At 51.3% G+C, this 975,175-nt stretch overlaps 9 protein-coding genes, 15 long non-coding RNA genes, 4 other non-coding genes and 3 pseudogenes across 87 annotated transcripts, besides 190 other annotated features; 16 read left to right on the forward strand and 15 right to left on the reverse strand.

Moving 5' to 3' along the window:
• The first annotated feature begins 8,566 nt into the window (after positions 1-8,566).
• On the forward strand, positions 8,567-10,704 carry LOC105371394 (uncharacterized). The gene is made up of 4 exons (XR_007065169.1): positions 8,567-8,641; positions 10,097-10,310; positions 10,442-10,509; positions 10,618-10,704. It is a non-coding gene; the product is annotated as an uncharacterized LOC105371394 (long non-coding RNA).
• Positions 23,117-23,933: an enhancer, noted in NCBI's record as "H3K4me1 hESC enhancer chr16:87165805-87166621 (GRCh37/hg19 assembly coordinates)". NCBI's record gives its function as "activates a minimal SCP1, AML or CMV promoter by ChIP-STARR-seq in primed H9 embryonic stem cells {active_cell/tissue: H9 hESC(primed)}" and the evidence as "EXISTENCE:reporter gene assay evidence [ECO:0000049][PMID:30033119]".
• Positions 31,058-32,257: an enhancer, noted in NCBI's record as "CDK7 strongly-dependent group 2 enhancer chr16:87173746-87174945 (GRCh37/hg19 assembly coordinates)". NCBI's record gives its function as "activates an origin of replication core promoter dependent on BRD2, BRD4, P300/CBP, MED14 and CDK7 cofactors, with strong dependence on CDK7, by STARR-seq in HCT116 cells {active_cell/tissue: HCT116}" and the evidence as "EXISTENCE:reporter gene assay evidence [ECO:0000049][PMID:35650434]".
• Positions 41,020-41,520: an enhancer, noted in NCBI's record as "H3K4me1 hESC enhancer chr16:87183708-87184208 (GRCh37/hg19 assembly coordinates)". NCBI's record gives its function as "activates a minimal SCP1, AML or CMV promoter by ChIP-STARR-seq in naive H9 embryonic stem cells {active_cell/tissue: H9 hESC(naive)}" and the evidence as "EXISTENCE:reporter gene assay evidence [ECO:0000049][PMID:30033119]".
• Positions 41,521-42,021: an enhancer, noted in NCBI's record as "H3K4me1 hESC enhancer chr16:87184209-87184709 (GRCh37/hg19 assembly coordinates)". NCBI's record gives its function as "activates a minimal SCP1, AML or CMV promoter by ChIP-STARR-seq in naive H9 embryonic stem cells {active_cell/tissue: H9 hESC(naive)}" and the evidence as "EXISTENCE:reporter gene assay evidence [ECO:0000049][PMID:30033119]".
• Positions 50,961-51,510: an enhancer, noted in NCBI's record as "H3K4me1 hESC enhancer chr16:87193649-87194198 (GRCh37/hg19 assembly coordinates)". NCBI's record gives its function as "activates a minimal SCP1, AML or CMV promoter by ChIP-STARR-seq in primed H9 embryonic stem cells {active_cell/tissue: H9 hESC(primed)}" and the evidence as "EXISTENCE:reporter gene assay evidence [ECO:0000049][PMID:30033119]".
• Positions 53,278-54,477: an enhancer, noted in NCBI's record as "BRD4-independent group 4 enhancer chr16:87195966-87197165 (GRCh37/hg19 assembly coordinates)". NCBI's record gives its function as "activates an origin of replication core promoter dependent on BRD2, P300/CBP, MED14 and CDK7 cofactors, and independent of BRD4, by STARR-seq in HCT116 cells {active_cell/tissue: HCT116}" and the evidence as "EXISTENCE:reporter gene assay evidence [ECO:0000049][PMID:35650434]".
• Positions 54,617-54,817: a silencer, noted in NCBI's record as "peak2654 fragment used in MPRA reporter construct". NCBI's record gives its function as "represses an SCP1 promoter by STARR-seq MPRAs in K562 erythroleukemia cells {active_cell/tissue: K562}" and the evidence as "EXISTENCE:reporter gene assay evidence [ECO:0000049][PMID:32103011]".
• Positions 63,641-63,935: a silencer, noted in NCBI's record as "tiled region #1579; K562 Repressive non-DNase unmatched - State 13:Ctcf". NCBI's record gives its function as "represses a minimal TATA promoter and a strong SV40 promoter by Sharpr-MPRA in K562 cells {active_cell/tissue: K562}" and the evidence as "EXISTENCE:reporter gene assay evidence [ECO:0000049][PMID:27701403]".
• Positions 64,732-65,232: an enhancer, noted in NCBI's record as "H3K4me1 hESC enhancer chr16:87207420-87207920 (GRCh37/hg19 assembly coordinates)". NCBI's record gives its function as "activates a minimal SCP1, AML or CMV promoter by ChIP-STARR-seq in primed H9 embryonic stem cells {active_cell/tissue: H9 hESC(primed)}" and the evidence as "EXISTENCE:reporter gene assay evidence [ECO:0000049][PMID:30033119]".
• Positions 65,233-65,733: an enhancer, noted in NCBI's record as "H3K4me1 hESC enhancer chr16:87207921-87208421 (GRCh37/hg19 assembly coordinates)". NCBI's record gives its function as "activates a minimal SCP1, AML or CMV promoter by ChIP-STARR-seq in primed H9 embryonic stem cells {active_cell/tissue: H9 hESC(primed)}" and the evidence as "EXISTENCE:reporter gene assay evidence [ECO:0000049][PMID:30033119]".
• Positions 77,318-78,168: an enhancer, noted in NCBI's record as "H3K4me1 hESC enhancer chr16:87220006-87220856 (GRCh37/hg19 assembly coordinates)". NCBI's record gives its function as "activates a minimal SCP1, AML or CMV promoter by ChIP-STARR-seq in naive and primed H9 embryonic stem cells {active_cell/tissue: H9 hESC(naive and primed)}" and the evidence as "EXISTENCE:reporter gene assay evidence [ECO:0000049][PMID:30033119]".
• LOC101928708 (uncharacterized) lies at positions 103,033-117,348 on the forward strand. The gene is made up of 3 exons (NR_110939.1): positions 103,033-103,130; positions 103,804-104,083; positions 116,273-117,348. It is a non-coding gene; the product is annotated as an uncharacterized LOC101928708 (long non-coding RNA).
• Positions 126,821-127,521: an enhancer, noted in NCBI's record as "H3K4me1 hESC enhancer chr16:87269509-87270209 (GRCh37/hg19 assembly coordinates)". NCBI's record gives its function as "activates a minimal SCP1, AML or CMV promoter by ChIP-STARR-seq in naive H9 embryonic stem cells {active_cell/tissue: H9 hESC(naive)}" and the evidence as "EXISTENCE:reporter gene assay evidence [ECO:0000049][PMID:30033119]".
• Positions 127,522-128,221: an enhancer, noted in NCBI's record as "H3K4me1 hESC enhancer chr16:87270210-87270909 (GRCh37/hg19 assembly coordinates)". NCBI's record gives its function as "activates a minimal SCP1, AML or CMV promoter by ChIP-STARR-seq in naive H9 embryonic stem cells {active_cell/tissue: H9 hESC(naive)}" and the evidence as "EXISTENCE:reporter gene assay evidence [ECO:0000049][PMID:30033119]".
• Positions 133,165-133,666: an enhancer, noted in NCBI's record as "H3K4me1 hESC enhancer chr16:87275853-87276354 (GRCh37/hg19 assembly coordinates)". NCBI's record gives its function as "activates a minimal SCP1, AML or CMV promoter by ChIP-STARR-seq in naive H9 embryonic stem cells {active_cell/tissue: H9 hESC(naive)}" and the evidence as "EXISTENCE:reporter gene assay evidence [ECO:0000049][PMID:30033119]".
• Positions 159,049-159,453, forward strand: RPL39P30 (ribosomal protein L39 pseudogene 30; annotated as a pseudogene).
• On the reverse strand, positions 162,824-183,370 carry LOC101928682 (uncharacterized). The gene is made up of 5 exons (NR_104667.1): positions 183,286-183,370; positions 182,602-182,655; positions 181,637-181,715; positions 164,066-164,302; positions 162,824-163,072 (listed from the first exon to the last, which is right to left on the reverse strand). It is a non-coding gene; the product is annotated as an uncharacterized LOC101928682 (long non-coding RNA).
• Positions 169,961-170,466: an enhancer, noted in NCBI's record as "H3K4me1 hESC enhancer chr16:87312649-87313154 (GRCh37/hg19 assembly coordinates)". NCBI's record gives its function as "activates a minimal SCP1, AML or CMV promoter by ChIP-STARR-seq in naive and primed H9 embryonic stem cells {active_cell/tissue: H9 hESC(naive and primed)}" and the evidence as "EXISTENCE:reporter gene assay evidence [ECO:0000049][PMID:30033119]".
• Positions 186,674-187,662: an enhancer, noted in NCBI's record as "H3K4me1 hESC enhancer chr16:87329362-87330350 (GRCh37/hg19 assembly coordinates)". NCBI's record gives its function as "activates a minimal SCP1, AML or CMV promoter by ChIP-STARR-seq in naive and primed H9 embryonic stem cells {active_cell/tissue: H9 hESC(naive and primed)}" and the evidence as "EXISTENCE:reporter gene assay evidence [ECO:0000049][PMID:30033119]".
• Positions 187,663-188,649: an enhancer, noted in NCBI's record as "H3K27ac-H3K4me1 hESC enhancer chr16:87330351-87331337 (GRCh37/hg19 assembly coordinates)". NCBI's record gives its function as "activates a minimal SCP1, AML or CMV promoter by ChIP-STARR-seq in primed H9 embryonic stem cells {active_cell/tissue: H9 hESC(primed)}" and the evidence as "EXISTENCE:reporter gene assay evidence [ECO:0000049][PMID:30033119]".
• On the reverse strand, positions 193,732-208,310 carry C16orf95 (chromosome 16 open reading frame 95). Of its 3 annotated transcripts, NM_001195124.3 has the most exons (7): positions 208,009-208,310; positions 206,690-206,741; positions 205,889-206,014; positions 202,068-202,214; positions 201,215-201,251; positions 196,637-196,823; positions 193,732-193,993 (listed from the first exon to the last, which is right to left on the reverse strand). In NM_001195124.3, exons 1-7 carry the CDS (start codon positions 208,158-208,160, stop codon positions 193,975-193,977), a joined length of 720 nt encoding a protein of 239 aa, NP_001182053.1. In that variant the 5' UTR covers positions 208,161-208,310; the 3' UTR covers positions 193,732-193,974. The 3 variants fall into 3 exon arrangements, with proteins under 3 accessions (NP_001182053.1, NP_001182054.1, NP_001243846.1); NM_001195125.3 differs by lacking the exons at positions 201,215-201,251; positions 202,068-202,214; NM_001256917.2 differs by lacking the exons at positions 201,215-201,251; positions 202,068-202,214 and having other exon boundaries at positions 208,005-208,310.
• Positions 196,938-197,521: an enhancer, noted in NCBI's record as "NANOG-H3K27ac-H3K4me1 hESC enhancer chr16:87339626-87340209 (GRCh37/hg19 assembly coordinates)". NCBI's record gives its function as "activates a minimal SCP1, AML or CMV promoter by ChIP-STARR-seq in naive H9 embryonic stem cells {active_cell/tissue: H9 hESC(naive)}" and the evidence as "EXISTENCE:reporter gene assay evidence [ECO:0000049][PMID:30033119]".
• Positions 205,638-205,741, forward strand: LOC124903787 (small nucleolar RNA U13). The gene has a single exon (XR_007065233.1). It is a non-coding gene; the product is annotated as a small nucleolar RNA U13 (small nucleolar RNA).
• Positions 206,131-206,631: an enhancer, noted in NCBI's record as "H3K4me1 hESC enhancer chr16:87348819-87349319 (GRCh37/hg19 assembly coordinates)". NCBI's record gives its function as "activates a minimal SCP1, AML or CMV promoter by ChIP-STARR-seq in primed H9 embryonic stem cells {active_cell/tissue: H9 hESC(primed)}" and the evidence as "EXISTENCE:reporter gene assay evidence [ECO:0000049][PMID:30033119]".
• Positions 207,888-208,337: an enhancer, noted in NCBI's record as "active region_11320". NCBI's record gives its function as "activates an Ori minimal core promoter by ATAC-STARR-seq in GM12878 lymphoblastoid cells {active_cell/tissue: GM12878}" and the evidence as "EXISTENCE:reporter gene assay evidence [ECO:0000049][PMID:35858748]".
• C16orf95-DT (C16orf95 divergent transcript) lies at positions 208,427-208,961 on the forward strand. Its single transcript, NR_135180.1, has 2 exons — positions 208,427-208,640; positions 208,775-208,961. It is a non-coding gene; the product is annotated as a C16orf95 divergent transcript (long non-coding RNA).
• On the reverse strand, positions 217,905-283,039 carry FBXO31 (F-box protein 31). 2 transcript variants are annotated; one of them, NM_001282683.2, is made up of 10 exons: positions 283,001-283,039; positions 280,655-280,766; positions 251,213-251,284; positions 238,092-238,168; positions 234,516-234,683; positions 233,795-233,869; positions 227,073-227,182; positions 226,222-226,375; positions 224,804-225,204; positions 217,905-222,428 (listed from the first exon to the last, which is right to left on the reverse strand). In NM_001282683.2, exons 5-10 carry the CDS (start codon positions 234,654-234,656, stop codon positions 222,206-222,208), a joined length of 1,104 nt encoding a protein of 367 aa, NP_001269612.1. In that variant the 5' UTR covers positions 234,657-234,683; positions 238,092-238,168; positions 251,213-251,284; positions 280,655-280,766; positions 283,001-283,039; the 3' UTR covers positions 217,905-222,205. The 2 variants fall into 2 exon arrangements, with proteins under 2 accessions (NP_001269612.1, NP_079011.3); NM_024735.5 differs by lacking the exons at positions 280,655-280,766; positions 283,001-283,039 and adding an exon at positions 274,323-274,694.
• Positions 222,165-222,666: an enhancer, noted in NCBI's record as "H3K4me1 hESC enhancer chr16:87364853-87365354 (GRCh37/hg19 assembly coordinates)". NCBI's record gives its function as "activates a minimal SCP1, AML or CMV promoter by ChIP-STARR-seq in naive H9 embryonic stem cells {active_cell/tissue: H9 hESC(naive)}" and the evidence as "EXISTENCE:reporter gene assay evidence [ECO:0000049][PMID:30033119]".
• Positions 237,063-237,618: an enhancer, noted in NCBI's record as "H3K27ac-H3K4me1 hESC enhancer chr16:87379751-87380306 (GRCh37/hg19 assembly coordinates)". NCBI's record gives its function as "activates a minimal SCP1, AML or CMV promoter by ChIP-STARR-seq in primed H9 embryonic stem cells {active_cell/tissue: H9 hESC(primed)}" and the evidence as "EXISTENCE:reporter gene assay evidence [ECO:0000049][PMID:30033119]".
• Positions 237,619-238,173: an enhancer, noted in NCBI's record as "H3K4me1 hESC enhancer chr16:87380307-87380861 (GRCh37/hg19 assembly coordinates)". NCBI's record gives its function as "activates a minimal SCP1, AML or CMV promoter by ChIP-STARR-seq in naive H9 embryonic stem cells {active_cell/tissue: H9 hESC(naive)}" and the evidence as "EXISTENCE:reporter gene assay evidence [ECO:0000049][PMID:30033119]".
• Positions 243,737-244,278: an enhancer, noted in NCBI's record as "H3K4me1 hESC enhancer chr16:87386425-87386966 (GRCh37/hg19 assembly coordinates)". NCBI's record gives its function as "activates a minimal SCP1, AML or CMV promoter by ChIP-STARR-seq in naive H9 embryonic stem cells {active_cell/tissue: H9 hESC(naive)}" and the evidence as "EXISTENCE:reporter gene assay evidence [ECO:0000049][PMID:30033119]".
• Positions 257,113-257,614: an enhancer, noted in NCBI's record as "H3K27ac hESC enhancer chr16:87399801-87400302 (GRCh37/hg19 assembly coordinates)". NCBI's record gives its function as "activates a minimal SCP1, AML or CMV promoter by ChIP-STARR-seq in primed H9 embryonic stem cells {active_cell/tissue: H9 hESC(primed)}" and the evidence as "EXISTENCE:reporter gene assay evidence [ECO:0000049][PMID:30033119]".
• Positions 260,711-261,557: an enhancer, noted in NCBI's record as "H3K4me1 hESC enhancer chr16:87403399-87404245 (GRCh37/hg19 assembly coordinates)". NCBI's record gives its function as "activates a minimal SCP1, AML or CMV promoter by ChIP-STARR-seq in primed H9 embryonic stem cells {active_cell/tissue: H9 hESC(primed)}" and the evidence as "EXISTENCE:reporter gene assay evidence [ECO:0000049][PMID:30033119]".
• Positions 274,050-274,289: a silencer, noted in NCBI's record as "silent region_7833". NCBI's record gives its function as "represses an Ori minimal core promoter by ATAC-STARR-seq in GM12878 lymphoblastoid cells {active_cell/tissue: GM12878}" and the evidence as "EXISTENCE:reporter gene assay evidence [ECO:0000049][PMID:35858748]".
• Positions 274,430-275,089: a silencer, noted in NCBI's record as "silent region_7834". NCBI's record gives its function as "represses an Ori minimal core promoter by ATAC-STARR-seq in GM12878 lymphoblastoid cells {active_cell/tissue: GM12878}" and the evidence as "EXISTENCE:reporter gene assay evidence [ECO:0000049][PMID:35858748]".
• Positions 274,430-275,150: a biological region, named in NCBI's record as "H3K27ac hESC enhancer GRCh37_chr16:87417185-87417838".
• Positions 274,497-275,150: an enhancer, noted in NCBI's record as "H3K27ac hESC enhancer chr16:87417185-87417838 (GRCh37/hg19 assembly coordinates)". NCBI's record gives its function as "activates a minimal SCP1, AML or CMV promoter by ChIP-STARR-seq in primed H9 embryonic stem cells {active_cell/tissue: H9 hESC(primed)}" and the evidence as "EXISTENCE:reporter gene assay evidence [ECO:0000049][PMID:30033119]".
• On the forward strand, positions 274,851-281,239 carry LOC124903747 (uncharacterized). The gene is made up of 2 exons (XR_007065168.1): positions 274,851-275,114; positions 280,680-281,239. It is a non-coding gene; the product is annotated as an uncharacterized LOC124903747 (long non-coding RNA).
• TRM-CAT6-1 (tRNA-Met (anticodon CAT) 6-1) lies at positions 274,940-275,012 on the reverse strand. The gene has a single exon. It is a non-coding gene; the product is annotated as a tRNA-Met (tRNA).
• Positions 275,151-275,802: an enhancer, noted in NCBI's record as "H3K27ac hESC enhancer chr16:87417839-87418490 (GRCh37/hg19 assembly coordinates)". NCBI's record gives its function as "activates a minimal SCP1, AML or CMV promoter by ChIP-STARR-seq in primed H9 embryonic stem cells {active_cell/tissue: H9 hESC(primed)}" and the evidence as "EXISTENCE:reporter gene assay evidence [ECO:0000049][PMID:30033119]".
• Positions 279,090-279,689: an enhancer, noted in NCBI's record as "active region_11321". NCBI's record gives its function as "activates an Ori minimal core promoter by ATAC-STARR-seq in GM12878 lymphoblastoid cells {active_cell/tissue: GM12878}" and the evidence as "EXISTENCE:reporter gene assay evidence [ECO:0000049][PMID:35858748]".
• Positions 282,212-283,170: an enhancer, noted in NCBI's record as "H3K27ac hESC enhancer chr16:87424900-87425858 (GRCh37/hg19 assembly coordinates)". NCBI's record gives its function as "activates a minimal SCP1, AML or CMV promoter by ChIP-STARR-seq in primed H9 embryonic stem cells {active_cell/tissue: H9 hESC(primed)}" and the evidence as "EXISTENCE:reporter gene assay evidence [ECO:0000049][PMID:30033119]".
• Positions 282,212-283,336: a biological region, named in NCBI's record as "H3K27ac hESC enhancer GRCh37_chr16:87424900-87425858".
• Positions 282,687-283,336: a silencer, noted in NCBI's record as "silent region_7835". NCBI's record gives its function as "represses an Ori minimal core promoter by ATAC-STARR-seq in GM12878 lymphoblastoid cells {active_cell/tissue: GM12878}" and the evidence as "EXISTENCE:reporter gene assay evidence [ECO:0000049][PMID:35858748]".
• Positions 283,254-295,692, forward strand: MAP1LC3B (microtubule associated protein 1 light chain 3 beta). Its single transcript, NM_022818.5, has 4 exons — positions 283,254-283,385; positions 289,733-289,788; positions 293,093-293,199; positions 293,841-295,692. The coding sequence occupies exons 1-4, from the start codon at positions 283,346-283,348 to the stop codon at positions 294,013-294,015; spliced, it is 378 nt and encodes a 125-aa protein (NP_073729.1). The 5' UTR covers positions 283,254-283,345; the 3' UTR covers positions 294,016-295,692.
• Positions 283,357-283,526: a silencer, noted in NCBI's record as "silent region_7836". NCBI's record gives its function as "represses an Ori minimal core promoter by ATAC-STARR-seq in GM12878 lymphoblastoid cells {active_cell/tissue: GM12878}" and the evidence as "EXISTENCE:reporter gene assay evidence [ECO:0000049][PMID:35858748]".
• Positions 283,637-283,766: a silencer, noted in NCBI's record as "silent region_7837". NCBI's record gives its function as "represses an Ori minimal core promoter by ATAC-STARR-seq in GM12878 lymphoblastoid cells {active_cell/tissue: GM12878}" and the evidence as "EXISTENCE:reporter gene assay evidence [ECO:0000049][PMID:35858748]".
• Positions 284,387-284,436: an enhancer, noted in NCBI's record as "active region_11322". NCBI's record gives its function as "activates an Ori minimal core promoter by ATAC-STARR-seq in GM12878 lymphoblastoid cells {active_cell/tissue: GM12878}" and the evidence as "EXISTENCE:reporter gene assay evidence [ECO:0000049][PMID:35858748]".
• Positions 297,166-383,942, reverse strand: ZCCHC14 (zinc finger CCHC-type containing 14). 4 transcript variants are annotated; one of them, XR_243401.4, is made up of 14 exons: positions 382,587-383,942; positions 350,926-351,049; positions 324,046-324,119; positions 314,728-314,799; positions 311,525-311,634; positions 310,701-310,795; positions 309,765-309,819; positions 308,378-308,660; positions 306,194-306,285; positions 305,332-305,459; positions 303,973-304,113; positions 302,434-303,894; positions 298,596-301,253; positions 297,166-297,932 (listed from the first exon to the last, which is right to left on the reverse strand). XR_243401.4 is itself a non-coding variant. In NM_015144.3 (13 exons), the coding sequence occupies exons 1-13, from the start codon at positions 383,154-383,156 to the stop codon at positions 301,198-301,200; spliced, it is 3,261 nt and encodes a 1,086-aa protein (NP_055959.2). In that variant the 5' UTR covers positions 383,157-383,942; the 3' UTR covers positions 297,166-301,197. The 4 variants fall into 4 exon arrangements, 3 of the variants coding, with proteins under 3 accessions (NP_055959.2, XP_005255915.3, XP_016878571.1); NM_015144.3 differs by having other exon boundaries at positions 297,166-301,253; XM_005255858.4 differs by lacking the exons at positions 297,166-297,932; positions 298,596-301,253 and having other exon boundaries at positions 302,333-303,894.
• Positions 298,100-299,299: an enhancer, noted in NCBI's record as "CDK7 strongly-dependent group 2 enhancer chr16:87440788-87441987 (GRCh37/hg19 assembly coordinates)". NCBI's record gives its function as "activates an origin of replication core promoter dependent on BRD2, BRD4, P300/CBP, MED14 and CDK7 cofactors, with strong dependence on CDK7, by STARR-seq in HCT116 cells {active_cell/tissue: HCT116}" and the evidence as "EXISTENCE:reporter gene assay evidence [ECO:0000049][PMID:35650434]".
• Positions 298,620-299,059: an enhancer, noted in NCBI's record as "active region_11323". NCBI's record gives its function as "activates an Ori minimal core promoter by ATAC-STARR-seq in GM12878 lymphoblastoid cells {active_cell/tissue: GM12878}" and the evidence as "EXISTENCE:reporter gene assay evidence [ECO:0000049][PMID:35858748]".
• Positions 314,093-314,602: an enhancer, noted in NCBI's record as "H3K4me1 hESC enhancer chr16:87456781-87457290 (GRCh37/hg19 assembly coordinates)". NCBI's record gives its function as "activates a minimal SCP1, AML or CMV promoter by ChIP-STARR-seq in primed H9 embryonic stem cells {active_cell/tissue: H9 hESC(primed)}" and the evidence as "EXISTENCE:reporter gene assay evidence [ECO:0000049][PMID:30033119]".
• Positions 314,603-315,110: an enhancer, noted in NCBI's record as "H3K4me1 hESC enhancer chr16:87457291-87457798 (GRCh37/hg19 assembly coordinates)". NCBI's record gives its function as "activates a minimal SCP1, AML or CMV promoter by ChIP-STARR-seq in primed H9 embryonic stem cells {active_cell/tissue: H9 hESC(primed)}" and the evidence as "EXISTENCE:reporter gene assay evidence [ECO:0000049][PMID:30033119]".
• Positions 316,129-316,638: an enhancer, noted in NCBI's record as "H3K4me1 hESC enhancer chr16:87458817-87459326 (GRCh37/hg19 assembly coordinates)". NCBI's record gives its function as "activates a minimal SCP1, AML or CMV promoter by ChIP-STARR-seq in primed H9 embryonic stem cells {active_cell/tissue: H9 hESC(primed)}" and the evidence as "EXISTENCE:reporter gene assay evidence [ECO:0000049][PMID:30033119]".
• Positions 317,655-318,162: an enhancer, noted in NCBI's record as "H3K4me1 hESC enhancer chr16:87460343-87460850 (GRCh37/hg19 assembly coordinates)". NCBI's record gives its function as "activates a minimal SCP1, AML or CMV promoter by ChIP-STARR-seq in primed H9 embryonic stem cells {active_cell/tissue: H9 hESC(primed)}" and the evidence as "EXISTENCE:reporter gene assay evidence [ECO:0000049][PMID:30033119]".
• Positions 325,979-326,896: an enhancer, noted in NCBI's record as "H3K4me1 hESC enhancer chr16:87468667-87469584 (GRCh37/hg19 assembly coordinates)". NCBI's record gives its function as "activates a minimal SCP1, AML or CMV promoter by ChIP-STARR-seq in naive H9 embryonic stem cells {active_cell/tissue: H9 hESC(naive)}" and the evidence as "EXISTENCE:reporter gene assay evidence [ECO:0000049][PMID:30033119]".
• Positions 343,954-344,454: an enhancer, noted in NCBI's record as "H3K4me1 hESC enhancer chr16:87486642-87487142 (GRCh37/hg19 assembly coordinates)". NCBI's record gives its function as "activates a minimal SCP1, AML or CMV promoter by ChIP-STARR-seq in primed H9 embryonic stem cells {active_cell/tissue: H9 hESC(primed)}" and the evidence as "EXISTENCE:reporter gene assay evidence [ECO:0000049][PMID:30033119]".
• Positions 348,091-349,290: an enhancer, noted in NCBI's record as "P300/CBP strongly-dependent group 1 enhancer chr16:87490779-87491978 (GRCh37/hg19 assembly coordinates)". NCBI's record gives its function as "activates an origin of replication core promoter dependent on BRD2, BRD4, P300/CBP, MED14 and CDK7 cofactors, with strong dependence on P300/CBP, by STARR-seq in HCT116 cells {active_cell/tissue: HCT116}" and the evidence as "EXISTENCE:reporter gene assay evidence [ECO:0000049][PMID:35650434]".
• Positions 358,054-358,588, forward strand: NR3C1P1 (nuclear receptor subfamily 3 group C member 1 pseudogene 1; annotated as a pseudogene).
• Positions 360,164-360,749: an enhancer, noted in NCBI's record as "H3K27ac-H3K4me1 hESC enhancer chr16:87502852-87503437 (GRCh37/hg19 assembly coordinates)". NCBI's record gives its function as "activates a minimal SCP1, AML or CMV promoter by ChIP-STARR-seq in primed H9 embryonic stem cells {active_cell/tissue: H9 hESC(primed)}" and the evidence as "EXISTENCE:reporter gene assay evidence [ECO:0000049][PMID:30033119]".
• Positions 360,750-361,334: an enhancer, noted in NCBI's record as "H3K27ac-H3K4me1 hESC enhancer chr16:87503438-87504022 (GRCh37/hg19 assembly coordinates)". NCBI's record gives its function as "activates a minimal SCP1, AML or CMV promoter by ChIP-STARR-seq in naive H9 embryonic stem cells {active_cell/tissue: H9 hESC(naive)}" and the evidence as "EXISTENCE:reporter gene assay evidence [ECO:0000049][PMID:30033119]".
• Positions 362,020-362,977: an enhancer, noted in NCBI's record as "H3K4me1 hESC enhancer chr16:87504708-87505665 (GRCh37/hg19 assembly coordinates)". NCBI's record gives its function as "activates a minimal SCP1, AML or CMV promoter by ChIP-STARR-seq in primed H9 embryonic stem cells {active_cell/tissue: H9 hESC(primed)}" and the evidence as "EXISTENCE:reporter gene assay evidence [ECO:0000049][PMID:30033119]".
• Positions 383,881-384,060: a silencer, noted in NCBI's record as "silent region_7838". NCBI's record gives its function as "represses an Ori minimal core promoter by ATAC-STARR-seq in GM12878 lymphoblastoid cells {active_cell/tissue: GM12878}" and the evidence as "EXISTENCE:reporter gene assay evidence [ECO:0000049][PMID:35858748]".
• Positions 385,105-406,548, forward strand: ZCCHC14-DT (ZCCHC14 divergent transcript). Its single transcript, NR_110943.1, has 4 exons — positions 385,105-385,153; positions 394,730-394,905; positions 397,100-397,304; positions 406,434-406,548. It is a non-coding gene; the product is annotated as a ZCCHC14 divergent transcript (long non-coding RNA).
• Positions 409,777-410,374: an enhancer, noted in NCBI's record as "H3K4me1 hESC enhancer chr16:87552465-87553062 (GRCh37/hg19 assembly coordinates)". NCBI's record gives its function as "activates a minimal SCP1, AML or CMV promoter by ChIP-STARR-seq in primed H9 embryonic stem cells {active_cell/tissue: H9 hESC(primed)}" and the evidence as "EXISTENCE:reporter gene assay evidence [ECO:0000049][PMID:30033119]".
• On the forward strand, positions 429,820-432,791 carry LOC124903748 (uncharacterized). The gene is made up of 2 exons (XR_007065170.1): positions 429,820-430,269; positions 432,181-432,791. It is a non-coding gene; the product is annotated as an uncharacterized LOC124903748 (long non-coding RNA).
• Positions 430,907-431,138: a silencer, noted in NCBI's record as "fragment chr16:87573595-87573826 (GRCh37/hg19 assembly coordinates)". NCBI's record gives its function as "represses an EF-1alpha promoter that drives an FKBP-Casp9 reporter gene in an ReSE screen in HepG2 liver carcinoma cells {active_cell/tissue: HepG2}" and the evidence as "EXISTENCE:reporter gene assay evidence [ECO:0000049][PMID:32094911]".
• Positions 432,746-433,246: an enhancer, noted in NCBI's record as "H3K4me1 hESC enhancer chr16:87575434-87575934 (GRCh37/hg19 assembly coordinates)". NCBI's record gives its function as "activates a minimal SCP1, AML or CMV promoter by ChIP-STARR-seq in naive H9 embryonic stem cells {active_cell/tissue: H9 hESC(naive)}" and the evidence as "EXISTENCE:reporter gene assay evidence [ECO:0000049][PMID:30033119]".
• Positions 433,247-433,747: an enhancer, noted in NCBI's record as "H3K4me1 hESC enhancer chr16:87575935-87576435 (GRCh37/hg19 assembly coordinates)". NCBI's record gives its function as "activates a minimal SCP1, AML or CMV promoter by ChIP-STARR-seq in primed H9 embryonic stem cells {active_cell/tissue: H9 hESC(primed)}" and the evidence as "EXISTENCE:reporter gene assay evidence [ECO:0000049][PMID:30033119]".
• Positions 440,668-441,572: an enhancer, noted in NCBI's record as "H3K27ac-H3K4me1 hESC enhancer chr16:87583356-87584260 (GRCh37/hg19 assembly coordinates)". NCBI's record gives its function as "activates a minimal SCP1, AML or CMV promoter by ChIP-STARR-seq in primed H9 embryonic stem cells {active_cell/tissue: H9 hESC(primed)}" and the evidence as "EXISTENCE:reporter gene assay evidence [ECO:0000049][PMID:30033119]".
• Positions 442,689-443,195: an enhancer, noted in NCBI's record as "H3K4me1 hESC enhancer chr16:87585377-87585883 (GRCh37/hg19 assembly coordinates)". NCBI's record gives its function as "activates a minimal SCP1, AML or CMV promoter by ChIP-STARR-seq in primed H9 embryonic stem cells {active_cell/tissue: H9 hESC(primed)}" and the evidence as "EXISTENCE:reporter gene assay evidence [ECO:0000049][PMID:30033119]".
• Positions 443,196-443,701: an enhancer, noted in NCBI's record as "H3K4me1 hESC enhancer chr16:87585884-87586389 (GRCh37/hg19 assembly coordinates)". NCBI's record gives its function as "activates a minimal SCP1, AML or CMV promoter by ChIP-STARR-seq in primed H9 embryonic stem cells {active_cell/tissue: H9 hESC(primed)}" and the evidence as "EXISTENCE:reporter gene assay evidence [ECO:0000049][PMID:30033119]".
• Positions 448,027-448,526: an enhancer, noted in NCBI's record as "H3K4me1 hESC enhancer chr16:87590715-87591214 (GRCh37/hg19 assembly coordinates)". NCBI's record gives its function as "activates a minimal SCP1, AML or CMV promoter by ChIP-STARR-seq in naive H9 embryonic stem cells {active_cell/tissue: H9 hESC(naive)}" and the evidence as "EXISTENCE:reporter gene assay evidence [ECO:0000049][PMID:30033119]".
• Positions 462,221-462,515: a silencer, noted in NCBI's record as "tiled region #12005; HepG2 Repressive non-DNase unmatched - State 4:PromP, and K562 Repressive DNase matched - State 4:PromP". NCBI's record gives its function as "represses a minimal TATA promoter and a strong SV40 promoter by Sharpr-MPRA in HepG2 and K562 cells {active_cell/tissue: HepG2 | K562}" and the evidence as "EXISTENCE:reporter gene assay evidence [ECO:0000049][PMID:27701403]".
• Positions 462,221-463,253: a biological region, named in NCBI's record as "Sharpr-MPRA regulatory region 12005".
• Positions 462,335-463,253: an enhancer, noted in NCBI's record as "H3K4me1 hESC enhancer chr16:87605023-87605941 (GRCh37/hg19 assembly coordinates)". NCBI's record gives its function as "activates a minimal SCP1, AML or CMV promoter by ChIP-STARR-seq in primed H9 embryonic stem cells {active_cell/tissue: H9 hESC(primed)}" and the evidence as "EXISTENCE:reporter gene assay evidence [ECO:0000049][PMID:30033119]".
• Positions 467,147-467,801: an enhancer, noted in NCBI's record as "H3K4me1 hESC enhancer chr16:87609835-87610489 (GRCh37/hg19 assembly coordinates)". NCBI's record gives its function as "activates a minimal SCP1, AML or CMV promoter by ChIP-STARR-seq in naive H9 embryonic stem cells {active_cell/tissue: H9 hESC(naive)}" and the evidence as "EXISTENCE:reporter gene assay evidence [ECO:0000049][PMID:30033119]".
• LOC124903749 (uncharacterized) lies at positions 472,902-475,915 on the forward strand. The gene is made up of 2 exons (XR_007065171.1): positions 472,902-473,076; positions 475,237-475,915. It is a non-coding gene; the product is annotated as an uncharacterized LOC124903749 (long non-coding RNA).
• LOC124903750 (uncharacterized) lies at positions 491,443-493,101 on the reverse strand. Its single transcript, XR_007065172.1, has 2 exons — positions 492,930-493,101; positions 491,443-492,023 (listed from the first exon to the last, which is right to left on the reverse strand). It is a non-coding gene; the product is annotated as an uncharacterized LOC124903750 (long non-coding RNA).
• Positions 491,965-492,527: an enhancer, noted in NCBI's record as "H3K4me1 hESC enhancer chr16:87634653-87635215 (GRCh37/hg19 assembly coordinates)". NCBI's record gives its function as "activates a minimal SCP1, AML or CMV promoter by ChIP-STARR-seq in primed H9 embryonic stem cells {active_cell/tissue: H9 hESC(primed)}" and the evidence as "EXISTENCE:reporter gene assay evidence [ECO:0000049][PMID:30033119]".
• Positions 492,753-589,074, forward strand: JPH3 (junctophilin 3). 4 transcript variants are annotated; one of them, NR_073379.3, is made up of 6 exons: positions 492,753-492,848; positions 535,176-535,953; positions 575,060-575,184; positions 580,564-581,444; positions 587,498-587,720; positions 588,758-589,074. NR_073379.3 is itself a non-coding variant. In NM_020655.4 (5 exons), exons 1-5 carry the CDS (start codon positions 494,065-494,067, stop codon positions 587,576-587,578), a joined length of 2,247 nt encoding a protein of 748 aa, NP_065706.2. In that variant the 5' UTR covers positions 493,426-494,064; the 3' UTR covers positions 587,579-589,074. The 4 variants fall into 4 exon arrangements, 3 of the variants coding, with proteins under 3 accessions (NP_065706.2, NP_001258534.1, NP_001258533.1); NM_020655.4 differs by lacking the exon at positions 492,753-492,848 and adding an exon at positions 493,426-494,446 and having other exon boundaries at positions 587,498-589,074; NM_001271605.3 differs by lacking the exons at positions 492,753-492,848; positions 535,176-535,953; positions 575,060-575,184; ... (1 more) ...; positions 587,498-587,720; positions 588,758-589,074 and adding exons at positions 493,426-494,446; positions 495,007-495,546.
• Positions 495,201-495,247: a tandem repeat, named in NCBI's record as "junctophilin 3 repeat instability region".
• Positions 495,206-495,247: a repeat instability region, noted in NCBI's record as "repeat instability region; expansion of the CTG (CAG on opposite strand) trinucleotide repeat is associated with Huntington disease-like 2 (HDL2)". NCBI's record gives the evidence for it as "EXISTENCE:polymerase chain reaction evidence [ECO:0000082][PMID:11694876]".
• Positions 499,408-499,608: a silencer, noted in NCBI's record as "peak2658 fragment used in MPRA reporter construct". NCBI's record gives its function as "represses an SCP1 promoter by STARR-seq MPRAs in K562 erythroleukemia cells {active_cell/tissue: K562}" and the evidence as "EXISTENCE:reporter gene assay evidence [ECO:0000049][PMID:32103011]".
• Positions 505,314-505,814: an enhancer, noted in NCBI's record as "H3K4me1 hESC enhancer chr16:87648002-87648502 (GRCh37/hg19 assembly coordinates)". NCBI's record gives its function as "activates a minimal SCP1, AML or CMV promoter by ChIP-STARR-seq in naive H9 embryonic stem cells {active_cell/tissue: H9 hESC(naive)}" and the evidence as "EXISTENCE:reporter gene assay evidence [ECO:0000049][PMID:30033119]".
• Positions 510,368-511,212: an enhancer, noted in NCBI's record as "H3K4me1 hESC enhancer chr16:87653056-87653900 (GRCh37/hg19 assembly coordinates)". NCBI's record gives its function as "activates a minimal SCP1, AML or CMV promoter by ChIP-STARR-seq in naive H9 embryonic stem cells {active_cell/tissue: H9 hESC(naive)}" and the evidence as "EXISTENCE:reporter gene assay evidence [ECO:0000049][PMID:30033119]".
• Positions 511,213-512,057: an enhancer, noted in NCBI's record as "H3K4me1 hESC enhancer chr16:87653901-87654745 (GRCh37/hg19 assembly coordinates)". NCBI's record gives its function as "activates a minimal SCP1, AML or CMV promoter by ChIP-STARR-seq in primed H9 embryonic stem cells {active_cell/tissue: H9 hESC(primed)}" and the evidence as "EXISTENCE:reporter gene assay evidence [ECO:0000049][PMID:30033119]".
• Positions 526,636-526,815: an enhancer, noted in NCBI's record as "active region_11324". NCBI's record gives its function as "activates an Ori minimal core promoter by ATAC-STARR-seq in GM12878 lymphoblastoid cells {active_cell/tissue: GM12878}" and the evidence as "EXISTENCE:reporter gene assay evidence [ECO:0000049][PMID:35858748]".
• Positions 548,507-549,242: an enhancer, noted in NCBI's record as "H3K27ac-H3K4me1 hESC enhancer chr16:87691195-87691930 (GRCh37/hg19 assembly coordinates)". NCBI's record gives its function as "activates a minimal SCP1, AML or CMV promoter by ChIP-STARR-seq in primed H9 embryonic stem cells {active_cell/tissue: H9 hESC(primed)}" and the evidence as "EXISTENCE:reporter gene assay evidence [ECO:0000049][PMID:30033119]".
• Positions 548,507-549,976: a biological region, named in NCBI's record as "H3K27ac-H3K4me1 hESC enhancers GRCh37_chr16:87691195-87691930 and GRCh37_chr16:87691931-87692664".
• Positions 548,581-548,875: an enhancer, noted in NCBI's record as "tiled region #988; HepG2 Activating non-DNase unmatched - State 20:ReprD, and K562 Activating DNase unmatched - State 20:ReprD". NCBI's record gives its function as "activates a minimal TATA promoter and a strong SV40 promoter by Sharpr-MPRA in HepG2 and K562 cells {active_cell/tissue: HepG2 | K562}" and the evidence as "EXISTENCE:reporter gene assay evidence [ECO:0000049][PMID:27701403]".
• Positions 548,662-548,741: a silencer, noted in NCBI's record as "silent region_7839". NCBI's record gives its function as "represses an Ori minimal core promoter by ATAC-STARR-seq in GM12878 lymphoblastoid cells {active_cell/tissue: GM12878}" and the evidence as "EXISTENCE:reporter gene assay evidence [ECO:0000049][PMID:35858748]".
• Positions 548,904-549,312: a silencer, noted in NCBI's record as "fragment chr16:87691592-87692000 (GRCh37/hg19 assembly coordinates)". NCBI's record gives its function as "represses an EF-1alpha promoter that drives an FKBP-Casp9 reporter gene in an ReSE screen in HepG2 liver carcinoma cells {active_cell/tissue: HepG2}" and the evidence as "EXISTENCE:reporter gene assay evidence [ECO:0000049][PMID:32094911]".
• Positions 549,243-549,976: an enhancer, noted in NCBI's record as "H3K27ac-H3K4me1 hESC enhancer chr16:87691931-87692664 (GRCh37/hg19 assembly coordinates)". NCBI's record gives its function as "activates a minimal SCP1, AML or CMV promoter by ChIP-STARR-seq in naive H9 embryonic stem cells {active_cell/tissue: H9 hESC(naive)}" and the evidence as "EXISTENCE:reporter gene assay evidence [ECO:0000049][PMID:30033119]".
• Positions 549,977-550,710: an enhancer, noted in NCBI's record as "H3K4me1 hESC enhancer chr16:87692665-87693398 (GRCh37/hg19 assembly coordinates)". NCBI's record gives its function as "activates a minimal SCP1, AML or CMV promoter by ChIP-STARR-seq in naive H9 embryonic stem cells {active_cell/tissue: H9 hESC(naive)}" and the evidence as "EXISTENCE:reporter gene assay evidence [ECO:0000049][PMID:30033119]".
• Positions 553,283-554,233: an enhancer, noted in NCBI's record as "H3K4me1 hESC enhancer chr16:87695971-87696921 (GRCh37/hg19 assembly coordinates)". NCBI's record gives its function as "activates a minimal SCP1, AML or CMV promoter by ChIP-STARR-seq in primed H9 embryonic stem cells {active_cell/tissue: H9 hESC(primed)}" and the evidence as "EXISTENCE:reporter gene assay evidence [ECO:0000049][PMID:30033119]".
• Positions 566,415-566,963: an enhancer, noted in NCBI's record as "H3K4me1 hESC enhancer chr16:87709103-87709651 (GRCh37/hg19 assembly coordinates)". NCBI's record gives its function as "activates a minimal SCP1, AML or CMV promoter by ChIP-STARR-seq in primed H9 embryonic stem cells {active_cell/tissue: H9 hESC(primed)}" and the evidence as "EXISTENCE:reporter gene assay evidence [ECO:0000049][PMID:30033119]".
• Positions 570,323-571,229: an enhancer, noted in NCBI's record as "H3K4me1 hESC enhancer chr16:87713011-87713917 (GRCh37/hg19 assembly coordinates)". NCBI's record gives its function as "activates a minimal SCP1, AML or CMV promoter by ChIP-STARR-seq in primed H9 embryonic stem cells {active_cell/tissue: H9 hESC(primed)}" and the evidence as "EXISTENCE:reporter gene assay evidence [ECO:0000049][PMID:30033119]".
• Positions 575,684-576,268: an enhancer, noted in NCBI's record as "H3K27ac-H3K4me1 hESC enhancer chr16:87718372-87718956 (GRCh37/hg19 assembly coordinates)". NCBI's record gives its function as "activates a minimal SCP1, AML or CMV promoter by ChIP-STARR-seq in primed H9 embryonic stem cells {active_cell/tissue: H9 hESC(primed)}" and the evidence as "EXISTENCE:reporter gene assay evidence [ECO:0000049][PMID:30033119]".
• Positions 576,269-576,851: an enhancer, noted in NCBI's record as "H3K27ac-H3K4me1 hESC enhancer chr16:87718957-87719539 (GRCh37/hg19 assembly coordinates)". NCBI's record gives its function as "activates a minimal SCP1, AML or CMV promoter by ChIP-STARR-seq in primed H9 embryonic stem cells {active_cell/tissue: H9 hESC(primed)}" and the evidence as "EXISTENCE:reporter gene assay evidence [ECO:0000049][PMID:30033119]".
• Positions 585,555-587,059, reverse strand: LOC100129215 (uncharacterized). Its single transcript, XR_109334.3, has one exon. It is a non-coding gene; the product is annotated as an uncharacterized LOC100129215 (long non-coding RNA).
• On the reverse strand, positions 589,064-656,904 carry KLHDC4 (kelch domain containing 4). 14 transcript variants are annotated; one of them, NR_147833.2, is made up of 12 exons: positions 656,710-656,904; positions 652,867-652,958; positions 647,317-647,395; positions 646,112-646,210; positions 639,591-639,727; positions 621,470-621,562; positions 617,683-617,842; positions 605,325-605,491; positions 602,153-602,361; positions 600,183-600,585; positions 599,268-599,384; positions 598,730-598,990 (listed from the first exon to the last, which is right to left on the reverse strand). NR_147833.2 is itself a non-coding variant. In NM_017566.4 (12 exons), exons 1-11 carry the CDS (start codon positions 656,806-656,808, stop codon positions 599,269-599,271), a joined length of 1,563 nt encoding a protein of 520 aa, NP_060036.2. In that variant the 5' UTR covers positions 656,809-656,904; the 3' UTR covers positions 598,730-598,993; position 599,268. The 14 variants fall into 14 exon arrangements, 12 of the variants coding, with proteins under 12 accessions (NP_060036.2, NP_001338866.1, XP_047290208.1 ...); NM_017566.4 differs by having other exon boundaries at positions 598,730-598,993; positions 605,416-605,491; NM_001351937.2 differs by having other exon boundaries at positions 605,416-605,491; positions 647,312-647,395.
• Positions 589,543-589,602: an enhancer, noted in NCBI's record as "active region_11325". NCBI's record gives its function as "activates an Ori minimal core promoter by ATAC-STARR-seq in GM12878 lymphoblastoid cells {active_cell/tissue: GM12878}" and the evidence as "EXISTENCE:reporter gene assay evidence [ECO:0000049][PMID:35858748]".
• Positions 592,629-592,678: an enhancer, noted in NCBI's record as "active region_11326". NCBI's record gives its function as "activates an Ori minimal core promoter by ATAC-STARR-seq in GM12878 lymphoblastoid cells {active_cell/tissue: GM12878}" and the evidence as "EXISTENCE:reporter gene assay evidence [ECO:0000049][PMID:35858748]".
• Positions 593,229-593,288: a silencer, noted in NCBI's record as "silent region_7840". NCBI's record gives its function as "represses an Ori minimal core promoter by ATAC-STARR-seq in GM12878 lymphoblastoid cells {active_cell/tissue: GM12878}" and the evidence as "EXISTENCE:reporter gene assay evidence [ECO:0000049][PMID:35858748]".
• Positions 593,409-593,658: an enhancer, noted in NCBI's record as "active region_11327". NCBI's record gives its function as "activates an Ori minimal core promoter by ATAC-STARR-seq in GM12878 lymphoblastoid cells {active_cell/tissue: GM12878}" and the evidence as "EXISTENCE:reporter gene assay evidence [ECO:0000049][PMID:35858748]".
• Positions 593,694-594,893: an enhancer, noted in NCBI's record as "BRD4-independent group 4 enhancer chr16:87736382-87737581 (GRCh37/hg19 assembly coordinates)". NCBI's record gives its function as "activates an origin of replication core promoter dependent on BRD2, P300/CBP, MED14 and CDK7 cofactors, and independent of BRD4, by STARR-seq in HCT116 cells {active_cell/tissue: HCT116}" and the evidence as "EXISTENCE:reporter gene assay evidence [ECO:0000049][PMID:35650434]".
• Positions 595,543-596,152: an enhancer, noted in NCBI's record as "H3K27ac-H3K4me1 hESC enhancer chr16:87738231-87738840 (GRCh37/hg19 assembly coordinates)". NCBI's record gives its function as "activates a minimal SCP1, AML or CMV promoter by ChIP-STARR-seq in naive H9 embryonic stem cells {active_cell/tissue: H9 hESC(naive)}" and the evidence as "EXISTENCE:reporter gene assay evidence [ECO:0000049][PMID:30033119]".
• Positions 596,153-596,760: an enhancer, noted in NCBI's record as "H3K27ac-H3K4me1 hESC enhancer chr16:87738841-87739448 (GRCh37/hg19 assembly coordinates)". NCBI's record gives its function as "activates a minimal SCP1, AML or CMV promoter by ChIP-STARR-seq in naive H9 embryonic stem cells {active_cell/tissue: H9 hESC(naive)}" and the evidence as "EXISTENCE:reporter gene assay evidence [ECO:0000049][PMID:30033119]".
• Positions 599,803-600,410: an enhancer, noted in NCBI's record as "H3K4me1 hESC enhancer chr16:87742491-87743098 (GRCh37/hg19 assembly coordinates)". NCBI's record gives its function as "activates a minimal SCP1, AML or CMV promoter by ChIP-STARR-seq in naive H9 embryonic stem cells {active_cell/tissue: H9 hESC(naive)}" and the evidence as "EXISTENCE:reporter gene assay evidence [ECO:0000049][PMID:30033119]".
• Positions 607,693-607,881: a silencer, noted in NCBI's record as "fragment chr16:87750381-87750569 (GRCh37/hg19 assembly coordinates)". NCBI's record gives its function as "represses an EF-1alpha promoter that drives an FKBP-Casp9 reporter gene in an ReSE screen in K562 erythroleukemia cells {active_cell/tissue: K562}" and the evidence as "EXISTENCE:reporter gene assay evidence [ECO:0000049][PMID:32094911]".
• Positions 615,413-616,612: an enhancer, noted in NCBI's record as "P300/CBP strongly-dependent group 1 enhancer chr16:87758101-87759300 (GRCh37/hg19 assembly coordinates)". NCBI's record gives its function as "activates an origin of replication core promoter dependent on BRD2, BRD4, P300/CBP, MED14 and CDK7 cofactors, with strong dependence on P300/CBP, by STARR-seq in HCT116 cells {active_cell/tissue: HCT116}" and the evidence as "EXISTENCE:reporter gene assay evidence [ECO:0000049][PMID:35650434]".
• Positions 616,245-616,334: an enhancer, noted in NCBI's record as "active region_11328". NCBI's record gives its function as "activates an Ori minimal core promoter by ATAC-STARR-seq in GM12878 lymphoblastoid cells {active_cell/tissue: GM12878}" and the evidence as "EXISTENCE:reporter gene assay evidence [ECO:0000049][PMID:35858748]".
• On the reverse strand, positions 623,362-628,287 carry LOC124903752 (uncharacterized). The gene is made up of 2 exons (XR_007065174.1): positions 624,706-628,287; positions 623,362-624,654 (listed from the first exon to the last, which is right to left on the reverse strand). It is a non-coding gene; the product is annotated as an uncharacterized LOC124903752 (long non-coding RNA).
• Positions 630,681-633,900, reverse strand: LOC124903751 (uncharacterized). Its single transcript, XR_007065173.1, has 2 exons — positions 631,500-633,900; positions 630,681-630,786 (listed from the first exon to the last, which is right to left on the reverse strand). It is a non-coding gene; the product is annotated as an uncharacterized LOC124903751 (long non-coding RNA).
• Positions 639,373-640,024: an enhancer, noted in NCBI's record as "H3K4me1 hESC enhancer chr16:87782061-87782712 (GRCh37/hg19 assembly coordinates)". NCBI's record gives its function as "activates a minimal SCP1, AML or CMV promoter by ChIP-STARR-seq in primed H9 embryonic stem cells {active_cell/tissue: H9 hESC(primed)}" and the evidence as "EXISTENCE:reporter gene assay evidence [ECO:0000049][PMID:30033119]".
• Positions 653,290-653,359: an enhancer, noted in NCBI's record as "active region_11329". NCBI's record gives its function as "activates an Ori minimal core promoter by ATAC-STARR-seq in GM12878 lymphoblastoid cells {active_cell/tissue: GM12878}" and the evidence as "EXISTENCE:reporter gene assay evidence [ECO:0000049][PMID:35858748]".
• Positions 656,192-656,816: an enhancer, noted in NCBI's record as "H3K27ac-H3K4me1 hESC enhancer chr16:87798880-87799504 (GRCh37/hg19 assembly coordinates)". NCBI's record gives its function as "activates a minimal SCP1, AML or CMV promoter by ChIP-STARR-seq in naive H9 embryonic stem cells {active_cell/tissue: H9 hESC(naive)}" and the evidence as "EXISTENCE:reporter gene assay evidence [ECO:0000049][PMID:30033119]".
• Positions 656,800-656,859: an enhancer, noted in NCBI's record as "active region_11330". NCBI's record gives its function as "activates an Ori minimal core promoter by ATAC-STARR-seq in GM12878 lymphoblastoid cells {active_cell/tissue: GM12878}" and the evidence as "EXISTENCE:reporter gene assay evidence [ECO:0000049][PMID:35858748]".
• Positions 656,940-656,999: an enhancer, noted in NCBI's record as "active region_11331". NCBI's record gives its function as "activates an Ori minimal core promoter by ATAC-STARR-seq in GM12878 lymphoblastoid cells {active_cell/tissue: GM12878}" and the evidence as "EXISTENCE:reporter gene assay evidence [ECO:0000049][PMID:35858748]".
• Positions 656,959-666,583, forward strand: LOC105371399 (uncharacterized). The gene is made up of 3 exons (XR_933871.3): positions 656,959-657,259; positions 665,107-665,226; positions 665,763-666,583. It is a non-coding gene; the product is annotated as an uncharacterized LOC105371399 (long non-coding RNA).
• Positions 657,249-670,066, reverse strand: LOC102724467 (uncharacterized). The gene is made up of 4 exons (NR_120309.1): positions 669,726-670,066; positions 668,786-668,918; positions 664,309-664,507; positions 657,249-657,342 (listed from the first exon to the last, which is right to left on the reverse strand). It is a non-coding gene; the product is annotated as an uncharacterized LOC102724467 (long non-coding RNA).
• Positions 663,883-664,088: a silencer, noted in NCBI's record as "fragment chr16:87806571-87806776 (GRCh37/hg19 assembly coordinates)". NCBI's record gives its function as "represses an EF-1alpha promoter that drives an FKBP-Casp9 reporter gene in an ReSE screen in K562 erythroleukemia cells {active_cell/tissue: K562}" and the evidence as "EXISTENCE:reporter gene assay evidence [ECO:0000049][PMID:32094911]".
• Positions 668,919-669,784: an enhancer, noted in NCBI's record as "NANOG-H3K27ac-H3K4me1 hESC enhancer chr16:87811607-87812472 (GRCh37/hg19 assembly coordinates)". NCBI's record gives its function as "activates a minimal SCP1, AML or CMV promoter by ChIP-STARR-seq in naive and primed H9 embryonic stem cells {active_cell/tissue: H9 hESC(naive and primed)}" and the evidence as "EXISTENCE:reporter gene assay evidence [ECO:0000049][PMID:30033119]".
• Positions 669,785-670,650: an enhancer, noted in NCBI's record as "NANOG-H3K27ac-H3K4me1 hESC enhancer chr16:87812473-87813338 (GRCh37/hg19 assembly coordinates)". NCBI's record gives its function as "activates a minimal SCP1, AML or CMV promoter by ChIP-STARR-seq in naive and primed H9 embryonic stem cells {active_cell/tissue: H9 hESC(naive and primed)}" and the evidence as "EXISTENCE:reporter gene assay evidence [ECO:0000049][PMID:30033119]".
• Positions 670,001-670,100: an enhancer, noted in NCBI's record as "active region_11332". NCBI's record gives its function as "activates an Ori minimal core promoter by ATAC-STARR-seq in GM12878 lymphoblastoid cells {active_cell/tissue: GM12878}" and the evidence as "EXISTENCE:reporter gene assay evidence [ECO:0000049][PMID:35858748]".
• Positions 670,431-670,520: an enhancer, noted in NCBI's record as "active region_11333". NCBI's record gives its function as "activates an Ori minimal core promoter by ATAC-STARR-seq in GM12878 lymphoblastoid cells {active_cell/tissue: GM12878}" and the evidence as "EXISTENCE:reporter gene assay evidence [ECO:0000049][PMID:35858748]".
• Positions 670,651-671,516: an enhancer, noted in NCBI's record as "H3K27ac-H3K4me1 hESC enhancer chr16:87813339-87814204 (GRCh37/hg19 assembly coordinates)". NCBI's record gives its function as "activates a minimal SCP1, AML or CMV promoter by ChIP-STARR-seq in primed H9 embryonic stem cells {active_cell/tissue: H9 hESC(primed)}" and the evidence as "EXISTENCE:reporter gene assay evidence [ECO:0000049][PMID:30033119]".
• Positions 671,542-671,601: an enhancer, noted in NCBI's record as "active region_11334". NCBI's record gives its function as "activates an Ori minimal core promoter by ATAC-STARR-seq in GM12878 lymphoblastoid cells {active_cell/tissue: GM12878}" and the evidence as "EXISTENCE:reporter gene assay evidence [ECO:0000049][PMID:35858748]".
• Positions 671,672-671,771: an enhancer, noted in NCBI's record as "active region_11335". NCBI's record gives its function as "activates an Ori minimal core promoter by ATAC-STARR-seq in GM12878 lymphoblastoid cells {active_cell/tissue: GM12878}" and the evidence as "EXISTENCE:reporter gene assay evidence [ECO:0000049][PMID:35858748]".
• Positions 680,549-681,050: an enhancer, noted in NCBI's record as "H3K4me1 hESC enhancer chr16:87823237-87823738 (GRCh37/hg19 assembly coordinates)". NCBI's record gives its function as "activates a minimal SCP1, AML or CMV promoter by ChIP-STARR-seq in naive H9 embryonic stem cells {active_cell/tissue: H9 hESC(naive)}" and the evidence as "EXISTENCE:reporter gene assay evidence [ECO:0000049][PMID:30033119]".
• Positions 680,549-682,067: a biological region, named in NCBI's record as "BRD4-independent group 4 enhancer GRCh37_chr16:87823556-87824755".
• Positions 680,868-682,067: an enhancer, noted in NCBI's record as "BRD4-independent group 4 enhancer chr16:87823556-87824755 (GRCh37/hg19 assembly coordinates)". NCBI's record gives its function as "activates an origin of replication core promoter dependent on BRD2, P300/CBP, MED14 and CDK7 cofactors, and independent of BRD4, by STARR-seq in HCT116 cells {active_cell/tissue: HCT116}" and the evidence as "EXISTENCE:reporter gene assay evidence [ECO:0000049][PMID:35650434]".
• Positions 695,026-695,526: an enhancer, noted in NCBI's record as "H3K4me1 hESC enhancer chr16:87837714-87838214 (GRCh37/hg19 assembly coordinates)". NCBI's record gives its function as "activates a minimal SCP1, AML or CMV promoter by ChIP-STARR-seq in naive H9 embryonic stem cells {active_cell/tissue: H9 hESC(naive)}" and the evidence as "EXISTENCE:reporter gene assay evidence [ECO:0000049][PMID:30033119]".
• Positions 696,576-696,914: a silencer, noted in NCBI's record as "fragment chr16:87839264-87839602 (GRCh37/hg19 assembly coordinates)". NCBI's record gives its function as "represses an EF-1alpha promoter that drives an FKBP-Casp9 reporter gene in an ReSE screen in phorbol 12-myristate 13-acetate-treated (for megakaryocytic differentiation) K562 erythroleukemia cells {active_cell/tissue: K562(+PMA)}" and the evidence as "EXISTENCE:reporter gene assay evidence [ECO:0000049][PMID:32094911]".
• Positions 696,576-697,782: a biological region, named in NCBI's record as "H3K27ac-H3K4me1 hESC enhancer GRCh37_chr16:87839527-87840470".
• Positions 696,839-697,782: an enhancer, noted in NCBI's record as "H3K27ac-H3K4me1 hESC enhancer chr16:87839527-87840470 (GRCh37/hg19 assembly coordinates)". NCBI's record gives its function as "activates a minimal SCP1, AML or CMV promoter by ChIP-STARR-seq in primed H9 embryonic stem cells {active_cell/tissue: H9 hESC(primed)}" and the evidence as "EXISTENCE:reporter gene assay evidence [ECO:0000049][PMID:30033119]".
• Positions 697,778-698,177: an enhancer, noted in NCBI's record as "active region_11336". NCBI's record gives its function as "activates an Ori minimal core promoter by ATAC-STARR-seq in GM12878 lymphoblastoid cells {active_cell/tissue: GM12878}" and the evidence as "EXISTENCE:reporter gene assay evidence [ECO:0000049][PMID:35858748]".
• Positions 697,778-698,724: a biological region, named in NCBI's record as "H3K27ac-H3K4me1 hESC enhancer GRCh37_chr16:87840471-87841412".
• Positions 697,783-698,724: an enhancer, noted in NCBI's record as "H3K27ac-H3K4me1 hESC enhancer chr16:87840471-87841412 (GRCh37/hg19 assembly coordinates)". NCBI's record gives its function as "activates a minimal SCP1, AML or CMV promoter by ChIP-STARR-seq in primed H9 embryonic stem cells {active_cell/tissue: H9 hESC(primed)}" and the evidence as "EXISTENCE:reporter gene assay evidence [ECO:0000049][PMID:30033119]".
• Positions 698,258-698,377: an enhancer, noted in NCBI's record as "active region_11337". NCBI's record gives its function as "activates an Ori minimal core promoter by ATAC-STARR-seq in GM12878 lymphoblastoid cells {active_cell/tissue: GM12878}" and the evidence as "EXISTENCE:reporter gene assay evidence [ECO:0000049][PMID:35858748]".
• Positions 698,428-698,567: an enhancer, noted in NCBI's record as "active region_11338". NCBI's record gives its function as "activates an Ori minimal core promoter by ATAC-STARR-seq in GM12878 lymphoblastoid cells {active_cell/tissue: GM12878}" and the evidence as "EXISTENCE:reporter gene assay evidence [ECO:0000049][PMID:35858748]".
• Positions 700,384-700,443: an enhancer, noted in NCBI's record as "active region_11339". NCBI's record gives its function as "activates an Ori minimal core promoter by ATAC-STARR-seq in GM12878 lymphoblastoid cells {active_cell/tissue: GM12878}" and the evidence as "EXISTENCE:reporter gene assay evidence [ECO:0000049][PMID:35858748]".
• Positions 701,114-701,293: an enhancer, noted in NCBI's record as "active region_11340". NCBI's record gives its function as "activates an Ori minimal core promoter by ATAC-STARR-seq in GM12878 lymphoblastoid cells {active_cell/tissue: GM12878}" and the evidence as "EXISTENCE:reporter gene assay evidence [ECO:0000049][PMID:35858748]".
• Positions 713,995-714,988: an enhancer, noted in NCBI's record as "H3K27ac-H3K4me1 hESC enhancer chr16:87856683-87857676 (GRCh37/hg19 assembly coordinates)". NCBI's record gives its function as "activates a minimal SCP1, AML or CMV promoter by ChIP-STARR-seq in naive H9 embryonic stem cells {active_cell/tissue: H9 hESC(naive)}" and the evidence as "EXISTENCE:reporter gene assay evidence [ECO:0000049][PMID:30033119]".
• Positions 715,983-716,974: an enhancer, noted in NCBI's record as "H3K27ac-H3K4me1 hESC enhancer chr16:87858671-87859662 (GRCh37/hg19 assembly coordinates)". NCBI's record gives its function as "activates a minimal SCP1, AML or CMV promoter by ChIP-STARR-seq in primed H9 embryonic stem cells {active_cell/tissue: H9 hESC(primed)}" and the evidence as "EXISTENCE:reporter gene assay evidence [ECO:0000049][PMID:30033119]".
• Positions 718,932-719,521: an enhancer, noted in NCBI's record as "H3K4me1 hESC enhancer chr16:87861620-87862209 (GRCh37/hg19 assembly coordinates)". NCBI's record gives its function as "activates a minimal SCP1, AML or CMV promoter by ChIP-STARR-seq in naive H9 embryonic stem cells {active_cell/tissue: H9 hESC(naive)}" and the evidence as "EXISTENCE:reporter gene assay evidence [ECO:0000049][PMID:30033119]".
• Positions 719,530-719,599: a silencer, noted in NCBI's record as "silent region_7841". NCBI's record gives its function as "represses an Ori minimal core promoter by ATAC-STARR-seq in GM12878 lymphoblastoid cells {active_cell/tissue: GM12878}" and the evidence as "EXISTENCE:reporter gene assay evidence [ECO:0000049][PMID:35858748]".
• Positions 720,700-721,287: an enhancer, noted in NCBI's record as "H3K27ac-H3K4me1 hESC enhancer chr16:87863388-87863975 (GRCh37/hg19 assembly coordinates)". NCBI's record gives its function as "activates a minimal SCP1, AML or CMV promoter by ChIP-STARR-seq in naive H9 embryonic stem cells {active_cell/tissue: H9 hESC(naive)}" and the evidence as "EXISTENCE:reporter gene assay evidence [ECO:0000049][PMID:30033119]".
• Positions 720,941-760,425, reverse strand: SLC7A5 (solute carrier family 7 member 5). Its single transcript, NM_003486.7, has 10 exons — positions 759,803-760,425; positions 742,642-742,767; positions 731,968-732,073; positions 731,347-731,391; positions 730,620-730,743; positions 729,632-729,735; positions 728,763-728,859; positions 727,416-727,565; positions 725,332-725,509; positions 720,941-723,943 (listed from the first exon to the last, which is right to left on the reverse strand). The coding sequence occupies exons 1-10, from the start codon at positions 760,338-760,340 to the stop codon at positions 723,888-723,890; spliced, it is 1,524 nt and encodes a 507-aa protein (NP_003477.4). The 5' UTR covers positions 760,341-760,425; the 3' UTR covers positions 720,941-723,887.
• Positions 722,466-723,054: an enhancer, noted in NCBI's record as "H3K27ac-H3K4me1 hESC enhancer chr16:87865154-87865742 (GRCh37/hg19 assembly coordinates)". NCBI's record gives its function as "activates a minimal SCP1, AML or CMV promoter by ChIP-STARR-seq in naive H9 embryonic stem cells {active_cell/tissue: H9 hESC(naive)}" and the evidence as "EXISTENCE:reporter gene assay evidence [ECO:0000049][PMID:30033119]".
• Positions 724,949-725,503: an enhancer, noted in NCBI's record as "H3K4me1 hESC enhancer chr16:87867637-87868191 (GRCh37/hg19 assembly coordinates)". NCBI's record gives its function as "activates a minimal SCP1, AML or CMV promoter by ChIP-STARR-seq in primed H9 embryonic stem cells {active_cell/tissue: H9 hESC(primed)}" and the evidence as "EXISTENCE:reporter gene assay evidence [ECO:0000049][PMID:30033119]".
• MIR6775 (microRNA 6775) lies at positions 725,510-725,578 on the reverse strand. Its single transcript, NR_106833.1, has one exon. It is a non-coding gene; the product is annotated as a microRNA 6775 (primary transcript).
• Positions 725,521-725,815: a silencer, noted in NCBI's record as "tiled region #5705; HepG2 Repressive non-DNase unmatched - State 17:Gen3', and K562 Repressive DNase matched - State 14:Gen5'". NCBI's record gives its function as "represses a minimal TATA promoter and a strong SV40 promoter by Sharpr-MPRA in HepG2 and K562 cells {active_cell/tissue: HepG2 | K562}" and the evidence as "EXISTENCE:reporter gene assay evidence [ECO:0000049][PMID:27701403]".
• On the forward strand, positions 727,183-728,605 carry SLC7A5-AS1 (SLC7A5 antisense RNA 1). The gene is made up of 2 exons (XR_007065175.1): positions 727,183-727,720; positions 728,331-728,605. It is a non-coding gene; the product is annotated as an SLC7A5 antisense RNA 1 (long non-coding RNA).
• Positions 727,595-728,794: an enhancer, noted in NCBI's record as "BRD4-independent group 4 enhancer chr16:87870283-87871482 (GRCh37/hg19 assembly coordinates)". NCBI's record gives its function as "activates an origin of replication core promoter dependent on BRD2, P300/CBP, MED14 and CDK7 cofactors, and independent of BRD4, by STARR-seq in HCT116 cells {active_cell/tissue: HCT116}" and the evidence as "EXISTENCE:reporter gene assay evidence [ECO:0000049][PMID:35650434]".
• Positions 733,081-733,375: a silencer, noted in NCBI's record as "tiled region #2373; K562 Repressive non-DNase unmatched - State 17:Gen3'". NCBI's record gives its function as "represses a minimal TATA promoter and a strong SV40 promoter by Sharpr-MPRA in K562 cells {active_cell/tissue: K562}" and the evidence as "EXISTENCE:reporter gene assay evidence [ECO:0000049][PMID:27701403]".
• Positions 734,407-735,334: an enhancer, noted in NCBI's record as "H3K4me1 hESC enhancer chr16:87877095-87878022 (GRCh37/hg19 assembly coordinates)". NCBI's record gives its function as "activates a minimal SCP1, AML or CMV promoter by ChIP-STARR-seq in primed H9 embryonic stem cells {active_cell/tissue: H9 hESC(primed)}" and the evidence as "EXISTENCE:reporter gene assay evidence [ECO:0000049][PMID:30033119]".
• Positions 740,292-741,198: an enhancer, noted in NCBI's record as "H3K27ac-H3K4me1 hESC enhancer chr16:87882980-87883886 (GRCh37/hg19 assembly coordinates)". NCBI's record gives its function as "activates a minimal SCP1, AML or CMV promoter by ChIP-STARR-seq in naive H9 embryonic stem cells {active_cell/tissue: H9 hESC(naive)}" and the evidence as "EXISTENCE:reporter gene assay evidence [ECO:0000049][PMID:30033119]".
• Positions 740,292-742,104: a biological region, named in NCBI's record as "hESC enhancers GRCh37_chr16:87882980-87883886 and GRCh37_chr16:87883887-87884792".
• Positions 741,061-741,355: an enhancer, noted in NCBI's record as "tiled region #10585; HepG2 Activating DNase matched - State 5:Enh, and K562 Activating DNase unmatched - State 25:Art". NCBI's record gives its function as "activates a minimal TATA promoter and a strong SV40 promoter by Sharpr-MPRA in HepG2 cells, with weaker activation in K562 cells {active_cell/tissue: HepG2 | K562}" and the evidence as "EXISTENCE:reporter gene assay evidence [ECO:0000049][PMID:27701403]".
• Positions 741,199-742,104: an enhancer, noted in NCBI's record as "H3K4me1 hESC enhancer chr16:87883887-87884792 (GRCh37/hg19 assembly coordinates)". NCBI's record gives its function as "activates a minimal SCP1, AML or CMV promoter by ChIP-STARR-seq in naive and primed H9 embryonic stem cells {active_cell/tissue: H9 hESC(naive and primed)}" and the evidence as "EXISTENCE:reporter gene assay evidence [ECO:0000049][PMID:30033119]".
• Positions 743,011-743,916: an enhancer, noted in NCBI's record as "H3K27ac-H3K4me1 hESC enhancer chr16:87885699-87886604 (GRCh37/hg19 assembly coordinates)". NCBI's record gives its function as "activates a minimal SCP1, AML or CMV promoter by ChIP-STARR-seq in primed H9 embryonic stem cells {active_cell/tissue: H9 hESC(primed)}" and the evidence as "EXISTENCE:reporter gene assay evidence [ECO:0000049][PMID:30033119]".
• Positions 743,917-744,824: an enhancer, noted in NCBI's record as "H3K27ac-H3K4me1 hESC enhancer chr16:87886605-87887512 (GRCh37/hg19 assembly coordinates)". NCBI's record gives its function as "activates a minimal SCP1, AML or CMV promoter by ChIP-STARR-seq in primed H9 embryonic stem cells {active_cell/tissue: H9 hESC(primed)}" and the evidence as "EXISTENCE:reporter gene assay evidence [ECO:0000049][PMID:30033119]".
• Positions 744,412-744,651: an enhancer, noted in NCBI's record as "active region_11341". NCBI's record gives its function as "activates an Ori minimal core promoter by ATAC-STARR-seq in GM12878 lymphoblastoid cells {active_cell/tissue: GM12878}" and the evidence as "EXISTENCE:reporter gene assay evidence [ECO:0000049][PMID:35858748]".
• Positions 744,814-744,882, forward strand: MIR11401 (microRNA 11401). Its single transcript, NR_162122.1, has one exon. It is a non-coding gene; the product is annotated as a microRNA 11401 (primary transcript).
• Positions 744,825-745,730: an enhancer, noted in NCBI's record as "H3K27ac-H3K4me1 hESC enhancer chr16:87887513-87888418 (GRCh37/hg19 assembly coordinates)". NCBI's record gives its function as "activates a minimal SCP1, AML or CMV promoter by ChIP-STARR-seq in primed H9 embryonic stem cells {active_cell/tissue: H9 hESC(primed)}" and the evidence as "EXISTENCE:reporter gene assay evidence [ECO:0000049][PMID:30033119]".
• Positions 746,853-747,041: a silencer, noted in NCBI's record as "fragment chr16:87889541-87889729 (GRCh37/hg19 assembly coordinates)". NCBI's record gives its function as "represses an EF-1alpha promoter that drives an FKBP-Casp9 reporter gene in an ReSE screen in both phorbol 12-myristate 13-acetate-treated (for megakaryocytic differentiation) and untreated K562 erythroleukemia cells {active_cell/tissue: K562 | K562(+PMA)}" and the evidence as "EXISTENCE:reporter gene assay evidence [ECO:0000049][PMID:32094911]".
• Positions 751,423-752,180: an enhancer, noted in NCBI's record as "H3K4me1 hESC enhancer chr16:87894111-87894868 (GRCh37/hg19 assembly coordinates)". NCBI's record gives its function as "activates a minimal SCP1, AML or CMV promoter by ChIP-STARR-seq in primed H9 embryonic stem cells {active_cell/tissue: H9 hESC(primed)}" and the evidence as "EXISTENCE:reporter gene assay evidence [ECO:0000049][PMID:30033119]".
• Positions 752,939-753,696: an enhancer, noted in NCBI's record as "H3K4me1 hESC enhancer chr16:87895627-87896384 (GRCh37/hg19 assembly coordinates)". NCBI's record gives its function as "activates a minimal SCP1, AML or CMV promoter by ChIP-STARR-seq in primed H9 embryonic stem cells {active_cell/tissue: H9 hESC(primed)}" and the evidence as "EXISTENCE:reporter gene assay evidence [ECO:0000049][PMID:30033119]".
• Positions 755,395-755,975: an enhancer, noted in NCBI's record as "OCT4-NANOG-H3K4me1 hESC enhancer chr16:87898083-87898663 (GRCh37/hg19 assembly coordinates)". NCBI's record gives its function as "activates a minimal SCP1, AML or CMV promoter by ChIP-STARR-seq in naive H9 embryonic stem cells {active_cell/tissue: H9 hESC(naive)}" and the evidence as "EXISTENCE:reporter gene assay evidence [ECO:0000049][PMID:30033119]".
• Positions 757,324-757,373: an enhancer, noted in NCBI's record as "active region_11342". NCBI's record gives its function as "activates an Ori minimal core promoter by ATAC-STARR-seq in GM12878 lymphoblastoid cells {active_cell/tissue: GM12878}" and the evidence as "EXISTENCE:reporter gene assay evidence [ECO:0000049][PMID:35858748]".
• Positions 760,389-760,738: a silencer, noted in NCBI's record as "silent region_7842". NCBI's record gives its function as "represses an Ori minimal core promoter by ATAC-STARR-seq in GM12878 lymphoblastoid cells {active_cell/tissue: GM12878}" and the evidence as "EXISTENCE:reporter gene assay evidence [ECO:0000049][PMID:35858748]".
• Positions 760,979-761,738: an enhancer, noted in NCBI's record as "OCT4-NANOG-H3K27ac-H3K4me1 hESC enhancer chr16:87903667-87904426 (GRCh37/hg19 assembly coordinates)". NCBI's record gives its function as "activates a minimal SCP1, AML or CMV promoter by ChIP-STARR-seq in primed H9 embryonic stem cells {active_cell/tissue: H9 hESC(primed)}" and the evidence as "EXISTENCE:reporter gene assay evidence [ECO:0000049][PMID:30033119]".
• Positions 760,979-762,500: a biological region, named in NCBI's record as "P300/CBP strongly-dependent group 1 enhancer GRCh37_chr16:87903871-87905070".
• Positions 761,183-762,382: an enhancer, noted in NCBI's record as "P300/CBP strongly-dependent group 1 enhancer chr16:87903871-87905070 (GRCh37/hg19 assembly coordinates)". NCBI's record gives its function as "activates an origin of replication core promoter dependent on BRD2, BRD4, P300/CBP, MED14 and CDK7 cofactors, with strong dependence on P300/CBP, by STARR-seq in HCT116 cells {active_cell/tissue: HCT116}" and the evidence as "EXISTENCE:reporter gene assay evidence [ECO:0000049][PMID:35650434]".
• Positions 761,739-762,500: an enhancer, noted in NCBI's record as "OCT4-NANOG-H3K27ac-H3K4me1 hESC enhancer chr16:87904427-87905188 (GRCh37/hg19 assembly coordinates)". NCBI's record gives its function as "activates a minimal SCP1, AML or CMV promoter by ChIP-STARR-seq in primed H9 embryonic stem cells {active_cell/tissue: H9 hESC(primed)}" and the evidence as "EXISTENCE:reporter gene assay evidence [ECO:0000049][PMID:30033119]".
• Positions 762,462-762,788: a transcriptional cis regulatory region, noted in NCBI's record as "candidate enhancer chr16.4806 targeted for multiplex CRISPR interference". NCBI's record gives its function as "positively regulates expression of the SLC7A5 gene with high confidence and the MAP1LC3B gene with lower confidence in K562 cells {active_cell/tissue: K562}" and the evidence as "EXISTENCE:mutant phenotype evidence [ECO:0000015][PMID:30612741]".
• Positions 766,912-767,439: an enhancer, noted in NCBI's record as "H3K27ac-H3K4me1 hESC enhancer chr16:87909600-87910127 (GRCh37/hg19 assembly coordinates)". NCBI's record gives its function as "activates a minimal SCP1, AML or CMV promoter by ChIP-STARR-seq in naive H9 embryonic stem cells {active_cell/tissue: H9 hESC(naive)}" and the evidence as "EXISTENCE:reporter gene assay evidence [ECO:0000049][PMID:30033119]".
• Positions 768,581-769,222: an enhancer, noted in NCBI's record as "H3K4me1 hESC enhancer chr16:87911269-87911910 (GRCh37/hg19 assembly coordinates)". NCBI's record gives its function as "activates a minimal SCP1, AML or CMV promoter by ChIP-STARR-seq in naive H9 embryonic stem cells {active_cell/tissue: H9 hESC(naive)}" and the evidence as "EXISTENCE:reporter gene assay evidence [ECO:0000049][PMID:30033119]".
• Positions 769,223-769,864: an enhancer, noted in NCBI's record as "NANOG-H3K4me1 hESC enhancer chr16:87911911-87912552 (GRCh37/hg19 assembly coordinates)". NCBI's record gives its function as "activates a minimal SCP1, AML or CMV promoter by ChIP-STARR-seq in naive H9 embryonic stem cells {active_cell/tissue: H9 hESC(naive)}" and the evidence as "EXISTENCE:reporter gene assay evidence [ECO:0000049][PMID:30033119]".
• Positions 769,865-770,504: an enhancer, noted in NCBI's record as "NANOG-H3K4me1 hESC enhancer chr16:87912553-87913192 (GRCh37/hg19 assembly coordinates)". NCBI's record gives its function as "activates a minimal SCP1, AML or CMV promoter by ChIP-STARR-seq in naive H9 embryonic stem cells {active_cell/tissue: H9 hESC(naive)}" and the evidence as "EXISTENCE:reporter gene assay evidence [ECO:0000049][PMID:30033119]".
• Positions 772,467-827,447, reverse strand: CA5A (carbonic anhydrase 5A). 7 transcript variants are annotated; one of them, NR_159798.1, is made up of 8 exons: positions 827,227-827,447; positions 817,666-817,863; positions 795,704-795,822; positions 793,343-793,438; positions 792,830-792,892; positions 784,537-784,644; positions 782,717-782,872; positions 778,931-779,190 (listed from the first exon to the last, which is right to left on the reverse strand). NR_159798.1 is itself a non-coding variant. In NM_001367225.1 (7 exons), exons 1-7 carry the CDS (start codon positions 827,366-827,368, stop codon positions 772,729-772,731), a joined length of 903 nt encoding a protein of 300 aa, NP_001354154.1. In that variant the 5' UTR covers positions 827,369-827,447; the 3' UTR covers positions 772,467-772,728. The 7 variants fall into 7 exon arrangements, 5 of the variants coding, with proteins under 5 accessions (NP_001354154.1, NP_001730.1, XP_047290551.1 ...); NM_001367225.1 differs by lacking the exons at positions 778,931-779,190; positions 784,537-784,644 and adding an exon at positions 772,467-772,857; NM_001739.2 differs by lacking the exon at positions 784,537-784,644.
• Positions 788,753-789,452: an enhancer, noted in NCBI's record as "H3K4me1 hESC enhancer chr16:87931441-87932140 (GRCh37/hg19 assembly coordinates)". NCBI's record gives its function as "activates a minimal SCP1, AML or CMV promoter by ChIP-STARR-seq in naive H9 embryonic stem cells {active_cell/tissue: H9 hESC(naive)}" and the evidence as "EXISTENCE:reporter gene assay evidence [ECO:0000049][PMID:30033119]".
• Positions 800,496-800,565: an enhancer, noted in NCBI's record as "active region_11343". NCBI's record gives its function as "activates an Ori minimal core promoter by ATAC-STARR-seq in GM12878 lymphoblastoid cells {active_cell/tissue: GM12878}" and the evidence as "EXISTENCE:reporter gene assay evidence [ECO:0000049][PMID:35858748]".
• Positions 815,521-815,760: an enhancer, noted in NCBI's record as "active region_11344". NCBI's record gives its function as "activates an Ori minimal core promoter by ATAC-STARR-seq in GM12878 lymphoblastoid cells {active_cell/tissue: GM12878}" and the evidence as "EXISTENCE:reporter gene assay evidence [ECO:0000049][PMID:35858748]".
• On the reverse strand, positions 835,737-836,562 carry LOC107984816 (small EDRK-rich factor 1-like; annotated as a pseudogene).
• Positions 836,915-837,460: an enhancer, noted in NCBI's record as "H3K27ac-H3K4me1 hESC enhancer chr16:87979603-87980148 (GRCh37/hg19 assembly coordinates)". NCBI's record gives its function as "activates a minimal SCP1, AML or CMV promoter by ChIP-STARR-seq in primed H9 embryonic stem cells {active_cell/tissue: H9 hESC(primed)}" and the evidence as "EXISTENCE:reporter gene assay evidence [ECO:0000049][PMID:30033119]".
• BANP (BTG3 associated nuclear protein) lies at positions 840,156-968,236 on the forward strand. Of its 32 annotated transcripts, none has more exons than NM_001384920.1 (14): positions 842,352-842,433; positions 843,099-843,332; positions 865,966-866,103; positions 871,954-872,045; positions 874,978-875,177; positions 895,213-895,329; positions 897,008-897,183; positions 909,346-909,585; positions 918,401-918,568; positions 924,027-924,163; positions 926,250-926,312; positions 928,891-928,929; positions 962,987-963,130; positions 967,508-968,234. In NM_001384920.1, the coding sequence occupies exons 3-14, from the start codon at positions 866,034-866,036 to the stop codon at positions 967,577-967,579; spliced, it is 1,518 nt and encodes a 505-aa protein (NP_001371849.1). In that variant the 5' UTR covers positions 842,352-842,433; positions 843,099-843,332; positions 865,966-866,033; the 3' UTR covers positions 967,580-968,234. The 32 variants fall into 32 exon arrangements, with proteins under 32 accessions (NP_001371870.1, NP_001371860.1, NP_001371854.1 ...); NM_001384927.1 differs by having other exon boundaries at positions 843,099-843,191; positions 926,241-926,312; NM_001386991.1 differs by lacking the exon at positions 843,099-843,332 and adding an exon at positions 956,185-956,250 and having other exon boundaries at positions 926,241-926,312.
• Positions 841,708-842,017: an enhancer, noted in NCBI's record as "active region_11345". NCBI's record gives its function as "activates an Ori minimal core promoter by ATAC-STARR-seq in GM12878 lymphoblastoid cells {active_cell/tissue: GM12878}" and the evidence as "EXISTENCE:reporter gene assay evidence [ECO:0000049][PMID:35858748]".
• Positions 842,208-842,507: a silencer, noted in NCBI's record as "silent region_7843". NCBI's record gives its function as "represses an Ori minimal core promoter by ATAC-STARR-seq in GM12878 lymphoblastoid cells {active_cell/tissue: GM12878}" and the evidence as "EXISTENCE:reporter gene assay evidence [ECO:0000049][PMID:35858748]".
• Positions 842,208-842,919: a biological region, named in NCBI's record as "H3K27ac hESC enhancer GRCh37_chr16:87984965-87985607".
• Positions 842,277-842,919: an enhancer, noted in NCBI's record as "H3K27ac hESC enhancer chr16:87984965-87985607 (GRCh37/hg19 assembly coordinates)". NCBI's record gives its function as "activates a minimal SCP1, AML or CMV promoter by ChIP-STARR-seq in naive and primed H9 embryonic stem cells {active_cell/tissue: H9 hESC(naive and primed)}" and the evidence as "EXISTENCE:reporter gene assay evidence [ECO:0000049][PMID:30033119]".
• Positions 842,518-842,637: a silencer, noted in NCBI's record as "silent region_7844". NCBI's record gives its function as "represses an Ori minimal core promoter by ATAC-STARR-seq in GM12878 lymphoblastoid cells {active_cell/tissue: GM12878}" and the evidence as "EXISTENCE:reporter gene assay evidence [ECO:0000049][PMID:35858748]".
• Positions 842,668-842,727: a silencer, noted in NCBI's record as "silent region_7845". NCBI's record gives its function as "represses an Ori minimal core promoter by ATAC-STARR-seq in GM12878 lymphoblastoid cells {active_cell/tissue: GM12878}" and the evidence as "EXISTENCE:reporter gene assay evidence [ECO:0000049][PMID:35858748]".
• Positions 842,748-842,847: a silencer, noted in NCBI's record as "silent region_7846". NCBI's record gives its function as "represses an Ori minimal core promoter by ATAC-STARR-seq in GM12878 lymphoblastoid cells {active_cell/tissue: GM12878}" and the evidence as "EXISTENCE:reporter gene assay evidence [ECO:0000049][PMID:35858748]".
• Positions 847,264-847,383: an enhancer, noted in NCBI's record as "active region_11346". NCBI's record gives its function as "activates an Ori minimal core promoter by ATAC-STARR-seq in GM12878 lymphoblastoid cells {active_cell/tissue: GM12878}" and the evidence as "EXISTENCE:reporter gene assay evidence [ECO:0000049][PMID:35858748]".
• Positions 847,453-848,395: an enhancer, noted in NCBI's record as "H3K27ac-H3K4me1 hESC enhancer chr16:87990141-87991083 (GRCh37/hg19 assembly coordinates)". NCBI's record gives its function as "activates a minimal SCP1, AML or CMV promoter by ChIP-STARR-seq in primed H9 embryonic stem cells {active_cell/tissue: H9 hESC(primed)}" and the evidence as "EXISTENCE:reporter gene assay evidence [ECO:0000049][PMID:30033119]".
• Positions 847,814-847,873: an enhancer, noted in NCBI's record as "active region_11347". NCBI's record gives its function as "activates an Ori minimal core promoter by ATAC-STARR-seq in GM12878 lymphoblastoid cells {active_cell/tissue: GM12878}" and the evidence as "EXISTENCE:reporter gene assay evidence [ECO:0000049][PMID:35858748]".
• Positions 857,899-858,402: an enhancer, noted in NCBI's record as "H3K27ac-H3K4me1 hESC enhancer chr16:88000587-88001090 (GRCh37/hg19 assembly coordinates)". NCBI's record gives its function as "activates a minimal SCP1, AML or CMV promoter by ChIP-STARR-seq in naive H9 embryonic stem cells {active_cell/tissue: H9 hESC(naive)}" and the evidence as "EXISTENCE:reporter gene assay evidence [ECO:0000049][PMID:30033119]".
• Positions 865,591-866,111: an enhancer, noted in NCBI's record as "H3K27ac-H3K4me1 hESC enhancer chr16:88008279-88008799 (GRCh37/hg19 assembly coordinates)". NCBI's record gives its function as "activates a minimal SCP1, AML or CMV promoter by ChIP-STARR-seq in primed H9 embryonic stem cells {active_cell/tissue: H9 hESC(primed)}" and the evidence as "EXISTENCE:reporter gene assay evidence [ECO:0000049][PMID:30033119]".
• Positions 874,037-874,629: an enhancer, noted in NCBI's record as "H3K4me1 hESC enhancer chr16:88016725-88017317 (GRCh37/hg19 assembly coordinates)". NCBI's record gives its function as "activates a minimal SCP1, AML or CMV promoter by ChIP-STARR-seq in primed H9 embryonic stem cells {active_cell/tissue: H9 hESC(primed)}" and the evidence as "EXISTENCE:reporter gene assay evidence [ECO:0000049][PMID:30033119]".
• Positions 890,835-891,689: an enhancer, noted in NCBI's record as "H3K27ac-H3K4me1 hESC enhancer chr16:88033523-88034377 (GRCh37/hg19 assembly coordinates)". NCBI's record gives its function as "activates a minimal SCP1, AML or CMV promoter by ChIP-STARR-seq in naive H9 embryonic stem cells {active_cell/tissue: H9 hESC(naive)}" and the evidence as "EXISTENCE:reporter gene assay evidence [ECO:0000049][PMID:30033119]".
• Positions 891,690-892,543: an enhancer, noted in NCBI's record as "H3K27ac-H3K4me1 hESC enhancer chr16:88034378-88035231 (GRCh37/hg19 assembly coordinates)". NCBI's record gives its function as "activates a minimal SCP1, AML or CMV promoter by ChIP-STARR-seq in naive H9 embryonic stem cells {active_cell/tissue: H9 hESC(naive)}" and the evidence as "EXISTENCE:reporter gene assay evidence [ECO:0000049][PMID:30033119]".
• Positions 896,469-897,014: an enhancer, noted in NCBI's record as "H3K4me1 hESC enhancer chr16:88039157-88039702 (GRCh37/hg19 assembly coordinates)". NCBI's record gives its function as "activates a minimal SCP1, AML or CMV promoter by ChIP-STARR-seq in primed H9 embryonic stem cells {active_cell/tissue: H9 hESC(primed)}" and the evidence as "EXISTENCE:reporter gene assay evidence [ECO:0000049][PMID:30033119]".
• Positions 897,015-897,558: an enhancer, noted in NCBI's record as "H3K4me1 hESC enhancer chr16:88039703-88040246 (GRCh37/hg19 assembly coordinates)". NCBI's record gives its function as "activates a minimal SCP1, AML or CMV promoter by ChIP-STARR-seq in primed H9 embryonic stem cells {active_cell/tissue: H9 hESC(primed)}" and the evidence as "EXISTENCE:reporter gene assay evidence [ECO:0000049][PMID:30033119]".
• Positions 899,491-900,204: an enhancer, noted in NCBI's record as "NANOG-H3K27ac hESC enhancer chr16:88042179-88042892 (GRCh37/hg19 assembly coordinates)". NCBI's record gives its function as "activates a minimal SCP1, AML or CMV promoter by ChIP-STARR-seq in primed H9 embryonic stem cells {active_cell/tissue: H9 hESC(primed)}" and the evidence as "EXISTENCE:reporter gene assay evidence [ECO:0000049][PMID:30033119]".
• Positions 900,205-900,918: an enhancer, noted in NCBI's record as "OCT4-NANOG-H3K27ac hESC enhancer chr16:88042893-88043606 (GRCh37/hg19 assembly coordinates)". NCBI's record gives its function as "activates a minimal SCP1, AML or CMV promoter by ChIP-STARR-seq in naive H9 embryonic stem cells {active_cell/tissue: H9 hESC(naive)}" and the evidence as "EXISTENCE:reporter gene assay evidence [ECO:0000049][PMID:30033119]".
• Positions 903,803-904,716: an enhancer, noted in NCBI's record as "H3K4me1 hESC enhancer chr16:88046491-88047404 (GRCh37/hg19 assembly coordinates)". NCBI's record gives its function as "activates a minimal SCP1, AML or CMV promoter by ChIP-STARR-seq in naive H9 embryonic stem cells {active_cell/tissue: H9 hESC(naive)}" and the evidence as "EXISTENCE:reporter gene assay evidence [ECO:0000049][PMID:30033119]".
• Positions 904,717-905,629: an enhancer, noted in NCBI's record as "H3K4me1 hESC enhancer chr16:88047405-88048317 (GRCh37/hg19 assembly coordinates)". NCBI's record gives its function as "activates a minimal SCP1, AML or CMV promoter by ChIP-STARR-seq in primed H9 embryonic stem cells {active_cell/tissue: H9 hESC(primed)}" and the evidence as "EXISTENCE:reporter gene assay evidence [ECO:0000049][PMID:30033119]".
• Positions 915,535-915,781: a silencer, noted in NCBI's record as "fragment chr16:88058223-88058469 (GRCh37/hg19 assembly coordinates)". NCBI's record gives its function as "represses an EF-1alpha promoter that drives an FKBP-Casp9 reporter gene in an ReSE screen in HepG2 liver carcinoma cells {active_cell/tissue: HepG2}" and the evidence as "EXISTENCE:reporter gene assay evidence [ECO:0000049][PMID:32094911]".
• Positions 918,058-918,628: an enhancer, noted in NCBI's record as "H3K27ac-H3K4me1 hESC enhancer chr16:88060746-88061316 (GRCh37/hg19 assembly coordinates)". NCBI's record gives its function as "activates a minimal SCP1, AML or CMV promoter by ChIP-STARR-seq in naive H9 embryonic stem cells {active_cell/tissue: H9 hESC(naive)}" and the evidence as "EXISTENCE:reporter gene assay evidence [ECO:0000049][PMID:30033119]".
• Positions 921,549-922,050: an enhancer, noted in NCBI's record as "H3K4me1 hESC enhancer chr16:88064237-88064738 (GRCh37/hg19 assembly coordinates)". NCBI's record gives its function as "activates a minimal SCP1, AML or CMV promoter by ChIP-STARR-seq in primed H9 embryonic stem cells {active_cell/tissue: H9 hESC(primed)}" and the evidence as "EXISTENCE:reporter gene assay evidence [ECO:0000049][PMID:30033119]".
• Positions 926,535-927,035: an enhancer, noted in NCBI's record as "H3K4me1 hESC enhancer chr16:88069223-88069723 (GRCh37/hg19 assembly coordinates)". NCBI's record gives its function as "activates a minimal SCP1, AML or CMV promoter by ChIP-STARR-seq in primed H9 embryonic stem cells {active_cell/tissue: H9 hESC(primed)}" and the evidence as "EXISTENCE:reporter gene assay evidence [ECO:0000049][PMID:30033119]".
• Positions 935,811-936,312: an enhancer, noted in NCBI's record as "H3K4me1 hESC enhancer chr16:88078499-88079000 (GRCh37/hg19 assembly coordinates)". NCBI's record gives its function as "activates a minimal SCP1, AML or CMV promoter by ChIP-STARR-seq in naive H9 embryonic stem cells {active_cell/tissue: H9 hESC(naive)}" and the evidence as "EXISTENCE:reporter gene assay evidence [ECO:0000049][PMID:30033119]".
• Positions 953,878-954,646: an enhancer, noted in NCBI's record as "H3K27ac-H3K4me1 hESC enhancer chr16:88096566-88097334 (GRCh37/hg19 assembly coordinates)". NCBI's record gives its function as "activates a minimal SCP1, AML or CMV promoter by ChIP-STARR-seq in primed H9 embryonic stem cells {active_cell/tissue: H9 hESC(primed)}" and the evidence as "EXISTENCE:reporter gene assay evidence [ECO:0000049][PMID:30033119]".
• Positions 955,369-956,044: an enhancer, noted in NCBI's record as "H3K27ac-H3K4me1 hESC enhancer chr16:88098057-88098732 (GRCh37/hg19 assembly coordinates)". NCBI's record gives its function as "activates a minimal SCP1, AML or CMV promoter by ChIP-STARR-seq in naive H9 embryonic stem cells {active_cell/tissue: H9 hESC(naive)}" and the evidence as "EXISTENCE:reporter gene assay evidence [ECO:0000049][PMID:30033119]".
• Positions 956,721-957,396: an enhancer, noted in NCBI's record as "H3K4me1 hESC enhancer chr16:88099409-88100084 (GRCh37/hg19 assembly coordinates)". NCBI's record gives its function as "activates a minimal SCP1, AML or CMV promoter by ChIP-STARR-seq in naive H9 embryonic stem cells {active_cell/tissue: H9 hESC(naive)}" and the evidence as "EXISTENCE:reporter gene assay evidence [ECO:0000049][PMID:30033119]".
• Positions 960,647-960,706: an enhancer, noted in NCBI's record as "active region_11348". NCBI's record gives its function as "activates an Ori minimal core promoter by ATAC-STARR-seq in GM12878 lymphoblastoid cells {active_cell/tissue: GM12878}" and the evidence as "EXISTENCE:reporter gene assay evidence [ECO:0000049][PMID:35858748]".
• Positions 960,807-960,956: an enhancer, noted in NCBI's record as "active region_11349". NCBI's record gives its function as "activates an Ori minimal core promoter by ATAC-STARR-seq in GM12878 lymphoblastoid cells {active_cell/tissue: GM12878}" and the evidence as "EXISTENCE:reporter gene assay evidence [ECO:0000049][PMID:35858748]".

Genomic DNA, 975,175 nt, shown 5'->3' on the forward strand with positions numbered 1-975,175 from the left:
TCCATTCCCCCACAAATATTTGTACAGCTCTTCAGAGCCATGGACTTTCCCTGTATCATCTCATTCAATCTTCATAACAACCCTTCTAGGTAGGATTGTGATTCCCATGCTACAGCTGGAGGAACTGGGCTTCAGCAAGGAGACTTGATGCTGGTCCAGGAGGTAGAAGAGTCAGACAGGCCAAAGTCTAAGGCTGTCATCGCTGGGTCTCTTGGGATGGTCATTTTTACATTGCCTGGATTTTCTCTAAAATGTGACACTATCTGAATATCATTTGATTTTAATCACCTTGTTACAGTATAACCCTGTTACAGGATGGATAGTTGTATCTGCCCAGTGGGTTCACCTTGCCTACTGCCTAGATAGAGCCAGTTTATCAAGACAAGGGAATTGCAGTAGAGAAAGAGTAATTCACACAGAGCCGGCACGGCGGGAGACTGGAGTTTTATTATTACTCAAGTCAGTTTTCCTGAGAAGTTGAGGATCAGAGTTCTTAAAGATAATTTGGTGGGTAGGGGCTTGGGAAGTGGGGAGTGCTGATTGGTCAGGTTGGAGATGGAATCATAGGGGGTCAAAGTGGGGTTTAATTGCTGTCTTTTGTTCCTGGATAGGATCACAGATCTGGGTGAGCCACATTACAGGTCTGGGTGGTGTCAGCTTATCCATCGAGCCCAGGGTCTGCAAAGTATCTCAAGCCCTGGTCTCTGGTTTTAAAATAGTGATGATATCCTCAGGAGCAATCTGGGGAGGTTCAGACTCTTAGAGCCAGAGGCTACATGATCCCTAAACCATAACTTCTAATCTTGTAGCTAATTTGTTAGTCCTACAAAGGCAGACTGGGCCCCAGGCAAAACGGGGTGGTTTTTAAGAAAGGGCTATTATCAATTTTGTTTCAGAGTCAAACCATAAACTGAATTCCTTCCCAAGGTTAGTTCAGCCTATGCCCAGGAATGAACAAGGAATAGCTTAAAGGTTAGAAGCAAGATGGAGTTGGTTAGGTCTGATCCCTTTCACTGTCATATTTCCTCAGTTATGTTTGCAAAGGTGGTTTTGTTACAGGAAAGGGGTCCCAATCCAGACCCCAAGAGAAGGTTCTTGGATATCCCACAAAAAAGAATTCAGGGTGAGTCTGTAAAGTGAAAGCAAGTTTATTAAGAAAGTAAAGAAATAAAAGAATGGCTACTCCATAGACAGAGCAGCCCGAGGGCTGCTTGTTGCCCATTTTTATGGTTATTTCTTATTGATATGCTAAACAAGGGGTGGATGATTCACATCTCCCCTTTTTAGACCATATATGGTAACTTCCTGACATTGCCATGGCATTTGTAAACTGTCACGGTGCTGGTGGGAGTATAGCAATGAGGACAACCACAGGTCATTCTCGGTGCCATCTTGGTTTTGGTGGGTTTTAGCCGTCTTCTTTACTGCAACCTGTTTTATCAGTAAGGTCTTTATGACTTGTGTCTTGTGCCAACCTCCTATGCCATCCTATGACTTAGAATATCTTAACCATCTGGGAATGCAGCCCAGTAGGTCTCAGCCTCATTTTACACAGCCCCTATTCAAGATGCAGTTGCTCTGGTTCACACGCCTCTGACAGTTTCATAGTGAGAAGACATTCCATATTATTTTCCTCCTACCCTTTGTTCAACTATCCAAATCAAACCTGTGCCAGTCTGGACTCTTCTCGTGACCTATTCATGACTACCCTGGCTTCAGGAGCAGAAAAACCCAAAGGTGCAAATGGCATCATAGGCCTCATCCTTCTCCTCTCTTGAGGCTCTTTCTGTGTTGGTGGCATCCCCATACTCCTGGCTGCTGCCTGATGATCTGCCCTGGTTGATGACCTGGGTCATGCACCCATCCCCAAGCTAACCCCTGTGTTCGTGGGATGAACGATGGTTATTCACAGGTCTTGGGAAAAGCAATCAACCCTGGATCTGGAAGGGGCAAGGCCAGCCCAGCCCAACTGCAAGGAAGGAAAGTGGGGAGGAGTGTCTCCCCTGAGAAAGTCATGATGTCATGACCCAAATAAGGGGTGGCTGTGGGATCCAGACACAGATAGCAGCTGTGACTTTTGTACTTGCCCCAACCAAAGAGGGCTCTGAAACTCCCAGCGGGGTAATAAACCTTGCACTCTAGTCACACCGAGTCCTGGAACCTTCTAGGTTAGAAGACTTTATACATCAAAAGGGCCAGCTTCTAAATGTACTTATGTAAATCACAATCTGTTTTGTCACCTTTCTCCCAGAAAATGACTGTGGGTCCTTCAGTAAGTCACACAATGTCTTCGAGTTTAGTTTCCTCATCCATAAATTGAGGCTATTAATATTTATGCTTGAGAGAGACCATAGATATAAAATGTCCTAGGCCAATGTCATGGCTAAATTTTAGCTTTCATTGCTGCTTTATTTTATGCAGCTTTTCATAAGAAGGAGTTGAAAAGAGACGACATTTTTCTTATTTACTTATATTACTAAACGGGCAGCCTACTCATGCGTCTGTCTGTCTGGTGACGGCATCCACTTACTGGCCACTTCTCAGACTGTTTCCTGTCTTTGGGAGTTGGTATTTCTTGGAAACACAGTTTGATTGCTGGAAAGAGTCATAAGCAAGGTGTCTTTGGTTCATTTCTATAGATGGAAAGTAGTTCCAGGATCAAACAGAAAAATGCCAAGTGAAGGAATCAAAATATTTTCCCCAAAATATATTTCTTTGACATATTTTAAAATGGCTGCTATGGGGCCAACAGACGGAGGTGGCCCTGCAAAGCTGTCTTTTGCAGGGAAAAATTGCATCTGCAAAGAATCTCCATTAATGTAGCCAGGCCTTCCCCTTCTAGGCCTTTCTCAGATCTAGGAGAGATGAACTGAAAGTCTGGCACCTTTAAGTTTCTGAAAAGAGACATTTATCATCTATTCTCTCTAAAGGCTGCTGCCTAAGAGGCTTCACCTACATAACACGTCCCCCTTTGCAGCCAAGCCTCTTCTTTTCTCCCTCTCATAACCTGTCTTGCCACTGAAACCTGGTTCTCCACCATAACCCGGTTTGGGCCATGCTCTCAGCCCTCATTCTTCCTATAACCCCAAGATGATAGATAAGCATCTATACCTTGCTGGGGAGTTGGGTCTTCATTTTGAAGCCTCCTGTGTATATACACATTAAATAATTACATAATTGCATGCCTTTTCTCCTACTAATCAATCTGCCTCATGTCAGTGATTTTTCAGCAAACCTTAAGGGGCCAAGGCTCTTGGCCACACAGGTCAAATGTCAGCCCCATGGGTAACCAGAAAACTCCAAGGCAAAGGATTAACTTGTTCATAAAAAATCAGATCAACAGGCTAGGTGCAGTGGCTCATGTCTGTAATCCCAGCACTTTGGGAGGCCAAGGCAGGTGGATCATTTGAGGTCAGGAGTTCGAGACCAGCCTGGCCAACATGGTGAAACCCCGTCTCTACTAAAATACAAAAATTAGCCAGGCATGGTGCCCGGTGCCTGTAATCTCAGCTACTCAGGAGGCTGAGGCAGGAGAATCACTCGAACCCAGGAAGCAGAGGTTGCAGTGAGCCACGATCGCACCTCTGCACTCTAGCCTGAGTGCGAGAGCAAGACTCCCTCTCAAAATGAATAAATAAATAAATAATCAACATAATGTATAATTGGAATAGGTTCCAATGCCCTTGTCAAGAGGAGGGGTAGGGGTCCATTCCGATGGCTGTGGGGAGCTAGAATTTTATTTCTGGTTTACCTTCCAGACTGTTCTGAGCCCTTCCTGTGCCCACTCATCAGATTCTTCCACAACCCTGGGAGGTAAGTGTTGCTATTATCCCATCTTAAAGATGAAGAGACTGAGAGCCAGGCGCCCAGGTGTTACAGGAAAGGGGTCTCAATCCACACCCCAAGAGAGGGTTCCTGGATCTCACTCAAGAAAGAATTCAGGGTGAGTCCATAAAGTGAGAGCAAGTTTTGTTAAGAAGTAAAGGAATGGCCAGGCGCAGTGGCTCATGCCTGTAATCCCAGCACTTTGGCAGGCCGAGGCGGGCAGATCACGAGGTCAGGAGATCAAGATCATCCTGGCCAACAGGGTGAAACCCCGTCTCTACTAAAAATACAAAAACAATTAGCCGGGCATGGTGGCACACGCCTGTAGTCCCAACTACTCGGGAGGCTGAGGCAGGGGAATAGCTTGAACCCAGGAGGCGGAGGTTGCAGTGAGCCGAGATCACGCCACTGCACTCCAGCCTGGTGACAGAGCAAGACTCCGTCTCAAAAAAAACAAATAAATAAAAGAAGTGAAGGAATAAAAGAATGGCTACTGCCTAGACTCCAATAAACCCTTGGGGCTGCTGGTTGCCCATTTTTATGGTTTTTTTCTTGATGATATGTTAAAGAAGGGATGGATTATTCATGCCTCCACTTTTTAGACCATGTAGGATAACTTCTTGACGTTGCCAGGACATTTGTAAGTTGTCACGGTGAAGATGATCAGAGGTCACTTTCGTGGCCATCTTAGTTTTGATGGGTTTGGGCTGGCTTCTTTACTGCAACCTGTTTTATCGGCCAGGAGCAACCTGTATCTTGTGCCGACCTCCTATAAGTTAGAAGGCCTTAACCATCTGGGAATGAAGCCCAGCAGGTTTTAGCCTTATTTTACTCCATCTTAAACAGCCCCTGTTTAAGATGGAGTTGCTCTGGTTCACATGCCTCTGACACAAGGAGGTAACCAAGTGAGAATGGAACGTGTGGGGAAAGAAAAAAGACACAAAAATAAGTCGAGGGAGAGGAAAGCAAGAAAACAAATTGCATCTAGGGTTTCTACAAAGTTTCTTTCCATGTTTTCTTGTTTCTCTTTTAAAGGATGAAGGCACAGTCAGGAAAGGTAGATATTTCCGCTGTCAAAGGGAACTGCTTTATATGTTTTAGCTCTCTTTAGTTACATGGTTAAAGAAATTTGGATTCTTATGCAGCAAACTTTTCTTCTCTTTGAAGAAGCTGTTGTGAAGTCATCTTGGGATCTGAAAATTGCCACTGTTTTTTATATGATGGTGGCTTTAGGTTTCCTTTTTTTTTTTTCCACAGGGCAATGAGATACAATGAACACTGGGTGCCCCTCCCAGCCAACAATCTCATTAAAATTCATTCTCTCCTGTCCTCTTTTCACTGTTTATTTTATAAACAGAGACACAGTGTCTGAAAACTCCAGTAGCTCAAAGACACACTTTTCTGGTGAAACCTAACTACTCTCCACTTTTATATCTGAAACCGAAGCAAATCTTCCTTCAAAGTATTTCCATCTGAATGAATCCACTTTCCAGAGGAGGTGGGAATCTCGCCCAGTCATCCAAAGTCCATAAACCTACACCTCTCTCCCAAAGCCCCACAAGAGACAGGTGTCCCTCTGAGGAAGTTAAAATGCTGAAATCCATGAATAAGTGAGGGTGTCAGGGAATAAGCCAGCTATTCTGTTTGCCATGAATGCGAAGTGAACTCACACCCCTCAAATAAAATGTGGGAGCATTTAAAGACCATTGCTTTAAAAATCAATGGATAAGCAAAGATTTCTTAAACCGGACACAAAAAGCACTAACCAAAAAGGAAACAATTGATAAGTTGGGCTTCATCGGAATTTAAAAGTTTTGTTCATCCAAATATACAATTTTTAAAAGTAAAACAGTAAACCACCGATGGGAGGAGATATCTGAAACACATCGAATCTGAACAGGAGGTTGGAAGAGGAGAGCGCACATTTTGTAAATGAGAGAGACCAGTTAGCTATAGCGTATCTCTCTCTTTGGCTTTTCATGGTGTCAGCTCTGTCCCAAACCTGGCTTTCTTCAAAGCCACCGGTGGCTGCCAACAATCTACGGGACTCCAAGCTCCTCTGCTCATCCCCAGAGAGAAGAAGCAACCCGCTTCACACACCACCAAAAAAAGCCTTGTGCTGAGTTCTGATTGGACGAATGTAGAGCATGTGCCAACCTCTCTGCCAATTGGAAGGCCAGAGGAATGCCCTATCCAATGAGCTCAGGCCTGGCTCACTCTGGACAAAAGATGGCAGAACAAGAATGTTTTCAAGTTGTATGTATTTCACCTGAAACTATTTTATTACTTAAAAAAACTGAGCATGTTTAAAACAAAATATTGCCATTGCAGTTACTGATTTATATGCCAGTGAGATATATGTATGTATGTATGAGATATGTGTGTGTGTGTGTGTGTGTGTGTGTGTGTATGGTATGTCTATATATCAGTGTACATATATTAGCATGTATATATATTAGCATGTATATTAGCATATTGGCATGTGTAATATATATGTTATATGTATATATCAGCATATATGTACAAATATACACCCATACAGATATATACACATATATACATATATACAGGTTTGTATATATGCATAAATATACAGATACTCATATATTTTTGTTAAATTTTCACTGGTTTTATACATGTGAAATTGTTCATCTTAGTAAATTTTTTGTTTAATTGGTTTTATTGTTTTAATTTATTCAATCTACCCAGCGATCAAAGAAAAGCCGCCTCCAAATTCTACTTTGGGACTTATATATATTCTGTACCTACCCTCCATCCAGTCATCTATTGTAAACAATTTATATAAACTGATAAGAATCCGTGAAAGAGATCTTTGTCATATTTGTTTTCCCTGTTCTATTAACTGGCCATTCTTTTGGGTTGAGGTTTAAAATGTTTACCTTGTCAAACCTGCCTTTCTTTCCTCTGTGGTGTGTGCCTGCGTCTGCATGAGCAAGTGTATGAGTGTGCCTGTGTTGTCTGTGTGTGTACGTGTGTGTATATGTCTCTGCGTGTGCATACATGCCTGTTTCTTCCAACCAGATCTCAAGCATAAAGCACACACTTTTTTTTTTTTTTCAGACGGAATCTTGCTCTGCTGCCCAAGATGGAGTGCAATGGCACGATCTCAGCTCACTGCAACCTCCGCCTCCTGGGTTCAAGCAATTCTCCTGCCACAGCCTCCCAACCAGCTGGGATTACAGGCACCCACGACCACGCCCGGCTAATTTTTGTATTTTTAGTAGAGATGGGGTTTCACCATGTTGGCCAGGCTGGTTTCAAACTCCTGACCTCGTGATCCGTCCACCTTGGCCTCCCAAAGTGCTGAGACTACAGGCATGAGCCACCGCGCCCAGCCAAGCAGACACTTTTCTAATACATTTTCTGTTCATTGTACAAATTAATTCTTAATGAATGAAGAAATTATTTTAATCTATAATGTGATATGGGTTACTACATTGATTTTCTTACACACAGCAAACCAATCCTCACAATGCTATTCAGAAAAAAACAAAAAAAATTCTTCCTCAAAATCATGTCCTGCTTTCTTTGTCCTATCATATCCAGGAAAAGGCAGGACTGTTAGACATGAAAACCTGATAAGGACCCTATTATATGAAAGAATTTAATAAAACACCTAGGGAAGCAAACCCCTCTTCTTTAGTATTCTTCTTCAGAATATTCTTTCACAGTATAATATTCTATTATCTATTTAGACTGTATTTTCTATATATACTATTTATATCTATTATCTCTTTAGAATATCTAAATCAAGTATATTTGTTACCTATTTAGAATATATGCATTTCATTTGGAAGAATAAATTTCAAGAATATTAAGTGGAGCCATGTGATATCACCAATGTTTATCCTAATCTTTGACCTACAAAAATGGAAATTTCATGAGGTCTAATCTAATATCTGTGGGGGTTGGTTTTAAGACAACATTTAACAAATACATTAATTTTTGAAAATATGACCATAAGCAGATTAATCAATTATTATTTTTATTGTCCATAATTGTATAGTGTACTTCATGTAACTACTTACATTTCTCGTTAAGTTTATATTCTTGACTACTTCTCATTTTGTGTTGTGATTCTGAACAAAACTTTTAAATATATTTTAATGTATGTTTTTATAAACTATTGGTGGTATGTACCAATATTATTTCAGGGTATATTTAGTTTGTTCTGAACTCAGAACAATTAGAATAAGGTAACTTAGTTGATTTCTTTGGATTGATCTAAGTTTATGAGAGTCTCAACTTCATTTAAATTTTTTTTTCTTTTTTTTTTTTTTCAGATGGAGTCTCTCTCTGTTGCCCAGGTTGGAGTGCAGTGGCACCATCTCAGATCACTGCAACCTCCGCCTCCTGAGCTCAAGCGATTCTCCTACCTCAGCCTCTTCAGTAGCTGGGATTACAGGCATGGGCCACCACGCCTGGCTAATTTTTGTATTTTTAGTAGAGACAGAGTTTCACCATATTGGCCAGGCTGGTCTTCAACTCCTGACCTCATGTAATCTGCCCTCCTCAGCCTCCCAAAGTGCTGGGATTACAGGAGTGAGCCACTGTGTCTGGCCTAAATTCATTTTTCATTATAAATTTTCAAAATTCATCATTTATTTTGGGCAGGTGCAATATTAAATAATAATGGGAATGTGTGTGATGTCTAAAGTGATTTGATTTTGTGACTACTGCGGTGCTCAGCTGAACACAACTCCTGATTTGGAAGACAGACTTCTCGTTCCTGCTGCTGAGGATTCTTCTTTACCAGTTTTAACAGGAATGAGTGTTTATGTGAACATCTCTTGAGGTAATCTGATTATCCATCAATTATGTAAATAAGCATTCTAAAATTGAGCCATCCCCAAGTTACACACACTCTGGTGATAGTGAATTGTTATTATTTCGGTACTTATAATTCTGCAAAAATAAGTCAAAATGTTGCATTGTGAGTCCTCGTACTAGGTAAATTGGACTGCAGTTTCTGTTGTAGCATCACACAGCTGATACCGCTGGCTTGTGTTTCCTCAGAACACCTCGTCCTGTGCACGCTGACAGTTCTCTACCACGAGCACATGCAATCCTCTGCCAGAACTGCTGGCAAAGGTGCATGGGAGGGCACGCAGGGGCAGGTGGGGACTGTTGGGCTGGTCAGGGCTCCAGGACAGCCTGCAACCGAGGAAGAATAGAGGGAGGGGTGGGAGAGTACCACGACCACGCAGCTTCCTCAGCCCCCAGGTGGAAAACTTTCTACGCCATCCCCCCAGCGGCCCCCAGCAGGTTTGAGCCCCAGTTGCCCATAATAACCTGCTCACGGACATGCCCAGCACTGGCTTTTGGCCCTTTCCTGCTTCTCGTTCCCAGCTTCCTATCAGCACTTCCTGTGGGGCCCTTCCGGATGAAGCCCTTACATCAAAATCCTTGTCTCAGGGTCCGCTCTTGTGGGGACCTGAAGTAAGACACTTCATTTCAAAATAGATGGGTGTCTAAAGAACACAGCTCTGGAATCAGACAGACCTAAGATTAAATGCGAATTCTTCCAATGCTGGCTGTGTGATCTCAAACAAGGCACCTACACTTTAGTTTTTTCATCTGTAAAATAGGGATAATACTGGAACCAACTTATAAAATTCTTACAAGGACGTAGTAAGCTAATGCCCACGTCACTTTTCAAAATTCTTGGCATACAGCAAAGCACTTAAAATGCTCAATGTTACTGTCATTACCACCATTAAATTTCAGAATCAAGTTACATTCCTTGTACAACTTAAAAAATCAAACTTTTTTTTTTTTTTCCTGAGACAGAGTCTCGCTCTGGAGTGCTGGAGTGCAGTGGTGCGATCTTGGCTCACTGCAACCTCCACCTCCCAGGTTCAAGTGATTCTCCTGCCTCAGCCTCCCGAGTAGCTGGGATTACAGGCGCACACCACCACACCTGGCTAATTTTTTTATTTTTAGTAGAGATGGGGTTTCACCATGTTGGTCTGGCTGGTCTCATACTCCTGACCGCGTGATCCTCCTGCCTCAGCCTCCCAAAGTGCTGAGATTACAGGTGTGAGCCACCGTGCCAGGCCAAAAAATCAAACTTAAAAAATATATATGGTCACTCTTTTGTTCTTTGAGTGTTAAATTCATCAGTGTTTCCATTTAAAACCAATAACAATTTGGGGAGGTAGTTCTTGGGAACTCTGATTGTACCAATAAGAGAAAAAATGCTGAAACAATGGTTGAAAAGATCCCATTTCATGTCTCTGTTCTGTTACAGAGACCCACACTGTGGAAGATACTTACAAGACTGGGTTATATTTCTGGAAGAGCAAATTCATCTCTTGTCTCTCCAGAAGACTGACTTATTCCCCCACATTTATCCCAGACAAGAAAATGACTCAGTATTTCATTCAAGCTAAATTTGAGCAGAACTAAGTTCCTTTTCAGGAACCCTCCCCAGCTTCTCTGATGAGCACTTGTCATGTTTGGAGGTTAGTCAGCTTGTCCTGCCTCCTTTGTTTTTTGGCATAAGGGAAAGCCTATAAACCTACTGAACATTTTTTTCCTTTTTTATGTCTTTCATGTGTTACTTTCCGATCAAAAACGTGATTTGTCCATTTAGAAACTGCCCACCTGAAGCAAATAAAAACTTACAACACTGGACATCTTTGATGCAGCCCCAGATAAATGGTAGGCGGCCTGCCTGGGAGTGGGGAACGGGTGTCTTGTTTGAAAAATGGAACCGCCGTGTTGCTTGAAAAAGAGGTTTCCTCTTTTTTCTTTTCCTATTTTTTACAGTTGTGCTGGGATTTCTTGGAGAGCAGGTATCCTGGGAGTATACAGCAGCCTTGTCTCCAAGGAAAGACATGCAGGAAGCACTGAGAGGTTAGTTGTTAAGGGTCTGGGCTCAGATTTAGGCTCCTCCAGCTCAGAGATGACAGAGCCGTGTGACCTTGGACATGTTACTCTCCCTCTCCATGCCTTGGTTTTCTCCTCTGCACAGTAGAGGAAGGAACAGACGCTGGCTCACAGAGCCATGGAGATGTTTAAGTGAGGTACTGCTCGTGAACCGCCCCCGGGCTTGGCCTCAAGAAGCTGTAACTGCTGTGACCTTTTAGGTCAGACCGATCAATGCTTTGGGACAGTGAGACCGTCACTCTCCGGCTTAGTGGTAACATGAATTTATACTACACGTTTTGGCTGTTGCATGAGTTCTTTCTCTCTGCAATAATGTGGAGTGTCTATCAGTTAGTAGGCATTCCGGTGCAAGGATGAAGGATGGCTTAGATGATAAAACATAAGCGTCATATCGGAATTTTAAAAGCCAGTAAATAGGTGCTTCTGGGGTTGGCTTGGCACCAAAATCGTGCCATCCTTACCCAGGTCCTTTCTGTCTTTCTGCTCTGCTGTTCTCAACTATTCTCCCCTGGATTATCACCTCATGGTCCCAAGGTGGCTACTGCACCACCAGCCACCTCAACTATTTTCAATGGCAGGAAGTGGAGCAGGGCTGGGATAGCAAAAAAGGACCTATTTGCATGAGCCCCCACATGGCTTCCTTTCCTTTATACAGGAAGAAAGTTCTTCCCTGAAAGCCACTGCTGACTCCCCCTTGAGTTATTGACCAGAACAGGGTCACTAGGCACCCTGGCTGCGAGGAAGCCTGAGAATGCACGTATCTGGCTCACCCCATCTTTGCAGCTGGAGAAAGGTGTTGACCGGGGCTTTGGTGTTGGTAACCAACAGTTTCTGCCCCAGGGTGTTGGACCATAATGAAAAACTGGGGCTCTCTAGCCCCACGCATGGAATGAACTGAGAGTTGGGAGAAGTGAGGCACGACCAGGCGTCCTGATTTCCCCACCAGGGTCTGGCCTTCCTGCCAACTTCAGACACAAGTCTGAGCAAGCACCTCCCCTCTCAGCCTCCCCTGCACAATGAGAGGCTTAGAGCAACCTCCTAAAGAAACAACAAAAGGGCCAGGTCACTGCTATTTTTAACAACATAAGAAAACAGAATTAAGGTTGTTGGGGAGTGAATTATTGATTTATCACATTAATTACTGAAAGAGTGAGTGTGGGAAGACTTTCAAGAAGGAGGGATTCACTGGGAGCTGGGTGGGTGGGGCGTCGGGGGATAAAGAATGCTCTTGATCCTAAAGGGCTCTGAGCTGTGTTGGAGGCTGGGCTGGTCTGAGACCTTCAAGGGAGGTGGGAATGCCTAGCACGAAGGGACCAGGACAAGGGTGGAGGGGAGAAAACCCAGTGTTTATCTGGAGGTCCATAAAGAGACAGCTCTTACCTAAAGCAATGTTTCCACCCCATGTTCTGCCAAACACTGGTCCCCCAGGATGCTATATGAAGGACAGGGTTGCATGATCCTTTACATTAGGAAACACCATATGTTCTAGCCCAAAGCAGCCAATAAAAATGCAATGTGAGCCACATAAATAATTTTAAATGTTATAGTAGACGTGTTAAAAATGTAAGGAGAGGCCAGGCGGGGTGGCTCACACCTGTAATCCCAGCACTTTGGGAGGCCGAGGCGGGCAAATCACAAGGTCAAGAGATCGAGACCATCCTGGCCAACATGGTGAAACCCTGTCTCTACTAAAAATACAAAAATCAGCTGGGTGTGGTGTCGGGCGCCTGTAATCCTAGCTACTCAGGAGGCTGAGGCAGGAGAATCACTTGAACCCGGGAGGCGGAGGTTGCAGCGAGCCGAGATCGCGCCACTGCACTCCAGCCTGGCAACAGAGCCAGACTCCTTCTCAAAAAACAAAACAAAACAAAACAAAAAGTAAGAAGAAACCAAGGAATTTATTTGTTTAGCCCAATGTACCTTCAATATTGTCATTTCATTATGTAATCAATATAAATGAGATTTTTTCACTCTTTCATACTACAGCTTCAAAATCCAGCATGTACTCACACCTAAGGGACATCTCAGTTCAGATCAGCCCAACATTGGAAGCTGTGGCCCTAACTCCTCGTGGAGGTAGACAAGCAACAGCCCCTCTATTTCATCTTTTTTCTTTCTTTTTTCCCGGCACTTTTTGCTCAAGAAGCTAGTGTTGCAGAGAGCTGGGGTAGGGCCTCCCAGCAAGCATGCAGCTTCCCGGGCAGAGAGAGCAGACTGGTACCTCAGAGGGGCTGAAGCCAGGCATCTGTGATCTTAGCTTAGGCCAGCCTGCTGCCAGGGTGGAATTTCTTTGAAGTCTTCTGTTTTATCCTAAAAACTTATGGAGATTTTACATCTTACTCCAAAGAATACCCATGTTTGTTTGAGTATTGGAAATGTTTTAGATTACTTGGCGTCTAGGAAAAATCAAAGCTTAGCGTGTTTACGTTGTGGCTCCCCCTGCCCGTTCCGTCTCCCCTTGGGGCTGTGCGCCTCCCAATTTAAGATGCACAGGATTACCTGGTCTCCACGCTTCCTTCCAGCTCTGGGTGCCCATGACTTTTTAAAGAAATTAAACCAAATGGTCCATTTGCATTTAGGCAATCCATGAGCCTATGTGGAGTTTTGTTTGTTTATTTCTATGTTTGTTATGGGATTCCCCAGCCTTAACCATTCTAACGTGGGATAACCCCCACCCCATTAACCATTCTAATGTGGGATAACTCACTAGCTAGGAGCCTTAGACAGCAGATCTTCCGACCGCTCCCTTTTCACAGCCAGTAACTCTTCCCATTGTGCTGAAAACAACCTATAGCTCTGACTAAAACTCCCCAGAAATACCCCCAGATGTGTCCCTAGAAAATCCTTCCTCCTGGAAAAGGCATGGTCCTCACTGAAATTACTTTTGAACAACCAATACTTAGACAGAGATCCCCAATATGATTATAATGTCTAATCTTCTTTAGAGGCAATATATTACCACTAATTAACGTGGTAAATGTTATACTTAATGTAAAATTTTTCATATAAATAAACATTTTAATAAATACAAATATACTTATATTCATTATATAATTTGTTCTATATAACGATTACATAAAATTAATAAAAATATCATATATAAAATGTGTCACCTAAATAAAATATAAAATTCTACAGATATATATGATTGATATGGGAGCTTTATGATAAATATAATTGTGTAATATATATGTTTATAAATGAACAAATATATTATAAATTATATTTTAAATTATTTTAAAGATTATTATCAATAAGAGTGCCACTAAGTATCTTCAGCTTAAAGGGTCCAGGAGGTCTGAGATGCACACAGAGGCTCCTAGGCAGCATGCGGTGGTTTGAGTCCCAGCAGGAGGCTTCTGAAGACTGCAGTGGACCTGAACATCCCCCAGAGACACTGGACGCTTCTGAGGCAGGCAGTAGCTTTGGTGGCCATTTGCATTTTCTAAAGAGGGCCACCACAACATATCCCAGGCCGCATGCTGTTTTTAGGATGTGACCCTGATGCTCCCCCAGTCAAGTGGTGAGGAACCCGTGCCCAGGTTCAAGAGGAAGTTTGTGACTGTCTCAACCAGTAAGGTACAGCAGAAATGACTGCCAACACTAGACCATAGAAATGCCACCAGTGTCCACCCTGTGTGCTTAGAACTCTGCCTCCATGGTGGGAGGAAGCCCAAGCAGCCACGAGGCAGACCGCGTGCAAAGGTTCCAGATGAGAGACCCTAATGAAGGTTCCAGTTAACAAGCAGCCTCAACACCAGACATATGAGTAAACACACTTTCAGCAAATTCCAGAACCCCACCATCAACTCACCTCTAAGCTTGGAGCCCCCGCAGCTAACACCACACAAGACACAGATGAGCTGTGCCTGCAGATCCCTGCCCAAAGTACGGTTCACGAGCAGAAAATGAAAGAATGTTGTTGTTCCCATCCCCTAAGTCTGAGTGGTTTGTGACTCACTGGTAAATGACAAGGTCGCAGCGTCCGCAGCAGCCCTGAGAGCCTGGCGAGTGTGAGTCCCAGCCAGGCCTGCCAGGCTTGCTGCGTGATCTCAGGCTGCTTGGCCCCATAAGCCCCTGGTTCCCTGTCGGTTAGACAGCCAGGATGCAAACTTCCATGCACCTTACAGAGTTGTCATGAAGGTGGAATGAGATGCCATGGGGATGTTTCATTTCACCAGCATCGCTACTGTCGCTAGTCAGCACATGGGGCAAAACCCATTGAAAGCCAATTAAATCACGCCCCAAACCAAGCCCTGGGACCTTCCCAGCAAGCCAGAGCAGCTGGTTCTCACTATCACGTGGGGATAGACCGTTCCTTCCTCACATAAGCACAAGCAGTGGCCAGAAAAGGCGCAAGAAAAATGCACCTCTCCAGGGGTGAGACTCTCACCTCCTTGAGAAAGATGCTCACTAGGCGGGCTGAGCTCACCAGGACCCACTGAGAGAGCAGCAGCTTCTCACATGCACACCACACACTCACGCAACACACAACACATACACGACACACACATGCAACACACCACATACACAACACACACACCACAAACCCAGCACACATCACATACACAACACACACGCACACAACACACCACATACACAACACACACTCACACACACCACATACACAACACACACTCACACACACCACATACACAACACACACACCACACAAACAGCACACACCACATACACAACACACACGTGCAACACACATCACATACACAACACATACACACAACACGCGCAACACACAACACACGCACACATGCAGTGCACACATAACACACACAACACACTCGTGCATGCAACATACATGCCACACACACCACATACACAACACACACACCACACAAACAGCACACACCACATACACAACACACACGTGCAACACACATCACATACACAACACATACACACAACACGCGCAACACACAACACACACACATGCAGCGCACACATAACACACACAACACATGCATGAAACATATACACATGCCACACACACCACATACACAACACACACACAAGGAACTCATGCAACACACACCACATATACAACACACATTCACATACGCAACACACATGCCACACACACACGCAGCACATACTCTCACATGCAACATACATACCACACACACCACATACACAACACACGCACGCAGCACACACACTCATATAACACAGACCACATACACAACACTCACACATGCAGCACACACGCATGCAATGCACACACCACAATGACACACACCACACACACAAGCACACCACACACATCACATACACATGCAACACACACACATATATGCACAGCACACACAACATGCCACACATACATACCACACACTCGCACACATGACACAATACACACAACACACTGCATATACAACACACATTCACACACAGAACACACACTCCACACAGTCACATACACAACACGCACACCGCACTCACCCCCATGCCACCCATGCAGTGCTGAGCGTGTGCAGTTGAATTTGCGGATGCTGAGGTCCCATGCATCTGAGTGGCATCAGTAAGCGCAGCCCGTGGTCAGCAAAGCCTCCCGTGCTGAGGCGAGGCAAGCCATGGCTGTGTGCACCACGCGGCGGCTACAGAAACTTTCGTGAGTCTCACTGCCCCGTGTGGCCCGGGATCCCACAGGGCTGCTAATGACATACAACATAAGCACTGATTTAACGTTCTAAAAGCTAACAGATTCTGAATTCTGAAACGGATCTGGCCTCCAGGGTCTCCGATAAGGTATTCAGGTAAGGTGCCTGTGGGACAGAGTGTCCCAATTTCGGACAATTGAAAACACTAAGGCCAGCTAACAAACCATCAAGGCCGAGCTGTGGTTTCACGTGCTTATCTCACCATTCCCCACGCACCCCGAGGCCGGCAAGCCGTGCAGTGGAGAAGCCGTGCAGCCTCCGGCCGTGCCCTGCTGGCTGCCTGCTTAGGGTCAGCAGGGCGATGGCCTTGCAGGGGCCAAATGCACCTCCAGCCTTGGCACGGTCGTGTTCCCCAGTGCCAGCGTGCCCTCCCTCGCTGCAGCCGGCATCAGGCTCTGCATTAAACACCAGATTAGAGCTGTTTGTCACAGGATTTACAGGGATTTTCCCCCATGGCGAGAGATCCTGCCTTTCCCCAGGACATAGAATACAGCTGTCAGGGGCTCCCTCCAGCCATATGGGCACAGCTGGGGCTTAGGTGGGGTTCAGAGAGGATGGGAGCAGGGAAGGCTCGAAACCTCGTCGGAATAAGGCAGCTGCCCCTCTGCCGAGGAGGAGGAGCCAGGCCCCCCATCCAGACATATCTCCTGCACTTTGAAACCCTGGAGAACCTGGCCACTTTGCCGCTGAAGCGCTGTGCCCTGGGCAGACATTACCAAGAGCTCAGAGCGCAGGTCTCCATCACATGCATCTGGTTTGAATCCCAGCCCTGCTCCCGACTCTGGGGCTTGGAACCAGGCATGAAAACTTTTTGAGCCTCAGTTTTCTTGTCTATGAGGTGGGATGTTGACAATTGGATGCATGTCCTGGAACTGTTTTGATGCTGAGACACATATAACAAACTCAGTCACCAAAAGACTTTGCATAAGAAAGCTCGTAGCACCTTTATCCAGAGCACCCAGAAAATGAAAACAGTCCACATGTGCATCAACCGGTAGGGGCACAGTGACCTGGACACGTTCACAGAATGGAATTCTGCCCAGCAAAGGAAAAGAGCAAGCCCCTGCCATCCCCCAGCCATACAGAGGGACCACCCAGACGTCGCAAGTGAAAGAAGCCCACACGAAATGGATCATGCTGTTAAGAGTCCGTGGATATAAAGCTGAGGATGAAAGTTAGCTGCAAGAGGCCACTGGCTGAGAGGGAGGAGCAGGGAGCCCAAGGGCACTGGGAGTGGGCTGTGTTGCCACCTGGGCATGGTCATGCCAGGACACGTGGGATAACTCACTGAGCCACACTTAACGTGAGTGCTGAGCTACTCCTCAAGAAAAAAGAAAGTCCTGGCAGGTAGTGAGGACTCAGAAGATGGGAGCTTCTAACTTGCCTGCCCCTGGTCCTTGTAGGTGGCCCTCTGCGCCGGCCTGTCAGTCTTTAACCAGCAAACAAACAAGCGCCTGTGAAGGCCCTAGTGATTTTATGCCCCTGGGGATTTGTCGCTTTTCTCTTAAGTTGGGATTTTTCTGTTTGATTCCGTTGTGCCTCTCTGGTTTCGTTATTTTTTTCTTTTGGGAGAAAAAGCAAAGTTGGGGAGTGGGAGGGCAGTGCAGAGAGGAGAGCGGGAGAATTGGGCTGGGGCCAAAGTAACCAGCTGCTTTCCAAGACAAGCCTGTCAGCCTCGCTCCCTGGAATTTCCTCTGCGTGTGCTCGTGGGCTCAATTTTTCCATAAAGTCCCACGTTCCGGCAGGGGACCCAGCAGCCTCCCCAAAGGCCGCTCCGTCGTGGTCAAGGACTGGCTAAGTGGCTGCCTCCCGTTGCAAGACCCCCGGAAGAACCTGGAAATGGTCCTCAGACATGGTGGACTGCGGCTTTAATTTGTACTGGGAATGGGTAGATCCCAGCTCAGCTCAGAGTGAGGCCTGGAACCTTCCCTCCCTTCAGGCCAAAACGCCTCCCCATGGATTCTTTAAACACCACCGTGTTTATCTAGAAGGCCGGCAGGCAGAGGCTCTGCTGAGGCTGACGTTTTGAGTGAACTTGCTTCTCACCTCCCAAGCAGGGGGCTCTCTCTCCCTTCTCCAGAGGTGGGCTTGGCAGGGGGAAGGCGAGAGCCTGGGGGGACCCTGGACTTGCTGCACGGGCGGCCCCAGCCCCAGCTCACTGGCCATCCGGGGAGGGGCACAGCCATCAGGACACGGCCAGCTGGGGCTGGGCTCACTAGGATGCGGGTGGAAGCCCTGGGCCTCCTCTGCTTCAGCCTGGCCGTGCAGCCCAGCCTTGAAACATCCTGTCACAGCATGCTGTAAGCAGGGCATCCAGACCCTTTCTTGCCACTCCATTAGTGCTGAGCCTGGTGATCGTAGTCAGACCTCCAGACCACCAGGTCAGGCCAGGTCCCCACCCCATCACACCTGCATCCCCACCACTGGGCAGCTGCGAGGGCTCCACCTGGCCAGCTGAGCGTTGACGGCTGAATCCTAATGTTACCAACAGGAGACCAGGTGATGTGTGCCTCCTTCACCCAAATGGAAGCTCCCCACAGCACTCCCAGCCTCTGCTTCTCAAGGGCTCCTGGAAACCCCTTCCTTCCTGTTCTGGGGCTTCAGGGCAGGAGGCTGCACAGACTAACTCTCACCGCTCAACTCTGGGTGCGTTGCCGTCATTGGACCATGTGAGACCCTTGCCCGGGGAGGCTTCACAAAGGCCCCTCTCTCCCTGGCCCTGCTCCCAGCCCTGACGGGCAGTATCTTATCCTGCCTCACAAGTTTCCACAGATGTAAAGGTGTTCTTGTGCTATGTTGTGCATATGGATTGCTTAAAACATCTTATTGAGGATAATATTCATACCGAAAAGTACTGGACTCAAAGAGTTGTCACCAACGGAACACAGCCAGAAAATCAGCACCTGGATTGGAAGACCAAGTCTACCCAGCTTCTGAGAACCCCACTGGGGCCCCTTCCACACCCTGCTTCACCAAACAAAGAGGGCTTTTTATTTATCATTTCTTGCCCTGTTTTCCCACTAAGCATCTTGTGGGTCCTGCTGGGGGGCTCTGTGCATATCAGACCTGTAGTTTCCAATTTGGGTGAAGATGCATCTTGTTCCATAACTTGCCTCCCTGGCCCTTCCCCATTCACCACTCCCCCAAGGGGTCACACACACAGCACTCCCACACCGCACCACATCCTCACCCGTGTCCCCTTACGAACATGGGGAGGACGTCTTAAAATGTATACAGGGAAAGGGTGCACCTATAGTTCCAGGTACTTGGGAAACTGAGGCAGGAGGACCACTTGAGCCTGGGAGTTCGAGGCTCTACATCACTATGATCTCGCCTGTGAATAGCCACTGCACACCAGCCTGGGAAACAAAGCGGGATCCCATCTGTTTAAAAATATATATGTAAATGTGCACAGGGAGCAAAATTGCTGCTGGGTATATTAACTTCCCATTGGTGCTGCAACAAATTATCACTGACTTAGTGGCTTAAAACAACACAAATTTAGTACCACCCCATTTATTCTGAAGGTCAGAATTCCAAAATGACATTTCTTGCTGGGCAAAAATCAGGGAGTCAGCAGGGCTGGCTCCTTCCAGAGGCCCCAGGAGAGAAGCTGTCCTCTTGCCTTCTGTAGCTCCTGGAGGCCGCCCACATGTCTTGGCTTGTGGCCCCATCATTCCAACCTCTGTTTCTATTCTCCCCTCTCCTTTCATGCAAAGTCTCCTGCCCGGTTCTCATAAGGACCCTTGTGATGACACTGGGACCACCCTGATGATCCAGGATACTCTTCCCAACTCAAACTCCTTAACTTAATCACATCTGCAAAGCACCTTCTGCCACGTGGAGTAACATGTTCATAGATTCTGGGCATTAGTGGGTGTCTTTGGGGTAGAGCTGGGAACACTATAGTGCCAACCACATTAGCTGTGCATTGGCCTCATCAGAACCAGCTTGAGATTCAAAAGGTTTGCTCCAGTTCATGCTCCAGCCAGCAGAGCATCAAAGTTCCTATTTCCCCACGTCTCCACTTCCTTCCATTCAGCCAAAGTGCCTTCCCTCCACATCCAAGACCAGGGCCTCCTCCTTCCTGATTCTGACTTGGAGGACAATTCCCTGCGAGACAAAGGGCCCTCCAAAGACACATCTCTTAAAACATGATAAAACAGAACATCCGGTGCTGGTGCAGCTGTGATGAAAACGGCAGCCTCACACCCAACCCACGAGAACACAAAGCAAATTGGCAACAAGTTCCCAGAGCCTTGACAATACTCAGATTTTTGATTCTATAATTTGTTCTGGCTGACTCTCCTAAAAACATCACAGGGGAGGTGCTGGATAAATAGCCCTTCAGCTGAATTGAGCAGGACCTGGAGGCAGCACATGGGGTGGAAGAAGGGGAGAGTTAGAGGTGAGCTCTGGGTATGACTCACACGCCCTTAGGGAAAATAGCCTGTAACAGCCTGCAGGAAAGCTAGCAAGTCCCCGGCTGAGGAGGGGCATTCCTTCCTGTCTGGTGTGTGGCCGCCCTGTCCTCCCCACTCACCCCCATCAGAACCTGCACCCCCCAGCTCCCCTCTTCCTGCCTTGTGTAAGGGTCACTGGTCACTGCTGCTACTTTCCAGCAGAGCAAATCAGAAACACTGCCAGAGGGAGAGGGAGAGAGGAACCGGAGCCAGAGAACAAGACAGAGCGCAAAGGAAAGAGAACCAGCTCCACGGCGATTTAAAAGAAAAAGACCCGCGCTGAAGGCAGGGAGCTCAGGCCTTCCTAGAGGTAGGTGGGTAGTGCCATCCAAGTGGTATGCCTCAAGTCAGGGTGGGAACCATGTAAGCCTCAGTTCTCACTTCTCCCCAGTCTTCACCTCTACTTTTTGCAAGAGGTTGTTGACCACGTGCCCTGGGCAGCTTCAAGACTGGTGGCTCACGCCTGTCATCCCAGCACTCTGGGAGGCCGAGGCGGGCGGATCACATGAGGCCAGGAGATTGAGACCAGCCTGGCCAACATGGTGAAACCTCATCTCTACCAAAAATACAAAAAATAGCCAGGCGTGGTGGCATGCACCTGTAATCCCAGCTACTCAGGAGGCTGAGGCACGAGAATCACTTGAACCCAGGAGGCAGAGGTTGCAGTGAGCTGAGATTGTGCCACGGCACTCCAGCCTGGGCAACAGAGTGAGACTCCACCTCAAAAGAAAAAAATAAAAAAGACTTGCACATATGGAGTCACCCTGAATAGTCCAGTGCCCAGGCCTGGCACCACTGACCAGGGCAGCATACAGATTCTCCTCTGCTTACAATGGGGTCACATCCCGATACACCCATCATACATAAAAACTATCATAAGTCGGTTTAGAATATTTTCAATTTACAACAGTTTCATCCAGATATAACCCTATCGTGAGTGCAGAAGCATGCAGGATGCCTGTTGCCCCTCACTCCATCGTGGGATGGGGACTGTCTGTGTCTTGTTTGAGGTCTCATGAGATTGGGTCTCCAGAGTCCAAATGACTTTAGAGTCATTCAGATTGTTCATAAAGACAGGAGCCTGGCAAAAAACACCTGCCTGGAGCCCCCTGTGCCCTGGGGGCAGCCCATCATCTTTATTGTTAAATGCTAATACTTATAACCAATAACAAATAGTCTCAGTCTATCCTGAACTTAATAGCAGTAAAGCCACCCCCACCTCCAAAAGGTGAGAGGTTTGAAACCAACTCTGTGTAGCCAAGCAGGGGTGGCCCCATCAATGTCCCGCAGGGTCCCCTCCTGAGGAGGTGGAGACGCGAGCATTGTCCTCTTGGCCTCCCTTCCGCCCAACCTGTCGTCCTGAACGCTTCTCAAAAAGATGCGCCGTTGCTACTAAATCTTTCTCTCTCCCTCTCTCTCCCTGTCTCTCTCTAGTTCTCTCTCTGTGTCTTTTTCTCTCTCTGTGTGTCTCCCTCTCTCTCCGTCTCTCTCTAGTTCTCTCTCTGTGTCTTTTTCTCTCTGTGTGTGTCTCCCTCTCTCTCCCTCTCTCTCTCTAGTTCTCTCTCTGTGTCTTTTTCTCTGTGTGTCTCCCTCTCTCTCCCTCTCTCTCTCTAGTTCTCTCTCTGTGTCTTTTTCTCTCTCTGTGTGTCTCTCTCACTCTCTCTCTCCATCTCTGTTGAAAACACCCACCTGGAGCTTCCAAGCCTGGCAAATACCACAGAAGGTCTACACTGGGAGCACCCGTGGTGACAGGCTAGCTTGCAGCCTGCCAGGCACTGAGGGCTCTACACATTCACTCTGAGAGTTAGGGAGCTGACTGTGCCCAGTTCACAGATGAAGAAACTGAGGCACAGAGGGCCCACAGATGGCACACGGCAAACGCAGGCTCCATCCGAGGTCAGGCTGCAGAGGCTGTACTTGGAGCCAGTGCGCTGTGCAGAGAGCTGCAGAGAGAGGAGGCAAGAAGACAGTGAAGCAGGAGGTGCAGGGAGCAGGTGAGCAAACAAATCGTGTGGAAATTGTGAGAACCCGTGAACTCGGGAGAAAACAGCCCAGATCATCCCTTCACACTCACTTTGCATTAGAGCCATCCAGAAGGTTATTAAGGGTCATCCTCCACATGCAGCCCTGCAGGTCCTGCCTGAGCAAGCCAGGCGGGGGCTGGATAACTCCTGGGGGACCCAGCCTTGCAGTCGGGGCTAGGAACTACTGGACTAAATTGTCTCCACATTTGTCCCCTCCCCAGCATTCTAGCTCCTGAGGAGACGGTGCCCTTGCTGTCTCCTTAATGAAGTGCAAGCACAGCTTCTCGTGCCCATTTGTATATTCTACACAGGAAGCCGAGATGCAGAGGGAAGAGTGACAAGGCCAAGGTCACACCGTGACCTTCACTGGTGAAGCCAGGAACAGGTGCAGGCTCCTGCCTTGCTCTCTTTCCTCCGACCTCCAGCTCCAGCCTGACCCACCTGGGTTTTTCCCCTCTGCATGCAGAGACAGCAGCCTCCTTTACAGATACAGATGTCAAGACAGATGAACAGGTAAGAGGGAAAAGGCTCCACGCTGGGGGCTGCTTGTGTCCCCCTGGGTCAGTCCAGCCTGACAAGGGGCCTTATCATTAAAGCCATGTCAGTCTACACCAGCCCCAGCAGCCGGCTACATTTCTTGGACACCTTTCCAGGAAGACTTGCCAGCGGTGCCCGTGCAGGGCCCACCTGGGACACACTGGCCCCGTCCAGCAATCTGTTTCTAATTCCCTGATGCAGGGCGATTTCTCCTCCTCCCTCGCTGCCGCGGGCTTCACATGCCTCAAGGATTACACGCTGAGTGAACTCTGTCCGCGAAGCCAAGGCAGCAGGGAGTGAGGACAACGCGTTCCATTGTTCCCCACCCGCCTTCCCAATGCCCTGATTGGCAAGAAAATGTCTCTGAGAGACGGATGGAAAGAAAACATTCCCGGGCTGAGGCCTCCCATCGGGCTGATCAGCCACCATCACTGGGAGCCGCTGGACAGATCTTCTGTTACCAAACAAAGCTCCCTTCTCCCTCCTTGGTCCCAGCTCCCAGGGAAATTAACCTCAAAATTGGGGGTGAGCCTTAGGGGACTGTTCACCCTGACTTCCGGGGCAGGCTACACTGCAAATACTCCCTCTGTCATCATGAATCAATATAATTGCTGCCATGACCGTTTATGGAGCATGTCCTATGTACCAAGCATGGTGCCAACCTCTCCACACAACAATCACAACAATGGAGAACATACAAGAGGCCCTGGCGATGCACCAGGCTCCGTGGCATGTGCCTTCCATCTCATTTAATCCTAACGACACAACTTTGACGGCGGTACTGTTGTCGGTCCCATTCTTTGCAGATGGGAAGACTGAGGCTCACAGAAGGGAAGGGAGCCCAGAGCGCACTGTGCTTAGCTAGTAACAGAGGAAGAAACTGAACCTGGGTCTGTCAGACTCCACAGCCCACCCTCCCAGCCACTTGCGGAAACTAAAAGGTCCTCCCCATTCTGCAGTGGAGATGCCTCTGTGTGTCACCCCTCACCGTCATCCCTAGTTTTAGCCAAGAACAGATCGACAGAAGCAAAGTGCTTGGCCTGGGCTAAAGTGGGGGCCTTGGTCGTGATGGGCAGGGGGCCGGGGCATCCACTGTGTGATTGACCCTGGTCACCTGCCCTGACGGCCGGGCATCCGGGCTGGAGCAGGGTCCACCTGGATGAGTCCTGGGGCTGTCAAAACAAAGGACCACAGCCGGAGATCAAAACGACAGAAAGTTATTCTCTCACAGTTCTAGGGGCCCAGTCCAAAATCACGGTGTGGGCAGGGTCGCGCTCCCTCTAGGGGAGGATTTTTCCTGCCTCTCCTGGCTCCTGGTGGCTGCCCAAATCCTGGGTTTGCAGCTGCATTGCTCCTACCTCTGCCTCCTCAACACACGGCTTCCCTGTGTGTGTCTGTGTACCTGAATTCCCTTTTCCTATAAGGACACAATCATTAGACTCAGGCCCACCCTAATCCGATAAGACCTCATCACATCTGAAAGGCCCCTCTTTCCAAATAAGGTCATCGTCTTAGGTTCTGCATGGACATGAGTTTGGGAGGACACAATTTGCCCCAGCACACCCAGCAGCCATCTGTCCTTTGCCTCGGCCAGCCTTCACAGACGGCCCACCCTGTGCCGGGGTGTGTTTCAGATGCCGGTGACACAGCCCATTAAGAAGAGTTTCAGAAGCCCAAAGAAGGAAGAGAGCACTTGTGTCTGGGGATGGTCGGGGACAGCTGTGTGGTGAAGGTGACAATTGAACTGGGCCATGGACAGGGAGCAGGAATGTGCTGCATGGGTGGGCGAGGGTGGGAGGCAGCCAGGCCCCTCCAGGGTCAACAGCATACGGGTGCACACTGGGGTCATGTGTCTTCACTTCAACAGTTGGTTTTTCAAAAAGCCCCTTCTCTTGTCGCTGTCTATACCACCTGGCCAGCTAGTGACAAGCTCGGCAGGAAGTTCAAGGGTGCGCTGGACCTCCTCTCCCGCTGACCACAGGCCCTTAGCACATGCCCGTACACCTGTGGAGGTGACGAGGAGTCATCCCCTTCAGGGGCTGGAGGAGGGAAGGAAGCCGGGAAGGAGCCCACGTCAGCTCCAAGTTGCTCCTGAGCTTCTTCACCATTTCCCAAGCCACAAGCCTTGGTTACCCGCCTGCCGTGTCCATGCACTGTGCAGACAAGCACTTCCCCACATCCACCAGCAACTCCCAGGCCATGAGTTCCACCCGCAGGCTCCCTGGTCCCCCAGCGATGCCATGGAAATCCTTGTGAAACCTCAGCTAGTTGCCCTTCATCTATTCTTCTTATGTGAACAAAACCACTCAGATTCGAATGTCTCCAGGCACCCATGCGACTTGTCAAGCTCACAGAGGCAGAGAGAGTAATGGAAGCTCTAACATAAACACCAGCCTCCCTCCAAGCAACCCCCCTCTCTCTATTCTCTAGGACACAGGCTGTGAATCTTGCGTCCCCAGGACTTGGTTTTAGGGGAAGACAGACTCTTGCAAATTGTTTGGAAAGCTGTGAGTGAATGGGGGACAGAGGGGAGACACTTCCTCAGAAGCCAGGTTCATGTTGTCCCCATGAGTGGAGTTCTTGGTGCTGGGACAATGGTTGAGTGTCTCCTCTGCACTCTCCTAAGCCTTAACATATATAAACCTATTAATCATCACAGCACCCCTTTAGGAGAGGGATTCTTATTATTCCACTCTACAGAAAAGGACAATGATGTCCAGAGAATTTAAGTACTTTGTCCACAGTTACAGAGTCTAGCAAGTCACAGACCGGGCTTCAAACCCAGAAAGCTGGCCTGGTCCTTCACTTCATGTCACTTCATGTCTCTGCTTCTTCTCTCTGCTTCCACCAACTGCCAGGCTAGAGGCTTGATGGTGACAGGGAATGAAGAGCACTTCAAATTCTGGCATCGAGAAGAAAAACAGGATGTGGGAGGAACCTGGCTTTCTGTCGTTGCTTTTACTTATAGAAGCACAAAAGCTTGTGTCAAGAGCATTCACTCCAGACATAGGGACCATGCCCCTCCTAGTCCACTAATCACAATGGCAACCATTACTGCTTTAGTTGAATTCCAGCTGGCTCAAGAACACAGGGGACAGGAAGGTGCCCGGACCTTGACCCAAGAGACCTCCCTGTGAGCCCTGCCCTAGGTTCTGCCGTAGCCACTCCCAAGGCTTAGCTCCTCCCAGATTCTCTAACAGGCACCCATCTGCTGGAGACCCATAAGAAAAAGGTAGCCCAGTCCAGGAAGAGGGCACTGTGGTACCACTCTGGGGCCAGCCATATTGGGTTGTTCTAGAACATTCTGAGATGCATACACCAACAAGTCATGGGTGAACAACTGCTCTGGGTCTCCTGCAGTGGCCAGCACTGTGCTGAATCCGCATGCTTCAAGAGTATGTCGGTGACCTGGATCAATGACATCACAGCCCAGAAAGTGTACCTGGGAATGAACGCCGGATCACACTGGACACTTCCCCTTCTACAGAGAGTGAGGAGAAGCCATTGGCATGAGGGTGACCCATGGAGGAGTTGGGGGTGGGGCGGGAATAGAACTGAAATTGGTGAAGGAAATGGGATTTCAAGTCAGGGAAGAGACAAGGGGGGACGAGATATCAGTTTGGGGGAAGAGCAAAGCCAAAAATAAAGATGTTAAGGCTGGGCGCAGTGGCTCACACCTGTAATCCCAGCACTTTGGGAAGCCGAGGCAGGTGGATCATGAGGTCAGGAGTTCAAGACCAGCCTGACCAAGAAGGTGAAACCTTGTCTCTACTAAAAAAAAGATTAGCTGGATGTGGTGGTGGGCATCTGTAATCCCAGCTACTTAGGAGGCTGAGGCAGAGAATTGCTTGAACCCAGGAGGCAGAGGTTGCAGGGAGCTGAGATCACGCCACTGCACTCCAACCTGGGCAACAGAGCAAGACTCCATCTCAAAAAAAAAAAAAAAAAAAAAAAGATGTTAAAAGGTTGAAAGACCAAAGCTAGGCCAAGCATGGTGGCTCATGCCTATAATCCCAGCACTTTGGGAGGCTGAGGCACGTGGATCACCTGAGGTCAGGGGATCGAGACCAGCCTGGCTAACATGGTGAAACCATGTCTCTACTAAAAATACAAAAATTAGCCAGGTGTGGTGGCGCGCACCTGTAGTCTCAGCTACTTGGGAGGCTGAGGCAGGAGAAGCGCTTGAACCCAAGAGAAGGAGGCTGCAGTGAGCTGAGATCACGCCACTGCACTCCAGCCTGGGCGACAGAGCGAGGCTCCTTCCTTCATTCTCAGCATTGAAAGCTCTTCTTGTGTAACTGGCCCCAGACTACCTTTCCAGCTTCAAAATAATGTTGTGCATAGCTCCCTATAGGAGCAGAGGCAGTGATACCAGGGAGAACTCTCCTTTCCAGGATGCCAAGAGCTCGCCGTTCATTCTCCCCACTCTGTGCCCTTGTCAGACCTCAATCATCAATCCCAGGCCTCTAGAAAGTCTTTGCCAGCTGATGAGACTTTGTGCCTGAAACAAAACCATTTTCTATACCTGCTTCACCCAGGAGATTTTTCCCCTTCTATATTTGCTCTTTGGTTGTTTATGGTCATAATTTCCCACCCTTTGGGCCACCAAATAGTTCCATGGCCTCTGCAGCAGTCTCCAGGCTGCCCTCCAGTCATTGGGGTAACACCTCCATGGTCAGGTTGTCTTTTTTTCTGAGTTATGCAGTTGGAACCTTGGACGCAAGTTGTCTTTGGTGGTTTTCAACCTTGGGATTTTGGACCAAATGCTGCCTTCTCTGTGACCCATTTCTTTCCATCGAAAGGTGTGTGTAAGTCTTGCTGAAAAACTGAATCCAAGACTGCTCTGTATTGAATCCATCCCCCAAAAAGCATGCGTTGCAAACTTAATCTTCAATGCAACAGTGTTGGGAGGTGGGGCCTAATGGGAGGGGTTTAGGTCATCACGGCCCCACCCCCATGGAAGGATTAATGACAATTACAAAAGGGCCTGGGTCTGTGAGTTGGCCGCATTGCTATCTCTGGCTCTCTTACACTTCTGCTGTGGGATGACACTGCCAGAAGTTCCTCACCAGATGCTACCCCTCGATCTTGGACTTCCCAACCTCCAGAACCATGAGCCAAATAAATTTCTGTTCATTATACATTTCCCAGCCTGTGGCATTCTGTTATAGCAGCATAAAATAAGACAAGGACATCACTGTCTAGAGGCTGGAATGGTGCTTTGGGCCAGGACCAGCAGTCCTGGAGCTGCCAAGTCTCCCAAAGGAGACCTTCCTGAAGTCTTCTCCATCAGAGTCATTTTGGTGCTATCTCCAAAACAGCATCATTAAAATGTAAAAATGCTACCCAGGAAAGGGAACCTCTGAGTCTTCTCACACCTGCCTGGTCAAAGCTTCTTTAGTTGTATGTAACATAAAACCGACTTGAGCTAGCTTAAGCTAAGAACGATTTTTTAAAAATAAAATAAGGTTAATAAAGAAGCTGAATTATTATAAGAAAAGACGGTGGGGCCTCAGCACACCCTGTGCAGCCACACAGGACATTGCCTCAGAGAGCCTCGGGCTTGGCTTAACACTCAGCCATTGCCATCTGGAAATTCTTAACAACTTGACCTTTGACCAGCTCAACCCTGCTGGGAACCTCAGGAGATGGTATAGAACACTTCTCAGCATATCCCACCCAAAAGGTGAGGAATTGGGGGTATTTATCTTCCAACTCCCATCCATGGCTGCTGAGGACCCCCTAGCACCCCTGGTCTGCCCATGTGTGGGCTGAGAGGAGCTATCAGGTGGGGACAGGAACTGCCAATTGGGACATTTTTGGTACTTACACAAGGTCACCAGCATGCACTGTGTCTTAGTCCAAAATATCTGAGACTGGGTAATTTATAAGAAGCAGAACTTACCCTGCTCTGGAGGCTGGGATGTCCAAGATCAAGGTCCTGGCAGGCTTCATGTCAGGTGAGGGCCTGGACCCTGCTTCCACGGTGGCGCCTTGTTGCTGTGCCCTTCAGAGGGGAGGAGTACTGCGTCCTTAACTGACAGAGGAGACAGAAGGGCAAAGGATGTGGCTATTTCTCCAGAGCCTTTTATAAGGCACAGATCCCATTAACAAGGGAGGGGCCACCACGGCCTAATCACCCTCTAAAGTCCCCACCTCCAAATACTATCATATGGGGTCTTAGTTTCCAACACAGGAATCTAGGGAGATAGAAACATTCAGACCATCACAAGCTGAGCGTGAGAGTGCCCAGGGCACAGGCAGGGCAGTGGCAACCTCAGGCACAGTCAATCGCAGGAAGTAGGGAATGGATAACTAGGTGGCTCTTATGTAGAATGGTACCATTGAGAACGCCGCACCCAGCTGCCACCTTCCAATTCTAGGCAGGGTTTGATGCTGAGACAAGCTAAGAATCTCAGAAACTCAGGGCCGCACCCTCCCACTCCACCGATGTGTGAACACATAGAACATAGCATTTCAATTATGCCACGCCCGGTCTCAAAATTCAGAATTAAATGCAAACTCACCCCCATTTCCAAGCACAAGGCCGGGTGCTTTGTGATCTGGGCCCCTGACCCCGACCTCTAACTCTGACCCCTGTCCACCTCCCCCAGGACCCCCATGCCCTGCACTCCAGCTGCACGTGCCTTTTCTCACCCAAGCCCATTCCCACCTTTGGGTCCATCTAGCACCTTTGTCCTCTGCCTGCAGCGTCTCCTTCTCCCCGTCATGTCTGGATCCTTGTTATCTTCAGAGGGCAGCTCAGATGTCACCTGCTCAAAGGAGCCTCCACAGACCACACTGGCTCCCCTCACGTTAAGTTCCAGCGAGGCACCCTGTTTCCACAAAAGCACACGTCACAATCGATCATTCAGTTTTCATTTATTTCCTTTCTAATCCCCTGTCTCTACACTCATGTCAAATCCCATGAGGGCAGGGACTGTGTTTTGCCCACCACTGCATCCCCAGAGCCTAGCACGGCTCCCTGAGGCACAATGTTTGGAAAATGAATGAATGCGTTTCACTTCCTGAAGTTTTCCATGTTTAAAGGGAACCTCCAGAAGGCACCACTAAAACAGAAAATATTTCAGGCAAAATGGCTGTAACATGTGGCAGCTAGCCCCCAGACATCCACGAGCTTGGGGGTTTAATGCTGCCCCAAGAATGGCCCCACCCGAACCCCTGGAACCTGTGACTATGTTACCTTCTGTGGCAGAGGGGAATTCAGGTAGCAGATGGAATGGAGGTTGCCAATCTGCTGACCTTAAAATAGGGAGATTCCCCTGGGTTATCCAGGTGGGTCAAATGCAATCACAAGGTCCTTAATATGGAAGAAGGAGGCTGAATAGACAATCAGAGAACGATGTGATGACAGAGGCTGAGGTCAGAAAGATACAATGTTGCTTCAAGATGAAGGAGGGGCCATGAGCCAAGGAATGCAGGCGGCCTCTAGAAGCTGGAAAAGGTAAGGAAGGGATTCTCCCCTGGAGCCTCCAGAGGAACTAGCCCTGCCCACACCTTGATTCTAGCCCAGTGAGACGCAGGTCGGACTTCTAGCTTCCAAAACTTGTGTTGTTTTCAGCCACTAAATTTGCAGTACTTTGTTACCACAGCCATGGGAAGCATGCACTGTTAACAGGCTTTCTCTAAGCAGATACTAACTCACTTGATTCTCGCAGCAGCCCTGCGCAGGGGTACCAGTGCTATTCTTATTTTATGGATGAAGAAACGGAGGCATGGAGAGCTTAAGTTGCTGGCCAGGTTCCACCGCTAATGAGGGCAGAGCTGGGGCCATAAGCCAGGTGGTGGGCTCTGGAGTCCATGCTGGTGCCAACCGTACGACGATGGCCGCCAGGGGCTCTGCAGGGATTGAATGAGGTCACAGGGGGAGGCATGTGCCACGTGGCAAACCATGTGGCCTGTAGGATTGACTTCATCCTGCTTAAAAGGCCACCGACTTTCCTCTTCCGGAGTGATACCGCACGGCTTTCCATCGCTGTCCTTGGCTCGGGGGACATTGGTAAGCAGATGACTTACTGGTCAGTCACGCTGTCGCAGAAACGACGTGGGCTTGGGACCGGTGACAGAAGGCCTGGGTCAGAACTTCCACGTTCCCCACGACTGCGGGACCTTGCCAAGCCCTGTGTGTGAGTGCCCTGCAGATCACCTTCAACGCATGCCTGCCTCTCGTCACTCAGAAGTGCCTGCGGCTGCACCATCTTCTTCCTCCTGAGCCCTGATCCACTGCCCTGTGAACTTCCAGAGCCAACGTGGTTCCTGTTCGCCCCTGTCCAGCAAAGAAGGAGGAGTCGCCTCCTGAAAGTGGGGGAGCTTTGGTCTTCCTTGCCCTGCCCCGCGTTCAAGTGATACACAACATGTGGATGTTGAGATGGATTTTCTCCTCAAATGATCCCTCCAGGAGGGCAGGCTGAGCGCTGTGAAAAGCAGCTGTGTACTCATCTAAGGAGAGGGCCGGCAGCCATGGAAAACAGCCCTGCCCGGCTCCCTGCGCGACACAGACAGCCCCTCAGCCTCACTTCCTGCTGCCTCTCTCCCCGGGACCCTGGCGCCGGTTGCGTTCTGCTCTGAAAAACAAGAAAGGATTTCGGTGAGAAGCAGGAGGCAGTTGAGCTCTGCAAAGGGGCTCTGGGTTTTTTAAAAATTAAAAATTAAAAATAAATTATCAGCGACTTCAGGGAAAAAAGCATTTCTCTCCAATCCAGGCACTGTTAACCTTCTGGGGATCTCAGACCCCTCTGGAAGTCTTACAAAGCCAATAAGCTCTTCTCAGAATGTTTTCAAATGTATAAAATTTGTGAAATTACAAAAGAAACAATTACATTGAAATAGTTATCAAAATATTTTAAATTGTGATATAGTCAGATGTGTGCTTTTTTAGAAACATGGATCTCACAGAGAGTCTAATAACGTCCTTACCTCGAAGTAGCACTTGAGCTCAAATTAGAGTTTGGAAAAGCAGCCATGGCTATATATGATGAGAAAAGATCTGTGATTTTGTTGGTGACAAAATGACAGATTCTGCTAACGTGATTGGCTTGTTGCCTATGTCCATCATGGAAGGAAAAGCTAAATTTCAATTGGGCCTTAGAGAAGATAAAGATGCGATCATTTTCCCTCCAGTTTCACCAGTCCCCTAAATTATCCCATGGATATGTTGGTTAGGACTCCAGGGATAATCCGAACACTCCTGACTGTCATTTGAGTCTTGCTCAGTGAGTTAACAAGAGAAATCCCTCAGCAATAAACCTGCAATAAAATTCAGGCGAGCACACGAAGTCTATGAGATTCTAAATTTTCTGTTTTAAAAAAGGCACCCTCAGAGAAGGGGAAAAGCTTGAAACAAATTTGGTTGTTATTTCTAAGTACAGTAGTCAGAGGAGTTCTTTTTTTCCTTTTTTGTTCATCATCTATATGTCATTTTTATTATTAAACTGGTAGCGTAAAAAGGGGGCCTTCCATAGATAGTGATGACTATAAGCAGAAAGCTTTCGTTTTAACATTCTACAAGAGTACTGTTTGGATGATCTACAATGGAGGCATATTACATTTTAAATTAAAAGCTAATACAGGCTGCATACTGTGGCTCACGCCTATAATCCCAACACTTTGGGAGGCTGAGGTGGGCAGAAAGCTTGGGCCCAGGAGTTCAAGACCAGCCTGGCCAACATGGTGAAACCCCGTCTCTACTAAAAATACAAAAATTAGCCATTGTGGCACGCGCCTGTAGTCCCAGCTACTTGGGAGGCTGAGATGGGAGAAATGCTTGAGCCCGGGAGGCAGAGGCTGCAGTGAGCCGAGATTGCACCACTGTACTCTAGCCTGGGTGACAGAGCCAGACTCTGTCTCAAACAAAAAAAAAAGCTAATACATAACCATTGAGTTGTATACTTTAAGTGAGTGAATTGTATGGTCCACAAATTGTATCTCAAAAAAGCAACTGAAAATGTTTAATTAATAAGATTTGGACACTGAACTTGGACATGTGATTACCTTGGACAAATTGTTAATTAATTAAAAGCTAATCATTCAAACTATAAAAGAAAAATTATGACTCATTTGGGAAATGCAAACATTGTTTGCATATGGGATGATATTGAGTAACTATTGTTACATATTCTAGGTGTAATAATAATATTATGGTTATGTTAACAGGAAAGGTCCTAAGTGTACAGAGCTTCTGTGCTATTACTCACAAATGCATGTGAGTCTATAATTAGCTAAACATAAAATGTTGCATTAAAAAAAGAGAGAGCTCCTTATCTTTTAGAGATACATATTGAAATAGCTAGACGTGAAAATATAGATCATGAATTTGTTTCAAAATAGTGCTACTTGGGGTTGTCAGGGTAGAAGTATAGAAATAAGATCGGTGAGGGGATCTCTGTTAATATTGGGTGGTGGGTACACAGAACTTTGTTATACTTTTGTATATACTTGAAATTTTCCATAATCAAACTTCTTTTTTTAAAGATTAGAGACAGTGTCTTGCTATATTGCCCAGGCTGGTCTCAAACTCCAGGTCTCAAGCGATCCTTCCACCTCAGCCTCCCAAAGTGCTGGGATTACAGGTGTGAGCCACCACGCCCTGCCCAAACATTTGTAAATGCTCACCATTTTGAAAAATGAATTGGAGAAGCAGTAATAAGGAAAATTGCAGAAGGTAATCAGGTTTCTAGAAAAATTAAGTTTGGTGCTTTGAAAACTCAAGAAAGAAAGAATCCCTGTATTTGCCACTGTTCTCCTTTTGTTTTATAAGTTGAGGGAGTTTTAATAAATAAACTTATCGTCGTTACTCCCCACCTAACACAAACCAGCACCAAAGGGGAAGAAAGCCTGCCCAATGTTCAACTGTAAGGCAGCTCGGCTTTCAGAATGCCCCCCGGGGGGTGCAAAGGAGTCCTGGAATCCAGACGCAGCCTGGGGCCCCAGGCCTGCCTCAGCCACGGGCAATCCCTTCCCCACTCCAAGCCTCAGTTTCCCCACTGTCGGACTGAGGAGTTTTGCACTGCACAAGCCTCTAGGCTTCTTTCCAGCTGGTGCACTCTGTGATCATCGGAGATGTGTTTACTTGGGCCCTAGCTGAGCAGGGCCCAGGCCCAGAGCCTGCAGGCCGCCCTCCATCACGCAGGCTCTGACACATCCCAGGGAAGTTACAAGTCCCCGCTGCTTCCAAAACCATGGCGCTCCACGCCCCACTGCAGCCCAGCATGCGAGGCCGGGCGGAGGTTTCCATATGAATGCCTCTCAGGTTGCCCAGGGCTGGCCTGAGGGTGTTTACAGGGACCTGACGGTTGAGGGGAGAGGGTGTGAGCAGCATTGGGCCCCTCTCAGGCCTGGCCGGTGGGCGTCCCCCATCCTTTGGGCCTCACTGTGCCCTACCTGCCCGCACCTCCCAGAGCCCTGGCTCATCTGCTCCTGGGTCTGTGCCAGCTGTTCCTGGGAAGTGACCTGGGAGGCTGCAGACTCATGGGACCTGGCAGTGGCCAAGAACAACAAGGGCTTCATGGGGGCCGCTGGCAGACGATGAGGCACAGGCAAGGCGTGGGCCCCGTGGGGTGCCCTTGACCCTCTTACATGGGCCAAATTCACACCCAAGCCCTGCAGGCTCTGAGACGGTGTGGCTCGCCTTCTCGCTACATTCAGGAATCTGGCTCATTCTGCCTTTTTGGGCTCTGGACATCCTGGCCCCAAGCCACCACTGCATCCTGACCTGGAAACCTCCCCTAGAAGCATCTTCCTTAGGAACAGACATTCTCCAGCAATGGTTCCACAGAAACACGACCTCTGGGATATCTGCGGGCACTACACTACCAAGGGCCTACAGTGCAATGAGTCTGGGAAACGCCGAGTAAAACAAAATGACACGTGTCTTCCCGCAGGCCTTCTCAGAGCATTTACTGCGCCAGCGTGCGTTGTGAATTTCAACCACTGAGAGGGGCACGTGGGATGTAGCATGGCCTCTGCTGATCTGACCCCTGAACTTGGTTATTAATCAGCATCTCATGGACTGATGGTCTGTGTACTTCAGGAAATACAACTTCAGACAGTAATCCTCTCCGCTGGTGTCAGCATGTAACAATCAGAGGCTGTGGGGAGGTTTTCAGTGCCATTCTGTCCTTTCATTTGGAGTTTGCGGGGTTTTCTTAGTCAATCCCATCCACCCTGGCGCTGTATTTTGGCAACTGACCTTTTCAACCCAAATGCAGGACTTATATTGTCTGTACTGATCTGCTTGGATTCCTGTCCCAGTGACTCTGACAGTCATGGCTGGGGCCACATCTGTTCTTAAGAGTGAGTGTTTTCTGGCCTCCAAACGTTCAACCACTTGAGAAAATTTTACAGAGCCCCTCATGTATGCAAGACCCTGGGCAAGGAATTGTCAGGCCGATAGGGGATGCACAGAGGATGTCCCACCCACCGAAGCACAGCAGGTCCCTCTCACTCTGCTTACGCCTTGTGACTATCCCAGCCTATGGGACCTCAACAGTAACTTTGGAAATAACCAGAAGATGTTTCACTAAAGCAAGGAGTTCAATCCCACAAGTCTAAGATCAGGGCCAGCAAATAGAAAGGCAGAGGTGAGGAGCTGCTCACTTTATCAGTTTCAATCACAGGCAGGGGTGAGGAGCTACTGGCATTAGCTCCAGTCACTGGCAGGGGTGAGGAGCTGCTCACTTTATCAGTTTCAATCACAGGCAGGGGTGAGGAGCCACTGGCATTAGCTCCAATCACAGGCAGGGGTGAGAAGCTGCTCACATTCTCAGTTTCAATCACAGGCAGGGGTGAGGAGCTACTGGCATTAGCTCCAGTCACGGGCAGGGGTGAGGTGCTGCTCACATTATCAGTTTCAATCATGGGCAGAGGTGAGGCGCTGCTTGCATTCTCAGCTCTAGTCACCATCCCCGCCCAGTGTTGACGTACAGCGGTGACAATCTGACCCCAAAGCCATTTTGTCCGTCTGGGGTGGGACAGCGACTCCCAGGGCGGCCTCCTCGGGTCCCCTGGAGAACTTCACCCTACCCTCACACTTCCTCCCTGCGCCGATGACTCACTGCCATGTAACAAATGACACCACAGCCAATGGCTGCGGCAGCAGCGGTTTTAGGAGAGCTCCTGAATTCGTGAGTCATCAGCTTGGGCAGGCCCCAGAGGGTGACGCTTCCTTCTTCGGGCCCTCAAGGGATGGGCAGTAAAAGGTTAAGCTGACCCACAGAAGGTCTGACCTTTGCCCTTGGCTCCTGGGGTGTCACCTCTAGGCCCTTGGAGAGTCCTCCCTGGTGTATCTTTGTTTAGCTGGGGCTTTGGCCACCCTGGACAGTCTATGCTAATGATGAGATTCATGGTGGGGCCTTGGACCACGTGGCATCAGCTCGACCTGCAGAGGGGCTGGAGGTTAAGGTCAGTCACATGGTGTCAGCCGTGCCCACGTGACCAAGCCCCAACAAAGACTCTGGACACCGAGGCTGGGGGAGCGTCCCTGGTTGGTAATGCTCTGTGTGTGCCATCACACGCTGTTGTCATGAGGAGTTAATGCTGGCCACGACTCCATGGAGAGGGACAGCTGGAAGCCCTGTGCAAGAAACCCTCCTGGACCTGCACCATGTGTCCCTCTCCTTGACTGAGTTATTTTTATTTTATTTTTTGAGACAGGGTCTCAATCTATCTCCCAGGCTGGAATAGAGGGGTGCAATCACAACTTACTGCAGCCTTGACCTCCCAGGCTCAAGCAATCCTCCCACCTCAGCCTCCCAAGTAGCATGCCACCATGCCTGGCTAATTTTTTTACTTTTTTTTGTAAAGAGAGGCTCTCACTATGTTGCCCAGGCTGGTCTCAAGCAATCCTCCTGCCTCAGCCTCCCAAAGTGCTGGGATTGAGGGCATAGCCACCACGCCCAGCACTCTTGGCCAATTTAAATCTCATCCTGTAATAAACTGTAACTATGAGTAGGGCCATGTTTGGCTTTGATTTCTGTGAGCCCTTCTAGCAAATTATCAAACCTAAGGGTGGACTTGGGGACCCAAAAACTTTGTAGTTGGTATCAGAAGTGACTGTGGTCTGGGAGACTTCAGCTGGTGGGTGCATAGGCCTGGAGGGTCCAAGGTGGCTTTGTTCACATGTCTGGAGTCTGGACAGGTTAGCTGGAAGGCTGGGCTCATCTGGGATTTCAGCCACAACACCTACATGTGGCCCCTTTGGAAGACACTATCAGACTAACTGGACTTCTTACACAGAGGCTGACTTAACCCTGAATAGGTGTCCAAAGGGGAGCCTTCCCAGAGGCAGAAGTGGAAGGGCCTGTCTCTTGAGGCCTGGCTTAGAATCTGGACAGCGTCACTCTGCCACATTCTGTTGGCCCAGCAGTCACGGAGCCCATCCAGACCTGAGGGGAGAAGTGGGAAGAACTCGTAACCCTCCTTTCCCTGCCACACTCACTCCTCTTGCCCTGGGGTTTGCCGAGTCCTCTCATTTCCCACCTGGGCTTTCTCCCCGCTTTCACTGACATGGACTTGGGACAGCCCCCACCCCATCCATGGTGTTATGCCAGGCCCCAAGCCTCAGATCATGGAAAGAGACATGTTCACCTGGACCCTGTGAATGTGGCCTTATTTGGAAAAAGAGTCTTTGCAGATGTAATTCTGTTAAGGATTTTGAGATGAGGTCATGCTTTATTATCCAGGGAGGCCTGAAACTCGATTGCCAGTGTCCTTTTAGGAGACAGGAGAGCAGAGACAGGTAGTTGCAGATGAGGGGTGGCAGGAAGACAGAGCTAAGAGTAAAGTGATCCATCTCCAAGCCAAGGAAGTCCCAGGATGGCCAGCAACACCAGAGGCTATAGAGACAACAGATTCTCCTTCTGACCTCACAAGAGGGCACCAACCCTGACGACACCTGGATTGTAGGTTTCTGGCCTCCAAAACTTGGAGAGAAGAGTGCCTGTTTAAAGCCACCCTGCTTGCGGTCATTTGTTATCATTTCTTATGGCAGCGCTAGGGCACTCACAGGCCTTCTGCAGCACGCTTGGCTCTACCGTCTGAAGCCATCTACCAGGAGCCTGGGATCCCTTCCTGAGTCTTTGAATCAACTTCCATGCCTAATAAGGGCTCTGCCCAGGCCCTCTTGCCCTTGTCCGATGGTTTTACACTGTGGGGATACACTATGAAGAGCCAACATGTTGAAAACTCAACTCCCCATTGGGATTTGAGTCCTAAGTCCTTATCTCTTGCTAAGGAATGAACCCTAAGTCCATGAGAGGGTGGGAGGAGACAGAGATCTTGGAAGCCAGAGTTGCTTCATGAGCAGACCAAGGCCTATGGCAAACTCTCTCTAGAAGAAGCAAGTGTAAAACTGGACAAAATTGTTACGAACAACCATGTCAGCGTTCTGGAAATTAACCAAAGGCAGACAACAAACTGAGAAGCATCTATGCTTGAAAAACAGCTTCAGGCTGGGCGTGGTGGCTGACGCCTATAATCCCAGCACTTTGGGAGGACCAGGCAGGTAGATCACCTGAAGTCAGGAGTTCGAGACCAGCCTGGCCAACATGGTGAAACCCCATCTATACTAAAAATACAAAAATTAGCAAGGCATGGTAGTGGGCGCCTGTAATCTCAGCCACTCGGGAGGCTGAGAAAGGAGAATCGCTTGAACCCGGGAGGTGGAGGTTTTGGTGAGCTGAGATCACACCATTGCACATCATCCTGGGCAGCAAGAGTGAAACTCCATCTCAAAAAGAAAAAGCAAAAGAAAAACAGCTTCAGCTTTGGGTAAGAACACTGGGAGTTGCTGCCTTCTTATCTGGATCCTCTCCCATCTCCCCACCCTTCTTGATCAGCAGAAAATACAGCTTTGCCAGCATGGAGTTGGCTTTGAAAACCAGTGCCTGGGCCACCAGATGGAGCAGATTCGGAGGTCGGGGGATAAAAATCCAAGGCTTGGTCAGCTAACAGGGGTGATCTGAAAACAGGCAGAGAACGCTCACAGCTTTGGTGGCCAGAGGCTGAGGCCTCAGCTGGGCTGAGCAGCAAAGCAGTCAGAGGTCCATGAGAGAGGCATAGAAGATCGATAACAGATTGCCCCTGGTCCCTGGTTGTCTAGAAAACTGCTTCTGCCCAGGGGAAACCAAGGAGCCCACTGGGAAGTGAAAGCAAAGGAAGATCTGAAAATTGGAGGGCTTTAAACACACTCCCCAACTGTATGAGTCCATTCTCACTCTGCTATAAAGAACTGCCCAAGCCTGGCTAATTTAGAAAGGAAAGAGGTCTAATTGATTCACAATTCAGCATGGCTGGGGAGGCCTCAGGAAACTTATAATCATGGTGGAAGTTGAAGGGGAAGGAAGACATCTTCTTCACAAAACGGCAGGAAGGAGAAGGAACCCCATGATTCAGTTACCTCCACCTGATCTCTCCCTTGACACGTGGGGATTATGGGGATCACAATTCAAGATGAGATTTGGGGCAGGGACACAGCCAAACCATATCACCAACCTGTGGACAGATCTACTGCAGATAATGTAAGCCTTCAGGCTCAAGGTGTTTAAGCACAACATCAACCAAGTCATTGACTGAACACTAAGTTATGCAGAGACAAAGGAAAACACCAGGAAGCCAGGCTAAAAAATAAAAAATAAGAATCAAGCAAGACTGAGCAGAGACATAAGTGGCTGCACATTACAAGGAGAGTTGAACTTTGCAGTTTGAGTCAAGGAACATTACTTAAGAAAAAAAAAAGAAGAAAAAACAAAACAACTCTCAGAAATATGATTCATGAGCCAGGCACAGTGACTCACACCTATAATTCCAGCACTTTGGGAGGCCCAGGTGGACAGATCACTTGAGGTCAGGAGTTCGAGACCAGACTGGCCAACATGGTGAAACCCTATCTCTACTAAAAATACAAAAAAATTAGCCAGGCATGGTGGTACACACCTGTAGTCCCAGCTACTCAAAGGCTGAGACAAGAGAATTGCTTGAACCTGGGAGGCAGAGGCTGCAGTGAGTTGAGATCATGCCACTGCACTCCAGCCTGGGCAATAGAGCAAAACTCCATCTCAAAGGGGAAAAAAAAAAAAAGAAATATGATTTAGGACTCAGATTTGCTGGAATACATTACTTTAAACGCCCAGCACTATGGAAAGGCCCCTGTAGCAAGAAACTGAGGCCTTTTGCCCACAGCCATGTGAGGGAGCCACCTTGGAAGCAGAGCTGCCAGTCTCGGTCAAGCCTTCAGATGAGACTGCGGCCCAACTGCCATCTTGTATTACAGCCTCATGAGAGACCACAGCCACCCAGTTGAGCTGCTCCTGAGTTCCCAACCTTCAGAAACTGTGTAAGATACTAAATGTTTATTGTTGTCTTAAGCAGCTAAATTTAAGAAAAAAATTTGTTTTACAGCAGCAGATAATTATACATGTGGCTTCTTCAATGGTGGGGGAGGGAGCAGGAAGGGCTCTGTTTTCCCTTTGGTGCAGGAGCTATGGAAACTCTGTAGCAAATTTAAATTAGTTCCACAAACATGAGTTAGGCTCCTGGGCCCACAGAAGCAGTTTGTAAGTGAACATAATATTCTAAACATTAAAAAAAAAAAAAAAGTCACCCATTCTCAATGCATTTGCTCCTACGAGATTTGTTTTTTTCCTTTCTGCATAGAACAATAACGTCAGGATCCCTGATTCTCTTCCTATGGATGGGAACAGTGGGCTCTGGGTGTAAAGTGAGCTCAGCATTTATTCTTGTTCATCAGTGAAATGAGCACAGCCCAGCCCTGAGAGGATTCCATGCTTGGGTGGCAACAAGAAAATCAAATAAAACTGCACATATTCCAGGAGGAGCTGCCATTGAAAACGTGGTGCTAATTGGCTCCCTTGAGGGATCTTCCCAGGGGTGAACAGGGAGGAAGGGCGAGAGAATGTGGGCTCCACAAGGCAAACATTGAGAACATTCAACACCGTGAGGAGCCGAGAGCGATCCAAGCAGGGCGGTGGATGAATTAAGCTCAAGGCTGGGCAAGGAGGGGCCGCTGCCGGCAAGACTGGTGTGAGCACCACAGGAGGCCACCAGCACGGCGCCGTGCTCCAGAGGAGAACGTCGAGGCCAGAGCTCCATGCCCCATACTCCATCCCCCGTCTGACCATGAAACCCAAGGGACATTTGTTCCAGATATCAGAGGGCAATCTTACCACAGGGATGGGGGATGAGCACCACCCTGCGTCTGATTTGTGGCAGTCATGAGGGTCACCATTGTCACCATCACCATCATCAGCCACGCACCCGCTGCAATCCTACAAGGCAGGTACTATTATTCTCCCCTCTTTACTAATGAGGAAACTGAGGGTCAGAGATGGTGATTCACTTGCCTAAGGTCACACAGCTTATAGGTCTGTTCAAAACAGTCTCCAAGCCCAGATCTGTTTGACTCCAAACCCCATGTCTTAGCTACTATCATATACCTTGCATAACATTAGTGAATAATATGCCAGTAACAATTCCTTTTGTAATATTTCAATAGTACCACTGCCCAAAATTCTGAGGCATAGTTCTTAGTTGTTGGGTGTCATGTTACAGTCCATTTAAAAGTCTTTAGGAAAACAGAAAGTACTGGAGACTTCAGGGCTGCAAGGAAGAGACTATACGGGAGAGTTCTGTTTTCTTTCTTTCATTCTTTTTTTTTTGTTAACATTACCTAATTCCACTTAAGGGGAACAGTTTGATTTGAAAGGGAAAGGAGCAGACAGAGACCACAACTTGTCGAGGATAATTTTTTTATGGTTCCCCTCCAAAGTAGTAGTTCATCCGTGGTTCTTACTTGATGTCTTTCATCTTCAGTAGATTTTTTTGAATAGGTAAGACGTTTACATGACTCAAAACGCAAAAGGAACCAGAGCATCCAGTAGAAACCCCCTGCCCACCATTTCCCTGTCACCCAGCTAGTTCCTCCGTGTCTCCTCCCAGAAACGTTTTTGGTAAATTCCTTTTCACCAGATTGCAGCAGGTCATCTACTCTTCTACAGGCTGATTTGTTCACATCACAACATACCTTAAATGAGTAAAGTGCATAATGCTGTTGCTAGCACCCAGTGGGTGATACGGGTTGGATGGGTGTCTCCTCCAAATCTCGGGGTGAAATGTGAATCCCAGTGTTGGAAGTGGAGCCTGGTGGGAGGCGTTGGATCATGGGGGCAAGATCCATCATGAATGGCCCCTTGGTCATGAGTGGGTTCTCACTCAGTGACTTCACACAAGATCTAGTTGTTTAAAAGAGTCTGGGGCAGGGCACGGTGGCTCGCGCCTGTAATCCCAGCATTTTGGGGAACCGAGGTGGGCAGATCACTTGAGATCAGGAGTTCAAGACCAGCCAGGCCAACATGGCAAAACCCCGTCTCTACTAAAAATACAAAAAAAATTAGTCAGGCATGGTAGCGCATGCCTATAATCCCAGCTACTTGGAAGGCCGAGGCAGGAGAATCGTTTGAACCCGGGAGGCAGAGGTTGCAGTGAGCCAAGATCATGCCACTGCACTCCAGCCTGGGTGACAGAGCAAGGCTCGGTCTCAAAAAAATAATAAAATAAAGTAAAAGAGTCTGGGGCCTCCTTCCTTCTCCCTCTTGCTCCCACTCTCGACATGTGATATGCCAGCTCCCTGTTCACCTTCCGCCATGATTGAAACCTTCCTGAGGCCTCACCAGAAGATGAACAGATGCCGGTACCATGCTTCCTGTACAGCCTGCAGAACTGTGAGCTGATGAAACCTCTTTTCTGTATAAATTACCCAGCTTTTCTTTACAGATTTCCAGGGGGAAAGTGCCGTGCCATGCCGTGCGTGTGCCGGGTGGATCGGCTTTGTTTCTCCAGCTCCCACTCCTTGGCGCATATTCTCTCCTCTGGGCCCTCGGCGACCCCGCTTTTCTGCACACATTCCCTGTGGCTGCCGTCACAAACCACTGACTCTGCACCTTAACATAACACACTTGTCCTCCCACCCTTCTAGAGACCAGAAGTCCAAAACGAGCCTCACTGGGCTAAATCAAGGCATGGGCAGGGCTGGCTCCTTCTACGGGCTCCAGGGAGAATCCCTTTCCGCATCTCTCTGGGCTTCTAGCACCCGCCACACTCCTTGGCTCGTGGCCACTTCACTCCAGTCCCTGCTCAGCCGTGCGTGGCCTCTTCTCTTCCGTTTAGAATCTCCCTCTCCCTCCCTCTAATAAGAATGCTTGTGGCTTCATTTAGGGTCCACCTAGAAAAATCTCTTCCCCTCAAGAACCCTAAGCACCTCGCCAAGGCCCTCTTGTCCTGGAAATAGCATGCACAGTGTGGGGGCTGGGACCTCTCTGGGGAGCCCTCTCGCACTCTCCTTCACCCTGAGCTTCAGCAAGCTCTTCCAGAGAAAGGAGCTCATCAAGTCACTCTCACTGGGCTTAAAATAAAACCCCTAGGCTGGGATCTGTGCCGTCATTAAGAGGCTCCAACTTTTGGTCCTTGGAGAAGACTGAAGTTTGGTCAAGGTGCAGTTTGGCCGTTGACAATGGAGCAGAGACTGTGCCTCTCTCAGCCACACCAGGGAGGTGACTGCTTGACATCAACCCTAGGGAAGCTGTGGTGGGACAGACTCTGTCTCTTGAAGGAAAGCCTCTGGGCAATTTGGAACCCAGGCCTTCCGAAACCCCATGCATGCCCTGGGTCATTCCGCGGGCTCTCCCGGCACAGCCCTTGCTTTCTAAAGGCGGGAAACTGGGCCTCAGAAAATCTAAGCCCTTTGCCCTCCTGGATCTCCCTTGGGAGCCTTGAGGGTGGAAGGCAGAGGGGGCGAAGAAGGAGAGGTTTCCACGGCCTGGTGGAGCCTGAGACCCTGAAAATGAAAGGGACCAGGACCCCTTTCCAGGAGGAAGCCCAGGTTATTTAGAGCCCTTCATCGCCCTCACGCAGCCCTGCTCCTGCAGTGCCCAGTGGGAAGGCGCTGCTCTCACCAAGCAGGGGCCACCAGGACACAGGTTGAGTGGGGAGGACAAGGTACCCCCCAGACCCCACTGGGGATGTCTGTTCCTTGTCAGTGCAACACGGAGGGATCAGACCCTCTAGGGAACCAGCCCTGGGGTGAACCACAGCGACCTCTTTGGTCAGGGCCACCGGAGAGGATGGCAGGGCCTGACCTGGCACCTGGGGGCTCTGCATGGGAAGCTGTCTCTCCCAGACTCCAGGGTCCCAGTCTCCTGGGGGACCAGGGGTCAGGAGGCCACCTCTGGGAGCCTGCCTCAATTTACCTTTCCAGTCTATGTCCTTTATTGGGATATCCAGGAGCAATTGTTCAGGCACTTCAAGCCCAAATTCTACTTGAACCTGAATTCTGTTTGAATTCAGGTGCTACTTGAGACGCAAGGTTGGGGCCTGGAGCTGCCCTCCCTGGGGAGGGGCAGAGTGTGGCTAGCCCTGCGGGAATTGTTTTTCCGAGACTGGAGTGTGACTGGCTGACGGGTGTGGACAGTCATTTGGGAATTTACCTCCAACCCTCCACTTTGCCTTGGGTTTGTAGACAGGGTGAGCCGTCAAGAATGTAACTTGGCATAGACCCTGAAGCTGGGGCAGAGGACAATGGATGCTTCCAGCATCATGGCTGCCCTCCCGTCCATGGCACAGAACACATTTCTCCTCAGAGGTCGCTCCTGGTCTCATCCTCGGGTGGTAGCACTCACAGCATTATAACCACGTCTCTCCAGCCATCCAGGGAAAACGCCAAAGATGTTACACGATATGGCAGTTTTCCAGGTGGGAAAATCAACCAACCGCCTTAGAAAACAATCGTACCTCTGAGCCTCGGGGTCTGAATTCCCATCATGGAAAGTCGAGCAAGACTCGATTCATGAAGTTTTGGCCTCCCAAGTGCCCAGTCCCTCGAGATGCTTAAAGTGCTGTCACCATGTCCTCAGCTTCCTGAGACATTATCTGCTGGCACCACTGGGCAGGATATGCAATTGACAGAAGAGCGTGGGCAGCAACTCCAAGGATGGACTCTCATGTGTCTCTGCTTGAAATACAAGCAAAAAAAGGGATAAATGTCTACAAAATCCATTTCAGAAAACTCAGGGAGAGCATCGCCAAGTTTTATGAGAGAAAGTGGCTCATCTCAGGCTCATATTTCACCAAGAATAGAACTTAAACCTAATCAAAATAGGAATTCAGATTCAATTTATGGCCAGGCACAGGGACTCACCCCTGTAATCCCAGTGCTTTGGGAGGTTGAGGTGGGAGAATTGCTTGAGCTCCAGAGTTCCAGACTGCCCTGGCCAACAAAGTCAGACTCCACCTCTGCCAAAAATTTTTAAAAATTAGCCAGGTGTGGTGGTGTATGCCTGTAATCCCAGCTACTTGGGAGGCTGAGGTGGGAGGATCACTTGAGCCAGGAGTTCAAGGCAGCAGTGAGCTATAATCACACCACTGCACTCCAGCCACCATGACAGAGGGAGACCATGTCTGTGAAAAAAAAAAAAAAATTAATTTATTTCTAGGGCTTAAGTAACGAGACGTCTTGAGACCAGGAAGAAAATGCTTCTCTAGATTCTTATATTAGGGAAACAAGAGCATTCAGGATTTGGCATACGGGAATGCTCAGAAAAAAAATAAAAATAAAACAAAAAGCAGGCTGTTCAGAAAGACCAATAAAATAGACAAAACTCTTGGCAAGTATAATCAATTTCTCTTACAATGGAATATTATTCAGCCCTAAAAAGAAAGGAGCCCCGGATGGTGGATGAACCTTGAGGACATTGTGCTCTTTAAAATAAGCCAAAAGGGCAAAAGGCCTGTAATCCTAGTGCTTTGAGAGGATGAGGCAGGAGAATCCTTGAGCCCCGGAGTTCCAGACCACCCTGGCCAAGATAGTAAGACTCCATCTCTGCCAAACCAACCCAAATGCCCATCAATGATAGACTGGATAAAGAAAATGTGACACACATACACCATGGAATACTATGCAGCCATAAAAAATAATTAGTTCATGTCCTTTGCAGGGCATGGATGAAGCTGGAAACCATCATCCTCAGCAAACTATCACAAGAACAGAAAACCAAACACCACGTGTTCTCACTCATAATTGGGAGTTGAACGATGAGAACACATGGACACAGGGAGGGAAACATCACACACTGGGGCCTGTCGGGGAGTCAGGGGGCAAGAGGAAGGAGGGCATTAGGACAAATAGCTAATGCATGCGGGGCTTAAAACCTAGAATGACGGGTTGATAGGTGCAGCAAACCACCATGGCACATGTATACCTATGTAACAAACCTGCACGTTCAGCACATGCATCCCAGAACTTAAAGTAAAATTTAAAAATATTAATAAAATCTTAGCCGGGTGTGTTGGTGCACACCTGTAGTCCCAGCTATATGTAAGTTCCACTTATATGAAGAACCTAGAGTCATTAAAATCACAGAAACAAAAAGAAGCACGGTGGGTGCCCAGGGTCAGTGGGAGGGACGATGGAAAATGGGGAGTTAATGTCGGGGACAGCCTTACTGTCTGGGAGATGAGAAGGCTATGGAGATGGGTGGTGTTGATGGCTGCACAGCGTTACTGTCTGGGAGGTGAGAAGGCTACGGAGATGGGTGGTGTTGATGGTTGCACAGCAATGTGAATGTGCTTCATGTCTTTGAACTAAACTCTTAAAAACAGTTACAACAGTCAATTGTATGTTATGCATATTTTACCACAATGTTTTTTAAAAGACTGTTTTGGGCAGAGGAACCTCCAGGACCTCTCTTCAAGTGCACCAGAAACCAACCAGGGCCAGGAACCAGCAGGCAGTGAGCCCAGACATGCAGCACAGTGGGCAGAGGCTGCTTCTGGAACCAGACACCTGGGCCCACAGCTCACCTCTGCCACCAACCAGCTGGGTGACCTCGGGCAGGTTCCTCGGTCTCTCTGAGTCTCAGATCACCCCATGTATAAAACCAAAACCACAGTGAGCTATCACCCCACCCCAGTTAGAAAGGCTACTATCAAAAAGACAAAACATCACAGATGCTGGCGAGGATGTGGGGAAAGGGGGAGGCTAGTACACTGGGGGTGGGAATGCAAATTAGTACAGCCATGACAGAGCACAGCGTGGAGGCTCCTCAAAGCCCCCACACAGAGCTGCCATAGGACCCAGCAATTCCACTGCTGGACATATGCCCAATGTAAGTGAAACTGGCATATGGAAGAGATACCTGCACTCCCATGTTTATTGCAGCACCATTCACAACAGCCAAGATCTGGAATCAACCCAAGTGTCCATCAACAAATGAATGGATAAAGAAAATCTGGCTATACACACAACGGAATACTATTCAGCCACAAAAGAGAATGCAATCCAGGCCAGGCATGGTGGCTCATGCCCATAATCCTAGCACTTTGGGAGGCTGAGGCAGGCAGATGACTTGAGCCCAGGAGTTCAAGAGACCAGCCTGGCCAGCATGGTGAAACCCCATCTGTACAAAAAATACAAAAATTAGCTGGACGTGGTGGCGCAGGCCTATGATTCAGGTACTGGGGAGGCTGAGGCAGGAGAATTTCTTGAACCCGGGAGGCAGAGGTTGCAGTGAGCCAAGATCTGGCCACTGCACTCCAGCCTGGGCGATAGAGTGAGAGCCTGTCTAAAAAACAAAAACAAAAACAAAAAAACGGATCCTGTCATTTGTGGCAACATGGATGAACCTGGAGGACACAGGCACAGAAAGATACACTCGAGGTGACGCATGACATCACTCATATGCAGAATCCAAAAAGCAGATGTTACAGAAGCGTAAAATAGTGGTTACCAGAGGCTGGGGAGGGGAGTGGGCGGGGGCCTGGGGATGGAGAAAGTGTAGTTAATGGGTACCGGGTCAATTAGACATGAGGAATCAGTTCTGGTGTGCTAATGGGAAGAAGGGTGATTATAGGTAACAATACTGTTTAGTATATTTCAAAATAGTTAGAAGACAGAATTTTAAGCATTCTTACCACAAAGAAACTATGAATGTTTGAGATGATGGCAGTGCTAAATACTGTGATTGGATCATTATACAATGTATCTATTTATCAAAACATCTCATTGTTCCCCATAAATATGTACAATTATTATGTGTCAACATAAAAACACAGGAAAAGCTATAGTAACCAAAACAGCATGGCCCTGGCACAAAAACAGACACATAGACCAATGGAACTGACTAGGGAACCCAGAAACAAATCCACACACCTACAGTGAACTCATTTTTGACAAAGGTGCCAAGAACATACACTGGGGAAGGGACAGTCTCTTCAATAAATAGTTCTAGAAAACTGGCTATGCATATGCAGAAGAGTGAAACTAGACCCCTAGCTTTCGCCACATACAAACATCAAATCAAAATGGATTAAACACTTAAATTGAAGACCTCAAACTATGAAACTACTATAAGAAAACATTGGGGGAAATCTCCAGGCCATTGGTCTGGGCAAAAATGTATTGAGCAATACCCCACAAGCACAAGCAACCAAAGCAAAAATGGACAAATGGGATCACCTCAAGTTAAAAAGCTTCTGCACAGCAAAGGAAACAATCAACAAAGTGATGAGACAACCCACAGAATGGGAGGAAATATTTTCAAACTACTCCTCTGACAAGGGATTAATAACCAGAATGTATAAGGAGCTCAATCAACTCTACAGGAAAAAAACCTAATCATCCGATCAAAAAATGGGCAAAAGATATGAGTACACATTTCTCAAAAGAAGATATACAAATGGCAAACAGGCATCTGAAAAGGAGCTCAACATCCCTGATCATCAGAGAAGTGCCAATCAAAACGACAATGAGATGTCATCTCACCCCCATTAAAGCGGCTTTTATCCAAAAGACGGGTAATAATGAATGCTGGTGAGGATGTGGAGAAAAGGGAACCCTGGTACACTGTTAAGGGGAATGTAAGTTAGAACAACCACTATGGAAAACACTTTGGAGGTTCCTCAAAACACTAAAACTCGAGCTACCATATGACCCAGCCATCCCTTTGCTGGCTAGATACCCAATATATTGAAGAGATATCCACACCCCCATGTTTATTGCAGCACTGTTCATAACACCCAAGATTTGGAAGCAACCTAAGTGTCCACCAACAGGTTAATGGATAAATAAAATGTGGTGTGTACACACAACGGAGTATTATTCAGCCATAAAAAAGAACAAGAGCTGGCCGGGTGTGGTGGCTCCCGCCTGTAATCCCAGCATTTTGGGAGGCCGAGGTGGGAGAATCACCAGGTCAGGAGTTCAAGACCAGCTTGGCCAACATGGTGAAACCCGGTCTCCACTAAAAATACAAAAAAAAAAAAATTAGCCGGGCGTAGTGGCAGACACCTGTAATCCCAGCTACTTGGGAGGCTGAGGCAGGAGAATCACTTGAAACCGGAAGGTGGAGGTTGCAGTGAGCCCAGATCACACCACTGCACTCCAGCCTGGGCGACAAGAGCGAAACCCTGTCTCAAAAAAAAAAAAAAGAAAAAGAAAAGAACAAGATTCTGTCATTTACAACAACATGGATGGAACTAGAGGTCATCATGTTAAGTGAAATAAGCCAGGCACAGAAAGACAAACATCGCATGTTCTCATTTATTTTTGGTACCTAAAAATCAAAACAATTGAACTCATGGACATACAGAGTAGAAGGATGGCTACCAGAGGCTGGGAGGGGAGTGGGAGGCAGCTGGGTCAGCAGGGCAATGGTCTCGTGGGAGTACAAAAAAATAGTTAGACTGATTAAGACCTACTATTTGATAGTATATCAGGGTGACTATAGTCAATAATAACCTAATTGTACATTTTAAAATAACTGAGAGGCCAGGCATGGTGGCTCACACTTGTAATCCCAGTACTTTGGGAGGCTGAGGCAGGCGGAACACTTGAGGCCAGGAGTTTGAGACCAGCCTAGCCAAAATGGTGATACCTTGACTCTACTAAAAACACAAAAATTAGCTGCGCATAGTGGTGCGTGCTTGTAATCCCAGCTACTCAGGAGGCTGAGGCAGGGGAATCACTTGGACCTGGGAGGCAGAGGTTACATTGAGCCGAGATCGCACCATTGCACTCCAGCCTGGGCAACAGAGAGACTCCATCTCAAAAAATAATAATAAAAGAAAAGAAAAGAACTAAGAGTGTAATTGAATTGTTTGTAACACAAAGGATAAAAGTTTGAGAGGACGGACACCCCATTCTCCATGATGTGATTACAATGCACTGCATGCCTGTACCAAAACATCTCACATACCCCACAAGTACATATACCTACTATGTACCCACAAAAAATACAACAATAAAAATAAAAAATAAAAAGAACAAAAGAGGATAAAACTACCCACTTCATAGGATAAATTGTTCCCTCCAGATTGATAAGTTGGCTGTCACACGGAGAAGGAGAAGGAGAAGGAGACAGGAGCCTTTTTTTTTTTTTTTAGATGAGGGTCTTGCTGTTTTGCCCAGGCTGGGCTTGAACTCGGAGATCCTCCCCACTCAGCCTCCCAGGCAGCTGGGACTACAGGTGCACACACTGCACACACACACCCCACCTCTGCCCCTGTCCCTCTTATTAATGGACTCCTCCTGCCCCTGTCCCTCTTCTTAATGGACTCCTCTCCTTTCTTGACCTCAGGCTCACCATGGCTACATTTCTGTGTTTGCTCCCGTTCCTCGCAGCCTGTTGATGTGAGCTCAGAGCTTCTCTTTTGCTGAAGCAGCTGAAAGAGCCACGTTTCCTTTGACTCTCAAGATTGGCAAACAAAGCCAGTCTGGCCTCGGGAGCCGCTCAGAGCCGGTCATGAGCAGGAAGGACTCTTCCAGAAGCATGCATTCTGCCGCCACCCTGGCTGCTGAGCACAGCAAATCCCTTGGCGACACAGGGTCACTCTCATTCCCGCTCACCACAGACTCTAGGAACACACAGATCCGTGTGGCGGCAGAGGCCCTTCTGGGGTGTTGTCTGCCAGTCCCACGCAAACCCCACGGCCCCAGGGGCACTGGGCGGAGCTGCCCAGCCAGACGCCCTCTCTGGGATTGCTCGTCATGCCTGCAGGGAGCTCTTCCCTCTTTCCGGCTTGTCCTGGACCTTCTGCTGCTCAGGTGCTGGAATGCAGAAGGAACAGAGCTTGACCCGTGGCCCAGATCACACCGCAAAGTCCCTAGGGATATGTCCAGCAGAGCCGCGACGTCGGGCCCAGGAGATGGGGTTCTGGGAGGAAGAGAGAGCTATGACACTGTCTTTCTTGCCTCTGAACCCACTCACTTACCTCCCCGTCTCTGAGGGAATGACAGCTCTCATTACACTGAGGCTACCCTGGCGTCTGGCCCCGGAGGCCCCATGCTTCTCCCCTCTCTGGGCTGAGCCTAAATTGCAGGTTGGGTAAGTAACTGTCATGGGGGCCTGCCCCAAAGCTGGCCAGTCTCAGCAGCATCGCGTTGCCCTCAGCTAAATCCACTGCCCCAGAGGGAGGGAGTGTGGAGAAGAGTCTTAGGAGAAAGAGCTGACTCAAATCGCCAACAGGCCCACGTGGCCATCAGCTGACAGACAGGTACATCTGCCTGGGGCAATATTATTCATCAATAAAGAGAAATACAGTTCTGACGCACACCACAACACGGCCGAGCCTCGAAACCCTGGTGCTGAGTGAAAGAAGCCAGACACAAAAGGCCACCTATTGTCTGAGCCCATTTCTAGGAAACGTCCAGAACAGGCAAACCACAGAGACAGGAGTGGATTCGCGGTTGCCAGGGGCCGGGGGAGAGGGAAAGGGAAATAGAGGGGGTGAAGACAGGGTTTCTTTTTGAGGTGATGAAAATGTTCCAAAATTGACTGTGGTGACAGTTACACAACTGCGTGAATATAAAAAACCACTGAGTTGTACACTTTAAATGGGTAAATTATATAGTGTGTGAATTATTTCCCAATAAAGCTGGAAAGGAAAGAAGGGAAGGAAGGGAGGAAAGAAAAGAGAGAGAGAGAAAGGAACGAAGAAAGGAACAAAGGAAAGAGCTGAGACAAAACCCAACATCACCATTTCCTAGCTGTGTGACCTAGAAGCAGGTGACTAGCCTCTCTGTGCCCTAATTTTTTCACCTTAAAAGAATGGTCATGGCCGGGGGCGGTGGCTCATGCCTGTAATCTCAGCACCTTGGGAGGCCAAGGCAGGCGGATCACCTGAGGTCAGGAGTTTGAGGCCACCCTGGCCAACGTGGCGAAACCCCATCTCTACTAAAAATACAAAAATTCGCTGGGTGTGGTGGTGGGCACCTGTAATCCCAGCTACTCGGGAGGCTGAGGCAGGAGAATCCCTGGAACCTGGGAGGTGGAGGTTGCAGTGAGCCGAGATCATTCCACTGCACTCCAGCCCTGGCAACAGAGTGAGACTCGGTCTAAAAATGATACCAACTGTTTGTCTTTCTAAGGATCAATTAGGCCACGCACGTGAACACTTAACACAGTGCCTAGGGGTCGATACACAATCCCCCTTTCTTCACACCACAAGCAGAGAGCAGCGAGAGAGATGAGTGCAGGGACAGGGAGATGGAGAAGGACGGATCACGTTTATTACTGATAAGGCTAATTGGGGGACATACCTCTAGGTCAGCTGGTTGATGAGTAGCTAACACTTCTCCCCAAATTACACAGACCTCCCCACAGTCCAGCAGAGCAGCAAAACCACAGCCTCCTCTGTCTGTCCCTGTACGACCTGTGGTACGGAGGATTGGGAAAGCGCGCCTCCCTCAACACCAGCTCCATGGATGGGGCCAACTGCAGGGAAGAGCTCTCCAAGGCAGAGAGAATAGGAATGCTGCCCCATTGCAGAGACTTCCACCTCGGAACACAAGGAGTGGGAACCTATTCTCACTCCAACAACAGCTGATCGTCAGGTTTATGATTATTATAAATGATGAATAATGCAGTCAGTGCCTGGCAGGCGTAGGCGTGCGGAAGCTTTTTATGAATGTGTTAACACAGTCACACATTTATACATGTGTGTGCATTCGGGGAAAAAAGTGAAAGTGTAGCCACCTGAACATAAGAGCAGTGCAGAAGAATTGGGAATGGTGAAATTCCAGAAGGTCGTGCAGAAGAATTGGGAATGGTGAAATTCCGGAAGGTCGTGCAGAAGAATTGGGAATGGTGAAATTCCAGAAGGTCGTGCAGAAGAATTGGGAATGGTGAAATTCCGGAAGGTCGTGCAGAAGAATTGAGAATGGTGAAATTCCGGAAGGTCGTGCAGAAGAATTGGGAATGGTGAAATTCCGGAAGGTCGTGCAGAAGAATTGGGAATGGTGAAATTCCGGAAGGTCGTGCAGAAGAATTGGGAATGGTGAAATTCCGGAAGGTCGTGCAGAAGAATTGGGAATGGTGAAATTCCGGAAGGTCGTGCAGAAGAATTGGGAATGGTGAAATTCCGGAAGGTCGTGCAGAAGAATTGGGAATGGTGAAATTCCGGAAGGTCGTGCAGAAGAAGTGGGAATGGTGAAATTCCGGAAGGTCGTGCAGAAGAAGTGGGAATGGTGAAATTCCGGAAGGTCGTGCAGAAGAAGTGGGAATGGTGAAATTCCGGAAGGTCGTGCAGAAGAATTGGGAATGGTGAAATTCCGGAAGGTCGTGCAGAAGAATTGGGAATGGTGAAATTCCGGAAGGTCGTGCAGAAGAATTGGGAATGGTGAAATTCTGGAACGTCTGCCTTTTCCTTTTTTCGCTTCTCTGTGTTTTTCAGTTTTGCCTAATGAGCATATTTTTTTGTTGTTGTTATTTTTAAGAAACGTTTCCTTGTAGGTTTCGAAGATGTGAAAATACTCTTTACCCTCAAAATGATTTTTAAAAAAATCTATTTAGGAGCAAGATACTTTGCAGGGCAAACCATTAGAAAACAGACTCGCACGTGGTTTAGACAAAGTGCACTACGGAAGCGCAGAGAAGGTGAGTCCTGGGGCAGGGTCACTTCTCAGAGCAGGCCTGTTGGGCCTGGCCACCCAAGCACCACACCTCAAGGGCTCTGTCTTGGTCAGACAACCTTCATGCCCACACTTTCCAAGGCCTGTAATGAATCTCAAAGCCAGGCTTCCAACATCTTTGACTGTGATGGCATATTCTGACTTTCAATAGCACTTTTCCATTGGATATCCAAGTGTCCAAAGTAGATGTTTCCAGCTCTTTCGAGACTTTTCTTGGTCTTCTTGTGTAGTTATATGATTTCTTCTACAATATCAGTGGTCAAGCTTATTGCTTAATACTGGATGTCATGGCAACTACTGCAGGGGCTGGAAGCCTGGAAACTACATTTCCCAGAATCCCTTGCCATTCAGATGGTTCTAGATTAGACTTCGCCATTGAGAGCCTCCCATACAAGATTTGGGAAGTGGGAGAAAGGCTGAAGCCTGGCTGGGCATGGTGGCTCACACCTATACTCCCAGCACTTTGGGAGGCCAAGGAAGAAGGATAGCTTGAGCCCAGGATCAGAGGCCAGCCTGAGGCAACATAGTGAGACCTCCTCTGTCTCTAAAAAAAAAAGAAAAGAAAAGAAAAGAAAGGCTGAAGCCATTGCTCCCTGGCACTGCACTAGCAGATGAACTTGTGAGCTTTGGCAGCCTGGGGGTCCCGCCAGCCACCCACCTCAGTGCTGCAGGCAGCTGGTACCATCCGCAGCAGTTCCTGTGGTCCTGCAGTACCCTGGTTTGTCAAACTTTCATGTTACCCTTGAGCACGAGTGACAGCTTTCCCTGGTCCTTACTCCTCTAGCTCGTCAACAGTCTTGAAAGCCCCTGGGTGGGGTGCGATGGCTCACACCAGTAATCCCAGCACTTTGGGAGGTTGAGGCAGGCAGAACACGAGGTCAGGAGTTTGAGACCATCCTGACTAAACATGGTGAAACCCCGTCTCTACTAAAAATACAAAAATTAGCCAGGCGTGGTGGCGTGCGCTTGTAATCTCAGCTACTCAGGAGTCTGAGGCAGGAGAATCGCTTGAACCCGGGAGGCGGAGGTTGCAATGAGCCGAGATCACACCACTGCACTCCAGCCTGGGCAACAGAGTGAGACTCTGTCTCAAAAAAAAAAAAAAGAAAGAAAGAAAAAGAAAAAAACCCTGATGCCCTGTATTAAATCCCCTCTTCTTCTGCATGATGCAAGAACTTTTCTGTTAGATTCATAGATAACAGAAGCTCCCACTGACCAGCACCTCCACCTTCCAGAACAGTGCTAAACATTTCACTGGCATTTTGTCACAGTATGAGATAGCTATGACCATTATCATTTCTAATTTTGCTGTGTCCGAGTTCAGGGGGAAAATAAGAGGCACATCTGGGATTTAAATTCAGATCTATCTTCCTCCCAGGCCAGCACTCTTCTTAACACTTCATTGAAGCGCTCCCACTTTCTCCTGGTGAGACCTCTGCCAGTGTTGTCTGTGCACCCCAGCTTTTTAATGTGCAAACCCAGAAAACGTGGATGCCCCTAGAAGATTCCCTGGAGACACATCATTAGATGCAAGGTAGGGTTCCAGAAGACCTGGAGAAAGATTACTCATCTTTCATTTGTTTTGTTTTGAGACAGAGTCTCACTCTGTCACCCAGGCTGGAGTGCAGTGATACAATCATGGCTCACTGCAGCCTCAACCTCCCCAGGCTGAGGTGACACCCCATTTCCACCTCCTGAGTAGCTGGGACCATAGACATGTCCCACCACCACGTCTGGTTAATTTTTGCTTTTTTTTTTTTTTTCCTTTTTGGTAGAGATGAGGTTTTGCCGTGTTGCCCAAGCAGGTCTTGAATTCCTGGGCTCAAGTGATTCACCCACCACAGCCTCCCAGAGTGCTGGGATTACAGGTGTGAGCCACTGTGCCTGGTCTCTTCACTTGTTTAATCGCCATCTCCTTCCTTTTCTCCTGATCTAAAGAAAGGCCAGTTGACTAAGTGCAGTGTCCAGTCTCGCTGGTTTTTAAGATAAACCCAGAGGGTAGACATTGTCTACTGACATAGACACTTATTTCCAAGGAAGCTTGAGAATACTAGAATAGGGAATTCCTGGCTGATTTTTAAGACTTTAATCCCAAGTGGGCAATTCTCGGGGTCCCTTGGGACTCTAATGCCATCTCTACAAGGAGAAAACACTGACAGGCTTGTCGATTTCAAGAGGATGTTGGTGACATTGGCAGCCTGAAGTGCAGCACAAGCTGCATTTGGAATCCAGTTCAGGGGAGAGGCCAAAGGCCCCTGAACCCACTAGGGCGTCCGCTTGTCCTTTTCTCCTCTGATTCTTCGACCTCTTCCACTTCGGGAAGGAAGCAACCGATTCAAGAAATGAGACTAAAGTCATTTGGGGTTTAGGATTATTTTTTTTGAATTTGGTGGAAAATGTGTATATATTTACTTTGGGTCCATTCGAGCTTTGAAACCTTAATGTCTAAATTGCCAGGATTACACAAATTCCCTTTCAAAATCATTGTCACTTAAAATAAAAAGTCTGTCCCGTGGCTTGGAACTGTCTCCCCACTCTGTAAACTGATATCAACACTTCGCCCTTGAGGCTTTTCTTTCCTAATCTAAGCAGATGTGCCCGTTATGTTCCTCTGACTTTGGAGACGCCCAGGAGAGACCTGCTTCCCTTTCACCATGAGAGCTTCTGCCCACGGTGTGCCACAGCCTGACCAGCTCTGGATCCCGTCTTCATGGAAATGGTTCAGGGAACGCTGGAACTGCATGATTTATGATGCTAAACATTTCCCCTCCGTAAAAAAAAATAAATAGATAAGTAAATTGTGGTACAGTAAGGTTTGCAGCGCCAAGCAGGTGGTTTTGAGCAGGGAGGATTCACATCCCAGGGCCAGCCGGGGAGGGTGCCAAGTGGCCCTGGTTTCAAATGTCTTCAGAGTTTTCCAAAGTGAGAACAGAGCAAAGTTTTGAAAGTTCCCTGAAGAGTCCAAAATACTGGCTGATCACATCCTAACTGGAGGCTCTCTAAGCCAACAACAGCCTGCACATGGGGTGCCCAGAGCCATAAACAGTCCGCGTTGGGCCACGCCAGCAAGGGGTGGGGTCAGTATGCAGGCTTTGGGCTCCCCAGCTGCACCCCACATCAGCCGGAGCAGCTCCGCAGCGGTCTGTTTAGTTCTTCACTGGGTTTAGTCGGAGAAAGTTATCTGGACAAAGAAAAAGTTTAAAACCTTATATCTTCTGCAACATTCTCTCTTTTTTTTTTTTTTTTTTGAGATGGAGTCTTGCTCTGTAACCCAGGCTGGAGTGCAGTGGCGCCATCTCGGCCCACTGCAACCCCCTACCTCCCGGATCCCGGTTCAAGCAATTCTCCTGCCTCAGCCTCCTGAGTAGCTGGGATTACAGGCGCCCATGATCACTCCCGGCTAGTGATTGTACTTTAAGTAGAGATGGAGTTTCACCATGTTGGCCAGGCTGGTCCTGAACTCCTGATCTTGTTATCTGCCCACCTCTGCCTCCCAAAGTGCTGGGATTACAGGTGTAAGCCACCACGCCCAGCCACATTCTCAGTTTTGAGATGAATAAAATAAGATTTAGAGAGAAGAAATGACTCACCTTAGGTGAAAGCATTAAACTCACAGGTCCTCAGGCCTGGAATGAAAATATTACTTGTTCTATGTTATGATGCCTACAGCAGACCCAGCAGGTCAGTCACCAGGTTTTTTCCTCTTCTCCTCAACACACAATGAGACAACTTTCCAGCTGTGGTTAGGTGTGGTCACATGATCAGATTCTATCCCATAAGGATACCCTCTGTTAGCTCTTCCCTTGTCTGTGGGACAGATCAGTGGATGCAGTGAAAGATGAGGAGGCTACAGGAAGAAGCTGAGTCCCTGAATGACTGTGTGGAGCAGACACCCAGGAGAGCCACCCAACTGAGAAGCAAGAACACTGGAGGGCAGCAAGAGTGAGAAATAAACTTACGAATTAAGCCATTGCAATGTTGGTTGTTTACTATAGTAGTTGGCCTACCATGGCTAATTCAATACTGTTTAAGAAAAACAGCCACTATTTTATGTGTTTCATTTTGGCTTTCTGCTCACCCAGAATCCATCTCTCTTTTGTTGACCACTCTTCTATTTTCCTCCTCCCTCATTAGTGAATCCTACTGTCAGTCAAGGTGCTCCACCCTCCATAAGCCTGGGGGTGGGCAAAAGATCCAAACTAAGCCTATCAGGCTGTGTCCTGGGACTTTGGATCCTGAGTAGCGTGAATGAAGAAGAGAAATGGTCGCAGCTGATTCATCTCATTAATGGATCCTGTTCCCTGGTTCCCAAGTCATAACAGCATTCCAGTTCCAGTCTTTCCCAGGACCTGATTGTTAAGCTTTTCTTCTGTGTTCCCACCTTATTCCTCCAAGTAACTTCCCTTTGTTCACTCCCCACTTTTTTTCCTCATGTTGGCCAAGCCCATTTCTATTTCTTACACACACACACACACACACACACACACACACACACACACACACTATAAAGATGAAATAATATCAAGACTGCCGACCATGGGGTGACGTCATATCATACTTAACAGTGTCAGCAAATAGCACCTTATTTAAACCTTACACTGACCCTACCAAGTAAATAACATCTTAAAGTGGTTAAGACTGTCACGTGCCCAAGACCACAGAGCTCCTAGGTGGGCAGCTGGGATCAGATTTAGAAGGTCTGTGTTCAATACCAGTATTCTTTCTTCTATAATGGTTGCCTTTACAGGATGGAAATTATTTTATTACCAAAAAATAATGCATGCATATTATTTTTTTTAAAGACCCTGTTTCCCTTATCACCAAAACCACTTGTAATACTTACCTGAGGCCAGGTGCAGTGGCTCACACCTGTAATCCCAGCACTTTGGGAGGCCAAGGCGGACAGATCACTTGAGGTTAGGAGTTTGAGTCCAGCCTGGCCAACATGGTGAAACCCTGTCTCTATTAAAACAAAAAACACAAAAATTATCCAGCCATGATGGCGCACACCTGTAATGCCAGCTACTCGGGAGGCTGAGGCGGGAGAATCGCTTGAACCCAGGAGGCAGAGGTTGCAGTGAGCTGAGAGCACACCTTTTCACTCCAGCCTGGGCAACAGATTGAGACTTCATCTCAAGAAAGAAAAAAACAAACTTACCTGAGTATTACTGCAGAATTTGTCTATATGTATACCAGCATCAAGATTCTTTTTTAAAAAAATCTAGATAAATGGGCCTAAATGCAGTCTTTATTCTGCCTCATTCTTTCAAACCTTGTACCTTAGAGATCATGCTGCCTGTGCACACAGAGACCGCCCTTGATTTCTAATGGCTACCTATTCTTGCATTACAGGTATGTGCCCTGATTTATTTATAATCATCTACTAACAGACATTTCCTTTGTTCCCAGTAGTTTCAGCAACTCTTTTCTTTTCTTTTCTTTTTTGAGACGGAGTCTCGCTCCATCGCCCAGGCTGGAGTGCAGTGGCGTGATCTCTGCTCACTGCAAGCTCTGCCTCCCAGGTTCACACCATTCTCCTGCCTCTGCCTCCCAAGTAGCTGGGACTACAGGCGCCCACCACCACGCCTGGCTAAGATTTTTTTTTTTTTTCGGATTTTTAGTAGAGACGGGGTTTCACCATGTTAGCTAGGATGGTCTCAATCTCTCAATCTCCTGACCTTGTGATCCACCTGCCTTGGCCTCCCAAAGTGCTGGGATTACAGGCGTGAGCCATCACGCCCGGCCAGCATCTCAGTGTTCAATTCACTTCATATATTCATTCATTAAATTTTACATGAAATATATTCATTTGAATATTTCAAATTAAATGACCGTTGCAATATGCCTGTGCCTTTGGTACATTTGTAAGTTAATTAGCACCATGGATTCCTAGAGGTAAAACTGCCAGATGAAGAGGTGCATGAATTTTAAATTTTGAAACATGATCGACTTGTTCCCCTCAGAGCCTACCCAGTTCACACTTTACTCAAACACATCTGGAGGAAGTTTACGCTGCATCAACATGAGAGATGGCATCATGGGCAATTGTTGATTCGGGATTGCTGGCTTCTACAGCCCGGGCACGGGATCCCTGCCATTTGCCCACGAAATGCCAAGATTGCAGCATTTGACCTTTTAGACAATAGCCAAAAGGCATTTTCTCTCAATCAATAAAACACATGAACCCAAGTAAACAAGGTCCCCCCTCCCATCGGGAAAGGGAGGGTTTGGTGCATCCCCCACCAGCTCCTCATGGCGGAGAGTTCTCAGCTGAACACACAGGAGCTTCAGAGCGCTTTGCTGGTTTGGATTACTAGAAAAATGACGTGAGACTGTAAATAGGCCGTGCGGCTACAAGAGCTGGCCACGTGATGCTTTTACTGGCTTCACAAGCAATGAATGTCGACATCAATTTAATTATTTGCTGCTTCCCTGCCTGCCATCTTCCCGCAGAGGAAGGGCTATCACAGAGTGTCCTCACCTGGGCTGCAGCCCTCCGAGGGCCCTAAGTGTTGCAAGAGATGCTATCCTCAGACAGAGGGTCTGAATGCTGAACTTCCAGCCGGAGAAAGAGGTAGTAGGGGTAACTCGCTGTTCCCTTGGTTACCAACCCCCCCACCCACCACTATGAACCTGCCTCAGAATTCAAAGCAGGTTACACTAAAGTGACTGGGTGGACCCAGCACATATAGCTGCTTTCTCGTTTTCATCTTATAATGATTCTGGGCAATGGCCATCTTTGACCTCCCTGAGCCCCATATTTCCCATCTGTCAAAGGACCTGGCACCCAGGGGTCAGTAGGGGAGCCAGGAGCTAGAATGGGGTGCCCTGAGTGCAAGGGCAGCTGTCACATGACTCTCAGCAGCCTCAGACTCAAAGTCTTGAAAACAGGCTGCAAGTTCCTCAGCAAGATGCCCTTTGATGGTGCTCTGATCTCATCTCCTGCTACAGCTGTGCCCCCGAGACACTCTCAGCCATACTGGCCTCCTTGCAGCCCATGGGATTTTCCAGGTCTGTTCCTACCCCAGGGCCTTTGCACTGTCTGCTCACCCAGTGGAACTCTTACCCCACGTTTCCACATGGCTCCCTGTCTAACTTCTTTAAATATTTTTCTCAAATGCCACCTTCTCCGAGAAGCCTTTGGGCCAACCATCCTATTTAAAGTTGTAAGGCCACCCTCACCTCCCGCCCTCCACCGCAAACTCTCTCTCTCACTTCCATGCATTCTTTTTGGCTCCATGTCACCAGCAGACAAACATCACATTTACTTTTTAAAGATTATTACCTATCTACCTATCCCCTAGAATGTAACCTCCATGGAGGGAGGATTTGTTTCTATAGTCCTGTTTTAGTTTGGTTTTCATCTTCTCTACTGTATCCCCAGAGCCTAGAGCAGGGCCTGGCTCTGAGTCGGTGCCAGGGAACTGTTGGAAGGTGAGTGAACCAAGACAACATGATGTGGCTGAGACACTGTGATGCATTCATCGACCCTGGTCCCCTTCCTGGACACACAGGAAAATGGCATTTCTCAGGCTCTTTTGTAGCTAAGTGGGTGCCGTGAGACTGATTTCTGACCAATGGGGTGCTAGTGGAAGTGTTCGAGGCCCCTCCCAGGCCCAGTGTAGGAAACATCCTGCAGGACCCCCTAGTCTCTCTTTCACTTTGTCAGTCACTATGGAGGCTGCATGGTGGGGGATGGGGGGCCATGGATGAAAACAGTCTGGATCCCTGAGTCTCAACATGGAGGCAGCAACCTGGAGAGCCACTCACCTGAACTGGGCTTTGTACAAGACAGAAGTGAACCTTTACGGCATGAAGCTGTTGAGATTTCAGGACGTATTTGTTACTGCAGCAAAAATTAACATAGATGGAAAAATACTGGACTACAACTCAGGAAGCCCCAGTGATAAATACAGTCACTACAAAATAGCGTATTTGTTCCTTAAAATCACTGCACTATGTGCAAGACTGCACATCAAAGTCACAGGGCTTATGGAGAAAGTGGGATTAGGAGAACAGCAATCAGAAACTGTAACAGCGACACGTCACATTACAAACGATAGGAATCTAATTAAATTGGTACCAATAGTTACACAATACATAAAGACCACAACAGATACAATGTTTCACCTTGAAAAAGGCAAAGTTTGCTGGGGAAGGGGGGTCAGGAAGGGCTGCAGTTTTTGAGTTATTATGAGTGGCAGAAGGAGAGTTGTATGAAATAGAAAGCTGTAACTCCGATGAGGATAGGTGTGGCCGTAACACTTGAGGTGCACTGGATGGCCAGTAGGTGTGTGTATGCATGTGTATGTGTGTGTTCATGCATGTGTGTGTGTGCATGTGTGTATGTGTGCATGTTCATTCATATGTGTACGTGTGTGTTCATGTATGAGCATGTGTGTGCATGCATTGTGTGCATGTGTGCGTAAGTGTGCGTGTTTGTGCACGTGTGTGCACTGTGTGCGTGAGCATATATGTGCATGTTTGTGCATGTGTGTCTGTCCATCTGTGTGCATGTGCATACGTTTACATGTCTGTGTGGATGCGTATGTGCGTGTGTGTGTTCATGCATGTGTGCATGTGTGTGTGTCTGCATGTCCTGCGTGTTCCTATGTGGCCTGGCTCAGCTGAGTGCAGTCATCTGTGTCCACCCAGTGTTTCTCGCCAACAAAATCATGTATAAGCCAGCTGAAATCCACATGATGTTCAAATTGTTCCCTAAAATATCAATCATATTGGAACAAATTCATGTTTTTAGATAAGCATCCTAGCAGAACTGACTGTGATAGGGAGATTGTGGAATTCCTAAACTCTCAAACTCAGGGAGGGCCCAGATTCACATTTGTAGCCAGCACCAGGAACTGCACAGCTGATGGTCTGTAAAGCCTCCCCAGGGAAGATGGCACTGGAGAACATGGGGACCACGTCTGTCCCCATCACCACCTTAGCTCTGCACCTGGCCAGTGAGAACACCCAACAAATAGCCATGGAATGGAGGAAAAGAAGGATGTGTTTACTTTGATTCAGACCATGTTTGTTGAATGAATGGAATGAGTGGATCCAATAACACGGCATTGTCTACCATCTTACACGAGGACACTGAGGCTTAGGAATTTAGAATAGGTCTCAATCCTAGGCCTGTCTGGTTCCAAGAGCTGGGTTTTGAACACCTACACGGCAGGGCCACTCTGAATTCTGAGCAAATTCTACATCAACCTGCAGGGTCTTTGAACCAGGGACTTCATCCTTCTACCCTCAGATTCCTCACAGAAAGTCATGCCAGCGCTAGACCTGTGGTCAACACTGCACCCTCTGGCCAAATCTGGCCACTGCCTGTTGCGGTGAATTTCACTGGAACTCAGTCACAGCCATTCCTTTACATATCCACCATTCCTGCTTTCATGTTCCCAAGGCAGTCAAGTAGTTATGCAGACACCAGGACAGACACCAGCAAAGACTGCAACATTCACTCCCTGGCCCTTTACAGAAAGACGGTCCCAGGCCGGGCACAGTGGCTCACGCCTGTAATCCCAGCACTTTGGGATGCCAAGGCAGGCAGATCACCCGAGGTCAGGAGTTCAAGACCAGCCTGGCCAACATGGTGAAACCCCATCTCTACAAACACAAAAGTTAGCCGGGCATGATGGCGCGTGCCTGTAATCCCAGCTACTCGGGAGGCTGAGATGGGAGAATTGCTTGAACCCAGGAGTCGGAGGTTGCAGTGAGCTGAGGTCACGCCAGTGTACTCCAGCCTGAGCTATACAGCAAGACTCCATCTCAAAAAAAAAAAAAAAAAAAAAAAAGACTTTGCCAACCCCTGCACTACACAGCCTCTGGGATCTGCTGGGAGTTGCCATTTTCCACACCTTCACCTGTGGAGAAGAAACCCCTAGTTCTGACCTTCTCCTACGTGAGCAGGGTGGGAGGTGTGGGCACACACCCACATGCACACACACACACACACTCACACACACTGAGGTCAGACATTATCTGAGTGAATCACTGAGCATGCATTCAGCTCTCCCTGCCACCCCAGGCACTGTGCCCATATCTGGGGGCAGCCATCCTCCCAGCCCACCCTCCAGGGCCCCCTTGTCGGCCCACGCCCTCCATGGGCTGAGAAGTGCAGAGGCGAAACCCTCCCTTTCCCCTTCCTCTTGGGACGCCTCGATAGCCTGTCTGTCTGGGCCGCCGTGGGCTGGAGGGAAGGCCACGGGTGTGACCTACTGAGTCAAGTGCAGGCTGCCCAGACTAAACATCCTTAATTAAGCTCCACAAAGGTTAAATGGCAATTACACTGCCTGAGGAGGCCTGCGTTCAACAGAGTGGCCCTTTTACCCTCAGGATCATAGGGAATGCCCCTCAAGAAAGGAGCCCCTCTTCCCCAAGGGGGGTTGCTGAGAACTGCCCACCCCTCCCCCCGCAGGTGGAAACTCGGGTTTGCTGTGGTGGGTCCCATCCATGGCTTCCTGGTAAAGGGTCGAGTCCCCGGTACATGGAGTGTCGCCAGCACTAATCCTCAGGGTGGCATTCACTAACCTTTCAGGCCACATGCCTTGAGGGTCTAAGGATTGAGTGTGACACCATGAACTCAGCCTTCTCTTCCTGGCACCCCCTTGGGATCCTTTCAGCTCTTCCTTCAGAATAGATGCTGAAGCCGGGCACTTCACATGGCCCCCAACACTGTCTCTCCCCTCCCAGGGCAGCAGCCTGGTCCCCAACACACCAGGGCATCCCTTGTGCTATAGGGCAGCCCCCGCCCTCCATGCTCAGCACCCTGAAGCAACCCATATCTGGGGGCCACAGCACAGTCGCAAGGTCCTTCACCCGGCCCCATCCCCTGCCTCCACCTGGAAGTGACTGTCCCCATGGCCTCCTTACTGGCCCAGCCCCGCCCACCTCCTGGCCTTTGCAGTCCTGCTTCCTCTGCCTGGGCTGCTCTTCCCTGAGACAACAGCGCAGCTCCATCTCTCACTTGCTCCAGGTCACAAACCATCATCCCAGAGCTTTCCTAAACCCACTCCCTAAACCGTGGCACCCACCCTACCGCCCTCTTCAGCCTGGCCCTTCTTGAATGTCCTATTTTCTACTTAAGCTAAGGAAAAAAATGCAATTCAAAGGTGGGGAAGTGTTTGTTTTTTTTTTGTTTTTTTTTTTTTTTTTTTTTTTTTTGAGATGGAGTCTCCCTCTGTTGCCCAGGCTGGAGTACAGTGGCGCAATCTGTGCTGACTGCAACCTCTGCCTCCCAGATTCAACCGATTCTCCTGCCTCAGCCTCCTGAGTAGCTGGGATTACAGGTGCGTGCCACCATGCCCAGCCAATTGTTTTTGTATTTTTAGTAGAGACAGGGTTTCACCACGTTGGTCAGGCTGGTCTCGAACTCCTGACCTCGTGATCCGCCGCCTCAGCCTCCCAAAGTGCTGGGATGACAGGTGTGAGCCACCTCGCCCGGCCGGGGAAGATTTTTAAACATTGAAAGGGCATAAAATTCCAAATAAAGGCAAGTCCATTAAAAATAATAATAATACGCTCTTGATCCTACTTTTGTGAGTACGATTTTTTGGAATCAGGCGTATGCCAGAATGGGTGGACACCAGTGGGATTCTCCTGGTCTGTGTTCCTCCCAGGCAGAGGTGAGATGAGGCCTTGGGAGGAAGTGGCTGGGGAGGCTGGTGGCCCCAGCAAGCACGAGGGAGGAGCAAGGAGACTGAGGCAGAGAAAAGAGGCCAGCCTGTGGGGTGCATTAAAGGCAAGCCCAGGGGCACACCAGACATCAGACCTACTGGGGGCCTCTGAGGGGCATGTGGAACATGCTCCCGAATCACCCACTGCCTTCCCCGGAAACCTACAGAGCTGCAGGGACCTGGGCAACCCAGGGATGCAGGACAGGCATGGGCAGCGTCCAGCCCCGGTCAGGACACTTTTGTGGTGAATTCTTCCACTTCTTGATAATCATTCTCAAAGACACATTTTGTTTGCAGAAGCAGGTGATTTTATTTTATTTATTTTTTATTTATTTATGTTTTTATTTTTTTGAGGCCGAGTGTCGCCTGCTGCCCAGGCTGGAGTGTAGTGGCAGGATCTTGGCTCACTGCAACTTCCACCTCCTGGGTTCAAGTGATTCTCCTGCCTCAGCCTCCTGAGTAGCTGGGATTACAGGCACCCACCACCATGCCCAACTAATTTTTGTATTTTTAGTAGAGACAGGGTTTCACCATGTTGTCCAGGCTGGTCTCAAACTCCTGGGCTCAAGTGATCTGCCACCTCGGCCTCCCAAAGTGCTGGGATTACAGGTGTGAGCCACCCCACCAGGCCAGAAAAAGGTGATTTTAAAGACTCTTAACCAACTTTGACAACTATTTTACTTTATTTATTTATATTTATTTTGAGATCGGGTCTCACTCTGTCGCCCAGGCTGGAGTGCAGTGGCGCAATCATGGTGCACTGCAGCCTTGACCTCCCAGGCTCAAGCCATCCTCCCATCTCAGCCTCCAGAGTAACTACATGTATGCACCACCACGCCTGGTTACTTTTATGTTTTTTGTAGAGATGAGGTTTCAGCATGTTGCCCAGGCTTGTCTCGAACTCCTCGGCTTAAGCAATCTACCTGCCATGGCTTCCCAAAGCGCCTGTAGTCCCAGCTACTCGGGAGGCTGAGGCAGGAGAATCGCTTGAACCCGTGAGGGAGAGGTTTCAGTGAGCCGAGATCGCGCCACTTCACTCCAGCCTGGGTGACAGAGTGAGACACGGTCTCAAAAATAAATGAATAAATAAATAATCACCTGCCTCTGCTGGGATTACAGGCCTGAGCCACCATGCCCAGCCAACTTGTTTTAAATGTATAAAAACTGAGAGTTTTAAAGACACTCTCTGTGCTTCATCTTTCATCACAGACAAAAGTGATGTTAAAGGGACTGGGGCTGATATGAATAGACTTCGAATTCAGTTGAATATTTCTGGATCAGATATTTCAAAAGAAAGACAGGGTCTTTTCTAGAAATGTCATGTAGGTAGAAGCATCGCATATGTGCCCTTTCACACCTGGCTTCTTCCACTTAGCATGCTTCTGAGGCTTGGTTGTGCTGTTACATGTATCGGTAATTCATTCTTTTTCATTATTGAGTTGAATTCCATTGAACACCGAAAAAAGTGACTTTTAGGGTGTGTACATCACACCTCAATAAAGCTGGTTAGAAATCAATGAGGATAAAGCTCTTCTTTGCGGGCACATGAGCATCCCTGATCCAGGCAGCCTGCCGTGAGCTGAGCGCCCCCAAAGACCACCATGACCTCATCAGAACAGGAGAACCCAAAGCCAGTGAAGACAGACATTCAGAGGACTCCCACCAGCCAGCTTGGGTGCACTGTCAGACACCAGGCTGCTGGCAGCCGAGGCAGGCCTGGGCTTCAGGTTTCCCCACCGCCTCCCCCAATGGAGGGGGTGACACCTGGCACTTTCATGGCAAGACCGGGCACCACAGCACGAGGCACAGCCACCCCAGCCTAGAGAAGACCAGGCTCCTGGGGGCCTGCAAGTCCTGTAGGGTCTGCTCTGCCACCCACCCCAGCCTTCACCTTCCATGTTTCCCTGCTCACTCTGGTCCTGCTCCAGGATCACGCCAAGCTCTGCTCACCACGGGGCCCTTGTCCCTGTCATCTCTCTGCCTGCTGCCCCCCACTGACTTCTTTGGCCAATCCTACCACCGTGACCACCTGCTCAGGAAAGTCCTGCCTCACCTGCAGGCCGGGTCAGCCACGCTCACAGATCTGAGCTGGGTCAGGGAAGGTCCCTGCGGGACGGTGTCCAATGTCTGCCCACTGGACAGAAAGCCCTCGAGGGTAAAGAACAGGCCTGCCCTGCTCACGGCAGTGCCGTCAGCTTAGGGGGCTAAGCAGCCTGGCCCAGATCTGACCATTAAGAGCCACACTCTGAGCTACAAAACTACGTTGCCAAGTGAGGAAATCGGGGATGAAACAACCCATCTCCATCGGACCTTACTCTCCACGGTCCTCAGTGGTCCCCTCTGGGCAGAGAGAGGACGAGGCTCCACTTCACACTGGGCCCGCCTGCGTTTTCCCACAAGGAGCAGAGATGGCGTGTGCAGAGTGAAGACGGATTATGAATGAAGGAAGGAACTGCGCACAGATCCTCCCCCCATGACTGCGGCGGCCCTCGAGGCCCCTTAGGGGTTCAAGGCCCCCATGTGGGGAACACCCAGTTAGATGCCCTCAAAGACCCCCGCCCCTCCAACAGCTGGCGACCTTTCACCCGGCTGACCAGAGGGAAGACCACCAGGGAAGTGGAGGATTGCCAGCGAGGGTCAGGCCCCAGGGGGGCAATGGCATTTCCAGGAGGGGGATTCTGGGGGGTCTCGGGCAGGAAGGGAGGGAGAGGCGGGCAGGAAGGGCTGGGAGGCTGGACAGAGGAGAGCGAGGGGACGAGGGGCACAGGGGCGCAGCTATTGGGGGTTGCAGGGAGGAGGCTGGGTCGGAAGGGGCCGTCCATGCAGCTCTAAAGTCCCCGAAGCTTTCTTCTGTCTCCCCTGTCCTTTATTTGAAGCAAGAAACAAGGGGAGGGAGAAGGCAAGAAAAGAAAAGAAAGAAACGAAGATGACAGAGATAGGGAAGGGAACAGAAAGATGCAGGCACAGGACAGGGACAGAGACAGAGAGGCAGAGGCAGAAGCAGAGGCGAAAGCACACAGAGGCTGAGAGGATCCTGTCAGAGCTAGGAGGAGCCATAGGGCCATCTGCCCATAGAGCCGCCGAGGCCGTCACAGAAACCTTCAGACGGGCCCTAAACGCAGAGACCCTGGAAACGTTCAGAGTAAGCACCGGTCGGTCAGTCGGGGTCAGAGTTATCAGGAACAGCACAACCAAACCAGGCACAGAGAGCCCCTCCACTCTCCCTCTCTCCCCATCCCTCTCCCACTTTCCCTCTGTAGCTCTCTCCCTCTCCCTCCTCTCTTCCTCTCTCTCCCCGCTCCCTCTCTCTCCCTCTCTCCCTTTCTCCCTCCTCTCTCTGCCTCCCTCTCTCCCTTTCTCCCTCCTCTCTCTGCCTCCCTCTCTCCCTTTCTCCCTCCTTCTCTCTCTGCCTCCCTCTCTCTCCCCGTCTCTCTGTCCCTCTCTCTCTCCCTCCATCTCTCTCTCCCCCCTTCCCTCTCTCCCTCCTTCCCTGTCTCTCTCCCTCCTTCCCTCTCTCTCTCCCTCCTTCCCTCTCTCTCTCCCTCTCCCTCTCACTCTCCGTCTCTCTCCTTCCATGTCTCTCCCTCTCCCTCTCTCTCTCCCTCTTCCTCTTTCTTCTCTTATGAATCTCTCTTTTTCTACCTCTCTCCGCTCTCCCTTTCTCTCCCCTCCTCTCTTTCTCCCTCTTTATCTCTCCCTTTGTCTCCCCTTCTCTCTCTCCCCATCTCTCCCCCCTCTCCCTCTCTCTCTCCCTCTGTCTCTGTGTGTCTCTCCCTTTCCGTCCCTCTCCCTCTTCCTCCCCACCCCCACCCCCCTTCCCCCCATTGGTCTCCTGGGTGAGGAGGGGGGCTGATGGAATGCTGTTTCAGGCCAGAGGGTTCCGAGGGCGGAAGGAGGGCACCCACAGCAGGTTCGATGGCAGAGGCCTCTACTCGTTAGGCCTCCCTGGGCCTCACAGCACAGCCCCAATTACGGTTTCGTGTGTCATGCTATTTTGATTCATGTTTCCTGTCTGGAAAACAGACTGGAGTGTTGGGCCCTGGGCCAGGACAGGGGCCGGGAGGGCAGGGGCAGGAACCTGCCCGGTCACTGACCAGAGCCCACTGCAGGAAACGGGAACTTTCCAGGGAGGCAGAACTACAGTCCCTGCCCCACCCCCACAAACAGCCTGAATGCACACAGGGAGGGGGACACTGCTGACCTCTGGCTTGGAGCTGAGTTCAAATCCTGCCTTGCTCAGCCACCCCTTCCAGCCGTGCAGCCTCAGCCCCTCATCCTCCCTGCTGGCCTTGCTGGTCTCATCTGTAAATGGGAAGGCACAGCATTGCCGTGGGTGCACGTGCAAAGTCCCTAAGGAAGCCTGGCACATGCGTGGTTTGTTTTGTTGTCACCCGTATTCCAGTTGTCACTTTAGGGCAGGCGTGAGGCTGGAAAGCGGGAGGAGGAGGCACGGCAGGTGCACAGAGTGTCGGCTCAGTGACCACTGTTCTCGTCTGTAAATGGCTTTGCACCAACACCTACGTCATGGAGTCCTCGGGCAGTCAATGGGTCCATCCATGTGCAGGGCTCAGAAGAGCGCCTGGCACAGAACAGGTGCCACCAATGTGAGCTCCTGCCATCATCGCCACAGCCCTCACTTCCATCACCATCGGAGGCCTGTGAAGCTCTGTGTGGGCCCCCACGGAGTTTCCAGAGCCTCCAGGGCGGACATCACATGCCTGCCATGGGCACCTGCAGCAAGGGGCCACGGAGGTCTCCCCAGCAACACGAGTCCTTTCTCAGAGAGTCCCCAAGATGGTGGCACAACAGCGGGAAGACAGCCCCACCCCTCCCTTCCCAAAGAAGCCAAGATCATCCAAGCCAGGATAAGCCCTCGGAGAACATGGGTGGGGGCCACAGCCATCTTCCTCTGATCAGTAACAGACAAGCCCCGAGCTCCTTCACATGCCAGACAGATTCAGGGGGCAAAGACAGGCAGCCCCTGCCCCCAAGGGCTCACCATCTACCTGAGGGTGCTGTGCCAACAGCACAAGGTCATACCGGGTGTATTACTCATGGCCAAGGAATGGGACAAAGGCTGCACCCCCGCAACACAGAGACCAGGAGGAAGGCAAATGCACTGGGGGTTGTGCCCACAGCTGGGAAGCAGGACAGTAAATCAGCGCTGGCAATAATTTGAAGAAGAATCACATGTGTGTTGTTAAGTGAAGCAACCAAGGTGCAAGATTGTAGATATAGACACACATATATGGACATGCACACGTGTGTACATGCGCATACATAAACATGCATGTACGTGCACATATAGTACACACTTGTGTACATATTCATATACATGCACCCATATATACAAACATGCATGTAAACGTGCTTGTGTGTGCATGCACACATACCTGAGCACACATACATGCGCACATATGCATATATACATACAGTACACCCATATATGCATACAGACAGACATATACATATGCACACATACATGCACACACAGATGCAGACACCTACATACACAGACACATATATGTGTACTCATATATGTAATCACAGATACACAGATACATAGGGTGTAAGAAAGGGAAGAAAAGAATCTGCTTGTATGAAACAGCCAAGTGTCTATCAACAGATGAATGGATAAACAAAATACGGCAGATTCAGACCACACAATATTATTTACCATAACTAGGAAGGAAGGAGGCCGGGTGTGGTGGCTCACACCTGTAATCCCAGCACTTTGGGAGACCGAGGTGGGCGCATCACCCGAGGCCGGGAGTTTGAGACCAGCCTGGCCAACATGGTGAAACCTCTTCTCTACTAAAAACACAAAATTACCCGGGTGTGGTGGCTACTTGGGAGGCTGAGGCAGGAGAATTGCTTAAACCACGGAGGTGGAGGTTGCAGTGAGCTGAGATGGCACCACTGCACTCCAGCTTGGGCGACAAGAGAGAAACTCCATCTCAGAATAAAAAAAAAAAAAAGGAAGGAAGGGCTGACACACATTACAACCTGGAGGAGCCCTGAAAACACGACGCAGAGTGGAAGAGCCAGTCACAAAGGCCATGCAGTGCAGCTTCCGTTCCTATGGAATATCCATCAAAGGCAAATCGGTAGAGAGAGGAGGCAGCTTGGTGTTTGCAGGGGGCCGGGGATTCACTGTCAATGGGCAGGGGGATGTTACTTGGTCAGGGGTAAGGATGCTCTCAAGCTGACTTGGGGGGCGGCTGCACCACTTGGTAAAATTAGTAAAAATCTTTGAGTTGCACACCTCAAATGAGTGAACTTTTTTTTTTTTTGAGACGGAGTCTCGCTCTGTCGCCCAGGCTGGAGTGCAGTGGCGCGATCTCGGCTCACTGCGACCTCCGCCTCCCGGGTTCAAGCGATTCTCCTGCCTCAGCTTCCCGAGTAGCTGGGATTACAGGCACCCGCCACCACGCCCGGCTAATTTTTGTATTTTTATTAGAGACGGGGTTTCACCATGCTGGCCAGGCTGGTCTCGAACTCCCGACCTCAGGCGATCCGCCTGCCTTGGCCTCCCAAAGTGCTGGGATTACAGGCGTGAGCCACCGCGCCCGGCCTGAAATGAGTGAACTTTATGATGAGTAAAATATCCCACAATCAAGTTGTTCTTAAAGAGACTCTGCTTCCTCCCCACCTGTGCTGTGTGGGCTCAGGAAGGGCCCCAGAGAAGCAGATCCCACTGAGGCTGCTGCCCTGTGAAGGGGGCCGGGGCCGGGTGGATCTATGGGAACTGAAGCAGAGCGTCTCAGGAGCCCATCCCGGCTTGACTTTCAACCTATGGGAATATTTGCCCATTCAGATTCACCAATTGTAGATAAGAACGAAATAATGTCCATCTGAGGGGGGATCGCATCCTCCACCTGGCCATCCCAGAACCCAGGACAGAGCGACGCTCCCCCAGTGCTAACCCAGGAGTGGACCCCAGTTCTCCTGAGCCCTTCCAGTGCATATCATGGTGAGACCGGGTGGTGAAGCAAGGGGAACTCGTTGGTGCTTTATCTTCCCTTGCTCTAGGAGGGTAAGGACCACTGCCTTCAGTGACTGCCCTCCGATTTGCTGAGAGCCTCTAGGCACAGCAGTTGCAGCCACGAGCCTGGGTGGGAGGGCGTGAAACATCTTCACTCACTGAGCCCTCCTCATCACCATCCCCATGTTAAAGAAGAAAAAGCTGAAGTGGTGGAGCAGAGATCCAAACCAAACACCAACAACCTGCCCGAGGATTTACAGTTCCAGGTGCCTCTGAAGGGAGCCCAGGGCTTTCTGGGCCTGTAGAGTTCGAAGGCACCAGGTAACTCCTGACTTAGGCCTCCTGCCCCACACTCTGCTCCCAGCACAGAAGTGGCCGCAGGCCCTTTACTCGTCTGCCCCTCTGGAGGAGCCAGAGAGAAACTGGGAGGCCCAGTGGGAAGCCCTTCTGCCCCAGTTCACCAGTGCCTCCCAGTCTAAACAAAACCACAGCCCAGAAGTCCCCAGCCCCTTTAATTAGACTCCCACTGTTCTGCCCAGGAGGACCTCAGACTTAACTGTACAATGTGTTAACCTCCTTGGCTATTCTTGAGCCAACAGTTTGGGAATATTTCACTAGAAAAAAACAATAGCCTTACAGTCCAAGGGTGGGAGTCAGACACAAAGAAGAAACGGATTCTTTTTTTTATTATTGGGATAAAATTCAGATACTATAAAAGTCACCCTTTTAAAGTATGCAATTCAGTGGTTTCTAGTATATTTACAAAATTGTGCAACCATCAGCACTATCAGATTCCAGGACATTTCCATCCCCTCAAAAGAAACCCCATGCCCATTAGCAGTCACTCCCTATTCCCTCTCCTCCCGGCCCCTGCTTTCTGCTGTCTTTGTGGATTTGCCTCTTTTGGAAAACTCACATACGTGGACTCATGCAGTATATGGCTGACATTGTTTGGACATTTGTCCCCACCCATATCTCATGTTGAATTGTAATCCCCAGTATTGGAGATGGGGCCTGGTGGAAGGTAACCGGATCATGGGGGTGGATTTCTCATGAATGGTTTAGCACCATCGCCTCAGTGCAGGTCTCAAGACAGTGAGTGAGTTCTCGTGAGATCTGGCCATTTAAAACTGTGGCACCTGGCTCTCTCTCTTGCTCCTGCTCCAGACATGTGACAGGTGCCTGCTCCTCCTTCACCTGCCACCGTGATTGTAAGTTTCCTGAGGCCTCCCCAGAAGCCAAGCAGATGCCAGCACCACACTTACGGTACAGCCTGCAGAACTGTGAGCCAATTCAACCTCTTTTCTTTATAAATTACCCAGTCTCAGGTATTTCTTTACAGCAATCCAAGGATAGTCTAATACAGTGGTCTTTCGTGACTGGCTTCTTCCACTTAGCCTGATGTTTTCAAAGTTCATCGATGTTGTAGCACTTCATTCCTTTCCATGTCTGAGTATTAGTCCACTGTGTGGATAGGCCACATTCTCTTGACTCATCAGTTGCTGGAGTGGTGGGCTTCAGCTGAGCCTTGGGGTGGGGGTGGGAAGGTTCTAGGAAGGAGGCAGCAGGCAAAACTCCAAGGTGGGTACAGGCGTGGCCCCCAGACCACGGGAGACTGTATGAGGGAGGGCTCTCAGGCCGCCAACACTGAGCGCCCTCTGCCAGCTGCACCACCTGGTGTCCATCCATGATGACAGCTGCTTGGCCATAACACCCGCCCAACAGAGCACTGAGACACAGGGCAGGTCCAGGTAAACTCGCCTCAGTGTGTCCACTTGTCGCCGAGGTGTCCACTTAAAGGGACACCCAGAGCTCTCATGAGCTTTTTCTCTCGAATATCTACAAGAATATTCTGCGTAGTAAAAATCCAACCCAAAGATCAGCCCAATGCAGAAAAGTAACCCCTGGAAACGACCTTTCATGCACTCATTCCCTCCAATCTTTATCGTCATGTGCTACATGCTGAAGATGCAGCAGCGGGCAAGAGACTGCAGCCCCTGCTGTTACAGGGTTCACAGTCTGATGGGGGAGCCAGATGTTAGACAAATAAAAACTCATGCTGCAAACCACAATGGGAGCTGCTAAAGTGACAGGAGGTAAAGACAGAAAGCACTGAGGAAGGGGAGGACCTGCCTTGGATTGGATGGTCAGGAAAGGGGGATTTAGGCCAAAAAATGGGGGATGAAAATGAGTCGACCACGGAAAGGGCCAGGGGTGTTCCAGGCAGAAGGAATATGTGTGTGTGGAGGTGTTGGGAGGGGGTCTCAGATGGGAAAGAGTTGCACTGAGACACTGATGGGCAAGGCAGGGGAGGCGCAAATGAAGTGAAAGCCAGAGGCGCCATCGTGGGGCATTTTCCCATGGAGATCTGAAGCGGGAGGGGCCGTGGGTGCAGGAAAGGTGGGGAGTGGGGTCCAGGGTCCCTGGAGTTGGATAATTCCCTTTCTAACATGTTAATCTCTTTATTTGGATTACTATTCATAAAATGAAACGACATACCTGTCAAAAATATAAATTGAGCCCGGGAGGGTGTAGTGGATCCCACCTGCAATCCCAGCATTTTAGGGGGCTGGGGTGGGTAGCCTGATTGAGCCCAGGAGTTTGAGCCTGGGAAATATGGTAAAACCCTGTCTCTACAAAAAGAAAATACAAATATTAGCTAAGTGTGGTGGTGTGTGCCTGTAGTCCCAGCTATTCGGGAGGCTGAGGCGGGAGGATTGTTTGAGCCTGGGAGGCTGAGGCTGCAGTGAGCCATAATTGCACCCCTGCACTCCAGTGTGAGGGACAGAGTGGGACCCTGTCTCAAATATATATATGTGTGTGTGTGTGTGTGTGTGTGTGTGTAAAACATTTGAGCCAATGCTGGGAATAAAACCTTATATGATAAAAGCTGGAGAGCAATGCAACTTGGATAATAATGTTAATATTAAACAGTGATGTAAAGCATTATATTTGTTAGTAACATACAAAATGAACTGCCCAAGCGCAAAAGGACTTCCGGGGTGCACTATTTATCCCCATGGCTCCCTGCATGGGGCTAGCTTGGAAATGCCATTCGTGCACTGTTGACTACATTCGTCCATCCATCGCTTCGTTCATTCAACAAGCCCATGAAGCCACAGGGACAAATTCACGGGTAAATATAGCAATGATACAACTAAGTGCTGGACCGGCCTGAACAAGCCGTTGGATTTAAGGAATCTGCAGAGCACAATGACTGGATGAGTTTTGGAATCGGGCAGACCTGGATTCAAACTTCATCAAATGCTCCCTGTGCAATGAACCAGCTGCCTGCTCTCCCCGGGCTCCCGTTAATGGGTCCATAAAAACCTACCCCACAAGGGGGCTCCCATTGTTAAAGCAGCCAGTTCCAGAAAGCAGCTGGCACAATCCCTGGCACGCTGTAAGAACAGGCCGGGGCCACTATTGTTGCTGTAAAATAAAGATATTTTTGCTTAAAATAGAACAAGAGCAAATAGACCAAAATGTTAACAAAATTTACCCCTAAGTGTTAGAATCACATGATTTTTACCGTCTTAAAGATAATGTTCTGAATTGCCCACATTTTCTACCATCAACATGTAATTTTTACGGAACGCGAAGGAGCGAGTTGAGAGTTTTTTAGATGGAATCCATTGCATTTGACAGTCCTGACTCCGCTGCTTGGCCGGAAAGCGCGCAGCAAAGGACCGCAGGAGTCAGCCTCGGCTCCTCCCAGGCCCCAGGGAAAGCAGCTCACAATGCTGCCGACACCCAAAGTGAGGACTCTTTCTTTCCATGACTCCTCAAATCCCGCCCTAGTGAGCCGCGGGGGGTCTGCTGGGGCAGCTTGAAGGTCAAGACCAAAATCCCACCTAGAGAGAAAGTCCGGCTGTGGTTGGCACCTGGCGGCCCACCTAGGAGGGACGGTGGACCTGGAGGCCACAGAGCCGAGGCCCACCGTCCTGACCAGCCAGGAGGCATGGGCACCCGCCTCTCACCACGGGGCTCCCTCCGTGTTGAAGATGTCCCCAGCACACAGGGACGCCCAGGACGACCTCCCAGGAGGGCCAGGGTCGAGGACGCTGTGCGATGACCCAAGGGCAGAGCGCTGTTTCCGTGTGTTTTATGAGCCTCGCAATCCCTCCTCCCCTCTAAGCCGGTGCAAAGATCCTTATTTAAACTATAAATTGAATTAAAACTCATATTTAATATGCAGTTATGGTGCGGTTAATGGTTTTATGGGCCAGGCTGTTGCCTTCCTATTGCTTACAATGTTGTCCTTTACGTTTGCCAAAACCAGGCTGCTCGAATGACCGAGCGGACGCCAAGTTATTAACAATTATTACCTTTTACAGTCATTTTTGGCCCTGGCATGCTTTTTTGGTGGTCTCATAATTTCAAAACAGAGACCTTTGAAATCTTACCCCGAGACCAAACGGGCCTGCGGACGGCAATTCCTCTCTCCCCGCCGAGTCCGGCCCATTTCCCATTGTGAGCTGTTCTTCCGCCCACACACCCCCAGCAGGAGTTCCAGCCTATGCCACAGGCTGGCTTCCCGGAGGATGGAGCCCTCCCGGACACAGGGGCCCCTTCTCAGGGGCACACAGGACAGCCTGAGCCACACCGTTAGTAGGGGTGGACGACCTCAGGGGACTGGCCTTCCCAAGGTCACCCAGGCCGAGAGCCGAGGGCACACCATGGCCCTGTCACAAAACCACAGCCCTGTTGCCCTACACCAGCCACGACCCTCACAGAGCTTTCCTCAACCTTGCACATCTGGTCATGACTGTTAGCCACATTATTATACCTCATGCATGTGTGATCTGGACACAGGGTAGACTTCACACGTGTGTGCATGTATGTGTGTGTGCATGTGTGTGGGTGTGTGTACATGTGTGCATGTGTGTGGAGTGTATGTACATGTGTGCGTGTGGGTGTGTACATGTGTGCATGTGGGGAGTGTATGTGTGTGTACATTGTGTGGGTGTATTGTATGTGTGTACATGTGTGCATGTGTGTGGAGGGGTGTATGTGTATGTACACGTGTGCGTGTGTGTGGGTGTGTACATGTGTGCGTGTGGGGGGTGTATGTGTGTGTACATGTATGTGTGTGGGTGTATTGTATGTGTGTGGGTGTGTGTACATGTGTGCATGTGTGTGGGTGTGGGTGTATTGTGTGTACATGTGTGTGGGTGTATGCATGTGTACGTGTGGATGTGGTGTGTGTACATGTGTGCATGTGGTGTGTGTACATGTGTGCGTGTGTGTGGTGTATGCACGTGTACGTGTGCATGTGGGTGTAGGTGTAATGTGTGTGGGTGTACGTGTGTGTACATGTGTGAGTATGGATGTATGTGTGTACATGTGTGTGGGTGTATACGTGTGCGTGTGTACGTATGCATGTGTGGGTGTATTGTGTACATGTGTGCGTGTGTGGGTGTATGTGTACATGTGTGGATGTGTGGGTATGGGTGTGTGTGTACATGTGTGCGTGTGTGGGTGTACGTGTACATGTGTGGATGTGTGGGTATGGGTGTGTGTGTACATGTGTGCACGTGTGGGTGGGTGTATGTGTACATGTGTGCGTGTGGGTGTATGTGTGTGCATGTGTGCATGTGTGGGCATGGGTGTATGTGTACATGTGTGGGTGTGTACATGTGTGCATGTGTGCGTGTACGTGTGTGGGGGGCTGTATGTGGGTACGTGTGGGTGTGGGTGTATGTGTACGTGTGTGGGTGTATTGTGTGTACATGTGTGGGTGTGTACATGTGTGGGTGTGCATGTGTACGTGTGTGGGTGTATTGTGTACATATGTGCGTGTGTTGGTGTACATGTGTGCGTGTAGGGGGTGTGCGTGTGTACATGTGTGCATGTGTGTATTGTGTGTGGGTGTATGTGTACATGTGTGTGTGTGGGTATACATGGGGTGTGGGGGTGTGTATACATGTGTGCGTGGGGGGTGTGGGTGTATGTGTGTGTACATGTGTGCGTGGGGGGGTGTGGGTGTATGTGTACATGTGTGTAGGTGTGTGTACATGTGTGCATATGTGTGCACGTGTGAGTAGGGGGTTTGGATGTGTGTACATGTGTGCGTGTGTGGGTGTGTCTGTACATGTGTGCCTGTGGGTGTGTGTACATGTGTGCCTGTGGGTGGGTGTGTGTGTCCATGTGTGCGTGTGGGGGAGTGTATGTGTGTACATGTGTGCATGTGGGGTTCTATGTGTGTGTGCGTGTGCATGTGTGTGGGGTGTGTGTACATGTGTGCGTGTGTGGGTGTATGTGTACGTGTGCATGTGTGTGGGTGTATGTGTGCATGTGTGCATGTGTAGACATGACAGAGCTCATCATATGACCTCCAAGTTCTCAAAGCAACTTTTATTAAATACGTCTTCCTTAATGGATTCTGCGTGCTTTAAATATGTACAAATATGTATATTTATTATACATATTTATATGTATATAACTTTTAGATATATAATATATACATATTTGTAAGGTATTACATAAATAAATATTATACAAAAACTACAATGGGGAAAAAAAAATAAAGTCCACATCATTCTTCCTTTTGGGTCCCACATCCTCCAAAATTGAATGGCTAGTTCTGAATTTTGAACCGAGGAGTGTGGGCAGGAGGCACCAGCTTCCCTAAGCAGAAAGCAGGCAGTAAATCACGAGGACGGGGTCTGAATGTTGTTGTTTATACCCCCTCAATATCTCAGTGGGAAAACTATAGGTGTTTAGAAGCCCAAGGGCATGTCCCAACCCGGTGGGACCGGACATTGCTTCTCATTCCTGGCCTCACAGCTCTGCCCACATGTGAGGTCCACAGTGAGCCGCTCACCAGCCCCCACATTAGTGGCAGGCACCCATCAAAACACCTCAGTCTGTCAAGGGATGAGCCAAATGTCCACAGCAGCATGATTCCTAATAGCCTCACAGTGGAACAAGCCCCATGTCCAGCTGATGAACAGATAAATAAAATGAGGTCTCTCCACACAGTGGAATATGATTCAGACACGAAAGGAAATGAAGTTCTGGCACAGGCCGCATCGTGGATGAACCTTGAAGCCATGATGCTGAGTGAAAGAAGCCAGTCACCAAAAGCCGCATCGTGTGCAAGTCCATTTCTCTAAACATCCAGGACAGGTTAATCCACAAGCACAGAAAGCAGAGAGGTGGCTGCCCAGTCTGGGGAGAGCGGGAAGTGGGAAGCGACTGCTCACCAGCTGCAGAGATTCTCTTTGTGATGATGAAAATGCCTGGGAATTACACAGTGGTGCTGATGGTACAAATCTGTGAATATGCTAAAAACTGCTGAATTACACACTTCAGATGGGTCCACTGTATGCTAGGTGAATTTTATTTCAATCAGGCTTTTTAAAAAAATAGCTGGCTGCCACACCGCAAGTATCTCGAGCCCCTGCTGAAGGCCCCGCAATTCCAGTGCCTGGGTGGCCCCGAGGTTGGCCGAGGTTTCCTGGGTGGCCATTACCCTACCACAGGCACATCGGATTCCTGGAGAGACAACCCAAAGTACAAGGGGTTTCTGCAGAATGACACCAGCTGGGTATTAATTTCTTAGGGTTCCTCAGGAGAATCGCCTCTGCTTGGATTCTGCTCCGCAGTGCAGTTGCTCCTCTGCAATGCAACTTGTTTTCTTTGGTTCCAGACTGGCCACCCCATGAGCTGAAGCTGTAGGCCTTTGGGAAAAAGCTGGAAGCTGCTGTTGAGCTGTAACACAGCAGTGAGAATGCAGGCTTTGGAGCTGTGTTTGGAAAGTAGGTGTGTGTATGGCTTTAACTCTGTGTTTTTAAGCGTTAGTGAGACCCTTTCATCTGCATTAGCCCAGTACCTGAATGGCTGTACTGAGAAAAGCCAGCTTCATTCTACAGAAGATAGCCTAAAAGAAGGAGCTGTGGACAATTAAAATGGACACAAAGTCTTTGCTCTTCCTCCTTTGAGAGGCAGAGTCTAATTCTTCTCCTCTTGAATCTAGGCCATCCTAGATTGGCCTAGTTGGTTGGCCAATGAACTGTGGCAGTGATGAGTTGGGATATCCAAGGACTGATCCTAGGCAGGCTTCCACCTTCAGTATTTTCTGTGAACACACTGAAGGAACCTTGAGCTGATACGTAAGAAGTTCACCCACTCTGAGACCACCCTGCAGAGGCCATCTGTAGGTGACAGCAGCTGAGCCAGTCTTCCAGCTCTCTTTGCCAAGGTGCCAGAAATGAGACTAAAGCAGCCTTGGGACCCTCAGAATAATAACCCATCTGTCAGCTGAATATCACCAAGTGACTTCCATCCATGCGACAGAGAGCAGAAGAATCACCCAGCTGAGCCCTGTCCAATTCCTGACCCAAAAAATCAAGATACAGAATTAAATGTTTTACTCCTAATTCCCGCTACCCAAATTCCTGTCACCGTGTTACCTTGCATTGGAAATTCTCAGTGTGGGTGATACTGCTGCCTAGAGGGTGTTTTGGAAACTACGGGCATTATTGGTTGAAATATTGCTGGAGTATTACTGGCATTTACAGAAGGAGGTGCAGCAAGGGCCACTTGGCATCCTGCAATGGGCAAGACAGCCTCATTCAACCAACAATTTGACCCACACCCTGTGCAACTTGTGACATTCACAGAGATGAACGCGTTCATTGAGTAATTATCTGAGCCTGGGACATAGCTCTTTTTACATACAGATGCAAAGCATTTTTTAATAATTTTAACATACTCTGAATATTTCAAATATGTAACTACCACATAAATCAAAGGAAGACTACAACTTGCTTGGTTCATAACCTCATTAAAAATTGTTCAGAAAATTACAATGAAAGTTGGCAAGCCCTTGTGGTATCTGAGTCACCCACATGCACTCAGAGGAGCTGCTTCTGAAGCTACCACTCTCTTGGCAAGTCTGCGAGTCCATATGCAAATATACTTATTTAATCCCTATCTTAAAATCTTAAATATCAATAGACAGGCCTGACAATATGCCATCGAGTAGTATCTTCTTTAAAGTCCAAATTCACTCATGATAGGTAGAAGCAGCTGACTACTTGGTTAAGACTTCTAGCATAGGTGTTCGTGAGCCCTTACATATTAAAATACATATTTTAAATAGATAAGATCCTTTTATTTCTTTTTCATATGAGTTAAACCATTGTTTTTGAAATTCCATCTGTAGGTACATGATGTTATATGAATTCCATTTCAGAATTAAAAGGAACTGTTATAAAATAGTTGCATTCGAAGGGATCCTTGGGCTGGGCACAGTGGCTCACAACTGTAATCCCCGCACTTTGGGAGGCCGAGGCAGGTGAATCACGAGGTCAGGAGATCGAGAGCATCCTGGCTAATATGGTGAAACCCTATCTCTACTAAAAATACAAAAAAATTAGCCAGGCATGGTGGCGGTCGCCTGTAGTCCCAGCTACTCGCGAGGCTGAGGCAGCAGAATGGCGTGAACCCAGGAGGCGGAGCTTGCAGTGAGCCGAGATAGTGCCACTGCACTCTGGCCTGGGTGACAGAATGAGACTCCATCTCAAGAAAAAAGAAGGGATCCTTGGGTTTGACAAGGTTGAAAACCATGGTGCTACAATGGGCTTGGGTCCCTGGTGCCATCCAGGGAAGGGTGGAAGTTTCTTGAAAAAATCATAAGGCCCTGTAGACACTGTAATCCTGTATGCACAGGGTAAAATCAGTTGACAAAATATGTCTTTGACTTGCCCGGAGCACACTTTGGCTGTCATCCTTACTGCCTAACTGCTGTGTGACCCAGAGCAAATCAGGCCCCTCTCTGAGCTCTGGCTTACTTGTCTGTACTAAGAACACCTTCCAGGGGACTCAAAATCCCTAACAAAAAGCAATCATGCTCTTTCCTTGGGGAACCCCCGGAAGATGGTATTTTGGCCCCTGTTGATGACAGGTCCTTCCATACAAAAGCCAGGGTGAGAAAAGGTCTGGGCACTGGGAAGGAAAAGAGAAAGCTTCCATCTTCATCCTTAGAATCAAAAAGCACCATTTCCCATTCACCCATGTTAAAGACGGAAAACAAGAAAAAAAAAAATTCCACAGCACATGAATGCCTCAGAAGACACAATGCAAGGCCGCTTCTGGAGAGAAAAAGTGGGGGGATAAATCGGGCTTTTCAGCCCGCGAATAAAAAGTGTCCTTTAGCAGGCGATAATTATATACAGGAAGGCAATTAAAGTTTTAATAATTTAATTACCTTCCTGCAAACCCATCAAGGGAAAATGTGGAGTGAAAACATTGTTGAGGGCCAGCAGCCGCGATGAGGGGATCAAAGGCTGTGAGACAGCTCAGCTCTGAAGCAGTTGACACATTAATTTTTACGGGCTGACCACCGTTATTAATAGAAGAAACTAGATGGAAGTATTTTTCCACGGTGGGGGGGACCACATCGTCATTTGATTTCTGATGTTACAGCAAACACAGTTTTGGCTTCTCCCTGGAAATGAATCTTGTTTTCTTTGACCTTCACTTGGCTTGAGGCAGGGCCAACTTCCAAGACTGAGCCTCACAGAGTGGGCTCCCCGCTCAGGGCTGCCGTTTCAGAACATCAACAAGAAACCCGGACAGGAGATCAAAGGGAGCCTGGCTGGAAACCTCGGGACAGGGCGGGCACAGCCAGGCACTGGAAGGCAAGAGCACCTTGTAGCTGCCCGCCCATTGATGGGGCCGGCCCAGGCCCCCCAGCCTCAGCCACCCTCTCACCCCATCGGGTCTACGCCTAACCAAGGGCCACCTGTACTGGCATTTACGTCACATCCATCCATTACTTTGTCATTGTTGTTTTATTGTAAAATGCACATAACATAAAATTTACCATTTTAACCCCAGTAAAGTCCACAATTCATTGGTATTAAGCACAGTCACAGTGTTGTGCAGCCATCACCTCTATCTGGTTCCAGAGCTTTTCATCACACCAAAAGGAAACTTCATCTCCATGAGCAGTCACTCCCCACGCCCCTTCCCTAACCCCTGGCAACCACTCATCCACTTTTTGTCTCTAGGACCTCCCTCTTCTGGGCATTTCATATCAGTGGGATTCTATCATATGTGACCCTTTGTGACTGATTTATTTCAGTCATTACTTTTCAAACTGATATAAGTGCATATATATATATATATATATATATATATATATATACACACACATACACACACACACACACACATACACACACACACACACACACACACACACACATATATAGAGAGAGAGAGAGACGGAGTCTCAATCTGTCACCCAGGCTGGAGTGCAGTGGCACAGTCACGGCTCACTGCAGCCCAACCTCCCAGGCTCAACCAATCCTCCCACTTCAGCCTCCCAAGTGGCTGGGACCACAGGCGGGTGCCAGCAAGCCCAGCTAAATTTTTTTATTTTTTGTAGTGAAGGGGTCTCACTAGTATATGTTGCCCAGGCTAGTCTCAAACTCCTGGACTCAAGTGATCCTCCTGCCTTGGCCTTCCAACCTAAATGCCACCAGGCCCAGCCTAAATGCATCTTAAAAGGAAACTTCATGTTACCATCAACAATAGAAGCCATCTATCACTTACCATAAATAGAAATCAACTATAAAAAATTAATACACTGAAAACAAGTTCTCATCACCCGTTGCTCAGTTCAGGGAACATTTGTTGAGCTCTTCCCATGCCCCAGTCACTGAGTTCATCATTGCCACAGGAAGCTGGGACTCAGCCCTGCTGGGAGCTTCCGAGGAACTTTTCGAGCTGTACCTGAGTTGTCCTCTAAAGCAGCCATCCCCGGTCTTTTTGGCACCAGGGATCAGTTTCATGGAAGACAGTTTTTCCATGGATGGTTGGGGGAGATGGTTTCAGGATGAAACTGTTCCACCTTACACCACCAGGCATTAGATTCTTGAAGGAACACACACCCTAGATCCGTGCATGTGCAGTTCACAGTAGGGTTTGCACTCCTATGAGAAGCTAATGCCGCTGCTTATCTGACAGGAGGCCGAGCTCAGGCCGTAATTTTAGCTTGCCTGCTGCTCACCTCCTGCTGTGCGGCCTGGTTCCTAACAGGTCATGGACCAGTATTGTCCTCGGCCTGGGGGGACTGGGGACCCCTGCTCTAAAGAACAGGAGGCAGGGATGGACTCCCATCCCCTAATGGGTCTAGGGATACCTCCTGGGGAATTCACCTTCCCCACCCTTCTGGCTGCAGCTTGGAGATTACTGAGGCCTGCAGGGTCCTGGGAAGGGATGCAGTTGGCATACACGGGAACTGTCCACAGAAATAAGAAGTGGGCTGGCAGGATGTAGCAGAAAGCACTCACACGGTCTGCAACATGGAAATCATTTTGTGTCACTTCGTAAATTTCTGATTCATTCCATTTTACAGCCACCTGATATATCATTGTGTGACTAAACCAACAACGACTTAATATATTTTTTATTGATAGATCATTGGGGTGCTTCTATCTTTTTGCTATCACCAACAATGCTGAAATTGAAATAGTTATAATCATTCCATCTGTGTATGAGTATAATCTTAATATAAATATCTAGAACTGAAATTGGGGGTCAAAGGATAAGTGACTGTACATCACAATAGGTATTTCCAAAGTGTTTTCTTTAGAGATGCTGTCAGCTTATCCTCTCACCAACAATTTATGAAAATGCCCATTTCTGCATCACCAATATGGTGAGTTATTCAATTTTGGCCAGTCTGATAGGTGAGAAATGCATATACTTCACTGTGGCTTTAATTTGCATTTGAGATTTGTGTTTAATTGGCATATTCCAATCTCCATTTTGCAGATGAGAAAACAGACTCAGAGAGGTTAAGGAACTTGTCCACGGTCACAGCCAGCAAGCGCAAAGCCAGGCTCTGTGTCCTGGGCTTGTCCCTCTCCATTCCTGCTGGATCTCACAGCACATGATGTATCCTGTCACTTGTGGATGTGGCTCACGCCACAAATGGAGTGGAACCTCCTGGCTGGGAGGCTCTATCGCACTTGGTGCCTGGCTCAAGGTGTAGAAAATGAACACCCCCAACACATTTCTGGCGACATTGCTGGATTGGATTTTCATACCCGCAAAGCCACAGTGCAGCCTGAGATCAAGGATGCCACAAAAGGAAAGAGAAACCCCACAGGACAAAACGGCCAGAGTCATTGTCACAGAGAGACCTTCATGACCTCATGGCTTCTGTTGACTTCCCTGAACCCCCCTTTTCAGCAGGGTGGTCATGGCTAGGCTGAGAGATGATTCATGCCAGTGCCTCAGGGGCATCTCCAGAACAGGGAATAGCTGGAGATGAGGAGAGTCAGGACCCAGATAGAAAGACCTGGGAAAAACCACACACTCTGGGCGGGTGGGTTTCATATCCCACAGGTTCCGGCAAAAGCAAGACTGAATTTTTTTCAGGGTATTGTGTATTTAATAATGTTTTGCGAGTGCTTATAAAGCCCCCAACTAACAAAGGATTCAGAAGACATTCTGAGCAGACTTTCCACAGCCCTAGGATGATGGAAAGGGCAGAGGCAACCAGGTATGCACAGTGCATGTGAGGGACTCAGAGCACAACCTTCCCCACCATGTGCTTTGAAGCACATTGCAAAGATCAGCCTTGTGGTTCCACTTTATCCATGAGAAAATGGGGTTTCAGAATGGCAACGTGGCCTGCTTAAGGTCCTATGGTCGGAATGGCAGATCCTGGGGTGGCTCTAAATAAATTTAGTGTTCAACAAGTACTTCTCAAAGGCCCCCTTTCTGCCGGTCATGCTGCTAGGACCAATGCTGCAGCTGTAAGAGACAAGTGGATGGGGAACACGAGTGGGTGGGGCTGGCTGTCCCCCTTGTCCCCCTCAGTGCTCTCTCAGGGGCCTCCCCGGCCACTTCCCAGCACCCCTCTCCAGGGCTGAAGGGTCCACAAGGGCTTGCTACTCCGAGCACTGGCCAGGTCCTGAACCCCATTCCTACTAGAGCCTCGTTTTGCCCCCTCTCCTGCTGCAGAGAGCATCTCACATGTCCTGGAATGCAGCTCCACACTCCATGCTGGGTACAGGGGGCTCAGAGGCTGCCAAGACCTCCTCGGCAGTCCTGCTCCCTCGCAGACCTGGCCTCACAGAGCGAGGTCGCACCTGCAGCCATGAGGCCGGGCGCTGGGCCTGACAGCCGTCCGGGCTCAGCAGGTGCAGGGTGTGGGCCTGCAGCCTGAATTCCAAGAGTTTGGACACAGTGAATCCTGAGCTTGGACACAGTGAGTCAGCCTCTGCCCTGACCCCAAGCCTGCTGGGCAGGTCTACGCCAAGTCCAACCAGGCGTGGAAGGAGAGACCCCACAGCACTATGTCTGGGCCTCTACATGATCTCGTGGCTCCTGCATGATCACAAAAATAACCTAGAATGTGTGAGCTTGGCTTCAGCCATCCTCTTTATAGCCTGTAAGAGAGGCTGCCATTCATATCTGCCTCTGTGAGGCATAGGCAGGGGAGAGTAGCCAGGAAGAGCCCCATTCTTCCTCAGAGCCCTGCCAACAAGACAGAGGAGCCAAGAGAGCCACCAGCATGAGGTGGACCATTAGCTGAGCAAAATCCACTGAGTCCGGGGGCTCCTTATCAGCCAAGCCCCTCTCTTCCCCTTCCTCCAACCCACAACCCTTCCTTTGTGGAACGGCCCCTCCTCCCTTGTGGTGGGGGGTTGCCAATCATAGGAGTTCACCCTCTGGCCATTATGATTGGCCAAAGAATAGCATGTGACTCAAGCTAGACCAATCATGTTATTCCCTGGGATTTTTCTATGTGGATCTAGGGGAAAAAAAACTCCTGTGGGATAGCTGTCCTGAGAGAAGGGAACCAATACACAAAAACAGAAAGGGAAGACAGAGACAGGGTCCTGATAGGGCTGCAGTCTCCAGCTCTGGGCGCCTCTAAGCCACCTCCCCACCTGCCCTTCCCATGAGCTGAGGCAGTGCCCTGCTTCCCTTATGCTGTCTTGAAGAAATTCTGACCATGTGCATTTCTTGAGCACTTACAAGATGTCAAGCACTGTCCTGGGTGGTGCACATGGATTAATGCAATTGACCCCGCAAAAGCCCTCCTGTGAGGAAACACTATTTATGTCCCCATTTTATAGCTGATGAAACAAAGCATGCAGAGTTTGCATTCATCAGGGTTCTCCAGAGAAACAGAAGCAGTATATACGTATTATAAGGATTGGCTCATGCCACGATGGAGGCTGGGGAGTCCCGCAATCTGCTGTCTGCAGGCTGGAGGTCCAGGAAAGCCTGGTGGTGGTGCTGTAGTTGGAAGTCGGTCCAGTTGTAGTTGGTCCAGGTGGTGTGGTGGGAAGGCTGAGAGCTGGACAGCCAAGGGCATAGATTCCAGTCCAGATCTGAAGATCTGAGAACCAGGAGTGCTGAGGCAGGAGATGGATGTCCTGGTTCAAGCAGCCAGGCAGACAGCAAACCCCACTCTCCCCTGCCTTTTTGTTCTATTCAGGCCCTCAACGGATTGAATGGCACCCACCTACACTGGGGAGGGCCACCTGCTTTCCTCAGTCCACCAATTCAAATGTTGGCCTCTTCCAGTAATCCCCTCACAGACACATCTGGAAATCATGTTTAAGCAGCTACCTGGGCATACTTTCACCCAGTCAAGTTGACATTAAATTAATCAGCACAAAGGTGAACAGCTCACACCAGGGCACAAAGCTCACAAGAACAAGTAGGCAGGCCAGGCGCAGTGGCTCACACCTATAATCCCAGCACTTTGGAAAGCCAAGGCAGACAGATCACTTGAGCCCAGGAGTTTGAGACCAGCCTGACCAACATGGTGAAACCCTATCTCTACTAGAAATATAAAAAGTAGCCAGGAGTGGTGGCACATGCCTGTAATCCCAATTGCTTCAGAGGCTGAGGCATGAGAATCACCTGAACCTGGGAGACAAAGGTTGCAGTTACCCAAGATTGTGCCACTGCACTCCAGCTTGGGAGACAAAGTGAGACTGTCTCAAAAAAAAAAAAAAAGAAAAGAAAGAAAAGAAAAAGAAGAAAAAGAACCAGTAAGCAGAGCCAGGGTTTGAAGCCAGGCCTCTCTGCTGCCTTGTGTTCTGCACTTCAGGAGAGCCTCGAAGGTGGGAGCCACTACTGCCAACCCACAGCCAGAGCCACCTCTTCCTGAGCCTGGATGTAAAGTGTGGCCACATGACCTGCTCTGGCCAAGCAAATGGGAATGGAAGTGACATGTGCCCCCTGGGCAGAAGCATCCTGTGGCTGGAACCTCTGCTCTTTAGCTCTCCCTTGCCCAGCCCAGAGGAAGTGCGTGCTGACATGGAGGTGCCTCTAGATCAAAGCCACCTGGACGCTGAGCACATTTATAGGCGGTAGCTGTCCTGGTGAGCATTTGTTGACTATATCTCTGTGATATAGTCACAGATATATATATATCTGCCCACAGTTGACTATATCTCTGTGAGAAATCAGCATTGGCTGCACTGTGACCCTGATACGTGGGACTGTTTCTCACTGCCACAGAGCCCAGCCCATTCTGAACAACGAAGCTGTTTGTGTGACTTGCAAATGAAGAGTCTTGCCTGAGCCCCACGGGCCAGCATGAACTCTCACCGCTTTTCAATCAACTGAATGCCTCATCCTGTTTGCTTTTGCCGATTACATTGGTATAGTAAGACAGGCTTCCTCCTGGCCAGTCAGGGTGCTTGGCGGCGTCTGTACTGCAGGACCCATACGAGAGCATCCCCAGGGTTTTACCTCTCCCAGCCCATTGGCAACAGATGCAGTGACAGTGATGCCTGGAGACAAAGCCTGGATCACAGGCTCAATCTCTGACAGATCGCAGCCCCTCGGGAAGCCCATGGACTGTTCAGCGGGTGCTATTTCTGCTTGAAAATTACTTCTCAAAACCTTGCAATAAAAATGACCAAAGATGACCACGGGGCAGTGCAGGGGGCACCTTGAAACTGACGAGATAAAATACAGGGGTATTTGACCATGTGGGACCCGCAAACACCACAGAGTATCTAATAATTTCAACAAGCGATAGTCTCTAAAAACAACAACAGCACCACCCAGGCTGGGTGTGGGGGCTCACACCTGTAGTCCCATTGGGCGGCTGAGGCAGGAGAATCACTTGAGCCCAGGACGTCAAGGCTGCAGTGAGCAGTGATTGCACCACTGCATGCCAGCCTAAGCAAGAGAGCAAGACCTGCTTCAAAACCAAATGACAACAACAACAACAAAACACCCACAACAACAAAAAAACCCACAACAACAAAAAAAAACCCACAACAAAAAAACACCCACAATAACAACAAAACACCCACAACCACCAAAAAACACCCACAACAAAAACACCCACAAAAAAAAACACCCACAAGAACAAAAGAACACCCACAACAATAAAAAACCAACAACAAAAAACACCCACGAGAACAACAAAAGAACACCCACAACAACAAAAAAACCCACAACAACAAAAAAACCCACAACAACAACAAAAACACCCAGAACAACAACAACAACAAAACACCCACACCATTTTGGTTGCATCGTGAGGGAGTCTCAGGCACTAGGTCTCGCCCTCAGACTCCCACTATTGAATGTTCTTTCTTGGGCTCATTTTCAGTAATAAACAGTCTCAGAGCTCCAGAGCAGCCCGCCCAGCCTTCCCAGCATGAACACGCATCTTCCTAAACAACGCTGCGGGTCAGTAGTAAGATACTTACTAAGTGCACACTACGTATTGGGCACTGTGCTCAGCCTCAGGGACCCGTCAGCGAATGGAGACCCAGCCCTCAACTCCCAGTCTCATGAGGGAACAGACACAAAAGGCACATCTGCAAATGGCCAGGACAGGCCTTGGGTAGCCCTGCTCAGGACTGGAACTGTGGCCCTCGGGCGCACTGCCCAGGCGGGGGTCCTTGAGCCAGAATGATCAGCCAAAGAGAAGTCTGAGCTGCAACTTAAATGAGAAAGGCAGTGTTGAGGATGCACTTACCACAGCCAGAGCTGAGACAGAGAGGAAGACTCGGAGGGGACACTAGAGCCATCTGTGATTGAGGGGCAGTCCCATCCACTCTACATCCCCTCCATCCCCCAGTGCTGGGTCTGGGCTAGGACAGACATGGAAGAAGGCCATCAGGTGTGGCCACTAAGAGTTCACGTGCTGGGTCAGACACACACAAGTGCTACTCTGACCTGTCACCTCTCCACGCAGTGTTCTCAGCCAAGAAACCTCCCCTAACCACAGACTCCTCACCTGTAAAGTGGAGAGAATGATCACATTTGCCCCCAGATCTTTGCTCTCCTGAGCATTTACCCCAGAGAAGTTCAAACTGAGGTTCACGCAAAATCTGTAAACAAATGTTCATACCAACTCTGCTTGTAATAGCCGAGAGGTAGAACAAGCCCACTTGCTCTTCAACAGGTGAAGGTATGAACTGTGGTTCATCTGCACTGTGGGGTGCTACTGGGCAAGAAAAAGGAACAAAAGAAAAAAGAAGGAGCTAATGACACACAGGACAACTTGGGAGGACCTCCAGGAAACTATGATAAATGAAAAAAGACAATCTCAAAAGGTTACTCTATGATTCCATCTATGTAACATTTTTGAAATGTTACATAAAACATTTAATAACATTTAAAGTGTTACGTAACATTTTAGAAATAGAACACAGATACGTGGTTGCCAGGGGTCAGGGAGAGGGGTGGGAGATGGGATGGGAGGAAGGTGGGTTGTTCCCCTCTTTGTGTCCATGTGCATTCAATGTTTAGCCCCTACTCATAAGTGAGAATATGCAGTATTTGGTTTTCTGTTCCCGCATTGATTTGCTTAGGATAGTGGCCTCCAGCTCCACCCATATTGCTGCAAATGACATGATCTCATTCTTTTTTTTATGGCTGTGTCCTATTCCATGGTGTGTATGTACCACATTTCCTTTATCCAGTCTACCATTCACGGGCATTTAGGTTGATTCGGTCTCTTTGCTATGGACTACACCCATTTTAAGGAGGTGCAGACTGAAGCCACACAGCTCATAAGCAGCAGTGTCCAGCTGGACCTGAGCTCTCCGATTCCAAAGCCTGTACATTTTTCAGGAGCCTCATGAGGCTGAGCCACGTCACACTGGCAGCCCACACTCTGGAATGAGTCAGTCCCCAGGGAGCAGAACAGCATCCGTCTTAACTGTTTGTGGAGGTGAGGCCAGATGAATTTCTCATGCTACTTTTTTTTTTCTTTTTCTTTTTTCACTCTCTTTTTTTTTTTTTTTGAGACAAAGTCTTGCTCTGTTGCCATCTCGGCTCACTGCAACCTCTGCCTCCTGGGTTGCAATGATTCTTCTGTCTCAGCCTCCCAAGTAGCTGGGATTACAGGCTCATGTCACCACATCCAACTAATTTTTGTTTTTTTGGTATAGATGCGGTTTCACCATGTTGGCCAGGCTGGTCTCAAACTCCTGACCTCATGATCCACCCGTCTCGGCCTCCCAAAGTGCTGGGATTATAGGCGTGAGCCACCGGTCCCGGCTCTCATGCTACTTTTAAAAGCTCCTGGCCCCTCAAAACCCATCAGAACCACCCTACCACCCACCTCTGACCTCCAAGCTCCTGCCCCTGCCTGTGTTCTGTTCCCTCACACCCTGTTGCTGGCACTGCCATACCCCTAGTGACTTTTATTCTCCAAGCACACTCAGTTTCATGTAAAACCATGGATTGTAACAGGCACTCCACTCTGTGTTTTATCCTCGCTTCCTTCTTTGGGGAAACTGCCCCTCCCAGCTCCAGCCTTGGGGCACCCACACACCTCAGCACATGATTGGCCCAAAGGGTAGGCATGTGATCTAGGCCAGTCCAATGAGAGTCAGCCCTGGGATTTTCCATCATAGAACAGGACAGACATTCTCTGTCCCTTCCTTGTTTTTACGCAGTAAGTTGGTTAAGATTTTCCTGGATTTTTTTGTATGCTGAGTAATTTTGATTTGTATCCTGGAATTTGGGAGAAATATGAGGAAAATGCTGCAAGGATGAGAGCTCAGAGTGTTCCCTGGCCATAGGCACCCCACCTTATGAAGAAAGCCTCAATGCAACGGAGGGAACAGAATGACAATTCAGAGAGAGGTGGACACCTGTGATGGAGGGGGGAGATGAGGACATGACAGCATTTGCGTTTCCAGATTTAGACTTCCCTGGAACCAGCCATTCCTACGTTTTCCCCGGTTCAGTTAAGTGAGTAAATTAACATTGTTTTACTTAAGCTTTGAATTTAGCAGGCTTCCACCTGCAGCCATAACTGTCCCAACTAAAACAGTGAAGAAGCCATCAGAAGGGCCTGGGATGGAGGATGAGGTGGAGTCAACACTCTCCACCCTCTTCTCCACCGAATGCAGCTGGGATGTCCGACAAGAATGCATGGAGCAGCTGTGTGAGGACTCTGAACTGTAGACCCAGCAGGCAGACTAGAAAAAAAAATTCAGTTTCACTGAACTAGAGCTGAGTCTCCCATTATTTCCCCCAGTATCCCCAGCCTAGACTCAAAGTGACCTCAAAATGAACACAGGTGCCAGGGTCAGAGAAAGAGCGCTTCAGGAGAGGGAAGGGGGACAATGAGGCAAATCTCAGTTTTCTTTTTATTTTCTTCTGTTCTGTTGCACCCCAGTTCTCCAACAATTCCGTGGCTTTACTAATGACAGTGACTACTGCATGGCCCATGGGCTCCTGAAACTCAGAGTGGGCAGAACCTTCCTCTCTGATAAGAAAAATCTGTGTTTCCACGAGATCAGAGTGGACCCCAGGTGTGTGTTCTCTCTCTCTCTCTCTCTCTCTCCCCCTCCCCCTCCCCCTCCCCCTCCCCCCCCCCCTCTCTCTCTCTCTCTCTCTCTCTCTCTCTCTCTCTCTGCTCCCACCTCCTAGTCCCGGACTTGGCCACAGTTATGAGAAGTATGTGGCAAAACAGAATAACTGACAGCTCAGCTTTCTGACTGCACAACCCCAAAAGGAAGCCCCAGGGAGCCTGAAAAATGCCAGGGAGATTGCAGAGAGGGCAGAGATCAGGAAAGAGACAGTTTAAAGTTGTTCATGAATCCTGGGCTCACCCTTAAACTGCACAGGCACGCATTTGACCCTACACAGCAGACCCAAGACATTGAGAACGGAACTCGAGGATAAACCGTCGCCAGGCCCAGGCCTGGCCACTGGGTGGCGCACGCACAGGACAGCTCTGAAGAGCACTGCCCTGCTTTGACGACTGAGTGGCCACTGGGAGCACAGCTCGCAGAGGCTGCTCGGAACCTGTTGCCTGAATCCAACCACCTTGATTGACCACTGAAACCAAACTATCAGCATCCTCCATGGCATTTAAACAAGACCTAGAGCCTCCTAATATAGGATGCAAAATTCCAGGATACAGACCAAAATTACTCAGCATATGAAAATACAGGAAAATCTTAACTTGTACAAGTAAAGATAAGGAACAAATCCCAACAGCAAGATGACACCAGTGTTACAATGATCAGAAAAAGCCAGGCATGGTGGCTCCCGCCTGTAATCCCAGCACTTTGGGAGGCCGAGGTGGGCAGATCACTTGAGGTCAGGAGTATGAGACCAGCCTGGCCAATATGGTGAAACTCTGTCTCTACTAGAAATACAAAAATTAGACAGACATGGTGGCAGGCACCTGTAATCCCAGCTACTCGGGAGGCTGAGGCAGAAGAATAGTTTGAACCCAGGAAGCGGAGGTTGCAGTGAGCCGAGATCACACCACTGCACTCCAGCCTGGGCAACAGAGTGAGACTACGTCTCGAAAAAACAAAAATAAAAATAAAATAATAAAATAATAATAATAATAATAATAATAATAAGGAAGTATCAGAAAAGTCTTCGAAGCAGTTATTATAGAAATACTCCAAGAAGCAAGAGCAAACACTGGTAAAGCAAATGGAAAGATAGAAAGTGTAAGTAAAGAAAGAGAAGATATACAGAAAAACCAAACTGAACTGTTAGAACTAAACAATATGATAATCAAAATTTTAAAAGTCACCAGATGGGCTCAATAACAAAATCAAGATAACAGAGCAATGAGTCATTAAATGTGAGGATAAATTAATAGAAATCGTCCAACCTGAATAACAAAGGGAAAAAGAAGCAAAATTTTAAAACCAGAAAAAAAACAAATGAACAGAGACTGAAGCACCTGTACCAGACGCCTGACGTCCACATCACAGGAATTCTAGATGGAGAAAAAAGAGAATGCAGGGTAGAAAAACATCAGAGGAAAGAAATGTCTCGAATTTGTCAAAAAGCAAAACCTCCAAATTCAAAAAGTTCAGTGAATCCCATAAAAGGGTATACTCAAAGAAACCCATGCCTAGACACATCAGAGTCAAAATGCTGAAAGCAAAGACCAAGAAACAATCCTGAAAGCAGCCAAAGAAAAACAATGTAACAGGAAAATAATGAAGCAAAAATTGATAGGACCAAAAGAAGAAACAGACAAATGATCAATTATAGTTGGAGACTTCAATCTTATTCTCTAGGTAATTCAGAGAACAAATAGGAAGTCAGCAAAGATAAAAATGAACAGAATGGCCCCATCAAGCAACTGGATGTCATTTACATTTACACCACACCAACAACAGCAAAAAAGGAAGAAAAAGAAAAACCTTCTCTTTGAGTACACATAGAACATTCACAAAGGCTGGGCATGGTAGCCCACACCTGTAATTCCAATACTTTTTTTCTTTTGAGACAAAGGCGATAAGGTCTTGTTCTGTCACTCAGGCTGGAGTGCAGTGGCGCAATCTCGGCTCACTGCAGCCTCGACCTCTGGGCTGAAGCAATCATCCTGCCTCAGCCTCCCAAGTAGCTGGGACTACAAGCACACACCAACACATTTGGCTAGTTTTTAAATGTTTTGTAGAGATAGGGGCCTCAGGATTACAGGTGTGAATTACCACACCCAGCCTAATCTCAGTACTTTAGGAGGCCAAGGCAGGAGGATCACTTGAGGCCAGGAGTTTGAGACCAGCCTGGGCAATATAGTGAGATCCTGTCTCTACAAAAAATTTAAAAGTTAGCCAGGTGTGGTAGTGCTTGCTTGTGGTCCCAGCTACTCAGGGGGCTGAAGCAGGAGGGTAGCTTAAGCCCAGGAGATTGAGGCTGCAGTGAGCTATGATCGCACCACTGCACTCCAGCCTGGGCAACAGAGCAAGACCTTATCTCTAAAAAACAAACAAACAAACAAACAAAATTACAAAGCTGTTTTTCTAGTTCATAACACAAAACCTCAACTAATTAAAAAAAATTAAAGTAATTTAAGAGAATTACAGTTGTAATAATACAAAGTATGGTCTCTGATAATAATGAAATTAAAACAGAAGTCAGTTACAGAAAAATAACAAAAAAATTTCCAAAACCTTGGAAACTAAACAAAACACTTCTAAATTATTCATGGGTCAAACAGAAACTCTGGAGGGAAGTTAGAAAATATTTTTAATTGAATGAGGGTGAAACTACAAGATATAAAATTTGTGGAATTCAGCTAAAGCAAGTGCTGGCAGACAAATTTATATCATCAAATGCTTACATTAGAAAAGAAGAAAGGACTTAGCCTGATCATCTGAGCTTCCACCTTCAGAAATTATAAATAGCAGAAATTATAAATAGCAGAGCAAAATCAGCCAGTCGAGCCAAAGGAAATCAATAAGAAAAGCAGAAACCGATGAGATTGAAAAGAGAAAAATAATAGAGAAAAATCAATGAAACAAAAAGCTGACTCAAAATAATTAATAAAATTCTAGCAAGAGTGGCAAGGAAAAATAGAAGCATATATTATCAGTATTAGAAATTCAAGAAAGTATTCAATGAGACCCTCAGACACTAAAGGGGTAATAAGGGAATACTACTGTGCTAGTCCATTCTTGCATTGCTATGAAAGAAATATGTGAGACTGGGTAATTTATAAAGAAAAGAAGTTTAGGCCAGGTGCAGTGGCTCACACCTGTAATCCCAACACTTTGGGAGGCTGAGACGGGAGGACTGCCTGAGCTCAAGAGTTCAAGACCAGCCTGGCCAACACGGTGAAACCCCGTCTCTATTAAAAATACAAAAATTAGCCAGGCATGGTGGCGGGCACCTGTAGTCCCAGCTACTCAGGAGGCTGAGGCAGGAGAATCACTTGAGCCCGGGAAGCGGAGGTTGCAGTGAGCCGAGCTTGCACCGCTGCACTCTAGCCTGGGTGACAGAGCAAGACTCTGACTCAAAAAAAAAAAAAAAAAAAAAAAAAGTTGCCCAGGAAGGAGGTGGGGGGGAGAGTGAGAGAGAAGACAAAAGGGCACCAGGACACTTTGGAGGTGATGGCATGTTCACTGTCTGAACGGCTGTGATGGCTTCATAGGTGACTACATATGTCAAAGCACCAAACTGTATGATCTAAATATGTGCAGTTCATTATATGTCCATTATATGCAAAGACGTTTTTAAAAACTCAACAGGAAGAAAAATAACCCAATTCAAAATGGACAAGAGACTTTAACAGCTGCTTCATCAAGGAAGATACATGGATGATGAGTAAGAACATAAGAAGTCTCCCTCATTAGACGTCAGGGAATTGCAAATTAAGACCATGATGACACCCCATCGCACACTCACTAAAACAGTTAAAACGAAAAATGCAACAATGCCAAGTGCCAGTGAAGAAAGGAAGAAACAGGAACAGTCATATGCTGCTCACAGTGTAAAATGGTGCAGCCACATTAGAAAAGTTTGGCAGTTTTTTTTAAAGTTAAATATATACCTACCATAGGACCCGGCAATCTCGCTCCGAGGTATTTACCCAAGAGAAATAAAGACAAATGTTCACACACAAACCTGCACACAAATGTTTGTAGCAGCTTTATTCGAAATCACCCCACACTGGAAGGAACCCAAATGTCCTTCAACTGGTGAATGGATAAACAGAATGTCGTACGTCCAAACAATGAAATATTACTCAGAAAGAGAAGAAGGATGAATCAGTGTGAATTACACACAATGACCTGGCTGGATCAGAGGCCTTACGCTGAGTGGAAGAAGTGAGGCTCAAAAGGTTCCATACCCTTAGGGTTCCATTCATAAGGCATTCTGGAAGAGACAAAATTCTTGTGATGAAGAACTGATTAGTGGGCGCCAAGAGTGAGTGATGAGGGGAGGGTGGAACTTCACAGGGATGGCCCGAGGGAGTTTTTGGAGTGATGAAACCGCTTTGCGTCCTGACTGTGATGAGGGCTGCACAAATCTACACATGTGTTAACATGTACAACAAAAAGAAAGTCAATGTTCCTGTCATTTTTAAAACAAACAAAACAAAGTAAGCAGAAGAGAGTGATTAGCATCACAGCTCCCCGGCCCCCCGGCCCTCACCTTAAACCCAGTGCTGATGAACAGAAATGTCCCCCAAACCATGGGAGTCAGGCCCAGCAGATTGTAAAATGACTCTGCTGCACTGGCTGATGTCTGGGGAAAGGGGAGAGCTCCTCCCCTTGCAAACTGGAGAAAATTCGCATATTGGCTGGAAGTTGCATAACTATAATTCTCTTGCTCAGACAATTGGATCCTGAACCTCCAAATGAGGTAATAATTATACAGCCTGAGGAATCTGAACAGCATGGAGGAGAAACGCCAGCAAAAGCCAGCAGAGGAGAAGTTCTAACGGGACTGGGAAACGTGAGCCTGACCAGAGGTCTTGCGGCTGCTTTGTTTCTGAAGACTGCAAGTTCTCGGCCAGGGCACTGTTGAACCCTGCGGTGGTGGGGGTAGGGGTGGATGTCTGCTGCAAAGGGCAGACATTATAGATAAAATTCCACATTGTTTCTACCAGGCACCTCTGCCATCACCAGATGGTTCTTGACCCTGCAGAGCTGCCACACTCGTGGCAGGACAGTTTGCCCTCCTGGGCTCAGGGCCTAGATGCAGCAGCTCCTCCAGTCACTATGACAACCAAAACCATCCTGTGCATTTCCAAACAGCCCTTGGGTGGTACCACCCCCAATTAGTGACTGCTCAAGAGGTCAGGAAAAGAGAGTGACGCTTAAGTCAGAAGCAACTGCTTCCTCCACCCTGATGTGGAAGGGCGTCACCAAAGTCCTGGGGGACACTGTGAATGTACTAAATCCACCAAATTGAGTGCTTTAAAATGGCTAATTTTGTACACTTATATGAATGTCGCCTCAATTTTTAAAATACCTCCTCAGCAATTACATTTAGGAAACACCAACAAGGACAGAGAAAGACACAAACCAGGGGTCCCATCCTGCATGCTAGAAGGATGCATAAGCCCTGCAGGAACTTACATCCCCCAGCAAAAAGAGAAGGAGAAAGGGTGCAGAAAAAAAACTGACCCCCACCCAAAAAAGACACAGAATTTTCAACCAGATATGACTGAAGTCCTTGGAACAGAAAGATTTGGTCTCACAGCTCTGAGTGAAAATGGAACCTCAAGAGTTCAGTTTAATTATTTACCATTAAGGAAAAACACATTTGTGCACACCTGACTTAGAAACTGTGAGTCAAGGTGAAAGGCTCAGAGCAGATTGAATTTTGTTATAGGGATATAAAGAAATGTGACATTTTTTGTCAGTTAGAATGGTGATCATTAAAAAGTCAGGAAACAACAGATGCTGGAGAGGATGTGGAGAAATAGGAACGCTTTTACACTGTTGGTGGGAGTGTAAATTAGTTCAACCATTGTGGAAGACAGTGTGGTGATTCCTCAAGGATCTAGAACTAGAAATACCATTTGACCCAGCAATCCCATTACTGGGTATATACCCAAAGGATTATAAATCCATAAAGACATATGCACACGTATGTTTATTGCAGCACTGTTCACAATAGCAAAGACTTGGAACCAACCCAAATGCCCATCAGTGATAGACTGGATAAAGAAAATGTGGCACTTATATACCATGGACTACTATGCAGCCATAAAAAAGGATGAGTTCATGTCCTTTGCAGGGACATGGATGAAGCTGGAAATCATCATTCTCAGCAAACTAACACAAGAACAGAAAAGGAAGCACTGCATGTTCTCACTCATAAGTGGGAGCTGAACAATGAGAACACATGGACATCGCGGGGCAGGACTCATCACACACCGGGGCCTGTCGGGGGGTTGGGGCTTGGGGGAGGGATAGCATTAGGAGAAATACCTAATGTAGGTGATGGGTTTATGGGTGCAGCAAACCACCGTGGCACATGTCTGCCTATGTAACAAACCTGCACATTCTGCACATGTACCCCAGAACTGAAAGTATAATAAAATAAAATAAGATAAAATAAAATAAAATAAAATAAAGAAATTGTGAGTCAATATCTGTACTGCAAGCCTGGTTTCATTTCCATTGTATGAACAAGTCTTGGGAAAGCTAAACCACTTGTCCAGGAGTTACAGTTAATACCTCATACATGAACCTGGGCAACCTAATCCCAGAGCCCCAGCTCATACTCACTCCTTCTACCACCTCCCAGGTGAAGAGAGTTCACCTGAGCAAAGGAGCAGAGAATTAAAATACATGTATGTTTGCAGAAATATGCAAAACTTGCATCATGGAGATGATGATAGTGATTATGGTGATGGTGGTGACAGTGATGATGGTGATGATGATGACGGTATGATCATGGTGATGGTGATGATGGTGGTGATGGTGATGACAATGGTGATGATGGTGATGGTGATGACGGTGGTGTCACTGATGGTGATGATGGTGGTGATGATAGTGATGGTGATGATGATGGTGGTGATGGTGATGGTGCTGATGGTGGTGATGATAGTGATGGTGATGATGGTGGTAATGGTGATGGCAATGGTGATGGTGGTGATGGTGATGGTAATGATGGTGGCATCAGTAATGGTGGTGATGATAGTGATGGTGATGATAATGGTGATGATGGTGATGATGATGGTGATAATAGTGATGATGGTAATGGTGATGATGGTGATGATGGTGGCCATGTTAATGATGGTGATGATGGTAATGGTGGTGATGGTGGTCATGTTAATGATGGTGATGATGGTAATGGTGGTGATTGTGATAATGGTGATGCTGATGGTGGTGATGATGCTGGTGATGATGGTGATGGTGATAATGGTGATGGTGATAATGGTGATGGTGATGGTGATGATGATGATGGTGATGATGGTGATGGTGATAATGGTGGTGATGGTGATTATGATGGTGATGGTGATGGTGGTGATGGTGATGATAATGGTGATGATGGTGATGATGGTGGTGATGTTAGTGATGGTGATGTGGATGATGGTGATGGTGGTGGTGGTGGTGATGGTGATAATGGTGGTGATGGTGATGATGATGGTGCTGATGGTGATGGTGGTGATGGCAATGATGGTGACTATTTCGGTCTTCTCAGGCTGTCACAACAAAATACCATAGACAGGGTGGCTTAAAAAACAGAAATTTATTTCTCACAGTTCTTGAGGCTGGGAAGTTCAAGATCACAGTGCCAACATGGTTAGGTTCTGGTGAAGGCTATCTTCCTGACTTGTAGATGGCTACATCTCCCTGTGTCTTCACATGGCGAGGAGAAAGAAAAAGAGAGAGGGAGAGAGAAGGAGAGGCGGGGGGGAGGGAGGTGCAGAGAGAGAGAGAGAGAGAGACAGCACACGTACACTCTAGTGTTTCTTCCTATACTGACATTAAACCCATCATAGAGGCTCCACCCTCATGACCTCATCTAAACTTAATTACCTGTCAAAGGCCCCATCTCCAAATGCCATCACGTTGGACGTTAGGGCTTCAACATGCAAATTTGGGGTGGGGGCACATTCAGTCCATAATAGTGATGATGATGATGATGATGATGATGATTATAGAGACGGTGACAATATGCATGGGACAGGGTGGCCTTAATGATTTATTCAGGAAAAGTATTAAAAATGCTTTGTACAATTCTTGGCACTAAGCCCTCAGTGAATGCCAGCTATGATGACTGTTGTTTTCGCAATAAGATTCTGGTTTTAAATCTGACTAAGCAATTTCATGTATATTTATAAGCATCTCTCAATATGTGACCTGTATTAACTGAGACCCTTTAGTTTGTAAATAGCTGATTTATGCCAATTGGGGAAATTAACTGCTTCTCTTAACTAGAAGGTCTAGCTTCCATTAACATAGACTAAGAGGCTCAAACAATGTCTCCAAATCTTGGTCTCTCTCTGTCCCTTGATGGTTTTCTCTGAGCCAGTGTTGTTTTAAGTAGGCTCTCCCTGGGGGTGGTAAGGAGCTTCTGGCATCCTCAAGTTCAAATCCTCACAGTTCAGCAATCCCAGGACAAAGAGAATTTCTCTTTCTTGGGGCTACAGCAAAAGATTCCTCAAGGGCTCTCAGTCGAGTCATTTGGGATAAATAACATCTCTGGACCAATCGCAATGGTCAGAAAGGGTGGAGTATTCTGGAACTCCTGGCCTCAAGGGATCTTCCAGCCTTAGCTTCCTAAAATGCTAGGATTACAGGTGTGAGCCACCGCACCCAGCCTAGGATGGAGTGATCTCATGGCTGATACTGGGTCACATGCCCACCCCAAACCAGGTTGACTGGAAGTGGAGGGAACATGATTCTTTGAAGGGAAACTCAGGTGCTAGTAACAGGAGAGATGAGTGCTGAGAGAGCACAATCAACAGCTGAGCACTGCATGTTCATGGCTTGGACAAGCCTGCTCAATAGGGAAAACATCTATTTACCTGTCGACTGTTTGCCATACACCAAGCAAGGGTGTTGTGCTCTTCAGCCTATCCCCTGCAGAAGACCCAAGTAGAACTGAAGAAACTGGGCTTCTTACCCAGCCGCTAAGAGAGAGGCTTGGGCCACCACGGCCTTGGATGAGAGAAGACATCCCCTTCCTTGGTTCTTCCATTACAGCAATGAAGTCACAATGAAGGGGAGGAACTGCCCAGTTGGGCAGCGCGATGGGAAGGAGCCCACCCACGACTGTGGATGTTTAACCAAAGCCTTCCTGTAGGAAAGCAGGAAAGACTGGGTGGCCTGAGGGCAAGGTATGCTGGGTGGGTCTCCTTACTCAGAAAGGCCAGCGCCAGCAAACCACCGGGTCAAAGTTTGTCCCCTGAGAGCCCTTGGTTTGAGTTCATTCTTCTGAAGTGATATCATGAGGCATCTTTCTTCTGGAGGAGGAAAGAAAGTATTTCCCCCAGGAATGCACAATCAAAAGGTTGTTTCTGAGATTAGGCAGATCATAGGAGCTGCAGAATTGAAAGGGGAGTGTGAATGAATGTGTGTGAGTGTGTTGTAGAAGAAGAAAGAATTAAGTGTGGACTTTTAGCATGAAATACTGTTCTTGACATCAGTTTCATTAATTTACATAGTGGATAAATTGTATGCTTACTCAGTAATCCATAGACTCAGCACATTGGATTATTAATCTACCTTACTTTGAGTGTATTTGTGAGAATGTGTATGTATGTGAGTGTGAGAGAGTGTGTGTGTATGTATGTGTGTGTGATATTATATGAGTAGGGAGAGGGAGAGTGTAGGGAGACTTCAGGTCATCCTAGAAACGAATCCTCTAAAACTAATTATGGTAACAGCTAGTATTCATTGAGCATGTCCTATGCGCTAGGCACTGAGTGAGTGCTCTCCAGATCTTGTCTCCTTTGATCTCAGGGCAGCCAAATGAAGTGAGGGATGGACTATTGTTGTTATTTATTTCAGACGACAGTACTGCTGCTCAGAAAAGGTGACCAAAGTGGCCAACATTGCAACCTGGACCTGGGACTCAAACCCAAATCTGTCTGATTCCTAAACTGCAATCTTCCCACCAGATTCTGCGGCCTCCCACTACCTGAAAAATGGTTTTTCTCTGTCTCCTCACCTAGGAATGGAAATATCACTGAAACTAAAGAAAACGACCCTCCAGTCCAGTGGGTGCAAACTGGGGACTTCAGCTGGATTCACCCCTCAGGTGGCTTCTGTTTGGCCACCACCTTGTTTGGTAAGAATTTGGATTTAATTATCCTCGGGCAGCTTGTCATAGTCTCAGCATTCCACATTTCCATGTACCCCCAAATTCCAATCAGGTATGTTATCTGCCTGGCTACGAAAGGTGTTAGAGTTCATGACCAAATGCTAGTCCTAATTGTCAGGTGGCTCTTTGTAAAAGTGAACTGCCTTCCTTGATATAGCTCTACTTTCTGTACATAGATGTTGTCTTTCCCATTATGATGAGGATCATGGTGGTGGTGGTGATAGTGTGACAATGGCAAAACGATGATGATTTTGGTGATGGTGGTGAAAATGATCATGATTATGATGATAGTAGGGTTGGTGATGATGATGGTGACATTAATGATGGTGAGGAGAAGAAGGATGGGGGAATGGTGATGGTAAGGAGGATGATGGTGATAATGGTGACAGTGATGATGGTAAATGATGATAAGGATGGGCTCCAGTGGTGCAGTTGGTTCTGCACGCAGTACTTATTTGATGATAAGGATGGTAGCAATAACAGTAAGGATTATGGTAAAGATGGTGATAATGATGGCGAGGATGTCAGTGATGGTGATGGTGATGATGATGGTGAAGGTGATGATGGCGATAGTGAAAATGATGACGGTGCTGATGGTGATGTGGTGATGATAGTGATGGTGAGGTGATGATGATGGTGATGGTGCTAATAAGGATTATTGTGGTGATGGTGATGTTGTGTCGGGGCTTAATCACGGAAGTGGAAGCACTGAGAAATATAGAACAAGGGACTTGTTATAGGTACTCAATGTCACTCATTCATGGGAGCTGGTTAAACTCCCAAGACTTCCATGGAAGGCTGTGGGCTGTGGCTGGTGCTGGGCCTGAAGTCAGCAGGGCAGACAGTCGAGAGGATGGATGTGAAATGAGGGAGAGCAGAGACAAGTTGGCCCCACATCTGCTTCTCACAGCCTCCCATTTTGCTGATCCAGGTCTCCCACATGAAAAGCTGGTGCCTTTCATCACGAAGCTGCTCTCACCCCATTCCTAGATTCTGAAACCTGAAGTGGGAAATCCAGGTTGCTGGAGAAGCCACAAACCACACCAGCCAGGTGTGCCACCCCACACCAGCCAGGTGAGAGAGAAGATCGGTGACAATGTGTGTAAGCTGCAACAACACTTTCCCTGTAGCCACCTTTGGGGCATAAAGAAGGGTCTCCTGTAGCCCCCACTGACCTGGATCCACAGACACAAAAATCTGGGAAATGTAGTTCCAGCTGGAGTAACAGTGATGGCAACAGAAATAACAATAACGAAAGACATGCATTTAGGATCTATACCAAGCGCCTCCCATGTATCATTTCATTTAACTCCAGTTTCATCCACATAGCTCTGATGGGCTTGTGCGGTTTTCAACTCCATTTTACAAAGCAGTGGTTAAGTGACTTGCCCCGGTTCCCTCAGCTGGAGAATGTCTGAGCTGGGATTCCGCCCTGCACACATCTCCACTGTGTAACCTGAAGCTACCAGCATATGCTCATCACGTCTAGCCCAAAGCAAAGACAACTCTTGGTTATGGCTTTATGTCAGTATAAAGACGGGTTTTGGAATTTTAAAACAATTCATGGGCCCTTCTTTATCACCTTCACAGAGCTCTCAAGGTCCTAGGGTACAGTATGGGATGTGTTGATCTGAATAAAATTGTTCAGCCATGAAGGTGTACCACCGAGGTCCTCAGCTGCAGGGAATGTGGTCAGTTAGCCGTCTGCCCCTTTTGGGGGCCTGTGCCAGCTTCAGAGAGCCACTTAGCCCAAGCCACACCCTTCCTGGGGCAGTCACATCTCATGTCTAAAAGGCAGGAGTGTAAGCGCCTTGGCATTTCGTCCAAGGCAGATGCTCTGATGGACAGATAGTCCTTGCTCCAGGCATCCCACCAGACTGGCCAGCGTTCTATCAGATTACGTCAAAGTCTGACTTCTCCCTCTGCCCAATCCTGTTTGTTCTGCCTTCCTTTCACGGGTATTGATCCAAAGAAAAACTTGTACCCCAAACTGTCTTAGAATCGATTCCCAGAGAGCCCAACCTGTGACAGATACGGTGAAGAATTTTGTCCTTTTTCCCCTCAGTTATACAGTCTCAAGGTGGGTGGATCATGGGTACATTTGTTAGACATCCTCCCATACCCACCTCTGATACCCTCAGTTCTCTGAGTCAGGGCTGTGGGTTGACGATGGAGACGGAAAGGAAGAAGGAAGAAAGGAGGGAAGGAAAGAGGGAAAAAAAAGAGGAGGGAAGAGGAAGGGAGAGAGGGAAAAAAAAGGGAAGAAGCCAGCACCTTCCCAGACCCCACAGTTCCCTCCTGACTGAACACACTACAGGCAATCAGTGTATCACTCCTTTTCCCAACTGAAAAGAAAAATGTCTTAAAGACCAGAAGAAGATCAGGAACACGGAGGTCTTTAATGCTGAGCCTGGCACCCAGGCCCTGTGTGGCAGCAGCAGCTGCTCTTGCCCCATCGTGATTGATTTTCTAGGCTTATTTCCATTGTTTGATGAAAGCACGTCAGGCCATAACTCTTACGTGTACACAACCTCACTCTTCAACCCATACCTTTCTGCAGGTGTTAGGAGAGAGCTCAACCTCCGTCTTAGGGCCTGACTTCTGGTTTGCGGCTGGGTCAACAAATCCCACTTTGCTTGGTAACAAGGAGACCTGCATCCCTCCCACCGGGTTCATCTTTCCATTGACAGTTCAGCAGAAAAGGCCTTTGGGTTTGACAGCCACCCTCTGAGCTCTCCGCAGCAGGAGGAAAACGTCAGAGAGCCCTTGAGGCCCTGTTTCCTCACCAGAAGGAAGGTGGCTGACACAGCCATGATCACCCCCAATCTGGAGGCTCAGACTAGAGTGGCCCCAAATCCTTGGGGACAAGGCCAGAAAGTGGATGTGGCCACACAGACAGGTAAGGGTCACCTGGGAGGTGAGGTGCGGTCTCGAAGGTGCTGCGCCACACACCCAAATTCCAAGGACAGAGACATCCACATGGATGTCCCACAGATAATCAGGAGGCCTCATGCCCTCTCCCCGGGCAGGGGTGACAGCTCCTCCGACTTGCCTCTCAGCTCACAGAAGTTGAAATCTACCAAGGACATGCATGGCACACGGGCGTGTACACACACTCGTCTGACTCACACCTCATCCTCCCTTTCGCTTCAGCTGGGGAAGGAGGTGGAAAGGTGACGTTCAAGACTGGAGGGTAATTTGCCCAAGAATGCAGCGAGCAAACATCTTAAAACACCACGGAGAGCCTCTGAAAACTGATTAGAACCATTTGTGTGGCCAACAAGAATGAGGGCCGCCGAGAACTGGAAGCCGGGGACAATATCTGCTCTGTTCTGGCGCATAGCAGATGCCAGCGCGGCTTCTGACTTTATAGCTTTTTCTTGGCCTGTGCGGATGAAGGAGGCTGATTGAAACCGGGCCGGCGCTGGATGGGGAACAGCCTCCCCGAATGTGGCACAGGACCTTGCAGCCAGGCTGTCCTCCTCGCCGACTCTGGCTCCGCTGGCCACGCACGACAGGCGGGCGGATCTCTCACTCTCTCGGGCTCGACGACGGGACCCCAGGCCAGGCTGAGAAGCAGAGCCTCGCGGCATCTGTCAGCCCCCAGGGAGCTCACACGGGCCCCAGAAACGGGAGAAAGACACGTGGGTCTCCCACAGCCCCTCCCGCAGCGGGGCTTTGGGAGGGGCCGTCCAGGCCGGGGCTGAGCTGCGCACACTCGCTGTGTGGTCTGCCCTGAGCCCCAGACTTTTCGCCCGTCCACTTCACCGGCGGTGACTCAGGCTTGGGTAAGAAAACACCCGGTTTCCCAGCAGACTGGGACCGAGAGTCCCGGAACCCAGGCGCGGTGTCCCTGGTGCCCACTGAGGGGCTGGCATTTAAGGCGCCTGCCGGCCCCTCGTCCTTTCCTGGGGCCTTTCGGAGAATCCGCGCAGCGCCCGCTTCCCTGCCAGGGGGTGAGGCCCACGGGAGGAAGCTGGAATGCGGACTGGAAAATGAAAATGCCCTGTTAATGAGCAGCCAGCAAAGACGGGAAACGCCAGAGTTTCCAGGAAGGGGCTTTGGAGAGCGGGCGCTCGGGCCCTGGGCCTCAGTGGCCGTGTGCAGAAAATGAGGGCCGATCCCGGTGGCTGGGGCCGGCCCAGGCCACCCAAGGTGTGAGTGGCACAGCTGAGCTCGGACCCCTGACCCCAATTCAGGGCTCCTTCCGCTAGGGCGAGCCCACCACCCGCGCAGAGCCCCTGACAGCTTCCCCAAGCCAGGCGGCCGCCCTAGGGAGGTTGCTCTGCTCCCCTAAGGGGAGGGCTCCAGGCAGGCACCATCTCACCTGCGTTTCACTCAACCACCTGAGGCGGAGCTGACCCTCCAGCATGGATCCCACCGCAGACCAGAGCACAGATCTGATCCCAACACGGACCTGACCCCCAGCACGGACCTGACCCCTAGCACGGACCTGACCCCCAGCACGGACCTGACCCCCAACACGGACCTGATACCCAACACGGACCTGACCCCCAACACGGACCTGACCCCCAGCACGGACCTGACCCCCAACACGGACCTGATCCCCAACACGGACCTGACCCCCAACACGGACCTGACCCCCAGCACGGACCTGACCCCCAGGTGTGGACCTAACCCCCAGCACGGACCTGACCCCCAGCACGGACCTGACCCCAGGGCGCGGACCTGACCCCCAGCGCAGACCTGACCCCCAGCACGGACCTGACCCCCAGCACGGACCTGACCCCCAGGTGTGGACCTAACCCCCAGGTGTGGACCTGACCCCCAGGTGTGGACCTAACCCCCAGCATGGACCTGACCCCAGGGCGCGGACCTGACCCCCAGCACGGACCTGACCCCCAGCACGGACCTGACCCCAGGGCGCGGACCTGACCCCCAGCACGTACCTGATCCCCGAGCTCGGACCTGACCCCCAGCACGGACCTGACCGCCAGCACGGACCTGACCCCAGGGCACGGACCTGACCCCCAGCACGGACCTGACCCCCAGCACGGACCTGACCCCAGGGCGCGGACCTGACCCCCAGCATGGACCTCACCCCCAGCACAGACCTGACCCTCAGCACGGACCTGACCCCCAGCATGGACCTGACCCCAGGGCGCGGACCTGACCCCCAGCACGGACCTGATCCCCGAGCTCGGACCTGACCCCCAGCACGGACCTGACCCCAGGGCGTGGACCTGACCCCCAGCACGGACCTGACCCCCAGCACGGACCTGATCCCCGAGCTTGGACCTGACCCCCAGCACGGACCTGACCCCCAGCACGGACCTGACCCCAGGGCGCAGACCTGACCCCCAGGACAGACCTGACCCCCAGCACGGACCTGACCCCCAGGTGTGGACCTAACCCCCAGCACGCACCTGACGCCAGGGCGCGGACCTGACCCCCAGCACGGATCTGACCCCCAGCACAGACCTGACCCCCAGCACGGACCTGACCCCCAGCACAGACCTGACCCCAGGGCGCGGACCTGACCCCCAGCACGGATCTGACACCCAGCACAGACCTGACCCCCAGCACGGACCTGACCCCCAGCACGGACCTGACCCCAGGGTGCAGACCTGACCCCCCAGCAAGAGTCTGACCCCAGGTCACAGACCTGCCCCACCCCCGGGCGCAGACCTGACCCCCAAGCGGATCTGACCCCCAGCACAGACCTGACCCCCGAGCTCGGACCTGACCCCAAGCTTAGATGTGACCTGAGCTCGGATCTGACCCCGTCAGAGTGCAGATCTGACACCCAGTAGGGATCTGACTCCTGAGCACGTCCAATTAAGGCTCTGAAAGATGTGTGGCCCCTTCCTTCCTCCCACAGTGCGTCACGTGTTGTGTTTCATGCTCAAGGAAGGGTGTGTATGTGTGTCCGTGTGAGAGAGACAGAGGTAAAGTATGTGTGAGAGCGTGCATGAATGTGTGTATGAGAGTGTGAGAGTGAGGGTGTGAAATTGAGAATCAATGTGTGTGTGAAAGTGTGACAGGGAGTGTGCAAGCGTATGAGCGTGACTCTGGACGAATGCATGCATGCAGACATGTTTAGAGGCTGAATGTGTTTTGAGTGTGTGTGAGTGCATATGTATGTGAGAATATGTGAGTGCATATGAGTGCATATGTGTGTTTGTGTGACTGCATGTGTGTGTGTGAATGTGAGATTGTGCTGTGTGAATGTGAGTTTGTGCATGTGTGTGTGAATTCGTGTGAGTGCATGTGTGTGTATGTGTGAAGACTGCATAAGTGTGAGTGCATGTGTGTGAATTTGTGTGCACGTGTGTGAGTGTATGAGTGCATGTGTGTATGTGTAAATGTGAGTATATGTGTACGTGAAGAATGCATAAATGTGTGTGAGTGCAGGTGTGTGTGTATGTGTGAAGACTGCGTAAGTGTGAGTCAGTGCATGTGTGTGTGAGAGGGTGAGTGTGTGAGAGCGTGTGTGTGTGATATTTACTGAGCCCCACACCCACTCCTGTCCCAGACGGCCACACGCCCCTGTGCTGGGCACTAACAATACAGAGGCCACCAGGTTGTAACTCCCACCCCAAAGAAGCGACGATCCAGCCGAGGACGCTGAACGCACCTCTAGAATGCAGTGCAATAGGGCACAGACCCATAGTTCCTCGAGGACCGGGACAGAATGTCCTCTCCCTCCCGAAGCTCAGTGCTGAGCACATGACTGATGCTAACATGCATGGTTGGTGGTTGGTGGCTTGTTGTTGGTGGCTGGTTGTTGATGAGCTGATTGGTTGGTTGGGTAGTTGGTTGGGTGGGTGGATCATTGTTCATTAGTTGGTTGGTTACTGATGTTAGTTGGCTGGCAGAGAACAAAAACCAGATAAGCCAGCATGGTACCCTAAACAGAACATGGACTTTGGGGTCACAGAACATGAATCCCACTCCTAACTCTGCCTTTTCCAAGCTCTGTGGTCATGAGAAAGCCCCTTCACACTGACATTTCCATGCCATAGGTTCCTCATCTGTAAAATAGGGATAATGGTAGCTACTTTGCAGTTAACACACATACAGTGACTAGGACATTAAGGGCACTCAGTGAATGGCAGACACTGTCACTATTATTCAACATGGAAATGAAGGATTAGATTCTGGAGTGTGTAAGACATCTTTCCTGCAACCCCCAACGTGACATCACTCGAGATTCTGCACACCGTCTCCACGTAGGCCCATGAGAAAAAAATACGAGTCACAACCATTGCATAATATGAGCCAGCCTATAACTTACAAAGTGCACAGAACTCTTGAAGGAATTTCAAAGCCCATGGAGCTCAAAGCCCCCTTCCTCTGGCCATTTGGGATTAATGACTAGCCCGAAACACACATATCTCATAGAGAGAAGGTTCGCCAAAAGTCACCAGCACATGACTTAGAAGCCTCCAAAACACTTTGCAGTTTGCAAAGCACTTTCACATATATTATGTCATGTGGCCCTCAGTGTACTCCTGAAAGGTAGACAGGACTCAATTAGTCTCCCCATTTACAGATGAGGAAACTGAGGCTCAGAGAAGCAAAGTTACTCAAATAAGTCACACAGCGGAGTACAAGATACAAGCTGTCTTTCCAATACTGAGATACATGGTCAATGTCTTAAAGCACAAATGGGCTGGGCATGGTGGCTCATGGGTGGGCATGGTGGCCCAGCATTTTGGGAGGCCGAGGTGGGAGGATCTCTTGAGCCCAGGAGTTCAAGACCAGCCCTGGTAACACAGCAAGACCCCATCGCTACAAAGAGAAAAAAAAAATTAGTCAGGCATAGTGATGAGTACCTGTTATCCCAGCTACTTGGGAAGCTGAGATGGGAGGATCACCTAAGCCTGGGAGGTCGAGGCTGCAGTGAGCCATGACTGCACCATTGCACTCCTGCCTAGGTGACACAGTGAGACTCTGTCTCAAAAAAACAAACAAATAAAACAAAAAAACCCCTAACAATCTGGAAATTGTTCAGATCAACAAAAAAGCACTAAAGGATACTTGGAGGTGTGGCAAAGTAGGAATTCCATTATAAAGTAATAAAAACTAAATTCCTAGTTCAACTCATAGAAAAACAGTAAACTCCAGATACATTAAATAACTAAATATGAAAGGCAAAAAAATTAAAAATGTGGAGGAAAACACAGGAAATAGCTTTATAAATTTTGAGAAAGATTTCTTAAACAAGAGGTAAAGACAATATCATAAAGGAAAAAATAATACATTTGGAGATTGAGGGTTATGAGGCTGAGTCCCAATAAAGGACTCAATAGTGGCATTTCAGCAGTAAGCAGAGAAAACATCCAGGAGTGGCTGAATTCCTTCACATCTTCCTAGAATGCAATAATATATTCTGTCAAAGTCTTCAGCCTATCAAGAAACACTTATTATCACCAACATCATAACCATCATCATAACCATTACCATAATATATCTTCACCATCATCATCACCATTGTCACCATCATCATCACCATCACTACCACCACCATCATTATCCACCGTCATCCATCATCATCACCACCATCACCATCACCACCACCACCACCATCGCCATCACCACCACCATCATCATCCATTATCACCCTCACCATCATCATCACCACCATCACCACCACCACAACCATCATCATCCATTATCATCACCCTCGCCATCATTATCACCATCCATTATCATCATCATCATCACCACCATCATCATCCATCATCATCATCATAATCACCACCATCACCATCACCACCATCACCATCACTACCACCACCATTATCCACCATCATCCATCATCATCACCACCATCACCATCACCACCACCACCTCATCACCATCACTACCACCACCATTACCATCACCACCACCACCATCACCATCACCACAACCACCATCACCACCACCACCATCACCATTACCACCACCATCACCACCACCACCACCATCATCACCACCACCACCATCACCATCACCACCACCATCACCATCACCATCACCACCACCACCACCACCACCATCACCACCACCACCACCATCACCATCACCACCACGACCATCATTATCACCACCACCACTACCACCACCATTACCACCACCATGACCATCATCATCACCACCACTACCACCACCATCATCACCATCACCACCACCATCACCACCACCACCATCATCACCATCACCACCACCATCACCACCACCACCATCATCATCACCACCACCATCATCACCATCACCACCACCACCATCACCACCACCACCACCATCATCACCACCACCATCACCATCACCACCACCACCATCGTGATCCATTATCATCACCCTCACCATCATCACTGCCATCATCACCACCTCCACCACCACAACCATCATCACCACCATTATCATCATCACCATCATCATCACCATTATCATCACCCTCACCATCATTATCACTATCAGCATCATATTTCTAGAAATAGTAGCAACTAACATGTACTGAGCACTTACCATGCACATTTAATCTTATGCACTTTGTCTACATTCACTTATTTATTTCTTACAAAAACCCTCATAGGCATAGGTAGAATCACTGTTCCCATTTGGTAGATGAGAAGCTGAGGCCCACAGAGGTTATAAGATCTACCTCTGGTACCACCGCTGGAAAATCGCGGGTTTGACACCAGGACTGGTGCACACCCACACCCTCTGTCCTCTTTAGGTGCTGGCTTATGCCTGTCATGCTGAGTTATCTGCCAAATGACTTCAGATCTGCCACCTTAAAGTCCACCCTCTTCACATGTGGGCCCAAATACATTCATCTATACATTTCACAAAAGTTCGTTAAGACCTACTAGATCCTAGGGGTTGTTCAAGACCCCAGAGACCTGGAGTTTGATTTCACATGGCTCATTTAATTGCGTTCTGATGGCAAATACCAGGGGAAACTTCTTTTAAGTTTAGAAATGCAAATATGTATTCAATATTTTCTAAGAGGTCCATCATATAAGCATCAATGTGAGGACATTGAGCCTAATGGAAAGTGAAAGATCCATGCTGGAGAAGGTGGGAGTACATAAACCCCATCCCCACCCCAGGTTTGCTGGAGAAAACTGTTTTTGCAGGTGGAAAATGACTGCATTTCAATCAGGATCAAATTCCAAGGGCTTTGCCAGTGCCCACAAGTGCCCACATGGTGTAGAGCTCTGGCTTGGCCAACTTCCTACTCAATAACCTATTTCTACAGGTCTTTGGATATTAAAAAATATATAATACAAGATAAACTCAGCAGAAACCCAAATGAATGGATTCGTTCCCATTTTAATGTCGTTTGAGGGTGTTTTATAGCCTGCACTGTGTATCTTTCACACATCTATTTTTAAATACTGCAAACTTAATGACCACGATAAAATATATAAAACCCTTTATGAAATTCCATCTACAAAATTACAGCAAAAGCTAGGAGGTAAAAATGTGCAGTCGTTGCCGTTAGACACTGATGGAGGGAGCCTGAAATGTACTAAGTCAGTCCTGTTTTGAACAAGCTGCATGAGTTAATATCTCGGTCTTCTTCCTTATGGTTGCCCCAGTTGTAAACCCATCTTCTTCATGAAATGCAGGAACTTACAAATGATCAGATACCATTGAGTGAAAGTCAATCCACAAAAATTCCAAGGACCGGCTCATGCTCTTAAAACCACACTTCTGTAAGAAAGCCCTTAGGCTACCTTTAAAAAAACCAGCTAACACCTAATGCAAGCCAGGTACTGTTCTAACTGATTTATATACAGTAACTCATTTAAGACTCAGCACAGATCTGTTAGGCGGGTGCTGTCATTGTCATTCAATGTCAGATGTGGCCACTGAGGCCCAGAGAGGTTAAGCAAGTTGCCCAAAGACACACAGCAATAGGTGGCAGAGCCAGACTTTGAACCCCAGCCAACTATCTCTGCACTCTGCTGTTAACCATTATGCTCTCCTGCCTCTTGGGAATGCCTCTGTTATAATAGCAAGGCTGTACTGGACTGTAGGGACTTTGTTACCAGACACAGAGACAACATTATGGCCCCAGTTTCCCCATTAGAATACAATTCCCTCCCTCCCGATGAAGCAGGCAGTGATTCCATCCAATAATTGTGCTACAACCAGCCCATAGAGAACTTTGGTGTGAATTCAAGAAAGATTTTCCTTCTTCAATCTGTCAGAAAAATGGCCACAACATACTTTTTGTTGGAACAGGTCATTTGACTACCATCTGCCAGAAAAGTGTCATAATAAGCATTTCTATCTATATCTGTGATGAGAATGGAGCCCTTGAGGTTGTGCAGTGCGCAACCTGAATAATTATACATAATGGCCCTACCTTCCATCCTCAGCCAAGTCAAAACACATGCAGTTTGGACAGTGTCTGTGCAAAACTAGATGACAAAATGACAGTTGAGCAAGGGGCTAAGAGTGTGGTCCCTGGAGTCACACCTCCTATAGTCACTGTCAGGATTCAGCAGGGTAACACAATTCAGTGTTTCTAGAAAGTGCTCGGCAAATGTCAGTTATTGCTCTCATCAGTCCATTCAAACACCCTCTTCCTCTTTCTCCCCCTCAGTGCCACCAGGCAGCATTAGAGAGGATGGACATATTAGAGAGGCTGGACATTTCTTTCCCAGGGGAGGGGGAGGATGTCTCAACCCAGCTCATCAGTTCCTAAAAGACCCTGCTCTCCGCAGAGGTTCCCATTCAAGTTTTCTTACTCATTTTATTAAAACTTCATTCAAATGTCACATCCCCTCTGCCCATTCAGGGGAATGCTGGGTTACTGGTGCATAAGATGACTTGACATCTGCACTTTGTAACTTTTACACATGTATTTTTAAATACTGCAAACATAATGACCATGATAGAATATATAAAACCCTTTATGAAACCCTTTGACATTTTCCTCCCTATATACAGTTGGGCATATACATGATCCCACTGATCTTCCAGGCAACCCGCTGTCCTAGGTGCTCTTGTGCCCACTGCACAGATAAGAAATCTGAGGCTCAGACTGGTAAGAAGCCTTGCCCAAAGTCACACATCCTTTAAGAAGCAGAGCTGATAATTCCAACTCTGATGTGTCTGAACTTCACAGCAATCGTTCCTAACCAAAGTGGGTAATTTAGCCAAAATAAAACCATTTTGTAAACTTCATAGGTAAAGCTGACAGCAGCCAAGTCATAGTCCCTGAAACATGCAGCAGATGAAGACAGCGGCCCTCGTTGGACAAAAACCACATCTGCTTCCCTTTAAAAGAAATGACAAACAGAATAGCTGCTCACCATTCACAGCAACAGAGTCTAGAACTTAAGATGCTCCAAGCATCTTAACACCTTCTCAACTCAACGCACCAACGGAAGGGTCACCATGTATAAAGAAAAATGTGTTCTTCCATTTAATGTTTTCCCTTTCAGTAGGACCCCATCACCCTTTTTTAAGTAACAGCTTTATTAAGATATAATCTACACCATGCTAGGCATGTTTGTGGCTATTATCTCATTTAATCCATATCATCATTCCATTGCACTAATTTGAAAACCAAAGCTCAGAGAAGTAAACGTTCTCAGAGCCACACAGTTGCTCCATGGTAGAGGCAGGATTTGAACCTGGATCGCCCCAAGTCCAATCCCAAAGATACTTCCACTACTCCATGTTTCTCGTGCAGTAGATGGCAGCTGCCCTTTATCATTTTATTATGGTATGTTTTAGAGACAGCAAGGGCCTGTACTTTTGTTTGGCTTACAGAAACTCAAATGCATGCAATGTATCACTTCACCCATGCATATCCCTGGGTTGAAAATATGCCCACATCTATGGAACACCTAAGAACAAGCATTACACAAATAAACCGTTTCCCTAAATTTCCCTGTGATTCTTGGAGCTACTGAGACAACACTCCAATATTTCTGTAATTTTTAAGCCCACAAAGGAAAGTTAGTGTATAACAAAGGCCTTGGTGGCTTTCAGCTGCATCCTAAGCCTCCTCTCGTTAAATTTCTTAATAGACTGGCCTCATATCAGAGCCCAGGAGGAGATGGTCCACCTAGGAATAAGGGTTCTAATAGTTAACTCTGAAACTGGAAGCAAGCCAGTGACAAGGAGTTGAAACTAAAGAACACAGGAGACCTCCGTAAACGTCCTTCCAGCATAGACCTGAGGTTCTGAGCAACTGTGGGTAACGCACAAACCATTATTAAAACCAATAAAATACCATTATTTTACAAAAAATTAAATTCAATGCCTTGAAGCCAATTATTTATTCTATAATAAATTAAAGCTAATAACATACTATTAAAACCAAAAAAATCCTTACCTTTGGTGTAATGACAAGGACAGGTAGAATACGGTCTAGAGAGACCATCCCAAGGGACAAGGTCATGGAAGGAACCTTGAACACAGCAAAAGTGGAATCCAGAGACGACAAAAAAGGTCTCCACTTAAGTTTGATGGATTAAAAGTGGAGAACTGTGTTAAGAAGGACTCTGAGGCTAGGCCGGGCGCGGTGGCTCATGCCTGTAATCCCAGCACTTTGGGAGGCCGAGGCGGGCGGATCACGAGGTCAGGAGATCGAGACCATGCTGGCTAACACGGTGAAATACTAAAAATACAAAAAAAAATTAGTCGGGCATGGCGGCAGGTGCTTGTAGTCCCAGCTACTCGGGAGGCTGAGGCAGGAGAATGGCGTGAAACCAGGAGACGGAGCTGACAGTGAGCCGAGATTGCACCACTGCACTCCAGCCTGGGCAACACAGCAAGACACTGTCTAAATAAATAAATAAATAAATAAATAAATAAATAAATAAAAGAAGGACTCTGAGGCTAAATCTAAGGTCAGTGGGACAAAGTTCTGAGATCAATCAGCCATGCCTGCTGTGGTTAAAGGTTGGGGAACTTGGATTATACAGATGAGGTCAACTCTCCCACAAGAACAGCATATGATCATCCCCCCCCAGAACTGTGAGGTTATTTTCCTTATAAAAATCTCCAAAAAATGAGACCTTCAGTAACATATTCCAGGCATTAGCCATTCCCAACAGGAAATGTTCTCTAAACAGGTTTAGTTCTTGTGGACTTTCCAAGAAAAGTCCAAATTCCATCCTTCCCAACTCCAGACCTGGGACCCTAATGGAACAGGCGGTTTCCATTCTCTCAGGCCTCCGACAATTTCCAAACAGGACACAAAGATGAGCAGTCTTTAAAGAATGTTTCACGTTCATACAAAAAGGCAGACTTTCCCATCTGCCTGGAGGTTGCTTTTGGGCCACAGCCATGGGAATCGCAGAGTGCATTTGGACATTCCGATGAGCTGCCCTGACAGACCGGCTTCGCCCCAGTGAGGGAGGAGTGCCAGAGTCGCTTTGCAGAGGCCGCAGCCCCCCCAGTAGCTCTGCTCCCCTCTCGGCCACCCCCAGGGCCTCCTGCTCTGCCTGGAGGTGGTGCGGCCTGAAAGGCCCACATCTGCTGCCCTGGCCCCGGAGATGTGTGTTCCCCACTGCCAAGGCCTGTGGTGCCAGCCCCACGTTGCAAGCCGGATTGTGGTGGTCTGCCTGTGTTTGTTGAAATTGGGCTGGGAGAAAGGGCCTCGCCGTCAAGATTCCCTGGAATGTGCACCCGAGTGCTAAGGAGACGGCTCAGTCAGCAAGCTCAGGAAATGGGGCCGAAGGCTGGGCCGGGGCCCAGATCTGGGCCATCGCGCAGGCTGCCTGGAACAGGCCGTCAGGGAGGGAGAGCCAAGGGACCGCCAGGACAGAGGTTGTTTTTGTGTTGATATCGTCCTACTCTCAGTTTGCAGCTTGGGGCTTTCATTACCTTGACCAAGTAGAAAATCAAGTCAAAAGAGTTGATTTTCCTATTTGACACCTAGGGCTTTTTCCAAAAGGAAAACTGAATGGTGCAGAATTTCTGGAGGCTGGTAGCATATTCTCTTTTGTTCCCAAAGTGCAATGTCTAAACCCCTGTCTTAAAATAACAATAGCAACATGAGTAGGAATGAAAGACGTTCCCATTACTTGAGCAGCTACTATACAGAGAGACTGCCCTGCAGGTGATATTCAAAATACTCAATAACCACACGCAGTAGCAGATCAGAACTTACTGGAACTGGTCTCAGCAGCCCTCTCCCCGGCTATGCCAGGCGTTACCCCCTTAATTGCTGGATTATGAGGACATCTGGAGGGGAGACACTGGGGAATGGCTGCTGCAAAAGGAAGGCCCAGGACCTCAGGGCAGAGGTTATTTTCAAACAAGTGTGGTAAAATCCAATCTTTTCGCCACAGTCATGGTAAGATGCCTTGCATCTGAGTGTCTGCCCCAGGGTAAAGCACCTGGGCAAGATGATCGCCAAACACCCCAAATGACTCCACCCACCCTGTACACAGGAGCCCCTGGCCACCCATCGAAAGTTGAGATTGCACCCCTGCCCTTGACTCTGGGCTGGGCCTGCTTGGCCAATGGAACGCAGAGGAAGCGACCTTTGGGTCTTCCACGGCAGGTATTAAAAGGACCTGGCAGTGTCGCTTCCTCTCTCGGAGAGTCAGGCAAGAAATCCAGGTCATGCCATTGGAGGGAACAGCCACATGGATTATCCCTAGAGAGAGAGGCCACTCCTGCCACAGCCACAGCCACCACCTCACGGCAATCTCATGAGAGACCCCAAGACAGACAGTGGGAGAACCACCAGCCAAGCCCCACTGGCTCACAGAATCACGAGACACAATTCAAGGTTGTCGTTATAAGCCTTTGTGTTTTGGGATGGCTTGTCGCCCAGCACAGAGGGCCAGACAGCACCTGACATACGTCCCCTTCTTTACCATCACATCTGTGAGGTGGACATCATGATACCCATTTTACAGACTCCAAATAATGATGTTGTCCAAAACCACACTAAATACTCGAGACCAGCCTAACCAGTACCGTGGACCCCTAAAACATCCTAATTTACAGACAAACCCACAAGTTCCCTCGGACCCTCACTGTCAGACCCTCCACTCTTTATCAGATCTTCAGAAAGCACCAGCTGTGTCTCAGGATTTCTGCGTGTGGTCTTGTCAACCTTCTTCTGCCCATTAGGGCTTCTTGGACCCATGTGAGCTGGCCCCGAATTGTCAGAAGAACTGAGGAACCCACTGCTGTCGCCCACTGTAGCCTCCGCTATCAATGCCTCCAGCCCTTGGGGAGCGTCACTCTACTCACCCCCTGGGCCTCCTCCCAGCAAAGCTCTTCCTGCCCCCACCGTGCGCCAATTCTGGGCACATTCAGCTCCTGGGAGGCTTCTCAAGATGACATTGCCATTCCCGGACCTCCACCCAGCCCAAGTGGAAGAGCAGCCATGCAGTCAGCCGAGCCCATTCTTCACGCCTTACAGATGCACTCCACACTCTGCAGGCTTCCTCTGAGAAACCAAGGCATTGTATAATACAGGAGCTTTATTCCTGTCGGTGCTAATGGAATTGGGGTGGGGGAAATGCTCATTTTTTTCTGCTGCGAAGTACTTTTCCATATTTCTCTGTCTTTGTTATGAAATCTCCCCAGTGATATTAGCTAATTATTCAAAATAAAATTTCCCACTCCAGCTGAATTCCTCCCACCAGAGGGTCAAGTGTTTTTATTCCTGCTGTGCAGTGGTTAGTCACTGGCCCAGCTCTCCCCTCGGCCCTCATCAGGGTGATGGATGCCCAGCGTGAACAATGACAGGCAGGAGAGAAGGAGGGGAGCGTGCACGCCCCCATCCATCCTGTTTCTGCTGGCTCCATTCCCCTGCCTCCCTGTCCTTGCCCTTCAAGACTCTGCTCAGCTTCCCCTTCTTCCAGGAAGCCCTCAGGGAGCTCTCTCCCATCTCCATCCAATGAAGATACCTTAAGATACCGCTCATATAGCCCTAACCTCCTGTCTCTAATCTAATCTTTCTAAGTTTTGTTTTCTCAGCTATTTCCTAAGCTCCAAAATCCCATACCTCATGTTTTTCTTGTAGACAGTATCAGCGTCATCACAATTCAGCGGCTGCCCTGTGTTCAGACACTCGGCCCTGTGCTTCATGTGGGTTGCCTCATTTCATAATAGATACAACGATGTCCCCAGTCTGCAGAAGATGAGGCTCCAAAAAGGTGAGCCACAAGGTGTAGCTGGGTTGTGAGCTCAGGTAGCCCAAGTTCAGAGCCTGTGTCACTAACTATATTAGTAATTAACCTATGGCCTTTATTGAGCATCACAAATCAGAAGGAGAAAAAGTGAAAGAGCACATTTTATTGCAAATGGGCAATAAAGAAAAAGATAATGGTTTGGTGGTAATACTGAACACTGGACAAGATATACAAAGACAGGCCCTCTACTGCATTGCTTGTGGTGGTCACCACTTATACAAACATCCTAGTATTTGCTTGGATGGCATAGTACAGGTATCCTAAAATTAGCCCAAAGGTTTTACTCAATAATTCCTGCTGCGGAATAGCCCCTAAGGAAACGAGCACAATGTGGATAAAGATTTATACACAAGGCTGTTCTTGCAGCATGACTTCCAATAGCAAATACTTGGAAACAATCTCAATGAACAGCAATACGTATGACATGTGGAAATCTGGCTGGTGTTTACTTTCTTCTTTCCTTTTCTGTACTTTCCAAATTCCTTCAAAATGCATGTACTTCTTACATGATCGGAGGAAAACTCAACCACATTTTTAAGGCTGGGCAGGGACATAGCCCACTTCATTAGCATCAGAGAGGACAATTTTATGGAGGACATTCTGGCAGCACATGTTCCAACAGAACAATTCTCCTTCTAAGACCACATTTGACACAAATCCTCACAAAAATGCACCAAGGTATATGTGCAAGGACATTCACTGAAGCACGACTTGTAATAGCAAAAGGCTCAAATCAATCTAAAAGTTTACCCAAAGGGAATGGTGAAATAAATCATGGTACATCCATACAAAGGCATACGGTGAAGTTAAAAAGAAAGAAATGCAGCTAGAACATGAAGGATTGGCCATGACATTGCTCAGAGAAAAAGCCACATTGCAGATCCATGTGTGTAGTATAATCCTATTTGTGTAAAAAAAGTATAAAGGTATGTGATTGTTTATACAGACATTAGAAAGTCTAGAAGGATTTACATCAAACTCTTAGACAGTGGTTACCTGAAAGGGAAACTAACTGGAAGAATTAGACACTTTAATGTTTTACTTTGCTTTTATATTGTTTGAATCATTTCCAAGAGCGGTACTGCTTTAGGCAAGTAAACAAGTCCTTTATTTACTTTTTCTTATGGAAAAATTCAAATACATGCAACCATACAAACAGCAATGTAACAAACCCCAGTGTGCCTCTCCCCAGCTTCCAGCCTTGCCAGTGATCAACTCCTGTCCAATCCTGTTTCACCCCTACGCTATCCACCCAGATTACGGTGCCACTGTCACACTCAAACATAACAGTAGTTTCTTAATGCTATCAAGTTTCTAGGCAGTGTTCTAATTTCCAGTCCCTCGTAACATTATGAATTATTTTTAACAGTTCAAATCAGAATCCAAATAAAGGCCCCAAGTTATAATAGCTTGATATGACTTTTAAGTCTTTTTCTTACATGGATTATTCATTCTCTCTCTCTCTGTGAGTTTGTGTGTGTGTGTGTGCATGTATCTGTGTGTGTGTATATATATATGTGTGTATATATATACGTGTATATATGTGTGTGTATATATATGTGTGTGTATATATATGTATATATATGTGTGTATATATGTGTGTGTATATATATATATATATATATATATATTTGGAGAGAGAGAGAAGTGTTAAAGAAACCAGGACATTTGTCCAACAGGGTCTCCCCATAGTCTAAGTGCAGCTGGCTGCATCATCATAGTGTCATTTAACTTGTGCTTCTGTCCTTCATGTTTCCTGAAAATTGGTGGTTGGATCAGGAGGCCCAGTTAGGTTCAGGGCTGAGGTTTTGGGCAAGGTTGCTTCATGAGCCATGGTGTGCTTTGCCATCAAGAGTCTCTGGTCTCTTGTGTCGTGATGCTAGCAGTGTTGATGCTCCATGCTAAGCCACTGGTTTATTCTGGAGATGTGTTAAACATCACTCCCATGCACTGTTCAGCATGAAACCAGGGTCTCTTCACTGAGCAAAGGCTGACACAGCAGGTGCATGTGGTGCTGTAATCACCTTGGTGGCCACTCTTATCAACTTGAGGTCTTTGCTCTTAAGTCCCTTCAGCTTGATCAGACAGCCCCCAAGAGTGTGGGGTGGCACATACACAACATCGTCAGTGTGCCTCTTGCTAATCACTCGACCTGTCTGAGCCTCCATAACACAGAACAACACCCTCTCCTTGCACTTACCCTATGAAAGTGCTTTGGAAACTGAAGGCTGAAGCACAGTGGGGAAGTGTGGAAGGAAGGTCTTATTTACACAGGTGTTTCACTCCTCACACTGAGGCAACCCAGTTGAATGGATAAGCTTGCAGACCCTCAAGCAAAATGGGAGACCACCTGGGCTCTAATGGGGACTTCCTCGCTTTTTGGTTGTATAACCCAGGGCAAGTTATTCACCCTCTCTGTGCCTCAGTTTCCCTGCTGTTAAATGGCAATAACAAGATCAGCGACGTCACAGAGGGGTAGCAAGAATTGGATTAGGTAATGTGCATAAATTGCTTAGGACAAGACCAGCACATCACGCGCTGGCTTCCATTACATGACCTTTGACGGTTTCACCTACAAATGAATCCCAGTGAGCACAAGAAGGACTAGCAACCATGCAACTTCTTGCATGGTGATTTAAGAAGTGCTTTGTTCTGGAATCAGCCATCATGGTGGTCCTGCTTCCTAGCTTTGCTGCCTTAGACAAGTTACTTCACCTCTCCCAGCCTCAGCTTTTGCATGGGTAAAGTGACTAAGCCTCAGGGAGATACTGCAAAAACTGAACAACCTAAAGTATGTTATGCTAACAGCTAACATTTACGGGAGGAGGAGCACTTTGCTCCACTCTGTTCTGTGCTTCCTCTGTTACCCCACCTAAGGTTGCCAGCACTATGCCAAGGAGGCAGGACTCTACCCACTCCACAAACCTTTATCTGCAAACTCTGGGGCCAGACGTGTTTCAGAGTTTAGAGTGTGGGGACTTTAGAAGTCAATAAGGTACACCTTAACACCTCACCAGAGCCTGGAGAAGCACCTGTAATCAAGCGCATTAATAGTTCTTCAGGAAGACATATGAACATCCCTCACTAATTGGGATAAACAAAGATCTAAATAGATTCATATCAGCTCAGGTCAAGTTTTGCCACCGAATTAGTTTGAGACAAACCTACAACAACTGTTTTCCTGTACTGATCTTTTGAGATTTGGGCCCTGCAGATGAAAGCATGTGGACCAGCAGTGTAAGCATCAGAGAGACCACACATGGGGTGCAGGGGGCAACAGGGTGACTCACCCCATCAGGACCTGTTGACATCTGGGCTTTCTCACAAATGAGAATCCTGGGACCCCAGGCTGGGATAATCCTTTGGACTGTGGGCACGGCTGGGCAGTAATGGAGTTCAGGAAGGCTGAGGCAAGGATGGGGACACGTTTACCACCCTTGGCCCCTTCATCCATGCCCTCATTGTCAGCTGGAGGTGCTGTGGGCTCCAGGAACCCTGAAGCTCCCTGGGGTCCAGGGAGGAGCAAGACTATGTTAGGGACATGCAGTGGCCTCTCCTGTCTTGTCACCCAGCATCTAGGCATGACCCCACCTCTTGATATAAACCACTTCTCTCTCCCTTCTCCAAGTCCGTTTTCTTGTAGGGGCCGCCATATTCGCCTGTGACTCTGCCTCCATGGATCACAGTTGATTGGTCCAGTGGACACATGACCCACATGATCCACTCAGAGTCTTCCTCTGAGATTTTTCACAGGGTTGGGAGCAGGAGCCGTCCCTCCCATGCAAGGCCAGCAGAAGCCGGCAGATGCGTGGTTCCGGTGCAGTCACTTCTGCCCCCATGTGGAAGAAGCTGTTTTGGAGACAGAACTGAGTTGGCGAGCAGAGAGAAATGGGTGTGAGAGAGACAGAGGTTTTTCATGCTCTCTAGTTGAACTGTCACAGAGACCCAGGTCCACTCCTGCCCTCTCCGCGGTCTGGAGTTCTATCAAGCTGGAGTGGAAATAGGGTGTGAGGGAAGAAAAGGTCCTAGCAGCTGGCTGCAAGCCGCTCTCTCACTTGTAAATGAGAGCGGTGCTGGAAAGCAAGCTCCTGCTTCTGTATTTGTTCAGGCCATGGAGGGAGCACCTCCTACCCCAAACCCACCCAACACCTGTTGAGAAACACTGACCCCATTGCACAGTTTGGATTTACACGGACTCTGTATAACACCTTGTAAAGAAAGCCACTGGTGCAGAAGATTAAAGAATGCCATTAAGTAAGTTGTTTTATTTCTTCTGAGACCGAAGGAAGGCTGAAAAAGTGCAAGGACATGTCGCTGAGTTATTTACTCTGTTACCAGGGACTGTGCATTGCCTCCCAAAAGCACGCCAGCTGGGTCACCATGGTCGTTTATAAGGTGTGAATGTGGAGGGGGGGCCAGCGCCATCCTGGGGGGAAGCTTGGAGCAGTCACGTGGATCTAAATGGAAAGTTAGTGCCAGTAAAAGCTCCTGGGGCCGGCCTGGCGTCCTGGCCCTGGCAGGACACTGAAGGAGGTCTGCACAGCTCCATGAGTGCCCACAAGTCCCTGGGTGGAATGCCTGTCAAGACCCTGCCCATTTGGGCTGCTGTGTCCCTTTATGAAGTTCTGCAAATCCTTTTCTGGAGCTCAGGGTGAATGGAGCCCCTTTCGCTCCCAGCTGCCTAGGAGCATGGGAGCGGGGAGGGTTTCACACCGGGGCTGAAGACAGCTCGTGCTACACGTGAGGCTGTCTGGGTTTCTGGCCTCCTTCTGGCCTGCTCCCTGAGCAGCTGGCTTGAGGGAGCACAGGGGTCTTGGAAAAGTACCCTAGGGTTGCAGGGGACAGATGCGGACTTGTAGAGGACAGATTTGGACTTGAATTGGCTTGGGCCAAGGAGAAGGCTTTGCTGTAAGGGGACCCAGAAAGCTCACGAGACCCTCAGGCAGACAGAGGCCTTCAGGAAGTGAGGCAGGCACGGTCTGTCTGTCTGTCTGTCTGCCACCCTCTGCTTGACCACTCACCTCTGTGTCCCGTGTTCTTGGGTGTGTATCTCCTGCCTCTCTCCCACTCCAGACCCTCTTTCTGGGGTCGTGAGTACACATAGTGGAATATGAACGCTGCATGGCCCCCAAATGATGTGCCACCATTCAGGTCACCCCCAGAGAGCAGCGTCTCTGAATCCCAAATTTCTAAGTGAGAGAATTTGTTGGCCAACCTGGAGTCAAATGTCTATCCCCAGCCTGACTAATAATGGCCAAGGGGGTCACACAAAATGTCACTGTCTGCTCCTTTTCTCCTCCTAGAGCCACTGCTCATCCTGTCAGTCGACGAATACACTGAGCACCTACAACATGCCAGGCAGGGTGCTAGAGGGGGACCTGAGGCCTGGAAGGAGGAAGGAAGGAGGCCTGGCCTTTGCCCTTGGGATGTTGCTATCCCAGTGAGAGGGGCAGATACAGAGGCAGTAGTCACAGATGAAATCCCAGCCTCTGGAAGCCCCATGAGAGAAAGGTGCCCGACGCCAAGAACTTGTGGTGCAGATGGGGGTGGGATGACCCGGGAGTTAAAATCAAAACACTGCATAGACATTAACCAGGCAGGTGAAGGAGAAAGAGCCTCCAGGCAGAGGACAGAGCACAGACCAAGGCCCTGCCCTTGACCCTAGGCTGGGCCTGCTTGGCCAACAGCATGCAGTATACAGGGTGGGGAAGGCCGGTGGGCAGCAGCCCCTGGATGGGCAAGGCAGGTATGGGGGCAGCCGGGGAGACTGGGTTGGGGCGGAGGGCTGGCAGTGCTGTGAAGACCACGGGAAGGAAGTTAGCCCTTACCGCAGCGACCACAGGCAGCCACTGGGAGGCTGCAAAAGAGAAGCAACTCAGGCATGCAGGGGCCTCCAGGAGCTGCCGGTTTTCAGGTCCCCTGGAAGGCGAGCCCAACTGGGTCCATCGAGTTCAGCTTCACTCCCCATGCCTCCACGCTCAGTGCTCTCCACCCAGGAACTCCATTCCAGAGGATCTGAGACCTGCCTTGCCCTGTGGTCCTGCCTCTGGCTCTCCCATTTTTGGTCTGGGCAGCTGGCGCCATAGAGAAATGTCTCATGCTTAGCCACCTCCCCTACTGGATGCTAACATCCCCTGCACTCTACAGGGAAACACGGGGCCTGACTTGGCACAGGGACCATACGCAGAGGCCGGCGAGCTCCAGGTAAACCTGTGCCGCCCCTCCCTCTGCCTGGGGAGAGATCTGCATCCTTAAGTCTTCAGAGGAAGACCACGTGAAGACAATGGCAATGACGGTACACTTGGCGGGTACTGCCACACTGCGCATTGGCAAGGACTGGCCCGGCCTCACCCCGGGCATCAGAGCTGTCATTTTACCCATCTCAGTGACAAAGAAGCAAAGGTACAGAGGGGAGGAGCCTCAGCACAGCCACGTGGCCAGGGGCAGTGCAGCTAGTTCTGAACTCACAACCAGCCTCCTGAGCCCCCATTTTAACCACATCAGCCTATGACCCCCCCACACACATCCCGAAAACACAGCCCAGTTAGGTCAGGCTGTGGGTCTGTGCATGGTGCTCTGGCTCAACATCCAGTCAAGTCCAAACTTGTGGCTGTGCTCCAGAGGAGCCTGAATGACCCAGCTGTGCTCACCCTGCCCTGGCCATGGGGCCTCTCCCCCAGGTCCCCTGGGGGCACCCTGTACCCCTGCCACCCTCCCGCTTAACACTTACAGAACACTCACATTTTCTACAAGTATTGGGGGAACCCTAATTCCCCAGGTGGCACAATGGAGCTCACTCTGCCTCTGCTCAGGGAAGGACCCCAACCTCAGAGCCGGGCAGCCACAGACCTGAGCCTCAGCCCCTCCCACACCTCCAGCTGCACCCGGGCAGGGGAGGGACCCCCAGGGGCTGGCCAGGCAGGTGCTGGGACTCTGGATCTAGCACTCTGAAGGAAGTGGGCGGGTGGGGGGGCTTCCAAAGGCTGTTTGAGAAGCCTGTCTCTTGGCAGGAGAGGTGGAGGCACTGGTGTCCAGTTATTCCTCCCTTGAGGGAAGCCCCTCTTCTTGGAAGGGAGGCACCTAACTTGAAAGACACTGACAGAAATGAGCATGAGTTTTGTGTGGGTAGCGATGCAAACGAACCTGGTTGGGAGAAAAAACAACCCCAGAGGTTATTGTTTTTTGTTTTTGTTTTTGTTTTTGTTTTGAGATGGAGTCTTGTTCTTGTTACCCAGGCTGGAATGCAGTGGTGCGATCTCTGCTCATTGCAACCTCCGCCTCCCTGGTTCAAGTGATTCTCCTGCCTCGGCCTCCTGTGTAGCTGGGATTACAGGCACCCGCCACCACGCCCGGCTAATTTTTGTATTTTTAGTAGAGACAGGGTTTCACCATGTTGGCCAGGCTGGTCTTGAACTCCTGACCTCAGGTGATCTGCCTGCCTCAGCCTCCCAAAGTGCTGGGATTACAAGCGTGAGCCACCGTGCCCGGCCAGAGGTTATTGTTTATTGCCCCATATAACATTAACTAGCTTTGTAGCTAATCTTATCACACAGTAATCCAAAAGCCTTTCCCGATGGAATCTATAAACCCCTGTTCCTGAATGCACCTTGCCATCTTACTGTTTCCAGTCCTGCCATCACATCATCTCCCTGACCAATGAGTTAGTCCATCAGTCTCTGGCATGTTTTTATTTTCTAATTGTGTGGAGTCATGGTTTTAATTGTAACACTATACTTTAACAAATATCATCACGGATGGCTTCCTAAGGAAAATCTACATTCAGCTGGGCTGGGACAGACGACTTAGACACCTGAGTAGGGCGGGTATGCCAGGCAGAGGCAGGACTCCAGTCTCCACCAGCAGAGCCACACCCATGCCAGTCATTCCGTTCCACTTGGCTGGTGCTGGTCGTAGTCAGCTTGAATTGCCACAACAAAATACCATGGCTTGGGTGACTTCAACAGGAATTATTTCTCATAGTTCTGGAGACTGTAGAGTCCAAGATCAAGGTGCCAGCAGATTTGGCTCCTGATGAGGGCTTTCTGCCTGACCTGCAGAAAGCTACCTTCTCCCTGTGACCTCCCCAGACAGACAAAGATTAAGTGTTGGTCTTGTCCTTGTGATATAAGGAAACTAATCCCATGATTAGCGTATCTTATAAGGCCCCGCCCTCATAATCTCATCTAAGCCTAATCGCCTCCCAAAGGCCCCAGCTCCTAATACCATCGCACTGGGGTCAGGGCTTCAACGCAGGAACTTGGGGCTCGTAACAGAGCCTGCATCTTGAATGTTACTATTAGGCAGAATAATATTGGATGGAAAGATAGATTCACAGGAATGGATAAGGTGGGTTTTTTTTTTTTTGGTTTTGGTTTTGGTTTTTGTGAGACAAAGTCTCGCTCTGTCACCCAGGCTAGAGTGCAGTGGTGTGATCTCTGCTAACTGCAACCTCCACCTCCCAGGTTCAAGCAATTCTCCTGCCTCAGCCTCCCAAGTACCTGGGATTACAGGCACACACCACCATGCCTGGCTAATTATTTTGTGTTTTTAGTAGAGATGAAGTTTCACCATGTTGGCCAGCCTGGTCTCAAACTACTGACCTCAAGTGATCCGCCTGCCTTGGCTTCCCAAAGTGCTGGGATTGCAGGCAAGAGCACAGTGCCGGGCCTGGATGAGGTGTTTTTAAGGAAAGCCGATGAATTTATCTGGCTTCAATGGGAGAAACCGTATAGTTGGAGATTAGGCTGGAAGAATTTGTGAGGAATAAATAAATTAAAGAACCTCTAAACAGTGGAATATTCTGTATTCCAGAATGAGTAGCTTTGTCTGTGCTGATACAGAGAAAGCTCTAAGATATATTAAATATATTTTATAACTAACAATACTCAGGATCCGTTGTTAACATTTTTTAAAAGTATTGAAAAAAATGGTACAAGTAGAATGATATTATTTATGTATTAAACTATGTAAGTACAGATGTAAACATAAATATGATTTTATACATCAGAAATTTTCTAGAGAGAACAATGGAAAATTGCCCCAAACCTGGCCTGGGAAAGAACTGATGTCATTCACAACTTCCTTCTGGGAAGAAATGGGTGTTTGTATGAAATGCATTAAGTTGATTTTCAGATAAACTTCAAGTCAACCCTCAGTCAAGAATAAATGATTATTAACCAGTTATTCTTTTTTCTTGTGTCCAGGCTGAGATTTCAGAAGTGAGGGAGCCTTTTACTCTTCATTTCATGTGGTTTCATAATCTTTAAGTTTTGCCATTGCCAGTATTATTTTAACAAATGTATTTGAGGATCAAACACATATCACGTCCAGGTTGTGGAGAAGCTTAAATGCCATGCGAAGAATCTGAAATTATCATGCAAGGAGGAGGGGACAATGGAAGGTTTTGAGCCAGCAAATTCCTGAGCAAAAGTGTCATTTTTTACCTGGAACGAGTGACTTCCCTCCCACCCCCCTTGCCTGCCTGTGTTCTCCTAAGCTTCTCCTAAAATGAGGTTTGGAAACTGCGGTTCTTTCAACTGAATACTCAGAATAGATTTAAACAGAAAATGACTGTGAAGAAAAATTATAAAACAGTTTGAAGTGGGCAAAAAAAAGGTTATTGGATATCAATTGGAATGATTTCTCAATTAATATCAATTAATTTTATTAATTTTGTTGATTCGGATAATATTCGATCAAGTATCAAAGGATTCTTCAATCAATTAATTTTATTTATTCCAATGATATCGAATCAAGTATCGGTGGATATTTCAATCAGTTAATTTTATTGATTCCAGTGATATGAATTGGAATGCTGAGAATTGTCTAGCAAGCCCTGCGGGGTCATCTGGTTCTGCAGAGCTGTGCGCTGCTGGAGCAGGCTGGTCAGCCACTCTGGACATTATAGAACACAGAGAGTAACACGCATGAGTCTCACCCCTAGGAATCCAAATTACGTCTGCCCTATGGAGATACAATTAATTCACCCTGTAGAAAACTTGGTTCCAAGCATTACATCTTCAGCCCTAGAGGCATAAACTAGGTGTGTGCCTATTCAGGAATTCATTTTGGTTCTTCCTGATTTCCTCATGCCTGTGCTTCACATCCTTTGAGTCAGCTTTCATGTGTCAATCACTTATAAATGATGTATGTAAAATCTCTTAAATGTGTCCATTTGATACTTGCATAAGAGCCTTGATTTTACCTTTTGAAAGCTGTATAGTTTAGCATGGCCAAACCAGACCAGAAGAAATGAGGCAATAGCTCTGTTCCACAGTTATCGTCTATCGAGAGAGGAATTCAAGATGACCAGAATTTAGGGTCTGACTCATTTATGATCCAGCGTGTCAGGAAGCCGGTACCGGGAAAGACAGATGTGATCTGGAAACAGTTGAGGAGTCAGTTGGGCATGGAGTGGCAGGGGACTGCTCCAGATGTGGCAGAATGGGCTGGGGTGGGGTGAGGATGGAGGAAGAGCTGGGAACGAGAGAAAATCTGATTATCAGATGCACAAATCGCTGACAGACATGTTTCTGTAATTATAGGATTCTAAGCAGGACAGACAAAAATGAAGAGGTGAGGAGCTGGCTGTGGGGAAACTTGTTATTCTTGAATCTGAACAATGACGTGTTTTCTTGAAAGATAATCAGATAAGGAAGCAAAAGAGAGATTTGCTCTGAACTGCGCCCAAGCCCGTGATCGTGCAATATTTACATTAAATTCAAAAGTGAATGAAATGACAGGTCAGCCAACAGGAGAGTAGTTTTTGCCTGTAAAGGCACTCTTCTTACCCGGACAAATGGGCAGGCTGTGTTTTGAAAAATAATAATCCAGGACAGAATGGGGAAGGGGTGAGCTTTTGTGGAAAGATCCAGTATCCGTGGATCATTTCAGTGTTTGTGACCTCGAGAAGGAAAAGGAGGGAAGCAGTCTGGGGCGTTTTCCTGGACTTTGGACATGGGCTCTGGATATGGCGTCGGGGGCCAGTGCGCGCAGGGCTGGCCGGGGGACAGACATCCACCAGAGCTGGTGTGCTCTTGGCTCTGTTCCCGCTGGACCTCCGTGAGATTGAAAGATTTTCCTAGAGGGACAAGGGACTGAATCTTCTCCAGCTCTGCACCTCCTTTGAAGACATCAGAATAATGCTTCAGACTCAAACTCCCTGATTTTTCTTGTAAACAATGCAACCCAATTCGTTTAAAACTCTTATACGAGGAACAGAAGTTGTGTAGCATTGTGGTTAAACAAGGAGAGCTTGAAATCAGGGATCACATTCTTGCAACCTCTGCCTGTTGACATTGGGTTGGCTCAACTTTCCAAACCTTTGGTCTCTCATCTGGAAAGGGAGTGAACATCTCCCAGCATCGGGGCCAGTGAGTGGGCTGCGTGCTACCAGGCTTACCTGGAGCTCTCACTCGATGGCACTTACTCCAACACTATGGTGATCTTGATTGGTAGTAACGGTATTAAGGCAAAATGCAAAAGTTCAATCTGATTGTTGCACCAGGATAGTAGGAGATTATTGATAATTATTTCTTCAAATCTGTCTTGAATTTTATTGCTTTGCTGTCTTTTCAGTTGTAAAATAAAATAAAACTTGGATTCAACAGGAAGGGTAGGAATAATGATTTCTAGAACATTAAAATAATAGCACATAATACTTACTACATGCCGGCCATGGCTCCATTCACCTCTCACAATAAATCTACGTGGCAGGGGCTCTCATGATCCCCATTTCACAGAAGGGGAAGCCACAACCCAGAAGGACAAATGAACCTGCCAGGAGGAGACGGTGAGCAATTGGAACAAATGCCCAAGGGTCTGGCGCCGGGAATGGAAGGTCCCTTTGGTAAAGTACACATCAGTAAATAGAGACAGGGTAGATGGAACACTACACAGATGGAGACCTCTGGGTCACGAACAGGCCCTTCTGCACACCAGGTCTGAATGACTGCCTCTGAGCTGATTTAGACCCCCCACACTCCACAAAGATACCCAAGAGGCCTCTGGTTCCTGCACCTCCCAACTTGCCTTAAGACCAAATCTGTTCTGGTGGCCAGAAACCAACTCCCTCTCCCGTGGCACAGAAGAACTTCCAGCTTCCTTTATTAAGAAAGATTAAATGTCTTGTGAATATAGCAGTGCCCTGGCTGAGCTAGCGATGTGTCCACTGTGGACGCAGTGAAAGACAGATTTCACCCTGGACAGACAGCTTGTCTCCTGCCCAGGGACAGTCCGAGCCAGCCACCAGGCAGGGGACCAATTAATTCATGAAGTCAGCTTGCGAGGCCCTCGCTAGCGAAGGCAGAAACTGTGCACATGGTTTTCCATTTATTCAGGAGGCAGCGGCAATGCCCAACAAGACAAACCAGCCGATTTGGTTGAGGTTGCCATCAATAGTGAGTGCCCCAGGTGCTGTCCAGGCAATGCTCACAGCCTCACAGGCTCCTGCCCCACTGGGGGCTTGGGAAGAGTTCAGCAGCGTCTGGAGGTCTGTGCATGAAGACATCCCCACAAGGCTGTGTTTGGGCACAAAAACTACACTTCTGTTTTGAGCTTCGGAACGCCTGGGCTCGGCTCAGCCAAGCTAACAGAAAGACCTTTCATTAGGCTCTCAGGAGATATTTCCAAAAAAAAAAAAAAAAAAAAAAGGAAAGGAAAGTAGAGCCTTTCAAAGAAGAAAGTTCAGTGCTCAGCAAAAAAACAGTTTTTTTAGAATAAAAATTTAATCAATTTTTGTGGTTTCAATAAAAGCAAAGGATTTTGTGGTTTTCCCTCAAATTTTTCACCATTTTCCATAAAAACAAAAGCCAATATTTGAAACCATTTTTCCCCCAATGAAAGTGGCAACGTTTCTGCCCAGGGACAGTTTCTTGGAGAAGTATCTTTGCAAGCTTCCAGGCTTGGGATCGCTGTGTTGGGGCCTGAGAATACATGGGGTTATTTCACCTGCAGCCAAGTGTGTGCACCTCGGATCACAGAAATGTGATTCAGTTGGGAAATTCCACATGATGAGAAAAGATCACTTTTCTTTCAAGAGGTATAAAAAGTAGGCCATTTTACTTTCTAGGGAGCAGGACACAAAGGTCTGAAGGCGGTCGCTGCTATATGGGGGTTGTGTCCTCAGCAAGTCTGTTTGCAGAGAACAACAACAACAAAAAGCTCCCTTCTGATGCTCATTATAGACCCATGCATAGAATCGTCCTATTTGAGATCTCAAAGGAGCGTGGTTGAACTTTCTTATTTTGCATATGAAGAAGCTGAGGCTCACAGCGGCTGCAGGGCTGACCCTACGACACAAAGATGATCCGCAGAGCTGCCACTCAAATCAAGGCCTCTTTGCCCACAGAGTTTTTTTGCTTCCCCGTCTCCTGAGCCCTCTCTTAGTAAAGCTTGTTTTTATCAACTCTTAATTCCTGGAACAAACATCATCTACACTTTTGGCAGCAAATTTTAACGTTTCTTGACTACCTAGGTCAAGAAATGACTACCTAGGTCAAGAAATGACTACCTAGGTCAACAACTTTCAGCCTCTTGCATTTGAACTTTAGCAAAAGATTCTGAACTGCCACAAAAATATTCCTTTCACACTGGGAGCGAGAAGGTTCCAGGAACTATTGAGGGCTCTCAATTGGTGAAGCAACCCAAGACTATCACCCTCTTCTGGATTTTTGCTTCCCTGCATTTAATGTCAAGAGCAACATTTTCCTACTTTTACTCTTTGCTTTGGCTGCTAGGAAGCGCAAAGCTAAATTTTGTCTTTAATTGCTATAGCTTTCCTCAGTTTGTTTTGTTTTGTTTTGTTTTGTTGTTGTTTTTTTTTTTGTTTTTGTGACAGAGTCTTGCTCTTGTCACCCAGGCTGGAGTGCAATGGCGCGATCTCAGCTCACTGCAACCTCCACCTCCCAGGTTCAAGCAATTCTCCTGCCTCAGCCTCCGAAGTAGCTGGGATTACAGATGCACGCCACCACGCTGGGCTAATTTTTGTATTTTTAGTAGAGACAGGGTTTCACCATGTTAGCCAGGCTGGTCTCAAACTCCTGACCTCATGATCCACCCGCCTCAGCCTCCCAAAGTGCTGGGATTACAGGCATGAGCCACCGCACCCAGCCTCCTCAGTCTAGATGTTTTAATGTAGTTTCTGTCTTTGCCACTTTACTCTCTTCTCACTTGCCTTTTATTCTGGGTTAATGCTTTTTATGCCTTGTATTTTTAAGTAAAACATTTTCATTTTTTTCTGAAAATGGATAAAGAATAAATATGAAAAATAAATACTTGTTATCTCAGATCTCAAACCAAAATAAGTGACAAAATCCCTCAATTCTAGATAGCCAAATGCAAGGAAAACTCAAAAGTAATTACAAAAAGAACTCCCCCATGCACACACACATAAAAAAGCTGGCAAAAGAAATCCAATATGTTCGTTAATGGCCAGTCCTTTAGAAAATCACAAAGTTGTCATCGTAAACCTCCTGTCTTACTCTGGTGGTTAACCACCACACAAAGGCAGCAAAGCACATCTCTAATTCTTAACCTTGAGCCTGTGTACACTTTATCCCTCTGCGCTCAGGATGTCAGCACTGGAAAACCCCTGAGCACCAACTCCAGCTCCACCATTTCTCAGATGAGGAGCCTAAGCCCCAGAGAGGGCAAGCAACTTCTCAACGGCCACACAGCTTGGAAGCTGCGAAGCTGAGGGTTCTTTCTCGAGTATCATGCCCTCCTTCTTCAACGTGCCTGATTCCACCAAACCATGTGAGAGACTCAGGAATTTAAATCACTGACATGAGTAGTTTTGTTTTTGTTTTTTCAGGCCAACCTAAAAGGTAAAAGGAAAAAGACTGCTTCTACTGGCTGGTCCATGACAATACCCAAACTTGTGCTTTCTCTCTCTCTCTCTCTCCGTATGTGCGTGTGTGTGTGTGTGTGTGTGTGTAAAATCTTTATAACTAAACTATAGGAAATTGTTGCTAAAACAAGCTGTGACACCTTCAGTTAACATTTTTTATTGGATAAATGCTCAACAAGAGTCTACCCAGCACCACGGAGGTGGAGAGCAGTAAACAAAACAGAGAATTGTGGGACCCCCAGGGAGCTCACAGGTCAACCCCAGGAAGCTTACGTCTGAGGAAAAAAAAACACCGTGCCCAACCGAATGTCTCCACATAAACTCTAAACTCTGCTTGATGTGGACTGGAGAGAGAAACCCCCAGCCCCTCAATGAAACCAATTTCTTTTTTAACACAGAGAAAGGAAAGCTTGGCTTTCCATTAGCGGTTGTTTCTGTAAGGTGAATTAAAACAATGTGATCATTTAAACTTTCCCCCACGAAATATGCGGTATCAGAGGAATGTCCGTTCACAGCTGGGAAAGCTTGGACGGGCTGCATTCGCACGCTCCACACCCCTGGGTCTCTGCTGAATCCTGCCTTAGTGTCTGCTGAAAACTTAGCGTCAAATAAAATGGCTTCCCGGAAACCTGCGACCCACAAAGACAGGCTTGGGATCCAGAACATTAGTTTTCTGTGTGTTCGTGGAAAATGATTGATTTAAATATGCCGAGAACGTCTTAGTGGTAAAAGTGAGTGGATTTTTTTTTTTTAAGGAAAATTTTATTGGGAATATTTTTTCCCCTTAGGTGTGAAATTTGGCAGGTAACTGCATTCTCTGATGGACTGTTGAAGACTCGGTTAATTAGAAATAAGATTCAGGTCCAAGGTAAACATCTTGAGCCTGCTAAGTCTTCTTAGGATGTTTGTCTGAAATGCTTCTGAAAATAGTATAGCTTTCTATAAAGAAATCTTAACCGATGTTCATCAGTGGAGTTGACTATGTTCTAACCCAGCCCTTACCAAATTGGTATTAGATGAGGGATTAGTCTCTGATTTTATGTGAAAATCCCAAGAGGAAAAGCAGCTCCAACCACGGCTTTCATATCCATTTTTCAGAAATAAGGCCTAAAGGCTCAGCAACTGCACCTCTTTAATCAAAGCAGTGGGAGACTGTTCAACCAGCTCCCCGGTGGCTCGGTTCCGAAAATCAGGGCAGCTAATTGCCCACTGTTTGTTGACACAATCGATCGTGCAGACAGGAGACAAACAGCAAGACATCCACAGAATTTCCGTAGGTTGAGATACTCAATGCTTATCTGTGCATCACGCAGCCGGGGCCCCCTCTGCTTTGGAATGGTCTCATCGGCTCTGTCCAGTTTCCCACAGTCCTTCTCTCTATCTTCCAAGTCTGTGAGGAACACACAGTGAGGGTGGCACCCCTGGATTTGGGGGAACCATGCCTCAAGCAGCCCTAGATCCTTCTGCCCTGGACACAAAGGAAGCCGCTTAGTCTTTTCTGAGCACCCTCCCAGGGCTGGGTACCAGGAAGTACGTTCCCTCCATTTTCAGAAGGATGAGGCAAGGTGCAGGAAAGCTGAGCAAATTGCTCTCCCATCCATGACCAGGTGAAACGGGGATTGAACCCAGCAGTTTTGACTTCAGAGCCCTGCTCGCTCCACCCTCCAACAGTGGGCCCATTGTCCTCATAGGAACAGACTCACTGAAGCATTTATTGAACAACCAAGAGTCCTAGCCGTCATGGAGGATATGAGGAAACAAAGCCCTCAGCCCTAACCTGCTGAAAACAAGCCCAGGAAAGGTGGGATGGATATACAAGTCAACATGCAAGTAGACATTTTAGGAAAATAAAATGAAAGGAGCCATGGAGAAGAGGTTTCTAAAGAAAGTCCCTAGAAGAAAAGCACGACAGTTATTAAAGTAAGGAAGCAACAACAATTGGCAGACAACTAAAAAGAGATCACCCCCATTTCTGACTGGCAGAGGTCATGTATCAGATGTCTTTCTCTGATAATAAACATTTTCTAATCACGTAACGTTTTTTAACATTCAAAATTCTCCCCCCCTTAGAACCCTCATACACTGTTGGTGGGAATGTAAATTAGTATAGCCACTACGGAAAACAGTGTGGACATTCCTCAAACAATTAAAAATAGAACCATCATATGATCCAGGAATCCTACCACAGGGAATACATCCAAAAGAAATGAAATTGGCATGTTGAAGAGACATCCGCAATCTCATGTCTATTGCAACACTATTCATAATAGCCAAGATACAGGATCAACCTAAGTGCTCATCATGGATGGATAGACAAAGAAAAAGTAGGGTTGTATATACACAATAGAATACTATTCAGGCTATCATTTGCAACAACATCAATAAACCTGGAGGTCATTACGTTAAGTAAAATATAAACATAATATTGCATAGAAAGACAAGTTCTGCATGATCTCGCTTATCTGTGGAATCTGAAAAAGTTGAACTCATAGAAGTACAGAGTGGAATGGTGGTTACCAGGGGCTGGGGTTGGGGGAAAGAGATTGGGAAAATCTTGGTCAAAGATACAAAATTTCAGTTACATAGAAAGAATAAGTTCAAGGTCGGGCGCGGTGGCTCACGCCTGTAATCCCAGCACTTTGGGAGGCCGAGGCAGGCAGATCACAAAGTCAGGAGATCGAGACCACGGTGAAACCCCATCTCTACTAAAAATACAAAAAATTAGCCCGGCATGGTGGCAGGCGCCTGTAGTCCCAGCTACTCGGGAGGCTGAGGCAGAAGAATGGCGTGAACCTGGGAGGTGGAGCTTGCAGTGAGCCGAGATCGCGCCACTGCACTCCAGCCTGGGCGACAGAGTGAGACTCTGTCTCAAAAAGAAAAAAAAAAAAGAGAGAAAGAATAAGTTCAAGAGAGCTATTGTAAGTAACATGGTAACTATAGTTAACAACAATGTATCATATACATGAAAATTGCTACAAGAGTAGATTGTGTTCTCACCAAAAAAAAAAAAAAATGAGTATGTGAGGTAATATATGTTACTTAGCTTGATTTAGCCATTTCGCCATGTACACAAATTTCAAAACATGTTTTCCACCATAAATATATGTAAATTGTATTTGTCGGTTTTTTTGTTTTTTGGGGTTTTTTTGTTTGTTTGTTTTTTGAGACAGAGTCTCGCACTGTCGCCCGGGCTGGAGTGCAATGGCGTGATCTTGGCTCACTGCCACCTCCGCCTCCCAGGTTCAAGCCATTCTCCTGCCTCAGCCTCCCGCGTAGCTGGGATTAAAGGTGCCCACCACCACGTCCGGCTAATTTTTTGTATTTTTAATAGAGACAGGGTTTCACTATGTTGGCCAGGCTGGTCTCAAACACCTGACCTTGTGATCCGCCTGCCTCAGCCTCCCAAAGTGCTGGGATTACAGGCGTGAGCCACCGTGCCCAGCCTATTTGTCAGTTTTTTTAATCTCCCCTGTGTAGCCCCAGCAAGCTCCTTTCTGGTGATTAAATTATCCTGTATCCTGATGGTGGTAGTGGTTACACAGATCTATACAAGAGACCAAGAGCACAGCAACACACACACACACACACACACACACACATATGCGTGTAAAAACCAGTGGAATCTGAACAAGGTCTGGAGTCTAGTATTGTCCCAATGTCAATTTCCTGGGGCTGCTATTTTGCAGCAGTTACATAAGACACCCCCACTGGGGAGAGCTGCAGGGAGGGCTCGGGAGATCCTTCGTACTATTTTTGTAATTTCCTATGAAGCTATAGTCATTTCAAAAGTAAAAGTGAAAAACAAAATCCCTCCCACAATTTCATCTATTCCAATACATTTCTTGCCACTTAATTTGGGTTGCACTATTTGTAACTGGTAACACACCTAAAATTATTTTGGTAATGAGGAGGCTGAAATGTTTGGGCTTCCAGTGTGTTTTCAGAGGTTTTGTTTGGGAGAGAGGCGAGGAAATAACCCCATGCCCTTTCTGCAAATGGAGCAACTGAGGCTTTGCTGAGATTCATCCACGAGATTGGGCACTCGGAGTAAGGAGCCACGTTGACTGCACTCACCCCTGCATTGCCTGCCCCACCACTGAACCGAGCACCCGGCAGACACAATCAAATTTCAGTAAATGAATACATCATTTACGACAGTCACCCACCATCCCACTGGTAACTCCACAGATGAGCAATGGCAAGCCAAAACTCAAGAGAGACACCAGGAAGGTTTAGACAACATGCCAGAAACTGTCCCTGAGAAAAGGGGAGCCGAGGCTTTGTGAGCAACACAAGCCGAGTCACTACAGACAAATTAGTGACCTTCTAGTTCAGCTGGCCAGGGTGGACCAGCAACTCTGTTAAACAGGAACCTGTCGGCCGGGCATGGTGGCTCACGCCTGTAATCCCAGCACTCTGGGAGGCCGAGGTGGGTGGATCTCTTGAGGTTGGGAGAAAAGGGAATGCTCACACACTGCTGGTGGGGCCGTATAGTTCCGCCACTGTGGAAAGAAGTGCAGCAATTTCTCAAAGAACTTAAGGCAGAACTACCATCCAACCCAGCAATCCCATAATGGGGTATATACCCAAAGGAATATAAATCATTCTACAGGAAGGACGTATGCACACGTGTGTTCATCACAGCATTATTCACAATAGCAAAGTCACAGAATCAATCTAAGTGTCCATCAGCAGTAGACTGGATAAAGAAAATGTGGTATATACACACCATGGAATACTGTGCAGCCATAATAAAGAACAAGATCATGTCCTTTGCAGCAACATGGATGGAGCTGGAGGCCATTATCCTAAGCAAACTAACACAGGAACAGAAAATCAAATACCACATGTTCTCACTTATAAGTAGGAGATAAATATTGAGTATGTATGGACAAAAAGAAGGGATCAATAGATACTGGGGCCTATGTGAGGGTAGAGGGTGAGAGGAGGGAGAGGATCGAAAAACTACCTCTCAGATATTATGCTTATTACCTGGGTGGTGAAATAATCTTTACAGCAAACGCGCATGACATGCAACTTGCCTATATAATGAAGCTACACATGTACCCTAAACCTAAAAGTTTTTAAAAAGTTTTTTTTAAATATTTATGACATTTGCAAAACAATTGTAAATATTTAAAAAAAAAGATGTTGCCATGGCCATATAACTCCATTTGGAGAGATCTATCCTAACAACATAGCCCAAAAGAAAGAAAAAGCAATTGTTGGCAGAAAATGATGTGGAAGAAATGGTTTTTACCATCAATGCCAACACAAAAAGGCTCACTTTCTTCAACACCTATAAAATTAGAAAATAATGGGACTGAGCTTGGCACTAACACAGGTAGGGTCTCAGCATGGGGATTTGCATATAGTGAGCACCCCATGGATGGAATATACTCATCAGTCTGTGAGCAACTTGACCGCAAGACCCAGCTGTAGTTCATCTCTGTATTCCCACCCCTGCCAGCATGCTATCAGCACATTTCACTAAATACTCACTTAAAGGATACTTAACATATCCAGTTAGATTATATTTAATGCAATGGATAAGTCCAGATTTTACCAGTGGGATATTCAACCAAAATTAATTTTAAGTGTATACTTATGCCAAAAATATTATGAGATTGAGCCCTTAATAATCTGGCCAATTTTAAATCCTTGAGGTTCTTGGATGTGTTTATCTTCCTTCAGCCAAACACAATTAGTTCACGTGAAAGGATGAAGAACACTAGGAGTGTGTGAACACACAGAAGTGCCAAGGCCAGCAGTGAACTTGGGCAAGAGGCTGGAGGGATCATTGCAGCTGCATGGACTTCCGCAGAAAAGATTCAATCGACTGAGATAACGGGGCTGAAAGGGCTCAGCCAAGTGCAGAGTGAAATAGATGGAGGTCCCCTACACACCGCTGACTCCAGGAGCTGAGAGGGGCAGGAACCCGCCAACAGGAAGACCCTGAGGGAAGCCCCTCAAGGTACACAGCAGTCTTTGGGAATCACACCCAACACTGAACCTAAAAGAGGTGAAAAAAAAAAATCTGATCCACCCGAAGGCCATGTGGGATGCCTGCACCTTCCCTCTAACTTCCAAGAGGCTGCATCTTCAGAATAGGGGAGCAAATGCTAAGAACAATTTTAAGGTCTTCAGAAGAATTAGAAAATGCAACCACCATTATGAGAAACTGACCAATGAGAAGCTAGAATGTCATCTGAGAAAGTCCCAGCTGCCCTTTCATAAGCTTTGAGAACCTGTGAAAGGTACAGCTAAGCACGTGGGCTGCAGAGTCCAACCACCTGGCTCAACCATCCTCAGCATGGTGCCTAGAATACGTGCTCATATCCAGGTATGGATACAGCACATTCCAGGCAGGTGCTCAATCAACAGCAGTTACATGTTATTGCCAAGACACCCTTTCTCATCTCTTTGTGGGAGGCAGCAATGTCTCCAGCTGGGTCGTTAGAGAGAATGGTTCTGGGTGTGAAGGGGAATCCAGAGCTTCCACATCCTGATGGCTTCTTCATCAAATTGAAAATCAAGTGACAGAACTCTCAAAGCTGGACCATGAAATAACCAGGTGAGGAGCAGGGCCCCCCAATATTCTTTCTTTCTTTTTTTTTTTTTTTTTTGAGACAGGGTCTCACTCTGTCACCCAGGCTGGAGTGCAGTGGTGCAATCTCAGCTCACTACAGCCTCCACCTCCCAGGTTCAAGCAGTTCTCCCACCTCAGCCTCCCAAGTAGCTGGGACTACAAGTGTGCACCACCACAGCCAGCTAATTTGTGTATTTTTGGTAGAGACAGGGTTTCACCATGTTAGCCAGGCTGGTCTCAAACTCCTGACCCCAAGTCATCTGCCCACCTCAGCCTCCCAAAGTGCTGGGATTATAGGCGTGAGCCATCACGCCTGGCTAATTTTTGTATTTTTAGTAGAGACAGGGTTTCATCATGTTGGACAGACTGGTCTCAAACTCCTGACCTCAAGTGATTTGCCCACCTCAGCCTCCCAAAGTGCTGGGATTACAGGCATGAGCCACTGCACCCAGCCACAGCCAAACATAAGCTGAGGACAAGGGGAGGGGTATGGGGGCAAACATCTGGGGTTCCCCAGAACCTCCTTGATCAAGACAGGCATTGAAGTCCCACTCACATACCTCATAACACTCAAAGATTAACCAAGACAATAGACATAAAGAATGAAAAACTATTTTTAAGCCAAAGCCCGCCCTTAGTCTGCCTCATAGTTCAAGAGATGCCAAATTATGTATCATTCATAGATGCACAGATAAGAGTGCCTGCATGGTGGCAGCCAGCCCCTCGCCACATCCTCACTGCAAAATGATGTCGTCGAAACCTGCTCTCACCCAACAGAAATGTGGGCATGTGCTCACCAAAAAACACGTATTAGATGAGTCATGTGGAATTGCCATGTTGGTGGGTCGAAAGTAGTTGTATGCCTGCACTCCCCCGTAGTCAGGTCTAACGCGATTTATAATAGCTCTGAACTAGACACTATTCAAATGCCCATCAGCAATAGAATGGATAAAAAGTCAAGGGAGAGGCTTGCCATGGAGTAGTAGACAGCAGTGAAAAGGAGCCACCTACGACCATGCCCAATGGCACCAATGAATCTCACAGATACAACGCTGAGTGAAAGAAGCCAGACACAGAAAGATGAACAAACAGGAAAAACCGTGGTGACCACCAGAGTGGACACCTCTAGTGAGAAGAAATGGGGGTGATGGGAGTGCACATGAGGCCTTCCCAGGGCTGGCCACTGATTGCCACTGAGTCTGGGACTGATTACATGGGTGGATTCACGCTGTGAAAATTTGGTGCACTGACAAGTATCATTGGTGCACATATCTGCATGTAGGTTTTACTTCCATAAAATGTTTTCTCAAGAGACATGGAAGAAACTTAAATGCATAAAAATGCATAAGAAAGAAGCCAGCCTGGCCAGGTGCAGTGGCTCATGCCTGTAATCCCAATACTTTGGGAGGCCGAGGGGGGCAGATCACTTGAAGTCAGGAATTCAAGACCAGCCTAGCCAACATAGTGAAAGCCCATCTCTACTAAAAATACAAAAATTAGCCAGGCATGGTGGTGGGCACCTGTAATCCCAGCTACTCAGGAGCCTGAAGCAGGAGAATTGCTTGAACCTGGGAAGGCGGAGGTTGCAGTGAGCCAAGATTGTACCACTGCACTCCAGCCTGGGCAACAGAGTGAGACTCCGTCTCAAAAAACAAACAAACAAACAAAACGAAAGAAAGAAAGAAGCCAGCCTGAAAAGGCCGCACGCTATATGATTCCCAGCTCTAGGACATTCTGGAAAAGGCAAAACTATGGAGACAGTAAAAAGATCAGGGTTGGCAGGGTGAAAGGGAACAGGGGGAGGGATGAATAGGCAGAGCACAGAGGATGTTTAGAGCCGTGAAACTCCTCTGTGGATACTACAATGCTGGAGACTTGTCAGGATGCATGCGTCCAAACCCACAGCATGTTCAACACAAAGGGAAGCCTCGTGTAAACTGTGCACTTCATTCAATAACAATGTGTCAATGCTGGCTCATCACCTGTCAGACGTGTACCACACTAAGGCAAGATGGTAACAGTACGGGAGGCTGAGGGGGAGGCGGTGCATGGGAACTCTACTAAGGGCTTCACTTTTCGAAAAATTGCAGTAAACAGTCTATTGACACAAGAAAAAAAAAGAAAAAATCTGTGAGCTAGTTCATGATCTCAAACAAAAGGAGCATTAACAAGTGAAAAAATTATCTGAAACATTTGTAACAAATAGGCACAGGGGAAACTGGACAAATGTGTCCCTCTCTCCACCCTCCGGAAATACATCCTGGGGTGCCCTGTTTCACCGCTCCACAGCAAGGACAAGGAACCCCAATGGGCATCCAAAGCAGCCACAGTGAACCTCCCTCCTTCAGTGTCCGTCCTCTTTCCTCCTTCCTCAGTCTCGTAGATTCACTGTCTTTGTGCAGCCAGACTGGCTTTATTTCTACCTTTCTTGCTGCATGCACGGAATGCTTTACACCAAAGGAAAATTATACGGTGCAAACATTTATTCAGAAACATGGTTTGCAGTGCTACCTCCCTGGAGTACTTGGCCAGGAATGAAAGCCGGGTACACACTGCCGCTGGCGGAGGACAGGAGATGGAATCCTTTGCTCAATATAGTTCCAGCTTTTATGAGGCAGCTTTAGTGGGAATGTGTCAACTTCTCACCTGAAGCCCAGGCTGAAAAGAGCCCTGCCCTGCAAAGCCAGGCAAGTGTCGGGCCGCAAAGAAGGGGCAAGAAAGTGGGAGGCGGAGAGGGGGTCTTGGTGACCAAATGACACCCTCGGGGGCTTTCATCTCAGCTTCAAAGGGAAAGAATAAAATGAAAAGGGGGTGGGGATGGGCAGCAGTACTCACTGGGTCACAAGCAGGTGGGTCACTCTTGTCCTGGACCGTAAGGCCACGGGCATGGGGATGTTGGTGCCTCAGACACACCGTGCCAATGCTTGGAGCAGCCCTGATTCCAAAATCACGCTCCCCCTTCAACCCTGGCACTGCCTCTCCCTGCTTTATTTTCTCCATTGGTGGGCTTAATCATGTCCCCAAAGACATACCCAAGCCCTAAACCGCTGGTACCTGTGACGTGACCTTATTTGGAAGAGGGTCTTTGCAGATGTGATGAAATGAAGACAAGATCATACTGGAGGGGGGTGGGCCCTCATCCAACGACTGCTGTCTTTGTAAGAAGAGAGGACACAGACACGGGGGGAGAGGCCACATGGAGACAGAGCCAGGACTGGAGTGACGAAGCCACCATCCGAGGAACGCCAAGGACTGCCGGCCATACAAGAAGCCGAGAAAAGGGCACAGATCAGATTTTCCCCACAGGTTTCAGAGGGCATGTGGCACCTTGAAATGTGACTTCTGGCTTTCTGAACTGTGAAAGAATTGATTCGTGTTATTGTAAGCCCCGTTTCTGCAACCACGGGACATGAATCCATGCCATGGGGGTTGTTGGCTGAGGATCGGAGGTCCACAGGCACAAGGCTGGGGGCTGCTGTGGTCACTGCTGGGGCCCATGGGCCTGGCACCAGGTGGGCCTCCATAATTATGTGCTGAGTGGGTGGATTCTCAGAGGAGGTCAGTTCAACATTTTACAGGGCAACACAGGGGGTCCTCCTGGAGCTGGATTTGGGGGCTCTTGAAACAGTGGTGAGAGTTTACCTGCTCTTCCTGGCACATCCTTCCTCACTGAGCCCCACACCGGGTTGGTGTTCTCACACCCCCTCCCCGCACCGCAAAACCACAGAGCGGCACCTTCTCTCTCGGGCAGGTAGGCAGGGAGGGCCAGCTTCTCCTTCTTTGCTTTTACACGTTCCTCTCTCTGACCCTTGCTTGTCTGGTTGATGCATTCGTGCCTGAAAAGCTCCAGACAGAGGAAGGGATGGAGGAGGCAGCAGAGAGGAAGGAGAGGACAGGGGTATCTCTGTGCATGCGGGGCCAGATCACAGCTGCAGCCGCTGCGTCTCACCAAAGCCACCACTCCCAAGCTGGGCAGGGAACAACCTAAGAGGTGCCCACATTGTTAAAGGGGCCGTAACAACCAGGAACCGGCCCCACTGACAGCTCCGCTCTGGACTTCAGGTCCCCAGAACTGTGAGACAATAAATTCCTCTTGTTCTAAGCCTCCAGATGTATGGCACTTTGCTATGGCTGCTGTGAGACACAGAGCCACCCTAACCTCGGCTCGGAAGAAGGACCCCTGAGATGCGCAGACACCCCAATCTCGGCTCGGAAGAAGGACCCCGCCTGAGGGGCCCAGCCCAGCTGAGCAGGTGCCTCGTTTTGTTACTGCAGTGCCTCCTGGGAAGGACCCTACTCCAGGCTGAAGCAACACAGCTCCTCATTGCAACCCTCGATTGTTCCATAAAATGCAAAGCTGGGCCCGGCGCGGTGGCTCATGCCTGTAATCTCAACAATTTGGAAGGCCAAGGCAGGAGTATCGCTTGAGGCCAGAAGTTCGAGACCAGCCTGGGCAACATAGTGAGACCCCCATCTCTAAAAAAAAAAAAAAAAAAAAAATTTAATTAGGCAGGCATGGTGGCACATACCTGCAGCTCCAGCTAATCATGAGGTTATGGCAGGAGGATGGCTTGAGCCTGGAAGGCAGAGGTTGCAGTGAGCTGGGATCATGCCACTGCTCTCCAGCCTGAGTAACAGAACGAGACCCTGTCTCAGAAAAAAAAAAAAAAATTAATTAAAAAATAAAATGCAAAGCTGGTGATGTGTAGACACGGCCAAGTTGTAAACAAGCGGGAGGCCCAGTGGCAGTGGTGAAGCATGTGGATTCAGGTCTGGCTCAGCCACCCCAGATGCAGGGTCTCACTGAGCTCAGGGAGCACAGGACCTTCCTCAGAGGGGTTTTGTGAAAGGTCAGCGAGCTCATGCTGATAAAAAGATGGAGTGCAGGGCCCGTCCATTGACAGTGATGCCAATAAACATCAATTCCTGTCATGATTTTTATTCTTGTTATTTTTGGAGCCTCCAAAATATTCATACTCTGCTAGGCGTGGTAGCTCACACCTGTAATCCCAGTACTTTGGGAGACTGAGGCAGGAGGATCACTTGAGGCCAGGAGGTCAAGTGAGCTGTGATTTCCACTGCACTCCAGCCTGGGACACAGAGCAAAACCATGTCTCAAAAAAAAAAAAAAAAAAAATCTAAAAATAAAAATAAAAAAATGTAGGAAAATGTTCACATTCTTTGATCCAGAAATCCCACTTTGGGGAATCTATCCCTAAGAAAATAATACTAAATGAGGGGAGAAAATATGTTATACTATGCTATTTATGGCTTTATGTTATTGGTAATATTGAAAAGTTAGAAGCAGCTCAAGGTTCAATAATAGGAATGTGATTAATTAACCTAAGTATCTAATTGATGAACTATCAGGCAGCCACCAAAAATAATTTAAAGATTGTGTAATACCTGGGGAAATGCTTATAATTTCAAGCAAAAAAAGCAAAATATAAAACTGTAAGTATGCATACTGAGGCACCAAAAAACAGATACTCACAAGAAAGAAAGACACCACATTTAACAGGGTTGCCTATTGAAAAGACGGAAATGCGTTTCTTTAATAAGTATGTATACTTTAGGTAGTAGGTAGAAAAAAGTTTTAAGAGGGGCCAGGCGAGGTGGCTCATACTGTAATCCAGCACTTTGGGAGGCCAAGGCAGGCAAATCACCTGAGGTCAGGAGTTTGAGACCAGCCCGGCCAATATGGCAAAACCTTGTCTCTACTAAAAATACAAAAATTAGCCAGGCACGGTGGCATGTGTCTGTAATCCCAGCTACGTGGGACGCTGAGGCAGGAGAATCGCTTGAACCTGGGAGGCGGAGGTTCCAATGAGCCAAGATCGTGCCACTGCACTCCAGTCTGGGCGACAGAGCGAGATCTCAAAAAAAAAAAAAAAAAAACTGTATCAAGATAATTTGAATGTATATACTCATCCATACGGAGTACATATATGCACATTCATAAATATATACTAGATAGATAGATAGATAGATGATAGATAATGTGAGTCTGTGTGTGTCAGTCAGGATTTTATTCCCTCAAGGAAAAGTTAAAATCTTAATTTGTTTGAGGAAAAAAAAACATCCCTGAAGGTGGGCTCCAAATGATCTATGGAAACAGGTGACCAGTCTGAATACATGAATTCATGAAAATGAATTTATGAATACGTGATGTAGAGAGGAATGATTTTACACATAGCATGTTCCTGGCAAAGTGTCAGCCATACATTTCAAAATTATTTTTTAATTAATTTCAGTGATAAAAAAGAAAGAAAAAGTCATTGAGTAATTAAATTCCCTGCCTCTAAGCGTTTTCACTTAAATAGATCCATTTGCTTATTAACGGACTCCACAGAAATTCATAGGCCAAAAACATGAGGCCTGAACTGGTAACCTTGGCCTCACACCACAAACCCCATGGCTCCCAGTGCTGCTCTGGGTTCAGATTTAACTCCCACTGTGGTCCTTGGCAGGTGACTCAGGCCTGGATTTCCACTTCTTTGCAGAGAGAATTAAAAATCATTGTGGATTCTGCTGGCAGGGCTGGGACGGGTCACATAGCGCCCACCTGCTGTCCACTTTGGGCACAGAGGGCAAGGTCGGGACTCCACACACAGCGCCCACCTGCCACTCACCCACTAAAGACCACAAGCTAGAGAATGTTCCTTTCTAAGCCTCACTTTCCTCTGCAGAAAAGTGGGAGTAACAAAGCACCCCTCTTACCTCTTATCGAAATGAACGAGACAAAATTGGGATTGGTGCGTGAGTCGGGAAGGCCAGGAAAAAGTTTAAAATTTTTTTAAAAGATGAAACAGGGGGCCAGGCATGGTGGCTCACGCCTGTAATCCCAGGACCTTGGGAGGCTGAGGCCCTAGGGGCTCGAGAGTAGCCTGGGCAACATGGCGAAACCCCGTCTCTACAAAAAATACAAAAATTAGCTGGGCATGGTGGCATGTTCCTGTAGTCCCAACTACTCAGGAGGCTGAGGTTAGAGAATCCCTTGAGCCCAGGAGGTCAAGGCTACAGTGAGCTATGATTGTACCACTGCACTCTAGCCTGGGTGACAAAGTGAGACTCTGTCTCAAAAAAAAAAAAAAAAGGAAAAAACTGATAAAACTGGGACTCACAGGTCAAGGGTTCACCCCACACTGGACTCCACGCAATGGTTTTTACTTCCTCTTCCCAGTTTTTTGTTTTTTGGTCTTTTTTTTTTTTCCTTTAAGAGGTGGGTTGTTGTTCCATCACCCAGGCTGGAGTGCAGTGGTGCAGTCTCCAACTCCTAGTCTCAAGCTATCCTCCCACCTCAGCTTCCTAAAGTGCTGGGATTACACATGGGAACCACCATGCCCAGCCTCCAGTTATTTTTTAATATCAGGTTGGTGCAAAAGTAAACCGTGATTACTTTTACTTTTGTACTGACCTAACAAATGACTCAACACACGGTTGAGTTTAAGCTTGTATTTTTCTTTTTGCCAAAGACTGGGTTTGAGTGAACGATCATGGCTGGTTTTATTGGCCACTTACTATATACCAAGTGTTTATCCTATCATCAGCCACCTAACCCTTTCAGGAGCCCGGTGAGTTCCCGATGTTATTTCCCTATTCAACAGATAGGGAGACTGAGGCTCAGTAAGCAGTAGAACTAGGATTTCAATTCCGGCGGTTAGACCCTAAAGCCCCTGAGCTTAACTCCTACTCCATGCTAACGGATCTTCTGTGAAAGGTCAGGAGCCAAGATTGCACCACTGCACTCCAGCCTGAGCAACAGAGCAAGCCCTTGTCTCAAAAAAAAAAAAAAAAAAAATCCCAGCTACCATTCACAAGCTGTGTGATCTCAGGTGGGTTACTAGGCCTCTCTGTTCCTCCATCTCCTCAGCTCTCAGATAACAATAGTGCCTGCCTCACAGGCTGTTGTGACTATCATCTGAAATAACGTACGTAGAGTGTGCACAGATCCAGATGGAGATTCAGGGAAGCTACTGAACTCATTCAATGTTTCACACTCCAGGTCTGCGCACCAGCCACCAGGGACACCAGAAAATCCGAGTACAGGATCATCATGGTTGACTCAGATCAGGGGCAGCAAACGTTTTCATAAAGGACCAGATGGTAGAAATTTGTGGGCCTCCAAAATAATTGGAGGTTGGTCGTGGTAGCTAAGCCCTGTGGTCCCAGCACTTTGGGAGAGCAAGGCATGAGGATCACTTGAGCCCAGGAATTCCAGGCTGCCATGAGCCGTGATCATGCCAATGCACTCCAGCCTGGGTGACAGAGCGAGACCTCATCTCAATAAATAAATAAATAAATAAATAAATAAATAAATAACAATAATACTTCGGAAGAGGAAGTAAAAGTTTCCATCAAAACTACTCAACCCTGGACCCCAGAGCAAACTTGAAAACTGAGTTCTCAGCCATGATGGCGTGGAGGGTCAGACACACTCGTTATACCCCTCCCTCACTAGCCATGATCACGCTTTCTCCCCTAAGGGCTAAACAGAAAGCAGTCCTTACAAAAGCCTCCACCGCTGACATCAACCTACAGCCTGATGCTGCCCCTCCTTTTTGCCTGATAAGAGACCACCGACCACGGAGTGGTTCTTGCCAGTGTATGGAGGATGCGCAGTGAGGGTTTTCCTGTCCTCCACTTCACCCTTGACGTCACAGCGCTGCAAACTCCACCCTCAGATTACGCCAAGGCCGCCATTTTTTCTACATGGAGCCCACGAAGGAGCATGAAGCTCAATCGTGCACGTGTGTTTCTCCTTTCATAAATATTCATGACTCCTCCTATAGCTTATTGAATATGTATATTTGGCCTCCCTGCTCTACATAAATTCCTGTTCCCTTTTCCCCTCCCTTGAAGTATCTGTTTCTGCTTCCCAGCCTGTCAGACTGGCCACCCTGCAGGCTGCAACCCTTTATGAGAAATAAAGCTCTCCTTCCCAAATTAAGCAAACAAACAAACAAAAACTACTCAACCCTGTTGTTGTAATGCAAAAGCAGACACAGACAGCCCCTCAGTGAATGAGGGTGGCTGCGTTCCAATAATACTTCACTTATGAATGGGGGCTGCAGGGTCAGACAGGTCATGGTCTGTATTAGCTCATTCTCACATTACTATAAGGAACTATCTGAGACTGGGTAATTTATAAAGAAAAGAGGTTGAATTGACTCACAGTTCCACAGGCTGTACAGGGAGCATAACTGGGGAGGCCTCAGGAAACTTACAGTCATGGTGGAAGGCGAAAGGAAAGCAGGCACATCTTCACATGGCAGCAGGAGAGAGAGAGGCAAGAGGGAGGTGCTACACACTTTCAAACAACGAGATCTCATGAGAACTCACTATCACGAGAACAGCAAGGGGGAAGTCCGCCCCCATGATCCAATCACCTTCCATCAGGCCTCTCCTCCAACACTAAGGATTACAATTCGACATGGGATTCGGGTGGGGACCAAACCATACCACGGACCAGCAGTGGGGCTGGGTGCTCTGACTAAGGCACAGTTTTGGCAAAAAGGAAAAGGAGGGATGGATAGTGGGTAAAGTACTAACAGAATGTGACACAACCACCAAGCTAAATCTGTGTGCCAGGAGCTGCACAGCACAGCAGACAACCAGAGCCAGGCATTGCCCAGTGGAGGAAGAGCCCTGCCAGGGGTTCATGGTGCTCACAGGAGAGGAGGAGAGGCTGTCACGGGAAGACACCCTTTCTCCATGCTGCTCCCAGGATTCTCCACACACCCAGTTCCAGGTCTGCCTTCTGGGATGGAAACCCGGCATCTAACAACACAGGCAACCATGGCACGAAGCCTGCCCACTGGGCAGTTGGGTGCGGACGGGGCACTGAAGGATATGGCTCCTTCCACAGCTTAGGCCTCCCACGAGGGGCTTTCTCCATCACTTTATACCTGGGGCAGACTTGAGTCAAACTCACCAAGCGCCTTCCATCCTCAGGGTCTTCGCAAATGCTAACCCTCCTACTGGCACACGCTGTTCCCCCAACCTACAACATCCTTCCCTCTGCTCTTCACCAGCCATCTCCTTCCTTCCTCAGGTTTCAGCATAAGCATGACTTTCCAGGGACAACGCCCCAGGGCGCAGACACCAATCTCGCCCTCTACTAGCTTAGGGCTCCCTTTCACAAACTCACGTGCACCTGCACCTTCCCCTTACAATTCTAACCACGTTGTGGTTCTACAGCATTCGTCCATCTCCCCTCCTGGGCTCAGGCCTATGTGAGCTGGGACCACATTGGTCTTATTCTCTGGGGTTTCCCCAGTTCCTAGCACAAAGTCTGACTCAGATATTTGTTGAATAAATGACTAGAAAGAAAACAAAATGTGCAAGCAGAATTCTCTGATTCCAAAGATGATGTTGAAGCTCAGTAGCATTACATCAATAGGAAAAGTAATGTTTTCACCTTTTTTTCTCTTATATCTTCCCGTTTTCTTGCTTTCCAAATTAGAAACCTAGGTAAAGTGAGTTCACATAAAGGACTAATCTCTTTATTTAAAAAAAAAAGTTTTTCAGTGACTGGTGTATTTAATTAGCATCAAAAAAAATAGTTACATTATATATTTTATAAAACTACTAATCCACATGTGTGCAAATTTGCCCCTAAGGACAACTTAATATTTTTATGATATGCTTTCAATATTTCCCCATTGTTCTAAAGTCATATTTTTTGCTATTAAAATATATAATAAAGTTCTCGAGAAATAAAAAAAAACAGGGTCACTCTAGGCAAATAAAAGTGAAAGACTAAGAACATACATGACCACTTTTCTTTTTTTTCTTTGTCTTTGACAAGGAAAGGGTCTGAAATTAATTTTACCTTGTTGATTAAAAAAATACCTTGAAATGGTCACAGGCAGGTTTTACACTGAACTTGAACTTCTCATGCTGCTTCAGCTTTCCTTCCACAAAATCAAGAGGCTCAGCTGATACTACTCTGGGAAGACGCAGTGGTGTGCAGGCCAGTGTTCAACAGCCGGCTTTTAAGTCAGGGAACCCTGATTCGCAGCATTTGCCAATTGCTGTGGTGTGAATGCCACCAGCCCAGCTGATTTCACACAGACATGACATGATGTACACACTCCAGAGAGGTATCCTGCGCCAGCTCCCAGACTGCAGGCGGAACACATCAAAGGGATACCGTGTGAGGGGGATCTATAATCTCCTGCCCGGTTCATTGTGCATAGTAATTGTTCCATAAATGTTAGATTCTATCACTGGATGCTGACCCATTCTTTTCTTTCTTTTTTTTTTTTTGAGACAGGACTTGCTCTCTTGCCCAGGCTGGAGTGCAGTGGCATGACCGTGGCCCACTGCAGCCTAGACCTCCTGGGGTCATGCAGTCCTCCCCACCTCAGCCTCCCAAATAGCTGGAACTACAGGTGTGCATCACCATCCCCAGCTTATTTTTGTATTTTTTTTCTAGAGATGGGTCTTGCTGTGTTGCTCAGGCTGGTCTCAAACTCCTGGGCTCAAGGGATCCTCCTGCCTCAGCCTCCCAACGTACTGGGATTACAGGTGTGTGAGCCACCGTGCCCGGTTGGTGACCTATTCTTTAGTAACTGTTCCCTTGAGGAAGAATCTGACACCCTGGTGCATTCTCACGCACTATCCCCACCAGCCTGCCAGGGCATTCCCTGAGCACTGGGCACAGGGGAAGCTGGACAACCAGTCCCGGGGCTTGGCAAAAGGGGGCCCTCAGTGGAAGGCTGAGTCCTGCTGCTTGCCCTGAGCCGGGGAAACCCAGAATGTCTCAGAAGTGGATACAAAGGGCATCGGGCATCCAGGAACCCATAAAGCTTCTAGGACCTGACACTGCAAACCACGTCATCAGGAGGGCAGGGCTTGGCGTCAGGTGACCTGGATGGAAGGGATTTTTTTTCTGTCCCCACCTTGCCACGTACTGTGTGACCTTGGGTGAGTCAGCAGCTCTTCCCCTCTGAGCCTCAGTTACCTCGTTTGTAAAAGAGAAAGGCCCACTGCAGAACTGTGAAGGGTGTAAGAGAAAAAGTAGGGGAAGCACGTGGCTGAGATTCAAAGAATCCCAAACCACCCAGAGGCGGTGCAGGATTCAGATGGCGCTGTCCAGCCCTAGAGTCAGCACCAGCCCCGGAGTCAGCACCAGCCCCACTAAGCCACACAGACACAGGCTCCCACAGGAACTAAGGATGAGGAACACAGAAGGCGTCGTAAACACCGTGGTGCAGAAAATGGTTCGTACTGTGGCTTCAGAGCACCTGAAACACAGCTGGAACTGAGACATGCCCTCAGAATAAGTCACACACTGGATTTCAAAGGCTTCATATGAAAAAGAGAATGTAAATATCTCATTAATATTCCACTGTTGCTTACATGTGGACAGGGTAATACTTTGGATACGATGAGTTAAATAAAATATATTATTAAAATTAATTTCAGCCGGGTGCAGTGGTTCACATCTGTAATCCCAGCACTTTGGGAGGCCGAGGCTGGCAGATCACTTGAAGCCAGGAGTTTGAGACCAACCTGAGCAACATGGGGAGACCCCATCTCTACTAAAAATACAAAAATTAGCCAGGCATGGTGGTACGTGCCTGTAATCCCAGCTACTGAGGAGACTGAGGCAGAAGAAACACTTGAACCCAGGAGGCGGAGGTTGCAGTGAGCCAAGATTGTACCACTGCACTCCAGCCTGGGCGACAGAGTGAGGCTCCATCTCAAAATAAATAAATAAATAAATAAATAAATAAATAAATGTAATTTCACTTTCACTTTTTAGAATGTGGCTGCTGAAAAATTTCAAATCACACGTGTGGATCATATTATGTTTCTGTAGGACGGTGCTGGGGTAGACAGACCATGGATTCACACCACTTGCATCATGGACTGTGTGACCCTGCACAACTGGCCCCCCAGCTTCCTGATCTATACATGACAGCTGTTCCACACGTTCCACCACCTGGAAAAGAGCACTTCCAAATGGGCCCTTTCCCCAGGTGTGTCTGATGGAATCCTCTCCTCTGGGAAAAGCTCTTCCCTTCCCTCTCATCTTGGCAAGCCCTGGGGACTCACAAAGCCTTTGTTTGCTGAAGAACTGACTGGCAGGGAGACACTAGGCAAGAAAAACAAACAGGGCCCCGTCCACATGGTTATTTAAGAGAAACAGTGAAAACAAACAAGAGAAGAAAGAAGTAGTCAAGAGATATCCAAGTTGTTAATGAGGCACCCTTAGAAATCACTCCAAGCTCCAAGTGGGAGGCAGGGGAGCAAAGGAGAAACCAGGTGGAAGAAAGGGGCTATAAAGACGGGGAAGGAAATCGAGCAGGGAGAAATCAAAAGGGAGGCCAAATCTGGAGGAAGGAGCGCCCAGCTCAGGTGGGAGGAGGAAAGTGGTCTCCAGGTTTGGAAGTAATTATTTAAACATTTTGCACCTTTCAAAACAACAGACAGCAACTTCCAGTTCCAAATATCTTTGTGCTCCCCTGTTGCAGAGCCTATTGGCCTCTAAACCCAGCAGGCTGAGAGCAGCTTTCAGCATTAGCTCTGCCAAGCTGAAGGAAAACATCTCAGCCTCAGCTTGAAGCAAGGGGCATTCCACCGGGGTCGCTCCATGTGCCACCCCAGGCTGAGACCATGGCAAGAGAATGCAGGGATGGTTTGTCTGCTGCCACTGGGATGGAACCAGCTGGAACCCACTCACATCCTACACCAGCAAGCAGATGCACTGTGATGGATGAGGGTCAAGAACCTGCCCCCAGCCTGTGTCCTGGAGTGGGAGGGGCTTTACTGGAGCCCCAGAGTCTTCTAGGGGGAGGGAAATAAAGCCAGCTGAGCCTCACAGCAAAAGCTGATGAGCTGTCTAGAGAAGCCTTTGTCGGGGCAGTCTACGCATACTTTGACAAGCAGAAATAGAGTCCTACATCACGCGGTGTCACGAGGGACCCCTCTGCACCATATAATACCTGGAAATGCTGTCTCCAAAGACATTGACCTATAAGGTCAGGTGAAATCCTTCATTTGACCTGCCTTTTCAAGAGAGTCTGATTAAGACCCTGCCCATGCCAAGCTAATAAAACATAGGTTCCTCTCTGCCGTGGCTCTACTCCCTCTTGTAGGCCCCATGCTGATCACCAGCTTCCAAGGGAGGGGGCAATACCAGCTGGGCCCAGGGAGTTTCCCAGAGTGCACTGCCCTGAATGCACCCCATCACCTCATCCTGGAAGGTGCCATCTCTCCCTCCTCCTGACCCTGCAGGAAAGCCTTCCCTGGCTCTCCTGCTTCCTCTGGGCTAAAAGTTCCCCTTGCTCCGCTGGCTCCAGCACAGCTATGGGTGCCCTCTGCCTTCTGCAGCATAATTAGTTATGGATTTGTTCATTTCCACAGCTGGCTGTCAGCTTCTGGGAAGACCATGAGTGCCTCGATCTATACCATCTTGGCATTTGCATACTGCAGGTGCTGAATACAAACAGCGAGTGAATGAATCAATGAGTGAAAGAAAATTGACTAGTGGACAGTTCAGAGCCATTTTGAGCTCTTCCTGTTTAACAAGCAGCACAGGGATGAAGAGCACAGACTCCCATGCAGTGGCCTGGCTTTGAACCCACTCCCCACCACTGTGTGAACTTGGGCAAGGTACTTAACATCTCTGTGCATAATTATAGTACCCACTTCTTGAGGTAGGAGTAACCTAGTTTCTCTATTTGAAGCACTTAGAGCAGTGCCAGACACACGGTAGGTCCAGGGAAATCGAGGAGCGTCGGCTCTGATTATTCTGTTTGAACAAAGAACACAAAACCAAGTGCTGCTTAAAAAATTCTGACGTCAGCCGGGCGCGGTGGCTCACGCCTGTAATCCCAGCACTTTGGGAGGCTGAGGCAGGCAGATCACGAGGTCAGGAGATGAAGACCATCCTGGCTAACATGGTGAAACCCCGTCTCTACTAAAAATACAAAAAATTAGCCGGGCGTGGTGGTGGGCGCCTGTAGTCCCAGCTACTCGGGAGGCTGAGGCAGGAGAATGGCGTGAACCCAGGAGGTGGGGCTTGCAGTGAGCTGAGATCGCACCACTGCACTCCAGCCTGGGCGACAAAGCAAGACTCCATCTCAAAAAAAAAAAAATATTCTGATGTCAATCCCAACAGCCCATTTTGAGCTCACTGCCTTAACACAGAAGGCAAGGAGTTAAACCCTTCAGCCTCAGGAAAAAGGGATTAGCAGTGGTGTGTCTGTTTAGTTACTCAGCTCCCTGCCTGTCCAGAGAAAAATATCTTGAAAGATTAGATTATGTAGCTCGGACTGCAGGGCCACAGTGGAGAGAGGGGGCTGCTGTCACCTCCCAGCTAAGCCAAGTGCTGGAGGCTAATTTCCCGTAGGTGGTCTGGCCAGATTTCCTGGAGGCCAAGGGCTGGAGCAAACAGCCTTTCCTGTCCCCCCAGGGATTACAGCGTGAAAGCACTTTTTAAACCTTAAATTAAAAAACCGAAAGGCCGTGTCCATTCTGCAAACTCTGCGTATTTAATTTTTAAAACAGCAACACATCAAGTGCGCTTGAAAGTGATGGACCCCTGCCTTGGACGATTGAAAAGCATTCACCTTCATGAAAAATAATTCAAGTGGAGTGACATGTGCCTGACAAAATGATTCAAAGGCTTTCTTTCCTCCTCTGGAACCTTCTTCACTTCTCCAGGTATTAGGGCTGTGCTGGGCGTTGACAAGGGACATTTGGAAATCGTTCGTACTGTGGTATTATAACCTTTCAAGGTTGCCATGGCTCAGCAGCCCTAGAATAGGAAAGTGTCCTTGCTACAGGTATAAAATCAACCACGGGCATGAAGCAGAGAGATGGCGCTTTCTGTTGAAGACTGTGGTTGTCCTACGTGACCATGCGCATGTTCTTCAGACCCATGGCAACAGCCAGAGATACCCACGTGGAGCAAAGATCAAACACGGAGCAGAGAAGCTACAACCCATGATGGCTGAAATTGAAAGCTCATAGATGAAGCACCACAAAACCCCAATTCAAGACTTCGCTCTCCACTTCTGAGCTGTGTAACCCTGGGCCAGTTTCTTGACTTCTCTGAGCCTCTATTTCCTTATCTGTTCGATGACAGAAATATCCTTACCCACTTCACAGGTTTGCAGTGAAGATTCAGTGAGAGCTTGTACTTGAAGATGTTTTATAAACTGTTAAGACAACATTCAAATGGGAGCTGTTACTGTTCTTACCCAGAAAATGGATTTGTTTGTTCTCTTTTCATTCATGCCCAGGAATGAACCAGATATACCACTTGTCATTCACTGACTATGAGTGTAGAGAGTAAAGCTTCGTAGGAAAGAAGGTCAGTCTCAGAAATCTATGGAGTAGCCCCCCACCTTCCTTTCTCTGCCATCATGATGTGTGCTTGACTCCACTTCTTGCTATGTCTTCTCAGAAGACTTTCAGAATTAAGTGATTCCTGGCCAAGAAACAAAAGCAAAATCGTCCCATTCCTCAGTGGATTTGGATGAAAACTGGTAATAAAATCAGGTACAACTCCAAAAGGAGACATTGGAGAAGAACTAAACTGGGTCTACTAGGAATTGCACATTGGATGGCACACACATTTATGCTGTCTGAAGGTCACAATCATGTTACCATATCAAGCTGAAAATGTCACCACTATCAGGAGAGTTGGACATGTTTTATTGGGAATATGTATTTTTTTCTCTGAATCTGTTATGAACACGTTGTTTGGCTGGGTTTAGTAATAAATATGTGAGACCTTTGATTTAAAAAAAAAATGAAATCTATGCAGTGATTCCCCCAGTTGAGACTCATTTAAAGTCTACCATGCATTGGTCAGGTGTAATACAGTGTTCCTTCAGAATCCTGTCCTGGCCAGGCACAGTGGCTCACGCCTGTAATCCCAGCACTTTGGGAGGCCAGGGCGGGCAAATCAGTTGAGGTCAGGAGTTTGAGACCAGCCTGGAAAACATGGCGAAACCCCGTCTCTACTAAAAATGTAAAAATTAGCTGGGGGTAGTGGTGCACACCTGTAATCCCAGCTACTCAGGAGACTAAGGCACAAGAATCACTTGAATCTGGGAGGTGGAGGTTGCAGTGAGCCAAGACCATGCCACTGCAATCCAGTTTGGGCAACAGAGTAAGACTCTGTCTCAAAAATAAATAAATAAATAAATAATTTTTTAAAAATAAAATAAAATAAAAATTCTGTCCTGAACCAGTTTGAGATGCTGTCAAGTCCCCTCTTGAACAAGCCCACGCTCCATCCACTGTCCTATCAGAGCTCATGCCCTGAGCCCCTACACACCTTACCTGTCTCCCCAGGGCCAGGTACCTGACAGCTAGGGATAGCCCTATGCTTTGGAGCCCACAAAATTTTTCAAATTGGTCCACAGGAGCCCACAAAACCTGGTTAAGTACACTCCGCTGACCACATATAAGCTGCTGGCTACAGCCGCTCACTGTTACCCATCCTTGGGTGCAGCCCCCTGCATGGCCCTGCCTGGCAGCCAGCTCCCATTTGCAGCTGTAAGTAATAGTGTCCTGTCCTATCAGGGTACTGTGTGTCCTGCCATCAAAAAAATCTTTAAATCTTATCAAACACTCAGGTTCTCAAAGAGATGTAAACCAAGACTTCTGCTGCTTTGCTTTTTAATAATGGCAAATCAATCAGAAGTCAATTTGAGGTCCATCAAAATTCAATGTTGCCTCTGGACATTAAAGAGTACAGGGCAGACAGACATGGGGAGAAATCCTAGATATATTGTGAAATGGGAAGGAAAAACTAAGTTCCAGCATCATATGCCTGGAGCCTGTGAGCTGTGGAAGGAGGGGACCATTTTTTCTTTTTTTCTTTTTTTTTGAGACGGAGTCTCGCTGTCACCCAGGCTGGAGTGCAGTGGTGCGATCTCAGCTCACTGCAGGCTCCTCCCCCCAGGTTCATGCCATTCTCCTGCCTCAGCCTCCCGAGTAGCTGGGACTATAGGTGCCCGCCACCTCGCCCAGCTAATTTTTTGTATTTTTAGTAGAGACGGGGTTTCACCATGTTAGCCAGGATGGTCTCCATCTCCTGACCTCATGATCCGCCTGCCTCGGCCTCCCATTTTTGTTCGTTATTCAATCTGCAGCTCCCAGCTTTACACCTGACACACAACAGGTGCTGGGAAATGCCATTGAACCTATTAATAGGTATGGGACTTTTCCACTGATGCGGCAACCTGTGAGAAAAGGCTTACTCTCCGTTCACGTGCAGAAGTGCCCAGGAAGGAGCCATCTAAACCATTCAGGTTTCAACTATCCGGGGAGGAAAGGGGATATCACCTTTTTCTCTGAACTTCAGAATTATCTGAATGTTTAACCTTGAAGATAAATTACTGCCTGGCTTGTATAATCTATAAAGCAATCTATAAAGAAATAAAGACTCCACCCCCGCCAAAAAAAGGAGAAAGAAACACATTTGTAATTAATACCCTCTGTTGAATCACAAGAATTCAGGAGTTATTAGAAAAAGAGTCATTAAGGATCCATAATTTAAAAGTAAAATTTAAAATTCCAAGAAGAAATTTGTGCAGCACCCTTCCCTTCTCCAACCTTCCAGGAGTGAGGAACTGATAAGGCAAATAAAATAAAGAATTATTATGTATTAATCAATAATGAATAATGAATCAATGAATAAGGAGCTGAAGCTAGAAATCAGAGCACTCCCAGCTTTGCCTTTGTATTGTTATCAATCAAGATCACTTTGGTTAATAATAAAAGGCTCAAAATATACAGATGGGGCGAGTCCTGGCACAGAGCCTTACAGGAATGAGAATGCAGTGGCCCACTTCTCTCTCATTCCTTCAAAGCCTGTGCACAAGAAGAATGGAGAGGTAAGAAGGAAAGTAATTTCCCTCCTCTCTACCCAAGCAAGGGGTATCCCCAAGGTACAGAGAGGAAACTCTGGCGAGCAACAAGGCTTTATTAGACCATGATAGGCTGGGTGTAGTGGCTCATGCCTGTAATCCCAGTACTTTAGGAGGCCAAGGCAGAAGGATCACTTGAGCCCAGGAGTTCGAGACCAGCCTGGACAACATGGCGAAATGCCATCTCTACCAAAAAATGCAAAAAGTAGCCAGGCATAGTGGCGCACACCTGTGGGACCAGCTGTTCGGGAGGCTGAGGTCGGAGGATCACTGGAAGTCAAGGCCGCAGCAAGCCGTGACTGGGTCACTGCACTCCAGCCTAGGTGACGGAGCAAGACCTGCCTCAAAATAACTAAATAAATAAGAATATTTTATTCTCAGTATTTCTTTTCATATACACACACACACACGATACACACGCCCACATACACACACACACACACACACACACACACACACACACACACACACACACACACCAGTCAAAGAACTTTTGAAGCAGATTAACTCCAAAACCAAGGTTAGGAAGGAAATCCCCCAGGACACTACTCATGTTTGATGTTGGTTTTCTGTTTGTTTCTCTTAGAGCTCTTACAATCTCTTTCCTGAGCAATGGGTGAAACTATTTTGGGGGATCCGGCAAGGAGATCTTCCACTGGCTTTTAGTCAAAAGCTGAGCCGACAGACATTCCAGCAGCAACAGACCCAACCACCAAGACCCATTGTTGGACAAGCACCTAAGGATTTGCAAACCGGCACAGCCACGCCCCAAACCCACGCTGTGCACTCCGGGGACCACGCTGCGGGTGAGCAGAGCTGCAAGTCTGCAAGGCCCCAATTTATCCGTTAACTGCCCAGTTCTCCCTGGAGACTCGCAGCTTCTGGGTGTGGGGACTGTTTCTGTTCTTGTGGGGACCTATTCCATTGTCTTGCCTTGGCACAAACACTCCATGAGCTGGAAAACCCCCAGCTGCGTCTCAGACTGAAGCTTAGAAGCATCTTCTCCTTCTCCCATCCCGACTCTCCCACGGACGACCCCTTCCCCACATGAACCTCCTCATCCCTCTCCCTCTCCAAGTACATCCCCGTGTTGGGGCCTTTGTATCTTTGGTGAATTCTGCCATCTGGCCCAAGCCTTTGTAGGCATCCAGGAGGCTTTGGAGGGGAGGATATTTGATAAATGATAGTTGCTCTAAATGAGCTGGAACAAGACACAGACAGAGACTTCCCATGGAAAGCTGAGAAATGTTTATTCCCAGAAGACAGTGGTGACACGATGTCCAGCCACCTGTCAGCCAGTGATGCAGGGTTGGTGGCTCTGAAATGTTAGGTCTCCCAGCCCGGACACATATGGCTGTCTTCTGGTGACTGTTTCTCTCAAACTAACCACGTGGGTCCATTAGAAGCTGCCATGCTCTCAGAGGAGCCCCCGCCACATTCTGCCAGCCTCAGCTCCAGAGGTGTTGCTGACCTGGGGGGATGCTGGTCATGGAGGAAAACCAGGCAGGAGTGGAGATGTCACAGAGTCTGGCAGTTTTGAGACCCTTCCTGCAATCTGGTTGCTCAGCCTCAGCTTCCATTCTAGGAACTACTCACTGCCTTGCCTGAATCTTGTTTCTGTCACTTAAACCCAAAGAGTTATGTTGATTCCAGGGTTTTTATTGTGGTACAATACACATAACGTAAAATTTAGGCTGGGCATGGTGGTTCACACCTGTAATCTCAGCACTTTGGGAGGCCAAAGTGGGTAGACTGCTTAAGCCCAGGAGTTCAAGACTAGCCTGGCTCACGCCTGTAATCCCAACACTTTGAGAAGCTGAGGCGGGCAGAAGCAAGCAGATCACTTGAGGTCAGGAGTTCAAGACCAGCCTGGCCAACAAGATGAAACCCCGTCTCTACAAAAAAAAAAAAAAAAAAAAAAAATACAAGAAATTAGCTGGATGTGGTGATGCATGGCTATAATCCCAGCTACTTGGGAGGCTGAGGCAGGAGAATTGCTTGAACCCGGGAGGACAAGGTTACAGTGAGCCGAGATCACGCTATTGCACTCCAGCCTGGGCTATAACAGCGAAACTCCATCTCAAAAAAAACAAAAAAAAAACAACCTGGGCAACACACAGAAGCCCCATCTCTACCAAAAAAAAAAAAAATAGTTGGGATGTAGTGGCGCACACTTGTTGTCCCAGCTACTTGGGAGGCTGAGGCAGGAGAATCACCTACGCCCAGAGAGGTTGAGTCTGCAGTGAGCCACACTCAGTCCAGACTGCCAGACACAGTAAGACCCTGTCTCAAAAGAAAATGTATCATTTTAACTATTTTCAAAATGTAGAATTCTGTAGCATTTAGCCCATTTATAAAGCTATGCCACCATTGCCACCCTCTAGTTATAGAACATTTTCATCACCCCAAAAGGAAGCCCATTCCCTGAGCAGCCACTTCCTGGCCCCACTCTCCCAGCCCCTGGCAACCACTCACCTGCTTCCTGCCTCTGTGGCTTTGCCTGTTCTGGATGTTTCATTCCAATGGAGTCATACGGCATGTGGTCTTTTGTTCAAATCCAGTTTTAGGGCAGTCCTAGAGCAGCACTCACCACTCAGTCCGAGGTGGCTTCCCTCTCTGATAAGGTCCCCTCAGGAGTCCTGGCTGCCTAGTCCCTCAGCCTCACCAAGGGCACTTTGCTAAGGCACGTGGGTGGAGTGGACGGCCAGGTTCCTATGAAGCCATATCAGAGTTTGAGTCCTCCCTTTTCCCTTTCATTCACTGAATACTTGTAAGCATCTATTTGACACCCACTACATGCCAGGTGCCGTATGTGATTACATGAGATGAATAAGGTGCGGTCACCACCTTGCGAGATCTCAGTAACCAGGGAGGTCGGGGGGCAGGGGGCTTGGGTCTGTTTTCCCATCTCTTTGAGCCTCTGTCCTAATCTGTGCAAGGGTCCGATCCCCTGGCCTTGCAAAACTGTTATGGCATTTCCATGGGGTAACGTGCAGGGCCAGGACTAGGGTGAAGCAAGAGAGGTACCCGCCGGTGCAAAATTTAAGGAGGTGCTCACTCTCAGAGCCATGCAATGCAGGGTTGGCACCTGAGACCAGGTGTCACCTCCAGTTTTACACCTCGGTGCCTCACTGTCCTGGCCCGGGCCCTAACAATGTGTGCACACACAGCAGTGCCCAGCACAGCAGGCTGCCAATGACAGCTTCCTCCAGGCCTGGCATCTCACCACAGACTGTCCTCCTTCTCTTTGAACATAATCATCTCAGCAAGTTTATGAGACATCTCAGTCTCTTAGCTTTCCTCCTACAGATGAGCCTCAGAGAGGTTTAGGAGCTTCCCTAAAGCCACAGAGCATGTGGGGGCCAGCCTGGAGCATGAGCCCAACTCCACCTGACCTCCAAGCAGGAGCTTGTCCTCCTAAGAATGAAAGCACTCGTCCTATGTGGTGCCCCAAAGTGGGGGACCTTTCTGAGGGCTTCACCTGCATTAACGCATTCCCACCCCACCCCCGTTCCCCACCATCCAATGAGACAACTGCTAATTTCATCCCCCTTTTATACCTGCAGCCCGGGGGGTAGGGGGTCAGCCAGCTGGCTCCGGTACAAGTTCACGACGGGAGGAGCTGGGTGGGGACCTGACGATGTGGCTGCATGGTTCCCCAACATCTTCTGCATTTGGCCCACATACAGTGCCATCCTAGTAGATATTTGGGGCTTGCCACCATTGATTTAGCCTTGGTCCATAAGAGGTCATCATGGCCCACTCAAAAGTTCACTGCCTCAGATGCCCTCTCCCAGGACCCTGCCCAAGGCAGTGACTGTGGGCGTTATAGCCTGTGTCTACTGAAGGGGGTGTGTCCACCAGGGAACTCACCTGCAGTGGCGTGTGTCCTGAATGAACATGCACACGCCACTGCCCACACACATGCACACACATGAACACGTGTGTACTGGAAAGCAACCCAAAATCCCTAGAAGAGCTAGAGAGGCATGGAGAAGCACATTTCTGATTTTTGCAGACACCCAGTGGCCAGAGACCACTGTTATGCAGCTCTAGCCTGAAACCCTTGCTCCTCTCAGCCAGTGTCAGCCACAGCTCTCCGGAGAAACAGAACTAGCAGGAGGTTTAATATGTGTGTGCCTGTGTGTGTAAAGAGAGAGAGACAGATTTTTAGGAATTCCTCATATAACTGTGGAGGCTGGTAAGTCTGAAATGTGCAGGGCAAGCCGGCAGGCTGGAAACCCAGGCAGGAGCTGATGCTATGGTCTTGAGGCAGAATTCCTCCCTCCCAGAAATACCTCGGAGTTTGCTCATAAGGTCCTCCCCTGATTGGATAAGGCCCACCCACACTGTCAAGGGTAATCTGCTTCCCTTGAGGTCAGCTGATGGGAGAGGCTGACCACATCCACCAGCACCTTCTCAGCAGCACCCAGATGGGTGTCTGACTGGACCATTGGGCACGGGAGCCTGGCCACAGGACATGTGAACCCCACCGTCAGCCCATCAGGGTCTGAGCCAGGTATCAGAACCCGCCCAGGTATAAGAATCCACTCGCGTGTCAGAACCCAGGACCCAGTGATACCAGAGGATCGGAACCCGCTCGGGTTGACACACCAAGGAGTCACACCTGCTTCTCACTCCAAAGTGCTTCTCGTAGACACGCTTTTACAGGCTTTCTTTGACATGAAATGTTACTTGGGAGACTCTCCAGCACACTGCAAAATGTAAACTGTGATGGTATGCATATGCGCCTGTATATCAGAGGACCAACATGAGATGTGTTGTTGAAAATCTTTTTGTTGGGTTGCCTCAGAAGGGCTGTCTTGCTAAACAATGGATTCTACAAAGTGACCAAGCAATAAAAAGAAACTTCGAGTTTTAAATTTCAGCTAATTCTCTCATCTACAACAAACCCTTCTTTAATAAAAATGACTGCAATGAAAAAATCCCTAAATAACAAAAAAGCCGCCTGACTCAAATCAATGAGCAATATCACTCCAGCCACATCCAATGGAATGAAACGGCACAAGATTACTGCTATGAGATCCGACCCGTAGAATTCAAATGTGCATGACCTTGTCCTTATGAAATGAATGGTGGGAGCGGAGAAGCCAGCAAAGGAGAGTTACATTCAACTCAAAACCAGGAAGTCAACTTCTCCTAAGAAAGGCCCCTTAAAATGTTCAGGAGAGTTTGTATAATCACAAATACATAGGGGAAAAAAATCGTAAATATACTTTTCATTACGGTTGAAGAAATGGAAGAGAAGTCTACTTTGCAAATGTGGGGGGAAGCCCTCTGACTCATGAAATGGGGGGGTAGGGTAAGGGAAGGAAACATTTGGGATTAAATATTGTCATTTGAGTGGCGCAGCTGATGAAAGCCAGGAAATTCTAAATGTGTGCACCGACAATCTGCCACTCCAATTTTACACTCCGGACTCCTGAACAAAAGCTACACTGTGAGGTGCCTGGGGACGGCGCTGGCGTGACTGCGGAGGGAACGGGGCACAGGTTTCCTTTCAATTTAATGACTTTTCAGTGGTGAGTGTGAAAACCAAAATGTTGTTCTGCGAGGCAAGGCGGACGCTTGGCCCTGCCCCCTCCCCCAAGCACTCCAGTGAGATGATTTCGTGACTGGGGACAGTCATCTTGCCCTGTGTCACCTCGAAGCATTTAAATCCTGCTCCCACCAGCAAGATCCCTCCTGCCCTCCATATGGACGCATGGGGGCAGCCACACCATCCCTGGGTCCTGAGCCCAGACAACCCTGGCACTGTCCCCACCATAGTGAATTAACCCTGGCCATGGCTGATGCTGGCTCTCTACAGAAAGCCAAATGCCAGCGTGCAGGGAATCAGCCCAGGAGGAGACTCTGTGTGTGTTCAGAGTCAAAGAGCCCCTTAGAATGGCAGGCACTGTTCGCTGATGTGCATTCTGGGGTAAATGACAAGGAGACCGTAAGTCACAGTGCCCCCAGGGCTCCCTGTGTTTATTTACTGAGTTCAGCCAACAGCCTCCGAAGTGATTTAGACGGCCCTCCAGATAAAACTCTGGGAGATTCAAAAGGAGCTTTTACAAACTTAACCTTGCCTGGGTGGTGGGCGCAGGCGGGCGGGAGAAAGCACAGAGGAGGCATCGGAAGGGGCCTGGGGCCTAAGACCACCTCCCGTGACCGCCTCTGAAGTCTAGGGGTGGTTCTTTGAGCATAAGACTGAGGTGTCCGAGGGACAGAGGTACCCTAGGCCCCAGGCCCAGGAACCCAGAGCAAAAACAGCTCCGCAAGTCGCCTGCCCAAGCATGAAGCTGCAGAGAGCATCGGAGGAAAAGAAAAAACACCCAGGCCTTGAGACCAGAGGGAGAAACCATGAAGCAATGGCCGGGTGCGGCAGCTCACACCCATAATCCCAGCACTTCGGGAAGCTGAGGCCAGAGAATTGTTTGAGGCCAGCAGGTTGAGGTTGCAGCGAGCTGTGACTTCACCACTGCATTCCAGCCTGGGTAACAGAGCAAGACTCCATCGCCAAAAAAAAATAAAAATGAAAAGAAAGGAGCAGAAGGCCGGGCATGGTGGCTCACGCCTATAATCCCAGCACTTTGGGAGGCTGAGGCAGGCAGATCGTTTGAGGTCAGGAGTTTGAGACCAGCCTGGCCAACATGGCGAAACCCTTTCTCTACTAAAAATACAAAAATTAGCTGGGCATCGTGGCAGGCACCTGTAATCCCAGCTACTCGGGAGGCTGAGGCAGGAGAATTGCTTGAACCTGGGAGGCAGAGGTTGCAGTGAGCCAAGATCGCGCCATTGCATTCCAGCCTAGGCAACAGAGAAAGACCCCATCTCAAAAAAAAAAAAAAAAAAAAAAAAAAAAAAAAAAAAAGGAGCAGGAAGAGAAGAGACATAAATAGTAGATTTGCTGAATCTGAGGATTCTTTCCCTTTCTGCACTTTCAGGCTGAGATCTCTGAGCTCTGAGAAAAGCCACTTGGAACCTCGCCAGTGGCCTCCACCCTTTTTCAGAGGAGAGCAAACACTGGCGCAGCCTGCACTTGTCCCTCCTTGTCAGGGATTTCTTTGCCCTGGCTTAAAGAACACCCCAGCCTGCACTAATGGGCCTAGGGCGATGCCCACACTTGCAGGGACCCACCACACACCGCCTGTCCTCCTCCTCCAGGCTGCCCCGCAGCCCTTCAGCCATGCAGGATGCTTTCCTGCCTCCACACCTCCACCTAGGCTGTTCCCTCTGTCAAATGCCCTTCCCACACGACTTCCCCCTAAGAAATCCTAATTGTCCCTTAACACTCAGCTCAAAAGTCATTTCCTCCAACGCACCTGGGACAGAAGAGACCACACTCTGCCCACGTTCCCCAGAAACTCCAGAGGGAGCAGGACACGCTTACCCCTGTGAGTCTGAGAGGCGGGGTTGGGTGTTCATCTGTGTGCACTTGGTCCCTGAACACGGCAGGTGCTCCATAAATGTCAGGCCCACTCCCCTAGACATCAAGAGGGCTGCATCCTCCAACAAAGCCCCTCTCAGTGACAAGCGTATCTCAGAGCCCCCACAGTCTCTGACCATAGCAACAGGACCAACATCCCAGTCGAAGCAGGGGTGTCCCAGGCAGCAGGCCAGGACCACGCCGCATGTTCACAGGCTCAGTTATAGCCGTCGACCACGCCACGGCGCCCAACCACGCCACGGAGCCCGACCACGCCTCGACCATGCCACGGCGCCTGAACTTTTATCTCCATTTCTCAGGTGAGGACCTGAGGCTCGGGTGGCCCCGTCACTTTCCTAGGGGCATTGGGCAAGAGGCAGGGACTGTGCACAGCCCAGAGCTGCCGTCTCCGTCTCTCAGAAAAGCAGCCCTGAGTCTCAGCCCTGCCATCCTTTCCCACAGGATTTCCAGGCAGGGCTCAAAGAAGTCCCTTCCTCACTCTAAGACGGGTCCTCAAAGCTCGGATGCAGGACCTGAATAGAGGCCTGCGCTCATTGATTTGATTTGATTTTTCCTTCTAGATAACTGGCTCAAATACCTATTGTTTTCCCTTGATCTTAAGGCAGCATTTTCAGGACAAGCAGGAGAGTCTCTACTTGCCTTCACCTCGGGCCATAAACCAGGGGACAGCACCACCTCCTGGCCGGCAGAGATGTGGCGCCCGCTTGGTGTCCGGCTTGCAGAACCCAGCAGCCGCCTCGGACGTCCTGAGCTGCCAGCCTCTCCAGTCCCAGTTAGCAGAGGAAGTCAATAGGGCACGAGTACCTCGTGCTCGTAAGGAAAGCAGGGTGGGCTGGCCTCACTGGGCTCGGGCAGCAGTGCGAGAGTGCAGGTGCTGCACCGTCAAAGGACAGGCACCACCAGCCTGGCCCATGAGCCAGAGGATGCGGGCTTCCTGCAGCTGGGAGCAAGGAGCACCTTGGAGAGGAGCCCAGGGGAGCTCCAGGAGGAGGATGACCGAGCCAAGGGAGCCCCGTCCATAAGCAAGATTGGGGGGCCACAGGGGAAGAAATTAGAGGTGCAGGGCAGACAAAATCAGAAGCCACAGTCGCTCAGTGCCCTGGGTATGACCTGGCACCGGGACACACCTAGCCAATACGTCCTAAAGAGAAACAGGAGGAGTTGTCAGCAAGGAGGCGTGTGTGCCGGCCGCGCGTGACAGTGTGTGTGTGCTGGGGAAAGACACGGATGAGGTAGGCAGGGGCTGCTGCCCGGAGCTTCCACGGGGTGGGAGAGAGAGCAGGAAGGACACGCAGAAGCACACAGATGATGGGGATGCATCATTTGTTCAATTAAATTTCCAAGCAAATCTCTCCCTGGCACTTCCGATAAATACTGCTGAAGGGCAAGCTAGCGTCCCCCGGAGGTAGAGGTCACTTGAACCTTTCATTCATTCACTAACCTGCTCACTCATTCATTCAGTAAATGTGAACTGCACTTCTGTGCCAGGCCAGGTGTTGCAGTAAGCACTTTATCCGCATCATTGTGTCATTAGATTTGTTTTTTTTTTAGGAGTCTTGCTCTGTCACCCAGGCTGCAGTGCAATGGTGCAATCTCAGCTCACTGCAACCTCCACCTCCTGCGTTCAAGCAATTTTCCTGTCTCAGCCTCCCGAGCAGCTGGGATTACAGGTGCACACCACCACACCTGGCTAATTTTTGTATTTTTAGTAGAGATGGGGTTTCACCATATTGGTCAGGCTGCTCTCGAACTCCTGACCTCAGATGATCCATCCGCCTCAGCCTCCCAAAGTACTGGGATTACAGGCGTGAGCCACCATGCCCAGCCTGTGTTATTAGATCTTCAGCATAACCGCCATGCAATAGGAATGAGATATGAAAAATTGTGTCCCAGATAAGTTAGTTAACTTATCCAAAGTTACACAGCTTCTGAGTAGCAGAGCTGGAATTTGAGCCAAGGTTCAGCCCCAAAGCCAAGATATTAATTGTGCTAAGTTCCATGGTGGCCCTTCACGCAGAAGGTATTTACTGAGCTCCTGTCATGGGGCAGGCAGTTGAGCCAGGCTCAGGGGCTACACCAGGGACCAGAACAGAGCTGCACCTGCTCACACCAAGCAGATGGGCAGAGGTAAGTCGTGGATGCACAAACCAGCAAGAGAAGAGGCACCAAGCAGAGCTGCCTCCACCCCGGCTCGCATCTCACGGCTCTGAGCCTCAGTTTTCTCATCTGGAAAACAGGGATAAAAATAAGCTGGTGTGAAAATTTAAAAAAATCTGATACCCAAGACATAACACCCCTGGTGCCCCTAAATACTTCAATGTGTATTTCCTGAAAGCAAAGACATTCTCTTTCTCAAGACAGCACAATCCTCAAAACCAGCAGAATTGCTTGGATACAGTGTTACTATCAAATCTGCTGACCTGACTTCCATTTTACCAAGTGTCCCAATAAAGGCTTGTGTACCAAAGAAAATACTGAACTATGCGTTGCAGTCAGTTGTCACATCTTTTTTATCTCTTTAGTCTTCTTCATCTGGGACATTCCTCAGTCTTTCTGGTCTTTCTCTCAGGCCAGGTATTTGATAGAAAGTTCTTCAGTTGGAGTTTGTCTGATATTTCCCGATGGTTAGACTCAGGGTTTGCATTCCGGGCAGGAAATCCGCAGAAGTTCCATTGCATCCTTCTCGGTGCCGCGTGTCGGGAGGCCATGAAGTCTATCTGTGCATGCATGGATGATGCTGATATTGATTAAGGTGTTGTCTGCCAGCTTTCTTCACTTTAAAGTTAAGACTTCACCCTTTGTAATTAGTATCCTGTGAAGAGGTTCTTTGAGACTATGTAAAAATCCTGTTACCTATGAAATTTTCACACACTAGTTTTAGCATCTACTGATGACTCTTTCCAACATCAATCATTACCATGATGGCGGCCGAGTTGTGGTTTTCTAATCACATTCTATCTTCATCAGCTGGCTCTGGAGCACACCTTCTTCAAGGCAGATTTTCACCGAGGAGTGGGAAATCCGTCTCCCGGCATCCTTCTTGTCCCTACAATTCGTTCTCCCCACAATACTCAGAGAGGACTTCTAAACAAGGAAGCCAAAACATGTTCACCTACAAGAGAGTGAAGGGGGAACCTCCATCCCACTCCATACACAAGAAATTAACTCAAAGTGGATCAAGCCCTTAAATGTAAGAGCCCAAACTTTAAGCTCTTAAAACATGGGGATAAATATTCATGACACTGGGGATTTCCAAAGGATTCTGAGCTATGGCACCAAAACCACAAGCAACAAAAGGAAAAATGTATATATAAACCTCATCAAACCTAAAAAGCGTCAGAGGACACTGTCAAAGAGGAAACAGATAATCCATGGATGGAAATAAATATTTACAGTACCTTGTACTAGACATCTTGTCATATATCTAGTATGAGATTTGTGCCTAGAATATATCAATAATTTTTACAACTCAATAAAAAAAAGATAAATAACCCAGGTGCCTGATAAATACTTGTCCAATAAATGAACTAATGAAAACCATACACACACACACACACACACACACACACACACACACACAATTTACTATGGTGCTTACATTCAAGACAATAGTCATTTTTAGAGAGAAAACTACTATTGTACTAGCATTGATTTCCCCCCAACAACCATCTTCTAGATTAGTGTTTTCATAGCACAGAGTTTGGGAAATTCCACACCAGGAGTTTGCTGTTCACCAAGACTCTCAATAGTTGCCAAAATTAGACCCAAGACTCAATATGGTATGAGCAAAACGAGCGTTTTCATGCACGCCTGGGTGGGGAGTGAACATTGGAACCATCTTTCCAGAGGGTGATTTGTCAACCATAAGCCTTAAACCCAGGTACACCCCTTTACCCAGGAAAGTTCTAGAAAATTACACCAAAGGAATAGTCACAGTTTGATATAAAGACTGGACAACGAAGACGTTTCTTGTAGCCGTGTTCATAATATCAGAAGATGAGATGTTACCTAAATGACTAACGTTAGGTAGTGATTAAATGCATCAGGGTGCACCAAGCCATGCCATGGAGTGCTATGCTTCTGAAGATGAAATCATAAAGGAAATCTGACATGGAAATTGTCATAGCGTATTGTGTAGTGGGGAAAAAAAGTGGGTTGTAAAATATTATGTAGATATAACAAATAAAGGACTTGTATCCAAGATACAGAAAGAATGTTACAATGTAAAAATAAAATGATAGCTAATTTAAAATGGGGCAAAGGGCCAGGGGCAGTGGCTCACGCCTGTAATCCCAGCACTTTGGGAGGCCGAGGTGGGCTGATCACCTGAAGTCAGGAGTTCGAGACCAGCCTAGCCAACATGGTAAAACCCCATCTCTACTAAAAATACAAAAATTATCTGGGTGGCGGCACGTGCCTGTCCCCAGCTACTTGGGAGGCTGAGGCAGGAGAATCGCTTGAACCCAGGAGGCAGAGGTTGCAGTGAGTCAAGGTGGCGCCATTGCACGCCAGCCTGGGAGACAGAGGGAGACTCTGTCTCTAAATAAATAAATAAATAAACAAACAAACAAACAAACAAATAAAATGGGGCAAAGCATTGAGGAGACATTTCTCCAAAGAAGATTCAGAAATGGATAGATACCAATAAGCACACGAGAGGATGTATCAGGAAAAAAGCAAGTCGCAATCACAACGAGATACCACACGCCATGTCTGCTAGGGTGGCCAGAATCAAAAAGACAGACAATAGTTGGTAAGGATGAGGAGAAATTAGAATCCACACGCAATGCTGGTAGGAAGGCAGTAGTGGAGCTGCTGTTGAAAGCAGCTTGGCAGTGCCTCAAAATGTTAGCTATAGATTTACCATATGATTCATCAATTCCACTCCTAGGTATATACCCAAGAGAAATGCAAACCTCTGTCCATAAAAAACATGTACATGGGCTGGGCATGGTGGCTCACACTTGTTATCTCAATGCTTTTGGAGGCCAAGGCGAGAGGATCACTTGAGGCCAGGAGTTTGAGACCAGCCTGGGCAACATAGCAAGAACCTGTCTCTAAAAAATTTTTTTTCTTTAAATTAGTCAGGCTTGGTGGTGCATGCCTGTAGTACCAGCTACTCAGGAGGTTGAGGCGGGAGGATAGTTTGAGCCAGGGAGGTCGAGGCTGCAGTCAGCTATAATTGCACCACTGCACTCCAGCTTGGGCAACAGAGCCATCTCTTAAAAAGAAATAATGTGGCCAGGTGCTGTGGCTCACACGTGTAATCCCAGCACTTTGGGAGGCCAAGGCAGACGAATCACTTGAGTCTAGTAGTTCAAGACCAGCCTGGGCGACATAGTGAAATTCTGTCTCTACAAAAAAATACAAAAATTAGGCAGGCATGGTGGTATGTGCCTGTAGTGTCAGCTACTAGGGAAGCTGAGGTGGGAGGATGGCTTGAGCCTGAGAGGCAGAGGTTGCAGTAAGCTGAGATTACACCACTGCACTCCAGCCTGGGTGACAAAGTGAAACCGTCTCAAAAAAAAAAGAAAAAGAAAAAAAGAAAAGAAGTAGAGACAAGCGAATCTCCAAAGAACAGCTGCCCAGGGTCTCTCTGTTCAGTAGACTGGGGAAAGGGTTGAACTGGGTTTCCTCTCCCTGCAGCAGGAGAGGCTGCTCCTTACCCCCAACCACCACCAGGGCACAAGACCCCCTCCAGGTCTCCAGATGTCAAAAGGCTGGCATTTCCAGCATCCCCTGAACACCCAGGCAGTCTCTTTGTCCCTGTCTACAGGGTGACACTTTCCCTGCCCCCATAACTAGGGGAGCAATGGGAGGCAGGGTTTCAACTGGGTCACAGCCTGTTGGGCACAGAGCTGTCCCCACTCGAGCTACCTCTCCACAGGCTCCTGTGGACCTGCTGTGCAGCCTGCCTGACAGCCCCAGACTGTACCAAATGCCACCCACTCCATGCCTGCAGCTCTGGCTCGTCCCAAACTCCCCTCATTGGCCATACAAAGCAGCACATCTGAAACCTTACGGCACAGACATGTCACCTGGGTCCGGTTAAGGTGCAGATTCTGCATCTGGAGTCGGGAATGAGGCTGCATTTCTGTCTTTCTAAGCTCCAAGGGATGCCAAAGCCTGATCCATGGAACACACATTGAGTTACAAGATCATGAAAACCCTCCTACTGAGTCAAGTAATGGGATATGAGGTTCTCTTCCTGGACCACCTGCTTCCCCATGCTGTCCAGAGGCCCTGGGGAGGCTGCTCTGCTCTGCGGCAGTGTCTGTGGATCAGATTTGTCTCCTTGCTGACAATTAGGCTGTCAGGATTTGGAGATATGGAAGGGGAGGGGCCTGGGGAGCACTGGCAGAGTAATTTCCCACCCCCAGAGCTTGTTCTCTAAAGAAAGACAACCATCTTACTTTAGGGGTAGAATTTTGCAATTCTTGTGCATTCTAAGGTTGATATTCTGCTTTCTTTTCAGGAGGGTAGAGACAAATACAGGAAGTGAACTAAAAGTTAGTTTAGCTGAGTGTGAAAGGAGATCAAAAGTAACAGCTAGGCTGGGCGCGATGGCTCATGCCTATAGTCCCAGCACTTTGGGAGGCTGAGATGGGCAGATCACAAGGTCAGGAGTTCGACACCAGCCTAGCCAACATGCTGAAACCCTGTCTCTACTAAAAATACAAAAATTAGCCGGGCGTGGTGGTAAACACCTGTAATCCCAGCTACTTGGGAAGCTGAGGCAGGAGGATCACTTGAACATGGAAGATGGAGGTTGCAGTGAGCTGAGATCACGCCACTGCACTCCAGCCTGGATGACAGAGTGAGACTCTGTCTCAAAAAAAAAGAAACAAAACAAAACAAAACAAAACAAAAGGCCCAGCATAGTGGCTCACGCCCATAATCCCAGCACTTTGGGAGGCCAAGGCGGGCGGATTGCCTGAGCTCAGGAGTTCACTACCAGCCTGGGCAACACGGTGAAACTCGGTCTCTACTAAAATACAAAAAATTAGCCAGGCGTAGCGGCATGCGCCTGTAGTCCCAGCTACTTGGGAGACTGAGGCAGGAGAATTGCTTGAACCCGGGAGGCAGAGTTGCAGTGAGCCGAGATCACGCCACTGTACTCCAGCCTTGACAACAGAGCGAGACTTCATCTCAAAAAAAAAAAAAAAAAAAAGGTAACAGCTAATGCCAGGTGATGACCAGAAAACACAGTGCACACCTCTCTTTCCTTACCTCTCCCACCCGTCCTCACTGGGGATCTTTGGTTGGCTCGAGCCCCTGCCTACATCTAATGGAATCACAGGAGAAATGGGGGTTGGGGGTTGGAGGATGAGAAAGAAAAGTATTTGAGGACTTCCTCTGATCTGGTTCTGACACCTCAGGCCCCTTATCCCTCTTTATAATTATTATCCCCCTCTTCTACAGACTAAGACACTGAGGCTCAAAAAAGGCTAAAAGATTTGTCCAAGGTCACATGGCAAGCAAGCTGGCAAAAAATGTTTGTTGTCATGACTCCTAAGTCAGGCTCTTTCTATAATATCAGAGTCTCCTAAATCGAATGTCTCTATTAGCAGGTAAAGCAAAGTACAAATGGCACATCACAGGATAGGAGCTGCATAAATGGACATATTCCAATTAATTTGAAAAAGCATGTTGGAGAAAGCAAGCATGAGGGGAGGCAGTAAAACTGGTGGCAAGGTAAGTGGAATCTTCCAGATATAGGATCTTAAGGAACAGAATGAATGATTTGGAACTACATATTTATCTTAAGAAACCAGTAGAACTTTAAAAAGCTCCCATTCATTCAAAAGTATTTAATAAGCATCTGTTGAAGAGGCCAGGTGCAGTGGCTCATGCCTGTAATCCTAGCACTCTGGGAGGCTGAAGCGGGTGGATCACCTGAGGTCAGGAGTTCAAGACCAGCCTGGCCAACATGGTAAAACCCTGTCTCTACGAAAAATACAAAAATCAGCTGTGCATGATGGTGCATACCCATAATCTCAGCCCCTCAGGAGGCTGAGGCAGGAGAATCCCTTGAACCCGGGAGGCAGAGGTTGCAGTGAGCTAAGATTGTGCCACTGCACTCTAGCCTAGGTGACAGAGCGAGACTCCATCTCAAAAAAAAAATCTATTGAACACCAGTCCTGTGGTAAAGGAGAGAGAGGGTGATAGGGATCACTCCAGTTAATTCTCACAACAATCATTTGTCATTCTTTTCCATGCATGAGGAAAACAAGCCTCAGACAGGCTAAGTGTCCTGCCCAGCTGGGATGTGAACCTGGTCTGTCTGATCCCAGAGTCAGCAGTCCTAACACTGCACACCCATCACTCCCTTTTCACCTCAGAAACATCAAGCTGCAGTCTCTATGAGCACATAAAGAATGTATCTGAGATTGTTCTCAATGCTGGCCCAGACTCAGAAAAATCCTGCTCATTCTGATCCAAGCAGGTAGGAGACCAATGATATGCTACCTACAAGAAATAAACATTAAAGGCAAAGACAAGTTTGAAATAAAGGCATGTTTCTGGCAATGCTAGAATAATAAATACAAGACTCATCCTGCCATACTATAGAGCTAAGAAAATGAAACTGATGAAACGGTCATCAATTTAAGAGATCATGCCTGAGGGAGGAGAAACAAATGAGGTGAGGCCTATGAAATAAAATAGGTGGTGACAGATATAAAGAATGTCCTTCTCATGAACATCAGTAGACTCCGCACAGTGGAGGAAAGGAACGAACTTAAGACAGCATAATAGAAATTATCCAAACTAAACACAAGGAGGAAGGGGCAGGGGAGGGGTGGGAGGAGGGGAAGGAGAAGGGGAGGAAGAGGAAGAGGAGGGAAGGGAGAGGAGCGGGAGAAGGGGAGGAAGATCGGGGGAGGAGTGGGGAAAGAGCAGGAGGGAAGGAGGAAGAGGTGGGAAAGAGGAGAGGAGAGGGGGAAGGGAAGGAGATGGAGGGGAGGAGGAGGGAGAGGGGTAGGAGGGCAACGATGATGACGATGATGTTTTAAAAACCCTTGGGACAATATAAATAATCTAACACACATGTGACTGGAATCTAAGAAGGAAAAAGAGGGAACAATAACGGTGGAAGATATATTCGTAGTCAATGGCTGAGAATTTTACAAAATTAATCAAAGACATCAAGTCATAAATCCAAGAAGATTAGAGAATCCCAAGCAGGATTTTAAAGACACATAATATTTAAACTACTAAAAAATAAAGAGAAAGAGAACATATTTAAGGGCAGCCCAAGAAACTAAAGAGCAAAGTTAAGAATGACAGCAGATTTCTCATCAGAAACTATATAATCCAGAAGATAATGAAGTGTCATCTTTAAAGTGCTGAGAGATAAATAACTGTCAGCACAGATTTCTACCCCAGGGAAAAATATCTTTCATAAGTGAAAGTAACTTTTTAATTTCAGAAAAATAAAATCTGAGATGACTAAGTATCAGTAGACTTGTGCTACAATAAATTAAAGGAACTTTTTCAGGTAGAAGGAACATGAAACCAGACAGAAACTCGGTTCATACACAGAAACAAAGAGCTCTGGAAATTGTCCCGATGAAGGTTTGGATGAAAGAACTTTTAAATCACTCTAAAATATTTAAAGTCTAAAGCAAGCTTGTCCAACCCATGGCCCACAGGCCACACACAGCCCAGGGCAGCTTTGAATGTGGCCCAACACAAATTTGTAGACTTTTTAAAAACATGATCAGATATTTTTTTTTCTTTTTCTTTTTTTTTTTTTTGTTTTAGCTCATCAGCTATAGTTAGTGTTAGTTAGTGTATTTTATGTGTGGCCCAAGACAATTCTTCTTCCAATGTGGCCCAGAGAAGCCAAAAGATTGGACGCCCCTGGTCTAAGGCAAAAATAGAAGCAAAGGATTCTGGATTCTTAAATGCATGTATGACAATATACAAAAGATGGGAGGGACAAACTGGAACTATGAAATTCTTCCATTACACATGCATGATATCTTATTTGTAGGTAGATGGTGAAAAATTAAAGATGGATGTATACTGTAAACCCTAGGATAGCCAAAGAGATATTGTTAACTGTTTAATACAAATACAATTATTTGGAAAAACAGGAATAAAAATAACAATACTGGCCAGGTGCAGTGGCTCACACCTGTATTCCCAGCACTTTGGGAGGCTGAGGTGGGCAGATCACTTGGGGTCAGGAGTTTGCGACCAGACTGACCAATATGGTGAAAATCCACCTCTACTAAAAATACAAAAATTAGCCAGGCATGGTAGGCACCTGTAATCCCAGCTACTCGGGAGGCTGAGGCAGAAGAATCGCTTGAACCCAGGAGGCGGAGGTTGCAGTGAGTCGAGATCACACCATTGCACTCCAGCCTGGGTGACAGAGCGAGACTCCATTTCAAATAATACTACTAATAATAAAACATTAAATAATAAAAATACAAATACAATAACAATGTACTGTGGCATTTGTAATACATGTAGAAGTGAAATGTATGAAAAAATAGCAGAAAGGAAGGGGTAGAAGAAATTTTTACTCTTCTCTCTTTGACCAACCAACCACACCTGTAAAATGAGAACAAAGTCTATGACATAGGATTATGAAAAGAACTAAATGACTTCACACACGTACAGTACCAAGCCCAGCGCCTGATGTGTGATGAGTGCTTGGCAAATATTTGTTAAATGGACAAGTGAAGTGTTTAGTGTCATACATTTATTCATTATAAGAAAGTCAGGATCTCTCCCTAAGAAGCTGAATGTGGATTTCCTATATGGGGCTCACCAGGAAGTTGGTTAACTGCCAACAAGCGTTGTGTCTTCAAGCCCTGGTCTGGAAAACAGTCCATCATCAATTTTACCTCCCAAGACTCGGTTCCCTCCCAGGAGCTTGTAAGTGAGGCAGACAGAGTTTAGTTAGTAATGGCAGTCAGGAAAAATAAACTTGCCTAGAGAAAGGGACAAAGAGAACCACAAACAGCTTATGTCGGGAAAAGGAATGTTTTCATCTCCTCAACATCTGTAATGCACATTTATCCTGTGATGAGCAATTGCACTTCTGTGTCTGACCTTGGGAAGACCCTGGAAAGTCTGGCCGGTTTGAAGACAAATGTATAAACCACACGCAAATTTCACAGCAAACCAACCAATAAATATTCTCCAAACTGCCCTTGACATGTAAATGTTACCATGAATCTTAATGGCTTTATGCCCGAATCCTAGGCCTAGGAGCAGCCAGTAAAGTCCACGGAAAGATGTTCAAATGGGGTGTTGGTCAATGGAATGGCCCATTTTCCACTTTGCATAGGACAAACGTGATCCTGCTTGGATAGAAAGGGAGTTGTGTGAGCAAAGGAGGTGTGTGGGAAAGCCCAGGGCATGGCGGGGAGGAGCAGGTCAGTCTCTGAGGCTGGCATGTTGGACACTCCATGACCTTGACGCCATTTTGCTCCAGAAATTTCTGCACCAACCAGCTGTGCACAGGTGTAGCCAGCACACTGCCTAGCTGCACCATGTACATCTTGCTTTCAGCCCAGCCTCTCTGCCACCGCCTCATGGGACCTGCAGAAGCCATCCAGCCACAGAAATGCCAAGGACACGTCACCCTGTGGGACAGCCCACACCAGCGCAGGGAGAGAGCAGTAACCCCCGTGGAGCCTGCACACGTCCTCAGAAAGTCCCTGATGGAACCGGGTCCCAACTGCCTGCCAGGACGAGCGACAGTCCTGGCTTCAGTTGATTCTCCTCGTGCCACTTCCCCAAAGGGAGCATTTTACTGGATGAAACCAACTTGAGGAACTTATGAAATTTAGTAATTTACCAAAAATGTGCTTATTTTAGCTCGTTATAATGTATACAGTAATTTATATTGGATGGGATGGTTTTGATAGATTTTGAAGATTTCTGCAAAGCTCTAAGTAACTGGGTTTTTTGGGGGGTGGGGCTTATTTTTGAGACAGGGTCTCACTTTGTCACCCAAGCCTGAGTGCAGTGGCGCAATCACGGCTCACTGCAGCCTTGACCTCCTGGGTTCAAGAGATCTTCCTCGGCCTCCTGAGTAGCTGGGACTACAGGCGTGTGCCATCATGCCTGGCTAATTTTTTAATTTTTATAGAACGGGGTCTCACTATGTTGCCCAGGTTGGTCTCAAACTTCCAGGCTCAAGTTATCTGCCCTCCTTGGCCTCCCAAAGTGCTGGGATTGCAGGCATGAGCCACTGCACCTGGCCCCTAAGTGACTGATTCTCATTTTGTCTTCACAATAGCATTTCCTCAGCAAAAGGCGAAAGACATACAGGAGACTTGGCACACACAGTGGCCTGGGCTGCTGACGCTTGGAGGGGCAGTGGGAGACAAAGTGAGGTGGTATGAGGAGGAGGGTGTGCTGCGCCCACCCCCCCTCCCCCCGCAATCCTCTTGCCCTAACAACCCTGCCAGGTTGAACACCCCGCTCTGGGCGCTGCCGGCTTTAGGCATCACCTCCAATTCCTGATGGCTCTGGGGCTTCTATAGCCTTCTCTATAAAGAGGGACTGCACCATCTGCCCTCAGGGGTAATAACGAGGGCAAAGTAAGACACCATATGTTTAGCTCTTACTGCAGCAGGAGTTTGGTCCGCATGGGATGCTTTTATTGTTACTGTTGCCACAGATCTTGTCTGAGGAGCTCCTGCAATCCTGAGGAAACAGGTGGAAGGTGTAAGATTCCCCTCGGCTGGAGACCTGCTCATTTTTCAAGATCTTTCCTGAGCACCATCTCTGCCCCAGCACTGGGCTGAGCACTGGGCACATGCGGAGCCCCAACACTGCCCCCAAAGGCTTCCGGCCTGGACCCTGAAGGAAGACAGGCTGGGAGCACGGGACAGCACCAGGGAGCAGCCTCTCCAGGAAGAGGAGCCCAAACGGGCAGAAATGGGGCGGGAAGGGCTCTCTTGGCAGAGAGGGTCAGATGACTGAGAACTTTACACACCAAGAGGGAAAATCTATTCTTGCATTCAGTGAAAGCACTCCTTTTGTGAACTGGAAAGTTGTTTTTTTCTTTTTTTTTGAGATGGGGTCTCACACTGTCCCCCAGGCTGCAATGCAGTGACATGATCTTGGCTCACTACAACCTCCGCCTCCCAGGTTCAAGCAATTCTACTGCCTCAGCCTCCCAAGTAGCTGGGATTACAGGCACCCGCCACCACGGCCAGCTAATTTTTGTATTTTTAGTAGAAACGAGGTTTCGTCATGTTGGCCAGGCTGGTCTCGAACTCCTGACCTCAAATGATCCACCTTCCTTGGCCTCCCAAAGTGTTGGGATTACAGACATGAGCTACCACACTCAGCCAACTTTTTCTTTAAAACCCCAAATTTTAATTAGCACCCCTGACACAGATCATTACCCCTTTAAGTAGCTAGTTTCTGAACTCCTGCCTCCTGCAGAGATTCTCTCAGGCATGCAGGTGCCCTGCCCTCCCCATGGTCTACCTCCATGAAGTTGCACTCAGTCCTACTCTGGCCCCAAACCCCTTTGAACAAAACCCATGGAATGGTGTGGCTGTCTGAGCCTCGGTCTCCTCACCTGTCAAATGTAAGAGTGAATCAATGTCATGCATGTAGGATGTCTGTGGAACACCTGGCAGGGAGAAAACAGTGAATAGTAACTATCGTTACTGCTGGTGCTCAAAAAATATCAGTCATTTGCTTGAGTCCAGGAGTTTGAGGCTGCCGTGAGCTATGACTGAATCACTGCAGTTAAGCCTAAGCGACAGAGGGAAATCCCATCTCTTCAAAAGAAAAAAAAAAGCCCTATTTTCTTCACGTTTTCCATCACAGAAAAGCAAAACATTCAGATCTAGTAATTAATACTTCAGCAAAGAAGGCTCATGAGCCCATTTCTTTTAAGCATCTTCTTAACATTTCTGAGCCTGTCAGTAATCACTTTCCCATGTACTGGGTGGTACTGAGTAATTATCTCCAGCTCTCCCCAGGTCCAAGGTATTCTGCTGCAGAAACGTGACGTGTATGAGTTAGCTAGTGCTGTGTAACAAATTATACTGAGACTCAGCAGTTTCAAACAACCACCGTTGAACATCTCTCACAGTTTTTGAGAGTTGGGAATCCAGGAGCAGCTCATCTGGGTGGTTCTGGCTCAGTCTTGCTAGTTAAGTGGATGTCCAGGGCTGCAATCCAGGATTGCATGACGGGGCCTAAAGGATCCGCTGCCGAGCTCACTCATGTGGCTGCTGAGATTTCAGCTCCTTACCATGTGGCATGGTCACAAGGCTGATGGTGATGTAGCAGCTGGTTTCCCCAGAGCAAAGGGTCCAAGAGAAAGGAGAGAGGAGAGAGAGAGGGAAAGAAACCAAGAGGGAAGCAACAGGACCTTTTATGACCTAATCTTGGAAGTACTGTGGCATCACTTCTGCAGATTCTATTGGTCACACAGACCTATGTGATATAATGTAGGAGGGGCTACACAAGCACGTGAATTCCAGGGTGTGGGACTGCTGGGGGCTATCCTGGAGGCTGGCTACCACGACATGTCTGAGATCAGTTCCCAAGGACACCATCCCATCTGGGAACACAGATGGGAGCAGCTACGTCTTCCTCTGGTGCGTCTTCAAGTGTGGCTGCCATCCATTAGAATCAAGAGCTGAGATGGCAGCTCCTGAAAAGGATGGGAAGGCTGTGACCTCACAGTCCATGGGGGAGGTTGGTGCGTATTTTTCTCACCAGCTGCAAGACAACTGGTGGGAAAATGCTCAAGGCATTAACACTTCCCTAAGGTGAGCACAGTCATTTCAGCACATTAGCAGGCTGGACTCATAAGCATTTCAGAAACTCAAGTGAGAACCAGAGCCGGGAGGTCAAGCTGGCAAGTCGTTTCAGATGGTCTTAAATTTTATTTAAAAAGGAAGAATGCAGGATTGCACAAACAGGGGCTTTCTGTGCCAGACCTGGCCATAATCAGCTTCTCTCTCACCTGGGAGGACAAAAGTAAAAGAGATGTTTGGAAACCCCAAGAAAACGTATTTAGAGCAGTTGAAGGTGGGGTGGGTGGGAAGGAAAGTAACTATTTCCATAGAAAAGAAATGATGACATGATAATATTTTCGTTTTACATCTTTTCACTGTTTCCAGAGGTAGACAATTACAGCCTCTTGGTTTCCTTCCAATCGAGCCCTTGAACCAGGACCCTAAGGGACCCCAGGGATCTGAAAGGAAGTCACAGTGACTTGGGTAGCAAAGGGCAGTTCCAGGGCTCTGGCTCTCCCAGGCCCCTGCACATTTCACATCTACACCGTGAGAGGCAGCAGAGCCAAAATCCAAGCTTTGCACCCCCATTTCCTCATCTAGAAAATGGGGATGCCAATGGTACCTGCTTCAGAGTATGACATTACTATGGAGGATGCATTCAATACCTGCAGCTCAATCTGTGCCTGGCACTGGCTGAGCACGTCACCAGCACTACCTCACTTAGCAGGTAAAAAAATGAACATCCAGAAATTTGAAGTCGCTGGCCTTGCCCAGAGGGCTATGTTCACCAATTGCCACCAGGGCTGTTGGACCCCAGACTGCGTCTCAGCCTGGGCAGCTCAGTGTTACTCTTCATCCAACCAGCGAGCCAGTGTCACCCCTCAGTGTCTCAGAGGCCCCTCCAACTGAGCTCCTCCTCTCCTCCACTCCTCTGCCCCTGCCCCTCCCCGACACAGCCCCACCTGCCCCTCTTCCATCCTGTCCTCACCTGTGTCCCATTCAGGATGAGCAAATCAGCTGCAGTACCCAGTCTCTGGGAGCTGACACTCCAGTGCAAGGGGACACATGGGACGCAAGATGCACAAAACAAAGAAAACAGACGGGCAGCCCTGGCTTACGATGGCTGGGCCTAACCATGTTTTGACTTTACATAGATGCGTGGATGAGTCAATCAGTAGGTGTATAGATAGACAGATAATACATGAATGAGTGGCTGGGTGAATGGGTGAGTATGTGGATAGGTGGGTGGCTGGGTGGGTGAGTGGGTGGATGGATGGATGGATGAATGGATGAATGGATGAACAGATGAGTGGGTGGGTGAATGAGAGTGTGTGTGAGTGAATGGATAAATGGATGAGTGGGTAGATGGGTGGGTGAGTAGGTGGGTAAATGGAGGGGTAAATGAAAGGACAGTGGATGAATTGTTGAGTGGATGGGCGAGTTGATGGACGAGTGATAGGTAGATGAATGGATGGTGGCTGGCTGGCTGGCTGGGTGAATGGGTCAGTGGATGGATGAATGAGTGACTGAAGGATGAATGAGTGCCTGAAGGATGAATGGATGGATAGGTAGACGAATGATGAACAGATGGATAGGTGGGTGGATGGATGGATGGATGAGTGGATGAGGGTACTGATGAACAGATTAGCAAATGGAGGAACAGAATCATTGTTCTGGTTGTAAGAAGCCCAACTCCTTCCTTTAGGAGAAGTACTAGAAATGTCCATGTTTGTTTTCTGCAGTCTTTGACAAATGTTCTACAGTCGAACAAGGTCTGGCTGTAAAATGCCTCTTCCTTTTCTGAGGAAAAACAGCACCTCTTTTTTCTTTCTTGCAAGTGACGCAAAACATTTCACATGGCCTCAAACAGATCTAGCACCTAAGGGTCAGGAGCTGGAAACTTCACCAAACACATACATCATTACAGTTCTCCTGAAAGTAATGGTGCCACTATTTATGACCATGAATACGGCATTAAACAAATACTGAGATGGGGAGAGCTCGTTACTCAAGGCCATTAAACAGCTCAGGAAGAGTGCAGTTATGTTAGAAGCCAATTAAGAGGACTCACACCGGTTGTCAGCAGCCCACGAGGTGCTGGGACGTCCCCTAGCACATAGTAGGCACCTCGTAAAATGCGTAAACCAAAACAAGAGAGTCAGATTAGCAGTCCAACAACAGGGCTATCTGGAACACTGCCCTTCATCATCCCCTGGGCCGCGTGCAACATGGACCACAATGCTCAAGAGTCCAGGACCATTCATGAACACACAGAGCAAACAATGCACCTCAATGGTAAATACCAATGATTTAGTCATTTATTTATCAAACACTTCCTGAGCACTTGCCTGCCAGGCACTGTTAAAAGTGCTTTATAATTATTAATTCATTAAATCATCATAGCAACCTTATGAGGTAGAAGCCATTATTATCCCCATTTTAAATATGAGGAAACTGAGGCGCAGAGATCCAACACACAGTAAGCTACGGAATCAGGATGTGAACCAGACTATTCAGCTCACAGTTCATGTCTGAAACAGACAGCAAAGAGGAGGAGCCTGATGAAGGTTCATTATACCACAGGTGCTTACACACACTCCCTTATCTAGGGGGAGGAGCCTATTGAAGGTTCATTACACCACAGGAATTTACAGACACTCCCTTATCTAAGGGGAGGAGCCTGCTGAATGTTCATTACACCACAGGAGTTTACACACCTTTTTGTGGAGAACAGGGTCTCGGTATATTGCCCAGGCAGTTCTCAAACTCCTGGGCTCAAGCGATCCTCCCATCTCTGCCTCCCTAAGAGCTGAGATAACAGGTATGAGCCACTGTGCCCGGCTCTAAAAGCTTTTGAGTCCTATTTTGTAGGCCCCAGTGAAACAGTGTATCCAGTTCATGATCACCAAGGGATGCTAAAGCCATGGGCAAGGTCTGCTGGGCTCGGGCTGACTTGCCAGGGCCTCCTGGTCAGTCTTTGCATTTCAAGAGTGAGGCCTACAGCGTCGTGAGCCTGCTGACACATGCATGGCGGGCACGGAGCCCGGCCCAGGAAGCCGCCTTACAGAAAATATGACAGGCCAGTCTATCAAACCTTTAGGTCAACTACAAGTTTACAGGAAACACGGAGCAGAGAAGAGGGAAAATGCAAGGTGGTTAGATTTTTTTTTAAACTTTGCCCCTTTTAAAAATTTCAGATTCATATACCTGTTTTTATAGGCAGAACGGTTTCTGGGAGGAAGGAGAGAAGGTAGGATAAAGGGCAGTGGGTGGAGGACCTTGCTCAGACAGAGAGCAGAGGTCAGCTGGGGGTGCAGGGTGGAGGCTGAGGCTCCTGAAGCTCACGTGGGCAAGGAGCTGTGCTTCACAATCACCTCCTAGGGGACTCTGCCTGGCGCTGCAAGCACCCCAGAACCCAGGATCTCCCACTGCCCAGAGCCCATGCTGTCGGCGATGTGAGGGGCGAACCTCAGCAGCCAGGGCAGAGTGGCCGAAGACACACGCGGACACCTGCTCTCCACCACCTCCTGCTCCCCACCTGGGACCAGGGAGCTGGTGTCCTGTGATTTCTGGAATCTCACACCCTGCCAGTGTGCTGGGAAGGACACAATTGCCTGGCTGGTGCTGAGACGACATCCCCACATCTGGAATGCCAAGGTGGCCTCCTCCGGAATGCCGCCCCTTCCACTGCTCATGGGTTGGCCTGAAGGTTTGTTGTTTTAACATAAAAACGGGGCCTCGGCAGGGCACGGTGGCTCACGCCTGTAATCCCAGCACTATGGGAGGCCGAGGCAGGCAGATCACGAGGTCAGGAGATCGAGACCATCCTGGCTAACACGGTGAAACCCCATCTCTACTAAAAATACAAAAAGTTAGCCAGGCATGGTGGCAGGTGCCTGTAGTCCCAGCTACTCAGGAGGCTGAGGCAGGAGAATGGTGTGAAACCAGGAGGCGGAGCTTGCAGTGAGCTGAGATTGCACCACTGCACTCCAGCCTGGGCGACAGAGCGAGACTCCGTCTCAAAAAAAAAAAAAAAAAAAGCGGTGGGGGGGCCTCAAACAGCACTATCTCTCTTGGAAATGACAAAAGTGAAAACAGGAAGCTTCCAAGTGCCCCAGTGGACTCCCAGGGCTCCCAGATCCCCCAGTGCAATGCCCACCAGAGAAAACAGCAGGTATCCAAAATCAACAAGTACTTATGCGGCACCTGTTGTGTGTCAAGCATGGCAAGAGTCCCTGGGACAGCTACAAAAGCTCCATGACACTCAACACCACTGAGCCTCAGCCCAGCCTGGACCAAACATCACTAAGTGATCACAGAGGTTCTTCCTCAAGGGCCTGGTGACCTCAGGGGTCTTTGCTACAGTGCCCAGGCAGCACAACCCATTTGCAATTCCTCTAACGGGGAGGCTTGGAAAGGGTCTCCCCAGAGTGGACAAGTGGAGAGGCAGCACCTGGAACTGGGAGGCCGCCGAAGGAAAGGTGGCCTGGATGGGCTGCAGGAGAGCCAAGGCCAAGTCTCGCATCTGCCACCAGCTTTTGTGGGGCTTGGGACAGGGCATGGCCCTCTCTGGGCCTCACTGTCCCCATCTGCGAATGAGGTGATTGGACCAGTGTCCCCACGGCCCCTCCCAGGCCTCAAGTCTTGGCACATGGGTCACCAGAGAGCTCTCAGAAGGTGGGGCCAGGCACTGCCAGGAGCAGCCCGAGAAGCCACCAAGGCCTGGACTGGGCCAGGCTGGGCAGACTGCAGTGCCTCCACCTGCCATGGCGGCCTGGCTGGGCCAGTGGGACTCCAGCCACATGTGGTTCATGGCTCCTGAACCAGACGGTACAGATCAACTTTTCCACCATCACAGAAAGTTCCACTGGGCAGGGCTGGGCTGTGTGGTCATTACCCAGTTAATGGCCTGGGGCAGAGTGAGGGGAAGAGAGGCAGAGGGGAGGAAAAAGGAAGGGAGCAGGGGAGGAGGAAGGGAGGGCTGTGTGGCTGGGTGGAAGGGAGATGGGGAGGAAGGGACAGAGTGTTTCTCTGGGCTCCTGACTTGAGTCCAGGGTGCAGACAACAGGAGCATCTTCTCCAAAACCCTTTAAACGGTTACCCCACATTTCACCTCCCCTGGCCCCACCAGGTCCAGGAAGTCACAGCTCCCTCTCCCACAAACCATGGGCTGACCTGGGCAACTGAAGCCCCCTCCAGCCCTGGCCTTCTGGGGCTTCTATGCTAAAGTCTCTCAACAGTGCCCTCTTGTGGCTCCTAACGCCAAGTTTCACGACAACGCCTGCAGGCGGAGAGCTGCCTGGGGTCCGTCTATGGAAGCCGTGGTCCCGTGTGGGCTGCAGCAACATTGTCACTGGGTTATTCAGGACATGTGGTGCAGCCTCAGGTACCACTCCCCAAGAGCACACCTGCACAGATGTAGACAACAGAGCCAAATAACCCCACCCACCTGGAACACAGCCACTGCCACCACCACCGAGGTCCAGACACCATCGTCCCCCACCAGGTTTCCTGCTGCAGCCTCCAAGCTGGTTTCCCGTGTCCACTCTTGCCACTCTATTCCATCCAACACTCTTCAGCTGGAGTGGTTTCTCCAAAATGCAGCCTGTGGTCACGGGCTGCTGTGGCCGCTGCCTTGACCTGTCCTCCCTTGCCACTGACACGGCCAGGGGACCCAAGCCTTCATGGCCTTCTCGAATATGCCCTGAACCTGGCTGTGGTGCAGGATTTAGCCACACAAATGTGAAGCCCTGACAGCCTCCCAAAGCCTCCCATGCTCTCTGCCATCCGCTTCATCCTCCAGTGCTCTTGGCTGCCCATGCCACGACCCAGCCACCCTAACTGGATTAAGTGGCCGGAATGCCCCCACCTGTCACCTCCAGACTGTCCACCCCTGCTGTGCCTGTGCCCTGGCACTCTGGTCTCACCTTTCATTGCCAGGTTTCCTGGAATTGTCTTCAGGTCTCTGCTCCGATGGCGCTTCCTCCCTGACTGGTGAGATGGGATCTGCTCACCTTGTCTTATCTTGAGTTCACCCCAAAAGCAGAGCCTGAGGCAAGGATTGAGCGCAAGTGTTTTCTGGGGGAGGTGATGCAGGAAGCCCTGTGAGGGAGTGGGAAGGTGAGGGGAGGAAGGAGAGCTGGGATGAAGGAAATTAGCAAGAAGGTGGCCCCAGTGGGCGGTACGGGCTCAGTCCTGCTGGGAACACGGCCCAGAGTCATCCCCATCGAAGGATGCGGGGGCAGAAGTGCTGACCCACACCTCCCACCCATCATCGGCCAAGGGCTGCTCCTGGGGCATCACGTCCTGTACATCCAGCCTGTCCCTGCAGTGGCTCCCACAGCAAGAACACCCCAGAAAGAGGTTGCTGGTCCTTGTGGCAACGTGGGAATGGTTAGCAGGTCACTGACGGAGCTCCTGGGCCCTCCTTGTGTTCATGTGTGCCTCAGGCAGGATGGCAACGACCCCCACCTGAATTACAATACCCTCGCTGCGCAGTGGCACCCTGGAGGCAGCACATGTCTTCTTATGCTGTCTCCCTGGTGCCAGGCATCCAATAAATATGTGCTGATTGAATAAATGATGTTTAAAGTTGCCCTAGGGCCACTGAAGATGTGCCCCTGGAGAACACGGCTTCCACTCCCTCCACGGTGGCCACTGCAGATACGGATGTGCCCAAGATACACCGAGGCCCTGGCCCGTCACTGTAGCCCTCTTTGTTCTGTATATCTGAGACTCCCACGTCTTTCTTCCTTGTCTCTAAGGTGAACCCCCCAGTTCAAGCATCCCAGAGTCTGGTTCCTGTTTGACACTTTTTTTTAGAGAGACAGGGTCTTACTGTGTTGCCCAGGCAGGAGTTGCAGGGGTGTGATCACAGTTCATTGTAGCCTTAAACTCCTGGGCTCAAGAGATCTTCCCACCTCAGACTCCCAAGTAGTTGGGACTAGAGGCATGCACCACTATGCCTGGCTAATTTTTATATTTTTTGTAGAGACAGGGTCTCGCTATGTTACTCAGTCTGGTCTCGAACTCCTGGCCTCAAGTAATCTTCCCCAGCCTCTTGAGTAGCTGGGATTACAGGTGCGAACTACTGTCTGAGCCTGTTTGTCACCTTTAGGTCCTCCGTTTGGTCACCCCCGGAGGAATGTGTCCTTTCCTTCCTGCCCAGGCAGTAATAACAGAGATCTGCTCAGGGGAGGAACTGAGTGGTTTCTATTTTCTTCTTTGTAGTTTTCTGTATCCTTAAAGTCTTTCACAGTGAATTGTGTTGCTTCTACAATTAAACTTATCATTTTGAGATAATTACAGAGTCATGTACACATATAATAAATAATACAGAGAGGCCAGGAACAGTGGCTCACACCTGTAATCCCAGCACTTTGGGAGGCCAAGGCAGGCAGATCACTTGAGGTCAGGAGTTTGAGACCAGCCAGGCCAACATGGTGAAACCCCATCTCTACTAAAAATACAAAACTTAGCCAGGCGTGGTGGTGTGAGCCTGTAATCCCAGCTACTCAGGAGGCTAAGGTGGGAGGATCACCTGAGCCCCAGGGACGGAGGTTGCAGTGAGGCAAGATCGCACCACTGCACTCCAGCCTGGGCGACAGAGTGAGACCCGGTCTCAAAAAAAAAAAAAAAAAAAAAGAGAGATAATACAGAGAAGCCCCATGTTATCCTTTATTCGGTTTGCCCCAATTGGTAACACATGGCAAAACCATAGTACAATACTGCAACCAGAACACTGCCACTGATGTGTTTCCAGCCACAAGAATGCCTCGCGCTGCCCCTCTATAAACACAGGCCCTTCCTTCCCACCAGACCCAGACCCTTCCTGAGCTCCCAGAAACCACTAATCTGCCTCCATTTCTATAATTTTATCATTTCATGGTGTTATGCAGGACAACTGGATATCCACAAGCAAAAGAATGAAGCTGGACCCCTACCTCATACCATATACAGAAATTAAACTCGAAATAGATTTTAGAAACCTAAATGTAAGAGCTAAAACAATAACACTCTTAGAAGAAAACACAAGGCTGGGTGCAGTGGCTCACCCCTGTAATCCCAGCACTTTCAGAGGCCGAGATGGGCAGATCACTTGAGGTCAGGAGTTCAAGACCAGCCTGGCCAACATGGAGAAACCCTGTCTCTACTAAAAATACAAAAATTAGCCGGGCCTGGTGGCAGGCACCTGTAATCCCAGCTACTTGGGAGGCTGAGGCAGGAGAATCGCCTGAACCTAAGAGATGGAGCTTGCAGTGAGCCAAGATCGCACCACTGCACTCCAGCCTGGGCAACAGAGCGAGACTCTGTCTCAAAAAAAAAAAAAAGAAGAAAACACAAGTGCAAGTCCTTGTGATCTCGAATCCAGCAACGGTTTCTTAGATATGAGCATACGACCTAAAGTCCATGCAACCTAGAAAAATATAAACCGTATTTCACAACAATTTAAAACCCACATCTACTTCGAAGGACATCATCAAGAAAATGGGTCTAGTATCCAGAAAATACACAGAATACTTACAAGTCAATAATAAAAAGATGGATAGACAACCCAATTAAAATATAGACAAACGGCCAGGCATGGTGGCTTATGCCTGTAATCCTAGCACTGTGGGAGGCAGAGGCAGGAAGATCATTTGAGCCCAGGAGTTCAAGACCAGTCTAGGCAACAAAGTGAGACCCGTCTCTACAAAAATTTAAAAAACTATTAATAGCCAGGTATGGTGGCATGTGCCTGTGGTCCCAACTACATGAGAGGCTGAGGCGGGAGGATTGCTTGAGCACAGGAGGTCAAGGCTTTGGTGAGTTATGATTGTACCACTGCACTCCAGCCTGGGTGACAGAGTGAGACCCTGTCTCAAAAATATATATCTGTGTTAGGGGGACATATCTATATATATGTATATGTCTGTGTGTGTGTGTGTGTGTGTGTGTGTGTGTGTGTGTGTATGTGTGTATCTATATATCTATATATAGACAAAGTATTTGAATAGACGCTTCTCCAAAGAAGTTATACGAATGTCCAATACGCACATGGAAAGATGTTCAACATCATTAGTCATTAGGAAAATGCAAATGGAAACCACAATGAGATACCACTCCATACCTGCTAGGATGGCTATCAGCAAAGTCACAGATGAAACAAGTGTCATGAGGATGCAGGGAAATGGGAACCCTCATGCCTGCTGGTGGGCATATAAAATGGCAGAGCTGCTGCGGACAAGAGCTGGGCAGTTCCTCAAAACATGAAACATGGAGTAATATATGATCCAGCAATTCCACTCCCAGGTGTACACCCCAGAGAAACGCAAACCTCTGTCCACACAAACACTTGTACACAAATGTTCATAACCACATTATTCACAAAGTAGAATCACCGAAAAGCAGAAACAACCCAAAATTCAACCATCAAAAGAAATGACATACTGACATATGCCTCAACACAGATGAAGCCTAATACGGAGTGAAAGAAGCCAGTCATAAAAGACCACTTATCGGACGACAGCATTAAGATAAAATGTCCCAGAACAGGCAAATCCAGAGTCAGAAAGTAGATCAGAAGTCACCAGGGATTGGGGGAGACGGGAAGGAGTGACTGCTTAATGGTATGGGACTTTTTGCAGTGAATGTTCTAGAATGAGCAGTGATGGTTGCAAAACTCTGTAAATATATTAAAAACCACTGAATCGTATACTCTAAAAGAGTGAATTTTATGACATATAAAAGAGATCTCAGATTTTAAAATTCAATTCACATATACAATGTTATGCTACTTAAAGGGAGACCCACCTGACACAGGTGCTGAAACCATTTTCGGGCCCTCATCCAGTGGGTCTGCTGTCCCTGAAGAGACACTCGGAAATAGCTGCCCTCCCCCAGGGACACGGACATGGGGACAAGTCCCCCCTTAATGAAGGGAAATCAGAGGTCATCATTTAAGAGGTGGCCAGTTTAGAGTTTCACAAATAACATTTATTGACCACATTCATAACAGAAACTCACCCACATTCACATGAACTTTGCTACAACCAAGAATCACCTGATGAGAAATCATTTGGGTTGAATCCTGGGTGTGGATTCTGTTCTGAGAAGACAGCGACTGTCACAGACGCCTCCTGATTGGTGGACTCTCAAAGATCTTGATCGTGACACATTTTTGTGGCTGTTCTTGACAGTAGCTGAAGATTCCAACTTCAAACCCCAAAACACTGGCTGGAAAGCAAAGAGAGACAGTTACTAGGACCCGGCCCCAGGCTGAGACCAGCTGCCCTCAGCGCGTGCCCTTGGGAAACCTCCATGAGCGGAAGGCAGAGGCGCTCCACAGTGCACAGGGCTGGAGGAATCCCAGGCAGGGAAGGGGTGCAGGGATGAGGGGTGGGGTGCAGTCCTGGCCATATCGCTTTCCAGCCGCAGGACTGGGGTGAGGCATTCCACCTGAGTGCCCACTCCTTCTGAAAAGGGATGATAATGCTGGCTTTGCAGAACTGTGAAGGGGACAGGTGAAATGAAGGCAGGTCTCACCCTGCTCTTGGGGGCTCCCTGCCAAGAGATTCTAAGCCCACCCTCTCCCCCCACCCCCGGCTGCTGTAGCACATCTCTCCAGGCCGGCAGACGGGCCGCCGAGGCTTCTCCTGAGATAAGCTGGGTTGGTGGCTTGGGGCATCTCACAGGGCACCCAAACATCCCAGCTGGACAAGCTGTGCCCTCCCCTGGGATGCTGGTTGGTGCCTGCTCCGCTGCCCTGGGAGCTTGGCTCAGAAGCAGACACCTGCTATGGAAGCATATGAATCACCAACACCACAGAGTGAGTGACTTCCTGGGTCTTTCTAGACAAGCTGTTGATAAGGACAGGAAGAGATGGGGCCCTCCAAGTGCCAGAATTCAGGGGCTGGAAAACAGGAAGCTGCACCAACATGCAGGCGGGTCTCCACCTGGACTGCACTTCTGGGGAACTTCAAAACAAGAGCATGCCCAGGCCCTCCCCAGAACAGTTACTCCAAATCTCTAGACAAAGCCCAGGCATCTTTCTCTTTTTCTTCCCCTCTCCTTCCTTCCATTCCTTCCATCTTACCAAGTAATTTGAGCCTGAGGCCAGGGCTTAGCAATTCCCTTTTGGGCCCCCTGACCATCTACTTAACATTGATCCTTTAAAATTGTTTCTTAAATTTCTTTTAGAGATAGGATCTTGCTCTGTTGCCCAGGCTGGAGTGCACTGGCACAATCAGCTCACTGCAACTGCACTCTCCTGGGCTCAAGCAATCTTCCCACCTCGTTCTCCCAAGTAGCTGGGACCACAGCACTACACTCAGCTAATTTTTTTATTTTGTGTGGAGATGGGGTCTCACTATGTTGCCCAAGCTGGTCTTGAACTCCTGGGCTCAAGTGATCCTCCCACCTTGGCCTCCGAAAGTGCTGGGATCCAGGTGTAGGCCACCACACCTTGCCCATCCTCTAAGGCTGGGATCCAGGTGTGGGCCACTGTGCCCGGCCTCGCCCATCCTCTAAGGCTGGGATCCAGGTGTGGGCCACCATGCCCAGCCTTGCCCATCCTTTAAGGCCAAGTGTTCTTCTTTGCTTCTCCCAGTGTGGGTACAAAGGAGTCAAACTAAATGTGATCATCAAGCTGCCAAACATAAAAAGAAAGATAAATCCACAAGAAAAACGACAAAGAAGGAAAGCTCTCGCTGTTGCCCAGGTACTGCTCATGCTCAGAGACCAAACAGAGCTCACCGCGCCCGCTCCTGGCCCCCTTCCCAGTGCATGGCCTGGAGAGGCTGGCGCCCAGGCCCACAAGGGACCCGTACCCCGATGCACATCACAGCCTCAACTGTGACTGCCCAGGGAGTGGGAGGCAACGTCCAACTCTAGGAGAATGGATAACCCAAAAAACAGGGGAGAGCCTCCCGCTCCCGCTCCCAGCCGTGGCAGAGTGACCAAGACCGGGCTAAGCTCCTGCTGTGAACAACTAGAAAACAGGACAGGACACCTGGCAGCTACCTGCAGACGCTGCACATTTTCTAGAATCTTCCTCTTGCAATTGCATGGAGGAGACAACGAGCAAACAAGTAAATGCATGTAAATTCGACTGTGTGTGTGCGTTTGTTCACAGGTCTCCTCATCCATGCAGTGTGATGCAGGCCCCCAGGCAGGAAGGAGCTGCACTGGGCAATGAGGAGGAGGAGGAGAGGAGAGAGGCTTTGCAGAGGAGCCACCGCCTAGGCCGAGAGTAAAGGAGTAAGAGGAAGTAGCTGTTCCCCGAAGCCCAGCTGTGGCCCGGGGAGTGGCCCCGGAGGCTTCCTGGGGGAGGTATCCCAGCAGAAAGCCATGGCTGTGGGCAGCAAGGGTGCCAGGGGCGAAACTCGAAGCCTGGGCGAGGATAGGGACTAGAGACCAGGGGAAGGGGCTTTCTAGTATGGAGACTGGCGGCTGGGGCTCAAGCTGGGGACAGGCAAGAGGTCCCCATACCTGAGGGGGTGCTCAGAGCTCAGAGGCTGGAGGGTGAGTGGCTGTTAAGATGCACCGTCAACCCCAACATAACAATGAAAATTTATGGAAACTGGGACCCGTGTCCTTCTGGGAGCAGGGCCATTTTAGAACTTGGGAAGAGGGAAGGGGTGGAAGTGCCCCACGAGGCCCCCGCCGCCCCCAGGCTGCCCTGGCATCTCTAGGTGACGCGGGGCAGAGCCTGCGCTGTGCAGAGCACCACAGGACACACTCACAGTGCCGGGCCTTGGACGCCTGTCAAGTTAAGCCCCACCCCCCACTCTTCCACATCCCTGATGGCCACCAAGCCTCCCTCAGGTGGACGTCACCATGCCAGGGCCACCCACTGTCCCCCATCCCCCACCTGCTCACCGAATGGCCATGATGACCCTCGGGATGGCCTGGAGGAGGGTCAGGAGGCCGAGGGGCAGCAGACGCGCTGCAGGAGCCGGTAGCTGGTCCTGGTAGGGGGCCTGGAGCTGCTGGAACTTGGACAACAGGCACTCATCACCGCAGATCCGCCAGCAGTTGTGCCAGCAGCATGCATCCAGCAGGGGTGCTAGGCAAAGAAAAGGTGGGTTGAGGACAGGGCGTGTTCTCCGGGACTCTGTGAGCCACGAGGAGGCTGCAACACCAGCCCCAGAGCCTCCGGGAAATGGGGACTTCCAGGACCCAGCCACAGCCCCGGGGTGGGGACACTGACCCGGAGCTCACGAGATAAAGGCCGTCTTGCGGGTTTATGATATCCTGGGTAACGGCAGCCTTGGGGCTGTTTTTCAAGAGGCTTGCTCTTTTAGAACAGCATATGGAACATGTGCAATGTCTAGCTGGGACTTGTTTCCAAATCCTCTTTTTTGGAGCGGGAGTGGGTGGTGAAGATCAGAGGAACCACACTGGATAATGACTGGAGCCGAGTGATGGGCACGTGGGGCTGATTTAAGCCAATCTCCACTTCGGGGTATATTTGAAATTTTCCATAACAAAAGTTTAAGGAAAGCCACAAGCACGGATGGAATTCCAACGTTTCCATTTCCTTGATGCTCTTCGGCACTTTCTACACGGGGTCTGGTCAGCATGTGATCCTCTGGATACTAGAGTTTGTTTTTATTTTTTATTACACTGTTAATATGCTACTAATATAAAATATACATTAATTATATTAATGTAAATATCATAAATATACTTTCCTTATGAAAAATTATGCCACAAAAACATAGAGGAGAAAAGCACCTAAGTCTGTCTTTACAAGAAAAAATGTAAGATCAGAAATGTGGACTTTCTCATTAAAATGGAAACCAGTCAGATTTGCAGCCAAAGAAAGTGTCTCACATTTTTAAATCACTCCGTACTTGCGGCCAGAGGGAAGAACTGTCATAATTCTCCTGGCAGCAATGAGATCTGCTCTCTTAATTCTGTGCTGGGAAATCTTCTGGCGTGAATGGGTTTGAGGCTTGAAACATTACTTATATAAGTCACCTAAACTACAAAACAATGATTGGAGTAAAAATTAATGCCATTTTTATTTTAAGTATCAGATACCAGATGATGCATGTCAACTAAGCTTTTAGCTTTTCTTAAAAGATGCAAAGGTTTCAAAGCCAAAAATATTTAATAAAAATAAACCCAACATATGTGATTCTACGGTTCGAAGAGCCATAAGAGGTGAGCAGTTGGTTGGTGATTATTTGTTTCCCAAGCATTCCCCGACCCCTGCCTCTGGGGGTTCCACTCAAATCACTCACCTTTTCCAGGGACCCCAACTCCATTCACAGATTTACTCATTCATAGATTCCATCAAGGCAAACTCACTACAAAGAGTTGGTGCACCAAGAGAAGGACATGATGCCAGCCCAGAAAACACAGACACGGCAGCCCTCCACAACAGAAAACACCTTCAAGATCAAGTCTAGCCTACTCCTTTTAGAGACAAAGAAAGTAATGGTGGGTGTGGAGGTCCTGATCTCCCCATATACTATGTCATGAGAGCAGGAATACACATATGTGCCAGGTCACAGACAGATCAATCTACATACCAGGTCACAGACACACAAATACATAAATATACTTAACTATGAATACATAAAGGGACTGCAAAAAGTTTGTAGAAAATGGAATTAAAAGATAAAAATAGGCCAGGCACGGTGGCTCACGCCTGTCATCCCAGCACTTTGGGAAGCTAAGGCAGGTGGATCACCTGAGGTCAGGAGTTCAAGACCAGCCTGGCCAACATGGTAAAACCCATCTCTAATAAAAATACAAAAATCAGCTGGGTATGGTGGTACACTCCTATAGTCCCAGCTACTTGGGAGGCTGAGGTAGGAGAATTGCTTGAACCCAGGAGGCAGAGCTTGCAGTGAGCCGAGATCACGTCATTGCACTCCAGCCTGGGTGACAGAGTGAGACTCCATCCTAAAACAAACTAAAAATAAAAATAAAAAATAAAAAATATCAACTTTGTTTCTCAACATAAGCTCTACAAGGTCAAGACACTTTTGTCAGTGATGACACCAGCTACTTAGTCCATCTTGAAAGAGCTGAGGGTCCTGGGAATTTAACCACATCAATGCAGTCTTTTTTTACATCATTAACTGAAGAAAATGGGTGCCCTTTAAAGATTTTTTAAGATTAGAAAAGAAAGAAGACAGAAAGAGCCAAATCAGGACTGTAATTTGGCTGTAAGGTGGATGCCTAATAATTTCCCATCAAAACTCTCACAAAGTTGCACTGGTTTGACAAGAGGAATGAGCGGGAGCCTTGCTGTGGTAGAGAAGGACTCTGGTGGAGCTTTCCAGAGTGTTTTTCTGCTAGAGCTTTGGCTAACTTCCTCAAAACACTCCCATAATAAGCAGGTGTTGGCCGGGCACAGTGGTTCACGCCTGTAATCCCAGCACTTTGGGAGGCCAAGGTGGGAGGATCACGAGGTCAGGAGTTCCAGACCAGCCTGACCAACATGGTGAAATCCCATCTCTACTAAAAATACAAAAATTAGCCAGGCATGGTGGCACACACCTGTAATCCCAGCTACTCAGGAGGCTGAGGAAGGAGAATCACTTGAACCCAGGAGGCGGAAGTTGTGGTGAGCCGAGATTGCGCCACTGCAAGCCTGGGTGACAAAGTGAGACTGCATCTCAATAAATAAATAAATAAATAAATAAATAAATAAATAAATAAATAAGCAGATGTTACCATTCTTTGGTCCTCCAGAAAGTCTACAAGCAAAATGCCTTGAGCATCCCAAAAAACTGTTGCCGTGACCTCTGCTCTTGTCCCATCCACTCTTACCACGATGGGACCACGTTCAGCTCTCGATAGCCATTGCTTTGGTTGTGCTTTGTCTTCAGGATGGTACTGGCAAAGCCATGTTTTCACTCCTGTTACAATTCTTCAAAGAAATGTTTTAGGATCTTGATCCCACTTCTTTAGAATTTCCACTGAAAGCTCTATTCTTGTCTGCAGCTGATCTGGACACAATGGGTTTGGTGCCCTCTGAGTGGAAGGTTTGCTCAACTTTGATTTTGCAGTCAGAATTGTGTAAGCTGAGCCAGTTGAGATGTCTACGCTGTTGGCTAGTGTTTCTGCTGGTAATCATCAGTCCTCTTCAGTTAGGGCATGAACACGATGAATGTTTTTTCTCACAAACTGATGTGGATGGGCTGGCGATGCAGGCTGCACCTTCAACATCGCCTCATCCCTTCTTAAATGAGTCACCCATCTGGAAACTGCTGTTCTGTGGTACACTGTCACCATAAACTTGTCATAAAGCATCAGTGAGTTTACCATTGTTCCACTCAAACTTCACCATAAATGTGATGTTTGTTTTGGGTTCAATTTTAGCAGAGTTCATGCTGCTCTGATAGGGACTCTTTTTAAACTGATGTCTTTTCCTTCTTAGCACCTCAAATTAGATCCTGTTCAGATATGTTATAATAAGTTAGTATCAGTTTAGTTTGGTGCAAAAAAAAACTGAAATCCATACATTGTTTCACTGCTTTTTTTATTATATGCATTTTCTTTTTCTTTCTTTTCTTTTTTTTTTTTTTTTTTTTTTTTTTTTGTAGACAGAGTCTCACTCTGTTGCCCAGGCTGGAGTGCAATGGTGTGATCTCAGCTCACTGCAACCTCTGCCTCCCAGGTTCAAGCAATTCTCATGCCTCAGCCTCCTAAGTAGCTGGGACTACAGACATGTGCCACCACACCCAGCTAATTTTTTGTATTTTAGTAGAGACAAGGTTTCACTATGTTGCCCAGGCTGGTCTCAAACTCCTAAGCTCGGGCATTCCAGCCTCTTCAGCTACCCAAAGTGCTGGGACTACAGGTGTGAGCCACTGCACCCAGCATATTATATGCATTTTCCATAAACTTTTTCAAGGCCCCTCACATGAATACATATTGTATTGTGAATACATGAATGTGAGTATATACTATGTCTATCATGAACATGTGAATGTACATACACTAGGTCACAAATATATGAATGTATGAGCATACTATGTAATGAATAGATACATAATTATTATGTTTTGAATATACAATATGCCATGAATATATGAATGTATGAGTATATAATAGGGTACACATAGGAATATGTACTATGTCATAAATATATATACACACACATACTATGTCATAAATTATAGAAGATTAGAGCTTAATAAAACCACTTGAGGTCTCATCCAAGCCCAGGCGGGGAGTTGGTTTCATCCAGAGAACCGATGCTGGCAGATGGGTAGGGTCTGCCTGTAGAGCAGAGGTTTCTCTGGGCTCACTGGGGGAAGGCAGTGGGTGACCAGGGATGGCTGTTGAGCAGGGGAAGGGAAGCCACATTCATGTCACTGTCACACTGTGGGCAGGTGTCTGGTGATGAGAGGTCTGCCCCCACCATCATGATGCTCACGAACCCCACCTTTCTGGGGAGGGGGATGATATGAGACACACACACACTGGAGTTACCTTGGATGCCTTTCAAACTCTGCTGCCTCCTGACTATCTAAAAGACAAGAATGGAGGCAAGCAGTCAGCCTGGCGACCCTCCAAGGGGGAAGGCCTGGTGATTGGGACTCCAAACCTCCAGGAGGGGCACTGGCCAGCTCAAGATAAAAGCCAAGGGCTCCTCCTTATGAGGTCTGCGGGCTCTTTTCTCTGAGGACAGCCTGCCACCCAGTAATGGAAAACCAGCAACTGGAAGTCAGGGGGAAGGAAGGAAGCCCTTGTCTACCACCCAGGACACAGGGAAAGCAGGGGAGCGAGAGGCCCAGGGGGCTAGGAAGAGACCTGCTGCCGCTGCCCAGAACTAGCGCTGTGGAGGCGGCCAGCAAGAGCAGAGAGGACAGGCCATCTACTGGTGGTCCGTCCCGGGCACCCTCCTTCCCACCTCCCTCCATGCAGCCAGGGCCAGGGGAGAGAGTCAGAGGAGGGGCTGGGCCAGGGAAGGGAGGTAGTGTGGGAAGGAGGAGGCAGGGAGGTGAGAGAGGTCAGGGAGAGTGCAGAGGGGGAGGAAGAGAGGGAGGAAAGCAGCAGCAGCAGCAGTGGGTGCCAGAACAATCACCCCTCTGCAGAGAGCAGCGCGGCCCTGCCCTTCCAGTGCCAACTGGGAGACCTGAGCCAGCCCTCCCTGAGCCACACCTGCCCTCTGTGCTCCCAAGCCCATGGCCACAGCTGCCAGGGGATCTTCTCTGGACACCAGCAGAGGCCTTTGTGGGAGCAGAGCCCAGGTACCCCTCTTCCCCTTCTTCCTCCCATCTCCCCTTCCCCCGGCCCCCACCTCACTCTTCAGTTCTCACTGCAGTGTGCGCCTCCTCCTTACCTGCTGCTGAGACCTCAGGACCTGGGGCACCCAGTAGGGCATCACTGCCTGGTCCCTAGGCATCGGGAGGCGGCCCCCAAAGCGGTGGCATAGGCAGGGGCACATCTTGGCGGTTTGGGGGATAGGAAATTGAACCGTCTTTTGACTCTAACAGAGAGGATGGGAGGAGAAGATTCAGAAGGGGATGGAGCCATGCCTGTCCCCAATGACTCCCTGATGGAGCCATCCCCCAGAAGATCCCCTGGCTGGGTCTTAGTATCAGGGCAGGCCCTGGAGAGCTGTTCCCACCCACAAGCACACCCAACCACTCCAGATATGGGACTGTGGTCTACCCTCTACAACATGCCCACTGTTGGGAGACACGGGACCTCCGTGGCTCACCTGGCCTCCCTACCCACCATCTGCACCTGTGCCCTGGCGGAGCACACAGGTTGGTATTGGGAGACCTGGCTCTGTCCTGGTCTGGTGGTCTCCAGCTGGGGCCCTTGGGCATGACACTTAGCATCCCTGTGCCGCAGTGCTCTCAGCTATGAAGAGGGCTCTGCTGGCATCTTAACAAAGTTTATCAGGTTCTAAAATAGACAGCCTTTGATGCGGCAATTCCACTTGCAGGAATGTGTCCCATGAGGATACTTTCACATCTGCAAAGTGTCCTATGCACAGAAATATTTGTTGCACCATTGTCAGGAGTGAATGGACAGCCCGAATACCTTTCAGTAAGAGACAATAAATGACAGACATCGGGCAACAGGGTATAGGCAGCCTTGGGAATAATGGAACAGAGCTGTCCGGACTGACACGGAATAAACTCTGAGACAGGCTGTAAAGTGAGGAAGATGCAGCACCGTGAGTTCACTACACTACCATTTGCATTTTTCAAAAAAGAATGTACATGCAATCACATGTATGTGAATTATTGCAAATTACACTCTTGCCTCAGTTCCTCACCCTCCCTAAAGCCCACCCTTGGCACTGTGACCCTGCAGCTTCTCCAGCGGAAAGACAGGGTGGTCCCACCTCTCAGCTGCGGGTTCAACGAGGCACATGGTTCGGGCAACAGGATGAGGAGGAGGTTACAGCAGGAGGAGGAGTTACAGCTCTGCACGTAGTGGTAGAGGCTATTAGACACGGGAGGAAGGCCGGGAGCAGTGGCTCATGCCAATAATCCCAGCATTTTGGGAGGCCAAGGCAGGTGGATCACTTGAGATCAGGTGTTTGAGACCAGACTAGCCAACATGGTGAAACCCCATCTCTACTAAAAATACAAAAATTAGCCGGGAGTGGTGGTGGGCACCTGTAATCTCAGCTACCCGGGAGACTGAGGCAGGAGAATCGCTTGAACCTGGGAGACGGAGTTTGCAGTGAGCCGAAATCATGCCACTGCACTCCAGCCTGAGCAGCAGAGTGAGACTCCATCTCAAAAAAAAAAAAAAAAAAGAAAGAAAAGAAAAGAAAAAGAAAAACTGAATGCCATCCCTCATAAGCAGGACAAGAATGTCTCCTCTCACTGCTCTCTTCAACACTGTACTGAAAGGTCTAGCCAGTGTATCAAGCAAGAAAAATAAAAGTCTCCAAATTGAAAAGGGAGAAAGAAAGCCATCTCTATTTGCAGATGACACAATCATCTACATAGAATAGCTGATGGAATCCACAAAAAGAGCTACTAGAATAAATAGGTTTAGCAATATTGTAGAATACAAGAACAATAGACAAAAAATCAGTTGTACTTCTAATACCAGCAATGAAAAGTCATAAATTGAAATTCAAAAACAATGTCATCAAAATTATGAAATACTTATGGGTAAATCTGACAAAAGATGTGTAAAGCCTATATAATAAGAGCTACAAAATATTTATGGGAAATATTAGAGAAAACCTAAATAAACATAGAAATGTATCATGTTTATGGGTCAAAAGATTCAATATTTTTCAAAAGACAGTTCTCTTCAAACTGATCTACAAAGCCCACACAGTCCCAATCAAAATTCCAGTAGGGTACTTTTGTAGAAACTGACAAACTGATTCTAAAATTCACATGGAAATTAAAAAAAAAAAAAGAGAAAAGCCAAGTCTGAAAAAGAAAAACAAAGTTTGAAAATGAACACTACTTGATTTCCAGGCATTATAAAGTCAAGACACAATAATCAAGACAGTGTAGTATTAGCATAAAGATAGACAATTAGATCAGAAGAGAAGAGGGTTCAGAAATAAATTCATACATATATGAACAACTGTCAGTCCACTTGTATGGCCATAAAGGAATAGCTGAGGCAGTGTAATTTATTAAGAAAAGAGGCTTGGCCAGGTGTGGTGGCAGCTCATGCCTGTAATCCCAGCACTTTGGGAGGCCGAGGCGGGTGGGTCACTTGAGTCCAGGTGTTTGAGACTAGCCAGGGCAACATAGTGAGACCTCATCTCCACGAAAAATAAACAAAATTAGCCTCGTATGGTGGTGCACGCCTGTGGTCCCAGCTACTTGGGGGGTGAGGGGGGAGGATTGCTTGAGCTAGGGAGTTCAAGTTTGTAGTGAGCCATGATTGTGCACTCCAATCTGGGCAACAGAGTGAGGCCCGGTCTCAAAAAAGGAAAGGCAGGCCAAAGACATGGAAAGACATTTACAAATTGAATCTCGGATCAAGAACTTGTATCTAGAATTTGTATCTAGAATATATAAAGAACTATCAAAACTCAGTAATTTAAAAAAGCAATTCTTTTAAAGGGGCAAAACAAACAGATGCCTCATCGAGTAAGACATGCAGATGGCAAAAGCACATGAAGAGATCCTTGACATCACCAATTATCACGGGTATACAAATGAAAACTACGATGAGACAGATACCCATTAAGATGGCTCAAATTAAAAACATCAGCTAAACCAAGTGTTGGTGACGATGTGAGGAACTGGAACTTTAGACACTGCTAGTAGAGATGTAAAATGGTGGAAAACAGTCAACAGGTTTCTTTTTTAAAGTTAAACATACACCTACCATATGATTCAGGAATTCCACTCCTTGGTATTTACCCAAGAAGAATGACGGCATATGTGCATACAAAGCCTTGTACACAAATGTTCATAGCAGCTTTGTGTGTAACACATAAGAAGTAGAAACAACCCAAATGTCCTTCTGGGCGAATGAATAAACTGTGGCCTATTCACATAATGCAGCATTACTCAATAATAAAAAGAATGACTATTGATGCCCATGATCACATAGAAGAATCTCAAAATAATTATGCCAAGTGAAAGAAGCCAGACAAAAGAGTACAAAGTCTATGACCCCATTTATATAAAATCATCAAAAATGCAAATTAATCTACAGTGACAGAAAGCAGGTCAGTGGTTGCCTGGGGATGTCAGGGTATGGAATGTTGGGTAAAGTTACAAAGGAGCCCACGGACATGATTAAGGGTTGTGTATATGCTCATTATCTTGATGGTGGTGGTGGGTTCAGGGGGGAATACCTACGGCAAGACTTACCACATTGTACATTTGACACACGTGCAGTTTATCACATGCCAATCAAACCTCTAGAAGTCTAGTTTTTAGAAAAAACTGTTTAAAAATCACAGATCCTTTTATAGTTCATAAGCATGATAACTGGGTACTCATGCACATGTGTGAGGTGTGCCTCCCTCAGACCTTGCTACAACGACAGCACATTACCCATCTGACATGAAAATAAATAAATAAATAATATCAAACTGTCTCCCTGAAATGTTAAAATATCCATTCATATAATACTTCTAATTCTGAGGGGTGACTGGTCAACTGACATTCACCCTGGACCCTAGGGGAAGACCTCCTGGTTCAAGTCACCTACCTGCTTTCGGGGTCTCAGGGACAGAGGGACCCAGTAAGGCAGTGCTGCTTCCACCCTGGACACAGGCAGGCGGCCCCCGAATCTGGTCTGGCATTCACAGCAGATGGCCCAGGGGCCAGGGTGCATCTGAGTAAGATCCAGAAATGACAGAACTGAGCTTGATGCTGCATTTGCAGGGAGACAGGAGGCTCTCAAGCACAGTAGATCCGTGCTCAGGAAGATGGTGTCCGGGGGCAGGGTCCCCAGCTCCTACTGCAGCTTGGAAAGAGGCAGGCTACCGTGGCTCGCCCTGAGGCCTCCAAGGTCATTTGGAGGGGGATCCCCCGGAGCTTGCAAATCAGGTGCGCTGGGATTCTCAGCTGCTTCCTGCTGTGCTACAATGAGCAAGTCTCGTGGTCCCCTCTGAAAATGGGCATGTACAAGCAGCTCTAGAGCTTATGCGCACATGAGTGCTGCCTTTATGGCCATCTGTCACACTCTGGTGTGCAAGAGCTTCCACATCCATCCCATGTGACCTTCGCAACACCCTCAGGCAGGAAGGAGAGGTGCTGCCATCACCTCCAGGGGCACACGGAGAAGCTGATGCCCAGAGCAGGTATATTAGGTGGCCTCCTGAACTCTGAGGTGTTGTGAGGGCCTGGGAGGTGTTCTGGAGGCCCAGGGATAGCTCCTGCAACCACACTTTTGTGTTTGGAGGATTCTCTCATGGGATGCAGCTTCTGGACCCACATTCCCTGCTCTCCTCACCCCACAGGGATATGTTGGGGTCAGGGCCAGTGGCTGAGGATTTGCTTTCCTTACCGAATGACGGGGGAGGCACACTTCTTTCTTGTAGGTTTGAAATGTGCTATTCCTAGAAGAGAAGAACAGAAAAGCTTAGGGTTTGTGTAAACTAGGGGGCAGGGATGCTAGAGCACAGGCCTGGACCTGTCTTCTCAGAACTGACTCTTAATAATAAAGCCCACGGGTGGTGGGGATGGGGGGATCCTCTGAGCCCAAGAAGAGTGAGAGGGTGACATCAGAAGCAGGCGTGTGCTAGCTCATGCGTGAATGTCTAGGGGCTCCTGGGGGCTGGCTGTCATGGAATCCTGCATTCCCAAGCCAACCAGCTTCAAGCTGACTCCAGCTACACTTGTGCTTGGAGCATCAGAAAAGACAGGAGCATTCCAACCTGCTGAGAACTTTCCAAGACATGTAGCTGCCAATCACATCACCTAGGATGATCTGTCAGACACCCTCAACTTACTGAAATACTGAAGAAAAAACATCGTCAAACTGTCCATTAATGAACCTCCTTCCACTATAAAAACCCGGGTGCTTTGTCTCTGGGATGACAAAGCACTTGGGGTTACACAGCCTGTGTGGCTCTTCCCTGTTCCACTCCCCAACAAACTGCTTGAATGTTGGCTGGATGAAGCGTCTCCAGTGGGTGCAAAGCCCTGCTTCCCTGACAGTAGTGGGTCAAAGTGCTTTGTATGTGGAAACCGTAAGAGCGATATAAGTGTTTTTGGGTTTCATTGTCATAATAACCATTATTATTATTGCTATTTTTGTGAGAGTAATAGGTTCACGCATCAACTCTCCCAGATAATGCTTGAAAACAGAGGATGGGGCACTGCCCTCCACAGCATCCGAGGCCCCTTCTGGTAATGACAGCACTGCTATATTCCTGGTGGGGAGGGGGGGGGCCACAGCCATCTCAGTCCTTGTAGTTCAGGTGGGCCAAACTCACCACTGCCCAGCCTGGAAAGCTGGGAAAAAAAAGAATCTCCTTTTTGTTGAGGTTGATAATCTGATAACATGTAAACCTCAGGAGGTCCTGGTGATCATCTTGCCTCCACAAGGGAAGCCAGCAAAAAGGAAGGAAGCTGAGAGATGGAGAGAAACCTTCCAGGACCATGGTCAATGTGTACCTGGATACATCCATGCCTGAAGGCCTACTTCTGACATTTTCAGTTATGTGGAACCATCAGTTGCGTTTTTGTTAAGCCAATGTAAGTGAGGTTCCTGTGGGTGGCGGTCAAGAGTTCTGCCTGTGCATAGGTCATGGAGCAATGCCGGGCCGGGAACTCACAGGCGAGGTGTCGGGTAGCCGCGGGCAGGATTCAGGACTCACTTGCCTGCCATCCTGCGCGCTGGGTGTGAGTGCCAACCTGCAGAGCCCGACGCACCCCGCGCCCGGCCCCCCGGCAGCAGCGCCTGAGGCTGCTCCAGTGGCCTCATGATGATGGTGACAACGCCGCGGGGACGGTGGGGACCGGCTCGCACGCATATGGCTTCTTATGGCTGACGCGCCCTTTCACACACACATCGTCCGCAGGCCCTGACGCCCTGGCTCCCGCCTTTCCCTCCTGCCCCAGGAGGAACCCAACCCGAGCTCAACCCCAGCCCCAACCTCAACCGCTCAGAGGAGCCCAACAACGCCCGCGCGCCCGCCCGTCCCGCTGACTAGCCCGCGCCCAGCCAATCAAAATTGGCCTTCTAGGTATGTGACCTTAGCTGGCAGCTGATTGGTCCCTCACGAGAGACGCGGGGTCAGCGGCTCAGAGCGCGGCTGTGTGGGGCTGCGGGGCTCCCGCCATGCCCGCTGGGGTAGGTCCTGCGGACCCCGGCCACTGGAGCCACTCATCATTTCCGACGGATGGGCCGGAGGGGCCGCCGGCCGCCCCAGCCAGGGTCTCGGTAGCCTGCAAGGAGAGAAAGAGGTGGGAGCAGCCCGCGCGGGGCCCTGCGTCTTGCATAGGCGCTTCTGGTAAAATCACTCCTTTATCTCAGATAATGAGTTGGCGCTGGATCGCTGCGTCCTCAGGTGGGGCTCGAATCGTGACTTTTAGAGAAATAGGTTTTCTTTCTTTTTTTTTTTTTTTAACAACATGGGGTTTAAAGGGCGCGGAATTGGAAGCAGTCGTCACCCGGAGGCCTGGGCGTGCAAGCACCGAAGCTCTGGCTGGCCCTGAGCCTCCCCACCCCACCCGCTCTTTTCGCTGGAACGCGTGTACTTTGGGCAGTTGCTGACGTGGAGACAGGACGTATGTCTTCATATTTTAGTAAAACCCAATGCCCTCTGCCTCTCTGATTATGTTCTTTAAGTTATCGCCAGTTCCAATTTGTATTTCTTGGAAACGGTTGGGTCTTCCCTCACTTTTCAGTATTTTCATGTAGACTCAAATACTCTGGATTAATATTTGTATTTGCCCAAACCATCACGAGCACCTCTTACCCTGATGGGCAATACTTCAGTGTGCTGCGTTCTGGCCACAGAGCAAACAGGGTGCTCCCAGGCACTGCCCTCTCGGATTTCTTGCCTTGTTATTTAATCATTAAGATCGTGACCTATGAGCAGGACTGTTTCCAGCCAGCACATACACATGTCCTCTCCTGGCCAGCATCCATGCTGATTAGACGGTGCCCCTGCCATACTAGCTGCCTAATATTTCAGATACCCCACCCCGTGTGTGTGTGTAAATCATGTCACTGCCCTCTTTGTAGCTAATGACAAAATTCCAAGAGTCACCATTAGCCTAGCACATTATGCCTGTCTCATTTCTGCCCACTTTGGAGCACTCGGCTTCTCTGCTGTTTTCCTCCAGAGCACACTGAAACACTGCCATAGCACAGCAGGGCATAGAAGACAGGCTCATGCTCCCCTGGACGCTCAGGCCTTCACCTCGGGCACACTAGGTCTTGTCATTCCATGTCAAGAATAGCTCTTCACTGCCCTCACCCACCCAAGAATGGCTAAAATTAAAAGGACTGACAATACCTAGTTTGTCGAGGATGTCACAGCTGGAACCCTCATACATGGCTCATGAAATTGATAAAACCACATTGGCAAACTGGTAGTATTTACAAAACCTAAACATATGAATACCTGATGACCAACTAATTCCTCAACTCACCCAAGAGAAATGAGAGCTTATGTGTACCAGAAGACATGAACAAAACTACCCACAGCAGCTTTCTTCCTGATGGCCCCAAACTGGAAATGATCCAGATGTCCATCCATAGGAAAAAAAGATTTTAAAAAGAAAGTATGGCATGTTCACAGAGAGGAAATTCTGTACAACAATGGAAATGGGCACACAACCACAACCCACAACAATGTGGATGAAGTGTACAATGAAGTCAGACCCCAGAATGTACAGACAATTCCATGTGTGTGATGTTCAAAACCAGGAAAGCAAATCCATCATGACACAGGCTGGGGATGTGAAGGAAACTCCAGCCACCCTGCCCCTGTGCTCTGAGTAACAAGGCCTAGATCCCAATCCTTGCTCTGCCTCTTATCAGAGACAGGTATCAGACAAGTTGCCTAACTTTTCTGAGCTTCAGTTTTATGTCTAAAATAATGATAACCATAGAACCAATCCCAAGGAAGTTTCAGAAGATCAAATATGAAAGAGCATGAAAGGTGCTCAAAAACCAGGGACTGTCATGGTAGCTCACATCTGTAATCCCAGCACTTTGGGAGGCCAAGGTGGGAAGATCTCTTGAGCCCAGGAGTTTGAGACCAGCCTTGGCAACGTAGTGAGACCTCATCTCTGCAAAAAATTTAAAAATTAGGCATGGTGGCACATGCCTGTGGTCCCAGCTACTTGGGAGTTTGAGGTGGGAGGATCACTTAAGCCCAGGGGGTTGAGGATGTAATGAGCCATGATTCCATCCAGCCCGGGTGACAGGGCCAGACCCTGTCTCAAGGAAAAAAAAAAAAAAAGCCAGACAGAGTCCAGCACACGTCAGTTTGTGACGTGAGTGTGCTTCAGGCTGGAAGTTTGGCCACTACCACTGCCTGTTTTAGGCTTTTGTTTCCAAAGCCCCCAAGTAGAGGGAAAGAGGAGCAGAATGAGATCTTTGTGAACCCAAGGTAATGGGTACCCAAGCCAAACCCACAGAACCTCCTTGATCCCAGGGAGAGAGTTGCAGGTTCCTCCCAGATCACACCTCCCCAGGCAGCCTATACCCAGACAGAAGCAGGGTTCCTGGGCACAGTTGTGTGGTTTCTTCACTAATCAAGGGTCCCTTGCCAAGAACACAAGTGAGGCTTGCATTTATCCTGTGCTCAGCTAACCAAGTCATGCACCCCAGCCTGGGCCTTAGCCTGCTCCAAAGCAGCGCCATATGTGAACTTACACAGGAGCACCCTGGGCTAGTGGTGGCCCTGCAGAGAGGCCTGACACCTGAGCAGCAGAAGCTACCACCAGACCAGAGGGGACCATCAACCTGGCTAGACAGGGCAGAGAAGCAGTGGGCCACTGAGGCAAACAGCCTCACTTTCACCTGCTAATGGCTCCTTCCAACTGCGAGAGTTGCTTGACCCATGTGTGGGGACAGCCATCAGCAGTGACAGGGTGGGGTGAATGTTCCAGCCACTCCACTCTGCAGTCAGGACAACTTCAGGACATGTTCTGCACTGGCTCCTGGCATCCCCCGCAGGATGGCTCCAGCCGCCTGTGTCCTGACCTTCTTGGTCATGCCTGTAGTTCCGCCTCCTGTTGTTCGAGGCCATCCTGACTAACACGGTGAAACCCCGTCTCTACTGAAAATACAAAAAATTAGCCGGGCATGGTGGTGCATGCCTGTAGTCCCAGCTACTGGGGAGGCTGAGGCAGGAGAATCACTTGAACCCGGGAGGCAGAGGTTGCAGTGGGCTGAGATCAGGCCACTGCATTCCAGCCTGGGCAACAGAGCGAGACCCCGTCTCAAAAAAAGAACACTGAGTACACCGTAAGGGATGGCGAGGATGTGGCACAGGGGGACTCCTTCATCCGCTCTGGAAAATGTGGCAGTTTCTCCTCTGATGCAACATGTGCTTAACATGTGACACAGCAGTCCCACTTTTAGGTATTTAAAGGAATGAAAACTTATGTCCACACAAAAAATCACACAGATGTTTATAGTGATTTTATTGATAAAGTGTCCAACTGGAAACTGCAAGTATTCTTTCTGGGGACACAGATACATTGTGGTGCCTCCACCCTGTGAATCCTGCTCAGCAATCCGAGGGATGAGCGGTTGATTCAGGCAACACCGCGGATGGATCTCAGGGCATCGTGCTGAAGTCCCACATTCTAGCAAGGTGCTGCTTCCTGCAGATGGGCAAACACTGGTCCTTGGCAGGTAGGGGGAAACACATCTTGCCTTTTTTTGGAGACAGGGTGTCCCACTGTCACCCAGGCTGGAGTGCAGGGGTGTGATAGTGGCTCACTGCAGCCTCAACCTCCTGGGCTCAAGCAATCCTCCTGCCTCCTCCTGAGTAGCTGGAACTGTCTTCCTCTCTTGAAGTAGGAAGCACAGGTATACACACAGTACACAAACAGTATGTCTGTGGTGGTAGAATTTCACGAGGGTATTGGAAAAACGTCTGATGAGGCTCCTTGGAGGAGCAATAATTGTGCATTATTAGAGGAGCAATAATGCACAAAGGCTGAGCCGCACCCTGCCAAAGGAGAAAGGCAGACAGACTCCCTGCTGGGAGAGCCCACTCCCCAGACGTTCTGGTTGAGGCTGAACTACGGGGTGGAGAGCAGATCAGGGGCGCCAGGGGCTGGAGATCTGGGGAGGCAGAGACTGCAGCGTCAGCATGAAGGGATTTTGATGGGGGCTGGAGCACTCCATGTCCTGATGGTGCTTATTTACAACCATCTGTCATCTCAGAACTGCACACACGGTAAAATTTCACTATAAATAGCTTACACCTCAAAAACCTAACCAAACCCTTTTTATTTTTTTTAATTTCTTTTTTTTCGGGGCGGGGGGTGGGGGAATGGAATCTCTCATTATCGCCCAGACCGGAGTGCAGTGGTGCGATCTCTACTCACTGCAACCTCTGCTTCCCGGATTCAAGTGATCCTCCTGCCTCAGCCTCCCACGTAGCTGGGATAACAGGCACCCCCCATCACCACCACCACCACACCCAGCTATTTATCTTTTTGAGACAACGTCTCATTTTGTCGCGCAGGCTGGAGTGCAGTGGCACAATCTCGGCTGACTGCAACCTCTGCCTCTCAGGTTTAAGCAATTCTCCCACCTCAGTCTCCCGAGTAGCTGGGATTACAGGCGTGCACCACCACACTCGGCTAATTTTTGTATTTTTTGGTAGAGACAGAGCTTCACCATGTTGGCCAGGCTGGTCTTAAACTCCTGACCTCAAGTGATCCCCCTGCCTCGGCCTCCCAAAATGCTGGGATTACAGGGGTGAGGCACTGCTCCAGCCCAAATGCTTTTTAAAAGGAAGGAAAAAGAAGGACAGCTCAACCCTTTCTCACTAAAGGGCAAAGGACTGCTAGCTGGGCATGTAAAAGTGTGCATTTTCCTGAAGTGTGTTCTCTGGAATCCTCTTCCCCAGAGATGTTGAAACGGAGGTGCTTTGTTTAGTGCAGTGGCGGCAGATGACAGCCACAGGACAGCTGCTCTGGGGGCCTTGGAAACTACAAATGCTCAAACCCCCTCCCCAGGCCACATCTCAGCGTGCGGGAACTGGGGTGTGCATCTCTCCCAACAGCTTCCTGGTGACGCCAAGCTTCACACCCACCCAATCCATGGGAGCAAACCGACTGGACTGCATGGCAGACGGTGGCCCACTGGCCATTGCCTCTTTGCTTTGCTCAGGAACTGGGTGGAATGTGCCCGGGGAAGGTAGCCCCAGAACTGCAGGGGAGCCACGACAGACTCAAGCCTCACGGAAACCCCTTTCCCTGGGCCAGAGTTGGTTCCTGGGTGGCGTGGGGCTGGCTCTGGCCAGTGAGGAGTCAGCCCCTGCTGAGGTTTCTGGGAATTATGTGTCTCCCAGGAGGAGAGGAAGACAGCTGAGGACACAGCATCTCACTAGCCCCTCCTCACCCACCAGGTGCCAGGCCAGGTGTCACCTGAGCCAAGCAGCACACGACCGCCCCTGCCCACTTCCACCTCAGCCCTGACCCTCCCTGCACCTGGGAGTCCACCGCCTCCTGATGTGTCTGTGATCGGGGCAGCCCCAAGAGCACGTATCCCGGGACATGATGTGTTGTGGTCTGTGTGGGGTCAGAGCCGTCAGTGTTCACTGCCGCGTGCCCAGTGCTTAGCACTGTTTGCCGCATGGGAGATGCAGGTCACAACCCGGTAGCGCCTAGTGGCCCGGGGGACACCTGGCTTGTCTGGGCCTGTTGGCTGACAGGTAGGAGGGACTGCCATCCATTGTTGGGGCAAAGGATGCTGCTCAACCTCCCACAACGCATGGAGCGGCCCGGCGCACGACTCACCCGGCCCCAAACACCAACTGTGCCGAGGTGATGCCCTGCCCTGAGGCGAGCGTACAAGGCTTGAGCGTCGAGAACACTGCAAGGGTCTCAGCCAGTGAGGGGCTGCCTGGGCCCCGCCGCAGGCCTGACTCCTAGAGCCAAGCCGTTTTCTCCCTTCAGGCAGTGGGTAGGGCTCTCACATGACGACCCTGGGTTTGCAGCTCGGCTGTGCACACAGGTGGACCCTCCGTGCTTTGTCAGTTCCTACTGCTTGGCCCTGGGGCCGGAAGCTGCTTCTCAGGCCTCACTCTGAGAAGCATCTTCACAACCTGGGTAGGTCCATTGCCTCTTTCCACCGACTCTGCTCCTTGACAAGGGCATGTTCATCAGCAGAGCCAGGCAGGGAGAGCTCAGGACAGCCAGACCTGGGGCCAGTGGCATAGGTACGTGTGGGAAGGGGCACCAGGTGCCTGTCCTCCCTGCGGGCAGAGCCGTCTGTCCTCTGCAGACCTGCAGTTTCTGTAAACATCCTGTAAGGAGCCAGGAAGCAGCAACTCCAGATGCCCAGAGGAGCCCCAGCCAAGGCAGATGCAGCCAGGGCATCAGGCCGTGGGGCTGGGCAAGGTGAGCCACAGGCTGGAAAGGCAGGGGCGCACGGCAGATGGGGATGCGGAAGCCAGATGCTGACCCAGCTCTACCCACATTTGTGAGGGGCATGGGGGCTGCGCCGTCAGAGGCCTTAGCTGGCTCCGGGCTTGAAATGTGAGTCCCAAGAGCCCAAGTTTTATTCCCACGTGGCCGCAGCATGCCAGGCTTAGCCTCCCTGTGTTTCTGTAAAACAGCACCCTCGTGTTTTTATATGAGAACCGAATTCAAGGTACTAGAAGTCCTCATATGGGAAGGGAAAAGTCGTGGTTTTATAAGCAATACACTCTGGCTGAGCCCAAGTTAAGATTTCCAGTCCAAGTTCATCAGCGCCTAGCTTCAGCCGGGACTGCTCTGGCCCCACTGCTGTGTGAGCTGGCGCTTCTGATTCCACCCCACACTCGGTGAAAGGGTCCCAGAGCAACTGACACTGAGCGTCACCGGCGGCGGCTCTTCCTAGAGGAGCATGTTCAGGAGAGGTGAGGCTGCGGGGCTGGGGCCCTGGGCTAATACTCCCTGGCTGTGTGACCCTGGGCAAATTACTCAGCCTCTCTGAGCTGCTGCTTCCTCTCCTGTGGAGTGGGCTGATCCCAGCCACACCAGCACTCCTGGTTGTTCCGTGGTTAATGTCTGCCAAACACGGTGCCATGGAGAACACCCAGCAGAGCCCAGCTGCTTGTTTGCTGGGGAGGGACAGCGCTGCAGGGGCGCCTCCCCCTGGCCCTCCAGCACCTTTCCACCTTGCTTCCAGGACCTCCGCGGCTCAGAGGCAGTGCAGGTGGGCTTCAGGGACGGCAGGGAGGGCCCACGCCGGCACACAAGGAAGAAGGGAAGGCGCCAGGGATCGCACCCCTCAGGAAGAAGAGGGACGGAGGCAAAGATAGGAAGGACACGCATTGTGCCTTCTGTCACTTGGGGATTTTCAAGTCAAAATGGGGAGGGGGCCGGGGTAGGTTTGGAAACTATCCAAATGGCATTTTGTTTCACATTGCTGGCTGGGGGCAAGCCCTCTGCAGTGACCCTACATGCCCACTAGAGGTCACACCACAAAAGGGGACCTCCCCTAAGGAGGGGGGACAAACGGAGGACCCTGGGCACCGTGCCTCCTGCAAGGGGAGGAAGGATGAAGCCCCGCCATCCATCGGGTGGGGAAAGCGCCATGCCTCCGGCAGCACAGCCAAGCGGCCCCCACAGGGAGGAGTGAGCTCCATATGGGCCCAGGTGACCCGGCCACAACACCCTCTCGGCCTCCGCCTCACCTGCTGGTGTTGGGCATGGCCAGCCTGGGCAGCCACCAGCCCTCGCTGCCCATCTGCTGTCCCCTCAACCCCAGCAGCAGACAGAAAAGTGCAGGGTCTGAGCCCCCGGGGGGATGCTGGTGTCGGACAGATCCCTGGAGAACAAAGCCTGTGCCCTTGTGTCTAGGTGAGGCTGCGGCACCCAGGCCCGGAGCAGGTCCCCCCAGCTGGGCCATCCCCACTCTTGGAGCAAGAGGGGAACTGCAGCAGGAAGCAGCCTTCTACTCGTTCCCCATGACCTTATTTTTTTTTTCATTTTAAAATAAAATATGTAAGAGAAACATATGAAAGACGCCACATTTAGTCCCTTATCAGATCCACACTTCCCCCTGTGACCTGGGAAATCGGGGTGCGTCTCCAGTCTGTGGGGGGCAGGGTCTCGTCCAGACAGGAGGCTGCATGGTGCTGCTTGTAGCAAGTGACTCGTTTGTGGTTGGCACGCCCAGTGCAGCTGAGGATGACCCCGTGGCTTGGCCCCAGGACAGGACCCAGGCCCCACAGAAAGGCCTGGAAACAGCAGCAAACCTTAGAGAAGGAAACACCCACCACCGGGGACCCACGATCCCCTGCTCTCCCCGGAGAAGGAAACACCCACCGCCGGGGACCCACGATCCCCTGCTCTCCCTGGAGGGCACCCAGGAAGCAGCCGCAGCTGGCAGGCTATGTGGCAACCCCGAGACCAGCGGAGATGGCAGTGGGTGGGCCTGCAGGTCACTGCCCCTGGGCACTGTGTCCTGTCTGAGGGGCTTGTTTCTGAACCACACAGAAAAGAGGGGGGGTCTCGTAATCCACGGTATCAGGATCAACAGGTGAACAGATGCTAGTTCTGCCATGCGATCCTTACTTTTTAAAGCAAAACAGTTGAAGTTCTACCCTCCGACACCCCTAGAAGTGACCACACCATTCCCACGCGTATCTTCAGCTTTTCCCCACACATGAATTGATAAAAATTAAGTATTTGCATTTTTACATGTTACACCAATACCATCTCTCACTTGTTTTGCAACGGAACAAGGCTGTGTGCCCGTCTGCCAGGTGACAGCATGGGTGGCTCCACCGTAGTCCACCTGCCTCCTTCCGGCCTGTGACAGTTGTCACAGTGTAGCAATGAACATCCCTGCGTGGCCCATGCCTGGGCTCTCGCGTTGCCCGAGGGTGGACACCTCAGGATGCAGATGCCAGTCCCTGGGCCCGTGTCCTTAGTGCCATGAGCTAGTACCAGCTGTCCCCAAAACAGCTGCCCCACCTGCGTTCCTGTTCCCCTGCATCACTGCCAACACTTGGAAAATCACACTTGCCAATTTCTGCCAATCGAGGGTGTACTTTGAGTGCATTACCATGGAAAACATCCTGTTTCTACAATTCCAAGCTAACAGCATTAATTAGCAGCAGTGACTCACGGGGAGGCTGGGATGAGAACAGGGGGTACTTTCACTGTCTATGCTAAAGAACTGTTTACAAGAACATATGAGTTTAGTAAACACAAAAGAAAGATCAATGAGATCCTCAGTTCATCTGCCTGGCTCTCAGCACATTCCCTCCCATATCTGTCCTCGTTGCAGATAATGCAACTCACTTTGGCTTAAATCTAAGAAAATCTACTGGGGCCCGAACTCCTCTGGGTCCCTGGGTAGGGACTCGAGACACCTCTGATGCCAGGTCAAAGGGAAGGACACAGGGACAACCACTGTCTGGGCTCCAAGGCATCCCTTCAATGCTCCCTTCTGTCAACGCGGGAAATCTGACACTTCCTCAAGAAGCTGGGAAGTCTGGGTTCCCAGGCCGACAGCTCGCATGGCTTAAGGCTCTCGCCTCCGTCCAACTCATATTCCCAAAGAAATCACAAAACACACAACAAGCCTTCAAAAACGGATTTACTTGAAACTGTGAGGAGAAACAAGTGCACGGGTGCAGGTGGCGGCTGCCAGGATTGCTCCGGTCCTACCTAGTGGGTGCCTACCCAGGCAGGGCACAGCTCCTGCTGCAAGGTCACCTTACCAGGGGGTGCAGAGGTGCTCATGATCAGATGGCACAGCGCTTTCCTAATGCAGGCAGGCTACATGGCCCCCAGAAACAACCAAATGCAGAATCAGGCCAAAACCCACACAGCCCTGACCCCCTCGTGCTCTGGCTGGTCTCCCGGTCAGCAGCCCCTGAGGGCCGGCAGGCAGGCCACTGAGCTGTGGGTGACACAGGGTAGTCCACGGTTTGCACAGTCTCATTCCCATTCAAAGACAGGCCCCAAGGCTGGGGCGCAGGGGCTCACGCCTGTAATCCCAGCACTTTGGGAGGCCGAGGCGGGTGGATCACCTGAGATCGGGAGTTCGAGACCAACCTGAGCAACATGGCAAAACTCCATCTCTACAAAAACAAGTTAGCCAAGCATGGTGGTGGTGGGTGCCTGTGGTCCCAGCTACTTGGGAGGCTAAGGCGGGCAGACAGCTTGAGCCTAGTAGGTTGAGGCCTCAGGGAGCCATGATCGCCGCTCTGCACTCCAGCCCAGGTGACAGAGCAAGACCCTGTCTCAAAAAACAACAAAAAAAGTACCAGCCGCATGGAGACTATCTGCTGCTTGCATCTTCTCTAAATAATTACGGGGATGAGGAGTCCAGTGATGTTCCTGGTCTCTCCCCAGAAGTACAGACAGGTTGGGCCACGTTAACACTGGACTTGATCATGATTCCAGGAGTTTTATTCTCAGGACAGGTGATGGTTCTATGAGCACATTCCCGTAAGTGTTCTTAAAAGTTACACCACGAAGGCAGCAACCAGAATAGAAACATCCTAAAAGAGCCTAGCTGCTTTCTGCAGCACCTTGGACGGTGGACCACAGCTCAGCATCTCCTGTTCGCACCCAAGACCCCACGGCCATGAGGACAACACGAGCTCAGAAGATGCATGTGGGCAGGCGTTCTGAAGTAACAAAGGGGCTGAGGAGTTTCTGCTGCTGTCCGTGACTGCCCACGAGCACTGAAAATGGCCTAACCGTGTGCAGGTGAGAAAGCCTGGGGGTGAACACGCCCTGAGGAGTCAGGGAAGCCAGAGCCAGCGGCTGAAGGGCCCTTGCGTGCGGCTGCAGCACAACTGCAGGTTCTCAGAGAAAAATCTCCAGCTCAGACCCGGTTCTGCACAAAGCTCAGAATGGAGCGGCCAGCAGGGCATGTGGCTAGAGGAAGGACATGGCCACCCACCCCTCCCTCCTCGTGTGCCAGGTGGGCTTGCTAGGGGCACAGGTGCCCAGTGTCAGGGCAGGGATGCCACAGAGCCGCAGGCAGACTGAAGGGGCCCAGGGCATGGTCAGGAACGAAGAAGGAGGGAGCCTGAGGCTCTCCCACCACCAGGCCTGCAAAGCCACTCACACTCAGCAGTGGACACTTGAGGTCACGGCCCAGGTGGGCTGAGGGACCCCAATACCACCTGCCTTGAATCTCAGCCTGCAGAAGTCGTTTGCAACTTCCTCATGCAAATGAACATTCAGTGCCGGCACAGAAAAGCCTCCAATGACCTCTCTGAAATCTTCAATCACATCATTTCCAAACAAGTGACAAAGAACACGTTCAGGTGTGCAGAGCTGCACTGCAGGCAGCCCCACTCCAGAGAGCAGACTTGATCCTGCCCCAGAGTGAGACAGCGACAGAAAGGCATCCGTGGTGCAAAAGATGGAGAGTCCCAACCTCCCAACTCCACCTGCCACCTTCCCCAATCAAGCCTAATGCGCTTGGCTGTCCTGAACTGGGTTACTCAGCCTCCTCCTTGGAAACGGTTTTATCCAACTCTCAGCTGCCCTTAGGCCTCTGATGACGACATCAGCCCTTCCGAGTTCTCACCTGCAGGAAATGGGCCACCTGCAGGATCCCCTGAGAGGGTGGATGCCCTCCCCCGGAAGGGAAGCTGCTGTTTTGAGGCGCGCAGATTCAGTGCCTGTCCCTACAGAACCGGAGCCAAGAACTGGCTAAGGACACATCGGAGCGGAAAAAACAAGACCTGTAGTCACGACTGAAGGGACTGGCTGTGCGGCCAAAAAGGCCTCCCTTTCCTGGCTGTGTGGCTCTGGCCCTGCCTGGCATCACTGCAGGTCACCACCATGGAGAGACCCCCGCCCCCAACATACACACCAGAACCAGGAGCCACATGAACTGACCAACAGCCCATGGCTGAGACATGATGGGTGGAAGCTATTTCTATACCCAAACACTGGAAGCGTAATTGAGATCTGAGATTCCTTTAATCAGAAGCACGTGCGTCCCACAGTGTGCTCTTCAAGCCCCAAAGGGCACGCCTCTAGGACTGCGTCCCTTAGAGCGAGGCTCGGGCTCTTGGTAAAAAAGCATTTGCTTGATTTTATTTAAACAATGGTGAATCTTCAAGGTGCCAGTCTACATGCCCAACAGTCCTCCAGGCTTCAAGGCCACAGTCACCGTCACTCAGAGACTGCCTCATTTGGCAAGAGAGAAAAACAGTGACCACCACAGAGGGCAGGGAGTGACAAAGCTTGTAGGCTAATGCTGCAAAAGCCGCTAGAAACTGGGGCCACACACAAGAGCCAGCAGGTGCGCCTCGGGGTCTGCGTGGCTCCCGCTGCTGCCGCCCTGGAAGGGCGCTTTCTCCACTGGCTTTTCTCGTGAGTCTTTCTCCCAGGCCGGCCAGATTACCATTTAGGAACCTTTGCCAATTCTCTGACTCTGGGAAGCAAAGTAAGCATTTGCCAAATGCACTGAGGCTGGGCAATGGGAATTCTTATGTTCTTTAAAGGCCAGTCAAGGAGAAATTCATCAGGAAAACATTTCCCAGGACATCCTCAGGTTGGTCTCCACACCAAGGCACACAGACTGTCACCTTCCCGAGGTCCCTCACCAGCAGGACGTGTCCAGGGTGCCCAGCACAAGGACTTGGAGCAGCCCAGACACAAGGACAAGCGGCAGAGAGGGAAGGCTCGCTGGGGACGCCCACTCGGGCACGGAGCTGGCTGTGGGCTGGGGGAAGGGCCAGCTCTGGACACCGTGCTCTCTGTTCTTCAGGAGATGCCAACCTCAGCCAAGACCTCAGATGGGGTCCCCACACGCAGGTGTTAACACAACATGGGGCACACAGCAGTGGAGGCATCAGTCCATGGGGTCTCCAGGCTGGAGGGTCCCACTTTCCAAAGTGTGTCCCCAGATGCAGGTGTGGCTTTTCTAGAAAGCTGTCCCCTCACCTGCAAAGGGGTTTCCTCGTCATCTCATATGGGCACTCCTGGCACCTGTGTGGACCACTCACTGCTTCAGACACACGGGCCTGGAGCCTTGCGTTCTGGAGACAGTGGCCGGCAGCTTGGTTTTGACGCCGTGTGCGTGCAGGGAGGAAGGCATGGACAAAACAAACGCCCTGTCTGGAACAGGCCGTCGAGGACAGTCAAGTGGCTGGAACGATGGCCTTGGCTCCAAAGCTGGAGGGGCTGGGGCAGGTGCATGGGCTGGGCTGTGCATTCAGGTGACATTCCCTAGTGACTCAGGTCACTAAACCCACTCCACAGGTGGGGAAGCTGAGATCAGAGGTGAAATGCTTCTGTCCAAACTCCAAGCAAGCCGGTAGAGAAATGGGGATTCACTCCAGAGTCCCGGCCCCAAGCCTGAGATCCTACCAACTTCCCGAGCTTGCTCTGCGTACTGTGCCCATCACACCTGCGCTGCCTGAGCTGTTCGCCTCTTCCTGACCCCCTCCCAGAGGCCACTGTTGCCTGGCTTCCCCCAAAAGGAGTGGGGTGGAGCACATGCGTCTCACACACGACCCAGTCTATCACTCTATCCGCTCACAGGAAGAGCACCAGTCAGGAGGGTCCTGCTTCCCGAGAAAACCACCAGCCAGCCCAGGGTGCGGGAACCCCACCGCTTCAATTCTCACGCGGTCCCACGGCTGTCCCCTACATCTGCTGTATTCAGGCTCGTTCTCTCTGTTTTTGGTAAGACATGCTCAGCTTCTTCCATCATGGCACTGACAAATATGCAGGTCTATGTCACACTCTCTACATAAAGTGCTGGGGGGTGGCTGGACTGGGCCCCCCGACGAGGTGTGCGTTCTGGTCAAAAGGCCGGATTTCCAAAGTGCATGCTGCTTCTATTCACAGGTCAGAGTTCAGAGCCCCAGAGCCACCCGGGATGTGGCGGCAAGGATGTGGCCGGTCAGGAGGTGAGGGACTGAATGTTCTTGAGCATCTCATCGAAGGCCTGTGGGGACGGCGCATCTGCGTTCCGGAAGGTGGCCTGGACCCGGCTGTACAGGCTGAAGGATTTCAGCTCCAGCCAGACGAACCCGAAGCGGTCCTCATCGAAGAGGATGAAGACCCCGGGGGTGCGTTCAGGGCTGGTGAAGCCGTGGCCCGCGATGAGGCCTGTGCCATAAAAACTGAGCAGAAACAAGAGGGAAACTGTGAGCTGGGGGAGGGCTGAGTCAAATGCACGCCACGTACAGCATTCTGCGACCCCGCTCTGTGCCGCAAGAGCCACATCCACTGTTCATCAGCCAGAAGCTGACTCCCAGAGCCAGCCTGTCTCTGCAGGGGCAGCTGGGGGTGTGGGCTGAGCCTGTCTCTGAAGGGGTAGCTAAGGGCGCAGGCCGAGCCCACCTGATGATGGACGCAGAGGCCAGAGCTCGGGGCTGCTCGGGGGATGGGCGCTGACTCGCAGCACCCGTGAGGGATTCACCCACTGACTGCACAATGCTGAAACACTGAACTAAAACGAGGTCTCTGCAGGCCCAGAGAGCTCTGTTCCAAAACACACATTTCATAAAGGAGGCCCAATGTGAAAAAAAATCTTAATGTCTGGGAGTTATGTCCCCATACAATTAGCTCTAATACAGGCAGCCTGCAGCTGACATTAACTCAGAAGTCGCAAACACCCATTTATGGCTTTGAGGTCAACATCAGACAGGAAGACACTTATGTCTGTCTTGCAAGCAGCTAAATTCTTCCAACAGATGACGAGAAGTAAGGGGCTGGCCTGGAATCACCCACTGAGGCTCCAAAGGCCGGGGGAAAGAACAGCCCCGTGGACCAGGGCCTGGCCTCAGAGGGCTTCTCAAGCTCGGGGAGAAGTTCCAGGGCCCAGAGGCAGGTGCAGCCATCGGCACTGTGGTCAGAAAAAAAGCAACAGGCATTCCCTGTACAGGTGCCGTGGCCAGGCCCTGCAGATCCATAAACTAGACAGGGAAGGGCCCGGGAGCCCCCATATTCAGCACGTCAGGGACTGTCCTGCAGGTTAGCTGGGGACGGAGGCTGGACAGGTCTTCCTGGTCAGTGGCTGCAGCACGTGCTGTGACTCGCAAACTGGCTCTGAGCCCACTGTGAGGTATTAGGAGTTCTGAGATGTTTGAAGGGTAACAGAGCTTTTTCCTTTTTTAGCTATTCAAACATTTATATTAGCGAAAACAACACTCCAACACTATTTGTATGCCTCTCTCTGTAAACCCCCCAGTCACCGTTATCATACATGGAACATGAAGAAAGCCCCGCCCAGACATCCAAACCCCCTCCGGGAGCTGGAACTGTGGCACCCTTCCCCCCACCCAGACATCCAAACCCCCTCCGGGAGCTGGGCCTGTGGCACCCTTCCCCCCACCCAGACATCCAAACCCCCTCCAGGAGCTGGGCCTGTGGCACCCTTCCCTCCGTGACAGGAAGTTTAGCGGGAAATACAGACACATAGCAGCATACGCACATAGTGGCTTGGAGGTAAAAGGAAAATAACTGTAACTTGACAATGGCAGAATGACTTTGATGCCAGGAGACTGACAGGCGGACCCTCAAAACAGCCCCCAAGGCCACTGTCCAGCAGAACCCTCTGTGGTGATGGAATGTTCTAGAGCTGCACTGTCCACCAGCCACATGTGGCCATGGAGCACTTGAAACATGGCCTGGGCGGCTGAGGGCCTGGATTTTTCATATTCAGTTTCAGTTCATTTGAATTTAAACAGCTCTAAAGGGTAAGGACACGGGGCAGGGCCTTGTTCATCTATGAGGAGCAGCCTGAACGGCAAGGGGCCCGTGGCACTGAAGGCGGTGGCCCAGACAAAACTGTATAAAAAAAGTCAGCGAGACAGGAGCTGGCAGCTGTGCAAGCCTCGTCCCATGTCAGCCGCCCAAGCCCTGCAGTGGCAGCGGCAATGCCAGCCCCTCCCACGCAGTCGCAGCTGGTGTCCACTCCACTGGCCACCAAGGCACTGGCCCGGCACAGCAGAGGCAGGCAGGCACAGAGGAGGGAGGGGGCAGGAAAGCAGGACCCACATCTGAACCACGCACCGGGAGATGGCCAAAGGTGACCGGCAAGACGCTGTCCAGGAGGACACCAAACCAGACGGGCTTTCCACAGGGTGGGTGGGGAAGGGGCCTTGTTCATTCTCTACTTTCAAAGCTGCTGGACAGTTTACATGATATTTCACTTGATTGACTGCAAACAAGTAGCTTTAGAAGCCCCTGGGGGAGCGGCACTATTGCAGGGATGTGAGGCATCTGGAAGCCTCATGCCCCTGCAGCTCTGAGGTACCCCAGAAGGGGTGGAAGGACAGGAGCCTCCAAGACGGGACCCAGCTGCGCGGCCGCTTGCTCAGGTGCTGGGGAACATGGCCCAAGGGGTCAGAGGCCGCACTCCTGTCCCAAAGCACCGGCTGCCGCCCTCTGTGAGGTCACAGGCCCTCTCCGCCTGTGCTAGGTGTGGGGCTGGGGCCCTCGCTGAAGCCCATGCTGTCCCACCTTCAGGCCCCAGTACCCGCCGCATCCTTACCACATCCTGCAGGTTCGGGGGTAGTCCTCATTCCTGGAGCTCACGCCCACGGGCAGCACGAACGGCTGCCCCTGCCCACACTGGGCAGGCTGCTCGGCCGCAGCTACGGCATCCCCAGGCTCGCCACCATCCTCACCAGGTGTCCCATCTGGGCCCTTGCTGGGCGCCTCTGCCCTGGGCTGGGCAGGGCTTGGCTGGGACTCCCGGGGGCCCTGCCGGCCACGACCCTCGCCCGCCTCGTGCCCGCCTTCCTGCTGCTCCTGGCGCACCCTCTCGCGCACCTCCAGGACGATGCGGGAGAGCTCATTGAAGTTGCGCTGGTTCTCGAGGTCGGGCAGCTGGATCCGATGCCTCAGGTCGATCTCCACTGTCTGCTGCCCAGCGGGGATGTTGGGGTCGCCCTGTGGAGCAGGTGGCAGTCAGCAGGGCTCAGGCCAGCAGCAGCAGCAGTACCACTGTGTGGGCTCCAGCCCAGATCCACCTCTGGCTGAGCGAGCTGGCACCAGCCCTCCTACTGACTTAGCAACGTCCCTTACAGAAGAAGAAGTCTCAGAATCCCTTAGAAAGTGGCAGGGCCAGCAACACCTATGAGTGCCCCTGAGGACGGTGGCTCATACCTGCTCAACTGCGCCCAGAGAAGTTCAAAGAACATCCCAGAGCTGGGCAGCAGCCCAAGGGGGCAGCCCACATCTGTCTGCCTGAAAGGCAGAGCTCGGGAGCCGAGCCCTGGGAAGATGCGTCAGCCCCAAAACTCCGTGAGGAGTCCAGGAGCCAAAACTCTGGGGTCCAGGGAATGCCCCATTATGCCAGATGTGGCCCTGATCCCTGGAGGCTCGGGGAATAGGCTTCGCCCCTTCAGGCGCTGTCTGCCAGGATCCCCAATAACCATTCAGGGCAGGCGGGCAGCATGTGCCAGGAGCCCTGGCATGGGACAATGAGCCCCTGTTCACTGCTGGGCTCACCACACAGCCCACCCTCAGGCCACTCCAAGGAGAGGAGCTGCTGAAGCTCAGACAGGGTGGGAGCTGTCTGCAAGCACAAGGGTCTCCATGCAGCTGCTGGAGGGGCCCCTTTCCCAGGCTGTCCCCAGTTAAATCTGAGCCTCTGTGTGGGGTCTGCTGTCCAGACTTCCTAAACCCCACAGGGCTGCCAGGGTGGCCGGGGCTGAGCGGTGCTGTGGGAAGGCCACCTTGGAAGCACACAGACTCCCTGAGGGTCTCGTGGAAATGCAATTCTGGTTCAGTGGGGCTGGCTGGGGCCCGAGAATCTGCTTTCCCAAGCTCCCGGGGCTGCAGGTGCAAGCCCACTCTGAGGAGCAAGGGTGCCGGGGATCAGTGTCTGCCCAAGTTCCCTGACTCCACAGCCCACTTGGGCCAGGTGCCCCCAGAGCCCCACCAACCAGGTCAGCCGCCACTCACCGTGATCTTGGTGCCCCTGGCACGCCGGCCGTGGAAGCTGAGCATCACAATCTCCAGGCCGTGGCTGCCATAGGTACCTTTGAAGAGGCCAGGCTTGATGAGGTCGTCGGGGCGGCTGGGCGGCAGGTAGATGCGGCGGTAGGTCAGGCAGTTGCTGTGGGGAGCGGACGGGTCAGTACAGGAGACCTCGTGGGGCAGGCAGGACTGAGAACGCCCAAGGTGCCAGGGATGAGCTTTGCAGGGCGGGGTAGGGCGGGCAGCTCAGCTCAACCAGGGCCAGGTGTCCACCAGGCCTGTGGGCAGCAATGCGCCCAGGGGAGCCCTCACCCCCACCACCCACCAGCACGCACGCTTCCAACAGGACTTCTGGGGTTAAGGGGGGCATCAGCGCCAGGGCAGAGCTTTAGGTGGGAGGGAAAAGGAAGTGCCAGTTTGCTCCATTACCCAGGAGAAAGGAGCCCAAGTCACCATGGAGGGGATCCCCGCACTGGGCTGAGCGGGGCTGAGCTCTAGAGTGCCAGTGTTGGCAGGGGTGACAGGAAATCAGATAAAAACAGACACCCGGGTGAAGGATGGGGTCTGGGGCTGTGCCACAGCAGCTACAGGGAGGCCTGCACTCCCAGCACCCACAGAGAGAGGGGCTGTGTTCCAAGTACCCACAGAAAGAGCGAACTATGCTCCAAGCACCCAGAGAGAGAGGGGCTGTACTCCCAGCCCCCAGCAGGAGAGAGGGCTGAACCCCAGCACCCACTGAGACAAAGGACTATGCCCCAGCACCCACCGGGACAGGGCTGGTCCCCAGCACACACCAGGAGAGGGCTACCCCAGCACCGAGCAGGAGCCGCACTCACTCGTACTGACTGGTGTAGATGAACTTCATCAGGATGAGCTCCTGCATGTGCTCGTGGAAGATGTCCTCCAGCGTGCGCCCCCATTCCTCCCTCAGCCACGTCCGAAACTCCTTCCAAAAGAACACAGGTCATGAATATCCATATGACAGGAGGCTGTGAAGAGGCTGCCGGCTGTGCCGCTGAGAGGACACAGTGTGTCCTTCTTTGTCAGTGCACAGGCACCTGCAGGGCCCTCTTGGTGGGGGAGGATGGACTTGGCGCTGGGAAGAGAAAGGGGAGCTGCCGGATTTGACCCCACGTCAGAGGTGCCTGCCAACAAAAAGTGAAGGTTCCGGGCCCTTGGTCTGCTGGGTCGGAGGCAGCAGGGGCTACAGGGAGCCCAGGTGAGGCGGGGGCCACAGCCATGACCAGAACTCAGGGTGGGCCTCCCTTCCATGCCCACCGGTGGGGCAGGAACAGCATCTACACAGACTCTGGCCCTGCACAGCACAGCCCCTCAGCCTGCTTCTCTGGCTCCTGGGAGCCTGAGTGTTCCAGAAGCCCTCACCACCAACCCTGAGCCGTGCGAGTCAGCCAAGGACGATGCACTGAGCCCTCGGCCAGTGACTGGGTGGATTTTCCTTTTTCAAAGGAAAAGCAGGTATGTTAAGGCGGTTCCCAAAAACTCCGCAGCCCCACCAGTCCGCCCTGCATTCTGCCATCACATGGTGCTGAGGATATTTCGTGCTTAATGGTTTGATTCTACACAATTTACAGAATTCACCCAAACTTCCAAGTTCCCAGCTCAATACAGTGTTTCCAGTCATTATCTAGACCTAACTCTGAAAGGGACGCATAAGCAACTCACAAAAAAGAGGAAACACGATGGTCAATCGCTTTCATACATCACTGCTCCAAACTCCGACAAGAAACAGAAATCACTGCAGGAGCTGCACTGAGCACCTGGCAGGACCACATGGTCAACACAGAAGCCACCTGGATTTTTATGTCCTAGCAGCACAAAATATAAAAATAAAATTTAAAAAAATTCTATGTACAAAATCCTCAAAAAAACATAAGACTTGGGAATAAATGTTACAAAATACGTTTAAGATCTATTCTGAAAACCACTAACCACCGCTGAAAGGAAGTAAAAATGCCTGGGTACACAGAGATGCCACGTGTGGGGTCTGGGACCCATCTTGGCCTCATTCCAAGAGCACTTCTCTCCAGATTGATCTACAGATCCGACCTCACGCCAACCACAAGCCCACCAGGCACTACACAGACTGGACTCGCCAAGTCTGAAATTCCTACGGAAAAGCAAAGAACTGGGACAGACAGGCCATCAGGAAAACGAAGAGCAAACGGGAGGACCAGGCTGCTCTCAGGACTTGCCCAGTATAAGCTCCCGTCATGACACGGCGTGCAAGCCTCAGGCCTCACACGGGCACCAACAGAGCCAGGAGCCCAGAAACCCTCATGTGGACCCAGCTGCCTGATTGCAGCGGAGGTGCCCACACCTGCCCCTCAGGAAAGGAAGGTTTTCAGCAAGGTGCTCCGTCAGTTGGGTTTTCATATGGAGAAGAAGGAACCACGACCCCGCCTTATGCCACACACAAGATCATTCAAGATGGGGCACAGGCCTCCACACAAATGCAGAACCTGATGTGATGCTACCAAACTTCTATTAAAAAAAAAAAAAATGGAGCCTATCTTTGCAAACTGAGTATTTTAGGACTCAATTTTTAGGACTTTTTTAGGATTCAGAAAATAACCATAAAAGAAAACAAAAAGTTTCACAAATTGGACCTCATCAAAATTAAAACCTGAGTGGCTGAACTTGAGGAAAGGCTCTTTAAATAACAGATAGAAACAAAAGTAACTGAATGTAATGAACAAAGATTTCAATGTTACCGCTGTGAGTACTGCGACTTCAACTTGACACCATCAGGAAGATGAGCATGTGTAGCCATGACCTCGCTTTACATAAAGAGGTCCAAGCAACGGGACCACCAACCAGACCCTGTTACCCAGAATAAGGCCGTCCCAAGCATGTTTATTATGAAATTACTCATCAGAGCAACACATACAAGCCACAAGAAAAAAAAAAAAACAGGGAGCCCAGGACATGCACGACAACGATCAACTTCACGTTGACCCAGGGCCTGCTCACTCAACACATTGTACTCGCGACCCTCGTGGCAGCGCCGGCAGAGGGGGCTGAGGGTGACAAGGATGCCTGCTGGCTGCTTGAAACAGGAGCATGGCCCATCCTCCCTTCTCTGCTCCTTTCACAGGTCTGAGATTTCCAAAAGCCTCAGTCTTGGGGCGGGGGAGGCGGGCCTGAAACACACAGGGGTGGGAAGGGACATGGTGGCTTGCCCTGGCCCGGCACCCATACAGAAAAGGCCAGGTCTGGGTGGGCCCGAGCGTCCCATTTCTCACAAGGACCCACGGCTGAGGGAACCCACAACCCTGGGAACATCATCAGATCATGCCAGTGACGCAGCCTGGGTACAAGGAATGGCCTCCCGGGGTGGGGGTGACCCACACAGAGATGCAGGGATGCCAAAGAGACTGCATTGCCCTCGAAGCCTCCCCTGTCCAGAGCCTGGCCCCTCCAACCTCCCTGGGCAGACAGGACTCCACTCCCTTGGAACCTGCTTGATGTGGTTTGGCTGTGTCCCCACCCAAATCTCATCTTGAACTGTAGCTCTTCCAATTCCCATGTCATGGGAGGGACCCCAGGAGGTAACTGAATCATGGGGGTGGGGTCTTTTCCATGCTGCTCTCATGATAGTGAATAAGTCTCACGAGATGCAATGGTTTTATAAAGGGGAGTTCCCCTGCACAAGTTCTCTCTTTTTTTGCCTGCCGCCATGTAAGATGCGCCTTTCGCCTTCCACCATGATTTGAGGCCTCCCCAGCCACATGGAACTGTGAGTCCATGCAACCTCTTTCCCTTATAAATTACCCAGTCTTGGGTATGTCTTTATCAGCAGCGTGAAAATGGACTAATACAGTGCTGATCCAGAAGTTCTCAGCCAGCAGAGCTCAGGGCAGTACCGAATTCCTGTCCCTGATCTTTCACCTCAGTTGTGAAAATTATCAGGATGTGTCACCATGTCCAGACCTCCTGGGATGTCCTCTTCCTGGAATGCAGCTCTCCTGGTGACCTACCTGCTCTCTGGCCTTTAGTGGAGAGGAGCTCCCAGCTGATGCATGAATCCACAGACAGCCCCACCCTCTGAACCCCTACACGTCGTGAGAGAAAAGCAGCGAGGACACTGCAGGCCTCAAGATGAACGAAGTGACTGTGGGAGCAGGTGACAAGCCCCACAGGAGGGCGCAGCCAGTGCAGCCCCTGCAGAAGAGGAGAGGCTGCTCTCACTCGAGGATAGGTGGTACAGCACCGTCAGCAGCCCCAGCCTCTGCCCTACCTGGGACAGTGGCACCCTCACCCTGTCAACTCCCGGAGGGGGAGCTCAGAAGCGGGACGAGCCGAGGGAGTATGTCGGATGGGGGTGTGGACATCACACAAACGGCAGCACCCCATACACTGACCGTAAGCGTGCTGCTATTCCAATTGCAAGAAGAGACAGCAAGGGGATGTTTCTGGGAAATAGCTGCTTCTAGAGTTCACACAGCAAATAAACAAGATGAGCCGGGAACATTCCAAAATAGAAGAGGAATACAGGCAATTAAAATACAGTGATAGGCCAGTGCAATGGCTCACAGCTATAATCCCAACACTTTGGGAGGCTGAGGTAGGAGGATCACTTGAGCCCAGCCTGGGCAACACAGTGAGACCCTATCTCTAAGCCATAAATAAAATAAAACATAGCGATAAAACTACAAGAATTCGGCCGGGCGCGGTGGCTCGCGCCTGTAATCCCAGCACTTTGGGAGGCCGAGGTGGGCGGATCACCTGAGGTCAGGAGTTCGAGACCAACCTGGCCAACATGGGGAAAACCTGTCTCCGCTAAAAATATAAAAATTAGGCAGGCATGGTGGCAGGCGCCTGTAATACCAGCTACTTGGGAGTGAGGCTGAGGCAGGAGAATCACCTGAACCCAGGAGGCGGAGGTTGCAGTGAGCCAAGATCATACCACTGTACTCCAGTGTGGGGGACAGGGCGAGACTACATCTCAAAAACAAACAAAAACTATAAGAATGAGAATAGTGTGGTACTGACATGTGGACAGACATATGGATCAGAGTATCAAGTCCAGAAATGAACCAAGTATACAGGGTAACCTAGGACAAAAGCAGCGCTACAAATTGATGTAGGAAGTGTGGTTATCACGCATCCAGTGTGGAGATAACAGATCAGGTCTGCACAGAACCAAGGCTGGGGCTAAGCCTTACATTTCACATCAGAATAGATCCAACGGAACCAGACACAGACACAAGAGAAAAATAAAAGCATGAGCTCATTTGTAAACATATGTGCTTCAGGGAGAGATCTCAGGATGGCACTAAACTGAGAGTCTTTTAAAGAAAGATGGATACATCTGCTTATGTAAAAATTAAAAATACGGCTGGGCGTGGTGGCTCATGCCTGTAGCCCCAGCACTTTGGGAGGCCAAGGCGGTAAGATCACTCGAGCCAGGAGTTTGAGACCTGCCTGGGCAACAAAGTGAGACACCCTCTCTCTTAAAAATTAACATTAAAAATAAAAAATTCCATGGATGGAAAACACACCATAAGAGAAATCCAAAGACAAAAAAAAGGAATAAGAAAAAAACCTGGCAACTCCTATCTGGAAGGGCTTCGATTTCCTAATAGTTAACAAGCTCCTACAAACCCACTTGAAACCCGCCAACACCAAACAGAAACAGAGGCACAGGCTATGACCAGACAGTTCATGAAACAGTTCATAAAACCACAGAGAGCTCCTGATCCCAAGACACTAGGCTGGTCTCACTCAGAATAAGGGAAACATAAACTCCCCCCATCAAGATTCCAGCAATACCTTCCCTCTCACCCTCACTCCTGGGTGTTTCTCTCATTTCCACAAGGAGCACATGTTGTTATATTTACAATCAGGAAAAACACTACTCCAGTTCAAAATCAGTGAGCCCACACACAGAAGTAGGCTTACAGAAACTTTTCCTAATCCCAAAGTATATAGTACCAGAAATGTAATATGGTTTTCTTTTTTAAGGGCTCAACAGCTGAGGAGTTTCTATTCTTGAAAAATCTGTTGACATTTTTCACTTAAATGTGAACCATAAGGCCAGGAGCAGTGGCTCACACCTGTAATCCCGGCACTTTGGGAGGCCGAGATGGGTGGATCGCCTGAGGTCAGGAGTTCGAGACCAGCCTGGCCAACATGGTGAAACCCCATCTCTACTAAAAATACAAAAATTAGCCAGGCATGGTGGCAGGTGCCTCTAAGCCCAGCTCCTCAGGAGGCTGAGGCAGTAGAACTGCCTGAACCGGGAAGGCGGAAGTTGCAGTGAGCCAAGATCACGTCACTGCACTCCAGCCTGGGCAACAGAGCGAGACTCCGTCTCAAAAAAAAAAAAAAAAAAAAAAAAAATTGAACCACAGCAATCACACACATACGTTGTGTTTCTGTATATAAAATCAAATCTAAAATAACAGCATAATTAAAACATTTCCGTTACTGATCATCTTCACATGCCATCTATTCAAGAAAACAGGAACGTCACTTACTTGCAAAGAATTCCGAGAAACAGGACATTTGGTTCATCTCAACCTTCTCTGCAGTCCTCTGGCTGATGGGGAAACCACCACAACTCAAACTAGCTAAGAAAAGCACACCCTGGCCGCGCGCGATGGCTCACACCTGCAATCCCAGCACTTTGGGAGGTCAAGGTGGGAAGACGGCTTGAGCCCAGGAGTTTGTGACCAGCCTGGGCAACATGGCATAACCCCGTAGCATGGTAGCATGCCTGGCTAATTTTTTGTTTTTCCTTTTGAGGCAGGGTCTCACTCTGCCACCCACATGGGAGTGCGGTGGTGCGCTCATAGCTCACTGCAGTCTCCACCTCCTGGGCTCAGACAATCCTCTCACCTCAGCCTCCTGAGTAGCTGGCATGCCACCATACCCAGCTAATATTTTTGGTTTTTGTAGAGACAGGGTCTCACTATGTTGCCCAGGCTGGTTTTGAACTCCTGACTTTAAGTGATCCTCTTGCCTCAGCCTCCCAAAGAGCTGGGAATACAGGTGTGAGCCACCGCACCTTCCTTCTTAAGAGTATTTTGAGAGGGCAGTAAGACTTAGATCCTTGAAAGCTAAAACTCAAGGGCAATATTAAAATACTCAGGCAAACAATCACACACAGGCTTCCCCGCTGCACTGGCACGATCCGGAAGCCTCCACACGGTCTGCTCAAGGATGGGAAACACAGGAACTCTGGGTGCAGCCCTCGGGTCTCCCTGCAGCTCACATCCTAGAAGCAGCCTCCCAGCAACCCCTCAGCAAGTGGATGTGCCCGCCAGAGGGGCAAAGCAGAGCTAACTGAAGAAACGGCCTGTGTGGTTCGTTCGTTCTGCAGGGGGAGGGGACCGGCAACCTGCCCGCCCGCACGATGCTGTTCCTCGAGTGTGCCGGATGCACGGTCTGCACTGACAATACCGGCTGAACCATGTGAAACAGCCACCATGCAGGTCGCATGCTGCTGACTTCTCTCCCGCATGGGTCTGTACTTTCCCCGTGGGGAAAGGAAAGGTCCGCACCATATGAACACAGGGCCGGCTGGTGGGCTCACCTCCTGCCTCCCGCCGGACATCCTGTGGTGGTCCGTCTGGTTGCACTTGGTGGAGAACTCATCCTTCTTCACAATCTTCAGTGTTTGCAACACAAGGAAAGAGAAGAGTGAGGAACAGAGTCCATCACAGCATCCCCCACCCCAGGCAGGTGGCCACGACCCCTCCCTCACCACACCCACCAAACCCCACTGCAGGCACCCAAGATGCGACCAACGCGGTGCCAGCGGAGGGAGCTGAGTCTCCCTGAGCAACACTCCCCCAAGAGCAGGAGGCAGTGGCACATCTGAGAGAGTGGCGTTTGCATTTCCCAGCGTGACACAGAGCAGCAAAAGGGCTGCATCTCACACACAAGGTGTGGCAGATGACACGCTGTGCTCACCGTGGGGGCCACTGCCAGACCAGATCAGAGAACAGAGAGCGCACTTGATTCCACACTGATATTCTTGCAAACAGGAAAAAAAGACAGAGGAACTGAAGTTGCAAAGAAACAGCGGCTCTAACTGAGAGCAGAATCAAGAGGGGTCCAGCAAGTGACCGCTGCAGAGTCCACTGCGCCACGGAGGCGTAAACAATGCACAGCAGGGCAGGGCGGAGCCTCCCTCCCACCCGCCGATCTGCTACAGCCCAGGTCTGCAGCTGAGAATAGCACGGCAGGCCTGGCTGGAGCCCACACAGGACAGCCCTGGGACAGTGAGGACCCAGCCCCGCCGCTGCACACACCTGGATGTGGCCGTGGTGGGGCCCTTTGTGGCCGTACATGCACTCCACTGTGGCAGCCTTCCTCTCCATCAGGTGGATCCTGAACAGAGGCTTGAATCTCATAGGGTCATCGACGTGGGGGTCATGGGGAGGCAGGTACATCCACCCGATGATGAACAGGCCGTCCACCTACAGGAGGAGATGGGCAAAGGTCCATGAGTGGCTCCCGGGCCAGAGCAAGGGCGGCCCCGCACGGCTCCCCGCACTGCAATGGCACAGAGAAGCTCCTGCCAGACCAGCACATGGGACCTGCACGCCCACCCTCGAGGTGCCTCGAATCCCAGCACTATCTTCCAGCTCTGAGATGCAGGTGGACACCAGGAGGAGGCAGAATAATCCAGAAAGTGACACGGGGTGAGGTGCCGACCAGACAGAGGGAAAGGGGGTGCATCTCCCAACAGGAAAGAGTGAACAACAGCAGTGCAAGGGCCTCGTTCGCGTCCTGAGCTGAACAAATTGCCATTCAAAGGAGGCTTTGAGATGATCAGGGAAGCATCCCATGGCCTGGGCAACAGGCAACACAAGGACCGTGTGCCACTTTTGTCAGGTGTGGCAGTGACACGGAGATGCAGGAAACACCCCCTTTCTTAGGGCGCTGCCCGGAGGGACGGACAGCTGAAATGCCACGGGCCTGGGATTTGCTTCAAAACCGAAGTGCAGGGGAGGAGAGAGACGCCAAGACCCCGGGAGGGGCGCTCAGGAGCGGGAAGAGCCGAGGAGTGCGTTGCCCGTGCGATCTCGCGTGTCCGGGCGCCGATCGTGCAAATGCAGAGGCGGGTGGGCCCCAGCACGCTCTGGCCACAGCAGCCACATGCTTATAAGGAAGGACAGCCTAGCCTCACCCCCTTCTGGGAGAGCTGGGACCCATGAGACTGCCAGCTCCAGCAACCAAGGAGAGAATTCCATCATTTCTGTGGCTCACGAGCCTGGGTCAAGCGTGAGCTGGTGCTGTTCTCTCACAGACTCCACTTTCCCCAATTATCCACTGCTTTTTGTTTTTTGGGGTTTTTTTTTTTACTCTATTACTCACTGCCAGTAAGTAAAACAATTACCCTTCCTCCACTAAAAGAAAGGAAAGCAATCTGCCCACCCTGTGAGCTGCCGGGCTGGTCTCTCAGAGGAAACATCCTAAAAGCAAGGCTGGAGCACGCGACGCCCAACACAACAAACGCAGAGCGGGTTTCTCCACAGCGGCTCCCAGCAGATGAAAACCCCACCTGGGGGCAAAACCCATCCCTGCCCCAAACCCCACCTCCGGCAGCGCCCATCCCTTCCCCAAACCCCACCTGGGGGCAGAGCCCATCCCTGCCCCAAACCCCACCTGGGGGCAGAGCCCATCCCTGCCCCGAACCCCACCTGGGGGCAGAGCCCATCCCTGCCCCGAACCCCACCTGAGGAACAAAGCCCAGAGCCACAGAGGAGCCATCTGCCCAGGGGCCATGCATGCCAGGCCTGGAAGAACCTGTGCAGAGGCCACGGGGAGACAGACACACCCGCCCTCGCTGGGCTCAGCCCCTGGTCCCACAAAAGGGAGCGGAGCACAATCCCAACACCAGCACCGGATTTTCAACACAGCAAGAACGATGGCAACAGTGACACCTCAGGGGCCAGCTGCCTGCCCAGAGCTCAACAAAGTCAGGGCGGGGCTTTCCGGAAAGTTCAAGAGGCTCCAGCAGGAGGGTGCGGGGAGGGCGGGAGGCAGGGTGGGAGGGAGGGAGGGGAAGAGGGTGGGAGGGCGGACCGGAAGCCATGCAGACTCCATGCAGACACTGGCACCACGCAGAGCCCGCAGAGCACCACCTCCTCACCCCACAGGGACACCTGCAAATACCAAGAAAAGTCAGACAACTTCACTGTGTTGAATGAGCAGCTACTTTTCAACATAAATTGGCAGGTGACCGAGAAACACAGAAACTAAAACTACAAGCAGACATCTGCTCCTGGCCCTGGCCCCAGAGCTCATATCAAACCTGCCCTCCTGCTGAGACCAGCCACGAAGACTGAACACTCTCTCCTAATTCCAGGAGAAAGAAAACAAGAAAAAGAAAAAAAGACTGAACACATCAGAGAGCAATGAAGGTAGCCCAGTGACGAGGACCCAAGGCCCTGAAGAGAAGGGACAGGCTGAGAGGCGAGGGGCAGGGCCTTCTCCCCCCTTCCTGAGGCCACTGACCACTGGCTGGGGAGGAAGGCCCATGTCTGGCACCTGCAGGCTGGAGAGGCACACACGGAGACCAGGTCTACACAGGAGCCAGGACTACCGCCGCCAAACGCCAAAGATGGCAACCAGAGAACACAGCCCCATGCTGCACACAGGCAGTTGCACGAGGCACCTGCGGAATCCTGAGTGAGGGGTGGGAGGTGGAGGAGGGAAGCAGAGTGGCTGCTGAGAGGAGAAGGGGCCAAGCGAAGCGTGACTCACAAAGCCAGGAAGAGAAAAGGAGGAATCAGGGCCTGGGGATAGAGTCACGGACGGCCTCCGGCTGGGCCCTACAGAGGGTTGTGTCCTGGGAAGGAGAGAGACCCGGAATGAGAACGGGACGCTTCCCCAAGCCTGAGACGCGCGCATACCCCGGGCCTGCGCAGAGCAGGTGCCCTGACTCCACTTTGCCCGCAGGCCGGGGCCAGGGCCTCTTGAGGAGACCAGGCCACGGCACCCAGCAAGTGCCCAGGCGCACAGTGAGGGGTGGGGGGCATCCAACACGCCTGGAGATCAGGAGAAAAGGCGGGGGCTAGACTCGAAAGAAACTTTCACTACTGTACCCAAAAAGATTAACAAAGAGAAGGAAAACTTCACCGAAAAACGGGAATTTAATAAAAAAGAAAGCCAGACTTCCATCTCCAGCCATGATCAAGTACCCAGGACTAGACAGGCACTGCCATGGCAGACCCAACGAACAGGAAAGAAATGTCCTCACGGGTCCTCAGACCCCAACGGCAAGCAGGCTGCCGGGAGAAGGGAAACGGAGACGACTCTGCCACCAGCCTGGACTTCCGCCTGCAACGTTCTAGCACTTTCTAGCAGGGGCCAGCCACCTGCCCAGAGCTCAACAAAGTCAGAGCAGGGCTTTCCGTTCGAGAGGCTCCAGTAGGAGGGCACAGGGGGCGGGAGGCAGGGTGGTCAGAGCGGGTCCACAGCAGAACCCAAGGAAACAGACGTCAGAGTGCACCATGGCTGGAACATGGGGGGCAAAGACCAGGAACGGAAGGACCTGGCTGAGGGCGGGCTCCAGACCCCGCCAACATGTGCGCGATGGGCCTCAGCGTCCAGGAAGCAAAGGCCCTCACAAGCCACCCCCTCAGACCAGAGAGTCCAAGGACGGGCCACAAGGCCGAAGTGTTGCTCTAAGCAAACCTTTGCTCATTTGGAAAATAAAATTGGCTCCTGAAAAGTGACAGAGCAAGAATTTTTTGGTAATTACCTCAAACGCACATCTGGGCCAGCTTGTACCCAGGTAGAAGAGGCCCTCAAATTCCTCCACGTAAGGCACCACTCCTGCCCGTGCACAGACCTCGTCGCGAGGCTCCGGGACTTACCACCACGTTCAGCAGTCCTCCGTATGGCCCGATATCTGGCTGCCACAATCCCAAAATGTGTCTATATCGGTGAAGCACTACAGGAGGAGAGAAAGAGCAAGTCTCTGTGTTAGACCCAGCGTGCCGCAGGGAGCCCAGGAACCCCGAGAGGGAGGAAGGAACCATGAGGACTCACAAAAGGCTTGCAAGAGCCCTCCAAACACATGCACACCAAGCCTCTAAAGATGTATCAGAATGAGGCCGGGTGCGGTGGCTCACGCCTTTAATCCCAGCACTTTGGGCGGATTACAAGGTCAGGAGATTCAGACCATCCTGGCTAACACGGTGAAACCCCGTCTCTACTAAAACTACAAAAAATTAGCCGGGTGTGGTGGCGGGTGCCTGTAGTCCCAGCTACTTGGGAGGCTGAGGCAGGAGAATGGCATGAACCTGGGAGGTGGAGCTTGCAGTGAGCCGAGATCACACAACTGCACTCCAGCCCGGGCGACAGAGGGAAACTCAGTCTCCAAAAAAAAAAAAAAAAAAAAACTATCAGAATGAAACTATCCTCAGAAGGCCTAAGTAAAATGAGTCTCCCATGAAGTGATGAGCCTCCCATCAATGGGGGGAAATCAAGCAAGGCTGGGAACTCTCTCTTCTAGGAATAAGACAGAAGACGTGCAAACAGCGAGCTGGACTAGACCTGCCAAATGCCAAGATGCTGGTAGCGCTACAAGGCATGTCATAAGCAATCAGATCTTTAAAGCTATCCCAACAATGACAATGTCACACTCGCTGAAGGCCCAGGACACAACTTCTCCATCCCGTTCCTTGCCAGCCAATGGTCAGGTCAGGCTGGGCCATCTCACTTCCTGAGCAGCTCCAGGTCACCCTCGAAGCTGCCCCTGGGCCCTGCCCAGGCCTTCACCCCATGGGGTATGGGCCACTGCACCAGCTGCCTCCCCTTCAGGCAGGCCTGAACCCCCAGCCCACCCACTGCCTCTCTCCACGACTCCCTGGCCAGGCTCTAGGCCCTCAGCCATGTGGCTGCCACCAACCTTCCTGCCTCTCCACCCTACCTGCCCGCTCTCCATCAGCCTCAGCCTCCCAGGTCAGCCCAGCCCAGCCCCTCTCCGGCCCCTGCACTGTATCTGCACTCATGAGCCACCCCTTGGATGCTAAATGCCTGATGAAGTCTGCCTCGACTTCACCACCACTGTTAGTTCCCATCATTCGGGAAGCCTTACCCATCAAGAGAAAGCAGTGAGCGTGATGATGGGGGAGAAGGTGGCACCCAGTGACCTTCCCTGAACACGCCTGGGCCCCCTAATGGTAGAGCTTGAGGGTAGCAGCTGATCTGGGGCATGGTCCCAGGAAGAAGGGGTGACCGGGTAGAGACTACAGACCTGGCGGGAGGATAAGCCAACATATAGGGTGCTTTGTGGACACCTCCCCATCACGGTCACCAAAGGGCAGAGGCAGCCGGCCCAGGCTGTTACAGCCTCACCCATCTGGGTCGCTGGAAGCACAGGTCCCAGGGCCCCTAACGGTGGGACAGAAAGTGCTGGGAGCCATCATATGAGGGCTGCCTATGAGAGGGCGGCCTGCACTCACCCGGGACACCCACCAGAGCAGCAGGCAGGACCAGCGCAGGGTGGAGAAGCAGGCCTGGCGCCTGTGTACCTGGAAAGCTCCCGCAAACCCTGGATCCCGCAGAACAACTGAGCACTCAGCAAGGCAGGTAATGAGGGAGTACACCGGAATCCAGCAGAAGCATCGCTCACTCGGTAGGAGGAGCAGCAGACCAAGCCTCGGCAGCAGGAGGCACATAAGTCCACTCACAGCTTTACAAGACTTCAGTAAAGACAGAGACAGGAAACATTCATACATGGGGAGAAAACACTGTGAAGACAAAAACTCCCCCAGCTAATCATCAATAATGTCATCCCAACTCAAATCCACACTCAGCTAATCATCAATAATGTCATCCCAACTCAAATCCACAGGTTTTAAAAAATAATTTAACAAAATGATTCCAAAGTCCATGTGAAGAGGTGAGAGCAGCCAGTGACACTCCAAATTTTAAAAGACAAGTGCTATGAAAATGAACTATTCTAACTACAGCAATCAAAACAAGAACAGAATGAGATATGAAGAAAATAAAATATAATCCCCCGGAAGCCCCAGTGGCAGCTGACACAACCGTGAAAGGCAGGGATTGTGGAACACGTTGGGGCAGAGAACAAAATGTCATGGGCCTGCAGATTAAAATTTCAGCTGCAGGCTGGGCATGGTGGCTCACGCCTGTAATCCCAGTACTTTGAGAGGCCAAGGCAGATGGATCACGAGGAGTTCGAGACCAGCCTGGCCAACATGGTGAAACCCCGTCTCTACTTAAAATACAAAAAATTAGCCAGGCATAGTGGCAAGTGCCTGTAATCCCAGCTACTCGGGAGGCTGAGGCAGGAGAATCACTTGAACAGGGAGGCGGAGGCTGCAGTGAGCCGAGACCACGCCACTGCACTCCAGCCTGGGCAACAGAGCAAGACTCCATCTGAAAAAAAAAAAAAATCAACTGGATCAGCTATTTTTTTAAAATAAATTTCCATCAGCCCGGTGTGGTGGCATGAGTTATGGTCCCAGCTACCCAGGAGGTTGAGGTGGGAGGACCACTTGAGCCCGGGAGGCGGAGGCTGTAGTGAGCTATGATCGTGCCACTGCACTCCAGCCTGTGCAACAGAGCAAGACCCTATCTCAAAAAAAAAAAAAAATCCCCTCTATTTCAAAAGCAGCACATACACAGTCACTGAAGACAATTTAGAAAAAGGAAACCTAAAGCTCACCAGTAATCCCATCACTCAGAGACCACATGCACAGTCCACATGTTGGCGAACATGGTTTATGTCTGCTGTCCTGCACCTGTATCTGCTTGAGTGAGCATGTGTGACTGGACGAATGGGCAGGATCTCGGGGCTCTGCAGGCAGTGGGGGCCATGGGGGTTTCGGAGCACTGGAGTGGCAAGACCACTCCAGACCACAGGAAGGAAGATGGAGCAGGGAGGGCAAGAAAGCCAGGACGGCAGCAAGTAGGTCGCCACCTGGATCTAAGGCACAGGGAGTAAGAAACTTCTCAAGCCTTTGGAGAAGACGCTAGACTCCACCAACAGCTCCCAAGATTCAGCCCAGACCATGGTTTAGGAAGTTCCTAAATGAGCCCCGGCTGTGTGCAGGCTGCTGCCAGCCATCCCACACACAGACACCCCTTTAGGAACAATCCTGAGTCCATTTACAGGACACAGTCAAGCCAGTCTTGTTACTTTACGGTCACACCTAGACGGGTGTGTGATCAGGAACCATAAACACACACTGATCTTGACAATGAAATGCACACTGAAGCATTTAGGAGTGAAACGTACTGACGCCTGCAAGTGTGAAATGCATCAGAAAATAAGTCCACAGATGGCTGCAGGGATGGACTGCTGGGCGGCTGGGTGATAACAAAATGGAGGTTCACTGGACAATTCTTCCAACTTTTCTGTTTTCAAAATTTCATCATGAAATACTGGGGTTAAAAAAAAAACACTATTCAGCATTGCACTCTCTCCTCCTATCCCCTCCCCTCAGCTCCCGCTTTAAGTGCTAGGAACACTGCCCAATGAGCCTGCCTCAGACGCCTGGCAATCCCAAAGTGGGAGTTCCCTGTTGTGCTGAAAAGCAGCATTTCTGAAATAAAAACCCAGCAGCCTGCGAGATGCCAGTTCTAAAGCGACATCCTCCATGCATCTTGAAGCTCTGCGTGTTGGTCAAAGCGACAACACCTTCGCTGTACTTTGGAAGCAACGGCCGCTGCTGACCAGATGTCGGCTCCTTTAGTCTGTGACGGCCACCAAAACCATCCCAAGAGATGAGTCAGAGAAACAGCGTGGCCAGATGGGCTGCCAGCGCACAGACCCAGAGGGGACACAGACTTCCTCGTGGAATCGCAAAGCCTGTGTCTGAGAACACGCACTTTAAAAAGAGTCCTTACGAAGCATGGCTATCGCACAAGCAAACGGATTCATTCAAGAGATGAATCCATGGATTTCAATAGGAATTAAGCTCCCATTCAAACGGTCAAGAGCAGAGCTGGACACGTACGAGTGTGAGCGTGATCTCTATACCCTAATGCCTCACCATTTTTATTATAAACATGTCATCTAGATGCCTATCTTTCTAAATTCGGAGGATGCAGTCCTCCCTAAATTGGGCTCTGGTGGCGGGGGAAAGGAGCCAGGAACAACGTTCCCCGCACTTCAGTGCCCCACAAGGCTCCTGAGTGTCTCAGTCAAGGGCAGCAGATGGTCAGGCCTTCCTGCAAGCCCAGGCCACTTCGAGGGCTCACTTCTGGGCAGCTGCCACATTATCTTCCCATATGAAATAGCAAGGGATAGGGCTGGGTGCGGTGGCTCACTCAAGCCTATAATCCCAGAACTTTAGGAGGCCGAGGCAGGCGGATTACCTGAGGTCAGGAGTTTAAGACCAGCCTGGCCAACATGGTGAAATCCCGTCTCTACTAAAAATAAAAAAATTAGCCAGACATCGTGGCGTACGCCTATAATCCCAGCTACGTGGGAGGCGGAGGCAGGAGAATCGCTTGAACCCAGGAGGCGGAGGTTGAAGTGAGCCAAGATCATGCCACTGCACTCCAGCCTGGGCGACAGACCGAGACTCTGTCTCAACAACAACAAAAATATATATATACATCAGCTTCACATGGAGAGACGCTCTTCGTTTGTACAGTGGCTCTCCACCCTGACTGCGCGTCAGAATCACTAGGGACACGAGAAAACGTCAACGCCAGGCTCCACAGCAGCCAAGTCAATCAGCAAGGCGATGTGGGGTGGGGTGGGGGGCCCCTGTCAGGGTTTCTGAGAAGCTCCCAGGTGACTGTGATGTGTGGCCAAGCTGAGCAGCTCAGTGCAATTTAATCATTCCACAACATACACAGATGCCAACACATCACACTGTGCCCCATAAAGACATAATATACACAATTATTATCTGTCAGTTATAAAGAAATAAACACTTCTCTGACAATCTAGGAGGCTAAACAACTACACAGGAAAACCAACAACCTTATTTCTGCTTTGAACGTTACGCAGTTTTTCAGTACCAAAAATTAAATAGATGATTTAAAAGATGAGAATGTGAATAAGGACATCGCTACCTCTTACTAAATGTTGTTTTAACATCTGGTAGTAGATTACCAGATGCTGAGACTTGTAAGATTTTAACCCTTATTAAAAAGAAAATAACATAACCAAAAAAAAAATTGTTAATATCTGGGTAAAGGCTAAAACGAAAGAAAATAATCCAGGCCAGAAGTCCGCAAACTGGAGTATCACCCGAATCCCACAGGCCTGTTCAGGTCCAGCCCGGAGGTCCAGACACGACAGGTGTGGGAAGAGGCCAGGGAAGCCGTGTCCATCAAGTTCCCAGAAGACATGGATGCTGCTGTCCAGGACCCCACTCTGGGAGCACAGATCTGGCCTCACAGGAGAGCCTGGGAAACGTCAGAATAATCTTTTGAGGTCAACTCATTCCTCTAATTCCAGGCACTGAAAGAAGGCATCTATCTGCCCTGGGAGCCCCGGCATAAATGCTCCCGAAATGAATTCAAAATGAAGCCAAATGGGAAAGTACCGTGAAAGGTGAGGTTACACTTTCTCCTTCCAGCACCGGCCCAGGCGCCGGCACATCTGGGTTCTGGTGCACACCCATCCTGACTCAGAGTCCCTGAACCTTGGCCCACGTGCCACAGGTGGGCTCCATGCTAGGAGACCGGCGGGGATGGAGATTTTGTGGGTGGATGCCCCTCACTAAAGGTGTTGGCCTGTGTTGCTCAGGGGACTCTACGGAAGAAATTGGATTAACATGAGCTCTATTTCCGTCAGCCGAGGCGTGGCCAGGGCTGCTGCCTCCTGGAGGCTGCAGGGGTCCACTCCCCGCCTTGTCCAGCTTCCGAGGCTGCTGCCCTGCTCGGCTCCTGGGTCCTCCTCCACTTTCAGAGCCGCATGCAGCCTCTCCTGCCTCTCACTGTTACTCCCACGGAGAACCCGCCTTGTACAAAGACCCTGTGATGACACAAGGCCTGCCTAGGTGGTCCAGGATGCCCCCCTTGCCTCAGGACCCGCACCTTTACCCACAAAGTCCCCATTACTGTGGAGGCTGGGCTGAGTGGTCTCCCTCAAAATTCACGTCCCCTAGAACCTCAGAATGTGGCCCTCTGTGGAAGTAATCAAGATGTAATGTAGCCGTGAGCACGTTAGGGTAAACGAATGCTTGCGCAGAAAGTGCCCGATCCACTGACTGTTGTCCTTCCGAGAAGACAGAGACTCAGAGACAGAGGGGGCCACGTGGGGACAGAGGCAGGGGCTGCGGCAACGTGGCCAGAGCAGGAAGAGGCGGTAAGGAGGCTCCGCAAGAGCCTTCGGAGGCAGCAGGGCCCCGGACACCGTGTCTTGAACCTGTGGCCTCCAGCCTGTGAGAGGCGGGAAGGAGGCTCCGCAAGACCCTTCGGCGGGAGCAGGGCCCCAGACACCTTGTCTTGAACCTGTGGCCTCCAGCCTGTGAGAGGCGGGAAGGAGGCTCCGCAAGACCCTTCGGCGGGAGCAGGGCCCCGGACACCTTGTCTTGAACCTCTGGCCTCCAGCCTGTGAGAAAGTGGGTTTCTGTTATTTTAGACCCTCTTTGTGTTCATCTGCTCCAGCAGCCCTGGCAGACTCCCACACCGATTAGATGACAACTCCACAGGCTTGGGGACTAGGATGCGGACGTCTCTGCGGCCCCCGCTGTGCTCCCACAGCTACATAATGGGATTCTGCCTCATGTGCGCCTGCTCCGCGTTCACCTCCAGTTTCAGAGGAATGGACATTTGTAAGGAATTCTACTACATTTCTAAGCAAGGCACTCCATATTTTTAGAAGATATCATTGTTAATATCTGAGTAAAGGCTAAAATGAATTGGAGTTTTACATATTTTAAAAAGTACAGAACATTGTCCAGGCGCGGTGGCTCACGCCTGTAATCCCAACACTTTGGGAAGCTGAGGCGGGATAATCGCTTGAGCCCAGGAGTTCCAGACTGGCCTGGGTAACATAGGGAGCCCTTGTCTCTACAAAAACAACAGAAAAATTAGCCAGGTGTGGTGGCACACACCTGTAGTCCCAGCTAACTAGGAGCTGAGGTCAGTCATCTGAGCCCGGGGAGATGAAGGCTGCAGTGAGCCATAACCGCGCCAGTACTCCAGCCTGGGCAACAGAGCGAGATCCTGTCTCAAAAAAAAAAAACCCAAAAATGCACTTTGACTGGCTTCACCAACGTGCAGAGAAGCAGATGTATCAGATCTGCTGTCAGGACAACAGGCTTCCCCTTAACACTCCCAACACCTTACAAATGCGTATTATCCAGAGTGCCAGGCAACCTCATGCACCCAAGGAAAAAAGAAAAGATACCCCAAAAGTAGTGACTCTGAGGTCACAAAACTACTCCACAGGCCGGGCACACTGGCTCACACCTGTAATCCCAGCACTTTGGGTGGCCGAGGTAGATGGATCACCTGAGGTCAGGAGTTTGAGACAAGCCTGGCCAAACTGGCAAAACCCCGTCTCTACTAAAAATACAAAAAGTAGCTGGGCATGGTGGCATATGCCTGTAATCCCAGCTACTCAAGAGGCTGAGGCAAGAGAGTCACTTGAACCGGGAGGTGGAGGTTGCAATGAGCCAAGATCGCGCCACTGCACTCCAGCCTGGGTGACACTGGGTGAGACTCAATCTCAAAAAAATAAAAATAAAAGAAACTATTCCTCAACATTAGGGTCCCAGCCTTCTACCGTATGGGCTTGTTCCCACCCAGGACAGTCCTACACTCAGGGATGTTAGCTCAGCCAGGCGCAGTGGCTCACGCCTGTAATCCCAACACTTTGGGAGGTCAAGGCAGAAGGATTGCTTGAAGCCAGGAGTTTAAGACCAGCCTGGGCAATAAAGCAAGACCCCCATCTCTATCATAAAATAAAATAAGATGTTGGGCCCACAGCGCAAGGTCCAAAGGACTTCAACACGACCAGTTAACGGCCCACGTGAATGATGGAAACACAAGCCACGCACGGCCCCAAAATACTCAGAAGCCAATCAGGGCAGACTTTTCCGAAAGGTTTGGATGCTGTGAGAGAACAAATTTTGAGACGCTCTCCATGAAGACACACTAAGAGCAGCTGAATACTGAAAACCCACACATCACAGGCATAGGTTGAGGCTGTTGAAATTGGCTTTCTTTTTTCACACACAAGAACTTTTTCTTCCTGATATTCTAGTAGGTCATCCACTTAAATTTGTCCAAAGAGAAATGCAACCAATGTTTAACTGCTGTTTTTCATTTTATTTTCTAAATTTTTCAAGTTTTCTACAATGACTTTGTGTTTTTATAACGACACTCAAACTTCAGCATGAACAACAGTATGTCAATCAAAACCCACATATGATAAAGCCGCCAGCTCGAAGCAACTGGCGCTACATCACAATAGGAGGCTGCGCAGCCTGGATGCTCGAGAGGCCAGCCCGGCAGCGTGGGGAGGAGGTCTCTTCCTCGTGAGCTACATGAAGCTTCCCTCCACCTGCCTCGGGGACAAAAGGAATGTCCCCTGCCCCCAGTGCAACTCTGAAGACTCGCTAGGCCCCAGCTGCGCGGCCTCCCCAGAGGCTGGTCAGAATTCCATCCCAGGTCCACAGTGCACATTCCAGAGAAATAGTGAGACAGACATGCGACATGAGGAGCCTCTCAGTGCTTGTCCCCTTGTATTGAAAAGCCCTTGCCCAATCACCTGAGGTCAGGAGTTCAAAACCAGCCTGGCCAACATGGTGAAACCCTGTCTCTACTAAAAATACAAAAATTAGCCGGGCGTGGTGGCAGGCGCCTGGAGTCCCAGCTACTTGGGACGCTGAGGCACGAGAACTGCTTGAACCCGGGAGGCAGAGGCTGTAGTGAGCTGAGATCACACCACTGCACTCCAGCCTGGGTGACAGAGTGAGACTCCATCTCAAAAAAAAAAAAAAAGAAAAGAAAGAAAGAAAAGAAAAGCCAGCACATTCCTGTCAGCACCAAGGAGAGACTGTTGTCAACGCTCACTAAGTCGACTGTTCCCTCCCACAGCTCTCCTCACTGACTGCTCAGAGGAAGGGCTGGTCAGTCTAGAACGGCACAAATGTCTTCAAACGTTGCCCACCCCTCCTTTTCCACCTCGGCCCCTTCCAGCCCCGTGTTCCCCGTCCACAGACTCCTGAGAGGTCCACAGACTCCTGAGAGGTCCCCTGGCTCTGGCCTCCACTCAGCTAGACAGTTCACACCTCAACAAGGCAGTGCTGTTAGCAGGCGTGTAAAGGGTTCAGACACCACCCTGAAGCGTGCTAACCAAATCCAGGCACCTCCGCACCAACTACACGAAGGTCCCCTCAGTAAAGCGGGACCCAGTTCCCCAGCTGCAGTGATCTGCTGAGATCTGGCAGGACATTAGGTGAAATTACTCTTTCTGCTTTCAGTTGGTGTTTTTAGAAATCGGGCATTTATGAAACTTAAGATGTAGGTCTGCTCCCAACAGACCATGCTGACCCATGGGCCATCGGGGTGGACTGAAAGCAGTAGTAGGGGCTCCACGAGCCTCTAGAAACTGCAACACAGCTTTTAGGGCAGGTAGGTGTTTTCAATCTCTTTCTGGACAGCTGAAATTCATTGTCTCCATCACCACTCAACCACTCTGAGCTAATAAAAAGTGGAAACAGGCCAGGTGCAATGGCTACACCTGCAATCCCAACACTTTGAGAGGCCAAGGTGGGAGGAATGAATGAGCCCAAGAGTACAAGACCAGCCTGGGCAACATAGTGAGACCCGTCACTACAAAAAACTGAAAAATTAACCAGGCATGGTGGCACACGCCTCTAGTCCCAGCTACTAGGGAGGCTGAGGCAGGAGGATCGCTTCAGCCCAGGAGTTCAAGGATACAATGAGCTGTAATTGTGCCACTGCACTCCAACCTGGGCAACAAGACAGACCCTGTCTCAAAAAAAAAAAGTGGAGACAGCATTAAATTCCTATAACTGTGGCTTAGAAAAATTTCCAGAGCTCCATCAAAAGAATTCGGTTCTTTTTTTTTTTTTTTTTTTGAGACAGAGTCTCGCTCTTGTCTCCCAGGCTGGAGTGCAATGGCGTGATCTCGGCTCACTGCAACCTTCACCTCCCGGGTTCAAGCGATTCCCCCACCTCAGCCTCTGGGTACCTGGGATTACAAGCACACGCCACCACACCCAGCTAATTTTTGTACTTTTAGTAGAGATGAGTTTCACCATGTTGGCCAGACAGGTCTCGAACTCCTGACCTCAGATGATCCACCTGCCTCGGCCTCCCAAAGCACTGGGATTACAGGCATTAGCCACCATGTCTGGCCAAAAAGAAGAATTAAGTTCTAAAGAGTCAACTGTTAGCCAGGCACGGTACCTCATGCCTGTAATCCCAGAACTCTGGGAGGCCGAGATGGGCAGATCACTTGAGACCAGCCTGGCCAACATGATGAAACCCCATCTCTACTAAAAATACAAAAAAATTTGCTGGGCATGGTGGTGTATGCCTGTAATCCTAGCTACCTGGGAGGCTGAGGTGGCAGTATTACTTGAACCGAGGAGGCAGAGGTTGTGACACTGCACTCCAGCTTGGGTGACAGAGTGAGACTCTGCCTCAAAAAAAAAAAAGGAGTCAACTGTTGCTACCTGCCTTTGTCTATTGAGGGTATATGCATATGTGATTTTTAATTCACATAGGCTATTAAAATGTGATTAAAACTAATAAAGGTCAGAAGTCAAATATTCATATTTCACTTTAGAATAAAATTTTAAAGCTTCTACTCTGTTCGTTCCTCTCTGTGTCTGCAGTAGCTCCTCAATAAACGATACATGTGAAAATGTGCATTAAAGTGATCTCGACTGGTAGTACCCAGAAACCACTGCAGAAAGGTAAGCCAAATGCAGCCTGGGTCCAACACACAGGTGTGATCTCTGTCACAGCTGAAGCAGAGCCACGCTGCAGCAAGTGAACGTGAAAGGATGACAAAAAGCCACGAGGTCCGCTTGCTCCAGGACCAAAGCTGTCCCATGTGTGAATCAGAGGGCCCTCCCCATGCAGTTCTTGGCCGTGCTGGCTGCCGCAGAAGCCAAAGCTCGCAGGAGGTACATACGGCAGGTGTAAACGTCTCTGTACGCCATGTGCTCATAATCAGGGAGAATTTTCACAAAACGTCCCGACTTCACGCGAGGGTTTATACCTGAACAGACACAGCAGGGAAAGGGCTAAGGATGGCTCCCTTTACAGGACTGTGCAAACAGCGTGAATACGACCCAATGCCTGCCCCTCACCAGTGTGATACAATCCCCTCGTGTTTATGCAGCCACCCAGGACACAGAGAGGTGGCTCTGAGAAACCTGCTGGAGAGAACAACACTGTGACACGTTTTCCTTCCATCAGTGGTGCCACCAGAAACTCACGGTGGCAGCAAGCTTGGAAATCCTTTCCATATTTGATCACACTCCTCCCGGGGCCAGCACACTCCCGGCAGGCCCCAGGCCACAGCTCACTGGGGCTCAGGAGGTGGGAGGGCAGGTGTCCTGGCAGGTGAGCATCTGGGATGACCGTCTAGAGAACACTTACCCCGGCTAACATACTCACTTTGCCCAGCACCCACCTGGCGTTTCCCAGCCTGCTAACTCAGGCCAGCCTCGTCACAGGTCATCCAAGGTTGCCCAACTACACCACCCGTTTCTGGAGCTAAGGCTGATTTTCTTCCACCACCTGTTCCCAAAGCTAAGTAATTTTCTCCTGGATAAGCCTTAAAGCAAATTCACAGAAACACAGTTGCTGCGCTGTGAAAATGAACACTGACATTTGCTTTGGCCACTGCAGACTAACACTGCGGGGAATAAACACTGTCGGAAACAGATCATGTGAATTCTCCGCATTTTGCAAACACTTTCAAGGGGTCAAGAATCAGCAGTGAAAAGAAATCTCCCAATGCCCTGTCCTCCTATCCCCTCTTCTGTGCCCACCCCCTGCCCTACCCTCGGCCACACTGCCTCCTGCCTGCCTATGCCCGGATGGCCTCTCCCACAGGACAGGAGGACTCAGTGCTCAGGCAACACCTCCGACCCCCACAGCTGGAAGGAGCATCCATGTGTACACTCCTATGGCTGTTACAGGAAACCCTAACACCTGGGCAGGCCAAACACCTGTGTCCCTACCGGGACATGACTTTTGGTGCTGACAACTCTTAGAGAGAAATATGTCTTCATGTCACTTTGAGATGATATGACCCAAATGGCCTAAGAAACTCAAAGAGCAACTGCCTTGCAGAAATGAAAAAGAAAAAAGAAAAGAAGCTCAAAGAATGGTCAGAAGATGAAAACGTGGGGTATGAGACACTCACAGAAACCCTCTGACCATCCAAAAAAGCCAAGAGCTTCGTCCAGTGAGCAAGAAATGGGAAAGTCCCTGGCACTGAAGAAACACCCGCGGGAAGACAGCCTGGGGCCAAGGAGCCTCTGCCTGATCGGTGAGTGTCACAGTTGACTCTGGAAAGCGGGTGAACCAGAGAAACATGAAACGGGGCTGGGGGGCTCAGCCTGCTCACAGAATGCTAAAGGGAAGGAGAACTCTAGCAGGGGGGCTGTTCTCCGTACCTGGGGCTTGGACAGAAGGCACCACAGCTTCATTTCCCAATGACCACAGGCAGTCCCATCCTGAAGGCTGGAGGCCCAGAAGCCAGAGAAACAGGCAGCCTCCAGGAACACCCAAGTCGCTCTGGTGCAGCCTACATTTCTCAGCTCTAAAGGGCCTCGATGCCTGGTAAAAGACACTAGTATCTACGATGCCCAGAATGGGAGAATACGGTGTCCCCTCCCTAATTTTAGTGCTGTTACTACCAGTGCTCTATTCAAAATGTGACTGTAAGATGGTGTCTGAGAAAACAAAAGTGTGGACTAAATCACTTTGATTATTTGTCATTGATGTGCACTGTCTGCTTCTGGTACAAAGTTAATCATGGATGGTAACAAATAGATTCACTCACGCTTCGCATAGACGTCCCGACAAGACACGCCTGTGATCTCCAGCTTCCGCAAGTTTTCGCAAACACCATACTCTGTAACAAGAAACATTTGCAGAAATTTAAGATCAACAACTCATAACGCGACAGACGTGGGCAGGCTGCTGATGGCTGGCAGGGGAGGTGCACACCTAGCCTCAGCCCCATCTCCAGAGTGCATCTGTCACTGTGGAGATTTCACTGACTTCTCCACATTCAGTAAACACCCTTGTTCACCGATGAAGACATTATTCTATTTTAGTCAATGTCACCCTTTACAAAATAATAATCTGCAATGTCTATTCTAATAAGCTCTAGAAGCCTAACCACACAAACCAATATCAGACAATCCCTAGTTTATGAACAAGGTGAGGCAGAATTCAGTTGTCTGGACACAGTGCCATGTTTCCATGGAAACAAATTCACCACTGGTGTTAGGGTTCAGACAGTGCCAGAGGCCAGTCCACCCCATGTACTTCCCTGTGCTGCCTGTGTGTTCAACTCAGCCCAAGGCCAAGAGGGGACCGTGCAAGACATGGGGGAAGGGGTGAACATTGTCCCTTCTCCACTGGCTAGGCTTGGCCAGGGCCCAGTGCAGGGCCCTGGACACCTCCCGCAACCCCTGTCCTCACACCCTCACCTGCTGACAGCACCTTCCTCTTTGTCCCCTACTCCCACCCCACCACAGCTGCACTTTTCACAATCACCAACACCCAGCACGTCCCAAGCAAAATCCCAGGTCCTCCGGCTTGGGTCTCCGCTAGCCTTTGAAAGGAAAGACCGCCAGGGACTAATCCACACAACTACAGAACTGCACATGGGCCAAGAGCTGCTACTGGCAACACCTGCATTGAGCTTTCCACGTGCTGTGTACCATGCCAAGCCATGCTGGGCATCACCTCACTGCATCCTACAGCAGTCCCATAAGAGAGTCACCACTGTCATCTCCATTTTAACAGAGAAAACAAGTGCAGAGAGGTGACATGACTCCACAAAGGACCTGGAGCTTATGGTCAGCTGGGACCAAGAATTGAAGCCTAGATCAAAAAGCTTCCTTCGCAGTGAGAATGTGGCAGGGGCACAACACAGGAGACGGGACGAGGTGGCTGGGTCTCCACATGGACCACTGCAGCTCACACTGACTGTGTTATGCCCTGTGCAGGCGTGAGAGCCTGACAGTGACCTTGAAGGTCAGGACCCTCCCTGTGGCAGCGAGGGAAACCGAGGCCCAGTGAAGTTGATGGCCATCAGAGCTCATTCAGCAGTCACAATACAGGAACGTCGATACGATGCGGTCAGGCTAGCCAGGTAGCTCCAAAGTGCTGCCCCTCATCACATGCCTTTTGATAAGCCCTACTCGCGCAGAGGCCTCATCCCTTCTTTTCAATAGCATGGATGCTATTACCCCAAATGCTTCTCTAACTGGAAGCACTGACCGTACTCAAAGTAAAGCTCGAGAAGCAGACAGGGTGGAGACAGCAGTCAAGGCGAGGTGGCTGCTACTCAGCAAACCTCTTTCCAGCGGGACCGTTCCAGGCTTGTGCCTTGACAGCATGTCCCCTGCCTCCACTTCTGAACCTCAAGGCTCCTAGAAGGCCTGTGTCTCCTCTCAGTTGTGGTCTACGGGTCCCCCTTAGCGGGAGGACCTGGGAAACTACATCCTAAATCCAGTAGGCTCCAGTGAGGAGTGCCCAGAGTGGGTCCCCTAATAAATACACCCAGCGAGGAGACGCATTTTAGTTCTTTGGAGAAGAAAACAGGAATGAGAAGAGTGAGTCACTTGAAGATCTCCCACAGAGCCCAGGAAGCTGCTGATTCCAGATCTAGGCCGGGGCTGCCCTGATGGAAACACAACGTGAGCCACAAATAGCATTCACATTTTCTAGTAGCCACATCAAAAAGGGTACAATTAAACAGGTAAAATTCATGGTAATATTTTATTTAACTCAGCATAACTAATTATTATCTTTTCAATGTGCAGTCATTACTGAGTTATCTTTTTTTTTTTAGAGATAGGGTCTCACTATGTTGCCCAGGCTGTAATGTAGTGGCTACAGGTAAAACATACATACATACATACATTTATTTATTTAGAAATGGAGTCTCATGTCCCACTATGTTGCCCAGGCTGTAGTGTAGTGGCTATAGTTAAAACATACCATTCATTCATTTATTTAGAGATGGAGTCTCGCTCTGTTGCCCAGGCTGTAGTATAGTGGCTACAGGTAAAACATACATACATACATTTATTGATTGATTGATGGATGGATGGATGGAGTCTCGCTCTGTTGCCCAGGCTGAAGTGCACTGGTGCAATCTCGGGTCACTGCAACCTCCGCCTCCCAGGTTCAAGCGATTCTCCTGCCTCACCCTCCTGAGTAGCTGGGCCTACAGGCACACAACACCATGCTGGGCCAATTTTTGTATTTTTAGTAGAGATGGGGTTTTAATTCACCATGTTGGCCAGGCTGGTCTCCAACTCCTGACCACAAGTGATCTGGCCTCCCAAAGTGCTGGGATTACAGGCGTGAGCCACTGTGCATGGCCAGAGTTTAAACATTTATTTATCAATTACTTTGTCCTTATGACCAGGGGAGTCAGGGACCCCTGTCTTTACTACAAACAGGCCTGGGGACCAGGACCTTTGTCCTCCCTTCAGTCAGGGCCAGGGATGAGGAGCTGACATGCAGCATGAAGCAGCCCAAGGGCCGCTCTGACAACCATCCAGGCTGACTCCTGCTAGTAATGACAGAGAAAAAACCAACACCAGGTGCAGGTTAAAAATAAAACAAAAGCCGGGCGCGGTGGCTCATGCCTGTAATCCCACCACTTTGGGAGGTCGAGGTGGGAAGATCACCTGAGGTTGGGAGTTCGAGATCAGCCTGACCAACATGGAGAAACCCCGTCTCTACTGAAAATACAAAATTAGCCGGGCATGGTGGTGCATGCCTGTAATCCCAGCTGCTAGGGAGGCTGAGGCAGGAGAATCGCTTGAACTCAGGAGGCAGAGGTGGCAGTGAGCCAAGATCGCACCACTGCACTACAGCCTGGGCAACAAGAGCAAGACTCTGCCTCAAAAAAAATAAAAATAAAAATAAATCAACACCGGCTCATCTCCTTTGCCTCACGGTCTAGGGGCCTCCTGGGTGACCTGGGGCATCTGAGGCTTGCCTGCCAAGGAGGACCAAGGACTGGTAAGAATTTCTTAAGTGAAAATTTGTCAATGATAGAATAATAATGAAGAAAATTCAGCAATTGCCTCCAGAGAATTTTGTTTTAGAGGAGCTCTCCAACTGTCCAGGGTGACTGGCAAGAATGGCAGGAATAAATAGTTTTTTAATGAAAATCTCTTGCTACATGGTTAAGTGCTACGGGGAAATCAAAGAATCATGAGAGAACTGGACAGGGACTCTGTGAGAGTCTCCTGAGAGGGACTCTCAGCAAAACCAACACTGTCTTGAGCTGTGGAGGAAAAAGGCAAATGATAATAAAAGACTTAGTCTGTGTTACAAATAACTGGAGCAACAACATCTTCATTTTTCATCTGTAAGTTAAAGGAACTGGACCGGATCATCTGTCAGCTCCCCCTTCCGAGCTCTCAACATCCTACGATTCTAGTTGGAGATAAAAGAATATTCACCAGCAAATGTTTACAAATGGGAGGGGGAAGGGGAAAGACGCTGATGCAGAGCAAGGACGGGGAGGGCAGGGCTGGCGGGGTGAGAGCTGCGGCCGCAGGCTGGCAGCCGCCCCACCTCCTGTTCCATTATAATCTTATTTTGGTTATGTTGATACAACACAATCTGTCCTTCCAAGTGATCACCGGAGTCCAGATATTTCTGTCAAGTCAGCCAACCAGGAAGGGGCTGCAGACAAAGTGCGGCAACAGGGACTCCACCAGGCCATGGAGCTCATCCCACAAGACGCCTCACCGCACAGGAGGGCTGACCCCAGGGAAACGTGTCACCAGGACACAGCACGAAGCTCAAAAGGGGCTAGCATGCTCTGTGCAGCTGCCAGACTCTGCCCTGAAGAATCACAGGGCACTCTAGTGAGCGCTGCAGCAGCCAGCAGGCCCTGGATGGCCAGGTGTGCAGTGGGGAGGCACAGGGGGTGCACCAGGACGCAGCCAGACCTGGGCCAGTTCGCGCCGACTCTTCTCCATTCCAGAGGTCCAGGAAGCACCTGTCAATGTGGAAGTCAGAATGCTCAGGCCAAATACCGAGATCAACTAACTATTCAGGTTGAACCAGAGGCCTGGGCGGGGGCATCCAACTGCCCACCCGTCAGACTGAGGGACGCGTCACCCCAGGCCACAGCCCTCCAGAATGCAGTACAACCACTAGGTATGACTTATCAGCTACAGTGAACTCCGGGAGGAAATCCCACCGCTGATACCATCATTTAGTTTCACTTTGCAGATTACAAAACATTTTATCTGGTGGCTCATGCCTGTAATCCCAGCACTTTGGGAGGCCAGGGCAGGCGGATTACCTGAGCTCAGGAGTTAGAGACCAGCCTGGGCAACATGGCGAGAGCCCATCTCTACAAAGAATACAATAATTAGCCAGGCATGGTGGCACACTACTCAGGAGGCTGATGTGGGAAGATCATCTGAGTCCAGGAGGTCGAGCCTGCAGTGGGCCAAGATAACACCACTGCAATCCAGCCTGAGTGACAGAGCGAGACCCCGTCTCTTAAATATATATATATATATATATATATATATATCAGGCAGGCCACCCAATAATTACAGCATTTTCTGTGAGGATATAAAGGTCTTTGCAGTGATGACAGAAAGAGAAAACCAATTTGCTTTAAGGCGAGATTCAAACTGGGAGTAGAAGGAGGTAAACAGAGGCAGGCGGAATGAGCCTCTGGGCCAGGCCAAGGGGTCAGGACTTCTGCTGCAGGCAGAGGGGAGCCTCAAAAGGCTCCTGAGCAGGGGCAGCGAGCTCCCTGGCAAGGCAGTGGCTCTCAACCCCTCAGACCAATCCCACTCCTTAAAACAAATATTACTAACACGTCCTAGATCCTCATGAAAGCAAAGAAACGATTCTACACACAATTGTAAACAATTAATATTGCCCTAATTGTAACAGGAAGGAATACAGAAATCCATCAAGGTACGTTTTGACATGTGATGCTCAGGTGAGACTTCAGCAGAGCCAGGCCGCTCTGGGCGTGGTCCAGGGACCTGCAGCATGGCCTCCTTGGGAGCTCGGCAGGGAGTCCCAGGCATCACCATCTCAGCAAGATACCCGGGATGGCTGGAGGAGCCCTGCACGGGCTGTGAACATCTCTGCCCATGCGGCCCACCATATTCAGCGCTGCCATGGTAACATGCATTTCCAAACAATTTCTGGAAAAGTTCTGAGCAAAATACACTTTTCTCTTAGTTGACAATGTATGAAACAACTGTATGAAAAACGCTGGGTGTAGGCCGGGCAAGGTGGTTCACGCCTGTAATCCCAGCACTTTGGGAGGCCAGGCAAATCACTTGAGGTCAGGAGTTCAAGGCCAGCCTGGCCAACATGATGAAACCCGGTCTCTATTGAAAATACAAAAATTAGCCGGGTGTGGTGGCAGCCACCTGTAATCCCAGCTACTCAGGAGGCTGAGGCAGAAGAATCGCTGGGAATCCGGGAGGCGGAGGTTGCCGTGAGCCAAGATTGCGCCACTGCACTCCAGCCTGGGCAACAGTGTGAGACTGCTTCTCAAAAACACAAAACAAAACAAAAAACAAATCGGTCAACGTCACCAAAACCAAGCAGAGTCTAACAAACTGTCACAGCCCAGAGGAGGCACGAGGACTGAATGCCACGGGGGCTCCCAGATGGGATTCTGGGAGAAGAAAAGGATGTGAGTGAAAACTGCGGAAATCTGAACCAAGTGCAGGCGTGGTTAATCATAACACATCATTATTGGTTTGTTAACTGTGACAAATATGCCATACTAAGAGAAGACGGTCACAACTGGGGAAATCAGAGCATATGGGAACTCTCTGCCCTTCCTTGCAATTTTTTAATAAATCCTATAATATTTAGTTTATTTAGGAAAAAATAATGCTCCTTATCATAAAACACCTCCTAGGAGGCAACACCCACGGCTGTGGTGGCAAGGGCCCAGACAGAGGTGAAGAGAGCGGGCAAGATCAGAGCAGAGCAGTGCAGAGGCCTGGAAACGCCCAGAGTGGGAAGGGCCCTGAGCACTCCAGGTGTGGCAGAGCTGGGAGGGCAGAGCTGGGAGGCAAAGGGAGGCATGCAGGGGTCACCTGGAAACAGCCAGGGAGCAGGACTGGCTTTCAGGAAAGGAGTGGACACAGAGATTGCCACTGACGAAAAATGGGAAAATATTTATGTACCACAGTTGCTGGTAAAGAAACTGATGAAAGAGCTCCAGCCAACAGGATCATCCACGATGGGCTGCTACATGGAGAGAGGGGAGGCAGAGGGCAGACGGGCCGGCTGCTGGGAGTGTGACGTCCACTCTTCTGCAAAGAAAGGGGCACACACATCTAGGGGTAGATGGAGCACTCTCTGGCGACCTCCAAAATAGCAATGCGGAAAATAAAAAAGAAACAACAAGACGGGCGCAAGGGCTCACACTTGTAATCCCAGCACTTTGGGAGGCCAAGGCAGAAGGCTTGCTTGAACCCAGGAGTTCAAGACCAATCTGAGCAACACAGTGAGACCCCAGCTCTACAAAATTTTTTTTAAAAATTAGCCAGGCACAGTGGCACACCTGTAACACCGGCAGTTTGATGTGGGAGGATTCTTGAGCCCAGGAGTTCAAGGCTGCTGTGAGTGACAATCAAGCCACTGCACTCCAGCCTGGGCAACACAGTGAGACCCTGTCTCAAAAAAATAAATAAATAAACAAACAAACAGAAAGAAATATGGTGTTTGTGAATCCAAAGCAGGGATGAAATGATACTTGCATGTAACATGGGTTGTCAATCTGAGGGACTGTGGGTTGTCAATATCCCTGCAGACCACTCACCCTCAGACCAGCTCAGTGGGTCACACTCACTGAAGTCAGGAAATAATAACAACTGGCCTACCTGCTCTCACTGAGCCGAGCTCCGCACCAACCCCCGACCACTGAAGCACATCAAGATTCCCAGGGGGGTCCTGCCAGTGCCCTGATGATCAGGTGGCTCTTCCTGAGACCCACCAGTCAGCTGCCACTATTTCCTCTGACTCTCCATAAGTACTTTATCCTCTTCTTACACAAATGATGCACTTCAAAATCGTTAGTTACTGCATAATGAGACTGGAGCTTCAGTTTGCTGCGTGGTTTAAAGGACAGCCCCTTTCCAGGTTCCAGATGCCACCAGTGCACATGACACCTCACTGACAAAGGAGTCTGGACTGGGGGTGCTTCTCCTCTGACGCATTTTCGTAGTTGCCTTAATGCTGCAGACAAGATGCTCTGATTCCCTGCGCCAACGGCCAGATGGGTGGACACCGGAAAACGCATCCATTTGTGCTTGTTGTTTATGCCGCCTGAAGTCATAAGCCAGTCCTCTGCAAGCCATCAATACTGTTCCTGAGGCAGTTTATCTTTGCTCAGATTGCTGAAGGCTGGTGACTTAGTTTCATGAATTTTCACTGAGCCCAATGCATCCTCTAACCTGTCAGAAACAATGCACGTAGCCTTTTATTAACTGCTTGGACTTCTGAATGAGTCCAAGGTTTTTAGCTAGGATAGCCACATCAACAGAGCCCATGGCCACCATCATTCTCTGTATACCTCACCAGCAAATGTATTGCTAATACCAAGTAGGAGATGAAATCAACAACTTGATAAAGCATCCACAAAAATGCTATTCAAATTCAGAAGAAAAGCAAAATGATGGCACAGTGCTAATGAATACAACAATCCTTAGTGGGTTTTTCCTACTGTCACCAAAAGGTCACGACAAATGAACCAGAGGAGAATAAATGTCATTCTGACCCAACTGCTCCTTTAAGTAATGTTCGATATTTTCCACATGATGAAAAAAGTCTTTTAAAAAATAGGGGTTAAGAACAATTACACATCCTTTTATTGTTCTATAAACCTTCTCATAAGTCATCAAGGGAAACTGCCCTTAACACAGCTCTCAGGCCAGTGTCCTTTCCAGCAACTATGCACCCTTCCTTCCAGAAAGACTGGCAAGTGATAACTCCCATCCTGCTGCACAGATCCAACCCAACTCCAGACGGCCAGCACGACCTGTGCTGCCTACCCGCTTCCAGGCAACAGGTTCAGTGTTGCAGGCTGTTAATGCACAGTGTGCTTGCTAAAAGTTTCCTTACTAATCTATTTCCTTTTTTTTTTTTTTTTTGCCTTTATAAGAGGAAGTGTGCTGGGTAATTATCCATCTTAATAGTTTCAGAAAGAGGAACAGATAACCTCAGTCCAACATGATTGGAGGTTGGCAAAATCTACTGAAGCAGCTGTTCTGATTGCTAAGGATTTAATTTAGATAGTTTCTTTGTTTTTTGTTTATTTGTCTTTTTGAAATAGAGTTTCGCTCTTGTTGCCCAGGCCGGAGTGCAGTGGCACCATCTCGGCTCACTGCAACCTCCACCTCCCAAGTTCAAGTGATTCTCCTGCCTCAGCCTACCAAGTAGCTGGGATTACACGTGCCCGCCACCACACCTGGCCCCAATTTTTGTATTTTTAGTAGTGACGGGGTTTCGCCATGTCTCGAACTCCTGACCTCAAGTGATCTGCCTGCCTCGGCCTCCCAAAGTGCTAGGAATACAGGCGTGAACCACTGCACCCGGCCTTTATTTTTTTTATTTTTTATTTTTTTCATTTCCTCTTGTAAGAGGTCATCTTCTGATTGGAATATGTGAAGTGGCAATTTAGTTTTGTTATCATGGTAAAAATAAACATAAAAGCTACCATTTTACCCACTGTTGACTGTACGGCTCACGGGGACTCAGCACCTCCATATCGCCGTGCAGCCTCCTCCACCATCCACGTGAAGAACCTTTTCATCTTCCCAGACAAACTGTCCCCATGGAGCGGCAACTCCACACTTCCCCAGCCCCGTCCTCGGCACCCACCATTCTGCCTTCTGTCTCTCTGCTTTTGACTACTCTAAGACACCTCATCCAAGTGGAAGCATGCCGTACTTGTCCTTTGGTGACAGTTTATTTCACTTAGCATAATGTCCTTCAGCTGCGTGCATCATCAGGATTTCCTTCCTTTTTAAGAATGGATTGTATTCCAGCCTGCAGGGACCACGCTGTGTTCATCCGTTTATTCATGGATGAGCACCTGGGATGGCTCCGCCTTTTGGCTACTGTGAATAAAACTGCTTCAGACATAGGTGTCAAGATATCTGAGTCCCTTCCTTTCTTTTATGGGGGGAATATACCCAGAAGGAGACTTTTTAGATCAGATGGTATTTCTAAGTTTAAATTTTTTAGGAACTACAATACTGTTTTCCACAGCGTGACTATTTTTCATAAATTTCTCTTGTTTTTGAGACAGGGTCTCACTTTCTGTCAGCCAGGCGACAGACTGAGACTCCGTCTCAAAAATAAATAAATAAATAAGAAAATTTCAAAAAAAAAATGCTATTTAAAAGCTGTTTTGCCAAGAGGAACAAAACAGCCCAGTGACCTGACCTGAGTCCAGCTACACTGAAGCTGTGCCCTTTCATGACTCAACTGCCAGGGGCCACCAACCTCTGCACACCATCTTCTTGTCCAACAGAGCTCATTGCTGAGTGGTGGCACTTACTGGAAACCCCGTCCCTGCAGCACAGGCCTGAATGGGGCCTGCATCTAGTCCATCTCTCTGGTGGGAATGCTTTGGAAGAGCCCTTACTGTCCCCCTGTCCCACTCTCCCCTCCCTCTCAGGGGCCCGGGGAAGACTCATCTGCTTCGTGAGCACCCCCTACCCCTGGGAAGGGAAGATGAAGAGGACGGGAGGTGGCAGCCTGGCCAGCGTGGCCGAGCCCGCACTCAGCACACTGGGATGGGAGGGACAGGGACACACAGAGTCACTATTCTGTGCACGGCACTGGCACTAGGGGGACTGCAGTAAGAAGGCACTTGGCATCTTCCTCCCAAAAGCACCACTTGAGAAAGGCACCACACTAAGATGCCATCTGGGGCAACTTGGCAGGTGCCTGAGTGTGGAGAGAGCTTTGCCCAGCCCTGGGGCACTCGACACCAGGGACTGCAGTCAGCACTGCAGAGTTCAGCTGGTAGGGCTGCGCCAGCCACCGGGCCGCCAGACCCAGGGGAATAGGAGCCTGTGGGTGGGGATGACTGAGGAGGCAGTGGGGTGACCCTGGGCATGCAGGCAGGGAACCCGAGGGAGAGGGCCCTGTGAGACAGGCAGAGGCAGCCACTGCGGCCCCTGGGACACTGCTGGGTCTCAGCCTCCCTGGAGCAGAGTGAAGCCAGGAGCAGAGGGGGCGGCGAGTGCTGAGGGACCTGCTGGCTGGTGTCCTACCCGCTTTACACTCAGTTTTCCAAATAAAACCAAAAGACGACACTGATTGGAAAGACTGCGTTTGTACTTGCGCTAAATTAGGGGATAATTACAATCCATAGGAAACATGGCTTAAATTTTTCTGCTTCTGAGGCTAAAAAGGAAGTTAAGGCACAGGGAATGAGCTGGCGGTGGCAGGGGGGACATGCCCCCGGGCTCCAAGAACAGCGCCCCAACTGCGGCCCGGCACTCCCCAACACTCCCAGCTCTGCAGCCACCAGCCTGACTGCATGGAAAACTTGCTGTTTTTAAATAATGCAGCAGATCTGCAAACACTCCCACAGCCAGCATCCCCTCAGGATAGAATGGAAAAAACAAAGCCTGGGCGCAGCCCCCAGGCATCTCCTATCAAACATCAGAGTATGTGGGTGCTAAACAATGAGGTGACCACTGAGCCAGCGTAGCTCCTGCTCAAACAATCTCATCCCTGCAATGACAGTAGCCATGTGGACAGGAGACTTGAGAAGACTGCCTCCTCCAGCCAGGACTTCCGCCCCTCCTCTGGCACCCACGACAGGCACCCACTGGCCAAGGGAGTCCCCTCTCGCTAAGATGCAGTGGTCATCCCCGATACCACTCCTTCCCAAAGGGCACAAGCAATCACTCGGTGACACTGTTCACGACCCTTCTGTGAGTCTGACTCTACAATCCTATCACCCAGGACCTTCCCGAGATTTCAAATGCGTCCTCTTCCTCCATTCATGCCAGGCAGGCCTGACGAGTCGTGGCTAATTCTCTCCATCACCCCGGTGGCCAGGGACGGCGTTCCTGTCAAAGGACGCTGACCCAGAAAGGGGAGAGACAGCAGGGACACACTTGTTTTTTGAGAGGACACTCGTTCCCCTGCAAGATCCCAAGATGCCCTGTGTGTACATGGCCTTTCCAGACAGAAAGACAAACCCCAGACCCTCAGATGCATTACGTCATTGCATTACAAACAGGATCAGTGAGCGCGCAGCGCCAGGACCTCTAGCAACCAATTAGTTCTGCTGGGCAAGTCTCAGGGAGTGTCCCATGACAAGTGGGGAAGGGGAAACCTCGACTCAACACCTTCCGGGTGCCAGATTCACTTTTGTTTTTAAATTTTTTTTTTTTAAGTTAAAAAAAAATAGTCTTAAAAAATGTTTGGGCTGGGTGCAGTGGCTCATGTATGTAATCCCAGCACTTTAGGAGGCCGAGGTGGGCAGACTGCTTGAGCTCAGGAGTTCGAGACCAGTCTGGACAACATGGCAAAACCCCATTTCTACTAAAAACACAAAAATTAGCCAGGTATGGTGGCACATGCATGTAGTCCTAGCTACTGGGGAGGCTGAGGAAGGAGGATCATATGAACCCAGGATGTGGAGGTGGCAGTGAGCCGAGATCATGCCATTGCACTGCAGTCTAGGCAACAGAGTAGGGAAAAATGAAATGCTCCCCTAATAAGCACCATTTTCCTTTATTCTCCTTGTGCTTTGCTAAGTGAAATGACTACGTTTCTCTAGACAGTGGTGGATGATATTCAACTTGCAAAAATATAGAGAACTGCCCTCCTTCCCATTGAAAAGGCAGAGGAAAAGGAAAAAGGCTTTCCCCACAGTGCTGAGACCCCACTGTATGTCAGGACACGGGCCAGTGTTCCCATCTCCTGGCTCAGTCATGGTGTTGCTACTGCCTGGACAGTGCGTTTATCCAGCTGCCCACCCGCCACCCATTCCATCAGAACCAGTGGGCTCAACAACTGTCTGCTAACAAGAATCATGAAGCATTTCTTTTTGTTTTTTTAGAGGTAGAGTCTCACTCCATCACTCAGGCTGGAGTGCAGTGGTAAGATCGCAGGTCACTGCAGACTCAAACTCCTGGGCTCATGTGATTCTCCCACTTCAGCCACCTGAGTAGCTGGGGCCACAGGCGTGTGCCACCACACCTGGTTAATTTCCTTTTTTTTTTTTTTTTTTGAGACAGAGTCTCACTCTGTCACCAGGGCTGGAGTGCAGTGGTGTGATCTTGGCTCACTGCAACCTCTGCCTCCTGGGTTCAAGCACTTAGTTCTTCTGCCTCAGCCTCCCAAGTAGCTGGGACTACAGGCACGCCACCACACCCCACTAATTTTTGTACTTTCTGTAGAGACGGGGTTTCACCATATTGACCAGGCTGGTCTCGAAATACTGACCTCAGGTGATCTACCCGCCTCAGCCTCCCAAAGTGCTGGGATTACAGGCGTGAGCCACTGCACCCGGCCTCTTTTTTCACATGGCCTTGCCATGTTGCCCAGGCTGGTCTCCAACTCCTGGCCTCAGGTGATCCTCCTGCCTCAGCCTCCCAAAGTGCTGAGATAACAGATGTGATCCACAACACCCAGCCAATTCCTGAAGCTGGCCGGGCACAGTGGCTCACGCCTGTAATCCCAGCACTTTGGGAGGCCGAGGCGGGCAGATCACAAGGTCAGGAGATCGAGACCATCTTGGCTAACACAGTGAAACCCTGTCTCTACTAAAAATACAAAAAAATTAGCCGAGCATGGTGTCGGGTGCCTGTAGTCCCAGCTACTCAGGAGGCTGAGGCAGGAGAATGGCGTGAACCCAGGAGGTGGAGCTTGCAGTGAGCCGAGATCGCGCCACTGCACTCCAGCCTGGGCGACAGAGCGAGACGCTGTCTCAAAAAAAATAATTATATATATACATATATACACACACATACATACCTGAATATATATATACACATACATACCTGAAGCCAACTTTTCTTTTTTTTTTTGACAGGGTCTCACTTTGTCATCCAGGCTGGAGTGCAGCGGTATGAACAAGCTCACTGCAGCCTTGAACTCCTGGGCACAAGCAATCCTCCAGCCTCCCTCAGCCTCCGGAGGAACTGGGACTACAGGTGTGCACCACCACACCCTAAAGCCAAGTTTTAAACCACTAACTTGTCCCTTTCACTTCTTCCCGAGATGACCCCTCCAGTTTCAGCCACGTTTAACCAAAGCCATAGCTCTCATACTGTGCATCAGCAAATCAAAAGAGAACAGAAATAGCACTTTCTTCTGCATTCAAAAACAACATTAAACGCTGGCTTTAAATTTCTCATTTTTATCATACAGATCAAACAGTACAGATGCTTTTCAACTTGTGACAGGATTACATTCCAATAAACCCACTGTAAATATGAAGGCCGGGCATGGTGGTTCACACCTGTAATGCACTTTGGGAGACCAAGGCAGGAGGTTCCCTTGAGGCCAGGACTTCCAGACCAGCCCGGGCAACACTGTGAGAACCCATCTCTACAAAAAATACAAAAAATGTAGCCAGGTGTGGTGGCACATGCCTACAGTCCCAACTACTTGAGAGGCTAAGGCAGGAGGATTCCTCGAGCCTAGGAGGTCAAAGTTGCCGTGAGCCATGATCGCGCCACTACACTCCAACCTGAGCAACAGAGGCCCTGTCTCCACAAAAAGAAAAAAAAAAAAAGAGAGGAAAATGTGGTAAGTTGAAAATGCACTGACTACTTGACTACCCCTAACCTACGGAACATCACAGCTTAGCCTAGCCCACCTTAAATGAACTCAGAAAACTTAGCCTACAGCTGCGCAAAATCATCGAAAATCGCTTTATTGTATAATAAAGCGTTGACTATCTTGTGATTTATTGGGTACTGCACTGAAAGTGGAAACAGAATGGCTGCATGGGCACGCGCAGCAGTTCCTACTGAATGTGTGTCACTCTCATGCCAGCCGGACAGTCCTAAGCCCGACTGTCTGTATAGGAAAAGGGTATTTCTAGCGATGATGAAATTTAGACCCACCTTAGGCTTACAACAGACAAAAATGTTGTACAAATAGTATTCCACGTAACATTAAAGTATTTACCATTCACGGAGAAAACGGCAAGCTATGAATTCTAAATTCAAAACTGGGCACTGCAGGGACCATGCTGGCTAGTGTGCCTCACTCTCCGGAGTTCAGGGAGGAGTACGCGCCTGAGTCATTCCTGTTTTTAAATGTAATCTTTTGTTATTATTTGAATATTTTTATTCAGAATGATGCTATGAATTTCCAAAGCATATCAGCTTTAGGCAGACTTCATGAAGTAGCTCATAAATGAACAGTGCCGACTGGGCGTAATGGCTCACGCCTGTAATCCCAACACTTTGAGAGGCCGGGGTGGGCAGATCACCTGAGATCAGGAGTTCAAGACTAGCCTGGCCAACATAGTGAAACCCTGGCTCTACAAAAAATACAAAAGTTAGGCCAGGTGCGGTGGCTCACGCTTGTAATCCCAGCACTTTGGGAGGCCGAGGCAGGCGGATCACAAGGTTAGGAGATCAAGAACACGGTTAAACCCCATCTCTACTAAAAATACAAAAAATTAGCCGGGCGTGGTAGCGGGCGCCTGTAGTCCCACCTACTTGGAGAGGCTGAGGCAGGAGAATGGCGTGAACCCGGGAGGCAGAGCTTGCAGTGAGCCAAGATCGCGCCACTGCACTCCAGCCTGGGTGACAGAGCGAGACGCCGTCTCAAAAAACAAAAACAAAAACAAAAAACAAAACAAAAATTAGCTGGGCATGGTGGTGCATGTTTGTGATCCCAGCTACCTGGGAGGCTGAGGCAGAGAAATGCTTGAACCCGGGAGGTAGAGGATGAAGTGAGCCGAGATCACGCCACTGCCCTCCAGCCTGGGCAACAGAGCAAGACTCTGTCTCAAAAAATAAATAAATAAATAAATAAATGAACAGTGCCAAAATGGGCTGGCATTTCACAACACATCAACTAAAAGGGCAACGACTAACCAAAACAAGCCCAGGCAGGGCCACGGCAAGAGAGGCAGCCAGCTCCTGCCCCAGCACCCCAGAAAGTGAAGGCTTCTTTATATTCCTCAGGCAAGGAACTGCCAGAGGCCGAGGGCGACACATCAAAGAAGGGTCCCACACCCACCCTGCCAGGCCCTGCAGGCTGGAGTGAGTTTGGTTTTGTTTCCTATCCGGAGAAGGAGCCCTTATTTGTGATCTGCCTGCCCCAACATCAGAAGTACAGACATGGCTTTCAGTGGGAACTCCCTTCACCTGCCCAAAGAAACACTATTAGAAAAGATTTAACCCACCAGCTCCAAGCTGCCCCTGCCGCCACCCTCAGCCTGAGTCACTCCACTTCCCCACATGCAGGGGCCAGAGAGGCCACAGTAGTATAAAAATAACCAACTTACTATTGCCAACAGGACAATGGAAATCTTCAGCTTCTCACTGACCAAACATATTATAAATAACCACCTCATTTCCAGTTGCCAGTGTATTCCCCCTGCCCTCCACTGCCACAGCATCCTATCCCTTTAGAAAGAGCCTTAAACACGCAAGCCTCACCCACATCCTAAAGTCAGTCATGGCCCAAAATTATCTGAAGCATTAAAAGACAGGCAGAGGTTCCCTTTTTCCCACTCCCATTTTTGTTGCTTGCTCTCTGTTGTGGGAAACTCAATTTTCTTTTTTTCTTTCTTTTTTTTTTTTGTTAAGACAGAGTCTTACTCTGTCGCCCAGGCTGGAGTGCAGTGGCGCGATCTCAGCTCACTGTAACCTCTGCCTCCAAGGTTCAAGCTATTCTCCTGCCTCAGTCACCCAAGTAACTGGGATTACAGGTGTGAGTCACCACGTCCAGCTAATTTTTGTATTTTTAGTAGAGACAGGGGTTTCACCAGGTTGGCCAGGCTGGTCTCGAACTCCTGACCTCATATGATCTGCCCAACTTGGCCTCCCAAAGTGCTGGGATTACAGGTATGAGACACCACACCTGGCCCCATTATTAAATGGCAGAAAGTATTCAACATCTGTGAAAAGAAGAAAATAAACACAGAAAGCAGACAAGTTGAAACTGGGTGGTAAACACAGAAATCAGCCTCACTCACCAACCCCCAAGACACTAAAAAGTGGAGCCACCCTTATACCTCTGCCAGGACGCCAGGTGGGCAAGGACCATGCACCTCCCAGGCAGCCCAAGCTCTGCTCCTCCTCACAAGGCTGGGGCCAGCCCTGTTTCTCACTTGAACTGGCCTGCCCTTGGCCTTATCAGTATCCACCATAACGAAATGTTAGGAAAGATGAAGTTTCAGGGCTCAGAAAACTAAGACCCGATCTATCTCATATACGACTATTCCTATCTGTATTTCCAAGCACAATTAGACTAACAAAGTAAGACACCTGTAATACCACACAGGCTTGCCCACGGTCTGATACCTGACCTAGATGAGGTGGAATTAAAGCTGCCACAATGAACTCGTGAAACTGAAAATCTAGTTGTTTACCACGTTCGTAACTTTGGGGTGTAAACTGATCATTTAAGCATAAAGTTTGAAATCTATAATTTTGATTAAAGTTGGAAATTTTAGGCTGGGGACGGTGGCTCACGCCAGTAATCCTAGCACTTTGGGAGGCCGAGGCGGGCGGACCACTTGAGCCCAGGAGTTCCAGACCAGCCTGGGCAACGTGGTAAAAATCTGTCTCTATAAAAAGATACAAAAATTAGCCAGGTGTGTTGGCACGTGCCTATAGTCTCAGCTACTCAGGAGGCTGAGGTGGGAGGATCATTTACGCCGGAGAAGTCAAGGCCACAGTGAGCCATAATAGCGCCACTACACTCCAACCTGGGTGACATCACGAGGGAGACCCTGTCTCAAAAAAGTTGGAAATTTTGCCAAAGTCACTATAAATGAAGTTGAAAAGCAAATGACTATAGACAATGAGAAAATGTTTTTCAATATATTAAACAATCCAGAGGCAGCAGCTCACGCCTGTAATCCCAGTACTTTAGGAGGCCAAGGTGGGCAGATCACTTGAGGCCACGAGTTCAAGACCAGCGGGGGCAACACAGTGAGACCCCATCTCTACAAAATAATACAAAAAAATTAGCTGGGTGTGGTGGTGCACGCCTGTACTCCCAGCTTCTTGGGAGGCTGAGGTGGGAGGATTACTTCAGCCAGGGAGGTTGAGGCTGTAGTGAGCTGTGACTGCACCACTACACTCTAGCCTGGGTGACAGAAAGAGACCCAGTCTCAAAAAAAAAAAAGAAAAAACATGTATATATAAAAAAACAGAAATCTAGGCCAGGCACAGTGGCTCATGCCTGTAATCCCAGCACTTTGGGAGCCCGAGGCAGGCGGATCACCTGAGGTTGGGAGTTCGAGACCAGCCTGACCAACCTGGAGAAACCCCATCTCTACTAAAAATACAAAAAATTAGCCAAGCATGGTGGTGCACACCTGTAATCCCAGTTATTCAGGAGGCTGAGGCAGGAGAACTGCTTGAACCCGGGAGGCAGAGGTTGCGGTGAGCCAAGATAGCGCCATTGCACTACAGCCTGGGCAACAAGAGCAAAACTCCATCTCAAAAAAAAAAACAAAACAAAACCAGAAATCTATCCAGATTACATAAATAAAATCCACAAATCAAAGAAAGGAAAAAAGAAGCAAAAATGAAAGATAAATAAAATAAATCCAAATGATCAATAAATATATTTTTTAAATGTGCACCCTCACTAGTTATCAGGCAAATGCAAAATAAAATGGCACAAAATAAAAATGCAAAATAAATGGTGAATAAAATTCACCCAAATTGGCATCGATTTTTAAAGAGGAATCATTAAAATTAGAGAGAACTTAGCGGAATTAGAGAATTCACTGGATTAAATGAGAAACTTAAAGTGCTGGCAGCTACTGTGCAATACTGCATCCGGGCAGTTAAGTTTCTCCTTCTGGGACTTGCCCATCCATGGCCTGGTGACAGGGGTACAAAGGGAAATCACTCTGGGAAGCACCTAGCAAAACTGCTTATCTCACCCCTGCCTACCCAGGCAACACCACTCCTGGATATAATCCTCAGAAAAATGTTCAAATATATACGCATCCTGGCTGGGCGCGGTGGCTCACGCCTGTAATCCCAGCACTTTGGGAGGCAGAGGCGGGTGGATCATGAGGTCAGGAGATCGAGACCAACCTGGCTAACACGGTGAAACCCCGTCTCTACTAAAAAGACAAAAAATTTAGCAGGGCACGGTGGCGGGCGCCTGTAGTCCCAGCTACTCGGGAGGCTGAGGCAGGAGAATGGCGTGAACCCAGGAGGCGGAGCTTGCAATGAGCAGAGATGGCGCCACTGCACTCCAGCCAGGGCGACAAAGCAAGACTCCATCTCAAAAAAAAAAAAAAACAAAATATATAGATATAGACATAGATATAGATATATATGTATCCAAAGATATGAGAGTTCACTGCCACACTGCACCTAGTGAAAAAATAAAAATAAGCAAAAGAACTCTGTGACCACTCAGAGTTATGAACCATCACATACCCTTTTGTTTTGTTTTGTTTTTTTGAGATGGAGTCTCACTCTTGTAGCCCAGGCTGGAGTGCAATGGCATGCATGATCTTGGCTCACTGCAACCTCCACATCCCAGGTTCAAGCAATTCTCTGTAGGACAGATCAGTCAGAGTGGTGGGAAAATCTACAGGGAAAGGACGCAAACCTTCTGAAAGGTGGGAAGGTTCTGCAGAGCTGGGGGGAGAATAGCTGAAGGCAGCTGTTCTATAACCCTGAGGCAGAGGGCATGGGGTAGGTACAAGGAGTGTGGAGGAATTCATCTTAAACAGGCTTGTTTACTTATGTTGACCAGGAACTGACCTTTGAACCTCAGCACATGATGTTCCCTGAAAGGGGAACAATAAATGTTAATTACCTGCAGGTTGTGTTTGCCCCAGGTTTTCCGCATTGTGCCTGCACTGAATAAAAGCAAGCAGCTCCAGCTTCTCAGGGCTGCTCTCTGGCCACTAAAGCCAGGAAGTCACCTAGCTGCTCTTAACACTGCATACCTGTGTCTGAGTACTCATTTCATCCATCAGCCAGGGTCTGTGGGACAGACCCGGCAATTCTCTTGCCTCAGCCTCCAGAATAGCTGGGATTACAGACGCCCACCACCACACCCAGCTAATTTTTGAATTTTTAGTAGAGACGGGGTTTCACCATGTCGGCCAGGCTGGTCTCCAACTCCTGATCTCGGGTGATCTGCCCGCCTTGGCCTCCCAAAGTGCTGGAATTACAGGTGTGAGCCACTGCGCCCAGCCCGCATACCATTTAAAAAGACAGAACTAAAATGTATTAACATGAATAGAACTTAAAAATACAACTTGGGCCACTGCACTCCAGCCTGGGCAAGAGAGCGAGACTCCGCTCCAAAAGAAAAAAAAAAAAAAAGGCCTGCCGCGGTGGCTCACGCCTGTAATCCCAGCACTTTGGGAGGCCGAGGCAGGCAGATCACAAGGTGAGGATATCAAGACCATTCTGGCCAACACGGTGAAACCCCGTCTCTACTAAAAATACAAAAATTAGCCGGGCATAGTGGCGGGCGCCTGTAGTCCCAGCTACTTAAGAGGCTGAGGCAGGAGAATTGCTTGAACTCAGGAGGCAGAGGCTGTAGTGAGCCAAGAATGCACCACTGCACTCCAGCCTGGTGACAGAGCGAGACTCCGTCTCAAAAAAAAAAAAAAAAAAAGACAAAGGAACCAAAAGCAAATATGACAAATGATTTAAGTCCTTTATTGGGGATGGCCGGAAATATGCCTGGTTCATCATTTTTGTTTTTCATGGGTTTTTTTTGCGAAAGGGTCTCACTCTGTCACCCGGACTGGAGTGCAGTAGCATGTTCACAGCTCACTGCAGCCTCGACCGCCTCAGGGTCAGGTGATCCTCCCACCTCAGCCTTCCACAGGCACGCACCACCATGACTGGCTAACTTTTGTATTTTTTGTAGAGATGGGTTTTACCATGTTGCCGAGGCTGGTCTTGAACTCCTGGGCTCAAGTGATCTGCCAGCCTTGGCCTGCCAAAGTGTGTTTTTAATGTCTCAAAATGAGAATTCTCACGTTAGCAGGTCACTTGGGTGAACAAGATGCTTTCATTCTACATCACGGTGTCTGGTGTCCCAGGACAGCTGCGCTGAGAACCGCAGCAGTGGGAAAGAAAGGATTGAAGGGTCCTATATCTGTCCCCAGTCGCTTTCTACATCTCCATCAGGACTTTTCACATTTCTGTTAGTAATTCTAAGAATTTATTCTGAGTTGTAATTCCGGTTGTTCTATTCTACAGTATACCTTTGAATTTTTGATTACACAAAAAACCTTGTTATCCCTCTGCTGAGCCATATATACCTTACGGTTTCCCAAACAAACCCCCCAGAGGTCACCACACAGGTCTGGCCGCCTAATGGAGAAACTTCAAAGCACAACGACACATCCTTGGGGAATCTGAGTCTTACAGCTACACAAAGTGCAAACCAGAGCAAATGGGTAGACTTCACAGGGAAAGAGAAAGTGGAACTGCCTTTGTCTCAATCTTAAAATGTAAAAAGAACTTCACTTTCCATGTACATGACAAAAATCTTGTATTACTAATACTCAGTTCTCACAATTTGTAAGACAAAAATAGACACTCTAAGAGAAAAAGACAAAAATAGACATCTTAAGAGAAAAAAGACCAAAAAAAGCCACAAATAAGGAATTCGCAAAAAGGCACAATAAAAATAGCCAAGAATCATCAACACCCACTAGCTACCATTTAGGGGAGAGGGCTTCACAGGCATCACCTACCTCATTCACCCTCCAAGCACCTCCGGGAGCAGCACTTCCCACTCATGCTCCCAACAGGACTTGGGAAGGTGAAGCAGCTTGTCCAGGATCTCACAGCAGATAAACACGAGCCTGGGCTGGGGCCCAAGTCAGCTGACTCCAAATCAGGGGCCTCGACCATTAAGCAACAAAAATAATTTATGACGAACTCTGTCCGGGAGGACTTGGAGAAAGGGTTCTTCTCATGCAGACCTCCTTGGGGTGCAAACTCAAAGAGCCCGACAACAGGCTGCAAAGGTTTCATCAACATGCAGTCCTACAAATCCACAATCCCACTTGAGGAACTGCACCCTACCAGCCAGCGTGGGGGCTCGCGCCTGTAATCCCAACACTTTGGGAGGCCGAGGCGGGTGAATCACAAGGTCAGGAGTTCCAGAGCATCCTGGCCAACATAGTGAAACCCCCGTCTCTACTAAAAATACAAAAATTAGCCGGGCACGGTGGCACGCATCTGTAGTCCCAGCTACTTGGAGGCTGATGCGGGAGAATCACTTGAACCTGGGAGACGGAGGTTGCAGTGAGCCAAGACCGCGCCACTGCACTCCACAGCCTGGGTGACAGAGTGAGACTCCGTCTCAAAAAAAAAAAAGAAGGAAGTGCATCCCACCGAGACAATCTCAGAAGTTCCCAAGGATACATGTCAATCTCCTAAATTTCTATAAAATGCACAAAGCAGTCTTCAAAGCACTGTTTATGCATGGAAAAAATGCAGACTTCAAAGCTTATCAGTGAGGGACGAGTCTGTGCTACATGCAGGGAGTGAAATACTATGTAGCATTGTTTACACTACACTGTCTCTAAGAGAATATATATTGCATTATATCCTTTAGGGAAGAAGGTACACACGACTCAGAGGTTTTTTAAAATGTTAAGAGTGGTTTATTTTTGACTGCTGGGGTCTCTGATGGTATTTACTTTGTTCCTTTTGCTGTTCTGCATCGCTTGGATGTTTTCTAACCTGTCCTTTTTACCTAAATATGAGCTGCTTGAACATCAAAGAGCTGTCAACCTTTAAACAGAGAGAGCCTTGAACTCCAGATTAAATAAACATCTCCTCCTGTGATCTGTTACATCCAATATTGCTGAAGGCAAAAGTCCAGCCCGCACCGCTGTGATCCATCCGTCTCTCTACGCCCCCACCATCAGGAGCCCCCGACACTGGGCTTCCCCTACTCCCGTAATTTTTTTTGTTGCTGTTGTTTGAGACCAAGTCGCACTCTGTCGCCTAGGGTGGAGTGCAATGGCCCAGATGTTGGCTCAGTGCAACCTCCGCCTCCCGGGTTCAAGCCATTCTTCTGCCTCACCCTCCCGAGTAGCTGGGATTACAGGCGCCCGCTACCACGCCCGGCTAATTTTTGTATTTTTGTAAGTAGAGACGGGGTTTTACCATCTTCACCAGGCTGGTCTCGAACTCCTGACCTCAGGTGACCCGCCCGCCTCGGCCTCCCTAAGTGCTGAGATTACAGGCGTGAAACCGCGCCCGGCCTGCTCCCATTTCTTCAAGTTCACCTCGTCTCTGGTCAGGGCCAGCGGGGCACCCTCGGCTCGCCTTCAAGACAGGGGCAGAGGAGGCGGCCCCCAGGCGTCAGCTTAGGCCCCGCGCAGACCTCGAGGGATCCCAGCCCCAGCTCCCGGCACGGCCTCGGCCCCGTGGTGTCCCGTGCCCCGCGTCAGGGCCTCTTCGATGCCTCCCTGACGCCCTCAACCCCTCCCTACCCCGTCTGCCTCTCTTGGACCCCTCGGACCCTCCCTAACCGCCTCAAATACCTCCCTGGCCCCCTCAACGTGGTGTCACCGCGGCCGCTCCCCACCCACACCCAAAACACCACATCGCCGGGCCCCGCGCCCAACTGGTGGCCCCCGGCCGGGGCCACCGCCCCCGCCACTCCCAGCTCCGAGGCCTCCACCTGGCAGGGACCCCCCGCCCCTCCCGGCCCCGCCACCCCCGCGCGCTCACCCTCACGGCAACGCCTCCTCCAGATGGTGTCGGTGTGGAGGATGCGCCGGAACTTCGTGCAGACCTGGGCCAAGCTGGGTAGGTCCGTGCCCGGCAGCGACGCGAAGATCTCCACCAGCAGCTCGGGCGGCAGCTCCAGCAGCGAGCAGCGCGGGGGCGGCGGCGAGGGGCCCGCGCACAAGCCGCCCCCGACCCCGGCGCTAGCCTCGATGCGCTCCTCCTCGGGGTCTGTGTCCGGCTCGCTGTCGGCCGCCGCCGTCTCGGCCGGGCCCCGGCGCTGCTGGCGGCGCCGACATCCGCGCGACGGGCCCACGCCGCAAAGGCGAGCACACACCGCCATGCCGCCCAGTGACGGCCACTGCTGCCGCCTGTGCGCACGCTCCAGCGCGGCCCCGCCCCGCCAGCGCCGAGCCACGCCCCCGCCGCAGAGCTCGCCACGCCCCCTGGAGAGCCTAGCCCCGCCCCTACGTAGAGCTCCGCCCCGGCCGCGCCACCCCCTCCCCGCGGGGCGGCGACCTCAGAGACCCCGCACTGCTGCCCTCCCCTCCAGCGTGAGGGCGCCGCCCGTGACGGGCATGAGAAAAGAAAGTGGTGATGCCGAGTGCAAAACGTTAGACTGCCCCGTGTGAGGCTCGAACTCACGACCTTCAGATTATGAGACTGACGCGCTGCCTACTGCGCTAACGAGGCTGCTCGGCGACCACTTCGCGCCGCGGCTTTTGTGGAGATAGGGGTCGCCCCTCGCGCCCGTGCGTCCCGCTTCCGGCGCCCGAAACTGTGCCGCGCCGGCCGGTGAGTAGAAAGATGCGCCTTACAGCCTCCAAATACAGAGGCAGCAGCCAGAACCCCAAAGGGCGCCTAGAAGCCCTTTTGTCCATTGAAACAACGCGCGTTCCATCGTCTCCGCCTTATGGTAACCAAAAGGCCCGAGCTGCGGAGCTCTGCAGGGACCTTCGGGGATCCCGAGCTCCCTGCGGAAGCCCCGGGGAGGGCTTGGAGGGGCGGCGGCCGGCGCGGCCCAAGAGATCCGGGGATGCGCGCCCGGTCTGGAAAGGGAGGCCCTGCCATGCGGCGCCGCCCAAAGGGCGCCTGTTCCTGCAGCTGCTGGGAGCCGCGCACGCCTGCTCCAGCTGGGCTCCGCCGAGGCCGCTGAGCGGGGTCGTCTCCCAGGTCCGCGGGTGGTGACCGCGAAGGCGTCCTCTCACCTGAGCAGCCGCGCACGTCGCCGTGGGCTCGCCTCGGACCCCATCTCTTGGAGGCCCAGGCGGGAGTATCAATCGAGGCCAGGAGCTCGAGACCGGCCTGGGCAATACAGCGAGACCCTGTCTACAAAACAAAATTTTAGAAAGAGAAGCTGAGACGGGAGGATCGCTTGATCCCAGGAGGCCGAGGCTGTAGTGACCCGTGATGGTGCCACTGCACTTCAGCCTGGGCAACACAGCGTGACCCTGTCTCCAAAACAAACAAAAAACAAAAATAGCCACAAATGGCTGGGCGCGGTGGCTCACGTCTGTAATCCCAGCACTTTGGGAGGCGGAGAAGGGTGCATCACCTGAGGTCAGGAGTTTGAGACCCGCCTGACCAACATGGTGAAACCCTGTCTCTTCAAACAAACAAACAAACAAACCACACAGGCCAGGCGCAGTGGCTCACGCCTGTAATTCTAGCACTTTGGGAGGCCGAGGCGGGTAGATCGGTTAAGCCCAGGAGTCGGAGACCAGCCTACCCACATAGTGAGACGCCCCCATCTCTACAAATAATTTAAAAAATTAGGCCGGGCGCGGTGGCTCACGCCTGTAATCCCAGCACTTTGGGAGGCCGAGGCGGGCAGATCATGAGGTCAGGAGATTGAGACCATCCTGGCTAACACGGTGAAACCCCGTCTCTACTAAAAATACAAAAAATTAGCCAGGTGTGGTGGCAGGTGCCTGTAGTCCCAGCTACTCGGGAGGCTGAGGCAGGAGAATGGTGTGAACCCGGGAGGCAGAGCTTGCAGTGAGCCAAGATCGTGCCACTGCACTCCAGCCTGGGCGACAGAGCAAGACTCTGTCTCAAAAAAAAAAAAAAATGGTTTCAACTAATAACATCCTGCTATCTACCAGGGAGATCAGCCATTAAACAAGTAACCACATAGATAAATACATAAATTATAAATTGTAATGCTCTAACAATAAGTAAAACTAACAAGATCTTATAGCAGAGACCAGACTTTGGATGATCAAAGGTTCTTTGAGGAAATGACATTTATAAATCAAAGGAAAATTTGGAGTTAGCCAGGAGGAGAACACTTGATGGGAGAATGTTCTAGAAAAAAAGGATAGCGGCCAGGCCTGGTGGCTCACACCTGTAATCCCAGAACTTTGGGAGGCCAAGGCGGGCAGATCACCTGAGGTTGGGAGTTCAAGATCAGCCTGGCCAACATGGTGAAACCTTGTCTCTACTGAAAAAATGCAAAAATTAGCCGGGCATGGTGGCGGGCACCTGTAATCCCAGCTACTCAGGAGGCTGAGGCAGAAGAATTACTTGAACCCGGGAGGTGGAGGTTGCAGTGAGCCGAGATTGAGCCACTGCACTCCAGCCTAGGCGACAGAGCAAGACTCTTTCTCAAAAAAAAAAAAGAAAAGAATAAAAGGACAGCTGGTTGTCCCTGGCTCATGTAGTAGGCGAGGCCAGGAAGGGAGTTTTCAAGGCAATGGCACAGACGATGGTGAGAAGGAGCATCACTTGCCGGAGATCAGGGACCTCAGGAGGCCTGAGGGAAACAGGAGGCTGGTTCAGTCCAGGGTGTGGTCTGAGCAGAAGCTGAAAATATAGGATGGAAATGAAAAATGACAAGAAAAAGAGATAAAATATAGGTTGGAGTTAGAATGTGAACTCGTGGAAGACAGATGAAGCCCTCGCAAATTCGGGAATGACACAGTGATGAAAGTGGTGTTTTGGGAAGCCAACTCAGGCTTCAGTGAGCAGCGTGGTATGCAGATGAATTGTATGCAGGACGATTTTATGTGGTACAGAAACATTTTATATTTATGTATTTATTTATTTAGAGACGGAGTCTCACTCTGTCACCCAGGCTGGAGTGCAGTGGCACAATCTCAGCTCACTGCAGCCCCCGCCTCCCGGGTTCAAGCTATTGTCCTGCCTCAGCCTCCCCGAGTAGCTGGGATTACAGGCGAGTGCCACCACACTTGGCTAATTTTTGTATTTTTAATAGAGATGGGTTTTTGCCATGTTGGCCAGGCTGGTCTTGAATTCCTGACCAGAGGCGATCCACCCACCTCGGCATCCCAAAGTGCTAGGATTACAGGCACGAGCCACTGCACCCGGCCTTTATTCTGGTTTAGTATTTGAGACATGTAACTAGTACATCAGACTTATGATTGCAGGGTCATTACTGCAATGGCAAATCTATTTTAATATACCTTAAATAAAAAATGAGCTGTTTGAAAGAAAATAGTAACCATAGAAGATGGTTGGTGATATATGAATAACCAAGGATGAAAAGCACAGGATTAGAGGGACAAAAGACAGACAGCAAGAATAATGGAAGGCTGTGTACCCAAAGTTGTGGAAGGATGGAATTAGCACTGACCATTTAGAATAGAAAGAAAAGGCTGGGAGTGGTGGCTCACACCCAGAATCCCAACACTTTGGGAGGCTGAGCAGGGAAGATTGCTTGAGCCCAGGAGACTAGCTTGGGCAACGAAGTGAAACCCCATCTCTACAAAAATAATAATAATAGAAAGAAAAGAATGACCGTGAGCGCTTCAGCAATACCTGTTGGTGGGAAGGAACCCAAGGGGAAAGACAGTGCCAGCAGAAAACTACTACACATTGAATCCTGACAGCTGAATACGTCCTTGGAACACGTTTACAATCCTTTATGTAGAAATGTATCCTTTAAAGAATAAGGAAGGTGCGTGCATTCTAAAACGAGGAAGAACTAGATAGAAGAGATCATTTGTTTTAACACTATGATGAGGCTTTACAATAATGACCTCTTTGTTAGTGAGAACTGATAACATCTAAGGAAGTAAGTCGAATATAGGGCTGGGCATTTTCCAATTGGTTGCCTCAAAGGTCACAAGTAGTATTTCTTGGACTGAGGAAAACCATGTTAACTGGGCAGGGCGCGGTGGCTTACACCTGTAATCCCAGCACTTTGGGAGGCCGAGGCGGGTGGATCATGAGGTCAGATCGAGACCATCCTGGCTAACACAGTGAAACCCCGTCTCTACTAAAAGTACAAAAAATTAGCTGGGCGTGTTGGCGGGCGCCTATAGTCCCAGCTACTCAGGAGGCTGAAGCAGGAGAATGGTGTGAACCCGGGAGGCGGAGCTTGCAGTGAGCCGAGATGGCGCCACATGCACTGGGCAATGGTGCATTCCAGCCTGGGCGACAGAGAGAAAAAAAAGAAAGAAAGAAAGCCACGTTAACTGTATCCCAATGAGTTCTCAACATCCGGATGTGAAAAAATGGGATCTTACCCACTGCTCAAAAGAACTAGTCACACTAACTGGAAAGAAGGGAAAATATTCAAACTTTGAACAAGAGGATTGCAGTTTAAAATAAGCGGGCTGATGGAGCCTCCACAGTTGCACACGTTAACAGTCCCAGAATGGAGCAAAAGCTATAAACACAGCAGTCCTACAGAATTTGTTTAGAATTAAACAAACAGGCAAACAAAAACATGGTGGAACCTCAGCCCGTTCCACCTGGTGTTACACACTCATTTAGGAAACAGCTGCGGGTCGCGTGACTGATTTGTCAGTGCTTTACCACGCGTTCTACTTTGCAGATTCTTGAAGCTGAACAGGCCAGACTTCCCTGGGGAGGAAGACACTGAACATACAGCCTGCTCTAGCTACTTATTCCCTGGATTCTCCAGGGAAGACATTCTGAAGACTGCAGTCTATTCAGTGTCAACCCCTAAATCCTCCTGACCAAATCCTTTCTGAGAATAGCTCCCTGCACTCCTCTTGAGCAATACTTGTTTGTTTACTTGCTCTCAAGAGCAAAGCGATGACACCACGATGGATAGGACACTGGGCCTATAGTGGTGCAGACGACAAAGCCGGTGGCCTCTCTCTTCCAATCAGAAAGAGGAGAGGAGGGAGAGGCCGAGGAGGCCTGAGGCCTGGAGCAAATTCTCCGCGTGACTTGCCGTCCATATTGAGTGTGGCAAAAAATAACCCCGATGCTTTCTGTAGGTCAGGTTAATGTTTTGTGATTCATTTGACAGGTTCTTACACACAGCTAGACAGCATGATTTACAGCCACTTACATCACTCAAGCTGGGCCATCACATTCAATTCTTAGCAGTTACATCATTTCCCCACGGTTATGGTCATTTCCTGGTTTGAAAAAAGGAATAGGGTGCCACTGCTGGACTTTGAAGAATGAATGATTATTTGGTAGTTTAAAGGCACCATGAAATTCCTAGAGAAAACACTGAGTAAATTAAAATGAAAGATGTGTTCTTGCTTTTCTACTTTACATGGATTATTACAGGGAACATTAACGTTTATATTACACTATGCTTATATTAACTAGCTTAAAATAATTCATGAGTAATATTAATTTACCACTCTGAATATTGTTCACTACTATATTAAATTTCTACTAAACTGCAGTCTTTTGGGTCACATGAAATGTTTCATAAATACTCAAGCACACTTATGCTTCCAAAAGTTACATGAAGTTGTTTCTTATATTTATTTGTATATGAATGTACATTATTATAATATATATACAATAGATATATATTATTTAACTAAATGTGTTATTCTTACATGGGAATGAAACCTATGAGCCATCTTTAAACCCCAATCATTTTGGATTCTTTTCTGAGAGCCATGGAAGGATATGTGGCTTTAGATTCAAGTTGGAATTAGAAGTTAGGCGTAGAAGTGTCAGCTTTGCAAATGTGGACTTCAGTCCTATATTTCAAAAACACGCAGAGTAACCCTGGCCCATTACTACACAACTGTCGATGCTACTTCCTCTGGCAATGAACCCAAGGCCTGGAGTAATTTGGTAAAGCTTTATGGATGCCCAAGGGTGGGAAAATATGAGACTCTGCTTCCCCTCCCCCATCTCCATATGCCAGATATCGATTTTTTCCCTTCTTCTTGCATTTGGAACAGTTGTCCAGCAAGAGAAAGAAAAAGCCCATTTCTTACAAAGCAGCAACTCAGCCAAGAACGCACTCACCAGTCAATACTTAATATCATAAAAATCCAGAAAAGAAAGCAACACAGACTCCACTCTTTAAGACTTCAAAACTGATACTTTGTTGTTTGGCAGAAGGTAGGTACATAATATGCGCTTACCGGATTTTTTTTTCTATTTTCACAGAATACAAACCAACAGACTGTAGCCATCTTCTGAACGCTGTCCTAGATCATGTGAAGGCACAGCTTCAGAGGTTAAAAATTTCGGAATCTGGAAACCAGAGAGAATGTTTAAGTACTCTTCTTTATTAATTGTATGACTATCAGAGATGTCTGAGGTAAAGAACTATGACAAAAAAATCAGGGACAGAAAGTGCCACCTGCACAAATGCACCGTTATTTCACAAAAAGTGGTACAATTGGCTGGGCGCGGTGGCTCGTGCCTGTAATCCCAGCACTTTGGGAGGCCAAGGCGTGTGGATCACCTGAGGTCGGGAGTTCAAGACCAGCCTGGCCAACATGGTGACACCCTCTCTCTACTACAAATACAAAAATTAGCTGGGCGTGGTGGCAGGCACCTGTATTCCCAGCTACTGGGGAGGCTGAGGCAGGAGAATCACCTGAACCCGGGAGGTGGAGGTTGCAGTGAGCTGAGATCACGCCACTGCACTCCAGCCTGGGCAACAGTGCAAGGCTCTGTCTCAAAAAACAAATAAATAAAATAAACAGTGGTGTAATAAAGAACTACAACTAACGTCATTCTTCTGATGGTGGGAGTAAATTAATTATACAAGGATCTATGACAGTAGTTGGCTTCTCTAGAAGAAATCCCAACTGTATAAAAGCACTTTGAGAAATATATTTTCTTTCTTTTTTTTTTTGAGATGGAGTTTCGCTCTTTCCCCCAGGCTGGAGTGCAGTGGCAGGATCTTGGCTCGCTGCAACCTCTGCCTTCCGGTTTCAAGCGATTCTCCTGCCTCAGCCTCCCGAGTAGCTGGGATTACAGGCGCCTGCCACCACACCCGGCTAATTTTTGTATTTTTAGTAGAGATGGGGGTTTCGCCATGTTGACCAGGCTGGTCTCGAACTCTTGACCTCGTGATCCTCCTGCCTTGACCTCCCAAAGTGCTGGAATTACAGGCATGAGTCGCCGCACCTGGCGCGAGAAATATATTTTCATACTTTTTTTCTTCTTTTTTGTGGAGGACGGGGTCTTGCTATGTTGCCCAGTCAGGTCTCAAACTCCTGGGCTCAAGCGATCCTCCCAGCCTCTGCCTCCCTGAGAGCTGGGTTTACAGGCTTGGAGCCACCGCCCCCCGCTATTTTCATGTTTTGTATGATTCAAGCTTACAGTGTAGAGTGTATTAGCCTAATCCAATTACTTTATCCAATTGGGATAGAAGAAAGGCTTTTACAAAGTCAAAAGGAGAAATCCTGGAACTATGGGGCTCTTTCAAAGTATTAGATGTTAAAGAACAAAAACAGCCAAATAGCCGGGAGCAGTGGCTCACGCCTGTAATCCCAACTCTTAAGGAGGCCGAGGCGGGAGGGTTGCTTGAGGCCAGGAGTTCAAGACCAGCCCGGGCAACACAGCGAGATCCCGGCTCTACTCCCAGCTTCTCGGGAGGCTGAGGCAGGAGGATCCCTTGAGCCCAGGCGACCGAGGCCGCCGCGAGCTATGATCGTGCCACTGCATTCCAGGCTGGGCAACAGAGCAAGACCCTGTCTCAAAAAAACCCCAAAGAATCTAGTGCTGTTCCTACAGAGACACATTGGCCACAGGCTGAGGTGGGCAATAGCAACCAAATATCGCATGGTGGTTTACGCACTGCAGCCCATTTGGAGTCCTCAAATATGACTGCCCTTTCACAGATGAGTCTGAGACTCAAAAACTGTCACTAGCGTAAGGTTGTCCAGCGAGTTTAGTGGCTGGGAGGCTGAGGGGTAGACAGGGCGGCTAGCGATGTGGGGCAGGCCTGGCAGTCGCCACAGACGACCTAACGGTAGGAAAATCTTACAGCCACCAGGAGAGTTCCAGGCGCCGCGGCAGGGGGACTGGGAGAGGGGACTGCGCCCAGAATGAAGGCTCGGGACAAAAGCAGTTGCGCAAACGCGCCAAGGCTGGGCGTCGAGTGACCGCGGGCGGAGGTCACCAGCGGCCACTCCCCGGAAGCCACCCACGGACCACGCGCGCCCCTGCACGCAGAGGGGGCCAGGGCTCCACGGGCGAGCGGCGACCCTGCCTCCCGGAGACGGCGCGGCCTGCCCTGCGCGCCTCAGCCCCGGGTGCCGGCGTCTCGGGCAGCACCACCAAGTCTCTCTGGAGGGGAAAGGATGGTCGGATTTGCCCCATGTCCCTTCCTCTGACCCCTCCCTCAAGAGTGCCCCGGGACACCCCGCCTGTGGCTCAGCCTCCCCCGCCCCGCGCTGCCATCTCCTCAGGGCCGGGCAGCAGGCTCCCGAGCGCCCACAGACCCGGGGTGCGGCCCAGCCCACAACCGTCACCTCAGGGGCCTCAGGCGCCCAGCGGTGCTGGGCGGGGCTGGGGCACGACCGGGAGCATGCGCAGAGCGCGCGTTTCGCCCATCGCGCACGCGCACACACCTGCTCCGCCCCCACGCTGCGTGCCGCTGCTGGGTTCCGCCACGCCCGTCATGGCGGCGGCCCCGGCCGGCTCTGGCCCCGCCCCTCGGTGACGCGTCGCGAGTCACCTGACCAGGCTGCGGGCTGAGGAGATACAAGGGAAGTGGCTATCGCCAGAGTCGGATTCGCCGCCGCAGCAGCCGCCGCCCCCGGGAGCCGCCGGGACCCTCGCGTCGTCGCCGCCGCCGCCGCCCAGATCCCTGCACCATGCCGTCGGAGAAGACCTTCAAGCAGCGCCGCACCTTCGGTGAGTGTCGCCGCGAGGGCGGCGGGTGCGGCGGGGCCGGGGTCCGAGCTGTGGAGGGCGGCAGGGCCTGGGACGCCGTGAGGGGTCGGGGCCGAGCCGGGAGGCCGAGCGGGGCCGGTGGCTGCCGGCCGGCGGGGCCGAGGGATGCGGGGCCCGGGGCCCCGTGAGGGACCCAGGCCGGGACCGAGCCGGGAGGGCCAGGGGCTGGTCTGGGCCGGGGCGGCCTGCGGACCTCTCGGAGGCCTGGGAGGAGGCAGCCGGCGGAGGGCGGGCGGGGGCCGGTGCGCTCGGGGCCCCGGGCCTGCTGAATCACCCCGCGCCCTCCGCGGCGGGGTGCCTGCCGTACCCCGGCCACCGCCGCCCCCGCAAGCGCGCTGCGGGCGAGGGTCGCGCTTCTGGGGCCCAACAGCCCCCGGGGCCGCGCTGGGCCGTTCGGCTCTGAAGCGGGGCTGCGCCGGGACCCAGCGCGTCACCTTCAGGGCTGGTTTTCCCGTCGAGGGAGCCCGCCCGGGTGCGAGTGCCTCTTACAGACCTCAGTGCCTCGGTCGAGAGGAGGGGAATGTGCTGGGCCCCGGCCTCGCCGCGCCCGGGACGGCCCACAGCGGTGTTGCCAGTTCCTGTCTGTAGCCCAGGAGCTGGGGTGGGAGACTTCTCTTGGGTTTGCGATTACGTTCTCACCTTGGCACCAGGAATACCGAATACATCCCTTTTCTGCCGGTTCAGACTGGAAACCCAGCTTAGGTGTGCTGGCATTTGGTTAAACGTGCAGGTGTCACCATCACAATATTTACTCCACGCAGATGATGCGAAGTGATTATTTCCCGCTTGAGCAAGAGAACGCCGCAGATCCAGGTATCTGTTGTTGCCTAAGTTCCAGACACCGGTTTGGAAGGGAAGCACCGTGTTCATCGCGGTGGACTGCGAATGCCTGCCGCCATCCTCGTCAGGAGCCCACACAGTGGTGCTGTTTGTCTGCTTTTGCCTAGTTTCCCGGAGTCTAGAAAGAGTTTAGCATTCATTTGAGTTTGGATATAGTTTTGCAGGTCTCATTGACCATTATTTTTTTTCTTATGCCTGAGAAACTTAAGCAAATTAAAATGGACCTTAGCTTGCCAAGCATATCTTTTCAGACAGCCTCTTGAGGCAGTCCGTTGGTTAGCAAGACTTACACGTGCCTTTTTTGTTAGTAGTTTTCTTGTTAGTCACCTTAATGAACTCTTTACTGTAGTGTCTAGGCTTATTGAGCCCTGAGAGCAGCATTAAAGACAGATTTTCTTTTCTTTTTTATTTTGAGACAGGGTCTCACTCTGTCACCTGGGCTGGAGTGCAGTGGTGCAATCACAGCCCACTGCAGCCTCGACCTCCCGGGCTAAAGCGATCCAGCGGCCCCCCTCAGACCTGGCTTCTGTTTTCACCAATGAAAAGTTAACTGGGAACATTTATGTAGGAGAGATGCCCTTTTTCTCATAACAGAAACTATAGTTATTTTCTTTTTTGCTTAGTACTTTTGGGTTATTCTGGAAAAGTCTCTGCGAAGAGTGGGTAGTAAGGGTAGGAAATGTGAGACTAACACATCCGAACAAGGAATTTCCTGGAACCTAAAAGTGGCCCTGAGGGTAGACCAGCAATAATGCCCCATTTTTTTCCCATTGATGTATGGACCTTGTATATACTGTATTTTCAGGGTTTTTTCCCTTGGCTCACCTTTATTTTGCCCCCTCCCCTTTAAATATCTCTTTAATAGTCACTTTGTAGAAATGTGTCAAATATCTTAACAGCTGTTACCTTTCCTTGCTTCTGATTTTGGTAATTAAAAAAAAAAATCTTTCTAGTTCATGAATATTTTGGTAATGTTGATCATGAGTACTGACAGTTTTCAGACATGTGTAGCACAGTAAGTGAGGGAAATGAATCCTTAGAGAGAACCTCTTTATGGAGCCTAAGATAAGCCCCAGTTAGCTTGAGTGGTGTTTTCTCTTTCCAAGTGAGTGAGTTTAAGGTTAATACTGAATATAGCTCTGCTGATAAACTCTACCAGGATTGACAGGGTTCTCAAAGTTGAAATGGATTTTAAGGCTCACTGAAAACAACGCCTTCCTTTTGTAGCTAAAGAAACTGGGTGGGGCCTGGTGGTGAAGATCATGGTCCACCTAGTGGCAGAGTCTGGACTGGTACCTTTAACCTGGCATGAATTCTTCCAGTCTCCAGTAGGTAGCCATCATTTCCAGTATATTAAGTGGACCAAGACTGTGTGAGTCAGGAGACATAGTGTGTCCTTGGAGATGTGTTGGAAATATTGAATGAACTTCAAAAATTAAAATTGTGTGGGGCATGGTGGCTCACACCTGTAATCCCAGCACTTTGGGAGGCCAAGGCAGGATCGCTTGAGTTTGGGAGTTCAAGACCAGCCTGGGCAACATAGTGAGAGCTCATCTCTACCAAAAAAAGAAACCAAACAGACAAATAAGAGTTGTTGCTGTGTGGCCCAGGCCAGCTTTAACTATTGGCCTCAAGTGATCCTCCCACCTTGGTTTCCCAAAGTCCTGGGATTACAGGTGTGAGCCACCACGCCTGGCCTGGGGGAGGGGGAGTGCTTCAGTTTCTCTCTGAGAAGTAAATCCTGGAAAATCCTGGAAAAACTGAAATTTTACTTAAAATGACTGAAGATATCTCAAAACAACTTTGCAAAGAACGTGTTCTTAAAAATAGGACACCTTAGGCTCCTACCGTTTGTTTTAATGTTTGTAAAGGCTCTTAAGGATCTTTTTTGTTTTAGAAGAAAGGAATCTGGGGAAGCAGGTTAGATTTTGCTGTGCATGTGGAGCCGTGTTCATTTCTGTTTTACAGCTTTCATTCAGTTGTTGATGAACTCTCTTCTGTGTACAAGCCTGAGCCCTGGGGGGACACAGATTGGACTGGAGCTGGGTCCTTGACTGCCAGCGGGGCAGTCTGTTGAGAAAGACAAAAACAGATGATTACAGCATTAGGAAACAGGGAGTAAAAGACTTGCCCTCCTTCTATGCCATTGACTGTGCTGTTGATAATGCTTTTGTTAAATATACTGTTAGCCTCTAAAACAGCTGTCTCCTGAAGAATGAGAGTGGAGCATCCGTGTGTACCGTGTACAGCCAGTTAGTTACTCCAGGCTCAGCACTGGATTTTCATTGCTGCTGGACAGCGTGCTAAGATGCTCCTATGGGACTTGGGTGTTATTCTTTACAGCTTAAGGAAGTAACTTGTCTTTTATATACTTCCCACCTTTCATGAAAATAATCATTTTTGTCTTTTTAGGTCGTGTTTTGGGAATAAATCAGGATAAAGATAACTTTAAACACTATAGTTTCAGACTTTGAAACTTCATAGAGCCTGTTTTTTCCTTCTTTCCTTTTTTTTTTTTTTTTTTTTTTTTTTGAGACAGGATCTCGCGCTGTCACCCAGGCTGGAGTGCAGTGGCATGATCTCAGCTCACTGCAACCTCCGCCTCCTGGGTTCAAGTGATTCTCCTGCCTTAGCCTCCTGAGTAGCTGGGATTACGGGTGCCCGCCATCACGCCCAGCTAATTTTTGTATTTTTAGTAAAGACAGGGTTTCACCGTGTTGGCCAGGATGGTCTCTAACTCCTGACCTCAGGTGATCCGCCCGCCTTGGCCTCCCAAAGTGCTGGGTTTACGAGCGTGAGCCACCGCACCCAGCCAAACCTAGTTTCCTATATTAAAAAAATGTTTCCAGCCGGGTGTGGTGGCACATGCCTGTAATCCCAACATTTTGGTAGGCCAAGGTGGGCGGATCACAAGGTCAGGAGATTGAGACCATCCTGGCTAACATGATGAAACCCCGTCTTTACTAAAAATACAAAAAATTAGCCGGGCGTGGTGGCGGGCGCCTGTAGTCCCAGCTACTTGGGATGCTGAGGGAGGAGAATGGCATGAACCTGGGAGGCGTAGCTTGCAGTGAGCAGAGATCGCGCCACTGCACTCCAGCCTGAGTGACAGAGCAAGACTCCATCTCAAAAAAAAAAAAAAAATTCTTTCCCCTCTGCCTGAACGTTTCTACTTTTAGATTTATTAGGATAAGCTTTTAAATGTGAAACATTCCAGGATATATGAAAGAGGTATCACTTATTCGCTGGAGTGAATTAAATCGTGATTTACCCTATACACTGAATCCACACTGACACAATGGACGTTTTTATTGTGAAGAGGGTCTGGGGTAGGACAGGCATAGGAAGATGTCTCATACTTAGGAGAGGTGATGATGAGGGGTCACTGAGAATCTCGCTGGGAAGTAGAGAAGGAGTCAAAGGATAAGAGCCACTAGGTTAATTTTACTGTTAACAATAGCGAAATTTGTCATTATTATTTTTATTTTTCATTTTTTTGAGACAAAAGTCTTGCTCTGTCGCCCAGACTAGAGTGCAGTGGCGTGATCTCGGCTGACTGCAACCTGTGCCTCCCGGGTTCAAGCGATTCTCCTACCTCAGCCTCCCTAGTAGCTGGGATTACAGGCGCCGGACGCCGCGCCCAGCTCATTTTTGTATTTTTAGTAGAGATGGGCTATCACCATTGTGGCCAGGCTAGTCTCAAACTCCTGACCTCGTGATCCACCCGCCTCGGCCTCCCAAAGTGCTGGGGTTACAGGCATGAGCCACTGCGCCCAGCCACCAAATTTATCATTTGCATATATATTCAATAGGAATATGCACTGGTAGAAATCCATGAGTTTGCAATCTTTGTTGCAAAGATGTTTATATTTAGCAATGTATCTTAGAAGCTGATTTTAAAGTTTTGGATGGGGAAACAGAAGTCGAACTTATGGCTGTACTTGAACACAGGAATTTTAAAAGTTTTTATAAAGAGTGATACTAAAATTGGGCTGGGCTTGGTGGCTCACGCCTGTAATCCCAGCACTTTGGGAGGCTGAGGTGGGCGGATCACGAGGTCAGGAGATGGAGACCATCCTGGTTAACAGGGTGAAACCCGTCTCTACTAAAAATACAAAAAAATTAGCCGAGCATGGTGTCGGGTGCCTGTAGTCCCAGCTACTCGGGAGGCTGAGGCAGGAGAATGGTGTGAACCCAGGAGGCGGAGCTTGCAGTGAGCGGAGATTGCAGCACTGCACTCCAGCCTGGGCAACAGAGTGAGACTCTGTCTCAAAAAAAGAATGATACTAAAATTTTTTTTAATCCAAATGAGATTGGCAATGATATTAGAGTAACGTCATATTTATGTAGGTCACACCATATTTTTTCTGTCTCAGGAAGTTCGTGACATTGATTATTTATTTGCGCTTACCGTGAGAATCAATCCTACCATAGTAAATCAAGGTTATTTTGCTCATTTTTTTTTTTGGAGGTTTTAAATAATGCCATCTAAGTCATATGTTCACATATTGCCTTTTTTTTTTTAACACACATATTGCTTTGTAAATGACTTCTCTCTAACTGTATTTTTGGGTTTCTGGGAACTGGACTTGGCTTGTTTTTTTTTCCCTGTATTGCCCACAGTCTAGTACAGTTGTTGAAATTATCAATAAGTGATTCTATTAAAAGGGAGAAAAGAATTTTTTTTTTTTTTTGAGATGGAGTCTGGCTCTGTCGCCCATGCTGGAGTGCAGTGGTGCAATGTCCGCTCACTGCAACCTCCGTGTCCCAGGTTCAAGTGATTCTCCTGCCTCAGCCTCCCGAGTAGCTGGGATTACAGGCATGTGCCATCACGCCCGGCTAATTTTTATACTTTTAGTAGAGACGGGACAGGGTTTCACCATGTTGGCCAGGCTGGTCTCGAACTCCTGACCTCAAGTGATCTGCCCACCTCAGCCTCCCAAGGTGCTGGGATTACAGGCATCATATTCCATTCTCTTGAGCAGTTTATTTTCTCTTAGGCACCATATCATTAAAAAGCTGGAAGTGATAAGGGAAAAATTGCATTTCCTGGTTTATAATGGATTCCATTTCCAACTTAAAGTGTGGAAAATTAACAAAAATTGAAGTTAATATTATAGGTGGTAGTGGTCTTTGGAGGAAGGACTGGGTCTCATGCAGTGGGTCTGCCTTGTATGTCTGACCACAAACTTTGGGCTCCCAATTCCTTGAAACTAGTTGTCCCATATTCCTGGTCTTTGTCCTATCACCTGATAGAGCCATGTATGTTATGTTGCTCTTGGCCTTAGATACAAACCTTTATCAGGTTTGAAGTGTTCGTGTTTTGTTTCTTTAAGTCCTAGGAAAGATGTCTTCAGTGTTCTGCTGTGCCACAGCTAGCAGCTGAACTTGGATGGAGAACCAGCAGCAGTGCTGGGAAGAAGCTGCCTGGCCCTTAGTAATGCTTCTGTCTCTTCATTTCATTGCAGAACAAAGAGTAGAAGATGTCCGACTTATTCGAGAGCAGCATCCAACCAAAATCCCGGTAGGTAGTCTCAGGCCTCGGTTTCAGTCATGAATGTACGCAGAGGAGAGCACCGCATAAGTGCATCCACTTGACGGGTTTTTACAGGAATCACCAGACAGCCAAACCCTGGGTGTCAGTTTCACAACCTAGAGAGAGGTATCCTTTTTTTAAGAGACAGGGTCTCACTCTCTTTCCCAGGCTGGAGTGCAGTGGTGCGATCGTAGCTCAGTGCAGTCTCAGCCACCTTGTGCTCAAGCAGTCCTCCCTCCTCAGCCTCCTGAGTAGCTCTGACTAGAGGCACACACCACTACACCTGGCTAATTTTTTAAGTTTTTTGTAGAGACAGGGTCTTGCTATGTTTAACAACCCAGGCTGATCTCAAACTCCTGGGCTCAAATGATCCTCCACCTTGACCTCTCAAAGTGTTGGGATTATAGGCATGAGCCACTGGCTGGCCTCAGGTGCCAAGATTTCTGTACTGCCTCTAATTTCTGCTACCACTTAAACTCAGGCAGGTGGAGCCTACACACTGATATTTCCTTGTGGATATCACACTTCAGAACGTGTCCGCTAGATAAAGCTCTCAAACTTACCAAGGAAAGTGATGACAGCTTGACTCGGCCTTACACAGAACCCTATGTAGGTCTCACACAATAGAACAATGTACAAATAAGCATTTTTCTTTCCCAAAGAAGCATGTAAAGATTTCCCATTCCTGCCACTCAACTTCTCTTTGTTGTGACAGGGTGGAAGAATTACTGTATATAGAAAAGATGTCCGCAGCGTTCAGTAAACACAGACACTAATGAGACTCAGAGGCTCATCTGTGGTCAGGTATTATAACAGCTTAAAACTAAAAAAAAACAAAATATTTTGCTCCATGGAAAGGAAGCATAGTGAGGAGCCAATGGATTATTTATTTATTTATTTATTTATTTTGAGACGGAGTCTTGCTGTGTCGCCCAGGCTGGAGTGTAGTGGCGCGATCTCGGCTCACTGCAACCTCCGCCTCCCAGGTTCAAGTGATTCTCCTGCCTCAGCCTCCTGAATAGCTGGGACTACAGGCACGTGCCACTACGCCCAGCTAATTTTTGTATTTTTAGTAGAGACAGGGTTTCACCATGTTGGCCAGGATGGTCTTGATCTCTTGACCTCATGATCCGCCCACCTCGGCCTCCCAAAGTGCTGGGATTACAGGCGTGAGTCACCACGCCGGCCTGATGGCTTTATTTAAATTCATAATATGAAACTATATGTGTTCCCTGTGTAGTTCAAATACGTGTGTGTGTGTGTGTGTGTGTGTGTGTGTGTGTGTGTGTGTATAAAATTTTTTTTTTTTTTTTGAGATGCAGTCTCGCTCTGTCACCCAGGCTGGAGTGCAGTGGCGTGATCTCGGCTCACTGCAAGCTCCACCTCCCGGGTTCACGCCATTCTCCTGCCTCAGCCTCCTGAGTAGCTGGGACTGCAGGCGCCCACCACCATGCGCGGCTAATTTTTTTTGTATTTTTAGTAGAGACGGGGTTTCACCATGTTAGCCAGGATGGTCTCAGTCTCCTGACCTCATGATCTGCCTGCCTTGGCCTCCCAAAATGCTGGGATTACAGGCGTGAGCCACCGCACCTGGCCTCAAATATTTGTATTTTTAACCTCATTTAAAGAAATATGTTATCAGAATGAAAGTACCAGGTCATTATGCACAAAACTTTGTCTCTAGAACCAGCTAATAATGGACTCTACTTGCCTTGTCAAATATAATTTTTTCATGTCAACTAGACAGTCTCTAGTGTGGAAAAACATTGAGCATATTACTATAATTAGGAACTTACACATTTATTAAAACACAGGCATTTACTTTTTTTTTTTTTTTAATGGATGAAAGGTTTTTATGTTTCCCAGGTGGGCCTGGAACGCATAGCCTCACCTCCTTATGCACCAGAACAACCAGCCTGAGTCACCGTGGCTCCCAAAACACATGCATTTACTTTCATTAGAACTTCAGCTGGCCGGACGCGGTGGCTCACGCCTGTATCCCAGCACTTTGGAAGGCCGAGGCGGGTGGATCACGAAGTCAGGGGTTCGAGACCAGCCTGACCAACATGGTGAAACCCCATCTCTACTAAAAATACAAAAATTAGCTGGGCGTGGTGGCGGGTGCCTGTAATCCCAGCTACTCAGGAGGCTGAGGCAGGAGAATTGCTTGAACCCGGGAGTCGGAGGTTGCAGTGAGCCAAGATCGTGCCACTGCATTCCAGCCTGGGCGACAGAGCAAGACTCTGTCTCAAAAAAAAAAAAAAAAAAAAAAAACTTCAGCCATGTCTCAGGATATGGTAGTTTTGGAATTGAGAGTTTCAGATGTTTTGTGCTTGAAGCTGGTTCCCAGCCTCTCTGCCTCGGTAAGGCTTGAGGTCTTTTTCTGACTAGGTATGTATTTTTCATGGTTCCAAAACTGAAACAGAATGAAAGGATACATAGCCAAGTATCTTCCCCCACTTCCTACCTGACGGCAGACATATTGTCTCTCTTGTACTATATTTTGTAAGGGGTAGATGTCTAAGCTAGCAAATGATCACTCTTCACAGGAGAGCTATGAGGAAACTAGTGAATGTGCTGTTTCAAAGCCCATTTTGGCATGTGCCAGTTAGACTGTAGGAGGCATTTTGTATATTTTTAATTGTTGATGACTATTTTATTTATTTATTGGAGACAGTCTAGCTCTATGCCCTAGGCTGGAGTGCAGTGGCGCAACCTCAGCTCACTGCAACCTCCGCCTCCTAGGTTCAAGCTTGTCTCAGCCTCCCGAGTAGCTGGAAGGCATTACAGGCACCTGCCACCACACCTGGATAATTTTTGTATTTTTAGTAGAGTCGGGGTTTTGCCATGTTGACCAGGCTGGTCTCGAACTCCTGACCTCAGGTGATCTGCTGGCCTCACCCTCCCAAAGTGCTGGGATTACAGGCATGTGCCACCATGCCCAGCCTGATGACTTTTTTTTTTTTTTGAGATGGAGTCTCGCTCTGTCACCCAGGCTGGAGTGCGGTGGCGCGATCTCGGCTCACTGCAAGCTCCACCTCCCGGGTTCACGCCATTCTCCTGCCTCAGCCTCCTGAGTAGCTGGGACTACAGGCGCCCGCCACCATGCCCGGCTAATTTTTTTTTGTATTTTTAGTAGAGATGGGGTTTCACCATGTTAGCCAGGGTGGTCTCAGTCTCCTGACCTCGTGATGTGCCCGCCTCGGCCTCCCAAAATGCTGGGGTTACAGGTGTGAGCCACCGCGCCTGGCCCTGATGACTATTTTAAAATCACTTCTGGCTTCTTTTCCAGGTGATAATAGAACGATACAAGGGTGAGAAGCAGCTTCCTGTTCTGGATAAAACAAAGTTCCTTGTACCTGACCATGTCAACATGAGTGAGCTCATCAAGATAATTAGGTATTCAGTCACCTTTGTTTCATAATATATTTCCTTTGAGTAACTTCTTATTCTTTATGAAACTTACAGTTAAATCTTTAGTTCTGGTTAAAATCTTTAAAAAATATTTTTCAGCTGAATTCAGTTCTGATTCAGTTATGATTAAAACAATTTCAACTTAAACTATAAAATGTTTCTTTTTTTGAGGTTTTATATTACTTGCTAGACTGCAGAGCCCGTTTCTTTCATCATAACATCGTTTAGATGTTTCCTGTTTAAAATCAGTGTTACAAGTTATTAAGGTATTGTACAGCAAAGCTAGTTAAAGAGAATGTAGACTCTGTGAGTGGCAGTAAATGGCACAGGCTTAGATCTTAGAATAGTTCAGAAACTGTATTTGAACTGCTTTCTTATATTAGACAGTTTAACAGCTGTTCAGACAGTATACTAGTTTAAAATCAGCCTAATATGTAATCTTTCAGTGATTATAGCTCATGTCAATATAATCAAAGGAAGTGTCCTGTGCTTTATGAGAAGTATTGGATTCAAGAGCATTTAGAACATTTTTATATTTTACCGATCAGAGTGGGTGATATTTTAACACATGCTTCATCCTTCTTGTATTGTTGTCAATATTTCTTCACGTTGTTTTCTTTCAATAGAAGGCGCTTACAGCTCAATGCTAATCAGGCCTTCTTCCTGTTGGTGAACGGACACAGCATGGTCAGCGTCTCCACACCAATCTCAGAGGTGTATGAGAGTGAGAAAGATGAAGATGGATTCCTGTACATGGTCTATGCCTCCCAGGAGACGTTCGGGATGAAATTGTCAGTGTAAAACCAGAAAAAATGCAGCTCTTCTAGAATTGTTTAAACCCTTACCAAGGAAAAAAAAGGGATGTTACCAACTGAGATCGATCAGTTCATCCAATCACAGATCATGAAACAGTAGTGTTCCCACCTAGGAGTGTTAGGAAGTTGTGTTTGTGTTTCAAGCAGAAAAACTGAGCTCCAAGTGAGCACATTCAGCTTTGGAAACTATATTATTTAATGTAGGCTAGCTTGTTTTCAAATTTTAAAAGTTTAAAAATAAAATACTTTGCATTCTAAGTTGCCAATAAAATAGACCTTCAAGTTATTTTAATGCTCTTTTCTCACTAATAGGAACTTGTAATTCCAGCAGTAATTTAAAGGCTTTCAGAGAGACCCTGAGTCTTCTCTTCAGGTTCACAAAACCCGCCGCCTTTTTGGGTAGAAGTTTTCTACTCAGCTAGAGAGATCTCCCTAAGAGGATCTTTAGGCCTGAGTTGTGAAGCGCAACCCCCGCAAAACGCATTTGCCATCACAGTTGGCACAAACGCAGGGTAAACGGGCTGTGTGAGAAAACGGCCCTGACTGTAAACTGCTGAAGGTCCCTGACTCCTAAGAGAACCACACCCAAAGTCCTCACTCTTGCAGGGGTAGACATTTCTGGTTTGGTTTGTTCTCTAGATAGTTACACACATAAAGACACCACTCAAAAGGAAACTTGAATAATTTATAATTTTGATCGAGTTTCTTAAAAGACCCTGGAGAAAGAGTGGCATTTCTTCTGTTTCAGGTTTTGTCTGAGTTCAAACTAGTGCCTGTGTTGTTACGGAAAGCAGCAGTGTACCAGTGTCACTCTGGAGTACAGCGGGAGAAACACAAAATAGTATAACTGAAAACATTAACATTCAGACACACTCCCTTCTGCCTTCCGGCTTAAAGCTGTGGATGATCCACGTTTTTGTTTTTTTAATGTTAAATGTGTAACTCAGTATTACTGAAAAGGTACCCACATTTTGAATAGTAGTTATCACTCTTAGGTCAGACAGCCATCAGAATTCTCCCACACCAAGTGCATGTCAGTTGTGGAGAAAACATAGCAAAAAGAGCCGTACGCTCTTTACAGATACTAATGTCAAGAGTTAAACCTCCTCAGGTTCAACCTGTGATAAAAGACTAGTGCTTCCCAGTACTTGCATGGGGTTCACTATTTATAGTTTTCTTGGGAGTATCACAGGAAAATCACAATTACACCACTTTAGACCCTATGTGTAGCAGGTCACAACTTACCCTTGTGTGTTTAGATGTGTATGAAATACCTGTATACGTTAGTGAAAGCTGTTTACTGTAACGGGGAAAACCAGATTCTTTGCATCTGGGCCCTCTACTGATTGTTAAAGGAGTTCCTGTCACCTGCTCCCCCCACCCCCGCATGCGTCTGTCCACTTGGCTAACTTTTAATATGTGTATTTTTACATTATGTATATTCTTAACTGGACTGTCTCGTTTAGACTGTATACATCATATCTGACATTATTGTAACTACCGTGTGATCAGTAAGATTCCTGTAAGAAATACTGCTTTTTAAGAAAAAAAATAACATGCTGAGGGGTGACCTATATCCCATGTGAGTGGTCACTTTATTTATAGGATCTTTAAAACATTTTTAATGAACTAAGTTGAATAAAGGCACAATTAAAAACTGTCATCAAAGCCCAGTTTAATGGGATTCCGTATTTGAGACTTGGATCCCACACTGTTTGTACTTTCCAAAGCCAAGCGGGTCCTTGTATTTCCAAGGAGGGGCATCCAGGCTGGTCCTCTCGTGCAGAGGGGGCACTCACGTGGATGAGCATTGCCCTCCGAGGGCCTCTGCCTTGTCAAGGGCACCCTCCACCTTGGCCAAGGCCCTGCCACCAGGTCTGGCCTTTACAAAGCCAAGTCCTCTTGAGAACTCACGTGCCACGGGCTATCAGGATGGATGCGAATTGACCTACATGTTTTGTGGGACTATAACACCCAACAACCTACTGCTGTAAACCACCCACCACCATAAGTATTTATTAGGTATGTGTGTGTGGTCGAGAAAGTGTACCCTTGGGGGACCCAGTGGGGAGCTGCTGGCATCGTGTACAGATGCAGCACACACACACTTCAGCACTCAGACCAGACAAAAAGTGGCCAACCTCATCATCTAGGGAACTCTGAGCCCAGCTCCCGTTTAAGTAGGCACCTAAAAGTCTGTTGAAAAATACAAGGGAGTGACCTGAGAAAACTGCCTTCCCAGGCCAGCTGCTCAATAGAAGCGTCTGCGTCCCTTGTCCCGTCTTCGGAGCTCCCCGTGGGTGCTGTAGCCCCACTCACTTCCCTGACATCACCAGAGCACATGCTCAGTATGTTGCCACCTCCCAAATCCAGAAGGGTGTGGTCTTAGATGCCATGGAAGCGATTCTGTACAATGCCGAGTCAGTCACAGGCTGATGTGGCAGCTGGTGGCTTGTGTCACTGTGTCACCCACCTCCGCAGCAGGCCTGCTCCCTCCCTGGGAAAGAGCTACTTCAGGGTAGGGCCACATTGCCAAGGTATCTTGAGATCCATTCATGCCAACTTTCATTTTCATGGAAACTCGTGAACTCGTGCTGGAACATCTTTAACCCCAAATCAGGAATTTACGTCTTTGTTATTAGCAGGGACACTTAAAAAAAAAAAAATACAAAACTTGGCCAGGTGTGGTGGCTCACGCCTGTAATCCCAGCACTTTGGGAGGCTGAGGCGGGAGGATCACCTGAGCTCCGAAGTTCTGGACCAGCCTGACCAACATGGAGAAGCCCAAGTCTTTACTAAAAAATACAAAATTAGCCGGGCGTGGTGGCGCATGCCTGTAATCCCAGCTACTCGGGAGGCTGAGGCAGGAGAATCGCTGGAACCCGGGAGGTTGGCGTGAGCTGAGATCGTGTCACCACATTCCAGCCTGGGCAACAAGAGCGAAACTCCATCTGGAAAAAAAAAAAAAACACAAAACACTTGGCAACTTGATTGAGAATCAACAGATTTAAAATGAGGTATCCCTGCTGTAAATGTGAGAGGCTAGAAAGGATGGAACCCCTAGTTTGGAGATTCAGACTGATGTGAAAAGGTGTGTGCTTCATATTCTGAGACAAAGACCTAGTGAAATAAAACAGCCTTTTTTAAAATTTTTATTTTCAGTACATTAAATTTACTCATAAAAACATTCTAAAAATGTACAATTTGTCCTTTTTAACAAAGTATAATAAAACATAAAAACCCCAAAAACAGAATACTTGACATTTACAATTCAAAATCAAATTAGCGGAATATTAAATATTTACAAAACTATATCTTTTAAAAATATTTATAAAGTTACATGCAATTTTGTAGAATTGACAAAAGAATGGCTCAAAAATGGGAGAATTTTCCTTCATTCCTAAAAAGAAAATATGTCCAATAGAAGCTGTGAAGGTATCGAGTACACAAGGTGTCCAGTTTCAGTACCAAAGCCTTCTCTTTTTGTGCACGTAAGACTCACACATGTGATGAGGGCTTGTTACAACGCACGTGAGGCCGCGGCGGATGGCCACTGCCCCCTTCCTTGGTGAACAGTGGAGCAATGTTAACCTTTGGCCTCAACCAGCACAGTATATGGTTTTCTAGAATATTGCGAGTGTTGAGTGTTGATTAAAGATGCTTTCATTCAGACCCTTGGGACTTTTCAACAAATTCGCCTCTTCAGAACCCATGGCTTTCAGTGCCACCTGACTCATTCTTTGGAAGTCACCTGCATGCTGGAAATGGCAGCCACCCCCGCTCAGGTCGCACAGGACTCTCCTCTGGGACAGCAGTCGAGTCAAGCAGGGAGACGGCTTTCCTCACAACCTTGAAGACCATCAGTCATCATGATGTACAACGAGCAAGGCATAAAATAAAACACTGGGAAGCAGGAAGAGTGACAAGAAAATGACAGGGAGCAAGGAGGGTGCAACCCAGTTCCCATCTGGCAAGTGCCTAAAGCCCCGCTCAGCCTCTGTTCCAGCTGGGTGATGTTTAGGCAAAGTCACTACCCCGCCCCACTACTGTGCCCCAAGACAGAGTCTGTGGTATAAACTAACTGTGCTGACTTTGGGCAATAAAGGACCTAGAATTCTAAGTACTGAATTAAAAATACAGAACCTACTAACACTACTGTATTAACAAGCTGACTCCTGTAATCTTTTGGAGATGACAGATGATACTGGTTTTTAAAATACCCAATCACATATATGCATTCAAGAAAATATTTTGTCTTTATTTTTATTACAAGTGCGCTAGCTCCCATTTCCTCAGTGCTCTTTAGCAATGAGTTTTTATGTTAAACACTTCCAACTGTCAGTATTACCATGAAATCAACATTAGAAAATAAGGTAGAAAACTGAGTGTTTTGCTTAAAAAATAAAAAAGGATTAAATAGCTGTTGTATCCAAACATCACGTTCTGCTTCCATCTCTACATTCCACTTTCCCCATTCTTGGAGATTAAAAAAACAGGGTTAGAAACTTTAATATCTGACAGACTACAAAGGGCAAAGACGTGGCACATGGCCAGTGCCACACCTACCTGGTTGCCACAGCATTCTGAAACAGACCACACTTTCAGGAAAATGACTAAGTACTTGAAAGGGTCAGTATGTTCTGTGTTTTCAGATGAGGAAGTCTGATGACCGCAAAACGCTCTTCAGACGCGCCGACCTTGGTGGCTTTTGGAGAGATGCATCCGAGCTCGCTGCTGGCAAACTCTCAAGTCCAAGTGTGCGGCTCCCTCCGGAAAGAGGCCTCACGGATGGGTGGTTCCATTTTCTCTGCGCTGTGTAGCTCCTACTTACAGCTGACGATTCTCGACTTCGGACGGCCTCCCTGGAGATGTCACACGCCGCCCATGCACGTTCAAGACGACTGGCAGCTCCGCAGAGGCCTTCGCTGCTGGGAACACAGCCGTGACAGTGTCGGAACTCATCTACCTCAACGCTGAATGGCAGGCTCCAAGTTGAAAAGTTTCTGTTTTAATGTTTTGCTGGATTTAAGGTTAACCTCTAATACTTATCAAAATAGTTACGTGGGTAACAACAGACGCTTTCATTCCCCTATACTGACCACTAAAACAAAAATTCCAATGTTTTTTCCTTTTGTTATGAGACGGTTTTCAACAATTTCAGTGTTGAAATAGGATTTATTTAAAATATTTCTTTGCTTAAAAAAACCAAAAAATTTAAAAGTTTGGCTTTCAGCACATATCCAGGCCACTGTAATGGCCTTCAGAAATATTAAAATCGTAAACATCAATGAACACTCTAAGTCTTCCTTAAACGTAATATGAGAAGGTCCAGTCTAGTACTCTTTAAGGCAAAGTTGTGTCAGTTCTCATTATTTTGACATTTTGTAGTGTTTACAATTTAAGAGATCAACGTAACATTCCCCTAAATAGCTGTTGTAATAAGCATCACCATTACTTCAACACTGTAATACTGTGTACCATGAGGAGAAGAGGTCTGTTAATTCTGCATTGCATAGAAATAAAATTCAACTAAAATAAAACTAAAAAATTCTACTAAAAGCCTGTCATAAAAAAAATGTAACAACTTTCTGCTTTAGTTTCTATGAAGTTAGGAACTGCTCTTCAAATTGAACGCTCACATCACAAGGCCTCATTCTAGGGTATTCTTCTGATTTACATCAATTTTTCATGAGGCTGATTGTCCCATTTTAAGAATAGTCTGAATATTATAATTTTTTTTAAAATAAATATCCAACTGCAAAATCCCAACTGCAAGATTTTACCAATCAGTATTTTAACATTGAAGACTTTAGCATTTTCGATAAGAGTATTATTTGAGCAGAAAATTCCCTTTAACCTTGAAGATTTAAGTCCGTAAATTTCAGACAAAAGGCTTTCATTTCCGTGGGTTGAAATTTAGAGATCTACAGTGAGGACTTTTATTACTACCTAACCAAAACCAGACTTGCACAGATCTCGCAGCTCTCGGGTGTGTGGCCTCTTCCAGAGTCCTACCACTTCCCACTGTTTTCCAAGTAATTTTTAACGGAATTAACTATCAATACACAGCCTAATACAAAAGAAGTTGACAGGAGAAAATTCCCAATCTTTTGCTGATAAATGACAGGACTGTATCATTGTTGAAATGTCTGTCTCAGGTGTGAATCCGCTAGCGATAAGCCTCGGGGTTGGAGGTTCTTGGGGAGCCCGTGGGAGATAAAGCAACTTGCAAACTCTGCTGAGGACGTGCAGCATCCTCACAGCCACTCACAGAGCCGCGCTGTCGCCGTCCCCCCTCGAGAGGTCATTTGTAGTGGAAGATAGGGCTCAAAGCCACTGACTGGCTGGGAAGAAAGATACTCTCAAAGCTTTGACGACTATGGATTCTCTGGGACTTGGACCCTTAGAAATTAAGTTGTTGCGAGTAAACTATTTCTATTTAATAACGTAGTTTAGATTTATTTGCAGAAAAAAATTAAAAACCTGAAACTGCTACAAGTGCTTGGAGGAGGGAAGGAAATACTAAAACCTCTGTTGCGTCCTAAGTCGAGTAGCCTCTGCTGGTGCTGACTCTTTCAATATGGATTATTGGAGTCTCTTGCACTGACTGTTCTCAGAGGAGTTTGGCTCCCAGAACCGCAGAGATTTACATCAGGGTACATTCTTCTGTAGTGCAATCCTTAAAAATCCCAGAGATTAGTGCTAATCACTTTAGGAACAGAACAAAACAAAGTCGACATTTTCCCTAGCCCAGGGGTGTCAGGAGTCCGGCGGGTGGAACTCCACTTGGAGAACTCCAAGCTCGGTTCTCGATTCAGACCACGTGTAGCTGCCCTGGAATTGACGTGTGAGCCTAGGAGGGCCAGTGATGGCAATGCTCTTCGGGAGACATGGCGTCTCTGCACTGCAACCAAAAGTGGAGGTGGCCGATCTCACCAGCCACAGAGATGCCCACTAGGCGAGTTCTGACACCAAGCTCCAATCTAGGGTTTTGGCAATAAATCGAGTTTGATGCACTTCTACGCTAGATTTTCTATCCAGTCTAGGAAAAGTAAAGCACCTTTGGATTAAAAAGATTAAGCTCAACAGCAACTAGACTTCTCAGTTTTGTATTTAATTTTCCTTATGTCTCCATGGCTTAATAACGTTCTGTTGCCAGAGAAAAATATCAATCTGTGGAGTCCAGACTTTCTGCTGGAGGGGCGTATTTCAACCTAAAAGTACCTAGAGAGAGGGGAAAAAAGAGGTCAAATTTGAATGACTGTAGAATCACCACCAACCACCAATCTGTCCAGTCATGTCCAGAGCCACTGGGCAAGATTCTGGTGCTGGAAATCTAGGCCACCCATCCTGACCGTTTCTACTCCCTTCCTGCCCCTGCAAAATGGGACCTAATTTTACAAGTTTATCAAATCTGACCGGGGTGAAATGACTCAGGAAAAGTTCACCATCTTTTTCTTTGGGAGCTTCCTCTGGGAGTCAGGCTCTGCACACGTCAGGCGGGCTGCTCTAACATGCGTCCTTTCACTGGGTGAGGGCAGGTGAGCGCTGGTGAGTGCCCCGTGCCTCTGGAGATGCAGCCAGCTTTATGAAGGGAGGCACAGGCCCACCCGGGCCCGCATGGCAGAGCGCCTGTCAACCCACCTTGCCTGCAGGCCTGCTGAGTCAGCAGGCGTGTTTCTAAAAACTCTCCAGGTGAACGTGATGTTACAGGCAGGTCTGAGAATCACAGATCTAGTGCAACCCTTAGAAGCAACTGGAAGTCTGCAGAGATCAAGTGACTTTGGCAAGGTGGCACCATGAGTTGTCAGAGTTGGGACCCACCTTCCCAGTCCCCCGTTTCCAAAACAGACAGCAAGAAGAACCCTATTACAACTACATCAGACATCCACTGGGATTTGACTAAAGGAGACAAAAAAATAGCGGAGATAAAACAGGAGGGAACGGAAGATGCAGCATGGCTGAGGGGTGACAGCCCCCCACACCCACAGCCGCGCCGGCAGGGAGGGGCAGAGGGGACAGCGAGCCCCACCCCAGAGGGTCCGGAATGCCGATGCGCCACAGCCTGAGGGCCCCAGTGTTAAGCCAGGGGGCAGCACTGAATCCCTCACACGTGCCTCTCTGGGCTCGAATCAGGACACGGCAGTCCAGGGAGGCCCTGTCCACACTGGCTAAGCACCTTCTAGAACCAGAGGCTGTCTGAAATCATCATGGCCGTTTTAGACCCAACAGCAGTCCTTCTGGGGACCTCACGGCCTATCATGAAGATTTCCACGCGCTTTCAAAGAGCATTCGAAAAATTATTTGCTTTACAAAGAAAGAAGTTTACTCTTCATAAAAACCAAGCATTTGTGTGCACTGGTCCTGCGGGAGCCTGGTGGGCGCGGCCATGGCGCGCGCTTACCTGGCCGGTTGAAGTCCATGGACGGCTGTTTGCAGTCCTGGGCGCGGTGACCAGTGGCCCCGCAGTTGTAACAAGATAGGTTCCCGCTCTTTTTGTGACTGGAACCATTGCTACTGCCCACCAGTCCTTGGGTCTGGTACACCCCTGCTGTCCCTGCCATGAAGTTCTGCATGGGTGGCACGGCAAACGTGGACTGCCCACTCAGGACAGGGTCTGGGGTCCCGCTGCTGCTGTAAGGGGCGTGCACGACGGGGAAGGTGGAGCCGCCGCCGTACTGCTGGGCGCTGACGTAGCCGCTGCTGCACATGGGACTGAAGGGCAAGAAGGGGAAGGTGAACACGGACGGACCGGAGAACGGGTGCTGGAAGTAGTTGGCGTAGCTGACAGTCAGGCCACTCGAGCCGCAGCTGCCGCTGCAGCCACAGGACGTGCACACAATGCAGCCTGGCGGGGGTGGGGCGGGCTGCGGGGGTGCCGGGGGCTGCTGATGGTGGTGGTGGTGGTGGTGGTTCGGATTCGAGGCAGGAATGTTTCCTGTGGAGCCGCCACCGCCACTGCTGCTATAGAAACTGCTTTCAGGGACGGAGGACAGCGCCGGGCTGGAGCTGGGGGCTGGGCAGCTGGGCAACGTGGCCATGTTGGCAAAGGACGTGGAGGGGTGGCTGCTGGGAGAGGCAGTGTTGCTGTTTGCACAGAAGCCACCCTGCAGGGGGCCCACTGGCATACTGCTCATTGCAGAAAAGGCAACTTTGGTGTTGGCTGTGTACAGAGCAGTCCGGGGGTTTATTATTGCAGGGGGCACACTTATTTGCACATTATTAGGACAGGAAGTTTGCCCAGAAATGGCAGAATCAGCAGGAACAGATGACGACAGCAGCAGTTTGATGGGCGGACGGGCGGCGTGGAGGACTGTGCTGGGCGTCCCCGTGGCGGCCGTGCTGGTCTCCACGACCAGGGCCGGTTGCTGTGCTGTCTTCAGCACCCTGTCCAGCGTGGATGCATGCACGACTTTGGTCCGGGGACCAAAGGAGACTGTGGGTGACATGGAGCTGCTCTCCGAAAGCCCAGAGAGGACCTGCACAGGCTGGTGGGGTGCGGACGCGGGCAGCACGTCCATCATGGCGCTGCCAAAGCTCTTGTCCACTTTCATGCTGCTTCTTGGTCCAGATCCTTTATTCCTTTCTTCTAGAGACAAAAGTGAGTGCACAGAAGACGAGAGGAGCTTCATGTCCGCGCTCCCTCTTTCCGGCTTGTGCACGGAATTCAGCATGCGGATGGGTGTGATGTGTGAGGCTGCGCTCAGCATCTGCGGGGGCAGGGGGTGGTGGCCTGATGGATTGGAGCTGGCCTCATTCTGCACAGGGAGAACCTGGGCCGTGGGTCTGGCGGAACTGGAAGTGAAGTGATTCAGCAGCATCACCGGCTTCTCCTTGTCAGAGCTCTCCAAGTGAATCTCCACACCTAGAGAGGGAAACAAGAGTGGTCAGTGCCATTCCACAGCTGGGCCAGGTCGAGCCAGCGCCGCGCACGTGCCCTTACGTCTGTCATTCTCCTCAGCGCTGTCGGAGCTCTCTTCCCGGGCCTGTACCCCCATGGGGCTGGAGGAGGAGCTGGAGTACTCCGAGGAACTGCCTTCCCGGGGCAGCTGGTGATGGGGCTGCTCCACTTCCACCCGCAGCTCTGCAGAAAAGGGACAGAGGAGCAGCCATCAACTAGCGCCCCTGCAGGCTCAGCCCGCCCCGTGCCCCTGCATCGCACTGTCGGCAGGTGCTCCTTCCAGGGAAACGCAGGGCTCTGAGAGTCAGAAAACGAACACGCCGGCCCAGGCCGCACGGTGACGGATGCAGCAGAGATTCAAATGGCAGCGATGCTCAACACCCGCTCAGCCAGGGCCCTGCCGGCCCCCGCCATCAACCCCAGAACAATGCCCTGTGAAGGGCACCCCCAGCGCACCCCCAGGAACTATCACAACACTACACCGCACCCCATCTCACGAGGCCGGCCGAGTCACGGAGATCTTTTCAGTCAAATCACCACTTAAAATCCATCCTGCCAGGTTTTTTTTTTTCCCTCCTGAGCTACTGCTCCTCCGATTTCTATTGTGAAGAAAACCCGGCTCCTCTTGTGAGACAACGGAGCAAGCGCGCCAGGTGTCCCGCCCTTTCTGAGAGGGGAGGATGAAAACCAAATCGCTGAGACTGAGGGTCCCCCAAAGCAGGAAGGTCCATGGAGAACCATGTCACTGATGGGTCAACATTAAAGGCACTGACTTAAAACGTGGCCTCTGGGCACCAGTCCTGGGGTGGGGGGTGGGCGCAGGCTACTCCCATCTCATTTCTGCTCACCCCCACGCGCTCGCTCTCACTGTGGCAGTTTCTGGACCTGATCATTTTGCCCAAGCAACTTCAGGGAGGTGACTGCCCTCTAGCTCCTAAGCCAACTGTCCCTTCGATTTTCTTATGGCAGAGACTATAATAGTTAATGGAAAATGAGTATAAAGATTTAAAAATGTAAAAATCAAATAGGTGTGATTTGAAATCTAATGATCAAACAGAACACAAGGCCCTCTCTGTGTCTGCGTAACCGACCTGCCCGGCACACCGGCCCTCTCTGTGTACGAGTAACCCACCTGCCCGGCACACGGGCCCTCTCTGTGTACGAGTAACCCACCTGCCCGGCACACGGGCCCTCTCTGTGTACGAGTAACCCACCTGCCCGGCACACCGGCCCTCTCTGTGTACGAGTAACCCACCTGCCCGGCACACGGGCCCTCTCTGTGTACGAGTAACCCATCTGCCCGACACACGGGCCCTCTCTGTGTATGAGTAACCCATCTGCCCGACACACGGGCCCTCTCTGTGTATGAGTAACCCATCTGCCCGACACACCCTTGTTCACCTGCTGCATGGCTGCCCCGCCCCGACTGCACGGGCCCGACGTGGCTGGTGGGGGGCACTCGAGCCACACCACTGCTGGTGACCAGCGGCGGGGCCGAGGGGTTCAGGCACCGTCTCTCTGACTTCTCCCTGTGAAATAATCAAGCACAGGAACAAGTGAGCACTGCCTACTGGTGCTGCCTCACATGCGGCTTCAAGACGGGTCTACTCCACACCACAGGGCGGCTTTGATACAGGGCGACTTCGAGATGGGTCTACTCCACACCACAGGGAAATTCCCCCCAGAGCATTAAGGCAAGGAACTCATTCTGATTGGTCAAATTTACTATAAAGGTCCTTTCCTGTCAAACCTAAGACACATTTGTAGAACTTTAAAAGCATGACTAGGCCAGGCGCGGTGGCTCAGGCCTGTAATCCCAGCACTTTGGGAGGCCCAGGCGGGCAGATCGCCTGAGGTCCAGAGTTTGAGATCAGCTTGGCCAATATGGTAAAACCCGGTCTCTTCTAAAAATACAAAAAATTAGCCAGGCGTGGTGGCGGGTGCCTGTAATCCCAGGTACTTGGGAGACTGAGGCAGGAGAATCGCTTGAACCTGAGAGGCAGAGGTTGCAGTGAGCCGAGATTGCACCACTGCACTCCAGCCTGGGCACGACAGAGCGAGACTCCGTCTCAAAAAATAAATAAATAAAAATAATCCGTCTCAAAAAATAAATAAATAAAAATAAATAAAAGCATGGCTAAGGACTGGATAAGCAACAGGAACTAATCCAATCACTAGTATTTAGCACTGGAAGCCTCAGCACTCCATTCGGCACACGAGAAATGGAAATAAACACAGGTTTCAAAACCCACTTCACACTCACTTTTCCAGCTCCAGCTGGGTCTTGAGCTTCTTCTTTGCCCCCATGGTAAGAGACTCAAATTTATTCAGATCTTCTTCAGTAAGGCTCAAAAACTTTCACAGAAAAAACAAATTACAAAGTTACGGAGACATAAGTAGGACTCTGAGAACAAAGAACTTGGAGTTGAATTCAGTACATTTATTCTGCCTCTGGGATATGCAAACAGATCCAGCTGAACTCAGCAATTACAAGCTGGGAAATCCTAGACCCTTTACTTGCTAAATGACTTGGTGTCAACGGTTCAACTCCGAGACGCAGTTCTGAGCAAGAGTGTCCCCGGCTCCTCCAGGGCACCTTCTGTGCAGGCTGTGTGGATGGGTGCACCACCTCACAGGCTGGCGGCTCTGCCAAAGGTGCCCACTTGCCCTCTGCTCTGTGAGTAAATACCAGCAGGTACATGCTTTGGGGCAGGTGACTAAAGAAAACGTCTTGCATAAGTCACAGTTTGAATCACCGTGGAGATGCAAGTTATGATAGCGTGCCACCCCCACCCTCCCCAGGACGGCCCCATCACAGTGCCATCCCTTCAGAACTCATCACCCTCTGCGGGATGGTCGTCTTTTTCTTCCTTTTTTTGAGACAAAAATCTCGCTCTTATTTTGTTTTTGTTTGTTTGTTTTTTTGTTTTTTGAGACGGAGTTTCACTCTGTCACCTAGGCTGGAGTGCAGTGGTGCGATCTCGGCTCACTGCAACCTCCACCTCCCGGGTTCAAGTAATTCTCTGCCTCAGCCTCCCGAGTAGCTGGGATTACAGGCACCCACCACCATGCCCAGCTAATTTTTGTATTTTTAGTAGAGACGGGGTTTCACCATCTTGGCCAGGCTGGTCTTCAACTCCTGACCTCAGATGATCCACCTGCCTCGGCCTCCCAAAGTGCTGGGATTACAGGCGTGAGCCACCGCACCTGGCCAGGGATGACAGCAACTTTGTCAGGTAGCAAGTGATGCAGAAAAGCAGATGCCATCCACGCTGAATGGTTGTGTGGCTACTCCATTGTGTAGGCTGGTGCTACGCAAACACACCAGCCTCTAATTTTCATGTTATTTCCTAACATGATTTGTGATTTAGGCCATCTCAATGCAAACGTAAGAATAAAACATTTAAAACTAATTATGAACAAGGTTAGTAAAATCTCTGCTTTTTAAGATTCACAAATCCTTGGCCAGGCGCGGTGGCTCATGCCTGTAATCCCAGCACTTTGGGAGACCGAGGTGGGCAGATCATGAGTCAGGAGTTCGAGACTAGCCTGGCCAACATAGGGAAACCCTGATTCTACTAAAAATACAAAATATTAGCCAGGTATGCTGGTGGGCACCTGTAATCCCAGCTATTCAGGAGGCTGAGGCAGGAGAATCGCTTGAACCCGGGAGGCAGAGGTTGCAGGGAGCCGAGACCATACCATTGCACTCCAGCCCAGGTGGCAGTGCAAGACTCTCCATCTCAAAAAAAGAAAAAAACATTCACAAATCCTAAACAAAGGGTATTACAAATATACTTACAATTTGGATTTAACTATGTAGTAAAAGCTTGATTTCTAGGTTCAATTGTAGATTTTTCGAGAAATGAAATTTTTACATAGATAAAAGCCACCAAGCCGGTTTGCCCAGCAGAGGGAGTCCAGAGCTCAAATACCTTGTATGGGTTTAATCTAGTTTTATCACTGACATCAAGACTTAAGAAATTTCTGAATTTTTTTAACAGTGAAAAAATGTTCCTCATAAGAATTCTCTAGGTACGACTGCTTGGAAGATGTAAAATGCACCCATTCCTCTAGATCTGGCCCGCCGCAGTGTCTGCGCCAGCTACGCCGAGAAATGTCTAAAAGGGGCACCGTGCCAGAGCTCAGGATTTCTGTCCACAGCAGGGCTCTGGGGACGGACTGTCCCTCCCGTCACGCAGAGCATCTAGTTTGTGAAGGTCTTGAAGCCCCTAGACAAGCTGTTTGTTTACAACATGTCCTGTTTGTGGCTGGCTGCAGCTGCAGGCGGCCTCCGCAAAGCCCACCGTCTCCCTTAAGAACAGGCGCTGCGCCTCGGCCTCCGTACTTCATCCACCTTGTGTTGGTTTGGAAACTCAATGCCCCCAGGGAGGTCTTGAGTAAACAATCTAGCAATTCTGTACGGCCAGCCAGAAAACCGACATACCTTCTCCATGGAGAGCTGCTTAAAGACGGGGTAATACTTGTGCAAACGCAGTTTCCTAAGCCAGTCTAGAATCCCATTCTGCTCCTGGGTCTGAGGGGTCTGCAGACTGGAAGGCATGAGGATGGCAGGTGATGTGTCCATCTGGGTCCGGTAGGCCAGGGCTGAGCCCGCGCTGCCCGCATGGGAGCAGTGAGGCAAGGGGGCGGCGGAGCCGGCCGGGTGCTGCCCGTGGTGCTGGGCTCCGCTCTGCGAGGACGGGATACCAGCCACTCCACACACAGGCCTGTGGGACAGGGGCAGGAGGGACACAGAGAGACTGTGGCTTCCACAACCACAGACTCCACCACAGACCTCACTTCCAGGCCTTTCTGTGCCAGCCTCTGCCTCTTGGCCGGCCCTGTTGTCACAGGCCACCCTGAACTGCCAACACTGCTGTGCTATGACTGCCCTCCCTCCCCAACCACCTTTCTGCAGCTAAGATTTCTGTAATGCATGTCTGTGCACACGTGTGCATACAGGCGGCTGTGCATATACACACACATGCCTCTGCCCGTGCTTCGGAGTATGCGTCTACTTGTGTGTACGTATGTGTATTATGTATGTGTACGTCTCTGTCCCCACCAGACTTCTGCTTTAGCTGCCAAGTTTCTGTTACTTGTATTTTTTAAAAACATGCTACTCCGATAGGTATTTCTGTTACTTCTAAGTCACAGAATGACACTGATAAATCATACATCAAAATAGACTATTAAATCTTTAATGTTCAAATACAATTTTTCTAGAAAAGTAAAACGCAGAAGGCTGGAAGGTGTGACCGGCACTCCACTCTGGCCTTGCTCCTTAACTGCAAAGTCACACCTGCTGACTGGGCGCTTACCCTACCCCGACACCAGGAGGATGCCAGTCTACGCCTCGAAACCTCGCGCCCAGACAACATCTCCACGAGACTCCCTATGGGGGTGCGTGTGCACTGATCTGTGACAGCCCACCTCACTGTCAGCAAAGATGGGAGCCTCTGTGTTGCCGGCATACGACTGCAGCTACCCAGGGCCCGTGCGGACAGAGGACGCTCCTCAGGAGCACGACCCTATGCTTCTGGGAGCAGGTTTCTCACAGCCAGATTCTCGGAAATTCTGACTTTCTACGTCTATGATGGGGCCCAGGACCTTGCACTGGGGAGGAGTCCCTGGGAATTCTGATTCCAGTGGCTTAGAGAACTCTTTTTTTGGAAATCGTAAATTCAATCATCTCTACTCAATTCTTCTCAATATCATCCAAGACTCAACTTGAGCATGACTTAATTCTTGGAACAACTTTACACAGAACTCAAAGTAAACATTGTAAAATGCTTATCTGAACTGTGCTGGTTACATAGAAGATTTCTCACCTTCCAGACACGCCCATCACGGTACCTACTTTAGAAAGGGAGGGATTGCCAGGACCTATAAATTTAAAAATAAATACCATAAAAATTTACAGACAATGAAAATATTTGTTTTATTTTATTATTTTTTGAGACGGTGTTTTGCTCTTGTTGCCCAGGCTGGAGAGCAATGGTGCGATCTCGGCTCACTGCAACCTCTGCCTCCCGGGTTCAAGTGATTCTCCTGCCTCAGCCTCCCGAGTAGCTGGGACTACAGGCGACTGCCACCACGCCCGGCTAATTTTATATTTTTATTTTATTTTGGAGATGGAGTCTTGCTCTGTCAACCATGCTGGAGTGCAGTGGGGCAATCTCGGCTCACTGCAACCACCGCCTCCCGGGTTCAAGTGATTCTCCTGCCTCAGCCTACTGAGTAGCTGGGATTACAGGAGCCTGCCACCACGCCCGGCTAATTTTGTATTTTTATTTTATTTTGGAGATGGAGACTTGCTCTGTCAACCATGCTGGAGTGCAGTGGTGCAATCTCGGCTCACTGCAACCACCGCCTCCCGGGTTCAAGTGATTCTTCTGCCTCAGCCTCCCAAGTAGCGGGGACTGCAGGCATGCATCACCACGCCTGGCTAATTTTTTTGTATTTTTAGTAGACACGGGGTTTCACCATATTGGCCGGGCTGGTCTTGAACTCCTGACCTCGTGATCCACCCGCCTCAGCCTCCCAAAGTATTGGGATTATAGGCGTGAGCCACTGCGCCCAGCCTAATTTTGTATTTTTAGTAGAGACAGGGTTTTTCCATGTTGGTCAGGCTGGTCTTGAACTCCCAACCTCAGGTGATCCGCCCGCCTCAGCCTCCCAAAGTGCTGGGATTACAAGCATGAGCCACTGCGCCCAGCTGTTTTTTTTTTTTTTAATTTATATTTAACCATATTTTACAAACTCACTTGGACTCTGAAGCTGCTGTGGGGGAGAGGAAGTGCTGAGAAACCTCCTGACATGGTCATTTTTCAACACGTGAGAAGGTAATGAGGCCAGGTACCTAAAAGGCAAACAAGTGGTCTTATCAACATTAAAATGGCATTCCTGCTGACGAATTGAAAGAAAAAAATTTAACTTTTAATCAAGAGAAATGTGTATTAGAGGAAAAAAGCCAGAAGTGCCAGAGCCTCATATTCTTCCTGCTTTAATTCAACTGAGTTCTTGCCCGACTGCCACTGCTTCTTCAAGCCCTTCCTCTCAATGCTGTATTCATGGCCACCAAGGTTGACGACAGCAGTCATGCCCTGTGACATGAGATCAGTGCCACCCACCAGCCAGAAAGGTGCTTGGACACTGGTCCCCAGGGCCCCGGCAGCAGCACATTTACGGAACTGGTCGGCCATGTTACTTCGTGTGCCACGTGAGCCAAGACACGATCGAGGGTCCAGAGAAACTGTTTAAGAGACGCCAATTTTATCTGGGAATAGTCTCAACCTTGGACTACAGGATGGAAACAGCAGCCCAGGATTATTTCACAGGACTGCCAAAGCCCAAGACGTGGTGGGACCCACCCTGGAATTCCCTTCCTCACACACTCAGAACCACTCTCAGCTTACTGAGGGCTCCCGAATCCTCCAGAACTAATGGAAATCCCTAGAGGCCAAGTAGAGACCCAGGTCCAGGTGACCGCGCATCCTCCCAGAGCTCCTTGGAGGACCACAGCATTGACCACAGGACCAGCCTGTCCTTGCCAGCTGTGGACGCGCCGGGTGCCTGGTAAGGGCCTCACCTCAGGCCTGAGTCCAGATCCACGTGGTTTCGCTCCACATAAAATGCGTCCGGACCAGCTAAGCAAGGAATGAGTTTCTCCAAGTTCTCTTCAGGATAGAGCTGACATAGCTGGAAGAGAGGACAAGGTAGAGGAGGTGTGTCCAGACCCATCCAACACCAGCAGAATTCTGCTACTGCAGGAAAACCTGGGGCAGGTGCTCCATGGTGCCGCCTGCTGGTCTGATATGATTTACACCTCCCGTCAGAGCTATTCTGGGGCCCACATCCACTTAGGGTGTAGAAAGTCACAAAAGAACATCGCTCTCACAGTTACATCCGGAAAAGCTTGACAATCTGCACAATCACAATGTTCCTTGAGCCCATCTGAGAGTTGCTGGGCCACTAAGTCAACTTAATTTCAAACGGGACCTGCTCCCATGACAAGCCAGGGCACAAGGCCCTGGTGGCTGCCACACCAGCAGGTCTGGAGAGACAGGTTCCGATGGACACACTGCCACAGGCTGACGTGGCCAACAGAAATGCCGGAGCCCCAGGCGGGGCAAGTGGGCCCTTCTTTCCAAGTTCCTTTCCGCAGGAGGAGCCAGAGAGAGCCCCATCGGTGGCACCTGGGGACCGGGCACCAGGCCTAGTGCAATTCCCGGGACCACTCTCTGGATCTGAGGAAAAGCCCTTAAGACGTTGCAGGAGGGACAAAAATTGCTCCTGGCCCCAGAGCCCAAACCAAAGGCCCGGTTTTTAGGAGTGGGGCAGGGACAATACTTCCCTTCCTCTGCCACCAGTCACAAGAAGACCCGCTGCTCCTGGAAGAAGGGGAAAAGCAAAAGCGCTCTGGTGCTGGAGGAGGTCAGCTCCTGCCGGGGAGGGCAAGGCACTGAGGAAGTGCCACCCCGAAGCCCAGGCACACAGGCCTGCCCAGGATCAGGCTGGGCTGCAAGAGTGAAGGCCCTTGCCCCCACAAGCCCAGCACCAGGTCGCAAACAAGCAGCAGCGGTCTACCCCCGAAAAGGGGCCGAGAGGGTAGAGAGTGCCCTGCTGTGTGCCACAGGCCTGCAGGGACGGCTGAAAGCTGGGAGTGAAGCAAAACGGCGGAGAAGACCCTCCAGACTCAGGCAGCAGCTGCCTTCACTGGAGAGGCCCTGAGGGTAACAGAGGCAGCAAGAGAGCCCAGTGCCAGCTTCATCCTGCCCAGATGGCCTCCAGGACCCCACTAAGGGCCCTGGCAGAAGAGGTGTTGACCCTTTCCAGGCATAAATCTCGCTCTCCTCCGGCTCCACGGTCATCTAAACATGTCTGACATTCAGTCAACATTTGCAAGACATACCAAAAAAAAAAGGAATAAAGGGGGAAAAAACTATTGTCAAGAGATAAAGCAATCATTAGAACCAGATTCAGAAATAACTCAGATGTGGGACCTAGTGACAGGGACTTTAAACAGCTATGATGGATGTACTAAAGGACCTAGTGAAAACGACAATATGCACAAACAAGCGGGAACTTTCATGAACACGTTTCAGCAGAGAGATGGAAACTTCATGAACACGTCAAATGGAAAACCTAGGGGCAAAAACACAAAAGAAACCCCTGGCAGCAGAAATGAGGACTTGAGTACATGGACAGGCTCCACAGCAGCCTGGGCAGAACTGAGGGGATCGGCTGGTGTGGAAACGGGCACAGGAACCACCCAGACGTACACACAGAGAAATGCACAAGCATGGGAGAGCCGTGGGGCGGCAGCACCAGGGGTCTGAGGCTCGTGCCGCCAGAGTCCAGGAGAGGGGAGGATGCGGCAGAAGAAATGCTTGAGGAGAAAATGGATAAGAATTTTCCAAAATTAGGCCAGGTGCAGTGGCTCACACCTGTAACACCAGTACTCTGGGAGGCCGAGGAGGACAGATCACCTGAGGTCAGGAGTTCAAGAGCAGCCTGGCCAACATGGTGAAACTGTCTCTACTAAAAATTAAAAAAAAAAAAAAGAGAGAGAGCTGGGCGTGGTGGTGTGCACCTGTGATCCCAGCAACTTGGGAGACTAAGGCAGGAGAATTGCTTGAAGCCGGGAGGTGGAGGTTGCAGTGAGCCAAGATCATACCACTGCACTCCAGTCTGGACAACAGAGTGAGACTCCATCTCAAAGAAAAAAAAAACAAAACAAAACACTGAGACAAAAGCCCAATGAGAGGTCGAAGTTCCAGCCGGCAGGAGTGGAGTCCAGGGAAGCTGTGTTTAACAAAAGGGGAAACTACACACAGAGGCGAGGAGATTTAGTATTTTAAACACTACAGAGGGAAAAGCAGATTCCCGGGGGGGGGTGTGTGTTACCCTCGAAGGCGTGGCACTGTCGTGTTCTTCAATGCCCAAGAGGCCAAAAAGATAAGTGTAATCAGACATCGTCCTCACTCCATGTTCTCCTGCAGGATGAGGCCTTGGCTTTATAATGAAAAGTAAGGCTCTCTTTGGAGACATTTACATATGTTATCCCATTCACAAAGCTGACTGCCTGAGAGGCATCACTTTGGCTGAGACAGTCGTTCACGCTACAGCACAGGCCAGTGGGCCCTAAACACGTGTGCAGTTACAACTGTGTGTACACATGCACACGGAGGCAAAGAGGCATTTATTTAGTAGTGGAACTTTCTGTTCAATGGTATCTGCTGAACCAGATATTTGTAAAGATAAACGTGGGAGGACCACTTGAGCACCAGGAGGTCAAGGCTGCAGTGAGCTGTGATGATGGTACCACCACAACCCAGCCTGGGCGAGAGCAAGATCCAGTCTCTTAAAAAAATAATAATAAAATAAATAAATAAATAAAAACAGATAAAGGTAGAACTAGGTGAAGTCTCTACCCACTCAGCCACCTGAGCATGCCTCTCTCCCCCAGCCTTTGCCAAGGAAACCTGGGGGACTGAAAAGTAACAAAAGAAACCAAATGTCCTCATCAGTCGCTCATGCCCGGCGCATCTCTCAGCCTCATCTCAGTCTCAACAAGTGAAGGAGGCATCCGCGGGGTCACGGACCTGTGCTCGCAGCAACGCTCATGTCAGCAGCGGGCCTGGGACTCCACTGTGGCTGGGCAGGAGGCCCCGCCCTGCGCACGCTCACTCGCTAGCTGAAGGGAGTGGCCTCTGAAATTACTCCGTGGTATCATCAGCCACTGGGGAATGTGATTCTTTTAATTTTTATAAGAGCCCTTGATTACCTTACCTTTGAAATAAATTCCGTCACTTCAGAGGAAGATTTGGTTACTGATGTTATTGAAGAATCAGACCACAAGACCTTAAAAACAAACAAACAAACAAACCTTAGAAACAGACACCACATACTTGGTTCCCAGCACGTGTCCTGGTACGACTGGGGCACACGTTCAGTCGGCAGCTGAGCCCAGTGGGCCGTGCACCTGCTGTGGGAAGCACCTAAGCATCCCTTGACTTGTTACAGAAAGAAGAGTCACATAGCTCCAGGCCCTCTAAAGTCTAACTTGTTTTATGCAATTATTCAGATATCACCAAATTACTCCAGAGTGGGGTCTACAGCTGCCTCCTGTAAGTTCTAGAAAATCCCTGACAATTGCTTGTGTGTGCCCTGTTCAACTTCCTCAGGGGACCTCCTCTTCTTAAGTGAGCCTATGTGCCTCAGATGCAAGAGCGACACATTCCCAGAGAGCAGCCCTTCGACCACCGGTAAGGGCCCGTGGTGCGCCCGCCCAGGTGCTGTGGGCACACAGTGAGCCCAGGCCCTGCTCTCAGGACACTGCAGAGCTGTGGGGACAGTGTGAGTCCATTGATAGCAACAGGACAGGGCAGTGATCACTAGGGCAGCAGTGATCACTGCTGGGGAAGAGCAGTGAAAAGGGCTTTCTGGAGGAGATTCTGCAACGTCTGGTGTGCCCAGCCCTTGTGAGCATCAGCTTTCCTTCCCAGCATGCAGCAGCGGGCGGTGTCACTGCATGGCTCCACGGAGGTCCATCTCCCCACATGCACGCTAAGCTCCAGGGGGGAAGGGGCGGTGTCTTTTTGCTCAGCTCTCCCCTGGCTATCACAATGCTCGTCACATGAGGTGCTAAACAAAGCTGACTGAGGGGGAAGGAGAGCGTACTTTTTGCACATTAGAGGGAGTTTCTGCATGGAGAAGAGCTTGGGTTGACTTCTGAAAGGCAAATAAGAAGTTAGCTACAGGATTGAGATGGACAGAGGGGATGGCCTGAAATGACAGGGAGGAGGCCAGGTCAGGAAGGGACAAGCACCAAATGCAAATTGCACTCAAGTCCACAAGAAGCTGGGGGATTTCAAGTCGGCAAATAAAATGACCAAATACATTATGCAAAAGAAAACGCTGTATTAACACTGATTTAGAGCAAAGAGAGCTCACAGGCACCCAAACCACCTCTGCTCCCTCACCCACACCCACACCCACATCCATGGGCCTGCAGTCTAGTCCCCGAGGTGTCCACCCTCCTGCCTGCTGAAACTGAGGCCAGTCTCGTCACATCACGTAGCGTCACTCCTGGGTCTGTTTCATCACGCCCTCATAATACACAGGCCAGTCGAGGAAAGGGCCACCTCTTCTTCACCAGAACCCCAGTGCCTACCAGAATTCATCAAGGCAAGCAGCAGCGTCCCTGGAACTAACGGCTGCAAGGCGTGCACCTTGCCACCCAGAATCTTCCACACCTAAAATGAAAATGCTTGAGGCCGGGCGCAGTGGCTCACACCTGTAATCCCAGCACTTTGGGAGGCTGAGGTGGGCGGATCACCTGAGGTCAGGAGTTCAAGACCAGCCTGACCAACGTGGAGAAACCCCGTCTCTACTAAAAATACAAAATTGGCCGGGCATGGTGGCAGGCGCCTGTAATCCTAGCTACTTGGGAGACTGAGGTGGGAGAACTGCTTGAACCCGGGAGGGGGAGGCTGCAGTGAGCCGAGATCGCGCCATTGCACTCCAGCCTGGGCAACAAGAGCGAAACTCTATCAAAAAAAAAAAAGAAAGAAAGAAAGAAAAGAAAAGAAAAGAAAATGTTTGAGCTCCTTCTCTGCCTTAAATATTAAAATCTCTCAACACCAAAAATCTTGGGGAGAGGTTCCTAAGCTGCTCCCCACACAGAACTCCAAGAACACCACCACCAACAGACACAAACCCCTGCCGTGAAGATGGCTGTCCCCCGCGCTGCTGACAGCGTGTCTCTTTCAAGGTAAAGCGTGTCATAGAAAACGTCTCCTCTGCACAGCTCTCACACCTGCCTCTAGGCTGTATCTTTCCTACTGCGCCCTAACCCAGGGAAGATGTGAAATCCACCACCCCAGCGATTAAACATGGTATGGACAGATCATCTTATGTTGAAACAGACAATCTGCTTTTCCAACAGTTATGCACTTTAATTACACAGGACTCTTCTACTTTGTGTTCGGATACATTTTTCTCTGACTTGCAGGTGCAGCTCACATTCCTCCCTAAGGCTATCAGAAAGTGAGCACTGGAAACAGAGACCGCACAGTCAGGCGGAGACCAGCCCATGTCGCTCGCTCTGCAGGTGATGCTGGCTGATGGCTAAGCTGCAGCAGCCACGATCCAGACCCAGCCAAGCCCTCTACCTCACCTGCCGACTTGCCCCAGAGAGCCAGAAGGGGAACCGGCCGTTAGAGGGGCATGGGGGCGGGAAGAGCATCCTCTTGTCATACCTGCCTGACCCGTACTATGGGGACACGTGTCCAACCATACTCACAAGCATCCACAACCAGCTACCCCATTACTTTACATTTCACCAAGAAAAAGTGTTGCCAATTAGATTCTGGCACAGCATCTTCTATCACGTCCCTGAAAAGCTACTTAGCCTTATCTGGACGAATTGTAATGCATCTTCATCACACCCCAAAGCCCAATGTGCACACAGCCCGTGCATGCTCAGGATGTCCTCACACGCAGGGTCTAGTTCCTCCGGCTCACTGTGGACTGGCTCTGAACATCAGTGTTTTTCCACACAGCCTCCCCCTCCAGAGCCACTGGAGCCATGCGGCCTCATTCTGCACAAGAAAAGGCTCAGCCAGGCACCTCTGGGGGCAGGGCTCAGCCACACCCCTAAGGGGACAGGCAGCCCAGGATCCCCCAGACCTTTGGAGACCCCTGAGGAGAGCCAAGGCCCAGCACAGAGACAGGCAAAGCCAGCAAGGAGAACACAGCAGCCAAGGGAAAGCGTGGACTCTAAGAAAACTAAAAAATTTTCATCAATATTCTTACTAAGCTAAGAGAAGAAGGCATATCCGAGAACAGGATGCTATGAAAAAACAACTGTCAGAGCCCAAGAGTTCTCTGAAATGAAAACCAGGCCAGTAGGAATGAAACGCTCAACTAAAGGCAGGAAGACGAGGCAGCCGTCCACAGAGCAGAGCAAAAACCCGACGGGACGCGGGCTCGCGTGCACGCCAGAGGAGCTCCAGCCAACAGGGGAAGATGTGGGGGAAGGAGCAGCTTTCTAAGTCCTTGTCAATCAGCAAACAAACACAAAACAGCTCCAGTGGAAACAGTGTTGGATACTGGGTGAGACATGAAGACACCCAGAATCTCCACTCAGCTCTGCCACGGGTCACCTTCTGCAGCCACACTCATCACCACAGGTCCCCCAACCTTGGAGGGCAGGGTCTACCTAGTGCCTGCTGCTCTGGCAATGCCTGAGGAATCACTGGGCCCTCTGCTGTGCAGGTGTACACGTGATAAAAACAGAGACTCAGGGAAGCCTCACTTGCCAGGACTCCTTCTTTGCTAACAGTGACTGACAGCGTACTCGGAGCAGTCAGTGTTGCTTGGGGTATGAACTTTTTTTTCTTTTTGAGACAGAGTTTTGCTCTGCTGCCCAGGCTGGAGTGCAGTGGCGCGATCTCAGCTCACTGCAACCAACCTCCGCCTCCCGGGTTTAAGCGATCCTTGTGCTTCAGCCACCCAAGTGAAAAAATAAACTTTGAAAGAAAAGATAACACTAAAATAACGTCTGGGTGACTTTAAAGGATGGTTTAATAAGAGTTGTTTATTAGTATTGTTTTATCATTTTTTTTCTTTTTTGAGACAAGGTCTCTCACTGTCGCCCAAGTTGGAGTGCAGTGGCATGATCTTGGCTCACTGCAGCCTTGACCTCCCAGGCTCAAGTGATCCTCCCACCTCAGCCTCCTCAGTAGCTGGGAATATAGGTGAGTGCCACAATGACCAACTACTTTTTGTACTTTTTGCACTTTTTGCAGTGATGGGGTTTCACCATGTCACCCAGGCTGGCTCAAGCGATCCGTCTGCCTCAGCCTCCCACAGTGCTGGGATTTACAGGCATGAGCCACTGCACCTGGCCTCTATGATTTTTTTTTTTTTTTTTTTTAAGAGACAGGTCTCACTGTGTTGCCCAGGCTAGTCACAGTCTCCTGGCCTCCAGGTGATGCTCCTGCCTCAGCTGCCTACATGCTGACTTTATATCAAAAAGGTTCCATCATTTGATTCCTGCATATTGGTTTGATTTCCTCAGCAACGAGGAACTAGCGATTATAATTTCAGCAAAATCAAAACCAACTCCATAGAAAAAAAGCTTGAAGTCATCTTAATCCAGTTACTTATATCTTCCTATAAAACAGTAACCTTTTGTATCCTGGAAAACAACGATACATAAAAATTAAAACGAGAAACAGGCTGAGAAAATCAGTGGGGCAGGGAGAAGTTACTTATTTCTCCCTGAATAAGTGAAAGTTTTTAGAAAAAAACGTTTCTTTGAATCTTGCCATACTGTCGGCAACAGACTGTTCCACCTCAGCAAAGCACAGCAGGCATTCCTACGAATGCTGGCTTATTGCTCTGGTCACAGTATAATTGCTATTTATTTCCACTTACAAAGGACAACTTACTTAAAGGACAATTTGATTTTCATTAGTCAAGGTTCTATGGACAAAAGGAAAATTTGAATCTTCAAGTATTTTTTTTTAACAAAAGGAGTTGTAATGAATTATAACTGACGATGAACTGCACGTATTTAAAGGGGTCCATCTGCTGTTCTGATCTGAGGGCACCTGTGAGCCATGCCCCACCATGGCAGGGAGCATCACCCCTGAGGTGTCCTCCAGCCCCTCCCCAGGAAACCACTGACTGCTTTCTGTTGCTACAGATGAGTCTGCATTTTCTAGAATTTTATATAACTAGACTCATAAACGGACTCACTGAGTATAAACTTTTTGGAAGGAGTCGTCTAGTTTCTTTCACACAACACGAGATTCGTGCATATGGCTGAGTATCTCAGTTGTCCATTCTGAGACCCCTCAGCATTACTGCCGGGGGTGGTATTCCACTGCGTGGACATAACACCAGGGTTGGCCTGTCCACGCGCCTGTGAACGGGTGTCTTCGTTGTTGACAGTCTTGGAACGTTACAAACAAAGCTGCTATAAACACTCATGCATGAATCTTTTATGAACATGTGCTTAATTCCCCCAGGGTAAATACCTAGGCTGGAACTTACGGGTCATACTTTTTAAGAAACTGCCAGACTGTTTTCCGAAATAGCTGCACCATTTCACATTCCCACCATCAGTGAATGTGATTCTAGCTCCCCCACACCGCAGCCTGAGGTGGGTGGGGCCGGCGTTTTTCATTCCAGTATTTCAAGAGGTGTGCAGTGCCCTTTCACTGTGGTTGACTTAGCATTTTCCTAATGATGAGGATGGTGACTATCTTTTCACATGTGTTTATGTGCCACCCATGTATCTTCCTTGGCAAATCATCTTTTTTTTTCTTTGTGGAGACAGGGTCTCACTGTTGCCCAGGCTAGTCTTGAACTCCTGGCCTCAAGGGATATTCCTGCCTCAGCCTCCCGAGTAGCTGGAACTGCAGGCATGTGCCACTACACCTGGCAGAACTCTCAAAACTTAGTAAGAAGCAGCAACTTGTTGGGCATGGCGGCTCATGCCAGCAACCTAGGCGGCCAGGACAGGAGGATCCCTTGAGGCAAGAGTTCAAGACCAGTCTGGGTGACAGAAGGAGACACTATCTCTTTTTTTTTCCCAGGCAGTTTTGCTTTTGTTGCCCAAGCTGGAGTGCAGTGGCATGATCTTGGCTCACTGCAACCTCCGCCTCCTGGCTTCAAGCAATTCTCCTGCCTCAGCCTCCCAAGCAGCTAGGATTACAGGTACCAGCTACCACGCCTGGCTAATTTTTCTATTTTTACTAGAGAGAGGGTTTTGCCATCTTGGCTAGGCTGGTCTCAAACTCCTGACCTCAGGTGATCCGTCCGCCTTGGGCTCCCAAAGTGCTGGCATTACAGGCGTGAGCCACCGCGCCCAGCCGGAGACCCCATCTCTTAAAAAAAAGTTTTGAGAATTCTTTATACATTTTGAACATATAAATCCTTCATCAGCTACATGACTTGCAAATATTTTCTCCTAATCTTTGCCTTTTCATTCTCTTCATAGCATCTCTCAAAGAGAAAGTTTCAAATCTTAATATATTCTAATTCATCGATGTTGTCTTTTATGGATGTTTTCAGCACCGTATCTCAGAAATCTTCACCTAGTTTAAAATCACAAAGTGTGTTTCCTCCCAGTAGTTTTTGTTTTGGGTTTACATTTAGGTCTCCGATCACTTCTGAGTTAATTTGGTGTAAGGGCAGCGGCGGGAGTCAAGGCTTGCTTCTCCTGCATACGGACGTCTGTTCCAGGGTGTCTGCTGAAAAGCGCATCCTTTCTTTGTGGCACTCCTTCATACCCGGCCTGTGCGTGTGAGTCTGTCTGGAGCCTCTTCTGTCCCACTCATCTGTGCTGCCTTCCCTTTTGCTACCTCACAGCGTTGTGATCCTGCTGTTCGAGAAGGCTTGAAATCAGGTTGTGCAAGTCTTCCAATTCGTTTCTTCTTTTCAAAATTAATTACTCAAGTTCTTTCCATATCACTTTAACTTGATTTCTTTCTTTTTTTTTTTTTTTGAGATGCAGTCTCGCTCTGTTGCCCAGGCTGGAGTGCAGTGGTACAATCTCGGCTCACTGCAACCTCTGCCTCCCAGGTTCAAGCGATTCCCCGGCCTCAGCCTCCCGAGTAGCTGGGACTACGGGTGCCCGCCACCGCGCCCGGCTAATTTTTGTATTTTTAGTAGAGTCAGGGTTTCACCATGTTGGCTAGGCTGGTCTTGAACTCCTGACCCCAAGTGATCCACCCACCTTGGCCTCCCAAAGTGCTGGGATTACAGGTGTGAGCCACTGTGCCCCGCTAACTTTCAGAATCAACTTGATTTCTAAAATAGAAAAATCTGGCCAGGTGCACTCATGCCTGTAATCCCAGCACTTTGGGAGGCTGAGGCGGGCAGATCGCTTGAGCAGGGGAGTTTGAGACCAGCCTGAACAACACGGTGAAACCCTATCTCCACAAAAGTACAAAAAATTAGCTGGGTATGGTGGCATGTGCCTGTGGTCCCAGCTACTAGGAGGCTAAGGTGAGGGGACTGCTTAAGCCCAGGAGATCGAGGCTGTAGTGAACCAAGATCATGCTACTGCACTCCAGCCTGGTGACAGAGCAAGACAGTGTCAAAAAAAAGAAAGAAAAAAGAAAAGAAATGAGAAAGGAAAGGAAAAGAAAAGAAAAGGCCAGGTACAGTGGCTCACGCCTGTAATCCCAGCACTTTGGGAGGCCGAGGCGGGTGGATCAGGAGGTCAGGACATTGAGACCATCCTGGCTAACATGGTGAAACCCCGTCTCTACTAAAAATACAAAAAATTAGCTGGGCATGGTGGCGGGCACCTGTAGTCCCAGCTACTCAGGAGGCTGAGGCAGGAAAATGGTGTGAACCCGGGAGGCGGAGCTTACAGTGAGCCGAGATCGCGTCACTGCACTCCAGCCTGGGCGACAGAGCAAGGCTCTGTCTGAAAAAAAAAAAAAAAAAAAGAAAAGAAAAGAGAAAAGTAAAGCAAAGCTATGGCCGGTCAGGTTGTATGAAGTTCTCACACCTTACACTGTGTGGACCTGACTCCTGATTTCCTCACCACAAATAACTGGACTAACTGGACTAAGGATTGGGAGCAAATCAAAGCCCACTGTGCTATGACCATATGCGAAGACAGCTCCGTGCACAGCACCTTCTTAAGTGCACAGTCCCCACCAGTATCTGAAGAGGCCTGACACCGCAATGCAAGGAATGAAGGAAGGTGTCACACGCGACCACTGCAAAATGTCAGCAAATACCTAGGATCACTGGGACCGCTGCTGGGTTCCAGGGCACTCAGAGGGCCCCTGTGGTCTTTCCCTGGGCTCCGCCTGGGCTGCACGACATGAGACCCAGAAACTCCGTGGGCGCCGAGACTCCGGCACTACCATCACAGGCACCAGCAACCTCCAAACCTCAGCAGCTGAGGATTTTCCTTACATTTTCAAATGAAAAACGCACAGCGTAACAACTGCTTGTCACAACACAGTCTCCCAAACCAAGTGGAGACTTGTCCCTTTAGTGGAAAAAGGATTTGAAGTATTTTTGTGTAGCTACACTCTTCAAAAAATTAGTAAGCTGCACAGATGAGTCATGCCAGATGCTCACAGGAGTTCTGTCTGGAGAGCACTCTCCAATGACGCTGGGAACCGACCTTCAAGAGCAGTCAGCACTCGATGCACATGTGGTCCAAGGAGAATGTCCCCCTGTCAGGGTTCCTGACAGAGCCCTGACTGGGAGCTCGGCACCATCAGCCGGGACACATTTCCCAGCCTTTTAGGCATCTAGGTGGGACCAAGAAATTAAATCTGGCCAACAAAATATAAGTGAAGTGTCTAGAGGCTGCTTTCAGGAATGTTCCTTAAGAGAAAGATTTCAAGCCTGCCTTTCTTCCTCCTGCTGCCCAGGATGAACGCGTGAGGACTGGTGCCCTGGCTAGCACCTTGGGCCGGGAGCAGAGGGCCACATCCTAGGGATGGCACAGAGTAGCCAGAGGGGGCCTGTACCCCTAAGGGCACCCTCAGGTTCTGATGGGGTACAGCGTCCAGGGAACGGGGTGGCCTCCTGCACGCCCTGCTGTGAGAGGGAAATGGGCTTCTGGCCATCTCGACCCTGGTCACCGTGGGTCACCGGGAAACACAATACTGCTCCTCTCTCCTGATTCTTTGTGGTACCCAACTTCAGTGACCAGCTCCCAGCATCTGAACGTGTCAGTTTAAGGAGCGTTCCCTGCCCAGACCAAGGAGCTTTCATCATCAGTCTCCAGAGGCACCACGGCCCCGGGTTCTGTGTGCGCTGCTCCGCAGGCTGCCTCATCCAGTTCTGCTATTTAGCCCCCTGAGGTATGCACCATTCACACCTGAACTGACAACCCCAGGCCCTGCCCGAGCCCCCACCCTTCCCGCCTGCAGAGGCCCCCCAGCCAACAACCCCCACCCTGGAGACAGCCCACCCCGAGCTCAGGGCCAGCTTCCTATACAGCACTGGCACGGGGCTTTGCACAAGGCACAGCCTTAGCTAGGAAGGAAAAGCATCTCCAGGGTAAGTGTTTTCTTCCTAGCCTTCCAGGAGAGAGGGGAAAAAAACTTAGCATCTTACCTCAAAGGAACATTCAACATTTCTGTCATTTTTTGTGTGTGATAATCCCTTCAGGTCTATCTTTTCAACACTCACTGTAAAAGTAAAACAAAAAACAAAAATGAAATAAGAGCTTGAAGTATATACATGATTATTTAGCATTTGATATTCAGCAGTTTTCAAAACCAGGTTCTCAGCACCCAAGGCTGTCCTGTCACTTTGGTGGCATCTCACCTAGAACCAGAGCCCAGAGAGGAAGGCGGGCGGCAGCACCAATGCAGGGCAGATTCACAACAGAAAGGAGGGAAAGCAAAGCCACACCTGGCAATGGAAGGGCAGGAACGGCACTGGAGTACAGACACACGTTTATGGACCCAGTGAGAGCCCAGCAGTAGCTACAACTGAGAATCTGTGCAGCCTCCCGGGTTCACCCTCAAAACCGTTACGAATCTGTCCCAACTTCTGAAAAGGTAATGCTCAGCATTTTCAACTGTGACTGTTTAAGACAATATTTCCCCAAGAACACAGTCACCTGGGGGGTCTCTTCTATGTATTTTCTTCTTTTTTCTTTTTTTTTTGAGACGGAGTCTCACTCTGTCTCGGCGGCTCACTGCAACCTCTGCCTCCTGGGTTCAAGCGATTCTCGTGCCTCGGCCTCCCCAGTAGCTGGGATTACAGGCGCATGCACCACCGTGCCTGGCTGATTTTTGTACTTTTAGAAGAGATGGGGTTTTGCCATGTTGGCCAAGTTGGTCTCAAACTCCTGACCTCAGGTGATCCGCCCGCCTCAGCCTCCCAACGTGCTGGATTTACAGGCGAAAGCCACCGTGCCTGGCCTTTCTTTTCAGGAGAATTCATTCTCATCCTTCTCTGCGAGGGCAAGGATGAGGAGACCAGAACAACAGTCCTGGGGGAGTCAGGAAGATAGCACCGTCTGGGAGCAGAGCCGGGCTGCAGTGAATGAAGCTGCACGGGATGGACAGCCAGAGGGATGAGCGGCCTCACCAGGGAGCCCGGAAGGCATCAGCCTACTCATCCCGTTTTCCACGTACACTGGTGCGTGTTTTTCTCATCAAAAATAAGATGATACAATTAGGTTTTAAGCACTATTTTTAAATGAGCCCAAATATCTGCTCAAAATAAAACAGCCGCGTATCGAACATGCTGTAGTTTCTGACTCAGCCTCATCAAGGCAGGCCTGCCCCGCTGATCCAGCGCTGAAGTTTCTCACTGCCCAACACACCCGGCTCTGCCAGCTTCCACACTTCCCAGGCGCCAGGAGCCCCACGCCGAGCTTTACACATAACTGGGAAAGAGGCTACGGGAGCATTCTCCCTCCTTCCTCCACCAGCCTTCGCTGGGTCTGGAGGCCACCTGGCCGCGTGCGACGGGGATGTCTGCTAATTTGTAGAATCTAACTTTGTCCAACGTGAAATACTCAACACAACTTCTCAGAACTGTGAATGTGACACTTCCTGCAGGCACCCAAAGACCGCCTGGTCTCCTGCACCACCGTTCTCCAGAGCCCTCTCCACGGGCGCCAGTGCTCACACAAGGTCACGGCCACCTCAAAAAACCGTATGGCCAAAAAGTTTTTTGGGGTGGTTGGGAGCAGTGGCTCACGCCTGGTATCCCAGCACTTTGGGGGGCCGAGGCAGGCAAATCACAAGGTCAGGAGTTCGAGAGCAGCCTGGCCAACATGGTGAATCCCTGTCTCTACTGAAAAGACAAAAAATTAGCTGGGTGTAGTGGCGGACACCTGTAATCCCAGCTACTCGGGAGGCTGAGGCAGGAGAATTGCTTGAACCTGGGAGGCGGAGGTTGCAGTGAGCCGATATCGCGCCATTGCACTCCAGCCTGGGCAACAAAGTGAGACTTCGCCTCAAAAAAAAAAAAAAAAAAAAAAAAAGACGTTTTTTGGGAAAAAAAAATCTCAGAAACTCCTTGTAAACTGTCAATGTACATTAGGATATTAAGGACTCTGACAAGTCCTACAGTACATTATAATTTTTTAAACGATTCCCCACATTTTTTGGCAACTTCTTCTCCTAACATACACGAACCTCTCCTAGAGCAAGGACCTGCTCTGTGCACACGCTCTGGGGATGGTTCTAAGCCTGCACTGCCCAAATCACCCGTGGCAAGTTAAGTTAATTAAGAAGGAATAAAATTAAACGTTCAACCCCCAGTTGTCCTGAAGAACCACGCTGAGGGTTCTGCAGCCATGGGAGGCTAGTGGCTGCCACGCTGGGCGGTGTGCTCCCAGACAGCGCTGTCTAAACCAACACCCGCCCGTCCGTGAGCAGCTCTGTGGGCCTCCACATGCCCCTCATCTGCATGTCCTCTGTGGCCACCCCGTGATACCATGGCTGAGGAGCTGTGCCAGACACCACCCTGCTCCTGGAGCCAACGACACTGACTCCCTGTATCTGCAGAATGAGCCAGCCAACCCTGCGCTGAACCAACCATCCTCGCTCGCTCCCCAGCGTGTGCTGCAAACACCCGGCCACGTCCCAGGTCACCCTGCAGGTGCTGTGAGGGTCGTGGAGCACGAGGCAGCGGGCGCTGCGCTCCCAGCGGCACCACCTGCTCCTCCAGGGAACCTCGTGCATCTCACGGATGCGGGAGTCCACTCGCTTTAGAGTTCTTTAAGCTTAAAATAGCACCTCACAGGAAGGAATTACTATAAAAAATACAAATGTTTATTTCCTTTCTGGCAAAACAAAGAGCACAGCACATTTAGAGGCTACACAGCCCTGCTGATGTTCACTTAGTGGAACTACACGCTGTTCCTGCCTGACTTCCTCAGTCAGACTGTCAGCAAATACATAGCTTTTATGTTTTTCTAAAGCAGTACTTCTAAAACTTCCCACAATGACATCACTCTAATCCATGTATTTTACTTTTTTAAACAACATATAGTGTCAATGAATACAGAAACATGTAGTCAGCATTCTCCCTGGCCACAAACACCATGTGTACCTCATGTCCCAGGACTGAATAATATTAGGGTTTATGAAAAAAGTAAAAGGAAAAAAAACCCATCTGGACTGAGAGTAGGAAGTGACTCAGTCATATTTCATATCTGGACAGGAAAATGGGAAAAAGCAGATGAATGTTATTCAGCTGTTTTCAAATAAAAGAGGCATTTCCAATTCTAGGCTCCAAATGTTGGCGCATCCCTCTGCAGAATGGCTAGCCTGGGCAGTGGCGGCCCCCCGCCAGGGCACCTCCGGGCCCAGGAGCGACGCAGCGAGGCTCCCTCTACTCCTGCCCTGGACCCCATGTGCTCCGCGGGCTCTGAAGGCTGAGAAGAGGAGCCTGGGAGAGAGGGAAGACCAGGCACAAGGAGTGAGGGGCCGGGCTAGTGCGGGGGCTGGGTGACCAGCCTGAGTCAAGGTCAGGAAAGATTTCAGCACGCTCTCAACTCTGCAGCCATTAGACGCTGTGATTCGAAAAACCACAACAAGAAAAAAGGCTGATAGAGCAGCAGGATAAATAGCTCACACATGCCGGGCTTACGCCTAAGTGATGGGCTGATGGGTGCAGCAACACATCATGGCACACATTTACCTATGTAACAACCTGCACATCCTGCACACGTACCCCAGAACTTAAAAGAAAAAAAGAAAAAAGCCTCGGATATTAACTGGAAAATTACAAATTCTATGCATAACATGATGACAGTTTTGTTTAAAATGGAAATGAAAACACTAAAACTAAACGATCGAAAGTGATGGGAACAGCTGTGTACGGTGGCGAAGTGAAGAGTAGCTTTTCCCCACATTTCTGTAATGTGGTTTTGCCATCTCAAAGCGAATACCTATCTGCACGCAGACACTCATTACAACCCACTTCCAGTCTGCCCCCAGTGTGGCCGCCTTCCCCTCCCTCCCTGGTCAGCCCCACTGCCTTCTGTGGAGCGTAAGCAAATGCCTAGATAAATTCAGGGGCGGCCGGGAGCTCACACCTGTAATCCCAGCACTTTGGGAGGCTGAGGCAGGTGGATCACCTGAGGTCAGGAGTTAGAGACCAGCCTGACCAACATGGAGAAACTCCGTCTCTAGTAAAAATACAAAATTAGCCGGGCGTGGTGGCTCATGCCTGTAATCACAGTTACTTGGGAGGCTGAGGCAGGAGAATCACTTGACCCCAGGAGGCAGAGGTGGCAGTGAGCTGAGATTTGCGCCATTGCACTCCAGCCTGGGCAACAAGAGTGAAATTCCATCTCAAAAAAAAAAAAAAAAAAAAAAAAAAAATTCAGGGGCAAACATCACCCCATCACCTGAGAGAGCAGAGCCAGAGGGACCACAAAGACAGGATCCGCGCTGGCCAGAAAGCCTCCGTGAGGAAAGCATTCACGTGCGTAAAAATGGCGATTCGGCCACAGCGCGTGGCAGCCAAGGCCATGAGGAGGCTCTGCTGGAGCACTGAGGCTGGTCAGCACCGCACCCAGGCAGGCCTGTGTGGGGACAAACACGGCTGGGGCAAAGGGACCCGAGGCTGGGCCAGGCCTGCGCCCTCCTGAAGTAAGAACACGAAGGATGATATACTTTTCCCTTTGAAATGTTTGTCTGTTCAAACCTTTCTTCTTTTCTCATTCCAGGTACACAACAGGCATTTTCCTCAAGTCTTACAAGTTAGATCACACAGCCTTCGATAAAATGTATATTCACATCGACTATCATTTTATAATTGAATCAACACCTACATTTAGAAACCAGTACTCTAACGTAGCAACTGAAAAAGGGAGGGAAGCTGGAATAAGAATGGTGATGTCCAAAGTCAGGCCTCCCTTTGGTCCAACTGCACCACACCACGGTGTTTCGATGCCAAGGTGTACAGCTTCTGATTTTTTCCTTTTACACTTCAGTGCCTCTACAATCAGATGCCAGGACCATCTCACACCTGCTGCTGGCCATGTGGCAGGAATAACATGGTTGTGACAGCCTGCCACCTATGGAGAAAATGAGGAAAAACCCAGCAACCCACCCACAAAGCGGGTACAGTAGCTTAGGAGAAACTCCAAAACAGCAACCGGGCACGCGCTCCAATGCTGTGGTACCGCAGCACTGCGTGGCACACAGAGCCCACTGCACAGGAGGAATGCACGCCCCGACCCAGCCGGCTGGACGGCGTGCACGGGGGCTGGACTCTGTGTGTCAACTGCAGGAGCACCTCACCTCATTTATTTGGATATTTTCCTTTCTATGCATGTACAAGAATGATATTATGAAACTCTGCAGCCAAGTCTTAAAGGGCTCTTTCAATAAAACTATGACCAATAAAAAGCAGCATGTTAGTTTTGTGGGCAATGTGTTTACTTTTTTAGATACAGAGAAAGTCTTCCAGCCAGTAGCAACTCACAGTTAATGACACACGGGAAGGAGACGGAATGATGCCTCCCAAGACCTGAGTTCGAATATTCATTGAGTAACTAAGGTCAGTTTTGTGTCTGCTTCCTCATTTGTTTAATGGGGATAGTAGCTTAAAAGGGCCAATAGTTTGTAATCAAATATGAATAAAAACAGGAAATGGTCCTAATAAGTATAAAGATATAAAATCCCCAAGAAATAAAGGGCCCTGCTGGGGCATTCACACGAGGCCTGGGCCCACGGTCAGCACTGCCCCCGGTCTTCCTCCTGCTTGGGGCATTCACAGGAGGCCCGGGCCCACCGTCGGCACTGCCCCGGTCTTCCTCCCGCTACAGAGGAACAGCAGAGGGCCCTACAGTGGAGTCCCTGAAATGCAACTGATTTATCTCCATGGAGCCTATGGCTCCAGAGGTGAAGTGTCCTGCCTCACCTTTGTTACTAATGAGCAGACCGTATTATTTAGTTAAGATGTATTTCTGGATTATAAGGGACTCAGAATCCTAGGAGCTAAATTTACCACTATATTGCTATTTACACAAGCTAAGACAAGCCACGAACATTACCAAGTTTCCTTTCTGAAGTGCCCTGCGTATGGATTATGGAATCTTCTTTATAGGATTCCAAAAGGCCTGGGAGGACGACCCTCATACAAGTTCTTTTTTTTTTTTTCTTTTTTTAGAGGGAGTCTTGCTCTGTCGCCAGGCTGGAGTGGCATGATCTCAGTTCACTGCAACCTCTGCCTCCGAGGTTCAAGTGATTCTCCTGCCTCAGCCTCCTGAGCAGCTGGGACTACAGGCACGCACCACCATGCCCAGCTAATTTTTGTATTTTTAGTAGAGATGGGGGTTGCACTATGTTGACCAGGCTGGCCTCAATCTCCTGACCTTGTGATTCACCCGCCTCGGCCTCCCAAAGTGCTGGGATTACAGGCGTGAGCCACTGTGCCTGGCCACAAGTTCTTACTCCTCACTTTGCTAAGCAGTCTCCCCCTTGGCATTCTGCCTTAATGACCAAGTGCGATTTCCAAAGTAAAGCAAAGCTGAATCAAAAACCTATGATATTCCTATAAATTAAAAAATAAAAAGATTAAATCTTGAGATAGACACCTCACTCTGATTTGATCATTACACATTATATACATATATCAAAATATCACATACACCTCCAACCCAAAAGATGTAGGTATAACTATGAGATATCCATAGAAAATAAACACATCTTACAAGTTACATTAAAAAACCACATACATTTTAAACAAACAAGATCTTAGAGGATGATTAAAATGTTACAAAGTCAAAATACAGGTAACCACATCAATTCTGTATCTTATATATCTAATTCTACAATGACTAGGTTGGTAAATCAAACCACAGGACAATCAGCACAATAGTTGTTAAGTATTTTGCTGTCTACCAGCAGCTCTCTACATCCTTTAATTAAAACGAACCAAACATTTTCCCACACAATTTTATGCTGCTAACAAGCATTTTTAAAAGTTTATTTATTTTAGAGATGGGGCCTGCCTATGTTACCCAGGCTGCGCTCGAACTCCAGGGCTCCAGCAATCCTCCTGCCTCAGCTTTCTACGCAGCCAAGACTACAGGTGAAAGCCGCTGTGCCCGGCCTAACATGCACTTTGAATTCACTGACTGAAATGCATGCGACAGTATGCTTTTATGTTTACAATTTTTTTTTTTTTTAAGATAAGAGTTTTGCTCTGTCGCCCAGTCTGGAGTGCAGTGGTGCAATCTCAGCTCACTGCAACCTCCATCTCCTGAGTTCAAGCGATTCTTGTGCCTCAGCCTCCTGAGTAGCTGGGATTACAGGCGCACACCACCACGCCTGGCTAATTTTTGCATTTTTAGTAGAGACAGGGTTTCGACATATTGGTCAGGCTGGTCTCGAACTCCTAACCTCAAGTGATCCACCCACCTTGGCCTCCCAAAGTGCTGGGATTACAGGCATGAGCCACCGTGCCCAGCTGATTCTAAAGTTTTAGACAGAGAGATCAGGCATTTTATAAAACAGAATTTGTAACATGTTTCAGGAAGGCACCAAACAGGGAAGTATCCAGAGGTCACTGGCCACATCCCAGACTATGCATAAACTGATTCCTCACAACAAAATACCCTTCATTTTCTTTTTGACAGGGTCTCACTCTGTCGCCCAGGCTGAAGTGCAGTGGTGTGATCTTGGCTCACTGCAGCCTCGACCTCCTGGGTCCAAGTGATCCACCCACCTCAGCCTCCTGAGTAGCTGGCTCTACAGGCATGCATCACCATGCCCAGCCGATTTTTGTATTTTTTTTTTGTAGACACGGGGTTTCGCCATGTCACCCAGGCTGCTTGCTCTGGAACTCCTGGACTCAAGTGATCTGCCTGCCTTGGCCTCCCAAAGTACTGGGCTTACAGGCCTGCACCTTCACGCCCAGCCCTGCCCTTCATTTTCAGATGAAAGCATAGAAATACTCTCTAACATCAGTCTTCTATCTGCTATTATACATATGCGACTGTTCCCATAAAGTTTTTTTTTTTTTTTTGGAGATAGAGTTTCGCTCTGTCACCCAGGCTGGAGTGCAGCGGCGCCATCTCGGCTCACTGCAAGCTCCGCCTCCCGGGTTCACGCCTCAGCCTCCCAAGTAGCTGGGACTACAGGCGCCCGCCACCACGCCCAGCTAATTTTTTGTATTTTTAGTAGACACTGGGTTTCACCGTGTTAGCCAGGATGGTCTCGATCTCCCGACCTCGTGATCCGCCCGCCTCGGCCTCCCAAAGTGCTGGGATTACAGGCGTGAGCCACCATGCCCGGCCTCCCATACACCTTCATATAAATACTCAAGCTGATTACTAATAGAGTCACCTACATTATCTTAATATGCTTCATCTTTCCCGGTTTTGTCTTGGGGTCAGAAGAAGTATTTATGTACAAAAATCTTTTATTAAGTCCATTTCTTTTTTTTTGTCTTTGATTTTCCTTATCTCCCATTCATATTTATTGTTTAAGTCTGTAGTTCTATTGGATTCAAGTTTGAAAGGCAACACAAAACTCCTCTCCAACATAAACATACTGGTGTTACTCCATTTGTGCCTCCAGAGTAAGAACACAAAACAAAATCTGAACTAGAACTCTGATTTTAGCAAATAAAATTAGGGGCTTTATTGTAGGAAAATATGTTTTTCTTAAAGGTACAATCGACAACTCTGAGATTAAAAATAATTCATCAATAAATAGCCACATATTCTAGCGCATTAAAAAGGCACTCTTATAAAGTTGTTACAGCTTTCCTCTTACTTTTTTGGGGCCAACCTGTGTTTCAGGGAAACTGAACTAAAGATGATCTATGAAAACGTAGTGTTGGGGGACTCTGGTTCCAGGTAAGACGGAGCAGCAACGAAAGCCCCTGGAAGGGAGACGCTCCTCTCTGATGTGGGGGCTGCGATTCCAGGTGGGGTGACACCTCCTCACTGCCTTTTCTTCTCTCTGTCTTCCCATGAAGATGGGGATGGTCACTGAAGTGCACAGCAGAGAGGGCTAAAGCCCCAGCTTTCTGGCTGGAGGACCAAAAAGGGGAGCCCCTGGGAACTGGAAGTACAGAAGGATAGCAGAGAGGGAAGATTTCAGGGAAGCAACCCCGTGGCGTTGTGGGTGCGTTCACCCGGGGGCTGCACATGGAAGAATCTGAACTGCCGAACACACCTCCAGCAGAGTCTGAGGCTGGACGGCAAGCAATGCCCCCAAAGGACGAGGCCAAACAGCACCGCCACAGCTCGGAAAATGGAGCTGGCACCACAGCCACACCCCACAGAAGGCTGCACAGTACTTGCTGTCAGAACCCAACCAGGTCAACTGCACCAAACCAAAAGCATCAACATTCTCTGTAGGATTAAAGATGAGTCAGAGTCTCGTATCATACTATTCAAGAAAATCAACAGATCCCAACACTGAGATGGCACAGATGCTAGAACTACCAAAGACACAGAAGCAGCTACTGGCACAATGCCCCAACAGGGAGGGGCAAACACTCCTGAGATGCACAGACAGACAGAAAGCCTGCACAAATCCAGGTGTAAAGAACCAAATGAAAATTTACAGAAAAAAAAATTAAAACTTTAGCGGTGGGACAATGGCTGAAAAAGTCCCAAATTGTGTGAGAGACATAAGCCTATGCATAAGAAGCTCAATGAGCTTATCCAAACAAGATAAGCCCAAAGAAATCAACACCCACACACGTCATAAGCACAATGCTAAAAACTAAAGACAAAAAAATCTTGAAAGCAATCAAAAACAATACATTACCTCATAGGAGAAAACCATTCAAATGACTGGGACTTTCGCATCAGAAACCATGAAGGCCAGAAGAAAGTAGAATCATATTTTAAAGTACTAAAGGCAAATAACTACCAACTGTAACTCTACATCCAGTCAAGGTGAAATAAGACACCCTCAGATGAAGGAAAACTGAGAGGACTGTTTGTCAGCGGGCCTGCTCTGAAAGAACTGCTAAAGTTCTTTGAACAGAAGGAAAATGAACGGGAAGCAAACTTGGACCATCAGGAAGGAAAGAAAAGCAAGAGAAATGTGAAATATCTGGGTAATATAAAAGCAGTCTATTCCGCTTTTGAGTTGTTCAAAATAGGTTTGATGGTTGAAAACAAAAATCATTAACGCGGTCCCAAGCAGCTTTCGATGCCTGCGGATAGAATTCCTAAGACAACTGTGACCGGAAGGGCAGAGGCCTGGATGGTGGTCGGGTTTCCACCTTCCACCGGCACTGGTAAGTGGGCTCCAGGCAGACTGGGGTCACTGATGGCTCTACAAAAGATTCAATGAGAAAACACTGCTGCTTCCAAGAAACCTATTTTTTTTAAGTGGGCAGCTTTTTATCAATGCAGGAATTGTCAAGTGAGCCTTTTATTTGCTACCAGGTAAGTCAGCTGAGTTGGGATCAGTAAATTTAAAAGATGCTGACAGTGGCCAGGCATGGGGGCTCACACCTGTAATCCCAGCACTTTGGGAGGCCAAGGCAGAAGAACTGCCTGAGCTGAGAAGTTAGAGACTAGCCTGGGCAACATGGCGAGACCCCATTTCTACTAAAAATTTAAAAAATTAGCTGGGTGTGGTGGTACACACCTGTAGCCCCAGCTACTCGGGAGGCCAAGGCTGGGGGATCCCTTGAGCCCAGGAGTTCAAGGATGCAATGAGCAGGGATCACACCACTGCACTCTAGCCTGGGTGACAGAGTGAGATACTATCTCAAAAACAAAAACCAAAAAAGCCAGGAGCTGCAGCTCATGCCTATAATCCCAGCACTTTGGGAGGCTGAGGCAGGCAGATCACTTGAGACCAGGAGTTCAAGACCAGCCTGGCCAAAATGGGGAAACCCAATCTCTACTAAAAATACAAAAATTAACTAGGTGTGATGGCCCATGCCTGTAGTCCCAGCTCCTCAGGAGGCTGAGGCATGAGAATCACTTGAACCTGGGAGGCGGAGATTACAGTGAGCCAAGACTGTGCCACTGCACTGCAGCCTGGGTGACAGAGTGAGACTCTATCACAGAAAAAAAAAAAAAAAAAAAAAGAAAGAAAGAAAAGGAAAAACACAGAAACGGCCCTGTGGAGCTAGACTGTCACTGAGAAGGCCTAGAGCAGCCACACTCCATCAGCAGGGCACACACAGCATCAGATTTTGGCTTCTAAAACCCATTTCCCACTAAATGAACCTAGGCCGTTGGAAATTGTTGATTTCAGGGCTAGGGGAAAGAAAGCTGAGTGTTGAACATCTTGTTATGTCAGAAAGCAAGGAATTGCTCATAGAATGACAGGACATATTAAAAAGACACAAAACATCAGTTTTCAGGGGCTCCCACCAGCCAAATCTGGTACAGCTTCAACATCAGAGTAACGACATTAATGGATTATAACTCACTGAATAAAACAGGAAACAATAATCCCATACAAACTTAAATAAATGATTAAGCTGAAAGTCTGATAAGAAACAGACTATTTATCTAGTTAGAAAGTAATTTTTACACAGGAGAATCCTGGCAGATAGCATGAAAATTAATATAGTGACTGTCATCAGTAACGGAACAAATTGAGAGCTTGTACCACCCGACAGGACACAGTGAGAGCAGCGTAGCATGTTCCTGGCAAAGATGTACAGCCTGAATCTAGTCAGGAGAAGTATCAAACAAACCCAGATTGTGGGATGGTTGGCAGAATCAGTGGTTCATAATCTTCTAAAGTATCCGGGTCATGAAAGACAAGGGAAGATGGAGGAGCAGCTACTGAAGGATACAAAGGAGGCCAAATGCACCCTGGGATTCCGAACTTGATCCTCTGGGTATAAAAGGCATTACTGGGACAATGGCCGGAATGGGAGTAAGCCTGAGAATTAGAGGGTGGTGACATCTCAATGCCAACTTCCTGATCTTGATGGCAGTACTTATTGTTTGCAGAAAACACATGATCACGATTTGGGGATGTTGGGGGATCAGATCCACAATTCACTCCCAATGTTTCAGGAAAGTTCTTTATATTGTAGTGACAACTTTTCTATAAATTTGTGATTTTGTTTTTCAAAATAAACTTTTTTTTTTTTTTTGAGACAGAGTCTTGCTGTGTCACCAGGCTGGAGTGCAGCGGTGTGATATCAGCTCACTGCAACCTCTGCCTCCCAGGTTCAAGCAATTCTCCTGCCTCAGCCTCCGAAGCAGCTGGGACTACAGGTGTGCTCTACCACGCCCAGCTAATTTTTGTATTTTTAGTAGAAACGGGGTTTCACCATGTTGACCAGGATGGTCTCGATCTCTTGACCTCATGATCCACCCACCTCAGCCTCCCAAAGTGCTGCGATTACAGGCGTGAGCCACTGCACCTGGCCTAAAATGAACCATTTTTAAAGACGCAGATCTATTCCCTCAGTGTGTACCATCAGAAGAAAGGCATTGTCTGTCAGTGCTTATTTTTTTCATTGGAGAGGTTGAATTTCTTTCTTTCTGTTAATTATGATTGCTGTGTTATCTTCCTGTATTTTGTTTTTACTGTGAAGGATCATAATCCATTCTTCCAAATCTTCAGGAATTACTTGGTATAGGTTTTAACAGGCCACCATGTGATCAGATGTTCCTTTGAAGTTTCCTTTGATATTTTATTACCAGATAGTCCCTCAAGCCACGGCGTGTGGGCTCAGCCGCTACGACTATGTGATGACGCGCCGACCTGAGAAACACACATGCTGACCATCTGGCCAAGAACTGAAGACCAGGGCAAAACCACAGCATATCACAAACATTTTTCCAGAACAGGGTTGTAGTGTCTCTTTTGATGCCAAATTTTAAAATAAAGCAAATTAAATAATGATTGTTGAGGGAAAACTAATTTTTTAATTAAAGAAGATTCCATCTAATTACGCATGCTGTTTGGAAATCAACCTATTTTTCTAGGTCCTATCATCTTCCCAATTGATTTAAAAAATATTTTTAGGTACTCCTTACTCCAAACATCGACAGTATTTTTCTTAAACTTTAAACAATTTTGGCCAGGCACGGTGGCACATGCCTGTAGTCCCAGCTATTTGGGAGGCTAAGGCAGAAGAATCACTTAAACCCGGGAGGCAGAGGTTGTAGTGAGCCAAGATCGCGCCATTGCACTCCAACCTGGGCAACAAGAGCAAAACTCCGTCTCAAAAAAAAAAAAAAAAAGACTTAAAAAAAAAATTGGCAGGGTGCGGTGGCTCACGCCTGTAATCCCAGCACTTTGGGAGACCAAGGTGGGTGGATCACTTGAGGTCAGAAATTTGAGACCAGCCTGGCCAACATGGCAAAACCTCGTCTCTACTAAAAATACAAAAATTAGCTGGGAGTGGTAGCACGCACCTGTAATCTCAGCTATTCAGGAGGCTGAGGTGAGAGAATCACTCGAACCTGGAAGGCAGAGGTTACAGTGAGCTGAGATTGCGCCACCGCACTCCAGCCTGGGCGACAGAGGGAGACTCCATCTCAAAAAAAAAAAAAAATTATGAGACAGAGACTACACATGACCCACAAACACAAAAACATGAATTACCTGGCCCTTTACAGAAAACGTTTGCCAGCTCCTGAATCAGAGTGTCAGTGGAAATGCTGACAACAAACTCTACCTTTTGAGCAAATGAGATGATGAAAAAGTGGCTTTGCTTTCCTTGGTTTATAGCTGAGGTCAGCAAACTGACTTTCTTTTTTTTTTGAGATAGAGTTTCGCTCTGCCACCCAGGCTGGAGTGCAGTGACGCGATCTTGGCTCACTGCAACCTCCACCTCCCAAGCAATTCTCTTGTCTCAGCCTCCCGAGTCGCTGGGATTACAGGCACACACCACCATGCCTGGCTAGTTTTTTTGTATTTTTAGTAGAGACGGGGGTTTCACCATGTTGGCCACGCTGGTCTTGAACTCCTGACCTCAGGTGATCCACCTGCCTTGGCCTCAAGAAGTGCTGGGATTACAGGTATGAGCCACCGTGCCCGGCCAGCAAACCAACATTCTATATGAGAAGACAATTTAGTAACACAAATACCACATGAGAATTTTCACATTCAAAATACATATAACGTCATCTAAGACTCAACAGGAAGACAGAATTCTGCCAATAGACTAGGAAAAGACACTCCGGCAAAGCTCTTTTGGGGCAGAGCCTTATAAGACACATACATATTCTTAAAGATGGCGGAAGAAACAGACCTCACCCCTCCACCCACACATATTTTGGGCCAGGGGGAACTAAGCAGGCAGCCTGGACACCTGCCAGACTGCAAAGGGCCTGTGTGAAACGGCAAGGGGGTCAGGTGTTTTTTTTTTAATTTGAGGCGAAATTTACATAGAGCAAAATGCAGAGATCTGAAGTGTACAATTCAATGAGTTTGGGTACATTTATATGCCCATGTGATCACTAATCCTTGAATCAAGACGCAGTGCTTTTCAATTCTCTAAAAAGTCTTGAACGTCATATAAACAGGACCATACACGGGCCCTGCTTTCATTCAACATTGTATTTTTGAGATTCCGATGTGGTTACATGTATTAGCTTTGAAAATGACTGAGTTCTCTTCCATTGTATAAATATACCACAGCTTGTTTATCCATTCTCCTACTCATGGACATCTGGGTTGTTTCCAGTTTGGGGCTATTATGCATAAGCTGCTATAAGCCTTCATCTCCAAGTGCTGTTGTGGATGTACGCTTTCATTTCTTTGGGATAAATTCCCTAGGACGAGAACTGCAGGAATATAAGATACATTTATCACTTCATAAGAAATGCCAAATTGTTTTCTTAATGGTTGTACCATTTAATCCTCCCATCAGCTGCGGATGAAAGCTCCAGCTGCTTCTGATCCTAACATTTGCTATTCTGTCCTTCTGACTTCCATTACCTCGGTGAATAGAAATGATACTCTCCTGTGGCTTTGATGTGCATTTCCCTGATGACTGGCGACTTGAATCATGACATCCCTGGACAATCTGTGTGTACAAGCAGGTATGAGTGCTCTGGAGTTAACTGCCTTTCTTTTTTCTGCTGGTAGAAAAAAACCTAATTGCATTAATATATGTGTAATCTACTGCTTGGAATGCATACCATTCTTCCATAGGAAGATAATCTTCACAATCATTAACGTCTTCCATTTCCTTATATAGGCTGTATTCCTAATCTGAAAATCCAAAATCCAAAATGCTCCAAAATCTGAAACATTTTGTTATTCTGAATGAAAATAACTTTCATTCAAAACTTGGCTTGCCACAGTCCTCTGGCATCCACTGTTGCAAATGGCAAGTCCAATGTTAGCCTGATTCTGGTTTCTTCACAGGTGAAATCTGTTTTGTTGTTCTCCTTTGAAAACGTGTAAGATCATTTCTTGATCCCTTATCAAAAAAAACAACAATGCGTCTCGACATGGGTGTTTTCAACTCACCTTTCTCAGCACTCAGTCTGCCCTTTCGTGTGAAGACTCACGAGGCCGTTTTCTTCCCGTGCGTACTGAACATGCTCCTTCCTTTCATCTTCTCTTCCAGCCACCCTGCATTTCAGAGGCTGAGCTTGGCTGCCCATTTGCGCCACTCACCTTCTACCTTGTATCTCCACATTCGGCAATCCTCGAACACTACTGAATGTTTTGCTCTGGTGGTCACTTTTACATCCCAACAACTCTCTCTTGGTCTTCATGTTTTCTTTTTTCATGGCACCCAGCTTTCATCTGACAAATGCAATATCCCCTCAGCCTCCCACAAAATGTTAATTGGAGTTTCCCTAAGTAGGATGCTTATCAAAAAGATCAGCCTCTGTTCTCTGACTTGTCTGTGTACTTTGCAGTAGTCTGAATTCTCTGCCACAGTTCTTTACCCCTCGTCACACTGAAACCCATGCTGCAGCTGGCTTACGGTAGTGTAGACTTTCCTATCCTTGAATTTGGAGCTGTGGCCATAAGACTCACTGCGGACATCAGAAAGAGGCAGAAGCGACCGTGTGCCGGCCCAAGCTCGGCCTTACGAATCCTCATGGCTCCCATGTGCCCTTGGTCCCCAGTTCAAGGAGGATGAGGGACGCCTGAGTCAGAGCCACCCCAGCCACTACGGCCTGAACAGTCACGGAGCATGGCCCAGCTGACACCAGCCAACCCACACATCCGTGAGGAAGGCGCTCATCTTGGGTGCTCCTGAGCTCTGCTGGTTGGCTGTTACACAGCTGTAGCTGACCAACACACCCCAGGCATCTCTTAAACCTGTTGTGGTCTGTCTTTACAAGCTTCCTTACATCCTTTCTCTAGAACAAAACCTCATAAAAACAATTGGGCACACTTTAATGTTCCTATCTCTAAAACTCTGAAGAGAAGTAGAAAGGGATAGATGCAGGGAAGAGAGGGTGAGGGGCACAGCACAGGGGGAAGGGCACCATGGTTCCTGGGCTCCTAGGCCCTCCATCCATGATCACGAGGGAGGAGAGAGGAGCACTCAGCAAATCACACAGGTGCAGAGGCGCAGCGACAGACCCCGACCAATTCAGCAACGCCACCAAGAGAGCAAACCCCAATCCCTTTCTCTTTAGGTCAACAGAGACCTACAGAAGAAAACCAGTAGTTTTCCGCCAAATGTCTTTCTTTAATTTGCTTTCAAGGTATCTTTATTAAGTGGTTTAATCTACATTCCCAACAATGAGAAACCACTTCAACAATTTACAAAATTATGCTTAAAAAATCACAGTAAAGGGAATATTATTTATGGTAGAGGGGAGAGTTTAAAAAATGACCCAGGATAAGCTGGGCATGGGGGCTCACGCTTGTGATCCCAGCACTTTGGGAGGCCGAGGTGGGTGGATGGCTTGAGCCCAGGAGTTCAAGACCAGCCTGGCCAACATGGCAAAACCCTGTCTCTACAAAAAATATGAAAATTACCTGGGTGTGGTGGTGTGTGCCTGTGGTCTCAGTTACTGGGGAGGCTGAGGCAGGAGGATTGCTTAAGCCCCAGAGGTCGAGGCTGCACTGAACTGAAAAATTGAGGCACTGCACTGCAGCCTGGGCAACAGAGTAAGACCCTGTCTCAAAAAACAAAGAGAAAAAGAACAGCATTGTTTTCCAGCAGACGCCCCTTCTTCTAGGTCATATACAAGACAACCAAATGTCTTCACACTTGAACTAAGAGCTGTACCACGATCACACCGTAGATACTTCCTGCTTTAAAATGTTATTACCAAAAGCCAGTTTTCATTTAAAAATTGGAAAACTGTGTTCTTAAGACTTGCAGTTAAATAATAATTTTCCTAAAATATCAACTGACTTTCTCACTTTCATTTGCTTGTCTATGTTAATGGGATAATTTCTAGAAGCATTACCTCTTGTAGCTGTTATTAGAATTTGAACATTCACCATCACACTGATTAAGCTGCTCCTTCTTCCCTACATCTTTTTAGGACATGCAATGTTATACTTAAGAACATGATATAATTTATTTTTCTTTGGTTTTTTATTATCTAGCTACATTGCATTAATTTCATTTGTTAGTTCTTCACAAAGAGAAACAAAAGTAGTGAGTAATTGGGAAAACATAAAGCTGATAATAGATTCTTTTTTTTTTTTTTTTTTTGAGAGAGGCTTTCACTCCTGTTGCCCAGACTGGAGTGTAATGGCATGATCTCGGCTCATTGCAACCTCCACCTGCCAGGTTCAAGCAGTTCTCCTGCCTCAGCCTCCTGAGTGAGTAGCTGGGATTATAGGCATGTGCCATCTTTTTTTGTAGAGACGGATTTTCACCATGTTGCCCAGGCTGGTGTGGAACTCCTGAGCTCAAGTGATCTGCCTGCCTTGGCCTCCCAAAGTGCTGGGATTACAAGCGTGAGCCACTGCGCATGGTCTGATAATATTTTTAAAGTAGCAAAAACAGGAAGTGAACACCTTTTCCTTTTCTTTTTTTTGAGATGGAGTTTCGCTCTTGTTGCCCAAGCTGGAGCGTAATGGCACGATCTTGCCTCACAACAACCTCTGCCTCCTGGGTTCAAGCGATTCTCCTGCCTTAGCCTCCCGAGTAGGTGGGATTACAGGTGCGTGCCACCATGCCCGGCTAATTTTTTGTATTTTTAGTAGAAATGGGCTTTCACCACATTAGCCAGGCTGGTCTCAAACTCCTGACCTCAGGTGATCCGCCCGCCTCGGCCTCCCAAAGTGCTGGGATTACAGGCGTGAGACATGGCGCCCAGCCTTTTTTTTTTTTTTGAGATAGAGTTTTTCTCTTGTTGCCCAGGCTGGAATGCAATGGCATGATCCCAGCTCACTGCAACCTTCGCCTCCCGGGTTCAAGCAACTCTCCTGCCTTAGCATCCCAAGCACCTGATATTACAGGCACGTGGCTACCACACCCAGCTAATCTTTGTATTTCAAGTAGAAGCGGGGTTTCACCATGTTGATCAGACTGGTCTCAAACTCCTGACCTCAGGTGATCCACCCAACTCAGCCTCCCAAAGTGCTGGGATTACAGGCGTGAGCCACCATGCCCAGACAAATTTCCATTTGTAATGATTAGTGATGTGGCATTTGAATTTAGGGGCCTTAGGAAAGTCACTTATTTACATATTAAGGTAAACATTCTGCTCGGCATTAGTACGTTCTAAGCGCAGCGCCAGCCATAAGTGATATAAAAATGAAAAGGTTCAAAGAAGTGATGCTGTGCTAGGCTTCAAGGGCAGGGCCTATTCTGGGCAGAGGGATGCTACAGTCAGGGCCCAGGAGCAGGACAGTGCTGTTGTCATTGGAGCGGAAGGGGAGCGTCAGGAGCTGATACAGGGAAGGAAGAAGGTCACACAGAGGCAGCAGCTCCCTGGCTGGTGACACCACAGTGAACACGGAAAGAAATCCTGCAGGTCTGCTGCATTCAGATGTCTTGGTTTGAAATGTGATACTTTCTAGCTCACGAGCCTGGGCAGTTATTTCACCCCTCAAAGCCGCATGTCCTCGCCTGAGCAAAAGGAATCCCGGCTCTCCCTGCACGGCACGGGGCTGGGCAAGTGTGGGCTGACTGCAGCGTTCTTGAGCCACCACGGACAAGCCGTAAGCAGGGGCGTGCAGTGACGCAGTGTGTACTGGACTGGTCCCTGCTTGACAGACTGAAGAGGGGCAAGGCCAGAGACAGAGGGACCCACAAAGTGACAGATAAGATGGAGGCCTAGATGAGGGGGAAGAAACAATGATAGCCTTGCAGGGCCAAAGCCACATGTGGGAGAGGAGCTACCTTGGACTTACAGGTTTCGCTCTAAGCACTCGAATGCTGGGATCAATCACCAATGTGGGAACCATGTTGAGGGCAGGCAGGAGCTGGCAGCTCCATGCTGGGTGGGCGACTGCATACCCACTGGCTGCATGGGTGGAAATATTCACGTTATCAGTGGCTGACGAGGACTTGGAGTCTGTAAGGGTCTCAGCTGAACTCAGAGCTGAAAGCCACCAAGAGAGGGATAGTGGCTGCAGAACAGGCTTGGGTAAGACGGCTCAGGCAAAGCGTAAAGTAGGGTACAGAAGAGCGCTATCGGGACCACCAGCCTTTGAGGGACACAAGAAGAGGGAATTTCAAAGGAAACAGAGAGGCAAGGGGAAAGCCAGGCAAGGGTGTTCTCAGGAAACCGATTTAATGCAGCCCACCAGCTGCACAGGGATGACATTTCACAATTTAAAAAAAACAGAAGCAGCCAAGGGAGGATGGAGTTTGGGGCAGGGCAGTCACAAATGCCAAGAAAAGGTAGTGAGCTCTGAAAGCACCTACCCTGCTTGTCAGCTGAGGAGCCCCTGGTGACCCCCCTCGTGACAGCAGTTTCAGGGAGGTGCAGGTGCTGAGGCTGGGGTGAGTGGTGCAGCTGAAAGAAACAGCGAAGCCCCATGCCTTCCAGCAGCGTGGCTGTGACGTGACAGGGAGGAGGGCTCAGGTGGCCCAAGTGCACACATGTGCCCACGCCCAAGTGGAGATACCTTGGGGGCCCTGAGAAAGGAGAGAAGGCTGAATACAGAGGGGGACGCCAAGCACCCGTCTCCCTTGACAGAGGAGTGGACACAGCCTGGGAGGGGAGGCGAAATAGAGGGGCAGATTGGCTTCTGAACAAGCTGGAAGATGGAACGCTGACCTGTGACAACCTCCAGCAAAGCCACCTGCTGGAAGGAAGGGGGTGCTCCTGGGGGACAAAGCCATGCTTGGGAGCGAGCAGCGCTCACGCAGAGCCCGACTAGGGGCAGGTGGCATGACCTGGGCCCGCTGGGCCACAGTCATGGCAACAGCTCCTACAGGACCAACCCTTCCACAAATAACAAAGAACGATTCTGGGGAAAAAAATGTATTTACAGAACAAAACACCCCTCTGAAGTCACTGGAGAGTAGTGGGAGCAGGCAGAACCTGGAGGAAGGCCGCAGAACATGGGAGGGTGCGGGTTTGTGCTTTTCACCCGAGGGCGGGCCCTGTCAGTTCCCCCGTCAGTGCCCAGCCCTGGGAAGAGGGGATAGGGCTGGGATGAGCGCAGCTGCTCACCAAGGAGAGCGTCCCAGACAAAGCCCAGGCTCTGCACGTGCCCGCCACACACCTGGCTGCCCCAGCCACGGTGGAGGGCCGACTTCGCACAGCTGGTGCGGTCTAAGGACTAAGGCACCTCCATCTGCTGCCTGCCCCCACCAGCAGAAGCCTCGACCTTGTCCAGACAATATTCCCTGTTGCAAGAGAGAAACAACACTCTTCAGAACATGAGAAAAGCTGGAAACTCTATAATCACACACAATGGCACAATCTAGAATTAGACATTCATAAAAATAGGGAAATGTGAGGAATACTCAAGAGAAAACGCGATGAATGGACACCAGCCCTAAGTGACCCCAATGCTGGAACTGGCAGACCAGGATTTGAAAGCAGCTATTATAATGACATTCAAAGATGTAAAAACAAAAATGCCCACAATACATGAATGGACAGAATCTCAGCAGAAAAAGAGAAATTATAAAAAAGAACCATACACAAATTCTGAAACTAAAAATACAATATCTGGTATGAAAACGTCCATTAGCTTGGTGTACCAGCAGACTGAAAATGACAGAAGGGTACAAGAGCTTGAAGACAGATAAAAAGAAAATGTCCCATCTGAGGGAGAGAGAGAGAAGAATTTGAAAAATGAACTGAGCTTCACCTCAGATCTGTGGGACAAGACCAAAGGTTTCTCATACATGAGAACTGGAGTCTCAGATGGAGAAGAGGAGGAGAATGAGGAAGAAAGAATACTTCAATACTGGCTGAAAAGTTTCTGTTGTAGTGCAAAACATAAGCTGAAACAAGCAGTTCAGTAAACAAGAAATGAAATAAAAGAAAATTACACCAAGGCACATCACAGACAAACCATTCCAAACCAAAGACAACATCCTCAACGCAGCCAGAGAAAAATGGCCCACGGCATACAGCGACAGAAATGCTAGAGGACTTTTCTTTAGAAAAACAAGAGCCAGAATATAGCAAAATGACATTGTTAAAGTTAAAACAAAAACTCTCAATGAAGAATTCCATAATTAGCCAGAATGAAGGCAAAACAAAGATATTTTCAGATAAATGAAAACTAAAATCCACTGTCAGCAGAACTGCAGTGAAAGAAATGTGAAAGGAAGTTCTTCAGGCTGACGGGAAATGAGACCAGATGGAAATTCCAATTTTCAGGATAAAATGAAGAGCAGTGGGAATAGTAAATAGTATGGATAATATAAAAGACTATCATCTTTTTCCTTTTCCTTTCTTAGAATAGATGCAAAAATCCTAGCCCTGTTTTACATGGTGCAGAGCACACGTAGCTGGACCCATGTGACAAGTACACATACAGGACAGGGCAGAGCTGCACTGATGATGCCTGGTAAACGGCTGACAACTGGTGAGGACGGGGCGGCCCCTGATCTGTGTCATCTGCCGATCCACAAAGCATAAATGCTCTGCCACGGCTGACGACATGCCACCATCAGCCACCAATGCAACATCAGCGGGCTTTAAAAAATCCTGGAGGCCGAGCGCCGTGGCTCACATCTGTAATCCCAGCACTGTGGGAGGCCGAGGCGGGCAGATCACCTGAGGTCGGGAATTCAAGACCAGCCTGACCAACATGGAGAAACCCCATCTCTACTAAAAATACAAAATTAGGCAGGCGTGGTGGCACATGCCTGTAATCCCAGCTGCTAGGGAGGCTGAGGCAGGAGAATCACTTGACCCCAGGAGGTGGAGGTTGTGGTGAACCGAGATCGTGCCATTGTGTTCCAGCCTGGGCAACAAGAGTGAAACTCCGTCCCCCCCCGCCCCCGCAAAAAAAAATACTGGAAAGTGAACGACTGGCTCTCAGGAGATACCATGAGCTGGCCTCGGCACCCCAATGAACAACACAGTGACAAGAGGCTTCTGTGTCACATGGAGTGGCTCAACATTAACTCAGAGTAGAGCCTGAAAAGGTAAAGATGTGTAGTGCATTCCTGTTGCTTCTCTTAAATGGGGGGCTCATAGAGGGCGCAAAGTCCTAGCGTCCTACAGAAGCTCTTCTACGATGAAGAACTTGACTCCTCCTGTGTCTCTAATCACATTTTCTTCAGGGAAATTGAGAAAACCATCACTCAAATGATTCTCTGTGCCCTGGGGTTCAAATCAGAATCCGTGGCTGAGGAATGCTACAGGCAACCAGCTTAAAAATAGTAAGTACAGATGGTCCCTGACTGAAGATGGCTGGAGTTGACGATTTTTCGACTTTACAACAGTGCAAAAGCAACATGCATTCAGAAGGAACTGCTTCGAGCGCCCATACAACCATTCTGTTTTCCACTTTCAGTACAGACTCAATAGATTACATGAGTCAAAACTTCACTATGAAGTGGGCTGTGTGTTAGATAATTTTGCCCACCTGCAGGCTAATGCAAGCGTTCTGAGCACATTTAAGGTAGGCTAGGCTAAGCCATGATGTGTAGCAGGTGTGGTGTATTCACTGCATTGCAACTTGTGGTATTTTCAACTTGCAGCCCCCACTGTAAGTTGAAAAGCATCTATGCGGTAAAATGGAACTGTCTAATCTAGGTGAAGGGTACTCACTGTGAAACTTTTTCAACTTTACCGTGTGTTTCAAAGTCCTCATAATAAAATGTTAGATAAAGAACCCATAAGGAAATTGAAACTATCAAGGCTTCTCGATTTCGGCTACACACTGGAATCCCAGCACAACCCAGGAAAGGCCACAGACTGTGGGCATTTTAGAATTTAGATTTTAGGGCTGGGCGCAGTGGCTCACGCCTGTAATCCCAGCACTTTGGGAAGCCGAGGCGGGCGGATCACGAGGTCAGGAGATCGAGACTATCCTGGCTAACACGGTGAAACCACGTCTCTACTAAAAATATAAAAAAATAGCCGGGCGTGGTGGCCGGCACCTGTAGCCCCAGCAGCTACTCCGGAGGCTGAGGCAAGAGAATGGCGTGAACCCGGGAGGCGGAGGTTGCAGTGAGCTGTGATTGCGCCACTGCACTCCAGCCTGGGCGACAGAGCAAGACTCTGTCTCCAAAAAAAAAAAAAAAAAAAAAAAAAAAAAATTTAGATTTTAGGTGAATTCTTGTCTTCTTAGAATTCATGTTCTAATTGGTTGGGATAGATTTTGTTTTGGAGTTTGGTCTTTAGCTCTCTTCAGCTGTAACAACGCTGCATGGCAAACACAAACCCCAGGGGCACACAATGGAAAACATTCATTTAAAATAATTTTTAAAAACTCAGTTTTAATCGATAATATGGTAAATACCTATAGATGTGACCCACATAAACATGGATTCTTTGGAATCTCTAATTTTTAAGAGTGCAAAGGGGTCCTAAGACCAAAAAGATTGAAAACTACTGGTATATAAACAAGTTTAATGAAAGTATACCTCCTTCACTGTCTCACAAAAAGAAAACTTTAAAAAATTATAATTCCTCAAAGTCCAAAGTTACAGAACTTACTTTGTTGAGAGTATTAGTAAAAGCAGTTTCCATCTCAGCTTGTACACTACAACAGCTTCCCTAAGTTTCAGTAAATCATCAACACAGGGACTGGAGCGCTGGAGAGTGCACCGCAGTTCTCAGCCACACCCACGAGGGGCAGGGGGCTCAGAAGCCACACACAGTGACCTGGAGCTGCAGCCAGGCACTGGGTACGGGGTTTACTAGGCTACAATCTCTACTCCTGAACTGGAAAATGTTCACAATAAATAGGTCAGGAAAAAAAGGAATGATTTCACTGGTTAATGTGTACTCATAGGCACTGCCCACACAACGGTGTGTTTTCCACTTTCAGTACAGTCCCACCTTTCTTTTCCTCTGCTATTTTCTTCAGCCAGCCACAGGGTTAAGAGCATTAGCTCTGGCTTTGAATCCCAGCTGACCTCAGGAAAATTTCTTATCTGTGACTCAGTTCTCCCATCTGTAAAATGGGGTAAAAATCACCACATGGGATCAGTTAGAATTAAATAGGTATAATCAGCCCTCAAAGGGCTGTTATGAAGATGATGTAAGTCAGTATCTGTCATGTAAGTTAGTCATGTGCTTGGACTGTTGTTCAAGTATATAAAAGCTTCCCTAACCTTTTACATACTAAGAAATTTTTTAAATGTCTGACCACTCTATAAATTAAACTGTATCACTGTAAGACTTCTGAAGAAGCAGAGAAAAACCAAAACAGAAGTAGGATACAGAAAAGACAGAGAGAAAACTTTATAGTAATAAAACTATACAACTTACTGTGACTTTAGACTTTCTGAAGGGCAATAACCTGCACCCAACAGAATATTAAAAGGATTCACATGAAAAGTGACTAAGAAAACCAAGTTAACTCACTTGCCAATTTCCGGACAACAGAAACCGCGACCCTCTATGACTAATGAATGGAGAATGCTGCAGGTAATTAAGAGCGTCTGCTCGCTGCGGTATTTTAAGCACTGTGGGGTTTGAGAATGACCACTCGTGGCCTCAGAGCCGACCCGCCAGCCTACGCAGGCTTTGCCACAGCTCACATGAGAGTCAGCTCACCCTCTGTCTCTCTGGGCACCAAAGCATGCAGACGAGACAATGACAGATACTCGCTACTTTGAAATTATACAGAAAAAAAAAAAAAAGAATGGGGATGTCAATAATTACATCCTGAAGAAAAAGCACTGAAGGGTCCATCCCTTAAGATTCACAGGGTGTGCAGGGCACAGGTTCCTAGGCTGGACTGTCTGGGGACAAAGGAAGCGGCACTCCACGGCAGGCCTTTCTCCTGGGATGGCATGGGGGAAGGAAGAGGAGGAGCCCTTTCTACAGCGGAGGGACTCCCTGCAATTCCGACGCCAAGTGTCCGCTCTGGGGTTGGAGCATCGCGGCATCACCAGGATGAGGGTGCGGTGAAGACGCTCAACCAAGAGCCACAGACCCTCCCAAGAGCAGTGGATAAGACAAAGACTGTTGCGACCTCAGGGGGTTGCTACGAGGGTCAAGTGGGGACAGGAGCCCTCGCAGGGCTGCAGTAAGGAGTTACTGTCTCCATACCATACCGTGCTCATTACATCAACAGAGGCTGCAGCTGCTGGGGAAATGGGTCCTTCCTGAGTTAGGATCTAAATCAGAGACAGGTGGCTCTCGATGGCGTTGTCAGAACGGGACTTTAGAAACAAAGCAGTTATGAAGCCTGTGGAAGGCACGAAGCGCCGTGCCAGGGACGGGGACGGTGCGGGGCGGTTGGGGGAGAGCGCACAGGGTGAGCGAGTGCGGCTCTGGGCCTCACGTGGCGCACCTGCTAGGAGACAAACATCTTTGTAAATAACACAGGGAGAATAGAGGCCAGCAGATGCGGACACAGCCGGCCTCGGTACCTCTATGCCATGGGGGCTCAGGACCAGTGACCCCACTGGAAAGCGCCACCCTGGTCTCTGTCTCCCCACTACTGACGATTCTGCAAACCACACAAGCATTTATTTTACCGGGTATGCATTATCTGGTCCATCTAGTCCTACAAACCACCTTACTCTCCCCTCCCCAAAGCCTCCACTACTATGGCATGGTTACCAACTTTGCAGCTGATCATAACACGGCAGAGGCTGGCGTGCAGAGCCACAGGGGCTCAGGCCGCGCCTCACTACCCACGCTGAGCTGTCCACGTGTACGTTAAAGAAAAATAAAGACTCAGGTAGCCAGTCACATTAGCCATGTTTCAAGTGCGCGGAAGGCACGTGTGGCTGCTGACAACCAACTCAGTGCAGGTGGAAAACACTCCGTCACCACAGAGAGCGCTTCAGGACAACACCGCTCTAGTGGTTAAGGATGATTTCCATGTGGGGTGGGGAGGAGGGTGTAAAACTTATTCCTCCCACCCTTTTTTTTTTTTTGAGATGTAATCTCACTCTGTCACCCAGACTGGAGGGCAGTGGCACGATCTCGGCTCACTGCAACCTCCACCTCCTGGGTTCAAGCAATTCTCCTGCCTCAGCCTCTCAAGTAGCTGGGATTACAAGCGTGCACCACCAGGCCTGGCTAATTTTTTTTTTTTTTTCAGACGGAGTTTTGCTCTTGTTGCCCAGGCTGGAGTGCAATGGCGTGATCTTGGCTTACCACGACCTCCGCCTCCTGGGTTCAAGCGATTCTCCTGCCTCAGCCTCCCGAGTAGCTGGGATTACAGATGCCCGCCACCACGCCCAGCTAATTTTGTATTTTTAGTAGAGATGGGGTTTCTTCATGTTGGTCAGGCTGGTCTCAAACTCCCAACCTCAGGTGATCCGCCCACCTCAGTCTCCCAAAGTGCTGGGATTACAGGTGTGAGAAACCACGTCTGGACTTCTCCTTAAAAAACATCAATAATTGAGATTTTTACAGCCAAAGCATATTCATGTATTGCTTATAGAATTTAGAAAAATACACATAAGATTGGCATTTATGAAAGATCTGAAAGCATTTAACAATGCCCTCACGGGGATCTGGGGTGTGCCCATCCTCCGTCCGTCAGACGTCCTCCTGAAACCCGTGCGTGCACTCACCTTTGCTGTGTTTTCCTAAGGGCCTCTTGGGCAGCGACTCCTCCGTGGAATGTGCTGATGTGTGCAGGGCATTCTCCAAACTATTACTGACACTGCTGACAGGGGCCTCAGTTCTTGGAGTGATCTGAGGGAACAGAAACAGAATCATCTTATTTTCTCCCACGGAGTTAATAGGGGACAATTTTATTTGTTAATTAAGTCTTTCATAATTACCTTGGTTTCCATTTTTCTACAAAACATGTATTATTATAATAATAAGCCTTCCCCAAGAAAGATGAAAATTTCACCTACTACTCTCCACTGAAAGTGCAAAAGAGCTCAGATAACTTGAGTCAAACACGGGCGCTTACGTCTTGTGGCTGGGGTTCATCGGGTGCACAGAAACTATGGTAGCCAAAGAGGCCGGGCACGGTGGCTCACGCCTGTTATCCCAGCACTTTAGGAGGCTGACGCAGGTGGATCTCTTGAGCCCAGGAGTTCAAGACCAGCCTGGCCAACATGGTGAAACCCCATCTCTATTAAAAATACAAAAATTAGCCAGGCGTGATGGCAAGTGCCTATAGTCCCAGCTACTCGGGAGGCTGACGTGGGAGGATCACTTGAACCCAGGAGGCAGGGGCTGCAGTGAGCCAAGATGGTGACACTACACTCCAGCCTGGGCAACAGAGTAAGGCTCTATCTCCAAGAAAAAAAAAAGGAACTATGTTAGCCAAGGTGGCATGAATTATATATTTTTATTTGAGGCAAACTTTTATTTTCATATTTCTTCAAATCAAATAGCTCCCTATAAAACGAATTACACAGCAGGACTTAACATTCTCCTTCTATAAATCTTAAATCATAAAATGCTTTAAAAACAACAGCAAAGAACAGAATACAACTCGGTCTATTTGGGGTACAGTTTGAAAAAGCATATCCTAAAATTACATCCCAATTCCATTTCTAGGAATTCACCATACCAAGTACTCACACGTGAGAAAATGACCTGATGGGGTGTGCCCACTGCAGGAGTGTCTGTGACAGGGAAAGCGGGGCACACCCTCAGTCCCCATCGACAGAGACCTGCTAAGCACAGACAGTGTACCTGCAGGTGACGGCCGCCCCCAAGCTGTGGGTGGGGGAGGCCCTCCTGACCACCAGTGCTCCCAACACACAACAAGCGCAGAAACAAGCCACGGGCTAGCCAGGCTCGTCCCACCCCTCCTGCTTCCTGGGTTCAGTGATGGTGTGAATGTGGAATAAGCCGGAAGGGGCCCAGAGGGGCGAGAGGAGGGGGGTAGCAATAACCTTCATTCCCTCCCCATCAGTATTTTAAAATTTCACAGCCAAAACACATTTATAACTTATAGGATTTAGAAGAATAAAAATGGCCAATGCTGTAACTTCTTTACAGTCTCAATGTATTTCAAAATTTCGGAGGATATGAGAGGCGTAAGATTTTAAAGTTCATCAAAAGAGCTGATAAGCAATGCTGCATTCACAGTATGGGAAAGTACATGGCACAAGCAGCCTGGAAAATGGCCTGACCTCTCCAGCCTCCACTTGTTCTTTCATCTCATACCTGGACGGTAGGTGGCAGTTGACCAAAACATCCCCTAAGTTCACTCACAAGCACAGATCCCAGCACTCGCTCTGCAGAGGGCTGGCCAGGTAGGCGTGGCCTCGACCTCAGACAGGATGAAAGTGGAGGCGGAAGCTGGAGTTGGGAGGAAAGGGTGGAGACTGCTGCCACTCCGGCAGGACCAGCACCTGCTGTATTCCACAGACAGCAAGCCACAGGGGCCACACCCAAGTCCATAGCGAGATCCTCTGATCCCAGCTCTGTCAATGCCCCTGCCCCCCAGCAAGAAGCCCTCCTGGGCTGTTCATGCAGGGAGAGGGACTAACAGATCCCACGCGGCTCAACAGATGCCTTCCAAGAAAAGCAACTTGTCACAGGGCTACATAATTGGGAAGTTTATGTAACTCGAGAAAATAAGGCCGGGCGCAGCAGCTCATGGCTATAATCCCAGCACTTTGGGAGGCTGAGGCAGGAGGACTGCTTGAAACTATGAGTTTGTTACTGGCCTGGGTAACAGCGAGACCCTGTCTCTATTTAAATTTCTAAAAAAGTAAAAAAAAAAAAAAAAGTCCTAGCCATGCAGCAACTCCTCCAGAAAGTCAATTCTTTGGATAACTTAATAACATGTTATCAAGAAAATAAAATTTTTTGAATTTCTTATATTTGTAATTTAAATTGGGTGATTTCCTTCCGATTTAACAAAGTCTCTTTCATTATTCTATGGTTAGAGAACCCAGAAATGAACTCCTTTCCCACTAAACAAGATAATAGAACCGATACAAGTACGATACAAATCTTACACAAGGAGATTTTTAGTTCCAAACAGTACATATTACTTTGCAAGACAACTCAGGAGGTTAACACATTAACTGTACAAGAAACACAGCCAAGGCCGGGTGCAGTGGCTCACGCCTGTAATCCCAGCACTTTGGGAGGCCGAGGCAGGTGGATCACAAGGTCGGGAGATCAAGACCATCCTGGCTAACACGGTGAAACCCCGTCTCTACTAAAAATACAAAAAATTAGCCAGGCATGGTGGCGGGTGCTTGTAGTCCCAGCTACTCGGGAGGCTGAGGCAGGAGAATGGTGTGAACCCGGAAGGTGGAGCTTGCAGTGAGCCGAGATCGCGCCCCAGCACTCCAGCCTGGGCGACAGAGACTCTATCTCACAAAAAAAAAAAAAAGAAAAAAGAAAAAAGAAAAAAAACAAACACGGCCGAGGCCAGGCTTAGTGGCTCACGCCAGTAATCCCAGCACTTTGGGAGGCCGAGGCAGGCAGATCACCTGAGGTCAGGAGTTTGAGACCAGCCTGACCAACATGGTGAAACCCGTCTCTACTAAAAATACGAAATTAGCCAGGCATGGTGGCGCACGCCTCTAATCTCAGCTACTGGGGAGGCTGAAGCAGGAGAATCGCTTGAACCCCGGAGTTGGAGGTTGTAGGGAGCCGAGATTGCGCCATTGCACTCCAGCCTGGGCAACGAGAGTGAAACTCTGTCTCAAAGAAAAAGAAAAAAAGAAAAAAGAAACACAGCTAGGTGCAGTGATTCACACCTGTAACTCCAGCACTTTGGGAGGCCAAAGCAGGAGGATCACTTGAGGCCACGAGTTCAAGGTCAGCCTAGGCAACATATTGAGACCCCCATCTCTACAAAAACACAAAAATTAGCTGGGTGTCGTGGCCTGTGCCTGCAGTCCCAACTACTTGGGAGGCTAAGGTGGGAGCATCGCTTGAGCCCAGGAGTTTGAAGCTGCAGTGAGGTATGATCATATCAGTGCACTCCAGCCTGGGCGATAGCGAGACCCTGTCTCAAGAAAACAAAAGAAATATAACCACAGCAGAGCCCATTCGATTTGGCCTGATGCATGAACCTCCACATTCTCTTAGCTACTTTGGTACATATTCTAAGTCCTGGTTCTAAGAAGAGAAAGTGAGCTGCCTTTTCTCTTTTTTAAGAGACGGAGTCTCAGCTGGGCACGGTGGCTCACGTCTGTAATCCCAGCACTCTGGGAGGCCGAGGCGGACAGATCACCTGAGGTCAGGAGTTCGAGACCAGCCTGGCCAACATGGTGAATGAAACCTCGTCTCTACTAAAAATACAAAAACTTGCCAGGTGTGGTGGCGGGCACCTGTAATCCCAGCTACTCGGGAGGCTGAGGCAGGGGGATCGCTTCAACGCGGGAGGTGGAGGTTGCAGTGAGCTGAGATTACACCATATTGCACTCCATCCCGGGTGACAGAGCAAGACTCCGTCTCAGGAGAAAAAAAAACAAACAGAGTCTCTTCTGTCACTCAGGCTGGAATGCAGTGGCACAATCATAACTCACCGCAGCCTCGACCTCCTGGGCTCAAGTGATCCTTCCACCTGAGCCTCCTGAGTAACTGGGACCACAGGTGCACACCAGCACGCACAGCTGAGAGTGAGCTGCCTTGACAACCAGCATCAGCAGTTCCAACTTTGCTGGTAGTGGCAAACCTTCCTGCCCCAAAAAGAAACACGTGTGATCAGTGCGTTCTCGCACACACACACCGCCTGCCCACCCTAAAACACTCCAAAGAGACACAAAGGAAAGCCAGCCTCCCAACTCTCAGCCTGCTAGGGGAGGAAGGGGAGAGGAGGGCTGAGCAGGGGAAAACACAGCCTTGGAGAGAAGGAGAGCAGTACTGATTAGTGCTTCTCGGCCTCGACAGCACACTGGAACACCAAGGCCCTGAGAAAACCACATCCCACACTCCCCACCAAAATCAGAGTTTCTGGAAACGGGGCTTCTTTTGTTTTGTGCCTGAAGCTTCTCTGGTGATTCTAATTTGCAGCTAGGCTAAGAACCAACCACGACCCCAAGTCCAGGTTTTATACTGCACCCATCATCCGGTCCAATCCCGGCAAGGACAAAGAGGAGACCCAGAGAAAACAGGAAGTCTTTTCCCCACGCAGACAGGAAGAGCTAAAGGCTGTAGGTCCGTCTGCCACAACCACAACTGGAAGGGGAAAGCCCGTGAGCCACCCTAGCAAAACACACACTGCATCTGACATCAAGACAGGAAGGAAAACTCTTTAGAATGGCAACTGCTGGAAAAGAAAGACCTGTTTTCCTCCGTATATTTTCCCAAGGAATTTCTTCTTAGTTTTCCACATGTTCACTTTTTCCAACCAAGCCTTTATCGTAACTTTGTTCCTTTGTTTACATTGAAAGCTGTCTTCACTTGTGTTTCCCAGAAATGCTGTTTTGGGGTTATTTTTGGTGAAGTTAGTTTGCTCCACGTGACCTATGTTCCACTCAAGTGCTCTCTGACTCAGGCTCACCCGCAGGACTCGTCATCTGGCCTGATGTGCACGAGAGGGAAGACTGACCGGCTCCAAAGGCTGCCTTCTGCTACTGCTAGGAAGGCAACGATAAGCTGCTCTCTTCCTCTCCACAGCCAGCCTCTTCCCACAACCCACAAAAACCCTCTGCCTGGCCCCTGCAACCTGGCATCCAGTCCTCCCCCAGCTCTTCACTCCATGCACTGCTGCCCTGGGCACAGCAGTCACATCTGCCTGGGGCCTTCGCCCTGGCTGTCCCCTCTGCCTGGAAGCGCCCCTGTGCCTTCCCATCTATACTCAAACGTCCTTCTTAGCAAGACTTCTCGATGCTCAGCAAGGCAGCTGTGTTTCTGGTTTGCTTTGTTCACTGCTGTTCCTTTGCACTTCGAACTGGGCCTGGCATGAAGCAGGCCGTTAATAAGGATCTGTAAAATACATCATGATATCACCAAATTTTAATGAAATTCAGAATCAAACGGAAAGCACTTCTATTTCAAACAAAAACTTCTGCAATCTACATTATGTAACAGACAATCAGATTGTTCCACCACATCTACAAAGCGCTAACCCAGGAATGAAATATGACTCTGAAGCAAGCTACTGGTAGTCACGGGGCACACCCGCCCCTGGGGCTCTTCCAGGAAAGCTGACTGAGGTTCCACAGTGGCCACACATCTAGGGGCACCTGGACTTGGGCAGCCCGCCTCTGGCTCTTATGCAATCACCCTTCTTACTGTTACAGTTTAAAGAGAGGAGGCCTCTGCTTCCAAACTTTAATGTGCAAAATGCCTCCGGATCTGGCTGAAACGCAGGTTTGATTCATGAGGTCCGGGGTGGGCCTGAGAATCTTGCATTTCTAACCAGCTCCCACATGATAATGCTGCTGCATGAATATTTCAAGGTAAATCTTCACCATGATCAAAACAGTCAAAGGCTCAACAGCCTCCTCTTATTTTTTTATTAAAAAAAAATAAACAGAGCCAGGGTCTCACCATGTTACCCAGGCTGATCTCAAACTCCTGGGCTCAAGCCATCCTCCCGCCTTAGCTGGGATTACAGGCGTGAGCCACCGAGCCCGGTCTCCGCAACGTCCCTTTAGATGGGATGGAAAAGGGAATCCCCGCACTGCGCAATTAGACCAGAGGGAATCAAAGGCCCTTCCAGGCAAGGGTGAGGAGCTACGCCTGCAGAAGAGCTGACGCTGGCTGCAGGTTGTGACCCCCGCTAACTACCCCCCGCCTCAGGTATTTACGCTTTTTTTTAAAAAAAGGTTTGTCCTTAGTTCATGCCGCCTGACAGAAAAAAACCCAGCACCACACAGGCTACTTTACAGCTCTGTGCTTACAACCCACTTTAATGTTCACGGACCTGACCATAACTTTTAGAAGAGAATTAATTTCTAAAAATCTATTTCCTGAAAGCTCTTCCAAAGACATCCAAGTGGGACGTGCTGACGCAGTCAGATGGAAGCACAGCCCCCCAACACTGACGGCAGCCTCGGTCTGCAGAAGACTCGCTGCACCCCACTGGTGGGCATTTGAAAACTGCTCAGAAAAACGGCAGTGAGCTTTTAGAGCAGGGTTTTAACCTTTTCTTTGTGCCAGCGACCTCTCTGGCAGTTCGATGACACCTACTGAGCCCTTCTAAGAAACATATTTTAAATGCATAAAATACACAGGACTGCAAACAAAGCCAATTATATTGAAAACCGTCATCTAAGTATTAGAAGACAAATGGGCTCCTCGAACAGAGTCTGTGGGTCTCAGCTCACTTCACAGGAGCGCTGAGCATGAAGGAGACTTGAAGACGCTTTCTACGACTGTGCAATCAAAGTATCTGTGACTGCATCTGTGACCAAGTCACAGGTACTGTTCGTATGACTGTGGATTCCTGCCTGCTTCCATAAAGGCAGGGAATGCTCAATTCCCAGTTAGAGGCTGGAGAAAGTGAAGTTGTGATGGCTTCCACTCTCCATGGCTAGGAGCCCCTACTGGGACAGTCACATCTAACCGTGCCCACCAGAGGGGCAGCCTGCCACTGCCCTCCTCACCTTGTTTCTTTACAAATACGGACCTGAACAGTATTCACATCAGCATGCCACATAAAAACAAGCCCTGGAAAAGCCTCACAGTCACTTTGGAGGTCACGTGTTTTTCATGAAAAAAAAAAATTGTTTTTTTTTTTTTTTTTACTAAAGAGACAGGGTCCCGCTATGTTGCCCCATCTGACCTCTAACTCCTGGCCTCAAAAGTGGTCCTCCACCAGATCAGACCTGTTGATAGATGAAAACTGTCTGCTTTCTCCTCTGGCGGGAGAAGACTATTCTTCCTTTTAAAAGGAAACTCGAATGAGGACTGCAAGCCTCTCGTTTTACCGGACACTAAACCCAAAATTAAGGATAATGGAGATCTGGTTTTTATCAAGCCTCAATAATGTAACACTGCCCCAAGCGAAAACAGAAAAAGATTTCATCCAACTCTGCACCCCTGGGGTAATTAAGCAAGAGAAACTGGGCACAGTTTACTGTCAGGCAAGCTCTCCTGGAGCAAATATGATTGGTAATAAAATGTCTGCCATTTCTGTTCACGGTGTGAGTACCTCTGGAGGACAGATGTACCACTATGACATGAATACAGCATCCCTTTCTCAACAGTAGGATCAGAAGCCTATTTTTAATGTCATCCCACCAATTCCCGTTGGTTCTGAAAATTGGAATAGGTGTCAAGGATCTGGAGATGACAACTTGACTTCCTTGGGGACTCTGAATTTCCCTGGTCGAACGGTTTCTTTTTCTTTTGAGATGGAGTCTCGCTCTGTCGCCCAGGCTGGAGTGCAGTGGTGCGATCTTGGCTCACTGCAAGCTCCGCCTCCCGGGTTCACACCATTCTCCTGCCTCAGCTTCTCAAGTAGCTGGGACTACAGGCGCGCACCACCACGCCCGGCTAATTTTTTGTATTTTTAGTAGAGACGGGGTTTCACCGTGTTAGCCAGGATAGTTTCAATATCCTGACGTCGTGGTCCGCCCGCCTCAGCCTCCCAAAGTGCTGGGATTACAGGCGTGAGCCACTGCACTTGGCCCCCAAAGTGCTGGGATTACAGACATGAGCCACTGCGCCTGGCTCCCAAAGTACTGGGATTACAAGCGTGAGCCACCGCGCCTGGCCCAACGGTTTTTTCTAATGGCTATTTCAAGGTAAGATTCTGTCTCTTAAGAATGGTACATTTAAGATAGATTATTAGATGTAAATCTTCATTTATTTGTATGTGTTCTCTAAAGATTCATGTGTTTTTTTATATGAAGAAGTTTAAGTGGCCTTTTGAAAGTAGGAAGGGTAGACGTACAGATGGTGACATCTGTACGTAACCATTTCAGGTTTCTTCCTTAAATAGTGGTATTCAGTATCCCACTGGCCAATGGTAAGGATTTTATTTAACATTTTAAAAATAATATTGCTCATTAAGAGATATCTTAAGGAAAAATTACATAAATTCAGGAGAGTATGTGTCATCACATTGTGTTGTGCATGTTCATTCAGCTGTTTTAGAATATGTTCTTATATTACAATAAATGATACCCTTAATTACATAGTCAAAAAAAAAAAAAGTGGTCCTCCACTTCAGCCTCCAGAGAAGCTGGGACTACAGGAGGCGCATGCCACCATGCCAGGCTTAACCTACAAACAGTTCCTTATCATCTACTGCCTCAGGTTCAAACCCCTTCCCCCGTTTTTTAGCACACTGTTAGATGTTTTTCCTAACTTAACTTATAAAGTCTTATTATTCCCTAACCTAGTGGTTCTCAACTGGGGGAAATTTTGTCCCCAGGGGACATCTGGCCACAGCTGAAAACATTTTCTGTGAACTGGGGTGGGGATTCTCGTGGCATGCAGCCAACGGAGACCAGCGATGCTGTTAAACATCCTGCAGAGCCCAGGACAGCTCCAGAGCAAGGAAGTACCTGCCCGCAGGCCTCAGGAGTGCCAAGGCTGAGAGGCCCTCCCTGATACAGTTTATTTTCCCTAATATTGAGTACTGCGTCTGCATGTGGAATACCTGGGAGCTGGCAAACGACGCAGGCTGAGAAAGCCAGGTCTAGACATCTTTAAAAAGAATACGGTCAGTTTAAAAAGCCAGGTGCCAATGGAATGCCTACGATGTCAAGACACATTGTGAGAGACCATGGAGAATAAAAGAACAAAAAGTACTAGCATTTTTGTCTGTTTTTTTGGAGACATGGTCTATGTTGCCCAGGCTGGTCTCAAATTGCCAGGCTCAAGTCATCCTCCTGCCTCAGCCTCCCGAGTAGCTGGGACCACAGGCATGAGACAATGCACCCGGCTATAACCACCTTTTGTACAGTTCTTCCCAAGTATCCATTATGCAGCCATATGAGATCATCCATCTGATCCCTGCAGTACGTGACGTACACAGATCAAATTATCTCCATGTTAAAAACAAGAAAAACTGAATGTCAGTTCCTAAATGCCTTCCCCAAGGTCATCTGGCCAGTAGGGAGCAGAATCAAGTGCAGACTTTAGGTCCTGTAACTACAGAGGTCTGTGATTTGTGCACATTAAATCCAAGGAGGCGAGCGGAGCACAGCGGTCAGGAGCCGTCTCGGCGGCCAGTGCTGGGTCCACACAGGGCAGCCCCTGTTTCGTCCACTATGGGATGGAAATAATGGCACCTACCTAAGGCTTTTGTGAGAATTCAGTAAAATGCATTTCTAGTACTGTGAACTGGAAAAATGTTAGCATTCAAAATGTTAGTTGCTGTTATTATTGTGGTGCTTGCGGTGTGGCTGGAGGACAATTAAATTGCTTCAGTGCTGTCACAGAGACTCGGAGCTCTGGGAGGATCCAGGAGGGGCACCGGCAACTGGGCCTCCCGGAAGGCAGGGCTCCCTGTGTCTACAGCATCTGCTGCACCCCTGTGGGCAGCACACCCCCAGAAGCACTGGGGATGAGGACAGAGCCACCCACAGCCACCCCAGCTCCGTGTTCCCTGCACTGGGGGCCAGGGCCTATCTTCTCAAGTAGAGACTTTACCACGACATGTGATCGTCTGTTCTAAAACCAGTGCACTTGCCAGGCACAGTGGCTCACGCCTGCAATCCCAGCACTTTGGGGGGCTGAGGCAGGAGGATCGCTTGAGCCCAGTAGTTCAAAACCAGCCTGGGGCCAGGAGCAGTGGTTCACACCTGTAATCCCAGCACTTTGGGAGGCTTAGACAGGTGGAACTCCTGAGGTCAGGAGTTCAAGACCAGCCTGGGCAACATAGTGAGACTACATCTCTACCACAATTTAGAAATTACCCGAGTGTGGTGGTGTGTGCCTGTACCTAGCTGCTCAGGAGGCTGAGGTGGGGGGATCGCTTGAACCTGGGAAGTTGAGGCTGCAATGAGCTATGATTGCATCACCGCACTCCAACCTGGGAGACAGCACGACACCCCAACTCAAATAAATAAATAAATAAATAAATAATGAAAACAAGCACATGACAGCTTGAATAATTATTTAATTACTTGGACTACAGTTAAAATGTTCTCAGGAGTCAAATGCTCATAAAGCTGCAGGGGGTGGCCTCGTCCTCAGCTGAGTGTAACCTGGGGCCACTGTCTGGACAGCAAGGAGGCAGGATGTGATGAGCTTTTTTCCCATCTGTAGCTTTTCACCCACTAATCCCACTGGGAGGAGTCTGCTGTTAGGATACAGTCAATCAGCGATGTAGTCAAAGGTTTGTGTGTAAGGAGATTTATCTCAGCTTGAGCAAAAAGAAAAACAAACAACATAAACATCCCAGCAACAGATTACTATTGAAATAGGTCGCTAAATGTGTATGTCCAGATGACTGAATATTATGCAGTCTTAAAAGGCATGCAGGATGCTCACAGATAATGTGAAAATGGGCAGAACGTACATCAGTTGTGTGCAAACAGGCACTGAGAAAAGACAAAGGTACACCGAAATATTACTAGCATTTATCTCTGGGTAATTTTTATTTTATTTTTCTGTTTTCCAATTTTTCTGTGAGGAACAATCACTACTTCTAGAATTTAAAAAAGTTACAGATATTAAGTCTAAATATAAATACCTCCCTACAAGATGTGAATGATATGAAAAGTATAGAAAAAGCAAGCTTCTAAAACCATAACCACACTTTCCTTCCACACATATCTCGAGGGCCGGGCACATCAGGGGTTAACATGAACTTCAAAGTGTCTACCCCCACAAACAAAATACAGTAAACATGACTATGAAAAAATAGTGTTTTCAATTTGTTTTCCAATTAACCTACCTCTATACAGGAAGGAGTAACGTCTGTTAAATACTTTTAAGTTAACGTAAAAAACATAAAACATAAAAACAAAATAGATTTGTAAGCATTTTGCTAAAATAGTCATTACGTGTCTCTAAAAACCAGAACAAGAAGACAGACAGTTTAAGAGTGAAAGCTATTTGCTGACTTAGACCAAGTGAAAGCCAACGCTAACCAAAAAAACATTTTCCATGTAAAAACATTCCTTTTAATATTTCTTAACCTAGAGCTCTACTCATCAAAAAGAGAAAGAGAGAAAAAAGATTACTGCTTAAAATCTCAGCAAAGGGAACCCAGTACTTAACTAGACCAGCTCCCAGAGTGACCAGATGCAAATCTCTTTCACAAATAGCCACAGGGCAGCACGGCCTCCTCTAGGAACACCGGCCCCAACTGCCCACCCGCGGGGGCTTCCAGGCCTCCAGGTGCCAAGACATCCCACCAGGGGCCAACCACATGGGACCTCTGGGGTAGGGCTTCCCTACAGTCAGCCTCCAACACACCCAGAATCCCTGTTCCAGACACTGCCTGTAGAAACAGAGGGAGTCTAAAGTCGAGAGCCCTAGGGAGGCTAAAGACATACTTCCTAGTCCTGTAATCCCATAAAACAGGGTTCAAAGGGCATCTTAACGGATGTATTGACTTCAGAGAGAACACCAGCATCTTGCTTGTACTCATGAGCAACAACTCATTTCTGCCTTCCTAGCCCCTCCTTGCCCTCCTGTCCAGCAGCGACCTACTCACCACTAGGGTCGGAGGCCGGCAATGGCGCTGACCTTCACTGCTGACCGGGCTCTGACCACTGCTGTCTTCCAGTGCTTCTGAGCAACTACTACCCTCCACTAAAAAAAACAACTTTATGCAACAGGAGAGAAAATGCTTGCACAGACAAGTGCAAGTGTCAATAAAACTGGGCTGGGGGTAGGGGTGGAACTGAAGTAGGAGGAGTAAACATAATAGTGAAAGTGTCAACCTCCTGTAGTGATGCCAAATGCCGGCCCTACAGTCAGACCCTCGGGAGGGCCGCCCCCATCACTAGTCGTGCGACACAAGTGATGTGGCATTTCCAAGCCTGTGTCCCCATCTGTAAAGTGGGGACAGCCACCATATTGACTTCCGAGGGTTGGTGCAAGGATTGAAGTAGCCAGTCCACCAAGCATGGCTCTCAGGATGGAGCCTGGCAAACAGCAAGCGCCCATTCCACAGCCACAGGGATCCAGGCTGGCACCGTGCACCGAGGCACGCATGCAAAGCCTCTCCCTCAGAGCTTCTCTCTCAACACGGCCCCACAGAGCAGACCACCAGCAGCACCGCTGTGGCGCGGGCCGGGTCGGGGAGAAACCAATCAGAGGCTGCTCGAAAAAGGTACAAAGTCAGCACTTAGGAGCAACAGGTGACAGCGAGGGAACACACAGAAGCAACACTGACAGGACATGGCCACGTGGGAACCAACAACCCAATCTCAACAATCTCTGAAGACGACACCATCAGAAAGTAAAGCAATACGGCCACCATGATGGTTCCTTCCCCCTCAAGAAAAATGCACTTTTTATTTTTTATCTTTGAGATAGGGGCTCGCTCTGTTGCCCAGGCTGGAGTGCAGTGGCACAACCACAGCTCAGTGCCATCTCCCACCTCAGCCTCCTGAGCAGCTGCGACTACAGGCGTGTACCACAGCGCCCGGCTAATTGTTTTTATTTTTTGTACAGATGGGGGTCTCCCTATGTTGCCCAGGCTGGTCTTGCACTACTGGCCTTAAGAGATCCTCCCAACTCAGCCTCCCAAAAGTGGTGAGTGGGATTACAGGCATGAACCACTGCACCCAGTGTAAGAAAAAATTTAAATGATGTGACACTCGTAATGTTAGAAACAGTGAGCTGCAACAGCTTCAGGGGCAGAGGCTGCAGCCAGCACCCTCTCCATTGCAGGCATAGATGCAATCTAACTCCACTGATGCCACATCCAAGAGGATGGCAGATGAGACATTCCCTGAGGTTATCTTTATCTACAGGACTTTTTTTTTTTTTTGGAGATGGAGTTTCGCTCTTTTTCCCCAGGCTGGAGTGCAACGGTACGATCTCAGCTCACTGCAACCTCCGCCTCCTGGGTTCAAGCGATTCTCCTGTCTCAGCCTCCTGAGTAGCTGGGATAACAGGCAGGCGCCACCACACCCAGCTAATTTTTGTATTATTACCAGAGACAGGGTTCCACCATGTTGGCCAGGCTGGTCTCAAACTCCTGACCTTAGGTGATCCACCTGCCTTGGCCTCCCAAAGTGCTGGGATTACAGGCGTGAGCCACCGTGCCCGGCCCATCTTCAGGACTTTTGACGTTAAGTACATAATACACACAATATTGTTATTGTGAATATTTGGCCAGGAATATGCTTAAATACTGGGGTTTTCTTAGAGAAGCTGGCTAAATGTCTAATCACAATAACTAAACTGCGTTATCATGACCATTTTGGTTCCCACTATAATATTCAGCTCCCTGAGATGGACCATTCAAAGCAGTGAGCACGTTCAAGTGGCTGCTTTACAGTGCTTTGGGGATACCAGCCACAGTATAGGTTCGGTTTCAGAACACTTAGGCATCTAGGATGGGAAAGAACAGGACTTGAAGAGGCCAGGAGCGAGAAACCCCTGGTTCAAAACAAGAGTGCATCCAAGGTCCAGAAAGTGTCAGTAAAATCGGCTAGCAGGCTTTGTTTCTGCAGGCACCACAAACTCTATTCCAGGAGTCTTCTTGGGACACCCTATTATGAACAAGGCATCGCTGCTTCAGAGCCAGGGTCCCCATCTCTTACTGTCAGCCATGCAACAAAAGATCAGACCAGAAAGGGCTCACCTGGATTGATCACAGAAGACATTTAGGCCAAAAAGTTTCAGATTTACCTCCCACTGCAGCTATGACCAGACCCTCATCCCCTAGGCACCTGGTATCTGCCCAACTGAACTTCACACCTACAGGTGAAGCCTAGCCCAGGCCTGCTTCTCTGGCAAGTTCACCACACGCCTGACTCTCCTTCCCGTGGCTGACCGCCACCAGGGGCTAGAGCATGTAGACAACCATTCCACTGACATCCTCCAAATGGACCCATGAACTTCAAGGCACTGGGCCATGCTAGCCTTCTCTCCGCACAGCACCTCATCCTTTTAACAGCACATGTTCCAGTTAGTATAAAACCCCCCTTCACAGCCTCCCTTCCTCAGGGAGAGTGAATTCTTCCTAGAACACATGGTTCGTATTTATTTCTGCAACCCCTGGAGTATATAAAACAGGTGGTTCTACCTTCAGTAATGGCTGAGACGTTGGACCAATCCTCTTGCAGATAACTATAAACTCTGGACAAAGCATAAAAAAACAAACTGAACAGGACCAAGACAAGCAGAAACTGGAGGGAGCCTGTGCCCAGAGCGAGCTGAGCACTGCACGGGTTTCTTGTCCTGGGGCAGAACCTGGTCCTCCTCAGAGAAGGGGGGCAGCTAAAGCTCACAGAGAGCCCCACAGTCTCACCTGAAAAACCAGAGAGGGGAATTCTGGTAGATGATCGCAGCTGGAAAGCGACAGGAGAAACCCTGGAAGGGAGAGCACCCTGGGAGGGGACAGCACGCTCTGCACATCAACTCTGTGTGAGCCCTGCAACAGGCAGGCACGGGGCAGGTCCAGGACAGCAAGGTCACACTACAGCAACTGAGCAGAGATATTAGCTGCTGATAACACAGGAAGAGTATCTGGAGTTTGAGTCCAGCCAAACTGACTGCCTGCTAAAACAAAGCATCATCAATCTTCAGGAGGATAGAACGAAGTCCAGAGTTTCTACAACAGATCACTCACAAAATCCAAGAAGCAATCCACAATTACTAGACATGGAAAGAAACAAAAATATAACCTGTACAAAGAGGAAAGAGTTAGCTCTGGAGACCAGGCACAGGACACACCCATGCTGCCAGCACAGGCAGGACTCAGTAGCCCTTACAACGGGGCTCAGGAACAGAAAGGCAAAGGGACTTAGGCTGGACAAGCCAAACGGGTCTCAAGAGAGAAAGAGAACATTTCTTAAAAAATGGAAATTCCAGGGCCAGGTGCAGTGGCTCACGCCTGTAATCTCAGCACTTAGGGAGGCCAAGGCAGGCGGATCACCTGAGGTCAGAAGTTCGAGACTAGCCTGGCCAACATGGCAAAACCCTGTCTCTACAAAAAAATAAAAAAATTACCTGAGTGTGGTGGTGGGCGCCTGTAATCCCAGCTACTTGGGAGGTTGAAACAGGAGAATCGCTTGAACCCAGGAGTCGGAGGTTGCAGTGAGCCGAGAGTGTGCCACTGTACTCCAGCCTGGGTGGCAGAGCAAGACTCTGTCTTAAAAAAAAAAAAAAAAAAAAAAAGGAAATTCCAGAACTAAAAAATGCTATTTCTAAACGAAGAAAAATCCTGTGGACGAGCTTTAACAGCAGACTGGAGGTAACAGAAGACTCAGTGAATCTGAAGATGGATCAATAAAAAGTATCCAACCCAAAGAACAGAGAGAGAAAAAGATCTGAAAGGAAAACAATCAAACAAAGCTTCAGGGACAATATCACACAGTTTAACATACCTAGAGCTGGAGTCCCATAAGGAGAGAGAGATTGAGGCAGAAAAACATTTTGGAGAAATTATGGCTGAAAATTTCCCACAGCTGGCAGAAGGCATAAATTTACAGATCTAGTAAGTTCAGGACACCAAATAAGATAAATTCAATAAACACTTGGACACATCACAGTCAGGCTGCTCAAATACCAAAGACAGTCCATCTTAAAGCCAGCTGGAGAAAAACAACTTGTGAGCACAGGGGAGCAGCCAACAGCAGAGCCCTGGAGGAGAGACAGGGTCTCGACTTCTCTCAAAGTCCCAGTAGAAGAAAGCTGCCAACAAAGGACCTCACGTCCAGTGCAAACATACTTCAATAGCACGGGTGAAAGCAAAACATGTTCTGATAAAAGAAAACTAAGAGCCTTTCTTGCCAGCACACCTACACTCCCGAAAATACTAAAGTGAGTTTGCCAGACTGAAAGGATATGGTAACAAACTGGATCGGTAAGGAATGAAAAGCACCAAAATGGTAAATAGACCTGGTTCCACTTAGGGGTTGGGGGAAAAAAGGTAAATATGTGAGTATATATAAAAGACAATATTTTCCTCGTAATTTTTTTAAAGGTACATTCATACTGAAGCAAACAACAATACTATATATGTTGTGATGTCTACAGCACAGATGTAACATGTACACTTGCCACAGCAAGGACCGGGAAGGCACCTGGTTGCAAGACAGTGACCAGCTTCTTACACTGCACAAGGCGGGGTACGGTATTAACTCCAAGCAGACTGTGTAAAGTTCAGTATCTACAGTGTCATCTCTAGACCAGCCACTAAAATCATGCAACAAAGGAAGCCAACAGATAAAATGGAATTCCATGAATCTGCTTAAATGAAGTTTTAGAAATGGCAAAACTAATCAATGGTGGAAAAGAAACAGAACAGAGGGAGAAAGAGTTTTTAAGGCCTGGGGGTGGGGGGTGGGAGAAGGTGGAAAATGGCGGGAGGGAATTCTCTGGGCTGACGGTCATACCGCACAAACCCGCATCAAGGCTTACTGCTTCTGTCAAAACTGAAGTGGTGGCCGGGCGCGGTGGCTCGTGCCTGTAATCCCAGCACTTTGGAAGGCTGAGGAGGGCAGATCACAAGGTAAGGAGTTTGAGACCAGCCTGACCAACATGGTGAAACCTTGTCTCTAATAAAAATACAAAAATTAGCCGGGCATGGTGGTGCGTGCCTGTAATCCCAGCTACTCAGGAGGCTGAGGCGGGAGAATTGCTTGAACCCAGGAGGCAGAGGTTGCAGTGAGCCAAGATCGCTACATTGTACTCTAGCCTGACAGAGAGAGACTCAGTCTCAAAAAAAAAAAAAAAAAAAAACAAAACAAAACCAAAAAAAAATTGAAGTGGTGAAAACACCAGATGACACACTTAAAATATGTGCATTTCACTAAATGTAGGTTTTACCTTTAAATGAAAAGAAAAAAAGGAACCCCAACAAAATATCAGACTGCGGTACTGAGGACTATCAGTTACACACTCTGTGCTGAATGAATAAAAACGAGCCGCTGGGGCGAAGGCAGGGAGAGGAGCTTTGTCACCAAGACCATGGATCCCGCCCAGGGCCGGCCGCGCACATGGGGCAGCCCCGGGCATCAGCAGAGCTGGCAGAAGCCGGGGATGAGGTCACACTCCCTACTTCTACCAGCCGCAGAGTCTGGGGCTCTCTCCCTCATCTCATTTCATATTCCTCAGGTTCTTCCTCTCACTTTAAATGATGAAGTCAACACACAAACAATTTTAACTTCACATAATAAAAATAGCCACTCACTAATGTCGTCTTTGTCAAATTATTTATACTTAACCCCTCTGTGTCTGTTTTCTTATTGCTAAAATGGGGACAAAAATAGAACTTGACTCATGGAGCTGTTATGAGGATTAAATGAAATACATGCGACACCCTCAGAGCAGCCTCCTGCACCTGGGGAACACCGCCACGCCCCCACCGCATCCCCCTGAGCCTGCTGCCCCTCACCGCACACACCTGGGGAACACTCACACGCCTCCACGCATCGCTCCCGAGTCTGCTGCCCCTCACCGCACACACCTGGGGAACACCGACACGCCCCCACCGCATCCCCCTGAACCTGCTGCCCCTCACCGCACACACCTGGGGAACACACACGCCTCCACACATCGCTCCCGAGTCCGCTGCCCATCATTGCATGCACCTAGAACCACTGATACGCCCCCACGCATCGCTCCTCCCTGTAGCCTGCTGCTCCTCACCTCATATCTTTATTAGCAATTGTAAAAGGAAAAATAACATTGATAAATTAACTTCCTCAATACACTATTAATGGTATGCTGGTTTAAAAGCCTTCCACCTATTTAAAAAACAACCCACACATATAAGTGCTTTGAGAAATGACACACTGCACGACGTGTGGCACAATGCAGTGTCGAAAGTTCAGAATCTACAGTGTCATCCCTAGACCAGCCACTAAAATCACGCAACGAAGGAAGCCAACAGATAATAAGCCAGCAAGAATTCCATGATTCTGCTTAAATGAAGTTTTAGAATAGGCGAAACTGATCAGTGGTGGAAAACAATAGAAAAAAGGCCTGGGAGTCGGGGTGCAGAGAAGGTTGGAACCGACTGGAAAATGGCCTGAGTTCTCACGTATGAAAGATACTCTACCAGGAACCTGGAGTCAGGAGAATCTCCCAGAGGTGGTGTGCAAGTTCTGTGAGTATCTATTTGTGTCCGGGTAGAGTTTACACACCACACAGTGCTTCCCACACAACCTCAATACTCTGTGCTTTCAAAGTATCTCATTAATTTTACTAATTTTTTTTTTTTTTGAGACGGAGTCTCACTGTTGCCCAGGCTGGAGTGCAGTGGCGCCATCTTGGCTCACTGCAACCTCTGCCTCCCAGGTTCAAACAATTCTCCTGCCTCAGCCTCCCGAGTAGCTGGGATAACAGGCGCCCGCCACCACGCCCGGCTAATTTTTGTATTTTTAGTAGAGATGGGGTTTTACCATATTGGTCAGGCTGGACTCAAATTCCTGACCTTGTGATCCGCCCGCCTCGGCCTCCCAAAGTGCTAGGATTACAGGCGTGAGCCACCGCACCCGGCCAATTTTACTAATTTTACTATAACTAGGTTGTTAGCATTATGCTCAAGCTTCTAAATTTTATTAAAATGCCCAAAACAGAGTAGGGGTGAGGGTTGTTCCTCTTCCCCATACACTAAATCTCTTCCTATTTCAAACAGTTTAATCTTTTTTCAAGTCTAGACTATAATCCTTCTAGCACTAGTTCCTATATATACATGTTTTAATTAGAGTCATTAAGAAACCTAAGGATAGGCTGGGCGTGGTGGCTCACACCTGGAATCCCAGCACCGTGGGAGGCTGAGGCGGGCAGATCACCTGAGGTCAGGAGTTCAAGACAACCTGACCAACATAGTGAAACCCTGTCTCTACTAAAAATACAAAAATTAGCCGGGTGTGGTGGCGGGTGCCTGTAATCCCAGTTACTCAGGAGGCTGAGGCAGGAGAGTCGCTTGAACCCGGGAGACAGAGGTTTGCAGTGAGCTGAGATCGCACCATTGCACTCCAGCCTGGGTGACAACGCAAGACTACGTCTCAAAAAAAAAAAAAAAGAAACCTAAGGATATAATTTCTTTCTGGTAATTCTATTGATGCTTTTATGCAAATGTCCCAAATAATTAGACAAATGATGCCATAATGCTCCCTTCTAAAGAGTTAATCTGATGTCACTGTTGAAAGTATAAAAGAAATACAAATGAAACCTTAATTAGAATGAGTAACGGTTTTTCAATTTATTGACATTATGTAGCAAACTAAAACATCGAGGCTTACCATGATTTAAAGTTTTAAAAGCATTAAAGAAATATAATCCAGACAAACTTACTTGCAGAACTAAAAATGTTACTCCATGGAAATGAACTCATCCACATACATGCCTCCACAGGCTCCACAGGAGACAAGGCCACCAAAGCATCATGATGCCACGCGGCTTCTTCCGAGCTCTCAGCTGACGCATTCACAACCTTGTATGAGTGCAACCCAGGTAACCTAAAGCCCAACTCTCGTGTTAGAGAGTTCTTCCCAATGAAAGCTTTTGTATGCCAGTTTTTTCTTCTTCTTTTTCTTTTTTTTTTTAAATAGAGATGGGGTTTCGCCATGTTGCCAGGCTGGTCTTGAACTCCTGGCCTCAAGTGATCCACCTGCCTTGGTCTCCCAAAGTGCTGGGGTTACAGGTGTGAGCCAGTGCACCTGGCCTTGCATGCCAGCTTTTGAAAAATATAAAGTTAAAAATAAGAAAGTAGGGCCAGGCGCAGTGGCTCACACCTGTAATCCCAGCGCTTTGGGAGGCTGAGGCAGGCGGATCACAAGGTCAGGAGATGGAGACCATCCTGGCTAACACGGTGAAACTCCGTCTCTACTAAAAATACAAAAAATTAGCCTGGCATGGTGGTGGGTGCTTGTAGTTCCAGCTACTCAGGAGGCTGAGGCAGGAGAATGGCGTGAACCCGGGAGGCGGAGCTTGCAGTGAGCCGAGATTGCGCCACTGCACTCCAGCCTGGGCGACAGAGCGAGACACTGTCTCAAAAAAAATAAATAAATAAAAATGAGAAAGTAGAATACAGATGTTAAAATTCAAGTTAAACTTCACTAGAATCTCCAGCTACATAATATATGAGAGGTAGTCATTGGATAAAGGCAAAAATTAAAAAGATAAAAAGTATGAGTTGGTTACAGGAGTGACTACTGTGGCCACTGAAAAGAAAAAGCCAAAGGGAAAAAGCACTTGTACTACGGCGGCTTTTCATCCACCCAACACCTCCTGCCCCTGGGTTTAACGGATGCTCCGCAGGTGAGCCCCTAGTAGGTGGTAGGAACTGCTAGGCTCTAGTGATTTAAAAAGTCAGTCTCTGCCAAAGTCAAAGTCTTGGGCAGAAACAGAACACAGCACATAAGGTCTAGGATAAGGATGCAACAACAAAATGACTGGTATCTATGAACCAATAATGCGTATAGGGGTATCACAGGTAACCGGTGTCCAGTCTAAGAGAACAGCCTCTCCAAGGGCACAGGAGAGAGAAAGCACAGTGAGTAGGAGGAACTGCGCCTACAGAGAGAGGTGTGTACGGACAGGCAGGGGACAGATCACAAAGGCCATGGCACATCATGCCAAGACCCGTAAGCCAGAAATGAAGCTCCTGCAGCATGCATTTGACGAGGACCATTCCAATGACACAAGGGAACTGATGTCAGAGGCTAAGAGGGGGCCAGTGACACCAGAGGGGGTTATGGAGGCAGACCCAGGCCAGGGAGACCAAAAAGGGTTACAGCGGGCAGACCCAGGCCAGGAGACTGGAATGTTAATGAGGCTAGACCTAGGTCAAGGTCAGAGTTGGGCACATCAGTGTTATTTCTAAAAAGAGTTAAGGTACCAATGCTTCTGAACTATTTAATTAGAAAATAAAATGGAGCAGCTATGAAGTTGTTTCTTGCAGACTTTAAACAATGACATCAACTGACTTGCATTCTAACACAGATTTCTAATCAGAAGCAAAGTGGAGTTAGGCTAGGCTGGGGCCATGCTGGTTTCCTGAAGACTATTCTAATCTCCATCCTGCTTCCCTGGCATACTGCCTCAAATCTAAGCCTGCGTCCAGAGAAGTGTGCCATGTATGTGAGCACCATGGCAAGTGTGGCAGGGAGAGAAACGGGGGGGGGGGGGGGTGGGGGGGGGGAAGGGTAAGCGGGAGGGGAAAGGAAGGAGAGGAAGAAAGGAAAGTACAGGGGGAAAGAAAGGGAGACCCTGAGGGAACACTGAACCGGGGCTGTAACGGTGTCACTGGAGACAAATCTAAAGATATTTAGGACTTGGTCATAAACCAGCTGGAGGGGATAAAAAAGGGCATCTCTATGACAGGCCTGGGCCTCTGGCTGGAAGGGATTAGAAGGGAAGGACAGAGCAGGTCAGGGTTGGTGTCTTGGTCTGTTTTGTGTTCCTGTAACAGAATACCACAGAGTAGGTAATTTATAAAGAAAAGAAATGTATTTCTTACAGTTCTGGAGGCTGCAAAGTCCAACAGCAACAGCCTGTATCTGCTTAGGGCCTTCCTGCTAGGACATCCCATGGTGGAAGGCAGAAGGGGAAAGGGCGAGAGAGCCAGAGAGCAAGCCAGCAAGAGGAGCCCCACACCGGCCTTCACAAAAACCACTCTCCGGTGACAAGGATATTACCTCATTGTAATGGCAGTGGCAGAGCCCTCCCGACCTACCCATGTCCCAACACTGCCGCACTGGGGATTAAGTTTCTAAGACGCAAACTTTGGGGGAAACATGGGAACCATGGCAGGTTGGAAGACAGAAACCTGCCTTTGCCACACTGAGCTACTGGGAACCTTCACTGGGAGCTGGAGGTCTGGTTGAGCCTTTAGGTTTTTTGGACTCATCAGTGTGACTGGCAAAACCACAGCTGAAAAGGTCACGAATTATAAAGCAAAAACAAAGAAGAAAAAGGAGAGAAGTCTGAGGAATAACATCATCAAAAGTGCAGGAAAGCAGAGGAAAAACTGAAAACAAATGTCCAGAGAAGAGGAAAACCAGCAGTGCCAGAACTGGCGAAGGCAGCGAGATCCCAGCCGGCCCGGCACACCCAGGCTGCAGAAGCCACCATCCGGGGCAGGCGCCTCACAGCCATATTTATCCCAAACAAAATCCCCCAAAAAAACCCTTCCTGGGGATTCCTCTGTGTAGGAAACCCACAAAAACGAACGAGAGGTAAGAAACAAAACCAAGAGTATCCAATGAACCTGGCCAACATGAGGTCATATGGATGGAGACATCCATGAAGCAGAACGCAGGGTCCAGAAGTGAACCCAAATAGATGTGGGAGTAAACGAGAGACAGCTCAGATCTGGGAGGGAGAGCAGAGACTATTTAACAGATGGCACTGGGACAAATGGGCTGTCATCTGGAAAATATAAAACTAACTTTGTACCTTATACCAAATCAATTCCAGATGGATCCGTTTGATATAAAAAGAGAATGACACAAGTTCCATACCAGGCGACACTGCAGGGGACTGTCTTCAGAATGTACGGGGCGTCATGTGTATTATGTATGCACAATACATGCATATGTATAATATGTATGATGAGAAACGCATTATACATTATGCATTATGACACAAAACCCAGAAGCCATACCAAAAAGGACTGATAAATATAGCATTTAAAAAAAAAGAAAAGAAAACAACTGCATGGCAAAGTCAGAAGACAAGATTAAAAACCCAGAAAACAAATACATGCAATTCCTACTAAAGACAATGCCTTGAAACTTACGGAGTTTCTAAAAACTAAGAACCCAGCCAGGCGCAGTGGCTCACACCTGGAATCCCAGCACTTTGGGAGGCCGAGGTGGGTGGATCTCTTGAAGTCAGGAGCTTGAGACCAGCCTGGTCAACATGGTGAAACCCCATCTCTACTAAAAATACCAAAAAAAAAAAAAAAAAAAAAAAAAAAAAAAAAAAAATTAGCCAGGCTTGGTGGCACGTGCCTGTAATCCCAGCTACTTGGGTGGCTGAGGCAGAAGAATTGCTTGAACCCGGGAGGCAAAGGTTGCAGTGAACCGAGATCACACCAGTGCACTCCAGCCTGGGTGACAGAGTGAGACTCTGTCTCAAATAAAGTAAAAATTAAAAAAAGAAAAGACCAACAACTCAACAGAGATGAGCAAAGGAGACAAACAACTCACCAAATATCAATGAAATCGTTTACTTGAAACAATATTCAACCTTTATCAACTCCTAAGATAAAACCACACCACACCAGGGCAAGTCTCCACCTAACTGTATGGCCGCAACCAGCAAGTGCTAACTCGCTGGGCTCGTTAAAGGTTAGGGAAACAGGCCTTGTATGTGGCTGTGGGAATTCTAAAAGCAGATCTCGGCAACAGGTAAAGTAATTACAAAAGCACAGACCATTTGACCCAACTCCACTTCCAGATTTCTACTCCACAGGTAGACTTACCTGAATGTGAAAGGTCCCATCTGCTGTCTGTAACATGTAGGTGATATGTATATAATATGTAAATGACAGTGCACTGGTTTGTAATAATACGATGGAACAAAATGTTATCTATAGGGCCTGATTAAATAACACATTTGTGCCACTGAACAAGCTCTTTATGGACTGACAGAGAAGCCTCATCTGGAAAGACTGCCAAGAGAAGACCAGGAGGCACCTGTGTGTGCAGTGGGACATCAGGTATCTACTTGTAAATACATATGGTTTCTCTGGAAGGTTCTACGAGGAAGTGTGCTATCTGCAAAGAGGGGAACTGGATGGCTGGGAAGAGGGTAAGAAACATGTTTTTTACACGTGAAATAAAAGTTATCAACACCCAGGGAAAGGAGAACCTTGCCTGACCCTTAAAACGTCCTGGGTGCCCTTCCGTGCCATCTGTGGGAGAAGGGACTTTCCATGCAGCAGCCTCTGGCACTTTTCCATTTCCTACCTCTGGTTACATTACCGATTTAAAACCTTTCTTCACTGAAGAGATTGCTGAATACTCTTCCGAAAAAATTGTTTTTGTCAAAGAGGTTCGAGGCAAAAGGCAGGTCACAGGACGCTGAGGAATAACTGAAGGTGAGGAACTAGAGACAGCAGGAGTGACTTCACGAAGCATGGCTGTGTTACAGCATGAAGAACAGCATGTATGTAAGATCCTACGTGTATCTAAGCGTGTATATGGTGTCTTGAAAGAACATGTGAACATATATGTGCACAAACATGTCTGGAAAGACACACACCAACCTATTCGCGGGTACCAGCGCCAGCCAGCGGGATGGAAGGCCTTTTCTGCTAGCTGCTCAGGGAGGCCTCAGTGGTGAAGCGACTAAGAGAAGAGGGGCTGGTAGAGACGAGCGGTGTTAAAGCCGGGGTTTTGTTGGCTGGTAGAGGTGAGTGGTGTTAAAGGTGGGGTTTTGTTGAAAACACAAATCAGAGAACCATTATGGTTCTCTGTTTATGGGTCAGGTGGGCAAATACTAGAGGTCAAAGATTGGATTGAAGGAGGGAGATAGAAATCACAAAGTTCAAACGCTGACCTACAAGTGACCCTGAGGAAACAGAGGGGTGTGACCAAACCGGCGGTGAGGGACCAGCCTTACACAGAAAGGAAACACAAGAGAAACTAAGGAGGTGTCCAGGCCCAGATAAGACATTTCAAGGGCGAATGATTTTTCTGTGAGCCTGCAAAGCACCCGCCCCACTGGCAAGCTGCGTAGTGAATGGCGGGCGGGGTCCACAGTGCCCCTCTCTAAGGGTGAACGGCTGGGTCCAGGGCTTTGTGGCCGGCATGTGAAGACCTGTCCTGCTTAATCATGCCCTGATCAGACATGACACACGGCTGCTAGAAGAGCAATTATTTGAAAGATACTCTGTCTTGCTTCTGTCTTCTCACTTTAAGTAGCTTCAGGTCTTTTAACCCAGAACAAAACAGAAACTGCTAAGAATTAACCTATTTTGTTAGTTCTGGATGATCTCTTTTTACCTTTGACAGGAAATGTTTCTACAATGTGTCAGGTCTCTCTACAATAAAAACATCTACAGAGACTGGAGAAAAAAATTACCTTGCTAAAACTAATTTCTAAACTGCGTATGTTAAGACTAAAGTCCAAAACCAAAAGCCCTTCAATAATGTACCCTAATTAGGTAACTTGCAGCTACACTTCTTACTTAAACTAACAAGATAACTACTGTTCCAACGGGCAGTTTTCCAAAAAAAAAAAAAAAAAGAAGAAGAATCTTTTTCTAAAATCTAATCCCTCTAAGGTGGGGGGCGGGGGAGAATACTAAAGCAGAAATTTTTCCTAGCATAACAAAAATTTCTTCGTCATCAATTCAACAAACAAAGATGCCCCAGCGCGAGTACCTCTTACTATTCTATTCTACTAGCTGGACTCTGAAGTTTTAAGACTCATGTAGATTTGTTGGAAAAGCATGTTAATTCAAAAGGTAGATGAAGTTTACAGGACTAAAGAGAAAATGGGTAAACTAAAGCCTAAGTAAACAGTACGCTTCACCTGCAGTGACAAGACTAACGCAGATGCCTATCTCCAGTTATCTTCGCACTTGAACAAATGATACCATCGTATTACTCATCATACCCAAATATGACACAGAATTTCCAGTTTCTACAACTGTGCTCCAGAACACAGTAGAAAACAGCAAAACTCAAATGTGTGTTCACCTAATGAGGCAAATGTGAACTAGCTCATGTCAAAGTAAATGGCCTTCATTTAATGTGAGGGCAAAGGACAGTAATTAAAGTACCACATAATCCAAGCCATTACACAGTAGATGGCAGTGCTACTGCAGCTCCATCATGGCATCAACAGAAATACTACCACCAAGAAAGCAATCAGAACTGCATCCCAGCACGGTCACGCACTGCATAAGGATGCTTCCACCACTGACAGACCACACGGACCAGGGATCCTCTAAGATTCTAATAATGCATTTTTACTGTACCTATTCTGTGTTTAGATACACAAATACCACTGGGTTACAACTGCCTATGGTATTCAGTACAGTAACACGCTGTACAGGTTTACAGCCGAGGAGCAACAGGCTCTACAATGTGGCCCAGAGGTGTAGCGGGTTCTGCCACCCAGGTCTGTGCAAGTGCACTCTGCGGTGCTCACACAACAAGATCAGCTGAGGACGCTTTTCTCAGAACGTATCTGTGTCCTTAAGCAGCACATGACTGTATGCCTCAATTCCCGTATCATGTACTGTACTTTACTATGAAACAGGACAGTGTTTTAGACCTGTAGCAGCTGGCCAAAAAATAAAAATAAAAATAAAAAAAGATCCACTATGTGTTAGAATATTATCTCCTGTATCTCCTGTAATGTAACAACAACAACAAAAAAAGCAATGTATACAAAGACAGCCAGAAGACTTAGTTCACAGACAAGTTCATAGACCAGGCGGTTCCCAGCTGCCCAGGAGAACAAGTGTTAAAGATGGAGACAAAACAGTGCTTTTAGGTCACAGCTATTCCTTTAACCATCAGTGACAACAGCTGCTCCAGAGAGAGTCCGTTCTTATGGAATGCTAGATGACTCTTGGCTGCAATAGGCCCAGAGTTTAGGGCTAAAGGAGAAACCAAAAGAAACCACTTATACTTTGCCTGATAACCAGAGGATGAACTATCCCATGTTTCACCTCTGAACTGCAATGATTTTCAACAGCTTACGAAAAGCAACGAAGCAAAAGCTGTTGCTGATCTTTGGACAGACATTTTCAGCAGGTTTATTCACGGTATTTGTGTCTATCTGAAGTTTCCACAGTGCTTATCCTCAGGCACTCACAATGCAAGCCACAGAGAGTTCCAGAACTGTTCCACAGAACCTACCCCTAAAGAAGACCACCACCCCACCACACTCCTGCACCAAAAACTTTAAAAACGTTATTTTTTTTAGTACCCCCTTAAAAAAATCAGCCCCATGAAGCAGTTCATTATCCATACCCTGAGGATGCTGAAACACAAACGGCAGGGCCCTCACAGCTGCAGCTCAGGCGGGGCCCCGCCCCTGCCCACCAGGCCCTGCTCCCCCATACCTGTCGCTGACCAAATGCACCAGCCCGGAGGCTCTGTACTGACAGCACAGAGTTCCCTGCCACCTCCAGCTGCAGCTCCCCAGGCTGGCTGAGGCCACACCTACACAGCTCTGCACACGGCACCTAGCAATCCACCAGGTGGAACAGGAGCCCTCAGGACAGCCCCGCACCGACACGTGCGCCAGCGGTCCACAGAGGATGCGCTAAGTGTTAGGCACAGTGCACGGGGGTGAAGACAAAGAGCCTATTAACCATGAAGACAAAAGTCTACAAAAGCAAGCATGTGAAGCAACTCCAAGGTCCACCCGCTGAAGAATGCGTGAGCACAGCTCGGCCTCTTCACACAGGGGAACGCCACTCGGCAGCGAAAGAGGAGGAAGTGCTGACACACCCACAGCATGGACGGGCCCTGACATCACGACACCGAGTGAAGGAAGCCAGTCACAAAGGGCCACACGGTGTGTGGTCCCCTTATATGCAACGTCCAAAAAAGACACCCATAGAGACAAAAAGGGGTGGTCAAGGGTTGGGGGGAGGGGGAATGGGGAGCGACTCCTAATAGGCACTGGGTTTCTTTTTGGGGAGATGGAAACGTTCAGTGGCAGTGGTCGTGCTTGCACAGCTATATGACTATACTAAAAACCACTGACTTCACTGTAAAAGGGTGAAGTATATATAGTATATGAATTCTCTTTCAATAAAGCTGTTATTTTTTAAACAAGAATAAGCATGTGCACATACCACAGCATATTAATTATCACTGACACAAAGAAAAAGCCGCAAAGGATTTATTTTAACTATTTCCAAAACTATGGTCTTTTATTTACGTAAAATAGGCATTGGAAAGTCTAAGCCAACTATCCCCCACAGTTGGCACCCTGGAACAGGCGACTGCAGGAGCAGCAAGCAGCAGCATTACCGGCCACTAGGCAGAGTACAACTAATTCAGCCTACCATCAGTGTGGCTACTGGAAGTATTTTTCTTTCTGAAAGTAAAATACAGGTATGTCTACTTTGTACTCCCCCCACTTTTACACCTCTAGAAGTCCTCAGAATAATAAGAATTTTTAAATAAAAACACAGGATTTGGACAAGGAATTGCAAATAATGACTATTTCGGAAAATACAGTTAAAATAAATTTAAAAAAAATTTTTTGAGACACAGTCTCACTCTGTCACCCAGGCTGGAATGCAGTGGCATGATCATACCTCACCTACAGCCTCTACCTCCTGGGATCAGGTAATCATCCCACCTCGGCCTCCCAAGTAGCAGGGACTACAAGTGTGTGCCACCACTCCTGGCTAATTTTTGTATTTTTTGTAGAGACAGGGTTTTGCTGTGTTGCCCAGGCTGGTGTTGAACTCCTGGGCTCAAGCGATCTGCCCACCTTGACCTCCCAAACTTCCGGGACTACAGGCGTAAGCCACCTTGCCAGGCCAAGAAATAAAAATTCAAATTGGATAAAGAATTTAAAAAGCCATTGACATTTGTATCTCTAAAAGAAAAATACAAAGTCTCTAAGCTCAAAGAGTTCAAAATAAAATACAACAGCTTACAAAAGAATGCAGACAGCTTTAACGGGGCTGCTTTTTCAGGAATACACCAAACGTTAGATTTAGAAACTAAGAAAGCAAAATACTTAAATGCTAGATTTCATCTGAGTTGCATGCTCCAAGCAATAAAGGGTTCATCAACGTCAGCCTTAGCTTTGAAGCAGCAACAGAAACGAAAGTTAAATGAATGGGGCTGAAATTAGCTTAGCAGTGACACTAGGGATGTAGGGAAAACTAGAAACCACGGTTGTTTTGAAATACGGAAATGACAGCCCAAGGTTACTCCTTATAATAATCCTCTCATTAAGGGTCACAGAATCTTCCAGTTTTCCAAAGATGAAACAAAAAAATTGTCAGCTCCAAGTAACTACTCAAAAACCAATTTAGAACACATAAACGCTCATAGCCAAGATGTAAATAATTCAATCTATAAAACATGCCTTGCTTTAAGTTAGCAAACCTCTATAAAAAGGAATGTTAAAAGCCGGAGAGGCCATAGAGGAGAAAGCAGCATTTACTGCACCTCTGCTGGAAGCTCATGTATGTTACCTATGTAATCCTCAACACAAGCCTGTGAGGTAGGTTACATCCCCTCCACTGCAACAGGGACAACACTGAGGGGCAGAAGGATCCTGGCCAAGGTTGCACGGCTGGTAAATTCAGCGCCCATGGCCTTGGGACTGGGGTGTAGCGGGGGAGGTGCAGGGGTGAGCAGAGAGGAATAGATTAGCCCCTTCATCTCATCAAAGGGATTTCTGCTTCACAGAAAGGCTCTCCTATAAAAGACATTTTTGTTCTAGATTTAGCTCACTGCCCAATCAAAATAATAATCACCACTGTCTGCATAAAGTGAGGCACCCGTGCTCACACATTAAGAATCCCCTTAAAGAGATGACGTTACTGTAGCAACAGCCATAGAAATTATTAGTGGGTGGAATCTACACAAAGGAGTAACAGCACATGAAACTGACCATAAATGACTGAGATTCCATGAATAGGTGACAATTTGCTGGCATGTCAAGGCTTACATGGATTACTATAAACAACTACATTTCCTAGGACCCTCTGCACAGCACACAGCCTGAAATACAGGGTGGGAGCCGAACTTAAAAAGAAAACTATAGTCTTGGAGGTAAATGTCACACACACAAAAATCAATTTAAAAAAACCGATGTATGTACTACAACCACTTCTTACAGGAAGACATTAAAAAAGAAAAGCCACAATCTACGATTGAAAGACAGCTTTAAAAACACACACATAAAAAACCTAGCAAACCAGACGGTGTTCTCAGCCACTCATAAAAGCAAAGTCTTATCAAAGTTTTAACTTCAAAGAGCTTAAAGACACTGCAAAGAGACACTGAGCAAGACTTGGTCCCGACTGCAACCTATTCCCTTCCAAAAAATAATCAGTTTGTAATCTAAATACACATCACACCAGGTCAAAGTAATCTCTTCCGGCAGCAAAATTTTGGCACTGGATTGCAGGGGGCTGTTCAAAATAGCTGGAGCCCCAGACACTTTGCGTTTTCAGTTCTGAAACACTTAGACAAAAGTTCACATCGCTAAGTGGATGGCCAGGACGCCCTTCCGGTTCAATTTGGAGACCGGAGATCTTTAACCTAACCTAACATTCCTTAAGGCATCGGTGCCCTCCCACTCAAAGTCAGCCTGGGTTTTGTTTCTAAGGGTCGCCAATAAATAGGTTTCACGGGCATTTAAGGCTCTGGGAGTCTTTTTCTGTCTGTTACAGGTAGCCCGGCTCTTAAAAACGATCACACACAACGTTCACAAGCATGTGCACATTCATACACACGTGTGCACATATACATGCCCACATGCGACACACGCGTACATCATACAGCATGCACGTGTCCATAAATGAGCTCACACGGACAGCCATGTCCCGCGCCCAGGCCCCCAGCGACACAGGCCCCAAGCAGGGCCTCCACCTGTGTGGAGGGAGCGGCTCAGACGGGGAAGCCCCAGCGCCTTGCAATGTTCACCTCACCGGCGGCTTCTGGCGTGGCCACGGCTCCTTCCTTTTCTGGTAATAAATACCAGATTTGGGGAAACCAAGGCGCCGCAATGTGTGTTATCTGTCACCCAAGGGCCCCATTAAGGGGACAAAGGCCTTATCGCGTTTGCAGCCGGCTAAGTGAAAGGAGGGCACCTGGGACTGTGAGCTCTGACCGCGGACGTCTCCCGCACCGCTCCCGCGGATCCTCGGACCCAGGGCCCCTGCAGCCGCTCCTGCCCAAGGGGCGCGAGGCGGAGGTGTGGAGGCTTTGGGGCACGCAGAGGGGACTGAGGGTGTGGGCTCAGGGCCGCGGTGCGGTCTTGGGGCTTAAAGTGCAGACTTAGGGTGAGGAGTGCGGGCTTAGGATGGGGGCTTGGGATGTACGGCGGAGGCTTGGGATGTACGGCGGAGGCTTGGGATGTACGGTGGAGGCTTGGAGAGGTGGGGCACACATTTGGGGTGCGACATAGAGGCTTAGGATGGGGCTTGGGATACGGGCTGGGGGCTCGTGGTGCAGGTTGGAGACCTGGGTGGGAGCTCTCAGTGCAGGCTGGAGGCGTGGGTCGGGGGGTCGCGGTGCAGGCTGGAGGCTTGGAGTGCAGAGTTGGGGATGCAGACTTGGGGTACAGGGCAGAGCTCGGGGCGGGCACGCACCTTGTGGCAGGCTGGGCAAGTGGGCAGCGCGCCGCCCGGCCCGGGCGCGCCCTTGCCGCCGTGGCCCCCGCCGCCGTTCAGGCTGCTCTGGATCTGCGTGAGCTCCTGGCGCAGCACCTGCTTCTGGTGGAAGCTGAAGGCCGGGTGGTTGGAGGCCATGGTGAACAGCAGCAGGAACTCATCGCCCGTGCGGCCCTCGTTAAGCTGCAGCCCGTAGTTGTGGATGATGGAGTCGATGTGCGTGAGCGTGCGGTAGAGCACGCCCGCCGCCTCGCGCTGCTCCGAGCCCAGCAGCGCCAGCGACACCAGCAGCTTGCTGCGCACCACCTCGTCCGTCAGGTTGGTGAGGCTGCCCAGGTCGGCCGGGTTGTTGGCCTTGATCTCCGAGTCGCGCAGCGAGTGGTAGTCCTTGCGGGCCAGGTCCTCCAGGCACGAGCCGAGGAAGCGAAGCTCGAGCGGGATGCACAGGTCCAGCAGGCCGCACAGGAACTCCACGCGCTGCGGCGACGGCAGCTCCGAGAACCAGCGGTACACGCCGTCCCTCTGCAGCGGGCAGCGCTTCTCCACCATGCTGCCGCCCGCGCCGCGCCGCGACCCGGGGCCGGGGACCGCGCGGGGGCGGCCGGGGGGCGCCGGGGGCCGCGGCCGGGGCGCGCCGGGACCGGGGACGCGCGGGCCGGGGCCGGGTCCGGGCGAGGGCGCGCGGGCGCCGCGGGCCGGGCGGGCGCCGGGGCGGGGGCGGGGACCGGGGCCGGGCAAGGCTCCCGTCAGGGGCCGGCGGGCGGGCGCGCGCGGGGCGCCGGGGGGGCCCGGGGCGGCCGGGGCGGCCGGGGGCGGCGAGCGGCCTCGGGCCCCCCGCTCACGGGGAGGCGCCTTCCCCGCGCCCGTGCCCAGCGGCGGCCGGTGCGCGGCGGCGGCGGCGGCTGCTCCTCGTCGTCGTCGTCGTCGTCGCCCGGGAGGCGGCCGCCCCCATCTCCCCCCGCGCCGCAGGGTCTGTCACTGCGGGCCGCCCCCCGACGGAGCCGCCCCGGCCATGCCGTCGCCGCCGCCCGCGCCTCCGCCCAGGCCGGCCGTTACCCCGGGCCGCGGGCGCGGCGTCGCCGCCTGGGGAGCGCTGGGGGCCGCGGCCGCGAAACGGACGCTGGAGGGGGAGGGACGCGCGGCGGGAGGCGCGGAGGGATCCGGCCGGGACTTGCCGGCCTTGCTGCTCCCGCGCGGCGGACGGATCCGGGCCCGAGCGCGGCGGCGGCGGCGACGGCGACGGCGACGGCGACGGCGACGGCGGAGGAGGCGCCGGCCGAGGAGCGGAGGGATCGTCGCGCTCGCGGCTGACGGGCGGCCGGGATCAGCAGAAGTGGGCGGGGTGGCCGCCTCTCGCGACAGCCCGGGCCTGCCGGGCCCGTCCCCCCCCCACTGATTGGCTCAGGCGGCCCGTTCTCGGCCCGTGATTGTGCCGGGTCCCCAATCCCATTCGCCCGTTCCGCGGCCACGCCTCCCTGGGGGCTGTCGATCATGTTGGGGCCACCGCCTCCCGTCCCTCGGCGGCCGTCAAGACGCGATTGGTCCGCGGAATCGGAGAGGCGGAAAACCCGGGCTGGATTTCTGGTTGCTTTTGTTCCCGCAAATTTGCGTGGAGCATTGTTTTTCGGCGAAAACGGGGCGTTCGGCCTTCCTGCTTTATTTTTGAGCGGTGTAAGAGGGAGGTAGTGGGTATCTTCGAGAAACGGCCGCCGCGGGGTCCGGAGCCCCGGGTTCCAATCCCGGGTCGGCCACTGCAAAGCTGTGTGACCTTGGGCGAGTCACTTGGCCTCTCTGAGCCCCAGGCGCCTCCCCGGGAAAAAGAGGGTAATAATAACCGCCCCCGAGGTTTGTGCGAAGGTGTTGAGCTCACAGAGGGCCGGCACCGGCACTTTTGAGGCGGCTGACTTGCCCTGGGGGTGTGATGGGAGGTGCAAGCTTTCTCCAAAAGCCTCGTCCAAATGGAGCCTTTAAATCCGCCTTCTTTCCGCGGCTACTTCACCAGCTCGCCAAACGCAGAAAATGCAAACACAGGGGAGGGGGCAAGGGAGCTGACCTGGCTGGAAGTAAACAGAAACGCCACCCTCCCCTGGCACTTGCATTGGCACCGGATTGCAGGTGGGGGAAGGGCCGGTGCACCCAACCACCTTTAAATCCCACCACTTACACACAGGCATAGAAGTAGAGCCGCGGGGGCTGGACGCTCATTCCTCCCCTGCCCTTCCCCTAGAGCGCTGCTTTGAATGTCTGTTGATCTAGAACGGGGTCTGTTCATTCATGGGTTCCAGGTCCCAAGCGCCCGGGGGCAGCTGAGAGCAAAGCTGGCGCCCTCCCTACCCTGTGGAGCTTACACTCTGGTTCTGGGCAGTGCACACTAGAGATTGGTTAAATCAATGAATGAACTTTTTCAGGATATGGTCCAAGGTGCTGAAAACTTCCTAACAAAACTCTTCAGCCGAATCTGGCACGCCTGTGGTTCCAGCTACTGGGTAGACCGAGGCAGGAGGATCGCTTGAGGCCAAGAGTTTAAGACCAACCTGGGCAACATGGTGAGACCCCCCCTCCCCGCCCCAGTCGCTCCAAAACAAACAAACCCCACATTCTCCAGTCTTAGGTCTTCGAGGATGAACAGAGATTGCAGAAAGGCATGGTTGGGAACAAAAAAAATTGCTCTCCACTCCCCCAGCCCCCTCCACACCTTGGGCACATTTCCCTGGAGCTGCCCCAGTGTTCTTTGTCAGTGTAGGAAGAAGCAAAAATCTAAATGGAGTCAGGATGGCCTCCCACATGGGCACAAGGGCAAGGCTGGGGACAGTTGGGTCTCCTCATCTTATTTCCCAGGTCTAGGCTGATTTCTATTAATAATTAAATTAATCGTCGTTGTCCTGGACCTCACTTCTTAATGTGATTCCAGGGAACTGGCCACATTCCAAAATTCATAATCTAAGGTAGTGAAAGAACGTGAACATCAAGACAGTTTGGCTGGGCTCAGAGGCTCACATCTGTAATCCCAGTACTTTGGGAGGCCGAGGGTAGATCCCTTGAGCCCAGGAGTTCGAGACCAGCCTGGGCAACATGGCGAAATCCCATCTCTACAAAAACTACAAAAATTAGCCAGATGTGGTGGCATGTGCCTGTAGTCCCAGGTACTTGGGAGACTGCAGTGGAAGGATTGCCCGAGCCCGGGAAAGGGAGGTTGCGGTGAATGGGGATCCCGCCACTGCACTCCAGCCTGGGTGACAGCGTAAGACTCTGTCTCAAAAACAAAACAAAACAAAAGATTCATTTCTTATTGATAAAGCAAGCTCCTTGGAGAAAGATCTTGGAACCTCATTAGTGCTGGGGGTGGGGGTGGGGCTTCTTCAATCCAGCCGAGCTGGCTGTGAAACCCCCAGGCTTTGGTACCAAGTGAGCTCCAGTCCCAGCTGTGGCTGACTGTGTGAACTTGGCTATGCATTCAGAGGCCTCTGAGCCTCAGTTTCCTCATCTGTAGAAGACAGCCAGGAACCCGTCATCCTGGCTAGCAGTGGAAGTCAAAGGTGCTCATGGAAAGCCCTTGCTGGCTGGAACAAGGGAGGCCTGAGCTGTGGAAGTCCTTGGATCAAGGTCCTCCCCACTTCCCGCTGCCTTTTTGGTCCTTCTTGCGTGCTCTTTGTGATTTAATGGCTTAGTAGGTTGAATCATGTCCCCCCAAAGTTTATCTCTACCCCAAATCTCAGAATGTGACCTTATTTGGGAAAAGAGTCTTTGCAGATATAATTAAGGTAAGAGTCAAGATAAAATCACACTGAATTAAGGTGAGCCCTACATGCAATGAGACTGTCCTTACAAGATACAGAAAAGAACACATAGAGACTTCGGGGGAAAGGAGACTATGTGCAAGAATGGCAGAGATTGGAGCCAAGGAGTGCCTGGGCCTACCAGAGGCTGCAAGAGACAGGGAGGACCCTCCCCTAGAGCCTCCAGAGGGAACAGAGCCATGCCCACACCTTGACTTTGGACTCCTGGCCTCCAGAACTGTGAGAGGGTAAGTTGCTATTGTTTTCAACCCCCAACCCCCACCCTCCCCCACCCCCCGACCCTCTCCCACCCCCATCTCCCACCCCTCCCCCATCCCCATCTCCCACCCCCCCCCCACCCCTCCCCTACCCCCATCTCCCCACCCCTCCCTCACTCACGCGTGTTGTGGTTACTTGTAGGGCAGCCAGGGAAACCGAAACAATGTCATATCCCCCCAGACATCGGTGTGGCTCAGCTCAATCCAGTTCACAACAAATATGAAATCCCTGCCCTACAGGACCAGGCCTCAGGAAGGGCTTGGGGGCCTCAGAGGCAAATGAGACCAGGTCCATCGACCCTACAGAACTGACAACCTGGACTCCCCACTCTGAAGCAGGCAGGCTGCCTGAAGGAGGGGGCCTCCCTCATAAGGAGAGGGCAGACGCTGACCTCCCGGGCCCTCCAGCATTCTCTGGGTCCTGGCCCCGAGATTCTGGTTTTCCACACAGGGCACCTACTGTCTCCCGCTTCCCTGACTCTGCCCGTGCACAAGGTAACCCCAGCTGCAAGCGTGCCAGGAGCTTTTCTCCACCTCTGCCTCGACATCTGCCGCCTCTCCTCCTCTGGAGAGGGAGGCAGCTGAAGGACAGCAGCCCCACGCCTTGCTGGAGCGGCTGAGATCGCTGGGAGGAGGTTGGGAGAGGACTCAGGGGCTCAGGCTAGATCAGGAGGGTGGGCCCTGCCTCCTTGTGAGGGGGCCCAGCACCAGGGGGAGCCCACAGTCTAGGGTGCTGTTCAGCCAAATTGGCTACCACTGGGTGTGAGGTCTGTGGTTGTGCAGGGTTGAAGGGCTGGGTGTCATTTGCCTCTGAGGCCCCCAAGCCCTTCCTGAGGCCTGGTCCTATAGGGCAAGGATAGACTATTTATTGTAAACTGGGTTGCGCTGAGAGCCACACTCATGTTTAGGGGGAAATGCCATTTTATTGGTTTCCTGTGACTGCCCTACAAATAACCACAAAGAGGCGAGGGGAGAAGTGGGGGCTGTCCCTTCCACAGAGCTGCAATCAAGCACAAATGACTCTAATAGTATCAATTGTGAGAGAGAGAGAGAGATTTGGAGTTCACCACAAATTCCCCAAACAAACAATTTTACAAGAAGGACATGACCCGCCTGGCGTTACTGCTTAGTTCTGAATGAGTGATACCGACTGCAGCAGGTGACCAGGCCAAGCCCAGAAATGGGCCACAGGGACCCCAAGCACATGCTCTTCCCCCAGACTGCCACCATCTTGCTTTTCCTTCAGACCTAGGACCCCACGAGAGGAGGGATCTGGAGGCCAAGCCAGGAGCAGGACAACACCAACAGAGGCCTCAGAAGAAGACTCAGAGTGGGACAGGGGCTCCTTAAGTGATTGGGGCTGGAAGTGCGCAGAGAAGCCCGGCGCGGCAGGGAATTGTCTCTCCCTGGGGTGCTGCCAAGGTGTGTGTGGTCTCTAGCTGCAACGTGCGCTTCCTTCCCTTGGCCTGACTCCTGCTTTCCTGTCATTGAGAAGGTTTGGGACCTGACACCCTGAGCATGGAGGCCATAAATCCAGTGGATCCCTAAATTTCCTGATGGGGTCCTGGCTCCAGGCCTCGGTGCCTGACAGCCTCGTGTAATTGACAAAACCCCATGGAGCTGTTTCTGATACTGAATTCCCATCACGCAGATACTGAATGGTCAAGGGCTTCAGCCCGGGCCACACAGTTAGTTCATGTTGGAATTGGATTCTGCCCTAAGTCAATTGCCCATAGACTCTGCCCCTCCCAGGAGGAAACCACAAATGTGACATATTGTTTATTTGCTATTTTTGCAAAGGTGTCTGTTGCTTGCCAGCTTTTCCAGCCATGACTGCAGACAAAGTCCACCTAGAGTCATAAATGGGCAATCAGCCCCGAACAACGTCCAGACCCGGTTTCTGCACGGCGAGGCGTTTTTGTCCATGGCAGACTTGCTTACCCGGGTGTCTTTGGTGTGGGGCTAGATGCAGCATTTCCCCAGTGGGAATGGCCCGGGGTCTTATTTAAAGTGGAGGGTCCTAGGCCTGGCCCCACGTATGGAGTCAGGGTCCCTAGGGGTAGGACCTTGGAATCCGCATTTTTTTTTTTTTGAGACAGGGTCTCCCTCTGTCACCCAGGCTGGAATGCAGTGGCGCGATCTCAGCTCTCTGAAACCTCTACCTCCTGGTTCAAGCGATTCTCCTGCCTCGGCCTCCCGAGTAGCTGGTATTACAGGCACGCACCACCATGCCTGGCTAATTTTCTATATTTTTAGTAGAGATGGGGTTTCATCATGTTAGCCAGGCTGGTCTCCAACTCCTGACCTCAAGCCATACACTGGCCTCCGCCTCCCTAAGTGCTGGGATGACAGGTATGAGCCACCGTGCCTGGCCAGGAATTTGCATGTTTGCTAGTAACCCTGCTCATCTCAGTGCACACCAAAGTTTGAAACCACTGTTGGGGTGTGGAGCTCTTGCTTCCAGACTTCCAGGGCCTATGGATTGAACAACGGCAGCCACAGTAGTAATTAGAATTTTCAGTCTCAACCACAAGCCTGCCACGCAACAAGGGTTTCCTCCCGTTTTACAGATGAGGGACCTGAGGCTTCATAAGGCTGTTATTGACCTGAGGTCGCACAGCTGATGGCTCCTGGGTTCTTAGCGTTAAGTTTTGCGGCCTTATTTCTGTTGTATATTTGTTTCTCGTATTTCTGTGCTTCTTGCACTGCAATTGTGATATCCTCTAAAAGCCAAGGATGAACTCACTGCTGACCTTGGTTTTATTTGTTTGTTTGTTTTCACCTTCACTTGTGAAATGTGCAAACATACTCAAAAGTCAAGAGAATCATATGGTGATTTTTCATAGTCCCCTTTGGCCAGCTTCAGCAAAGATGACATTTTGCCACTCTTACTCCATCCATTTCTCTCACCCCACCCCCGACATACACACATGTTCTTTCTGGAGTATTTTCAAGCAAATACAGGATTTTTAAAAACATGTAAATGACTGTGTTGTTTTGTCTGATTATGATGCAATACATGTTCCTTATGAACATATTATAACTCGCTAAAAAACAATATAAAAAGCTACAAATCATCTCACTTCCCAGTCATAACCAACTCTAAAAGATACTCTTCTAGACACTTTTGTATTCAAATATATTTATGCACACATACTTTTACAAAAAAAAAGTATACGACACAAAAATAGGATGGTACTCCACATTTTGCAATCTATTTTTTTCACTTAACAATACATCCCAAATGTCTTTTCATATCCATGACTCTATTCTAAATCATGGCTCTTAAGGGCAACACAAATCTTTGTTTGATTTAGCATGATTTATTCAAAGAATCCCCTCTAGTTGGGCATTCAGGTTGTTTCTATGCTGAGAGAGTTTCCAAAGGCAGTCCTGCTTACCCTGGACTTTTCAAGAGGTTGACACCCGATCTGTCGCCTCTAGATCCTGTGTAGAGTTCAGAGAAGTATCAAGAAAGTGGAAGAACTGGAGAGCTTCCCAATGCCATCTGAATCATCTTCACGTTACCATCACTGTTTTGTTTGAAATGAAGTCTCAAGACATGAGACACTCCCAGACTCAAGTGTGGTTAAAAAAAACATTCCAAAGGCATATAACATATTGTTTGGGTGATGAGGTGTAACTCTAAAAGCTCTGTTTTTGAACAAACATACCAGGGCTCACCCAAACCCAAAACTCTGTCTCCTTCAAAGTCGTCACTCTAGAAGGCAGTACTCACACTGGGATAAAACTGTAATTGCTTGAAAATACATCTGTGAATTCCTCTTTTAAAACTGTTTCAGGATCTGGTGTCAGTAACTTTGGGACGTACTGCAGGCTGGAAAGCCTTCACGATTCAAGGTGGATTGATTTCTATAAATAGCCTGTGCCCACCAAATAAATTAGAAACAACAGAATCTATGATGTCTAGCTTGAGCAGAAACAGATTTATTAAATTATAACGACATCTCAAAGTCTCTGGAAGGGAGAGAGAACTAGGTGGGGATGCCATTTTTTGTATCTTGTTCAATAAGATGCCTGTTTTTGCCCGTTTTCTATCAGGTTTTTGGTCTATGTTTCTCTCCATTTTTAAGAGCTTTTATTGCGCGGGTGTGGCAGTGCATGAATCCCAGCACTTTGGGAGGCCGAGCTGGGCAGATCACTTGAGGCTGGGAGTTCAAGACCAACCTGGCCAGCATTGTGAAACCCCCGTCCCTACTAAAAATACAAAAACTAGTTTGGTGTGGTGGTGGGCACCTGTAATTCCAGCTACTTGGGAGTTTGGGGCAGGAGAATCGCTTGAACCTGGGAAGCGGAGGTTGCAGTGAGCTGAGATCACGCCACTGCACTCCAGCCTGGGTGACAGAGCAAGACTTCATCTCCAGCCTGGGTGACAGAGCAAGACTTCGTCTCAAAAAAGCAAAACAAAACAAAAACAACAAAAACTAAATAAATAAATAAATGAGTTTGAGGGCCATGCAAAAAATAAATGAGTGACACTGGATGGTATGATAAAATAGGGGGTGGTAAGGCTTGTGGCCAGTCAGAGATTAAAACTACTTGTTGTTTGTTTGTTTAAGAGACAGGGTTGCCGGGCGCGGTGGCTCACGCCTGTAATCCCAGCACTTTGGGAGGCAGAGGCGGGCAGATCACTAGGTCAGGAGATCGAGACCATCCTGGCTAACACAGTGAAACCCCATCTCTACTAAAAATACAAAAAATTAGAAGGGCGTGGTGGCAGGCGCCTGTAGTCCCAGCTACTCGAGGGGCTGAGGCAGGAGAATGGCATGAACCCGGGAGGCGGAGCTTGCAGTGAGCCAAGATTGCGCCACTGCACTCCAGCCTGGGCGACAGAGCAAGACTCCATCTTAAAAAAAAAAAAAAAAAAAAAAAAAAAAGAGACAGCAGGGTCTTGCTCTGTGGCCCAGGATGGCATGCAGTAGTGCGATCATAGCTCAGTGCAGCCTCGAATTCCTGGGCTCAAGAGATCCTCCCACCTCATCCTCCCTAGTAGCTGGGACCACAGGTGTGTGCCACCACACTCAGCTAATTTTTAAAATTTTTTGTAGAGACAGGGTCTTGCTTTGTTGGCCAGGCTGGTGTTGAACTCCTGGGCTCAAACAATCCTCCTGCCTCAGCCTTGCAAAGTGCTGGGAACACGTGTGAGCCGCGGTGTCGGGCCCTGTTTTTCTTTTTCTTTTTTTTAAGCACAGTTTCCTAGGGTGGCTGTAAACAAATGATCATGAACTGGATGACTTAAAACAACAGAAATTAATCCTCTTAGAGTTCTGGAGGCGGAGGCCAGAAATCAAGGTGTTGGCAGAGTTGGTTCCTTCTGAGGCCCTGAGGGCCTCTCTCCCAGCCTCCAAGGGCTGCTAGCCATCTGTGGGGGGCCTCCCCTGGTGGACTCATCACTCCAGTCTCTGCCTCTGTCTTCACGTGACTGTCTCCCCTGCGTGTCTATGTCCAAATTCCCCTCCCCAAGCTTGCAATTCACCTCCTCAGTCCCCCCACCACTTCCTCTGTGAAATGGATATAAAAATATCTACTTTACAACATGGCTGGGAGAATTAGTTGAGATGATGTTTAGCAAATGCTTAGCAGGTGCTCAGGAAACAGTGGCTGGCATTGCTTTGAGAAGGTCTTCACCCTGGTGTTGTTCTTCGTTTTGTTTTGAGACAGAGTCTCGCTCTTTCACCCAGGCTGGAGTGCAGTGGCGTGATCTCAGCTCACTGCAAATTCCACCTCCCAGGTTCACACTATTCTACTGCCTCAGCCTCCTGAGTAGCTGGGACTAGAGGCTCCCACCACCATGCCCAGCTAATTTTTTGTATTTTTAGTAGAGACAGGGTTTCACCGTATTAGCCAGGATGCTCTCGATCTCCTGACCTCGTGATTTGCCTGCCTTGGCCTCCCTAAGGGCTAGGAATACAGGCGTGAGCCACCACGCCCGGCCACCCTGGTGTTTTGAGGTAGGTGGGGATCCTGTGAAAGGCTACATCACGTAAACAACATAAACACAGCTAGTGCCCGGGTGGAAAGTGTCCCATCGCACTGGAGCTGTGAGCAAGCTCCTGATGCCAAATGAACACCCCTTACCTGTGTGTGTGTGTGTGTGTGTGTGTGTGTGTGTGTGTGTGCGTGCATATGTCTGTAGGGGCACATGTGTGGTATGTGGTCTGCATGTGTGTGTATGTGTGTGGTACGTTGGCGTGTATGTGGCATGTGTGATATGTGTGTTATGTGATGTGTATGTGTATATATGTGTAGGTGTGTGTAGGTATGTGATATGTATGTATTTGTGTGTGGTCTGTGTATACATGTGCAATGTGTGTATATGTGTTTGATATCTGTGTGGTGTGTGATTTGTGCATGGTGTGTGTATGCATGTGCTATGTGGTGTGTATACGTGTGTGATATCTGTGTGGTGTGTATGTGTGTATATGTGTAGGTGGTATGTGACATGTACGTATGTGTGTAGATGTGTGTGTGCATGATGTGTGTAGGTGTGTATTTTATATGTTGTGTTTATGTAAATGGCATGTGTGGTGTGTGTGTTGTGTGTGTGGCATGTGGTATGTGTGAAATGTGTGAGTGTCGTGTGGTGTGTATATGTGTATGTGTGGTATGTGTGTGGTGTGTATGTGGCATGTGGTATGTGTGAAATGTGTGTCTGTTGTGTGTGCTATGTGGTGTGTATATGTGTATGTGTGGCATGTGCTGTGTATGTGATTGTGTTTATGTGTGTGTGAGGTATGTGTGTTGTGTGTGGTGTATGTGTGGCATGTGGTATGTGTGAAATGTGTGAGTGTTGTGTGTGCTGTGTGGTATGTATATGTGTGTGTGGTATGTGTGTGGGGTGTATGTGGCATGTGGTGTGTGTGAAATGTGTGTGTGTTGTGTGTGTGCTATGTGGTGTGTATATGTGTGTGGCATGTGTTGTGTATGTGTGGTGTATGTGTTTATGTGTGGTATGTGTGAAATGTGTGTGCTATGTGGTGTGTATATGTGTATGTGCGGTATGTGTGTGGCATGTGCTTTGTATGTGTGTGATGTATGTATGTGTGTGTGTAGTATGTGTGTTATGTGTGGTGTGTATATGTGTGGTATGTGTGTGGCATGTGCCGTGTATGTGTGTGATGTGTGTTTATGTTTGTGGTATGGGTGTTGTGTGTCATGCGTGTGGCACGTGCTGTGTATGTGTGTAGGGTGTGGTGTATGTGTGGTGTGTGGCATGTGGTGTGTGTGGAATGTGTGTGTTCTATGTGCTATGTGTGTGTATATGTATGCCTGTGGTATGTGTGGTGTGTGCATGTGTGTGGCATGTGCTGTGTATGTGTGTGTGCTTGTGTTTACAACACAGACACCCCCACCTGAGTTTGGTGCAAGCAGCACCTTGTAAGAAAGCAATTCTGACAGTCACTGCCACAGTGGCTGCCTTGCCTGGAGCCGGCCGAGTGGAGGCGGAGGCAGGGGCTTAACACCGGGGCTTCCATCATGAGCGAAGCTGGTGCTGGCTGTTATCATTTGCAGATGAAACAACTGGGGCAGAGTGGTCACTTGCGAAGGATGGCCCGCCGGCCAGGACAGAGCTAGGGCTCAGGCTAGCAGCCTCACGGTGCCTCTCACCAAGCCTGGCCAGGCTAAGGGTTTTGGCACCGAAAACAGGGAGCGCAGAAGTGCCAGGGGACAAAGCACTTTCATGCCTCATTTAGCCCTGGTGACATGCTTTAAAATCAATAGGTCATTTTCCTCACCTGGCCGAGGGGGAAATCAGGCCCTGGGGGAGGCCAGCAGATACCAGCAGGGCTAGGACTTGAACCAAGCTCTCCCGATCCCAAATCCCACTGCCCCGTCCCCTCCAGAGCAGCTGTGGGTCAAGGCTGGGTCTGGATGATGACTCTGGCGAGGAGGGTCAAGTGGACCAGGTTCCTGAAGCCGCACAGCTGTGGCTGGTGTCCCGGATGCTGACGCCTGTTGAGACCTGCTGGTGGCTGGGGTTTCATGTCCTCATTTCACTTGGCCCTCACAACAATCTTGCAAGTAGAACATTCTTCCCCTTTTACAGATGAAGAAACTGAGGTTTAGAGCAGCCGCTTGCCCAGCGTAGACAGCGAGAAGGACAGGTCCAGTTCTGCTTGATGATGAAGCCTGTGTCTTCTCTGCTGTGTGATCCTAATCACGTTGGGAGGTTCCTGAGGAAGCAGAGGATTTTGCCCTTGCATTTGAGCCACAGCAGCTCTAGTAAGTACGTGTGTGTGCATATGTAGGTCCTGTGTTCCTACTGATACTAATACGTACAAATTGCATATTAATATATATTAACATGTATTACTATATAATAATACATATCTGAAAGCTGGCTTCAGCTTAAGACTTTGTTTGAGAGTGGTTTGAGGGTTAACACTTTTTTAACCTGCTGGTCCACCTGTCGTACATATGATATCTTGCACATATTTGAGTCTTGGCATGCCTGCTTCTTTTGTCTTACCCAGGGATGGCTCCTCACTAGGAGGCTGGCACAGAACCATTGGAACGACCACTGGTGTAAGACACAGTAAAGCCCACCTGTGTATTCCTGTGGAAGCTGGCCATGACAATACACATAGACCAGAGGCTTAATTAAATTCTCAGCTCCTTGAGAGCAGGAGTCAGGGCTGAGGCTGATTAAGTTTCTCACTTTGGATTTCCAGCTCCGGATGGGTACCATGTATGCAGTTGGTGCTTATTAAATGTTTGCTGGTGGTCTTTCTGCCTTTTTTTTTTTTTTTTTTTTTTTGAGATGGAGTGTCACTTTGTCGCCTAGACTGGAGTACAGTGGTGTGATCTTGGCTCACTGCAACCTCTGCCTTCTGGGTTCAAGTGATTCTCCTGCCTCAGCCTCCCTAGTAGCTGGGATTACAGGCGCCCACCACCACACCCAGCTAATACTTGTATTTTTAGTAGAGATGGGGTTTCGCCATGTAGGCCAGGCTGGTCTCGAACTCCTGACCTCAAGTGATCCACCTGCCTCAGCCTCCCAAAGTGCTGGGATTACAGGTGTGAGCTACCATGCCTGGCATTTTATTTTTATTTATTTATTTTTTTTGAGACGGGGTCTCGCTTTGTCACTCAGGCTGGAGTGCAGTGGTGCAATCTTGGCTCACTGCAACCTCTGCCTCCCGGGTTCAAGTGATTCTCCTGCCTCAGCCTCCTGAGTAGCTGGGACTAGAGGCTCCCACCACCACGCCCAGCTAATTTTTGTATTTTTAGTAGTGACGGGGTTTCACCATGTTGGCCAGGTTGGTCTTGAACTCCTGACCTCAGGTGATCCGCCTCCCTCGGCCTCCCACAGTGCTGGGATTACAGGCGTGAGCCACCATGCCCGGCCTGTTCTGGCTTCTTACATACATTTTTACAATGCTTCTCCCAAACAGAAACATTTTCTTCTATAAAGATTATGGTACTACGTTAATTTCTCCAAAGAGTGGGCTATGTCATCTACGAATTATGGTTTGTCATGTATAACTATGGTTTTACCCAAATGCTTGTAAAGTGGAATTTTCCCAAAATATTGTTAATATTTTCTTATAACATGGCATTCATCTCAGGAAGGGAAAGACTTGAACTGGAAGAGAATTCAGCAGTCATCCAGATTAACTCTTTAATTAGCAAATAAGGAAGGTAAAGTTCAACATGTCAGAGGGACTTCCAGGGGTCAACCGGCAAATCCACTTAGTAACCTATATTTGGGAACCGGTTGCTGGTGCAGAAAATAACTGATCGATTCACAATATCTTCAGATTCTGGATCAATTATATGCTTGGCCAAATTTTTCTTCAATAGATGTGAGAACATTTTTCAGTAACGTGTTCTGTTCACTATCCATCCAAGCTTCTGTCATTAGATAAGACTTCACCCATGTAACCTGCTACCTAGACACGCTCGGAGGGCCGGGGCTGGGTGTGCTTGCTCAGGGTGGCTAGTATATACATTTGTTGAATGAATGGCTGATGGAACTTGAATTGAATCACAGTATATTACTTTCTCATTTATTCCAATGGTCCACTTAGTATAGATCCTGCACTATCCTGTTTAGTTGCTTCTGGGTTTTAGTGATAAATGCCTTTGGTTGCAATTAACAGTGACATAAACATATGGAGGGTTATTTTCCCACAGAACAAGAAGTCCAGAGATGGGCAGTTGCTAACGCTGCACCAGCAATGATGCTCAGTTATGTTGGAACAGCAGCCACAATTCTCTTGGCTTTTCCTCATGGTAGCAGTATGACTGCCATAGCTCCAAGCATCGCATCCTGCATTCAGTGCAAGAAAAAGGGAGTAAGGGATGAAACCAGCAGATGAGGAAAAGCAAATGCTTCTTTTTCCCCCAGAGAAACCCTCTAATAGATTTCTGCTTCAATCTCATTTGCCAACACTGTACCAATGGCCACCCATAGCTGCAAAGGAGATGAGGAAGGACAGTGGGCAGGATCTGACCAGAGTCTTTGCGATTGAGCTTGCTCTCTTATGCCTCTGCCATCACCCACAGAGAAACATGCCAAGTTAGCCGTCTGGTCCCACGAGAAACATGGGAAACGGGGATCAGAGCCATCCTAGCCGAACTCAGCCCAGATCAGCAGGCCTTAGTGGACCCCAAGATAGGTAAGTCCAGAGCTGCCCAATTGAACCCAGTCTAGATCAGCTGACCCTCAGCCTCCTCTGCTGCAGGTGTGTGAGAATTAATGAGTATTGTTTGTCAATGATTTCTTATTCGGTATGTTTGTAGCCATGGTTAATGGATACAGAAGGCAAACTTCATTGTTTACCATGGGGTCAGTATCAGAGCACTTATTAAGGCAGACACTGGGGCATAGGAAAGAGGATCAAGGCACAGTGTCTCCCCTGAGGAATTTATGTCCCCAGCTGGCGAGCATGACGCGTACGTGAGTAAATGAAGCCCCAGCATCATGTTGCTTTACTGTGACATTTCTTGTGTCATCATCTCCTCGACAACAGAAGCTACTGTGTGCCTGGCATCATGTTAGGCTTTTTACACATTTAATCCTCAACACAGCCCTGCCCCAGGTAGGGTGCGTTGGGCTGCACACATCAGAAAATACAACTCAAAGGGCCTAAGCCATTGTCAAGAAGTCCTGAGGTCTGAGGCTCTCCAGAGTTGGTTGACTCATTAACTCAAGGACACCACTGAGGACCCAAGCTCTTTCCGTCTATACATTCTGCCCTCCTAGCGTGTCGGCCTCAGCCTCAGCCTGGCTGTCCTCATACACTCAAGTGGCTGCAGCCATTCCAGCCAGCAGCCAGTAGCAGAAGAAAGACTATAAAGGCAAAAAAATACCTTTCCCCGAAGCCCCTCTGCAGACTCTCATTGGCCGGATTGTCTCACTTGGCCATGGTTAAACCACCCAGGAGAATACAGTCACCATGGCCACCCTTGAACAGTTAGACTATGCCTTCTGGGGCTGGAGCCAGGCTCCTCTGAAGGCCATGGCTGTGCAAAGAGTGTGAGTGCCAGAACACAATGAGAGTTCTATCTGTAAATGAGGCTAGTACGGCTCAGAGAGGTTATATAACTTGTGTGAGGTCACACCTGGTAAGCTATAGTGCCGGGTTTCCAACCTGGATCTGTCTGACTCCAGATCTCCCCTAGACCTCGGCTGCTTTCCACAGGGTGGTGGGCCGAGGCTGCTGTCATCCCGGGCTGCTGCTACCCTGCTGCTCCCGCACTCTTTGTGGTCATCCTCCTGCATTACAGCCCATTTTCAATCACGTAGGTGCTCAGTAATCACTCATTTTTCAACTGGGCAGATACATTCACAGTCCCGGATCATCACATGGACTCATTCCAGCAATGTTGTCTGCAGGCCAGGTCTGCCAGATGAATCCCCGCCCCACCGGCAACGGATTCCGCAGCCCGTGGACACACTTTCTTCCTTCCCGTTCACGTGGCTATTTCTCTGAGAACCAGCAGCAGTGCTAGGAGGAGGGAAGGAAGTTATTGACTCTGTCACTCATTAGCATCTCCGAGGAAGTGTGACCAGGAGGAGGCTGGAGAGGCTGTCTATCCGTGGTTTCCTGCTGTTGAACCCATGGCTGGCCCTGACGGAGGACACCTGCGGAATAGGCACGTTGTCCACAACATTCTCAATCCTCAGCGTTCACTTGGATCTTGTGCCGTGATTATCACTCGCATGAACACTAGCTTCCGCCCTGCCTTGGCCCCGAGCAGACTGCGCTGGAATGCTCCTCACCCTGTCAGCTTATTAATGGTTAGCAGCTCTTAATAAGTGAGAGCATTGGAAAAGGCTAGCGCTTTGGAAACCTGACTTCTGTACTTCCTATCTGTGTGGGCTTGGGTGTGCCTTACTCCGTCTGTGCCTTGGTTTTCTCACTGTGTAATGCGTAATGCCTTGCAGCATTGCTGTGTGGCTCGAGGACCATGAATATTGAGGATCCAGCGCATTGTAGGCACCCAAGAGCGGTGGACACTGATACCATTATCAATGGACTTGGGCCAGTAAAACAGGGAGGAAGTCAAGGCTCCTAAGTGAAACCATTGAGTTGTTTGTTTGTTTTGAGATGGAGTCTCACTCTGTTGCCCAGGCTGGAGTGCAGTGGTGCAATCTTGGCTCACTGCAACCCTCCGCCTCCCGGGTTCAAGCGATTCTCCTGCCTCAGCCTCCCGGGTAACTGGGACTACAGGCGCACGCCATCACACCCAGCTAAATTTTGTATTTTTGGTGTAGAAGGGGGTTCACCATGTTGGTCAGGCTGGCCTTAGGCTCCTGACCTCAAGTGATCCACCCGCCTCGGCCTCCCAAAGTGCTGGGATTATAGGTGTGAGCCACTGCGCCTGGCCGAAACCATTGAGTTTTACGAACTTCAGTGCCAATTTATTACAGCCCTTGGGGTGTGGCCTGCGTTGGACTCTAGTGAAGAGAGTTGAATCTCCTAGTAGTCAGCTGGCATCTTAGCATACACTGAAGCAGGGGTTGACATTTTTCTATGAGGACAGGCTTCAAAGTCTTTCGAGCTTCCTTGCTTTGTCCAGGGAACTGGGAAAGAAAAATTTAAGGGATTTATGCTGCCTTCTGGGTAGGAGTGTAACTTCCTGTTGCTGCTGTAACAATAGTTACCACACACTCAGTTGCTTAAAACAACACAAATTTATTCTCTGACAGTTCTGGAGGCCAGAAGTTCAAAATGAGTTCCATGAGTTTAAAACCAAGGTGTCATCAGGGCTGGTTCTTTTTTTTTTTTTTTCCTTGAGACCGAGTCTCACTCTGTCGCCCAGGCTGCAGTGCAGTGGCGCAATCTCCGCTCACTGCAAGCTCCTCCTCCCGGGTTCAAGTGATTCTCCTGCCTCAGCCTCCCAAGTAGCTGGGACTACAGGCGCCCACCACCACGCCTGGCTAATTTTTTGTATTTTTAGTAGAGACAGGGTTTCACCATGTTAGCCAGGATGGTCTCGATCTCCTGGCCTTGCAATCTGCCCGCCTTGGCCTCCCAAAGTGCTGGGATGACAGGTGTGAGCCACCGCACCTGGCTAGGGCTGGTTCTTTCTGGAGGCTCAGAGGGGAACCCATTTCCTTGTCTTTTCCAGTTTCTAGAAGCTGCCTACAGTCCTTGGCTCATGGCTCCTTCTCTATCTCCAAAGTGCATCACTCTGCCCTCTGCTTCCACAGTCACATCCCCTTCTTTTACCTTTGAACTTCTTGTCTCCCTCTTTTCTTTTCTTTTTTTCTTTTTCTTTCTTTCTTTTTTTTTTTGAGACAGGGTTTCACTCTGTCACCCAGGCTGGAGTGCAGTGGTGTGTTCACAGCTCACTGCAGCCTTGACCTCTTGGGGCTCAAGCGATCCTCCTGCCTCAGCCTCCAAGTAGGTGGGACCACAGATGTGTACCACCATGCCTGGCTAACTTTTTAATTTTTTGTAGAGACGAGGTCTCCCTTTGTTGCTCAGGCTGGTCTTGAACTTACTCAGTATCATGAGAACAGCACGAGGGAAACTGCCCCCATGATTCAATTACTTCCCACCAGGTCCCTCCCACAACATGTGGGCATTATGGGATTACAATTCAAGATGAGATTTGAGTGGGGACACAAAGCCAAACCATATCATTTCACCCCTGGCCCCTCCCAAATGTCATGTCCTCACACTTCAAAACACAATCATGCACTTCCAACCGTCCCCCAAAGTCTTAACTATTCCAGCATGAGCCCAAAAGTCCAAGTCCAAAGTCTCATCTGAGACAAGGCAAGTCCTTTTCACCTTTGAGCCTGTGAAATCAAAAGCAAGTTAGTTACTTCCCAGATACAATGGGGGTACAGGCATTGGGTAAATGCACCCATTCCAAATGAGAGAAATTGGCCAAAACAAACGGGCTACAGGCCCCACGCAAGTCCGAAATCCAATGGGGCAGTCATTAAACCTAAAAGTTCCAAAATGATCTCCTTTGATTCCATGTCTCACATCCAGGTCACGCTGATGCGAGAGGTGGGCTCCCACGCCCCTCCCAGCTGCTTTCGTGGGCTGGCGTTGAGTGTCTGTGGCTTTTCCAGGTGCACAATGCAAGCTGTTGGTAGATCTACCATTCTGGGGCCTGGAGGATGGTGGCTCTCTTCTCACAGCTCCACTAGGCACTGCCCCAATGGGGACTCTGCGTGGGGGCTCCAATCCCACATTTCCCTCCTGCACTGCCCTAGCAGAGGTTCTCCATAGCAGGGAGCTCCACCCCTGCAGCAAATTTCTGCCTGGACATCCAGGTGTTTTCATACATCCTCTGAAATCTAGGTGGAGGTTCCCAAACCTCAATTCTTTTTTTTTTTTTTTTGGAGACAGAGTCTTGTTCTGTTGGCCAGGCTGGAGTGCAGTGGCATGATCTCAGCTCACTGCAACCTCTGCCTCCCGGGCTCAAGCAATTCTCCTGCCTCAGCCTCCCGAGTAGCTGGGATTACAGGGGTGTGCCACCATGCCTGGCTAATTTTTGTATTTTTAGTAAAGACGGGGTTTCACCATGTTGGCCAGGCTGGTCTTGAACTCCTGACCTCAGGTAATCCAGCCGCCTTGGCCTCCCAAAGTTCTGGGATTACAGGCGTGAGCCACCGTGCCTGGCCCAAACCTCAATTCTTGACTTCTGTACACCTGCAGGCCCAACACCATGTGTCAGCCACCAAGGTTTGGGGCTTGCACCTTCCGAAGCAATGGCCTGAGCTGTGTGTTGGACCCTTTTAGCCACAGCTGGGATGCAGGGCACCAAGCCCCGAGACTGCACAGAGCAGCAAGGCCCAGGGCCTGCCCCTCGAAATCACTTTTTCCTCTTAGGCCTCCAGGCTTGTGATGGGAGGGGCTGCTGTGAAGGTCTCTGACATGCCCTGGAGACACTTTCCCCATTGTCTTGTCAATTAACATTTGGCTTCTTGTTACTTATGCAAATTTCTGCTGCTGGCTTGAATTTCTTCTCAGAAAATAGACTTTTCTGGCCGGGCACAGTGGCTCATGCTTGTAATCCCAGCACTTTGGAAGGCCGAGGGGAGTGGATCACCTGAGGTCAGGAGTTCGAGACCAGCCTGACCAGTCTGGTGAAACCCTGTCTCTACTAAAAATACAAAAATTAGCCAGGCGTGGTGGCAGGTTCCTGTAATCCTGGCTACTCAGGAGGCTGAGGCAGGAGAATTGCTTGAACCTGGGAGGTGGAGGTTGCAGTGAACGGAGATCATGCCACTGCATTCCAGCCTGGGCAACAGAGCAAGACTCTGTCTCAAGAAAACAAAGAAACAAAAAAAACCCAGAAAATAGGTTTTTCTGTTCTATCACACTGTCAGGCTGCAAATTTTCCAAACTTTTATGCTCTACTTCCCTTTTAAACACACGTTCCAATTCCAAACCATACCTTCGTGACTACATAAAACTGAATGCTTTTAAGAGTATCGAAGTCACCTCTTGAATGCTCTGCTGCTTATACATTTTTTCCACCAGATACCCTAAATCATCTCTCTCAAGTTCAAAGTTCCACAGATCTCTAGGACAGGGGCAAGATGCTGCCAGTCTATTTGCTAAAGCATAGCAAGAGTCACCTTTGCTCCAGTTCCCAACAAGTTCCTCACCTCAATCTGAGACCACTTCAGCCTGGACTTCATTTATTCACATCACTGTCAGCATTTTGGTCAAACCATTCACCAAGTCTTTAGGAAGTTCCAAACTTTCCCACATCCTCCTGTCTTCTGAGCTCTCCAAGTCTCCAGGAAGTTCTAAACTTTCCCACATTTTCCTGTCTTCTTCTGAGCCCTCTGTTCCAACCTCTGCCAGTTACCCAGTTCCAAAGTCGCTTCTGCACTTTCAAGTATCCTTATAGCAGCACCCTACTCCCAGTACAAATTTACTGTATTAGTCTGTTCTCAGGCTGCTGTGAAGAAATACCCAAGAGTGAGTAATTTATTTTTATTTATTTATTTTTATTTATTTATTTATTTTGAGACGGAGTCTCACTGTCACCCGGGCTGGAGTGCAGTGGCACAGTCTGGGCTCACTGCAAGCTCCACCTCCCAGGTTCATGCCATTCTTCTGCTTCAGCCTCCCAAGTAGCTGGGACTACAGGCGCCCACCACCACGCCCAGCTAACTTTTTTGTATTTTTAGTAGAGACGGGGTTTCACCATGTTAGCCAGGATGGTCTCGATCTCCTGACCTCATGATCCGCCTGCCTCAGCCTCCCAAAATGCTGAGATTAAAGGCGTGAGCCACCGCGCCCGGCATTTTTTTTTTTTTTTTTTGAGACAGAGTCTTGCTTTATCACCCAGACTGGAATGCAGTGGCATGGTCTCAGCTCACTGCAACCTCTGCCTCCTGTGTTCAAGCAATTCTCCTGCCTCACCCTCCCCAGTAGATGGTATTGCAGGTGCGGGCCACCACACCTGGCTAATTTTTATATTTTTGGCAGAAACGAGGTTTCCCCCATGTTGGCCAGGCTGGTCTCGAACTCCTGACCTCAGGTGATCTGTCCACCTCAGCCTCCCAAAGTGCTGGGATTACAGGCATGGGCCACTGCGCCCTGCCCTTATTATTATTATTTTTTTTTGTGGAGACAAGGTCTCACTGTGTTGCCCAGGTTGATCTTGAATTCCTGGCCTTAAGTAATCCTCCCACCTTAGCCTCCCAAAGCATTGGCATTAAAGGCATGAGCCACCACACCCGGCCAAGATACATAACTTAATCACATCTGCAAAGTCCCTTTTACCACATGAGGTCACATCCACAGGATCTGGGGATTAGGACGTGGGCATCTTTTTGGGGGCCGTGATTCACTCTGCCACAGTGGGTACACAGCAAGCCAATGATGGGGGTAATTAAGTTAGCATTAAATATCCCACGTGTTCTATGTTCTAGAGCAGTGATCATGCCCCTGGGGTGTGAGGTGATCCACTGAGGACCAGGAAGAAGAGATGAGATTATTGCTTAAGATTAAGCAAGAAATCAGGTTTTATGAATATTGACTCTGAGCTGACACTGGCTCTCTGTACCCATGACAGTCTAGTCAGAAAAACAGAAAACGCACTGGTTAGTTTAGCAGAGAGAATTTAATATTGGGCATTGGTGGAATGAGGAATGGAGGACTAAAGAGGCAGAAGGGGGACCTGAGGTCACAGGCAGGGACACCCCTCAGGCTTGGTGGCACTGCGGTGGTGGCTTCTCAGCTGTCACCCAAGGGAACCTTGCAGGATGAATGGGAGTTTCACGGTGAAGTCCCATCTGACAGTTTGTTAGCTCTTTTTTTTTTTTTAAGTGAGACAGGGTCTTGGTCTGTCAATCCAGGCTGGAGTGCGGTGGTGCGATCTCAGCTCACTGCGACCTCTGCATCCTGGGCTCAAACAATCCTCCTGCCTCAGCCTCCCAAGTAGCTGGGACCAGAGGCATGCGCCAACACACCTGGCTAATTTTTATATTTTTTGTAGAGATGGGGCCTCACTGTGTGGCCCAGGCTGGTCTTGAACTCCTGGGCTCCAGCAATCTGCCCACCTTGGCCTCCTAAAGTGCTGGGATTACAGGCGTGAGCCACCACACCTGTCTGTTACATCTTAAAATATGGCAACATACGTTGGTGAAGTATTGGCTTACCAGAGTGGATCTGTAGCTGCTGGTACCTATCTTGTCTGGTTCTAACTAAATTCGGTGTATGCCTTAAAAAGATTCATACAAAGGAACTGTGGAATGAAGGAAACACTAACAAGCCAAGCAGAGTAAAGAGTGAGAACGCATCAGAGCAGCTGTCTTATTCCTGGCCTGTGCTCTTGGTCAGACATATCCCAAGGTAAAAACAAAGGCAGCCAGCCAGTCAGCCCGCAGAGGACAGTCACACGAACCCTAATTATCCAGAAGTCTAGTCGAAGTACAGATTAGAAAATCCATCATTGTTGACAATAATCCTCACCCCAAATGCATATTTTGCCTTGAGATGTAATGGAAACCATCATAATTAGCAAGACATTAAAAAGAATATTGTTTGTTTAATCTTTTACTTGGCATTTAGAAATTTCCATTTTGGCTGGGCGTGGTGGCTCACGCCTGTAATCCCAGCACTTTGGGATGCCGAGGCGGGTGGATCACCTGAGGTCAGGAGTTCAAGACCAGCCTGGCCAACATGGTTAAACCCCGTCTCTACTAAAAATACAAAAATTGGCCAGGTATGGTGGTGTGCACCTGTAATCCCAGCTACTCAGGGGGCTAAGGCAGGAGAATCTTGAATCTGGGAGGTGCAGGTTGCAGTGAGCCAAGATCACACCACTGTACTCCAGCCTGGGCAACACAGCAAGACTCCATCTCAAAAAAAAAGTCCATTTTGTTAGGAGTTTTATGATTATACATAAAATATGAGAGCAGCAATGCATATATATAATTCTTAAGTTTTAAGATACACGTATATGGTGGGCACCTGCGGGAAAGGTTTTGCCCATTAGGATCTATGATCTAAACACTTTGGAGACTCCTGCCCTGAAGAATTCATGTCTATGAGCTATCCAAAAACCCAGACCAGGCCGGGCGTGGTGACTCATGCCTGTAATCCCAGCACTTTGGGAGGCCAAGGCAGGCAGATCACTTGAGGTCAGGAGTTCAGGACCAGCCTGGCCAACATGGTGAAACCGCATCTCTACTAAAAATACAAAAATTAGCCAGGTGTGGCAGTGTGCGCCTGTAATGCCAGCTACTCGGGAGACTGAGGCAGGAGAATCGCTTGAACCCGGGAGGCAGAGGTTGCAGTGAGCTGAGATCATGCCATTGCACTCCAACCTGCACAACGAGAGCAAAACTCCGTCTCAAAAAATAAAAAAAAAAAGCTCAGATTAAACAATGATTATAGATGTTTTATGAAATCAATCAAGAAAGTTCATAAAGAGGATGACCACAATTTTTTTTCTGTCTGCAAGATCCGTATTTGTTGTTCTGTGCCACATTAATGATTACATAACAATTATATAATGTATATATCCAGGCCTTGATAATTGCCATTGTCTACAAGATGCTCTAGAAGTCCAAAGGGAAAATGAGCCTGAGAAAGTCCAATAGGGCTTCACAGAAAAGGTGGCATTTAAACTAGGCCTTGCTTGGAGCTGGAGAGTTCCACATGGCTAGGGAGGCCTCACAGTCGTGGTGGAAGGTGACAGGCAGGTCTTAATTAATGAAGCTTTAAATGTTTTTTCATTGGGGCCAGGCATGGCAGCTCACACCTACAATCTCAGCACTTCAGGATTACTTTTTTTTTTTTTTTTTTTTTTTTAAGCAGAGGGTCTGTAACTTTCACCAGATTCTTAAGGAGTCTGTGACCTGGGAGAGTTTTAAGAGTGGGAAAGCTGTAAGGCCACGCTCAGGCTGGATTCCAGCCGTGGGACCCCTCGCTTCACTTCTCTGAGCCTCAACTTCCTCATCTGTGCAATGGGGCAGCCTCGTGGACATGCAGGATTGCAGTTCTGGACATGCAGAGCCTGGCATCCAGAGGAGCCCAGCGCCCGCCAACTGCAGCACCCAGCACCAGCAACCCCAGGGTTGGGGGCTGACTCCATTCTTCTCCCCAGGGCTACACCAGCTCTAGCTTCCTGGCCGCCAGTTTCCCCAGCAACTTCATTTTGTTTATTTGCAATGGCTTATTGGGGTCTCCTGGAGAAAAGATTCTCAGCTGAGTTCCAGAAAATGAACACGCTCTCCCCGTGCTCGGAGAGCTCCCAGCTGTTCTCTTGGCTGGCCGGCTCAGAAGAAATGATGTTAGGAATGTTTATCTCGGAGGAAGCGGAAGAGCTCCTTTCAGCAAAATAAGAATGAACCACAAAACAGGGTGCAGGGGGCCTTGTCAAGGCATCATAGCGTGGTGCCATGGGAACATCCCCTTCCTTTGTCCTGCCTCAGCTGACAGTGCCTCGGAGATGCCCTGAGCTACGTCAGCCCGGCTGGCATCCAAGGGGTTCCTTATTGGCTCACAAGACACGTTGCTTTTTCAGGACCAGAGAGACTTGGAGGTCCTCACCTGCAGCCCTGGGCCTTTGTTTAGGCTGTGCTGTGAGGCTGGCTCTCTGTGGTCAGCATCTCAGCGTCCCTGCCTGGCCAGCAAAGGGGTGACATTTTCCTTGGGTGCCCTCTTGCAACATGGCGTTAAATTCTCAAAAAGGTGCAAACCCTTAGGGTGAAGTTTGTGTCTAGAATATAATGGTTAAGGGCCTCGGTTCTGGAGTCAGAATGACCAGGGTTTGGGTTCCGGCTCCATTGCTTTATAGCTGCCTGAGCCTCCGTTTCCCAGTGTGTGGAACAGCTGGTAACCAGCATTCCTACTCCCATGGGTGTTGGAGACATGAATGAGATCGTCATTACAAAGCGTTCAGCACAGGTTAAGTGCTGATAGGTGGAAAGGAGATAATCAGTGGTAGCGATTATTATTTTAGTTGTCTACTTATAAAATCAGAAAATCGGAAATAGAAAAATACAAAGAAGAAAACTAAAAGTGCATGTAGCCCCATGGCCCGGCAATCCGCGCCGCTGGCCTTTTGTTAGCTGTCCTTCCTGGTTTTTTCCTGTGGGTGTGTATGCATGTATATTTCATAGGATCTGGTCATTGTTGAATGAGGATAGTTTATGTATGTATAGACATGTTAGTTTTTTCTTAATACCAGGCATAATGTATCTTAACCCACTTTTTTAAAACTTAAAAATACATGGAGAACACATTCTCCAAATCATTACATTTTACCATATTGCATATTTTTTCACTTTGTAATGTTTCGAAGTAAGGATGTGTTTTAGAATCAATGTCGAAAGAAATGTGCCAGCTATTTCTTCTTTTTCCCCCCAAAAATGGGGGTTATGATGACACTGGTAATACAAATAACAAATGATGGCTTCTCAGATTCAAAGAAACACAGCAGCCTAAAAGATCCTTCTTAATTTCCACAAAGGATTCCTCAGTGCCAGTGTTGTCATTAGCTCAATTGACCTCTATTTTTGGACATTTTGGCTCCTTCGGTTTTTTTTTTCACTATTACCCACCATGCCGCACAATAGAGTCTGCAGGGAACGCAATTCGATGGGCCAACGCGCCCTGAGGGATGGAGGCGGGGTGGAAGGTGGAGGGACCTGAGATTTTCTGTCAAGGTCATGGCCAGCCTGTGCTGGCCTTGTAGGGAGAAAGATAGGGGATAAGTACCCCAGCCTCCCTCCCCGCCCTCTCTCACATCTCATGCCAGGGCTCCCCCAGCGGGAAGCAGAGAGGGTGAGGAAGGGCGAGGGTATGGTTCTCAGGCCAGCCCCTGGGCAGGGAGAGAGTGACCCTGGTTGGGCAGCCCTGTGGCCCAGCACACCAGCCCTGTGGAGCTGAGATGCCGGCTTTAGATGGGGGGACTTACAACACGGGCTTTCCCTTCCCCAGTGGAACAGAAGGCGCCGGCGAGAGGCCCTCCTTGTCAGCGCCAGGGACAGATTGCTCAAGAATCTGCGTGCTCCAAGGCACAAGAGGGGTGCTGTCTCCTTTTCTGGAGTTCCGTCTCATGCCTACGTTTCGGGTAGGATGCTATTTTTAAGTGACTGGCACCGTGGATCAGTACACTTGGAGGGAGGAGAGGGGATGCCACACATAGCAGGGGTGGGTGCTGCGAGCAGGGGTGGGGAGAGGAAAGGGGGCTGCGTTCGAGCCACTCTGACAATGAGGCTGAGGGCTGGCTGGCTGTCACACCCACGGCCGACATTAATCACATCCTGCCTGGCACTCCCCAGCAGCTCTGACACATGTGGCCGCACCCCACTTCTGGAAAGCTCCCCGCTCAGGCTCTGCAGAGCGTTTCTCGCGACACTTCCCGTGCTGGATCCGTGCCGCCAGCATGGATTCCTTCAGCCTGGCTCCGGCCTGGGGTGGGCTCTGAGCCGCCATGGGACTAGGCAGAACACGCTGTGTGCAATGCAAGGCTGAGCACGCTGGGCCCCTTCGGGATGCTGGCGGTTACATGGGCAGTGGGACGGGTGGAGTGACACGGAACATGCCTCAGTTGCTTCTCCAGCTAGGGTTTTGGGGTTGCAAGCAAGAGAACCTGGCTCTTGCTAACCATGTTGGGGCTGGAGGCAAGGGTTTACCGGTAGGACCTGAGCTAGCTACAGAGTGGAGAGGTAAGATGAGAGCCAGCCCACAGGAAGGCCGGAGTGAAACAGCGTTGGGGGCCTGAAAGATGGGGACTAACAAGCAGCCTCTGGCTGGGAGGTTCTTCCGGGATCAATTTGCTCCATGCTACAGAGGGGACTTGCTCAGGGCGACGTGGCTAATTGGAGGCACGGACAATCTCCGAACTCAGACCTCTGACGGATGCCGTCCTCTGACCAGCCTAAAGCTGCCGGGGTCCTCCCAGCTCAGGGACGCTGTCCTCACAGGAATGCCTAATGGGGCTTCCTCCCTGCCCATCCCAACCCCTGGGGCCACACATTGCTTATTTTGGATTACACCGGGCAGCCTGTGCCCCGGTCAGAGGCAGGGAGAGCTTGGGCAGGACTGGGGAGTGTGACTCATTTCTGTCTACCCAGCCAAGCACCAAAGGCGATGCTGGCAAGCGGGAGACGGTCCACAGCCACTCACCAGCAGCCAGAAGCCAGGCTCAGGACAGCCAGGCCTCAGCTTACACAGAGGCCACCAAAGAATGGCCCGGCAGGATGCCAAACCTCATTTATCTGAGCGGAGCAAGGCCGCCTGGTCAGTGTCCACTCCACACCCAGGCCCTCCTCTCTTTGCTGCGGCCACAGCAGACACGCCAGCTGCCCCATCGCTGCACAATGCCAAGCCTCCGTCCACCTCGCCCTGAACGCCCTTCCCCCGTGTCCCTCCTATCTCCGTGAACGTGGCATGAGAGAATTCACGCTCTGCAGTCAGAAATCCAATGCCTGGTGTCACAACTTCCCAGCTATAGATCTTGGGCGAGTTGCATCCCTTCTCTCTGCCTCAGTTTCCTCCTTTGTAAAATGGGGATAAGACCTTCTTTGCAGGGTTTGACAGCCAGGAATCAGGTGTGCAAAAGTGGAGGTGTGGTTCATCACAGGGGCCTGCTGTGGTGGCTGTCCTTCTCCTAATAGCCACATTCCCCGGACCCAGCTGGGAGGAATGTGCCAACCCCCGGTTTGCTCTCCCTCTTCCTGTCTCAGTGATCCAGGCCATAAAAATGGCTCCTCCCAGATGCTGTAAGATAGAAGCTGCATTGCCCTCGTGGCAGGAAGGGGACATTTGGGCTACTTCAAACCAAACCAAACAAAAAACTCACTGTCATCAATTCTTGCCTTCTAAAGGGAGGGGCACATTTCATCTTGGGGATGCTGGCCTGGGGATTCCAGCTAGCCAAGAGCAGAGGAAACATCATTTCCAAGCACCAGCTAGTGCTCTGTGCTGCTAGAAGTCCCAGAGTATCCTGTCCTGGCTCAGTTGAGCCCCTTAGTGAGCTCAGGACTCTTTTGGCTGCCAATGACAGAAATTCGACCTGAATCACTTACAGGAAAAATAATATATATTATATATTATAAAATATATATAAATATATGTATATATATATTTTTTTGAGATGGAGTTTCACTCTTGTTGCCCAGGCTGGAGTGCAATGGCGCAATCTCAGCTCACTGCAACCTCTGCCTCCCAGGTTCAAGCAATTCTCCTGCCTCAGCCTCCCAAGCAGCCGGGATTACAGGTGCCCACCACCACGCCTGGCTAATTTTTTGTATTTGTAGTAGAGACAGGGTTTCACCACATTAACCAGGCTGGTCTTGAACTCCTGACCTCAGGTGATCCACCCACCTCGGCCTCCCAAAGTGCTGGGATTACAGGTGTGACCCACCGTGCCCGGCTGAGCAAAAATACTATCAATAGCTCACTTAACTGGAAAAAAGCCCCTGCAGGTGAGTCTAGCTTCAGGCGCAACTGGATCCAGGGACTCAAATGATATCTCCCCTTCTCTCGGCTCTGCTTTCCTCCGTGTGGTGATGTCACTTTCTAGATATCTTCATCCACTTGAGCAAGGATGATAGTAGCTCCAGGCTCTGTGGCAGGTTGTGTATTCTAAATTTGGCCACACCAACATATGTCCCATCCACGTGTCGTTTGTAACCATCTCAACCAATGGAAAATGTTGGAAGCGACATTCTATGACTTCTGAGGCTGGGTCCTGAAAGGCAATCCAGTTTTGCCGGCATCCCTCTCTTTGGGGACACATAGCCCTTGGAAGCCAGCACCATACTGTGCCTTGTCCTGACCCCCAGAGTCCATAAGCTCAATCAATACTTGTTTTACGCCACTAAGTTTTGGGGTAATTTGCGATGTGCCCTGCTATAGCTTTCGTGATCCCCGTAGGTCAGAATTGAGGAAATAGACCTTCATCCCTCCAACACGATTGGCCAATTCTTAGTAAAGATTCAGATCAATCCAGCCTGCATGCAGATCACATCCCTAAATCAGTGACTGTAGCCAGAGGGATGGGGAACTAGGCTGGACCATGAGCATCCTCTGGCTTGATGAAGGGTGGGGACAAGGAGCACTGACCTTGTCAGGACCACAGGGAGTTGGCTGGGGGTGGCCATTGAGGAGAGGTGGAAGCCACTATCAGATGGACAGGGAGAGATGGCAGCCAAAGTCCATTGTCGTATAAAGGCCGGAGCTGACTGTTACTGCCCTGCCTTTCAGGAAAACGTTTGATTTGTTAAGGGGAAGGTGATGGAGGTTTTAGAAGGGGAAATTAGAAAAATAAGAATACGAAAATTAGCCGAGTGTGGTGGCAAGTGCCTGTAGTCCCAGCTACTCAGGAGGCTGAGGCAGGAGGATCACTTGAGGCCAGGAGGTCAAGGCTGCAACGAGCCTTGATTGCACCACTAAAACTCAAGCCTGGTCAACAAAGCAAGACCCTCTCTACGAATAAACATGGCCAGGTGCAGTGGCTCATGTCCATAATCCCAGGACTCTGGGAGGCCAAAGTGGGCAGATCACTTGCGGCCAGAAGTTGGAGACCAGCCTGGGCAACATGGTGAAACCCCGTTTCTACTGAAAATACAAAAACTTAGCTGGGTGTGGTGATGTATACCTGTAAAACCAGCTGCTTGGGAGGCTGAGGCAGGAGAATCGCTTGAACCCAAGAGGCAGAGGTTGCAGTGAGCCAAGATCATGCCACTGCACTCCAGCTTGGGCAACAGAGTGAGACTCTGTTTCAAAAAATAAGATAAATAAAATAAAAGAAAAAAGAAAGAAAGAAAAAGAAAAACAAGAGTAATACTGCTTTTCCTACCATACATGGATAGGATTTGAAGAAAGCAGGAGAATGACAAGCTAGCCGAGCAACTCATGCCAGAGTCAGCCATGTTTTGTGAGGAACTAACATTTACCCAGGGCCCGTGCTGTGCCCAGCCCCGCATTAGGTGTTTTCTATTCATTCTCATTTAATGAGCCTGCAGCTCTTGGAGGGCCAGGACCGCGCCTGTAGGGCAGCACTGAGTGTGTTCATCAGGACACGTTCTGGCTGCTAGAAAAAAGGCCAAAATGACAGTGGCTTAAACAAGATAGAAGCTTGTTTCTTTCTCATGAAACAGCCCCAGATTGAGCCTAGCAACTTTGGACGCCCTTTGGTGTCTATCTGGCTGGTCTGCCAAGCCTAACATGTGGTTTCCATCTTAAGATCTGAGATGGGGCTGCCTCAGCTCCGGCCAGCACGTCCATATTCCAGCCAGGCAAGGAGGCAAGAGGAAATGAGAGCAAGGCCCAGAGCTTTATTCGTGTCTTCCACTTAGATCTCACTGGCCAGAACTGTGTCACGTGGCCGTGTTGATCCAGAACCCAAGAGAGGGTTCTCGGATCTTTCACAGGAAATAATTCAAAGTGAGTCTCAGAGTGCAGTGAGAAGAAATGGCTTATTGAACACTACTCAGTGACAGCCCAGAAAGCCCAGAAAGTTACAGCCCAGCAAGAAAGTTATACCCTCAGAAAGCAAGAGGAGGAGTACCTCATCATCATTTTAACTTCCTCTTATGAAGAGGCCTTATCTATGGAAAAGCTAAGCTGTGTCTACTCCATGCGGATGGGCTCACAGCGTGACAACGTTTCTTACTTTGCTGATTTAAAGAAAACTGTCCTTGGCACTTAGCGCGTAAATACATCCCAGCACGACTGTCATGATCCTGAGAGCATACACTGTTATGGGTGTTGGGACATCTGGACATTCCGTTGTCAGAGGTATCATCAGGCCGTTTCCTCAACTGTAAACATCTTATCACCACGGAGTGTGACCAGCCAGGAATGTGTCTTGCTAATTTTAAGATAGAGCTGAGGTTTTTGTTTGTTTGTTTGTTTGTTTTTGTTTTTGTTTTTGAGACAGAGTTTCGCTCTTGTTGCCCAGACTGGAGTGCAATGGCGTGATCTCACCTCACTGCAACCTCTGCCTCCCGGGTTCAAGTGATTCTCCTGCCTCAGCTTTCCGAGTAGCTGGGATTACAGGCACCTGCCACTACGCCCAGCCAATTTTTTTTTTTTTTGTATTTTTAGTAGAGACGGGGTTTCACTATGTTGGTCAGGCTGACCTTGAACTCCTGCCCTCAGGTGATCCACCTGCTGCGGCCTCCCAAAGTGCTGGGATTACAGGTGTGAGCCACTGCACTCCGCCGGAGCTGAGTTTTTAAATGGTGTCACCCTGGCTCTCCTATATTCTTCTTTCTCTACCAGCCACGTCTAGCTGCAAGAGAGGCTGGCAATGCAGCTTTTAGCGCTTGATCCTGTGCCCCATGGAAACTCAAGGGCTCTAATGCTAAAGGAAGAATGAGAGGATGGATATTGGATGAAAACTGGTGGACTCAGCCTAAGACACTCGAAGCTGAAGAGCTGGCAGTGCCCTAATGATAGCCCCTGTGGGACAGTGGTTCACAGCCTGGGCCCTAGAGGCCGGGCATGGTGGCTCAAGCCTGTAATCTCAGCACTTTGGGAGGCTGAGGCAGGTGGATCACAAGGTCAGGAGATCGAGACCATCCTGGTTAACACGGTGAAACCCCGTCTCTACTAAAAGTACAAACAATTAGCCAGGCATGGTGGCGGGCGTCTGTAGTCCCAGCTACTCGGGAGGCTGAGGCAGGAGAATGACATGAACCCGGGAGGTGGAGCTTGCAGTGAGCCGAGATGGAACCACTGGACTCCAGCCTGGGCGACAGAGCAAGACTCTGTCTCAAAAAAAAAAAAAAAAGGAGCCTGGGTCCTAGAGTCACACGGCCAGGGAGTTTCATCTTGGCCCTACCCTTGAAATCTGTGTGACCTAAGCCTCAATTTCCTTATCCATAAAATAGGGGTGATGATAATACCACATTTCATTGATTCTTTATTTTTATTTTATTTTTTAGAGATAGGTTCTGTGCCTAGGCTGGAGTGTAGTGGTGTGATCGGAGCTCATTGCAGCCTCAAACTCCTGGGTTCAAGTGATCCTTCTGCCTCAGCCTCTTGAGTAACTGGGGCTACAGGCATGCTACCATGTCTGGCTAATTTTTAATCTTTTTGTTGAGAAGGGGTCTTGCTCTGGTGCCCAGGCTGGCCTTGAACTCCTGGGCTTAAGCGATCCTCCCACCCCAACCTCCCATAGCATTGGATTACAGGTACGAGCCACTGTACCTGGCTTCGTATTTTATTGATTCTAAGATATGAATTTTAACGTCTCTAAAATTAGGTTGTGTTTACAAGTAATGATGTGTTTAGTTGACAGGTTTTTTTTTTTAATTCTTAAAACCATAGTAACATAACGGTGTATCTTACAACGAACGGTGACTAGGATTTCATAAAATACAATTGCTATTTTGATGATAACATCATTAATAGAATATACATACTCTATTAATAAAATTATTAATATAATAGAATATAGAGTGTTTAAATTCATATATATTCATTTGAATAGTTCCAGGACTATGGTAAGAACTCAGTAAATGTCAGCCATTATTCCTATCACCAAGTGCCCCCAGCATGTAGGAAGTGGCTCATTTACCTGGAGCTAAAGGAATACCCAGGGCGGGGTCAGTTTCTTAAACCACCCACCTGTAGGTGAGGCAAAGAGCCTGGCAGGTTCTTCCTCCACCCTACACACCCTCAGGTTCTAAACATCAACTCTGCAGTTGCTGCCTAGATGGAAGGAGAGTGGGGCAGGTGGAGATCGCTCTCCCACCTGTAGGTTAGGGTTAGGTTAGGGTTCGGGCTTAGGGTTAGGGTTAGGGTTTAGAGTTAGGGTTAGGGTTAGGCTTAGGGTTAGTGTTAGGGTTTAGGTTTATTGTTAAGGTTAGGTTTTAGGGTTCGGGTTAGGGTTTAGGTTTAGGAGTTAGATTTAGGGTTAGTGTTAGGGTTAGGGTTTAGGTTTTGGCTTAGGTTTATGGTTTAGTGGCAGGGTTAGAGTTTTGGGTTAGGGTTAGTGTTTAGGGTTAGGGTTAGAGTTAGGTTTTAGGGGTAGGTTTACTGTTTCAGGCTAGGGTTAGGGTTCGTGTTAGGGTCTGAGATGGGGTTAGGGTTATGATTAGGATTATGGGTTATGGCTTTGGGTTATGGTTAGGTTTCTGGGTTAGGGTTGGATTAGTGTTTAGGTTAAGGGATAGGTTATGGTTTAGGGTTAGCTTTAGCTTTTTGGGTTAGCATTTGGGTTTAGTGTTAGGGTTAAGGTTAGGGTTAATTGTTAAGGTCATGAGTTAGGGTTAGAGTTAAGGTTAGTCTTTAGGGTTACGATTAGGGTTAGGGTTAGGGTTAGGATTAGGGTTAGTGTTAAGATTACTTTTCCTGTGATCCCAGTATTGGTTTTCTGTGGCTGCATAGCAAATGTCCATCTGCTAAGTCACTTAAAAGAATAAACACTTATTCTCCCACAGTGCTGCAGGACACAAGTGTGGCGTTAGCAGGACCATGCTCTCTCCTAAGGCTCTGTGGCCAGGACCTTCGTAGCCTCTCCCAGCTTCTGTGGGCTTTGGGCATTCCTGGGCTTTCCTTGTTTCATAGACACATCACTCCCAACTCTTCCTCCATCTTCATGCACCTTCCCCTCTGTGTGTCTCTGTGTCCTCTTCTCTTCTTTTCACAACACTGTTGTTGTATTTAAGCCCCATCCTATTCCAATGGAACCTCATTTTTAACTAACTACACCTGCAAAGACCCTATTTCCAAATGAGGCAACATTCTGAGGTTTCAGGTGGACATGCATTTTTGGGGAATATCTTTCAGCCCCGAACACCTCGGTACCACAGCGCTCCCTGCCTGGTTTTAGTTGACTCTGTTCTCCACTTTCTCTTTTTTGCTTTTTTTCACTCCCTGGCTCATTTGCAGGTTCTGCAAGGCATCTCCAACACCAGCCATTGTGAACAGTCTGTTCTGTGCAGACAGAAAAGGTGGTGCCCATCCAGAATGTGGTGTGGGCTGCTGTTAGAATATTATCAGTTAGAGAAGAGATGAGGGAAAGATAAACCCAGGAGAAATAATTAATAGAAAGGAATGTCACACGGCATGAACTCACTCCAGCACATAAAAATATGTTACCAAAGTTCCTTGGAGTTCTATTTATTCTTTTTTTTTCTTTTCAGTGAAAACAAAAACAAAAATATTCTAGTTAAGCACTGAACTTGTCAAAGCACAAAGACAGCATAAGAAAGTTTGAGTTTAGGGCATCAGCTCTTCTCTTTGTTAAGGTGAAAAGGAAATAAACAAGGCAAAGATGTTGTCATTGAACGTCGCAGAAGAGATTATTCTACCAAGGGCCAGAAGGAAGCCTCTTAAGAGTCTTCAGGGTTTGTTAATTTTAATCAGCCTCTGGGCACACTTGGGTCACAGTGGTGCAACGATGCTTTGGGGATTGTTTAAAAGGCACTATGCACTTGGTTTTACTAGAATTATGGAAAAAGTTTTATGAGGTCAGGTTTAATTATTTAAAAACTGGAAGGGATCTTAAGAAATCATGTATCTCAGTTTTCCCAGAACCATATCAGCCTTAACACATTTTTTTTTTTGATAGAGTCTCACACTGTTGCTCAGGCTGGAGTGCAGTAGTGGGATCATGGCTCACTATAGCCTTGAACTCCTGGGCTCTAGTAATCCTCCTGCCTTAGCCTCTGGAGTGGCTGGAACTATAGGTGTGCACCACTATGCCAGGCTAATTTTTAAAAAATTTTTCACAGAGATGGGGTCTTGCTGTGTTGCCCAGGCTGGTCTCAAACTTCTGGGATCAAGGGATCCACCTGCCTTGGCCTCCCAAAGTGTTGGGATTACAGATGTGAGCCGTCACACACGACCAATGCTGTTTTTTTTAGCATCGAATATTTTGTAATGCTTCTTTTATTATTCTGCAATGAAATTCATAGAAAATCTAACCCACCTATGAACCAATTGCAAAAAGAAAAAGAAATCAGTATAATGCCCTGACTGTGACAAAGAGAAAAATCGCAAAAGGATAGTCAATTATAATAAAATAATGTGGAATCTACAAGGTGAATGTTTGGGTCTGGCCACATCAGGTGACGTGATGAAGTGGCCTGATGTGTGTACCTAGACAGACAGTCACATAAATGTGACAGCCACAGCTGCAGGTGGACACAGATGTGTCATGTGGAGGCTCAAAGACCATGAAGGTACTGCTGCTGGTGATGGGATTTTCCCAAATCCTGGGCAACTCCAGAGGGAGTTCTCCCCTGATCACACAGTGGTTGCGTTCCCAGAATATCTCAGGTATATGACAATGATGCAAAAAACAGACACACCCAGAGTTCGGTTCTAGACCTATGTTTTACAAGAGGGTTTTTCATTTACCAGAGCCTGGTGGGACAGCGAAAAGCAGAGGGATTGGGGAAGTTCTGAAAACTTCCAGAAGGCCCCCGGGGGTAGCACAGCCTCTGTAGAGGACCACTGATCTCTGCTGTTGGTCACCTTTTAAGGTCAGCAAAATGAGGCCTAACAAACGCCACACAGCCGAGTCATAACAGAGCCGAGTGTCCTGGGGGGATGTGGTGGACGGACCTGGGACGCCCTCAGCACAGGGCTCTTCCCTTCCAGCTCCAGTCCTTCGTTCCTGCTGAGGGAGGGCAGAGGGCTGGGAAACCTGGAAGCTTCCAGCCTACGTAGCCTTCTGAGCTGCTGTGCCACTGAACTAGCATCCTGGAAGGAGAAAATCCCATGCAACCTGGACGTTGCTTTACTACAGTGAAGAGTTTAGAGCAATACTTTGGAATCAGACAGGCCTGGGCCCAAATCCTGGCTCTCCCATAGACTGGCTGTGGGCTCATGGGCAAGTTCCTTAATTTCTCCCTGAGCCTCAGTTGTCTTCACTGTAAAATGGGGTTAATAGTATTCCCCAATTACAAGGGAGTTGAGAGTACTTAGTTCAAAAGATGCATGTAAAATGCCTCCTTTTTTTTTTTTGAGACTGAGTTTCACCCTTGTTGCCCAGGCAGGAATGCAATGGCATAATCTCGGCTCACTGTAACCTCCGCCTCCCAGGTCCAAGCAATTCTCCTGCCTCAGCCTCCTGAGAAGCTGGGACTACAGGCATGCTCCACCACACCTGGCTAATTTTGTATTTTTAGTAGAGACGGGGTTTCACCATGTTGGCCAGGCTGGTCTCAAATTCCTGACCTCAGGTGATCCTCCACCTCAGCCTCCCAAAGTGCTGGGATTACAGGTGTGAGCCACTATGCCTGGCCTCGCCCCCTTTACTTTTTACCTGGTAGCATGGGAAGCCACCTGCAGTGAACTTGAGAAAGTGACACAAGAGCCTCAGCCTGGGAGGCTGGAGCAAGGAAAATCCGTTTTCGAGGAATCCTCCACTGCTTGGTTTGTTTTATAATTTCAGGGGCACTATGCACACTGACACGTTGTGCACACCTCCGTCTAGTTCTAGAACATTTCCATCACCCCACAAAGATATCCCATATCTGTTGTCAGTCACTCCCTATTCCCTCCTCCCTCCGGCCCCTGACAGACACCCATCCACTTTCTGTCCCTGTAGACTGGCCACGCTAGGCCTCTCATGTAAATGGAATGAATTGTGTAATACGTGGTCCCTTGTGTCTGACTTCTGTCACTCAGCATCATGTTCAAGTTTCATCACGTTGTAGGGTGTGTCAGAGCCTTGTTCCTCTCTATGGCTGATGGTATGAGTTGTATGGATGGACCGCATTTCATTTATCCACCCCTCAGTGATGGACATTTGTTTTTTCCTACTTTTTGGCGACTGTGAGTCATACTCCACTTTGAACATCCTGGCCCCTGGCATGTCATTGGGGTGGAATGGGAGCAAGCTGGGTCTCTTCTGAATCTGGGCCTTTGTTTTGGGTGAAAGGACACAGCCTTTGGAAGAAGACAGACCTGGGTTTGGATTCTGATTCCATACAAGTCACCGGGTGCCTCCACCTCTCTGAATCCCAGCTTCTTCATCAGACAAAGGGATAGTCATGAGGCATCGAGATGACATTTGTGTGTGATCAGCACATCGTAGGGATCCAACAAACAGTCTCATTTGTGTCCATCAAGCTCCTTTAATGCCTTAATTATTACACTGCAGCCTGGGTAGGGCATCCCTACTCCCAGCTCTAAGGTAAGGATTCCCGTGGGTTCTAGTCAGGGGTACACCACGGCCGGTTCGTAGGGCTCACGAGAGCTGATGGTGAGCATCTCTTCCCTACTCCACACTCATGGACTTTGCATTGGTAGCTTGAAATCAACCAAAGTGGGAGTGTTTACACCCTGGAAATCAGCAAACCTTCAAAGCAGGGCTTACCCCAACCCCTGACCTCTGGAGAGCCAGTTGTTAAACATTTACCAACAACCACAGGTTCTAGTATTTTCTGTTAAGTTGCCTGGTGACAACAGGCCAGAGAGATCAGGAGAGGGTAAGGCAGGACAGCTCAGGGGTTAAGCCCAAGGGTGCTAGAGCAGACATGTGATCTTGGTCCTGGCTGGCAGGCCTGCCACTGCTTCAGAATCTGTGAGCTCCACATCCTCACTGTCTCCATCTCCTTTGGAGCTCAGCTGCACCAGCAGGACCTGGAGGCAGGTCTGCTGCGTGGGACATGGGGTGTGGGGACTTCCGGGGAAAGCATTCCTTTCCAATAAAAGTGGTGCAAAGGAGGAGATGCCTCCTCTTCTTGGGTGTTTTCATGTCCATACAGTGACTCTTGGAGCTGCAGCAGCCATCATGTGACCACATGGAGAGAGGCCTAAGAAGCAGGTGAATTATGCAGAGGGTGCGAGGGTGGAAAGAAAGAGCTTGGGTTCTCAGTGGCACTGAGCCAGCCCTGGAACTGCCACCCGCTAGACTGCTTTCATGAACTAGCAAAAATACCTTGTTCTTTAATCAATTTTAATCCAATGCTCTGTTAGTTGTAGCCCACATAATCCTGACCCGGATGTCAACGTATGAAGGGAAGAGCAGGAAGAGATTAGGATTCCAAAGAGAATTTTTCAAAAAAAAAGGATTGCAAAGAGGGTAAATTCTGAGAGATGAGCTAAAGAAGAGAAGGAAGGAATATGCCCTAGGTAAGGCCAGGCAAGGATTTTTCCAATTCAGGGAGTGGCAGGGAAATGGAGAAATTCTTAGAAAACGTATAATCTACCAAAACTGACTCAAAAAGAAAAAGAAAGTCTGAATAGTCCTATAACCTTGAATAAAATGGAACAGTAGTTTAAAATCTTCACACAAATAGCTGGGTGTGGTGGCTTACATCTGTAATGCCAGCACTTTGGGAGGCTGAGGCAGGTGGATCACCTGAGGTCAGGAGTTCGAGACCAGCCTGGCCAACATGGCAAAACCCCGTCTCTACTAAAAGTACAAAAAATTAGCCGTGCATGGTGGCACACGCCTGTAATCCCAGCTACTTGGGAGGCTGAGGCAGGAGAATCGCCTGAACCTGGGAGGCAGAGGTTTCAGTGAGGTGAGATGGCACCACTGCACTCCAGCCTGGGTGACAGAGCAAGACTCTGTCTCAAAAAACGATAATAATAATAATCTTCCCACAAAGAAAACACCAGTCCCAGTGAGTTTTACAGATGAGTTCTATCAAACATTTAAAGTATCAGACAGTCTTACACAAACTCTTCCAAGGAGTAGAAAAAGAGGGAATATTTCCCAACTCATTCTATGAGGCCAGTATAACCTTGATATAAAAACCTGACAAGAATGGTGTGAGAAAGGAAAATTATAGATGAAAGTCATCCATGAAAATAGATAGAAAAATCGTACACAAAATATTAGCAAACCCAGCTGTTGACATATAAAAAAGTAATATATGATGACAAATATACATTTATCCCAGTAATGTAAAGGTGACTTAACATTAGAAAATCTATAAATGCCATTCATCACAGTACAAGTTAAAGGAGAAAATCCTGTGATTGTTCATACAGATGCAGAAAGAGCAATGGCTAAAATTTAAATCCTTTTATCATAAAAACTATTGGCAAATGATGAAAAATGTTTCTTCATATGTAAAAGCATCTCCACCAAATGTTACAGTAAACATCATTCTTTTTTTTGAGACGGAGTCTCAGTTTTACCCAGGCTGGAGTGCAGTGGTGTGATCTCGGCTCACTGCAAGCTCCGCCTCCCGGGTTCATGCCATTCTCCTGCCTCAGCCTCCCGAGTAGCTGGGACTACAGGCGCCTGCCACCACGTCTGGCTAGTTTTTTTGTATTTTTAGTACAGACGGGGTTTCACTGTGTTAGCCAGGATGGTCTCGATCTCCTGACGTCGTGATCTGACCGCCTCGGCCTCCCAAAGTGCTGGGATTACAGGCGTGAGCCACCACGCCTGGCCGGTAAACATCATTCTTAATGGTGCACATGAGTTTCTTTAAACTCAGAAACTCAGAAACAAGGTGAGAATGACAGTGCTTGTCTTCAACATTGTATTTCTGTGTCAGCATAGGATAAGGAAAATGAATAAAGGTATCAGGGTCAGAAAGGAAGAAACAAAACTATCATCATTCTCAGATGATATGTCTACATTTAAAACTTACTTCTGCAGGAAAAAAAATATCAGAAATGATAGCAGAGTTTAGCAAGGTAATTTCCAGTTATTAAAAACTCAGATCTCAGAGGCAAGGGGACAAAGCCATAGGGGTATTACTCGCACAGAGGCACAGGGTGCTGTCAGCAAGAGCAGAGCCCATCCTGGGGCCACTTGTCCCCAGGATGATTTCTACCCAAGGCCAGCATTGGATGGTGAGCGGGGACAAGGGTGAGCCTGGACATCAGTCTGTAGTTCCACCTTGTTGGAGGAGAGGCATGGCAGCCTGCTACTCAGAGGCTGAAGTGGGAGAATAGCCTGAGCCCAGGTGCTTGAGGCTGCAGTGAGCCATGATTGCACCACTGCACTTCAGTCTAGGTGACAGAGTGAGACCCTGTCTCAAAAAGCAGATAAACAAATCTGTAATTCGAGCAGGGCTTGGCAGGGACAGCTCATCCCCGCTCTCTGTGGATTTGGCAGGAGCAGCTTGAAGCCTCAGGGTGGTGACCTGATGTTTGGGAGCTGGAGTCTCTGAAGGCTCTCTCACCCACAGGTCCAGTGCCTCAACTAGGGCACTGGCTGAAACACCTACTGTGGCTTCTCCACGGTGGTTGGCTTCCAAGAGGAAGCATCCCAAGGGAACCAGGTGGAAGTTGACTTATCTTTTACAACCCAGCCTTAGACATCACTCTGACCATTGTCCCAAGTCCACCAGGATTCAAGGGACAGAAACCTAGACCCCAGTTTTTGCAAAAATTCCATGGTAAGAAGAGTTTGTAGGAAGAGAGAGATCATTGCAACCATGTTGGGAAACACAGCCTGCCATTCCTCTCCACTTCCCCTCATTTGATGACAAACCCCATTCTCTTTCCAGTAGAGGATACCTATGACCCAGGCTGGGCCAGACACCATACACCACCTCTCCAGCCACAGTGGTTGGTCCGGGGCTGGGCAAGTGACTAAAGCAGTTCATCTGGAGTTTGTGCCTAGCTGAAGCTGACAAACCAAGCCCCTTCTTGCCCTGGGGCCATTGATCCCATGACAGGGGTGAGGCACACCAACTGTACATATGACTTCATGACCTGCAGCATCGGCCCTGGACTGCTTATCTTCAGTCATTTTTTTTTTTTGAAATGGAGTTTTGCTCTTGTTGCCCAGGCTGGAGTGCAATGGTGCAATCTCAGTTCACTGCAACCTCTGCCTCCCAGGTTCAAGTGATTCTCCTGCCTCAGCCTCCAGAGTAGCTGGGATTACAGGCATGTGACACCATGCCAGGCTAATTTTGTATTTTTAGTAGAGACGGGCTTTCTCCATGTTGGTCAGATTGGTCTCAAACTCCCGACCTCAGGTGATCCACCCACCTTGGCCTCCCTCTTCAGTCTTCTTATGTGAAAAATTCCACCCTTAGCTGTATAAGCCACTGGAAGAGGGCTCCTGTGACTCACAGCTGAACACAGTCATAATTTATACTTGGAACAAATGGCCACTTTCACAGGCACCCTAAATTCATCACTGAAGCCAACACAAAGCCCAGTGATGATCATGATTTGTGATTCTTCATTAGATAGCTATTGACAAAGGGACCACGTCTCTCTTGTTCATCTTTCCATCCCAAGCACCAGATATAAAAGACTCCATAAATTGGTCTTGAATGAATGAGTGAATGCAGCATGATAGCAAAAGCCACAATAATGGTGACTCGGGCATTAGATAAAATGGGGTCCTGATCCCACTCCCTCTGCTTGCCTGCCGAGTGATCTTGGGCAGGTCCATTAAGCTCTCTTGGCTCCAGTTTCCTTATCTGTAAAATGATAATACAACTGACCGTGTCCAAGGTGTGAGGATAACTGATGTTGAACCAATGTTCACTGCTTTTGCTGTTACTGCAATTGGTAGGAGGTGAGGAAAGTGATGAGAGGAGAAAAAGCTAGAAGGTAATCTGTCAGGTGTTCACCCACCTCTGTTTCTGAAGCAATGGGATCCAGCTCTATCATATATGTATCCTTAGGCAGGACAGTTTGGGTTGGGCTCTGCTGGGTGGTTCTTCTGCTGGTCTCACTTGGGATCACCTGTGTGGCTGCAGTCATCTGGTGGCTAATGGAGCTGCATGGTCTAAGAAGCTTCTCTCACAGGCCTGGTGGTCATGCTGGTTGCTGGCTCTGCTCAGATAGAGCTCCTCTGCTCCACATGGCCGCTCATCCTCCCATAGGCAGCCTGGATATCTTCACAGCATTCCATCAAGGCTGAGAGTGGTAACAGCATGTTCTCTTGGGACTGAGGTTCTGAAGTCACACAACATTGCTTTTGCCACATTCTATATATTTGTCAAAGCTTAGAAAGGAAAAAATATTTCTTCTATATGCAACATTTTGCTTCTGACAACAAATGGCAGCGTAGGGGTTCCCCACACCAACAAATCTTCCAACTTTCTGAAATAGTTGGGTGTCTTACAGTTCAACTCAGTTCCAACACTACCTGGAGTTAGCATCAGATCCCATGATTTAGGGACTCAGTCCCACAGGACGGCCTCCACTTCAGATGCCAACTGAGAGTCTGGGCCTCCCTCCAGACTGATCAGCTATGATTTATAGCTGATTTAGGGGTTCCCATGACCCCCTCCTCAGATTCAATAATTGGCAAAACTGGGCACAGTGGCTCATGCCTGTAATTCCAGCACTTTGAGAGGCTGAAACAGGCAGATCACATGAGGTCAGGAGTTTAAGATCAGCCTGGCCAACATGGTGAAACCCCATCTCTACTAAAAATACAAAAATTAGCCAGGCATGGTGGTGCATGCCTGTTGTGCCAGCTACTCAGGAGACTGAGGCAGGAGAATTGCTTGAACCTGGGAGGCAGAGGCTGCAGTGAGCCAAGATGGAGCCACTGCACTCCAGCCTGGGTGACAGAGCAAGACTTTGCCTCAAACAAACAAACAAAAAGTTGGCAAGAATGACTTACAGAACTCAGGGAAACACTTTGCTTATTTTTACTGGTTTATTACAAAGGATATGACTCAGGAACAGCCAAGTCATGGACAGGGTGGGATGGACGGGGTGGAATAGACGGGGTAAGTAGGGGAGGCGCAGGAGGGGTGCAGAGCTTCCATGCCCTCTCCAGGTGCACTGCCCTCCCTGCACCTTGATGTGTTCACTAACCCCACCCAGAAGCTCTTTGAAACCCCCTTCCAGTCATTGACAGGTGTTTTGGAGACCTCATTAGACAGGTATGATTGATGACATCATCAGCCATTGAGGATTAAGTCGATCTCCAGCCCCTCTCCCCTCCCTGGAGGTTGGGGTTGGGGAGCAGGGGGACTGAAGTTCTAACCCTCCTCTGGCAACCAGCCCCCATCCTCCAAGAGTCACCTCATTAGCGTAAACTCAGATGTAGTTACTAATAATGGTTTGGATATTTGTCCCCTCCAAATCTCATATTGAACTTTGACCCCAGTGTTGGGACTGGAGCCTGGTTGGGGGGTGTTTGGGTCATGGGGGTGGATGCCTCATGAATGTCTTGGTGCCGTCCATGCAGTAATGAGTGAGTTCTCGAGAGCTCTCGCTCTAGCAGTTCCTGAGAGAACTGATAGTTTAAAAAGCCTGGCAGCTTCCCCCGCTTGCCTCTCTCCTCTCCACATGACACCTGCTCCTTTTCACCTTCTGCCCTGAGTGGATGCTTCCCGAGGTCCTCACCAGATGCAGATGCTGGTGCCCTGCTTCCCATACAGCCTGCAGAACTGTGAGCCAAATAAACCTCTTTTCTATATAAATTATCCAGCCTCAAGTATTCCTTTACGGCAACACAAACGGACGAAGAGAGTTGTCATTATGAATAACCGAAGATGATCTTCCCACCCTTATTGCTCAGGGAATTCTGAGGATTTTAGGAGCTCTGTGTCCGGAACCAGGATGGAGACCAAATATATATTTCTTATTATATCACAATATCACAAAGCCCTTTGCAGATTTGCTAAGTCACATTACAAAGGAACCTGTATACAGGCCACCTTACTTCAGCTCCAAACCGAGAATCACTTTCCCCCCAACCACATCATCCCCCTAGTCATCTGCCCTCCAAATCTGCATTTTTCCCCTATCATTGTTGCAACAAATTACCACAAACTAGTGGCTTAAAACAGGACACATTTATTATCTTAAAGTTCAGGAGTTCTGAAGTCTGAAACGGGCCTGCTCCTTCTGGACACTCCAGGGGAGAATCTGTCTGCTTGCCTTCTGCAGTTCCTAGAGGCTGCCTGCATTCCTTGGCTCATGGCCCCTCCTCTGTCTTCCAAGCCAGCAGGATGGCATCTTCTCTCCTTGCTGACTTCTGCCTCCCTGTCACCAGGATCCCTGTGATGACATTGGGGCCACCAGGATAATCCCAGATAACCAGCCCCCCGAGCTCAAGATTTGTAAACCACATCTGCAAAGTTTCTTCGGCCAAGTAAGGTAAATTACTTGGTAATTTTCTTGGCAAGGTAGATATCCACAAGTTCTGGGGGTTAAGATATGGACATCTTTGGGGGTCACTATTCTGTCTACCATAGACTCTCACACCCTTTCCTTCCAACCCAGGCGTTTCCAGACTTCTTCAAACACATTCCTCTAGGAGTTTTTGTTTGCTAGTTTTAAAGGAGCATGCCCCAAATACATGATTAAAAGCCTGGACCGGCAGCCAAACTACCTCAATTCAAATCCCAGCTCTCCTGCCTTCTCATTGTTCTACCTCGGCCAATCTGCTTCACCTCTCTGCACCTCTGTTTCCTCATCTGCACGATGCAGGATGTCTCAGCTCCTGCTGCCATAACACAGATGCCATAGACTGAGTGGTTTAGACTTCACAGTTCCAGAGACGGAAGTCCAAGATCAGGGAGCCAACAGGGTCAGGTTCTGATGAAGCTTTCTTCTGCCTTGTAGTTGGCCACCTTTTCCTAGGTCCTTACGTGGCATAGAGGGAGGGAGGGAGAGAGAGAGAGAGAGAATGTGCTCTGATGTCCCTCTGATGAGAATGTTACCGGTGGAAAGTGTCCAGGTTCTTGGCATCTTGAACAAATAAATGGACAAAATGTGCAAACAAATCAAGAAAGGAATGAAGCAACAAGAGCAAAGATTTATTGAAAATGAAAGTACACTCCACAGGGTGAAAGTAAGCCCCGGCATAGGGGCTCAAGGGCCCCAGATACTGTATCTTCTCGGGTCCAAATACCCCCTAGAGGTTTCCCAGTGGCCACTTGGTGTTCACCCCATGTAAATGAAGTGGCGGCCTGCAATCGGTCTGATTGGTCAAGTGAAGTTACAAAGCTCACACTCCTATGCAAACATCTGATTGGTTGTGGAAAGCACACAATCAGAGGCTGAAGTGAAGTTACAAAGTTACATTCCAATACAAACGTCTGATTGGTTGCAAAAAGCGATCAATCAGAGGTACTTTCAATTTCCCATCTGCCTGGCAGAAAAGGTAGGGGTTTGCAAAGGGGTAGCCTCTGGTCCTTTTGTTATTTAGATGTGGAAAGTTAGGGCTCTCCTTTCAATTTAGTTCTAGGAAATCAGCGTGAAAGAGCCTTAGGTTCCCTGCCTCCAGACGCTATTCTCCTGCCTCAAGGATACCGATATGGCTTGGCTCCGTGTCCTCACCCAAATCTCATCTTGAATTTAATCCCCAAGTGTTGAGGGAGGGACTGGGTGGGACGTGATTGGATCATGTGGGTGGTTTCCCGCGTGTTGTTCTTGTGACAGTGGGAGTTCTCACGAGATCTGGTGGTTTTATAAGGCAGTTTTCCCTGCTCTCTCTTGCTCTTCTCTCTCCTACCGCCTTGTGAAGAAGATCCTTGCTTCCTCTTCGCCTTCCTCCGTGATTGTAAGTTTCCTGAGGCATCCACAACCATGTGGAACTGTGAGTCAATTAAACCTCTTTCCTTTATAAATTACCCAGTCTTGGATATTTCTTTATAACAGTGTGATAACATGCTAATACAGATACTAATCCCTACCTTATCTGGGTCTTGCCCTCACGGCCTCGGCAAACTTTAATCACTTCCTTATTCCAAACAGTCATACTGGGGGTGAGGGCTTCAACATATGAATTTTAGGGGCACACAATTCATAGCAGAGGGTAATAATATCTCCCAGAGTCCTGAGGAGTAAATGAGTGAATATGCTTACAAGGCTTAGAACAGGGCTGTGGCACAGCGGCAGTGCAGGGGTTGGTTTTTATCATCATTATTTATAAAACATACATTTGGGCTCTGCAGCTGACTTTCATGCACATTATAAAATGAGAAAAGAGAAAATGTAAAAGGATGAGATAAATTGAAGCTGAAGTCATAATAGCTTTCTCCCACACTTCCAGAGGATTGTCCTGCATGCCCTTTGGGGTTTGGGGTCCCCCTATTCCAGCCTGGGGTTCTCTGACATTGGCATGCATCCCCGTCACTTGTGTTACTCTTAAAATGGAGCTTCCTGAGCCTCGTCCCAGATTAACTGGATCAGCCCTGGTGAAGGAGCCCAATGGCTACATTAAAAATATATAGAGGCCAGGCACGGTGGGTCACACCTGTGATCCCAGCACTTTGGGAGGCCAAGGCGGGTGGATCACTTGAGGTCAGAAGTTTCAGACCAGCCTGGCCAACATGGTGAAACCCTGTCTCTACTAAAAATGCAAAAAAAAAAAAAAAAAATTGGATGTGGTGGCACACACCTGTAATCCCAGCTACTTGGGAGGCTGAGACAGGAGAATTGCTTGAACCCAGACGCAGAGGCTGCAGTGAGCTGAGAAAATGCCACTGCATTCCAGCCTGGGCAACAGAGTGAGATCCCATCTCTACAAAAAATTTAAAAATAAGCCAGGGGAAATGGTATGCGCCTGTGGTCCCAGCTACTCAGGAGGCTGAGGCAGGAGGATCCCTTGAGCCCAGAAGTTGGAGATGCCAGTAAGTAATGATTGCACCTCTGCACTCCAGCCTGGGGGACAGAGCAAGACCCTGTTTCAAAATAGATATGTATTTTTGATGTCAAAGAAACTGTTTTCATCAACTGTGGGAAAAACCCTGAGACTCACTTATAACCGCTGACCTCAAACACCCCCAAGTCTAAATTGTTTCCATCTCCCTGAATCCAAAACTCCAGCTGACGAGCACTGAGTGTTTATGTGAACATGGCCACATCCAAATGACCAGGCAGCCCTATAGCTCCTCACAGTCAAGTTCCTGTACGGTTTCCTCAAGATGCAAAAACATTTTGAAGTATGAGATTCGAGCTTCATACCCTGCCCAAGCCTTCTGTTTAAAGGTGGAATGCATTCCCTGCTTTTTTTCTTTTTAAATCTGCCCCCTTCTTGGTTTCTAATGACATTTGACATTTGACGTTCACCACTGCTGTGAGTTCTCCTCCGCCACTGTCAACACAGCCATGCCCAGCTACTAACGCAGAGACAGCAATGCTCCAGGCCAGAGCATATGTTGGAGACCTACATTCATTTCATAAATGTGAGCAACACAGTTTCCCATTCCTTTTGACTCATTTTTTCCTTCCTTTTCTCCACTTGCCAGTTGGGGTGGACTCCAGCGTGGCTGAGGGCAGACGCCGCCGCCCCTGAGAGCTGCTTCTGGTTCACGTGGCTTCTTAGAGAACCACAACTCCAGCCCTCCTCTCTGTAGGGGACACAAATTCACCGCTTGCCCTTTGTCCCCAGAAGATGTTTTCTAACAGCCCAAGGGCCGATCCGGAATCAGAGAAAAACACTCCGTGGGGGAGGCCAGAGGAATATTTAGTTTGTGTTTTATTAGCCCTTGCTGGGTCTCCAGATCTGAACCCCGGCGGGGCCTGTGTGCTCAGATCTTCCCACAGCGTACCCCTGAAGCCCAGCTCAGGCAGCCTGAGGATTAGAATAAATGAAAATCATTATCTGAGCTGTTTGGCACACGTGCGTGTGCAAGAGCCAGGGGCCATTTTCAAGGGAAAATGCCCGTTGCAGTTTCCTAAATCCTTTCTCATTTTTGACTTATTTGATCCTGGCAACAACTTGGTGAGATTGGTTTATCCGTGAGTCCATTTCACAGGCAGGAAAGTGGTGTCGCAGGGAGGCCGAGTGACTTGTCCACAGCCACGCAGCTGGGAAACGGGGAGACAGATTCAGGTGAGGACCTGCTGCCTCCGCGGTGCGGGGTACACCTTTCTCTCTCTTCCTCCTGCCTCCTTTCCTCTTCCTTCCTTCTTCTCCAAACTTCCACTCACCTATTTTTAAAACTCTTTTTGGAGATGGGGTCTGGCTATGTTGCCCAGGCTAGACCCAAGCCCCTGGGCTCAAGCAGTCCTCCCACCTCAGCTTCTTGAGTAGCTAGGATGACAGGTGCATGCTACCACACCTTGCTCAACTATTTTTAATTGAAAAATTAACATACACAAATGGTTAAACAACCACAACCAAACAGTACAGGAAAGGATGTCCTGAAAAGTAAGCTTCCTTCCACCCCAAATCTTCAGGGTCCCAGAGCCCCTTTTTCTAGCTATGTGTGTGCATATGTGCTCGTGCACACATATGTGTATGCACACTTAGGTGTGCATGTGTGATACATTACTCGGCCTCCTACACAGACAGTAGCAGCCCATGCGCTGGGTGCCTCTGGTTCTTCTTATTTCTCTCTCTGTCTCTTTTTTTTTTTTTTGTTTTTGAGACAGAGTCTTGTTCTGCCTTCCAGGCTGGAGTGCAGTGGCACAAGCTCGGCTCACTGCAAACCTCCACCTCCCGGGTTCAAGCAATTCTCGTGTCTCAGCCACCCAAGTAGCTGGGATTACAGGTGCCCATCACCACACCCAGCTAATTTTTGTATTTTTAGTAGAGACAGGGTTTTGTCACGTTGGCTGGGCTTGTCTCTAACTCCTGACCTCAGGTGATCTGCCCGCCTCAGCCTCCCAAAGTGCTGGAATTACAGGCGTGAGCTGCCACTTCCAGCCCTTCTTATTTCTCTTGAAAGCTGTTCTGTGTCCACATGGATGGAGCCACCACGCTTTTTGCTGACTGCACAAGAGCTCTCAGTGCATGGGGAGTAGGCTGTCCTTCTCCACTCCTCTCCACCAACAGGCATGAGGCTGCTCTCAGTCTCTGCTGTAATCAACGCATGGCGTGGGTCATGCCTTTGGCACATATATGCCTTTGTGCCCCTATGCCAGTGCCTCACTCAGGAAGAATCCTCGGAGGAGAACTGCTGCGCAAGAGGATTTGCCGTTGTCAGTGCCGGGGCTGTGGTTAAATTGCCTCCCCGTAGGCTGCACTTGCTCACACGCCTGCCCTCCCGGTGTCAGGGTCATGCCCCTCACTCCTAACGCCATGCAGCACGTAGCCATTCAGGGGCCCTTTGGGGGCCCCTCCCAGCGAGCTCACTCTAATCAGAGACAGCAAAGGTGTTGGATCTGCTTGATTTTCAAATGATTTACCCAGAAGCATCCACCCTCTCAGCCCCTAGTGTGGGGAATATGAGCCCTTCCCTGGAAACACTGCTAGAAAAAGAAAAAAAAAAAAAGGAAGAGAGAGAGAGGGCTCATTGAATAGGGCATCCCTAAAACGTGGACAGAGGAAGCAGAGAGAATGGAGTCCAAACACTCAGATCCTGTTGTCACCCCACCAGGGTCTACCCAGCAACGCCGAGACACTGAACAGGGCCCTCGTGAGTGCCTAGAAACGGTGGTGATCAACTCCCACCCCTGAGCCTCCCTCAGTCCCCAGATCAGCAGCAGGGATTTTTTTACAGCCCTCTACCCAGCCACCCTGGGTCCTGTGCAGCCAACCTGGGTCCACACATGTCCGGGACTCACAGATGAGATGGAACTGTCCCACGCATGGTCTCTGGGGCAGAAACTGCTGCGGAGCCTGCCGAGGCCACTCCTGCCGACTGGCCAGGGCACAGCATCTGACCCAGGAGGCTGTGACCTCGCTGCCCCAGGCCTGGCATGGCCTGTGGACAGTGGCCCGTCCCGCCGGCCACCAGGAACCTCCCCTCGGTGCCCACCCCATCCACCTCGCCAAGACTAATCTAGAAATTATTTATAGATCCGAACTCCACAGAAACCATTGTGTCTGCCGTTGCCATGGCAATGGGGATGTGGCAGGAGCGCCAGGCTCTCAGGCTTTCCAGGGCCCGTGGAGGCCGGCAAGGGCGGTCGATTTCTCCCAGGAGCCCCTGACTCACGCCCACCTTCAGAGGCCCCCGGGAGTGAAGAAGACAGCCTTCCCACCCGTTTCCAGCAGGGCTGGCTGCATCCAGGAAGACAGCGCTGCTGGTGAGTGGTTCGGCTTTGTTTCAGACCACTCAAAGAAATCATCTAGAACAACGTCCGCAAGACTGGCGGTGCAACTGTCCCCCTTGGAACCTCTCGGGAACACAGCCTCTGTCTCCTCACCGCAGAGCAGCTGCGTCAGACTCCCAGACGGCGGGGCCTAGGGATCTGTGTTTTGGTTTTGGGATCTGTGCAAATCCACATGACTCAATAATCCAAACATACAGAGAGCCTGGGAACCCTTACCCCGCTCTGGCGCCCTATGTGTCCGCTTTCATTGGCTTCTTGTATTTCCGGCTTGTTTTCTTTAGGGAGGCAGCAAATACAAGATACGGTCCACTTTTATCTTTCCCCGCTCAGAAAATAAAGATACCACAGCCCAGGCTTCCGCACCTTGCTTTTCTCACTAAATACTATTTTCCAAAGCTGTCACCAAATTCGCCGCTTCTTTATTTTTTTTTCTTTTACGGCGGCACAGCATGGGTTCCCTCCTGTGGGTCGGTGTGCCAAGGAATCTGCTTGCGTAACCAGACCTTTTCCCTAGGAGCAGTTGCCCAGACGCAGCCCCTAGGATGAGGATGTGTTTGCAGCGACTATTCAGGGAGTACTCCCTGGGGACACAGGTTGGGGGTGGGAAGCTGGACTGGAAAAGGAAGGAAGCTGGGCAGGGTGCTATGTGGGCACAGTCCTTCTGCAGCCTGAAGGAACTGGGGTGGGCGGGGCATGCCCGACCCCACAGGGGAACTGTGGAGGGTCAATCACACCCAGGGATGTCCCAGCCTGAGACCAGGGAGCTGAGGTCTTCATACACCCACCCAGAACCCACCTGTCTTTGGTTAAGCGTGGTCTAGGGAGGTATAAATTCCCAGGCATTTCCGTGCATGAGGGTGAAGCGGCTTCAGAGAGCCCACAGGCCACCCTCTAAACCAGAGGTCTCCAACCCCCGGGCCACGGCAGAAGGTGAGCAGCAGGTGAGTGAGCAAAGCTTCACCTGTATTTACAGCTGCTGCCCACGGCTCACGTTAACACCTGAGATCCGCCTCCTGTCAGATCAGCCGCAGCATTAGATTCTCATAGAAGCGTGGACCGTATCGTGAGCTGCATATGCAAGGGATCTAGGTTGCACACTCCTTATGAGATTCTAATACACGATGATCTGTCACACGGCAGTGACCAGCACGGACACGCATCCCTTCCCGTATGAAGCTTACACTCCAGACCAGAGTTGCCCAATAAAGCTTCCTGCACTGATGGAATGTTCTAGATCTGCATTGTCCGATATGGTGACCACTAGTCCCTTGTGGCTTTTGAGCCTTTGAAATATGGCTGGTACTGGTTCATGGCCTGTTAGGAACTCGGTTGCACAGCAGGAGATGAGTAGCAGGTGAGTGAGTGAAGCTTCCTCTGTATTTACAGCTGCTCCCCATCGCTGGTATTACGGCCTGAGCTCCCCCTCCTGTCAGATCAGCTGCAGCATTAGATTCTCCTAGGAACGCGAACCCTATTGTGAACTGTCATTCGAGGAATCCAGGTTGTGCACTCCTTATGAGAAACTCGTGTCAGATGATCTGTCACTGTCTCCCATCACCCCTAGATGGGATTGTCCAGTTGCAGGAAAGCAAGCTCAGGGCTCCCACTGATTCTACGTTATAGTGAGTTGTATAATTATTTCATTAGATATTACAATGTAATAATAATAGAAATAAAGTGAACGGTAAGTGTAATAAGTTGAATCGTCCTGAAACCATTCACCCTGCCTGGTCCATGGAAAAATTGTCTTCCATGAAACCAGTCCCTGGTGCCAAGAAGTTTGGGAACCACTGCTTTAAGCAGCTGCTGGTGCTGGCTGTTGGAGGTATAAACACTCCAAAGCTTTGGAGAGCACAAAAATGGTAAAAAGGGATCCAGGGATCCGGCAGGGGCCCTGAGGTTATTCAACACACATTTCCAATGGATTCTGTTAAAACTGGTTCAGATAGGGAGCTGCCCTGGCTTAGGGACAATCCATGAGCAAATTATCACCCATTTACTCAGCGCTTCCATGAACCAGGCCCTGGCTAGACCAAGAAGTCCCAGGTGCGTGGACCCCAGCGCGTTTCCTCCAGGGGTGTAGCACTGGGCAGGAGAGGGCCGAGGGCCCCTGCAGCTGGAGGCAGCTGGTGGCCCCTGCGTGCTCGCGGCCCTGCTGCTGCTTCGTCAGAAATGACACGACATACCTCACTGCACCTCCTGACCTTGAGGTGCGCTGAGAAGCACTGCAGAGAGCACTCTGCTCATCAACAAGTTTTATTTCTCTGTTTGTGCATTCAGCACAAAATATGTGTATTGGTGTAATAAACTTTGTAATGTGTTTCCAACGTTTGATCCACGAAGTTTCAGGTCTTTCCCATAAGCAGAGCCCTTGAAGGTGCTGGCACAGATTCCACGATCTGAGGCCTCCTGACGGCCTCTGGAGCCCCCTTCTGCCGCTTCCCACGTAGGGCTGCCGCGTGTGGTCCGAAAATCATCCTAAAAATGGAACCTTCCACTCAGGCAGGCACCGCATGGGTCTGTGTGAGCCGCATGTTTCTCAGCCAAGACGCGGCTGTGTAGGAAGTTCCTTATAAGGATTTCCTACTCTTTGTGGGCCACCCGTTCATGCGGTGACCAACCTCATTTGCGTTCCCAAGTCTGTGCCGAGCTTCCTGTGGGCAGGAAGGGGCCCTCACTGCCTTCTCCCTTGTGGGTCTTCGAGCCCATGAAGTGGGGGCTTGGCCAGGGCATGAGGTGTCTTTCTGCAAATTAGAGAAAGGGACGTGCTAGGGTTTGAATGTTTGTCCTCTCCGAAGCCCATGCTGAAATCGAATCCCTACAGTGGCAGCATTGAGAGGTGAGGCCTTGAGGAAGTGATTGAGTCGAGAGGGCTCTGCCATCATCAGTAGATGAATCCATTGGTGGACTCACAGATGAACGGGTTAACATTGGTGGGCTCACGGATGAACGGGTTAATGGGTTAATGGTTATCCCAGGAGTGGGTCAGTTATCACGGGAGTGGGACTGGTGGCTTCATAAGAAGAAGAAGAAAGACCTGAGTGAGCAGTCAGCCTCCACACTATGGGATGCCCTGTGCCACTTGGGGCCTCCATAACTGTAAGAAATTAATTCCCTTTCTTTATAAATTGCCCAGTTTCAGGTATTGTGTTATCAACAACAGAAAACAGACTAAGGAAGCACTCCCTATCCGAGTGGACTCAGCCTGGAAAGGCACAGTTTTCTGTGTGGAGGGATTTTTATAAGTGCCCCAGGATGGTCGGGACTCCATCCACGCTGAACACCCATGCATCATTAACCTGGGATATTAATGAGAGTATTGGTTTGGGTGCTCTAACAAAGACAATCAGAGTGGCAGAGACTGCCAGAGGTGGAAGGTGATTTCTGTCTTAGTCTCTCACACCAAGGTCGAGCTGGTGTGGCCCGGGCACCTTCTCATTTGTCATTCCACAATTCCCCTTGTGTGTGGTCCTTGTCCACGTGCTGCAGGGCAGGGTCCCAGGATGGTCCTTGTCCACATGCTGCAGGGCAGGGTCCCGGGAAGCAGACCTGCGATGGAGATTTGCATACAGGAAGGACCTGGGCATGCTCTCAGGGAGAGGCAGGACCAACAGAGGGAGGAGGTGGCTGAGATGCTCCTGCCGGGTCTCTGAGGCTGGCACGGGCCATCACAGTTGTCCCAAGTGGGAGTGAGGGGCTTGGCCTCTATAGCCCCCCAGTGTAGGTGTGCCTCTGTGCAAGCCAGCTCTCTTCTGCTAAGGGTAATTCCCAGAGAGAGCTGAGAGTGGGCCGCACTCCAGCCAGCAGGAAGGGGCAGGGGAGGGGGAGACTCCCCAGTCTGTGCAGGGAGAGGCTCAGAAGGTACACACATCACTTTTCATCCTCATCCTCATCATGTGGCCATATCTACCTTCGAGGGAGGCTGTGGGGTGCAGCCATAAGCCTGTTTAGAAGTCAGGGGTGGTCTCACCATGAGATCAATGGGAAGACCATAACACCTGGCACCTAGATGAGACAGGCACAGCCTTGGTGCTCGGCAAATCAGTGCATGAGCAAAGGAGAGATTAGGAGCAGAGTGTCTGCTGTTGGTAGGAAGAACGGGATGTTTTCTCTTGGCTTGGGAGCACACAGAGTGATCCTATGTGTATTAGTTTCCTATGCTGCATTGTGTTACAAATTTAACTACTTAAAACAACACACGGCCAGGTGGGGTGGCTCACACCTATAATCCTAGCACTTTGGGAGGCTGAGGCAGGAGGACGGCTTGAGCCAAGGAGTTTGAAATCACACAACATAGGAAGACCTCTCGTCTCTACAAGAAAAAAATAATTAGCTGGGTGTGGTGGTGCGTGCCTGTGGTCGTGGTCCCAGATATTTGGAAGTCTGAGGTGGGAGGATTGCTTGAGATCAGGAAGTCAAGACTGCAATGACATACGATTGCACCATTGCACTCCAGCCTGGCTGACAGGGCAAGACCCTGTCTCAAAAAACCAAACCAAAACACAAAACACACACATTTATGATCTTGTCATTTCTGTGGGTCAGGCATCCAGGCACAGCTTAGCTGGTCTGTGCTCAGGGTCTCCCAAAGCTGTATTTGAGGTGTTTGCTGAGCTGCGTTCTCATCTGCAGGCCCAACTGGGGCAGAGTCTGCTTTGCGTTCATCCAGGCTGTTGGCAGAATGTATTTCCTGTGGTTGTAGGGCTGAGGGCCTGTTTTCATGACTGACTGTCCCCTGGGAGCTACCTTTGTCCCCTGCTCTGTGGCCCCGTCCGAGGGCATTTCACGACGTGGGTATTTCCTTCCTCAAGGCTGGCAGGAGATCTCCTCACTCCGGCCTGCTGAGATGGAGTTAACGTAATGGAATGTGCTCACAGGAGCTGCCCCTCGCTTTGCCACTTTCTGTTGTTCAAAAGCACGTTCCAGGCCCTGCTCACTCTCAAGGTGAGGGGACCACACAGGGTGTGATTCCCTGAGGGTCACCCTGGAATGTGTCTGCCACACCCTGATACGGTAAGGACAGATTCCAAAGGCCTGTGTTCCCGGACCATTTCTGCTGCCACTGGGTGCCCTAGCCGGCCACTCACCTCTGTTGGGTCTTGATGTTCTCCTCCGTCCAGCAAAGCCATAGAGGTCAGTGGTCATTAATTTAACACTGAAATTGATGCATTTTTTTTTTCTTGTGTCCAGAGAACATGTTTAGCTCTGTTTTTTGTGTTAGTCGTAAGAATGCTCCCAATTGCAGCTGTGAAAGCTAAGGGTGGCTGAGAGCTCGCGTGGGCTGAATGTTTCACAGACACTTTTTGTGTAATCCTCAGAGAGGCTGAAGGACCTGCCCAAGCCACCCAAGTAGGAAACAGCATGGCGGGGAGCTCAGCGAGGGCAGGTAGGACTTCAGAGCCAGGCCCTTCCCGCTACGGCACCCTCTCTCCTACTGTCCTTGTTCCCTGATGGAATCTAGCTTTCCAGCAGGCAGGGGGATAGTGGGAAGAGGCTACCCCCTTTAACCTTGATGAAGTGCTAGGGAGGACTTTGGCAAGCCAGGCCCTCATGCCCCATGCCCCCACCCCTCCCCTTGCCCCATTTCGCTGCTTTCATCAGCACTCAGGGCAGGGAAGGGCTGGTCTGACCTCTCAGGCTGCCCCAGTGTGCCGACCACGTCTGTTCGTCTTTACGACGGCCAAATTGGGGAGCACAGTGTTCCGGCCTGGACACACACAGCCGTCATCCGCCACTGCATCAGCTGCCTCTGAGACCTCCTAGGACGCCCGCTGCCAGGCCTTTCTCACTTTCCTGGGGCGTTTCTCTCTGGGTTGGTAGGGATTGGAGATCTCCGAAGGAGAAAGGCGGTCTTGGTCCCTCGGTCAGAAAATGCCTGGCACGCTTGCTTCAGAACCACACCAGGGGATGATTTATAGATGTGTGGGTTACCAGGTGAGGGCAGGTGGGGACCACAGCAGGCTCAGCGACCCTCAGGAGGTGGCTGCAGAGCTGCCATCCCTGGGACTGAGGGAGGAAGGCTGTGGCCCTGGAACCTGGACGGGAAGGTGTGTGGGGTTCAGAGTTGCAGAGTGTGTGACCTTCGGGGAGGGACTGAAGGGCTCTGGGGAGGCAAGCACCAGCCTCCTGCTGCTGCCTTGTGCTGATCTCATGCCAGGGCGCCCCACAGCCAGCCAGAGGCCAGGGGGCAGCAGGGTCTACTTTTGCTGTCAGCACCTTGAGCAGAGAACAGAGTGGGCAGGGGCAGACGTGGATGTGAAGGGCCGTGGAAGACATGGGACGCAGGATCCCTGGTGGTTTTTGTTCCTTATGATGTGGCAGGCATGGGGCAGGGTGTTTGGAGTGAGCATGGTGGCATGTTCTGTGGCTGGAATGGGGCAGAACATTTGGAGTGGGCATGGTGGCATGTTTTGTGGCATTCATGGGGCAGGGCATTTGGAGTGGGTAGTGGCATGTTTTGTGGCACACATTGGTGGCAGGCTAAGAAACGTGGCTAAGATCACACTGTAGGCAAGCAATGGAGCTGGGCTCAGACCCAGGGCTTTCTGCCTCCAAGTGCCCCCTTCCTACTGTAGCAGACAGAGCAGGAATTCCAATCTGAAGCCACCCTGCCTTTCCTGTGGGCTGGGGCCGGTGTCTGCAGGCCATGCTCTTGTTGACCATGGTGTAGGCTGGAGCCGAGCTGGGAGGAAGTGCTGGGGAGGGTGGGGTTGGGCCACACTCCAGCATGGGGGTGGGGGGCGTGTGGATCAGAGGGAGGAAGGAAGAGAAAATAGGGGTGGAGAGAGGGGAGAAGGCACCAGGGAGAGGGCAGGGGGCTGGGAGTGCCAACTACCCCACAGTCCCAGACAGTCCTCTGCTGGAGAGTCAGCTATTAACAGCAAAGGGGGCTGTAATTGCAGAAAGCAAAACACATTGAGGTTTTTTGGGAAAAAAACTATAATATCTTTATGACTTTGGGGCAGGGAAGGATTTCTTTAACAAGATCTCCAAAGCACAAACTGTAGGAGAAAATACTGATGACTTTGATGTCAAAATTTTAAAACTTCTGTTTAAAATAATTGTCGTAAATAAAGTGAAAATGCAAGTCTCACAGATTAGAAGTTATCAGCAATGCAACTAATGGTCTAAGAGTAAGTGTCCACACTCTGTAAAGAACTTCTGAAAATCTACACATAAAAGACAAGCAAGAAAATAGAAAGATGGAGGCCGGGTGCAGCGGTTCACACCTGTAATCCCAGCACGTTGGGAGGGCAAGGTGGGCAGATCGCCTGAGCTCAGGAGTTCAAGACCAGCCTGAGCAACATGATGAAACCCCATCTCTACTAAAAATACAAAAATTATCTGGGTATGGTGGCACATGCCTGTAATCCCAGCCACTTAGGAGGCTGAGGCAGGAGAATTGCTTAAACCTGGGAGGCAGAGGTTGCAGTCAGCCAAGATCCGGCCACTGCACTCCAGTCTGGGTAGCAGAGTGAGACTCTGTCTTAAGAAAGAAAGGAAGAAAGAGAGAGAGAGAGAAAGAAAGAAAGAGAGAGAGAGAAAGAAAGAGAAAGAAAGAAAGAAAAAGAAAGAGAGAGGGAAAGAAAGAAAGAAAGAAAGAAAGAAAGAAAGAAAGAAAGAAAGAAAGAAAGAAAGAAAGAAAGACAGGCAAAGGGAGCCACAAGCAAGTCAGAGAAGAGAAAACATGTGTGGTTACTAAGTGTCTGAAGAACCAGTGCCTTTGCTGGCTGAGACATTGCAAGTCAAAGCCACATCACGATGCTTGTCCATGCCCAGCACTTTGGCAAAACTTTAAAAACCTGGCCACCCGGGTGATGGAGGGCGGGAAGGGAAGCGGGCATCGTGCACTTTGCTGAAAAGAGGGTGGCTGCATGCAACGGCCAGTGCAGTGGACAGTGTGTGTGCCCCACAGCCAGATGCCCTTCTTTTAAGCACAAGCCTCTACGGTTCACAGTAGTGTCGCCCAGGATAGCAGGCAACCTGGAAGCATCCATTGACAGAATGAATAAATAAATTATGGCAAATTCACACAAGGGGACACTGGAGCCATGACAAGAAATGAACTAAGGCTACGTGGATACAGGTCCAAAGCAGAATGTCAAGGCAGAAAGGCTGAACGGTGGATACTGCATAGCTCTGTGTACACAGGGCTGGAACCATGCCTGGGAAAGGAGCTACATGGGAGCTTGGGAGCTCCTTCCTGCTCCTCACTCCCCTTCTCAGGGAGAACTGCATGGGGAGAGCATGGTGCTTGTGGCAGTGTGTGTGCACGTATGTGTGAGCACGTGGCACGGTGCATGCATGGATGTGTGAGCACGTGGCACGGTGCATGCATGGATGTATGACTGTGGCAGTGTGTGTGCACATATGTGTGAACGTGTGGCAATGTGCATGCGTGGATGTGTGAACGTGTGGCAGTGTGCGTGCATGGATGTGTGTTTGTGGCGGTGTGTGTGCACGTATGTGTGAGCATGTGGCACTGTGCATTCACGGATGTGTGAGTGTGTGGCAGCGTGCATGCGTGGATGTGTGTGGCAGTGTGCATGCACGTATGTGTGAGCATGTGGCAGTGTGCATGCACGTATGTGTGAGTGTGTGGCAGCGTGCATGCGTGGATGTGTGTTTGTGGCAGTGTGCCTGCACGTATGTGTGAGCACGTGGCAGTGTGCACGCATGGATGTGTGATCGTGTGGCCGTGTACGTGTGCCAGCGTGTATGTGAAAGACGTGTTTGTGTGGGTGTGTGACAATGCTTGTGTGTGTCTGAGTGTGTGTGGTGTGTGATGATGAGTGTGAGTGTGAGCGTGCCGAGGACGAGGTTTCAAGGCTCCCCGGATGCATATGTCCTTCCTGGGCCACTGCCCAGATCCTGACTCCCTCTTCGGCCCCTGCCAGTCACAGGGCATGGGGCCACTTGTGCCACGGGGGACTGGGAGGAATGAGGCTCCTGGCCTTTTTTGCCCGAGGGAGTGGGTCATGCAGGGCCAGGCTGAGCACCTGGGGCTTTTTGGAGACGGCTCCCACCGGGTGTGCTGCCCTTGCCGTCCAGCAGGTGGCGCGCCCGGGCAGGTTCCAAAGGTCGTCAGGCGTCCCGCCCACCCCCTTTTGCAGGCGGGGAAACTGAGGCTGGACTTCTCCTTCCCCTGAATACCAGGGAATCCATTCCCCCAGTCCACGTGCTTATGGGGCCTGGCTGAGTTCTGGGGTTGGGAGCCATGGTGAGCAGAACAGACGGGGCCTCCCCGTCCGGAGCTTGCGTCCCAGTGAGGACACCGGGAGGCGACCCGTGGGGAGCGCCCGACCCTGAGACACTGCCGCTCACCCCACACCCAGCACAGTTTGCACGTGAGACCCCCAGCGTCTGCAGCCCTGGGCCGTCCTGGGGCCTACGCAGCCATTGCTGTGCACCGCGCACCTCTCCTGTTAGCCCGAAAACCCCTGCGAGAGTCCCGCCTCCTCCACCTCCGTGTGTTTCGGGGACAGGCAGCCCATCCTGGTGGACAGAGTGTGGGGGCACAGGGTCCGCACACCCGGTCCACGAGGCTCCACCACGCTCGAGCTGTGCGGCCATGGGCAGGCTGCGTGGCCTCTCAAGTGGGGTCAATGATGGTCACCACCACGGAGGGTCGTGGGGGTGCTGACCAGGTGTGAGAATGCCTTGCAAAGGCTCCAGTCTCCCCACACAGGTGCGCAGCCATACCGGCCCTGCTTTTGTTGGAGGGTGTAGAGAGGGGAATCCCTAAAGAGATATATCTAAGGCCGGGTTCCGTGTCTCACACCCATAATCCCAACACTTTGGGAAGCCGAGCTCAGTGGGTCATCTGAGCTCAGGAGTTTGAAACCAGCCTGGCCAACATGGCGAAACCCCGTCTTTACCAAACATACAAAAATTAGCCAGGCTTGATGGGGCACACCTGTAGTCCCAGTTACTAGGGAGGCTGAGGCGGGAGGATCACTTGAGCCTGGGAGGTGGAGGCTGCAGTGAGCCAAGATTTCGCCACTGCACTCCAGACTGGGTGACAGAGCAAGACCCTGTCTCGAAAGAAAAACAAAAATTGATATGTTCAAGTCAAAACCGCTGGTACTTGGGAATGTGACCTTATTTGGAAATAAGGTCATTGCTGATGTAATTAGTTAAGATGAGGCCATATTGGAGGAGGGGCGACCCTAAGTCCAATGCCAGGTGTCCCTATAAAAGGCAAAGAGGCACAGATAGAAGAGGCCATGTGAAGATGGAGGAGGAGACTGGAGCAGTGCAGCCACAAGCCCAGCAATGCCTGGAGCCACCACACACGGCTCTACCCTCTCCAATAAAACCAGGCAAGGTCTGGCCATGGTGCCTGCATGGGGGGACCCCAATGCCTCTGCAGGACGCCCTCACACCTAGTCAGTCTCTCCCAGGACCCCCTGTGGTGCCAATCACTGTCCCCACTTTGCAGTGCAGGAAGGGTCCTCCCCTAGAGACCTCAGAGGGAGCACACACCTTGATTCCAGGCTTCTGGCCTCAGGACTGTGAGAAAGAGAGTACATTTCTGCTGTAAGCCATGCAATGTGTGGTCATTTGTCTACACAGCCCCAGGGGCTCAGGTAGAGGGACACCACAGGAGAGTGGAGGAGGCAGGGCGCCCCCACAGGAGTCTGGCTACAGCAGGGCTGAGAAGTGGGCTGGCTCCCGGCTCCCTGTGGTTCTGAGACCCAGCTTGGCGGTAGCTGCACCTGGGCCAGGTGGGCAGCTCGGGCTGGGAGCAGACGGCTCCTACCCCGACTCGGCACAGTGCTATGCCCGGCTGTGCACATAGCCCTCCAGGCGGCACCTTCACGGCACTTGGCCGGGTGTCCTTCCCCCTCCCTGGCCTGTGGGTGCTTTGAGGACATGCCTGAGGAGGTGCTCCAGGCCGAGGCATGGTGAGAAAGAGTGGGCTCCGCATATGTGGGTCAGCACTGGAGTCCTGCCTCCACCACTCTCAAGCATAAGTGGCGGACTTTACCCCAGAGCCTCAGTCTTCTCATCTGTACAAGGGGCTAATAATACCTAGCTCACAGGGCTGTTGTACGGGTGAGACCGGACAATGCCTGTCAAGTATGTGGCATAGAGTAGGTGCACAAGGTGTGCGACATTACAAATACAAATGCTCCTGGAAAGGATGGATGAATGAATGCAGAGATGACCCGCCCTTTGGTTTCCATTGGGAAGTGACCCGGCCCTGGATTAGGGGGGCTGTCAGCAGGGTCCTCTGGAGTGGGGGGCGGGATCAGATCCCAGATGTGCATGTGGCTCCGGCTTGGCATTTCCTTAGAGGGACAAGATTTCCTCAGGGGCAGAGAGGAGAGAGTCCACCTAACACCCACGTGTTTGAGAGAAAGCAAAGCTTCCACTGGAGGAATGCTGGAGTCAGATAACAGACGATGCTCTGAGGCTCCAGAGGGAAAATGAGCACTTCGGAGGCGTTGGATCCAGCAGGAGGATTTCTGAATCAGGTGGAATGAAAGGTGCACGCTGGATCACGAGGTTTTCTGCAGCACGTGTCAGAGATTCCCTGCCAGTGACTCACTTTTTCAATGAGTCCTGAAATTCATTCATGCCGAGAGGAGCGATGGATGACAGACCCCTTGTAATCAGCAAGGGTTCTGTTCTCAGAACAGAGGGCTCGGGAGCCCCACGAGAGAGAGGACACCTTACAGAGGCCCCGAGCCCAGGCCTCTCCCTGCGCTGTTAGCCTGGCTGGAACATAGCAGCCAAGCACGTTTAGCTTCTGTTTGTAGGAGGAAAGGGAGTGGAAGCAGCAGTTCTGGGGGAAGCCTTAGGTTAGATCTTTGTTGCTTATTTATTTATTTTACTATTTATTTATTTATTTATTTATTTATTTATTTATTTATTTATTTGAGACAGAGTCTTGGTCTGTCACCCAGGCTGGAGTGCAGCAGCGTGATGTCAGCTCCCTGCAACCTTCGCCTCCCAGGTCCAAGAGATTCTCCTGCCTCAGCCTCTCAAGTACCTGGGACTACAGGCAGGCGTCACCATACCCAGCTAATTTTTGTACTTTTAGGAGAGACGCGGTTTTGCCCTGTTGGCCAGGCTGGTCTCAAACTCCTGACCTTAGGATGATCCACCCGCCTCGGCCTCCCAGTGTGCTGGAATTACAGGTGTGAACCACTGTGCCTGGCTGCTTCTTTATTTTTTTAAGGTTACATGTTTCTGTGCGACTGTGCTTGCTGTTCTCCTAGTGGAGGTGCTATGGCCTTCATACCAATGGACGCACAGTGATACGGGCTGAGTGTGTCCCCCTCAAAATTCCTATGTTGAAGTCCTAACACTCAAAATGATGGCATCGCGAGATGAGGCCTGTGGTAGGTGATGAGGTCCAGAGGGAGCCTCGTGAATGGGATTCATGCCCCTCTTCCTTCATGTGAGGACACGGTGAGAAGGCGTCATCTGTGAACCAGGAAGCAAGCCCTCACCAGACACCGAGTCTCCCGGGGCCTTGATCTTGGACTTCCCAGCCTCCAGAACTGTGAGAAACAAATTTCTGTTGTTTAGAAGCCACCCAGTCCATGGAGTTTTTATTATAGCAGCCCACGCGGACTAATACACATAGACATCTAGAGATAAAGCAGTTATAATTGTTAGTTTTTGTCACTCGGTCAGAGTTTAACTTTGGCAAGTATGGTTTTTTGTTTTTGTTTTTGTTTTTGAGATGGAGTCTCGCTCTGTCACCCAGGCTGGAGTGCAGTGGTGTGATCTCAGCTCACTGCAAGCTCCGCCTCCTGGGTTCACGCCATTCTTCTGCCTCAGCCTCCTGAGTAGCTGGGACCACAGGCACCTGCCACCATGCCTGGCTCATTTTTTTTATTTTTTTAGTAGAGACGGGATTTCACCGTGTTAGCCAGGATGGTCTCAATCTCCTGACCTGGTGATCTGCCTGCCTCGGCCTCCCAAAGAGCTGGGATTACAGGCATGAGCCACCGCGCCCGGCCAAGTATGATTGTTTTAAATGAACCATCAAACACTGCCTTAAAGGTCCCCGTGTGTCCTCTCTGAGCCGATTCAACAAAACTACACAGCCAGGAAGCAATCCTGGGTACAGAAGAAGCTTCACACGTAAAGATGCTCATCATAGTGTTATTCACAATAGAAAATATTGGAAGCAACTTACACGTCCAACAAGAGGAGATGGTAGAATAAATGATTCCGTTTTCTCTAGATGGAATATTGTGGGATCATCAAAAGAGATGGTTTAAAAAAGGAGACAGCGATGGTTAGAAATGTTAAAATGTGCCTATCCTGGAACCCCACAATTTCACTTCCCAGAATTTATCCCAAAGACAGGCACAAGGGCAAGCATGAAGAAACAAGAGTAACGGGGTTTCACAATTATTGCGAAAAGTCGGAAACCACTCACGGTCACTCCGTAGAGGCTGGGTGACATGAACCGATGAACTTGCACAGAACGGAATGCAGTGACAGGGCTAGATTAGAAACAGACGGGCAAGTTCAAGGACCTAGTGAAGGGGCGGGTTATCAAGGTGTGTTGAGGAGGGGGTGAAAGGAGGTTGTCGAAGGATAGGAAGCAGCACAGGACTGGAAAGAGGGAAGCTGGGACCACCCGTAGGCCCAAACAGAAATGAGGCTTTCAGAAGAGAAGGAGGCTCCCGCCCATCGCCAGCGTCCAGGAGGAGACAGTGGGTAGGCACACCCCGCTCTCCTCCCACGCTCTGCTCTGTCCCAGTCTCCTGTTGGGCAAATCCAACTGAAAGGCAGAGAGTCCGTGGGGTGGGGTAGGTCAGCGCCCAAAGCATGGGGCAGGTGGAAAAGAGAGGAGATTGGATGAGGCGGGGCTAGCAGGAGAGGCCTCACATAGGGGCAAGCCAGAAAGACAGCGCCACATCTGAAAAGATGCCCGTGTGTGTCCACAAATTCTAAAGGTGACATATTTTAGTATCCTCGCTGTCCTAATCTCAGTGGAAGTGTACGAGTATAAAATGAAATAAAAACATTATATGCGTAGATGTATAGTGTGAATATATATCAGTGTATGCTTATACTTGTGCATACCCATGCATATGATGTAAAAATATATATAGCGGCAAGCAGATCTGTAGGTATGATCTTAAATTTGGAAATCAATCAATCAATACATTTATGTGGAGAGTTTTGAAAATCACGATCTGGCAATCCACGCACCACGGGGCTCGCGGTGATGATTCCTGGGTCATGAGACGATGGCGGCTTCCTGCCCTCCCTCCTCTCGTTACACTTTCGATCTTCTGAATATTTTGCAATGAGTATGTACGGCTCTCACAATGAGAGAAACAGCTATTTAGCAATAAATAAATAAATAAAATAAATAAATAATGTTGCAAGGACAAGCAGCGTTTACGAGAATGACAGCGTAACGTGCACTGGTGCCTAATGGAACAACATGAGGTGGGAAACGCAGTCCGGTGCCCGCTGTGAGTGTCTGTTTGGTGTGATGATGAGTGAGGATGTGTGTGAGGGGAAGCAGCCCCACCTGGGATGGATCAGAGGAGTTGGACTTCGATGGGGTGGAGGCCACGTGGGGGGTGATGCTCTTGTTCTTTCTCCACATTCCATGCACAAAACTAAACCAAACAGTGCTTTTTTTGTTTTTGTTTTTGTTTTTGTTTTTTGAGACAGGGTCTCGCTCTGTCTCCTAGGCTGGAGTGTTGTGGCTCAATCTCAGCTCATTGCAACCTTGACCTCCTGGGCTCAAGCGATCGTCCCATCTCAGTCTCCCAAGTAGCTGGGACCACAGGCATGCACCACCATGCCCGGCTACTTTTTGTATTTTTTGTAGAGATGGAGTTTTGCCATGTTGCTCAGGCTTGAACTCTTGGACTCAAGCGATCCTCCCGCCTCGGCCTCCCAAAGTGCTGGGGTTACAGGTGTGAGTCACTGCACCTGATCCCAAATGAGCTTTTAAAGGAGAACAGGAGGCTCAATGATTGGACAAGGAGGAGGCTGGGCTCTGTTTCCAGGGCAGAGGGAGGGGTCAGGTCAGTTCTAGAGGCCGGCTTTCCCAGTTTACAATGGGGGAAGCCGGGGCCCAGAGGGCAACTGTTGTTAATTAGCGCTGGCGCACTTTTCTCCCCAACCCCATGCGGGTTCTGTCGCACCTGCTCGCTCTTAGGACTGAATGCCCTACGATCCCCACCGAAAGGATGCTAGAGGTTACAGGAGTGGCCCCCTACCGCTCAGCCAGTAACAGGCTTTGAACCCTGCTAAACTCCGGTGGCACAGGCTGCGCGAGGCTTGCGTCTCCTCAGAAGGGCCGCTCCTCTCTGGTCAGCAAAATCTCCTCCCCGCCCAGGAATCTGGACGGCCCCTGCCATTTGCCTGGTTGTTCCCCTACCCGAGTGCCCTCGATTTTCCCCTCTGGCCCGGGCAGGAGCAGCAGGGCTGGATGCCAGGGCCCCAGGGGCAGGGAGGTGAGTGGGCAACACTCCTTCCCCCATGGGTAAGGCAGACACCCAGCCTCGGACCACATCAGAGACGCCTAGGGCCCCAGCCACAGCTGGGATCACTCAGCTGGGTAATGTCTCCACTTCCCGGCCAGGCCAGAGCTTTTCCATCCTGCCAGGACTTTCAAGAAAACAGCTGTCTGGCTGGTGAGTAGAGGGGCCTGGCCCTGGGTGGCCTTCCTGGCTGGCTGGCCCCAGGGACTCAGCAGGCACAAAAACAGCCTCGCTTCTCCCCAGCTGCCAGCTCAAGGTCTGAGGGACCCTGACAGGCCTGTCCTCGGCTCAGGGCTGACCCTTCTTCCCTTCCAGGCTGAACAGAAAGCAAAACATCAGCCTGCTGGCCCGTGGGGGTTGGGAGGGGCGGGTGTCATTGCCCTCTAACAGCCTGGACATTCTTGCAGTCACTTGGGCTCAAGAGGTTTAAAAGTTCCCACTGCTTGGAGGACAAGGACAGGCCAAGAGTGTCTGCTGGTGCAGGCAGTGGATGTCTGATTCCCCCAGGGGCAGGGATTTCCGTGGGACTCATGGAGGACTTTGGGGGCCCATGAACCTAGCAAGAAAAATTTATATGTTTGTTTTCACCAACCTTTAACTCACACACACAGATCCTGGACTCAGGGGGATCAGTCAGCTGTGACTTTGCTGTTCACAGAGACCTCGATAGGGACCCCGCAGCTAGTGTCCAGACAGACATCTCATAGCAGCACTGTCTTTACCTCCTCTTCCAGGCAGGCACCGTGATCACCCCCACTTTACAGATGAGAAAAGCCAGGCTGGGGGATGTCATTACTCAGGGTCCCCGGCTTGTGAACTGCTATTCGAACCCAGGTCCATCTGACCCCTTGGGGTTAATGCACTAAACCAGAATTGCAGGATTCCACAGCAGCTGACCGCCCCACAGAGGCCCACCTCTAGCAGAGGAGATGGGAAGGTTAGAGCTGGTTATTTAATGTGCTATAAAGAAACCCCTATCACTGAATCTCATCTAGAGCTATATACGTAACTGGCTTTGATTATAGTCTATGCATTTATTTATGCATTTAAAACATTATTCTGGGCAGGGATCCACAGGCTTCAATGGAATGGCAAAAGGATCCATGGCATGAAAAGGGTTAAGAACCCTTGCTTTAGAACCTGCTGGTAAAATAATAATGAGGAGGTGGAAAATAGAGTGCCACTTCCATGAGGGCAGGGCCTGCCTGTCTCCACGCACTGCTCTTGTTCTGGCATCTAAAGGAGCTCTTGGTCAGGAACAGCATCTGATTTCCCTAAGTTTACACCTTTAACCTGTTCCCATCTCACTATTCCCATTGGTACCATCGAGGCTGTTGTACAGAGTGCCCTGCAAATGCAGCCTCAAGACAAACCCTTCTGGTGAGGCTGCTGCCGGGACGATTCTCCCATATAAACCCTGGAGCAGCCATGCCCCTCAATAACTACCAATGGGAGAGGTGAGTTCCAGAGGGGTGTGCAGAAATGGCTCTGCAAAACCAGTCCAGGTGCAAATCCTGGCCCCATGATTCACTAGCTGGGTGACCTTGAGTGATTCCCCTAACCTTTCTGGCCCTTGTTTCCTTATCTGTGACATAGGCTTCATCATACAACAAGAAAAAATATTCCATATTTGCTTGATCACATATCTGTGCATTTATTCACCCACCCATCCAACCATTAGACCATTCACTCACCCATTCATCCATCCGTCCATCCATCCACCTATCCATCCATCCAGCCAGCCAGCCAGCCATCCACCCATTCCTCCACCCACCCACTCATCAATTCATCCATTCACCCATCCATCCATTCACCCATCCATCCAGTTATCCATCCATTCATCCATCTACCCATCCATCCACCCATTCCTCCACCCACCCACCCATCAATTCATCCATCCATCCATCCATCCATTCACCTATTCACCTGCCCATCATTCACCCATCCATCCATCTACTCATCCATCCATTCACCCATCCACCTACCCACCCACGCATTCATTCACCCATCCATCTATTCATCTACTCATCCACCCATCCACCCATTACTCCATCTACCCATCCATTCTATTTTTCGATGGGTTTCAGAATACATACATTTCCCCCTAAATACTTCCACATGCAAATCATTAATCAGGCTTTCATATTTCAGAAACTTAATTTTACTTCTAGAAATTAAGGTGGCCAAGTCCTGCCTCCTTCTTGCCTCTCCCTACTCCCACCCTGCCGCTCCAGGCTGAGATATCCTAGGGCAAGAACTAACAGGACCCTCTGAACTCCTCCCGGGCCCCTGGTTTCTGGAGACCCCTCTATGGAGGAGAATCTAAGGACAGCCTGAAGTTGGGGGGTGTGTGTGTGGTGGGGCGGGATGGCGGGGAGGGGTTGCTCCTCCTGAAGCCCTTCAGTGACAGCCAAGCACTTGCTTGTCTGGCTGTTGAGGCTTTTGCTTAACTTCCCCTGGGTGTCTCACCAGCTCTGGCACTGGTGCAAGCTCATCACCTTGGACCAGCTGCCTGTAGAGGTAGTGAGCTCGCCATCACTGGAAGTGATTAAGCAAAGACTGAAAGAAGCTCTGGTGGGGGTGGGAGAATGTTGTAGAGAAAATTTAACCCAGAACAGGGTTAAACTACATCAGGGCTTCTCAACTTCTGCGCTGTTGATATTTTGGGCTGGATAACTCTGTTATGGAGGCTGACCTGTGCACCGCAGGGCATCCTGCAATAGTTCTGGTCTCAATCCATTATATGCCAGTAGCACCCACCCCCTAAGCAAAATGAAAACCAAAAATGCCTCCCGTCATCACCAAATGTTCCCTGGGGGTGAACTTGACCCCAGGAGAGAACATCTGGATTAGAGGAAACCTACGGTCCCTTGGACCTTGAAATTCCAGGGTTGATCCTGCTCCCCAGGGCACCTCCCTCCTCAGTCCCCTCTGTTCATGGTCCTGTAGCCTTTCCATTGCCATGGAAACTGGAATCGTCTTTGCCTCTTTTTCTTCTTTTGCCCACCCCATTTACGCATTCTTTCAACTAACAAAACCCCATGTGCTGGGCCCAGGGGACATGGATGCAAACAGCCCCTGTCTCCTCTTCTGGGGCGAGAGTAACAATGGTCTGACTTCCCTAAGCGGTTTGAGGATTAAGTGAGACGGACAATGCCAGGAAACGTGCCAAGCAAAATGCGAGCGTGCGGTGGACGTCGTCAGCTCTTAGAATTCTAAGCTCTGCAGAGGAGGGGGGCGCCGGGCAATAGAAGAGGCCTGCCGTTGGAAGCAGGGTCTGCAGGGTAGAGGCGCCCTGGGCAGCAGGGCGCAGCAGGGGCGGGGTTGGAAGCAGCATGTGTGTAGTCACAGAAAAGCCAGGGAGGCAAGTATCCCAAAGCCCCAGAACCAGTCTTGGGGCTTGGTCCTCACCCCAGGGGCGCAATGCCCCTGGAGGGTTTTAAGAAGAGTGAGTGGCATGGATGGGGAGTGAGAAGGGGGCAGGAGTGGGGACGAAAAGACTAGCAGGCAGGCAGTTTCAGCAGCCCGGGAACTAGGCCGTGGGGGCTGGACCCAGTGAGGGAGAAAGAGCCTGGGGGCGGAGCCAGGGTTTTGGAGGAGGAGCCAGACCTCCCGGGGTGGGGCCATGACTGGGGGAGGAGCCATATCTCCTGGGGGTGGAACGAGGTCTCCTGGGGGTGGAGCCAGGCTTCCTAGGGTGGAGCTAGGCCTGGGGGCGGAGCCAGGCTCCTGCAGAGAACCCACGTCCCCTGGGGTTGGGGCCATAACTGAGGGGAGAATCCAGATTTCCCTGAGGTGGAACTAGGTCTCCTGGGGATGGGGCCAAGCCTGGAGCAGCAGCCAGACCTCAAGGGGTGGGGCCAGGCCTCCTGGGGTGGTGCTTTGCTTGGGGATGAGGCCATGACTGTGGGAGGAACCAGATCTCCTTGGGGTGGAACCCCGTCTCCTAGGGGTGGGGCTAGGACCGGAGTAGGTGCCAGGATCTTGGGGCTGGAGCTAGGCCTGGAGGAGAAGCCAGACCTCAAGGGGCAGGGCTAGGCCTTTGGGTGGGGCCAGGACTCCTGGAGGTGGGGCCATGCTTGAGGGAGGAGCCAGTTGTCCCTTGGGCAGGGCCAAGTAGGGGTGGGGCCAGGCCTTTGGGAGCTAAGGGAGGTCCAGAGGGTGGGGCCAATCCTGGGGTGGGTCTACGCTTGGGAAGGGCCGAGCCCAGCCCTGGTTGGAGAAGGAAATCAGAAGGGACGCCTCCTTGCTGGCCTTCTGGCTGAGCCTCAGAGCCTGGTTTTCACAGGGCGCCTTCATCTTTCGTCAACATCTGTCCAAATAGTACCTTTAAAAATCATTGCCAAAGCGTTTGCTCCTAAGGATTGGAAACGACCATCGGCAGGGGACGGGTTAAACCGATTAAGGTGACTGACACCGCGCAGTGATGCGCAGCCAGTGTAACGGCCCTGTGGAGGACATCTAGGTGCATCGTCTGGTAGAAGGTACGAGGGCAGACAGCATGGTCTGCATGCTCTATGCCACCATTTGGGCTCAAAAGCAAAACAACATACAATCATGTGGTTATCTACTCATCCAGAATTTCTGGAAAGACCCCAAGAAAGTGGTCACATTGCTTGCCTCTAGGAAGCTGGGAGCGGGACAGGGCTGTGAGGGACATGTCTCACTTTATTTTCACTTTATTCCTGAGCCAGCCGGGGCTGCGTGTGGCATTGGGCCACAGAACCAGACACAGGGCTCAGTGCGCTAAGGCGAGGGTTTCGTCCCGGGATGGGTGGCATCCAGGCACAGGCAGTCCTAGCCAGGCAGCAGCTCCACTGGAACAGCAACCTCACCCACTCCTGTCCTCTTGACTGCAAGACGGTGGCTCCACCGCCAAGGTCACGAGGTGTACCAGGCTGGAGGGAGAGCAGTGTACGGTACAGCCGAGGGAAAGGCTTTTCCAGAAGCCCCTGAACTGACCTGCAGGTCTCACTGGCAGCGCTGGGCACATGGCCCTGCCAGGCACAGAGAAGGTCATTTCTCAGCGGCACCCTGGTGCGCTGGACAGAGCTGGAGCTCTGTAGGAAGTGAGCATGGAGCTGGGGCTGGCACCTTTGCACCTCAGGAAATTTGCACTCTGTAACCCAGTTCCCTGCCTAATAGATTCAGCATCAGCCAAGGAACCAAGTGAGAACGTGCCCAGGGGAGCCAACTGCTTGTCCCCTCATCCGCACCCCCAGCTCATGTCTGTGGCACGGCCTGGGTGCAGGACCCCCCCCCCCCCCCGCCCCCTGTGGGAGCAGAGGCAGGCACGACTTGGTGGAAGGAGGTTCGAGGCAGCAGGGCCCTGCTTCCTGCTGGCGGGAGGATGGGGGCCGTGCCAGGTGACAGGTGAGATGGCAGATGGTGGCAGAGGGGGGTGCCAGTCTGGGAAGTAATGAGGTAGCTCATTATCAGGCAATGTTTGTTTGTGGCCGAGAACTCAGCGCCAGCCCAACTCAGCTCGGCCCAGGTTGGAGGCCTGCTGCTGCGCATTTAGAGAGAGCACAGCCCTGTCTGCATGCAGGGTCCTAGCTGCCCCTCTGTAAAAAATGCCTCTTGGTCAGCCGGAGATGTGCTTCAGATGCAGATCCCGGGCTCTGTTACCCAGAGACTGAAACCTGGTGGGTCAGAAGGAGCTCAGCAACCTGCATTTTTTTTTTTTTTTTTTTTGATTCGGAGTTTCGCTCTTATTGCCCAGGCTGGAGTGCAAAGGTGTGATCTCAGCTCACTGCAACCTCCACTTCCCAGCTTCAAGCGATTCTCCTGCCTCAGCCTCCCAAGTAGCTGGGATTACAGGCATGCGCCACCACGCCCGGCTAATTTTGTATTTTTAGTAGCGACGGGGTTTCTCCATGTTGGTCAGGTTGGTATCAAACTCCTGACCTCAGGTGATCCATCCGCCTCGGCTTCCCAAAGTGCTGGGATTACAGACATGAGCCACTGTGCCTGGCCTCAACCTGCATTTTTAGACAAGCTCCCAGGTGATTGGGATGCAGAAAGTCCCTGGCTTGACTAACTACAGATTTATATCCAGATGCAGTTTCTTGGGCACCTCTATGGGTGGGCACACCTCTACACCTGCTGCACACATTCGGTTCTGTTTGGTCCTCACTGGAGGATCGCTACCCATGAGGTCAAACTATCACCACCCCATTTCACAGACAAGGAAATGCAAGCCCAGAGAGGTGCAGTCCCGTGGTCTAGGTCACACAGCGCTTCCGGAGGACCCTGCACCTGGCAGACAGCCTTGGCCTCCCGGGCCCACAAAGCCTTTGCAGCTGCTCTGTCCTGTTTGTTTGTTTGTTTGTTTGTTTTGAGACAGAGTCTTGCTCTGTCACCCAGGCTGGAATGCAATGGAGCAATCTTGGCTGACTGCAACCTCTGCCTCCTGGGTTCAAGCAATTCTCCTGCCTCAGCCTCCTGAGTAGCTGGGATTACAGGCACGTGCCACCACGCCTGGCTACTTTTTGTGTTTTTTAAGTAGAGACGGTGTTTCACCATTTTGGCTAGGCTGGTCTCAAGCTCCTGACCTGAAGTGATTCGCCCACCTCAGCCTCCTAAAGTGCTGGGATTACAGGCATGAGCCACCACACTTGGCCTGTCCTGTTTGGTCTTGCAGCGTATTGAAGGTCTGGTGCTGTTACCCGCCTTTAACAGACAGGGCAGACTGAGGCTGTAGGGGCTGGGTGACCCTCTGAGTTCCAGCCCTTTCAGGGAGTAGGTGTCTCTATTGGGGTTCTCCAGAGAAACAGAACCAAAAGAGTGGGTGTGTTGCGGTGTGTGCGTGTGTGCACATGCATGTGTGTGCATTTGTGTGTGTGCATGTGTGCACATGCGTGTGCATTTGTGTGTGCGCGTGTGTGTTGGGGTGTGTGCGTGTGCGCACATGCGTGTGTGTTCATGTGTGTGCTGGGGTGTGTGCGTGTGCACATTTGTGTGTGCGTGTGTGTTGGGGTGTGTGTGTGCACATGCGTGTGTGTGCGCGTGTGTTGGGGTGTGTGCGTGTGTGCACGGGCATGTGTGTGCATTTGTGTGTGCGTGTGTTGGGGTGTGTGCGTGTGTGCACATGCGTGTGTGCGCATTTGTGTGTGTTGGGTGTGTGCTTGTGTGCACGTGCATGTATGTGCATTTGTGTGCGTGTGTTGGGGTGTGTGCGTGTGTGCACGTGGTGTGCACGTGCGTGTGTGCCTGTGTGCGTGCTTGTGTTGGGGTGTGTGCGTGTGTGTGCATTTGTGTTGGGGTGTGTGCATGTGTGCACCTGCATGTGTGTGCGCATGGGTGTTGGGGTGTGTGCGCGTGCGTGTGTGTGCATTTGTGTGTGTGCGTGTGTGTTGGGGTGTGTGCGTGTGTGCGCATTGGGGTGTGTGGGTGTGCACTGCGTGTGTTGTGGTGTGTGCGTGTGTGCACGTGCGTGCGTGTGTTGGAATGTGCGTGTGTGCACGTGCGTGTATGTACATGTGTGTGCGTGTGTGTTGGGGTGTGTGCACGTGCATGTGTGTGGATTGTGTGTGTGTTGGGGTGTGTGCACATGCATGTGTGTGTGTGGGTGTGGGTGTGTGTGTGGACGTGCGTGTGTGTGCATTTGTGTGTGTGCACATGCGTGTATGTGTTGGGGTGTGTGCGTGTGTGCACGTGCGTGTGTGTGCATTTGTGTGTGTGTGTGTGTGTGTGTGTGTAGAGGCATTTATTTTAAGGAATTGGCTCAAGTGATTGTGGAGGCTGACAAGTCCACAGTCTGCAGGGTGGGCCACCAGGCTGACAACCTGGGGAAGCATTGATGTTGCAGCTCAAGTCCCGGGTCGTCTGCTGGCAGAATTCCTTCTTGCTTGGGGAATATCAGTTTTTTTGCTCTGTGTTTTTTGTTCCACTGACTGGAAGAAGCCGATGTTCTGGAGGGCAGCCTGCTTTACTGGAAGTCCGCCGATCAAAATGTTCCTCTCATTCCAAAACACCCTCATGGAAACATCCAGAATAACATTTGACAAACTTGTGGGCGCCATCGCCCACCCAATGTGATGCATAAAATTGACCATCACAACACCCAGTAACTACTTGTTGAATGACTAAATGAACCCTCCCGGGGCCAGGCAAGGCCTGCTTCTGTTAGGGCAGGTTCCTCGTTCGTGAGCGTGAACCCGGATCTGAAAAAGCTCCCTGTGGCCCGTGGCTAGCACCTGCCCGGGTGGCCGCCTCTTACTATGACCTTAGTCCTGGGCTCCTACCTGCTCCCTGCTGGAGGAGACTAGTCCAGGCCAGGGCCAGCTTGACTCCTGCCCGCTGCTTCCGCACGCAGTCGTGCCCAGCCCTGCGGGGCATCTCCAGTTCCGGCCAGAATGCTGGTGGCCTCTCCGGAAGTGTGCCAGCTTGGTCCTCACAGGTGGTGGCCTCTGAACACCTACCACCACCTCCTGGGGAATTATGGAGAGTTTTGTTTTTCGACATTGACCTTGAGCCTGCAGCTTGACTTCTCTCTCATTATGTAACCTGCCACCTGGGGAGGGTTCCAAGGCTTGCCGTGCTGACCCCACCTTGCCATCGCAGGGGAGTACTTGGGACCCAGGTTACCTGTTGGCAAGTGGTGTCGCATGGGGGCTCTGGAGTCCAAGTCTGGCTGGAATCCCCACTCTGCATGGCAGGCTGAGCCTCCCTGGGCCTCAGTATCCTCAACTATAAATGGAGAAAACACTAGGACCTGCTTCAAGGCTGCTGTGGGAATCAAAGGGAAGGAGGCAGGAACTGTCTGCCGCAGGCCTGGGGTGTAGAGGGCTGTACATGAACTAAATGCTGCCACGGCCATCGGCATCCTCATCGTTGTGCGTGTGTGTGTGTGTGTGTGCGTGTGTGTGTAGGGGCATTTATTTTAAGGAATTGGCTCAAGTCCCGCCTTCCTCCCTGTCCCTCCCCTCAGGGGAAGGCTTTGGTGGGGAGGTGGTGTTCTGCCGGGGGCCGTACAATCCACCCATCTTCTTGCTACCTGTCAGCAAGTGGCTCACCCTGCCGCCACTCCAGGTGAGCTGTGGATTGAGGAACCCTAGTCCTGATCTCCCATCGGTGGTAGGAAGCCGGGCATCTGTATAGACCAAGAGCGGCAGCAGCCCAGCTAAAGTGTGGCCTTTGGCAGAATGGTTCAAGTCTGGCTCTGCCCTCTGTGACTGGACAGGAAGCTTGGCTTCTTTGGGCATCTGACTCCTCCTCTGTAAAATGAGGGTGGTGACAGCAATGCCTCCAGGACAGTGTCAAGAATGAAACGAGAGATTGTAGGTGCTGAGGTTTGAATGTTTGTCCCCTCTGAAACGCATGTTGAAACTTTTTTTTTGTTTTTGTTTTTTTTGAGACGGAGTTTCACTCTTGTTGCCCAGGCCGGAGTGCAATGGCATGATCTCAGCTCACCACAACCTCCACCTCCTGGGTTCAAGCGATTCTCCTGCCTCAGCCTCCCGAGTAGCTGGGATTACAGGCATGCACCACCACATCCGGCTAATTTTTTTGTATTTTCAGTAGAGACGGGGTTTCTCCATATTGGTCAGGCTAGCCTCGAACTCCCGAACTCAGGTGGATACCCACCTCGGCCTCCCAAAGTGCTGGGATTACAGGTGTGAGCCACCGCGCCCAGCCTTGCATGTTGAAACTTAATTCCCAGTGCAGCTGTGTTGAGAGGTGGGGCCTTTAAGAGGTGATTGGGTCGTGAGGACTGTGCCATTCCTGGGTTAATGGGTTAATAGAGGAGTGGGTTCTCATGGAAGCGGACTGTTGCTTCGAAAGACCTGAGCTTGCACACTCAGTCCCTGCACCAGGGGATGCTCTGCGCCACCTCGGGGTGCCACAGAGGGCTCCCACCGGCAAGAAGGCTCCCCCCAACCTTGAACTTCTCAGACTCCATAACTGTAAGAAATAAATTCCTTTGTTTTGTAAATTTCCCAGTTTCAGGTATTCTATTATAAGCGACAGAACATGGACTAAGGCAGTAGGAAAGAGGCTTATCCTAGAGCCTGGCAGACAGTGAAGACCCCAAATAAAAATACACACCGAGGTGTTGTCAAGAGCGGCCTGTCCATGAGGGGTCTGGGCCCTTCTTATACTGGGCTATCCGCTGGGCACTGCGTTAACTTCTTCTTAAATAGGAACTTCACCATTTTTCGTATTTTAACGTGTGCATTTGTGCGTTCACAGAGTTGTTGCCACCGTTACCAGTATTTAATTCCAGAACTTCTCATCATCCCTCACAGAAGCTCTGTCCCCATGAGCAGTCCCTCCCTGTCCCCTCGCTTCCTTGACCACCCCTCGTCGGCTTTTACCTGTGCTGGAGGTTTCGTGTAAGTGGAATCACGCTGTGTGAGTTTGTGTGTGTGGCTTTTTTCTCTTTGCACGCGTTTTCAGGGCCCATCCATGATGTAGCGTGTTGATGCTTTGTTCCTTCTTACAGCTGAATCCTATTCCATTGTATGGAGAGACCACAGCTTATCTGCTCATCTGCTCATCCATTGAAGGACATTGGGATGTTTTCTTTCATTAACTGCCAAAACGTATTTCTTTTTATTTTTTATTTTTTTTGAGACGGAGTCTTGCTCTGCCGCCCAGGCTGGAGCGCAGTGGCGCAATCTTGGCTCGCTGCAACTTCCGCCTCTTGGGTTCAAATGATCCTTCTGCTTCAGCCTCCTGAATAGCTGGGATTACAGGTGTGTGCCACCACACCCAACTAATTTTTTGTATTTTTAGTAAAGACGGGGTTTCACCATGTTGGTCAGGCTGGTCTCGAACTTCTGACCTCGTGATCCACCTGCCTCAGCCTCCCAAAGTGTTGGGATGACAGGCATGAGCCACCGCGTCCGGCCAATATATTTCTACTGGTAGAGTTGGGTTTTTTTGCTTTTTTTTTTTTTTTGAGACAGAGTCTCGCTCTGTCGCCCAGGCTGGAGTGCAGTGGCGTGATCTCGGCTCACTGCAGGCCCCGCCTCCTGGGTTCACGCCATTCTCCTGCCTCAGCCTCCCCAGTAGCTGGGACTACAGATGCCTGCCACCATGCCCGGCTAATTTTTTGTATTTTTAGTAGGGACGGGGTTTCACCGTGTTAGTCAGGATGGTCTCAATCTCCTGGCCTCGTGATCCACCCGCCTCAGCCTCCCATAGTGCTGGGATTACAGGCGTGAGCCACCGCGCCCGGCCGTCTACTAGTAGAGTTTTAATGGAAGTGTGGCATACATGCGAAAATCTCATGAGTCATACATGCGCCATGAGCTGAATTTTCACAGGGTAAACACAGCCATGTAACAGCACCCAGGTCAAGAAATAGAGCATTACCACCCCCCAGAAGCCCCTTTCATGTCCCCTCCTAGACTGTCCACTCCCTGACAGTAACCAGTAATCTGACCATTAATCAGCTTTATCTCTGAGATTAGGCCGGGCTCAGCTGCTCACACTTGTAATCCCAACACTTTGGGAGGCCGAGGTGGATGGATCACTTGAGGTCAGGAGTTGGAGACCAGCCTGGCCAACATCGTGAAACCCTGTCTCTACCAAAAATACAAAAATTAGCTGAGTGTGGTTGTATGTCCCTGTAATTCCAGCTACTTGGGAGGCTGAGGCAAGAGAATTGCTTGAACCTGGGAGGTGGAGGTTGCAGTGAGCCGAGATTAAGCCTCTGCACTCCAGCCTTGGCGACAGAGCAAAACTTCATCTTAAAAAAAAAAAAAAAGAAAAAAAAAGGCTGGGCACAGTGGCTCACGCCTGTAATCCCAGCACTTTGGGAGGCCGAGGCGGGCAGATCACGAGGTCAGGAGATCGAGACCATCCTGGCTAACACGGTGAAACCCCGTCTCTACTAAAAATACAAAAAATTTGCCGGGCGTGGTCGTGGGCGCCTGTAGTCCCAGCTACTCTGGAGGCTGAGGCAGGAGAATGGCGTGAACCCGGGAGGCGGAGCTTGCAGTGAGCCGAGATTGCACCACTGCACTCCAGCCTGGGTGACAGAGTGAGACTCTGTCTCAAAAAAAAAAAAAAAAAAGAGATTTATCTCTGAGATTTCCATAAGTGAAATTAGACAGCATGTGCTTTCTGTGTGCCTGGCTTCTTTCACCCATTGCCACGTTTGTGCAAGTCATGCACGCTGTTGTATGCTGTTTTAGCTCATTCATGTTCGTTGCTGCATAGTATTCCCTGATATTCCATGGTACAAATAGAGCAAATCAGTGTATTCATTTGTGTGGGTTGCTCCCAGGTTAGGGCTGACACCATTCATGCTGCTGTGAATATTCTTGCATATGCCTCTTGGTGGACAAATGCACTCACATCTGTTGAGTCCTGGGAGTGAGACCTGAAGTCATGGGCTGTGTGTGGTCAGCTTTCATAGATGTTGCCAGTTCTACGAAGTCCTGCAAGTAAAGACCCTCTAGTTGTATCGGAGAGTTCCAGTTGTTCTACATTCTTGCCTTCCATTAACTTTTGTTTTTAACTGTTTTATTGAAATACAATTCACATACCATACAATTCATCCATTTAAAGTTTTTTTAAAGAGCAGTTCGTGGATTCATGGGGTTGTGCAGCCATCACCACAGTCAGTTTTGGAACATTTTCATCACTCCTGAACCCCTACCTGTCAATCCCCAATCCTTCCATCCCTCAGCACTCGGGTTTTCTGTGTCTATGATTCGGGCATTTCATACAAGTTGAATCATGCAATATTTGTCTTTGGTTTGGCTTCTTTTACCCAGCATCATATTTTCAAGGTTCATGCACATTGTAGCATGTGTCAGGATCCGTTCCTTTTCATGGCTGAGTAATATTCCATCACATGGATAGACCATGTTTTGTTTAACCATTTATCATTTGATGGGCATTTGGGTTGCTTCCACCTTTTGGCTATTGTGAACATGGCTTCTGTGAACATTCACGTGCAAGCTTTTATATGGACAGATGTTTTCCATTTCCTTGGGTAGATATCCAGTGTGGCGGGGAGCACAAAATGTGATAACTCTAGGTTAAACTGTTTGAGGAACTGCCAGACTGCTTTCCGTGGCAGTTGCGCTATTTTACATCCTCACCAGAGCTGTCTCTGTGCCCACGAAAACATGCCGCTCCTCCACACAGTGCTGAGCACAGGCAAATCTCTCAGGGCTTGGCGTCTTCTTGCTGGGGGGCGGGAGGGGACAAGGTAGTGTCTGCTTCGATGGTGGGGTCGGCACCTGGGCAGTGTCCAGTGTCTGCTTTGATGACGGGGTCAGCATCTGGGCAGTGTCCAGGACACCCTTGCTGGTCTGGCACGAATGCTGTGGCCACGGCAGCATCTGAAGGTGGCATCCTGCCCAGAGTCCCCAGCGGGACCTGCTGCCCACAGCCTCGGGCCCCTCACTGTGAACTGTCACGTTCCCTGGTTGGCAGGAGTCCCCGGGGAAGAACAATTGGTGTGAACTCCCCGTGCGGGGTGGGGACTGGGCGCAGGGAAGTCTCATCATTTCTAGGGAATTTCACAGAGGCCGCCCAATGGGCTGTTCCAAGGCCATGTGTGCCCAAAGCCCACTCCAGCCAGTTGGAGAAGGGGCCTCAGACGGCCCTTTGTCTTTAGTGTCTTGTAATCCAGAGAGTTCCCTTTGGAGTGGAGAAATTCCCCAGAACAAGAGGAGGGGGTTCTGGGTCCTGCCCGTGAGAACACAGAAGCTCCTAGGGGCAACACCCCTTAGATAAACACACAGAGGAGGCCACACAGCCTCACAGCCAGCAGCAGGGACGGAGCTTGGTGCCAAACACTGGATGCTGGGGGCAGGACAGGCCCCGTGGACACGCCAGCACAGTCTCCTGCCCAAATGGGAGACCCTCAAAGGCAGCTCCCAGGGCTTCCCACTGACCTTCTGGCCCGAGCCCTGCATTCCTTGTTCTGACAAGGCCTGGGAGTTCCAGAGCCTTCCCCTCACTCCCGAGTGACCTTGGGCAAGTCCCTCCCCATCCTGGGTCTCTGCATGCCCATCAGCGGGGCACAGGGTACACCTAGTGATGCTCAGGGCTCTCCCTGCCCTGAGCTCCCTGGGGAAGCTGCGATGAACCGCAAAGCAACCAGCTCTTTTTGGGTAAAAATCCTGCAGGCTCATTTGCCGGGTGGTGGCTGTCCCCGAGGCCATGTGAGTCTCTATTCCAGAGCCCAGGAATGCCTGGTGGTGGAGGCCAGCCACCCTGGCCGGAGACTGCCCTGTGTCCACGGAGCCCTTGGGCCTCCCAGCGGTGGGGAGGGAGAAGGAACAGCTGCTGGAAAATGCCAGACGTCTTCATTGTGATCGGCATGAGGGTTGGCTCCAAGCACGGAGACTGGTTCTCCTTCCCTCCTTTATTTGCTCAGCTTTGAGCTCACGGACTGACACTTACCAGGAGTTTAACAAATATTTATCGAATGAATGAATTCATTCATTTACTTATTCAATCAAGAAGATTGAAATCTTACAGTCAGAAGCTGCAGCCACAGAGGCAGCCCAAAGCTCGTTTATTAAATGCCGGCTGTGGTGGCCGTGTCCTGCCAGCATAGTCTGGTGTGGCCTCTATGGCGCCCTCGGGAGGGTGGTGACAATATAGCACAAGGTGCTCAAGCTCCTGGGATGGCTTCACCTGGAGGCTGGGGAGGCAGGGTGGGAAAGGTGAGCACCGTCATTACATGAGGGTGACTCCTGCCCAGTGACAGAGGCAAGGCTGCTGGGAACAGTGCTGGGTGACGGGCCGCCTTTCCCTCACTTGAATGCCATTCACACCCAGCTTCATTTTTCTTCTGAGTCACATTCTCGGGCCTGGACGAGGCCATCTATTACTGGAGTTTTAAGCTGCTTTGTGAACCACAGGACAGCTGGCCGCTTGGTGAGGCCTGTTCCACCCTGGGGGCCTCGTGGTGGGGAGTGGGCAGGATTTTAAAAATCTAACCAGAGGTGACAAGCAGAGCAGCCCCAGCAGAGGGAAGACGAATGAGGCAGGAGCCAGGGGACGTCCTGGAAAGCCCGGATCCAGGTCATTTTTTGGCTGAGAGCCACCGTGGGGCTGTGCTGGGCCAGGAAAGACCCATGACAGGAAAGGCCATTTTAATGCCCTCAGTTCTTTTCCTTTTTTGGGATGGAGTATCACTCCATCACCCAGGCTGCAGTGCAGTGACAGAGTGCAGGACAGGCTCGGCTCCCTGCAGCCTCCGCCTTCCGGGTTCAAGCAATTCTCCTGCCTCAGCCTCTCGAGTAGCTGGGATTACAGGCGCCTGCCACCACGCCTGGCTAATTTTTGTATTTTTAGTAGAGACGGGGGTTTCACCATGTTGGCCAGTCTGGTTTTGAACTCCTAACCTCAAGTGATCCGCCTGCCTCAGCCTCCCAAAGTGTTGGGATTATAAGCGTGAGCCACCGCACCCGGCCGATGCCTTCAGTTCTATATTTGTGCACCTTACACTCTGAGATCTCTCTCTCCAGCAGCTTCCTACCTGATTCATGAGGCCGTGATCCTCACAGGGCCTCCAGGCTTCTGGCCTTGCCCACGGCCTCCTACGAGCAATAACCACAACCCCACTGGGGCTCATGGACAGCGCACGGCCTGTAAGTAAGGCACAGGCAAGAGCACATGCAAACTTCACAGGGAGGCCTGGAAATGAGATTCTTGGAAGCTATGCTTTTCGAATAAGGAAACAAGCTCAGAGAGGCTGAGTGTCTCTCTGAGGTCCCACAGGTGCAGGTGCTGGAGCTGGGACTTAACCCGAAGTCCTGTTCCAGAGCTCTGCCCTCGCTCCTGTTACAGGTGTAGCCCCCTGGCATGGCCCTGCTGCCTGGGCTGGGGTCTGCCCAACGCTTCTGGTTCCCACCCACACTCCCCTCCCCAGGAAGATGCCCCTGAGAAGCTGGCCCACCTGGTTCTCTGCAGTCTCTGGCGCACCTGCCCCCTGACCTTCAGCCAGGTCCTGCCTCTAGGATGTTCACTCAGGTGAGAAAGCTGTCCAGAACCATGTGTATCTAGGACCAAACTTCATTGTACACACAAACATGCACTGCACAGTTTTACTCCATCTGTTACCAGGAATGCAAGGATTTTGCCGATGGAGGGGAGATTGCATTGTGTTCAGAACTTTGATTCAGAACAGAGCTTTTCACACTTTGGAAAACCACATCCCCAGTGGCCAAGTGGGGTAAGGTAGGTGAGTGCTCCAGGTGCTGCACTGGGGCTGGGTGCCGCCGTTTGCTGTCATGCCCACTGTGGGCCACCGTGGCAAGCAGATGACAGCCCTGTTCTCTCTTCCCCGGGGAGGCATGGAAACCCCATTATTTTATATTTATGTTTGTTCCTTTCTCATCAGCTGCGTATTACAGTTGGGGCATTATGTGGAGTTGAAGAAGGTGTTTTGTAGGTTTCCATGCATTTCATTTCAGGATAGCAATGGACATGTAAAGTTATTTGCTGTAAAGAAGGAGGTTGACCCCGTCTCTACTAAAAATATAAAAAATTAGCCGGGCGTGGTGGCGGGCGCCTGTAGTCCCAGCTACTTGGGAGGCTGAGGCAGGAGAATGTCGTGAACCCGGGAGGCGGAGCTTGCAGTGAGCCGAGATAGCGCCACTGCACTCCAGCCTGGGTGACAGAGCGAGACTCCATCTCAAAAAAAAAAAAAGAAGGAGGTTGATCTGTTGGGTTGAACACTACCAGCTGGGAGATGCACCCTTGGGGATGGACGAATGCTTTAAATTTTTTTTTTTTGCTCAGCCACTGCTTTTTTTTTTAAAAGCTTTATTGAGATATAATTAATATATTGAAATCTGGCCAGCTACAGTGACTCAGGCCTGTAATCCCAGCACTTTGAGAGGCCAAGGTGGGTGGATCACTTGAGATCAGGAGTTCAAGAACAGCCTGGCCAACATAGCGAAACCCTGTATCTACAAAAAAATACAAAAATTAGCCAGGCGCGATGGCACGCACCTGTGATCCCAGCTACTCAGGAGGTTGAGGCATGAGAATTGCTTGAGCCTGGGAAGTGGAGGTTGCAGTGAGCCAAGATCATGCCACTGCACTCCAGCCTGGGCAACAGAGCAAGACTCTGTCTTAAAAAAAAATCTGCACATATTTAATGCGTAATTTGATGAGTTTGGACATCGGCAAACAGCCGTGATACCAACACCATGATCAGGGAAATCAACACATCCGGCACCTCCAGAACACTCCCCATGTCCCCATTATTTGTGGTAAGAACATAGTGTGAGACCTGTCCTCAGTCTTTTTTTTTTTTTTTTGAGACAGTCTCGCTCTCTTGCCCAGGCTGGAGTGCAGTGGCGTGATCTTGGCTCACTGCAACCTCCGCAGGGTTCAAGTGATTCTCCTGCCTCACCCTCCTGAGTAGCTGGGATTACAGGTGCCTGCCACCATGCCTGGCTGATTTTTGCATTTTTAGTAGAGACAGGGATTCACCACGTTGGCCAGGTTGGTGTCGAACTCCTGATCTCAGGTGATCCGCCTGTCTTGGCCTCCCAAAGTGCTGGGATTACAGGTGTGAGCCACCATGCCCGACCTATTTTTTATTTTTATTTTATTTTATTTTGAGACAGTGTCTCACTCTGTCACACAGGCTGGAGTACAGTGGTGCATTCATAGCTCACTGCAGCCTCAAACTCCCAGGCTCAAGTGAATCCTCCCACCTCAGCCTCTCAAGTAGATGGGACCACAGGTGCGTGCCACTACACTGGGCTAATTCTTAATTTTTTTTGTAGAGATGGAGTCTCACTATGTTACTGTCTTGAACTCCTGGCTTCAAGCGATCCTCCCGCCTCTGCGTGAACTATGGCACCCAGCCCCCAGTGATGTTTTTATGTGATTTCTTAAAATTAGGATCCACATATTATCCACGCTGTGCATCTTGTGGTTCTGTTGCTTTTCCCTCCCTGGTCCCTTTGCCACTCCCCTAGCCTACCCCACCCTAAGACAGCAGGGACACCCACTTTCCCTGTGCAAAGCGACTTTCCCATCTCCCATCTGTGCATCCAACCAAGATTCGAGGAGCAGCCACCTCGTGCTAAGGGGTACATTCCTGAGGATGACCCTGGTCCCTGCCATGTGGACAGCAGAGTCTAGAGGAGGAGAGAGCGGAGACAAGCATTAGAAAAAGAGTGGCTGATGGCTCCAGACTCTGCTGAGAGGCGAGGAGCCTCCCCCTGCCTGCTCCTGCCTGCTCCCTCCTCCCTGCACTGATCCCTTCCTCCTGCCCCCAGTGGGCCGCCTGGTTAATTACCACTGCCTCCCAGCTTCTCCAGCTCCCACACCTCCAACTCCCCAGCCTAAGGGAGGAGCCTCCCTGGTCCCCTTCCTGAACGATATTTACATGCCAGCCACGCTCCGCTCCAGAAAGAGGAGGACTGTGGCAATTTCCTTTTTATCAATGAAGCTCAGAGAAGTCGATAACCTACCCAGAGTCACCCAGAAATGAACCTCTGGAGGCAGGATGCAAACCCAGCAGGGCCTCAGGGTCACGCTGTTTTTTCCCCTAGGGTTGAGAGAGCGGGATCCGGGTGGACACTGGAGTTCCTCCGAGCTTAGATGAGCTGTATCAGGGTTTGGCAAACCACGTCCCTTGGGCCAAATCCCACTGCGGCCTGCTTTTGTAAATAAAGTTTTATTGGAACACAGCCACACCTGTGCATTGACATATTACTTATGGCTCTTCTGTTTCTCCAATGGCAGAGCCCAGGGGTTGCAACAGAGACCATTTGTGCAAAAGCCAAAAATCTTCACTGTCCAGCCCTTACAGGAAAAGTTGGCCAAACCCTGTGCTACATGTTTAGCAGGACAAAGAGAAAGAAACCTGTAGGAGCCTCTCTTCCCCCAACCTAAATTATTTACAATTTAAATTTAAAGCCACTTTCATTTAGTGGCCTATTCTTGAACTGGCTCTGAAAAGGATTCCTTGTTCTGGAAGGCAGAGAGTGTGAGACTGTAGAGGTGAGAGTGAAAATCTTAAGGCCCATGTCTGAATTCTAAGGATATACTTCCAAATCTGTGTGCATTCCCTGCATGAACTATTTAATTTAAATTTTTAAAAAGAGGAAGAAAATAGCCATCTCCATGGTTTTTCCTTCTCATTGCTCCAATTCCATAACAACAAGCCCTCCAGCAAGCCTCAATTTATTCAAATTCCCAAGCTGGGTTTGGAGGGGCGGGAGACGGAAATCCTGTCCCCCAGATCGAATCATGCTGTTACCAGAATGGGCTTGGTATTTTTTTCCAGCGAGTGTCTTGGTTTGTGTGAGGACAGACGATGGTGTCACGCCCACGCTGGGTATGACAGGGGAGAGAAGTCCGCAGGGGGAGCCGGGGGACTGCCCGCTTCCTCGAAGCCTGGACTCATAAGGAGGCGTTCCCTGGTATCAACGAGCCTCTCCGAGCAACCGCCTGCCCACAGCCGGCAGGAATCAGTCCTGGCCAATGAGTGCATGAATTTCCCTGGGCTGCCATAACAAACGCCACAGCCGGGGGCTTAAGCTACAAGAATCATTCTCTCACTCTGGAGGCCAGAAGGCTGTGATCAAGGCATGGGCAAGGCTGGTTCCTTCCCAGGCCAGTGAGGGGGCACCTGGTCCAGGCCGCGCTCCTCGGCTTGTAGCCGGCACCTTTCCTCTCTGTTTCTTCACATCTTCTCTCAGGGCATGTCTGTGTCCAAATTTCCCCTTTTTATAAACACTCTGGTCATATGGGATTACAGGCCACCCTAATGACCTCATTTTAATTTGATCACCTCCCTGTCGCCAAATAAAGTCACATTCAGAGTTACAGGGGGTTATGACCAAATAAAGTCACGTTCAGAGGTACAGGGGTTATGACTTGGGGGAGTTCATATGATAGCTTCCCCCATGTCAGGGAGTGGACAGCAGGCTGGTCGGGTGCATGACGGAGCTGGGTGCAGAAAGCTTTGGTGGGGGTGACCCAGACAGCAGGTGCGAGCGACAGTGTGGGCGATGGTGGCCCCCACCCTCATGACCGCAGGACCCCATCTCTTTTTTTTTTGAGATGGAGTCTTGCTCTGTCACCCAGACTGGAGTGTAGTGGTGTGATCTCGGCTCACTGCAACCTCCACCTCCCGGGTTCAAGTGATTCTCCTGCCTCAGCCTCCTGAGTAGCTGGGATTACAGGCAGGCGCCACCACTCCTGGCTAATTTTTGTGTTTTTAGTAGAGACGGGGTTTCACCATGTTGGCCAGGCTGGTTTTGAACTCCTAACCTCAAGTGATCTGCCTGCCTCAGCCTCCTTGGGATCCTCTGCCTCCCGCAAAGTGCTGGGATTACAGGCGTAAGCCACCACGCCCAGCCTCTTTCTCCAATCGCAACCTTCTGGACTCGGTGTCACCATGGGCATCTATGGGGCAGGCAGCCTGTGGGGGTGAACACAGTGATTCATGCTGCCTACCCCAATATGCCAACAGCGCCCTGGGAGGAATGGCTGGTGTTGCAGTTGAACCCCTGCAAGGCAGCCACTAGCATCTCGTGTTCCCTGGGTAACAGCAGGTACCCTCTCCCACTCATCCACTGGGGGGTCTCGAGGCCTACCAGCTGAATGGGGGCTTACCCCTCCCACCCCTCAGTGAGGCACAGACTGCAACTGAACGAACCTGTCCTCCACACCCTGGCACCAGCCACCCCTCCTCAGCTTTTAAAATACTTTAAAAAGCAGTTATCAAGAAATACTGATCAGGCCGGGTGCAGTGGCCCACACCTGTAATCCCAGCACTTTGGCAGGCCAAGGTGAGAGGATCACTTGAACCCAGGAGTTTGAGGCCAGTCTGGGCAACATGGAGAGACTTCATCTCTAAAAATAAAAAATTTAAAAAAATTAGCTGGAATTATATATTTAAAAATGTGCTCCCAGCTACTCAAGAGGCTGAGGCAGGATGGTTCCAGCCCAGGAGGTTTCAGTGAGCTGTGATTATGCCACTGCACTCCAGCCTGGGCAACAGTAAGACCTTGTCTCAAAAATAGGCCGGGCGCGGTGGCTGACGCCTGTAATCCCACCACTTTGGGAGGCCAAGACAGGTGGATCACTTAAGGTCAGGAGTTTGAGACCAGCCTGGCCAACATGGTGAAACCACATCTCTACCAAAAATATTTTTTAAATTAGCCAAGCATGGTGGCACGCGCCTGTGATCCCAGCTACTCAGGAGGCTGAGGCAGGAGAAACACTTGAACCCGGGAGGTGGAGGTTGCAGTGAGCCGAGATGGTGCCACTGCACTCCAGCCTGGGTGACGGAGTGAGACTCCGTCTCAAAAAAATAAAATAAATAAGTACATGAATCACACTAATCAGAATTTCTTGTGTTCCACATTTCACAGATGTTTTTACACAGAGCTCTCAGAAGCCCTGTGAGGAAGTCCCTGTAGGGAGAATGCTCAGAGATGGGAAGTCGCTGCCCAAGGCCACACAGCTGAGACCTAAACCCTGGATATCTCCAGGGCTGTCCCGTTGATATCTTTCTTTTTTTTTTCTAATTATACTTTAAGTTCTAGGGTACTTGTGCACAACGTGCAGGTTTGTTACATATGTATACATGTGCCATGTTGGTGTGCTGCACCCATTAACTCGTCATTTACATTAGGTATATCTCCTAATGCTTTCCCTCCCCCCTCCCCCCGATATCTTTCAATAACATATACACAGAGACAGCTGTCAGTGGGGACACTGCCTGGACGCCGCCCGAACACTGCCTGGATAGAGGACAGCTAGTTTGGCATTCGCTTCAGAACCATCTCGGGGAGGTAGAATGGGAGTATGGAGGAGAGAAGATGGCTCCCAGGTGGAAGCTGGTAATGAGGCCCAGGTGGGCACCCCAGGTGGCACCCTAGGTGAGCACACGGGGTTCATTACACTCTGCCTTCTTAGATAGATGCGTGTTTGTCATTTTCCATAGTAAATGGTTTTTGTTTTTTCAATGATCTTGAGTAAGTATATGAGATAGCGTTAAATATAAGGCAAGGCTTCCCTCCACTCCCAAAACAGATCCCTTTCAACAGCGGGTGTGGCAGATGTGGTGGAGCTAACGCAAGAACACAAGACTGGCCATGGAGGAGAACGGCTTGAACCCGGAAGGCGGTGTTTGCAGTGAGCTGAGATGGTGCCATCGCACCCCAGCCTGGGCGACAAGAGGGAAACGTCGTCTCAGAAAAAAAAAAAAAGGACTGGCCATGTATTGATCATTACGGAAGTTCAGTGGTGGGTACATGGGTGTTTTTGTTTGTTTGTTTTTTGTTTTTGTTTTTGTTTTTTGAGATGGAGTCTTGCTCTGTTGCCCAGGCTGGAGTACAATGGCACCATCTCAGCTCACTGCAACCTCCACCTCCCGGGTTCAAGTGATTCTCCTGCGTCAGCCTCCCGAGTTGCTGGGATTACGGGTGCGCACCACCACACTGGGCTAATTTTTGAATTTTTAGTAGAGACGGGGTTTCACCCTCTTGGCCGGGCTGGTCTCGAACTCCCGACCTCAGGCGATCTGCCCACCTCAGCCTCCCAAAGTGCTGGAATTACAGGCGTGAGCCACCGCGCCCAGCCATGGGTGTTTATTATACTACTGACCCTACCCTTTTATGGGCTTGCAAATCTCCAAAATAAAAATGAAATAATCATAAAAACAAACTATATCAGTTTAAAAAGAAAGTCATCTAACAATTGAGTCTTTACAGGTTGGTCTTTTAATGATTTCACTTTGCACAACCAAGTATTGTTTGGGGAAGACACCTTGTTCTGAAACAACCTCAAATGAGGCTCTACTAAGAAATTCTGAGAGGAGAAACGGAGGGAAGCAATTACAAAGGAGGCAAAAACAAAACAAAACAACAACAAAAAACCACCCCACAGATTCAGCAGCTCTTCCTGGGGGAGGACCTCCCACTATAGATGTTGACATGAATAAGCCTTTTAAACATGTCTTTAAAAAGAAACACTGGGCCAGGCACGGTGGCTCACCCCTGTAATCCCAGCACTTTGGGAGGCTTAGGCAGGAAGATCACTTGATCCCTGGTGTTTGAGACCAGCCTGAGCAACATAGCAAGACCTTCTCTTTACAAAAAGTAAAAATTAAATTAGCTGGGCATGGTGGTGGGCGGCGGTAGTCATAGCTACTCAGGAGACTGAGGCAAGAGAATCACTTGAGCCCAGGAGGTCGAGGCTACAGGGAACCATGATTGCACCACTGCCTCCAGCCTGGGTGACAGAGTGAGACCCTGTCTTCGAAAAAAAAAAAAAAAGAAAGAAAGGAAGGAAAAAAAGAAAGAAAAGAAAAAAAAGAAACAGTGGTCGTGAGGAGCAGAACTCAAGCCTACAAGTCAAAAAGCAGGGGTGTTGGGGGGGGGGCGCGTGCGGCAGGAGCGGAATAAAACCTGTCATATTTTTTTTTTTCCAGAGACAAAGTCTCGCTCTGTCGCCCAGGCTGGAGTGCAGTGGTGTGATCTTGGCTCACTGCAACCTCTGCCTCCCGGGTTCAAGAGATCCTCCCACCTCAGCCTCCCATGTAGCTGGGACTACAGGTGCATGCCACCACGCCCAGCTAATTTTTATATTTTTTATAGAAACGAGGTTTCACCATGTTGGCCAGGCTGGTCTCAAAATCCCGAGCGCAAGTGATCTGCCCACCTTGGCCTCCCAAAGTGCTGGGATTACAGGTGTGAGCCCCGTGCCTGGCAGAGAGTTGTGTCTTGATAAAATGGCCCTCAACAGTGCCCCGAGTGGATTAAAATCTCAAAGAACTCAGAAGTGAAAAGAAGATGATGTGCTTTGGAAAACAGAATTAGAAGACTCAAGAAGTGGTTCTTGAAGATAACGGCACCAATGTTGATGACACAGGTGATGGATGTGAGTAAAGGGACCCGAATGTGAAGTGGAAGAAGCATGTCTTCTAAATTAATGCATTGCATGAGGGTGAGTCAACTGTTGCACCGTCAACCCAGACATTTACGAGAGGTGGCGCCATGGGTTTCTTCTTCACACAAGTTCTAGTTGGGTGTGTGTGGGTGGTCTTCCACATGGTGACTCAGGGCCCAGGCCCTTTCATTGTGGTGGATTCACCATCACCCAGGCTCCAGTGTCTGGGGAGGATTCCTGGCATCCAGCCAGAAGATGGGGAAGGCTGGGTGTGAGGAGTTTCCAAGGCCAGGCATGGAAGCGGTGCCCACCATTATGTCCCAATCTCATTGGACAGACTCTGTCATGTGACTGTCCTGACTGCAACAGAGGCTGGGAAATGGAGACAACCTGTACTGTCAGGAGTAAGAGGAAGCAATTTGATGAACAACTGGCTAGTCTCTACCCCACACCCTGTCTTATCTCACTTTTGATTTCAAAATGCATTTCTAATTTAATCAATGAATTATATTTTATAAGCACTCATGTGACTTTTCCATCCACAATCAAAACATTTACATCTTGAAGATGGATAAAAAACATTTTAGAGGATCCAGTTGGACATTGCCCTGTGTTTACGGTTCCCTTGTATGTAAGGCACAATTGTTAGTTCTTGGTTTGGAAAGATGTTTGCATTAGATTCAGTGAAAAAAGCAAGTTAAAGAGCTCACACCTACAGAGGTTCTACTGTCGCCCACACAACAACAACTCAGGAGGTGAGTGGCTTGGCTGGAGAGTTCAGCGTGGGACCCCCACAGCGTGGCTTCAGCATTTATTGCCTCCTGTGACCACACGGGAGGTAGAAGATGATTTTATTTTTCTGTGAAAAAAAATGTGTATATGCATGGAAAAATGTGTATAAGCAAACACCCCAAAATATTAATAGTGACGATTCCTTGAGAATAGAAAGGGGGAAAATTTTAGCAAAATATTAGTAAACATTTTATTTGCCCATACATACGGAAAAGTGCACAAATTGCGAACGTCCAGCTTGATGAATTTTCACAATTCCCATGTATAATCAGCACCCGATTAAGGCATAGAACATTCTAGACCTCCTTCCAGGCCCTCCCTCCTCTCCCAAGGGTGGCCAGCCCAGCTCCAAATGCCCCAGGCTAGTTTCCAAGGTTGTGGCCTCTGAGTCATCATAAACAGAGCCTCCCAGGGTCTGGCCTCTTGCACACAGACTTGTGCTGTGAGAGTCATCCTTGCTGTGTGTGCGCGAAGCTGTTCATTTCCTTGCTGTATAGTGGAGCAGAGGCGATCTCAGCTTTCCGGTATGATGATTTATATTTCTCATTAATCTTCAAAATTTTCAAAAATCAAATGGAGGAAAAAAACAAGTTGATTTTCCAACAACAAAAACCCAGCGCTGTCCTGGGACCTCTGGTCCAGGAAAAGCTGCAAAACATACCATTTCTGGCCTCGGCCAGCCTGTCTGTCTGTCAGCAGCGTCACCGCAGGCGGCTCCTCTTGGGTCCCATGATCCAACTCCAGCAGGCAGATGAGGCCTGGAGCCAGGCGGGCGGCAGCCCAGCTCCAGCTAAATATACGTGTGGGAGGCTCCTCCCGGCCTGTGGGTCCCTCCTGGCCCTTTTCTTTCCCACTAAAGCTGGAGGTTCGGGAGAACAAAGGCAGCTCCCCTGAAAGAGCCAAGGCCAGGCGGGAGGTGCCCTGGAGAGCGGCCGAGCCCGAGAGCCGGGGCAGGGCTGCCTCAGACCAGAGAGCCGGCCCTGCCAGCCATCGGCCGTCGAAGAAGGCGTGCAGCTTACGCAGACCTCGGGTGATTTTGGAGCAAAGCTCCCAGCACTTAGCTGAAACGGAAAGGCCTCTGCAGCCTGGAGGACATATGGGGTTCCCCCTCCCCTCCGAGGCCAGGCTGCGGGCAGGCGTTCTGGAGCCTCCAGGTCTCCCACACCACCCACGCCCCGTGAGCTTGCAGGAGCTGCCTGTCTCCTGGAGTGCTTCCTCCTGACTGTGCCATGAGCACACGCGCTAGATACACGCTGGCCTTCTTGCCTTCCTAGCATGGGAAGGAGCTAGAACCAAGGGAAAGATGGGCCAGAGCGTCCCTCTGCCGTGTGGCTCAGGGGAAACAGCTCTGCTCACATCTCCAGGATCTGCCTTGGAGGCTCAGGAGGAGGTGGGTGCAGAGCCAGCCAGAGGGCTTTGCATCCCAGCCCCACTGGCCACCACCTGTGTGGTCATAGGAAAACCATTTTGCCTCTAGAGTCTCAGTTCCCTCATCTGTAAAATGGGGATGACTGTAGGACCCGAATTATAGTGTTGTGAGAATTAAGTGGGTTAAAAAAATAAAACTCTTAGAACAATATTGGGCTCATGATAAGCACTTGATATTATTAGGTGTGCAAACTCACACATGCACACATACACTAATACATACACACACACACATTCATGCATGTACACACGTACCAGTACACACATACACATACATACACAGCCATGCACACAGGGACAATTCACATATATATACGTATATACACATGCAAGCATACATATATCTATACATATGTACATTACACATGTATACACACACATGCATACAGAGACACACTATGACACACACACACACACACGCACATGTGAGTCACCTAAAATCTGGACCAGGGCCACGTGCAGCCCTAGAGAAGGAGAAATCTCGCCGTGCCTGGCGCAGTGGCCTTGGGAAGGTCTCCTACTTGTTATTCATTCTCCTTCTAAATTATTATTCATTCTTACTAATGACAAAGCGGTTCCTCTCTTGGGTCAGAGGCTGGCCCTGCTGTCTTAGATTGGATTCCCTGGGGAGCCAGTTCCCTGGGAGCTGGGATCTGAGTAGAAAGAGTCTGTCGGGAGGGGATCCAAGAAGCACAGTGGGAGAGTGGGGGCGCAGTGGGGAAGGGAAGGAGCCAGCCGAGATGTGGCAGTAAGCAGCTGGGGCTCTGTCCTGCTGCAGTGTGGGGGCAGGGGGCAGTCGCAGGACAAACCGCAAACCTTGACTCCCGTTTGTTGTTGGACGAGGGCTGCTCCTGGGGCGAAAAATCCCAGCACTTCCAGCCTACCGTGTGCCCCGGACTCTGGCGTGACCCTCGCTCCTAGATTCATGGGCTCTCTGGCGACATCTCTGCACACCTGTTGGCCACACGTGGTCCTCTATTCACACATGAGCAGATACTCAGTGCAGGCGTTCACGTGCCAGGCCAGGGTTCAGGGGAGCGAGGCACACATCCCTGCCTGCAGGAGGCTTACCCCCTTCATCCAGAAGGTTCCACAAAGCCAAGTAGAATGGGAAAGTGTGGGGGGGGGGATGTGAAGGAGGTGGACAAAGGCCAGACAGCAGTGAGCTCTGAGGGATGGGTAAGAATTGGGTGTGGGGGGTGGTTCCTCAAAAGTATATGGAGAATCATCCTATGACCTAGCAATTCTGCTTCTAGGTGTCTACTCAAGAGAATTCAAACAGGCGCTCAGACAGATACCTGCGCACCCGCGTTCACAGCAGCATTACCCACAACAGCCAGAGGCTGGACACTACCAAGGGTCTGTTATGGTTGAAGAGATAAACACAGTGTGTATACAGTGGGGTGTTATTCAGCCACGGAAAGGAAAGAAGCTCTGAGTCACACCGCAACATGCCCTGGAAACTGTGATCCAATCATAAAATATGATAACATATTGTGATTCCATTTATGTGAAATGTCTGCAATAGGCAAATCCATAAACACATAAAGTTCATGAGTGATCGCCAGGGGCTTGGGGCAGGGGTCAGGAGGGGAAGGGGGAGTGGCTGCTAACGGGGACGGGGTGTTTTGGGGTGATGTTTTGGGGTGATGGGAATGCTCTGGTGCCAGATGGACGGTGCTGCTGGTTGCAACAACTCTGTGAACGTACCAAATGCCACTGTACCGTTCAGGTTAAAATAGGCAGGGCATGGTGGCGCGTGCCTGTAGTCCCAGCTACTCGGGAGGCCAAGGCAGGAGGATCACTCGAGCCCAGGAGGTCGGGAGCTGCAGTGAGCTGTGATCACACTGCACTCCAGCCTGGGCAACAGAGTGAGATGTCATCTCTAAAATTAAAAAATAAAACCAAATAAGTAAAATAAAATGGTTAAAATGACACATTTTGTTATGTGAATTTTGCCTAAATAGAGTTAGCAGGGAGCAGGGGGGATTCCAGGCTGAGGGATCAGCATCACTAGGGCCCAGGGGACAGAGGCGCTGCTCAGCGTGGTACCCAAGGCAGCAGCAAGGCCTTGTACAGAAAGCGAGGGGATGGGTGCAAGAGGGAGCCTCCTGGCCAGTCCCCGAGCTTGCCTGGACCATGACCTGAGAGCAGGAGGGGGTGCAAGAGGGAGCTTCCTGGACAATCCCCGAGCTCGCCTGCACCGTGACCTGAGATCTGGCACGCCCTAGGCACTGGCTGCTTCATCTCCTGGGATCTCTGTCATCTGGAGGTAGGTAGATGACTGATCCCACTTCACAGATGAGGGGAGTGAGGCCTGAGGCTCAGGGAGAAGGGTGGGGTGGGCAGGGATGGGAAACCCAGGTCTGTCTGACTCCCAAGCCCCTCAGCACTGGCGGGGAGTCCCAAACCCCTCCTGTGGCGAAGGCTGCTGGGTTTGGTGTCAGCAAGTTAGACTCAGGAAGAAAGCTCCACTGAGGGCTGGCTTCCTGCAAACCGGGGCTGGCTCTGTGCGGATTCTAGAGTCAAGGCAGCGAGGGAATTGGCAGAGGATGGGGGAGAGAGGGCAGCTGGCCCGGGAGAGAGAGGGAAATTGCGAGAGGGAGGCGCTCACTATCCCCACATCCCTGTGCACATGGACATGCTGGGGGTCGGTCCTGGCACGGGCACAGCTCAGCACACTGTGACGGGGTCCACGTTGGTGGCTGTGGCCTCAGGCCCAGGGTGTGTGTTGTCACATGCCCTCTGAGGCCAGGACAGGATGGGGAAGAGACGTCTAGAGGCTGTGGGTGGTAGAACCTGCTGGGCCCAAGTTCATCTGTGTCCCCTCGCCTGGCCTCCTTGTGCTGAACGCGTGCATCTGTTATTGGCTGATGCCTAACATACCCCCAGCCTCGGGGGCTTAAGACAACACACGTTTATCATCTCATGGTTTTTGTGGGTTGGGAATGTGGGGCTGCCTGGCTGAGTAGTGCTGGCCCAGGGATCTCACGTGGTCAGAGTCAAGGCAGTGGCCGGGGCCGGGGTCACGGGGCTCCAAATGGGGCTGCGGGACCCACTTCCATGTCGTCGGCCAGCCTCAGGCCCTTGCTGGCTGCTTGCGGGAAGCGTCTGTTTCTTGCTACCTGAGACTCCGTAGGGTAGATCACAGCGCGACAGCAGCTTCCCACAGAGAGCGAGAGAGGCTGAGACACTAAGGCAGAGGCCACGGTCTTTTTGTAACCTCATCTCGGAAGCGACATTGCTCCATGTCTGCCGTAATCTCTTGTTAGAGATGAATGACTAAGTCCAGCCCGCACTCAGGGGCGGGAGAATTAAGCTCTCCGTCTTGAGAAGCAGAGTGCCCAGGAATTTGCGGACCTATCTTTAAAACCAGCACCAGGGGTGCGCTCAGCCAGGGATTTGTAGTTTCACCCAGGCTCTGTGAGCTGCTGTGTAAACTTTGGCCTATGACGTGGCAAGAATGGGAAATTTGGGGTCTGCAGCCTTGTGTGCGTGTTCCAGTCTTGCCACTTCCTGGCTGAGCAGTCTTGTGCTCTTCCTGTAAAAACAAGGACCGTAAGGGAAAAGTGGAAACAACCTGTCTGCCAGGAGGAAGGAGGATGGGGCGTGAGCTGTGGCGTAGCTGCGGGTGGAGGAGCGTCCCGTGCCACATTTCGGGTGAACAATGAGAGCTACCTGAGTCAATGTTGATCAACCAAAAATGTTACATCAGCCGGGCATGGTGGCTCACACCTATAATCCCAGCACTTTGGGAGGCTGAGGCGGGTGGATGGCTTGAGGTCAGGAGTTTGAGACCAGCCTGACCAACGTGGTGAAACCCTGTCTCTGCTAAAAATACAAAAACTAGCCGGGCATGGTGGCAGGTGCCTGTAATTCCAGCTACTCAGGAGGCTGAGGCAGGAGAATCGCTTGAACCTGGGAGGCAGAGGTTGTAGTGACTGAGATCATGCAGCTGCACTCCAGCCCGGGTTACAAAGCAAGAGTCTGTCTCAAAACAAAAACAAAAGAAAACAAACCAAAACGTGATATCGAGTGGAAAAAAGCCAGTTGTTAAAGGATTTGACAGCGTGATGCCCTTTACGCGAATCCCGTGTGCCGCGTGGTTTCCGGGTGTTGGCATAGCAGCAATGGTAGCAAAACTGCGTGAGAGGCACGCAAAGCTTCAGGGAGGAGTGACCTCTGTGGCGGGGGAAGGGGCGCAGGGCGGGTGGGGGAGAGCTGCAACTCTAACTTTCATCTCCTTAAAGAACACTCCAAAGCAAATATGGAAAAGATGAACATTTGTAAAATCTGGGGGGTGGTACAAGGGTGTCTGGTACATGCTGAACTGTTCATAGCTGGAAATCGTGAGTGTATTTTGACAGGCTCACTGCTGTGAGGATGCTGTAGGGAGAGGCCTGGGTTGAACACCCCCATGTTGATGGGGATGCTGGTGTGCCAGGGCTCACGGGGCCTGTCACACTCCCTCAGTGACACACGTGTGAACACATATGTGTTCACTGCCCCTTGCTCTCTGCCCCAGACCCCAGCAAGCTGATAAGAAGGCCCAGGTGTCCCCACTAGACCTGGTGCTAGCACGAGCTTCAGACCTTCCCATGTGTGGGGAAGCCCTCACCCACCCGGCACGCCGACCACAACGCAGCCCCCAGTGGGTCTCTTTCTTTTGCTCCTGTGGCCATTTTTGGCCTGGCTTGGGAAGCCAGCCTCCTCTCCCGGAGAGCCTCCTTCTGGAAGGGCAGGGCCAGGTGGGTCAGGCCTCCATCAGCTAGCACTGGCGCCCTTATCTCTTGGGCTCAGCCTCAGCTCAGCCCCAGCCCCTGGGTGAACCCTCTCCTCGCTGAGAGCTTGCAGTCTGGCCTCCCTCTTCCCACCCCCATCCACGGCTCTCCACTAGGACTGCCCTTCAAGGCCTTGGTGGTAAGAACTGCCCCTGACTGCAGGAGGCAGATGCTCATGGGTGGGTGGGGGACCCTTTCTCCTGGGCCAGCTAATCAGTCCTCACAGGTATGTGGCTCTGGGCATGCACAGCAGCCCTAAAACATTGGGGGGAGCAAACTGTGAATCTGCAGAGCTTCGTCAGCGGCTTGCCTCAGCTGTCACCAGGCAAAGGGGCCCAGAGCACCCTTACACTTGGTGGCATCTTAGGTTCCATGGAGTGTATGGCAAAGGCCATCTGCAATTGTGTGACGACAATTGCGCACAGGCCTGCCAGCGTCACGCGTCCTGTGCATGCGGTAGTTACAAAAACTACCCTGAAGGTTTGCTGGGAGGGTTCACATCGGACCATGTGAAATTGCCCTTTAAGAGATGTAAAACAGCCAAATGCTGACAATTTCATATGGTTCATTTGAAAAGTAAAACAAACTAGGCCGAGCGCAGTGGCTCACGCCTGTAATCCCAACACTTTGGGAGGCTGAGGCAGGCAGATCACGAGGTCAGGAGATCGAGACCATCCTGGCTAACACAGTGAAACCCCGTCTCTACTAAAAATACAAAAAAATTAGCCAGGCATGGTGGCGGGCGCCTGTAGTCCCAGCTACTCAGGAGGCTGAGGCAGGAGAATGGCGTGAACCCGGGAGGTGGAGCTTGCAGTGAGCTGAGATTGCGCCACTGCACTCCAGCCTGGGCAACAGAGCGAGACTCCATCTCAAAAAAAAAAAAAGAAAAAGAAAAAAGAAAAGAAAAGTAAAACAAACTAAATCTTTTGCAGTCTCCCCCACAACATCCATCTGGATAAGAAGTTGGGTTATTACTCCCCCCAAGCCCGGGGAGTGCACGGGCATTTGCAACCTTTTGCGGGTGGAATCGCACACACGGGAATTTCCATGGAGAGAAGGTGGCGGCAGCGCTGCATGGTCGCTGCCGTCCAGACGGGGTCTCCCTTGGTCCGCGATCCTCTCTGGGCCTGCTCGCCAGGCGGCCTCAGGAACGGAGGCCCACAGGCTGTGAAGCTGCAGGAGAGCTTTCCAGCCCCACTGCGAAGGGCTCCGGCCTTTTCCAGTGCCTCCGGCCAGGCCTTTCACTGCCTGGTCTCCATACGGAGAGCGGGTGGCTCTGATCCTCCCTGGGGCCGATCAGCTTGGCAGGAATCGGCTGCATCAACAGCCTGGCTGGACTGGTGGCTGATGGCAGAGATTCAGGTACCACGGAGAAGGCAGGAGCCCTGCCCAGACGCAGGCAGCGTCCCAAGAATGGGCTTCTCCAGCCTGATGACCACATGTCAAGCCTGGCGGTGAACACACTGCCCTGGGCTGTCATCTGCCTCCAGCTTCCTGCAAGAGGAGTGGTAGGGGGAGACGTGTATACCTGGGGCCCTGGCCATTCAGAGTGTGGGCCCCAGACCAGCAGCATCAGCACCACCATAGAAATGCAGAGTCTTGGGCCCCTCACAGACTTCCTGGACCAGAACCTTCATTCGAACAAGAGTCCAGGGGACTCTGATGCATGTGGGCAGGTGGGGCAGCCTGGCACACACAGAACCACTGGGCAGCAGACAGAGAGTCTGCAAAGCGCACGTGCTCTGCTGTTCCACATTTTGGGATTTATCGGAAGGAAGCAGACACACACACACACACACACACACACACACACACACACGGAAACATCTGGAAGAGTGACTCCGTGCTCACCGCAGATGTCACGGCACCCTGGCCATGCTGGAGGCTCCCGTTTCCTCTTCTCAGCAACCCTGGGAGGCGGCTGCTCTGACAGGGAAGAAACTGAGGCTCTGGGGCCCTAAGGAGCCTCCGGCTGCCCAGCCAGAATGAGGTGGCATTAGGAGTTTAATTCAGACAGCCAGCTTCTAGACCGCTTGTCCCCACCACCCTCCTCAGCAGCCTCCATGTGCACACGGTCCCTGCAATGGCGTTATTTACAATTGTGAGGCAGTGGGGCAATCCCAGCTCCAGCACCGGGGCTGCCTAGGAGCGTAGGGCCTGTCTACGCGACTGGTGTCCTGGTCTCTACTTTGTGGCATGAGTGCCACCTTCCCTTGTAATACGTTCATGTTCTCTTTACCCAACTCTCCAGGAAACACACAGAGCTTCCAGGCCAGTGGCTCTGCCATTCCCACCTCTTGAGGCTTCTGTTCCCTTTCCTGGGGGTGCCTCCGAAGTGGGATTGTGTGGACGCAGCGCAGTCGTGCTTAGCCCTGGTCGTGCCTCCCGAGCGGGGCTATGTGGATGCAGTGGAGTCACGCTCGGTCCTTAGTCCTGGTACACAGTTGTGCATGGACAGGAGGGACTGCTGCTGTTAACAGGGACAGTCACTTACATTCACAATGTGCACACAACCTAATTCTGTGCAGAGAGGAGGGGGTGATTTCTTCTTCCCATTTGACAGGTGACAACTCAGGCTCAGAAAGGCTGTGTGACTTGCCCAAGACCACACAGTTAGCAAAGGGCAGAGTCAGGACTGAACACAAATCTTCAGAGCTCACTTCGGGCTTCCGGAAGTTCTTTAGTTCTTATTCAGTTAGGAGATTCTGAAACTGACGTGACTGCTTGCCAGCCAGACCCAGCCTTCACGTCAGAAGCAACTACACTCGCCACTGGCCAAATGAACGCACTGAGCTTCTACAGTGGTGTCACGCGCCAGCCACACAGGTGAAGTCTGCGTCGTTTTATTCTTAATTGCATTCCCGGCCCTGACCTCATGTTTCTTGGATGAATACTGAGTGAGCTGTTGAATGTTCAGGGTGGAGGGTCTGGTATGGGGGCAGCAAGGGTGGGTGGGGCGGGGGTCGGAGCATAAAGAAGAGCCTTGATCCCACCCAGCTCCCCACCTGGCGAAGGGCAGAGACTCACTCCTGCTAGCCCAAGGCAAGACATGTTCTTGGATAAGGTGGAGCCCACAGAAGCCGTCATGGGGTGGGAGAGTTACTGAGGCTTAAGGGAGCTCCACGGTCTTTGGACCCCAAAGGGGTGGGGTTCCACTTGAGCTCTCATTCTGTGACCTCCCCCTCAACCATGTCTTCCACTCCCCGATGGCCATCCTGGGACCAGCCCTTCCTCCGGGAAGCCCTCGGATGTCCCATCGGCTCTGGCGACAGTGTGGGGCAGGAGTGAGTGTCTCAGAGCCGGGTCTATCCTGGTCTGTCCACACTCCTGAGTCACCGTCTCCAAGAACAGGTCATGGGGGTGGGATGACACTGATGTCTTGGTTCCAACACATGCCCTATCCTCAGGGCACAAGACTCTCATTTGAGAGGCAGGGCTGCCACATCTGAAATGGCGGCAGCCAGCATCACACGCTGTATTCCCTGTCCTCACAGGGCCGTGAGGGCACGGAGCAGAGGAGGATGGATGCGGGTGAGCGTCCTCACAAAGAAGGTGAGTGTATCACACAGGCTCCTGCAGCCACAACATCCAAAGAAGGAGCTAAAAAAAGAGAAAGATTTTAGATTGGGCTTCATTGAAATTAAAAATTTGTGCTGCAAAGGATACCATGAAGAAAGTGAAAAGACAACTCACGGAATGGAAGAAAATATTTGCAAATTACACATCTGATAAGATACTTGTATCCAGAATGTATAAAGAACTATAACTCAGGCCAGGCGCGGTGGCTCATGCCTGTAATCCCAGCACTTTGGGAGGCTGAGATGGGCGGATCACGAGGTCAGGAGATCAAGACCATCCTGGCTAACACCGTGAAACCCTGTCTCTACTAAATATACAAAAAATTAGCCAGGTGAGGTGGTGGGCGCCTGTAGTCCCAGCTACCCGGGAGGCTGAGGCAGGAGAATGGGGTGAACCCAGGAGCTTGCAGTGAGCCGAGATGGCGCCAATGCACTCCGGCCTGGGCAACAGAATGAGGCTCCGTCTCAAAAAAAAAAAAAAAAAGAACACCTATAACTCAGTAATAAAAGTGCAAATTTTAAAATGGGCAAAGCATCTACCAATAACTTGGAGCAAAATAAAATAAAATAGGCAAGGGATCTGAACAGGTAATTCTCCAAAGAGGACATATAGATGGCCAACAAGCGCTTGGAAAGATGCTCAGCACCTCTCATCATCAGGGAGTGCAAATCGCAACCTGACTGGATGCCCCAACACCAGTGAGGACGCTGGACACCCCCACATCAGCGAGGACGCTGGATGCCCCCACACCGGCAAGGATGCTGAATGCTCCCACACTGGCGAGAACGCTGGATGGACGCCCTCACACCGGCAAGGATGCTGGACGCCCTCACACTGGTGAGGACACTGGATGGACGCCCTCACACCGGTGAGGAGACTGGATGGACACCCTCACACCGGCAAGGATGCTGGACAGACGCCCCTTCACCAGCGAGGATGCTGTCATCAGAGAGACAGACAAAAAGAAGTGTCAAAGAAGATGTGGAGAAACTGGAACCCCTGTATGCTGCTGGTGGGAAGGAAGGATGATGCAGCCCCAGTGGAAACAGTTTGGCAGCTCCTTAAAAGGTAAAATACGCAGTTACCATATGACCTGGCAGTTTTACTTTTCGGTATATACCCAAGAAAATTGAAAACGTGTGTCACCCAAACACTTGTACGTGCATGTTCATCATAGCCCCAAACTGGAAACACCCCACATTTCATCCACTGATGAATGGATGAACAAAGTGTGCTCCAGCCACACAGTGGAAGATTAACTGGACAGAAATGGGACGAAAGCACCAATGCACACTGCAACACGGAGGAACCTCAAAAACAGCACGCTGAGTGAAGGAAGCCAACACAGAAGATCACATATCACAGAATTATATTCACAGGAAATCTCTGGAACTAAGAAATCCAGGGAAACAGGAAACAGGTGAGTGGCTGCCAGGGGCTGAGGGCACTGTGGGGGAAGGGGGAGGGAGGGACGGCTAATGAGTATGGGCTTGCCCTCTTTCTTTCTTTCCTTCCTTCCTTCCTTCCTTCCTTCCTCTCCCTCTCTTCCTTTCTTCCCCCCCTCCCCTCCCCTTCCCTCCCCTCCTCCCTCTCCTCTCCTCTTTCCTTTCCCCTTTCCTGTCCTGTCCTTTCCCTTCCTTTTTTGAGATAGGGTCTCACTCTGTCGCCCAGGCTGGAGTGCGGTGGTGCCATCACAGCTCACTGCAGCCTTGACCTCCTGGGCTCAGGTGATTCTTCCACCTCAGCCTCCCGAGTAGCTGGGACCACAGGCACGCGCCACCACGCCCGGCTAATTTTTTGTTTTTGGTAGAAACAGGGTTTCACCATGTTGGCCAGGCTGGTCTCTAACTCCTGGGCTCAAGGGATCTGCCTGCCTCAGCCTCCCAAAGTGTTGGGATTACAGGCGTGAGCCACTGCACCTGGCAGGGTATGGGGTTTCTTTCTGGGGTAGTAAAAAGGTAAAATGACGTTGTGGTGATAGTTTACAACTTGATGAATCACTGAAAACATTGAACTGTACACTTCAAACAGGCGGACTGTGTGGAATGTAAATTATATCTCAATAAATGTTTTTTAAAAGTTTTTCATTTTCAGCCAGGCGTGGTGGCTCACACCTGTAATCCCAGCACTTTGGGAGGCCGAGGCAGGCAGATCACCTGAGGTTGGGAGTTTGAGACCGGCCTGACCAACATGGAGAAACCCCGTCTCTACTAAAAATACAAAATCAGCTGGGTGTGGTGGCGCGTGCCTGTAATCCCAGCTACTCAGGAGGCTGAGGCAGGAGAATCGCTTGAACCTGGGAGGCGGAAGTTGTGGTGAGCCAAGCTTGCGCCACTGCACTCCAGCCTGGGCAACAAGAGCGAAACTGCGCCTCAAAAAAAAAAAAGGTTTTTCATTTTCAAATGCTAGAAAATCCAACTCAAAGTGATTTAGGCCAAAAGGGAATTTGTTGGTGCCTATTCCTTGGTAAATGGGTCAGTTCAGAGGTATTTTGGCTTCAGGTACTGCTGGATCCAGGGTCTGAAACAGGTTGTCAGCGCCCAGGCCAAGCCCATCCCACACAAAGGCTGAGTTTACGGAGACACCTGAGTGCTTTTGCCCCAGTAAAGGGGAGTGGCCCCTGGGCAACCCAAGCCCCCTGCAGGCTGCGCTGGCACAGGGGAGGAGGAGGCGAGGCCCTCCCGGCCCATCCAGGCAGAAGGCAAGATTGGGGAAGTTCTGGGAGAGAAAGGGAGCTGTCCTCAGTCCCTTGTTATTCTCAGCTGCTCTGTGATCCCAAGAAAATTCTTCACCACCATATTCATTCATTTGGTCACCCACACACATTTATTGAGTACCTAGTGTATACAGACACTTACTGCCCCGGGGAGAGAACATGAACACAGGAGACCTGGTCCCTGCTTGAAGCATTCAGTGACAAGCACTGATGATGACACAAACCCGGCCACAGGGGTGCCGATACAAATGGCCCGAGAGGTGATGGGAGCACAGGGCAGGAGCACCCATCCTGGCCTTGGGTGGGGTGGGGGGCCGGGCAGGCTTCCCGGAGAAGGAGAGACATGAATGAATAGACCAGGCAGAGGGAACAGAGTATGTACGGGCAGAAGCTAGCTCAAGCAGGTGGGATATGGGAACTGGAGCATGGGGTGACAACAGGGAGGCAGGAGGGCTCGGCAGACAGCAGCTCTGGAGAGCCTTGGGATCCATGTGAAGGAGACCGGGCGTTATCCTGAGGCCAGTGAGCACTGATGAAAACCTGCCTTGAAGGGACAGGTGGGAACTCGCCTGTGCTGGCCTGCACGCTGCAGGAAGCTGGTCTACACTGGCCAGGGCTCCAGTGCACTGTGATGACTTTTGGGTTCATCTCCCCAATTTCTGAGCCTTTCCACCCTGGCTTTGACTTTTGGGTGCACCCACCCTCCTGGAGTAGCTCAGCCCCTTCCCAAAGCCTTGCCCAGACTCTGCAACTGTCGTTGCCTTCCTGGATGAAGCAGCAGATTCACGAACCTCTTCCGGCTGCCCACACTGCTCAGTGGCCTTCCACAGGGATGGACGGATTCACGGTAGGTAAGTGACCTTCCAGGGGGAGTCACATCCACGGTAGGTAAGATAAAGGCTTGAGGAAACCACTGGCAGCCTCATTCTAATGAAGTTTAATCATACCTGTTAGCCCTGGGAGCCACCAAGGAGGAGGGAAGACATAAAAGCAATCCATCTGGGGAAGCGTTTCTTTGGATGTCTTTTTCTTTTTTCTTTTCTTTCTTTCTTTCTTTCTTTTTTTTTTAATTGTGGAGATGGAGTCTCACTCTGTCGTCTAGGCTGGAGTGCAGAGGTGCCATCTCAGCTCACTATAACCTCTGCCTCCTGAGTTCAAGCGACTCTCATGCCTCAGCCTCCTGAGTAGCTGGGACTACAAGTCCGTGCCACCATGCCTGGCTAATTTTTGTATTTTTAATAGAGACGGGGTTTCACCATGTTGGCCAGGCTGGTCTCAAACTCCTGACCTCAGGTGATTCACCCGCCTCAGCCTCCCAAAATGCTGGGATTACAGGTGCGAGCCACCGCGCCCGGTCTGGATGTCTTTATGTGTTTGGCATCATCTGCTGAGCAGGAAGGGGTGAGTGGGACCTCTGTAACTCTCTCTACAGCCGTCCCCAAGTGCCATGTTGGCAATATCAGCTCATGTCAAACAAGGTCAAAACATAGATCAGAGAAATAGCCACAGCTGAGTGTCTTAAAAGCACTTTCAGACGGCACCCTTCACTTTATGTGACAAGCATTGATTCAACAAATGTTCAGAGGAGGCTGACTTCCCAGTCATGTATTTGTTTGTTCATTTATCATTCACTCAAAAATGTAACGATTGCATCCCTACTGTGTGACGGACATTGTGCCAGGTGCTGAGGAGGAGAAGAGAGAAGGAGAGAGAAGAAGAGAAATCTGGCAGCACCCCCCTCTCCCCACTTGAGTGGACGAGACCATGAGTTAGAAGATAGTTACATGGCAGAGCAGTATATGCTATAATGGGGGTGCACAGGGTGCGGACAGAGCTCAGAGACACCTAAAGTGTCTCCAGGGGATCCCTGGAGAGGGTGTTTATGGTGAAGGCTGAGAGCCAATGAGTGTTCTGCGGTAAAGAGATGTGTGCACACATTCCAGAATACACAGACAAGAAAGTGAAAGTTTTTTGTTTTGTTTTGGTTTTTTTTTGAGACAGAGTCTCACTCTGTTGCCCAGGCTGGAGTGCAGTGTGCGATCTAGGCTCACTGCAAGCTCTGCCTCCTGGATTCACACCATTCTCCTGCCTCAGCCTCCTGAGTAGCTGGGACTACAGGTGCCCGCCACCACACCCGGCTAATTTTTTGTATTATGGGTTTAGTAGAGACGGGGGTTTCACCATGTTAGCCAGAATGGTCTCGATCTCCTGACCTCGTGATCTGCTCGCCTCGGCCTCCCAAAGTGTTGGGATTACAGGCGTGAGCCACTGCGCCTGGCCAAAAGCAGTTGTTTTTAATAAAAACAGCCACAAACCATAAGGAACTCTTATGTCTACCTACACTAGAAGGGCTCAGTCATATTGGAGATATTCATAGGATGGAATATTATACAGCAAAGAGAACAAATGAACCTAAGGAACCCAGCCACATGGGTGAATCTCAAGCATGATGTTGGGCAGAAAAGAATGCATTTGGTATGATTCCAGTCCCACGAAGCTCAAAAACAGGAAAAACTAGGCCACAGTGCTTAAGATGCACATAGACAGGTGGTAACATTATAAAGAAAAGCAAAGTTGATGAAAAATTCAGGTGAATGGCTCTGTCTGGAGGGAGGAGAAGGTTATGATTGGAGAGGGACACACAGTGGGTTTTGGGGGTTCCAATAATGTCTAATTCCTTGACCTGGGTGGTCATTATCTGGGCATTTACTATTTAAGTATTCATTAAATTATACAAATATGTGGATTGGCCACAGATAACTCATTTTTTCCCAGCGAGGGGACATTTACACACTTGAGACAGAAGAGTGTGGTGGCTGCAAGCCTGTGCTGTGCTGTCAACTGCTTCTTCACTTCCACCTTAGATAAGTGAGTTGGCCTTTATGAGCTTCAGATTTCCTCATCTGTAAAATGAGGATAATAATACTACCAGCCTCATAAAGTTGCTTTAGGATTAAATATGATATGATAATGTAGGTTCAGCACAGAGCCAGGCACATACATGTAACAATTATCACTATCATTATCACTACCATCATCACCATTCTCATAATCCTCATCATCATCACTGTCATCACCATCATCACTACCATCATCATCACTATCACCATCATCATCACCACCATCACCATCATTATAATCATTATAATCATCACCATCATCACCACCAACACCATCATCACCATCACTATCATCACCACCATCACCACCATTACCATCATCACTATCATCATTACCATTATCACCATCATCACCATCACTATCATCACCACCATCACCATTACCACCATCACATCACCATCATCACCATCATCACCACCACCATCACCATCATTATAATCATCACCACCATCGCCACCATCATTACCATCATCACCATCACCACCATTACATCACCATCACTGTCATCATTACCATCATCACCATCATCATCATCACCATAACCATCATCATCATCACCATAACCATCATCACCACCGTCATCATCACTATCATCACAATCACCATCACCACCATCGCCACCGCCATCGCCATCACCATCATCACTAACATTATCACCATCCTCATCACCATCGCCATCATCACCATCACCATCATCACCATCATCACCACCATCACCATCACTATCATCATCATTACCATTATTACCATCATCACCATCACCACCATCATCAAATCATCACTAACACCATCATCACCATCACCAACACCATCATCACCACCATCATCACCATCACCGCCATCATCCCCATCATCATCACTAACACATCATCATCTTCACTATCCTTTATATCATCATCACCATCACAAAGTTTATTTTTCCTTCTTGCTAATCCATCCAAATTACTTCTGCTTTATCCCCCTCTTCTTCCTTCCTCCCACCTCTCTTTTCATAATTATCTTCATCTGGAAATTGAATGACCAGTAACAGTGCTATCTGGAGTCATGGATAGTTCTAGATCTTAGTAAGTAAGGAAGTAAAATCATGCTCAACATTTTTTCAAAGCTCTTCCATTCTCAATGTTAAATCATGTCTTATCGACAGACCCCATATCCCAATTTTTGGCTCAGTTTGCTTCCTCTACTTGTACTAGAAATGCTGATCATATCTTTCTGCCATCACAAGGGAGGACCCTGGACCCCACTACTTGACCACAGCTAATCGAGTCAGAAAGAGACACCTGACCCAGGCTGAATGTCTCTCCTAAGACTCAGGAATCAGGATCTCCAGAGTCCAGGTTAGTGACTGTTAGGATGGGAAGAGCAGATTGCAGCAGAGAAAGCTGGTCTATGGAGGGCAGAAACATAAGGCAGGCTGGCTGAGAGCAGAGATGTAGGGCCCAGTAAAAGAGAGAGGCTTGGGTCGTGGCACAGTGGGAAGGTGGCCATCTGCAAGCTGGGCAGAGAACTCTCACCAGGGACTGAATCAGCCAGAAACTTGATCTTGGACTTTTAGCCTCAAAAACAATAAGACATTTCTGTTGTTGAAGTCACCCAGTCTGCGGTATTTTGTTATGACGGCCCTTGAAGACTAATACACAGGCAGACAGTGCTAGAAAGCTCACTGCATCACTGTAACTGCAGAAAACAAAACAAAGCCAACCGCCCTAAATGTCCCTCATTGACAGTGGGTGTATGAGGAGGTGACTGTCCTCCTGGCTGCTGGTACTCTGGGGAGGCGGCTTTGGTGCTCAAGCCAAGAGATTGAGGTTGAACTCTGGGACTCCCAGGAGGGGCTGATTTTCCTGAGAGCCCCGTGAGCAAAAAGTGGTAAACGTTTTCTGTAAAGAACAAGATGGTAAATATTTTAGGCTTTGTAGGCTATATGGTGTCTGTCACAACGACTCCACTCTTATGTTGCAGTGTAAAAGCCACTCTAGACACACAAATGAATGGCCATGGTTGTGCTTCAGTGAAATTCTGTTTATGAAAATAGGCAGTGGACTAGATTTGGCCTCTGGGTTATGGTTTGTGTGATGCCTGGCTTAAAACAACAATCTTCTTTTTTTTTTTTTTTTTTTTCAGAAAATTGAAATTCTGACAAGATGTGATGGGGAACGCTTGTCTCAGCTGCATGTGGCTTTAGCTGGGGTGACCTGCCTGGGGTCTGGAGGGTCTACTTTCAAGATGGTACACTTTTATGGCTGTCAAATGCTGCTGGCTGCTGGCTGGGAGTCTGGCTGGAGCTGTGGGTTGGAGGACCCTGTATCTCTCCTTGTTGGCACGTCCAGGGGCTGCTTGAGCTTCCTTACATCATGGCAACTTGGTTCCAAGCTTGAGCACCCCAAGAGCATGAGGCAGAAGCTGTGTTGCTGTTTATGAACTGACCTTTGAAGTCACATCCTGTCACTTCTGTGATAATCACACACTGGCCCAGATTCAGGGGAAGGGAATGCAGAGCCCACCTCTCAACAGAGACCTAGAAACGCCCAAATGGCAGTCCCACTTTGCTCCCCCAAAGCACTCCCTCAACAGGAGGGGTGTCAACACCACACTGGAAGAAGATCACGTGGAATGGGGGATCTTGTGGACATTTCACAGTGTTATGGTAAACACAGGCAAAGACAAGAAGGCAAGCACAGATAAGTTGATCGTGGCTCAGTTCTTTGAAGGAGATTAATAGGCTTTTGTGGGGATGCAGGGGGAGCTTTCTTTCTGCACTAGTCAGGAAGCCTCTCTGGAGCTGAGACCAGAAAGCTCTACTGTCATGGGAAGAGGCACCAGGCAAAAGAGACAGCAAGGACCCATGCCTGGAGGCCAGAAAGGGTGCAGGCTGGAAGGCCAGGCAGACTTGGGCTCGAATCCTGCCCAGTCATTATTTTCCCTCTGGCAAGGCACTTTACGTTGGTGGGGAAAAGTGATTCTTTTAAAAAGGAGAGTGTAATTCCAAATCACCTGAGTCCATGAGATGACTAATGTGCTGTCTTCATCCTAGTGCCTGGCTCACATGTGGGTTACAGCTTTTTTACCCTTCTCCCTGGTTTTTGTTTTTAAACGGCTGGGTGGTACTACGTTTATAGGCTTGGAGAGTTTCCTCCAAAGTGAAATCAATACTGCCAGCCCTACTTTATCGGGAGGGCGGTGATTTCCAAATTGCACAGAACAAATGCCTGTAATATCTGCATTTCAGAGACTAGAGCCTGTCACCGCTGGAGTAACTGACTGCAGGAGATGAGAGAGGGTCAGTTGGAGGTGGGGGTCTTGGAACTGCAAGGGAGCGGAGTGTACACTGGCCAAAGGTGGAAGGTGCTGACCAGTAACTGCTTGGAAGCAACCACCGTGTTTCAATAGGATCTCAGTTGCAATCCACTGCTTGTGTGAAGGAGGGCTGCTGATTCAGCAGCAAAATGGTTGGAAATAAAATGGAAGAAATGAAAAGTAGAACATACGAGTGGTGGCAATGTTTATTTCAACAGGCAGAGGGCTGGGTGTCTCCATGCAGGAATCCATGACCCTCCCTGGGGGGCTGGCTTCCAATAACATTACTTCCCACTTCCCGAGCGCTTACTGAGTGCTGGGCGCCTAGCTTTTGAATTCCCACGGTAACCCTATGGGAACTCTGCCATCTCCATTTTACAGATGAGAAAACTGAGCTCAGGGACATTAGGTGACTGCCCAAAGCCATACTGCTGGTGGGCCCCGGAGCCAAGGTTTCGACCCGAATCTCTTGAGGACAAGGTGCAGTTCCTTTGGCCCACACATTTACAACAGAGAAATTTCCATGGACATGAAACAGCCCAGAGATATTATTTCATACCCATTTAGATGAACAAAGTAAAATAAATGGAAAGAAAATCAGAAGTTTGAGGACACCAGTGCTGGCCAGGAAATAGAGAACCACAAACCCAGGCACACTGAAGGGTGAGAGGTCAGTTGCTCCAGGTGTTTGGAAAGCAATTTGGCAGCTTCCAATAAAGTCCAAGACGTAGCTGGTCCAATGATGCCACCGCAGACATTTAGAGAACTTCTGTAGAGGGGCACAGGGAGACAGCGCTAGAAAGCTCAATGAATCACTGTAACTGCACAAAACAAAACAAAGCCGACCGCCCTAAATGTTCCTCATTGACAGTGGGTGTATGAGGAGGTGACTGTCCTCCTGGCTGCTGGTACTCTGGGGAGGGAGCTTTGGTGCCCAAGGCAAGAGACTGAGGTTGAACTCTGGGACTCCCAGGAGGGGCTGATTTTTCTGAGAGCCCCGTGAGCCAAGAGTGGGGACCATCCTGATTCTCTCGGACAGGGGAAGATCTGAGCAGGGCTCCTGGCTGATTGGAGGCTCCGAATCGCACCTCTTCTCCTGTCCTAATCTCAGGCTCCAGGCCTGGCTTGCAGTTTCTGGCTCACCGCGCTGCGGTCACCGGCCCACACTCCCAGGAGCGAGGACCCTGGGCAGCCTCCACACCCCCATCAGCCCACTGCACCGGTCTGCTGCCATTTCCCGCACGCATTTCAGGAGGGCTGGGGACGCCGGCTTCTGCCTGAGGATTTATGGTCCAGGAAATGCATTTTAAATGGATCCCAGGATGCTCGGATCCAAGAATCAGACTCTCTCTTGTGCGTGGGAAGAGGGGCGGAGGGTGAGAGTATGTCTGGAGAGAGACCTAGAAACGCCCGAATGGCGGTCCCACTTTGCTCCCCAAAAGCGCGACCGTTCCCCGAGTGGGGGGGCGCTACCTGTTGGCCAGGGCGCAGGGCGCACGGAATTCGGGTGACTTTGCTCCAAGATACACGCGTGTGTCCCGACTCTCACTCAATTTATAGGGGAGAGGGACTCGCCAAATCCCTGTTTTCTGGGGTAAGCCCCCCTCCCCCCACTCTTGGACCCAAGCTGCCCGGAAGGAAGAAGGAAGCATTGTTTGTCACCGGAGAAAACCACCTGTGGTTTGCAAAGGGCCTCAGTCGAGTCAGGGGCAGGCGGGGCAGATCCGAGCCCGGCGGGAGGGGCGAGGCGCGGGGGCGGGCAGGGGCGAGGGTAGGGGCGCTCAGCTGGCAGGTCCTGCTCTGCAGGCCTCACCGCCCAGCTCCCGGGAGGGGGCCGAGGGCGCCCTGAGTGCTGCGCGCCTTCCCATGACGCAGTTCCTGTGCCTTTAAATCCCACTCCCGGAGGGGGCGGGGGCGCCCCGGCTGGACCCCGGTTTCCAGTCCGGCGGGGGCCCCGGGGAAGCCCAGGGCGGGGAGCGCGGGGCTGGGGGCGCGGAGGGCGGGGCGCCCGGGGTCCCCGCCCGCGCGCCGCGCCCTAGCCTGCTGGGCCGCGCCCCTCTTGGGACCGCCGCGCTCCGGGGGCGGGGGCGGGGGCGGGGGCGGGGGGCGGGGGGCGGGGGGCGGGCGGGGGCGCGCGGGCGGGCGGGGTGCGGGCGCGCGCCGCGCGGCCCGAGCGCGCGAGCCGGGCCCGGAGCGCACGCCGCCGCCGCCACCGCCGCCGCCGCCGCCCGAGCCGCCGCATTGCTGCTGCTGCTGCCGCCGCCGCCCCGCGCCCGGCCCGCGGCCCCCAATATGGTGCAGCCGCCAGCGCCGCCGCCCGTGCCGCCGCCGCCGCCCGCGGGCCCCGCCGCCGCCCTCGGGCGCCCGCAGCGCGGCAGCCGCAGGTGGGGGGCCGCGGCCCGGGCCTGAGCTGCCCCCCGCCCGGCCTCGGCGCGGCGCCCTCCCCGCGGGGCTGCCGGCGAGGGGCCCTCTCGCCGCTGAGGTGGAGCCGCGGGCCCCGCCGCCGCCGCTCCTGCCCCCTCCCTCCCTCCTCCCCTCCCCCTCCCCTCCGGTCCTGTCTCCAGCGGGAGCGCGAGACGCTGGTCAGGCTCCGCGGCGCAGCTCGAAAAGGAATAATCGCCCCCGATTGACTGAAATTCCTCCGGAGCCGGCGCCGCGGCCGCCCGCGCCCGAGACCGCGCTCCGGGGCCGCGTCCTCCTCTCCTCCGGAAAACGCTCGCGACCCAGGGCCGCCGGCGGCCGCGACTCTGCTGTGTCGATCGCCTGAGTCCGTTTTCACCGTTTGCGGGATCTGGAACCGAGTTACATGCATGTCCAGTGGGGGCAGGTTTAATTTTGACGACGGAGGGTCCTACTGTGGAGGCTGGGAGGACGGCAAGGCGCACGGCCATGGCGTCTGCACCGGCCCCAAGGGCCAAGGCGAATACACCGGCTCGTGGAGCCACGGCTTCGAGGTGCTGGGCGTCTACACCTGGCCCAGCGGCAACACGTACCAGGGCACCTGGGCGCAGGGCAAGCGCCACGGCATCGGCCTGGAGAGCAAGGGGAAGTGGGTGTACAAGGGCGAGTGGACGCACGGATTCAAGGGGCGCTACGGGGTGCGGGAGTGCGCGGGCAACGGGGCCAAATACGAAGGGACCTGGAGCAACGGGCTGCAGGACGGCTACGGGACCGAGACCTACTCGGACGGAGGTAGGTGCCGCGGGCCGGGCCGGGCCGGGGCGGGAGGGACGTGCTTCCGATCGCGCCCCTTCTGTGGATCTCTGGGGAAGTTGAGCTGCGTCCTCCGGTTGGGCCGTGGGCACCAGGGGCCTTTCCCGGGCTTCCCTGGAAGCCACGGCGGCTCCTGGCTACAGGTTGCCCCGCTGCCTGGTGGGGACAGTGCCCCTGTGCCAGCTGAAGGGTGTTGGGGGCTTTCCAGGGGCAGAGCCAGGCGGGGCCCAGCAGAGCCTCCGTGCGTCGGACACAGCAGGCCGGAGACCTGCGGGAAGGGCCAGGCTGGGCCCGCGGCCCTGGGGAACCCAGCAAGGGCAGAGGGGGCTGGGAGAAGGGCCCCTCCCCTTGTTGGCTTTGCCCCCCACCCTGGAGGCCGCCCTTCGATCAGGCCCCAGCTTCGCTTCTGGTGTTCCTGCGGCGCCCGAGGGCCTTCCTCAGCCCCGAATCTGCCCAAGCCGAGAGAAAGGGAGTGATGGGGAGCGCTAGGGGCGGGGGATGCCAACCCGAACCAAAACAGCCAGGCAGTACACTTCTAGGTGGTTGGACGCGGACTAGCGCTGTCGAAGCAGGCTGCTGGAGGGAGGAGGGAGGCCCATCTGCTCAGTGAGAGCCCAGGAATCTCGTCTTTCAGTGGCTGCATCGTTTTCACCATTAGTTGAGGGAATCGATCTGTGCCTTCATTCTAAGATGCCACCGCATTCGGGGCAGAGCCGGGGCCGGAAGCCAGGGAGCTGCCTGCTGCTGCTGCTGCTGCTGCTGCTGCTGCTGCTGCTGCTGTAAGATGGTTTCTGTGCAGGGAACCTTGGCCGGCTCTGCAGCTGCCCGCCTGCCTGGACTCTCCGATATCCACTCCTCAGTGCACCTGACACGCATGGAGCCGGTCCTTTCCTGGAAGCCAGACCCCAAACAAACTGGCTTCCCCGACCAGTCCACTCCCATGTGGGAGCTTATCCTCAGAGGCACTGGGTCCTCTGCCTCCCTCGGGCGGCTCGCCTGTTTCAGGCATGGATGCCTGGGAAGGGAGTGAGACGCAGCAATGACTTGTGCTTCTGCCGAGAATAAAAATCCTGAGCGTACGTGTGCTCTAGTCCTCCCCGCCCGCTCGCTGCCTCCGAGTCTCATGAAGAAAGCTCGGAACACCTGCTCCACGGCCACATCCAGGAGTGGCAGGGGGCTGGAGAGTAATTATTATTTTGGCTTATGCAACTGAAAAGCAGGGTTCGTTATTACCCGAAGAGGAGGAGGAGTCTGGGGCAGTTAATTATATAATGCTCCTGCCTGTCAAAGCCGTGCCCAGCCCCGGTCTCAGGCGGCCTTTTCTGTGCCGTTGTTGTTTTCATGGAGCAGGTTGGAGAGCTTCCCTGACCCTGGGGCGCTGAGGGCCGGGCGGGAGCAGACGGTGCTCCCTTGGTTCCAGGCTGTGGGCCTGTGTGTGTGTGTGCGCGCGCGTGCAGGCACAGGGAGGCCCGGGCAGCAGATGTGGGTGGCTGAGACAGGCAGGCAGCCTGGCGCTTCCAGCTGGGCTGTTTGGAGCCCAGGGGCTGCTATCACCCCCAGGCTCTGGCCAGGAGGCTCTGCAGACCTGTCCTCCAGAGGTGCTCCTGGCTGAGCCTGCTCCAGGAGGACTGTGCAGGCCGGGCTCACGCAGGGCATGGGGACGAGAGGAGCCAGGGCTTTCGTTGTCTCTGAAACTCCTCAGAATATCTGGGGGTGAGGCTGAGCACCCCACTCTGCCCACGCTCCTCAGACATCTCCAGAGTCCTGAGGAATCATTTCTTTCATTCAACAAATACTGATGGAATGTTTGCTATGAGCCAGGTGTGCCAGGCTCTGGGAAAACCACACTGAGCAAAGCAGACAGCCAGGTGTCCTAGGCTTTGGAAAAACCACACTGAGCAAAGCAGACACAGATCTTTGCCCTCACGGAGCTTACATTTGAGGGAGAAGGAGCGGCGATTATGTTGTGACTTTTTAGGGAAGAAAGGATCTGATTCTGTGGCTGGCCGTGTAGTTTAGGATCTGACGGGTTAAGGGGAGAGATGTTTTTCTCTATAGGTCCACTTCCCTGGGCTCTCCACTCCAGCCAGACAGCTCCCTCAGCATCCTGCTCCCCTAAGCCCTTCCCCTCCTTGTGGTCCTGCCTGATCATGTCCATTCTACAGATGAGGCCAGTAAGGCCCGGGCTTTGTGATTCAGGAGTCCCAGCCTTTGGCTGCAGGGATCCCCGATCTGTCTGGGACCAAACCCCCCTCGTTCTTGCATCACATTGCCGGAAGAAGCCCAGATTGTCAACATCCTCTCAAGGGGTATGCGGTTCTTAGCTCTCCCATAAGCAAAGCCAGGCAGGGATGCAGATGGGGAGCTTCATGGCCGGCTCTCCCTTTTGGTTGGCAACATGGCATGACAGGAAATAGAATTGACCCTTCTGGTCTTGAGGACTCGGGCCTGGACATCTGGGCCACTTTTCTGGAGGGCTCCCAGCTTCCTGTTGGGAAGGGGGTGATTATGGCACTGAGTGTCCCCAGGCAGCCCATGGAAGGAGCCTGCAGGGTGTGGGGATCGCCAGAATGGGGCAGAGACCTCCATGCCTCCTTCCCAGTCAACTGGTGGGTGGTGACAGCCATGTCGCAGTGAGGAAGGAGTTAATGGCCCCAGCTCCACTCTGACTTTTCCTTTGCACAAGAAGTGGGGGAATATTGGGCAGCCATCAGCGAAGCTCTGGAACCTCAGCCCAGCTCTGGGCGCTGACTTGGGGAAATGGCGATTTTCATGAATGATGCACCAGCGGCCAGCGTATTCCACATGTAGCTGGAATTGGTGTGGAATTTCAGCTGGGGACACCTGTGCCAACTCCTCCTCCTCCAGGTGTGTCCTCCCCTTAGGGTACTCCCTGATTGAGCTGAGTAGCTCCTACCGTCTGCATGGTGAGGCCTGGGGGTGTGGGGTACAGGCACACTTGCTTCCAGTCACAACCCCAGCTTGCATCCTGGGCTTGAATCCCTGCCCTACATGCCCTGTTTTGTGACCCTGGTTGGATTACTTAACCTCTCTGAGCTTGTTTCTTCATCTTTACAAAAGGTTGATAACAATACCTGTAAGGTGGGTGAGGATTAATTGAGAATGGTGTGCGTGGCTATGCCAGGAATATAGTAAGCATACATTATTATTTACCGTTAGTTTTTTCATTACAGTTTCCAGGCAATGCATGTCACTTACAATGATCATTATTAGAACCAACATCTGGACAGGAGACTGGTGATCATGTAAATGATGTTAAATAGCAACATTAGATACTTACTGTCTGCCAAGCATGTGGCAAGTGTTAAATGAATTACAGCCCTTAATTCTTACACCTCTAGAGGGTGATTTTCTTGTTATTCTCATTTTCCACACTGGGAAGTGGAGGCTCCCAGTGGGTGTGGGTTGGGAGGAACCAGCAGGCGTCACACTCAGGACAGCCATCCCAGAGCCTGGGCCTTTGCTAGGTACGTCGCTCTCTAAATGCCCCTGTGCAAAAACACCTCCTGTTCTTTCCTCTCGTTTATATCTCTCGTTCTCTTGTGCGTACAGTGGCCCAGAATTGCAGGTGAATGCCCATGCACAGACGGGCAAACCCATACACTGCCCAGGACCCCTGGCCCCCTGAGGCCCACCATGCATGCCGGTGCTGCACCGCACAGGTATAGATCTTTCCTTCGGGTGCTGTGTACACAGAACCCCTCGAATCGAAAGTTACCCCCTCCAATAAGCCCTCCTACACCCTGAAAGATATGAGTCATCTCACGCCCAAGCCTCTCCCCCTCATACTCAGGTCCCGTTCACCGGCCCAGATTCCTCAACCCACACAAATCACACACACCCACAGTCGGAATTCAGATCCCCCCAGGCGCCTGCGCACACACACGCGCACAAAACACCTGCCACCCGGAGACATTTTCCACCCCGTCCCCCAGAACGCAGCCACTGCGCCCTTGCGGCCTTGCTTGCTCTCCACTGGCCAAGGACTCTGAATCTCCACCAGGCCTGTAAACGGGGAGCTCAGATGACAGAGGCAGTGGTGTGCTTCGTTTCCATTTTAAACACACGTTTATGCTGTTAGTGCCCTTTTAGGGAGAAAAATCCCTCATCTCAACAAAATAAACTACCATGGGGCGTATGCTTTGTGCTTGGCTATGACTATGACTATGCAACAAGTAATTTCTTTTTCAAATGAGTGCCCAGGTTAGAAGGAATCAGGTTCATTGGTGCGGAGATTATGCCAACAGAAACTCATTTCAGAAACAAGAAGCAAGCCCTGAGCAGTTGGAGACGAAAGCGTTTTCTCCGAGATTCTCTTTCCGCTACTTCGGGGGGCGGGTGGTGAAAGGCTCCGTAAGGTGAAAAGAGAAAGGAAGAAGCAAACAGCTATTTTTTTGTTGCCAGTTATAGCTGAGAAACAAATGTGGCTGAAGGGCACCCCTACCCACGTTGGCCGTGAGGCCGTTTGATGGGCTTTGTGTGAGGAATCCTGAGATGAGCTGGCCGGGGAGTGAGGACCGGCACCCGCCTACAGCAGCGATCTGGAGTAGTGAGTGAGCAGCCCCAGCTGACACAGAGAAGGAGAGAGAGAACTCTGACCCCTTCTCTTCTGAGGACACCCAGCCGGAGAGAGCAAGAAGGGGTGGAGTGTGGGGGTGGGGGCAGGAGCCTCTGCTGTTCCTTTCCAAGACTTTTTCTTCCTGTTTTCCCCAAGCCTCCACAACTCTAAATATGACGAGCTCTCAACTGTGAGCTAATAATGTTGAATGTAACGCCCTTTGTGTCCTTAGATGACAAAAAGACTTGTGAGTACTAGAGGAGAGGGTGATGTTGGTGTGAATTTTCCACATTGGTCCGTGTCTCCGTGGACTGGCCGCTTCCCCCGCTGGTAGCTTCATGGCTGTGAGAGGCCATGCGGTGGATGGAGCCACCGCTGCACTGGGGTCCTGGCTCGAACTTGAGTAAGGTGCTGTCTTCCAAGTCTGGAGAGGAGAGGAGGAGAGAAGAGAGGCAGTCCCTTCAGCACCTTGGAGAGCGCTCCCGGCTGCCTGCCTGGGTTGGGTGGACGGCTGGACTCACTTTCGCTCTAGGCATCCTCTTCAAGCCAAACCATCTCTCCTTGCCAGTGACCGCCTGGTCCCGGACCCTCCAGCACACTCAACCACCAGAAGTGTGCCTATGCCTGTGCCAGATGTGGGGGCCACGCCTGCGATCCCAACACTTTGGGAGGCCGAGATGGGAGGTTCACTTGAGCCCAGGAGTTTGAGACCAGCCTGGGCAACATTGTGAGACCCCCGTCTCTACAAAAAATACAAAAATTAGCCAGGTGTGGTGCTGCACGCCTGTGGTCCCACCACTCAGGAGGCTGAGGTGAGAGGATCGCTTGAGCCCCGGAGGTCAAGGCTGCAGTGAGCCAAGATGGTGCCACTGCACTCCAGCCTGCTGACAGAGCCAGACCCCATCTCAAAAGAAAAAGAAGAAGTGTGCCTGGTCCTACTCAGTCGGTGCATGGATTCCATGCTCCAGGAAGGGCTGCCACTTGGCATGCCTGCCTATGTTTTCACCCCTACCCTGTCAGTCCTTCCTGAAGAAGTGAGTGTCTTCTGAGGTAACATCCTCTGCTGGTCAACTGGGAGAGCAGCTCCCAGCTTGTGGAGGTGGGTTTGGGGGTGAGACTTTATTTTTTTGTTTTTATTTATTTATTTATCTGTTTTGAGATGGAGTCTCACCCTGTAGCCCAAGGTGGAGTGCAGTGGAGTGATCTTGGCTCATTGCAACCTCTGCCTCCTGGGCTCAAGTCATTCTCATGCCTCAGCCTCCCGAGTAGCTGGGATTACAGGCATACACCACCACACCTGGCTAATGTTTTGGGTTTTAGTAGAGACAGTGTTTTGCCATGTTGGCCAGGCTGGTCTTGAACTGAACTCAGGCGATCTGCGTGCCTCGGCCTCCCAAAGTGTTGGGATTACAGGTGTGAGCCACTGTGCCCGGCCTAGGGTGAGACTTTAGTAAGATGTATAGAAGTTGCTCTGAAGTCTAAGGTGTATTCCTGCCATAGGATATGTGTGTTCACTTCTCTTGGAGCATAACAGGGGTCATAGGTGCACAGCCGAAGGCAGGCAGAGGAATGATTTGTCTGTACCAGTCAGTGAAACTGTTTCACCACCATTCTCTTTACATCTGCCTCAATGGGTGAGTCCTCTAGACCAATGGTCCCCAACCTTTTTGGCACCAGGGACCTGTTTCATGGAAGACAATTTTTCTACCGCCCAGGGTTGAGGGATGGTTTTGGGATGATTCAGGCGCATTCTATTTATTGTGTGCTTTATTTCTATTATTATTACATTGTAATATATAGTGAAGTAATAATACAACTCACCATCATGTAGAATCAGTGGGAGCCCTGAGTTTGTTTTCCTACAACTAGACGGTCTCATCTGGGGGTGATGGGAGATAGTGACAGATCATCGGACATTAGATTATCATAAGGAGTGTGCAAACTAGGTCCCTGGCATGAGCAGTTTCCAGTAGGCTCTGCATTCCTATGAGAATCTAATGCTGCTGCTGATCTCACAGGAGGCAGAGCTCAGGCAGTAATGCAAGCGTTGGAGAGCGGCTGTAAATACAGACGAAGCTTCACTTGCTTGCTTACTCACTCGCCACTCACCTCCTGCTGTGTGGCTGGGTTCCTAACAGGCAACGAACCAGTACCAGCCACATTTCACGGGCTCAACAGCCACCTGGGACTAGTCGCCACCATATTGGACAATGTAAATCCAGAACATTCCATCAGTGCAGAAAGCTTTATTGGGCAGGCAGCACTGGTCTGGAGTGTAAGTTCCATATGGGAAGCGGTTTGTGTCCATGCTGGTCACTGCCATGTGCCCAGTGACTAAAATGGTGCTGGCACGTGGTGGTCAATAAATATTTGTGGAATGAATGACCTGTGCAAGTAAATGCGGTAGTATTTGGTAATTTTGTTTACCGTCATTATTTCGTATGCCTGTTTCATTGCAAGACCTTAGAATTGGACGTAGTTAAAGGAAAGTTTTTCCGTGAGACCCTCATGTCCACAGGTCAGTCTCCCTTTACAATTAGCATTAAAACATGCCTGTTCTAATTCCTTGATCAGTTTTGTTTTGTGGTTGGCTTTGTCATTGCTCCTTAAGAGACTGCCAGTGTTTCATATGAGAAAGATGATGGTGTTGAATGCAGTGAATAATGGAGCGATACCAGCAGTCATGACTGGGAGGCATTTTTGGACCACGATTTAATGAGTAGCATTCATTGCAAAGTGCAAAGAAAGGCCCATGGAAAGATGAGTACCCTCCAGTCTGCTTAATTCCTCACTATCTTTTTACTGCTCCCTTTTCCTTGGCTTGATTCGTTCAGTCATTGGAGAAGCATTTGCCAAGTTCAGACCGTGTTCAAGGCACAAAGACAGAAAAGCTCAGGTCCAACCTCAGTGAATCAGCCTTAAGTATTTGCTGAGCATTGAGTATGTACGCAGTACAGAGTTTGTGGTAACGTGGAAGATTGGAAAAAAAGAAACAAACACATAAAAATGAAAATGCAAGAAATAGGATGTCCTATGTTCTACCAGGAAGAATAAGGAGTCTGAACAGGGATGCAAAACCGAGATATATGGAATAATTCAGGGTTTCTCATGCCACAGTGGGGGTCCTGAATGGGAGCACCACAGGGCAGGGACCTGAGGAGGGGCAGGGCAGGTGTGTGTGTCCCTGAAGGAGCGGCAGAGGCTTCTGGGGGTAGGCAGTGCCTGAGTTGAGTCTGGAAGGGCAGTAGGGTGAGAGTTGTTATCCCAAGCCTGAGGCTGCAGATTTGTTCGAGGCCATGTCTCCCTCAGCCTCAGCTTCCCCATCTCTATGATTTAGTCATGACATTTTTTTCCTTCTCAACATGTGCCATCTCCCTCCTACCTATGAATGTCACGGGTATTGTTCTGGACCCAGGGAAGGCTCGCTGGTGCAAATGCTTTCCAAAAACACCGAGAGTCGCTCTCTCTGCTGCTGGTGGAGTCTGAGTTGGGCAGGACATGGGCCCGCCTCTGTCTGCTGCTCTATGCCAGTGCTTCCCAAGCCTGAGTGTTACAAGAACCACCTGGAAGGTGTGTCAAGACACAGATTTCCAGCCCCACCCCTGAGTCTCTGGGCCTGGGATGCCACCCAAGAATTTATATTTCTTACAAATTTCAGGCGATGCTGAGGCTGCTGATCTGGGGACCTCACATTAAGAACCACAGTCCTGGGCTTGTGCCTCCTAAGCCTGGCTACACATTCGAGTCACTAAGAATGTCCCTGGGAGACGGTTAGAAATGCAGCGTGTCAGGCCTGCCTGACCTCCAGGGTCAGGATGTGTGTTTGGAGATGCTCAGGTGGCTGCAGTGCAGGAGATCCTGCTTTGGTGCACTCACTTTAACCCTAGCTGTGCATGAGCTTCATCTAGGTTGCTTTAGAAAATGCAGATGCCCGGGCCCCACCCACAGGTGCTGATTGAGGTCCTCTGGGTACAGCCTGGGCATTGGGATTCTTTTTATTTTAATTTTTTTCAGACGGGGGCTGGCTCCGTCTGTCGTCCTGGCGTGCAATAGTGTGTGATCGTGGCTCACTGCAACCTCTGCCTCCTGGCCTCAAGCCATCTTCCCACCTCAGCCTCCTGAGTAGCTGGGACTGCAGGCATGCACCCCCATGCCCAGCTAAGTTTTGTTATTTGTTGTAGAGATGGGGTTTTGTCGTGTTTCCCAGACTGGTCTCAAACTCCTGAGCTCAAGCGATCCGCCCACCTTGGCCTCCTGAAGTGCTTTTACAGGTGTGAGCAACTTTTTTACAGGATTACAGGTGTGAGCAACTGCACCTGGCCTGAGATTATTTTTTAAACATTCCAGGTGATTCTAACGTTCAGCGCAGGTTGAGGACCACTCATCTGGAGCGTCTGTAGCTGGACATCACTTGGGAGCTTTGATGACTGACCCATGCCGGGGTCCATCCAAGACCACTGACACTGGAAACTTTAAGGCGGGGGTCTCAGCCTGAGTATCTGGTCACAGCAAGCAGGGCCTAGAGTTGCAGCTGTAGATAAGAGTTTTTCACACTCTGGGTCAAGTGGTTCATGAAATTAATATAGTACATTAAAATAGACTAGAGGCCGGGCGTGGTGGCTCATGCCTGTAATCCCAGCACTTTGGGAGGCCGAGGCGGGCGGAGGCCGAGGAGGTCAGGAGATTGAGACCATCCTGGCTAACACAGTGAAACCCCGTCTCTACTAAAAATACAAAAAAAATATTAGCTGGGCTTGGTGGCGGGCGGGCACCTGTAGTCCCAGCTACTCTGGAGGCTGAGGCAGGAGAATGGCATGAACCTGGGAGGCGGAGCTTGCAGTGAGCCAAGATAGCGCCCCTGCAGTCCGGCCTGGGTGAAAGAGTGAGACTCCGTCTCAAAAAAAATAAAGTAAAATAAAGTAGACTAGAAATTTTCCAAGCACAATACCTACGTTTCTTTCTTTCTCTTTTTTTTTTTTTTTTTTTGAGACAGAGTCTCACTCTGTCGCCTAGGCTGGAGTGCAGTGGCGCGATCTCGGCTCACTGCAAGCTCCGCCTGCCGGATTCACGCCATTCTCCTGCCTCAGCCTCCCGAGTAGCTGGGACTACAGGTACCCACCACCACGTCCGGCTAATTTTTTGTATTTTGTTTAGTAGAGACGGGGTTTCACCGTGTTAGCCAGGATGGTCTCGATCTCCTGACCTCGTGAACCGCCCGCCTCGGCCTCCCAAAGTGCTGGAATTACAGGTAGCGTGAACTCAGCTCACTGCAGCCTCTGCTTCCCGAGTTCAAGCCATTCTCCTGCCTCTGCCTCCCGAGTAGCTGGGATTACAGGTGCCCACGACCATGCCTGGCTAATTTTTGTATTTTTGGTAGAGACGGGGTTTCACCATGTTGGCCAGACTGGTCTTGAACTCTTGACCTCAAGTGATCCGCCCACCTCAGCCTCTCAAAGTGCTGGGATTACAGGTGTGAGCCACCTAGCCCAGCCTATTGTGTTGTTTTTGAATATATTTTTGATCTGCAGTTGGTTGAATTTGTGGACTTGGAACCTGAAGCTATAGAGGGCTGACTGTGTATGATAACCTAGAACTGCAAAGCCAGGGAATTCCTTTGAAAGAAAAACACTTTTTCTTTCTAAAACATCTATTTTGTTCCAAGTATTGTGCTGGGCATTTTATCATAGACGTTATATCTTACATTCCTTAAGATAATGCCTTGAGATAAGGCATTCCGCTCCCATTTAAAAGACAGGAAAGGTGAGGCTCACAGGGTCACACTCGCTGAGATCACAGCGCTGCAAACTTGTTTCTGGCCGCAGAATTGTTTCCGGCGCTCCGAGATGCCTTTCTTGATGGAGCCAGCATTCCAGGGGCCCACTTGCTTTACAGATGAGGAAACTGAGGCCCACCAAGGGAGGGGCCCTGCCCCAGGTCTCACAGTGAAGCAGGGGCAGAGAGGTTTCACTCCCAGCAATTTGTAAGCTTGGGGGACTGCCAGCGTGGTGTGGACACAGAGCTGCGTGACCCCTCCCAGGATAAAAGCAGGTCCCTGCAGATACGAGGAGCCGCGTGTCCCCTCCCAGGATAAAGGCAGGTCCCTGCACACAGGAGCTACACGTCCCCTCCCAGGATAAACACAGGTCCCTGTACACAGGAGGAGCTGTGCGTCCCCTCCAAGGATAAAGGCAGGTCCCTGTACACAGGAGGAGCTGTGCGTCCCCTCCAAGGATAAAGGCAGGTCCCTGTACACAGGAGGAGCTGTGCGTCCCCTCCAAGGATAAAGGCAGGTCCCTGTTCACAGGAGGAGCTGTGCGTCCCCTCCCAGGATAAGTGCTGGTCCCTGCACACACGAGGGTCCGCGCGTCCCCCGCAGGATAAACGCAGGTCCATGCACACAGGAGGAGCTGCGTGTCCTTTCCCAGGATAAAGGCAGGTCTCTGTACACGTGTGGAGCTGTCTGTTCCCTCCCAGGATAAACGCTGGTCCCTGCACACAAGGGGGTCTGCGCCTCCCCGTCCCAGGATAAAGGCAGGTCCCTGCACACGTGAGGAGCCGCGCGTCCCCTCCCGGGATAAACTCTGGTCCCTGCACACACGAGGAGCCGCGCGTCCCCTCCCGGGATAAACGCTGGTCCCTGCACACACGAGGAGCCGCGTGTCCTCTCCCAGGATAAACGCTGGTCCCTGCACACGTGAGGAGCTGTGCGTCCCTTCCCGGGATAAACGCTGGTCCCTGCACACACGAGGAGCCGCGCGTCCCCTCCCGGGATAAACGCTGGTCCCTGCACACACGAGGAGCCGCGCGTCCCCTCCCGGGATAAACGCTGGTCCCTGCACACACGAGGAGCCGCGCGTCCCCTCCCGGGATAAACGCTGGTCCCTGCACACACGAGGAGCCGCGCGTCCCCTCCCGGGATAAACGCTGGTCCCTGCACACGTGAGGAGCTGTGCGTCCCTTCCCAGAATAAAGGAAGGTCCCTGCACACATGAGGGTTGGTGGCTCTCCTGAGGGTTCACAGGTTCCCGGGGACCCATCCACAGATCCCCAGATAAGAACCTGTCCATCCTCCCCGGGGCCTAAGCGTGCCCAGATTGATCTCAGTTTGCCCAGTGAGTAGAAAAATAGGCCGGGATCAGCAGATTCCTATAGACCTGGTGGAGGCCTGGGCTGGAGTAGACCCAGGCAGAGTTGGTCTTTCACCTCGCCCCCTTCCGGAGGCCCCGTACCCTTGGGGTCAGCATCCAGGCAACATGGGATACCCAGAACCTTCTTTCTTGTCCTGAGCCCTTCTCTCCCAGCTCGGCATGGACTTGAGTGACAGCTGCTGTGTTTCTTTCCTGCCCAGTGAGTGGGGCCGGGCCCTGGAGCTTTCCCTGTTCATTTGTTTCGTCTCCTTGTGGGGAAAGCATGGCTCCCCCATTTTCCAGATGGGAAGCAGGCTCAGAGATGCAACAGAAGTGGGAAGTGATGGAGCAGGGACTCCATAGCTCCAGTCACGAGTCTCAAACTCTGTGCGCATCTGGGTCGCCTGACCCGGCCTCCCTGACCCGGGCTGCCCAGAAGGGAGCCCAGGAATGCCGGGGAGGGTCACACAGCCAGGGCCATTCAATGCAGGTGGTGCTGGGACCACGCCTTGAGAAGCTCCAGTCGCCTTCCCTCCTCTGCAATGAGGCATTGCTAGGGGGAGGCGAGTGGGGGAAGAGACCGGGTCTGTTGGGGTCAGCCCCGGGCACAGCACCCGACAGCAGAGGAGACCTCCGGAAATCATGGCTGGATGGGTCAATGAGTGGTCAATCAGGCGAGCTCTGAGCGACAGGAGGGGCCGGTGGTGTGGAGAGAGGGAAGAAGAGCCTGCAGGAGGGAGACGGTGCGTGCAGGGGCACCACGGCCAGAGCCTGCTTGGTGTTCAGAGAGCCCTGTGGCTGCCGCAGTTGGGAGAAGGGCACGGGGTCTGAGCACAGACAGCTTCCAGGCCCCAGGGTTGGGGGACTTTGAATTTTCTCCAGGGCCCGGGAACGACATTGTCTGATTTAAGCAGAACAGCAACGCAATCTGGTTTTGTGTGTGTGTGTGTGTGTGTGTGTGTGTGTGTGTGTGTGTGTGTGTATTTTTTTTTTTTTGAGACAGAGTCTTGTTCTATTGCCCAGGCGGGAGAGCAGTGGCGCGATCTCAGCTCACTACAGGCTCCACCTCCTGGGTTCACGCCGTTCTCCTGCCTCAGCCTCCCGAGTAGCTGGGACTACAGGCGCCCGCCACCACGCCTGGTTAAGTTTTTGTATTTTTTTTTTTTTTGTATTTTTAGTAAAGACAGGGTTTCACCGTGTTAGCCAGGATGGTCTTGATCTCCTGACCTCGTGATCCGCCCACCTCGGCCTTCCAAAGTGCTGGGATTACAGGTGTGAGCCACTGTGCCCAGCCAGGTTTTGTATTTTTGTAATTACACTTTTTATTTTGAGATCACCGTAGATTCCCAGGCAGTGGTGAGGAATAGATCAGAGATCCGGTGTCCCCCTCATGTGGTCTCTCCCGAGGTGGCATCCTGTGCAACTGATGACATGTCGGAACCGGATATTGACGTGGACACAGTCAGGATGGGGAGCACCCGCGCCCCGGGGTCCCTTGTGTTGCCCTTTTGTAGCCATACCCGCTGCCCTGGCAGCCTCTGAGCTGTTCTCCATTCCTTCAGTTTCGTCGTTTCCAAAATGCTCTGTAAACGGAAAAGTACAGTTCGTCATTTTGGGGCTGGCTTTCGTCACTCAGCCTCATTTGCTGGAGATTCTTAGGTGTTGCCTATATCAATAGTTCGTTCCAGGCTGGGCTCCGTGGCTCACGCCTGTAATCCCAGCACTTTGAGAGGCCTAGGCGGGTGGGTCACCTGAGGTCAGGAGTTCGAGACCAGCCTGGCCAACATGGTGAAACCCCGTCTTTACTAAAAATGTAAAATTAGCCGGGTGCGGTGGTGCGTACCTGTAATCACAGCTACTCGGAGGCTGAGGCAGGAGAATCACTTGAGCCTGGGAGGCGGAGGTTGCAGTGAGCCGAGATTGCGCCGTTGCACTCCAGCCTGGGTGACAGAGTGAGACTCTGTCTCAAAAAACAAACAAACAACAAACCAAAAAACCAAATAAAATAGTCCTTTCTTTCTTATTGCTGGGCGGTGTCCCACGGTGTGGATGGGCCGTTTGTTTAACCATCTGTCCCTTGAAGGGCATCTGGGGTGTCTCCAGCGTGGGATGTCGTGAATTTAAAAAGCTGCTGCCAACTCTCAGGTCCAGGTTTTCCTGTGCACAGATGTCTTCGCTTTCCCCCAGTGGATGCCAGGAGAGCTGGTGCTGGGCCGTGTGGAAGTTGTATGGCTGAGTTCACGTGGTCACTCTGGTGCTGGCAGGGCAGGGAAATGGGGGGCCAGAGAGGAAGCTGGGGGTCATGGGAGGGATGCCACCTCTAGGGAGGGGTGCCTGTGTCCAAGGAGTGGAGATAGTGGCTGGGTCTGGTGGGGGCTGTGGAGGTAGGGGGGCTGCATGGTAGGGCAGAGGCCAGGAGTCTGGGACTGGGTGGTCCTGTCTTTGAGGGAATTTGGAGAAGGAGCAGGTGCAGGTGCAGGAGCTGAGAGTCACCTGTGAAACATGCTCAGCAGAGAAGCTGTGCGCAGCCGGGGCAGGGGTGCGTCCATGGTGGGGATGGTGTGTCTGGGTGGAAGGGGCGGGGCATCTCCCACTCCCGGTGGCATTGAATAGTGCGAGGGGAGTGGCTGGGCGCGGTGGCTCATGCCTGTAATCCCAGCACTTTGGGAGACTGAGGTGGGCGGATCACTTGAGTTCAGGAGTTTGAGACCAGCCTGGGCATCATAACGAAGCCCCGTCTCTACAGAAAATACAAAAATTAGCTGGGGCATGGCAGCCTGCGCCTGCAGTCCCAGCCACTCCGGAGGCTGAGGTGGGAGAATCACTTCAGCCCGGGAGGTGCAGGTTGCAGTGAGTTGAGATTGGGCCACTGCACTCTAGCCTGGGCGACATAATGAGACGCTGTCTCAAAAAAATAAATAAATAAATAATAAAACTTGGAAATAAGGCAAAAAATATTATTTAAAGAAAACAGAAAGTGGGAGGGGAGAAATGCACAGGATGGAGCCTAGGGGAGCCCCAGGACTCGAGAAGTGGGCAGAGGAAGAGGAGGCAGGAGGAGGGAGGGAGGCCGGGCAGCAGCTGGGGGAGGAGGGCGTGGACAGGCCGGGAAAAGGAGCAAAGGCAGGATGAGGACACAACACTGGCCTGTGCCTGGCCTTGTGGCAAACACCTCATCCCTTAGGCCATTGGCCATCGTCCCTGCTGTCCTACAGCCCCGAGAGGCCAGGTACGTCCATGTGTCGTGCCCATTTTACAGACGGTGGAGCTCAGGCCTGGGAGACAGACTGACAGTGTTCGGCACTAACTCCACCCCAGCCTTTTTCCACCTGGCCACACTGTTTACTCGTTCCCGCCAGCAGCATGGGGGCTCTGGTGTTTCTGCGTCCTCATCCGCACCTGTCATCGCCTGTCTTTTTGGTTGCAGCCACTTCTGGGATGGATTTCCTGGAGGCTGGTGCTGAGTCTCTCTAGGTGCTTGTCGGCCCATTGGTACATCTTTGGAGCAATGCCTGTTCAGATCCTTGCCCATTTAAAAATTGGGTTATTTCAGGCCGGGCGCAGTGCTCACACCTGTAATTCCAGCACTTTGGGAGGCCGAGGTGGGCAGATCACCTGAGGCCAGGAGTTTGAGACCAGCCTGGCCAACATGGCAAAACTGCATCTCTACTAAAAATGGGAAAATGAGCTGGGCGTGATGGCAGGCGCCTGTAATCCCAGCTACTCGGAAGCTGAGGCAGGAGAATCACTCGAACCTGGGAGGCAGAGGTTGCAGTGAGCCAGGATTGCACCACTGCACTCTAGCCTGGGCAACAGAGTAAGACTCTGTCTCAAAAAAAAAAAAAAGGGGGGGCACTGCGCACCAGCCTGGGCAACATGGCAAAACCCCATTTCTATAAAAAATGCAAAAAATTAGCTGGGCATGGTGGTGCCTGTAGTCCCAGCTATGAGGAAGGCTGAAGCAGGAGTATCACTTGAGCTCAGGAAATCAAGGCTGCCGTGAGCTATGATCACGCCACTGCATTCCAGCCTGGGTGACAGAGCGAGACCCTGTCTTAAGAAAAAAAAAAAAAAGAAGGATTATTTGTCTTCTTACTGTTGAGTTGTGACATTTTCGTAGGCTGTAGACACCACTGTGAGCCACCGGCTCCCCTGCACCCCAGCCCACCTGGCTGCAGGCTGCCTGCTCCGTTGGAGGTTGGACTTCTGAGATAAACTGCGCTGGGTGTCTGTCTCTTGGCTCCAGAGTACCAGGCACAGTGCCATGCACACAGTAGGTGCTCAGTAAGCGGCGACAGGACAAAGCCAGGATCTCAGTCTGCGGCTTGGAGGGGTCTGGGGTCCGGCTGTCACTATCTGGCTCTGCTTACCAGCTCCGGTCCTCGGACACCACGACGGCTGCAGGCAGAGGGAGGAGCCACGGAGTCTGGGGGGATGTTGGGCCACACAAGTATCTACTGAGCGCCGACTGTGTGCTAGGCAACAAGCTGGCCCTGGGGACAGTGGTGAACAAAGAGCCCTAGGACTTCTTGGTTGGGGGAATAGGACCCGTCAGTCAGCCCTGCACAGCTTCCTGCGGGGCACGGATGGGGCGCAAGGAAGGGGCTGGAGATGCCTTCTAGGGAGTGAGGCTGGTGAGCGGGTTGGGGAGGAACCATGGGGCCTCCCAGACTTCAGGAGGCGCATCTGTGAGCACCAGGGACAGAAGGAACAGGGCCACCCTGGGACCCAGTGCGCAAGGAGCCCAAGGGCCCTCACACGTCACCCTTGGGTGTGCCAGAGCCAGTCCAGTTGTTAAGAAAAACAAGAGCCGGAGGTAAACCCCTTGGGAAACAGAGGTCCCAGCCCACAGTACTGCGTGGGAGGGAGAAGTGTGGGAGTCACCTGGGCTCTGGGGTCCCTCAGGCCAGCAATGGGGACTGGGATCCCAGCGCAGGCTGAGCCTGGGTGGCTATGTCCACACTGCAGAGACCTATCGTGAGCAAGTTTATGGTGCATTCCTGTGTGGAAGAGTACAGCAGAGGCCAGGGGGGTGGGGCTGCAGCGACAGTGACCAGGAGTCACCCATAGGGGCAGGGTCCTGGTGTCATGGGCCAGAGCGGGCCAGAGCGGGGACGGGGGGCAAAGGGAAGGAGCATTTGAGCCTGGATGGGGGTGTGGTTAGCAGAGAGGTGGGAGGGGAGGGAGAGAGAGAGAGAAGGAGAGAGAGGGAGAGAAGGAGAGAAGAGAGGGAGAGGGGGAGGGGAAGAAGGAGAAAAGGGAGAGGGGTGGGCTGTGAGGAGAGGGAGGGGAAGGGCTGCAGAGGGGGAACGTCAGTCCTGCCATGGGGGGGACGTGCGTTGTTCCTCGCCCCTCCCTTCCAGGTTTTGATGGTGCTGTTTCCTGCGTTTACACCACAGCTCTTTTTGCGTCTTTCCTTGGATTCCACACAGCAGCCCTGTGAGGCGCTGTCCTCCTGCTGCCCGGAGGAGGAGACTGAGGCCAGAGATGCGGCAAATTTCCCAAGGCCACACGGTTCTGCTGTTGGGGCGGCACTGGGCCTCCCTGCCCGCCTGCCTCAGTCTGGCCCTGTGAAGAGGTCTCTTGGAACTGTTAGGAGCATTCGAAAGAAACTGGGCCCCTGGGCTGGGTACGGTGGCTCGCGCCTATAATCCCAGCACTTTGGGAGGCTGAGGCCTGAGCACTTGAGGTCAGGAGTTTGAGACCAGCTTGGCCAACATGGTGGAACCCCATCTCTACCAAAAAATACAAAAATCAGCCAGGCATGGTGGCGGGCGCCTGTAGTCCCAGCTACTCAGGAGGCTGAGACAGGAGAATTGCTTGAGCCCGGGAGGCGGAGGTTGCAGTGAGCCGAAATCGTGCCACTGCACTCCAGCCTGGGCAACAGAGCGAGACTCTGTCTCAAAAGGAAAAAGAAAAAGAAACTGGTCCCCTGGAGCGCAGGGGTCAGCAGCTAACTTCTCGCCCTGGCAGCTGGACCCGACTTGGCCCAGAGTGCCAGGGCCAGTGCCCCCATCTGCTCTGTGTCGGGAGGGGCTGCTGGCAGGAGGAGGTGGCCACTCCAAAATCCTATAGACGGAGTCCGGGGGAGGGGGTTCGGGACAGGAACAGCCCAGACCTGGGATCCGCGGCTGCGCAAGGGGCTTCAGGGTGGTCTGGGCCTGGTTCTGAGCCCTGTGAATCCAAGGCCACAGGACTGGGCCTGGGGGCTTCTGAATCCCCACCAGTGCCTTCTTGCTCTCAGGAGCGTTGGCCAACCCCCCAGGCCCCAGGGCTTCCCCTCGTGATTCTCCTCTGAGAGAAACACACCCACCTACAGCCGCCAGCCAGGAGCAATTGCTGTGCAAACACCCGGGACTGTCTCAGACGGTGGATGCAGGCAGCCAAGCCCCCGGAAGGCTCCGGTTGAAGGGCCGGGTTTATTCCTCCCTGCAATGAGGGTGGACACTCCCCCAGGAACCACGGGGCAAGAGGGTGTTGGGAAGAGCCCCACTAGGGTTTGGGGTTTGGGTGGGTGGTGGGGAGGGGACAGTCTAGGGACGTAGGGCTCACTAGACCAAGTGCTGTTGGAAAGGGGGCGATTCTCCTGTGGGTGCGTTGGTCACTGTCGCCTGTAGACATGGGAGACCTGCACCAAAATAATGCGGAGATGGGTCAAGAAGCAGCCGCCCCTCCCCTTAGTCGAGAGGGGGGATGGTTGGTGATCGTGGGTGGCACAGTGACCTGTTTCTATCTCACTCTACTGTGATCTCAGAGTGACCTTGTCTGGGGTCACTGGGGTGTTCTGGGAGATGGTTTATATCCAACAGAAGAACGACGCAGCCTGGCAGGAGCTCCAGGTGTCAGGGGGGGGCCCCTTTGGGGTGGAGGGGATGCCTCAGAGCCAGCCGCATGCCACCCCACAAGCTACCTCTCTGCCGCCGTCTGCCCCAGAGCTGCCTGCCTTCCGAGGCCTCAGCTGGTCCTGTGCGTCCCTGCGTCTCCAGGACTCTTGGGTGATGGCTCAGGGGAAGTTTCCAGAAAGCCCAGCCATTTCCTCCTCTCCTCCTGGGCTTGGGTCTGAGGTCAGCTTCCCAGGGGGCACCCAAGCCTCCGTGAGCAAGGACAGAGAGTGGCTGGAGTGAGAACGGGTGCTGCTGACCTTTGGCGGTGGGAGGGTGTCTCCAGCTGTGTTCCCATTTCTCAGTGACTACCAGGTGCTGTGGCCCTTGGCTGCAGAGGGGCGTGCAGGCAGCCTCTCCTTCCTGTGAAGCAGCAGCTGTGGCAGGGCCGGGAAGTAGAGCTCCCCTCTGTGAGGCTGTGGCTGGGGTAGGAGGAGAGCTCTCCCTTCTGCGAGGCTGTGGCTGGGATGGAAGTCTGCCAGAGGCGGGCTCAGAAGAAGTTCCATGAGGAACTGAGGGCTGGGACCTGCAGGAGGAGCTGAGGGTGCATGGGGTCTGGGGGAGCCCCAGAGATGGTCAGGGTCTCCTCCTGATAAATCAGACCCCCCCCCGCCCCACCCTGCCGCTGAGAGGCCTGGTCCTGCTCTAAACCTGGAGTGGATGGGGAGCGTGGGCTGGGGCTGGGGGGCTGGGGAGGTGGTGTAGCCAGTGCCCTGCCCCAACTCAGCCTCTGGTCACCCTTCCAGGGCTGGCAAGGCATTGGGGGTATGAGAGGGCCCTGGGGTCCCAGGGTCTCAGAGGACTTGCCTTCTCTGCGATGGCCGCTACTACCTGGGTCCCACAGGGGGGTAAGTTCAGAGGGGGACCTGGTGGAGGTCGGCTGTGGGCAGGGGAGCCACAGGAGTGTCCAGGCCCCTCCCAGGCCAGCCCCACAGATTCTGAGGCAGCAGTGGGGGCCTCAATGGAGGAGTCCACTCTGCCCACCCCGGATACTGCCCAGCCAGCCTGGGTTCCAGCGTGGGCCAAGCTCTCGTCCTGGTCTCCTGGGAGCTGTGTGGTCCTGCAAGGACCTCAGCACCTTCCTTGCTTTGAGCATCCCTCCCCCAAGGCCTGGCTGACACTCGGAGCCAGTATCCATAGAGGGCTGCAGGGGCAGGCGAGGGTGGACACTGATGTCCTTGGCTCATTCCTCCCTGGCTGGCTGCTCTGATGTCCAGCAGGGTGGGCGTGAGGCTCATGGGGGGCTCCCCAGCCAGGGCAGGACCTGGGGTAACCCTATCCTGGGATGTTTGCTCCCGCTGTGTGGGGGACATGCCGTTTCCATGAGTGACAGAGTCACCGATGTGGCCAGTACCACTGTGGGCTTGAGGCATCTTCTAGTTTAAGGAAATGTTAAATTTCAAGTAAAGCTTAGTGAAAATAAGGATGCAATTTCATTCCCCAACAAAACAACCTCTATTTCCTTCTGTGAACCCCTTGGGAGCTGCAGACCCCGAGTTCCGGACCCCCTCACCTCACTCTCCTCCTTCGGAGCCAAAGTGGTGCCTGAAATCTGAGGCCCCATCTCTGAGTCCTGCACTGGTCCTGGCCCGAACACTCCCCCACAACGCATGGGCCACAAGGACCCTCTGGGCAGATTTTGGGGTGTCTTTGGAGGTTTAGGGGCAAAGCTTGAAAACTGTGGGGTCCTCCCTGGGGACCACATGCCCAGCTGTGGGGTCCCCCGAGGCCGCAGAGCAAGCTTTCTGGAAGATCCTCCTCCTTTGAGAGCCACCATGGAGCCCCCATAATGGGAATGGAGGGTGTTGCCATTAAACATGGCCTTGGCGTTGCCCAGAAGTCTAGGTGTGTCCCTGTCAGCTGGGAGGGGACAGGGTAACTGTGCGGCCCTCCCCAGGGCTGAGGCTGGGGCAGCCTCCAGAGGCCAGGTTGTCGCTGTCACTCCCCAAATGGAGGGTCCCCCTCATTCCCTGATTGCAGAAAAAGGGCTCCAGTAAGTCTGGCTTTTAAAAAATACAGCTTTGCTGACATATGTTTCACACACCGTACAATTCACCCATTTAAACTGTACAGTCCAGTGGTTTCTAGAATATTCAGAGTTGTGTCACTCTCACCATAATCAATTTTAGAACATTTTCATCGTCTCAAGAAGAAACCCTCTAGCTAGCTACCCCTTCCCCATTCCCACGGCTCCCCACCCCTGGTGACCGAGACTCCATTTTCTGTCTTTGTGGGTTTGCTGCTCCTGACGTTTCGCATGCGTGGAGTCATACGCTGAGAGGCCTTTTGTGTGTCGCTTCTGTTGCCCAGCGTTGTTTTCAGGGTTCACCCGCGTGGGAGCTGCATGAGTCCACTTCTTCGTATCGCTGAGTAATATTCCACTGCGGGGCACCGCGTTTTGTGTGAATCTGCCACCACTCAGGATGGCTCATGGGTGGAAACAGCCTAAAGCTGGCAGAGGTTTGGGCTGTTTGCCAGCCCTGGGTCACTTTTGGGCTGTTTCCACCTGGGGGCTATCCTGAGTCGTGCTGCTGTGACCATTTGCGTCCTTTCGTTTCCTCCTGGGTGGAGATTGTGGGGTGGCCTGGCTGGGTCGCTCTGGGCCCAACTCTCTGAGAAGAGCTGTTGAACACATACCCCACAGCTTTTTTTAGTTTTTATTTATTTCATTTTATTTTTTGAGACAGAGTTTCACTCTTGTTGCCCAGGCTGGAGTGCAGTAGCGTGATCTTGGCTCACTGCAACCTCCACCTCTCGGGTTCAAGGGATTCTCCTGCCTCAGCCTCCGAAGTAGCTGGGATTATAGGCATGCGCCACCATGCCCGGCTAATTTTGTATTTTTAGTAGAGACAGGGTATCAACATGTTGGCCAGGCTGGTCTCGAACTCCTGACCTCAAGTGATCCACCTGCCTTGGCCTCCCAAAGTGCTGGGATTACAGGCGTGAGCTGCCTCACCTGGCCTTATTTTATATACTTTTTAAGACGGAGTCTCACTCTGTGAGCCAGCACACCTGGCCCATGGCTTCTTTTAAAAAGAGACTTCTGGAAGCTGAGAAGTCTTTTCCAGGGCTCCACCTGGCGACTGACCACTGGGCATGGTGAGGTCTGCGTTTGGAGGAAGTGGGGTGACAGTGACAGCTGTGACTATTGGAGCACACAGTCGGTGCTGGGCAGGTGGGTCATTCCTGAACCCTCAGTGTTTCCCTCCTCGGGGGTCCTGGCCAGTCACTCTCCTCCTCCACACCAGCCCCCAGCAGCTCGCAGGCTGCCTGGGCCCAGCCCCATCATCAGCCGCTGGGCACCCACCTGAGAGGTCTGAACCCTGCCCTTGGTGCTGCACGGTCACTTGCCATTTTCGCAGAGGGGCCCCCTGAGCAGGAGGAGCAGGGCCAGCATGCACACTGCAGCCAAGGTCCCAAGAAGGAAGTGGCGAGGAGGAGGAGGAGGACTGGCCCCACCTGTTGCCCTATGTCTCACAGCGCAGACTGGGGGAGACGTGAGGATCTAACAGGGGTTCCTGGGGGGCCTTCATCAAGCTGTAATGAATGTTGTGCCAAACCCCTGTCAACACCAGTGGGTACAGCACAGGGTTCAAGGGCTGAAGAAGTGACCCAGGGCTAGCAAAGGAGACCCGGGGTTTACTGCGAGCCGTGGGGTGGGGAGGGAAGTGCAGGGACGGGAGAACCGCAGCGGCTTGTAGACAGCGCAAAGTTCCTATGGCATGTTCACCCCATACCCTCCCCTGATGACCTCCACCTGCCAACCTTCATTCAACCCAAAACTCAGGGCCTCAAGCCCCTGCACAGCGCACGTTCCACGGGACAGGCCAGGGGCTCAGAAGTTCCTCATAGCCAAGGAGGCAATCTCCAGATTGGCCACTCCTGGATTCCTTAGCTCAGGTTGTTCTTGGAGTATGCGTAAGTTACTGCTATCGGGGGTGTTTACCCTCCAACAGGTGTTTGGTGGGGGAGGAGCCTCCTTGGGGGTGCCAAGAGCAACAGCGGCCGGGGTCTCATGTCTGTGGGGCCACTCCCATTGCTTTGTGCTTAGTAACTGGGTCTTCAAGGCAGCCCTGTGGGGTGGGAATCATTTTTATCCTGTGATATTTCATTGTGCACACGTGCAGACTGAGGTTGCTTAACTACCCCAGGCCGCACAGTTATCACCATGGAGCTGGGATTTGTACCCTGGTGGCTTAGCACAGAGCCTGAGCACACAACTCCCACCCGCCTGCCTCTCTCCGACCGCGAGTCCTCCAGGAGGACTGGGGCTCTCCTCCCAGCACCACCACGGCCATTGAGCCCAGTGCCCAGGAGACCGAGGCCTGTGAGGTTTCACCTGGGGCCCGGAGACAGGCTCCAAGTGGTGTGGGGGCCCCTGTGCCCAGGTTTTCCCCGAGGTGCCGGCTCATAGCTACACATGCCCATGGGCCTGCCTGAGCCCGGTGCTCCAAGCCACACCCCGAGTGGGCGGCCTCCCTGCCACGCAGTCCTCGGCCTGAGGCCGCCACACTCAGAGCCACTCAGCCTATGGGGTGGTGCATGTCCAGAACCCTGACCCTTGGGAAGGTTGGGATGGTTGGAGATGCAGATGTTCCAAGGGGAAGTGGCGGGAGCGGGTGCTGGCTGGGACCAAGGGATTCTCAAGAGAAGACGTGAGCTTCACTCAGGCACAGCTCTTCAGCAGCAAGAGTGTTGGTCCTAAAAGATCATGTAAATAGAGGAGGGCATGGTGGCTCATGCCTGTAATCCCAGCACTTTGGGGAGGGCAAGGTGGAAGGATCTCTTGAGGCCAGGAGTTCAAGACCAGCCTGGACAACATAGTGAAGCCCCATCTCTATTTATTAAAAAAAAGTTTTTTAAAAGATAATTTTAAAAGGTGGTTGATTCTGAAATAAGAATCACCTGGGAAGCTCTTAAAAGCCTCAAGCCCGGGCCTGCCCCAGCCCCGCTGAATCAGTGTCTCTGGGCCGGGGGGCGAGGCCAGTCATTAGTTGCCAAAGTTCTCCAGGTGATTCCAACTCAAGCCTCTTTGCCCTAGAGCCGTGGCTCAGCTTGAGGAGCATTAGGGCCCCTGGAGGTTGTTAAACCCACGTTGTGGGGCCCCAGCCCCCAGTTCCTGATGCAGCTGTTGGGGTGAGCTGAAAATCTGCTGCAGAGCCTGCATTTCAGGGTTCCCAGGTGGCGCCACCAGCTTGAGGGGGTCTTGGCGCTATTGTAACGATAACAGCAGCGGTCTCCAGAACCTTCTGTAGGCCTCTGCATGCTCACAGGTTAGACCACTGAGACCACCCATGGATTTTATGTAGTAGACACACAGGGTGGGCCTCGTGCCCAGTGTTGTCTAACATGCTTTGTAAGTGCAGACCCGTTCCTCCCAGTGCCTTTGGAGGTGGAGATTGTGGTCCTTGTTTTACAGGCAGGGACAGTGAAGGGACTGTGACCGCTGTTGGTGCCAGGCATCTGGCTGCAGCTCCCAGGCTCTCATCCCTTTGCTGTGCTCCTTTGCAGCTTGGAGGGAATGATTTTTTATCCCCATCTTACAGTATGGGGAAGGTGAGGCTCAGAGAAGTCAAGGACTTCTGTCTGGGGTCACGTGGCTAGGAAGCTAACAGCCAGGATCCGAGCTCAGATTTGCCCGACTTCCACCCATGCCGGTGGGCGGGTTTTCTCCTTGGAGAGGGGCCAGTCCTGCCCCGAGGTGCCATCTCTGCACAGGTAACAGCATCAGCCAGGCACCCTGCAGGCCACCCCGCCCCTCGCAGGGGTTTCCACTAACCCTGCTGTCTGCCAGGCCAGCCTGTGGGCCCCACCACCTCCTGGGTGAGCGTTCCCAACATCAGAGCTATGCAGCAGGCAGTGAGGGGATCATGGGTCTGGCAGGGGCAGGACTGGGAGGGACACCCTTATGTGCTGTGTCCTGTTCCTGCCTCCCCTGTTCACGCCCCACAGAGGAGGGAGGAAGCTGGGGTTAAGGGCAAGGGACAGTTCCTGCTCTCCCAGGCCCCACAAGGCATGCAAGAGGCTAAAAATCAGAAGCCAGCAGGACGCCCAGGTCTCCTGAGCCTGTGCGTCTGATCTGCTCACCTGGGAGACGATGGTGCTGGCATGGGCGGGTCAGAAGGAGCAGCAGGACCCTTCCACGGCCCAGGACAAGCCAGCCCTCAGGGGCCAGAGCCCCCATGCTGGGCACAGGGCTGCCACCTTGGGCGGTGCCCTCCCTAGCTGCCGCACTTCAGAGTGAGCCCCCATCCCTGGCGTCTGCCCTCCTGAGTGAGTGAGGGAGGGGCCGGGTGGGGCCGGATCGTGATCAGAGCCGGAGCTGGCCTTCGTGAGTGATGGCCTTGCCTGCTCTGTTGCCCGGTGACAGTAAAGAATATTCCTACAGAGTGTGGGTTTTGGAAGCAGACATGCCTGTAGGGGTCCTGGCTCAGACGCTTACCTGACGTTAGCACCTGGGCAAGTGGCTTAACCTCATCACTCGGTGTTGGCATCTGTAAAATGGGCACAATAACATGCTAATGTCTCCCTCGCGGGGCTGTGCGAGAATCGATTCAGTGGCCCGTGGAAACCCCTAGCGTGGCCCGGATGTGTGGTGAGTGGCCTTGGAGGCGTCAGCCTTCATGGGAGGTGGGAGAGCTTTGCCGTCCTGGGTGAGGTCGGGGTAAGAGAAAGCAGAGTCGGTCCCCAGCAGGTGTGGCTGGGAGGATGCTCAGTCACTCCCAATGTTCATTGGGAGTCACTGTGCTCCCAGTGGACAGAGTGTCAGGTAGGGTCTACAGATGAGCCCCACTTCTTAGCCTTGCCCTGGGTCCACAAATCAGCCAGAGTTACTGGGTGTGGGGCTTCCTCAATGTCAGGGATGGGGGTGAACAGAAGGGCTGGGTCCGGAGTCTCCAAGGCTCCTTCCAGGCTCCAGGGCTAACGCTGTGGGGGGGGCCCAGGTCTCCACCTCTTGTTGCTGTGTGGCCTTGGGCAAGTGACTCACTTCTCTGAGCCTCTGTGTGTCATGGGGAAGTGACTCCATGCCTGCTGCTGTCTCGGTATTTCACAAGTGCTCAGCAAATGCCAGCAGACCGTGTCCTTCAGACGCGGCAGCTGGGGTTCCTGACTGCTGGGCTACTGCTGCGGTGGCTCATGAAGGTTTTTCTGTCCCCACTACAAAACAAAAGGCAGCTGATGCAGGAGTTTTAGTAAAGATAATGTATATTTTAGTAAAGATAACGTATATTTGATTTAAAAGAATGCTCTTTATTCTGAGATTTGGTCCATCCCATCTTTGTGGGTTTTTTTTTTTTTAATTTGGATGTGAAAAAGACATTCCCTTTATTTGTAATTGCCCAAAGTCGGAAGCAGCGAAGATGCCATTAAATAGGGAAGTGGATAAGCAAACAGCGGTGACGACGCGGAGCAGCCTTCAATGCCTGGTGCTCAGCGGGATAAGCCCGTGTGAAGAGGCCACATCCCGTGGGGTTCCAACTAGATGGCGTTCTGGAAGAGGTGGAACTCTGGAGACAGTGACAAGATCATTGGTTGCCCAGGGTTGGGGGGGAGGGAGGGACAGACAGGCGGAGCCCGGGGGATTTGTAGGGCAGTCATACTACTCTGAGATACTCTAATGGCGAGTATATGTCCGGATGCCTTTGTGCACACCCATGGAAGGCGTGGACCCTGATGAAAACCATGGCTCTGGTTAATAATGTATCTGTCTTGGCCCATCAATTGCGACAGATGTACCACAAGATGCTAATATCAGGGGAAGTGGGGGGCGAGGGGATACAGTATATGGGAACTCTCTGTACTTTCCACTTATTTTTCTCTAAAGCTAAAACTGCTCTAAAGTATTTTTTAAAAAGAAAAAGTTAAAAAAAGACCACATGAACCCATGTGGAGAGTGGAAGAAGCAAAGTCAAAACATTGCCCAGAGTCCATGCTGGAAGCCAGTTGGGGCGTGGCTGCTCCACTCAGTTGACTGTCTGAGTCTTGTCCCCACAGCACAGATTGGTGGACCTTCAGCCCCCACACTGGAGGCACTGGCCTTCCGAATCCCTTCTCACCTGAGTGGGGTCAAGACGCACCTGGGTCCTATTTGCTGCCCACCTCTGGGGCCAGCTGCTGTTCTTGGCACCTCCCACCCTAGGGGGATGGTGTCTGCAAACGGTGCTTTTGGCCTCTGGCATGTCCACCCTGCCACAATCATCTTCCTCACCCTCATCTGCAGACCTTCTGACACCACCTCTGCTGACCCCTCTCCCCTTGTCCTTCTGGGGAGATCACGAACCTGCCCCTTCCTGGCATTCCCCAGCCAGTCCTCCCTGGGGAGCAGGACTGTGCATCGAGGCCAGGCTCAGGTCTTCACCCACACCCACGTTGACAACGTACGAGTCCCCTCTGAGCCTTAGTTTCTGTGGCTGGAAAAATGAGGTTAATATCACTATTGTGAGAATCTTCTCATAAACGCATCTTTCCTTCCCCTCCTCCTTAAAATTTTTAATCCTTATTGAGCTATTATGTGCCCATAGTTTAAGGTGACATTTGGTGCTAAAAACAAAATAGAGCTTGGAGCAAAAATCATGTGTGTCTTCAGAGACTGACCACCATGTTTTTAAGTGGGTGTGTTTGCCGCTTCCTGAGCTCATGGTCACTTTTAGCCATTATCTGTTGACTCCTACTGTAGTAGATGGAGATTTTCAATCCCTTAGACCCCCATTCTCCCCACTCCCAGCTATCTCAATATTGCTATATTGCATTTTTTGTTGTTAAATCCATACTCAGTGTTTTTCATTATGACTATGTAAGTATTGCTTACTGCTGAGCCAGGCAATGGAGTCTGATTCTGTACACTTCTCATGCATAACTTGAGTTAGTAATTGTCTCGCTTTTTTTCAGTTGCAATTTTCTTTAAATCACTGGTTCTTTTTTCACCTTCCAACTGCTCAGTGAAACACCTCTCAAATGCAGCTTGCACTTGAGCAAACCTGCCAGATTCAGTAATACACACAAATGTACAAATACGTTTGTTTATTGATTGATTGCCTTCTTCCCAATTCTTCCCCCATTTTCCTGGGTATTTCCTTCACTTCTCCTGTGTTTGATCTTCTCATGTCTTCTTTCATGGTTTCCTCCCTCATTTGGGTGGAGCACATCCTGGAGTAGCTTCCTAAGAAAGGATGCATGGAAGATATAGTTTCTGTGGCTTGATTATTTGATAAATTGGTATGCATAGTATGCTAGGTTGAAAATCATTTCTGCTCATAATTTGGGGCGGTGGGGGTGCAGTTTCCCACTGACTTCTAGGTTCAGTGTTGCTCTTGAGAAGCCCATGCTGTTCTGATTCTCAGTCCTTCATTTGTGATCTGTTTTTATGTTTCTCTGGAAGCATTTAGGGTCTTTGTCATTTGAGTTCTGAATTTCATGCCACTGTATCTTGGTTGGGTGTCTCTCCCCTCATTGTGTGGTATCTGTGAGCCCTCCAGTCTGGACGCTCACACCCTTCCATTCCAGGAGACTTTCCTGTTTAAATCTTTGCCCATTTTCCTTCCCTGCTTTCTAGAACTCCTGCTGTTTAGAGTTCGGGTGTTCTGGATGAGTCCTTTAATTTTCTTACTGTTTTGCCTACCTACCTCTTTTTTTGATCTAGTTTCTGAAAGATTTTCTTGATTTTTATCTTCCAGCTTATTTACCAAAATATTTCTTTTAGCTATTATACTTTTAATTTCCAGAAGCTCTTTATCCCTGGTCTTTCCTTTTTAATTGCATTTTATTCTCATTTTGTATTTTATCTCTGAGGATTTAAATTCTGGTCCCTCGATGTCTTCTCCCACCTGCTGCATTTTCTGATTCCCCCTCTTTTTTCCCACTTATTTGTAAGTTTTGGTCTTTTTTGTCCCTGCCAAGGCTTCTCCTTGTGTCTGAGGACCGTTGACTGTTCATATATTAAAGTGAGGTACGAAAAAGCTGAGTGGAAACTTGTGTGTGTGGCAGCCTTCGCTTCTGGCTACAGTCTGTTTTTTCAGAGGAATTTTCCACCTCTCTCCTGGATAAAGTAATCCTCCCTGTTTGGGTGGGGTAGCAAGCAGGGTTTTTGGTTCAGAATGAGCACTTTCCCAGTGCCTGCTGAAGCATTGGCGAAAAGACGAAAAAAAGAGCACTTCCCTGGCAGTCCTCCCCCACCCTCCTCTGCCTGGTGGGCTTGTCTGATTGTTGGCCTAGAAACTTTTCTTCCTGGGTTCTGCAGAAGGAGAGAAAACTCTCTTCCTTTCATTCATTATTTATATTTCTCAGCAATCTGGCTTTTTATCCTTTTTCTTGGTTTGTCCTAACTTTAAGAGATGGAGTCTTGCTCTGCCACCCAGGCTGGAGTGCAGTGGCACGATCACCGCAGCCTCAATCTCCTGGGCTCCAGCCCCTCCTGGGCTGAAGCAGCTGGACTACAGGTGTGCACCACTAAACACACTAATTTCAACAAAATTTTGGCTGGGTGCAGCGACTCACGCCTCTAATCCCAGCACTTTGGGAGGCCAAGACGGGTGGATCACTTGAGGTCAGGAATTCGACACCAGCCTAGCCAACATGGTGAAACTTTGTCTCTATTAAAAACACAAAAATTAGCCGGGCATGGAGGTGTGCACTTGTAATCCCAGCTACTCCAGAGGCTGAAACAGCAGAATTGCTTGAACCTGGGAGGTGGAAGTTGCAGTGAGCTGAGATCATGCCACTGCACTCCAGCCTGCACGACAGAGCTGGACTCTGTCTCAAAAAAAAAAAAAAAATTTTGGTAGAGACAGGGTCTTGCTGTGTTGCCCAGGCTGGTCTGGAACTCTGGGGCTCAAGCAGTCCTTCTGCCTCAGCCTCCCAAAGGGCTGGGATTATAGGTGTGAGCCTCCACGCTTCTCCTGTCCTTTTACTTCATTATTTATATAGTTAATCACCTCGCTAGAGACTGAGAATTCTGTGTCCTCAGGCTGCCATCACAAAATACCACAGACAGCATGGCTTAAACCACAGTTTATTTCCTTGCAGTTCTAAGGCTGGAAGGTCAGGGTCAAGGTGCTGGGAGAGTTGATTGTTCTTTGTTTTCGTGGGCTTGTCCCTCTGTATGCCTCTGAGTCCCTTCATAGAAAGACACCAGGCCTATTGGATGAGGACCCCCAGTGCCTTCATTTTTAACTCAGCCACCTCTTTAAAGACCTTATCTATCTCCAAACAAGGTGACATTCTAAGGTGGTAGAGGATGCCGGGGGTGGGGGTGGGTAGGACTGCAGCATATGCATTTTGGAGAAACGCAATTAAGCCCATAGTGAATTCCGGCAGACATAACTATTCAGAACTCCACTAAGATTAACCAAAAAAAAAAATTTATATATATATATATTAAATGATGGGCGGGGCGCGGTGGCTCACACCTGTAATTCCAGTGCTTTGGGAGGCCGAGGCAGGCGGAGTACCTGAGGGCAGTTTGAGACCAGCCTGGCCAACATGGTGAAACCCTGTCTCTAGTAAAAATACAAAGATTAGCTGGGTGTGGTGGCGGGCGCCTGTAGTACCAGCTACTCGGGAGTCTGAGGCAGGAGAATCGCTTAAACCTGGGAGGCGGAGGTTGCAGGGAGCCAAGATCACACACTGCACTCCAGCCTGGGCGACAGAATGAGACTCCATTGCGAAAAATAAAAAAAATCTGGTGTTGGTAGTAACGATGTAGGGGACATGGTCTCTCTTATAGTCTTTTCTGAGGGTAATTTCTGAAAAACCATAACCCCAAACCCTTGCTTTTGACCAAGCAATTTCATTCTAGGAATTTATCCTAAGGATAAATTTTAATGTCATATGAAGATTAGCTGTGAAAACGGAGGAGCGACCCGAATACCTTGCGGCATAGGATTAGCTTGTAATTTATGTGCTTGTGAAACGGCCGTGCAATGAATGGGGCTCCGTGCAGCCGGGGACAAAGTGGGTGCAGAGAGGCAGGAGGGACAGGCACGGGGCATGGGGGCCACCCGTGGAGAAAGCCCTGGAGCTTTGTGAATGCCGTCTGTTGGCCAGCGCAGGGCTCTCACTGTCACGTTGGACCTGTGCCCAGGGTCTGGTCCCTGATCTGTGAGGGTCCCAGAGGGGGCACAACAGGCGAAGACCCCAAAGACAGGGGTCTGTTCCGGGGCATCCTGGGCAGAGAGTGGGTATAGGGGACAGAAACCCAGCCAAAGCGGCTCAAGTGGAAGATGGGTGCTGGTCGATATGGGCCAGCCTGAGGGGTGTCAGAGCCGGGAATGGGGAGGCCATCGGAAGCCCACAGGAGCCACTTCTGAGTTCCCTCAGGGTGGAGGCCTGGCCGCCTTCCCAGTGGTGCCTGTTTCTTCCTTTCTCTGCGGGTTGGCTTCTCTGCGTCCCTGCCTCCAGGTGGGAAGGGGTCCCTGCAGGCTTCGTCTCCTCCCAGCCGCAGAGCCACCACCTTGGGCTCCCCTGCCCCAGGCCCAGGCTGGTGGATCTAATTGGGATTTGGTAAGCTGTGACGGGAGGGGGGCTCTGGCCCGTGCCCACCCATGGGAAACGGGCCCTATAGGAGGCAGGTGAGGCGGGCCAGAGTGAATCAGTGGTCCAGTCCAGAACGGAGGCTGTGACCCGCCAGGGTGGGAGAGGACGGGCTTTGGGGTTGGGCCTCAGCCCCGAGTGGGCAGGCACAGCATGGGACTGGCTGAGAGACGCTCTGTGTGGGCTTCGGATCAGCTCAGCGTAGGTTTCAGTCCCGCTCTAGCTGGGTGACACTGGGGTTATTTTACCTGTCTCTGCCTCAGTTTCCTTCTTTAAGTGGACACAGTAAGAGTGCTGAGCTCCCGGGGTAGTGTGTGGATGAAAGGTGACCTCCGCCTGCATGGAGCCATGGAAATGTTTCCCCTTTTCCCTCCACTGGACTCTGGGACAGTAGTGGGAGCCTGGGTGGGGGCTTTTGCCTGCCAGAACTCATGGGTCGGGGCCGCACATGAGTGAGTGTCTCCTGGGCAGGGCTGTGGCCATGAGCTCAGGTCTTTAGTGGGCTCCTTGCTCCTCCCAGCAAAGCGTTCACCTTGCCCCACCCTGGGACCTCTCAGGTGCTCTTTGGAGGTGTTGACCTGGGGCATCTGTCCATGGCCCTGAGGAGGTGGAGCACCTGGTGAGGGCTGCGCTCTCTCCAGCTGGGACCCCGGGCTCCGAAACTAAAGTTTTGGGAAGAGTGTCAGCTGACGGGTGGGGCTTCAGAGGAGGAAAAGAAACAAGGGTGTGAGATGTGCAGGCCCTGGTGAGAGACAGGCAGCAGCAAGAGCCTGCCAGCCATACTTACCCACAAGGCCGGCTGAGGGGCTGTGCTGGCCCAGGGCTCTGGCTTTCGGACCCAGACAATGCTGCTGACCAAGCAGGCCAGGCGCTGAGTGACTGTCCCAGCGGATCTCCGAGCAGGGTCCCTTGAGCATTAGGAATGCAGCTTCTCAGGCCATGCCAGCCTGGCAGAACAGGAAGGGAGGGGTACAGCCCTGTGGGGACGCAGCTGTGGCTCGAGTGACACCTGCTGGCGGCCTCATCTCATCCGCTCTCTGCGAGTCTGTGGTGGTTCTAGTCGGCGTTTCACGGGCAAGGTTTAGGGGGTTTGTTCCTCAGCTGGGGTCCACCCACGTCTTCCGACTTCCTCTCTCAGTGTTTGGGCCATCGGTGGGTGAGGTGGCTGCAGCAGAGCCGGGGGCTCCTGTGTGCGGAGGCAGCACCGACATCCACTGCAGCCACACCCTCCTGAGAGGGTCTGGAAGGAAGCAGGGCACCCTGCGAACCCACCTTCCTCTGGGGTGTCTTCCGGGGCCCCAGGGCCAGGGCAACTGGAGCAGACAGGACATTATCTAGCTCTGGGGGCCGTGCTGACCGAGCCAGACCCTCGCGGCGGCCCACAGAGATGGGCAGCTTGCGGGGCAGCTTTGTCCCCCCGACACTGGGTCCTGTCTTCATGCACACAAGCCGCCTGTTCTGCAGGTGACCAGTTAGGTTCGATGGGACAGGCTTTGGGAATCAGCGGCTTGGGTTTGCCCCCCACAGCCTTGGATCTTGACCTTGGGAGAGGCCTCCACCACGTGCCCTGGGGTGGGGTGGGGGCGGGGGCGTCCTGCATCTGCGCCGTTCAGCTCAGTTGCCCTCAGCCGCGGTTGGCCGCCAAGCACTAGGGTGTTGCTGGCACAGCCAAGGAACTGAGCCCAGACTTTTTGTTTACTTAATCAAGCATAAATGCAAAGGGCTGGGGGTGGCCGAGCTGATGGTGCAGGCGTGTGCGCTCAATAGCTCCGTCACAGTGGCTGTCGCTTTATTGAGCAACCGAGGGAGCGAGGGAGAGGAGCAACTGCGGCGAGCGTGGAGGCCCAGCCCGCAGAGCTCCCGTCTGGGGGAAGCCCTGTCCCTCACTGCCTGTTCCCGGCGCTTTGGTGCCCTCTGCTGTGGGGTGATGAGGTCAGGCTACGCAGGCAGTCACGGCAGAACTGAAGGCCGTGTGCTTTCGTGTAGCCAAACCCCTTTTCTTACTGATATCAGTTATAAAATCAGAGCTATGTTCCCACCAGGGGCAAAAATCCAACACCGTGCAGTTGCAAACACGGGGCAGGAAAGACTCCGGCGACCCTCATTACACTGTGCCGGGAGGCATGGCCAGAGCTCCGTCAGTTCATGCGTCGCTTAAACCTAGAGGTGGGTGCGATTGTCACCCTATCTTACAGGTGTGGAAACTAACTCAGCTCCGAGATGTGACTGACCTTCCCCGGCCATAGTACGCGCAGCGCAGTGGGGCCTGGACGCGGCTGCCTGGTTTCAGGTCCACACGCTCCCCAGCACTGCCGGCCAGGCTCCAGCATGACGGGGGTCAGGCCTCCACAAGGCCCTGTCGGCCACGGGAGTTTGCTGCGAGATCCTGGGTCCCTGACTGTGTTCTCAAAGCCCCTAGGATTTGACCAGCCGTTCTTTTATCTTAGGAGTCGGAAATCTTACATCTGTATTTTTATTTCGCTGTGCTTCCGCCCCCTGCTCTGCTACCCTCACCTCACTACGTTGTTTTATTGGCATAGTATAAAATTCACATTTTACAATATGCAATTCAGTGGCACTAGCACATTCACGGGGTTCTGATCATCAGCTCTATCAGGTTGCAGGCCACTTTCATCACCCCAAAACCCCAGCCCTGTGAGCAGCCATTCCTGCTCCTCCCCGGCCATCATCCGTCTGTCTCTGGATTTACCTGTTCATGTTATGGGGGAGAGAGAGAGAGAGAGAGAGTGTGTGTGTTTGTGTGTGTGTGTGTGTGTGTTTTAAATGAAGGCTTGTGGTACGGGGTCTGTTCTCATTTTGCGCCGGTGTTGGGCCTGAAGTGTGTCCTGTGTGCATGTCTCTGACCCCCGGAGTCATGGGACCCAGTCACGTGCTGCGCTGACGTGGAGTCCGAAGTTGTAAAGACAAAGCTGGGTGAGACCCTAGTGACTCACAGGCCCTTCTGCTCTCCTTTCCAGATCTGGGACTTTCTCGGGGACAACCCTGGGATAACAGCCACCACTGGAGTCTATGCTTGAAGGCCATTCCGCCTCGTGGTGCCCTGGGCGAATGTCGAGGGAAAGCAGACTCCCTGTGCCCCCGGGGTTGGCTTCTTGCTCAAGGATTCCAGATGCTGGCCTCCTGGGTGGTGTTCCCATGCCGAGCTCCAGTTGGGGGTGTGACCAGCACCCCGTGCGGGGGCTGCTGGTGTTCTGTGTTGTCAGAGCAGTGCTGTTTTGTGTTTTTCTTTAAAAAAAAAATTTTTTTTTGAGATGGGGTTTCACTCTTGTTGCCCAGACTGGAGTGCAGTGGCACAATCTTGGCTCACTGCAGCAGCCTCTGCCTCCTGGGTTCAAGCAATTCTCCTGCCTCTGCCTCCCCAGTAGCTGGGACTACAGGTGCCCGCCACCATGCCCTGCTAATTTTTATAGTTTTAGTGAAGATGAGGTTTCACCATATTGGCCAGGCTGGTCTCGAACTCCTGACCTCAGGTGATCTACCTGCCTGGCCTCCCAAAGTGCTGAGATTATAGGCATGAGCCACCACACCCGGCCTCCTTTTAAAATTTTAATTTTTAATGAGATGGGGTCTCACTATGTTGCCCAGGCTGGCTTTGAACTCCTGGCCTCAAATGATTCTCCTGTCTCAGCTGTGTTTTGTGTTTGCTCCAGCCCTTTGCTGGTGAACAGACACGTTCACTGGACACCTAAGTGCCTGGACCGTGGAGCACAGGGTGGGGGTGCTGTTCATGGCCGGAACGCCAGAGGCTACTGGGGAGACACAGGAGCGACCACCATGATCCACAGACCAGGACTGTACAGAGCACTTGAAGGGGCGGCCTCAAGAATTGTGCCGGAACAGTGAACATGAGGGCTCCTGGCTCCCCTCTGAGGACAAGGGTTAGGTAGGAGGGGACAGGGGCAGGGCTGAGGTGGGTCGGCTTGGTTCATGGCAGGGCTTGGGGAGTGAGGAGAGTGAGGAGTACCGGGACCCGGGGTCCCTGCTCTGCTCACCTGCTGAGAATGAGCCAGTGTTGGCCTCTGGTCTCCATGTCTGTAGAGAGGCTTCTCTGCTTCCCCTCCTGTAGAATGGGAACGACAACATCCAGCCATAGAGTGCTGAGAATTCAGGGACAGGACACAGCGAAGGTGCCCCAGTCCCCCTTCCTGACCCCAGCCTGGCGTCACCCTCTATCCAAGGGAAGAAGCAGGGATCTGCCTACGAATCTCTCAGGATGTGAAGTGTGGCCCCCAGCCTGGTGCCTTTGCAGTGGGCCCAGGACGGAGGGTAGCCTTGGCACCTGGGGAGGACAGGTGAACCTGGATCCAGACTCTGCCTCAGGTGACAGCCCTGGGTTCTAACGCTGCCGCTTCCGCTTCCTGGCTGTGTGTTCCTAGGGCGGCCACAGCCCCTCTCCAGCCTCAGTTGCCTCACCTGGGAAGAGAGGTGCAGGGCTTTTGCGATGATCATAATAGTTACCATCAATCGAGCATTAGCGACTTTCCAGCACCTTAAGGCAGTTACCCTGTGATCTGCACAGCCGCCCTCCCCTCGTTGCAGATGAGGAGACTGAGTCAGAGAGAGGTTAACCCAGACATTCCCAAGGTTGTAGATTGAGAAAGTGTTGAGTTGGGATTCGAACTCAAGTCTGTCTGAGGCCTCCTAGCCCCTTCCTGACCCCAGAGCCTTCCGCACCTCATGGCTCCACCAGACCCTGCATGAAGCTCCTGGTGGGCAAACTGGGCACCTTCACTTTAAACGTTGAGGGAAAAATACACATAACCTACAGTGTCCCGTCTCAGTCATCTTCACGTGTGCCGTTCTGTGGCATTAAGCACATTCACGCTGTTCAACCGTCACCAGAACTTTTCCATCTCCAGAACTTTCTCATCTTCCCAAACCGAAACTCTGTCCCACTAAATGCTCACTGCCTGTCCTCCCTCCTGTCCTCCCTCCTGGCCTCCCTCCTGGCCTCCCGCCTGTCCTCCCGCCTGTCCTCCCTCCTGTCCTCCCTCCTGGCCCCTCGCACCCTCCGTTCTACTTTCTGTGTCTATGAGTCTGATGACTCCAGGGACCCCAGGAGAGTAGAATCCCACAGGATTTGTCCCTTCCAGCCTGGCTTATTCCACTGCATGACGGCCTCAAGGCTCATCCAGGAAGCAGCAGGTGCCCGGCTTTCCTTCCTTTTTAAGGCTGAGGAATATTCCACTGCATGGGGGGACCACGTCATTTTATCCCCGATGCCTTCACTTTTCAGCTCTTGTTCCCATCTGTATCTGTAAGCTGGAGCATCCCTTGATGGAGGAGGGATCTCAGGGAGTGGGTGAGCCTCTCCTCTTTCCAGGGTCATCCTCCACTTTGCGGGGGCAGCCCACCTTCCTGGAGTTCCAGCTGAGGGGGGGCCCAATTTAACAAGCACTTTGGGAGGTTGAGGTGGGCGGATCATGAGGTCCAGAGATTGAGACCATCCTGGCCAACATGGTGAAACCCTGTCTCTACTAAAAACAGAAAAAAATTAGCTGGGTGTGGTGGTGCATGCCTGTAGTCCCAGCTACTCAGGAGGCTGAGGCAGGAGAATCGATTGAACCTGGGAGGCAAAGGTTACAGTGAGCTGAGATCGCGCTACTGCACTCTAGCCTGGCGACAGAGCAAGACTCCATCTCAAAAAAAAAAGGGTTGTCCGGTTACCTGTGCATGCCAGGTAATCGACAAATGCTTTTTATTTTTATTTATGTATTTGTTTAGAGACAGAGTCTTGCTCTGTCGCCCAGGCTGGAGTGCAGTGGCATGATCTGTGCTCACTGTAACCTCCACCTCCCAGGTTCAAGTGATCCTCCTGCCTCAGCCTCTTGAGTACCTGGGATTACAGGCACCCATCACCATGCCTAGCTAGTTTTTTTGTATTTTTAGTAGAGACAGGATTTCACTATGTTGGCCAGCGTGGTCTCTAACTCCTGACTTCAGGTGATCTGCTCGCCTCGGCCTCCCAAAGTGCTGGGATTACAAGCATGAGCCACCCCACCCAGCCAACAAACGCTTTTTAAATATAAGTATGTCCCATGCAGCGTGTCCCCTAAAGAACGATGTGTTGTTCATCTGAAACTCAGATGTTACCAGGCGTCCTGTGTTTGATGTGACAACCCTGTCCACAGCCCTGGCACGGAAGGGGCAGTCGCTGAGGGTGCAGTCTTGGGGTGAGGGTCCCTGTGATGGCAGCCTGTGTCCAGCTTGGACTGGCCATGGGAAGGCCACTGTGTGGGCGGGTCTGGCCTTGGTAAAGGGCCACCCCCTGAGACCCACCGAGCCTAGTTCCAGTTTCCTCCTCACAACCCCAGCCTGGAAGGGCGTTCGGGTGTGGAGCAAGCCACAGGGTTTCCCCCCAGTGTGGTTCGCATTGGGGTGCCGGGTGGTTCCGAGTCAGCTGCCCCCTCTGCCTCCTCCCCGTGCCCATCACAACTGCCCCCAGTGCTGGGACCTCTGGGCAAGAGGCTGAGGCTGACACTCTGGAAAGGTGTGCAGTGGTGTTGTGGGGTCCCTGGGGTCCGGTCCACATACATCCCTGCTTGCCCGGCTCTTGGCATCCTGTAGGAGAAGGTGCCACAGCCTAGTGGGTGGGAGGGCAGGAGCCCCATCACTGGAGTCGGAGGTTGCTTTTGATGTTGATGGCAGTGAGGTTGCTTCTGATGTTGATGGCAGTGAGGTTGTTTCCGACGTTGATGGCAGTGGACTTGCCTCCAGGTTAGCTGCCTCCCCAAGCAGCTTTGGGGGTACAGAATGACCGACCAGTGTGGGATCCCAAACATCCTATCCCCTTGCCTGAAAGTGGGACGAGGCTGAAGCTGACCTCTCGCTGAGACCACCTCATTCGGCCCCGTCCTCTGCTGCCACGTCCTTCTTCCTGGTACCCCCCTTCTCCAGCCCCAAATAAGTCACGTTCACAGGATCCCCAGCTCAGGCTCTGCTCCTGGAGAAGCTGCCCTCAGAGGCTGCGTTGCCGATTCCTTTTTCAACGGAGAGGCTGCAGCGTGTGGCAGGTGCCACCATCTCTTGGAGTGAGGCAGCCTCAGGGGCTCTGTCCGGGGCTGCAGCCTGATTGGTGATCTTTGCACGCCCCTTCTCTGCCCTGGCTGGGCCATATGCCACATGGGGCGTGAGGGGCCTGCAACACAAGTCCCTCTGGGGGCTCGTGATGTGGTTGAGCTGGAAGATACATTCTGGAACATCTAAGACCCCAGCCACTGTCCTGAGTCTGGATGCCGCGGGTGCCGGGCATGGGGGCTCTGGGCCCGGGCCCTGGGGTGCTTGGAGGTGCTGTGGAGGAGGGGTGGGGCTGGCTTGGAGCCCATGGGATTCGATTGGAGGGTGGGAGTGTGAGAGAGGAGAGAGCGTGAACAGAGCCTTGGACAGAAAAGCCTGGAAGGATCAGGACCCTTTGGGGGGTGGCGGGTGAAGGTGGCGGGGTGTGGGGATACCCTGGGGACGGACAGGTCACTTGAGGCTACAGGACTTTGAATTCCACACTTAGTTTGGATCCCACCCTCTGGTGTGGGGCGTGTGAGTGGAGGGGGCCTGGCTAGGGAAAGGGGGGGGGCAGTGGGGAGTGGAGGGCTGCTTCGCTCCGAGAGATGGCGGCACCTGCCACCCGCTGCAGCCTCTCCGTTTAAAAAGTGACTGGCAGAACAGGAGCAGCTGCTGCCAGCTCCTGTCCATTTTGTCCTCTGAAAAGAGAGGTCGGGGTGGCCAGGTCCTCATTTTTCAGGAGACAGAAGAGAGCTGAATTTTTATGTCAAATCTCTTGGTTTTGAGTTGTTAGCAGGTAATTCCAATGTTTTATGAAAACAGCGGTGGGACGAATAAAACCTACGTATCAGTAAGTCTCGGCCTCCAGGCCTCTGGTCTGCAGCCTGTGCCACCGTGAGTTGGAAGAGTGGTGGACGGACTCTGTTCTCCCCGCAAAAGCCCTTTCCAGGGTGGCACATCCACGCCGTTAGTGCCCGGCTGCAGGGAGAAGCTCAAATGACAAATGAGGCTTGAGGTTTGCCGCGTTGGGCGTCGTGCTGAGGCCCAGCCGTCCTCACGGTGACCTTTGGCATGAGGAGTCCTGGTTCCACTCTACAGACGAGGACACTGAGGGCCAGCGGGGCCCAGAAACTTCCCTGAGTCACAGCTCACAGAGCAAGACATGGGCCCAGGTCTGCTGACCGGGTTTCCTTTTTATTTTATTGTGGTAAGAGAAATACAGAATGTACCACGTTAGCTACTTTTAAGTATACAATTCAGTGGTATTAATTACCTTCACGGTGTTAGGTAGCTGTCATCACTGTTTACCTCCAAGGCTTTCCCATCATCCTACTGCAAAACTCTGTCCCTATTCAACACTGACCCCACAACCCTCCCCAGCCCCTGCACCCACCGCGCTTTCTGCATCTCTGAGCGTGACTACTCTAAGGACCCCGTGTACATGGAATCATCCGATATGTGGCCTTTTGTGCCCAGCTCAGTTCACTCTGTGTAATGTCTTCAGCGTTCATCCACATTGCAGCCTGTGTGAGAATGTTCTACCTTTTCAAGGCTGAATGATGTTCCATCGTATGGACGGACCGCATGGCGTCTGTCCATTTACCAGGTGATGGACTTGTGGGTTGCCTTTCCCTTTCCAGCCATGGAAACAGTGCTGCTGAGAACCCAGGTGCACAGGCAGCTGCTGCAGTCCCCACCCTCCCTTCTTCTGGGGATATCAGGTCTGCTGATTTTATGTCTGAAGGTCATGGGCCACTGTCCCTTCCCTATGCCCTTGAATCTCTTCCATGGTGTGTCCACTGTGTGGTCTTCCTGGATACCTCCAGCAATGGGGAGCTCACTGTCTCCCAGAGCAGCCCATTCAGGGCTTAGTGTGTAGCCCACACCTGTGTCCCTGTAGCTGCCACTCATTAGCCTCCTAACCCAGGACGCGTTTCCTTGTGCCCTTGGCAGGGGCTCCGTATTCACTCTGGGTTCTGTGGTCCTCACTCTGCACCACAGACTCTGATGCCTCCCTTCTCCCTCCCCGATTTCCAAGAGAGAACAAGATCTAGCCATGAGAAGCAGGATGGAGGTGTCTTCAAAAACAGCCACTGGTGATAGAAGTTGTAGGAAGGTACCATGGTCTGTCTGCCTCCACGCAAACCTCACCAGGTTTCATCAAGATAGCACACCAGGAGTGGTGTGGCTCATGACTGTAATCACAGCACTTCTGGAGGCTGAGGCAGGATCACTTGAGCCCATGAGTTAGAAACCAGCCTGGCCAACATAATGAGACTGCCATCTCTACAAATAATTTACAAAGTAGTGGAGCATGGTGGTGCACGCCTGTAGTCCCAGCTGCGCAGGAGGCTGAGGCAGGAGGATCGCCTGAGCCCAGGGGTTCCTGGCTGTCGTGAGCTGTGATGGTCTCACTGCACTCCAGCCTGGGCAACACAGCGAGAACCTGTCTCAAAAAACACAAAACAACAGGAAGCTCAGACAGGACTGTGGCTGCTTCAACCCTGTCCGTGGCCAGGCTGTGCCCCCTCCTCTGTCGCTGGGCACTCACCCCTCTCTCATTTTCTCCCCAGGGACCTACCAGGGCCAGTGGGTCGGTGGCATGCGCCAGGGCTACGGCGTCCGGCAGAGCGTCCCGTATGGCATGGCCGCGGTCATCCGCTCACCCCTGAGGACGTCCATCAACTCCCTGCGCAGCGAGCACACCAACGGCACGGCGCTGCATCCCGACGCCTCTCCGGCGGTGGCCGGCAGCCCGGCCGTGTCCCGCGGGGGCTTCGTGCTCGTGGCCCACAGTGACTCCGAGATCCTCAAGAGCAAGAAGAAGGGGCTGTTTCGGCGCTCGCTGCTGAGTGGGCTGAAGCTGCGCAAGTCGGAGTCCAAGAGCAGCCTGGCCAGCCAACGCAGCAAGCAGAGCTCCTTTCGCAGCGAGGCGGGCATGAGCACCGTCAGCTCCACGGCCAGCGACATCCACTCCACCATCAGCCTGGGCGAGGCTGAGGCCGAGCTGGCGGTCATCGAGGACGACATCGACGCCACCACCACCGAGACCTACGTGGGCGAGTGGAAGAACGACAAACGCTCCGGCTTCGGCGTGAGCCAGCGCTCGGACGGGCTCAAGTACGAGGGCGAGTGGGCCAGCAACCGGCGCCATGGCTACGGCTGCATGACCTTCCCGGACGGCACCAAGGAGGAGGGCAAGTACAAGCAGAACATCCTCGTCGGCGGCAAGCGCAAGAACCTCATCCCCCTGCGGGCCAGCAAGATCCGCGAGAAGGTGGACCGCGCCGTTGAGGCCGCTGAGCGGGCCGCCACCATCGCCAAGCAGAAGGCTGAGATCGCGGCTTCCAGGTAGGAGGGCGAGGGGGCGGGGGGCCCTTCTTGGTGCCCAGAAGGTGTTTGTGAGCCCAGTCTGTTCAGTCCTGCTGTCGCTCAAGGCCTTGGGCTAGGCCCAGTTTGAGGCCTACACTGGTGTTTCTCAAACTATGCCCCCATGGAACCCTAGGGTTCCCTGGAGGTTCTCAGAGGTGACTGTGGTCAGGATTGGTGCAGAGGAATGGTTGATTTGTGGGGGTGTAGAGGCCTACAGCCTCCTTAAACTGAGCAGTGTCTCTTTGTTCTATATGCTGATGTTTAGTGTAAAATATTGGTGAATAAAGAAGGTGGTCTGTTCCGTTAGTACAATGCATTGGAGTGCTGCTGTGCTAGCTAGTAGGGGTGACACCACCAGGTGGGGGTGGCAGGTCCAGCACTGCAGGGCTGTGGGAGGTGGCTAGGAGCTGCCTCAGCTACCCAGACCTGCGATCTAGATTCTTCCGGGACCCTGGGAGATGGCAGCAGTTGGGAGGCCAATTCCGAGTGCCTGGCAAGGGGCTCATGCAGGCCTGGTGCTTTGGGGGCAGCCGCTGTTCTGAATCGGCTGCATGACTTACGGAATTTGGGGTCCAGTGGGGCCTCTAGGCCCTAAGGAATGGGTCCAGAGGTGACTGTGGGTGGGATCGACGTGGCTTTTGGGTACCTTTAGGGGTGGGTGCAGGATGGGGCCTTTAGGGCTGGAGGAAGGTGCCCAGGGTCTGGCTCCTGTGGAGGTGAGTGTGTGAGCCAGGGGCTGGTCCCCGCCAAGCTGTGGCTGGCAGGAGCCACCTGCTGCAGGTTGGAGGAAGTTCCCCTGTGGAAAGCCACGGGCCCCACAGGTAGGCATTTGGGTTCTAAAGTAACTGAGGTTACTAAAGGGCTTTGTCAAGACTTGGGAAGGCATTTCAGAAAACCCAGAGCCTTTGCTTTCCACCGGCATTTGCTTTCCTGGGCCAGACGAGGGCCCTTGGGGTAGCCCGGAGAGTCTTGGGGCAGGGATCTGGGAGCTGCGGGGGAGTCCATGGGCTGCCCAGGCAGGAGGCTTCCCAGGGCACGTTCCCCTGCGTCTTTCTGGATGGCTTTGTGTTCTCAGCCAGGGGCAGACCTGGAGTTCCTCCAGGAAAGCTCCCAGCCTGGGTGCGGCTCAGCCCTTCCCGACCTGTCGCTAATTAAAGTTCAGCCCATTTGGTTCTGATTTTCAGTGACCTTTGATCTATAGTGAAAAACAAAAATGGTGGCTGCGGTTTGTTGGCAGAATATGTTGCTCGCGACTTCTATTGTTTTAGAGGGAATCAAGATCGATTCCAAGAAGCTGAAAGAAACATGGAATTACTACCTGACACCGAGGTCCAAACTCGCTGTTTGCCCCTCCCTGCTCCCTCAGAAATGTTCAGGCAGGGAAATAAACAGCAGCCCACGTGTGACTACTCATCTGGGGTTTTAAGAACAAATTAGAATCAGTAGTTATTTTTTCCATCATAAATGTAATACTTGTTCCACAGGAAAATAAATAACACTGAGAAGGGAGAAAGCAGCATTAGCTCTGGTCTGATGGATCGGCCGAGCGCTCTCCTTGGCATTTTGGTGAATTTCTTTCCTCTGTGTTTTGTTTTTCGACCCTTTCTATTTTGTATAGTTGCTTTTTTGACCCTAGTGGACAAGAAGCAGTTTTGGGGGCTGGGGGACAGCGGCGTCACGGAATTGAGGAAGCTCGTGGCAGCTTCCGTGTGACCTGCAGATTGGTTCATGAGTTCATTGGTTCATGAGTTCTCAGCAGCTCGAGGACTTAGTGGACAGTGCCCTGCAGGACTGAGCTTATTTCACAGCCTTGGCACTGGGTGGATGTCTGTAGGACTGGGGGGACCTGCGACCTGAGATAGTTTTCAGACGAATTCCCCTAGACATTAAGAGAAGCGGGTTCCCATTAAGGAGCCCAGGTGGCATGGACAGGGCTGGGGGCAGCACAGGTGAGGAGCTGCTCCAAGGCAGGTTGTCAGCCTCTCTGGACCTCAACTTCTAATCTCTGAAGGCCTGTGAAGCTTAGGTGGTAACAGCTCCCTTCCTGGGGCATCCAACCTCTTCCTGGGGTTTTGGGGGGCCCAGGGGCTCTGTGGAGCATTGCTGGGGGAGATGCCTACGTATAAGTGGGCATCATGCTGGGGTGAAAGCCCAGGGGCTGGGCCGGGAGGGCGAGACCTGAGACCCATGCAAAGGAGCCGGGGCCAGGGTGGGGTGGGCACGGCTCCTACTGAGTCCCCAGCCCTTGGGACGCTGGCCAGCCAGCCTTGGCATGGCCAGCATCCCTGTGTCTCCTGGGGAGGCATTTTACTTAATGGACAGAAGGACAGACAGACGGGTGGAGGGAGTGAGAGGGAAAGGATGGGTTTGCAGGCTGGTGCAGCTGTGAAACTGACGGAGCCCACCCCCTGCCAACCCCCCGACAGCCTTTGAGGCCCAGCAGCCCATGCTCCCTGGCAGGTTGCGGCTTGCCTTCTGCACTGGCGGAGTCCGAGCTGACTCCGTCCCTTCGCCCGAGCGGGCGTCGCGGGGAGGGAGGTGGTTCCTGCTTCCGCATGCGCACAACTGGGGTCTTGGATCGTAGCTCCTTTGTGAGAAAGGGACTGGCTCACCCGCCATGTCCTGCTGTCCACACACACGGCTCTGCACACCACTCACGGCCTCCTCACCGCTGTGCACAGCCAGCACGTCCATGCGCACCTGTGGAGCCAGGGTGTACGGCTGCACAGGTGCGCCTAGGTGGAGGTCTCCAGGTCACTGGAACTTAAAGTGTCCAAGAGAGGAGGTGTCAGGCCTCAAAGGGGCACTAGGAACTGGCGTCTCACCCTTGCCTCTGAGACCCGCAGACCCACATCCAGCCTGGGCTGTCGTGGCTGAGTGCCCCAGGCCGGTCGCCTCCCCTCTCTGGGCTGGGTTCCCTGCTGAAGGGGGGCGGGGCTCCCTGCTCCCTGTAGTGGCCTCGGCGTGGGGCCGGGCCTGTGGTTGCACCATCTCCATTGGTGTCATCCTCCCCCAGCCCTGCTGTGACAGGCATGGGAGGCAGGTGTGTTTGTGAGCTCACTGGTGCGACCCTTGGAGGTGGGAGGCTACACAGTATTTTTGGTCATCAGAGGATGGAGGATGAGCCTGCATTCTGGGCTGCAGGGCCTGGAGCTGTGCTTTCTCAATGGACTTAGAATTTGGGGAAAAAAAAAAGGAAAAAAAGGAGGGAAGAGAGTCTGCCGCCCTGGAGAGTGAAGCTGATGAATGGCTGGCTCAGGCGCCCACAGCCCCAGGGCCAACCCTCCACTGGAGCATGAGAGCGGCCGCACCACGTGGGCTGAGGAGTGACTGGCCCCGGGCGGGCTCCTGCCACTATCACAGTCGAGAGATGCGAGGGAGTTGTAGGGCAGCTGGCACTGTCCTCACCCGCCCCGGCCGGCAGGGCTTGTCAGGCCGCGTGAAGTGAGAAACGGTTTGCGGTGTCCTCCGCGGAGTGCCGGGCCCTTCCCCGGAGAGCAGCTCTGCAGGGAAGGGAAGTGGGTTTTCCTGGAAAACGGGGCGGGAGGTGTGGAGCTCGGAGAGACTGAGGTCCTGCACTGCTAAGGGGACTGGCCCCGGCCCTGGGCTGGGAGAGGGGGAGCTGGGACTCAGCCCAGGGTGGAGTCACCATGGGTTCTAAGGCACAGGATGGATACCCTCCTCGGCCATGTGACATCATTGTTTGGGATGCGCCCAGTGTTCGGAGCCTTCGAGGCTCTCCAGGTGCCTGGAGGGCTTGTAGAAATGGTGGTCAGGCCCCACGCCCCAGACTTTGTCTCATCATGTCTAGGTGGGGGCCCCAGCACCTGCATGCTGACCTGGTCCCCAGGACGCAGATGCTGCTGGCCTGAGCGTCCCCGGCTGTCTCCTGTCTGGTGTGGGTGCTGCCGCCGGGAGGCCTTGGCCCCACGGGGAGATGAGGCATCACACACGCAGCCACAACACGGGTCGGAGGCAGAGTCCAGCCCAGCAAGGGTGTGGCAGTGGAGACGAGGGAGGGGTGAAGCTGGTGGTTCCAGGAGGTTCCGTCTGGGTGAGACCCTCTGCTGCAGAGAGGGGCGGGAGCCAGTGGCCCCGCGGAGCTGAGGTCATGTGAGAAGGGGCTGCAGTCTCTTCTGTGTCATTCTCCTGTGGGGTCAGCCTCACCCCAGTGGGAACTCCCACTAGTGAAAGTCTGAGATGGCCCCATCCTGCCGTGTCGCCTAGCAGTGCACCACAGGGCATTCGGCCCCTCCTGCCTTCACACACTCAAGACGTTTTCATGACTCATCTCCTGCCAGGAGGGCACACACAGGGCACCTTTGCACGGCGCTGCCTGTCCTGAATGCCTCGCTGTCCCCGGGTGGACATAGGAATTCATCACAGTCCTCCTCGAAGCCCGGGTTGCTCTAGAAGATGAAACTCAATTGCTGTCCTTGATCTGCTGCTCACTAGAGGCCCTGGGTTGGGAATCGGAATGTAAATGTGTCACCCATCCTAGAGAAGAAAGTCCTGCAGTGTGACATGGCTTCATTTTCAACAGCTGAGACCCTCTGCCACAACAACTCTCACAGCCCCCTCATCCCCACCCGCCGTGGAAACCAAATAAAAGCAGAAAGCTCTGGTGGAAGCCGAGCTGGGGGCGATGGGGCAGATTGTAGCCCGTTTCTCCTTCCCGTCCCCCTCCCCACTTTGGCCCCTGGGACCTGCTCAGAACCCCAGGGTGAAGGAGACATCTCAAGTGTGACCCATTGGCTGCTTCTGCTGCGGGAGAGGGAGAGACGGGGTGGCCCATGTGAAAGCTATGCCTCCTGCAGCCCCGCAAAGCCTGCAAAAGCTCAGCCAGGATTTGATGGGATTGTTTCTGCTGGGACCCCCTCTCTGCTGCGTCTCGTGCAAACGTTGCTGTGAAGGGATGCCAAGGGGTTTTGCAAAGCAGAAACCCAAGCTGAGAGGAGGAGAAGGGATTGTTCTGGGGGCAGGCCCACCTTGATTCAGGGGGTTTCGCTTCATTGTGCTTTGCAGACGCTGTGTTTTTACACATTGGAGGTTTGTGGCACCCGTGCATGGGGCAAGCCTCTTGGTGCCGTTTTCCCAACAGCACGTGCTCACATCGTGTGTCCGTGCCACACTTTGGTAATTCTCACGGTATTTCAAGCTTTTTCATGATTATATCTGTTCATGGTGATCTGTGATCAGTGGTCTTTGAGGTTACTAGTGTGGTTATTTTGGGATGCCACACATCGCACCCATATAAGACAGTGAACTTAATAAATGCTCTGTGTTCTGACCAATCCTCCAACCAGCCGCTCCCCCATCCCTCTCTCTCCTCTGGTCTCCCTATTCCCTGAGACACAACAGTATTAAAATTAGGCCAGTTAATAACACTCCAATGGTCTCTAAGTGTTCATGTGAAAGAAGAGTCTCACATCTCTCACTTTAAATCAAAAGCTGGAAATGATAAAGCGTAGAGAGGAAGGTGTGTCAAAAGCCGAGACAGGCCTCATGCACCAGGCAGCCTAGTTTTGAATGTAAAGGAAAAGTAATTGAAGAAAATTAAAGTGTTACTCCAGTGAATACATGAATGATAAGGGAGTGAAACAATGTTATTGCTGATATGGAGAAAATTTTAGGGTCTGAAGAGAAGATCAAACTAACCACAAGCCTGATCCAGAGCAAGGCTCAACTCTAATGCTGTGAAGGCTGAGAGAGGTGAGGAAGCTGCAGAAGAGCTGGAAACGAGCAGAGGCTGGTTCATCAGGTTTAAGGAAAGAAGCCGCTTCCAGAACATAAAGTGCAAGGTGAGGGAGCAGGTTACCCAGAAGATCTGGCTAAGATTGTTGATGAAGGTGGCTACACTAAACAGATTTTCAGTGTCGATGGAACAGCTTTCTATTGGAAGGAGATTCCATCTAGGACTTTCATGCTAGGAAGAAGCTAATGGCTGGATTTGAAGGACAGGCTGACTCTCTTGTTAGGGGCCAGCACAGCTGGAAATGTTAACTTGAAGCCAGTGTTCATTGAACATTCCAAAAATCCTAGGGCCCATAAGAATTGTGTAAAATCCACTCTGTGCTCTAGAAATGGAACAACAAAGACCTGGATGGCTGCACGGCTTACAGCATGGTTTCCAGAATAGTTTTAAGCCCAGTGTTGTGATCTACTGCTCAGAAAAAGATTCCTTTTAAAATATTACTACTCACCCCGGAGCGCCCATGGAGATGTACAGGAAGATGAATGTTGTTTGCGTGCCTGCTAACATAACATCCAGCATGCAGCTGTGGATCAAGGACTAATTTTGACTTTGAGGTCTTATTATTTAAGAAATACATTTAGTAAGGCTGCCATAGATAGTGATTTCTCTGATGGATCTGGGCAAAGTCCATTGAAAACCTTCTGGAAAGGATTCACCATTCTAGATCCCATTAAGAACATTCGTGATTCAAGGTTGGAGGTCAAAACATCCACATTAACAAGAATTTAGAAGAAGTTGATTCCAGCCCTCATGGACGGCTTTAGGGGCTCAAGACTTCAGTGGAGGAAGGACTGCAGATGTGGTGGAAATAGCAAGAGAACTGGAATTAGAAGCGGAGCCTGCCGATGGGACTGCATTGCTGCAAGCTCACGACCACACTCGAAAGACTGAGGAGTTGCTGCTTAGGGGTGAAACGAGAAAATGGTTTCTTGCGATGGAATCTACTCCTGGCGAAGATGCTGCAGACATTGTTGAAGTGACAGCAAAGATTTAGAATGTTCCTTCAATTTAGTTGATAAAACAGCAGCAGAGTTTGAGGGGATTGACTCCAGTTTCCAATGAAGCTCTACCGTGAGTCAAATGCTATCAAATAGCATCACATGCTACAGAGAAATCTTTTGTGAAAGGAAGAGTTCATTGATGCAGCCAACATTGTTGTCGTTTTTTTTTTGTTTTGTTTTGAGATGGAGTCTCGCTCTGTTGCCCAGGCTGGAGTGCAGTGGCACGATCTTGGCTCACTGCAAGCTCCGCCTCCCAGGTTCACGCCATTCTCCTGCCTCAGCCTCCCAAGTAGCTGGGACTACAGGCGCCCACCACCGTGCCCAGCTAATTTTTTTGTATTTTTAGTAGAGATGGGGTTTCACCGTATTAGCTAGGATGGTCTCGATCTCCTGACCTCGAGATCCGCCCACCTCGGCCTCCCAAAATGCTGGGATTACAGGCGTGAGCCACCGCGCCCAGCCTGTTAGAAGTTGCCGCCTCAGCCTTCGGCACTCACCACGCTGATCACCCACAGCCAAGCCAAGATCCTCCATTGAAGGCTCAGATTATTGTTCACATTTTTTAGCAACAAAGTATTTTAAAATTAAGATTTGCAATTTTTTAAGATATAATGCTATAGCACGCTTAATAGACTACAATATAGTAGAAACATAACTTTTTTCTTTTTCGTGACAGGGTCTTACTCTGCCGTCCAGGCCGGAGCGCAGTGGTGCCATCACGACTCACTGCAACCTTCACGTCCCGGGCTCAAGTGATCCTCCTGCTTCCGCCTTCCGAGTAGCGTGTGGGGAGGGTGCACGCAGCTGGGCTAGGATGGCCTGGCTGGGGTCAGCCCCCGTCTGTCCTGGAGGCCAGGCAGGTGCGGAGCTTACGGAGGTGGCCACCTAGATGATGGTGCCTACTCTCGTGAGTTGAGGCCCTTGGATCTCTGGCAGTCAGCAGGACTGTGGTGGCAGCCGGTGTGCTGGTTGTCAGCTGATGTCCCTGTCTGTGATTTTTCCGTGTGAATGCAGCCTTGACTGGGCATGTAGATCAGAGGTGACAAGTCCTGGGCACCTCTGCCACTCTTCTTCCTGCCCTGCACCCACTACAGACACAGCTAATTGGTGGCTGCGTTGAGAATCTTGTCACCAGGCAGGCTCTTCTGTCGGCTCAGGACTGTCCTGCGGGCATAGCAGGAAGTGAACTGCAGGGGGAAGTTGGGGCCTGGTTGCTGAGGAGGGCAGTGCGTGGTCTCCAAGCCAGTCAGTGCCTGCGGGGGGGACTAGAATTCTCACCCAGGCCTCTGCTCTCAGTCCTGTTCCTCCTCTCACATTCTTCACACCCAGGCTGGGCTCAGGGATCCTTGTTGATGATGGCCTTGAAATGTCCTCTGAACAGTGTGGCTCTGGGGGTGTGTAAAACCCAGGGTGATGCCTGCTCTGAAAGGGGCTTCCAGATCCCTTTGTGTCTCCAGCACCTGCCGTGTGCCTGCCCCAAGCTGGGGTCTGTGAGCTGTGCCTTGGGGCCCCTGCCTGTCCCCGCTCTGCTCTCTGCTGTGGCTTGCTGGCTGCAGGGTTCTCCAGTGAGTGAGGGATCCCTGCTGGCCATGCCTGGAGCTGAGGGTGGAGGGAGGCCCAGCAGGAAGCCCCACAGGTAGGCCCCAGTGAGGGTGCATTATCTACAGGAAAGTTGCCTGGGACACTCTAGTGGGCCGTCTAGGAAATGCAGCCTTTAAGGACCTGAAATGGAGGGGGATATTTTTAGTTTTTAAAATTTATTTCTCATTAAAATTATAACACAGCCTCGTAAAAATATTAAAACAGCGAGACAGATGTGTCAGGGGTTATGTATATGAAGGAGGTAGCACAGTTCTCATCACGGGTGTGCTTAGTGTCCCCCTAAAGTTCATGCCAGTTAATGTGATCGTGACTGTAATTGGAAATAGGGTCGTTGCAGATATAATTAAGATGAGGTCCTTCTGGAGTCGAGTGGGACTGGTGTCCTTAGAGGAGAAGAGACACGGACACACAGAATGCCACGTGGGACAGAGGCCTGCTGTCTACACCTGTGCAGAGGAGACAACAAGGAGAGTGGGGCATGACCCCTGCCCACGACACTCGCCTCCAGGAAGGCAGCCAGCTGCCCATCTTTGGTGCGGTCATCTCTGCAGGCAACAGAATGGCAGAGTGGCAGTCTGATCACTCTACTCCATTGTGTGAGAGTCTCCAGGATGAAGACCAGGCTCCCCAGCAGGACGTGCGGCCCTCATGGAGTTCTGGCCTTGTTTTCGGCTGTTGCCTGGCTGATATTCTGCACATCTGCCCACCGTCCTCTGGGCGGTCCACGAATACATTGTGCCTTCCTCTTTGCATATGCTGGTCCCTCTGCTGGCAATGCCCTTCCTTCTTGGTGAGCTCCAATGCATCCCTCAAGACTCAGTTCAGATGCGCCTCTCTGGACTCATCCCCAACTCCCAGACGGGGTTGGCTGCTCCCTTTTTTCAGATCCTGAAACACTTACTTGTCCCCCTTTATGTGGGCATTTATCTGATAGTAGAGTTTTTCTGTACTGTTGGAATGGTGAGTTCCCTGAAGCTAGGTCAGCTTCCTTCTCAGCATTCAGCAGGCGGTGGGGGAGGAGGGAAGGAGAGGAACTTCCTAATAAAGATGAACACCTCTTTGTGGTTAGGTCAGACCAGCCTGTGCCTGTGCGACCTGGTGCAGACCTTCACCTCTCAGAGCCTCGGTTTCCTCATCTGAGCCTCAGGCACGACAATCTGCTAGACTCTGCTTCCCGGTGGCAGCTGGGGAATGGGATGGGAAGGAGCCCTGGGATGCTCAGGTCATCCCTGCCACCAGAATGTCCCCAGAGTCATGACCATCAGCACCTCAGCCTCGCTGCTTTTTCCTTGGGGTCTGCAGGGGCAGGACGCAAACCCCACACGCTCGCTGCGCAGTAAGCTGCAGGGGCTTCTCCAGCAGCACCTCTGAGGCCTGCCTACCACGTGGAGATGCTGCTCCCGTGGGCTCTGACCACCGCTCTGCCCTCTTCTCACAGGAACCAGCGACCACTCGGCCCGGCGTAACCACGCATGTCCACTGGTCACCTGGTGGCCTTCGACAAGAACGTGTGATAAATCCCTGCCGGAGTGCGGCTCCGGGAAAACGCTGTCACCGCAAACCAGCTCCTCTTTGTTGCAGTCCCCCGGGGGCATGGCCCGGCAAGTTTCCTTAGCCAGGGGCCAGTTTGCCTGGGGTCAGTGGGCAGCGCCTGGGAGTCGAGTGTCTCGAGTGGGGCTCTGCTTGGTTTCTCCTTGAAGGTCTGGCAGGGTCAGACCCTGCATCGGCAGTAACCGCGGAGATGGGAGAGCCGAGTCTGCCGCTGTGGGCTTCCTGGGCCTTCCCGCCACCCCCGCCAGGGCCCTTGGGCTGCATATTCGAGGCGCGCAGCCTGCCAGGCCCTCCGGCCTCCCTGCGTGGCCACCAGGGAAAATGGCTTCACTTTGCTGAGCCTCTGTCTCCCTGGTTACAAAACAAATAATTTTATTTTTTGTGACAGGGTGTTATTTTTTGTGACAGGGTGTTGTTCTGCTCTGTCCCCCGGGCTGGAGTGCAGTGGTACGATCATAGCCCACTGCAGCCTCGATCTCCTGAGCTCAAACGATCCTCCCACCTCAGCCTCCTGAGTAGCTGGGACCGCAGCCGTGCACCACCACGCCCAGCTAACATTTTTATGTCTTGTAGAGATGGGGTCTCACTGTGTTGACCAGGCTGGTCTCCAACTCCTGGCCTCAAAAATTCTCCTGCCTCAGCCTCCCAAAGTGCTGGGATTACAGGCGTGAGCCACTATGCCTGGCCAATAATGTTCTATTTTAATTTCCTGTATTCCCTAAATAGTCATAACCGTTTCCAAGGGCGATATTCAGAACACGTAATGAGTGCAGTGCAGGCACCAGCCCACGTCTCGGCCCCCCGTGTGGGGAACCAGTCTGGCCATCTCATGGTCCCTGCGTCTGCTCTGCCCACCTCGTAGGAGGCTCTGGATTGAATGAGGTTCGACAGTGCTGACTGTGAGCCTGGCCCTGAGTCCGCTCAGGGGTCTCACTTGCCACTCTGCTGCTGTCACTGCGCCGTTCCCTTTGCCCACATGCCCTCCTGGTCTCTGCATAGATGTCCTGAGTGGGACTGCTGGGAGTGGGGCACTGCTGCGTGGCAGTGGAGCCTCGATAGTGGGTCTCTTGGGGGATTATTGGCAAGCTGCACCCCTTGAAAGTTAACCGATCGGGGTGCATGGCGTGAACTTCCCTTCCTGAGCTGGTCAGCCCAGTGTATGCTGTGAGCCAGGAGCCCTGAGGGCGTCTCTGCCCGCCTATCTCAGAGCACACTCTGTGTTGCAGGTGCCGTGACACCTATTTTACAGCCCAGGAAACAGAGTCTTTCATGCTGTTCCTTCCAGCCGAACCCTCAGCTGGAGTCACTCCAGAAGCCGCAGGCAGGAGAGTTCCCACAAAGGACTGGATGCACACCTTCCTGAGACGGGGGGTGGGTTAGGATTCCAGCAAAGGAAGCTCTAAACACCAGAGTGGCCAGTCCATGGCATTTGTTGGGGGACTTACAGAGGGGGCTTCAGCTTCCTGTGGGAATGGGGAGATGAGCCACGTTCTGCCCCGGTATGTCTGCAACGACGGGATCAGATTACGGAGTTCATATGAGGGTGAAGGAACTCGGCTCAGGGCCGGGCCCAGTTTCCAGGCTTGATCTTGCAGTGTTTGGGGGCAACACCCTGAATAAATGAATCAGTCAGTGCCTGGGAACATTCGAGGCCCTGGCTTGGGTTCAAGCCTGCAGGAAAAACGTGCAGCTGGCGGGTCAGGGGCAGTTAGGACAGAGGACGAGGAGGAACGGGGGCCCCTACGTGCCATGGGCATGTGCTCGTCTCTCTCCTGGTGTCCGCCTTTCTCCTCTGCCTTGTGGCTCAGCTTGGACTGCCATAACAAAATACGATAGAGTGGGTGGCAGAAATGCATTTTCTCCCCGTTCTGAAAACTGGACAGTCCAAATGCATGGTGCCTGTGGTGTTCCGACAGGGGATCACTCCTCGGGCTCCTTCTCGCTCTGTTCACGGGGCTTTCCTTGGTGCATGGAGAGGATCTCCCTCTCCTCCTCTTCTTATAAGGTCACCAGTCCCATCAGATTAGGGCCCCACCCATATGGCCTCATTTAACCTTAATTACCTCCTTAAAGGCCCTATCTCCACATATAGGCCCTTGTCATAGCGGAGGCTTCACATAGGAACCTGAGGGGGACTCAGCCTGGAGCACCTGGTGTGTTAGGAGGAGGCCAGGCCAGCGCTGAGCACCCTGCCTGTGGGTGAGCCCTGCTTCTCAAGCAACAGTAATAAATAAAAAGGAGGAGGCCAAACTGACCAGACCTAAAAAAACAGTATCTTAAGGTCTGACACCTGCCACGGCATGAATGAGCCAGAGAAAGTGATGCTGAGTGAAGGAAGCCTGTCACAAAAGGACAAATGTGGCATGTGAAATCTCTAGAACAGGGAGATTCATGGGGACAGGGAGTGGACTGGGTTACCAGGGGCTGGGGTGGGAACAACGGGGAGTGGCTTCTTCATGGGTGTAGGGTTTCTGTTGAGGGCGACGACAGTACCCTGCAAGTGGACCGGTGACCGATGCACAGCGTTGAATGTACTGAATGCCACTGAACTGTGAACTTTAAAACTGTTAAAGTGGCAAGTTTTATGTTATATTAAAAAAATCATATATAGAAAGGATGTTGTATTAAACGAGAAAAACTCATTTCTCTCAAGTACCAGTCACTCATTGTGGAGACTGCTCTTGAGGTCACTGTGCCCAGGCCTCTTCTGTCTTGAGCCAGTCCATCTCTGGGGTGTGACCCTAGCTTACCCCCATGACCACAGGAAGACCATGAGCTGGTCCTTTAAGGATGCAACCTGGGAGTTGCCCCGAGGACTGTGCTCACATTCTGTTGGCCAAAACTCGGTTACGTGACCACACCTAGCTGCAAGGGAGGCTGGGAAATGTAGTCCTTAGTCTGGGGGCATGTGCCTGGCTGACAATGGGGCTTCAGTGCTGTGGGAGAGGAGGAGCTGGTGGCTGCCAGGGGATGGACAGCTGTCTCTACCAACCTGGCCTCACAGTGGTCACGCTCCAGGACATAAATGTCCCCTCTGCAGCAAAGACTTCCTGGGTGTGGAGGGGACTGGGGGCCCACACCCTGGTCTTCACAAGATGGTCTCCTACCCCGGAAGGCACCATGCGGCCCACGCTTCAGTGTGAAGACACCACCTGTGTGTTAATGGGCCCAACACCAACCTGGGTGCAGGGCAGGTATTCAGCAAACAGTGAATGGACACCAGGGAGCTGGCTACTATAGCGACCTCCTGAGGTCGCAGGGCTACCAAACAGTGCACGGCATTTGCACCCCAGCTCAGGCGTCCCGGCAGGGATTCTGCATTGTCTGCCTTTGAAAAAAGGGTGGGAGAGTTAGGACAGGAATTTTCTCTGTTTCCCTCTCTCTCTCCTTCTCCCCGCTTCTCCCCCTCTCTTTTTCCCTTTCTCTTTTCCTCCCTCTCTGTCCCTCCCTCTCTTTTCCTCTCTATCTCCCTATCTGCTTTGCTCTCTGTCTCTCTGTCCTATTTTTCTCCATCACTCTTTGTCCTTGTCTCTTTTTCTCGTTCTCTGTCACTCCGTTTCTGCTTTTGTTCCCCCTTCTCTCTCTCTCCCCAACCCCCCTGTTTCTCTATCTCTTCACCTGTGAATTCCTGAAACAGACCCAGGGCATGATGTCGTGGAGGGCAGGCCCCAGAGGCGTCCAGGTGACACCGTGTGGGCATTTGTAAAGCAGGAGGCCCCAGCAGGTGGAGCAGGAGGACTCACCCCCCTGCAGTGGGTGGTCAAGAAGAGCTGCCTTTCCTAAGCCCCTCTCTCCTCCAGCCACCCCTCACCTGGGGCCTGCTGAGAGGGACAAGGTGGATTGGGGCTTGCTGTGGGGCTGGTGCTGAGGCAGGGGTGGGTGGCCCCCCAGCCCCTATTTCCTCCTCTCCAAACCCAGCCATCCCAGTTAATTATTTGCCCAGCAGGGCAGCTTGACTGGCTGGTGTCTTGCTGAGCAATAAGCAGCTGAATAAGGGTGCAATTGCTGGAGGCGGGGTCGCAGCTGCAGACCTGGGCGGTCACTTAGTCTGGGACAGCTGCGGCGGCCACAGCGAAAGCCATGCAGCCTGCCCCATGCCTGGCTTTGTCGCGACGGCTGCTGGAACAGACGGGTGTGGTGGCTCATGCTTGTAATCTCAGCCCTTTGGGAGGCCAAAGCAGGCGGATCACTTGAGGTCAGGAGTTAGAGACCAGCCTGGCCAACATGGCAAGATCCCCTCTCTACTGAAAATACAAAAAAATTCAGCCGGGTATGGTGGCAGGCACCTGTAATCCCAGCTACTCAGGAAGCTGAGGCATGAGAATCACTTGAACCCAGGAGGCGGAGGTTGCACTGAGCCAAGATCAAGCCACTGCACTCCAGCCTGGGTGACAGAGTAAGACTGTCTCAAAAAAAAAAAAGAAAAAAAAAAAGAAAACTACACACACATACACACAACATAAAATGTATGATTTTGGCCAGGCACAGTGGCTCACGCCTATAATCCCAGCACTGGGAGGTTGAGGTGGGTGAATCACTTGAGGTCAGGAGTTCTGGACCAGTCTGGGCCAACATGGTGAAATTCCATCTCTACTAAAAATACAAAAATTAGTAGTGTATTAGTGGGTGTGGTGACAGGTGCCTGTAATCCCAGTTACTCAGGAGGTTGAGGCAGGAGAATTGCTTGAACGCAGGAGACGAAGGTTGCAGTAAGCCGAGATAGCACCACTGCACTCCAGCCTGGGCAACAAAGCAAGACTCCATTTCAAAAAAAAAAAGGATGATTTTTAACCATTTTTAAGTGTACCGTAAGTGGCATTAAGCATGTGGTGCAACCATGACCACCATCTATCTCCAGAACTCCTTTCACCTTGCAGAAATGACACCCTGGACCCTTGAAACACTAACTCCCCCTCCCAGGTTCCCTCCCCCAGCCTGGGGATTAGGCATCTAGCAGCTGCTGTCTGGAGAGGGATAGCATGGCCCTGCTCCGTCCCTTCTGGGCCCGTTGAGCTCTGCTGTGAAGGGGATTCCTTTCCTTGTCCCTGTCACTCCTAGTGTGGAGGTCGGGGGTACCAAGCCCCAGCCCTGCCACCTGGAAACCCTGGGAAAGCAGCGTCACCTCCCTGTGCCTCAGTTTCCTCATCTGTAAAGGGGAGCTGAGGACAGGACCTGCCTCCGAGCCTGGGGAGAGACGGCAGTGCACAGGGACTAGCTGTGCGTCTCAGTAATACGGAGAGAACTTTGCAGGCCAATGGCGTCCCTCTGAGAAAGACTCTCCCTGGATTCTGTTTCAGAGAGTTGAGCTTTTCCCCAGAGCAGATGCTTTGAAACTGTCTCAGGTGGACAGAGGGGGCTGCAGGGAGGGCACAGAGGACTTCCTGGGAGTGAGGTTTCCTGGGATTGAGTCCCAGCCCTGCTGTAGGGCTGGAGTGAAAGGGGCCTCCCCAGAGAGCCTCTCCCAGGGCTCTGTCCCCAAGTGGCCAAGCTAATTCGGTTCCGTGCTCCCCTTTTGCCCACCCCCACCAGAGGCCACAGGCTGGACTGGGCGCCACTGCTCATGCTTCTGTCCTGGGATAGCACAGACCAGTACACCAGGGTCTGGCACATGTCCGTTGTAGTCACTGCAGCCCTCCCAGTCTCCCCGTTTTGTAGAGGAAGCCACAGCTCGGGGCAAAGCCGCACCTCGCAGTGGACAGGTGAGTCTCTGCCTCCCCACCAGCTGCCTCTTCCACAGATGGACCCCCAATCACACTGTCATATCGCCTGTCTGAGCCTCACTGTGCTAGTCTGTAGGAGGGGGCACCTCCTCTTGGGCCATCCATATAAGGCTGGAGACAAACAGCTCCACCCAGTTATGGGAGTCCCATGCCATCCAGGACACATCCAAGTGGATCTCTCATAGCCTATCATGGTTCCTCCAAGACTCAGTTTTCTCATCTGTCCAGTGGAATGACAATGGTACAGGCTGTGAGAATCCCTTATCTGAAATGACTGGGATCAGAAGTGTTTCGGATCTTGGCTTTAAGTTGTAGAATATTTGTATGCACATAATGAGATATCGTGAGGATGGGACCCAAGTCTAAACACGAAATTTATAATACATAAGTTTCTGGAGGCTCCAGGGAGAATGTGTTCCTTGCCTTTCCCAGCTTCCAGAGGCCGCCTGCGTTCCTTGGCTCGAGGTCCCTCCTCCACCTTCAGAGCCAGCGGGGCAGCCTCTCCTCTCCTCTCCGACCTCCTGCCTCCCTCTTACAAGGACCCTTGTGGTTCGGGGTCATCTGATTATCCACCCAGATAATCCAGGGTCATCTCTCTCTTTCCTGATCCTTAACTCAGTCATATCTGCAAAGTCCCTTTTGCCACATAAGGGGACACATTCACAGACGGGTTCTGGGGATCAAAACAGGGACATCTTTGAGGGCTGTGTTTCTGCTGACCACGCTCTCCTCTGGGCCTGCCCTTTGCATCTGCAGATAGCAGTGGACTCTCTTTAGGGGGAGCAAAGCCTCCCGCTCTGAGCATGGGCTGGACTTTGGGGGTCCAGGACTGGGGAGGGGTCGACATTGTAGGTCACCACCATGTGTGACTGTCCAGGGAGGCTGGGGGATGAAACAGCCGAGGGTCTGACTGGGGGAGAGCCGAGAACACACCCCACTTTATCCGGAAGGCCAGCCATGTCTGCTCAGAGACGAAGAGTCACGGGACAGCCCTGTCCAAGAGCAAAGACCCGTCCAAGAGCAGGGTCAGCACCTCGGAGAGTTCCCCGCAGGCCGCCACGGGGCGGGGAGAGAATTCATGGGGCTTCGACTTAGAAGGGGAACATACAATGCTGTGGTTTTCACTGCCTCTGGGTGCAACTCAGCATTTCCCCAATTACGAAGCCAGGGCCTTGGCCCCCAGCAGGAAGCCTGGGGTATTTCATTGCCTCACACTCACGTCCCATCTGCTGAGGGGCACGTACGCCACCACTACTCCTGAGTGGCAGTTGATTTTACGCTCACAGATTCGTCCTGTTATTTAGTATGTTAATTCAGGCGGCTATGCATGGTTGTCTCACAAATTTGATTTTTAAGGAATTTAACATTTCAAAATACTTGGTTTCCCTTGTAACCCCTCACCTTTTATTTTCTGTACCTACGGTCATCCCTCAAGAGGGATCCGTAGGCCTCCCCTGCCTGCCCTGGGCACAGGGACATCCCGAAGCGCCGGTCCCAGAGCCTGGGCTCTGCTGCTGTTTCTCTGTGACTTGAGGCAAGATATCCTACGCTGCCGAGATAGCAGCCCCTCTGCCTGGGGAGGTGAGTGTGAGGAACCCGGTGTACTCTGTCGATGTTTAAGGGTCAGTGGGCGCCGAATGAATGGTTTCTGTCAGCAGCACATTCTGCATCTCCCAAAACCAAAACCAAAAGGACAGCCGGATTTTCCCCTCTGCCTGACTTCACTAGGCTCGCGTCTGATTTTTTTTTTTTAGCACCGTCAGCATAAGGGCCTGGGTTTATTTTGTGGTTGTTTATAGTGGAATTGGGTGTAGTGTCCTGATTTGTTTTCCAGGATGTTCGTTTTGGGGTCAAGGGTCTTTGGGGTGGATGAGGCGGGAGAACCAGGCTTGAGTGAGGCTCTGCCCTCCTTTCCTGGCCCCCTGGTGGCCCCTCCAGAGTCTGTCCCGGCCATGGACCCCAGTCCCCGCTGAGCCATGCGGAGAGTTTGGGAGAAGTGCATACCTGCCTTGGGGGCTTGACTGGCAGGCTGCTTTCCTCTGGCTCATCTTGAAGTTAAAATGTAGCTCAGACCCTCCTCAGCCCCCACGCAGGGTTGCAACCTCTTCCGTCTGTCTCCCTGTGAAATCCACCTTCCAGGGGGCAGCCTGGGACCTGGGATGGCCCTCCCTACCTGAAACCTTTCAGGCCTTCCACTGCCTGCAGGGAAAAGCACCGGCTCCTTTCACGGACTTCCAGCACCCCTTCGGGGCTGCTGCTGCCTGGTTGGTAAGCCCTGAGCTCACTAATCTCAGCCGTCACATGCTGTTGGGCACCAGCCTGTCTCTTTGGACCATAAAAACGCCATGTTGGGTTGGCAGGATAAGTCGGCAAGTTTTGATCCAGGGCTACAGATTTCCTGGTTGTATTGTTTCAAGGTTAATTTCTTTCTTTTTTTTTTTGAGATGGAGTCGCGCCCTGTCACCCAGGCTGGAGTGCAGTGGCACAATCTCGGCTCACTGCAACTTCCGCCTCCCAGGTTCAAGCAATTCTCCTGCCTCAGCCTCCCAAGTAGTTGGGACTACAGGCCTGTGCCACGTGTCCAGCTAATTTTTGTATCTTTAGTAGAGACAAGGCTTCACCACGTTGGTCAGGCTGGTCTCAAACTCCTGACCTCAAGTGCTCCACCTGCCTTGGCCTCCCAAACTACTGGGATTATAGGCATGTGCCACTGTGCCTGGCCAAGGTTAATTTCTTGATAGAGTTGGACAGTCGGTTTTGCTACAAAGCTTGTTTTGAAAATGAGAGTTGGTTCCAGCATGATTGATATATCAGGGAACAGTTTCAAGATAACACAAGTTTCCCGTTTTCCTTTGTGAGATTTCACCCACCAGAAGCACTGGGTGAACACAGCCACTGCCCCCAGCTGGCCTGATGCACCTGTGTTCACATAGGAACACATAGGATGCATACGCACCTCACACAGCCCCAGCCGCCCCAGGGACCCCATCCTCGTCAGGGCACAACTTCCCCGTCTCCACTGCCCCGTCTCTGCCACTCTGCACCAGCTCTCCAGCCCACCTCCCTCGGTAAACTTACAGCGTTTTCAAGCCCAAGTGCCGTGTTAATGTGTCTCTGAACCCCTTGACATGTGAAGCTGTGCTGCCGTTTTTATTAGGGTTTCTGTCTGTTTTGAGTGCCCTTTCCCTAACCCCATTCCCCAACAAGCCCTGTGGTTTTGACTGTGCGGTTTTGCATGCAGTGATTTCTAGGAATGCAGACGTCGAGTTGTGGTGGAATCGACTCTTCTGTGCTCATGTGAGGGAATGGCCTTGTTTTGAGGAAATATGCGCTGAAGTACTCAGGGGTTAAAAATCATATGGCCAGCTGGGCGCGGTGGCTCACGCCTGTAATCCCAGCACTTTGGGAGGCCGAGGCGGGTGGATCACGAGGTCAGCAGATTGATAGCATCCTGGCTAACACGGTGAAACCTCGTCTCTACTAAAAATATAAAAAATTAGCTGGGCGTGGTGGAAGGCGCCTGTAGTCCCAGCTACATGGGAGGCTGAGGCAGGAGAATGGCGTGAACCCGGGAGGCGGAGCTTGCAGTGAGCCGAGATTGCGCCACTGCACCTCCAGCCTGGGCGACAGAATGAGACTCTGTCTGAAAAAAAAAAAAAATCATATGGCCCGTCAGGCGCGGTGGCTCACGCAGTTTGGGAGGCTGAGGTGGGTGGATCACTTGAGGTCAGGAGTTCGAGACCAGCCTGGCCAACATGGTGAAACCCTGTCTCTACTAAAGATACAAAAATTAGCCGGGCGTGGTGGCATGCGCCTGTAATCCCAGCTACTGAGGAGACTGAGGCAGGAGAATTGCTTGAACCTGGGAGGCGGAGGTTGCAGTGAGCCGAGATCGCGCCATTGCACTCCAGCCTGGGCAACAAGAGTGAAACTCCGTCGCAAAAAATAGTAATAATTCGTCCGTCTCCTCGGCGAGTGGAGGCTGGGGCCAGGGTGGAACAGGAGCTCCACGGTGAGCCACCCCGGAGTGAAGGCCACTGGCCCTCCTTATCCTTGCTGCGGTGTGGGGGTGTGGGTGTATGACCCACAGCTCACATGTGGAAACATGGAGGCCCCGGGGCCTGTGTGACTTGCCCAGGGTCCCAGCTAGCAGGTGGCAGAGCAAGACCTGTATGCAGAGGCCCAAGGAAGCGTCATGAGGACCCAGGTCACCAGTGCATCTCCAGGGTGAACCTGGCCCCTGCCCAGCGCATTTGCCTGTCCCCTGAAACCGCCACCACACAAAACCATGTGCATCTTCAGAGCAGGAGGCGTCTCCACCATCTGTTTGCTCCCGTTTGACAAATGGTCGGTGCTCCTTGAACGGATAAACAGGAACCATCCGGCCCTCTTCCTTGCCGGAGCTCATCCCTTTGACTCCAGGGAGGGAGGTCATGAGCACCACAGTCTTTATGGGGGAGATCACTGGCCTGCCCCTGGGCGGAGAAGCCAAACTAGAACCTTCTCCCCAGGGTGAGCTCACAGGCTTTTCCCATCCGGGACCCCTGAGCCGATTGGCTGCCCGGGACCTGCTGTTATATCGGGGGCTCCCATTGCAAAGCCCCTGCGTGGGCTGGCTTCCCCGGGTTTGGTTTCTCCCCATTGTGCAGGGTCTTGGGGTAGGGTCTGAGCCAGGTCACCCTGGAGAACCGACAGCACCGGCCCAGCCCCGCTGTGACCTGCTGACCCCGGACCCCGCACTTTGCTTAGTGCTTTAGGTCTGTAGGAGTAATCTTTGGAGAATCGTGATTCTGGGACCCGAGCTCTGAGGGAACAACCTCCTCTGAGCCTCCCAAGGCCCCCCAACATTGTGGGGTGAGCCCCACCTCACAGATGCTGAGACAGGCCTAGAGGCGTGGCGCTCCCAGCCCCATGCCCCACATAGCTCTAAGGCCTGGCCTCACTTGCAGGTGAGGGTCCTAGGAAGCTGGGGGTGGGAGCAGGCCTAGGAGAGGCACTCAACAACCACGGCTCAGCATGGTCTAGAACTGCCCCCTCTTCCTCCCGGCTGCCCCGAGTCTGGCTTCCGTCAGACCCAGCCTCCTTCCCCAGCCCATCCCTCTCCCTCTTTGATGAGGCCGATGGGGCAAAGACCTTTGCTTCCCAGAATGTTCTGTCCCTGGTTGGAACACTGGTCCCTGGGACACAGCCCTGTCCTCAGCTTTGAAGTCAGTTCCCATCGCTGCCCCCCAGGTAGCTGGCTGGCTTCTGCCAACCTCAGCCTGGTCGCAGCTGGCACCTCCTCACCAGGTACTAAACCAGGGTGTGCAGAGGCCCGCTCGATCCATGGGGCAGATCAGCAAATGGTAGTGCAGGATGCCCCATCATATGTGAATATCAGGTAAATAACAGGTACTTCTTTTTTTCTCTTTTTTTTTTTTTTGAGACAGAGTTTCGCTCATTGCCCAGGCTGGAGTGCAGCGGCATGGTCTTGGTTCACTGTAGCCTCTGCCTCCCTGATTTAAGCAGTTCTCCTGCCTCAGGCTCCCAAGTATCTGGGATTACAGGCACCTGCCACCATGCCCAGCTAATTTTTATATTTTTAGTAGAGACAGGGTTTCATCATGTTGGTCAGGCTGGTCTAGAACTCCTGACCTCAGGTGATCCGCTCCCCTCGACCTCTCAAAGTGCTTATATTACAGGCATGAGCCACCGCGCCTGGCCTATTTTTTTTTTTTTCCCTTGGCAACAGGGTCTTGCTCTTTTGCCCAGGCTGGAGTACAGTGGCGCAGTCATGGCTCACTTCAGCCTCAAATTCCTGGGCTCAAGTGAGCCTCTCACCTTAGCCTCCTAAGCAGCTGCAACTACAGGTGTGCACCACCATGCCTTACTAATTTTCTTTAAAATTTTTTTGTAGAGATAGGGGTCTCCCTATGTTGGTCAGGCTGGTCTCAAACTCCTGGGCTCAAGCCAGAGAGGGGCTGGCCTGGTGCTCTGGGTTCTCCAGACCCCCTCCTGCCTTGGTCTCCCACAGTGCTGGGATTACAGGATGAGCCACGGTGCATGGCCACCTGATGGATAATGTCTAATATAAGAGAACCCCTAATTTAGCTGTCCCTGTACCCTTGTGAGGTGAGCAGTATTGTTGCCTACATTCTATAGATGGGGAAACAGAGGCCACAGAGGCCTAGCAGCCTGCCTCGTCACCGAGTGGGAGCTTGGCAGGGCTGGGATCTGAACCCAGGCCGTCGGCTCCTGGGCCTGTGTGCCCCCTCCATGACCATATCAGCTTCCTACAGCTTCCATGACAAAGCACCACAAAACCGGAGGCTTAAACACAGAAACGCAGTCCCCCAGCTCCGGGCAGAAGCTCGAGACGAGGGTGTGGCAGGGCCGTGCCCCCTCTGCAGCCTCTGGGGAGGGTCCCTTCCGGCTTCTGGGGGCTGCCGGCCTCCCTGGAGTGGCCACGTCACTTGTTGCTGCTGTCTCCCTCGTCACGTGGCCTCTCCTTCTCTGTCTCTTAGCTCCCTCTGCCCCGTCCTGAGCACAGCTGTGATTGCATTAGGGCCCACCTGTATAACCGAGGATGCCCTCTTCTCAAGAGCCGTACCTTGATCTCATCTGCAGAGATGCTTTTCCCGACGTGAATGGAATATTCTGAGGATTAGGACGTGGACCTACCTTGTTAGGGGCCACCATTCAGCTGACTGTCTTTGCCAAGCACAGGCAGTGGAGACTGTGTCATGCTCTGATCCGAACAATCGTCCTTCTGTCTGCCGCCCGACTTCCCCAGCCCTGTTCAGAAAGACAGAAGGAACTCCTGCCCCACCCTAAGCTGAAGTCGGGAGCGTGAGGACCCTTTATCTGGTCTTTGGGGGCCAGGTGGGTTCACGGGCACAGGACAGCATGACAGGCAGGGCCTGGCATTGGGACACCTGGGTCTTAGTCCTCACCTGTGACAGCGGGGGGTCTTGGGCAACGTCCCACCCCTCTCTGGGCCTTGAAGATGAAGGGGTTAGATCCTGGCCTCCCGGAGCTTCCCCTGGTGTAGGATCAACACACTTTTTCTGTCAAGGACTAGAGAGTATTTTAGGCTTTGCTGGCCCTGTAGTCTAAGTCACATACTCTTCTCTGTCTGTTTTTGTTTGTTTTGTTTTGTTTTGTTTTGTTTTTGTTTTTCCTACAACCCCTTTAAAATGCAAAACCCGTTCCTAGCTCCAGGCCATGGCTGCCATTGGGCTGTGTTGAGCCTGTGGCGCGTGCACAGGCCCCTGCCCTTGGTGGACACTCTGATTCCACCTGCAAATCCTGAGCGCACACCGGCTCTGAACAGGCTCTGTGGCTTCAGAAACTTATCTTCTGGCTTCGTCGATCTGGCTGGTTTGCCCTGGGGATCCCGCATCCTCTGACTACCGTGATGAGCAGAGCGCAGCGCCCGGCTCCGTGGGCCAACTTTTGGTGTCTTGCCCTGCCTGAGCCTGTTCCTCCTTCCTCTCCCTGCCCCTCCAGCCGCTCCGGGTCCTCTGGGAAGCTCTGGCCTCTTCACCAGCCCTGCGCGGCTGCTGGATCTGGAGGCCGGAGCCGGCACATGCGTCTGACAGCAGCGCTGCTGTCTCTTGTTTTTCGTGGTCCATGTTTGGGGGTTACATCTGGGCCTGTCCCTTCTCTGTGTAGCCTGAAGGCAGTTCCCAGGCTTGTGTCCCTCACCTCTCCGCAGACGCCCTTTCCAGATCCTGTTCAAATCCTGGCCCTACTCACGGGAACTTGGGTGAGTCAGTTCCCTTCACTGAGCCTTCATGCCTCCCTGTTAAGGAGAAGCTTCACTCGGCATGGCGTGGCCCGTCACACTCATCCTGCATCTGTTACACCAAATGCAGTTTCCTCTTCTATAAATGGGAGAAAATCACCTGTCCTTGCCAAGGGTCCGGTGGGAATTAAATGAGCTGAGCCAGGGCACGGGTGGAGCTTGCTGAGTGTTAGGTCGTGTGCCTGCTCTTCTTGGCGGAGTCTGGCCAGATACCTCATCTGGTTCCATTGCTGTCAGTCTCTAAATGGGGCCTTTCCTGCCCAGCTCCCAGCCCTGGTGCTCACACCATCACAGGCCAAAGAACTGGATTCCAGACACTGCCTCCTCCACTGTCCCCACAGTGAAAATGGGGAGGGATGTCCCTGTGGAGCCCTAACTGGGACCCAGACAGCCCTACCCCCAGCTCCCACCCCCTCCGGCTGTCCCGGAGGCCGTGCTCCGTGGATCTCCTCTCCCTCGCCTCCACGTGGGCTCCAGGTAGCTGCACACGCATTACAAACATCTCGTTAATCTTCTCGGAGGTCCTGCGAGGCGAGGCCTGTGGTAGCCCTGCCCTTGGAGCACTGAGAATTAGTAAGGAAATCGCCGCTGCATCTCCCGGTGGCACAGGGGCGTGGAGGCGTGGCGGGCCTTCCCTCTTGCACCACTTTGGATCCTGGGTCCTCACAGCAGTGTTCTCTGCAGGGGAGGTGCAGGCATTGGTCTGCTCTAGGGCCAGGTGGTCTAAAAAGTCCCTGGTCAGCCCCGAGTCCTGCAGGAATCTGCATGTTAGTGGGATTTGGGGTTCAGGATGCTTGCCTGCTGGGTAGGATGGGGTTGCTGAGTGAGGCTGAAATCCCAGATGGGATGTCTGGGCTCCTCCATGCCTGACTTGGGAGGGGTGAGAAAAGGAAGGAGACTTGGCCATCTTTAGGCTAAAAGCCTAGTGCTGTCTCACAGGAGGGAAGAGCAGGTCTCTGCAACACACGCCTGGGGTTCCGTCCCCTCTGGCCACTTGTCTGTCACCTTGGACACGTTGCCTGGCAGCCTCTGAGCCTCAGTGTGCTTCTGTGAATTGGGGTGACCCTAGCACGGTGCTCACGACAGAAAGCATGGGAGTGCAGACGTGGGTCAGTGGCCCGCGGTGAGAGCTCCCTGTCTGCCCCATGGTGAGTTTCCACAGCAGTGAGAGAGGCCTGGCGTGTGGGGTGGAGGCCGGGACAGTGTGAGGGCCGCCTGGTCAGAGCGGGAGGCAGGACCCCGTAGGGAGATGAAAGCCAAGCTGGACCCAGGCAGAAAAAGAGGAACGAAGGACAGGAAGTCCAAGAGCAGTCACTGCTGACGTGAGTGCGGCCTGCAGGCAGCCAGTGTGGATGGACTCTCAGGCCCTCCGTTGTGTGTTAGGGGACCGGAGGAGCAGAGAGGTTGCAGCAGCCGGCCGGCCTCTCTCGGTGAGGGCCGGACTGCACATGGGGCTCAGAGGCCGTGGGTGTGCCTGCCCGCCTGTGTCAGCTCCAGCCGTGGGGGCGGGGGTAATCCGAGGCTGCGTCCCGAGGCTGTGGGAGCTCTGCCTTCATCCTTCCATTCACAGGTAGGGACACAGGCGTGGGGATTCCACGGTGCCCTTGAGGCAGCTGTTTCCTAGACCCCCAAGGCCCTGACGGAGACTCCCCCACCCCTCAGGAGCAGAGGGTGAGGCGGGGTCTGCACCGGCCGATGTGGGCAACTGTTGCACCCTCGGAGCCCAGCAGCGAGGGTGGGGGTCTGTGGGGAGTCAGCCGCAGCCACCAGCATTGCTGGAATGTGTCAGAATGGTGGTGCCTCCTGCAAACAACCTTAGCCTCTGTTCATCCTGTCACCAGGGTCCTGGGAGAAGCAAACCCACGTGTGGCCTCTGCAGGGTGGGTGGGGAGGTTCTCCCGGCCAGGCCTGACTGACGCCCCTGCTGCTCCCTGTGGTCCAGCCTGGACTTGCCACCGATTATTCTATCAATGGCACTGCACTGGGCACCAGGATCCAAGCAGTGGACTGCGGGACAGGACCTGTCCCTGTGAGCGGCCTGTCCCTCTCCCCAGGCCCAGCCTCCTGTTGGTTATCCTTCCAAGCCCATGCCTGGGCTGTGCGATCCACCTTTCCTCCAGGCACTCTTCAGGCAAATCTCTGGAGCACCCACTGGGTGCCACACACTGCGGATGGGACGCAGGGTACCGCACAGCCCCGGTCCTCAGGGACCCGGCGGGGACAGCACTGGTGAAAAACCACGGAAGTACATTGATGTGTCACTTCAACAGGGGCCTACGCAGGGGCCTGCCCTGTGCCAGGCCCTGTCGTTGGTTTGTGGGGTGAAGACCCTGTTCCTATGGTGTGGACGTGGTAGAGATCCAGGGGCTCTGGCAGCTTGTATGGGGGAATGGGGACGGGAGGGGGGTCAGGAATGGGCTTCTCGAGAGAAGTGACATTTGGTCAGAGGCCCAAGAGCGGGAATTGATCCTGGCCCTCCCTGAATCAGTGTGGTGTGACCCCTCCCGCCAAGGTGAGGGTAGCAAGGTGCCTGGGGCTGGAATCCTGGGGCTGTGGCCCGTACAGTCGCCCGGGACCCATGCCCAGCAGGGCCCTGCACCCGGAGTTTAACACTGAGGTCCCCACCTTGAAATTCCTAATCATTGAGTCTTTGTAACTTGTGTTAGGGAGTCCAGCGAGACAATGGGGTATGTGCGGGGTCTTTGGAGCTTCAGCCCATGCACAGACACGTCTCTCTGTTCCTCGACTCCTAGCATGCTCTCACCTGCCTGCCCCAGAGACCAAGCCCCACCTGGCCCCTTCGTCACCCCGAGGTGGCGACTGGGTTGTGCTGAAGGAGGGAGGCCCACACGCCACCACTGCCCTCTGACCCGTCAGGGGCCCCGAGGGCCTGGTTGGTCAGGGCTGGGCACTCCACCCACCCCGGATGACAGCACCAGGCTCATGTGCCAGGTGACTCAGCCAGGGCCACTCACCAGCGCCACCTGGTATGTCCTGGGTGGCGGCCGCTGTGCCTGCTCCTATCCACCATGGTTGGGCACTGGCTGGGAAGAGAGGTGACCACCAGGCCCTAATAGCAGGAGTCACCCACACAACCCTTGTACCCAGCCCTGGGGTCCAGGCCGCCTGCACCGGCTCAGTTCTGCGCCTGAGCTCCCAGCTCTGGGGTCCAGGCCACCTGCACCGGCTCAGCCCTGCACCCGGGCTCCCAGTGCTGGGGTCCCCCACCCCTTGGTGTTGCCGCATCCTCCCTGGGCCCAAGATTCCTGGAGCTGGAGAACCCCCTTCCTCCCTGAGGCATGGAGACTGGGCTGGTCCTGAGCCCACTCCAGGCACAGGGGACACACCTGCTTCCTTCTTAACTGAGTAGAGCAGAGTTATTTTGAAGATCGGTTTTCAGCAGGACAGTAAAAAGGCGAACTGGGAGATTGTTCATGCAGCAGCTTCTAAAACCAGTTTTTAGATAAATGCACCTTCGTCTGTGGGGGGTGGCCGCACCCAGCCTCGCTTCAGGTGCCTGACGGGGTACGTGCTGCGTTCAGTCCCAGGCAGGTGTAGGGCTGGGCAGGTGGAGATGCGGTGCCCTCGCTCAACCGGGGTCTAGGCTCCTCGCCGGGCGGGGTTCACCTGCTATCCCCAGTGTGTGGGGGCGGGGGTGTGGGGTGAGGGAGAAGAGTGGGGCACTGAGTCTAAACATAGGCTGTGGCCTGTAGGTGAGGGGAGGCGGCAGCAAGGAGGGGGAGATCAACTCCTGAAGAGACTCCGTTTCTAACACGCCGGGAGCCCTGCGCTTTGTCATGGAAACTGGCAAGAGTCCCTCTCCATCCCTCCCTACTCCCAGAAACAAGATGGTCCCAGGCTAACGGGCTTCTCTCTGGCCTGGCCCTGCTCCCAGACCCCCGCTGAGGGTGGTAAACACCCCAGCCGCGCCCTTGGCAGGGGTTCCGTCCCAGGGGCCTCCCTGTTCTCACTGTGAGGGTGGGCATGATGGGCAGCTTTGCGGAGCCTCCTCAGCACAGAGCCGCACATGACGGGGGTGGACAGACTGTGGCCCCACAGCCGTCCATCACTTTCATCCTGTATTGGGGGAGAACGGGGCTTGCTTGAGGTCTGTCCTGGATATTCGTAATGCTGGCATTGACGGGGCCAGTGAAGGCTCTGATTGGTGCGGGTGACGAGGACACAGTCGCAGCAGGCGTAGACCACCAGAGCAGGGTGTCCACGTGGCTGGCCACGTTTAGTTGATAAAAGTGGCATCTATAAATGGGTGGTGGTGCGGAATGGGTGGTTGATTAAATGGTATTGGGCCGCTCAGGTGGCCATTGGGGAAAGGTAAAGCTGGATCCCTACCTCATACCAAAATTATTCTAGGTGGATAAAAAGTTTAAATGTAGGCCAGGCAGTGGCTTGTGCCTATAATCTCAGCACTTTGGGAGGCCGACATGGGCACATCACCTAAGGTCAGGAGTTCAAGACCAGCTTGGCCAACATGGTGAAATGCCATCTCTACTAAAAATACAAAAAATTACCTTTGCGTGGTAGCACGTGCACGTAATCCCGGCTACTTGGGAGGTTGAGGCAGGAGAATCGCTTAAACCCAGGAGGCGGAGGTTGCAGTGGGCCGAGATCGCACCGTTGCACTCCAGACTGGGCGACACAGTGCGACTCTGTCATTAAAAAAAAAAAAAGTTTAAATGTAAAACATAATAAAAGCTGGTTTCCTTACTGCATAAAACACTTCTACAAATCGACAAGAAAAAAAAATCAACCGCACTCTTAATAACAGAAATGTAAATTAAAACTACAAGGAGATAATGCTGGGTTTCACTTGTCTTGGGAGAGATTTAAAAAAAAAAACTGATCTACTGAATTACAGAAGATGCGAGGAAACAGACCCCCTCGTGCTTTGCTCGTGGGGGTGTAAATGTCCTCCCTGGAGAGAAAATTGTGAATCTCTAGCAAAGTTCAGACCCCAGGAACATTTAAACTGCAGCTTTAATTCAACAGCGGCACTTCTGGAAGTATCTTCTGAAGATGGATTTGTGTGTGAAATATCAAATATACAAGGTTGTTATTAGACTGTGAATTCTAATAGGAGAACATGGAAGACAGCCTTCATGTCCATCAGCATGGGCGGACTTCATGTGTTCTGGAACGGTCATTAAAACAAGAGGCTGGGCACGGTGGCTCACACCTGTAATCCCAGTACTTTGGGAGGCTGAGGCGAGAGGATCACCTGAGGTCAGGAGTTCGAGACCAGCCTGACCAACATGGCGAAACCCTGTCTCTACTAAAAATATAAAAATGAGCTGGGTGTGATGGCGGGCACCTGTAATCCCAGCTACTTGGGAGGCTGAGGCAGAAGAATCGCTTGAACCTGGGAGGCAGAGGTTGCAGTGAGCTGAGATTGTGCCACTGTACTCCAGTCTGGGTGACACAGCGAGACTCTGTCTCAAAAAAATAAAATATAAATAAATAATTTAAAAATTATTTAATAAATAAATAGAATAAGAAAGCTGTGTTTGCTGATATGGAACAATCTCCAAGATACAGTGTTAAGTTAAAAAAAAAAACAAAAACAGGCCAGGCGCAGTGGCTCACGCCTGTAATCCCAACACTTTCGGAGGCCGAGGCAGGTGGATCACGAGGTCAGGAGATCGAGACCATCCTGGCTAACACGGTGAAACCCCGTCTCTACTAAAAATACAAAAAATTAGCCAGGCGTGGTGGCGGGCGCCTGTAGTCCCAGCTACTCGGGAGTGTGAGGCAGGAGAATGGCGTGAACCCGGGAGGTGGAGCTTGCAGTGAGCCGAGATCGCGCCACTGACTCCAGCCTGGACGACAGAGCGAGACTCCGTCTCAAAAAAAAACAAAAACAAAAAAAAGCAGGGGCAGAACTGTGTGTGGTGGGCCAACACTTGTGTCCAGGTTTCTAGCATGTGAGAGTGTTTGAAAACTGGAGCCTGTCCTGTGACGGAGTCTTGTGCAGACATGAAAAACAAGAGATATCCTAGTGAGCTCCCAAACAGGGACACCCATGACAGAGTAAAAGCAGAAACAAGTCACAGGAAAAAATATGTAGAGCATAACCCCATTTGTGCGGCAAAAATAAGGTGTGTATGTCGATCACTGCATGGGAGAGGAAGCGAAAGAGAACCACTCAGAATGAAGAGTCATTTTCTGTGGGAAGCTGGACACATGTGGAAGGGTTTGAAGGAGGAGTTTTACTTTCATTCTGTACATTGTAAAATTTTTTCTAAAGAACTTGTGTTTTACTTTTGTATATTTTTATTTATTTATTTATTTTGAGATGGAGTCTTGCTCTGTCGCCCAGGCTGGAATGCAGTGGCGCGATCTTGTCTCGCTGCAACCTCTGCCTCTTGGGTTCAAGCCATTCTCCTGCCTCAGCCTCCTGAGTAGCTGGGACTACAGGCGCCTGCCACCATGCCCGGCTAATTTTTGTATTTTTAGTAGAGATGGGGGTTTCACCATGTTGGCCAGGCTGGTCTTGAACTCCTGACCTCAGGTGATCCACCAGCCTCGGCCTCCCAAAGTGCTGGGATTACACGTGTGAGCCACAGCGCCTGGCCAACTTTTGTATATTTTAAAAATAAAATATCCAGCCACAATCCCTGAGAATAGCTAGGCAGTGGAAGGATGATTTCTACCACCCCATGCCCCACCCCCCAGCTGGCAGAAGCTTTCACCCCCCGCCCCTCCCCCGCCGTTTCCCCGACTCGCTGACCCCTCCTCTGCCCCTGGGCCTTTTGCATCCTGGAGCTCTCTTCCCCTTGCCAACTCCTCCTGCCTCCCAGGCCTCAGCCACGCCTGCTTCCTTTGGGCTGATGCTGAGCACCAACCCAGAGTGTCGGTGCTGCTCATTGCTCCAGTGACCCCGTCCAGACCAGCCTCCCCGTCCAGCCTTCCTCTTGCTCCTGGGCAGGACCTGCCCTGTGCTTTGAGGCCCTGGGGCCTGCACATATCCAGCATGTGGGTGTGCCCTGTCTGTGTGTACCAGGTAAGCGGGCAGATGAGCCCAGCAGACACTGCTGCAGCCGGAGGCTGCCGGCAGCCCGCAGTGGCACAGCCGTGCTGTGGGAGGGCCTTTCTGTGTCTGGGGCTGTGTTTTCCACACTCCCCCTCTGGCTTTTACTGTTTTGCTCCGGGAGTGTGGCTTTCTAGAGTTTTGTCTGATTTTATAGCAGAGTTTCTGTTAACTCAAAAAGGGACTCCACAGTGAAGGTTTAAAGGTGGTCCCAGCTGCAGCAGGAAGCAGGTGTGGGGTGCCTGCTGCCCAGGCCCTGTTCCCCAGCACTGCTTCTGACCCAGGAGGGGCTGGGGAGAGGACCACTATTCCTCACCTTTCATACACCCACTCCCATCCTATTTCGCACCCCTTCCTCCAGGCTGCCTGCACCTCTGCCCTGCTGGCCTTTCGCTCTGTAATTCCTTTCTGAAAGAAATGTTTTCCATGAAACAACAACAGCAAGAAGAAAGCAGATCAGCTGTTGGCAGGAGCTGGGAGGAGGGATGGGGAGGGCAGCTGATGGATATGGGGTTTCTGTCGCAGGCGACGAAAGTGCTGTAAAGTTAGATCACGATGGTGGTGACCCGCCTCAGTAAATGTGCTAAAAACCAGTGAATTATACTCTCAACAGGAGTGTAATTGCTGTCTTCTTAGAACGTGTGGCCATGGAAATGTGCTCTTTTTATGTGTTTACCTTTGTATCAGCCGTCTTCTCAATGAGACCAGAATCCCTATCAGAGCAAGGACCTTGTTTGTGTCTCCCTTTTCCTCTATGTCCTAATATACAACAGTGTGTTTAGCTTGTAGCAGACACTCAATTTAACAACATCTTTTTGAACGAGTGGATCCATAAATGCATTAAGTGGCTCTGTGACTTCAGACTCTTCTTCAGGTTTACGGTATATAAATATATCATTTACGGTACCTTCATTTATGGTATATAGGTGATATTTTAGCCGGGGTGCAGTGGTTCACACCTGTAATCTCAGCACCTTGGGAGGCAGACGCAGGTGGATCACGAGGTCAAGAGATCGAGATCATCTTGGCCAACGTGGTGAAACCCCGTCTCTCCTAAAAATACAAAAATTAGTCAGGCATGGTGGTGCGCGCCTGTAATCCCAGCTACATGGGTGCCTGAGGCAGCAGAATCCCTTGAACCTGGGAGGCGGAGCTCGCAGTGAGCTGAGATCACACCACTGTACTCCAGCTTGGGTGACAGAGCAAGACTCCATCTCAAAAAAAAAATTGTTATCTCAGCCAGGCACAGTGGCTCACACCTGTAATCTCAGCACTTTGGGAGGCTGAGGCAAGTGGATCACATGAGGTCAGGAGTTCAAGTCCAGCCTGACCAACATGGCGAAACCCCGTCTCTACTAAAAATACAAAAATTAGGCCAGGCGCGGTGGCGCACGCCTGTAATCCCAGCACTTGGGGAGGCTGAAGTGGGCGGATCACGAGGTCAGGAGATCGAAACCATGGTGAAACCCCGTCTCTACTAAGAATACAAAAAATTAGCCGGGCGTGGTGGCGGGCGCCTGTAGTCCCAGCTACTCGGGAGGCTGAGGCAGGAGAATGGCGTGAACCCGGGAGGTGGAGCTTACAGTGAGCTGAGATCGTGCCACTGCAATCCAGCCTAGGCGACAGAGTGGGACTCCATTATACACACACACACGCACTATATATATATACACACACACACACACACACACACACACACACACACACACAAAAAAAAAAATTAGCCGGGTGTGGTGGGCGCCTGTAATCCCAGCCACGTGGGAGGCTGAGGCAGAAGAATTGCCTGAACCTGGGAGGCAGAGTTTGCAGTGAGCCGTGATCATGCCACTGTACTGCAGCCTGGGTGACAGAGCAAAATTCTGTCTCAAAAAACAAACAAAATAAATGATATCTCAATAAAGCTGCTAAAAAAAACTCGCCCACCAGGTACCCATCAGGTATCTTATCCAGCATAAGAACAGCTGGGCTGTGTGCTGTCTGCACCTCATCCCATGAATCTTTGCAGGGGTTCTACAAGGGTCCTCCTTACTAAACCCCCTGCACAGGTGAGGAAACTGAGGCCCAGAGATTATGCAGCCTGCCCAGGTAAAGCAGCTGGTGAACGTGGACAGCGTGGCCCCCGTCATACCTTCTCGCCAGCTGACGGTGCTGTCCAGGGAGTCTGGAAAGCAGAGATCCAAAGGAATTGGCTGGGCTGGAAGGCTCCTTACAGAAGAGCTCGCTTGCCCATTCACTCATTCATTTGTTCAGCTGAACACCCACCTACGAGTGTGTACCAGGCAGACCCGCTCCTGTCTCCACGAACCACAATCACAGAATTGTGTAAACGAGGTAAAGCCGGAGGCCTGAGATTGTGGGGATGGGGATTGAGGTCAGGACTGTCTTACCAAGGAGTGACATTTGGCCTGGGATTGAAAAGTCACGAAGGAACTGAACATTAAGACCCTGTATGTAAGGCTGGGTGTGGTGGCTCCCACTGTAATCCCAGCACTTTGGGAGGCCAAGGTGGAGGAATGCTTGAGGCCATGAGTTCGGAATCAGCCTGGGCAACATAGTGAGACCCCATCTCTACAAAAATAAACAAAATTAGCCAGGCGTAGTGTCTTCCTGCCCACTTGGGTGGCTGAAGTGGAAGGACTGCTTGAGCCCAGGAGTTCAAGACTGTGGTGAGCAGTGATTGTGCCACTGCACTCCAGCCTGGGTGACAAAGGGAGACCCTGTCTCTAAAAAATAAGATTATAAACCAGCCAGGCGTGGTGGCTCACATCTGTAATCCCAGCACTTTGGGAGGCTGAGGCGGTTGGATCACCTGAGGGTTTTGAGACCAGCCTGGCCAACATGACAAAACCCTGTCTCTACTAAAAGTAGAAAAATTAGCCGGGCTTGGTGGCACATACCTGTAGTCCCAGCTACTTGGGAGGCTGAGGAAGGAGAATTTCTTGAACCTGTGAGAAAGAGGTTGCAGTGAGCCGAGATCATGCCACTGCACTCCAGTGTGGACAGCAGAGCCAGACTCCATCACACACACACACACAATATATATATATGTGTGTGTCTGTGTATACACACTCACATACTCACACTCTCTGTAGTGGGCTGAATGGTGTCCCCAAAAGCTAGGTCTGCCTGGCAACTCACTTCCAACTTCTTGGAATAAGGGTCTCTGCAAATGGAATTAGTTAAGGATCTGCAGATGAGATTCTCCTGGATCAGGCTGGGCCCCAATCCAACGAAGAGTGCCCTCGTGAGGCAGAAGAGGAGAGAGACACGTGCCGGAGAAGGCCACATGAGGGCAGAGGCCGAGAGGCGGGAGTAAGGCCACCACGAGCCTGGGAACGCCGAGGGCGCCAGCAGCCGCCAGCAGCTGGAGAGAGGATGGATGGGAGGATTTTCTAAAGCCTTCCGATAGGGGTGTGACTTCTTGATTTTGGACTCCGGGACTGCAGGACCGTGAGAAAAGGAGTGAGTGTTAAGTCCACCTAGTTAGTGGTCATTCATTACCGTAGCCCGGGACACTTACGTGAACTTCAGACCTCAAATCCTCCCCATCTTGCAGCCCCAGGCGCAGACCTGGGCAGTGGGGCCCCCGTGTGCCCATCCCCCAGCTGGCCAGGCTCAGCTGAGAGCTCCTCGACCTCCTGCCTGTCCCTGCCACCCTTAGGAGTCCGAGAAACTGGACCTGCCCGTGGCCTGGACACCACTTCCTTTATTGCTTAGGGTTTCTCTCTTTCTTTCTTTAAAAATTTTTTAAATGAAAAATGGGGCTGAGGGAAGACTCGGTCTAAAGATAAGAGAGGGGTCACCTGGATCTGGAATGTTCTCTGGCTTTCCAGGCTGCTCTGATCGCAGACCTCCTGTCTTTAACAACCCAGCCTGGGTCAGGTCTGATGAAATGCACTTTCCAGGGAATGGGGCTGGTTTGGGCTCTGCAGAAGCTTCCCTCTTCCATCCTGGCACCGGCAGAAAAGCCCATTAAAATAATTGCAGGGAGAGACTGTTACCTAAGTTTCCTCCCCTTGAGCTGTTGGAGCTCTTCTTTGACCTTTATGGTTTTTAAAACCCTGCCAATCCTTGCCTTGTCCCCCGGACGCATTCATCCAGTGGGTTGGGAAGCTGGTGTTCGCTGTCCGGGCTGGGTCGTGCCGGCTCTCCGTGTGTGCACGTGTGGGTCTGGGCTGGGTGTTGACCTGCTCCTGGGCCAGGGCCCACCAGAGCCTTAGTCCGGGTGGCCACCATCTGGGAGGCCCGGCCGTGTCCTCTCTTACCCCAGTTCTCCAGGCACTGGCCAGGGGCCCCCTCAGCACACATGTCATAGTTGGTCCCTCCCTGCCCATGGCCCTTCAGAGGCCCCCAGCTGGTCTTGGGAGGAGGGTGCCTGTGTGGGCCAGCTTTCAGCACAGCCCCCGCCCTCTGCTCCAGCCTTGGGTGCACCCCAACCCCACCCAGCTGACCAGCCTGTTGGGGGGCCTGTGGACCCCGCCTCTAAGCCTGGGTCTTCCTCTGGGCACCCGTTGGGGACAGGGCAGCCACACACCCAGCCCAGGGTGTGGTCTCCCCACCCAGCTGCCTCCCTTGCAAAGGCAGGGTTGCCTTGGCAATGACACCTGAGGAGGAGACGCTTGCCCTGGGTGCGCTGTTTCCCTGTCTTCAGTAAGGGAGGAGGCTGGCTTCCTCTGGCGGAGGGAGGCAGCAGCTCTCCTTTGCCTTGGAACCCGCTTTGCTCCAGTGATCCCTGAGCCACCACATTGGTAAGACTGGCTGGAGCTGAAGGTCCGAGTGTGGCTTCAGGACTGGTGACGATGGCCAGGGATGAAGGGCTGCGGCGTGTGGAGGGGCTGCGCCCGGAAGGAAGCGGTGTGGACCCAGAAGGAAGCGGAGCCCTGGTGGGCAGCCTGGCTGTGCTCTGGCCCAGGAACCGGGCCTTTTCTTGCCTCTTGCCTCTGACTCAGAGCGGCTTGTGGGAGCCTCGCATGCAGGGCCAGGCAGGGCAAGAACGATCGCGACCTTTTCCTCCAGGGAAGGTTGCAAGAAAGGCGGGATCTGTAACGTGACTAGGTGGAGGCACTACGGAGCCATGGTGCAGGGGTGGGGGGCCCCAGGTGAGCTCAGATGCCCTCCCTGCCTGTGCCACCGTGGCCTGACCCTCCACAGGTGGGAGCCATAGGCGTCAGGAGCCATTACCCCTTGGAGAACTGGGTGCCAGGCCGAGACCTGGTGTCTCATTTATGACAAACCGCTGCAGTGCGTTTGGGAGTCTCCTCCTCCATGACGTGCTTGTCTGGATTGGTTTTATTTTAGTGCAGGCACCACGTCGTCTTTTTATATACGTGTGAACGTATATATGTAAACACACGTATGATGTTGGTGAGTTCATGTTGGTGGTATTTTTACTAAGCAAAGATGTGGGAACCAAATGGGCCCATCCGGGGAGTTTCCCATTTGGTCCCTCGTGCTGTGTGTGGTGGGGGGCATTGTGGTCGAGGTCTGAACAGCCGGGGAAGTGAAAGACCCCGTCCTCTCCGGGAGCTTACGGGAGTGGGAGAGACATTGACGAAATATTACCCATCGCAGGAGTCAGGTGCACACAGTGATGATAGTTCCGGGAGGTCAGGTGCGCGCGGTGATGACAGTTCCGGAAGGTCAGGTGCACGCGGTGATGACAGTTCCGGGAGGTCAGGTGCACGCGGTGATGACAGTTCCGGGAGGTCAGGTGCGCGCGGTGATGACAGTTCCAGAAGGTCACGTGCGCGCGGTCGTGACAGTTCCAGAAGGTCAGGTGCGCACGGTGATGACAGTTCCGGGAGGTCAGGTGCGCGCGGTCGTGACAGTTCCGGGAGGTCAGGTGCGCGCGGTGGTGACAGTTCCGGGAGGTCAGGTGCGCGCGGTCGTGACAGTGCCGGGAGGTCAGGTGCGCGCGGTGGTGACAGTGCCGGGAGGTCAGGTGCGCGCGGTGGTGACAGTGCCGGGAGGTCAGGTGCGCGCGGTGGTGACAGTGCCGGGAGGTCAGGTGCGCGCGGTCGTGACAGTGCCGGGAGGTCAGGTGCGCCTGGTGATGACAGTTCCGGGAGGTCAGGTGCGCGCGGTGATGACAGTGCCGGGAGGTCAGGTGCGCGCGGTCGTGACAGTGCCGGGAGGTCAGGTGCGCGCGGTGGTGACAGTTCCGGGAGGTCAGGTGCATGCGGTGATTGTTCCGGAAGGTCAAGTGCATGTGGTCATAGTTCCAGAAGGTGTCCCCGGGGCAGGATATGTTTTCCTATTTTCCTTGGCTTCCGGGGAGCTTGGAGCCTGCTTTCCTTTGGGTCCTGGGCTGATTTTCGGGCAGGTGCTGGGATGCAGTGTCCTGGGTGCTGCAGCATGGCTGAGCCTCGGATTCTCTGTCCAGGGCTAGCTGTGTTCAGGCCGCGCATCTTTAGTTTTGGGGCATCGCAAATCCTCCTGGAATCTGATGAAAGCTGTGGACCCTCTGCTTGTGGCGGGGGGTCATGCAGAAAACTTTGAGTACAGTTTCAGGAGATGCACGGACCACCCAAGGGCCTGGAATCGGAGCCCCCACAAGACAGGGGGTGTGCTCTCTGGGCCAGCGTTTGGAGCACTCTCTGGCTCTTGGAGCCCTGGTGGGGCATTCCCAGCAGCTTGCTTCATTTCCTGGACACGTGTTCTTGGCTGTGGTTTATATTACTCTCTGTATGTAAATGTCATAGGTTTTTTTTCTTCTAGTAAAATTGTTCCTAGTTAGCACAGTGGAATCTTGAAACAAGAAAGCCATCTTTCATGAACAGTGTGTGGTTTCCAGGCTTAGCCCATGGAGTTGGAGTGACAGGTATGGCAGAGATGGGGGGTCAGGCTGCGTAGAAGGTGTTTGCGCCCCCTAGGTGCAGGTGTTAATCCTCACCACCAGGGCGATGGTGCTAGGATGTGGGGCCTTTGGGAGGTGATGGGGCTGAGGACTGAGCCTCATAGTGGGGATTAGTGCCCTGATGAAAGAGGCCTCAGAGAGCACCCTCGCTTCTTCTACCATGTGAGCACCCAGCAGGAAGGTGCTGTCCAGGACCCAGAAAGTGGGTCCTCTGCAGACACCAAATCTGCTGGCACCTTGATCTTGGACTTCCAGCCTCCGGAACTGGGGGAAAGCAATGTCTGCTATTGATGAGCCGCCCAAGCTGCGGTGCTTTGTTGCAGCCCCAACAGGCTAAGTCAGGAACCGTGAACAGGAGACCTCCCAGGGAGTCTGCTCGGAGGGGGGATTTGTCGTGGGGGAATTGGTCATTGTGCCTCAGTTTCCCCATTGTTGGGGAAGTGGTGCCCATGGCCACTGGCAGGCCCCCCCGGGGGCCAGCACACCAGGTAGGAAGAAATGCAAGCCCCAGGCTGCTGAGATGCACAGAGCCCCACATTCTGCCTTCGGGACGTCTGTCTAGTCCCTTGTCTTACAAAGGGTGGGCAGGTCCCCTGCAGGACTCAGCAGAGGGAGAGACACAGTCAGGGAGCGGCCAGAGGGGTGACGTGCCCGGCTGCCCACAGGTACAATGGCTCCTTCGTGTCACACATGGGTGTCGGCGTCATCTTTCGGCTGGGTGAGGGAACTGCCCAGCTGCCCAAGCCCTGGGTTCCCAAGTCAGAGTTGCTGGGATTACTGGGCAGGGAGGTGGTCCCGCAACCCACACCGGGGCAGTGGCAGGAAGCACAGACACACACAGCACAGCGGGCCGGCACCGCCGGGGTGGGTTGTCTGGGCTTGGACTCTTTCTGTGCACATGCTGATGTTTGTTGATAATAAGAACAGAAACATTTTCTTTTTTTTTTTTTGAGATGGAGTCTTGCTCTGTCACCCAGGCTGGAGTGCAATGGCGTGATCTCCGCTCACTGCAACTTCCGCCTCCCAGGTTCAAGCAATTCTCCTTCCTCAGCCTCCTGAGTAGCTGGGATTACAGGCACGTGCCACAACACCCGGCTAATTTTTGTAATTTTTAGTAGAGACGGAGTTTCACCATGTTGTGCAGGCTGGTCTTGAACTCCTGACCTCATGATCTGCCCGCCTCAGCCTCCCAAAGTGCTGGGATTACAGGCGTGAGCCACTGTGCCCAGCCCCTCCCCTTTTTTTTTTCCTTGAGACAGAGTCTTGCTCTATTACCCAAGCTGGAGTGCAGTGACGCGATCTCAGCTCACTGCAACCTCCACCTCCCAGATTCAAGCAATCCTCCTGCCTCAGTGTCCCGAGTAGCTGGGACCACAGATGCGTGCCATCACACCCAGCTAATTTTGTATTTTTGGCAGAGACAGGCTTTTGCCATGTTGCCCAGGCTGGTCGTGAACGCCTGAGCTCAAGCGATCTTCCTGCCTTGGCCTCCCAAAGTGCTGGGATTACAGGCGTGAGCCACCATGCCCTGCCCAGAGGTGTTTTCAAGCATGTCCTGTGCACTGGGCCTGGTTGGTTGATGCTCAGTGATGTTTATTGAATGAATGAATGAATGAACGAACAAGATCCAGAAGTCTGAGGGTAAACATGGGGTGCCAGCATCTTGTCTTAGCCCAGCCCGTTGTTGGGGGGTTGGCAGAGTACCTCAACCCAGACCCCTGTCACCTGTGCCCCCTGCCCCCCCTCACGCTCCTCCCTGTCTCCCCCAGGACCTCCCACTCTCGGGCAAAGGCCGAGGCAGCCCTCACAGCAGCTCAGAAAGCCCAGGAGGAGGCGCGGATCGCCAGGATCACTGCCAAAGAGTTCTCCCCTTCCTTCCAGCACCGGGAAAACGGTGAGTCTCGCCGGGCCTGATACTGGCATCGTGGGGAGGGGGTGCGTGGATGGCTGGGCAGTCCTGGCAGCAGATGTGTCCTCCAGAGCGGGTAGGCTTAGATGGGCTCAGCCCCAGCTGCTCCCCTGCCCGGTGTCTTCCTCTCCCGCCGAAGGTGCTTGTTTGTGCCAAGGCCTGGCCTGGCTCCCCGGGACACAGGACATGTGTCTTGGCAGGTCTCTCCCATTCCCACAGTCCTTGGGGCACCGCGTGTTGCTTGCCGGCTGTCCCTGACGGTGAATTCCCACCTGCCCAGCCTGTGCTGTCTGCTGCCCGCCCTCCCCCAGTGTTGTTCTAGAACCTTCTGGGATGATGGAACTATCTGCTGGGTCCAGCGTGGCAGCCATTAGCTGGGTGTGTCTGCGGTCCTGGCTCTTGACCTGCCTCTGATGTGAACTAACTTACCATTAAACACACCCAGTGGCTGCTGGGTTGGACAGCGTCACAAATGGCAGCTCCCGCTGTGCCCCTCGGAAAGAGCTGGAAGCTGCTGCCTGATTTAGGAACCTCGTCCTCCCTTCGAGGGGGGGATCATGGGTGATACGGCCCAGTGACAGTGGCGGGGGCGTGGAGGGTGTGGGGTGGGTGGCGGAGAGGCCGTGGCCAGCTGCCTCCCATCTCCTACCTCATCTTGGAGGAAGCTTCCTCTGCACCAGGAGGCCCCAGAGAATGGGGTTAGGAGCGCGCCCCCTCAACCCGAGCTCTGACCGGTGAGCGGTATTCGGATGAGGCTCTGCGCGCTGGAGGTCCGCACCTGACACCACAGCCCTGAACTTGCTCGCAACGCCTGCCACTCTGGCCACCAGGACAGGATGAGGAGCCCAGCCTGGGGGCTGCGGGGCTGGGCGCTCCCCTGACTGGAACGCGAGACCACATCATCTCTAGAGGTGACCGTCCGCCACCACTCCAAGACCTTGCCTTCACTGGGCGAGTGCCGGGCCCTGCAGAGCCTGCAGCTGCAGCCTGGAGGTCAGGAGGACGAGCCCCCGCACCCCCACCGCCTTGGGCAGCTTCTATTCCACTGCGTCCCCTCCACTCTCCTGGCCCCTCCAGACACACGCACCCCAAAGTGTCCAAGTGGGAGGGCAATGGGCCACGTGCCCCTGTGGCCATTGGCATCCTCCATGGTCTCGCCCTCAGGCCCTGAGTTTCCTTCTCCCTGGGGCCCCTCCTTGCCTCGCCCACGACCAGCTGCCTGGGCTGGGAGGCGGTGGGGCGCACACTTGGGGGCACACGTGTAGCGTGCACGTGCATGTGGGGAGTGGGTGCAGTGCTGCGGGATGGACGAACGGAACAGGGATGCTGGAGAGGAAGCCAGTGCCGTCGGGGGCACCTGCCAGAACCCTGGCTGGGCCACTCCACGCAGAATGCACGTAGGACGGCATGGGATTCCACGTACCAACCCTGGCCCATGGTCGCCTCAGCTCCAGCCCTGCCTGCGACTCACATTCCACTGCCTGCGGCCTGTTTTGTTTCCTCTCAGAGCCTCAGTTCCATGTGTGAAAGGAAGGGGACCAGACAGGGAACATTGAAGCCTCCATCCTGTGCCAAATCCCCCAAGAGACGCATCCACCGGAAGCTCCCAACGTGACTTATTTGGGAGGAGGGTCTGTGCAGGTGTCATTATGGAACAGACTTTGAGACAAGATCAGCCTGGATTGGGGTGAGTCCTAGATCCACGCGGCGTCCTTAGAAGAGACAGAAGAGGAGGAGACAGGGGCGGATGGAGTGATGTCAGAGATCACTGGAGACTCCGTGGCTGGAGGGTGGCTGGAGCGGAGACCCTGGAAGGAAGCAGCACTCCCGACACCTGGATCACGGCTTCTAACTTCCAGAAACACGAGTTTGCCTTTTGGGTGTTTCTACCCCCACCCCCGCGTGGTGCTTTACTGCTCCAGTCCCAAGAAATGGGTGCAGGCTCCCCCACCCTGAGAATTCCAGTTAAGACTCTGGAGTCGGAGATGCTTCCTGGAGGGCTCAGTCCTGGAGTCAGAGGAGATGCTTCCTGGAGGGCTCAGTCCTGGAGTCAGAGATACTTCCTGGAGGGCTCAGTTCTGGATTCAGAGGAGATGCTTCCCAGAGGGCTCAGTCCTGGAGTCAGAGATGCTTCCTGGAGGGCTCAGTTCTGGATTCAGAGGAGATGCTTCCCAGAGGGCTCAGTCCTGGAGTCAGAGATGCTTCCTGGAGGGCTCAATCCTGGAGTCAGAGATGTTTCCCGGAGGGCTCAGTCCTGGAGTCAGAGATGCTTCCTCGAGGGCTCAGTCCTGGAGTCAGAGATGCTTCCTGGAGGGCTCAGTCCTGGACTTGGAGATACTTCCTGGAGGGCTCAGTCCTGGATTCAGAGGAGATGCTTCCCAGAGGGCTCAGTCCTGGAGTCAGAGATGCTTCCTGGAGGGCTCAGTCCTGGATTCAGAGGAGATGCTTCCTGGAGGGCTCAGGTCCCTGCAGGAGGGGCCTTGGGCTGACCTTTTAAGTCCTGAAGCTGCCTCCTCCGACAGTTCTTGTCTTCATGATACAGATGCGGGCCCCTGTGGGGGCCGCTGTGATGGAGAGACGGGGCCGCTGCTGCCTCACTGGTGGGAGTCCAGTCCTCGAGGGTCTGGCCAAGTTGGCCTCACCTCCTGCTGCTGCACCTTGGAGCCTGGCTCACTCTGAGCACCTCGGTCCGATCTGCCACCTCTTTGGGTGGCGCCCCGGAGCCTTCTCTGAGCAGCATCTTCCCTGGAGGGGGCGTTGGGACCGTGTGTTTTTTACAAGCGCTGGGACTGGCATGAGATTTGATCCAAGCATTTCTTGTTTCCGCCTTGGATGCATTCAGGATCAGTGTTCCCAGACCAGGCACCCCGGGGCCTTCTCGGCTGCTGGGGAGGGGTGGGGCTGGGGGAAGCTGTCCAGGTCCTTCCTCAGTCGTCCTCACAGCCAGGAGCTGAGGTCACCAATGACAGATGACAGAACAGAGCCTCCAAGAGGGGAACAGGGTTGCCAGAGCGCTCAGGCAGGATGTGGTGGAATCAGGATTTAAAACGAGGCTCTGAAGCCTGGGCCATGCCGGCTTCTAGAGAAGCAAACCATCCAGCGCTTCGGCTGCAGAGAGTGGCTGGCGCCAGCCTCTTGCTGCCTGTCTGGGAGGTCCCTGGCAGCCTCCCAGCCCGAGAACTCTGACCGTCAGGGTTCTGCCCAAGGCCACGTGAAGGCAGGACCATGAAGGAGCCTGGCCATGCGGTGTCCAGTGCCCAGGCCACTTCCGGTGCCATCCGCCCCCGCCCCAGAGGCAGGAGGACTGAGCGTCGGAGGCTGCAGGACGCAGGTGGCTTGAAGGCACAGGAAGAAGCTGCAGGGGCTTCACGAGGACCCGCCCTGCATCCTCACCACGAGGCTTCTAGGAACGTTACCTGCTCAGCAGCTCATTCTAGCTGAGGGTGCCCTCCTGCTGGTGGTGCTGGGAGTCGGGGCCCCTCTAGCGTGGGGTCTCCTGGGCCAGCCAGGCCTGATCTCGGCAGCAGTGGGTGGACGACCTGGTGGGAAAGGCCGGGGCGCCATCGGGGGATGGGGGGGGCCTTGATCCCAGCCTGCTAGGTCCATAGCGTCTAAGGCACAGGAATGCCAGCCCCTTGGAAGTCCCATCCTGGCCAAGGAGGAGGTACGATGTGGGTGATCCGTGGGCATGATTGGGGGCCTCTGATGGGGCCAGGGCTGCCCTCCACACAGGACCCTCACGGGGAGAGAGGTGGTGGGGCTGGGCGTCAGGTGGGTACGTGGATGTCAGCACAGTTCTACACAGACCTTCTCTGGCCCATTCCCTGCTCTGCTCGGGGGACACCCAACCAGCCCAGCCCTGTTTCTGGGGAGTGACCACAGAGAAGCAGTCATTGAGACCTCAGAGTGGCCCACCCACACCCCCGTGTGACAGGAACTCAGACTTGGGAGGGCTGGCCACCCACCCAGAGCTACCCAGCTGTGCCCCAAGCCCCAGGCCAGGGCCATGGCCTCGCTCTGCTCAGCACTGCCTCTTAGACCAGCAAGGAGGAGGACACAGCAGCCCAGCCTGGTGGCGTCGCAGCGTGCCCCGAATCTGCTTGCTAACGTCTCTTTACAAACGGAGGGACTATCTGGTGCCACACCGAGGGTAGCCATGTCTCCCAGACCTTCTCCTGCCAAAAGGTCAGACTGGGGTACAGGCGTCTCCCAGACCTTCTCCTGCCAAAAGGTCAGACTGGGGTACAGGCCAGGAGAATGTCCGAGCGTGAGAGACTCTAAGATGGGCAGTGGCTCTTGGTGTCCGAGCTGGTCTCATGAGGTGGCCGCCCCGGGTAGAGCTCTGAGACCTCCGTCCTCAGAGGGAAGACTCCCCAAATTCCCACAGAGCTCTGCACCATTTTGGCTCGGGCAGGACGGGGATGCTGGGGGCGGGGGTCCCACTGTTCTGTGCTGAGCCTAGGACGCTACTTGAGATGAACGTGTAACTGTTCCCCGGAGGGTAAGAAGCGCCGCGTTCTTGGGTTTCTCCTAATGGAATAAAGTCGGGCATGGCTCCCGTGTCCCTGCGTTGGCAGGAAATGAGATCCCAGTCAATGTTCTTGGTTCTCACCTCCTGCTGGGGGCTCACGGAGCTCCGGAGAAGTCTCGGGGCTAGTCCTACAATGCTGCCCCTCCCTATCCAGGCCTCCGGGTGGGGGCTGATGGGGACTGAGCCACCGGCAGACGACAGGGACTCTGCTGGCTGCAGAGCTGGCCCCTGGGTCCTGTGGTGACCTCCCCTTCCGGGGAGCCCCGCCCTAGGACTTGAAGCCCCAGCAGCCTCGAAAGGTGGGGAGGGAAGTCGGCTCCTGGGCTCTCACGCTGGCCCCGGCACTGGCTGTTTCTCAGCAAGACTGTCCCAGCACCCTGAGACACAGTCCCAGGCGGGTAGGGGTGTTGGCGGCCTTGCTGTGACAGCTCGGCCTCCCCAGACAGGTGGTCAGCTAGGGTGAGGGGCTTCCTCTTACCCTCAGGACAGGCGAGTCAGGGTTGGTGGGACCTGAGTCCACACCCCAGCGTCCTCACGCACTTTCCGAGCCTTGGGTCTCCCTTGTAGCCTGGGAGCTGCTGTCCGCCCTTCCTGTGGTGCCTGGGCCTAGCCAGTCTCCCTCCAAGTGTCTGTGGGGTGGGGACCACGGGGGTCCCACAGAGGGCTTTGGGAGCCACGGTCCCCACTCCCCTCCCTTGCCTGCAGCCTTTCGGTGAGTGGGAAGCGCCTCTGCTGCCCTGAGGTTCCCTCTGGCGCCCTGGCCCGGGGACCGCGGCCTCGCTGTGGAATGTGCTGGGTAACGCCGTCTGGCGTCGTCTTGTGTCCCCATACAGGGCTGGAGTACCAGAGGCCGAAGCGTCAGACCTCCTGTGACGACATCGAGGTGCTGTCCACCGGGACACCCCTGCAGCAGGAGAGCCCCGAGCTGTACCGCAAGGGCACCACTCCCTCCGACCTGACCCCCGACGACAGCCCCCTGCAGAGCTTCCCCACCAGCCCCGCGGCCACCCCGCCGCCCGCGCCCGCCGCCAGGAACAAGGTCGCCCACTTCTCGAGGCAGGTGTCGGTGGACGAGGAGCGGGGCGGGGACATCCAGATGCTCCTGGAGGGCCGGGCCGGGGACTGCGCCCGCAGCAGCTGGGGCGAGGAGCAGGCCGGGGGCTCCAGGGGTGTCCGCAGCGGTGCCCTGCGCGGCGGCCTGCTCGTGGATGACTTCCGCACCCGAGGTTCGGGCCGCAAGCAGCCCGGGAACCCCAAGCCGCGGGAGCGGCGGACGGAGTCACCCCCCGTGTTCACGTGGACTTCCCACCACCGGGCCAGCAACCACAGCCCCGGAGGCTCCAGGCTGCTGGAGCTGCAGGAGGAGAAGCTGAGCAACTACCGGATGGAGATGAAACCCTTGCTGAGGATGGAGACGCATCCCCAGAAAAGACGCTACAGCAAGGGCGGCGCCTGCCGGGGCTTGGGGGACGACCACCGCCCCGAGGACCGGGGCTTCGGGGTGCAGAGACTGCGGTCCAAGGCCCAGAACAAGGAGAACTTCAGGCCGGCCTCCTCCGCGGAGCCCGCCGTGCAGAAACTGGCGAGCCTGCGGCTGGGCGGGGCCGAGCCCCGGTTGCTGCGTTGGGACTTGACCTTCTCCCCGCCCCAGAAATCCTTGCCTGTCGCTCTAGAGTCCGACGAGGAGAATGGGGATGAGCTCAAGTCCAGTACGGTGAGTGGGCGGCCACCAGGCTGGTCCCAGTGGAGGCAACATCCACCTCTCTGCTGACCTGGTGTTTCCTGAGGGTTTCCAGCAAGGTCACTGCTCCCCTGTTCCTCTCCAGGGGTGGAGTAGGGTGGGGGTACAGCCGGGAGTGGTGGCCCTCAGGTCGCTGGGACCCTCCCCTAGGAAGCCAGGTGGGGCAGGTGTCATACCTCTTTCCGTGAGAGGCTGCCCCCAGGTTGTCCAGAAAGCACACGAAACTCCTGGTTTCCAGGCAGCATGGGATCCCTGCGCTCCCCGCAACGTGCTCAACCCCAGCTGCTCCAAGAGTCTGTGCCCCTGGTCAGTAGCCTTGGGCCGTGAGATGACCGCTTGAGTGTCCTGTGTCCTGGATAGGAACCCAGAGGCGAAACAGCTGGGGGCAAGGCTGGCCCTGGGGCTGGGAGTCAGGTCTGGGGTTGGGGGGAGCTGCCAGTCCAGGTTTCTCTCACCCATGGGGGGTGTTGGGGTTGGAGCCGGCTCCCACGTGAGGCCCGCTGTGTGCAACTCACCGTCAGCCTCACCCAGCACCCCCCCCCCAAATTCGTTCCTCCAGGGCAGGCAGCTTGGAGGGAAGAACAGCGTCCCCCTGGGCTAGACTCGGCGCGAGGCTGGGGGTCCCAGGCTAGACTCGGTGTGCGAGGCTGGGGGTCCTGGTGCCTCACACAGGGCTGGCCTCCCCTTGAAGGGACCTTCACTCTGCAAATCCCACCCTGCTCCCTTGACCAGTGCTGCAGGAATGAAGGGCTTTGGGAATGAAGGGCTGTGGGACGGTGGCTACATAGGATCTGCGCACGGCCAGGCCCTCACCCCAGCAGGGCTCTGCTCGCTCGTGGCTGCCAGGCAGTGCGTGGTGCTGAACAGAAGTGCTGCAAGCCAGTCTGCCCCTCGGGTGTGAGGACGCAGGGGGGTGTCCGCAGGGGGCGCTCAGGGCGTGTGGGCCGGGCAGGGGGGACCATTGGTAGGTTTATTGTCGACGCTGCGGCAGGGGTCGGTGTCTGTCCCTGCCCCTGACCTAGGGGAGCTGTGGTTTTCTCCTCCTGCCAGCCCCACCCCCAGAGGGGTCACCGCGTGACACCCCTTTGAAGGGGCACGTCCTGCCGGGCGGCAATGCCTGTTTCTGCCTCTCCTTGGAACCACTGCGGACGTCTGTCTGTCCTGTTGGGTTCCTAAGATGCCTCCCCGTTCCCCAAAGCCCACAGAGAACAGCCCCTATGCTCCTGCTGGGACCAAAATACCAGCTCACACTTACAACTTGATTTTCCCCATCGCAGCCGGAGATGTGTGCGTGGCTGTGCGCGCGCGGTTATTTTAGGAACAGCCAAGCAGTGGGCAGGGTGGGAGGTGTAGGGACGGGTTCTATTTTTAGCCTGCTTAATGCACTGACACTTTTGGGTGCTTTTAAATGAACCTCCCTGGGGGTCAATGCACAAGCTGGGGACAAGTGCCAAGCTGGCCTCTGGGATGAGTTAGCGACACGCAGGGTGCTACATGCTGCCCTGGTCCTGCCCGGTCTCCAGCTGGGGCTAATCTGGAGGTCCCGTCAGCTGCAGCATCATGTCCCACCCACCCTGGAGGATGCCAGCTGAGCTCCTTGGAAGTGGCCACCCTGGGGTACCTGGTGCTGGTGCAAACAAGGTTTCCCTCCCTGTCTCCCTCCCCGTCTCCCTCCCCACAGCTTTGGAGCTGTGTTTTCTGCCAGGTCTGTGAGGGGAGATGGTGTGTAGAGGCGCGGTCAATCCTAAGCACTGTTCCAGGCCCTGTTGGTGGGAAGCAGGAGGGGCCCGTGCCAGCCGGCATCCATGTCAGGGGACAGGTGTCAGGGCAGTCGGGTGCCAGGCTGGGCTGAGTGCCTTCAGTGCCACCCCCTCACAGGGGTACAGCTCTCTGCAGTGTCTCCCCTGGGCCACCAGCAGGGTCTGGGGTGCTGTCTTCTGGCCATCCCCCTCCACCATTCCCAACATGCTGCAGAGCTCACACGCCAGAGGCCCTGGGTCCCACTGGCCACAGATGGGCCTGGGATTCTAGCCCACATAGGGTCCCACTGGCCACAGATGGGCCTGGGATTCTGGCCCGTGTAGGGCCCTGGCAATTCAGGGTAAAGTCCCTTAGGATGGAAGCACAGGTTCTCCCTACCGCTCTACTGGTGAAGGAACTCTGGCCCTGGCTGTTTCCCTCTTGGTGAAATGATGGATATGACCTGATGGTGGGGTCCAGGGTTGGAGGATGGCTGGGGAGACAGAAGCTTCCCTCCTGCGGGCAGCCACGCCCTCGCCCACAGCGTCCGTACCTGCTTCCCGGCCCAGAGCACGGGCTGGACTGTGGCAGAAGAGGTGCCACTGACCACCCCACTCTGTCCTGCTACCCCACTACAGGCTGACTAGCATCCGGCCCTTCCTCCTCGCTGGGGTGGGGGAACTTTGCACCAGGGGTGGCATCAGTGGGCAGGGCTGGGCCCTTGGCTGTTCTCTGCCCCCTGCAGGCTGGCCCGGCCCAACCAAGTTGTCATGGGGCCCAAGACTCACAATACACCTGCCTGAGGCCACGATGCCACGGAAAGCTGGGCTCAGGGCAGCTTGCTTTCTCTCTGGCTGAGTGGAGGCCCTTGCTGTGTCCACAACTCCACTTCCATCTGCGCCTCAGGTCCCTGATAGGCTGGGAGGTTGCGGAGGGTGTGGGCCTGGTGCTGCTGTGGCTGCAGGTGCCCCCTAGGCAGCACCTCACCCTCTGAGGACCCTCCTCTCTGAGCTGCATCCCAAGGACAGTTTACAAAGCCCTTTGCTGACTGGGGTTCAGCTTATCTGTTGAGCAAACTTTTTCTTTAAAAAGTTTCTTGGCCAGGCACGGTGGCTCACACCTATAATCCCAGCACTTTGAGAGGCCGAGGCAGGTGGATCACCTGAGGTTATCAGTTCGAGACCAGCCTGGCCACCAGGGTGAAATCCTGTCTCCACTTAAAAATACAAAAATTAGCCGGGCATGGTGGCACACGCCTGTAATTCCAGCTACTCAGGAGGCTGAGGCACAAGAATTTCCAGAACCCGCAGGAGGCAGAGGCTGCTGTGAACTGAGATCATGCCACTGCACTCCAGCCTGGGCAACAGAGCGAGACTCCATCTCAAAAGTTTCTCAAGCCAGTGTCTCTAGGGCCTGAGGGCTCCAATCCCCAGTGTGAGGTGAGGCGCTCGGGCCTGGGAGCTGATGCCCAGCATACAGTCGGGGGTGCCCCTGCCAGGTGTGGTGCAGAGCACGGCGGGGGTGTGTGAGACCTGAGGATAGCGTCTGGATGTTTCTCTCACGTTAACGGGAATGAGATAGGCTCATTGGCTGCTCATCCCCAAATCCAAATGGAAAACCGCCATTCGGGCCAGGCAGAGGCAAGTACTCCCACCCGTTGCCGCTGCCGTGTTGAGCCCACCGTGCCGAGTGGTGTTGGCAGGAGCCTCCCGAGGAAGCTGTGCCAACGCAGGAGTGGTCAGAGCCTGTCCAGGCCACAGACGGGGCTACGATGAGCACTGCTGCCCAGGGCATGTTGGGGGCAGCTCCTGGAGACCACAGGGAGGGGAGGTGGGCACCCAGGTGTGGGCAGAACTGGACCAGGAGGAGGAGGGGCAGCAGCTTGCTCAAGGCACAGGGCCTCAGCCACAGGGTGGCGGGCTGGGAAGGGGCGAGGGTGTGGTGGGTTCTGAGTGCCCCATGCAACGGCTGTTTTGGGCCACGTGCTCAAGCAGGCACCCAGGGAAGACCAGCCTAGGTGCTGGCGTGAGGCCCTTCAACATCAGCTACGATGCTGCTTCATCAGGAGCACAGCCTGGGGAAAGAATGAAACTGACCCAGGAGACAAAAGGGTCCCCGGGCCAGACGGTCAAGCAGGAGGCTGCTTCGCTGCCGCGGGATGTGGCATCCAGGCTAGGCAAGGGGACGGCAGGCTGCCATCCCCAGAGGGAGTTCTCCGGGCAAGGCCGTGACCCCACTGGGGCTCTGAGTTTGCATCCTTCCTGTGTGTCAAGAGCAGAGCCGGCCACTGCCAGCCCATAGCTCCCATGGTGCGGCCCTGGAGAGCTGACTTCATGCGGGATGTCTGCTGTTCTTTGCGTAGCTTTACTGAGACAGAAAGCGTGTACTGTTCACTTCAGGTGGCCACAGTGTACAAGTCAGGGATTTTAGTGTATTCCCAGTTATACAGCCATCACCCCCAATTCTATCTAGATCAGCTCCATCACCTTAAACCTCAGGGCCATTGAGCAGGCACTTGCTGTCCCCTCCTCCCCCAGCTCCCGGACTCTGCTTTCTGCCTGGTGCCCAGCTTCTCACGCAGCATGCACTGCTCCTGCGCTTTCTCTGTGGCAGCCGCGGTTGCACGGCCCATGTCTTCCCCGCTGTGTGTTCATCCTCCACTGGACAGCTGGCTCTGCTTCCACTCCGTGGCTGTTGTGAATCCTGCTGCCGGGAGTGTGTGCACACACAAGGTTTTGAGTGGAGGCTTGACTTTGCCCTCTTAGATTTAGGCCTGGGAGTGGAACTGCTGGGTCCCCGGTGTTCTCATCAATTCTCTTCCAGTCTCTGGGAGAGGAGCCAGCAGCAGCTGCTTCGTTGTGGGTGGGGGGAAGGGGGAGGCCCGTTGTTCGGGCTCCCCTCCTTAATGCAGGCCTGAGCAGCCCTCACCTGGTGCCACATGAGCTACTCAGTCTTAACAGACCACCCCATCATGTCTTTGAAATTTGACCAGAGGCCAGACTTGGGGGCTTAAAGGAGTCCATGGAAAACCAGTCTGTTAACAGGGAGGGGGAGGAGAGTAGCCATCCCTGAGGAATGTGCATCCTGGGACCTTCAGGACAAGCCCTGGTCCATCTGTGTCGCACAGCAGCAGGATGTCTGCGTGGTAGGAAGTGGAGGGCTCCGGGGGCTCTGAACAGCTCCTTACCACAGTGGGGTCTACATCTCCTTCCAGGTGGCTGCGAGATGCAGGGCGTGGTGGGGGTGGGGAGAGGCAGGGGCAAGTGTCCTCTGGAAGCAGACTGTGGGCAAGACTGGAGTGGGTGTCCCAGCCATTCCTGGGCTGGGGCCACCGTCCAGGAGGCGTCCATTCCCTGTGCAGCAGGTACTGTATCTGTAGGGCAGCACCCACCCCTGCCGTCCTGGGAGCTTCCCAGAGGGGCCACGCTCCCTCTCCCCCTGCCTGGTGTGAGCAGAACACAGCAGAGTGCAGGACTGCAAGAATCACTGCAGAAGGGCGCCCCCGGAAAAGGCTCTGTTGTGAGACGTGTCCTACCTGGCCCCGGCAAGCACAGGGAAGGTGGCAGCTTGGTCCGAGTGCCCAGGCTGTGCGGCTGAAGGGGGAGTCTGGCACTTGGGGCTCCGGCGGAGGCTGAGGACTTGTGAGCCACTTCAGGGAGGTGGTGGCAGCAGCATTCAGGACCATAACCTAAATCCAAGGCAGCTCGCAATTGGACACAGTCCTCCAGAGCCAGTTGGCGTGAGGGGTTTGTTGAGGAAGGTGTGGTGAGGGGGGGTTTTGTTGAGGACACTGTGCTCACGGACTTTGGGAGTCCTCTGAGTTCCAGGGCCTCTCTGCTGGGCTGCATCTGACACTGGCCATGGCAGCCATGCGGGCCCTTCTGAGATTCTGAGGTCCCAGTTCCACAGGGCAGGAGAAGCCTGCTGACTGGCACAAAGGCCACACGCACCGAGACGTTTGCTTGCAGGGAGGCCTGGGTGGTTCTCTCCAAGGGGACCCTGGGAGAGCTGGTACTCAGGGTGTCGGGGCCACAAGGGAATTCCAAGGGAATTCCAGGACCAGCAACCTCAGACGTACAGGCAGCTGGGGCTTCTCTCCCGCGTCTGGACTTCACGGAGCTCAGGTTCTGGTGGGCCTTTGGTGTCCAAGCGTTTCTAACATCCTCCCGTACGCTTCCACCCCCGAGGGTCTGCTAGCTTGGTGAAAAGACGTGGGTGGGAGGCGTGGTGGCCCAGGCAGAGCCCCCCGCAGCTGTCGCTCACCTCTTCCCCTCGCTCTCTTCCAGGGCTCAGCGCCTATCCTGGTGGTCATGGTGATCTTGCTCAACATCGGAGTCGCCATTCTGTTTATTAACTTTTTCATCTGATGAGATGTCGCGGTAGCAAAAATAGAGAAAGGGTAGAAAAAAGGGACATTAAAATTAAAAGCAAAACCACAAGAAGGGAAAGACCGCAACTCGGACAGCCCAGCGACTTCCAAGTCCTCTCACAGAAGAACCACACGATTGGGTATCACTCACAGTTTGCCTTTTTTTCTGGGTAATGTTTTTTGGATTTTAGCCAAAATTCTTTGCTTGTATAACACTCTGCTGTGTGGCATGGCAGAAGGAGGCCAGCACGCAGCCCCTCCAGCTCCACGTGGAGACAGAAGGGATCCCGGCACATCAGTGGTAACAGCGGACGTTGTCCTCGTGGTCACACGTCCCGTCTTGGGTGTGGATGGAGGGCAGCCCGGGGCAGAGCCTCAGCCCCGCGGCCCCTGAGTGGCAGGGCTGACTCCCGTCGACACGAGCTTAGAAAGTGGATTCACTGCTTTCTCTGTCTAGAACAGACGGGTGACAAGTATGGGCAGGAGGCATGGGGCAGGGTGGCCCACCCCAGTGGGCAGTAGCCTGGCCTTTTTCTGTGTGAGATCTGTGCTGCACACCTGAGGGAGGGGGAGGGATCGGCCACCTCCTCCCTGTGAGACGGATGCAGGTCCTTCCCTCTTCTCGGCACTGCCCCCGGCCTTCCATGAGAAGCCGACTCCCCACACCGAGTTTTAAAGCAAAGCCCTTTTCTTCTGCTGCCCACTCACTGTGGGTCCCATTCGGCTGTTTCCCCCACCAGACCCCAGGGAAGCCGGGGCCCACTCCGATCCGCCTGGGCTCAGCTAAGCACGGAAGCCAAGGGGGCTGTGCCGTGGAGCTGGGCTCGCGCCGGGGCTCTGGGTGTGTGCGCTTGGCGTGCAGGGTGGACGCGTGGGGTTCCGTGTCCCCAGCAGTGAGGGCCCTAGAGGACGCCTTCTCCCATGGTTACTGATCTCCACGGGTTTTCACATCTCTGTACTGTGCCTGCCTCAACTTCCCCTAACAGATATGCATATTCCTTCCAGATGCCTCAGTGCTACACCACAGTGGGCCTGGTCCCAGGACAGGAATGCGGTTCAAACCCAGTGGCTTGAAACTTCCTGAGAAACTGTAGCATATCCAGCCCCCTAAAATGTACAATGTAACTTGTTCAGTCCAACAAAAACAGGTTCCTTATGTTTCTGCCTTCTCCACCAGGGTCGCTCCATCACCCAAACAAAAGAACAAGGTTTGCCAGGATGTCCGAGTGCCCCCTGGCCCTGGCTCTCGTGTGCATGGACGTGCCTGAGGGGTCCGGGCACGGCCATACGCAGGACCCCTGTGCCCGGGGAGGCGCTGCAGGGATTCCCCATCCGGTCGTCTTGGGGCCAGCCCGTCTTATGGACTCTGCCTTGCTTTGCTTATGTTTAGCTGTTTCTCTGCTACCTTTCGAGCAGACTTCTTTACTACACTGCACTGGATTGCTATATTTTTAACCAGAAATAAACTAAAGATTAGAGCATGTTCCAGTTAAATTCAGTTTTATTGTTTTCCGTTACATGTTCACTCCCTGTTCCTTCTCGCCGCCTGGTCTGGTGGGGGCATAGGAGAGGGAGGGAGGACTGAAGGTCATACATTTCTGATAATGTCGCTTTCTAAAGGGCTGTGACATTTTTGTACATCTTTTCCATCTTTTAGTAGCAAGTGGTTGCTGCAGACCAGAAGTGAACCAAATAAAGACTCCTGCTCTGTGCAGCTCTCAGACTCCTGCTCTGTGCAGCTCTCACAAAGATCACAGCTGCTTTTGTACATTCCAGTAACTGCATGACACAAAACGGTACCTGTGAGCAGGAAACACATTCACACCATGAGACATGCACAGAGGCAGGTGTCCCTGAGCGAAGTTGTGCAGAGATCTAGGCCTAGGGGCAGTCAGCTCCTGCCGCAACACAACCTAGAAAACCAAGGCGAGAACGGCCCCTTGCCTTCCAGCAGCGAGGGCAGAGGGCAAAGCCACTTCCCTGTGAATTCCAGGAGGATTCAACCAAGGCTAAAATGCCCCGGGTCTGAGAGAATCGAATCTTTAATTGGTTTCCACATGGGGTGATTAAGCAGAAGGCTGCTTCCCGCCTGTCCGGAGCCTCGGCCTTCCCTGACAGGCACGCAGTCCCTCCGCCCAGGCCCAGGGGACCTGCTTCCCTGCACACAGTCGGGCAGGGCAGGACAGCATGTGCCCGGCTGGCTGCTGCTGCATGGAGAATTTGACGAGTTTTCATTAACCCGAGAGCAGCCTGGTGAGAGCCATTTTCCGCCCCAATAGCTTCTTCATGTTTCACCTGTGCACCCGAGGCCAGGAGGAAGTGGTGGCATCCCCTGCAGACAGCAGCGCGGTCTGCGGGGGGTGGGTGTGGACAGCCCATGGGCCAGGCTGGCGTCTCCCCACCCTTACAAGCCTGCAGACAGGTCCACCTCTGGCCCAGGAACAGATGAGCCCCGCCCTGGAAGAGCTGGAGAAGACCCTCTGCCCCGGGGCCTCTGGTGAAACTGTCTGTGCCCACGGCTGGCCTGTTTTACTTACCAGCCTCTGCACACTGGATGGACTGGTGCTTTCTGAAGTTCAGTAGCGCACAGAATGTGCCTGGATAATTTCGGGAACTGAAACAGTCTCTTTATCCATTCTTTTGGATCTAGAACCATTACCTCACAGGATTCCCAAAGATACAGATCAGGCATGCAATGCCTGAGCCGAGCTAACTGACAAGACAGTGGTGATGTAGAAAAGCAGGGCAGGGCCGGGCGCGGTGGCTCATGCCTGTAATCCCAGCACTTTGGGAGGCCAAGGCAGGTGGATCACCTGAGGTCAGGAGCTCGAGGCCAGCCTGACCAACATAGTGAAACCCCATCTCTACTAAAAAAAAAATACAAAAATTAGCCAGGCGTGGTGGCAGGTGCCTGTAATCCCAGCTACTGAGGAGGCTGAGGCAGGAGAATCGCTTGAACCCGGGAGGCAGAGGTTGCAGTGAGCAGAGATCGCGCCACTGCACTCCAGCCTGGACGACAGAGTGAGTCTGTCTCAAAAACAAGATACACACTGTAGAAAGACGGGCCCTCCCCTGCATTCACTCAGCTCGCTCCCCTGTAAGGCCCCAAGCCAGGCCATGGGCCAGCGGTCCCCGGGACGTCCATACTCCAGGCTCTAACCACACTTGCTCCTTTTCACTTGTAGAAGCACATGGCCACCGCGTCTCACGGAGGGCCATCAGTCACCCCCAAGGCGCTGCAGACCTAAAGTGTGGAGAACTCGAGGGAAATGAAATGTTTTTCATACTTTTGCAGTTCAGGTTCTTGGTTGTCCTTTACTCCTTCCCCGGGAGGTTTTATCGACAGCTGGACCCGTCGGACTGAAGAGACCCTGAGGCCTGTGGTGGTCCCCAAGCTGCTGGCGCTCCTGGGCCGTGTGCGGGTGGCAACTCCCCTCACAGTCTTCATGGGACAGTGCGGATTTCACCTCATACGTGCGACAGACGCTCTGCAGGAGACAGCGGAAGGACCGTCTCCCTCCTCTAGGTCATGCTCACTTTCTCTGACTCTTCCGAAGTTTGATCTGACTGTTCTTGCCTTTGGTCTTGGAAACTTGACATCAAGGTGCCTATTAGATTTTCAGTCGTCGCCTTCCATAGCTGCAGGTGCTGTGACTGTTTCTGCCTTCAGCCGGCCGACAGCACCGGGCGCAACAAGCTTCAGGACATCATGATGCCGCCCTCCTGCAGTACCTTTAACCTCGCCCGGGCCAGGGTCTGCCTCCAGCCCAGGACCAAGACCCCGATTCCAGATAAGGCGGAGGGAGGAGGGCAGGGGGTAGAGGGAGGAGGGCAGAGGGTGGAGGGAGGAGGGAGGAAAGAGGGTGGAGGGAGGAGGGCAGAAGAAGAGGGCAGAGGGAAGAGGGTAGAAGGAAGAGGGTGGAGGGAGGAGAGAAGAGGTGGAGGGAGGAAACAGGGTGGAGGGAGGAGGGAGAACGCTGGAGGGCAGAGGGAGGAGGGCAGAGGGCGGAGGGAGGAGGTTGGAGGGCGGAGGGAGGAGGTTGGAGGGCGGAGGGAGGAGGTTGGAGGGCGGAGGGGAGGAGGATGCAGGGCAGAGGGAGGAGATTGGAGGGCGGAGGGAGGAGGTTGGAGGGCAGAGGGGAGGAGGTTGCAGGGCAGAGGGAGGAGGTTGGAGGGCGGAGGGAGGAGGTTGGAGGGTGGAGGGAGGAGGTTGGAGGGCGGAGGGAGGAAGCTGGAGGGCGGAAGGAGTCAGTCAACTCAGGCACCTGGTTGGCTTCTCTCGCGCCCAGGCCGCGTGTCAGGTGAGGCAGTCGGTACGCAGAAACTGAGGAAGCGACTGTCCCCAGGTGCCAAGGAGGTTGCTGGCTCAGCCTTCAAAACAAGCAAGGAAGAGTGCAGCTGCATTTGTTGAAAAAAAGCCAGGCTGTATTTTCACCATGTGCCCCCTGCCTTGAAAATGAACTACGGAATGCACAGCGCGTGGGGGGTGGGTGCTGGAAAGGGACAGAACAAGGGTCCGTGGCAACCACAAAGCACCTGCAGGCCAGCGCTTCCCGATGAGCAGAGGCGGGGGCTGGCACCTGGCGCTGGCTGCAGACGGGAAGTCAACGCCACCAAAGCAGAGGACCTCAGCCACCCAGGTTAGCAAGAGGGTAGCAGGGCGCTCAGGAACAGGTGAAGCCATACTGTGGAGAGAAGCTGAATGCTCCTCCCAAGCTTCAGCCCACCCATTAGGAACAAATGCTCTTTAAGTCTGTTTCTTCATGAAACCCAAAGTGGAAGTGCCTGAGCTGTGAATGCGGCCACAGCGTTCATGCCAGCTTGTTCCCAAGCCTAGGAGAAGCAAGCAGCCCCGTGACGGGCACAGGCCACAGTGTGGGCGTGAGCTCACCCCATGTGTAGCCGGGTGCTGGGCCCAGGCCGCTGGGTTTCTGGGGTCGGCAGAGTGGGCCAGGCAACAACCTCACATGCCTACCTCACTGCCACTCGTCCGCCTCGTCCACTCCTGGCATTTGGGATAAACATCCTGTCTCAGACACACCCTTCTCGTGCGCCCATGCCACCTGCTCAGGCCTATGCCGCCCGCCCGTCCTCCCAAGCGTGCACACCCGTCCGCCATCCTTCTCCCGTCTGTGCCCCATGGGACAGAGGCCTCCAGCTGCACCACCACTGCTCGTTAACAGCTGCCATCCACACCGAGGAAGCCTCTTCGAGCCCAGGGAGTGGAGGATGGGGCTCTGCTGTGCACGTGCTCCCTCGGGCCCTCCCAGCAGTGGTAGATGGGGCTCTGCTCTGTCCTTCTTGGTCATCTTCCTGGGCCTGCAACAAAGCTCAGCCCAGCAGCCAGGCAGCTCCTTACAGAGGCTAACGCCGGGTCTGGTCCCTGGTGACCCCAGGCTGCTGTGAGAACTTGTGACCCCCGAGATCAGAACAGCCTTCGGGTCCCAGAGCTTCCCGCATGATCGTGTGTGGAACAGACCGGGAGATTCCAGCAGATATGGGTTCAACGTTGACCACCAACCTTGACAACCCAAGGGCTGCCTCCCCTGACCATGACAGCCAACTCCTCCTCCACAGTGGCTCTGCCAGGCGCCGAGTCCATAAAGGGCAGCCACTGTTTGGCAAGGAGGGCCGGTCTGCCGGGGGCTCCCAGGCCCTGGGGTCAGGCTGAGAGAGGAAGATGGGTGTGAGGGTGCAGGGGCAGGGGGGCGGGCCCTGCAGGGCAGTGCCTGGCCCGTCCTGCACCCCCAGCCTGGGAACCCCCGGCTTTCTCGCTTGGGCCTCTGGGGAGCCCGCGTCCCCAAATGTAGCCACATCAGAGCACACTTCTCCGGCAGCAACTTCCCAGGCATGTCCGTGGCCTCCTCGGGGGCAGGCGCCCCCTCCTGGACGCTGAGCTGACCTCTCTAGCAGGACTCTGCTCATCTGCACCATTTGCCATTTCCACAGAAACCCTGTCCCCAGAGCCCGGCGGAGAAAAAAACCACAGGGGCCTCTCTGCTCAGGGGAGCCACGCGGAAGAGGCACCCTCGCTCCAGCTGCCAAAGCAACTGAGCCTGCTGCAAACATCTCTGTGAACTCGGACAGGAAACAGTGTTAACCTGTGTTTCCTTCCAAGTCGGCCCTGGCGCATGTGAACTGCTTGCTAATACTGTGTACAATCACGCCGTGCAATGACAGAGAGAACTTTTCTTATTGATGAAGTGGTTTAAAAAGTTACCCTGAGCCTTTTTTCTTTGCTTTTAAGCTGGAAAGATAGCTTGATTACTTATGAAATGAAAAAAAGTTTTCCTAAATGAATGTAACAGTTTAAATCATACTGTTACGAAAACAACACTGTCAAGATTAAAAAGAAATTCTGCTCCTTTTAGTAATAAACAATGTCGTGTGACACTTTGGAACGCTTCTCTCGTTACAAACCAGCGTCTTTACTGAAGGTCCTTCCGCTGCAGAGCTGCGCAATGGATGTGTGGACAGAGCTAGTCGGCACGTGGAGGCTCTCCTGGTTTTCGAGCAGGAAACGTGCTGTGAGCAGGAATCGCGAGTGAGTTCCATGGCGTCCCCGGGTCAGCGCGCGTGCAGGAATCGCGAGTGAGTTCCATGGCGTCCCCGGGTCAGCGCGCGTGGGGTCCTGTCTCGCTGGCTCACCACTGGTGGCCAGGGCATGTCTCCCCCAGCCCTGAGTCTCCGCAGTGGTGACCAGGGCATGTCTCCCCCAGCCCTGAGTCTCCCGGCAGTGGAGGCAGCGTGGGCACAGGGTTTGTCACAGCCTGTAAGTGAATGGAGGACACAAAAATAACCAGAGAGGCAGGCTCTGCCCTCCGGGAGTGCACAGGCGGTTTTTAAAATGTGTGCGTTCATGTAATTAAACGTCTCCGTTTGTTTCTCAGGGAGTGGTTACTCAATTTCTTCCCAGCCAGAGCTTTGTAAACCTGCGCTTCTCACCCCTCAGTGAAGCCTGAGTCCAGCCTCTAAAGGTGGGTCCCCTGGGTGGGCTGCAGCCAGTGGGGGCTTGGAAGGGCTCTGAAGGTTGAGACAAGGAAAACGGGCGTGAGCTGGACTCAGGGAAGCCGGGTCACCGTGGTACCTGCACTGTGGCCCTTGGCCATGACAGTGTGTCAGCTTCCGGCAGGGACTGCTTGTGTGCCTCGGGACACCAGTGACCAGGTGTGGCCAGGCCCCAGATGGCATTGCTGCAGCTCTCTCGTGAAAGAGTAATGGAGGTGACTGCAACCTGCGCCGGGAGCCATCTGGGCTATGAAAACGAGACTGGCCTCCAGCGCCCCCGGCCTCCACACAACACTCTTACACTGCCCAGGAGAGCAGCGGTCACTAGCAAGTTCCTTCCATGCACAAAGGCAGGCAGGCTGAGGCCGTGATCACAGCTAGAGCTCGGCTCCTTTTCCTTCCGGGCTGGGGAACCACCATCCCCCGCTCCTTCTGGAGGAAGGCTGACTCTTCTCTGATGGAAACCATCAAGCACACGGCGCCGCCACCTCACTCCAACACCCGAGTGCCACGTCCAGCGCGGGGTCTCGCCTCGTCACCTGAACGACACGTGGAAGGAGGCGCCTGTGGAGAGCCCTGGGGAGGGTCCTGAACGTCACGGGGAAGGAGGCGCCTGGGGAGGGTCCTGAACCACACGGGGAAGGAGGCGCCTGGGGAGGGCCCTGGGGAGGGTCTTGAATGTCACAGGGAAGGAGGCGCCTGGGGAGGGTCCTGAACATGACAGGGAAGGAGGCGCCTGGGGAGGGTCCTGAACGTCACGGGGAAGGAGGCGCCTGGGGAGGGTCCTGAACATGACAGGGAAGGAGGCGCCTGGGGAGGGTCCTGAACGTCACGGGGAAGGAGGCGCCTGGGGAGGGCCCTGGGGAGGGGTCCTGAACGTCACGGGGAAGGAGGCGCCTGGGGAGGGTCCTGAACGTCACGGAGAAGGAGGCGCCTGGGGAGGGTCCTGGGGAGGGTCTCTCTCACCAACGGGCATCTTGGTATTTGGTCCCCCAGTGACTTTGTCACCTAGCCAATGACATCCTGCTTGTACCAACTCAATTAAAAAAAAAATCAGATGTCAAACTGCAATCAACACTGCTCTCATCTAAACACAAACACAAACCAACTGCCTGGCAAGAATTTCTAAGCTCAATGGGTGGTTCCCTTGATGTTCATTCCACCCAACACCCTCCCGACCCCAAACACGAAAAAAGCCACCGCTCATGGCCAGTCCCTCCAATTCATCCTCACACAGAGCATGGCGCGCATGGGCGGCAGGGGGAGCATGGAGAACAAGACGATTCATCCTTTAAAATCCCACAAAGCCCTGCGAGGAGGAGCTGTGGCCCTGCTGCCAAGCGGGCCGGCCAGAGTGCCTCCCCTGGTACGCCCGCCCACCCTGCAGTCAGGGGTCTGGGGGCCGTGTGGGAGGGCCGCAGCCGAGGGAAAGGCTTCCTAACAGCCAGCAGCTCACCACAGCGAGGAACTGGGCAAGAACGTGGCACCGAGTACGGCGTGTCCCAGCCGCGCCGCGCCAGCAGCTCCCGGGAGACAGAGGCCCTGGGCTTTCGTGCCGGCCGCTCACGCCCTACGGTGGCTATCTGGCCACCAAGTAGTTCGGTAAACTGGGCCCCGGCAGACAGAGCAGACCACAGGCCCGTGGGGCAGGCAGAGCTCCGCCCAGGAATCCACCACCCTGTGTTGTGTTCCGCGTCTCCCACGGTTCCACACTGAAGGGGCCCTGTTTTCATCACGGCCGTGACAGCCACTCCATGCTGGGAGCTTGTCTATCTGATCCCCATTGGTTCTGATCAGCATCTTTCATTCAAACCAAATCTTTAGCAACAAAAGCAAAATGCTTTCTGTGTAAGAAAGTGTACAAGAAGTTTCTTCCTCAGGGCTGCTGTCATCTTTCTTTCAACTGGGTTGATTCAAAAGTCTCTTTTTCCTTGGAATCCCACCTAATCAGTTACAAGCTCCTCTGAAAGAAAAACTGTCTCTCATAACAGACAACTACATTGAAAGCCAACAAGATATTTCCTCTTCTTCCTCCAAGAGCAGGAGGGAAGAAAGAACCGGCCACACAATGGCGTCCATCTTCTGGACAAGGGCTGGAGCCGCAGAGCCGGGCAGGGCCTGGGCGGGGGCGGGGGCGGGGGCGCTGCTGCCTGCGCTCTGGCTTCTCAACCCTGTCCGAGCCTCTTCCAACCAGCTTAGCTGAGAGTGTGAGGAAAGGACCTTGATTGCCCAGCACTCAGACAAAGTGCCCAGACCGGCCGCCAAAGCCGGCGCAACGCAACACAAGCTGCAGCCCTGTGCGGGGTCGGTGCAACACAAACACAAGCTGCAGCTCTCAGGGGGTTGGCACAAGGCAACACAACCTGCAGCCTGAGGGGAGGAGGGGTCGGCGGAACGCAAACACAAGCTGTAGCCCTTGCGGGGGGCGGGCGGGCTGCCGGCGCAAAAGCAAACACAAGCTGCAGCCCTCGCGGGGGGGTCAGCGTAATGCAAACACAAGCTGCAGCCCTCGGGGGGGGGTCAGCGTAATGCAAACACAAGCTGCAGCCCTCGGGGGGGGGTCAGCGCAATGCAAACACAAGCTGCAGCCCTTGAGGGGGTCGGTGGCGGGGAGGGGGGTGAGCTGGCACAACCCAAACACAAGCTGCAGCCCTCGGAGAGGGGGAAGTTGGCGCAATGCAAACACAAGCTGCAGCCCTTGGGGGGGTCGGCGTGGGGGGGTTGGTCGGCACAACACAACACAAGCTGCAGCCTCCAGGGGGGTCGGCGGAGGGGGCCGGCACAACGCAAACACAAGCTGCAGCCCTCGAGGGGGGCGGCACCTGCAGCCTCACTCCTGTCAGCACTGCCACCCACATCCAGACGCACCAGACAGGTGTCCCCACCAGGGAAGAGGCAGTGCCCAGAGCCTTCCCCTTTCTGATCAGCATTCCCATCAAGTGTCAAGTGACAATGGAAGCCTGAAGTGAGGTCACACCGATGGCAGTGGGCGGGGCCCTTGGGGCCAGTTCAAGTGCCACCCACCGAGGCCTCCTGAACACCCGGCTGCACCAGGGAGCTCAGCACGTGCCCTGCTGTGCAAGAGCTGGCCGAGTGCCCCTGAGATGATCCTGAGAGGCGACACTTCTCAAGCCATCGCCCCAAGGTGACCTGGGTTTTCCTGGGCCCACCTGGAGCCGTAAGGATGAAGAGGCCAAGGGAGCGGGGAGGTGCTCACAGGGGCTCGCCACCAAGTCAGCTTCTAGCCCTCTCCCAGCGGTGCTTCCACCCGCCCAGCACCGGCTCCGCCAGGAGGGAAGTCTCCCCACCACCCTTGTTTTCAACTCCCAGATAAGAAATGGGACCATAGTGAATATGTCATCAGCCCCGTTATAGAAAACTAAGGATCCTATATTCCCACTGTTCAAAATATTTAAGATACACAAAAACTGCACCAGGTGTGGTTTCAATGCTCAACTTTTGACCCCAATTATGCAAATCCGAATTGGCCTTCAGTCTTGGACTGGAGCAGGCCTAGGTTGGGAGTTAGCGCACCACAGCCTTCGGGGGCAAGGAGGCCGCAGCGCTGAAGCCAGGAGGAGCTGGATGGGGACACCTGGTGGCAGCCATGTGGGGACGTTGGGAGCCCTCGCCCTCCAGCCTCCCTTCCTGTCGCTTTGCAAATGCTAATCCTAAACCCTAAACCCGACTGGGACAGGGACAGGGATGGTCCCACCACAGCCTCCCAGAGACCACGCGGCGGCAGGTGGCTCCCAGGAGTGAGGCCGCTGCACACGAGGAGCCCCCACCACGAGACCCCCGTGTGCAGCCAGCCAGCGGTGCTTCACGTGAATGAGAACCGGGAAGGTGTGCACTGGCCCTGGTCTGCTTTTCAGTTTCAGGCATCAGAGGCTGATCCCAAGTGTGAATATGGATGGGCAGTCAGGGCCCTCTTCTGGTTTTGCAGAAGGAAAGGCTCACAAAGCACAGCATATTCCGGGGTTTCGGGCACAGAAACCTGCTTCTCGAGGGTCCTTCGTGTCCAAGGTTCCACCCTCCAGTGTGGGGTGGTCTCGCCCTAGGCCCAGCCCTGGCCCGGGGCAGAGGCCCCGGGAAGACTGCGGTGTGCCTAGGGCCACACAGAAGACACCCTCCGCGGTGGTCTTGTTTCAAGTCCAATTTATTTCACACAACACACAGGCTGCTGAGGGAATCCACCTGCACTGCACTCAGTTGAACTTCCGGCCCAGTGCCGCGTCAGAGACTAAACCATGGGAGAAAGTTCACACCCTGGCCTGGGCCACCCACCTTCAGCTCTCTCCTGTGCGTCAGGACGCACGCTGGCCCCAAGAGCTTCACTCAACACGGCTGGGTCCTGGGCGGACGTGGGCACAGCACTTGCCAGGCGCCCCTGGCAGGGGCTCTTCTGATACGCAAGGAGGAAGGAATGAGAGAGAAACACATTCAGCCGAGGGGGAGGCCCGTGCAGGAGGGGTAGAGAGAACACCGGGTTTTCAGGGAAGACCTCATCAAAGAGCCCACAGGCACACGGCACTCATTAGCAAGCTGCCCAAATTACTCCACACACCAACGTTTTTAAAAAATTTACAAAGCTGAATTCCAATAAGCATCCGATAAACATGAAAAGCCTTTCACGAACACCCAGCAGCCGCGCCACCCGCCAGCCCGAGCCCGCTCACCTCAGTCCTCCGCACCGCTCTCCTCTCCGCTGTCTTCGTCGTCGACCCCACCCTCGGCGCCCTCAACCTCCTCACTGTCCTCTTCCGAGTCCGTCTCCTCCAGCCACTCCTGAGTTTCTTCAAAAGCAGAATGAACGCACATACACGTCAGCGCAGCTGAGGCAGGTGGGGGAGGCTGCGGGACGGTGGTGGCTACGTCCTGGGGGGATTCCATTTTCTTAAGAACCATAATGTGAAACCTAACTCCTCTTCCCCGACCCCCTTCAGATCCACAAAGGAAACAGACTGCGTTCCCCTGGGCTTCAGGACAGAGATCCGAGACGGCAAACATGCAAAAGCACCCCCATAACGGAGCGGCTGGCCAACGGGGCCTCCTGCCACCCTCCACCCCGGCTCACGGTGTTCTCACAAAACAGCAAACATCCTGTGCCAACAGTTCACCACCTTTCCCTAGATTTGTGGATTTTGCTTTAGTCTCAGATCTTTAAAAACTGCATGGTGACTCGATCCCAGCAGCAGTTGGGGTAAAGGGGACGTGTGACTACGGCAGCAGAGGGGCCCTGGGTCAGGCAGCAAGGCTGGAGGCTCAGACCCAGGGCCTCGGGGCCCGGCTCGGACGGCCATCCACAAACAAGCATGCTGTGGACGGAGCAGCAGATGCACCCGTGTCCTGTGCCGCCAGAGCCGCAGCTCCCGTCAGCACCCGGGACAAAGGACAGACGTGCCCAGGGTGGGCCCCCCTTTCCACAACAGGGTCCTGTTCTCCGTCAATCTGACCGTGGAGGCAGGAGCACAGGCGAGAAGTGTCGGCACAGGCCGCCTCTGGGCAGCTTGCAGGGCTTGCTTTCGAGGGACGCGACACACGACCGTGGGCTCTCGCTCCCGGGCACGGAGGCACCAAGCTGCCTGGCTCACCTGGGTCCATCTCCACCAAGGCCTTCCACGCCTCCATCCTGTGCAGGTCCAGGCAGTGCAGGTCGCTGAGGGTGACCTGGCGGTCGCCGGCCTCAAACATGCCCCCATAGACGTAGAGCACCCCATGCTTCACAGCCAGCATGGCGTTGGAGCGTGGACACGGCCCAGGTGCGGGGCTGCCGGCCTCCTCAAGGCTGTCTTCGTCCTCAGACCGGGGCTGCCCCGCCGAGCCTGGCGCGGTGAGCACCTGCTTAATGGTGACCACGGTGCCATCCTCGGCCACCACCTCCTTGACCAGCTGCACAGGCCCCTGGGTGCCAGCTCCCCCACACGCCGGCCTGCTACCACCTTCGGGCTCCTCTTTTCTGCCCCGCCTGCGTTTCTTCTTTTCAGACTTGGGTCCCTATTAATAGACCGAGGAAGCAGAGAGCAGCAGCTTCAGCGAGGCAGGGGTCATTCCTGCTATGCCCACAAGGCCAGGCAAGGGTTTGCGGGGACCACCCACAAGCGTGGGGAGTGTGTGACCCAGGAAGGCGCCATCCCTGACTGCCCTGGGTGCAGGCACTGGGCTGCAGGAGCACGCTCCTGTCTCCCACTAGCCTCGCCGTTCACTCCTGGGCTGGGGCAGAAAACCCCCCACTGCGTGTCCTCACTGAGGGGCCGCTCCACACCTCCACTGAGAGGTGGACAGGCCCACCAGACCCCACACACAGGGCACCAGCCCCACAGGCTCCGACGCTCACCCTGGGAAAACCCAATCACCCACAGTGCTGGCTCCCAGAAGGGCTGGGGAAGCCAGGCTGAGGGGCTTCCTCCCCTTTCCCAAGCAAGACAGACGGTCAGGCCCACAAGCCCAGCTCATTTACTACAAACGGCGAGCCAGAGAGGGGCCCTTCCTCACCAAACGTTTTTAAAGGGGAGCTCTCAGGTCAGGCTGCCTCCTGCAGGACAGCTGTCCATCCCTCTCTGTCCCACTTCCCTGGCTGCGTCGCAGGGGTCAGTCTGGACCCTTCTGTCACAGCCTTTGTCATTTTGTCACAAAACGCTGCCAGCTCACGAGGTGACATTTGCCAGGTTATTTCCAAATTTTCCAAGGATCACTACCTCCAGATCAACCCAAAGTCAGCTTCACATTCTAGACTTCTAAGATCCACTTTGTGTCTGGACTCTGCAACAGTGAGTTTCAAAAGGGAAAGCTCTCTGAGGTCCTCCGTAATCCTGGGGAATGTCAACGGCCCTGAGATCACAGTGTGAGAACCGTGACACTAGCTGGGGTCAACACGCTCTCTGAAGAAAAGCCACAGGGGAAACCTGTGTAGACTCTGCTTGGAGCAATTCCTTCTAAAGTAAAAGAGCGAGGCGGACTGTGGGTCCAGAAACGAACCCGCGTGTTTTTCCAATTTCCAGCCCAGGTGCCACCACACGTCAAAAGCAGCTTCAGGAGTTTGCAACCAACAGCGACCAGCCCTCCTTGGCCCTTTCTGGGTCCGGCTGACCTGGTACACTCAGAGACCCTGAGGCCAACTGGGGGATCCCCTTCTGGGACTGTCACCCACTGCTGTGCCTGTGCTGGGCTGGCCCTGGACAGCAGCTATGCTCACGTGGACAGTAAAGATGGTGTCGGAAACCAGGGAAGCTCAAGGGTCATAACACAGGCTGGTCCACACCAGGACCTCCAGCAAACCCTTCTCACACAGAGGGCCGGGGAGGTCCCGGGCACCTCAGCCCAGGGCAACTGGCTTCTGAGGTAGCAGCCCCGCCAGCATCCAGGACAGACTAAGGGGACCGTGACCAAGGGCTCTCCAAGCCTAGTCACCCAGGACAGTCAGAGACGGAACCCTCGCCCCTCTTGAGAGAGCTCATGGGCTTTGGGGGCCCCAATACCAAAAGGTGCTGGAGGAAGGCAGTGGTGGCAGGGACCCAAGTTAGGGCTGCGCACCACGGCGCATGCTACTCAGAGGTTGCACTACCTTCAGCTGTCCCTCAAACCAACGGTTCCTGGTGGCGTCGTAGAAGTACAGATCGTTGAAGAACTCGCCCGACAGGCTCTCCTCCTCTTCCTCGTCACAGACACCCCCGAAGAACAGTGTCTGGTGATTCGGGGCCATGGCCACGGAAAAGCCAGACCGTGGGGTGGGCTTGACCCCCGAAGGGTTCATCCGAGTCCAAACCCACTTGTCTGTCAAAAGAGAACAAGGAAGTGGGATAAGAACACAAGGAAGGACCCTGAGAGCCAGCCCAGGACACGCTCAGGACCCCAGGTGCCCCCCAGAATGGGGTAAATGAAAACCGTGAGACTGTGGGCAAAAACTCTGCTCCCTCTGCAGAAAAACAGACACCATTCAACTCCCCTCGAGTTCCACCCTTTTCCTTAAGAGAGCTGGCATTCAACAGCTTTCCACACACCCCCAAGCACCTCTAAACTAGGGGCAGCTACAAGCCGCAGTGGAAAGGCAGGGATTGGGCAGAAGCAGCACACACGCTAGACACACAGAGGGGCTTCTGTGGGGAGGCTGCCCTGCACAGGGACCCTCCGCCCGGCACGGGGACCCTTCGCCCAGGGGGCTGAGTGGCCTGCACCAGCCCCCCTTGGGCCTGCACGGGGACCCTCCACCCTGCACGGGGAACCTTCACCCAGGGGGCTGAATGCCTGTGCCAGCCCCCCTTGGGCCTGCACGGGGACCCTCCGCCCTGCAAGGGGACCCTTCGCCCAGGGGGCTGAATGCCTGTGCCAGCCGCCCTTGGGCCTGCACGGGGACCCTCCGCCCTGCACAGGGACCCTTCGCCCGGGGGCTGCAGTGTGGCCAGCGAGGAGCCTTCGCCTGGGGTCTGAGTGCCTGCACCAGCCCCACCTTGGGCTGCAGTGTGGCCAGCTCTACTTCAGGAAGGGTCTATGTTCTCTCTTGGCACGCGCCTATGTGATGTGCCAACCCTCAAACAGAGCCCAATGTGCAGATGTCTCCCCACCACTTCTAGGAGACAGAATGGAGATTTTTTTCCTCCAATGAACATTTAAAAAAAAAAACAGAAGCAGCAAATGGACGTATTCTGTGTGGTGCTAGACGTCACCCGCCCATGCCCAGTGTGGGCGTGGCTCTGGGGCCCCCGCCTCATTCCCACCAGCACATGACTGTGTGAAGGAACAGGGAAGACCACCACAAGAACTCGCCACACAGGGCAGGACCCTCTCCGGTGACAGAAACCCACACACACAAGGTGTGTCGCTCCTCACCACGATGCTTTCCTCCTGGGGGCTGACGAGCAGAGCACACAGGCTCAGGGCCGCCCTGCGGGAAACAGTCCAGCATCCAGGTTCAAGTTCACTGGGGTGTAGGCTGGAAAGTGACTGAAAGAAGGCGTCTGTCCTATCAGCCAGGGTGCAGTAAGGCAGGGCCCTGGGAGAGGCACCTGGGCCTTTTGACAGGCAAATGGGTGTGGACTCAGATTAACCCTTCGGGTATTTCTGAGGCCTCAGCATGAGGAATTTTAGTGCAAGAAGGAGGTAAAAACACTTTGCACAATGGTCCCCTCTCCTGGGGAGGCTGGAGAACTTGCTGTGGGTCACAAAAGCAGACCTGGCCTAGGCATTGGGTCTCCTGGGTCTAGCCCAGCCCTCTGGTCCCAAGCCACAGCCTCCCATAAGAGAGCTGTCCCCTGGTTTCCTAACGGCACTGGGGACGCTAAACTCCACGGCAAACACCCTTGATCTGTGCCTCCTGGCATCACTCTCTTGCTCTGGAGCAGAACAAATGCCATTGTCTCCTTCTATTTATTTTTTATTTTTTGAGACAGAGTCTCACTCTGTTGCCTAGGCTGGAGTGCAGTGGCACGATCTCAGCTGACGGCAGCCTCCACCTCCTGGGCTAGAACAATCCTCCCACCTCAGCGTCCCCAGTAGCTAGAACTACAGACGTGCGCCAGCACACCTGGCTACATATTTTTTTTGTTTTTTTGAGACAGAGTCTCGCTCTGTCGCCCAGGCTGGAGTGCGGTGGTGCAATCTCGGCTCACTGCAAGCTCCACCTCCGAGGTTCACGCCATTCTCCTGCCTCAGCCTCCCGAGTAGCTGGAACTACAGGCACACACGCCAGCACACCTGGCTACGTTTTTTTTTTAAGAGATGGTGTGTCACTATGTTGCCCAGGCTGGTTTCAAACTCTTGGCCTCAAGCAATCCTCCCACCTCAGCCTCCCAAAGTGCTGGGATTATAGGTATGAGCCACTGCGCCCAGCCAGTAACAAATGCAATTTTTTTCAAAATCAAGAAATTAATGATTGAAAAGTAGCAGGCCACCCCCATCCCCCCGCCCATGCTCCACACAGGCACGGCTTCTTCCGCTTCAGAGGTCTGTGAGAACTGACGGGCAGCCACTGGCAGGAAACGCCGCCAACAGTTCATCTCAGCACATGACCCACGCCCAGGAACATGAAACGTGCCATGTGTAGAAGGTGGTGAGAGTGGCTGACACATCCTGGGCCCTCTGGGTGCCAGAGCCATGTAAAGGGCTGTCCCCTAGGTCATCCCATGTCATCCTTTTAAAAAGTCCCAGAGAATGATGATTGTTCCCCTGTGCTTTAGTAAGAAAATTTTGATTCTTAGATCCCAGTTTAGCTAAAAGCTTTTAGAAATCTAGGCATTCTAACAGCCCCGAGTTCAGTAACTCAAGCTGACAGAGGCCACGGCCGTTCTTGGAGGCCGTCCCTGTGAGGGCCAATAGCAGTCTCGGTGATGACTTCTGAAGTTCTGTGCATGAGCAACACCGACCCCTGGCTGGGAAGCCCACACCCAGCCTGCCCAGCTGCTGCCCGCAACCACCCCAAGAGCGAGGCCCGTCACCACAGTGCCAGGCAGCCCCAGTGACTCCTGGTGGCTTGTACTCAAGGCCCAGGATGGTTCTCCCTTCGAGAGCTCAAGACCCTTGGAGGGGCCCATCAGGAGCTGCTGAGGGGCACTGTGCTCACTGCTCCACAGAGGGCTGTCTGCAGGGTAACAGCGCCCGTGCTTCTCAGTCAGTCCATCATCAATGCCCCCAAAGGTGATTGCCCAGCAGACACCAGGGCTATGGAGCCTGTCCCACCCGGCCCACCCCGAAATGAGCCATCTCGGCAGGCCCTCCGCTCCGGGCAGGGTGCAGGGGCTCACCGCCAGCCCCACATCCATGGGAGGGTGTGGGCTCTGCCTCCCGCCACACACAGACCAGCCAGCTCCCGCCCTGGAGGCACAGCACCTCTACCTTCTCTTCCGTCCTCTGGCTTCAGCAGGAACATGTCTGAGTGCCGTGTGCCCTTGTCCACGTCTTTCTTAACTCTCTGCAATGGAAAGGAATTGTGTGAGAACCGGGGGCAGCTACAGTGGTTGCTTACAGACCCCCCAACCCTGTGGGCGCATTTTGGATGGAAGGGGCTGGAGGCCTTCCCTGTAGACCAGCCCCAAAGCTCCAAAGCGTGCCTGCAGTGTGCTCAGGGCTGGCACCACCTGACAGGCTTTATCCCCCAAATGGGTCCATCTGAAGAGGCCACCTTTCTAATGGCCGCGATCACACAGTACACTAGAGTTCCTGTCGGGGCACGCACAGCTTCCACAGCAGCCCTGGTCTGTGTGGAAACCACCACAGGGGCCTCTGATACCATTACAGAGTCACTCTTTGTTCCTGATCCCGGTGGATCCCCACCGCCTTCCAAATAACACGACTCAGGCTTCACAGCAGAAATCAAGTTACTACTGTGTGCAGAGGGCAGGCACTGCCCACTGAAAGACTTCTCCAAGCTTCGAAAACAACGCGCTCCATGTCCCTTAGCCCTTAGTCTTCTGCCTCAAGTGAGCCTCAGCTGGACCAGGTGCACTGTTCCCCAGCACCCATGCCCTACAAGTCCTGGTGCCACACCCATTACCTGGGACCTAAGGTTGTGAGGGAGATAGCCAGCAAAACGCTCACCCTGGGTGGAGGGCCCCCATCCATTTCCATCTCATCTTTGTATTTGTTTGCACTTTAATTCTCTATTTTTAATACACTATTTTAGAAGTTTTGTATTTGCAGAAAATTGAGACGATAGTACCGAGAGCTCTCACACGCCCACACCAATGTCCTCCCAGCATGAATACCTTCCTCTCCTTGGCGCCCTTGTGACGGATCAGGAACCGGCACTGACCCGTTACCGGGAGCGTGGCCCACACTTCATTCACTGCCCCAGTGCTCCGCAGCTCATCCTGCCCAGGGATCCCGTCGAGGGTCCCACTGGCCGTTTCGTCCTGTCGCCTCCTCAGGTTCCTCTGGGCCCTGAGCTTCTCCGACTCTCCTTGTCTCTGAGGACCATGATAGCTGTGTGGATGGCTCAGGAGTTTTATAGAGTGCCCCTCTACTGGGACTGTCTGCTGTCTTTCTCATTAGACTGGGGTTATGAATCATTAGGACGATCCCCGGGGTGAAGTGCCCATCTCATCACATCCCATCAAGGGTCCACACCATCAACAGGACTCATCACAGTGGATGCTGACATCGACCGCCTGGCTGAGGTCGTGTCTGACAGTTTCTCTTCAGCTCTATGTTCTCACAGATATTGACACAGACTTCGGCCACGCTACTGTGGTCGCAGGGGTAGTGACACAGACTTCAGGCATGCTCTGTGCCTCATGGATACTGACACAGACTTCAGGCACGCTCAGTGCCTCGTGGATATTGACACAGGCTTTGGGCACGCTCTGTGTCTCATGGATATTGACAGACTTTGGGCACATTCTAAGGTCTTGTGGATATTTATGCAGACTTTGGGTAGGCTCTATGTCTCGTAGATATTGACACAGACTTCAGGTACGCTCTATGTCTCGTGGATACTGACGTAGACTTTGGGTACACACTATGGTCTTGTGGATATTTATGTAGACTTTGGGTACGCGCTATGTCTCGTGGATATTGACGTAGACTTTGGGTACACGCTATGGTCTTGTGGATATTGACGTAGACTTTGGGTACGCGCTATGTCTCGTGGATACTGACATAGACTTTGGGTACACGCTATGGTCTTGTAGATATTGACGTAGACTTTGGGTACACGCTATGGTCTTGTGGATATTGACGTAGACTCTGGGTACGCGCTATGTCTCGTGGATACTGACGCAGAGTTCGGCTATGCTCTATCACTACCCATCTTTGTTGCTCGGGTTGTTCAACGACACACAGCTGCCACTAGGAGCCTTTACAGCTACTCTTGGGTCCCTGTGACTTGCACCATCTTTGTGGGTTCCTTTGAGCACCTCCTTAGGCTCTGGCACCACAAGATGCTCAATTCCTCCTATATACTCCCTGCTCGGCCCTACGATTCGCCATTTCTCAAGGGAGCCCTGGTTCCCTTTGTTGGAGAATAGTGTTAGAAACCAAGAAACCAGGGGCCGGGCACGGTGGCTTACACCTGTAATCCCAGCACTTCAGGAGGCCGAGGGGGGTAGACCATGAGGTCAGGAGATCAAGACTAATCCTGGCTAACACGATGAAACCCCATCTCTACGAAAAATACAAAAAAATTAGCCAGGCACAGTGGCAGGCGCCTGTAGTCCCAGCTACTGGGGAGGCTGAGGCAGGAGAATGGCATGAACCCAGGAGGCGGAGCTTGCAGTGAGCCGAGATCTCGCCACTGCACTCCAGCCTGGGCGACAGAGCGAGACTCCGTCTCAAAAAAAAGAAAAGAAAAGAAACTAAGATACCAAGATTTGCTGTAATCCCAGCACTTTGAGAGTCCAAGGTGGGCAGACTGCTTGAGTTCAGGAGTTCAAGACCAGCCTGGGCAATGGCAAAAACCCATCTCTCCCAAAAAATATGAAAATCAGCCAGGCATGGTGGCATGCATCTGTAGTCTCAGCTACTCCCAACGCTGAGGTGGGAGGACTACTTGAGCCTGAAAGGCAGAGGCTGCAGTGAGCCAAGATCATGCCACTGCACTCCAGCCTGGACGACAGAGTGAGACTTCTCAAAAATTAAAAAAATTAAAGAGACCAAGATTTGGGCAATGGATGTGTAAACTGCTACCGGGTAGTATTGTTTCTAGGCCGTCCCATCTGGTAGAGCAAGGAAATATTTGTTTATGGTTATTTTTCTTATAGCTAACATGTACTGTATTTACTATAATGGAAAAAAAACATTTTCCTTTTGAAACATGCAAATGATCCACTGTCCACAGAGACTTCATATTTCCACCTGGGCCTGAGTGTCCTAAAACTAAGAGGGCTCCACATTGGCCATATGGAGAGTGACCTGAATCTCAGGAAGTGAAAACTGAGTCTGGGTCTCTTTTGTTCTCCTTCTGGAAACATCTGTGCAATTCCAGTGATGCAGTTTCTGCACATTACAGACAGTGATTGAGACTAGTCTCTTTTTGTAACAGGTTGATAGAAAATGGCTGTCATTTCCATGCCTGCTTTTCCAAACCTAAGGGCCTAGCATTATTGTGAACTGAATTGACACCCAGAGACTTCATCTGCTGGGGGGACAAGGAAGGAATTCAGTGACGTCTCTATTTGTCATCAGAAACTCAAATCGCTGCTTAGCTTCGGCAGGTCTCTGTCTCCTTGTAGTACCCTGCACCTGTCTATATGAACCGTCTTGTTTTGCTGACAGCAACATTGTCTTCTTAGAATTAACAGCCTATGGGGGAATGTTTTATGCTACAATATTTAAGTACTTCCCCTCCAGACCATGCAAGCCAGAGAGGTGGAGCACTTCACAAGGCCTGATCTGCTCACACGGGTCCACAGGTTCCTTCCGGCACACAGCTGGCTGGCCACACCCTCTAACAGGGCCCATGGTTCGACCTCCCCAACAGCTTCTAACTCCTCCTTCTACAGCAGTTTCTTTTCTTGAAGTGTTGTGACTTTTCCCAAAATCCAACCTGTCTGTCTTCAAAGAAAGTAACAGACAACGGCCTTGTTGCCCTCTGTTTTTCTGGATCACCTGTGCTCAAGCTCTATTAGCATACACCAAACCAGCTTTACATTCACGCAGTCTTTCCACAAAAACCGATTCGCTCTCGCTCTCCCTCTCCCTCTCCCTCCCCCTCTCCCTCCCCCTCCCTCTCCCTCCCCCTCTCCTCCCCCTCCCCCTCCCTCTCCCTCCACAGTCTCCCTCTCCCTCTCCCTCTCTCTCCACGGTCTCCCTCTGATGCCGAGCGGAGGCTGGACTGTACTGCCGCCATCTCGGCTCACTGCAACCTCCCTGCCTGATTCTCCTGCCTCAGCCTGCTGAGTGCCTGGGATTGCAGGCACGCGCCGCCACGCCTGACTGGTTTTTGCTGGAGTGCAGTGGCGTGATCTCGGCTCGCTACAACCCCCACCTCCCAGCCACCTGCCTTGGCCTCCCAAAGTGCTGAGATTGCAGCCTCTGCCCGGCCGCCACCTCGTCTGGGAAGTGAGGAGCGTCTCTGCCTGGCCGCCCATCGTCTGGGATGTGAGGAGCCCCTCTGCCCGGCTGCCCAGCCTGGGAAGTGAGGAGCGCCTCTTCCCGGCCGCCATCCTGTCTGGGAAGTGACGAGCGTCTCTGACCGGCCGCCCATCGTCTGAGATGTGGGGAGTGCCTCTGCCCCGCCGCCCCGTCTGGGATGTGAGGAGTGCCTCTGTCCGGCCGCGACCCCGTCTGGGAACTGAGGAGTGTCTCTGCCCAGCCGCCACCCTGTCTGGGAGGTGAGGAGCGTCTCTGCCCGGCCGCCCGGTCTGAGAAGTGAGGAGCCCCTCCGCCCGGCAGCCGCCCCCTCCGGGAAGTGAGGAGCGTCTCCGCCCAGCAGCCACCCCATCCGGGAGGTGGGGGGCAGCCCCCGCCCGGCCAGCCGCCCCGTCTGGGAGGGAGGTGGTGGATGCCTCTGCCCGGCTGCCCCGTCTGGGAAGTGAGGATCTTCCCGGCCGCCACCCCGTCTGGGAGGAGTACCCAACAGCTCATTGAGAATGGGCCATGATGATGATGGTGGTTTTGTCAAATAGAAAAGGGGGAAATGTGGGGAAAAGAAAGAGAGATCAGATTGTTACTGTGTCTGTGTGCAAAGAGGTAGACATGGGAGACTCCATTTTGTTCTGTACTAAGAAAAATTCTTCTGCCTTGGGATGCTGTTAATCTATAACCTTACCCCCAACCCTGTGCTCTCTGAAACATGTGCTGTGTCCACTCAGGGTTAAATGGATTAAGGGCGGTGCAAGATGTACTTTGTTAAACAGATGCTTGAAGGCAGCATACTCGTTAAGAGTCATCACCACTCCCTAATCTCAACTACCCAGGGACACAAACACACGGAAGGCCGCAGGGTCCTCTGCCTAGGAAAACCAGAGACCTTTGTTCACATGTTTATCTGCTGACCTTCCCTCCACTGTTGTCCTATGACCCAGCCAAATCCCCCTCTCCGAGAAACACCCAAGAATGATCAATAAATACTAAAAAAAAAAAACAAAAAACTGATTCGGCTACGGTAAAGTAGTAAACAGAATCTGCATGAATTTTTGGAGAAGTTAGACTTCATTCTAATACATTATTGCTGGAATGCAAAGACATCTGAGAGAGAGATCAAGTGTCAACATGGAGGGTGAGCGCAACAGGGCTGGCTCTGGAATTACTTAGCATCCGGCTGAGACCCCAGAGCCCAGCAGAGCTGTGCCTGAACGTTTGGAGGCGCATCGGCCGCACACGCCAAGTCCCAACGGGCCCCCACCTCCCGCACAATGTAGTACAGGCCACCTAGCTTAGCCTGCAGCCACATCCCCTGATGAGACCCCACCTCCCGCAGAAGTACAGGCCACTTAGCTTAGCCTGCAGTGAGTCCTCAATGCAGCTGCTTTGGCTCACCCGGCTGTCGGCTCAGACGCCGACCCATTTCAATCATCAGGAGAGGAGAAGACACACAGGGCCGCCCCAAGGACCCCGTCACCAGCTCAGGCCAGGTCACAGAATGGGCCGGCGGTGCAGTGGTAGGTAGATAAAGGCCGGGGAGCGTTTGTGGGAGAAGACGGCCAGACGACTGGTCCTGGGAGAAGACAGTGCTAACGGCAGCACTGATGTTCACCGAAATCACAATCAGGCAGGGATAGGGTGTCGGTTCCAAGCGGACGTGTGTGAACACAGAAACCATGGGGGCCGCTCCTTCCCACACCACTGAGACTGTCCATCCAGGCGCCCGAAGACGACTCCTAAACCACCTTTGCCAGACGCAGGTCCAGCAACCCATCAAGAGCACAGCTCGGGCAAGCAGCGACCGCACGCACCGTGCCCTCCTCACCACACAACCACAGGTGATGAGCCCCTGCGGAGACGCCGCGCCCCTGGGGAGACGCCGCACCACATCAGTGCACAGGAGGCATCTCACGTTTTGCGGGGCTTGGGAGAGAGGGACCCATGACGAGAGGACCCCCGCCCAACCACGTGTCGCGAGAGCAGCATGAAGCCGCGCGCCCCCTCCAGGCAGAGCTGCTGCTAAAATGACACCCTGTCGGTTACGGTTAGCATCACTTCCATCAGCACCACTTCTAGTCAGCTTCCTTTTGAAAACTGCTTCAGGGAAGCTGCTCCAGAAGCCCATGCATGTGCCCTGCCACAGCCGCAGCCTCTTTGGGGACACTGCTGTCGCGATGGTTTCTGCAGAGCCAGCCCGGGGTCCCCACCGTGCCTGCCTCTCCAGTCACTCAGTCCTTTCTCCTGGAACCGGGTCAAGTCCCTCTGCGTGTCTGAACCGGGACAAGGCCCTGCCTGCTTCCATACCTGAAGCTGGGCCCCAGGGCACCTTCCCATCCACATCCGAGACCACCTTCTTAACGGCCAACGGCCACTCAACCCCCCACAGCCAAGACTTCTACCTGTCGCTTTCCAAGACTGAACATTTTCAGCTTCGCCATTAAAAAATACACCCAGAAGGCCGGGCATAGTGGCTCATGCCTGTAATCCCAGCACTTTGGGAGGCCGAGACGGGCGGATCACAAGGTCAGGAGATCGAGACCATCCTGGCTAACGCAGTAAAACCCCGTCTCTACTAAAAATATAAAAAATTAGCCGGGTGTGGTGGCAGGCGCCTGTAGTCCCACCTACTCCGGAGGCAGGAGAATGGCGTGAACCCGGTGGGTGGAGCTTGCAGTGCGCCGAGATTGCCCCACTGCACTCCAGCCTGGGGGATAGAGCGAGACTCTGTCTCTAAAAAAAAAAAAAAAAAAAAAAAAATACACCCAGAAACAGGTGTGGCCACAGGTCTGCGTGTGCTGGAACATGAGTAGAAGCCACTGTCGCGCCCAATTCCCCAGCACGAGACAAGCTGAGACAACCTGCAGCCGGTGACCTGGGAGAGCTGGGCACGGACCTCAGGGGCCAGGTGAGCACGGAGCTCTGGCTCCGAGGTCAGCCGGGATCTCCCAAGTCACACAGTCCACACTCGCAACAACTCTGTCTGCTTCTGGTATTCCAGGAGCTCAGCTCCCAAGTGGCAAATGAAAGGACGCTCTGGCCTCTGCCAGCATGCTCCACGGCCTCGCGGTAACAGTGGGGCGTGCAGAGAACAGCCCTCTCCTGGTTATGCATGGACGTTATCTCCTGACCTCCAGGCGCACAATGACAACTGAGGTCAAAACGCAGGCAGGAAGGAGGGCCCCGTCCTCAGCAGGACTCCGCCCCTCGCTGCCCATGTGTCCATGGAAACAGACCACTAGGTGATAAACCTTCCACCGTCGCGCCCCCACCCTCCCCATCCAAACACCATTTCCAAAGAGCTGTGCTGGTTCCCTGACTCTCTAAAGGAACGAGAACTCCCCCTCTCCAGAAGCTCCCACGACACCGGAAGCACATACTAAGGACTGAGTCTTTGACACGTGAATGTTGCTGGGTCTAAGGACTGAGTCTTTGACACGTGAATGCTGCTGGGTCTGCTGTCCCACACGCTGCATCTCTTTCGTTAGGATACAAGTCATCATAGTCAAAGCACTAGCTGGACCCAGACTGACTCGGAATTTATAAAACGTGGTTACGATACTGACCAAAGCTGCCGGTTCTTCGTGGCAGCGCAGAGCCTGGAGGGTGTTTAAAGTCCTCCCAAGGCTACTCAGATGCATCTCCTGAGGGAGCCTGGGACGGGATCTGGTTACAGGAGGAGGAAGGAGGGCAGGTGTCTGTGAGTTCCTCTTAATCTACAGGCAGGTCCAGCCCCAAGGTCAAGGCTCTGAGCACTACTGTCCACTTCATGAACCCGAGCTCTTCACATGTCAAACTCTGGAGCCTTGCCATGCAGAACCACGGTCAGAATGCCTTCATCTGATCAAACACTGTCAAGCACGCCACTGTCCAGGCACCAGGCACGCAAGTGGACAGAAGACTGGCCCTGTGAGACTCTCTTCTCCGGGCTGAGAGACAATGGCCAAGTCTGTAACCAGCAGGGAGGATGGTGAGCAGAAGGACAAGGACACGCAGGGGGATGGAAACTGGGGCCGCCCTGCTGAGACGAGGACCATGGGGGTTCTGCATAGAGGAGACCTGGCCTGGCTTGCATCTCTGCAGGTCACTCCAGCTGCTGCACTGTGGTGTGATCCTGAGGGCCCCGGGGAGGCGCCAGGTCTGGCAGGAGAGTGCAGTGCATGGCAGTGGGCAGGGGTCAGGCACTCTCCAAGCCACCTCTACTTGCTCAGTGAAATGTGAGGTGAGGGTGGGTGGCGGGTGGCAGGACCTCCTGGGAGCATGGACGGGGCCTGCGTGGGAGAGAGGCGTGTGCCCACAGTGTGTGGGGTCTTCTCTGGCCTGGGCCGCGCAGCAGCACAGCACAGCTGGGTCATGCCAAGAGGACAGAGCATGGCGGGTGAGGGTGTAATGGCGCCAGAGCAAGGACGAGCTTCCCCCAGCCCCAAGCTCAGGTACGGGCCATGTACCAAAGTTTCTATCAGTTCGTGCACACTGCCGCTTCAGCCATGGCGCAGCTGACCACCTGCTTAGGCTACTGACTTTTTTTTACACTCCAAACCATTCACAACTCAAATCTCTCGCTAATTCTGATAAATCTCTCATGAATCCAAACAGACAAGCTTTTCACTGCAATTCCAAATGCCACAGGCTCAGAGCCAAGAGCTACTGAACTAAGTGGATTGAGATCACCCACCGTCAGACTGAGGGCGGGTGCACGTGGCTGCAGACAGCAGCTGCTGAGAATGACACGCGACTCTGATGAAAGCGATACAGCTTAGCCGGTCTGGCTGTTCACCGTCCTGCTGCACTCTACGACACATCTGCTGGGAGAAAGCACTAGACCGGGGCATCCTGCCTGGCTTTCAGCCAAGTCAGCCTGTTCTCAGTGCCCTCCCACATGCCAGAATATCTAGACAAGCCTGACCGATGCCAGCCACTACTCCAGAAAATAGGGTGATTTTCTCTGTGCAGAACAAAAGATGACCAAGAAAAAAATCGGGTCATTCCGATCAACTCGGTACAATCTCTGACCAACTGCCATTAAAAGGCTGAAATCCTTTATTGCCAAGGCAGCAGAATGAACGTGGATCAGAATGGAGAAACAGACCTATGTTCCTGCAGGCATGTGATTTTCAACAAAGGTTCCTAAGGTATTCAATGGAGAATAAAAAGCCTTTTCTTTTTTCTTTTTTTTGAGATGAGTCTTGCTCTATTGCCCAGGCTGGAATGTAGCAGCACAATCTTGGCTCACTGCAACCTCCGCCTCCCGGGTTCAAGTGATTCTCCTATCTCAGCCTCCCGAGTAGCTGGGATTACAGGCACGCCCCACCACGCCTGGCTAATTTTTGTATTTTTCAGTAGACATGGGGTTTCACCATGTTGGCCAGGCTGATCTCGAACTCCTGACCTCGAGTGATCCGCCCGACTCAGCCTCCCAAAGTGCTGGGATTACAGGCGTGAGCCACTGTGCTCGGCCTAAAAAGCCTTTCCAACAGATGCTGCTGAGACAAGTGAGTATCTACATGGGGGAAACAGCCTCAACACTCACCTAATGCTGCTCTTGAGAATTAGTCCCGGGCAGATCACAGGGCTAACTGTGAAACCATATCATTTTTAGAGAAAAATAAAAGAAAATCTTTGTTACTGAAGCTAAACAAGGTCTTCCTGTATCACAGACCGCAATAATCACAAAAGAAAAACGTAATAAATTAGATTTTATCAAAAACTCAAAGCTTCTCATCAACAAACACTTCGGAAGGTGACCAGCCAAGCCACTACTGGGAGGGTATTTGTAATCCACACACCTGAAAAGAACTGGTGTCCAGAATGTCACCTTCTGCAACTCACTAACAAAAACTACAGCCCATTAAAAATAGCAGAAGACATGAACACACACTTCAGGAAAGACAAGCTCATGAAAAGCACTCAACACCAGCAGTCATGAGAGAAATGAGAATTAAAACCACGAGGTACCACACATCCACCAGAGCAGCTAAAAACAGAAAGACTGACGCCATTGGGGCTGGTATGAACAGGGGGCAACTGGAACTCCCCAACATTTCCAGCACAAGTGGAACCGGCCACTGCTTCGGGAAGAGAGCTGACCATTCCTTATTAAATAACACCCACACCCACACCCACCCCAGGGCCCAGCAGCTCCACTCCAGATATCTATTTACCCAAGAGAAACCAACACACGCAGCCACTCAAAAGATTATTATGGACGTGCTCATAGCAGCTTCAGTCACAGCTGCTTCCAAAGGCTGTGTCTTCTGAAGAACGGAAACAGCCCAGGTGTCCAACGAAAAACAGAACCACAAACTGTGGGACAGTCATATAATGGAACACTTCAGCACGAAGCAGCAATGAACAGAAACATGCAACACGTGGGTCTGAAAAGCTGAGGGAAAGAAGACTGGCCCCACACATCTGGGTGACTTGTTTAGCAGAAGCTCCAGGACAGGCAGATCTATTACGGTGGGAAAATCAGAGCAGCGTCACCTCTGGGCGGAGGGGAGGGTGGGCAGCGGGGCCGAGTGGGAAGGGCACGGCAGGATCAGGGTGTGAGTCACACGGTGCCCGCACTTGTAAAAATGTGTCCCCTCACTGTGGGTCAATGACGCATAGGAAATTACCACCGACTACAGGCGCCCGCCACCACGCCCGGCTAATTTTTTGTATTTTTAGTAGAGACGGGGTTTCACAGTGTTAGCCAGGATGGTCTCGATCTCTTGACCTCGTGAGCCGCCCGCCTCGGCCTCCCAAAGTGCTGGGATTACAGGCGTGAGCCACCGCGCCCAGCCTAAGCATAGCAAAATCTTAATAGCAGGATCTAGGAGGAGTATACAGGTGTTCCCCGTAAAATTCTTTCAAAAGTTAGCTGTGGTTGAAAATTTTCAAAATACAAAGGATTTTTTAAACCCCTACAGTGAGATACTACTTCATACCTCTCAGATTCACAGAAATGTAAAGGTTGGCAGAGTGTGAAATGGGAGTGAAGCAACAGGAACACTTGAGTTCCGAGGACAGAGCCTGTGCCAGCCGCCTCTGTGAAGCACACGCCCCACGAGCAGCAGGCACATGTGAGGAGCACACACTCCACGAGCAGATGCCAGTACACGTGCAGAGCACACGCCCCAAGAGCAGGAGGCTCCGGGGTGGGCGCGAGAACATTCCTGTCAGCACTGTTCTCAGGTTACCAAAGAAACAAGCCCGTTAACAGGAGCGAGGAGAATTTCATTCCACAGAGACTACTACACAGTAGTGAGCGTCCATGGTGCAGGAAGGAGACCCTCAGAACACAGAATCGCTCACACTGCACTGCTGACAGGGGTGTGGAGAACAGAACAGGGCCCTAACACGGCACCAAGTTCACAGAGGAGCCGATTAACACTATCTCTATTTCTAATTCTATACAAAGAACTGTTTATATTCAACCAATGAGTAATCCCATGTGAAAGCTTCAATGTTCATGAAACTGAAGAGACCACAGACAGCAGCGCCTATTTTCCCACGCCGCAACTCACCCGTCTCCCCACCCCGCGCCTCGCCCGTCTCCCCACGCCGCGCCTCGCCCGTCTCCCCACGCCGCGCCTCGGCCCGTCTCCCCACGCCGCGCCTCGCCCGTCTCCCCACGCCGCGCCTCGCCCGTCTCCCCACGCCGCGCCTCGCCCGTCTCCCCACGCCGCGCCTCGCCCGTCTCCCCACGCCGCGCCTCGCCCGTCTCCCCACGCCGCGCCTCGCCCGTCTCCCCACGCCGCGCCTCGCCCGTCTCCCCACGCCGCGCCTCGCCCGTCTCCCCACGCCGCGCCTCGCCCGTCTCCCCACCCCGCGCCTCGCCCGTCTCCCCACGCCGCGCCTCGCCCGTCTCCCCACGCCGCGCCTCGCCCGTCTCCCCACGCCGCGCCTCGCCCGTCTCCCCACGCCGCGCCTCGCCCGTCTCCCCACGCCGCGCCTCGCCCGTCTCCCCACGCCGCGCCTCGCCCGTCTCCCCACGCCGCGCCTCGCCCGTCTCCCCACCCCGCGCCTCGCCCGTCTCCCCACCCCGCGCCTCGCCTGTTTCCCGGTCCCACGCCTTGCCTGTTTCCCCACCCCCCGCCTTACCTGTTTCGAGTAGCCCCCATAGACGACGATGCCGCCCTGGGGAGTGACGGACATCTGGCAGCCTGATCTGGGTGTGGGCCCCGTCCCTGACGGGGACAGCTTGCTCCATGTGAAGGTGTCCAGATTAAAGGCATACACGTCGTTGTAGTAGATGTAATCCCTGGTTAGAAGAACAGCAGCTGTCAGGGTCCGTAACATTGGGAAAAGCCCTGACATTAAAAACTGAACTGATTTAAATTAAAGGTAAATTTCCTACTGTTTGGGGAAAAACTCAAACCATTTTTCTCCTCTGCTCTTACACCAACACAACAATCAACACAGAAACGTGGCCGCTTTCCCTGCAACGAGCCAGAGACGCCAGTCAGGTCTCCTCAAACTCAATCTTGACGCAATCTACCTGGAGACAGGGCAACATTTTCACCTGTTTAATTCAAGTTTGAATTGATATGAAAGGACCACAAGCACGTATGAGTTTGCATTTGAAAACCGGAAATAATGCTGGCCCACAGAGGCAGAGGAATTTAATCTGAAAGCCATACTGCGTTTTCTTACACAGTTAACACAATCAGAGACAATTCCATTAGGTTATTAGGTGTGCAACCGTAAGGGCAGCAGTGAATGGCGCCTCCAAAGGGATGATCAGAACGGAGGTGTGAGCAGCCTGGCAGCAAGGGTGGTAAGGCCCCACAGTGGACTGGAGGGGTGAGCGAGGGGACTGGGCGCTCCAGGGAAACTGAAGACCACAGAAGCCGACCCTCTGTGCCCGAAATCACAGCGCGGCAAGGAGGCCCCGCAGCCTTGCCCTGCTCAGTGCCTGCCGGACCCAGCACGCAGACTGGGCTGAACAGGGAAGTGGCAGCTTTGCTGGAGGCATGGGGAGACTCGGAGGCGCACCCAGAAAGTCCTGTCCTAATGTGGAACTTTGACACAATTATCGTGAAAGCGTAAGGGGCTGCTCTCCAGCTACTCAAAAAGGAGAGCCAAACTCATTTTTTAAGGAAAGCATGGAAGAGCAAGCAGCTCTAGCCCAAGTCTCAAGTGCCCGGTTTTCTCCTGTTTGTTCCTGTTTTGTGTGAAGCAGGAAAAGTCACAGGGCGTTTACCCAGCACCAGCTGCCACATCTGGTCTTAAGATAAACAGCCTGGGCACAGTGGCTCACACCTGCAATCCCAGCACTTTGGGAGTCTCAGGCAGGTAGATCACTTGAGGCGAGGAGTTCAAAAACAGCCTGGACAATATGGTGAAACCTTGTCTCTACTAAAAACACAAAAAATTAGCCAAGCATGGGGGCGGGTGCCTATAATCCCAGCTACTCAGGAGGCTGAGGCACGAGAATAGTTTGAACCTACGAGGTGGAGGCTACAGTGAGCTGATCACGCCACTGCACTCCAGCCTGGGCGATCGAGTGAGAATCTGTCTCAAAAAAAGAAGAAAGAAAAGATAACCTGACCTTGCTGACTGCAACTCAGACTGACCACATCCTTCGCAGGACGATGGCTCTTAATATAGATAGAATCTGAGGAATGTGGAAATGTGGAAGCGTGTAATCTTTAAAAGACTGCTACAGACCACTGTTTTTTTCAGATTTCACGTCGCAGATTTTTAGTACAAAGATTCTACTTTGCACGTAAGATAAATACAGAATATTTTCTCTATAAATGCAGAATAGAGTTTAAGGAAAACTCCCAAGTTGGTATTTGAATAATTTTAAACAAGATAACAACAGCTTTGAAAAAAGTTCTGATTTTAAAATGGTTGCAAGTTAAAACAAACATGAAGCATGATTTGATTTATAACCTGTAAGTTCAAAGGAGGAAGGGGCTGTACAATCTCACTGTCCTACACATAGTAGGTAATGAATTAATGCTCTGACAAACTTATGTGTGCATTCTGACAATTATTTGTTTTAAAATAAATTTTAAGAATGAACATAAGGCTAGGCGCGGGGGCTCAAGCCTATAATCACAGCACTTTGGGAGGCCGAGGCATGTGGATCATGAGGTCAGGAGTTCGAGACCAGCCTGGCGAACATAGTGAAACCCCGTCTCTACTAAAAATACAAAAATTAGCTGGGCATGCGGCTCACTTCAACATCCGCCTCCCCAGTTCAAGCGATTCTCTTGTATCAGCCTCCCGAGTGCCTGGGATTAAAGGTGTGCACCACCACACCTGGCTAATTTTTTGTATTTTTTAGTAGAGATGAGTTTTTGCCATGTTGGCCAGGCTGGTCTCAAACTTCTGGCCTCAAGTGATCCACCCACCTCAGCCTCCCAAAGTGCTGAGATTACACATGTGAGCCACTGTACCCAGCCTTAAATACTTTTTAGTTTGAATTACATTTTTAAATCTTTCCCCCTTGAAAAGTATTTAAGAATTTGGATCCCTTTTCCCCCCGAATTCACAAAATTAATGAGACTATATCAGTGAAGAAAATCTGAAACCCGGCTGGGCGCGGTGGCTTACGCCTGTAATCCCAGCACTCTGGGAGGCTGTACAGACTTATCACGATGGATCAAGAATCACGAGAGGGTGCGACTGGACTCACCATGTGACAAAGGTGTGAGTGGCACCTTCACATCAATCAATTGCCATGCTGGTTCCTGAGGGACCAGTAGAGAAAGAGGGCTTCAAATGAGGCCCCGGAGATACAGACAGCCACTGTCTCTGACACCACGATGCCAGCAGAGAGCCTTCAAAGATGACCTTCACCAGGGTTGCAGAGTCTGCGACACTTCACTCAGAACACAACTGCACTTATGACAGAAACAGGGATAACCAGCTCCCCTGTGTCTTGCTTTTCTGGACTGAACTAAGTAAGCTCAAGAAGATAACGTGAGCAGATAACAGGCCTAAAACAATGAGAGAGCCCGCAGCTCACCCTGGGCAGCCATGCCAGCTGCACGAACACCCACGTGACATCAAAAGAGAACCGCAGGCCTCTTCCGGCATCGCTGTGGAGAGTGTGCTATCACTGCTCTCCCGGACAGGAGTGTTTTGAAGTGATTACAGACCCGTGGCTCTCAAAGTGAAGTCCCCTGGCCAGCAACGTCAACATCACCTGGGAGCTTGTTAAAATGCAGATTCCTGGGCCTCACTCCAGGCCTCTGACTCAGAGCTGCGATCAGCACTCTAACCAGCCCTCTAGGGTATTCTGAACCAGGCTAAGGTTTGAGAATCCCATTTTATTTTTTTATTTATTTATTTTTTCAAACGAAGTCTCGCTTTGTCACCCAGGCTGGAGTTCAGTGGCATGATCTCAACTCACTGCAACCTCCATCTCCTGGGTTCAAGCGATTCTCCTGCCTCAGCCTCCTGAGTAGCTGAGATTACAGGCACCTGCCACCACGCCTGGCCAATTTTTGTATTTTTAGTAGAGACAGCGTTTCACTATGTTGGCCACGCTGGTTTCGAACTCTTGAGCTCAAGTGATCCACCCGCCTCAGCCTCCCAAAGTGCTGGGATTATAGGCGTGAGGCACCATGCCCAGCCAAAACCCCATTTTAGATAGAACTAGCCACATCATTTGCAGGACCTGGTGTAAAATTAAAATGTGGGGTCCCTTGTTCAACAATGGTTAAGAATTTCAATAGGAATACAGCATGAAGCCAGTGTGAGGCCCGGTGTGAGGCCCTTTGGAGGGCAAGGCCCTGTGTGGCTGCCCAAAGCTCATGAAGCTGGATTTGGGAGGATGGGTGCGTCTTTCTTGTGTATTCAGAATGCTCTTTCTATAAAAAGCCCACTCCTTAATGCTTCAGGAGAGAAAGATTTTTCCGTTCTTGGTACCAACCGTGTACTTTCATGGAAGCCACCAAACAGGATCAATTGTCTCTTCCAGGCCACCATCCGATGTCCACTCCGACCCGAAGGACCGCCTGTTGATCTAAAATGAAATAAACAAAAAGACACTATCAACCTGCTTAATTTCTGGTTGTTCTAAAGACGACAACAACAAACAAAATCCAATTTTTACACTGATTTCTGTTTTGTGAGCACTTACTGCTCACAAATTAAATACCATTTAATCTGATCTATCAACTACCAAAACCATCCTGCTAAGAGCCCAGCTAGCTAAGCTCAAACCTCAAGAATAAAACAGGAGAACATCTCCAAGACCTTGGACTGCATAAAGATTTCCTAGGTAGAACATTATAAACTGGACTCCGCCAACATAAAAAACTTCAAAAATACACCATTAGAAAATAAAAAGACAAGCAACAGACAGAGAAATATCTTGAAACACATGACTGACAAATGACTTGTATCCAGAATACATACAGAATTCTTTTTTTTTTTTTTTTTTTTTTTTTTTTTTTTTTTGAGATGGACTCTCCCTCTGTCTCCCATGCTGGAGTTCAGTGGCCAGATCTCGGCTCACTGCAACCTTCGCCTCCAAAGTTCAAGCGGTTCTCCTGCCTCAGCCTCCTGAGTAGCTGGAATTACAAGCGTGCACCACCACACCTGGCTGATTTTTTGTATTTCTAGTACAGATGGGGTTTCACCATGTTGGCCAGGCTGGTCTCGAACTCCTGACCTCAAACCTCAAGTGATCTGCCTGACTCAGACTCCCAAAGTGCTGAGATTACAGGCATGAGCCACTGTGCCCGGCCCAGAATTCTATCTTAATAGTAAGATAAATGACCCAATAAAAATATAGGCAAAAGATTTGATCAGAAAGTTCGTAAGATAGAAAAATGGGGGGAAAAAAGATGGAAAAAGGCCAATGAAAAAAGGAAAGATGCCCAACATCACGAGCGGTCAGGGAAACATATGCCAAGTCCACAGTGACTTCCTACCACACATGGCTGGGCACCCGAGATCAAGACAACATCAAGTGCTGGCGAGGACATGGGGCTGCTGGAGCCATGGCACCGGTGAAAACGTAACACAGTGAAACAACGGTGAAACATAAACTTAGCGCACAGCTTAGCAATCTGACATAAGACATGGACTCAAGAGAAAGGAAAACACCAGTCCACACAGACGGACATGCACAAGTTTATACACGCTCTTGTGTCACCACCAGCAGCCGAGCTGTCCCTCAGTGGGTGAATGAACAGCATGTGGTGCTCCCCACATGGGGGAGGACTTCTCAGAAACAAAAAGGAATTGTTTACTGATGCACACAGCAATGTGAATGAATCTTAAAAACATCTCGCTGAAGGAAGGCAGGTTCTGCTGGACTCCATGCACACGAGCGTCTTAAAGGTGAGATCCGTCTTCGGCCCAGGATAGCTGCTCGGGGCAGGAGCTGGGAGGGGACCAACTACAGCTCTCTGGGGTGACAAGGGCCTACATCTTGTCTGTGGTGCTAATTACATAAGTGTGCATATTTCTTTTTTTTTTTTTTTTTTGAGACAGCGTTTCATTCTTGCCCAGGCCGGAGTGCAGTGGTGCAATCTCGGCTCCCTGCAACCTCCGCCTCCAGGGTTCAAGTGAATCTCCTGTCTCAGCCTCCCAAGTACCTGGGATTACAGGTGCCTGCCACCACGACCAGCTAATTTTTGTATTTTTAGTAGAGATGGGGTTTCATCATATTGGTCAGGCTGGTCTCGAACTCCTGACCTCAGGTGATTTGCCTGCCTCGGCCTCCCAAAGTGCTGGGATTACAGGCATGAGCCACCGCCTCTGGTCAGGTGTGTATATTTCTTAACACTCATCTAAGTGTACATCTAAAAGGCATGCATTTTATTGAATTTTATTGTAATTATGTCTCAATAAAACTGATATAAAAATACATGGCAATAAAAAAATACAAAAAGCAAATTTAAAACCTTAAAAATACACACAAATAATACAATCACACACAAATAACACATAAATAACTACAATCAACCTCCCTAGTAATCAAAGAATTTCAAATAAAGCAGAGATACCATTTTATTCTATCAACTTGACAAAGATGTTTAAGAATTAGATTCTTTAAAATACTGCATGTCACGGGACAATGCTCGAAAAACAGCACGTGAAAAGGCAGGTCCAAAGCAAATCCTATCCCAGCTTCTACAGGTAAAAAGGCAGGTGCAAAGCAAATCCTATCCCAGCTTCTACAGGTGAAAAGGCAGGTGCAAAGCAAATCCTATCCCAGCTTCTACAGGTGAAAAGGCAGGTGCAAAGCAAATCCTATCCCAGCTTCTATAGGTGAAAAGGCAGGTGCAAAGCAAATCCTATCCCAGCTTCTATAGGTGAAAAGGCAGGTGCAAAGCAAATCCTATCCCAGCTTCTATAGGTGAAAAGGCAGGTGCAAAGCAAATCCTATCCCAGCTTCTATCGGTGAAAAGGCAGGTGCAAAGCAAATCCTATCCCAGCTTTTATCGGTGAAAAGGCAGGTGCAAAGCAAATCCTATCCCAGCTTCTATCGGTGAAAAGGCAGGTGCAAAGCAAATCCTATCCCAGCTTCTACAGGTGAAAAGGCAGGTGCAAAGCAAATCCTAACCCAGCTTCTACATGGGTGGTTCTCAGTGGTTTTCTTGTCTTAATCGTTTCCTGCATCTCCCAGCAGTCCTCCAGTGAGCAGGCGTGACTTTCACAACCAGAGAGAGGAGCAACAAAACAGACAGGGGTGGTGAGGAGGCGCTCGGGCAGCAGGTGCTCAGAAAGCTCGCAGAGGTGCTTACGCCGGCCACAGATGTGCAGGGCGCCCAGGCACAGAGGAGGCGGGGCACACAGGAATGGCTTTGGGCTGCAACATCAGGCTGAACAGGGTGCGTGTGCTGGGACTACCCAGGGAATCTCCTAGAGCCGCAGGCACCAGGGCAGGGCCTTAAGGAGGGTTGCTGGGCACAGTCACTGCAGCCACTCCCTGGGATCCTCACTGATGACCTGCCTCGCCTCCTACTTAGGAATCCACTCCCTGGGATCCTCACTGATGACCTGCCTCGCCTCCTACTTAGGAATCCACTCCCTGGGATCCTCACTGATGACCTGCCTCGCCTCCTACTTAGGAATCCACTCCCTGGGATCCTCACTGATGACCTGCCTCTCCTCCTACTTAGGAATCCACTCCCTGGGATCCTCACTGATGACCTGCCTCGCCTCCTACTTAGGAATCCACTCCCTGGGATCCTCCGTGGCTTTCACACCCACTCTCTGCCTGGCCCTCCCACCTCTCCACACAGGTCACAGCAACTCTGGGCTGCAAAGGATGGTTACAGCTTCAATCACGCAAGTCAGTGCCTATTTAGATAATGCATTCTTCCTCCATTTATTTTTTGTGCATGTTACACAGCTGTCCCCAAAACCCACTTACAGGGTTTTATGTAAAAGCCCAGAAATGGGCAGGTACCCTAAAAAACACAAGAGGGCCGGGCGCGGTGGCTCACGCCTGTCATCCCCAGCACTTTGAGAGGCCAAGGTGGGCGGATCACGAGGTCAGGAGCTCAAGACCAGCCTCACCAACATGGTGAAACCCTGTCTATACTAAAAATACAGTAATTAGCTTGGCGTCGTGGAGGCACCTGTAATGCCAGCTACTCAGGAGGCTGAGGCAGGAGAATTGCTTGAACCCAGGAGGTGGGAGCTGCAGTGAGCCGACACTGCGCCACTGCACTCCAGTCTGGGCGATAGAGCAAGACTCCGTCTCAAGAAAAAAAAAACACAAGACATCAAGACATGGAATCTCAAACGTAAAAGGAAGCTTGAGTGATCTAATCCAAGTTTACTGAAGTTCAGAGATAATTCACCACATCATCAGGGTGACTGCCAGGAGTCTTCGCTTGCTCCAAGCTGGAGCGAATTCGGTTCTCACTGCTCAAACGCGGGATCCCACCAGCTTCTCTCCTCTAGCACCCTCCATCATATCAGCACCCCTTTCAATGTATCACTGAAAATGACAACCACACCCCTCCATGGAATGTCAACCAGAAGCAATCAGTTCCTTTTTCTAGACACCAATTCTATTAATCCAACCCGGAGTTGGCATGAGCCTTTGGGGTGGCCTCTTCACATAGGGATACCCAGCAGGATCTCAGCTCACTAAGTTTCTTTGGAGTCCTGCAAGCTGGCCTCACTTCACAGTTCCACAGACTCCACAGCAGCTCCATCCCCTCCGGGCTTGGCACCGCAGGGGACAGCACCATCCAGCGGACACACTACACATGAGAGTCAATTGAGAAGAAAACCCCACACATGCGGAGCAAGAAAAGAACGCCCCTCCCCCTCCTGGCAAATTTCCCGATGCCCCCTCCCACTCCTGACGAATTGCCTGACGCCCCTCCCCCTCCTGACGAATTGCCTGACGCCCCTCCCCCTCCTGACGAATTGCCCGACGCCCCCTCCCCCCCAGACGAATTTCCTGATGGATTACTTTATAAGAACAATCTGAGGATCAGACCTTCATTCAAAACTAAACCAGTGCTGAAACCCCGTCTCTACTAAAAATACAAAAAAATTAGCCAGGCATGGTGGCGGGCGCCTGTAGTCCCAGCTACTCAGGAGGCTGAGGCAGGAGAATGGCGTGAACCCGGGAGGCGGAGCTTGCAGTGAGCAGAGATCGCACCACTGCACTCCAGCCTGGGCAACACAGCGAGACTCCGTCTCAAAAAAAAAAAAAAGAAAAAAAAAAAACTAAACCAGTGTGTCTGCATCCAAGTCCGCTTCAAAAAATGACAGAGGAGAACCGAGCGCTGCCACTGCCGTCCCCAACCAGCGAGGGAACACAGGCCTGGGGCCTGCTGCAGCCCCATAGATGGGGCGCCCCCCGCTGCCCTAACTGCGCTGGGGCGGGGCCTCCTTTCACTGCCTGCATGGGAACCCCACCAGAGTCTCATCCTCTGGCTGACACAACGGACTCAATTAACTTTTTGTGGCAGTAGCCAAATATCACCGTTTTCTACCTAAAAGGGGAAAATTTTCTATAAAAAGATTCCACGTCCCTCTTTAGAAAAATAAAGCTACTTTAAAAAGCCCATTTATATTTGAAACCCCAACAGGCTTCTCAAAACTGCTGTCATTCCTAAATACGAAGTCTTAAAAAATCCACATGTCCTCCTCAGCCAGAGGCCTATGGACAGCACAAAATACAGGGGAATGTCGTGGTGGCGGCTGCCTCGAGGCTCAGCAGCTGCGTGCAGGATGGAGCTCCAAGCAGGGCAAGCTGCCAGGCAGTGTCACCACCAGGCCCCTCGACTGGGCCGCTGTGGTGACATTTACAGAAAACTCTACATGCTTAGGGTACAGTCAGAATTAAACACTCTGCATGCAAACGCTTCTCTGAGTTAAGCACTCTGCATGCAAACGCTTCTCTGAGTGACTTTACAGTCTACACCTTACAAAATTATACAACATACAGTCACGCACTGCTTAATGACAGAGACGGGTTCTGGGAAACAACACATCATTAGGCGACCTTGTCATTGTGCTGTCCGAGTGCACGCACACACTTCTGGAAGGCACAGCCTGCCACACGCCTGCACTGACGGGAGAGCCCAATGCTTATAGGCTACAAACCTGGACAGCACAGTACTGTCCCAGACACTCTAAGCCACTGTAACACAATGGCAAGTAGATGTCTCAACACACAGAAGGGAAGTAAAAACACAGTCTGATCATCTTAGCGGACCACCAGTATGTATGGTCCGTCGTGAACAGAAACATCGTGAGGCAGCCCGACAGCAGGACCACTGCTGCACCGGCGGCCTAGAGACATCTGCTGAGCAAAGGAGCAATTCCTGCCGGATCCCTGAGAGTCTAGTGGCTCATCCTCAGACTAGAGAGCCCCTGTCTTTCAAAAGCAGTTACAGCACAGCCAGGGAGAGCCGTGTGCATGCACCTCCCCTACCATTTCAAACACATGCCTTGGAAACTTCGCCCTGCTTTTCCGAGTATCAAGTCCATCAAATAACAAATGATAGTGTAAAGACAGGGCACTTAATCACGTTATGTGGCATGATTAGTAGCCGTCTCCAGAATTCAGGCAACTTATAAACCACACCCTTGTCTCATCTTAATGATTACTACTCAGAGAAAAACCACCATTTGTGTTTATTCTATGCCAGGCACAGTCCTTTTATGTGCATTTATCCTCACAGCAAACTCGTGGTGCAGATATTACCTTTATTCTCATTTTACAGACAAGGAAATCGGCCGGGCGCGGTGGCTCACGCCTGTAATCCCAGTACTTTGGGAGGCCGAGGTGGGTGGATCACCTGAGGTCAGGAGTTCGAGACCAGCCTGGCCAACATGGTAAAACCCTGCCTCTTATTAAAAATATAACATTAGCCAGGCATGGTGGTAGGCACCTGTAATCCCAGCTACTTGGGAGGCTGAGGCAGGAGAATTGCTTGAACTCAGGAGGCAGAGGCTGCAGTGACCCGAGATGGCGCCTTTGTACTCCAGCCTGGGCGACAAAAAAAAAAAAAAAAAAAAAAAGATAAGAAAACCAAGACTAACAAGTCAGGATACCCAGGAAAGCAGTCAGTGGCACAGCCAGAATTTGAACCAAGGTGTTCTGGCTGTCAACACTGATTAAGACACTAAATGACATCACATGAAGTTAGAGGCCTCAGCACTGAAATAAACCTATGGCTCAAAAACCACTTACCCTAGGCCAGGGGCGGTGGCTCACGCCTGTAATCCCAGCACTTTGGGAGGCCAAAGCAGCCAGATCACTTGAAGTCAGGAGTTCAAGACCAGCCTGGCCAACATGGTGAAACCCCGACTCTCCTAAAAATACAAAAATTAGCCGAGCGTGGTGGTGCGCACCTGTAATCCCAGCTACTTGGAAAGCTGAGGCAAGAGAATCACTTGAACTCAGGAGGCGGAGGTTGCCGTGAGCCGAGATCACACCACCGCACTCCAGCTCACCTTCCCGGTTTCTCTACAAATCAGTCTTTTTTTTTTTTTTTTTGAGACAGTCTCGCTCTGTCACCCAGGCTGGAGCACAATGGCACGATCTCAGCTCACTGCTACCTCCACCTCCCGGGTTCAAGCAATTATTCCACCTAAGACTCCCGAGTAGCTGCAATTACAGGTGCCCACCATCATGCCTGGCTAATATTTTTCTGTATTTCTGTAGAGATGGCGTTTCACCATGTTGGTCAAGATGGTCTTGAACTCCTGACCTCAGGTGATCCGCCTGCCTCGGCCTCCCAAAGTGCTGGGATTACAGGTGTGAACCACTGCGCCCAGCCCAGTCTCTCTAAGTACATGTGGGTCCCACCTCCGTCCTATCAGAGATAGAAACTATCATCCGTCAGCAAACAGCACAACGGGGAATCCATACACACCCCGGCCTTCCAGCAGGGCAGGTTCTGCCTTCATGAGCTACTGCTGTTTGCTGTCGATAGACCCCAGGTTACTGTGGAGTCAGAGAGCTTCAGACCATGCAACCCAACCCACCACCCAGAGGGCAGAGCAGGGTGTGTCCATTCCTATGGTGACCTGTACTTCACACCTGAGACTCTCAGAGGCCAGTCACTGTTAGCTAACTCGTTGCGGTCCTTCACTACAGAATCGTAAAGTAACGGAATCATCCTGCCGAGGAGCCTTCTCCAGGAAACTGACTTTCACTCAGATGCAGCTTTAGCTGAGGACCAAATGAGGACCCTTCCTCACATCAGGAGAAAACAGTGCGTATGCCTGCGCACACACGGACGTGCACACACACACACACACACACATCTATATCTTCATCCAACCAAACAGTACCGATCATCTCCCAAGTGCTCCGGTGCATACAAAGATGTATGCACTGTCCGTGAACTTTCACAGCAACACTGCAAGAGCAGAAAAGTGGAAACAACCCAAGTGCCCAACAGAAAACCAAAACGTGGTCCATCCACACACCAGCACCTCATCCACACACCAGCACCTCATCCATCCACACACCAGCACCTCATCCATCCACACAGCACCTCATCCATCCACACACCAGCATCTCATCCATCCACACACCAGCATCTCATCCATCCACACACCAGCACCTCATCCATCCACACACCAGCACCTCATCCACCCACACACCAGCACCTCATCCATCCACACACCAGCACCTCATCCACACACCAGCACCTCATCCATCCACACACCAGCACCTCATCCATCCACACACCAGCACCTCATCCACCCACACACCAGCACCTCATCCATCCACACACCAGCACCTCATCCACACACCAGCACCTCATCCATCCACACACCAGCACCTCATCCACCCACACACCAGCACCTCATCCACCCACACACCAGCACCTCATCCATCCACACACCAGCACCTCATCCATCCACACACCAGCACCTCATCCATCCACACACCAGCACCTCATCCATCCACACACCAGCATCTCATCCATCCACACACCAGCACCTCATCCATCCACACACCAGCACCTCATCCATCCACACACCAGCACCTCATCCATCCACACACCAGCACCTCATCCATCCACACACCAGCACCTCATCCATCCACACACCAGCATCTCATCCACACACCAGCACCTCATCCATCCACACACCAGCATCTCATCCACACACCAGCACCTCATCCATCCACACACCAGCATCTCATCCATCCACACACCAGCACCTCATCCATCCACACACCAGCACCTCATCCATCCACACAACAGCATCTCATCCATCCACACACCAGCATCTCATCCATCCACACACCAGCACGTCATCCATCCACACACCAGCACCTCATCCACACACCAGCATCTCATCCATCCACACACCAGCACCTCATCCACACAACAGCATCTCATCCATCCACACACCAGCACGTCATCCATCCACACACCAGCACCTCATCCACACACCAGCATCTCATCCATCCACACACCAGCACCTCATCCATCCACACACCAGCACGTCATCCATCCACACACCAGCACGTCATCCATCCACACACCAGCACGTCATCCATCCACACACCAGCACGTCATACATCCACACACCAGCACCTCATCTGGCCACGGGAGTGAAGTGCTGATACTCGCAACAGCAGGACACGTCCTGACAGCACCACGCGGAAAGAAGAGCCCGTCACAGAGGCCACGTGTTTTGATTCCGCTTTTATGAAATACCCAGAAGAGGCAGATCCACAGACACAGACAGCAGGGACCGGGGACGGTGGGGTGTCTGCTAAAAAGACGGTTTTTCTTTCTGGGGGATGAAAATGCACCAACTTTAGATCATGGTGTTGGCTGCGCAATTCTGTGAACATGCTAAAGACCAATGAATGACACATTTTAAAGGGTGATTTGAGGGTATATGAATCACATCTCAGAGAAAGCTGTTATGAAACACCTATCGGGCGGGGTCCTAAAGTGGAGTCACAGATCATCCCTCAGAGGGCACTGGCCCAGAAACCAATGGAGGGAGACGAATCTCCCCCAACCCCCTGCACCTTCTCCAGGGGACAGGAAGAGAAGGTGGCAAGTGCCTGGAGAAACGCTGGCTGTGATGTGTGGCAGGCAGACCTAACCAAACTCTGAATCTTCAAAGCCAGCAAGCTCAGCCGGCAGGGCAGGCCCACCGTGACTGAGGAGGGAAATGAGAGAGCTCCAGTGATCCCACCCGACATGTGTGCATCCCGAGGGGACCACCGGCTCCGCTCTGCTCCCTATCCCAGAGGCCCAGGGCTGAGCAGCACAACGGGAGATTGACAAGTTGTGGGGGTGGGGAGAGGGGAAACCCTACTTTGGGGGTTCCCAGGAGCAGCCGCCTCCCCTCCTGCTCCAGAGCCTAATGCTGGGAGGATCCAGGCCGGACTGGGCAACAGGGCCTCTCTCCCGCCCAGCCCAGCGGAGGGTGGCTCCCACCTTCCTGGGAGCTGCCTGCACCCCCAGCTGTGACCCATCTCCACCAGGACACACCTTCGTCAAAGGAAAATGCTCTGCAAACACCAGATGCTGGTGTTTTTAGTGTTTCACAGTTTCCAGTCACTCTTGCCAATAACCGCAGACAGACTTTCAGTCACCAGCATCTGTTTACATGCGAGGGAAAAGGGGAGTCTTACAACCCCCTCCTCTTCCCAGCCCTTCCCACGCCCTCCATAATTAACACCACTGCCCTGAGCACAGCTCCTGCTGTTGCATCTAACTCCCTTCAAACTCACATGAGCGCACACACATTTAAAACAAACACACAGAAACAAAAATAAGAAACAGTACGGAGATCTATGCTGCAAAGTCGCAATGGGGCAGCTTTGCAGGCAACTCCCACTCAAGCAAGAGACTGAAGAGATCTCAAAATAGCTGCTAGCGCTGGCCACACGCAGCCCTCCAACGAGGCACGGATGCTCCCGCACGTGAGTTTTGGTCTTGAGGTCAGCATTGCCATTACCCCCCTCATTTCCAAACCATTATGACGTCAAGTATATGTGTCTGTTGCTAGAATGGAGAAGATGAGGGACTGTTACAAAGTATCCACATGATGTCCTGTCTGTTGCTAGAATGGAGAAGACAATGAGAGACTGTTAAAAAGTATCCACTAGTCATCCAATGTGCTACAAAAACACCCGCCAGCCAACCAACCAACACATAGCAGAAGGCAGCCAGCCAGCGCTGGCCTGGACAGAGGCCCAGGCGCCCTGCTGCCTGCCAGTTGGAGGTCCATGGCCTGTTAGGAATCAGGTCGCACAGCAGGAGGTGAGGGGGCCAGCAGGCATCAAAGGCTGAGCCCCACCTCCTGTCAAAGCAGCAGCAGCATTAGACTCTCACAGGAGTGAGAACCCTGTTGTGGGCTGCACACACCATAGATCCAGGTTGCGGAATCTAGGTTGTGAGCTCCTTAGGACAATCTAATGCCTGATGATCTGAGGTGCAACAGTTTCATCCTGAAACCGTCATCCCTCCCCACCAGCGGTGGAAAAACTGTCTTCCGTGAAACCAGTCCCTGGTGCCGAAAAGGGTGGGGACCATTGCTATACATTAACACAACTCAAATCAGATTATCAGCATCCCAAAATATGCATCGCTGTTAAAAATGACCAGATAACAGGAGGGACTCTATTCTGCCTTCCTACAAGAAAACCCTTAAAAGCCAAGGAAGAGACTGACTACTCCAGATACTGAATCCAGACTCCCTGCGCCTCTACCAATATTTAATTCCCGCCAACTTCACATCCTCGGCTGAAAAACCAACTCCCCCACAGAAGTAAAAAATATTCACTAAAAAATGAATGCGCAGTGCAGGGCTGCGTCATGGTAGCAACGCCTATTCCGTTTCCTGATGAGCTCTTCCTGGACTTCTCAAAAGACATAAGCCCACCCCACAGGGATTCCCACGTGCTCTGCACGAGGCCTGACACAGCAATCTTCCCCAGAAAGGGCAAAAACCGTCTTTGTTGTGGCTGAATCTCCTGACCTTTCCTTTTAGATCAATTTAAAAAAAAAAATGACAGAGGAAAAACAGCCAGAGTAGTCCTCTCTCAGCAGCGGCCACATAGTGTGTGAACCCCCAAGCCCAATTACAGGCAGCAGCAGCACTGCACCAGGATGCCACACACCGCAGCCCAGCCCATGAAATCAACAGGCCGCCTGCACCCTTCAGTCCCCTGTACCATCCCCAGCTACACTAGCCCCTGACGATCCGGCCACATAGCACTCAGAGCCTGACCTGCCAAACCACCGTTAAGAGAATGCTTTCATTCTGCAATCATTAGTAACTTACAAAAGCAAAACCTACACTACTTTCATTATTAAGGATCTAAGAGGTATTTTACATGAATATTCTTACTTCTTTTAAGCAGCAACTAAAAAACTTCACATCAGTTGAACAATATTCAAAATAAGCATGCCTTCCACCAGTCACAGAGGCTGATGGATCAGATCACAACTGGACCCCGTCTATGGTCCACAGCTGTCAGGATAGGGATCGTGGAGAGGGTACAAGGAGAGGTTAGGGTAAAACACAGATTCCTCAACCACACATCAACCTGCTCTGAATGGGACTGATGTCCGGAGTGGGAGGGCAGGAAGGAGCAGTCTCCTGGGCTCCCTAGGGTCTACGTGGAGTACGAAGACTTGAGAACCACTACTCAAGATCCTCTTCTCTGCCAGCAGACAGCTCTGCTGGCCACTGTGCCAGGAAAACCCCCCACTGTTCTCTAAGTTCAGAATCAAAACACGGCCCCTCCAGACGAGTTGCCCTAACGCCTTCCTATCAGGGAAGGGAAGACTCATTCTGCAAGGCGCCGCAGCTGTAGTCCAGTGTCTGCCACAGGTATGAAGTGACGACGAGCACGGAGAACACTTGAGGAAAACTGTGAAACAGGAGCACCTGCACAGGCATCACGCCAAGAGTCAGCCCTCCACACGCCAGCACCGGCACCAACTGGAGGCTTTTGGGAGAACCATCAGACATGAGGTCAAAGACTTTATAAATGTGTATGCCTTGCATTCTGATGTTTCGTTAAGTCACAGGGCCTCACTTGTGGCCCAGGTTGCAGTACAGTGATGCAATCACAGCTCACTGCCACCTTGAACTCCTGAGCTCAAGTGATCCTCCCACCCCAGCCTCCCAAGTAGCTGGGATTACACACACACCAGCACACCTAGCTAACTTCTTTAGAGATGGGGTCTTACTATGTTGTCCCGGCTGGTCTCAAACTCCTGGGCTCAAGTGATGCTCCCACCTCCGTTTCCTAAAGTGCTGGGATTACAGGCATGAGCCACTGCACCCGGCCTGGACTCTACAATTCTACTTCAGGCCATTTTAAACTTGACTGAATATTAAAAAAAATAAACCTGGCCAGGCGCCGTGGCTCATGCCTGTAATCTCAGCACTTTGGGAGGCCGAGGTGGGTGGATCATGAGGGTCAGGAGATCGAGACCATCCTGGCTAACACAGTGAAACCCCGTCTCTACTTAAAATACAAAATATTAGCCAGGCGTGGTGGCGGGCGCCTGTAGTCCCAGCTACTCGGGAGGCTGAGGCAAGATAATGGCGTGAACCCAGGAGGCGGAGCTTGCAGTGAGCCGAGATCAAACCACTGCACTCCAGCCTGGGAGACAGAGCGCGACACCGCCTCAAAAAAAATAAAAATAAAAGTAAATAAATAAATAAATAAACCTAACTTCCCAGGGTGTTTAGAGGTCAGGATTTGACACTCTTACCACCATAGCCCAGGTTTAAATTCTTAAATAAATAAAAAAACCAAATGGAGACATACACAATGCTCCCGATGGGGAGGAATGAGGGGTATGATGCTGTCACTGCCTAAATGCGATTTATCAGCAAACGCAATCCAGTCAAAATCCTTCTGGACTTTTAACATTAGAATTTGAGGGCCAGGCGTGGTGGCTCATGCCTGTAATCCCAGCAATTTGGGAGGCCGAGGGGGGCAGATCACTTGAGGTCAGGAGTTCAAGACCAGCCTGGCCAACACGGTGAAACCCTGTCTCTACTAAAAATACAAAAATTAAGGCTGGGTACAGTGGCTCATGCCTGTAATCCCAGCACTTTGTGAGACCGAGGTGGGGGGATCACCTGAGGTCAGGAGTTCAAGACCAGCCTGACCAACGTGAAGAAACCCCATCTCTACTAAAAGTACAAAATTAGCCGGGCATGGTGGCGGGCATCTGTAATCCCTGCTACTCAGGAAGCTGAGGCAGGAGAATTGCTTGAACCTCTGAGGTGGAGGTGGCAGTGAGCCGAGATCCCGCCACTGCACTCCAGCCTGGGCGACGAGAATGAGACTCCGTCTCCAAAAAAAAAAAAAAAAATTAGCCAGGCATGATGGCAGACACCTGTAATCCCAGCTACTCGGGACACTGAGGCACAAGAATGGCTTGAACCAGCGAGGTGGAGGTTGTAGTGAACCAAGATTGTGCTACTGCACTCCAGCCTGGGCAACAGAGCTAGACTGTCTCAGAAAAAAAAAAAAAATAGAATTTGAAAAACTGATGGTAAAGCTCATAAAAACAAAATACATGAAAAAAGCAAAGACTTTAAGTAAATGAGAAAAATCCTCCAACCTATCAAAATATACCATAAAGCTACAGTAATTAAAATAGCATAAAAAATGATACCAAGAAAAGATCAATGAATCAGAAAAAACCTCAGAAACAATACAGACCTTCTCCCTTCTCCTGTGCACGTACAGTGTGCACGCACCAGGTTCTCCAGATCACTGCGTCAGCACACACTTGCAAGTGCACACACACGAGCACACACACGCTCACACGCATGCAGTCACACACATGCATACACAGGCATAGACAGGCACATGCACTCACATATGCTCACACGTGCACACATGCAATCATCTGCACACACGCGGTGCACACACGTGTACACATGCAGGCTTTTTTCCAAGCATATGTTGTTCTGCATCCTGTTTTTTGTATATATTTTTGTACGAAATAAGAGGAAGCATTTCTTTAGGGTATAATCCTTAAACTTGGGGGTCAGGGGACACGCACATTTAAAATTCCAATGAGCAGGTGCCACCCACTGAGCGGTGGGGGCATGTTCTCTCCACCCTCACCCTACACCCATATTGCCCAGCACTGCTCTCACAACACCCGCCCTGGGGCCGGCCATAGGGTGCCCTCTGCTCCGCCTTCTGCTCTTGCAGCACCCGCCCCGGGGCCACCTCTTGGTGCCTCTGCCCAGCCCATACTACCCAGCACTGCTCTCGCAGCACCCGCCCCAGGGCCCGCCCTGTGGTGCCTCTGCCCCGCCTTCTGCTCTGCTGCAGAGGGCACCACCTCCCGGAACGTGAGCTCCGCCTGATGCTGCAGGTACCTTCTCCCCACCAGTCACCATTTTTAACTTTCCCTGTGGCATCATCTTCCACACAAAGACCTTCCTGTTTCATATGGGCAAATCCATCCACCTCTTCTGGCTTCTGCTGAATGTCTTGCTCAGAAAACCTTAGCTAAGATGCGCTTGGAGCTGGTACACAACAGACTGCAGTCAACTGTCACCGCAAGAGAAGCGTTCACTCGCACTGAAGGTCTTCAAGACGACATTGGGGCAGGGTGGGAGAGGGCAGGCTGAGGCCATGGGGACAGTCAAGGCGCCTGGTGTTTATGAGGGCAAGGGCTCAGCACCCCGAGCTGACTACAGGGTGGGAGAGAATGCGGAAAGGGACACGGACATCAGCTGTCAAAGAACATCTCCTGCAGACCATTTGTCACCGCTGTGCGTCTCGTCAGGGTCTTAACAACTGAATAAGGCTCAACATTAGGCATCTCCCAATCACAAATACATTAAGCAGCAGTAACCGAATCCTGCTGAGCAGTAGAAATACAGAAATTAAGCAGCTCAGCCTGGCACAGTGGCTCACACCTATAATCCCAGCTACTCAGGAAGCTGAAGTGGGAGAATCTCTTGAGGCCAAGAGTTCAAGACCAACCTGGGCAACATGACAAGACCCCATCTCTAAAAAAAGAAAAAAAAATTTAATTAGCCCGGCACGGTGGTGCACGCCTGTAATCCTGGCTACTAGGGGGGCTGAGGCAGGAAGACCACTTGAGCCCAGGAGTTTGAGGCTGCAATAAGGTGTGATCACACCACTGTATTCCAGCCTGGGCAACAGAGTAAGACTTTGTCTCTTGAAGAAGGAAGAAAGAAAGAAAGGAAGGAGAAAGAGAGAGAGAGAAAAGAGACAGAGAGGAGAAAAAGACAAGACCACAAAGAGAGAAAGAGAGAGAGAGCGAGAAAGAGAGAAAGAGACAGAGAGAGAAAGAGAGTGAGAGAAAGATTAAGCGCACACCCTCCATTCCCTGACCTCCAAATCCGTACTCACAACAGGCTGTGTCTCCTTATCAGACGCACACTCCACACGACCTTCCAGGACCAAGGGTGACCTGCGGAACCACACCCTGGCTGCCAAGGCAAACGTCTCAAAGCAATGCTCCGCGAGGTATCTCTGTTCATCCCCCACACAGGTCTCCCTTGCTAATGGTTACTTAGGCCAAGGAGAACCAGAAATCACCACCAGAGACAGATGCCTCCACAAAGGGTGATTCTGGCAAAAAGAAGAGAGTGAAGCACATAATGACCCTGTTCCTGCCCCACCACTCCCTCTAGAGACTGGAACTGGGGGCCAAGAATCGCAACTACATTGTATGTTTGCAGGATCACTATTAAAAAAAGTCTAATAGCTTCTACAATATACCTTTAAAACAGGTCTCCTGTTTTAATTACCATTAGCAAGCATTCGAGGAATGAGGTGTCTGTTTATCAGACAATCCAGACCCAGGGCAGCTGCCACGGATGTCCCGCGTACGACCGAGCCTGCAGTGTGGGATGCAGCTGGAGCTGCACACGAGGTAGGGGCTGCCATCCGCAGCTGCCGGCCCAAGAGAGGGGCCAGGGCCACTCCCAAAGTGACCAGGTACCCACAGTGCATCCCTATTCCCTTGGAACAGATACCCACGATCCGAGTGACAGAACCAGCAAAGCCTGAAGGCACGAGAGAGCCCTCATGTCACAGACAGCTCAGAGTCACCACAGAGTCACCACAGAGGCACCGGAGCCAACACCAGCCTGGCGGGACTTGCTGGGTTGGGTGCTGGGTTAGCCGCATTCTATCACAGAGACTTCACTCTCCTCACCTGTCAATTGTGAACAAGAGATACCAAAGCTGACAAAATGCTATTAAAAAATCAATCGATTTGCCAAAGATAAACAAGCAAATCAGTAACAAGCGGGCTCCAAAAGGAATAAAGCAAAAGGACAACTGTGTGCTGAGTGGAAATACGTGAGCTTCAAGATATACACAAAGAAATCCATTTTTAGCATGAAAGTAATTTCCCAATTGCTGCGCCTACTAAAATTACGAACCTTTCTCAAAGCAAGCATGAGAAAAGGGACGGAAAAGCCTGGGAACACAGTAACCCACCCCACACCACAGCACCTTCCGGGTCCCACTGTAAGGCTATGGTCATGTCCTCCTCCAGCAGGTGGGCCCAGGGCAGGGAATCTGTCTGCACCCTCCCCACCCACAGCAGACTCTTCATTTGACTGGTTAACATTCCCGGCCTAGAGCCAGGCAGAGCAGTGCAGCCAGCGAACAGGACTCAACACCCTGACAAGGCTCACTGCAATACAGCTGGGGACCAAACTCCAGAAAACACCCGGAACTGGCTCATTGTGACATAACCAAGCCCGGGCTCCAGGGAGCGCCGCTGCCCTCCGGCTGAAGCCCCAGGATGTGGAGAAGGCCTGTGTGCGGCGGCCTCTATCCCAGAAGCAAGGGCACTTCCGCTCTGCTGCTTTAATGGCAGAGAGATGGTGTGCGTAATGGTGGGTCATGGCCGCAGCAATCGAGCCAGGCCACACATAGAAGGACACTAACAACTCTACTTCAGTCTGTCATTCGACTAGACTTCTTCTCTTAAATAATTTATATGCAAACATGCCATCTGGCTCTCTACACGGAGAGACAAACATGTAGCTCTTGACTAATGGGAGACACCCGTGCGTGGTAAACATGCATCAGAAACCCCATCAGCAACATTCCCGACAGAGGTGGAAATCAAGAGGCTGAGCAGGGTTCACTGAAGAGAAATGTCAACATCCTTCCTGTCTCATACCAGCTCCACGGTTTCTACACCAACTCGACACAGAAAGAACGTGCCTTTTAGTCAATGACACATCGCTATGGGGCCCCCCTTCCAACAAGCTGGGCACCCAGAGCTGCCTCCAATGATGTAAACAGAAGACCACAGGAGAAGAGCTGCAACACAGGCAGCGAGAGGCTGGTGGCCAACAACAAGAGGAACCTGGAGAACAACACCAGGCAGCTGGCACCCCCCACACCCGGCCCAGGCTTCTGTATGAAGGGTCCAGAGAAAATGTGGTCTCCCAGGACCCAGCGAGGCTGGGCTCCAGGACTGTGACCCAAGTTCCTCTGAACCCTGGTATTCTGAGGTCTGCTCCGAGCACTCGGGCTCAGCACACAAGCACAGAAGAGCCATGCCCGGAGCTCAGCTTCTCATCTGGCTTCTTACTTGACTTGTTCCCAGGTCTTGGTGGCCAAATGCAGGACCCAGAGATCCTTGTAGTGGTAGAACTGCTCTCCGTTGGGAGAGGCAAACTCCCCTCCAAAGACCCACAGCTGTCCGCCACCTTGAGGCACTACCACCGCCTGTGAAAAGAAAGGTGACAGGTCAGGGCACAGCCACACAGCAGAAGGGCCAGTGTCATGGGTGACCGGTAGTGGTGAGCGCTTCAGTACTATCTCGGATGCCCTGCAACATGACCAGCCCCACACTCAGCCACTTTCCTCTCCTGCCTCTAAGGGGAGGATTCCAGACAAACACCCTCGTAGGAAAGCACGTCCTCAGTCAAGGGTCTAATAAACCTTCATGTATCCCTAGGTTGCAAGATAAACATCCATTTACATGTAGACAATGCCATATCCCATTAAAGTGGACACAGCTAGTTACTTCAAACATTAACAACGGTGTGGTGCAACCTAGCAGTGTTTTCCTTTTATTAATATCCACAATAAAGCTGTCTGCCTGCTCTCGTTAATCCCTCTCCTTGCTATCATGTGCCAACTAAATTAGCCTCAGAAGTACAATGTGCACGTAAAAGAAAGTGTTTATGTGCCAGGCGCGGTGGCTCACACCTGTAATCCCAGCACTTCGGGAGGCTGAGGTGGACAGATCACGAGATCAAGAAATAGAGACCATCCTGGCCAACATGGTGAAACCCCATCTCTACTAAAAATACAAACATTAGCCGGGCATGGTGGCATGCACCTGTAGTCCCAGCTGCTTGGGAGGCTAAGGCAGAAGAATCGCTTGAACCTGGGAGGTGGAGGGTGCAGTGAGCCAAGACTGTGCCATTGCACTCCAGCCTGGACGACAGAGCGAGACTCCATGTCAAAAAAAAAAAAAAAAAAGAAAGAAAGTGTTTATGTTTTTTCCTTTTAGAGACCACGTCTTGCTCTATTGCCCAGACTGGAGTGCGGTGGCGCCATCATCACTCACTGCAGCCTCGACCTCATGGTTTCAAGTGACCCTCCCACTTCAGCCTCCTGAGTAGCTTGGACGACAGGCATGTGACATCATGCCCAGCTGTTTAATTTTTTGCAGCAATGGCGTCTACGCTGTCCAGGCTGGTCTCAAACTCCTGGCTTTAGTCAATTCTCCCGCCTCGGCCTCCCAAAGCACACTGGGATTACACACACGAACCACCACACCCAGCCTTACGTGACATTATGAATGATTAATAAAGACTCAGCACCACAGTAAAGGTGAAGGAGCGCAGCGGGAGTGATGCCCTCTGGGCCACACACGGCAAAGCACTCCGGCAGCAGGGGATGCTGAGGAGAGAGCAGACCACCAATCAAAAACAACGGCATCCCTGACGGGTCATCAGACACCACCGGCTACTCCACATGAGGCCCTCCGTGGCCCACTCCCTCTCAGGGCCCCCAAGAACTGCGGGAGGCAGAGTCTTTAGGGGACGGCACACATCCATCTGTGGAAAGAGCTGCTTGGACAGACTGCTGGGCTACAAGCAATGGCAGAGACCACCAAGCTCCACGGGGTCTTTCCTCCAAACCTGCAAATTAAGCAGTAGCTGGGGTCCAGGATGAGAAAAGCACGCTCCTAGGCAGTCTGTGTTAGCAACCACGCTGGAGGGGCCCCTCAGTGCTGCATCTCCACAGGTGAGAGCCGCCCACCCTGCCCAGGGTCACGCAGCCCAGCTTCGCCTGACTGTAACGCACCTAGTGGCATAATTAAGAGAGAAAAAGCGACCTGAGCAACCTGGCAGCAGGTGAAGCCCCATTTCCCAGCTCAGCCGTGGTCATTGCAGAGTTGGTTCTTTCATAAAAGCCTCTTGTTTTATTTCCTCTCGTTTCAAGGTAAGAGTGAGGATCTAGCAGGACGAAGAATGGTTCCACACAGGGCGCAGAGAGGGCTGGTAAATGAGAGTGCCAACCCGTCTAAGGTCAAGTGCGCCTCGGGTGGGGCAGACAGTGGTCCTCAGCAGGCTCCCTCCCGGCACCTCTGAGTCGGTGTTCCGCCCGCCCGCACATAGAAACGGCCACAGTGCCGCCCCTCTGCACCGATGCGGTTCCTTCCTGGGCCAGACAGCGGGCGCAGGTGGTAGCAGCACACAGGGGGTGGCGTGTCCCTCTCCACCCCACCCACTTCCAGTTGTTCTTTGCATCTGTCATCTCAGCACAGAGGACTTACCTGTAAAGGGACAGGCCAGGTTTCCTATCATTCTAAAAGCCCAGTAGTTCCATAGGGAGAAACTGACCAATTTACACCTTTACAGCAGACATGATGACTGGCTCAAGGCCGAAACCTAACAAATGTTTTGAGTCTAGAGGAAGTTAGGTGGCACAACCATGCCACACAGTAAATAGAGTTTTAAACTATCATCTCGGGAAGACTATTCAATGCCACAGAATAATCCTACAATAATACATCAACGGTAAAAAACACTATAGAAAGAACACATACATGCACGCTCCAGTTAGCGTGAAATAGATGCATAGAAATATGAACTGGCTGGGCGTGGTGGCTCACGCCTCTAATTCCAGTGCTTTGGGAGGCCGAGGGAGGTAGATCATGAGGTCAGGAGTTTGAGACCAGCCTGACCAACATGGTGAAACCCTGTCTGTACTAAAAATATAAAAATTAGCCAGACGTGGTGGCATGCGCCTGTAAACCCAGCTACTTGGGAGGCTGAGGCAGGAGAATCGCTTGAGCCTGGGAGGCAGAAGTTGCAGTGAGCTGAGGTCGCACCACTGCACTCCAGCCCGGGCAACAGAGCAAGACTTCATCTCAAAAAAAAAAGAAAAAAAAAATGAACTTTATGTGCAGAGAAAACATGCAGAAAATACAAATTCAGTTTAGGGAGAATAGACAATGGACTTGCCTTTTAATTCTTTTCATTTTTTTCAGAATGAATATTTACACCTTACATAATCAGTCCCTAAAGCCATTCCTGGCCAGGTGCAGTGGCTCATGCCTGTAACCCCAACACTGTGGGAGGCTCATGTGGGAGGATTGCTTGAGCCCAGTACTTTGACACCAGCCTTCACAACAAGCAAGACCCTATTTCTAAAATATAAAAAATAAAGCCATTCTTAAAAAATGAAGTCGGCCGGGCACGGTGGCTCACGCCTGTAATCCCAGCACTTTGGGAGGCCGAGGCGGGCGGATCACGAGGCCAGGAGATTAAGACCATCCTGGCTAACATGGTGAAACCCTATTTCTACTAAAAATACTAAAAAAATTAGCCAGGCACGGTGGCAGGTGCCTGTAGTCCCAGCTACTCAGGAAGCTGAGGCAGGAGAATGGCATGAACCCGGGAGGCATGAACCCGGGAGGCGGAGGTTGCAGTGAGCCGAGATCGCGCCACTGCACTCCAGCCTGGGCAACAGAGTGAGACTTTGTCTCAAAAAAAAAAAAAAAAAAAAAAAAAGAAGCCAAATGGCCAGGCACAGTGGCTCACGCCTGTAATCCCAGCTCTCAGGGAAGCAGAGGCAGGAGGATCGTTTGAGCCCAGGAGTTCAACACTTGCCTGGGCAATATAGCGAGACCCGTTCTCCACAAAAAAGAAAAAAAAAAAAGACCAAAAAGAAAAAAATGAAGTCAAACTCCAGGCAAGAGTGTAATCCACAATCCGATCCACAGCACTGTTTTTTCTTTTTTTTTTTTTTTGGAGACAGAGTCTCGCTCTGTCACCAGGCTGGAGTGCAGTGGCGTGATCTTGGCTCACTGCAACCTCCAACGCCCCTGGTTCAAGCGATTCTCCTGCCTCAGCCTCCTGAGTAGCTGGGATTACAGGCACGCGCCACGACGCCCAGGTAATTTTTGTAGTTTTAGTAGAGACGGGGTTTCACCATGTTGGCCAGGATGGTCTCGATCTCCTGACCTTGTGATTCGCCCATCCCGGCCTCCCAAAGTGCTGGGATTACAGGCATGAGCCACCATGCCCAGCCCACAGCACTGTTTCAACATCCTTTCCTCCATCTTAGTTACAATCCCAGGCTTGACCCAGTCCGACCCAGAGGACCACCCAAAGGCAGGCTGATCAGCAGTCTAAGAGCTTCGTATAGCCTACGCCCCAAAGATAATGAACACCAGGGAAAAAAATAAATATGACTCAAGGGAAGATTAAAACTACGGAGACCCACAGATAAAACTTCTACTCCTGCCCACGATGGAGCAACCTGTACCACGTTAGCTCCGCACCATCAACAAGGAAAAAACCAGACGAAATCTAGGAAGCAACAACCTCCAGACAACAGGAAGCGGGAAGTGCAGGACTGTGAACCTGAGAGCCAGGAAACACGCCACGCAGCCCTGACCCATGACTCCAGCCCCTGCAGGCAGCTCCTTCCCTGGAGCAGGGACAAGGGGCACAGGCAGGGCAGGTGGTCTTGCATAGCTGAGGAGACAAGGACTGGAGTTCAGGGACGCAGAGGCAGCTAAAAGTGGCAGGGCAGAGCACTGGAGAGAGGAAGCTATGGGAGAAAAAGCCCTGGAAATCTGCACGGGGGCGTCCCCTGGAGTCTCTGTACACTAAACTGCACCCTGGGAGGGTGAGACCAAGGAACCACCACTGTGAAGACAAAAGCATCTTCTGATGCTGAGAACTATCAGAGCTTACACAGGGCTTGGAAACAGGCAAGTTCCAACCAGACGAGGTGAAAAGATGTCACTGACCACACAGGTCATTCACTAGAGACTGCAGAAAGGCCACCACTGAGGGCTAAGCCAGCCCTAGAGAGAGCGTCAAAGATCAAGATGATCTGCAAGGAACTGAATCACCTCAGGACAAAATGCAACACTGTTTGATAGGTGAAAAAATCCAGACACTCAGGCTGGGAGCAGTGGCTCACGCCTGTAATCTCAGCACTTTGGGAGGCCGAGGTGGGTGGATCACTTGAGGTCAGGAGTTCGAAACCAGCCTGGCCAACATGGTGAAACCCCGTCTCTACTGAAAATACAAAAAATTACCTAGGCGTGGTGGCACACGCCTATAATCCCAGCTACTTGGGAGGCTAAGGCAGGAGAATCTCTTGAACTCAGGAAGCGGAGGTTGCAGTGAGCCAAGATCGCGCCACTGCACTCCAGCCTGGGCAACAAGAGAGAGACTCCATCTCAAGGAGAAAAAAAAAAAAAAAATTAGCCAAGCGTGGTGGCGGGTACCTGTAATCCCAGCTACTCAGCGGGCTGAAGCAGGAGAATCGCTTGAACCCGGCAGGCGGAGGTTGTAGTGAGATGAGATCACACCATTGTACTCTTACCTGGGTGACAGCAAGACACCATCTCAAAAAAAAAAAAAAAAAAAAGTAGCCGGACGTGGTGGCATGTGCCTGTAATCCCAGCTACTGGGGAGGCTGAGGCAGGAGAATCCCTTGAACCCAGGAGGCGGAAATTGCAGTGAGCTGATATAATGCCACTGCACTCCAGGCTGGGAGACAGAGCAAGACTCCCTCTCAAAAAAAATAAAATAAAGATTCAAATGTAGAAGGCACCTTAGCCACCTAATACAATCCCAGTCAGGTGTGGTGAGGGGTGCCTGTAATCCCAGTTACTCAGGAGGCTGGGGCAGGAGAATCACTTCAACCTGGGGGGCAGAGGTTGCAATGAGCCGAAATCAGGCCATTGCACTCCAGCCTGGGTGACAGAGCAAGACTCCATCTCAACAACAACAACAACAAATACAAGCGTATACAAATCTGATTTTTAAACCAGCCCAAATGCCTGCAAGCCTGCATCTGCACGGGATGTTCACACAGCTCAGGCAGGCAGGTCCTCCTCACCAAACCAACTTCATTAGCAGGTGAGTTCTAAGCACACAATCAGCAAAGGGGGAAGGAAATATTGCACAGGAATGCATGTATCATGCTGTGGTCACCTGATGCGTTGATCTTTCTCTGCACTGGAGAGGCAGGCACTCATTCAAATTTTCTGTGCGAGTCTAACTGTCACAGAGTTGAACAATGGACAAGGACAGAGTTCCCATCCTCACAGAGCTTACAGAACGTCTAACTCCGGAAGCCCCTTCCCTGACAGGAGAGCGACAGCTGACACTGCTCTCCTGGGTAGGAAACCAGCTAACCACGTGCTAAGTCAGTGCCACTTCTCTGTGATCCGGTTACCACTCGTTTCCGCTAATACAATTGTTTTCCTTCCACCATGCACACCTTTCCTGAACATCCAGTTCTCCTGTCTTCACCATCTAGTCCAGACCGTGGGCCTAGGGGGAGTGAGCATTCTGCCAGTGGCTGCGACACACCAGGAACGACACGAGCTATTTTACATGGAATATTTCATGTGATCCTCATGCCACCTGGGGAGCAGGTGTTCTCCTCCCCGTCTCACAGTGAAGAAGCTGAGTAAGGAATCCAAGTGAGCAAACAGCAGAACCAGGCGATCTACAGGGCCCAGCCCCTCCGCACCAGCTGCCTGTCACCTATCAACTCTCCGTGTGTCTACCAGACTCCCACGTGGGAAGAGGGAGGGTGGCTGAGAGTCAGTGCTGACATTACCTGGTGAGCACAGCGCCTCGGAGGTGGACTGGGGATGTCAACTTTGGTCCAGGTGTCCTTTCTGGTATTGTAGACATAGAGCTCGTTATACAAAAAAGTCTACAGGAAGGAAGAAGAATGTCAGTGTCACAAATGATACGCTTCCAAGGAAGTGGTGAGAACAATCTTAATCATGACAATTCCCTGGGAAACTGACATGCTAAAGGAATGTAAACCATACCAGCACAGGGAGGCCATGGGCTGGGTCCCCGGGGCCATTGGGGATGACGACACAATGAAAACGACCGAACGCCCACCAGGCCCATCAATCTGGAAGGTACTGAAAGCCCTCGTTGTTATTAGGACTGGTCATTCTCCTAATTCCAGCCTAGTTTTTTTGTTTTTGTTTTGTTTGAGATGAAGTCTCGCTGTTGCCCACAATGGAGTGCAATGGCGCAATCTTTGCTCACTGCAACCTCCGCCTCCCAGGTGCAAGTGATTCTCTGCCTCAGCCTCCAAGTAGCTAGGACTACAGGCGCCCGCCACCACACCCCGCTAATTTTTGTATCGTTAGCAGAGACTGGGTTTCACCACATTGGCCAGACTGCTCTCAAACTCCTGACCTCAGGTGATCTGCCCACCTCGGCCTCCCAAAGTGCTGGGATTACAGGCATGAGCCACTGTACCCAGTCAAGCCTAGTTTCTAAATGCACGAAAACTGAGAGACGAAGATGGACAAATGCAGTCAAACCCCCAAGGCCCATCCCGGGCTGCAGGGAAGGTGAGCTCCTGCTTTTGTGTGTCACACACAATTGTGAAACACAGGTCTTACTGGCCTGCTCAAAAATAAAAATTAGCCCTAAAATTTATCAGCACTTTCCGTGTTTAAGACAACCTGAAAGCTGAGTGTGAAACCTGGAAACCCGCTGGGAGGAAGAACAGCACAGACAACCACAAAGAGGGGTGCGCCCGCCAAGAGTGATGACGGCAGAGCTGGGCCTCAGCCTAAGTCCCAGGAATAGAGACCCCAGGACCACTGAAGTCATCAACAGTCATGCCAGGGCCTGGAGCATCCTGGCGACGTCTCACATCAGGCCTGACGGCTCAAGCGCGTGATACAAGGGGTGAAGGGGCTAACGCATATTTGATGTCACTGCCTTAAGTTAACTTTCTGTCAAATGATACTCACGCAACATGGGAAGAAAAGAAAAAAATATATACTTTACTTTTTGGCCGTTGAAATATTCACCTCCAAAAAGGATTAACTCATCTTTCTCAGGATGAACCGAGAGGGAGGCATTTAACCTACAAGACACACAAGCGGCAGGTCAGCAAGATCACCCCCGATACCCACCTGAGCGCTGTCCCCTTCCTCACAGAATCCTCTGTCACCACAAACTGGCTGCCTCTACACTTCCTGAAAGGAGAGCCTGGCATCGAGAAAGGAAGCAAAGGTGCCACTTGAACACCAACCCCTCTACCAGTGCCCAGGGCCACACTCCAAGGACAACCATGGAGCTGGACTGACACAGTGTCTGGTTGTATTAACAAAAAAAAAAAAAAAAAAAAAATTCCCCAGGCAGGAATAAGTCCAGATGCCCCTACTGATGTATCAAATGTTCCAGAACTGTTTTTTTGATTTGTTTTTTTTCATTTTTGAGATGGAGTTTCCCTCTTGTCACCCAGGCTGGAGTGCAATGGCACAATCTCAGCTCACCACAACCTCCAACTCCTGGGTTCAAGCAATTCTCCTGCCTCAGCCCTCCGAGTGGCTGGGATTGCAGGTGCCCACCACCACACCCAGCTAGTTTTTGTATTTTTTAGTAGAGATGGGGTTTCACTGCATTGGCCAGGCTGGTCTCAAACTCCGGACCTCAAGTGATCTGCCCACCTCGGCCTCCCACAGTGCTGGGATTACAGGTGTGAGCCACCGTGCCTGGACCTCAGAACTGTCCTCTTTTAAGAGCCTATCCTGTCAAATCACCTCAAAACCATTCTAAAAAGTCCAGTAACTAGGCCAGGAGCAGTGGCTCCTGCCTGTAATCCCAGCACTTTGGGAGGCCGAGGCAGGCAGATCACGAGGTGAAGAGATCGAGACCATCCTAGCCAACATGGCGAAACCCCGTCTCAACTAAAAATAGAAAAATTAGCTGGGCATGGTGGTGCGTGCCTATGGTCCCAGCTACTCGGGAGGCTGAGGCAGGAGAACCACTTGAACCTGGGAGTTGGGGGTTGCAGTGAGCTGAGATCATGCCATTGCACTCCAGCCTGGCGACAGAGCAAGATTCCATCTGAAAAAAAAAAAAAAAAGTCCATATGTAAGTACTTCAATATACATGCCAGATATCTTCCATCTAGAAAATACAAACAACTTTCTATTTATTTCACATGAGAACAAAAGAAGAGCTACAAGGAAATTACATAATAATATTATGGGCCAGGCCCGGTGGCTCACACTTGTAATCCCAGCACTTTGGGAGGCTGAGGCGGGCAGATCACCTGAGGTGAGGAGTTCAAGACCAGCCTGGCAAACACGGTGAAACCCCCCGTCTCTACTAAAAATACAAAAAGTAGCCAGGCATGGTGGTGGGCACCTGTAATCCCAGCTACTCAGGAGGCTGAGGCAGGAGGATCACTTGAACCCGGGAGGCAGAGGCTGCAGTGAGCCAGGATTGCATCATTGCACTCCATCCTGGGAGACAGAGCAAGACTGTCTTAAAAAAACAAAAAATAAATAAATAAATACATAGGGCCACTTCAGTTGAAAGTAATGAAAGACACAGTGACTATCTGGCGAATCACTGGGAAAGATCCTCCCTTCAGAGTCCTCTAAGACGGCGTTCCCCAAGGCGTGCTCCATAATGCCAACTCCAAAAGATGTTTCTCAAAGGAAAAACAGGTTTCAAGGTCAAGTGAGTTTGGGAAATCTGAGAACTCTATTTTCTATTGGGGATTTATTTGCATAGAAACATGTCATAGGCTGGGAATTTCTGCAGGAAAGAAACCAGTATTAAAAGCTAAACACAGAATCACCACATAATCCAGCAGTTCGTTCCCAGGCATTAGCTCAAACAGATACCTGTATGCAATGCTCGTTACGGCCTCACAAAAGCCAAACAGTAGAAATAACCTAAGTGTTGGTCTGCAGATGAGTGGACAAACACAATGTGGCATACCCACAGACGGAACAGGATTTAGCCATAAGAAGAAATAAAGTTCTCACACATGCCACAGAACTGATGAACTTGGACATACCAGGTGAAGGAAGTCAGTCACAAAAAGACACTTCTATGACTCCACTTACGCAAAATACCTAGAATAGGCCAATTCACAGTGACAGAAAGTTGACCAGAAGTCACCAGGGGGCTGGGGGAGGGGAAACAGGGAGCAACCATTGAAGGGTCTAGACACTTCTCCCATCTTTTGGCTTCCCTGGGCTACAATGGAAGAAGAATTGTCTCGGGCCACGCATAAAATACACTAACACTAACAATAGCTGATGAGCTTTAAAAAAAAATCTCATCATGTTTTAAGAAAGTTTACAAATACGTGTCACGCTGCATTCGAAGCTGTCCTGGGCCACCAGTTAGACAAGGTTGGTCTAGAGTTTCTATTTGGGGTGATAAAACAATGTTGCAACTGGTTAGTGCTAATGGTTGCACAGCGACATGAAGTAATTCCACTGAACTGCACAGTTTTAATGATTAAAATGGCAAATTTTGGCCAGGCGCATTGGCTCATGCCTGTAATCCCAGCACTTTCGGAGGCCGAGGCGGGCGGATCACCTGAGGTGGGGAGTTCGAGACCAGTCTGGCCAGCATGAGGAAACCCCATCTCTACTAAAAATACAAAATTAGCCAGGCATGGTGGCGCATGCCTGTAATCCCAGCTACTTGGGAGGCTGAGGAAGAATTGCTTGAACCTGGGAGGTGGAGGTTGCGGTGAGCCGATATCATACCATTGCACTCCAGCCTGGGCAACAAGAGCAAAACTCTGTCTCAAAAAAACCAAAACCAAACAAAAATAAAATAAAATGGCAAATTTTGTTAAACATTTTACCACAATAAAAAAAACTTTTTAGGTCGGGTGCAGTGGCTCACACCTGTAATCACAGCATTTTGGGAGGCCAAGGCAGTTGGATCATCTGAGGTCAGGAATTTGAGGCCAGCCTGACTCCAGAGGTTGCAGTGAGCTGAGATCGCGCCATAGCACTCCAGCCTGGGCAACAAAAGCAAAACTCCGTCTCAGAAAAGAAAAAAAGAAAAAAAAAAACTTTTTAAAAATAATAAATAGGCCGGGTACAGTGGCTCACGCCTGTAATCCCAGCACTTTGGGAGGCCGAGGTGGGTGGATCACCTAAGGTCGGGAGTTCAAGACCAGCCTGACCAACACGGAGAAACTCCGTCTCTACTAAAAATACAAAATTAGCCGGGCGTGGTGGTGCATGCCTATTGTCCCAGCTACTCCGGAGGCTGAGGCAGGAGAATCACTTGAACCTAGGAGGCTACAGTGAGCCGAGATCGTGCCATTGCACTCCAGCCTGGGCAACAAGAGCTACACTCCGTCTCAGAAAAAAAAATAAAGAGTGTTTCCCAAATTCCTCTGACCCTGAATCTTTTCTCACTGAATACCTATTGATTTTCTGCAGAAAAGCACCAAACACAACTTCAGAAACGATCTACACGGGGCCCAAACTGAGGTCCCCACCCAGCCACCAGCGGCACCAGCCCAGGTGTTGCCGCCGCACAGGCAGGTGAGGTACTGAGGCAGCTGGTGTCATGCCCCCATTTTCCAGGTAGGTCACATCAGAGCCAATCCTGACGATATGCTCATTTAGAAACTGGTCATTCTCACAAGGTTTTAAAGTAATATGATTAAGAAATAGGAAGTTGGAAGATATTAAGGTTACCAAGCAAAAGATCTTAATCTCAGGATAACTGCTCCCTCCTATTAGGAAGCATTTCCAGCTGACCCAGGGAACTGCCAACACCTTAAATTATATCCTGACATGAAATCTGACTTTCAGGCAACATTACTTATGGAAAAATTCTAAAATATCATTAAAAAAAAAAAAAAAGAAAAAGGCCAGGTACGGTGACTTGAGCCCAGGAACTCGAGACCAGCCTGGACAACATAAAAAAAAGTCTCTACAGGGCCGGGCACGGTGGCTCACGCCTGTAATCCTAGCACTCTGGGAGGCTGAGGCGGGCGGATCACGAGGTCAGAAGATCAAGACCATCCTGGCCAACATGGTGAAACCCCGTCTCTACTAAAAACACAAAAAATTAGCCAGGCTTGGTGGCGGGTGCCTGTAGTCCCAGCTACTTGGCAGGCTGAGGCAGGAGAATGGCGTGAACCCGGGAGGCAGAGCTTGCAGTGAACCAAGATGGCGCCACTGTACTCCAGCCTGGGTGACAGAGTGAGACTCCGTCCCAAAAAAAAAAAAAAAAAAAAGTCTCTACAAAAAAAATAAAACTAATCCCCATTCAAAGTGGCTTTCCTCAGGAGTGCTATATATCAGAAGCCTAAGATCAAGGATTTATTTGCTCCAATAACTCAAATGAAAATGTACATTTACAGCCAGGCACAGCGACTCACGCCTGTAATCCCAGCACTTTGGGAGGCCAAGGCAGGTGGATTACCTAAGGTCAGGAGTTCACGACCAGCCAGGCCAACATGGCAAAACCCCATCTCTACTAAAAATACAAAAATTAGCTGGGTATGGTGGCTGGCGCCTGTAATCCCAGCTACTTGGAAGGCTGAGGCAGGAGAATCACTTGAACCTGGGAGGCAGAGGTTGTAGTGAGCCAAGATCATGCCACTGTACTCCAGCCTGGATGACAGAGTGAGACTCCATCTCAAAAAGAAAAAAAAAAGTACATTTACCACATGTAACTTACATTTGGCCCTGAGGGCAACATGCAAACTAAAGGGAAAAAGAAAACTAAAATCCTAATGGACATGAAGTGAAAACCAGGAAGGACACTGGCCTTTGGGAGTGGCTCCAACACCACTCACTCTGCTCAGGGGCTGATCACCGTGCTCCTCCCACCTCTGGGCAGGTGATGATAACCCTGCCTCTGAGGCCGGTGGGTGGGACTCGGGCACCAGAGCCATCACATGCGCCTCATTAATGCAAACGCAGCACAATCGTGACCCTCCACTCCCGATGGGCTGAACCCCGGCTTCCACTAGGGCCTGCAGCAGCTTTATTAAAAGGGTAAATCCTGCAAGGTTAATCTCCTACTGAGGGAAATAAACCATTTCTCATTCCAGCTCATCCCACACGTGTATGAAATCCTACAGACTCGGAACGTTTTTACGTAATTTTCAAATCCATTTAAAATGGCTTATACTCAATTTATGTTTAACAAACTTTTCACATGAGAATTTGAAAGCATTACAAACACATCAAAAGGCCACAGTGATTTTCAGCTTTCTGCCTACAGTACGCACTTTTAAAATACCTTAAGAACCAAAGAAAAGCTCACTGGGGCAAAACTTTCATCCCCACGTCACGACCAGTGGAGGAGCTTTCAAAGTTGGCACCGGAGCCCAGAGGCAGCAGCTGTGCTGTAGGCCCTGCTCCCAGGTTCCATGACAGTAAAGCTTACAGCCTCATTCCAGTTCTTCAGCAGAAAGTGACCAAGAACAGGTTTTAATAATGAAAATGTCCCAAGTGCCTGGTCATTTACGAAACCTGGTGCTATTTAAAGCAGTTTTTCAATGTATAGAAGAAAAGGAAACATACAATATGAAAAATGCTACTTGCTCACCTTGGTGAGGGTGGGGGGCACGGAAGTTCCACAGTCTGAGTCCTCTTGGCATCGAGTGTCTGGAAATGGGCTATGAGCGCTTCCAGGTCTTCCTAGGGCAAGCAAGCAGGCACACGTGAGACTTATTCCCAGGACCCGCCGCGGAGCCACAGCCCGCTCAGCTTTCCTCCAATCAGTGTGATTCGACTGGGCTCAGTCACATCTGTGAATTGCAACATACTGTGCCTGTTTGAAATGCAGAGTTTGACACATTCGAAAGTAACCAGAGCTTGACCTCAAAGGCAGTCTGCTTAAAGGGTAGATGTGTGCACCAAGTATTATCTCCACACCCTTAACGCTCCCTCTGCAAGACCTTCCACTTAGACAAGCCCGTTGTGACTTCACTGCAGACACTCTCAGCACCTCTCATAACCCAGACTCGAGCCGTCGCACCTGCCAGCCTTCCTGTCTGCAGAGCAGTGTCTGACAAGAACTTCCACTTAGACAAGCCCATCGTGACTTCACTGCAGACACCCTCAGCACCTCTCAGAGCCCAGGCCTGGGCCGTCACGCCTGCCTGCCTTCCTGTCTGCTGAGCAGTGTCTGATATATTTCTCTTGCTTATTTGTTTCCTCCACCCCAACAAAATAATAAAATATGAGCTCCACCAGAGCAAGACTTGTGTCTAGTTAAAACACTGCCTGCACAGCAAGAGCTCAGCAAATACCAGCTGCAGTCTATCCAAGTAAGAAGGTCTCAACTTTTACTACCATCGAGAGTGACTCAAGGTACTGATGTGCCAGCACAGAGGGCAGCACTGGAACCCAGTGTTCCCGCCTCAGTCCCAGTGCCCATTTCCCAACATTTACGAGACACTCCCATGCACACCCGAGCCTGGCATTTCAAGTTCCTTCTAGCCTTCAGTGTCCTGCTTGCAACTACACACACCTGCAGACCATCTTCCCTCCCCCACACCCACCTCTCCAACCTCACCTCCCACCTGGCCTCACTCTCCAAGATACACCAGCGTCCTCTCCGTTCCTTCAATGAAAACGCCAGGTTCCCTCAGCCTGCCACGCCCCACCTCGTGCTTCCTTCAGTCTACCTCTCATCTCAGGGTGAATGTCAGCAGGGTACACTGCTTAGTATTCTAAACGATGCAATATTTAAAACACACAAGTTAACAGAACTTTATCCAAGACATTCCTGTATACGGTTCCCAGGGTAAGGAATAAAGTGTCACCCACATGTACCCACCCACACATTCCCTCAAGTAACCACTATCTGGAACTCGATGCTTATTAGTCTCACGCTTTTCTTCAATCTTTTATTACACATGTGTATCCCTAAGCAACATATAGTATTGTTTTACATTTTTAAATGTCATTAAATGGACTGGGCACAGTGGCTCACGCCTGTAATCCCCGAACTTTGGGAGGCCGAGGCAGGTGGATAATTTGAGGTCAGGAGTTCGAGACCAGCCTGACCAACACGGTGAAACCCCGTCTCTACTAAAAAATACAAAAATTAGCCGGCCACAGTGGCGCACACCTGTAGTCCCAAACTACTCGGGAGGCTGAGGCAGGAGAATTGCTTGAGCCTGGGAGGCAGAGGTTGCAATGAGCTGAGATCATGCCACTGCGACACTTGCTCTGGGTGACAGAGCAGGACTCCATCTCAAAAAAAATAAAAAATAAAATGTCATTAAATGGTATCATACTGTATATTCTTTCAACTTGCTTTTTTTGCTCAACGAGGTTAAACAAACAGTTCAAATACTAACGTCTATGTACCGCGAAAGCTTTGCTGCTGCTACTTAGAGCGGTCTTTGACCTTGGCTGAACCTCATCATCATTGGGTGACTGAAGGAGAGCAAGGTGGTAGGGTCTGGGTGACGCCAGTGGCCTAGCCAGTGACAGCCTCTCCAAAGTGACAATAAGCTGAATGCTGAAAAGACGACTCAGACGGAGTATGGTTGGGGTATAGGTAAGACCACAGACACAACTTGCCATGTTTGAGACACTAAAAGACACTGTGGCTGGAGTGAGCCCAGGGAGACAGCTGGAAAGACAGGCAGAGGCCAGGACTAAGTGAAGGTGCGAACCAGGTGACCTGATACATGAGTTCTGTGGGAGCAGAATTCCAAACTGTCCCCAATCCTTCCCCCAATAATTGCCAGGACTGTGAAAGAATGGGATACCACTCTTGTGATTAGGTTGTATTACAGACACAGCTGAATTTAAGAAAGAGATGATCCTCTGTGGGTCTAGCCTAATCAGACGCCCACTTATTTTAAAAGTTTGTTTTGAGGGTTCATTCAGATAACATACAAACCCCAGGCCTGACAGGCTCTCTCTCTTAAGGGAAGCTACTGTTACAATCACCTTAGTATTGGGTACTGGAGGGAGACATGGAGATGAGTAAAAATGACAGGTAACTGGCGGGGCAAGGTGGCTTACGGCTTGTAATCCCAGCACTTTGGGAGGCCGAGGCGAGCGCATCACCTGAGGTCAGGAGTCCCAGACCAGCCTGACCAAAACGGTGAAACCCGGTCTCTATTAAAAATACAAAATTAGCTGGGTGTGGTGGTGCATGCCTGTAATCTCAGCTACTTGGGAGGCTGAGGCAGGAGAACCACTTGAACCTGGGAGGCGGAGGTGCAGTGAGCTGAGATCGCACCATTGCACTCCACCCTGGGCAACAAGAGTGAAACTCCTTCAAAAAAAAAAAAAAAAAAAAAAAAAAAAAGCAGAAAGCAGCTAACAGCTGGTTACTGAGTGCTTACTTTCTGCCAAGCACCATTCTGAAGATACCACACAGATGAACTGACTTCCTGTGCCACAACCCTAGCCAGCAGGTCATGCCACTGCAGCCCAGCCTAGGTGACAGAGCAAGACTCTGTCAAAAAAAAAAAAAAAAAAAAGAAAGAGCCTAAGAGGAGTGTGAGGGAAAAGTCCAACTCCATTATTTAAGAGATGAGGACATGGAGAGATCAATGACTTAGGAAGAAAAGGGACAAAGGACTGTGGTCAAGAGCTCCTGATTCAGGACATCTGGTCACATCCCAGTTCCATACCACTTCATGGTTCACCTGTTGGTCTTCCTGTCAAATGGGAATACCAGTGCTACGGAACTGACCTGCTCGTGAGGAGTAAAGCCCAGGGAGCTGTGCCTGGCGCACGGCAGGCCATAAAACTGGCCCCGGTTAGGGAATCCATGAGCAGCAGCCGCAGAACACTCAACCCCAAGGTCAGGACGGATCCTCCTGCAGACCCCGGGCTGAGGACCAGAGGGAAGGAGACAACCGTGATGGCCGCCATCAGCTGCTACGGGATACCCCGTGGCTCCAGTGCCTTCTTCACTTAACCATCTGCTGCTCACTGCTCAGGGCTGCTGTGATGATTATTTGCCCTCTTTTGAAAGAAAAGTAAGGTTCAGAAAAGTTAAGAGTCTTACTCCCAGACCACACATCATGCAGAGGCAGCCCCCGGCTCAACCTCAGGTCTTCCTGTGCCAAACCCCTCCCTCTTCTCACCACCCAGCCTCCCTTCAGAGGGAGGGTGGAGGGAGAAGGGAGGAGGGGGAGGAAACGCAGAAAAACGCCCGTGACACCACACTAAGAAAAGCAAGCACGTTAAAGGGGGCAGCTCCGAGAAGCGGACAGACACACGTGGAGACTCAGGAGGGGGCGGGCCCCGTCTGGGCTGCCCGGACGCGGCGCCGGGGCAGTTCCTACGGCCTCCAGCTCTCCCGCAGGGCCGGCGCGGCTCCCACGGCCGACCCGTAACCCCGGGGGGCGCAGGGAGTCGGCCGAGGCTGCACGGCCGCGACGTCGGGCCGCTAAGCCCGGTCTGACCCGCTCACCTCCTCCTTCCGCGAGCGCTTAGACACCTTCTTCTCCATCTTGGCGGCCGTCTTCTCCGCGCCGCGGCCCTTCTTCTCCTTCTTGCCCTTCTTGCCCATCTTGCCGGGTCCCAAGCCGCGACGGGACACCAGGAAAGAAAACGGCCCGCGCTCTCCGCTCGGAAACAGGTGCTCGTGGGGCGGAGCTCGGCGCACAGAAATGGAGTCACTTCCGGCCCCGAGTTCGAGCCGCTTCCGGGTAGAGGTGCGGCTGGGCCCTTTACGAGGTTCGGTCTTGGAGCTCCGTCTTCGGCAGCGGGCTCGGGGGCCTCGGACTCTGCATAAGGCCCCGGAAAAGATGACCGGCCCCGGGCTGGGCGCGGTGGCTCATGCCTGTAACCCTGGAGCTTTGGGAGGCCTTGGCGGGCGGATCGCTTGAGTCCAGGAGTTCGAGATCAGCCTGGGCAACAAAGCGAGACACCACCCCCCACCCCCAGTCGCTACAGAAGAAAAAAAAAAAAATTAACCGGGCGTGGTGTCTCGCGCCCAGTGGTCCTAGCTCCTCGGGAAGGTGAGGCGGGAAGATCGCTTGAGTCAAGGAGTTCCAGGCAGCAATGCGCCCCTGCACCCCAACCTGGGCGACAGAGCGAGATCCTGTTTCAAAAAACAAAAAAGATGGCAGCCCCGGCCTGACATACCCCGGCCATGCTCGCCAATTCTCACGCCCTGTGCCCCCACCTAGCCTGTCCCCGTGTCCTAGGAGACGTGCCCTCTGAGTTTTATTTTTTATTTCTATTTTTTTGAGGCAGGGTCTTGCTCTGTCGCCCAGGCTGGAGTGCGGTAGCGCGATCTCGGCTCGCTGTAACCTCCGCCTCTGGAGTAGCTGGGACCACAGGAGCCCACCACGCCCGGCTCATTTTCTCTTGAGTTTTCCGGGGTGCACGTGCCCCCCGTTAAGGCACATTGCTTCGCCCTGGGTAGAACTAAGTGGGCGACTCTTGGGCTAGCCCCATTTTTTCCCCTCAGACCAAACAAATGAGTGCTTTTTTCCCAGAAAAAAAATTTCACACAGTTATAAGATTTTGCAGATCCTGAGTAAGACAGTCCCTGCCGGGCGCGGTGGCTCACGCCTGTAATCCCAGCACTTTGGGAGGCCGAGGTGAGTGGATCACGAGGTCAGGAGTTCGAGACCAGCCTAGCCAACATGGTGAAACCCCCGTCTCTACTAAAACTACAAAAATTAGCCAGGCGTGGTGGTGGGCACCTGTAATCCCAGCTACTTGGGAGGCTGAGGCAGGAGAATTGCTTGAACCCAGGGGGCAGAGGTTGCAATGAGCTGAGATCAAGCCACTTCACTCCAGCTTGGGCAAAAGAGCAAAATTCCATCTTAAAAAAAAAAAAAAATGGGGGGGCCCTTCCACCTTCCCATTTAAAATGTGCCAGACACTGTTAGGTACTAAGGGCATGTCCTCAAATGTCCTAACATGGAGGACTTTTGTTTCTTCATAGGTAGGCTAGAGCTAATGATAGCACCCTGAAAGGGTACTCAATTTGTGGAGCCTGAGAAATAAAGATAGGTAATATCCAAATGCCTGCTAGGAAATTGTACTCTAGGATTTGCCTCAAATTACGTAAGAAATGGCAAAATCATCTGCAGTGCATGGAATGTTATGATTTGAAAGAGCAGAGTAAAAATGCTTATCACTACTTAGAAGATGTCATCTTTGGATGGGTAATCAAGGAATAAGGCAAATTAAGGACAAGGACAAGCCAAAATTTGGCAAAGGGAAAGCATAAATCAGGAAATAATCTAGTTTATTACTTTGTGTGTGAGTCAGCCTTTAAAAGTTCTCTTAGGCCAGGCGTGGTGGTTCATTCCTGTAATCCCAGCACTTTGGGAGGCTGAAGCGGGCTGATCACGAGGTCAGGAGTTCAAGACCAGCCTGGCCAATATGGTGAAACCCTGTCTCCACTAAAAATACAAAAAAAAAAAAAAAAATTAGCCAGGTGTGGTGGCACCCACCTGTAGTCCCAACTATTCAGGAGGCTGAGGCAAAAGAATCATTTGAACCTAGGCGGCAGAGGTTGCAGTGAGCGGAGATTGCACCACTGCACTCCAGCCTGGGCGACAAAGCAAGACTCCATCTCAAAAAAAAAAAAAAAAAAAGATGTTATCTTAGATCCAGCCAGGTGTGATGGCTCACGCCTGTAATCCTAGCACTTTGAGAGGCAGAGGCAGGCAGATCACCTGAGGTCAGGAGTTTGAGACCAGCCTGATCAACATGGTGAAACCCCATCTCCACTAAAAATACAAAATTAGACAGGCATGGTGGTGCGCACCTGTAATCCCAGCTACTCGGGAGGCTGAGTCAGGAGAATGGCTTGAGCCTGGGAGACAGAGGTTGCAGTGAGCCGAGACTGAACCACTGCACTCCAGCCTGGGCAACAGAGCTAGACTCCGTCTCAAAAAAAAAAAAAAAAAGAAGAAGTTAACTCGGCCAGGCGTAGTGGCTCACATCTGTAATCCCAGCACTTTGGGAGGCCAAGGTGGGCAGATCACGAGGTCAGGAGTTCAAAACCAGCCTGGCCAACATGGTGAAACCCCGTCTCTACAAAAATACAAAAAAATTAGCCAGGTGTGGTGGTGTGCACCTTTAATCCCAGCTACTCAGGAGGCTGAGGTAGGAGAATTGCTTGAACCGGGAGGAAAGGTTGCGGTGAGCCCAGATCACGCCATTGCACTCCAGCCTGGGCAGCAAAAGCGAAACTCTGTCTCAAAAACAAAAAAAGTTACCTTAGATCCAATCAATGACTAGTCACTGAGCAGCTGAGGAGGAATGATTTTCCAACCCACTCCAAGCCTTATCCATAAACCTAGCTCTTTAAGAAGAAAAATGAAATTTGGGGAAATAATGAGAAGAAAAGATAGCACTGGTTGAAGACCACCATGGTCTCCAGCACTGCTTGTAGGAAACCTATGTGGTGGTAGAAAAAAAAAACCGGTTAGGAGCTGAGCAGAAAGGAGCTGGAGAATTTCACAGAAACCCAGCCTGGGCATCCAGGCATGTTTATCTTCCATGACGAACTACAAAAGGCTAAATCCTCACTATTGCCCTCGGGAAATAGTTCTGTCCCCTCTAGTGTACTATGACTTTAAGAACATACGTAATCCTTTAATATTTTTCTAAAAATCCTGGGTAAACCTGAGGCAATGCACTTGAAGCCAAAAGGCTCTTCATTCACAGCACATCTGGCTGCAGTACATTACAGTGGTGCCCACTTCAGGCCGGAGACAGGGAGAGCGTATGACCTATTGAAGATTTAGGAGGATCTGGTGGATGCGGGGTTTAATACTTTTATTATCTGAAAGAAGCTTGAAGCTAAATTAGAAGGCTCTTGGATTATAGGTGTCATGGTGATTTACGTGAGACTGAAATTCTCATACTGAGAAAGACGGAATAGAACATCTAAAATGAGATCAGATCCTAAAATAGTCAAAAGATTAAGTACAAGGCTCTATTTTAGTAAAATTCACATTGTTGAAACTTTCATGGATTATCTTTAATCTGTCGCTGACTTTTAGAGTGTATCTTTTGTGTGATCAGGCGCCCTCTGCTGCCTTCAAGTTGAAGTGCAGAAGAGAAAAAAAATCTATTAATAATAGATTAAATTTTAGGAAAATATGCTAACTTCTAATTATCCTCACCACAAGTAATCAATGTGATTGGAAGGTTCTGCCAAGTGTGGTATGGATTACGTGGCTCTTTGCACGTTTCCCAGCAGGAAAGTGGGAATAATGAACTAGTTCACCTATTACACAGGATTCTTGGGAAAATCAAGTGAAACAATAATAAAGCTTAGGAAAGAGGCCAGGCGCGGTGGCTCACGCCTGTAATCCCAGCACTTTGGGAGGCTGAGGCGGGTGGATCACGAGGTCAGGAGATCAAGACCATCCTGGCTAACACGGTGAAACCCCGTCTCTACTAAAAATACAAAAAATTAGCCGGGCGCGGTGGCGGGCGCCTGTAGTCCCAGTACTCGGGAAGCTGAGGCAGGAGAATGGCGTGAACCCGGGAGGCGGAGCTTGCAGTGAGCCAAGATCGCACCATTGCACTCCAGCCTGGGCGACAGAGTGAGACTCCGTCTCAAAAAATAAAAATTAAAAATAAATAAAATAAAGCTTAGGGAAGTAAAAAAGCAAAACACAAAGGCTTTTTTTTTTTTTTTTTGAGACAGAGTCTCACTCTGTCACCCAGGCTGGAGTGCAGTGGCACTATCTCAGCTCACTGCAACCTCCGGCTCCCAAGTTCTTACCTCAGCCTCCCAGGTAGCTGGGATTACAGGCATCTGCCACCACACCCAGCTAATTTTTGTATGTTTTATAGAGACAAGGTTTCACCATGTAGGCCAAGCTGGTCTCAAACTCCTGACCTCACGTGATCCACCCGACTGGGCATCTTAAAGTGCTGGGATTACAGGCGTGAGCCACCATGCTGGCCTTACTGAATTTTTCCCACTTCTTTGAATCCATTCCAGAGAGAGGAATAATAAGATTTCCAACTATAATCAGGGATTTATCTATGTGTTGCTTATATACAATAAACTGTATATATTTCAAGTGTGCACAGGTGGCTGGGGTGAGGCAGGTGGCTGCTGAGGAGCAAGAGGGATCTACAGTTGTCCCCTGCCCTATGAGAAGGGCCACCCACTCAGGAGGGGCCTCAAGGGATGATGAGAAATGAGTATGGAATTTGTCAGCCTTGAAGTTCCAAATTGGAAACCTGGAAACATGTGTCCCGTCTTCTTCATCAAGATTGTCCAATTTTTTTTCTTTTTTTTTTTTTTTTTTTTTGAGACGGAGTCTCACTCTGTCTCCCAGGCTGGAGGGCAGTGGCGCTATCTCGGCTCACTGCAAGCTCCGCCTTCCGGGTTCACGCCATTCTCCTGCCTCAGCCTTCCAAGTAGTTGGGAAAACAGGCGCCCGCCACCATGCCCGGCTAATTTTTTTTTGTATTTTTAGTAGAGACGGGGTTTCACCATGTTAGCCAGGATGGTCTCGATCTCCTGACCTCGTGATCCGCCCGCCTCAGCCTCCCAAAGTGCTGGGATTACAGATATGAGCCACCGCGCCCGGCCGATTTTCCAGTGTCATAGCATAAAGCAATAAGTGATGTTCTTCTAATTAAAACAATAAATTAAAGTGTAGAATTTAATATGTATTAATACTATCAAGGTCTGGCCAGGCACAGTGGCTCACGCCTGTAATCTCAGCACTTTGGGAGGCCGAGGCAGGCAGATCACAAGATCGGGAGATCGAGACCATCCTCGCTAACACAGTGAAACCCCGTCTCTACTAAAAATAGAAAAATTAGCCAGGCGTGGCGGCATGTGCCTGTAGTCCCAGCTGCTGGAGAGGCTGAGGCAGGAGAATGGCGTGAACCCGGGAGGCAGAGCTTGCAGTGAGCTGAGATCGCGCCACTGCACCCCAGCCTGGGCGACAGAGTGAGATTCCATCTCAAAAAAAAAAAAAATACTATCAAGGTCAAATAAAAATATAGAGATGGATCTCTAAACAAAACACCTTGTATGGGAATCATAGAATTATATTTTGAGGCATATCCACAGGCTGGGGTGAACTTCAATATGTCCAAAGAACAAAGAGAAGGTTGGGGGTTTTATTAAAAAGAGAAATGTGGCCAGGCGCGGTGGCTCATGCCTGTAATTCCAACACTTTGGGAGGTCAAGGTGGGTGGATCATTTGAGATCAGGAGTTCAAGACCAGCCTGGCCAACATGGTGAAACCCCATCTCTACTAAAAATACAAAAGTTAGCTGGACGTGGTGACATATGCCTGTAATCCCAGCTACTCGGGAGGCTGAGGCAGGAGAACTGCTTGAACCTGGGAGGCAGAGGTTGTAGTGAGCCAAGACTGTGCCACTGCACTCCAACCTGGGCAACAGAGTGAGACTCCGTCTCAAAAAAAAAAAAAAAAAAAAAAAAAAGAAATGTGGCTGGGCATGATGGCTCACACCTGTAATCCTAGCACCTTGGGAGGCCAAGGTGGGCAGATCATTTGAGGTCAGGAGTTCAAGACAAGCCTTGCCAATATGGTGAAACCCGTCTCTACTACAAACACAAAAATTAGCTGGGCGTGGTGGCACACACCTGTAATCCCAGCTACTCGGGAGGCTGAGGCAGGAGAATCACTTGAACCCGCGAGATGGAAGTTGCAGTGAGCTGAGATCGCACCGAGATCACCTGGGTGACAGAGCGAGACTCAGGCTCAAATAAATAAATAAATAAATAAATAAATAAATAAAATAAAAAGAAACTCTTGATTAGTTTCCATTTTTCTAGGGTTTTACAAAATGGAATCCTACAGCCAGGGACAGTGGCTCCCACCTGTAATCCCAGCACTTTGGAAGTCTGAAGTGAGTAGATCACCTGAGGTCAGGAGTTCAAGACCAGCCTGGCCAACATGGCAAAACCCCATCACTACTAAAAATATAAAAATTGGCCAGGCTGTGAGATCGTCTCCCATAGCATTGAGCTGATTTCTGTGGTTCCTTAGGTCATGGGGGTAGGGTGAGGCCTGCTTCAATCTTACCCTTTTGGGGCAGAACTCTTGAAATCTTGGCTTAATCTGGGGAGTTCTCTCTTAGATCCCACCTTGGACACCCTTGGATTTGATTATGTTTTTCTTGCCCTTGGAGGCTGTCAAAACCAAAGGTAAGTATGGCAAGATCGGCTCATGCGTGAAACTAAAAGCTGTCTCAGAGCCCAGTGGCCTGTTTTTGTTGCTACTTTCCATTAAGGTCTGACTTGGTAATTCCTTATTAGCTTTCGGATGCCTTTCTGATGTTATTTGTGTCTACCATATTCCTTAAAAGGCAGCATTGCTTCGTTTTTAAATGGTGGGTTTTTGGGAGGTTTTTCTGAGACGGAGTCTTGCTCTGTAGCCCCGGCTGGAGTGCCAGCAGCATGATCTTGGCTCACTGCAACCTCTGCCTCCTGGGTTCAAGCAATCCTCCTGCCTCAGCCTTCCAAGTAGCTGGGATTACAGATCTGCACCACCACGCTCAACTAATTTTTGTTTTTTTAGTAGAGACAGGGTTTCACCATGTTGGCCAGACTGGTCTTGAATTCCTGACCTCAAGTGATCTGTCTGCCTCGGCCTCCCAAAGCACTGGGATTACAGGCGTGAAGCATCACACCCAGGTAAATGAAGTCTGTTATTGTTGTTGTTATTGTTGTTTTGAGATGAAGTCTCACCCTATCACCAGGCTGGAGTGCAGTGGTGTGATCTCGGCTCACTGCAACCTCCACCTCCCTGGTTCAAGCAATTCTCATGCCTCAGCCTCCTGAGTAGCTGGGACTACAGGCGCCCACCACCACGCCTGGCTATTTTTTTGTATTTTCAGTAAAGACAAGGTTTTACCATGTTGGCCAGGCTGGTCTCGAACTCCTGACCTCAAGTGATCCGCCCGCCCACCTTGGCCTCCCAAAGTGCTGGGATTACAGATGTAAATGATGTTTTTTAGTGTGTAATTAATATATACTCATTTTCAAAATTTGGAAAATGCAGATGAGTATAATGAAGGAAACCTCACAGTCACTTACAGCCTTCTCTGCTGCATGCCAGCACTCTCGGCACTTGGGGGGTATTTCCTGCTGACGGATCTTGAGCAAAGGTCCGTGCTGTGGCGTCACTCATCTTAGTGTCGTGCACAGGGCCTCCTTCCTTCTTGCTGTATCCGTGTCTTCTTTATCACTGATCTCAGAAGAAGCACGTGAAGATTAAGAACATTCTGTAAGATACCTGATGCAAAGATAGGGAAGAAGAAACTACCAAAACTTAGAAAATAGCACAGAAAATGGAACAGAAGATAGAAGCTATGCTGGAAATGCTAACTGCAAACTAGAAAACAGCATTATTTATTTATTTTTTTTTATTTATTTATTTTTGAGACGGAGTCTCGCACTGTCGCCCAGGCTGGAGTGCAGTGGCACAGTCTCGGCTCACTGCAACTTCCATCTCCCAGGTTCAGGCAATTCTCCCACCTCAGCCTCCCGAGTAGCTGGGATTACAGGCGCACACCACCACACCCGGCTAATTTTTTTGTATTTTTTGTAGAGACGGGGTTTCACTATGTTGGCCAGACTGGTCTCGAACTCCCGACCTCATAATCCACCCGCCTCGGCCTCCCGAAGTGCTGGGATTACAGGTGTGAGCCACCGCGCCCGGCTAGAAACAGCTTTTCACATCATGTCAACAACTGCGAGCCAGGGATTGGCTCTGAGGAAGCCATGGACCTTGTGTGCTCCCCATGTGAGACTGCAGGTTTGCGTCTGTCTCCCAGTGGGCGTGTTCCCCGACCCTACCCAGACATAACCAAAACCTTGCTTTCCTGCATGCAGTCATCAGAGATGCCAGACCAGAGGAAATACAGCAATCAAAGCAGGCAAACCTGTTGCTAAATGTGTTTTTGAGAGTAAAACTCCTTGGCCAAATACTTCAAGACGCTGATGATTCTCAAAGTAAGTAGATTTTTAAAATCCTATACTGTCAATGTTTTGAGCATCTGGCTTCTTAACCCAGGAACGAGCTGTTTTCCAGCCTGATAATCCCATAGTCAACAGTGTATGCTTAGCCAGGCCGGTGGCTCACGCCTGTAATCTCAGCACTTTGGGAGGCTGAGGCGGGCGGATCACGAGGTCAGGAGTTCGAGACCAGTCTGGCTAACATAGTGAAACCCCCTCTCTGCTAAAAATACACAAAAAATTAGCCGGGCGTGGTGGTGTGCGCCTGTAATCCCAGCTACTCGGGAGGCTGAGGCAGGAGAATCGCATGAACCCAGGAGGCAGAGCTTGCAGTGAGCCGAGATCACGCCACTGCACTCCAGCCTGGGCGACAGAACGAGACTCCGTCTCAAAAAAAAAAGAAGAAAAAAAATGTATGCTTAGGGTTCACAGTGGTAACCCCTGAAATTCTGGCTGTCTAGCCATGGAACTAGTTCGCACTGAAACCCCCTAATTCTAAAAAAGGTCTTTTTTTTCTCATTGTTCCTACACAGACTGTCATCATGAACCATCTGGAGAAGGCCAGATGTTTACATTTCACGGAAATGTGGTCCTGAAACCTTCATTCTGAGCGCAGAGCTAACCACCTCCTCCTATTCTTGGCAACACTAGTAAATGATACATTACCACAGAGCAGGTGAAATGCAGCAGAGACATCTACGCTAGAACCTGAGGGTTGCTATGTTGTAAGAAGCATGCCCAGGTTTATACTAGGACGCTCGGCTGGAGCATTGGTTCACCGCTGTCCACTATTTTAAAGACATGCCAGAAATAACAATCCTATTATCTGATTTCCAAGTAAGTCAGGATGTTCCTACTAACAGCCCTTCCTTTTATGGTAGTGAGAATAGTCTAGAAACTTAGTGTTTTATGATAATTCATGTGCCGTGGCTCTCTTCCAGGAGATTTTAATCTCCCTCTGGCCTTGTCTTATTCACCTTTATGTCCCAGGACAAAAATGTTGGACTGTTTGTTATATGTTAATAAGTGGGCTGGGCGCGGTGGCTCACGCCTGTAATCCCAGCACTTTGGGAGGCCGAGGTGGGCAGATCACAAGGTCAGGAGTTCAAGACCAGCCTGCCCAATATGGTGAAACCCCATCTGTACTAAAAATACAAAAACATTAGCCAGGTGTAGTGGCACATGCCTGTAATCCCAGCTACTCGGGAGGTTGAGGCAGGAGAATTGCTTGAATCCGGGAGATGGAGGTTACAGTGAGCCAAGATTGCGACACTGCACTCCAGCCTGGGCAACAGAGCAAGACTTCGTCTTAAAAAATAAAATAAAATAAAATAAATGATTGATAAACAGTGAATGAAGGCTGGGCGCAGTGGCTCACACCTGGAATCCCAACACTTTGGGAAGCCAAGGCAGGCAGATCACCTGAAGTCAGGAGTTCAAATCCAGCCTGGCCAACATGGCGAAACCCCGTCTTTACTAAAAAATACTAACAATTAGGCTGGGCACGGTGGCTCACGCCTGTAATCCTAGCACTTTAGGAGGCCAAGGTGGGCGGATTGCCTGAGCTCAGGCGTTCAAGACCAGCCTGGGCAACACAGTGAAACCCCGTCTCTACTAAAATACAAAAAATTAACCAGGCATGGCGGTGTGTGCCTGTAATCCCAGCTACTCAGGAGGCTGAGACAGGATAATTGCTTGAACGTGGGAGGCGGAGGTTGCAGTGAGCCAAGATCACACCACTGTGTCACAAACGTCCGTGTGAAGAGAGTCCACCAAACAGGCTTTGTGTGAGCAACAAGGCTGTTGATTTCACCTGGGTGCAGGCGGGCTGAGTCCAAAAAAGGAGTCAGCAAAGGGTGGTGGGATTATCATTAATTCTTACCCTTTTGGGATAGGCGTACAAAGTACATTCTCAAGGGCTCGGAGAATATTACAAAGTACATTCACAAGGTTAGGGGGAGAATATTACAAAGTACCTTCTTAAGCGGGGGGAGAGGCCGGGCACGGTGGCACACGCCTGTAATCCCAGCACTTTGGGAGGCCGAGGTGGGTGGATCACAAGGTCAGGAGATCGAGACCATCCTGGCTAAGACGGTGAAACCCCATCTCTACCAAAAGTACAAAAAATTAGCCGGGCGTGGTGGCGGGCGCCTGTAGTCCCAGCTACTTGGGAGGCTGAGGCAGGAGAATGGCGTGAACCCAGGAGGCGGAGGTTGCAGTGAGCCAAGATTGCGCCACTGCACTCTAGCCTGGGTGACAGAGCCAGACTCCGTCTCAAAAAAAAAAGAATTTGCTGTCAGAGCGAGTCACAATGGCTCACACCTGTAATCTCAGCACTTTGGGAGGCCAAGGTGGGCGGATCACCAGAGGTCAGGAGTTCGAGATCAGCCTGGTCAACATGGTGAAACCCCGTCTCTACTAAAAATACAAAACTTAGCCGGGCATGGTGGCAGGTGCCTGTAATCCTAGCTACTTGGGAGGCTGAGGCAGGAGAATTGTTTAAACCCGGGAGGCAGAGGTTGCAGTGAGCCAAGATCACTTCATTGCAGTCTAGCCTGGGCAACAAGAGCAAAACCCTGTCTCAAAAAAAAAAAAAAAAAAAAAAAAGAATTTGCTGTTGGCTCTCACTCTGATTCATATCTCATATCTGCCTATGTTTCTTTCTTTTTCTTTTTTTGCTGTAGCCTGGGGTGGAGCAGAGGGGACTGCTGTAGCTGGGGACCTGGAAACATGGTCAACACTGAAAGTAAAAACACAAACTTGGTTTTTCCAGGGAGCTGCTGGAAACTGACCCAAGGCAAAAGCAAGGTGCAGGTGGAATTACTGAGAGGTTGTGGAGGCCTCCTGCTCCCCTCTCTGCTGCCAGACACTCTGTGTGGGGCCCCCCAAAACGTGCCTGGCACCCCAGTCCCTCAAGTGTTCCCTGGATATGGGGAAATTGTTGACTAACGACTTTATAAGTCATGGACATTTCTTGGCTGGGTGCAGTGGCTCATGCCTGTAATCCCAGCACTTTGGGAGGCGGAGGCGGGCGGATCACGAGGTCAGGAGCTCGAGACCATCCTGGCTAACACGGTGAAACCACGTCTCTACCACAAAATACAAAAACATTAGCTGGGCGTGGTGGCAGGCGCCTGTAGTCCCAGCTACTCCGGAGGCTGAGGCAGGAGAATGGCGTGAACCTGGGAGGCGGAGCTTGCAGTGAGCCGAGATCGCGCCACTGCACTCCAGCCTGGGCGACAGAGCGGACTCCGTCTCAAAAAAAAAAAAAAAAAAAAAGTCATGGACATTTATCCGCAAACGTCTGCTATCAGGGATATGTAAACTCTAACAGCCATGAGAAGCCATTGGACGGGTGTTGCTGTGGCCAAAATCCAGAGCATGGACAGCACCACACGCCGGCCAGGAGGTGGCGCATCTTTTCATGTCAGTCATGATTTATCCAAAAACAGCACCTCCCGTGATGCCAGTGCTGCGCAGAGGTTGGGATACAGCGGGTGGGTGCCTAGAAGCCAACTCCCGCCTTCCAGGAAGTATGGTTAGGGGACATACTCACCCGGACACCGACGTGAACCTGCAGCCTCCCCCGGGGAGCACGCATGGGTCCCAGTTGCCTTACAGTCTGATCACGGATGCTGTTGCCTAGGCAACGTGAGGGTGGCCCTGGCTCCTTGATCTTCCTGGTGGCTCTGGGGGACCATGACGGAGATGCGGATAATTCAGGTCAGGGCAGCAGCCGGCCGGCAGGGGGCGACAAGCACACTGCTCATGAACGGTTGGCTCTGCCCACGTGCACACGGCGTTTCCACATTAACATTCATTTAATAATAATAAAAGAATAAGCAACGAGAGAGAAAGCCAGAGATCTACATGACTAGACTTGCTGCATTTCTAAATTACCAGGTACGACGTGAGCCGAGCATCTGCCCCCTTGCCCTGACCAGGTCCCCATTTCTGACTCTCCACTCCCAGCCCTGGACAGGAGGAGTCAAGGGTCAGAAATGGTCCGGGTCTGCCAATACATTCCTTGGTAATAGTATGTTAAAAGTAGCAAGTGGCAATCTGTTCTCTCTCTTTCTTTCTTTCTCTTTCTTTCTTTCTTTCTTTCTTTCTTTCTCTTTCTTTCTTTCTTTCTTTCTTTCTTTCTTTCTTTCTTTCTTTCTTTCTTTCTCTCTCTCTCTCTCTCTCTTTCTTTCTTTCTTCTTCCTCTGTCTCTCTCTTTCTCTCTCCCTCTCGCTCTCCCTCTCGCTCTCTCTCTCTTTCGGAACAGGGTCTCGCTCTGTCTCCCCGGCTGGAGTGCTGTGGTGCCATCTCGGCTCAGTGCAGCCTCTGTCTCCTGGGCTCAAGCAATCCTCCCGCCTCAGCGTCCCAAGTACCTGGGACCACAGGCGTGTACCACTACGCCCGGCTAATTTTGTAATATTTTGTACAGAGATGGGGTCTCATTATGCTGCTCAGGCTGGTGACAAACTCCTGGGCTCAAGCGACCCACCCACCTCGGCCCCCCAAAGTGGTGGGATCACAGACGTGAGCCAGCGCTCCCTGTCAGCGTTTCATTCCCTCTTCATATCACATCACTTGGGTCTGTGGTCCAGGTGCGCTGGGGGCAGCGCAGGCCGGGTTCAGGAGAGCTCGGCTCAGCAGCAGCCGATGGAGCTTTCCTGGGGGCTCCTACCTGGCCGCCAGCTCCAGAAGCCAAGCCAGGGGCTCTTCGAGACATGGTCCCACCAGAGGAGAGACCGAGCCTCGGAGAAATGAACGTCCTAGGCCATGGGACTCGGACCCCTCACCCCACCCGCCACACCTGCCAACTTCCCGGCCTGCAGGGTGGCAGGAAGCCTGAGGCATTATTCAGCTTCCTTAGGGCCCGTTGGCTGATGCAACACAGCTCAGAAGTTGAGTCCAAGCACCAAGCCCGCAATGTCTGCGTCGGCCGCCAGGGGTCACTCCTCCCGCGCAGAAGGCGGCCTTGGAGCCTCGCAACCGCAGTATGCGAAGGTTGCATCACCCTCGCGGGGTCTAAGAGGAAGGATGGGGACCAGCCCGCAGGCGGGCCTGAGCCTCCTGGCAAAGCCCTTTGTCAACGTCAACAGAAGCATCTGGCGTCCTTTCTGGTCGCGGACGTCAGAGCTGGCTGCTCCGGCACTCAGCCGGGTGGTTGGTCCCCAGGCAGCCGCTGGGGCCCTGCCACCAGGTCTCACCTGGCCGAGAGGGAGTCAGGATGCCCTCTGAAGCAATGTCCCGAAATCCCAAATTCACCCCTACCCCCAGGTCAATAATGTACAAGAAGCTACATTCCTTTTTTTTTTTTTTTTTTTGAGAGGGAGTCTCACTCTTGTTGCCCAGGCTGGAATGCAATGCCACGACCTCGGCTCACCGCAACCTCTGCTTCCCAAGTTCAAGCAATTCTCCTGCCTCAGCCTCCCAAGTAGCTGGGATTACAGGCATGCGCCACCACACCCTGCTAATTTTGTATTTTTAGTACAGACAGGGTTTCTTTTTTCTTTTTTTTTTTTTTTTTGGAGACGCAGTTTCACTCTTGTTGCCCAGGCTGGAGTGCAATGGCATGATCTTGGCTCACCACAACCTCTGCCTCCTGGGTTCGAGTGATTCTCCTGCCTCAGCCTCCCGAGTAGCTGGGACTACAGGCATGCACCACCATATCTGGCTGATTTTTTTGTATTTTTAGTAGAGATGGGGTTTCTCCACGTTGGTCAGGCTAGCCTCAAACTCCCGACCTCAGGTGATCCACCCGCCTCGGCCTCCCAAAGTGTTGGGATTACAGGCGTGAGCCACCGTGCCCGGCCTGAGACAGGGTTTCTCCATGTTGGCCAGGCTGGTCTCAAACTCCAGACCTCAGGTGATCCGCCTGCCTTGGCCTCCCAAAGCATTGGGATTACAGGCATGAACCACCACGCCTGGCCGTTGAAGCTACATTCTTGTTCCAAAGTTTTAAGCAGGGACTTTGGTGCAGACATAGCAATCTTTTGGGAGGATTAATGGAGGGAAGAAATAGTACCTGGTATTCCCACTGCTCTCACCCACAGCCCCGGGATCCACCTCCTCTTTACCGCCCGGGCCACAGAGAGCACACGTGGGCTCCTTTCCATTTGCTGGTCCGACCCAGCAGTGGTCACCGCTGGAGCCCTGAGACCCCACCAAGGTGTTCTGCCCAGCTCTCCTCATCCACAGAGGACAGAGGGGGTCAGGGGAAATAATATGAATCTGACGCTGGGGACATTTGCAACCCGCAGAGTCACCGCCACCTGGTGTCTCTTCAGTGTCTATGGAGACCAGTAAATGACTGTTTGCTCCACTGTTCTGAAAACAAATGAGTGCAGAAACAATCTTCTTTTGCTTCCTGCCTGGTGAGAGACATGATTGCCAAGAGCTCAGGCCAGGAGCCGAGGGTTTGCTTTTCATCCTAATCTTCAAGGTGGTCATCTTCAAAGGATGTGAGAGGGCAAGAGCTGAGCTCTGCTTCCTGCAAAGAGAACCACACATGTCCCTCAGTGGAGCACCCAGTCTAGCTTTCCTGTGTCTGCCTTCCTCCCTCCACCCACGCCTTCCTCCCTCTGCCCACAAGTCCTTCACCCTCTCCCCACAGGCTCAGCCTTCGGGAGCTATTTCCTGTGGCTTTTTATTCACTTCCTTTTTTTTTTTTTTTTTTTTTGAGATGGAGTCTCACTCTGTCGCCCAGGCTGGAGTGCAGTGGCACGATCTTGGCTCACTGCAACTTCTGTCTCTCAGATTCAAGCGATTCTCCTGCCTCATCCTCCTGAGTAGCTGGGATTACAGGCCTGAACTACCATGCCTGGCTAATTTTTATATTTTTAGTAGAGACGGGGTTTCACCATGTTGGTCAGGCTAGTCTTGAACTCCTGACCTCAAGTGATCCACCCGCCTCAGCCCCCCAAACTGCTGAGATTACAGGTGTGAGCCACCGCGCCCAGCCTCATTTACTTGTTTTGATAATTTTTTTCTTTTGGGATAATCGTAGCTTTGCAGGACAGCTAAGATAGTTCCTGAAGTTCTCCAGTGATCATCTTCCATACAATGGTACATTGGTCAAAACTAAGCAACCAACATTGGTATATTGCCATTAACTAAACCCCAGACTTGCTTTGGATTTCCCTGGGTCTTTTCCTACTTACATCCTTTTCCTGTTCCCATCCAGGATCCTACGCAGGAGACAACATTGCATTTAGATGTGGTTCACTCTTCAATGCAGAGATTTTAGACCCTAACCCATCTCACCCTGTGTAGCTCCAGGTGTGTGGCCTCCTGCTGCTGGGAGGAAACGCACCGAGTCGTGGTGCTCAGTGGCACCCTAAATGCCCTGGGAGCCTGTGAACCCCAAAAATCTGAGACAGGTCTCAATCAATGAAGAAAGCTTATTTTGCCAGGTCAAAGACAGGCACTGTGACACAGCTGAGTCAGGAGAATAGATCCTGGAAGAAGGGAACCGAGAGACTGCCTAGGACTAAATCAAATGTAAGGGCTTGGTACAGTGGCTCACGCCTGTAATCCCAGAACTCTGGGAGGCCAGGCGGGCAGATCACCTGAGGTCAGGAGTTCAAGACCAGCCTGGACAACATGGTGAAACCCCGTCACTACTAAAAATACAAAAATTAGCTGGGTGTAGTGGTGGGTGCCTGTAATGCCAGCAACTCAGGAGGCTGAGGCAGGAGAATCACTTGAACCTGGGAGGCGGAGGTTGCAGTGAGCTGAGAACGTGCCACTGCACACCAGCCTGGATGACAGGGAGAGACTCCATCTCAAAAATAAATAAATAAATAAAATAGAAACACTTCAGCTATGACAGGAAATATCCTCTTTACTTACATAGGGCATCTGTGTAAATGAAGCGTAAATGATTTCATTGACAAATGAGTAAGTGACTTTGTAACTTTACTTCATCCTCTTCATTTACACAGGGCGTACACCAAGTAAATGACTTTGTAACTTCACTTTAGCCTCTTCATTCACAAAGGGCATACACCAAGCAACCAATGGAAACCTCTAGAGGGTATTTAAATCCCAGAAAATTCTGTAACCAGTTTCTTGAGCCCCTATGCTGGGGCCCACTCCTACCTTGTGGAATGTACTTTCTCGTTTTCTTTTTTTTTTTTTTTTTTGAGGTGGAGTCTCGCTCTGTCGCCCAGGCTGGAGTGCAATGGCGTGATCTCAGCTCACTGCAAGCTCCGCCTCCCAGGTTCACGCCATTCTCCTGCCTCAGCCTCCCGAGTAGCTGGGACTATAGGTGCCCGCCACAACGCCTGGCTAATTTTTTGTATTTTTTAGTAGAGACGAGGTTTTACCGTGTTGGCCAGGATGGTCTTGATCTCCTGACCTTGTGATCCGCCCACCTCGGCCTCCCAAAATCCTGGGATCACAGGTGTGAGCCACCGCGCCCGGCCTTGTACTTTCGTTTTCAATAACTCTCTGCTTTTGCTGCCTCACTCTTTTTGCTTTGTTTGTGCATTTTGTGCAATTATTTGTTGGACAACACCAAGATGCCAAGAACCTGGACACCGTCCACCGGTAACACAGCCTCAGGGGGTCCTGAGGACATGTACCCAAGGTGGCTGGGGCACGGTTTGGTTTTACACGTTTTAGGGAGACATGGAGACATCAATCAATATATGTAAGATGTACATTGGTTCCGTACAAAGAGGCAGGACAACTCAAGCAGGGAGGGGGGCTTCCAGGTGGCAGGTCGGGGAGAGACAAACCGTTGCATTCTTTTGAAATTTCTGATTAGCCTTTCCAAAGGACGCCATCAGATATGTATGTATCTCAGTGAGCAGAGGTGTGACTGAATAGAATGGGAGGCAGTTTTGCCTTAAGCAGCTCCCAGATTGACTTTTCCCTTTAGCTTAGTGATTTGAGGGCCACAAGATTTCCAAGATTTATTTTCCTTTCACAAGCTGAAGAAGTGGGAGCTGCCTTTGGTGCTCTCCCCATGGACCTGACTCTGGCCTTCCCCTCCCTTTACCCCCATGGGTCCCTTGTCTCTGCAGTTGATTTGCTCACGAGATTCTAAATATCAGCCGTTTACTACTTAGGATAAACCGCAGGTCTTGCTGCAGTATCGCCCGTTGCTGATATGTGCAGATGCCAAGTTCTCTGGATGGGAACCATCTAGAGCCTTGGTAGTCAAAGGCCGGGCGCAGTGGCTCACCCCTGTAATCCCAGCACTTTGGGAAGTCAAGGCAGGCGGATTACTTGAGGTCAGGAGTTTGAGACCAGCCTGGACAACATGGTGAAACCCTGTCTCTCCCAGAAATACAAAAATTTGCTGGGCATGGTGGTGCGTGCCTGTAATCCCAGCTACTCGGGAGGCTGAGGCCGGAGAATCACTTGAACCCAGGAAGGGAGGTTGCAGTGAGCCGAGATTACGCTACTGCACTCCAGCCTGGGCAACAGAGCGAGACTCCGTCACAGAAAAAAAAAGAGTCTTGGTAGTCATGGGGATTGAAGCCTCTTTGGGAGTCCCATCCCTTCGCTCCTTCTGTGCCTGTGACCCCTCACTGTGAAGTGCACACTCCCAGAGTGCCCAGGCCAGGCTGGTTCAGTGCCACCCACCCTCCAGCCTCTCCCAACCCCCCACAGCCAAAGCACCGGCACAGAGGTCACAGGAGACTCAGGCCACGTGGCATCCAGATGCCGACAAAGTGAGTTCTTTACCCAGAAAATGAAAGGGAGACCTTCCCGAGGCGCTTGCCCATCCAACTGTGCAAGGATGACGGGGTTCCACTCAAGCCAACCGAAAACATCCACAGATAAGAATACACAAAATAAAGCCAACCCACAACAAACTCCCAGGACTCAGAATCCAACACGCCTCCCATCGTCGTGTTGTGACCAAGCGAGTTACAGAGAAACGCCACACTTTGAGACAAATTAAAGAGTCTTTTATTAGCCAGCGACCAAGAGGCAGCTAATGCTCAAAATTCTCTCAGCCCTGAGGAAGGGACTAGTTTTGTTTTTATACCGTGGTCTAAACAGCGGAGGCAGGATTTTAGCTGAAGCAATTTTTACAGAAGCAGAACTGGCAAAAAGTTAAAAATTTAATTGGTTACATGGCCGGGCGCGGTGGCTTAAGCCTGTAATCCCAGCACTTTGGGAGGCCGAGGCGGGTGGATCATGAGGTCAGGAGATTGAGACCATCCTGGCTAACGTGATGAAACCCCGTCTCTACTAAAAATACAAAAAATTAGCCGGGCGTGGTGGCGGGCGCCTGTAGTCCCAGCTACTCGGGAGGCTGAGGCAGGAGAATGGCTTGAACCCGGGAGGCAGAGCTTGCAGTGAGCCAAGATCGCGCCACTGCACTCCAGCCTGGGCGACAGAGCGAGACTCCATCTCAAAAAAAAAAAATTAATTGGTTACAAAAAATAAACAGTTCCAGGTGCAGGGGCTTAAACTATCACAAAGAGATAAATGCAGGGGCTTCGGGTGCCATCCACCGAGCGCGTCCCGAGGAGCTGCTGGTGCAGCTTGCCTCTGTATCTTATCAGTAGGTGCATTTCTGGACGTGCTTTGAGTCAGTTTACACTAGTTATGCCTTAAGGGAGGGAGATGAAAGGGGACTGCAGGTGAAGAAACTAAAATGGAGTCTGTCCGGCTCTCTCTCTGCTAGGAGAGAGTAGGCTATCACCGCTGAGCCACAGGGGACGGCAAGTTGTCCATTTTTCCTGCTCAGGGGCCGCTGACCTCACAGCAGCCGGAATGTGGGTGGTGGCATTCCAAGGGCAATCCACATTTCACCGTGATTAGAAAACGAGGCCAACACGGCTCAGGCTCTGAGCATGGCTTCTCTGCACTGGTGACTGCAAGAATATCCCTCATGCCTTTGAAGGGCCATGGAGAAGTTGGCATAGCTCTCCTGGAGTTCCCGAATCTCTCGCCCAAAGTAACTTGGCCCTTCGAGGCAGAATTGGAGAAACAGAACATCCTCACACCCAAGTCCCATTTTCTCTGTGGTGACCTGCAAACCACACTGCACCTTCTGGCTGCGACACCCTCAGATTTCAGGCCAGAACCTTGGAAGAAGTAGGGCCACTCCCTGGTTTCTGATGGGGCCAGAGTGCTGGGTTGGGGACGTTGCCTCCAGAGCTGTCTCTGGGGGCCCTGACGCTGCCGTGTGCTGGGAGTGAAGGAGCTCCTACCTCACGGGCCAAACCCACTCCCGCTCTCTCCCAGGCTCCAGGGATAAAACTGGAGACCACTATGTCTTGCTTTCCGTGTTCTTTCTCCCTGCCATGGCTGGGTGCAGAAGCTGAAGCCGCCTTTGCAAAATTATGACTGCAGCAGTGAAAGAGATCTAATGTAACCGACATCATCTTACTTCTTTTTGGTGGGTGGGGGGGGATGGAGTTTCACTCTTGTTGCCCAGGCAGGAGTACAATGGCACAATCTCGGCTCACTACAACCTCCACCTCCCAGATTCAAGCGATTCTCCTGCCTCAGCCTCCCGAGTAGCTGGAATTACAGGCATGTGCCACCACGCCTGGCTAATTTTGTATTTTTAGTGGAGATGGGGTTTCTCCATGTTGGTCAGGCTGGTCTTGAACTCCCAACCTTAGGTGATCTGCCTGCCTCGGCCTCCCAAAGTGCTGGGATTACAGGCATGAGCCAGTGCGCCCGGCCTTAACCCCTATTTTAAATGTGCATAATTTCTACATTGTCAAATCACAGAGTCATTGCATATGATCACATCTCTCATTTTGTCCTAGTCCTTCAAACAGCTATGCACGTGTATCTCCCACTCCCAGCAGTCCTTCTCTTGATATCTTGTCACTTTGGTTGTCTGAAACCCAGCCTCTAGGAGGTTCCTTAAAAGGCATATAGGGACCAGGTACAGTGGCTCATGCCTGTAATCCCAGCACTTTGAGAGGCCAAGGTGGGTGGGTCACCTGAGGTCAGGAGTTCAAAACCAGCCTGGCCAACATGGCAAAAACCCCGTCTCTACTAAAAATAAAAAAGTTAGCCGGGCGCGGTGGCAGGCATCTGTAATCCCAGGTACTCTAAGGCTGAGGCATGAGAATTCCTTGAGTCCGGGAGACAGAGGTTGCAGTGAGCCGAGATCATGCCATTGCACTCCAGCCTGGGGGAGACAAAGTAGAACTCTGTCTCAAAAAAAAAAAAAAAAAAAGGAGGCTGGATACTGTGGCTCACACCTGTAATTGCAGCACTTTGGGAGGCCAAGGCGGGCAAATCACCTGAAGTCAGAAGTTCAAAACCAGCCTGGCCAGCACAGTGAAACTTTGTCTCTAGTAAAAATACAAAAATTAGCTAGGTGTGGTGGCGCACACCCCTAGTCCCAACTACTCAGGAGGCTGAGGCAGGAGAATCAATTGAACCCAGGAGGCCGAGGTTGCAGTGAGCCGACATTGAGCCACTGTATTCCAGCCTGGGCGACACAGTGTGACTCCATCTCAAAAAAAAAAAAAAAAAAATACAAAGGCTTATGGGAATAATGAGTTCTTGCACGTCGATGTTTTGTCTATGCCCTTTGTACTTGAAGATCGGTTTTGCTTGGTGCGTCTTGAAAGGAGGCCCTGAGCAGTGATTTCTGAGAGTTCACAGAGGATGTAGACCCCAGCCTCTTTAAACATAACCAGAGTCCCCTTGCACTCACCCACTAATGCAGAGAAAACCACTCTGTCAGTGATAATCCTATTACATGTGAATGTAAATAAATTATTTTTTTAATGAAAAGCAACTATGTTTCTAAAACCACAACATATTTAGTAAGAAGGATGGCTTGTTTTATGTTTTTGCAAATAGAAGACAATTGGATTTTTATTTTATGTATGTATTTATTTATTTAGAGACAGGGTCTCACTCTGTCACCCAGGCTGCAGTGCAGTGGCGTGATCATGGCTCACCACAGCCTTAACTTGCCTGGCTCAGGTAATTCTCCCACCTCAGCCTCCCAAGTGGCTGGGACTATAGGTGTGCACCACCACACCTGGCTAATTTTTGTATTTTTTTTGTAGAGATGGAGTTTCACCGTGTTGCCCAAGCTGGTCTCAAACTCCTGGGCTCAATAAATCTGCCTTCCTCGGCCTCCAGAAGATCTGGGATTATAAGCATGAGCCACTGAGCCTGGCCCAGATTTTGTTTTCTGTTTTGGGATAGAGTCTTATTCTGTCACCCAGGCTGCAGTGCAGTGGCACAATCTCAGCTCACTGCAACCTTCACCTCCTGGGTTCATGCAATTCTCCTGCCTCAGCCTCTGGAGTAGCAGGGATTACAGGCATGTGCCACCATGCCCAGCTAATTTTTGCATTTTTAGTAGAGACAGGGTTTCACCATGTTGGCCAGGCTGGTCTTGAACTCCTGACCTGAAGTGATCCACTCGCCTTGGCCTCTCAAAGTGCTGGGATGACAGGTGTGAGCAATCACGCCTGGCCTGTATTTTCAGTAGAGACAGGTTTTCACCATGTTGGCCAGGCTGGTCTCAAACTCCTGACTTCAGGTGACCCACCTGCCTTGGCATCCCAAAGTGCTGGGATGACAGGTGTGAGCCACCATGCCAGGCCAGTGGCCCAGAGTTTATATCTGGTTCTGCATTCTATCTCCTGGCTGCATCATGTCATATGGCCTCTGGAAAACTTCACTGAACACTCATGAAAGAATCCCTGGACTTTTTGTTTTGCTATGTTGTCATGCTCTCTGCTTTTTTGTGGGGATTTGGAATGTTCAAAAACTATGCTGCCACTGCCATCTTCCCAGATCTTCATAAGATTGCTGATAAGGGAAAGGGGTAAGAAATAGAAGGTAGGCCATGTGTGGTGGCTCACACCTGTAATCCCAACACTTCGGGAGGCCGAGGCAGGTGGATCAGTTGAGCACAGGAGTTTCAGACCAGCCTGGACAACATGGTGAAACCCTGTCTCTTCAAAAAATCCAAAAATTAGCTGGGCATGCTAGCACACACCTGTAGCCCCAGCTACTCTGAAGGCTGACATAGGAGGATCTCTTGAGCCAGGGAGATCAAGGCTGCAGTGAGTGGTAACCACTCCAGCCTGGGTGACAGAGTGAGATCCTGTCTCAAAAAAAAAATTAAAAAGAAAGAAATAGAAGGTGAAGCTGCAATGTTCTCTCTCAGCATGTCTATTTAACATTGTACCAGAAGGCTTAGCACAAAAGGCAGGAAAAAGAAATAAAAGGTTTAAGGTTTAGAAAATGTAGAAAATTTAAAGAATGTACGGATAATCTATTAGAATCCATAAGTAAATTTATCTAGGTTGCTGGATACAAGATCAACATACAAAAACTAGTTGTTTTTCTATATATCAGCAGCAAACAAAACAAAGCTAAAATCTTAAAAGTTACCATTTATAAAGTCACCATTTATAAAAAACATCAGATACTTAAGAATAAATCAAACAGGCCAGGTGCAGTGGCTCACACCTGCAATCCCAGCACTTTGGGAAGCCAAGGCAGGTGGATCACTTGAGGTTAGGAGTTTGAGACCAGCCTGCCCAACATGGTGAATCCCTGTCTTGACTAAAAATACAAAAATTAGCCGGGCATGTTAGCATGCACCTGTAATCCCAGATACTCGGGAGGCTGAGGCACCAGAATCGCTAGAGCCTGGGAGGTGGAGGTGTCAGTGAGCCAAGATCACGCCACTGCACTCCAGCATGGGTGACAGAATGAGACTTCAATTCAAACAAAACCAAAACCAAAACAAACAAACGAAGAATAAATCAAACAAAGAATTTGCAAGACCTCTACACTGAAAACTACAAAATATTGTTGAGAGAAATGTAAGGAGACCAAAAAATAATGGCAGGGCTCTTTTAGTAACTGAGACAAGACTAAATATTAGAAAGATGTCAGTTCTCCTCAAACTGACCTACAGATTCAACACCAATTTTTTTTTCTTTTCCTTTTTTTTTTTTTTTTTTTTTTTTTTGAGACAGGGTCTCACTCTGTTGCCCAGGCTGGAGTCCAGTGGCTTGATCTCACCTCACTGCAACCTCCGCCTCTCGGGTTCAAGCGATTCTCCTGCCTCAGCTTCCTGAGTAGCTGGGATTACAGGCGTGAGCCACCACACCTGGCTAATTTTGTATTTTTAGTAGAGACAGGGTTTCGCCATGTTGGTCAGGCTGGTCTTGAATTCCTGACCTCAGGTAATCCACCTGCCTTGGCCTCCCAAAGCACTGGGATTACAGAAATGAGCCCTGGAGCCTGGCTGCTTTGGGTGTTCTCGAGACTCTACACTCTCCTCCCGTACACCACAGCAAACAGCTCGGACCCCCTGACAGCTCCTGGCCTTCCCCAGCTGAGTGGAAGGCTTCTCCAGGGCTTACTTCAGTTCTTCGTGGATTTTGCCCAGTCGCCCGGAGGCTGCAGTTCCACCAGGCAAAGCCAAACATGCTTGTTTGTTCTATTAAGAAATGGCTGGTTAATCTTTGGACCTAAGTGCAATGTTGGACGTGGCTGACGTTCATTGCTTGAGGAGGTATGTGTTATTGAAATGACCCAGAAGGCTGCATTTGGCAGTTTCCCTTACTTCTGACCCAAGCCTCATGCAGGGCTGTGTGGGTGCTGCCTGCAGCCTTTTGCAAAAGATGGAAAAATGGCAGGAGGCACGAAAGACCACCAGGAAAGCCGAGCGAGCTCCTCAGGCTTGTTCCATCAGGTCTGGGAAGTCAGTAAGCCATGGGAATGAGATCCCAGCAATTCTTGGGTCCTTCCAGCTGTTTCATTCCTTGGGAATTAACACATAGGACCCTGAGGGTTCTAACGCACAAGGGCAGGGAAGGGGGCCAGGCCATGCCCGCGAGCTTGCCAGGTCATTGTCCTGGGTCACGGGGTGGAGGAACCTGCTCTGTGCACGCAAGGCACGAGCTGACTTGCAGGGCCGCTGAGTCACGGGAGAGTCAGGAGTCAGTCCAGTGTAGACTGCGTGCTAGAGTGGTTTAACAAGGATGCCAAGTGCATTGTTCAAAACATGGCTCCCCTGTCTGCCGTGAGTCGTCTTGAGGCGGGGCTCCTGTAATAACCTTCCCCCAAGGCCTCTCCTCTGCAGCACCCCGCTGGACACCTGAGGTCCTCTCCCTGTACAAAGAAAACCCAAACCCACTGCTTCTCTTTGGCCATTAGCTTTTGGCCTCTTCAAGCTGCTCTTTGGGGTCTTCACGGTCTCTGGTGGGATTCTCTCTGCGAATTAGGTTTGCATTAAGTTTTCTATCTTTATTACGCAGAGAAGACTGGCTTCACGGGCTTTCCCCCTACTTGGCTAGCAGACACATCTTTTCAGCCCTAGGCAAAAGAATCCCGTGCTCGAATTATCCAGAGATAATGTACGTTTGCTGTAATTAACAACCCACCAGAGCCCTGGGGCGCTCCCTACAGACATGGGTCTGGTGTGGCAAATGTGCAAGGGAACTGGCTCTGCCCGGCCCTCCCAGGCAGCTCTCCCATTTGTCTCAGTATCATCGCCTTCCCAGCTCCCTGGGGCTCCCCCTCCCAGAGAGGAGCAGCCCAGGCCTGACTGCCAAGACACAGGGCATCATTTACCCACTATGGTTAGAAAGCTTGCCCAAGCAATGGCACCAAGCCAATAAATATTATTCTCTGCTATCAACAGCCAAGGCCACACTCTGATTTGTTAGTGGTGGGTTAAATAAACAAGACTTCTGGCTGGGCGCGGTGGCTCATGCCTGTGATCCCAGCACTTTGGGAGTGGATCACAAGGCCAGGAGATCGAGACCATCCTGGCTAACACAGTGAAACCCCATCTCTACTAAAAAAAAATACAAAAAATTAGCCGCTCGTGGTGGCATGCCACTCTGTAGACCCAGCTACTCGGGAGGCTGAAGCAGGAGAATAGTTTGAACCCAAGAGGCGGAGGCTACGGTGAGCCAAGATCGCCCCACTGCACTCCAGCCTCGGCGACAGAGTGAGACACCAACTCAATAAATAAAAAATAAAATAAACAAGACTTCCAGACCACGGGTGGAGAAGATCCAGCCAGGGAGCTGGGCACAACTCCCCGTTTCACTGTGCGGTTTCATTTCAGTTGGAAAGAACTTCATCTGTTGAAGTGCACAGACAGCATTCAGAGGCTAGAGACGCCGGCATCGGCACAGCACACAGTGCCCTCTGTTCCCCTGGCCCAGGCCAAGAGCTCTTTGTGTGTCTGAGTGACTGGTCAGCACTGGGCAACAAACCCACGCCGGGAGACGGACAGCGAGCCGCCTCAACCCACCAGCCTCTGGGGAGCCTCTCATCTCGCAAGCACCTGCGGAGGCCCGCCCGGCGCCAGACCAGTCCAGGCACCCAGAGGCCTCTGCTCTCCTGGAGCTCATGACAAGTAAACAAATACACAAGATGGTTTGGGATCCCGATGAATAAGTTAAGCAGGGCAACCCAACAGGGAGGACAGGGCTCCCGCATGTGACGGACCCAGGAGGGAGCGACCCCCCGTGTTGACATGGGGGGAAAGGCGGGAAGTCAGAGAGGCCGGGAGGTCAGAGAGGCCAGGAGGTCAGAGAGGCCAGGCCCCTTCACACGGGGTGGGCGGGGGGGGGGGGGATTTGCTCCCTCTGGAGGCCAAAGAGGAGGGTCCTTTCCACCTCTTCCAGCTTCTGGGGGCGGCTGGCTTCCTGGGCTTGTGGCGTGTCTGTCACTCCAGTCTCTGCCTCTGCCTTCACGTGGCCTCAGTGCATGTCCTCACATGGCCTTCTTATAAAGATACCTGTCATCGCATTTAGGACCCACCCTAATCCAGCACGACCTCATCTTAACTAATGGCACATGCAAAGACCCTGATTCCAAATCCGGTTATGTTCTGGGGATCCGGTGAACACAAATTTCGGTGCTTTGCTCAGTTTCTATGGAGTCTTGTGTATAGGAAGGGACAGGAGAAGAACCAAATTCTCATCTGAGGCAGATTTTTATTCCTCATTGCAAAATTTAAACATGAAACCAATTAAAACCTTTTTGGGGAGGCCTCTGCTCAATCAGTCAACCAAGGACTATTTACCAAGCAGCTGGTCTTGGGCTCAGCTCTGCAGTCAGCACTGTGGTACCTGACACGGATTGGCAGCTTGCTCTCAGAACATTTCCAGGCTAACCAAGAGGACGAGCACAACGAGCTATTTTTCAAGGAATAGATCAGTTAAGATATAACCCACCTACCGTACGATTTGCCCATTTAGAGTGCGCAATTCAGTGGCCGTTAGTACAATGACAGAGTTATGCAGCTATTACCCCAATCAATATTAAAACATTCTCTTTTCTTTTTTTTTTTTTTTCAGATGGAGTCTCACTCTGTCGCCCAGGCTGGAGTACAGTGACACGATCTCAGCTCACTGCAACCTCTGCCTCCTGGGTTCAAGTGATTCTCCTGCCTCAGCCTCCTGAGTAGCTGGGATTACAGGTGCGTGCCATCACGCCCGGCTAATTTTTGTATTTTTAGTAGAGACAGGGTTTCACCATGTTGGGCAGGCTGGTCTCAAACTCCAGACTTCGGGTGATCCGCCTGCCTAGGCCTCCCAATGCTGGGATTACGGGCGTGAGCCACCACGCCCGGCCAAACGTTTTCTTTTTACTTTTTTTTTTTTTTTTTTTTAGGACAGGGTCTGGCTTTTTTTTTTTGAGATGCAGCCACAAGGCCAGGCTGGAGTGCAGCGGTGCAATCTTGGCTCACTGAAACCTCTGCCTCCCGGGCTCAGGTGATCCTCCCACCTCAGCCTCCTGAGTAGCTCAGGCCACAGACACATGCCACCGTGCACAGCTGATTTTATTATTATTTATGTATTTATTTATTTAATTGAGATGGGGGTCTTGCTATGTTGCCCAGGCTGGTCTTGAACTCCTGAGCTCAAGCAATCCACCCGCCTCAGCCTCCCAAAGTGCTGGGATGACAGGCGTGAGCCATGTCACCTGCCCCAGTTAACTTTTGTGTATATTTGGTAGAGATGAGGTTTTACCATGGTGCCTACACTGGTCTTGGGCTGAGCTCAAGCAATCCACCCACCTCGGCTTCCCAAAGTACAGAGGTGAGGCACCATGCCCAGCATAACTTTTCCTTTTTTAATTTATTGAAAATACATAGGACTGTATAAAGCCAAAATTACCACATCACCCTGGGGTTTGTAATGTATGTAGGTGCAATATGCAAGACAACAGCAGCATGAAGCATGGGGGGTTGGGTAAATATGGTCACAAGGCTTCTATGTTTTATGTGACGTTTATATTTCTAATACTAACTCTGGGCTGGGCGCGGTGGCTCACGCCTGTAATCCCAGCACTTTGGGAGGTGGATCACCTGGGGTCGAGAGTTCGAGACCAACCTGACCAACATGGAGAAACCCCGTCTCTACTAAAAATACAAAATTAGCCAGGTACGGTGGTAGATGCCTGTAATCCCAGCTATTTGGGAAGCTGAGGCAGGAGGATCGCTTGAACCCAGGAGGTGGAGATTGTGATGAGCCGAGATCGCGCCACTGCACTCCAGCCTGGGCAACAAGAGCGAGACTCCATCTCAAACAAACAAAAAACAAAACAAAACAAAACAAAACACTCTGAGTAGACTGTGAAAAACTAAGGGTAGATGTTGCAATCCCTAGAGCAAGGAGAAGGAATAGCTAAAAAGCCATAGTTCTTGCTTCATAATGCTAATACTTGGGGTGGGCATGGTGACTCATGCCTGTAATCCCGGCATTTTGAGAGGCCGAGGCAGGTGGATGACTTGAGTTCAGGAATTTGAGACCAGCCGGGCATGGTGGCGCATGCTTGTAATCCCAGCTACTCAGGAGGCTGAGACAGAAGAATCGTTTGAACCTGGGAGGCGGAGGTTGCCGTGAGCTGAGATTGTGAATTGCACTCCAGCCTGGGCAACAGAGCAAGACTCCGTCTCAAAAAAAAAAAAAAGCTAATACTCAGAATAGAAATTCCAACTTGACCACTTAGTGGTGTGATCAGAGGCGGGTCTCTCAGCCTCTCTGAACTTCATCTGTCCTGGGAATTGAACAATCTAAGCTGTTTATCCCCCAGGGTGTCCCAGAGGATGAAATGAGGCAATATCAACTGTGCACTGTGTTTTGTAACCTGAGAAGCATTGTTAGCCTGCAAAGGGTCCCTTCCATTTGACAGGATTCTCCTGTACCAGAGATGATGGTTTCCTCCCTATCCCCCAAGAAAACAGAGACTATCTCTGATTTCAGCAAACAGCTGTGTCAAGGCCTCACATCCTTGGCATGCAGGCATGTCTCAGTCATTGGTGAGGACCTCTGATCCCACCTTCAGGTTCACGATCAAAGGGACTGTTCCCATTTCCTTGGGCAAGAAACCAGAGGCCCGGGACTTTGTACAATTTCCGAAGCAAATGTTATGCACACATACGCCTTCCCCAGCCCACAGGAGATACGCATTTCCGGAAGCTTTTGGTGATCGTGATCACACGTAGGCAGTTTCCAAAGCGTGAGGGGACCTGGTGGTGCAGGTGAGGTGGCCCGTCCCAGGTCCTACAAGGTCCTCTGGCACAGCTGGGATCCCTGCTAACTCGGCGGAAGGGCTCTCTGCTCACCCTGCCACCTCGGTGCCCTGTGGACCCTGATCAGCGGTCTGAAGCCAACTGCCCTGGCATGACCTCCCTGTGGGGTTCCCTTCCCAGCCTGAACCCTTTGGGGTTCCACTGCTCACCAGGGGTGATGCTTCAGAAATCATACTAAACAGCACCTGCTTCAGAGGTCTAACCTACCCCTGGCCCAGCCCAGGTAGGAGTTCCCCAGTCTTCATGAGCTTGGGAGGGGTGGTCAGACACCAGGAGACTGTTGCCATTCCCTGCAGTGACACTCCAGAAACCAGGCAGCCGACGGTCCCAGAGGGGCGAGTCTAAAGGGAGGCACTGCCAGGTGGGGTATCCCAGGCTGCAGGACACCCACGGAGAGGCTGAGGGTTCCGGCCAGAGAAAGGAATAGAGCAGAGCCCTCTGATTGCTCCTTCCTACAAAGTCTAGGTGGACGTCCTCAACAGCAGGTCGCTTTGCTGAGGGGACTGTCTTCAAGGGGAAGCAGCCAGAGAAATCTACCACGACCTAAACCAGCCCTCACACTTAGTCTTCGGCACATGCCAAAGGTGTTCCCTGCGTTAGTCTCCACTGCTGCCGCGCTTCCCTCCCAGCAAGCTCAAGAAAAGCCTGGCCCTGTGTGTATCAACCGCATGGTCCCCCTTTGATCTCTCTGGCCCAGCTGCCGGGCCCTGGCTCGCCACTGGGGAGGCCCTCAGTCCTCTCGCATTGATCCTTCCAGTGAGGCCACGGGAAAGCCTTTGGCACTGGGTGCTGTAGGGCACATGAGCTGGGGTCAGAGCCTTGGACCACCAACTGCAAGGGGTGCTGTGGAGGGCTCTCTGGAGACCCCCACAGCACTGAGGCTCTCGTCCCCCGACCAGGAGTTTCTCCACAAATTGTTCTCCAGGAACTGCCCTTGGCTAAAGCAATGTCACGTCCCAGGCCATGGTCCCTCCCTGGTGGCCCATGTGGAATCACTCGTCAGTGTCATATGAGAAGAATTGTATGCTCAGACCCTGTAACCCAAGGCAGCTGCCTGCTTGCCAGTGTTGTCTCAGAGCCTGTTTGTTGCAGCAACAAAAAGCACAGGCATCTCGGGGGCTTGAAAACTCAGGCTTCTTTCTCGTGTACATCAAGTCCGCTGGGGGTCCAGGAGGTTCCCCAGGGTAGCTGCTGCCAGGGGAGGGCCCACACATGACCCACGCCAACCCCTGCTTGCCCAGCCATCATGCAGAGGACAGAGGAAGGCGAACCCCAGCAAATAAGGGCTTCCACCAAGAAGCGACACCCATTGCCTCCACTCTGAGCCCACTGGCCTTCCCGAAGTCTAAGACTAGAATTCCTGCCTGTGCATAAAGAACTGGGGATTGGTGAACCGCCATCAGATCTGCCAGATGTTTCAGGAAAGTGAACATTTGTTTACATCTGTGTGGATTGGGCTACCTCCTTCTAGACAGAGCCCGGTCCCCTCAGCCTCACTGCCCTCTTTTTATTTTATTTTATTTTTTTGAGACGGAGTTTCACTCTTTTTTTTTTTTTTTTTTTTTTTGAGACGGAGTCTCGCTCTATCACCCAGGCTGGAGTACAGTAGCACGATCTTCGCTCACTGCAAGCTCCGCCTCCCGGGTTCACACCGTTCTCCTGCCTCAGCCTCCCGAGTAGCTGTGACTACAGGTGCCCGCCACCCTGCCTGGCTAATTTTTCGTATTTTTAGTACAGACGGGGTATCATCGTGTTAGCCAGGATGGTCCCGATCTCCTGACCTCGTGATCCACCTGCCTCAGCCTCCCAAAGTGCTGGGATTACAGGTGTGAGCCACCGCGCCCGGCTGAGATGGAGTTTCACTCTTCTCACCCAGGCTGGAGTGCAATGGCACAATCTCTGCTCACTGCAACCTCCACCTCGCAGGTTCAAGCGATTCTCCTGCCTCAGCCTCCTAAGTAGCTGGGTTTGCAGGCACCCGCCACCCACGCCAGGCTAATTTTTGTATTTTTAGTAGACATGGGGTTTCACCATATTATTGCTCTTTTTATAACAGATATTTTGAATGCCTCCTTTCTACCCTGAAATGAAATCCACAGAAACTATAACTTGCCAATACACGGAATTTAAAAAAATCTACACGATACATATTGGATCATACAAGCATGAGAGATAAACTGAAGCAGAAAGGAAGTATGAAAATAAAAACAATTGGCAATAAAGCAATATGAATTTCAAGATGTAAATTCTCAGGCACCGCTATGCTAGAAGACATAAAACACGAATGCTGTACTCACATGTAAATTTGCTGTCAACGCAGCAGGGACAAATGTCAGCAGCATCAGGAGCACTGTGGCTCAAATGCCAGGAGGGGATTTACTAAAATTGTGAGCCTCTCCTGGTTCCAGTTAGAACCCAGCACCTTCATCTGCATGGTAGTTTCATCTCTACAGATTTCAGAACTTATCAAAACTGGCCAAAGTGGCTGAGCGTGGTGGCTCATGCCTGTAATCCCAGCACTTTGGGAGGCCAAGACGGGTGGATCACTTGAGGTCAGGAGTTCAAGACCAGTCTGGCCAACGTGGTGAAACCCCGTCTTTACTAAAAATACAAAAATTAGCTGGGCGTGGTGGCAGGTGCCTGGAATCCCAGTGACTCAGGAGGCTGAGGCAGGAGAATCACTTGAACCAGGGAGGCGGAGGTTGCAGTGAGCCAAGATCATGCCACTGCACTCCAGCCTGGGCGACACAGGGAGACTCTGCCTCAAAAAAAAAAAACAAAAAAAAAAAACTGGACAGACCCACTTTGTGTTGATTGGCAAAAAATAATAACAATGTTAGGTTTTAGGATCAGATAGTTATAAATAGGTTTTTCACCTTTGAAAACTCATACAGGACAATCCTTCATTGTTTAGGACCTTTTTTCACATCACAGAACATTTAGCCTCCTTTCTCTTACTCCACATCCTAAGAAGGCTGCAAACACCTCCCACAAACTTCCAAAATGCCTCCTAGGGAGGGTACCACATCCAATAAGAAAACCTCTATAGGCTGGGTGCACTGGCTCATGCCTGTAATCCCAGCACTTTGGGAGGCCGAGGTGGGTAGATCGTTCGAGCCCAGGAGTTTGAGACCAGCCTGAGCAACATGGTGAAACCTCATCTCTACAAAAAAAAATACAAAACTTAGCCGGGTGTGTTGGTGCACACTTGTGATCCCAACTACTTGAGAGGCTGAGGTGGGAGGATCACCTGAGCCGGGGAGTTCAAGCCTGAAGTGAGCCATGATCACACCACTGCACTCCAGCCTGGATGACAAAGCAAGACCCTGCCTCAATCAATCAATCAATCAATCAATCAATACTTTTTAAAAAAGAAAGAAAACCTCCATCCAAGATGGTATTAGCTGTAGTGTTTTCTAGGCCACCAAAGAAGTGGAAAACATAGAAGGACTTGAGGAGTAGCGTTAGTGACACATTTCAGTGCTAGAGATTCTATACAATAAAGATAAGTGAAAGGCTGGGCACGGTGGCTCACGCCTGTAATCCCAGCACTCCAGGAGGCCGGGCATGGTGGCTCACGCCTGTAATCCCAGCACTTTGAGAGGCCAAGGGGGGGCGGATCACTTGAGGTCAGGATTACGAGACCAGCCTGTCCAACATGGTGAAACCCCATCTCTACTAAAAAAAATATATATATATATAAAATATATATATAAAATATATATAAATATATATAATATATAAATATATATAAAATATATAAATATATATAATATATATATAAATATATATATTTATATATTATATATAAATATATATAATATATAAAAATATATATAATATATAAATATACATAATATATAAATATATATAATATATAAATATACATAATATATAAATATATATATTATATATAAATATATATAATATATAAATATATATAATATATATAATATATAAAATATATATAAATATATATAAAATATATATATGTATATATATATATATATATATATATATATATATATATATATAGCCAGGCGTGGTGGTATGCACCTGTAATCCCAACTACTGGGGAGGCTGAGGCAGGAGAATCACTTGACCCTGGGAGGTGGAGGTTGCAGTGAGCCGCGATTGCACCACTGCACTCCAGCCTGGGCAACAGAGCAAGACTCCATCTCAAAAAAAAAGATAAATGAGATAAAATTGTATTGATGGAGGAGCAAGACTTGGGAATGAGACCCCAGAGGGCATAGAAAAGCCTATTTGGGAATTAGAAATAGAGGAATCCCAAGGACATATTGTTTGCTTCTCTGTAGTGGTTGAATAGTGACACCCTCCCCCACCAACGAGTATGTTCAAGTCCTAATCCCTGGCACCTGTGGATGTGAACTTATTTGGAAATATCTTCTTTGCAGATGCAATTAAGGATCTCAGGATGAGATCATTCTTGATTGAAGGTAGAGGCTAAATCCAATGGGTGGTATCCTTATAAAATAAAAGAGAGGGGGGTTTGAAACACAGAGAGACAGAGAAGAAGACCATGAGAAGATGAGGCAGAGATTGCAGTGACAGAGCTTCAAGTCAAGGAATGCCTGGAGCCACCAGGAGCTAGAAGGGGCAAGGAGGGTGTGATGGTTGGTTTTATGTATCAGATTGGCTGGGTTGTGGGTACTGAGATATTTGGTCAAACATTATTCCAGGTGTGCCTATGAAGATGTTTCTGGATAAGACTAACATGTGAGTTTGTACACTTAGAAGAGCAGATTGTCCTCTCCAATGTGGGTGGGTCTCATCCAATAAGTTAAAAACCTGAATAGAACAAAAAGGCTGTTCCTCTCCTGAGAAAGAGAGAATTCTTCATACCTGATGGCCTTTGAACTGGGACATGGGTCTGTTCTTGCCTTCAGACCAGAACTGACACATGGGGTCTTCCTGGGTCTCAAGCCTGTGGGCCTTCAGACTAGAACTACACTACCAGCTCTCCTGGGTCTCAGGCCTTCAGACTCAGACTGGAGCATTCACCATCAGCTGTCCTGGGTCTCAAGCCTGTGGGCCTTCAGACTAGAACTACACCACTAGCTCTCCTGGGTCTCAGGCCTTCAGACTCAGACTGGAGCATGCACCATTGGCTCTCCTGGGTCTCCTGCTTGCCGTCTCACCCTGCAGATCTTGAGACTTGCCAGCCACTGTAATTGTGTGGCCAAGTCCTTAAGGCACACCTCTTTCTACATATAAATGTACATCCTTTTGGCTCTGTCTGTTTGGAGAATCCTACTAATACAGAAGTGTCTGAGTTCATTTTGTGTTGCCATAGCAGAACACTGGGGGCTGGGTGATTTTTTTTTTTTTTTTTTTTTGAGACGAAGTCTCGCTCTATCGCCGAGGCTGGAGTGCAGTGGCGCGATCTCGGCTCACTGCAAGCTCCACCTCCTGGGTTCACGCCATTCTCCTGCCTCAGCCTCCCAAGTAGCTGGGACTGCAGGTGCCTGCCACCACGCCCGGCTAATTTTTTTGTATTTTTTGCAGAGACAGGGTTTCCCCATGTTAGCCAGGATGGTCTCGATCTCCTGACCTCGTGATTCGGAGGCTGGGTGATTTATAAAGAACAGAGGTTTATTTGGCCATAACTCTGGTGGCCAGAAGTCCAAGATTGGGCAGCCCATCTATGAGGGTCTTGTGCTGCTTCAAGTCCTGGCAGAAGGCAGAAGGAGAGCGAGGGGGTGCAGAGACCAAAAGTGCGAAAAAAAACCACCTGGTCTTGCAGTAACCCAGCCCCATGACAGCAAGAACTCACTTTCCCGACACAGCATTTGTCGATTCAGGAAGGATCTGCCCCATGACCCAAACACCTGCCACTAGGCCCCACCTCCAACACTGGCAAACTGGGACTCAAATTTCAACATGACTTTTGGCAGGAACAAAGCACATCCAAACCATAGCAGAAAGGATGGTCCCCAAGAGCCCTAGGAGGGAACGTGGCCCTACTGGTACCTTGATTTCAGAGTTCTGCTTCCAGAACGGTGAGAGAATCAATTCCTACTGTTTTCAGCCCCCAGTGTGTGGGACTGTTCCAGCAGGCCCCAGAACACTCTCACAAAACAAAATCAAACAGGCTAGGTGCAGTGGCTTACGGCTGTAATCCCACCACTTTGGGAGGCCAAGGCAGGCAGATCACGAGGTCAGGAGTTTGAGACCAGCCTGGCCAACATGGTGAAACCCCCATCTCTACTAAAAATACAAAAATTAGCTGGGCATGGTGGCAGGCGCCTGTAGTCTCAGCTACTTGGGAGGCTGAGGCAGGAGAATTGCTTGAACCTGGGAGGCAGAAGTTGCAGCAAGCCGGGGCTGCACCATTGCACTCCAGCCTTGGTGACAGAGCGAGACTCCATCTCAAAAAGAAAAGAAAAGAAAAGAAAAGAGAAAAGAAAATTATCCCTGTGCACTATAAATTTGAGAATGGAGGGGTCTCTAATTTCACAGCATCCCTGGTGGAGAACCCGACTTCCCATCTCCTCCCTGGTCTTCCGAGGAGTAAGAGGGAGGAGTTGATTTGCTCCCTGAGGAGCAGAACTGGAAGAGGAGGGGAGAGAAGCTGGTCACAGTTGGTCTAATACATTTTGTGTTTATAACAGGCCTGCAGTGAAGACAAGAAGAGCCTTGGCTAGAGTTCCCACCACGGCTTTAACTGGATGGACGTCTGGGAACACACATCTCCCTTCCCTGGGCTTCCATCTCTTCACGTCTCAGTGAGGATGTTGACTAAGCAGATCTCCTGGGCCCCTTTTCCAGCTCAAACCCGTGGGTTCTCTGACCACTGGAGTCAGAGCACAGGCCTCTGATGGAGATACGATGTCACAGAGAGGTGTCTGGCCCAGAAGACCCCAGCGTCAAGCTCCAAGCTTCTGCTCCAAGTCAGCCTGGAACAGAATCCTGGAGAGGGCGGGTGGACCTTCAAGGAGGAGGCAGCTCCCGTCACTGGGCTGATGCGCCTGCCCAGAGGCCTCCACAGGAGGAGCCTGCAGGGTGCGGGCCACCCCCAGGCTGAACTGCTCTCTCACACGGTCTGAACTGGAAAGGGCCTGAGACCTTCAGCGGACGAGAGCCACCCCTCACCAGGGAGCCAGTTCCTCCACCCCCACCTGGGTGCCCTGCAGGTCCCTCAGAGACCAATGACCACCTAAGAGGCTGTGGCTACAGCTGTTTCCTGGCTGTTTCCTCTCAACTTGAGAAAGTCCCATGAAACAGAGCAGACCTGGCGCTGTTTAGGGGGCGGCCGCCAGTTACAGCGCAGTTCCTCTCCCGGGCTCCAGGACCTTTCCAGGAGCTTCCACCCCGGTTCCGCTGCTTCCTGCCTCACACAATGACCTGGTCCCCTCCATCCATCTGCCATCTGCACACACTGAAATCCATGGGTCCCCAAGCTCCTGCCACGGCACTTCTGCCATGAGGCCTCCCAGGATGACCCCTTAACTCCATCTTTCCAGGAAGACACCTGCTTAGTCAATTCCACAGCACCTGGACAGACACACGCTCCGTCAGTCACAGAGAGCAGCCCTTGCTGTGCAGGCACAGTGGCTCATGCCTGTAATCCCAGCATTTTGGGAGGCCGAGGCGGGCAGATCACTTGAGTGAGGTCAGGAGTTTGAGAACAGCCTGGCCAACATGGTGAAACCCCGTCTCCACTAAAAATACAAAATTAGCTGGGTGTGGTGGTGCTTGCCTATAATCTCAACTACTTGGGAGGCTGAGGCAGGAGAATCGCTTCAACCCAGGAGGTAGAGGTTGCAGTGAGCCGAGATCGTGCCATTGCACTCCCGCCTGGCAACAACAGCAAAACTCCATCTCAAAAAAAAAAAAAAAAAATAGAAAAGAAAGAAAGCAGCTCTCGCTGCCAGCTGGTCACAGACACTGGGTGCTGAGATGGACCAAGTCCCACTGCACTCCAGCCTGGGTGACAGAGCGAGACTGTCTCAAAACACACACACACACACACACACAAACACCTGTTTCTCTGTGGGCATCTGCTGCCTCTTGCAGCCTGACCGTTATGCACTATGATACCCGCAGAGGCTGTTTCCTTTTTCTTCTTTCAAAATGTGTCTCCTCATAGCCCATGCAGCACCAGGAGCGAGGGAGAGAAGGAAGAAAGTGGCCGAGGGGCACCGACCCCATCCCTCCACAGCACACCCTTCACAGTGGTCTGTGCTGTCACTCTCTGGGTGTTCGTCTGCCTGATGAGGCTGGCAGCTCCCAGAACGCACTGGTGGGGGTTCATTCATTCTGGGACCCTCCAGTTCCTGGTACAGGGCCCTGCATCAGATCACACCACCCAGTCCACATAGCACGGGATGGGGCAGAGATGACCACACACTTCATTCACCCTCCTTGTGTCATACGATTCTGGAAGAGTAGAATCCAGTGGCAGTGACACTGTGCCAATTCCAGGCCAGGCCCCAGGAGGCTGGCAGCTCCTACATCCCTTCTTCCCTTCTCTCAGAACAGTCACTCTGGAGCAAGGAGCTTCCACGTGAGAAACCCCACTACCCTCAGACTGCCAGGTGATGGGGAGCTCCAGGCAAGCCCCATGGAGCCCGCGTAGAGAGACAGTTGCCTAACTAGCCCCAGGGGTTCCAGCCCTCCCAGTGAGGGGCCAGACACGTGGACAAAGAAGCCTTGAGAGGACTCTAGACTCAGCCACCACCTGACTGCAAGTGCATGGGAGACCCTGCACAAGAACCACCTGGCTGAGCCCAGCCTGTCCCAGACTCATGAGCTGCTACACTATTGTCCTAAGCCATTACGTGTTGAGCTGATTTGTTCTGCAGCAATAGATAGCCCAAGAAGTGGCTTGGTGAGGACCAAAACAGGCTCCCACTCTAGGGGGGACGCATTGTTAAACAGCACTCCCTCTGGGCTGACACAGTCCACAGGAGGCTAGTGGACACCACCTCTGTGCAGGGAAGCAGAGGCCCCATCTTTGAGCTGGAGGAGGCCCAGCCAGAATGCACAGGGTGCCCATGAGTCGCAGGCTGGCGCCAGGTGCTTTTGTACAGTGAACAAACTGTGCAACTGTATGTGGTGGCCCTTCCTAGAGCTCTCATTGCAGACAGGAGGCAGGAAGAGTCTGATGAGAGCTCCATCACCGTCCTTCACAGTATCCTTACTGACTTTCATCCGCCCAGTCCACAGAGGGGCCCCTTGCTCATGCTGGGGAACTCAGTGCAGCAGGGACCTGGCAGAATGCTCAGGCGAAGGGAGGTGGGGTGCCAGGAGACCATGGAGAAGGGCGCTGGCTGGGCTTGGCAACACACGGGTCAGGACCTGACTCTACTTCCCGGGCACAGGGCTGCAGTCACTGCTTGTCCCAGCCTTGTTCGCCCGACCAAGCTCTTTTGAAGTTCAATGCCAGGAACATTAACAAGTGTGCTGATCTGGAACTGAGTGCTGCCTGACCCCCATCTTTGGCTCTTCTGCCCCGGATGCACCTACCCCACTCCCTGGTATCCCTGCCTGTCCAGAACTGCCTGGTGTCATTATCCAGCCCTGCCCCGCCCAACCTGAAGGGATTTGCCTCCCAGCCTCCAGATTCTCTCTCTGCTGTGTCCACCCTGTTCTGGGCCCGGGGGCCTCTCTTGCCTTCAGGGGCCTCTCTTGCCCACGGGGGCCTCTCTTGCCCACTGTGGCTTCCAACTGGGTTTGTGGCTGGATTTTCTTCCCCAGCTCCCCACTGGAGCTCTGCTGTGGGGCATGCTTCTCCAGGAAGGCCAGCAGCCCCTCCCTGTTGCAGGGATCTCGGGACCTTCTGGGCCCTCCCTGTCCTCCCTGAGCTCGGGGTCCCTGGTCCTGCTCTCTCGAAGCCTCGGTTTCCTAGGCCCTTCCCACACTGGCGAATACTCTCTGTATCCCACCCTCCTCCCCACCACGTTCCCACCACGACCCTGCCTGAGGAGGGTCGAAAAGAAAACAACATGGCTTTGACTGCTGTCCTGAGGCTTCCCGGGATGACCCCTCGACTCCACCTTTCCAGGAAGGCACCTGCTTAGTCAAACACATAGCACCTGGACAGACACTTTATCCCATATCTTGGGGTCTGATGGGCAGGGGCAGCATGTGGAGAGAGAGGGCGGATGGGCCGTCATCCTTCCTTCCCCAGAGGCTGACCTTTCTCGCTGGTCTCTGGGGCCTCGTGGCCATGGGGCCTCCAACGCCGCCCAGCCATGTTGCTGAGGGCGAGGCACCAGGCCTCTCTGTGGCCCGCTTCCTCCCATGTCATAGTGGTCATCATAGCCCTGCCACCTGCCCATCTGCCTGTGGCTCACCCAGCTGGGAAGGAACTGAGAGTTGTGAGATCCACACACACTCCCCAGGCAGGGGCTCTCCCCGCCCTGACCTTGGTGCATGGACCCCTGGCCTTTTTTTTTTTTTTTTTTTTTGAGATAGAGTCTTGCTCTGTCACCCAGGCTGGAGTACAGTGGCGCGACCTTGGCTCGCTACAACATCCGCCTCTCGGGTTCAAGCGATTCTCCTACCTCAGCCTCCCAAGTAGCTAGGATTACAGGCATGCACCACCATACCGGGCTAATTTTTTTTTTTTTTTTTTTTTGAGACAGAGTTTCACTCTTGTTGCCAAGGCTGGAGTGAAGTGGCACGATCTCAGCTCACCACAACCTCCACCTCCCAGGTTCAAGCAATTCTCCTGCCTCAGCCTCCCGAGTAGCTGGGACAACAGGCATGCACCACCAGGCCTGGCTAATTTTGTATTTTTAGTAGAGACAGGATTTCTCCATGTTGAGGCTGGTCTCGAACTCCTGACCTCAGGTGATCCGCCCGCCTCGGCCTCCCAAAGTGCTGGGATTACAGGCATGAGCCACCATGCCAGGCCAATTTTTTGTATTTTTAATAGAGAAGCGGTTTCACCATGTTGGCCAGGCTGGTCTCGAACTCCTGACCTCAGGTGATCCACCTGCCTCGGCCTCCCAAACTTACGGGATTACAGGTGTGAGCCACCGTGCCTGGCGGGCCCTGTGTTTTGATACCTGAGAAGGTGCAGCTCACCTGGTTCTGGAGTTTAATTGGACCCTGAGTTCTCCCAGTGGAAGTCTGAGAAGGCCAAGCTGAGCTCGATGGCTGTCAGAATCCTCATTTACATTGGATGAACAGGGCGCAGTTTCCCCTGCTCCGGAGGATGGTGGGGTGAGGTGGGAGCCCAGCCTGGGGGAGTGGGGGCAATAGAAGCTGTGGGAGCAGCAGCCCCCCAGGGGCCAGGACCACGAAGCCTCCAGGGACGAGCAAGGAGGCCGCAGAGGGCCAGGCATCAGAGTGGAGAGCAGACGCACAGGACACCCAGAGAGGCCCCTGCCCCTACCTCGCCCCCTCCAAGAACATGCTCTTCCAGTGAAGTCACTGCAGCCCCACTCCCTCCCCACACGGAGGAGGAGGCAGCTTTAGGGTACCTAGGACACGAAGGTGACCAAGACACACCACTGTGGTCAAGGGGCGTGTGGCTGAGGACGACATCTGTCAACCTCCCTTACCATGACTCACGTTCAGAAATCCACAGACATACGCATACATGTGTCGGAAACAAAAGTGGCACCGACAGTTCTCTCAAAGGAGCCGTGTTCTGCGCAGACACCCGCAGCCCCTGTCCAACATACAGCCAGGTAAAGCTGCAGCCGGGCCTCCCGGCACCCCAGGCCCCTCCCTTTGCAGCCGGGGCACGGCCCACAGCTCTTTAAAAAGCCCACTGCCTTACATCCCCACGCTGTCCTGCAGAAGACTGCAGTCAGGTCTTCTGCCTCCCAGAATCATTTCCCCAGCAGCCCGGCGGCGCCCACCCAGCCCCAACGGGGCCTGTCCTGGGAGGTGCCTGCAGGGCGGCTCTTGTTTTCTTTCCCACTTCTGTGCCCACGTGCATTTGTAAGGGCTCCGGGAGGAGGGGGCTTCCCTTTTCTGTGGGTCTCTTTCAGGTCCTCCTTCCACAGAGCTACACAAGGCCCCACTAATTGCTCTAATTGCCTTGCCGCCACCTGGTGCAGATGCAGCCGCCTTTCCAAACGGAGCTGCCGGGCAGGGCTGTAACTCATACTTCCTGCTTGAATCATGTCTGCCTCTTACATCAGCCACCAGCCTCTTTTTCATCCAGCATGGGAGGGTGCAGCTGGGGCAGAGCTGCCGTTGATGTAAAGTCACTAAGCCCTGGGGGCTGGGTTCATGAGTGGGATGGGAATGGAGGTGCCCCGGGGGCTCCTCTTTCTCTCCAGAACATGCTGCACCCTTTGTGGGCAGGTTGGCACCTGTACAATTGGAGATAATGGGTGTCATACGGTCCAGTTGCTCCTCTGAGCTGCTCTGACACGCACCTGCCCTCACCTGGGACACGGCAGGCTCCCCTGTGAGCCACCCCTGGAGGCGCGGTTCCTGGAAGCAGGGAGGGAGGAGGGCAGGGAGGTTGGGGTGGGGCCCTTTAAGGAGTCAGCCCTGCCCTTTAATCCTCACAGGGACGATGGGAGCCAGGATGGCTGCCAGCGTTTCGAGATAACGCCAGCCATGCAGGGCCTGGAAGGGGGAGCATCACCCAGGCACCTCACAGAGCACACATATGCAAAGCCACACGGTCCACACCCCAGCAGACACGGGAGAGAGGCTTCGCACCACCAGCTCCCAGTGATGATGCTGCCTGCCTGCAGCCTGGTGTTTGCAGCTGGACTTAGTTCTTAACCAGGGGATACAGCAATGTTTAGAACAGGGGTGTCCAATCTTTTGGCTTTCCTGGGCCACCCTGGAAGAAGAATTGTCTTGGGCCACACATCAAATGCACTAACAATAGCTGATGAGCTAAGAGAAAATCACAAAAAAAATCTCATAATGTTTTAAGCAAGTTTACGAATTTGGGCTGGATGCAGTGGCTCATGCCTATGATCTCAGCACTTTGGGAAGCTGAGGTGGGTGGATCACTGAGGTCAGGAGTTCGAGACCAGCCTGGCCAACATGGTGAAACCCCGTCTCTACTAAAAATACAAAAATTAGCCAGGCGTGGTGGTGCCTGCCTGTAGTCCCAGATACTTGGGAGGCTGAGGCAGGATAATTTCTTGAACCCAGGAGGCAGAGGTTCCAGTGAGCTGAGATTACGCCACTGCACTCCTGCCTGAGCAACAGAGCAAGACTCCATCTCAAAAAAAAAAAAAAAGTTTATAAATTTGTGTTGGGCCTCATTCAAAGCTGCACTGGGCCACAGGTCGGACAAACTTGGCGTAAAATATTTTTGGGTTGTCACAATTAACTAACGGGGAGGTTGCTGCTGGCCTCCAGTCGGTGGAGGCCAAGGATGCTGCTAAGCATCCTGCAATGCACAGGAAACAACCAATTAACCCCACAGTGAAGAATTATCCAGCCCCCAATCCCAGTGACCAAGACTGAAAAACCCGGGCTGGGAGAGACAGTGCTGCCATCGATTGCTTATGTCTGCCACTGGTGCAGACAGGGTGGTGGTGATGCCTGCAATCCTAATCCCACCCGGCAGACTGTCCTGAATGTATAACCCATCTCACCTCCCACTGTTCTCTCTGGGACCTTCACACCTATAGTCTCCTTTGCTCTGTGAGCTCCAGGTTGAGGAGAGGTGCTTGGACCTGGGCCACCATGTTGCACAACTGCGTAGGTTCTGCAACATGTTGGCCTCCTTTGGATTGTTGTTGTCTTGAGGATGGTTTTTATACAGGCCGGGAGTTGAAATCTCAAAGAGCTACAGGGCCCAGACCCAGGAAAGAGATGAGTGAAGTGGGCAGGTGGGAATGATGGTTAAATGCAGAGGCGTGCCACAACCAAGGGGCAACAGCCTTCAGCCCCCGCCACTTCCAGGCTCTGAGGATGGTGAGCCCCAGATTACTAAATCTTTCATTTTTTTAAAAGGAAGTAAAAAATGTGTTTTTCTTTTTTAAATGTGAAATTGGCCGGGTGCACCTTGACCTCCAAAACTGCTGGGATTACAGGCATGAGCCATCACACCTGGTCAGGAATCTGTTTTTTAAAAGATTTTAAACAATGTTCTTTATCTTGATAGGGATTCGGGTTAACAAGTGTATGTGTCTGGCAAAACTCATGAAGTGGTGCCTCGTAGGTAGTTTGCTTCAGTGTATGTGACTGTACACAAAGAAGAAAGAAGGAAGGGGTGGAAGGAAAGGAGAAAGGGAAAGAGAGGACCATAAACCAATGCTGAACACTAGTTGAAGCCCAAGTCCAGTATGATTTCCAGAGGTTTCCCTAACACCCGCTATCCCATAACTCAACCATTTTACCATGTCCTGTGCCACTGGTATTCTTTTTTTTTTGAGACAGAATCTCGCTCTGTCACCCAGGCTGGGGTGCAGTGGCATGATTTTGGATCAACGTTGTCAGCGGGGTCCCCGCAGGAGATCTGAGCACAAGTTCCTTCTGGGAGCAGGGAGGTGCATAGGCACCTGGATCATCATTTCCGCTTCTGGGGTGGCAATTCTCCTAGAACCTGTTCACAGCTGTGGCATTCGTGTCCTGGAACTGCTATCATTAGCTTCCACAAAACAGGTGGCTCTAACAACAGAAACTGAGGGTCCTGCAATCCTGGAGAACTAAAGTCCAAAATCAAGTTGTCAGCAGGGCCTGCTCCCTCCAGAGGCTCTAGAGGAGGCTCCTTCCTTCCTCTTCCGGCTCCTGGTGGCCCCCAGAGTCCCTTGGTGCCTGGCTGCATCGCTCCAATCCCTGCCTTCCCCCTCACACAGTCTCTCCTCTGTGTCTGTGTCCAAATTTCCCCCTTCTTATAAGGACACCTGGCATTGGGTTCAGGGACGGCCCCTCGGTAAGTATGACTCATCTTAGATAATCACATCCGCAAAGACCCTGTTTCCAAACAGAGTCACATTCACAGATACCGGGGTTAGGACTCGAGCATATTGTAGGCTGCAACTCACCCACACAGCTGTAGAGAAGCACAGCCACTCCCAAACCATGGGCAGGGGCAGCAGCGTGCACACTGAGCACTCTTTCGTTTTTTTTTTTCTTTTGAGACAGTCTTGCTCTATTGCCCAGGTTGGAGTGCAGTGGCATGATCTCAGCTCACCACAACCTCCGCCTCCTGGGTTCAAGTGATTCTCCTGCCTCAGCTTCCCAAGTAACTGGGACTGCAGGCACGCACCACTACACCCAGCTAATTTTTGTATTTTTAGTAGAGACGGGGTTTCACTATGTTGGCCAGGCTGATCGCGAACTCCTGACCTCACGATCCACCTGCCTTGGCCTCCCAGTGTGCTGGGATTACAGGCGTGAGCCACTGCGCCCGGCCAGCGCTCTGTTCTTTCTCCAATGGCCCCACTGCAATTCCCTGGACAAGAGAGCCCCTGAAGCAGGCTGTAGGGCTCAGGCCGCGGCACAGAGATGGGCAGAGGGAGCCCAACAGCTGTGAGTGGGAGGGGGCAGCTCTGCCCCACACACCCCTCCCTCAGAAGAGCCAGAAGAGAGAAAATGGTCTCCTCCCACGTGGGGTCTTTGAAGCAGCCCACAGGTGCTGGTGACTCTGGCCGCAGCGTGGTTGCCTGCAGGACTGTCCCCAGGCCCTGGAGACCCACCTTCTCCTCTCAGCCAGCACCCTCGGCTTTGCCCAACCACAGTAAAGCTCCAAATTCCCCAATTCTCTGAGTACTTTGATGCAAAACTGCCAAATGGGGAAGTGATTCTGCTGAGGTAATGAGCACCTGGGGCTGGGACGGAGCAGCATAGAGGGATGGGTGTGATCGGGGGGGCCCCTGCACCCCACTGCAGCCCCAGGTGGACCTTGGGTGGCAGCAGAGCCTCTTCTGCTGCAGGAAGAAGTCAGGTCCTTTCACCTAAAACCTGTCATGAGCTCGGGCGGCTCCAGTGCTGGGCGCCGATTAGAAAACAAGCCAGGGAAGGCCAGGTGCAGTGGCTCACGCTTGTAATCCCAACGCTTTGGGAGGCCGAGGTGGGCAGATCACCTGAAGTCAGGAGTTCGAGACCAGCCTGGCCAACATGGTGAAGCCCCCATCTCTACTAAAAATGCAAAAATTAGCCAGGCATGGTAGCACACGCCTGTAGTCTCAGCTACTCAGAAGACTGAGGCAGGAGAATTGCTTAAGCCCGAGAGGCGGAGGTTGCAGTGAGCAGAGATCACACCATGCACTCCAGCCTGGGCAACAGAGTGAGACTCCAACTCAAAAAAAAAAAAAAAAAAAAAAGAGGGATTGAGACCCTAACGTAAAACCCAAAACTATCAAAACCCTGGAAGACAACCTAGGCAATACCATCCTGGACCCAGGAACGGGCAGAGATTTCATGAAGACGACGCCAAAAGCAATTGCAACAAAGCAAAAATTGACAAGTGGGATCTAATTAAACTTAGATCCTGCTGCAAGTACTTCCTCCCGGGCCCATCTATTCATTTTCCCCATGTTTTCCCAACTCACTCATCACCTGGTCTCTGCTGCCTCTTGCTTCGAAGGCTCCAATCACACAGCGGCAGCTTGTCAATCCGACTCTTACCCTATGGATTCTCAGCCCGGAGCGGAGCAGCCCAGGCGGGCATGTGTGCAGGACTCAGAGAAGAGCTCTGTAGGAGGGTTTTGCACAGCAAAAGAAACTATCAACAGAGTAAACACACAACCTACAGAATAGGAGAAAATATGTGCAAATTATGCATCTGACAAAGGTCTAAAATGCAGCATCTATAAGGAACTTAAACAAATATAGAAGAAGAAAACAACCCCATTTAAAAGTGGGGAAAGTACATGAACAGACACTTTCCCAAAGAAGACATACATGCAGCCAACAAACATAAGAAAAAAAACTCAATATCACTGTTAGAGAAATGCAAATCAAAACCACAATGAGATACCATCTCACACCAGTCAGAATGGCTATTATTGTTATTTTTTTTGAGACTGAGTCTTGCTCTGTTGCCAGGCTGGAGTGCAGTGGTGCAGTCTTGGCTCACTGCAACCTCTGCCTCCTAGGTTCAAACGATTCTGCTGCCTCAGCCTCCCAAGTAGCTGGGACTACAGGCACCTGCCACCACACCCGGCTAATTTTTTGTGTTTTTAGTAGAGACGGGGTTTCACCGTGTTAGCCAGGATGGTCTCGATCTCCTGACCTCATGATCTGCCCGCCTCAGCCTCCTAAAGTGCTGGGATTACAGGTGTGAGCCACCGCACCCGGCCCTAGAGAGTTATTTATAAGTGCACAGTGATAATGAATGTTCAGTCACATCAAACGTTACATTGTCTTTACATCTTCTCATAGGGAACGTTGAAACATTTTGCGATAGCTTGAATTCAAACCATCGCACTCACAGCACCGCTACATGTCTCCAGCCTCACCTGGGGAGTGAGCAAATGCCAGACACCCTCCTACGGAGCTATTCTCTGAACCCTCCACACAGGCCCGGCTGGGCTGCTCCGCTCCGGGCCGAGAGAGTGATTGATAAGCTGCCGCTGTGTGATTGCAGCCTTTGAAGCAAGAGGCAGCAGAGACCAGGTGATGAGTGAGTTGGGAAAACATGGGGAAAATGAACGGATGGGCCCGGGAGGAAGCACTTGCCGCAGGAAGCCACCCCCAGCCCAGGCTGCTGGGGCCTGAGACACTGAACAGAGCTGCTGTTTGCCAAGCATTCTGGTTACACTTTTGTTGTGGGATCTGTTACCTGGGGGCGGTTGCCTGGCTACTGCCAAGACAGGAACATGTGTCCCTTGTGACATCTGGACCTGAGCCATCTCAGTGTGGAAGTCATGGCCAGAGAGGTTTCTGGAACCTGAGACCTTGACTATTACCCTACCCTATCTCTCTTTCTCCTGGCGACCTGGAATCCCAGGTTGCAAAGGGTCTTACAGGTGTCTAACCCAAACCCATGGCCTCTACTAAACTTTGACTCTGCTCTGTGGCCCCCAGCGGCGGCCCCAAGGTCTCCTTCCATCCTCACCCATCCTTGGTTGGTGAACACGAACCCTCTCATAGACCCACAGGGAAAGCCTTGTAGGTCCTGCAGCGGCTGCTCCCAAGACAGTCTTTGGGTTTTCTTGACACTGTTTTCTTCTCCTCCAAAGAGATTCCCCCTTAGACCGGGCATGGTGGCTCACACCTGTAATCCCAGCACTTTGGGAGGCCGAGGCGGTGGATCACTTAAGGTCAGCAGTTTGAGACCAGCCTGGCCAACATGATGAAAACCCTGTCTCTACTAAAAATACAGTAATTAGCTAGGCGTGGTGATGTACGCCTGTAGTCCCAGCTACTTGGGAGGTTGAAGCAGGAGAATTGTTTGAACCTGGGAGGTGGAGGTTGCAGTGAGCCAAGATCATGCCATTGCACTCCAGCCTGGGTGACAGAGCAAGACTCTAAAAATAAAAAATTTAAAAAACCCAAAGATGTTGCCCTTTGTTGGGACCTCCTCAAAGTGTGTGCCTGGGATATGAAGATAAAAATAAGACCCAGAGACTTGGGGTGAAGAACCAGAACCCGGCCACACGTCCATTCCCTCCTTGCGTCAGGGAGGGAGAAGAGCTGGCCACGCTTGGAGTTCCCAAGAGTTCTTCAGGTGCCTTTCCCACCCTCCCACCTTGATATCTTTCCTCCTGGGCTTGCCCTTGGCCCCTGAAATTCTATCATCAAAGCTTTATTGCAGGCCAGGCGCGGTGGCTCACGCCTGTAGTCTCAGGACTTTGGGAGACCAAGGTGGGTGGATCACCTGAGGTCAGGAGTTCGAGACCAGCCTGGCCAACATGGTGAAACCCCATCTCTACTAAAAATACAAAAATTAGCTGGGCATGGTGGCACACGCCTGTAATCCCAGCTACTTGGGAGACTGAGGCAGGAGAATCGTTTGAACCCGGGAGGTGGAGGCTGCAGTGAGCGGAGATCACTCCACTACACTCCAGCCTAGGCAACAAAGCGAGACTCCGTCTCAAAGAAAAAAAAAACCTTTATTGCTTTCGGTCAAAAGACCCAAAACAGGCCAGCTGAGGTGGCTCACGCCTGTAATCCCTGTGCTTTGGGAGGCTAAGGTGGGAGGACCACTTGAGCCCAGGAGTTCAAAGCCTGTAATCCCAGCACTTTGGGAGGCCGAGGCGGGCGGATCACGAGGTCAGGAGATCGAGACCAGCCTGGCCAACATGGCTAAACCCCGTTTCTACTAAAAATACAAAAATTAGCCAGGCATGGTGGTGGGCGCCTGTAATCCCAGCTACCCTGGAGGCTGAGGCAGGAGAATGGTGTGAACCCGGGAGGCGGAGCTTGCAGTGAGCCGAGATTGCGCCACTGCACTCCAGCCTGGGAGACAGCAAGACTCTGTCTCACAAAAAAAAAAAAAAAAAAAAAAAGAACAGAAAAGACTACATGCCTGTGGACATCTCACTGCCTGTCCCCCCGCCCTTTTTTTTGAGATGGAGTTTCTCTCTTATTGCCCAGGTTGGAGTGTAGTGGCACCATCTCGGCTCACTGCAAGCTCCGCCTCCCAGGTTCACACCATTCTCCTGCCTCAGCCTCCAGGGTAGCTGGGATTACAGGCGCCCACCACCATGCCTGGCTAATTTTTGTATTTTTAGTAGAAACGGGGTTTAGCCATGTTGGCCAGGCTGGTCTCGAACTCCTGACCTCAGGTGATCCACCTGCTTCAGCCTCCCAAAGTGTTAAGATTACAGGTGTGAGCCATTGTGCCTGGCTTGTCTCTTCTTTAGGTTTGGTTTTCTGTGACCCCTATTTTTTTTTTTTTTTGAGACGGAGTTTCCCTCTTGTTGCCCAGGATGGAATGCAATGGCGCGATCTTGGCTCACCACAACCTCTGCCTCCCGGGTTCAAGCAATTATCCTGCCTCAGCCTCCCTAGTAGCTGGGATTACAGGCATGTGCCACCATGCCTGGCTAGTTTTGTATTTTTAGTAGTTTTGTATTTAGTAGTTTTGTATTTTTGTATTTTAGTAGAGGGTTTCTCCGTGTTGGTCAGGCTGGTCTTGAACTCCCGACCTCAGGTGATCCGCCCGCCTCAGTCTCCCAAAGTGCTGGGATTAAGGCATGAGCCACCGCGCCCGGTCTTTTTTTTTTTTTTTTTTTTTTTTTTTCAGACAGAGTCTCGCTCTTGTCGCCCAGGCTGGAGTGCAATGGTGCGATCTCCGCTCACTGCAACATCTGCCTCCTGAGTTCAAGCAATTCTCCTGCCTCAGTCTCCTGAGTAACTGGGATTACAGGCATGTGCCACTGCGCCTGGCTAATTTTTTTATTTTCAGTAGAGACAGGGTTTTGCCACATTAGCCAGGCTGGTCTTGAACTCCTGACCTCAGGTGATCCACCCGCCTCAGCCTCCCAAAGTGCTGGGATTACAGGCGTGAGCCACCACGCCCAGCCTGACCCTCTATTTTAATGCAGACTTTTTAAGTGTGATGTACATGCCCTAAGTGTCCACCGTTTGATGAATTTCACAAAGGGGCTATTGCCGTGTACCCAGCACTAAGGATGAGAATCAGAGTGAGGCCCCACACAGAAGTCCCTCGGTTAGAACCCTTTTCCGTCATGTGCCACGCAGAAGAGGCCATCCCCCAAAATGCACACCCACCTGGAACTCCAGAATGTGGCCGTGTTTGGAAGCAGGGTCTTTGCAGATGGAATGAGCTAGGATGAGGTCATGCTCATCTTAGTGTGGTAGGTGGGCCCTAAATTCTACGACTAGGCCCTTTTAAGGGGAGGGAGAGGGAGATACACACATGCAGGGGAGAGGTTGTGTGAAGGCCAAGGCTGAGACCAGAATGGTGCAGCCACCCACCAGGGGAGTGCAAGGACCCTCCCCAAGAGCCCTCAGAGGGAGCACAGCCTTGCTGTCACCTTGACCCCAGACATCTGCCTCCAGAACTGGGACAGTGCATTCCTGTTCTCTCAGCCACCCCGTTTGTCCATTTGTGGTGGATGTAACTGCAGCCAGAGGGCACTCACACTGCCCCATGGCCACATAGCTGCTGGCCAACAGAAGGGAGGAACAGCTGTGGGCTCCCTCTGACCAAAGGCAAGCTGTGGGCTCAGCAGACAGCCGCCGGCAGCCAGCTGAGGACAGCAAGGCTCAGGGTTCGCACCATCTGGGCCACACCCCTCAACGTCCACTCCAGACCTGGACCAAGCCAGGCAGCCAGCAACTCCCACCCTGAGCAGCTCCTGGAAGGGACGGGAGCTGTGACAGCCACAATAATAACATTCATCGGCTGGGTGTAGTGGCTCATGACTGTAATCCCAGCACTTTGGGAGGCCGAGGCGGGCAGATCACCTGAGGTCAGGAGTTCGAGATCAGCCTTGCCAACATGGTGAAACCCCATCTCTACCAAAAATATAACAATTAGTAGGGCATGGTGGCATGCGACTGTAATCCCAGCTAATAGGGAGGCTGAGGGACAAGAATCGCTGGAACCCAGGAGTCAAGGGCTGCAGTGAGCTGAAATTGCACCACTGCACTCCATCCTTGGCGACAGCAAGACTCTGTCTCAAGTAAATAAATAAATAAATACAACATTCTTCGCAGCCCACCATTGTTGGAGGTGTCCTAGGTACCCGGCTTCCTGCTCAAAGCTGCAGGCAAAGTGTTGGGGTCATACAGGACTTGCCCGAGAACAGGAAACCCAAGTCAAACTGTGGAAGCTGTGAGGACATCTGTTGGTTTCTGCAACTGGACGTCTGGAGGGAGTGTGAACTTCCGGTGGCATCTGCTTCTCCCTTCCACTCCTGGGGCTCCAGCATGGTGGGCCTCTCTCAGGATGGGCTGGAGCACCGGCAGCTTCAGGCCTCAGGGGCCTTCGGCAACGTCCAGAGGAAGGAAACTGCCTCTTTCAGGAGCCTGTGGCACTAAGAGGAAGCCTTCTGCAGATGCAGCCAGCAGGCTTCCCCACGGACCCCAGAGGCACAGCTGCTCCTGCCGGGAAGGGGTGTAAGTTCAACCACGGAGCAGCCACAGCCCTGCAGCAGCTGTGGGCTTGAGCTCCCCAGAAGCGCCTGGGATCAGGAAGGTGCGGTGGCTCCTGGAGTGCTGATGGGTGTGTCACAGGCATGTGAACCAGAGCAACTCCATCTTGAATAGAGGCTGTAAAATGAGGCTGAGACCTGCTGGGCTGCATCTCCAGGTGATTAAGACATTCTAAGTCATAGGATGAGATAGAAGGTCGGCACAAGACACAGGTCATAAAGACCTTGCAGATAAGACAGGTTGCAATAAAGAAACCAGCCAAAACCCACCAAAACCAAGATGGTGATGAGAGTGACCTCTGGTCATCCTCACTGGTACACTCCCACCAGCTCCATGACAGTTTACCAATGCCCTGGCAATGCAGGAAGTTACCCTGTATGGTCTAAAAAGGGGAGGCATGAATAATCCACCCCTTGTTTAGCATATCATCAAGAAATAACCATAAAAATGGGCAACCAGCAGCCCTTGGGGCTGCTCTGTCTATGGAGTAGCCATTCTTTATTCCTTTCCTTTCCTTTTTTTTTTCAAGACAGAGTTTCGCTTATGTTGCCCAGGCTGGAGTGCAATGGCGTCATCTAGGCTCGCGGCAACCTCTGCCTCCTGGGTTGGGTATCAGTTTAGACTGTGAAGTCTGGCTGAAGCCAACGGATGCAGGACACAACAGTAAGGATGAGCCAAAAGTGTAAGGAATAAATATGTCTGCGTTTCCTTTGTTCACTGTCCTCTTGGGGCAAGACTGCTGGCGAGTGTACCCTTTCTGCAGAAAGTAAAAATTGCCTTGCTGAGAGAATTAAATATATGTTCAAGTGCTATTTCTTTATGGCACCAGGGAACAAGCATTTAGCATTTCTAACACGGGTTCAAGTGATTCTCCTACCTCAGCCTCCCCAGTAGCTGGGACTATAGGCACCTGCCACCATACCTGGCTAATTTTTGTATTTTTAGTGGAGATGGGGTTTCACCATGCTGGCCAGACTGGTCTCGAACTCCTGACCTCAGGTAATCCACCCGCCTGGGCTTCCCAAAGTGCTGGGATGACAGGCGTGAGCCCCTGTGCCTGGCCCGATTTATTCCTTTACTTTCCTAACAAATTTGCTCTCACTTTGCAGACTTGGCCTGAATTATTTCTTGCGTGAGATTCAAGGACTCTTATTGGGGTCTGGATCAGGAACCCTTTCTGGTAACAGATGTGCCTGGGGGAGAAGGGGCCAGGAGGAAGGTGATGCAGAGGCCACCTCCACTAACCCTCAACAGCGTACACCACCTCTGCCACTCCCACTTCACAGGCGAGAAAACCAAGGCTTAGTGCGGTGGGGCCAAGTGCTCAGCGGACACAGCTGGAGAGCGGCGGGCCAGGATTCCGCATAAAAAAAGCAGCCCTCTCAGATCCTGGGAGGACAAACAGGAGAGCTCATTCCCTATTCTCCAGCTTCCATCTCAAAGTCTCCAGGAACCCCCAGCAACCAAAATATTCTTGTAAGTGAATAAGGAAAAGCAAAGCCAACAGGTGATTCTCGATGCTCCCGTAGGCCCCAGGGAGTGGAGAAGCACCACGCTCCAAGTGCCTGGACAGAGAGGGATCTGCCAACGGGAGCTCGGTCAGAAAGAGGAGGAGGGGGAGCCAGGGCAGGGGGCAAAGAAAGAGAGTTCAGTGAGGGGGCAGCACGTGCCAAGGCCCCAAGGAGTGTCCCGGGCATGGAATGTTCCGGCAACCAAGAGAAGGCCGTGTGGGTTTGAGTGCAGACAAGGGGAAAGCGGCTCAGCACAGCCAGGGAAAGCCAGCCAGAGTGAGGGACAACGGCCCAGGAATGGCTGGGGAGCTGCGGCTCTGTCTGGAAAGCAGTGGGTGGGCGTCACTGGCACCTGCTGCCATCTATGGATTCACCCAAGCCAAGGATGAAGATGGGGAACCAGCAGGCTCAGGACACAACATGGGCCCATCCCTCGTTGACTCCCATTAGCAGACAGCGACCCGTGCATGAGCTGCTCTGGGGGACGGCAGCTTCTGGCTCAGGGGCCAGCCTGCGTGTCTCTGCCATGGCGGGTCATAACCTCATCAGCCTCCTTCCTGAAACCCGAATGCCACACGCCTGCTGAGTTTCTCAGGATCTCACAAATCCTACCCCAGTCCCCAACATCCTGGCCAGCCTGACAGTTACTTCCTGGAGCATCTTCCAGAGTTCCGTCGGGTTTGCTGACCCTGGTTGAGTGATGGCATTTTCTAGCTCTTTCTGTCTGTACCCCAGAATGTAGCTTGTCTAAGCCCAGTGACTTAAGCCCAATCTATTCATTTCACCACTGTCCCCTGGCAGGAGGAATTCCTCTGAAAAGACCCCAGGAGCCTGGCGAGGGGTACGCTGGGGAGGCAGCTGGTGACAAGGCCTGGGCAGAAAGCCTGCTTTTCACTAAGAATTCTTTGAACATTTTGAATTTTGTACTATTTGCAGATACTGCCTATTCAAAAATAAGTAATTAATTGAAACAATGAGATCATTCTCTTTGATACAAAAAGGCAAAACCCTAACCGGAGTCCTGTCGTTCTGCTGTTATCTCATCCCGGGCTGGAATCTGGTCACCCCAAACTCCCCACGCCCCAGCCTCAGCGTCTCCATCTGTAAACCAAGGCCCAGGCCCTCGGACCTTGGTGGGGGGGCTCCACTTTGTGAGTCTGACTTGTCATAGCCTGAAGCTGTGGCCTGGGCCCCTGTCTCCGTCCCACTCGCAGGCTGGTTAAATCCCGGGAGTCAAAACCTCCAGGAGCAGGTTCCGTGGTCTGAGAGTCCAGGACAGCTTGTCACTCAGCAAGACAGCCTGGCGGCGGTGGGGGGGGGGGGGGCGCCAACCAGGGCGACCGAGGACACCAAGGTGGGGCCTGTGGGTGAGGTGCCCCCAGGAGTCTCAGTGGAAGCTCCAGGAAGGTCACAAGAGATCCCTCCTCCCAGGTGGCCCCTAAAGAGGCCAGCACACAGTCCATGGAGGAAGAGGCACAGAATCAATGAATCTGGCTTTCAAGGAGCGAATAAACTTAGGCTTGTTGGTGTCTCAAAGGCATCTGGTACCTGAATTGTTCTTGGGGTTCCTACTGGAGGCGCCAGCCCTTAGAGACTGAGCAGCCAGGGACAACACTCCCGGGCGGCTGGCAGTGCCACCCGTTTCCTGCCAACCCAGGACCCGTGGAGACCAGGATCAGCCTCTAGCATCCCTGGGGCAGCAGGAGAGACCCTTGTCCCTCCTCCACCCACACACTGGGGATCCCCATGCCTCCCTCATAGCTTGTGAGGAGCCAGGGGTCCGGGGTCAAAGTCAGATGCCACGAGCTGGAGAGGAAGCGTCGGCAGACGTCCCCTGGGTGGGGTCCTGGGGTCTGCAGGTCACGTGGAGAAGGCACAGCAAGAACAAGACCTAGGCCAGACGGCAGCGTCAGCGCACGCTCCACAGCGGGCTTCCCGCAGCTCTGCACAGCACGGCGAATTTCCACCTAAGTGTGTCCACGGAGCCTCCACCAGATCAAAGCTGGAGACAGCCCCAGCTTCCCAGACAGCCTGACGACCCTCAAAACTGCATTTAAAAACCACTGTTTCGGTGAGTGGGTGAATCATTCACATGGTTCAAAATTCAAAAGGAACAGAATGATGTCGCCTGGAAATGCGTGTCCTGCCCCATCCCAGGGACTCAGGGTCCTGCACCTGAAACGGCCTTTGCAGAAGTCCTGTCAGTGAGACAATTAGAACACCAACCTAAGCTAACCCAGCCCCCATCCTGCCCTTCCCTTAATTATTCCTGGGCTATTGGGCCAAGCTAACTTTGGAAGACATTTAGGCTACAGTTTAAATGATTGATAATAGGCCTTGCCCCAAACCTGCTTTTGTAAAGCTAATGGGAGGCCCCCAGGCTTCCAGGAGGAGGGAACCAGAGACCTTATAAGGCGCAGACACAAAGGATGGTCGGCCATTATCCCGGAGGTTACAAATATGCAACTTCCCCCATTACTCCTGCAAGTAACACCACCGCTGTAGATGGAAGTATCTTCTGAGAGATCTTTCCAGGTTTTTTGCATGTCTGACGCCCACAGCTCCACTCAGACCCCATGGCTCCACCTGGACCTACAGCCCCGCTCCTGTGGCCCCACCAGAAGCAATTCGGCTGCAGGAGGAAGGCTTCCACCCCTGTGATTTCATCTCCACCCCAACCAATCAGCAGCAAACATCTGTTACCTGGCCACCCCTACCTAAACCCCTAATCTAATCCGGTTGCGGTGACTCACGCCTGTAATCTCAGCACTTTGGGAGGCCGAGGCGGGCGGATCACAAGGTCAAGAGATCAAGACTATCCTGGTCAACAAGGTGAAACCCCATCTCTACTAAAAATACAAAAATTAGCCAGGCGTGGTGGCGGGTGCCTGTAGTCTCAGTAACTCGGGAGGCTGAGGCAGGAGAATCGCTTGAACCTGGGAGGTGGAGGTTGAGGTGAGCCGAGATCGCGCCACCGCACTCCAGCCTGGGTGACACAGTGAGATCCGTCTCAAAAAAAATAAAGAAATAAATAATAAAAAATTGTCACAAGGCTGGCCATGCCACAAGGGAGATGGAATTATTACTCAAATCAACCTCCCTGAAGGCATGGAGGTTAGGGGATTTTCAAAAACTAAATTTCTCCCAAAGCTAGCTTGGCGCACGCCCAGGAATGAAGGAAGCCAGCCAGCCTGCCTGTGAGGTGAGGAGCAAGATGGAGGCAGCCATGTCAGATTTCTCTTCCTGTCATAATTTTGCAAAGGCGGTTTCAGGACAGGGCAGGAAGTTGTCTGTAACCAGCAGGTGCTCGACAATGAAAAAAGGAGAGTAAGGCCACGCACAGCATCTCCACATCTAAAGTCCCGAGGAGGGGTGTCCTGCAGCGGGGGCAGAGGGAGAGACCACCAGGGGCCCTAGAAGGGGCAGTGCCTCGTGCAGCTCAGCAAGGAATCCATCTTCATCTCCACAGCGTGGAACTCAGCCAGTCCCGGAAAGCCCTCCCGTGTGTTCTGGAAACAGCTCACTGCAAACAGCCCCCTTCGCACAGGACTGAGATGAGACTCGCGGCTGCCGGGTCCGCCTAGGAGAAGGCCAGATCACGGCCTCATCAGCGATTCCCTGAGCTGTTTTGTTCCCACAGAAGCAGCAGAACAAAATGCTTGTTTAAAAAAACAACAAAAAAAGCTTGTTCAGCTTCTCTGCCTCCCCCAAACCCTGAACTGGGAGACCCCCCCCAGCCTAGTTCCCCCTGGGTCAGCCTGTAACCCCACCTTAGCCCCTGAGACTGGGCTGGCCAGGGGGAACCTGCTGTATCTGCTGCCCCTCAGGCCCCCTCACGCCACTCCCCCACCGATTCTTTCCAGCCCTGCTCCCTCTCTCCGTCAAAGAAAACCCCTTTCCCTGGCTCTGGAGGCCTTGTAGGCCTTGTAAGTTGGAGTGGTACGTACCCCTACTGTGAGGCGCTCCCCCAAGCCCTGCAATAATCCTTTTGGAATAAAGTTCCCCTTACTAAATCCGGATTTGTTTTTTATTTGACAATTTCTTCTCTGTGGAATTCTCGGCTCAACTCAAGGGACGGAGCCGAGCTTAGAAATAAAACAGGAGCAGCGTCAACAGAAGATGTCAGGAGTGGGGGCCTCGTTTCTGCGTGGTGAATTCTGAGACCAGAGCACACCGTCCCAAGAGGGCAGTGGACGCTGGGGAAAGTGTCACGGCCGCTGAAGGAGAGGGAGGGGGCCAGTGGAGGATCCAGGCTCCTTCTGGCCCCTGGCTGCCTAAAGATGAAGCGTCGCCCTGGCAGCGTTTGAAACACGGTCATTAAGGAGTGAAATCGGCGCGGTGAGTTGTGCAGGAGAACGTGGCGAAACCTCCCTGGAGACGAAGAGCCCCAGAGCGTGCAACCTCTCCGGGGGAGTCTGGGTCCAAGCCCACCGTGTCCTCACCCAGACCTGCCCACGCCTCTCTCCCAGCTGTCAGGAGTTGTCAAGGGGATTAAGCGGATTCTCTTTGCCGTTCATGGGAACGGCAGCGGGATTAGCTGGGGCCTCCTACCGAGGAGGGGGTGGGCTCGGGTTAGCACAGACGACACTCAGAGAGCTTGGAGGGGCGGTGACCAAAGAGGTAGGTCACAGCCAGATACCAAGGCCTTGACTTTGGGGTCTCATTTTACGGGTAAGAACCCTCCCTTGGCTGGGGGTGAGGCTAGGGCCACACACCCATTCCCCAGCCAGCCTTTGCAGAGGTCAATGAGAAAGAGGCAAATTCTGGAACCTTTCCTCACCCTCTTTGACCCAGAGAGGATTTAATCTGGAATGAAGCTGGTTGAGACTAGTTTTGTGAGCGATCTGTCCACCTGGGGTGCCGGTGTGTTTTACAAGGCTGGCTTTCATGGCGCAGTTGAGTTCCCACTTGCAGAACATACTCACCCTGTGGCTATAAGGCAAAGCGCTGGGGCTTGTAGGCACTGGACCCCAAGCAGTGAACAGGTCAGTGCAGGGCCTGTTTGGTGTGGCTGCACAAGCGCGAGAAACAGGAATGCAGGCGTTTCTGGCTGGAGGGAGAAGGTTGGATGAGTGTAACAGCACCTTCGGGGTGAGGGTTTGCATTTCCGCTGGAGACGAGGCCAGGTGTCTTGCACTCAGGTTAGGCTGTGAGGAATTGAGGCCAGGCCCAGAAGGAGGGTGGGATGGAAGGGAGGGGCCGTCATGTGGATGGTGGGCCAGGTGTCCAGGCCCGCCAGGTGCCCAGGTTGGAGAACCCGGATTCTCCATGTGTGCGGGTCCTCCAGGTGCCCACGTCCTCCAGGTGCCCGGGCCGTCCGGGTGCACAGGTTTGTGAGATGCTCCCACTGTGTGCTTCCTACCGTTTTGCATCCAATGCACATGGATGCACTCCCACCTCTCGGCTCCCCTGGATCACCCCAGGCAGGTGAAGGAATGTTTTGGAGCCCTGTTTTCTCCTCCCTGAGACAGGGTGGCACCCGGCCTCCTCCTCTGGCTGCTGCAGGCTCAGTTCACTTTCCCACGCTGGACCCCTTCAGGCCAAGCCTCGGGGAGCACAGAACCATGGGACAGCGGGGATCCAGGACCCCCAGAAATCCGGCTGGAGGAGCTTCAGGGTGACCCCTCCTCCCCTGTCCCTCAGAGCAGATGCTCCTAGAATGCTCCTTCTTAGAGCAAGTGAATTAGCATTCCCACCAAGGCTGCCCAGAATGGGGTAGGGGCAGGGTGTGTGGGGACCAGCATGGGCACCGAGCCTTCGTCATCTGTGGTCTCAGTGGCAGGCGGGCAGTGCCAGAAGCCCCATCTCCATCCACTGTCTCCCCTCTGTGCTCTCCCAAGGCGTGGCCCCTCCCCCCACCATCTCACCATCTCTGCAGGGTTTCTGCTGAAGACCAAGGACTTACAGGCTCTTTAGAGGCCAGAGAGGCAACCTGTGTTTGGGACAGTTGGCGGGGACCCAGCCCAGGTGGGGAGTGACCAGAGGACACCCAGGCAGAGCCACTGCTCCCTTGGGGACTCCTGGGCCCCCTGCTCTTCCCAGGTGGGGAGTGAACAGAGGATTCCCAGGCAGAGCCACTGTTGCCTCTGGGGCTCCTGCACCCCTGCTCTGTCCAGATGTTGGCTTCCCACCCTGCCCGGGCTGGGACCCCTGTTCACCTCCCTCCGCTATTCCTGCAGCCTGTGAAGCCCATGCCCCGCGGTGGTTTTGGCTGACTCCAGGGCAGGGTTGCCTCCTCCTGTCCCAGGTGTGCAGCTCGCACGCACACAGCCGGCAAACACAGCGTGGTGAGCTCAGGAGGATTGTCTAGGATGCAGGAGTCACAGGAAGGGGTCCCAGCCTGCAGCCCACCCTCTTCTGCATCCCCCTCTTCCCACCACCGCCTTCTCCTCCCTCTGCTTTCCTCTGTCCTCCATCCTCCTCTGCACAGGAAGCCTCTCCAGGCCCGAAGGCAGAGTTGCTGGAGCTGTTGCTTGATTAGGGCCATGGCCCCCATCCCCTGGCCAGGGGAATTCTCTCTCCTCTCCCCGTTTTTCCTCCACACTTCCCTCTTCCCTCCCTGTTCTCTCCCTCTGAGCTGGGTTAGGCTGATGGGCTCCGAGCACAGAGGCAGAAGCATATTCATTTCGGTCCTCTCAGGGGCCAAGACCCTTTTACATCGGAGCTGGAGAACGCAGCCACCCGTGGGCTAGAGGAGGGGCCGGGGCGCCCCAGAACTGAGGCCCCCGCTTTCCAGGCCAATGCCCTCCTTCCTTCTGTTTCCCACCCTTTCCCACCCCGGGGGTTTAATGTGCGTCTCCATGCACTACTATCGGCAGTTCCCAGCAGGTCATAAGAGCTGCCCCGGAGTTCTGTCCAGTGGGACCTCACGGGGAGACGGGGTTCCAGCAAGGAGCTCTGAAGGAGGGCGAGGTAGCAGGAGAGGGCGGGCCATGGGGAGACCCGGGCTTTCTGCAATGAGGGGGCGGTGAGAGGATTGGTCACTGGTTCCTTTAGGAAGCCCTGCTTTCTTGGGGAGGGCGCACCTGACAGGTGGCTTCATTCGAATGTGTTTGGGGCTCCCGCCCCAACAAACGCACCCCCCTCATCCTCTCTCTGGGGGAGAGGGAGCTGCCACACACCATTCGTTTATGCCCGCCATCTCCCACGGTGCTCAAGGCATCGAAGCGCCAGTTGGAGGGAGGGCAGAGCTTGCTGGGTCCACCCGGGATGAGGCCGGGACATACACAGCCCCTTTCTTGGCCTCATCAATGATTCTCTGAGCTGTTTTTATCCCCACAGATCCATCAGAACAAAATACCTGTTGACTAGACTTGAGTTCAGCTCCTCTCCTTCCCGCAGGCCCTTAACCTGGACCCCCTCAGCCTGGGCCAGCCCGTGACTCCCCACCCCCTGAGACAGTGCTGGCCAGGGGAAGCTGATTTGTTGTCCCTGAGGCCACCCACCCCACCCCCGACACAAGAACAAAGAACAAGGTTGAATTCTTTCCAGCCTTGTTCACATCCCCCATAAAAGAAAACCTTTGGCCAGGCACCGTGGCTCATGGCTGGAATCCCAGCACTTGGGGAGGCTGAGGCCGGCAGGTCACTTGGGGCCAGGAGTTCAAGACCAGCCTGGCCAACATAGTGAAACCCCATCTCTACTAAAAATAAAAATTAAAAAAAGTAGCCAGGCATAGTGGTAAGTGCCCGTAATCCCAGCTACTCTGGAGGCTGAGGCAGGAGAATCACTGGAGCCCGGGTGGCGGAGGTTGCAGTGAGCTGAGATCACACCATTGCACTCCAGCTTGGGTGACAGAGTGAGACTCCATCTCAATTAAAAAAAAAAAAAAAAAAAAAAGGCCGGGCGCGGTGGCTCACGCCTGTAATCCCAGCACTTTGGGAGGCCTAGGCGGGTGGATCACGAGGTCAATAGATCGAGACCACCCTGGCTAACACGGTGAAACCCCATCTCTACTGAAAATACAAAAACAAAATTAGCCTGGCGTGGTGGCAGGCACCTGTAGTCCCAGCTACTCGGGAGGCTGAGGCAGGAGAATGGCGTGAACCCTGGAGGCGGAGCTTGCAGTGAGCCAAGATTGCGCCACTGCACTCCAGCCTGGGTGGCAAAGCAAGACTCCATCTCAAAAAAAAAAAAAAAGTCTGGATTGGCCAGGTGCTATGGCTCACACCTGTAGTCCCAGCACTTTGGGAACCCCCCAGGCAGGCAGATCACTTAAGCCCGGGAGTTTGAGACCAGCCTGCCTGGGCAACATAGCAAGACCCCATCTCTACAAAAAGTTAAAAAAAAATTAGCCAGGTGTGGCGGTGCACACCTGTAGTCTCAGCTACTCAGGAGGCTGAGGCAGGAGGATCACTTGACCCTGGGAGGTCGAGGCTGCAGTGAGCTGAGATTGCACCACTGCACTCCAGCCTGGGTGACAGAGTGAGACCCTGTCTCAAAGAAAAACAAAAAGTCTGGGTCGGGCTTTGATTTTGACATTCCCCTACCTGTGTCCACCTCCGTCGACAGGGCTGGACGTTGGTCCCTGCAGTGGCCTGGCCGGTCTCTGGGCACCCGTAACTGCTGCAGCCCAGAAGGGAGCCCCTCCCACCTTCCCGCAGACCTGCGCCCCACCCAAGGGGCCCGGCCGCCGCTCACTCGGGGCCCCCGAGCTGAGATGGGGTGCTGGCTTCATTTTTTTTCACCTCTTCCACAAATACTGACCAAGGCTTTTGTTCAACCAGACCCTGGAACTGGGGGACCCAGTGGGGGACAGGGCAGATGACCTGTCTTCAGGAACCTTCCCGGGGTGGGGGTGCACCCATGGGTGACTGCAAGAACGCTAACACCAGCACTGCGGGTGCAGACCGTGCTCTGGGGGGGGACAGGGGCTGGGTCAGGGCAGGCGTCTGACCATGAAGGGTGGCCTGGAGGGAGAGTGATCCAGGCTAAGTGGAAGGCAGTGGAAAGCCCCGGGACGGGGGCGGATGGGGGTGCGGGGCAGAGCTTCGGGGACTCCAGGGGCCCAGCCTGACTGGAAAAGGGAGATTGGGCAGGGCCAGGGCTGGTGGGGCTGCAGCTCTGTGGGGCGTCTGCATTTCTCTTCAAGGGCAGGAGGAGCTTTTCTGACTGGTGTTCGGCAGGGGACTGAGGGATGAAGAACAAATCAGGGTTTTTAAAGGAGTTGACTTGAAAAGGTTGCAGGCCGAGCGCGGTGGCTCACGCTTGTCATCCTAGCAGTTTGGGAGGCCTGTAATCCCAGCTACTCAGGAGGCTGAGGCAGGAGAATTGCTTGAACCTGGGAGGCAAAGGTTGCAGTGAGCTGAGATCATACCACTGCACTCCAGCCTGGGTGAGAGTGAGACTTCGTCTCAAAAAAAAAAAAAAAGGTTATTGCAGCACCGAGGACTATCGCAATGGGGGATCTCTGCTCCCACCACAGGGTCTACAAGGAGCTCCAGGGTTAGGCAAAGGCTTTTTGTTTTTTTTGAGACGGAGTTTCGCTCTTGTTGCCCAGGCTGGAGTGCAATGGTGCGATCTCTGCTAACTGCAACCTCCACCTCCTGGGTTCAAGCGATTCTCCTGCCCCAGTCTCCCAAGTAGCTGGGATTACAGATGCCCCCCACCATGCCTGGCTAATTTTTGTATTTTTAGTTGAGAAGGGGTTTCACCATGTTGGTCAGGCTGGTCTGGAACTCCTGACCTTAGGTGATCTGCCTGCCTTGGCCTCCCAAAGTGCTGGGATTACAGGTGTGAGCCACTGCACCCAGCCTGGGTTTTTTATTTTATGGGGGTGTGAACAAGGCTAGAATCTGTGTGGGGAGTTGGGCGCGGGGCCTGAGGGGCAGTAGATAGAGGGGTTCCCCGGGCCAGCCTGGTCTCAGGGAGTGGGAAGTCACAGGCTGGCCCAGGCTGAGGGGGTCCAGGTCCTGGGCCTAGGGGAGGGAGAGCAGCCGAGCTGGGTTTGGTCAGCAAGCATTTTGTTCTGATGGATCCCTGCCGGTCATCGGCGAGGTCAAGGGGACTCAGGGCCTGGGCTGGGCCTTGCCCTAGGTAGACCCGGGGTGGGGGCATCTCTGAGTCTCCCTCAAGTCACATGGGAAGAGGTTTCTCTGCACAAGCAGAACACAGGGGTCAGGGGTTTCTTAACCTTCACTGTTTCCAGGAGCCCAAGGCTCTTTGAGCTCCATGTTGGCACCAAGCATCTCGAAGGAGCCAGCTGGGCTGGGGGCCAGGCGGGCTGGCAGTCACTGAAATGCCACCTGGGAGGGCCGCCGAGGCTGAGGCTGCTCACCATGCTGGTAGCAGCACCTGCAGGGCTGGCTCACCTGTGGCTCCCAGCCCCACCCTCGGATATCACTCAGCAGGCCCCCAGGGAGTCCCCAGATGCTGGTGCAGGTGTGTTGGGGCCTGTCTCACCGGTGACCTCACATGGCCAGTGTCGGGGGTGGGGCAGCCTGTGAGTTCTCTCCTTCCTGTCCCTCGACAAGCCCACCCTAACGGTCAAGTCCGCAAAGGGGTACGCACCTGCCGCAGGGCCATCCAAGGTCCCCAGCTCCAAAAATTGCTTTCCAAATTCCAGCTCCCTTAGAGGGCAGCCAGTTCTCAATTGTGAGGGGGTGAGCTATTGGATTAATTTGCCTTTGAACAGCACTGAGAGGCCTGGGCCTCAACTTCCCAGTAGTGAAGACATTACTACAATGCGCCCGAATCCTTCCAGAACCCATGGGAGGTGGGTGGGCCCTTCCTGCCTGGGTGGTCAGAGTGGGGGGCTCACACAGATCCTGAGCCAGGGCTCTAGGTGACCCTGGTTGCTGCAAAGGTTCCCAGCTGCACCCCAGAATGCCCTGGTCCATCACTGGGCAAGGTCTCCCTAAAGAAAGGGCTGCGGGGAGGGGGGTGCCCAGCCTACTAGGGAAAAGCCGCCCAACCCCCAGTCCCAGGAGACCTGCAGCCAGGAGGCCTCTTTGCTAATACCCTGTGGAGCTGACTGCTCACTCCAGTGACTTTGTATTTCTGGAGCCCTCCCAGCTCCTCGCGGGACTCGGTGGCTCCAGGATAAGACTCAGACTATGGGGCCCACTCAGGGCCTGTCCCCCACCTCCCGTTCAGCTGGGACTGCGTGAGTCCTGCAGATAGGAGCAGCCTTCACTGGATCCAGGACGGAGCCCTATGGTTGCCTTCCCACCCCGTGCTGGGAGGTGGATGAGGGGCTCATGCTCTGAGCCCCGGACTCGCCCCCTTAACTGAGAGGCTCGGGAGTGTCCTGGGAACACAGAATCGGTGCCGCTTCCTCTCCTGCTCTGATCCCAGGCTGGAGAAAGGCTTCCTTCCTGACCTCCCAGGAGCTGGAGCCCCGCATCCTCTCAGCGGGTGACCCCCAAACCCCTCCCAACTTCACCCCTGCAGCTCCCTGGGACTGGAACCTTCCCCCTCCTCCCCGGTGGTCTCCACCTGAACATCCCTGCGCAGGCTGCCTGCCCCCCACTCCCGAGGCAGATCCGATATCTTGGCTCGGCACCCCCACCCTCGAGGGGTGCGTGCTCACATGTGTGCAACCCGCCCATGGCTCACCCCCACCCAGCGGCCTAAGTGGGCTGTCGGTGAATGAATGAATGAATGTGTGAAGGTGGGAAGGAATGAGGTGGCCAAGAGGGGGCCAGGAACGTTCCTATACACAGAACCTGGCGCAGAAGAAAAGAACACAGAACATCAGCGGTAGGATGATTGAGTGTTTCTTTAAAAATAAAAACCCCACAAAAAAGCCAGAACACCCTACCCAACCCAGCCCAGTGTAACAGGTTAGCCATTAACACAGAATAAAGAAGGTCCCAGCCACACACGTCATTACTCGGCAGAGGGTGTCCAGCCTGGTCGGCCGACGTCACAGTGGATGGCCCTGCGTGGCTGGGACACAGACAGGGAGCAGGCATGGCACCTGCGCCACGCAGAGCAGCAAGGCTGAGCATGACCACTGGAAATAAATAAACATGGTGCCGACAGCATCTTTAAATTAGTAAGACGTTAGCACAAAACAAAAAAGCACAACGACTGAAAATGCACTTGCTTGTTGTGGTGGGTTGTGCTTGAAAACACCTGAAGCCCACAAGTGGAAACCGCTGGGGACGTTTGTCAGTGGAGTGTGGAGAAAAAGGGACGGAAAAATCAAGTCTTCTGAGACAGTCCCCTGCGGTGGCCCTGGTCCCTGTGGAATTCCAGCACAGCAGGAGGGGGAGGGGGAAGCAGGCCTCAGTCAGCACCGCGGGACACGGCCCCTACCTTCTGAAGTGGGGTCCCCAGGCTGGAGTGGGGCACACAGCACCAAGGATCACAGACTGGACCCCCCACCAACCTTCTGCGGAGGAGCTCCCACCCCAGCTCAGACGCCCAGAAGAGACCTGCGCAGTGTGAAGACGGACCCCAGCGGCCCCAGCCATTTCACTAGCAGCTACTTTCCACAACAGACGCTGGCAGCCCCCATGCTCGCCCACAGCCGCAGCAGCCAACAGGCAAGTGCGTGCCGTCGAGAGGCCGCCGGCTCCCTGTATCCTTGAGGCATGTCCACGTCCCAGAGCAGGAGGTTGGAACAGAACGGCATCCCGAGGACCCCTAGCCGAGGCGGGAAGGTAAGAGGCTGACGTCGTGCGTGGGCCCCGCCGGCCCCAGTGGGAAGCAGTGGTGCGTGCCTCCAGGGAGCACTTCTCCTGGACCCGGGGCCGTGGCTGCCTACGATGTCCACTGCCTCCTGGATTCACACAGCAATGCACCAGGCAGGTGGGGCACCAGCTGCTGTCCTTATTTGCAGCCAAGAGAACAGGCCCAGAGGGAAGAGGTCTTGCCCAACACAGTCAGTCCACCTGCCTGCTGGTGGTCCTCGGCCTCCAGACCGTGGGCTGTCCCTTGGACGAGTGGAATTCGTCCCCAGGAAGGATGCAGGTCCTATGAGCAGACGCTGTGAAGTCTGTCCATGTGCAGCGGGAAGCAACGGGGCAGGGGTGAATAAAGGTCTTCATTCCTCAAGCAAGAGAGACGGACATCTGGTCCTGAGTCCCCAAACTGTTCATCAGGTTTCTCCGGGCCCACTGGATGGTGAGGGGGTCCCGGTGCCCAGGCGGGGGCGGCAGGCTCCACTGGGCACTTGCTGAGAGCTTGCGGCTTGAGCAGCCGCTGGTCAGTGAAGCCGTGTCCGGCTTCGTTGGCTCCCGGCTTGGGACACTCAGGGCTGTGCCACAGGCCAGCTCCTCCAGCCACAGCTGAGCACTGGAGTGACGCTGGACCACTTGGCTCCACCTCTGGCTGGGGAGAAGGGAAGCCCGGGGCCTGAGAAGGCAGAGCCCCCCGAGCTCAGGAGGGATCCTGCGGGGTCTTCTTGTTCTGGGGGTCCCTGGCTGCTGCCATGGAGGCAGCGACAGCTCAGGAAAGTGGGCCGCATTGGCCAGGCCTCGGCTGCCTCCCATAGCGAAAAAAATTCACGGGAACAACAGAAACAAGGGGTGCCCTAGTTCCCTCTCTGCAGGCGGGTGGGGACTGGGTGAGAGCCCAGGGGCCTCCAAACGCAGGCGGCAGAGACGTGAGCAGTGCTTGGCTCTGTCTCCTAGACAACGGGCATCAGGACCAGGACAGGACATGAGCGTGACAGGGAGAGCGGGGAGGTGCCTAGGCCGGGAGTGGGAACCCAGCACCGGCCAGAAGGGGCTGCCGGGCGGTACAGAGGCCAATGCATTGGAGGCTGAGGGTAGCTGCGACCTCTGGGGCAGGGGACACTGCTGTGTGGAGCCCAGGGTGGGCGCCCACATGGGTGCCTGGCCGCGGTGTGTCTGCCTTTCTTGTCTCTGTTTCTAGAAGACTGAAGGACAGGGCTTTGTCTGCATGAACCAGAACTCAGCCTCCAAAACTGGACACAGAAATAGCCAAGAGGCCACACTGCCCAGAGGCCAGGCCTGGTGAGCTAGGGGAGATGCCGGCACCCCCCAACCCTGGGGCTGTTCCCTGGCTCAGGATGGTGTCTCGGGGCTAGGATTATGGTCAGGAGTCCATCGGGGCCTCAAGCACCTCCTGGGAGGAATCACCCACCTTGCCCAGATCCCCCACCCCCTCCCAGTGCCACCCTACGGCTGAGTTTCCACTCTGCAAACCCTAAGGCAGAGACATAAGCCCACAGGGTTGGTTTTCACGAATGTCACAAGCCCATGTGTCTGGGCAGCTGTCCGGCTTCAGTGCAAGTCTGTGGTAGCAATGAGGTTCCAAGTCTCAGTAGCTCTGTTTGCCCAGGGTCTGGGCCCTTGGGGCAGGAGAAAGGAAGGCTCCTGCCTTCCCCCAGCTCCTTAAAAAATCATCTTAGTGGTGTCAAGTTGACCCAAAATTTAAGTTTAAAAAAAATATATATATAAGTAAACAAAGGAGGGAAGGGAAAAAGGGCCCAAGGAGACCAAAAGCTGCTCCTGGGCAGGAGCACAGGCACACCTGGGTCCCTGGCCCTCAGTTGAGGGATGAGATTCGTACCAGAGTTTTCACAGCAGCCTCCACTGCCCGACCTGGGAGGGACGGCGAGGGACTGGGATGGGCAGCTGAGCTGTGGGTTGCGGGGAACCGGAGTGGGTTCGAGGAGGTGATCTACTTTAACTGGCCTCTGCGCATGCTCCTCCGGCAGCCACTCGGCCTCCTGGCTATGTCTCCTGGGGGACCACCTGCATGAGCTTCTGACACAGGACGGTCGTGGAGACTGTCAGGAGAGAAGACAGCTGTGTTAGCCTGGGGGCTGGGTAGGCACCCGTGGGACACGGGGGCGTGAGCTGGGGCTCCCCCAGCCCTGCTGTCACCAAACCCAGCGCCGCTGCCCAGCGCTGGGATTTTAAGGAACCTTCCCTTGTGTACTTGCGCATGTGGGTGCCGGGTGCCCGAGGCGCTGTCTTCAACTGAAATGCGGAAGTGCCACATCCCACTCGGCCCACCCCTCGCCTGCTTCAGAACCCTGGGGAGGCAGAGTGCGGCCCCTGGGGCACACGAACCAGGCCCTGGTGTCTCAGCAAAGTGCAACGGGGGGATGACAGGCCTTCCTGCAGGTCCACACCCGGGCCACCACCTGGACACATGCCTGGACTGTTCACAGCAGGCAGGGCCGGAGGGGCCAATCTGCTAACGGGTCCTCGGAAGACCTGTCGCGCCTGGGACTGTCTACAGAGACATCACTCTGTGGAGGGGGACTGCTTTCAGGATAGAGACGGGGGTTTGCTTTAAGCTCTTGGTGTCCTGAATGACAGTTAATGCAGATCCCACTGCAAAGCTTGAGGCAAATGTTCTACCATGACCCTGGCGGTGATCAGAGTGTGGGGTAGGGGTGGGGGGTCTCCCTGCCTGTGTTGCTGCCATCCCGGGAATTCTCCAAGCCACCCAGTGACATGGGGATCAGCATGTAGGCCCGCAAGCACCCCGGCCTTTTTCTACGAGCCTGGCCACATTTGCAGGCGCTGAGGACGGGGTCCTGAGCTTGGTGACAAAGCACCCCTGGGGCTGCCGCTGCACACAGGGCCGGGGGGCGGGTTTCTCCTTCTGCCTTTTTTTTTTTTTTTGAGAAGAGTCTCGCTCTGTCGCCCAGGCTGGAGTGCAATGGTGCGATCTCGGCTCACTGCAACCTCCGTCTCCCGGGTTCAAGTGATTCTCCTGCCTCAGCCTCCTGAGTAGCTGGGATTACAGGTGTGTGCCACTACACCCAGCTGATCTGTGTATTTTTAGTAGAGACAGAGTTTCACCATGTTGGCCAGGCTGGTCTTGAACTCCTGACCTCAAGTGATCCGCCTGCCTCTGCCTCTTTCTGCCTTTCTGGGTAAGTCTGCTGTGTCCGCTGGTGGCAGCCAGCAGGATTTTGTTACTTGGCAGCAGTAGCCTGGTTTTCCGGAATCCCTCGTCCTGAGAGATTAGCTGGTGCTGCGCTGTGTGTCTTATCCCTGAACCATGTGGGCTGCGTGTCACTGGCGGACACTGCAGTGACCTGAACCCTCCTGCCACCCAACACGCTTCGCCCCATGTGGGTGGAGACGGCCGACGCCTCTCAACTCCCTTCGCTGCCCAGGGCAGAGGGTACCACGGGCTGTGGGCCAGCGAGATACTCACAGATGCCCTGGAGGAGCCACTTGGGCTTGTTTTTCCACCAGACCCCGAAGAAGTAGACGGGCAGCCCGCTGAGGATGATGGTGAAGCCGATGCCACACTCCACGGGTGTCTTCCAGAAGGAGACGGCGATCAGGAAGAGGCAGGCCAGGATGAAGAACACAGGCAGGGCCAGGTTCACCTGGGGCAGAGGACAGGGCCTGGGTGAGCCCTCTCCTGTCCAGCCTCCCTCCCCCATGCCCCGAGGTTCCTCAGCCCTCCTGGGCCCTCCACACCCACGGCTGCTGACTTCCAGGTCACCAAGATGCGATCTGCACTCCATCTGCCTCACACACCGGGCTGTCCCGCCCTCGACTCTGCATACAGTGCTGGGCATGTTGCCAGGGGCTCAGGCGGCTTATGATGAGGGATGGAAGGAGACAGCTTCGTCTCCCGAGGCCTCCCACGGGCAGGGAAGGTCACGGCTCCATTCCCACATCACAGGCCTGGAAACCCTGAGCCGCCAGGACGCACAGGGGCCTGATGCTTCCAGGAGACAGTGGCCACCCACTAATAAGCCAGGAGACCACCCTCTTGGAGACGCCGCTGTGGACAGCGCTGAGCAAAAGCCCATCCCTGAAGCTGCAGCCTAAACTGTCACCTTCAGCAGATGAGCTCCACCCGGCACAGAAGCCAGGCAGGGCTGCAAGGAGCCTGCAGGCCGCAACCTGCGGCTCGGCATGGCTGGGGGATTGACTCAGCTGTCCTGAATCCATACTTGGACAGGGCACCCTGGGAGATGCAGGGCTGACCACAGGTCCCAGCCCATCAGTGTGGGCTGCATGACTGCCCTGTCCCCAGGGAACAGACGCCAACCCGTGCCCAGGCTCACAACAGTGGGTAGAGCCTACCCCATGCCCAGGTCCCCATGGGGGCTGAGCCCCCGCTGTGCGCAGTGACTGCCCTGTGCCCTAGGCACTGCCCCAGGCTGGCACAGCAGGCACAAGCTGGTGCCCATGTAGGGCGGCTCCTCCCTGCCCTCTGCAGCCTTCTCTTGGGGCAGCATCTGGGTTCTTGTGCTGACTGTATTTTAAAGCCCCTGTTTTTTTTGTTTGTTTGAGACGGAGTCTCACTCTGTCGTCCAGGCTGGAGTACAGTGGCGCGACCTCGGCCTCCCAGGTTCATGCCATTCTCCTGCCTCCACCTCCCGAGTAGCTGCAACTATAGGCGCCCGCCACCACGCCCAGCTAATTTTTTTGTATTTTTAGTAGAGACGGGGTTTCACCGTGTTAGCCAGGATGGTCTCTATCTCCTGACTTTGTGATCTGCCCGCCTCGGCCTCCCAAAGTGCTGGGATTACAGGCGTGAGCCACCGCGCCCAGCCTAAAGCCCGTTCAACAGCATTCACAGGCACCCCCGGGGCCCCCAGGCTTCGGGAACACAGAGGGAGAGATGGTCCGGGCAGGGAAGCAGGGGCTACTGTGACAGCCATAGGCCAGCTGAGTGACAAAAGCTGCTGGCTAGCAGCCACCAGGGGCTCTGGCCTCTTGTTCTGTGTCAGGGCCAGGGCGGCGGGACTTGCTGGGCCCCAGGCAAGAGCATGGCCTCTGCTGGACGGCCCCGTTTTTGGAGAAGGCAGCCCACGGATAACAGCTACCCCTCTGAATGAGCCGCTGGGGACGGGGAGAGTCCAGGAGAGTCCAGCTGGGCCCAGGCGCTCCTCGGGCCGGGTTCCCTGCATTCCTCCTGCCAGCACAGCCCCGACGGCCCTTTGAATGCTGCGCCAGGCCCGGCTCTGCCCCGCCCCTGCCGGGGCTCACCACCGCCCACCTATGACTGCAGTGTCCTTATCTGCTTCCCTCCACCCAACGGAGCACAAGCTCTGTGCCATCTGCTGTCCTTTGAGGAACCCCGGCTCCTGCAGTCACACTTGGCACCCTCGTAGCTGGTGGTCAAGTCATCACCGGAATTAGTCGACCCAGGTGCATGCAGGCAGGGGCAGGTCCAGAGGCTGAGCTGGGATGCTGGCTCCCAACTCAGGGTCCTTAGGACCCACGGACCCTGCCTCTGTGAAGGGTGCCTGGGTGAGCGGGAGGCCCCGGGCTCACCTTGATGGGCCGCTCAAGCTCAGGCTTTCTGTGGCGCAGCCAGATCATGCCGATGATGGCCAGGGCCACGCAGAGCCAGTTGAAGAAGCTGAAGAAGTTGATGACGGAGAAGATGTCCTTGGAGAAGGCGTAGAGCAGCGTCATCACACACTGGAAGAGAGAGGCGGCTGGCTGAGCCCTGGGGCCCACGAGCAGGGCTGTGGACGGCCGTGGTGGCCACCGGGGACTGTCCAGCCTGGCTGGGCCCAGCTGAGCACCAGGGAATTTTGTTTTAAAGGAGAAACCTCATCTGAGCAACATGCAAGGTCTTGAAGGAGGAAAGGAGGGAAGGAGGGAGGAGAGGAGGAGGGAAGAGGCGGGGAGGAGGGAAGGAGGGAGGAGAGGAGGGAAGGAGGGAGGAGAGGAGGAAATGGAGACCACATTTGGGTTAAGGACAGGTGAAGAACACAGTGTACATACACAGCTGGGCTCTGCTGGACTGTGGCTCTGTGTGCGAGGGCCACAACCTGACCTAACCCAGTGGTCACCAAGAAAACAGTTTCTGTAACCCCCGGCACAGCCGTGCTCCCGAGGACCGTGCAGCTGCCAAAGAGTCCAGGACTTGCTGCCCTTCCTGACTGGCTTCTAACTCAGGGAAGGAGTAGTAAGCAAGGGCCAGGACCTCTGAGGCCAGCCCACAGCTGCCAGACCCCAGCTTCCTCTGCTGTATCTCACTGGCTTTGGGGGAAGCAGCCTGTTGGGGGAGCCCAGTGTGCTCAGGGGTGGGGCCTGCAGCCCACAGCCCTGGAGGAAGCCACTGTGGAGTGGCCTCTCCAGCCCTGGTCACACCCTACGATGAGAACACAGCTTCAGGCACCAGCTCCCTGAATTCCTGACTTACGGAAACTGTGAGATAATAAGTGCTTTTCCTTTTAGAACACTACATTTTGGAGTGATGTGTGACACAGCCAGAGGGAACAAAGGCAGTCACGCGGGCTGGCACGGAAAGATGCAGGAGAAGCGGAAGGAAACTGTGTGTGATGCACCCCGCTGAGAAACGAACAGAGTGGGCGCCCACGGAGGTGCAGTGAGCCAGGCGGCTGGCAGAGCAGCACCCCGGGTCAGCTTCTGCCTCCCGCATTTCCGATGGTCTGAATCGTTTGTGGCAGCCACCATATATTATTTTTGGAATAAAATCTAAAGCCCCTCCAGCGCTCTCTGGCATTCAGCGGAGCTCGGCAGGAGGCCACATTTGAGCTGTCACCCAGTCCACACCCCAGACAGAGCTGCAAGCTGTGGCAGCCTCCCTCTGGGAGCCCCCGGACAACCCCCAGGGATGTAGGGCACAGGGCCGTGCAGCAGGCTTACCGTGAACACGAGGGACGGCACGGGGGTGAGGAGCTGTGGGTGGATCATGGAGAGGATGGAGGGCAGGTGGCCTTCCCGGGACCCCACGAAGAAGAGCCTGTGGACAGACAAGAGTGGCAGAGTCAGCCACCGCCCCACAACTCAGCACGTGGACAGGGGACACGCAGGCTGGGGAGTGGCAGGGCCTGTGCCTGGCTTGTCTGGGCCTCTCTGGCCACAGTGGGAACCAGGCCCCTCCAGCCGCTGGCTGTGGGCCTCTCAGTTCCCCCAACCAACTCGGCAAGGACAGCAACTTGGGAGCCACTGCTCACTCCAGCCCGGGGGGTCAAGCGGCGGCCACAGGGCATCTAGGACACCACAGCTGTGTCACCTCCAGGCAGGAGTGGGGAGGCGAGGGCCAAAGTTCATGCTTCCTTTATTTCTGTATTATTTGGGCTTGCTGCTGCCTTTTTTTTTTTTTTTTTTTTGAGATGGTCTCACTTTGTCACCCAGGCTGGAGTGCAGTGGCACCATCTCGGCTCACTGCAGTCTCAATCTTCTGGTCTCAAGCAATCCTTCGACCTCAGCCCCCCAAGTAGCTGGGACTACGGGCACGTGCCACCACGCCTGGCTAATTTTTGTATATTTTTGTAGAAACGGGGTTTTGCCATATTGCTCAGGCTGGTCTCGAACTCCTGAGCTCAAGCGATCTGCTCACCTCGGCCTCCTAAAGTGCTGGGATTACAGGTATGAGCCACCATGCCTGGCCTATTTGAGCAATTATGCATCCCCAGTATCACAGAGACAAACCTTTTACAGACATGGAACATGTTGAACCTGGCCATGAGGCCTGGGCCTCCCTCACCTGTGGTGGGTCGGGCTGTGCTCACCTGGAGGATGTGAACAGGGACCCATTGACGGAGCCGAAGCAGGACAGGCCCACGAAGACGGGGATGATCCAGGACATGACGCCCAGGTGATAGTTCCCGAAGTCCTAGGCAGGCACAACCAGTGAGCTGGGCCCCACCGGGCCGGCCCTCGCCCTCCCTGTGCTCACTGGGAGCCCTCTGCACCGGGCCAGCCCTCGCCCTCTGTGCTCACAAGAGCCCTCTGCAGAGGACCTCTCAGGCTGGATTCTGGCCTCTGGGGGGACTTCCCAGGACAGGGCTTTCCAGTGACCCCTGCCCAGCCTGCTTGTTGGGGAGCCCTTGCTGGTCCTGATTTGCCCCCTCCTCTGGGACTCCCTGGAGCAAGCTACGGCCTGCAGGTGGGGATCTTGCCTTCCCCCGTGGGGTCCTCCACAGGCTCAGCACGGTGCCCTGCCGGCAGCGGGCTGGGAGTCAGAGCTTGTTCAGTAGGAAGCTGGCCAGAGCACCCACTCCCTGTTCCCCCAGCCCTGGGAGGGCAGTGGGAGAAGCCTCGGGAACTGCGAGGCCAGCCTGGCTGAGCTGCCCGGTGACACCGCCCGGGCCTGGCCTCCCGCCTGCCAAGCCAGCAGCAGCCGTGCCTTCTAACGAACCCCACTCTGTGGCAGACTCCAATCTTTCTGTACTCAGATTTAAAATGACCTCTGCCCTGGACTCCCCAGGCATTCTGGCTTATAGCTGGTTCTGGGTGTGGCTTGGTATCAGATTTTAAACCCTTCTCCCCTTTGACTCCCCCAGCAGCTGAGCTTGAGGATGATCCCCAGACACTTCCTCTGCGGTCGCTGTGAGGGGAGACCACCACTCCACCCCTCCGGGTAGGGGAGGCTTAGAGACGCGGGGCCCCCTCTGCGTAGGGGAGGCTTAGAGATGTGGGGCACCACTCCGGTCTGGAAGGGACGGGCTGGCCACAGCCTCTCAGGCCCCTGGTGGAAGCTGGCGGGTAGCGGCTCACCACGGCCACGGCCTCGGACGACAGCATCTGCTCGGTGGACAGGGTGGTGAAGTAGGCCAGGTTGGTCAGCACGTACACCAGCGTCACGATGGGCAGGGAGATGATGATGGCCAGGGGCAGGTTTCTGGAAAGAACAGGGACGACATGTCACCCAACGCAGCCCGGGCTGAAGGCCAAACCCTGTGCCCAGGAGCCAGGTGGGCTCCTCGCAAGCAGTAGCTCCAGCCTCTGTGCTGGGCTTCTCGGGGAAGGTGGGAAGCAGCAAGAGAACACAGGCTGGCGGCAGGAGGCTGTGCCTGGAGCGGGACACTGCACAGCCCTGGCTGGTGCCTTGGCCGCGGCCTCAGCTTCCCCACCTGAGAAATGGGGATTCTTCGGGGTGACCTCAAGGGCTCAGGAGAGTTAAGTCAGGCCACCTGGTCTGAATTCTAAGGCTCTGCCCACGAGCTGCACAGCCGGGGACCAGAGCCGAGAGCCCAGGCAGCTCCTCTGTACCGTCCCGCCCTGAGTGGGGCCCTCACTTGCCACCCGTTCTCTGGAGAAACCGTGCTCAAGGACACACGGCCAGAAGCCACCCGCCCCACATCCTGCTGGCCCCAGAGGCCCCAATCACGGCCCGACTGTGAACTGGCCTGAGCCGACCAACAGGCTTCGAGTGGAATGTGGCTGCTTCCTGCCTCACATTAAAATAATGAAAAAAGACGGCTCCATCCATTCTTGCACGTACCTGTAGGGGTTGATCATTTCCTCTGTGACGAAATTCAAGTAATTCCTAAAATTTAGAGAACAGCGTTCAAATTATATGATCCTCATCAGGGAAAATAAATCACCGGGGAGAGAGCATCCCAGGGCAGCTGGTGAGCCTGCCCCCCGGTGGTCTGCTCGCTGGGCTGGAAAGCGGACCTGGAGTGGGAGGGAGCTCAGCCTCCTGCGTGTTCCGGGGGGTCCCTGCTACCCCTTCCAGGCCCTCCCGCACATTCCCTGCCTGTTCGCCCTACTGGGGTGATTCTCAGGTCCCTGTGAGGCCCGCCTGAGCGCAGGAGTCAGGCTGGGGACCTGGAGGAAAGGGGCCGCAGGGCTCAGCCGCCTCCACCTGCCACCTTCGCCAAGACTGCGACGTGGAGCTAGAGCCAGAGTAGGGCTGCAGCGGGCGGCCTCCCCACGCTTCGTCGGGATGTGGGTGACTCTGGAGGGTCACCTGCCACTCTTTAACTGCCAAGGGGCAGTTAAAGGGAGGGGCAGTCCACTCCCTTTAACTGCCCCTTGATGGCTGGGAGATTTGGGATTCCTGGACACGTCAGGGACTGTATGTCCCCAGACCAAGGGACCCAGACATTCCAGAACCTACCATCCTCCATAGGCAAAGAGGCCGCTGTATAATGCCAGCACAATGTTCCCCACATCCAGTTTGGTGCCTTCAAATGAGAAGTTGGGATCTAGATTGGACACATCACCTGGCAGGGCCAAAGAAAGGAATGCTGGGTTAGAGAGCGCTGAACAGAGGTCATGCTACCAGTTCTAGAATGTTCCTGGAGCAAAATACATAGCAAACAAAAATGCTGGAGTGAAGGCTTTTCACTGTGACAAATGGTATGTACCTGCTGAGCCACATGGAGGGTGCAGGGTTCCAACCACAACCAGGGGGATGTGGCCCTGCCAGAGGCCCTGTGCCCACCTGAGAGGGCACAGGCAGTTCTGACCACTGCCCAGGAGGGCTCCTCAGACGCTTGTCTACAGGAGGTCAGGATGGAGGGGTCAACCAGCCCCAGTTGCCTTCAAGAAGGTTCCCTGAGACCTCACGACATGAGTGTCAAGGCAGTATAAAGCCAGGAGACCTCGGTTTGCATCCTGGCTACGGCAACAAGGAAGGCCCAGAGCCACTAGGGCCCTGCTTCTTGGGGTGCGAGGAGCTCGGAACAGACTGCCCTCCCTCCAGGGCTGGCAGGACAGGCCTGGGCAAGAACATAGGTTTGTCCTGGACCGTGCTGAGTGTGTGGCCAGCTGCAGCCGGGGCAGGGGCAGGAGCAGGGCTGCCAGGGCCGAGAACGATCCCCGTGCTGTGTGCAGAGCTCTCTCCTTTGCCCTCTGAGGACACGCGTCACTGGACTTCGTGACTGCTCCACCCTATTCCAGAAGGACCTCATTTCAAAACTTGAACTTCAGTCACATCTGCGAAGACCCTTTTTCCAAATAAGGCCACCAGCATTCACAGGTTCCCCAGGAGGACATGTCTTTTGGGGGAAGGGGTGTCTCCGGAAGGTCACGTGGCTGCTGGGACAGCACTGGCCCTTTCTGTGGCTGTTGCCTCCTCTGTGAAATGGGCCTGGTGTGTTCGAGCCCGGAATATATTGCCCAGACATCAGTCTCACAGACCACTGCGCTTCAGGAAGGAGAACTTGGAAAGAAGACCAAAGACACCACCGGAACAAAGGAGCCGGGTCCCCTCCTGCCTACCTGCCAGGTGCATATACAGCTGGAGGCACAAGTGGAAATCTTGGTCAGGCTGTGGACTGTTAGTTCATTAGAGAACCGTGTGTGACAGTATCCTTCCTGCTGGAAAGTCACCAGCCCGTCTCACAGGGCCAGGCAGGGACGGGCCCTGGGGCTGCTGTGTCCCAACATGTGGCCTTGGACCACAGGTCACCATGGGGGCCCAAGAAGGGGAACCACCTTGGTGGTCCAGGGAACACCGCAGAGTGACGAGGTGAGCAAATTTCAAAGGGGACCCGTGAAGGGAGGTTCCCATAAGACCTTGGCAATTACCCCAAACAAAGTGCGCACTTCAAAGGTGGCACCAGATTTCCTACGGCAGAGCCCACGGTGGGGTCCCTTCCTGATGGGTGGACCCAGTTCCTGTTTTGCACCTGCTTCCCCGTGGCGTGCTGGATGCCTGCGGCTCTGCCTCCAGCTCTGTCTGTCCCAGATGCCAGGTGTGCTGGGGCCTTTGATCTTCAGCCTACACTGGGGGTGCTGGTGGGTTCCCTGAGGGCTGCCCGCCACCCTGCCCTGCTGAGGCCTTGATCTCCTGAGAAGGAGCTCCAGGGCCCACTGCCTGCGTGTGATGTATTCTGGTCACCAGGTGGTCAGCAGGCGGAGCTTGACTCTGCAGGCCTGGAGCGGGGGCAGCTCAGAGCAGCTCAGGACAGGGCACTTTGCACAGCACCTCGGCACAGCCCCTCTGGCCTCTCTCCCATCTGCTCTCTGATGGAATGTTCTGGAATGTGCAGACCCTTCACATCTGCATAGCCCTACTGTGTCTCGCCCACTTACTTCTGCTGGGGGGAGCATCTGTCCTACAAGTGGGGGAATGCAGACCTGCCAGGCTGCTTGAGAATCAAGGTCCTGCCTCCCCCATCTGGCACTCATGGTGGGAGGGGGTGAAGGTGAGCCCTGGAGGCCAGAAACACGTGCCCCATTCACTGTGACCACCCCCGGACTCAGCCTGAGCTGATGGACAGGAGGCCTCAGTCCAAGGTCCCCGCCAGACACATCAATCCTCATAGCTGACCTCCAGCCTCATGACAGAAAGGCGGCTGATCCTACACAGAGGGTGGCTGCTTTTGCTAAGGACAATATACCGAGGCTTGACATGGTATGAGGTCTTCAGTCAGGAGCCAGATATTGGCAGCCCTAAGGCCTGAGTAACTTTTTTTTTTTTTTTTTTTTTTTTTTTTTTTTTTTTTTTGAGACAGAGTTCCACCACGCTTGGCTAATTTTTGTATTTTTAGTAGAGATGGGGTTTCACCATGTTGGCCAGGCTGGTCCAGCTCTGCTTAAGGGTGGCCTGGAGGGCTGCAGGAGGGACCTGCTTGCAGCCCAGGGCAGCTGGACACAGGGAGGTCACCACACTCATCCAGTGACTCCACGCTACACACAGGGGAGAGACACACCAGAGGTGGGAGTTAGACAGCGTTCAAACCCTGGGGGCAGCACCCCTGTACCTCTCAGCATGACCAGCGGGCATTCTGCACACCGGGAGACCTGGGCTGTCACGACGGCGGGGTGCGGCGCTACTGGCACGGAGCAGGAGGCCGGGGATGCTGCTGGATGTCCTGCAATGCACGGGACACCCCCACACAACAGAGAGCCCACGGTGGCAGAGGTGCCAGGCTGAGGCCCTGTGCAAGAAGACCATGACAAGGCATCAGCCACGAGCCTCTACCCCTGCCGGGAGGACAGGACCAGCTCCTCTCAGCTTTCTCTCCCATGGACCCTAGACTCGGGCGTGGTCCTGGCTTCGACATGAAGCCCCAGGCACTGGGCAGGACTGGAAGGAATGGCTGAGCGGCCCACTCATCCAGCAGCCACCCAGCCTCCACACCTGACAGTCTGCTATCCAGTCAGCCTCCACCCACAAGGAGGGGACAGCGTGACAGGGAAGTGAGGAAGAGAATCACCGTGGACAGACGGTGACATCTGCCAGAGCCCACAGAGACGCGAGAACAGACTCAGCGCAGAGCCTGAGTGGGGCCCTCCAGCCCCTTCCTTGTCCCTAAGAGGCATCTTCCTCAGGGGCTGGTGGAGCTGCCATGAAAGCAAACGCACAGCCAAACCCCGGGTGGGGGGAAGGCAAACTGCAAACGCCGCGGCGACCCCGGCACAGCAGCCCTGTCAGCAGGATTCCCCCGAGAGCGGGGTAATTGCGGTGGGAACGAGCGCTCCAAAGGCCCTGGGGAGATGATTTCAGGGAAAAGTGGCCTTGATCCCTGAGTCAGGCAGATGCGGCCATGGGAACCATCCACCCCGAGGCTGGAGGGGAGACTCCGCCGGTGGCTAAAGCCATCCTGCTGACGGGGCCCAGGGACGCCCCCAGTGGCCAAACGCACGTGGGAACGGGATCTTCCCCCTCCTCTGTGATGCGGCCAACCCTCCAAGCCTCTGGCTCCTGACTCAGAGGACGATGTCTCCCCATGAACGCAGTGTCCCTGGAGAGAAGAGCCTGCCCAGCGTGGGGAACATGGGAATGTGGAGATGGAGGGCATCCCGGAACCTCAGGGCTGACGGGCCCCTGCCCCAGCCCTGGAAACACCTCAGGGACAAGAGAGTCACTCCTCAAGCGCGGACTTTCCACTGTGCTGGGGCCTTCCGCCTTCCAACCACTCTGGCCCCTTGGGGCTCTAGGTGGAGTGTGCTGAACAGTGTCCCCAAAATTCACGTCCAGTGGAGCTGCGGGATGTGTCCTAGCTGCAAATGCGGTCTCCGCAGGTGCAATTAGCGAAGGACCTTGAGATGAGATCATCCCGGATTAGAGTAGGCACTAAGGCCGACGACAAGTGTCCTCAGCGACACAGAGACAGATCCAGGGGAGACAGAGCCAGAGCCAGCCCAGGATGCCTGGAGCCACGGGCAGCTGGAAGGGGAAGGTGGCACCTTGGGTCTGGACCTCTGGCTGCCAGGACCAGGACCGTCTGCATGTCTGTTGCTAAAGCCAGTCTGTAGGCATCTGTCACCACACATGAGGGGCCAACCGTGCCACCCAGGGGAGACCTCCCGGCTTCTCAGTGCATCAGGCATGGTCAGGGGCAGGACAGCTGCAGCTCACACCCCACTTCTCAGTCACCAGCCGAGTGCACAGCCAATGGCACCTCATCTAAGAGGGGGCTGTGAGTCCCATGTGGTCAGCACCCTGGAGCTAGCTGCCCTGTGGGCTCAGGGAAGTCGTGCAGTGACCGCCACATGGGTTCAGTCCAGAGCCCAGGCCAGAGTCCATGCCCACCCCACAGAGTCCACGCCCACCCCAGAGTCCATGCCCACTCCAGGCAGAGTCCACGCCCACCCCACAGAGTCCACGCCCACCCCAGAGTCCATGCCCACTCCAGGCAGAGTCCACGCCCACCCCACGGAGTCCACGCCCACCCTAGGCCACGGCGCCGCTTTTCAGATGCCTGTTTCGCTCTGGCCATCTAATGCCTGGGAACCGTGATGGGGCAGGAATTTGGGTTTGGGGGTTCTGGCGGCAACCAGATGGCACTTTTGGACCACCAGCAGTGTCTGTCGGTCTTGGAAACTCATGAAGGAGTGGGCCCTTTGCTTAGAGCTGCCAACCTCACACCAGAAGTAAAAGCTTTTTCCAACTCCACAGGCGGGGAAAGACCCTGAGAACTGTCCCCAGCACAGGGCTGTGGCTGCCCTGGCCTCTGTCCATGCGTCTGACGAAGGGCACCGGGAGGTGAAGGCCGCGGGAAAACAAGCCCCGCTCCCGTCCTTTGATTCTGTCCCAGCACACGGCACCGGCAGAGCCCCAGCTTCCCCAGCCTGTCATCCTCCCGAGGCCGACGGCACAGAAGAATGGCAGGCCCAGGACACACTGAGCTCCCAGAGCAAGCGGCGGGTCAAGCATCCTTTATCAACTGCGAGGTCTTCGAGGCCCAAAAGAGGTGCCCTGAGTCGCGAAGTACCCACCCTTGGGGCAGCCAACGCCGCAGCCCTGGCTCCAGGCCCAGGTTGTCCGGAGTGGAGCCACACTCGAGCCTGGCACCAATCTGGGAGCTCCTGAGCGCAATGTCCTGTCTGTCCCTGCATGACCCTGAGACTGTCTGAGATGCCTCACAGAGAGATGCCCTGGAGTCCCCCACAGGCAGGCCAGCCTGGAAGCTTCTCTGGAAAGTGAGCTTTGGCAGCTCGAGGCCGAGCTGTGGCCGACTCCTCCCTTGGTTAACACAGCCTGTACCCAGCTGGGATTCACTTTGAGGCCCTGGGGCTTGCCCTATTTCCTGCCAGGAGAGCGGGGCCCGAAGCTCCATCCTGTCCCCCAAAACTCAGACGTGGAAGCCCTAACCCCGGTGTGGCTGTACGTGGACATGGGGCCTCTACAGATTAAGGGTAAGTGGGGTCCTCAGGGTGGGGCCTGATCTGACAGGATCCTTGTCCACACAAGAGGAGGCCCCAGACAGCTCACTCTCCCACAAGGAAACACAGCGAGGGGGTGTCTAGGAGCCAGGAGGCCGAGCACCCCGCCCAGGGCATCAGGGTCCCTGGCCTGGCGGGGCCTCTCACCGACTCTCCCGCCGGCATCCAGGTAGCAGGGCCCTGGCACCAGACCCTCTGAAGCTGAGACCCACCCACCCAGGCCTGCTCCGCTCTTGCTGTCACCCCCGGAGAAAGCGGCAGTCAGGGCGTGAGGTGAGGAAAAGGGGCTGTTGGACCCTGCATGGCAGTGGCTCCCGTGCCGGGGACGCGGTGAGCCTGGCCTCCTCCCTGCAAGGGAGGACAGCCCATTTCCCAGGGGAAGACACCGAGGCTCAGACACCCTGGCCGGGGGGCGGCAAAACTAGAATCCCAAGGCAGCTGCACATCTAGCACCTGCCCTTGCCCTCTCTCCGGGAGGGCACCCTAGAAGCCCACAGTCCTGATCTGGGGTTCGGAGAGCAGGCTGGGCTGAGCTCTGCTGGGAGCGCCTAGAAGCCCAGCTATGGGTCCACGCACACACTCAGGTGAAGCCAGGCCCAGAAGAAGGAACAGCTCTAAGCCACAGCCCAGGGGGGCTTCTCAGTCCACGAGGCGACCCCTCCACACCCCAGAGCCACAGACAGCCAAGGTGTGGGTGAAACGTTTTTCTCACCAGAACAGCCCAGCAGCTGGGCATGTGCTGTGACCACTGAGGGGGCCTTTGTCAGAAACATCGTCTGGGGGCTGGACGCCCCCACCCACAGGAAGAGGAGACCAAGACAGGGCCGCACACCCCCAGCCAGATGAGGGCCAGATGAGGGAGGCGGCACCTCTTCCTCCAGGAAGCTCCTCAGGAGGGACATCGGGAGGGGCTCAGGGGGCTGCCTTCAAGGAAGCTCAGTGAAGCTCAGAGACCAGTCTGAAAAGGAATGTCCTCCAGACCTCCACCCTCTCAGGATGGACGTGTTACTCAGGAACTGTCCCGTCAGCTTTTCCCGTAACACATGACACCCCACGTGAACCTCCCAAGAGCAGATGGGCCCAGTGCTGTCCACCCGAACGCACCTTGGGAACAGAGGTGTGGGCCTCCCCCCAGCAGCGCATGACCCTGCACACTGCACCCAGGGTCACAGTGGGGGTGGGGAGGGACCTGCCCACTGCTCACGGCTGTGGGACCTGGGGCAGGGCACCCCACTTCTCTGAGTCTAAGGGGCCCTACTAGCTGAAGAACCAAAGGAAAACCATCATTTCAAAACTGTCACGTGACACACAAATGCAGGCCCCTGCCCCACAGCCCAGTGGCACACACGTATTTACCGCCTGGGACACGGGACCGTCCAGAAGTGCCCTACTCATAGGTGTAGGTCACATCCAGGGGTCTCGGCCACCGGGACCCAGGGCCCAGCAGCTCAGCAAAGCCATTCAGCCGGGGTCTGAGCCCTGCCCAGGGGAAGCATTTTCCCCTCCTGGGGTGAAGGACAGCAAGAGGCACGCCGCCCTGGCAGGCTGCGGCTTTCTTTCCTTTTTGTGGACAGAGTGAAAGGGCAAATTTGCTCCAGGGGAATACTGACCTCCAACAGTACAATGTGGGAGGAGAAGGAAAAGAAAGTTTTTATGCAACCTTTTTTTTAAATCTGCCCAACTATCCAATCTGTAACTGTTCAAGGAGAGATTAGTTTGTTCTGCCGCTGACGGCTGCAGCCCAAGCAAAGCACAAAGCGCCCCATTGTGTCCTCCAGGAGGGACGTGCTGCTGCTGCTGGGCTGGGACGGCAGAGCCTGTGCCCTCGCTCCCACCCTCCGCCCTGCAGGCGAAGGCCCAGCCACCCTCTCCTTAGGCAACAGCCTGCGAGTGGACTCATGGGACGGTGGGTCAGATCTGAACCCTCATGAGTACTGTCTCCCTTTCGAAAAGGCTGGGACTAACTGTAGAACCTCATGTGACACCTAAGCCTGCGTGTCCCCATGCCCCAGCCTAGGGGCAGCCATGACTCCCCCAAGACGCGGAGGAGGCAAGGGCTCCCGACCACTCAGGCCCCTGCAGAGTCGCCCCTGTCACTCAGCCAGCTGCCCCTCCCAGCCCGCATCTCAGGAAAGGCCCAACCCCTCAGAAGGGCTTTTCTGGTCTGCACCAGGGCCCCGCTTATTCCCCACTGCGACTCTCCCATTCACGTGCCTATGGCTCTCAGGTCCCCCCATGAGCTCTGGATGCGGGGCCATGTTCTCATTGGGACCCGGCATAGATGCGGCACACGGGACAGAAGATGGTTCTGCGGATGGCCAACTGGGAAGGGGTGATTACAAACTTCCCTGACGAGGAGGAAACAGGTCAGCCAAGGCCTACAGGACCCTAGGGCCAGTGCCTTTCCATAGCACAGGGCCCACCTGGGGGCCAAGGGCAGCAAGGAGGAGCCTTTTCAGCCCCAATGGAGCAGGGCACCCAGGGTGCGGGACAGGCAGGAACAGGTGCGTGGGCCAGGCCTGCTCTGCCAGATTTTCGCTGCATTCTCCAGACCCGGAAAGGGCCACTTGCCAGTCGTTGCAAAATTGAGGCCGGAGTCTCTGCCTTGAAGTATCTGGGGGCGCTGCTGCCAGGTGCCAGCGAGGGGAGGGGGCAGCTGCCCAAGGGCTTTGCGTCCACTGGGGGGTATAAAGTTGGACAACTGCTTTGGGAGAAAGGGGTCAACACAATGTATCTTCTAAAAGCAAGGCATTCATCTGGTAACAAAATAAATCTGTTGAAGCCAAACAGGAGACAGGAATTCTGCAGACACTGCACTGTATCCCAAAGCTCAGAAGGGAATTGCTGGGGGGAGCACGGTGGGAGGACGCTTTCAACAGCTAACGGAATTATAAACCTATTATGTATTCAAGTCGAACAAAAGCTCTTTGCTCTCCCTACCGAAATTTGTTTTTACAAAAATCACGTTCCCCTCCTAAATCTTTCCTGGCTATCTGATGAGCGCAGCCAAGCAAAGGCCTTCACGAGCAAAGCACCCCTTCCGTGCCCACTTCTGGGAGGCACAGGATGGATTTGTCTCCTGCCCGTAAAATGTCACTCAGGCCCAACCACCTCCCTGGGCAACTTCTGAGTGCCCGGGAGCCATGGAATGAGCTCGTCTTGCCTTGAGTAAGGTGCCGGAACCTGAGGTCCCAGGAAGGTTCAGAATTGGGACTTCCTGCCAGCCCTGTCCTGCCAGCTCTTGGGTGGCTCTGGTACCCCGGGCGACTCTGAGAATCCCTGGTCAGACACATGCATGGGGGATGGGCTCGAGCTCCTGAAGGATTGACCTGGGCAACCTTCCAGAGCCACCTGGGAATCAAGTGGGACTTCCCCTCGACGATGAGGCAGGTAACTAACACCTGCTGCAGACTTTGTACAGATTGATACATTTGATAAAGACAGTCTGGCCCCAGCCCCTGGAGCTCGCCTCGCTGTGGTGAGGTCAGTATAGCCCGGCACTGCATCCCCCTGCAGGCCCAGGTTACCTGCTTGGTGTGGAGACCCCTCCCCAGCTGCAGCCAGACTTTGTCCTAAGGCGAAGTGCCACGTACAGCCAGCAGGGGGCGCCAGGAGCAAGGCGGAGGCTCAGCTAAAGCTGCGTGCTGGGTGCTGGGTGCTGCGGGGCACTGTTCAGTTCACAGCCCACCAGTGGCACGGTGCACACAGGAGAGCCTCCCAGCCCTGAGGCAGGGCCCCACACAGGAGGAGGCAGCGTCCTTGTGTCTGCATGTTTTGGCCTGGCCGTGCATGGGGGCGGGGCAGCTCACAGCTTGCTGGGTGAGGACCTTCCTGCCTCTAGGAGCAAGGTCCTTGCCCTGTCCTCTGCAGCCCTGGGGTCCTACCTGCCTCCCCTACAGCCATGTGGGACCAGGCAGCCTCTCTGCAGCCATCGGTGACTGCGAGTCACCAGAGCGTGCATCCGCCGGGTGCCTGCACTCAGCGAAAGCTCCACAGCTCCAGGACTGGGATCATCTCTACCTGAGGCTCTGGGAGAGAAGAGAAGGAGGCCAGCTCCTAACTGCTCTGCTCCTAGGCTGGCTCCAACATGGATGGAGACAAACTCAGAAGGAACTGCAGACAGAGGCATCCCTGCTGGACTCAAGCAACAGGGCCCCCCACTTCAACTGTACCCAACCACGGGTGGGATCCAGTGCCAAGGACAGTGTGTCCCAGGGTCTGTGACCACACAAATGGGAACTGCTTATGAAACCCCAGCCCGACCTCACCGCGGAATGGCAGTGTGGAAAGGGTGGAGGCTCTGCAGGCAGACACAGAACACAGATCTATGGAGTGTGTGTTAAAGGGTCCAGAGACACCCAGCAAAATACCAACTGTGTCAGTCCACGTCAACAGAGAACACAGGTGCAAAGGGGCGGGGGCTGTTTCACACTCACTCTCTTTATTCCTTCTACCAGCCCCAAGAGAAAAAGCAGCTGGGAAAAAGGCTCAGAATCAGTGATTTCCCCAAGATCACACAGCACAAGACCAAAGTCTGGGCCAGCCAGCCTTAAAACCTGTGCGCCAGACTGCTCTCACCTGTTCCCGAATGCTAACAGTGGACACGTCTGAGTGATGGGGTTACCACGTTTGTTTTGTTTTCCATGCTTACCTCATCTTCTTTAAAAAGCAGACAGAAACACAGAGACAATCCCACACCTGCCCATGGAATGATGAATGAATCACAGCATGACCAGGAGCATGGCCCCGTCGGGGGTGGGTGAGGGGCGACAGCACGTGGGACTCTGACAGACCCAGGGTGAGATGGCTCGGGTGAGGTCTGCATGGCAGGCATAGCCCCTGCCAGGCCTGGAATGTTCCACATCGCCCCCAGGTGAGGTTACAACGCATCAGCTGGGCTCTCAAGATTCACAGACATCGCAGCGTAAAAAACAAGAAAAACTGCCAGAGCCCCTCCCAGTGGTGGCCACGCTGTCCCACGGGAGCACTCCTGTGTCCCCCTCTGGGTCGGATTTCACTTGCTGGGTGATTTTCCCAGAGGGAAATCTCCACGTTGTACAGCACTGCAGAGCTGCGGACTGGGAGGCACCCGGGGACGGGACCTCATGCCCTGTGAAGGACACACAGGCAAAGCCTCGAGGGGCCGCCGGTGGGGCCTGGGGGACGTACTCACCCTTCCCGATCTGGACGAAGCCCAGCAGGATGATCAGGGCCAGGGCCAGGAGCTTGGCGGCGGCAAAGGCATCCTGGACCCGGGTGGCGGCCTTCACGCTGTAGCAGTTCACGGCCGTGAGCAGCACTGTGGAGACAGAGGGCAGCGGTGAGTTCCACGGGCAGACAGACGCCAGCTCAGGGGTAGGCTGGGAGGTGACGACCCCACCCCCACCCCAGGGCCAGGTCCACCAGAAAAACAAGCTCCTTAAACAGCTCCAGTCCCCTGCCAGCCCTTAGGGCACGTTCTGACTTTCTGAGACCTGTTTTGATAAACTTCGCAGTCCTTTCAGGTCTAAGGGCTGGATCCCAGGTGCCCCTTAAGATCTGCAAGGGACCTTTCCTCACCCCCCACCACACCAGGCCATGGAGTCCCACCTGTAGTCAGGACTTCAAGTGGGGTCACTGCCTCCAGAGACCCAGGTGAGCAAGGTGACCCTGCCACTTGGAAGGCGCCCATTACACCTTTTTGTACCTACTCAGCACCCTGACCTGACTGTGAGACCCACGCACAGCCCGACTGCCGGACTCCATGAGGGCGGGGCCCTTTCCTCAAAGAGGATCTTCTGTGGATTCCAACAGAAGTGGGGTGTCCCGCTTTCCCGGAACTACCTGGCCAGTCACCTGGGGACGGCAGCCTGGGAGGGGCCACAGGGGCCTGTGGTGAGCAGAGCAGACCCTGCTGCCCTGCTGCTTTGGGGGCATACGATGAAACCCAAAATAGCACCGTGTGCTTCAGAAGCCTGAGTGACCCCACACAGATGGCCAGAACGCCTGCCCCAGGAGGCGCTGAGATGTGGGGTCAGGCACGCTCAGACAGGTCTCCAGACACCAGCACGTCCTCCTGGGCCCTGTAAGGCACCCAGCTCTGAGCCTCTGTGTGTGTGTGTGTGTGTGTGTGTGTGTGTGTGTGTGTGTGTGTGTGTTGGGGGTTCTGTTGCAATATATAGGCACGCTGAGCCACTGTGTGTGTGTGCGTGTGTGTGTGTGTTTTGGGGGGTTCTGTTGCAATATGTGCGCACGCTGAGCCACTATTCAGGGATCTGTGAGCTGGTGGGGAAACAGCCACCCCCACAACTTAAAATGAAGTAAAATCATATTAATCCCGAGGCACTGACTCCACGACACCCCTCACTGCCTGCTGCACTACCCTTCACTCCTCTGCTCACGAGGTTATCTGTCGCTGTCAGCAGCTTGAAATCTGCCAGTGGGAACGTCTACACCCCAGAAGTGGGCAAAGGCCCAGCACGGGCCACCCACACAGCTCAGATCTCACAGCCCTCCCGGCACCGCACCACTAAGACTGCAGGAAGGTGAGAGCATCAGAAAGGCCGTGGGCTCCTCTTCTCTCTTTCCCCTTGGGAGTAACGCTCAGAAAGGTCTGGCCAGCCAAGGCCTTGAGGACTCCAGTGGCTTTTCCCCAGCTGAACAAATCCTGTGGAATCTTACAATGTAAGCAACAGACCCCGAGGAAAGACATCCATGCTAATTAACTAATGACACCGGAAACGTCCTGAGGTGCGGGACGGGCTGCCGCCTGCCTATCTCTCAGAAATTAACCACCCCGCTACAATTCTGTGGATGCCAGAGCGGAGACGGCTACTACACACCAGGAAAGTCTGGTTGAAAAATGTCTGAAAGTCAGTGTTTTCGCTGCTATTCCTAAAATAAAATACTTGAAATTCCGGAACTTCCACTCCTCACCCAAACTGAAGAGGTGATTCTTCACCTCTTCCCAGGGCTCCCAGGGACATGGAGATGTTACCAGTCCAGAGCTCTCCAGTCCAACCCTCAGGGCTCAGCAGGGTCAGGTCAGTGGGTCTAGGCAGCTCCTTGTCCGCTGCACAGGGCAAGGGGCAGGTCCTGGCTTGCCAGTCCCATTTCCTTATGGTTGGGGGGAGCACGACCATAAAAGAAACTGAGCCTCGGGGACCTAGCCGGCTTCTGGAGAGCTTTCTGGATTCGCAAGAGGCCGGCTGATTGCATCACTCGCTCATTCATGCCCGGAGGGAGGCGGGGAGTGGGTGTGGCCAAGCCGCACTCGAGGCTGCCTCTCCCCAAAAGGGAGAGAGGCACGCTGCCACCACTGAACTCCAGACACCAGACAGGCGCTGCGGAGACACTGAGCACTGCCCTCGCGGCTGTCACGTCTGCGGCTGTCACGTCTGCTAGGGGGTTGGGGGGTCCAGGAAGGGCAGCGAGTTGCCCAGAATTGCCCAACCACGGGCTGTCCTGCCACACTGACGTGGTGCTGGGTAATGACGCCATCAGGGCTGTCACTGTGGGTGGGACAGAGGCCAGGACCCCCCCGCCCCCCCCCCCACCGCCAGCCTGACCCTGCCTGCCCAGTTCCAACCCAGCCGCTCCCCAACCAAAAACAGTCTGGAGGGGCTGACGGGTGCCACCGGGAGGGTTCACCAGATCATCTCCTGACGTTGGAAATAACCACAGGACAGACAGGCGGGGGCCGGGTCTTGAAGTCAGGTGGGGAGCAAAATGGCCATAGAACAAAGGGGACCTTATATTTATTCCTTTTATAACAAGAACATAAATTTTCATGTTCACTGACTTTGGGTGATGAGTAAACAAAGGTTTCATTATTCTCCACAGTGTCCTTTTTTTTACGTTTTAAGATGAGATAAAATCTTAAACAAATACATGAATTCATCTGGGTTCAGTACCTTTCGACCTTAAGGAGGCGAGGCAGTCACAGGATAAGTCTGGGGTTTGAACCTCAGTCCCTGCTGGCACTTGCCCTCTCCCAAGCCTCAGTGTCCACACCATGGAGGGGCTGCTGGCTGCCCCCACAGCAGGGAGATCGACAGGGCTGTGCCCTGAGTCAGAGTGAGGGGGCTGAGCACACAGGGCCAGCCACCCCCAGATAAGTGTGGCCGCGCCAGCCTGCGGGGACAGCTGGGCCAGGAGATAAAACCCGTCCGGGGATACCCCGTGGCGTGGCTTGGCTTGATTGGCAGATAGCCGGGCAGGCTGAGCTGGGGGCCCCTCCCAGTCTGGGGTGCTGTCTTCCCCGTCCTCACCTGGCTGCCTCCCACCTGGCTGGCTGGCAGGGGCTCCAGAGGAGCTGGGGTGCCTTGGGGGCAGTGCATTGGAGGAACCCCTGCCCTCCTCCTCCCTTCACCTGTGTCTCCACCACCCTTCAGGGCCATCAGCCACAGAAACATCCTCATCTTCGGGTGGGCATTGACAGCAAGGCCCACAGCCCGGTGAAGGAAGGACAGCCCTGGCCATACCCAGAGCCAGCGCCAGGGCCTTGGCCAGGACACCTGTCACAGTGAGGCCCAAGCTGTGGTCCTGGTCCTGACTCAAAAGCCACTTCAGATACCCTGAGGCTCACGCAGGAGGGATTGGGGACGCGGCCAGCCCATTTCTCCTCAGGACCCTGGGGTGGGCACCAAGGCCTCCCACTGCTCTCGCCACGTGCCCTGCTGCTCAGAGCTGGGGCGTCCCGGGGAGGTTGCCACCACCCAGCATGAGGTGGGGGACACCCCCACCCCCTTGTGCCTCCCCATCTCTGGGGTGGGGCCGGCAGTGATACTGACCTCAGAGACCATGCAAGAAGGCACCTGAACAGGGAGGGCCCACAGACGGGACAGGTGCATACTGCTGGCTGGGCCCACAGACGGGACAGGTGCATACCGCTGGCTGACCCCCCAACTCTGCTCAATCACACACGTGCACACACACGCACAGCACCCCCACAACTTGTAAACCAGGAGGCTGCCTTCTCCTGGCCCCTGGCCTTACCCCTCTCCCCTCGGGGGGATGACTCTCTGAGGTGCCTCCCTGCCTGATGCCCGTGAACGCTCACCTCTGCGGCAGCCGGCTCTGCTCACCTCCCCTGATGCTGGCATCTTGGTCTCCTGGCCCCAACTCTGTCCAGCTCCTGATAAAATCCCGCTACAAGCAAAGGGATGATCCCCCAGGGTCCAGTGTTGGAGGAGAGGGGTGGGGGAAGGGCCAGTAACAGGTGTGTTCAATATGGAGAGCAGGTGGGACCTGTGGGCCCCGGCTGGGTGGGGACCCCGCAGGCCCCATGAACCCACCCCACACGGACTAATGCCTGATTCTTTCAGGTAATAAACATGTACCAGGTACAGGAGCATCCGTGGATAGGGTTCAGGGTCAGCCACAATGAAAATCCTCTCTGTTGGCCACAGAGGCTGCTCCCTGGGCCGCCGGTCCTCACCTGCCCCCGAGCCAGGCACAGCAGTGAGTCCTGCAGGGCTCAGCACCTTGGCCTGTCTGTAAGTGGGAGTACCCAGTGAACATGATCCTCCCGGGCCCCTTCGAGCCCAAACACAGCCACTGTGAGTGCCCCAGGCAGGCGTCCAGCCCAGGCAGGCATCCTGCAGTCCCTTCTGTCATTTTCAGACCCAACAGAAACAGAAGTGCTCCTGCCAGGCCCCCGAGGACTGCCTCCAGGAGTCATCTGTAATGACAGGCTGTGTTCCGCGCACGGTTTCAGAGTCTGTCCAGAGGGCCAATGCTGGGGCTGGGGCAGAGATGGTCCAAGGCCTGTGAGCTGTGCAGCTTTATAGGCAAATGACGATTGTTTACCCAGAACTGCCTGCTGGAGACAGCACAGAGGAAGTGGCCGGCAGCTTCATCAGTTCCAGGAAGCCCAGGCAGCCTGGTCCCCCAGGGTGCACCGGGCACAGCAGTTCGCACGGGGCCGGAGAGCGGCAGCTGACCACAGCAACTACAGCTGGCCCGACACCGGGCACAGGTACCAGCCCAGCCCAGTCCCGCCCAGTGCAGCCTGTGGCCCCTAGCGGAGCCAGCACCTGGCAAACCTGACACCCAGCCTTGGAGCTTGGGCCCCCCTCTGCAGCTGGCTGGGGCTCCTGAGACAGCTTCTTTGTCGGAATCCACTCGGTACGCACAGGGCCCCGAACTTGGTGGCTGCCCAGTGCACATGGGGCTTTAGTAGAACCAGTACCTTCCTCCCTGGCCCCTTCAAGTCTAAATATCCCCTGCTCTGAGTACAAGCCTCCACCTTCTCCACCGACAGACAGCCCCCACCATCTCCCGTGTCATCCCCCGGGGGAACTTATAAAAGCAGTGGTGGGGGAGGCGGATGGAAACCCAGAGCTTCTGATCAGGCAGGTCCGGGAGATGGAGACAACACATCTGCACAGAACAAGGTCCCAGGGAGGCTGGTGCTGCCGGCCTGGGGAGCGCCCCCAGCACAGGCGCGTGCTTCCCTGATGGACACGTCACCGCCCCGGGCTCCAGAAAATGAATGTGTCTGACCCAGTGACCCCTGTCCTCACCCAAGGCCAACCTCACCCCAGAATGGGCTGGAATGCCAAGCCTGCCCATGCCGGCTCCAGATCCACCTGCCTCCCTGCCACTGCTGGCCAGAGAGAGAGGTCAAAGTGGTCCGGAAACCCCAAGGAAAATGAAGCAGTTCCGGGGCAGGGAAGCAAAGGCAGCGTTCACATTTTTTTTTTTTTTGAGACGAAGTCTCGCTCTTGTCGCCCAGGCTGGAGTGCAGTGGTACGATCTTGGCTCACTGCAACCTCCGCCTCCTGAGTTCAAGCCATTCTCTCACATCTACCTCCCGAGTAGCTGCAGCCTCCGCCTCTGGGGATCAAGTGATTCTCCTGCCTCAGCCTCCTGCCTCAGTAGCTGGGATTACTGACACCTGCCACCACACCGGCCTAATTTTTGTATTTTTAGTAGAGACAAGCGTTCACCATGTTGGCCGGGCTGGTCTCGAACTCCTGACCTCAGGCGATCCGCCCACCTTGGCCTCCCAAAGTGTTGGGATTACAGGCGTGAGCCACCGCGCCTGGCCGGGATGGTCTGCTTATAATGGCTCAATTTTGATGCCCAGTCTCTGCAGAGCACAAGGCCCCACCTTTGGGCCGGACATACAGATGTCCCTGGGCAAACAGAGAGATGATCCCAAGGCCCTGGCCCCACCTGTCTGCTCAGTGTTGAAACAGATTTCTGTGAAAACAAATTACTAACAGGCTGGTGTCACATTTTCAAATTCTGTCACCAGCCCTTGAACACATGTCTTTGTACTTTTTTCCATTTTTAACCGGGGCTGAGTTACGCCCAACCACACTGTCCTGGCTGGCACGGGGGAGGAGGTGTCAGCTGCTGTCCAGAATGGGGCTGACACATTCATTTTAAACAGGCCAGGAAGATGCAGATTTGGCAAGCTCTGAAATTTGCCAACATCCCAAGTCCAGGGTAAGCAGGAGAACTGGAAAAGGGCAGCTTCTCATGTGGTCAGGTTCTCCTGACACAAGCGTCCTGGTGGATTTGGGTTTCCCAAGGGTCCTGACTCCAGGAGACCCCCAGGGCTGACAGGAAGGGCCACCGCTCCCTCTGAAACTCTGAAACCAGGCCACCCGGTGCTGAAATGCTGTGTGAACTCCGGCAAGTTCCTTTGCAGGGACTGAGCCTCCCTTTCCTGTTTCCAACAGACTGGAACAACTGCCTCCTGCTGCATGGGCGAAATACCTCGCGGACGTGTCTTACGGCGCCCCATGAAAGCATCACCATTAATCTGACCAGTCACCGCAGCATGAGTATCTTCAGGGCACAGATGAAGCCGTGGGCACCAGTGATAAGGAGTTGCCACTGCTGGCTAAGTGCGGAGCCTCACACATCTGTGGTCCGGAAACCCACGCCCCACTCCAAACCCTCTACAGCTCCAACAGTTATGCTAACAAGAAAAAGGAGTGAAAACCCGCTCCAGTCACGGTATTGTGGAGGTGGAAGGACACTTGTGGCAGCCAATCCAACACCTCCATTTTATAGCCGGGGTAAACGTAGTTCAGAGAGGTTGTCCCACTTGGTGAAAGTCACACAGCAGTTCCTGGGCGGCAAAGTGAGGACATCCAGGTCTCCTAAATCTCACCCTCGTGCTCTGGCCACTTGACTGGGATTTTCAATCCCGGCTGTCAAAGAGAAGCACCAAGTCCACTTGGGCTCCTGGCCAGCGTCCAAGCCAGTCCAACTCAACAGCAAGCGGAAGCAAATACCACACAATGAACTCGTTGAACAGACTCTGCGCTCAGGCTTAACCAGTGCACAGCCTGTACACCCGACAGGAGGATGCAGCTGTTCCAAGCTAAGGCCAGGGCCTCTCCCCAATCCCGATGGGCTCTGCAGATGCAGTGATGGAAGAATCCCTGGTGACGGGGAGCCCTTAGCTCTGAGCAGGACCTGAAGCCATCTCAGGGCTTGCACCGGCCCAGATGCTGCTGCACAAGTGCTCCAGGGGCTCCTGCCCTGCCCTCCTCACCTGCCCCCTCACCTGTCAGGGATGTTTGATTCCTGGCTGGCCCCTCCCCTACCTGACCCCTGCCAAAGACCCACGTCACCCCAGGCTTCCAGCTCTGAAGCAAACGACCAGAGAAGTCAAGCGCCTGGCTCCGGGCCACACAGCTTGAGGGACTCAGAGCTCCAGGGACAGTGCCCGGGCCCTGCTCAGGCCTTCTGCAGAGGCCCTGGGCTCTTCCAGTTGACTCAGCTCACAAGGCCCCTACACGGTAGCAGGTGAAGACAGGGCCCCAAGAACCCTCAGGCTCTGAAGCCACACATGAGAGCCGTGGACAGAATCCTGCATTGGCCTCCAGCAGCTCGAGAGCACAGGGACAAAGCTGGACTGGCCCCGGGGTCACCATGGCCTTGGTTTTGTAGCAGCTGCAGTTTGAGCACGTACACCAAAAATAAAATTCTAAGCCCCGTAACTGACTAAAGGGACCCCTCCTATTGCCAAAGGGATATTCCAAAGTTAACCTGAAAAACGAGCTCAGGTCACGATGGGAAGAGGGGGTCACACAGGCCTTGTTATACCCCCTCCCTCTGGAATTCAGGTACAGCGGACCAGCACTAACACTCAAACACAGATCTTGGCCTGGCTCAGTGGCTCATGCCTGTAATCCCAGCACTTTGGGAGGCTGAGGTGGGCAGATCACGAGGTCAGGAGTTCGAGACCAGCCCGACCAACATGGAGAAACCCCATCTCTACTAAAAATACAAAATTAGCCAGGCATGGTGGCGGCAGGCACCTGCAATCCCAGCTACTTGCGAGGCTGAGGCAGGAGAATCGCTTGAACCGGGTTGCAGTGAGCTGAGATCATGCCACTGCACTCCAGCCTGGGTGACAAAAACAAAACAAAACAAAACAAAACAAAACACAATATTCGTCTCCACAACCTCCTGTCTTACCCAGATACTCCTTTCTATTGATACCAGGTCTTTAGCTAATAACTCTTTCAACCAATTGTGAATCAGAAAATCTTTTGCCAGGCACGGTGGCTCACACCTGTAATCCCAGCACTTTGGGAAGCCAAGGTGGGCGGATCACCTGAGATCAAGAGTTCGAAACCAGCCTGACCAACATGGTGAAACCCCCGTCTCTACTAAAAACACAAAATTAGCTGGGCATGGTGGTGCATGCCTGTAGTCCCAGCTACTCGGGAAGCTAAGGCAGGAGAATCACTTGAACCCAGGAGGCGGAGGTTGCAGTGAACTGAGATCATACCACTGCACTCCAGCCCGAGTAACAAAAGCATCTCAAAAAAAAAAAAAAATACACACACACACACACACACACACACACACACACACACACACACACACACACACACACATATATATATAAAGAAAAAGGAAATCTTCGAACCCACCTGTGACCAGGAAGCCCATCCCCGCCTTGGAGTTGTCCCGCCTTTCTCGGCAGAACCAACAAATACCTTTCATGTACTGACTGATGTCTGCCTGTAACTTCTGTCCTTGTAGGAGGTATGAACTCCAGCTGTGGCCCACCCCCTGGGGCACATGTCCTCAGGGCCTCCAGGCCTTGGTCCTCACATTTGACTCCGGATAAATCTCTTCAAACATTTTACAGAGTCTGGCTTTCTCGTTAACAAGCAGCTCACACATACAGTGTCTCAGTAGTGACAGATGCTGGCCCACCCCGAGGTCAGGATGACTCAGCAGGGATCGAGTTTGCGGGCGTCACGCTCCAAGGCCCAGAATAGGAGGTCGGTGCTCATTCCTCACGTAGTGGGCAAATCCTAGGGCAGGGGAGGGGCGGGCAATGCCAGAGAACGGTCCCCACCTGGGGTGGTCTGACGGCCAGGGATGCAGGGAGAGACGCCTCCCACACTCCCGGAGGCACGCACGTGCTGTGGCCACCCCGGAGGGTCCGCCTTCCAGAGGGAGAATTCAGGATTCGGCCAGTATCAGGGAAGGAGACGCTGTGGGGGGCCCTCCTGTTGGAAAAGGGCAGCAGCGGGAAGAGGGTGCTGCCACAGGGCCTCTGGGGAGCGTGCGGGCACACAGTACCAATCTGCATGCATACACGTGTCCTGTCCCTGCAGACGGGCCAGGCAAGGCCTGCCCATGGCCAGCTATCCAGGTGATGCTCCAGGGAGGGCCAGGCCTACTGGGGGGCAGAACCCTGTGGCTGTCCAGGGTACCTGGATGTGAGTCTGGGAAGGATGGAGAAGGGTGGAGGAGCGCAAAGGGCCCCTAGGGGATGCTGGGGAACACAGATGAGCCTCTGACCCACCTGTGTCCTTACCTGGGCCGACTGGGCCACCCAGTCTTGCTGACTGACACCTCCCCAGACCCCTGGCACCCACCAGACTCCCCAGGCGTGGCTTTGTGCTCCCCTATGCCTGATGACAAATGGTGGCCTCAGTGTAGAGGTGGGCACTGTGGCCCCTGGCTCCTGGCTCGCTCCTGCCTCAGTTTCCCCAGCTGTAAATTGGGGATTATCACTGGCTTCAAAGGCTGGAGTGCAAAGTGGTGGCCAAGAGGTGGCCAAGAGGTGCCAAGAGGTGGTCCAAGAGTGTGCCCTACCTTGGACACCCCTCTCCTGGGGGTGGCTCTCAACCTGGCCTGGGCCCCCGGGGGTCTGCGCAACCCACCCTTCTGTGTGAAGGCGGCTGATACACATTTCTGGGCAAGATTCTGCACATTCTGCTGGATTATGAAAGAGGTCTGTGACCCAAGAAAAAAGGGTCACAAGTGCCCGTTAGGCTCTCCTGTGTGGCTCAGGTCATGTGCTTCTGTGAGCTCCCCCTACGGCCTTGCCCCGAATCCCGTGATGCAGCGTGACCTGCCTAGGTGCCGGCGGCACTTTCATGTGCGGCTGGGAAAGTCAGATTTCAGCACTAATCACTGGCTGCCGCCTGCAATGAGCCCACGGCTTGAGCTCTGGGGCCCACCCAGCTCCTTAAACACGCAGAACCTTTGCCAGCTGAGCCAGGATCCCAGCTGTGGGGGGTTGGGGGTGGAGGGGTGCAGGGATCCCAAAACCCAACCCGGGGCCAGGTTTTACACAGGCCTGGACTGAGAAGTGGGGCTACAGGCTACAGGTGCTTGATACCCCAGGGGGGCCCTGGAACAGGCCTGGACTGAGAAGCGGGGCTACAGGTTACAGGTGCTGGATACCCCAGCGGTTGGGGGGGTGGTGCTGGACACCCAGGGGGCAGATAGAGGCAGCCAGGCAGCCTGAAGACCCTGGGGCAAAACACACACAGGCCCCCTCTGCTCTCTGGTCACTGCTAACTGGCCAACTGGCCTTTGAGTCCACTGACCACAGCTAAGCCCACAGCCATCAAAACCCACCCCTTACACCCTTCACCCTTTAGGGAGGGGCTCAGAGACAGTTGTGGCGATTCCTACTTCCACCCATAGCCCCCCGACCCTGGGCCTGTGCCGAGCGTGGGTGGGTGACATCATCTCGCACCCAGAGCTCCAGACTAAAGGAAACCCTGGCTCCTGTCTCTGGCTCTTCCCTCCCTCTCTTTGTTCCCTTGCTCCTTCCTTCTTTTGCCAGAGGAGAAGACAGTGAGGCTGAGGGCTGCTCCATGTGCACAGTGAGCAGGAGATACAGGCACGTGGAGGGACGGTCACAGCCCGTGCAACTGGCACCTTCACACGCAGAGGCCTGGGATTCCCAGACACCTGGCGCTGGGGCCAATCCCATTCCACAGTCAGAAACAGGCTCGGCGGGGCCAGGTGGATTTCTCAAAGCCTTGGTTGCTTTTGGCCTGATGCTAGCTGGACAGTGTCTCAGCTCACAGGTTCCTAAACGCATACCCGCCCACACCAATCTGCTGAGGAGTGACAGCCATGGGGAGGAGAGCCACCTCACTCCAGGGACCCTGGCACCGTCTCCCATGAGGCCAGGTGTCCTCAGCCACCCGCAGCCAGAGTCCCGCGAGACCGACGGACGGCCTGCCCCTGCGTGACGGCACGCCTGGGACTGTCTCAGCAGCCCCCCATGCTTCACCCAACTGGGACAGGGAAACAGGAGGGGGCTACTTCTGCTTTCAAGGCATGGAGGAGCTGTCTGCAGGCCACTTCCCGAACACCTATGCGCTTGGAGAAGTGACTGAGACTGAGCCAGGGTATCTTCTCCACGATGCAGTGAGCCCATCGGGCCCTTCTTCTGAGAGCACCTCCCTGGAGGTGGAAGCCCCTGAGGCCCACAGCATCTTCTGAACCTGTGAGTTCCCACTTACTGAGAACTCGCCTGGATCAGTGCCGGGCCACAGTGGACCGGGACTTTGAGTGGATGCTACCCTACTCGCTATGCAGAGCCAGCTGGGGCCCAGGGAGGTCAGATAAACTGCCCAAACCAAATCCAGGCCCAGCCAGAATCTCAGCTCCAGCCTTTGCGCCTTCTGATAAAACCCAGCATCGCTTGAATTTCCAGTACACGCTGCCAAGTCTTCGTTAAGCAATAAATAACCACACAACCCTACTGTCATGCCAAGTTCCATATGGCCATCCAGAAAGAGACACATGGAGCTGGTTCCTCTCACCTTTATGACCAGTGAAAAGCGCACCAACACGAAGACACGCGTGAAAGGACCTCATCTCCTACCCAGACTGACAAGCAAGGGATTTTTTTCACTCACCGTCAGTGGGATGGTTCTAAGCACCGAGGCCAACCCATTTCACACGATTATTTCACAAAAAGAAACCTTCTGTGGGACGTGCCTGGGCGACTGAAAAGACAGCCAGCAAAACTGAGAACCTTGTTCTCAAATCTATACCCTCTCCCAAGGCAGCCTCAGAGGCCCGAGGGCTGAGGATCCAGACCCGAAAGCCACTGTACCTTCTGTAGGATCAGGCTCAAGGAATAAGGGGGTAAAAGGTGCCCTTTCCCTTCCTAAGCAGAAAATTCCAGAACCCAACCTTATGTGTGATCATTTAAAAATATATATATATATATATATATCAGCCGAGTAGGCTGACTCACGCCTGTAATCCCAGCACTTTGGGAGGCCGAGGTGGGCGGATCACCTGAGGTCAGGAGTTCGAGACCAGCCTGGCCAACGTGGAGAAACCCTGTCTCTACTAAAAAATACAAAATCAGCCAGGCATGGTGGTGCATGCCTGTAATCCCAGCTACTCGGGAGGCTGAGGCAGGACAGTCGCTTGAACCCAGGAGGCAGAGGTTGCAGTGAGCCGAGATCGTGCCATTGCACTCCAGCCTGGACAAAAAGAGCGAAACTCCACCTCAAAATAAATAAATAAATAAATAATAAATAAGTAAAATAAATCACTTTCTATGGCTTTTCACTGCTCCAGGAGCAATGTCCACAGATCAAACGCCCGGCCTCTCCTTCACACCCTGGAGCGCCCATCCTGCCCACTGGTCCGGGCTCCAGGCTGCCCCCTGCACCTGTCAGAAGCCCCCCTATAAGGGCAGGGTCTCCCTTCCCGGGACATCCACTGCCCTTCTCCGAGCTGAAGTCAGAATGACCTGAGAATCAGCTTGGAGTTCTACCAGCCTCAGCAAAGCCCACCTCTGCGACAGCACTCCTTGCAGACCCCTGACCCGGTGACAGATGAATAAAGTACAGACACACAGATATTCTGCTCTGCCAGTCCAGCTGAGGGTCCCAGCCGCTTATAGGCTCCCTGCTGAGTCCTGTAAACAGTTGCTACTTGGCCCTGATCAGCTAGTCAGACGTGCATTTATTCAGTATGATTAACTAACAAAAGCTTGAGTCAACACCATTAGAATGTAACAGACATTGTGGACTTCCCAAGTAAAAAGCACTTAAACACCCACGGTCTTAAGATTATGCGAGTAAACAAGCTAGCTAGGTAAACTACGCTGCCTTTCTTTTATCACTATTTTTATTTGTTTAATTAAAGGTAAAGGGATCAGGCCGCCTTCAGCCAGAGCTAATTACCGAAGTTATGCCAACTTCTCGGCCTTCCAAGATTTGTGTCTATTTCTATAACTATCTCTAATATCTTTCCCACCAGAATGATTGAACCCCAACACACCTCCCTCTCTCAGCAGGGTCTGCCTGTTCAGAGAACACAGCTTCTCTTTCTTGCCTTACACACAGGGGCAAGAATAGATTCACTCTTGCAGAGAGTACATCCCTTTCTGTTACTGAAAATCACTTTCCAAAAAAAAAAGCAACACATACACACATACTCACCACACACACAGGTGGGTCAGAGAAAAAAAACAAGTACAAATGGCTTAGGGACATGAGAAGTGTGGCCCTAACTTTCGCTGAAAGGGACCCTATTAACATTAACCCTCACCTCTGGGTCAGAGAGGGTTGGCACTCTAGGGCCTGCCTTGAAGCTTTACCTACTGGGACCAAAAGGACTGCTTGGAAAGCTATTTTAGGCCAGGTGTGGTGGCTCAAGCCTGTAATCCCAGCACTTTGGGAGGCAGAGGCGGGTGGATCACCTGAGGTCAGGAGTTCAAGACAAGCCTGGCCAACATGGTGAAGCCCCGTCTCTGCTAAAAATACAAAAAATTAGCTGGGCATGGTGGGCACCTGTAGTCCCAGCTACTCGGGAGGCTGAGGCAGGAGAGTCGCTTGAACCCGGGATGCGGAGGTTGTAGTGAGCCAAGATCGTGCCATTGTACTCCAGCCTGGGTAAGAGCAAAACTCCATCTCAAAGATAAAATAAAATAAAAATAAATTTAAAAAATACTTTTTAAAGCCCTATTACCACAAAATAAATCCAGGAACGCGTGACTTGGTACAGCCTCTTTGGAAGGCACATTAGCTATTACATTAGAATCCACACCCCGCCGGGTGCGATGGCTCATGCCTGTAATCCCAGCAAATTGGGAGGCTGAGGCACATGCCTGTAATCTAAGCTCCGGAGGTTGAGGCAGGAGAATCGTTTAAACCCAGGAAGCAGAGGTTGCAGTGAGCAACGAGCCTGGGCAACAGACACAGACTCTGTCTCAAAACAAAATCAAAAACAAAAAGCAAAAAACCACATACCCTTTTCCCATTTGCACAAAGCTGGGAAACCCCAAATGCCCTCCACAGGGTTCTATGGGGGGGCGGGGGTGCGGTGAGCACACTTGTTCCTGCCGACACAGGGAAGTCTTCTTAGCAGCTAAAGAGGGCAGCCTCTGCGTACTGCCTGGGAACATGGCAAAACCATTTTAGGCTTTAAAAAAAAGGTGGAGAACAAGTTGTACATTATGATCTTTTAAATAAATAGGCCAGCGATATATTTGTAACAGAAGCAGCTCCGGAAGCATACACTGTCAGCCGCAGAAACTCTGGGGGTCGGGGGTGGTAAAGGAGGAGAAATGTGTCACCCAGGCAGGAGCTCAGTGGCACCATGCTTGGTTCAAGCAGTTCTCCTGCCTCAGCCTCCGAGTAGCTGGGACTACAGGTGTGCGCCATGACGCCCAGCTGATTTTTGCTTTTTTTTTGAGATGGAGTTTCGCCTTGTTGCCCAGGCTGGAGTGCAGTGGTGCGATCTCAGCTCACTGCAACCTCCACCTCCTGGGTTCTAGTGATTCTCCTGCCTCAGCCTCCCGAGTAGCTGGGATTACAGGCATCTGCCACCACACCCAGCTAATTTTTTGTATTTTTAGTAGAGATGGGGTTTCACCATGTTGGCCAGGCTGGTCTCGAACTCCTGACTTCAGGTGATCCGCCTGCCTCGGCCTCCCAAGTGCTGGGATTACAGGTGTGAGCCACAGTGCCTGGCTGGTTTGAATTTTTAAATGATGATGAATTCATGTATGACTGATGTGATTTTTATTAGAAAGAGAAAACTAGGCAGCGCCCCATCCTACGTCTCCTTCCTGGTGGCCAATGAAGCATTTCCCACGACTCACTCCTGGCACCAGCAGGAAGTCAGAGACTCAGCACCCAGGGGCTGCTTTTTTTTTTTTGAGACAGGCTTGCTCTGTCACCCAGACTGGAGTGCAGTGGCGGGATCTCAACTCACTGCAACCTCCACATCCCGGAGCATGCCTCAGACTCATAAGCAGCTGGGATTACAGGCGTGAGCCACTCTGCCCGGCTAATTTTTGTATTTTTAGTAGAGATGGGGTTTCACCATGTTGGTCAGGCTGGTCTCGAACTCCTGACCTCGGTAGATCCGCCCGTCTCGGCCTCCCAAAGTGCTGGGATTATAGGCGTGGGCCATCACACCCAGCCAACCAGGGGTTCATTTTTTAAAGATAAGAGTGCAGGCTGCGTAAGCTACTATCCATGTCGTTACATACCGGGCCGACATGTACCTAGGCGGGAGGGAGACTGAACCAGTGAAATTCTAATGACAAAAAAAGAAATCAGAGTCATCCCCTACATTCACATCTCCAACGCCCAGCTGGAAGGCACAGGCTCTCCCCACTGCTGTCCTGCTACGATTTTTCCCGGCTTTGACCTGCATGGTGGTGCGGCTGCTCGACTCAGAGCCTCAGAGAAACCACACAGAGCCCTGCTGAGTCTTGCCCTCGGGGCATTCTCACATTTATGAAGAAATGCCTCCCCCTCCCCCTCCCCCCCAAAGTACGGTGTGGCAGAAAACAGCGCCAACAGGTCCTGCCAGTCAGAAGCCACTCCCCTGATTTCATGGCTCAAGACCCCAACTATAAATTAGCCCTTCCCACCTTGAATGTGTACACACACTATTGAGATGCAGGCCGATCCATGCCATGGGATGAATCTGAGAATTGCCAAGACCCACCTTCCCACGCCACCCAACCAAATCATGTGGCATCTGCTACAAGTGATTTTCCCCCTGAAATCCCACAAGAAAACTATTTTGAGGCCGGGCACGGTGGCTCACGCCTGTAATCCCAGCACTTTGGGAGGCCGAGGCGGGCGGATCACAAGGTCAGGAGATCGAGACCATCCTGGCTAACACGGTGAAACGCCGTCTCTACTAAAAATACAAAAAAAATTACCCGGGCGTAGTGGCGGGCACCTGTAGTCCCAGCTACTCGGGAGGCTGAGCCAGGAGAATGGCATGAACCTGGGAGGCGGGCTTGCGGTGAGCCGAGATCGTGCCACTGTACTCCAGCCTGGGCGACTGAGCGGGACTCAGTGTCAAAAAAAAAAAAAAAAAAGAAAGAAAAAGAAAAAGAAAACTATTTTGAAAAGCAGTTATCTCTGGCCTGGTGAAGAACACACCAGCACCATGCCCACCAAAACAGGAGCCCCATGGCTGTTTCCCAGAGAAACCTGGGACCCGCACGTCCATTCACTGCAACACAGACTGAATCTGCAGCCAAGCTCCGCTCTCTCACTACTGGGAACCCTCAGGGGGGATCCCTTAGCCTAAATCAGCACCAGTCACTACCCGCACACGATGTTATTACTACTGTTTTCTTATGAGTCAGCCCGTGTCACTGATTCCTGACGAGCTGGTGTGGAGAGCAGAAATGAATGATTTTTTTTTTAACTGCAATTTCCTTCTCACCAACCAGTCAGCAATCGGAGCTCTAACAGTAAACCGATTGCTCAGTTACTCCACGTGGGTGCCACGCAAGAGGCTGGGAGTATTGCTCAGCGGGGCCAACGGGAGGGTGGCACTTGCCTAAACCGCTTAAGTGGGGGAATGGAATGCCCACCGAAGGGCAGGGCAGGGACCCTGCTGTCCCGTCACTGAAGATATTCCCAGCCTGTGGGGAGAAGTGTAAAAGAATGAATGAAAGAAACGCACGTGGTTTCTGGGACCAATGACCTTAGCCTAGAACTGCCGGGATGGTCCAGGAACGTAAAGATGTAGAGATGTGGGAGCCAGGGGCGTAGTGATGCAAGGATGCAGGGACCCAGAGACTACGACCTCCCAACCCCCGGCCCGCGCCCCGTACTCACGCACGCAGAGGCAGGCCACGAGCTTGGCTGCCTCCTCGGGCACCGGGCAGGTGGGGAAGAGCGGCTTGAGCAGGTAGGTGGCGAAGACCAGGGCCACGATGTACTGCGATGAAGGCCGGATGATGAGCAGCTCGATCCAGAGCTTGAGGAAGGCGGGCAGCGAGCCGTAGACCTCCAGCATGTAGGCGTAGTCGCCGCCCGATTTGGAGATGGTGGTGCCGAGCTCCGCGTAGCAGAGCGCGCCCACGATGGAGAAGACGCCGCACGCGGCCCACACCACCAGCGCCAGCCCCGGCGAGCCTGCCTCCTTGAGCACGCCCGTGGGCGTCACGAAGATGCCCGAGCCGATAATGGTCCCCACGATGATGGCCACGCCGTTGAGCAGCGTGATGTTCCGCTGCAGGGTCACGCCCTCGCCCTCGCCTGCCGGCGCCGAGCCGTCCGCGCTCTTGGCGGCCAGCATCTTCTCCCGCGCCTCTTCCTTCTCCTCGGCCGCCGGCGCCGCTAGCGCGCGCCGCTTCGGGCCCGCACCCGCCATGCTCTGCGCACCGGCCGGGCCTGGGACACCCGGGAGCCGCGGCCCAGCGAGCAGTGTGCGCGCCGCCCGCCGCCCGCAGCTGCGTCAGGAACCCCGCCCGCGCCGCCTTTTAGGCCCCGGCCCGCCGGCCCCGCCCACCGTCCGCGGCTCCTCCCCGCCCCGTGGCCCGGCCCCGTCCCTCAGCCCCGCCCCCTCGGCCCAGCTCGGAGCACGTGCGTCGTCCGGCCCAGCCTGGCGGGCTATTCCCAGGCCCGCGTGGTCCTCGAAGGCCCCAGTCCTCCTGCGCCATGGAGACCCCGGCCTCGCGACCTCCCCCCTCCCGGCGCCCGCGTCATCCCAGCCCGTCCTCCCGGATGCGCCTGGGCGGGGCCTGGCAGTCAGGGCGCGCCCCTTCACCCACTGGCCCGCAGCCTCTCGTCAAGCCTGGGAGCGGGCAGTGCACCAGGGCTGGCCTGAGGCCAAGGATGGAGTTTGGGGTACCCCCCGAAGGGAACCTAGGCTCCTGTCCCGGATGGGCCGAGGGGATGGAACCGCCCCCACAACCAGCTCCTGGGGCACGGGGGAGGGATGAGAGGATGACCTGAGGGGAAGCTCCTGCAGCCTCCTTCCAGCCTGGGGGCTGCATCAGTGGGGCTGGTGAGCCGCGAACTGGGACGAGGGAAGAACCGAACCGAGGCCACCCAGTAATTCCCATTGTATCCCAAAAGAATCTTGCCAAAGACGGCGATCCGGTGCCCGTAGCTTTGAGAAGCAGTAATAACACAGGCTTTGGGAAGCCAGCAATCTGCCTGAGCTCAATTTAATCAACAGAACCGGGGGTTCGCTGGGAGCCATAAGACCCCCACCCCCAAATCTACCTGGGGAATTCAAAGGCAGGCTTCAGTGTGAAGGGGCTTTAAAGCTTGTTATTCCTAGGGAATGCGAGAGGCATCTTAGCTAAAAAGGGTTGAGAGGTAATTTCAGTTAGAGGCGAGAGCAGGATGCCAAGGCTCCTAGGCCTGGAAATGGGAAGGAATATAAATACTGCCCCGAGATTGACCAGACTGGTGAGCGGCCAAAGACCTGTTCAAAGGGTGTGTGTGGGTCAGGGAGGAAGCTCCTCAGTATCACCCCACCCCGGGGTTCCTTGGCGTGTGTGCAAACGAGTCCTTGGAAGCTCACAGCAGGCATGTGGGGAGGCCTTTGTTCTGGGTGAGCGTTCAGCCTCCCAGGGCAAACACGCAAACACCGGTTGCAGAGCTGGGTGTTCACAGCAAGACAGTCTGCTGGGCAGATGCCTCTGGAATCCACAGAATTCTGAACAATAGCCGTGGTGGAGGGGGGTCAGAATCCCTGTCGTGCTGGGACCTCTAGCTGCAGCCAGGAATGTCCAGGCCCCACCCCAGGGAGGGGGCGGCTGAGGAATGCCAGGGCTTGTCATTCTGGACCTTGCTCGCCCCCCGGTATGTCGGGCATTCCTCTGCGGTGATAAAACCGAGCGAAATCTCAGCAGCCCAGGCAGCCACAGGCGGGGGAGTGCGGAGGTCACACAGATACTAACTTGTAATCTGCCGTCCACATTGCTGGCTGTGGAAGGTGCAGAGACCCCTCCATCTGCCCTATTCTTCCCGCTGTGCCTGCAGAGGGAAGGAGACAGTACCACCATGGCTGGGCAAACTCACCGAGTGCTCACTGAGTCCTCCCCTAGACAGCTTCTTATGCAATAGGGTAGGTGCCAGTTAGAGCCATTTTGCAAATAAGGAAGCTGAGGCTTGGTAGGGTTACCTCGCTTGTCCGGCCAGCAAGTAGCCTGGGAGCTGTCCTTTTGACTCTGAACTTATATGGTACTTTTAATCATTCCACCATTCTTCTTTGAGTAACAAGAAAGGCAACCAACAGTCATACCCCAAAGCATAAAATTACAACCATGATAAGCCAAGGACATGACAGGGTGAGCCAGCGACAGCGACAGGGACCAGGCAGGTCCAGATAGACTTTTCTGAGGTGGTACCTGGAGCTGAGAGCCCAGGGTGAGTGAGAATTAATAAGGGAGGTGCAGGGGTCCCCACCGGCACAGAGGGGGCCCTGCACAGTTGGTGCAAGTCATGGTTGGTGCCCCCAGAGCCAGGCTCCTGGCAAGTGCTGGAGCCCTTAAGCAGGAAGGGTGACAACAGCCATGAGCGTGTTCAAGTCACACAGCTATTACGCCACCTCTGTCGGTTTTTACTGGGTTTTCATATGACAACATTCTAGATTTATCCAGCAAATCTACTCCTCTCAGACGTCCCTGATGCCGGCCCTGAAACGCCTTCGCCTGAAAGCTATGACTCTAGAATCTTAGCAAAGAGTGCCATCTGTTGGAAAGATTCGGCAGCGTTTTGATTTTTACAGAGGCAGGACAATGGTCTTTTCAGCTCCAGTCAGTAATTTATCACATGTTGTGTATTTTCAGAGGTTAAAAAAAAGAAAGAAAGAAAAGAAAAAAAAGTTGTGGCACTCTCGCTTGAGCTGGTTGGGAGAATACTTTCTTTTCTTTTTTTTTTTTTTGAAACGGAGTCTCACTCTGTCACCCAGGCTGGAGTGCAGTGGCACAGTCTCAACTCACTGCAACCTCCGCCTCCCGGGTTCAAGCAATTCTCCTGCCTCAGCCTCCGGAGTAGCTGGGATTACAGGCACCCGCCACCATGCTCGGCTAATTTTTTATTTTTTGTATTTTTAGTAGAATTGGGGTTAGCCAGGATGGTCCCAATCTCCTGATCTCGTGATCCGCCCGCCTCAGCCTCCCAAAGTGCTGGGATTACAGGCGTGAGCCACCACGCCCAGCGCCCTGCAGGTCCTTTTTAAGGCTGTTTGCAACATAAATGAGACGAGGCATCTTCTGCCCCCCTCAGAGCGCCAGCGTGGAGTTGAGCAGGCCACCCTCTCTCACAAGGCGAACCCGTCATTATTTTGTCATTTGGAGCAACTGCAGGGGAGCAGCAAGGCCACAGGGCGAGGGGAGAGAACCCGGTGGATAATCCTTTGTTTTCTAATTATGAGATGAGTCTCGCAGTGCAGGGATTGTGGTTTTCATCTCAGCAAAATATAGGAGTGAGGTCCGGAGCGGATCCTTGCTCTTCCTTTCAACTCGTTCTTTTTCCCAGGAAAACGACTTACCTGGTAAACCCTGTAAACCAAAAATAAAATTCTAAGGGCCACCCCAGACATCTAAACAGACTTCCTCCTCAGCCAGGGCTCTTAACATTTAACCTGAAAGACTGGTTTGGGCCAGGAAGAGAATCGGGGGTTGGACGGCCTCTTTAGACCTCTCCAGCACTAACACCAACACATACTTGAAGTCTATCAGACTTAAAGATTAACATTTTACAGCCTGTTCTCTTTGAAGCCTCCTAGCTAAAAGCTTCATCTGCATGATACAGCTTTCATCTCCACAGCCTCACCACAACCCAAACATTCCTTCCTTCCTTTCTTTCTTTCTTTCTTTCTTTCTTTCTTTCTTTCTTTCTTTCTTTCTTTCTTCCTTCCTTCCTTCCTTCCTTCCTTCCTTCCTTCCTTCCTTCCTTCCTTTCTTTCTCTCTCTCTCTCTCTCTCTCTCTCTTTCTCTCTTTCTCTCTTTCTTTCTTTCTTGTCTCACTTATCGCCCAGGCTAGAGTGTGGTGGCGCGATCTCGGCTCACTGCAAGCTCCGCCTCCTGGGTTCAAGTGATTCTCCTGCCTCAGCCTCCAGAGTAGCTGGGACTACAGGCGCCTGCCACCACGCCCGGCTAATTTTTTTGTATTTTTAGTACAAACGGGGTTTCACCGTGTTAGTCAGGATGGTCTCCATCTCCTGACCTCGTGATCCGCCCGCCTTGGCCTCCCAGAGTGCTGGGATTACAGGTGTGAGCCACTGTGCCCGGCCTCCAAACATTGCTTTCTACTGATCCCAGGTCTTTTGTGTTTTTCTTTTTTTTTTTGAGACAGAGTCTCACTGTCGCCCTGGCTGGAGTGCAATGGCACGATCTTGGCTCACTGCAACCTCTGCCTCCCGGGATCAAGTGATTCTCCTGCCTCAGCCTCCCGAGTAGCTGGGATTACAGGCACCTGCCACCACACCTGGCTAATTTTTGTATTTTTAGTAGAGGCTGGGTTCCACCAGGTTGACCACGCTGGTCTCGAACTCCTGGTGATCTGCCCACCTCGGCCTCCCAAAGTGCTGGGATTACAGGCGTGAGCCACCATGCTCGGCAACAATCCCAGGTCTTTAGACAACAAACTCAAACAATTGTCAACCAGAAAATGTTTAAATTGGTTGGGCGCGGTGGCTCACACTTGTAATCCCAGCGATTTGGGAACTTTGGGAGGCCGAGGCGGGGGGATCTCGAGGTCATGAGTTAAAGACCAGCCTGGCCAACATGGTGAAACCCCATCTCTACTAAAAATATAAACATTGGCCGAGTGCGGTGGCTCATGCCTGTAATCCCAGCACTTTGGGAGGCCGAAGCAGGCAGATCACTTGAGGTCAGGAGTTTAAGACCAGCCTGGCCAACATGGTGAAACCCCGTCTCTACCAAAAATACAAAAAAATTAGCTGGGCGTGGTGGTGGGCGCCTGTAGTCCCAGCTACTCGGGAGGCTGAGGCAGGAGAATGGCATGAACGTGGGAGGCGGAGGTTGCAGTGACGGGAGATCGCACCACTGCACTCCAGCCTGGGTGACAAAGCGAGACTCCGTCTCAAAAAAAAAATATATATATATATATATATATATATACACACATATATATACACACATATATACACATATATACACACATATATATACACATATATACACACATATATATACATATATGTATATACACATATATACATATATACGTATATATACACATATATACACATATATATACACACACACACATATATATACACACACATATATATATATAAACATCAGCTGGGCGTGTTGGTGCACCGCCTGTAATGGGAGGCTGAGGCAAGAGAATCGCTTGAAACCAGAAGGCAGAGGTTGCAGTGAACCAAGATTGTGCCACTGCACTCCAGCCTGGGTGGAAGAGCGAAACTCTTGTCTCAAAAAAAAAAAAAAAGAAAATGTTTACATTTACCTCTAGCCTGGAAGCCCCCCTCCTGCTTTGAGTTGTCCCGCCTTTCTGAACCAAACCAATGTATTTTTTAAATGTACTTGATTGATGTCTCATGTCTCCTTAAAATGTATAAGACCAAGCTGCACCCCAACCACCTTGGGCACATGCGGTCCGGACCTCCCGAGGCTGTGTCACGGGTGCGCCCTCAACCTTAGCAAAATACGCTTTCTAAATTAAAGGAGGCCTGTCTCAGATTTGCTGGCTTCACAACCCTTAATTGAAGTGGGGCTTCCTGGGGCCGCCTCTCTCCTGTGAGTCCCCTGCCGGGCTGGTTCTCAGTCACAGGGGAGAAATGCCTGCATCTTTTAACATAGCAAGGGTCCTTGCTTCTTCTGGAGGTTGTTTTTGAAAGCCATGCTTTTATTATGCTCAGAGGTGAGCTTTTCCTATCTGCATGCTTGACAAGGTGGGGCTGCCCTGAGTACGATCAGAAATTCCGTTCTGTTTCCAGGCAGATAGGTGTGTAGGGCAGCCACTCAGTCAGTGTTCGGCCTTAAAGACTCTTGCCAGTCAAGGAAGACGACCGAGGCAAGTCTCCGTCATTTTAGCTTTAAATGCCAACATTAGGGACGCGCACCTGAGAGACTGGTCTATGCCTTTCTCCGAAGATGATTTTGAGGGCTTCAATATTGAAAGGGGGAAGGGCAGGATATTGGGCAGTACACAATTTTCATGTGAAGGGGGTAGGGGAAAATTCAAGTTTTTGTCTGGTTTAGTGACTCTGCCGTTTCACGTAAGATACCCTAGACGATAGGGCAGCGGAAACAATGAGATATGCATTTGCTTCAGGTGGGCGGAGGGATGACTCAGTTCTGCCCCTCGTCCCAGCACCTGTGAAGATAAGCTAACGGTTCACATTGCCAGGGTGAACTTTAACAGAAGCGCTTAGGGTAAAGATCTTGGAGCCCACAAGGAATTTCCTTATGGGCAAAATGTGAGGGAGGTGTGTCGCTTTTCATCTTTTTTTTTTTTTTTTTTTGAGACGGAGTCTCACTCTGTCACCAGGCTGGAGTGTAGTGGGTCGATCTCAGCTCACTGCAACCTCTGCCTCCCGGGTTCAACTGATTCTTCTGCCTCAGTCTCCCAAGTAGCTGGGATTACAGGCGCCTGCCACCATGCCCGGCTAAGTTTTGCAGTTTTAGTAGGGACGGGGTTTCATCATGTTGGCCAGGCGGGTCTGGAATTCCTAACCTCAAGTGATCCACCCGCCTTGGCCTCCCAAAGTGCTGGGATTACAGGGGTGAGCCACCAAGCCCAGCCAAACTTTTCATCTCTGTAGCTGTTTGTTAAATAATTAGGAGCCGAAACAGGAGGCTGGTTCCCATGACACGGTCACCAGCTTCACTTTTCCCTTTCGTTAGCAAGTGTGGGGTCCCAGGATTTATGTTCCTTTCACACTCTCTATGCCATTTAATTTTTGCAGCAACTATAGTTAGTTGTCATTTATGGTTGGAGAAAAAGGGCAGTTCAGTAAGTGGCCAAGCCCAGCTTCAGACCCAGGGCAGGCCTTTAATCCTCGTGGCAATGCTGACTGCCACGCTGATGGCGCCACTTACATAGGCAGCCAGATTCATAAGCATGCGGATTCTCCCAGTTAAAAGAGAATTTTGGCCGGGGGCGGTGGCTCACGCCTGTAATCCCAGCACTTTGGGAGGCTGAGGTGGGCAGATCACAAGGTCAAGAGTTCAAGACCAGCCTGGCCAACATGGTGAAACTCCGTCTCTACCAAAAATACAAAAATTAGCCTGGCGCAGTGGCAGGCACCTGTAATCCCAGCTACTCGGGAGGCTGAGGCAGGAGAATTGCTTGAACCCAGCAGGCAGAGGTTGCAGTGAGCCAAGATTGTGCCACTGCACTCCAGCCTGGGCAACACACTGAGAATCCATCTAACAACAAAAAAAAGAGAACTTCATTTCAGCTGCCCCTGGTGGCACCTTGAAAGCCTCATTGCCTCTTCACTGGAAACATCCACCATTCTTGTTAAAGAAAAGACACTCATGACTTTCCTTCACCGAATCCTTCTAGCTTCTGTTTGAACACTTGGGTAGTCCCCCCACCCGTTTCCTGAAGTTCGTATGGGGGAACGGTAAACAGTGTCCATGCCTGCAAGTAAAATCCGAAGCCCTGCGATTGCTCAGTAACAGCTAGGAGCAAGGTTAGGGATTGTAGGGCCAGATTTTTTGCTTAGGTTCAACTAGGTAAAATAAAAATAGACTTTGCATGCATTTCAGGCACTGGGCTGATGACCGGCCACCAGGGAGGCTCCGCCCCACTTCTTAACTTTGGCCCCAACGTTAGTCTTGTTGCTGCTCTCAGATGTGCTCTGCGTGTCAAAGATGACTTGGAGGCTGGGCGCTGTGGCTCATGCCTGTAATGCCAGCCCTTTGGGAGACCAAGGTGGGAGAATTTCTTGAGCCCAGGAGTTCAAGACCAGCCTGGACAACATAGGGAGACCCCGTCTCTACAAAAAATACAAAAACTAGCCCAGCGTGGTGGTGGTGCACCTGTAGTTCCAGCTGCCGGGGAGGCTGAGGTAGAAGGATCACCTGAGATCAGGAAGGTTGAGGCTGCTGTGAGCTGAGATCATGCCACTGCACTCCAGCCTAGGCGACAGAGCGAGACCGGTCTTTTTTTTTTTTTGAGACGGAGTCTCGCTCTGTCACCCAGGCTGGAGTGCAGTGGCGCGATCTCGGCTCACTGCAAACTCTGCCTCCCGGGTTCACGCCATTCTCCTGCTTCAGCCTCCTGAGTAGCTGGGACTACAGGTGCCCGCCACCATGCCTGGCTAATTTTTTGTATTTTTAGTAGAGACGGGGTTTCACCGTGTTAGCCAGGATGGTCTTGATCTCCTGACCTCGTGATCCACCCTCCTCGGCCTCCCAAAGTGCTGGGATTACAGGCTTGAGCCACCGCGCCTGGCGAGACTGGTCTTGAAAAAAAAAAAAAAAAGATGACATGGAAGCAACAGTAGGAGCCGGGGTCAGAGTTCAGGCCCGTCCATCCGTGGATGATGGATAAACCCAGTGTAGTCCGCCATCCCTTGGAGCGTCATTCAGCCGCACACAGGAAGACACGCTGCAACGTGCAGGACCCCTGAAAACACTGGGCTGCGTGAAAGGGTCAGTGACCACGAGTTGTATGATTCCGAGTGCACGAATGTCCAGGACAGGCGGATCCAGAGAGATGGACGAGATTCGTGGCTGCTTAGGGCGGGGGGAAGGGGTGATGGAGAGTGAGGGCTGAGTGGATGGGGTCTCTCTTTGGGGTGATAAAATGTCTTGGAACTAGATGATGGGGATGGTTGCCCAACACTGGGAGTGACTTAAACACCACGGATTTGTACGTGTTTAAATGACTAACGGTTAATGTGATGTTATGTGTGAACTATACATCCAAAAGATAAAAGCAGTTCAGGCCTGGAATCGAACGGTCCTGGGTTCACATCTCACCTCTACCACTTGGTGGCACCAGGCGAGTGACTCGGCTCAGCTTTCGAAGTCTCAGTTTCCTCTTCTGTGAAGCAGGGAGACACCTGTGCCTGCCTCCTGGGGACCAGCAGGTAGAAGACCCTGAGCCGCTGGCATTGCCATCACTGCAGAACTGTGCTCCCAAGACCAGCCAGTGGAGGACCCTGAGGTACTGCTGTGTCCCTGTCACTGCAGAACTGTGCTCCCAGGGCTGGCGGATGGAGGACCCTGAGCCGCTGGTGTCATCCTCACTGCAGAACTGTGCTCCCGGGGCCAGCAGGTGGAGGACCCTGAGCTGCTGGTGTTGCCATCACTGCAGAACTGTGCTCCCAGGGCCGGCCGAATGCCTGGCTTCCACCCTCAGACTTTCTTTCCAATGTGGGCGAAGGGAACACGGAGGGACAGCGGTCGCAGCAGCCCACACTTGCTGTGTCGGGCGTGGTCTCAGTGGCTGGAGTGTGAAGATGGAGGCGGGGATGGGAGTGGGCGGCCCTGAGTCAAGGGACACCTGTAGCCCCCAGAAGCTGGAAGAGGCAGGAGGGGTCCTGGAGCCTCCCGAGGGAGCCTGGCCCTGCCACCACCTTGAAGTTGGCCTCTGGCCTCCAGGACTGTGAGAGAACAAAAGGGCTGTTGTCTTAAGCCCCTGTTTGCGGACAAAGGGAATAATCTCAACATTGAAAAAATATGGCCTTAATCTTTAGTGCTGTAGGTGGCAAACTTACCTTCAGGATGGCAGAGACAGATCTTTTTTTCCTGTTGACAGGCATTCTAACATTTCCAGAGACACGGGAGCCAGGTTCTCCTGCTGGGCCTCTGCACTATGAGCCAAACCTGCCTATTGTTAAGTGATTGAATGAGTTGACGCTCACCTTGAACTTTCTTCCACTCTGCCCTGGATTACAAGAAGAATTCATTGCTCAGCCCATGTCCCAGCATGAGGCTGGAAGCAGCTGTGAATTTTGTAGAGCCTGGAGGGCCCTGCACTCTTTGCAGCTGCCAGCTTCAGCGCTGCTCTCTTCGGCCACTTTGCCCCGCCTCTGTTTTGGGCAGTGGCTGCAGGGCAGATGCCACCCAACCAGGTCAAATTTCCCTGTGAGGATGGAAGTTTGTAGGTTATAATTCAGTTCTCCATCTTGGAAAATATCCAGGTGGATATTGTTTACCACCAAAACAATGACTTCTATCGCGTGAGCCCGAAAACCAGGCTGATGCGTGCTACGGCATGCGTGCGTGGTGCCTGCTCCATGTGTGAACTGTGTCTGTTCCATGTGTGAACCGTGTCTGTTCCATGTGTGAACTGTGTCTGTTCCATGTGTGATCCATGCTGCTCCATATGTGTTCCATGCTGCTCCATGTGTGAACCATGTCTGTTCCATGTGTGATTCATGCTGCTCCGTGTGTGATCCATGCTGCTCCATGTGGGAACCATGTCTGTTCCATGTGTGAACCATGTCTGTTCCATGTGTGAACCGTGTCTGTTCCATGTGTGAACCGTGTCTGTTCCATGTGTGATTCATGCTGCTCCATGTGTGATCCATGCTGCTCCATGTGGGAACCATGTCTGTTCCATGTGTGAACCATGTCTGTTCCATGTGTGAACCATGTCTGTTCCATGTGTGAACCGTGTCTGTTCCATGTGTGATCCATGCTGCTCCACATGTGAACCATGTCTTTTCCATGTGTGAACCATGTCTGCTCCATGTGTGATCCATGCTCTTCCATGTGTGAACCGTGTCTATTCCATGTGAGATCCATGCTGCTCCATGTGTGAACCGTGTCTGTTCCATGTGTGATCTGTGTCTGTTCCATGTATGGTCCATGCTGCTCCATGTGTGAACTGTGTCTGTTCCATGTGTGAACTGTGTCTGTTCCATGTGTGAGCCATGTCTGTTCCATGTGTGATCCATGTCTGCTCCATGTCTGATCACACCTGCTCCCTGTCACTCATTTTGTCTAGACTTCTCAATGATGACAGCCCCCAGTTACCCAGATTTAAGGTAGTTTCTAAATATTTGTAGCCAGATCCATCTAGTATCCTGCAATTCATTCATTGACTCAGCAAACATTTCACGATAGCTAGACATACGCCTGGCTTTGTGAGAATGTGTGTCCGTATGACACCCCAGCCTGCGGGTGACCCTTTCATGTGCACCCCTGTGATAACAGGGGATGTGCAGGAGCCCAGGTGCGGGGGGAGGGGATGCTGCTGCCTGGGGCTGGCACTGACGAAGGTGTGGTGGAGAGGAGGGGCTGCGCTGGGCCTTGGCAGAGAGGAGAAAGTGCATCTAGCAGAGCAGGGAGGACAGCCCAGGAGAGGGAGCAGCGCCTAGAGGACCTGCGGCAGCGCACAGCAGTCCCCGAGCTTACAAGTGGGAGCACTGCAGCCCATGGCGCCCGACCACGTTTATTGTGTGCTGTGGGCAAGCAGAACAGTTGAGGATCCCGCCCCTGGGGGCTCACATTCCAGAGGGGGATGCAAGCATCATGCAGCAACACGTGCCTGATGCCAACAGCTGGGGAGGGGACACAGGGAGACCGTGGTTGGGGCAGGTGTCTGAGAACTGGTTGAGGATGGAAAGGAGTGACTGTGAAGCAGCCTTGGGGACAGCAACCCCAGCCAGAGGCCCACACACACAAGGTGACGTGGAAGAGGGCCAGGCTGCGAATCTTGCTGGGAGAAGCTCGTGCTCATTCCCAAGCCTAGTGGAAAGCCTCAGTTTTGAACAGGGCAGCAGAATGGCCAAGTGTCGGTTTCTCAAAAAAACCCACTGTTAAAAGAAAAATGGATTTGGGGGAAGAGGGGAAGAGGCTGGAAAGAAAGTGGCTAAACTGGAAGGCCAGCTTGTCACTCAGGCTGCAGCAGAAGGGACAGAGAAAAGTGGACAGACTTGGAATAGGCGGCAGTTTGAGGGTCCTCCAGCAGAGCCTGCTGCTGCCCTGGGTGCAAGGAGTGAGGGGAGAGGAGGTCCCAAGGGGGCTCCCGAGATTGCCTGTGGCGTCGGGTGGATGGAGGAACCATTTATCAAGACGGGGTTGGTGGGCACAGAGTTGGGGACGCAGCAGTGCACGGACAGCCCACCTTTCAGCAGGAGGGACAAGTGTCAAAAAATGACACTTACTGCTCCGTTAACGGAGTAATGGAGCAGACACTCCGTTACTGCTGGGCACCGCTGTGTGCCAGGTGCCATCTGGGGGCTCAGCTCAGGCCGAGGAAACAGGAGGAGCAGGTGTTGAGCAGGTGGTATGGGGCGGGCGGGGAAGGGTGCCCTCAGGTCCATCAGAACAGCCACAAGAGCCCTGGGGTGGGAGGGGGCCGATATTCTGGTCGGCACAGAGTGGGCTGCCAGGAGAGGGCGGGGGCGGAGGGGCAGGAATGTGGATTCTGTCCCAAGGGGGCAAGGCTGAGGGGATGTAGCTGGGCACATGGTCTGCTCTGAATTGAGCTTGGTTCTCTAGAGGGTCGATGGGAAGGACGTGCTGGGGATGGGGAGGAAGCGGAGGAGGAGGAGGCGGTGGCAGCTGGGAACAGGCAATGCTTCTCACACAGGCGTATCTTTATTAAACAAGAAAATAAGATAAAAGCAAAGGGAGGAAGCCTTGAACCTTAAAAGCTGGGCCAGAAATTCTACAATACAATCAGAAGCCACAATCTGGTCACAGTGAGAGCCCTTCCCGCAGAGCCGCAGACACCGGCCGCTGCCCCTGGGGCGGGAGGGAAGCCTCCTGTTTGTTTTTTGTCCCGTTGCTTTGAGGGCTGGAATCAATGTCTTTTCCTCTCGGCGTGTTTGTGGTTTCATCTCAGTGTGTCCAGGCTCGGATGGCTTCCCGGGAGTATCTCCGTGTCTCAGGATTAGCACCAGTTTTTAAAAATAACTGACAAAGGCCATTTTTCAGGAGACAAAGATGTTGGTGGGTGCAGAGGGCCCCCTGTGTGTTGATACGGAAAATGAAGGTCAGCCACTCCCTGCTTCTCTTGGTGTCTTGTTGGACACGATGTCAACATGGGGCCGGTAGAACTGGAGCCCAGGGCCCCTCTGGCCGCTTGGGCCTTTCTCTGTCCCCAAGCCCACCTGGAAATGGGCAGCCCATGGAGAATGGCTGAATAGCTGCTCTCTGCCCCCATCCCAAGCCCCAGGTTCAGAGACCACCCCCTCCATTGACTGTGTCACCCCTTCCCCAGCAGAGGAGCGGGCTGTTCTCAGAGCGCTGCAGGAAGCCCAGACAAGTGCCTTCCTCTGGCTGCTGCTTCCATCAGCGTGAACTGCCCGGCATTGTAGGATAAGTTTTCTCCTGGGTTTTAAGGTTCAGGACTTTCTCTCTTTGCTGCGCTTTTTCCTTGACTGATTGCACAAATCAGAGAAGGCAAGAGTGAAATGCTGCGTATCCCTTGGCCTAGCGGGTCAGCGACAACTTTCTTAACTTCTCAAGTGAGCCTCAGTTTCCTTATTAAAAACCAGGGACGATTTTGTGGAACTTGTCGCAACTCAATGGGAGTGCCGTGGCCCTTACGCCCAACGACACCATCCTGTCACTTCGGGAGTTTTTCCTAAAACACCATTCCCCAGACCAACGGCGCTGCGAGCTTCTGGGGCGTGGGCTGGGCCCAACATGTCAGTGCGACCCACAGCGGGGCTGGAGCTGCTGAATGTGCACAACACACTTCACCCGGGCCTGGTTCAGGAGCGGGCGAGGCAGCCGTACACCCTGTCCTTCAGCAGACTCCTCTTGATCGATGGAATCGAAGTCAGGCGCAGCAGCTTAGAGCAGAACAGAAACGTGCCCATTTCCCCGCTTGGTGCTTTCCCGCTTCCACTTCGACTCCTTCAACCCAATCCTCTTTCACCCGCATCGCCACCAAGTGTGATCTCCTTTAAAGAGCCAGACGCTTTATTTTGGGGGGGCGTGGAGGGGTGGAGTCTCACTCTGTTGCCCAGGCTAGAGGGCAGTGGCACAATCTCAGCTCACTGCGACCTCCACCTCCTGGGTTCAAGCGATTTCTGGCTAGATTTTGTTTTGTTTTGTTTTGAGACGGAGTCTCGCTCTGTCGCCCAGGCTGGAGTGCGGTGGCCACCATCTCGGCTCACTGCAAGCTCTGCCTCCCAGGTTCAAGCAATTCTCCTGCCTCAGCCTCCACAGTAGCTGGGATTATAGGTGCGTGCCAACACGCCCGGCTGATTTTTCTTTGTATTTTTAGAAGAGACAGGGTTTCACAATATTGCCCAGGCTCGTCTCAAACTCCTGACCTCATGATCTGCCCACCTCAGCCTTCCAAAGTGCTGGGATTACAGGCGTGAGCCACCGCGCCTAGCCTTAGTTTTTTTTTTTTTTTCTTTTTGAGATGGAGTCTCACTCTGTTGCCCAGGCTGGAGTACAGTGGCACGATCTCGGCTCACTGAAACCTCCACCTCCTGGGTTCAAGCAATTCTCCCTGCCTCAGTCTCCCGAGTCGCTGGGACTACAGGTACACACCAGCACACCCGGCTAGTTTTTTGTATTTTTAGTAGAGACGGGGTTTCACCGTGTTAGCCAGGATGGTCTTGATCTCCTGACCTCATGATCTACCTGCCTCAGCCTTCCAAAGTGCTGGGATTACAGGCGTGAGCCACCGCACCCGGCCTACTTTTCGTATTTTTTTTTTTTTGGAGGCGGAGTCTCGCTCTGTTGCCCAGACTGGAGTGCAGTGGCACAATCTTGGCTCATTGCAACGTCTGCATCCTGGGTTCAAGCAATTCTCCTGCCTCAGCCTCCCAAGTAGCTGGGATTACAGGTGCCTGCCACCACGCCCAGCGAATTTTTTGCATTTTTTTTTAGTAGAGACGGGGCTTCACCGTTTTGCCCAGGCTGGTCTCGAACTCCTGACCTCAGGTGATCTGCCCACCTCAGCCTCCCAAAGTGCTGGGATTGCAGGCGTGAGCCACCGCGCCTGACCTAACCTACTTATTCTTTATCTCCCCGGAATGAAATGGCCTTTATCACCTTGGGAAACAGATTAGCATCTGCTTATTTTTCTGTGCTCATCTGACTGTAAGGTAATGTTGGAAGATAATGTAATTAGGTTTATTGTAAAACTTTCTCTCTTCTGGCGGGAATATTTTTTAATGCTATGAAAATAAAAATACTGGGCCAGGCGCGGTGGCTCATGCCTGTAATCCCAGCACTTTGGGGGGCCAAGGTAGGCAGATCACCTGAGGTCAGGAGTTCGAGACCAGCCTGACCAACATGGTGAAACCGAATCTCTACTAAAAATGCAAAAAAAAAAAAAAAAAAAAAAAAGACTGGGCACAGTGGCTCGCGTCTGTAATCCCAGCACTTTGGGAGGCTGAGGCGGGCAGATCACCTGAGGTTGAGAGTTTGAGACCAGCCTGACCAACATGGAGAAACCCCGTCTCTCGTAAAAATACAAAATTAGCCAGGCGTGGTGGCCCATGCCTGTAATCTCAGCTAATTGGGAGGCTGAGGCAGGAGAATCACTTGAACCTGGGAGGCAGAGGTTGTGGTGAACCAAGATCGCATCAATGCACTCCAGCCTAGGCGACAAGAGCAAAACTCTGTCTCAAAAAAAAAAAAAAAAATTCGCTGGGCGTGGTGGCGGGCACCTGTAATCCCAGCTACTCCGGAGGCTGAGGCAGGAGAATTGTTTGAACCCGGGAGGCAGAGGTTGCAGTGAGCTGAGATCGTGACATTGCACTCTAGCCTGGGCAACAGAGCTACACTCCATCTAAAAAAAAGGAAAAGAAAAACACTGTACTGATTTTGGATTTTTTCCAAGCAAGTAATAGGTAAAAAGAAACCCAAACTGGCTTACATGAAAGGGCACCTATTGGCTTGTGTAACTGATCAGGTGCAACCATTGCTATAAGCTTGATCCAGACCCGACTCAGTGACTCATGCCAGTAATCTCAGCAGTTTGGGAGGACGAGGCAGGCGGATCACCTGAGGTCGGGAGATCGAGACCAGCCTGACCAACATGGAGAAACCCCGTCTCTACTAAAAATACAAAATTAGCCAGGCACGGTGGTGTATGCCTGTAATCCCAGCTACTTGTGAGGCTGAGGCAGGAGAATCACCTGAACCCGGGAGGTGAAGGTTGCAGTGAGCCAAGATTGCGCCACTGCACTCCAGCCTGGGTGACAAAGCAAGACTCCATCTCAAAAACAAAACAAAACAAAACAAAACAAAACAACAACAACAACAAAAAAAAGAGGGTGAAAGGCAGCCCCAGAGTGGGAGAAGAGATTTGTAAAATGGACAAAGGCCTTATAATTGGAATATATAAAGAACTCCTAAAAATCAATAAGAAAACCACAGACAGCCCAAGAGAAAAATGGGCAAATGGCTCAAGCAGGTATCTGGTGAAAGAGGATATGCAGACGGCCAATGAATCTGCACAAAGTGCTCCACGTCATGAATCATTAGGGAAGTGCAAATTAAATCCACAGGAGACACCTGGGCACACCCTCCAGAAAGCACACAATGACCTGCTGGCAAGGACAGGAATGACCACTTTGGAAAACTCTTTGGCAGCACAGCCGAACTGAGCCTCTCCACTTGAAAATGCCCTTTGCTCAGAACCCAGCAGCAGCTCCAAAGTCTCCACCCAGCCTGTGGGGCCCCAGTACCCACCCTTGCCTCCCATGCCTCTCTCCTCACCCCTGCACTTGGCTGCCCTCACCCTCGGGCTGCACCTTGAACACCAGAAGGGCGCTCCTGCCTCCAGCCTCTGCCTGGAATTCTCTGCCCTTGGGTAGCCACGTGGTTCACTCCTCCTTTGGTCTCTGCCCAAATGGCCCCTGTAGAAGAGACCTCCCCACCCAGCCATGTCCTCTTCCTGTGACTTACCACTCCAGACTTTCTGTGTGGATGCATCATGGTCTACCTCCTTCCATCAGAATGTGAGCTCCGAGGCAAAGGCTCTTCAGACCTTAAACAGTCTAGGCTCCGTCCCCAGAGTCTAGAATAGAGCCTGCCACGTAATTGGCACTCAATAAATGTTACATGAATTAATGGAAACCATCCTGGCACGAGTGGTAGCTCTCTTTCCTCCAAAAGAATGAGCTTGCCGAGAGAGACAACATCATGAAAGAGAGACAGAAAAGCCACACTCAGACCCAACATTGAGTTCTGGATCAAGTTTTTTTTTTTTTTTTTTTTTTTGAGACAAAGTTTCGCTCTTGTTTCCCAGGCTGGAATGCAATGGCGCGATCTCGGCTCACTACAACCTCCGCCTCACGGGTTCAAGCAATTCTCCTGCCTCAGCCTCCCGAGTAGCTGGGATTACAGGCATGCACCACCAAGCTCGGCTAATTTTGTATTTTTAGTAGAGATGGGGTTTCTCCATGTTGGTCAGGCTAGTCTGGAACTTGGCCTCCGAAAGTGCTGGGTTTACAGGCGTGAGCCACAGCGCCCAGCTCCTGTTATTTTTTAGGAGCTTTATTGTTTTACCTTTCCTGTTTAGATCTATAATCTGTCAGGAATTAATTTTTGTGTGTGCTGTGAGGTAGGGGTGTGAGGTATGGTGAGAAAAAAGATTCATGGTTCCCCATTTGGATATCCCGTTGGCTCGGTGGGGTGGCTAATGCCTGTAATCCCAGCACTTTGGGAGGTCAAGGCAGGAGAACTATTGGAGCCCAGGAGTTCAGGACCAACCTGGGCAACATAGTGAGACCCCATGGATCGACTGATGAATTGATCGATCAATCAATAGATAGATCAATCAATAGATATCCAAATGATCCAAAACTATTCACAGAAGAGCCCATCCATTCCCTACAGCATGAGTCAGGGATCACAAATGTGTGGAACCTTCTAGACACGCTATTCTTTTTCATTGGTTGATTTGTCCTTCTCTGACAGGTACCACATTATCTTAATTAATATAGCTTTTTATTTTTATTTATTTATTTATTTTGAGATGGAGTCTCGCTCTGTCACCCTGGCTGGAGTGCAGTGGCATGATCTCGGCTCACTGCAAGCTCTGCCTCCCGGGTTCAAGCGATTCTCCTGCCTCAGTCTCCTGAGTAGCTGGGATTACAGGCATGAGCCACCACACCTAGCTCATTTTTGTATTTTTAGCAGAGACGGGGTTTCGCCATGTTGGTCAGGCTGGTGTCGAACTTCTGACCTCAGGTGGTCTTCCCGCCTCGGCCTCCCAAAGTGCTGGGATTACAGGCATGAGCCACTGCACCTGGCCTACTACAGCTTTTGAAGTAGGTCTTGACATCAAATTGTGTATGTTTTCTGGTTTTATCCTGCCAGATTATTTTTGGTTGTATTTTTGGTAGAGACGGGGTTTCACCATGTTGGCCAGGCTGGTCTCAAACTCCTGACCTCAAGTGATCTGCCTGCCTTGGCCTCCCAAAGTGCTGGGATTACAGGCGTGAACCACGGTGCCTGGCCTCACAAGAATTCCTTTTTACTTTGAGACAGAGTTTTGCTCTTGTTGCCCACGCTGGAGTGCAATAGTGTGATCTTGGCTCACTGCAACCTCTGCCTCCCGGGTTCAAGCAATTCTTCTGCCTCAGCCTCCCAAGTAGCTGGGATTACAGACATGCAGCACCACACCCAGCTAATTTTTGTGTTTTTTATAGAGATGGGGTTTCACCGTGTTGGCCAGGATGGTCTCGATCTCCTGACCTCGTGATCCGCCCGCCTCGGCCTCCCAAAGTGCTGGGATTAAAGGCATGAGGCAATGCACCCCGCCAGTTCTTACAAGGAGGAGGCAGAAGCTGGAAAGGCAAGGAAAAAGATCCTGCCCTAGAGCCTCAGAAGGAAGCAGCCGTGAGGACACCTTGGTGTCGGGCTTCTGGCTCACTGAACCGTAAGAGAATCAATCTCCATTGTTTTAATCCACCAAGTTTGTGGTACTTCGTTACAGTGAAACTAAGCACCCTGCACTTGCGTTGGGTGCCATGGCACACCCCTCCATCCCAGCGTTATGTTCCCCACGGTACTTACACATCTTTCTTTCACTTGCAGCTGAAAAGTACTTCGACTAAAACAATAACCTCATGCTCTCTTTTTAATTTCAGAAGTCATGTACAATCACATTGTGAAACTTGGGAAACAACGCTTCCTTCCTTCAAAGTCAGTTCTGCTATTCATGTGGACCTAATGTCTCTAGGACCTTGTGCCCTCATTAGTGGCCTGGAAGGACGCCCAGACCTTCCGGTTCATCAAGGGTTGAAGTGGGCGATAGTTGTTCACCATCATCTTCTCCTCTTCACCAAGTGCAGAAAACAGGAGAGTACGAAATGCAGAGAGCTGGAATAGAGGGCAGCCAGGGTGAGCTTGGTATGAGTGCAGGGTGAGCCAGCCTCTGGGTGTCCCTCAGGCCTTATGTGGTCCCCTCCCATGCTGAATCAGGATGGCCCGAAATGATCAATAAATATGGTGGAAGTGATGGTGTGTGCAGGGCCAGATTATAAAAGGCATTGCCGCTTCCGCCTTGGTCTTTAGGATCACTTGCTCTGGGGGGAAGCTGGTCGCCATATTGGGAGGGTACTCAAGCAGCCCCGAGGAGAGGCCCATAGGGAGAGGAACTGAGGCTCCCAGCGAACTGCCAGCACCAACTTGCTAGCTACTCGAGAGGGCCAACCTTGGAATGAATCCTCTAGCCCTAGTTGAGCTTTCAGATTGCTACAGTCCCAGCTGACACTGGGCTACAATTCATGAAAGATGGTAAGCCAGAGCCACCCAAATTCACAACCCAAGGAAACTATGGGAGATAATAAATGATTGGTTTTTGTTGTTGTTGTTTGAGACAGTGTTTCGCTCTTGTTTCCCAGGCTGGAGTGTCATTGGCGAGATCTCAGCTCGCTGCAACCTCCGCCTCCCAGGTTCAAGCGATTCTCCTGCCTCGGCCTCCTGAGTAGTTGGAATTACAGGCACAAGCCACCACGCCCGGCTAATTTTTTTTTTTTTTTTTGAGATGGAGTTTCGCTCCTGTTGCCCAGACTGGAGTGCAATGGTGTGATCTTTGCTCACCGCAACTTCTGCCTCCTGGGTTCAAGGGATTCTCCTGCCTCAGCCTCCTGAGTAGCTGGGCTTACAGGCATGCACCACCATGCCCAGTTAATTTTGTATTTTTAGTAGAGATGGGGTTTCTCCATGTTGGTCAGGCTGCTCTCAAACTCCTGACCTCAGGTTATCCACCTGCCTCGGCCTCCCAAAGTACTGGGATTATAGGCGTTTAGCCACTGTGCTAGGCCTAATTTTGTATTTTTAGTAGAGACAGGGTTTCACCATGTTGGTCAGGCTGGTCTTGAACTCCTGACCTCAGGTGATCGACTTGCCTAGGCCCCCAAAGTGCTGGGATTACAGGCATGAGCTACTGCACCCGGCTCAAATGATTGTTTTCTAAAGCCACTATGTTTTGGAGCTATTTGTTACACAGCAATAGATAACTAACACCTATAATGTAAATGCTAAAGTAACATTTGAATTTACTTTTCACTGAAGGAACTAAAAGACTACTTTTTATGGCTGGATGTGGTGCCTCACGCCTGTAATCCCAGCACTTTGGGAGGCCGAGGTGGGTGAATCACCTGAGGTCAGGAGTTTGAGACCAGCCTGGCCAACATGGAGAAACCCTGTTTCTACTAAAAATACAAAATTAGCCAGGTGTGGTGGCTCATGCTTGTAATCCAGCTACTTGGGAGGGTGAGGCAGGAGAAGCTCTTTAACCTGGGAGGCGGAGCTTGTGGTGAGCGAGATCACGCCATTGCACTCCAGCCCGGGCAAGAAGAGGGAAACTCCATCTCAAAAAAAAATAATAAAATAAAAAATAAAAAAAGACTTTTTATGTATTATCTCACTTGTTCACAGAATATACTTATGAACCCTGTGAGGCAACTCACGCATTTGATTACATTCAGAAGTGAGATTATGTCTACATGCTGACAGCATACTGGTCCAGTTAGCCCTGCGTGATGATGCAGCGCCCCCTAGAGTTGCGCGCATGGTGCACGTGGCCTCCTGGGCCGTGACCACGGTGTGCTCATCCACATTTGTGGTCTGCACATTTGTTGACTGTGCAGCCTTTCTCCTCCCCTGGAAAACTCCCCGCCTTCCAGGACATGTGCCTCCCTGGCTCCCCTGCTCAGGATAAGGGGCTCCTGCCCTGCATTTTTATATGACACCGGCCACCCTGGCTTAATACTATTGGCTTCGTTTCTACTTTCCTGCCATACAGCAGTGTTCTGAGACGAATGCCCTGTTCCTGTACCGCCCCTCCACACCTGCCCCCCTCCCACCCTCTCTTGGTGGCACAGACCCAGAATGGGCACTTGTCACATATATGCTTGTTGAGTGGCATAAGGGCCTTGCTGACAAGGGGCCACCTTCAACAAAAGCCTTCCCCGTTTGTATATAAGGGAATATTTTCACAGGCCCGGGAGACTGAAAGACCCTCTAAGAGCTCACCTGGAGCCCTCGGAAAGAGATGAGCCAGAGATGCTAAGTCGCGCTGCGACTGCTGAGAAACGTCTGCCGGGCGGGGGCGGGGCATAGGCAGCACGTCTGTGGCTCTGAACTGCCTTGGACAGACAGAATTGCTACAGATTCTTAAGATTTCCAGAAAAAAATGATAGTATAACTTTTATTTATTTTTTATTTTATTTTTTTGAGGCAGAGTGTCACTCTGTCACCCAGGTTGGAGTGCAGTGGTGCCATCTCAGCTCACTGCAACCTCCGCCTTCCAGGTTCAAGTGATTCTCCTACCTCAGCCTCCCAAGTAGCTGGGATTACAGGCAAACGCCACCATGCCTGGCTAATTTTTGTATTTTTATTTATTTATTTATTTGAGATGGAGTTTTGCTCTTGTTGTCCAGGCTGGAGTGCAGTGGCGTGATCTCAGCTCACTGCAGCCTCTGCCTCCCGGCTTCAAGTTATTCTCTTGCCCCAGCCTCCCAAGTAGCTGATATTACAGGCATGCACCACCACGCCTGGCTAATTTTGTAGATTTAGTAGAGACGGGGTTTCACCATGTTGGTCAGGCTGGTCTCGAACTCCTGGCCTCAAGTGATCTGGCTGCCTTGGCCTCTTTAAGTCCTAAAATTATGGGCATGAGCCATGACGCCCAGCCCAAGAGTATAACTTTAAAAAGTGTATACAAATATTATTAATTAATTTTCGAAAAAAAAAAAAGCAATGAAACTATTTAGATAAGAAAAAGGAGGCCGGGCTCGGTGGCTTATGCCTGGAATCCCAGCGCTTTGGGAGGCCAAGGTGGGCAGATCACCTGAGGTCAAGAGTTCAAGACCAGCCTGGCCAACATGGTGAAACTCCGTCTCTACTAAAAATACAAAAATTAGCCAGGCGTGGTGATGGGTGCCTGTAATCCCAGCTATTTGGGAGGCTGAGGCAGGAGAATCGCTTGAACCCAGGAGGTGGAGGTTGTAGTGAGCCGAGATCGCACCACTGCACTCCAGCCTGGGCGATAGAACGAGACTCTGTCTCAAAAAAAAAAAAGGAAAGAAAAGAAAAAGGAAGAAAACAAAAACCATGCAGACCCATGACCCTGGGACAACTCCCATGGATGCCTCGTGTGTCTGTGTGTGATAGATTAGGGCGTTGCTCAGGACATGCTTGCTGTGATCACTGGAACCGCTGTCCAATCTCAACAAGCTCCTACTTCAGTTGGAATTTTCTTCTTGTGTAAGAATGCCCCAAATGCATGAAAGAATATATATAACTCCACAACGCTCTCATGCAGCATCTTAGTGACGCTGCCAAGCAAGAGGGACGCCTTCCATGAAGCGCCATCGTGCCAGTTACGGGCACGGCTCACCTGGCTTGGGGCCACTTCAACGGGCTCCTTCTGGATGATCCAGGTGACCGACTCGGTCAGCGGCGGGGTGGTGAGCGAGCCCGCGTAGGTCCAGTAATCCCAGCAGGTGGGCAGCAGAGTGGAGGGGTCGAAGGGGCGCATGGCCGCCCGCGCGTCCTGAGAGACCGAGAAGCACAGGACGTGTCAGTCCTCAGGGGAGACTAGGAGCTTCCATCTTGTCTCAGCACGTGAGGCCTTCATGGTGCTTGGAAGGAAGTGCTTTCCCCCAGATAAGGCCATGAGGCCACTGCTGTCACACTTGCAAGCAGTGATGAGAAAATGTGACCCTTCTATACAGAGCAAGGATTCCTGCCAACTTACATTGGTGGGAATTACGTTACATTACACCAGCTTACGTTGGTGCTCACATTTTTCCTTTTGAAGTCATTTCTTGGGGCGCAGTAGCTCACCCCTGTAATCTCAGCACTTTGGGAGGCCGAGGCGGGTGCATCACTTGAGGTCAGGAGTTCGAGACCAGCCTGGTCAACGTGGTGAAACCCTGTCTCTACTAAAAATACAAAAATTATCCAGATGTGGTGGTGGGCGCCTGTAGTCCCAGCTACTCAGGAGGCTGAGGCAGGAGAATCGCTTGAGCCCAGGAGGCAGAGGTTGCAGTGAGCCGAGATCATGCCACTGCACTCCAGCCTGGGCAACAGAGTGAGACTCTGTCTCAAATAATAATAATAATAATAATAATAATAATAATAATAATAATAATAAATTAATTAATAATAAAAATAAAAATAAAGCCATTTCTTTTAGCATACCTTGGCTGCAAAAAATATTACTTTTTATTGTGATAAAATATACATAACATAAAATTTACCATCTTAACCTTTTTTTTTTTTTTTTCGAGATGGAGTTTTGCTCTTGTTGCCCAGGCTGGAGTGCAATGGTGTGATCTTGGCTCACCGCAACCTCTGCCTCCCAGGTTCAAGCGATTCTCCTGCCTCAGCCTCCAGCGCCTGCCACCACGCCCAGCTAATTTTTGTATTTTTAGTAGAGACAGGGTCTCACCATGTTAGCCAGGCTGGTCTTGAACTCCTGACCTCGGATGATCCACCCGCCTTGGCCTCCCAAAGTGCTGGGGTGAGCCACTGTGCCCGGCCTATGGGCTCCTTTTTAAGGAGGGAGTCATGGTGGCCAAGAAGGATGTCCACATGCCTAAGCACCCGGAGATGGCAGACAAGAATGTGCCCAACCTTCATGTCACGAAGGCCATGCAGTCTCTCAAGCCCCGAGGCTGCCTGAAGGAACAGTTTGCCTAGAGACATTTCTTTCTTTCTTCCTTTCTTTCTTTCTTTCTTTCTTTTTTTTTTCAGACAGAGTCTCCAGGCTGGAGTGCAGTGGTGCGATCTCAGCTCACTGCAGCCTCTGCTTCCTGGGTTCCAGCGATCCTCCTGCCTCAGCCTCCCTAGTAGCTGGGACTACATCTTCACGCCATCGCGACCAGCTAATTTTTTATATTTTTAGTAGAGACGGGGTTTCACCATATTAGTCAGGATGGTCTCGATCTCCTGACCTCGTGATCTGCCCACCTCGGCCTCCCAAAGTGTTGGGATTACAGGCGTGAGCCACCACGCCCGGCTTGCCTGGAGACATTTCTACTGCTACCTTACCAATGAGGGCATCCAGTATCTCCGTGATTACCTTCATCTGTCCCTGGAAACTGTGCCTGCCACCCTATGCTGCAGCCGTCCAGGGACTGGCAGGCCTCGGCCTAAAGGTCTGGAGGGTGGGCGACCTGCAAGACTCACAAGAGGGGAAGCTGACAGACATACCTACAGACGGAGTGCTGTGCCCCTGGTGCCGACAAGATAGCCGAGGCTCGGGCTGGGTCAGCAACCGAATTCCAGTTTAAAGGCAGATTTGGTCGTGGACATGGCCAGCTACCTCAGTAAAATCAGAGAGGATTATTTTGCATTGAATACACTCACAGCCAAAAAACAAAAAGAGTCAGGGTCTTACTTTGTCACCCAGGCAGGAGTGCAATGATGCCATCATAGCTCACTGCAGGCTCTAATTCCTGGGCTCAAGCGATCCCCCCGCCTCAGTTTCCCAAGTAGCTAGGACACCACACCAGGGTTTAAAATTAATTGTTTGTAGCCAGGGGGTCTTGCCATCTTGCCCAAGCTGTTCTCCAACTCCTGGGCTCAAGCGATCCTCCTGCCTTGGCTTCTCAAAATATTGGGATTACAGGCATAAGCCACTGTGCCCAGCCAGCTCTTTTGGATATATACCCAGAAGTGTGTGATTGCTGAATCATAGGGTAGTTCTATTTATAACTTTTTATTTTTTTTATTTTTTTTGAGGCAGAGTCTCACTCTGTCTTCCAGGCTGGAGTGCCGTGGCATGATCTCAGCTCACGGTGGTTGGGCCTGGCCGCAACACAGCCCTCATCAGCGTCCCATGCCAACCAAGCATAGCTCTGCACCTGCCCCTGGCCAGCACTGTGGGACAAGAGTCCAGTCCAAAGTGACAGAGTCCCTGTCTGCAAGGAAGATGGCCTCCCTGCTCAGCCACATCACATCACCTTGACTTTGCTGGGCCCTGGCCTTCCAAGGTGGAAGCTGGCAACCCAGATGCCTTGGGCTTGTCTCCTAACATCAAGCAGTGAGGGTCAGGGTCAAGAGAGGTGGCTGAGCTACCAGAAGGAAGCCCGGGAGTGTCCACACTGGCAGACACATGCATCAGTTCTATGCACGCATGTTCACGTTTATAATTATCCAGTTAATTAAAAAAAAAAAAACAGCATTATAGGCTGGGCACAGTGGCTCATGCCTGTAATCGCAGCATTTTGGGAGGCCAAGGCAGGCAGATCACCTGAAGTCAGGAGTTCAAGACCAGCCTGACCAACATGGCGAAACCCCATCTCTACTAAAAATACAAAAATTAGCCAGGCATGGTGGCAGGTGCCTGTCATCGCAGCTGCTCGGGAGACTGAGACACAGGAACTGCTTTGGCACAGGATGCAGAGGTTGCAGTGAGCCGAGATGGCACCATTGCACTCCAGCCTGGGCAACAGAGAGAGAGACTCTGTCTCAAACAACAGCAGCAGCAGCAAAACCCACAGCATTATTGTGATAGAATTCACATACCATGCAACTCTCCCATCTAAAGTGTACAGCCTGGTTGGGCGCAATGGATCATGTCTGTAATCCCAGCACTTTGGGAGGCCGATGTGGGAGGACTGCTTGAGGCCAGGAGTTTGAGACCAGCCTAAGCAACATAACGAGACCCTGACTCTACAAAAAATACAAAAACTAGCCAGGTGCAGTGGTGCACGCCTGTGGTCCCAGGTAGTTGGGAGGCTGAGGTGGGAGGATGGCTTGAGCCCCGGAGGTTGAGGCTGCAGTGAGCTGTGATCATACCACTGCACTCTAGCCTCGGTGACGGAGTGAGATCCTTTCTTAAAATAAGTAAATAGGCTGGGCACGGTGGCTCACGCCTGTAATCCCAGCACTTTGGGAGGCCGAGGCGGATGGATCACCTGAGGTCAGGAGTTCGAGACCAGCCTGACCAACATGGCGAAACCATGTCTCTACTAAAAATACAAAATTAGCCAGGCGTGGTGGCGCATGCCTGTAATCCCAGCTACTCGGGAGGCTGAGGCAGGAGAATCACTTAAACCCGGGAGGCAGAGGTTGCAGTGAGCTGAGCTCATGCCATTGCACTCCAGCCTGGGCAACAAGAGTGAAACTCCATCTCAAAAAGAAAACAAAAAACAAAAAACAAAAAAAGTAAATAAAAATTGAAGGGTACAGTTCTATGGTTTTGGGTATATTCACAGTTGTGCAGCCATCCCAAGTCAATTTTAGAACTTCCACCTCAAGGGGGAAGCTTGGTACTTTTTAGCTATGGTCCCCACCCCCGCCCTGCTGCTTCTGTCTCTGTGGGTTTCATAGGAACTGAGTCATGTAACATGTGGAACATTTGTGTCTTGTGTCTCTCACTCAGCACGGCGCTTTTGAGGCTCACCCACACCGCAGCATGAGTTAGAGCTGTGTCCTTTCTGATTGCCAAGTAATATCTCACTGCATGGTCTAGCTGGGTTGACATCCCATTGCACGCTCTAGCTGGGCTGTGAAGGAGCAGACTGCTTGTGCATGTGGGTAACAGGCGGGTGTGCAGTGAGACATCAGTCTGGTGCACGTGGGTAACAGGCGGGTGTGCAGTGAGACGTCCGTCTCCTCCTGCCTGCCACACATCCCCAGGGCACAGATGTGCCAGTCACTTTCTGAGCAACTACTTCAAATCTTCAGAACAACCCTTTGAGAAGTATTTCTAGTTTACTGATGAAGATAGACAGACAGATATAAAAAACTTGCCCAAAGCCACGTTGCCAGTCAGGGCCACTGAGGCCTGGCCCGTTCCGAGGTGCGGGCTCTTCCTTCCCTCCCCAAGGCTGCAGGAATCAGTCAGGGGAGTGGCAGGCTCCAGCCATGCCACTGCGGGTAGGTTTCTTGCCAATTAAGCTTTCTGCCTTGGGCTGAGAAGAGGATGCCTGTGTGTTGCCTCATCGTCCCCAGGAGTTCCTGTCCTGTCTCTAAGATGCATGAGGGCTGGAGCAGCCATGTGGTTACAGAAAACTGCTCCCCCTCAGGGCCCCCAAAGCAAATCAGGGCCCTTCCTTTATGCATGTGGTGATCCTCAGGCAGCTAGAATGGGACACCGGTGAGCACACCAATGAGGCTGAAGACCATCACATCCATTATCTGAGCACGGATGGCCCAGCTACCTGTGGAAAGCACCACAAGCCTTTGCTGGTGGAAGTGGGTTGGTGACTTGTTCCACTTTTCTTTTATTTATTTATTGTTTTTGAGACAGAGTTTCACTCTTGTTGCTCAGGCTGGAGTGCAATGGCACGATCTCGGCTCACCACAACCTCCACCGCCCAGGTTCAAGCGATTCTCCTGCCTTAGCCTCCCTAGTAGCTGGGATTACACGCATGCGCCATCACGCCTGGCTACTTTTCTGTTTTTAATAGAGATGGGGTTTCTCTATGTTGGTCAGGCTCGTCTCAAACTCCTGACCTCAGGTGATCCGCCCGCCTCAGCCTCCCACAGTGCTGGGATTATAGGCGTGAGCCACGCTCTGTTCCTGGTTTTGTCTTCTTTCTCTTAAACAGGACCCCACATTTTATGAGCGTCAAGCCCCACCCAGCCTAACTCCGCCCTTGCTTTGTCCTCTTAGAGTCTCAGTTTCCCCAGGTGTACGACAGGCAGTGTGGTGGCGGTAATGGGCTTCCATCAGTGCCTGCCACGTGGGCGTGGGGCTCAGTAGGTGCTGCCGCTGCTGCTGCCAAAGCTAGAAGAGCCCCCACAGGGCACAGAGCCGTTCCCTGGATCCCCTGGACCTGGTGGGCTGTTTCCACCTCCACAAGGCAGCCAATTCCCCGGTAGCTCTGACTGTTGCGAAGGCAGGGAGGAGGGGGGACCCCAGCAGCCTGAGGAGCTTGCGGCTTGTCCAGGCATGGAGGGTGGGGACCCTCTGTGGGCAGTTTTTGCCAAAACTTCTGGCTATGGTGAGAGGGTCAAAGGCGAAGCCTTGAGGTCTCCATTCTGGAATTGTCTGCCCGGGGTCACCAGGACCACACTGGGGCTGTGCCTGCGTGCTGGGAGCTGAGTGCATAGTGACAGGTCGGCACTGGTAGGGGCCTGTGCAGATGGGATGGTGCTGGGGGTGGGGGTGGGGGTCCAGGCTTCCAGGCAGCGCCTGATGTGGTTTTGGTTACAGACACTGCCTGTGTTTCCCTCTAAGCTGCTGAAAAGCTCAGAAATGTGCAGCAGGGGCTGGAGCTCAGCCTGGGTTCTGACTGCATGCGGGAGGTGGGCGCCAGGATGACTGGGACTTCAGGCTGCGTGGACCCACTTCCTGGGTTTAAAAACGGGCTCTTCACCTGCCAGCTGTGTGCTCGGGCAAGGCCTTCTCTGCCTCTCTGAGCTTTGGTTTTCCTGTGTGTGCAAGACAGATGAATCACAGGCCCTGCCCCGTGGAGTGATTGGAAGATTCAGTGTGATAATTTATGTGGAGGGCTGTCGCTTCTTTGAACCCCTTCCGCCGAGGTGTAGGGTGATGTCCCCTTGCCCTGAGCCTGGGCAGGTGCTCCTGACGGGAGTGGTAAACAGGATGCCGCAGGAGCAGTGCTTTGTGACTCTGGAAGCCAGGGCAGAAAAGGACATCGTGTCCATCTGGCTCTTTCTGGAAATGCACCCTTGGAGCCCTGAGCACTGCATAGAAGCCAGCTGGGTCCCCAGGGAGTGACCGTGGCAGGCATTCCTGGAGGGTCTCTGCCGAGTCAGTCCCACAGCAGGGCCCGGACCAGCCTGGAACCAGGAGAGATGATGGGGACTACGTGACTCTGGTCTTTCCTGCCCTAATTCAGGACAACTTGTTCCTTAACTGGAGGAAACCAGGAAAGCAGCCCAGAAGCTGCAGGTGAGCCCGTCCCTGGGTGAGAACTGCTGAGTCCGCGGGGGAGTGGCAGAGCTGGGATTTGAAGCCAAGGCCATCTGCCCTTGAGCCTGAGGCCACCATGGCCCTGTCCTGCCCTGCACTGCCCACCAATCAGGAATTAGATTCAACCACACTTCTAGCATTTTCCATCACAAGGCCATCATTCTAAAATTTCATGGGCTCCCAGAAGGTAATAGCTCTCTCTGGGAATCACCTGACAGAAAGCACCCGCAGCAACAAAAAGCGATTTTAACCTTAGTGATTGGGCTGGTGGATTTTCGTTTCGTGACGGGCAGCAGCAGCCTGTGCCTTCCACAGCAGACTTGAGTGTGTGAGTGTTGGCCACAGCTGGGCCTTAAACTCAACTGCACATTTCACCAAGAACCAGACATGCTCCTTATTCCATTACATGGTGAGAATGCTGCTCTAGTGTGGATTTTTTTTTTTTTTTTTTTTTTGGAGACGGATTCTCGAGCTGTCACCCAGACTGGAGTGCAGTGGCACGATCTCGGCTCACTGCAACCTCCGTCTCCTGGGTTCAAGCGATTCTCCTGCCTCAGCCTCCTGAGTAGCTGGGATTACAGGAGTGTGCCACGATACCCAGCTAATTTTTGTATTTTTAGTAGAGACGGGGTTTTGCCATGTTGGCCAGGCTGGTCTTGAACTCCTGACCTCAGGTGATCTATTCACCTCAGTCTCCCTAAGTGCTGGGGTTACATGTGTGAGCCACCATACCTGGGCTACTGTGGATGTTTAATATCTCCATTTCACAGGCGAGGAAGCTGAGGCTCAGAGGTGCGCAGCTCAGGAGTGGTGGATCTGGGCTCTGAACCCAGGAGTCCAACTGTGGGGCTCTCTGATACACTGTGCTATGGGAGAAGCTCCCAGAAGTCCTAGGCTAGGAGCCTCTAGGCGAGAGAGTTGTTCAAGTCTCTTCCCATTCCCTGGCCCATGAAGCACAGACTCTTGCTCCCAAGGCTGGGCCTTTTACCTCCTAAGGTCTTTTTTTTTTTTTTTTTTTTTTTTTTGAGATGAGTCTCGCTGTGTCACTCGGCCTGGAGTGTAGTGGCACAATCTGAGCTCACTGCAACCTCCACCGCCCAGATTCAAGCAATTCTCCTGCCTCAGCCTCCTGAGTAGCTGGGATTACAGGCACCCGCCACCACGCCTGGCTAATTTTTGTATTTTTAGTAGAGATGAGGTTTTATCATGTTGGCCAGGCTGGTTTTGAACACCTGACCTCAAGTGATAAGCCCGCCTTGGCCTCCCAAAGTGCTAGGATTACAGGCGTGAGCCACCGCACCCAGCCTCTTAAGGTCTTTTAATTTCTCAAAGGTCTAACTCGGCCAGGTGCGGTGGTTCACGCCGGTAATCCCAGCAATTTGGGAGGCCAAGGTGGGCAGATCACTTGAGGTCAGGAGTTTGACACCAGCCTGGCCAACATGGTGAAATCCCGTCTCTACTAAAAATACAAAAATTAGCCAGGCATGGTGGTGGGCGCCGGTACTTCCAGCTACTCATGAGGTTGAGGCAGGAGAATCACTTGAACCTGGAAGGCGGAGGTTGCAGTGAGCCGAGGTCGCACCATTGCACTCCAGCCTGGGCAACAGAGCGAGATTTTATCTCAAAAAAAAAAAAAAAAAAAAAAAAAAAAAAAAAGAGTCTAACTCTTTATTTTCAGCTGAGGGGATGAGCCCAGAGATCAGCATCAGGACCAGAGCTCAGTCCGCGGTGGCACTTCCTCCCCTGTCCCGGGCATCATTCCTCCCCTGTGGTTTGCCTAGAAAATTCTGACTTACCCCATGGAGAAGAAATGCTCCAGAACCTTCCCCGGGAGGAAAACAGCCCTTGGGTAAAGGGTCCTTCACAATCAGCTCTTTTCTTTCCCACCAAGAGGTGGGACCACCTGGTGTGGGAGGTGGAGGCTGGCTGGGAAAACAACCCCTGCCCAGGTTTCCTCTGGCTGTGGAGCCGCGTGGAGGAAGAGGATGGGGCGTCAGAGCTCTCAGAACCGTGGCCTTGTGAAGTTCCTGAGCAGGCAGATGGGGCGGCAGGGGGTGATCTGGTCCCAGTCCCAGGAGGCCACCCCGAAGCCAGCATCAAGGCGAAGGCCACGTACAGATCAAACGTCTCCTTGAACCGCGAGGAAGGGCTGGTCCCAGCTCCATCTGGACCAGCCTCCACCATTGTTAACACAGGTTGAAGCCTCATCCGTCCGCACATGTGAGGCTTGCGTTGACTCCTTCTGCCCTGGAATTCTTTTGTATGCTGCTGAATAAATAAACTACATTTCTTTGGAATTTCTCCTTCTCCCTCAAAGCCTTTTCTCAGCTGATCTTGGAGAAAGGCGACACTGTTGTCCCCACCATCTTTTCGAGCTGCGCTGGATACAGGGAAGCCTATGGATCGCTGGGCGGAGAGCTGCGGTTTGGGCAGGTTTCTCTCCGCCCTTGGGCTTGGGGTCGGACAGGGACGTTCAAGGAGAGTGCTGGGTGGTACATGAGTCAACATTCTTAAATGTTATTAGTTAGGGATTTGAGGTTTTTGTTTCAATCTGTTTTAAAACAAACTTTATCATTAGTGAATACCATCACCCAGGACAAGGCTAAAAATTTTTCGAGCTAATCAATTTAAAGAAAAATATTAACTAGGCTGGGCGCGGTGATTCACGCCTGTAATCCCAGCACCTTGGGACGCCAAGGCGGGCGGATCACCTGAAGTCAGCAGTTTGAGACCAGCCAGCCTGGCCAACATGGTGAAACCCCGTCTCTACTAAAAATACAAAAATTAGCTGGGTATGGTGGCGCACACCTATTGTCCCAGCCGCATGGGAGGCTGAGGCAAGAGAATTGCTTGAACCCGGGAGGCGGAGGTTGCAGTGAGCCAAGATCGCGCCACTGCATTCCAGCCTGAGTGACAGAGGGAGACTCCTCGAAAAAATAAAAAAGAAAAGAAAAGAAAAATATTCAGTAGAAAGTTGTCCCATTGGCAGGCAGATATGTCAAACGTCTTCAGGATCTCGCCTGCATGGCTGAATTTTGGGAACTTCTGTTGAGCTCAACACCCTTATTTTATGGAGGAGGAAACAGGGTCCCAGAGCAGTGGTGATGCATTCGAAGTCAGAGAGACCTAGCTGTGGACACACCAGCATCAACCCTGCGGAATCCCATTTCCAGAACTGGAACCACAGCCCCTTGGCGGGGCTCTTTCCACTACGCCATTTCTTTTTCCTTGCAAATGAATCGCTGCACTAAACAATTTTGCTTGTCAGATTATACTGATTTCTTTCTTTTCTTTTCTTTTTTTTTTTTTGAGATGGGATTTCACTCTTGTCACCCAGGCTGGAGTGCAATGACACGATCTCAGCTCACTGCAACCTCCACCTCTGGGTTCAAACGATTCTCCTGCCTCAGCCTCCCGAGTAGCTGGGATTGCAGGCATGTGCCACCGCACCCAGCTAGTTTTGTATTTTTAGTGGAGACGGGGTTTCTCCATGTTGGTCAGGCTGGTCTCGAACTCCCAACCTCACGTGATCCACCTGCCTCAGCCTCCCAAAGTGCTGGGATTACAGGCGTGAGCCTCCGCGCCCGGCCTGCTGATTTCAAATATGCAGCTTACCTTATGTTTTATTTCCGGCAAGATGTCCACCAGCCTCTGCAGCGTCTGATGATGGGCCCCGAGCTGCATGGCAGACAAAGGAGGGGTTAGCTGCAAAGGCAGTGGATGGGGGGGGAAGCTCACTCCACTGTAAATACACCACGTTTTAAAAGCAATCCTAGGCCAGGTGCGGTGGCTCATGCCTGTGATCCTAGCACTGTGGGAGGCCGAGGTGGGCGGATCATCTAAGGTCAGGAGTTCGAAACCAGCCTGGCCAATATGGTGAAACCCTGTCTCTACTAAAAATACAAAAATTAGCTGGGTGTGGTGGCACACTCCTATAGTCCCAGCTACTGGGGAGGCTGAGGCAGGAGAATCACTTGAACCCAGGAGGTGCAGGTTGCAATGAGCCGAGACTGTGCCACTGCACTCCAGCCTGTGTGACACAGCGAGTCCTGTCTCAAAAAAAAAAAAGCAATCCTAATGATGGATCACCACTTTCTTCATTAGATCTACACCCGAGCAAGTGATTACCTTTAAAAACACGCCTATCACAGCCAAACCATTCTCTCCCACGACAGCTTCCTTGTAATTTTGGTATTTCACAGAATTCCAGTGAACTAAATGCAGCTGAAACACAATGGAAAGAGAACTTAAATTGATCAGCAAGAAATAAGACAGTCACTTCCCCTTCTGAATGGCTGACCTATGTGTCCACTTAATCATAATGAAATGGCCAGGCGCGGTGGCTCACACCTGTAATCCCAGCACTTTGGGAGGCGGAGGCGGGTGGATCACGAGGTCAGGAGATCGAGACCATGCTGGCTAACATGCTGAAATCCTGTCTCTACTAAAAATACAAAAAAAAAAAATTAGCTGGGCGTGGTGGCGGGAGCCTGTAGTCCCAGGTACTCAGGAGGCTGAGGCAGGAGAATGGTGTGAACCCAGGAGGTAGAGCTTGCAGTGAGCTGAGATTGTGCCACTGCACTCCAGCCTGGGTGACAGAGCGAGACTCCATCTCACAAAAAAAAAAAAAAAGAACTAAGTTGTTGCAGCCAGATGAGTAAGATCCCAGCACCAGCAGCACCTCTGAGCTCCCAGGCCCTTGACGAAGCCACAGGAAGGAACAGCCTCAGTCTTCCTGGTGGGGGGGGAAAGGAGAGGATCATGTTAACCTCATCCAATAGAAATGGGTGGTTTCATTATTTTCTACTTCCTAGTTATCCTTGGACAAGAATTACCAGAAGAAACTCAGGCCTCGGCTGGGCGCGGTGGCTCACGCCTATAATCTCAGCACTCTGGGAGGCCGAGGTGGGTGGATCACGAGGTCAGGAGTTCAAGACCAGCCTGGCCAAGATGGTGAAACCCCGTCCCTACTAAAACTACAAAAACTAGCCAGGCGCAGTGGCAGGTGCCTGTAATCCCAGCTACTCAGAAGGCTGAGGCAGGAGAATCACTTGAACCTGGGCAGCAGAGGTTGCAGTGAGCCAAGATCGTGAGATAGCGCCACTGCACTCCAGCCTAGGCAACAGAGTGATACTCAGTCTCAAAAACAGATAAATAAATAAATAAAATATCTGTTCATCAAAAACAAAGTTGCAGATAGAGATACTAAAATAAAAGTCATGTTGTTAAATGAAAGGAAGCACACAGAAGCCATTGTTGTGCTCATTCTTGGAACAATTTATAAATATGTGTATGATGATGACAATAGATATCACTCCCTATTTATAAAATGTCCGGAGGTCACCTCTGGGTGTGAGATTACAAGCAATTTTCATTTTTTGGTTTGGGTGGACTCTAGTTCCACATTAACTGCAGCATTACTTTCATAACAACAACAAGTTCAAAAAACAGAAAGAGTCCTCAGCTTGAAAAAGCATCAAAAAGTTAGGTGAGTGGGTGAGCAGAGGTGTGATAAAGTGAATATGGCAAAAATGATCATCACAGGACTGAGACATCAAACTCGTAGATTCTTCTCGTTCATTTCTTTTCATTTTTTCGTATGTTGCAAAAATTTCATAATGAAATATTTGGGGAAATCTATAAGGCATCACTTATCACCCCAAAAAAACTACAAAAACCAATTCCCAACATTGATATGCACTGATTTTCTCTACTGACTCCCACTTTGGAAGGTTGAAAATAAGACTGCTTTAAGATGATCTTAGCCGGGTACGGTGGCTCACGCCTGTTATCCTAGCACTTTGGGAGGCTGAGGTGGGTGGATCACTTGAGGTCAGGAGTTCGAGACCAGCCTGGCCAACATGGCGAAACCCCATCTCTACTAAAAATACAAAAATTAGCAGGGCCTGGTGGCACGCACCTGTAATCCCAGCTACTCGGGAGGCTGAGGCAGGAGAATCGCTTGAGCCTGGGAGACGGAGGTTGTGGTGAGCCAAGATTGCACCAATGCACTCCAGTCTGGGTGACAGAGTGAACCCTGTTTCAAAAAAAAAAAACCAAAAACCAAAAAACAAACAAACAAACAAACAAAAGAAGATGATCTCTATTGCAAAGATGTTCAGCTTCTCAGCAGAGGGCCTTGTGGATTTGCTAGTCCCTACAGCTGCAAGCACACAGCTGAGTGAAGTGCGGCAAAGAGCTCAAGCTCTGACTTTGCATCCCGGCTGTCTGGCTTTGGCAAGTTCCGTAACCATTCAGAACCTCAGTCTCTTCTTCCGTTAAATGAGAGAGAACTTACAGCGCCTTCCTCGTAGGAGAGGTGTGACTAAACGGGTGGGGCGGCCGACGGTTCTGGTTTGAGCACTGACAGTCCCAGGCCCCAGGAAATCCTTCACATCTGAGCGGCGCGCATGGCTTGTTCACCCCCCACCATAGAGCCGGAGACATGGAAAGTGTGCAGATATGTGCTGTTAGGCCACGTCTACAAACCTCTGCGGGGTACGCGTGGCCGTCCACTGTGTGCTCTGAGCCCCCCTCGTTCACTGCTCCCCAGTGGAAGTGAAATTGCTTCAGTCTGTAGTGGTTTTCCAAGGGCCCACCACTAATTCCTGGAAATAAAGGCAGTGAGACGTGTGTGTCATTTTGTCTGTTTGTTGAGCTGTGGTGTTACCTGAGGCATTGTCTACATTAGGGTTATATGAGTTCACTCGCAAGGGGTTGCTGTATGGTTGAAGTGACAAGCCAAAGGTGGGCTCCGTGAAAGGTGGGCTCTGTCTGTCCCATTCACTCTGCCCCCCCCCAGCCCAGCGCCTGCCCAGAGGTTCACAGTAAATGTGGAATGAAGGCAGGGTCCCAGTGCTGCCACTGGGTGGTGGTGAGGGCCTCAACTCCCTGCAGGCAGAAATCCGTAAAGAACGTTTCTGTGATGCCTGCCTGTCCTATAAGATTTCCAGACTTTAATTAAAAAAAAAGGTGTCTTCCAAATATTTTTTAAAAGCAGCTTAAATCCTATCACCAAATAACATTATAAAATAACACACAATGAGCAAAGTTTTTGTTTTGTCTTGTTTTGTTTTATTTTAAGACAGAATCTTACTCTATTGCCCAGGCTGGAGTACAATGGCATGATCTCAGCTCACTGCAACCTCCACCTCTGGGTTCTAGTGATTCTCCTGCCCCAGCCTCCTGAGTAGCTGGGATTACAGGCATGTGCCACCAGGCCAAGCCAATTTTTGTATTTTAAGTAGAGACGGGGTTTCACCATGTTAGCCAGGCTGGTCTCAAACTCCTGATCTCAGGTGATCCACCCGCCTCTGCCTCCCAAAGCGCTGGGATGACAGGTGTGAGCCACCGCTCCTGGGTGAGCAAGGTCTTTAAATAAGAAGACCCTGAGCTGTAGCATCAGTCCTGATCTCTGGCAGTCCCTGCTTAATCTAGGCCCACCACAGGGCCAGCTTTTATTGGAACACTCCTTCCTTCCTAAGTCACCCTAAACACTCACCTTGGAGTCAGCACTCTCTACCTGCAGGCCTCGGGGTGCCCCTCTCCATGGCACAGTGCCAGGTGCAGCCTCCCAGGAGCTTGCTTCTCCTGACATGTGGGGCTCAGCCATAAGCATCGCTCGCTGAGGCCTCTGGCTCTGGCCCCCAGAGTCATGGCTGCCATTCCCACGTCCAGGTAGTGCTGGGAGTCTGCCTTTTAACGAGCTCCCCAGGGGTTCGGATGTGGGTGGCTTCTCCTGTGTCTAAGTACTTTGTCACTAACAGATTTCCATCAGCAGCTGCTACAAATGGGGTACCCGTTCCACACGTTTTCACTGAAAGCAGCACAGCGTGCTCCTGGGATGGCTGGGCAAGGCTGGAAGGCGCCAGCAGAACTGGAGCACTGATCCCGAATTCAGGGTGGCCCGAGTGCCTCCCATAGCTGTGGAGGAGCCTCATGTCACCTCCCGCTGTGGCAAAAGCCAGGAAAGCACTGAGCGCGTGATGAATGCCTTGGGGAGCTTGACACTGCTGACTCCTGGTGGTTTCCCGACACCAGAAGTACTTGGGCTGGGCGTGGTGGCTCACACCTGTACTCCTAGCGCTTTGGGAGGCCGAGGCGGGCGGATCACTTGAGGTCAGGAGTTAGAGACCAGCCTGGCCAACGTGGTGTAACCCATCTCTACTGAAAATACAAAAATTAGCTGGGTGTGGTGGCGGGTGCCTGTAATCCCAGCTACTCGGGAGGCTGAGGCAGGAGAATTGCTCGAACCTGGGAGGCGGAGGTTGCAGTGAGCTGAGAACGTGCCACTGTACTCCAGACTGGGCGACGGAGTGAGAATCAGTCTCAAAAAAAAAAGTACTCATAGTTGGAGGCACCAAGGTGTAAACTGGAAAATGGAAAATGGATTTGGCTTTAGTCCAGTCAGGGGCTAGGCAAGTGCTGGACCAAGCCACAGAGCTGCTCACTGCCCCTCTTCACTCAAAATCTCAGTGTTGGTCTGGAGCAACCTCAGAGTCATATCTAGTTTTAAAATTCTACCATTATGAGCAAATCTTCTATTCTCCTTAAACATACACAGATGAATTACATCTCAATTTTTAAAAATACACAGAAAGAGTCCTTCCCACAATAAGCACATAAAATCACTTTGTTAGGCCAGGCACAGTGGCTCACGCCTGTAATCCTAGCACTTTGGGAGGCCAAGGCGGGTGTATCACTTGAGGTCAGGTGTTTGAAACCAGCCTGGCCAACATGATAAAACCTCATCTCTACTAAAAATACACAAAATTAGCCAGGTGTATTGGTGGGTGCCTGTAATCCCAGCTACTTGGGAGGCTGAGGCAGGAGAATCGCTTGAACCTGGCGGGTGGAGGTTGCAGTGAGCCGAGATTGCGCCAATGCACTTCAGCCTGGGCGACAGAGTGAGACTCTGTCTCAAAAACAAAACACAGGCGTGAGCCACCGTGCCTGGCCTCCAAAACACAATCTAAGGAACTTACAGAACCACAAAATGGGAGCACGGTGAGCTCTGTGCTCGCTTCTGCCTCGGCCTGTGTCTGTGGGGGAAAGGGGGTTTGCAGCCGACCAGCCCCAGCAGCATCAAAGTGCATTGATGGGTGACTGAGGGTGGAGCCTCCCAGGGGGTCTGCCTCTCTCTCTTGGGATGGGCTCACTCATGATAAGTTTACTGTGTGGAAATTCACGCATGTCTGTATCATCTCTTCTAGAATAGAAATGCCTAGAAGGCAGGGATGATGGATGCTTCATGGACAAATTAGACTGGACCCAGCCTGGTAGATGCCATTTGTAAGACTGAGTTAAGTCCCATCCAGTTGCACTCTTAGAGCAGAGGCTGTTTCTAGGCTGGGTGTGGTGGCTCACGCCTGTAATCCCAGCACTTTGGGAGGCCAAGGTAGGCAGATCACCCAAGGTCAGGAATTCAAGACCAGCCTGACCAACATGGTCAAACCCCACCTCTACTAAAAATACAAAAAATTAGCCAGGTGTGGTGGCAGGTGCCTGTAATCCCAGCTACTTGGGAGGCTGAGGCAGGAGAATTGCTTGAACTTGGCAGGCGGAGGTTGCAGTGAGCCGAGATAGCGCCACTGCACTCCAGCCTGGGCAACAAGAGTGAAACTCCGTCTCAAAAACAAACAAACAAACAAACAAAAGCGGTTGTTTCCGTCTGGACCATCACTGTATCAACAGGACTTAGTGCAGGAAGGGGTCATCGAAGGCACACAACGAACCCTCATGGGATGAATGAATACAGGAACGAATGGGATTAGTCAGTCCACTGATTTATTCATCGAATCACTTGGTCGGTAAGCAGCTCTGTGTGTTACAGTGGAATCGAGCCTTTCCCACGGCAGTTGGGGAACCGCCTGGGATCTCTAGGAAAGTCCACAGAACACAGAAATAGTTAAAGACCTGGATTTGCAACTCAGCTCTGCTTCTAACTTGCTGTGTGACCCTGGGCAAGTAGCTTAGCCTCTCTGAGCCTAAGCCTCTCTACCTGTTAAATGAGAAGGGCGGGCAGGATAAATGGAGACAAGGCAGGAGGCATTTTGTAAAGTGTTGTCTGATGATGGCAGTGGTGGTGATTGCGCATCGCACACCCTTCAGGGGCTCCGCAGCTTCGTCTGTGTAAAGAGAGTTACTACACGTTTCTCCTGGTCCCAGCTCAAGCACCCTAGGGTTCTACGTAGGCACATAAATAGGGTTCCAAAGAGAGCGACGCCAACTGCATGAGGCATAAGTCCACTGACAGCCGATGCCTGCCGGATCCCCACCCACAAAACCTAGTAGAAAAGTCACCCTCCAGACTGTGGCCAACCAACAAGGGCCAGGAACGGGAGCTGCTGGGACCGGAAGGGACTTGTGAGCCCTGAGCCTCTGCAGGGTAAGGTGCTGTGCTAACTCTGGGGCTGGAAGACTTTCCCAAGGGTTTCCAGCAGGGCTGGAGCCCACAGGCATCTCTTCATCCTTCCCGACCCCGAGCTGTCCCAGAATTCTTCTTCTCCTCCTTCTTCTTCTGCTTTTTCTTCTTTTTGAGACAGAGTTTCACTCTGTCGCCCAGGCTGGAATGCGGTGGCGTGATCTCAGCTCACTGCAACCTCCACCTCCCGGGTTCAAGAGATTCTCCTGCCTCACTGCCTCAGCCTCCCAAGTAGCTGGGACTACAGGTGCGCACCACCACACCCGGCTATTTTTTTTTTTTTTTGTATTTTTAGTAGAGACGGGGTTTCACCATGTTGGCCAGGATGATCTCGATCTCCTGACCTCATGATCCGCCTGCCTTGGCTTCCCAAAGTGCTGGGATTACAGACGTGAGCCACTGTGCCCAGCCTCTCACAGAATTCTTTACTGCAGCAGCCTCTGATGGGCCGGATCCCCCGCCTCTCTACTCACTGGAGTAAGAGACAAGTCAGCCCTTTCCAATCTGCCTCCTGAGGGGAACCATGGGGCCCTCGGGACATGCGGCCCCTCCTCAGGCTGGCTCGGGGCATCTGCACGCCTGTACCTGAACAAGGGACTTGCTTGAAACGGCGGCCACCCTGGGCTGGGGACCAAGCACGCTCAGGGGAAAACCCAAAAAGGCTACTGGGTCTCTCTGGCTCTATGATACGCAAATGAGGAGGGAAGCGAAACGTTCGTTCTTCTAAGAGGATAACTGCAAAGGAAGGCTGGGCCGCTGCGTTTTCGGGAACAGCAGGTGCAGGGGCCGATGGATCACTCGGGCTGGGCTGGAGCGGCCCCTGGTGGCAGTTCGGTGAAGAGCAACGTAGCCCGCGCGGGGCGCACGCATTTCAGGAAGACACAGAGGCCTTTTTACTGGAAATGCCAGCGGGTGTGGATTCCACAGGCTCCTCTTCAGCATCAGTCTAGTGTGGGATTCATACACCTTGAGCCTCTTTCAAGGTGAAACAGAGAATCTCACTGCAAATTTTAAATCCCACTGTAAATTCCGAAATTAGACCTGCGCCGCGAAGACCGCCCACCAGCAAAATGCCAAGCGTATTTCTTTAAAAACTGGAAAGCCGTGTTTCGTTACTCTTCCTGTAGACAACACAGCATGGGGTCAGGAGTGGGGTCTGGAGTCGGACGCACGTTCAGAAGCTGGGGCCACCACTCCCAAACTGTGTGCTCTAGGTCCAGCTTTTGCACCCCTTCTAGCCTCAGTTTCCCCATTTGTAAAGTGCGGATGATCCTTGAACCCCCACCATAGGACTGCTGTTACGGTTAAGTCACATGGGAAATACGAAGTCCTTAGCACAACGCTTGACGTAAAGGAAGCACTCTAAAACAAACAAACAAACAAAAAACAACGAACTGGAAGCCACTGAAGCCTTCATGGGGTGAAACAGCTGATTAAGGGGCAAAGGCTCTCACTGGCCAGGTTCTGCCGTGTCCCGGGCACCACGCATCCTGTCCATGAGCTCACGTCGTTGTCGTGATGGAGAAGGCTTGGTGTGTACCAGAGTGCAGCGGAGGAGCTGGCGTTCGCTGGGCACCTGCTACCTGCTGGGCATTGCGAGGTAACTTTATGTTCCTCCCAGGATGAACTCCTCACAATGGCCCTACAGAGCAGGTCCTGTGAGTCCAACTTTGAGATGAGGAAATTGAGACGCAGAGAGGTTCGGTCACCTGCCCCAGTTTAGCCGGCAACCTCACCCAGGTCTGACGGTCCAGGCCCTCAGCTTTTGTAGTAGGGTTCAGGCCAAACTCTGCTACTTGCCTTGCCAGTAAAGTTAGGGACCCAATTTAAGGCTGCAGACCTGGATAAAATAATCTCAAAGTGACTTCTTTTTTTTTAGGTGGAGTCTCACTCTGTTACCCAGGCTGGAGCGCGGTGGGGTGCTCTCGGCTCACTTCAACCTCTGCCTCCCAGGTTCCAGTGATTCTCCTGCCTCAGCCTCCTGAGTTGCTGGGACTACAGACATGTGTTACCACACCCCACTAATTTTTGTTTTTGTTTTTGTTTCTTTGAGATGGAGCCTTGCTGTCACCTAGGCTGGAGTGCAATGGCCAGATCTTGGCTCACTGCAACCTCCACCTCCTGAGCTCAAGCGATTCTCTCACCTGTGCTTCCCGAGTAGCTGGGATTATAGGCACCCACCAGCATGCCCAGCTAATTTTTGTATTTTTAGTAGAGACGGGGTTTCACCATGTTGGCCAGGCTGGTCTTGAACTCTTGACCTCAAGGGATCTGCCGCCTCAGCCTCCCCAAGTGCTGGGATTACAAGCATGAGCCACTGTGCCCAGCCTAAAGTGACTTTTCATAATGACAATACAATGTCAGGGTATTCTCCTTAATCAAAAAAAAAAAAAAAAAAAAAGGCAAGCCCAATTCACGAAAAGGGGTCTTTAAGCTGCCAGCCCCCATCCCCCGGACTCTGCTATCAGCAGGGCTGGTCCACCGGGCAGCACTGGCCACTGTTGCCTCAGCGTTCTGTGTAAGCAGGTGCGTCAGAACCGGCTCATGGAGATATAATTGAACGATTGCCTCAGCGCGTGCCAGACTCTCCAAACATAATAACAGATGACGTTTGGGGCCGGCTCCAGGCTGTGACGTGCTGGCCCCAGAGAATATTGTCTCTGCTATTACAACAGATGCTGTTAATAGCCATCTATTTGTAGTTCGGGGCTTTTACCAAGATGAGCAGGCTTTTGGCAGGCACGGGTTGTTTGAAGGCTTAAAATTAGTACACGAGAAGTTTGAGATGTTCTAATTACTGGAAATTTCAAATAACATGATGCTGCAAAGGACCGGCCTGCTTCCGGTGCCACTCTGGGAGGTAGTGCACGTTCCCAAGCTGTAAAGGGTGACACGGCTGAGGGCTTCTGTGTGCCACCTCCCCAGGCAGGCAGGGGCCGCAGCCACTGCAAGCCCCTGCCCACAGAACTCCGCGACGATGGAACCTAGACTGCTCCCTGGAAGTTAGCCTCTGAGACCATCACATATTGGCACTGGTTTGAAAGCCAGGCAAATGTGGGCTCCAATCCTGGCTTCACACGGTGGGGCTTTGCAAGTTGTTTTATAGGTCTGTGGCCCAGACTAGACGTTTATAAAAGGATAATGATGCCTACTTCAGGGGCCCATGGCAAGGATTGAGTACGGTGATGCTTACAAAGTACCTCCCTCACAGTCCCTGGCACGCAGTGAGAGCTCAAATAATGGTAGCCACTTACTATTATTATGACTGGTGTTATTGTTATTATTAAAATTACTGTCATCGCCCAGGCACGGTGGCTCATACCTGTAATCCCAGCACTTTGGGAGGCTGAGGCGGGCAGATCACTTGAGGTCAGATGTCTGAGACCAGCCTGGGCAACATGGTGAAACCCCGTCTCTACTAAAAATACAAAAATTAGCTGGGCGTGGTGGCACGCGACTGTAGTGCCAGCTACTTGGGAGGCGGAGGTGAGAGAATCGCTTGAACCCGGGAGGTGCATGTTGCAGTGAGCCGAGGTCGTGTCACTGAACTCCAGCCTGGGCGACAGAGGGAGACTCCATCTCAATAAATAAATAAACAATAAAATAAACTAAAATTGCTATCCTCACTGCCATCACCATCATCTCACCACGGCAGAGATCCGCAGTCCCCTGAAGCAGATACCACGATTCTCAAGGTGAGACCTGCACGTAAAGACGTCGAAAGATAAATATGTCTTAAGAACACGTCCATAAGAAAGGGCTTTGCCAACCATGCAAGCATAAAAGAAGAAAAGTCCCTCATTCATCCGAAAACACCCACTGACTTTCTCCCACGTGCCGGGCACCACGCTCAGTACAAGGGACAGAGGGAGGAGGCTCTGGGCTCAGACTTGCCCTCGCAGAGCGTGGAATCCAGGAGGGGCAGACGGTGGTAGAGATAAAAAGCTGTGTGTCTGAGAGGTGAGAGTGTGGGCTTTGGGGCCCTAAACTTGCTTGGGACGCCCAGGAGGGCCCCCGTGGAAGCGGCGTTTCAGTGGAGCCCTGAAGATGGGTTTCTATTTGTCAGGTGAAGATAATGGCGGCTCCAGGCAGAAAGGGACGACCAGCGGAAAGGACCCTGGTGACAGCAGCCACCACAACGGAACAGGCGGAAGCACCAGCCGGCGAAGGCACTGTCAGGGGCAGCAGGAGATGGGATTACAGGGGCAACAGGGTCGGCGCCGGTGGTGGCTAAAGGAAGTGGGGCCTTCGCCAACAAACCGCAACATGGTTTTTTTTTTTTTGAGACAGAGTCTCGCTCTGTCACCCAGGCTGGATGCAGTGGTACAATCTTGGCTCACTGCAGCCTCCGCCTCCTAGGTTCAAGCAATTCTGCCTCAGCCTCCTGTAGCTGGGATTACAGGCAGGCACCACCACAACTGGCTAATTTTTGTATTATTACCAGAGACAGGGTTCCACCATGTTGGCCAGGCTGGTCTCAAACTCCTGACCTCAGGTGATCCACCTGCCTCGGCCTCCCAAAGTGCTGGGATTACAGGCGTGAGCCACCACACCTGGCCCATCAACAGGTTTTGAATGTTCCAGTCTTTTTTTTTTTTTTGAGTCAGGGGTCTCATTCTGTCACCCAGGCTGGAGTGCAATGGTGTGATCATGCCTCACTGCAGCCTCAACCTCCTGGGCGCAAGCCATCCTCCCCTCTCTGCCTCCTGAGTAGCTGGGACCACCATGCCCGGCTAATTTTTTTTACAAGACCACTGTTAAAAGCCCGGAAGAATCCTGCAGCTCACTGTGGTGGGCTGTTTTGCGTGTGCTAGAGTCTATTCAGCATTTCAGATGGAAAAGCCTCAGCATTCCTCTTCCGTGGGCCTCCACCGTAGCTCCTTTGAAATCTCTGCTCTTTCTTGCACCTTCCCATCTGAGTGTCTGTGCCGTGGCCCCCCCCTCCTCTCCAATACGAAGAGCCCACACTCAGCTTCCCTCCCTCCTCCTCCACCCCACACTGCCCGAGCACCTCACCTCCCAGTGACTGACTCGTCCCCGGTCTTGCACACACCTGGGGAGCGTAGCTGGCCCGTCCTGCACACCAGCCTTGCAGGCTCGCTGAGTAGACCATCCTTGTCTGCTCTTGCTGGGTGCAGCCGTGTGTAGTGGCCCAAGGGGGGTCATCTGGGAGGGCATAAGGAAGCTTAAGTGACGTCTACCACGAGGAAGCGTAAGTGATGTTCACCACAAGAGGCGTGGGGAGCGGCGGCAGCGCGTTCATCCACTGTGCTTGACGTCGCTTATTTCCCCGATGACCTTTTCCCGGACTTCCTAGCTGGATCTCCGTGAGTGCCAGGGCTGGGTCTGGGAAGGGTCTGGGACCCAGCACATCACCTGGCACAGTCAGTGTTTGCTCAATATTTGCTGAGAGAAAACTGCAGCCATGTCACCGATTTACAATAGGAACTTCTCGTATGGAGCAGAAATGTGTTGTTGCCTGTGGCTTTGCAGGAGCTCCGAGCAGTGGCGAGAGGAAGTCACGGGTGACCATGGTAGGCATTACCGCCTGATGGGGTTGCTGGCTGGTCCTGAGCTCATCACCGTCCATCTCCTGCATCCACAGTGATTTCTATTAAGTGCAGCTTTTCGTCAGGCAACCGCCAGCAGCACTGAGGGGTGGGATGATGGCATATTGACCAAAACACTCAGGGGGTGCTAGCCACGCGGCGGGTGCAGATGCGGACCCCCAGCCCCACGAGCTTGCAGTGCCGTTCAGCCCCGCTGCACCCCCGTCTGTCTCCAAGGCTGAGGAACTGGGGTGGGAGGAGGAGGAGGCACAGAGCCGTCTGAACACAGCTAGAGCCACTCACTGGCCCCTGCAGGGGAGCAACGCAGTGGGGAAGCCAGCAGGGAGGGAAGGGGCAGTTGCAGTGGGTGGGCATGGGGGCTCAGCTACTGGCACAGCAACACGAGGGAACCACGGAGAGCAGGAGGGAGGACGTGGGGGCGGGCGCAGGGCGGGAGCACCGGGCAGTCCACAAGGTGGTCAGGACCTCAGCTGGCGGCTGGGCTTGGGAGGGGCTGGCATGGAGTCACGGGCCACCGTCCCCTAAGTGTTTCCCTAGGCAAGGTTCTCATTCCCCTCGTCAGGGGAGGGGATGGGCACAGAGAAGTGCAGCCATGAGCCAGGAACAGAGCTGAGATGAAACCTCGGCCTCCCGTCTTCGGAACGAGAGTTAATCCACAGAGGAGCTAAGGAAAACGCCGGGCACCGAGTTGACGGGTGAGGGGTGTGAGCGATGGGGCCAGCATGGCCGCCGCACCACCAGCTCCATCCTGAGCGTTTCACGGACATGGCCCTCTTCATCCACACAACTGCCCCAGGAGCCACCGAATGAGGCTCGATGAAACCTCGACTCGCGTTGCAGCGCACGTCCGACCACACTCGCCTTTGATCGCATTTATCACTGGGGATCCAGAGGTCAGGGCTTTGTGTCTGCAGCGGTCCCTGGGAAACAATCTACAATTCGAAGCTCCACCAAACTCCCTCAGAGTCACGAAATTTCTATCACTGACTGCTTTCCTCCAAGGCCCAAACTGGATTTATAAACTTCCAAAGGAAACTTTATATTGAAAAAGCGATGTACCCACAGCATTGTAGAACGATGTTTACAAAGGAAAAACAAGGCCAGGCGTGGTGGAGTGAGCCTGTAGTCCCAGCTACTTGGGAGGCTAAGGTGAGAGGGTGGTTTGAGCTCAGGAGAAGCTTGCAGTGAGCCCAGATGCACTTCAGCTTGGGCAACAGTACCAGATCCTGTGTCAAAATTTTTTTTTTTTTTTTTTTTTTTTTTGTGGCTCACACCTGTAGATGCAACTACCCAGGAGGCTGAGGTGGGAGGATCAATTGAGCTCAGGAGGTCGAGGCTGCAGTGGGCTGTGATTGCACCACTGCACTGCAGCCTGGGCGACAGAGCAAGATCCTGTCTCCAAAAAAAAAAAAAAAAAAAAAAAAAGGAAAAACTATTGTTTATGCCATCACCACCCAGTAAACATAGTTACTGATATTTTTACTTGCAGTGTAACTTTCTGGCCCCTTCCCATAACCACATGTATTTGGTAAGCTTTTGTTTTCAAAATAAGCCAATAACATTTAATAAGAAACAACAGTGTATTAGTCTGTTTTCATGCTGCTGATAAAGCCATACCCGAGACTGGGTAATTTACAAAGAAAAAGAGGTTGAATGGACTCACAGTTCCACGTGGCTGGGGAGGCCTCGCAATCACGGCAGAAGGCGAAAGGCAGGTCTTGCATGGGGGCAGCCAAGAGACAGAATGAGAACCAAGCAAAAGGGGTTACTCGGGAGCCTGCGGCAGGAGAATGGCGTGAACCCGGGAGGTGGAGCTTGCAGTGAGCAGAGATCGCGCCACTGCACTCCAGCCTGGGTGACAGAGCAAGACTCCGTCTCAAAAAAAAAAAAAACAAAAAACCATCGGATTGGCTGAGTGCAGTGGCTCACGCCTATAATCCCAGCACTTTGGGAGGCTGAGGTGGGTGGATAGCTTGAGGTTGGGAGTTCGAGACCAGCCTGGCCCACATGGTGAAACCCCATTTTTACACTACACTACATTTTTAGTGTAGATCCCAAATATTTAGCATAAGTATGGTTTGTGTAATATTTAGGATGCTCGTATTTTAAAACGGTGATGCTGGAATGCTCCTCCCCACCGTCATGAAGCTGGCACTTTCTTACCAGCTGGGACTTGGGTCCAGTGGGGTCTTTTCTGACCATGTTGTGTAATGCTCACAACCTCCCTCAGTGGAGTCACCGCTGGCCTATCACCTGCTTTCATTTTCATCACAGCACTTATCACTATCCAAAACCATCTTCTTTCTTATGTACATATTCGTTTATTTTTCTGTAAACTTGTGTAGAGAAGTACCTATTTATTAATTAATGTTTACTAATTTTCTTATCCCACCAGAAGGCAAGCTCCATGGGAGCAGGGGTTTCACTGTCTTGATTGATCCTTCCTCCCTACAAAAGACCACACAGCACACAGGGGTCGCGGTGCACCTGGGAAGCGTCTGGGAAGCTGGACGATCAGAAATGGGCTTTTGGGCTGGGCATGGTGGCTCACGCCTGTAATCCCAGCACTTTGGGAGGCCGAGGCAGGAGGATCACGAGGTCAGGAGATCGAGGCCATCCTGGCTAACACAGTGAAACCCCGTCTTTACTAAAAATACAAACAAAAATTAGCCAGGCGTGGTGGTAGGCGCCTGTAGTCCCAGTTACTCGGGAGGCTGAGGCAGGAGAATGGTGTGAACCCGGGAGGCGGAGGTTGCAGTGAGCCAAGACAGCTCCACTGCACTCCAGCCTGGGTGACAGAGCGAGAGTCTGTCTCAAAAAAAAAAAAAAAAAGAAAAGAAAAGAAAGAAAAGAAAAAAGAAATGGGCTTCTGGATCCAAATGATAACAACAGTGGCTCCACTGCCTGACATTTTGTCCAACATGATCGCACCCCTGGTCACAGTTGATTGGACAGGGATGGGCACTCAAACCATGCTGGACCAATCAGAGCCTCTTCCTCAGTCCCGCTCCTAATTAGTGCAGGGCTGGGCCAATCAGAGTCACTGCTCTGGGAATTTAGAATTGGAAGTGAGCAAGAACAGGAACAGTGGCTCCCCAGTGGCTGAATCTCTAACAGGTAAACTTTGGAAGCTGTTTGGTACGTTTTCATTTTTCAGTCTTGAGGACCAGAAAGCAGAGAAAATATCTGTAGAGAGAGAGGGGACACTGACTTCTACCTAACTTCCCCAAAAATATTCACACCCAGGCCTGAGGGAAGAAACAGGAGCTACATACAGAATGGAGATGGAAACACACGTGTGCACACATGCACACACCACACATGTGCACACACAAACACACATGTGCGCACACACATGAACACACGTGCACATAGAGACACATGCACACAGTGCACAATGCACACCCGCACACGAACACACACATGAACACGTGCACACACACATGAACACACATGCACACATGTATACACAGTGCACATGTGCACACATGCACACATGTATACACAGTGCACATGTGCACACATGCACACGAACACACATGCACACACACGTGCACACACATGTAGTCGCTTTAGGAACTAGACTGCCAGTTTATGAACTTGTGATGATAAATCACTTTCCCAGGATATAAGCGTGATGCTCACATCGTTTCCTCTCAGTCCAGGGGTCGTCCTTGAACCGCACAGCCACAGTCCCAGTCCCGACACTGCCAGGATTCCCCTCCAAGGAATTCACTCTTCCCCTGTCTCTCATCTTGGAGCTGCCGATTTGTGCCCCACTAGAGGAGCCAAGAGGTCCCTAGAGCCTCCTCCTCTGATGCGGACAGCCTGGCAGGCACCCCCCAATTCCGGGCTCTCAGGCCTCGTTTGGATTTATTTTGAAGGAAGCTATTGTCTACTAAATGCTTAATTCTCCCAGAATGGTGCCAAGTGCTTCACACAGCCCTGCCCAATGAGCTGGGCCCTCCCGCACCTTTAGGGAATGAGCTGAGCTGTCTGTGGGGGGCACTCAAGGTGGGACAGGCACAGTGTGGCAGCGCGTGGATCTGGCTGCTGTTTTCCTTTGTGACTGGCACCTCTCCTCTCCCCCTTCCCTCCTCCCCCCGCTTTGCTCCCCCAGCCTTTCCTCCTTGGCCTTCAAGGCCATACACGCTCCCTGGAAAGAGCCCTTGCCGCCACCTCTGTTACTCATCGTCCTTGGCCCATGCTTGCTCCAAGTGCTGGCACCCCCAGCTCCTAGGAAAACTGCTGGCAGTGTCCACGCCGACGGAAATTTCCTTGGCCTGTCCGTTTGTTTCGCTTTGTTTCTGGCCCTGCCACGGCATGGCCCAGGCCTCGGGAGCCTGTCCGTGTGCAGTTCTCTGCACCTTGTCCGCTCCCTTCCCTTTCTCTTATGGGCACTGCCCCTCCTTCCATGCAGGGTTTGCTGTGTTTTCATCTCATTCTTCTCTGTTTCTCTCTGAAAACCTTTCTCTAGCCCTACCTGTCCTTCATCTGAGGTTCTCATTCCCTCCATCCCCAGCGGCTCCCGATTCCCAATCCAGGTGAACAAAGAGGACAGAAAATCTGTGAAGGAGAGGACCGAGAACCTGGAAAAATGGGCTGCAGAGACGGGGAGGGGACCGGGAGCACGTGAAGCTGAGTGGGAGAGAAATAAAAAGGAAACTGGGTTTTGGAGAAAATGACAAAGTGAAACCAGATTGGCCCGCGTGGACGGGAGCCAAAGGAGGGATGACCCAGCTCATTTCCATGGCCCGGGAGACACACCGGATCCTTCTTTCAGTCTGTGGCAGGGAGGGCCTAGATCCTTTAAGCAGATGTGAAGCCGGTGGGGAAGCCAAAAGTGGGGTCGGGACAAGGTCAGAGGCTGACGCTGGGAGACAGAGACAGCAGCAGTGGCCTTGGACCTGAGAGCAACCGAGTCAGGGAGGGGCCGAGGTCAGCTCGGGGTCCATGGCCAGGGTGCACGTCCAGTGAGGAGGGCGCCCCATCCTTACTCTGGGAACAGCGTCCTCGGCTGTCCTGCGGGAGTGCTGCCTCCCACTCTCCAAACACACCTTGCTCCAGGCGGGGTCACCCTCGGGCTGGCCAGACGAGCAGCCAAAGCCGGGCCCCTGAGAATCAGCCATGGGATGGTGGCTGGAACTGCCGGGAAAGAGGCGACATCGCTCCACTGGAAGCCAAGCCACAGCCTCGGGCGGCCACCTTCGCCCCATCAGGGAACCCCCGTGAGTGTCCCCTGGGGAAAGCAGAGTCTGGGGGAGCACTCACAGGAAAGCAGAGCCTGGGGGAGCACTCAGAGCCCTGGCAGTCGACGACCCCTGCACCCGGTTGCAGCCCGGACTCTTTAGGATCGGAGCCGGCAAATCTCCCTCTTTGCTTAAGCCACTTTGAGGTGGGGTTCTGCCAGGTAAACCAAAAAGAAGTCTTAAGACGGCTTACTGGAATTCCTCACTTGGAGAGCAGCAGTGAGATCCCAGGCTGCATGGACAAGAGAGAGGAAGGCAGGGGGCAGCGGCGGGTGGGAGATGGCTCATGCTGGCTCTGGAGCTGACTTTGCAAATCTCTTCCCAACTCCACTATCGGTGACTGCACCTTCAAAACTTGAACTCGGCCGTGCAGGAGTATTTGCACCATGGAAAGTGGCGAACACCACACATCACCGCTCTCGTCCCTCCACCCAGCCCCGGAAAGCCAGCTGCTAGGCCTGTACCAGCATTCCCCATCCATGGACTCAGGAGGGCCGGGCTTACCTGGGACCACTTCTGAAAGGTGCACCAGCCCCAGCTTCCCTGAGGACAAGGCTGAGTCACGAAGCATGGACGAGGCTGAGCTGCAGTCTGCACAGGTGGAGTTAAACAGGCCATAGCCAACTCACCCCTCACCCGAGGTCTGCACAGACCTCACCTGCAGCCAAATTACATTTGAGCACGCAGTAAAAGGATGGAAACTGATGATCCTCCTGCTCCCTCCCTTCCATTTCTTTGCTCTCAGTTTAGTCACTGTTTTTTGTTTGTTTGTTTGATTGTTTGTTTGTTTTTGAGACAATGTCTCGCTCTGTCGCCCAGGCTGGAGGGCAGTGGTGCAATCTCAGCTCACTGCAACCTCCGCCTCCTGGGTTCAAGCAATTCTGCCTCAGCCTCCTGAGTAGCTGGGATTACAGGCATGCACCACCACGCTCGGCTAATTTTTGTATTTTTAGTAGAGACGGGGTTTCACCATGTTGGCCAGGCTGGTCTGGAACTCCTGACCTCAGATGATCCACCTGCCTCTGCCTCCCAAAGCACTGGGATTACAGGCGTGAGCTACTGCGCCTGGCCAATTTAGTCACTTATTTTATTTTTTTGAAACTAAATCTCACTTTGTTGCCCAGGCTGGAGTGCAGTGGCGTGATCTCGACTCACTTACAACTTCCGCCTCCCAGGTTCAAGCAATTCTTCTGCCTCAGCCTCCCCAGTAGCTGGGATTACAGGTGCTTGCCACCATGCCCAGCTAATTTTTGTATTTTTACTTTTTTTTTTGAGACCAGGTTTCACTCTTGTCACCCAGGCTGGAGTGCAATGGCACGATCTCGGCTGACCGCAACCTCCACCTACCAGGTTCAAGCGATTTTCCTGCCTCAGCCTTCCAAGTAGTTGGGATTACAGGCATGCACCATCACGCCTGGCTACTTTTGTATTTTTTGTAGAGATGGGGTTTCTCCATGTTGGTCAGGCTGGTCTCGAACTCCTGACCTCAGGTGATCCGCCTGCCTTGGCCTCCCAAAGTGCTGGGATTACAGGCGTGAGCCACTGCACCCGGCCAATTTTTGTATTTTTTAGTAGAGATGGGCTTTCACCATATTGGCCAGTCTGGTCTCGAACTCCTGACCTCAAGCAATCCACCTGCCTCAGCCTCCCAAAGTGTTGGGATTACAGGCATGACCACCGCGCCTGGCCACTTTTATTTGTCTGCTTTTATCAGGACTCTTGGAAGCAAGTGATAGGAACTTAAACTGATTTTAAAAAGAGGCTTATTAGTACAGGGGTTGACTTGGCTTCAGGTACAGCTACATTCAGAGGCCCCGAAATTGGCTTGGGCCTTGATTTCTCCCCCTCTTGGCTTTGCCCTCCCGTGTGGGCACTTTTTCAGGAGGGCCCTCACCTGCTGCGGGGCACAGCTGGCCTTTGCACAGCCATGGAAATAATCTCTTTAAATACGTCCTAGAAAAAAACTCCTTGGCTCTCATTGGCCGGTCTTGAGTCACGTGCCCATGCCTGTACCAATTGCTGCAGCCAGTGACAGGGCTGTTCTGAGTGGCCACGCCCAGGTCCCCACCCACTCCTGTTTCTGGACCCCGTGAATGGGAGTCGGGGATGGGCTCGCTCCCAAGGAAAACAGGAATGTTGGACCCAGGAGGCAGGAGGATGGAAGCCCAGCCAGCAACACAGCAGATGCCCTTACAAAGCCACGGACTGGCGGGATCAGCGGCACCTGGGAGCCTGCTGGCATGAGATTCTTGGATCTGCCTTGCACCTGCCAAGTCAGAATGTCTAGAGGAAGCACAGGTTGTGTTCCTTTGTGTGTTATTGTTATTATTATTATTATTATTTTTGAGAGACAGGATCTCGCTGTGTTGCCCAGGCTGGAGTTAAGTGGCACAATCCCAGGTAACTGCAGCCTCAATCTCTTGGGCTTAAGCAAGCCTCCTGCCTCAGCCTCCCGAGTAGCTGGGACCACAGGCATGCACCACCACGTCCAGCTAATTCTTTTATTTTTATTTTTGTAGAGATGCATTCTCGTTACCCTCCCACCTTGGCCTATCACGGTGCTGGGGTTACAGGTGTGAGCCGCCGGGCCGACAGGAGTCTGTGCTCTAACACACTCTCCAGGGGATGTTGGTGCACACTGGTGTGTGAGAACTGTTTGTCAGCCCCCCATAAAATTAGCATTTTATTCACTGATGTGAATAATATCCTCGCTAGGACCAGGTGCGGTGGGGAAGGGGAGGTTCCAGGGAAAGTTGCGAGGCTGTTCCTGAGGAGGGTGTGCCACACAGACAGGCACGCAGGTTGAGATTCTTGACCAAAAGCAGGCTTTGACTTGTGATCCTGGGGGATAATTACCATCTGCAATTGTCTTGTTTTCCAGCCTAAAGCCTGAGCCTGGGTTCCCTTGGGGATACAGAAACATCTAGATTCCAAGGCACACATGCTGCCATGAGCTGAACAGAAAATGACAAGTGTGCCCTTAAAGCACTGCAGGGATGTCCCTGCTCCACCGCCAACAGGGTTGGGGCGTGGGTTTGTTCTTGCCCTGAGGGGTGAGGGACGGGCCTCCCGTGCCGACCTCAAGGCCCACTGGACACAGCCTCCGCTGGGCTTGAGCCAGAGGCCCGTCTGGGCCCTGGGCCAGCTGCCGGCTCTCCTGGGGACCGACTGTGACCTTGGCCTCACTCACCCAGGGTGCTGGTGCTTCCTTCTCTGCATGGAGGTCAGCTCCTGATGGCCTCCTGCTGGATTTTGTGAATGTTGGATGCAGATTCTTTCTCTAAACGGTGCCTGCTCCCCAGATTCCCTTCTTTGCAGAGCACGGAGTCCCATTGGGAGGCCTCTGTGGCCTCTGGCCGAGGAGTTCCCCAAGCCTTCTTTTTCACATCTGTAAAATGGGGACTGGTTTGTATCTCCCACGACTGTTGAAAGGAAGACTGCAGTGGTGCAAGTGAAGCCCTTGGTGAGGAGAAGTGAGTTGGTGAAGGGCTACAATCTGCAGTCGGAACGGAAGCCGGCTCCTTGTACTAGGTCACTCACCCTTGGCAGTCGCCCCTTCTCTGAGCCTTCATTTGTTCTTACGTAAAATGAGGGTCCCGCAATACTCTCTCTAGTGGCTTCTGTTTTGTGCCATGCTGCTATTCATAGATGGCAGCGCTTTTTTTCCCGCGATGGAGTCTCGCTCTGTCACCCAAGCTGGAGTGCAGTGGCTCGATCTCTGCTCACTGCAAACTCCACCTCCCAAATTCAAGCGATTCTCCTGCCTCAGTCCCCCGAGGAACTGGAACCACAGGTGTGCGCCACCAACCTGGCTAATTTTTGTATTTTTAGTACAGATGGGGTTTCACCATGTTGGCCAGGCTGAACTTGAACTTCTGACCTCAGGTGATCCACCCACCTCGGCTTCCCAAAGTGCTGGGATTATAAGCATGAGCCAGCTCGCCCAGCCTGGCAGTGCTTTTAAAGGGGGTCTGTCCACATACCTTCCTCCTTCTAGGAGTAGTATCAGGATTCCCCTGGGGCCCCCTGTTCCCCACTGCATGAGGTCTTGGTGAGGACATTAGCCGGGTGCCTGATGCTCCACCAGCTGAGGGCTGGGTGTCAGCTCAGGGTCAGCCACCAGACCCTTTGCCTTGGGAATTTATTTTGTAAAATAACAAACAAAAGTCCAAAATAACCTTCAAAGTTTATACTTTACGACTTAGAGGAAACAAATCAGTTATTAAAATATCAGTGAGACCCACAGCCACATCTAAAAATTATCCAGGAGGAATATGAATCCCATAGCAACTCATCTGTATCCATGACAACTATTGTTCTCAAAATTACTAATACATTCACACAAATATTAACCCAAACAATTAAAAGTTCAGGAACTATTTTTGGTTTTTCAATATTTTGAAGTGGCTGCATGAAGAATTTTTAAATAATATAACCACATTAAAACTGAAAAGCCAATCTGAGTTGCTTCTTGGGCATTTGAACTTGGAACAGACCAACAAGGGGAGAAAAACCATTGGCAACTGAATAAATGAATGCAAAAATCCCTGCTCCCTGGTCCCCGAAGCTGGCCTGGTTTGTGCCTCCCAAGATCTGGTTGTCCCACTTTCCCTCTTCTTCTCCGAGCTGGTCTTGTCCTTCCAAGAAGTTGCACTTTGCTTACGTTGGCTGGAGTTGGGGTTACTGCTGCTGGCACTCAGCAAGCCCCACACGGGAAGCATCCGCGGGGGTTGCAGTGGAGCCTGATGAAGCAACCGTGAATGGCACTGAGCATACAGGCAGCGTGGCTCCTTCTCACCTTCGAAAGGAGAGAGAGACACTGGAAGGACCAAGCCGTGGTGTTTGCGATGCACTGTGTAGGGCCTGGCACAGAGAAGAAGCTCTCACGCCCTGCCCCCAACAGCAGGTGCATTAGAGGCAGGAGCAGGCTCAGGCTGGGCCTCTACTCTCCATGGGGTGCCTCTCCCCGGGCTCCAGGAAGGCCTGCACATACGGCTCAGCGCACTCATCCGTGGGCACCGTGCCTGCTCACTGAGGTCCCCTGTGTTGAGAATTTCTAGGCATATGCAGATTTAAGTGGCTGAAATGCAAGCACCATGTCATGACGAAGCTGGGACGCAGCTGGGCAGACCTCCCCGTGACAGCAGGAGCTGGGGAAGCCCCGGTGAGCATGTTTAGTGTAAGGAAGGTGAATGCTGCCTCCGCATGCACAGCGAGAGGGCATGAAGGTGAGCGTGGGGGCAGCGTCCCGCTTGTTGGTCCCGCTTGGATAACGCAGAAGCGTGGAAGCAGGTCCGGGCATGCTGGCAGCCATGTGGGAGTTTCTGGGCAGATGTGGTGCTGAGTGCCGGCCTGGGGTGGCCTCGATTCTCTCCCTGCAGCCTTTGCAGTGGCCATCCCTTCTCTCCCCAATCACAGAGGAAGAAAAGGAGGCTCATTTATGCCTTCAACTCTGTTCATCCGTCAATTTGCTGAGTGCCTAGGAGGCCTGGCGCATAAAATATCAAATAAGACAAAGACCTGCCCCAGCGGAGTTACATCCTCATGGGAGCAACAGTGAGTGAGCAAGATCCCCAGGCACGTGGGACGCACCCGGGAGGAGGCAGATGGGATGCCTGCCGGAGAGGATGTGGAGCTGTGGCTGCGGCTGCTTTGGGGCCCCCAGGTTTGATGATTCCCCAGGAAGAGTCACTGGGTCCAGCACAGAGCCACCCTCAGAGCTAAGCTACATTCAGCAAAAGGACGCAGAGCGAGATCAGCCACGCGAAGAGGTGTCTGGGCTGTCCGGAGGGCCCCAGGCAGGAGCTTCTGGAGTCCTCACCAGGGAAGACGGACAGGACGGACTTAATTCTCCCCTAAACCAGCCGCAACACTGAACCAGTGTGACGTGTTCTGTACCAGAGGAGCTCACTAGCAACTCAGTGCCCAAGGGTTTATTGGGAGCTGTTCACATAGGCACCTGATACCCAGCACGTGGCCCAATTCCAGACTCGCAGCAGGAGGGAGAGCAGGCGTTCCGCATGAAAGCAGCTTACAGTGACACCAGCTGGTGCTGGGAAAACACCAGGTAGGACCTGGCAGCCAGTCCTGATAAAAATGCAAACATAATAGGCATAGAGAGAACCTTCCCATACCTCAGAGCATCTGCCTGGAACTTCCGAGAATCATGGTGAAGGTTTGAAGAGATGATCCGCAGAAGCCCTTGGCCAAGCGCTGGAACCCAGTAAGGGCTTGGTGGCTTTCAGGACCTCTCAAGTCACCTCCCAGCCCACCCCGTCCCTCCACCACCGTCTCCCACCTGCATCTCCCCGGACTGCCTCCTATTTAACCCCTGCTCCCCTCCAGCCGCCTGCTCAGTCTGTCCTCACAGCAGCTGTGGGATGCATTTAAAAGGTCAGCGAGGGCCGGGCGCGGTGGCTCACGCCTGTAACCCCAGCACTTTGGGAGGCCAAGGTGGGCAGATCACCTGATGTCAGGGGTTCGAGAGCAGCCTGGCCAACATGGCGACATCCCATTTCTGCTAAAAATACAAAAATTAGCTGGGCATGGTGGCAGACACCTGTAATCCCAGTTACTCAGGCTGAGGCAGGAGAATCACTTGAACCAGGAGACAGAGGTTGCAGTGAGCTGAGATTGCGCCATGGCACTCCATCCTGAATGACAGAGCAAGACTCTGTCTCAATATAAAATAAAATAAAATAAAATAAAATGTCGGCCAGGTCACTGCCTGCTGAAGCCTGCAGTGGTCTCATTTCCAGGCTCCCAATGCCCCTGCCCTGCTGTGGACCCAACTTCCTTGCAGGCCTCTGCCTAGATGATCAAGGCCAGCGTGGGCGTCCAGCCACCGCTGCCTTCTGAGTTCCTCTTCCGACGCGCAAAGTGTTCGCATTTCAATGAGCTTGTCTCTTCCTCCCACCCGCTGCAAGGCGAGCCCCACGGGAAGGGGATTTTCTTTGCTAGGTGCACCTGTGTGCATGCAGGTGCCGGCGGTATTCTCATCTGTAAAGTGAGCACCAGGCTCCTGTCCCCTCGAGAACCTTCACACCATCCCCCAGGTGTGTCCTCCCTCAAGCGAGTCTCTGTCCCTGCCCCAGCAGCACAAGGAAAGCAGCACCTTCCTGCTCTCCTCCCCCTTCTCCGCGAAGCTCTTGACCCTGCTGCCAGAACAACGGGAGAGGACAAAGCCCTCGAGCCCCAGCTGGCACTCACCTGATGCCTCGGTGGCATCGTCAAATTCCACCTGGAAGAGGTAGCCAGTGTTCCAGATGTACAGGCAGGATGCCGCTTCATAGGAGACCCTGAGTGGCTTCAGCTGGGGGTCATAGACGCTGTCCCTCCACTGGATGTTAATAGGAGACTGCCGGGTGCCCCCTGGCACGGAGACCGGGACCGTCCAGAGTGGGTGCACTGCAGGGAGAGAGACGGAGACCCTGAGTGAGGCATGAGCTTCATCCTGTGTCTTGGACGGACAGGGCAGAAACCCGGCCGCACGAGACCCCTCACGTCCTGGCTCATGGGAAACTGACCCACGGGAAACGGGCGCGTGGGGGCCCCTGCGCAGCGACGCACGCCCACAGGGTACTCGCCTGCTCCTCTCCTTTCTGCACCACTCGGGGACTTTCTTTCCCACCCGGAAGCAACTCCCTCTGGGCCCATGCCACCTGTGTTGATGGGTTTTTGACTTTTGTGTTGCCCTCGTCACAGAGTAGCCACAGGAAGTCTGGATAGACCTTGGGGAGGGCAGGTGGGTGGAGGAGGGCGCTGTGGGGAAGGCAGGCTGAGTGCAGTGGGGCTCTTGTCTCTCGGGAAGGGCTTGAAACTTCCCTTCCCACTCCCAGGTACCCCACCTAGTGGTCCTGTGGAAACTGGAGCTGCTTTGGAAGCCCAACTCTCCAAGCCCTCTGGCAAGGAGGAAATGAGACCCCAGTGTGGAGAAAATTAAGCAGAGTGGCAGCCCCTCTACCTACTTCCTCGAGGCTCATTTCAAACTGCTTTGATTGTCATTTTTAAAGTAAGAGCCATTAATCGAAAACAGTTCAGAGGTCAGGAACAGTGGCTCACGCCTGTAATCCCAGCATTTTCGGAAGCAAGGTGGGTGGATCACTTGAGGTCAGGAGTTTGAGACCAGCCTGACCAACATGGCAAAACCCCATCATTATTGAAAATATAAAAATCAGCTGGGTGTGGTGGCGGGCGCCTGTAATCCCAGGTACTCAGGAGGCTGAGGCAGGAGAATGGCGTGAACCCAGGAGGCAGAGGTGGTAGTGAGCCGAGATCGCGCCACTGCACTCCAGCCTGGGGGACAGAGACTCTGCCTCAAAAAAAAAAAAAAAAAAATGCAGAAAAGCTTATGAGTGAAGAAGCAGCTGTCCCATGATTGCACCCCCTGGTGTGTGTCTGCCCCACCTGTTCTCTGTGCAATAACCTCATGCTAAGAGAAAGCTGGATCTTTTATTTTTATTTTTCCTTAAGAGACAGGATCCTCGGGATATCCTGCTCTTGAAACCTTAGAGCACTTCCAAATACAGAGTCCCCTTGCTTGGGGATGTCACCCCAGAGGCCTGGCGTGTCCTGTGGCTCCTGTCCTCACCTTCACAGGCCTGAGCTAAACCAGTTCTTAAAAGGGATTAAATGGAATAGTGCGTTTTTGAGATCAGGTCTCACTGTGCCACCCAGGCTGGAGTGTAGTGGTGTCAATCACTGCAGCCTTGAACCCCTAGGCTGAATCGATCCTCCCACCTCAGCCTCCTGAGCAGCTGGGACTGCAGGTAAACACCACCATGCCTGGCTAACTTTTTCATTTTTTGTAGAGACGAGGTTTCACTATGTTGCCCAGGCTGGTCTCAAACTCCTGGCCTCAAGTGATTCTCCTGCCTGTCCCAAAGTGAGGCAGGCATCTCCCAAAGTGCTGAGATTAGAAGTGTGTACCACCACACCCGGCCAGGATTTTTTATTTTAATGAACAAGGATTTTACTGTGTATATTATCTTGTAAGTTGCCTTTTTTCATTTAACATTGTGAACTCATTTTGTGAAAAAAATATATATATACAATTCTTTTTAATGGTGGCACGTTTCCATTGTACAGTTACGACACAATTTTTAAAATCCATTATTTGGTGATGATATTTAGGTTATTTCCAACTTCTTGCAATTAAACAAAGCTGTGATGAAGTTGCTGTTCTTTCTCTGTATTCTCATCTGGATTATTTTCTTTTCTTTGTTTTTTTTTTTTTTTTTTTTTTTTTTGAGACGGAGTCTCACTCGGTCGCCCAGGCTGCAGTGCAGTGGTGCCATCTCGGCTCACTGCACCCTGTGCCTCCCAGGTTCAAGTGGTTCTACTGCCTCAGCCTCCTGAGTAGCTCTATTACAGGCACGCGCCGCCACACCTGGCTACTTTTTTGTATTTTTTTCATAGAGACGGGGTTTCACTGTGTTAGCCAGGATGGTCTCCATCTCCTGACCTTGTGATCCACCCGCCTCGGCCTCCCAAAGTGCTGGGATTACAGGCGTGAGCCACCGCGCCCAGCCTTGGATTATTTTCTTCTTACAAATTCCTAACCACAGAATCACTAGGTCAAAGGGTGCATCCAACAGAAGTCTAGAAAACAAGGATAAAGATGTATAGCCCTGGCTGGGCGCGGTGGCTCACGCCTATAATCCCAGTAGTTTGGGAGGCCAAGGTGGGTGGATCACCTGAGGTCAGGAGTTTGAGACCAGCCTGGCCAACATGGTAAAACCCTGTCTCTACTAATAATGCAAAAATTAGCCAGGCGTGGTGGCTCATGCCTGTAATCCCAGCTACCGGGGAGGCTGAGGCAGGAGAATGGCTTGAATCTGGGAGGCGGAGATTGCAGTGAGCAGAGATGGCACCACTGCATTCCAGCCTAGATGACAAGAGCAAATTCGGTCTCAAAAAAAAAAAAAAAAAAAGATATATAGTCCTGTCAGAAATGCGTCTCCACCTAGGTCAAATGGTTAGCGCATTGCTGTGTTTTGTTCTTTAATCAACTTGAAAAAATTTTTAGCTGTTATTTAATAAGTAAACCATCAGGCCAGGTGCAGTTGCTCACGCCTATAATCCCAGCACTTTGGGAGGCCGAGGTGGGCGGATCACGAGGTCAGGAGATCGAGACCATCCTGGCTAACACCGTGAAACCCGGTCTCTACTAAAAATACAAAAAATTAGCCGGGCGTGGTGGCGGGCGCCTGTAGTCCCAGCTACTCGGGAGGCTGAGGCAGCAGAATGGCGTGAGCCCGGGAGGCGGAGCTTGCAGTGAGCCGAGATCGCGCCACCGCACTCCAGCCTGGGCAATACAGCGAGACTCCGTCTCAAAAAAAAAAAAAAAAAAAAAAAAATAAGTAAACCATCAGAAGTCAGTAGAATGTACAATACATTTTTAAGTTAAAGATTGCAAAATCGCAGAATGTTTGTTCTAAAATCGCATCTTTTCTACTCGTCAGTGTTAAAAAGCCCTATGGGAGATAAAGGTGATGATAGATAGTAGGATGGTTGTGTGCCTGTTTATTTTAATTTTCTCTCTTGGTTTTTCTCTCCCCCATCAACGTGCATGGTAACATCTGCTAGGGGTCTGCTGTCTGTCTCATAACCAGAATCTCAGCAGGGGGTTGGTCATTTTTCTGGCCCGTGCATTCCCGTGCTCCGACAGCATCTGGCACTATGAATGTTTGTTGAATGAATAATCCCTAGTGTGGATTAACTGCCCCTGCCCCTTACAGGTGGGAAAGCAGAGGGCCGGGGGCTGGAGTCACTTTTCCAAGACATCCAGCAAGCTCGCTGCAGTCTGAACTGAGATCCTGGCCTCTGGGAGTCTCTGCTAGAGCTTCTGGCTGCTCCAGGCTGGTGTCCAGGTCTCCAGAGTGTTCCTCTGTTCTTTGTAGACCAGTGGCAAGGACCTCCCCCCTCCGGACCCTTCCCCAGTGGAACCTGAGGCCTGAATCCCATCAACATCAGACCCAGGCGCCTGGCTTCCCTATTAAAGTGGACGTGTTGTGAGGGCAGAGGATGCTGACGAGTAAAGCTGCTGTGGGCAACGGGCCCTCCCTGTCAGGCTGGGTGGGGAGGAGAGAGCGGTGGGGACTGCGGCGTGGGGACAGCACAGGGTGGTTCTGAGAGGGGCTGCTGCTACCCCACTGGGCAGGAGAGGGAGCCCTCTGCTGCCAGATCTTTGGATCTATTTTTTTTTTTTTTTTCTTTTTTGAGACAGAGTCTCCTTCTGTGGCCCAGGCTGGAGTGCAGTGACGCGATCTCAGCTCACTGCAAGCTCCAACTCCCTGGTTCAGGCGATTCTCCTGCCTCAGCCTCCCAAGTAGCTGGGGTTACAGGCATGTGCCACCACGCCTGGGGAATTTTTGTATTTTTAGTAGAGACGGGGTTTCACCGTGTTGGCTAGGATGGTCTCGATCTCCTGACCTTGTGATCTGCCTGCCTCGGCCTCCCAAAGTGCTGGGATTATAGGCGTGAGCCACTGCGCCCAGCCTGGATTTTTAAAGAGAAGATAGAAATACAGATGTTCAGGTAGGGTGTCCCAACGTTCAGGTGTTGTCAAGTAATTTTTTTTTTTTTTTTTTGAGATTGAGTCTCACTCTGTTGCCAGGGCTGGAGTGCAGTGGCGTAATCTCAGTTCACTGCAACCTCCGCCTCCCGGGTTCAAGTGATTCTCCTGCCTCAGTCTCCCGAGTAGCTGGGATTACAGGTGCCTACCACCACGCCCGGCTACTTTTTGTATTTTTAGTAGAGACGGGGTTTCACCATGTTGGCCAGGCTGTTCTCGAACTCCTGACTTCGGGTGATCCACCTGCCTCGGCCTCCCAAAGTGCTGGGATTACAGGCATAAACCACTGTGCCTGACCTTGCCAAGTAATTTTTTAAGTTTTACACATTGTGCAGTGGGGAAGACACATCTGTGGGCCAAAACCCTGGCGGCTCTCCCCACTCACTCTCCGAGTTACCTGGCATATTATTTACCACCTTCTCCCAGTCTCAGTTTCTATATCTGCAGGAAGGAGAATAAGGGAGTAGAATCACAGCAGCTTTGCTGAGAAGATAAGCTCGCTGGCGCTGGGGAAGGCCTGGAGTGCCTTCCCACGCATGATAGACGGGGAGGATGCATTTCCCTGCCCCTGCCTTACAGCCCAGCACAACCCTGCGGTCACACACAGAACTCGCTAAGTGCCGGAAAGCAGTGACTAAGCCGGCGCTGGGAAACAGTGGGCCCTGCGGCATCCTGCAGATGCGTTCTGTTCTCTCTCACGCGATAGACAACTATGGACGCGGGAGCCGGCGGCCACAACAGGGGCCTCTGTCTGTGTGTCCTTTGTCCCAGCATCTGCTTTAATTCAGAACGACACCAGCAGCCCTGAACTTCCATTGACTGTTCTCTCCAAAGAGCCTCTCTGAGGCTGGGCGTGGTCGTGCCTGCCTGTAATCCCAGCTACTCAACTACTTGGGAGGCTGAGGCAGGAGAATCACTTGAACTCAGGAGGTGGAGGTTGCAGTGAGCTGAGATTGCGCTATTGCACGCCAGCCTGAGCAACAAGAGGCAGACTCCGTCTAAGAAAAAAAAAAGCCCCTTTGAGGCCTCACAAATCTCCCTTGCATCCAACGGGAAGCAGGATTGAGTGCACTCTACCCCCCCTCCCACGGCCGCTGCCTCCAGTCCTACCTGCCGGGCAAGGGGCATTTAACATGGCTACACAGACCTGAATGTAGACAGAACCCTAAAGCCACTGATGCCACAGAGGAGGTGCTCATCTAGACCAGAGACGCAGGCTTCCCTGGCTCACAGAGACACAGGTTGTGGGAAGAGCGGGTAATTTTAGGTTCTGTTTGCTGAGCTGCACCAACGGGCCCACCAACAATGAAACACCCGCATTGAACTCAGCGTGTGTCACCCAACAAAAGGGCTCATTGCCACCTGCACGGAGGCGACGCCACCTGGATGCTGAATAGGCTTCCAATCTCCACACAGCCGACCCTGGTGCCCAGCAACGTAGGTTCTGTGCTAATTCCAGTAGGGCTCCAATGGGAGGCAATACAAATGTTATCCTCTTTTTCAATCAGTCAACAAATATTTACAGAGCTGCTCCTATGGGTCAAGCCCTGGCCCAGGTGCAGGGGACATGGAATCAAAGACGCCAAGTCCCCTGCCCCAGGAGGCCAGTATTTGCCCCTAATTCACACGGGCGCAGTCTGGAAGGAGACCCCATCTCCCCGATGCATTCTCAGTCTCCAGGTTTGATGGTGGTTCAGCAAATCTCAAATTCCTTCCCCCTTGACCTCCATGGGAGGAGCTATCCCCTCCCCCATTGTCACTAGGCTTGGCCACCTGGTGACCTGCTTTGACCACTGGGACATTAGCAGACATGACGTGAGCAGTAGCTTGGAATACATGGGCACCGCTGGCCTCGCCCTGTGAGTGCCTGCCCTCCGCCGTGAGAAGAACAGGCCTCAGGTGGCTGCGAAGGGAGGATGAGAGATGCAGTGAGCAGGCCTGCACCCACCCAGAGTGGGGAGCCCAGCCCAACCACGGTCAGCCCGGGGGGAGCCAAATGCAAGAAGACTCACACACACCTGAGCAGGAAATAGCCAGTAAAATGTCCAAAAATGTGCAGCAGTGTGCTGGTTGAGGTTTAATAAGCCGTTCTCCCAGGAATTTAGAATCTTTGATTTCTAGGGTTTGCCAATGACTGTGGTGTAAATACTTTCACCATGGCCAATTTTAAGTTACCAACGTAACGTTGCTGATCACACACTTAGGAACAGATGGGCACTGCCAGTGCACACCCTGAAACATGACTAGAAAACATTAAATGATCCCTAAAATTATTTTTTCTTAGACAGGGTCCTGCTGTGTAGCCCAGGCTGGAGTGCAGTGGCCTGATCAGGGCTCACTGCAGCCTGAAATTCCTGGGGTCAGTGATCCTCCTGCCTCAGCCTCCCAAGTAGCTGGGATGATAGGTGTGTGCCACCATGTCCAGTTAATTTTTTAATTTTTTTTTTTTTTTAGAGATGGGTTCTTGCTATGTTGCCCAGGCTGATCTTGAACTCCTGTGCTTGAGCTGTCCTCCCACATCAGCCTCCCAAAACAGTGCTGGGATTACAGGTGTGAGCCCCCATGCCTGGTTCTAAAATTATCACTGAGCGTTTTGTAACTCTTTGACTTTTCTCTCAAGGCCAAACCACCAGTGATTTTTCAATAATTTTTAGTAACAATATTCTTTTTCCAAGTGAAATAATCTTCAGAATGCCCATAAATAAAACACCGACATAGAAGGATGAATTCCTTATGATGTTCCAATCTTCTCTGCTTGGCAGAATATTCTGCTCTTTGTGGAACTCTGAAATGATTTGGCAGAGCCCTCTGTTCACTGGGAACAGGTTGAGGACCATGGTGTAAATGGATTTAGGTGCCGATACAGAATATGACTCTCTCTAGCACACGATGTAAGAGGACATGTTGCCACAGTAAGAAATGGAATGCTACCTGCTGCCCACTGACAGGGAAATGCTTAAATAGACACAGGGCACCCACCGCTGCCTGTGTTAGCAACAGCAGCAGCTGGCGTCTAGCAAGGGCTTCCTGGAGCCATGTGCTGTCCCCAGCCTTTGCAGGCCCCACCTCGGACCCTTCTCCCAACGACACTGTGCCGTAAGCACCATTATCAACCCCCTGTTACAGACGACAAAACCAAGGCTGGGGGAAGTTAAGAAAGTCACAGAGGGGACAGCTGGGCGTGGTGGCTCACGCCTGCAATCCCAGCACTTTGGGAGGCTGAGGCGGGCAGATCACCTGAGGCTGGGAGTTCAAGACCACCCTGAGCAACATGGAGAATCCCTGTATCTACTAAAAATACAAAATTAGCCGGATGTGGTGGCGCATGCCTGTAATTCCAGCTACTCGGGAGGCTGAGGCAGGAGAATTGCTTGAACCTGGGAGGTGGGGGTTGCGGTGAGCTGGAGATCGCACCACTGCGCTCCAGCCTGGGCAACAAGACAGAAATTAGTCTCAAAAAATAAAGGAAAGTCACAGAGGGGCAACAGCCATAGAGCAGTGGGGCCAAGATTCCAATCTAGGCAGGCTAGCGCTCTTGACGGTCGTACTAAGAATAAAAAAGGGGGGTGGGTGCAGTGGCTCACGCCTGTAATCCCAGCACTTTAGGAGGCCGAGGCAGGTAGACCACCTGAGGTCGGGAGTTTGAGACCAGCCTGGCCAACATGGCGAAATCCTATCTCTACTAAAAATACAGAAATTAGTTGGGCGTGGTGGCACACGCCTGTAGTCCCAGCTACTTGGGAGGCTGAGTCAAGAGGATCGCTTGAACCCAGGAGGCAGAGGCTGCAGTGAGCCGAGATCGCACCACTGCACTCCAGTCCACAGGTGTGGACCCCAACAGGAGGAATGAGTGTAGCTCACTCAGAGTCTGGGGTGGGCCAGGCTTTCTACACGCATCGTGTCATCCTTCCATGGCCCTGGAGAGAAAGTCTGGCCACCCCCATCTCGAGATAAGGACACAGAGGCTTGGGGGTGAAGACCTGCCGAGGCTCCACCTCAGCAAGCGTCAGTCGGACTGCATGCCTGGGGTCTGGCTCCTAAGCCCATGCTCTTTCAATGGCCCAAACATGGAATGCATGGAAGATTTCAGTTAGAAGAGAACTTGGCAGCTGCCAAAGCAGGCTCTCATTCTACGGAGGAAGCACCTGAGACCCAGAAAGAGGAAGGGCCTCGTTCAAGGTCACAAGGCACTGACCATGAAGCCAGGAGGGGCTGGCACGGGGCAGTTTCTTGGCAGAGCTGGCTGAGTGGTTTATTTGTTACAGGTTTGCTTGAAAGCGTTCTCTGCCGAAGAGTTTAGGAGCGATCGTGACTGGTTAGTGCAGCCCATTCCGCCGGGTCTGGATGGTGAGTCGTGCCAGTGTGTCCCGTGCGAACACGGACTACCCGCCTGCTCCCAGCATCTTGCCCTCCCCAGGACCCCTGAAACGGAGGCTAAATGATTCACCCAAGGTCACCAAATACAAGAGAAACGGAGTGTGGCCAGGCGCGGTGGCTCACGCCTGTAATCCTAGCACTTTGGGAGGCCAAGGTGGGTGGATCACCTGAGGTCAGGAGTTCGAGACCAGCCTGGCCAACATGGTGAAACCCCATCTCTACCAAAATACAAAAAATTAGCTGGGTGCAGTGGCGGGTGCCTGTAGTCCCAGTTACTTTGGAGGCTGAGGCAGGAGAATCACTTGAACCTGGAGGGCAGAGGTTGCAGTGAGCCGAGATCATGCCATTGCACTCTAGCCTGGGCAAAAGAGCAAAACTTCATCAAAAAAAGAAAAAAGAGGGCCGGGCGCCGTGGCTGATGCCTGCAATCCCAGCACTTTGGGAGGCTGAGACAGGCGGATCGCGAGGTTAGGAGTTCGAGACCAACCTGGCTAACACAGTGAAACCCTGTCTCTACTAAAAATACGAAAAATTAGCCAGGAGTGGTGGCATGCACCTATAGTCCCAGCTACTCAGGAAGCTGAGGCAGGAGAATCGCTTGAACCCGGGAAGTGGAGGTTGTGGTGAGCTGAGATCACGCCACTGTACTCCAGCCTGGGCCACAGAGCGAGACGCCATCTTAAAAAAAAAAAAAAAAAAACGGAGTGGAAATCTGAACCCATCTGGCTCGGGACGGTCTCTCCTCTCTCCTCTCGAAAGACCCCATCAGCTAAGACAAGGATCCAGTCGCATCTTAGGAAATTTGAGGCTCTACTTACAAGTGTTATTGCTGGTTTGCCATGCACAGGAACGCTGAGAACACCATCGCCCTGGCCTCATCGAACGACTCCAGAGAGGGGCCCACATCTGCTCAACCAAGAAGGAGAAAGCTGAGGTCTTCCAAGTGTTCCTCCCCAACATCTTGGGTCTGTTCCCACTGACTCCAGTCTGAAGAGGGTGATGTTCCCTGCTGTCTGTTCTCACTTTGATCAGGACCACTGTGGACTGGCGTGTACCCACCTCTTTTTGTAGAAACTCATCCCAACCCCTGAGCCTAATGGTTAAAGTTCAACCCATGCCTTTCCCAACAGGGTGGGTCCACAGGGATTAGTGGCCTCTGCTGGGGACAGGCCACTCAGGTCACTGGGCTTTGATCTGGCAAACAGGAGCACAAGTCTGCCAGGGAGCTAGAAAAACTGTACGGTGGGGCTGCGTGAGCACCAGGGGATTACGCGGGAGGCGGGGGCGAGTGGATGAGAGCAGAGTCCCTGTTTCTTTCATGGGGTTGACCGTGTGGTTTGGGGCTCCGGGACACTCAATACCAGGCACAAAGCCATGGTGTGCATGTGAGGAGGGACTGGCAGGCAGGCTCAGAAGTACAGGAATGGGACTGGCCAAAGCGCTGCTGGGTAGACAGGCCAGGGGAGCAGGGAGCTTCTGTCCACCCACCAGGGCTCCTGAAGTCATGGAGTCCTTGCTTGCCTTAAAATAGGTGCGATTTGATTCATTCATCCTCCCCGGAAGCAAGATGCCCTGTGGCTTCGGACACTTCCAGGTCATGCCTGCTGTCTTGGCATAAACATTAACAGGGCCACCTTTCTTTCTTTCCTTTTCTTTTTTTTTTTAGACAGAGTTTCACTTCTGTTGCCCAGGCTAGAGTGCAATGGCGTGATCTCGGCTCACTGCTACCTCTGCCTCCCAGGTTCAAGCAATTCTCCTGCCTCAGCCTCCTGAGTAGCTGGGATTACAGGCGCCCACCACCATGCCCAGCTAATTTTTTGTATTTTTAGTAGAGATGGGGTTTCACCACGTTGGCCAGGCTGGTGTTGAACTCCTGACCTCAGGTGATCTGCCTGCCTCGGCCTCCCAAAGTGCTGGGATTACAAGTGTGAGCCACTACGCCCAGCCTCTTTTCTTCGTTTCTTTTCTTTTCTTTCTTTCTTTTTTTGAGATGGAGTCTCGCTCTGTTGCCCAGGCTGGAGTGCAATGGCGTGATCCTGCCTCACTGCAACCTTTGCCTCCCAGGTTTAAGCAATTCTCCTGTCTCAGCCTCCTGAGTAGCTGGGATTATAGGCACACACCACCACAACGGCCAATTTTTTGTATTTTTAGTAGAGACGGGGTTTCACTGTGTTCCCCAAGCTGGTCTCGAACTCCTGAGCTCAGGCAATCCACCCACCTCGGCCTCCTAAAGTGCTAGGATTACAGGCATGAGCCACTGCGTCCAGCCTCTTTTCTTTTCTTTCTTTCTTTCTTTCTTTCTTTCTTTCTTTTTTTTTTTTTTTTTGAGGTGAGGTCTTGCTCTGTCACCCAAGGTGGAGTGCGGTGGTGCCATCATGGCTCACTGCAGTCTCAATCACCCAGGCTCAAGTGATCCTCCCTCCTCAGCCTCCCAAGTAGCTGGGACTATAGGTGCATGCCATTATGTCCAGCTAATTTTAAAAATTATTTGTAGAGGCAGGTTCTCGCCATGTTGCCCAGGCTGGTCTTGAACTCCTGGGCTCAAGCAATCCTCCCAGAGTGGCCTCCCAAAGTGCTCGGATTACAGGCATGAGCCACTGCCCCTGGCCTGGTACCTCCCTTCATGCCCAGGGTCCACATGGGTATGTTAGCTGGTCACTCTAGCCAGGCAGCTGGTGATATTTGCAGACGCCAACCCACAAAGAACCTTCCTTTGGGTCCTTTGAGCGGCACAGCAGTTTATTCACCCAGACACCTTTTACCTGTGAAATGGAACCCATGGGATTGGGATGCACCAGTTTGTGACTTCTTGTTGTTGTTTAAACTTACAATCTTTTAGGGGGCAGGGCTATCATAACTTTTCATAGAATCCTGGAATCTTAGATCTAGAAAACCCTACAGAACACAGGTGTTGAAATGCGAGTCCACTTGTAGGCTCCTGAAAGCCCAAGAATCCCACTGAAATCCCCCACACAATGGATAGGGTCTGCGGCTTTCGGCCACTGCTCTGGTGGGCCCAAGAGTTTGCTTGCATTTGTTTTGAGCAACAAAAACCAAGTCTGGATGATATGTTCTCTCCTTCCCACACAGTCATGGTGGAAATGCACCCACTCTTGGGAAGTCTGATTCATTGTCATTCATTCATTGACCCACTCACTCATTCATTGACTCACTCACTCACTCATTGACTCACTCACTCATTCACTCACTCACTCATTCATTCACTCACTCATTCATTCTCTCACTCAGTCAATCATTCATTCACTCATTCATTCATTCATTCACTCACTCATTCACTCACTTATTCATTCACTCACTCATTCACTCATTCACTCATTCATTCACTCATTCACTCATTCATTCATTCACTCATTAATTCATTGGCTTTTGCCTCCATTTCCTCATCTGTAAAGTAGGGAAGATTCTAGGATTCCATCATACACGATAACACTCTGTCGAGCTGTTGTTGACACAAGTGATGTCCTTAGAGCGGCACTTTCATTGCTGCAGGCCAAGCTCCCACCCCAGGCATTGCCAGCCCCATGTGAGCAGGGGCATCTCCTGAGTACACTCACCTGGGCAGCCGATGATGCCCCACAGGCTCCTGGGGCATGTCCTCTGCCATCCTCAGCCGTCCTGCCCTCTTCAGCCTGCCCAGTTTAGGTTGACTGCGTTGCAGCAGTACCCGTGGGCTGGGGGTCTCCCTGTCTTCCTCATCTCCCTGCTGCCCCATGGCAGGACTCTGCTTTACTTACAAAATATCACCAGCCCCAGTGTATTAATCAGGGTTCTCCAGAGAGACAGAACCAATGGGATAGACAAACAGATAGATAGATTAGAGAAAGAGAGAGAGAAAGAGATGATAGATAGATAGATAGATGATAGATTAGAGAGAGATGATAGCTAGATAGGTAGACAGATGACAGACAATAGATAGGTAGATAGATAGGTAGATAGATGGTAGATAATGGATAGATGAAGAAAGATGATTGGTAGGTAGATAGATGGTAGGTAGATGAGAGCTAGATGATAGATGACAGGTAGACATGTTACCAGATGGAAAGTCTTAACTTCGAGTTGTCCAGGTTCTTGGTGTGTTAAAGAATTGAGCAAAACACACAAACAAAGCAAGAAAAGAACAAGCAAGTGGCTCAAGAACCCTGATTACCATGTTCTTCAGGGTTTTTATTAAGCTAAAAGAATTTGGTAACACCCCCAGGTGCCCTTTAGAGGGCTCCAATTGGTTACATCCTATGAAGGATTGGCCCCTGACCAATCAGAGGCAGAAGTGGAGGCTTCTGTTCTGTTACCGCAGTAGTGAGACTGTGGCCCGTGTGCCGCCCAATCTTGCCTGGAACCGGCTGCTCCTGCTGCTCTTTTGCTTCTGCCTTAAACCTGGGTTACCCTCATTCCCTATTCTCCCGCCTCAGGTAGGTGATAGATAGAAATAAAGAGATAAATGATAGGTAGATCGATAGATAGATAGATAGATAGATAGATAGATGAATGAGAGGACATTAATTAGGGGAATTGGCCCATATGACTATGGAGGCTGAGAAGTTCCAGGACAGGCCACTGCAAGCTGGAGACCCTGGGGTGCTGGTAGCATGGCTCAGTCCAAGTCCGAAGGCCTCAGAACCAGGGAAGCTGAGGGTGTAACTCTCAGTCCAAGGCCAAAGGCCTGAGAACCCTGGGGCAGAGGGTGGCATTGGTGTAAGTCCTGGAGTCCCATGGCCGGGGAGCTGGGCGTTGTCCAAGGGAAGGAGAGGAAGCGCACGCCCCAGTCCGGCAGATGGACAGACACATTCACCTTTTCTCTGTTTTTGTTCTCTCTGGGTCCCAGCAGATTGGATGGTGCCACCCACATCCAGGTGGAACAGGAATTAAAACAAATTAAAGAATATGTAAGCAGAAACTCAGTTGTATGTAAGAAAACCCAATTCCCCCTGAGAAAGAGAAAGTGCTGAAGTCCTTTAAAATTAACTGCCTGTTTTTCTGTGGCTAGTGAGCCTTCTCTCTCCCTTTCCCAGGCATTGCGAAGACCCTGTTTCTCTAGCCGTGCAGCTGCAAGGTCATAAACAGATAAACTCAAGTCGCAACGCATGTTTTTCCTTGAAAAGTAAGAAATGATGTAACGCATGTCTCAATTAATTGAATAACTGTCTTTGTTTCTCGCTTCTGCAACGTGCTTCCCCCTACACAGATCTCCCTCCACCCCACGAAATGCTTAAAAGGTAACTTAAGCTCTTTGTTCAGGGCTCAGTCCTTTGGATGTTAATCCGACTGGGCCGGTGCACCTAAATAATAAATATCTTTTTTTTTTTTTTTTTTTTTTTTTTTTTGAGACGGAGTCTCACTCTTTCGCCCAAGCTGGACTGCAGTGGCGCTATCCCGGCTCACTGCAAGCTCCGCCTCTTGGGTTCATGCCATTCTCCTGCCTCAGCCTCCCGAGTAGCTGGGATTACAGGCGCCCGCCACCATGCTCGGCTAATTTTTTGTATTTTTAGTAGAGACGGGGTTTCACCATGTCGGCCATGATGGTCTCGATCTCCTGACCTCGTGATCCGCCCGCCTCGGCCTCCCAAAGTGCTGGGATTACAGGTGTGAGCCACCGTGCCCGGCCGGTTAGCAGTTTCTTATGGTTCTTTTTGGGAATTTCCATATCAGAAATCTCTTACATATGTATTCTCTTTTTAAATACAGGAAATAATTATGTATAGAGGATATGTACTTATAGAAACACATATATATGCCACCTACTAATTTATCCGGAATAATTTTTATATCAGTGTATATAGCTCTTCCCTTCTTTTAAAGAAATAACTACAAAATATTCCACTGACATATTACCATAATTTATTAAATTACCTCTCTTATAGATGGTGTACATAGCTCTTCTTTTAAAGAAATAACTACAGAATGTTCCACTAAAATAAGTACCAGCTGGGTGTGGTGGCTCACGCTTGTAATCCCAGCACTTTGGGAGGCCAAGACGGGTGGATCACTTGAGGTCAGGTGTTCAAGACCAGCCTGGCCAACATGGTGAAACCCCCGTCTCTACTAAAAATAGAAGAATGAGCCGGGTGTGGTGGCGCACGCCTGTAATCCCAGCTACTTGGAAGGCTGAGGCAGGAGAATCACTTGAGCCTGGGAGGCAGAGGTTGCAGTGAACTGAGATCGTGCCACTGCACTCCAGCCAGGGTGACAGAGCAAGACTCTGTCTCAAAAAAATAAAAATAAAAATAAATATATATATATCTCATAATTTATTAAATTAATTATCTTACAGTGTTTTTCCTTTTTTTTTTTTTTTTGAGACAGTCTTGTTCTGTCGCCCAGGCTGGAGTATAGTGGTGCGATCTAGGCTCACTGCAACCTCGGCCTCCCAGGCTCAAGTGATTCTCCTGCCTCAGTCTCCCAAGTAGCTGGGATTACAGGCATTGCCCACCATACCTGGCTCATTTTTGTATTTTTGGTAGAGATGGGGTTTCACCATGTTGCCCAGGCTGGTCTCGAACCCCTAGCCTCAAGTGATCTGCCCGCCTCGGCCTCCCAAAGTGCTGGGATTGCAGGTGTGAGCCATTGTGCCAAGCTGTTTTTCTAGTTTTTATGGTTTTTTTTTTTTTGGTCTTATAATTAACATTGCACTTGGCCAGGTGCAGTGGCTCACGCCTGTAATCCCAGCCCTTTGGGAGGCTGAGGCAGGCGGATCACCTGAGTTTGGGAGTTCGAGATCAACCTGACCAACACGGCGAAAACCCGTCTCTACTAAAAATACAAAAATTAGCCGGGCGCAGTGGTGGCACCTGTAATCTCAGCTACTCGGGAGGTTGAGACATTAGAATAGCTTGAACCCGGGAGGCGGAGGTTGCAGTGAGCCGAGATTGCACCATTGCACTCTAGCCTGGGCAACAGAGCAAGACTCCGTCTCAAAAAAAAAAAAAAAACCCTGAAAAACAAAAATCAAACAAACAAAAAAATTAACACTGCACTGAATATCCTTGAATAGAATTCCTAGGTTTGACATACATAGGTCAAAGGGTAAATCCACTGAACTGCTGATAGATGTGCCAAGTTACTCAGGCAAGGGATTGTGCTCTCACCTGCTCACCTTGTATTCTGGGCCAAAATGTCTTATATGTATCCAACCCAACACTTCCTAATTTCTTAGTTTCTACCTCCCACAGAAAACACCGTATAGTCTGTAATTTTCTGCCAGAGTTGAAAATTTCTCATGCAGAGTCATGATGGTAACTTTTGTCAACCCGGCTGGGCCATGGTGCCCAGATATTTGGTGGACCATTATTCTAGATGTTTCCATCAGTGTGTTTTTTGAATGTGATTAACATTTATACCTCAGTGAACGTTGAATAAAGCAGATTACCTTCCACAATGTGGGTGGCTCTCACCTAATCAGTTGAAGGCCTTAATAGAACAAAGACTGACCTCCCTCCCTATTCCCCCAAACCCCCTCTCCCACCCCCCATTGAGAAGGAATTCTGCCAGCAGGTGCCCTTTGGACTTGAACTGCGACTCTCTCGTCAGATTTGGGGCTTGTCAAGCCTCCCCAATTGCATAGGGCAATTCCTCAAGATAAATCTGACAAATCTCCCTCTCTCTCCCCATGTATAGATAGATAGGTAGCTAGGTGTAGGTTTACTTACACACACACACACTACACACACACACACACATCCTGTTGGTCTGTTTCTGTGGAGACCCTTACAGGAGTTAATAAAAATCCATAACTAAAGGAGATTTTTTCATTCTTTTTTTTTTCTTGTCGTTTTGAGATGGAATCTCGCTCTGTAGCCCAGGCTGGAGTGCAGTGGCATGATCTCGGCTCACTGCAACCTCTGCCTCCCGGGTTCCGGTTCAAGCAATTCTCCTGCCTCAGTCTCCCGAGTAGCTGGGATTACAGGCACCCACCACCATGCCCAGCTAATTTTTGTATTTTTAGTAGAGACGGGGTTTCACCATGTTGGCCAGGCTGGTCTTGAACTCCTGACCTCGTGACCCACCCGCCTCGGTCTCCCAAAGGGCTGGGATTACAGGCATAAGCCACTGCATCCGGCCTTCATTTCTTAAATTAGAAGGTAGGAGATCAAGAAACTGCTCCTCTCTGCCTGTTTACAAACATTCTTCATATTTGAACCCAAAATGTTTAAGTCAAACCTTCTTTAACTGCTTTTTTCTAAAATGGACCACGTGTACCCAGATAACCCTTCCACGTGCAGAAGACTGAAATTTCTATTCTTATTTTTTTCTCACCTATTAAGATTTTCTGTTTTTCATATGTTCCGTAAAGCACACACTACGTTAGTACCTAACACACAGATGTAAATTTACATGTATACATGTTCATGGCAAGTGTGTGTGAGTGAGTGAGAGAGGCCTAGAGCCCACCATTCTCTGAGAACCCTCAAATTTCTCTGCATCACTTTTTGAAATAGGGCTTTATTCTCATGTGATAGAAATTTAAAGTCATTTCTTTTTTTTTTTTTTTTTGAGACAGAATTTCACTCTTGTTGCCCAGGATGGAGTGCAGTGGTGCAATCTCGGCTCACCGCAACCTCCTTCTCCCGCGTTCAAGTGATTCTCCTGCCTCAGCCTCCCGAGTAGCTGGGATCAACAGGCATGAGCCACCACGCCTGGCTAATTTTGTATTTTCAGTAGAGACGAGGTTTCTCCATGTTGCTCAAGTTGCAAAACATGTTTTTCTTTGAAAAGTAAGAAACGATGTAATGCATGTTGCAAACTCCTGATCTCAGGTGATCTGCCCGCCTCAGCCTCCCAAAGTGCTGGGGTTACAGGTGTGAGCCACCGTGCCCGGCCAGAAGTTGAAAGTCATTTCTAAATGCGCTGCCTGCGCTCCATAGTACTCTGTGATCTCAAAATGATACACTGTCCATGAAGAAATGCTATTTTAGGTGAAAAAATCAAATAGGAAAAACTTGCATTGGACAAAATCCTTCAAAACACACAGAAGTTTCTGCACGAGTTTTGGTCACAGTAATTTCTTTTGCTGAGCCACTGGACTTTTTTTTTTCCATGGTTAGTGTTTTATTTTTATTATTTATTTATTATTATTTTTTTTTGAGATGGAGTTTCGCTCTTGTTGCCTAGGCTGGAGTGCAATGGCGCGATCTCGGCTCATCGCAACCTCTGCCTTCTGGGTTCAAGCCATTCTCCTGCCTCAGCCTCCCTAGTAGCTGGGATTACAGGCATGTGCCACCACGCCTGGCTAATTTTGTATTTTTTTTTAGTAGAGATGGGGTTTCTCCATGTTGGTCAGGCTGGTCTCGAACTCCCGACCTCAGGTGATCCACCCATCTCGGCCTCCCAAAGTGCTGGGATTATAGGCATGATACACCGCGCCCGGCCTAGTGTTTTATTCTTTGAAGAATGCTTCTAAAACATCGCGCCAAGTCAATCTGAAAGGTAAAGTTTAAAATCTTTTTAAAGGATAAGTTATATGTAATGACTGTTCACTCTACAAAATCTTAATCTTAGGGCTTATGAGGCACCCAGTTGGCAGTAACATCCAGGTTTTCCAAATAGCCAGTTATCATTTTTCTCGTCTGCATAGATTTCTCATTAACTGCCTCCTGTTTTGTTGCATGATCTCAGAGTCCCCCTGCTTTCTCTGAGAGGTGGTCAAGCTATCCTCTTTTCTTCTTCGCTTGCTAATTTCCTGGGTTTTCTTCATGTTTTCTGGCGGGCAAGTTCTCGTTGATTTCCACGGACCATGCCGACCACCGACAGAGCCAGGAAGAAAGCAAGTCGGAAAAGCAACGGTTCCCTGGCACGCTGGGCTACCGTCACTGCTGCTGGATTTTTTATGGGTCCATTTCCCGCAGGCGTTTTTTACTGATTGCGTGGGTTTGTACACCTGTTTCCCCCACCTGCTTCACAGCGGCAACTTCTCATTAATAAGGACTCAAACGCTCAGTAGCCCCTGTTGAGATGCTAATCAGCTGTCTGGCTTGGGTGGCCTGGATTAATTGCACCGTACGCAGCCTCTCCTGAGGAGTTCGCATCAACGGCTGCTCCCATTCTCAGACAGGAGGACAGAGCTGCCAGCCGGACAGAACGTCAGTGCTGACGTCAGCGTTCACGTGTGCAGGAGGAGAGCCCTGAGGGACCCCGCTGGGGACTGGTGCTGTTTCTGCCTGCGCACACCCAGCTCTTCTCCCTGGCAGCTGCTGGGTTTGCTCTGGGAGACCAGCCCTCCCCACCCGCCCTCCACGAGGCTGGGCCAGGCTGACCCCTCCCCCAGACATGTCTCAGGACTGGCCACTCGGAGTGGGGGTCATTGCCGGGTACACAGTCTGGCCAGTAAGCATCGCCCCCGGGAGCCTTGCTGGAATGATGAGAAAAGAGGCCCTCTCTCTCCCAGGGAATGGTTGAACTGGAAAAACCTGTTGGTAGTTGCGGGGACCCCTTCATGAGATCCTGCTCAGGAATGGGGAAAAACCAGCCAGGTGAGGTGGTTCATGCCTGTAATCCCAGCACTTTCAGATGAAGTAGGTGGGAGAATCACTTGAGCCCAGGAGTTCGAGACCAGCCTGGCCAATATGGCGAAACTCCCTCTCTACCAAAAAAATACAAAAATTATAGCAAGGCTTGGTGGCAGGCGCCTGTAATCCCAGCTACTCGGGAGGCTGAGGAAGGAGAATCACTTGAACCTGGGAGGCGGAGGGTGCAGTGAGCCAAGATCGCGCCATTGCACTTCAGCCTGGGTGACATAGCGAGACTCCGCCTAAAAAAAAAAATGGGGAAAAACCAAGCCCACAGATGGGAAGGGCGGGGTGGAGAGAGAGAGAGACAGAGTTAGAGACAGAGATGAGAGAGTCTGTGCAGTGGACTCCCGGGGGTTTCTGGAGCCACTGAACCTGGCCCCACTCCTGGAGGTGCAGGCTTTGGTGTTTTCAGAGGGTCTCATATCAGCCCAGATTGAGAAGTGACCACGAAGGCTGCTTGGCCATATGTTTGGCCAAGACAAAGGAGAAATCAGCCAAATTGCTGGGCCTAAGCAATGCCACTCTCTCTCTCTCCTCTCTCTTTCAAATGCATGTTACTACGCAGATAGTAAGGGTCTCTGTGACCTTTACAAATGGCCTGGTGCACACACGTGTAAGCGGCCCCCATATTTGAGGCCTTGCTGATCCACTTTACAAGTGAGGAAGGTAAGGTACAGGAAGCGTAGGTTGTTTCTCCAGTTTCAGAGGGCACCGTATCCACACAGCAGTGACTGGGTAGGTCCTGGTCTCTCTCGACAGCCCAGAGTGTGTGGCCTGTCCCCGGAGAGGGTGGGATCCACGCCAGGAGGGGCTGAGTGGTGCTGACTGCCACCCCCTCCCATCACCCCTGGATCATCATCTTGTTTTCCAGTGGGGTCTCCTTTCAGGGCTCTAGTTCACCCCAAAGCTGACCTCTTCCAGTGAGACCTTCAAACCCTTACAGTGCCCTTGCATGAAGTGGCAAAGTCAGGGGAGGGGTGGAGAGTGGAGGATGAATTACAGAAGGAGCCCCCCTGGGGGGAACAATTGCAAAGATGTGTTTTCAGGGACAGTCCTCACGACCGTGGGCGGTAGCCATGACGTCCGGTCTCCCATCTCCTGGAGCTGTGCATCCACCATCCAGTACAGCACCTGGACACTCCCTCTCCCTTAGCAGTCCCCAGCATCGGGCTCATGGGCAAGTCCTGTGGATTTCACTCTGTGGAACCTCTCCAATCTGTCCATTTCTCTTCATCCTGTCTGCACTGCAACCCCCTGCAGCAAGCCTCCGTCTCTCACTTGGAGCCTGTCACAGCCTTCTCCACTGCTCTCCTCAAATTCATGCAGGATAATGTATTTCCTCCTCCCATTCCTTTTCCAGCACTCCAGCCAGATGGACTTTTCTTTTTTTTTGAGACAGAGTCTCGCTCTTGTTGCCGAGGCTGGAGTGCAATGGCGCGATCTTGGCTCACCGCAACCTCCACCTCCTGGGTTCAAGCGGTTCTCCTGCCTCAGCCTCCCGAGTAGCTGGGATCACAGCCATGCGCCACCACACCCGGCTAATTTTGTACTTTTAGTAGAGACGGGGTATCACCATGTTGGTTGGGCTGGTTGCGAACTCCCGACCTCAGGTGAGCTGCCCGTCTTGACCTCCCAAAGTGCTGGGATTACAGGTGTGAGCCACTGTGCCAGGCCGCCAGATGGACTTCTCAAAACACAAATCTGATCCTACCCACTCTGGCCCCAAACTTTGTAAAGTCTTCCCCATTGCCTCAGGAGCAAGACGACACCCCTTCCTCGCTGACAAGGACGCAGTTGTGCCTTCACTACCTTTGCTGCCACATCTCACCACCTGCCTCCTCTCGTCTCTACCCCCACTGTGGCTGTGTGACCCCAGGTGTATTGCTCAACCTCTCGTGTCTTCCTGTTCTTCACAAAGAATAGGAATTACAGTGAAATGTGCCTGGCTCATGGGCACCCAGCCCATGGTAACATGAGCACATCCGGAATCAGACTCTCTACTAAACGCTTCATCACCTCCATGCCATGGACCCCTCCCAATATCCCTGTGAGCTGTGAGATCTAAACACCAGTTCCCAGAGTGGGAAGCGAGGCCTGAGAGCCTCAGCAACTTGCCCAGGGAAGGCTCAGACTCTAGCCCTGGCCGGGCAAACTCCAAGTCCTCGCACTTAAGAACAACCAGGCTCAGCGTTCCAGCATTCCACTCGGCCTCCTGGGCTTTTCCTGGGCCACCGAGTGCATCGTGTTTACTTTCTCTTTCTCTACCCTAGTGACATTCTCAGAAAGAGGAACCGTCGGAAGGTTCCAGGGTTTTCTTGATGTGGGCATTTCGAGGTGTTGACAAAAGGACCTCTGTGACCTTTACTTATGGCCTAGTGCACACACTTGTAAGTGGCCCCCATATCTGGTGCCACACAGGCCAGAGTGCACTTCCCGCTCCTCTTATAATGCCCTCACTAATGTGACTGTAACTTCATTAACTCCAGGCCAGATTGGATCCTTGTACCGACTGGTGAGTAAGCGAACCTTCACTACAGACAGCTGTCTTTGCTGATGACTAGCTACTTCATTTTTAAAATTACGGTGAATCAACTATATGCCAATATTGAACAATGCCTTCCTTTTTTAGCTTCCTGAGCAGCAAAATAAAAACTAAATCAAAACCATCAAAAATAAAAAAGTGTAGTAGCTCATGCCTGTAACCCTAACACTTTTTGGGAGGCTAAGGCGGTAGGACCGCTTGAGTCCAGGAGTTCAAGACCAGCTTGGACAACATATTGAGACCTCTGACTCTACAAAAAATAAAAAAAAATCAGGCAATGGTGGTGGTGCATGCCTGCAGTCCCAGCTACTCTGGAGGCTCAAGCGAGAAGATCACTTAAGCCCGAGAGGTAGAGGCTGCAGTGAGCTCTGATTGTACCATCGCACTCCAGCCTGGATGGCAGAGCAAGACCCTGATGCAAACAAAACAAAACAAAACAAAACAAAACAAAACAAAACAAAACAAAACAATCACTAACTGCAGCACAATCATAGTTTTGATTGGCTTAATTTCTGATAATGCCTAGTCAGCAGTGGCCTTCAACAAACCTCACTGTAGCTTGTTGGATGGTCACAGATGGATTCACCTTTGCCCACAAGTTCCTCCTCTTGTCCACTCACACCTGTTCATGACGCCGAGCCCAGCATTGCACAAGGCCTGGGGATAGGGGAAGTGCAGCTCCAGACACGGACTTGGGAATGTTTTGAAACAACAGGAACGACATCACCCTAGGTTTGTGTTTTCAAGCCAGATATTCCGGCGTGGATGCTAAGAATTCTTACATGGGCAAGTATTAATATTTGAATGCAGCCGTGATTGAGGTGGAGGTGGAGACAAAAGGCGTGCGTCCCTAGAACATGTTTTGTCCCCACTGCCGGAGGGAATATTCTGTGTCAGCTATCGCACGCACCCTTTCCCTCCATGTGAGTGGACTCCACACTCTAAGCAAGGCGCTCTGGACTGCAAACTCAGCTTGTGCCTCTCTCCAGCCCTGTGGCCTCGCTGGACAATTTTTCTAATCTCTTTGGAGCTGATCTTCATGTTGAAAAAGGACAAGTCCCATCTTCAGATCAACACCTGTCCCAGCGCTGCCATTTTGCCAAGGCTCCTCCTTGGAGTGTTTGTAAGGCACTTTTGCCACGAAGTAACCCAGCCACCAGCCTCAGTGGAACCTCCAAGCCTAATTCTGGAGGAGACTTTAACTCGGTAAGGTTGCCCAAGGTCGCATAGCCCATGACTGCGCTGAATCCTGTTTTTATTATTGGCAAAAGGGAGTTGGGCAGGAAATTCAAGGTAAAGCATTTTGTTTTTCTTTCTTTCTTTTTTTTTTTTTTTTTCTTGAGACGGAGTCTCGTTCTGCTGCCCAGGCTGGAGTCCAGTGGCGCCATCTCGGCTCACTGCAAGCTCCGCCTCCCGGGTTCACGCCATTCTCCCGCCTCAGCCTCCCGAGTAGCTGGGACTACAGGCGCCTGCCACCGCGCCGGGCTAATTTTTTGTATTTTTAGTAGAGACGGGGTTTCACCGTGTTAGCCAGGATGGTCTCGATCTCCTGACCTCGTGATCCACCCGCCTCGGCCTCCCAAAGTGCTGGGATTACAGGCGTGAGCCGCCGCGCCCGGCCAGCATTTTCTTTTTCCCAGTGAAAATAGCTGCCTCGCCCTGTGTTTGGGAGCTCAAAGGCATTCTTGCTCATTGCAAATAATTGAGGAAACAGAGGCGAGTATAAAGAAGAAAATGAAAGGCAAGGTAATCCTAGATTAGCAGAGGGAGATAACCAGGAATGACATTTCTGGGAACTGCGCTATGGTTTGGGAATTTTTTCCTGTGATTACCCACAAACGCACATTTGCACATTTATTCTACGTGTGCACATTCACGTCATCACTTTTTTTTTTTTTGAGACAGAGTCTCGCTCTGTCGCCAGGCTGGAGTGCAGTGGCGCGATCTCGGCTCACTGCAACCTCTGACTCGCGGGCTCAAGCGATTCTCCTGCCTCAGCCTCCCGAGTAGTTGGGATTACAAGGCGCCCGCCACCACGCCCGGCATAATTTTGTATTTTTAGTAGAGACAGGGTTTCGCCATGTTGGCCAGGCTGGTCGCGAACCCTTTACCTCAGGTGTTCCGCCCGCCTTGGCCTCCCACAGGGCTGAGATTACAGGCGTGATCCACCGTGCCCGGCCGCCATCACTTATTTATATTATGTGTTACCTATAGGACTTATCTAAGACCATAATCACTGCCGCGTGTGCTAAGTCCCGCGCGCGTGCACTCAGGCCCCTCTGGATAGACACTGGGGACCCCTGACCACTTATGTCAGGGAAAACGCCACCAAGCGCTCCGGAACCTCAGGGCAGGACCCGCCGCAGCAGCAGGTAGGACCCGCTGGGGGCGCACAGCCCACCTGAGACATCGTAACTACAAGTCCCAGCAACCCTTGGTGCGGGGACAGGACGGGCCACCGGAGTCCGGAGAGACTACAAGTCCCGGCAGGCATGGCCCAGACGCAGGGACTACGAGTCCCCGAATGCATGGCTCCCAGCTTGCGCAGGGCACCCTGGGAGGTGTAGTAGTTGAGGGAGCTAATGCGTATTCATTCCGTCTCAAAGAAGATGCAAATTCCTCAGACCGTCCACTGAGGTGATTGTTCTCACGCAGGCCATGGGCGTGGGCGAAAAACGGGGGGAAAAAAGCCCTGGGAAGCCGGTACCGTCGCGGAAGAAGGCCGCCTGCGCATGCTCACCAGGAGGCCGAGCGGGAAAAGCGCGCGCAGCTGGCCTCACTGCCACAGGGGTGCCCCGCCCCCGGGCCCGCGCGCCCAGTGAGCCTGCGCGGAGGGCGGGGGCCGAGCGTCGCGGGGAGGGGCTCGCGGCGCCTGCGCAGAGCGGCGGCTTCTCTCGCGAGGACGGACGCCATTATCGCATCTCCCCGACAAACACCACGAGAATTCCGCAGCCCACACGGTAATTGCAGCTCCCGCAGCCGGTCGCGCCTCCGCCTCCCCCTTCCCGCGGGGCGAGAGCGAGAGCGAGATCTCCCTCCTCCCTCCTCCTCCCGCCCGCCGGGCCGCCCGCGCCGCAGCCCCGCCGCCGCCAACCGCCCGGGCCGGGCGATCGCCCCCCGGGCCCCGCTCCCCGTCCCCGGCCGCGCCCCGGAAGAGGGGCTCCCGCTTCCTCGCTTCCGCACCCCCGGCCCCACCGCGCCCGGCGTCCGTTGAGCCGCGGCTGCCGCAGCCCGGCCCGGGGGCCTCGCGCTCCCGACCTCTGTCCCGGGCCTCGCCCCGCGGGAAGGACCCGGAGCCACGGCGGGGAGACTGGAAAGGCCTAGAACCGCGCCCGGGCTCCTCTGGGGCCCGAAGTCTCCCAAGGGGGTCGCTCCTGCCAGCCAGGCGGGAGCGACAGGCATCGTTTTTGTGCCTCCTCCGTGGCTGTGGACCGGAGCCCCATAGCCCAGGACTTGCACACGCAAGGGGCGCTCTCGGGGACCGCAGACCTCGGCGACGACCCCAGCCCGTCCCCCGAGGGGCCCCGATGAACGAGGACCTCGGGGTGCCCCCTCCCCAGCACGTTTGTGCGATTTCTGTGATCTAGTCCTTAAGGAAGGTGGCCGTTTTCTTTTTCCCCCCTAGGATGCAGAAAGTAGATGACATTCCATCCACACTGTGTGAGCAAATTGGAGAGATTGCCTTGATAGAGGACTGATGTTTTTCACTGATGAGATGGTAGGGGTTGTCTTGCTATTGGAGAAATACATCATCCCTGAAGAACTGTGAGCAAGTGGAGCGAGTGTGGGCTTTGAAGGGTAGCGAGCTTGCACCCTGACCGGGGAGGGCCCGGGTCACACAGTTGTTGATGTGGAACAGGTAATTGCCCTGTTTGGAGTTGCCTGTTCTGCCCAGGAATGTACTCCAGGGCCTGATGGCGATGCTGGAACTCGCACTACAGTAAATAATTGATAAGAGGAGGCAGTTGTAGGGTTCACTTTTAGCTGGAAGTTCTTAGGGGACAGAAAAATAACTTGGAGTAGTGAGTGGTTCTGAGTAAGCTCAGGAAACGTCAAATAAAAACTGGATCTGGTCATTTAACACGCAGCTCGCAGATATCCAGTGCTAGAAGAAAACACCAAAACGCGGTAAAATTCTGTATGTGGGTCCACTTCCCGTGTCTGGCGATTAAAATAAGAATATATTCTTGCGATGTTGGATTCTGTCATCATTGGCGTTAATATTTTTATTTTTTTGGAGATAGGGTTTCACTCGGTCCCCGAGACTGGAATGCAGTATCGTGATCTTGGCTCACTGCAGCCTCGGCCTCCCTGGCTCAAGTGATCCTCCCACCGCAGCCTCCTGAGTAGCTCGGACCACAGACGCCACCACCCCGGCTAATTTTTGTATTTTTCGTAGAGAGGGGGTTTCGCCTTGTTGTCCAGCCTGGGGCTTTAATCTTTTTAAAAAAGAGCTTCCATTTGTGATTCCACGCTGCGTGGGGGCAGCTCAACATCTCGGGTGCTTCATCATGACCCAGGAGGCAGAGGCTGCGTCCACTTTATAGATGAGGTGACTAGGCCCGCAGACACTAAGGGACTTGCTCAGATTTACAGAGCCAGGGTTCGAATTCAGTCTGTCTGAAGCCTATGTTCTTAAAAAAAAAAGCCCATATATTTAGTATTTTAATCAATATAATGTATACAATAGGAACGTCAATGAAAGACTTACAATGAAAAGCAATGGTCCCCTGCCCCACCTCTCAGCCCCGTTCTTCAAAGAGGTTTACATCTTGAGTGGTTTCTTTAGGTCATTCTCCACAGCTCTGAGTAAGCTGATCCTTTTTATTTTTTTCTTGAGATAGGATCCCCTGATGTTGCCCAGGCCGTACTCGAACTCCTGAGCTCAAGTGATCCTCAGCCTCCTTAGTAGCCGCTAATACAGGTGTGAGTGACTGCACCTAGCTCTAAGCTGATATTTTGTATTACACAGCCTTGTCTTTCTATTACGATGGGGTGATGGAGCCCTTCTGTCATATCCCAACTCTTCTATCCCCTGGACTGTCTGTGTTAGGCCTATGCAAATACTGTTCTCTTCACGGACAAATTGAGTGTTTCCCTTCCTGTACAGCGTGGATTTTTCTGTTAGTCATGGCTTTTCTCTTGGCACTTTCTGTTCCCATCGACTCCTTACATTGTTTTAAATTCTCAAGGATAGTGTCAGGTCCCCTTTCTCCTTCAGCCCCTGTCCTTCTCATCTGGATGGGTTAGCTTGCACACGAGCCAGCCTGATATTTTCCTTTCTTCTGTAGCTGGGTATGTTCAGGAATGTTTTCATCTTGGCTCTGTTCGTTTCCACAGGAACCTCTGGCAAGTGCTCTTCCTCCTTGTGGAGACCCCTCTCCCTCCCTGAACGCTCTTGGATCTTCTCTTTGGTGTTAATGATGTTTTACCCTTGTGTGTGCTGAGGTGTGTGGATTCCTACGCCGGGGACTCTGACTCTGGTGCTTTGTCCTTCAGCTCTGGGAAGTTCCCTTGTTCTGTCTGAGAAGTTCTTCCTCTCCAGCTCTGCTCTTCTGTCTTAGGAGTTCCTGTTTGTGATGGACGTTCTAGGTGGAGCCCTGGAGTTGCGTCTTTATCCTTCCTTCTGTGTCTCGTTTATTCTCATTCTGGGAGAGGGCTTTAATATGTGTTCACAATCAAATTTTTAATGTCCAAGCATGTATTTGTCTTGTTTCTTTTTCATAGTAGCTTATTGTTACACAAGTGCCTCATCTCCATGACTCTAAGGAAACTAATAAGGATTCTTCCCAGCTCTCCTTTGTTCTGATTTCTTGTTTCCACTAATGTCACTTAAAAAAAGTGTTGGCTTCTTCCTCTTTATGGCAAGTCCTCCATACTGATGTTTACTGTTGTCTGAGGCAGGAGGAAGCTGGCGGAGAGCCCCGGGTCTGTGGGGTGCTTTTGAAAGAGTCCAGTTTCCCCTCGGGTGATTGGGAGCCTGTCACCGTGGGACCTGGAGCACCAACTTGCAGATATTTTCTCTGGGCTGTTCCGCTTCTTTAGGAAGGCCCCTTTGCTGGCCGTGGGGGAGTTAGCTCTCCTGTGCGGGACCGACTTGGCAGGTGCGGGTTTGGCCTGCCCGCAGGGCTCTGCGAGGCTTGGAGCCCCACGCCTGTGCCCCCGGTGCTTTCCCTCTGCCCTGATCGGGTCCTCTGCATCTGTCAGGAGTGTGTTCTTTCTTGTGGGTTGATAACACCCTATTAAAGATGATGTTAATGGAGTGAGAGGAGGTCACCCGTACGGCCAGTCACTCCCCTTGAGCAGGAATTTGCAAGCCTGTTCTATTCACTCCACCTTCCTGCTTCCTTGTGGCCTTGGTAATTGCCCACAGTCAACGGGGTGAGGTGCCAAGCCGCCGTTCCACAGCCGCCTCTGAATTGCAGCGTGGGCTGGTGGCTCTGGCCCTGTGGCCTTGGAGGGCTGCCAGCGTACCTGGGCAAGGCCCGGCAGACCCGTGTGGTAGCAAAGACCCTGACTTTGGCTCCTCGCTGGGTCAGTGTGCCAAGCGGGCCGTCTGCCCTGCTGGGGTCCAGGAGGGCCTGCAGTGAAGCAGTGGTGAGCGTACTGGGAGCATGATCTTTCTGCATGGTGGCTGACTGTCACTGGGAGGTTGTGTGTAGTGCGGTGGGCTCTGTCTGCCAGAGCCTTGCCAGCCGAGCGTCCAGGGGCCAGCTGTGTCCATCAGCATCACTTGGGTATTTGTGAGAAACGCACACTTTCAGGCCCTACCCAGGTTCTCGTGCAGAATCAGACTGCAGCTTGGTCAGCTTTTAATTTTCAGATAGTTTTTGACTTTACAGAAAAGATGCAAAAAATATTTCACTGAGCTTCCCTGTTGTCTTCATCTGCTTCCCCTGATGTTGACGTCTTATGTAACCAGGCATCCATATAAACGCCAGAAAGTTCACAGCATTATTGCGTAAATGACAGACCTTATTCGAACTTCGGTTTTGCACCAGTGTCCTCTTGCTGTTTCGGGATCCCCTCCGGGACCCCACACTGGTGCGTGTGGCCGCCCTGTCTCCTTAATGTCCTTCTGTCTGTGATATTTACATAGTCACAAAGTATCTCCCCCAAGATACACGTCACAAAGGGAAAAATAAAACTGTAGCCTCTCGGTGGAAAAACCCAGCAGATACTGTGTGAAGCAAGTGATCGGGGTAACACCATCAGTCATAAGACGTTGACACCAAGGACCCAGTGAGACACATCACTTCTCTGGCAGTGTTGCCAGAAATGCAGTCTCATCATGAGAAAATGCTGCACCCAAACTGAGGGATGCTCACCACAGTCCTGGCCAGTGCGTCTCAAGTGTCCAGGTCTTGAAAGACAGGGAGGCTCAGAATTTCCTGCAGGCAGGTGGCCAGGTGATGTGTGTGCACCCTGGTCCACACGGAAGGCCTTCCCACAACCTTGAGGGAGGTGAGGGAGTAGGGGTTTGGGGGCTCCAGGCACAGGTGCTGGGCAGTGGGCCTCAGTGGTCTTGCAGCTCCCCCGTCAGGATTGTTAGCCTTTGGGTTCCTCGTCTGCAGTGATACTGTACAAATCCCAAAAACTCCAGTTACACGATTAAGTGATTGACATGACATGGAGTCGCAAGGCTGACTTGAAAATGACTGTAACTCACAGCACCAGTTTAGCCACTGCAATCTAGAGAAACTAAACATTTCCTCATTTTGAAGGAAAGACTTCTTGGGGAAAGTCAATTTGAGGGTTTGAATGAGAATGAGATGAAAGCTTTAGAAGGTCCTCCCTGTGCCTGAGGTAGATAAACATCTGTATTTTCTCTTCACACGGGTGACGGTGGTGAAAGCATGACATCATCTGACTTGGTCAGCAGAAGTGCTCTGAACCATCCGGAACTTTGGGGGCCTGGGGGCCGTGGGGAGGAGTTTCAGGAAGTTGAAAACAGTATTGGGTGGAATCACACACTTGCAATTTGCTCTGAAAAAGCTACACTTGTTTTGTTCTCAGCTGCACCTGGGGCCCTTCAGCCCCTGCAGGAGAAGAATGGGGCGAGTGATTGGTACGTGGCCTTCCCAGCCTGCAGAGCCGCCTGCTTTGGTTGTAATCATAGGCAAGCTCAGCCTGCTTTGGTTGTAGTCGTAGACAAGCTCAGGTTTCCGCCTCTGCACGTCCCGGTGGGCTCGCCTGGGACTCCCTTTGTCTGTTGTACAAGACTCCACTCTGGCCCCCCCTTTGGAAGAGACGATGTCTCCATCCTCAGGAAGTAGAGAAACACTCTCCGCCACCCTCCATCCTGACCCCCGTGCAGAGGATGAAGTGCTGTCCCAGAAGCCCCCTCTCAGGGGTGCCGTAAGTCTCAGAGAGAGGAGCACCCCGGGGCCTCCGTGGCAGAATCCTGTGAGTGTCTTTGGTTAAAATGTGCAGGAAGTGTTAACTCCTAAGCTGCCAGCAGATGGTGTGCCGAGATACTGTGAAGTCACATGAACTTGATTCCTGTTGGAAAGAACCACTCTGCAATCCTTCGCGTCTACACTTCGTCAAGAACCGTCCAATTTGATTAAACATTCTGGATCGTCAGCGTTCACGGTGGAGCAGACTCCACGACTCGCTGCTCCCATGGGAGGTGTCTCTCTGGGGAAGGGGTCAGTGGTGGTGGAGGATGGCGCGGTGCTCCATTCGGAACCCACAGGTCGCCAGCTTACAGCGTGGGAGCTGTGGAAGGACACATGGAGCAGAGGCGGCTGAGGAGGTGAAAGGCTGAGAGGAGGCTGCAGTGAAACACCTGAGGAAGGCTGGGCAGAATGGATCGGGGGTGTGTATTGGCTGCAGTCACCTCCCCTCTGCTCGTCTGTGTCCACATTCTGTCGTGGTTGAGACCGGATCCTGTGTGGACCGGGTGGGCTGGTGTGGAGTCCTGTCAGGAGACCTGGGGCGGTTTTGAGGCAAGCTCACGGAGGCCTGCCGCAGGGCCCTGCGCTGACAAACCTTTCGCTAGTGACCAGTTACCTTCTGTGTCTGAGAGAAGGCCGTTGTGGCCTGTAGTGATTTTCCTTTTCCCTTGAGATGAAAAGTCATCAAATATCTGGAAGCAAAGCTTAATCTTTCTGAAAGTAGAAACGCGTTTGGATGGAGCCGGGAGGGAGAACTGGGTGCGCGCTTGGCATTTCCTTGCCGGTGTGAATGCGCTTCCCGTAAATATGGCAGAACGCCTTCACCTTTCACCAGATGACGCGGGGGGAATTGGGCCACGGTCCCTGCTGTCATCATGGCATGCTGCAAGCTCTGTGGGCGCTGGTGGCCAGGATGCGGACAACCCCTGCCGCTACGTGTCCTCAAGTGAGCTCAGCTCTTGTGTCGGTGGGAGCTGGCGGTGGGTCCCTGAGCAGAGTGCTGCCGCTGCCAGTCTGCGTTTTCTGCCGAAATGCGTCCCTGAGATTGAGAAAGTTCACACCCTAAGTGTTTTTAGAAGGCTGGGTGCCCTGTTTCCCAGCCAACAGTTGTGACTGTCAGTGGGCAAACACAGTTTGCAATAATTGGCCTGTTGTCTTACAATTTCTGGCTCTCCTCTTTGTGGTGTAGGTCATGTTAGGTGGTGGTCCTTGGTCGTTTGTGCCACGTTCCCTCATGTTCTTGAACTCTGAGTCCCTAGAAACTGACATTGGTCTTATTTTGAGTGCATTATTTTTCAAACTTTGGGTCTGAACCCACATCAATTGAGTGGGCCATGGCCAGTGTTAAGAATACTGGATAAAATGGAGCATGCCTTGGATAAAAGGAGCATGGTTCGGAGTGGCTAACGGGTAGGTATCGACTCAGGAAACTTGCAGTGATGAGTGTATGAACTTACCATCGTAGGCCCCAGTCGAGAGCGTGGAAACCACTCTTCTGTGATGTGTGTCTACTAGCGGGTGGTTATGCACAGCATTTGACTGAATTTGGGTAACTCTGGATGTAGTGTATAAAGTACTTTTTAAAAGGCCATCCACTGGGCCAGGCATGGTGGCCCAAAGCTCCCAGCGCTTTGGGAAGCGGAAACTGGAGGATCACTCGAGCCCGGGAATTGGAGGCTGCAGGGCTGCAGTGAGCCATGATTGCACCACTGCACTCCAGCCTGGGCGGCAGAGTGAGACCCTGTCTCAAGAAAAAACAAGCAAAAACTATTCCCGTTAAGCCGCTTGCTTAGGGGTGACTGTGATTGAACATGTGGCTTCTCATCCAAGTTGATTTTAATCTCTATGGAGATCAGACTAATAACCTCACAGTAGAAAATCCACCAGTGAGCTCAGCGGCACAAACTCACAGCCCAGCAGTGTTTGCAGAGGGGAAGGCCCAGAATGCGTGGAGGCTTCGGGATCCATCCTTTGCAGACATAGAGAATTCTCATGGGGGAGGGAGGACCTTGCGGCGCCTTGGCAGTGAGGGGAGCAACCTCAGCATGATGTTGGCACGTACACTGGGGACTGGGTGGTGACACCGTGCATGCCCACAGGGGTGGAGATCTTTGTGGAGTTCACTGATGGATCCCAGAGGCCCAGGACGGGATGGCACGCTTTTCTGTGAGGGTCAGAGTGTAAGTGTTTCTGGCCTTGTGGGGCGTGGGATGTCTCGTGCCACTGTGAAGCCGCTCGACTCTGCTGTTGGGCTGAGAAGCAGGCACCTTGTTTGTGGACGCTGACATTTGAGTTTTATGTAATTTTCTCATCATGAAATATTGTTCTTTTGTTATTTTTCTGTTTTAAAATGTAAAACCCATTCCTGGCTCACAGGCTGCATAGAAGCAGGTGGAGAGCTGGGCTGGGTTGTGGGCCCTCACGTGCCACCCCCTGACCTAGAGTGTGTTTGCCCTGGGAAGGAATAAGACGAGGTTGTGTAGAGAGGCAGTGGCTGGATGGGGAGAGGCCTGGGCCCTGCACAGAGGAGCTGAGGTGTGAGGCTGCTTGCGAGGGAGGCGGCTGACCAGGCTTGGTACTAGCAGGCTCTCCGGGGAGGAGGCCCCCTGGAGGAACAGCGCTGGCGTCAGCCACAGAAGGGCTTAGCGGCCATGGTCTTCCTGCTGCAGCCCGTGTGGTTTTGGGAGGGACACATGGAGCATTGGAGGACAAAGAGACGGCCAGATCGGAGTGTGTGTGGCAGAGGGGCGATGCCACCCTTCGGAGCGATGGGTGCCAGGGTACTCGGTGAGAGCCCAGGTCCCGGGTGAGGGGGTGGGCTGAGGGGGAGTCAGAGAGGGAGGAGCCTCGGGATGCGGAAGGGCGAGAGCAGGGCGATGAGGGTGGGGCCGCAGGGAGGTGGCCGGGACTCCTGGTAGTATTCTTGGGGAGAAAGATAACAGGGAAGTGAGGAGGGTTCAGCTGTGGAAGTGCTGGGATGGCTGATCCGAGTGACCATGGCCTAGACGGGGTTTAAACCCTGGACTGAAGAAAGTGCCGGTGAGAGGTCAAGGCAGGAGATGGAGACCTGGGGGTGACAGGTGTCCCCGGCACCTCCTACCCCCACCCTGGGAGACAGTCCCAAGGGGCACCTTCACTGGGGGCTGGCCCTCATGCACACCAGCCAAACCTCCTGCCCACCTTCTGGGGGCTTCTGGAGCAGAGCAGAGGCCCCGCGGACCGTGAGGATGGCCACAGGGAGGGGAGATGCGAAACACTGGCCGTGGCAGGTGCCCACGCAGTCAGGAGCTTGCTTGTGGGGCTCTTGTCTGACACCTGGGAGATGAATTTCAGTCTGATGGTGGATCTGGACCCAGATGGCTTGCTTGGGATTCAGCAGCTCTTGGGAAGAGCCACACTTGAGGATGGGCTTGGGTGAGGGTTTGGAACGTGCTTAAAGAGGTTGGCAGGCAAGGATTTGGTGGTAGCAGGTGGGGCACATCGTGTATTGGCAGGGTTTTGTTATTTTTATCCTAAAGACATACTTATTTGCAAACCTTCTATTTTGGAACATTTTGAGATGTATACATATGTGGCAGAGATAGCATAGGGAGTGCCCTTGTGCCTGGTACCCAGTTTCTCCCGTTGCTAACAAGACGCATGACAGCAGTTCATGGCACAGTGTTGGGTGTGCCCCGGCCAACTCAGCAGATGAGCTGTTTCACAAAATCAGTGATTCTGCTCTGATAAAATGGCAAGTCCACGGAAAGCACTTTCATTGTATTTTGAAGTTGGGTGGTTGTTGAGGGATTATTTGAGTTGTAGTTGAACTAGCTGCTCTTTTCATGGAACACTATAAAAAAATAATTTACAGATTACTGACATCTCTTACTAAATGAGTGAAGTTAGCCTCTCACCTCAAAGAAGTCAGCTAACAGTGTTTGTTGCCAGTGATAAAGTTTGAGCTGTCAAGTGAAGTTGGAGTTTTGGAAAGTTTGTCTTTGCCACCGTGAGCCCGAGAGCTCCCAATAAATCAGATGCCAGTGCTAATGCTGATGAACCGTATGCTTTTGATATTATAGACTGAACAACATTTGCAAGAGCTGCCTAACTCGGTGAAGCAACATTTTCCAGATGGTCGATGCGGGATCACGCCTGGGTAAAAGATCCATTTAGAGTACAAGTCAAGCCAATGGATCTTAAAGCCATAAAGTGCAGAAGCTCATGGATACAGTTCACATTCCATATTGCAAACAGCCTTTAAGGAAAAATAAAACACACTTGTTGCGTGTTGGTGTGGTGTCAAAGAGGAATCTCCATAATTATCTGAAGAGCCTATTAAGATACTTTTCCCTTGTCTAACTGCATCTCCTTGTAAGGCTGCATTTTATTTTATTTTTTCGTACTTTTTGTAGAGACAGGGTTTTGCTGTGTTGCCCGGGTTGGTCTCGAACTCCTGGACTCACAGAATCTGCACCCCCCCGGGCCTCCCAAAGTGCTGGGATTACGGGCGTGAGCCACTTCCCCTGGTGAGGCTGCCTTTTTGTCATATGCATCGACCAAAACAACATATCGGAGCAGACCACCGGTGGAAGCAGATAGGAAACTCTAGTTGTTTTCAATTAAGCCGGGCATTAGAAATTTGTAAAAATGTAAAACAATATTATCCCTCTTCTCATTAAGGTTTTGTTGTTCTTTGGAAGCTATAGTTATTTTTCATAAAACATGTTTTGTATGTACCATGAATGTTTGTCCCCTTTGAAACTCATGTTGAAAGCTGGTCCCCAGTGTCACAGTATTAAGAGGTGATTGGATCATGAGGGCTCAGCCCTCAGGAATGCGTTCAGTGCATTTATAGACTAATGGGCTCTCCTCGTGGTGGGTTAGTGATCATGACAGGGCGTCTGTTATAAAAGCCAGTTTGGGTGTCTCTCATATCCCCACCAGCAGGAAGGCACTCCTCAGATGGGACCCCTGGACCTTGGACTTCTCAGCCTCCTGAACTATAAGAAATGCATTTCTTAGGCTGGGCGCAGTGGCTCATTCCTGTAATCCCAGCACTTTGGGAGGATGAGGTGGGTGGATTACCTGAGATCTGGAGTTCAAGACCAGCCTGCCAACATGGTGAAACGCTGTCTCTACTAAAAATACAAAAAATTAGCCTGGTGCAGTGGCGTGCGCCTGTAATCCCAGCTACTCTGGAGGCTGAGGCAGGAGAATCACTTGAACCCGGGAGGTGGAGGTTGCAGTGAGCCGAGATCATGCCACTGCACTCCAGTCTGGGCTACAGAGCGAGACTTGGTCTCAAAAAAAAAAAAAAAAAGAAAGCACATTTTTTTCCTTTATGTAATAAATTACCAGTCTCAGATACTCAGTTATAGCAACAGAAAACGGAGTAAGACAGCGTTAATATGTAATGTGTTAATTTGTATGATTTTTACATGAATTAAAAAATATTCAAACATTTTTTGTTCTAATTTCAAATATGGTAAATATCGATAGGTAGAATCTGTACAGGTGCAAGCTCTTCAGGACCCTCAGTAGCTTTAGAATGGTGAAGAGGACCCTGAGGCCAGAAAGTCAGAATTACTGCCTTAGAGCCTAGACGCTTCTTAAGATGTGTCCCTGGAAATTATGCATGCTCAGGTGAAATTATGCATGCTAATATATTCAGGTTTGGAATTTGACCACTTACTTACAAATTTGAATTTTTCCTCCCTTTCCCCCGCAAGCACACATTTGGGGGGCCATCTTAAAGAAAAAGCAGTGTTGCCTGAATGACCCCAAGAGTAAGTGGGAGCCGTCGGGAGAAGTGTTCTTGCTTCTTTCTGATTTCCCGCCTATCTAGCATCCGATCAGTCATTTATAGTTTTCTTTCCAGTTATTTCCCATCTCATTCTTGTACGTTCCACTTCAGACTGATTTCGGGCAAAAGAAGTAGGCTGAGACTTCTTCACATGTCTCAGTTTAATAAAAGTTGACTTCTTCATGTCAGTTCATCCTGCCTTTCTCATTATTTCTTCCTTTCTAGACTTACATCCCGAGAGGATTTGACTAAATGGAATGATTAATTTCTTAGCAGTTTCCTCGTTTCGGGAGATTTAGCTTTTTACCAGGTACCACTTAGTCTCATCTTTAAGTGGGAGTTCCTGTCCTAATTTTTATGGCTCTTTGGACTTGCCATTCCAGCTCGGGTGGCCTGGGAGTCTCCACACAGAAGCCGTCTGAGGAGAAGGGCGCCAGGACGATCTGGGGATGGGCTGGGAGCTTGGTGGCCGTGGTCCCTTCTTGTCACTTTACTGTCTCAAGCGTCTTCTCTCCCTGGTCGCACGCGCTGTGAGCTTATTGTTCTGGGCGTTCCCCACCCTCAGTTCCCAAGTGCAGTGCAGGCCAGGCCCTGTGCTAACTTTTTACAGCAGGGAATATACTCAGTTCATATTTTTGCCATCTGTAAAGTGAGGTAGGCCCCTTCAAGACATGTAAGGAGTATCTATGGCTGTGGAATGCATCTTTTTAGACTGGCCGCTCTGCATGGATCTGATCACGGGTAGGTGCTGTGATTCACACCACGTCAGAGCCCCGCTCTGGGAGGTGACACATCTGGGCTATATTGTTCCACTTCCTGTGGAAATGACTGCGTCCAAATCAGATGCAGCCTTAGGACTTTTCTTAAGGGTTGATGGAAGAAACAGCTCTATGAAGAATGTCTGCCCTAAAAATACTGACGGGAAAAAACCCGTTACGTTGTGACACCCCTAATGATGCATGTGATGTGGCTTAGGTAGCGACAGAGAAGATCCTGGTGTTGAAGGAAGCCCTAGTGTTAAATACAGGAAGCCTGGCTTGACTTTTCTTGCTGCTGTTTTTCATGTGATGCTGATAATCTATAGCAGTTTGTTTTTTAACTTTGACTGTTAAAGCCAAGTTTTCTGCCCAGTTACAGTGGGTTTCCTTTTAGTCCTCTTTTAATGGCTTTGTGGTTTTGTTTTATGGGTGTCCAATATTTTTGAAATAGTAATAGCAAAATTAAATACTTTTGCAGCTGTCCGTTTCTCCTGATGACCAGCTACCGTTAGCCTTTGCTGACAGTGGATGGGCACTGTTCATCAGATGTGTCAATCACCCTGATTCCACATTCATGAACTGAGTAGTTAGATTAGTAACTTAATTATAGCACAGTCCTTATTGAAATCAGGACATGGGCACAACACACTTTGAAAACCTTAATCCATGGTTTTTAAATAGCATTTCTGACATTCATCATTGTGCATTGGGGAATGACGTCAGTGGTGTGTTCTCACTGGACTCATCACAGACGTATTCACTGGATGCGGTGCGGGCCAGGCCCGGTGCCCTGCTGAGAACACAGCCATGCCAATTCCTGCCCTTGTGAAGCTCACCTTCTAGCAGGAGACACTAAGCAAGAGAAACCTTTCAGATGTGTAGTAAGTCAGACAGTAGAGCAGGAAAGGCTGCTGTGCACGTCACCGTTGCCGAGGCGTCCAGGAGGCGTGCAGGAGGCGTGCAGGGGTGGCCAGCTCCGTGGTAGGACCCTGAGCTGAGTGTATCCCTGAGAAGCATGGGGAGGCCCAAATGCAGGGGCCGAGTGAGCGTGGCGGGGAGGAGAGCCCCAGGGGCTGCAGAGGGCCCGTGAGATGGGAAGCCCTCGGAGGGCTTAGAGCAGATGAGGGGCATAGCCTGGCACGTGTTTTTATGTGACGCCTTGAGCGCTCTTTATCGTGATCACAGCAGAGGTGCAGGTGACAGTGAGACGGCCGTATGTGAGCAGGTCTGAGGGGCGGCCTGGGTCCAGGTTGGGAGTGACAGGCTGGGAAGACGAGGCCGGATCAGGGTGAAGGAGAGGAGAACCCAGGAGGCCTGAGGTTTTGGCCTGAGCATCTGGGAAGTAGGTGTTGCCTTAAATTGAGGTGGAAAGTGTGGAAGAAGCAGGTTGGTTTGGGGTGGGTGACAGGGGCTCAGTTTGGACATGTTAGAATTGAGACGACCCCTTAGGGGAGACACCTAGTAGGTGGTGTGGTGTGAGGCCTGGAGTTCATGTGCGAGGTCTGAGCTGGCAGGGTGATAGGCGCCATTGGCGTGGAGATGTATCTGAAGCCACAGACTGATGAGCCGCTGGGTCAGTGCTGGCTGAGCAAAGGTTCCAGGGCCGTGCCCTGGGCATGCATCCTCAAGTCAGGAAGTGGATGTGGGACCAGCAGAGAGACAGAGGAGTGGGGGCCAGGCAGGGAGGACAGCGTGGGGAGGAGCCGGAATGAGCCCCATCAGGCCCTGTGGTGGGGAGAATGGGGGCAGCATCTGGGCTGGAGCAGTTTTGGGGGAGTAACTGAGTGACAGCCCGATGGGTGGGATCTGGAGGGGATGTGAGCACTGAAAATGGAGACCGCAAGTACAGGCGGGGCTTCTGAGGAATTTTATCTGAAAGGGAACAGAGAAATGGGGCTGGGGCTGGAGGGGCAGGAGGGAGGGCAGCACCGTGGGGGAAGGGTGTGCAAGGGTGATGCTGAGGGACCAGGGAGGGGTGCTGACTGGGTGTGGGGCACATGCCCGAGGAGGCAGGAGTGGGCATTCTTGGGAAGTGAGAGGGAGGAGAGCAGGATCACCCACTAAGCCCGAGGCGCAGAGGGTCCAGGAGTAGGGGAGCGTTCGCATGGCTGGGCGGGGCTGGGCGGGGCTGGGCGGGGCTTGCAGCATCAGGCGCACCTGAGGTTGATTGGATGTGGATTCTCTCCCCATCCCTGCCCGAATGTGTGGGTCCCCATGCCTTGGTGGCTGAGAAGTGGATTTAAGGCCAGGTTAAAGATGGTTCTGTAAAGTTTATCAAGATTTGATGTAGTTGGCCTTGCCTGTAGACACATCACTTGGTTGTAGAAACAGTTTCACAGGTAATAAATAAGTAAGGCCTACGGAATAAGGCCTATGGAAAGCTCAGCAGTCCAGGAGGGCGGAGTGGACAGGAGAGTGGGGCTCGTGCAGTTGGAGCGTCCCTGCTCTGGGTAGCCTGAGGTTTGCTATTTGTCATCCCCAACTGTCTTGGATGTGTTGGCACACCTGGACAGATGACCACACGTGGACACCATGTTTAGGAAGCAGAATTGGGATCATATCATCCGCACCGCTGTGCAGCTTTCCATTTGTATGCCTTCCTTTTGCTATCATATTCTGGAGATCTTTCCATTTTGGTTCATGTAATTAAATCAGTCTCATCCATGTGAATGACTTGGTGGTGTCTGGCAATCTGGATGGGCGTGGATTCTTCACCACTCCTGTTCTGCTGTACATTCAGGGTGTTACTCTGGGCTGTAGGCCCTGCTTTCCCATATGCGCCCTGAGCCCTGCATCTCTTGGTGGACTTGGTAGGGTTCTGAATAGTCGTCAGAGTAAGAGGCTTGCTTGAGCATTAGTCTCAGTCCAGCTGTTTTATTGTATTAAGACTGGACTATCCCCAGGACTTCTGAGAAATGGCAAATTTAATTTGCCAAAATAGCAACCACAGGCATTGCTGTGTTCCAGTTTTCTTGGGCTTGTTGCCCTAGTTTTTTCTATTGAAATCTTTACTGTTAGCAGAATTTTAAATGACTCTTGATCCTGGCAACAGAGGCATTTTGAGTAAACAACTCGAATAATGTGTGGTGTCCTCATTTGGAAGAGGTTAGGATTCAGGATTTTATGGTGAGTTCAGAGCATTTTCTGAAGCCACTTGCAGAGCTTTTAGAAACTAGCAAAAAGCTTGAATTGGGCATTTAAAACTATTTCCACTGGCCCCTTAAGAGAGGCAGGAGTTTAACCTGGACTCTCTGGACCCGGGGCTGTTTGTGGAAGGGCCTCGGCATGTCCTTGGGTTTAGTCTGGCTGCACGTGGTGGGCTCCAGAATACCCTGTTTTGAACCAGGTAGTTGTTTATTTTCCTTTGCTTTGAGGAAGTCTGAGGCAGGCAGCCTGGGCTGGTGTGGCAGCTCCCTGGACGGGAGGGGCCTGGGCTCCTTCCTTCCAGGGCTTTGCTCCTCCGCGCCAGCTCCTTCTGCCTCCTTCCACGCCTGGCACCAGCGGGAGGAGGAGCACGGAAGAAGGGACAAGGCCAGAGGCCAGGGCCCCTGAAGGAGGTTTCCCAGGGGGCTGCTGTGGGACAGGCTGGGAAGGGAAGTCCGTGTCTGATGCCCCGCACCCACAGCTGTCGTGGGCTCTTCCGTGAGCTCTGGGGAGAGCAGGTACTGGCACCGGCAGCTAGGACTCTCTGGGATTAGGGGAGCCTCAGAAACTTTGCAAAGTTTTGTCTGTCTGTACTTTTTCCTGGAAAAGGTTCTTTTTTTTTTTTTTTTTTTTTTTTTTGTATTTTTAGTAGAGACGGGGTTTCACCCTGTTAGCCAGGCCGCTCTCCAACTCTGACCTCAGGTGATCCACCCACCTTCTCCTCCCGAAGTGCTGGGATTACAAATGTGAGCCACCACACTCGGCCGTCAATAATAATTTAATTGTACATTTTATTTTATTTTATTGTTTTTTGGTTTTTGATTTGTTTTTTTGAGACGGATCTCGCTCTGTCACTGAGGCTGGAGTGTAGTGGCACTATCTCAGCTCACCGCAAACTCTGCCTCCTGGGTGCAAGTGATTCTACTGCCTTGGCCTCCCAAGTAGCTGGGATTACAGGCATGCCCCACCACACCCAGTTAATTTTTTTTTTTTTTTTTGAGATGGAGTCTCACTCTGTCGCCCAGGCTGGAGTGCAGTGGCGCAGTCTTGGCTCATTGCAGCCTCCGCCTCCTGGGTTCAAGTGATTCTGCTGCCTCAGCCTCCCGAGTAGCTGGGAATACAGGGCGTGTGCCACCACGCCCTGCTAATTTTTGTATTTTTAGTAGAGACGGCGTTTCACCATGTTGGTTAGGCTGGTCTCGAACTCTCGACCTCATGATCTGCCCGCCTTGGCCCCCCAAAGTGCTGGGATTACAGGTGTGAGCCACCGTGCCTGGCCTTTTTTTGGTATTTTTAGTAAGACAGGTTCACCGTGTTGGTCAGGCTGGTCTCGAACTCCCGACCTCAGGTGATCCACCCGCCTTGGCCTCCCAAAGTGCTGGGATTACAGGCGTGAGCCACCACGCCTGGCCAGAAAAGGTTCTACAGGTTTTTTTGCCTTTTTTTTTTTAAAGGTTCTGAAAGCAATCTGTGACCCCAAAACGTTTTAAATGCACCAATGCCAAGGTTGGCTGGGTGGCTTTTGACTGAAGACTACTGGTTTCATTAGGAAATTTAGTTGGCTGGGTGCAGTGGCTCACCCCTATAATCCCAGCACTTTGGGAGACCGAGGTGGGTGGATCACCTGAGGCCGGGAGTTCGAGACCAGCCTGACCCAACATGGTGAAACCCCATCTCTACTAAAAATACAAAATTAGCCGGGCATGGTGGTGTGCACCTGTAGTCTTAGCTACTCAGGAGACTGAGGCAGGAGGATCACTTGAACCCAGGAGGCAGAGGTTGCGGTGAGCTGAGATCGTGCCATTGCACTCCAGCCTGGGCAACAAGAGTGAAACTCTGTCTCAAAAAAAAAAAAAATAAGTTTAGTTTATCCCTTTAATAATCTTTGCTTCTGGTTCTTACTCTGGAAAAAAGAAGGCTGTATTGATGACATGTAGCTTTGATCTTCAAGCTGACTACTGACGACTCTGAGCTGAAAGATCCTCTTCAGAGGACGCAGGTTTAGTGTCACCACATAAGTTTCATGCTAGTTGCGCCTGACAGGGCCCCTCAGTCAGGCTATGTGGTTTCTGCTTCCCTGGAGCAGCTCCGAAGGCTGAGCAAGATCCCAGTGTTGATCCTAGCACCAGTGTTTGAAGAACATGAGCGTGCGTAGGTGGAGTTGGAATGGACCCTCCCCCCACAGCTTAGATCTGCATATTTTCCTGTCCGATCATTTTTTAAAAGTATACTTCTTTTTCTTTTTGAAAAAGTGATAAATGCACAGGATAAAAATGGAAATATTATTAGAGGATGAAAAGTGAAAAATAATTTCCTTTTCACCCATGCCCCAGGCTGTTGTAGGTCTTCTGTATCTTAACCTGGAAATATTCTGTGCATATCTGACATACTTCTTAAAAATAAAGCATGTCGTCTGCACTGCCCTCGTCCACACTGCCCTGCCCAGTTGATATTCACGGGATCCTGCACCTTGGGAGCCGCTTTTCGGGGGCTCTTGTTGACTCCTGAAGCTGCGTGGTATATTCCATTCTTAGCTATGCAATGCTGACATCCATTCTTTTGCTGCTAAAAACAATGCCTTACGTTGTTTTGTTGTTGTTGTTGTTGTTGTTGTTGTTTGTATGTAGGTCTTTGCACACATATGTGAATGTCTGTGCTGGCTGAATGTTGTGTGGGGCATGGCCAGGTTAAGGGCTGTGGCCATTTAGCATTTTGATAGCTATTGCCCTTCAAAGAGGTTGTACCCATTTACACCCCCAGCAAAAGCGCAACAGCCATGTTTTCTGATATCTTCTGGCGAAGTGTGTCATATTTTGTGATTTTTGCCAATCTGATTGGTGAAAAATGTTGTCTTGTTTAAATTGTTTTAAAAAGATTACACATCGAGATTGACTTTTTTTTTTTTTTTTGAGACAGAGTCTCCCCCTGTCACCCAGTGTGGAGTGCAATGGCGTGATCTCAGCTCACTGCAACCTCTGCCTCCCCATTTCAAGCGATTCTCCTGCCTCAGCCTCCTCAGTAGCTGGGATTACAGGCACGCGCCGCCATCCCCGTCTAATTTTTTGTATCTTTAGTAGAGACGGGCTTTCACCATGTTGGCTAGGCTGGTCTCGAACACCTGACCTCTTGATCCACCCACCTTAGCCTCCCAAAGTGCTGGATTACAGGCATGAGCCACCACGCCTGGCCTGACTATCTTTACATAACTTGTTTTTCTGTGAATTCATTTTCATTTCCTTATGCTCATTTTTGATTAGGTTGATTGGTCTTTTTTTTTTTTTTTTTTGACAGAGTCTTGCTCTGTCACTCAGGCTGGAGTGCAGTGGCACGGTCTCAGTTCACTGCAACCTCCGCCTCCCGGGTTTAAGCGATTCTCCTTTCTCAGCCTCCTTAGTAGCTGGGATTACAGGCATGTGCCACCATACCCTGCTAATTTTCGTATTTTTAGTAGAGATGGGGTTTTGCCACATTGGCCAGGCTGACAGGTGATCCACCCGCCTTGGCCTTCCAAAGTGCTGGGATGACAGATGTGAGTTTCCTAGTCTTGATTTTGATTTTCCTATTTGCATTTCTGTGGTATAGTTTAGCATGTTCTTCTGGCCTCTGTATATCCTGTCACTTAGGAAATGTTAGGATTCTAGAAGCTTAATTAGATTCAGCATTTTTGTTTGTTCGGTAGGGGAGCCTCCCACATAGATGGTGCTGAATTCTTCATTAATGAGGCAGATAGTGTGTGTTTTTCTTTTTCTGATGGTAACTCTGTTACCTAGATTCTTAATTCATCAGGGATTGCAAAACGATGACTGTTCTTTTGTTAGAATGCTTTTATACAGAGAAACATTCTATTGCTTATGATGTGGTTTTTCAGTGACGTGATTTGTATAGAAAGGCAGAATAAATGCTTGATTTTTTCTTTTTATTACCATTAAACAAATTAAAGGCTTAATAATATTATTAACTCATGAATTTAAAAATATTTCCCTTTCAACCCAGTGAAGTTGTTACCGTTGTTGATAGTCTGCTTTTCTTGTTCACAAGGGCATCAGGGATGACAGAATTGCACACAAGGCAAGGCGTCCTCAGACAGAACTCTACCGGCCGGGCGCGGTGGCTCGGCCTGTCATCCCAGCACTTTGGGAGGCTGAGGTGGGCGAATCACCTGAGGTCGGGAGTTTGAGACCAGCCTGGCCACAGAGGGAAACCCCGTCTCTACTAAAATACAAAAAGTAGCCAGGTGTGCTGGTGGGCACCTATAATCACAGCTACTCGGGAGGCTGAGGCTGGAGAATCGCTTGAACCCAGGAGGCGGAGGTTTCAGTGAGCCGAGATCCTGCCACTGCACTCTGGCCTGGGCAACAGAGTGAGACTGCATCTCAAAAAAAAAAAAAAGAACTCTACCACTTCTTACCGCCACTGAATGAACATTGTAACATTTGTTTTTGTTAGTTTTTGAAAATTGCTCAGAAAGAACTCTACCACTCCTTATAGCCATTGAACATTGTGAACATTGTAACATTGGTTTTTGTTTTTGAAAGTTGTTACATTTGTTTTTTATATGTACTCCCAATTCCTCCCAGTTTCAAGCAGTTACATTGTGTCTGCGTTTAGCACATAGCCTTCATCTCCTCTGTCTCAGTCCTGCGTGGAGATAGGGTGCTCCGCTAGCCGCTCTTCCCAATGCCTCTCCAGTGGTTTGGTTTTCCGAAGCTTGTTTGTTGCCAGTGCCTTCAGGAGGGAATTTTTGGGAATACTGTTCTCTGAGGACTGGATGCTGCCTTTATACTTGAAAGTAATTTTGTCTGGATATAAAATTCTTGGCTCACATATCTTTCCTTGTGTGTCTTAAATACGTTAATCCTTTTTTTTTTCTGTTGGAGTTTGATAGTTAATTTTCTTTCCGTTATAAGTCACCTAGTCTTTTGCTTGGATGGCTAAAAAATTTTTCTTTAAATAGTGTTTTTATTGGGCTGTATCTTGGTGTTCTGTCTTGGTGTTGTATCTTGGTGTTGTGTCTTGGTGTTGGTGGTTTTGTTTTTGTTTTTTTCCCCCTAGGTTGTAGTGTATTATTTTAACGAGTAGTTTCAAGCACCCTCCGTCCTGTTTTCTGGAGAGCTTTCTTGAATTACAGTTTTTGGTATTCCATTTCATTGCTTTAGTTTTCCTTTTTTCGAGACAGGGTCTCGTTCTGTTGTCCAGGGTGGAGTGTAGTGGTGCGATCACAGCTTGCCACAGCCTTGCCCTCCCAGACTCAAGTGATTTTCCCACCTCAGCCTCCTGAGTAGCAGGGACCACAGGCAGGTGCCACTGTACCCAGTTAATTTAAAAAATATTTTATGGAGTCGGGGTCTCGGTACATGCCCAGGCTGCTCTTGAGCTATCAACCTCAAATGGTCCTCCTGCCTTAGCCTCCCAAAGTATTGGGATTACAGGCATGAGCCACTGTGCCTGGCCAGTTTTCATCTTTAGCATCTCCTATTATACATATGTTGGGTCTTCTTTTCCTGTCTTATGTGCTACTTTTTCTTGAGCTTTTTTCATCTCTTTCATTTCTTTTTTATTCTTGAAAATTTTGTCATTTTATTTTTCTTAAGGCACCATTGTGTTTATTTGTTCTAAGGTTCTTCTAGTTTAATCTTCATTTCTGAAGTTACTTTTTCTTTTGTTTCTAATATATTCTGAGTTCTAGCACCTTGTTTCTGAGTTTTTCTAATGCTGGTTTCTGGTTAATGTGTGTTATGTGTTTAATGTATTTCAGTTTGTTTTGAATTATCAGGGTATAGTTTTTTTTTTCTTTTTAGTTTTCGTCTTTTTGGGGGATATATGTTTCTAGAATGTTTTCATTGTCTGCAGTGATGTTATTTTGCTTCTTATTCTTTTAAGAAATACATGATTTTTGCATGATATTTGGCCTCAGTAGTTTCTGTTGCTCATTTTTATATGATTTTTGCTTTTCTGAATGCTCAGAAGGGAGGCTTGGTTTAGAATCGTTTCTCTAATTTCAGTGTTTTGGGTTCTTTCCTGTGTTGTTTATAGGAAGTTTTAAAAATACAGCAGCTTCTTTTCTCAGCTCTCTAGGCTCTGTTCTCCCCTCCCACCTTTAATGAGCTTTCATGTTCCTTTGTCTCTAGTTTCCGTGCCCTGCACATTTTGTGTTCAGTTCCAAGCCGTTTCTTTTCAATGTATTTGGCCTAAAAGGGAGCTTTGGATAATGCGTTTTGAGAGGGCTTGGGGTCCAGAACACTCTGGCCTCTGGGTCAGCCCTGCAGGCCCCTGTGTGGTTCTCCTGGTGGATCCTGCAGCTGCTGCTCTCGGCCTGGCTCCTGCTTCCCTTTGCTTCCTCCATCCTATGCCCGTGTGCCATGCTGACCTTGTGGCTTCCAGTGTCCCCATCTGCTTGTGTTTGGGGTTCTTGAGGAATATGCTGTCACCTCGTTCTGTTGTCGGTGTTGACTTGGATTTTGGTTTTGCTATCCTTGGAGGTCTGTGTGTCTGTATGGGAGGATTTAGGGAGATTAAACATCTGTCTCATTCCGTCTTTCCCAGCTGGACTTTTTAGAGGTTCAGCGCTGGTGCCTCTGAGGCTTTGTGTCTCCCCCTCCAGTTATTTGTCATCAGCTCTTTTTTTTTTGTTAGGGACAGTTGATTGATGTTTCCTCAGTTCATCTAATCTTGTGTAAAGTTATAATGTGGGAATAAAAACACCTTTGCTATTTTATTGATCGTATATTTGATCACACATTTATGAAAAATATTGCCTTTACTCTATAAAGGAAGATTTAAGACAGCACTTGGCTCCTTCTTCCACAAATTGTTATCCCCAAGAAATTCTAGAGCTGAGGCCGGGCGCGGTGGCTCACGCCTGTAATCCCAGCACCTTGGGAGGCCGAGGCATGCGGATCACCTGAGGTCGGGAGTTCAAGACCAACCCGACCAACGTGGAGAAACCCCGTCTTACTAAAAATAGAAAATTAGCTGGGTGTGGTGGCGCATGCCTGTAATCCCAGCTACTCAGGAAGCTGAGGCAGGAAAATTGCTTGAACCCAGGAGGTGGAGGTAAGCCGAGATTGCGCCATTGCATTCCAGCCTGGGCAACAGGAGCAAAACTCCATCACAAAAAAAAAAAAAAAAAAAAAGAAAAAAGAAAAAAATTCTAGAGTTGCCATTTAAGCTGTAAAATTTAAATCTAGACAAAGGAGAGGAGGAACTGCATTATTTATTGGATTGAAGGACACGGGTGAGGCCTGCTTATGTAATTTCATTCCTGTTGGGACTTATCCATGAATAGAAGTTGTGAATAGACTCAAGAGTTGAAACCATGTGACCTGAAAACCTTACTTTTCCTTCTGCGATGGGGGTTGTGGTTAGGGACAGTGAACGGACTCTTCCTGATGAAGGGCTGTGCTGTACAGAGCTGGGCACAGGGTTTCTGTCCTCAGGAAGTGTGTAGTGTAGTTCAGGGAAGACAGTTTACTTTATACCATTTATGTGTCAATAATTAAAATATAAAGTATAATCTGATAAAAACATGATGGTCACATTCATTCCTCATTTCTACGGCATCCTATTTTGCAGTACTATATTTGGATCTGTGTGTCCATAGACCATAGTTTGAATGATGCAGCCTTATTTTTACTTTGGAAAATAAGTTCTCTTGAAGCCCAATCAGAGTGTCACAGGAGCTGGAGGAAAGCCCCTGACTGTGTTTCAGACACTGTGCGAGGCTCGGGGACAGCCCCGCCCTGGACAGCACAGTTGTGGACAGGACAGATGGTTCCTCCTTGGTCATGGTGGCAGGATGCTGCTCGGGCTCAGGACAGAACCTGAGAGCAGAAAGAAAGCAGAACAGAGGTGCTGCCACTCCGCCGGGCCTGTGGGGTAGCAGAAACGGAGTATGGGTTGTAGTCTAGATGGATGCGTGCAGCTGGGAGAAACTTGGGAGGAGAGGTGGCGTATCACCACGGAGACCAGTGGTATGGGTGGGAAGGGATGCTTCTTTCTGGGGTGTGGTGAGTGTAGCAGGGCTGAGGCCCCTTGGGAGCAGGAAGCGACAGAGCGTTTGCTGTAGTCAGTCAGGCCCCACTGGAGACTTGGGCTGAGGGAGAGGACGTTTCCAAGCCAGTGTTGGGAAGGTGGCTTTGGAAGGGCATGAGGAACACAGTGGAAACGGAGAGGCCCCGGGTGGCTCGTCCAGTGGTTAAGGAAAGAGGCAGCGGGTGGCGTTTTCAACTATTTGTTAATTTTCAAAGAAACTAACCTTTTGGGGGTTTGAGGCAAGAAGAACCCTGCATGTAAAACTCCACAGACGTTCGCGGCCTCTTGCATACACGTGCTCGGCTCGTGGTTTTCATAATTTCACGTGTAGCGATGGTTAATGTCCTCTCCTCCTCCTTTGCTTCTGTTTGGTAGGTGACCAAAAGCCAGCCCCACTGTGAGTTGAACTCTTTCGTGTTGACCGGCCACTCTCCGTGCTCTGGATGATGTCGGAACACGACCTGGCCGATGTGGTTCAGATTGCAGTGGAAGACCTGAGCCCTGACCACCCAGGTACAGAGCTGTGGGACAGTAGGTGAAATATTATTCTCTTTATTCTTCAAAAACCAAAAGCTGCTCCAGTTATTTTCTTTCCTTTAAGCAGAAGAAAAAGTAATGCATGCTGCGTATGAAAAGTTTGAATCCTAGAGATGTGAACACTGTCGGCCCCTCCCTTCCCTCGCCCCTGCAGCCTCAGCCCCACGTCCCTTCTGGAGGGGGCCCCTGTGACACTTTGTCTCGAGGGCCATCCCTGCTCCCACTCCTTGGGGGTATGCGTGTGTTCTACACTCTCTCCCCTGCCGCGTCCCTGTGTGCGGCGTCGTGGATCTTTACCATGTTGTATGTGTAATCCCCTGTGTGCGGCGTCATGGAACCTTACCATGTTGTGTGTGTAATCCCATGTGCGGCGTCATGGAACCTTACCATGTTGTGTGTGTAATCCCCTGTGTGCGGCGTCCAGGATCCTTACCATGTTGTGTGTGTAATCCCCTGTGTGTGGCGTCATGGAACCTTACCATGTGGTGTGTGTAATCCCCTGTGCGTGGCGTCATGGAACCTTCCCATGTTGTGTGTGTAATCCCCTGTGCGTGGTGTCATGGAACCTTACCATGTTGTGTGTGTAATCCCCTGTGTGCGGCGTCATGGAACCTTATCATGTTGTGTGTGTAATCCCCTGTGTGTGGCGTCATGGAACCTTACCATGTGGTGTGTGTAATCCCCTGTGTGTGGTGTCATGGAACCTTACCATGTGGTGTGTGTAATCCCCTGTGTGTGGTGTCATGGAACCTTACCATGTGGTGTGTGTAATCCCCTGTGTGTGGTGTCATGGAACCTTACCATGTTGTGTGTGTAAGTCTGCTCTGTTAGCAGCTCTGCAGGATTCATTCACAGGTGCCCCCTCCACAGTTGACTCTTCTCTTTCAGAGGGCTCCTGGCATAGTCTGTCTGATTTTTCCTTTATACACAACCCTATAGAGAAGATCCTTGCATATATATCTTGGCAAATAGATAAGTTCCTAGAAGTAGAATTGCTACATGTGTTTAAATTTTTTTAAGACGGTGACAGGTTTTCTAGAAATGTTTTACTAATTCTTCCACGGACAGTGCTTGAGAACAAGTTTTTTCTACACCTTTGCTAAGGCTGGTATCTTTTAAAAATGGTGTTAAAGGCACATGTCTACTTTGAAATCATAACTGTTTGTTTGTTTAAAGGAGACCCTTGAGAAATGAAACCCTAAATTTCAGGAACTTCATCTCTTCATCTGTGATAACACTTTGTCCACACTTATTGTTTTAAAAAGTTTTTTTTTTTTTTTGGCCATAAAGTAGTATATGTTTTATTGTTCTGTTAAGTTTGAAGTGACCAGCCCACCACAGTTAAGTCACTGAGTGTTTCAGTTGCCTGGTTATTCTTTCAGGAATGTTTGAATTGAAATGCTCACAATTTATTCCCCCAGAAGAGAGAATTTTCAGAAATCTCCTAAGAAAGTCTGATGTCCGTTCATATGATCTGTTTGCTTTGTTAGTCGAGAAAACTACCTTTGGAGACTAGTTGTATCATGGAAGGGGAGGGCAGTAGAAATAGTTTTGGGGTGAGGTGAGCAGTCCCAGGGGAACACGAAGGCAGCATTTCAGGAGTGCTGCTGGTTAGTTTTCCACACCATCATTGCATATTATTTTACAAATCCCTGTTTCTAGTTCAGAAGGCAAATGACAGTTTCTTTAGAAAACATAACACTGTAATCTTGTAAAATGAAAGTGTTCCAGTTACATCATTTTTGGTGATTTCAGAACCATTAAAGTTCTGACAGCCTACTTCCCCAGTAAATCTCTCTTTGTAGACTGTGGTCCAAAGAAGGCTTAGAGAAATAATTTTGAATCTTGATTTTGTTCCAACTCTGTTCCTTAAATGCCTAAGAACTGCGATTTCTTGAGTATTTGTTAAAAGCCTACTGTGTCAGCCAGGCATGGTGGCTCATGCCTGTAATCCCAGCACCTTGGGAGGCTGAGGCGGGCGGATCACGATGTCAGGAGATTGAGACCATCCTGGCAAACACGGTGAAGTCTCTACTTAAAATACAAAAAAATACAAAAAATTAGCCGGGCGTGGTGGCGGGCGCCTGTAGTCCCAGCTGCTCAGGAGGCTGAGGCAGGAGAATGGCGTGAACCCGGGAGGCGGAGCTTGCAGTGAGCTGAGATCGCGCCACTGCACTCCAGGCTGGGCGACAGAGCGAGACTCCGTCTCAAAAAAAAAAACAAAACCTACTGTGCACAGAGCTCCGAGGCCTGCCCCAGTACAAAGCCTGCAGTCTCTGACCCAGGAGAAGGTGTGCGCAGCTGCAGGTACCTTGATGTGTCAAGCACATTTGCATTCATAGTGGGTTTAAAGTACTTTCCTTGTCTTGAACGTAGGCATCTAATAAAGTTTAACAGGATAGTCAAGAAAGTAGAAGAAATAAAAATTTCCCATAATTCTACTGGTTGTAGCAGCTTTTAAATTGTTGACGTGTATGTCTTTCCAATTTTTCCTTATTTTTATTTAAAAGAAAGACTTCTAGGATCATCTGACTTGGCGTGTACCAACTATGGCTTGCGCTTACTCTACCTGTCTGAATGCAAAAATTGTGACTTGCATCAGGCCTGTCACTGCAGTTGATTGATTGTGATATCTTTATTTATTTAAGACAGAGGTTTGCTCTGTTGCCAGGCTGGAGTGCAGTGGCGTGATCTCAGCTCACTGCAACCTTTGTCTCCTGGATTCAAGCGATTCTCCTGCCTCAGCCTCCCAAGTAGCTGGGATTACAGGTGCCCGCCACCATGCCCGGCTAATTTTTGTATTTTCAGTAGAGACGGGGTTTCACCATGTTGGCCAGGCTGGTCTCGAACTCCTGACCTCAGGTGATCCACTCACCTCGGCCTCCCAAAGTGCTGGGATTATAGGCGTGAGCCACCGCATCCAGCCTGATTGTGATATCTTTAAAATGAACAAGGAGTTCTTTTGTCGAATTCTAAAAGTAATGCATACAGAATTATAGAAAGGAACACATACAAAAAGCAGCAAAGTACAAAGAAGAAAATAAATGTCACTTGCTGTCCCACTACCTGTGGAGTCATTACTGGAGTTACTGCACGCCTCTCTTCTGCTGTTATGACGAAACTAGCTCTGTGACCCCAGAGAAGTCCCATAACCTTCCTGGACTTGTTTTCTTCTCAGCAAACTAAAAGGTTAGAGTAATGAGTACGAGGGTCTCTCTCTGTTCTTCCAGGCCTTGTGTGATGACCGGTTTCCAGTGAGAGTAGAGCCTTTGACTGAGGTCCTGAGAACCTTTGACTAACCACAGGCACTTGTAGGCATGGAGTTTTAAAAGTTTCATTAAGTGAGAATTCATCTGCAAAGGCTTAGGTGGAGATGGTTGATGCGCTCCCTGCCTGTGAGGAGTCATGAGGCCGAAGGCATAGCCGTGTGCTGTACTCAAGGGACACCCGCACCTCAGCCCCTGAGTAGCTGGGACTATCCAGGTTAATAGCTTAAAGTTTTTAACAGTAATACCAGTGTGTGACCAGTGTGTCACAGGTGCTGATAATCAAAACAGTCTCAGCCTTAACACGCTAAGTGATAGAACCCCAACCCTCCCAGGCACAGCTGAGACCAGCTGCCCCCATCACACAGCAAGCGTCAGGTGATCGTCACGGCTTCCCGCAGGATAAGCAACTCGGCCCCAGCTCAGGGCGGCCACAGTGTGGTCCCAACCTCCTTCCTTTTGTCTAAAATTGACTACAAAAACAATGTCAAAGATAACCTCAAAATCAAAGACCAAAATCGGTCGACAGTGGTCCTTGGCTTTGGATGATTTCCCACCAGGTAGATCGGATTTGACTGCTTTTGCCTAGGACCTGTGAGAGGTTCCTGTTAGAACTGCAGGACGATTCAGCATCTTTAAGTTTCAGAGTTTTGAGAGGAATCATCTAGTGTGTACAGGCTTAAAGGCATGGACAGTCTTTTTTGTTTTCCTGTTAAGATCTTCGGAATGTCAATGTATGTAACACGTCTGAGGGGAGTTGCTTTGGTGGAGGTGGAGGCAGGGACCAGAGAGGCCTGTGCACTTGGCTTTCCTCTAGCACCTGGAGAATCTGAATGCCAGCCAGGAGTGCTTCACCCACATCGGTGGGCAGCCTTGTGTGTAAGGTGCTGGGAGGGTGGTCTGCTGTGGGGTGGGTGCTGTGACCTTGTTGGTGTCACAGTATAAACCGGTGTGAGTTGAGGCCCTTCCAGGAACGGCTTCCCGAACTAGGCGGCATTTGAGTGGGGCTGGACAGAAGGTTGTTAGATTTCCCTGGTGGAGGTGGCTGGAGGGTTGGCAGTATGGGAAGGGCTGGGGCACAGCACCAGCAGAGCGGGGCAGGTGTCATCTGGCCACAGTGAGGTCATCCTGCTTGGCTGTGGTGTTGGTGCCCTTGAAAGCAGATGGTGTGCCAAGGTGTGCATGTGCTGAAGGGCATTCCCAGCGGCCAGCATTCAGATTTCTGATTTTTTTCTATCAGAAGTGTTACAATACGCATGCTCATATGTATGCACGTATATAATATCTATTCTTATATACTGGCATTCATTTTTGTAAATAGTCACACACTGGTATTACTGTTAAAAACTTAAACCTATTAACCTGGATAGTCCCAGCTACTTGGGCTGAGGTGGGGGGTCCCTTGAGTACAGGAATTTGAGTCCAGCCTGGGTGACATAGCAAGACCTCATCTCTTAAAAAACAAAAACAAAAACCAAACAAAACGATTAATATTAACCCAGAGTCCATATTTGTTGCTCAGTGAAGAGGAAGGCTGCAGACAAACCTGTTGATGAGGCAGATGGTCTCGCACCTCCCACATGTATGCCGTTTGTTTATCTCAATGTGTGAGCATGTAGAGTAGAGCACGGTAGGAGTGCACTAGACAGTTCACACTGTCATTTCAGGCAAGGAAATGAGAAGAAAAAACACTCATGACACAATGTACAATCTTTAACAAGAACTGTTGACCTTGAACTTCTATCTATAACTGCAAATGTGTAAATTTTAAAAAATTGACTAGGTCTAAGGAAAAGGACTAGAAGGGTCACAGACAGATAGAAATGTGATTTGCAGAGATGAGGCAATTGTGGCCGATTTTGGTCTTTGATTTTGAGGTTATCTTTGACGTTGTTTTTGTAATCAGTTTTAGAGAAAAGGAAGGAGGTTGGGACCACACTGTGGCTGCCCTGAGCTGGGGCCGAGTTGCTTATCCTGCGGGAAGCCGTGACGATCACCTGACGCTTGCTGTGTGATGGGGGCAGCTGGTCTCAGCTGTGCCTGGGAGGGTCGGGGTTCTGTCACTTAGTGTGTTAAGATTGACACTGTTTTGATTATCAGCACCTATGGCAATGTGATATTCAGTGTATTTTTTCCCCTTTTAGTTCTGGACCTGCAGATAGGGTGGCTTTGATTTTGGAATGAGGTGACCAACAGATAAAACTTTATTTTAAAGTTGGGAAGAAATCATTATTATTGATTGGGTTTTATCGTGGGTTTTCTCAAACCAAACAGGGCAGCCCCGCAGAGCATGGAGTCAGAAGTCAGAAGCTTGCAGGTTTGGAGTTAGGACTGACTCAGTGGCACATTAATTGCCCAGTGTCTGGGCTTTTCTTGGGATTAAGGAGTTATCCTGTTTTTCTGCCTGACTGAGAATAAGTTTAAAAAGGTGAAATATGAGATAGGTTCTGCTGTTTCTCCTTCAACCTTAAGGTGTCAGCACTGTTTACTATCTTAATGTTAAAATAATTCTGTAAAACTTTTCATGTTAAACATTTTTTTTCTCTGTCACTGATTTCAGTTGTTTTGGAGAATCATGTAGTGACAGATGAAGACGAACCTGCTTTGAAACGCCAGCGACTAGAAATCAATTGCCAGGATCCATCTATAAAGGTAAAAATCTGACTCTGTTCTGTGGTGTGTAGTGCGTTGCAGATTTCAAGGGCTGCTATAACAAATCACCATCAATGGGATGGCTTCAAAATGTAGCCTCTCAGCTGTGGAGGCCAGAGATCCAAAATCAAGATGCAGGCAGGGTCTCGCTCCCTCCAAAGGTTCTAGAAGGTGGATCCTTCCTGCCTCTTCCAGCTTCTAGTGGCTCCGGCCCTGCCTCAGCTTGTGGGGCTCCTTCCAGCTCTGCCTTCCTCTTCATGTTGCGGCCGCCTCTGTGTGTCTGTGACTGTTTCCCCTTCTCTCCTCTAGTAAGGACTTGTCATTGGATTTAAGGCCCACCCTAATCCAGGTTGATCTCATTGACTAAATTACATCTACACAGACCCAAAGAGTTTCTAAATTACATCTGCACAGTTTCCAAAGAGACCACATGGGTAGGTTCTGGCGGTTAGGATGTGGGTATATCACTTTAGGATGTGGCTATATCACCAGGCAGCCCGCTACAGAAGAGTGTGAGCCATTTTTTCTCTTGAAGAGCACAAAGAGTAAGAATTGTTTACCTTGAGATGCTGCTGAAGGAGGCATCTTCCCACACACCTGCAGGCCCATTTTGGATGGAAGGAAAGTGAAGTTTCTACCAGTGATGAATGACTTCTGTGTCTGCCATTTAAGTCACTTAGATTCTAAAGTTTACTAGATGGGGTTCTTGGGAACTGCTCATTCAGTGAATTATTTTTGGATCTTTGAATTTGCTTGGTTGGTTCCAGTGTTTGCAGAGTCACCGAGGTAAATATCGGCACATGTGAGAAGGTTATGAGAGCAACACAAAACCAAAGTCACTTTTCATATAATTCTTCTACTTACACAGGGTGTCTATTTGGTAATATTTAATTTGTTTTGTTAACAAGGAGAAGCAGTGTAAATGTGTACGAAAAACTTACAAATAAATTGACTGTAAAATGCCTGTTTCCAACCAATGGATAGGATGTGGCTCTGTTAGTAAACACTGCGTTATCATTCCCTAAATAAAACGCAGCTCTGATTTTATCACAGAACACACATCTGTTGCACATAGAACAGAAATGTATAAAGTGGGCACGGGAGTGGCCCTGCCTTCCTCCTTGTCCCACTGTTGAGAAGAGGGTGGGCCCCCGGTTGAATGTGACTTGCGTAGAGTCGTGTGCGTGGCTCTAGGTTGTTTTATTGGTATATAAGAGTGATTTTTCCCAAAACCCCAGGCAGAATCATTTGTAATTCAGAATTAAAATAACATGGGTGTACTGTGTAAAGAATTTGAGAGCCAAACATTTGATGTTCTCCGGTTGTTGAAAATAGCGGCGTTATCAGTGGCCATTCAGGGATTCAGCCACCTATTGTTGCTTTTCACGACGATGCATGTTTGTCATGCCAGGGACCGTGCCTCCTTTGTAGGTAAGCTGATTGAGTGTCATCACGTGGGCTTGAGTCCACCTGACGCCGTGGCTCCTTCCCTCTCTCACACGCGCCTTCAACAGAGAGTAGTCAGTCAGGGAGGGTGAGTTTCAGTTGGTTTCTTTAGCTCCTGTCTATATCAGCGCCCAGTGGTGAATCTTGCCAGGAGAGGTGGTGACCTGAGAAAAGGCGAGTTGTTGGGCAATATGTGGATTTTCCCTCCTGCAGGGCTGTCCCTGCCACTGTGTACGCCAGGTTTCCATGCCAGCTACATGATGTATGATATCACTGCAGTTTTGATATTCTGCAGATTCCCTTGAGATCAGAAAGGAGAGTGGGCATAAGCAGTGTTGTAGGTCAGCTGCAGTTATTGGGAAAGCCGTTCCGGCTCCAATGTGGGCCGGCCTCCCGCTCCCCTGTCAATGTGGGCCGGCCTCCCGCTCCCCTGTGCTGCGAGCTCCACGGCCCGCTCTCAGTGGCTGCCTCAGTGCCACCCCTGCTGTCTCGAGCCTACCTCCCCCTTCCTTCTGATGTGCACACTTTGGACCCCACGCTCTTTAGGTCATGGGCAGGAAAGGAGAGAGAAAAGACGAAACACGAATTCTGTGCTGTTTTCAGCTGTTGATTCTTAAGGCAGGTGCCAGCCTTCCTGAGTACTAAGCAGGGCTGGTGGGCGCTCCCCCAACCTGTCCCTCCCTAGACCTGAAGGAGTGTCCTTCTGTCTGCTGGTGAGACCTGGTGGAGGGTGTCTCTTTTGCACAGTGCAATTCCTGTGTGATTAACACGTTTCCACGTGTGCTCATGGTGGCTCCTGGCTGGGACGGCAGCTGGGGAAATGAAATTCTTCCCTTTCTGGTTTGTGTGTTTCTCTGTTTCTTGGGTTTGGGGTCCGGCACGTGACTGCTCACTGGTTACTTGGAGTTAGGAATCCGGAGGAGACTCAGCCGGAAAGGTCAGACGTGGAGCCCGGCTTTGCCAACCACTAGGTGGCAAGCTTGCCGCTCAAGAGCCCCACGGGAGCCTCAGGACCAAATCCCAAGTCAGGGCCACAGGGGGTCCCGTCACCTTTTCCCATTAGGCAGCGGGCTGTGAGGCGAATGTGCGTGGCCTGTGGCTTTTATGCTGTGTCGATGTTAGGTGTAATCTGTTTTTATTGTTGAGAAGATTTGACTAGTTTTATGTGTAAATTTACTGATTAATAATAACATATTAAAGTACATTTTTAAAATTAAATGGGCTTAACCAAGAATTGCAACTGCACGTAGAAGTGAAACCATGACTAAATCATCACATTTGAAACAGGACGTGTGACTCGTGTGTAAAATGTGGACGTGTTACTCACATGTTTCTGGCTCATAGCTCACGGGCTATTTCCAGTGTGGGGATTGTTCTGTCTGAATAGATAGAGTTGAGATCAGGAAATAGCTGTTTGGTGTTTCTTGGGGTTGTCTTCTTACAGTTCAGGAGACCCTTCCTAAAGCCGGTCTTTTTTCACTTCCAGTCATTCCTGTATTCCATCAACCAGACAATCTGCTTGCGGTTGGATAGCATTGAAGCCAAATTGCAAGCCCTGGAGGCTACTTGTAAATCCTTAGAAGAAAAGCTGGATCTGGTCACGAACAAGCAGCACAGCCCCATCCAGGTCCCCATGGTGGCCGGCTCCCCTCTCGGGGCAACCCAGACGTGCAACAAAGTGCGATGGTAAGAACAGACCAGGGTGCCGGGGCCTTCAGGTCACTTGGGGAGAAGCGCGTCACCTCCTCGCCCAGGCCCGCAGCTTAGTGGCTCAGTTTGCTGGAGATGCGCGGTGTCTGCCTCAGCAGTCTCAGCAGTTTCTAACTAAAGCTGACTTTTAGTTAGACCGAAACCGAACACATGGCATCCTGCCAGGATGACCTGAAGTCATCCTCACGTTTCCTTTCCACATAAAGCCGACCCATGCACCTTTTCTTTGGAACTAACCCACCAGATCTTAGAAAATGTACATGTGCTTCTTTCCTTTTTCCTACTCTACCTGGCTAGTCTTTACATATGTTTTTCTTCGTATGTGGTGTTTATACATTTCACATGAATATATCAAACTTTTCATTCAAGTCTGCAGTTTTTATTTTGCTTATTTTTAAAAAGTAGAGTCTAATGAGTCTAATCTTAGAAAGCTGTGTGGTAGTTTGCAAACTGTTTGAGTAGAACCTTTATGATGTCTTAGAAAGTCTCGGACCTGCTTGGTGTCCACTCATCCGAGGCTTCCTGTCAGATATTCCAGCCGACAGCTCGTGCTGAAGCGCAGGCTCTGGTGTCGCTAGCCTTCCCCACGCCTGGCCAGAAAGAAGTCCTGCTTGAGGCAGTGGACACGGCACGGCTTTGTGCTTGACGAGGGGCCTTTTGACTGAGCGCTACTCACTTCAGGTTCCCTGGCCTGGCTGTAGCCTTCTGCCCGGTGTGTCTGGGAGGAGAGAGAATGGTGGGACGGCAGCGGGGGCGCCGGGGAGGACATGTGGACGCCGAGGAATGGGAGCCGCAACAAGCCTGGAGGGACTGTTGTGACCTCGCTGCCCGTGTGTGCTGGTGGCTGGCGCTGGGTTAGGTGCTTTGTGGGCCTCGCCAGGGGGTGTGGGAAGTCTGGGGGCAGCTCCACATGACGGCTGCTGTGCTGGCCGAAGCAGTGGTGCCTCTTTGAACTCTCGGGCATGCCGGGGCTTTTGGAAACGCTACCCGGCCGTCTTCCGAGCTCCGCTGCTGGTGGTGGAGTTGGCATCTCAGTTCGCAGGCGGGAGCTGGGGATCGTTCACGTGTTACTCTGAGATGGGGCCTTCACCCTGCACAAATGCTGTCACTCACGTGTCTCCCCCCAGCAGGAGTTTGTTTACCGTGTCCTCTGTGCAGGGACGCTGTTGGGCTCCCAGGTCAGGTGTGCAAAGCTGTTAGACCCAATGCCTTTTTTTTTAGGATAGTTTTTTGGGGTAATGTCCTCTTACCCTAAAATGCAGTTCTTAGAAAATATAATTTATGTTTCAAAAAAAAAGAAAATGTAATTTATAACTTATAGTTATTAGACTGTCCTAGCTATAGAGAATGAATGTGATAGTATTGTGTAATAAGACAACACATTTCAACATGATGATGGTTGGCTGTGAAAAAGCCGGACGTCCCACCTGGTATGTTGCGTCCTGGTGACCGGGGGGCAGTCCCTGCAGACGGACCCAGGTGTGACACTGGGAGTTCAGCCCCCAGCTGGTGATAGAATATTACAGAATGGTGAGCAGTTCCTAATGAACTTTCACATAAAGCAAAGTATAATTTTTTCTAGACTTGTAATAGTTGAATTCATGGAAAATTCAAGTCATAGTAAGACTGTGCAAAAATGTTTTGTGTGTAAATGTTGAATAGAGTAAGATTCTGAGTTCAGAGAGTTAGAAGCATGTTTTCCACTCATGAAGCTCTGGTTCATTGTAAGTTATGTGTGTGGAGAGTTTTTGTTGGGTGAGACTGTCTCACTCACTGAAGGACGTCTCAACCTCCCTTACCTCTGCCTGCCAAATTCCAGTACTCTCTGAATCTTGACCACCAAAGATGTCCCACGGGATCTCAAAGCACCCCTGGGCACCTGCATTGAGAACCACTGTTTTAAGGAATTAAACACAAGGATGAACGAACCTCTCCTGTCCCCGGAGCCTTGCGTGCTGGCGGACAGCTGCCCATCACGTGTCACTTGTCACTTGTCACGTTGTGCCAGTGCTGGGCAGGTCATTGTCACCACTTGGGAAAAGCGTTGACAAAATTGGTCGTTAGATTCCACCGCTGACAATGTGTGATGGGGGGAGAGGTTCCTCTGTGAAGAACTCCAAAGGCTGGAGTGTAGTTTCTGTAGTGGGTTGGCCTTGAGGGTGCCTTGCTTGGATTCCATCTGCACAGGGCGGAGCTTGGGCCTCTGACTGTCACAGTTGCCCTGACAGACACTGAGGTGACCTCGGCCAAGTCACGCATTCATTCCCATCTGAGTTTCTAGTTTAAGATAAGAGGAAGAGGACCTGGAGCTCCTCTGGGGCTGCTTTGGCCCAGGGTCCTCCTGCTTTCTGAGGGTAACAGTGTCTGTGCTCATGAAAACATGTGATGTTAGTCACAGACCTGCCGTGGCAGAAATCCCCCATGCTTCCCTCTGCTGGGGGCAAATGATATCATTCACAGACCTGCGGTGGTTGTCTGTCTACTTGTCAACAAGCAGTGAAATAAGAGTAAAGTTGCCTAATACTGACTCAGATGCACAATCCAGTTAACCCAGATGTGTGAGATCTTCCGGTTTGAAAGAACTGTATTGGCAAGGCAAAATCAACCTATTGTAGAATATATTTATTGTATATCAGCATGGGGATTATTAATATTGCTAATAAAACCATTATTTGTAAAAATTAAGATTAATAGAAGAATCGTTCTGCTATTTTCTCATAGTTTTAAATAGGATAAAAGTATATTCTATTTAAAATCCTATTTAAAATATATCCTATTCAGAATTACAAGAAAATGTAAGAATGGTTTCCTTTTTTTTGAGACTCCGCTCGGCCACCCAGGCTGGAGTGCAGTGGCGCGATCTTGGCTCACTGCAACCTCTGCCTCCCAGGCTCAAGCAATTCTCCTGCCTCATCCTCCCAAGTAGCTGGGATTACAGGCATGCACCACGCCGCCTAGCTAATTTTTGTAATTTTAGAAGAGACAGGGTTTCGCCACATTAGCCAGGCTGGTCTTGAACTCTTGACCTTAGGTGATCTGCCTGCCTCGGCCTCCCAAAGTGCTGGGATTACAGGCGTGAGCCACCACGCCTAGTGGAGTGATTTCCTTTCATAGTAAAGTTTTAAATGTGGTATATTTGAATGACTTTTAAAGAAGGAGGCTGGGTGCGATGGCTCACACCTATAATTCCAGCACTTTGGAAGGCCAAGATGGAAGGATCACTTGAACCCAAGAGTTCCAGACCAGCGTGGGCAACGTAGTGAGACCCCCATCTGCACAAAAAAATAAAAAAAATTAGCTGGGCACAGTGGCACCCGCCTGTAATCTCTTAGGAGGCTGAGGTGGGAGGATTGCTTGAGCCTGGGAGGGTGAGACTATGGTGAGCTGTGACTCTGCCACTGCACTCCAGGCTGAGCGAGACCCTAACTCAAAAAAAAAAAAAAAAAAAAAAAAAAAGGATGTTATTATGTCTGACATTTCTTTCCATGTAAGTTCTTTTTAAAAGGCAGTCTCACTCTGTGATGCAGGCTGGAGTACAGTGGTGGAATCTTGGCTCACTGCAACCTCTGCCTCCTGGATTCAAGCGATTCTCCCACCTCAGCCTCCCGAGTGGCTGGAACTGTAGGTGCACGCTACTATGCTTGGCTAATTTTTGTTTTTGATAGAGATGAGGTTTTGCCATGTTGTACAGGCTGGGCATCTTTCCATACAAGTCCTGAAAATTAGAAATAAAAATTGCCAACAGTTGAAAGCTGTTGACAGAAAATTGTAGGGGAGAAATAACAGATAAGAACATAATCCCAGTATGTCAATGAAAAAAAGTATGTTTAAATTAGAAAGTTACTAATTTGTGAACACATATGAATGAATAAGAATTGTCTGTCTAAAATTGGGCAGTGGAACATTGAAAAGGAAAAGTCTCCAAAGTTAAAAATTGATTAGCATTCTGAATAATAAGGTGCTTCTATGGATTATTTATTTTGGGACTCAGATATTTTGAGATGGAGTCTCGCTCTGTTGCCCAGGCTAGAGTGCAATGGCATGATCTTGGCTCACTGCAACCTCTGCCTCCCAGGTTCTAGTGATTCTCCTGCCTCAGCCTCCTGAGTAGCTGGGATTACAGGTGCAGGCCACCACGCCTGGCTAATTTTTTTTTTTTTTAAATTAGAGATGGGGTTTCACCATGTTTGTCAGTCTGATCTCAAACTCCTGACCTCATGATCCACCCGCCTCGGCCTCCCAAAGTGCTGGGATTACGGGTGTGAGCCACCGCCCCCGGCCGGGACTCAAATATTTTGAATGAAGATTAGAAGTATGTAAGTCACAGAGAGTATTACCTCCAAATCATATGCTGTTAAAATAGCCCGGGGTTCCCAGGGCTCACTCCTTGCTGTGAGGGATTAGCTGGGGAGTCCGAGTGTAATCTTGCAGCACAGATGCAGACACCTTAAGGGGCTCTGAGTTGTGACGAGGCCCCCGGAGAGAGTGCGAGAAGCTGCCCCCTGCGGTATCACATGCCCTTCTGTTTAGAGCGGCTGCATCTGCTCAGAGCCAGCCCAACCCTCAAGGGCGGGCACAGCCTTGCAGCAGCAGGGGCGTCACTAAGGCCCCCTCTCTGTGTGTTGAAATCACCCCACCTGTTGGTTCTTTCTCATTAAAACTGACTGGTCTGTACTATCAGTGCTGAGAGCTGATTATTCTTTCCTTTCACTCTCTGGAACACAAGAAGGCAGTGGAGTACTGCTTGCCTCGCTTGGCATTTTGGATCCAGGTTTTTGGGTTCTACACCTGAATGAGATTCTTTAAATAACTTCGAGAACAAAGAAAAGAAAAAGAAAGCCCCTCTTATTTGAAGCTAAAGTTGAATCATTGTAATAAAAATGCGAGTCACCTGGATGGGCCTCATCCAACAGTCGTCATCGACTTGGGGACAAGAAAAATGGTCTTTTAAGTTTTGTAGGTAGGGGCTTATTTTCTTCCTGCAGGTGCGCCATCAGTTTGGATTTTGCTTCATTGTAATTTTGGTGTAGTGACCCGAGGTTTTAACTTTAAAGATGTTTGGGCCTGTCCTTTGAATGCTAGTGTGGACAGTTCGGTTGGTGCATTCGTTATGTCACATGGTCTGCAGGGATCCAGGGCACGCACATGCTCACGTTTATATAGGTAAATGTTAACATCCTTTGTCTGTACTTCGAAGCTGGACAGAGATAGTGGTGTAAACAGGATGCAGCAGAGCATGGAGTGTTGCCCGTCAGGGGATGCAGGCCCGCGTGGCTGTGCGCATCCAGGACACAGGACACAGGGCGGGTGACGGGGGATGCAGGCCCGCGTGGCTGCGCGCATCCAGGACACAGGACACAGGGCGGGTGATGGGGGATGCAGGCCCGCGTGGCTGCGCATATCCAGGACACAGGACACAGGGTGGGCGACGGGGGATGCAGGCCCGCGTGGCTGCGCGCATCCAGGACACAGGACACAGGGCGGGTGACGGGGGATGCAGGCCCGCGTGGCTGCGCGCATCCAGGACACAGGACACAGGGCGGGTGATGGGGGATGCAGGCCCGCGTGGCTGCGTGCATCCAGGACACAGGACACAGGGTGGGTGACGGGGGATGCAGGCCCGCGTGGCTGCGCACATCCAGGACACAGGACACAGGGCGGGCGACAGGGGATGCAGGCCCGCGTGGCTGCGCGCATCCAGGACACAGGGCAGGTGACAGGGCTCTGTGTGCCCAGCACACCTGTGGAGTTGGCTACTGGGCAGCTCAGACAGCAGCTCACAGCCCCGGATTTTCTGCTTTGTTTTCATTAACTGAACATACTGACTCGAAAAATTATTTTTAAAAATAAAAAGCTAATTTTATTTTAGTTTATTTTAATTTAAAAATAGATTTTAAAATCTGCTTTTTAAAGTCATAGATGTTTATCTTTAAGAACATTAAACAATTAAAGAACTAGCATGTTTCTACAATTTTACAACAATTATAAACCATAGGCTTCTGTATAAGACTAGTTCTGGAAATTTTTTAAAGTGTGATTTCTTTTACAGTATGTCTTCCAGAGATGTGTCATGTAAGACTCAATGAAGGAGAAATTTTTCTTTTCCTCAGAACTGACTGTTGACCCGTGGATAATTGAATATTTGTTGTGGTGTTATGTAGAGCTAGGCCTCGTTCTGAGCATCTCTGTTCTGGCACGGGAGCACAAGAGGTCTTGGCCAGGGTAAACCAGTTTTTTCAGTTTTGGGTCATTGATATTCTCAGTCAAAATTATAGCATTTCATAGGCTTTAGAATCTGACAAACTCAAGGGAGAGCTGCGTGAATTGTGAAGAAATGGTTTGGTCTCACCTAAGATGGTTTTGTTTAATTCTTTTCTTATTTAATATTGAATTTTGGTTGCTTTCGTTTAATTTCGTGTACATGTGATTTCTCTTCCTGACTGGTCTATACTACCTTGCACAGCTGCATACTTTTGTTTTGTTTTGTTTTGTTTTTTGAGATGGAGTCTCCCTCTGTCGCCCAGGCTGGAGTGCAGTGGCGCAATCTCGGCTCACTGCAACCTCCGCCTCCCAGGTTCACGCCATTCTCCTGCTTCAGCCTCCCCACTAGCTGGGACTACAGGCGCCCGTCACCATGCCTGGCTAATTTTTTGTATTTTTAGTAGAGACGGGGTTTCACCGTGTTAGCCAGGATGGTCTCGATCTCCTGACCTCATGATCTGCCTGCCTCGGCCTCCCAAAGTATTGGGATTACAGGCGTGCACCACTGCGCCCAGCCAGCTGCATACTTTAAGTGACCTAATAGTGACACCCTCTACATGCTAGGGCTGAGTACTAGCCAAAGAAAACATACAGTTTACATACCTGCAACTTCGGGAATTATTCACATAATCGTATGATACAGTTTACATACCTACAACTTCAGGAATTATTCACATAATTGTATGGTACAGTTTACATACCTACAACTTCGGGAATTATTCACATAATTGTATGATACAGTTTACATACATACAACTTCGGGAATTATTAACATAATCATATGCTTTAGAGATACAATCTAATAACCAAACTAATGAGAAACATAAATTTAAATGTTGTAATGATTATGCACATTCTAATAATTTGGAGCACTTCTCTAGTTTTAGAATAACTCAGAACTCATTGATTGGCATCGTATTGAATCTGTAGATCAATTTGGGGGAAGTGCCAACTTAACAGTATTGAGTATTCTGATTCATGAACATGGTATGTCTCTCCATTTATGGAGGTCTTTAATTTCTCTTAGCAATGTTATACAGTTTTCAGTGTTCAGCTTCTGTGCATATTTTGTTACATTTATCTCTGAGTACTTCATACTTACAGATGCTATCATAAATGGTATTGTATTTTAAATTTCAGTATCCAGTTGTTCATTGGAAGGATGTAGCAGTACAATAGATTTTTCTTTACTGACCTTTATCCTGTGTCATTTCTAAATGAACTTGTTTTAGATTTTCTGTAGGATTTTTTTAAAATATGCATAATTATGTTACCTTTAAATAGAATTTTGCTTCTTCCTATAGAATTTCTATACCTTCTCTTACTTTAATGTGCTGGCCATGATCTTTATTTCAGTGTATTTTCTTTATAAAAATATTTTTGCCTTATTCCTGATCTTTGAGTGAAAGCATCCAGCATTTCACCATTAAGTCTGATGTTACCAGTACATTTTTCCCAGATGCTCTTAATCAGATTGAAGAAGTTTCCTTCTATTCTTTGTTTCATGGGAGTTTTTTCTCATGAATGAATGGACATTGGATTTTCACATGCCTTTTCTGTATCTTCCGAGATGATGGTATGGTGATCCTTCTTGATTCTTTTGTTAAAGTGAATTACGTCGATTTCGAATGCTAACCGAACCTTGCATTTCTCTTATCATAAACCTGACTTCATCTACATGTATTGTGCTTTTGCTATACTGATCAGTTTTCTAATATTTAATGAAGAGTTTTTGCGTCTGTGTTTGTGCAACATGTTAGTCTGCAGTTTTCTTTTTTTTGCCATGTCTTTTTGTTATCAGGATAATGCTGACCTCAGCAACGGAGCTGGGAGGCTGCCCCTTATTGTCTATTTTCTGAAAATGTTTCTGTGAGATTAGTTTTATTTCTTTTAAAAAATTTGATAGAATTTGCCAGTGAAGCCTAGGTTTTTAATAATAAATTCAATTATTTTAATAAATATAGAACTGCCAGTCACGGTGGCTCATGCCTATAATCCCAGCACTTTGGGAGGCTGAGGAGGGTGGATCACCTGAAGTCAGGAGTTCGAGACCAGCCTGGCTAACGAGGCGAAACCCCGTCTCTACTAAAAATACAAAAATTAGCCAGGTGTGGTAGCGGGCGCCTGTAGTCTCAGCTACTCAGGAGGTTGGGGCAGGAGAATCACTTGAACCTAGGAGGCGGAGGTTGCAGTGAGCCGAGATTGTACCACTGCACTCCAGCCTGGGAGACAGAGTGAGACTCCTCAAAAAAAAAAAACACTTCAATAAATGTAGAATTTCTTGAGTTAGTGTTGTTTGTGTCTCTCAAGATTATTTTCTTTTCCCCTAAATTCTAGAGTGTGTCCGCACACTGTTCCTCATGGTACCCACTGTATGTTTCTGTGTCTGTGGGTCCACAGGATGCTCTGCTGCCAGGCCTCCCTGGGCTCCTCTGATCCATGACCGTTTCTCACACTTCCTTGTTTTTGGCGACTTTTTGAGGAGCATTGGGTCGGTTATTTTGTAGGATGTGCCTCTGTTGGAATTTGTCTCCTGACTAGATGGGGGTCACGGGTTTTGGGGAGGGAGGACACGTAGGTGAAGTCCTTCTCATCGCATTCTGTCCAGGCCAGCACTGTCAGCAGGACTCAGTGCTTAATGCTGATGCGGGTCACCTGGCTGAGGTGGCTCTTCAGCATTTTCCACAGTCAAGTGACTCTTTCAGCTTTCATCCTGCACTTGGGAAGGAAGCTGCTATGCCCATCACCCAGTTAAGGAGTGGGGAGTTGTGTGCCGCCTCCTCGAGGGTGGAGTGTCACAGATACTGTTGTCAGTCTACCCGGGAGCCTTGTCTCTTCTTTCCCATTTATTCACCTATTCACTCATCCGTTTCCATCAGTGTGTGCTCATGGAGATGTATTTTACACTCTGGGTTAGAATCTAGTTCTGCTTCATTCTGGTGCTCACATCCTTCCGGCTTTGGCCATTGGCAGCTCGTCAGTTGGCTCCCGTGCCCCTTGACATTCCCTCCATTCCCTCTTCATTGTAGGTGTTTCATCATTAGTGGTTTTTTTTTTTCCCTTTTTTTCTTTTGAGACAGAGTTTTGTTCTTGTTGCCCAGGCTGGAGTGCAGTGGGGCGATCTCTTACTGTAACCTCCGCCTCCTGGGTTCAAGCAATTCTTCTACCTCAACCTCCCAAGTAGCTGGAATTACAGGCCGTGCCACCACACCCGGCTGCTAATTTTTTGTATTTATATTACAGACGGGGTTTCACCATGTTGACCAGGCTGGTCTCGAACTCCTGACCTCAGGTGATCCGCCTGCCTTGGCCTCCCAAAGTGCTGGGATTACAGATGTGAACCACCATGCCCGGCCTGAGCACTTTTTACTTGCACAGCACTACCAAATGCTTCTCCGGGCTCATTGTGAGTGCTTGTCCCAGCCTAGAATGAGCCGTTTCTCCGTGAATTGAAAGATGACGTTAGAGACCAGGATGCGGTGTTTGGAGGGCCCTGGCGTTAGAGACCAGGATGCGGTGTTTGGAGGGCCCTGGTGTTGGAGACCAGGATGCGGAGCGCGGCGGTGTGCTGCGGTGCACTGTGTCCTCTGAACATGCGAAGGGCCCTGGGCGGCTTTTCAGCCAAACATGTTGCCTAGGAGCCCCGCATCCTGTGCCGTTGCAGAGTGCTGACTTCTGTGGAGTCAGTCCTGACGCTGCTTCCCTCTCTCACTAGTAGTCATTTGTGTAGCTTCTAGGAAAGAAGAAGAAAACATACCCGTCCTTGAGCTGCTCGCATTCTGATTTGGGACTGTTGGGTGGAAGTCACAGATCTCTGTTGGAGCACAAGCATGGCTCCTTGGGGAGAGCAGCGTGAGGAGTTAGATCAGGAGCCTCTCAAAGCCAATTGCCAGAAGCTAGAAGCTTCTTTCTTTGTTTAGCAACGAGGTTTTAAAGTTTGTTACATTAGGTTAGTCCCGCTTCTCTGGTGCAGTGGTTATTTGGAGGGTTGGTTTTATATTCTGTTTTGCTTATTTCATTAGATATTAGGAAGAACATTTTAATGCCGATTTATTTTTATCCCTGGGTATTTTTTGTTAGATGATGTTTTTATGACTTTTTAATCTTTAGCGTGGTACAGTGGCTTAGGCCTGGAATCCCAGCAACTCGGGAGACTGAGGTGGGAGGATCATCTGAGACCAGGAATTTGAGACCAGTCTGGGCAGCATAGTGAGACCCCGTGTATAAAAATAAAATAAAATAAAAAGCCCCTCAAACCTGCAAACAGTAGAAATATACTTTTAGTAAATGTTTGATTAGTCTGAGTGCTGATTGTATTGATTAGGTGACATGAGCCATGGCAGTAGAGGGTCCCCTGGACTTGTGATTAGCATGGTGGGAGGCTGCATCTTGCTTATGTTCAGGGTGCAGTGTGGGCGATTCTGGTCCTCCCACAACTGCCCTGGGTGCCTCTGATGCCTGAGCCTTCTATCATGTGCTCACCTTATGGCCTTGGGGGTCCTCAGTCTGGGAAGGGGAGAGGCGTGAAAAGGTGCATCCTGTTTTTAAAACCTGTGTCCTGGAAGTGACACACGTCTCACCTGTTAGAGTCCATCAATGGAGTCTGGCCACAGGGCCGTGTGTGCGCACAATGGGCTTGGGAAATGCAGTCTGGATGTGCGGGGGCTCCCGGGACAGCCCCTGACGGCCAGGGAAGTAGGCTGTGGGCTGCCCTGGCCTGGGGGTTTTTGGGGGGCCTGCTTTTCCTCCTGCTGAAGCTCTGAGCAGCTCCTCTTTTTGTAAGTACATTACGTCAAACCAGTTTCTTCTTTTATTTGGCCCCGGTCCTTGTGTGTTATGTAGGAGCATAAATGTCCATGGGAGAAAATGTTCTTAGGGAACAGGTACTGGAGTTTAAAAGAAATCTGTCCATTTTTTCCTAATAAGTAGAAAGAAAAAATTACTTAATTCTTTTTACCTGGCTGTTGTTGAAATACTTTTCCTTGAGAGAATTCATAAAAATTAGAAAAGTAGTATCAGCTTTTCTAACCTGCACTTGATGATAATTACTTTAATTATAAAAGGGATGCCTACCTGGCGGCAGAGTGTCACGTGGTGAGGCTGCACTCTGGGTGGGAAGGAGACAAAAACTTGTACTTGTTCAAATATACATCAGATATCCTGATGGAGTTCCTCCTCTCCCTGCTGTAGAAAACAGCCAGATACTGTGGCGTGAATGGGAGTGGTCGGTGATTGACTCCACAGGTAACAAGCTCTGGGTCAAGATCTTGGGCTCGGCGGGGCGCCAAGGGGAAGCAGCGCGCCCGGCCTTGTTCATGCCGTGAGCTGGAGCGGGAGCCCCTGGAGGCTGGGGTTCCTGCGGTGCCCGGGGTGCGCTTCTCACTTGCTGAGCGTTCAGTGCAGACGTGTTAGACGCACATTTAGCGGGTTTGGCCCTGGGGCATTTGAAAGTTGTTTAAACTCATCTTTGGAGGGCTGGTGCTTGCTTTCTCCTCAGGTTGTCCTCTCAGCATCTCCATGTCAGTTGAGGGTTAGGCGGAGAACAGAGTCATGTCTGTTCTCTGTCCTGTGATCATTTGTGCCCAGGCAGAGGTGTGTGTCCAGCAGCCACCGACGGCGGTGTCTGGAGTCACCACTGTAGATCAGGTGGCTCTCTCGCCCCGTCATTTCCACATTTGACAGCTTTCATGGAGCCTAGTCACCGCCTGAGACCGGGACCCACCTGGCGTCTCAGCTGCCTGTGCCACTTAGTTGGAGATGGCTTCCGATGCTAACCTCTGCTGCGAGGGTTCTCGGGTTCTGCTCACTGGCTGCATGAGTTGGATGTTCTGCTGCTCTGAAGTGCCGGCTGGGCCCTCGTCCGGGTGCCAGCTGGGCTCTGGTTCTGAGTGTTGCTGGGCCCTCGTCCGGGTGCCAGCTGGGCTCTGGTTCTGAGTGTTGCTGGGCCCTCGTCCTGGGCGCCGGCTGGGCTCTGGTTCTGAGTGTTGCTGGTCCCTGGTCCTGGGCGCCGGCTGGGCTCTGGTTCTGAGTGTTGCTGGGCCCTCGTCCTGGGCGCCGGCTGGGCTCTGGTTCTGAGTGTTGCTGGGCCCTCGTCCTGGGCGCCAGCTGGGCTCTGGTTCTGAGTGTTGCTGGGCCCTCGTCCTGGGCGCCGGCTGGGCTCTGGTCCTCAGCGTTGCCCTCCCGTCCTTCCCTCCTCCCTGTGTCGTTGTCTGCACTGAACCATTGCATAGGTTTTCAAGGCTCTGCTTCAGAATAACTTAGTTTTCATTTCCTTTTGTAATAAAACATGGCAAACACAAATCTGTGAAAACAGTTTAAATACTTCATTTCTCAAGATTTTTAATTTTATGTTGTATCTTGGTGGCTGGTTTTGCATGTACTTGGACAAAGCCTGTTGATGTCTGTTCACATGTGCTCCATTTTGTGTGGTCCACGAGCAACAGGGGCCGCCATGCCAGTTGCCCAGAGCACAGGGCAGGTGCTTAGGGCTCTGTGATGAGGTGGTTCCCTGAAGCAGAAGAGAAATGGAAGGCCACTTTATAAGCTCAGCGTAGAAAATGTTTGCCATGACAGCTTTCAAAGTGGAAGATGTTTTGTAGAAATGGGGTCTCACTGTGTTGCCCAGGCTGGTCTTGAACTCCTGGGCTCAAGCCATCTGCCTGCTTCAGCCTCCCAAAGTGTTGGGATTACAGGTGTGAGCCACCGCACCTGGCTGAAGAGGTTTTGTTTTAAATCCATCAAAGTAAAACAGTTAAAAAACTCAAACACTGAAAGGGTGAGTTGTAGCAGTGGTTGAAATAGGATCATTGCTGTTCTTGTCCAGCAAGTGACTAAAAGCATGAGAAATACTTAGTTTTGAACACAGGTTCTGTCACCAATAAATGGTGAGACCTGGGACAGATCCTGATCTTTCTGAGCATCAGTGTCTTCATGGTAAAGTGGGTAAAATAGCCAGGATGGCTGGGAGTGAGACCATGTGTTCCTGGTAAAGTGGGTGAAATAGCCAGGATGGCTGGGAGTGAGACCATGTGTTCGTGGTAAAGTGGGTAAAATAGCCAGGATGGCTGGGAGTGAGACCATGTCTTCATGGTAAAGTGGGTGAAGTAGCCAGGATGGCTGGGAGTGAGACCATGTGTTCGTGGTAAAGTGGGTGAAATAGCCAGGATAGCTGGGTGAGACCATGTGTTCGTGGTAAAGTGGGTGAAATAGCCAGGATGGCTGGGAGTGAGACCATGCACACGAAGCACTCAGTACTCCTTGAGCTCAGCAGAATCAGGACTGTTACTTCCTGGTGAGTCCCTGAGTGCCCACTCTTGGCTGGGTCTCATGGTGGCTGCTGGCTCCCACCAGTCAGCCCTCAGACTTTAAGTCACCTTTAGTTTAGCACTTCCTGGTGGAATTCAGAACTGACCCCGCACAGTGGATGAGAACATTCTAGGCTGTCTTTTGGCATCCTGCTCGGTGGATTCTGCTCTGGGTCGGGATTCTCAGTCTTTGCTTTCGGCACGCAGAGCAGCAGCATGTGAACCAGCGGGTCGAGAGGCATTTCCCTCCAAAATGGGAAGCTCACTCTTGAATTCCTCCGTGTCCCAAACAGTCTTCACCCATGTCCTGTGCATTCTTCTAGGGACTTTGGGAGACATCATTGGACGAACAGAAGGACCCCTGTACAGGGGAAGGCCACACGGAAAACTAAAGCATAGTAAGGACGTGGCAAAATAGATGAAAAAGTGCTGAGGGTTGTGGGGGCAGTGAGTGGTTTTGGTTAGGAATGTCAGCTGTCTGTCACAGGGGGACTTTGGCCTCAGACCTAATTTTGCCATTCACTGGCTGTGTGGCCTTGAATAGGTTAATAGCTTCTCTGCGTGGGCTGCTGTCTGTGCCATCTGCGTGGGCTGCTGTCTGTGCCATCTGCGTGGGCTGCTGTCTGTGCCGTGAAGGTGCTGCCGACCCGGCTCCTGAGGCTCCATGGCCTGCTTCTCAGTTTCTTGCTGTCCTTCCAGACACGTCTCCATGCACGCACGTGCGCGGCTGGACTCACCTGTCCTTCCAGACACGTCTCCATGCCCGCACGTGCGCGGCTGTACTTACCTGTCCTTCCAGACACCCAGACACATCTCCATGCATGCACGTGCGCGGCTGGACTTACCTGTCCTTCCAGACGTGTCTCCATGCACGCACGTGCGCGGCTGTACTTGCCTGTCTTTCCAGACACCCAGACACGTCTCCATGCACGCACGTGCGCGGCTGTACTTACCTGTCCTTCCAGACACGTCTCCGTGCCCGCACGTGCGCGGCTGTACTTACCTGTCCTTCCAGACACGTCTCCATGCACGCACGTGCGCGGCTGTACTTACCAGGCCTTCCAGACACGTCTCCATGCACGTGCGCGGCTGTACTTACCTGTCCTTCCAGACACGTCTCTATGCACGCACTTGCACGGCTGTACTTACCAGGCCTTCCAGACACGTCTCCATGCACGCACGTGTGCGGCTGTACTTACCTGTCCTTCCAGACACGTCTCCATGCACGCACGTGCGCGGCTGTACTTGCCTGTCCTTCCAGACACCCAGACACGTCTCCATGCATGCACGTGCATGGCTGTACTTACCTGTCCTTCCAGACACATCTCCATGCCCGCACGTGCGCGGCTGTACTTACCAGGCCTTCCAGACACGTCTCCATGCACGCACGTGCGCGGCTGTACTTACCTGTCCTTCCAGACACGTCTCCATGCATGCACTTGCACGGCTGTACTTACCAGGCCTTCCAGACACGTCTCCATGCACGCACATGCGCGGCTGTACTTACCTGTCCTTCCAGACACGTCTCCATGCACGCACGTGCGCGGCTGGACTTACCTGTCCTTCCAGACACCCAGACACGTCTCCATGCACGCACGTGCGCGGCTGGACTTACCTGTCCTTCCAGACACCCAGACACGTCTCCATGCACGCACGTGCGCGGCTGGACTTACCTGTCCTTCCAGACACCCAGACACGTCTCCATGCACGCACGTGCGCGGCTGGACTTACCTGTCCTTCCAGACGCGTCTCCATACACGCACGTGCGCGGCTGTACTTACCTGTCCTTCCAGACGTGTCTCCATGCACGCACGTGCGCGGCTGTACTTACCTGTCCTTCCAGACACCCAGACACGTCTCCATGCACGCACGTGCGCGGCTGGACTCACCTGTCCTTCCAGACACGTCTCCATGCCCGCACGTGCGCGGCTGGACTCACCTGTCCTTCCAGACACGTCTCCATGCACGCACGTGCGCGGCTGTACTTACCTGTCCTTCCAGACACGTCTCCATGCACGCACGTGCACGGCTGTACTTACCTGTCCTTCCAGACACCCAGACACGTCTCCATGCACGCACGTGCGCGGCTGGACTTACCTGTCCTTCCAGACGTGTCTCCATGCACGCACGTGCGCGGCTGTACTTGCCTGTCCTTCCAGACACCCAGACACGTCTCCATGCACGCATGTGCGCGGCTGTACTTACCTGTCCTTCCAGACACGTCTCCATGCCCGCACGTGCGCGGCTGTACTTACCAGGCCTTCCAGACACGTCTCCATGCACGCACGTGCGCGGCTGTACTTACCTGTCCTTCCAGACACGTCTCCATGCACGCACTTGCACGGCTGTACTTACCAGGCCTTCCAGACACGTCTCCATGCACGCACGTGCGCGGCTGTACTCACCTGTCCTTCCAGACACGTCTCCATGCACGCACGTGCGCGGCTGTACTTACCTGTCCTTCCAGACACCCAGACACGTCTCCATGCACGCACGTGCGCGGCTGTACTTACCTGTCCTTCCAGACACCCAGACACGTCTCCATGCACGCACGTGCGCGGCTGTACTTACCTGTCCTTCCAGACACCCAGACACGTCTCCATGCACGCACGTGCGCGGCTGTACTTACCTGTCCTTCCAGACGCGTCTCCATACACGCACGTGCGCGGCTGTACTTACCTGTCCTTCCAGACGTGTCTCCATGCACGCACGTGCGCGGCTGTACTTACCTGTCCTTCCAGACACCCAGACACGTCTCCATGCACGCACGTGCGCGGCTGGACTCACCTGTCCTTCCAGACACGTCTCCATGCCCGCACGTGCGCGGCTGGACTCACCTGTCCTTCCAGACACGTCTCCATGCACGCACGTGCGCGGCTGTACTTACCTGTCCTTCCAGACACGTCTCCATGCACGCACGTGCACGGCTGTACTTACCTGTCCTTCCAGACACCCAGACACGTCTCCATGCACGCACATGCGCGGCTGGACTTACCTGTCCTTCCAGACGTGTCTCCATGCACGCACGTGCGCGGCTGTACTTGCCTGTCCTTCCAGACACCCAGACACGTCTCCATGCACGCATGTGCGCGGCTGTACTTACCTGTCCTTCCAGACACGTCTCCATGCCCGCACGTGCGCGGCTGTACTTACCAGGCCTTCCAGACACGTCTCCATGCACGCACGTGCGCGGCTGTACTTACCTGTCCTTCCAGACACGTCTCCATGCACGCACTTGCACGGCTGTACTTACCAGGCCTTCCAGACACGTCTCCATGCACGCACGTGCGCGGCTGTACTTACCTGTCCTTCCAGACACATCTCCATGCACGCACGTGTGCGGCTGTACTTACCTGTCCTTCCAGACACCCAGACACGTCTCCATGCACGCACGTGCGCGGCTGGACTTACCTGTCCTTCCAGACACCCAGACACGTCAACATGCACGCACGTGCGCGGCTAGACTTACCTGTCCTTCCAGATACCCAGACACGTCTCCATGCACGCACGTGCGTGGCTGGACTTACCTGTCCTTCCAGACACATCTCCATGCACATACATGCGCAGCTGGACTTAGCTGTGTTTTTTGTCACTTAGTATTGTTGTGGCACTTTTTCCACATCGGTCCTTAGATAGGGACTGCATCCTCCTTAATGTGATAAAGATGTTCCATAATTTAAAAAAAGTATTCTTTTGTGCAATTTGAGGTTGATTTAAATCGCGTTAGTTGAAAGCGTGTAGTTTCTGGCATTTTTTAAACATTAAAATAATTTACTTTTACAGCATATTATAATATTGATCTTTAAAAACAAAACTGGTTTATTTATTTTTTTAATTTTTCCATTATAATCTAAATATCATGATGGATTTTGAACGTCTCACCAATGAGCTTTTGGCAGTCGAATGTTATGTCACTTTTCTTTTCTTTGAATTTTCGTTTCCATTTCATTTCCCTCACAAAATTTTATCCTGTTAGCCTGGCTGTCGTATGCATTTGCAACAGAAATAGGGATGTAGATCGAAGCTGAAAAAATTTATGTTCCTAACCATAAGGCCCTAAGTGCTAAAAAAAAACAAAAAAACAAAAAAAAAAAAACCTTCTGGATTGAAGGTTCAATCCAGATTTGTTCAACTACAATGGTTGAACAGAAGAACGTGAATATGTCACCCACTTAGAACTAATTCTTGATAATAAAATACTAGGAATGTATTTTTGAAGAGCTGGATAGGGCTTTTTGGTTAATTATTGAATCAATGGATGATTATGTTTGACTGCTTAGATGAGACAGGATTCCATGTTGGTCCTGCTGTTTTTGGTTTTTATAACTCTGGGTGCTGGGAAACTTGGGTCCCATCGGTAATATGTGGGAGAGGAAGGAGTCCTTGGCTTCTTTGAGTTGTGTGCCAGGGGTCTCAGTGGTCTGTCCTCAGAAACTGTTTTTGATGATCTCTGTCTATTTTGTTGAAAGCAAAGATTGCAACCCAGCTGACTTACCAAGGGCTTTCTAGTCAGCCGGTGAGGTGCTGGTTTTGTCACGCCCGTGCTGGTGTTCAGGTGGCCCTGCGCTGGCTCCTGGGGTCTGTGCCCTAGGTGGATGGTGCATCCAGTGTGTTCAGAGCAGAGGTTGTTTTTTAGGTGGGAAAAGGGCTTTGTGGAAGGGAACACACACATTGAGATACTCGCTCAAGGAGAGTCATCTTTAGGCAACAGGACATTCTGGAAGGTGGGGATCTGGAGACTGCGTTGCTGAGAGCTGTTTGCATCCATGAGCCCCCCAGAAGCTGTGGGGCACCCGAGGGGCACATTATTCCAGTTGGGAGCTGGTTGTCTTAGAATATGATTTCCTTCACCTTAATAAGGATCTTCAAGGAAAAAAAAGGTATATTTGGTCAAATGACCTTGCCAAATGGTGGCCTGAATACATTTTACTCTATTAAAATTTCTTCTCAGACTGTCAGTGTGCCAGTGGCCACTGTGAATAGTCATTAGGGGACTGTTGGCTTCTCAGCAGCACCGTCCTTCTTCAGTTGCTCATGGGGGGAGAGAATAAATGCATGTGTGGACATGCTGTGAGCCTAGGATCCCGGGGACACCAGCCTTCCCACATGCTGTGAGCCTAGGATCCCGGGGCCACCAGTGTTCCATAGCCTCCACTTGGGGAACATACCAAGCTCGTGCAAGTCAGGTAGCCTCTCCAGTTCTACATCTCTGAGGAGCATAGGACTGTCACAGCCTGTAGGTGACTGTGGTGACCAAGCCAAAAGCCACCTGGGTTACTTTCCATACCTGACCTATAGGTCATTTGTCAGGTTTTGCTGTGTTAACGTTAGGTGTCACCAATAACAAGTAGAGGAATTTAAAAAATAATATTTTTGAATGAAATGGAGTTGATTATGCCTTTATTTTAGGAGAAAACCTGGTGGTCCTGTGATTTACTTGAGCATGGCGTGGTGCTGTGCTGGCACTCAATGTGGGGACAGTTACAGTGATACTAGGCTAGAATTTCCTATGTGCAGATCACAGAAAGGCAGGCTTCCCAGGTTGGTTTTTGGAGAGTGAAATCCAAGAATGGAGTTTTATTGTCAGGTGATAATCACGTTGTGTTTCTAGTGCTAGTTCTTTCTCTCCCCAGCCTTCCACAACAAAGCGGACCTTAGATATCCCTTGTGACCAGAAAGTGCTAAGGCTTAAAAACGCATGATTGAAAACTGTGGGTGAGTCTGTACTTTGAGATGAAGCTGTGTTAGCTGCCGCCTGTCTGAACACACTCGTGCTTCCTCCAGGGTGGCGCCAGGCTTGCTGGTTTCTGGGCCATGGTCTGTTCTTTTGTAGAATCTTTTCCTTCAAAGCAGAACCCTGAGCCCTTTGGTTGTAGCTCACACATGTTCCTGCAGGACCTGGAGGCAGCATGTGTGTCCTTCCATCCCAAGTCCAACGTGATGTTTGCCCCTTTCTTTCCAGGGCGCTACCGTTTTGGAATGATACCAACACTTACGTGGTTACGAACGTTAGATCTGTCCCATAGGAATGAGTTGGGATGGAGTGACTGAAAATGTCAAGCCAGTTCTCATGCAAGTGTGCCACCCTAGAAGCTTTATTAACTGGGTGCGATAACAGCTGGTGCGGTTGCAGTCTATTCTGTCACAAGTTCAGCATCCTCAGCCCAGCTGTCCTGTGCTATCCAGTTGTGCAGACAGATCACCAACAATTAGGAAAAGTTACGTTCTGCTAAAAACCCCATCTCCAGTTTATTCTTCCTTAGCATTTGGGGCTCCTTCCCCCTCAGGACGGGTCCCTGGGAGTGGACTATGTTGAATGACTCTTAGGCCTCCCCCTCAGTGCGGGTCCCTGGGAGTGGACTGTGTTGAATGACTCTTATGTGCTCTTACCATGAATGTTGTTGTTTTAAGGCCTTCTTTTTCTTTGTGATTCTTTTGTTCCCTAGCGTCGTCCCCCAGACTACAGTAATACTCAACAATGATCGGCAGAACGCCATTGTAGCCAAGATGGAAGACCCCTTGAGCAACAGGGCACCGGATTCCCTGGAAAATGTCATTAGCAAGTCAGTAGCACGGCACCAACCCCACCTTTCCCTGCCACTGTGCGGAGTCCCATGAGAATAAGTCAACGTCCCTAAGCCAGGGCACAGTCCAGCACACGCTTCATCTCTGTGGTCACAGGGTTGAGCCTGGCAGGCACCGCCCCAGCTCTCTGAGGTCGGGGAGGGCAGGCTGGGCGATGCTGAATGCTGAGTCCAGCCACACCAGGGGCAGCTGCCGCCGGGGACTTCTGTGTCTCGTGCTGGCCGGGGTTGTGGAGGGGGCTGGCTCTGTCTCCTCACAGCAGTCTGTGAAAGCGTTCATCCTCCCACCTAGCTCAGTGGTCCTCACGTCTGTCTGTGCAGAGCGTGTCAGGCAAACAGACGCCCTCTCCCACGGTTGCTAAGTGGTGCAGGCATGTTGAGTTTATGACTTTTTTCTTATACCTTTTTCTCTTGAGACATTTTGAATGGAACTTTGGTCAGAGGTGGGAGTGGACAGAAGACACCGTCCCCGCTCTGTGTGAGGGGAAGGCTGTGCAGTGGCCTCTGGCTGGCATCCAAGCCCTGCTGTCCCCAGGAGTGCCCCTGGGGCTGCGTGAACCCCTGAGGATGCTGTTGCTTTTTCTTTCCCATCTGTGTCTTCACAAAGTTCTATTTGCTTTTTCTCTCAGTCTCCTTTGTGGATTCCTCCTCCTCCAGCTTCGTCCCCTTTCTGTATTGTCTTAGCTCAGTTCTCCAGGGCCGCAGCTGTGGTCGCAAGGGTCTGATACGTGGGGTGAAGGGAGAGGAGTTGGTGATGGGCGGTGAGGAGGTGCCAGGGTCAGCTGTGCCTCAGGGGCTTTGCACTGAGGTCAGCCAGGCAGATGGCCAGTGTTGAGATCAGGTTCAGCGTGGACAGCGCTCTAGAGAATCCAGGCCAGAAAGTGCAGAGTGCAGCGCCCTCCTCTGGGTGCGGCCAGTGTTTTCAACACCCTTTTTTTTGACTTTGCATATAGAGAAATTGTGCTCCTTTCTCCTGCTGGTGCGTAGCAGTCCACGGTAGAGGATGTTGAAAGGGTCACTAAAAAAGGGAAGTAGTAAGTCTCTAAATCATCCTTTTTTTTGAGCACTTGTGGAGGTGGCCTCGCCCTGCTTTGCTAGCAGTGTTCTGTCCTTCCACATCAGCAGCCCTTGGGATGATGGCAGCTCCGATGGGATCTCAGTGGGTTTTTTAAGCCCCGTCAGGGTTTTTTGCCCGTGGGCGTACGTGGGAGTGCTGCTCGCATTGCGAGGGGGAGCCATCTCCAGCGAGCCCAGCAGCGTGGATCGAATTGACCCAGGCCTCTGGGCACAGTTTTCCTCATTTAGTCTTCCCTTTAACCTCGCCGGAAAAAAGACTCTTACCAGCATTTTATGGGATGACTACTGAACTCAGAAGGCAGCATGCTAGGCCTGAGTCCCAGTGAGTATGATTTTACTCCTTTTGTGATACAAACATTTTCTTTAAATGGTTAAGTTTTATTTTATACAGTTTCTTTCAGCCCCAGGCCATTTTCTCCCATGGAGTTTCTATTAATCTTGGTAGAGAGAGCAGTATGGGAAGGCTGTGTGATCCACTGGTCCACACAGAGTTAGATTTTGCGATAAGGAAAGCGCTGACCTTCGCGTGCTGCTTGCGGCTCTTACCACATCGGGCTGGTGTGTTTTTTTTCCCGTTTAGCGCTGTGCCTGGGCGTCGGCAGAACACCATTGTGGTGAAGGTGCCGGGCCAAGAAGACAGCCACCACGAGGACGGGGAGAGCGGCTCGGAGGCCAGCGACTCTGTGTCCAGCTGTGGGCAGGCGGGCAGTCAGAGCATCGGGAGCAACGTCACGCTCATCACCCTGAACTCGGAAGGTGCGTCCAGGGCGGCTTTCCTCGGCCAGAGCGCCAGTACAATTGTTTGTTTGTTTTGCCTTTTAGAAATTTTGTTGTTTTTTAAAGAAGTGATACAGTGGCCAGGCGCGGTGGCTCACGCCTGTAATCCCAGCACTTTGGGAGGCTGAGGCGGGCGGATCACCTGAAGTCGGGAGTTCGAGACCAGCCTGGCCAACATGGAGAAACCCTGTCTCTACTGAAAATACAAAATTAGCCGGGTGTGGTGGCAGGTGCCTGTAATCCCAGCTACTCGGGAGGCTGAGGCAGGAGAATCGCTTGAGCCTGGGAGGTGGAGGTTGCGGTGAACCGAGATCATGCCATTGCATCCAGCCTGGGCAATAGAGGAAACTCCATCTCAAAAAAAAAAAAAAAGTGATACAGTATAGGACAGGCTCAGTGGCTCACACCTGTAATTCCAGCACTTTGGGAGGCTGAGGCGGGTGGATCATGAGGTCAGGAGTTCAAGACCAGCCTGGCCAAAATGGTGAAACCCCATCTCTACTAAAACTACAAAAATTAGTTGGGCACGGTGACAGGTGCCTGTAATCCCAGCTACTTGGGAGGCTGAGGCGGGAGAATTGCTTGAACCTGGGTGGCAGAGGTTGCAGTGAGCTGAGATCGCACCACTGTACTCTAGCCTGGGCGTCAGAGACTCTGTCTCAAAAAAAAAAAAAAAAAAAAAAAGATAGTGATACAGTATAAACATGAAGATTAAAGGGAAAATAACTGTGATCCCACCATTCTGAGATCTCTAAACCTTTTGGGGTTTTTTGGTGCACATTTTATGATTTTATAACTCACTTCTTTCCCCTACACAGTAGAAATCTTTCCACGTTAGTGCAGATGGACAGAGTCATTTTTAGCCAGTTTTGCTTATTTCATCAGGTCTGGATGCTTTCCAGGGATGGCCCCCTCTAACCTTTCGTTATTGAAACTAGCATTGGCCTGCTGTGTTTTCATGTCTCTTGGATCAGTGTCTGGACGTGGGCTCTCAGAGGCAGGTTGCTGGGCTAGAGGACGCAGCTTCCACGGGTTCCATGGCACAGGATGCATTGCCCATTTCCCCCGAGATCTGGAAGGATGTGAAGCTGTTTGTCCTACTTGGACTCCTAGCGGGGGCCTCTCTCCTGCAGGGCTCTGAGGTGCCCTCCCGCCTGGCCCTCGGCCTGCCCAGTGTGCCTTTCAGAGCCGTCTTCCCCTGAGAGCCTCTGTGTGCCCTTCATCCTGTCACCGTAAGTGACCAGATGACTGTCAGTGACTACAGCGTGGAGAAAAGAAAGAACCAAACAGACTTAGCTTTGTGCGTGGAGTTGTAAAGCATGTGTTTTCCTTGCTTACTAGGAAGAACTCAGTTTTTCTGCATCTGCGTCTGAGTTGTTGATTTTTCCTAGCAACTCGATGTTGCTTTGTCTAGTGAACAAAGGCTTTCCTGTTAGGAAGACTCATTACCGTATCTGAAACATTGAAAACAATGTCTTCCACAAAAATTGCTTTTACCTCTAATACAAATTGCTAGGATTCAGATGGCAGAATGGAGGGAAGAGAGAAAGAGACGTTGAGTTGATCTTTTTTTTTTTTCCAAGTTGAGATCTAATTTATATACCATAAAATTGACTGTTTTAAAGCATACGTCTCAGTTGTTTTTAGTATATTCTCAAGGTTGTACAGTCATCACTTCGGACTAATTCTAGAATATTTTTTATTACCCCCAGAAGAAGCCCTGTGCCCATCAACAGTCACTTTCCATTCTCCCAGCCTCCAGCCCCGGCACCCAGCTCATCTCCGTCCTCGTGGATGTGCCTGTTGTGGACCTTGACTCTAAATGGAATCCTGTGGCATCACCCACATTGTAGCTTTTGCCCAGTGCTTTGTTCCTTTTCATGGCTGCGTGATGTGCCGAGGTATGGATGGCCCTCATTCTGTTGATCCATCATCAGTTGATGGGCATCTGGGTGGTTTGCACTTTTTGGCTGTTGTCAGGAATGCTGCTGTGAACGTTGAGGTGCAGGTTTTTGTGTATGTATTAATTGCAGGATCAGGGCAATGGAGTTTTTCACACATGAAATTTGAGGAAAGGAGGGATGCTCCTGATTTCATTTTCATAGAAATTGAAAATCACATTGCAGTAACGACAGACTAATTGTTGTAATTATTTTTGGATGTGGATTTTGTATAAATCCCCACATAGATCTGGCCACCCCCTTCAGGCCTGATGTTTGTTTGATTGAAACTGTGTTAGCTAAGGCAAAAAAACTTGGTAATTCTGGGGAGTCCAGGGTCATAAAAACAAAAAAATCTAAATGAACTTATGAGACGATATCAAATTTGGAGCTTACTTAGTATTGATCTGTATCTATAAGGAAAAATACAAATTTTCTTTGTGTCTGAGTTTAAGTTTTTTTGATGTTTTGTGTAAGACATTTTTCTTTAGCTAGGCTTTGAGCAGAGTTTTATAGCCATCTTTACCACTGATTGTTCTCATCAAACATAATTTTGCTGTACAACACAGGTTGTTAGGATTGGGGTGAACTGCAGAACTTTTTCTCATCTTAAATTTGACTTTATTTTGAAGGAGAGGTCATCATCCAGAGCCATTCTGTTTTCTCATCCCATTAGGAGGAAACATTTTTTGTAATAAATCTGTTTCACTGACTGTCCTTGGGAATGTATATCCCAGTGGGGTCGGTGTTATGAAAATATCTGCTTGAGCTGCCTTATTTGGCATAGTGGCTTGGTGAAAATGAGGAAGTCACCTTTAAATGATTGCTGTGTATGTAAATGTTGGGAAAATAGCCAATCCATTAATGTCTCTTATGTCAGATTTAATCTCAGCCCGTAGTGGCGTCCTCTCTTCAGCACTTCCATGGGGGGTGCGAATGTGCCGAGAATGGGGCCAGCATCTTCCTGCCTGTGGCCCTCTGTCCCAGAGCACCTGGGCAGGTGGTGAATCAGCGAGTTTCTACGAGGGAAAGCATTAGGAATATGGGAAGTGCTAAAGGGGGTGTGCTTGTCTTTCTATTTAGTTGTTTTAGGCCCTGATAAGAAATAGGAGCCGCAGGAGACAGATTGTTCTTAGCTTCTTATTTAAGTATTTAAGTGCCTTAAGTCTTAGAGAACCACAGATTTCAAAACGGTTATTTCTTAAGAATTCCAAATGGCTTGTGTGAATTGACATGCTGTTTTGTATCAAATTTGGAGTCAGTTTATTGTACTGCAAAGATACCATATCATTTTATTCTAGTTTTTTTCACTTAGGTAATTCCGTTTGTCATTACACACGCTCCACTGGAATAAGAAGGATGGTAACTCTCAGCTATTGAAAGCAGGGAACAGTAGACTGTGTCTCATTGGAATAAGAAGGACGGTAGCTCCTGACTGTTGAAAGCATGGAACAGTAGACTGTGTCTCATTAGAATAAGAAGGACGGTAACGCTCAGCTATTGAAAGCAGGGAACAGTAGATTATGTCTCATTAGAATAAGAAGGACGCTAACTCTCAGCTATTGAAAGCAGGGAACAGTAGACTATGTCTCATTAGAATAAGAAGGACAGTAGCTCCTGACTGTTGAAAGCAGTGAACAGTAGACTGTGTCTCATTAGAATAAGAGGGACTGTAGCTCCTGACTGTTGAAAGCATGGAACAGTAGACTGTGTCTCATTGGAATAAGAAGGACTGTAGCTCCTGACTGTTGAAAGCAGGGAACAGTAGACTATGTCTCATTGGAATAAGGACGGTAGTTCCTGACTGTTGAAAGCAGGGAACAGTAGACTGTGTCTTCATTCTTGTGCTTGCCTTTTGTCAGTAGTTTTGGTCTTGGTGTGCTCATAGCTTTGTTTTGTACTTGAAAGTGTGTGGGGCCTCATCATTCAATGACTAAGCTGCCAGCTGAGTTAGAGAAACAAGTTGAGCTAAAATGGACCTAGCATGGGATCTGTTTGTCCATTAAGGGATTTAGTTAGGTTCTTAATCAAGAGTTTAAATTTCTGCTGTGTATGCATTTGATAATTCTTACAAAACGTGACTGATCCTATACATAAAATGTTAGGTACTTCATTTCAGTGGGGGAAGGATTGTGGTTGAATTCTAATTGAATTATTGCCAGGAATTGGTCCCATGGACTTCCCAGGCAGTAGAATGACTTACGTGGTAGCTCTTGGTGATGCCAGTGAAGGCTGGTGAGGCACAGCTGGGAGAGTTGGGCAGCTGTGAGAGCTGTCAGCTGTGGCCATCCTGCAGCTGCTACTGGCACGCCGTGCTGACCTCGTTGTCCCAGACCTCGTTGTCCACAGAATGTCGGCCATGCACATGGAAATAAGAACATGTAGCCACACTGCTGTGCGGATTTACAGACCTCACAGTCCACACAATGTTAGCCGTGCACATGGAAATAAAAACATGTAGCCACGCTGTGCTGTGCCGAGTCACACACATCGCAGTCCACGGAACACCAGCTATGCACGTGGAAAGGAGAACGTGTAGCCACGCTATGCTGTGCCGATTCACACACCTCGCAGTCCATGGAATGCCATTCGTGCACGTGGAAAGGAGAACGTGTAGCCACGCTATGCTGTGCCGATTCACACACCTCGCAGTGCACGGAATGCCATTCGTGCACATGGAAAGGAGAGCATTTATTTACAGAATTCATCTTATGTAAGTGTTTTTAACATAAGTGCTGTATGTGTGAGGTAACAGGAAACATTTTTTCATGGCAGTCCTGAGTTGATCGCTAATAAGAGTAGGATTGCAGAGAGATGAGTGACCACAATAAAACCAAGGGAAGCGGGAGACAGCAGCGTGAGAACAGTCATGGCTCTGAGTGCCACAGAGCGGCCGGAAGGGCTGTCTGGGGAAGTGAGTGGGAGTGATGGCGTCTCAGCGGCTTGCGTTGAGTTTCCGGATACACAGCCTGTGCCCCGGGATGGAGGTGTCGGGAGCAGTCTTGATCCATGGCAGTGTTGGTGCTGAGCAGTCAGGAGTTCACCCAGGCTCCTCCCCACCACCTCCCCCACCCTGAAAGACGCCCTTTCCATCCCTGCCCTGTGAGACCAGACGCCTGGAGAGCAAACTTCTCAGGTGCTAGAGGCGCTCAGCTCTCCAGAGCTCAGCCGCCGACTGGTGTTGGACTCAGGTTCTCTGCGTGACCCGGAGGCGCAGGATCCTTTTTAACTCAGGGTTAAATTATTTTTCACTTTAAGAAATGCTTAAGCATTACAGGCAAAACCTTTACAATAGAATCGTTGATGGAAAACAGCCCACTCAAAAAGACAAACAAAATAAAAGCAGCCCACACCAAAAAAGCATTCTGAAAGAAAATGGTAGTGTTTAGTTTGTAAACTGAGGTCTCTGTAATGTGTAGCTTGCAGAATGTCAGTGTTACAGGTGTCTAAAATTCTCAAATACGATGTCACATAATCATAAAGTCCCTGATTTTAGAGCGAGGTCACCCTATCAGGAGCCCACCGGGTTTTCAAAGTTGTCCTCCAGGAGTGTGCACTTTTTGCTGTTCAGGGTACCCCCCCTCTTCCTCTCCCCTCCCCTTTTAATCTTTCTGCTCCCCTTTTCCCATCCCAAATATTCATTAAGCATCCACTAGTACCTGATGGGAATGGAGGTTCTTTTGAAGCATCCGTTATGTGATATCGTAGACATCTAGCCAGTAGATGGCCAGAGTTGGCGTGTTTGGGACAAATGTAGCCTTACCTTTATGGGGTGTCCCTAGTCCCCAGGATCCTGGCATACCCCAACACATTATATTTTCTTGTGGGGCACATAATTATGAGGAGCCCAACAGATAAAATGTCTCATGCGTTCCACATAGAATTCTTATTCTCTACCTTGAATAGGAGAGATGAGTTATTGACAGTTATGGTTCATCACGTCCTGGCGCTGGAAGCATTTTGAGCCGTGATGTGTGTAACGACACAGCCCGGTGCTGCCTTTAGGTTTGAATTCTGTGTGGGTTTGCTCTGTGTTATCCATTGTTGGAACCATGTATTTCATTTTATGCAGAGTTGCTTTTGAAATTCATAAACAGCTTGAGTAAGCCTTTGCAAAAGCCAGATGAAAATTAATTTTTGGCGTGGATGGCATATCTAATGTGAATCTGTTCTCTGAAGACTTACCTGGAGATGGTGAGGCTGACCTTGAACTGAATTGACATGGAGTTGGTTGTGTTGTGGAACGTAACACCATGCTCTAAGGCTCTGAACAACCGTGCAGCCCAGTGACTCGCAAAGGATGGCCTTCTGATTTGTTCACTATCCTGCTGGAGATGGAAATCTGGCATTCGTCACCTCTGTGACTGCAGGGGACTAACGTGTGGAATCCCAGGGACAGGAACACTCTGAGCCATCGCCTGAAAAGTGACCGTGGAGCTACATTTCCCAGGACATTCATGGAAGTTAGGGCTTCGGTCTTGGACAACACACAGATAACATTTGTCGGAATTATTCTTTCATCTGTTCTTGGAAAGTCAGCATTCAAATGAAAGTAGGAGAGAGAGGGATCTTAAAAAGATTGTGTTTCAATTATTGGTTAATTCCTTTCTATAGACGGCCTAAGAAAAAAGGATAAATTAATAACTATTCACTGTGGTCTGACAGTACAAATTCCAGGCTGGGATTTTTAAATCATCGTTTTGTTTCCCTTTTTCCCGACAGTAGGGAATTCTGAATATATAAAAAGTTGAGTAATACAGCAAATTATATCAGGAAGCAGATATGAGACAGTGCCTTCCATTTCAGTGTAGAAAAGGCATCATTTAAACTCAGAGTCTTTGAGGATCGGCAGCTTTCTAGGAAGAGACACTAGAAATGTGTGAATCACTGGTTGTTAATAGGCAGGGACTCTCATGGCCTAGAGCGTTTGCCTCCATTCCCAGTCTGCCTCTCACTTGGCCTGCGACCTCGATCAGGGTCATTCACTTCTGGAGACGTCTGAGCGCCTCTCCCGTGAGATGGATCATGGGCTGGCTTAGCTGCTGGGGTTACTGTGAGGACTGAGGAAATGAGGCCTCTGAAGTGGTGGAGGTGTGGATTCAGGAGCCTGCCTGACAGGACGGGCCCTCCCTCAGTGCAGTGTGACGTGGGCCTGCCCCATGCCTAGTTCCTAGACCGCTGCCCGCACCCATCAGAGCTCAGCCTGCCTGACAGGACGGGCCCTCCCTCAGTGCAGTGTGAGGTGGGCCCGCCCCATGCCTAGTTCCTAGACCGCTGCCCGCACCCACTAGAGCTCAGCCTGCCTGATGGGACGGGCTCTCTCTCAGTGTGGTGTGACGTGGGCGTGCCCCATGCCTAGTCCTTAGACTGCTGCCTGCACCCGTCAGAGCTCAGCAGGACTTTGTGCTTTCCTGGTGCAGGAGGCTCCAGGAGTGGTATCCTTTATGGTCTCTACACATGGGGCCCTCCTTGCACAGGTCAGAACCCCCTTGCCTCAGAACCTCCTTGCTAAGCAGGGCCTACCCCACAGCCTCTGATTGGTTGGGCCCAAGAAAGAGCATTTTCAGCAAGTTCCCTGCCACTGCTAATGCTGCTGGTCTGAGAACATGCCTGAAAATCTCTAGTACTTAGAGGAGTGAGGTGGGAGTGGTATTGTCAACAGGAAATCCATGGACACAAGTGTGGATGGGAACCGGTAGACTGGGGTGGGTCAGCACTCATAATGTGGCTGTGCTGAGCAGGAAGCGCAGGGCGTGGAGCTGTGAGCCGCAAACACAGGCCAGCACAAACTGGGTCCTGCTGGACACTCCAGGCGGGAGATTCCTGGGAGGACAGGCCAGGTGGCCTTGGGGTAACTCTGGTGGGGCAGAGTTTAGAGTCAGAGTCTCCTGCGGTGCTGAAAAAGGCCAGGAAGAAGTGTTGAGGCCTGGACGAGGCCACTGGTTGTGGAGGGAGGGCTCATTGTGACCTGCAGTGCAGGAGGAGTCACCCAGAGCTGGGGCAGCTCCGTGTGGGGTGGAGGGCACGGCCAGCCTTGGGTGCACTGGGTCTGGACATTTGCACACTGGCCCTCAGTGAGTCCTGAGCCTGCCAGAGGATGAGCTTAGCGGCTGCCCCGACACTGCCTTGAGGTGGAGCCTGGGGAGGACGGAGGTGGTGGGTGGCAGCACCCCCCAGGAGCTGGCTGTCATCCTAAGTCAGGGAGGTTCTCGGTGTGGGCATGGAGAGCCCACGTCATCCCTCCTGGAGGGTCTCAGTGACACTTTGACATGATTTTGACTCACTGTTTGAAAAACAACTCTGAATTCTTGTCCAGTGTTTACTTTAAAAATATTATCTCACCACAGAGAGCTCAGCTAAGTGTGTTTGAGCACTGTTAATTCCTGAGAGAGGCTGCAGGGATCTTTAGCAGCTTGGTGGCTACAGCTGAGAGCCCCTGCCCACCGTCCCCACACCATCCTCGCACTGGTCCTGCATCACCCACATCCCGGTGTGGGTGGGTGATGGTCGGGGAGGCTGGTGGCTCAGGATGCTGCTGCCCTTCCTGCTGCCTGCCTCGGGTCCTCTGTTTGTGATCTCCAGGTCCTAAGTCCAGAGATGCTTGGTGTCGCTGGAGACCACCCTCATGTACCCAGAGTTCCCATTAAATGAGCCTCAGTGCTGGGAACCCTGGGAAGTTTAAAGACAGTGGGTCTCACTGTGAGCCCTACTGACACCAGGCCCTCAGCTATTCCTGGATTACTGAGCAGCTCTGTAATCAGCTGCTTGCCCTCTCTGCCCGTCCCTCTGCCTGTGCCCCCTCAGCTTGTGCCCTCTGGCCGTGCCCCCTCAGCTCATGCCCTCTGCTCGTCTCCTCTGCCTGTCCCCTCTGCCCGTCCCTCTGCCTGTCCCTCTGCCTGTCCCTCTGCCTGTGCTCCCTTAGCTCGTGCCCTCTGCCCGTCCCCTCTGCCTGTGCCCTCTGCCCGTGCTCCTTCTGCCCATCCCTCTGCTTGTGCCCTCTGCCTGTGCCCCTTCAGCTCGTCTCCTCTGTCCCTCTGTCCATGCCCTCTGCCTGTACCTCCCTGCCTGTGCCCTCTGCCCGTGCCCCCTCAGCTCGTGCCCTCTGCCCGTCCCTCTGCCAGTCCCCTCTGCCTGTGCCAGTTCAGCTCGGACCACGCTGGGCGTGGGCGCCTGCTTTCTGCCCAGGTGACTGGGCCCTGCTTGGTTCTCCACCCTCTCCTGTCCCTCGTCTGCCCTATGTTCCCTGCTCTGGCCACGCTGGTTCCCTTACCTTCCTGGAGCACGTGGCCCCTCCTGGCCCAGGCCGATGCTGCTCCCCGCTCTGGAATGTTCTCTGGAGTTCTTCCCCTGGGTGGCTGCTTCCCGCTTCCCTGCTTGGGGTCACCCGTTCTCGTCTGAGGTCAGCTCTACCCCTGCCTGTCTCCCTGTTCGCTTGCAGGCCACTGTCCCTGGCACTTGGGAGTCAGGAGGAGCGGGGCCGAGGTCTCGCGCTCCAGGAGCTACCAGGCAGCTGCCGCAGGGACTCAGGTACTCAGGTGCTCTTCTAGCGCCTCAGCGGCTTTCACTCCATTCGTGCTCCTTTACCCGGGGCTCTGTACCGGTGCTGCCAGGAGGCCTGGCTGGCCTGGGCTGGGAGCCCACATTGAGCAGCATCTGTGTGGGATCGAGGCTGTTTCCCGCGGCCCCGGTTCACATTGGATGGCATCTGATGGTGTCACCCTGGCCTGCGCCCAGTCTGGGTTTGGGAGTCCGGGGACCTTGCAGTGGGACAGTTCCCATTTGCCAGCATGGGCCTCCGCAGCCTCTGCTTGCCAGCCACCAGGGGCCACAAGCAAATCTCTGCCCCTTGCCCAGGCCCCAAGGCAGAACATTTTTAAAAATCCTCCCTTCAGAAGGACAGACACAGGGAAGGATTCAGCCCCTTAGGTTTAATCTGACCAGGAAATCTGTGGCATGGTTTAAGGTCAGCACAAGCGGGGACTATGTCTGGGGCCTCCCGTCCATGCAGGAGAAGCATGTGGCGCTGGGAAATGCGTGGTGCAGGTGCCAATGCTCCAGAGCCGCCTCGGCCACTGTCCTCCCACATCTTGGGTTTCCCCTGCAGATTCCCATTTAGATCTTTGGTCCCATGGAGTCCATGACCATCTCTAGCCATGGTGTGACCAGCATGTGGCTTCAGATCTTGGAGACTGGACCACTCCTGCCTTGGCTCACACGTCCCCTCTGTTTCCCCTTCCCCTCCCCATGGCTTCCTTACTGGACTGCTGCTGACCAGGGCCTGCGCCGCTGTGTTCGATGACATTGACCCGTGACTCTGAGCAAGAGCTTAGATGCGGAGCTTTAGACCCAGCGCCAGGCCCTTGGGTGTCCCGTAAGGATTCGTAGATACATTCGTAGAATCCCCGGAAGCTGGAGTCTCGAAGCTTTGCAGCTGCGGCCTTTAGAGAGCCCTTGCCATGAGACTCCACCCATTAGCCTTGAGGTCACGTGTTTCCGTTTTGCTCCTCATATACAGGTGGAATGTAATAGTGGCCGACCGACGGATGTTCTGAAAAAATGCACGTCTGAGCGTACGTTCCTGGCAGCATCCCTGTACTTCTAAACCACCTCTGAGCATCGATGCTCCTTACTCATCTGTGTCCTGAATTTCAAAAATTAGAGCTGTCTTCTATCCTTAGCTACAGCCAAGAGCCCAGCCACACTGGCCTGCCCCTGTGACAATGTGTGTTTGAAGACAGGGTGACCAGCCCTGCCCTGATATTTCATGGAAATCTTATATTTCAGGGAATGGGAGAGGCTGCTTGTGGAGGGAGCTGTGTATGCTAGGAGCACACGGCAGCCACAGGCTTCTCGGCTGTGCTCCAGGCTTCCTGGCCCGGCAGGCAGGGCTGGCTGCCCTTGTAGGAGCCGGAAAGTCAATATTGGGACATTTCAGAATAAAGCTCACAGACGTTCTGAGGCAGCGATGCCCAGGGTGGCATGACTGTAGCCAGCCCTGGGCCTCAGAGACTCTGGCAGAGCGTGGCGTCCCTCATAGGTCCCGGCCCCTCGTGGGAGGTATTCAGGTTTCTACCCTTCCACAGGGGAGGACGTGCTGGGGGAGGGGAGACTCTTGCAGCCTCACTTTGGTTCAACTTCAGGGTCAGAAGAGATTGGGCAGCTGCTGAGCTTCCAAGCAGGAATGTGAGTTTTCCCGTTTATGATCATCTGTGGAGCTTTCTTCCATCACACGGGGAGGCTTTGAAAAGGCAGCCTTTCACATACCGTACTTGGTCAACCTGAGGACAACCCGGAGATGCCGTTACACAGAGAAGGAATCCGTGGTTCAGAGAAGACTAGTGACTTGTGAAGGGTCAGCTAGGAAGCTGAGAGCCCACGCTTGGGAGGGAGGGAGGCGGAGAGGTGTGGAGGGGCTGGCGGGCGTCACTGCCTGGGCAGGCAGGTGGGAAGTCCCACTCCATCGTCACAGGAGTGTGCTTTGCAGGCAACCTCAGGCCACTCCAGGTGTCTGGGCACCGTGTCTCCTCCATGTGGAGTGTGGGCCTGTCCACGGGTCCTTGCTGTGGCCTCACTGACAGTGCAGAACGTGGCGCATTCCCACACCTGAATGCGCTGCTCTGGGCGGCTGCATTGTAACTGCCCTGAGAATGCTGGCGTCAAGGGCATGCTGTGACTTACACTGTGCAGAGGCAAGGACTGGCATTGTGTGCACGGGGGCGACGCCAGGCCGGCTGCTGATGCTAGAGCCCCTCACCTCTGCGTCTTTCTTGGTGGGAGTGGCTGGCCAGTGGGAGAGCATGGCTGGCAGTGAGGTGTGAGGGACCCCGGGGAGGGTTCCGCTCTGCAGGTGGCTGGGGCAGGTACCAACTGTGTGCAAGGATATCGGTATTGCTGGGGTCCCGGGTCCAGGGTGAGCAGAGTGTGTGACCGTGTTGGCGCTCAGGTCCCGAGGCCCTGCAGCCCCACAGGCACGTGGCCGCTTCTCGGGGGTGGTGGGATCGTGTCTGTTCCGCGTCAGTTCTTTCTTGGGCAGCAGTCGGAGGCTCCAGCGCTCTTGGTGACTGCCTCACAAGTTACGAGGGATTTGCCCAGCCCTGCGTGGAGCATCTTTCCCGACTGTGCCTGAGCAGAGCGCTCTGCTGTCCTGAATGTGAGCTTATTTGAGCCTTGGCCATCTGAGGACCTGTCTTCTGTTTTTCAGAGGACTACCCCAATGGCACCTGGCTGGGCGACGAGAACAACCCCGAGATGCGGGTACGCTGCGCCATCATCCCCTCCGACATGCTGCACATCAGCACCAACTGCCGCACGGCCGAGAAGATGGCGCTCACGCTGCTGGACTACCTCTTCCACCGCGAGGTGCAGGCTGTGTCCAACCTCTCGGGGCAGGGCAAGCACGGGAAGAAGCAGCTGGACCCGCTCACCATCTACGGCATCCGGTGTAAGTCGGGCCCCGCCTTGGGGGACTGGGGTGTGCGGGGAGCTGGGTCAGGACCCACATTTCAATGCTGAGGACGCTGGCATCAGTAGCACCGGCACGGGGCTGCGTTTCTCCAGGCGGTTTGAAATCTCAGCCCGAGGATCAGTGCTCGAGGGGATGGATGAGCTGTTGACCCTGATGTGCTTATTACGCACGGCATGCCCGCACCAAAATACCTCATATACCCCATCATATATATACCTACTGTGTACCCTTAGAAGGTGAAAAACTCCTCGCCTCCTGTCTGTAGGCCACTCTTGAGGAAGAGAGAGGAGGAGGAGAGCCGGGGCCTTCCCTGCTGTCCTGGCCACGCTGACCCAGGCCCCCCTGAGCCTCTCCTAAGCGGGTGGAGTGCCACCTGCCTCCTTCCTTCTGAGAGGGCTGGGCCTCAGCAGCCGTGCCAGGGCCTCAGCGCTGACCTGGCTGTGATGGGAGCCAGGAGAGCTCCAAAGCCTGATTTTCGTGCCCAGCCCGGCCTGTGACGTCTCCGTCCCCTCTGAAGAGCGGGATTTGCTCCAGGTGGCGATTGCGGTACTGCCCTTCAATGGCGTTTGATGGGCGCTCAGGTCCTCCTTGCCAGCGTCCATGGTCCATTTGCTCCACAGAGCCCGTCTGCTTCAGAAGCCGTCCTCCTGGCTTCTAACGAAGATGTAAAGTGAAGCAGCAGCAAACGCAAGAGACACGAGGCCCCTGGCGGGAGGGTGTGGGAGGGTGCAGTGGCCTCCGGCAATCTGGGCTCTGGAGAGTCACCTCAGGGGAGCGTGAAATGTAAATCTGATCTCGAAACAGGGCGAGCGAGGCAGAGCATTCAGCGTCCAGGATCTCAGCATGCCGGGGGCGTCCGGGATCTCAGCGTGCGGGGGGCGGGGCGTCCGGGATCTCGGCGTGCGGGATCTCAGCGTGCGGGGGGCGTCCGGGCGTGCGGGATCTCAGCGTGCGGGGGGCGGGGCGTCCGGGATCTCAGCGTGCGGGGGGCGGGGCGTCCGGGATCTCAGCGTGCGGGGGGCGGGGCGTGCGGGATCTCAGCGTGCAGGGCCAGCTGTTCCAGCAGGAAAGAGCCTTGCTCCTCTGGGAAGCACAGTGTGGCCCGTGAGCCTCTGTCAGGAGCAGTGGGGGAGTGGAAGGGCTCCGCTGTTCCGTAGCTGCTGTGAAAATGGGGTCTGAGTAAGACTGGGGTGTCGTGCTGACTGCAGGTTTTTCTGGAAGCTGCTGAGAGGTGGGTCCAGGTCCCACCCACATGCGTGTGAGCAGGTCATGGCATCTTCCCATGTGCCATGTCTTGTCCCAGGCGTGTGCCCCAGCTGTCAGACACCAGCGGGCGCCCATCCTGGACCCTGAGGGTAGTATCAGATAACTCCTGGGAGACCACACGTGGGGCCTCCTCACAGCTTCTCAGCGGTGGAGTAAAGCAGGTCAAGAGGATCAGAGGGTCATGGGGCAGGGGTCACCCTCAGCCTTCTTCTGAAGGGCCACACGGCAGATATTTCAGGCTTTGCAGGCCCTGGGGTCTCTGTTCAACTGCTTAGCTCTGAAAGCAGCCACAGACGAGGAGTCAGCGCATGGTCGTGGATGTGCTCCAACAGGACACTGCCTTCAGAGGCGGGCAGCAGGCCCACCACCCCCTCCACCCTCTGCTTTAGGGCATGGCGTGGCCAGGAGCACACATCTGCGCACCAGACCACGTGATGTGCTTCCAGCTTGAAACCCGGGGGTTGCTTCGTGCTGGTGCTTGCTGTGTGGATCACAGTGTGGAGTGCGTTGAGATATATAGACGAATGAGAAATGGCCCTGATGGCAGAGCGTGCGGTCAGGTAGATAGAAACGTCTGCAACCTGAGAGGTGGCATTGTGGGGTGTCGCAGGAGTGTCAGGCTGGGCTACAGGTTGGAGGCGCAGCCTGGACAGAGAGGAGTGGGTGCTCTTTGGAGAGGATGGTGGTGTGTGGGATGAGCGTGCTGTGCTGTGTGGGGCAGTGGCATTCGGGGCTGGGCCCTGTTCCCAGGTGAGGAGTCCCTGCTCCTCGGGGGAGAAGACAGGGGCCTTGGATGTGAAGCTGGAGGCCGGCTGGCTCTGCCTTGGAGACGGTGCCTTGGATTGTCAGGCTAAGGATTCGGGCTTTCAGGGCATTGGCTGCAATTCTTTTATTAATCGAGCACAGGGAATGTTCCAGTGAGGTGACAGGGGCATGGCAGGGCGATACTCAGAGCAGAGTCCATGGCGGTGGGGTGGCTGTGTCTGTATTCAGGGAGTCCATGTAGGGCGGTGGAAGGCACTGTATGGGGCAGAATGGGGCAGGCTGCGATTCCTTGCGTGTTGTGGCTATGAGTTGACCTTCTCTGCTGAGCTTCTCCTTGCTTGGGAAGTGCTGCCAACCTCGATGGGGGTCTGGAGGCCGGAGAGGGGAGTGGGAGCCTGGCATGGGCCACCACCCTCTCCCCTGGGCCCGCTGGCTTCGGGGCCATCCTCCAGACAGCTGAGGTCATTGGCTGTGTTCACCAGGCTGCTGAACCTCATGGCTTGGGGCCCACTGGCCCGGCCTCCCCAGGCTCTGAGCTGGGCTCTGGAGCACGGTCCCCTGGCAGGGGCGTCCGCTAGCACCGTCATTCTGCTGGAAGTCCCTCCGGGGTGGGGCTCCTGGGCTTGCTCACAGTGCCCGGCCCCTTGGAGATGCCCAGTGAATTCTGGTCTCTAGAGCCGAGCTTTGGGAAGGTCATGGTGTGGCTGACCTTCAGGGTGACTTTGCATGAGGAAGGCTGGCCTGTCCACAGGGCCGTGTGGAGGGGCCTGGAGCAACTGCTGCGTATGGACCAGGGCTGTGCCTTCTCCCCCGCCTCAGGCTAGGCGTGCCTGCGTGGCTCGTGCTTAGACGGAATTGCTGAAACGTAAAAAGCATGGCTTTACCTTTTCTTCCTGTGGCCCAGTTTCATTCTTATTGCTGATTGTTGCCCAAAAAACCAAAACAAATGAAATAAATGCATGGAGCAAACCTCCCAGGCCCCAGCTTGAACAGCGGCAGGAGTGGAATTGGCCGCATTGCCCCACCTTACTCTCTGCTGTTGCTTCAGAGCCCGCAGTGACGCCTGTAGCCTCAGCAGTCAGAGGCCTGCGGCTGTCCTCACTCAACCCAGGCAGCTCACGAGGGAGAAGATTTTGATTTAAGTTTCTCCTTATTTGTCAGCAGAAAGATTTTCTTTCTTTTTCTGGAGAAAAAAGTCTACATTTTGAAACACACAGTAGGTAAAGTCTCTAAGTACCACCTTCTCAAAATGAGGAAATGAGGTTATTGAAAGAGGGAGAGAGAGAAATTTGCTTTTTGGGGTGTTGGCTTTCTTAGGGTTCCCAAGGATTGGTGGACCCCCCGAATTTGGGCAGCTAACCAAATTTGTGTGTTTTATGCAAAAGTAGCATATTATTGCAACTTGGAAAACCTTGGAGCATTTTCCTAAGGAATGTGCTCTCAGGACAGCAGCATTCGCCTGTTTTCTCTATGAAGAGAAATTGGTTTAGTTCTTAGGATTTCTATCCACGGCTCGCTCACGCCTCTGCTTGGACTCTGCATCCAAGCCGGTGACCCCGGATCTGAGGGCTTTTCTAAAGAATGCTGTCTAAGGCCGTGCCACCCTGAACACACCCGATCTCGTCTGATCTAAAGAATGCTGCTGTGGATGGCCGATCCCCATGAGACCTCCTAGCAGTTACGGAAAGACTGGATTCATTTGCACAAGGTAAAAAGTTATGCTTTCAGGGTTGACCTGTCAGATGATTGTAGTTCTTTTCAAATCATTCACTCCAAGCCCCAGGTGGTGGTACCTAGTGGGAAGCAGCGGGGGCCACTTCACCCACACCTGTCCCTGTGAGTGCAGGTGTGCGACCTGGCCCCGTTGTGTCTTGCAGGGTGCCTCAGGTTCCTGTGGCCGCGGGGACAAAGCTCACAGCCTGGCTGGCTTAGAACACAGGCTTGTGTTCTCGTGCAGGTTTGGAGGCCAGATGCCTGGGATGAAGGTGTGGGCAGGGCCACGCTGCCTGAGAAGGCCCTTTCCCTCTCCCAGCTTCTGGTGGTGGCCGCATCCCTCCAGTCTCTGGCCGCATCCCCCTCGGCTGTCTTCCCCCCATGTCTCCCTCTGTGTCCCTCTCCTTATGAGGACAGTCACTGGATTTGGAGCTCCCTCTCCTGCAGGATGACCTCATTACAACCTAATGAATCACATCTGCAGAGACCCTAGTTCCCAGTCAGGTCACATTCTGGGGTCCTGGACCAGGACGTGAGTTTTGTGGGGACACTGTTCAGCCCAGGACACAGGACACGGGTGGTCAGGTGCTGTCTCTTCTCCAGGTTCTCTGTGAGGTGAAATGGTGAGGCTGCCCTATATGTGTCCTTAAGGCAGAATGTGGACTCCATGCAGGGGTGGGTGTTTGTCTGTGTATCTTGGGACATTGAGCGCCTCACGGTGACTGAGAGCTGGGAGGAAGGTGTGGTCAGTGTGGGCTTCAGGCAGAAAAGTGAGCAGAGCCTCCTTCTCAGCAGGTCACCCAGAAGCTGTGACCTGGAGGTGGTCCTGCAGGTGGCTGTGAGGGGCTCTCTGGCTAACAGACTGAGGACAGGTGTCTCTCCATCATTTTTTCTCATAAAGGAGTGAGTCAGCAGGCTTGAAGAAGGTGGCCGGCTTGGCCTGGAGGCTGGACGTTTGAGGTGCATGGGGCGTGAGCTGTGTATGCTTCCCCCGGGAGGGAGCATGTCAGCTGGCTTCCATCGGGCAGAGGCCTTTTGTTTTTCTAGGCAGCGCTGTCACGTCGAGTCTGTAATTTGAAGAAATCAGTTGTTGGCACTCGGTTTTGTGGTGCCTTCCCTTGCACATGAGAGTGTGTTAGCAGGTGGGGCTCTTCATTCCTTTGTGACTGATAAAGCCCCATGCCACCCACCAAGGCACAAGATGACAAGCCCTCCTGGCTCTCTCATCTCGCTTCCCACAGTGCCTCTCATGGCCCCACAGATGGAGAGCTGGGAATCGGCTTATGATTTGAACCACCAGAGTCAGTAACGGGGGTTCTGGAAAGTGGGAAGGCAGCTAACGGTGTAGTGGAGACTCTTTAGCTCTTTGGGGACTGCAGAACAGCTCGCCAGGAAAATAGAGGCGTGCACTGTGGCAGGGATGCTGCCTGGCTGAGCCTGGAAGGCAATCCCGTCCCGGCCTTGAGGGGCCTCGGTTGGTGTAGTGTGGGGATATGGCTGGGGAAAGCAGGGACTGAGGCCAGACAGGGTGTTCTGCTCCCAGGTGACGCCACGCTGTGGGGATCCCGTGAGCCTCAGCAGCCGGATGCCGAGCACTTCTGTTCTCCTTGTGTCCTGGGCGCTGCTGCAGGGGAGACTTCTGCCTCGATTGAAGTCCGACTAGGCCTCCCAGAGCAGGGGCTGCAGGTGCCTTGGGCTGAGGGAGCTCAGGACAGCAGAGTCACGTGTGCGGGGCTGTGCGTGTTCTTCCCGTCTCCCCGAGCACCTCTCATGGGTTCTCAGGATCCAGTGAGGGCCGCTGCTTCTTCACCTGGTGGGCCCAGGAAGCTTGCACTTTAAGGCCGGTGCTCACTCCTAACTAGTAATTGGACTTGGACACATCACTTCTCCTTTTTCTGGCTTTTGCCTCAAAACCAAAGTGATGAGAGTAGTGACATTCCTACTTCATGAGGCTTTTAAAAAAAAATGTCTGTCAAATAACATGAGATCAAATGCTTAAAGTGGAAAATGGCAGTTAAATTCAAGGTGATCTTTTGATCCCATCATGATAGGATTTTTCCCGCTCCCTGTTAAGTGCGGCTGCTCAGTGCTGTCAGAAAAGGTAAAGGAATCCGAGCCCTGAGGGCTGCCCAGACGTGGGCGCTTGCCCCAGCTGCTGTCCAGTAGCATCTGCGGGCGGCGCCTGCACCCGTAAGTGCATGTTCAGATCCTCGCCCTCCTCACCCACTGCACTCTGCGGGCAGCACTTGGGCGGCTGGTCCGTTCTCTGGATCTCCTTTGTGGCCGGCAGGGGGCATTCGCCCAGGCTGGGGCCTGGAGCGCAGACGGAAGGAATTAGATAATTTGATGTCTGAGGACAATGGAAACTCGGTGGCGGGTAACCAGATGAATATATATTTTTTATTTAATAAGTGTGAGTCAGGGTTTGAACTGGCAACTTGATTTTTACAAAGTTGAATTTAAATGTGAATGTTTTCACCCATTTCTCTTACCTATACACCTGGGTGTTTTAGATTTATCTTCTTTCCTGTTACTAACCCGTTTTTAAATTTTGTATGGACTCATTCATCCTTCAAAGTCTATGGAATTTTTCTCCTGGAGTGTGAAGGTGGGAGGGTCACAGGAGGGCGGTTCTGAGGATGTTTCTTTTTATCGACTCGTGCTCCAAAGATGTTTTCCTGCTGGTGGGATGGCTGTTTCTTTCTTGCCCTCCCGGTGGCAGCAGCTGGGCTGCTTTGTATCTAAAATCAGTAGCTGGGCTCTCATGAAACTATTGAAGTGCAGTTTGAAAGCTGGGTTTTCCGGTAACTATGGTGCAACCTCTGGCAGCAGCTGGGCTCTCCTGTAAGGATTTCCTAGTGATTTTAATGGTTGGGTTCCCCCATGACCACAGCCAGCGGCTGGGTTCCTCTGTGAGTCACTAAAGTTGCTCAGCCTGGGGCTTCCTGAGGCGCCCGAGTCACCCAGCCAAGATTCGAGGGTGACTTGGAGTATTTTAGAGATGACCCGAAAATTGGAAGCCAAAGGGCGGCTGCTTCCTGTATGGCTTCTTTATGCATGAGGATGAAAATGTGCTGCCGAAACCACTTTAGGGTGTTCTTCCCTCTCATCCTACAAATCCCACCGTCCTGACTGGTTTCTTTTTGTCTGCAGCACAGACAGGTTGGTTGTGATTATACAGAGATTCTAAACGTGTCTCAAGTATCTACTGATAAGAAAGTCAAGAGGCATGTTTCCAAAACCCGAGGGACTTTTGATACCTAATCGAGTACTTAAAAAAACCCAAACACTTCTTCCTCTGTTTTAATTATTTCCACCATTTTAGTCTCAATGGGAACAGATTTTTAGGGTTTGGGCAGTAGAGTCCGAACTTGAGGCTCTTGGTAGTTGAAACGGGACACTTTTCAGCTTAATCTTTTTATTACTACAATTTTGGATTCCATCCATGTATTTTCCTGTAAATTAGTGAAGTTGCATGAGCCAGCTAGAGAGGCCACTGCATTGAAGAGCCCTTCCCATCATGCCCACATTCGTCATCGCTACAGGGATGGGGTCCTGTGGCCTAGTGGGAAGTGGCCGGGCGTGCAGTGGGGCGCTGGCTCCCTCCTGTCACCTGCTCCGCCGTGGCCTTCGGATCCTCAGTTTTCTCCCTGTTGAATACAGGGCATCTCTGGATGCTGCTCAGGGCGTGCTGAGAGCTCTCCGTAGCGCAGGTGGTAGAGAACTGGGGGTCCCAGGACAGTTCTCTGCGTGTGCACGGTGAGCCCCAGGAAGACGATGCACCTGGCTTTGGCCCCACAGTGAGAGTAGGTTGTGCCCACTCGGCTTGTGGTATAGGGACTCCAGGGATGAGGACACAGGCCCTGCCCGTAAGGAGTTTGTACTCTAGTTGAGAAGGCACGATAGAGAGGCGTCGGGAATGACATAAGCAAGCCCCGGACCTGAGCAGCGATGGGAGGGTGTCTTGCAGTCCGTTGTCATCACTATTTACACAGGAGCAGCCACTGTGCGCCAGAATGTTCTGGGTGCCTGACCCCCATGGGTGGACACAACAAAGGCCCCTGTGTTTATGAGGGGGACAGAGTAACAGTGCATACATGAATTCTCCAAACTGTGTTTGCGAGGGGAACAGAATAACAATACATGCGTGAATTCTCCAAACTGTGTTTACCAGGGGAACAGAGTAACAATACATACATGAATTCTCCAAACTGTGTTTGTGAGGGGGACAGAGTAACAATACATAACTTGAATTCTCCAAACTGTGTTTATGAGGGGGACAGAGTAACAAAAATACATACTTCAATTCTCCAAACCGTGTTTACCAGGGGAACAGAGTAACAATACATACATGAATTCTCCAAACTGTGTTTGCGAGGGGAACAGTAACAATACACACCTGAATTTTCGAAACTGTGTTTGTGAGGGGGACAGAGTAACAATACACACATGAATTCTCCAAATGCCGGAAGGTGGTCAGTGCTCTGACAAAACAAGTGGGAGGAGGGTGGGAGCCCAGGAGGGCGGGAGGGCCAGGTGGTTATCCAGGGGGATGGTGAAGCCAGGACATGAAGGAAGGGAAGGCGGTGGCCGAGCAGGCCCGAGTAGGCAGAGGACCAGCGAGTTCTGATCCAATTGTTGAGGTCCCTGATCTCACCCTCTGGGCATTCAGGACCTTGGGTGCTGCTGTGAGCTCAGGGCAGAGGGAAGTTGGGGCGTGGAAGGTCTGGGAATCTTGTGAGAGCCCCAAGTGTGCACCTGGTGTGGGCCGACCGAGTCAGAGGGATCGAGAAGTTAAGTAAATGGAAAGAGTGTGTCATGACACCTTAGTGAGCATTTATATCTCGTGGGGAGCCCCGCCTGTGGGCCAGCTAAGCACCTTCTGTGCAGTGGGCCTTTCCAGACCCTTGCAGGAAGACGGGGCCGGCCTGGCGGGCTGGGGTGCCTGGGTGAGGCCTCTTCAGCGGGCCCCGGCCCTGCAGCCAGGCAGCTCCTGGTGGCTGTCCCGAACAGGCCTCACCGCTTCTCCTTGGATGTGTCCTTCCAGGTCACCTTTTCTATAAATTTGGCATCACAGAATCCGACTGGTACCGAATCAAGCAGAGCATCGACTCCAAGTGCCGCACGGCGTGGCGGCGCAAGCAGCGGGGCCAGAGCCTGGCGGTCAAGAGCTTCTCGCGGAGAACGCCCAACTCGTCCTCCTACTGCCCTTCAGGTAGGCCTCGTGCTGCAGGAGAGGCCGCCCTCCCCCGCTCGGGGCAGCTGGCCTGGTGGCACCCTCAGGGGCAGCCAGTGCGTGGCCAGCGGCTCCACCAGTGGCCGGGAGCCGAGGCCAGAGGCTTGCGCGGTGCGCACGGAGCAGTGGAGCCGCAGGACCTGTGCCTGGCCCCGTGCGCCCTTCACACGGACAGCCTCGGGCCTGCTCCAGGCTCCTCCGTGAGGGACAGAGGGCCTGTTGGGCCTCCCGGAAGTCTTCTGGATGGGGGCAAGGAGGCCGAGGCCTTTGCGTGGGGCTGCCGGCCGTTGTATTCTCACGATTTGCCGGGTGACTCCGGGTGAAGAAGTGGGGTGGATTCTGAATTATGCTTTATTTTTGCTTTGAGTTCATGGCCTTAGTTGGATTTATCCACAAGATAATGGAAACAGTTCTCTTTGAGTTGCCTCTCAGGCATCGCTGGGGGGATTGTTCTCCTTGGAGAATTTTCACTAGGAATGACAATGTGACTTGATACTGCCTTTCACCCAAGACATCTCAAAATATTTTAGTAAGTATTTGAATGAAAACTATTCTCTTAAAGCTCCCCACAGTAGCTGCATTGGCAGCGACTCTTGGAACTTGAGCTGTGACTGGGGCTGGGGTCAGGATGCGAGGGCAGCCGTGGGCAGGGCCAGCTCTCCTATTCAGTGGAGTCTTTGTTGGCGGGAACCCTTTGTTCTGGAAGTCCTGGGAGTTGCAGACCAGATCACCTGGAGTTCTCCCGGGGCCTGGTTCTTTCTGAACCGGACTTCAGGAAGTGGTTTTCTCGGGCTGTTTTGGTAGTTATCAGATACTCGGCCTCAGCTGCTGCCCAGGGGCTTGAGGATGGGAGGTGGCTGCCTGTAGTGGGCCACACAAGTTGTGTCCCTAAAGCAGCGCTTTATTGAGTGACCTGTGTTGAAGAAGCTCTTCTATTCTAGGCCTTTCTACTACAATGAGGAATTCTGCCTTGGGACTTGAGAGAGGTAGCAGTCCTGGGGTGTGGGTTAAGGGCATTCACTGAAATACCATGTAGCAGCGTAACCTGTGGCTATTGAAATGCGGCTGTAGGAATATTGCGCATGACTTGAATTCTGCTCTTGAATATTCATAGCTAGGCAGCAGAGAGCGATGTGAGGACTATACTTATGGCATGATACCATTTTTATTGCAAATATATAGGTATATGTGGAAGTTGATTAAAAATTTATGTGTGATCATTTTTACAGTGCCTGTCTCTAGGTAGTAGGATAATTTTTATTTTTCCCTTTGTCTTTCATTGTAGTTTCTCAGTTATTTCCAATAAGCACTGCATTAGTTTTATAGTTGTAAAAAATGTTTAAAAGTCAGGGAGCCCAGGCGTGGTGGCTCATGCCTGTAATCCCAGCACTTTGGGAGGCTGAGGCAAACTGATCACCTGAGGTCAGCAGTTTGAGACCAGCCTGGACAACATGGTGAAACCCCGTCTCTACTAAAAATACAAAAATTAGCCAGGTGTGGTGGCGCATGCCTCTAATCCCAGCTACTTGGGAGGTTGAGGCAGGAGAATTGCTTGAATCCAGGAGGCAGAGGTTGCAGTGAGCTGAGACTATGCCACCACACTGTAGCCTGGGTGACAGAGCGAGACTGTATCTCAAAAAAAAAAAAAAAAAAAAAAGCCGGGTGCTGTGGCTCACGCATGTAATCCCAGCACTTTGGGAGGCCAAGGCGGGCAGATCATGAGGTCAGGAGATCGAGACCATCCTGGCTAACACGGTGAAACCCCGTCTCTACTAAAAGTGTCAAAAAAATTAGCCGGGCGTGGTGGCTGGCGCCTGTAGTCCCAGCTACTCGGGAGGCTGAGGCAGGAGAATGGCGTGAACCTGGGAGGCGGAGCTTGCAGTGAGCCGAGATCACACCACTGCACTCCAGCCTGGGCTACAGAGCAAGACTCCGTCTCAAAAAAAAAAAAAAAAAGTCAAGGAGAGGAGGTTTCTGTCAGGCACACTAGCAGGAACCAGATTGAATTCTCTTGCCATTGAAATCTGGACAAAATTTGTGTCTGTGAATCGGCTGTCCTAAGACGTTAGACAAGCAACAGCACAGGACCGTGATCCTGAGAGAAGGAACATGAGAGGAGGGGACAGGGAGATACCGGGCAGAGACACCTGCATCACTGCATGGAGGAGATGGGTTGGAGTTGAGAGAGGCTGAGGCAGCAGAAAGTTGTGGAATCAAGTTCCTAAGAGCAGAGGGTTACACGGGGGCCTTCTTGGGTGTTTGGGGGACTCCAAGGCAGGCATGAGCTCAATGGCTCCTAAGCTCACCCCAGGCTGGGTGGTGGTTGGATTCCCACTGGCCGGAGTCCTCAGTGATCAGTCGCTGCACTAGCAGGCCATGCCTACTGGCAGGCTAAACTATCCCTAGAATAAAGGCAGAGCTTAAGACAGCCTGAGAAAGATCACATTGAACCACAAGTAACAACACTTTTAAAAGAAAGACAACAAAACCTAGACACCCAACAAAGTAAAATTCACAATCTCCAGTATCTAGTCCAGAGTAGCAGGAAGCAGGAGATTGTGACCTATGATCAGAAAATCAGCAAATAGGAAGGGACCCTGTCTGGAATTAACTGACCAGGACATTGAAATCTATTAAAATTACATTCAAGAATTTAAAGGAAAAAAGGAACATAGCAAGGAGAGAAATAGAAGACATAAAAAAGAACCGTATGGAACTCCTAGACTCGAAGAGTGAGGAGAGTTGTTGCCAGGCTTGCCTTCCATGTGTTTCGGGTACGTGCATTTGGTAAGGTTAGCGGTCTGCTTCATCCAATGGGGAATGAAAACCCAAGTTAAATGACTTGCCAGGACCTTAGTGAGCAAGAAGCTGCTGTTATATAACCTGACGACTGCCAGATATGTTGGCCTGCGTCATTAGGATACCAGAATCTTGAAAGAGTACATTTAATGAGCTGAAATGTCACAGCTGGAAATGTAGACTCAGAGCATTTGCACAGGAGTAGACGGTGGTGCAACAGCGTGTGAAGCCGAGTGTTTTGCTGGCTGCGCTGGTAGGCAGGAGCTTCCTCGGAGCCCTTGTGGTTGCAAGGTGCACTCTGGAGCACACCCATTCTTTGCTTGTCTGCCCTGTGGCCCCAGTGGAGTGTTTTGGAGCTGCTGGGAGAAGCTGTCCAGGGACAGACTGTCATGGTGGCAGTGGGCTGGAAACCGTTGTCTTTGGGGAAACGGTTAGAAATGGAGATTTCACAAGGTTTGATAATGCTTAGATGCCTGGAGAAGTAGCGCATAAGTAAAGAATTAGGCTGGTTTTGTAGGTGCTAAGAGGGTCAGTGGAGGAACAGCAGCTCCGCGGAGGTGGGCTTCAGCCCAGCTGGGATTTTGTCATTTTCTTCCTGGGGTGCACAAGGCTTGCTCGAGGACCTGTGGTGGTGAGTGCTCCGTAACTGCTCAGGCAGACAGGAAGCCGCCGTGGAGCACGCAGCACTGCCTGGCGGTGGTTGCTTTGGGACATGACCCATCACTGGAGGTGCTCAGGTGGAGTCAGGGTCTTTGGCTGGAGCCGAGCTCTCCACATGCAGCATGCAGGTGGGCTTGTTGAATCTCCTTTGAATCTCATGAATTTCAGATTCTGATTTAGTGTAGCTAGGCAATTTCTAGCATATTGCAAGTATCAACATTCTGTTAATGTGACTGGGCACAGTGGCTTACACCTATAATCCCAGCATTTTGGGAGGCTGAGGCAGGCGGATCATTTGAGGTCAGGAGTTCAAAACCAGCCTGGCCAACCTGGTGAAATCCCTTCTCTACAAAAAAATACAAAAAAAAATTAGCCCAGCATGATGGTGGGTGCCTGTAATCCCAGCTACTTGGAAGGCTGAGGCAGGAGAATCGCTTGAACTTGGGAGGCGGAAGTTGCAGTGAGCCAAGGTCATACCACTACACTCCAGCCTGGGTGACAGAGCAAGACTCTCTCTCAAAAAAAAAAAAAAAGAAACCCAACATTTTATTGTTACTTTAAAAAATGTATTCAGTGGAATCTAGGTACTATGGCAATTTAATACCTACCATTAGCTATTGGTAAAAAATACATGGAAAGCTTTTCTCTCCCCTCCCCCGCTCTTGCCCTCCCCTCTCTTGCCCCTCCCCGTCCCTTCCCCCGCTCGCTCTGTTGCCTGGAGCTGAGTGCCATGGTGCCATCTCAGCTCACTGTAACCACCTACTCCCAGGTTCAAGTGGTTCTCCTACTTCAGCCTCCCAAGTAGTTGGGACTACAGACGCGTGCCACCACACCTGGCTAATTTTTGTATTTTTAGTAGAGACGGGGTTCACCATGTTGGTCAGGCTGGTCTCGAACTCCTGACCTGAAGTGATCTTGCCCGCCTTGGCCTCCCAAAGTGCTGGGATTACAGGCGTGAGCCACCGCGCCTGGCCCGCTTCTCTTTAATAATCAATAATTTTATGTCTTTCATTTTTCTCCTTTCATTCATATCAACATTCTACTTCTCTCACAGAATTTCATCTTACTGCTTCCCTCCCCTGTACCCCCGAGATGGAGTCTCGCTCTGTTGCCCAGGCTGGAGTGTAGTGGTGCCATTTCGACTCATTACAACCTCCGCCTCCCAGGTTCAAGTGATTCTCCTGCCTCAGCCTCCTGAGTGCCTGGGATTACAGACCCCCACCACCACGCCTGTCTAATTTTTGTATTTTTAGTAGAGATGGGGTTTCACCATGTTGGCCAGGCTGGTCTTGAACTCGTGACCTCAGGTGATCTACCTGCCTTGGCCTCACAGAGTGCTGGGATTACAGGTGTGAGCCACCGTGTCCGGACTACATTTTTATGCTTAAAAGCTTTTTAAAATTAGTCATTATAATTCTCTGCAACAAAACTACGTGTATACATTGAAAATTAAAAAGTTTTTCTGCGCTCTTAATATTCTGAGAGTTTAAGAAAATTATGATTGAGACATCATTACAGTGAAAATTAATACACAGTACATCAAAGCAAATGTATCTCATTTTGATTAAACACAGCAAGTAAAATTTGTTGGAAATGTATCTTTAAGTGTGCGGATGAGACTTTTGCTCTATTAGTTTAATTACCCATGGACAAATATTGCCAGCCTGAAACAGCTTTTAATGTCCACTTTAAGAACTTCATTCATTTAAATAAGTTGGGGACTAGAAGGGGTTTTGTCATAGCAGCATCACGCCACTCTCAGGCCCTTTTGCATTCCATGTCGGAAGCCTCAGTTCCTAAGACTCACTGGTAGTGATCTCTGCAGAAGAGTGGAGATGCAGTGAGTCGAGGAAAAATGAAGCATTTCCTCTTCTCTGCTGTGGGAGTCGACAGTGGGGGACGGGGGTGCACACATGCCACACCAGGCAATGCCTAAGAAACTTCTCGTTCACCCCGTTCACACCTGTTGCCCCCACAGAGCCGATGATGAGCACCCCACCTCCTGCCAGCGAGCTCCCGCAGCCACAGCCGCAGCCGCAGGCCCTGCACTACGCGCTGGCCAACGCACAGCAGGTGCAGATCCACCAGATCGGAGAAGACGGACAGGTGCAAGTAGTACGTACCCTCTCCACCTCACACCTTGGGAAAGGGGGCTGCGGGGTGGGCCACGGCAGGGCCATGGCGGCTTCCACCGGTTCCGCTGTGTTTTGGGAGCACAGTGATAGCTTGGGAGGAGGCACAAGGTCCCCATTTAAAGTAGAGGTCATCGTGGCCATGAGCTCTTAACATTTCACAGGTGGGGGCGGCTGCTGCAGAGCCTAGGGATTGAAGCACATGGTGGGGTGGGGCATTCAGTCAGCTCACCTCAGTCCTGCCAGCAGGCAGGCGGGCAGTCAGCTCCAAGGGTCAGGCCGTGCGGTGGTCCCTGCCCCAGCTCGTGCTCCTGGGAAACATCGGAAATATTTCTCAGTTCAGAAGTGCAGGCGCTCTCTTACTGAGGGAAAGAGTAATTTCCTTCTAGGATCAGTGGCAAAAGCTTGAGGTCATTGTTCCCATGCAGCGTGTCCCTTGGAGTTACTCAGCACACCCAGGTTGGGCGGGCACTGTCCCAGCAGCAAGTCAATGTCCTGCCTTGCCCGTGCGGAGTTCTCTATTGGGGTTTTGTGACCCAAGCTGTGGTCAGCCTGATGCGCCTAGGGGCTTGCTCCCGGGTGAAGTCCCTCTACAAACACCTCCTGGATTCTGTGGCATGAGAGTAGGGCGTGGCTGAGAAGGAAGGAAGACTTTTCTGGAAGCTTTGCTGAGTGACTAGAAATTTTACATGCACCACTAGACCTCGCCTATGTTTTTAGTGGCACCAGCCCCCTTGGGCCCTCTGAAGACAGGTCATCGTGTGCCTCCGTGTCACCAGGGCTTTCTCCTGGAAACATGGTCCTCCACTATTGAGAGTGGGGCGTGGCTCTCATCTCAGTGTGGCTTCAGCATGCTGTCTGGAAGAGGGAAGGCTTCCGGAAAATTCTGGGGCTTTTAGAGGGGGCGTTACCCTTCCTCTTCCAAAGGAGATGAGACAGTTATGAATAGTGAATCTTATTTAATAAGCTTATTAATTTGTTTGACATTCACAACGGCAGTTCCTCTCATCTTGTTAGTAAGAAGTTCTTTGAAAGCGTTCCAGAGTAGATAACTTTGTCATAAGGCTTACATAGAACATTCTACAGGAGTTTATTTTAAGATCCATTTCGACTAAGAGAGAATTTCAAATAAGATAAGGAGTATTCGTTTCATTTACAGGTTTATAGGAATTATTTGTCTGCCCATATGTATAAACAGTGGATTCTTTGATTTTTTTTGAATCACATTTATTAGTGTTTACTGAAACTGTCTAAATAGTCATATGAGTGTTTCTTTGATTTGAAAAACGTTGCCTGCCCTGTTGTGAGTGTAGGCACGCCAACAGCTCCCCTGCTTCAGCCACACACTGCGTAGCCTCCCAGTATCCCCAGAGAGCTGAACGTATCATTTGAAAAGAGGTGTCATTGTGATTTTCTATTTCCCCTCTTTTCTGTGTGTCATGCACATTTTAAAATTTACTTGTTTAGTAACATTTAAAGATGTAAATATCTTTCCTGGGACCTATTGCTCCTTTGTGAAGTGCTGGAAAATGTTCTGTGTTACACAGCAGCCCCCCCTTACCCATGCTTCCACTTTCCCAGGCTTTAATTACCCATAGTCAACTGTGATCTGAAAATATTAGATGAGAAACTCCAGAAATAAACAATTTGTAAGTTTCAGATTACATACTCTTCTGAGTAGTAGCATGATGAAGTCTGGTCGTCCTGCTCTGTCCAGCCCGGGACGTGAGTCGTTCCTTTGTCCAGCATGTCCAAGCTGTGTGGCACATATGGGCGGGAAAAAGCATAGCATATATGGGGTTCAGCACCATCCACAGTTTCTGGCGTCCACGTGGTGGGGGTAGGGGGTGCTTCTTGAAACCCTCATGGATGAGGGGGACTACTGTGAACCAAAAGCTTAATTTAAAGAAGTGACCACAGACTATATTGCACTATTCAGGATTTAGTTATCTTTTTGAATTGTAAACAGATAATCAAGAACAAACATTCCGGAAGATGTTTCTTGTTTCCTTTGCTTTTGATTTTCTTCTGATGCTTCTTGGTGTCTTTTCTTGCTGCGGATCCCACAGGGACACCTCCACATCGCCCAGGTGCCGCAGGGGGAGCAAGTCCAGATCACGCAGGACAGCGAGGTGAGTCAGCTCTCGCTGCAGCACTGTCCCTGCAGGCACCGTGCCCACATGCTCCCGACCTTCATCGGTGTCACAGTGCGAGGGCAGCAGGGAGCCCCCAGGACAGGGAACGTGGGCAAGGGCTGCAGGACTCCGCTTCCAGGGTGCACATAGCGGGCCTGCAGTCTCTGTGGCCTCTCTGCCTCCCCCTCCTGTCCGTTGGTCTCCACAGCTTCTGGTCTGTCTTGGTAAAGATCTCCTGGGTAGATGTTTCTACTGCTGGCTGGAAGTGCCCTCTGAGTACCCTTCTCTCCCTGTCTGGCCCTGCCCTTCCTGCCAGGGGAGGCCCCCAGTGTGGCCGAGATGGGGTCTGCCCCTGCGTAGGTGACCTGACATACCCCCTCACCTGCCATGTGGCCCCAGCTTCCTAGTGGCCTCTACGGGATTAGTGCCGATTTCATGGGATGGTGGGGAATCCCACAAGGTGATGCTGCCAGTCCTGAGAGCTGCTCATAGCCCTTGACGCACCTGCTGGGTCTGTGATTGTCTCAGTTTCTGGAGCTCTACCCGGCCACGCACTCAGAAGTGCGGGCTCAGCTGCTGTTGGGGTCTGGAATGTGAAGGCGGCAGTGACAGTCTGAGTTCTTGGAAAGCCGAGGCCAGCCTGTTGCGATGCTCCATGTTTGCATGCCAGAGCAGGACTGTCTCCCGGGTGACCGTCCTTCGACTCTGGGCTGTTTCCTGCAGCACAGGCAGCAGCAGGCACAGGGCACTAAGCAGCACACACGTGTTGTACTCAGTGACCGTGGTGCGCTCTGGGGGATGAGGAACATGGCTGTTTCTAGGTCGTGACAATGGCACCAGCTTTGTGTTTGGTGCATAGTAGTGTGTCGCTGCAAAGATCTCAGGCTTCCCCACACACACCAGCAGCAGAGACTAGGAAGCCCGGGTGCTGAGGTCAAGGGGACTCATGGAGATGTTGGCGTGCGAGGCCTCCTGGGAGCTCATGCTGGGTGCAGGTGCTGTGGGGGAGCAGAGGAGAGAGAAGCCCTGCCATCGGGGACTCACAGCGGGCGCAGAGCCTCCTGCCCAAGTGCCCGTGAGCAAGACTGTGGACACATGCACGCCGTGGCACGTGGAGCACCAGGGACTCGGGCGTGTCTGCTGGCAGTGGCTTTAATTTGGACACCAGCAGTTCCCGGTGGGTTATCCTGAGAGGGGAGCACATGCGTAAGGGTTCTGAGGGCGGAATGAGGATGAGGTGAAAGGGGAGGAACGAATTCATGTGGGGGCCGTGAGCGACTGGGAATGAGTGGGCTCATCCACACAGCGACATGACCAGGTCACTAAGAAACGTGGTCAGATGGATGGATGGAAGGAAGCAGCAGGGCGGGGAGCAGGTAGGGGACGGTCCCAGGAGGCCAGAGTGTCCAGGAAGGAGCAGGGCCTTCCCTGTTCTGTGTCTGTGGGTGGGTCAGGGACCATCTCCTTGGAGATGTCAGGAGATGCGCCTGTCAGCTCAGCGAGGTCAGGTGCAGGAGTTGGGGGCCTGAGTGGCTGCGAGGTGCAGGATCCCAGCAGCACCTTCCAGTGCAGGAGCTGCCTTTGAGGGGCAGGGGAAGGTTTGCTTCTCAAGGCACAGACAGATGTGGGCTGGGAGGCTAAGCTCACTGCCAAAGAGCTCAGCCAGAGTTCTTGAATACCTGGAAGCCTATGAAGTTCGTCAGAATGCTTAATTTCCTTAGAGTCATTGAAAATGCAGGAAAATTGAAACAGCAGCAAAAGAAAAAAAACAACACACATTTGCTTTTTATAGTTTATGCTAAAAAAATCTTGACTACTCGAATTTCAATTTTTTATTATTAGTTTTATCCATCAGTTTTCAAAACTGAATCCATCTTGTATAGGTGATTGTCTTTCGTTTTCAATAGGAATTGAATGCAGTAAGTTAGAAATTGCTAATAATACTAACGATGGCTTTGTGATGAGTGACAGTATGCAGTCTCGTCACCATACATTCATACCGTGTTCATTTAAAATTATTTTGTTAAAACAGGATATCTGCAAATAAACATTTAGCAGGGTCTGACAGACAACACAGTTCCTTTTTACAACAAATGAAAATGAATTTCTAACTGGAGAGCTCTTAGTAGCTCTGTGGTTGAGTGAGTTGGTTCCTTGCGTGCAGCCCGTGACCTGGCGTGGTGATGCCGCACAGCTCAGCAAGGCGTCCCCCTTCGGGGAAGCTGGGCGACACACACATAGGACGTCTCTCTGCTACTTTCTGTACTTTTTGTGAGTCAGATTCTTTCAAAATAAAAAATGAAGTAAAAATGACATTTTCATTTGGGGTCAGGGTAGGGGAATGAGTACAATGCTTTTTGAGTTGTTTGTTCATCTTTAAAATAATAAATAGTACCTAGAAATGTCAATATTTTGTTTTGGGGCTTTTGTTGCTACTGGAGGTTGAATTTTTGCAGAACTGGGGTTTTCTTGTTATTCTCAAGTGGCCTGTGATGTGTCTTGGCGTGTTTGCCGTGTCTGAGGGTGTCTTGGTGTGTTTCTACTCATGACCGTCTCCTCCTCTCGTTCTTTGTAGGGCAACCTCCAGATCCATCACGTGGGGCAGGACGGTCAGGTGAGTGTCCCAGTCCCCATGCACATGCGGGCGTTGCGCTGCCGAGGGATGGGGTTCTCAGGGGAGGGGGTGGGACGGTCAGGTGAGTGCCCTGGTCCCCATGTACATGTGGGCATTGCGCTGCCGAGGGGTGGGGCTCTCACGGGAGGGGTGGGACGGTCATTGTGGGCATTGCGCTGCCGAGGGGTGGGGCTCTCATGGGAAGGGGGCGGATGGTCAGGTGAGTGCCACAGTCCCCCTCTCACATACAGGCCATGGTGCTGCCAAGGAATGGGGGCTCTCGCGGGAGGGAGCGAGGGTGCAAAGGCCTCTCAGTGTGAGCCCCAGAGCAGGACTGGCTTTCCTCACCATGACAATGCACAGGCCTGGAAGGGGGGAGGGCAGGGCTTGGGGGTTACATTTGCTGCTCCGTAGGATTTCAGCAGCTTTTGCGCTATGGCGGAAACGTGCCCTCCCACCCCCGCCACCCCACCCCCTTCAGATGGTTATTTTCTGCACACGCATGCGTATGTTGATGGTGGTCATGTTTGCACAGATAACTCTGTTAGAAAAAGGTGGTTTCGCTCCTGTGTATTGCCGTCAAACTCACAAACTTGCCAGCTTTCTAATCCTTGATGAAAAGAGTGACCATTGGTTGAACACCCCAGTACGAATGGTCTCTACAAAATGACGTGCTCCGACGGTGCGGGTCCTGGGGAGGGTGTTGCTGTGCAGGACAGAGTCCACTCGCTGGTGGTTTTGAGGCTGTGTGTTCCTAGGTCCTGGTGAAGACCCTTTCTGTTCAGGAGATGGCTGTCACCTCTGGATCACTGAAGAATCTGGGTGATCTTCCCATTTCATAAAACAGAAGCTGGGAAGTTGACAGTGAGAACCATAAACAGAGCTCACTGCGTAGAAAGATAATACTAATTTTTCAAAACCACAGTGCACTGTCCTTCGAGAAACCTGCATGCGTTCTCTTTGTCAAGGCCAGGCCCTGCGGATCTCTGACCCGACTGAGCCTGGTGCACTCCCAGAGCGAGGTGCTTTACACAGAGCGGGACAGAAGGGCATGTGCTCCCGTGGGCTTTCCGTTGACCCCTCAGAGGCACCTTGGGAGAAGGGCTGCAGACCCTCCAGAACTGGTTTATGTCAGAGTTTCTTAGTTGGAAAGTTTCATCTTAAAGATCAGCACGAGGTTTTCTCAGGTAGTCCTGCAGCATCGCTCGTCTGTAAGTATGAATTGCTGCTCTGGAAAAGAGCCAAAGGAATGCGCAGCTTTTAAATCCACAGTTGTGGCTTTGTGCTCACTCCACTGGGGTAATGAGGCTGCGGTCGGCGCAGTGCAGGTCAGTTCTCCGCGCCTTTGTCCCGTGGTTCTCACGGTCACGGGGGCAGCAGAGGACAGGGCTCATAGCTGGCGGTCCGTCTTCGTTTTCTGCAACATAGTGGTTTATGGTTCTGCTGGTAGTGGAACTGTATCATAGTTGAAACGCTGCTGGACGTTTAATTCCTAGGAAAAGTAAGGCACGTCACCTTCGACATTCCCTTGTTCCTGTCTCTACCCCTGAACAAAATCCACTTGGAATTTTAAAGACAGAACCAGCCTTTTACACTGTATTACTGCAGTGCTTCTGTTTATGATTGTAGACAGAATTCTCCCAACTTTATTGTGGGGACAGAGATTCCAGCTTTTCTCAGCAGGCATGGAGGCCCGTTGGCTCCAGCACAGATCTGAGTTCAGGAAGGACTCGGGGCTGACGTCGGAGGAGTTGCTGTCTGGATTTCTCTGAACAAGACTCTGTTCTGGTGTCTCTGGTTCCTCCGTCACTGCTGCTGCCCCACGTGCCTTTGCACTGCAAGCAGGGTCGCAACTGCTGCTCATTCCCGGGTCTTCCGTGGCCCCTCTGAGTCCCCACTCTCTCTAAGTGGCCTTACCGCAGAATGAATAAAGCTGCCGTACTACCACTTTTTATGTGAAACAAATAATAATTTATAAATCACCTGTTTTTGTCCGCCTTGTGAACTCTCATACGCTCCTGATTCCTATTATCGGTCACATTTCTGGGACCTCAAATCAAAGACGGCTTCAGGAGAGGCCGGTGCTGCCACTCAGGGTAGCGGGCGGAATCTTGGTACATGGCCCCTGCTTCTCTTGGGAAGGAAACTGCTGTGTGATTTAAAGAAACCGCTGTGTTCATCTGAAGCTGCCTTTTCTGGTGAATCTGTGTAGCGAACCCCCTCGTTTTCCATTTGTGGAAATCCTTTTTTTTTTTTTTTTCCATCATTTGGCCAGTTCTCATTCCTGCTGAGCTACACCCTGCTCATGCAGGCTTCGTCCTCCGGGCTGGCCACACGTTTGGGAGACAGAAGGATGTTTCAGAAAGCACAGAGAAGCCCACTCGCCTCGATGTTGTCGACTGGGCTAAGAAGCCCCGAGCAGTGCGGGGGTCACATAGCCCATTCGCTCTCCTCCCCGTCCCCATGCCTACAGAAGCCCCGAGCAGTGCGGGGGTCACACGGCCCATTCGCTCTCCTCCCCGTCCCCGTGCCTACAGAAGCCCCGAGCAGTGCGGGGGTCACACGGCCCATTCCCTCTCCTCCCCACCCCCATGCCCACAGGAGGATAGTGCATGCAGGTCTAGGGCTCTCTCTTCTCCAGCCAGACTTGATCTCAGAAGCATCCTTCATGTGACACTGCAGATGGCTCAGCTCCCCGTACTGTCCCGGAGGCCCTTGGCCTGCCCTGGTGTGAGCACTGGCTTGATTGATGGGAGACCCTGCAGCCCACGCTTGTTCCAGGTGGTTGGGGGAGGGCGAGGAACAGCACCCCAACCGGAGTAAGAGAACACAAAGAAATGGACGCGGCTGTTTTAAGTTCCTAGATCACTGAGGATTGGCTTAGTATTCCCTTCTGATTCCCTAGTTCCAACTGTCATTTAGGAATGGTTATGTGGCAGTAGACTCAGAATCTGACAGAGCAGCTAGAAATCCTCTTGGGAGGGTGGCCAGGCCTTCCCTCTTCCGGCCATCCGTTTTCCGTCATGGGGCTGGGGCCTGTGCCCTGTGCCCTGTGCCCCCACATCCTGCACCCCAGCCCCTTTCCTTGTGCTGGGCTCACACTTGTTGCCGTTCTCCTCCTATTCCACTTCTGAGATGATTGTTGCTATTACTTCTTGTAGTTAATTGATTATTTTCAGAATCAGTGGACAGCTTCTCTGAAAATAGCCTCCATTCTTAGTTCCACGGAGGGAGGGTTGTGCGCTGTGCTTGTGGATTGCTGCCGGGGCGACGGGTTTGAGGCCACGTCTGCAGCCAGCAGCAACGTCAGTTCCAGGAGGGCCTTGGTGGCTGCGGTGCTGGGAAGCGCCATTGTGCTGCGTTGGTGTGACCCTGTGGCACCTGCTGCCAGGGGACCATTCTTTTTGAGTCATGTTTTCTTCAAATTAAATATTGAGAGATTCTAGTCACATCCCACAGTTGCCATTTGCTGTCTGAGTAGAAAATATGAAGAATCGCCTGATTTGAAGCTATGTGGTCAGTTTCATGTCCATAGCAGCCTTGCTTTTCTTCCTTGCTGAGAGATGGAATGCCCTGTCTCACGCTCTTTCTGCCATTACGTCTCTGTCTGCTCTGATACTGAGGTTCCAGGAGGGCTGCCTCGACCTCCTTTCCCTGTAGCCCACGACACCCGCATCCTCTGGTTCTTTGCCAACAGTCGTGGTGCGCGCTTACATCTGGTGCTGGGTTGCAGGCAGGATGGGACTCACAGCTGTTCGTTGACTCTGGGAGGGCTCCCCTGGCTGAGGCTGTCTGCTGACAGGTGCTCTGCAGGTGAGTGTGAGCCTGCACTAAGGAATGCTGATTAGAGTCCATTTCAGGCCCTGTTGGGCACACTGGGAGTGCGCAAGAACCACAGAGCCTGAGAGACACAGTAGGAGGGTGGGAGACGCAGTAGGAGGGTGAGAGACGCAGTAGGAGGGTGAGAGACGCAGTAGGAGCGTGGGAGACGCAGTAGGAGGGTGAGAGACACAGTAGGAGGGGTCGGGAGAGCCACCTGCACCAAGGCCTCAGGACAGCGAATGGCACAGCCATGGGGAGGGTGACTGCCTGTGCAAGGCCGGAGGCCATGGGCACCTGGGTCCAGTGAGGTCAGACGGAGCCCCCGGTGCTCAGCCTCCTGTGACCAGTGTTGGGGGGTAGCAGTAGCGGATGGTGCATCCCAAATGCGGGCAAGAAGTTTGGAAAGATTGGCAGAGCACCAGAGGCTTCATAAAGAGCCATTTGGGAAGATGAGGTTCAGGGGACGGTGGCGGGTGCGCAGGTGTGGGGACGCACTGGCTGCATGGTGCCAGCTTCCTCCTCCCCGAGCTGTGCCCTCCAGCGCTGTGTCTCAGCCTCCCCTCCAGGAGCGCTCACTTCCTCTCAGCTCTGGGCCCCTGTGGCCTCTGCTTTGCCAGCTGCCCAGCCATGATGACCAGTTTCCACTCCAGTGCTATCTCTGTCTTTATTGTTCTTTTTGACCTCTAGGTGCACATGCTGTCGTGCCCCACTGTTCCAGCATCGCTGGCTGGGAGAGGGAAGAGAAGGTGAAGGGCTTCCTTAGAACACTGACATTGAAATTGCAGCTGAATATTTAAAAAAAATGTTTTGTGCTGGCTCACACCTGTAATCCCAGTACTTTGGGGAGGCTGAGGTGGGAGGATCGCTTGAGCCCAGGAGTTTGATGCCAGCCTGGGCAACATAGCGAGACCCTGTCTCTACAGAAAAAAAAAATTAGCCACGTCTGGTGGTATGTGCCTGTAGTCCCAAGCTACTCATGAGGCTGAGGCAGGAGGATTGCTTGAGCCCAGGAGGCCCAGGCTGCAGTGAGCCGTGATTGTGCCACTGCATTCCAGCCTGGGCAACAGAGCAAGACCCTGTCTCAAAATAAATGAAGTGTACAATTCAATGGTTTTTCAAAAAATTAAAATACTTAAAAAATTATTTGGAACCACTTTGGCTGGTTTCAAAGGTTGTGTATTATCTTTCCTCCTGAATAACAACGAGCATTCAGGTCACTGTGGGAGCTGCCTAAGTGAGAGTCTCAGTCTCGGGCTTTGTAGAGCAGAGCCCGTGTGTGTGGACCTGTGCTGCCCTCCTCGCCTCTTGCCCTCCGCCGCATCCTCATCATGCACCTAATCTGCTGCCTTCCAGGGAAGCCAAACAGCCACTGCTGTTGGAGTTGAAATTAAAATGCAGTGGCTGGTTCTGGTCATGGCTCCAGGCATGGGTAGCTCCTTCGGGTGAGCTGCGTAGAGCTGAGCCTGGGTCTTTGGCTGTTTAGATGCATTTGTGGCTGTGTTCTGGGTGCTTCTTCATTGAGAGTGGAGTTGTGGAGAAATGGCTCCTTCGTCAGCTGACTACACTGTGCTGATTTCTTTTGTCCCTGCCTCACTGGGGGTGTGAGGCATCCGGGCAGCATTTTCCTTTACTGCACAATCCCTGTAGTGTTGGCTTTGTTGCTCAGTGAGTATTTGAAATTAATCATTTGCTGCCCTGGGCATGAAGATCAAATGATATCATAGTAGAAATTCGGAATGATTTAGGTAGAGGTGTTATTGTATTGCCCATATGGTTAACTTAAGGGATTGCAGAATTGGTTTGAGTAGAGGACAGGCCTTGTATGGTAAATTAGACCACAATCAGGGGCATCTGGAATTCCCTGAAATTCCCTGGAGCGGGGAGAGGCAGTCTGGTGTGCCAGAGATTCATAGAGGGAGAGAGTACGTTCAGACAGACGGTGCCAGGAGTGTAAAATAATTTATTGTCTAAGGAATTTCAATTTTCAGTTAGTGGTAAGGATAATAGAATCTTTAATTTGGTGCAGATTTTCAGAAGATTCTGAAAAACAAAAAAAGCCCTTAAAAATTAAGAGTTGTAAGGATTGAAATTTGCAGGGAGGTGGATGACTTTATTTTTGAGTGCATTTTAAATGAAAATTGATGGTTTTTTTATGAGGTCATGGGAACTTTTGCATAAGGTGGATAGACCAGTTGGCCACTTCAGGGGGCTGGCAGGGGAACCGCTGGTTGGTCATACCCGCATCTTGGTGCAGCTGCTTTGCTGCCGTGGGTACCCTGAGCCAGTGCTGTGTGACCTGGGCAGACTCCCTATAAAGGCCAACTCGCATTCTGCGGCGATGCTGCCTCTGGAGTGATGAGTGCACGCGGGCTGCATGGCTGGACTCTACCAGCATCTGCGCAAGCCACAGCAGGAAGCAGCTTTCCATCGTGGTTCTAGAACCCTCCTCTCTCACTCATGCATGTGCACACACACAGTCGGAACAGGTCCACAGGACAACAGGCCACAGCGAGAAGGCAGCTTTCCACTGTGGTTCCAGAGCCCTCCTCCCTCGCTCACGTGTGTGCACTTACAAGGTCGGAACAGGTCCACAGAACGGTATTACTGCGTGCTGATTGCACTAATATTTTTTATTGTTTTCTGTTCTGCTTTTCTGTTTCTCTTCCTTTTTGTCTCTTTGAAAACTGGCTATGACACATTGCATTGATTTTGCAACCCACACTTTGAAAAATACTGGAATAGATGATCGCTAATGTCTCTTTCTTAAGAGTTTGTAGTTCTAAAAGTTGTAATTGAGTAGCTGGGACTATCGGTGTGCACCACTTCACCTGTGTAATTAAGTAATTTTTAAAAATTTACAACTATATAGGCTGGGCACGGTGGCTCACGCCTGTAATCCCAGCACTTTGGGAGGCCGAGGCAGGTGGATCACGAGGTCAGGAGATCGAGACCATGCTGGCTAACACGGTGAAACCCCTTCTCTACTAAAAATGCAAAAAATTAGCCGGTGCGGTGGCAGGCGCCTGTAGTCTCAGCTACTCGGGAGGCTGAGGCAGGAGAATGGCTTGAACCCTGGAGGCGGAGCTTGCATTGAGCTGAGATCGCGCCACTGCACTCCAGCCTGGGCAACAGAGCGCGACTCCGTCTCAAAAAAAAAAAATTTACAATTATATAAAGTTTACACTGCAAATATTAATATTCTTCCTCATATTTTGATAAATCAAAAGATAATTGTTCTTGAATTGGGAAGCTTTTAAAAAAATCACATTCAATCTAAGAAAAATGATTATAAATGTGCTAGTTAAAAAATGTTTAGCATTCTTCTCAGGGCTTTTCATCTAGATCAGGAAAATTAGGATTATCCGTGTCACTTGGGCATTAGAATGAAGTTTTCCTGAGAACTGCAGTCAGGTTTTTGGCATGGCTGGCCTTCTGTTGGTCATATGGTGGGCATGGGACGGAAGATGGCTCGATGTTTGCCGCAGCTGTCCATGCCCCTCTACGCCATCCACAAGCCTCTGACCGAGTTGTCCGTGCGTGCACTTGAGCGTTTCTTGCAGGAGAGGCCGGGGCCAAAGGAACGCTTCAGTTGCAGCTGGGCTGTGCTAAGGGGCCTCAGCAGGAGCAGCCCTTGGGGGCCAGAGCCCAGGCTCTTCCAGCAACAGGAAGGACCTTTCTTCCCTGTGCAGCACCTGTCGAACATAACATGCTGGACTCCCTCGTTCATTCCCGGCAGAGAAGCGCTCCCCTCACTCCCCACAGAGCCCTGCTATGCCGGGCATTCAGACCAGCCAGAGGTGGGGGAGCCTGTGAGTAAAGTGGAGAATTGGAGGTGTGGTGCCACCCTGACCACAGCACCTTTCTTCTCCCTGAGGCCACCTCCTCAAATACTCTTCTTGGCCACAGATGAGGGCCCGGCTGTGGTTGGCAGATCTTTTGGGAGAGAACTGGATGGGTGGGGGGTGGGAGAGTTGCCATGTGTCCCAGTCTCAGGGCGGCCGCTCCCTCAGTGTCTGTCGTCTTGGGATTGGCAGTGTCGCTTCCTCGTACTTCAGTGCCCTCTTCACTGCAGTGGGGTGGCAGCAGCACCTGCTCAGGAAGTTGGTGGGCTTCGCTGGGCGCACACGGCCCACCTGGCACTCACCAGCCTCCGGGCTGCCCTTGGCAGGTGCCGTCCACACTCCAGCACTCAGGGAGGGGCGGTGCACATCCTCAAAAACTGACCACACTGGCACTGGTGCCCAGGTGGTGAGTAGGCGGGCTGTGGTCTGCAGACAGAAGCTTTACCCTGTGCACATACGAGGAGTAACTCATTTGAGTGACGTCACTGGACTGCGGCCCTTAGAGCCTCCTGACGCGGAGGTGGGCCTTTCACTTCTGCCTTTTGCATGTGTGAATGTGTGTGTGTGTGTGATTTTAGAGATACTGTTTTAAAACTGCGTACTCAAAGCATTAGTTAATTAACTAGGAAGTATCGTCTTGTGAAAATGATGACCAGGACGGAACCTTTTAAAGCAGGTCATCTGAACCTCATCGCTGTAAAGCAATCTGACTACAAAGTTCATTCTTTCACGTGAATTAAACGGTTTGGTAAAGAAATACTCAGCATAACGTGGACGTGCTCTAGTGATCTTAGGGAGCTGTGAGCTCGTGCAGTCTTGGGTGGGAGTTGGCATTGTTTATGTTCTTTTTTTAATTTTTTAAAAATGTTTTTAATTTTTATTTTTTTTGACACGGAGTCTTGCTCTGTTGCCCAGGCTGGAGTGCAGTGATGCCATCTTGGCTCACTGCAACCTCCGTCTCCCAGGTTCAGGCGATTCTCCTGCCTCAGCCTCCTGAGTCGCTGGGATTATATAGGCACCCGCCACCGCACCCGGCTAATTTTTGTATTTTTAGTAGACACGGGGTTTCACCGTGTTGTGTTTGTGTTCTTTAAAATCCATATCATGTTGGCCGGGCACGGTGCTTCACGCCTGTAATCCCAGCACTTTAGGAGGCCGAGGCGGGCAGATCACGAAGTCAGGAGATCGAGACCGTCCTGGCTAACACGGTGAAACCCCGTCTCTACTAAAAATACAAAAAATTAGCCGGACGTGGGGGTGGGCGCCTGTACTCCCAGCTACTCGGGAGGCTGAGGCAAGAGAATGGTGTGGACCCGGGAGGTGGAGCTTGCAGTGAGCCAAGATTGCGCCATTGCATTCCAGCCTGGGCGACATAGCGAGACTCCGTCTCAAAAAAGAAAAAAAAAAATCCTTATCATGTGAACGTGTTTTGGTGATCTTAGGGAGCCATGAACTCGTGCGGTCCTGGGTGGGAGGTGGCATTGTTTGTGTTGTTTAAAATCCCAAGCCAGAGCTCCCGGGGCTGCCAGGAGTTTGGGCTTGATGCGGGTCACGTAACGCAGGACACCAGGGTGGGGAAGGGCCCAAAGTAAGATACCACCAGGGTGGGGAAGGGCCAAGAATGCTTGCCCCAGTTCCTTGGCGAAAACTGCCAGTTTCTCCCCACATCTCCGTTAGGTAGTGAGAGTGTCAGTCAAGGCAGTATTTTCATGCACGTCAGTGAATGGGCCTTGCTCCTTCCCCCAAACCAGGAAGCTGAGTTTGGCCCCCTGCTTGGGTGTGCATCAGTCAGGCTTGGTAGAATGGAACAGGGTGCATGTTTGTTCTTTCAGCCCTCATTGGAGCTCAAAGATCAGTGCCCATGGGTGTGAGCTGGGATGGCTGTAGGTGGCATCCTTATTCAAATCCAGACTCCTCCTGAACATGTCCAGAAGGGCAGTAATTCAGGGCGCCGGGCCTCACTGGAGTCTGATGTTCTTAGTGGGAACAGCCCTAGTGTACTCCTAATAGTCACCCAGAACAGCTGTTCTCCCCACAGAGCACAGAGCACTCCTGCAGACCACGTTCAGGTCCTCAGAGGATTTAAAATACCAGTGAGCTAGGAATGTGGTACATAGTGAACTCCTTCCTATGTTTGGTGTACTTGGCAGTAATGCACCCAAATGTTGGGTTTGACTGTGCTTTCTTTTTACACTGCTATGACTATGTCCTGTCACTTAAACATTTTGAAGATTCTATCTGAATTTAACCCTGATTAGCAGGGTCCGCAAGGGCTTGGCCGAAGCAAACACTGGGACTTAGGGGGCTGTCCCCTGGGGAGGGCAGGAAAGCTGATGGGTGATGGGACGTGCAGGGCCGGCTCAAAGAGCACCAAGGCCTGCTGGGCCCTCTGACTTGTGTGGCTTCCGCAGCTGGCCGTGACTTTGTCATACCAGTTTTTCAATTTGGACACTGAAATATGAGTAGAATTTTGGTATATCATATAGGGGATAGTCACTTACCAGAGTTTAAAATAGCAAGAGGTACATTTGCTATGGTTCTGATTAATTTGATGTGATTGAAGACTTAGCCAACTAAAAATAATTTTCCGGAAGCATCTAATCATTTGGAGAAATAACTAATCTGCCTCATTGAGGAGATTGCAGCACAATTGTAGAACTAAATAAAGCGCAGACACGATATGGGAGGTTGGATTTCAGTAATGGAGGAAAGAAGGGGCCAGAAGAAAGGACGTCCATTCTAACAGTGTTCTCGGTATTGAATCGGCGCTCACCGCAGATTTAAGAAAGGACATCGATTCTAACAGTATTCTCGGTATCGAGTCGGCGCTCACCACGGATTAAAGAAAGGTGGATTCTAACAGTGTTCTTGGTATCGAATCGGCGCTCACCACAGATTAAAGAAAGGGCATCGATTCTAACAGTGTTCTCGGTATTAAATCTGCACTCACCACAGATTAAAGAAAGGAGGTGGATTCTAACAGTGTTCTTGGTATTGAATCGGCGCTCACAACAGATTAAAGAAAGGACGTCCATTCTAACGGTGTTCTTGGTATCAAATCGGCACTCACCACAGATTAAAGAAAGGAGGTGGATTCTAACAGTGTTCTCGGTATGGAATAGGAGCTCACCACAGATTAAAGAAAGGACATCGATTCTAACAGTGTTCTCGGTATCGAATTGGCGCTCACCACAGATTCTGACCTCAAGGTTGAAGGCGCTGAAGTCAGTGTCTTCGTCAGGTGTGGGGTGCGGGGTCTTTGAGACTGCACGGTGCACTGGACTCTGGTGTTGGCAAAGCTCTGCAGACCACATGTTTCCTCTGCTCTCACACCGTGACCATCATCAACACACAAAAAGACTGCTGGGACCAAACGTGGGGTTTTTTCTGGACACAGCAAGCAGTGGACACCAGCTGGGTGTCCTCTAATTCAGTTCTGACACGGAGACAGCGTCGGATCCCATGGGTTGAGGGCTCGGGGACTGCCGCCCAACCACACCAGTTGCAAGTTCGGGCCTCAGAACTTCTGGCCAACCGGCTTCAGGTTGGGCTTCCCACGACCCGTCTTTGGGTTTGATTAATTTGCTGGAGTGGCTTGCAGAGCTCAGGGAAGTACTTTTGTTTACTGTGTTTATTATCATAAAGAATACTACATAGGCTACGGGTGTGGAGACACATCCCGGCGAGGTACGGGGGAAGGGGCACAGAGCTTCCAGGCCTTCCCTGGGCACCATCCTCCAGGACCTGCTGGACCAGCTGCCTGGAAGCTCACTGAACCTGCCCTCTTGGGTTTTTATGGAAACTTCGTGACATTAGCATTCCTTCCCCAGGGTCTAGGGCAGGACCCTCTCATGGGAGGGTCTTAAGACCCACAGTCAGCAAGCAGGGGGATCATTAGAGTGAAAGGAGGGTGAGAGCCCGCCCCTGAGGTCCACACACCTGGCATCATAACAAGAGACGAACCAGGGCTGTGGGAGTTAGGGGCCAGGAACCAGGGACAAAACCAGTATCTCTCGTAAACACCACAGCTCTTCAGAGGGTTTTTCAGGTGGAGTCACGGGGGAGATGGCTGGACTCAGGCACTCCAGGAATGGAGAGTGCTGTGGCCACACGCTCAGTGACACGACGCCCCAGCCACACGGCATCCGACGAACACCAGACATCTCTAATGCGTTTCAGTGTGCCAGAAGGAAAACATGTTTCCTCCTCCCTCTGATTTCTTTACAGACAATTGTTTTCTTGGGGATTTAGATTACATACAGCATAGGAAATGTGTTGTTCTAATTGGAGTATAATATGATATTCTTCCAATTAAGAACCCTCTTCAGGAAAGAGCTGGTGTGTGGGCGTGGCCGGCTGGTGAGCTTCTCAGTCACGTTCACAGGGATGGGAATCCTTGTCCTCCGGTCTTATTCCTGATGTGTCAGTGAAGATTAACAGGGATAGATCCAGCTAAACATAGCCAAGATGCTATCTAGCTAGCTAGCCAGCTAATCGATGAGACACAGTCTCGCCCTGTTGCTCAGGCTGGAGTGCAGTGGTGTGATCTTGGCTTACTGCAGCCTCTGCCTCCCGGGCTCAGGCAATCCTCCCACCTCAGCCTCCCCGGTGGCTGGGACCACAGCTCGGGCTACCACACCCAGTTGATTTTTGTATTTTTTTGTAGAGACAGGATTTTGCCATGTTGCCAGGCTGGTCTTGAACTCCCGGGCTTAAGGAGTCCACCTGCCTCGGCCTCCCAGGGTGCTCGGGTTACAGGCATGAGCCACCATGCCCAGCCGACAAGATGGTTTTAAACTAATAGCTGTGCCTCTTTAAGACACACACTTGTTAATGGTTGTGTTGAGCATCTTGAACTGCCAGCGGCCTAAGTGGCGTTGCAGCCCACAGGAGTCTCATCCAGACCTGGCGGAATTAGGACCAGGCACGAGTGAGCCTGATTGTGTAAGAGCATCTGCACTCAGAAACCCATCATTTGGATAAGTGTGAGGGGTGTGTATTGGCTGTTTTTTCATTTTAATTTTTTGTTTTTAGAGACAGTCTCACTCTGTTGTCGAGGCTGGAGTGCAGTGGTGCAGTCACGGCTCACTGCAACCTCTGCCTCCAGGTTCAAGCAATCCTCCCACCTCAGCCTCCCGAGTAGCTGGGACTACAGGTGCGCACCACCACGACCTGCTAATTTTTTTATTTTTATAGAGACGGGGTTTTGCCCTGTTGCACAGACTGGTCTCAAACTCCTGCGCTCAAGCGATCCGCCTGCCTCAGCCTCCCAAAGTGCTAGGATTATGGATGTGAGCCACCACACCCAGCCTGCTTGTTTCTCATCTGCTTGCTGGTAGGTTGCAGAGATCCCAGAACCCCGTAGAATGCTAACCTGCATAGCCAGCTGAGCAGTCACTCTTCTCCCGTGATCTCTTGCTGCCACAGCCAAGCTGTTGACCGCAGCACCCGGGTCCCTCCCGTGTAGTGGCGGGCCTCGCAGCATGAGATCAAGGCTCCAGGATGGGGGCTCCCCAGTGGTTTAGGGCTGAGGCCGCAGACCCCCTCGAACCTCTGTGGAAACTGTGCTTCCCTTGAGGGATGGGGCAAAATGTCCATGCCAGAATCTTGAATGTGAAAAGATTGAGGTGTGGGGCGGCCTGCAGGGTGTGGGTGGGGTACGGCACCTTTCAGGGCCTGTTGCTGCCCTGCATGTGTAGATGTGGAGCTCCTTAAGGGCAGGACCCGTGCCCAGCACACATTGAGCTTGTAGAAAGTATGGGGTTTGCGGGAGCCCATGCCTCCTTCGGGCTCAGCCTCGGTGCCTCACGCGCAGTAGGCACATGGGAAGTGCGGCCATTCCCAGGCACTGCTGCAGTGCTGAGCGCGATGTGTTCCCACGTAGACATGGATTTGGTGAGCCACGGTTCCCTCTCTCAGGGGTGCCTTTCCCTGCCACAGTTGCAGGTTGTGGGGCTGGTCTGTCACCTTCAGTGTTGTGATCTCAGGAAGATAGCAGCCCACCCACCTGACATAAAAATCCGCATAGAGAAATTCAGGATTTCTCTTGATTTATTAACTGTGTGCTTTGTTGAGGGCAGCTCGGCTGATGATAAGTACATTTTTATAATTATGCATCATTAAATAGTAATTGTTAAATAGACTTACAGTTTTCTTTCCTATATTAAAAAATCTAGATTTAAAAAATCCAGATTTATGCCATTTCTGTGGTATCGTTTGCATTCCATTCATCTCATTTGTTTGAGGAGTTTAAGAAAATAAAGTGAAGACCTAAACATTTCCTCACATGACCAAGAAATAATACTCCCAATCAGTATGTTTCTGGAATTGGTAGCTGCTACTAGCTGCCCTCAGATACCTCTTGAAGCACTGTATCTGGAGTTTCTCTCATTGGGCACTCTTAACAGCCAAGGACAGGCACCCATTCCTGGACAGATGCTGGTGTATTTGTTGTTCTAATTACTACTAAATTGTTACTAAAGAAAATCAAAACAAAACACAAGAAAGATACGTAAGAGGTCACTTCAGCTCAAATGTAGCATATGGACATTCCCTGGCATATCCACGTCATCCTTAGAAAGCTGAAATACACCTTCTAAAGCATTGTGGCAAGCTAGCGCTCTGCCTGCATTAACTCAGGGGCCCCTCTCTGAAGTTAGAGACTTGCTTTCTCCTATGTCTTCACCTGTCTTGCATTTCTGAAGAGAAATGAGATTAAATTTGGTGACTAGGTTGAGTGCTATTCTCATTTTGGAGATGAAGACAGTAGACAGGAGCTTTTCTAGGACCGTTCAAGGAGTTAAAGTCAGGGATACATCCAGAACTCAACTCTCATGATTCCTGAACATTGCCTGCAGATCCCCCAGAGCTCCACCATCATCATCACCTCCACCTACTACCACTGCCAACACAACCACCTCTACCACCTCCGCCACTGTCATCTCCATCATCCTCACCATTATCATAATTGCCACCATCATCACAACCACCCTAACAACTGCTATCACCACCACCTCGACCACTATCATCTCCATCATCATCACCAACCCAACCACCCTAACCACTACCACCACCACCTTTACCATTACCATCTCCATCATCATCACTAACATAACCACCTTAACAACCACTACCACTACCGCCTTCACCACTGTCATCTCCATCATTATCACCAACACAACCACCCTAACAATCACTACCACCACCACCTTCTTCACTATCATCTCCATCATCATCACCAACACAACCACCTTAACCACTACCATCACCACCTTCACCACTATCATCTCCATCATCATACCACCACAACCACTTCTACCACTACCATCTCCATCATTATCACCAACAGTCACCCTAACAAACACTACCATCACCATCACCCCTGTCATCTCCATCATTATCACCAACCCAACCACCCTAACAACCACTACCACCCCCACCTCCACCACTGTCATCTCCATCATCATCATCACCAACACAACCATAACCACCTTAACAAACACTACCACCACCACCTCCACCACTATCATCTCCATCATTATCATCACCAACACAACCACCCTAACAACCACTACCACCCCCACCTCCTTCACTATCATCACCGTCACCAACACAGTCCCCTTCACCACCACCACCACCTCTACCACTGTCATCTCCATCATCATCACCAACACAACCACCCTAACAGCCACTCCCACTCCCACCTCCTTCACTATCATCACCATCACCAACACAACCACCTTTACCACCACCACCACCTCTACCACTGTCATCTCCATCATCATCATCACCAACACAACCACCTTCACCACCACCTCTACTGTCATCTCCATCATCATCACCAGCACAACCACAACCACCTTAACAAACACTACCACCACCACCTCCACCATCATCTCCATCATCATCATCATCACCAACACAACCACCCTAACGACTACCACCCCCACCTCCTTCACTATCATCACCATCACCAACACAGTCACCTTCACCACCACCACCACCACCTCTACCACTGTCATCTCCATCATCATCATCACCAACACAACCACCTTCACCACCACCTCTACTGTCATCTCCATCATCATCACCAACACAGCCACCCTAACAACCACTACCACCACCACCTCTACTATCTCCATCATCACCAACACAACCACCTTAACAACCACTACCACCCCCACCTCCTTCACTATCATCACCATCACCAACACAGTCCCCTTCACCACCACCACCACCTCTACCACTGTCATCTCCATCATCATCACCAACACAACCACCCTAACAGCCACTCCCACCTCCTTCACTATCATCACCATCACCAACACAACCACCTTTACCACCACCACCACCTCTACCACTGTCATCTCCATCATCATCATCACCAACACAACCACCTTCACCACCACCTCTACTGTCATCTCCATCATCATCACCAGCACAACCACAACCACCTTAACAAACACTACCACCACCACCTCCACCATCATCTCCATCATCATCATCATCACCAACACAACCACCCTAACGACTACCACCCCCACCTCCTTCACTATCATCACCATCACCAACACAGTCACCTTCACCACCACCACCACCTCTACCACTGTCATCTCCATCATCATCACCAACACAACCACCTTCACCACTGTCATCTCCATCATCACCACCAACACAGCCACCCTAACAACCACTACCACCACCACCTCTACTATCTCCATCATCACCAACACAACCACCTTAACAAACACTACCACCACCACCTCCACCACTATTATGTCCCTCATCCTCACCACCACTACCAACAACACATCTATCACAGCATGACCTCTACCACCATTGTCCCTGTCACCCTCTCCGTTGCCCTTACCTCCGCCACCCCCACCACTCCCAGTGCTATCACAGCCATCAACAGCACCAGCACCAGCACCAGCACCGTCAAGGGGTCAAGTGAATTTCCTGATTATCCTGAGTTGTTTTCTAATCTATCTACTTATTGGCCTCTCACCCTCTTCCTGTCGAGACTGAAATGACAGTGCTTCCTTTGCCTAGCTCATAGGAATATTTATGGAGGGTCAGTGGGCATGGCTTCTGTCCTTACTATGTAGGCCTTGAGTAGTAGCTTAGGTGTGATAGAAATGGAAGGTCCTCAGTGTTGCTTCAGGATAAAGCCTTCACAGTGTTGAATTTGGATTCTGCAGATTGAATCTAATGTGCAGTATGGTTTGAACAGTTAGTACCAAACTCTGTTCCTAGGGGGTATTATATCTATTGAGATGTTCAAATCTGGGTCAGTTCTTTCACTATATTTGGAAGATTTTCAGTCACATGGGAAGCTTTTCAAGGCTTGATTATTAATCATGCTGCTTAGATCATGAATCATGAAATTATTTAGTACTGTTTCTAGTACGTGTGTATTTTAATACTTTTTTTTTGCCCTTTTTTGCCCTTTTTTTTTTTAAACAGATGTAGCTAATGTTACCTAAGATGTGCACGAACAAAGCTTATATATGTTTATAGGCTAAACAATGTGAAATCACTGGAAAAGCTAGGAGGTATTTTGTGTATGTTCTGGTAAACCCATCTGTAATCCATACACCCACCCACCCCCTCCGCACACACACCCCTGAATGATTGAATATGTGTACGTACACATGACGCGTGTACATTTAGTAAAGTTAAGCAAAGCAGTGACGGATCCAGGGCGTTCCCACTGTGCACCTGTGCAATGACTTGACCAGGGTTCAGCTGACGGCAGGCTTGGTGACCTTGAAGCTTTTCAGCTTCTCTCCCATCTTTGGCATTTGTATTCCTCCTGATACTTCGCTTAAGAGTAAGTTTCAGAAGGCTTCAGAATCTTTTTCCATGAAATAAGGCCTTCTAGACCCAGCTGGGAAAAAGATTAGAAGACATGGGAAATGTCCAACATTTTACGTGTAGGATTTTTTTGGAGAGAGCGAGGAGAAGGAGTGTGTGTGTGCAGGGTGTCTTTATCTATAGCTGAAAAATGGCCTCTTGTATTTCCAGGAGGCTTTAGGCCACTCTAAATGGTTTGTCACAGAAGGAGGATCATCTCGCCTTCCTAGACACACACCCTATGTCACTTGTAATAAAAATGCTCCCATCAAGAAAATATATTCCTGCATTACATGCCAAAACACAAGCAGAAATCTTGGAGACTCTCAGTGGTTTAGGGAATTAATCTCTTATGGAGAAGCCTTCTCTACCAGAAATGGTGGAAAATGTAATTTAAATCATAAAAGGTCTGAAGTGGAGTGAGTTTGGTGTTGACTAGTCCCAAGAAACCCCCTGGGAAAGGTGTGGAGCTGCCCGCATGCCTCCTGCTGCCTTGCTGGGGGGCTCAGGCCCACCTGGACAGCTGGCTCTTCAGCTTCCTTGCCCTGTCTGGGGAGGTGGGGCCCTGACTTACAAAGGGAGGCCGTGGTGTCTCCTGCCTGTGGCTCTGACACTGGAGGGGTCCTTGTGGCCCCTAACAGGCTTGCCGCATGCAGCAGAGTGTTCTGAGAGTGTGGAGTGGCTGTGGAACTCCAAGGACTCTCTGCTTCTTTGCTTCTTGGTCTGTTTTGGCAAGCAGCAAGGAAGGTAGTTTCAGGCTTGAGTGATGACTAGTCAGTAAAATAGGTGTACTAATTTGAGGACTATCATTTTTGTCCCATTGAATTTCTTGGGACACTGTCTGTGGTTGCAGCGTAGAAGAATCTTTAAGTCAGGCAAGGGCCCAGGACAAGCTGGACAAAGTGTTTGGCTGGGAAGCGTATTCTCTCTCTTTTTTTTTTTTTTTAGAGAGAGAACTTAGATGAAATGATGACTGAAATGTACACTTTCAGTGTTTTACTCAGTTGAAACAATGGTGCCTTCGAAGGGCTCGCTGTTAGCTGAAGCTGAAATGTCTTTATCACAACCCCTGAGATGCTCCCACTGCTCTGGTCACGCTTCACGCTGGCCCCTGCACTCCTGGCCCTTTTGTTTAGCCCCGCATCAGACTCTGTGATGTCAGACAGTGGTGGCAGGCCTGATGATTCGAAGATTGTTTTTGATCAATTTTACCATTTTCAAATATATATTTAAAAGGTTATTCATTTCTTTTACCTGTCATACCCAGTGTAGTATACTTAGCAACACTGAGTGATCATTGAGTGAATGAATACAATGGCAACTGTTGCCAAGTTAGCAGTTAGTTATATGATGCACACATTGAAGACATTTGGAAATACTCTTGTTTGAGCCATTTAAAACTACGGCTTACGTTCACCAGATCTTTAATCATGAAAACATATAGAACAGTACTGATTTAAAACTCTGTAACTCAAAAAGCAGAAAAAGTGTGATTTCTGAATAACTTTACAAATCCTTTTGGTGGGATCCAAATGTGAGAACTTTTTCTGAATAAGGGAGTTTTGGTGATTCTTTGGGTGTTCTGAGACTTTTCTGTTGCCGTTGTTGAGCTGTGTCTGCCTTTTCTGGTGGGCGGGCCTGCCGTGTTGTGGTGGGGAGCGACTTCACACAGCTGGCACGGGATGCTTCGAAGTGGGGTACGGGCCAGCCGCCAAGAGCTCACCCAGCGCGCCTGTTGCTTTGGGTGCCTCTGTGGGGAGCAGCTAATGGATGTGTAGACTCTTTTGCCCCAAGAATTATCTTCTGGAAGGCTACCAGAGTAGCTGCCTGCGAAAGGAAACCTGGGCGTTACTGCTGCACCAGGATTCCTGGCCTCCAGAGGAAGGATGGTGGCTGAAGGTGAGCCTTCTCCAGGGGGATGCCCTGGAGACTCTTGCGGTCCCCTCCACGTGTTCACCTCGTCAGAGTCAAGAAACGAGGAGTGAAAAACACCCCTCAGGTCGCTTCATGCTGATTCTGTTTAGGCCCCGGCTTTTCCCTCATGCAAAATGCAGGCACTCTGACTGGCCCACGTTGTGTAAAATTGGAAGAATGTTCTTCACACCCTTCATGTTGGCAATGTTTGGGTCCTGGTTCTTACATCCCAGAAGGGAAGTTGCGGCACTGTGCGAGACAGTCTGACTTCTGACAAGTAAGAGAGATGGCGGGGCCATCTGGGTGGGGCGGGGGGGGGGGTGCGTGCAGTGACTCGCGCTGGCCCTGTCCCCGCACCCTGGACTCCAGGGCAAGTGGTGCTGGCCGGATGCCCACAGTGAGGAGGTGCGGGGCACGCAGCGAGCACTTTCCGGACAGTGCGGTGCGGGGCAGCGAGTGGCCGCCTGTGTTCCGACAAGCCAGGCGCCGAGGCTCGGTGTGGGCCCGTGGGCCTGATTGAAGTCACACTCCTGCCCCCTTAAACTATGAAACGGCGGAGTTACACGGGAAGAAAGGGTTCAAGCGTAATATAATTTCCTACCTTTTTTTCACTCTGAGAGTGAACCGCTGAGTGGCTGTTAAATTCATTGTGTATTTACGAGGAATCTTTCATCTAGAGACTGTAGATGCAGGACTGTGCCCGTGCCTGGTTAAAACGTTGAAGCTGGTGCTAAAGTGTGTTGAGGTGCCTGAAAGAGAAGCTTTTGTTTTTTGACTCACTGGCCTTTGGGAAACTGAAGGACAGTGCGAACAAAGATCCCTTTCTTCCTCAAATGGGAGCTTGGGATTTGTTGGGTTTCACGCAGGTGGGCCCGAGGAGGACGGCAGGCAGGGCCGGGACGTGCTGATGTCAGGCGCCTTCGTCGACTGAGCTCCTTCCTGGGCCCTGTAAGGCCTTAGGTGTAAAAATGGGGCTTGGTCCGCAGCAGGGCCCAGTTCCACGGCAGTGCTGTGGCTTCCTAAGTGACTCAAGCACAGGGGTCATTTCTGATCCACAGACCAGAGCTTCGGGGGATTCCTCTTCACTCTGACCACCTGACAGGCTGTTTCCTCTCACACAGGCAGTACAGGGGAACGTGGCCAAGGTTTAATAAAACCCACCACCATCGTTCTTTCCATTTTCTCTAAGGAGTCGCAGCCCCAGATGAAACGTGTGTGTCCTGCCCCGGGGTTTGTAGGAAGCCTGTGGTATCTGAGACCATGGGACTGGGAGGTTGTAATTAAGAAGCAACTCGGACCCATGGCTGCTCTTGGCTGCATTGTGTAATTGGCTCTGGACATAAAATATGCATCAAGGGTAGAAAAGTAACCTAGAATTATTTTCATGTGTAGACAATCTCTTATTTATAATGTTCAGGGCATTGTTTACGTTGACTCCCAAAGTGAGATCAACGAAAAGCCCATAAAGTGGCCCCTGCCGGCTTTTCCTTCTGCCTCCTGGTGGGCCCCTGAGCCGCTGCTCCTGCTTTCGGCAGCTGCTCCTCCAGTGGTGTCCCTCACGCCCAGTGTGTATCAGGGATGTTGCCTGGTCGGAACCCCTGTACCACAGTGCTGTGGTCCGTGCTCCTGCTGGTGTGCTGAGGTCCGTGCTCCTGCTGGTGTGCTGAGGTCCGTGCTCCTGCTGGTGTGCTGAGGTCCGTGCTCCTGCTGGTGTGCTGTGGTCCATGCTCCTGCTGGTGGCGGGGCATGACCTTGAGGAGAGTAGGGATGCTCCTGGAGGCTCTGCTGTAAGGGCAGGTGGGGGTGGGGTGGGGCGGGCGGAGGTGTGTGAAGGTGTGGAGAGGGGGCACTGCCTTCCCTCTCGGCAGTGCTTGCTGTTCCTGGGCTTGATACCACACTGTTCCAATCTCTGCCTCTCCTCTGCTTCTCTGTGTTCAAATCTGCTTCTTTTCATAAGGCCCCTGTCACTGGGTTCGGGCCCACCTGAGCCCAGTGTGGCCTCACTTTAACTTAAATTTGCAAAGACCCTGTTTTCAATTAAGCCCAAGTTCACAGGTATCAGAGGTTATTGAGTTGCTTTTTAAGGGACACGGTTCAGGCCACAGGACCCTCCCCATCCCCATACCATCTTCGGCAGAATGATGGCCATCACCTCGTCTCGGCCCCACGTTCCTGCAGGCATGTGCTGAGCCCTGGCTCAGCACCACAGATGAAGCTTTTTGCAGGAAGATGTGAGTTTGGTGGGGTTCTGGGTGCTTTGGGGCTTCCCGACGGAGACGTGTGCTACTCCTCGCGTCCTGTCAGGGCCCTACCAGCTGCACTGTCGGACGCGACACATGCCATGCCCCCTCCTCTGCTCCCTGTGTGAGACCGCATGGTCATGGACATCCCGCTGAGTGCGCCTAGGTCAGATGCACTTGAGACCCGGCATTGGGATGGAGTCACCTGGAGCCACGGCCTGGTGGGGAAGGGTCACATTTAGGCCCCAGACCTGCACACACACACCCCAGGAGGGCTGAGGTTGGCACAGGTGGGGTTCTCCGTGTAGTGTGTGGTGAGACTGGCTTGGCGCAGCTGTCTGTCTCTGGGCCTTCCTCTGAAGATGGCAGGTGCTCTGACTTACCCAAGTTGGGGGTGCTCTGCTGTGGCCGAAGGTGCCGAAGTGTGAGCGGCTTGTGTGAGAAGTGTGCAAAGGTGCTCTTAGCCACCAGCACATAGCAACCACCTGTCGGCACGAGTGGCAAGGCCGTATGTTTCTAAGCATAACGTAGTTTGAGGTGTGTGCAGAGACCGCCGTGCGTTGCCCTCCGGGCAGAGCCCACCTGACGAGGGGTCTCTCTGGGTCTCCCCAGCCTGGCCTGGCCTGCTGGTCACTCCTCCACTTGGATGGTCAGTGTGGGGCTGAGATTGGAAAGGCTGGCCCACCCTCTGTTTAAAAGCCACGTTTTTCCATCACGATTAGGAGGGAGATCAGCTGACGTTGGACACGCGAGTGATCCTGTGTGGAGGCTTCCGACTGAAGTGAGCTTAGTGGGAACGTTGGAGCACATGTTTTTAGAAGTTCGTTCTTTTGCCCTCTCACGGTGGATTCAAACGTATTTTTTGTGCCATACAGTAAGTTTTCCAAGTTAAAGAAATGACCAGAGCCACGAGAACGGTGCCATCTGGAGGGTGCGTGGAGGCACGTGGAGGTGGCCTCTTTCTGTGGGGAGCGAGAGGCTCTTCTCACCGTCAGCTCTGGGCTGGCATCTCAGCCCCTCGAGGTGTGAAATTGGATGGCAGCCCGGCCGGGCTCCCCGACCTGCCCTTCTCCCTTTCCTGGGGACACCTGAGCAGCGCCACGGTGATGGCAGGCTTGTGCACGCGTCATGCAGATACATCCTTATTTTCTTCCCACTCTTCGTCGTCCCCTGCCCGCCCACCCTCCCTCTCACCATCCAGAAGCCAGAGGCCTGTGGTCCATGGGGGAGCGCCACAGGCCTCGGGGTGACTTTGGTTGTGTTCTTAAACGTCCCCCACCCTGCCCCAGTGAGTCAGAAGACCCCAAGACACACACATGGTTAAGGTCACTCCCAGGAGCGCCGCCCTGCTGGAAGGGGGGGTGGGCGGCAAGCACCCGCAGGCCTCCACTTCCCTTCCTTCGAGTTTTTAGCCTTTGTGTTGCCTTCTCCCAAGGCTGTGCTTGATTGAGGTTCATGCTGAAACGCTGGAGCCAGCCGCAGAGCACTGTGGAGACTGCTGTGCCTACCGCTTGCCACAAGGCACCTTTGTGTGAATGTGGGGTCTCCCGGGGCATCTTGCCATCGCTCTGGGCTGTAAATCTGCCTTATAGCTCTTAGCCTGTTAGCTTTGAAACTTAGCCTTTTTTGGCCTGAAGGACGATTGTCTAAAACGTTGGATCAGTTGACTTAAACCCTGAGGTCTGCAAGAAGCTTGTGTGTGCTGTTTCTTTTTCTCCAGGAGAAGCAGGTTTCTGCATTTGCCTGCGCTGGCCTGCTGTGTGTGCTCTGTTTCTGACCATCCACTAATGGGTGATTTGGTTTGTGAAAAGCATTAGAAATGGAATTTAAGGGCACGTGTTAGTATTCCCATCAGTGGGTTTAAAGGCTTAAGAATGAGGATGTGGCCTTTCGGCATTTCTTGTAGGAACGTAGGAGAAAGATTTTAGGCCAGTTGGGGGCATCACTGGGATGAGCCTCTTTCTCTGAGCACCTCATTTTTCTTTCTTTTTTTTTTTGAGACGGAGTTTTTGCTTTTGTTGCCCAGGCTGGAGTGCAATGGCACGATCTCGGCTCACCGCAACCTCTGCCTCCTGGGTTCAAGCAATTCTCCTGCCTCAGCCTCCTGAGTAGCTGGGATTACAGGCACGCACCACCATGCCCGGCTAATTTTGTATTTTTAATGGAGACGGGATTTCTCCATGTTGGTCAGGCTGGTCTCCCAACCTCAGGTGACCAGCCCGCCTCGGCCTCCCAAAGTGCTAGGACTGCAGGCATGAGCCACCACGCCCAGCCTGAGCACCTCATTTTTCTAGTATGAGGAAGCTTCTTTGAAGTGAACATCTAGATTTGAAAAAGGCACCTTGGTTACAGTCTCAGCCCTCATACCTTAACAAGTTGGATTCAAAGCTGAATGACAAAAACAAAGGACTTCTTGGCTTTTCCAGCACACCTGTGGATTAGTGGTTTCATCCTCGTTTCTGTCCACACACTTCAGCAGTGTTCAGAGTGTATCTTTTAAAGGCATGGGGGGTGGGGTTCTTTTGTTTGGTTTTGCGTTGCACCTGAGTGGATTCTTGGTTAGATTCAGGATTTTGTATCTAAATAGTACTGAGAAGTCCTTGGGCTTCTTGCGTTGACCTTAGATTTACAGCAGTTTAGCATGATCTCAGTTGGACATTACACAGAATTTCTGCATTCTCAGTAGATAGAGGAAACCAGATGTGTGTGCTCAAAATGCAGTGCCTTTAGGCCGGGGTTCCCTCAGTCGGCTGCTCCCATTTCTACCTTCTGCCGCTTTCTTTTATCTGAAAACAACTGGCTCTGTTTCAAAAATGTTCAGGGGAAAACCCTCTGAATGGAGCTGGGAAAGTAGCACGTGTCTCCAGCCCTGTCCCCAACCACTGTCCCCAACCAAGCCTCTCTTGAGATGACGAGGTGCTGCCCTTTGGGAAGTCCGCTTCAAGTTCAGCCGCAGGCCAGTGTCCCTGGAGCCTGGAAGCCAGGACACCGTCCGTTCCAATGAGCGGCTTCTGCATTCCAGAGCTGGTTTGGAAATGCCTCAGACTGGGGCCCTGCTCCAGACATAAAGCCGGCAGGGAGAGGAAAGAAGGGATTGCACATTCATTGTTGGGCACTAAGTCGGAATTCGGCCCAGCCTGCTCTACCCCTGAAGGCCTGCATCAGACTTGGGGTTCTTTTCATCACAGGGCTCCATCCTACCGGCAGCAGCATCAACTGCACAGATCCCAGGGCGCTCATCTTGGGGCGTGCAGCGCTCTGTAGGGACCCTGGCGTGACCTCATTTTTGCTGCTTCACGTTTAAGATCTGACTGCTGAGTTGTCCTCATCACCAATTTCAAATCAAGCCCAAATCCACAAACTATATCTCAGCCTCCTGTGTGTTTTAAGAGGCTGCGCCGTGCATGGAGGTGCCCTCAGCCTGCAGCAGCGCAGCCAAGCGGAGGGCGCACCGCGGCCTTCTGTGTGACTGTTCTCAGAGCACGCTGTGCCTTCATTTCTGCGTGTTTCACGGCGTTGCCCTTGTGGTATCTGCTGACCCCGGTTCCCTTATTTCTAGGCCCAGTGCCTCGGCTTTCGCCTCTCAGCCCTCCCCTCCCCTCCCCGGTGTGGATGCTTTCTGCCCTGGCCTGGGAGCTGGTCCCAGAAGGAGGAGTTGTGTTGTCGTTGTGGTCCTCCCTGCCCTTCCACGTGGCCCGGCTCAGCGCCCTTGCTTAGTTAATAGGAATTCAGTGTTTCATTATGAAATCCACATATGGCAAACATATGAAACAATCCACCAGGTCCATAGAGAAAGTGAGTCCCCTCCCAGCCTGGACTCTCAGCCCGTCTGTGGGGTGACCGCTGGTCATTTCTGATCTCGCCTTCTGTGCACAAGCTCCTGTGATGATTTTGTAATCACTTCACATTTTAAAAGATCCCTTGATAGACGAGTTTCAGATCCGATCACAGCTGTTCTTAATGAGACTTGGGAAGCCGTGTTGCTGATCTCCAAGAGGGTTCTGCCCTCCTCTGGCTGTGGAAGGCACGTCATGGCATCCTGACCGTGATGTTGTTTCTGCCAGCATTGCCAGTGACAAGACTTCTCACATGATCTGTGCAGCTCATTACACTGGAAGAATTACAGTGTCAGAAACCTCAGAATCTAACTTTGCAGCTTTACAATAACCATGAAGGTAGGCATACCCAAGTGGTGAATGAAAATAAAAGTAGAAAATGTTCTCAACTGGGAATGCATTTGAAAAGTCATGACTTTCAAATGTTTCTACATTGATTTTGTTTTGATAAGTTTTTTAGAAATGAGCGAAACACTTAATGTACACTTAAGATTCGAAGAAAGAGGTACCGGGGCTTTTGTGGGGAACAAAGGCACAGACATTGTTGCTGCCTTGGAACAAGGTGTGGGGGCCAACCACAAGCAGGCACCGGCGCTGGGGGACCAGGGTCAGGGGGCTCTCTTCAGAGACGGCAGAGCACGAGGCTGGGGCAGGAGGTGTCGGGGGCTTGAGAGGCGCAGGGGAGCAGGGGGGGAGAGTGGACAGCGAGGCGGTGGATGTTGAGGCAGTTGTGCGTCCACGGCGGGGCCTGCCTCCGTGGCAGCGCTCCCAGCACCCTGTGCGTCCCTTGCACCCTTGCCCTGTGGTCACCTGTGGTCAGGGACAGTGGGTTCCTCTCCCTTAGCATGCTTGGAAGCAGTGGTGGCATCATGGAGCTGGGAGAGTGGCTTTTATTTGGAGGACAGATGTGCGCATTCACTTAGGGTCCAAGAAATGAGTGGGCCTTGAATGAGCAAAACAACCCACCTGCCTCCCACGGACAGATGCTCCCAGGATGCGGCTAGGCGTCCAGGCCAGCATCGGGTTGGCTGAGGGTTTGCCGAGGAGAGGGCATCGCCAGGCTGGGCGCCTGTGTGGCACCACGTGGCACTCCCCGAGGAGGCCTGGGGACCCCTCCTGGACATGCCTTCCTCCCTTAAAAAACAACAACGCTTTTGCCAGACACAAGAGGCTCCTGTGGAGCTCTCATGGCTGGCAGTGCCAGATGGGAGCCTGGTGCCTTCATGCGGTTGGGGGTGCTGCCGCTCTTGCCCGCAGGGCACTCCTCTGGCTGGGATAGGAGACAGCCAGGACCCCTCAGCTTCTGAGGGCCGTGGCCTTCAGGCTGTCAGGAGGCCCTGGGAGGTGGCTAGAGCCCAGTGGCCTCCAGGGGAACACGAGTCATAGAGGACATTTCATTTTTTTTCTCCTCCAATTTTGTTTTGGCTTTTAAAAACTCCTACAGTACAAACTCTTTCTAATGGAAAAAAGCGGTTGCTCTCCCTGCAGCTGCCAGCCCGCCCTGAAGGCACGGACTGCCAGGCCTTTTGTTTCTGTTGTTTTTGCTGTTTGGGAATTTGATGTTTTAATAAAGAGCCCTTTGGGGACCTGGCTGGAGGCTCCTGTGGCTGCCATAACAAACGACCACAGACCCCGTGGCTTTACCGGAGGGCAGAAGCCCATCCTGGGTCTCAGTGGGCTGAAAGCAAGGCAGGGTTGGTCCTTCTGGAGGCTCCAGGGGAAAATTCGTTTTCTTGCCTTTTCCAGCTTCTAGAGGCCACCCGCATCCCCTGCCTCCTGGCCCCATCCGTCTTCAAAGCCAGCAGTGGCCAGGTGAGTCCTTTGTACATCCCATCTCTCCCACCCTCTGTGGCTGGGAGGAGTCTCTGCTTTTAAAGACCCCCGCGATGACACTGGGCCCACCTGGCCATCCAGGGTCATCTCACCACGTGAGGGTGATCAGTTGAGCCACATCTGTGAGATCCCTTTGCCCATGTAAAGTAACACCTAAACAGGGCCCAGGGATTGGGACCTGGGTGTCTTTGTGGGGTGGGTAGCTCTGCCCAGCACAGCGAGCTGGGGTGAGACGCGCTTGCCAGGTGCTTTCTGAAGACACAACAGGAACGGGGGAAGAATTTCTCGCCATCTTTTGTTCAGAAAACTGATGGCACAAGTGGTGATGGTTCCCTCAGGCTGAACTGGTCAACCTAGGAGGGAGGAGAGCAGGGACCGGCTCTGCTTTTGTTTTTATTCAGGGGAACTGGGCTGGTGGCAGGACCAGGTTGCATGCTTGCTCAGGTAGAGCACAAGGAAAGCGAGTATGGAAGGGCACCCTGATCCCGGGAGGCCCACAGGATCCCAGCCCCACAGTGTCCCCAGCGGAGCAGCTCCCCTCTGGGAGGGCCCCAGCCATGCTTGCCTTCCACCTCCTTCCTGTCCCTCCTGGGCCCACTGCCCAGCTTAGGATTCTTGGTGGGGATGGGAGCACGGGAGAGGGTGTGCACCTGCGCCTGTGGCTTTTACGAGCCTGGGATAGCGTCCGAGCAGCCTCTGTCGTCCCACTACTGCGGCAGGTGCAGGGCGAGCTGTGCCCATGCGAGGCGGCCTCAGGGCAGACGGGGCTTCTCCCAGACACGTTCCTTAGAGCACCGAGGGCTCCAAAGAGCCTTTCCTCATGAAGGGGTCCCCTGCCAGGGGATCCCTCAGGTACACAGCTTTTAAGACTCTGAGATGAGGTTCACCAACGTGGAACTGAACTGCCCAATAAATGTATTAACAGGAAGTGAATGTCCAGGGAAAATTCCTCACCCCTGAGGCTGACATTACCAGCAGGCGGTAATTTTACTTTGAGTGAAACTCGGGAGTTTGGTGTCGTTTCTCTCTGTGGCGCTGCTGCTGCCTTATGGATTGCTGGGTACTGCGGGCCTGGCCACCTGGTGAAGGGCCTCGGCCACACCCACAGCCAGAAGGAGCTCGAAGGAACCCAGCTTCGACTCGGTGTCTGACACTGTGGCCTCTGTTCCCAAAAACAAGTGCCTCCTGCTCCTTTTGCCTAAAATTCTGTTTATTTTCAGCTGAGCTGTGTTGTTCACAAAAAGTAAAACCACATTGCCTGGAAAAATGTAGTTTTGAGGCAGAAATGAGAAAATCCTAACCCATAAATCAAGGAGGAAACTAGAAGTTTCTGTTGATAGATTCTTGAAAAACTGAAAACATTGAATCATTTTGTTCAGTTTTTTTTTCCCCCAGAAAGGTGCCAAACCTTGCCTACATTGCCTGTGTGTGTCTTTGCCATCAGCCTTCAAAACGCCGCTCCCAGCGGTGCGGGCGCTCCCTCTCGTGCTCCCTTGGGAGACTTGAGGGTCTCCCAGGGCAGAGGGGAGGCAGTGGCGCTGTCAGTGGCTGTGCGAGGCTGGGTGACTCTGCTAGGCAGAGGTCAGAGCCATCGGCCGGGGCACATTGCCACAGCGGCCTAGACATTTTTGGATGGAGGTACCAGGCAAATTATTTTATTACTGTTTTGAACTCGCCTAGAAACCCAGTTATAGGAATGCACACTCGCTCTCTTTTTTATTAATTGGTGTTGGACACACAGCACGTGGCGGGATCCTAGGGCCCAGGTGTGTGGGGGAAGGTGAAGCCGCTGACCTTTGACCCTTTGCAGCTCTGTGCCGCCTGCCACTCAGTGTGTTCTTTGCTTTGGTGCCAGTGGAGTGGCCGACTGGCTTGTGTGGCTGGTCTCATGGGGCTGAGGGGGTCAGAGCCGCTGGGCTGGGTGTGGGGCGCCACAGTTGTTTGGCCTCTCAGCCCCCAGCCAGTGTCACCCAGGTGTCTCGCCCCATGCCCCATGCTGCATGGTTCCCACCTACACCACATCTGCGCCGGGGCCTCCCTCAGGGAGGAGACTCGAGCTGGAACCAGGCTGTGACCCTGCACCCTGCTGCGTGCCCCCGCCCTGAGACGGGACCCAGGGGCTTGTCCTGAGGGGCTCTAGGCCGGCCCCACCTCACCTGCTGCACTGCCACCGCTCAAACCTGATTTGAGATACTTTATGGGTATTTTATGCCAGAGTTTCAGAGTCCTTTTTTTTCCTTGGCACTATTTCCAAATCTAAGGGGGTCAGCTGCTGCCACTCCCATTCAGAGCCGCTCCCCAGTGCCCAGCCCCCCCTGCACCCCACGGCGCTCACCCTGCCATGCTCTGGCCACCCCTGCCCTGGACGGCCGGCTGCCCCAGTCCTGGTCCTCCACCCTTTCACTGACCTCGCCCTGCTCCACCCCAGGGTAAACCCCAGGTCTCCACTCAACCTGTCAATCTCCCCACTCCATTGTTCCTGCATGGTTACACCCTGAGATGAGGGAACCCTGACGATGCTCCCGGCTGAGCCTTGCCTTCCCGCAGTTACACGTTGCACGGGGCCTCCCCGTAGCATCCACTGTGTCAATGCCCCCTCCGTCCCCAACAGACCCGCCCTCCCCCCACTGTCTGCCTCCTTGTGTCGTCAGTCCGTGACACGCCACGTGTGTGATGAGGAGGTGCTTGGAGTGGCACTGCTCTGCGTGTGGCCACGCACTTCGTTTCCATTTTCACACGTAGTTCAGAGCTGGGTGTCCGACAGAGGTGCCCGAGGTGGAAAGCGTCGTGCACTCGTCCCACCTGTGGCCCCTGCAGAGCTCCGGCTGTGTGGCACGGGCTCCTGAGAGCTGGGGATGGAGGAGGTGCGGGCTTACCGTGTGCTCCTCTGCTGCTCGCCCCAGGCTTGGGTTTCCTGGCGGTCACCTGGTTGGCGTGAACCTTGGGCGTGCGCCAGGGTCCCTGTGCTGTCGTGGAGTGCAGGCAGGTGGGCAGGCGCTTGGGAGTTACCAGTCAAGTCCCTGCACCGCGCAGACCATTGCCTGGTGTTCAGGAGTTTTCAAGGCCTCGGCCTGGTGGGAATAGTTGAGAAACGCTGGTTCAGGCAGCTTGCTTTATTCACAGCCCTGAGACACCTCTGGGACAGCCCCTGAGGATATTTTTCCCGGAACTTTCTCGGGGCCAGGAGTGTGCCTGTGCTGTGATGAGTGGGAAACGCAGTTTGTGCAGGGCCTCACAGAAGAGCCCACTGGTGCGGGTGCTGGCTGCCTCCTCCAGTGGGCGCCAGCTCGGGGTCTGTGGCAGGAACGTGGGTGGCTGCGGATCCACCCAGGACAGAGTGACTGCCTGGGCGCGTGGTGGAACTGAGTGCAGAACTCCTCCCCAGCCCCCTTTCCAAGTGCAGCCTTGCCCGGTCTGTTCCCAGGCATCACTGAAAAGTTACTGGTGGGTTTGCACATTGGCAGGAATGTCTGCTCTCTCTTCCTTTCTTGGGAAGAAGGTTCTCTCTGCAGGGGCTCCACCTCCCTGGGCGCTCTCGTCCCCAGCCTGTGGTCTGAGCCAGAGTCTCTGCGGCTGACAGGGACTTGCTCTCTCTTTCCTGCCCCTGTCCGTGCACCCAGCCCAGCCCCCTGCCCCTGCACCCAGCCCAGCCCAGCCCCCTGTCCCTGCACCCAGCCCAGCTCCAGCCCCAGGCCCAGATGGAGGGCGCTCCAGTGGGCTTGCCCCGTCTCGTGAAACAGTCCAGAAGCCTCAGTGTTCTCATCGTCAGGCTGGGTTCTGAATGGCGCGCTGTCGCTGCGGGACCTCGGGGCCTGTAAAGATCATGGGAAGGGGCAGCTGTGCCGGCAGCTCCTCCTCCTCGGTGCAGCAACTCCTCTCCGAGTTTATTTCATGTCAGCAAAAAGATGGAATTCTTGCCAGCCAGACATTCAGCTCATTGACCTGCCTTTTTCTTTTTTCTTTTCCACTGACAAATTCATTGTTAAAAAAATATAAGGCATTTGCTCATCAAAAACTAGAATTCTGCTTTAAAACCACAGGCTGTATCTTCTAAGGACTTTGAGAGGCCTACGCCCGAGCCCTCCCCTCACAGAGTCCCCGCCTTCTCTCTCTGCTCCCTCTCGAAGAACCCAGGCTGGAGGGAGCCGGAGGGTAATCGTGCTGCTCCGCTATGGACGGTGGTGGCCCAGGAGAGTGCCTCGGGGACCCAGGTGCTTCCTGTATGGACGCTGCCCCCACCTGCTGTGTGATGGAAGCCCAGCCCCTAAACTGCTCCTAACCCCACCCAGGTCTCAGTTCCTCATCTGTAAATGGCACCTGCACCCCAGGGCCAGCAGCCCCTTTGTCAGCACTCTGATGTCAATGCACGCACTTCACAACGCTCTGCTCCTTCTGTCCGTCACCAAAAAACGAACGTTTGTTCCTTGGAAAAGACTACAGTTGACCCTTGAACAACACAGGTTTGAACTATGAGGATCCACTTATACGTGCATTTTTTTTTTCAGTAAAAATTATACTGAGTGTGCCTGCCTCCTCTTCCACCTCCTCTGTCTCTTCTGCCTCTGCTGCCCTGAGACAGCAAGGCCAGCCTCTCCTGTTCCTCCTCTTCCCCCCAGCCCCAGTCAGCATGCGGACGGTGAGGACGAAGGCCAGGATGACGATCCACTTCCGCTTAATAAAGATCCACTTCCGCTTCATGAATAGCAGCCATATTTCCTCTCGCCTGTGCCTTTCTGAATACCACGTTTTCCCTCGCTTACTCTATTAGAGGAATACAGGTGATGGTACACACAGCACACAAAATACCTGCTCATTGACCACTATCAGTAGGGCCATTGGTCAACAGGCTATTAGTAAAGTTTTGGGGAGTCAGAGGCTGTACATGACTTCAGCTGCACAAGGGTTCAGTGCCTCTAACCCTTGTGGTGTTCAAGGGCCAGCTGCACAATGAATTAATCCCTGGGACCATGTCGGGCTGGCATCTGACACCTGGACTCAGAGGGCCTCTGCAGTAGGGGCCGTCGGGTAAAGAAACCCCAGAGTCCAGCAGAACATCTGACTCTGGCCATATTCCTTCTTGTATAGCATCTGTTTGAGACAACAAAATCCCGAGGCAGAAGGTCGACCGCTCCTTAGGTTCATTCTGATGGCTCAGCTATTCGCCCGAGGCTGGTCCCCGAGGCTGGTGTGCTCGCAAGTCGTGGCTGGCAGGGTTGCCAGGCTTGTCTGCAAAGGACCAGGGGGGATGGGTTTTCAGCTTTGGGGGGCACACCTGGTCTCATCACAGCTGCTCACCACGGCCCTTGGGTCATGACAGGCCAGCACGTGGGGGGCCTGCAGGCCTGTAGATGCTCACTGAAGATGGAGGTTCCTAGATTTGTCATGTGGCACAAAATATTTTTTTGCATTTTTTTCTGTCATTAAAAATCATTTAAAAGCCATTCTCAGTTCACAGCTGTACAAAAGCAGCCAGCAGGTTTGCTCTGGGCGCCGTACTTTGCTAACCTCAATGTAGAGTGAATTATACTTCGTATCTTTAAAAGGCTTGTCTTCTAGCATTGCAGGTGAACTTTGCTTAGAAACATAACTATTTTTAAAAGCACATGTAGGTGAAGTCTAGTCTTTAAAAGCACTTGCAGGTGAAAGCCCTGGTCCGGCGCTGTCTCTGCAGTGTGTTTGCGGGGGCCAAGTTTGCTCTGTGCAGTGCTGCTGTTGTCCAGGGCAGGTCCCACGGAGGGGATGCTGCGGCCAGGCTCCGTGGGGTGGGGCACCCTGCGACGGGCTGCTCCTCTTCCCAGGGCCACCGGTGAGACTCTCAGTGCACAGAGTGCGGTTCTGTGTGGAGGTGTGGGATGCATCTCCTGGCCCTCCCGTAGTGGGGTGCAACCCCAAGTGAAGACCCCGTGGCTCATGTCAAGTGCCCTCAGGGCTGGGGCTGCCCACCCGCCTGCCTGGGCCGTCTTGACACCGGAGCTGCCTGCCTGGATGTTGGAGCGCCCAGTGGATTGAGTGGGAAGTGGGCCTGGGTGCTTACAGGCGATGGGGTCACCAGAGCCCACCCAGGGGCCTCGCCTGTCCCCCATTCTCATTCCATACTCTGGGAGGCGGTACAAGGTCGGGAGGGCCAGCGGGGCTCTCTGCCACCAGGACTCACTTCCGCCCATCTTGGAACTGGGCCTCACTTTCCTGCGAGCTTCTGCTGGGTTCTCAGTGCCCACCAGCAGCTCCTTTGCTCTCCCTGAGCCCTTGAGGTCACTCTGCCTTGGGAATGGGGAGGGTTTGGGTCTCAGCCTCACGCTCACGGTCCTGGCTTGGATTTTAGGCCTCAGTGGCACTCTGGGAGCGCTTGTGCTCTTCATGGTTGCCACTGGGATTTTCCAGGAGGCTCTGTGGCATTTGCTGTTGCTCTCTTTTTCTGTGGAAGCTCTGCCTTGCTTTTTTTTTTTTCCCTTTTTTCTGCTCTGTAGGTGCTTGAGGGCGGAGTTGCAGATCCAGCAGAGACTCGATGGCACTCTCTCACTGGATCTGATGCGACTTGAGAGCGATGGGGAGACAGGATGTGCCGCAGAGTCCTCGGTGTGGCCCTGAGGCCGTGTCCCTGCCGCTCAGGGGACAGCACGTGTGGGCTGGGGTCTGCGGTCTGTGGAGCCATGTGGGTTGTGGGTTGTGGGTTGTGGGCCACGCCGCTGACGGGCCCCCGTGTGTCTCCCTCCAGGTGCTGCAGGGTGCACAGCTGATCGCCGTGGCCTCCTCGGACCCCGCGGCGGCGGGCGTGGATGGGTCGCCACTCCAGGGCAGCGACATCCAGGTTCAGTACGTGCAGCTGGCGCCAGTGAGTGACCACACGGCCGGGGCACAGGTGAGTCTGGGGCCCCGCGCCGGGACACTGAAGTGATGGCATGGCCGCCTGCCGCTGCCACCGGGCACACGTGGCCCCGGGGCTTTCTCGTGACTCTTCCTGTGCAGAGGGCACGTGATTGGACACAGATGCCCATCTGAGGGTTCTACGTCTCACACTCACCGTGAACGTGAAGGTGAGAAGGTAGATCCTGCCCCAGTTCCAAATTCCAACTGATTCTTGAGACTGTCTTGTGGAAATGTTTGTAAATTCAGGGGCAGAAGTGAAGCTCTGCCCTGTCCTCCCTCCACACAGCCCTTTCCTGTGGGCTGGGGAGCATGGGGGCCCCTTTAGCCGGAGAGCTCCCTGCCCCACTCGTTGAAGGTCTCAGCTCGGGGCAGAGCCAGTACCTCGGGCTGCTGTGGCCCTAGCGTCCACGAAAACAAAGCGCAGGGCTGCTGTGCTCTGTGGATGGCCCAGCGGGCCCAGGCCAGCATCTCCATACCTCGCAGGCAGAAGCCCCCGAGGGTGAGGCCGTGCCGAAATCTCCAGCGTGGCCGAGGCCCAGACAAGAGCCCCGTGATGCCGTGGGCTGTTTGCTCTGAACACTGGAGGCAGAAGGTGGCCCTGCATCCGGGAGCAGTCTTGGCCCCGCAGCCTCCGTGCCACCTGCTTTGGGAACGTGCCCAGCGGGGACGTTGTCCTTGTTCTACCTCCAGCCTGGTGGTTGGCTGCTGCCCAGCCCTTCTGGAACATTCTGGCCGCTGTCTTTGGGTCTGTTCCGCTCCTTTCTGTGGACCCAGCGCTGGTGATCCACCTGTGTCTTGATGCCATCCACCTTCAGTGCTTAGAATTAAAATCCTAGATGTCTGAGCAGCCTTTCCCTGCTCCCCGGGCACTGCTGAGGGCAGGTGTGCCCCTCAGCCCTCGGGAAGAGAGGGGTCCTCCTCAGGAGGCGCTTGCTGAAGAAGTGGGCTCGGTAGAGCTCACGCTCACCAGGGTGCGCAGGTCGCCAGGCTGGGCGGTTCTGCAGTCCCTCAGCCGCGACAGCCGTGTGATGATGTCAGTGCTCACCTGACGCTCACGTCTTCACAGCGGGGCAGCTGCGGGCCCAGAGTTTAAGGACCCGTGTCCTGTAGAAGGTCTGGCCCCTCCTCTGGCCTGAGCATTCCTGCTGTGCCCATGGGCACGGTGGCCCCTGCAGAGGCACGCCCTGTACTCTGCCCATGGGCGCGGTGGCCCCCGCAGAGGCGCGCCCTGTACTCTGCGTGGTGTTTGGTTCCACATTGTCGCCGACCTCACTGGAGATGCGCTGGAAGCACGGTGAGGGCCATGGGCGCAGAACGCACAGGCAGTGAGGAGCGGGTGGGTGGGATGGTGAAGGCAAACTCGTTCGGCAGCGCTTATTTTATGTGGTGTGAACCTTGGCCTGTCCGTGAAGAACAGTCAGGCGTGGCTGCCTCAGCCCCTGCCGAGGACGCGTGGCAGCCCCCCGTGCCGTTCCAGATAGGAGCGCTGCAGGAGGGCAGTGAGGTCCGCGCCCAGGAAACTAGATGTGGGGGCCATGCCTGAGGGCGTCCTGCTGCATTATAAGTTTCTGGTCATTTTCCGATTTCAGAATTGAACAAACCTGTGTCCCATGGTTGGTGTTTACACCCCTAGCTTCCTGTAAGCTCTCTCTGTTACCATGCCCTCCTGGCAGGCCCCAGGTGAATGATTTAATTAGGATCCATCGTAACAGCCAAGGAAGACGGCGTGCTTAAGGGGCCGCTTTCCCTGCAGAAAACCCCAGCGTGGTTGGACTTGGTGGTGAGCGGGTTTGCCCATCTGAGGCCAGACAACTGCAGGGTGCGTTAGCTTGTCACCAAGGGCCCAGCTCTCTGCCTTACCATCTCAGCTTGTCCTCAGGCTAGCTCTGCCCCACTGGGAAGTGACCGAAGGCCTTCATGGTGACTCTGCAGGCGTGACTGCACCCAACAGAGACAGGTTTCTGGTTGAGCCTCCTTATCCACATGAAGCCCCCACCCCAGTCATGCTTGGGAATGGTCTTGCATCTTGCATGGGTCAGAGCAGGGTCACGCGCTTGAGCTCGTTCTAGGAAAACCTGTGGCTCAGCTGTGAGGGCCTGGCTCTGAGAAGATGGGTTCCCTTAGGAGGGAAGGCAGGTAGCTGGCCTGTGGGGGTGGCCAATCCTCAAAGTGGAGAGTGGGGCCTGTTCCCTGGAGCAGTGGGTTGGGAGGGTAGGGGGGTGCCATTTGCAGGGGAAGACACTTGTCTTAATGCGCGGTGGCCTGTGGGTGTCACAGGCTCCCTGAACCATCTGTAGCAGAGGCAGCACCTCCACCAGCCTCTGCCCAGAACACAGGTCTGGCCACTGTCCTTGGAGGGCAAGTGAGTCCCAGCCAGCCCAGACCTGTGCCCCACTGTCCCCACCCACCCAAGTCCCCAGCTGCCTTTCCAGCTGTCTGGGGGAAGGGGCTTTGCATCCCAGGCGGTGGCCCCCCTACCCCAACCTCCCATGGCCTTCAGCCACCCACCCCAGGGCCCTGGTGTGGCTCCTCCATTCCAGCTGAGGTTCACCCCTTCCCGTTAGGCCTTCCCAGCTGTGGCCGGGCTCGCAGGAGACAGTCCTCATACTGACCCCTCATCCTACCCTGGAAGGCCCCTCCTCCATCCAGGGAACAGTATATCGAGTGTCATTTGACATTTGTCTTGAAAAAGCACAACCTGGACCAGGTGCAGTGTTTCATGCCTGTAATCCCAGTGCTTTGTGAGGCCGAGGCAGGGGCGTTGCTTGAGCCCAGGACTTCAAGACCAGCCTGGGCAACGTAGCGAGACCCCCATCTCTACAAAACGTAAAAAAATTAGCTGGGGCCGGGCACGGTAGCTCACGCCTGTAATCCCAGCATTTTGGGAGGCTGAGGCAGGCCAATCACCTGAGGTCAGGAGTTCGAGACCAGCCTGCTCAACCTGGTGAAACCCCATCTCTACTAAAAATACAAAAATTAGCCAGGCATGGTGGCAGGTGCCTGTAATCCCAGCTGCTCGGGAGGCTGAGGCAGGAGAACTGCTTGAACCCGGGAGGCGGAGGTTGCAATGAGTCGAGATTGCGCCACTGTGCTCCAGCCTAGGTGACAGAGTGAGACTCCGTCTCAAAAAAATTTAGCCGGGCGTGGTGGTGTGCACTGGTGGTCCCAGCTACTTGGGAGGCTGAGGTGGGAGGATCACTTGGGCCCATGAGGTCGAGGCGGCCGTGAGGTGTGCTTGCACTACTGCACTCCAACCTGGGCAACAGAGCAAGACCCTATCTCTAAAAAATAAAATGAAGCAGGACCTTAACTAGAGTAGAAGTTGCCAGGCCTCTTCCTCCCGTGGGCTCGGCCGTGGGCTCGTGGCTTCTCCTGGCTCTTCCTTTGTGGTTCCTGTGCCTTCCAGCTGAAGCTTCTGGGAGTGTGCACGGCAGCCCTAGAGTGGGCTCCTCCACCTGGGGCGTGTTCCGTGTGGCTGAGCTGGAGGATGAGTGACTTATTCCAAGACTGTATGTTTTTCCTTTACTTTTTTTTTTTTTTTTTTGAGATGGAGTCTGGCTCTGTTGCCCAGGCTGGAGTGCATTGGTGCAATCTCGACTCACTGCAACCTCTGCCTCTTGGGTTCAAGTGATTCTCCTACCTCAGCTTCCCTAGCAGCTGGGACTACAGGTGTGCACCGCCACACCGGCTAATTTTTGTATTTATTGTAGAGACGAGGTTTCACCATTTTGGCCAGCCTAGGCTTGAACTCCTGACCTCAAGTGATTCACCTGCCTCAGCCTCCCAAAGCCCTGGGATTATAGGCATGAGCCACTGCGCCCGACCTCCTTTAACTCATTTTAAGATAAAGCTGTGATTTCGTACTTGAAGTCCTTTTAATATCTGTAACTCGTTGACCAGAACCTGTATCTTTGAGGGAAGAATCATAGCTGCCCCGAAAATCCTTTGTTGAAACATTGGGACAGTGTTTATAGGAAGGCAAAATGGTACCTGAAGCTTCAGGGAAATATCTTCGGGAGGGCCAGGATGTTCTCCACTTCCAGGTTACTTCCCAGTGAGGCAGCGGGTTGGGGGTGGAGAGGCAGGAGCAGCTGCTGCGCCGGCCCCGGTGACGGAGTCCATGTCGGGGGCGGGCCGGGGCCTGGGTGTGCCGGAGCCTCCCTGGGCGCCAGGGTCGTGGGCGCGTCGTTCCGCTGGGAGCCAGGCGTTGTGTACCAAGTCGGGTGAGCCTTGGGGCCGTCAGGGCTCCTTCGCGCTCCTGTGTGCGTGTTTCTCATTCTGCCTTAAAGTCACTGGCTGTTCATGACACCCCCTGGCCATGCAGTGCTGGGTATTTTTCTAGAAAGTCCCTCCTTTCTCCCTTTTGCAGACGGCCGAAGCCCTGCAGCCCACGCTACAGCCGGAGATGCAGCTCGAGCACGGGGCCATCCAGATTCAGTGAGCGGTGCCCATGGCACCAGGAGCCCCTCGCCGGCTCCGCCTACGGCCCGGCCCCCACGCGCCCTGCTCTCACGGCCTCGGCACAGGCAGCGGCTGCACGTGTTCTGCTGAAGTGCGTCTGAAGGCCGCTGCCTCCGCGGGGAACAGCATCCTATCAACTGAAAGAGCAGCCGCCGCCGCCCCCAGCCGGAGACCCCTTTCGTTTGAGTCCTGCTGTTGGTGTCGGAGCACGAGGGGAGGCACGGTGCGGAGAGCGTCGCATATGCGCGGGAAATCAAGAACTATGATATTTTTCTGTTTAAACAGCTTTTTTTAATTTGCTATGGTGTTTATAACAAAAAAGAAAATTTGAAAAAAAAAATCCCAGGGGAGTAGCAGGAGCCCTTTGCTGTGTGCTCTGTCCAGTGTCATGAGACGGGAGCCCTTTGCTGTGTGCTCTGTCCAGTGTCATGAGACGGGAGCCCTTTGCTGTGTGCTCTGTCCAGTGTCATGAGACGGGAGCCCTTTGCTGTGTGCTCTGTCCAGTGTCATGAGGCAGGTGTTTGCAAAGCCAGCTCTCGGTTCCGATGGGGTATTGCTGACCTACTTTTCTAGGGGAAATGCTCTTAAACACTGTAATTATGCATTTCTAATGAAATAAAATGTATTTATGACCACAGCAGCCTTACGCTTTTCCTCCTGCGAGACGGTTCGCCAGAGAGTGCCTGTCCCTGGGGGGTTGGGCTCGCTGGCCTTCAGGCCACGCTGCTGCCCTCTCCACTGTGCAGACAGTAGGTGTGGGCACCCCGGGACAGTCAGTTCTGTTTCCGTGTTGTAGGCACTGCCGAGGGGAAACCTGGTTTAGGACACAGCTGTGGAACTTCTTGTTCTCATAAACCACAGAGTTCTGCCAGCTCCAGAAGGCACAGTCCTGGGGTCCTTAGAGAAAGTTGCAGCCACAGGGGCAGGCCCTACTATTTACAGATTTTTTTAAGGCAGAGATAATATCTGCAAATAGAAGTGCCAGAGGCAGTTGAATCCCTGGTGACCAGCCGGGCCTGGACTGCTTCACCTACACCGTTGTGGCAGTTGCGTTAGGGGCTTGGGAAGGGCCTACGTGAAGCCGTGTTCGCTGACTTAGAGCGGGGCCTCTCTGGGCTTTCTCTGGGAGGAGTTCCGCGTTGCCATCCAGACGGTCGTAGCTCCAGCCTGCTCCACCCCGTCAGGATCCTGGGCTGGGTCCCCTTGGGGGTGAGGGTCTGGGATGAGCTGCTCTCGAAAGGGGGATGGCGCTCATGGGTTCTGCGTCTCCATCGTGGTGGGGCCGCCTCTGAAGATGGCCACCACAAGGAGCCGGGCCGAGGCCTCCCAGGAGGTCACCGGAGCTTGGCCACTCTCCAGGAGACAGAAAGGACCAGCTGGGAGGCAGGGTGTAGAAAGTCAAATCCACACGTGTATGACTGGAATCCCAGGAGAGAATGGAGAGAACAGAAGGAAGATGCATTTCAAGGATTCAGGAAGTAGAATAGAACCCCAAGGAGAAACGAACATCAGTCTCTGCCTCGACACACTCAAGTATCACAGGCAGAGATAATTTTGACAGCAGCCAGAGAGAAAGGACAGATGCCTGCGATGGGATGAAAGCAAGGCAGCAGGCGTGGGCACCCACTGGCCGCTGGGTGGAGGGGGAGCCACTGGTGCAGAGGAGGGAGCTCTCGGTGTGGGGCTGGGTCTTCAGTGAACCTGTTGTTCAGGATGCTAGTGACATGCCACCAATTGACCCAGCAGTTCCACTTGTGGGGATCCACCCCGGAGCTCTGAAGACAGCTGCTCACACATGCACTTGTGCCTGGCTGTGCCCAGCAGCACGGCTCATACCAGCCACAGGGTAGACGCAACCTGGGTTTCCATCAGCAGATGAAGGGAGAAACAAAGCTGACTGTCCAAAGAATGGGACGTCATCCAGCCACGTGAAGGAACAGAACATGGATGCGTGCTGCATCCCGGCCAGCACTCAGAGGAGCTGTGCCAAGTGAAGCCACGTGCAGAGGACCACTTACTGTTTGATTCCATTGATACGAAATGTCCAGAAAAGACAACTGCAGAGAGACCGGTTCGTGGTTGCCAAGGACTGGGGTGAGGCAGGATTGGGAGTGACTGCGAATGGGCGTGGGGTTTCTTTTTGGGTGATTAGAATGCTGTGGAATTGAAAGTCGCTGAATCCTTCACTTAAAAGGGCGAATTTGTTGGCATATAAATTATCTCAAAATTACAAAAATAAAGAATTAGGTGATACTTAAAAAAATGTATAAACAAAAATTGAGGCCGGGTGCGGTGGCTCACGCCTATAATCCCAGCGCTTTGGGAGGCTGAGGTGGGAGGATTGCTCGAGCCCAGGAGTTAGAGACAAGACTGGGCAATATAGTGAGACCCCATCTCTACAAAAAAATACAAAACAATGAGCTGGGTGTGGTGGCACGCACCTGTGGTCCCAGCTACTTGAGTTCCTGAAGTGAGAGTATCACTTGAGCCCAAGAGGTTGAGCTGAAGTGAGCTATGATTATACCACCGTACTCCAGCCTGGGTGACAGGGCAAGACCCTGTCTCACAAAAGAAAAAAAAGCTGTCATTTCCGATGACACCTCCTTTACCGGGAATTGTTAGGAATTTTTCTTGAAGAGCAGGAGTATGAATCCAGGGGAGGTGCCTAGAGTAAGATGGAGCGATGGACAAAGAGAATAATAAACATACATAAATCGTTTCATTGAAACTTTAAAAACAATATACTGGAAAACATTACTGTGTAACTTCGGCCATGGATGAAGGGAGGTGAATTGTTTTAAAGCCCCTGTATTGCCCTGCAGAAAAAGGCTGGAAGGGCCGTGCAATTTTTTTTTTTTTTTTGAGACGGAGTTTCACTCTTGTCGCCCAGGCTGGAATGCAGTGGTGTGATCTTGGCTCACTGGAACCTCTGCCTCCCGGGTTCAAGTGATTCTCCTACCTCAGCCTCCCAAGTAGCTGGGATTACAGGCACACACCACCACGCCCAGCTAATTTTTGTATTTTTAGTAGAGATGGGGTTTCACCATGTTGGCCAGGATGGCCTCAATCTCTTGACCTCGTGATCCGCCTGCCTCGGCCTCCCAAAGTGCTGGGATAACAGGTGTGAGCCACCGCGTCCGGCCTTGTTTTTTTTTTTGTTTTTTTTTTTTTTTTTTGAGATAGAATTTCGCTTTTGTTACCCAGGCTGGAGTGCAGTGGCATGATCTCGGCTCACTGCAACCTCTGCCTCCTGGGTTCAAGCGATTCTCCCGCCTCAGCCTCCCGAGTAGCTGGGATTACAGGCATGTGCCACTATGCCCGGCCAAGGGGCATGACATTCCTCACACGACTTGGGTCAAGGTGCTCGTCACCTTGCTGCAGTACCTTGCATCTCTACCAACGTTTTCTATGCCTTGTTTCTGAAGTGTTTGTCATAGTGAATTCCAGGACTTAAAATTGGATTCTTTGAGAAGATTAGTACACTTGAGAAAGCCCTGGTACACTAGTCAGAGAAAAGAGAGCAGGGACAAATTACAATGTCAGAATCTACGAACCCTTCAGACATGAAAACTTGAGGCTGTCTCAGAAGTCAGTGGGAAACGTTAAATGCAATTGACAAATTACTAGGAAAAAACTGCTATCAGAAGAAATAGAACATCTTACTAGCTCCTGTCTTTCAGAAATCTTACCTATATCTTGTCACAAAGAAAAACTCCAGGCTCAGCATTTCAATGTTATGTGTTTTCAAATGTTTAAGAAAGAATAACGGTCTTTTAAAAGTCTTCCACAGAACCAAAAAAAACTACAAAAAAAAAAAAAACAAAAACAGAAAAACACGAGACTCTCATTTCCCATCTTGTTTTATGAGGCAGCATAACCCTGACAAGGATGTTTCAAAGAAAAACAGAAAATCCAGGCCAGTGTCTGTCTTGAACATCCTAAGCAACCCTAAACAAAATATGAATAACCCTGATCCAGTATCATTGAGGGATGATATGTCATGATCAAGTTGGGCTCAGGAATGCAAGGTTGGTATAATATTTTAAAAGTCAATGTAATCCATCACACTAACAAAAGAGGCAAACTATATGGTTATCTTAATAAATGCAGGAAAGTAATTTGTAAACTTCAACACCCATTCATGATGAACTATGCGTAGTGTTCCATTATTGGAATGCCAAGCATGTGAGAGTTCTTTATATCCTACTGCTCAAGCTCATTGCCAAGCAGTAGGTGACTTCAGGCATAAATGGGTTAAGGGAACCTTTAGCAAACCAGGAATAGAAAGGACCTTCCTTAATTTGATCAAAGGTATCTATAAGAAATCTACAACAAGCAGCCCACTCAAGGGTGGAAAGTGGAGAGCTGCCCCCACCCCCCTCTCCCGTTCCCTGAGATGGCTGCCCCTCACTGCGATGTGCTAGCACACCAAGGCAAGAAAAGAGGCTTAAAAGGGCTGGGTGTGGTGGCTCACGCCTGTAATCCCGGCACTTTGGGAGGCTGAGGCAGGTGGATCACCTGAGGTTGGGAGTTCAAGACCAGCCTGAACGATATGGAGAAACCCCATCTCTACTAAAAATACAAAATTAGCTGGGCATGCCTGTAATCCCAGCTACTCGGGAGGCTGAAGCAGGAGAATCGCTTGAACCCGGGAGGCGGAGGTTGTAGTGAGCTGAGATCATGCCATTGCACTCCAGCCTGGGCGACAAGAGTGAAACTGTTAAAAAAAAAAAAAAAAAAAAAGCTTAAAAGGCTTTAAAACCAGAAATGAAGCTGTCAGTATTTACAGGTGATATGGTTATATGTGAAGAAAATCCAAAGGAACTCACAAGCAAACTGTTAATAAGTGAATTTACAAGATTCCTGCCCACAAGGCCAACATACAAAAAACTGATTATATTTCTAAATTCCAGAAACGAACAGTAATAATCACTTACAAATGTTATTATAGACACTAAGAAATTTAAACTATGTAGAAACAAATCTAACAAAAGATGTCTGGGACAGAAAGCTATAAAATATTAGGAAAGTGAAGAAAACCTAAAAAAAAAAAAAAACAAAAGAAAAGGAGGGATGTAGCCTGTTGGTGAATAGAAGCCTCAGTATCGTAAACATGATGATTTTCTCTAAATGGTACATTCAGTGCAATTTCAATGAAAATCCAAGCAGAGATTTTTGTGGAAATTGCCATGTTTATAGTAGAATGATTTATATTCCTTTGGGTATATACCCAGTAATGGGATTGGTGGGTGGAATGGTATTTCTGGTTCTGGGTCTTTGAGGAACTGCCACATGTGTCTTCCACGATGGCTGAACTAATTTACATGCACCATATGTCCATTGCAGCACTGTTCACAATAGCAAGGACATGGAATCAACCCAAACGCCCATCAGTGATAGACTGGATAAAGAAAATGTGGCCGAGGTGGGCGGATCACTTGAGGTCAGGAGTTCGAGACCATCCTGGCCAATATGGCAAAACACCATTTCTACTAAAAATATAAAAATTAGCCAAGCGTGGTGGTGCATGCCTGTAATCGCAGCCACTTGGAAGGCTGAGGCAGGAGAATCACTTGAACCTGGGAGGTGGAGGTTGCAATCAGCCAAGATCACACCACTGCACTCCAGCCTGGGTGACAGAGTGAGACTCTGTCTCAAAAATAAATAAATAAATAATAAATAAATAAATAAATAATAAATAAAATTGGTCAATTTATGGACTTTGTTCTGCCAGGAGCAGACACCAGTGTTTCCTCATCCTCCTCGGAAGCCTGCCTGCCTTCATTGCTGCTGGGTTATCTGACAGTGAATTTTCCCCTCTATCAAAAAAAGAAAAAAGGCCAAAGACATGAAGAGTCACCTAAGAGAAGGCCTCCAAATGGTCAGTAAATGTGAAAAAGTGCTCAGCTTCATTGGTCAAATGAAAACCGCCAGAATCCCTAAGGTGTAAAAGGCCAGCACCATGGAGGGTGTGAGCAACTGGGCCTCCCCACACCCTGGTGGGGTGGAAGACGGTGCGGTGCCTTCTGCCAACAGCTGCAGCAGCCCATATTGGGTGTGCCCATCAGAAACGGCAAGTGGGCTTCAGGAGACACCGCCAGGATGGCCTTGGCAGCCATGGTCAGCCTGATCCTGGAGAGCCTCAGACACCCATCACCAATGCAGAGTTGCTGCTCGTCCCATGGAAGACTTTGCAGCAACATAAAGGAGGGGCTCGCGGCTCCCACAGTCACACCAGCGAGTTGCACGTGTGCGTGACGTGGGACACAGACATGCAGCGTGATCCTGTCTGCCCCTTTCAGAAACCAATGAAATCATCAGTGGCTGAGGCATTCTCTGCAGAGGGAGAGGAGGCAGGGATGAAGGAGCGAGGCAGGGGGCTTCCAGGAGGCTGGCATTGTTTCCCAGTCTGCATGTATTCACTTTGTGAGACGGTGTGCTATGATCTGCACACTTCACAATGTCATTCTTCAATTAAAAAAAAAAAAATTAAAACACAAAGGGCCAGAGCTGGCCACGGGCAGACCTGCACTATGAGATGCTGTAAGACTACACGAAGCGGGAGGACCGCGGTTCCAGACGGAAGATCTGAGATGGGGAAGGAAGGAAGAGCAGAGAAAATGGTAAATATGTGGGCAGGCCAAAAACTGGATTTATAAAAGAAGAGGTCTTGGGCTTAAAAAGAGAAAAAGATAAGAATTAGCATATGTAAAAGAAACTTCAGGATCCCTTATCCATTAAAGGCTACACCCAGAATATGTAACTTCCACGCTAGTAGAGGTGAAAGCTACAATTAGAAAAATACATGGTCTGTCCAAAAGAAGACAGGAAAGGACGGGGGCCTGGCCTTGGGGGTGTCCACTTGGCAGTGCCTCTGGCCCTCCTCGGGGTCAACAGGAAAGCTGACTGAAATGTACAAATGTGCTGAGAGTCTCAGGGGAGTGCAGCCCTCCTAGTCAAGGGTCTGGGCAAAGAGAGTGTCTGGGCATTGGGGCAGCCCCGGAGTCACTTTTCTCCTGGGCTGGTGGCTGCCCTGACAAGTGCTGCCTGGGGGGTGTGTGGGGCCTTGGCCAGCCTCGCAGCCGGAGGGATGGGCACTGGGACCTGGGGCTGCCAAGGACGAGGGCCCCAGTGTTCCCCTTCCCATTGGGCCGAATCCTGGGAGGGCTGCACCCTGAGTCTCCCGGGGCTGCCACTCAGCCTCACATCGTCCCAGTCATGATCCTGGACTGACGTGGTCTTGCACGGCTGGTGTCCCCAGCTGCCAGGCAGAAGTAAACACTAATCCTTCTGGGAGGAAGATAATGCTAAATTATGTCTGTGAGCAATTTTGCAAATATGGTATCCAGCACACAGAAACAATCAGGCAAAGGAGAGAAAACAATGTAAATAAAAACCTATGGAAATAACAGAGAATAGAAACAGCCCCACAGCGATGAACTGGACACTTTTAAAAAGTACCAAACTGGCCGGGCGCGGTGGCTCACGCCTGTAATCCCAGCACTTTGGGAGGCTGAGGCGGGCGGATCACGAAGTCAGGAGATCAAGACCATCCTGGCTAACACGGGGAAACCCC

Source organism: Homo sapiens, chromosome 16 (genome assembly GCF_000001405.40).
Source record: "Homo sapiens chromosome 16, GRCh38.p14 Primary Assembly".
In the NCBI taxonomy this organism is placed as follows: Eukaryota; Metazoa; Chordata; class Mammalia; order Primates; family Hominidae; genus Homo; species Homo sapiens.

What these genes read in the sequence shown, in the direction of transcription:
- CA5A (NM_001739.2), bottom strand. Translation starts at nt 827,368, where the DNA reads ATGTTGGGGAGGAACACTTGGAAGACCTCAGCTTTCTCCTTCTTGGTT. An exon ending in GCAAACCAGCAATAACACTT is followed by an intron (nt 817,864 to 827,226) that starts GTAAGTAGAGCC and finishes CTCTCCCTGCAG; the next exon opens with TGCACCCACTCTGGACGGTC. An exon ending in CGATGCCACCGAGGCATCAG is followed by an intron (nt 795,823 to 817,665) that starts GTGAGTGCCAGC and finishes CTTTATTTCCAG; the next exon opens with GAATTAGTGGTGGGCCCTTG.
- ZCCHC14 (XM_005255858.4), bottom strand. Translation starts at nt 383,156, where the DNA reads ATGGTGGAGAAGCGCTGCCCGCTGCAGAGGGACGGCGTGTACCGCTGG. An exon ending in TGACGGAATTTATTTCAAAG is followed by an intron (nt 311,635 to 314,727) that starts GTAAGGTAATCA and finishes CCTCTCTTCCAG; the next exon opens with CTATGTCAGCTCTATCCTGA. An exon ending in GTGATGGGCGTGTCTGGAAG is followed by an intron (nt 308,661 to 309,764) that starts GTGAGAAATCTT and finishes CCTGTCCCACAG; the next exon opens with GCCTGTGTGTGGAGTGGCTG.
- FBXO31 (NM_024735.5), bottom strand. Translation starts at nt 274,662, where the DNA reads ATGGCGGTGTGTGCTCGCCTTTGCGGCGTGGGCCCGTCGCGCGGATGT. An exon ending in GAGGACTGCTGAACGTGGTG is followed by an intron (nt 234,684 to 238,091) that starts GTAAGTCCCGGA and finishes CTCCTCCTGTAG; the next exon opens with GTGGACGGCCTGTTCATCAT. An exon ending in TGTCCGGCGGGAGGCAGGAG is followed by an intron (nt 227,183 to 233,794) that starts GTGAGCCCACCA and finishes TTCTTTTGGAAG; the next exon opens with GAGTTTCGGACGTGGCTGAG.
- JPH3 (NM_020655.4), top strand. Translation starts at nt 494,065, where the DNA reads ATGTCCAGTGGGGGCAGGTTTAATTTTGACGACGGAGGGTCCTACTGT. An exon ending in CGAGACCTACTCGGACGGAG is followed by an intron (nt 494,447 to 535,175) that starts GTAGGTGCCGCG and finishes TTTTCTCCCCAG; the next exon opens with GGACCTACCAGGGCCAGTGG. An exon ending in GCTGAGATCGCGGCTTCCAG is followed by an intron (nt 535,954 to 575,059) that starts GTAGGAGGGCGA and finishes TGTCTCCCCCAG; the next exon opens with GACCTCCCACTCTCGGGCAA.
- C16orf95 (NM_001195124.3), bottom strand. Translation starts at nt 208,160, where the DNA reads ATGCGTGCGAGCCGGTCCCCACCGTCCCCGCGGCGTTGTCACCATCAT. An exon ending in TGTGCCTCCCCCGTCATTCG is followed by an intron (nt 206,015 to 206,689) that starts GTAAGGAAAGCA and finishes GATCTTACTCAG; the next exon opens with ATGCACCCTGGCCCCTGGGC. An exon ending in CCCTGAGACCCCGAAAGCAG is followed by an intron (nt 202,215 to 205,888) that starts GTAGGTGACTTG and finishes CCTCTCTGTTAG; the next exon opens with AGTCAAAAGACGGTTCAATT.
- KLHDC4 (NM_017566.4), bottom strand. Translation starts at nt 656,808, where the DNA reads ATGGGCAAGAAGGGCAAGAAGGAGAAGAAGGGCCGCGGCGCGGAGAAG. An exon ending in TGCCCCCCACCCTCACCAAG is followed by an intron (nt 647,396 to 652,866) that starts GTGAGCAAGTAG and finishes TGTGTCTTGTAG; the next exon opens with GTTAAATGCCTCCCTCTCGG. An exon ending in CGAGGCGCTGTGCTCACCAG is followed by an intron (nt 639,728 to 646,111) that starts GTAATGTCAGCA and finishes TTCTTTTCACAG; the next exon opens with GCGGTGGTAGTGCCTCAAGG.
- MAP1LC3B (NM_022818.5), top strand. Translation starts at nt 283,346, where the DNA reads ATGCCGTCGGAGAAGACCTTCAAGCAGCGCCGCACCTTCG. An exon ending in AGCATCCAACCAAAATCCCG is followed by an intron (nt 289,789 to 293,092) that starts GTAGGTAGTCTC and finishes CTTCTTTTCCAG; the next exon opens with GTGATAATAGAACGATACAA. An exon ending in GAGCTCATCAAGATAATTAG is followed by an intron (nt 293,200 to 293,840) that starts GTATTCAGTCAC and finishes TTCTTTCAATAG; the next exon opens with AAGGCGCTTACAGCTCAATG.
- BANP (NM_001386991.1), top strand. Translation starts at nt 866,034, where the DNA reads ATGATGTCGGAACACGACCTGGCCGATGTGGTTCAGATTGCAGTGGAA. An exon ending in CCTGAGCCCTGACCACCCAG is followed by an intron (nt 866,104 to 871,953) that starts GTACAGAGCTGT and finishes CACTGATTTCAG; the next exon opens with TTGTTTTGGAGAATCATGTA. An exon ending in ACGTGCAACAAAGTGCGATG is followed by an intron (nt 875,178 to 895,212) that starts GTAAGAACAGAC and finishes TTTGTTCCCTAG; the next exon opens with CGTCGTCCCCCAGACTACAG.
- SLC7A5 (NM_003486.7), bottom strand. Translation starts at nt 760,340, where the DNA reads ATGGCGGGTGCGGGCCCGAAGCGGCGCGCGCTAGCGGCGCCGGCGGCC. An exon ending in CTCTTTGCCTATGGAGGATG is followed by an intron (nt 731,392 to 731,967) that starts GTAGGTTCTGGA and finishes TCTAAATTTTAG; the next exon opens with GAATTACTTGAATTTCGTCA. An exon ending in GAAATGATCAACCCCTACAG is followed by an intron (nt 730,744 to 731,346) that starts GTACGTGCAAGA and finishes TGTTCTTTCCAG; the next exon opens with AAACCTGCCCCTGGCCATCA.